Here is a 1,128,160-nt window from a genome sequence, read left to right on the forward strand (position 1 = left end):
GTGGTGAGAAATAGTTAGATTCCAAAAGGATTTTAAAGGCAAGGCCAACAGACATTGCTGGTAGACCAGATGGAGATAAGGCAGAAGGCAGGGAGTCATGCACAACTCCAAAATTGGGGGATGAGGAATCAAAAGGAAGGCATTGCCATTTACTGAGATGAGGAAGACTGGAAGGGGAAAAGGTTGGGGATGGATAGCAGAAACTCAGTTTGGATTTGTTAAGTAAACATCCAAGCAGAGATCTAAATGAGGATAGAGGTATATTCATAACTTACAAATTATTCCTCACTGACTTTCTCTGGCTTTAACCTCCAAAGCCCTTATTCAAATCTTCATTTTCTAAGGAAATGTTTGTAAAATTATTTTGCAAAAACATAAAGCACTACAAAGTGAACCTAATTAATGTTGATAAACGGAAATCCAAGCATGGTGCTCTCAACCCCAAGCAAGACCTTTCATTTAGGTCCAGGAAGACCAAGATTTAGGGAACACGTAAGCCCACAGCACCCTCAGGTGTTCTTGGGCAAGGGAGTACAGTACAGGTTGGATTATTTGCAAGCAAATATATAGTGTCTTTCATGGAAAACCTCCAGTTTGTTAACTTTTGGAAAATTAAACGCTCACCATTAAATAGTAAACTATGGGGCACTTGAAGTAACAACCAACCATGCACGCCCACCTCTTCTCTCCCAGGAAGTAAAAGCATTACATGTGGCTTGAGGAAATATGGGTTCATGTGAGAATATCTGAAACCCCTGGGTTTTCTTTTTAAAGAAACCATAGTCCATTCTTGTAAACCATCTCCCACTTCCATCCCATCTCCCAACCACTAGCTCTGCCCTGGCTCCCACCCACACCCATCACATCTTGGTAGAAACAGCTGTCACCACAAAAGTCATCTCTAGGCCAAGCCAGCCAGCTGGCTCTGTGATTCACAAACAAATTAACCTCGGGGTTTTATTTTGAGCAAAGGGGCGTCCTAGCCTGCGTTCTTAGTGGCCATCTATATTTTTGTTCTCGGGTCAACAAACACCAACTCAAACGTCACGTAAGCCTGAGCCATTTTGTGGGTTTTCAAGGTCACTACCCACCACTGCTTTTCAAATGTTTCCTTCTTAATCAAAAGACTTTATCTCATGAAAATGTTTCCAGCAAAGTAAACCCACTTTAAGTGTCTTTCCAAATGCCTGGGGTTCCTCTTCTCAACAGTGGAGAGGAGTGAAAGCCACTCTTCCATTAGCTATGTGATGATCATTTTTCAAAGTCTAGGCATAAGACATAGAGTTACATATGACATAATTTGTATTTTAACATTTTAAGGAACGATAAGTATATATGTTGCAGCATAGCACCATCTACTGACCAAACAGAGAATGTGAGGGAGAGAGGGAGGGGAGGAGAGAAGGTGCCCAGGAGCCTAGGGGAAGAAGAGAAAAGGGAAAGAATGAAAATCCAAGGCTAGGGGAAGGCCAGCAGAAGGTTTGGGGAAGGAGGGGGGAGGGAGAACTACAGGAGAAAAAGGAAGGCAAAGAGAAGAAAAAGGAAAGGGGGTAAGGGGAGGAAATTAAATACCTCTTGGCATAAATGTTAACTATGAAATAAAAATATTTTAAAACTTAAAGAGACTTTAGCCTTCTACTAATCCAATCCACTTTCCGTAGATAAAGACAGGAAGCTCAGACCCATAGTTAAGTTCTCCAAGGATGCAAAAGACTCTCAGTTCTCCTATTTATAAGTAAAAGCACTTGTGCATTTTCAAGATTTAAAAAATAATTAGCCTGCTATGGTTCTGAAGAAAGAATCAATACATAGATTAGTGGAACAGAACAGAAAGTCAAGAAATAGGCCCCCATGTTGGATCTATTATTTTTCAATAACTCAATAAAGAACGTAGACTTTTCAGCAAATGATGATGGAACAATTATGCAAAATATATTCAACCTTAACCCATACCTCAAACTTTGTACAAAAATTAACAAAAAATGGATCATAAATCAAAATAAAAACCATAAAAATAAAACTTCCAGAAGAAAACATAGGAAATGATTTTTATAACCTTGGCTTAGATAAAGGTTTCATACATACAATACCAAAAGCATAATCATAAAGAAAAAAAATGATAAATTTGACTTTATCAAAATTAAGAATTTCTTCTCTTTGAAAAAGAGTGTTAAGAGAATAAAAATACAGGCCAAAGTCTGGGGAAAAAAGTATTTTCCAATCACATATCGGATAAAAAATTTTAAAAAACTTGTATCCAAAATATATGTTGAACTCAAAACTCCGTAAGAAGAAAACAAACAACTGAAATTTAAAATAGTCAAAGATTTGAATAAGTAAAATGCTAAACATCAGTACTCATAAGGAAAATGTAAATCAAAACCACAATGAGATACCACCACACACCTATGAGCATGTCTAAAAATAAAAATAAACTGATAATACCAAAGGATGAAAAGCACCTGGAAATCTTTTATGTTGCTGGTGGGAATGGAAAATGGCAGAGCCACCCTGGAACACGTTTGGTAATTTCTTATATAATTAAACATATACTAACAAATGACCCAGAAATCCTACTCCTAGGTATTAATACAAGTGAAGTGAGAATTTGCATTTTTTAAAAGGTGTGAATGTTTACAGTTGTATAGTTGCTTTACCTGTAATCACCAAAAATTGGAAACAATCCAAATTTCCTCAACAGGTCAATTGATAAGCAATTTGGTACAATGGAATTCTACTCAACAATAAAAATGCATGAGCTGCTGATTAACCTAACAACAGGGATTACCTTCAAACACATTATGTTAAGTGAAAGAAGTCAATCTCAAAAGGCTTCATACTGTATTATGCATTTGTAGGAAACTCTGGAAAAGTAAAAACTATAGGGACAGAAAATAAATCAGTGATTACTGGGGCCGGAGTGGGAATGGACTTGACTACAAAGGAGCAAAAGAAATTGGAGGGGGGGTGTGATGGAATTTTTCTGTATCTTGATGAGGTGGTGTTCATACAACTGTATGTATTTGTCAAAACTCTCAGAACCATATACTAAAAAGGATGAATTTTCTCTATGTAAATTATACAAAAATGCAAAAAATAATTATGCTGAGGTTTGACACAAGACTTACAAATATTTGAAAAAAACAGAATGGAATTTAAATTATTTTCTACCCTCACACACCATTAACTTACACTAATCAGTTTACTCTTAGAAGAAAGCATTTGCTAAATATAAACAAATATTGCCTCCTTATAAACTAATGGTATCGGAAGTGGTAAGATTCTAGAATAATATGAACTACTACATTATCCATCTTGTAATGATCAAAATTTTTTACAGAGTGGACTAGACATGCATTTAATGCAACCTCTGAGTGTAGTTTTAACCTTGCAATCCATATGAGCCTCCAGAAATTATTTCTGGAAGATTATAGAATACCAGTAAATGCACAGTTCTGAACGCTGTCCCTTTGTCTTCAGTTTCCACATTACACTCGAATTTGCCTTCTGAAACCATGTATTTATTCTTACAACTGGGGTAACACCTCAGCCCCAAAGAGAAGAGTGCAAGCATTGCTGTCTGCAAGCAGGACATTTATTGTATTGGTTTACGATGCTGGAAGTAAGAGTCAACCAAAAGGAGAGGAGGAAACAAGCTATTAAAATCCTCACAACATCATAGCATCCAAGGCCATTCAGCACACTAGCATTTGCATCAGCAGTTTTATTACTGCTTTTCTTTAGTCACATCATTTACAATAGGGTTCTTGGGTTAAATAAATTTCATGTATTTAACAATTATTTCTCGTATGTCTATTATGTAAGGTACTGTGCTGGATACAAACTCAGAATTTAATAGAGAACAGAAAGAGGACCTGTCTGAAAACAGTTGATGGTCTGAGGGAGGATGTAGACTTATAAAGTCAGAAAGGATGGGACAGTGGGGAGCTCCAGAAGCTCAAATAAGGAAGGTGGAGTCAACAAAGCAGGGCTCCAAACCTTTAAGTAAGAGTGGGGGGTGGGGAATGTGCTTATTAAGGAAAGAAAAATATGAGGACATGGGTATTAACCTGTTTGATTTCTACTAGCCACTCATTAATCAGTCTAATTTGGGAATATGGGCAGGAAAAGAAGGAGGTATGCGCAAATCTATAAAGGCTTAGATGTCTTCAGCTTTAGAGAATCATGCAATTAGAGCTTTATCACATGACAAAGATTATGCTTAGAATATAAAGACACTTTTTAAAAATTCAAAGTTGTTTAATTGATTTGTCTGTTAACCAACTGAAATAATTCAATAGGCAGTAAGTCTAGAGAAAACTCTAGCCCAAATTATATCATTGAACCATGTTTAATTGAAGAAATATTTTGACATTGGAGTGACATTGACTGACAATGTTGTCACTTGAGTAAAAAGAGAAGTGCAATAAATATGTAGTCTGTACAATCCTTTCTAGTTACAAATGCCATTTTAGAAAGAGACAGTAATCTCTCATTTATTTTGAATCTCCTGTAACAGAATAATATTTTATCTTGCTATTTCTTTGCACAGAAGTTTTTCATAGGAAAACCGCCAGTCCTTCATTCAATAAATCTTTATCTAATGTCCACATTGTGCCATGATCCAGGATCCTCATTTGTGTTATGCATTGAGTCATCACTCTCATCAGTTGTATAAAACTCTATATAAAATTATTTAACAAGTAGCTTAAATGCTTAGGTAAGCTCTCCTCAAATCTCAAAATGATGACTAGACTATCACAACCTAGTCATATTTTTATGTATGCCATTTTTAAAGAAAGAGTTTCCATAAGTATTATTCTTTTACATATCATAAATTCGCCTCTCTCTAGTTTCAAGAGCTTGCCCTGTTTTCGTGATTATGAACTATAATGAACTCAACCATCCTCATCACCTTCTTTGCCTCTGCAATACATTCATACTAAATAATTCAGAAACTTTCTTTTTTTCCCTGTACATCATTTTCCTGACACTTATTTCCTCCATCTTATTTCATATTTCATTCTCCCCCCATTATCCAAGGGAACTGTGGTGTTTCCTGGTGGCGGTGCCCTGAGCAGCTGCTGAGGTAACGTTCTTTGAGGGGGCGCCCTGATAGTTTAAGGTCACGGCCAAGCAGCAAGGGCGCTGACACTTAGAATGAGTTTAGGACAAACACCACGTGACGGGCTGGCTACAGACAAAGATTTATCGGCTCACGGGTTTCCCAGGAGAGAAGGCCTGCTTCCTCCCAGGTCGGAAGCGGGCTGGCCGGCACTCGCCCGGGGCTCTCTCCTCACGCGCGTCCTCTCCTTCTTCTTCCGGTTCCGTGGACTTCCGGCTTCCGGCCCCGTGGACTTCCGGCTTTGGGCTCCCCTCTGTGACTTTTTGGGATCCCGTGAATTTCTTGGGCTCACAACCCACTCCAGGAATCTGGTTGAGACCCTCCCTCTTCAGCTGAGAGGAGCTGTTCACGGTGGGCTCAGGTCCGCAAGAATGCAGGTTAAGGGCGTGTTTTGAGGCGCATAATTCAACCGACTAAAATTACCAAGGAGCACCCTGATTACCTTCTCGATGGACTAAAGTAATGGTAAAATGAAAAATTTTCCTCTTTGCTTGCCCATCATTTTGCCAAACTCTTAAAGCTCTTTAGCTGACAGTCATTCCTTCTAGTTATTGTTTCTCCTAGGCGGTGATGTGTGGTGAGCTGAAATATTTTTTCAGAGGGTAATGTATTGCTTCAGGCAAAGAGGAGCACCCCTGTAATAAACCTCTCGGTGGGATTTTTCGGAAGGGTTTTGCAAAGCTGAGCAGTTTTTAAGAGGGAAGGTTATCAGAGAACTGGTGAAACAGCTAAAGAACTAAGTGTGAAACACGATTCCGTTGTTACTGCAGAAACACAAAGTTAAATACGTTCACTCTCTCTTACCAAGTATGCTAATGCATTTACCAATGTGTCACTCACTCTCTCTTATTTTTATAAGCCAAGGGCAGACCATAAGAAAAGGCAAGTTATGCAGATTATTCACTATTTCCTTTGGACAACCATTGTTAACTCTTACAAGTTACTTGGAAAGAAATGTGGGGTCCCTCACTCCTGAGCAGTAGTAAGGAATGACCACCCTGTCTTCATGAGGCCCTGCTTGGGCACTGGACCTCACAGCAGCTTGGGAAGCAGTATGTTGTGGTGGCCTCACTGACAAAGGGCAACTGCTTATCACCCTCTATCTGTCTGGTGTCAATAGAGATTGTGTTCAAATCTATTCTAATTTCTAAGTTATTTGTTGGTACCCAAAGTCTTGTTCAAGTGTTACATTTTCCTCACAAATCTGCTTGTGGTTCTTGAGCGCTCCGGAACCTCCACACCACAGACCTTAAACCCACTCTAAGGACTCTAGAGGAAGACTAAATAAACCCGTTACCTGCGATTCCCGCCGGCAGTCCCACACCTACAAATGCCCTACCAGGTTAGAGGAATTGCCTGCTGTGGAACATGGCCGAGCGCCACTCAAGTTCTTGATCCCTTTGCCACGCCTGTGCACCGTCCACCTGCTTCAGGGACTTGGCTTCCTAAGGCCTGCACATGTGACTCCCTTCTGAAGGCCACCTTAGGTTACTGGAGCCACTTTGCTGCCCACAGAGCCAGAAGTGCCCGAGAATGTATGGCTGCCCAGTGTGACCCTCCATCCCAGTTTGCCTGGAATGCAGGACTTTCAGTACTAAAAGTAGGGCAGTCTTGGAAAACCTGGATGACTGGTCACCCAATGGGGCCTCCAAGTACCTCCAATGGGCAGCCTTTAGACAGATGCAGGAGGCTGAAAGCCCAGCTCGCTTGCCTCACGTTGGGATGAACTCTGGGTTCCACTGAGCTCCAGCTCTCCTTGCAGGATCCAGCTGAGGCCAGGACTTGGCTTGCTGTCATCTGCCTTCTGTATCTGGCTTCCGCCACTCCCTTATCCATTGCTCCTGGAAGCACTTCCTTCATAAGCCACCTGCACCCAGTTCTCGTCACACTGAGACGCTTGAGGGCATACCACTGAAGTCGCCTGCCTCTCTGTGGGTGTTGGAAATAGTGCAGGTGTCTCTGGTACTGAAATCCACAAATTTCATTTTAGCCAAATTTTTGCTGTCCTCTCCTGAACCAAACAACTAATAGAGTCATCAGCAGGTGGGAATGTTTTCTTATCCCTGTTTCATTTTCCTGTGGGTTTTTCCCCCCAAAGCCTCTGATCAATTTGCAGATGGTAAAGATGACAGAGATGGCAGCAGAGGGTAAAGGTGGCATTTAAGAGTAAAGAAATAGATAACAGGAGGGAGAAGAAATTTAAATAATAAATCTCAAATGATAAATATTTGATTATTTCTCCTACAGTGAACCTCAAAGGGTATTTTTCCTGAAATAAGAGTAAAATCCCCAGTACATTTTAAGAAACTTATTTGCTTTACTATGATATTTAGTAGTTATATAATTATCATGTAATTATATTATTTATAGGTAATTACAAATATTTTTCTGAGACTGTAACCCAATAAAATATTAACCTGATGTGCAACTGTCCCTTTTTCTTCTTTTTAAAAATGTTTTTAAAAAGCTCTCCATCCCTGGCTTGTTCTCTCTTTGAACCATTGAAGTTGCTGTTCAATGAGGAGCAATTTGCAGTAATTTATCCAAACCATAATAATGATAAGGTAGCTTTCTATCCCATGTGCTAGATTTAAGGAAAAGGGTTTCCCTCGCAGGACCGCATGAATGTACGAGGTTCAAACCAAGTGCGGCGCCCTAGTGAACGCCCTGTTTTCCTGTGCAGGGTCTCTGCACAGAATGACTTCATTCAGAGCTACTGCCAGCGCGTGGAAAGTGTTGGTAAAAAAAAGAAAAACCGCCACAGATTTCAGAAGACCTTTCCCCAACTTTCATTTTTTCGCCCGTTTGTCTTTCGGGCCTAAGCCAGGGATAACATAAATATTCATCAGCTGGTATTTGCCGGAGTTGCAAAGTTATGAATGAGGCCCTGCGGCTTCCCTCCCGGCCCCGCGGCAGAACAGCCGCTTCTCTCCTCAGATCCCAGTCAAACGACACTTTCCGAAATCCCCAAAGTGTATCCGTAAGCTTTTCAGAGTCAGACTTTTTTTTTTTAATGCTCAAAGCAGAAATGCCGTCTGCTTAATGTTTATCATGGGATTATAGAAGAAGAAAAAACATTACTTTGCCATGCTTTAAACTTTCTGATGCCTTGACGTAACAGGCAAATGTGTTAGCAGCCCCCCAAATTGGTAGAATAGACCAATGGACATGTCTGTGGCAGACTTCCTTTTTATATCAAGTATCAGACAGATAACTGATGCATTTATGGAGAAAAGATCAGGGGAAATAACCACAGCTTTGATCTGTTTGTACAGCTTTGTTAACCACCTGGGCAGGCATTAGAGAGAGCTGTTGGGTAATACTCTGAATAAGACAATTTCAAATATGTCCTCTATGTTGAGACATAAAAACATGAAAACTGTGCCGGACATATGCCTAGGATAGAGCTGGCCTGCCTATAATTCACATATCCCACCAATGAGCCTTTTGAATCTGAAATGTTTTCATCTTTGAAGATCTCTCATTCAAAGAAGGCCATAGTAAAAGGTAAGCAGAGAATGGAAACAAGAGCATGTGGCAACATATAGCCCACAATCACCGAATCCATCCCCAGTGGGAGTGGATTATTTATTTTACTTAATTAAAATAAGTAAAATGCAATTTTATAGTTATAGGATAAAGCAATCGATGCAAAATATTCTCCTTCTGGCTTTGCTCATCAGTGTGTTTTACCCAAAACTTAACATTTCATCTTTGTCTCTGTGGAAATGTTATCTACATATATGAATTAACCAGGTAATTCTAGGGCATGGTCCTTTTTAAGAGGTGTTACTCCAAGGGCCATACTTGGCAGACTCTTGTTGGGAATGTTCTGTAGTTTCTGAATCATAAATAACAGTTACAAATCAAGATCTTGTAAAATCACTGTTCTGTATTTTTCTGGGTTCTGGTCTCTCACCCATACCTGACAGTGAACATAATTGTTTCAACCACCAAAACACAGAGATGAAGAGCAGGGTCTCAAGTGTTCAAATGAGGTTCAGAACACAGCCTGGTGAGAAACCCAGCTCGAGGTGGGCTTCCAGCCTCTGTTTCTATCGTGCAGTCTGGCCTCACCAGGACCAGAGTGGCGGCTAGGGCCAGTGCGCCAGTCTTCACGAGAACGAGGCCTGAGGAAGAGCTGCTAGAGGGGGGCAAAGGCAAATGCCCTTCCTCAGGAAAAGCTCAAAGGCAACAGGGGTGATGGATTGTCACGTGAGGCCCAGTAGAGCTAGGGTCGGCAGGAAGGCATTTCCACTCCCCAGCTTCCTTGACCTAGAAGTAGCAGAGGGGACAATTAGATGCCAGTCCTTCTCCAGGAAACTATTTCAGAGAACATCAGATCATAATGTCAAAATAAATTCCAATCAAGTATTCAATACTCTTGTATTTATCAGGAAAGAAAGTAACCTGTTTCAACAGTGGCCCGTAAAGTCTTGTCTACAAGTGATTACATGTTTTGATCTTGGCCACCATCAAGAGAAGGTTTATAGAGGAGAGTATGGGCCATGATGTGAACCAATGTATATGAGGTGCAGAGGTGCCCAAAGATGTACTTACCAAATCCAATGGATGTGTCATGATGATGGGAACGAGTGTTGTTGGGGGGGGGGGAGTGGGGGGGTGGGGGGGTGGGGTTGAATGGGACCTCACATATATATTTTTAATGTAATATTATTACAAAGTCAATAAAAAAAAAAAAATTAAAAAAAAAAAAAAAAAAAAAGAGAAGGTTTATAGAAGCGGTCACAGAAGAACACACAGGGAATGGAAACAGAGCAGACAACTCAGGGGGGCAGAGGGGAGAAGGGGAGAGAAATAAATAAAAATAAATAAATCTTTAAAAACAGAGAAGGTTTATGATTATTTGCTTATTTTTTTTCTATTGTTAGAGGTCTGTTTACCTATAAAAGACCACTTCCTGGATTCCAGGTTCTCTTTCATCTCTCTGGCTTCTCCAGAAATATTGCATTCTCCCCAGAAGTATTTAATCTGTTCATGTGTACAGCTAGAATTTTTAACATAAAAGGGAACTCCAGCAGTTGAAGGATTTCCCAAGTATAGTTCATATTTTTCCATCTACAGTCTATGTAATTTATCATCAAAACTGGGAGACTTTGAGAAAAAAATAGCACGTTGTTAACAATTACAAGGGAGAACAAGTATAAACTGGCAGTGTTGTGAGAAAATGGAGCATATGATTACCCTATACATGTGGTCTTCTGGCTGATTCTCTTTTGTTACCTCACATGTCCACTTTTGTTCTCTGAATAATACGTTGCTTTCCTATTGGGATGGTTAATGCCACTTTATTTGGCTTCTGATCGTAGCTGCACCAAATTATCATTAATATAGCTTACATAGCCTGTATTTTCCTGAGTTTTCCTGGATAATGTAATCTTCCGTCTTCTCCTTGATGATTTTAATGATTTCAAAGCACATCGCATAAACATCTGCATTCTCTGCCTGTATGTAGGGCTGGTATTACCTCAAGAAGAATAAAAGGTTAGATGATTTCTGTTGCTTCTGCAAGGCTGCTCAAGGAATACTCAGGATCCAGTGTTGGTCCTCTACAGGGAAGTATGCCCAGGTCTTGATCACAGACTCAAGCTTATTAGCAATGTGCAACATGCTCAGATTACTTTTATGGGGTCAGTGTTCACAAATATTAGAAAATAGTACCTTGGTGAAATATCAACTTTGACCCATTGGTTTTGGCTTGAAGATTCCATGATGCCAGCTTACTTCTAACTCCTCTATGCTGAATTCCTTTTATTGACCTGTTTGGTGATCTTCAAAAGTCACTACCTCTCTTGCTTCATATAGATCTTCAACATTGTAATGTGGAAAATAAAATTGTACCACTTCAGAGTTCACAATTTTTAAAAAATAATGATTACTTAAAGTCTACATGCCTTGTAGACTGATTCGAAAAGTATGAAAGGGATTTATATATACATATACCTTTTTATATTTCTTATTATTAAAGCTTCATTTATTGTTATTAAAACTTTATTAATTATCTACAGCTCTACTTAGGTAAGTCACAATTTGTCTAGGTCAGTTTCCTCAACTATGAATGAAGGGGCTGAATCTTCAGCATTTCTCTGCTTTTTAATCTCTGGTCCCAAGTGTCTCAATACCCACCTACATCAGTGCTCTTCTTGAGGCATGGTGGCTCAATATTTCCTGTCTTTAGTGAGATCTCCCACATGCTTCCAAGAAACTAATTTTGCTCAATCAATTTAGAGATGTGTTTTGTTTGTTTCAAAAAATCATGTCTTGAGTTTTGAAATTTCAGCTAGATATTGTTTGATGCCTAAATTAAAAATAATTTTCTCAGAACTACAAGAATTGTAATTACTTAAAACTTCTTAGAAATTATTGCACGATTGAGATGTGCCACATACCTTCACCCAACTTAGGTGGCCACAGAATCCATTTGTTAGAGATCATAGGACTTGTTCAGAAATACATGAGTAACATCTGGTCTCAAAATGTTATTCACATTTATTTTGTTCTTAGGAAAACATAGAGGAAGTTCCCTGTATGTCTATGTAACAGCATGTTAAGAAAGTGAAGATCATCTCACATCCACCCCAAGAATGTAGCACATTCTATAAACATAACAGTTTCCAGCCTTCTTCATCATGTTGCTTGCTTTCCTCTGAAGATCCTCGGGTGGCCAGACCTGGAAGCAATGCCATTTAAACGGACAGAGGACATTTGAGGGGAATCTGCCTATTGTTCTGTCACTCTATTTCTGTTAATGCACTAAAGGATTAATACGTATTATAGTCAGTGGTAAAAAGAACTCTGTCCTCCCCCAGATGTTGACAGCACCAAAGAGCAGAGAAGAAAGCAGTGTGCTGGAGCAGAAAGAGCTTGCTGCCAGGCACACAACCAACTTGGGCTGCAGACCTCACTCGAGCATTCATCATGGCATGACCCTGTTGCTCAGAGAAATATCTGATAGTATCTAGGAATCCTCTGGAAAATTAGAGGTCATGTCCATAAAATTCCTTCCCACTACTCCTTCTCCTCATTCTCCACATGAAACTGGTTAAAAGTTTAAAGAAATAGTGTACTCTTTTAGTAACTGAAATACTATCGTGATAGCTGGTGACAGGAAGAATCACTCATTTTACTGAATTGTTTCACTAGTGCAGACAAGGTCTGATTATAAACATTTTCTAATATGGTCCTTTACTTCTAGATTTCATTCCCAACCCTTAGTTCAATGGAAGCAAAAATATAAGTGAATATAAACTGGGAAATCACATTGACTCATTGGATTTGACTACAGAGAAAATCTGATTCTGCTTTATTTTTGAACAAGAGTCAAGTCAGAAAGGAGCATATAAAATAAATTGAAATTGATGTGGAGAGTTAGATTCTTACCTACCATGAGTCTTAACTGTTCTTGCTGTTGTTGTTGCAGTTGTGTCATCTCTCAGTTCCCTTCCACTGGCCAAGGTGGAAAACGTTGCGGGACTGTCTGAACCTTCAGCATCAGGAAGGTTTGGACAAGCAACAGCATGTGAACATTGGAGACCAAAAGTTTTTATTCAATTCAACATATATAATTTTTAGTTAACTTTTAAAAAATATATGTTGTTACTTTTTACTTTTCTGAAGGCTTGGGGGAAAATTGGAAGTCAGAGTGTTAGCAGAGAGATCCTTTAGTAGAAGGGGAAGATTTTCATGTCTGGCATTTCCAATGGAGAGGCATTTGTGGCACTGAGCACCCCTCCCCCCATGCCCTTTTACCCTCCCCTTTTCTGAGAAAGGTCCAACAGCTGTGGGAAGTATCTTGCTTTCCAGGGATCTTTCTTTCTATGTTTTCTTGCCTGCACTTGCATCAGTTTCTCCACTATTTGCCTGCCCAATAAAGGATGGAAGAGAGATGGCAAAAGAGTGGAAATTCAATCAAATGATTCTGGGTAAATTGTTAACAGACCTGGTCTAAGAGTAGCCAAGAAACATTTAGCTAAAATAAGCTTTGGGAGAAATCTGTGGATTTCATTTAGATTGTGTTTACATGAAAACAAAGCATTTGGTCAATTTAGTGGAAAATAGGCAAATTGTTTATGCAGTTATGTAGACTAAACCACTAGATGATTCAATGGTTCCCTTCTCAGATTTCTGGATTCTGGCTTCTCTATACACTACCTTGCCCATAATCATGAATATTTAGTAGTTTCATAAATTAAACATTTTTTATAGATTCACAGTTTAATAATGTCTGACTGTTCAAATGTTTTTTGTTGAGATTTTTATCATTGATATGTACATGATTGGGATTGTTATGAACAGTGATTTTTAACTTCATTCAGTCAGGTGATTGAAGAAATTTTAAGAAGAAATTCTACCAGTGTGTATTTTTAAGAACGTTTTTAAAAAAGATCACTGCTTAAAACAGATATTCATACCACAATATATAGTACATTAAATTACTATTATTCAAACTCTCCAAAGACATTTCTCATTAATCTTAAAACCAGATAACATGGTTATGATGTCAACTAATAAAGGAAAATCAGAAACATGTTTCTGATTAGGGAAGACCAAGCTATTGTTTACTATTATTCATAAGTTGTCACAAAATCTAATCAGTTTGCTTTCTGATAGTAAAATCAGATAACATGGCACTGACAAATAAAGGAAAATAAGAACCAAAAATGTGTTCTTGACTTGGGCAATGCTACTTGTTCATATGGTAAAGAAACTTGCGCTCTGGATAAATAAGATGCCAAAGTTGTCTAAGAGAAACACTCCTTATTGGTGCCACGTTGTTATTTAGGATACGGTGTTTCATCCACTCTACTGGACATATTTCACGATGTTACTCTAATAAACATTGCACATTTTTTTTGGAGTCCCAAGATGTCAGTTACAATACTCCATGCTGTATAGTCTTATTACTGTTATTTTTGTATTAGCTTACTCTTACATGATTCCTTACAATTTGAAAGCATGTCACTATTCATTATTTCCTCCTATTAATTAATGATATTACTCTACAGAATAATTGAAAATTTTAATTACATTTATTATTGCAGTTGAGGTTCGGTATGGAGGTACAGACTGAGGTAAGAAATACTATATATATATATTTTTAATCTTATTCATTCTTTTTATATTTATTTTTTACTTTTAAAGAAGCTTTAGATTACACAAATGTTACATCAAAAATATCGGGGATTTCCATGTACTCCACCCTCACCCCTCCCATGCTTTCCCCCATTAACAACTTTCATTAGTGTGGTACATTTGTTACAATTGATGAACATATATTGAAGCTTTGCTACTTACTGTGGACTACAGTTTACATTATATTTTATACTTTGCCCTGCACAAATTTATAGATTTTGATAAAATGTATAATGGCCTGTATCTGGCATTTCAATGTCATGCAAGACAATTCCAATGTCCCAAAAAGGCCTCCATGTTATACTTATTTTTCCCTCTCCCTCCCCTCAGAACCTCTGGTGGCCACTGCTTTTATATCAATGGCACAAGTTCTTCCATTGTTAGAATAATCATAAGTCTATTTTAGTCCATAGTTGCATTCCCCCCTTGTGGTTGTCCATTCCTCATTCTTAAGGATTTGGGAATGGTGATGCCCACTCTGTCTCTGATTGAGAGGGGGCTTAGATCCCATGGAACAGATGGATGGAACTGTCTTGCTTGCAGTTGTGGATACATTTTTCAAATGGGAGAGCTAGATGAAGGGAGTTAATATGACTCGCTCAGGATAACCAGGTAGCAGGGTTGATCAATTTACACTAGGCTTGAGTCTACTAAATACACTTCTTTGGTACATAAGGTTGTTCAGAATATCTAGATTTGTGCTATCCAATATAGTAGCCACTAGTCACATGGGATCACTCAAATTTAAATTAATTAAAACTAAAAAAAAGCAAACATCTCATTCCTTGGTCACAGTATGCACATTTTAAGTGCTCAATAGCCACATGTGGCTAGTGGCTACCATTTTGAACAACACTCTACACTTTCATCATCACAGAACATTCAGGGGGCAGCCCTGGTCTAGATAACAGCAATCATTATACAAGAGGTTTGTCTCAGTGGAACAAATGCCCACCAATTTATAATGATCATCATCTCCATGATTAGTAACGCTAATGTGGAAACTCAGAGTTCAGTGTTATAAAAATATATGTTAGTAGTAGATATGAGGCATTTGCTAGTTAGGTTGTTTTGTGTATATTCAAATTAAAAAATAAAACACAATGTGCTAGGCACAGTTATGCCTTAAAATATTAAGTCATGTAATATTTAGTCTTACCTCAGCTGAAGTTATTGAAATTCAAAGAAATAATTTTTCAGACATCAGGTTGAGGGCAGGAGTAAAGTCAACACCAAGAGGTGGAAAGCAGGCTGGTCTCAGATTTCTCCACAGCAAATTCAATGCCAGATGGCAATCCAAAATGTCTACAGAGTTCTTAGGAAAAGAAAGTATAAACCAAAAACATTATACTTTTCCAAGGTGTCATTCAAATATAAAAGCATCAAGCAGCTTCTTAAACTTACACAAACTCAAGGGATACAGCTATTCTTGAAAATACAGTTTGCCAGTGAAGTCCAGAAAACCAAAAGGTGAATCAAAGTTAAGAACCAGAGAATGGAGAAACTGTGAAGTTTATAGTAATCACTGTATCCACTTAATTGGAAACTAAGATTAAACAATTTGGGCAATTATTGTTATAGAACAGAATGTTTTATACCTTGCCAATTTAAACTAGTAATGTAGTCGCACAATTGGGAAAGAAGAGGAAGGAAAGGGAAGAGAGAATAGGCGTAAAAGTCTACATTCTTCCCTTTTTGTAGCAGTGAATCAAGCAATACCTTTGCAATTGAAATATGTATATACCATAAAACAAAAACCCTAACCTCCTGAAGTTTTTCATACTTTTTAAATAAATTGACAAGTATATTAGGCTATAATACTTCTTTTTTAAAAGGATCATTTATCTTACTTTTAAAAATTCCTTCAGGTTCCACTGTGTCTTCTAATAATGCCAGGTAAAATTAAATTGAATATTTTATTTAAACTTGTCATTTATTTATGACGCTATTTTTGTAAAACCATTTCTCTCTAGTCTGTTCTTTATTATATACATACGGTAATTCCAGAAATGATATTCACCTAATATAAAAAATAATTATTTCTGTGTGGTGAAATTGTTGGCAATTTTTTTATTTTGTTGATTGCTTGAATTACTTAGCCATTTTTATCAAAAAACTATATCTAAATTAATGCTATAAAATAAATTACATACTGGAACTTGTTATATTATTTCCTTTGATAATAATTATTGTTCATAAGATTTTCCTTTGAATTAGAGCTTCAGGATCCTAATCCAGCACTTCCACGCAAGTTGACCTTGTCCTTCCTTTAGTGAGATGATTAACAAAGTGCTAACTAATAGTCAGAGTAAAGGATCTTACCAAAACAACTCTGTCAGTAAGAAGATCCCCCTGTTAGAAAAGACCCAGAAGTCTGACTACAATGGAAAACACATCAGTTTTAAAGACAGATGATTTAACCAGAGAATACAGGTAGACACCAAGCCATGCTCTTGGCCCCAAGGATGCTGAATCGAACGAACAAACAAAATCAAATTTATTGCTCAGTGAATTCCAGCCTTTGTTTTGGCATAATTCAGGATAACATGAGTCTTGGCTTTTAGAAGAGCCTGGAAAGTTTTCATTTGAACCTATGCTCATTATCTAAATTCAGAAATATATCGGATAACTGGTTAAAAATAAGCATGTCTTATTCACCCCAACTAACTATAGGCAAGGACAGGAAATTGCATCTTTTAAAACATAGATAAGAGTCCCCATCACATAAACATATAATAATAACCTCTATCATTTGATTTAACTTTTATATTACCTAGAATAAACTCTCATCCTGATGCTGGTCTATAACTGGTATGTGACAGAGAGCAAAATAAGCAGCAAAAATAAGTCCGGAGAGCCTTCTCTGTCTTTACATTATAAGAAACATTCAAGTTTTCTTAAACAGACAAACTTTATTTTGTTGCTATGCAACTGGCACGTAACACAGTCCATCAGACAGTAAATAAATTATGAATTTTACAATGAAGAGAGAAGTCTTTTTCTCCCCTGTTGAGAACAAGCCACAACTTCCTCTCATGCTATACTAATCCACCACAGCCCTCTAAAGCTGTTTCACAAATGCCAATGTTTTGGCAAAATAAACAAGGATGTGAATAGCACGGCAATGACACAGGCGTAGTTTGCAAACTGCACGCTAAGAAGCACGGACTCTGTTCGATTCATTCATACGAGCCCGGGAACCTGGGCTCCCAAAGCCTGGTGAACTGAAGGAAGTTTATTTCACACCACGTTCTTCCAGGTAGGGAAGTAAGCAGGCTTCAACAAGAGATTTCCAGCAATTTCTGTTGGCAGCACCCATCACCCCATGGCTGTAGGTAGGAGCCTGAGCAATTTTAGCCGTGAGGGAAATATCTGTGGGGACAAGGGGCATTCTGGGGTTGAGAATGCGAGGCTCATGGGCCAAATGTGGGCCACATCATGATTAACATGACCTTCAGTGTTCAAACAAGTTAAATATTTGCCAACCTTTAAAATCTTTACATGAAAATCTAGATTTCTAGCTTTTCTTGGAAATTCTGAAAGTAACAATGAATTTGCATTTTCACAAAAATCATTTGGTATCGGATTCCAGCAGAAAAACTAGAAAGAACTCAGACAACCCACAACAGAAGAATGAATTGATATAGTGTGCTATATTCTTAGAGTGGATTTTGACAGAGGAAGGGACAGATCAAACTACTGATATATCCTCAAGAGCACAAAGGAATTTCACATACGCTGAGCAAAAGAAGTCAAGCACAAAAGTTCATACTGTATGATTTCATTCATATGAAGTTCAAGATCAGGCAAAACCAATCCCAGGAATGAGAATTGGTTTACTTCTGGTGCAAAGTTACTTTTGCGGAGGATGGAAATGTTCTAGATCTTGATCTGAGTGGTGGTCACATGAGCATATATGTACAATTTACCTAGCTGTACACTTAAGATTTTAGCACTTTATCCACTTCACTGTATGCATTTTATTCCTCAGTAAGAAATACAATTCATGAAAAGAATAAGTTGGTGAGAAATAGCAGCTGACCTCTTAGGTGGGACATAGGCTCTCCCGACAGCCCAGACCCAGTGGGCTCCTCATTCCACTATCTTCTTGGCAAATCTGACTTGGTTCTCCTTGTTTTAGACTGGACTTACTCTTTGAGTGCTTCTCCACGAGGGGTGCCCATACCATCAGTATCAGTGTTATCTGGAAATAGGTTAGAAATGCAGAGTCTCAGGCCCTTCCCTAGAGGCAGAATCATGAGGATTGGGGAGCAGGAATCTGCACTTTAACAAGCCCCCCAGGAGATTCTGATGCACACTTTGTTTGAAAATCAAGCCTTAAATAACATACAAGAAAAGCAGAATTGGCATGGATTCAAACCATCCATTCCTCACTTCACCCCCTATATTTTCCAAAAACTCAGGAGTAGGAAAGGTCAGCTGCTTCCTGCAAGAACTCCCACCAGTTCAGGTACAAAATGCTTGAAAGGGATGGGCAATGCATTCACGCCATCCCAGGTTCAGCCTTAGATAGCTTTGGTTTTAGTGTTGTCCAACTGGACCAGGGAGACTCTTACAAAAAATAACAACTGACTTTATTTCTCTCTGATTATCCAAGTAATAGACATCATGAAGTATGCAGATATATCCCAACTCTGAAAAAGTAAATGTAAATCTACTTTCAAGAAGATAGGGTGGCTCAGGGGGACATCAAAGTATCAAGTAATTTACAAATTAACACACTCATTCCCAATTTCATTGTAACTTGCAAAAAGCTGCACAGCACACAATTTGTGGATCTCCAGTTTCTGGGGAAGTTATCAACTTCTTAGCAAGGCACCACCCAATCACACAGTGGCAGCCAAAATGAACACTCCGTGCCAACAACAAAGCTGTTTCTGAATCATTTTGGAGAGCCTACGAGGGAGTCGTTTACACCTATGGATTGACAGGTGATTGAAAAGCCATAAGCCATTCATGAAATGACAAAAGTATACTGTCTTCGTGTTTGGAGAAAAATGACACTCCTTAGAGTGTCTGCTCCTTTTTATCACATTAAGTGGTTCTTCTTTATCAGAAAGCTCTATACTGGTATCTATGTCTCTACTTAGGAACATCCTAGCATCTAAAATAAGAGAGCTCAGTAAACATCAAATTTTAAGATAGTATAACATCTCAAAAGTGGTTGAACAACCAGGAAGATGGTGAAAAATCTATTACAGAAAGTCCTCTGCCAGCCAAGTTCACCTCCGTTCTGTCAACTGCCTGCTGGGAATGGGTCTAAAAGTCCTGTGCCCTGGGCCAGGGCGGTGGGCCTGAGACTCCCAGGACCTCAGCTCAGAAAGGGGCCCCCCCCCTGGGGATTTAGTGCTCTGTGGTCACTATCTTGAAATTCTTAATCCTTTATCCTTGAGCCCATGTTTCCTAAGGGAAGTCCATGGTACAATAGAATGCTGCCTGGGGCCTGGGGCCTCCGCTCCTCTGGGGCTCCCCACCCCCCCAGACAAGCTCTCTACAGCTTGCTCCCCCCACCACCACCACCCCAACAGAGGACCCCTGGAGGGGGCCTGGGCTCCCAGGGGGTCAGGGTTGAGAAAACGCACCCCCATCCCCCCACCCCCAGTGCTCCATGACCCAGGGCCAAGTCTGTCCTTGCCTGTGTGTTCCTTCCCCCCACACCCTCCACCCCCCAGTATCCCTGTGTCCCTGTGTCAAGGCATTAAATAGCAAATAAACACCAAGACAGGTCAGTCGAGAAATGTGGAAGAAAGGGAAAAGCTTTCTTCCTGTTGTTCGCACAAGGGGCCTTGAATTTTCCTTTTGGTCTAGGCCCCACAGATTTCGTAGCCGGCCCTGCATCCGACTCTTCATGGGAAAGGAGAAAGCAAAGGGGAGCTAGAGATATAGGAGCATCAATAGGGTATGTCTAAGGGGAACAGAGAGGTAATTAGGGTGCAGAGATTAAAGCAGCCGACTTCCGTATAGTTACAAATGGACCAGATACACTCTCTTTGTTCAAAATTATTTATTCTGATTAAGAAGTAATAGCTATCATAAAACATTCAGGTATATTCTGACACTGAAGAAGGGAGTGGATATCTACTCTAAAAGAAGTAGCAGAGCTGAGACATTAAAAATCACAGGGTCTCTAGAAAATCACAACCTACAACCATTCATCCCAATGGTATCAAGTGCTGCCTTCTCCGTATTTCCACTCCTATTTTGCAGGAACAGAGGAAACATTTTGACCCCAGCTTACAATTTAAGAAACACCTTTTTAAGGATTTCTAAACACAATGTAGATTAATAAACAGTAAGGACATTCTCTTTATTCCTCAACCTTGGCTACCGCCAATTTTACCAAAGGATATCTTTTGTTTCACAGCACTTTCGCCTGCCAGGGGATGACGTTATCTAAACACATTTCCAATGTTGTGTTATTTTTTTTTTTTTAACAGTTAATATATTTCCAGGATGCAAGTCCATTTCTTTCGAAAAGGTTCCTAGGACACCCATTGAAAAGTCAGAAGCAATGAGCTAAAAGGGATTGCTATTTTGTCGGAGAAGAACGACACCCTTTGTGTGGAAGTGGGGAATTGCAGACTGTGGTCACTCCTGCACAGTGTCTCTTTGTCAAGTAAAACACACTGAAAAAAAAAAATACAGATGGGAAAATATTGTACACTGTCAGATCCTGGAAATGGCCAAAGGATTTCTCACCAATGTCTTGTCGATGACTTTCACATTCTGGCACCCTGAAAAAATAATGCATACATTTAATATAAAATGAATGCAATAATAATCAGGCAGGTAACCGTTTTCCCAAGGAATGTAAAACCTGACAAATGTAAGGTTTATGATTCAAGGAAGGCTTGCCAAATCTTATGTGGCATGAGACCATTTTTATTACCTAAATAGTCCTTAACACAAAATGACTGGCACATATTTTTATTAACACAAAGAGTATATTCTTTCTGCCACATTTAATAGAGATTCAGTGGCTGAAAGGTCTCTTTTAGGATATGTCTGCAGCAAATTAAAATGCATGGAGAGGATTCACAGAATAGCATTCTTCTCACTGAGGCTCTCTCTGTATGGGCTTAGCACAGGGCTAAGTAAACCGTGTATCTTGGGAATTCTATCTATGCAGACCATCTGGATCATTTAGATGGCAGAGGTGGAAATCCTCTTACCTTCAAAAATGGGGCAATTTACAATCAACTTAAGAGTGTTCTTTGCTTCTAGAGGTCCATTTCAGTCCATTTTGTATGGTACTTAATTTATTCATTAATTCATTGATTGAGTGCTTACTGTGGGTCAGGCACTGCACTAGGCAGTGTGGTACTGCGGCGAAGACAACGAAGATCCCAGCCTCAAGGTTCTCACATTCCAGAGGGGAAGCAGATAATATAGAAAGCATCTCATTTAATCAGTGAATTATAGACTAGGGGAGGTATAGAAGGTAACTGCTCTGGAAAGCAAATGAAATAAGAACAGAGAACAAAAATTGGAAGTTTGAGTGGGTGGGTAGGGAAGGATTGCACTTTTAAACAGGGGGTGAGGTGGGCCCCTTTTAGAGAGTAAGAGCTAAGTGAAGACTTGAAGGATGGGAGGGAGTTACCCATGCAGTGCACTGGGGGAAGAACATTCCAAGCAGAGGAACAGCCAATGCGGAATCTCTGGGGCAGAAGCACGCCTGACATAGTCGAGGAACAGCAAGGAGGTAGGTTTGGCTGGGGTGGAATAAGGGACAGTGGCAGGAGTGGATGCTCCATATGGCCACGCCATGGAAGGTCTTGTAGGCCATGCTAAGGACTTGGGCGTTTTCTCTGAGGAAACTGAAAACCAGTGGAGGGTTTTGGTCAGAGGAGTGGCAGGATCGGAATTAATATTTAAAAAGATCATTCTGGCAGCTGTGTTGAAAATAGACCGGTGGGAGCAGGCGTGAGGATAGACAAAACAACTGGGAGACTCTTGCAGTACGCAAAATGAAAACAGAGGGTGATGGCTCTGATCTAGGCAGAGGAGGTGGTAAAAAAAGAAGAACTGAGGATGACTCTGGGGTTTTAGCTGCACATCTGACACTGCAGTATCAACAGGAGCTGAGAATGGAGAAACTGCAGGTGGGACACGTTTGGTGGAGAAAGCTAGTTTTGGACAGACAGAGTTTGAGGTGCCTCTTAGATATCGCGGTGGAAGTTTCACCAGCCGGTCGGGTGTATGTGGCCAGAATTGGAGAGTGCCTTTCCTGGAGGTATATGTAAGTGTGGGAGTCAAATTGGATAAGTTCCTGAGATGATTCCATCCTCTGCCCCATTCCCAAATTCACTTCTCTCCAGAGTTACCTAGCTCAGCAGAAGGCACTGCCTTCCCCTCTGCTCTCCAGGCCACAAACGTGCGCAGCGACCCTTCAGTGCTCCTTCTCCAATAGCCCCCACACCTCCAGCCAGTCACCAGCACTGTGGACCCTCTGTTTGCAATTTCTTTGGTGACTAGTATTAATTTTTATCTCATTTCTACTCTCCTTTCGGCCACTATCTCTTTCTGAAATGGGTCTCCCTTCACACCAATCTTCCATCTTCTTCCCTCCTATCCATTTTCCACATCCTAGATGGACTGATCCTTTACAATGAAAATCAGGATTTTCATTCATTTGTATTTTATCAATGGACAGATATTTGAGCTCCTCATCTTTATAGAATAGGATAAAGCTAATTACTTTTAACCCAAATATGTGAAACCATCAAAAACAATTAGCATGCCGTTACTTCCCTTCTACATTGATGCATCACATTTTATTTACCTAGAATGGACTGTTCCTATCTCTCTAAAATTATCTGAACTTTACACAGACTTCAAGGTACATCTCCATACTCAGTTCTTCCATGGAAGCCTCCTCTTTTCTACTTTGATCCACCTCTACATTGTACACAGTCTATAGTAGTGAATTAGCCTCTACCTTTGACAGCTTTCTAGGACTATTTTGGTGAGTTGGGGTACCTTAAGGGTGACTGCTATATCAAATTCTTTATCTCACGTACACCACCTTGAAAAGGTCCTGAATTTTGTAAGCACTCTACAAATACATGCTGATACTTACAGCCGGCTGAATGGTGGCCCAAGTAGATATGTCCATGTCCTAAGCCATGGGCCTGTGAATGTAATCTTATGTGGAAAACAGATCTTTGCAGATGTATTTAAGTTAAGGATCTTGAAATGAGCTCATACTGGATTATTCAAGTGGGCCTTTGCTTCAAAGGCAAGATCCTTATAAGAGACCCACAGAAGGAAGAGGAGAAGGCCGTGTGGAAGCAGACACAGAGACTGGAGTTACACAGCCACAAGCCAAGGAATGCCTGGGACCACCCAGAACTGGAGAGGCAAGGAAGGTTTTTCCCTACAATCTTCAGGGGGAGCATGGCCCTGCCAACGCCTTCACGGCAGACTTCTGTCCTTCAGAGCTGGGAGAGAATGGATTTCTAATATTGTAAGTTGCCCAGCTCATGGTAACTTTTTATAGCAGCACTGGGAAACTGACACAAATTTCATGAAATACATACATAGATGTTCAATGGCTCAACCACAATATAATCTCTTTGAAGGAAGGGATCCTGTCTTCTTTTAATATAGCCCTAAAGCACATATATTTGATAAATGTAAATTAAATAAATGAGTGGTTTTCTTTTAGCTTGTTCTAGTATTACTATCATTATCCTTTTATCACTATTATTCATGAAACAAAATCATTCCCAACAGCAAAAGTAAGTAAAATATACAAAAATGAAGCTGTTCCAGTTTAAGCCAGTTCAGACACCTAAAAGTTGGGCACAGTATCCCTAGTGCTTCCCCTTTAAGAGGGCGGGGAGGGGGAGCTAAGGACCCTCAAGGCTCCAAGAAGCTGGGCTTAAAGATTGCTGGGAGAAAAGGAAGTCATAAAGGAAAATGCCATCTCACCACTCAGAGCCATGGCCAGCTGGAATTCTTCCTTCAGCATCTCAAGGACATCTTGGACACCTTTCTCCCCCTGAGCAAGTGAAAGATACAGCAGGATTTGGTAAACCAGCCCGACTTGTTTCCTGTGTGGATGTCACAGTCCAGCCATTTTGTTTCATGTATTTATCTCCTGGTCCAGTTACCTGGAGAGCCAAGCCCCAGATGACCGGTCTCCCCACAAACACTGCCTTCGCCCCCAGAGCCAGGGCTTTGAGAACATCAGTCCCCTTCCGCACACCTCCATCCAGGAAGACCTCCACCTTTCCTTCCACCGCCGCCACAACGTCTGGCAAGGCATCGATCTGCGGGGAGAAGACGGCACTTAGTATTAACGTTGACCTACCAATTCATTCAACCACCCTCCAGAGTTCAGGGATCCAATGACTAGGTTTCAAGTGAAAGAAGCTAAGTAGATTTGGGGTGAAGAGTACAATTTTCTCCTCCTGCATGATAAGTGGGGTGAAAGCTAGTTAGTTAAAAACCAACGAAATTTGGATATGAGTGACTTATTTTCCTTTCAACATCCAGGTTTGTTTTACTGTCCTTTTATATTCAAAATCAAAGATCATGGTCAAAATTATATAATACAAGAGCATAGTTAAAGAACACTCAGCCATCTATTATAGCTATCCATTATAAAGTGAAAAAAGTAAATGGAACACTTATTCATATAAATTATTCTTAACATTATTTATTTATCCCAAATCTATTGTTAGAATTCATGTTAAGATGATAGGTCAAACAGTGGTGTTTAGAAGTGTAAACAAGGCTAGTGAAGAGAAGCTTGGTCTCTGACTTCCCCACCCAATGTACTTTGCGTCCAGCCTTACATTAGAGAAAGCTCCATGAAAATATTTGTATTGCCTTTAATGGAATATGACCACTTGCACCTTGATGGTCATTGCCTTGATTGGAAATTGATAATGGGTTGGTTCAGGTCAGCACTAGAAAATACAGGAATCATGTCAAATCTGCTGGCTTGCATTATTATTTCTGATCCTTCATTCCTTTCTGATTCCAAAGTTTCCAAGGCAACTTGGCAGTTCTTCCCACTAAGAGGGACAGAATGTATTTCTCTGCCTCTTGACTTTGGCCTTGGCCATGTGACCTACTTTGCAGCGTGTGACCAGAAGTGGCAAAGTGCCATTTCTGGGCCTAGGTATTAAGCAGCCTCGTGGGCTTCCATTGCTCTTCTACACTTCTGTTTCTCCTTCGGCTTGGACCCCAGGTTAAATATTCAGGAAGAAGAGCTATCACACTCAAGCCCAGCTAGACGTGAAACTTGGAGCACAGTCCCCTAAACAGTACCCACCCTAGATTCCCAGTTGACCCAAACTTTCATGAGAATAAAGGATTGTTATTGCAGTCAGTAGGTTTGGGGACTTTTGTTTTATAGCATCATTGTGGCTCTAGTTACCTGATACAGTTGGCTACTTCGATATGAAGCTTTGACTTGAGAAAGGAAATAATTCCTAAGGTAACCTGTAGGTCAACATCTGTAGAAACGTTATCCACATTTACCCCAAAATATTGAAATCCAAAACTAAGTTCAACCTCCACTTAAAATGCATGCTGAATAAAGAACCCTACACTTAAATACATTTTTACCAGAAATAATTATGCTGAAATCACTCAAAGGCCTTCCTATTTACCCCCTAAAATTTTAGAGACTCGATTTCAAGCAAGTTTTATCTAAGAGGCTGAAGATCAAACATGGCTACAGATTTGGAGGAAGCACAGGCAGCATTTGGCATGCGGCCCCTAAATATTAGCAGGTAATGTGATTTTCCCCTTTTTCTTTTAACTTTTCTGCCTTGCCAAACACTCTTTGGATCCATTTACATATGTCCCCTTACCTATACATAGTCCCCCTTTTACATTCAGGCAAATTAAATCAACATATAAATGGTACAATTTCCAAGTGATGATGCAAGCTATAATTAAGCATATTTCCCCATTTGAAACCAGAACCAAAGAAAAATATTAGCTAGCATGGGTTCAGTACACATTTTCAAAGCCACGCAAATTGAATCTGTTTGGGTTGTTTCCAATGTCTAACCTGACCTAAACAGTGAACTAATAAACACACTTAAAATGTGAATCCTGGGTTATAAAACAGAGCCCAATTGGTGTTTCACGTGTCTGTGGAAAACAACGTTCTCTCCATTGCTAAGCATTTCTATCCTCTTTCTCTTTCTCTAGGTGCAGTTTTATAAGGTATACTTAGGGAATTTATACAGATATATACATATATAAGATTAAATAAAAACTATAGTAGTATAAACCTACTATTTTATGGCCCTGTTATGTTTCCTTCTTTTCAGTTTCCTATACATCTTTTTTTTCCCTAAGTCCCGTTTTAGACAACAAATTGTGGGCTTAATTCCAGAGAGAATACCATGAGGTCCCTGATGTTGCTCCTTATCTATCCATTCATTGACTTATCAAACTTGATTGGGGACCTGGCAGATGAGGAGAATACGAAAGATCCACAGAGGTCCGCCTCAGGAAGAGTGTCCTCTCTTCACCCTGTGCCTGAAGTCAGGCTCCTCCAGACACGACTGCCCCCCGAAGCTCCTACTCCCAGGAAGTTCTTGTCTTTCTATGTTCTTCCGTTGTTACACTCTTTTTTTTTTTTTTGAATTTTTCTTTATTTAATTGCCTTTTTTTAAAAATACATAGATCACAAAAAATATTACATTAAAAAACATAAGAGGTTCCCATATGGCCCACTTCCCCTCCCCCTCCTCCCACACATACAAATTCTTTCATCTTTGTGGCACATTCATTGCATTTGGTGCATACATTTTGGAGCACTGCTGCACCCCATGGATTATAGTTTACATTGTAGTTTATACTCTCCCCCAGTCCATTCAGTGGGTTATGGCAGGATATATAATGTCCTGCATCCGTCCCTGCAATATCATTTAGGACAGCTCCAAGTCCCGAAAATGCCCCTTCATCACATCTCTTCTTCCCTCTCCCTGCCCTCAGCAACTACCGTGGCCACTTTCTCCACATCAATGCTACAACTTCTTCCATTGGTAGAGTCACAATGGTTCTACACTCTTGATTGACAATATTTTTTGCATGGAATCCTTTGTTCAAACCAAAGCAGCCAAATATAAAAGCTGATAAAGTCCGAGCTGCTTTAGATCAAGGCAAAGGAAGCAGAGTCCAGGCCGCAGCCCTTCACCCCTCCCCTGCCTCTCTACTTGCCCCACCCATCACGCTTCACCAGGCGGCCCCGAGAGGCCGCTACTTTTTCTGGTACATAAGGTTTGGCTGATTGTTTGCAATTATTTATCATTTCCTTGCAATGTGATATTTCAGGAACAGCAGTGGGATGTTTACTTTCCCACTCCTTGAAAATGAACTGGACTTGTGTGCTTTCACCAATAAAATGTGAGAGCAGTGACATCATGCCAGTTCTGAGTCTACATCTCAAGAGGCCTTGTGTGCTTCCACTTGTTTCCTAGGAAACCTGCCACCTAATGTAAACAAGTTCTGCTCAACTGCTGGAGGATGTGTGACAATGTCGATGCTCCAGGCATCCTATACCAGCCTGTCCTAGGAGACCCAGCAGCTGACAACAGACACATAAGTGAGCCCAGCCAAGACTAGAAAACCTTCCACTATATCCCAGCCCAAACTGCGCCCCCCCAAAATTTTGAAATGAATAAATGGCTATTGTTTTAACCCACTAAGTTTCAGGATGGTGTGTTACATAGCAAAAGCCAACTGATACATAAAGTGTTTCTCAATGGTAGAATTCCATGCACCCCTCTAAAGAGAAATAAAATATTTTACATCCCACAAAACATATCCAAGGACCTAATTAGAGAAAAGGTGGCTTGACAACCCAAATACTTAGTCGATGAAAAATGTTTTACAGATGAGAAATTTCACCAGAAAAAAAAATTATATTTATAAGCTTAAAGTGTCTTGGGTCCAGTTAGCATCAAAATGAAAACATAAGATTGAAAAACAAAAATGCTCCTTGGGTTCACAGACTTTCTTTAGACTCCAGTTGGAGAAGCTCTTGTTCTATTCATTGTTGAAACTGATTAGATTATATCACAGTGTCCTCTAATTCCTTCGAGGCCAGTGTGGGCCATATTATTACCGTAAGGGGAAGGATCATGACATGAGTTTATTAGGCTTTTTTGCTGTTTTTTTGTTTTGTTTTGTTTTGTTTTTTTGAAGATACATAGATCACAAAAAATGTTACATTAAAAAATATAAGAGGTTTCCATATATCCCACAGAGTATATTGTTTAATTCCTATTGGGCATCGCAGAGGCCTGGCAGTGGTTCTTGGTAGCAATGTATTAACATAAAATAAAGTTAAATTTCTGTAACCGTACCCCTATAGATCTTTATTTCTACATACAAAGGGGGCCTGTGGATCACAGTGCTTGAATGGTTTCTAGAAGTATAAGACTCATGTAGTCTAGCTGCTTTCTTTGTGCAACCAACAAAACACCATGACAGCCCTGGCTGGTGGCGTCTGACTTACTCATCCATGGCTTAAGAGACGCACGGCCAGGACTCGAACCGAAGACTCTGGAACCCCATTCCAGGGCTCTTTCCATGCGCTCGTTCTGCTCCTGGGACTCTGTGACCCAGGAGAAGTGGCAGGACAGCAGGACCTTTCCAGCAGCTACTGAAACGCTTTACAAACAGGTTCCCTCAAATCTTTTTCCACTCACGTCAAGCGTACTGTGGGGAAACACCCTTCACCACAAAACGAATTCTTTCTCTCACTTCCCTCATCATCATCGGCCTTCAGCTTGCTCTAAAATATGAGGCAAAACTCAAGCAAGTATCCACTGCCCTCACGCACATGGCATGAAAAGGAGAGCGTTATTGTTTTTTTTTTAAACAGTCTCAGAGACCACAGCTCAAAAAGCCCTTTTAGATAAGTTTCCATATCCCCACAGCCAGAGGGAAATAAACCGCACCGCTTAGATTTTTTTCCCCTTAAAATCTAGTTAGATTTGATTTCAGTAGATTTAGATTTTATTTTTAGAAAACAAACTTAATTTGACCTACACACTAAGCCTGTGTCTTCATACACAAGTGAGGTATAAATCTGAGAAGAAGCCCTGAGCTGGCGCCAGCCTCTCCTCCCGGCCAGGAGCGGGACTCCACTCTCCATAGCTCCTTACCTGAAAAGCACATCTCTACAAGTAAAACAGAATCAGAAGAGGCTGAGATCTTCCAGTTGTATGATTCTTAAACCTTGACTGTACAATCCTATGGTGTGAAAAGACTTGATTTGTTCCTCTCACTGATGCTTTAGAAAAAGCTGGGAATGCAAATATTCACACCCAAAGGCTCCTGTAGTCATTTATTCTGATAAATAAACTGATTTATGGATTTGGATCGATGAACCTGCTTATTCAATGAAACAAATTATTACTGCTTGACAGAGATGTTCTTGGTTCTACTGTACTTGCAGCTGTTTGAATAAATTCCGCTGACCATCCCAATTAAAGCCATCCATCTAAGAACCAGGACTAAATAACTCTGATCAAAGGGGGAAAATGTACATGATTTTCCAGCTCAGTGAGAGGTAATGGTTTAGAAAGCACATGGATCTACTTTATTTAGTAAATACAACTTTTTTTAAAGTAAGCTTTTTAAAAACATTTTCTATTGCAGTAAAATGTATAAAACATAAAATTTACCATTTCAATCATTTTTAAGTTTACTATTCAGTAGCATTAAGTACATTCACAATGTTGTATAATCATCACCACTACTTTTTTCTAAAACCCTTTCATCACCCTAAACAGAAGCTCTGTACCTGCTAAACAATAACATCATTCTCCCTCCCCTACCTCCTAGAAAGCACTAGTCCACTTCCCAATTAAACCATCCACCTAACAACCAGAAATGAGCAAGCACCAATCAAAGCGGGGCAATGTACATGATTATTCAGTTCAGGGAGAGGTGGCGGTCTGCAAAAGTCCATCTGGAGTTACTGGGGATTGACCAGGACCTTGCATACAGGATGCAGGCACTCAACCACTGAGCTACATCTGCTCCCCAGTGCAAGCTGGTTTTTATATTTTTGTTTTTAGGAGGTACCAGAGATTAAACCTGGGACCTTGTCCATGGGAAGTAGGCACTCAACCACTTGAGCTATAGCCGCTCCCCATCAATATTCTTTGAAGTAAGTTTTGATATAGGATGCTAGCTTACTTTGCCTATGATAAATAAAATTAGAAAAAGTTAAAATTCAAAGGTACCAAAGAAGTAATCTAGTTGCCAGTTAAACTTCAAAAGATGAGGAGATTAACATTTGGAGCAGAACTTCATTCCATTGGCCGCACTGCCTTCTGGCCCTCTGCCTCCTGTCCCTTGGCTCGTAAATTTATCAGGTCACCTAAACCAGCTCCTCACTGCCTATCGTGCCAAAATCCAATTCATAAACATTGTTGCTGCTGTTAATCTAAGGCTTTTCTATAGGTTTTTCTATAGGTTTTACATACTCAAGAATATGTATTTCCATATCTGTCCAGGTAGGCATGTTTCCCAGGACCCCCCAGGGCCATAGACATTGCGCATAACATGGATTCCTTGGTGTTCCTCAAATACGGATGCCTCGCTCTTCCCCGAGAGAGCCAAGAAAGGCTGTGGTGGCATCCATGTCTCCTCTGAAGGGACTTGGCCAAGTCCCCACCAGAGGGCAGGTGGTAAAGGACTTGTTGGTTTTTTTTTGTTTCATTTTGTAAAGATTTATTTTATTTATTTTTCTCCCTTCCACCCCCCCACCCCGGTTGTCTGTTCTCTGTGTCTATTTGCTGCTGCTTCTTTATCCACTTCTGTTCTTGTCAGCGGCACAAGAATCTGTGTTTCTTTTTGTTGCGTCATCTTCCTATGTCAGCTCTCCGTGTGTGCGGCACCACTCCTGGGCAGGCTACACTTTCTTTCGCTCTGGGCGGCTCTCCTTACAGGGCGCACTCCTTGCGTGTGGGGCTCCCCTACACGGGGGACACCCCTGCGTGGCACGGCACTCCTTGCGCATCAGCACTGCACATGGGCCAGCTCCACATGGGTCAAGGAGGCCCGGGGTTTGAACCGCGGACCTCCCATGTGGCAGATGGACACCCTAACCACTGGGCCAAGTCCTCCACCAGGACTTGTTTAACACCCCATACCCTGGCCACATCCTGCTTCCAGTTCCTGGACATGTGTTTGTATCCACGACTTATGATCCACTTCTAGTCTCCCCATCCTTGATCTTAAATTCTGCCCCAGAGCATCTGGTGATCTCTTTGTCTTTTGACCCTTTTGACACTAACTGTTCTCCATCCTAGTTCTAACTCAGTCACACAGAATTTCAGCCCAGTCTAGTGTACTTTTATAGCTTGGTTTGCCAAGCAGAGTGTTGACAGCATTTTAAAACTGTGGCTGCACATTAGAATCACCTCAGGTTCTCAAAAAAACTATTCCTGATGCTGTGCCCCGGCCCCCAAGATGCTGATGCATTTGAGTAGCTCAAGTTCCCCAGGTGACGCTAATGTACAGACAAGTCATTCTCAACTCAACCAGAACAACTGGCAGCCTCCCTTCACCTGGAGCTCCTTACCCACCCACCCAGGCTCTCTGCAGCTCTGCAGCCCCCACCTCACAGTTGTATACATGTCCTAGAACTTCACCAAAGCCTTCTGTAGTCCCAGAATTGTCTATGAGCTCCTCTTCTTTGGACTAGTCTTCTTAGCCTAGTCTTTTCTTTCATAATCCAATTTATATATACTTGTCAGAGTACTGATGAATACAAGAATAACCCCTACCCCAAAATACATTAGTATTTACCAGGGACTTTCATACGTAATAAATGTTATCAGGCTAATTAATCAGCTAATTTCAGTAGTTTTGTACCATTAAGCTTAAAATCTGAGATATCATATATTCATATTTCTTTGACTCTCAGGGATCACTCAAAAATATACACTCAAAAGAGACAGAGAGAGATGATCAAAACTGTGATTGGAAATGAGAAATCCCAGTATTAGCCAAAACTCACAGTGGCCGGCACCCCGTCAAGTTGTCGAGCCCCATGATTCGACACCAAGATCCCATCCAAACCATGTTTAACTGCTTCCTTGGCATCATCACCTGGGAAGAGCGAGAGAACATCATATGGAAACTATAGTTCAACAAAAAGCTGGGCGTTAGAGGCCTCAGCATCCAGGGTTGGGCAACACATGCTTTCAGCTTGCTTGTACCTTCAAACTAGAAATACCCCGAAGGGTCACATCTAAACATTAGAGCTAGTTTCTTGGCCAAAGTAATGTTTAGCACTTTTAACTATTTAATTACGAAATAAAATGACCAACGGGTAGCACATGCAGCTAAAATTTGCTGATCCTTATAAGAAAGTACTTTTGCCAAATATTTTTTTTATTAATAAGACCATAGCAATTACTCCTCTATAATTTGGACAGCGTAAGAGAACACTTAAATGGCAAGCATTTTAAATATAACAGGCAATGAAAAAGTATTTAGGGAAACGGACTTTGGCCCAGTGGTTAGGGCGTCCGTCTACCATATGGGAGGTCCGCGGTTCAAACCCCGGGCCTCCTCGACCCGTGTGGAGCTGGCCATGCGCAGTGCTGATGCGCGCAAGGAGTGCCGTGCCACGCAAGGGTGTCCCCCGCGTGGGGGAGCCCCCACACGCAAGGAGTGCGCCCATGAGGAAAGCCGCCCAGCGTGAAAAGAAAAGTGCAGCCTGCCCAGGAATGGCGCCGCCCACACTTCCTGTGCCGCTGACGACAACAGAAGCGGACAAAGAAACAAAAGCAGACAAAGAAACAAGACGCAACAAATAGACACCAAGAACAGACAACCAGGGGAGGGGGTGAAATTAAATAAATAAATAAATAAATAAAAAGTTTATTTAGAAATATTTGTTCTCTGGAATCAAATTTCTACAGTTTCATTTAATATGTTGTATTTTAAATTATTTTTTTCAGCATGCTCCCAGTAACAAATCGTTTGCTAATAGAATCATGAAAATAATACTAGTTCTCAAGTTTAACATTCAAAGAGCAAAAGTAACTAAAGCCCATCAGTTCAAGGTTGTAGTGAAATTCATATACTGGAAACTTAAGCAGATGGATAGAGAACACTACATATACCTATAAATTCAGCAATGGAGATCGAGGACACACGACTAAAATTAATAAAAAAGAGACTTAATAGTCTTTGTAAATCAATTGTTTCAAAATTTTATGCTAAAACACAAGTGTTGAAACTATGTTTCATGGAAAAATAGTTTTTATATATCTCATTTCTTCAAGTGATGCTAGCAATATTCTTCTTCTAAAACAAGTGTATGAAAATGTAAACCTATATAATTTTTATTATACAAAAATCACCCTTTAAGGAATGGTGTTACAAACCCTAACATGCAATGAAATAGCACGGAAGTTCATCTGACATGAATTTCCTGACAGTAAATCTGATATAAATTCAATTTGGATATTAATTATGGGTAACACTGATCAATTACTTTGTACTTCATCTATTTACTTGCAAGCCTTTGTTTTGTCATGTAGTTTGCGATATACTTGACATATGCCTAACATTCCATATGCATTTTATATTAAACATAACATTTGATGATTCTATGAGACCACCTTTGGCTCTCTGTTTTAATCCAGCATGCATGACATCCTGTGAGATCTCACTGGTAGCTTCTGAGGCACTCATGGGAGAAAGGACCTAGTCTCAAGATTGAACTTTTTCCCACCCCATTAATTGCTTAATATTATACATTTTAATATTGCTTCATATTTGATCCATATCTGTTACATTATGCAGATTCCTTTTCCTGAATTTTCTGCCTTTCTTAATTTTTCTTCTAATTATTGTGAGATCTTAAAATATCCTCAAGTTTTTATACTCTTTCAATTAATCTAATCTTATTTAAATCACCTTTTTTCTCCCTGGAGATAACCTCCTGGGCCCTTTACTTCTCTGTTACACTGTGGTTACTCTCAAGGATGCCTGCATATCTCCAGCATGAGGTATCCTCCTGTTTGAGTACACTTTTGCCTTGTTCATGCTCCTGTTTGGTTTATATTCTAGTTTGTTTCTAGTACATTCCTTTGTGACTTCCTAAAAAGAGATTCATGGGAAGTAAACTTTTAGATCACTGGCATATCTGTTCTTGCATTTAATTGATAGTTGGGTTGGGTATAACAACATAGGTTGAAAAGTCATTTTTCCTCAGAACTTTGACAACATGACTCCACTGCCTTCTAGTACCAATTGTTGTTAAGAAAACTTATGCCAGTTTCTTATTCCTTTATAAGTAACCAATTTCTTTTTGTTTTCTCTGTATACAAAGTTCTGAATTTTCATAATGAATATGATGGTTTTTGGTTTGTTTCTTTAATCTAATGACTTATGTCTGTAGCATTTGGCAATCAGCTGCTTTAAAAATCTCCTCCCTGCCTTTTCCTTTGATTATTCTTTCTAAAACTCCTATCAGTTTGATATTATACCTTTTAAAGTGTTCTCATGTCTCTCATTCATTTAATCGTTTTCTTTCTATTCATATTGTTGTTTTACATTTTGTGAAATGTCATCAATTCTATTGTTCAACCATTTTATTTTTAATTTAGGAGTTCCTTTATATAATCTGATTTTCTTTTCATAGCATACTTCTCTTATTTAGGTAAAATATATTTTCAACTTCTCTGAGTCTTTCATTTAGAATTTTTAAAGTTCTTTTTGTTGTTGTTGTTTCATCTGTTTCTTCTGGGTCAGTTTTTCTGTAGATTTATTTTTGTCCTTTATATTTTGGTGCTACTGATAGGGCTCGTTATGCTAAATTTTCCCTTTATAGTCAATGAAGAAGATTGAGCAGCCAATGCAGGCTTTGGGGATTATTTTGAAAATTGATTTTATCCCCAATAAGTTTTTGCCACGAGTGGAAAAAGTGATACAAATTATATAAGGCAGGGAATGTCAACTGAGAGACCATTAGACTATGAGCTTCCCATATGCCAAAATGAGGACAGCATCATGTCATATTGTAAATGCCTACTAGTGCCTATTAATTTTCCCAACCATACCTTTATTTCTTTGAAAGGAGTCAATCTGCTTCCATATTGAAAGGCAAATGCCAAGTCATCGCCAATTGTTGCAAATGAGAAGGGGGAGGAAGGGGAGCAGGATTTTGGCCACTGCAATAGATCTTCAATTATTCTCCTTGTTCTCAGTCTCCACATTTCCTGCCCAACTTCTGTCACATTTGCAGAATATCCACCTACAGTCTCTCAGGGATTCTTTATATAATTTGTTCCTATCTCCAGTACACGTCCCTCACATATTTTGAGGTGCAATTCTCTTCCACATTTTTTCTATCAACATGTTTTTTTACATTTTTCGTTTAGAAATTTCGTGAAATCTTCACCACTGTTAGTATCACTCATTTTTCTTTGCTTTGCTGTCATAGGTTTATGTATTTTTTGGATTTCTGTTCTTTCATTGCTGTGAGGACTTGAGTTTGCTAAGAGGGTACATATATACTCAGTCCAGCATTTTAACCAGTATCTCCAAACACTATCATTTAAAACATGTTTGGAAAGTGCGATATGTCCTTAATGCACAGCTGTCCAATAGAACGTTCTGTGATAATGGAAATATTCTACATATGAATGAATTCCATACAGTAAACACTAGCCACATGTAACAACTGGGTACTTTAAATATGACCAGAGTGACTAAGAAACTGGAATTTTGATTTTATTAAATTTTAATTAACTTAGTCACATGTGATAGTTGCCACTATATTGGACAGCTCAGCTTTAATATTTGATCCTACCTATCCTAATAAAGATATGTACTTAGATGTGTTGTTAGATTTCTTTGTTACTATAATGACTTTAAAAATATTGTAAATAATATAGTCTGCATTGGTATAATTAGTCCTGGTTATCTAGTTCTGGGCATGATACCAAATATCAAATAATAATTAAAAACAAAATATGAACTATTTATTTATCAACCCCAAGATTGAGGATGCATCTTGTCCTCCAATTTATATTCAGATGTCTGCCACCATGTAGCTACAACCTGTGATTTGAGATCTTGAATATTATCAGTGAAAGATCCTATACAGTAAAGAGAAGTAACTAACTGCTTTGACTCAGGAGTCCGACCACATAGATTTGCATCCCACTCCCATTACTTTGTAAATGGCAAATAAATTCTCTGTGCATCAGTTTCCTATACCATAAAATGGGAATAATAATACATATAAGACTGGTTTATGAATTAAATGAGTTGAATGAGCATGGTAAGCACTCAAATGTTAACTATTGTCATTATTTCCATCTTATGGTATGCGGAGTATAAGCTAAAAGATGGGTGGGTGTAGACAATTGGATTAGTTGCTGGATGCTTTTGGTAAGTCTGAGCTCTGTTTATGATAATAAAGTTTCATATGAGTCAAAATTACAACTATATGGGGGCTTCCATTTGAAGTAAATGCTTCCATCATTTCAAATGGTCTTCCATGTTCTTTCAGGTAGTGCTGGAAGTGTAGGGAGAAATGACAGAATGATTTGCTCACAGCATAGGATAATGAGTATCTGAAGAAACAAAGAAAATAAAAATAATTTATGACCAAATATACGCCCCTTTAATTAGCTGCTTAGGAAATCTTCACAGTTTTCCACTTTACTCTAACCCAGAGAGAAAAGCAAATTTGCTTCAAGAGGATAAAAAATGTTCTGACATCAAAATGTTCATTAATCCTTAAAAATACTGGTTGCTATTCCATATTTATTAATTTACCATGTAATATGTTGGTTGATGCACAAATACAATAGTCGATAGCATGGTTTGGTATATTATCAATATATTATTTCCATATTTGATTTAAAATACTAAAGTGAAATATAAGTGCTCAAGATTTAGCCTCAAACAATTAGAACTTTTGACCTAAGACTCTGTGTTGACTTACAAGAGCTTAGTAACTAAAGCCTAGACACATGGAAACAGTTTAGAACAATCCAGGAACAGTGAATGTATATTTTTTGAGAGCATCTGAATAAACTTATATTTTAAGAGAGCTAATTAGAAAATAGTTTCTCAAAAACAAAATTCAAAATGGAAGTGAGGCAATTTAGTTAGATAAATTAATCCTCTAAAAAGCATTATGCCTTTGCTCATAAAGTTTGTTAGTGTGAGTTCCGACGAAGATCAAATCTTATCTCTAGTATGTTTGTAGTCTGTGCTGAAGTTCTCCAACAAGAGATTTCAGCCACAGCAAGAGATTGCATCTTGCATTCCAACTTGCATTAATTAAAATATAAATTTTTAAATGGTGGTAAGGATGTTTCATCTAGATCTTTCTATTTGCCCATGATTACATGCTTCTACAAACATAATCCACACCTTTCTGGTAAAAGGAAAGAGAAAGAGGATGAGTGACTCTCAGTCAGCCCTTGAGACTTCTGGATGAAGATATGTGAAATGTTAAGAAACAGGTTTCCCTGAACAGGTCTCCCCATCACGCCTACCATATCCAGATTAAGCAGGTGTGTTAACTTAATGCAGTTGTTGTCATAGAGATGATTCTTGTTTGTTAAATAAATGAAACAAACAGTTACAGGAATCCTGACTATGTAAACTGTATATGTATAAATAAGCTATTTCCTTTTAAATGTCAAGTGCCTCTTCATTCTTTCTCTTGCTCTTGAGCTCTCTCTAATTATATAGATCCATATAGGTTTTTGTGTTTTGTGTTTTTTTTTTCATATATTCTAGTTTCTACTTAAGATTAATACAGACATTTATGTAGTTATTTATATTTTTAGGAGGCACTGGGGGTTGAATCTGGCACTCAACCACTGAGCTACATCCATTCCCAATATATAGTTTTAACTGAGGGATTTTTACTCTATAAATATTTGAGCTGTTTACTGTGTATGAGGCATTAGGAAGATTGTGTAGGAACCATCCTCAGGACCCCTTTGGATGAGAAGAAAAGAGAAATGGTGTGATGTGGCAGTGATGCTGGTGGTGGTGGCTATGGTGGGGATGGTTGTGGTGGTAGTGATGGTGGGCAGTGGTGACAGCGATGGTGGTGGTGGTGGTGATAATGGTGGTCATTGTGATAGTGGTGATCATTGTGATGGTAGTGGTGGTGGTAGTGATGATGGTCGTTGTGATGGTGGCAGTGGTGATGATGGCGATGGTGACAATGATGGTGGTCGTTGTGATGGTGGTGGTGGTGATGGTGGTGATGATGATGGTACTAGTGAAGGTGGTGGTGGTGATGGTGGTGACGGTGATGGTACTAGTGAAGGTGGTGGTGGTCATTGTGGTGGAAGTGGTGATGATGGTGATAGTGGTGATGGTGATGGCGGTGGTGGTGGTGGTGGTTGTGATGGTGGTGGTGGTGGTGGTGATGGTGATGGCGGTGGTGGTGGTGGTGGTCATTGTGATGGTTGTGGTGGTCATTGTGTGGTGGTGGTGGTTGTGATGGTGGTGGTGATGGTACTAGTGATGGTGGTGGTGGTCATTGTGATGGTAGTGGTGGTGTAGTGATCATGGTGGTGATCATGGTGGTGGTCTGGTGATGGTCATTGTGATGGTAGTGGTGATGATGGTGATGGTGGTGGTGGTCATTGTGATGGTGGTGGTGGTAGTGATGGTGATGGTGATGGTGGTGCTCATTGCGAAGGTAGCAGTGGTGATGGTGATGGGATGGTGATGGTGATGGTGATGGTACTAGTGATGGTGGTGGTGGTATTCCTAGGTAAGATCATTGCAGAATGTACTTCTAGAAGCCAAACTATTTTTCAACATAACACATGATACTAAAGTCTAACTCAATGGATTTGCCTTATATTCTATAGGACAGAGTTGTAGGAAATTATATAAATTAGGATTCCTAATTGAAAAGTCATCTGAGAGATGAAATTATCTCACTCTTACATTTGTCCCCTGTTTAACTGAGGCAAGTATGGAACTAGACTAAAATTTTATTCTTCCTGGGTGTTTTCAGTTCAGTTCTTTTGGGTCACCTCTGTCATGAGAATGAATTAGAAATGTAAAACTGGATTAAGTTTAAAAATCACATACTCCCTTAAATCCCTCCATTGGCATTATTCTAGGCCACTATATGAATACCTCATGCCTGGGAAATAATTATCTCCTAAATGTCCTCCCTGACCACAATTTTGCCACCTCCATCCATTAGGTCCATTGTAGGAAGTGTGTTTTCTCTAAAATTCTAATCTGATGAGGTCATTGTGATAGTGGTGATTAAGATCCTTCAGAGGCTCTCAATCACCTTAGCTTAAAATCTAGAGTCTGTAACATGGTTTACGTATTTTCTGTATCATTACTAATGACGACTTTACTTTGCTAGCATTTCAGTTTGAAATAGTCAATTGGCCTAATATCAAGGCTATGCTCCAGCCTCATCTTTCATTCTGAAATGAACCCTTTCATAATACACTCTTAGAATTATCCACAACTACTTTTAAGTCCCATTCATATACTGCATAGATTTGTCTCTACACCTTTAACATTTTTTTAAAGATTTTGTTTCTCTCCCCTTCCCCACCCCCACCCTCAATTGTCTGCTCTCTGTGTCCTTTGACTGTGTGTTCTTCTGTGTCCACTTCCATTTTTATCAGGCGGCACCAGGAATCTGTGTCTCTTTTTGTTGTGTCATCTTGCTGTGTCAACTCTCCATGTGTGTGGCACCACTCCTTGGCAGGCTGCACATTTTTTGCACTGGGCAGCTCTCTTTACGGGACGCACTCCTTGTGTATGGGGCTCCCCTACATGGGGGACACCCCTGCATGGCACTGCACTCCTTGCATGCATCAGCACTGCGCATGGGCCAGCTCCACACAGGTCAGGAGGCCCTGGGTTTGAACCCTGGACCTCCCATGTGGTAGGTGGACGCTCTATCCATTGAGCCAAATCCACTTCCCCTTTAGCATTTTATTGCACCCAAAATAGTTGTTTATATGCCAAGGACCTCAAATTATTTTATTTTTTAAACTTTAGCATACTGTAAGCATGATAAATGTTTATGACATGAATGGGTGAGTGAGTGAAAAATCAAACGGATGAGTGAATGGGGCAGAATATTCAGGTTAATGCTCTTTGGTACCTAGATTTGACTGTAGCTCCAGTAGGTAGCTCTTAAAGTCATAGATGACAATAAGGATATAAGGTGAGTAAAACAATTGTTTAACACCAGGATATACACTTATTGAAGTGTATGGAAACTTTGATCTAGGCCAATGATCAAAAGGAAAGGACAATAATTTTTAAAATGCACAGATTAAGAACCAGATTCAAACACATCTCCACAACTAAAGGTTGCTTTGGACCCATTATCTCACTTCTATGAGCTTCATTTCTGCAACCAGATATTTAAATAACTAAAGTAGGCAAGACTCTGAGTACTTCATAAACAGGGACCATGTTTCTCACACATATTCAAATAAAACCAATGAAAAACTCTTGATTCTAAGTCCTCGTGAGACTCAGAAATGAGTTAATAGAAACTCTCTTCCAAGAACCACTTAAATCTTTCAGTTGAAAATATATGTATCAGTTATATATATATATATACATCAAAGTTATCAGAGTCAGTGGTTCCTCCCTGTGGGATTTCAATACAGGTAATTCTGGGGAAGCAGTCAAGGTCCTTTACCTGAGGATTTAAAAGTCACAGTCAGCCATTCTCCACCAGGAGGTGATGTAGGGTTCACCATTCTCAAAAATTAATCTTAGTCTTTTCTTAGGTAGCAAGGAAAGGTGATTAGGAGTAAAAGAGAAAGGGCTCTGAAAACAAGTCTGGCTATCATAATACCATCCCGGGATGTCTCTTTGGTCTGAGAGCTATTGTTTCAGCTTTCAGCCAAACCAAGGAAGTCAAGATGTTCTTGTCTAGCTCTCTGATTCAATGACAGTGCCAAAGTAGAGCACTAGTATACTTTGAAAAGGGTAACACCTGACATCAGGAGAGTCCAACTATCTTTCAGAGTATTACCCATGAACAAGGTGATATTCCCTCAGTAACACTGAAAGAATTGAGAGATGGATGTGTCTTTTGATTTCCACATTAATTTTTCCTGTTACTTCCTTTCCCTTAAAAAGTGTCATAACCTTATGTACGCAGGATGATAAAGTTGGTGTGAATTCAAGTAGAGAAATAAACAAACCTCTCAAAATGCCTTTTGCAACAATTGGTAGAGTTGTCAGTCCCCTAAGCCATTTAATATCCTCCCAGCTGATAGACGGGTCTATTGCTTTGGCCACATATGCTGCAAGTCCACTGTTGTCTCCAAAATCTTCTTTAGGAGAAAATGCTAAATCATTGGTTTCAAAATTTTTCATTCTGAAATAAAGAGATACATAAAATGAGTAACTTCCCAAGATTAAATGTATCTTTATAGTAATTCATTCAATGAAAAATTACCCCTCTCAAAACAGCTGGCTCTTTATTTCTCAATCATCTATAGATAGACTGCATGAATATTTTCTGTTTTGATGTAGGACTCCAGGCTAAATGTGACAATCTAGTAGTGGACTTAATAGATTGCCAAAAGTTTCATTTACATCTTGGTCTCTGTTTTTACAAACAAATCAGTTTAAAGGGAAAATATGTGGCTCAGTTCAGATAGCTGTTCCTTTTTAAGTTTATGAATGTAGACAGTAGACTTGATGTTATTTTAAACCAGTGATGCAAATTAATCATAATGATGAACATTTGCCTGGTGCTTTACAATTTACAAAGGCCTTTCGTATACCATATTATCACAATGTTTTCTTTAATAAACTTCTGGAAAGTAAGTTTGGCACTTTTTAATTTCTATTTTCTATAGAAAATAAGAACAGAAGTGCAGAAAGAGAGGCCCTCAAGTATAAAAGTAGCAAATGGCAGTCCTGGGGTTCCAGCCAGGGTCCTTGACTCCTGATCCCATTCTCATTGCTCAGATCTCAGGTGCATCCTGGCTATTACACCTGACCTCAGGACACCCTGCATTGCCCTTGTGGAAAATTCTAGAGGAGTCTTGAAGAGCAGTAACACCTTCTGTCCATTGAGATGCTCTAGACACTTCCTGCTGTGCTCATTGGGGGTGGGGGGTGGAGGGGAGTCACGTGGGGAGAAGAAGGAGAGGTTTGTCAGCAGAGGAGTTCACATTTCTCCCCTTCCCTTCTTCGTTTTGCTTTTGTCTCGAAGGCTCTTGATCTGCTCCCTCAATTTCCCCCAACCTTCTGGGCAATCCCGACCAGAGCATGAACTTTCCAACTCTCAGCACCTTCGTCTGTTTGCCTGTGTCTCTCATTTGCGGCTGAAGCCTGATCTGTCACCCACACAGCAGGCTAGAAGTCCTAGAGATACAAGTGTAGAAATACCCCAGCTCTCCACCCTCAGTAGACAGTCAGGTGTTCTACATGAGCGCCAGGGTTTCCAGGATTAAGCTCAGCTGTCACAGTTGCAGCTGTCTTTGTTCACTGCCTTCCCTCCCTGGCCACTTTCTCACTCCTCATCAGTACTCCCTTGACCTCCCAAATGAACTACTTGCACTTAAATCACTGACTCATAGTCAGCTTCTAGAGGAACCAAATCTGAGGCTCAGCCCTTCTGAGTTGCTGCCTTCCCTAATGTCTAATTTTGTTAACTCATCTTAGACCAATATTTCTCTGAGTCCTCTCTAAGAATCTACGACTGGCTCATCCTGTACCTGAAATCATTTTTCTTGCTCTAGTGTATTGATATCTAGACATTGGCAGGTCTTCAAACTAGGGGCTCATCTTTGCCGCCTGCACTTGTGACTTCTGTCATCTGGATGCACGATGTCACCACCCCTGTGACTGAGCCGCCTAAGCCACAATTCTAGTTGCAAGCCTCATTTCTCTGATGTGACGATGTCTTTGAATGATGAGAGTGACCTTGGTCTTCTGGCCCGTCTTACCCTGCTAGCTGTCTCCTCTCAGTGTAATAGTACAGCTATAAAAATCCGTCTCTGGCTTAGTCTTAGCTCTTTCTTCCCCTCCACTAGCCATGCCACTGAACAGAGAAAAGACCTTAGAGCCATGACTACCCAAATGTTTACGTAAAGCTAAAAGGATATAGGCACACGAATTTGAGTTATTTTTTCAAAACAGTTATACAATTTCCTTTAATACAAAGCTATCCTAAATGCTTTTTACATTTTAGTGGACTTTCAGTTAAAATAGTGGGGTGTCATATATTATCACAAGGTCATGAATATTCATATCCCAGGTAATACTACTCAAGCCATTGGCAAAGTTTTCTCCAAAAGCATTGAAGAGTTGGTCCTATAGTTTCATGGATTCAGATAGCCATTAAAGACGATAGAAAATTCCAGTTCTGCTGAGAGTCATATAGATACCCATCTATTTCTTAGACTTGGACAGTGATTTTAACTGAAATGCTTAGGCATTTATTTTTATCAAACCATGTAGGGTTGTGCTTTTTATTATAGCAAGACCTCGGTCTTATGTGGTCAATCTAATTTGAATGGAATTAAGTTAACATTCTGTTCAATAAGCCCACCGTTTGATGGAGACCTATTCCATTACTTCAAACTGATATTAAATTCTAAACTTTTAAAGAATATTGTTCAGAATAAGGTCCAGTCTGTCTGTTCATGGCAAGACGAGGGGAAAAAAAGAAAAGAAAACCATCTGTATGTGTATATACACTGCAAAGTACCCCACCCCCATACCAAACAAGCTACAGTGTTTCAGCAGGGCAGGGTGAAAGGGTGAAATGGATAGGAAAAAACAGAAACATGAATAAAATTATATAAATAACTGTTGTTATTCTTGGACGCTGAAATGCAGATCAACACTTGAATGAATGTTGCCTTACAGAAATTTCAGGGCACAATGAAGCCTTGTTGTTCCTTTACAACTTTGTTCAAAGCCAGAAGCCAAGAAAAAGTTTTCAGATATCTTGACGGAGACCCACGATGGAGTGCTTTACCAACGGCTCCCAAAAAACCCTCCATGAATGCCATTTTTATTTGGATTATGACATACACGTGAAAAACACTTAAAGCAGCTTCTGATAACCAAAGTATTCCATTCCGTAAGAAGGAAAAGGGCAACATCAAAATAATAACATGGTTACATAGGGCTTACTTCTCTGAATCCTGATCTGTTTCATGACCTAAAGGCAAGAGAGAAGTTCTTCCTTGTAAAGCATTCATTATACCTTGAATGGCCCCCAGATGTAATTTTTAATCTAATATAGAAATTATTTTAGCTTTCAGTGTTAGCATCATAAAAACTGTAATGGCTACTAAAGAAAGTTAAGCATCAATAACCAATAGTAAGACTAATAAGTATTATTTGAGTAATATGTGATATGATTTATTGTAAGTATTGATAATGTGGCATTCAAGAGAAAGACACCTGTCTCTACATTGGGAAATTTAAAAATAAAATAAATAATCATTAGAGGGAAGCAGAAGTGGCTCAAGTGATAGGGCTGCCACCTACCATATGGGAGGACCCGGGTTCGATCCCTGGGGCCTCCTGGTGGAAAAGAAGAAGAGAAAAGCATGCCTGCACAGCGAGCTAGTGCCCGAGTGGCAAGCCAAGAGCCCACACAATGAGTCGAGTGCCCAGTGGTGAGCCAGTGCCCACACAAGTGAGTCACGCAGCAAGATGATGACACAAGAAAAGAGAGATGAAGGGGAGAGTCAAGATTAAGTGCAGCACAGACCAGGGACTGAGGTGGCACAATTGACAGGGAACTTCTCCCCACATCAGAGGTCCCCAGGAGAGAATCCTGGTGAATCCTAGAAGAGAAAGATGAGAAAACAAAAAGAGAAATAGATATAGAAGATCACACAGCAAATGGAAATGGACAGCAGAAACAGCAGGGCGGGGCATGGAAGGGGCAGGGGGGAAATAACCATTAGAGCCCAGAAATCAACACGAGATGAGAGACGCTGACAGAGAGCTCCGTAACATGTGAGAATAGACACAGAAAGCACTGGCCTTCCATTCTTTGGCGAAGAAAACCCTTACATCGATAACCTGACCTTGGTAATTTCTTTCTCAGTGTAGCTGGATACTTAAAAGAAAAATTCAGGGCACGGATTTTAAGTTTGAGTTCAATCCCTTGTTCTGCTTCTTCTTAGTCATGTTATATTGGATAAATTTCCTATGTTCTAGAATATTATTTATTGATTAAACAATTACATATTAAGCATCTACTATGTGCCAGTGTTTTAGGTTTAGGGATATAACTATGAACAAAACAGTTGAAAATCTCTACCCACATAGCAAGGGGGGAACAGAAAATAAACAATAACTATAGTCAATAAGTAATTATGGAGCACATTAGAAGGTGTTTTCTACACACAAAAAAAGGGGAAAAAAAAGTAGAACAGATAAGAGGGGTGTGAGCTGTTAGAGGCTCAATCTGGAATTGTAAACATAATCAGTGCTGGCCTCACGGGGAAGCTACTCTGAAGAGGAAGGTAGCAGAGAAAGTGTTGTTGTGTTAGTCCCCTGCTGCTGCCGGATGTAGCAAATTACCAAATGGGGTGGCTTAAAACTACACAGATTTATCACCTTACAGTTCTGTTGGGCAGAAATCCAAAACAGGTCCCACCAGACCAGACTCGAGGGGTCCACGGAGCTGTGTGCCTGCCGTGGCTCCAGGGAGCCTTCCCCAAACCTTTTCCAGCTTCTAGAGGCTGCCGTGTCCCTTGGCTCCAGCAACCTTCGCTTTGAACCGTGGCCCTCCTTCCTCCCTCTTACAAAGATCAAACCCACCTGGATAATGCTCCATCATCTCCCTGTCCCAATGTCCTTAACCTGGTCACGTCTGCAAAGTCTCTCTTGCCACGTAAGGTCACATTCTCAGGTTCCGGGGACTAGGACGTGGGCATCTTTGGGGGCCATTATTCTTCCCCCCACGATCATCAGTGTGAGTTGTTCCCATCAGGGACATTTCGAAGCCAGCGGGCCATGCACCCGGCCTCCTCCCGGGGTCTCTCTTTTCCTCTGCTCCGCCCAGCCCATCCGCATGTCAGTGTGTGTCTCGTCCATATCCTGGTCTCCGCTGTTTATTGCTAGTTTGGTTCCCAGCATAGAGCCAATCCTAATGCCAAGACTTACAGCCAGTGGGGAAGGCAACCACACGCTGATCTGGGGGAGGAATGCGCTGGGCAGTGGGAACAGCCACTGCTAAGGCTTTAAGGCACGAGCGCGCCCACCATGGTGACAGAAGAGCCGGGAGCCAGGATGGCTGGGGAAGAGCGAGCGAGGTGAGCATGTGCGGGGGTGAGGCCAGAGAAGTAGGGGCCGGCCCTGGGAAGCCTTGCAGATGCCTGTGATCAGGAGACCTAAAAGGACAGGGGCAGCCTGGAGCCAAGGAGGGACTCGGTCTGATCTGCTGTTTCAATGCCACCTACTCTGGCTGCTGTGATTAGGAACTCACTTCAGAGCTCAGGAAAACATGTCACTGGGCAAACGGTGGAAAGGGCAGGTGTCCTGATTTACCTTGATCTTACTCAGTGACTGAAAGCACCCCATCTTCTCTTGAAACTCCCCTGGCACTAGAGGAAAGAGTCAAATCTTAACTCGGGTAAATACACCAGCCTGCCCCGGGTGTAGACAAAGAAACAGGCCCCTGGCTCAGAGCCCCAGGACTCAGCTCGTTGACCGGGCTTCAGGCCTGGCTTCTGAGAGTGGAGGAGGATTCTCTTTGCTCCCCCAGTTTCAAGAAACTGCGCCACTTACAATGTCCACACGTTCCTGGATTTGCACTAAAGCCAAACAATAATGCTTGACTCTTACTGGTCACAGATGCCAAGAGTCAGACACACGTGCACCCCCAGGCAGGCAGAGTCACAGGCCTGGAAGGAGCCTCTGCTCGTATATACGCCCCCTCCTCTGGACTGCCCGCCCCCCTTGCCTGCCAAGCCCCACTTCTGAGCAGCCGGGCTTCACTCGCGTGTCAGGGCTCTTGGGGAGAGAAGCCCGACTTCAGCTCACATAACGTGGGCTTTCCGTGTGCACGCGGCATCTGGAGGGAGCCCCGGCTCTGCCTGGGAGAGCTGGCTGTGGCCGCGGAGACAGTGACCAGGGGTGCTGGCCACCCAAGCCGCCAGGACAAAGGAGGACAGCGTGCGCCCGGGGCCGGGGGGCATCAGCTGTGGCGCCTCCTGTGCTCAGAACCTGGACGAGCTGCTCGTTATTCGCTCCTCGTGGGGCAGGGGATGTGACGAGCTGGCGCTGCGGCTGCGCCTCTGTACCCTGACAGCTGAAAAGGGCCTTTGTCTCGCACATCTGCGCCTCATCTGGGCAGGGGCCCAGGAGCCAAAGAGAGGGGAAAGCAAATCAGCCTTCTGCACCTCCCGGAGCGGCCCCAGCCCCAAAGGAGCAAGCCAGAGTTAGCAACTGTCACCTGCTCCATCCAGTAGACTCCGGTATTAGGTAGTAGCCTGACAGTAGTAACAGTGGAATCGGTAATACCAGCTATATTACTTAGTAGGACTGGTAGTAACAGTGGTATCGATAACCCCAGCTGTATTACTTAGTAGTAGGAGTATTGATAATATCAACTATATTACCTAGTAGTAGTAAAATAATGGTATTGATAATATCAGCTGTAATACTTAGTAGTAGCAATAGTGGTATTTATAATACCACCTGTATTACTTAGTAGTAGTAGTAATAGTAGCACTGGTAATACCAGCTGTGTTATTCAGTAGTTGTAGTAATAGCAGTATTAATAATACTAACTGTATCATTTAGTAGTAGTAGTAATAATGGTATTAAGAGGGGAGGAGTAGGCAAAGGAAGAGCAAAATCCTTTTCAAATGGAAATAATGAGATATGTTTCCTATCAGAAGCCTAGATAGTATTTTAGAACACCTAGCAAATAAATTCAGCAAAATAGAGAAATAACGTGAATACAGATTTCATGCTACGGAAACTTGAAGTCATCACTTCCTGACAAATGTGGAAAGGTGTAGGAATATGTCGGCGGCTTTTGATTTGGGTTTTCTTCTCTCCCGTAGGCAGGGTGCTGGGTGACCCTCTGGCGGGGACATGCAGGGCTGGTCTGTTGGCAGGGTGGCAGGGAGCACGCTTTCTCCTACTATCACTGGGCCTCCAGACAGATGACATACAGCGATCATGCCCTAAACCTGCCGGCAAGTGTCGTGGGCAGAAGACCTAGCAGCTAACTGACACATAGTTCAACAGCAAGATTTAATGCTCAGTGGTTTAAAACTCACAGAGATATATACACAATAGAGGGATATGTCGATTATGTGACATTTACACCAGATTATATATGAATGTATATGGTGGTAGATCCGCCCAACACATAACATACAGGAAATTCCTGGCTTCCAACAATCTTCTTGTCCTTACATGGAATCCTGATTTGATTTTGAGTCTTTCAGATTTTGAATTTTTTCAGAAGGCTTGAATTTATAGGCAGACCCGTATGTAATGAGGTCTAGGGTATAAGGAAGACATCTCATAGCTTAGAGGTTTTGGAATTCCATTATCAATATATCTTCCATTTTCATTTAGTTTATCATCATTCCACTGTGATACTAAGAAACTTAGGAGCTTAATGGAAGAATAAACTGCTCATGCTGTTATATATGTAGAAGTCTTCCATTTAAAGTAATATTTTTTATTCCTGTTAAAATACTTATAATCCTGAAGACTATCAGTCACACATCAATATGAAAAATCAAAGACCATTTTAGTGGGGAACAAACAAACAAACAAATAGGGAAATGAAATCTCTAGTTTAAGGAAGTTGGGTCCTTTCTCAATAAAATTAGCTAAGTTAACAGCTTTGCCTAGAGATTGTTCTAATTTAAAATACTACAGTGAAGTAGATTTGGCTCAATGGATAGAGCATCCACCTATCACATGGGAGGTCCAAGGTTCAAACCCAGGGCCTCCTGACCCGTGTGGTGAAGCTGGCCCACGTGCAGTGCTGATGTGTGCAAGGAGTGCCATGCCATACAGTGGTGTCCCCCACATAGGGGAGCCCCATGCACAAGGAGTGCACCCCATAAGGAGAGCCACCATGCACAAAAAAGTGCAGCCTGCCCAGGAGTGGTGCTGCACACACGGAGAGCTGATGCAGCAAGACGACGCAACGAAATGAGATACAGATTCCCAGTGCTGCTGACAAGAACCCAAGCAGACAGAGAAGAACACACAGCGAATGAACACAGAGAGCAAACAGCAAGGCGGCGGGGGCGACAGAAATAAAAAAAAATACTACAGGAAGAGGAAAGGAACAATAATTCTCTGCTAATGAGCAGATTGGACAACTTGATAACCACCATAGCTCAATTCTAGATGATTTGATACATTGTTTTGCTGAAATGTGCTAAGTGTGTGAGTGAATGAATGAATGAATCTCCATGGATGAAACATAATGAAAGAGGAATGTTGCTTCAAGAAAGAGATGAGGTAGGCATATGACTTCCTTAGTCTTCACTCTTATATCTTTTTCTTCATCCTTCCCAGCCCCATTTTTCCAAATACAGTTAAACATAAAGTCAGACAAGAAATACAGTATCAGAAACCAAATAACAAACTGTTGCCTGGACTAAATTATCTTCCATCTGTAGGCTGGTCCTTTTTCCCAAAGACCTCGATGTACTCTGGGTACATACATTTATTTGACTCTTAAATGTATGTGGGCAATTCCTGTTCTGTTTTATAGCTGAGGTACCTGACAGCCCTTGAAGGGGTGTGATTTGCTGAAGAAAATGGGGCTAATTAGCAAGGCAGCTATCTTTAGAACACAGATCCTCTCATTCCTCTACAAGATCTCTTTGAACCATACTTTGCGAAGAGCATATGATGATCTCGTTCCCGTGACAACCCCTTGGAAACTGGAGAAAGCCTTCGGAAAGAGTTAGGAAACCAGCTAAGGGGCCCACGTGGTCCCAGCCCCACCAGCTACCTGAGTTGTGGCGGCAGCTTGAACCTGTTCCGTACATCGTCGAAGCGGTTGCCCAAGTAAGGGGTGTCCACTGTCACAAATATGGCCTTGTAGCCCATCCTTTCCGCCCGCTGGACGAGCTGCTTGGTGACCTCCCGGTCCTTGTAGATGTAGAGCTGCAGCCAGCGAAGGGCATCGGGAGCAGCTGCAGCCACTTCCTCGATGGAGGAGGTGGCCCAGGAGCTCAGCATCATGCCAGTCTTCAGGGAGCAGCAGGCTGAAGAGGCGAGAGCACCATCAAGGCAGGGCTGGCGGGAGGGGGCTGCGACTTGACTAAGATAACGCAGAATGGGCAGCAAAACCAGACTGGAGTCCAGTAGCCTGACTCCTCCCCCTTGAAAATGATCATCCTAGAACTGCCAGATGCCCAAAAGACTCCCCTGGGACCAAGTAGAGCTAACTGCATTCCCCCATTCCTCCAGGAACATGATGCTCAGCAGAACAGGTTTGTCACATGCCTGGAGGAAACGCCCATGCCCACAGCTCCGAGAGGCAGGGACCCTGGAGCCTGGTATGTAAGGCCACCACATGCCAGGGGAGCAGGCATGCCCACACAGAAGTGACCACTCGGATGATAGGGGGTGTGGCAGTTTGATATTATTTATGAATCCCAAAAAGAGATATTGACTATGTTTGTAAACTGGTCTGTTCCTCTGGGCGAGGTAACCCTTTGATTGTTATTAGATTCAGCTGAGACATCTGATTAAATTATGTTAAGATTGGGGCTTTGATTCAAAGTCATTGGAGTACGATTCAGTGTTGAGTCCCCCTTCGTGGGCTGATAAAACAGACTCTCACATGGAAATAGATACACAGAGAAGTAGATACACAGGAGAACATAGGAAAAGACACAGCAGAGGAGAGAACTCAGTTTTGATGCTGGAGCCTCAGAGAGAGATGAGACATTCACCTGATTGTTTACAGGTGGCTTGTGAAGAGAACAGAGCAGCTGAGCCTGGAAAGAAGTAAGCCCAGGAAAGAGAGATGAGCCTTGTACTAGCCTATAGCTGAGATCAGAAGAAGCTGGGACCATGGAGCCTTAAGAGGAAGAAGGAAGGCAGGATGCTTGCAGACATCACCCGCCATCTTGCTTCAACACATGGCAACAGACTTTGGGTGAGAAAGTACCTATTATGGTACCTTGAGTTGGACTCTTTAGGGCCTTGTGACTGTAAACTTCTACTCCACATAAATACCCTTTATAAAAGCCAACAGAGTTCTGGTACATTGCATCAGCACCCCTTTGGCTGACTAACATAAGGAGTATCATCTTTTGTCCTTTTTCTAGTTTACAGAAGGGTTTCAGACAGGCTAACAGCAGTTCTGCCAGCAGACATCAAAATCCTCAGAAGCGTCTCTCTCCTTCTCTTCATAAGGAATTTCTATGGACATTTCACTAAGATCCAAAAACGTTACAAAATAGTGAATAAATAACCCTAGTTCAGCTAAGCTAACTTGTAGGAAGTTTTAGGCCTCACAAGCATTATACCCAAATAGCTTGGGTAGGCATGTCCAAAAAGAAGATAGCCCAGCCCATGCCATCTGCCTTTTGAGCCTATCTCCACTGATATAAATGGCTGCTGATGTTGGTGGTGTCCAACGTGTATTTGCTAATTAATAAATTTATAGAGAGTTGAAATTTTGAAATTTTGAATCGGGACTCTCCAAATTTTAAGTTGCCATTGATTCCAGTTCTAGGTGCTCAATAAGCATGTGGTAAAGGGGAGAGTGTGTGCTAACATCAGTTGAGGCTCAGATGCAAACTGAGGAGTAAAATTCAGAAGGCTCCATGCTCCCTGGAACATAGATTACCTATCACAGTGATCCCCATTCACTTGTGAATATTTGCTGTAATAAAGGAAAATGTTGATGAATTACATTCATTGTTCTCAGCAAGTTTTATGTTAGAATGACCTGAGGGAGGCTGGGATTTTGTAAGGATCAATTAGAGAGACAATCACCATTTTGCTTGTTTCTCTAGTGACAAATTTGAGATTCAGCTGTAGGAGAGTTTATTAAAATATTGAGATACTTCCATCGCAAATTGTAAATGCCCACTTCTCCTAAGGAAACGCCCCACCTTGAGTCCCCGCAATATGCCATTGGCCCTCTCCCTCTCCCAGGGAGCCCTGTACCTCCCTGTAATCCAGCAACTGAGCAGGTAAAGCCCAGCAGAGCTGGGCCATCCTGAACCCTATTACAGCACGAGAGGCCAGCACCGGAGCATCTCTTCTAGGTGTTCATATCCCTTTGCTGTCCTGATTAGTAAATATTTCAAATATCACCCGTGCCTGAAAGATAAAGACATACCTCTTAGTTCATGCCACTCTTGTGGGGACAAAAATTACAGGCTTTCCAGTGCAATATCCCAAATAGCCGCAAGATGGGAATATAACTCCAGGAAAGCTGACTTTACAAAGAGTAAAGTGAAATTTGGCTGTCCCTGATTTGATAAAAGAGGAGGTCAGGGTTTCCCCTATTAACATCTTACAATACTGTGATACATTTGCTATTTTTTAAGAATAAGTATTAAAGAATTGCTACTAAGTTCTATAGTTCACATTGTGGTTTACTTAATTCCAATGCCCTAAAAATGCCCTGTGTTCCACCTGTTATTCCCTTCCCCTCCCCTCAGAATCTCTGGTAACCACTATCTTTATATCAGTATTGTATGTTCTTCCATTACTCCAATATTAATAAATTTACCGTGTCCATGGTTGCATTCCCCCCTTATGCTTGTTCATTCCAATATCTTGAGGATTTGGGGATGGTGATGCCCACTCTGCTTCCAGTTGAGAAGGGGCTTAGATCTTAGATCTTAGATCTTATGGGGCAGATGGAAGGAACTGTTTGGCTTGCAGTTGTAGATAATCTCTGTTTTTAGGGATGGGGGTTGTCCATCATTATCATTTTGTTCATTGTCCTGGGCGAGTCCAGTGAACTGGAGAGTAAGTGTTGAGCACAACTCTGCTGAGATTCAGGGCTCAACCAGCATATGAACAGCCAGGAAAATCAAGTCTCTGGGACACATATTTAATGGGTATAGTGCTAGACAGCCTATTCAATGGGAGAAAATATTTGAGAACCATTTATCCAATAAGGGTCTAATATCCAGAATATAAAAAGAAATCTTGGGAAGCAGACTTGGCCCAGTGGTTAGGGCGTCCGTCTACCACATGGGAGGTCCGTGGTTCAAACCCCGGGCCTCCTTGACCCATGTGGAGCTGGCCCATGGGCAGTGCTGATGGACGCAAGGAGTGCCGTTCCACGCAGGGATGTCCCCCATGTAGGGGAGCCCCACGTGCAAGGAGTGCGTCCCGTAAGGAGAGCCCACCCAGCGCGAAAGAAAGTGCAGCCTGCCCAGGAATGGTGCCGCACACACGGAGAGCTGACACAGCAAGAGGATGCAAAAACAACAACAAAAGAAACACAGATTCTCGTGCCACTGACAACAACAGAAGCGGACAAAAAGAAGAATATGCAGCAAATGAACACAGAGAACAGACAACTGGGGCGGGGGAGGGTGAAAGGGGAGAGAAATAAATAAAATAAATCTTTAAAAAAATAAAATATAATAAAGCCATGACCATTTAAAAAAATAAAAAAGTAAAAAATAAAAAAAAAGAAATCTTACATCTCAAAAATAAAAAGACAAACAATCCATTTTAAAAAATGGGCAAGAGATTTGAAAAGACATTTTTTCCAACAACAAAATACAAATGGCTAAAAAGCACATGAAAAGATGCTCAACATCACTAGCTATAGGGAAATGCAAATCAAAATTACAATGAGATATCATGTCACAGCTATTAGACTAGCCGCTATTAAAAAGTGGGAAAACTGTACATTTTGGAGAGGTTGTGAAGAGATAGGAATATGTATTCAGGTTGGTGGGAACGTAGAATGGTACTGCCACTGTGGAGGACTGTTTGGTAGTTCCTGAGGAAGCTGAATATAATCTTGCCATGGGACCCAGCAATACCATTGCTAGGTATATACCCAGAAGAACTGAGAGCAGTGACATGAAGACATCTGAACATCAATTCACGATTGCCAAAAGTTGGAAACAACCCAGGTGTCCATCAACTAATGATGGATAAACAAACTGTGGCATATACACATGATGGAATATTATGCAGTGGTAAGAAGAAATGAAGTCATGAAACGAGTGACAACATGGATGAACCTGGAGGACATTATGTTGAGTGAAGCAAGCCAGACACAAAAGGACAAATATTGTATGATTGCCCTATTATGAATTAAATATATTATGTGAAATATGAATATGGGTAAAATTGCATATATAAGACCGTTTTTCTTTGAAGTTGAACAAATGTAGGTTAATACTACAAAATGTTAATCAGATAAAAAAAAGTTATACTAAGTAAAGGAGACCAAACACAGAGTATTACATATTATATGATCCCATTTATATAAAATGCAAATATAAAACAATTTATAAATATTAAATTAGATTATTGGTTTTGTAGGGTTGGGGAAGCAATTCTTTTTGGAGTAATGAAATTGTTCTAATATTTTTGAGATGATGAATGTACAACATTGTGATTATACAAAAGCCATTGATGATACACTTCAGATATATCATATGGTATGTTAATATATCCCAATAAAACAGCTGCATAAACAAATAAATAATTGTGCAAGAACAGGCAGAAATAGCAGCTATGTACAGCAGGAAAAACAGAGAGAGATTGAGAGGTGAGGAAGTGTTTTGTCTGTCTGGTTTTTGTTTATTATTATTATTATTGAATAATGAAAATGCCCTAATGATGATTGAAGTGATGAACCCACAACTATGTGATTATACCAAATACCATTGATTGTACTCTTTGGATGAATTGTATGTTTTATTAATATGTATCAATAAAATTGATTTGCATAAAAATTTTTCAAATTGCAATTAAATATCCTCTTATACCTATTAATATTGGACTGGTGGCGATTAAAAAAAAAAACAGAAAACTACAACTATTGGAGAGGATATGAAGGAATGGGAACACTTATCCACTGCTGCTGGGAATGTAGAATGGTTGCAGCCACTGTGGAGGATGGTTTGGCAGTTCCTTAGGAAGCCAACTATAGAATTGCCATATGATCCAGCAATCCCACTACTAGGTATGTACCCAGAAGAACTGAAAGCAGGGACATGAACTGATACATGCACACCAATGTTCATAGCAGCATTATTCACTATTGCCAAAAGGTGGAAGCAACCCAAGCGTCCATCTACGTATGAAAGGATAAACAAAATGTGGTATATACATACGATGGAATATTACTCAGCTATAAGAAGGAATGAATTACTGACACATGCAACGACATGGATGAATCTTGAAGACTTTATGTTGAGTGAATAAGCCAGTCACTAAAGGACAAACATTGCATGATGTCATTGATATGATCTAAGGATGTTGAGCAGACTCTCAGAGATAATTTCTGAAAGATAGGTTACCAGGAGATAGAAAGGGAGTAGACGGTGGTGAGCTGATGCTCAATCTGGGCAGAATCTATGATCAGGTGGATGGGGTGGTTTCTACCATAGGAATTTAGCATACTAAATTTGGCAGTGGATGGGGTTGATAGTGGTGCAGGGATGTGAGTGCAGTCAACAATGCTGGAATGCAAGGGTGAGCAGAGTTGGGGGGATAGATTAGGCTATCCATAGAGCTGGGGGGAGGGATGGAGGCAGGAACAGGTAAACTCTGGGGAGGTGGAGGTCTGTGGTTGAGAATAACATTATGGGAGTGTTCTTTTGGCAAATGTGGCAGGAGAGGCTCGCTGGTACAGGTTGTCGGAGGTGGAAGAATGTGTGGGGAAGGATGCCACTGGGGCATGCCTCTATGGAATATGTAAATGGTGGAGACCTACACAAAAAACAACAAAATATTCAACTCCCATCCTGGGAGTCCTCAAATAGAGGGGTAAGAATCTCTTGCATACATAGGCAGTGCCTAATAGAAGAAAACAGACCAGTATGCTCAGTCTTCAATATTAATGTATGTATTTATGAACCTTATTCTTGTAAAATTGAAACTTACCCTAATAATAACTATTGCCTAAGAGTTACCCCCTGAAAATCTCCTTGTTACTCAAACATGGGCTCTCTTTAGGGCAAAGTCAGTAAATAAATGCATTACCTTCTCCCCAGCCCTGATGTGGGACATGACTCCTGGGGATGAGCCTCCCTAGCACTGAGGGATTAATACCAAGTGCCAATGAGCAATGCATTTGGAAAAAGACTTTGACCAAAAGGGGGAACATTAAATACAAAAGTTTTTTGGCTAAGAGGCTTCAAATTGAGAGAAGATACACTGTACGATTTCAATTTTTTAAATTTCCTGAGGCTTGTTTTGTGACCCAACATATGTTCTCTCCTGGAAAATGATCCATGGGCACTTGCAAAGAATATGTATTCTGTTGTTATTGGGTGCAGTGCTCTATATATGTCTGTTAAGTCTAGATGGTTTCATTCTAGATAGTATCATTCAAGTCTTCCAATTTCTTATCCACATTCTGTTTATATGTTCAATCAATTATTGAAAGTGGCATATTAAGTTCTCCTACTATTAATGTAGAACCATAATTTCTCCCTTCAAATCTGTCCATATTCACTTCATAAATTTTGGGGCTCTGCTGTTAGGTACATATATATTTATAATTGGTATGTCTTCTTGTTTAATTTATCCCTTTATCTGTATGTAATGACTGTCTTCATCTCTCATAACAGTGCCCAAGCTCTCTTATTGCTACTACTTGCATGATATATTTTTTATTCCATCCTTTCACTTTCAACCTACTTATGTCTTTGAATTTAAGGTGGGTGTCTTTTAAACAGCAGAGTTGAGTCATGATTTTTTAATCTATTCTGCCAATCTCTGCCTTTTGATTGGAGAGTTTAATCCATTACATTTAAAGCCAATACTGATAATATAGGACTTTCTTCTGCCATTTTGCTATTTAGTCTTATACCTTTTATGCCCTCAAAGCTTCCATTAATACTTACTTTCATATTTATTGGATTTTTTGTAATGTTTTATATTGAACACCTTCTCATTTCTATTTGGATTTTTTAAAAATATATTTTCATTGTAGTTACCATAGGAATTTATCATACTAATATCTATAATAGTCATCTGATGTCAACTTGACTTCAATAGCATACACATGCACTGTTCCTATACCCTCTGTCCCCCAACCTATTTTTGTACTTGTTACAAATTATATCTCTTTGTACATTGTATGCCCAAAACTATAGATTTATCATTACCTTTTATGAAATTGCATTTTAGCAACTGTAGGGAAAAAGAAGTTGAGTTATATACCAAAACATAAATACCAAAGTAGGTAACTTTACCAGAGGTCTTTATTTCTTCACACCACTTAAACCACTGTTTTAGTGTCCTTTCCTTTCAATCTGAAAAACTCCCTTTATCATTGCTTACAGGGCAAGCCTACTGCTAACGAACTCCTTAGCTTTTGTTTATCTGGAAATGTCTTAAGCTCCCCCTCATTTTTGAAAGAAAGTCTCACCAGAGATAAAATTATTGGTTGGCAACTGGATTCTTTCAGCACTTAAAGTATTTCAACCCATTGCCTTCTTGCCTCCATGAAATACTTTGAGAATGGCACATAATCCAATTGGGACTCCCGTGTACATAACATACTGCTTTTCTCTTGCAGCTTTCAGACCTCTCTCCTTGTGTTCTGCATTTGATAATTTGACCAGTATGTGATAGAACATATTTTTCTTCAAGTGTTTCCTGTTTGGCGTTTTCTAGGATGTTCAAATGTGCATATTCATGTCTTTTGCTAAGTTTGGGAAGTTTTCTGCTATTATTTCTTTGAATATCCTTCTGCCCCATCCTCTCTTCTCCTTCTGGAACTCCCATAATGCCTATATGGGTATGCTTGATGGTATCTCTTTGGCTCTTTTTCACTTTTAATTTTTCTTTTTTCCTTTCTGCTCCTCAGCCTAACTCATTTCAATTAACTTGTCTTTTTCCCAATGCAGTATTTCCCACTGGTGCAATGCCAGATACCCACAAAGGGGGCACCTGGATCCAAAATGCCTTGGGGAGGGCAAAGTTCAGGAGGGTTTCCAGGAGCATCTTCCGTATCTCCCCAAAGCTGTTCTTTTTTGACACGGTCCCTGCCCATCAAATGCATCCTCTTGACTGTCCTCCACAGTTCTGAGGAAGCCTACCATCTTTAAGTCTCCTCCACTGCCTTTGTCCAGGATGGAATGGAACAATGGCCACCATCCTAGCTGGGCCCCCAGTGATCTGAAGTAGCTAATCAAAAGTAGTAACCAGCAATCAAATGGGGCTCCCCTTGCCCCAGAACTAGGTTTGTATGTCCCTCTATGGCACTGGCGATCTACACCAGGGGCCAGACCCCATGCTGCCTGCCTTGAGAGTGGGGGGTGGACAATGGTAACCAGTGCACGAAGGAGCGATTTATTGGTATTTAGCGTAATTTACCAACCTCTTGCTCCCACTCTTCCCTGGATACTGCACAGTGTTCTACTCACCTCTGGAGTTTTGAAAGAGTTGATTCAGACCGTTTCTACCTGTTCAACAGTTGTTCTGGGGGAGGGAAGGATGCCTGGAGAGTCCTACTCCACCATCTTCCCACACTGTGCTTTGGCTGGGAACCACCAGTACCTCTCAGAGAAGGTCCTTCCCGGGGCCTCTCAAAGGTTGAGTGGCACAGGAATCTCATGGAGATCTCAATAAAATTCAGATCTGACAGAGGGTATCTTAAGTTGAAACTGAAATTAACCTGGCTCCTGAGTAATGCTGACACTTGTTCCATAAGCCATACTCTGAGGACAAGACAGTGGACATTTTCTTTCACAAGCACTTATGTAACTTAATGGGACATATCTGATAGCCTGAGCTAAGTTAGGACCTTACAGAAAATGGAAGGGAGAGAATGACCATAGGTGGGAGGGTGGGTAGTGCCTGGCACATGGCCAGCCGATTGCCAACCAAGTCCTACTGGTGAATCCATCTATAACATCACCTCCGTTGGCAACCCTCCAGAGACAGGCACAGGTATGCTTGACACATTAGCTCAGGCTCATCTCTTACTGGCTTTAAAATGAAAGAATTCAACTGCAGCATAGTAATAACCCCTCCACACACCTGACCATCATCAGGTGTGTTTTATAAGCTTACCTACTCAGGATTTGCCCAGCTCCCTAGATTTCAGATGAGAAACAAAAATAAAAATAAAATAGCAGAAGATAGGAAAAAAGGGAATGAGCTTGCTCAGTTGAGAAGGCATAATTTACCAATTATAAAATAGCTTCCAAATGTTTCATGTCAGGTCTAATAATCTTACACACAAAAATAAGATGCTGAGTCATCAGGTAAAAGTAAAGTTCATGATGCCAAGGTTGACAAGGAAGGGAATTATAGTACATTTGAGAACAATGTTCATCCACAGCTGCCGCCACCACCACCGTAAGGACAAACTAAGGAAAATATAAAATATTAGTTATCAATGAGAGGAAGTATTATTTGGAACACTAAATTATGTAGAATAAATCATTACCAATTAAAGTACAATTAAAAAATGCACTACTATGGGTCCACATGATTGCTCTGAAAATAGCTCTCCTTCATGGGAAAGGAGAGTTAAGTTTCCAGAATGATGTTTTTAAAGGAGAAGGGGAAAGGAGGAAAGAGAAAAAGGATTAGAAGTTCAAAGGGCCTAAAGTTGTTGTACTTGGGTTTTTTTAAGGTGCATTTGATTTAAAAGCTCCTGCAAAACTTAGTCACCAAAACAGCTGCACTGAAAATAATTTCACTGAGAAAACACACTTTGTCATCTGCACAGGAAGTCATTATGTAATGGGGAAAATATGTGATGACAAAGTCCCAAGCCGTCGTGTGGTTCTAAACTCAGGGTCTGACCTCCTGGAGCGTTGGCACCCACGCACACGTTCAAGTCCGTTGACTTTGTCAGCATTCTCCACCCAGGAGCTACCATCATACAGGTTTGTTCGAAGACACTGTTTTCGTTATCACCGTTGTATGAATGTCTAAAATTACAGCTGAGATTACCCAGAAAATAAGTTCTGAAGTCAACGGTCTAAGAGAAGAACAAAACTTCCAGTACAATCATGCTTGAATTACTTAGCAGTGGTCAAACAAATCTTAATTTATGATTTAGGGAACTTAAATAGTTTAAATATTGCCCCCAGGATTCTAGGAAACCAGGCTTAATCTCTCCAGTGCATTCATGATGGTCCATTGTCTGGATTTGGAGCAGCCAAATCTTGAGTGATCACACTGCCATTACAATTCTAAGACCTCTTTTTTTACCATTTGGAAATATCTGCAAAGAACAATGAGTCTTAGTGACATCTTAGTCCTCCCTTCCTTGCTTTCAGTTTATCTCTGAGGTAGAACTCTGCCATAGAGTGAAACACTAGCCCTAACTGTAATGCTTCCTGGGTGTTATTTTGCTGCTTAATTGAATTGTCAGATCCTGGCATAATTGGCAGAGCACATGGAGACCACACTACATACATTTTAATGATGGTTACAAGGAGAATTGCATTTGCATGCAACTATTTCCATCCATCTCTCCCCATTTGCAACAGCCTCAATATTGGGATACATATGCAAGCCTCTGACTTCACACTGTCACAATTTAATGTCATCAGACAGTGATAATTCAGAAGGGAAACAGTCTCATGCTGTCAAGAAAGGCAACCAATAGCTAAAATTTTGGTGCAAAATCCTGGAAATCATATAATTTAATGGTGATCTTTAACATAGCTAGATTCTAATTATTTAATAGCTATTTTCTATTAATGAAGTTTGTCTCAATGCAAAGTGATGGACTTTCAATGCTGAATCCACCAATTCTGTGAAAATACTTAAGAGAAGATTTTACATATATACCGAGATATACTCTACATTTGTCTGCATGTATGATGTATATGTGTCTAGGTATGTGTCTGTGTGTGTGTGTGTATACTGAGAGAGGACATCAGTGACCTTTCATTGTTGGAAAAGAAGGTCCAAAACATAAAACTTAGCTCAAATAGGTGAAAAACAAAGGTTAAAAAAAGGGTGTGACCTGGGTGTTTTTTTATTATAATGATAAAAATAGGTATTGTAATTCCTTCCAAATGTTTAGTAGATATAATTTGGGACAATGTTTCAATGAACTGTCATGTGTCCTTTATTTCCCTCAACTTTTGTTTCTCTTTAGTAAAAATGGAGAAACAAAAACAAATTGGACCAGAGAACCAAAGGTCAGTCTTAAGCCTGAAACAGGTGGAAATTCAGTCCCCATCTCCACCAACGACCTGCACTAGACCTCAGCCAGGCCTTCGTCCCCTCCACTGTCAAATGAGGAGAACGACAATGGCCCCACAGGGCTGTTGTGAGGATTAAATGACTGGGGTGTAAAATCCATGGATTGCACCTGGTGCATAAAAGGCATTCACTTCAGAAAGAGAAAAAAATCTCATTTAAAGCAAATCTGCTACTTTGCTTGGATTAGGTAAAATTGAAAATTATGGATATATTTTCCTATATATATATATATATATATGCTGAAATGTATATCTACTTGGTTATCTAGTCAATGCATAAATATATAGATCAGTAAGACCTTCAAAAATACATCGTTTCGGTTTGGAGTAAAGGAAATGACAATTTTTCCTGTTGAATGAAGTTTCACTCAATGTTAAGTTTGATGGCTTAATCTCAGAAAATCCAGAAAACTCGACAGCTACAGCTCTCGCCTACACCCCACCTCGGCTCTTGGGGTTCTGTATGGCTCTTTGTGTTTACTCTGGTCTAGTCCACCTGCACCTTAGTAGGTGGTCAAGCCACAGCTGAGTCCCAAAACTTCACTTTGGAATGTTCTGGCTTTTTAGGTTCAAAAAGAAAGTGTTCAGATGTAATGGTTTTATGGCCCATCGCATCCTGTGTGGTAGCCTCTAATTGCATCCAGGAACAGGAATTTCTTTAAAGCTTTTTTTTTTTTTTTGACAGTTTAATAAGAATTTGCTAATATGCTGAGCATTCCTGGACTAACGCATTAGGTGGGCTTTAATTTTCTCTATTTGAGGTCCCAGCACTCCCTCCTGTGGCACTTGTCTACATAACAAGCCAGAAGCAAAAGGATAAATAAATATTTAGTCTCTTTTTTTCCTCTTTTTTTTCAACTTCTCATGTATAAAAGAAGAAAAAATAAAAAGGTAACATGGCTTCATGGAAGATGAAAAAGATTTATTGAAGTTCCTGTGCCTAAAACCAGAAGGAGAACTATGATAATATGCCTAAAGCACCCGGTGGGATAGTAAGCATTTTAATAATTAATTCTTTGAGAAACTACAGATGCTTGCTTATCTTGTAAGATGGAAATTTAATCTAGTGAGACCAACTATTTTATATGCTGCTAGAATTTATGTTTATTATTACAATTTTCTTCACTGTATTAGATTTTTGAAGAAATGATTCTTCATTCTCTGTGAAGCTTCTCTGAAGGACAAAACTTAAAAATCAAAAGCCATAAATTAACCTAGTCGAGTTTCAAATGCATGAGTCATTTTAAGAAGAGGCATTCATGAGAGTGACTTAAATATTTTAGCAAATGCCAATTATTAAAACATTTAATAAAACCATCTTGTACAATAAATCTTTTATTTATAACACACTATATATATATGAAAAATTCCCCCTCCCAGTGTTTTCCAGTTACTTTCCTTCTATTTTAACAAAGTTTTAGAATTTTCATTTTCATTTGTTGAAAATTCAAGTCCCTTCATTTATGCACTAGAATTTTGCTCCAGGCATATATCTCTAATGAGTTTTTGTTTTCTGTGGCTTATATCATCATCTCAAAGATAAAAAGAGAAAACTATAAAAAACATAGAGCATTTGCAACTAATATTCCAAGAGTATAGCACAGAGCTTGTCCCAGAGTTTCCTGCAGTTAATGAAGTTTGGAAATATTTGTAACTGACCGGGATATTATGAGCAGTATTGCACAAGTGATTAATAACCTTGGGCAAGGTATTTAATCTCTCCAAGCCTCAGTTTCTCCATCCACCAGGGTTGGAGAAAGATGCTTAGGGCTTTGGGCTCAGACATCTTAAGACTATGCTATGAGGCAGATGAGATAACAAATATTAAATATCTGGCATCCATTAATTGCTCAATAAATGTTGGGTATCATTTCTCACAAGAACTTGAAGTATCACTTTCTGAATTTATGTAGCATTTACTAAATACCTATTGTGTTTTCAGGAAAACCTGGAGATACATGCATAGCTGCTTCCTATCCTAGATCCTAAGAATGCACCTATGAGACAGGGAAATCGAGTATGCTCAGATGCCAGCTCACCATCTACAGTGGCAATGCGGGTGAAAGAAAGCGGGGGGTTGGAAAGGAAGGGCAATTCTGTACTCTGACTTGTTTCTTTTTTCCTATCTGATGGGATTTTAAACAGGGACAGAACCTTATATAAGTAAATTGTAAAGACCAGCGTGTGCAGCTGGGAAGGTTCCAGTTTTGTTTCCTGGGTTTTCTCATTTTGGAGGATGTTTATTTATGCTTTTGTTTTAGCAGCAGAACTCACTCTTTCTTTTCAATCCCGACATCTACAACCAATCAACAAGCAGCTGTGTACTCCACAACAGACCTAAGTTCCCTGAGCCCCTGGGAATCACCTGGGCCTCTCTGGCGCAGCAGGTAAGCCCCAATCTCATGTAACCAGCTCACTTTATCAATGAGGAAAAGTAACTATAGAGAGTGAAAACGACCAGCCCCAAGAACTGAAGCTAGTTAGTTGTGACTTTCCACACAAATCAGATGTCCCAGCTGGACAGCCCAGAGGACAGTTGTAGCCCACAAAGGCATTTGCTTTGGCCCACACACTGTTGCCCCAAATGGTATATTGGAGAATTTTTATTTACTTGCCAACATTTAAAAAACAGGCGATGGCACAAAAAAATCAAGATTTCTGGCTTCTCTCAAAAATTTTAAAGATTTGACAGCCCCACACCTTCACTCCCTTGGGACAGCTGTCAGCTAGCTAGCACTGAACTGTGGTGGCCCCTTTTGATGGAACGTGCAATCTCAAGTTCGCTAGAGTCTTCGCCACTGACCTTGCAATGTTGTTTTCTTAGCTTCAGCCTTTTTTTGGCATTTACAGTTTACCTTAAAGACATTTGATTTTGAGGTCCCTGCATGAAGCTTAATATCCTGAGAAAAGAAAAAGAGTGAATTTAATTTCCACAAAAGTGTGAATACTCTCCTGGAAGTGAGTTTTTATGTGCTGAAGATTTCTGGGAAAATCTGGATTTGGGGAAAGTGGGATCTGAGATTCAAATAAAAAGCATGCCCCCTTTCTGCAAGCTTTCATTTATATCATGTAATCCTCACGGGAACCCCTGGAATTAAGAGTTCTCATTCATTAAGGGTTGCCATATATATTAGCAAATTAACATATAGTACCTCCAGTTAAAAATGATTTGTTGTTTCTCTGAAATCCAAATGCAACTGGGTGTCCTCTATTTTATCCGGCTGCTCCATATTCAGTGCCATTTTGAAAATGAGGAATGAGTAGCTCCATTTGTCACTCCATGAGCACAGAGCAGTGTAAAATAATAGAGCTCTGTCCTCAGACCCAGTTCACTCTAAGGATGTGGTCCACACTAGTGGGAAAAAAGGCTAAAGGGCCCTTGAACCCGGTTCTGCAAAGTCCAAAGAGCCAGCTAAGAAAGTGGGACTGTTCTGTCACGGCAGCTTCCAGAAGTTTCTGACTGCCCATTCTAATTACTCAGGCCAGATCTTTCCCTGTGGATTCCAATGGCCCTCTTATTCTCACTGACCATGGTGACGGGGACCATCTCCAGAGAGGACTGCTAAGTAACCTCTATCCTCTGAAATTGGCCCCAAGCCAATTTCTAGCTAGGGGCCTGTAGCAGTTTAATATTATTCCAAAAAGAAATACTGGATTATGCTCATAATCTGATCTGTACCTGGGCATGATTGAGTGATGATTAGGGCATTGAGTCCCCACCCCTTGGTGGGTGAGGACTCACAGATAAAAGACATGGCAAAGAACAGAGTTGAGGATTTCTGATGACCTGGGAAGTAAGCTCACAGAGGAAAGAGAAGTCAGTCTGAGGAAGAAAGGAACCTTAAACCCAGAGGAAAGCAATCTCCAGGAACGTAGGAACCCAGGAAGCCTGAATCCTCATAGACGTCGGCAGCCATCTTCCTCCAAATAGACTTTGGGGAGGGAAGTAACTTATGCTTTATGGCCTGATATCTGTAAGCGCCTACTCCAAATAAACACCCTTTATAAAAACCAACCAATTTCTGGTATTTCGCATCACCACCCCTTTGGCTGACTAATACAGGGCCAAAGCCCTGGAAACTGGAACTTTGTTTAGGGTTTAGATAACCAGGAGGATGACAAAGAAGTCTTCTACAACAAATTCCCTAGATTTCACAATCTCTCCCAAGGACAAGACTTGAGAGGATTTCCTTTTCACTTCCGGGGATTATAAGTAAATCAAATATCAGCTGCATAATTCCATGTCAGTTTCTGAGTTTTCAGAAACAAACGCAATTTTGATCACGTATCTATGCTCTTAGACTAACAGATTTGCCCGTGGTTGCATATAACCTTCAGTTAGTCATTGTCTTGGTGCCCACTCTTGAAGAAGCCAACTATGAGACCAAGATGTGAGCACAAGTCGTTTATTTGGATGTGATCTCCAGTGAGGGGAGGGAGGGGGAGGTGAGAGGGTGGGAAGGCAGCCAAGGAAGGATGTGTTCATGGGTAGGTAACTTGTGGGGGCAGTGGAGGTCAGTCCTGCTAGGCAAAGCTTGGCTACAGTCACAGAAAATGCTGGAATTACCCTAATCAAAGGGAGAGAGAGCTGGGGTACTTATCAACCAATTCCTGTAAATGATTGACTGAGAGTTCCCCTCCCCCTCACCTATCTCTTCTACACCCACCTTTGAGCATTTGTTGCCAGAGAAAATGTCAGGCAAAAACTTGCCAATCTGGCAGAAGTGGTGAGTAAGGGACATATCCACCAACAGCCTCTGCTCCTACCACACAGCCCGTCCATTCCAAGTAGCCCATCCCCCCCCAGCAAAACATTCCAGCTAAGAATACTCTTTATTATGAGCTAGTGACCATCAGCTTCCAGGATCAAAATAGGGCTAAATAAACCAACAACGTCTCGATGTTAGTTGGAACAAAGAAGAATGAAATCCTTGAAGGGAAGGCGTGCGCTGTGGTGGGGCGCTGCCGGGAGCCTGGCCCAGGACGTGGGGTTCTCTAGTGCGCATGGGGACCCTGCAGCGCCACTGCCAGCTCTTCTGTCCCTCGGCCATCGCCACGCGCACCTTCTTCTGCCTGTTCTGCCATATCCAGGTGTCTCCATGGATTTACTCTCTCGCCTTGTGCTCTCCTAAAGCAGTAAATTAATTACTCCTGGGGGACTACGATTGACACGTAAATGTGTTTCCCCTCATGACACTTTATGGGGTTCTCTAGAAAATAAAGGCAGCCCAGTGATTAGGAGTCCAGAGTCTGGAGACAGGGTCTGAATCCCATCTCTGTCTATGAATTGTATGATCCTGGTCCAGTGACACATTGGCCATGTGCCTCAGTTTCTCATGTGTAACGTGGATTTAATAGCATCTACCTCTCTGAAGTGCTCTGAGGATTCAATGCTTTAATATTTTGTAATGTACTTAGAATAGTTCCTAGAATGTGGCAATTGCTTTCAAAGTGTTAGTTAAATAACTCTAAAGGGATAAAACTGCAATAAGAATTTAATGACTCCTCATGGTCAGTACGTGGGGAAATAAGTTTGGTTAAAATAGTCCTGCCTAGACTATCAAATCACATTTTTTAAGTAGTGTTTCTTCTCATTTTTCTTTCCAACCCACCCCACCAAGAACAAAGAGCACAGAAATTGGAACCATTGGGATTCAGTTAAAGAGGAAACCCTGTAATTTACTAGCTAAGAAAATGGTCTTTCTCTGGGACTCTAGCTCTTGCCCGTAAAATGGTGACACCTGTCAAATGTCAAATAAAATAAGACATGAACAAATAATTTGCAGGCTCCAGGGAGATGTACCAAGTGAGATTTTCTTCTTGCCTTCTCTGCTGCCTTCCCTTCACTTCCATTTTCTTCATAGTCTCATCATGTTTCTCTCCTCTGGTTTTTATTGTTTTCTTCTTTAAAAAAGTCACAGAAAATTTTATGAGTATGAACAACAACAAGAAAAATATAAAGTCAGGCGTAATCCCATCACTCATAATTAAATAATAACCTACAATGTGGTATGCATTCTTGGACTCTAAAAAATATTGTAGGAATTTAGTATTGTTTGGAACTTCCTTTATAAATTACTATATCATAACATCTTTCAAGTCCATTAATGGAAATTAATGATGTAAATTTTGAAGTTTTTTACCACTTATCCTGCACTCTAGCTTTGCAACCCTTTTCCTATTATGGAACATTTGGGTTTTTCTCATTCTCCTCTTATGAGAAATAACAGAGGCATGAACGTTATTACAGAAATTCCTTTCCTCCAGATCACAATTATTCTTGGAATTCCTAGAAGAAAATTTACAGCATCACATGGAATTCACATTTTTAAAACTTTGATATGGGGGAAGGAGCAGGTGAACTCTGGGAATTTGTGGGGCTGTGGTTACAGCTACATTGTTGGGAATGTTCTTTTGGCAAAGATGGCAGGGGAGGGTTACTGGTGCAGGTGCCGGGGGTGGGGGACATAAGGGATAGGGCACACCTGGGGCAAGCTTCTATGACAAGTGTTCATCTTGTCATAGTGTGTTATCTCAGTGGGTGGAGACCCACACAATAAACAAGAAAACATTAAACTCCCATCCTGGGGTGTCCTGCTATGTTTTAAATTAGAGGGACAAGAACCCCTCAAGAACAGAGGCAGTTCCCCCCCCCAAAAAAAAAACAGACCAATATAATATGTCAAGCCCTCAACATTATTGCAAGTAACAACGAATCTTATTCTTCAAAAATTTAAACGTAGTGGTTACCAAAGGTTCCGAGGGCAGAGGGAGGGAAGATTAGAATAGGTGGAACATAGGGCATTTTTAGGGCATTGGAATTGTTTTGCAAGATCTTGCAATAATGGATAGAGGTTATTTTAAATTTCATCAAAACCTATAAAAGCATATGGTGCAAAATGTAAACCATGTTGTAAACTATTGACCATGGTTAGTAGTAATGCTTCGATATTTGTACATCAGTTGTAACCAATGTACCATCCTCATGTAAAATGTTATTAATAGGGGAGGGTGGAAAAGGAGGAGGGTATTGGATATATGGGAATGTCCTATATTTTCTTTGTGACTTTTCTGTAACCTAAAGCTTCTATGAAGATAAATGAAAAAATAAGACTAGGGGAATATGCAGATGAAAATGTCACTGTACATATAAGATAACAGATCTTACAGTGATGAAAAATACAATGTCTAAAAAAACTTTATATTATTTCAAATTTTATTTTTTGTATTTTATTTGCTATTTTTAAAGCCATTATATTTCATTTTCTTATTAATTTTATTTGATTATTTTGTTGGCTTCATTTTTGAAGAGGTTTTGGATCACAGAAGGGTCACAGCAGTGGTGGGGAGGATCACTGGTGCAGGGTGTCAGTGATGGGGGGTGCATGGGAAGGGGTGCACCTGGGGCATCCTCTAAAGCATATGAATATGTTCAGGTGGTCATGGGTTGTTGTCTCGGTGGGTGGAGATCCATGCAATAACCAAAAGAATATTGACTTCCCATCCTGGGGAGTCCTGCTACATTCTCTCATAGGATAGCAAGAATCCCCTGAGTACAAGGACAGTGCCTAGCGAAGGAGGACAGACAATTACACCAGGCCCTTCACATTGACAATTGTACTTATGAACCACTTGCTGTGAAATTGAACTTAGCCTAGTATTATGTACTGCCTAATATTCCCTGGAAGCCTCCTTGTTCCTCAAATGTGCCTGTCTCAAGGCCAAACTCAGCATGTAAATGCACTACCTTCCCCCCAGCATGGGTCATGACTCCTGTGGATGAGCCTCCCTGGCATGGAGGGATTATTACCAAGTGCCAACTAGCAATGCATCTGGAAAAAGACCTTGACCAATAGGGGGAAATATTAAATACAAATGAGTTTTTATGGCTAAGAGATTTCAAAGTGAGTTGAGAGGTCATTCCGGAGGTTATCCTTATGCACATCTTAGCAGGATCTCATTAACTGCCACAGTAACCAGTACCTCAAATAGCAGAGCTCCTGAGCATTCTAGAGACATCGAGAAACTATAAGCAGGGCAGAAAAGCTCGGGAATTCAGCACCCTATCAGTGAGCCTTATTTTGGAATTTATGCTCCCCAGTGTATCTGAGTTAGATTCATTTACAGTTTCCCTATACATGGCTCTTCTGTACCTTTTATTTGAATCTACAATTAGTACTATACTTGTTAAATATATGTCCCAGAGACTTAACTCTTTGGCCCGTCCATGTGCCAGTTAAGCCTTGAATTTCAGCAGAGTTGCAACACCTACTCTCCAGTTCATTGGACTCACCCAGGACAACTAACAAGGAGATGATGATGGACAACAACCACTCCAAGAAACAGAGAGTGTCTGCAACTGCAAACAAGATAGTTCCATCCATCTGCCCCATGGGATCTAAGCTCCCTCTCAATTAGAGGCAGAGTGAGCATCACCATCCCAAAGCCCTCAAGACTGGGAAAGGAACAATGGACTAAAGTAGACTTCTTATTATTCTATTATGGACTTATTATTATTCTAGCAATGGAAGAAATTTTATCATTGATATAAAGGCAATGGCCACCAGAGGTTCTGAGGGGAGGGAGAGGTGTAACATGGGGGCATTCTCAGGACACTGTAATTGTCCTGCATGACATTGCAATGACAGATACAGGCCATTTTATATTTTGTCAAAACCTACAAAATCTGAGGGCAGAGTGTAAACTGTAATGGACACTATACTCCATGGTTAGTGGCAATGCTTCAATATGTATTCAATTGTAACAAATGTAACACACTAAAGAAGATGTTGTTAATGTGGGAAAGTGTGGGAGGGGGTGGGGGAAGGCATTCAGGAATCCCCTATATTGTTGATGTAACATTTACACAATCTAAAACTTCACAAAAAAATAAAAGAACTTTGATAGACAGTGGAAAAGTATTCTCTAGAAAGCTTGTTCTACATACACTCTTCCCATCAATATTTGAAAACTGCACATTTCCCCCTAACTCATTATGTTCTATCATCTTAAAATAACCAATTTTATACGCAAGAAAAATATATAATTTACGTTTCTTTGTTATTAGTGAAATTGAATATTTGTCAGATGTATATGCTTATTGGCCAATTTACAGCTCTATTTGTGAATCTCATATTTATGTCTTTTGTCCACTTCTTATAATTGGTTTATATGATATTTTATTTAAAATAAAGGTTCCTTATACAGAAAGGATAGGAACCTGTTGCAGTCTCATAATTTTTCAAACTTTTTTCAGTTTGCCATTTGCTTTCAATTCTTACAGAAATTTGAAAGGACAGCAAGTTTCATTTCCACGTTGATTTGCTTGTGTTGGTTTTAGCGGCTGTCGCCTCTGGTGTTGTGCTTGGAAGGGCTTTCTCCTCCAGACCTGATACAGCCATGTGCATATGGAGTAAGGCTCTCTCTTTTCCTTCTTTTCTTCTCTTCTTCCTGCCCGCATTTCTGGATTGCCCTAGACCACTGCCCGGGGCCCCAGGAACATGGATCTGTTTCTGGTTCTAGAATAAAGACGCTGCCAGCCTCAGCCTCCCCTGCCCGCCCCGCTGCCCTCATCGTGTCGTTTGGATGTCCCCGCAGGATTCAGCAGCAGACCCTTCAACCAGGGAGGGCCACTCGCAAGGCCCTTGCTTCTCAGAGTGGATTACAAAAGAGTCTTGAGTTCCAGCTCTTTTGGTCTGCATTTCCTGCTCTGTTTCACATTAAGAGACATCAAATAAAACTCCTTACCTTCATTTCTATGAGTTTCCAAAGAAGAATTTGGGGAGATACATCACAACTCATAGTTTTTCAAACGTTCTTAGTTGTTAGGAGACTGAGCAGTTCATAAATTCACCCTCCTAAGGAACTGTTTTACATATTTGAATTTCCAGCATTCCTTCATGAAGCAGATAGGAAATGCTTGATTGGGAATATGAGCCATTTTTAAAAAGAATTACGGCAAAACTGTGGCAGAAAACCCAGTCTCCCAGCCACTGCATCTGCTCTTTACCTGTGAGAATCAGTTTGGTTTGGGGGAAGCAATAAATAAGGGTGCCACGAGGTCAAATCCCACCTCTGCCACCACCAGGCTGCGTGACCTTGGGCAAGGTCACTTCCCAGGCCTCAGTTTTCTGAGATGTCGATATTAATACTCATAATCGTTCCCGGGATGCACTAAGCCACTGTGCCGGGCACGGTTTGTGTACATGACCTCCCTCAATCCTCACAACAAACTAATGAGACCAACACCATGTTTTCCCCACTTTATGGCTGAGGAAACTGAGGCACAGAGATCAGGGTCATCGTTAGAAAGTGAAAGAGTGGGATGTGTGAGAACAGGTATTTTGACGGCAGAGCCAACGAGTTCAATTTAATCCCGGTGTAGACGCACCCAGGGAAGTGCTTGCTTGCTGCACACAGAGAAGGAAGTCCCAGAGCCGCGCCCCTGCCGTCCCTCTGGGTCAGGGCCCTCGGCCTACCTCGCACGGTCGCCAGCTCCCCGTCCGGGTGAGCCATGCACTGCATGGCGGTCGCCCCGACACAGATCGGCATGCTGACCCTCTGCCCCAAGACAGACGTTGACAGGTCGATTTCAGCCACGTTCTGGAGCATCCGTGGGTACAGCTTCCACCTGGGGTATGTTTCTTTAATCAGAATTTTAAAAATATATAACAAACGCTTCGATGTTACATTTTAGTATTAAAAAGACAAAATATTCTTGTATTTCGCCATCGAGCAAATTTCTTCACAAAGCTAAAGGAAGAGTCTCCTTTCAGTGTTTGTTAGGATGGAAAGGTAGCAGTAAGATAATAATGAATCCCCAAGCCTGTTTTCATTAAGGTATAATTTACAAAGAGGAGAATTCAGCCAATTTAGTGTACAATTCTATGAGTTTTGATAAATGCACCACCAGGATACAAATTAATTGACTCACACCCCCCCCCCAAAGTTTCCCCATCTCCCTTTGTAGTGAAACTCGCCCCCCACCCCAATCCTCTGGCAACTGACGTGGTAATCGTCCCTGTAGTTCTGTCTTTCAAGACTGTCATACATGTAAAGTGTGGAAATGAATAGAGTGGTGGTAACACGTTACAATGAGCATTACCCACACTGTTGATTTATAAATATGATTGTGGATGAAAAACGTACCTGTGGACATAAATGCCCATTGAAAGGAAGCTAGAGAATAATATAAAGACTGAAAAAGTGATTTTGGTGGTGGATGAAGTGGTTGATATTAATAGTACAAATATAAGAATGTTCTTTACAAAGTGCTAAGAATATGGTGATACACAGGAAAATTACAACTAATGTAACTTATTGACGATAGTTAACAGTAATATTGTAGTATTTTTGCAGCAATGGCAAAGAAGATTATAAATTCTAGGACAATAATATGGGGTTTAAGGGATATGGGTTTTTCCTTTCCGAGTAATGAAAACATTCTAAAATTGACAGAGGTGATGACAGCCCGGCTCCGAGATGAAAAGAGAGGCTCTGAATCGATTGTACAAAGCATGGGACGTATAACACCGGGAACGCTGTGGTGGGAGGTAGACTGTGGTTAGCAGAACAAATATGAGAACATTCTCTCATAAACTGTACAAATATATAGTACTAACACAGGGTGTTAATAACTGGGTGGGTTGGGGGCTACAGTTAGTAGTAATATTGTGACGATGCTCTTTCATAGACTATGACAGATGTTTGACAACGGTGTAAGATGGTGGTGGTGGGGTGATGTACGGGAGCCCTGCGTGATGATACGCATGTAAATTCACACGCTTTACTATACACTTATTGTTTATGGATGTTCATGTATGAATTACATACTTCAATAAAATTTTTGGATGAAAAGAAGAATGTCATGTAAATGGAGTAATACATATGCAGCCTTTTGAATCTAGCTTCTTTCACCCAGCATAATGCATTTGAGATTGAGCTCATGTTTTTGCATGTATCAGTAGTTCATTCCTTTTGATTGATGAGAAGTTTATATATCCATTTCCCAGCTGAGGGGCAATTAGAATGTTTCCAGTATGGGGAAATTACAAATAAAGCCATTATAAACATCCACTTTCATGTTTCGTGTGTGTGAACATAGTTTTTTTGGGTTCTTTCTTTTTCACTTTCCCCAAGCCATTTTGAAGATGATACACAAAGGCATGGAGGATAGACAAAAGTTGATGGAGATGGGCTGTGTCTGCTTTTCGTGTTTGTTTTTTCATTCTTTTAAATAATAGTAGCTTCAGGCTACCACATTTAATATTATAATTTGATTTCTTCAAAATCCCCAAACTGAATGCTATATCCATTGAAGTGTGATAATAACAGAAGATAATTTTTTCAATATAATTGAAGCCTTTTCCTCAAAAATGTTATTTGGCAGACTGGAATTTTGGCTTAAAGAGTTTTTGACTCATGCACATTATTTTAAATAACTTTTATTCTGTGTTGGAATGAAAATTACCAATAAACCAGCAACCAAAAATGCACTAGTAAAATTTTAAAAACTAGTTCTTTTCCCTCCTAGTAAAATTTATATCTCATATTTGTTGGGGCTTATTTTTCTCCTCATTAGTAACTGATTAAAACTGAAGAAAATACAGGTCTTTTTCTAACAAGAGATACTGCAGTAATCATGTGTCAACACACACATCCGTAACTAACCAGCATTCACCTCCCACCACCCAGATTTAACTCAGTTTCCAGAGAGATCAAGACATTAATAAATATGGTTAAGTGTGATTTAGTAACCGAGTGACCAAAATAAATTGAACCTCCAGCTCCTTAATTGAAGCATATTTCCTGTAACAGAAGAAGAAATTTTGCCTGACTGTTGCTTTGTGGAATGGCTAAGGGTCTGTAATCTAACCCTTCCTCATGTAATAAAGTAAAAACATCCAGCCTCGAAAAGCACAATAAAGAAGTTTTACGGTGCGAATTCTCTGCAATTCCTTTGAACATCATAATTGTCATTATTTTATGTCACACCACATGCTTTGTTGCTTGAAGTCTTTTCTTCTCAACTGACCCTCACAGCATGCTTCTTTGATCTCCATTTTGAAGGGGGAAAGGCAGAAGCCTTGAAGAGAGTTTTTATTACCAATCATCTCTAAGTGTGTTATTAGAAAGAGAGAAAAAGATTTTAATGGTACCCATTGGCATGCCAGCCTTGGAAGGCATTAATATTTACTTACGGCTGGAGAAACAATGAAAATTCTTTATGAAGAGAACACACAAAGTTGCAGGGCATCTGGTGTGTGTGTGTGTGTGTGTGGTATCTAAAATGCAGAAGAGACATTCTTCAAAGTCAACAACTTCTTAACAGGGAAGCGTCAGTCCTCCCCTGGCAGGGCTGCAGCTTTACACTTGTCCACTTGGTGGCGCAGTGACTTTATAACTCTGTTCTCATAAACTATTTTCCCATAAACTATTTTCTGTTCTGAGGATATGACAGAGATTCGTCAACCAAAACACGAAATGCAAATTCCTAGGCAACGTTAGAGAAAATCAGTGGAGTGAGAAATTCTGTGTTCTTTGAATAGCCCTCCCCCTTTCGGTATTTTCCAAAGAACAATTACAACTAAACTCGTCAGTTCTAATAGCTTTCCAAGCCACATCGGAACCCTAATGTAAGGGATTTTCCACCTAAAATAATAGCTTACTATAACTTTAGACTATGCTAGCATGGGTTTCAACTTTGGTAAAAGGATATGGAGATTCACAAAAGAATTGAGCCAACCAAATAATAAACATTTTTCTAAGGATGGAAAATAAGATGCCCGAGTAAAAGAAGTGGGGTGGAGGGCAGGGATTCTTTAAGAGCACCCATACTTCACATCCAAAAAAAAAAGACTCCAGTTTAACCTTTGATCAGGATATCTGCACTCCCCAAGAAGACGCTTACTCAAATTGCCCAGCTGTAAAGCTGTGTGCAGTTAATGGATGACACCTACCGGGCACAGTGAATTAATGTTTTATAAGTCCCAGAACACACTTATACTGCACTCTGATTTCTCCACATTAATTAATTGTGGTAATTTTTAACTCTAAGCATTAAAACATATAAAACTTAACCCACATTTTGTAATCTTACATTTTTAGTGTTTATTTTCAGTATTGCAAGAGCTTTAAAAGTTTCAAATAGATTATTATCAACCTCTGAGACATCCTGCTAAGGGATCAAGGAGGGCAGGAATTTAAGTCTGAAAAGATAAGGCATGGTAAGCGTATTTAAACAGTTAAGTCGTTTTTTAAAAAATTCCTCACTGTTATAAAAGAGTGATCCTGGAGTGTGCAGGCAGGTTTCAGAAGGCTCATGAACACCCTGAAATGGTGTGTGTGTGTGTGTGTGTGTGCGCGCGCGTGCACAGGTGTGTCAACACTCATCTGGGTGAAGAGGACACAGATTTGAGGTTCTCAAAAAGAGTTTGAAGGGGAGGAGGGAGTAGAGAAGGAGGAGCAGGCAAAGAAGACGATGAAGAAGAAAGATTATAAGCCCCTGCAATAGAGCTGGGATATGAAGTCTCTTTCCCTGTGAATCTTCAAAAATAAGAGACAACCAGCTGTTTTGCATAATACAGGAGCAAGAAAAGGACCTGTTAGAGAGACTAGCAGAATGACCCTGTGACAACTAAGCCAATGAGAAGAATACTGAAAATGCCATGGGTGAGTTCATATTGCTTCTCAAATATTACTTCTACCCATCTGTGTCAAGAAATAACTTCATTTTTTTTGAAATCCTGAGAGCTTCTAAACACCCGACTTGTTGAATTTTTTTCCCTGTCAATGAGCATTTCTGAGAAAGTGACAAAATATATGCAGACCACAGCTGAGGAGGATGAGCCCAGCTAACATGTAAGCAATGAAGGACTGTCCTTTTTCAAATCAATTCCAATCAGATAAAGCTGTGCAAAATGTAGCAAGCTGATATTTGCCCTGCCTTGACATGTTTGTATTAGGAAACTCTGTTCTTCTGGTTGGTTCTAGTGTTTAACTTTACACCCTATTTTTTTATCACAATACTATGAGTCCCAATTCTTACCCAGAAATGTCTCCAAAGTATATGCTGGGCTACATGAGTGTCCCATGTCCTCGGAATTCCAAAACATGGTTGTCAGAGCTGAGCGCAGAGAGAGCAAAGCTGTAACTCGGGTTGAGCTTTTGTTGTACTCGTAGGTGTACATGGTGGGGTGTGGGGTGTAAAATGTCATAAACATCGTTGAAACGACCTGACATGTCACAGCAGGCTGAGGTGTGGTTGCTTAGGCAGTCTTCATTTGAATCAGAATAAGAGATTGCAGATGGATTTCCTTCATCCCATCAACCCACAGCTACCACTACTCGGGCAGAAAATCTATTCTTAGTTCCATGTGATCAGCTGGATGGTCAGCTAGAAGATACCAGGTGAGGAATCAAAGGTAACCAGCAAGTTTTACTGCAAAAGCAGAATTGAGATGTTAGAGAGGCCCTACATTCGCAGCAATAAAAACTCACGTGGTTGATAATAAAATGGAATCAGCCATCCTCCAGAGAAAGTTGGTGATTACAGTGGTTTTTTTTTTTTTCTTTAAAGCTGAACAAAAGAGAATGATCAAAATTCATTGCAAAAGTGGCCTTGCAAACTCATTACTTGCACCTGTCGCTAAATTACTCCATACATACACAGGATGGGAACACTCATTCGGATGAGCCAGGGGGTCTTTTCCAGTGACAACGTGGAAGTAACCAGAGCGGCTTGCGTCTCACGTCCAAGTTTCTAGAACTTCTAGGACTGTAAAGATGGCCCTTCTAACCCAGTGTACCTCCTTGCTCCCTCCATAAAGATCTCCACTGGGCCAGTTGTCTTGGGTCCATTTTGCATCAATGCAACAACCAGCATTACGGCTGCCAAAGGTCAATGCACAGCCATTGGAATGTAAGCTCTTATGGACAAAAGCTGCTCTGTGCTCGGCGTGTAGTATGGAAGCCCAGGAGGTGCCTAAGAAGTGTGAGTATTTAACGAGCCTGTGAGAAGGGGTGAAGGGCTGGTGCAATGGAGAAGGTGGTCATCTGGTCATCCTCACCTGAGGGATGCTAACAGACACCAACCCCACTTAAGGGCCAGTGATTTCCTTGGTTAAAATGCCCTATTTGGGTTTCACTATGTTACCTGGTGAAAAGAGGTGAAATGGGCTAAAGAAAGGGCCTCTTTCAAAAGATCCAAAACTTTAAACAGTGATGGAAAGGAACATACAAAATTGTAAACCTCCCTGAGACAAACAATTCCATGCCATCAAAATAAAACAAGGAGAATCTTTTTTTTTGGTAAAATGTCTTCTTTTAAACATGATTTTTTAAAAATTAATTATCTTACCTGGAAAATGCTGCGATATTATCAGCCAAGGTTTCTTGATCATTTGCCCCAGATCTATAGTAGTCATAGACAGCCTTCGGAAGCACTGACTTAGCATGTTGCTCATAATCGTTGACGCAAAGTAGACGGGTGAACATCTCTGCAGGTTATTGCAATCCCAGTTTTCTTCTTTCTGTATTACCTGCGACACCCTGACAATTCCATCGTCAATCATTAATAGATTTTTTTTCTAAAGTTCAGATTTGGTTCTCCATTGCTTACACTAAAGAGAACAAACAGTATAAGCTTAGACTTTGAAATTTCCCTTACAGTTTGTCTGCCAAAAAAGAGCTACACTAAGCCACCAGAAGTTGGGGTTGAATAGGCAGCAGGGAGGGATTAGGTGTCCAGTTTGGGGGCCACACACAAAACTCAAGGACTTAGAGAAGTAACCTCATAAAATCACTCTTGGCTCAGTCCTGCCATGTGTAAAAATGCTTATGAAATGAATGGGGACACCCAGTAAAAACAAGGCTTCTACACAATAGGAATTTTAAGTGATTATAAACATTTAGCTGTAAAAAGGAACATGAAGGACAATTTACAGTCGATTCTTAAAGAGTCCTATTTCTCTCTGGCTAGGACATGGAGAGGTGCCATCCCAGAAGAACTCGGCTCAATCTAGACGTTTCACTCAATCATGGAACCCCTGGGGAAGATTTGCGTTAATGAGACACGATTGGGAGGGGATGACTTGGCATTGCCGAGATCGGGGGTTCCTTCTGGGAGCCTCCACTTAAGGCTACTCACCAACTGCACAGCAGCCCAACTCCAACTGCTTCCCCCTGCGCGAGCACCTTCTCTGTAACATGGAGCCCGTCCTTCCACTCACGTGCCGGCTCAAGCGCCAGGGAATCGATGCCCTGCAACGACCCTCCACGGATGACTTAAAGGAGTTGGTGCACAAATGCCCCAGGCCCCCCACTCTGGTGGGAGCACTCTAAGGGGAGTGCTCCACTCTAAGGGGAGTGCTCCATGCTCCAGGCTCTGGCTTCCCACGGAATCAGCGGGTTCATAACACAGCCTGTCTTGGGTGCTTCCTCCATCCCCCAAACAAGCCCCTTGCCTTGCAGTGTTTGCTCCTTCAGGTGAAACCAAGAGGAGAAACAGTAATGCCCGCCCTGGGAGGTGTCCGCGAGGACTGGATGGCGTGTCATCTGTGAAACACCTAGTGCACAGGAGGTATGTCATACCAGCCAGCCTGCCCCTCTCCTCAAACGCCTGGTGAATACATTTCATCCAGAGGGTTGCCCAATGCCCATGATACTAATTAGCAATAGCAAAGTGGAACTGAAAAGGGAAATTGTTAACTGTGTGCAATGGGACTAGAGGAAGAGGGGTCCTGCCTGTCACTCCAGCCCCACACCCCCCCAAGCTGGTCTTTAAACGCACACCAAGTTTGCTTGAACTTATCTCGGGGCTATTGCACTTATTTTCTTTTTCTGCCTGGGACATTTTTCAGCTATGTATTAAAATGTCTCTTTCTCTCTAATAACTCAAGTCTTTGCAAAAGTATCATCTCCTCAGAGAGGACTTTCCTGATTTCTTGTTTAAAACATCACTGTTGGAAAACAGATGTTGCTCAGGTAACTGGGCTCCCACCTACCACATGGGAGGTTGCTGGTTTGGGTCCTTGTGCCTCCTAAAGAAGACAGCGAGCTGGCACGATGAGCAGGTGTGGCAAGCTGACACAACAAGAGACACAAGAAGAAAAAACATAATAAGAGACACAACAAAGCAGGGAGCAAATGTTCCTGGTGCCTCCTAAAGAAGACAGCTGATTCAATGGGCAGAAGCAGCAAACTGACACAACAAGATGACGCAACAAGAGATGCAGGGAGGAGAAACATAATGAGAGACACAACAAAGCAGGGAGTAGAGGTGTCTCAAGCAATTAGGAACCTCCCTCCCAAATCAGAGGTCCCGGGTTCAGCTCCCGTTGTCTTCTAAAGAAACAAGGAAGATAAAAAGACACAGCAAGTGAAAAGAACGAGGAGGTGGGGAAAAAGAAAATAAACAAAATAAATCTTTAAATAAAAATAAAATAAAACATCACTGTTCCATTTTTCTTCAAGGCATCCATCATCAACTGGCCATGGGTTGCTTTGTTTGCTTGTTTGCTTCTTGTTTCTTCCTCCAAGAACACAAACCCGTGAGGACATGGTCACTGATGAACCCCAGTGCTTGGAACAATGCCTGGGATGGCAGACACCTAAACAGTATTTGTTAAAAGAGAGAATAGCGAACTGCTCGAATATTAGAACTGAACTCGCAGCCCGTGTGTAGAAACTTTATCAGACACCCTGGTGCACATTTTATCTGCCAACTTAACTCCTGAGTCTGCTCTTTTATCCAGCTTGCTTTTCCTTACTTCACGTATCCATTCACACCTTCTACAGGTATTAAACCTAGTGCCACCGTGCAGCTAGAGCAACTGAGATGGCGAGGCAATTTCCTCCTGTGTAAGGAAACTTAAGCAGACCAAGCCCTGGTGAAAATAAAGAAGAGAGACAAGGGAAGACAATGCTTCGAGCCAGTGGCTCTCAATCGCGTGGTCCTGACAAGCAGCATCACCTGGAACTTGTTGGAGATGCAGATTCTCAGCTCCCACCGCACAGACGGGAACCTCCAGAGGTGGGGTCCGGCCTCGGGTGGGAACAAGCCCTCCGGTGCTTCTGATCCAGCCCTGCTTGATACCCACGGCTGCGTGGATTATAAAGGGGGCATTTTTTAAGAGTCTTGAGTTTTAAACATAATTCCACTCAAGTCCTGGAATATTGCAGTGTGATTTCCCTCCCTGGATTTGGGTTTTTGCTGGCTTTCTTTTTCTTTTCTTCTCTTTTCTTTTTGAGAATATCCAATACTTTCTTGCCATTTCAGCAACACATAATCAAACAGTCCATCTCGCCTCTGCAGGCGTTTTATGAAAGATTAGGTAAACTCAAGCTACAGTATTTTCCAAAACTGAAGTCCATGCTTTGTCTTTAATTAAGGGTCTTTTATGGTACAAAAATTAACATTTTTAAGGAAGTGGAATTTCTCAGGCCTTTTACTCGAGGTTTGGGCTCCGTGGTCTTATTTAGACAGCCCTTCCCTAAACACAGGACACAGAAGCATCTCCCGTACCTTCCCCCTCTGGACTAGGTCTCTGTGCTCTGCCAGCCCGTCCTCCGACTGCACTTCCTGTGGGCAATCACAAGACCTGCTCTTCACCAGCATGCCATGGGTGGATCTTTACTGGTCATTTCTGGGAGAGAATCTGGTTGCTGGTCGAGACCCCCCGGGGCTCTCTTTTCCTCTACCAGAGTGATGATATCCAAATAGCAGCAGCTCCGTCAGCCTGAGCCCCCAGATGCACCACCCCAGCCGATGGCTACGTAGCAAGCGCAAGAAATAAGCCTTTGCTGTCTTAAGACACTGACACTTCGAAGTTAATGCAGCATAATCTAAGCCATCCTCTATAATAATACATAGTATTACATACTACATGACAGTATTAGGAAAAGGGGCAAATAAAAAAGCTAAAATGCTATATATATATACACCTGTTCAGGGGCCAGGAGGTTAGAAATTTGTTGTTGAAGGCAGGCAGGATGGAAATGCACGCCATGCAGGTATTGATTTGTTTTATTAAACAAATAATACTGCGTTCTGCCTTCCAGGCAGAAAGTGGAAAGGAGGTGGGAAGGGCAAAGAGTGGAGCTGGCAGGTGAGCGGGGCCCGGAGAGGATGACGGGAAGAGGTAGGCGGTAGAGAATAGGGCTTCCGGCTCTCACACCTAAAACACACACCACCGGGGAACCACACTATACGAATATGAACTTTAGCCATGGCATTTGTTTCCCAGGGCCCAGGAATAAAATATTTGAAATATCTCTGCTGCACCCACATTTATTAGTAGTACTTTACAAAGACTGATGGGCAATATATTAATATTAGAGTTACTAGTGGAGGAGGAAGCTGAAGCACTCTCTACACCAGGGGCTCTTAACCCCTTTTGTTTCACGGACCCCCTTGCCAGCCAGGTGAAGTGAAATACTGCTGTAATTTAGTTGTTGCCTACATTCCTACTCAAAGGAAATGCTAGATTTCAGTTAGAGGTCAGAGAAAATAAAGACAGTAAGTTGATTTTTTTTTCCCCAATTCAAGCTCACAGACCCCCTGAAATCTTTCCCCAGGCCCCTTGGGGGTCCATGGGCCCCTGGTTAAGACTGCCTGCTCTACACAGGCCAGGGCAGTGGGTCTAGTTTCTCACCACTAAAGAAAGATGGCCTCATTTTTTATTTCCATCTGCCTCATTCCATTTGAAACCAATATTTCTAAAGAGGTAACCGCCCTAGAGATTGCTTTTCATAAGTAATAAGTAATCTTTTCCAATTTTGCCTTAGCCTAAGATCTGTTTTGATCAGTGAGCTTATATTACTATAAGTTATAATGATATCATATTAGGTACAATATGGCACATGATATGCAATTTATCTCAATATACTGTATTGAGTGAATATAGTTACAGTCAAAAGCAAAGAGATTAGATTATTGTAGCCTGTGATGCTAAATGTTGGAATAAATGCATCATTTCCATTCAGAATTTTTAAAAGTTAAGGTTCAATCCTCCTATAACGAACATATCTCACACTGAACTATTATTTATTTTTTCTATTCATTTACTGGGATGAGCATGTGTGTGCATGTCTGTGTGTTTCATGATTTTGACACTCAACATTAAAAGAAAAACCTGGATTTGAGGATTCTATTCTGGCTCTTATCAACTGCAGTTTTGTAATGTAATCAGATACTATCAATGAGGGCAGAACAGAAATTCTGAGAACTTTCATAGCGTCCAACTGTAGCATCTGATGCCACAAGAATAGAAAGATTTTTGCCTCTCAAGTTTCCCTGTAAAATTATTATTTTTAAACTGCAGGATATTATAGTTTCTTAGATTGAGAATAGATAAAATAAGCCAGGTCACTTGGCTGTTTGAAATCCCAAAGGAAAATTTTTTCCACTTTGTACAAAGAAGATAGACACATTACACTTCAACCCTGAGCCCCAGCCCTCCACAGAGATATTATGCTCCCCAGCCAAGGCAGGGAAGTGAGATTTTCTCCTGAGTAAAAGCCTTTTCCCCGGTAATCCCATCCAGTGGCTGTCAAGTTCAAAGAAAGACTCTTTCAATCTATTGAATGAGAATTTTGCTATCCCAGCTCTCTCCTTAGAGATGAACAACAAAATGCACGTTATTATAAATTTAACTCATGCCAATAGCTTCATTATAATCAGGAGAAAACGACTACTTTTCAACTTCAGTGCAGCACCTGAATGAGGTACAGCCGCCAAATGATTTCCAGAAAATCCCTTTACCTTTTTGATGATTTTCTCTCTCATGGACAAGAAGTACAAAGGATTCTTAGACATGGGTGTGTTTAACAGTGGGCAAAGCAGGGCTTAGTACAGATAAGAGCTAAGAGATTTCATTATGCCATTGTCTCCTTCTAGCTTGGAAAGAAAGACAGCCATGAAAAAAAAAAAACAACTTAGTCTGTGTTTCTACTGAAAGGGTGGCCCATTCCTGGGGCTTAAAGAGTTACAAGGAAAGGTAGGAAAAGAGGAGAGGAGAATGGTGAAATTGGAACAGAAAGACAATTGGAAAATTCCATCTTCACATACAGTAGTGTTTTGTTGTTTTGTGTTTTAGGAGGTACCGGGATTGAAACGGGGACCTCGTACTTGGGAAGCAGGTGCTCAGACCACTGAGCTACACCTGCTGCCCTCTAGTGGTTTTTAAGTTCATATCTAAAGACATTTGTCCTGTGGCCTCTGGAGTTCTGAACTCTTCCGGCACTTCTGAAAACAGGATCAACAAATTAGCCCCTGGTGTTTTCTCACAAGACCCCAGCTCACCAACTCCTATGGCCTCCTCCTTTCTGTCTCTCCACATCTATCTCTTCAGTTCAATTAGACCTTGATGGGAACCTGCCAGCCCCGCATTTCCAAGCCCTTTTATCCTAATAGGATTTTCTGGAAATCATTTGGATATGGATCATACAAATTATTCTGCTCCTTCAGCTCTCAGTAACGGGAAAGCATCTGTTAATGAGATTTCAGTATTGATAGACACTGACATTTCCAGAAAGGAGTAGACATCATTTTCAAAGTGCAGGAAACAATTTCTCAAATGACAGATTCAAAAAGCACAGGAAATAGAAAATGATGAGTGTAAAAATTATAGCAATACAGGCAGGCATTTATTTTTGACCAATATTTCTAAGCATCAATTAAATGTACTTTTATGATTTTTCCAATCTAGAGCCAGTACCTATTGCTGCAAAAATCAACACTCATTCGGATTAATTAACTCCTGACCATAGAAGATACTTTTATAAAATTCAAAAAACACTGGAATATATTTAAAATGAGCAGTACCTGAAATTCAAGCTCAGCTTGGGAGACACATAATGCATTTGGTATCTGCTTTCCTCATGTCCCTTGATTAGCACACTCACAGAAAGGCAGAAAATTCTAGTATTTCCCAAAATGGGGTCCATGGATCACTAAGAGATATTCCTTGACTGAAAGCATCTGTGTATAAGAAAAAAAAAAAAAAGTGCTTTAATGGAAAAGTGAGATTGTTCACATCATACCCTTCCCAGTTAAGGGCTTCTATTGCTTCATTCCCTTTGAATTTTCTAACCACTGTTTAAGTTGTGGATAACTGAGAGCAAGGCAAAATAATTCTTGTTTATAGACATGCAGATTCTGTCCTGTCCTGTAGAGGCAAGGGACTTCCCTTTCCTCTTGTGGAAAAAAGAGATTTGCCTCCTTGCATATTCATTTCAAGTCCTAATCAATACATTTGTCAGTTTTCAGCCTCTTCTCTGAACTGGCTATAATGATGGGGGCTGTGGGTGGGAGGCTGTTCGTCCCTTCGTAGATAACTGAGCTGTCTGTCCTGACTTGTGGGTGTGGGGCAGTGAGAGGCTGCAGCCCTGCCCTTGGTGTCCATGGCAATGATTCTGTTGTAGAATTTGAGAGAGATTAAATTATTTGCATATAGAGAGGCCAGGACTCAGGAATGATTTTGAGAAGGAAAAATGGTTTATTGACGGCCGGCCAGACTCGGGAGCTTTCTGTTTCAATCCCCAGCCCCGAACAAGATTTTTGAGTCCCTTTTATACAGAGAGGAAAGGCCAAATGGTCCTTTTCAGTTCTCAATAGGCTTGAATTAGCATATATTTCCACATCTTAGGTAAGCTTTTAGCATGGACCTCAGGCATTCGATAAGCTTTTACCATATTTGGTTTGCATTTCCCCTGAATACTTAAAAGTTTATAGACCTTGCATTGTTAAACTGTTTCCTGGTCACCAAGGGCAGGACTGCAGCCTTTTATCATCCCACACCCACAAGTCACAGATAGTTTAGGTTATCTCTGGAGAGACAAAGAGCTTCCCACCCATAGCCCACATCAATTCCAGTCCCAGAAAACAGTTCATCAATGCAAACCCTATAAACTTTAAATATTCAGGGAAAATGCAAACCAAATGTGCTAAAAGCTTATCTAGAATGTATAAAGTCCATGCTAAAAGCTTACCTAGAATGTGGAAGATATATATGCTAATTCAAACCTATTGAGTGCTGAAACAAAGAACGATTTAGCCCTTCCTCTATATAAAAAGAACTCAAAATTCTTGTTATGGGCTCAGGTTTGCAACAGAAAGCTCCCGAGTCCTCCGTCAATAAACCATTTTTCCTTCTCAAAATCATTCCTGAGTCCTGGCCTTTCTATATGCAAATAATTGAACCTCTCTCAAATTTTACAACAATAACATCTACTGGTTCCCTTATTGGCTATGAGTTAAAATCTTTAACAAGTGTTCATTTTTACTTTTATATGTGAGTCATGATTTTACCCCTTTTTGAAAATTATCTTTTAACACATGTGTGTAAAATATATGTTTGGGAAAGGTTGTTAAAGAAAACAGAGCACTGGTCTGAGAATCAGAGACCCAAGTTCTACTCCAGACTGCCATTACTCACAGGACAGCTTTCTTTTCATTTTTTTTATTATGGAAAATTACAAACATTAAAAGTAGAGAGAACAGTATAATGGCCCTCCTTCCATTTAGCCACCACTTGGCTTCACAACTGCCAACTCATGACCAATCTTGTTTCTTCTATCCCCTTCTCCCAACCCTTCCACCACCACTGGGTTATTTTAAAGAAAATTCCAGACATCACAACATTTTGTATATCTCTAAAAGATCCTGGCTCACTTTTTAAAAAGCATAACCATAACCATAATACCATTATCATGCTTATAAATGAAGAACAAATCCTTAAAATCATCAAATACCCAGTTACTGTTCAAATTGCAACTTAATTATTTTCTGGCTCTGACCTCCCTTCTTTGGCACAGGGAGAGGAAATACCTAAACTCCTGTTCATTTTTGATGTATCATTTGAAGGCGTGTCTTATGGATGCCTTGCTCTTATGCAGCAGTTGTGCTCCTCAAAGATTGGGCTTGGTTTGAAATTTTAGAAATCATATCCCAGTTCATATGTTCCAGGAGAATTACTACTTAAAGAAAAACCAGCACTAAGTATTTCTGATTGAGCATCTCCCTTTAATGTGTTTGAATGTCTAGATCTACAGGTGTCAGCTTTCCTAAAACGAGGTACCACTTCACCATTGAAGTACTTTAAAGAAGTTGTATAAAATGACCATACTTCAAAGCACAGTTACAGAAAGAGGGTCTCTGAATTTCCCTGCAGGGCCATGGACATAGAAGTACCCTCTCATCTCTTTAGATTTGCCTCTAGGCAAATAAACATTTGAACCAACAAGAACCACTCTGGGATCAAGAGATGGAATTAATTTTCTTCACTGTTGGATTGGGTCGCTAGTCTAAAAATTTCATCTTTCAGGCATCATTTGCCCAGGTGCACAGCCCCCAGATCTGAAAAACATTGCTAATTCTTCTCTTTCCCTTGCAGTCTCCACAGCCAGTCCAGTCTCAAGTCTTATCAGCTCCACCACTAATGACCACTTCTATTTCTACCACCTGGGTACAAGCCACCACCTTCTCTCAAATGGACTGGTGACCAGAGTTGAACTTAAAACCTCAGTCAAATCATGTCACTCCCCTGCTTCAACTCTCCAGAAGCCTGTCGTCACACTTAGAAGAAACTTCATACTTCTTCACAGGTGGCCTTCAAGGTGTCAAAATAATCTGACTCAACCCCAAAATTTACACTTCATCTCCCCTTAATCATTTTGCTTGAAGGTCTCAAACCTATTCCAGCCCCAGGGCCTTTACAATTACATTTCCTCCTCTTAGAAATACTTCCCTAGATTTTCCTATGGCTGGCTCCTTGGCATTCAATAAGCTGCGGCTGGATCACTTTCTCTGAGAGGGCTTCCTTGACCACCGTATTTAAAATTGCATCCTCTCTCCCTTGTTCTACCCTTTATCCTGCTTTATTTTCTTCATGGCACTTATAAAAATCCGGAATTATATCATTTATGCATTTATGCTTGCTTATTGACTTTGGTGCCCCTACTGGAACGTGAGCTCCTTGAAATCCCAGGCTCGTCTCCTCCTCACTGCTGAGTCACCAGCGCCTAGAATGGGGAATGGCATACAGCGTGCTGAGGCAGGCTGGGCAGGGGCCCTCCAAAGAGGCCCACGTCCTAATCCCCAGAACCTGGGAATATGTTACCGTCCGTGGCAAAAAGGACTTTATAGATGTGATTAAAGTAAGGACCTTAAAATGGGGAGATTATCCTGAATTTTCTGGGTCGACCCTAAATATAAATACAAGGATCCTTATGAGAGGTGGGCAACAGGTCAATGTCATTTTGATGTGACAGTAAAAGCAGAGACAATAAAAGCAGAGTCATGCCCAGGGGCCAAGGAATGCTGGCAGCCGCTGGAGGCTGGAAGAAGCAAGAAATGGATTCTCCCCTGGATTCTCCAGGAGCAACTCAACTCTGCCAATATCTTGATTTTAACCCTTGAGAACAGTAAAAGAATAAATCTGTCTTGCTTTAAGTAACTTTGTTAAAATGTTATAGCTGTAATAGGAAACTAATACAGATGCATTCAATAGGAATGTGCTTAATGAATCAATCACTTGTTAGAGGTAACATAATGATTGAGAGCCCAGGCTGTAAAATAAGACTGCTTGGGTTAAAATCTCATCTCCTAGATGAATGAGATAATGCATGGAAAGCAGTTAATCCCCTCTCCCAATAAATGTCTGCTGTATTACTCTGTGTTTTCAAGCCTTAGCCCTGTAGTTCCTTGATGCTGGCTGCACGTTCAAATCACTTGGCAAGCACTGAAATGCTCGTGCTTTATCTCCCAAAGGCAGGGCCAGCCACCTAATTTGTAGGGCCTTATGCAAAATGAAAATGTGTCACTCCTGGCTCATAAATTATTAAGACTCTCAAAAAAAAAAAAACAACAGCAGGGAAGGAGATGTGGCTCAAGTGGTGGAGCTTCTGCCTACCATATAGGAGGACCCGGGTTCAATCCCTGGGACCTCCTGGTGAAAAGAAGAGAAAGTGTGCCAGCGCGGTGAGCCAGTGCCCAAGCGAATGCCCACATGGTGAGCCAGTGCCCGTGTGAGTGCCCATGTGGTGAGCCAGTGCCTGCGCAAATGAGTCATGTAGCAAGAAGATGACACATTAAAAGAGAGACAAGGGGAAAGTCAAGGTGGAGCGCAGCAGAAACTGAGGACGTGCAATTGACAGAGAATTCCCACCAGAGGTATCTAGGAACAAATCCTGGTGGATCCTAGAGGAGAGAAAATTAGAAGACAACACAGACAGCAAAAACAGCAGGGCAGGAGTTGGGGAAGGGGGAAAAATAAATAAATCCTAAAAAAAAAAAAAAAAAGCAACAGCTATGTTTTATTGTCTCTCTGGAGGTGATAGGGACAATATATTAATTTATGAGTATTGAAACCTACCCCCCAGCAAGGAAGAACATAGCTTTAGCCCATTTCTTTCCTTTTGCCCATGCTTCCACCCTAGACCTTACTATGCAATTTCAGAGAAGTCGGGGGCAGAGGGGGGGAGTGGAAGGAGGAACAAAAAAGGAAAGATTTGCAGCAGAAAAAGCTGAGATTTCTCAAAGAGGAAAATAGAGACACGTAAGTAAAGGAGGGGAAAAAACAGGAGCTCATGGAAAACTGCAGGGAGAAGTTTGTGGTGGAAGAGAATGGAGAATGAGGAAGAGGTGAAAGTTGAAGGGTAGCCCCTTGCATGAGAGAGTAGAATAAAATAAATGAGATGGGGCTTTTAAGAAGTGTTGCCCTTTTTTAATTTTCCAGAGATGAAGGTAATTATTTACATTTGTGGCTCCTGGGCTGAGCCTTTGGCTGGACAGCCTGGGCCACGTAGCCACTGGATTTAGACAGGTTACACTTTGGGAGGGTCTGTCCATATCTCTGGATTTGTGATGTAATAACCCAACGCACCTTGGACTAAATTATCACATGAACCAGTAGTGCATTTTTATTAAGACTCATGCAACAATGGAACAAAGAAATGGGGACTGAAGTGGGGGTTCTTGAAATACCAGAAAGCCAGAACAATGTGGTTGAGGTCTTGCTAAAATGAAAACCGTGATTTAGGGGGAAATGCATGGTTCCAATTTGAAAAGGCTTATGTAGCAAATATAATGGAATAAAACTGAGATTTTCTTTAAAAGAAAACTAAACTTCCCTTGTGAAATTGCAAATTGGACATTCTAGTTTTAAGACAGCTTAAAACTGCTTGGAGCAGTCAGAAGCTGCTGTCCCGCTCCACTAGTAGTGAACAGATTTATTCCAGAGGGATCTGGCTGCTGCTGCAGAACTCAAATTCAAGCAGACTTTGGAACCACTGGAACAGGCTAATAGCTCCCAGAAACTTAAGAAATGTGTGGGAAGTATTATGCCAAGGAAAGGCCAAATCAAAAAACCTTGTGTTGTGGTTTGAGCATTCCACTAAAATGATACAGACACAGAAACAGATACAAAAATAGAGATGCTAGCATCTAGAATCCTACCAGGGGTGACATGTGAAGTTAAATCCAGAAAAACTGCCACTGACATTCTGGACAACTTTGAAAAGATAAGAATTAAGAGGCTGGGAGTTGGAAACAAGAATTAAGTTTCCCTTGACCTGGGTCCCAGAAAACCTCCTATCGTGGGCTGCCTGCCAAAAGTGATGAAATGAGGTTTGGAGCAGGAAGGTAAGCAAGCCATTATTTGCTGGGTTTCAATCCTGAAGGAAGAACCACATGAATTCTCCCTATTGGGAAAGCTGACCTAGGCTGAGGAGGAGAGAGAATGGATGGGAAGGGGTCACCACAGATGCCTTGAGCAGGCTTAGGAAGTGTAAGTGATAACCAGGAGGCTCTAGCCCAGTTTTTCTTCTTGGGCAAGCATGAACAGACCAAAATCCTCAAAGCCCTGCAGAAACAGCTCTTTTTGCAGACTTCCAGTGTAAGGAGGTTTAAGTGATGAGAAGAGATTTAGAAGAACACAACCTGGGAGAGTCCATGTGGCGACGAACTGCCTGGCCAAACTTGGAGGACTGGATGTGACCAATGTCTGCTTTAGTTTGGAGAAAGGGAACATCTAGTAGTAGCCTCTGCCCTGGGGGTGCTGATGAGCAGAAACATCTTTCATAGATGAGGAATGAGGGCTGGAAGAGAGTAGCGATTCTCATGGGGAGGGGAGAATTGAATACAAAATCTGACATGCTGGCTCCCGGGGAAGTTCTCCATTCTCTGCGTCCAGTGTTGGTGGAGAGGATAATGGTGGATTTTGGCAGAGGGAGCGGGGCCTGACAGTTGCTCCTGCCAGAGATGCCTGGCAAGAACTTTGATCAACCCAGAATAAAACAGAGGAGTTGGGAGGCAGCAGCTAGAAAGCCCAATAGGCACAGAGACACAGTTGTCTTGACACATTCACAGCCTCCCTCCCAACTCCCAACCAAGGAGAATTCTGGCAAGACTATTTCAGCATTTACCACCTCCCTGGCGCTGTGACCTAATTGTGCAGAAGCCCAGATGGGGTATGTGTTTCAGAAAGAGTAAGATTCCCTTAATCTGGAAGGTCTTGGTTCAGGACCTTTTCAGACTATGACGATGGTGTAAACTCAAACTCCAGTGGGGTCAGGCCCATCACTATCCCAGAAAGCCTATTGTTTTTCAACACAGAAGCCATGCCAGGCTAGACAGGTTTTCCTGTAGTCTCCACGTGCTGGTGAGCAGATGTGAGTTTCATCAGGATGTAGCTGGGACTGTCCAGCCTCCTACAGCCAAGGCCCTGCACCCTATACCTACGTGGCCAATAAAACAAACCCTGATGACCTAGGCAGCTCTCACTGCCACCACCATCTCCTTATAGTTTTTGGCTTCTGTTAATTTTCACTTTCCTTTGAGCTCAGTTCTGCCTTTGAAAAACGATGTCAGTTATATTTAAGCCAACATTCCCTGCTCCACAATATTCTTTGTCAAATACGTTTTGGAAATGCTAAAGTCTAAACTCCTCCTTGGAGATTTACATCATTAGCCCATTAAAACAATTTTGAGACTCCTCTGACCACAAAACCCTTTTAGGCAGTGTGCCCCAAATCAATGTTTAGTTCACAAAACATGAATGAGGCAGCCCTCCTTGCCCATGAATAGACATGGGCTCCACTGCTTCTCATGGTAACTTCAACCTGTCACTAGGATAGTACTGTAATGGCAGGGGAGGGAGTTGTCTTGGTAGTAGCAGAAGAACAGACCTGCAGTTTTAAACTAAATGCTATTATTTGCTCACATGAATGTTAAAAAGCATAGACGAAAAAGAAATGATCTTATATGCCATTTAAAAGAACAAGTTGCTCTGTTAGAAGGTAATTGTATTCTCTCAGGATCAGTAGACTAGATGCTCCAGAGAGGGACCACATGACTTGACTCCCTATTTTATAATCACGTGGCTTTCCCCACAGTTTATTCCCATCTTTGGAAATCTTACAACTCTTGGATGTTATTAGCTAGCAGCGTAAGCCAATGGCCACCTTGTGCCTCTTGCCAGTAGAATGTAAAGTCCACAGAGCACACAGCACTGTTCAAAAGCCCTGGCATCTTGAAGAACAAGAACGGTAAAGTTCAGGACAGCCAGGATGAGGTCCACATGACTCGGCTCTCTCCAGCCGTGCGTACACGCATACTGATATTTCTCAGGAACTTGCTCTTTGCCAAGGACTGAGGACATAAATGTAAATAAGAGCACTGGCTCTCAGACGGCCCTCTCCTCTTCAGCACGGGGCAAGGCTACGTTTCCCAGCCTCCCTTTCACTTAGCGTGACCCGTGACTGCCCTCGCGGGGAATGGACAGACACGACATGCGTGCCTCTTGGCAGCCTAGCCTAAACCGCCAGGAATGTTGCTCCATGTTCTTTCCCTTTCCGACTGGGTGGGAGGGACATGGCCACAGTCAATTTAGCTGTACGTTAGGGACAGTAGAGGCTCCCTTGACCACTGCTACCTGGACTGCCTGCGCTGGACTAGGCAAAAAAGTTAATATTCTTATTCTCAAAACCCCTGAAAACTGGGCGTCTGTTAACACAGCCTAGAATACAGTTATTCACCTCAAGGAGGCCACACGCTCCAAGAAAGAATTCCTACATTGTGGAAGATTGCCAAAGAGCCTTCAAAATTGGGGCAGAGGATTGCATTTTGCAGTTCAGTGTTGTTGGCTTCAAAAACTGCAGGTTTTGTTATCACCAAGAATTTGAGACCAAGTTCATCTGGGCTGAGACACAACATAATGCATTTATTTCTCTGCATATGCAAAGTCAGGTATTGTGAGCCAGTTCCTCTGAGGAAGAGATTTGGGAATTTTCTTCTCACTACACGTTTCCCTACCATTTTAACCAAGAGAACAACCAAATCTCTGTTATTTTGGTCCAAAACGATATTTAAGAGTTGCTTCGGCTCTTTTGTTTTCCATTGCCATAGAGGTGGGGAAAGCTGGGAGTGCCCTGGGAGACCCCAGTAGACCTTCACACCGCAGAGGATTATCAGAATTCCCTGCCACATGCTACCCCAGACCTCTGGGAGAAAGGGAAGCTTGAAACATGTGCATCAAGTGTCAAAGGCAGCACGAGTTCAATTTAAGATTTACAATAAAATGAAGACATATAGGCCAGAGGATTGTGTATAATTGTGATCAAGAGATCTGCAATTCAGGCACTGTACCGCTTCAAACTCGCATCTTGATTTCCCATTCTAGTTGCTGCAGACACTCTTTGAGGAAGCAAAGAATACACAGATGAAGAGAAAAAGAACCAAATCTCACAAGGCTAAAGAACCAAGACTATTACAAAGAACATAAATAAATTTATAATGCATTGCAATACAAATAAGCAGTACTGTTTGTATAAAATTGCATTTCCATGAAGAAGCTGTTTATAATAAATGTGATTAAACTACATCAGAAACACATCAAAGTTGTATGAGTCATACATACACAATGTCGCAGTCCACACAAAACTTTAGAGAATAAGCCTTTGGAATGCCACATCCTGGTCTAAAGGTATTCGACTGACCTTTCTGCTTCAGAAAAGCCATCAAAAAGCCACCCCATCAGGTTTCATCAGACTTGTTAAGCCCCTATTTGGCTTTTTCAAGATAAACTATCATCTCCTCAAAAGGATCAAAATGTAGGACTAAGGTTTTGCACAATACATGTAAGAAATTTTCCAAAGTGTTGGTATACTTGACAGGACGGGCTGACCACATATTCATAACACCAGGCAAAGTAACACTTCAACACCAAGAAGGACAAAAACTCCTGATGCACTTTAGCAAAGCACCAGTCTCCTTTCGTCCTCTCGCTTCACGCCAACCCAAGGTTCTATGCGAAAATCTCAGGTTTACTATACTTCTTCCTGCCTTTTTGTGGGGATAGGGTGGGGGAGACTCTTTAATATTCTGTATCCTATAAAGCAACATATCCACTCCACTCGTGAAGGACTTGGTAATAAAAAATAAAAGTCACATACTAAGTACTTGCCTTAACAGACATTTTTATCATCTACACCAAAGGAGTTAAAGGATGTAAGTTTGGCAGACTGGCATATACCCAACAATGCCATAGCTTTTAACATGGTTTTTGCCAGTAAGAAAGGTCAAAATATGGCTTTCTCCACTGTCAAAAGCCAACCCTGCCAAAGCTTAAAATTTTAATATAGCAGTTATCTTGAAATTTCTTTATGAAGTTAGAGACCTGCACCTGAGCAGAGCAAGGCCCTGCTGTGTGAGCCCAGCCCGCAGTAGGCTGAATGCTGGCACTTCAGAGGGGGAGAAGTGGGCTTGCCTGTACGTTGCTTCCATACAAGCTTGCTCAGCACGTTAGGATGGTTTTTTATATCTAGGAATCGATGGACAATCAAAGAAACTAATAAAAAGGTAGCAAGAAATTGAAACTTTCTTTCCAATCAATGAAAGGCCCCCTGCTGCCACTGCCCACACATAAAGTACTGCACAACTGTTCCAAAACAAAGTTCCTTTGACTGAAAATCTGCCTAATTTATGTAAAATACTATTTTGCACTTAAATAATTGATATTGAAACACAGGAAAGCATGATTTTTCAATTTTTAAAATCATAATCATGTTTCCATGTGCCTGGCTTCTGGATTAAATATATTCTCTACGGGAAAAATCCATAAAATTCTATTGAAATGTTGATCTAATTTTAAGTTTAAAATACTTTAGGTTGAATTGTTTCCTTTAGTTTCATAGTCATTAAATACTGAAAATAAACCTAATGGCTTCGAGTTGAAAAGTTATTAAATGTGCATACCCATTGGGCTGTTTAGTTAAAACCCCATCTTTTGCCAGAATGTAAAAAAGAAAAAGAAAAAAAAAAGGAAAACCAGGAAAAAATGGTTCCACAGCAAGTCAAACTTTTAATGAGTCCTCTCCACCAAGATGTTTTTCTCCCCTCTCCAGGGTTTGTTTTTTTTTAAGTATGTCTGAGAAAGAAATTATATTTTTCTTATTACATATTTAGGCCCTAATTGGTGTCCGGTTGGAAACTGGCCCTCAATTTACAAAAAGCCAAGGTACATTTTATTTCTCATTCCTTCCAATCCAGTCATTTACTCCACTAAGAACAGGAATATTTTTGGGTAGGCATTATATGGAACAGCAAACCTATGAAACCTTTCTTATCCTACCTCTGAACCTGAACTTACTACCCTGAAAGCTGTTTCAGCTGCACTAAGAAAGCGAGTGGAAGGACGGCAGCCCCAGTGCAGCACTGGCTGCAGCTGCCTGGCTCCAGGTGGGAGACCTGCTTGGGGGAGGGCCGGGAAGCGCCCAGGCCAGGCCCTCCCAGCCCACCAGCCCTGTGACGGCGTCGCACACGGCTCACTGTGCTCTGAAGACCAGTCACCAGACCCTGAACGCGCTCAGGGCACCAGGGGAGGACAGGGTTCTGTCAGAACAAAAGCTGCATCTGAGGCTGGCAGCAGCCTTGCTCGCCCACACGAGGGCTGCCTGTTCCAGATGCCCATGGTGAGCCAGTGGCCTGGATGACCAGAGAAGCAGACTGCACACACGTTTTGAAAGGTGACAGAAAGCGCCCCTTAGAGGTGAGTGGGCATTGCCCTCCGAATCCTCAGGACTGGGGAATGGACGAGGGCTGGAGTGGACTCGAGGTTATTCTACTAACGACCTGCTGTGATTCTCCGCTGATGCGGAGGCGGTGGCTGCCGGAGGTGCTGAGGGAAGGAGAGGGAACAACAGATGCAACATGGGGACACTTTCAGGAGTTGGGAATCGTCCTGAATGGCACTTCAATGACAGATATAGGCCACTATATATCTTGTCATAACAAAACGGCAGGAGAGTGGAAACTACAATGTAAAGCATAATCCATGCCTAGTGGCTATGCTGCAAAATGTGGTCATCAGTTTTAACAAATGTACCTCACCAATGAAGAATGTTGTTAATGGGAGAAAGTATTGGAGGGGGAGGGAGTGGGGTATATGGGAATCCCCTACATTTTTTATGTACCATTTATGTAATCTAAGTATCTTTTTAAAAAAAAATTTAAAAGTGTATTTAAAAAAAAAAGAGATGACAGAACCTTTCCAAGTTTCATAAACCCATGAACCATGTTCCTTATTATTCTGTCTGGACCCAAGGGACAGAGGATCAACTTTAGGCATCTTCCTTCAGCTTGGAATCTTACTTGACGAATTTATTCTAACACATAAATCAGGTATGACAGAAGAGGACAGATGGATTTTTTAAAACCAAATTGGGTTCCCTGGCTACTTTTAGTAGGTAGAATATCGAGAGATTTAAAGATACAATTCTTTAGAAGATTAAGGAAGATGGAAAGGAAACCAAGTCTTTCATTTCCAGGACTGACCTTCATTAACTGTCACCAAAAGCCTGTCAGTGAAGGAGACCCAGAGTGGATTTCCAGTTATTTAGTAATAAGCGGTCCAGGGGCCAGGGAACCCCAGGAGATGGACCCAAGGCACGGTATTCCAGGTTTCTGTACAAGACCACCTTGTTCTGGCAAGACTTAGAGCAAAGTTGGCTTCAGAAAAAATACTGGTAAAGGAATTCCCTGGGGGAAAAAATCTCTACATTTTGGGGAAAAAAACCTTTCCTATAAAATTCCCACTTCCCTTTGAATCTCCAAAGATTGTGACATTTCATTGGAATTGCTTGGCAGTCCCAGCTTCCTGGGCCATGGTTCCTGGTTATCGAAACCCTCAAGTCAGAACCCACAGACTGGCAGGGGCCCGGTGGGCCCAGTGCAGAGTGTGCAGAGCGGGTAGCGGAAGAGGTGGACGAGAGACACAGCCAAGGTATTTACAGGGTGGACAGGACTTCCCAGCCCGTTTATAAAATCGTACCAAGGACCCTCTCCACCTCCATCAGGAAAAACGAGTTCCTGTACTGTGATGCTGACCAAGTCTGACAAAAATAAATACTCAGAGCAGGCAGAGGAGGTGGGACCTTGGGGCACGGAGGCCCCGGCCCGGCCTTGAGGGCAGCCTTGTCTCCAGAAGGTACCGCTGAGACGCTGAGACGCTGGAGCCCCAAGTAAACGAACCTGCTCCCCATCCCAAGCCCCCAACAGATCCTAATACCACTTTTGTTTTTTGTTTTCCTGATTGTCTTGCCTAAAAGATTCTCATTAACATACACGAGGCTTAATGCCCAAAGACAACATGACTGGAGGTCGTCCTTTGCCACAGAAGCGTCTCATTCAGGACAGATTACGGACTGAGTCTGAACTGCACACCAGAGGCAAGGCGCGCCCCCGGGATGCAGGGCGGCCCCTCACAGCTCGCGCGGGCCTGCGGGCTGGCCTCGGCGCTGCCGCAGCGCGTCCCCCGCCGCCGCGGCCGCAGCTCCCCCAGGCCCCTCGGGCACCGCCTCTCCCGGGGACGCGCCGGCCTGGCCTGGAGCCCCGGGATCGTGGGCCTCGGCCCGCTCCTCGTCAGCACCCGCAACCAGGCTGTCCTCCTCTTCCTCCTCCTCCACTTCGTCCTCCTCGCCGAGGTCCTCCTTCTCCTCCTCGTCGTCCACCAGGCTGTCCTTGTTTTCCTCTTCGTTGGAGTCGTCTTTCTCCTCCTCCGCCTCCTGCCCCTGCTCAGCCCTGGGCGTCTCCCCGGAGTGCTGATTCTGCTCTGGAGGAAAGAGAAGGACCACAGCACCTGTGAGTGCACCGGGGTGGCGAGCGATCACTGGGGCTAGCTGGGGCTAGCTGGGGCTGCCGGGGGGGCCCCCCTCCTCGGCTGCTCGCTCACAGGCCGCTCTCTGCTTGGCAGAGCCCCAGCCCTCTCTGTCCCTCGACGGGCCCGCCCTGCTGGCTTGGGCAGAGCACCTGCGCAGGGAGAGCGGAGGTTCCTGCCTGCTCTGTGCCCTGCACTTGGGGGGTGGGCTGAACAGAGCCGCCCCAGGAGGAAAAGCCCCCCTTTCCGCAGGGGTCCTACACTGATCAAACAGGAGCCAGCAAGGTGGCCAGAGGAAGCAAAAACTAAGACCCCCTGGGGGGAGCTCAAAGCCAGAAGGTCCCTGGACTCCTCAGTCCCGTGAGCTAATAAATTTGCCTTTTCTCCTAAGCTGCTTTGAATTGAGTTTCTGTTACTTCCAAGAATTGTAAGGAGCATAATATATTTCCTAATAATGTGTGGAAGGCGCAAAGCCTCCAAAACTTTACGAACTTAAAAGAAACATGTTAGTTAAACTCCCACATAAAACTCAGCAATTATAAAGTCTCAATAAAAAGCCTTCAAACAAATTCTCAAAAATAGTCAGGAATAAAGACACAAAGAACACCACCTCGCCCCAGAAACAGCGCCGCGGAGTGCAAGGGCTTCAGACTCAGACCAAACTGGGCTCAACATCCAAGTCCCCCCGCATGGCTGTGTCACGTGGGGCAGGTCACTCAGCCTTTCAGAACTCCTCTCATCTGTAGAGGCAGCTGGGCTGCTCCTAAGGACTGGGGACAGCCACACGGCAGGGGTCAAACTGAGATCCCTCCACCCTCTCTGCTCCAGCATGAGGGAAGGAAAAGACACAACTGATTAACAAGGGCATTTTCCTAAAGAGAAAAACAATTGCTAAAATGAAATATTCTCTAATTTGAGAGGAAACTTAAGAATTTTTGTTCAAATCTATCCAGAAAACTTATTTCCAAGAATCTTGTAGTAGTGATGATTTGGTCATGCAGCAAATCAATAGTAAAATCCACCATTCATCTGAGGACAAAAGAATAAACACCAAAGTGTTTAAAAGATACTCTAGTTCATGAGTTTATCAGGCTTACCGGAACGTTCAGATAAATGCCTCGGGAGTGGTACGTAGAAACATTCTGATATGATCACCAAGACCTGGGGGGAAAGTGAGTTCACAGTTAGCAGATAGGACGTTTATTACCAAAAGGCTGCACAAATCAGGCCTCGCTTCTACAAAGAGTTAGTCAAAAGCCCTCAAAAAGGACAAGGGTGTAAGGAAGAATCTTTTTTTTCAAATGTAACATAATGTAGAAAATACTATTAATTTACAGCAGGGTTGCAAAGTCAAAGTCTAGAGAGCCCTCTAGAAATAAAGGAATCAAGCAGACTGAAGAAAATGGACACTACCAGCCCCTCAAACGGTCTCTGAAAACACACTAGGCTGTACAAACAAAGCTAGCTGTATATAGGCTGCCCACCTTCAGTGGGTAAGCCCTAACTGAATGGAAGGGCATTTCAAGGCCTGGAATTCTCGAGATCACTGTAAGAAACTTGTACAGAGACAAATGATAAGAAACCTCATTGATGTGAGCTAACTCCTATTTTAGACAGTGATTAATTGGCAGCACTTTCTATGTATTATAAGCATGCTCTCCGCCCGGGCAGGTACATCCCATTCCATGCTCCGGGCCTAGGGACCGGCAGTCATGGTGATGAAGCCAATGGGGAGGGCCCACAGGGCAGAGTTAGCTGGAGCTCTGCCTACCTGGGTGACTTTTCCCTCCCCCTGCAGCAGAACACCAGAGACCCAGCAGGGGGAGAAAGAAGCGGCCCGTGATACAGCCGTTTCCCTACAGGAAGGCTGGACATTTCTTCCTGTACTCAGTGAAGACTGGACAATGCCTTCCCTTTGAAGAACTGCCCAGTCTTTAAAACAGGAATAACACATCATTTATGAGTGCTTGAACGGTACTATGAAACGTTAAAGGCTCCAAAGCTGTCGTCCTTTTAATTCAGTTTTATAAACATCAAATGAGTACCCTACACTGTGTTCACGATTACTGCCGGCCATATATCCATTAATTAGTTTACTCAATATCTGATTCATTAAGGGTCAAGTCACCACATTAGTAACTGAGAAGTGGGTTCAAAATGAAGAAGCCCCAGTCCTGGCTCTTGAGTAGTACAGAGGAAATATGGCAACTTAATTATAAGCAATATGGAACAGAAGTCTCATAACATAAAAAAAATTCTTATTATTGAAATAATGAAAATGCTCTAATGATTGAAGTGATGAACAGACAACTATGTGATTATACCAAATACCACTGATGGTACACTTTGGATGAATTGTATGCTTTATTAATATGCATCAATAAAATTGATTTGTTAAAAAGACATACAAAACTCAAGGTAGTAGCCTTGTTTTGTGTTCCCAGAATTTAAATTAGGAGAAAATAGGAACTATAATAGTCAAGCATATCGCAAGCAATGAAAATGAAGGCATCACCTCTATAGAAAATGTTCTGCCATTGCTGGCCCCTAAGTCAGTTGACTTCCATGAGGAAGCACCTCGAAGGTCACCAGGACCAGGCTCTGCAAACCTGCCTGGAGTCTGCCTTCAGCCTCCAGTGAATGGCGAACATGTCCCAGAGCCCTGAACCACATACCTGGAGAACTTGCCTCTAATCTTGGCTCTGTAAAGTAGAAATGCAAGAAAGCCACAAAACCCCAATGGGCTATAGGCTTTCCATTCGGACCCTGAATGGAACATCTCAAAGGCATTTTCCTTTGAGAAACAGGCAATTCCTATTATTCTATTTTGGGAAATTCCATTCTCAGCAAAGTCATCTCAGATTCTCATTCCATCTGAAACGCTGCTCAGTCTAGACTTGGTGAGGGTACTAAAGAAGAACTGTCAGAGCCCTGTTTCTCCAAAGGAGTGTCTAGTTAGCCACCCCTCATCCCTCAGGAAGGCTGGGCAGGTGGGAGGCAGCTGCTCCCCTGGGCTGTCACTGCCAGCCTCACGCATCTTGTCCAGCAGCTTTATCCCTTTCCCCTCGTGCACTATGCAGATACTATCAATGTGGCTAAGATGTGAGAGCCACTGAGAGACATTTGTCTAGTCAGACCTTAACGAAACTGCTATTCTGGAAAAGATGACAAGTTGGAAAAAGAACACAGCTGTTTCAAATTGTACAAAGTAGAATATTTAAATTGCATTTCTCTTCTGGATAAACATCCAGTGTTTACTGTGAAGTGTTTTTACAAAAGATAAGTAAAAAGGACATAAGAAATCAAAGATTCCTGATAGCAAAATGACAGGTGCTGTGTATTTCTTTTAACACATATTACAATTGTAGAAAAGGCCTCTGAGCAGAGACATATGCCTGTAATTTTTCATAACCATTTTAGGAAATTTACCAGCATATTACTGATTTTAAATTATTTTGTTAAATAAAGCCATCCTCCCAACTTCTTATAAAGGAACAATGTTCTAAATTACTTAATCACTTGAACAGACTAGAATCAACTCTCTTCTTTCTTCAGGCCAAACCTCCAGGTATCCTTCCTTACAATGATTATTTTAACCTAAGTTTCCCAATTAATTCAGGGCCCAGGCAGTCTCAATTTCTTAGACTTAAAGTCAAGTTCACATACACAATTCTAAAAATATTTATGAGAAGAGGAGTTTTCACTGATCTTCCCAAAGGCTCACATGCTACCTACATTCTCCATAACGCCATCTCTTCAAAGATCTCCATCTGTTTTCCCCTATAAGACATTCAGACTCCATGTGGCTTCAAAATACAGTACTAGAAAAATATAGCACTGACAATAGACGGGAGAAGCATAGACTAGCACCTTCCATTTATATCCAAAATCAAATCCCTTTGGGTCAGGGAAGTAGATGTAGCTCAAGTGGTTGAGAGCCTGCTTCCCATGTACGAGGTCCCAGGTTCAATCCCAGCTACCTCCTAAGAACAAAAAAATAAACAAAAAAGCCAACTCTCATTATGGAGCAGATGTAGCTTAGTGGTTGAGCGCCTGCTTCCCATGTACGAGAACTTGGGTTCCATCCCCAGTACCCCCTTAAAAAAGAGAAAATAAATAAATAAATCCCTTTAAGCCACAGCAATGAGGACATGTTAATTAGCAATAAAAATTAATGCAAAGAGAAAAATACACCTAGGACTTAATGAATGGTATATACAGGTCTCCAAATCCCATCACCAGCCCCGGGAGGCAGGCACTAAATCTCAAAGGCAAGCCTTAATCTAGATTAAGTATGCTCATGGCAAAATAAAATCAAGCCTGTGGCTCCTCCTCAAGTTATGGCTTTGTCACACCATGTTATGACTTGCTGTAAAGGCAATTACTAACATTTAAGCTTATTTTTAAAAAGATCTTGATACAGAGCCAAAAATTCATTATGAAAAGTAAGGACAGACTTTAAGATAATCTTACCAAAGAGTATGTTTTTCATCAATTCAATTTTTCATAGTCATTAGCTATTGTCATCACATAGCATTAGGGTTTCTTAACCAGGGGTCTGTGAGCTTGAATTAAAATTCAAAAAAGCATTATTCTTGTGGGGATGTGTTGGTGTTGGTATGATATATTCATTAAATAATAACAGGATAGTGTGTGTAGACTTAGCAAGGGGTCTGTGGTTTTCACCTGACCGGCAAAGTGGTCAGGAGAATAAAAAAAGTTAAGAACCCCTGGTTAGAAGCTGTACGATTAATATACAGTTTAGTGGCTCTTGAGAACTTCTTAAGTAGAATTTAAAACACAATAAAATTGATCAAGTGTTGGTAAAGGAAAATACAGACTTATTTCCTGTATATCAAACACTAAACCATGACAAAACACTTAGAGTTGTCAGTATAGTTAAGTAATAAATGTTCTTCTGTCACTAAAACACACCTATGAAGGAGATGCTCAGACACCTACTGGATACTGATTTTCATGCCTAAAGAAGACATGATAATGAGCTTTACTCCACAGTACTGACTGAGGCGTTCTAGCCACATTTTCTCACCATCTACCTTGGAAAAACCAGGGCATATGTTTAAGCAGCTGGTTAAGGTCAGAAGTAAAAATGGAGGAAATGAAAAAGAAAACTCATTGTATCTCCCTGAGGAAAAAACTCACTGCTTCGGTCTTCTCAACCCAGTGTTCTAATCAAGTAGGCAGTGTGTGAAAGCACAGCTGGCCCAGTTGTCTGGGAAACTGACCATGTCTAAGTCAGGTAGGGCCTCTATTTCTCCTTTCATCACTGTCCACATTCTGGGCAGCACACATTTTCAGAATATTTAAGGGGAAGGGTTAGGAGATAATAATTGAATTAAATTTCCATTGTAACTCAAATTACTATCAAAAGTGGTATCAAACAGACAAATGTTACTTAACTGCAAGATTATAAACTAAAGGTTTATCTGCTCTATTTTCACTTTTTACTTTTTTTAATAGTTTTTGCATGAAATCCATTTCGATTTAGAGAAAGAAAAAAAAAACTGACATTATCTCTCACCAGACCCATGAAAAGGCCAAAAACCAAGGTGGCTACGATGAAAAAGATATAAGAACACCAAGCAGGAATTCCAAGGGTCACTGTGAAGTAGTTGTGAAGATGCTGTAAACAGAAAGAAAAAAAAAAAAGAACATTTTATTCGCTTATAATGAGGAATGAAAATGTCTGAATTTCCTTCTGTAGCTATAATTCAAGTTTGCAAATTGCCTCTATGATTATAAGCCCCCACAAAAGCCATGCAGTGGTTTATTCCTCTAAATGATTCCTAAAGAACAAGGCAAATTTTACAACACCAGGAATCTGAGGCAAAGAATTAGGGTCATTTCTCGTAAGAGTTATATTTTCCTGGAGTCATGATCTGGTTGGAACTCTGCTCCCTTTTTCCATCATGATAGTTTTTTTGTTTTTGTTTTTAGGTCACTTTCCCTAATAATTATGTACACCTTGATGCTTTCCCATATTAGGGCATCCATAAAAATTTAAACTTCTTGGGCCTTTACCAGGCTTTAAGTAGAACCAAATTACTACTTTCAAAACACCAAACATTTAAAATATATTCACATTTCTTTTTTCTGATTAGACTCATGCTATACCTTAACCATCCTCAACAAATTTCCTAAGTTACCATGAAACATAATATGTAATATTAGTTAGAATTACTCTTATATAGGCTTCCCCATTAATTCAGCATGGGTAGATGAGATTTCCTTGGTCTCTAAGTTGAGTGGCCATCCCTTCATGCTCACTGTTCCTAAGGACTCCACTTGATGAGAAACACCAAAGAACATGTGAAGAGGTACCATCCTAGCTAGAAATAATTTACATCCAAAATCAGGCAGAAATTACATCCATGAACCTGCTAGTTTGAAATCAAAGCCTATTTATTTAGATAAGACATTCTCAATTTGAGACCCTTAGGGCTTCAAAAATAGTCATTCATGACAATCTGCTCACTTAACAAGCAATTACTGGCCACTCCTCATGACTCCAAGCTAGATGCTACAGCAGGCAGAGATGAGGGCTATGACTTGCCTCAACCCAAAACGTTGATGAACATGAAACCAAGTTTCTGTCTTAATTACCTCGTATTTTTTAAAATCTAAATCTCTCAAGTATCTCCCACTGATTGCTCAGTTTATAATTATCAAATGTAATTAAATAATATTTTATTCTGGCTTAATTCAGAAGGATGACCAAACCAAAAAAAAAATTTGGTCACTGATTTAAAATAATGAGATCCCTTCTGTCCAGTAACTTGTTCAGCAGGAAAAAAAAAAAAAAGATCTAAAAACTAAGCAAGCATTTTAAATAATGAGATATGAACTCAAAGTTCTCAATAAATATTGCCAAATAAGGAAAAATTTGTCAAATAAGGAAAAAGTACTAGAAAATCTTTACGCCATTCATAGGAAATGTAAACAAACATGTAATCTGTAAAACTGTCACTCCTCTGCTGAAGACTCTTGCCATCACTCCATCCTCATCCCAGAAAATTGTTTTTTAAGAATAACCAAGCATTCTGCATCCCAGCAGGCAAAATAGGTATTTGGAATATCAAAAGACTGTGTCATTCAAACTCTTTTTGGATGGAAATTCTAACATATTGTACAGTTCTCTGCCTTAGAAATAGTGTGTACTGAGCATACTTTCTGCTTTCTTGATGATTCAATGCCATCATCAAGGTTAAACCTTGAGATGTGCCAACAAATCAGAAGATGTGCAATACCAGTCACCTCCACACTGATCTGTGGATGTATTCTGTAGCATGCTTTATAAATATCGGATCATTCACTTTACTCACATGGTTGAGAAAAATACTGTGCCGTTACAAGCCCTTCTGGGCAGTATCTTATTCCCTTTCTGCAAAATAAGATATTGAAGCAAGCCTCAAGAAACCTTCTAAGTTATTTTTCTGATTTCAGTTAAACTATTTGCCTTCATTCTCTTCATCTTTGCACTCTAATTCATAGGCTTCTTAGTACAGTCAAACATCCTCTCCTAAGTCCCTTATGGGATTTATTTGAGCTTCGTAGGGAAATCCTGCCATCTTGTGGCCTTTTTGGTAATGATTAATAAAGATTCATTAATCAAGCTGTGTTTTTACAACCGCAGATATAAATCTTTATCTGTTTATGTTGTCCAAGTTCACTATGGTTTTAGAGCTTCTTAGGAACATTAGGACTCGTGGTACTAAGTACGTCAAAGTCTTGCTGTATATATTTTTCCAAAGTAATAAAATATTTAGTTCTATCTTTTTGTGTTTCTGCTTCTTGAGTTTCCAGGAAAAGAGAGTTTTCACTTGTGGGAATAGTGGTCCCTGTTCTGCATGGTATATGCTCACTACAAGGAAGCAGACACATCCTATTCCATCGACATAAACTGCACTCAAATGTCACCTGATGAGGATGACACATTACACTATCGTACAGGTGACTAATTTAGACCTAATGTTCTGGCTACATGCAAACTGAGTGAGAGGACTAAATGCAAACATTTTACACTAGAATAAATGAGAAGAAAATTCCAAATGATGGTCAGATTGACTTAAAAAGCAGAATCAGAAGTAGGGCCTGCTCTCCGAGGAAGCCAGCACTCCCCCTGGAACCGGAATTACTACAGGTTGTATGATGACACCCAAGGGCACCCAGAAAACCAGCCCACAGCCGTCTGGATTGAGAGTCTATCGATGCAACAGAACATCCCTGAGGAGTTCTAGAACAAACCCGCACCCCTTGCTGACACAGATCAGAGCCATCAAAGTTTCTCTCCTGCCTGAGAGCAGCAAGGAAGGGCTCCTCAGTGGTGGCTGGGGGCTTACTACCCCTCCAGGTTGTACCCTCACAACACTAAAAGACCACTTGGTAGCCTCTTACAGCTACATGGGAGGCATCTCGTAGACCTAGCTTTATTCTAGGTATTTTTTTAAGAGGGAAAAAGCACTAAGGGAAGAAAAACCACTACCTACAATTCAGAGAAATGTTTTGGAATTTTTTAATTCAGTCTTGAATGAAAGATCCATGGTCTTTAATTCTTCATTAAGCCTTAAATCTTCTGCATGTCATGGCCCTTCTTTGGAGCCGGTGTTTCTGCGTGATGGAAATGGACTCAGAGGGGATCTCTTTTCACAAGACTTGCATGCTACTTTATTGGAATTGTAGTTGGTGCTGGGTTTAAGATATATGTAGGGGATTTGAATCTCTGGACTGATAATATGACACCCAGGCCCAGAGCCTCAACAGACTTCAGCTCCTACACTTTGATTTATTGGACTTACTCCACTCAGCTAACATGGAGTTGAAGAAGGTCAACCACCACAACATGGAGCCTAGAGTGTCTTCAACTGGAAGCAGGAGGAGTGCATCCAGTACCCATGTGGAATCTAAGCCCTCACTTGACAGGTGTGCAATGGACACAACCAATCCAATGTCCACAGAGAAAATGTGGAATGGGTGTGGGAACGGTAGCCATGGTTGCTGCTGGGTGTGGGGAACGGGAGGAAGAGAGGAGATGTGGAGGCGTTTTCGGGACGTGGAGCTGTCCTGGATAGTGCTTCACGGACAATTACGGGACATTGTAGATCCCCCCAGGGCCCACTGGATGGAATGTGAGAGAGTCTGGGCTATGATGTGGACCATTGACTATGGGGTGCAGTGATGCTCAGAGATGAACTTACCAGGTGCAATGGATGTGTCATGATGATGGGAGAGAGTGTTGCTGTGGGGGGAGTGGGGGGCGGGGGCGGTGGGGTTGAATGGGACCTCATATTTTTTTTAATGTAATTTTAAAAAAAAGTGAAAAAAAAAAAAAAAAAGAGAGAACATAGTATCCATCTTGTATACTTTCTCCCCAAGGACATAAGACACCTTATTTTAGCTGGAACTTGCCATCTGCCTGCACTTTCCTTAAAACACTAACCACAAAAGTTGTCAAGAGGCTTGGGGAAGCGAGATGCCAATACAGAGGGCGACACCAGATTTCTACAGCAATGCACACACATAGGTGAGGAGACAAAAAAAAAAAATCTACAAACCTACCATTTATGTACTTTTGGTCATGTACAAACACACAATTTATAACCTATCAGGGCAAAAAGGGTCATAATAAACAATAATAAAAGGCAACATAGAAGCAACAATAAAAATAACTTCTCTTGCAGAACACTCCAGGCCTATACATACTTAGGTTTGTACAAGTCAGTATTAACAGTGGTCTGAGCCAGAAATATAACATAATTGTTGGGTTTAATGAAACCTGAGGCTTCTGGTAGAAATAAATGCCTAATGTTTATGGGAAAAGAGGGCCACAAAATCCTCAAAGGGAGAAAACCATAGCAAGTACCAATAAAGTAATAAAAAAATGCACCTCAAATGAGGATCAGAAGACACAGCAAACAGAAACTAGAGGCAGAGACTTGAAAAACAAGCCCAATCTAAAAGTGCTTAGAAAATAGTAATTGTTATAGATATTTTAAAAAGCATCTTGGAAGTGGAGGTGGCTCAAGCCATTGGGTGCCACCCTCCAACATGGGAGGTCTGGGGTTCGGTACCCAGGCCTCTTTAAAAAAAGAAGACAAGCAGTGAGGGCAAACAATGAAGGGAGGGGAGAAATAAATAAAATAAATCTCTAAAAAAAAAAATCTAAATTCTTAAAAAACAAGGGTACTATTAAAAAAAGAATTGGAAAAAATATAGAAGTTCTTTAAGTAAAAAACATATATATTCACTGATATTAAAAACTCAGTACATGAATTAAATAACTGATTGGAACACAGATCTGAAGAAATTACTCAGTTGTATCAGAGAGCAGGAAAAAGAAAATATGAAAGGAGATTAAGAGATATGGAGGCTAGAATGAGAAGGTTCAACATATATCTGATAGGAGTTCTGGAAGGAAAAGATAAAGGATATAGATAATAGCTGAGAATTTTCCAGAATTGATAAAATAAATAAATCCTTTTTAAAAACCATGAGGCATACACAGAATATAGGAAATATATTCAAACCAGGACACAGAGTGAAATGGCACAACACTAAAAACAGAAAACATCTTAAATTACCTTTAACAGAACAAAAACAGAAAACAGAAAGCAAATTTCTAATGCAGCAATAACAGAAGTCAGAGAGCAAGAGAATAACAGCTTTCACAGCTTTATGGGGAGAAGCAATTGCCAGTCTTGAATTCTATTCTAATCTAAACTCGTATTTGAGAAGTGAAAAAAAAAAAGATATTTCAGCCAATAGAATACTGTTCACAGATTTTCACTGAAACATTAACAGGTAAACTCTGGAGAGAGGGAACTTAAACCCAGCAGGAAGGCAAGAAGCAGTGGTGTGAAAATTAATTTGTAAATCTAAATATGCTGACCATACAAGCAATACCAAAAATAAGGACTAATTTTAGGTATAAAATATTGAACTAAAACCCTGGATAATAACAATACATAACCATTAAGGCATTCTAAGAACTTTCTCTTGTTCGGTAGGAGGGTAGATAAAAAAGAATTGATTTTAACCTGGCCAGTTAAGCACGGGGATTTAAATTTAAGGATGGCTTCTAAAAGACAATAATACAACATTCAAATCAGTAGAGGGGGAAAAGAAAAAAAAAATCAATAAGTGGTAGATAAGAAAAAAGAAATTTTAGAAACTTAGCAAACAGAAAAATAGCAGATATATAACCAGATAAATATTGATGGAAGAAGTTAGCAGTTAAAAGAATTACTCCTTGCTATACACTTTTTGCAAGACTCACTTTGAATACAACAATAAACAGATTGAAAGTAAAGAGATGGGTGAGAAAAAATATTTCAGGCAAATGCTAATCAAAATGAGATAAAAAAATATGGTATTGATATTAGTCAAAACTGACCTTATAAAATATAAAATTGTAATTGCTTTGTGTCAAATTTTGTGATTTATCTTATAAAACTATCTTTTTGGTTCCCTTTCTAAATACTCAGAGAAACATAACTATACAGATACATATAAAAACTACATACTGAAGTGCTCACTCTGAAGAACACCTGAACTGGCTGGTCAGAGATGGACCACATGCTTTGCTCCAAAGGGCACTTTCACTGCAGTCCTGCGCACCCCTGAGAATCCACCCATGTTGCCCGTAACTGGGCATTGTGTGTACCAAGATAAAACATCCGCTCTTGGCCTTGAGGTATTCCAAATGCCACATATTATAATTGTTTGTAAGATATAATGAAAGACTGTTAACTCCTTATCTAAACTCTTACTTAAGCATTGAATGGCAAGCTATGTGAGGTCAGAGCATTTATTTATTTTCCCTGATAATGTTTCTGAAAGTAAAACTTCTCTGTAACAATCTGCGAAGGCCATGACTGACTTCCACCTAAGCTCTTTTTAACCCACAGAACAAGTCCATCTCTGGACAGGCACTTAACTTAGGTTCTGTTGTAAGATCTTATTGTCAATACCTCCTGACATCTATCTATTACAATTTTATCTTAATGAATTAGACATTATAAGGCTACCAAGTTCTTAGCTATCTAGCTAAGTGTCTAGCAACAGGCTATTGGCTCTCTCCACCTTTTGTGTCAAGATACTGCAAAAAGTAGAATCACTCTCAATTCCTAATTTATAATTCATAATTCACAGCCCTTGAATAAATTTCTCACCAATATTAAAAAATTAACAGAAGGAAACCACATGGGTCTAAAACCATCTGGAGAAAAGGAAAATATTTCTTATTGTTCAATATGATAAACAAATGCAAAAAAAAATCACAGATTTTAACCAAAAATACTGAGTTCAAGCCTCCTTTTAGCCTCCATTGTTTTTAAAAAATAAAAAATAAAAATAAAAACTGAAGTAACTATTTCTATCTCACAAGGCAGAAAATGCAACACAACTGAGAGACTACTAGAAATGGTTCTTCTTAAATTTCCCTCAACAAATACCAATGTATATAAGAATGAAAACTGATCCCTCACAAGCTCCTTGAATACTAAGTTCCAAATGCGACACTAGAAATCATAGTTTAGAAAAGATACATGTAGGGACTCACTTGTAAAGATTTTTTTAAAATACCTTCAGGACACACACATTTAATTCCACAGTAATTTTGCTAACTCCAGTAGGATTTATCCCACTCCCACAGATATAATGGAACAAAAGACTATGTGGCATATTCAAGATTATTATAAAGAGATCAACATTTTAAACTGAATAACAAATAATAAATATTTTAGGCTTGTGGGCCATACAGTCTGTAACAATTACTCAACTCTAATGTTTCTGCGTCAAATCAGACATAGTCATATATAATGAATGAACTTGTCTGTGTCCCAATAAAACTTTATTTAAAAAAACTCAGCTGGTGCATGGACCATAATTTGCTGAACCCTGACATAGAGAACCATTCTCAAGCTTGGATAATCTTTGATCTGTAGAGCGATCATGGTAACAGGAAAATCAGGAAGAAGTAAAACCACATAAACCCGTTCGGCTCTGAAAAGGGGCTTCATTACAGACCCATGAAAAAAAGACTGCGACCCGGTGCTTATGCGCTCCCGTGCAATCTGTGACTTTCTACAGAAAGGCATTTCCACTGGTGACTCCACCTGAGAGGAGATGTGAGGCTGAAGGAGAAAAGTGAAATTTAAAAAGTACTTGTCACAGGTTTATTTTCTTCTGTTTAGAAGCTACATTCTTACGATTAAAAAAAAAAAAAAACTCTTAGAATATAACTGCAAAAGTATATTAAAGATTACTCACCCATATCTTGCCAGAGATGCTAAAAAGGCCAGCCATTCCAGACATTCTAAAAAAAAATAAATGCAAGGAAACCACCGGTTACATATACCAGGAAAAACAAGCCAACAAAAGTCAGGTCGCAGGCCCATCCCTCTGCTGGCCCCTCACTTTCTGGCTCTAGCTGCCTTTTCTCCTCGAGTCATTTCCCTTCTGAAGAGCTTCAAGCCCAAGGTCATCATTTGAATCCTCCACTGCAAGTAAAATAAAACCCTCTGGGCCCTCTCGCCCTTCACTGCACACACCCAGCAAAACCTCCCCCCAGAGCTATTGAATGTCACTGAGGAAAAAAAATCACATGACCAGCTAACACCCTTACCTCATAGTCACAATTCCCAGTGAGCACTCTGTACTGCCCAGTCCTCTCCACACTTCTTAAGGCTCTGAGATGACAGCACATTTCCTTCTCCCTCTCTTCAAGCCTTCCCGTGTGCTCTCAGCTAACACTCCTCATCCTTCACTGAGAAGTAAGAAGCCATCCTGGGGTCTCTCTTATCTTCCAGCCGCCAAATCTGAGCCTGGAGCACACCTGCATGCACTTTCTCTTGTTACAACAAAGGGGTCTGTCTGACCTTCCAAGTCCAGCTCCTCTACTCGTACTCGGATCCCATCCCTCCTGCCCTGCTAATGTCCTAACAACTTCTGTCATCCCCTCTTCCTGCGCTAGCAATTTCTCCCTCTCTGCTGGATCTTCCTCCTTGCCATGCAAACATGCTCCAATGTCTTCCATCTCAAAAATAAATAAGTACATGAAAATAAGCATCCCAGGACATCACAAGGCCTTCCAGCTTCACAAACTTCTCCAAAGAACATTCTATACTCACAGTTTCTTCTTCGTCACCATATATATCTGTAAATTTTAACCCATTCACACATGACTTCCATCTTCCCTACTGAACTGACACTACTTGTCACTGTCACAATGATTTCACATTGCTTCATTTAATGTCCACCTCTGAGGTCTCAGATTTCTCTTCCTTTACCTCTTGGTAACATTGGACACAAGATACAACTCCCTCCAAGTTTTCCTCCCACCTCCCTGCCGCTCATTTCCGTTTCCTTCTGCTCACCCCTGCTCTACCCAACTCTGAAGGCTGGAGTCTCTCGGGGCTCAGTCCCAAGCACTCTTCTCGTTTTCCTTTCTAAAGCTTAAACATCATCTATGTTGATAATTCCCATATTTCTGTGTTCCTGAATTCTCCATGGAGATCCATCTCAAGTTCTCTAACTTGACAGCTCTACAAAGAAGTATGCCTCAAATCTAACCTGTCCAACCCAGAATCTGCTTTTTCTGTTCTCCAAATCAGTAACTGGTAAAAGATCCACCAAGTGCTCAAACCAGACACTCAGGAGCTTTTACCTGTGAATCCTTCCTTTCCTTCCCTTTGGTCAAGTCTACTTTCCAAACAAGTTTTTAATCCCTACTCTGACCCTCACGACCCTGACCTGAGCTACCACCATCCCCAGGCTGGATGACATGGACAGTCTTCCTACAGCTCTCTCCACATCCATTCCCATCCCCTCCAGTGTCTTCTCCACTATGTGCCGACAACATCCAAGCTTCCCACCAAGGCCAAAAGCCCCTGCACGGCCCGGCTGCAGCCTGCCTCTTGCTCGGCTTATACCGTTCTCTCCTCCACAGGGCCGCCTTTCTGATCCTCACACACACAAAGCCCTTTTCCAAGCTCGCATGCTATCTTCTCTCACGGGAACATTCTCCCCCTGTTATTTTTCTGGCTAGTTCCTTCCATCTTTCAGATATCATTAGGGTCCTCCTCAGAAGCCTCTCCTGACCCCTTCACCTACTCTGGGGCCACGCCCAGCTATCCCGTCTTAGCAGAAAATGTTTTTCCCTAACAGCCCTTATTCAAACTATGATTATTCCTTTATATCCTTAGATTTCTCTTAATCTGTCTCACTCATTGGACTGTGAGTTACTCAGTTACTTAAGGAGGAGTATGTCTAGTTTGTTCACTATTTAATATCTAGCAGTAACAAGAGTATCTAGCATAAAATCAGTGCTCAGATATAGAATGAAATGTCATAACTGAGTTGCTCTAAGAGTAAGCTATGTGTTCTGTTGATTGTAGATGCATCTATTCTGTGTATGTGTATGTGTGCATGTGCATGTATATAATAAATATCTATGTGATCAATTTAAAAAAGAGTAAGCTACTCATTTCCTAGGTGTTATAGATTTATTCCTGAAATACTATATGATTTGTACTTCAATACGGTTATTTCTTCCATTTGGATATACTGACATAAAATTATTTACAAATATGAAATTTTCATTCAAAGTTAAAATCAACATGAGAAAAAGTTATTATGGTTTGGCCTTATCTATCTCACCAAGTATCATATACATGATGTCACCTTGGCCAAAAGTTACTCCCAGCAATATTCTGCTAGTTAGCCAAACATACCAGTGCCTTTATTTTCTACAGGAGGTACAAATATACCTTCATGAACTATTATTCAAGAAAGTCACTCCACCATTTTATCAATAATTTAAAAGAAATGGAAGAGTAAATGCTGTTTAATACCATATTTTGTAAAGAGGAAACAGCTGGGGTGGCTTATGGCAAAAGTGAAAGGAGAGACTTGCTGTAACATACCCAAATCTAATTATTTAAATTCCAGTGTCCTGAGAACTAGCTGAAACCAGACACTACATAGGTCAAGCATGGTTGGGCGTGGTCTCGATAACCAGAAAGGAATATGCAGAAAAATGTAGCCTTTCAGGTCCCAAGGGCTGTTAACTTGATACCTCCAGTTTTAGTAACTATATCTTGTCATTAAAAAACGTAAGTTACGTTAGAGAAGCCGGGGATTTCCAGCCAGTCAGAGGCTCAACGGATTGCCATTTCTTTTCTACTATGTAATTCTGAAGGTCTTCAAAGATTCCTGGGCCACGGTAACGGCGGAAAATCCCATCCTTTGCACTATAAATTATAAAGACAAATAGAAAATAAATCCATTAAAAATAATAGGTGTTATAGATAACAAAAATCAAAATGACCTATTGGTCTTACATGTAAATTCTACTCTGAATTTTAAATTGTTTAAATTAAGAAAAAAATTCTACTCATATCAATCAGAAAGCCTGCATAAATTTTATTCTATTACAAATGAGAAATTCCAAAGTAGTAAACATTCTATTTTATCCCTGCACAATTTATGACTAGAAGCAAAGTTCTTGGCAGTGTTTAATCTACCAAGTTACTTTTTATTATTTTCACTACCAATTATTTCAGTGTTTCTCTTTACAACAGGAAAATAGTAATTGATATCAAGTTTAATAAATTGTATCCACATTTCCAAATTGATGTCATTCAAGCTCCCCCCCTCAAAATCAACAGAATATCTCTTAGTCTCAAATCCCCGTTCAGATTTCTATCCCTCTTGTCTTCTTGCCACAATCAAGTTTCATCAAATTGTCACCTGAAGTTCTCCATTTGGAATTAGACTCTTTCTGCTCTGTTTCACCTTCTAACTCCCAAAACTCATCCTATTCAAATGGCTCCTTATCTTCAAAGGTGGCAAAAGCTTCCACTAATTATACATTGTCTCACTGACAGTCTTTACAAAGTCTTCCTTTCCTGTGACTAAGCTGTCACCTAGCTCCGCTGATCCTACCTTCTAACTATCCTTGGCACCCACCCCTTCCTTTCTCATTTCCCAGGCACTACCGGAGCTTGCCCATCTCTAGCCTCATCACACACCATGACCCAACTTTACCCTGTGGATCAGCCACACAGAACTAGTTACAGTTCCCATAGAGTATCTCAGTCTTTCCTGGGCTTTATTCACTGTCTCTTCTATCTGGAAAGGCTTAATTCTCACTTATCTATTAAGAAGCATCCCACCTTTTATAGCATCAGAAAAATCTTCTGACTCCTCCTCCCCAGCGATTCCCTTCCTGAAATTAGGGTCCCCTTCTCTGAGTAGTTCTAGGCACACCTCTATTTTAACAGCCATCAGTCTGTGCAGACTAGACTTTCCTCAGACTTTAAGCTGATGAGTGCGGATTGTGGAAAATAACACCTCTATTGATTTCTAATCTTTGCAAAATTTTTACTTAGAACAGAAAAGTATTTAAACTTACTGAAAAAATGCTGGGAGTGTGGTAACAAAGAAACGGCCACTCAAACCTAGATGAAACATAAATGAGAAAAAATTAAACTCCAAGTAACCCAAGCACCTAATTTAAGTTCCAAGAACAAGCTGTCTTGAGCTTCCTTTACAATCCTATTATTAAAATCATTTTAATTATTGAATCACATTTACTATTTTTCTGCCCTAAAGAAATTTACTTTTTACCCATTTCTATTTAACTAACACTTTTCAGTCATGTTACTTGCTTACCTTCAATGTGTCATCCTGGTGTTTTCTGGACTGTGCATCATTTGGGATTGTATAGTAACTGAGAGGATGGGTTCTAGGGAATGCAATCTGACGAAGTACTAACTTTTCTATTTCACAGTTTTGTGACTTATAGGGTAAATTATTTAACCTGTCTGAACCTCAGTTACCTCATCTGTAAAATAAGAGTGTTAAAGCTTAGCACAGTGCCTGGTGCACAGTAAAGAAGTCAATAAATTATAAGCCATAGATTTAAAAGAAACAATGAAGAGTATTAAATATTAAACGATATCATGTATAACATTTGCACATCAATAGATTCGGCAAGTACTTATAAAGGTAATATATGCACACTCACATATTTTTTTCAATTTGTCTTAGGAAACCTTTAAAGAATACTAACTACATGGCAAGTGCTATGCTCGATACACATGAAGGCAAAGATAAACAAAACACTGAGTCACTCAGTATTGGGGATTGAGTCATGTCTCCCACAAAAGGTTTGGAAAGAGGACCTCTGAGGGTACCATTAGTTAAGGTGAGGCCAAGCTGAATGAAGGGGGGACTTAATCCAATAAGGCTGAAGTCCTTATAAGCAAAGGAGATTGGACAAAGAGAAGCCAGTGGGGGTAGCCTGAGCCAGAAGTCAACAGAAGCCAGAAGAGAAAGGACAGGGCACTGGCACATGGCAGAAAGGCCACGGAAACGGAATGGGGAGGACGCCAGCAGCAGCCCCAGAACACCAGATTCTGAACAGAAGCATCGCCTTGCTGACGCTGCCATTTTGGACTTCTCCTGACCTCAAATCATGGGTCAATCAATTTCTGGTTTAAACCAATCCATTGCATGGTACTTGACACTTAGCAGCCAAGAAACCAAATCACTCAGCAAATATTCACTACCCACCTTCTCTGTTCCAGGGACACGGGGATGAGTAACAACATCTATATCTATAGCCTGTCCTCACAGAGCTTTCAGTCTAATGGTAGAGGAAACAAATCAATCAAATACAATCATGACTATAATTGAGACAGAGGATATAAGAAAAGGGCATGTAACAAAATCTGAATGAGACAAGGATAAGAATAGACACTTGCCTTTTAAATGTTTACAAATAAATAATACGGAGGCACTGAGAAATGAGTAAGCCTGGTGCTGACAAGGAAAGGAGATCTCCAGGAGGATCTCCCTGGCCACATGGGAAAGGTTTCCTGGGGTGACCCAGCACAGAACAGTGACAGATACATCACATTACCATTTCTCATGACTTTTGCCTCTTTCACCAAAGAGTAATCAGCACAAAATCAAATATTATCAAATATTATCTACTTACAATCAAGTTGCTCAAATTTAACATCTTTCTGGTCCCCTGCATTTTAAAATATTAAAGCTTGACCTTTTTTTTTTTTTTTTTTTTTTTTGAGCTCCCAGGACTGAGAATTGAAGCCGGGATCTCATATGTGAGAAGCAAGTGCTCAGCCACTGAACCACATCAGCACCCCTGAGTTGTTTTTATCATTTGTTTGTTTGTTACTTGTTTTTTGTGTGTTTAGGAGGCACCAGGAACTGAACCTAGGACCTCCCATGTGGGAAGCAGGGGCTCAACTGCTTGAGTCACATCGGTTCCCCTAACATTTTACTTTCAATAATGAATTTCCTTTCCCCCATTTAATCAATTAAATCCCTACTGAGCATAATAATTTACTAATTAATGATGAGTCTTCACAAGGAAAGATCCTGTATTTTTTCTCAAATCAGACCAAATGAACACTGAAACATTCCTGTGGTACTTAAAAGGAAGCTACTTTGAGAGCAGTAAAAGGCAACGTTATACAAAGAAAGAGTTACCATATGCATTTGTCATTGCACATTAGAAAACAAAAGTTGTATAATATTAGTAATAACAAAAGACAAGCAACTGAGGTCAACTGAGCATTGTAACAAGCATCTCTGTCTACAGGATATTTTCACCTGCCCCTCTGATGGAATTCCATTCTAGTGGGGAACTAGGAGCTTTTTTGGTATATTTTCTACTCTAAATTACCAGGGGGAAAGTACTAGTATTCCTAAGTGCTTAAAAAATATTGCATGGGGGAAGCAGATGTGGCTCAACAGATAGTGTTGCTTACCATATAGAAGGTCCAAGGGTTCAACACCCAGGGCCTCCTGGCTCATGTAGTGAGCTGGCCCACGAGTAGTGCTGCTGCGTGTGAGGAGTGCCGGCCCACGCAGGGAGGCCCCCACGTAAGGGTGCCCCCTGTACAGGGAGTAGCCCCTGCACAAGGAGAGCCACCCCACGCAAAACCATAGCCCTCCCAGGAGTGGTGCCACACACATGGAGAGCTGATGCAGCAAAATGACACAACAAAAAGAGACACAGATCGTCAGTGCCGCCTGATGAGAATAGAAGTGGACCCAGAAGAACACACAGCAAATGGACACAGAGAACAGACAACGGGGGTAGAGGGGGTGGGAATAAATAAATCTTTTAAAAATATATATATATTGCATGGGAGCAGATATAGCTCAAGTGACTGAGAGCCTGCTTCCCATGTACAAGGTCTTGGGTCTGATCCCTGGTACCTCCTTTTAAAAAAAAAAAAAAATATATATATATATATATATATATATAGATATAGATATAGATATAGATATAGATATAGATATAGATAGATATAGCATGCTTTTGGCTTATAATAATCATTAGAAACAGTTTCATATCTCATTTCTTTCCTAGCTACAAATTCTTATAACCACCCAAAAATTTCATCAAATGAGAGTTACAGTGTTAGGGAATTATGCTATATTCATATGCCTCTTTAAAATGGAATGAACAAATGAACAGTAGCCAATCATTTCTTAAAGTTTTTATTTATATTTTATTCTTATCAGAATGAACACATAGACTATCTAATAAATGTTAAGCAACACTTAAAGCATTTTTAACCTGACCTGTTCTTTAAAATGCTTCATATGATCTTAATCATCATGCGCCATGGCAAAACTATACAAACATGCACATATATACACACACATATATATTTTATAAAAAACATTTAATTACAAAATATGGAAAACAATATATCCAAATGTAAACAAACACAATTTTCCTTAGTTTTCTTTCAAACATTTCCTGCCTTATCTGCTACATAAAGAGGTAAAGAGCAGGCACTCTTCTCAAGCCAGCTTGCCTAGGGGGTCAAACCTATTTTGCCACTTAATTTTTCATCCAAGAAAGTTACTTAAACTCTCCCAGCCTCAATTTTCTTATTATAAATGAGCATCATAACCTCTATCTCATAGTATTTTAGAATTAAATGAGGCAATATTTATAAAGCATAGCAATACAGTATCTGTCATGTAGAAAGTACTAAATAAAGAGTAGTTATCATTTTCTGTATTTAAATTCCTGACTCAAAATGAAATAAGAGGAGGTAACAAATGCAGACTAATTTAGCCTCAAACACTTTAGAAACTGCATACTGCTTTGGATAACATAACATATATCTCTACAAATAAATATGCCAATTAAAAGCAACAAGTAAAAAGAATATAAGAAAAAAATAACAGAATAACAAAGTCTCTGAGATTTTTCTGCCTCTTTCCAGTTTGGGCTAGAACTATTCCTAAATTGCTAGATTAAAGAATATAAGAACTTTCTCAGCTCTTGATAGGCATTATCATAAGCACTGCACCAATTTTAAAGGCCATCAATTAAGGTCAAATTCAAATAAAGACCACTGTTAATTCAGTACTTAACTGTGCAAACTCAAGGTTGCTTATATTTCTGTTTCTCTGACTGTCAATATTTCTCCAATGACAACCCGTGACACCTCATAGAGAATATTAACAAGAAAGCCACCGCATCCTCACAGGGCATCAGGCTCTAAGAGCCTCACTCAGACGTGAGCTCTGTTCATGGTCTACAATACTACGTTGCCATTGAGGAGACCCTTCAATAAAACAAACAGCAACAAAAAACAGCCAAAGTAGGCCTGGGATTATGGCACCCCACTAAGCCCCTAAAGATTCAACGCCATAGGAAATTCAACTCACAAGGAATGTCACTTCCAAGGTTAAAAGAAGTCAGAAGGCCCTAGCTCACATCACAGTGTTCCAAAAATGTCTTCTAACTTTAAACTTTAAAACATGACCAACTTGGACTAGAGAAGTAATATCTGAGGTTGCAGCTTCAGGGTTAAAGAAAAAAAGTCACATGTGGCTATTAACAAAGAATTATAGTGGCACTGCAGCAGCTAATTCCATGGTTTGAATAATGGTTTGTTGCAAGGAGCTTAAGAAAGAACAGAAGTAAGAAGCAAGTCCTTAAACAAAAGTGAAAAATTTTAACTACAAGATCTTCCAACATTTCTGCATGCCTTTTTAAATTTAAGAATAACTTCTACTTTAAAATGTATTGTAACATAAAATGGGCATAAACCTAGAATGCAGAAAGATGTTTAATATATTATCAGCTAAAATAAGTATATACAGCAAAAGATAAAAAGGGTTAAAAATTTAGAGAGGCTTCCAGTAGAACAAGACGGTAGTATAAGACGCTCCAACGTGTCAACCCCCCAGAAAATCTTTGAACGACCAACTGGCAGATCCATCCTCCTCAAAATTCTCAAATCACTTAAAGGGTTGTAGTAATTGGGTAAGAATGAAAACAAGAAAACTCAGCTGTCAAACAGTAGAAGCTCACGGCACCTTTGCTTGCTGGCCATCCCCCACTCCCTCCATGGCAGGGTGTGGAACCAGCCTGTGTGCCAACTGGGGGTACAAGACCTGTTCTGGAAGAGCAGAGAAACCCCTGTGCGCGTCTGGGGTGCCTCTACGTCATTGTCAGGCTAGCAAGCAGCAGCATGAAAGACTGAACCAGGAAACTCCTCTCTGGCTCAGATTCCTAGAACTTGCCCTGCAGGCAGAAGCAGCTCACAGAAAGTTAAAGCTATGTTAGAAATACTTGAGTCAAAGCAGTCTGGGGCAAAGGAATATCTGCTTTAAGTCATACAACAGAACACTCAGGAGGGGAAAGTGTATCTCATAGGGAGTAGGCATTCGAATTCCTGTAAACTGGGGAATTCCTAAGGCCATGAGCAAGCACAAGGCCAGAACACAAGACCTGGGCTCAGAAAAGACTGAGGGGCCCTGCAGGTCACTTTCACCTCAGGGTGATTTTTTTTTTTTTTTAAACTTTGATTACATAAACATTACAAAGAATATATAGGGGAGTCCCACATGCCCTGCTCCCCACACCTCCCACATTTTCCTACATTAGCAACATCCTTCATTAATGAGGTACATTCACTACAATTGATAAACACATTTTGGAGCATTGCCACTAAGCGTGGATTACAGTTTACACTGTAGTTTACACTCTCCCACTCAAGGTTATGGCAATATACATAATGGTCTGTATCTGTCGTTGTAATGTCACTCAGGACGATTCCCAAGTCCCAAAAATGCTCCTGTATCATACCTGTTTTTCCCTCTCTACCCTGAGAGCCTCCAGTGGCCACCTTCTCCACATCAGTGATATTTCTTCCATTGCTAGAATCACAATAAGTCTATAGTAAAATATAGTAAGTCTACTTTAGTCCACAGCTCATCCCCCAGTCCTGAGTATTCTGGGATAGTGATGCCCACTCCACCTTTAATTGAGGGGGAGCTTCAATCCCATACAGCCGATGGATGAGACTCTTGCTTGCAGATGTAGAGACTCTCAGTTCCTTGGTATGTTGGTTATTCATCATCTCCTCCTTGTTAATTGTCCTGGGTGAGTGCAATGAACTGGAGAATAGGTGTTACAACTCTGTTGAGATTCAGGGTCCAGCTTAGCCCTTGGTTGTAAGGTGTGATGTTGTAGAGAGCCTAAGAGTTACCTACTGGGAGCCTTCTTGATACTCAAATGTGGCCTCTCTCTAAGCCAAACTCATCATATAAATGCAATAGCATCCCCCCAGTGTGGGACGTGACTCCTGGGGATGAGTCTTCCTGGCACTGAGGGATTGCTACCAAGTACCAACAAGCTTGCAACTGGAAAACAAAACATAACAAAAGACCTTGACCAAAGGGGAAAAGGTAAAGACAAATAAGGTTACACGGCTAAGAGACTTCAAAGTAAGTTGGGAGTTCATTCCAGAGGTAACACTTATGCACGTCTCAACAGGATCTCACTGACCAGCCAAAGAAGATACTACCCCAAATAGTGGGGCTCCTGACAGCTCTGGAAACATCCAGACACTACAGTCTGGACAAATAGCTCAGGAGTTTGGTCCCTCGCCAGTGGCCCCAACTTTGGGATTTATGCTCCCCAGTGTGACAGAGTTAGACTGAGTTCTGGTTTCCATACACATGGCTATTCTGTCCTTCTGTTTGAACTTATAATCAGTACTAAAGTTGTTATGTGTATGTACAAGAGAATTAAATCTTTGGGCTCTCCATGTGCCAGGGGGCTCTTCTTGACAAGAATACTTCACTCGGAAGAAGAGAACCAGTCTCTCCACAGCCAATATGCAAAAACTGTGGAAGGTGTATTTGCATTTGTTTGTTTCTTTTTGTAAGCTCCTAGCAGTCAAGAAAATCTCTGTCATATCATAAGATGGATACAAACTTAAAGCACAAACAGCTCAGGGATTAAATCCCACAGTTAACATTTTAAAATATTTAAAAGTACAGTATGCAACAAAAGATTACAAGTCAACCAAAGAACCAGGAAATGATGGCCCATCCAAAGAAACAGGGTAAAAATCCAGAAATCATTAGTGAAGACAGGACTTTGGATATAACAAAGACATAAAAATGATCCTCAATATGCTCAAGGAAATAAAGGAAAATCAGAGAAAGAATAAAGGAAAATAATGAATGAATATGAGAATCTCAATAAAGAAAGAAATTTTAAAGTGGAATCAAAGATAAATACTAGATTTAAAGTCCACAATAATCCAAATAAATTCCCTACAGTGTTTCAACAGCATATTGGAGCTGACAGGAGAAATAAAGAGTGAACTCGAAGGCAAGAAAATTGAAATGATTCAGGATAAGGATCAGAAAGAACATATAATGAAGAAAAAGTGAAGAGAAACTAAGAGACCTAGGGGACTCCATCAAGCACACCAATACAGGTAGCATGGGTCTCAACATGATAAGTAAGAAAGCAATAGAAGGACTATTTGAAGAAATAATGGCAGAAAACTTCCCAAATATAACAAAAGACATGAATATACACATTTAAGAAGCCCAAGGAACCCCAAATGGATAAGCTCAAAGAGAACCACTCCCAGACAGAATGTATTCAAACTGTCAAACACAAAAGACAAGGAGAGGGTTCTGAAAGCTGCAAGAGAAAAGAAATATGTTATATACAGGGGAAACCCAATAAGATTAATTGATGATTTCTCATCAAAAACAATGGCGGCAACAAATAAAAGTGCTAAATGAAAACAATTTCGAAACAAGAATTTTATTTCCAGCAAGACTGTCTTTCCAAAATAATGGAGAGATTAAGACACTCCCAGATAAATAAAAGCTGAAGGAGATCATCACCTTAGACCTGTCCTAAAAGCAACTGCAATGAATGTACAAGACTAATGGAAGAAGCTATTAATGTGAGGAAGGGAATGGGGCACATGGGAACCCCTCATATTTTTTCCTGTGACATTCTGTATAATCTAAGTATCTTTTGAAAAAATAAAAAATAAAAAATAAAAGGCAATGCTAAAGGGAGTTCTTCAACTGAAGAGAAAGGACACTAGACAGTGGACTGAGCAGCAGGGAGAAATAAAGACCTCCAATGAAGGTAACCACATGGGTAATTATAAATGACATTACTATTGTACAGCATTTTTTGGTATGTAGCTGCATTTTTTACTTCTTACCAACGCAAATGCATTGAAAGTCATGATAAATCTATAGTATTGGACATACAATGCATAAACATATAATGTGTAATAAGTACAACAAAAAGGTGGAGCAGAGGGGTATGAGAACAGTATATATATATATATATATATATATATATATATATATATATATACTACTGAAGTTAAGTGGGTAACAAAAAAAAACGTGATTGTTATAGATTTGCAGTGCTAAATGTAAGCCTCATGGTAACTACAGAAAAAATATATAACAAATACATACAGAAATAAGTTAGAAGGGACTCAAAATTGTATAACACAAAAAAATAAAACAAACAGGAAAGTACACATTAATGGAAAAACTGAGGGATAAAAAAGTATAAGCCTAACAAAGGCCAAATAGTAAAATGGCTGAAGAAAGTACCACATTATCAGTAGTTACATAAAATGTAAATGGCTTAAATTCTTCAGTCAAAAGGCAGAGATCGACAGAACAGATATAAAAGCATGATCCAGAAGGCAGATGTGGCTCAGGGGATTGGGCTCCTGCCTACCACATGGGAGGTCCATGGTTTGGTTCCCAGTATCTCCTAAAGAAGACAGTGAGTTGGCATGATGAGCAGGCATAGAAAGCTGACATAACAAAAAGATGATGTAACAAGAGACACAAGAAGAAAAGTATAATGAGAGACACAATGAAGCAGGGAACAGAGGTTTCCAGTGCCTCCTAAAAAGGATGCAAGGGGAAGCGGACTTGGCCCAATGGGTAGGGCATCTGCCTACCACATGGGAGGTCAGTGGTTCAAACCCCAGGCCTCCTTGACCCATGTGGAGCTGGCCCATGCACAGTGCTGATGCGCACAAGGAGTGCCATGCCACACAGGCGTAGGGGAGCTCCACGCGCAAGGAGTGTGCCCCGTAAGGAGAGCCACCCAGCGTGAAAGAAAGTGCAGCCTGCCCAAGAATGGCACTGAACACATGGAGAGCTGACACAAGATGACATAACAAAAAGAAACACAGATTCCCAGTGCTGCTGATAAGGATAGAAGCGGTCACAGAAGAACATGCAGCAAATGGACACAGAGAGCAGACAACTGGGGAGGCAGTTAAGGGGAGAGAAATAAATAAATAATAAATCTTAAAAAAAAAAGATGCAGGATGGCGAGCTGGTACAAGAAGATGATGCAACAAGAGACACAAGAGGAAAAACATAATGAGAGACACAACAAAGCTGGGCACAGAAGTGGCTTAAGTGATTAGGCACCTCCTCCCCACATCCAAGGTCCTGGGTTGGGTTCCTAGTGCCTCCTGAAGAAACAAATAGAAGATGAACAGACAAAGCAAGTGCAAACAATGAAGGGGTGGGGAGAGATAAATAAATAAAATAAAATAAAATAAAGCATGACCCAACTCTACGCAGTTTATAAGAGACTCACCTTAAATTCAAAACCACAAGTTGGCTGAAAGTAAAAGCACAATCTAAATATATCATGCTAATAGTAACCAGAAGAGAGCCATGGGAGCTATACTAGTATCAGATAAAACAGATGTTAAGTCAAAAACTGTTATGAGGAACAAAGAAGGTCACCCATACAAACTGTTAGAGAGGTCAAGCCAACAACACAACAATCATAAACATATATCTAACCGCAGATATCCAAGAAATATGAAGCAAATATTGATCAGAATTGAAGAGAGAAACAGGTGGTTCTATATTAACTGGAGACTTCACCACCACTTTAAATAACGTATATAACACCTAGAGAGAAGATCAAAAAGGAGATACAAGATTTAAAGACTACTTTAAACCAACTAGACTGAATAGACATTTATAGAACACTTTACCCAACTGCAGAATACACATTCTTTTCTACTGCACGAGTCAATCTTCAGTATAGACCATGTATCAGGTTACAAAGAAATATCAAAAAATTTTAAAATGTTGAAATTATACAATGTATCTTCTCTGATCACAATGGAATGAAACAAGAAATGAATAACAGAGAGAGAAATGGAAAATTTACAGAATAAAATATGGAACAAAGGAGAAATCACAAGGGAAATTTGGAAATATCTTGAGGTGAATGAAAATGAAAACATAACACACCAAAATTTATGAGATGCAGCAAAGGCAGAGTTGAGAGGAAATTTACAGCTGTAAATGCTAACATTAAAAAAGAAAAAAGATATCAAATCAGAGACCAAATCTCACAACCAGGGGATCTAGAAGAGAGGAGTAAATTTTACCCAAGGTGAACAGAAGGAAGGAAATAACAAATAGTATTATGGAGATAAATGGAATAGAAAATAAAATTAAAAAACAATAGAGAGAATCGACTAAACGAGTTGGTTCAATCAGTAAAATCTCTTTAGCAAGACTGACAAAGAAAAAAAGAGAAAAGACACAAATTAAAGCAGAAATGAAAGGGAGGGGGCATAACTACCAACCCCACAGAAGTAAAAAGGATCATAAGAGGATACTCTGGACAACTGTACACCAACAAATTAGATAATCTAGATAAAATGAACAAATCCCTAGAAACACACAGACTCCCTATACTGAAGAAACAGAGGATCTCAACACATAAATAGAAAGTAAATAGACTGATTTGGTAATCAAAAACCTCCCCTTCAAAAAAAGGATTGGACCAGATGGACTCATTGGTGAATTTTACCAAACACTTTAAGAATAATTAATACCAATTCTGCTCAAATTCTTCCAAAAAACTGAAGAGATGAGAATATTTTGTAATTTATTCTACAGGGCAACTATCCAAAGGCCAGATAAATATACCACAAGCAAAGAAAATGATAGACCAATATCTCTTATGAATATAGATGTAAAAAGCCTTAACAAAATACTAGCACACTGTATCCAGAAACACATTAAAGAATTATACACTGAGAGTGGATGTGGCTCAAACAGCTGAGCACCTGCTTCCCACACAGGAAGTCCCAGGTTTGGTTTCCAGGGCCTCCTAAAAACAAAAACTACCCAAACAACATGCAAAACAAATGAAAAAAACAATGCAGGGGAGCCAATGTGTCTCAGTGGCTGAGCACCAGCTTCCCACACGTGAGGTCCCGAGTTCAATCCCTGGTCCCGGTACCTCAAAAAAAGAGAATTGTACACCATGACCAAGATGACCAAGTAGGATTTATTTCAGATATGCAGAGTGATTTTTGATGAGGGTGCCAAGTTCACTCAATTGGGAAGAAGAGTTTCTTCAAAAAATAGTGCTGGGAAAACTGGATATCCGCATACAAAAGAATGAAGCTGGACCTCGACTTCATAACTCAGGATGGATCAAAGACCCAAATATAAGAACCCACACTATAAAACTCCCAGAGAAACAGAATGAAGCAGCTTCAGGACCTGGTGTTTGGTAATGGTTTCTAAGACTTTACACCAAAAGCATGAGCAACGAAAGAAAAAAAAGATAAATGGACCTCAAAATTAGAAACTTTTGTGCATCAAAGGACTTCATCAAGAAAGTAAAAAGACAACCTACACAATGGGAGAAATATCTGGGAACCACTTACCTGATAAGGGTTTAATAACCAGAATATATAAAGAAATCCTACAACTCAACAACAAAAAGACAAACAACCCTATTAAGAAATGGGAAAAGACTTGATTAGACATTTTTTGAGAGTAGATAATACAAATGGCCCCCAATAGCAAATCAAAACCACAATGAGATACCATTTCACACCTATTAGGATAGTTACTATTAAGTAAATTAAAAATAGCAAGTATTGGAGAGGATATAAAGAAAGAGAATCACTCATTCATCTGTAGGTGGGAATGTAAAATGGTTTAGTCACTGTGGAATACAGTTTAGCATTTCTCAGAAAGTTAAGTATAACAGTACCATAGGATCCAGCAATCCCACTTCTAGGTGTATATACAAAGAACTGAAGCAGGAACTCGAACAGATATTTACACTGATTTTTATAGCAACATTATCCACAATAGCCAAAAGGTAGAAGCAACCCAAGTGTACATCAACAGATGAATGGATAAACAAAATTTAATATATATATACACTGGAATATTATTCAGCCATAAAAAGGAACGAAGTTCTGATACTTGCAGCAACATGGACGAACCTTGAAGACATCATGGTGAGTCAAATAAGCCAGACACAAAAGGAAAAGTACTCTATATTCTCACTGACATGAAATAACTACTGTAGCAGATTGCTATGGTTCATGAATTCCAAAAATAGATATTGGATTATGTTTGTAATCTGATCTGTACCTGTCATGATTAAGTTATGATTAGGGCTTTGATGGGGCCACATCAGTAGGGTGTTGATTAAGTTATAATTAGGGCTTTGACTGGGCCACTTCAGTAGAGTGTTGAGTCCCTGCCCTTTGGTGGGTGGGGACTCACAAATAAAAGACATGGCAAAGGACAGAGTTGGAGTTTTGATGCTGGAGTCTTGAGATGGAGCCCAGGGAATGAACACACAGAGGAGCTTGGTCCTGAGGAAAGAGGGAAAGCCCCGGGAAGAGAAACTAGCTGTTTATCTGATAAGTCTACATCTGACCTTGGAGAGAGGCAAAACCTAGAGAGCCTCACAGTCTACAGAAACCAAAGGAGCTGAGCCCAGAGGAACCCAAGAAGCCTAAACCCTCTCAGACATCAGCAGCCATCTTGGCTCCAACATGTGGCAAAAGACTTTGGTGAGGGAAGTAACTTAGGCTTTATGGTCTGTTATCTGTAAGCTTCTATCCCAAATAAATACCCTTTATAAAAAGCAACCAATTTCTGGTATTTCACATCAACACCACCTTGGCTGACTAATACAACTACAATAAATGAATTCATACAGTCTGAAACTAGAACACTGGTTACCAGGGGCTGGCATGGGGGTAGAGAATGAGAAGGTAATGCTTAATAGTTATAGAGTTTCTCTTTGGGGTGATGGAACTGTTTTGGCAATGGATGGTAGTGATGGTAGCACAACAATATGAATATAATTTACACCAGTAAATTATGTATTTGAATGTGGTTAAAGGGGAAATTTTAGGGTACATATATATATATATATATATATATACACACACACACGTGTGTGTGTGCGTTACTAGAATAAGAAATTTCAAAAAATAACATGGGACTGTACAACACAAACAGTAAGCCCTAATTTAAATATGGACTATATTTAATAGTATAATTATAAAAATATTGCTTCATCAATTGTAACAAAGGTACCACATTAAGGCAAAGAGTTAACAATAGTGAAAACTGGGGGTGGGGGTGGCAGTGGGTAGAAGGGAACTCTGTATTTTCTGCATGAAATTTCTATAAAACTATAACTTCTCTAATTTAAAAAAATGTAAAAAAAAATTCATACCAGAAAAAAAGGTTTAGAGAAAGAAGAGAAATTATGGCTGACAATTATATTTTGATACACAAAAAATACAATAGAAATTATTTAACTTCAATATCAAAAAAACAGGGATAGTTAATAGCTTTCATTCTACCATTTAGTAGTTGTATGATCTCCAGCATGGTTAACCTTTCTGAACTTCAGTTGTCTAAGTAACTAAAAAATAAAGTTTGTTCTTCATACTGATTTATAATATTAAAAAACTCATGAAAATACTTAGCACAACAAATGAAAGTAAATGGTAACTGTTGGTTACTATCACCAAAAAGAGTAGGTAAAATTCAATCAAAAAGTAGAAATGACCCTAATTTAAAGATTGACAATATAATACAAAAATACTAGTTTGTATATTATTAAATTAACTAATTGAAGTGTAGAAAACTAAATTCCCTTCTCCAGCAAATAGAGGGTTTTAAACGTTATGTTTATTCTTGGTCTATAGGGACCCAGTTTACCACTAATCTACCAAAACAGACATCACCCATGGTGCTTTGAGCAATCAAAATTTTCCCATCATTGACAACTAAGCTCATCGGCATGGAACAGAAGGTCCAAGTACATACTCATTAAAAGTAAGTTTCCAAAACTAACTCAAATGAAACAACACCTGGTCTAGGCAGTATTATACAGGCAAAGTAATGCAACTGATCTACAAGTCTGTCCTTTCCTTAACTTTCCACAACTCTAAAGATGCAATGTGTTTATAATCCCTATTTTTATAATTAAATCTTATTTTCTGTTTAAAAAACCTAAACGTTTTCTCTTTAAAGTACCTAAAATACCGTATTAGATACACTAATGGAAAAGTATGCATGAATACTTTAAAATTTTCTGTGTTTTTAAATTTGACTTGCAGATAAAAGAAAAGAAATATGTTCCAAGCACTCCTGTGGCAAGGCAGCATGATGAAAGAATGGAGATCTGAAAACAACCAGAAATTTATATTCAGGAATATCCAATGAAGTGCTCAACTGTGGGTGAAAACAGTGACCATCGTTTCAATGGTTTTCCCTGCTTATTCAGAATCGTAGATTTAGTAAAACGAAGTGAACACTTAAAGTGCTTCCAAGAGTAGGGACAAGCTGTCACGGAGGCTTGCCAGGACAAGTTACAACAACCAAAGGCCCACTCTCCTCACAGGGCTTCCAGATCTCCCTAGTTCTCCGTCCCTCTCCTTTCCCACCGGCTTCTCCTCCTCTGCAGGACCTTCTATCCCTTTTCGTTGTCTGAATTCTGGGAAGCCCCAGGCCATGGTCCTCAGAGCACCTCTCTAGCACTTACCCCCCATACAGTGTCAATTTTACCCTTCACCTCAGTATCATCTACACTGATAGTCTCAAATTTACATTTCTGACTCATCTCTGTTTGGATGTTGTCTATTAAACCACCCAAATTTAAGCCCTGCCTCAGTCTTCTCCATCAACTCTCCTTTTCAACATTCCACAACCAATTCATCAGGAAATTCTTTTGGAGATTCCAGCCAAATGTGGTATCTCAAATCTAAGCACTTACCACTGCTGCTGCTGCTAGCTCCCTAGTCCAAGCCACCATCTTCTCAAATCGGGGCTACTGCTCTCCCTTCTACTTCTGACCCCACAAAGCTGATTTCTCACATGGTAGTCAAAGGAATTCTTTTAAACCACAGATCAGATCATGTCACTCCTCAACTCAAACGTAACATCACTAACGTGACAGTACGTACCTTCTGATGGGAGGCAACATGAAGCCACAGCATCACCTATGAAGTGCCTTTGCCATAAATGTCTAATCTGAAGCTAGTCATACCAAATATCCATGTACAGAACAAACTGAACACAGAGTAAGTTAAGCGTCACCCTGAGGAAGCATCTCGGCAAATCCTGGCCTGTTCCCTTAAGCATGTCAATACTGCCAAAAAGCCTTGGGGCAACTACACCAGACTGAGAGAAACTAAAAAGACCTGAAAACCAAATGTAATCTGTAAACTCTGAACACATCCTGGCTCAAAAAGAAGAACCTATAAAAAGGTACATGGGGATAATTAGGGAAACTGTAGAAAGCTGAAGGACTGAGAGGAAAAGTGACATGATGTCTGCAACTTACTTTTAAATGGCTCTGCAAAAAAATAATAAAAAAATAAAAATATAAATAGATATACACATTCATATATATGTGTAAATACACACGCAAATATAAATAGACCGAGAGATGAGAAAATATTATCTGTTGAATCAAGGTGCTCCATTCATGAATTAATAATATCCTAGGCTTTCAACTTCTCTGTAGGCTTGGAAATTTTCAAGTAAAAAGTTGGAAACAAATGTTGCCATTCAATTCTCAGCACGCACAGTACCTGGCTCTTGGATGACGTCCACCTTCCCCACACTGATGTGAAGTGTTTCTCCATTCTTTGCAAATGTCTCCCATTCTGAATCAGTCTGCTGGCAGGATGGACACCAGGGGGCATAACTGTAGGAAAAGAGCAGCCAATCAAAATCAACATATAGAAAATAATCTATAGAACTATTTAGAGAAAGTACTCATTTCTTTAAAAAGTTCTTATCTTAGGGAATTATTAAAGCAAGTGTTTCCAAAATTATTTGATATAGAAAAGCAGAAGTACCTTTTCCCCCTAGGATTTAATGGATGTACATCAAATTCCTAAGGAAAATAAAAAGCCTAAGTCTGAGATTTTCAAAAATTATTGTAATACATAAAATATTCTGTTTCAATGTTATTCTTATAATCAACCCAAATTTTGTCACTTTCCAGACAACTTCTGATCTTTGAGGGTGAACACTGTTTTTGTTGTTGTTGTTGTTTATTTGTTTGTTTTAAGGTACCGGGGCCGGGGATTGAACTTTGAGGGTGAACTTTGAGGGACTGATCTGTGAGGGTGAACACTGTTTTTGTTGTTGTTGTTTGTTTGTTTGTTTTAAGGTACCGGGGGCCGGGACCTCATATGTGGGAAGCCAGCGCTCAATCACTGAGCCACATCGGCTTCCCTGAGTTGTTTTTTTTTTTGTTTTATTTTGCTTATTGTTTTGTTTTTCTAGGAGGCACCAGGAACCAAACCCAGGAGGTCCCATGTGGGAGGCAGGTGCTCAACCTCTTGGCTACATCCATTCCCCTGCACACTATTTTGAGTGCCCCACTTAAGGAGGACAGGTTTCACAAGGGAGCCCTTAAACTAGCCAAACCAGTTTCAGATCCATCAAAGCCACAGTTCTGACAGGTAGAGGCCAGAATGACTACTGTGTGTGGGTACCCAGGAATGAGTTATTTCCAAAAATGTGTGGCAGCTCTGAACCACTCTGAGAAGGAAGGCAGAAGCTGCAGATTAAACAGCTATACCTCAACCCTTCTTAAAGAGGAGTTAGAAATAACCTGGGCCTCAAGTCAGGGCCCTGCTTTTTACATTTATTTTGTATTCAATAAACATTAACTGAGCACCATGCTAGAAGCTGAGCTACAACTGTGAACAAGACAGACTTGGTTCCTCCCCTCCTTATGAGCTGCACAATCCAGAGATGAACGAAGGTCAGCACCGGAGTAACTATACTCTAGGGTGGCGAAGCTATGCCTGAGAGTAGGAAACAGAGAAGAGAGAGTACAAGACGCTACGGAGACACAGAGGAGTCCACAGAGAAAGAAACATCTGTGCTAAGATCTGAAGTAGGAGGAAACGGACTTGTCCCAGTGGTTAGGGCGTCCGTCTACCACATGGGAGGTCTGCGGTTCAAACCCGGGGCCTCCTTGACCCGTGGGGAGCTGGCCCATGCGCAGTGCTGATGCGCGCAAGGAGTGCCGTGCCACGCAAGGGTGTCCCCCGTATAGGGGAGCCCCACGCGCAAGGAGTTTGCCCGTAAGGAGAGCTGCCCAGCGCGAAAGAAAGTGCAGCCTGCCCAGGAATGGCGTCGCCCACACTTCCCCTGCCGCTGACGACAACAGAAGCAGACAAAGAAACAAGACGCAGCAAATAGACACAGAGAACAGAAAACCGGGGGAGGGGAGGAATTAAATAAATAAATAAATCTTTTTAAAAAAAGATCTGAAGTAGGGGTAACAGCCAGAGATGAGTCACACAATCCTCTGAAATGAGCAAAGAGACACATGAAGCTGATGTGGGCTATGGGTGGAAGGCTCTTTGTCTCTTCAGAGATAACTAAGTTGTTTGACTTGTGGGTGTGGAACGGTAAGAGGCTGCAGTCCTGCCCTTAGGGACAGTGGAAGCGGCTCCAGTCCCAGGAAATGTTTAACAATGCAAGGGCTATAAACTTTAAGTATTTAGGGGAAATACAAAAAGTAAATATGCTAAAAGCTTATCTAGAATGTCTGGAGTCCATGCTAAAAGATTACCTAAGATGTGGAAGAGATATATGCTAATTGAAGCCTATTGAGAACTGAAACAAAGGGACCATTTGGCCTTTCCTCTCTGTATAAAAGATGTTTGAAAATCTTGTTCAGGGCTCGGGATTCAAACAGAAAGCTCCCGAGTCCGGCCGGCCGTCAATAAACCATTTTTCCTTCTCAAAATCATTCCTGAGTCCTGGCCTCTCTATACTCAAATAATTGAACTTCTCTTAAATTCCACAACAAAGCCTCAGAGTACTGACAGGAGAGTGTGAAGACATCGTCCACGGTCTATAAAAAAAATGGTAGAAGTTGTTAGGATTTTATCAAGAGCTCCATGGTAAGCACTAAGGAGTTATAAGAACTATGGTCAGATTTACTTTTAAGAATGATCACTCTGGCAACTCTATGGAAATGGATCACAGAAGGGCAAAATGGAAGCAAAGGGAAAACCTGGACAGCCGCCCTGGCAGGACGTTAGTGGCCTCCCTTTGCCTAGCACTGTCCTGGAAAACATCACAAATACTTGAGACTAGGAAGCTCCGGAGAGGCCCAGGAGGTCCCCTGCAGGCGCGGGGATGGAAACCCAGAGAAGTCTGCTGCTTGGAGAGCACCGTGGATAGCAGTGTCCCCTAGAAGACGTGTCCAAGCCCTCACGCCTGCTAATTGTGAATGTGTCTTGATGTGGAAAATTGGTCTTTGCAGATGTACCTGAGTTAGGATCTCAGAATTAGATCACCTGGATTTAGGTAGGCCTTTTAAGAGAAAGGAGAGGGAGATTTAACAAAGGCCAGGAAGAAGCCATGTGATGACAGAGGCAAAGGTTGGAGTTTTGTAGTTATTGGTCAAATGACACCAACGATAGCCAGTAGTCACCAGAAAGCAGGAGAGGGGCCTGGAACAGGCTCTCTCTCCAAGCTTCCTGAAGGAGCCAACCCTGCTGACACCTTGATTTTGGGGTTCTGGCCCCCACGATTCTGAAAGAATATACTTTGCATTGTTTTAAGCTACTAAGTTTACTATCATTTTTGGGGCAGCCCTAGGAAGCTAACACAGAAAGGAAGATGGCAACATCTGAAATGAGAAAGATAAACTGATGGAGACTTACTTGTTCATAGGGCTGTACTTATACAAAATACAAAATATTGCAGACAAACAATAGCACCTGCTAGAAATCCACTTTAAAATGTCAACAAGTGATACAGTTAAAAGGAAAATCAACATTTACAGAATAATGTCAAAAAAATACACTGGTACAGTAGAGATACAGTTCGTGTTGCTAAATGATAACTAGAAGAAACAGCAAATAAAATAAATCAGTTCTCACAAAATACAATACTATCTCCAGGAAAAAAACATCAAGCACTCTGAATACTATTTTAGGATGCCCCCAACAACACTAATATTTTAAAAACATGCTTAAATCTGTTAAAATTAAAACTTTTAAGAAATCCTGAACTCAAGTAAAAAAAAAAAAAAATAAGGCATGAATGCCACAGACATCAAAAAAGACTTGGTATCACTGGGCTGCTCACTTACAAGGGGTAACTCTTATGGTATGTAAATTGTACCAGCAAGGAGTAGAGGGCAATGACGTACAGACGAAACAGGATGGGTAAGATATGGACAGCTGTTGAAACTGAGTGGTGAGAGATGAGAGTTCACTATACTTCTATTTTTGCATATGTCTGAAATTTTTCATAATACTTAGTTTTATTTTCTTAAACACTTGATTAAAGGGAGAGGGATTTTCCCATTCCTGAGCTGTTTTACACGTAGCACCTAGTATTTCTAGACTAAGGGAGGAAAAAGGCATAGGGAGAGGAATGGAGGTAGGGAAGAATGTCTGCCAAAAACCAAAAAATAAACAAAAACAGGGAAAAAATCTTAGGAAAGAAACAAAGTAAGAGGAATGAGTGCTACAAAACTGATCAAACCCGGTAACAAGATTTAGGCCCAAAGGTGCTGTCAGGTTATCATTTACAAATCCTTTTTAAATCTTGAACTGTAGAGAAATCTGTTTCTAAGTGCCATTCAAATATCAATGTAATGATGCACACAAACCAACTTTGCTGAATAACAACAACAAAAACAATGAATTTGGACAAGATTTTGATCTTTCACATTGGGGGGTGGGGCGGGGGGGATGAAAAAGTCAGGGCCTGGGAAAAGATCCATTTATTTTAGGGCAAGAGGTGATAGATAGAGCCCAGAAGAACACGAGGCAAGGCATGCATTTCTCTCTCCAGGCAGGCCCCGGGAGCAGTTGGCCTAGCAAGCACAGTTGTTTACTCTTCTCTAGCTCCATCTCCAGAAAAGACTGTTAAGAGCCAACTCCAAGATCATTCTACAAGGTCATTCATCTTCCCATTACAGTTCACTGTCCTGGCACAGAGGTCAAAGAGACACAGACCAGGGAACATCGTCCAAGAAGAGTCCACGGACATCTTTGAGTACAGATTTCTTAAAAACATTTCTATCTCTACGTTTCCAGGGCAAAGTATATTCCTGGTATAAGTAGATGCTCAAAAAACGTTTCCTGACAAAATAATGAATTTTAAATAAAAGCACATCCATTATCTAAGAAAATAAGTTACTTTCTAAATATTCAACTGGCAGATGAAACTGGTTCAGGCAACTGGCAAACTTGAAAAAAAGGAACATTTTATTATGAAATACATTTCAAATGGCAGTTTAATATATTGGATAAGAACTCTTGGATAAGAACACTGCCAGAGGAATCATAACGACCAACCCACATTAACTGTGTGACTGAGCCAGTTAACCATATCTGCAAGCCTCAGCTTCCTGAACTACAAAGTAGCTATCTTTAGGTTATTGAGAGATAAGATGACACATGTAAAGTAGGTGCATTTTGAAAAGAATGATTATTAATACAAATTACATTTGTAAAGAACTGCTTGGTTTCCAAGGCACTTTTACCACACATTAGGTCATCTGAAGCTTACAACCTCACTGTCAAACAGGCAGGGAGGCTCAGAGAAAACCTTAAGGTCCTGGAGGACCATTCAGAACAAGGAATATATGTGATAAAAACGTTCATATGAAGTAAGAACTGCCCCCCAGAAAAATACAGAGACTGATTCATTAAGAAAGAAATTATTAAATATGAAAAAAGAAATCTTGCAGTTTAATGAACTCTAGATACTCTTAGCTTTGTTTTCATGGGACTGTCTGCATACAACTCATAGGCACATTTGGTAAATGAGAAAATAAGCTTCATAAATATATATTCTCATATAAATTGGGTTTTTAGTGACATCATCCCTCACCATTGTCCATGGAGCTGCTTCCCACTAGTCTGTGGCACTGTCAATGCCACCAGTTTTGAGATGTGATCAGAGCTGATTCTGAACAAAAGCAGTATTCTCAAGGATTTATATGTGAGCAAAGCAAGTTTTTCAAAATAGCAAAGGTTGTAAAGCAACTGAATAAAGGATAGCATGAAACAATTGGAAAGGAAGAAAGGAAAACATCAGAAGACATTTAAAGATTAGATAATTCTTTCTAACTAGGAGAAAGGTCAAACTGCATCAGAGGTGAAGGGGAAAAAACACAGTAAGCCAATAACAGTGACATGGCAGAAATAGAGGTAAAATTTATAAAACAGCATGTGGAAGCAGACAAGAAGAGAAACACTGAGTAAAATAAGACCCTGTCATTAAAGAAAATCTAAGTAGCAATGGAAGAAGTTTACAGATTTTGTAAAAGGTTTTAGAATAGAAATGGTGAATTACTAAAAATTTATTTTAACTGGTATTTCTCCATAACAGAGAAGAACTTTTTTTTAGAACTGAAAACTTACCTCCAAGGATCCAGAAAATTGACTGTTTGATAGACAAATATATATATAAAATAAATTAAATTTAATAATAGGAGCATCTCAAGTCTCAGAGTAGTCAAACACTGTTAGATCCTTAAAAACAAATTAAATCATCAATAGCAATAGAAACAGTAATTGCATTATAGGGGCTTTGTTTGTGGTAGGATATAAAAGAAAGATTCCCAGAAGATAACAATTATAAAATGAACAAATAAAGAACCTTGTATCTGAAGACCTATCAGTCAAAGTAACATCAAGTTTTTAATATTGCCATCAGAAAGCCCCCTAACTTGCTTCTTTAGAGAAGTTAAATATGGACCCCTAGCTATCTCCATATAACCAATTCACCTGAACAAAATATTAACATGGATGCTGGTATTAATACTTTTGTTTTTCCAAACATCTGACAGCATATTGGCTGTATAGATGACTTCTTAGAAATTTATAGCAGCCCTATAGTGACACTGAGAATACAATTAATTTTATATATTTTTAAGGTGTTGGATTTTTCCAAAGGAGGGGAGGGAGTTATCATGTAATAATGCATAAAATAAAATCACAACTAGACAGACCCACATTATTTCTTCAGGATGAGCCCTTGGTAAACAAAAAGAAGCTGGATGTGCTGGCCTAAGAATTTCCACTAAAATGGTCTCAAGTGTTTATACAACTTGCTTCTGGGTTACAAGATTCTGTTTGCATCCCAGCCCAACCATAATCCATGTAACTGGACACATGGCAAGCCTAGAAAAACCAATTATTAATCTAGACTTGTACATCTATCAAGGAGTACAAAATCTGAAGGATCAACACGGCCAAACATAAAGGTTGTTGACTGTGGTTCATCTATAGGCTTGATGTGGCTTATACTCACCTGAACTTTAGTGTTTACCATTCTTTTACTTAAAAATAAAATAAAAGGACAGTAACATAAACGCATAGATGGATAGAGAATGATATGGCAAATGTGGCAAAATGTTAAAACAGCAGGTGGATCTGGGTACCTAGGGGGTATGTTGGAATTCTCTGTATTGCATTATTTTTGCAACTGTCCCGTTAGTGTGAAATTAAAAGTAAAAACTTAAAATAAAATGAAAACCAGAGCTATTCCAAACCATCAAAGAGATGACACCATCAACATAATGAGCCCTTTCTTGCTTTGACGTTCAAGTACATACACATGTTCAGTTAATATCAGAAAAGTGACATCTGGAAAACTCCATTGAATGGGCACCTAATGATTTTTCTGTACTACCTGACAGAATGCGTATCTTCTCTAAAACTCTTAAGATTATTGCAAGAATGACAATCTTAATAGAAAGTCCCACTTCCTTTAAAGCAGTTTCTCTCTTAAATAGAAAATGGCTTCCTCACCTCGACGTAAAGTGATTTATTTTAATAAGCAATTCATGTATGTGGATCTCATTAATAGTCTTAGTAGTTTATCATAACCCCAAAAGCATTTTGAGGTTTAAAGCATCTGCTTCTTTGTCACGAAAATGGTAAATACACGATTGAAGGGGTGAATATGCGTTATGTTCTTTGGACAATATAATCTGCTGGGTGAATTGTAACTTTGGACCCGAGATCTAACTGAGGTCTTCACTCCACTCCAGCTTGCAACCTATTTCTAGGCCACATTCTTCACCATCTAAATTGAAGGATTAAAAAATTTGATCTTGGACAAAGGACAGATCCAATTGTGTGTCTATGTCCTCAACCCAAAATTCATTAGCAAATAGTAGTGACCAAGTATATATATTATCTGACACCACAGCGATGTGGGTCTCAGCAATTATTTTCAGACAGTCCTCATTTTCCTTGCAAGGCCACCACGGTGGTCTCTAAATCCTCTCTCCTGGCATCCCAATGTCAACTTCATGCTTTCTTTCAAAGGATCACCTCCTTTCCAGGGGAAGTCACTTTTAGGTTGCATTAAACAAATCTCCTTTCCTAACACAAAACTCCATTTTCCCATCTCCTTCAAGCAAAGGCACTATCTACCATCTACTTTCTATTGTTCACAAGGAACAACCTGTTCATGTCCTTTTCTCTATGACACTGGCACAAAGTTATGACATGTACCCAGAAAGTCCTGCTCTAAGAATTACGATTATTGGGAACCTTCTTTTAACACTTCAAAGGCACCCGTCTTTCTGTTTTCACTGTTACTAAGACATCTCCGGGGTTCAAAAGCAAGTGTCTAAGGTGTTCGGTACCCACTGGGTGTGGCCTTCACCCCGCTGCGCTCCACTCGTCTCCCCCAAATACTCGGGCCCGACCTGGTATTTACACCCAGAAATGCCGCCGAGAGACCTTGCTTTCTCCTTCACATGCAGACACCTAAACGCACCCAATTTTCTTGGAACTCTGCTCTCCCGCATCCCCACCCCTCCGGGTAAACGGCCCCCGCATCCCTAGAAGACGGGGAGCGCCCAGCCGCAGCCCGCAGGGCGGGAGCCAGCACGCATGCGCACGGCGAGGGTCCCGGCGCCGCAGTTCAGCAGTCGCTCGGGCTCGCGGCCCGAGGTCTAGCCCCGGCGGGCAGGGGCGGCGGGGCGAGCGGGCACACTCACAATTTCAGCATCCACTCGCCCTCCATCACCAGCGTCCAGTTGGAGGCGGTCATAGGCTGCACGCGGCTGCGCTCCGCCCGCGGCGCGGCCTGCTCGGGGTCGGCCGCCGCCGCCACCGCCACCACCCACACGGCCAGAAGCGCAGCGGGCAGCGGGCCCGCCATTCCGCCCGCGAGGTCCGGCCCGCCTCGCTGGGCCCCGCCGGTGGGGAGCCGCCGCCACAGCCCCGCCTCGGCCCCGAGCCCGCGCGCCCGCCTCGGCCCCGCCTCAGCCCGAGCCCGCGCGCCCGCCACGGCCCCGCCTCGGCCCCGAGCCCGCGCGCCCGCCTCGGCCCCGCCTCGGCCCCGCCTCAGCCCCGAGCCCGCGCGCCCGCCACGGCCCCGCCTCAGCCCCGAGCCCGCGCACCCGCCTCGGCCCCGCCTCAGCCCCGAGCCCGCGCGCCCGCCACGGCCCCGCCTCGGCCCCGAGCCCGCGCACCCGCCTCGGCCCCGCCTCGGCCCCGAGCCCGCGCGCCCGCCTCGGCCCCGCCTCGGCCCCGCCTCAGCCCCGAGCCCGCGCACCCGCCTCGGCCCCGCCTCAGCCCCGAGCCCGCGCACCCGCCTCGGCCCCGCCTCGGCCCCGCCTCAGCCCCGAGCCCGCGCACCCGCCTCGGCCCCGCCTCAGCCCCGAGCCCGCGCGCCCGCCTCGGCCCCGCCTCTTAAGGGCTCGGGCGCGCCCAGGCCACGCCCCCCCACCTCCTGGCCGGCCGTTGCCCTGGTGGCGGTTGCCTTGGCAACGGCCGCCCTTTCCTCTCCGCAGTCCGCTGAAAATAAACAGATGGCCCGAGGCTGCCCAGGCCCAAGTGACAAGGCTTGGCGCTCGCGGGTTGACCTAAAGAGAAACCTGGTCAGTTTTGAAAAAAGCCATCTTCTTCTTCAATGGTAGCAAAAATGATAGCGAGGGACCCAAAATAGACGTGTTTAATGAAAAACGGAGGCCGTGTGGGCATCTTTTGCTGAAAGGGAGAGGGAGTTTGAAGCACTCTTTGCACGCGCCTAATCTGATACACTGGTAAAGCAGGATTATGCAGTTGTAGATTTTTTTTTGCATAGATGAATTTTAATTTCATAGAAACGTTTAAAACATGGGTACTACTAATAAAATGTTAGTTAATAAGAATATTGCCAGTTGCAACCCAATTGACCTCGCACATCTCTGAGCTACAGTTCTGTCAGCTCTAGAATGAGTTGCCCTGAGTGATTTCCAAATGTTTTTCCAGGTACACATTAGATGAATCTGTACCTTGGGATCACCACAACTTTGGCATGTAAGGCTGAATTACAATTGAAGGGTGGATGAGCTTTTTCAAAATGTGCTTGCCAAGCATTTACCGAGTAAGAAATATGGGTAATATGGCCAATATATATAATGAAAAACTGTGGTTCCTCTCCTTGGTTTAACACAAAGACAGCTCTGCAAATAAGAGTACTGCAGGGCATGGAAGATCAATCTCCGATCAGTACTTATAAAAGAGAAAGATCGATCTTGGCTGCAGAGAAGATCTTGCCTGAATTAGGTGTTAATTAAGTAAAAGCCTTGTGGACCCAGCCCCTATCATCAAAATAAACTCAAAAGAGTTTACAAATATTTTAAATTAGGCAAATGCCATTGCAACAACTGTTACTGAGACATTCTGTTATTGTAGGCAGATCGATCCTATAAGCTCAATGGAAAATGTTGTACTGTGTTTATAAAAGGAAATGATCCAGACACAGGAATTCGATCCCTTTTTAAGGCAGCTTTAGTATAGGATATGTGGTGGGTAAAAGTTCTTTAAAAATACCATCTGATATTAGGGCATTACTGCTAATTCTGTTGGGGGTGATAAAGGAGTGATGGCTCTATTTTTAAAAGTCTTTATTGGTTACAGACATTGAAATTGTATGGCTGAAATATGATGTCTAGAATTTGCTTTAAAATACTCCAGAAATAAAATGTGAAGGATGGCGGGGGGTATGGATGAAAGAAGAGTAGCACAATGAGAACTAGTGTTGAGACTAAGTTCATCTGGTATTCTACTACTTTTTGTGTATGTGGGGAAATTTGCAAAATGTAAAGTTAATAGAAAGAGAGCATTTGAGGCACAGCAGAAACTCATTGCTCAAGCAGTTCCTATTTCTAACACAAAATGTGTGTTCAGGAATCGCAGAGGACATGAGAAGGAGGATAGCAGAGTGTGTGGCAGGGGGGAGGCACAGACTGGGGTACGGAAGTGCTCACTGTCAGATAACCATAGCTGCTTCTCAGCCCCCACACTTCCTACTTAGGATATTTGGGGCTGAAATTAGTTCATACCCAGGTTCTGTTTAAATGCAGGTAAGAATAGAACCTACTCCATAATGTAGTAGTGAAAATTAGTCAAGCACAATGTCTAGCACATGGTAAGACTCAAAAACATTATGTGTTATTTTTGTTTTCCATTTTTTTAAACTTTACTTCAGCTTCAAAAAATAACAAAGACAAAAGGCAGCTTAATAAATTATGGAAGCATAACTTTAAAAATCATGTACATTTATCTTATTTAATCTTAAAAACAAATTCAGTAGTTTCTCCAGTGTTCTGAAAGATGAATAAATGAGCATGATCAGTTAAATGACCTGACCAAAGTCTCCTAGCTAATGCAGAAACTTTTTTAAAAAGCTTGATCATATTCACACCTCATAAAACGAAACCCCATATTCAGTTTATTGATCTTTAGCATTGATATAGTAACTTCTTTGCCTTTGCTACAAAAATATTGCAATATTATTGTTAACTATAGTTTCTAAGTTACATTGGTTGTATTTCCCCCATGTATTACCATATTTTTGACACTCTTGATGTAGGAGGAGTTGGGTCTGGGGAGTGGGGGGTATATGGGGACCTCATATTTTTTTAATGTAACATTTAAAAAAAATAGGGAAAAAAATACAAATGTATTATTGTTTGGAGACTGCAGCATGCCTCAGTGCTCCTAAGACTCTCTTTTTCCTAGAATACGGTCAAATTCACTTAGAAGGCTCTACAGAGTCCTCACAATCCAGTCCGCTTTTGCCTACCTTAGTCCACCATCCCCACCATCCCCATGTTCCAGCAACACCAAGCTGCTCTCCATTCCTCGTGTGCTTTTATGCCTGCTTACCTCTTCCATCAGTTTAGAACCCTCTTCTCTAGGTTCCTAGTGAATTGCTACTCAGCCTCTATGATGGAGCACACCTTGTACCTCCAGCAGCCCATTGGGCACTAACCACTCTCTCTTCTGCCTAACTCCACCACAGCCCCTCATGTTGCAGTGTACTCATGCATAGTTCTCCTCTCCCCCTCTCCTCTGGCTCCCTCCTAGGAGGCCTCCTAGGTGGAGGTCTTTGACTTATTTATCTTGTTGTCTCGATCTTAGCAGAATCCTCACCCCATTGCAGGACTCCTTAGGCAGCCTGACGTGGCCCTCAGGCTCTCTGCCTCCCGGCGTTCAGGCCTGTGTGAGGTTGCATTGAGTTCCCCCAAAAGATTAGCCCCCAGGAACGGTGAGTGTGGCCTTGTTTGGAAAGAAGGCCTTCACAGATGTAATCAAATTAAGAAGAGGTCGTGCTGGAGCAGGGTGGTCCTGTGGTTGGTGCCCTTTAGCGAGACCAAGTGGAGGCACAGGCACACGCAGAGGTCAGGGGCCGTGTGGACACAGGAGACGGGAGCACAAGGCAGCCGCAAGCCAAGGAGTGCCAGTGGCTGCCCGAAGCCACGAGGAGCTGGGGAAGAGCAAGGAGCCTTCAAAGGAACATGGTCCCAGCAGCACCTTGAGCTTGGGCTTCTGATCTTTCGAACGTGAGAAATAACCTTTGCTTTAAGCCCCTGAGTTCATGTTAATTGGTTACAGCAGCCCCAGAAACTAGTACAGTCCTTTCTGCTTACATGTGGGCTGGGCCTAGTAATTCATTTCAAATGCACCTCAAATACAATATGGCAACAGTGATGGGACGTCTCATTTGTGATTGTGTTCCAAAAAAGTTTTGGCTTTCATCTTGCTCCAAACTCTCTTGCTCTCTTGTTGCCTGTGCTGAGATGCTGTATGAAGAGCGCCAGGTGATAAGGAAAAGAGGGGGGGTGGGGGTCTCCAGCCAACTGCTTGTGAGGGACTGAGAGCTCAGTCCACCAGCCGGGAAGACTCAAATCTGCCAGCAACCATGTGTGTGAGCTGGAAGCAGATCCTTCTCCACTATCCTTTGTCTTCCCATGAAGGCTTATTCAAGTGGAGCTTAGGAACTCTGTATTTTACACATGATTTTTTTGTAAACCTACAACTTCTCTAATAAAAGAAAGATTTTGTAAAGGGTAACTTGGGGTTATTTCGGGTGATAGTTCAAGAGAGCAAAACAGGAATTCCCTCTCCCCTTTCCCTTTTTGGGGGTAGGCCCTGTAAGATGCCTGCTCGGGAAAAAGGCACCAAAGAAAATGTTTTACAAGACCTTGAGACCAGATTTTTTTGCCACCATGATATTTAAATACTCATGGAACTTCACAGGGTTTTTTTTAATGTGTTCAAGAAAGCATCAGAAGGATATAGGGAGGTTTATGGTTTATGCAACCAGACTTACAAGCATCAGATATTTGTATTTTGTACTCTGATCTCTAGTTACATATTGAATACTGGATATAAAAGGACAATTTACCAAGCTACATAAAAACTTATATTCTAATCACAGAAACTTTCAGTTCTGCAAATACAATGATTAAAATTGTAATTTAGGACTTGATATTAAGAGGATAATCAGTGAGAGACAAAGAGATTGGATGCTTCTTACAAACTCTATAATAATAGGTTTCAGAAATAAGACGCAATGGTTTTCCTACTAAGATCGTTGACACTGGTATGGAAATATTAAATAAGCTAAACTATGATGTAAAATTAGTCCATAAAGTAATAATAGTACAGGAATTTAATTACACAAACAGATTTGCTAAGTGCCTTACAGGAAAAAAGATGTAGAAGAGAGAATTTAAATAGGACATGGTACTGCTTCTTAGAACAGATGGTAAAAGAACCAATGAAGGATGGAAATCTACTGAACTGTTCCCAGGAGAGTGACTAGAAATGAATCCAGAAGAGACTGGATAAAACCCTAAGAAATAGCAAACCGAGGACCAGATCTTGGTGGAAGGACACCAACTAATTTTTTTCCAAACTTGTAAGTGAATTCAGGAGGAGAGCTGCATACAAGATAAGCATATAGAAACCAATTGCTTCTTTATATGCTAGTAAGAATTAATTTTAAAATTTAAGAGACCAAGATTCCATTCAATAGCAACAAAAACAGTCCAAGAAAGAAACCTGAAGGAAACATGCAAGACACATGGAAAAAGCTAGAGAACAGTATTAAAGATCATTAAGATTTGAATGTAAAGAGGGACATACAATGCAGGCAAACTATGGCATGGATATTATTTCTCCCAAATTAATCTATAAATTTTATGCAATACCATTCAAAACCTCACCAACGTCTTTTCATCGAATTCTAAAAATGAATCTTAAGAAGTCAATGCTTAAGGCTAGCCAATTGTGTTTTAAAGATCAATGAGGGAAGTAGATGTGGTTCAAGTGATTGGGCTTCCGCCTACCACATGGGGAGTCCCAGATTCGTTTCCTGGTGCCTTCTGGAGAAGGCAAGTCGGCATGGCAGGCAAGTGTGGTGAGCTGACGCAACAAGATGATGCAACAAAAGAGTCACAATGAGGAAAGACTATGAGAGACACAACAAGCCAGAGAGCTGAGGTCGTGATTGAGCCCCTCTCTTCGATATGGGAGGTCCTGGATTTGGTTCCTGGTTCCTCCTAAAGAGAAGATGAGCAGACACAGAAAACACACAGTAAAGGGACATAGAACAGACAGCAACCTCAGACAATGGGGGGGGGAGGAATAAAAAAATGAATCTTAAAAAAAACCTTATATTAAAAAAAGATCAATGAGGTTGGTCTTCCCTCTTTGGTATTAAAATCTGCTAATAAGGTATAATAAAATAGGAAGATACAATAGAAAGCATATAGATAAGTGGATCAGAATAAAGACTCCAGAAACGAAACTACATGTGCATGGGTATTTATAGGTGTTAGAGATGGTACAAAAGCCAGGCAGTTCCTACACAATACAGCTGCTTTGACCTTTCAGCCCTGCCATCTCAACCTGAGGCCTCCTCCACATCCATCACAGCATGGAAAGAGAAATGTGGAAGGGACAAGGCTTTTAGTTCCTCAGTCCAGAAGTGACACGTGTCGGTTCAGCTTATAGGCGCTTGGCCAGAACGAATTGTAAGACCCCACCTATGAAGGATTGAATTTTGTTCCCCCAAAAGACATGCTCTGGTCCTAGCCCCCCAGTGCTGTGAATGTGAACTCATTTGTAAACAGGTTGTGAGTTAAGATGAGGCCACGTTGGAGCATGATGGGCTCTGATCCAATGACTGGTGTCCTCAGAAGAAGAGACCATCTGGACCTTCAGAGAGAGATGGGGAGCCTGGGACTGAGTGACACCACACAAGCCAAGGAATGCCGGGGGTGGCTGGCCCCCCACCAGAAGCCAGGGAGGCAGGGCTGGGTGTGCTCTTTAAGAGGAAGCACAGCTCTGCCAACACCTGCTTCCATGTCTTTGCCTATAGAGGTGAGAGACAACAATTTTCTGTTGTTTAAGCCAGCTAGTCTGCAGAACATTTTTACAGCAGCCCGGGCCAACTAAGACACCGCCTCACTGAGAAGAAAGGTAGTCTGCCACAAGAACTGAATATTTATGAATATTAATAATGTCCATAAATGGCATTCCAAATCAGCAGGGGAAAATGGACCAACACATAGTAATGTTAAGACAATTACCCTCTTCATCAAGAAAAAATATTATATCTCAAGCCTCAAGCCATACCCCAATCCGCTAATGAAAAAAGAACAAAATTACAAAAGCTTATGTCAAAGTTTATGGAGAATATTTTATAATCTGGTGGGCAAAGCCTTTCTAAGTAACACAAGGAACACAGAAGCCATAAATAAACTGATGTAAATTTTCCACACAATGAAAAAAACAAAAATAAAAACCAAACGGGAAGAACTGATCTGACATATCTACAACCCACAAAGATTTCACATCCTTATGATGCAAGGCATTCCACAAATAATTAAGAAAAAGCCATACAACCCAATATGAAAATAGAAAAAGGGGATGAATACCCATGCAGTGGCAGGCCGGTGTGAAGAGATGCCCAGGAAAAGTATAATACATGTAATAGAGTAATAGTTCCCCTCGCACAGTTCATTGGCTAATTTCCTGTGGTTCCCCTTAGCATTCAATCAACTGCGAGCAGGACTAGAGAATTCTCAATGGGATCTAGTTACAAGGCTTCCCTTTTGTGCCTACTGCCACCTCCACATACACTTTTTGATTATACTCTTTGGTTATATGATTTTTAGGAAACTGGCATGTGTGCATCAATTTTAAATTGGGATAAATAGAAATTGGAAAGGTAGGAGACATATTTTAGTCTATAGCCAACTGTGTGCTTCAAATCTGGCCAATTTTACATGAAGGAAAATAATCTTGAAGGAATCCAAGTATTAAAATTAACTAACATCGTTGGTGGTCTCTAATAATAACCAGGCCCTGGCTATTGCAGCACACAGAATATGTTATGTGCAAGCCTTCTGCTGCAATTTGTGAGCTCAAGAAAGGTATGAGTCTCTGTTCTTAATGAGTCAAGTCTTATCTGATAATGAGTTCAATGATAAAGGTTCAATAATGTTTGACAAACAGTAACACAAGAGATGCCACGCAGGATGTATGAAAGATTGCTAAATGAATTTATTCACATGCCAAGTGTTCCATGGTCTAGAGCATTTCAGACTGGGAAAGATGAGACCATGACATAAAAGATACAGACCTTTAGATTTCTCTAACATGGGGTAGAAATATCACAGATGAAGCTGGAGGGGCAGAGAAAATTCTGCTGGAGGAACAGGACATGAAGATGTAAGTGTAAGCACCTCCAAATCTAACTCTCGACCTAAAATAAATAAGTGAAAAAACCCATGTTCATTATAAACAAATATCTGTACCTGTTTTTTGGCACTTGAAATTCAAGAAATCAGAAACTAGAATCGTGAGCTTCACACGTTTAGTCTACTTATTTTTATTGGAAAGAAAAAGAGATGTCCTCTGAGTTTATTGCTCTGCTCCAGGCAATACAACATGGTAATATCAGTCCTTGTGTGTCTACACAATAATTCACTTTTCTTTACAGATCTAATTTTAGGGAATATTTCTTGAATATTCAAACCAAAATATAACTAAAATGTAACAAAATCAAAAGTCCATATTTCACATAAATCATAGTACAATTTACTATTGAAGCATAAGCCTAATTTTTTAGAATTTTAAATGTGGTAGGATAAATTCTACGTAATACCCTCTAGCTCAAGCACCTGTGACGTGCTGGTACCTCTCTGACAGCCAGCTCCCCTGAGGCAGGAGAGCCCTGATTTGCATAGTATGCTAATTTCTGTGCTCTAAGCACCGCTGCTCAGGCTGAGTTCAAGCAACCAATTTTATATCCACCAGAAGCAAAATTTCTGAAAATTTACCAGTTGGTGCTTGTAAACAGGTCCAAGGTAGATCCAACATCTTACTACAAGCACTGGTAATAGTATACTACCACTTAATAAATGCTGATTATCCTTTACTACTTGCTCTAAATACGAAAGTTATGGGTTTGAAAAATCCCTCTAAGATACATTTACAAAACAGACAGATCCAGGGGTGTGCACATGTGTATATTCATGAAATTAAAATACTATGCTTGAGGCAATCATATGTTTTTAGTGGATTTTTTTCTTTTAAAGTTCTAAAAGCCAAATAACCATGTATTTTAAGTGAATTATATATGAGTAGAACTGATGCTGGGTTACCGTTTGCATCTCTTCCGGCACCCTACCATCTTGAGTTTTTAAATGACTCAATTTAGTACAGGTGGCTGGGCTGCGGCGCTGATCCGTTCTCCAAACATAACTAAATGACGCTTTTCCTCTGTTCCATGACAGATTTATGACATGGCCTAAACCCTAATGAATCACAACACTAAGGTTTTTTAATGCACTTAAGTAAAAGACAACATGTACTTTAACATACCTATAATATAACACAGGCACTGTGCTGTCAAGTTTTCAGCTTCTACCTTTATTCCAATAAAAACGAAAATAAACCTAGCTAACATTTAAAAATATTTGTTTTCCTATACCAACAGGCTAGAAACATTAGGCGTTTAATTTGAAAGCATAAGTGCTTTTACCATGGATCTTATTCTGTGCCATGCAAAGCAAAGAATTTTTGTCAAATCATTAAACATGAACACAAATTTTGCTCCTATAAACTCATGGCCCGAAACTCTCACTGAAATGAAGAAATTCTGGAATCCTTGGAAACTCAAACTCAGAACTGGGAGAGCCGGCAGCCAGCAGAAGAGGCTCCTCCCGTAGAAGGTAGAGAAATGCCGCAACAGCTTTGACTGACGTTAAAACGGGGCGGGTTCGAGTGAAAACTGTCGGCTGTTGTCTAAGAGTACCAACCATTCCTGCGTTAGCAGACCTGTGCCCCGGAAGACGACCCTACCACGTTTCTCACTGGAGAATGGGGCGTGACTTTGCCTCCCACGCAGTATTTGGCAATGTCTGAAGATATTTCCTTCGTCACAACTTGGGGTGGGGCATGCAGGCAGAGTGCTCCTGGCCTCAGGGGGTAGAAGCCAGGGATGGAGCTAAAAATCCTAAAACGCACGGGACAGCCCTCCGCAGTCAACAACAGCCGCGCCTGCCGCGGCTGAGGAGCCCTCTATCTACCCAAACCTTTACACACGTGTAAAGCCACAGAGGTGAGGAGATTGGACGTCACCGGCCCCCCGAGACCCCCCACGGGCCCCTCCCCAGTCGCCGCACTCCAGCCCCTACGGTGTAGCCTCTCCCTCAGCCCAGGTGACGATTCCGTGGTCTGCCTTGACACTTCCTCTATCTCTGCGTGCAACCCTAACTATTATAAACGGATTTGGCCCATTTGTATGAATGGGATCATATTGTGGGTATTATTTTGCATCTTGCTTCTCTCACTCAGCATTTTGTCTGTGAGATGTATGCATTTTGTTGAACAGAACCGTGATCTTTTCATTTAAAATGTTGCATACTATTGCACTGTGGGATTAAATTACAGTTTATTTATCCAGTTTGATGTTGATGGATCTTGTTTCTGGTTTGAGCCTACCGGCGGTGCTGCTCTGACCATTCTCTAACATCAGCTTTTATATACGTGTGTTCCAGATGCTCTGCACTATATACACAGGCTTGGGTCAACTAAATCCTGAGATAAACAGATTTTTCAGCTTTACTAGATTCTTTTCCAAAATGGTTGCTCCAATTTATACCTCCACAAGGAGTGTCTGATAATCCCTGGTAAATGACATCTCTGATACTTGCTATTGTTAGCACTTTTAATTCTACCAGTCTGTTAGGTGATGTTCTCTCACTGGAATTTTAATTTCCATTTATCTTATCACGAACGAGATTGAAACGCTTTACAAATGTTTATTGGCCAATTTTCCCTCTTTGCTGTAGATCGAATTATGTACCCTAGTTTAGGCATGAATCCTGATCTGCTTCTTTGTGGATGTGAACCGAGGGCGACCAACATCTCTTGAAGATGTTATTTTTTAGTTTAGGTGTGTCCCAACTGAATGAGGCTGGGGCTTACTTCGGATCACTGGAGTCTTCTATAATCAGAAGAAATTCAGACTTGGTGAGAGAGCTGCAGGGAGGAGCCAGAAGCTGGAAGTACAACTGAACCCGGAAGAGAAAGAAGAGGACCCTGCCAGCTAACGCGACCCGAGATGCAGAGATGCAACCCCAGGATTTCCAAGCCCTGGCAGCGGGCAGCACCAGAATGCTACAGACTTTGGAGGAGAAAGCATCACCTTGCTGGTTCCTCGATTTTATACTTTTCCTAGCCTCAAAACTGTGAGCCAATAAACTCCCTTGGTTTAGGCTAACACATGGTGTGTTATTGGTCACAGCAATGGGAAAACGAAGGCATTCTTTAATGAAGGACCAGCCGAGGTCTTTTGCTTATTTCTTTCTGCTGGGTTTTCAAATATTTTGTTATTGATTTGTAGGACTGCTTTGTATATTCTGGAAATTACTCCTTTGCCAGTTATGTATAGCTTGTTTTTCACAAATTTTATGATGTCATTTTTAATAACAGAACTTTTAAAGTTGAAAGGAGTTGTATTTGCCTACACTGTCCTTTATGTTAGTACCTCTTGCGTCCTCTTAAAGAGATTTTCCCCCTAATATCAGGTCAGAAAGCTATTTTTCCTATATAATCTTCTAAAAGTTTTCCAGTTATGATGTTAATTTTAGGTCTTCATACTCTTTAAAATTGTTTCTTGGATAGGGTAGGTGGTAGGAATCTAATTTAATTTATCCTCATATTGATTCCCTCATGTTGCACCAGCAACATCTCTTGAACTGTCCTAATTTTCCCTGGTAATTTGGTTTCCCACTCTGTCATAGAGTAACTATTTTTTCATATGTAGTTTCCGTTTCTGAGTTGGTGTTCTCTTTCATTGATCTATTTGTCTTTCCCAATATTAATAGCATAGTGTGTTAATTACATATCTTGTAGTGCATCTTGGTATCTGGTAGAAAAAATGGACCTCTCTGTCTATCTTTTTCATGAGTTCCTCAGATATTCTTGTTCCTTTATTTTTTCATATACATTTTAGATTTTGCCCAATTCTAAAAACAAAAAACAAAAAAAAACAAGCAAAAACCAGTTGAAATTTTTATTGGGATTACATCAGGTATGTAAAATCAATTCAGAAAAACTGACATTTTTAGTCATGACATTATGTCCTTCTTATAAATTTTTGGATTCAGTTTGCCAATATTTGGTCTAGGATTTTTGCATCTATGTTAATGAGTGAGAATGATTCTTAATTTTCCTTAATTGTTCTGTCTTTGTATTTTGGTATCAAGAATATGCTGCTATCATGCAGTGCGTTCTTTGAAAGAGTTGTGCAAGATGATAATATTGTTTTCCTTGCACATGTTTTAGAAGTGAGGGTTCAAGTGTCCATATCTGGAGGGTTACTGAAGAATTGGAGATGGTGTCTTCAGGTGGTAAATATGCTAACACTTAGAAGCACCCAAATATTAGCAAGGCAAACTTGTTTTCCCAGTTAATTACTTTTGCAGAAGCCTATCTATAAGAATTGAATGAGACTCTAAATCAGTGCTTCCTAAACTTATTTGACCACTGAACACTTGTTCAATTTTAATTTGTAAAACAGAATGTCTTTTGTTCATTTAAAATTTCTTCTTTTAGTTGGAGATCCCTGGAAAAGAATTTGTTTGTTTTAGGGTTTCATAAAGACTAAATCCTGAGTACTATCATAGACTAATGCTAAATTTAAATAATGAATAAGCCTCTACTAGTGTTTAAATATTTCTTATGTACTAAAGCTCAGATTTTGCTGTGTAAAGGTGTAAAACTTTTCCGGTTCTGGAGCAAGAGCACAATGCCACGCCCCAAATTTATTTCAAAATAACTGTAAGTCTTATGAAAGGAGTGCTTTAACCACACAGTGCATCTTAAAGAAACCAATACAAAAATAAAAAATTCTATTTCACCTCCCACTCACTCTCTCACCACCCAAGCTTCTTTCACGACTCACTCCAGCACACGCATGCACACACACACACACACCTGGAAAACACAGTCCCTTATCTTAGAGCTTGGCCACTTATTCCTCTCCTCCTTTAACAGGAGCCCCTAAAGTGCAGGCTCACCTCAAGGATGGGAGAGGAAAAGTGACTGGGGAGACGAGGCAGACTTCACTTCAGCAAGGACACAGAAGGAGAAAGCCGGAAATTCATTGATAAGCCATGGGCTTCCTGATGTGTGTGGAGAGAGCCCTTCCTCTATGAAGGCAAATTATGAACCAGAGTGATTGTATGGACATATTTGGTAATTATTCCTCTTACTTATGAAAATTTTCAAAAAAAAACCATTTCTCTATGCTTGATTTTTTTCTTCCGACAGCCTACCTATCAATTTTCTATAGAATACTATTTCCAAGAAATGCAATTTTCACAAAATTCGCCTTTTTTTAAAGTGTCCTTTAGTATTTAGACAACTTTCTTAACCAGTTGTTTCAAATCACCATCTTTAAGATGACTTGGATGTCCTTATTTTAAGTGAACTAAATAATAAAATTTGTACATGCAACACGTCACCTGTGTCAACTGTATAAAAGACACTCAGACACTGTTTATGGCCTTAATCTATCATCTTTTGTCATAGAAATTTATGGGAATCGTTTCAGCTTCACATATATCACATATGAAAACCTCACAAACTCAGATTTGTAAAGGATCTACTGAAGTTTAGTAAAAGAGGTAAGAAAGAAGTTTTAGTTGATTCATTGTCAGAAATTAAAGTAATAATTCACCCTACACTGCCAATGGAAAATATTTTGCAGTTCCCAAAATATAAAATTCAGGCAATAGAGAGAGCACTTCAATTTGTGTAAATTGGAATTGAGGTCGAAGAAGCCTGCCTACAAGTTGGTGAGCAAGTCACACGAGTACAGGCAGTGGTCGGAATGAGCCTGCCACTCTCGGATAACTCTGTGCTATGTGCTGGGATTTGTCTGCTCTTCTCTATGTATATTTTACTTTAATTGAAACGCTTCAAAATGTCATATTGTTGAAGTTTAGTAACATGATGTAACATTTATTATACTGGAAAATTAAGTAAGTTATAAAATAATATATAGTATGATATCATGTTAGAAATAATGTGTTTGTGTATAAAGAAAAACATTTGAAGGATATAAGCCAATTATTTCCTAGCAGTTAATAATAAAAAGTATTGTAGTGTGTTGCTGTGGTTATTAGAATTTGTTGATAACACTGTATTAGTACATAAAGAGCATCCTCATTTGTTTAAAATGACTTCATGTATTTATGTATAACTTAGTTTTCTGCTGATGGCTGTGATAGATTGAATTATGTACCCCAACTTGGACAACTAACCATCACAAATGGCATTCCCAAATTTTACTCTTATAAACTGTTGTTGCATGAATGATATTATATGCATGCTGCATTGCATATCTGCATCTCTAGAATAATTTCCAGAAGTAAAATTGCTTATTCAAAGGAAATCTCATTAGTAACTTTGACAGACATGGCCTTGATCCTCCATAGAGATTGTCTCAATTTCTGCTCCCATAAGCAGAGTAGGAAAGCGTCTTTCCACACACCTCTGCCAAAGCAGCTTGGATTTACCTCATTTTCTTTCAAAACCTGCTTACTGCAGAAAATGTAAAGAACACAAGGACAAATATTTTGCTGGTATTATAAGAGATCCCCTCTTCTTTTATTCTTTTTATTCTTTACTTTTAAATTTTTTTCTAATAAACAGAAAACAATCCAGTGATAGAACAGTGTATATACCACTATTTGTGTAAAAAATGTTGGAAGGAGAATAGGCGTATGAAAGTACATAAACATTCTTTAGAAGTTGAGGTATTACACAGAATTAGATTCTGAAACCAGACTCCCATGAGCCAGAGAGAGCTTTTCCAATATCAAGTTTTTCTAAGGATGGCCAAGAGTATACACAATCAAAAGGCGCAGATGGAGCCAGGGGGCTATGGCCTCTGTGGTCCCCAGGACCCTTTCCAAGTCAGACATGACCTCTGGTCCCACCACAGAGCAATGTGCTCTCGCTGTGAGGTCCGCAGGAGCCCGGCCACTGGGGGAGCATGTCCTTGTGAAAGCCCAGGTGGAGTCCAGGTGACAGACATGCTCCAAGGAGCCGCACCTCGAAGCTGCTGGGTTCTGTTTAATGCAGGTTATCCTTAGCCATGGAGGGCCTGCATTTCAGAGATAATGCCTCTTCTTCCTAACAAATAGCACTGAGTCTCTTTACCTGGAGGTCCGGATGAGCAGGAGATGAGACAGATGCCCGGTCTTTCCCCTGGGGGCATCTCCCTTGTAAAGGAAGATACTTTAACTCCTTCCTCCAAGAAGGACACACAACAGTGTCTCTGGGAGGCTGGGTAGCTGGAAACAAGGTAAAATGGCGAGTTTAAACTGAATGTCCTCTTAATCCAAGTTAATGTATTACCTGTTTAAAATGATTAAATAAATACAATTAGTAAAAGTACTAAAGTAGAAGCATGCAATTTATAACCAATAGAATGGTATATTTCTGGAATCCTATTTGGTCCATGTTGATGGAAAAGTGCTCCTAAGCTATACTGAAAACAGTGCCAATTTAATTTTGGTAATGGGATATTTGGCACTGGGGAAGACTGAAAGAGAGGAGGTGAATGTGACAAGATTAAACTCCTTTGGCGAAGAGCCGTAGAGATTCTTGCGTTTAGTTTTGGAGCCCTGCCTAAGAAAATTCTTTTTTTTTTTCCTTCTAAAATATTTTAATGGATTTTATATCCTTTCCAAATGTATTAATGTCATTTCCATTTTTAAGGTGGCCCTCTGTACTGCAGCATTGTGCTTTCTGAAGTAAGGGCGAGGCTGGAGGACGTTTCTGTAGTGCCCTGATTGTCCTTCTGTGATCTTGAGCAAGACGTAACTTCTGAGTCTCAGGTACAGACAGCGCGGCGCAATGGGGCGAGCCAGGCAGACCCAGGGCTGGGCTGGACTTGGCCTGCCACGTGCTGTCTGTGTGACCTCAAGGTTCCTCAACTTTTCTGAGTTTCATTCACATTATCCCCATCTGTAAAAGGGGGATATTAATGCAAACAGTTTTAGTCCAGATTACCTAGAAAACAGAGCCTGGTGCTAGACTGAAAGTGCTGGTACTTAACTGAGGGGGGAGAGGTGACCTGCTGAGGCCTCAGGGCTGAGGGAAAGCAGGGCAGTGAGGCAAACGGGGGCTGGGAGCCAGGTAAGAGCACGTGTGCACTCCCTGGAAACAGGCAAGTCCAGGGGCACAGGACTTCCTGGATCAGTCCACCATCTTGGATCAGGCCACTGAAGGGAGGAAGAAGGCGGCAGACATTGGCCAGGCCTCCCGCCTTCTCTTTCCCAGTGGTCCAAGTTTGCCTTTATGGGATTCCACTGCCCCACACTGCCAAGTGGTATCACTTGGGCCTTGGGCTTCCTTTTGGGCTAGATGCCATTCCCTGTCCGGTGATGTTTCATCAAAGTCCTCAAGTGGTGGAGGGGTCAGAAACCCCTGACAGGCTGATGGGATACATGGAGGAGGGTCTAGCACTGATGGGACCAGCCACTGCCAGCCTCAGAAGGTAGAGCCACCCGAGCCTGCACAGAGCTGGCATGGTGGGGAAGTGGCTGAGACAGAGCAGGAGCTGAGGTTCTGGGAGGTGCCTGGAAAACTGAGGAGGTGCCTACTAACTGCATCCAATACACCTACCTGCGCTCGCTCTCTTGCTCTCTCTCTTTCTCTATGCATGTGATGGTTGAGTAAGATAAACCTACCCTTGTCTCTTAGGGATATGACTAAAAGTAAGACTATATTAGACATGTTTATACTTTGAATACTCAAAAATTAATCTCTGTGTGGTTATCAACCAGCTTTAATCATTAGCTGTATTTTGCCATAACTGATCTGCTAATACTTTCCTTTGGTTTTTAAAAAATTTTTATGCTACACATTTTAAAACAAATCCTAGGCAGAATATTATTTTACCCATGAAAACATCAGTTTAGCCTTAAAAAAATAAGGAACTTTTCCCCTAGAGAAACCACATTGCTATTAATGAAATGAACAGAATTTCTTAATATCACCTAATACGCACTGTTCAGAGTCCCCCAGTTTTTCAAACATGTTTACCTGTTACTACACTCAGGTTTCAGAAAAGGTCAACATATTGCATTTGGTTGCTATGTCTCTGTATTAGTCAGCCAAAGGGGTGCTGATGCAAAATACCAGAAATCTGTTGGGTTTTATAAAGAGTATTTATTTTGGGGTAGAAGCTTACAGTTACCAGGCCATAAAGGGTAAGTTACTTCCCTCACCAAAGTCTTCCGCCATGCGTTGGGGCAAGATGGCCGCTGACATCTGCCAGGGTCCAGGCTTCCTGGGTTCCTCCCTTCCTAGGGCTTGTTTCTCTTCCCAGGATTGCTTCTCTTTCCTCACCACTAAGTTCCTCTGTGTGCTTACTTCCTGGGGCTTCACCTCAAAACTCCAGCATCAAAATATTCCAACTCAAAGTGGACATGGTGGCTGATATGGGTATGGGGAATGGCAGGAAGAGATGAGATGTGGAGGCGTCTTTGGGACATGGAGCTGCCCTGGATGGTGCTGCAGGGGCAATCACCGGACATTGTAAATCCTCCCAGGGCCCACTGGATGGAATGTGGGAGAGTATGGGCCATGATGTGGACCATTGACCATGAGGTGCAGAGATGCCCAGAGATGTACTTACCAAATGCAATGGATGTATCATGATGATGGGAGTGAGTGTTGCTGGGGGGGGGGGGGGGTTGGGGGTGGGGTGGGGTTGAATGGGACCTCATATTGTTTTTTTAATGTAATATTTTTACAAAATCAATAAAAAAAGAAAAAGAAAAAAATATATATTCCAACTCTGTCCTTTGCCATGTCTTTTATCTGTGAGTCCCCACCCACCAAGGGGCAAGGACTCAACACCCTCTGTCCCAATGAAAGCCCTCATTGTAATTTAGTCACGCCAGGTATGGACCAGTTTACAAACATAATCCAATATTTCTTTCTGGAATTCATCAGTAATATCAAACTGCTACAGGCTCTACCTTTCTTTCAATCAGTAACAGTTCACCTTCCCTTACCTCACTATTCTTCTATCCCATCTATGTTTTATAGCACGTTGATTAATTATCCCGTTGCATTTCCTCCCTTTGTAATTAGGGTGATGTAGTTAAGTCGCTCCCCACCTTTAATCCCTGGTAACTATTTATCTGTTCTATGTCCACACAGTTTGTGTTTTCCAGAGTCTTTTTTTTTTTTTTTAAGTACAGGGGCTTGAACCTGGGCCCTCATAGGTACAAAGCTGCAAAACCAAGCATGTGCTCACACCCATCCCCCAGAACTGTCACCTAAGTGGAGTGGCTCAGTATGTAGACTGCCCCCGTTAGGACTTTAATTGCAGACATCCAATAAACACCCGCAAAGCCCGTCTCTTCCGGCCAGGGCTGGGAAAGAGCTCGCCGGTGTTCCGCCTGGCAGCAGTCACAGCGGAGCAGCCAGGCTTCACGGCGATTTTCTTCCATCGAAGTCCGCACTGTTCGCTGATGGGAGCCACGGTTGCAGGGGCCTGGTCACCAGGGTGGACTCCCGCCCTGGGGGGGGCCGTGCAGGCGCCCAGGGTGGCCCAAGGGAGCCGCTGGCCTGCCTCGGTGCAGCGGGCCGGGAGCCCCAGAGGGCGCGGGCCGGGGCTGCGCGCAAGGCCTGCTTCAGGCAACCGCCTCCCGCCGCACTTCACGCTGCAGAGGTTTGTCACGCCCTCTTTGAGCGTCCCTCTTCTTCCTTTAAAACTGTGCACCACAGGCCGGGCCGGAAGGGCCCTCGCCCCGGGGAGCCCCCGCTGCGCAGAGCCCAGCTCGCGGACACTGCGCCCGTGCGCCCCGGTGGCCAGCGCAGCCCCTGCGCCCCGGTGGCCAGCGCAGCCCCTGCGCCCCGGAAGGCCGCCGCCCCCTGCCTGGAGCGGCCCGGCGCTGCGACCGCCCCGCGCCCCAGGCCGCCCCTCAGGCCGCCCCTCAGGCCGCCCCTCAGGCCGGGTGGTCCAGGGCAGGGAAAGGGGCGCCCCGTGCTTCGTGGAGACGTGGGGACCCACGCTCCACGGGCTCGGCCTGTGACGCCGTGGCTTGCTTCCTTTGGTCCTTTCCCGTGTTAACTCACCCTTGGGGTTCACCGGGAATATTCCATGGTCTGGAACTCTGACTTGGGTGCCAGAGAGCCGTCGTTGTGTGTGTGTGTGGGGGGGTCTCCAAGGGCAGCAAGAAGGGTGCCTGATGTCCACGGAGACGCTCAGCTGGAACTTCCGTAGGCATCTCAGTCTGGCTTCCATCATGTCGCACAATGCGTGGGATTCTTTGCCATAGGTATCCATAGTTTGTTTCCTTGTGTTGCCGGGTATATGCCATTGTTTTTATATCTGTTCTCTAGTTAAAGGACATTTGAGTTGTTTCCAGTTTACCGTGGTAACATATATGCAACAAAAAATTTCCAGTTTTAACCAATTTCACATGTGAAAGTCAGTAATATAAGTTACCATCACGCTATTGGGCTACCATCACCTCCATTCGTTACCCGAATTTTTCATCGCCCCAAACAGAAACTCCCACCCATTAAGTAATAATTCCTCACACCCCACCCCTTGTGGCCCTTGGTAACCTGTAATTTATGTTCTGTCTTTGTGAATTTGCTTATTCGAGGTATCAGTGGAATTATATACTATTTGTCCTTTTCTGTCTGGTTTATTTCACTCCACATGATGTCTTCAAGGTTCATGCACATAGTAGCATGTATCAGAAGTTGGTTCTTTTATAATGGCTGAGTAATGTGCCACTGTATGGATCTACCACATTTGTGTACCCATTCATCTGCTGATGGACACTTTGTTTGCTTCCACCTTTTGGCAATTGTGAATGATGCTGCTATAAACCTAGTGTACTTGTTCCCAGTTTTGAGCTATTATGAAAATTCCTTTAATGACTTTTCTCCTCCCTTTTAGCCCTATTGCTTTGTACTGATAGAATTGTGATTTTTGCCCTCTACAAGCTAAGGGGATAATGATTTAGGTAATACAATTTAAGGACATTGAACAATGCTTTTTAACCTATCATAATGACTGAAATTCTAATATTATTCATTGGATCTTTAGGGAGTTTTGGTCTTTGAGAATTTCAAATTAAAACGAAAATACTCCTATATGGTAGAAAGCCACAAGGCATCATCAAAAAACCATCAGGAATTTGAAAAGCAGATTGGGCCAACCCCTAGGGTAATGTACCTGAGAATGGTAGGCAGGTGGGAATAGAATATAGAATTGAAAGTAGAAGGATGCTAGGAATAACTTTGCCTGCAGTTTAATTTTTTCACAGTCAAACCCAGAAAACACTGGCAAAAGAGGTTCATTAAAATGCACCCAGTTGGGGCATGCACTTGGGGGGAATGCATAAGTTTTCTCGAGGATGGGCCTCTGGGAGATATCATTTAGCATCAGGGTGGAGCATGGGTGCTCTGCAGCCAGGCTCCCAGGATTCAAACCCAAGACTCTCTTGTGAGCTATGAGACCATGGAAAAACCGCTCAACTTCTTGCTGCAGCAGGTTCTTCATCTATAAAATGGTTCAATGAAGAATAGATGAGTCAGTGCAGGTAAAGGTCTTAGCATGTGCCTGGCGCCCAGCTAGTCGGAGCGGTCCGCTTCCAGCTACGTTATGAACACGGAGTTCTACTTCCCACTGCTTCCTCTGCAGCTGACCGTGAGGATCTCTGAATGACAGAGCACTGCAGTATGAGCCACATGTTGTTTTATCTTACAGAATTTTTGTTGAAGAGGTCTATGCTCAGCTCTGCTTGCATCGACTCCTTTGTGAAAGTCAAGGAACATTCCCGAAGTTCCAGTACGGTAGATAATTCTTTTCCTAACTATGTAGTGTTTCCATTTTTCCATCGATGCGTACTATCCTGGGGTGCCAGGAAGACAAATAATTTTTACATATTGATCCATTTACACTGCAGTAAAGCACAGTAAATCCTCCTCATATCTAAGAGGCCCTTTCCGAAATGATGGAATTGTAATCACAAAAAGCCTGTTAATGCTTCCGTCTGGATTTGAATAAACAATGTCAATTAAATTTTTTGCCACTTTTCAGTGCACGCACTAGCCTTAAGAGAGAAAACTAAGACATGATGTTTCCCTCAGGACTTGGTTTTCAAACAGTAAGAGATTGGTTTTCTTATTCTTTAGCATTTTGATTTCAAATACTCAATATTTCTTAGACAAAAACACATCACCAGAGATGTGTTTTTTATATATTTAACAGTTACAGAAGTATTATGTAGCATTCATGGAAAAAGATGCTTCAAATTCAACTAAATGGCTTCTGGTCTAAAAATGAGTTTGGTAGCCATTATCCGAACCACATTCCATCAATGTCTGAAGAAATGAACCACTACGTTTACATTATGCCATTCTTTGTGAATAAAAACATACAGGAACACCCCAAACATATAAAATATTCACATATGTAAATATGTCTTTAACTTACCAAAAGGTTGTTTAGCTGATGGTATTATGGTTCATTCTTAGTTTATATTGTTTCATTTTCAAAATTCAGTTTTATATATCTAATAAAATTTGAGTCTCAAGCCTATCACAAGCCTCCAGGTTTCCCCTTCTTCCTTCCTTCTGAGGAAAGTTTGTCTAGTCCTGCATTTAGAAATTATATGATAAATTTAACTCTAATAGGCATAGAACAGAATTCATGTAGGTCTCTGGGTCTGCCCTTAAACTCTGAAAATTATGTCCTTTCATTGCTGGGTTATTTTAATTTCTTTATATTAGTTATTGGTATTTAACGCCAACTTTAGCAATATACCATCAGTCATATTTTTAAGGATAACATTTAACCCTGAAAAGTTACAGGACTGAATGCCAAAATGTATGGGGCATAGAGAAAGCAGGAGAGAAATTTATAGTTCTACCTACGTGGAGAGAGTTAGAAAGGAAGAGAAAGAAGAGAATGTGGACAAGTAATCTAATCATTTAACAGGAAAAAAACATATAGATAAGGGCAGATTTCAGCAAAGCATAGAAAAAAATGGAGAGCTATGTATGAAAACAGAAATATAAACTGTTTTCAAGACTAAGAATAAAGAAAATGCAAATTTAAAATATTGAAAATGGAAAACATAGACACTGCATTTTTAAACATTAACAAAATTATTTTGAAAACTCTGTACCAATAAATTTGAAAACTTAAGAGTATGAACAGACACATTTCTGGAAAGTATATAAAATGGCAGAATTGGCACAAGAAGTAGAAAACTTGATTAGGAAAAACCATTAGGAAGCACTAAAAATGCCCCCATGACTTTCAGATGAGTTGTAGGCATTTTAATGGAAGACATCATTTGTTTTTAAAAAGGTCTTCTAGTAACATTTTAAAATGTCCATCCTTCCCAACCTTATCTCAAATTTCAAATTAATTCCACTCAAAATCCCCATAGCATATTTTTAGAAACTCAAAAACCAATTCTTAAATACACATGAAATAATGGACATATACAAATGATAACGCTGAATTTTAAAAGGAGGAGGAGGAGGGAGAACATGCAAAACTGGAAAGGAAGTCATGTGACAAAGCCTTAGCAAAAAAACCAAAGTCCTGGAGGACAAGAGAAAGCAAAAAACACAGACTCTTGTGTACATGGAAACCTGGTATAGGATAGAGGTGGCAGCACACATCAGTGGGCAAATGATGACTTGTTTCCTGGAAGGTGTCATGTTGGAAAAACTGGATAAACACAAAGAGAAAGAAAATTGGATCCATTCTTCACACACCATCTAATACTGAGTTTGGGATGGGTAAGGATTACTTTGCTGAGATCAGCTCAGTGGTAGGTTGGCTCGAAGGGAAGGCGACACACAACTTTACAAAATAAAGGACAGAGAGAAAGAACAAGAGAGTAAAAAAAGATGGGACCAGGGGACCCACAGCTTCTGGAACTGAGAGTCGAGGAGTCTCAACCCTAGTTTCCATATAGTATTTAGTTGAGACTACCGAGCAGCTGTTTGCTATCAGAACTGCCACATCATCTACAATAATAGGGAACAACTGCAACATCTATAACACGGAGCGGTCACACAAAGTTCAAATACCATCTAAACTCTTTTTCCCACATTTCTCCCTTTCTGTTTTTGCCAAGTCTATGCAAATGACGTTTCACTGATTAACAAAGCTTCCTGCATGATATTTTCACTTTTATGTTTGAACAGTACTCATTAAATTTTTTCTCAATACATTCAGTTGCAGGATTGTTCAAACTTAAAACAAGAGATTTACATATACATTCAACAAGGTTCATTTATATATCCTGGTTCATCAAATCACCTAAGTACACAATATGTTCATTATTATAGTTCTGATTAGTATTCAAGCATTTTATACATAATCTGTAACTACCATAGATTATACACCAACAAACAATAAGACTTCCAACTAGCAGACATTCAATGAATAGACTTTCATTTCTCAAGGGCTTAATATTCCCAACCAGCAAGGCTATATAGGCCAGTACTCGATCAAAAGTGATCTCATTTTCCCCAGTTTGTATAGAGCTCTTAGCATCTTCACTGGGCCTGGGGCTATATCCAGTTCATAGGCTAAGTTAGTAGCCACCTTTTCCTTCTTTTTATAACTTTTTAAAGCAGCCTACCGGAGGTCTTCCTACTCCCATGAAGGACCTTTCCTAATTAACACATCTTATTAAGAGATAAAAGAATTTTAGTATTCCAACAACATTACAAATTCTATTAACATGAGAAAACATTGTACTTTATCAATTACAGTGGAGAGTGTAGTTTTGTCTTACCCAACCAAACAAAATTAATAATTTGAAGGAGTAGCAGGGACCTTGCTGCTTATCCCAATTGTTTGCCTATTTCAGGCACTTAAAATTCCATTGTCTCTGATGTTTCCTAGTAGGGTCACTGCCACAGGTTTCTTCTATGCAGCCAGATTCATTGCCATCAGGCCAGTGCAGAAAACCTTGAGGAACTGCAAAAGTCCATTGTTGACCTTTTCACACAGTTTTTGCACTTTTTGTATTCATTCAGACTTATTTTACTTTTACAAAGCACATTATCTCACTGAATGCTAACAATACTTTTAGAACTTGCTATATGCATACTAGTTCTGTCCCTCATATCTCCATTTCTGATTTTATAAACTAACCATTTTATTTTAGGACAAAATACACCTTATTAAATTTCAGTTAGCATTGCCACAAACTTTTTACCTTTTTCAGTATTCACTTAACTTTTACATCTTTCGTTTTATCCTTCCTTTCTGTTTCTTTCTTTTTCTTTCTTCCTTTTTCTCTTCCTTTTCCTTTTTTCCTTCTTTCTCTTTCTTCCTTTTTCTATTTCTTTTTTCTTCCATTTTCTCTTTCTCTTTCTTTTTCACACACACTGAAATAATTACAATACACACACTGATAATGAATAAACACAAAAGCAGTTCCAAATCTATTAATCTAGAATTTCTTCACTGCTTCCTTTCATAATTCAACATTTCTTTTCCAGTTTTCCTCCTCTCAATTTCCTTCTTAATCTCCTTCTCTCCCCAAGCCATACTTGCTTTATGATACCATGCTTGAACAAGTTCTGTAGTTAAGATACTTTGATGTAAAGCCATTCTAGCCTTCAGAATGTGACCCAGCCGTGCAATTTTCAGCATCTTTCTCTCCATCTGCATGACTGGAGGTTCTGGGTTCCACAGGAACTTTTGTTGTCTCTTGGCATTCATGGTATGGCTTATCTGACAAGCTGGTACCCACACAGGATATTCTCCGTCTCCTGGGCAAATACAGGCAAACCCTTGAGAACTTGGAAGGCTTTCCAAACCACTCGAGGCTCTGAGCCATCACAAACACTTCAGTTTTGTTTGAGGCGATCCTTCTTCCCTTTGGGTCTGTGTTCGGGCACCAGTTGCTGCGAGCCTCCTTCCCTTTGTGCCCCACGTTGGGTGCCAGTTGCTGAGAGCCTTCTTTCCTTTGGGTCCCACATTGGGCACCAGTTGCTGAGAGCAGCTCAGCAGTAGGTTGGCTCAAAGGGAAGGCAACACAGAACTTTACGAAATAAAGGACAGAGAGAAAGACACAAGAGAGTAAATAAAGATGGGACCAGGGGACTTACAGCTTCTGGAACTGAGAGCCTTGACCGTAGTTTCCACATCATATTTATTGGAAATTACTGAGAAGCTGTTTGCTATCAGAACTGCAACATCATCTACAATAATAGGAAACAACTGCAACATCTACAACAAGGAGCCGAGCATACAAAGTTCAAATACGAAAGTTCAAAATCTAAACTCTTTTTTCCCAAACTACTTCACAAATAGTAAAAGCAAAAAAAGTACAATCCTTAAGATGAAAAAAATGGGTAGATTTACCCCCAATATAACTAAGATTTCCTGTTTAATGTAGGTCATCACTGACAGAATTTGGGAGAATTTAAATGTTCTGATAGAAACCTGTAAGATGTTAATAACAATACTATATAAGACAACAAACAAGGAAAAGAATGGGCACCCATTAGAAAAACAGGCAAAATAAATGAGGAAGCAACTCACAGGAGAAACAAAAATGGCTAGCAAGTATATGAAGAGGGACTTTTTTTTTTAAAGATTTGTTTATTTATTTCTCTCCCCTTCCCCTCCCCCCCACCCCAGTTGTCTGTTCTCTGAGTCTATTTGCTGCATCTTCTTTGTCCACTTCTGTTGTTGTCAGCTGCATGGGAATCTGTGTTTCTTTTTGTTGTATCATCTTGTGTCAGTTCTCCGTGTGTGCGGCACCATTCCTGGGCAGGCTACCCTTTCCTTCGCACTGGGTGGCTCTTTGAAGAGGGACTTTACTGCACTGGAAATCAGAGAAATAAAATGCAACAATAATGACCTCATCTGTTTGGGGGAAAGAAGAAAGGAAGGAAGGGAAGATGTTGTAGAACTTGAGAGAGGTTCAATTATTTGCATATAGAAAGGCCAGAACTCAGGAATGATTTTGAGAAGGAAAAATGGTTTATTGATAGCCGGCTGGACTCGGGAGCTTTCTGTCTCAAACCTGAGCCCTGAACAAGATTTTTGATTTCCTTTTATACAGAGAGGAAAGGCCAATGGTTCTTTTGTTTCAGTTCTCAATAGGCTTGCATTAGCATATATCTTCCACATCCTAGGTAAGCTTTTAGCATGGACTTCATACATTCTAGATAAGCTTTTAGCACATTTGGTTTGCATTGGTTGCATAAACTGTTTCCTGGGACTGGAGTCGTTGCCATGGTTACCAAGGGCAGGGCTGCAGCCTCTCACCAAAGAGAAAGAAAAGGAGGGGAAGTCATAGAATATCCATGTTAGCAAAGATCTGGGGAAATGGGAGCTTGATTCAGCTCAGGTGGGAGTGTGAAGAGTATAGCATCCTGAAGAGAAAGTATTCATTCCTTTATGAAATTATGTATGAATAGAGCCTATAAAAGGCCCCTGGGTATACAGGCCCCGGAAGTTCTGCGTAAGGGACTGATGCATGGGCTGAGGTTCCAAGCATGGCTCGTGGTAGCAGGAGGATGCAACCTGCTTATCTATCATTACAGAAAATGGAAACGAAACGTGTTGGATGCCGTGCTGAGCAATAGACAGAAGGAACTAGAAGCAGTAGCAGTAATGGGTGGACCTTAAAAAGCAGGGAGTGAACGCGTGGGGGAGCCCCCACGCGCAAGGAGCGCGCCGGTGAGGAGAGCCGCCCAGCGTGAAAAGAAAGAGCAGCCTGCCCAGGAATGGCACCGCCCACACTTCCTGTGCCGCTGACGACAACAGAAGCGGACAAAGAAACAAGACGCAGCAAACAGACACCAAGAACAGACAACCAGGGGAGGGGGGGAAACTAAATAAATAAATAAATCTTTAAAAAAAAAAAAAAAAGCAGGGAGTGAAAAATATGAAGAAACGGAATGAGTTCTTCAGCACAGTACAGGAGGAGGGTGGCGGGATAAAATAAGGTAAAACAAGAGAGGGCTTTGTAAAAGAAAATAGTGGTGTCACCAGAATTGGGGTACATGATGATTTTAACTCTGTATTCAGATAAACCAAACCAAACATTTTTGCATTTTTCTCCAGTGTAGATTTGCAACCTGTCTTAGTTAGCCTGTCTTTTAGCTCAGGATCTCCATAATGAATGAGGAGTAAAGACATGCCAAAAGAAAAAGGTTTGTATACTCTACATCTCTTCATTTACAATCAGCAAGTGGGAAAAAAAAAACAAACACCAATTTTATTGTAATGATCAACCTACATGCTGGTCATTTTAAAATAAATTAGGAAACTCTAGTAGAAACATAATTACTCATGCACCGTCCTTCCCACAGGACCTTGCTCTTTCAAATGGCTTGTAGAGTAATAGGTATTATTTGGCTTTTTGTATTACTAAGGTGAAAGGAATAAAGTTGAATTGCTCTCAGTAAAGCAATCTTGTTTTTGCTGACTCTGAGAAAGGAGGGGAAAAGAACTTGGGGAAGGGGCAGAGATGTCTAATATGTGGTTTAGAAAGTTGTCCCCTTCTCTGCCGAACCCACAAAGCTATCGATAAAATATCCATTTCCTTCAAAATAAGACAATCGATCATTTGCATCCTTTTATTTACGAGAAAACATTATAAATTTTATGTCTGAAGCAACAAATTCCCTTGATGATTGGGGAAAATCAAAATTTCTTTTAAAGGATTCATTCCTTACTTTTTACCTAAGCAAAATGATGTGCAACGTGTTTGGTATGCCTTTGACAAGATTTCCTTCCACGCCCTTCTCTTAGAGTTTAAATAAAGAAATCTACGGCCACTATATTAACTCCCCACACCCACTCGCTCTTCTGCGTGCTGACCCTGAGTGAGGGGAAGCAAAACCGTGTCCTACGACCTTTAGCTCCTAAGCGTAAGGCTCCTGGGCGAGGGGCTTTGAACTGTTCTAACTGGTTCTCGCTGCTGTTTAAAGTTGTTGCCACTAGGTGGCGATAGAGTTGATAACGACCCAGTCAGGTCTTGTAAACCGGGATCTTTTCAATGCTCCATTATTGATGCTTTTTCTTTACCTTTTATTATTCTTTATTATAAAATACACAAGACAAGTGCTAAACAAACATGAACATGTATCTTTGTTCATTGTCTCATTAGGTTAATCCTAGAACATGCTGACCTTCACACTTAAAGTTGCAATTTTTCATTCAACCAGCTAGTGTAGAGTCTGACAAACAGCAAGAACTGGGCAAATATTGGCCAGATGAATGAACATGGTCACTTGACTCTTGTGTTCTCCTCCTTCCCCGCATGACGCTAATGACGCAGACTGTAGAGTGAAGCCTTTCAACTTAACATACCTGTGAATCATCATGTCAGAAACATATTTCTTTAAAACCTCGATAAAAATGACTCTTTTACTTGCCAGCTGTAATAAGACATCGCATTCAATTAAACTGAATTGAGACTTCACTGCATCTTCCACAAGACTCACATTTTCCTACATTTATTTTAGATGTTTCCCTGACAAAGTAATGAAACACATGGGGAGAAGAAAAAACTATACTTATTCAAGCAACGAATTTCAAAGAAAGGTGAGATAAATCATGCGTCTACTAAGTAAGAGACAGAGAATTCCACAGGTGCACTACTCTTGCAACTCCCCCCCCCATTGTCTGCTCTCTGTGTCCATTCGCTGTGTGATCGTCTGTGTCCTCTTGCATTCTTGCCAGCGCCACGCAGAAAATCTGTGTTTCTTCTCGTTGCATCATCTTGCTGTCTCAGCTCTCCGTGTGTGTGGCACCATTCCTGGGCAGGCTACACTTTCTTTTGCGCTGGGCGGCTCTCCTTACGGGGCGCGCTCCTTGCGCATGGGGCTCCCCTATGCGGGGACACCTCTGAGTGGCACGGCACTCCTTGCGCATCAGCACTGTGCATGGGCCAGCTCCACATGGGTCAAGGAGGCCCGGGGTTTGAACTGTGGACCTCCCATGTGGTAGGCGGATGCCCTGTCCTTTGGGCCAAATCCACTTCCCTCTTGCGACTTCCTGAGTCATTTGGAAAAGTCCCTCAACATCACTTAATTCCAATCTAACAGAAGAGGTCCACTTAATTACATAAGGGATGTGTAGAATAGTTTCAGTCATTGGCCATGATTTTCCTTTACTCTCCTCTTATCATCAGAGAGCAATCCATTTATCTGGCTTTGGACGTAGCTTTATACTTGACCAAATTCTCTAACTCTATGAGGGTCCCTCCTCGGAGCCCTGGCTCCTGGGCCTGCGGGCCCATCCTCCGAGCACAGGTGAGCAGCAGCCCCTCTGCAGGGTTTTGGCTCTGTAGGTCCCTTGCCCAAGATTCTTGCTTGAATCAGTCCAACCTCTTCTTCCCCCAGCCCTTGGGGTGGTGGTGGTTTTCCAGCTGTTGCTCACTCATTGTGGTAGACTGAGCTGTGTACCCCAGCCAAAACCTTTTCTTAATCCCCACTCCTGTCGGTGTGGCCCCATTGTGCATGGGACCCCTTCAAGACCTTCTGTGTGCTTAAGGAGTGGCCCTGAGTCACATGGGCTGTACCCCATCTCCCTGGCTATATAAACAGAACGCGGAAGTCACAGAAGACGGAAAGGCGAGGCATCCCCGTGGGATGGGAGGCAGGGCCCCAAGGGTGGTGGCGAGCGGGCCCCAGAGTGCTAGACTGGAAAGCACAGTCCGGCCGATGCCTTGCTTTTGAACTTCTAGCCTCCGAAACTGTGAGCCAATAAATCCCTGTTAAGCCAACCCCTTGTGCTGTGTTTGCTATAGCATCCTGGCAAATCAAGACATGCTGGGATGCCTTCTTTTCCTTTTTTGCATGCTATTTCTAACGTACGAGGTTAGCAACCCTTTTCATTGCCTTTGTTTTGTTGACATAACTGGGCTGACTTGCGTCTTCTGACTAAACCCTGACTGATAAAGCCCTCTCTTGGCCATAAATGCCATGCTAATATTCTTTGAAATCTTAGCCAATTCCTCACCTAGGATGATCAGACTTGAACCAAAATATACTCAATGTTTACCTTTGTTTGAAATTGAAAAAAAAAAAGAAAACCTACTAATGACATGTTAGGAGAAAAGAACAGAAAGGGAGATTTAGCAGACAGTTTGTTAGTTTTGCAAATGATTCTACAGTGAAAAGACAGTGTTACGGATATTATTTCTTAAACTGACGGGAAAAATGCAGTTCAATGTACATCCAAAAAGGAGAAAATGTTGACACTGAAAATGGAAGCTCTAGTATCTCATATAACAGAGGAATTGGATATGTTTAAGGGATTCTAAGTAATATACTGTTGAAGTTCACAACAACACATTGTGGTTTTTTTTCATATATATCCCTGCTTTACTCTCAGAGAGGAAGGAAACCATTCGGATGTTACTCTCTCATTCAACAACATGTTTTTTTCCAAAAAGTAGCCAGAAATTAATACAGGAAGAATTTTGACAAAGGAAAAATAAATTAGCAGGTATTAATTTTCAGGGACTATGATTTCTTATCTATTTGGTAGCCTCTGTGTATCTGTAACATTTCTCAGATAATGCACTATTAGACAACTCAGGTTTCTGTTGTTTTGCTTTGTTTTGTTAATGAGAGCTCCTAGCTTACTTTCTTTATTAAAACATATAAGTTGCTATAATTACTATGTTTTTTAAGCTTCGTTTTTTTTCTCATAATGAACATACCTTTATTGGGCTTTTTCCCAGATGACATATAATGCCTGCTTTCGAAAATTCTTCTTTTTTTTTTTTTTAAAGATTTACTTTTATTTATTTAATCCCCTCCCTTCCCCCAGTTGTCTGTTTTCTGTGTCTTTTTGCTGCGTCTTGTTTCTTTGTCCGCTTCTGTTGTCGTCAGCGGCACGGGAAGTGTGGGCGGCGCCATTCCTCGGCAGGCTGCTCCCTCCTTCGCACTGGGCGGCTCTCCTTATGGGTGCACTCCTTGCGCGTGGGGCTCCCCTACGCGGGGGACACCCCTGCGTGGCACGGCACTCCTTGCGCGCATCAGCACTGCGCTTGGGCCAGCTCCACACGGGTCAAGGAGGCCCGGGGTTTGAACCATGGACCTCCCATGTGGTAGACGGACGCCCTAACCACTGGGCCAAAGTCCGTTTCCCTGCTTTCGAAAATTCTGATAATACTTCAAATTATAGGGAAGAAAGTAAAAATGTCCTGAAATCTCACCAACCTTTCATGTATTCATTACACATTCACCTTCATTTATATACTTTAAGCAAATTTACAACAGAAGCTTCTTTCATACCACTTTGGAGAACTATTTGGTGTTTTCTTGTGAAGCCGACCACGTGCATCGCCCTGACCCGCGGTTCCGTGGGTGGGTATATACACTGGAGAAGTACTTCCCCATGTGCCCGAGGAGATAGCAACTGGAATATTCACAATAGCCCCCAAAAGGGCATGACACACTTGCCCAACAGCAGGGGTGTAGGTAAAAAGAATTGTGATATAGTCATAAATAGAATTACCTTTGTGAAAATAAATGAACTACCTCTATACCCATCAGCATGGATGAACCTTAGAAACATAAATTTTGAAAGGGAAGAAAGCAAACTTTCAAAATAATAAATAGCATATAGCCCTGTTTTTATAAAGATGATAAACAAGAGAAACTAAATTTTGTTTAGTGGTATGTGTTCATCAAAGAAGAACACGGGAATGGTAAAGCTTCATAAATTCAAAATGTGAGTTATCTCAAGGTGGGTATGGCAAGGAAGAGGCTCATACAGAGCTTCAGCAGAATGTGGGTTGGGTTTTTGATTTACCATGCTTCAAAACACATGTATATATGTGAAGTGGATGTGGCTCAAGCAGTTGGGCACCTGTCTACCACATGGGAGGTCCCAGGTTTGGTTCCTGGTACCTCCTAAAGAAGACGAGCAAGACAGTGAGCTGATGCAACGGGATGATGCAAAGAGGAGACACAACGACGAAACACAACGAGAGACACAATAAGCAGGGAGCAGAGGTGGCTCAAGCAATTGGGTGCCTCCCTCCCACAAGGGAAGTCCTGGGTTCAGTTCCTGGTGCCTCCTAAAAAGATGAGCAGACACAGAGAGCACACAACAGACATAATGAGCACAAACAACACGATGGGGGCAGAAATAAATAAAATAACGCTTTTTAAAAAATCACATGTATGTTACAAATGTTCTTTTGTACATGTAAACTGTTTCATAGTAAAAAAAAAAAAAAACTTACCTTGTCCATTTTTATTACCCTTACCTTTTCCCCTCGTTCCAGTCTCATGTTTTCACGTCTTACCAAAACCCTTGCATATGTCCCTCCATACTATGACCATCATAGAGATGTACTGCTTGGCTCTCCTTTCCAAAAGAACCGGCCATTCACCTGCAAGAAAGGCAGTTAGCTAACAGCTGCATGGTTAGCCTCCTTTCACCTCGATGCTCCACTCTGCCCGGGACAGGCTTCAGCCAGTGACTGAGCAGCACCTGCCATCTTTACCCAATGTGAAGACTCCTCTAGCGGACAGTCTTTGCTCCAGAATGTCCCATTGGGTTGGCCAAGACACTGACAGTTCTCAATCATAACCTAAGGCCCTCTCCACCCAATCCTGCTTCCTCTCACGTTTATCCTTCATGGTGCTGTGCCCTTGCACACCTAAGCCAGCTCAGCACCTACTTCCCAGAGGACCCGAGAGAAATACATCTTTCTTCAATCCACCTAATCAAATGGTGCTGCAATAAAGACCCCGTATGAACATCCCCATGTACCAATTCTTTTATTTCAATGGGATAAAGTTTAGAAGTACGATTTCAGGAGCTAAGGGTATATGTATTTTAAATTGTAATAAGTATTGGCAGATGGCATTCCCATAGGTCCTAAATAAGGCACATTCACATCAGCCAAGTGAACTAATGCATTTTTCTCCCACATTCCTGCCCGTAGCAGGTGTAATCACACTCGATGAATTTTTATCAGTCTGAGAATTATAAAGTAATGTCATTGTTACTTACATTTCTATTCCCTGACTATTAGAAAAGTTAAACATTTTTCCATATTTATTGTTCATTTATATTTGCTCTTCCATAGACTACCCTTTCATATCACCAGCCTGTTTTCCTAGTATTTTTTCTTATTAATTTGGAAGAGTTCCTCAAATATTATATAGTGTAGTTACTTGCATTTTAAATTTGTGTTTAGTCAGATATGTTTATATTTTACTTTATAGCTTCTTGGGTTCCATATGTTAGTTTAAAAGACCTTATAACTCCTACTTTTAGCTTTTCAATCAGATTCCTAAACATTTTCTAAGCCACTTATTGTTTATTCTGCTTTCTTTTTAATGACTTCAAGCCATTTGGATTTGTTTGGCTATATGAGATGAGGTTGGAGTTCATGCTGTTACGTTCTGGATGGATAAATCATTCTCCTATGGACATTTCTTAACTGCACCATGTTTCCCCACTGTTTTGAGTATGATATTTGTCACTTATCAAATTCTTACGTATTTGGTGATTTACTTGGGAAATTTCTACTGTGTTCTAGCCTACATATTATTCTGATTATAGTGTATTTGGAGAAGATTTTAGTATTTGGGAAGTCAGGTTCTAACTTGTTTTTCTTTATTCTTTCTGGTATTTATATTAATTCTTTTATATGAACTTGTATTTTGTTATTCAGTAAGATTTTATAATTTTCTTCACATAATTCCTTTACCTTATTTTCAAAATTATTCAAAATTATTTATAGACTCTGCCAGTAACAAAAAAGGAATATTTTCCTATTTTCTATTTATAGCTGGTTATTTTTATTGATTATTGTATATTTATCTTTTAATTTGCTGTCTAAATTTTCTTTATAATTTGATTAGCTTTTACTAGGGTCTATTTTTCCTTCTAGATAGGAATAGGTAATTGTATACATTTAAAAAATAATATTATTTTATTTTCTTGCTTTATTGAATACATTAGAATCTCCAAAGCAATGGTTGATAAAAATGACAATAGCACACATCTGTCTTATTACTGAAATTTTTTTTACTTTCTATCCACCAGCCCCCCACCAGGGCCCCTTTGTCTGTTTGCTCATTTTTTGCTCATTGTCTGCCCATTGTTTTTGTTCGTTGTCTGTTTATTGTCTGCTTTTTCTTTAGGAGGCACTGGGAACCAAACCTGGGACCTCCCATGTGGGAGGTGGGCACGCAACTGCTTGAGCCACATCTGCTCCTTGCTTATTTTGTTTTGTTTTTTTGTTTGTTTGTTGTCTGCTCATTGTTTGCTCATTGCCTTGCTTATTGTTCTTGCTCATTGTCTGTTCATTGTTTTTGCTTGTTGTCTTTGCTCATTGTTTGTCTGTCCTCTTTAGGAGACACAGGGAACCAAATGCAGAACCTCCCATGTGGGAAGCTTAATTGCTTGAGCCACATTCACTATTGACTTCCTATTTTTTTATTTCAGTTTTTATCTTTATTCATTCCCTCTTTCAACTTTCATTTATGTTGTATTCTTCCACTTTTTAAAAATGAATTTTAGTATAGGTGGTTAAGGATGTACATAGGAACCAGAGTTCTCTGACGTGAAGCTTGGTGTTACCACTTTCTTGCTGTGCCTCTGTATAATCGTCATCTGTATAATCAGGATAAAAGGTTTTGCATCAGGGGAAACGGACTTGGCCCAGTGGTTAGGGCATCTGTCTACCACATGGGAGGTCAGCGGTTCAAACCCCGGGCCTCCTTGACCCGTGTGGAGCTGGCCCATGTGCAGTGCTGATGCGCGCAAGGAGTGCCGTGCCACCCAGGAGTGTCCCCCGCGTAGGGGAGCCCCACGCGCAAGGAGTGCACCCATAAGGAGAGCCGCCCAGCGCGAAAGAAGGTGCAGCCTGCCCAGGAATGGCGCCGCCCACACTTCCCGTGCCGCTGACGACAACAGAAGCGGACAAAGAAACAAGACACAGCAAAAAGACACAGAAAACAGACAACCGGGGGAGGGGAGGGGAATTAAATTAAAAAAAAAAAAAAAGGTTTTACATCAGACAACTTTTGTGAGAATTAAAGAATTTGATATATGTGAAGAATTATTATCTTAACACGTAGTAAGCACTCTGAAGTATTGGCAATTATAAGATACTATCTTTCTCCCTTAACAATAAAGACATTTCGGACTATATATTTTCCTCTGATTATAGCTTTAGTTGTATCTCAACCAGTGTGAATTGTTTCCTTTCCATTCCTTTCTATGAAGATTTAACTTTGTTTTCCTGAACAACCCAAAGATCATTTGATATTATGTTTTCATAATTTACATGTGAGCAGTTTTTGGACATTTATTTATTATTTATATGACTTATAAATCTTGTTTTTTTTTCAGTTTAGAGGGACTAATTATGCAATTGATTTTTATAAATATACCATACATCTTAGAAAATTTCATATTCCCTACTTATTACTATTTACTATTTCAATTAAATTAATTTTTGATTTATTTATTACACATTTCCTTTCTTGCTGATTCTAAATTGGGCATGTTAAAATATCCCATCATTGTTGCATTTTATTAAGTTCTAATAGGTTTTGTTTTATAGTGAGCTGCCGTATTCATTAGTTTATAATCCTCTTATGTCTTCATTAATTGTACCTTCATTAGTTACTTACATAGGATTCCTTTATCTTCTTAGTGCTTTCAATTTTAAATTCTATCCTGTTTGCTATTGATATTGTAAAACTAAATTTCATTCTATTTTTGTTTGCCATGCAGCTATAGTGCTGGTATGAACATGTCTCTTTTTCTTAAAGGAATGTTTTTTTTCTTTCTTAAATATTGTACAGCTTTCAATTTATTCTCAAAGCTCAGCAATTTTACCAGGATATGCCAAGTCTCATTTCATCAGTGCTTCCAGGAACTCATTCGGTCTCCTAACTATGAAGAATCGATCTTTCTTCAACTCAGGGTAAATATCCTCTGTTATGTAATCATTGCCTCTGCTCCATCTGTTCCTTTTTCTCTTTTTGGACCTATCATTGTTTGCAAAAAAGGGTTGCTGGAGTCATGTTCCAAATGGCTTTTGGTTGTCCACAGGATGTCCAATCTTACACGTTTTGTTCTGTGCTTGGAGACATTTATTACACACACAGTGTCCTCCTGACCAATACGTCTGGCCATGGAGTCACACTCCCTGTCAATAGATCTCCTGAATTTTAAAAATTGAAAATCTTTTGTTTTTGTTTCCCAAAGCCCTTGAGATGGACCCCTTTCATCATGTATGTATCATACATGTATGTATGCAGTATGCATGTATTGAGTTAGTAAAGCTAAAGCTGCCTCCTGTCTCCTTAAGTAGTTCTTTTGGGCTAGAAGCTACCTGTTCAGGGTGCTCAGAGACTGCCACTGCCCCCCGCCTGACTCCTGGGCCCACCTCAATTAATTGTTATTTTCCTGCCTGCTCGTGGCTGACTCATTCTTAGGACTGAGCCTCAGCTCGTGAGCACGGAAGCTTTGGCCTCACTGAGAAACACCCTGATCTTCCCACCCAGGGAAAACTGAGGAAGTAAGGAAGTCACTTAAGTAGGTATCTGGTATCGACCAGAAACTTCCAGGACAAAGGAAAAAGCATGCTTCTTGATGAAACATCAGAGGAATTCCCATTAAAGTAATGAACAAGACAAGAATGTCTGCAAACATGGTGTCAGTGACCATGGCCAATGCAATTAAACAAGAAAGAGTAAATTAGGTGAGTGGATTAGAAAGGAAATGACAAAGGTGACAGTATTTGCAGAAGGTATCATCTGCCGAGAAAAATCTAAGGGTTCAAATTGAAATATTGTTAGAATTAAAAAGAAAATTTATCCAGGTGGTCACTTACAACATTCAGAAGCTTTTTTATGCTTCAGAAGTAATCATTTAGAACGTGCAATATAAAAATGCCATTCAATAGCTGTAACGTATATTCTAAAGCATCTAGAAATAAACCTACCAAGAGATACAAGTATAAAGATAGAAGAAATAAACTACAAACTTCTACAAAAGGAGGGGGTGGAAGGCCTGACTGTACAGAGAAAGAGGCAAAAATCCTTCATGAGAAAACTCAATTTTGTAAATTTTTCAATTTCTGTACATTATAAATTCTGTACAATGCCAAATAAAATCCGATTGGATTTTTAATATCAGCTTGGGAAACTATTTAAATTTTACCTCATAGAGAAGAAGAACACATGAGTGGCCAACATGTTGTTTTAAAAAAGTTAATAGACTTTCATTTTTAGAACAATTTTAAGTTAGGTTTACCAAAAAATGGAGCAGATAAACCAAAGAGTTTCCATATACCTTGCCCGTGCGCAGTTTCCATTATTAACATTATTGATATTTTGCACTAGTATGGTACATTTGTGACATTGATGAATGAATATTGATACATTATTAGTAACTAAAGTCCATAGTTTACATCAGGGTTCCCTCAGTGTTTTGTATAATTCTCTGGGTTTTGGTAATCCATAACATTGTGTATCCACTATTACAATATCATAACAGAATACTTTCACCACTCTCAAAATCCTCTGCACTCCATCATTTCATTTCTCCTGCCCCCCATACCACTGAAAACCACTGGGAGTTTTACTCTCTATAGTTTTGCCTTTTCCAAAATGTCCATAATAGAGTTTCCAGAATATAGTTGGAATCACACAGCATGTACGTTTTCAGCCTTACCTCTTTCTTTTAGCAATATGTATTTGTTTCCTTCATGTCTTTTCGTACCTTGAAAGCTCATTTTTTAAAAAATCACTGAATAATAATCCTTAGTAGAATGTTCCAGTTTGTTTATCTGTTCATAAATTGAAGGATATCTTGGTTGCTTCCAGTTTGGGATGATTATGAAAAAAGCTACTATAAACATTTGTGGGCAGGTATTTGAGTAGACATATGCTTTCATCTAATTTGGATGAATACCTGGGAGCCCTTTATGAAATATGTGTTTTGCAAATATTTTCTTTCAGTCTCTGGCTCGTCTTTTCATTCTCTTAATAGTGTCTTTCACGGAGCAGAAGTTTTTAATTGCAATGAAGTCCACCTTAACAAATTTTCCTTTCATAGAGCATCCTTCCAGTCAGTGTTTCATAAAAAAAGTCATCGCCAAATCCAAGGGTGCCTAGATGCTCTTCTATGTGACCTTCTAGAAGTGTTACAGGTTTGCGTTTTAATTTAGGTCTTGAGTTGACTTTTGTGAGAGCTGCTTTCAAGCATGTGTCTGGATTCTTTTCTGCATGTGGACGTTCAGGTGATCCAGCCCCATTGGTTGAAAAGTCTGTTCTTCCGCCAGCAAGGCGCCTTTGCTTCTTGTCAAAGACAGTTGACTCTCTTTGTGTGGGCCTATTTGGGGGTTCTCTATTCTGTTCCATTCACCAATAGGTCTATTTTTTTCACCAATACCACATAGTCTTGATTACTGTAGCTTTACAGTAAGTCTTGAAGTTGTAGAGTGTCAGTCCTCCGACTTTGTTTTCTTCGGACTATGTTGGCTATTTTGTTTTTGTTTCCACTTTTGGGGAAAAGCTCTGAGTGTATAAAGAAACCTGCAAGTATCTTAGATAAGAAAAAACGACTTTGTATATATTCCAATATTTTAGTTTCTACACAATTATTCTATAAATTCAATGCAATGCCAAATAAAATCAATGTGGAATTGTTTATATGAACTTGAGAAACTGTATTTAAATTTCATCCGGAGGGGCCAAAATTCTTTTATAAAATACAATAATAATGAGTAATTTGGCCAGATAGCAGACCTTGCTCTAAACCTACAGAAATTAAAGCAGTGTGATAAAAATTCTGAAAACTGTAAGTAGAGGAGTGTGACAGACGAAAAAGGGCCCCAAACCCTTCTTTGATCGATTAGAATTTTTGTATACGATCATAGATGATGTTTTAAATCATAAGAACAAGGACAGATTGTTCAATGAAAGTATGGAGGTGATGAGCTATCCCTGTGGAAGGAAAATGCCTTTGGTTACTGCTCTGAAATTGTTGCAGATTGGGTTCCCTGGAAGCAGGTTTTGGACAGAGATTTGTTGGCAGTCCGTAGGTTTAATGGAGCTTTGCTCTTGAGATTAACGCTTCCGGGGATGTGAAGGAAGCCGCAGTGGGCAGAGGAGCCGGCTACGATTTTGTCAGAGGGAGGACTCGGCCAGCCGTAGGGGACGCTCTGGACGGGGGGCGCTTTAAAGTGCCTGATCCTGGAGTCTGGCCCGTCTTCTACTCCTTCACGGATCCCCGGGCGTGAGTGGCCCTCGGCAGCTCTCCCCAGCTGAGGGCAGTTTTCCAGAAAGAGCTGATACCTCCACCACAGTGATGCAAATGAATTCCAGATGTATCTCAAGGTCAACTGTAGGCAACAAAAATACGGCGTTTGAGTTAATAAAAAGGAGAATATATTTATAATCTTAGGGTAACAAGGACTTCTGCGAGGAGAGTGAATCTGATGACTTGAAAGCTGAGAATGTCTATAAACGAATCCTACCAAAGAAAGTCGAGGGATACTGGGGAGATGTTTTCAGTGCATTTTAACCAACGCCTAATGTATAGGAGGGAACAAAAAGTAACTTTACTTTTCTCTCCCAATCACGTCTTAAAAAATTATTGAAATAGAAGCCCCAGTAGGCCGCATGACTTTTCTCTACTGTGTTCATGGTAACTAAAAAAAAATACACGCATTTCAGTCCAAGAGAGTCATCGCCACCTGCACTTTCACTCTGAGGTATGTCTCTGGTCCTGCTCGCGCTGGCTTGTTGCGGGGAGTTCTGGGGGGACCTCCAGCCCTGGGACAGGCAGGTGCTGGGCTTCCTGGGCTTACCTCTTCTCTCCTCCTGCTCTTCTCGCTGGCTGTGGTTTTGGACCCCGCCTGGCAGAGAAGGGTGGGGACACGGAAGGGAGATGAGGGAACTGGGCGTCCCACTGGCTGGGGCTGCCCTGGGTCTGGCTGAGGGTTCCGGGGGCCTCCCTGGGGAAACACGGCGGGGCCCTTGGAGACACGGGTGGCCCCGCCCCAGCCACAGGCTCGTGCCTCGGGCTTGCTACTCTCCAGCCTCCTGGGCACTAAGGACCACTCCTCAGGCCCCTGCTCTTCCAGGGCCTTCGTGGCGCCAGGTGGTTTGGGCACAGGTGAGAAACGCTTCCACGTTCCTGGCCCCACTTTGAGTGGGAAAAGAGCTACTTCCCACACGCAGCATTTCAAGCTCTCTCACATCAGGCCTCCCCGCGCCTTGAAAAAGAGGCATATCAGCTCACTTCCCCCAGCGACAACCCTGGGGAAGGAGTCATTTCCTAGGGAGGAGGAGAAAGGGATTTTCCTGACTACGTGGGACGAAGGGAGCATGGGTTGAACCCTCACTGGGCAGAAGCGCTCTCTAAGAAGCCCCTCACAGATCCTCACCTGTTTTCTCAGTCTATTGTGCGTGAGGTTGCTGTAGCAGTGTGATGTGGTTATGAATTCCAAAAATAGACATTGGCTTATGTTTGTAATCTGATCTATACCTGGGCAAGATTAAGTTATGATTAGGGCTTTGATCGGGCCATGTCATTAGGGCATCATTAGTCCCCACCAAGGGATGGGGACTCAGATAAGGACAGAGTTGAGGGTTTTTGATGTTGGAGTTTTGATGTTGGAAGTTTGATGCTGAAGCCTTAAGCTGGAACCCTGGGAAGCCAGCACACAAAATAAAGAGAAGCCAGCCCCATGAAGGGAGGAACTGTGAGCCCAGGAAGAAGCAAACCCTGGGAAGAAAGGAAACGTGAATCCAGAGAGAAGCAAGACATGGGAAGGGAGGACCCCAGGAAGCCTGAACCCTCACAGCCATCAGCAGCCATCTTCCTCCAACACATGAAAATAGACTTTGGTGAGGGAAGTAACTTATGCTTTATGGCCTGGTATCTGTAAGCTCCTATCCCAAATAAATACTTTTTATAAAAGCCAGTCAATTTTTGGTATTTTGCGATAACACCCCTTTGGCTGACTAATACAGTTGCTTAATTCTTTGTTTGCTTTAGTTTAGAGTATGTTCTTTTTTTAAATATCCCATCCCAATATTTAAAAGTCATTAAGATCCAGAACATATAAAGAGTTTCTAGAAATCAATAAGAAAAAGACAACGCTGTATCATGGTTAACAATATAAATACAAGAATGCACTTCTATGAACAAGAACAAATGTGTATCACTATTATAAGATGCATGGGAAAAATACAGTTAATGTAACTTATAGACCATAGTTAACAGCAATATTGTAATATTCTTGCATCAATGTCAAAGAAGGTACTATATCAATGCTAAGGGTCAGTAATAGGGGGATATGGGATTTTTTTCTTTTGGACTAAAGAAAACATTCATAGGTTTACTAGGGAGATGACTGCACACCTCTGTGATGTATACTTTGGGTGAATGTACAAGGCATGGGACCGTATGCCACAGTGAACCACGTGGTGGAGGATGGACTGTGGTTAACACTGTAAGTATGAGAGTGTTCTCTTATGAACTATAATAAATGTACAATACTAATAGTGTTAATAATAGGGGGTATCTGGAAAATATATACCAAGTGTATGCTGTGGACCGCAGTTGTGGAAACAGTCTGATCATGTCCTTTCATAACCTGTAACAAATATTCCACAACAATGTAAGGTGTTGGTGGAGGGATGATGTATGCGAATTTTGCACACTAAGCATGATTGTTTTGTAGGCTCACAACTTTTCTAATAAAATAAATTAAAAAAGACAGCACAGTAGAGAAATGTGTAAATGGTATGTACTTACAGTCAGTTCCCAGAAGACAAACACAGAGGGGCAATTAAGCTAATAAAAGTTGCTCAAGCTCATTAATCGCCACCAGAATAGAACTGAACATAATTGGCCTCGGATTGTCAAAATTAAAGAGGTTCTTAGTATTTAGTTTGGCAAAGACTTGGGGAAGTAGATTTTTATTCACTCTTCTGGGAATGTGATTGGCAATTCGACAATGATTTAAAATATTGGAGAGCAATATGACAACAGGATTAAAATTTTAAATACACCTTTCAGTTCAGCATTTCCATTAGAAGTGACAATAAGTTTTTCAATAATGAGTGAAAATGGATCTGCAGAGATCAAGAAAATATGTACACTCATAAAATAGAGATTTATATTATACACATCTGATTTGTGTCTATCACGGTTATATCTGCTGCATATATCTGCTGCATATATCTTACCAGAGTTTTTATAAAAATATAATCCTGTAATACTTGTGCACTTAAAATAATTTTGAGATCACTCCACTTTGCTATTATTTTGCAATAATTTAGCTTCACAAGCATGACATTCGTTTCTTAAGACTTAAAACAATTTCACCAACACCTCTCTTCTTTGTTTCCTTCCTTTCGTCCTTTTCCAGGCTACTAGCTTCAGAAAAGGTAGACAACACCTTTTTTCTTTCTTTCTTGGCTTTTTCTTCATTAGAGAAGTTGTGGGTTTACAGAAAGATTATGCAGAAAATACAAAGCTCCCACCTACCCACCCCTATTATTTCTAACGTCTTACAATGGTGTGGTGCCGTTGTTACAATTGATGAGAGAGTGTGTAAGAGAGGCATTCCTAGTAGCTGTTACCCCTAGCTTACACTAGGGCTCTCTGTGTTGGATGGCCCTTTGTGGTTTTTTCCTGCTGGTTTAATTTGTTACTGTTTGACATCTAGTGACACTGACATACCCACTCCCCCCAACCCCCCTGCTGGCCTGCACATCTGGACCCCTGCCCATCTGACCTGTCCAAGAAAATACAGTATGAGGAGCTTTAGCAACATAGATATCATCTAAAATTTCCCTCTTAACCACATTCGGATATGTAATTGAGCCATGCCATTCCACTCACAATGTGGCGTCACCAGCACAACCCGTCCTCAAAACTCTTCCGACTTCCCAGACAGAAGCTCCGCTCCAGTTAAGAAGGAGCCACCCCTCCCCTCTCCAGCCCGTAACCTGCATGCCAATTTCTGCCTTTGTGAAGAACAACACCTTTTCACTTTATTTTTCTTTTGTTTGAGCAACACCTTTTAAACGGCCCCTTTACTACAGGGAGAGGATTGGGAAGTGGAATCGGTAGGAGGGCGCGGCCTTCCTTTGAGGGGGGGCTCCTTAACCCGGGGTCCCTGAGCTCGAACTGAAATTCACAAAAACACGATGCTTGTGGGGACGTGTTGGGGGGTGTGATCTATTTATTTAATAATGCACGTTCAGCGTGGCCTTGGGAAGGGTCCGTGGTTTCCACCTGGCTGGCAGAGGGGTCCGTGGGACAAAGCTTTGGGGCCTCGTTTCCCAATTTCTCTAGGCCATTTCCTGGGTTCTCTTGGAGCGTGAATGTCTGTTTCCACGCTAACTTGACACGTAAAACCATTGGCATGGCCCTGGAATGAAGCCGTTTTACCTCCTCCGGCGGTCGGTGTTGAACTTGCCCCCGGTTAGGAGGGGATCTGCCCACCCCGTTTGCCCTTGCCCGTAGAGCCGCCTTCCCGGCAAGCCTGGCTCCCAGCACCGTGTTTGCGCACGGAGCTCTGACCCGCCACCTGGAAAGCCGCCTGGCCCGCAGACCTCTTCCTCAGAATCAGAGAGGCACACAAGGGCCCGGACTGGCCGACTGCATACGGGGCGTTTCCCCTCCAGGGGGACTGGGCAGCCACCGTGGGGGCACGCTCCGAAGGAGGTCAAACCCTGCTGCAGGGAGAGGGGCGGCGGAGGCAGAGGCACAGAGAGGCCCCCAGAGAGGTGGAGGGCAGCTGCCTGGGTTCATTGTGGTCTTCCTCACCTGGAAATAATCACTAATCGTAATAACATTTATTGAGCACTTACTGTATGCCAGGCACTGCTCTAATCACTTCATGTGATGCACGATCTCTTCCAGGCCCTATAATAGCCAGAAGACTAAGTGCTGTTAGTAAGCCTACATGTAGATGCAGAGTTTATCTATTCAGGGCTGGAAATGCAAAGAGCAACAGTTTGAACTCAGGCTAAACTCCCACAGCCCAAGTTTGTGGTTTCTTTCTTAACTTTTTTTTTTTTAACTTTGATTCTTTTATCTTTACAACCTTCTATTTGGTGTAGTCCCTGTTTTCCCCTAATATCTTCTTTAGAGGTTCCCCCCCACACACACACCCGCATCCAGGATTCAATCAAGATCATGATCATATGTTGCATTTAGTTGTCAGATTCCTCCTTTAACCCAAAATTGTCCCTGATTTTGTTTTGCTTTTTGTCCTATGACTGCTCTTGGTTACCAACTGCTGCATAAAAAACGACCCAAAATTGATTATTTAATACCAATAAACAACCATCATTTTATCATGGTCACACACACTGTGGGTCAGGAAAAAAATGGGCAAGGCACAGTGGATGGCTTGTCTTGGCTTCCTGGGGCCTCAGCAATGGAATAGCCAAAGGCTGGAATTGTCCAGAAGTGTCTCCACTCACACGTCTGGGCTGCAATGACCCCAAGGCTGAGCTCTGCTGGGATTGCCAATGGGAACCCCTCCACCTGGCCCCTCCACGTGGCTGGGGTGGTCTCACAACATGGCAGCCCCAGAGGAGTCAAACTTCTTCCAGGATGGCTCAGGGCTCCATGGCCACGGGTTCCAGCTCAACAGGGAAGAAGCTGCAAGACCTTCAGAGACCTGGTTACAGAAGCAACATGGTGTCCCTTCTGCCATACGTACTGGCCAAAGCCATTGCAGAGGAGGGGAATCAGGCCGTCCCCATGTTGGATGGGAGAGTGGCTAAGAGTTTACAGCCATGTTTTAAAACTATCACAATTTCATTAGCGTCTTGGAAGAGTCCAGGTTTTAATTGCCACATCGTGCTACTGCCCATTATGAGTTACCCCATCAGGTCTCCAGTGTTTCTTTGCCAGCTCTGCTTTGAAATGGGCGTTTATTAGTCAAAACTAAAAAAGCCTTAAGCAATAAGGCAGCACATTTCAAAAACTTAACTGTTTTGTACTCTATGTTGTTTTGAAAACGAGCAGGTAGATTGTCAACGAAACCGCTCTTTATTCCTGCAGATAAAGGTAATGACCTTCACTCCCTCTAACTAATTCCACCACCTCAGAGCAACACATGACAGCTACAACTCAGAGGAGCATGGGGTCGTGATGCCTGGTAGTACACATCAAAGCGTACTGCAGGAAGAAAGCAAGAGTTTTGTGCTGTTCTCTTAAAAAAAATTAGAAGAAAATGCCGTTTTCAACTAAGAATACTTTAGAGTAAGGTTTCTTGATGAATAACTTCCATGGAGTAAACTCATGTTTTGTCATGTCATCTTCTGTGAGTTTTGACAGATGCCCATAATCCCAGCCATGTAACTGCTGCCACAGTTAAGAGACAGACCAATTCTGTGACTCCACATGATTCCCTCCTGTGTTCTGTGGTCAGTCCCCTTCACCCCCAGCTCCTGGGAGCTACTGACCTCATTTCTCCTCCTAATAGTTTAGAATTTTCCAGGAAGCACATGTGGAGCGCCATGCAGTGTGCAGCAATGTGTTTCCTTCTTCCCCTTAGCGTGATGCCTTGGAGATTCATCCGTTGCTGCACTGGCCCTTAGTTCATTCTTTGTTATTTGCTACACAACATTCCATTGCATGAATGGGCTGCAATTTGTTTATGCATTCACAAGCTGAGGGAAATTTGGGTTGATTTCAACCCCGACCATTTTTAAAATAGCAGAAAAGGGTAAAAAATGAAACTTGTCATGGAGTTTTTTGTAACTATCCTCACATTTTCTGGTTGTTCGGAATTTCTTACAAACAAAAGTTATATGGGAATCATGCAGGTTTTGGTGGAGCAGTGGTCCCTTTCTAATCAATTATTCTAACCTAATCAAGAATTTCTTCTGAGTTGGTGCACTTGCTACCAATTTCTCGGCAGCATGTATCTGGAGAGTGTTGAAAGAGGATTGCATTCCAAGGGGTGGCCACAGGATCATCCAATTGTATAATTTTAAAAAATTGTGCCAGGAACAGTAACCGCCCTCTTCAGCTGAAGGTTTTCACCTTAGATAATGCTCTCAGTTAGATAGTCATGGATTTTCTCGAGGATGGGGAGTCAACAGGCAAAGATGGTGGGAGACACCATGGAGAAAGAACGCAAATATTTCTGCCTTTTCAATGATCTATCTCCCTCTCAGCAAAAGTACACTTAGAGCAAGTCATTTTGCATGCTGAGCAAGATTTCAATAGGTTAGACACGAACCTGAAATCCATTAAAAACGAGCACATGTCAGCATTGTCTGCACGACCTCCTGCCCTTAAAGCAACTAGGAACAATGCTGCCGTGCTGATTTTTTCATGCTATTGTATCATTTGGCATAAAACAGGTGTGCCATAGACAGCTCACTGCCAGCTCAACATAATGTGCCTGCACGCATCTCTCATTTCTCTGTCAATTCAGCAACCTTTTCTCCTTTGTTAAAAGGCTCTCAGAAGCACTGTGATACCGGAGCATGATGAATTCACATCAAATAATGCATTTGCCTTTCTGGCTAATCCTGAGTCTTTAAAAAGCTAGATCTGAAAAACTAGAGATGGACTATGGAGAGAATAACTAAATACTAAATTTCCTTGGTTTGGGAATAGCCAGTATTTCTTAGATGAAGAAAAATAATAGGAATAAAAACATTTGTCGTGTGTAGAGCCTCAAGTTATACTTTTTAAACAATTTTATTGCCAGTTCTTGTCGGTTTTATAAGAGTCTTTTCCTCCCAGGAGTTTCCACTGAAGAATGAAGTATCATTTCATATTCACGGGTTGACCATCTACTCCCCTTTTCCTCGCCACGTAGCTTCTACTAATGTTTCTTTCTCAGTAACTTGCCAACAGTGTCCTGATCAGCTACACAATCAGACACTTATAGAGTAAGTCAAAGATTCTCAAACCAGGATCACAAAATACACACATCTGATTTTTCTACACTGATCGTTTGTACACAACGACTGGGAAGGAAAAGAGTCCCTTATTTTTATTACCTGTTAAACCACTGTGTATAGAAAAGTGCATAAATAAATGTAAACAAATATGTATACATATTTATGAACTGTATATATAACAGATAGATATACTGATATAGTTAATACATATTCGGTTTTTAAAATGCAAGTCAGAGCCTGGGATTCCCGTGAGTAGAGCCCCAGTGGCTTCTCACCAATGGCCGGGACTGACCCAGTCCCTCGCCCCTCTGACCACGTCCCTCACCCTCCCCCGCTTCCTTCCCTTGCACCCCACGGGCTTTCTCTTAGCTTCTTAAATACGCCGAACGAATTCCTGCCTCCTGGTCTTTGACGAGCTCCTCTCTCGGCCCCAGGAAGCTCTTCCCCTGGTTTGGCGGGATCATCTTACCTGAGTATCACATCTCTCCGCATACTGCACGCTGGGATGGACCTCCTTGGCCCGTTCAATGCAATTACCCTGGCATTCTGGCTCTCTGTGTCCTCTTGGCTTTGCTTTGTTTTTTTTTAAAGATTTGTTTTTTATTTATTTCTCTTCCGCCCTTCCCCCCACCCCCCATTGTCTGCTCTCTCTGTCCATTTGCTACATCTTCTTCTGTGTCTGCCTGTATTCTTGTCAGCAGCACGGGAATCTGTGTTTCTTTTTGTTGCATCATCTTGTTGTGTCAGCTCTCCGTGTGTGCAGCGCCATTCCTGGGCAGGCTGTGCTTTCTTTTGTGCTGGGCGGCTCTCCTTATGGGGCGCACTCCTTGTGCGTGGGGCTCCCCTATGTCGGGGACACCCCTGCATGGCACGGCACTCCTTGCGCGCATCAGCACTGAATGTGGGCCAGCTCCACACGGGTCAGGAGGCCCTGAGTTTGAACCGGGGACTCCCACATGGTAGATGGATGCTCTATCCATTGAGCCACATCTGCTTCCCTGCTTTGTTTTAACTAGGGTGCTGCCTGCCTCCCACTGCAAGGACCTGAGGTGCCTCCGTCCTGGCCGCTGGGCCCTCATGGTTCCCTCTGAGCCCCATGGCTCCCCAGTCTAAGCCCCTTGGGCCATTCTCCACCTGAGGAGCACATCGGCCTCCACAGGCCAAAGCACCTGGGAGTTCACATCCTGGGGACACCCTCAGCCCACCATGGTGGGAAGCTGGCGGGCCACTAGGGGACAGCTGCGCGTGTGCTCTGTGAAATAGCCCAGAGGCCCCCAGCAGCCCTGAGCGCAGACTGCCCGAGGCTATGACCACGCCTCAGCACACCCCTGTCATCTACCTGCTTGCCCTCCCCTCTCCTGTACCTCACCATTTCGCACAGGCACCATTTGGGCCTCTATTTGTCTCAGGGTCTGCTACTGAGACAATCCAACCCAAGACCCTAGACGGTGAGCTCCAGAGAAACAGGAAACTTGCTGCCTTGCTCCTCCGGTAGACTCCCAGGCTGGATGCAGCACGTGTTGAACAGACATTTGTGCACATGGTGTCTACATGGTAGATACAATGTGGGGATCCTTTTTTTTTCTTCAAAGATTTAGTTTTTATTTATTCTCTCCCCTTCCCTGCCTACCCCTGCCCCCCGCCCAAGTTGTCTGCTCTCTGTGTGTCTTCACTGTGTGTTCTTCTGCGTCCACTTGCATTCTTGTCAGTGGCACCAGGAATCCGTCTCTTTTTGTTGCGTCATCTTGCTGCGTCTGCTCTCCGTGTGTGCAGCGCCACTCCTGGGCAGGCTGTGCTTTTTCACATGGGGTGACTCTCCTTACGGGGTGCACTCCTTGCATGTGGGGCTCCCCTACATGGGGGACATCCCTGAATGGCACAAAACTTGTTGTGCGCATAAGCACTGCGTGTGGGCCAGCTCATCACACAGGTCAGGAGGCCCTGGGTTTGAACCCTGGACCTCCCATGTGGTGGGCAGATGCTCTATCTGTTGAGCTAAATCCGCTTCCTAATGTTGGGATCTTAAGTTGTCTTGCCCCCCACCCACTCCAATTCCTCTGCCTCTTCCCCAATGTAGCTGAGTTCTTTATTGCCTCCTGAGCCAAGTATCAAAGAGAAAACACAAAGTATACAGAGGAAGGGAAGAAGTCCAGGTGGGGAAGAAGTCCAGGTGGGACTTCCGGGAATCTAAATGGATCGTTAAGACTCATAGCAGAGATACTTGTGTTGAAAGGTGAGGATTTGCTTTCTTAGAGGAGGGCTTTTTGAAAGAGAAGAAGCTGTTTGAACATTCACATTTCGAGAGAGCTCCTCACTTAAGTTGTAGGGAAAGAGAAAGATGGCGCAGGAGTTTGTAAGAACTGCCCACCTGGCATTTACCCAGCCATATTTCACCACTAACCTTTCTCCAGCAGAAAAGCGGGCAACTGAATTTTATGAAAAGTGTTGGTGGCTTTCATAAAACTGTATGTTAAAAGTATTTATTTAAAACCAGTTCTCATACACTTATTATATAATCCCAGGACTTGTTTTAGGCATTGAGGATATTACCATGACCAAAAGAACACAAAATCCCTTTGCTCGCAAGTTTCTGTTTGTGTAGGCAGGGGTAGTTAATTAACAAATTTAAAACATGGCCTATGTAATAATATCAAGTGGTGAAAATAAAGTGAGGTGAGGGGATGGATTGGTAGCCTGCTGTCTGATAGAGAGAGGTGAGGGTAAGTGAATCTGATGCAGTGACATTTGAGCAAAGACCTAAAGAAAATGAGAGAGCGAGCTCTGCAGAGTCACCTGGAGGGAGAGCTTTAGAAGCAGGTGAAATAGTTCAGGGTGGAGCTGCTGAGGCGTGTGTGAGCTACTGCAAGATTATGAAGAGGAGATGGGCGAGGGGGAGGGAGAGTAGTGGGAGATGGGACCAGAGCCATAGCAGGGACCCTGTGGCACCCAGTGATGTGGCACTCTTCTCCTTAGAGGTGGAGTCCACACCTCCCCATCCCTGGGTATCTGGGCATTTCCTTTGGGTGTGAATGCTTCAGTCTACAGAACTGCCATGTAAGAGGACCACCAACCCGGAAGTTCCTGTGTTGGGAGGAGGACAAGCCATGTGGAGAGGTCACAGTTGGGTGTGGTGGTCGTCCTCAAGCCATCCCAGCCCATGGAGTGGAGAGGCCTTCAGAATGTCCAGCCCCAGGCATGGAGTGACCCCAGGGTCTGCATCTTCCTAGTTGAGGCCCCAGACATCACGGGGCAGACACTTGCTGTGCCTGCTCTGCTCAGTAACCACTGAATCCGTGAGTATGATACAATATTTGCTTCAAGCTGCCAAATTCTGAGGCAGTTTGTTACACAACAGTAGTAACTGGAACAGACTCAGGTCATAGGAGCTAGTAGGCTATGAGGATGTTAGATTTCATTTTGAAAGTCAAGGGAAGGCACTGGAGAATTCTGAGCACAGGAGGGACATAATTTTATGTAGAGAGAAGTGCAGGGGTGATGGAATTATCAAGAAAAGAGGTAACGATGGCTTAAGTTTAGCAGCAGAGGGGTGAGGAGTGGTCAGACGAGGGATACGTTTTGGAAGTTGGTTGTAAAGATTTGCTGATGGGTTGCTAAAGGGTATGACAGGAATCAGAGGATCAGGATAATGAGAATTCCATCTATTGATGGAATTGTCCATCAATAGATCATACTGAGACTGTTTGGAAACACTGTAAATTACTGCTTTATTTACTTGATCTAACCATTAAAGCTTTTGCAATACACACCAATTAAAAATTTTTTCATTCAATAAAAATAGTAATAGCATTTATCGGGTCCTTATTATGTGCCCCCGCCTGTGCTTGATGACTTACGGTCAATGCTTACCATAACCTCAGGGGTTAGGTTCAAATGTTATGTCCATTTCAAAAGTGAAGATGCCGAGAGAGGTTAAGTAACTTGTCCAAGGCCACTCAGCTCCTGTGGCAAAACTGGGATTTGAACCTGGACCTTCTGATCCTGAAGTCTGTTCACAATCCCCCCACGATAATGCTTCCCTCTTCTACTTTCACTATAAATTTATTTTAACTGCCATCCATACTTGTATTTTGAGCTTTTAAAAATACATTGTTATACAAGTCTGTTAGTAAGAAATTTCACACAGCTGTGTGTAATAGAAACCTAGCCCTAGTCTCAGAACCAGAACCTTCTAACAAAACAAGAAGCCTAGAGGTAAGAAGTCCTTATCCCCAGTGTCCCGGGCTCTGTCCTCCCTCCCACTCCACTGTGCCTAGCTACTCCGCCTCAGGACACATCTTCAAGAGGACGGGACAAGGAAGAGAGTATCGGCAGTTTTAACAGGAAAACAAAAACTTTTGCAAAACCCCTACAGCTCGACAACAAAAAGACAGAAAACCCAAATGACTTAAACAGATATTTCTCCAAAGATGGTGCACAAATGGCCAATCAGCACATGCATCAATGCTCAATATCATTAGCTATTAGGGAAATACAAATGAAAACCACAATGAGATACCACTTTATACTTATTAGAATGGCTTCTATTAAAAATAAAAAATATGAAAACAGGAAATAGCACATTGTGGATATGAAGAAATAGGAAGCCTCATACATTGCTGGTGGGATGTAAATGGTGCAGCTGCTGTGGCAGACAGTTTGGTGGTTTCTCAGAAAGTTAAAGAATTATCATATGACCCAGCAATTCCACTTTTAGATATCTACTTCCCCAAATTGAAAACAGTGATTCAAACAGGATACTTATACACCAGTGCTCCTCGCAGCATTATTCACAGTGGCTAAACAGTGGAAGTAACCCAAGTGTCCATCAAGAGATGAATGGATAAACAAAATTATATATATAATGGAATATTAGCCTTAAAAAGGGATGAAATTCTGATACATGCTACAACATTGATAAGCCTTTAAGACATCATTTTGAGTGAAATAAGCCCACACAAAAGGACACATGTTGAATTATTTCACCATTTGAAATACATGGAATAAGCAAATTCATGGAGGCAGAAAGTAGATAACAGGTTATGAGGGGCTTGAGAGGGAGGAAGTGGGAGTTCATGCTTGGTGGATGTGGGGTTCCTGCTTGGGGTGATGAAAATGTTTTGGTACTGAATGGGGGTGATAGCCCAATAGTATGAATATAACTAATATCACTGAACTGTACATGTGAATGTAGTTAAAATGAAATTGTTTGTGTTCTGTATATGTTACCACAATAAAAATTAAAACCACAGCCATTCACAGAAGCCCCTAAAGGACATCTTCTTGTATCTCATTGACCCAAATTGTATCACGATTCCACCTAAAGCTTTAAAGCAGTCTGTGAAGAAAAGAATTTTAGATGGACAATTTTTCACATGAATCTAAATTGATATTCCGTTAGTAAAGAAGAAGACATTTGACAATGTCTCCCCAGAACAATTCATTACAACAGAGTCAACAATATTAAAAAAAAAAAAATACAGCGCAAACTATTAATACACAAGTCCAGCTTCATTGCCACCTTCACTCCTACTTCCTTCCCAGACTTCTTGCCTTGCCTTTGACTGTCCATACCCATCTATCTACATACGCACCTAAAACTTTTTTTGCATACGTAAATATTATTATGCTGTACCTATTGCTCTCCAATATACTTTATCCCTTTATTAATATATTTTGGAGATTTCCCAAATGTACATGCAATCATATACCTGTTTCTCTTTAACTGCTGCATAATATTCCACTTAAATTATTCAACTATCCTCTATTAATAGATAAAATTATTCCTAATTTAATGCAAATAGAAATAATACCTTCATGCACACCTTTTATATTCTACTTTATGCGAATGTAGCAGCATTTCTATAGAACAGGGTCAGCAGCATTTGCTGACTCGACCGGTGTGAAACAGTACATTTGGAAAGGTATTCCTACTTTTTGACTCCCAATTGGCTTTACTAATTTTCATGTCCAACAATAGTTTTTGAGAGTATCTATTTTTCCTACAAAAAGCTAAAGCCTATTTTTTTCCCCATGCAACAACACGTGATTGTTTAGAAGCTCGGGGTCTGTATGTCCTGTAGGATAATGAGTCTGCTCCTCTGGCATTCTTTGGGACTGCAGTGGATCAGGGATCTTGGCTACAGCCATGGCTTTGTTGCAGGAGGTTCTCAAAGGCTCTTGCACTGAGAATTAATTAACATTAGAAGTGAGACTGGGATTTCTCTTGTGCTGTAGCTTTGCCCAGGCCCACCTAAGGCTTTGCTGAAGGACAACTGAAAAATGGTTCTGCAGGCCATTTTGAATGAAGAAAGGTTCCTTATGGAGTACAATTCTTAATTCTTCTCATTATGCCAACCTCTTAAGATAGGTCCTATTAAATATCCCATGAGTCAACTGTATCAAGACATTTATTATATTTTTAAAACTTCCGATGGTCCACCTGTACCTCAAAGGCCATTCGGAGTGGGTGAAGCTCAGTGTGCCATCTTTGTATCTTGCTTTTCTTCTGTCCTCGCTCCCTAACTCTGTAACGTTTCTTCTTCTGTTATGAATATGACTGCTGTTGCACATCCAGTAGGCTGTACTGGTTTCCTTTCATGCTATATGGCGTGGTGGAAAGCAGAATTGCAGGACATTTAGACCTAGGGTGGATCTTAGGGGTCATCCTGAAGCTTTTTCTGTGCAGATGACATTTTGTAACTCAGAGAGTTCACTGATGTGGCCAAAGTCCTCCAAAGGGGAGCGGTGGAAAAAATCATTTTATCCTCTCAACAGATTTCCCAGGGCCTCTCTACTCTTCAGAGATGACGTCCTAAGTCAGTTCACTACATCAATACACAGATGGGAGTGGATGGGCTCATCTTTTTTCTCTTGCCTCATCAGGTGATTTACTTCTCAAGAAACCAAGGGTAACAGCAGGCTCTCTTAAGGGTCTTGGATCCTATCTTCTCCATGCGCCTTCCTGCAATGCTTAAACCAATCTCTACAAGATGATCTTCCTTTCTAGAGTTTCTTCACAGCCTCTTTGGAGGATGCCTCAGTGTCTCACTATGTTTAAACTCCCAGAGAAATGAACTTTCTACAATGTAAACTCTCCACTATTTACAAATTCTCTTTATTTTATTTAATCCCATGTCAATTAATCTAATATACATCCATTAATTGAAGAGCTAATGTGTGATGAAATTACTTCCTGATACTCCAAGCTCAGATTGCAACATTGGGTCAAAGAATAAATGTTAACTTTCATTTGTGAAATTGCAATTGAAGTAAATATGCAAATTGAAAAGTGCAAAAAATCATGAGTAGACAGCTTGATGAATTTTCACAAACTGAACACAGCCATCTAACCAACATCTAGATCAAGCACTAAAATGCTACTCTACCTCCCAAGGATAGTCACTATTCTGACTTCTGCCGTGGTACACAAACACACACACACACATTTAGTTAGGTCAATAAAAAGAATTTATTGGGAAATGGGGGAAAAGAACAGCACTTACTGGGAAATGGGAGAGAAGGACAGAAGTACGCACCGCGATTTGGTGTGGGTTTCTCTAGGCAGAGAGGGGGCTTTGGCTTGTGTGGTCATCTTTAAAGTTATTATTCCTCCCCTTGCTAATGCTCAGGGGAGGGGTCCCAGCTGTTATTAGTTGCTCCACCCATGGTAGGGGCCAATGAACCTACATATAGTAAGTTTGTTTCTTCTTGAAATGGAATCAAATAATGTGTATTCGTCAGCTCAGTATTACATTTATAAGATTCACTACTGTTGTTTTGTGCTTTGTTCAGTCTCTTTGCTTCATGCTGTTACGTTGAGTGAATATGCCACAGTTTATTTATCTATTATGATGCTGGTGGGCATTAAGTAGATTTCCGTTTTGGACAATTACAAACAGAGCTGCTATGAACATTCTTTGTGAACATGTGTGCACTTTTTTCTGAATATTTAACAAGGCATCGAATTCCTGGCTTAAGGATATGTGTCTACTTAGTTTTAGAGGAGTCTGCCAAACAGTTTTCCAAAGTTATTTACCAATTTTTCTCCTTTTATCAGTGTATGAGAATTTCATTTAATCCATATTATCGTCAATGCTTGGAATTGTCTGTCTTTTTCATTTTAGCCATTCTATGTAGAGCCATTGCACTGTGGGTTGAATTTATATTTCCTTGATGATAAATGAAGTTTAGCACTTTTTTATTTTATTGGCAATTAAATGTTTATATTTCAAAAACAGCTTCTTAGTTATTCCAAAAGTAGTTAAGGATATTACAAATGGGGTTAATACCAGTACCCAACTCATAAGTTGGAGAGAATGACATGAAATGAAGCATGTAGAAACAAACACTCAACACCATGTATAGCAGAGGAAGAGCTCAGTTAACATTATTTATTATTATCTTTATTGTATGTGATAAATGAAGAATGGCTTAAAAAATATGGTTAATAATCTTTGTTTCTAAATATTCCATTTGCAGCTGAATTCCAGGGCATTGCTAAGTAAAAAACCAAAAGATGAATCACTCTGATAGAGCCAATAGGGGAAAAAAGTCACTGCAACAGAAATAGACTCATCAAATAACTTCAGAGATTGTACTACTTTTGTTTCAAATAATAAACACAGTCTTAATCTCAAAATGAGGGACAAAAAAATGACATTAAAATCAGGTTTCTTCTTTACAGCTTATAAGCACTTTTGGTTTGTTTATCGATACATCTCATCGAGCTACATATTTTCCCCTGTAGCCTGTGACTTAATGTCTTTGGGTATGTGTAAAATACATTTAACCCTATTCAGCACCCTTCATCTGAGACTTACATCCGTAATTATCACCATTAGGTACAAGCTGAGTTATTAATATTAAGAGGAGTGTGGCCTGAATTAGGACCAACCCAATGGACAGAGGAAACAGAAATCAGCATGGTGGGATATCAACACCAGAAACCAGGATCTGACTCAACCTTCAAGGGTAAGTGGGGTGTATTGGAGTTGAAGGAAAGAAGAACATATCAAGTCATAAAATGTTAGCGACTCATAGTCACGGGTCACAAGGTCTGTGAATACATGTGTGCAATAAATAAGCGGAAGAATGGAGGCTGTGGGGTATGCTATGGCAGACCTGACTAACATGACTGTGAGGACTGGGGACTGATTCTGAATTGAGAAATGACTTGCCCATGTTTGCAGAAGAAAACTTGAGACATATGCAAAGAATGGATGAAGAGGCATTAGGAGTGGGAGGGACAAAAAACCCTGAAGGCTTTTGCAGGAGAAGAGTTGGTATGTAATGAGAGCGAGACCATACATGATAACAGAAAAAGCAAAGGGGGTAGCCACTTTGAAATATATTTTTGAAACAGAGTCAATAGGTCTTGATGACTGCTGGATGTGAAGAATTGAAGAGTGGTCAAAGATGACATTTCAGAGTCTAGCCTACAACTAGTATTTTCAAATTCTAGAAAGTATTAACAGGACTGGATGGAGACCAGATTTGGGGAGAAGATGACGAGTTTACTTTGGGACCTTTTGATGTTGAGAATTTAATTCATTTGCATTTGTTAACACAATGGAGATGGTAATAAAAACTAATGGAAAACCAAAGGTAGAACAAAGTCTGACTATGCCAGAAGCCTGTGCAGGGAGAAGATGAATTAGAGGAGGGAGTGGAAAGGTAAGCAGGAACAACTGTGGTGAAAAAATTATGAGGCAAACAAACTTGGGCAATGAAAGGATAAACTAAGAGGCTATATAGGTGATAGGCTTTATTATAGAAGACCAAAGCATAATGCAAAGCAGCCTTATCAAAAATTCTGCTTTTCAGAATTTCATTCTACCTTAATCTAAATGGGGAATCATCAGCACCGTGGAGAGTAATTAAGAGAAATCATGTTAATTAACCTACATCCAGGTTTTTTAATACTCTTAAAATTGGAAAAAATATCTTCCAAATGGGCTGACTTTTTAAGAAATTCTTTTGGTAACTTTTTGCATTACTAGAATTCATTCATTCTATCTCTATATACTATTTTTTTCTATGTTTCAGGCACTATTTTAAGTACCAGGCTGTTAGCAATGCACCCAAATGACCCCAAATCTCAGTCCTCCTCAAAACCCTTTTTCTTTTTTGGCATTTATATGAAGTATTTGATAGTTTATTAAAGTCTCGTGTCCTTTAACTTATTGTTCCTGATCAGAAGTCTCAAGACTAGCACTTCATTTGGTTTATTTTTTAAACATTTTTTCTTCATTTTTAAAGGAGCTTTAGATTACATAAATGTTACATCAGAAATGTAGAGGATACCCATAACCCTATGCCACCCCCTCCCACACTTTTGCCCATCAACAGCCTCTTTTATTAGTGGTACATTTGTTACAATTGATGGACACGTATTGAAGCATTGCCACTAACCATGGTCTATAGTTTACATTGTGGTTTATACTTTGCACCACACAATTTTATAGGTTTTGACAAAATGTGTAACGGCCTGTATCTGTCATTGCAATGCCATGTAGAGCAATTCCAATGTCTCAAAATGCCCCCATGCCCCACTGGGTCTTTATAGCAATATTACAAGTTCTTCCATAACTAGAATAATCATAAGTCTACTTTCATCCATAGTTGCATTCCCCCCTTATCTTTGTTCATTCCTCAGTCTTGAGGATTTGGGGATGGTGATGCCCAACTCTGCTTCTGATTGAGAGGGTACTTAGATCCCATGGGGCAGATGGATGGAACTGTCTTGGTTGCAGTTGTAGATACTCTCTGCTCAAAACTCCTTTAGTGGTTATCCAGAAGGTAAGTTTTTCCCTAAAAAAAAAAAAAAAAAAATCACGACAGCTCCTCTATTTATTAACTCCACACCCAACCCCTCACCAAAGGCACAAATTTCCATGATTGATGTGAATAACCTGCACTGGGCTTGGTAATCGCAGTGTGTTAAAAGACCCCTGTCTCAAGAAATGAGTGGGTATTGTGATTTCAGGACAACTCTGCCAATTGTAAAATGCTAAATAGACATTTAATGAGCCTCCAATAATTCAGTAAGTGAAGCCCATATTTTATGAAGAAATATTAATCCACATTCATGACTGTCCAGGTTTTTTTTTTTCTACATCAGGAGAGCTTTTGACAGTGCACATTTCATTTTCCCAGAAAGGACAGTGAGTCCTGAGAAAACAATTATTTAACTAAACTCTGATTGAACCAGCTCTTCTGTAACTACTAAAATTTGGATGTACTCATTGTATTTATAAGTTTTGGCTCATTTTTGCTTTACTTGAATCTTTTAAGAATAGATCTTGTTCTCCATTGTCTACATTGTGAAGAACCAAAAGTCATATTTCAAATAAATCCTACTGATTTCCCCTTAGAACTTCTTTCTAGAATCCCACATCAAGACATACAATAGAAGGCAATGAGGACACTGCATCATTCATGAGTAATTTTCTTATATAACATTGGCTCACATTGGTAAAATTGACTATTGTAAATTTAGTCCCAGAAAGGTTCCCAGGATTTCAAAGAAATATGTTTTCCCGCATCTGGTCATTAAAAGCCAGCAACATATTAGTAAATAATTCCTTAAAAATTACATCCAGATACTTTTTCCCTATCTGAACCATGTCTCCTGTGTATTATAAACCTTGTATTGAAAACTGTCTGTAGTTGTTACTTATTTTTTCTGCTTTGGTTATCACTACCCTTTACTTTGATGACATAGACTCCTTCCAGAATATCAAAATTCACAGATGTATGAGTTGCCTGAAATTAAAATTTCCCTGAAAGAAAGCAAAATGTTTCAAAATAGCCATCTGCACAAAAATCATAATTCAGGAAGATATTCTTACCACAAATGGGCGTCATTTCTGTGCAATGGAGTTCTCTTCCATTGTACTTATAGATTTTACAGATGCATTGAAATATGTGTTTTTTCCCTGAAAGAACGTGAAGAAGGCTAAATAGCTACAGGACTTCCTGAGGAAGGATGTTTTAAACAAAACTATCTTTGTGGAGAGAAAGGAATGAATAGATTTTTATTTTTTCTCTTGAAAAGCATCCAGTAAGGGAAATCATAAACTAAAATTACAAATAAGATAGCTTGCTAAAGTTATTATGCGTGAAAAACTTCCTCTACAGTGTGTTCCAAGATAAAGAAATTTATATCCATATTAGTCATACATTCACTACATAATCTGTTCTGTTCCTTTCTGAATTCCACAACCTTCAGATTTGATCTTGAATCTCTTTACATACTATAACTCCGAGTTTATTTGTAGTGTTGGCTCAATTTTTCAAAACCTATGATTAAGATGATTTGTATTCACTTTTATTTTTAACACCACATTGTATATACCTTTATAAGCACAGCATGTCTGTATGAGATAGTTGCACAAAAGCATTCTGTGGTCTTGGTTAAAGGAATGGGACACAGAATTTATTTCTCAGTCTACTGAAGGTCAAAGGTTATTTCTCACTCGGTTGAAGTTCTCAATTTACTTCCGACTTTACTGAAGACTGTAAGCTCTACACAAACCCTTTTAAAAATAAACCAGCAAGATTGTACTAGAGATGAGCAGCTCTGGCATAGCTCATTGAGTGAAAGGCAGTCATGTGACAAGAATGGCCACCGTCTTTAAAAAGAAGTGGCTGGCATATGTTACTTAAATAGCCGAAAAATACTGGTGCATGTATATTTTGACCACAACTTTGGATTTTTAAAAATATCTTTTTAACTTTTTATTTTAAAATAATTTCAGATTAATAGGAAAGATGCAAAATAGTAGAAAAGCAATATCTAAAACTCCAATATATGCCACCCGGATACCCAAGTTTACCAACTTTTACCATTTTGCCATATTTGTAATTTCATTGTCTTTCTGTCTATCATTTTCTAAACATTTAAAAGTGAGCTAAAACCATCCTCGTTAGTGTAAGCAATCATGTGGTTGACGAAGCTGTTGGGAATGTACTGGACAGTTTATGCTCCTGAGAGGCCCGCGTAACTGGACTGCGAGTTAGACAGAGGTCAGCTGCTCTTCAGCTCCTTGTGCTCACAGTGTGCAGAGGCGAAGGTCGCCGGCTTGAGCTGGGGCCTGGGGAGGGTGGCTCTTAGGCCACTTCTCTTCTGAGAGCAAAAGAGTGACTCTTTCAAATGCTTCACAATAGATAGAAACTTTCAGAATTGCTTGTTCCTGGAGTGTGGAAGCCACAGAGAGCACTATAGAAATCAGGCTAAAACGGAAGAGAGGATTGGGAGGCACTGCTTTTCTTCCAATAGGATGCAAAAAGTTAGAGGAAATAATAAGATAGAAGTACAAAGACAATGTTTTCAGTTCACAACTGAAAACACAAAGAAATAAAATCAGGAGGCTGACTTGACTCAATGATTAGAGCGTCCACCTACCACATGGGAGGTCCAGGGTTCAAACCCAGGGTCTCCTTGACCCCTGTGGAGCTGGTCCAAGTGCAGTGCTGATGTGCGCAGGGAGTGCCGTGCTACGCAGGGGTGTCCCCTGCGTAGGGGAGCCCCATGCAGGGAGTGTGCCCTGTAGGGAGAGCCACCCAGCGCAAAAGAAAGTCCAGCCTGCACAGGAGTGGCACCGCACACATGGAGAGCTGATGCAGCAAGATGATGCAACAACAACAACAAAAGCGACACAGATTCCCAGTGCCGCTGACTAGGATACAAGTGGACACAGAAAAAACATACAGCTAAATGGACACAGAGAACAGACAACTGGGGCGGGGTGGGGCGGGGCAGGGCAAGGGGAGAGAAATAAATAAAAAATAAATATTAAAAAAAAAGAAAAGTCAGCACGTAGATCACATATGCATTATTTTGAGAGCGTTACTCAAATATCACTGGTAAAAAATACCCATGCAGTCTTAATGTTTGAAACTTACTTGTTTTTTTACATAAAACTTCATAATGCTACTCAGAGCACTTTTTTACGTCACCTTTCTTCTAATTTTCTAAGGACCTCAATTCTTTTAATGAAAACAAGGGACACTCATTTTGTAATCATTATATGTTAAACTTTAGCAACAAATTATTTCCTTTATTTGTGGTAAGATAAGTGAAATGTTTTGCAGGTTCATCAAGTGCTAGGTACTAGGGTGTAGAAATATATGTGAAGATTTCTTCCTCAGAGAATATCTCAGAGAGAATGAGTGCAGAAAAAATATAAATAATATTATAAGATAGGGTACAATCGTTGTGAATGGCCAGTAAAGAAAATTACCATGCAGATTTAAAGGAGCGGTTTCCTTATTTTACGGGAAGGCAAAGAAAAAGATGGCATTCAAAGGGGAAAAAACCATCATTCAAGAACTCAAAAGCCATTTTCAGTCCACCATACATGCAAGGAAATCCACAAAGTACTGCAAGAACAATGGTAAATAAGATATGATCACGGCATGGTAGGTTCATTAGCTATCTATTGCCGAAGTAAAGCTGCATAGTAATCATAAAACCTCAGTCAGGTAAACCATTTAACTTATATTTGCAGCTTTAGCAGAGTGGGGAGGCATGCAGTTGCTCTCAGCAGTGCTTTTCGCGTGTCTGGGGTCAGCTGTGGGTCTTGGCAGAGCCCATGCAAATGGACGGGGCCAGCTGGCTGTTGGCTGATGACCATAGCTCCGGTGGCTGGTGTATATCTCACCTTCCGGCAGGTTCACACAGGCATGTTCTCATGGCCTACAGAGCAGCAATACTGAAAACAGGCCCAATTGTACAAGAGCTTTGCAAGTTTGTGCTTATGTCACCTTGACTGACATCCATCGGTCAAACCAAGTCACATGGGCAAGCCCAGAGTCAGAATAGGTGGGTGCTGGGAGACTAGAAAGCAGGGTTCTTAACCTTTTTTGTTCCATGGACCGCTTTGCCAGTCAGGTGAAAACAACAGAGCCCTTACTAAGTCCACACTATACTGTGCATTATTTAATAAATATATCACACTTGCACCAACTTGTCCCCACAAGAAGAATGTTTTTGAATTTCAATTCAAGCTTACTGACTCCTAGTTAAGAACCCCTGCTGTGGAGCAAAGGGCATGGATGCGGAGGAACAAGGAATTAAGGCCATAGGTAATCACTCTATCAATGTGAGTGAAACAAGAACTACAAGCTTTAATTGCGTAAGACACATTCCTTTGGGAAGTAAGAATAAAACCAGGATAAATTCAAGCTTTGGGGGGATCATTGATAGTTTCTTTAAAGTTGATAGCATTTCAGTAGTGTGTTGGTTTGGGTCTTTTATGTGGATTCCAGAAAATTATGTTCTTAAATTGAATCTATTGTGAACTTTTGATTCGATCAGATCAGTTGATTGCTCCAGTAGAATGTAGACTAGGGTGGCTCTTAATCCTCTTACTGGAGTCCTTTATACACAGAAGAATAAAAAGCCACAGACACAGACAAAAAGCTGCAGATTTGGAAAAAAAGGAGTCCAGGAGCTTAGAGAGGAACCCGGGAGAGAGAAAAGCCACAGATGAAGCAGCCCAAAGCAGAACCAGCTGCAAAGCCTGGAGGAGAGGGGGAGACTGGCAGAGCTGCCGCTGTGCTTTGCCATGTGGCAGGAGCCCAGAGTCACCAACAGCCAACCATGGGTGGGACAGCGTCTCTGATGATGCCTTGATTTGGACATGTTCACAGCCTCAGAACTGTAAGTTTTTAACCCAATAAATTGCATTGTAAAAGCCAAACCATTTTTGGTATATTGCTCCCAGAAGCTCTAACAAAGTAAAACAAATAGGTTCTTGAAAAAAGGGATAGAAGTGAGCTAATTTCAATAGGAAAAATAATGGAGCAAAGACACAGAAGTACAAAAGCAGTAAGGAGTGCTGGAAAACAAAATGGGTACTGGTTTTGATAGGGAAGTATTGAGAGGCAAAATTTCCAACATTAAGTCAGATGGGAGTTTAGATCTTTGTCCCTGTTGTCAATAAAGTTTGCAAACGAGGCATGCCTTTCCTCAGGACAGCTGACGTCCAAAGTGCATCTTGTGTTCCCAAATATAGATTTTCTACGACCTATGCCCAATGTGTTTATTTTATCCAACTAGAGCACCACTACTATGTGGGATTTCTTTAATAATAATATAAACTGGGTTAGAAGGTGTTAAGATGTAAATGGAAGCTGATACTTGCAATTCTATTAGAGACGCACAGTTCCTTCTGAGGTACCTTGCGGTTTGCTCTTGTTTCAGGTGCTGACTTTAAAAAGATTTTAAATATTTCCTTTAAGGCAAATAGGGAAAACAAATGATACTCCAAATACATAAAAATTGTGATTAATGGTTAGAAAGTAGAAACTGGAAAAATGTAAAAGGGTTTTAGTAAATGATATCCATTCTCACAGAATGTGCAATCTAATGGAGGGGGGGGGGGGCCTACTAAGAAAATTAAAATATTGTGATAATTTTCTGTGATTGTAATATACTTGGAATTTTGGAATTACTCATAAGAGACATTTTGGGAGATTAAATTTTTCTCAAATCACATCATTTCACTTGTACGTATTCTGAGGACATGACTCTGGATTATATGGTAGAAGCTGTCAGAACCCTTCTACAAGCCTTAGTCCTTGAGACTTCTGTGCCTACTTTCAACTGCATCACTTTGCCAGAGAGCTTTCTCCAAACCTGGTGAGGTCCTTTCTGTCCCTTGCCCATACAGGCTGGATGGGGACAAGGAAGTAGCACCCTTTAGGAGACGCCCCTCACCCGTGACAGAGGGGATTGGTTGTAGAGGTAACTCAGTTCCCTTGCCTCTCAAGTGGGCTGCTCTTGGTGCTCCTCACCAGCTCCCAGAGTTCCCCAGCAGGGCTGAGCCCCAGGGACTCACAGCAGTAACTTGCTGGATAACTCACTCTCCCCTGGGTTCCTTCTCCTCCTTGTCTCACTTCTCCACCTTCTTCTGATTGGGATCACCTCTCAAATAAACTTTTTGCATTGCTAATGTGGGAACCCAGATGAAGACAGATGGCATTTGTTTGATTGATTTAGTGTTGGCCATGGAGTCATGTTTGACCAAGTTGCTGAAAACTAAGCACAGAGATATACATACAAGGTAGGAATCTCTAGAGAACAGTCTTCTGGAATGCAAAAGCCCTACTGCGTCACATAGTGATCAATTTTCTCTATGATATTAGGACTCAACTTTAGCTTCATCAACAAATTAAGAATAATTTCATGTCTTATATTCAATGATAGTCCATTCTAGCTCATTCTAGGGAAATTGAAGCCCACTCAAAGAAATTAATGTGGAGAACGATGTATTCTAAAAAAAAAAAATCACTTCTACTTGCCTTCGTTGTTCAGGTATTGCCAAGCTTAAGGTGAAGTGAGATGATTGGAGGAGATACATTAAATAATTGACCATGAGAGAGAGCCATTAGCATGAGTGAAAGGTCATTTTCCATGCATTTGACTCATTTTTCATTTTTCTCTTTCAGCTGCTGTATTTCCAGGGAGAATTACAAATTTGATTTTACAAGGATGATCTCAGATTCCACTTAGTAACACTATAATTTTTATACATTTTTTGTGACATGGTAGTAATCACCTTGTCTTTTGTTAAAATTAGAAGAAGGAAAAGAGAATTAAAGGCAGGACTCATCCCTGGGGCAGATATGAGAAGGTGTATTCACTGCTGCTAGTTAACTATCATTCATGGATTCCAAATTCTTATGTAACTGGCAAATAACAGTTTTTAATCGTTTTTTCAAAATAAGTGAACTTAAGAAGATGAAAGGCAATAAGTGAAAAATTTTCCTGATTTTCACTCTATAAAACTACATGCCCAACTAGACTTTCTTACTGAGAAAGCCCCACCCTATTCAAGTCACTTTGTTACCAGCACTTTGGAGTCCCCTCATCACAAGCACACACAAGAGCAATGAGTAATGGAAAGACCTGCCGAGCGCTGGACAGTGGCCCAGCCACGGAGATGACAACAGCTGCATTAAAGAATACGGCTTCTGTCCTCCAAGGAAGGCGATGAGAGATGATCCATAAAAGTGCAGTGACTTCCTTCCTGTCCCAGGAACATACCAAGAGTACTCCTGCCAAAAACTGGATTGGCTTCTTCCATAGCTGTAAAAGGTAATGCCTACCCTAGATCTTACTGTGAAGGGGAAAAATTCAAATATTAGTAATGCTTTGATAGAATAGCCTAACTGAACAAATTCCCTTTAAAGGTGAGCCATGTCTGTCAGAGATGCAATTTTTTTCTTGATTTTACAGTCAAAGTTGTGAATTTACAAAATAAACATGCATATCCTCATACAAGCCTCCCAAACAAAGCTGCTATTATTCACCCCATTTTCTAGATGAGGCAACTGAGAAGTTAGAGAGCGTGCCCAAGGCCCCAGAGTTGGTGAGTCTGGAACTGGAAACTACCCTTTATCATTACTGTGCCCCAGGAGAAAGGACATACCCTCTGGTGACTGGAAAAGGAGAAGCAGCGACTGGGACCATCTGGCGGGGCTGCTGCAACTGTTTTGAATAGAAAAGAAACCAATTGTAGTTTCATTAGTTTAGTTTCAATTCATACTTTATTGCCTACCTTCAAACTTATGGGGGAAAAACACTCAAAACAGACCTAGTTTGAGAATATAAGAACTATTTTTCATTCATTTCTTGTGTCTTTGTTCTGTGGCCAATTATTTATTTAGGTGGAAACATAGACAAGTGAAGAAAATCTCATTCCAGAAACTTTCTGCCCATAGTTCAGACTTTCATTATTTAAGGTCAGTCTTGAAAGCGAAATATCATCTGTTCATATCTGAGCCTCCACATTAATGAAATGCCTGTTTGATAAAATCTAACTGGTCATCAAAAAGGATAGTAGCTCTTCCTTTTATTTATTGCCGTAATTATTTGGCTTCCTTTGTTTACTTGGCGGAGGCTTTGATAGATAAATAAGATATTTGGAAGGAAGCATAAGCCATGTATGCACTGCAAATCTTTCAGAGATGTTATTTGGTTTTCATAAAGAATAGCAGAATGTACTCGAGTTATGCCAATTGTCTGAAAAAGTTGTGTAAAAGTTTAATAAATTCAGCTGACTTTGTCTAGCAGTAGCAAAGCCCTCATCAAAAATGAAAAAAACATTAAAGTATGAACAATTTCATGGTCCATTTCGCCTTTATTTTCTTTCTAGTGCCAGGAAGACCAGTCACAAAGATCCTCATATCTGTGTCCTGATAATGAGTCACCAAATGACAGAGGGTCAACAAAGCAGGCACCAGGACAGGATCCTACTGGTTAGTGGCACCCGACAGAGAACGTGGTGCCTTCAGCAGGAGACCCGACAGCCGGGTCCGCAGGCAATGGTTAATGAAGTTAGAGTTCCCGGGGAAAGCCAGTAAAGGAGGGGGAATAGAGTAGGGAAGGGAAGGATTTCGAGGAAGCCCCTGCCTTGATCTCATCCAGTGATAAAATACCTTAGAGTCGGTCCCACCTTATGACAAAGGAACTGGGCTTTCATACTCTCCTGCCCCAGCCATGCATTGGCTGCAGGTCATCTCTAGGGCAACCTGCACATCTGTGTACTTCTGACTCTCCAAGAACTTGATGAAATAGCCCAAGGTAGTCCCCTGGAGGTGACATGTATGAAGCTGCTAGAACACAGAAGCGGGGGGTGGGGGGTGTGGAGCACAGAAACTGTAAAGATGATCTGTGACCTTCTGGAGGTGGGGCAGTGACAGCATCAACTACACATGCAGGGAATTGATAGTGCTTGCTCTTGTGCCAATGAGCTCACAGCTGGGGTTATTTGAGCTGCACTGGCCAGCTGCTGTGGTTAAATAAGAAACCAGTGTGGCTGTCTTATTGCACAAAGGGAGTTTATTGAAAGAATAGTGAGTTGCTCATACAATGCTTGAGAAAGGCTAAAGAGCTAGGATTGGGGAAGGATGGGAAGGCTGGCATGGAAATAATATGGCTAGGAATCTGCTACTAGAATCTGCTGGATACTCAACACTGTCTTGAGAAATAACTCCATAATGGTCCTTGTGAATTTGCATCAGTTACTGGAGAATCTATGTCCCACAGAGGAGGATCTGATTGACCGAGCTTAGAGCCTCAGCCCTGGCTTCCCGAGGTAGGGAGTGGAAATGTAAGATGGTCTCGAAGTGGAAGGTGGGCTCTTGCCACCCACACCAACTCAGCCATGGGGAGCAGCCCTTCCACAACTGCCACATCCCTGTCAACTAGAAAGGGGTTTTGGATGCCGGGCAGCCAGGTAACAACTACAACATGCCCAAAAGGTTCTATGACATCACGGGGTTGATGCTAGTGTGAGCCTATTAGTTTTTCTTCACTGGTAGCTACAGTGTTGCAGAAAAGAGTTAGGAATTATGCAGAGACCTCAAGTTCATCTTCAAGTCAACTGCAAATAAAGTCACAGAAGAGGGTGCTGTGTGAAAATTAAAATGCCTTTTCTAAGGCAAGGGTGCATAATCTGATTTGGTGGTGGTAGGCCTCTTCTTAGAGTTTATCTTTGGTCTTAGCTTATATCTTGATGAAGAGTCTGCTCTTTTTATCATGCAGTAGAACAAGTGGAGCAGTTGATGTCCTGTCCATGTTCTATCAAGTTTTGGATGATGGTGAAATGTGTGCATGCACAACATACTATATATATTTTAAACCATATTGAAAGGAAACCAAAGGAAAGTATGGTATTAGGATTCAGGATGATGGTTAACTATAGTTATGGAAGGTAAGTGAAAGATATGTGAAGCAGGCTAGTAAGATAGGGAATTAATAGATGGATCTGGAACCTGGCAGAGAGTCCACGTGGACATCAGTAACCCCCAAAATGGCTACCAGAAGACCCCCACCCCCAAGATTCTGCTATCCAGAATGAAGACATATTCTGGGAGCAAGAAAAAACCCCAAATGTTCCCTAGGGACTTTATCATTGGGTCCTCACTAGGGGATTGATGGGTGGGGTGATCAATCAAAACAGCAAACAGCTGGAACCCCTCCCCTGTCATTAGCAAATGGGTGGGATAATTAAGAGCTTATAAAGCAGACCTCGAGGCCTGAGCGCATTCTTGCCCTGCTCTCTTGCCTCTGGACCCGTTCCTGCCCTTTGTGCCCTGCTCTCGCCATTTTTCCTCTGCCACGTGGCCATGCAAGTAAACCTGGGGATTTATAATCTATAACGGGGAATTGTAAATTCCAAGAGCACTTGTAAATCAGTGCTCTTTATCCCTTTTCAGCCCCTTCCTCTCTTCCTGGGACCCCTGCTCTATTATTTTCTCCCATTTCTCTTCACCCCCTGCCTCAATAAATTACTGATCTAACTCACCCGGTGTGCTCTTGAAATTCATTTCTTAACATAGCCAAGAACCTAAATAAAATCCAGTAACAAAAGTAGAATAAAAGACATTCAGGAGTGGGATTCTGGGACCCTTTATGATTGTTTAAGTCCCCACTTTAGTGGGTGCCTTGGCAAGGGGGCAACAGAGCCACAAGAAAGTAGTTCTGGATCTCTATTGGAGACCTACCTCAAATTCTAGTTTAATTTGCTTTATTTTAGCAAAGAATTAAAATGATATTCCTTAAACTCCCATCTTTGTGGAAGAGTTCCTATCAGATACAAAACTAAAGAAAGCAAGATGTTACCAACTTGACAGGCTTGTAGGAGAAATTGTATTGGATCAGGACTTTCCATCCTAGAAAATTAGACCAGACTGAAGAGAGTGATGCTTCACTTTGTGAATGTCTTTTCCATTTTTGTGGTCCAGTATGGAACCAACTGGCAAAAAAGAGAGAGAGTTAATTCAGAGTGGAAATAAAAACTACTAGATGAAAGCGGACTTGGCCCAGTGGTTAGGGCATCCGCCTACCACATGGGAGGTATGCGGTTCAAACCCCGGGCCTCCTTGACCCATGTGGAGCTGGCCCATGCTCAGTGCTGATGCACACAAGGAGTGCTGTGCCACGCAGGGGTGTCCCCCACGTAGGGGAGCCCCACTCGCAAGGAGCACGTCCCGTAAGGAGAGGCGCCCAGCGCGAAAGGAAGTGCAGCCTGCCCAGGAATGGCGCTGCCCACACGCCGAGCTGAAGCAAGATGATGTAACAAAAAAAAAAAACACAGATTCCCAGTGCCGCTGATAAACATAGAAGCGGTCACAGAGGAAGGTGCAGCGAATGGACATAGAGAGCAGACAACTGAGTGGGGAGGGGGAGAGAAATAAATAAAAATAAATCTTTAAAGAACAAACAAACAAACAAAGAAAACACACAAAAAAACCAGGCACCCAGGAATAAATCTGACAAAAGCTGTGCAAGCCCTATTTGGAAGGAAAAAATGACTGAAAGACCTAAAGAAAGGCCCGAATAAATGGTGAGATATATCATATCCTGGATGAAATAATTCAATATAGAAGGATGCCAATTCTCTCTGTTCTAGCCATAATAGTGTATAAATTCAATTCCAATGAAATAGCCAACAATAATCATCAAACTTGACCAACTCATTCTAAAATTTGTATAGAAGAACAAAAGTAAAGGATCACCAAGACCATGTTGAAAAAGTAGAACAAGGATGTATAACTTGCCTAACAGTGGACAAGATTTATTATAAACCTACAATCACTAAGAAAATGTTTTAAATGAGATCATGCAGTAATGGTGCCCAAATAGAGAAATAGACAAATAGAGTAAAATAAAAGGAAACAAAATTATACATGATGGTATTGAAAACTGACACACTGAACTTCATCAAAAGTAAAATCTGGGAAGCGGCTGTGGCTCAGTCAGTTGGGCTCCCGTCTACCATAGGGGAGGGCCTGGGTTCGCATCCCACGGCCTCCTTGTGAAGGCAGGCTGGCCCGCACGCTGCGGAGCGCCGCCTGACCCGCAGACACCATGGGGCACCGACTCAGCAAGGTGACGCAACAAAAAAAGGAGATAAGCAAAAAAAACAACAGAAGAGCACACAGCAAATGGACACAGAGAACAGACAGCTCGCAAGCTGCGAGGGGTGAGGGGAAATAAAATAAATAAATACACAGAAGAACACACAGCAAATGGACACAGAGAGAGCAGACAGCACGCAAAAAACCGCAAGGGAGGGATTTTTTTAAAAGTAAAAGCTTATGTCAAATTAGGTCCCTTGACAGGCAGTTTCTAAGCTGGTCTGCAGTAGACCCTTTATCTTGGTATCCATGGGTTTCTATAATCCCCTGCCCTAAGGTAACTTACTAGTGTTAGATAATAATAGTGTTTATCCATTCATAAACAGCATTTGACTCAGTATATACTTTGTGACTGGCAGTGTCAGTTGCTGGGACAGGAAGACAAACTGCTTTGGTTGTTGTTCTTGAGCTCTTGTACCATTTTCAGAGAGGAATGGCCATGGCAACAAAGGAACGGTTTGCCATAAGTACATTTTTTTCTCATTTTGCCCAAAGTATAAACACACATCCTTCATTTTCAGAACTCAGACTAAGTGCATGGAGAATTTGCCAGCAGTTTACCAAGCCAACACAGTTTTAAGCCTACAGAGATGTTTTAAATAAAAGTTTCAGAAGAAAATGTATCTAGAGCAGGCCAATTGCATATTTGGAAGAGAGAACCGGGGTTACTGAGCTCCCGGCTTTTCCTGTTAACATAACTCAGATAAGGTGGTTTTGCCAAAGTTCTAAATGGCCAACAGGCTCTTTGCTGAGACACAGTTTCTTTATCATGAGGTGAATGTTTTGTATCTTCTGCTTTGATAAATTTTGTAGATGCCAACCAAAGGCTGCCATTTTGGAGAAAAGGGATGAGATCTACATTTAGAATTGATACTTGTCTCTTTGGAGTTTTGTCACCTGACTTTCCCAAATTACGTTTTTTAAAAAATTCTCCATGTGAATAATTATACTCGATGGCAGTTTTTCCAACTGATGTCTACACTTAAATAATATCTCCTCTTTTCCCATTAATTTCTCACCTTGAGCCAGGCTTGGCAAGCCTAGACACAACTGTGCATTAGCATATCCTTTCACTTTTAGTAACTTGAATCGCAGGGTAAAACTAATTTCTGTGATCCATAAGCAGATTTACAGTAAAACAGAGGCAGAGAATCAGTGAAAGAGAAGTAGCGGGGCAGGGGGGAGGTATGGTGGGGGTAGGTGAGAGGGGATGCCCAGGGAGGAAAGATATCAATTTCCTCCCCAGTTAACAGAGGTGCAAATGGGCTTAATTCTTGATGATATTAGAAGGACACAACTTCTTTCCACTCCTTAGAGGGACCCTTGAAGCCTGGGAACAATCCATTGTCATTATTATTATTATTTTTTAAAGATTTATTTATTTATTTATTCTTCTCCCCTTCCCCCCCCCCCCCCCCCGGTTGTCTGTTCTCTGTGTCTATTTGCTGCATCTTCTTTGTCTGCTTCTGTTGTTATCAGCGGCATGGGAATCTGTGTTTCTTTTTGTTGCGTTATCTTGTTGCGTCAGCTCTCTGTGTGTGTGGCACCATTCCTGGGCAGGCTGCACTTTCTTTCGCGCTGGGCGGCTCTCCTTATGGGGCACACTCCTGACGTGTGGGGCTCCCCTACACGGGGACACCCCTGCGTGGCACGGCACTCCTTGCGCGCATCAGCACTGCGCATGGGCCAGCTCCACACGGGTCAAGGAGGCCCGGGGTTTGAACCGCGGACCTCCCATGTGGTAGACGGACGCCCTAACCACTGGGCCAAGTCCCCCACCCCCCATTATCATTATTTAAAAGGGTTTAAAAGAATATAACCAACACTTTCAAAAGTATGAGACATTACAAAAGAATGCAAGTCATAAAGCAGAATAACTTCTCAACATTTTTAGGGAATTGTTTGCAAACACTTAAGGAATTGAGGGAGAGTGTAAAGCAGCCCCCATTCATGGGTAACACACTTGGCATCAGCGATAGAAAAACTTGAATTTGCCAACCGTGGGCAACATTGTATGGTTAAGACAAGAACTGACCGTAAGATGGTAACAGGAGGACTGGCCTCTATTTTTAGAGGGGCTTTGAGCACACAGCTTAATATTTCATTTAAAACTCTTTAAAGGGAAGTGGACTTGGCCCAGTGGTTAGGGTGTCTGTCTACCACATGGGAGGTCCGCGGTTCAAACCCCGGCCTCCTTGACCCGTGTGCAGCTGGCCCATGCGCAGTGCTGATGCACACAAGGAGTGCCCTGCCATGCAGGGGTGTCCCCCAATTAGGGAAGCCCCATGCGCAAGGAGTGCGCCCCATAAGGAGAGCCACCCAGTGCCAAAGAAAGTGCAGCCTACCCAGGAAGGGCGCCGCACACACGGAGAGCTGACACAACAAGATGATGCAACAAAAAGAAACACAGATTCCCATGCCGCTGACAAGAATGGAAGGGGACACAGAAGAACACACAACGAATGGACACAGAGAGCAGACAACTGGGAGCGAGGGGGAAGGGGAGATAAATAAATATAAAAAAAAAACTTAAAAAAAATAAGTAAAACCCTTTAAAAATTAATGTGGTCATTTTTAAGGAAGAAAATAAAGTTAATCACCAACTCAGTGACAGTCTGTTTCCATATGTTTATTCTCACCAGCAGGAGGAATATTGGGATTGAGCTGTTACTCGAAAGGAAGTTTAGATACTGATTAAATGAGCATTCCTTTCTTTCCAGAAGAGTCTTAATAGGTCTTCAAATGGCACGATGCCATTCCCCAAGCAGGCGGTTTCCAGGTACCTCCTGTCAAGGTGTGTTGTGCTAAAGGACACGGTCACGAACTTGCATTGCCTCTCGGAGAAGCCAGTCGGTGAGTTCCTGCCTCTGTCTTCCCAGGAAATACAACGGAACTCAGAATTCATGAACAGTTATCTAGAACCTTCCTGCCAGGGGAGGAAACGTCTGATGTCATAACTTTCCTGCTTTCTAAGCTCTCCGGAGCATGCCTGGGAGGGAAAATGAGCAATAGGAATTAAAAAAAAAATTTTTGTAGAAATAAATACTTCAATTAATTATTTATTTACATCCCCCCCATGACTTTTTTTTCTTCCATTATCTTTTTGTTGTTGTCTTGTTTTCAATTTTAATGATACATACTAGTGAAACATAAATCCATCCAAAGCGTACAATCAATGGTAATTGGTGTTATGTTTCTACATGCATCACCCCAGTCATTCCCAGAGCACTTTCATTATTCCAATAATAATAAACAAAACAAACAAACCTCATCACCTCTTTTGCCATACATAGCAACTATTATTTTTCCTTCTCTCTAGTATATTTGTATTTATATTTTGTAAAAACAGTCTTATAGATGTAATATCACCCATATTCGTGTGTTACGTGAGGTTTTACTCTTATACAATCCCATGTTAGAGTTTTTAGCTTTCCTTCTAGTAATCTTCATGACCTTAGACTTTCCCTTTCAACCACTGTCATACCCAAACAACAGCACCGTTAGTTACAAACGCCATGATATCCTTTAACCATTTCTATACATTTCCAAAGATTGCAAACAAGCTTTTTAGCAAATCTGCACAGATTAAACCTCAGCTTTCTATTCTCTACCCTCCTTCTATTTTCTATTTCCTGATGACTTATATTCTAATTATTAATTCCACGAGTTTACACAGTATATTTAGTTCATAATAGTGCAATCACACAGTATTTGCCTTTTGTTTCTGGCTCGCTACACTCAACATAATGTCCTCCAGGTTCATCCATGTTGTCATATGCTTCACAACTTCATTTCTTCTTACTACACCATAATATTCCATTCCACAATTTGTTCATCTACTCATCACTTGATAGATACCTGGATTGTTTCCAATTTTTGGCAATTGTGAATAATCCTGTTATGAACATTGGTGTGCAGATATCTGTTCGTGTCTCTGCTCTCAGTTCTTCTGGGTATATGTCCAGCAATGGTATTTCCAGTCATGGCAAGTCTGTATTCAACTTCCTCAGGAAATGCCAAACCGTCCTCCACAGTGGCTGTACCATTCTACATGCCCACCAAGAGTGAATAAGCGTTGATATCTCTCCACATCCTCTCCAACATTTACAAACGTTTCCGACTTTTTAATAGTGGACAGGCTAATAGGTGTGAAATGATATCACATTGTAGTTTTGATTTGCATTTCCCTAATTGCTAGTAATGTTGAACAATTTTTCATGTGTTTCTTCGCCATTTGTATTTCCTCTTTGCACAATTGTCTTTTCAAGTTTTTCGCCCATTTTAAAATCTGGTAATTTGCTTTTTTATTGTGGAGTTGTATGATCTCTTTGTATATCATGGATATTAAACTCTTAATGGATATGTGATTGCCAAATATTTTCTCCCATTGAGTCGGCTGCCTTTTCACACTTTTGGCAAAGTCCTTGGGGTGTAAAAGTGTTGAATTTTGAGGAGGTCCCATTTATCTATTTTTTCTTTTGTTGCTCTTGTTTTGGGTGTAAGGTTAAAGAAACTACTGCCTACCACAAGATCTTGAACATGTTTTCCTACATTTTCTTCTAGGAGTTGTTTTTTTTTATTTTTATTTTTAAGATTTATTTTATTTCTCCCTCACCTCATTGTTTGCACTTGCTGTCTGCTCTCTGTGCCTGTTCATTGTCTTCTTTTTAGGAGGCACTGGGAGCCAAAACTGGGACCATTTTGCATGGGAAGGAGGCTTCTAATCTCTTGAGCCACCTCTGCTCCCTGCTTGTTGTGTCTCTCATTGTGTCTCTTCATTGCTTCATCTTTTTTTTTTTTAAGGTTTTTAAAATTTATTTCTCTCCCCTTCTCCTCCACCCTGCACCCTGCCCCCGCCACCGGTTTTCTGCTCTCTGTGTCCATTTGCTGTGTGTTCTTCTGTGACCGCTTCTATCTTTATCAGCGGCCCTGGGAATCTGTGTTTCTTTTTGTTGAGTCATCTTGTTGTGTCAGCTCTTCGTGTGTGCGATGCCATTCTTGGGCAGACTGGACTTTCTTTCACACTGGGCGGCTCTCCTTACGGGGCACACTCCTTGCACATGGGGCTCCCCTACATGGGGGACATCCCTGCGTGGCAGGGCACTCCTTGCGTGCAACAGCACTGCACGTGGGCCAGCTCATCACATGGGTCAAGGAGGCCAGGGGTTTGAACGCAGACCTCGCATGTGGTAGGCAGAAGCCCTATCCATCGGGCCAAGTCTGCTTCCCATTGCTTCATCTTGCTATGTCAATTTACCGTACCAGCACATCACATCACCTAGCTGTCTTGCTTGTCTTCTTTGGGAGGCACTGGGCACAAACCTGGGAATCCCATGTGGTAGGTGGGCACCCAACTGCTTGAGCCATATCTGCTTCCCTTTCTTCTAGGAATTTTATGGTTGTCGTGTTTATATTTAGGTCATCGATCCATTTTGAGTTAATTTTTGCATATGGTGTGATATATGGGTCTTCTTTCTTTTCTTTGGATAGGGCTATTCTATTCTCTTAACACCATTTGTTGAACAGACTGTTCTGGCCCAGCTGCGAGAGTTTGACTGCCTTGTCAGAAATCACTTGACTTTAGATGTGAGGGTCTATTTCTGAGTTCTCGATTCAGTTTCACTGGTCAATATGTCTCTCTTTATGCCAGTACCAAGCCTTTTTTTTTTTTTTATAACCACTGTAACTAAGTATAATAATAAGCTTTACAGTCCAGAACTTAGAGACCTCCAATTTCATTCTTCTTTAACATCATTTTGGCTATTTGGGGCCCTTACCCTTCCAAATAAATTTAATAATTAGTTTTTCCATTTCTGAAAAAAAAAAAAGGCTGCTGGGATTTTTATTGGGATTGTGTTGAATCTGTAATTCAGTTTGGGTTGAAATGACATCATAGCTATATTTAATCTTTCAGTCCATGAACACAGACTATCCTTCCATTTATTTAAAGTTTTCTTTGGTTTCTTTTAACAATGTTTTGTAGTTTTCTGAATACAGGTCTTTTATGTCCTTGGTTAAGTTTATTCCTAAATATTTGATTGTTTTTGTTGCTATTATAAATGGAATTTTTTTTTTCTGATTTCCTCCTCAGATTTCACATTACTAGTGTATAGAAACGCTACTGATTTTTGCATATCCTTCTGTCCTGTCACTTTGCTGAAGTCATTTATTAATTCTAGTATCTTTATTGTAGATTTTTCAGGATTTTCTAGATATTGGATCATGACATCAGCAAATAGCAAAGTTTTACTTCTACTTTTTACTTCTTCCTATTTGGATGCTTTTTATTTCCTTGTCTAGTCTAATCACTCTAGCTAGAACTTCTAGCATAATATTGAATAATAATGGTGACAGGGGGCATCCTTGTCTTGTACCTCATCTCATCGGGAAAGCTTTCGATCTTTAATCATTGAGTACAATGCTAGTTGTAGGTTTTTCATTTATGCACTTTACCATTTTGATAAAGTTTCCTTCTATTCCTATCTTTTGAAGTATTTTTTCCAAGAAAGGGTCCTGTATTTTGTCAATTGCTTTTTCTGCCTCAATTTAGAGGATCATGTGATTTTTCTTCAGTTTTTCAGTGTAATTTATTACAGTAATTTATTTTCTTGTGTTGAACCACGCTTTCATACCTGAGATAAAACTCACTTAATTGTGGTGTATAATTCTTTTAATGTGCTTTTGAATTCTGTTTGCAATTATTTTGTGGATTTTTACATCTATATTCACTAGAGATATTGGCCTGTAATGATTTTCTTTTTTTGTAGTATCTTTATCTGGCTTTGGTGTTAGGGTGATGTTGGCTCCATATAATGAATTTGGTAGCATTCTTTCCTGTTCAGTTTTTTGTAAGAGCTTGAGCAAGATTGGTATTGGCTCGTCTTTGAATGATTGGTAAAATTCACCTGTGAAACCATCTGATCCTGGGCTTTTCATGATTTTTGATGACTCTTTCCATCTCTTCATTGTGCTTGGTTTGTTGAGGTCTCCTATTTCTTCTAAGATCAGTGTAGGTGGTTTGTATATTTCTAGGAATTTTGCCATCCCCTCTTCATTGTCTAGTTTTTTGGCATACAGTCATTCATAGTATTCCCTTATGATCTTATTTATGCAGGGTCAATGGTAATTTCCACCTCTCATTTCTGATTTTTTTATTTGCATCTTTTCTCTTTTTTTTCTTTGTCATTCTAGCTAAGAGTTGGTTGATTTTGTTTATTTTTTCAAAGAACCAACTTTTGGCTGCATTGACTCTCTCTTTTTGTTGTTGTTGTTCTTGATTTCATTTATTTTTGCTCTGATCTTTACTATTTCTTTCCTTTGGCTTGGTTTGGGATTAGTTTGCTGTTGTTTTTCTAGTTCCTCCAAGTGTGCAGTTAGATCTTCAAGTTTAGCTCTTTCTTCTTTTTTTTCCTCTTTCCTCCCCTCCCCCCCTCCCCCCGCTGTTTTGTTGCATCTGTGTCTATTCACTGTCTGATCTTTTGTATCTATTTCCCTTTTTGTCTTCTCTTCTCATTTTTCTCCTCTAGGATTCACCAGGATTTGATCCTGGGGACCTCTGATGTGAAGAGAGGTTCCCTGTCAATTGCGCCACCTCAGTTCCTGGTTTCTGATGCACCTTGCCTACACTCTCTCCTTTGTCACTCTTTTGTTGTGCCATCATCTTGCTGCGTGACTCACTTGTGTGGGCACTGGAATCCTGCGTGGGCTCTCGGATTGCCGCACAGGCACTCAGCTCCCCGCTCGGGCACTGGCTCGCTGTACAGGCATGATTTTCTTTCTTTTTTTTTTTTTTTTGCCAGGAGGGCCCAGGGATTGAGGCCAGGTCCTCCCATATGGTAGGTAGAAGCCCAATCACTTGAGCCACATCCACTTCCCTCTTTCTTCTTTTTTAATGTAAGCATGGAGAGCTATAAATTTCGCTCTCATCACTGCCTCTGCAGTGGCCCATAGGTTTTGATATGCTGTATTTTCATTTTCATTTGTTTCAAGATATTTGCTGAATTCTCTTACAATTTCTTCTTTGACCCTCTGATTACTTGACAATGTGTTGTTTAATCTCTATACATTTATGAATTTTCCTTTTTCCCAGCCATTATTGATTTCCAGCTTCATTCTTTTATGATCAGAGAAAGTGTTTTGTATAATTTCAATATTTTTAAATTTATTGAGACTTGTCTTGTGACCCAACATATGGTCTATCTAGGAGAAGTTCCATGAGCACTTGAAAAGAAAGTATACACTGTTGTTTTGGGGTGCAGTGCTCTTTAGATGTCTGTTAGGTCTAGATTGTTTATCACATTATTCAAGCTCTCTGTTTCTTTATTTATCCTCTGTCCAGACATTCCAGTACTTAGAGTAGTATATTGAAGTCTCCAGCTATTATTGTAGAGACATCTATTCCTTCCTTCAGTTTTGCCAGTGTGTGTCTCATGTATCTTGGGGCATTCAGGATGCATAAATATTTAGTATAGTCATTTCTTCTTGGCAAATTGCCCCTTTTATTAATATATAATGACCTTCTTCATCCCTTATAACAGTTTTGCATTTGAAATCTATTTTATCTGATATTAGTATCACTACTCCAGCTCTTTTTTTGGTTACTATTTTCATGGAATACCTTTTACCAACATTTTGTTTTTAACCTGGTTGTGTCCTTATGTCTGAGGTGGATCTCCTGTAGACAACATAAGATGGCTCATATTTTTTTTATCCATTCTATCGGTCTATGGATTTTGATCAGGGAGTTCAATCCATTAACATTCATCGTTATTACTGTAAAGTTATACTTATTTAATTCATTTTGTCTTTCAGCTTTCTATTGTCATATCGTTCTATGGTCTGTCTTTTTATCCTTTAGTTTACCCAACGCCATGGTTTTAAATTACTTTTATTTATTTTTATTACCCAACTCATACATCAATTATGTTGCCATATTTTATTCTAAAAATAGCAAATAAATCTAAAGCCCTTTTGATACTCTTTCCAGTGTTACTTCTATCCCTTTTGCTATGTGTATGCATGTAGGTTTGTATGAATGCACTTAAGCACTTATATAAATATAGAAATTTCATATTGATATAGTTATTGGCCATTTGCATTTCCTCCCTGATGAATTTCCTATCTATGAAATTCAAAAGCAGAACTTAAAGAAATACAGAAATATAGATATAGAGAGACTTTTTTGATTCTGAATAGTTTCATACAGTTGTATCACTGTCCAAGTCATTTAAAAATGTTTTAGAGACCTTCCCTTGTCAGAGCATAGAGAACTACCAATTTCTTTTTAACTTTTAGAGTTATTCCATAGAAAAGATTTGCTAGTCTTATTTAGCTGCTCCCTGAATGATGGATATCCTTGCTTCTCTAGCCATGTGCCAGGTTTCTCCAGTGTAGCCAGGAAGAGAATTGTTCAGTCGAGGGGGACACATATTTTCATTTTCATTTTTAATAACTTCTGCCAAATTCTTTTGCAAAATGACTGTGCCGAATTATTCCAAGTTTTTGCATGAAAGTTAATCATTGCACCAACTCTGAGTTTTCAGTTCCATGAATAATAAGTAGAGTTGAACATATTTTCCACATAGTTGGACGTTTGTATTTCTTCTTCTATGAATTTCCTATTTGTGAAATTCAAATGTAGAAACTCAATGATTATGTTTACATATATTATGGTAAAATTTTTATCTATCTTTTAACTATACTTCATGAAAATATTTTCTTATTGAAATGGAGTCATTTATACATTCTGGATATCTTTTGTGGTTTTTTTTTTTTGTGTTTTTTTTTTTTGCCTAATTTTTAAAATTAAAGAAGTTGTAGGTTTGCTGAAAAATCATGTGCACAAGACAGAGTTCCCATATACCACCCTATAATTAACATATTGCATTAGTGTTACAATTCATGAAAGAACATTTTTATAACTGTATTATTAACCATAGGCCATTCTATACAAAAGAGTTCACCATGCTATATAGCACTATGTTGTTGTTTTGAAAATCTTTATTCTGGTAACATATGTACAACCTAAAATTTCCCCCTTTCAACCACATTCATATATAAAATTCAGAGCTGTTAATTACGTTCATGATGTTGTGCTACCACCCCCTTTCTGGGTATCTATTTAATTTGCATTATAAATGCTTTTAATGCTTTTTTAATTTTATAACACGGATACAATATAATTAAAATGTCTATAAAATATCTATATTTTGCAAAATGAAACTTTAAAATTATGGTATGTTTAAGATTTATCCACCTTTTTTTTATAGCATTTTCAAGCCTTTCCCAAAATCATAAACATATTCCTCTTATGTTTTTGTTAAGGTTTTGTTTATATATTTAGATTTTAATCCATCTGGAATTAATTTTTCTGCTTGGTGGGTGGGAGGTAGGGTATGAATGTTATTTTCTCCAGATGGAGAATCTCTTGTCCCAGTATCATTTAGTGCGTTCTTTATTTCCTCACTGATAGATGTCACGTCGTTTATACATGAAATTCTGACAAATACCCATATATTCCCGACACCCTAGTTCACCCCATCTAATTTGAATTCTACCCTTTGCAAACATCAGGGATGTAACTGTTTTTGGCCACAATGAATTATGATCTTCATTCACTCAGTGTGTTTATTGAGTGCCTACTATGTGCCATGGGGGACAAGGCTAACCAGGGGACAGAACCCTGCACCAAGCAAGCCACGGCCCGGCCCCTTCATCCCTCACCTCCTGTGAGATTCCTCGGCATTTAAGATTGTTTGCTGGAGGTGTCAGGGGAGGAACATTCCTTTCCTCGAAAGTTCGTGAGAATTCCAGATTCTGGGGCAGCCTCTACAATGGCTCTCAACGATCTGGTTTCCACACCCTTGTGGAGTCTCCTTCCCCTGAGAGCGGGCTGGACCCAGTACGGTGCCTCTAACGGAGAGAACACAGCACAAGCGATGGGATGTCACTTCCGAGATGAGGGTACAGAGGATCTTGTTACTTGTTGTCAATGGCCCCCTCGCTTGCAGGGAGTCGTGCTCGCCAACTGGCACATGACAGCTGCCCTGCAGAGAGACGCACGGTTCAAGGAACTGAAGGAGGCGGCAGTCCGACAGCCCGCGAGGAGCTGAACCGTGCCACAGCCAAGTGACAAAATCTCCCCTGGTGGAGACTTGAGGTGACAGCAGACCTAACACCTTGATTAACAGCCCTAGGAGAAACCTGGAGACAAAAGACACTGCAAAGCTGGAGACAAAAGACACTGCGAAGCCATGCCCAGAGTCCTGAGCCACAAAACGCTGAGATCATAAATGTTGTGTTAAACCACCATATTTTGGGTAATTTGTTATGCAGCATAGATAACTAATGCAGGCCCCCACATGACAGAACATTCTGTGGGTATTGTAAAGAATTATAGACTCTTGGGAGAGAAAAAAATGTTAAAAACAGCTAGCTACTTATTTCCTGTCAGTGAGGTCATGTAGTATTTGTCCTTCAATGCCTGGGTTGCTTCACTCAACATAAGGTTCTCAAGATTCATCCATGTTATCACGTGTGTTTGTACTGTATCGTTCTTATAGCTGAGCAGTATTCCATTGTCTGTATATACCACATTTTATCTATCCATTCATCTGTTGATGGGTATTTGGGTTGATTCCCACTTTTGGCAATTGTGGACCATGTTGCTATGAACATTGGTGTGCATATATGGGTTTGTGTCCTTGTTTTCGGTTCTACTGGGTATATACCCAGCAGTGGAATTGCTGGGTCATATGGCAAACCTATAGCCAGTTTTTTGAGAAACCACCAAACTGTCCTCTAGGTGCAGCAGTGCTCAAAAATGTAGTCACCAAATGCAATGAATGTCCCATGATGATGAAAGAGGTTTTTGATACGGGCGGAGTGGGGTGAGGGGGGTGGGGGGATATATGGGGACCTCATATTTTTTAATGTAACATTAAAAAAATAAAGACAAAAAAAATCAGCTAGCTACATGCATCACTGGAGGCTTGAGATTCTCGGAAAATCCTTGCTACTGATCATGGTGATCAGGTCTGGCTTGAGTACCTCCCACAGCCTGAATATTTTAAAATAGTTAGTTTTCAGTTGAATTTGAAAATTTCCCCTGTAGTAGTCACTTGATAATGATCAACTTTTATGTTTCTGAGATCAACTATCATTGATGTTGGTTTCTATTTCGGATAAGGAAAATTATATTGTTGGTTCAGACTGATGAGTAAGAACAAGCCTGTTATTTTGGAGAAGGTCATGAATGCTTGGGCCAATAAATCTTTCTGTAGTCAAGTTTCCTGTGTAAAACACGTCATCTCAGAAAACTGAAATGGAAAATGTCAACATAATGGTTCCCTGAGACCATGATTAAGCGTGAAAAATGAATTATCACCAGTGTTGTAATAAATACCTACAACTATTAAAAAAAGAGACAAAGCACATCTGAAAAACTGCGTACAAATATCCGTGATTTGGCTTCTTTCGGAAGGAAGCCTGCGCAATGCTCTTTGTTCATAGCAAGCGTGGGACAGCTGCAGTGCATCTTTGAATCCCACGGCATTTTCCAACTACATGGTTAACAAATTGCAGCCATGCACCCAGATGTGGTGAAGCAATCCTTCAACAGCAGCCGAGAAAGACCAGTCGGCTGAAATAGACTGTGAAGAGAACGGAACTGGCAAAGACAGTTGGAAAAAAACTGCATTCCTGGAAGGTCTACGTAGCTGAGGCTGTGGATCTCCGTGTTTCTCACCCTGCACGCTGAAGGCTGCTTATTGCAAACACCTGCTGCACCCATTTGTCCGGGAGCTTTAACTCTGGCCCAGGCTCAGGGCAAACTGGAAATGCCCGAGGGAGGCTCCTGGGCGCAGGCCTCCAGCAACAATGGGAGCAGAAGTGGGAAGGCAGCCGGGAGGCAGAGCTGCCCTCTCTGGATCTTTTGGGCAACTCTGCTCTGCCTTCTCTACTGTCTCCCAGAGGCAACGAGCAGCAGCACAGAGCTGCTCGCCCTGGTCATTGCCTTGATAACGCAGCTCTTGCCACTTGTCTTTCCTGCCCGATTGTATTTCCCCGCTCACTTCTAGTGTTTCCTGAGGCCACAACTCATAACCCGCAGGGCTCCTGGCTGTCGCTTCAGTGCCTCAAGTTCAGCTTCTGGGGGAACCCACACTAAGGCAACTTCCTTGGCAGTTGCTCATTTAAATCTCTTAAATTCTCTAAGAGAATGCAGGGCATTTTGTATCCAGTGACGTGCGTAACCAGAGAGAACACAAAATGCAAGTTTTCTTGATTTAGGAGCCAAAATGGGACTTGAGACATTACTTTAATGCACTCTATGAACCAGCGGAACATTTTCTCTTTCGTATTTTCAATTTTGCGGTGGTGCCAGAAGTCCATCTGCTTTCCTTACAACAGAGACGTCCAGCCTGGACTTCAACCCTTCTTAAAGTAGAGGCTAATGATTGCCGAGTAAAGAAAGGTTACAACATTAACAACTGTCGTCACTGAATACTAATACTTACCGTGGGCTAAGAAATGTGCAAAGTGCTTTATATGTACTTACTCATTAGCGCTCAAAATGACCTCAAGTTTTAGGAACTGTTTTTATTGCCTTTTTTTGTCTTTTTGTAACAGATTTATTGCACCTAAAATCTACATATATTTAAAGCATATGGCTGGATAAATCTAGACATATCACAATAAAACATAGTGAACATATCCATAAACCCCAGCAGTTTCCTCATGTTCCTTTTGAATCTATCTCCATCCTGTATCTCCCCTCCCACTCCTTCCTCAGGCAGCTATCACGATAGATTAGTTGGCATTTTCTAGCATCTTACATCAATGAAATTATACAAAATGTACTCTTTTATTTGGTGGGGGGAATATGGCTTCTTTCACACAAGGTAATTATTTTGAGGTACCTCCATAGCGGTATGTGTATTTATAATTAATTCCATTTGATTGCTGAGTCTATTCAATTGCATAGATAGACCACAACTTGTTTATCCATTCATCTGTTTGGGGATATTTAGGTTTTCTAGCTTTCGGGTATTGCAAATATGAATATTTATGTACAAGATTTGGATGGAAAGTGTATTTTAAACATATTAAGGACTTGCTATTTTACCATTTTGTATTCCCGCCTCTTCTTCCACATCCTCATCAACCCTTGGTTATAGGTAGGCTTTTTATTTTTAGCAATTTTCACAAATGTGGAATGGTATCCCATTGTGGTTTTAATTGGCATTTCTCTACTGACTAATGGTGCTGAACATCTTTTCATGTGCTTACTTTCCCCCTATACAACTTCTTATGTAAAGTGCCAGTTCCAATTATTTTCCCATTTTTGTTTATTTTCTTATTATTTAGATTTGAAAGTTATTTTTTCTAGATGTGAATCCTTTATCAGATACATGACTGACAAATATTTTCTCACAGTATGTGGTTTGTTTTCCTTCTCTTAACAATGACTTTTGAAGGCTATAATTTTTAAAAATTTGATTAGGTCCAGTTTATCAACTTTTTTTATGGATCACACTTGTTGGCATCTATCTAAGATAACAAAGATTTTCTCCTATGTTTATTTCTAGAAGTTCTGAAGTTTTAAGATTTAAATTGAGATCTATCATCCATTATTAGTTAGCTTTTATATATGGTAAGAGACAGGGATTGGTCTTCATATTTTGTGTTTGGATATACAATTAATCTGGCACCATCTGTTAAAAAAACTATCCTTGTTTCACTTAATTGTCTATGCAACTTTCCCTAAAATCAGTTGTCTATGTATCTTTGTGTGTCTTTCTAGACTTTCTATTCTGATCCATTGATCTGTTTGTCTGCCTTAACACAAATACCACAGTATTGATTCTGAAATTTTACAGATATTGAAATCACGTAGCACTGTGAGTCCGCCCACTGGACTCTTCTTTGTCAAAGTTATCTTGCCCATTCTAGGTCTTTTACATTTCTATGTAAAGTTTAGGATCACTTTGGTCCATTTCTGCAAAAAACTAAACAAAGCCTGGTAAGGATTCACCAACAAAGCAATTGAGGCCTGGAGTTTTCTTAGTGGGAAAGTTTTTAACTATGAGTTCAATTTCTTTGAGATATAAGGCTATTCATCTTACTTTTTCTTACATGAGCTTTGATGGGAATTGCAGTGAATATATTCATCAAACTGAGGAAAATTGCCACATTTGCAACACTGAGTCTCGGACCCTTGAACACGGTCTATCTATTTATTTGAGTCTTCTTTCATTTATGTCAGCAACATTTTATAGCTTTCAGTATATAAGCCTTTCACATCTTTTGTTATATTTATCCCTAAGTATTTAATATTTTGATGTTACTGTACATTGCATTCTTTTATTTCAATTTTTGATTATTCATTGTTAGTATCTAAAAATAAAGTTGTTTTTTGTATATTGATGTTATATCCTGCAACCTTGCTAGACTCACTTATTCTAGTAGGTCTTTTGTAGATTCCATTGGATTTTCAACATAGATGATGGGCTTGTCTGCTAATGAAGACAAGTTTTACTTCTTCCTGTCTACTCTGGATGACTTTAAACCTTTTTCTTGCTTTTTTTCAGTTGATGGAACTTACAGTACAATGGTGAGTAGAAGTGATGAGAGCAGACATACTGGTTGTTACTTATATTAGGGGGAAAGATTCAGTCTCTCACCATTAACTCTGATATTAGCTATACGTTTTTCATAGATGCCTTTTATCAGGTTAAAGAAGTTCCCTTCTATTTCTAGCTTGCTGAGAATTTATATTAGGAATGGATGCTAGATTTTGTCAAATGCTTTCTTTTCATCTATAAATATGACCATATGTTTCTTCTTTTCGGCATACTAATATGAGTAACTACATTGATTGATTTTCTAATGTTTAACCAACCTTGCATTCCTGGTATAAACACTAATTGATCATAATTTATTTATCAAATGATTTGATTTGCTAAAATTTTATTTAGAAAATTTGCATGCATGTTTCTGAGGGATATTGGTTTATAGTTTACTTTTCTTTTTTTTTTTTGTATCAGGGTAATGTTGGCCTCATAGAATGAATTGGAATGTGTTCCCATCTCTCCAATTTTCAGAAACTGTTTGTGTAGAATTGGTATCATTTCTTCCTTAAATGTTTGGTAAAATTCACCTGTGAATCATCTAGGCCTGCAGTTCTTTTTGTGGAAACATTTTTAACTACAGATTTTGTTTTTTAGGATTTTTTAGGGTTATTCATTTGTTTCTGACCTTTAGTTCTGTTTCTTTCTTGTAATTTATGAATTTAATCGAAGTTATCAAATATAGGGTTGTTCATAATTCTTTATTAACCTTTTAGTATATCTAGAATCTGTAGTGATGCTACCTTTTTCACTCATGATATTAATAAATTTTTTCTTCTCTATTTTTTCCTTAGTCTTTCTTCCAAGAGATTTATCTTTATTAATCTTCTCCAAGAACCACCCTCTAATTTCACTGATTTTCTCTATTCTTTCTCTGTTTTCTGTTCTATTGATTTCCGCTCTGATCTCTAGCTTTAATTGTGAATATGTTCATTTTCCCCTGCAGTTCTATCAGGTTTTGCTTCATGTATTTTTAAGCTCTGTTATTAGGAGCATAAATAATTAGGATTGTTATGTCCTCTGGATGGATTGACCTATTTTCATTATGAAATTATGTTCTTTATATCTGTTGATATTATTTACCCTAAAATCTTCTTGGTCTGATGTAAATATAGTCTCTCTAGCTTTCTTTTGCTCAGTTTTAGCATGCTGTGTTTTTTCCCATTCTTTTAACTTATTTGTTATTTTATATTTAAAGTTAAATATAAATTTATTTCTTTTAGCCAACATATAGTTAAGTCTTGCTTTTTTATCCTATCTGAAATCTTTACCTTTTAATAGGATTGTTTCAATCATTTGCATTTAACGTGATGTTTGTATGCTTCAGTTGAAGTCTGTCAACTTGCCATTTGTTTTCTATTTGTCTCATCTCTTTGTTCCCTTTTCTTTTTTCTCTCTCCTTTCTTTTGGGTCAGTTGAGTAATTTTTTATTTAATTTTATCTCATTTGTTAACTTATTAGCTATAATTTTTTGTTTTGTTTGTTTAGAAGTCTGTTTAGGGTTTATAGCTTGCATCTTTAACTTATCACATTCTATCTTCAATTGATATTATACCACTTAACCTAAGAGTTTATGAATCTTACAATAGTAAGATAGCATTCCTCTACTTCTCCTCTCCCAGCTTTAATCTATTGTTATTATACATATTTACCTATACATGTTACAAATCCCCCATTACATGTTACAATTTTTCTTTAAACAATAAATTATCTTTTAAAGAGACTTAAATAATAAGTAAAATAGGTGGCAGACTTGGCCCAGTGGTTAGGGCATCCGTCTACCACATGGGAGGTCCATGGTTCAAACCCCAGGCCTCCTTGACCCATGTGGAGCTGGCCCATGTGCAGTGCTGATATGTGCAAGGAGTGCCGTGCCACGCAGGGGTGTCCTCGCATAGGGGAGCCCCACCCGCAAGGAGTGCGCCCTATAAGGAGAGCCGCCCAGTGCGAAAGAAAGTGCAGCCTGCCTAAGAATGGCGCCACCTACACGGAGAAATGACACAACAAGATGATGCGGCAAAAAGAAACACAGATTCCCATGCTGCCAACAACAACAGAAGCGGACAAAGAAGACGCAGCAAATAGACACAGAGAAGAGACAACCAGGGTGGGGGGGAAGGGGAGAGAAATAATCTTTAAATAATAATAATAATAAGTAAAATAATTTCCATGCATTAGTCCATGCAATTACATTTTCCAGGACTCTTTAGTCCTTTATATAGATCCATATTTCTGTCTGGTATCATATTTCTTTTAACTGAAAGACTGCATTAGCATTTCTTGAAGCATGGGTCTGCTGGGTGAGGTCTTTCATATGTCTGGAAGTAATTTTATTTCACTGTCATTTTTGAAAGATACTTTTCTGGGCATGGTACTCTGGGTTGATAGGGTTTTATTTTTCTTTTCTCAGTATTTTAAAGATGTTTTTCCATTATCTCCTTTCTTGCATTGTTTCCAATTGGAAATCTACTGTCACCTTTATTGTTTTCCTCTATACAAAATGTCTCTTTTTTCTCTTGCTGCTTTTAAGCTTTTTCTCTTTATTACTGGTTTTGAGCAATTTGATTATGTTCTACCTACATCTAGTTTTCCTCATGTTTCCTATAATTAGTATTCATTGAGCTTTTTGGATATTTATTTTTAAAATATTATCAAAGTAGGAAAATTTTCAGCCTTTGTTTCTTCAAGATGTTTCTCACCCACTCTATCCCCCTTTGGGGACCTCATTTACATGTATTGTAGACTGCTTAAAGTTCCATAGCACATGACACTATTTTTAGTTTATTTTCCTCTTGGACAATTTTCATCTTGGGTAGTTTCTATTGCTATGTCTTCAATCTCTCTATTTTTTTTTTTTTCTTCAATGTTTAGTCTGCTGTTACTCCCATCCAGGTGAATTTTTCATCTCAGATAGTATCGTTTTCATTTACAGATGTTTGGTTTGGACTTTTAAAATTCTTTCATTTTCCTACTTATATTTTTGAATGCATGGGAACTATTTTAATATCCTTCTCTGAAAATTCTAATATCTGTATTGGTTCTGAATCAGTTTTGATGGATTAAGTTTTCTTTTCACAAAAGACTTTATTTTCCTGCTTCTTTTCATGTCTGATAAATGTTTTTCCAGTTTTAGCAGAGGATTTTATTTGGCAATCTCAAAAAAGAAAAATTCAGAAAATGGTCACTCACTGCAAGAACAGTTCTATAATAAACCATTTTCGATCATTCTCTCCTCTCTTTCCCAGGTATGCTCTTTTATGTTTATCACATTTTAGAGTGGACTGATGCACAGAAATACTCCTTGTAAATGGCAGGATACCACTTCTACCTTCTGGAAAACCTCCCTGGCAGTCAAAAGAACATCTTTTGTAGATTTCCTCTTCTGAAATAAATTGATCACAAAATTTTATTTTCTTTATAGCAAAATATTTTAAATTTCCTCTCTTTCTTCTTCCCACTTCTGATAGAAAATAAATAATTGAGAAAAAATGTCCCCAAGCTGTGATCAAAACACTGAATATTAAAGAACATCTGGGTTATTTTAGGTTCTTTGGGTTATATACTTGGGTTTTTACAGAGAAAGTTGAATCTCAAATTCTGTTGCTCCCCCACTCCTACCATAAATTTCATTATATATATATATATATCTCCTGTTGGTTCTGTTTCCCTAGTGAACTCTGACCAATACACTCCCTAAAATGATAATGGAAAAAGAATTTGACGAGTACAGCTAAAAAATTGAGCCATTCTATGATGGAGCAAAGTAGACTTACTCAACCATCCATGCTATTTATTTGTTCATCACAAGCCCTGAAATGAGATTCCAGTACCAAATATAGGATAGATTTCAAAGAGAGTGCTGAGATATAGGAACAAAACAGAATATAGGTGAAGGAACAGAGTAAAGAATCTCAAGAACTTCTTAGGCCATTTTCATCTAATAAGCAAAGATCTTAGCTGTGATTACACTAGGGTGTTTTTATGAGTTGCTACAGGAAAGCATGATTAACAGCTAGCATCTTCTGGCTCACTGTACTAAGTAAGCAGTACCAGTACCAGTACCAGTACCAACTTCCCAGATAAGTTTATGGCTAGGGAGTATAGGAGAGGTATTTCTTGCCAGGTGGGAGCTCTTTGGTGAAGATTCCTTTAGGGAAAAGTTTTTTGGCTTCCTCTTTAGGATGGTTGGAAGGATCACCACACTGCCCATCCTTCCAGTCAATCAGGATAGCAACCTCATTTTCTGTCCTCAGTTAGACACAAATAACTACTCTGAGAATCTCAGCAGAGTTCCCTCTGGTGGTAGCTAGAGAGAAGATAGATGTGTTTAGTTCCTTAGGAAGACCAACTGTAAACACCAGAGGAGCCTTCACCCACATGCCCTTTTCCTCTTGTGCTGAGTCCAGCCTGCACAGCACTGTGGCAAGGTCCCGATTCTTATCACTGACACCTGGAAAATATAGCATTTCCATGCGGGCTTCATCAGTGTCTACGTTGTCCTTGCTCCAGGCAAGATGGCCCTCAACGCTGTCCTTTGAAAGGGCAATCATCTTAACATTCCTCTTGGCATACTCTGGTGCCAGCTTTGCAGCTCTGCCAAATTCTGTGGTGCACACTGGGGTAACATCCTGAGGGTGGGAGAAGAGAATGCCCCAAGAGTCTCCCAGATAGTAGTGGAAACTGAGTCAGCTGCTGGTGGGATGGGCCTCGAGGTCTGGGGCCTCACCCCGCAGAAGTAGACCTCTGTGTGCAGTGGCTGCCGTGATGGGGGAGGGAGAGGAGACACAGCTGTGGTAGCCACCAGCCAATTGGCTCTTCATGCCTGGTAATTTTTTATTGGATGCCTGACATTGCAAATTTTACCTTTTTGAGTGCCAGGTGTTATTTTAGTCCTATAAATATTCTTGAGTTTTATTCTGGAACAGAAATAAATTACTTGGAAACAGTGTGACCCTTTAGTATCTTGCTTTTATGATTTGTCAGATGGGACAACAGCATGTGTATTCTAGGGTTAATTATTCCCTCCTACTAAGGCAAGACCACCTGTGAATTGTATCCAGAGCTCTGTGAATTTTAAGGTGTACCATTCCTGCTTGTTGTTACAGTCAGTATTCCCAGCCTGGTGAGTGCCCAGTAGTGCTAATCTAATCCTTTCACATGATACCTTCTTTGGTCCAGGGTCATTTCTTTAAATGCATCCCTGAGCAGTGCTCTGCTGAAATCAAGAGGAAGGCCTTTTACAAATCTCTTGAGTTCTCTCTCTGATTAGCTTTCCTCTCCAGCATTCTGTGAAAAAAAAGCTAGAATACTTGTTCTCTCCAGCGCAGCTCCCTCTCCTCAACTCAGCGAGTCCACCAGTCTCTCCTGGGTTTTCCCCTCCCTGTGCCATGAGCTGGAGACACGTGCTGGAGTTAGCATAGGGCTCACTTCTTTCATTTTATGTCTCTCAGGGGTCACCCTTCTCGGGCATCTTGGAAACCATTGCTCATATATTTTGCCCAGTTGTTTTATTGTTTCAGATGGAAAGATAAATCTGGTCTCTCTTACTCCATCTCTTTCCAGAAGCAGAAGCCACCTCTAATTTCTTATTGTAATTTAACAAATGACTAAATGGAAGCTCAAAGAGTAATCTGCTCAAGTTGAAACAACCTGGGATTGATGAAGTCAGGGATGAAAATCCAGATTTCCAAATTCCAGAGCTTTCACTCTTAGCCACTACTGTCTACAATTTATGGAAATCACATTTCAGCTCTTGGCACCTAGTGAGCAGTCAACAAATATTACTTATTTTTTAAATTATTGATAAATTAGAAAGCTATTCAATGAATTAAAAAATTTTAGATGAAAACATTTTTTAAAGCATCAGATCATTTATGCACAGATAAGGGTCTCTAGATCACTTAAAAAGGTACGAAGAAATTGAAGTGTTATTTTCAAATAACTGGGGTTAAGCAAGAAAAAAGCAACGAAAATGGATCTAAATTCTTTAGATTAAGCATTAAAAATAGGTATTTTGGACTATTTAAGAGCACTTTATTTGGGTTACCAAAAAGTTATGAATCAGATTAGCTTGCAGGTGTCTAGAATGGTGTTCTCCAGTGAGGACCCCCTAAGAACTGGAGGCTTGGCAAGACTGTTTCATGGAAAATTGCTAAAATTTCTAATTAGCTTACTTTCTGGAAATCATGTGAATGGGAGGCCCAGATGATTACGTGAAAATTAGATCAGAGTTAAGAGGAAAAAAAGAAGGTGGACCATGCCAATAGTCCACGGTCACATTTGTGGTTATTATAATAAAAAGGGCATCTTTATCATTTTGTTTCTGATGCATTTCCTGGACAAGCTACCATACGTAATATTTTCAACCCTAGCCCCAAAGGCTGATAAACCTGGAAGTGACAGTCTACCATCCCTTTCAGCCCTGCAGTTCTGTCTGATTTATGCTAACCACTTCTTATGGATTGTAGTAGCTGGCAGGTAATACTTTTCATTTGGCAAAATAAAAATGGATGTTTATTGCAAATCTTGAAGTGGGAAAAATACTGAAATAATTCCCCTTCCCTCACTCTGTCTCTGTTCAGCTAGAGATTAGACTTAGTTTATGTAAATCACCTGGCATACTGCCTGGTACAGAGTAGGTGCCTAATAACTGGCACATGATGTTTCTATGAATGAATACTTGCGGAGGGAGAGGGGGGATATTATTAAGGGAGAAACTAAAGTGTAATTAGAGGGAAAAGAAGAGAGACTGGGGAGGAAGGGGACACATAGCACTCGGAATAATTTTGCATCCAGTCAGAAATGAGAAGCTGTAGACAAAACAATGAAAACAATAAGCAATCAATTTTTATTTGAGATCAAGGTCAAGTTAGCAACTTGTTCAAAGACCTGAAAGTCTGAAGGTGACCAGATGCTCACTCAAGGCACATCGCTAACCACCAGCTCAACTGACATTTGGGGCAGCCTCTGTTTTCAAGAGGTTTTTGAGGATACTCAATCCAGGTGAAATGTAAAAGAGAAGGTCTCAACAGGATCGGGGGATGGAGGTGAAGGGATTATATTTTACCAGTAGAATTTCCCAACAAACAGACAGACTTGGAGGACAAATGCATCCACTTCTATAATCTTGTGATTCCGCGGATTTTCTAATGGATTTATTTTAATACATGGGTTTATTCTTATAGATCTAATGGGTGTATTCTAATTTGTTTATGAATACTTCAGATTTTCACAAACTTTTGATTCTTTATCTTCATTGCAACAGGTCTGAGTATATAAAATACTACAAATATCTAATGGAATAGTCACATCTGTCAATATCAGATCATTTTATAGAGTAAATATAAACTTCCTTTTACGCTTTCCCATAAAAAAAGTGTTAGTAGTTTTGTTTTCAGGCCCACTGCGTGGAGACAGTTTTCACTCACATCTGTAGTCCCCTCGGGTTTCTTTCCTCATCTCCTCAGACAATAGCAATATGCTGGCTGCAGGCAATGGGGTGTTATCTGCAGCTCCCAGAAGTCACAGGTCCTTAGACATTCAAGTGTTTCATCACAGGCCACAGCACTATACATTTAGGAAGGGATTGTGTCCACTTCCGTGAGATATTTCTGTGGTTGCAAAAGTTATTCTGGATAAATTAAAATTTTCTTCCTCCTTCTTATCATTTAATAGCATGCTTTGAAGTGTGTACGTCCTCAGGGGAGATATGTGTTCCACTGAATAGGGCGACCATTTAGAGAGGGCCCCACTGACCATTTTCATCAAACCAACATCAACCCTTTCTCTAGACCCATTTTTAAAAATCATATATGTATTTGGCTCTGAACTGAAAAATAAATGGTATCCAAGCCTGAACGCCTTAGTGAACAAATGACGTGTGACAACTGCATAGCCATCTAGTCTCTTGAATTGTCTCACAAAATTGGTTTAATGAGATGGGGATGACAGCTTTTCCAATTGTCGTTCCTCTGGTTCAACATTCAGTTGCTGAATGTCAAAGAGAGCAGCAGAAATCACTGAGGGCGCAACAATTAAACTTCGTGACCAGAGTTTTAAGGATCTCACTTTCTCTTTTTTTTAAACGAATTTTAATACTCCTAAAATGTGCCTCGGTCCATTTAAAAATATTCGGCCTGTGAGCAGTGCCTCTCCTTTGCTCTAAAAATGCAGGGGGAAAAATATAACTCTTAGAAATCTGAGAGCTTCAAAAAATGTCTTTATCCTTCTCTAGATGGGAAGAACCACTGTCGAAGAACATGGCGCCGAGGGCCAAGAGATCCTGGACTTGAATCTTGGCTCTCCAGAGCTGTGGTGTGATGCCAGGTGCACGGTTTCTGTTCCTTTCATGCAAAATGGGAGTAAAGTTTCCTATTTTTAAAATATCTGTAGAGGAGCAAATGGATTAACATACGTAAAGTGCCTGACAGTAAACACCAATTTCTTCCCATTTTCCTGATAAATGCAGCACTGTGACTTGGCATCTTGTTAACTGCCAACGGTAGAGGAACCAGGGAGATGTCAATCTTTACCTTCTGGGATTGATAGCTTGGAATGATGAGCTGGCCCATTCATTATTTTAAGGAAACTTGTCTTCTCTCAGCAGCTTTTCCCAAGGAATTTTTGCAATTTTTCTATTTCTCAGGCCATCATAGTCCTGAAGGCAGCTAATTACCACTGGACATATAGAAAAACTGGAGGAAAATTGTTACGGTTTCTCTAGACCCAAGCAGAAGCTTTCTCTCTGGTAGTTTACCCCAGTGGCACACAGGTGCAACTTTACTTTTAGTTTCTTTAGACCCTAAAACTATACCTTATCCTCTAGATCTGTGATAGCCAAACATTTTGATCCCTAAATGCTTATCTGTAAATAAATAATTTGAGGTCATCCCATATTTTATTTACACACTTCTGTCCTAATGCAGTTGGCACACTTGAAATGATAAGTAAAAATGAATATAAATAGCAGTTTAAGTGTTTTCTTAGATGTCCCACAGATCTCCTCATGAGCCCCTTGGTGTGCGTTCTGCTTGATACTGAATGGTTTTCCTGCTGAGACCCGTGTAATCGTGGGGAATGAATTAGGCAGTGCAGTGGATGCTAGATGCTAGCACTGCTTTGTGCATCTGTAAGTTGCTCATATTTGTGGTGAACAGATTCTCCTGCTCTCATGTTACATGCAGCAGATTTAGGCTCCTTTACTTTGCCAACAAGGACTGGAAGAAATGGGGCTCTGGCTCAGTACCAGTTAACCTAGCTTTATGTTTTTGGTAACCAAACATTACGTTGTATCCTTTGAGATTTATAAAAATTGCCTTGAATCCCTGCCTTGAGTCTTGGGCAAATTTTCTTGCCCACCCTAACATTTCCACAATTTCATGTCCCAAATGCATGCTGTCTGTATTAGTCAGCCAGAGGGGTGCTGATGCAAAATACCAGAAATTGGTTGGTTTTTATAAAGGGTATTTATTTGGGATAGAAGCTTACAGATACGAGGCCATAAGGCATAAGTTACTTCCCTCACCAAAGTCTATTCTCACGTGTTGGAGCAAGATGGCTGCCGATGGCTGCGAGGGTTCAGACTTCCTGGGTTCCTCTTCTCCAGAGTCTTGCTTCTCTCTGGGTTCAAGGTTCCTTCCTTCCCAGGGCTTGCTTCTTCCTGGGCTCAGGGTTGCTCTCTTCCTGTGGCTGGTTTCTCTCTCCTCTGTGAGCTTACTTCCCAGAGCTTAGGACTTCAGCATCTCCAACATCAAAAACCCTCTCATCGGGAAACGGACTTTGGCCCAGTGGTTAGGGCGTCCGTCTACCACATGGGAGGTCCGCGGTTCAAACCCCGGGCCTCCTTGACCCGTGTGGAGCTGGCCATGCGCAGTGCTGATGCGCGCAAGGAGTGCCGTGCCACGCAAGGGTTGTCCCCCGCGTGGGGGAGCCCCACGCGCAAGGAGTGCGCCCGTGAGGAAAGCCGCCCAGCGTGAAAAGAAAGTGCAGCCTGCCCAGGAATGGCGCCGCCCACACTTCCCGTGCCGCTGACGACAACAGAAGCGACAAAGAAACAAGACGCAGCAAATAGACACCAAGAACAGACAACCAGGGGAGGGGGGGAAATTAAATAAATAAATAAATCTTTAAAAAAAAAAAAAAAAAAAAAAAAAAAAAAAAACCCTCTCATCAAAAGCTCCAACTCTGTCCTTTGCCATGCCTTTTATCTGTGAGTGCTCACCCACCAAAGGATGGAGATTCAACACCCTAATGATGTGGCCCAATCAAAGCCCTAATCATAACTCAATCATGCCCAGTAATAGATCAGATTACAAACATAATCCAATATCTATCTATGGAATTCATAATTATATCAAACTGCTACACTGTCTTAAAGAAACTCATGTCAAATATGACAATATAGGTAGGTGGAAAGTAAAATGATGGGAAAAACTATTTCACACATTAATCAAAGTAAAGCAGGAGGGGCTAGAAAAATTATCAGAGGGGAGCGGATGTAGCTCAGAGATTGAGCGATTGAGCACTTGCTTCCTATATACAAGGTGCTGGGTTCAATCCCCCGTACCTCCTAAAAGAAAAAATAATTATGAAAGACAAAGAAAGATATTACATAATGATGGAAGTGTCTTTCACAAAAAAAGACAGCAATCCTAAACCAAGGAGCTGAAACAAAACTGATAAAACTGAAAGAGAAATAGACAAATTCACAATTATAATTGGAGAGTTCAATGCTTCTCTCTCAACAAGTGATGGTACAACTAGTCATAAAATTAGCAAGGATATTTAAGAACTCAGTAACACTGTCAACTAACAGGATCTAATAAAAATTTAAAGAACAATCCACCCAACAAAGTGAAATACACATTCTTTTCAATGGAACATATAATGTGGAACATACAGCAATATAGACCATATTTTTGGCCATAAAACAATACCTAAACAACTGTAAAAAATAATTGAAATCATATGGAGTGTGTCTCTGACTACAATGGAATCAAATTAGTAATCAGTAGCCAAATGTAACAGGGAAATCTCCAAACTCTTGAAAAATTAGCAACACACTTCTCCCTGGGTCAAGGAGGCAGTCTTCAGGAAAATAAAAAATTCATTGGATGAAAATGAAAATATAATAAATCAAAATTTGTGGGACACAGTAAAAGCAGTGCCAAGAGGGAAATATGTAACATTAATTGCATAGCTTAGAAAAAAGGAAAGTTTTCAAATCAATAACCTAAGCTTCTACTCCATGAACCTAGAAAAAAAAAAGATCAAAATAACCCCAAAACAAACAGAAGGAAAAAAAATAATAATAAGAGAAATCAGTGAAATTGAAAACAGAAAAAAATTAGGGAAAATAAATGGAACAAAGATCTGATTTTTTGAAAAACACAATAAACTCGAAAAACCTTTACCAAGACTGACAAAAAAAGAGAGAAAACCCTAATTATGCCTATCAAGAATGGAAGAGGTAATATCACTAGACTCTGCATATATCAAAAGATAATAAGGGAATATTAAGAATAGCAACTGTACACATATAAATGTGAAAGTTAGATGAAATTGACCAATTCCTTGAAAACACCTACTACAACTCATCTATCTTAATAGACTAAAGAGGAAAAATTACAAGATTATATCAATCAATGAAGAAAAAGCATGTAACAAAATTCAATGTCTATACATGATTTTAAAAATTCAGAAAAATGGGAATAGAGAACAACTTCTTCAATTTAATAATTTTATCTACAAAATGCCTACAGAGAACATTATACTTAATGGGGAAAGGATGAATGCTTTCCTTCTAAGATTGAAGAAATGGCAAATTATGCCTGATCTCACCACTCTTATTCAACATAGTATTGGAAGTTCTATCCAGTGCATTAAGGCAAGAAAAGGAAATACAAGTTATACAGTTCATAAAGAAATCAAGAAAATTCTCCCTATTTGCAGGTGATATCATCTACGTAGAAAACCCCAAAAAAATCTACAGTAAAATTCCTTGAACTAATAACCGAGGCCAGAAAGGTCATGGGATAGAAGATAAAATACAAAAACCAAGTACATTTATATACTAATACTGAACACATGGACACTAAAACATACAATACCATTTACAGTCATTCATTAAAATGAAATACTTGGGTGGAAAGCTAACAAAACATATACAGGACTATATGATGAAAACTTACAATGTTGGTGAAATAAACTAAAGATGATATAAATAAAAGGAGAGACATAATATGTTCATGAATTGGGAGACTTAACATAGTAAAGCTGTATGTCTTCCCCACACTGGTATACAGGTTTAACACAATTCCTGTCAAAATCCCAGCAAGAATTTTTGTAGAAATTATTCTAAACTTTATATGGAAAAGCAATGGAAACAAAATTGCTAGAACATTTTGAAAAAGAAGGATAAATGGAAGGAATCGGTCTACCTAACTTCAAGACTTTCGTTGAAAAGACTGTCTTTCCTCATTGAACTGTTTGGAACCTTTGTCAGAAATATCAGTTGGACATATTTGTGTGGCTCTATTTCTGGGTTCTCTATTATGTTCATCGATCTATGTGTCTGTCCCTCTATCAATATCAGAGAGTGGCGGAAATAATCTCAGAAATCATAGTAACGGATTTCCCATTGTCAAGTTAAAACCTAAGTCTTTGAGCCCTGCTACCTCTCTGACTTCACGTTGTACTGCTCTCAGCCTCCTTCATTGCACTTTCCCCTCCTCCCCCTGCAGACACACTCTTGCCTTAGGGCTTCTGCACAAGTTCTTCCCTCTGCCAGGAATACCTTTTCCTCAGACATCCTCTTAGCCCATTCCATCCCTCATCTCCTTCAAGTCTTTGTTTATATCTTAATTTCACCATGAGGATGACCCTGATGGTGCCATTTAATTCCAAAATTTGCCTCTTCTTCAGTATTCCTCGATGTGTGTGCATTTGTGCTTTTAGAAGATACCAGGGATTGAACCCTGTGACCTCGTACGTGGGAAGCACGCTCTCGACCACTGAGCTACGCCTGCTTCCCAAACAGATAGAATCTCGATGTGGTTATTTTTCCCCTTCAGTATCCCTAATGTCCATTTCCATGCTCTCTTATTCACTGCCTAACATACTTTGATTTCCACTCATTTATTATGTTTGCATTTATTGTCTTTCTTGTGCACCTAGAAAGTAACCCGGCAAGGACAGGATTCTTGGTCTGTTTTGTCCATTGGGACAACCCAGGTAACTAGGACAGAACCAGGCACAGAGCAGGCATTTAATTCATCTTTGTTGAATGAATGAATAAATTTCTGTACTGGAAAAATAAATGGTTTACTTTTCTTCCAGGTCTTCTATTATCCATTTTGTTTGAGAATTAATTTTGAATTTACATGAGCTCTTCCATTTTCTTTAAATTGTTCCTTGACCGTATCTTCTCATTCATGTTTTACAGTTCCAGAATCTTCTCATATTGCTCTGAGAATACTAACTAGAATATTTCCAAGTTATTTCTCTCTCCCTGAGTTCTCTTAAGAGAAAAGGTGAATCCTAATTTGTAACGCTTTCAGCCATTTTCATTTTAACTTATATGACAACATCAGGACTCTAGATTGTCAATGCCAGATATGTACATCAAACTAGCTGAAGCCAAGAAAGGATTTTTTTTCTGTTGTAATTGAAAAGTTCATATGTATGTCTGGCTTAATTTATGGCTGAATCATTCATCTCACTCTCTATCAGATAGGCTTTCTCCTCACGGTGGGCAAGATGGTTACTAGCAGCCTAAGATAGCTGTTCTGCCAGTTTGCCAATGCAAGTGGTACCTGGGAGACTTTGCTGATGGTTCTGGCAGAAAAGTTTCAGTGGAAATTCTGATTGGCCTGGCTTCGGTCACATGACTAGTCATAAGCCAAGCATGGAGCTGGGAGTTCTCATTCTTGGATTTTCCAGACCTGGTCTCATGTTCCCAAACTGGGAAGAGGTAAAAGATGAGCAGTCCCACCTAAACTATATGGATTAAGTTCCACCAAAGATAGTGAATTTTCTTGCTGTAAGAAGAGATAAGGAAAATTATTCATTAGACATAATCTTCACACATTTTGAGGTAAACAAGTAATTCTTATTTTTTGCTCAGATAGCTTCAGCTACCATGTAGATGAATATAAAGAAAATAATTTATTTTAGGGACAGCCATCTGAACACAACCAGTAAACTATTTTATTAATTATTTTTTGAACTGGTTGAAGCAGTACCTTCCACCACCTATCTGACCAGAGCATTTATTTATGGCTCAATGGAATCATCAGCATTCCAGAGACTTAATGACATAATTTTTATAGCATATCATAAATACCACTTGCTGAATGAGATTAAACTCATATGGTTATATGTGTCCAAAATCTTTCTTCCTACTTCTTTAAATTCTTGCTGGGTAAAATATATTGATGCAGCAATATATAAGTTTTGATGATGCCAGAAAGGAACACTATAATAAATTCATTTTAAAAGGGTAAGGAGTAATGCAAGTATACTACTACTACTACTACTACTACTACTACTACTATAGTACTATTACATGGTAATACTACTGCTACAACCACTACTAATAACTTTGCTGTTGAATAGTCTTAGTTATTTGAATATATATTCACCTCTATCATTTAATCACTTAGTATCTCATCTTGTGAAGTTAGCAGGATATATACAATTGTGATCATTTGCCAAACAAGAATTCTAAAGGTCACTGGAGGTAAATAAAGCATTTGTACAAACCACCAAGATGTTTTTGTCACTTTGTTATGTCACTACCACATCTGTTAGATTTGGGAACTACCCGAAGGTAACTATATTATTTATTTTTGTATTCCCATGTCCTAGCAAGTGCAAGCCATTTATCAGATGACCAAAGAAAAAATGAAAAAGAAGAGGGAGTAGTAGAAGAAGGGATAGGGGTAAGAGGAGGAGAGAGATGTTTATGTAATAGAATTAGTTGCCTGTGTTCACCAAGCTAAGTCACATATGACTGAGATGAAAACCAAGTTCTTGTGCTTTTCAATACTGCATGCAGCCTGCTCATTAAAATGCAGTAACAGCCCCTGTCCTGATCAAGATGGCAGAATGAAATGCTTCAGGGCTCTATTCCCTCACAGAAACTTTAAACAACCAGGAGGAACTAGCAGAAATATCTTTCTCAATTTCCAGAACAGTTAAAGGATTCTAGTAACAGGGTGAGTGCCAAATCAAGAAAAAGACCCCTTAAAAGCAGTAGGGCCTCCTGGTGCTCTGGTGGGCCCCTCTTTCTCCCTCACCCCCACTAGCTCAGCTTGGAGTCAGCCCATGCTCCCAGTGCAGATATCTGGCCCTGGTTCTGGAGGGAGCAGAGTAACCCTGGTGCACATATTGGAAGCATGTAATCCTGGCCCAGATGGTCTGGTGGTGGCCTGAGGACTTGCTATTCAAAAACTTGCCTTGGGTATAGAAGATGGCTTACTGAATTCTCCTACAGAGCACTGTGGGAGATCATTCAAGTGGCTGCCTGGGGCAAGGGATTGCTGGCTGAAGGACATTTGTATCTGTGTAAATGGGGGAATTCCTAGTGTCACCATGCATGCCCAAGGCAAGAGACTGAGCAGAAAGGATCCTTTAGCTCTTTGAAAAACTGAAGGAAAACATGGTCAAAGAACTAAAGGAAACCAGTAAAATAATAGGCAAACACAGAGAAAATATAAAAAAAGGAACCAACAGAGCTGAAGACCACAGTAACAGAAATAAAAAATTCCCTAGAGGGATTCAACCTCAGATTGGAGCTGGTACAATGAAAAATCAGTGAACTTGAAGATAAGACAATCAAAATCATCCAGTATGAGGAGCAGGAAGAGGATGGACTGAAGAAAAGTAAACAGAGCCTGAGGAACCTGTGGGACACCATCAAGCATTGGGGAAGTTTCAGAAGGAGAAGAAAGAGAAAGAGTCAGAGAGAATATTCAAATAATGGCTATAAACTTACCAAATCTAAGAAATGACACGAACATACACATCCAAGATGCTCAATGAACTCCAACAGGATAAACGCAACTAGATCCATAGTACGGCACATTACAATTAAACTGTCACATTCCAAAGATAAAGCAAGAATTCTTAAAGCCTCAAGAAAGAAGCAACATGTCATGTACAAAGGAGTTTCAATAAGATTAAATGGCAATTTCTTATTTGGAAACCACAGAAGCAAGAACTCAGTGCGAAGACATATTTGAAGTGTGGAAAGCAAAAAATTGTCAACCAAGAAATCTGTATCTGGCAAAAGTGCCTTTCAAAAATGAGGGAGGAATTAAAACACACCCAGACAAACAAAACCTGAGGGACTTTGTCACCACTAGATGTGTACTACAAGAAATGCTAAAGGGAGTTCTACAGATTGAAAGGAAGGGGCACTAGACAACTGAATCTACATGCAGAAAGAAGGATGTCTTATAAGATCTTTATTTATAAGCCAAGGGTATAGATAAATACCAATATGACTATATTTGAAATTCATAACTCTGCTTTTTACTTCCTATGGTATCTAAAATGCAGATGCGTAAATGTAATAATAAATTGATGGTTTTGCACTCATGATGTATAAAAATATATAATTTGTGACAAGAATTACTTCAAGTTGAGGGGACAGAAGGGTATAGGAACACAATTTATATATGCTACTGAGGCTGGTACATTGTTACCAAAGCAAACGAGATTGTTATATATTTGGGATGCTAAATTTAAGCCCCCATAGTAATCACAAAGAAAATATCGGAGAATATGCAAACTTATAGAAATAGAAAGAGTAGAGTTTACCAAGGGTAGGGTGATAGGAGCAATGGAAGGTTAATGTCAAATGAGTGTAGGGTTTCTGTTTGGGGTGAAGGGAAAGTTTTGGTAAGGGACGGTGGTGAGGGAACTGCAACACTGTGAGTGTGAGTTTTCTCACTGAATGGCATGCTTAGGAGAGGTTGGATGGGAAGATTTATGTTCTACATAAGTTTCCAGAATTTAAGAGAAAGAAGGAGACACTAAAGTGATAATGCCACTTACATACAATACATGATACTGCATGGAATCTAAGAAAGGAGGAGAAAAAGTTTCATAAAGACATTACTGGGACATAAGAAAAAATTGGAAAATGGAATGTAAACTTTCTATCAATGCTAAATTTCTTAAATTTTAAAACTGCACTGAAGTTGATTACATAAGTGAATATCTTTATTTTTAGGAAATGTATAGGGAAGTATTATGTGTTCAAGGAATACGATGTATTTAATCTACTTTCAAATGTTTAGAAAATAGTTTAGATATAGATATAGATAGATGATAGATAGAGATAGATAGATAGATAGATAGATAGATAGATAGATAGATAGATAGATAGATAGATAGATAGATAGATAGATAGAATAATATAGCAAAGTTGGCAAAATATTACAATTGGTGGATCTGGATATCTGGGGGTAGGAGAGAGGGTGTTGGAGTTCTCTTTATGGGGTCTGTATTATTTTTGCAACTGCCCTTTATGTTTGAAATTATTCAAAATTAAAAGTTTAAAATTGCTATCATTATGTCACGTGTGTTCTTTAAATAAATGAACATAATACTCTTGAGTGGATCTGGTGAGATGCAGCTAACCAAGTATGAGTCAGGGGTCCCTACAGGAAGTAGATGACACACTCCACTTGGGTAGTTGAGGAGAGATTAATAAAACAACTATTTATAATGGTGAGGGTGGAAAACTACGGGTAGTGCCTGTTAATTAGAGCAGGGAGCTGCTACCACTCCTAGGCCTGACTGGGTGAGAAGTGGTTCCAGAACCCATGGAGATACCTGTAAGGACAAACTGACAGGAGCTGTGGTCCTTAGAAGACAGAAGCATCTAAACTGCAAGACCCAGCATGGGGAAAGCCAGGCAAGTAATTACCCCCCACCCCGGCTTCGCCTTCCTCCTTCCCTTCCACCTCATCCTGGCATGCCCCATGCCTGAAGCCAACCAGAAGACACAGAACAAGGCACCCTGTTGAAACCTCCATCCAGGTCAGCATCCCAGTGGTGGAGAAAAATGGAGAGTGACCTGGATCCAGAGGGCTCCACAGATGACATGCAATCTGGAGACTTTGCTTCCCCAAGCTTTAAGTGAAAACCCACTTGACTACTTTTCTGTGCTTGACTGGGGCCGGAGGAAGCTGATGTACTTGGAAGAACCCGGTGTGCTAACTGTGCGGCTGTCACTCTTCAGGAGATGAACTTGTTCTTGTCGTGCAGCATAAGCAGATGGAGTCTACGGTTCAACTCACTCTTCCCACTGTGTGCAGCTGTCAGTTGTGGCTGCAGTCCTGGGTCCCAGAGGGTTGTAGGCTGTAGTTTGTATCCAAGATCTTCCAGAGAACAACTGGCATTCTCTTTGCCCAGTAAATACAGGCTCAATCTACCCACACTGCTAGTATCAAAGGATAGTCCTCATTAATTGAATGTGACAGTGCCTTTGCCCCTCCTTTTTTCAGAGAACAAGGTACTGATTCAAAGATTGTTCTATGAACTCCAAACAGCACCCACAACAGAAGCCAGCGACTCGGTTTATTTCTTCATGAATAGATTCTTCTGTGTGATGTGTCCTAACTTGCAATGCCTCAACTCTTTTCACCCCAGCTAAGCCAGCAGCAGTCTTCCCTGTAATTCACTTGCATATATTTTCCTCTACAGCCTTAATGATCTCAACTCTATTGGTGTGCAATTTGTGCACACAGAATATTAAGGAAATGACAGGAATAAATCTCTTTCAAGTCCATGGTTAGACTCAAGATTCTGGTAGTGGTATCTAAATGCTGGAACGGCCCACATCTCGTTCCAACATTGTATGACCTCGGGGAACTCCTTAACCTTTCTGAACTTGGATATTTCCATCCATGGAAAGAAATTTCCCTTTCCTCAGAGGAGTGTAACCTCTGAAGTGCTACCTAATTCTCAGGTAGTATAATTATGTAATATATAGTAATAAATATAACTATTAATATTAGATTTTAAAGGGGTACACATCTGCCTTTTGTTTTTTGCAGAAGAGTTCCTTACAGCAACAGGGCCTCCCTTAACCAGCCTAGGAGGACAGTGTTTTTATTTCAACCTATCACGAAAAGTTTCATGAAAATGGAAAAGTCAGTTGTTGGTTTTAAGACTCCTATTTTCTACATGAGAAATGGGGATAATGAGAACATTTACCTCCCAAATTTTCTCTGCAACTGAAAGAAGAGAAAAGAATAATCACTTTAAAATCAAGTGTTATACAATGTTCTTGCATAGTTCATAACAAATATTTCACAACAATGCAAAGTGTTGGCGGTGGGGTGATGGTGGGACCCCTGTATGACATTATCATGTTATGCATGTTTATTTTGTAACATCACAACTTTTACTATACACTTATTGTTTATGTATGTTCATGTATGAATTATTTACTTCAATAAAATGAAAAAAAAATCAAGTGTCATAAAAATGAAAGTTATTCCTGAGGTCAGTGTGGGCGATGAGTCATAAATTGGATATGTCAGTTCATTTGCACATTACGTAAATATAGTGTTTTGTTATTCCTGACTAATGTTAGAGTCAGAATCCTAATCTGTGCAAATGGATTTTTTTTTTTCAGGATTTCTAAACAGAACTTATGAAAGTCATGACCTGAATGACTTCGGTGAAGTCAAAGCAAATCCCTGGATTTGCAAAGAGAAAGAACCCTAAAGAACTGCAGAAAAAAAGTCTTTTAAAATTGTAATGAAATTTTGGTTTAATAATTAGGAACATCTGTCCTCCTATCATCTATCTATTGCTACAGAAATGCTGTGTTACAAACCCCCCTTCCCCCGCAAAGCCAATGGCTTAACTAAGAGACATTTATTACTGATAATGAGTAAGTAGATCTGCCCGGCAGTTCTCCGTTATTGACTGGACGCACTCTTGCACCTGAGGTCAGCTGTGGGTTGGGTAGGAAGCTCTGCTGACCTTGGCTGGGCTCGCTCACATGTTTGGGAGTGGGCTGGCTCGGAGCTGGTCTAGGATGGTCCAGCTGGACAGAAGAAGCTCTTCCTTATTGGTTTCTTACAAGCAGTCTAGCCAGGGCCTGTTCTTATGGCTACTGGGCAAAGTTGAAGCTGAGGCTTGGAGTGGGATGGAGAATTGGGGCCATTTTTGCGTTCAGTCTACCACACTACTCTGCTTGGATTTTCTCGTGAGCAATAGTCAAAAGCTTACAAACATCTGAGAAGCTTCAAAAATTTGGACACTGTTGTGCCGGCATGCTGCTGCTACAGACAGCCTGTGTAGAGCTAGCCAAAGTTGTACTTAGAGGGCTCTATAAGAAATGCCAACTATTTTTATGAATGCATGAGGTTGGCTGACATACATTTTCTAATATCTGAAATGTCCCATTTTTGCTATTTTAGCAACCATATCAGACACAATAACTGGCTGGTGTGGCGTCCTTATAATAAGATATTTAAGTTACAATTTACTTTACATACTGTATTTAATTTATAGAATAAGCTTCTGTCATTTTCTGGAAACCCTTCCATCCCACTTGTTAGTATTTCTAGAGGTAGGAAAGTTATCTTTATATAATTCTATTTGGAAATATGGAAACTAATACAAGGGCCAGATAAATAGCATATTTACTCAAATTTCTCTAATACCAAAAAGGGAAGAGCATTTACTATTCTTTGGTTCTACAGCTGTATATGATTTTTTTCATTCATACATGGATCTCAAAAGAGGTATCTGTATCAAAGAAAATAATATTTTTGCTTGACCTTTGTAATTAAATGTTTGCTTTGCTTGTATAAACATGGAATATAGAGAAAATAGAATTAAAGAACACTATTGAGAAAATAAAACCAGATAATTACAATGAAATCCCTTAAATTACTCAAGAACATGTAACATTATATAATTGAGAAAACAGTGAACGTAACTATCGTGAAGGTTTTAAATATCTCAGAATAGAGCAGAGGCAGCTACTCAACAAGGCTTACTCCTAAGGGGTTTGAAGTCAGAAAAATAGCAGTAATGTCGTCAGAAGGATCCACCCATCATGAAAAGTGAAAATACTCCTAAATGTTAAGCTGTAACATGCAATGTTTTTACTAGTTCTAATCTATCTTTAAAACAACAGGACAATGTATATAGTAGGAGAATTACATGGTAAAACACTTATTACTCAAGTAGTGCATTGTCCAATGTTCTTATTAGAATTCTTGTTTCTCTTTAGTTGTCACTCTCTTCTGCCCATTGGATTGCTTCTGAATGCAAAGTATGCTAATCCACATGCTATGTGTGGAGATTAAAATCTTCAGCTAGCCTTGAGTTTAGGAGTTCTGTTTTGGCTTTTATTTTCTCACCATCACTGATTATCTCTTTTAACCTCTTGTTTACTGAATTCATGTATTCATTTAGGTGGAATATTTATAATTACTTTTTTTTTTAAGATTTATTTCTTTGTTTCCCCCTCTTCTCCTCCTCCAGCCCTGCTGTTTTTGCTGTCTGTGTTGTCTTCTCATTTTCTCTCCTCTGGGATTCACCAGGATTCCATCTTGGAGATCCCTGATGTGGAGAGAGGTTCCCTGTAGATTGGGCCAGCTCAGTTCCTGGTTTCTGCTGCGCTTCACCTTGACTTTCCCCTTGTCTCTCTTTTGGTTTGTCATCACCCTGCTGCCTGACTCACTGGCGTGGGCACTGGCTCACCATGTGGGCCCTTGCATGAGCACTTGCATGGGCACTGTCTCCCCACGTGGGTACTCGTGCTCACCGGCTCACCATGCAGGCACTCTCACGGGCAATGGCTCACCATGTGGGCATGCTTTCTCCTTTTTCACCAGGAGGCCCCAGGAATTGACCCCAGGTGCTCCCATATGGTAGGCAGAAGCTCTATCACTTGAGCCAAATCCACTTCCCTTTATAATTACTTTTATTTTTTATTTTTTGGTGAAATAGTCTTTATTTAGTATCTTTTTAAAAGATACATAGACTACACAAAATGTTACATTAAAAAATATAAGAGGTTAACATATACATCATGGCCTACAACCCCCACCCCTCCCACATCAACAACCTCTTTCGTCAGTGTGGTACATTCATTGCATTTGATGAATACATTTTGGAGCACTTCTATGCCACATGGATTATAGTTTACATTGTAGTTTATATTCTCCCCCAGTCCATTCAGTGGGTTATGGCAGGATTTATAATGTCCTGCCTCTGTCACTGCAATGTCATTCAGGTCAACTCCAAGACCTGAAAATGCCCCCATATTACATCTATTCTTCACTCTCCCTGCCCTCAGCAGCTCCCGTGGCCACTGTCTCCACTTCAGTGATACAATTTCTCCCATTGCTAGAGTCACAATGGTTCTATAATAAAATATCAATAAGTCCACTGTAATCCATATTTTATTCCTCAAACCTGCAGACCCTGGGATGGTGATTTAGAGGTGGAGTGGATGTTGCCCATTTTTCCAATGGGTGGATTATCTTTATATTTTTGAGATATAGGATTTGTTTATGTATGCTGGATAATAGGCTCCTATCAGGTATAAGTTTACCAAATATTTTCTCCCATTATATAGAATGTCTTTTCACTTTCTTGATAAACCCCTTTTAGGTGCAAGAGGTTTTAATTTTAAGGAGGTCCCATTTATCTTTTTTTTTGCTACTCATGTTTTGGTTGTGAAGTTCATGAAGGTATTTCCTATTATAAGATCCTGTAGATGCTTTCCTATATTACCTTCCAAGATCTTTATGGTCTTGGCTCTTATATTTAGATCTTTGATCCATCTTGAGATGATTTTTGTGTAAGGTGTGATATGGTATTACTCTCTTATTATTTTGCATATTATTTTGAAATCATAGACTGGAGAAATGTGAGTTTGGGATTATAGCCTGGATCCCCACATTACTAGTTACATGGCATTGATAGTGGATGTTCACTTTAGTAAGCCTTATTTTCTTCACCTTAACTTGAGAATAATAATGGCTTATCTCATATTGTTGCTATGATGATGTGACAAGGAAATTTTTATAAAGCATTTAGCAAGCATTCTACAAATAATGTTAGCCACCAAATACACTGACTTTAAAATACTCCAGTGTCCTAAGTCATGGAAAAATCTTAGTTGGGTTACTGACCAATCTAAGAGAAAAGACTAAAAATGAAGTCATTGAAATAACCCCAAGGAAATGACCTGGTCCAATTACCCGCCAATATGTACTGTACTTCATAAGCTCTGTCCCTGCACTGAGAACTTCCAACCAGTTTTTATGTCACCTTACTCTTTAAAACAACCAACAGCCAAAGGTCTTCAGATGTTTGTGGGAAGCATGTGATGTGAAAGACAGACACAAAGCAAGCAAAAGAAAGAAGTCAGGTGGGAGCAAAGATCAGACTTTAGAAGAAGACTGAAAATGAACCAAGGGTCTTAGTTTGCCTGAGTTGCTATCACAAGTACCTTACCCTGGGCTGCCTGGAAAACAAGCATTGATTGGCTGATGGTTTCAGAGGCCAGAAGTGCAACTTGACTGTTGCTTTCTCCCTGAAGAACGTGACTGCCCTGCCACCATCCCTGGGGTTCCTTGGCTTGCACCTGTCTCAGGTCTGCTCTTCTGGTTGACACTGACTTCCGTCTTCTGGCACCTTCTCTTTATCCTCTCTCCAGTAATCTGCAGTAAGGCTCACCCTGGCTCAGTTGGCCTTAACTAAAGATCGCATCTTCAAAAAGTCCTATTTAAAATGGACTCACACCCACAAGGATGTGGATTAGATTAAGAACATGTGTTTGCTGGGGTATAGAATTCATCCTGCCACCTGTGGCAACTGGATATTATTTATGAATCCCACCCAAAAAGAGAAAGATTATGACTGTAAACTGGTCTGTTCCTCTGGGTGTGAGCCCTTTGAATGCATTAGATTCAGTTGACATGTCCTGATTAAATTACCTGTTAAGATTAGGACTTTGATTTGACCATGTCAGTAGGGCATGACTCATGATTGAGTCCCCATCCCCTTGATGGACTGATATAAATGGAAATGCACAGAAGAAGAAGATGATGAAGAAGGCGGACTTGGCCCAGTGGTTAGGGCGTCCGTCTACCACATGGGAGGTCCGCAGTTCAAACCCCGGGCTTCCTTGACCCATATGGAGCTGGACCATGCACAGTGCTGATGCACACAAGGAGTGCCGTGCCACGCAGGGGTGTCCGCGCATAGGGGAGCCCCACGCGCAAGGAGTGCGCCCTGTAAGGAGAGCCACCCAGCGCGAAAGAAAGTGCAGCCTGCCTAAGAATGGCGTCGCCCACATGGAGAGCTGCCCCAACAAGATGATGCAACAAAAAGAAACACAGATTCCTGTGCTGCTGACAACAACAGAAGCGGACAAAGAAGACGCAGCAAATAGACACAGAGAACAGACAACCGGGGGGGAGGGATAAATAAATAAATCTTTAAAAAGAAAGAAGAAGAAGAAGAGAGAGTGTTGTCAGTTTTGATTTTGGAGCCCCAGAAAAAGATGAACCATTCACCTGATAGCTTGCAGCTGAGCAGCTGAGAAAGCCTGGAAAGAAGCGAGCCCTTTGCCAGACTGATGGAGGAAGCCCTGAAAGACAAGCCCTATGCCCGCCTCCAGCTGAGATAAGGAAAAGCTGGGTAGACAAGCCTTAAGTGGAAGAAGGAAGGAGAGACCAGGCAGAGATCGCCCGCCATCTTGCTTCAGCACGTGGCAACTGACTTTGGTGAGAAAGCAGCCTTGAGTTGCACTTTTTAGGGCCTTGTAGCTGTAAACTTCTATCCTTAATAAATACCCTTTATAAAAGCCAACATATTTCTGTACTTTGCATGAGCAACCCTTTGGCTGACTAATATAGAATTTTACATCAGCACCCTTTAGGCTGACTAATACACACCCAAAGGAACTAACATTACAGAGAGAAATAGGCATGAGAGCAGGATACTATACAAATGACCATTCAGAGAACACAAAAGTGTTCTTCAAAATGAAAAACATGATAGCAGAAAGGAAAACTGAAACAGAAAATTTGAAAGATAATTTAGAAAATGCAAAAGAAAGTAGAAAAAAATGATAAGGACAGGGAAGATGAAAAAGAAAAGATAAGAAAATTAGAGGACCAATCTAGGTGGTCCAATACCCCAAACCTGATGTGTTTCAGAAAGAGAGCAATTGAAGGAGATGAAGTAAGCAATGAAATAATTCTATGATATTTCCTATAATTAAAAGATATGGATTTCTAAATTAAAGGACACCAAGGAATGCCAAACATAGGAAATGAAAACCGAAACAAAAGTAAACAAAAGCGTCCCTTGCATGCTCATGTGTCCCTTGCACACTTTACGTCTCTTGCACTCATTCTCAGGAAGCCATGTAAAGATGAAATCCTTGAAAACAAGAACATTAATAAAAAATGAGAAGAAGGGATCAAGAAATAGGAGTTCCAACATAGCAATAAGGCAGAGGCAACGATCAGCCTAAGGAGGAAGGGAAATCTCCAGAACACGTGGTATAACAGACCCAGAAGATAGCAAATCCAGGCTGGAGAGGGTCAGCAGTCTGCAGGGGAGACCTCTGTAAGAAATGGAGAGAATACTCAGCATGTTTGCACAGATCATGAGGAGGTTTCAATAATTGAAACTAGGGAAACGGACTTTGGCCCAGTGGTTAGGGCGTCCGTCTACCACATGGGAGGTCCGCGGTTCAAGCCCCGGGCCTCCTTGACCCGTGTGGAGCTGGCCCATGCGCAGTGCTGATGCGCGCAAGGAGTGCTGTGCTACACAGGGGTGTCCCCCGCGTAGGGGAGCCCCACGCGCAAGGAGTGCACCCATAAGGAGAGCCGTCCAGCGCGAAGGAGGGAGCAGCCTGCCCAGGAATGGCGCCACCCACACTTCCCGTGCCGCTGACGACAACAGAAGCGGACAAAGAAACAAGACGCACCAAAAAGACACAGAAAACAGACAACCGGGGGAGGGGAGGGGAATTAAATAAATAAAAAAATAAATAAATCTTTAAAAAAAAAAAAAATAATTGAAACTAGGTCTGTCTTAAATTAGTGTTAAGTATATAACAAGCTGATCAAATGATAAAAGAAAAAAAGCATAGAGAACAACACATTGTGCAGGAAATGAAAATTATGAAATTATGGCAGCTGCCATAAATACTAATATATTATTAGTCATAAATACTAATAGATTATGAATATATTCATAAACTCAGCCATAAATACTAATATATTATGAAAAGTTTAAATGAAAGAAATAATGAGCTAACCATAATTATGATGATTCCTTGGTGAAATGAGAGCAGGGAAAAGATGGGGAGAGGGTGGTGAAAAAAAGGAAGATTCCTCATATTCTATATTGGTAAATCAACAGATAGGGAACAGAGTGAATCAGTAAGTAGTGATATGAATATATTACTTTGTAAATTTACTTGAACCTGTAAGTATTTGTATAATTTGATGAAAATAAAATCTAAATGTTAAAAAAAGACTAGGTATATATGACATTAGTCTTACTGGTTAAGGAGAATTGAAAAATGAAGACAAATATGTTCCAAAATAAACAAATTTGTGAGCATTCGTTAAAGCACAAACACAGTCACATACAACCATACACACTCAAAATGTGTGTACAAATAACTGACACCAGCATTATTACAAAACAACCATTTTTTTGACATGTAACATATTATTTTCTGTGAGTATAGCAGTTCTTTGATTAACCTCTATCTGTAGATTTTATCTCACATTCTTGAGAACCCAAACCTGTTAAGCAACTTTACAGCTAAGGCTAGTCAACAGGAAAGTCACCACCAACTATTTCCTGGCCCCTTCTACCGGAATAAAAACAGTAGTACAAACACAGGTACAACTTCATTATTTTAAAACATACGCTTCCAAAAATGGAACAAGACAATAATTTGTCATGTCAAAATTTATAAAAGCCTTTGACTAAATACAAGATAAAAAATTAAGTAAATATAAGGGAGACAAAGAATTATGTAAATAGTTATTCCCAGTATTTAAAAGTTCAAACATCCAATATTAGCAATATAATCACATAATGCCTGTTTTGAGAGTATCCTTGGCCATTGTACTATGAGAATAAAAACCAATTCTTTCAAAATGCAGGGATGAAAAGGATGTATTAGGAAGGCGTTAGGACAAAGTAATTCAGCAGCGTGTTGGCTCAATCTTGTTTTCCACCACAGCACATAGAAACATTTCCTAATATGGGATACAAGTGGATCAGTGTGATACACATGGAGTCAACATTGTTTTTTCCCCAACTTCAAAAGTCCATTTCGGCTTAGCCTGTTACTCCGTTATATGGAGTTGGCTTCAGCCATTTGATAAGGAGAAAACATTTTAGGAAATGAGGCCTAGGATATGTGCCTAGAAGGCACGATGGCTATTTTATATATAATAAAATTGTTGGAGTCTCTTCCATGCCCAGATAATCCTCGGTATAAAATCAGTGCTAAGGAAGTTGGAACCAGGACTCCATGATTTGGCTATTTCAGTATCTTTCACATCCCTCCCTCTCTCCCTCGTTCCTCCTCTCTCTCCCTTCCTATCTTCTTTCTTTTTCTTAGGAGCATTTTCTTTTTTTCAGATGAAACATTAGATATAACCCCAATAATTTTACTTGACTAATGCCCTGCATGGGTGCTTCTCAACTCCAATGTGCACACCGATCACTTGGGCTTAAAATGCACCTTCTGATGCAGCCGGTCTGCATCAGGTCCTAAGGTTCTCATCAGGTCCTAAGATTCTGCATCTCTAACAAGCTCCAGTTGGCGCTTGTGGTCTGTGGCCCACATAGAGACTAGCAAGGCAGGAAACACCAGCCTAGGCTGCTCACTGACTGCACTGCCAGGGCTCCCGAGGTGGCAGGAAAGAGAGAAAACAATTCTAGAGTTGGATAGATTGCCTGGTGCACAGAGGAACTCAACCGTTACCTTTGGGTGACCATTCTGTTCTTAGCGATAGGTTTGAAGAGAAATCCCAGAGAACGCATTTAGCGAGAGCTTTATGTTTATGCACACATGCTTGGTGCAGATTCCAGATTTCATTTAAACAATGATAGTGAGCAATGCTATTTTAAAAATCACATGGAAGATTAATTTGCTCAGTTATTAGGCTGGTACCCCAAACATTATTTTAAGGGGGACATGAAATTTTCAAGGCGATTACATTTGCTTTTTCTTTGGTGCAGGTTTGCTGTTGTCAAGCTGTGTCTTTGTTGCTATGGGGTTGCTATGGGCCCAAATTTTAGATTCACTTATATTCATCTAATTGAGCCAGTCGCCTGTCTTCATAATAAAGCATATCCTCTTCAGATCTGCTGTACTACCTGGGCCTCCTTGATTACAGGACACAAGTTGAATTAATTAAAGTCTTATAAACCATGGCACAGAGAAATAAAGAAACGATACACTTAAAAGGCAATACCAGCTCAGTTATTTTACATGAGGCAGTGAGAGTTTCAAGAAGTCTCTAACTTATTTCTTCCTATAGAACAGGGTTTGCCAAACTAAAGCCTGTGGGTCAAATCTGGTCTGCCATCAGTTTTTGTAAATAAAGTTTTATTGGGACACAGGCATGCCCTTTTGTTTACATATTTCTGTCTATGACTGTTTGAGCAGAGTTGAATAGTTGTGACAGAGACCACACGGCCTGCAAAGTCTAAAATATTTAATCTCTGAAGTTACAGAAAAAGTGTGCTGATCACTGCCTTAGAACTAAAGAATATGTTTTTTCTAATATGTTAATTTGAAAAGGTTAACAGGAATAGCATTACAATCTTCACTCAGTTGATTCAGATTTAAACTGTGGTATGACTGCAACCTTACCTTGCTTTACCCTTTGGAAGATGCAGAGACGGCATAGTTCAAGAACAGCTTATAATTTGTTGGAGAGAAGGGAAGCTCTCTCCATTGTCTGTATTTGGAACTTGTTTCTTTTTTCTCTTCTTAACCATCACCCCAAAACAAAAGTGACTACTTGCTTTTAGGTCATTTTCTTTTTTCTCTCTCTGTAGTCAAGAAAAAGGGGACGTTTTGCTCATCTCAAATTGATGATTTGAATTTTTTTCTTTTACTTTAAGTGAACCATTTTCCAAGTCATTTTTCTTTTCCAACTTGTAACCCAATCACTGCCATCTGTTGCTTGGCTTAGCTGTTCTTTCCTGCTTTTTGTACATGTTTGCATATGTGCATCTGATATTTAATATGTCCCAATGGAGGTAATATATACTAGGGAAATACATATATGTTTATAAAATGTCTATATATGCCAAATATATATATGTACAAATTGATTCATTTTTTGATTTGCCTTGAACTGCTAACCTAGCATTTCTCTTTGGGTATGAAAAAATCCCAGCTCAACATTATTCTTTCCTCTGTATGATTCTGTCTGGCATCATGTATCTGGGACGATTATTTATTAATTTCAGTCTTTAAAATCTGAGGGAAGCTCTAATGTGTGTCTTTCCTTTGATACATACTATTTAGTTATATAAAGAATGAAACTGCCCAAAACTTTGTTTTGTCGATTCCCTAGCATATTATAATGTCAAATATTAGGGGAAAAGGTGGTATTCAAGTGACACAGAGCGAAACTTCAGAGTGTCTGTAAATCAACATAGATTGACACATGGCAACACCTAGCTCTAATTATGTAGTTGCTACTATAGCATTGGGACTTATTTTTAATGAAAGACATCACCTACCCTCATAAATATTTAGAGGACACCCACAAAAACCAATGTTTCTATACTAATCTTGGGAAGGCCAGGGAAAATTTATTTCAAATTTTGGTGGGATAACAGAGAATTGGAAATTTCTTCAGTTACAGAAACCCTGGGGAAATACATGGAAAAAAACAAAAGGCATTTTCTCTGGCCTGCTGCACAGAACATTGAAAAGCAATTAGAGAACTGGTGTAGAACAAGACAATAGCTCTAGCAGCTACCAGTGTTAGGCGTTGGCTTCTGTATCAGCTGGGGTTAGATTTGGCAGCATAGAGCTGAAGACAGACAAATTATAGGAGTTCAAACAAAAGAGCTACTTATTGTTTCTCTCATTTAAGGTCTAGGTGGTCTAGGGTGGTTTGGTGGTTGGGAAACCCAACAACTTCTATCTTCCTGCTCTACCAGTTAAGCTCCTGGCTTCCATGTTCTAAGTCACCTCTTGGCTGGGGCATCTGCCACCAGGTTGGCATTCCCAGCAGTGGGGGAGGAGGTTAGCAAGTACAGAACGGTGCCACGCCAGATGAAATTGGAGCCTGCTGAGGGATGCGAGAGGATGGATACTGGATAGGCAACTAAAAATCCTTAACAGAGCTTCTTTGAAAAGCGACCTACCCCACCTCCTTTGCATATTTTAAGCACTGATATGAATATTTATAACCAATTACGCTGTCAAAAAGTTTGCTCTTAAAACTCTAAGGTAGGGCAACGGTGGCATAATGAGAGAATGCAAGAAGGGGTGACATCTTGATCTGAAGCAAAGTCTTGTTCTTGTTACTAGCCCTGGAAACTGCGAAACAATGGCTATCCACATTTTACAGCAGTTATTATGTCAGGAATGGTCCAGTTTAATTGGGAAGCGGGTCATTACCCTAAAACTAACCACTAGACAAGAGGATTAAAAAAAGAGAAGTGAATCCATTCGTTGTGTTCAAAAGCTCAAAAATAAAGAGGAATTTCCCTTAGATTCCGTAGCCTAGAACTGTAGAAACCAGTAGAGGACCCAATGCTTGGTGTTTTCACTTGAAGTGAGAGAGAATCAGGAGTGGATGTGTTGACATTTCTTTTTGTAGACCACAGAAGATAAACTGACTCATGAGATTAAATCACTGTGGTCCCTAGACCTGAGGGTCAGGAGATGGCAGCGGGTGGAGGGAGAGGTGACAGGAAGAGGCCTTCCTACAGTCCTTAGGTGCCGTCTCTCTGGTCCTTCCCCCACTAAGGGCTGCATTTTCATTTTCTTTCTTTTTTTTTTTTTTTTAAGTAAGTTTTTAAAAAATTCTATTTATTTATTTTTCAGGAGGTACTGGAGATTGAACCCAGGACCTTGTACATGGGAAGCAGGCACTCAACCACCGAGCTACATCTGCTCCCCAGCCTGCATTTTCTGATCTCCAGATTCGGCTGAGGGTGTCTCTCTTTAAAGATTTTTGGTTCTGAGCTGCCAAGTTCTTTTTTTTTTTTTTCTTCAAAATGGTATTAGCAGGAAGTGGATGTGGCTCAAGCGATTAGGCTTCCACCTACCACATGGGAGGTCCTGGGTTTGGTTCCCAGTGCCTCCTAAAGAGAAGATGAGCAGACACAGAGAGCACAGAGCAAATGGACATAGAGAGCAGACAGCAACCACAAACAACAAGGTGGTGGGAAGATAAAGAAAACAAATCTTAAAAAAAAACAAAACTATCAGCCAGGTTTCAGTGAAAGCCTTGGCTTTAAATGAAGGGTAAACTAGACCTTAAAATGTCTCTCAGGTCATTTTTCTTGTTTTTCAAAAGAAGATAAGAAAACACCTTTTTGTAACATAACCAAAGCAGTCTGAAAGCTTTCCTTTTTCTTTTGTGTGATAAAATTTAGAGAAATGTATTGGGTTCAAAAAAGAGTCTCCAGGGAAGAAAAAGCATATCTATTTTCCACGTGCCAGCGGTAATTTTCAGTTGTCTTCTCTTGATTCTCTGCCTATCTCACTGTTCTACTTGCTAGCAGAGCTCACTGAGTCAGAACTGGGCAATTGAACCAGGAGGCATTTTCTTATTTACCACCTAAGATCCGTAAACCTGATCTCCTACATTGATGTGAAATGTAATGATAAAAGCGACGGTACTGACATTTATTTCTTAGCACAAACACTGTAAAAGTGTGTTTTTCCCCTCACATAGCTGTCGTGGCAGATGCACAGGTGGTCAGGGAGCCCTCCCTCAGCATTCACTGGGGTCCTGGCTAGCAGACACCCTTCTTCAACACAAGAGCCCAGCACCCCCTGGGACCACCTCCACTGCAGCCAGCACTGGGGACAAAGAGCCACGGGCTATTTCATGCAACCCAAAAGCGGCTATTCTAAAGCTGGTGTTGGCCAGGTTTTCTGCACATCTCACACTTATTTCAGAAGAGAGTTAGCGAACCCCTGATGCCTAGAGGTAATTAGAACTCATTTATTCATGACAGAAAAGAGCTTTTCAGTTTGACAAGGTTAGAGATGAAAATGGATATGATTAAAGTTTATAGAATCAACATGGGCTAGATGAAGTTGCCTCAATGACAGGCTACAGAATTGGGATGCTGTCTTTGAAGAAGGAAAGAGTTATTCTAGGGCACATAAAGGCAATAGAGTACAATTTTAGAATAATTATAAATGCATAACCACTATTGATTAACACCAGGTGACAGGGACTTGGGTATATAATTCCATTTGATCTTCATAATAGCTGCTCAAGAGAGCAGAGTGTGGTGGTTAAATGTGTAGGTCTAGGACCAGACTCTCTGGATTTGAATCCTAGTTCTTCCACTTGCAGCTGGAAAGCTTGGACAAGCAGCTTAACCCTTCCCTGCCTCAGTTTTCTCAACAGCAAAATGGAGACAATTGGGTTAATAGTTAATGGGAAGATTAATGCATTAAAACATGTAAAAAGAAGAATGCATGGTCTTTCACTGTTATTATTTATCCATTTCCACATAGGGGCACTGTATTTCAGAAGGGCTGAGAGAATTTCCCAAAGTCACACACTCTAGGAATTGGTAGAACTGGCTGATGGAATTTATATATGTTCAAATCAAAACACTTGTCCTTCCCATTGTGTCAGGCTTCAAGTGAGTGAGGAACTAGTAAGAAACTGGGATGCATACCACAATCTTGGTTCTAGGGAAATTGGGGACATTTGAAAAAAATGGATTGTAAACCTTATGAATATGTATCAAGAAACTTGATTTGTTTAAAAAATTCTCAAAAAGAAAGTTTGTTATGGATTCCAAAAAGAGAGAAATTATAGATTTTATACTTGATGACTAATTGGATAGACTTTTAATTTCATATACCTTCTAATTGATAGAATACTCATGAATTTTCATGTTTCCTAAAGGTATGGTATATGTTTTGAGAGAAAATAGTGGAGTAATATTGATTATCAAGATTTTTTAGTGTTCTGTAATGTTGGATGGGTACCAAGCTAATGACATTCTTAGGATAGAGCCCCATAAAATTCCATTTAATCACAATGGGAAAACAATTTCTGAGTGTGTGCTGAGAAACCTGGAGCAATTTCACCCAGTTATCGGGCTGACATCACCAGGGCTGTGGTGGGTTCCACCGCCTTTGCGGTGGGAAGCACAGAGGAGAGGAGCCCACCGGGCTGGAGCTTTCCATAGGAGGCAGACTCGGGTTGGAGTCATCTGTACTTGCCAAATCTATGACATGATGGTAGATGTGCCTTTAAAGCATATCTTGCATGGATAACATTTCTGTTTTTTTAAGACCACATTCCCTGCCTGAATTCTGGTTCTGGAAAAATCCCATTCCCTCTCCCCACAGTTCCTCTCCTGGCTCAAACTGGGAACATACATGTGATTTGCAGATCTGAGGCCCCATACAATTGGTGGGCAAGATGAATTTCATTTGTTTGTCAACTGCCCTGGAGTAAATACTCCACGCTGTCCCAGATACTCCCAACTCCGCGGATGTGGCCGGAGAAATTCCAGAGCCACGGTGCCTCCTCCATGGGTCTTGAGGGAACATTTGTGTTTTATCGCAGTTAAAAGCCTGGAGAAACGATTCAGATCCAAGTTGTAATTTTAAGAGAGTCCTAGCATGGTGGCTAAGAGTTAAGATTACAGATCAATACTTCTGAGGTCCCCATCGCGGTTCCAAGCTGTGTGACCTGAGTGGGTTAATTCGCCTCTGCAGCCTCAGTTTTATAATCAGTAAAACAGGGATAATAACACTGTCCACTGCATCAGGTGAGAGTAGCGGTAAGGCTTAACCAATAAGAACATTTATTATCTCACTCATTCAAAAGTCTAGGATGTTTCAGAGGTTGAATGAGCTCATGAAGGATCAATGCTCTTTGCATCTTTCTACTTTCTAGATGTTGCAAGACGTATCAACTCAGCACACCCAAGGATAAAGGAAAGGACATTTTCCCTGAAGCCTGACCTCCCTCAACTCATCAGCTAGATCTAGGCATCACATCCATCCCCTAAGCCAATCCCAGACAAAGGGGATTGGGATTACCATAAATGGTTTAGCACAATCATCGTTCAATTTCCAGGAAGAGGGAGGGGTCATCGTCCCGAAGAAGTTGCCACCAGAACCAAATCAGGGTTTGCTTACAAGGAAAAGTGGGTGTGGACAGGTACTACTGAGTAGCAAGGGCTGTGGATCTGAGTGCCTGGGAAGTGCTTAGCTTTATGCTCCGACTATAATGAGTGCTCAGTATGATCAGTTTTGCCAACTCCCCAAGGCTGACATCCCGAGGGCAATTCTGTGCTCTCATGAAAAACAGGCCTTCCTATTGTTTCAAAACCAGTATGTGGCACTGAACTTGATGGATCACAGGCCTGGCTCACAACGTCGTGGATCTTCCAGGAGTTCCTTTGTATGGCAAAGCGTTCACTTTAAAAGCGTTCCTCTTACAAAAGGTTTGGAAAATGAGGGAGCTGAACCAAGCTGCTTCAAGCCTCATTCTGCATGTTGACAGGAGTTATCCTGCAACTGTCCTGTATCAAACCCATCATTTTGCCGGCGGAGGAAGCCACTAGCAGCCCGTGTTTGTCTTGAAAATAAATCAGAATCCCACAACTTTATTCTCCTTCTTGCAATCACATCCATAGCAAGAGCTGGGAGGGATCGAGAACGTTAGATGAATAACCAGCTATGGATGCAATAACAATGCATAATAAGTGACCCCTGATTCACGGGCATTCAACAGCCAGCATCTGTTGTCACGCTCAGGGGTCTGCAGGTTGTCAGGTCTAGTATGGCTCTGCTGGGCTTTCCTTTCAATTGCAGATTGGGCCTAGGCTTCTCCCATTTTGTCTCCTTGGATCGGAGCTCCCTGAGGCATGGTTATCTCCAGGCAAGGCCAGAAGAACCCCAGAGGTCAAGCCCAACCTCACAAGCACATCCCAAGCCTTTGCTGACGTCACAATGACTAACCTTCCATTGGGCAATGCGGGTTCCTCCATCCAGCACCAATGGGACTGTGGTGTCTAGCTGAAGACGCAAGGTCACATGGCAAAGTGTGTGACTACAGGATGATAATGAAGTCAAGGAGATAATGATAATAAAGAAGCGAGGTGGCTCCGTGCCCTTCTTACTTAGCTCAGAGCCATTTCTAGTCCTCCAAACTCCTCTTCTAAAGGCCACTGCTCTACACTTTCTTTCAGCCTTCCTGAGCTACTCTGATAGCTAAAACCTACTTGACCAACAGAGTTTCCAATGGGCAACAGAGAGGTTTTGGGGAAAACTGTAAAGAAAAGAATAATTCTGGAATGATCAGTTGTAAGAACAATGGGGAAAGGCTGGAGCCTTGGGAGGCCCTGGAACTAGAGATTTGTTGTAGTCCTCTAAGGTCTAGAAGAGCAACTTGGGAACAAGGCTGGTGCCTCCTGGGAGGTAACTAGCAAGCCAAGGCTGCTGGCTAGAGAAGAAGGCAGGCACCACATGTGGGTTTTAGTTGAGGGATGTGTGATCAAAATGAAACAAGTCAGTCTTTAAAGGGATACTTTGCAGCAAGTAGCTTCCAAGGACATGGTAAGACCCCCAAAGAGAGCAGGGCCCAGGGGTCTTGTTTGCCTTATGCTCCTGGGATATTGTTGCTGATCGATAAATAATTTTCAGTGTATCAAAACATTTCATTGAAATTGCCCATCAACCAATGAGTGAATAAACAAAATGTGGTCTATACATACCGTGGAATTCTATGCTGCTGTAAGAAGAAATGGAATTGGGACACATATGACAACACGGATGAACTTTGAGGACATTATGCTGAGTGAAATAAGCCAGACACAAAAGGACAAATATTGTATGGTCTCACTAAAACGAATTATATATGAAGAATAAGCACATAGTGTTAAAACCTAGAGTATAGGTTAGTAGGTGATAGAATGAGGGCTGAAAGGGATACTGATGTTTAATGTATACAGAAACTTTAATTAGCTTGTCTGTGAAAGTGTAGAAATGGATAGAGCTAATGGTAATATATTGAGCATAACTAATGCAGCTGGTCTATAAATGGGATTGTGCTGAAAGGGGTAGTCTAGGGATATAAATGCCAATTGAAAGAAAGCTAGAGAATAATCTAGGGACTGAATAACATGATGAACGCAGACGTGGATGAGGCCTGTGGTTAACAGTATAAATACAAGAATGTTCTTTTATGAACTAGAACAAATGAACCTCACTATTGCAAGCTGGTGAGAATACGGAGCTTCATGGGAAAAATACAACTAATGTAACTTACGGACTATAACAGTGATATTGTAATATTCTTGTATTAATGTCAAAGAAGGGTCAACGCCAAGGGTCAATAATAGGGGGTATGGGGTTTTTTCTTTTGTTCTAAGAAAAACGCTACAAAATTTACTTAGGTGGTGACTGCACAACTCTGTGATGAAAGTGAGAGTCTTGGATAGATTGTACAGGGCATGAGACTGTATAAGACAGTGAACCGTGCGGTGGAAGATGCACTGGGGTTAACAGTACTAATATGTGTTCTCTTATGAACTATAACAAATATACAACACTAACACACAGTGTTAACAATAGGGGGTGTACGGAAAAACACACCAAACGTCAGCTACGGACCATAGGCAGGGGTTAAGAGTCTGATGATATTCTCTCATAATTGTAGCAAATGTTCCACAACAATGTCAGGTGTTGGCGGAGGGGTGATGTGTGGGAATTCTGCACCCTAGCACGATTGTTTTGTAAGCTCACAACTTCTCTCATAAAAAATATATTTTAAAACAACATTTAATTGAACAGTTACCTATAAGATTTTTGTGGTTCTTTTGGCAGGCCTTGGAGACCCTGGGGGCAGAAAACAGAACAAAGAAAGGAAAAGAAAGGTAAAGAAAAAGAAACGTTTCTTTGTTGTTCTTTCTTCATATTCTGTTTATTCTTTTGAAAAAGCATTTTAGTTGCAATAAAATTAAGGCATTTTAAGTGTCCAGTTCTATGAGTTTTGGCAAACCTGTGCACACACACAACCATCACCATCATCATGATACAGCCCATTTCTAACTTTCCTGAAAGTTCCTTGATGCCCCTTCCCCGGCAACCTGGGCCCACTCCTGGCCCCAGGCAAACGCTGAGGTGCTGACGTTAACAGATTCGTTTTTCTGTTCTAGAATTTCTCGCAAAAGCAACCCTTAGCCGGTCCTCTAACTTGTGTCTGGCTTCTTTTGCTCTGCATACAGTCCTCAAGCTTAGTGCATGTTGTTCCTGTAGAGAAGCCCATTCTTTTACGTTGCTGAATAGTATTCTACCGTTTGGGCATACAACAGTTGGTTTGCCCGCTCACCTGTTGACTGGTGGTTCTGTGCTTCCAGGCCGGATATTATGAAGAAAGCTATGGACATTGCCCAACGAGTCTGGGTGGACGTACGTTTTCATTTCTCTGGGGCAAACACCAACGAGTGTGACTTCTGGACTGTATAAGACAATGCTTACCTTTATAAGAAACGGTTCTCGCAGTGGCTGAACGGTTTCACCCTCGCTCCAGCAACCCTTAGGAGTTGTAGCTGCTTCACATCTTCTCCAACACTTGAGATGGTCAGGCTTTTAAATGATGGCCATTCCGGTGTTTCTACTATCTTCCTCCCCTCCTCCCCCTTTTTTCCCTCCTTTTAAAGAAAAGTTCGTTGAATGAGTGAAGAAAAACATCCCCAGGCTGTGTTTCTAAAGGTCAAGCTTGACAGTAAGAAATTCTCCCCTGTCCGTCCCTGTGGCTCACATGGACACACACACGCACGCGCGGAGGAGCGAGAGGGTCTCAGTTTCCCTGGAAGTACAGCGATGGTTTCCCTCGGGATGGACTTTCCGTCTCAGAAACACACTTCCCCGCGCGCCCCAGGTTCGAAACCCGCGCGCGGAGAAGGCCCAGGCGCGACGGGGGCTCCCCCCAGGGCCCTGCCTGGCAGCCCCTCGCTCTGGTCCGCCGAGAAACGCAGGTCGCCTTCTCCAAATGCTGGGTCGGGGCCGGCGTGGCGAGCCCCGGGCGCGGGGGGCAGGCGCCGTGGGGTTTCTCGCCCCCGCCCACGACCCCGTTCCCCACCCGAGACGCCCCCGGGCCCGCGGCCAAGGCGGCCGGCCCCGCGCGAGGAGGGGGCCCGGGCGCGCGGGGCCCCAGGCGCGGGCCTGCTCGGCGGGCGTGCGCGGGCCCGGGCGCCGGCTGCAGTGGGCGCGGGAGCCGGGAGGTGCCGCTGCGGCCCCGCGCCTGCCCCGCCGCGCGAAGTTGGGCCGCGAGCCGCCGGGGGAAGGAGGGCCGGAGCGCGCGAGGGTGGCGAGCGGGGCGGGGGAGGCGGCGGGGCGGCGCGGGGCGGGGAGCGGGGCTCCGCGCGGTGCCACTCGCGCTGGCGCGGCGCGGCCGCAGGACGTGCTGAATGGTGCCTCGCGGCGGCGGCCGAGCAGCAGCAGCGGCCGCGGCGCCCCGCAGCCCGGGCGGGCCCCCTCGCCTCGCCTCCGCCGCCGCCGACCCCGCAGCCCCCGCGGGCGCCGCGCCCGCGTCCCGCCCGGGGCATGGCCCCGCGCTGCGCCCCCCGCGCGCCCCGCCTGCTGAGCGGCGCCCGAGCCAGGCCCGGGGGAGCCGGCGCGGGAGGCGCGGCGGGCGCCCCCGGAGTCGAGAGGAGCCCGTGCCCCGCGCCCCGCGCCCAGTCGCTGCCGCGCTCGCCCGGGCCGCCCGGAGCCCCGATGCGCCCAGATGGCCGGGGCGCAGCCCGGGGTGCACGCCTTGCAACTCAAGCCGGTGTGCGTGTCCGACAGCCTCAAGAAGGGCACCAAATTCGTCAAGTGGGATGATGTAAGTGGCGGGGCGCGGGCCCCGCACGCGGCGTGGGGGTGGGGCGAGGGGCGCGTTATGCAATGGGCGCTCCCGGGCGGGCAGCGGCGGCCTCGCGGCGCACAGGTGGGCGCCGACCCACCCCGGCCCCTCGGGGCGCGGTGGTTGACCTGGGGGGAGGGGGGCCTGGGAAGCACACCCGCGGCTCTGAACCCCTTTGGGCGCGTGGAGCCGGAGGGGCAGCCCCTTGGCCGGCTGCGGAGTTTGCGAAGTGGGGAGTGCGAAGTTGGGAGCGGCTGGAAAGCTCCGGGAGCGGGCGGGACGCGCCGCGATTTCCCCCTTTGCCCAACTCCTGGAGGAGCGGACTCGAGTCCTAAACCGGTTAGGGACCCCTAGCCCACTTGGCGCGGCGGGGGGAGCCGCGGGGCCGAGGACCCGGCGGTGCGGCCGACAGGTGGTCGCTGACACTAAACTTCAGCGCCTGGCTCGGGAGCGCCAGGACTTGAGCGGGCGGCAGGGGACACAGCTGGGCAGGACGCGGGCGCAGAGCGGGTGGAGCGGGCGGGAGGCTCGGGGGGCCCGCAGGCCAGTGGGGAGGGCCAGCTTTAAAGGCGTGAGCGCCTGGAGCCTGCAGGTGGAAATAGACTCGTGCCCACCCCAGCCACAGCGACCCGCCTTTTGCCAGTCAGGGTCTGCAGACCGCAGCCATGGCTGTCCAGCCCTCCCCTGAACCCCGCATCTCAAAGTGACCCCCTCCCCACATTGCTTTTACAACGCTTAAATTCGGAAGCCCACGGAAAATACGGCATCCTCGGATGGAGGAGAATATTGGATCAGCTTTGTCCTGGGTGTCATTCAAAATGTTTGATAAGTGGAACTACTGGAGTAAGCCTCAGCTGCCAGGAGCTGAGAAAATTTAGATCTAAATAACCAAGACATCTCTTAATCAGGTGGAATTAGAGGAGAATGAAGAGTTCTTCTTGCTGAAAAGATTTTCCACCTAGTAAATTATAGCCTGTTATCCTCCAGGGTATTTTTCTTTAATCTTCTTAAGCCATTTTCCAGTGTCTGAAAACAATTTACATATTCCAGGTAGTGAATCCAATTACTTAGCTGAGTGCATCTGTGTCTATATTTTGTCCACTTGGAAGTGCAGACAGAATTTGGAGTGTGAGCCACACTTCCTTGAAAGCTAATGCCAATTAGTAAATGTTGCAAGGATGTAAACATGCGTCCTTTTGCCGCGGACTTTATTCTTTTCTCCCTGCCGTCCCGGAATAAGGGGCCCAGATGTTTTTGTCAATGGAATAGACTCTAAACAATAAATTCAGACACAGATTAAATGCATTGTTTGTGCCAAGGGAAAAACAAAAAAACACATGTTGTTCAACAACAAAACAGCCTTGCCCACCTAAGGTCCCTCCAACAGAGAGCTACTGCGATGATAGATATACTGAGAGAGAGATCAGAGGACAGAAGGAAGAGAGAAAGAGACTTAGTGGGAAAATAAAAAGGAATTTCAGCAGAAGCTCTATATCTTTACAGTGATGATTTTACAACTATGTCTTAAATAATTCTCTAGACTTTCTTGTTTGAAAGAAAATATCCAGTGTCACTGTGAAAAATGAAGGTCTTCTAGGCAAACATGCTTTCGTACATCCAGGTAGATGAGTTTTATTGTGCACGTTTCTGTCATGCCTGTTTCTCGCTCGCCAGGCCCTGGACTAGATCCTGGGCAGTGAAGAAAGTTGACCAAACCCCTGTTGTCGGGGACCTTACATGCCAGGTGGAAAAACCAGAAAATGACCAAGAAGAGGAGAGAGATGGAAGGTAATGAACAGGGACGCAGTGGAGGCAGTCACCACCCGAGAAGGAGCAGGTGAAAGGCACCATTGAGCACTGCAGAAGGAAGTTCACTGGGAATTCCTGCAGGGAGGATATAGGTCCTCATGAGGGGACCTCGGGACCCTCAGGTCCTTTTTAGGGGCAAACCCAGGCTGCACCCAGGAGCCAAGGGGTCTGGCATCTGATGAACGCTTCTACCAGTTCGTTAGCTGTCTCGGTCTCCGTGGTGTTTGTGCAGTAACAGCGACCCAGGCTTTCGAGAAGAGGGCCGGTTTGGGTTAGAGTCGCCTGGCTGTTGATGTGCTTCTTAGTGAAACTGTGTTGAAGATTAAAGGGAACTAGATCTCAAGGCTGAAGGCTGGGCTTCCCTGCTGGGGCTCTTGCCAGCCAGCTGCGCAAATGTAGGTAAATACTCAACCACCCTGAACCTTTGCTGCCCCTTGTGTAAGATGGTACTAATGCTCCATTTTGGATCTGTTTCACCTAATTCAAAGCGGGACCCACTCTCTAGAGCAAGTGAATTTTCAGTCATCCAAAGTTTTATATCCACTCAAATCCCCTTTGTATATATGTCACATTGCACATCGTGTCTTGCAAGCATAATCTGGCATTCATAAGCCGTCATTGCTAGAGTGGCAAAGTTGTTCGGAAAGAGAGCTGAAGAAGCTCTGAAGTTTGAATTTACTCTAATGCCTTGTGGATTTTAAACAAGTAACTCCCCCCTCCTTTACTTCTTGCCCCGGACAGGTACAGGTACACACACACACACAGCTGAAACATGTTTTTTTTTTTTTTTAATGCCACTATTCAGCTTGTTTCCCAGTGGCCTACACAGAAGCTCACTTAGCACTTTGGCATTATGTGGAATCTGCACTTAAACTTTCCAAAATGGTAGAGACTGGTGGCAATACCGGCAAGCTTACTGAAGTGGCAAGGGGAAGGGGCTCAGGAGGGGACGCAGCAAGGTTCATTTTGGAAAAGGCAGTGGGAAAGAAGGGACAGGTGACTCAAGCTGGGATGCTGATGGGGCGGGGTTGGTCAGAGTGCCAGCTGGATGTTAAACTGAAAGGCTAAAGGTACTTCTTAAAGTGCGTTTCTCTATGCCCAGATACCTCTATTTTTCATGTCCAACAAGCTTTGTGAATTTTCTCGTTGACAGGCAATAATCACTGTAATCTAAGTGTAAGAATACAACTTTTCCCAAGTGAATCAATAAAGTTATTTTAAGTTTTTTATCAGAGTGTAACATGCCTACAGAAAAAGTCACAACTTGTACCTGGAGCTGGATCAGTTTTCAGGGAATGAACCCTTCCATGAAACCAGCACCCCATCTAGAAAGAAAGCATTGCCAGGGAAGCGGACTTGGCCGAATGGGTAGGGCGTCCGCCTACCACAGGTTGACCCGTGTGGAGCTGGCCCATGGGCAGTGCCGATGCGCACAAGGAGTGCCCTTCCATGCAGGGGTGTCCCCCATCTAGGGGAACCCCACGCACAAGGAGTGCGCCCCATAAGGAGAGCCGCCCAGCGCGAAAGAAAGTGCAGCCTGCCCAGGAATGGTGCCGCACACACAGGATTGCTGACATAACGAGATGACGCAACAAAAAGAAACACACATTCCTGGTGCCGCTGATGAGGATAGAAGCGGTCACAGAAGAACACAGCAAATGGATACAGAGTGCAGGCAACTGGGGGGGGGGGGGTGGGGTGGGGAGAAAAAAAAAGAAGAAAGCATCGCTAGCCGCAGCAGCCTGTGACCCCTTCCAGGCCCTGTGCCCTTCCCCAGGGTAACTGCCATACTGGCTTCCAGCTCCATCGGTTGGTTTTGCCTGTTTTTGATCTAATAAAGCAATTTTTAATTTTGAATGAAAATAACCAAAAACCTCTTCAGTCTGAATGAATGCATTTTTAGTATTTCTGAATTGACCCTCTTAAACCACAGCAAGAGCAAAATCATTTATCTTTGATTCAGATGGCCCTTGATTAGGCTCTTATCTGTCCCACTGAAGTCTAGGAAGTGCAGCAGGTGTGATAAAAGCCTGGAAGGAGGAAGCAATTAAACAGAGCTCTGGTAATTTAGCGAGGAAATGTTGTGCCCACAGGCTGTATTGGGCTGGCAAAGCAGACTAATACTGGGCTGGTTGCTGAAATTTATTTTTTCTCTAATAGATTTTCTCACTTATCTTACCTGACATTGATATTTCCTACTTATGGTGGTAATTTACTCTGGCTATTAGCATATCACAGATACTTCCCTTGAAAGTTTAGCCTGTCAATATGGAGGGTCAAATTATGTTTACCTGCAGTGGCCCTTAAATGGGACAGGAACATTTTGCTTTTTTAAAAATGTTAAGCTAAATAACCTGTAGTTTCATGTTTCCTTGTCAGAAGTGTTTCATGTTATCATGACCAAGAAGTAATGTGGAAATGGAACCAGATTGATTGTGACTTGTTTACTAACAGTATAGGTGTCTACTTAAATAAATTTAAAAAAAAAATCTTGGTAACTTAAAATGTTAGTTTTCTTTTTACCAGAGCTAATGTTAGGTTCATGCAGCCTTTCTGATGGTATAAAAAATTCCATCTGCTCAGAAAATTCTACAATTCTACCTCTTCCCCATCTCCCCTATGTCTGATCCCAATCAGAACCATGTGCCCTGTGTATTAATGAGAGAAGGAACTAGAGACATATTCCTAGGGTCAGTTAAACATATGGTTCAAATGAAGCCATCAGTTTCCATAAAAAGTAACTGAAATGGGATATAAAGGAAGGTTTGGCTTTTTAAGCTTCTTTCTCATTCCCCCCTGCCTTTATTTTTTTAAGGTCTGATATTTGGTTTTATTATCTTCTCCACATGTTAGATTCAGTTTTGGAAGTCTTAAATTTAATTTGTATTCTGAAAAAAAAGCTTAGTTATATGTATTTACTGATATGGACGAAATCTATACATTTATGAAGAAACTATTAGGAAAGACAAAAACATACTATATAAAGTAAGGGAAATAAATATTTAGAATGAAAGCAGAATTAAAATATTCCTACATACCTTTTCCATTTATTTTCATTTCAAGGTCCCTTTCAGCTTGCAATAATGTTTTGTTTATTTTTATTGCATTCAAGTGTTGTGAGAAAGTTTAGGGAAAATAGATTAGTTAGCACATGAAATACTTTAACTCAGCTAGACATGGTGGATACCAATTCATAGCATTTATTTCTTGAAGGTTAAGAGTCTATAGAGATTTGCCTTTTAAAAATTAATTTATCTTTGAAACTTATCTATAAAATAGGCAAGGGAAAGTTAATCTTGATTCATTTTATAGAAGAGGCAAGATGAGATAAAAAAGGAGCTGGAAGACCACAAAGCAATCCAGCAACTGGTCTGGTAGAATTAAAAAAATAAAAAATGAATGCTAACCTTGATGCTTTCTCAGATGTGTTTTCGTGGATATGGTTGAGTTCTACTCAGCATTCATTCCCATGTCCTTTTACATATAATCAAGTCTAGAAGTCTAAAGCTATGCTTACCAGGCTCCCTTGCAGCTAAGGTACTGCTGCAAATTAAGTTCCATAAATAGGTGCCCTTGTATGTGATTTGCAAGACTGAAATGTAAAGAAGGTCATGTTTCTACAAGTTTGGGAGATGCTGAAGATGTGGCATCTTCTGAAGTGTAGTGGTGCTCCAGTGCCCGGTGCCAGGCCCACAGCTGTAAAGAGGCAGTCGTGACAGGCTGTTCCCTTTTCTCTGCTTAATCTCTCCTTGGATGTCAGCTAAGTTGATGTGTTTTTAATCCCAGTAGTTCTTGCCTTGGTTTCTTGTCTTCCTGAAGTAATATCTCCCAAATACTTTGATATTCTGGGGGTCACTCCTAGAAGCTCAACCAAAGTCTACTTCTCCACCTTTCGTATTATGTTAAAAAATCTTAAAGAGAATTTTGTTTCCTGCCCTAAACCGTGCCTGATGTCACCCTTTATGGTTCTAGGGATTCATGTGTTTCAAATATAACACGTAATAATTATTTTGACATCCAATGTAATTTTCCCCTCCAATATTATATTTGAGAAAATGTGAAAAAAAAAATATATAGAGGATGTCCCTGGAATTCAATACCAAGAGTAACTTCTAAAGACAGGCACTTAGACTTGTAAGAATATTTTGACAGAATCACATAATTATTTGAAAATTATTTACATTCGCCTCCATTCTGTCCAGTCAACCTTCAGTGGTAGGAAAAGAACAAGTGTTTTCATTCTCATTTTATAGAAAATTAAACTGAGGTCAGTGAGTCCTAATTTGCCCAAGGACAGGCAACTTATTAGAGTGAGAATCAGAATTTAAAAGGAGGTCTTCTCATTACATTCAGGACCTTTCCCGACTATCATGGCATCCCCAAACAGGATCCTTTTGGTAACAAAAGACTTTTGATAGAGTCCAAATGAATCCAAGTTAAAAGAGATCCGTTGACTTTTACAAAGAGTCTCCCTCACTTTAGGATTCATACAACTGCAGCCTAGGTTTTTACATTTTTACAAACTCATCCCTTTTGGCTAGTATACTCAAAATAGCTGTTTTTATAGTAGATATACCAAGTCTGTTTTTGTCATGAGAACATAGGAAAATTTCATTGCTGTATGAAGGATAGTGGCCAGTGTGTGTTCAAGAGTCTTCACATATATTCTACTAGTCAGCCAAGTGTGAAAACATGCAAGTGGCAGGGTAGATATTCTGGAATGGTGGTAACAGGTGTGATAAAAATCGCATAGGTGATTTTTTCCCCCATTTTTTTCATTGCCTGGTAAGTTACTTTTGTATGTAGTAAGACTTATTATGTGTGCTCCTCCATCTTTTTCTTTTCCAACACTCTTGCAACCTTTTTCTCTTTCTGGATTCACACTAAGGCTGGTTGATGGTTTCTCGTGGACATTGTTGATGGTGTGGGATTAAGGTTATGGTCATCGTAAACTTAGGAAGTGTAGAGCAACCCTCAGAATGGCTTGGAGCTCTGCTCTCGTGAGACCATCAAGACACACTGTCTGTGCCACTGGTGGAAAGCCCTGCTCCGTGCCCTGACATTCCACCTGAGATCCCTCTGCGTCCTAAGGGACTCTGTGGCTTTCTTGAATAGGCTTTCTCCATGTGAGTTCGAGAAGCAAGGTGTTTATTGGTGTTTCAGAGCTGACGGCAGTCACAGCACTGGTGTCCTGTAAGGTCTAAATATGATGTAAGGTTGAGTATGTACTAAATTGAGATTCAGTATTTGTTAAAAATCATAATGTTTCATGTGTTTGTATCTTTTATTCTGAATGTTACCATTGGTTTGTGTTTTCTGAAAATGTGCTCATAGGTAGACCAAAATATAATCTTGACTCTTGCCCTTGAAGAAATTCTGAATTGTTCAGAGTGAAAGAACAAAAGATTGATCATTGTGAAAATATTCTATCTCAGTAATGATTCACAAAGAGAAAAATGAAGATATTATCTAAGAGCTGTATTGCCAAAATGAGAAAAATATCAAATAAAAGACCTACAGTTTAAAACTATTATTTATAATGAAACCTCTACCTCTGTTATCTCCTCTTTACAGAGGACTTGGGAGCTAATACAATATTCTTCACGCCCCGCCCTTCCGCCTCGTAGTCTAATGGACTTGCATCACCTGCGTCCTCCCACCAGTGCTCCTGGCCCTGGGACAGCTGCGTGCACCTGTCTTCCCGTTCTGGGGCCCATCCTTCCTGGCTTCTCTGGGTCCTGCTTCCTTATTGTATCCCCCCTTTGACAGCACCTGTGAAAGTTTCCCCTGTTGACACTTTTCTACGAACACATCAATACGCCTTTGAGTCATAAATCCAAATGAAGCCAGCACAGCCTCCCCTGGCCGTCCTTCTTTCTTTACTCACTGGCCTGACTTCATCTCCTTCCCTCCCCTGCCATCTCCTTTCCCCCCAGCCCCATTCACTCCTCAGCCCTCCTGAGTCTCACTCTGCTCTCAGCACTGCTTCAAAATGACTTTTGCCCAAACTACTGACAACCCGTTGGGTGTAAGTGAGTTGACGTTTTTCAGGTCTGTCCTGATTTCCACCAGTATCCATCCCTGCGTCCACTCATGCAGCCAGCAGTCATACGTCCGCAGTGTGCTGGTGCCTCTTAGGAGCTTGACAGTTGCTAGGGCTCTGCACATAAGGGTGACAGTTGATTTGGCCCTAGCCCTGGTGGAGTTTGTCTTCTACCAGGGCAGATAGATGCTAACCAAGTAGAGGTATAATTATTTCATTATAACTGGGTAGGTGTTACAGGGAAAAAGTACAAGTGATTACAAGAAGTAGGGAAGATTTCCCTGGGGAAATTCTACTTAAGGAAAGACCTGAGTAATAAGTGGGACTTAGGCACACAAGCGCAGGGAGAAGCATGTTCACTTGGGGGAACAGCATGTGTGGGTAGGCTAAGGGGAGGGGGGCTGGGGATTTTGAAGGGCTGAGCCTGGAAAGGGTGGCTCAGATGGCAAGGGATGGCATAGACATTGCTTGGGTCACTGCAAGATTTTACCCTTATCGTGTAGTCAGTGGGAAGCCACCAACAAAGCCGAGTTTCTCAGCTAAGGCACTACGGACATTTGGGGCCATGTAATTCTTTGTTGTGCATTGTAGGATGTTTTGCAGCATCTCCGGCCACTGCTCGTTGGACATCAATAGCAAAACCTCAGTGACAACAACCAGAGTTGTCTCCAGACATTGTCAGATGTCCACTGGGGACACAGTCACCCCTGGTTAAGAACCATGGCATTAAAAGGATTTTAAGCAGAAAAATGACATGCTCTAAACTGATTTAAAAAGTATTGTCCTCCTCCCCCCCCATAGCCAGAAAGCAAATTAAAAGATATTCAACATCATTAGTCATCAGGAAAATTCCAGTTAAAACCACGAGGTCCTACTTCACTCCCACTAGTGCTCTATCTTATTGAGTTTGTGGGTTTACTCATCTGATGCCCCCAGTAAGCCACGAGAGCCTTGGAAGGCTGGCCTTCTGTGGCTGATGCACACGCAAGGTTTAATCACAGCCCACAGCCCACGCTGCCACCTCACGTCTCAGACCAGCTCAGCCTGCCCTCTGTGTTTCCCTTGCAGAGGCAGGGCTGCACTGCTGACCTTTGGGCAGCACATCTGATGTTCTCTGGCCCTTGGCGTTCTTTCCCCTTTCAGGGAGTCTTTTCCCGACAATGAATACGTTTGCAGATTTGGCTCCATTGCTTCCTGATGCAAATCTTAGGCAGTCTCTGCGGAACTTCATTTATTTTTCCTTGTTGAGTCTGTACCATCAATTACTTCTTGAGTGCACGTCTCTACTCACGTTTGTTTGCTTGTAATAACAGGAATATAAAAATTGCCGTGATAAGGATGGTAGTTAGCCTCGGCCAGTGGGCTTTCTGAGGGACGAACACATGTGCTGTGCGGCCGAGGACTGGTCCTTGACATCGACCTTGAGGGTTCGGTTAAACTTCAGGTGGTTGAAGAGCCTCTTAAAGTGGCTCGACTTAGATATTTGAAGGGTTGACTAGAGAAGAAACTAGACTTCTTTTGCACTACTTGGATGTTAAATTTAGAACCGTGGGAGGCTGCTGCTGGCTACACGTGTGAAACACAAAACAACTTTTAACTACACTTGTCTGCTGAGAGGTCTGGTTTTCTTTTTGAGAAGGAGATCTGCGTTCGTGAGTATCCCTCTGAAGGTTTAGAGCCACACTGCTCAGTAGCAATGTGTGAGCCACATGGGACGTTTTAAAATTTTGAGTTGCCACATTAAAACAAGGAGGTTATTTTATGTAAGACAGGCTTATTTCACAGATCCTTTTTGAAGTGTAATCAATATAAAATTGATGTGATGTTTTTCCGTTTTTAAAAATTCCATCTTTGAACTCCTGCAGCCTCTCTCAGGTGAGTGCTCAGTAGCGACCCCTGTGGGACGGCACAGGTACATTGCTCGCATTCTCAACGGGGCAATCTCAGTAGCACCTCCAAAGCAACAAGCTGTTCTTGATGGGAAGTAAACCTCACTCCTTTTAATGCATAAAACACATATGTAAACAGACATTTAGAATATCTGTGGTTTTACAGTTTCACTGGGATGATTAGAAAAATAAATGTCTAAAGAGACTCTTTAGTAGAGCAATTATGCAAAAAAGCTTGAGAAGCACTGTAGGACTGGACCTCAGGGCTTCACTTCCTGTTTCCCTTACTGCTTAGCTAGGTTTCCTTGGGCAAGATTTTTAGAACAAGCTTTGATCTATTTTTTTTTTTTCTGTGAAATAGTGATGATAATAGTGTTAACCCCTTAAGTTATTAAAAGTATTAAAGGAGAAAATCTATGTGAAGTACAAACTGTGGTGATTGGCTCAGAGGAGATGTTCAGGGTACATAGGTTATTAGCCTCGCAGGGATTTTGTAGAAAGAATTCTGGAATTGGGAGGAAGTTTGGACCACTAGTACTTTTGTTATATTCTCATAGTTTCTTCAGGATTTATTATTGTTTTGTATCAGTGCATTGATGAGCCAATAATTGATATAAAGAATTAGGAGACTTTGTAACATTTCAGTTGATTACAATGACTCTATTTCCTTTTTGAAATGTTTTTCATTCTTTGTTCAATGTTGAAGTTTGTTGGATGCCCCTTTCTTTGTTCCTTCACTATTCTTTATTTGATTTTGGGGGATTCATGTAAATTAAAACCAGAGCAGCTTCTTATATCTTTATATTAGTCTTCCCTATTTGTGGGATAGGGGTGAGAGTAAATAAAATTGTTTCTTTCAAATAAAAAGTATATGGGAATTTACTATGTATTGTCCACTCTTAACTAAATTAAGACAAAGATGCTGTTTGGCATTCTCTTTTGCAAGGCAGATGCTTACTGAAAACACACTTTATTAAGGAAGTAGACTCAAGTTGAATTCTTTGAGGCAATGTGCTTACTACATGCAGGTTCGCCTACGTTTTAAGCACCTTGGTTCTTAGACCTTTCCCACCACAGGCCTGTGTTTTTTTTTTTAAAGATGTATTTATTTTATTTTTCTACACTTCCCACCCCCCACCCTCCACCCTGCCCCGGCTGTCTGTTCTCTGTCTTTTTGCTGCGTTGTCTTCTTTGTCCACTTCAGTTGTTGTCAGCGGCATGGGAATCTGTGTTTCTTTTTGTTGCGTCATCTTGCTGTGTCAGCTCTCCGTGTGTGCGGTGCCACTCCTGGGCGGGCTGCACTTTCTTTCGCGCTGGGCGGCTCTCCTTACGGGGTGCACTCCTTGCACGTGAGGCTCCCCTATGAGGGGGACACCCCTGCGTGGCACGGCACTCCTTGTGCGCACCAGCACTGCATGTGGGCCAGCTCCACATGGGTCAAGGAGGCCCGGGGTTTGAACTGTGGACCTCCCATGTGGTAGACGGACTGGGCCAAGTCCGCTTCCCCTAGGCTTGTGTTAGTGGTTCTTAAATTGTGGTCCCCAGAGCTATGGCAGCATCAAGGGAGCTTGTTAGAAATGCAGGTTCTCAGGCTCCGTCCCAGGCCCTCTAACTCGGAAACTCTGGGGAAGGCCCAGCAATCTGTGTTTTAACAAGCCCTCTTGGGAATCCAATCCTCCCTAAAGGGTTGAAAATCACCGGTTTCTGGAGTACATATCCTACAGATGTTGATGAAGAGATAAAGGATAAGAAACAGAGCCTCTGCGAGTTGTCTCCGAGACCCTGCAATAAGATGCTCCAAAAGTCACAGTCCATCCATGGTTCCCTTAGAAATGAAGGGTGATCATTTTTTTTCAAACTTTAAACCAGGACATAGGTTCTGACAATTAGGCTAGTGAAGTCTGGGTTGAGTGGCTACTTTGGTATAGGGAGAATATAGCCATTTGCAGGGATGTGGGAGGTGGGGAAGTAAGCAGGTGGAAGTGGAAATGGATATTCATGAGTTTCGGGGTCAAATGCTGCCTTGCATGGTAAGCATGCCAAGTTCCAGCTGATCTTGGAATGTTGGAGGTGATTATGGAGAAAGCCGGCAGGGAGCTGAGATAAATGATCATTTAACAGAGGAACTGCGCCCAGAAGAGTGGGGTCAAGAAAATATGGAACAAAGGGGCTTTAATTTTGAAGGAGGAGCAGGAAGAAGCTAGAAATAGCGTTATCTGAAACAGATGAAGCAGGGTTCCAAATATAAATTTGAGCAGTTTTGCTTTGCTAACTTAAATATTTCATTGTGCAAGATTATCGCAGGGAATGGGCACCAAAATTTCAAGTAGAATCTTGCCAGATGTTCTGCAAAGAAACAGAAGCGGCTTGAGATCAGTACACCTGCAGATTTAATTCCAAATTCACCTGAAAGTGGGGGGTGCGTGCCCTGTGCAGCCTGTTGAAAGCTTTTATTTTGCCCACTTCTAGAAGAGTAGGTGACAGAATGGGACTGAAAATATTGCTATGATTTGTTGAAAATATTGCTATGAACTTTTATGCATGCAGTCTCATCAAAGAAGTATAAAATATTATGGAATTGCAGACTTACATTATAATATCAAATTTGTTTCCGGATGTCCTTTTTTGGCATTTAAAAGAAAGTTTTGAAAATGTAAAACTCCAGCCAAAGTTCCTTGAAATGGCACAATCTTTGTAAAAGATAATTTTCAAATCACATGTTAACTGAGATTGTCAGTATAAGTTTTCATTTAAATTTTTTTTTGAGATTTATTTATTTATTCCTCTTCCCTCTCCCCCACCCTGGTTGTCTGTTCTCTGTGTCCATCTGCTGCGTCCTCTTTGTCTGTTTCTGTTGTTGTCAGCGGCATGGGAATCTGTCTTTCTTTTTGTGGCGTCATCTTGTTGTGTCACCTCTCCGTGTGTGCGGCGCCATTCCTGGGCAGGCTGCACTTTCTTTCACACTGGGTGGCTCTCCTTACAGGGCGCACCCCTACATGGCATGGCACTCTTTGGGTGCATCAGCACTGCACATGGGCCAGCTCCACATGGGTCAAGGAAGCACAGGGCTTGAACTGTGGACCTTCCATGTGGTAGACGGACGCTCCAACCACAGGGCCAAGTCAGCTGCCCATTTAATTTTTTTTAACAAGTCAGGTTGTACACATGATTTTATACATAAATACAATAGTAAGCATTTATTAATTTCTTATTATGTGCTAAGCATTGGTCAGATGCTTTACTCAAATTATCCTCTTTCATTCTCACAACAACCCCTGAGGTAGGTGTTATACATACTCATCTATTTCTTTTCAGTTATGGACAATGAGGCACCAAGAGAGGGCAGGCAGGAATCTGAACCCAAGTGAATAGCCTCCAGAGCTGAGTTTTTATTGTAAAACTCAGTGTGTAAACTGAAACCATTATTACTGCACTACCCATCAGGAAAAAAAATCCCAAATTCCAAAATTCTCTCAAGTCCTACTTTTCATTGCAATCTTTTTGATCAGATGGAGGATATGACATATCATAGCTATGTGTTTGAAAAAGCTGAAATAAACTTGGTATATTTATGTCTCTGTAAAATTCAATTCCTGCAAAGGCCTACTTATTTCAGCATAAAACTCCATATCCAGTAACATGTGTTTTTTTGTGCAGATGGTATGCCTTTCTGAAAATTGCCAAAGAAAAGATCACGTGATTTAGAAATATTTAATATTATAATTATAATACACACAGTTTTTGCTTTATTATAGGCGTGCTTTAAACTAGGAAGACAACTTGCCTATGTTTTATTTTAACATGTGAAATTTAAATTTTAAATGAATTTGGATACATCTTTCCAAAATATGTAGAAAATGGTCTTGTTTACTGTTACCTTGGAAACAACAATGCCCAAATGCCATGCTTCAGTACAATTAAAAATCATTTTATAAGGCAAATGTAACCTAAAATATTATCCTCTAGCATGTATCTTAATATTCATTATATAAAATATATAATGATGTTTGGTGTTAAAATTATTTGGATAATTAAATAAAGCATTTTAGTGGAAACATGTTAAGGCCTTTAAAAACTTGTCTTAATCAATAAATGTATGCATTCCTGGCTCTTTCCTTTACAAGTTATGTACAGACACTCTGATTATTGGTAAAGCACCTCAGATATATAATAATCCTATGAAGTTAAAGTTCCCATGTCTAATTTTTCTTGATAATTGCCGACTTTGTAGAAACTCTTCTCATTTGTTAAGTAACTCCAAGATAGAACTTTCTACAGTGATATATGTTGATATACATGTTTTTTTTCTTACATTTCTAGGATTCCACTATTGTGACTCCAATTATTTTGAGGACTGACCCTCAGGGATTTTTCTTTTACTGGACAGATCAAAATAAGGTAAGAAATGGAATATATCTTTCTTCGATTTTCCAGTTGGTTGCTGCTTTGCAAAGTATTTTTTGTCTTATCTACATTTCATGGGTGGCTCTTTGTAGTTTATTTTAAGAGTCTTTTAACATCTTAGGATTTTTCAAGAACACTCTGAAATGTTGGGTTCACTCAGTCTTGGAGCAATTGGTATTTTTCAGTTCTGCTTATATTATTTGTTAGGACAGGTCATGGAAATGTAAATTGTTTGAGTTAAAAGAAGATGAGCCAGTGTTGCTGATTTAAGCCCCTACCCAATTCCACCCTTTAGAAAAATGAGGAAAAAGTCACTTTTGACCCTCACGGTCCTGACCTTGGCTTTTCCTTTCTCTCGTTTCTCCCCTTTGCTGTTGACGGAGGGCTCTCCCAGCAGCCACAGGGATTTGACCATTTCTTCCCATTAGAAAATCAAGAATCAGATTCCATTAGCCTATACCTGCAGTCCTTCAGGGGTGTCTTCTCAAATTAGCCTTCTGCCCACAATACCAAGAATTTGGGATCTCATTTATTATTAAAAAGTGAACTGTCTACAGATCTAAAGATTTATTTGGAGTTTAATGGACAGTTAGGCAAGAATAGTCATAGAAAGTGGTTCTTATTTCAAGAGACACTGCCGCAGCTAGACATTTGAAACTAAGCGGCCACGGAGGAAGGACGGTTTGGGCCTCGAATTCTGCCGTTTGGAGAGGCGAGGTGGGGCTAATGAGAGTGCTCTAGGCACCCTGAAACCAAGCGGCTCTCAACAACTGCAGCTGAAGAGGCCCCAGGTCCTGGTGGCTCCTTATCCCGCATTCTGTGTCTGTATCCGAAGGCCCTGGAGCTGTCACCTGTGACAGGAGGGGCGGAGCTGGTGGGGTGGGGGCGCAGCCTAGGGAGGTTCTAGGGGTGCTGGAAAGCAATCTCTGGTCCCAGGGCCGCTCCCCAGTGGGTGCACTTCATTCAAAAGCCCGATTTCAGCCCCTGGTCCCAGAGTTACTTTTGGAATCTGCGTGTTCTGGAAGCTTCTGTAGCCCCTGAGGTGGGCGTAAACCCTAGAGGACAGCACTGCCTGGCTTTTAAAAGAGTGGTAAAATCAAAGACCCGAAGCTAAGGTCAGAAATGTATTCCAGTAAGATTTCCCAGTCAATGTGCATGTTTATTACGGGCTGTGTTAATCACTTTGGCTTCAGCATTCTGTTTGGTTTCCTGCTGTTATGTATAAAACAATGCCTTGAGAGACGTGGGTTTTCTTTTCCCCTCCTGAAGGCTATTTTTAGAACAGTTGATGCTGTATTCCTGAAAGATGTATTTTTAATGCCTAGAGCCATTTTAAAGGTTGGGTATTTGTAGGAGAGACACACTGTCAGTTTGATTTTTCAACTTGTAAATCAAACATCTATAAAAGCAACAAAAGGTATTTTGGGGTTTTTTAATAATTCATGGTAACTGAGTTAAGCTCCCCTCAGAGACCAATTATAAATATGTCTTTGCTTGAGAAAGAGCCAGGGTTTAGGACTGAAGACTTTTCGCGGGGTCAGGACCGGAGACTCTGGCGCGTCTCTACGGCTCGGTGGGCGCAGCATTTGCCCCGTGCTTATTTCCAGAAGGGAACGGTTCTTTCGGTCTTTCACACCAACCGTTTCCCCTTCAGAATCTTGCCGCGGCGCCTGCCTCTAATTGAAACACATCGTGGGGGTGGCATGCCTTTTATCCTGCCATTGCTTTAGATGGTAAATTTTACCTCTCACTTTTCTAAACCCAAGTCACCCTCTCGGTCGTAGATCAGAGTTTGGAGGTTTATTTTTTAGTCAATGATCATAAATCTTAGGACCCAAAAGATGAGAGAAAGAAAAAAAAATGAAACCTTCTGTGCTTCCAAGTTTGTCATTTCCTTCTGGCTTGCAGCCCAGTTCTGGAGCCAGAAGGAATGATGGGTCCCTCACCCCGAGGAGGTGGACTCCCACAGTGATGGCGTGAACGTGTGCTGGGAGAAGTGGGGTACACCAGCGAAGGCTGCTCCCCCAGCCTTTAGCGCATAGTGTTAGTCAGCCAAAGGGGCGCTGATGCAAAATACCAGAAATTGGTTGGTCTTCGTAACGGGTATTTATTTGGGGTGGGAGCTTACAGAAACCAGGCCATAAAGCATAAGTTACTTATGCTTTATTTCCACGTGTTGGAGCAAGATGGCTGCCGACGTCTGCAAGGGTTCAGGCTTCCTGGGTTCCTCCCTTCCTGGGGCTGGCTTCTCTTTCCCCTGTGTGCTTACTTCCCGGGGCTCCAGCTTAAGGCTTCAGCATCAGACTCCAACATCAAAGCCCTCAGCTCTGTCCTTCGCCTTGCCTTTTATCTGTGAGTGGGTGGGGACTCAGTGCCCTAATGACGTGGCCCAATCAAAGCCCTAATCATCACTTAATCACGCCCAGGTACAGACCAGAATGCAAACACAATTCAATGTCTATTTTTGGAATTCATAACCACCTCAAACTGCTACCCCTTTGTTTCTGCCTAAGATCCTCTGAAGGTACAGGGATGAACAGTGCAATCCTGAGACTCCTTAGAGGCCCATGTTCTCAAAAATATTTTTCTGACGATTTGTTTCAAGAACGTGTCATGTGCGTTGCAGAGATTATGTCTTGGAGAAAAAAAATCTACACCTTTAAGTCTATCCCTTGATTTTATCCAGTGTGCTTTCACCACTTTGGAAGCATGCTCTGGTGTTTAGGGTAATATTGCCTTTTTCTTGGCCTCTCTTCTGCCATCGGACCTGTTCACCTGCTCCTTCTCTTACTGGTGAAGGTGCGGCGGGGCGCTGTGGTTGCTGTCCTCCCCTGCAGCCTCGCTGCTCGGGGGCGAGTGAGGAGCACTTGCCGAGCAGTTGTTCCCCGGCTTTCTTTCAATAGTGCCGAGCAACGTCCCCTCAACGTACACAGGGTCTTACTTATGTCCTGTGCACCTGCACAGGAACAGCTTACCAGGTACCAGAGCCACCTGTTTCGAGCCGCTGGCACCGTCCTCCGTAGACAACCATGACATGCTGCCTTCCTAAGCCCTTCCTTTGTTTTATCACCAGAGAACTGAGGGATGGGTGGCCAAAAAGACCCAGAGAATGGCTCGAGGAGTGACTCAGCAGGGGTGTCAAATCACTTTTAGGGGGCAGGGACGTGCTCTGGTGAAAAATGGAGAGAGCGTTTGGGGTTGATGGCAGCAGAGGAGTACTACGAGCACCGCGTTTAGGAGTAAACATTCCAAGTTTGTACCCGCTCTGACTGACTTTAATAATTCTTTCCCCTTTTTTATTGATTCCATAAATCTTGTTGACTGTAATTAGCAAAAACGAGTGTCTGAATTTGTCTCTTTTAATTATGCGGGTGCTTCTTCCGGGCGTGCATGTTATGTGAAGGTGATAAGCTTATCTGTAAACCAGGGGCAGGAGTCCCAGCTCGGCCTGAATGTTTCAGAGGCTGCCGCCTTAGGCCCTGACTTCCCTGTGGAGCTGTGCCTCGTTGGCCTCAGGTACCAACCCAGCAAGCCTGAGCCGTGAAAACCGTGTTACCTGAAAAAGCGTCTGCATCGCGGTGTTGGAAGAACAGGTAAAGAAGACAGAACTGACCAAAACCTAAACTGCTAGAATCTTCCACAAAGTAGACCTTTGCCTTGCAACTTGATGCCCCTCTTTGGTGCCAAAGGTGGTGTAAAAATAAACCTAGTCCCTATAGTTCATATCCAGGAAGTTCAATAAACCTTTCCTTGCACTGCTATTGCTAAAACAGAAGCTTAGGATCGGAGAAGGAGAAACACATAATTAAAAAAAAAGGAAATGTAGGAGAAACAAGTATTTTAAATGAAGGAATCCTAGAACTCTGTTATGGGTTTTATTTATTTTTGATTTGATGCATAATACACAAATGTCTTCTGGTGGTAAGAGACTAAAACAATATAAACGACCTTCACCGCCCTCTCGACCCCAATCCCAGTGCTCTCTCCAGTGTTAACTGCTGGTCACAGTTCATGGTGTCTTGGTATCTTTTGTACATGCACAATGAAATATTTCAGTGTGCTTTGTGCATGTGTTTTTATCCTAAATAGCATTATATTAACTTACTGCTCTGCAATTTGCTTTTCAGTTTATACTCAATCTTGAGAACTTTTCATGCTGGATATGTGGGTCTAATTCTTATAAATTGCTCCATTGTATCCCATAGAATTGATTGCCAAATTTTATTTGCTAATACACATTTCCCATTGATGGACGCTTGTTTTGTTTGTTTCTAATTTTAGGTGATGGCAAATATGTCACCCTTGCATATCTCACTCTAGGTACATGGATTGGGGTTTCTCTAAGGTAAATGCTCAGAAGTACAGTTGCTGATTCAGGGCTATTCACAGCCTAAATTTTAGTTAATGGCTAGGCCATTTTATAATCCTGCTAATTTTACATGAGGGGAATGATTTCCTCATGCCGCATAAACAATATAAGGAAACATTTAAATTTTTCCGAATCTGATGCAATCATTGTATTTTTTTTTTTTTTTATTTGCCTTTGTCTGATAAGCCAATGAGTTTGTGGATATTTTCACACATTTATTGCTCTTTTCTGTTTTCTTTTTTGTGAATAGCCTATGACTACATCTTGACCTTGTGGCAAGTGTTCTCTCTGTATTCCAGATGTTAGTCTTTTATCTGTTATAGATATTGCAAATGCTTTCTAGCTGCCTGTTGGCTTGTCTTAATTTATTCACTTTTAATTTACGCCTGACAAAATTTTTAATTTCGATGTCCCATTTCAACCTTTTTCTTTTGCTTTTTTGCATTATTTAATGTCCTTTTCTTTCCTCCTCCTCCTTGCTGTTATTATTATTATTAATTTAGCTTCTTAATCCAAATACAGTCTATTTTTAGGACTGCTGTTAGCAGCGCCTCCCTGTTCTTTCTGGCTGTGGCCAGCTGTGCTAGCCCTGTCCCTCCTCTTGCTTTCTTCCTGGCTCACGGAGTTGGGCTGGCCAGTGTGGACACTCCAGTTCACCCCTCGAGCTGACCCCTCCACCTCCTGGTTTGGGAGGCCCACAGATCTGCTCTTATGTTTGAATACCTGTGCACTTCTGGACCGGCATTTCCTACTTCGTCCGTCTCCCATTTATCTTCTGCCTTTCATGCTTGGTGCTTTAACTAGTACAACCCTTTTTGTTGCCCTGTTGTCTAGATGGCAGATGCCGAGGTCTGCCCGTGTGGCCTGTCATTCCTAGGGTCTCGGTGCTCAAGCGTTCCCTCCTCTGCCGTTTTGTCCCGACCTGTGATTTTGCGTGAGGCCCCGTTTGGGCTCTTGGGCAGAGTGCCACTGTGGGCAGCCCTCTGTGATGGGAACCTGGAATGTCGGTACCGAGTTCAAAAGCAGGGTTTCAAAGCTCAGCGTTTAAATCAGCCTCAAGGACATTTTTCAGAGTTCAGAGTTCAAAAATACTTTGAACGAGGCATCATAAGCCTCAATTAGGAAAGGCAGGAATTTCTTATTAAAAAAATATATTTTAATGTGGTTAAAAGGGACAAGTTTAGGCTGTCTATATGTTACTAGAATAAATTAAAAAAAAATAGCACTGTACAACAGTGAACCCTAATGTAAACCATGGACTAGAGGTAACTGTACAATTATAAAAATGTCCTTTCATCAGTTGTAACAAATGCAAGGTGTTAATAATAGGCTGGCATTTGGGAACTCTCTCTTACATGCATGATTTTTCTGTAAACCTACAGCTTCTCTAATAAAAATATAAAAGAAAAAAAAAGAAAAAGCCTGGTTTTCATAAAGAACCACTGGGCTTCACACATTCCCCTAACGATCATTTAGCACGTCCTGTTTGAGACACTTCTCTGGTGTATCCCACAAGTGTCAGTTATGACCTTCCTCGTCCCGGGGCAGGACACTGAAGGGGTGACTGAGGGACTGAGTGCAATGATGTAGTTCTAACTGAAGAGGAAATCTGCTCGTTTCTACTGTGTAGCGCCCCCCAAAGGCTGAAACAGGAATGCACGTGACCTCAGAAAAGAGCAAAAGGCGTGGGAGCCTGCTGGCGCGAGTGGCCCCCCAGGCTCTGCCGGGGACATCTGCGTGCTCCCCTTGGCCACCGTGCAGGCTGTCAACAGCTGGCGCAGACGCAGCCCCACCTGCGCCTTCGCTTAGGACTCAGAGGCCGCGAGCTGGACTCCAGGGCCTACGTCCTTTGCTTTTTCCTGGCACCAGAGCCCACTTTGTCACCCACGCGGCTGTCCGGAAGTACCTGGGAATGGCAGGATTGGATGGAGAAATACCACAGCTTCCTCACTCTTGGGCGGGATGACTCAAAGGTGTATGCTTTGTGTTATTTCCCAGAGCTCCTGCGTGGGATTAAGCCCCGTTACCGACAGTGGAATTGGCTTGAAAACACCCTCTTCTCCCACTCCTGATGTGTCCTGGAATCGCCTCTACCACAGACTATCTTTACCAGAATCCTTGTCTAGGAATGACTTCCTATAGATGCTCAATGCTTCACAGCCTGTTCTAGATGCTCCCTAAGGAGGGGGTGAGAGGGTTCCTTGGATCAGAAGCCCTGGCACGTATTAGGTGAATTCTTTGGTTCCACCAGGGCTGGTTTTCCTAAAAGAGTTCTAACTTGGGAGGACAGAAGCTGGTTAAGAAAAGCAGGTGTAAAGTTAGACGGAGAGGAGCGTGTGTTCTGGCTTCCCACTTATTTCGTGAGTTCCCCCAGGCAAATCTCTTCAGCAATCCGAGCACAGTGGGAGCATTATTTCCTTAGAGTTGTGAGCTTAAATGTGGTAGATGACGCCCTTTGTAAAGGGTGGTTTTTATTATTGTTATATAATCTCTGACTAAACAATTCGTCCCTAACTCATGGTAGGGACAGATGTGATGTTTTGAAAGCCAAGTGGCTCTGTATGTGTAGTATTTGTTTTTCTCCGCTGTTTTCCTCCTTCTTAAGGCAACAGGCTCTTTTTTTTTTGTTTAGAGCCTGCTGTGGTCTTTTGATCCAAAGCATTGAAGCTTTGGCCTGTTTTGGCAAACAAGATGGTTATTTATGTTTTTCATAATGTTTCAGGAACAGAGCCATGGAAGACAAAAGAAGGGATTTATTGTCTTGAAGAGTTTTCCTCTGAGAATGATTCACTAATAAATACTCCATCATAGGTGAAGGGTTCTTGGGCCCCTTGGAATTTGATGCATCTTACGGAATAAGCTTGAAGATGCCTTTCAAGGACTGGGATAGGAAAAATTGGAATTATTCACAGGGAAAAATCGGACTATGTCTTTTTTCCTGATATGATCACTGAGCATGGCTCAGTCAGCATCAGGCAGCCCCTCCTCCTCTTTCCTGACCACTCCTTAGAGATGAAACTTTAGTGTTTTTGAGTGTAGTTCAGTCACTGGAGGGTCAGATTGCCAAGGAAGAAATCTCTCCACAACAAATCAACATCCAGATTAAGCTCCATTTATTCTCAGCACTGCCTTCTTTGCATTGCCATGAGTCCCATGCTTTTTGTCTCAATGGGGAATGTTCTGAGCTGTGGTTTAATACAAAAACATTTAAGTAGCCAAGGTACCATGACACCCGCTGTGGAGGCCCAATTACTGACATTTTAAAATGTTCATTTCATGGAGCTTATTTTAGTGGCAGAATTCCTGAGGAAAGCTTGGACAAGCAAACATTATGATTGCTTAGCCTTCGTAGACGCAACGTAAGAATAGATGTTATTGATTGGAATGGAATCTTTTACAAGTTCTTAGTGGCTCTGATTCATGATTTTTAGTAGAATTTTGAATTGAAGTGTGGCCTCTTGAGATGCATTTTAAAATCACACTGGTTATTCTGAAATGGCATCATGGCAGTTTCTTTGGTATCATTTTTAGGGTATAAACTCATGAATATGATTTGCATGTCACTTTATCATGAGAATAACAACAATACTCATTGGAGTTTAGAAACATATAATAATGCCCTGGCTTTATTTCAAAATTTGTTACTGCTAATATAATTTAATTACAAAATTATGCCTCAGTTTTATGAGTTCCTTATATTTAGCTCTTCCTAGTCTTGTAGGAGAAATTAAATTGGATGTTTTCCATGCTATGAAACTATTATAACGGATGTTTGTAACTTTTGATGCCAAAAATAGTTTGAGACACTGCATAGGAGGAATTTGTGGGGGAAATAAATTTTCTATATTGTTCATAATTTTATTCCTGTTATGTGAAAAGTCCATTTGCCTTTGTTGTGAAAAGAATTCCCAGATACTTGTACTGACATAATGCTATGCTCCTTTGTTTGAATGACAGATGTATAGTTAGAAGAAGCAGTTTCGTTCATTCTATAGTTCATTTTCTGGCCAATCCAAGATTGTTTGATCTTATAGATGGGGTCCTTATCAAGTGCTCTTTAAATTTAATCAGCAAAATAAGCCCCCTTCTTTTCCTCCTGGCAAAATGAATTTAGATCAACTGTTGATGTATGAAAGGATTTGCTGCAATAAATGTATGTGAAAACAGAAAATGCGATTAATTTATTCCTACTGGTTCATGTTTAGCATGGCTTATTTTATTTAAATAATTGAAAAGGCAAAAATGCAAACTTTGAACAAATGATCAATTAGGAAATCTTTTCTCATATTATAAATAACTCTCCCAAGTCTATGGAAATATTCAATAAATATTAATTCAAAATGCACATAACTTGACTGTGATCATCATCATCACCAATAATAGCAAACACGTATGTGGTCTACACGCCAGGTGCTGTTCTAAATGTTATAGATATATAAAAAGAAATCAAGGCAGTGCTTTTAGTATCCCTGTGCATCGGTGAATAAATCGAGGGGCACAGAGGCTAAGTAATTGACCTTGGTCACCACAGAACCCAGGTAGTGCCTGCAAGTCCTAACTCTCAACGTTTTGAATTTTAAAGAACTTGTTTAATGTGTAAACTGACGTTTGCCTGAGGGATTTTCCCTTAGACTTCTTCAAAAAAGATACCTCAGTAGGCCCATTACATTTGAGAGAAAGAGGCCAACACTATGAAGTGGGGCTCAACTGTGGCTACCCAGAGAAATCACCTGGGGAGCCTCAAAAGATGCTGCCTCCTCCCTCCTGCAGATGCGGGGCATCTGTCTTAATTTGGATTTTTTTTTAACTGCTCAGATGATTCTAATGTACAGCCAAGGTACTCACGGAGAAAAGGCACGTGGGCATCACGGAGTAATTCTGTCAAGTTTCTCCCCTTCTTCTCTGTGGCCTCATTTAAATTAGAAGTCACACTAAGCATGGCCACCCAGAAGCCCGACTAGAGTCTGAATTTTTTGTCTGGGACTGAATAATATTCGCTATATTGTGCTTATTAGTAAGGCAAGAAATGACTAGTGTTTTTTAGCAAGTTGAATCAAAATAGGTTGTTAGATTCAGTTGATTAAAACCCTTCTGACTTCCCATTCCGTGAGCATCCTATGTAGTTGTGATTTGTTTTATCCTTCCCAAATGCGTCCTCAGCGTTCAACTGTTTAACTTTTGTGTTTGCTTTTTCTAGATCCTTGAGTATATCAAATTGCTGTTTAAATACCATATATATAATTAAATTACCTGCACCCTTGAATAGACATGAATGTTTTAGGAATGACCTTATATAATTATTTTATGTCTAAATTTTTAATAATTTGGATACAAAGGCAGACATTACCTTGTAAATTATGAGAGCGTGTCATTTCTTCTTACTGTGTGGGGACCCTCCCTTGTTCACACATAAACCCACCAGGGAAGGCTGGGGGATCTGTGGGAGCGCGAGGAAGCTCGCCATCTGGTCACCTCTGCACAATACGTGTGAGAATATCAACCCGCCATTAGAATGTTTGGCTTTTACCCTGCCTTCTGTAGGGAACTTGGATCGTGGTGAAAATGATTTTGCATGAGATTTCCCTCCAGCGTTGTGCCAGCCTCCCCACTTAGGTGCCGTGGTCTGGAAGTCGTGGTGCATCACGGTACAAGAAAAAGCACCTGTTTGAAGTGAATGCCTCAATGAAAAGTTTTATGGGGCGGAACTAGTTGCCATGCTGATATCCATAATGGAGTCTATTTTTAGGTGAACATTTGTTCCTATAGCACGGCTTCGTTGTGCAAGAGGACAGCAGTTTCAGCACTGCAATGCGAATATTAAGACACGAGGGTATTAGCGTAGATGTGACCTTCATCGGTGCTGTGACTTTTTCATGTACTTTAGCCTTGGCATAGTTTATTACTAGAAGAAAAACAAAACCCAAATACTCAAACAGTTGCTGTCTTCTGGTCTTACTAGGTTGAGATTTTGCAGAAGCTGACACCAGGACAAGGGTTCAAGCTCAGGCAGTTGATTGGGGACGTGACCCTCTGAGGCAGTGGGCAAGTGGGATAGGAAAGGAAAGGCAGCCAGTGAAGGGTGAGCTGTCAAATAATTTAACACCGTGGCCCACTGAGGCTTGTTTGCACTGGGACCTTGAGGAGATAGAGCAGAGCACGCTTCAGAGTTACTCCAGCCGGGAAGCGTGGGAGTTGGAATATTTGCCCACCAGTTCCCATCCTTAGTGGCTGAGGGCCGCCCTCCATGGAAGTTATCTTCCTGGCATGTCTGCAGCCCCTCTTGGTGGCCGACTATGTTCCAGGCACGTGGGCCGCAGGTTTAAAAAAAAAACAACCCTCAGACATAGCAGCTGGTGCTTGCAGCTAGCAGCTTGTAGGTTGTTGTGCATGGGAATGAGTGGGCAGCCACCAACAGTAGTTACTCCAGTGGCTTTCATTTTCAGTAGATCAGACTTTATCACTCTCTACCACAGGGGAAAACTGGAGGCTATGCCTGGTTTGCAGATAGGTCTTGTTTAGCTTAGAGCATTAGAAACTGACACAGGCCTTGCCAGTGTTTAGAAATCTGGCGAGGTCGCATACAAATCTGGATTCCTCAAAAAATCAGAAGGTGTAGCAACACTGGCCCACATAGCCCCATGACCACACTGAGCTGGAATAGAACAGCTGTTGCCTGCTTTAGACAGGGCATGTTTTATCCAGTCTGCCCCAGTTCCCACTAAGCCAGCTTGCCTCATTCACTTGCCTCTCCAACCTCTGTAGACATTTGAGTATAAAGTTTTGGGCCTCTATGGTAACATCTTTTACTGGAAGCTTCAGTAAGCTGACGATTAGGAAGCCTCCAGGGGAACGAAGTTAATTCTGTCATGGTGGGCTTTTGGAGTGCCCCGGCTTAAAGAAGGCAGGATTTTACTGTGGGAGAGGGCCAAAGTCCTACACAGAAATGCGATAGCCACATCACTTACTATTCCCAGTCTGGTTCCTCTCTGTGAAATACGGATGGAAGAAGTGAGCCCTGACCACTGAAGGACTATTATTTCTAAGTGACTGTCACGTAGCTTTGTGCTAGGTGAGATTTATAAATACAACTCTCTTGTACAGGATTTCTTGTTGAAATGGGGCATTCATTTATGAAAATAATCATGGGGGTTCCTTTCTGGACCAAATGGAATTACCTTCAGCCCCTGTCAAGGCAGCAGCCACCAGCTGGTGTAAGCCACACAGTGTAGCCCCCCCTTCTTTTACCCTAGGGCTGTGCTGTCCAATATGGTAGCCTGTAGGCACATGTGGCTTTCTTTACATTGACATTTTAATTATTTAAAATTATATTAAAAAGCGTTTCCTGAGTCACGTGAGGCACATTTCACTTGTTCAGTAGCCACTGTGGACAGGTACGGCGATAGGCCATTTGCATCACAGCATGGAATTTTGTTGAACATCCCGGTCTGGACCTTGGATCAGGAATGAGGTCTGCAGACCGAGTGCAGAGCGAGGGGAAGTTTCCTTGAGTCTACGAGGAAAGAATCTTTCTCTGGCCGGATTGTGTGCCACAAGGCTGTACTACCTGGATCTGCTTTTGCTCTTTGGTTCCCATGAAAGAAGGTGTAGGGGTGGTTTAGACTTCGGGAGCCTACGGGGACATCTGCATTCCTGCAGGTGTGCAGACATGGTAAGCAGGAGCCCCTTGAGGTTAATTTTAGTTAAGGTGTGGGCCAATCAAATGAGGTCGTGCCTTAATCCTGATGACCAGAGGCTTTATAAAGAGAAAGAAACCCGAAGCCTGCATCAGGCGAGGAGTCAGAAGCCAAAGAGAGGGCATCACCAAGTGGGGCAAGCAGGGGTGGCGGCCAGGGCGGTTGTCGGCGAGCGAGTCCCAGAGGTTACGGCTCTCGGTGGAAGTGTCGCCTTGCTGGTGCCTCGATTTTGGATTTCTCCTAGCCTCAAAACTGTGGGCCAATAAACTCCCCCCACTTAAGCCCATTGTGCATGCAGTATTTGTCTTGGAAACCTGATAAACTAAGACTTGAGTCATTGGTGATGTTGCTGGAAAGACCAGCTCAGGCCATTTTAACTGTGAGCTAATAAATCCTGCAATTGTCTAGACTGGTTTAAGATGGGGAGCTGCCACTTGGCAGTGAAGACTCTGGACTGACACGCGGGATATCTATTTGTTTGAAGAAAGTCAAGGACTCAAATATCAAGATCTGGCTGCATCTGGTCCATAAACTTGAAAGAGAAGTAAAAAGGGCAGTAGAATTTGTAGAACTTTATGTCCTCAGTGGCTACAATTTCCTGTACCAGATATTATTTGTTATTTAATTGCGTTATACATTTTTCTAAGTAGGATTTTAGCTATCAGGGACATTTTTAGTGGTTTCTAGCCATCAGCAGGGAAGAATATGTCTTGCAAAACAGGTGGAAAAATGAGAAAATTCTGCAGAGAATGAAAGTGTGTGGCAATTTTGTTTATTAACACAATAGTTTCAGTGGTACCAAGAGGATTTCTGGACCTAGGGGGAAGGAAAGTAGAATTTTTTGGCAGACATTGTGCCAAGGTGCTTAAAGGAGATTATTTTACTACTTAATCTACAACCTGATTGATTTTCCTGATTTTGCACTGGGGGGAATGAGGCTCTAGCCAGGGTGTTCCTTCCCCTGAAAGGCCATCTCTCACCCTGTCAGTCTAGATGTGCCTCTGCCTTCCGCACTCCCAGAATATTTTTTGCTTCCTGCCACCTGAGCCCTTTTCATGCTGTGCTAATTTTGTCTTTTGGCTCATTTTACTTTCCCCATAGACTATGAGCTCCTTGAATTCAGGAACCTCATCTCTTGTTGCAGCATTTTCCTGTATACTGCCTGGTATACATTAGGTGCTCAATCAATATTTGTCACATGAATGAGACTTTGAAGGGCTAAGCCACTTGCCTAAGATTGCAGGCTATTAAGCGGAGGAAAGCTATGTCTGTCAAGGTCCAAAGCCAATGCTGTTTCGTGGTATTACTCATTCATTACAAACTCCTCCTCCTGCTGAAACCTGCAGCTGCCCCCCTTTCCACGGTTGCAGTGCCCCCCAACCTCCTGGAGAAGGGAGCCCCTCGGCTTCTCCCTGCTCCGGGAGCGGCGGTCCAGCTTTGTCTGCAGCTGCCCTTTGTTTACGTCCTCCATTCTAAGGCCACCCCTGCCTCTTGGGCCCCAGACCCTCTCCTCTTTATGGTTTTATATGTCCTCGATATTTCCCCTTTAACCAGAACTGTCCCATCAATATTAAACATGACAAGCTTGTCCCATTTGAAAAGAAATCCCTGCCCCCTCTCTTGACCCTCGCTGGTGACTTCCCTTCGTTCACAGCCAACACCTTGAAAGACTCCCCGACACTCTGCCTCAGTTTCTCTCCTTCCCTCAACACCTTGGTTTCTGCACCTGTCACTCTTCCAAACGACTCTTTCTAGAGCCCTCAGGGACTTTTACATTTCAGAACCTAATGGCCATTTTTAGCTCTGCGGGTGCTTGGTCGTTTATCAACATGTTTCATGGTCGATCACCCCATTTTCCTTGAAGCGCTTCATTTCCTCGGCTTCCTTCGTCTCGGTTTTCCCACCCCTTGGCTGCCATAACAGAAATGCGTCATCTCACGGTTCTGCAGACCAGAAGTTCAGTGTCAAGGAGTTGGCCAGGCTGTGCTTCCTCTGAATTCTGGAGGGAGAAGTCTGTTCCGTGCCCCTCCTGGCTCTGGCGAGGCTGGCCAGCGGTTCCTGGTATTCTCTGCCTCTTTCATTGTGTGGCGTCTCCCCTCATCCGTGTCCACATGTCCTCTCCTTGTGAGGCCACCGGTCGCATGGACGGAAGGCCCACCTTCTTCCAGCGGGAACCGTTGTGACTGCCCAGGTCCATTGTAAGACTCTCCTCCCAAGAAGGTCACCCTTCCTGAGGGCCTGGAGATTGGGACTTCCTCGTCTCGTTTTGGGGACACAGTGCAGGGCGTCACGCAGGCAGCTCACCCTCGGTCTGCTCTGCTGCTCCAGGGCTCAGTCCTGCCCCTTGTTTGGGAACCTCCTTCCCACTCACACCATCATTTACCGTCTGGACACAGGCTCCTGGTTTTATGTTACCGTCCGGTAGTGTGCCCCTGCCATCCCTGAAAGCCTGAGTTTCCATGTCATCGTCGTGCCCTCTTTTCTTCACCTCTGGCCTGGTCCTCGGCCTCACTGGGGGCTCCACGGCTCCCCACCTTCCCCTCCAGCTCTGGGCCCCTCACCTTCTGCAGTCTAGCCATGGTAGACGTGCCGGAGTCTTCCATCTCCTCAGACATGGCATGGCCCCTTCTGCCTGGGTCTTCTCCCCGTTCTCCCTCTGCTTGGGGCACCTGTCATCTGCCAGGACACTCTTTCCTCCCATTTTGTCACACTTCTCCCAGTGGTAATCAAATATTTTTTACATAGTTGTGGAATGTCCAGCTCCCCTTTCAGGATGAGGGCCCGGTGAGTCAGAGGCCAGCGTCACCGTGGTCAACCTGTGACTCCGACTGGCCTGGGGGGAGGTGTTTGTAGCATCTGCCAGGTTCTGTGGTGTCAACGCTTCTGCCCTGGCCTCTTACGGGCTGCCAGCACGTCATCCCTGCCCCAGGCGGGGAAGAGCAGGGCTAATCAGCTCTCCTGAGCTGGTCTAACCAAGCACCGGCACACACTGGGGAGACGCGAGCCTGTCCTGCCCGCTGCTGGGTTCTCAGTGTGGGGCGGTGCTCGCCACAGAGCAGGTATCCAGGGACAATTAGAAGGAAGGGGGTAAACGCAGTGCTCCTACTCCATCAGAGAAACTGAGTGCTGACAGATGCTAAGGCTTCATCTTTTTGTTCCCCCTTAATAATCTGTTGTAGTTATTTATTGAGGAAATGCAACTTGTATTGTGGAACCAACCACCTTAAAATGAGGCGCCTTGAAACAGCCGTGTATTTATTGTCTTCACTGTGGCTCACTCTTCTCTAGGGGGCAGTTTGGGGTGAACTTGGGGCTCTCTTTCTGGCCTAAGCCAGGCTCCTTCTTGCATCCGTGGTTAGCTGTGGGGTGGACCGGGCTCTGCTCATCGCTGCTGGTCTCCCTGCCGGGCGCTGGCCGGGGCGCCTCGGACGTGGCTGCCATGGCCGCTCACCCGCCACGAGCTGGTCCAGCCTGGCCACCGAGTGGGCTGGCCGAGCTCTGAGCGTGGAAGCTGCCAGGCCGAGAGGCAGGACGCAGGCCAGCCCATGCCTTCTGTCTTCTCTGCAAATCCAGTTACAGGGCCCGTCGAGTCCCAGGTGGGGCCGCGATGCCGCCTGTTGCCCCCGGGGCCGCAGCCGCGCTGCCAATGGGGCACTGCCCAGCACCTCTGCCCACAAAGGGCGAGGAGAAGACCCTGCGGAGTCGCGGGTGTCTGAGGGGGGCAGGCCTGTCCCAGAGACCCCGTCCTCCTGGAATATCGGGGCGAGGCACAGACGCCCCCAGCCCGTGGGGCACCCGCGCGCCGACGCCGGCCCGGTGCTGCTGGAGGCCGCGCCGCTCCCCACGCGCTGCGCCGGGGTCCTCAGCAGGCCTGGAGGCGGGACACCCCCCCCCCCCCCCCGCCCCTGTGAAGTGCGGGCACCGTCCCGGGTCCTGCGAGCGGCTCCTAAAACCAGCTGCAGCGTGTGGGGGGCGGCTGGAAGGAGCCCGGGAAACGGTGGGTCGTCCTGGAGGCCCCCGGGTGGTTGTTACCAGACTCTCACTGTGTTTCACTCGTGTTTTCATCTTCCTTCCGACCTTCCAGGGATTTTCTGACCCTTATGAGCTGCCGCTGCCGCCTCTGCGGCTTCTCTTTATGGCCCCTGGTGCTCCTGTGGTGCTGCCTTCTCCTCCCTCTCCTCCCTGCGAAACCTCCTCCTCCTCCTCTCCCCCTCCTCCTCCCCCTAAACCTCATTCTCCTCCCCCTCCCCGTCCTCCCCTCCCATCCTATCCCCTCCCCCTCCTCCCCTTCCTCCTCCTCCCCCTTCCCCTGTTCTCCCTCCCCCCTCCTCCTCCTCTTTCCCCTCCCCCTCTTATTCTTCCCCTGCCCCTGCCCCTCCCCCCTCTCCCCCCTCCCCCATCCCCCTTCCCCTCCCCTTTCCCCTCTTCCCCCTCCTTCTCTTCCCCCTCCTCCTCTTTATTAAATCCTCCCTGTGTTGGGAGAACAGGGAGATTCAAAACCTGTAGGGACACCGTGAAAGTGGAAATTAAACCTCAGGATTCTTCACCGTTGTAGAACGGCTATGGGAATTTTCCGTGCTGGAGTGGTGGAAATCATTCCACACCTCTTCTTCCAGCCTGGAACTCCAACCCACACTTTTCTGGGATGAGAGACCCGAGCTTGACGGGGGGCGGTTGGGAGGTGTTGTCGATGAAGCTGGGAAGGGATGCACCCCCCGCTGCGGTCGCCTCCTGGGCCCAGCGGCTCGAGAAGGCGCCGGCGTCGGGGTGTTCACAGCTCCCGAGCCCGCAGGGCCCCCGGCGAAGTGGGGGATGCCCGGCCGGGTGAGTGTGTATTGGGTGGGGTGAGCGTTTACGGGGTTTAAAAACCTCAGCTCGTGGCCGTCTCTTCCCGTTGTGCTGTGAAGAATTAGTTCTGATCTCCAGGATTGCTCTTTGGTGAGAGGACCTGTGCAAGATCACGGACTCTGAAACTCCACTCCCCGAGTTCAAAAGCCGCTCAAACATATGCTAATGAATGGTTCTGAGCAGGCCATCCAACCACTCTGAACCTCAGTTTCCTCTTTTGTGATAGCGGAATCTACTTCATAGGAATGTTGTGAGCGTCACAGGAGGTAGCGCATCCCTGGCACCTGACCTAGCAAGCAGGTGAGTACGGTGCTATTTTAGCGGTTATTTCAGCAAGTGTGAGTATACATTGCGTGAATTTGACCTCTGACAGATGTTCAAGCACCTCTGGTTCCCACTCTAAGTCTCCGGGTGCATAATTTGATTGTAAAAACTGGAAGCGCCAAAGAGGGCTCATGTCTCGTGGTGTGGATAGAGTCAGGGTGAGCTTAGACTGGGGAATAGCAAAGAATGCGGCTGCTCACTGGGACGGCAGGAGGAGCTGTGGGGTGTAGCTCCCGCTGCCTGAGCTCAGGGGACAGAGTAGGGCAGGCCCACCCCTGTCATCACCGCTGGCCCATCGACCCTTGGGAAAGGAAGGAAGGCTGAGGGGTGACGGTGGTTTCTATCACTGAACCAAAGTTCTGCATGAGCCGGGAGGGCTGCTTGCTGGCGTGGCCCTGAGAATGAGGTGACATTCTCTTCCTTTTGGGACGCAGGCGCCATGTCTGATTTCTTCTGCGTCTCCGGTAGCTTTCAACAAGGCTCCTGTTATTAAAAGAAGGCTCTGGCGGTCTCAGTTAAGATGCCGGAGCTCATTAGTTAGAGGAACCCAGATTTCGTCCCTCCTGGAGGTCCCCGTAATTGTTGTCCTGGGATTCTCTCAGATCCCTGTGCTCGCATTGCCCTGTATTTTCGAGGGCCTACTATGTGCTACTCATTGCCGTGCCTGAGAACTCTGACTGGGGATGCTGGCTCAGATTCATTAATTATCCTGTCTGCCTGAAGTACAAAGGGACAATCTTACTGACTGGGAAAAACGGCATGTGTCTGTGGGTTTTTTTTTTTCCAGAGGCGTTTCCAAAGTCTAAAGTAGCTACACGTGGGTATTTACAGAACATGTACAATAAACTTAATTTAGAAATGGAGATAGAAAGCGGGAAGCGGATTTGAAAGTATAACTTTGGAGTGTATCGTGGTTTCATTCAAAATACAAATGGGAAAATTGGAATAGGAAATAATGCCAATAGAAGATTTGTTTTACGTCATATTTAAATTTTTCTTTTATTAAGGTCTGGGTGGAAGAAAGAATGTAATTACTTAGAACTTCTTGGGAAAACAACTCAGTAAATCACTCAGGGCTAGGCTTTGTGGCGGGCATTGTTATGGTTTCTGCTTCTTGTCCTGGATGAGACATTTAAATTATACTTTAAGAATCTGCTTCATGCTCGGGCTCAGCGCTTACCTTTAATCTCTGACTTTAGTCTAACATAGAAACTGTGAATGGAGAGGACTAAGGGGGCAGGAAAAAACCAACAGACAGAGCCTTGAATCTATTAGGTTGGACCTGATGAAATTATAGTTCAAAAATGCTGAAATATGGGCAACTTCATGTGTTCAACAATCATCATTCTGAAAGAGCAACTGTCTTGGTTTTGCCCAGCTGACCTTCTGATGATGACAGGTTAGCACCTGGCTTTGATGGGGCAAACAGGAGTGAAGCTCCTCTGTGATTTTATTCTAGTATATAGCACAGCCTTTTATAAAGAACAGGAGCAATATGCTACCTTAAGAATCCATTTCGCTTCTCTTAGTGTTTAATTTTACACTTCCATGTGAGTGCAAGAGTACCTTTCATTAAGAGTTTAGCCTCAAGTTGGCGTTTGGGGGAAATGAGCTCGAAACTAAGTTCTCATTTTATTTGTTCACAATTCACATTCCTTTTCAGTTGTGTGGGAGAAGAACTGCCTTAGGGTTTTGGTTAAGACCGTGGGCTCTGAAACCCAGCTGCCTGAGTTTGAATCCCAGCTCTATCCCTTGTGAGCTGTTCGACATTGGGCGAGGTACTAAAGGTGAAAAAATAGCACTTCCTGAAAAAGTTTTTGGGATTACGTGCATTACTCTGATGTGTTTACAAGAGTCCTTGCAAAGTTCTCAAGTATTTATGGTTATTATTATTACTAATTTTGCATTTTAGTCTCTTATGAAACTTGTGTATACATGGGCTAATGTTTGGAAAATGACTCCTTGCAGAAGTGAGAAGCTGTACTAATTAGCTGTAGTAGCAGAAATTCATCTGTGGGGCATGTCACTTTGTCACTACAAAGCTCATGCAAGCAAGGGGTGCCTCCAGGGTAGGGCTACCCAAAGGGTTACATTTTTAAAGGTTGGTTGGTGGGAATAAACCATGTCTGAGCATTCCCTTCCTGTGAACTGTCCCATCTGCTGCTGCCTTTCATAGGTTCCCGAGCACTTTCTTTTCAGGTGTGTCTTTCCCACAAAGCAGTTTGGTGTAACCTGTCTATACTGCAGTGGGTGGCGGTTGGGTGTAGGTTGATGAACGTGTGTCCTGTGAGTCAGTCGTTTACTCAGCACGCTTGTAGTGAGCATCTACTAAGTGCCAGATGCCCTGCATGTAATAACCAGGCACCTTGATGCCTAGGGAGGCGGATGGGGATGCGTGCTTTGGAGAGTGGCGGGAAGAGCTGAGGTATGGGGGCGTAATTTAGATGGGTGCTCACGGGAGGCAGCTCCGAAACAGTGATCCTTGAGCAGAGTGTTAAAAGAGCTGGGGGTGAGCCTTGTGGCTCTCTGGAGGACGAATGTTCCAGGCAAAGGAATCTGGAAGTGTGCAGGTGCGTGACTCCTGGAGAGTTCGGTGAACAGCAGAGGCCAGTTGGACAAGTGGAGTAAGTGGGGGAGGGGGGTGGCCAGCATTAGGGATGAGGTCAGAGAGGTCCCTGAGAGCAAGGGCACAGGGTGCTTTTTTTGTTTTTGTTTTTTCCATTTTTCAAAATTATCTTTATTTTTTTAAGATACTTAGATCACACAAAATATTACATTAAAAAATACAAGAGGGTCCCAAATGCCCACTCCCCATACCCCGACTCCTCCCACTTTGACCACTTCTTTCATTAGTGTGGTACATTTATTGCATTTGGTGAGTAGGGAAGCGTCTATAGGACCTGTAATAGGAAATGGCTTCATGAACTTCACACCCAAAGCACGAGCAGTAAAAGAAAAAATAAATGGGACCTCCTTAAAATGAAAACCTTTTGCACCTAAAAGGAGTTTATCAAGAAAGTGAAAAGACAACCTAACCAATGGGAGAAAACATTTGTTGACCATATATCTGATAGGAGCCTAATAGCCAGCATATATTAAGAAATCCTATATCTCAAAAATAAGAAGACAAACAACCCATTTAAAAAATGGGCAAGCCTTACCCAGATGATGGGTCAGGACAAGCTGCCGTAGATTTGTTTCTCTCTGCTCTTCCCTGCTAAATACAACTCTTAAGCCTGGGGATAATGCAAGAGCAGTCCCCGGAGAATCCTGAGAGGTGCCGAGAGGCTGGCCAGCCGGCTAGAGACCCAGGCCTGTGGAACGACCCAGTGGCCGGGTAGCTTACGGCCCCTAGACCTGCACAGCCAGCATTTCGGGACCCTCAGCCTTGCACAGAGGGTGACGAGATAGACCAAGCCCTTCCCTGGGTGAAGGAGAACCCACGTGACAGCAGCAGGAGAGCCCAGCACCGCCAGCAGGGGACGCCTGGGGGAGCGCAGCTGACGGCCATGGTCAGGGCGCCGTCCTTCCTCACCAGGCCCCAGTCCCCCCACGGAGGGACAGGGCGCAGGCCTGGCTGCTCGGCGCCAGCCGAAGGGCCCTGCCCCAGCGGACAGCTGGCCTGGGAAGCGCCTTTGTCCTTGTGGGCCGGAGACCCCGAGACTGTCCTCTGTGGCCAGGACAGTGGGACCTCCAGGCAGCACCGGGACACGGGGCTCTGCGGCCGCTGCGCTTGGCCTGGGCAACTGCCTGTGCCCAGGGGCCGGAGCTCGCCTCCTCCCACAGGCGAGCAGCCCCGGCCTGGACCTGCTGCAGCCCCGCAGGCAGCGCCCACAGGCAGCGCCCACAGGCAGCGCCCACGGGGACCAGCGGGGGCACCGATGGTGCCAGGTAGCCCGAGCAGGAAACCGAAGTCACTGAAGCGCCGTCCAGAAGGAGACAAGGACCTGCAGGAGGAACCGAAGCCGGAGGGCTGTCAGCTAAAATAAAAGATGAGCAGGGGACTCCGGCCCTCCAGCAGAGTGGACTGAATGCCCAGGATGTACCCGGAAACCGCCTGCCATACCAGGAGCCAGGAGAATTGCAACCTGAGTGTGAAAAGGCAACCAACGGCAGCCAGCCCCAGAATGAATTAGACGCTGGAATGCTATGATAAGGAGTTCAAGGCAGCCCTCATAAAAAGGCCCCAACAATCAATTAAAATTCTCTTGAAACAAATGAGGAAAACCACAGCAAAAAAATTTAGAAGTTTCAAAAGAAGTACCAAATAAAAATGGTAGAGTTGAAAAATGCAGTAGCCAAAATAATAAATACAAAAAGAAACTCACTGACAGAGGGTAGCATCTGTGGACTTGTGGACAGATCAATAGAATTTACCCAATCTGAGCAACAGAGAGAAAATAGACATTAAAAAAAAAAAATGATCAGGGCCCGCGAGACCTGTGGAGCAGTAACAAAAGCTCCAACGTTTGAGTCGTCAGATACCCAGCCGAGTCCAAGAGAATTGACCTGGAAAGTATTTGAAGAAATAATGACTAGAAACTTCGCAAGTGTGACAGATGACACAACCTACACATTCAGGAAGCAGAGCAAACTGCAAACAGAATAAACCCAAGGAAATGCATATTTAAAGATAAACATATTTAAACCAAGACACATCATCTTTAAACTTCTGAAAACAAAGGCAAAGAAAAAAATCTTGAAAGCAGCCAGAGAGAAATGATGTATTATCTTTAGGGAAATGACAATTTGAGTTACACACATTTCTTATCAGAAACCAAGGAGGTCAGAAGGCAGTAGCACATTTTTCAAGTGCTGAAAAATAAGGCCTGTCAATTGTCACTTCTGTGTCTGGTAAGAATATACTTCAGGGAAAAGGGAAAGAAAGATATTTGTAGATGAAGGAAAACAAATAATTTGCTACTAGGAGACCTACCGTTAAAGTCTGGCTAACAGAAATTCTTGAAGCAGGAAAAAATAACAAAAAGAGACTTGGAGAATCAGGAAGGAAAACAGAGTAACAGAAAGACCAACATGTAGTCACAGCTGATAGACCAGCATTCTCTTGATCTGTTTTATAAATCGTAGTTCAAGGTTAAATCAGTTCTATCACCGCCTGATACAGAAGGCAGTGCTGTTTAAAAGTGGGGAAAGTTAAGGGACCTAAGTAGAAGTAAGATTTCTGCGCTTCACTCGATGTGGTAAAATTTTGGTACCAGGAGACTGTGATGTCACATAGGTATGTTGTAATTGAGCAACCACTACAAAAAGTATACAAGCACAAATATTAAAACTACAGAGAAATCAAGATGGAATCCTAAAGTATATTCCAGTAGCACACAAAAAGCAGGGAAAGGAAAACAGAGGCCTGAGAACTAGAGTAAATAAAAAGAAAATAATTACAATGGCAGAGTTAAGCTCTAATATATCATTCATTACCTTAAATGTCTCAGCTTAAAGAACCCAGGACTAGACCCACGAAAATATGTTCCACTAGTTTCAACAAAGGTGCAAGGATAGTCTTTTCAACAAGTGGTGCTGAAACTATCGGACATCCAATATAAATAAAATAAATAAAACTGGAGAATAAAACAATAAATGTCAGGTTTTTGTTTTTTTTTTAAAGGAAGAAATTAGAGCAATATTAAAGTCAGGATAGGAGAAATAAGATGAAGCCCGAGATGGAGATGGTACACCAAGATAACAAGAGGCTAGCACGATTAGTCAGAGAGATTTCCAGTCTGGCTGAGTGTCTGCATAGCACATGCAAAGATTGGAAGCGTTCACGGGGGCAAGCCACCATAAATAACCAGGAGGGCCAGGTTACGGTGGCTACTAATAGCTACCCCAGATGTTGGCTCCTGAGAGATAGCCCTGCTGCGCCCCGATCCAGAAGACTGCGCTATATCTTCCTTTAGTGAACGGTGGCTCAGCCACATCTCTGAGACACAGAAGCAAGAGCAATCACAGTGTTTTGTCTCGTATCGTTCCTACACGTGAGACAAAAAGCAGTACTAGCAGCTCTAGGAGAAGTAACATCCTGTGATCCAGCGTGGAGGAGCTCATTCTGAATCCAGGCCTCTTTGCAATGTCACTTTGTAGATCCTTCTGTCCAGAGGTGGTGACTCTTTTCCCACCCCTCGAATCTGGGGCTGGTTGTCCAATGGGATGTGGTAGAACTGATGGGTGTCATAGTTGAGCCTAGCTCTCAAGTGGACTTCTGCTTTCTCCTAAGGAGCCTTGCCTCTGGTAAGAGAGCCAGCGTGGTGGAAAATGAAAGACCACCTGGTGCTGAGACACGTCGTCCTGTACGGTCCAGCTCCCAGCTGACCTGCCAGGAGATGACGTGCGGGATTGAGCCCAGCCCAGTTCAGCAGAGCCATTGAGCTGGTGCATCCAGTCATGAGCAGAGACCAGTCTTTCTTATATGCCACTGAGGTTTTGTGGTCATTGGTTACACAGCAGTGTTGTGATAATTAATAGATAATTGACACTTCTGGCCCCATACATTCTGGAGAAATTTATGGGCTCTCTAAATAGGGTTCCCATCATGTTTTCTTGCTTAAATAGCTGTTCGACTCGCAACACATATTTTAACCTCTCAGAGTGACATATGTAAAATGGAAAAAATGACTTTCTCCTTAACTCACAAAATTGCTAGAGGGAGGTACATATTTGTAAAGTACAATATTTGTAAATATTTAACAGCTGAAAAATACAGCCCAAATTTAGGTTGATTTAAAACTCTGTTCTACAGTAATACACCATGTGTAAAGTTTCTCCAGTACAATTCATCTGTCAGCTACTAGATTAAAAATCATAGAGTATGTAATGCCATGCCAATCAGTGTTAAATTAATTCAAGCGTGTTTTCATATAACCTGAGGTGATTGTGGTGATTTAAAATTATCTAGGAAAGAGAGGATTTTAATTTTTGTAAATGTGGCTTAAAGAAAGGGCCTTCAAACAAAGCAAAACAAGCTTTGACTTATTCAAGTCAACTTTTTAGTTCAGAATGTCAGATGTGATTATCAGTTTCCAGGCTCATCAGTTTGAGGACCTGTTGCAGGCTTGAAGTGAATTTTGCATGCTCTAATCTGGTAATCGCATGGTGCAAAGAGATAATTAATTATGAGTTGGCTATTTTGAAAAACTTTTGCACCTTTTTGTTTCACAGTCCACAGGTCCCCCATATGATTTTGAAACACATCAAAAGGGTTTTCTAATTAAATCTCATCGACATTCTCAGTTACCATATTTGAAACCACAGAGATTAACATTGACTCTTTTTAAAATTAATATATTTATATATATATATTTTTTATTAAATTGTCAACATTGACTCTTGATATTCTTGACCTAGTTATTATTAGGATAACCAAAAAAATTAGTTTTACCCATATCTTTCCAAGAAAGGAAAATGTTTTTCTTTCTGAAAATTACATTCTTTGCATATTTCATCTTAACAGTTTTGAATATTTCTAGTTTTTAAATATTTGTTTTTGTAATAGTGATACCTGGTCACTATAAAATTTGAAGTAATAAAGTATAAATGAGTAAATTAAAATAAAATTTACTCTAGACACCTCCACCCAGAAACAAACACCATTAGTTTTAGAGAACATCATTTCAGATATAGGCATAAATATGTATGAAACAACAGAAATTTATGACATATCAACTTAATTAAAATTCTAGATGTAATTTTACTTGAAATCAATCATAAAAGGAAGCTGAATTTAATCTAAAGAAAGCACTGAGCTTCAAATAAAAGTTTTACCACAAGGTAAGTCTCTAAAGGGTCCCTCTAAAGTTAAGAAAATGATTAGAAAGAACTTGAAATTCAAGTCATTATTTGTATGATAATTTTGCCATTTAACTATTGCTAAATTCTTGCTATGAAATATGAAAAACCCAGCCAACCCTCAGAAAAGGGAGCTAGGAATATATGTTTATTATGGTATGACACAGAGTTGATAATATATTATTTTTCCATTTTTAAGGCTTTCTCATTCCATGATGATCTGTAGTAACAGTTCTTGAAGCTGTTTATGATTAGCCTACCATGAGCTGCTGGGAACAGTGCAACTAGTACCACTCTAGGGTAATTTAGTAACGTCTTCCAGAAGTATAAATGCATTTATCTTCTGGGAATTTATCTTTTTATATATATCTGCACATGTATAAAATGACATGTACAGAGTTATTCATCACAGTGTTTATAATAGCAGAATTTAGAAACAATCCAAGTGTCCACTAAGAGGGGACTGGTTGAAAACATTCTGGAACATTCAAATCGTAAAATATTTTGCAGCCAAGGAACAGGATGAGGGAGATCAGGGGAAGAGAGAAGGGGTATAGAAATACACGATGTATTGATCAGTCAAATGTTAAGGTCCAGAAAGAGTGTGATAAAGGGGGATTGCGAAGAATATATTAGTTTGTGTTTGCATGTAGGAGGGTCTATGTCACATTAACAAAAGGGTTTACATGACAGTGTGGGAGGGGATGGGACAGGAGAGGGCACTGATAGACGGGCTGCATCAAAATGTTTTAATTTATTAATCGGTGGCCATTACTTATTACAAAAAGAAAGTGAGTTAAACCATTAGTTAAATGAAATCAGTTCTCAACAGCATTTTTATGCCTCAGACTCTCCATTCATGACTTCTTTAATTTGATCACCTCTTAGCTGTATTCTATCAACCAGTTAATTTTACAGAAGCACTCACCAGTGAGTGCTCTGTCCCAACTGTCGCATGGATGAGAGTGTCTGTCTAACACAATTTTGGGTGTGAAACCTCCCTTGAAAACCTATAAAATCCTTTCGCCTCCCTTGTTCCTTCCTCAAAACTGTGCTCACATCATTCTACTCTCTTGTGGAATGAGAAGGTGGCATTTTCACCAAAATGGAGTTTTTTTCCCTCTACTTTTCATATTTTGTTGTTGTTTTGGTGATTTTTTTTAAAGCACAAGAGCATGCTAAAAATGCCTTATTCTCTCTAACCTTGCCCAGATGTTTGGATTTCTTTAGATGATCTTTTGATGATGTCCCATTTGGTGTGGGTGTTAGCTTTATCTGCAGTTTCCTGTTATGGAATACATTCAGGGAGATATTTTAGCTCTTGAGATATTTAATTCAAAACGTTCTCTCTGAAATTATCCATATGTGCTCCACAAGTATGTGAATTAAATGTAAGAACAATCTGAAGCTTTGTACTCGTTCTAATTCCATGTATCATAAAACTGGTATTACTTTTTAAAAAATACTTTTTTTTGCTATTTTGTTTAGATTTTGAATTGCAAGAGTGCTCATTAGTGGGGAGCGAGGCTGCTTAAAAGCTTTATTCTTCATTTACTGTGATGTAAACCCTGTAGAAATTTTTTTTATATGGTTAGAAGGTAGAAATTGTCTTACAAACCTCTGTGACTTTTCGTCCATGAGGCTAAGACAATCTGAATGGAACAATAAAGGGGACAAAATCACTATGTGCCTGCAACTGTGTAGCGCCTCCAAGAAGCAGATGCCAAAGCAGCATTCTAGGGGAATTTTATAGGCAGGAAATATCCATACGTGAGAAAATAGGGATTGAGTTGGGAGAGGCTGCAATAGCCTTCAGACTATGAAAGAAGTCTGAGCTGGGTGATGGAGAGAGGGCGAGAAGGTTGTTTGGAAGTGACCTGGACAATGTGCAGCCTGGACAGTTCAGCGGAACCTTGTCCGGTCTTGGTGCATGCCGGCTGCCATGGTCCCACGTCTCCCAGGCTTGGACCTGCCTCTGCATCCCTGCTGGGTTCCTCCACTGGCTGCCAGTGCCTGGGCCTCTTTTTTCTTTATATTGGCTCTTGGTGACCCACGACACAGACTGTCGTCTGGCCCTACTGTGTAACTCTGCTCTGTTCCGTTTCCTGCACGTCAACACGGCTGCCCACCTGCCTTCGGTACAGCTCCACTTTGCTGCTCTTCGCATTCTTCATGAGCCCATGAATCTTCACGTCTCCCCCGTACCCGCCCTCCATCCCTGTCTTAATCCACTGCGTTGACGTCCTTCCCCTTCCCAAGTTAAAAACCTGGGAGTGGTTTGTCAGCTCTTGCTCTTCTTCCTCTAATAGCCAATCAGCCACCAAGTCCTCTGCTTGCACCTAAAATTCTGGACTCTGGTTGCTCCTCTTCATTTCTGTGATGGTCCTAATGAAGTCTGCAGGCTTTTCTTCATAAATGCTTCAGATGACACCTGGCACTTGAGGTCCATTCCGCTTCCTGAGGGCGCTAACTGGCAGACACTGCTCCTCTTCCTAGAAGTCGCTTTGCCGACCCCTTCCTTCCCTGCAGCTCTTCAGCATGTATGGCTGTAGAAACGGTCAAAAGCAGCAAAGAGGGATGCTGGCAGGATACTGAAAAATGTTTCACAGAGGTACTATGAATGATAAGGTTTTTTTTTTTTTTCCCAAATGATGGGCAAATTCCAGATACCACAGTGCCTATTCCCCAAATGGTAATACAGAAGTCACCAAAAGGAGAAAACAAAGTTGATAAATGTATAGGACTGTGCCATATGTTATATCATATCATCATTACACACCAAACTGTGTGTGTTCAAAGTATACATGATAAAATCTTACATACATGATTGCTGTATCAATCAGTTATCTGCACATTATGCTGTGTAACAAGGAACCACAGCACCTCTGTGTCACACAGCTGTATCTTCTCTTTCTAGCTTGCTCTTCTGTGGGTTGGCTGGGATTTGGCTGATCTAGGCTGGGCTCGGCTTGGGCTTGGCTGGATCCAAGCTGTATGTTAGTCCCAGTTTGTTTGTCCTGGCCTCTGACTGTGGATTAATCTCTAGTCTTCTCCACGTTTGCTCATTGTGGGGCCCATACTTTGGAGGCAGCTGCGACGTGGAGGCAGCAGTGATGTGGAGGAGGGTCTTCTCATAGCGATGGTAGAAGTGCGGAAAATAAGCCTGTTTGAAGCACATTTGGTGAAAGCACGTTTGAAGTATTTGCTTATGCTGTGTGAACAAACGTTGCCCTGGCCAAAGCAGGTTCCGTGGCTAAGCCCAGCATCAAAGAGTCAGTAAAATACCCTCCACCTCTAGTAGGAGGAACTGCTAAGCTAGTGGACACAGGGAGGGTGACGTACTGAGATCAATAATGCAATCTAACAGAATTACAGTGATTGCTTTTGAGAAAAAGAAAACATGTGAACACCTCACTTCTGATGTGTGTATATGCCTTTGTATGGTATGTTCAATTTCAGTTATGAGGGGAATGTATATTTTATTAAAATTCAGTTAAATTGGAAACCGAAAGCAGTGTAGTATAGATTTCTAGACAAAAGTAGATTTTATGACATTATTACATGCTAAACCTCTGATAAGATTTGCCAACAATTTATAAACAACTTCCACATTTCCTTTGAAAGTTCCCTGGAAATTGCCCATTTTCATCTGCATTTGCAATGCGTCCCTGACTTAATTAAAGAGGGACGTATAGTGTGATGACTTTCATTTTCAAAAATAGCCTTAATCCATTATTTAGGGTCTTATAAAGGGAGTTTTATAGTCAAACATAAGCTTCGAGTATATCAGGAAATGAAATCCCAGAAGGTAAATTTATAATCCTTAAATTATCATGTGGTTAATTGCTACAATTAGAACATGATTGGTGCTATGGTGAGTCAATTGGTGATTTAAATATTTTGTGAGTGTTTCAAAGGAGGAGAATTCTGTAAAGCAAATGGTTTAGAAATCAAAACGAGCAGTGTCCCAGGAGGTGAGTAGTTGTAATATTTAAAAGTGTTTTTGCCTAAGTGAACATGATGGAAGGTTTCTTTATTAAAACTGGGGAAGAATTTTAATTGTATATATAGTCACAAGATCTTTCCATTTTAACTTTATATGGAAACAGAAATATAAAGAAAATGGGTCTTTTTCCCTTTGACTCCCAAGGCGTTGGCAGGCCTACTTTCATCCATCTTCGTGAGGCACAACAAGCTTGTGGTTGAACATATAAAGATTTCCTGTCAAACTGCAACATTGGTCGAATGGCAGTACATTATCGTCCCTGTCTTAAGAAGCTTAAATATGATAGTTTCTTCCATTTTAAGTCACCCACGTTGTCTAGTCATGTTATTCACGGTGAGTCGTCCACATTTGCCTGTGTGAACGTGGAACAATTCAATAACCGACAACTTCTTAATCTGATATTTACCATCAACACTTAGCCACTTACCATGCTGTAAGGGAATATTTTGGTAGGGAAAAAAATTTGCATGAATGTGGAGGAGAAGAAAAATATATTTTTATGAAATATATGAGAGACGCTCATGAATTGAAAACTAGGTTGCATTCCCTGGCATGTCCTGAGTTAATAGTGAACACGTGGCTTCACTAATCGTCTTTTCCCCATAAACTGATAAGTTAAAATATGAGAAATACAGATTCCATGCTAAGCACTGAACTCCGAGTTATTTTGTCAATTACAGGCTTTGAAAAGCTGAATTCTAAATGGCCCTCAATCCCAGTGTGTTATTGAAGTATGGTCTGTGCATTTCCCACTTTCTTTGGAGTATACCTCACTAATCCCCTTTTTGTGAAAGCTGGTTAATCATTAAGCAGGTCAAAGGGTACACACCACCTGAAATTCTTAGATAAGTTGTTTCTTAATAGCTCTTTTTGTACTTGCTGTTAAAAGTCGCTAGCATTATTTTGCTTCATTTGTTGTCACCGTTCCATTTTATATTTTCTTTTTAAATTTATCGCCACGAAATGCCCATACTGTGGTTTCGAAGCTTGCCATGCCTTGCCCTTTCCCATCAAGGTCCGCTGTGTGTTGCAGCTGGCTTGTCAGACACCTGCCTCCTGCCCTGGGCTTGTGACGGCAGAACAAAGGGAAGATTGCAGAAGGTCATCCCACTGCCCGGCCTCCGGACCCGCTGCGTGCGTGTTTACAGGCAGAGCAAGCCGAGGAGGGGATGTCTACAGACAACCTGGAAAGGACACCATGGTCCAGTTGCCATCTAGTCCTAGAGCCCGGGTCCCTCTCTGGTGTAGGCTGAGAGTGAGCATTAACTCTTACTGGTCACCGTGGAACCGTTTAATCAGTAACTAGAAACCTGGAGATGCTCATGTATTTCTCCCAGTGCCTGGGTTTTGTTACTGGTACAGTTCACTGAAGGTCACTCGTGGTTTCAAATATTTAATGTCCTTTCCCCAGTGCTACCCTCTGAGGTGAGCACCTGGGGTTGGGTGCTGATTGGTCATTTGTAGTCAGTCGGCCAGTGCATGGTAAGGAAATCATGCTCATCAGTAACTATACTCCAGCTAGGCACTGCTTGCTAAAAGGTGTAAATGGAACTCAGAGTGGCTCAAGTAAGTCTGGGTTGTGATATAAGAACCTCATACTCAAAAAGTGTATATTTGGAGATGAATATATTGCGGTTTTTTGTAACTTTATTTTGTTATAATTCCAAAGTTTCCTGAAACCTGCAGGACTAAACAAGGCACACTATCCCCTTCACACGGATTCACCCGTTGTGTATAGTTTTTCTCATTTTTTCCATGGTTCTCTGCATCTGCCAAGCTATTTTTTGCAGAACAATTTGAGGGTAAGTGGTGGAGAAGATGCTCCTTTACCTCTAAATAATTCAGTATATACATTCTAAAAATAAGAACATGCTCTGCATACCCACAGGCTCAATTATAAAATTGGGAAATTTAATAATGGTAAAACATTATTATGTAGAGAGAAATAGGAAAAGGAAAGTGAATGATTACAAATTCCAAAATGGAGTTTCATTAGCTACACTAGGACAGCTGCACTATGTAGCTGTGAAATAAAGCTGACTTAGTAAAGATGTCACACATTAGGTTAAATTTCAGTTATGAAGTAGATGATCCAAAATCAGCTTAGAGGAAGGTCACTTATTTAATAACTCTTTTGCATATTTTAGTCACTTCACAGGTTTCTTTCATTTTTTTCCTCTAATGATTTACCAAGGAGATGACTATTAGAACTTACTCAATCCCAACTTTTACTTTGCTTTTGTAAAGCAGGTTTGAATTAAAGATGTAAGGAGGCTTAACTTTGGCCTCAATATTCAGCCATAGCTGCTCCTGTTTGGAGCTGAATGTTTAGTTGCTCATTGTTCCTGAGTTCCTTCCATTAATCATAAGATCAAGTAAGTTACCATAATATTTGACTTCTGTTTTGTGTATAGAATTTAGTATAGATATAATTAAGATACAATACAAGGTATACAAAATACATCTAAAACAAAAGAGGACTGCTAATTAAACAACACACTTTGCAGAAGAGTTAGTGTAAACATGTATATAATACAGACAGGGCATACTATTCAGTGTTTGGATTTTCAAAAATGTCTGTTTCTTCTGGCTTTCTTTTTTTAAAAGATTTATTTATTTCTCTCCCTTTCCCCTTCGTTGTCTGCTCTCTGTGTCCGTTTGCTGTGTGTTCTCTGCATCCACTTGCATTATCCGGTGACACTGGGAAACTGCATCTCTTTTTTAGTTGTTCTTGTGTCATCTTGCTGCGTCAGCTTGCCATGTGTGTGGTGCCACTCCTGGGTGGGCTGTGCTTTTTTCATGCATGGTGGCTTTCCTTGTGGGGCATACTCCTTGCCTATGGGGCCCCTAAACGGGGGCACCCCTGCAAGGCATGGCACTCCTTGTGTGCGGCAGCATTGTATGTTGGCCAGCTTACCACACGGGTTAGGAGGCTCTGGGGATCGAACCCTAGACCCATATGGTAGACAGATGCTCTATCATTGAGCCACGTTTGCTTCCCTTGAGACTTTCTAATGGCACACAACTACAGCAATAATTTGGAAGTTTATATCCTTATTCCTAAAAACTTTAGGGAGATGCCATCCTATTAGGATCACCTGTTCCCATCTGATTATATTGCGTTCATTTTTACAGTCTGTGTTTCTAGAGAACAGTATTAGGACAGATAGGGTTCTGTTGCCTTAGAGACCAACTTAAGAAATGCATTCACTGCCTGAACTGCACAGATGGTAAGGAAGAGGGCAGGTGAGTCCATCACCTTGCCCACCTGTGAAGTTAGAGATGTGGGGCTAGAGGGGAAGGAAGGGAACTCTCCCTCAGCTAACGGTACCCCTTCTGAATATCCGTGACATCAAAGTCTCTCTGTTGGCATTGGGGCTTTAGAGTATGAGTAAAGCGTCCCCTGTGCTCTGTTGCCAATTTAAGCCAATAACAGCAGCAGGACTGCCCTCTTCACTTACTGGGGGGTAGATGTCAAGAAAGTGACACCAGTGTGAGCGCCGCAGGATTCGGGGGACAAAGAGTATCTCAGAGACAAATAGCGAACATGAGTCATCAAGTATTGCAGATATAGGAAGGAGGGAAGAGAACTTTCTAAGCCACAGTGTAAATAAAACTACAGAGCTGGAAAGAAGCAGCTCTTCACTGAGTGATGGTGGTGGTGGGGTGTGGGTGTGAGGAAGCTCCAGTTGGTTGCCAGTTCTCATCCAAATAGGATGAGTGTTAAGGAAATGACCTCTAACACCCAGTTAGCATTAGTAAAACAGGCTGTCTTTCAAATATCCAATTATCGTCATAAGTCTGCTAAGACAGCTTCTTCATTCATGTCTTACCACACGGAGGTCCAGCCTGGGAATATCTGCCTTTGCTCATAGAATTTATGATACACATAAAAGGACTGGATAAGATACTGACACAGGGAACATCCCAAATAGAGAGGACTATTAATTTGACATGCAATTTGTAGGAGAGGCTGTGGGAAAACAGTCATGTGCCAGTGGGAATATCAATCATTATAACTGCCAAGGAGGGCAATTTGACGATATCCCTCAAAACTACAAATATGCCCTTTGCCCTGGTGTACAACTCTTATTTATCTTCCAGATATACTTATGCACAGTGCAGACTGACTTATGCATTGTTTTTAATAGCAAAAGATTAGAATCCAAATTAAGAGGTTGAAAATGGGAATTGGTCAAATAAACCCATGGTAGAACTATCCATGGAATACTATGCACCTGTAAAAGAAAATAAAAATAAAGAAGAAGAATAAGGATGTGTTCTATGTACTGGCTTGGAAATACCTCCCAGAGGGAAGGCCAGAATAATATTCTTATGTGCATGCATTTACATAAAGAAACTAGAAGGAGATATAAAAACGAATGAAAGTGTTGTATGGTGGGTGGAAACTGGCAGATGGAGACAGGGGTGGGTGTGAAAGTTTTCACTGTGTAAATCTTTTTATACTTTAAAAATTTTGAACTGTGATCATGTACTAGCTTGTGAAAAAATGAAAAAAAAAGAGGACTATTGTGTTTTTAGAGGGATGGCAGGCTCTGCTAATTTTCCATCCCAACATCCATTTTCTCCGTTGTTTTGAGCTGAAAACCAGTACATCGCCTTCAAGATGCAACAATTCCCCCAGCTTCCCTTGCAGCTAGGCGTGTCTCTGGGACTGAGTAACGACCAATAGGATATAACGAGAAGTGTTGCGTGGACTTCTCGCTACTTTTCAGTGGGTCCACTCAGCTACGAGGGCCTTCTTCCTGAATCTGGATTTGGTGCTGAAGCCCCGGTGGACATTAGTGACCTTGAGGTGACCTTGATGTTAGAAACCACGTGTGAAGACAGCAGAGCGGAAAGGTGGAAACGGAGCCCTGGTGATGCTGCAGAGCCACTGTCCTGCTGCTTCCCCGTTTCTCTGATGTGAAAGAAAAATAGTTCCTATGTTGTGTGCACCACTCTTGTTGGGTGGTTGATTATACATTGGAATCCAATCCAGTATTTGCCCCAAATGTCAGAGAATCCCATTTTCCCTTAAGGTCATTTTTTTTTGTATGTGAACCTTGTGGGTGGATTCTAAGCCTCTCTAAATCCAGTTCCTCTCTGGGTGTAGATGGTTAGGCTGTGGTAATTGACTCAAGAGAACCAGGAGATAGTATCTGTCTCTGCATTTTGCAGGCCACAGTGCCCATGTTGGAATGCATCCTGTCTTCTTCATTTTCATGTAGATGTGCAGATGGGTTTTTAATACTTCATGTGAGGTTAAAATAACCATTCTTGTCTTGTCAAAATTGTTGTTAAATCCATCATAGATTAAAGGACGTGGAGATACATCAGTTTTAGGAAAGGTACATGTCTGTTTTATTACTACAGCTTTGTGGTAGCAGAGAGGTAGGTACACAAATGCGAGGAGTAAAGGGAAAAAGATGTGGAGACATGGATGAAGTTTACTTGTTGACTCATGGGCTCGTTGTTGAAGTGCTGGGGAGGAGGGCTGAGGGTTTTCAGCCGAGACATCTGTTAATGTGACTGTAATAAATAAACTCTATCTACTAAACGAACGTCACCCTCTTTCAAGAAGATTCGATAGTGGAGAGATCCAGCATGGCTTCCTTGCTGGATGCCTTGCACTGTTTCCTATTAGAAGGGGGAGAATTCCATCAGTGTTCATTGGGCACCCTCTATGTGGACCAGCCCTTCCTTCTGGGGAGCCGCTCCCCCAGCCCAGGCTGCAGAAAGGCCGGTCCCCAAGGGGAAGGTTTCTCTTACCTGCGCCTGCGAAGAGCTCCAGCCGGTCACCTCTCAGGCGAGAGTGCAGACCTGGTGCGTGGGGTGAGCCAGCTCAGTATGGACTTCGCCTGATGGTCTCAGAGCTCGCACACTGCAGCCATCCAGGAAATGCTCTAATGACCACAAACCATGTTTCCTTTCTCTTCTTTTCCTTTTTTTTCTATTCATTATTGCCTCAGCAAAAGAATGCATGGAACTATTGCTCCTCAGAAGAACCAGATCAGCTCTCAGCAACTGATGAGTTCCTTCTCCTCCGGGATTGAGGGGCAATTTTTTTTATGTTCCAAACAGTTTCACTGGGGGAGGGCAATGGCTTTTCATTTTGTGATGATTCAAGGCATGGAATAGATATGTCCACAGTACATAATGTTACCAAAACCTGGAAGCGTGTGAGAGAGGGGGGAAAAGACAGAAAGGCAGACAGACAGACCCATTGGGACATCCACTGCCTGGGCAGAAGCAGGTCAGCTTTTGAGGTGTATATTTCAAGACTTTTTTCTTCTTGCCTTTATACAATTATTTATAAGTAGTTTTAAACATAAGTGAGATCATAATCTGTATTGCATTTACTTGCGTTTGATCACGTAACTGTTTTCTTCTGTAGATGACCCATACTAGTTGTGATTTGTCTCATATTGGTGGAAATGTCACCATTGCAAACAGTGCTGCAAAATGGACAGTCATATATGTTGGTTTTAGATTCTGTTTACCTGTTTCCCTTTGGATAAAATTCTACAATTGGAATTATTTAATAAATATATAAATTTTAGAGTCTTGTTGAATGTAGTTAAATTGAAAAAGATTTTTCCAGTTTTACCTCCCATCAATAATGTATGAAAGCATCGTTTTTATGAATATTTGCCAAAATAAGAAATTTATGACAATACAAAAATGTCTCATTTCTGCCTTAAGATTTTTTTCTTTCATCAGTTCTAAATTGAACTGCCTTGCAAATATTATTCCCTCTTTTATCCATCACTTTTTTGGCAACTTGTTGCTTATATTTAACTATTTTACAATTAGGTGATTTGTCTGATTCTGATTGCTTTATTACAGCTTTTATGCATGAAAGATATTAATAATTTGTCAGATGTATTACAGAATTCTTTGAGTTTGTCATTTATCTTTAAATGTTATAATTACTTAAATATTACTTATGAAATAATTATCAACCTAACATAATGTATATCTTTGTACTTATCACTCATATTTAATATATAGCAATGATAAAAAATTCTTATAAAGTGATTACTGTGGTAGATATTACTCTAAGCATTTGCAAATATTAACATATTTAATCCTCATAAAGATTATTTAAGGTAGGTTCTGATATTATCTCCATTCCACAAATGAGCACAATCAAACAAAGAGAGACTGAATAACTTGTCTAGTGATTGAATAGAGATTGGAATTCAGAGCCAGGCAATTGGCTTTCAAATTTATGCTTTTACTATTGATTATAGAAATCTTTATCCTTGTTACTCGTCTTTGTCAACTCATTTCCATTATAAATATCTGCTCCAAGTTGCTTGTCTTTTTTTTTAATTGATTCCCCTCCTCCCCGAGATGGCTCCCTCATCTGTCTGCTCATTGTCTGCTCTCTGTGTCTGCTCACTCTATGCTCGTTGTGTCCACTTGTTGTCTGCTCGTCATCTTTTAGGAGGCACTGGGGATCAAACCTGGGACTCTCATGTAGGAGGTGGGCACCCAACTGCTTGAGCCACATCCATTCCCCTAGTCTCTCTCTTAAGTCTGCTTTTGGTATCTTTTGACATGTGGAACTATGACATAACTGATAATGACCATAATCATGTGGTCTTTTTTTTTTTGCAAATGCTTAAGAAATCCATCCCTATCCTTATTCCATAAAGATAGTCTCCAATAGTTTCTTCCAGATACATGGAATTTTTATTTTTCACAATAAGGGCTTTAATCCTTGTGGAATATTAAAAATATATATATATCTATAGTTTGGAATGAGATAAGAACTTAATTACATCACTTCTGTTATAGAAAGCTAATAGCCTCAGCAACATTTTTTTGATGTAATTTTTCTTTATTAAGGTCTTAAACTCCATTTAAATTTTTTTTTCTAGGAGCTTTGTTATTTTTATTTTATGGAGCATGAAATCACCTTGTTTATTGTCTTTTTAAATTGATTATTCCATTGTATACTATTGCTATTGAATCTTAGTATCTTGATCTTGCAAACAGTTATGTTGTTCAACTATCTTTTGAGTTCGAACAGTTTTTGTGAAGATTTGCTCGGGTTTACAAGGCAGAAAAGTAATAATCGTATAATTTATACATAATCACAAATTAATTTTTTCCCCAAACCTTTTTTTTACCATTTAATCAATTTTCTTTTATTTTTGAATTATTTTGGAACTCAAGTACAATTCCGGATAAAGGTATATCGATCTGGACTCCTGTAGTTTCCCTGATCTTAGATAGCATGCTTCCAAAGTTTGACCATTAAGCATGATGGCTTCTTCAGGCTTTTAGAAGATGCTTTTAAACAGGTTAAGGAAATTCCCTTCTATACCTGATTTGCTAAGGTAGAAAAACCATGAATAGGTGTTAAATTTTGGGAAATGACTTCTCTACATATAGATAAATGAGCTTTTCTACTCTCCTGTGTCAATGTAACTAATTAAATTGATAGATTTTTATATTGTTAAATGGCAGCTACATTACTGGAATAAACCCTACTTGCTTGTTGCTGAAATCTGCTTGATAATATTTTGCTTTGCTCTTATATTAACAAGTAGGATGGGCTTAGAAGTATTATTTCTTGTACTTTCATTGTTCAGTTTTTTTTAATATCAAGATAATATAGAATCATAAAATAAGGTGGAGAAATTTCTTTCTTTTCCTTCCTTCCTTCCTTCCTTTCTGCTTCCCTCCCTCCCTCCCTCCCTTCCTTGTTATTAAATGTATTTTTAGGTTCCTAGACCTTCTCAATTTTAAACTTTTAGTTCCTTGCATTTGTGCCATAATTATTGAGTGTAGAAATTCCCTCCCAACATTATAAAAATTTTCACCTCTTTTTTTCCTTATATATTTTTGATATTGTGTTTTGCTTTTTTACCTTTAAATCTTAAATAGATTCTATAGGGCTTGTTCTCCCATATACACGATCAACTTGGAGTTTTGTAATTCTGATTTTAAAACCAGAGAAAACAAATCCAAAGACGTTTTTAGCAAAGCCGCAAATATATTCTTCATGGCACCAGCTGGACTGCCCAAGAGAATTGCTATAAGTTTCAAGCTTAAAATAAACTGAGTCTCCACCTAATTAAATAATATGATTCCATACTTAATGCAGAAGGGAACATCATCTCAAAATATTACTGGAGAGAAGAAAAACTTAATTCAAGAGTCTTTCCTACTCATACAGACTGCTACTCAGTTAGAGCTGAGGCAAGCAGTTGAGATTCCCAAGTGTACTGAATCAGGGTATAGAAAACTTGAAAAGGAATATGTGATGTTTTCAAGCATAAATTTCTGACATAAAATTTCCTTTTCCTGCCATGCTATCAATGCCATGATTTTAAAAGTTTTTGTTGAATACACTTGAGGGAGAAGGCTAATTTTTTTAAACAGAGAAAAGACATTAAGAATACAGTTTACCTACAACTTAAGCTGAGGCCGCAGCTTTGGGGAGACATGGAAGAAGCTAGGTCACCCTTCTTGGCTCATTCCTCAGCCCCTTCCAGCGCAGTTTGGGGTTGGCCAGTGCTCCCTTTGTGGGTCCCTGGCCCACTTCTCTCTCAAGTGCCTCTCCTCCCAGAATTTGCTCTCAGGGAAAATTCATTGTAAGAGTCAATTGAGGCAGATGGCCTAGGACTGTAAGTCTTGCAGTGGGAGACCAGGGAGAGGGAGAAGGTATATTTCCTAGAAGTAGAGGGGACACTAAATGTCCTATAAATAGGGGAACCCCTAAGGGTGCTAGCAAGCCTAAGCCCAGACAAGACACAGGCCCAGGAAAGACAAGGGGGACCCCAGAGCTGTCCTTCCTGACAGGAGGACAGAACCCTGATGGAAAGCATCACACAATGGAAAGCCAATTTACAAAGATGGTGGAGTTTGCTTGGTTTTATTAGCTTCTGACACTCAAAATCTCTGTGACATCATTAGCTTGTTACAGAATTGGGACAGGCATCTCAGGGAATAAACACCAGAGTTAACATTTAAAATACTATGTATGCAAGAAAAGATAAGACAAACAAGGAAACAGGGAGTGATGGCCTGTCCCAAGGAAGAGGACGAAAATCCAGAAATCATCAACAAAGATGAGACAAGACTATGGACATACTGGACAACAACATTAAAAACTGACCTGAAATATGTTCAAGGAGATGAATGAAGATATAGAGAAAGAAAGAAAGGATATCAGGAATAACAGTGAATGAACTACATGAGAACCTCAACAAAGAGAAAAGTTTTAAACAGGAAACAAATAGAACTACTGGATTTGAAGCCCACAATAAATGAAATGAAAAATTCCCAGAGGGGTTTCAATAACCAGCTTGGAGCTAGAAGGAGAAAGAATCAGTGAAGTTGAAGAAAGACATTTGAAATGAGTCAGGCTAAAGAAGAGAAAGAAAAGAGGATTCTAAAACAACAAAAATAGCCTAAGAGCCCTCTGGAATACTGTCAGGCATATCGATTTACACATTATTGGAGTTTCAGAAGGAGAAGAAAGAGAAAAAGGCATGGAAGTAATATTCAAAGAAATAATGACAGAAAACTCCACAAACCTACCAAAAAACCTGAATATATACATCCAAGAATCTCGGAGAATGCCAAAGAGGTTAAACTTGAATAAAAATAAATCCTGTCACATTACTGATCAGATGGTCAAATGCAGGGAAAAGGAGATAGTTCTGAAAGTTGCAAGAGAAAAACGTGTTATGTATAAAAGGATCTCAATTAGATTGATTGCCAGTTTCTCTTCAGAAACACTTAAGGCAAGATGGCAGTGGGTTGAATTACTTAAAGTACTGAAAGAAAATAATTGCCAACCAAGAATTTTATATCCTTTAAGGCTTTCTTTAAAAAATGAGGAAGAGATTAAGACATTAATCTCAAATAAACAAAAAAACAAAAAAAGTCACTAGACTTGCCCCACAAGCAATGCTAAAAGGAGGTTCTTCAGACTGAAAGGAAGGGACATTAGATAGTGGTTTAAAGAGTCATAAAGAAGTCAAGATCTTCAGTAAAGGCAACCATTTAGGTAATTATAAATATCAGTGCTATTATTCCTTATTTTTTTTGGTATAATTCCACTTCTTATTTCCTACAAGTGCTAAAATGCAAATGCATAAAATGTAATAATAAATCTATGGTTTTGGACATACAAATTACAAAGATATAATTTGTAATAAGTATGATAAAAGGTCAATGACTGGAGGAGTAAAGGAACAGTATATGTGTATCAAATAAAATATTATTGTAGATTTAGGATGTTAAATTTTAATTCCCTTGTAACCACAAGGAAATATATGAGAAATTATCCAGAGACAAATGAGAAGTGGCTCAATAAGGTACAATACAAAAACACAAATAAATATGAATGTATGCATTAACAGAAAATTTGAAGCATAAAAAGGATAAAATATTTACAAGGACTAAAGAGAAGAATGACAAAAGAAAGTCCTATATTATCAGAAGTGTCTTTAAATGTAAGTGGATTAAACTTTCTTGACAAAAGGCAGAGAATGGCTGAGTAGATTTTAAAAAAGCGTGACTCAGGACAACCAGCAAGATGGCAGCAGAGTAAGGAGCTTCTAGAGTCAGCTCCTGCTACAGGGCAGTTAGTAATCACCCAGAGCTCTCTGGAGCTAGCTGAAGCACCTGTTTGGGGGCTCCAGGAGACCAGAAGAGTATCCTGCAACATCCTTGAAGGAGTGGAAGGAGGAGACTGCCCATCTGCAGAGAAGAGCACTTCATTTCATGGAGGCCGGTGGCCATCCTGTACTGGAGGCACAAGTCACCTCAGGAGCTATTCTGCAACTGGAATTGGAAGCTCCACTTCCCAAAAATCGGGCAAGAAGAGCCTTTTGGGCACCAACTTCAGCTATGGATGAGTAAATTCAGTGGCTAAAATATAATCCTGAGAGCAGCTAAGGTTTGAGCCTGTGCAAGTCAGAAAGTGGCTGGGAGCCACCACCTTAACTCTGCGCCTGGCATGAGGGGAAGCAGCGTGGACTGAGCATCCCAGTGCTGGTGCGGACTGGCTTCTTCCTATCCAGATCATATTGCAGTTCTAGCCTAGGCCCCAGTGACACCTGCAGCAGGAGGAAGCTGCGGGGACCTGTACCAGCCTCGCAGGAAATTACCGGCCAAGCCGCGGAGGCTAGTGATTGTCCTACTCTGGTGGCACGAGCTACCCCAGGAGCTGTTCTGTGACTGGAATTGGAAACTCCATTTCCCAAAAACAGGGGAGGAGGAGAAGGTTGGCTGCCTATTTCAGCTACTGATGGGTGGATCAGATGGCTAAGGTATAACCCTAGGAGGAGCTGGGTTGTGAATCTGTCCAAGTTGGAAAGAGGCTGGTGGCCACCATTTTGACTCAGCCCCCAGCCTGAGGGGAAGACAGAACCAAAAATCACAGTGACGGTAGGAACTGTTTTTTTTCACCCAGATCGGCCTGCACCCCTAGGCTAGGCTTCAGCCCCACCTAAGGCAGGGATGTGGCTGGGGAGCCCTGCACCAGACTTTCCAAGTAACTTTGGGTACTTTTGGCTGGCACAAACTGAATAATAGGAAGTCTGCTGGGCCAACTGTGATTATCTTGGACCCACACTGCATAGATTGCTGCCCACACCTGCAGCTCCATCCAGCCCCAGGCAGGGGAGAAAGGGGTGTGAAGCTTCTTCAGTCTCTCTGGGCTACTACAGTCTAGGCCTCAATGACTTGAATTACTCCACACAGCTGTAACTCTCTCCATACCCCAGGCAAAGGAGAAAGTTGGTCCTCATCGGTCCCTGGGACAATGAGGGCAGCTTGAGCCTCCATAGCTTACAGCACCAACTTGGCTCCTACTACACCACCTGCAAGGAAGAAAGAGCAGGAAGCCCTAAACTAAAGAGAAAAACTGTACCCAGAATAAATACTCCAGTAAGCCAGATGCCAGGACACCAACAAAAAATTACAATCCACACCAAGAAACAGGAAGATACAGTCCAGTTAAAGGAACATGATAAGCCTCCAGATGACATAAAGGAGTTGAGACAACTAATCATAGATGTTCAAACAAATCTCCTTAATAAATTAAATGAGATGGCTAAAGAGATTAAGGATATTAAGAAGACACTGGGTGAGCACAAAGAAGAATTTGAAAGCATACATAGAAAAATAACAGATCTCATGAGAATGAAAGGTGCAATAAATGAAATTTAAAAAACATTGGAATCATATAACAGCAGATTTGAGAAGGCAGAAGAAAAGATTGTTGAGCTTGAAGAAAAAGAACAAATAAAAAGGTGGGAAAAATTGAACAAGGTCTCAGGGAACTAAATGACAGCAAAAGGTGTGCAAACATGCATGTCATAGATGTCCCAGAAAGAGAAGAGAGGGGAAAAGGGGCAGAAGGAATATATGAGGAAATAATAGTAGAAAATTTTCCAACCCTAGTGAAGGACGTACATATCCATGTCCAAGAAACACAACGTGCTCGCATCCAAAAAAATCTGAATAGACCAACTCCAAGACACATGCTCATCAGAATGTCAAATGCCAAAGACAGAGAATTCTGAGAACAGCAAGAGAAAAGCAATGCATAACATACAAGGAATATCCAATAAGATTAAGTGCTGGTTTCTCACCAGAAACCCATGAAGGCAAACAAGAAGGCAGTGGTCTGATATTTTTAAGATACTACAAGACGAAAACTTCCAGCCAAGAATTTTATATCCATCAAGACTGTCTTTCAAAAATGAGGGGGGGAGATTAGAATATTCACAGATAAACAGAAACTGAGAGAATTTCTAAGCAAGAGACCAGATTTTCAGGAAATATTAAAGGGTATGCTAGAGCCTGAAAAGAAAAGACAGGAGAGAGAGGGGTGGAAGAGAGTCTAGAAATGAAGATTATATCAATAAAAGTAACCAAGTGTTGAAAGAGTGGTGAAAATAAAATATGATAGATAAAACTCAAAGTGTCGGGAATAAACTTAAGTGACAAAGAAAGCACTTCTATTCAGAACACAGCAACCCAATGTTAAAAGAAATAAAAAAAGGCCTAAATAACTGGAAGAAACATTCCATGCTCATGAACTGGAAGACTAAATATCATTAAGATGTCAATTCTACTCAAATTGATATACAAATTCAATGAAACCCTGATAAAAATTCCACCAGCACCTAAAAAAAAATTGAAAACACAATTATCAAATTTATTTGGAAGGGTAAGGGGTCCTGATTAGCCAGAAACATCATAAAAAGGAAAAGCAAACCCTCATCTCTGGACTTTAAAGCATATTACCTACTTATAGTGGTAAATACAGCATGGTACTGGCATAAAGACCGACACCTAGACCAATGGAACCAAATTGGTGGTTCAGAAACAGACCCTCACATGTACGGTCAAGTGATTTTTGACTAGCCTGTCAAACCCACACAGCTTGGGCAGAACAGTTTATTCAGCAAAATGGTGCTGAAAGAACTGGATATGCATAGCCAAAAGAGGGAAAGAGGACCGCTATCTCACACCTTATCCAAAAATTAACTCAAGATGGATCAAAACCTAAAAATAAAAGCAAGAACCATAAAAAATTCTAGAAGAAATTTTAAGAAAATATCTTCAAGAACTGGTGGTAGATGGTGGATTCTTAACAGAGATAAGAGAAGGACTGAGATGGACTACTGATGTTTAATGTATGTAGAAGTTTTAATTAGCTTTACTGTAAAAGTGTGGAAATGTGTAGAATGGATGATAACAAATAATGAATAAAAGCTGGTTTATAAATGGGGTGTGGCTGAAAATGTAGTCCAGGTATGTAAATGCCAATTGACAGAATGCTAGAGAATAATCTAGGAACTGGATAGCACAGTAAACAAAGAGGTGGATGAGAATTGTGGTTGATGGTACAGATGCAGGAGTGTTCTTTGTGAGCTAGACAAATGTACATCACTACTGCAGGGTGTTGGGAATGCATGGGAAAAATACAACTGGAGTGACCTATGGACTGTGGTTAGCAGTAATAATATAATATTCTTGCATCTATGCCAAAGGTGTACTGTGTTGATAATGGGGCAGTGTGGAAAATGTGAGCCAAATATACACTATGGATGTGGTAACAATCAGATGATATTTTATTATCTGTAACAAATGTTCCACCACAGTGTGGTGTGTTGATGGAGGGGTATTGTTTGGGAATTCTGCACGTGTGCATGATTGTTTTATAAGTTTACAACTTCTGTCATAAAATATATATTTAAAAAATAATAATAGGGTGGGTTGGGGGAAAACACTCCAAATGTAAGTTAAGGAATATAATTAGTAGTAAGATTTTGACAAAATTCTTTCATAATTTGTAACAAATGTCTCACGACAATGCAAGGTGTTGGTGGAGGGTTGATGTATGGGACCTCTGTATGATGTTATGCATGTTTGCTTTGTAAGTTCACAACTTTTACTATACACTTAATTGTTTATGTGTGTTTATATATAATGATAGAAAGATAATAATAGGGAGGGTTGGGGGAAAATACTTTGGTTAGTAGTAATGTTTTGACAGTGTTCTTTAATCATTAGTTAAAAAGTTTTAACAACAATGTATGCATAGTGTTAGTGATAGGTGAGTTATGAGAGTCCTGTATGACGTTATATATGTTTGTTTTGTAAGTTCACAACTATTACTATACACTTATTGTATATGTATGTTTGTGTGCGGGTGATATATTTCAATAAATCAATTAAAAGAAACTTGACTCAACCATATGCCGCTTACAAGAGACTCACCTTAAATTCAAAGGCCTAAGTATATTGAAAAGGAAAAGATAGCAGCAAGGACACCATGCAAGCAGTAACCAGAAGAGAGCTGGGTTAGTTATACTAACATCAGATAAAATAAACTCTAAGTTTAAAACTCTTAGGAGGGACAAAGAAGGTTAGTAAAGGGAACAACAAGGAGACATAACAATTATGAATATATGCATGTAAATATATATGCACTTAACAGCAGAGACCCCCAAAACATGAAGCAAATACAGACAGATTTTAAAGTAGAAATAGTTGAGTTTGAGGACTCACACTTCCTGATCTTAAAAGTTATTTCAAAGCCGCAGTAATTGTAACAGCAAGCTCTCGTACAAGGACAGACATCTAGACTAATGGAACTGAATTGAGAGTTCAGAAATCAACCCTCAAATTTATGGCCAACTGATTTTTGACAGAGGGGCAAACTCTACTCAATTGGGAAAGAATAGTCTCGTCCACAAATGGTGCTGGGAAAACCGGATATCCATTTGCAAAAAATTAAAGTGGACCCCTACCTTTATCACGAAAGTAACACGAAAACCTACACAATGGGATAAAATGTTTGGATACCACATTATCTGATAAGGGTTTAATATCCAGAATATATAAAGAGTTCCTTCAACTTAACAACAAAAAGAAAAACAACCCAATTAAGAAATAAACAATAGACTTAAATGGACATTTATTGAAACAAGATATACAAATGTCCATAAAGCACAAGAAAATTTGCTCAATATCCTTAGCCATCAGGAAATGCAAGTTAAAACCCCGAGATACCATTTCACATCCACTAGAATGGCTACTATTAGAAAGAAACCTGGAAATTTACAAGTATTGGAGAGGATGTGGAGAAATAGGGACACTCATTCACTGCTGGTGGGAATGTGAAATTGTGCAGCCACTGTGGAGGATAGTTTGGCAGTTCCTCAGGAAGCTGAATATAGACTTACCATGTGACCTGGTAATATCACTTCTATGTCCAAAAGGGACTCAAACAGATATGTGCACACTGATGTTCATAGTGGCATTATTAACAATTGCCAAAAGATGGAAGCATTCCAATTGTCCATCAACAAAAGAATGGATAAACAAAATGCGACATATATACACAATGGAATATCATTCAGCTGTAAAAAACAGTGAAGTTCTGATTCATGTGACAACATGGATGAACCTTGAAGATATCATGTTGAGCAAAATAAGCTTTGATCTCACTGATTTGGAACAATTAGGATAAGCAAACTCATGGAGTCAGAATCTAGAATATAGGGGATGGGGTGGAGATAGGGAATAGGGAGTTAAGGCTTCAGATTGTCTTCTTGGGAAGATGGAAAGTATTGATGGGGTGATGGTAGCACAACACTTTGAACATTTTTAACAGCACTCAATTATATTTTTTAATGTGATTAAAAGGGAAATTTTTAGGTTGTATATATTTTATTGGAATAAAATATTAAAAAAATCATGGAACAATGCAAGCAGTGAAACTTTATTGAGCCATGGAATATAGTTAATACTACAATTAGAAAATATGCTTTCATTAACTGTAACAAATGTATAACACCAATGCAAGTTATTAATAATAGGGTGTCATATGGGAGCATTGTATTTTATGCATAATTTTATGTAAATCCACAACATTACTAATTACAAAAAAAAAAAGAATCCGCACCTTTAGAGATATGTTCTGAAGTATTTACAGATAAAACTATATGATATCTGGGATTTGATTGAAAATGAGTAGGAGGGTGGGAAAAAGGGATGGGGTGGGATGAAGCTCATAATGACCATGGGTTTTTGAAACTGGTTTATGGCTCTGTGTGCCCACTATTTTATTTTATGTTTGCCTATGTTCAAGATTATCCTTGATAAAAACATAAAAATTAAATTAATAACATGATAGATCACTCTCAGTATGTGAGAAGAACATGTTTTTCTTCTAAATTGTTTTATTATGTAATAGCATGGTTTCTTAAATTCACCTATTTGATAGAAATAATTTTACGCAACATTAAAAGTCAGTGAAGATCATCCCGCTACCAGCGTCATTGCAAAGCCTGCTTTGACCTTTGCTTGCGAGAGAGAGTGTGAAGAGCACCCATCTGTACATGTTCTTTCCCTGACGTTAGCACAGGGGGGCAGATGGATATACTTCAGGTGAAGAGTCGCCCAGTGTTTTTCTTCCTCCTCCCATCTTCTTGTTATCCTTCTTTCTATTTTGATCATTGACATATATTGCCAACATTTTGAATAAGATATCTAAGTCTTAAATTGTGCCTTTCAATTAAATTTGCCTAGTTTCAGAACCGCAGGATTCAGGAAATGGAGTCAGGAAGGGTGGGTGGCCGAATACCAGAGGATGGAGGCATTGCCATCGTGGTTTGTAAAGTGAATGTCCTCCCTTTGCTAGAAATCATTGCGTTCTCTCATATAATATAGTAATTGGATCAAATTAATAAAATTCATTTTTGGAGCTGCATCTAAATTTTTCTTCTGCCAAAGATAATGTGAAATGTAAAATAAAATAATGCTTTGTATTGTATCTTAACTAACATACTACATTTTAAATTTATGTATATTCCTAAAAATCATTAAGTGTTAAGAAGTAACAGAGCAGAGCCAGTATAGCCCAGTGGTTGAGCACCTGCGTCACATGTATGAGGTCCTGAGTTCAATCCCAGTACCTCCTAAAATAAATAAATTAATAAATTAAATCTTTTAAAAATCAGAAATACTTTCTAAAAAAGAAGTAACAGAATTGCTATGCTGAATCATATACATGTATTCCAGCAAAATAACCCAAGAAGAAATAAAATATGCATAAAGGTAGTCACTATTGAATTTTGAAGACTGAAATAATTGGACATCATTTGAATGAGAAAAAGTAAATATTTCAAGAAAATAAATGACTAAGCCACCATGAGAAATTAATTTAAAAAATGAAATGATATGAAAATAGTTAAATATAAAATTATGGGGAAATACAAATAGAATACGAATTGTCTTCATTCTGACAATAAGTATGTTAAGTATGTTAGTTGAAAAATGAAGAGTGGGAAAGGATATTCACAAATAAAACCAGCTGTTGCATTATAGTGTTTGTATTAAAGGGCGATTTGTTTTCTTTTAAAGTTCTCTTTTGCTGTTATAAGGTTATTTATAAAATGTGAAAAAAAGGCTTAAGAAACAAATTACTTCTGCCATGGAAAGCTCTAATTATGTTGAAAGTACAGTCCTAAAGTGAAGAAAGTGAAAATTTAATTTTAAGTTAACACCAAAATGCATGCATAAGTTTCAATGCACTACCACATATTCAAAAATCTCGTTTGTATTAAAAGCAACGGTGCAGTGCATCTCGTGGTTCTAGCCTCACCAGACAGAAAGGAAAATGGTGCCCAGGGCTCAGCACTCTTCCTGAGTAAGTATGTCACGAAGAGAGTGGCCTTGATCCATTTTACCCTTAACCATGACCCATCCGTGTCCAGGGCAGTGCTGGATCCTTGCTGGGCACTTAATAAGCACTCAAGAAAACCAGGGAAGATTCTGTTGAGTCCCTTTATCTTGTGTTTCCAGAGATAGCATTTTCTTGTACAGTATCTCATTTCTCTTCAATGTGGAGTTCCTTTTTTAATAACTGAGTTTCGCATCTGTCCCTCTTACAGCTTTTTGAATTGCAGCTGCATGTTTGTGCGTGCTAGCACTGAGCCGTATTCTTCCCTCGTCGTGGTGGGGTGTGTGCGGCTTGCTGCACCCTTGTGGAAGGAAGGGCTTGGAGAGGGAGTTGGCTTTTTGTTGGGACATCTTAGAACATCTGGAAGCTTGCATCGTATTGTCAGGGTCCCAAAGAATAGTCAGATGTTTGAACTGAACTGTTGATAGCTGTTGTTTTCCTTTTGTTCCGGAGATACAGTAGGTCCTGTTTAGAGTCCCAGTGATTTGTTCCATCAACTTCAAGGGATTCTTGGGATATGGGAGAAGAGGGCAGAAGCATATGACTGGATGAAATATTTCCTCAGCTAATGCTTTTTGACTTCTCCACTTAAGCTAAAATTAGAAACTCTGCAAAGCGGGCTGCTTTTAACAGGAGATTACAGCCACGACCTTTGATGAATGCTGCCATTGGCAGAGGTGCTCATTTTCCTATACATCAGCATGCCATAGACATGCTGGGTTTATTCTACCGCTAGGAGATTGCTGCTAGGAAGTAAATATTACCCTGTCTCTTGTTTATGTAGTACATTTTTTCACGCTAATTAAAGTGTTTAAGAGGCATTATTTCACTAAACACACAGATGTCTTAATGAAAGATAGACCTATGATTAGTATCAATACATCTGTTTTATAAATACCATGTGGAATGCCCTTAGAATATAAAAATTATGCTTACTGCCCCGAGGAATGTTCTATGCACTTTCTATTACACATGTACTGATGTCAAATGTAAGGAAATTCACGAATTAGGACTAAAGAACCACTTTTCATTTCTTTCCTGAGATTATTCAAAATTATTTAATAAAAAGGAGAATACTGTATCAGATAAGCTGGCATGCAAAAATAAGTATCTTATTGACAGAATTAATTTTTCTTTTTAACCAAAGCCAACTGTCTAGTAGTTAAGCAAAGGAGAGAATGGAAGAAATTTTTTTGGTGCTGGGTGATAATAAAATTGCCCTTGTTCTTTTTTTCTCCTTGGTTTTTTTAGTGAAGATTAGGATCAGGTAGTCACAATTTTATTAATGCGTTTGTTTCTAAAAATGCTTTGCTGGCAGTTATCTTAGGAGAGGATGATTAATAGTGTTACAGATAACATTAAAGAAAAACTGGTTCTACAGGCCATGCACATGGATTCCAAGGGGCGGCTGCCCTGATCAGAGGAACTCGGGCTCCAATTTTAATTAAACTTGAGGACCGAAGAAAAGGATCTTTTTAAAATTTTTTGAAATAACTATGGGTGTTACGCAATGTGTTTAACCTTGGGGTTTGTCTACAGTTTTAGAATAAAAAGAACAGTTGATAGGAATAAACCAGAACATAGTTTTTCAGTTTAGCAAACGAATGTTTTTTCCATTGTAACTCAAAGTAGGAATTAACTTTCTCTGACAAATGTAGAACATGATCTCAGAGTAGTTAGTTATTGTCTTAAAACAATGGATAATGTAAAATGTAATTTAGGGGAAAAAGGAGCTTGTAATTGTAGGATAATTTTACCGCGGTATATTGTTTAAAAAGTTAATTTTATTTCCCAAAGCTTAAAAATATATTTTACCGTCTTAATTTTTTTTAAATTACAAAAGTAGTGTTTTTTTGGTTGAAAATATACTGGATTGAATGTTCAAATTCCAAAGTCATAATCCCTGTTGGAAGAGGGAATCCAAATAATACAGAAGTTTGTGCAGTAAAAAGTATAATTCTCTCTCCATTCCCTGACCACCGGAGTTGCCCTTGTGATTCTTTTGATGTGTTGCTCCACGGAACATTTTCTAAGCAGAGGCAAATGTCAACATTCAGTTAGTCATAATAGCCAACATTCACGGGTGTTTAGCATGGGCCTGCTTTCATACACATGAGCCTTTTGAAGTTTACATCAACCCTGTACAACAGGTCTTATTATCAACTCCCAATTTACCCAGGAGGAGACTGAGAGAGGGAGAAGGTAAAAGTAACTGCAGGAGGTCATACAGTTGGGTTTTGCACCCAGGCGTGTTGTCTCTAAGCCAAAGCTCTTTGCTACCATGCAAATCCCCAGATAAACAAACTCAGTATCTACAATTTTTGTTTATTTATGAAAATAGTTTCATCCTATACATATTCTGTGATTGTTTTTTTTTTTTCATTTGACAATAAATCAAGCCCATCTTTCCCTGTCATTGCACATAGCTCTATCTTATTCTTATACAAAGCTTTATGACTTCTACTGATCTCTTATCTTGTCTATACCATCATTTGTTTTGGAGAGCCCTGTGCAGCCTGGTGTTTCTCTTTTCTTCCTCTGAAACGGTGCTGCGCTGGCTCTCCTTTTGTATACAGCTTGATGCTCATGTTGGAAATTGCTGTATAGATTCTTGCAAATGGGGAAGGTGGGTAAATTGCCATGTGGATTTATTTATTTATTTTTCTCCCTCTTTTTTTTTTTTGTTTATTTTTTTAATGTTACATTAAAAAAATATGAGATCCCCATACACCTGCCACCCCCCTCACCCCACTCCTCCCATAACAACAACCTCCTCCATCATCATGAGACATTCCTTGCATTTGGTGAATACATCTCTGAGCACCGCTGCACCTCATGGTCAGTGGTCCACGCCATAGCCCACACTCTCCCACAGTCCACCCAGTGGGCCATGGGAGGACATACAATGTCTGGTAACTGTCCCCACAGCACCACCCAGGACAACTCCAAGTCCCAAACGCCCACAGCCATGTGGATTTAAACTTTTGAAAGGTACTGCTAAATAGTGTAATGATTTAGACTTCCACCAGCAGGACAGTTTATAACAGAATGGACAAGAAAAAAGAAATAGTCTTTATTAAATAAGGAGTTGAGTTAGATACTGAGCATTTAGGAGCACTGCAGAAGGAGAACCCAGCAGGGTCCTTAGCCTCTGGAAGCTTCTAGTTCTGCTAAGTAGGTCAGAAGTTCAAATGTAGTCAAATGGATACAGGCAGGAAAGCTAAATCCGTAGTTATTGATGAGTCAGAGTGAACTTGTGCCCTCTACTAGATAATTTAATCCAACTTAGCTCGAGTTTTCAGAGCCAGTGGGCTCAAATGTTTTTGCTAAAGGTACCCTTTAAAATAACTTTGAAAAGCTAAGTATGCATCTCTTTATAAATGTTTAACCTCTGCCTTTTAAAAATCATCTGAATATGTAAAATATGTAAATTCTGGTTATATTGTAAATATGAACACTAAAACATCTGTATTATCACTCTAAGTGTATCCTATGGAATCCAAACACTACATCTGTTTTAAATTAACATAAATATGCTCTCCTTTAATCAGAGATTTATGAGTTTTTTTCCCCTCGAACTTAAATTTCTATACAACTTTTATCATAGAATTTTAACCTAATATAATATATTTTGGGCTTGAAATTCTTGGAATGATTTTATTTTTCTGCAGCAGAAATATACATGTACATTTGTGTGTTTTTATATATGAATTAAAAGTTGTGTTAAAAACATTCTGAATGAATAATGTAGTTCAATTATTATTAGTTCACTATTAACCCAAACAACTGCTTCTTGGAAAATAATGATTAAATATTGTGTAATTTCTATATTGATATTGAGAAATAATTTTTGAACATGAAAATTAAAACTTCATTGGAAATACATATCTTGATGAGACAGATGAGGCTGTCTTTCAAAAAATCATTCATGTATCTGGGGAGAAAATGATTGTCACTAAAATGAAATAAGCTTCAACCAGAGGTATTAGTTCTCAGTATTACTCTTTTCCCATTTTATAAATATTAGGGCTGAGAAATATGCTTACCTAACTCAATGTATGGGTATGGAAGTAATTTTATTATAAGAATTCTCCCTTAGTTCTTTGAACTCATGTTATATACAAAAATATTATCAGTGATCAACCGCCAGAAGCTGTTTTTATTAATTTATTGACTGTCAACTTAATTAGGCCTTCCTTCAATTTTGCCGAATACAAAAAATTGGAAGCAACCTGACTTGCAAAGTGTTTGTTTACCAGTATTGAGGTCTTCAGCTTTCTCAGTTCCGGGGCAAGGCATTATCAAGGCTCCTAAAATGATCCTTCCCTCTCCTGGTTACTCTTTCACATAGAAGCATTGTATGTAACTTGGAAAGGTTAGGGAAAAATGACAATATTGATAATTTCAGTACACTTTGGCCCATATGATATTTTTTGAGAAGAGCTTTTTCATAAATTTATGCCTCTCAAGCCTTGTAGCTACAGTTTTAACTCAGTTTATAGAAAATGCTCATCCTCTCCTCTCATCGGGAAATCTCGTCCTCATTGTCAAAAAAAAAATCTGATTTCCCTTTTCAGTTCAAGTCAGCTTGTTAAACGATGCCTAGTCCTCATCATGCTCTCCTGAATGCTGGGTCTGAGGTCCACCTTGCTGAGTGTTTGCCTTGGTGCTTCTGCCACAGTGACTGTCTCTTCAGTTCTGAGCCTCTCCCTCAGGACCGCTGCTTTCACTCACAGCAGTGGGGGAAGGAAGAGGCAAGTTTGCTGAACACAAGTGGGTAGCCTGCCCCTCGCCCTGGGGCACCTGGAAGGCAGGGAAGACGCCGAGGGCCGCTGCTCTCCTGCGGTGCCGTGGCTGGAGAAGGCTTGTCGTCTGCCCTCCTCCTGGTGTCCTGAACGTTTTTACCCCCGGGGCTGTGCATCTCAGATCCTGTTTGGGGGAAGGACAGGACTTTGCTTTGTAACGTGTGAGAAGGGCGGCAGTGAGGGGATGGGGGAGGAGGGAGATGGTCATCTTCTCAGGCTGGCCACACTTAGGAAGCTTGCAAAGCTGCTGGAATCCCCCCCGCCTAAAATGCCCCATGCCCACTCCTCTCTGGGGAGTGGTTGGATCTCCCTGCCTCCCTGTCAGGATACTCCATCGCTGGAGTGGGAGCATCAGTTGGGTCCTAAGAGTAAAAATGCCAGTGATGAAAAGTAAAAAGTCCGTGATGAATTTGAACTGGGTCTCCACACTTGATTATATTGAAATGAAATTGTAGGAGGTCTGGGCTATGCTTTCTATGAAAGTTCTGGAAAAAGGAAAGGATGAACAACCAGTGGTATTAGTTCTGAAATACAATAGGAAAATGTTCATTATGTTGTTTTTGGTACTTGAGAGTCTTTAAATTTTATTTAACTTTGTGTCTTAAATTGGAGCACATGTTTATTTCAGTTCTTAATGAGAGCTATTGCAGTTCTTCCACAAATTATGTTTGGAAAAATTGCAAAATCTCTCAGTGTATCAGTTTTCCTAAAATAAATCCTTAAAAGCACTTCATTATCTATAATTCTAGCCTGGGTTAAAATAAAAATCTGCTTTCTAGGTCAATCTTCATTAAGCTATTAATATCCTTTTCATATTATAAGACATTTTAATTTCTTTTATTAGCAAGTGCAAGTAGCTGAAATATGCATGTCATTGTTTTAAGTCTTAATTGATACTTGAATTCTCTGTAGCAGTTTTGCTGTGGTATCAGCAACCTTCATGCTACCACACAAGCTACAAGAAACTTCCCCAACATGCCTGTATTTACAGAACCATAATTATGTATTTATTTTACTTCTGGTGACAGATGCCCCTGCTTTCTGTGACATGCATGGCAGCAAAAGTCAAGAATTGTCCCAGGGACAGTCAGGGAGTAGTGCATTTAGAAAAGCCTGAATTTCATTCTGCTTTATTTTCAACAAAATAAAAATGTCTTGGCTGTCCCAAAAATAAAAATAAAAGAGAACACAACTTACTAAGTTCAGAGTAGTATCTATATTCTTGGTTAATTATATTAATAGACATAGAGTTTCTTCAAAAACAATATCTAAACATTTTATGTACCTTTTATTCTCAGTGACATTCACAGCTAAGAAGTATGGTGGAGGAGAATGAGCACTGGAGTAAGAGTCTGGTCACATGACTTTTTGGGTCTGGGCTCTGCTCTGTGACCTTTGACAAATACACATGTCTCGGAACCTCTTTTTTCCAATTCGTTAAATGAAATGATTGAAAGGTGGTGATTCTCCTTATCCCAAGCTCTGTATTGTATGGCCTCACTGAGCAGTAATTTTAATTGTTATTGTGTTTCAGGATGATAAGAGTAATATAAATGTAGAGAAAGCAAGAGTATATAGATATAAATTATGCAAAAGGCAAAATATCCCTGTAATTTCAAACCTCGACTAAAAGCACTGTTCGGTTTGCTGGTGGCTGAATGCTATGCCCTTGTGTGAGTTTACCTTTGTTCATTTACCTATCAAAGGACATTTGGAGCACTTTCGAGTTTCAATTCCATGAGCAGAGGCTCCCAAAGAACATTCTGGTACATACCTGAGAGTCTTCGTCACAGTATGTGAATATTTACGTTTTGAACTTCACCACCATAAACGCTATAGCAGTTTACACTCACCAAGGAGTAAAGGAGAATGCTGCTTCTCCTACCCCCACCCCCAAAATGGACATTACTGATGAGTTAGCGTTTTGCACTTGTCTCCTGGGGCATCTTCCCCTGGGCTTGGTGAATTGCCACTTCGTTAAAGGCTGCCCCTTAGCGCGGGCCTCGTGGTTCCTGCTGGGACTGCTCGAAGCTATCGTTAAAAAGCTTGATGGAGATAAAAAGCCGAGTCACTCGTTTGTCATTGGACCTGTGCCACCCTGCAGGCCGAGGCCGTGGGGCGAGCGAAAGCAGCCTCTTCCCTAGTGGCTTTCACAGCGTTTGCAATTCAGCGAGTCAGGGAGAAAGATGTTAATCCGGTGATGGCAGGGGTGGAAAGGCCCGTGTATTTCCAACTGAAGAGAGAGCCCTATGCCTGCAGAGGGAGCGGCAGGTGGTGGTGGCTGCTGGGAAGGGGGGTTTCAGCAGACGGCTCCCTGGGAACCAGTCTGAGCTCTGAAGAAACCTAAGAGCCAGTTGCACAAGGGGATGGAGGCCATCTGTGGTCTGGGAAGGAGGGCTTTCTAAGCAGGTGACACCGGACATGCAAAGGCCCCGTGGCAAGAGACAGCAGTGTAAGTTTGGAGAGCTGAGAGAGTATGTGCTGGAATCTTGAATGTGGCGTGAAGTCTGGGGAAAGGTAAAATTGGAACGGCACGAGAGGACAGGCTGCCCTCTCAGCCAGGGTGGACTTTCTCTTAGCGGCTATAAGGTAGAAGTAGGGATGGTGATGGTGTGTGTGTGTGTGACAGAGACATGATTAGCTTTACATTGACCAAAAAGTATAATCAAATATGAAAAGAACGCTTAGATTTAAAAAGTTATAATCTTGACTGTCTTGTGCCAGGTACCCATGTAAGCAGATCATAATTCTTTTGGAAGTAGTTTTCTTCCGCAGTGCGGTTATTTTCCAGGGTTCAGTCACACAATACTGATAAGGTCATTTTCCTACAGGGCAGAGAGGCTCTGCTCTTTTAATATCCACAACCAGCACTTCCCATGTAAGTCCTTAACTACTCCAACAAGCAGGGACGTTAGTAAATTTACGTCAACGTTTCAATACTAAACGCTTTTAGTGTTTCAAAAACCCTTCTGATGATGGCTGCTGAAAAGCAAAAGTTAAGCAAAAATGACTAAAGTGAAGAGTAGCTTTAGATGTAAGGTTTCAGCTTCAGGAAAAATGTACAAATAATGGCTTAGTAAAGTGGGTCCAGTTTGCATGGGAGGAAGTAGCCATGTCTTTATTCATCAGAAGGCAACTGAAATATGCCTCGTACTACAGTTTGCTCCCTTGTCCCGCCCCCTCCCCATTTAGAATTAATGTCTTTTGTTTCAAGGACTAATGTAGCCTCATTCCTTTTTCATGTAATAATATCCTCTAGACTCTGGAGTCTAGAGAATGTGGCCTTGAGTTGCCTGTTAAGCAATCATGGGGCTTTAAGATGGTTGTTGCGTATGGGTTGCTATTTAATTTTCATTTTTAACTCTCAGATAAAGAAAGGATCCAGGCACTACTTCTGAGTTATCTGAGGGATTGTTTGCACTTTCATGCTTGAGGCACTGTATCTGTGGGGCTGCTCAAGACTGTGGACAAGGCCAAGCTGAATTGAAAGTGGTTCAGGTAACAGCTGAAACCCATCTCTCTCCATCTAATTCCTTTGTGTGCTACTGGCTAAGAAAGCCTTTTTTCCCATCACTGATCTGGAGACAGTGGCCACGGGAGTTGCTGAGGGCAGGGAGAGGGAAGAAGAGGTGTGATGCATGGCACTTTTGGGACTTGGAGTTGTCCTGAATGATACTGCAGGAACAGATGCAGGACATTATATACCCTGCCATAACCCACTGAATGGACTGGAAGAGAATGTAAACTACCATGTAAACTAATCCATGCAGTGCAGCAGTACTCCAAAATGTACTCATCAAATGCAATGAATGTGCCACACCAATGAAAGAGGTTGTTGATGTGGGAGGAGTGGGGAGGGGAGAGGGGGGTATATGGGAACCTCTTATACTTGTTAATGTAATATTTTGTGTGATCTATGTATCTTTAAAAAAAAAAGGTAATAATAATAAAATAGTCTTCTAAGCGGCCTCAAACTCACATGGTAAGCACCTAACTTAGGCATCAGATCTAGCTATATAAATTATTCTCAGTCATGAGGAAGCTGGTGTGGGGCTGTGAGGAAAAAGAGACGGCTGCTTCGAGACCCTCCCCGGGATTCTGCCACTCAGAAGAAGACTTCCTCCAGAAGCCAGGAGAAGCCCGGATATTCCCCAAGGACTTCGTCATGGGCCCCTCCTGAGAGAGCGATGGGGGAAATAAGCAATCAAAATGGTAAACAACGGGAACTCTTCTCCTGCCGTTAGCGAAGGGGTGGGATAATCACCACCAGTTCAGAAAGCAGGCCACGGGCCTGAGTGCTCTCTCGTGCGCTCTCCCCTGTGGACCCGTTCCTGCCCTCTGCGCACTACTCTTGCTGTTTTTCCTCCGCCATGTGGCCACGCAAGTAAACCTGGGGATTTATAATCTATCATGGGAAATTGTAGGCTGTAAATCAGCCCTCTTTATCACTTTTCATCCCCTTCCTCTCTACCTGGGACCCATGATCTGTTATTTTCTCCCGCTTCTCTTCCCTCCCTGCCTGAATAAATTACTGGCCTAACTCACCCGACGTGCTCTTGAAATTCATTTCTGCAGCCCAGTCAAGGACCTGGTCAAAACCTGGTAACAGTAGGATGCCCCCTGCATTTTGTCGTTTGTTGAGGGATTCGAGACAGCAATGCCATGTTGTAGCAGGACATGGGAGAGCTTGGACTTCCAGTCTATAAGGAGTCAGGGTATGTTTTCATAAGTTGGCCAAGGCCAGTTTTTCCTCTCAAATGCCTGGCTGCCCACTAGAGATCAGGCAATTCGTTTGTTAATTCTCCCTCAGCAGTCCTAGTTTGAGGCTAGTCTAGGTTGTGACATCGAGAGCTTTTTGCCTGACTTAACAGTCTCAAATTCACTCAATTCTCTGTGACCATCTCATTGTTTTGCTTATATAGACCAAGTGTTCAGGGCTTGGTTACAAAACTTGCACAAACGTATTAGCCCTGGAAGATAGCCTGAAGATCTTTGGAAAGTGCTTAAATGGGGCAAGATGTTAGAGAAGCTGCCATATTTTAAATTTTATAAGTATGTGTATGCGTGTATAAGTATAAATATATGTAACCATATATAAAGTGAATTTATATGTACATATAAGTAAATATATACATTTATACTTAAGTCACAGAAGGGACAGTGCATATACCATGAATAAGAGAGAAGTCTACTTTATGCAGTTGATTTAATGATACCCACAGAACTCAATAATTCAACACAGGGCTTTCTTCTTTTTATTTTTTTATTTAAAAAAAACGACGTGATTTTTGAGGAGTTTGTTAAAATTAGCTGATATTTTAAGACCCTTTTGACATTTTACATGATTATAAGACAAGGGGACATAAGTTCAGAAAAACTGGAAAGCTCTCACAGTTGGAGAACTGCCATATTTGGGAGTCCTTGGCAATGTTTTATGTAAACGGTATGTTTTTTTTACTTAGTCTTTGTAATGGCATTCAAAACTCTCACTATACTTTATGCATGGGATCCTATTGACAAAGTGAATTTAGCAAAGCTATAGAGCAATATGGAATTTGAGGTTAGAGAATGACTTGAGAGCACAGTGGGGGCCTAAGAGCATCGGGCATCGTTGAGCACAAAGCTGCAGGCTTTGCACCTATCATTAGAAACAAACAAGAATCCAGGCCTCAGCTGGGATTGTGAAGGACGTCTTCCAGAGAACTAAACCAGTGTTTTTTTGTGTGTTCTGCTGGGGTCTCCACAGTTTGAGAGAGACTTCTAAAACCAGACTGAGTCAGAGAAGAATTTTTGTTTAAAAATACAGTTCTGAGTAAAGCTAGAAACTGGGTCCATGTAGCTGGAAATTGAAATCTGATCATGATTCAAAGTGTCCTCTCTGGTAAAGGGAGTTTCCTGGGAAGTACAAGATCCTTGTTCATCAAAGAAGTCAGAGAAGGGGCACATATTTAAACATAAAATACAAAACCATGCAAAAAAGTAATGGTCGCATAAGACAGATAACTTTACGATATTGCCCTTATGACATATGAACACAAAATTATTTGCCATTTACTATATATAGAAATCCAATTATGTAGAGCTCTAAGTTTACTTATGGAGAATGTAGGACACTGAACAAACAAAAAATTGGATGTTAGCCAGTTTCCCTGACATGGAAGAGGTAGTAGCAAAGCCAGCCTGTCCTCCTGCCTCTTTGGATTTGCCCCAAATGTGACCCCTTGTGTCCTGTTCACCACTTCCCTATAAAAGCTCGGTCTACCCAAGGGTTAATGACGTTACTGAAGTTATTATCCACCTCGTTTGAGTCCACTTCAGTGAAGGTGATGGTGTCAGTTTGAAGCTTTTGTGGACCCCAGAAAACCATGTCCGTATGGCTACTCCACTCCTGTGCCTGTAAACCTAGTCTAAGTGGGACCTTTTGATTAATGGGCTTTGACTTGGTCACCTCAGTGAGGTGGGACCTATGGTAGGTCTTAATCCTCTTACTGATGTCCTGTATAAACAGAGGAATAAAAAGCTGCACATACAGAAAATAGCTGCAGAGACAGAGAGGAACCCAGAAACTGAGAGTGAAGGCTCCAGAAGCCAGAAGCTAACATCAGTGGAACTCAGAAGCTGCGAGGAAGCCACTGTAGCCAGAATCAGAAAGCAGTAAGGCTGGGAGGAAGAGGAGAGATGAGCCAGACACTGCCATGGGCCTGATCTCCCCCAGCTGCAGCTCCGAGAGGAAGCATCTCCTGATAATGCCTTGGTTTGGTCACTCTCATGGCCTCAGAACTGTAATCTTTTAACCTAATAAATCCCCATTGTAAAAGCCAACCCATTTCTGCCATAGTGCTCTGGCAGTTTTAGCAAACTATAAAGTGACATTGCTAGAACACACTCCTTATCCACATCTTCTTTTTAAAGCTGTGAACTTTGACATGGAAGTCAAAATTGTGATGTAATTCTAAGTAAAGACCCCTTCAGATAATAGGGGTCTAGAGTTGTGTCAGGATATGGTCTGCATAAAAAATGTGGTGGAAGAGGCTCAGAGTTTAGGAAATGACCGCAAGATCAGATGACTGATTAATTGGCAGGGAAGACAGTAGAGAGAAGAGGACGGGATTGAGTCAAGAACAAGGAAAAGGGACAGGGATGGAGCATCCCATCTTTCTTTGAGGATAGAAAGAGGAAGGGTGGAAGGATAGCAGTCCAGGTGTGTAGGGAAGGGTGGAATTGTGGGAATAATCTGATTGTTTTAGGAAGGAGTCCATGGGAATCTCATATCAATAGACATAAATATCCTACCAAAATAAGCCATCAGCCAAAAGCTTGATGCATGGAGCTGAGTTGGAAAGGGTAGGGCCAACTATTGAAATGAATTTTTAATTCACATTTATTCATCAGTCTATCTGACAATATTTATATTACTCCTCATTTTACACCCAAGGCTGTTAGTGACATCTGCAGTGAACAAGACAGGTGCATCCCTGTTTTCAGCAAAAGGGAATGTAGTGTGAAAATTTGCTACTCTGTGGCTGGTTCATGGATGAGCAGCTAATCACTCCTCTGGAAATTTTTAGAGATGCTAATCCCAGGCCCAAGCCCAGAGCTCCAGAATCAGAATCTCCATTCAGCAAGGATCCCTGGAGACTGTACATACATCAAACATGAGAAGCATTGGCAAATGGTAGAGTTGATTCTGGAACCAGACTGCCTGGTTTCAAATGCCGGCTTCTACCACTAACTAGCTTTGTCATCTTGGGCAACTTATTTAATCTCCAAATTTCCCTTATGTAAACCGAAAATAATAATAGTGCCTACTACATAGGGCTGTTTTAAAAATTAAGCTAATTTATAAAATGTAGTGGTACATAGGAAACACTATGTAAGTATTAATAAATAAAAATAGGCAGTTATATAGACAAAAGAATGCAATAGGAAATAGCATAAACTTTTGAGTACCAAAGGGGGTTGTTAATATTTTGTTAGGTAAATATGTGGGCCTCTATCCAGAAAACATACCAATGGCAATAAGGATATATTTATATCCTCTTGAAGTATGCTTTAGGTGCATTTTCCTTCTATACTGTACTTCGATTCATTCATAATATTACCAAGAATTATTCACCATTTCTGAGTCACTGATGTAGCACCTAACCCAGCATTTAGTCCCAAAGCAGTGCACCTCCATCTGAGCATGATCTTCACGGTGCTTTTCATTATTTGTACAAGCATCTGAAGACTTCATCATGTCTTCTTTTTTTATTAAAGATTTATTTTTTATTTATTTCTCTCCCCTTCCCACCCCCCCAGTTGTCTGCTCTGTGTCCATTTGCTGTGTGTTCTTCTGTGTCCGCTTCTGTTCTTGTCAGTGGCACCCAGAATCTGTGTCTCTTTTTGTTTTGTCATCTTGCTGCGTCAGCTCTCCACGTGTGTTGTGCCACTCCTGGGCAGGCTGCACTTTCTTTGCGCTGGGCGGCTCTCCTTATGGGGCACACTCCTTCTGCATGGGGTTCCCCTATGCATCCCTGTGTGGCACAGCACTCCTTGCGCACATCAGCACTGCGCTGGGCCAGCTCATCAGACAGGTCAGGAGGCCCAGGGTTTGAACCCTGGACCTCCCATGTGGTAGGTGGATGCTCTATCCATTGAGCCTAATCTGCTTCCCCACCATGTCTTCTAAAGAAGTTGTATCTGAGCTCTTCAAATCTTTTTATTTTTTTTATATTACAGTTAGGAGAATGTGTTGATGTTTTTTAAAATTGTATGAGTCAATGGGTAGGTTATATTACCTATGCATTTTATTTTATTACAAATATTTGATAGACATTGGCAGAATTGGGGCTGATATGGGTGGGATAGATGGGATACAAGCAAATGCTCTTGGACAAGTATCTGTCGGAGGTCTGGAGTCTGAACAATTTTGGGAGCTGCTATCCACGAGGAAGGTTCTCATTAAGTGGGTGCAGATTATCACATGAGGAATCTTAGAGTGCTAAACTTTAGCTTATTGGTGTAAGATATTGACAGTTTACTTTAAACCTTTATAGACAAGGTAGAAGTTAATGTCTTCCTAATGGAGAACAGTCATTACACCTATACCAGACGCTCAGGTTTATGTCAAAACCCATGAACATTTCATGCACTGTGGAATTAAAACTCAGTTTCTAAAACAAGTGTATTTAGTATTTGATCACTTCCTCCCACATATGAAAATGGCATTATTAGAGGGATGGTCATGAATTTGCATAGTTGTTTATAGAAACTTACTCTTTCACAAGTTTGATATATTTTTATTCATGATAACTCTATGTGGCCCATTTAAACAACTTCAGGATTTTGTAAGTGATTGTCTTTTCTTTAACTTGCAAATTATTTGTCAACAGCAAGTAAATTTTGAATATCATCATATTCCCAGTCACTAAAACAGTGCCTGGTACAGAATAACAACCCAATACTTCTATAATGGTTGAATGAATCCTTGTGTGGGGCAGCTGGTGGGGTTTGGGAAAGTAAAGTGAGCCAAAGCCATGCCTCCCTAGGTTCTAACGTCACTTACTGAGTTTCTGAATGTGGATCAGTGACATAAAATCTTGGTTTCATGATCCAATAACCCTTTCCCAGATTGCACACAATATTGTTCTTTAAATCAAAAGAGTCAGATAAAACGATTTGAAAACCAAGAAACCCTAACCAAATGCAATGTTTATGAATTCCCAGAGAAAGCTGAGAATCAGAGCTGGGTTTATTCAGAGAGGGATAGTGTATTCACTAGGGAAATCATTGTTTCCTCTTGTGAAGAAAGGGACAGAATCAGAGTTGAAATAACACTTCTGGAAATTGGCTTGGTGTCTGAGCATCATTAACTCTGGCCAGGCCTTCTTCGTGGGAAAAGAAGAAACTTAAAGTCATGTTCAAAACCACTGGCTTTGTCTGCATAGACTGGAATCCATTCCATTGACAACATCGTGAATTTGGGCACACTCCACTCCCTTCCTGAAAACTGGTGAAAATTATAACTGCATCCTCATTGTTAATTGATCTGAAGGTTAAATGAGGTGAGATGTGTAACATCCTTGGAATAACATCTTCTAAATGTTACTGATTATTATTAGAGACTAGGTAACTTTGAGGTGACTATAATTGATTTCCAGATAGTTCTACTTTATCAGCCTCTGAGACAATTGAAAACTAAAGTGACATTTTTCCATTTTTAAACATTTTTATTGTAGTAACTTGTAGACAACTGAAACCTTCCCACTTTAACCACTTTCAACTGTACAATTCAGTGGTGTTAATTATATTCACAATATTGTGCTACCAACATCAACATCCATTATCCCAGTTTTTCATCACCTCAAACAAAAGCACATACTAAGTAATAACACACTCTTTCACTCACCCTGGGCTCCTGATACCCTGTAATCTACTATTTATCTCTATGACTTTGTATATTAAAGATATTACTTATAAGTAAAATCACACAATATCTGCCTTTGCATGCTTGGTTTATTTCACCCCACAGGATATCTTCAAGGTTCATCCAGGTTGTAACATGTATCAGCATGTCATTCCTTTTTAGGGCTGAATGAGATTCTGTTGTATGTATATACCACATTTTGTTTATACTTGGTTGCTTCTAACTTTTGACTATTATGAATAATGCTGCTATGAAAGTAGGTGTACAAATATCTGTTTGAGTCCCTTCTTTCAATTCTTTATGTACCAAGCAGTGGGATTGTCAGGTCATATGGTAGTTCTATGTTCAGCCTTCTGAGAAATTGCCAAACTGATTTCCATTTTCATTCATGGCTGAGGCAAAAACACTCTTGATCAATTCTTTGGCAGAGTGTCTTAATTCACTCTACTCATGATAACAATAACCAGAACTAGTAAATTAACTTTATTTGAGGGGCTTCCATTTTAATTGTAGATGTCCTTGTGTGTGTATATATTTAAGTGTCTGCAACGTTTTACTGCTCTTTAATAAGAACTCAGAAAATAAAAGGAGTTTGAATCTTCAGCTCTGAATTGCTTTATAGAGTTGGTTTGTTTCAAAGTAAAGCCAAGCTTTTAAATGTCATTTATCATAGGAAGACTCCAGACTGGCTCTTTGCCAGTATGTTTGAGAGTTGAGCATGCTGGATGGTACCCACACACCATCACTACCCACTATGAGCTCAGGCAGGGCTCTCCTGCCCCAGCCAATGAGTGGTTCTTCATTAAGTTTAAAATCTCAAGTAGCAACCAACATGAATTAGCAAAATAGGTATTATGAGAACCATTTAGAGAAGAGAAGTTCAAGGCCAAAAGTAAAATTCACAAGAGAAGTGTAATACTTAAAGAAACCTAAAAATTCCATGTTTGATAGGCTTGTATGTTTAATTATACTGTTTGTATATTTTCTTAGATGGAATTGAAGGAAAAATATCAACATTGCAGAAAATTTAGACTTAGCCTTCCATTATGTATGTGAACATTTTATTATGAATTTTCAAACAGCATTGATAGTATACATTGTAATGTAGAAATTAGGCAACTGTATGGATCTGCTCATGTGGTCCTTAGTTGTTAGTTTATTACATCTGCATAAATTCTCAACCCCATAATTTTTGCTTTAAACAGTAATATATATTAAGTGGAAAGTCGTCTTTTTTACCCCATATATTTACCACCTCTGGTAGTCTTTATTCATTCCTGAAAATCTAAGTTTCCATATTGTATTATTTCTCTTCATCTTGAAAAACTTGCTTTGACATTTATTGTAGTACTGGACTGCTGGTGACAGCTTCTCTTAGGTTTCTCTCATTTGAAAATATCTTTTATTAATTTCCCCTTTATTTTTATTGCTGGGTATAAAATTCTGGATTGACACTTTTTTTTTTACTCTTTCAACACTTTAAAGATGTCTGTCCAGACTTTTGTGAAGATGGAGGATTAGAGACACAGAAGAATCACTTCTCTTCCCCCAAAATACCTATAGGATAGGTAGAGACTGTCTAGAGGCCTGTTCTAGGTTTTAGGACACCAGGGGAAGGCTAGATACCACCCAGAAAAGGAAGGGGAAAAGGAAAGGAGTCTTGGCTTGCTGGGAACAAATCCGAGTAAAGCTGCAGTGGCAGCTGCTGGCACCCATCCCCCAGCTATGGAAAAATGGCAGTATGCAGACTGTAGTAGCTAAGGACTGCAGGTGCTGTGGACTGAGGGGGCTGTCTCTTCCCCAAGTGAGGAAAGAGGGAGGGACACAGCCTACAGCAAATTCAGGCTTTGGCCAACAAACTTGGTCCACTGCATTGGAGGGATCACATGCTTCCTGGTTGGCTGGGTCTGTGACATTGTTTGACCTGAGAGTTCATGGAAGATAAAGATAATTTGCCTTCTCAAATCCCTCCCTACTACCCTGGGCTGGTTGCCGAGGACACAGAAGGAGGGAGGGAGGGTGCAGCCAGCTAAGGGAGGAGAACAGCTTCTGAGAAACCTTGTGAGGCTTGACCCACCCTAAGGACACAGCTTCTGTTTTACCTGCCAGGGTGGGGAGGCAATGAATCCATTCCACCTACCATCTAGGGTCAAAGCTAAGAGGTCTGCCAGAGAGAAACACCTGTTGGTATACCAGAAAAGTGCATGATAAAAGGAGAAAAATAATAATTAAATAAAAGAAGCAATCAGGTGCCTTTACTGCCCTCTTTGCCAAGGCCCTTGGAGTCTGGCCTGCAGCCCATTACAGGGCCCTTAGTGCTGGTTTGAGCAGTTAAACAGGGATAATCATAAACATCTAGAACAAGTTGAACCAAGAATCAAGGACAGTGGTAGCACACCGTAAATCCCTAGACAAGACAGAGAAACTGAACATGAGAGGAAACTCAATATCATAATCACATGCCTAGATATCAGCAAAAAGTTACAAGCTGTACTAAGAAAAAGGAAGTTATGACTCAGGCAAAGAACAATTCACATCTCCAGATGAGACACAGGACTTGAAATAGCTAATCAGTAATGTTCATACAAATATCCTAAATCAAATCAAGGAGTTGAAGGACAGCATAGCTAAGGAAATAAAAGGCATTAAGAAGACACCGGGCAAGCACAAAGAAAAATTTGAAACCTTGGAAACAAACAAAAAAATGGAATTTATTGGAATGAAAGACACAGTAAGTGAGATTAAAAACACAATAGAGGCATACAACAGCAAATTTGAAATCATGGAAGAAAGAATCAGTGACATAGAGGACAGAACAGCTGAAATTGCAAAAAGAACAGGAAGAGGAAAGAATGGAAAAATTGAGCAGGGGCTCAGGGAGTTGAGTGATAGCATGAAGCACACCAACGTATGTATTATGGTAATTTCGGAAGAAGAGGAGGTGGGAAAAGGAGCAGAAAGACTGTTTGAGGAAATAATGGCTGGAAATTTCCCATCTCTCAATAAAAGCATGAATATACATGTCCAGGAAGCCCAGCATACTCCAATTAGAATAAATCCAAATAGACCTGTAACAAGACACACGAAATTCAGAATGTGAAATGCCAAAGATAAAGAGAAAGTTCTGAAAGCAGCAAGGGAGACTTGAAACATCACATACAAGTGACATCCAATAAGATTTAGTGCAAATTTCTCATCAGAAACCATGGAGGTGAGAAGGCAATGGTATGATGTAATGAAGGTACTGAAAGAGAGAAACTGCCATCCAAGAATTCCTTATCAAGCAAAATTGTCCTTCACATGTGACAGTGAGGTTTTTTTTAATATTCACAGGCAGAAGCTAAGAGAGTTTGTAAATAAGAATCTAGCTCTGCAGGAAACATTAAAGGGAGTTCTGCAGCCAGAAAAGAAAATACAAGAGAGAGAGGCTTGGAGGCAAGAATAGAAGTGAAGAATATTGGAAAGGGAAACAAAAAAGGATAAAAAGACAGAAAAAATAAGGTACAGCATAGGAAAGCCAAAGGATAAAATGGTTGAAGTAAGTAATGCCTTTACAGTAATAATATAGAATGTTAATGGATTAAACTCCCCAATCAAAAAGCATAAGCTGACAAAATGGATGGGAAAACATGAACCGTCCATATGTTGTCTTCAGGAGACTCACCCTAGACCCAAAGATATGAATAGTCTGAAAGTGAAAGGTTGGAGAGAGATATTTCATGCTTATAGTAACTAAAAGGGAGCAAGGATAGCTATACTTGGGTCAGACAAAACAGATTTTAAATGCAAGAAAAAGTGATAAGGGATATAAAAGTCCATTATATATTAATGAAAGACACAATACACCAGGAAGGAGTAACAATCATAAATATCTATGCACCTGTCCAGGATGCCCCAAAATATATGAGGCACACTCTGGCAAAACTGAAAGGAGAAGTAGACATCTCTATAATAATAGTTGGACACTTCAAAAGTCCACTCACATCAATAGATAGAACAACTAAGCAGAAGATCAGCAAGGCAACAGAGAACTTGAACAATATGATAATGAAGTGGGGCTGGCAGACATACACAGAACATTGTACTCCAAATCAGCATGTTATACATTCCTCTCAAGTGTTTGTATATCTTTTTCCAGGATCGACCACATGTTGGACCACAAAACAGTTCTCAATAAATTTTAAGAAGATTGAAATTATACGAAGTACCTTCTCTTATAATAATGGAATGAAGCTGGAAATCAGTAATAGATGGGAAATGGAAAAATGCTCAAATATTTGGAAGCTAAACAATACACTCTTAAACAATTTAGTAGGTCAATTGTATAGAATTGAGAGTTCAAAGAGAAATTAGTAAATATATTGACATGAATGAAAACAATACAACTTATCAAAACTTATGGAATATAGCAAAGGCAGTGCTGAGATGCCTATATTAAAAAAAGAAGAAAGAGCTAAAATCAAAGATCTAACTGAACACCTGGAGAAACTAGAGAAAATACATCAAACCCAATCCCAAAGCAAGCAGAAAGAAAGAAATGACAAAGATATAGCAGAAATAAATAAAATTGAGAACAAAAAAACGGTAGTGAAAATGAACAAAACTAAAAGCTGGGTAAGTGAGAAGATCAATAAAATTGACAAGCTTTTAGCTAGACAAACAGAGGGAAAAAAGTTGCAAATAAAATCAGGAATGAGGGGGGTACATTGTGACTGGCCCCACTGAACTAAAAAGAATATTATGAGAAAATGCATGCCAAGAAATTAGATACCTAGATGAAATGGACAAATTTTTAGACCTGCACAAACAACCTACAATGACTCTATAAGAAAAACAGGGACACAATAAATCAATCACATTTAAAGAGATTGAAACAGTCATCGAAAATCTTCCAACAAAGAAATGTCCAGAACCAGTTGGCTTCACAGGTGAATTCTACCAAACATTTTGAGAAGATTTAATACCAATAATGTTTAAACTCTTTTGAAAAATTGAAAAGGAGGGAAAATTACCAAATGCATTTTATGATGCCAACATCAGCTTAATACCAAAGCCAGATAAAGGTACTATAAGAATAGAAAATTATAGACCAATCTCTCTATTGAACATACATGCAGACATTCTCAACAAAATACTTGCAAATTGAATTCAATAGCATATTAAAAGAATTAAGCACCACAATCAAGTGGTTTTATTGCTGTTATGCAAGGGTGGTTCAACATACGAAAATCAATTAATGTAGTACGCCACATTAACAAATCAAAGTAAAAAAGCCATATGATTATCTTGACTGAGGCAGAAAAGACATTTGTCAAAATCCAGAATCCTTTCTTGATAAAAACACTGTGAAAGATAGGTATAGAAGGAAAGTTCCAGAACAAAATATAGGCCCTATATGAAAACCTCACAGCCAACATCATACTCAGTGGGAGAAGTTAAACTCTTTCCCTCTAAGATCAGGAAAAGGCAAAGATGCCCAATGTAACCACTGTTATTCAACATTGTACTTGAAGTTCTAGGTAGAGCAATTAGCCAAGAAAAAGAAAGAAAAACATTCAAATTGGAAAAGATGAAGTAAAAGTCTCCCTATTTGCAGATGAAATAATCCTATATTTAGAAAATCCCAAAGTATCTACAAAGCTATTAGAGCTAATAAATGAGTTCATCAAAGTGGCAGAACACAAAATTAATACCCCAAAATCAGGAGTGTTTCTATATACTAGTAATGAGCCGGCTGAGGAGCAATACCTAGGAGTTATTTTAACCAGGAATGTAAAGGATTATATTCAGAAAACTATAAAATACTGCTAAAAGAAATCAAAGAAGACCTAAACAAATGGAAGAACATTCCATGTTCATCCTTTGGAAGACTACACATTGTGAAGATGCCTATTCTACCCAAATTGATTTATAGACTCAAAGCAATATCAAATTTACAAGTCTACTTTACAGAAATAGAAAAGTTAATTATCAAGTTTAGTTGGAAGGGAAAGGGGTCTTGAATAGCCAAAACTATTCTAAAGAAGAATGGAAGTCAGAGCCCTCTCATGCTTCCTGACCTTGAAGTGTATTATAAAACTACAGTGGTCAGAACAGCATGGTATTGGCATAAAGATAGACTCATTGATCTATGGAATTGAATTGAAAATTCAGAAATAGACCCTCACCTCTATGATCAACTGATTTTTTAAACAAGATTTATTTATTTCTCGCTGCCCCCTCACTGTTTGCATTTGCTGTGTCTGTTTTATTGTGCACTGCTCTTCTTTTTTTAGGGGGCACCAGGAACCAAACCCAGAACCTCTCCTGTGGGAAGGAGGCACCCGATTGCCTGAGCCACCTCTGCTCTCTGTTTCATCTCTCATTGTGTTTCCTCACTTTGTTTCTTAGTTGCATCATCTTGTTGCATCAGCTGTCTGCACCAGCCCATCATGTCAGCTCGCTGTCTTGCATGTCTTCTTTAGGAGGCACCAGGAACTGAACCTGGACCTCCCATGTGGTAGGTGGGAGCTCAGTTGCCTGAGCCACATCTGCATCTCTCAACTGATGTTTGTTAAGCCTACCAACTGCACTTTTCTGGGACAGAACAATCTCTTCAACAAATGGTGCTGGGAGAACTGGATATCCATAACCAAAGAATCAAAGAAGACCCGTATCTCATTCTCTATAGAAGAACCAACTCAAAATTGATCAAAGCCCTAAACATAAAAGCCAGAACCCTAAGAGTCCTAGAAGATAATGTGGGGAAACTTGTGAGATCTTGTAGTAGGTGGGGACTCATAAACCTTATACCTTCAAAATAAATAAATTTACAAAAAAATATACCCCCCCAAAATAAATATTATTTACAAAAAAATAAATAACCTTACACCTAAAGAAATAGATAATTGTGACCTCTTCAAAATTAAACACTTCTGTCCCTAGTAGGACTTTGTGAAGAGGGTAAAAAGACAGCCTACTTAATAGGAAAAAATATTTGGAAATTGCACATCTGAAAATGTTCTAATATCTACTATGTATGAAGAGATTCTACAACTCAACAATAGAAAGACAAATGACCCAATTAAGGAATGGGCAAAAGACCTGAATAGACATTTTTCTAAAGAAGAAATACAAATGGCAAAAAAGCATATGAGAAAATGTCAATGTCACTGGCTGTTACGGAAATGCAAATTAATACTACTAAGATATTATTTCATACTGACTGCAAAACAGAAAACTGAAAGCATTGGAGTGGATGTGGAAAGATAGGAATGCTTGTACACTGTTGTTGGGAATATAGAATGTACAGCCACTGTGGAGGACTGTTTGGCAGTGCCTAAGGAAGTTGGATCTAGATCTGCCATGTGACCCTGCGATACCATTACCAGGTGTACATACCAAGAACTGAGAGCCTGGACATGGACAGACATCTGCACACCCATGTTCATAATGACGTTATTCACATTTGCCAAAAGATGGAAACAACCTAGGTGTACATTAATTGAAGAATGGATGAACACACTGTGGTGTATGTACACAATAGAATTCAGTTACAAGAAGAAATAAAGTCGTGAAGCATAATTAACTTTCCTATTTCTGTAAAGTGGGCTGTTGGATATTTGAATGCACCTGGGGGACATTATGCTGAGTGAAGCAAGCCAGACATAAAAGGACAAATATTGTATGATTCCATTATTATGAATTAAATATAATGAGCAAACTCATGGAATTAATAGTGAGAGTATAAGTCATGAGAGAATAGAATGTGGTTAAAAAAGGGAAAGCTGAGGCTTAATCTGTGCAGAAATTATGAAAAGTCATTTGTAAATATTTGGAAATAAACTGGTGAAAGCATATCGGCATATCGTAAGTGTTGTAGGGCTAATATATGAGTATGTTCATAGTTTGTTTTTGGTTGTTTTCTTTATTTTTTAGGAGTAAAGAAAATCCTCTAACATTGATTGAAGTGATGAATGCACAAATCTGTGGTTATGCCAAATGCCATTGTTTGTACACTTTAGATAAATTGTTTGGTTTATGAATAACAACAAAAAATACGGTGGGTTGAGGGAAACATACACCAGATGTAAGATGTGGACTCCAGTTACTAGTAATACTTTGACACCGCTCTTTCATAATTTGTTGCAAATATTTCACAACAATGCAAGGTATGGATGGTGGTGGTGGGGTGATGTATGGAAGCCCTGTATGTTTGTTTTATTAGTTCACAGCTTTTACTATACACTTATTGTTTATGTATGTTCATGTATGAATGATATAATTCAAAATTTTTTTAAATGAATGAAAATGGATGTCTGCCCACGGTCTTCTTGACCTCACTTGTCAGTGGTCTTTCAAGCCATTGTTCCTCTAAAGAAATGTCTTTTTTTCAACTCCAACAGCTTTCAGGATTTTCCCTTTATCTTTGGTTTTCGGCATTTTCAGTCTGATGAGTCTAGGCGTGTTTCTTGTTGTATTTATTTTACTTTGGTTTTGCTGAGTTTCTTCAATATTTAAATTCACGTCTTTCATCAAATTTAGCAAAATTTTGACCATTACTTCTTCAAATAATTTTCTGTCCCTCTCTCTTTTGTCCTTCTGGGATTCCAATGATGTATATGAGACTTTTATATTACCCCCCCATTTACATTTTAAAAAATAATTTTATTAAACATATGTCTACAGTGTTACAATCAGATGTAAATAAATAGTTTCCCTCAACCATGATCATTTCAACATTCTCTGTGAAATAAAATCTGCTCATTTCACTATATTCTTATCATATGGGTTATTATTTGCTTATTTAAAAGAATACCATCCAACCATTCAACAGATATGTGTGCTCAGGCCTTTTTGTAAATCCACCTTGGCTATGGTATTTGATTAGCTAAATCACCATTTTGCTTTTGAGTGATGTACCTATCTCCAAATTGGTGGACTACCCCAAGCCAAATAACTTTATCCCCTTACCATGATCATAGTTTCACTGATAGGCAAATGCTCAAACCTTATCTTAGTCCTTGTCAGTGTCTTTTTAAAGTGGAACTGCCTTTCTATCCCAACATCAAGTCGTGCAGCTTACGTCTCACATAAGGACCTGGTTCTCCTTCTAGTATAACAATAGTGCATGTTTAAGTAGTAAGTAATACTTCCCTTTGAGAGAATTTGTTTCTAATAAATTGCCAAAACCTAGGCCTTCTTTGAACATTTATATTGTGTTTATGTCACAGCTTTATTTACAGCAGGCTGTTTAGACCTCTCTGTCCTGAGCAAGACTGAAGGGCTCATTCTTACCATCACATCGGCAAATACGCTGGAAGCCAGCCATTCTGGAAGAACCCAAATTGAACAATCAAGCCTGAAGGCTTGGTAGACAACCAACACTGTCCTTCAAGGTTTTTTCCCTTCTAGAAAATAGGACTGTGTTCTATTGATTGTAAAGTGTATCAACTTTTGAAATTCTGCAGTTGAGCATTAAACTTGTTTTACTGTGCACATTTGCTTTTGTTGAATTAAGTCCAGGTCTCTTCATTTCCCAGGGCATAAAATCTTGGTTAAATTCCATGGGAAAGGATTGTGTTCTGGGTATATAAACATCCAGCCAAATACTTGTAGAATTCAGAGAGAGCAAGCCTACATTCTTAGCAGTGACTCAATTGAAATACATGCATATAGATTAAACCTCTCCTTCAAGGAAGCATATTGTGGTAATTAGTTTTGAAAATGTATTTTCCCAGTCTAATTCAAAGTACTCCCATCTTTAAGAAAAAAATATGCCTTATGTTCAGGTGGGAGAGTTAGCATCACCCCTAAAGTGTTGGCTTGGAGAGGGACTTTGACCTTCTTGAAAGCACAAGAGGGGTAAATGAGGAGATGATTTACATGTGATTTGGCATGCATGAGGTTAATGGAGTTTTTCAAAGTAAACCATTGCTTTCAGTTTCAGATTGTTTTTGTTTTGAATTATTTTGGTTTAAAAGAGAAACCAAAATTTAAACAAACAGCCTGCTTAATGTAGAGTAAACATGTAACTTAATTTGCACATTTGTTGGATGCTTGTTTTGGAACGCGTGGTGGTGAAGTGGAAGCAGTCATGCAGAATTCCAAGCCAGGTAAACGTGGGCTTCAATTCCGCCCACTAGCCCTGTGGCTGGGGCAAGTCGCTTAACTCCTGAGCCATGATTTCCTTTTCTTCCTAAAAGGAATGATAATAGCCATCTTTCAGGGTGGTTAGCAGATTAGAGGTAATACAGTGAGGACAACCAGCACCCAGTGGGTCTTCAGTAAATACTGTTATTATTGGGAATACACAAGACCAAAAAAAAGAAAGCATTTTGTTTATGAATAATAATTTCTAGGTTTTGTTGTATTCATAGCAGTACTTTTGGGTTGAGATCATTGAGACTGTGTTTTTAAAATACTTTATTAAAATATATACAATATATACAATGCACACACCATAAATGTATAATTTAATGAATGTAATAATAATAAATGCCTGTGTGGCCATGATCCAATGAACAGCCTTAAAAAAACCTCAAAAGTGTATAATTCAAAATAATTCCCACCAACTTAACAAACCCATATAACCATTGCTCAGGTGAAGCGATAAGACACTTCCAGCATCCCGCTCCTCTAAATCCCCCTCCACTCCCCACCCCGCCTCAGCAAGGCCCACTGCTCCCCTGGCTTCACCCACCCTAGCTGAGTTCTGCCTGTTTTTTAGTGCTACGTGTATGGCATTATATAGGGTGCACTCTCTTATTTGGAGATTCTTTAGCTCAGGACTATGTTTATGACATTCATTTTTAAAACCCTTTTTATTATGGAAGAATTCAGACATTCACAAAGAAAGGGAAAATATAATGAACCCTAATGAATTCTTCACCAGGTTTTAACTGTCTGTAACTCAGAGACCTTTTGTTTCATCCTAACACCTACGTAATTCTCTGTGGTCCCCAAACTCTGGATCACTTTTTCCCCCCAAACATCCATTTTATCCATAAATATTTCAAGATTCTTATTGTACACCCCCAAATGTAATTAGAATTACATAATAGCAATATCTAGGTAGTGTTCACTATTTCCCTGTTGTTAATTCAGGAATCTTTACAATTGGAATGGTCACAGCAGGATCTTAATGAATATACATGTAGCTTCTTTTAAATGGCCAGTTGTACGGTTGGGTCTCTGTTTTATTTATACATGCTGAATATTTGAGTAGGATTGCAATGCTTTGTGGCATATAGGAAGAAAAAGAATTGTTCATATTTCCAAACTGGAACTGCTGTTGTGGTTTATAATACTTAGACTCCTAAGACCTGAGGCAGTTCTTCATTTCCTGACATCTTGTGTCTTGGCATACTTCAAATCCGTTCTGTGCTTTGGAGGTGAACTTTTAGCCTGTTCTATTTTTTTTTCTCGCCTTTGTTATAATGGAGTAAGCTTTTGGCTGATGTGCTCCTTTGATTTACCTGCAAAGTGACAAATACAGCAGTTATCTTAGCTCAGCTTGTCTGGAGAAATTCTTTAGGGAGACTGAGAAAGTTCCTTGAAAGGAGCTGATTAGAGAAAGCCCGAATGCTCTCACCCTCAAGTTCTCACTTCGGCCACGTAGAGCTGGAGAGGGTGGCTTTAAAGATATAACAGTTAAGCCTACACAATCTGGTGTTTCTTTAAATGATTTTCCTGTGAGTACTTCATCGTACTTTCAAGCTTTTATTTTCCTGACCACAGAAAGCATTTGATGTCAGCAATTAAATATCTCTCAGTCTTTTCCAGTTTAAAACATTTCAGTAACTCGCTGGTCTTCCTAAGTTTCCGGTTTCTCGCCACAGGAGATTTCTTCCCTGCCCCCCTCCTTTGTAAGGTGGTGCCGGGGAGGGGCATCTCGTCCTTGGAATGGTCTGTGGTTGGCTGAGGAGTCTTTTATTATTTGACGTCAAGCCACGTTTTCTGTGGTCACTGAGACTTCTGTGTCTTTTGGAGGGTGTCGTGGCACTTCCTGTTGAGGAACTCCACCTTTGCCTCTAGTCATGAGCTTCTGTGCTCCATTGCTTCACCTCGGGCTTCCTTCTTGCCCCTGACTCCAGACCCTGGAACCTGTGCCCCCTTGGCTGCCTTCTCTGTTCTCTGCATACTGCCATCCTTAGGACTGGCCACCTCCCTCACCTCTGCCATCCTCCTGCTCTGGCTCACGCTTGGCTCCCTGTCTGGGCGACAGTGAAGCTTAGACTTTGTACAGATGGAAAACCAGTGTTTGAGGGATCTTTGAACCGTAGTTGGGTGTTTTTTCCCATATCTTGTGTGCCGTTCCTCTGTTGCATTAGCCGCATTTTAGCTGCTCAGTAGCCTCACGTGATTATTAATTACTAAATTGAGAATCACAGATGTAGAACCTTTTCATTATTGCAAATCATTCTATTGACAGTGCTCCTCCAGACCCTTGCTGCTCAAAGAGAAATACAGACTAGCAGCTGAATTCACCCAGGAGCTTGCTAGAAATATGTTAGGCCCAAGTACACTGAATCCAAATCGGCATTTTATGAAATTTACCAGATGATTCCTGTGTACTTTAGACTTTTCAGCCCTGTTCTAGAATGCTTCCTGAATAATCTAAAATCCAAATCAAACCAAATACCCTCCTAATCTTTCAGTAGCTTTCTAGGCCAGTTCCATCCAGGACAGTAATAACCACTAATCATGTGGCTATTTACACTTTCATGTAAGCTTATTAAAGTTAAATGAAATTGAAAATCAGTCCTTCAGTCTCACCAGCCGTGTTTCAAGCACTCAGTAGCCATATGTGCCTAATGGCTTCCTGCACACTGTAGGATGTTTAGCAGCATTTCTGTCATCTACCCAGGAAATGCCAATAACACCTCCCCCCAGCTGTGACAATCAAAAAATGAATCTAGATATTGCCAAATAATGATAATGAGAGAGTCTCTTGAAGTTTGTGAGGTACTTGGAATCCACAGCTCTTCACACAGTTTCTGTGATAGGTTGGCACTCACCAAATGTTGTATGAATGAATGACTGGAAGAGCTGTCAGCAACAGATGTTCCTTTCCTTCATTCCTTCCTTCCTCCTCTCTCCCTGCCTTCACTGTGCTCTTTGCACAGTCTAATTGATTTCCTGGGTGAACCCACCCACCATGAGGGAGGGCCCATGGGAAGGGCAGTTTCTGGTTAGATGGTCCATTGGTTTAGTTGGCTGCTCCATACCAGATGGACTGACAAAAACCTCAAATCTCCTAAAGGAAAGAATTAGGCTGGGAATGAACTGGAAGTTGTAGCCTCCCTGTTCAGTTTGATTTGAACTATGAGCCAGAGTTGCCAGATTGATTGGCCTTTCAACCAGCTGTCAGCACAGGATTATGTGGTCCAGATTCCTCATTTTATCTCCAAGTGGGATCCTTTTGTTAAGTCCTACTCCAGATACCGTTAGCATCCTGGATGAACTTAGAATTTTGAAGTCCCATCATTTCCAACCAATCAAATGCAGAGTTAGATTCTCTGCATCCTGAAAATCTGGACTTCATACTAGTTCTCCTTCACCCTGGGCACCGTTTCTACCTAACGCCTCCCCAAGTGTCGTGATGGTTTGCTCTAATTGTCAAGGTATTGCCCTTCTCTTGTTTGGGAGTGGAGTTAAGATGCTCAAGTCCTCCACCTGTCTTGGCTCAGCATTTTGTCAATGACTTTTCTAGAGTGTGACCTACCTTTGGTCCCTGCAGGCATGTCCTGATACTTTCTGGTAGCTGCTGGTGACACTTAGTCTCACACTGCCCGTTTGCTATGGAGTGGGCTTTCAGTGGAAATGTGTCTAACTCTTCATACTTCGAAAGGTCAGCTTCCTCTCCCACTCCAGGGGACACCTGCCTCAGCCCCTTCACCTTCTCCGTCATGGCTGCTCTTTCAATCTCCATTTGTAACTCAACCAAATGGCATGTAGTTGGACTGGGGGAATGAGTGTCACGTCACTTGGGACCCTACTAATCCTAGAGACATGCAGCTTCTTTACACACGTTTCTTCAGTCACATCAAATGCCCATCAGGTACCCTCTTTGGGCTAGCCCCAGTGGCTATCAATAAGATGTTACCATGTTCTTCTTGTGGAAATGGAAATGCAGTGAAAGCATGATTACAGTACAGTGGGGAAAGAATACACAAAGTAATATGGTAACGGGTAAGATGGGAGTCAGAGAATTAAGAATAAATACTTAAAAAAAATAAAGACCTGTTCTATAGCTGGAATCATACTGGCCCTTATTTACATAGTGTATATTTCTATTTAAATCTCAACATTTTGGTCAGATGGGTAGGTGTCTGGAATAGAAGAAAGCCCCTTTAGAAATAGATGCTTGGCTGAGCTCTTTTTAAAAAATGTTTTTAACTTTTTTATGGAAGTAATACAGTTAGAAAAGTACACAGTTCCTAAGTATGCAACTTGGTCAATTTTCTCAGCTTGTGCCCATCCATGTAAAAGGCAGATTAAAAAGCAGGACATTACCAGCCTCCCAGAATTCCTCATGTCCCCTGACCACTCCACTACCCTGCCCAGCCAGCATCCTGCTCTTACAGCCCCTCCCCCAAGGGCATTCTGACTTTAGTTTAATAGATAAATTGTGTCTATTTATCTATCTGCCTACCTACCTACCTACCTACCTACCTACCTCTCCATCCATCTGTACTTCCGTCCATCCCTCCATCCATCCCTCCATCCATCCATCCATCCATCCATCCATCCATCCATCCATCCATCCATCCATCAGTGGAAACATTCAGCATGTGCTTTTCGCATCTGGCTTTCTTTCACTCAACATGGGGCTTGTAAGACCCACCCATGTTATGTCATGCTATCGTAATTCTCATCACCGTATACTATTCCATTGCATGAATGTTCCACTGTTTATTTATCCATTTTACTGTTATGGGCATTTGGAAAATTTCCATTTTTGAACTGTTATGCATAGTGTTGCTCTAGCTATTTCTAGTTCACACCTTTGTTGGACGTTAGTAAGCACATCTGCTGGTGTGTACCTGAAAGTGAAATGGCTGGGTTAAGGCAGTGAGCCGTGTGCTTAAACAGAGTTAGAGAGAGATGTGCACAGTCAGCTCGCAAGAAATTTTCCAAAGGGTTGCCCTGTGTTCAGTTTTGAAGAGCAGGCAGGAGTTAACCAGAGGGTAAAAAAAGTGAAAAAGAGAAGATCAGGAAATAGTGTTCCTGAAATGGGCAGTATATGGTTGTCACAATTGGTTGTTACCGCTTTAGCCGTGTGTGTGAATTTGAAATCCTGTCATGAGTTCGCCTTACTTATTCTAGCCTGAAATTTCCAGCCACTAATGGAATGTAACACTTCGCCCTTTTTGAACTTCTCCCTTTTAAATGCTGTACCCCAGGAAAGGTCAGCCGTAAAATTTCCACATCCTATTAACCACCATCCTTGAGCCGGATATAGTCCTTCAAAATGACACTCCTGTGAAGACATGCACGTACTAGTTGTCATGCAAGGGGCTAGCGAACGTGAATATTTTTGTCGCAAAATCCAGATTTTTTTTGGTCTCAGTTTTCCTTGCTTTGACTTTGTGGCTCTGGCAACAGTTGGCAATTTGTTTTGGAGTGGAGGATTATTAGATTAAAAACAGTATTTTGCTAAAAATAGATTTCCTGGCTCATTATCAGGGTCTCAAGAGACAATGTGAGTGTGTCTGTTTCTCTTCACCAAGTCGTGAAGTATCCCTCAAAATGTAATGCTCACTGCCTTAACCGCCTTTTGCTTCTGATATCGCGGTTAGAGCGGCTAGAGTTCATTTTCCCCTTTTTTATTAGGAGCGCCTGGGTATTTGGGGATCAGAATGACAGGATAAATGTGCCTGATGAGTAGTGATGCTGGGAAATCATTTAGTAAAAGTTGTTTTCCCTAAAGAAGTAGCAAAAAAAGTGCCATTTGCCCAGCCTAACTGGTGTAATTTCTTTTTGCGTTAAGGGGTTGTTTACTGGCTATTTCTGAATATATGTACTATATGTGTTTGCTTGGAAAGCATTTGCCTGAGATAATTTACAGAGCCTTTGTTCCAACAATGTGGAAACATATGGGAAGTGTTGAGAGAATGAAAACATGGCATGCATTATTTCCTGTTGATTCACATAATATATTCCATTTCTAAACCATACTGCAGAATTATTGGGTGTTTAAATTGAAGGTGTCTATAGAAAAATCTAGCAGCAGATTTTAAAAAGTAGCGACTGATTCAGATCTCCAGAAATATTTTAATATTAGAAAATGCAACCTTATACTCATTAATTCAACAGATAAAAGGAGAAAAGCACATGATCATACTGTGATCCATTTGATAAAGGTCGACATTTATTACTGATATTTTTAAAAACCTCTTAAAAATTAGGAATAGTTGGGAACTATTTCAAACCAACAACCAACATCACACATTACAGTAACACTGTGGAGTCATTCCCATTAGACTGAAAGGAAGCCAGGGTTACTCACTGTCATTGTATTATTGAACACTTGAATAAAATGAAATAAGTACTGTAAATATTAGAAAAGAAGTCATTTTATAATTTTCATATGATGTTTTATGTACACTAAAAGCATAAAACAGATGAAAAACTTAATCCTAATAAAGAGTTCATACGGAGATTATGTCTAAAATAAATTTATGAAATCAGAAGAAGTTTCCTTGTGTGCAGTAATCAAAAGTTAGAAAAGATGACATTTGAAACAGCAACCCAAAATATAAAATACCACATTTTAAAAATCTTTAAGAACTTTATGGGATCCATAATGTTAAAAAATCTGAAAAGTTCCCCAGGGAGAGTTTTAAATAAATAGAGATTTCTGGATGGGATAAAAGATATGCATTCTTCCAAAATTAAATTAATAAACATTCAATCCAAATTTAAACGTTATTTTTTACACTTGAAAAATGACTCTAAAATTGAAGTTTTTTCAAGAAACTTCTCAAGAAAAAAGGGAATTTTTGACTACTACAAATTCAAACATAGTATAAAACAACTAATACAGTGTTTTATTGATACAGAAACCAGTGTATCAAAAAAATAGGCTGTTTATAAACAGACCTAACTACTATAATAAATTAACACATCATCAAAGTACTAATTCAATTGGGTGAGAATAGTAGAATCAATAAAAGTAAATTAAAGATAATTTGATAGCTTTATATATATAATGCTCCATGTTATAATGCTTCCATGTTAAAAAATAGATGAATTAAAAGAAACATACAAAGGAAAAACAAAAAGAAAACAAATGAGGAATAATTTTTGCAGATTAGATGACATTTAGGAGCTTTAGATCCTTTTATATAGTCTTTGTAAGTCAAATCTAAGAAAAGCAGAAAACTGGGCGGTTAATCACCCCTGCCCCTCAAAAAGAAAAGAAATACAAACATTGACAATAAGCACAGAAAAGTTGTGCTTATTTCCCCTGTTTTATTTTATTTTTTTAAACTTAGAGCTCCAGTGATTGTTGATACTGAGTCTAAATACTGCTCTAAGCTATATTTCAATTGATTCAGCTTTATTGGGTAATCTTTGGCAATGTTTATCTAAAGCATTAAAAAACCTCATGCTCTTTGTTCCAACAATTTCACGTTTAATGCAGTATTCTATGGACATTATCCTGGAAATGGGTAGAAAGTATAAGGAAATTAATCATGGCACTGACCATTAGTATCACAAATTGGAAAATAAAACCTAAGTATTCAACAGTAGGAAATCAGTAAAATAAGTATGTCTATAACGGAATATAATACAGACATTAAAAATGATGTTGCCAAATTAAATAGCACTTAAAAATGTTCATGCTTTGCTTACAAGGGAAAAATGCAAACTACAAAGCAAAACAAACAATTGGGACTTATTTCTTTTTAAAAATAGAGAAAATGCCTACAAGCAGTATGGATAAGTACCAAAATAACAATGATTTTCTCTGGGTGGTATGATTATGAATGAACTTACTTATTTGTACGTGCCTCACATTTGTAGTTTTTTTTTCCTAACGTGAGCATGCATTATTTTCATAATCATAATGCAGTCATATTTTATTTTACTATACAAGAGATATGGTTTTTTTAAAGAGCAGAAATCAGAATTGAAAAATTAGAACTATTTATCAATTCAAAGTTTGAATAAGCAATCTCTATTCATTAGTGTCTCCATTCCTACTTAGTTGGATAATCTGGTTTTTCATTAACCACAATATAAACACAAATAGAATCCAGAAAATAATCTAGTCATTTTTCATGGAATTAATTAGCTTACTAATTACATAAATCAGATCCCAGTTTCACCAGTCATACCTATGCAAAGGTGTCCTTTTCTTTGCAAAAACAATGAAGTACCATCTTCTAAAAATGAATCCTCTCAATTATTAAAAACTTGTGTAATGTTCTAAAGAAAGATTTAGAACTTGTAACTTGAAGATGACCTTTAAAATGTGGACAGATTTGAATTCAATATTTTACTCTTCTCTAAGGATTTAACATGATTGTCAAAAAAGAAAATGAATAATCTGAAGACCCAGCATAATCTCTTTCGTGTTAATTAGGTTCAGAGCCACATGGTGTCCCATCTAGGAATTAGACAGGTGAAGAAGTAATGATTTGTACTCTCAGGAAACTTACTAGAAGAGGAGGTGGCTTAGAGGGTGTTGGGGGAATGGGCAGGGAAGACTGTTTACAGATAAGATGATTTGAGGAGCTGGTAGTTACCCAGGTGGAAATAGCCACCGGCATTTGGAAATATGGAATTGGCCCTTGACTCAGACCTGTCAGTGGGGATGTTACTGATATGAGGCACCAGGTACCTAAGCATGACAGCAGAGACATGGTGAAACCATGAACTGCACATGTCTTCAGGGTCCCTTCCTGTACCACTCCAACTCCAAGGGGTGCTTTTCCTATTCTCTGTAGAGCTGTGCGTAAGGACGAGTCACTCACATGATAGAAGCAGTGTGGCCTCCATCCCTCCATCCCCCCATCCTGCCATCCTCCCATCCCCCCATCCCTCCATCCCTCCATCCCATCACACAAGGGGGCACCTACTGGATGGGGTCTTTCATGGGCGCAAGACAAGTGGGGTACAGAGTCTCACTTTAACTTGTGCAAGGTGAGAGTGGGGGAAAGGAATCAGCGAGCAGGGAAAAAAGAGGGTGAGCGCAATAGGGCAGCCTCAGGGAAAGAAGATATATGGCAAAATTCTGGGGCATATTAGCAGACTTAAGGCCAGAGGCAGGCCATTTGACCTTAAAGGAAAAGGAGATCGTGGGGACCCTGGAGAAAAAGAGGTCCAGTAACGAACAAGGCACCTGAATGGGAAGCCAGAGCACGGAGAGGTATTAGGGCTGTGGGTTGAGAGCCTGGCAGCATTGATTGAAGGGGCTTGTATTTCAAAATAGGGAAATCTGAGCATGTTTGTATACATAGCAAAGGGAATCAGAGGAGTGGGGGGAGTTAAAAGTACAAGAATAGAGGAGGGTAGTTGATTGAACAGTGAGAGCCTGAGGAAAGCAGTATTGCCCCCATAAAAGAGAAGGGACTCCTTCTCAGGCATAGGAGGACAATCAAGCGTACCAGGAGCTGATCTCCTTCCAGAGGAGAAATGGGTACCCAGAGGGGTCAGAATTCAATGAATCCAGTTTAAAATGTGGTCAGAATGTGATATAGGGAGTGGACCAGCGTCGTCCATGAGCCTTCTGATGAGCTTTCAGAATAATGAACTTTCTTATAATAATTATATTAGTAGAAATTATATTAGGCTAGAGTCTTCCATGTGGCAGTACTGACAATACCCTTTAGTAAAGTCACCATTCAAAGTTAAGGCATGGAGACCAATGGCGAGTAGTTTGCAAATAGCCCAATGTTGGGTGTGGATTAACTGGAGATGGTGCCAAATGCAGTCTGCAAAAGTGTTAAGTTATTGTCTCTAATAAATTATATTTGATTTTACTAAATAGTGCTTTAGTGTTTTCTAGAACAGTATTTCTTCTTCCTAATACTTGTTTAAAAAAGGTAACGTTAGTTGGGTATTCTATGAGTTAGCTGTTGAGTAGAGAGTATTGAATGGAATACCAAATTTATCGACTAACACTTTAGAAAGATATGCTGCCTGATAGGAGACCTTTTTAATTAAACACAAAGAATAGCATTTTATTCTGTGCTTAGAATTTTGTCATAGAATTGACAACAACATTGTATCTTGAGTTCTTTCTGCCCAAAAGAACCACAGTCCTGTAGCCACGAATTCACTGTCAAGTGGTTCTTTGTTGATGCTGACTTGGAAAGCTCTGTTAAATATCCTACCTGTGGCTCTAAGAACTTGGGTATAAATCTTGAAAGCTATTTCATGTATATGTTACTTCCTTTTGAGATGTTAGGTAATTCCCAATGATTTGCTTATGATTCCAGTGGTTTTAGAAAATATTAAACTAGGAGGTATTTGGGAGATACAATTTCCAAATAAATCAACCATGGTTTCTCATTGCACTTAGAAAGAAATTAGAGATTGCCAAGACCGTGTCTGTAAAAAAAATCAGTCCTAATTTCAAAAAGTAATCTATGCATATCTTCCTCTTTTAAAAATGGAAAGGTAAGGTCATTATCCCCTTTTGCAGTCCTCAGTTTCCCCAACAAGCACACACATTAACCATGTGGTTAGTGTGCTGTGCAAACTACCAGACTTTTTGTGGGTATTGACATACAAATATATGGTACTGCAGTACATGTGCAGTATTGTTTAGTGTATGTTTCAAAAATAGGACCATGTTTTATGCAACTTGCTTTTTGTACTTAGAGATATTTCTTAGAGATCTTTGTATATTAGTATACATAAAACTATTTCACAATTTGTATCTGATGCAGAGTATTTGATTGTATGTGTGGCTGTCCAATAATTGGCCATCATTCCTTACTGAGGAACATTTGGCTTGTTTTTCTGAATGTTTTCTATTACCAAATGCAGAATTGCACATGGCTTCTTCCACAGGGATACTGGGTTTTATTTTTGAGGGGCTATACGTAGATACGTTTTTATTTTGGTGGCTGGGTCAGATGGTATGGGTGTTTTATGTGTTAGTAACATTAGCATGTTAATGGGCTTTGCCAAATTACACTCCACAGTGAGAGTAATAACTTTCTTCTCCCACCAGCAGCCTTTTCATTTTTAGAAATAAAGAAAATGAGGCACAGAGAGGTTATATAACTTGCCAAATGTAAAAACTCAAGGACTAGAAAGTAGGTGTCCTGTCTTCCTGACAGATTCTTAGTGTCCACACCAAATTTTCTCCATTCATAGAGGAAGTAAATAAGGTATATTCAGATACCCCCATGGAACTTGCTTGATATTTTTCCTATCTGTTGTCCACTTTGTAAAACCAGTTAAGACTGATCATTTGAATCTAGTGGAAGACAAACAGAAATATAATTACTGACTTATGGGTTCTAGGGAACAATTATAAACACAAGATTTTTTACTTGTCTATTTTATATTGTTTTTTCCAGGTTGTGTGATCCTGTAATCTTGCATCTGCTAGAATTTTCATGGTTGAGATATTTCCTAATGCAATTGAAGTTCTCCTGGTTTAGAAATTTCATTTTCATGAACTTATCAGCAGAATCATCTCGGTTTCTTTGCTTGATGTATTTCCACTTGTAAGAAAATTGCACAGTGAGTTGATGAAAAAAAAAGTACAAATAATCTATGTGCAAAACTGAGCCTTTACTTTCTAAGCAAATACTTGTCCTGGGTCCAGGTCCCTCTCGGAAGCCTCCCCTGTCCTGGGTTAGGCTGGGTCACAGTTGCCTGGTGGTCTAGGCTAAGCGTTCAGCGGACTCGCTTCGGCCTCTCCCATCTGATGTGCAGGGACCGGGCACTTGACTCTCCTGTGTTTGAGGAGAACCGGGCCCAGCCTGGTGCCTCTGGATAACCCATTGTCTTCGTAGCCACCTGGTATCAGCCAGATGTGGAAGCCACGTTCTGTAGGAGTCGTAACTGAATCTTGTAGATTAAGTAAACCCACAACTTCTCTAATAATTTTTTTTCAAAGCAACCTTGTGTCTGAGTGGGGAGCCGGCCGCCTCCCTCCGCCTGTCCCACGGCTTCCGGGAGTGAGGCTTCCAGGGACACCTCGGCCTCCTCTGAGGGTCCATGGGGTCTGAGAGCCAGGCCCACGCCACAGCGGCGTCGGGGGGCTGAGCCGCCGCGCCCCCTGATGCCGTGCATCGTGCTGACGATGCTGCAGGTGAGGGAGCGGTGCCAGGGCGCCTCGGTGGCTGGCACCACGCTGCACGTCCTGCAGAGGTACCCCACGGTGGGAGTGATCCAGCTCAGGTACCCGCCGCGGCCCCCTTGGCAGGCCCATCAACTGCAAGGCCAAGGGGGCCACTGGCGGCTTCACGTTAGTTCCCCTGAAAAATAGGGAAGTCCAGCCCAGGAAGCTGTCCTCCGTGATGGCTCTCAGTGAGCCTGAGGAGAAGGGCCCCGAGAAACCAAGCGAGGCAAAGAAGGAGATTCCCAAACCAGGCGAGGTGAGAAAGGTCCCCAAGAGGCCAGGGAAAGTAAGGGCTCCCCCCAAACAGGGACAGCCGAGGGGAGGCTCTCAAGAAAGTCATCCGGGTCGACGTGGCAAAACTAGGCAAGGCCAAGAAGGTCCCCCCAAAACCAGACAAGGTCACAAAGGCCCCTCCTGGTTCAGGGCTCAGTGGGAAGACAAAGGCCAAAGGCAGCAGGCAAGATGCCCCAGGAGAACAAGCTGGGAGTAGGAGGCCCACAGCCTCGGCCACCAGGGCTGAGGCTGGTGCTCCTTCCCCAGCCGAAAGGAAGATGGCGGCCATGGCCGAGTTCCCTAAAGGGGCGACTCTCCCAGGATCTGGGGAGGAGGCAAAGCCAAGGCAGCCGCTCCTCCCAAGGGCAAGGGCAGCAATGGTCTGAGACAGCACCTGTGCACCTGGTCAGCAAGATGGAGGCCCCTGGGGGCCAAGCCGGCTGGGGCTGCCTGCCAAGTCCTTGTCATCCAAGGTGTCCAGCAAGAAGGCAGAAGGGGGAGCTAGGAGCCGGGGTGGAGATAGGCTCCCCCCCAAGATATTACTCTATTTAATTGTAAAATATTTTGCAATAAGGACTTTTTTTCTACTCAATTAAAAAAAAAGCAATGCAATGAAATACAGTACACCTAGAAGAGGCCAAGAGCAGTGTCAGGCATTGTCATGTATGTCACCTGCTGTCAGGCTCACCAGGAACCCACACGGTACGTTTCAGTTTACTCGTTTCCCACGTCGGGGAGTGGGACCTAGAGATGTCCTTTAACTTGGGGAGGGCCCCACGACCAGGGCGGTGGAGTTGCCCACGCAGTCCCTCCTCCCTCCTCCACTCAGCCTCCTGCCTTGGCAGAAGCCAGTGGCCTGTGTAGCCTTCAAAGGGGACTTCATGGAAGAAGTGAAGTTAGAGCTAAATCCAAAAATGATGGTCACGAGGTGCACGCAGAGGGAGGCGAGGGCAGTGTTTAAGGAAGGAGTGCGAAGACCCAGGAATGGAGGTGGACATGACGTCCCCGTGCAGTGTAGTCAGATGACCTCCCAGGAACACCCTCCCAGCGGCCGTGGGCAGGACTATTGTGGAGGATAAAGGGTGTTGGCCAGAACCTGTGGGGCCTCATGAGGGACAGGGACTACGTCGATTCTCTGGGTCTCTGTGGGGAACTCTGTGCCTCTTCTCTCTTTCTCTTGGCCTTCTTGCTACTTGCTTCTTTCCCTCTCTGCAGACTGGCTCTTTCGCCCTGCCCAGGGTGTGGTCAGCCCATCTGTAGGCTTCTGTGACCTCTAAGTTTGCGAGTTTAACGGAGGTGCACTCGAGTCGGAGTCCCAGTGTCAGATTCCAAGGTCAGATGTCCCTCCCTGGTCCAGTCAGTCGACTGTGATGAGGGAGAATGGCTTTGAGTGCTCACTCCCTTGATGTAGGGTAGTGCATTAGGGATAGTGCCCTTTGAGTGCGTGGCACAGGCAGCTTCTCTGACAAGGAAAACGATTGGCATTTGGACCACAGGGGAAAGAGAAGAGAGAGGTCAGCGTGGTAGGACTTCTGTGGAGCACCTTGAGAGCCAGTGGAAGCACATGAACTTGATCCTGTAATTAAGAAGGGAAGGTCTGCAAGGGGAAGGGCTCAGTGCAGGACAAGTTGAACAGGAGGAAGCCTGAGGCATGGGAGTAAAGAAAGGGATAGTGGTGATAATAAAGTCTCAGGAGCTTCATGCCTAGAATTGGAAGAGGAATTGGAACTGTGGAGGAGACAAGGCCAAGTGGCTCTTGCTGACTGTTGAGAAGGGAAGGGCAGCTTTCAGCTGAAGAGCTATGGACAAGTTGTGTGCCTTTGGGAAAAAAAAGAGGAGTGGGAACCTGTTCGTTGGCACAGGGATAAAGTATCTTCTTTAGGGAATGTTGTTTCAGGATTGATTTTGATACCTCAGTGCTGGCTATAAGCCTACAAGTGGGGCATGCAAAATGAATTGGGTAAGATATGAACCCATGTAAATTTGAAATAAGTGAGTTAAGAAAGAGTGTAGGTTTTGCAGGAAAATAGGGAATCAGTGGCCCATGGCCCCACGTCTGAATTTGCCTCGTTGTGGGACAGGCTGTCTCTGGGAACTTGCAGATGGGTGGGTCTGGTCATCGGGTCATGATTCAAGACTGAAACCCCTGAAAAAATACCATGATGCTAGATGATTTGGGAGCTTGTTGCAGCAGGTTCTAATGGGTTCCCTCCACTAAGGAAAACTCTAGATGCAAGCCCATCACTCTCTGTACATCAGAAAGATGCTGGACCTGCTTTAAAGTCTGTTAGGCTGATGGCCAGTGACTCCCAAAGCATATCTTGTACCACAAATGCAATTGGGAAAAGGTTAAAGTTTCAAAAACCAAGCGAAATGTTTTTTTTCTCTTATGCTAATGGGATCTAGCCATTCCCTAATGCAGACAGCATTGGTTTGAAAGAATGGTTGTGTTTTGGCCAAACCATGAACTTCTTGTGGAGACTCTGCCAGGTTCTGGTGGAAGCCAGGAAATGTATTTTTAGGCCTCTCTAACTCGGGCTAAGGGAGCTGTGTACCTCCCAATGGTTGTCAGCCAATGGCTATAAATAGAACTTTTAAAGACACAAGCCGTATGCTTTGTAGTGGTTATTTATTTGACTCTAGACCTGATTTACAAGCACTTTAATTCCTAAAAAACACTGCTATTTTATTCATTAAGAATATGTAGTGCACATAGGAATGCTTTGTAACTTGTCTGAGGAATCAGAAACCAAGAATATTATCCTCCGCCAAACTTGTAATAAGGTCAAATGCTAAAGGCCTGTAATAATTGTTTTTAGCTGTTCTCTTAGAATTAAAAACAAATGTTATCTAGTATGCAAAAGACAGCGCGTTGTTAGTCATGTGTTTGTATAGCATAATTTCAGTTTCCTCAAATTTTTATGGATTACCTTAAAACTAAATTTGGCAAAAGCTTTATTCATTTTTTTGAAAAAGTAAAAGAACTGGCTTTCTCTTAATGCAGATCAGATTTATACACTTTTGTATCAGAAAATTCTTACAGTAAAAATTAATGTAACAAACTCATAAGGGTAACAGTTTAAACCAGGGTAAAGAGGGCTTGCATGTCCAGCAGAACAGTGTAAATTGAAAGGACTGATTAGACCAAGGATGTGGATAACTGCAGCTCTTATGCATTGCAGGTGGGAGTGTGAATTAGTTACGCCCACTGTGGAAAACGGTTTATTAGTATTTGTTAATGCTAAACACGTGCCTAACACATGAGCCTAAGATAAATGTGTGTGTATGTCCAGCAGGAGACAGTCACAAGAGTCATGGTAGCAGTTTTATTTTTTAATAACCTCAAACTGCAAACAAAATTATCCATCAACAAGAGGATGGATAAACAAATTGAGGTAGAGTCTCAAAAATTCAGCAATAGAAGGAATGAACTATTGATCCATTCAACAGTATGGGTGAATCTCAATGTCATGTTCAATGTCATGAACGAAAGAAGCCAGACAGAAAAGATAAATATGATTCCTTTCATATGAAGTTCAAGAAAAAGCAAACTAATCATTGGTGACAGAGGTCAGAGTAGTCGTCTGCACCCCCATTCCCCACCCGAGAGAGAGGGTAATGACTAAAAAGGGACACCCAGGAATTTGGGAGAAGATTTGGAAATTTCCTGCCTCTTGGTCTGGGTGGTGATTCCATGAGTATATCGATAGGTAGACATTCATCTAGCGGTGCATTTAATGCTAAAATACTTCCCCATGTTTATGCTATAGCTCAGTAAAAAGTCTGAAACATGTTGTGGGCCTCAAAATGATGCAGTGTTTTCTTATTTCCAATTCCATGGAAAAGGGAGAGGCTAAGCCCAGTGCAAAATGTTGATTCTGAGCCAAACTTGGGAGGAGATGATGCAATAAGTATCGAGGCAAATACACAGAGGCTTTAACCTCCTGGTATTGATTGCAGAGAGGTGAGTTTGTTCTATTTGTGAAAGTAGTAAAATATTGTGGTTTAGAAGACAGTCTACTTTTCGGACCTGTAGAAAAAATAATATTCACTTCCATATATAAGTAGGGGATTATTTTTCTTTGTGTGCTACAAAAATGGTGTTATATCATTCACAGTTTCATGCTGCTTCCTTTTTTATCCCAATAAAGCTCCATGGAAATGCCCTCAAGTCAGCTGGCACGTTATCATGGCACATTAGTCCATGGGGCAGTGGTGCCCTCGTTTACTTGGTCAATCTTTAGTTTGGCTGAGAAGGCCTTTAGTGGACTGTAAGAAGAGAGTTTGGGTCTCAGGGACAGCCAAGAGGGCCTGAGACTGTCTTTATGTCACTTAAATTCTCTGTACCAGTGTCTCCCCATCAAACGGGAGTAGATTTATAACTGCCTCCTCCCATCATAGGGTGGGTTGCAGAATCAAAAGAATAGTGTCTATGAGTACATGTATTTTGGTACGATGGGGAGAGTATTACCATTGTCAACCATCAGGGCTTATTCGTGTTCAGTGCTGGCTGTGTGCCAAGCACAGTTCTAAAATATTTAAGTGTATTCATTTAATTCTCAAAATAACCAAATGAGGTGCTGTGTATTATTATTTTTCTCATTTCCTAGAAAAGAAAATTGATAAAAGCCAAGGTAACTTGCACAACGTCAGCAGACCTCAGATTCCCATTTGAGCATCCTAATGGATGTCCTATTTGAAAGTCTGTGATTTTACCTACTATGCAATATTACCTCTCAAATAGGATGTTCACTGTACATTCATTTCATTTATGATATTTGTAGATAATGTAAAAGAGAGTGGTTTTAAGAAAATGAGGTAATTACATTGTCAATAATAAATAATAAAATTTAAAGCCAAAAGAAGAGATGTGTATCAGATAGCTATTGCTGTGTAACAAACCATCACAAAACTTAGTGGCTTAAAACAACCACCATGTATTTTATGCTATGATTCTGCAGATCAGCAAGTTGGGATGAGATTAGCTGGTTGGTTTCCCTGGTTTTGCCTGGCCTCATTCAAGCGTCTGTGGTTAGCTACTAGGTCAACTAGGCAGCTTGGCTCTGGAGATTGATGACTGTCAGTGAGGATAATGGAGGCAATTTTACCGTGTGTCTCTCCTCTTCCAGCAGGCTAGTTCAGGCTTGTTTGAATGGAGGTGGTAAGTGTTCAAGAATTCCTGAGACCTAGGCTTAGAACTGGCACAGTGTTGTTTCCACCGCATTTTCTAAGTCAGAGCAAGTCACAATGCTAAAACAGATTCAACTGTTTGGTAGGAATTACTGCTAGCTCTCATTGCAAAGAGGCAGAGACATAAAGAGATGAGTAATTGCAGCTATCTAATTCAGGGTGGGAACCAAAGGGAAGAAAAGGTATATCTTTTCCTACAATTTTAGTTCATCCTTTTGAGCCCCAACACTGATTTCTTTTTGGTGCTGTGTATATGTGTGTTTTGCTGAGAACACCCCTCCTACACATTTATCCTTCAGTTTGAAAACAACTTTCTTTCTCTTCTTGGGGCATTTCTTTCTGAGATAGTTACTTGCTTCCTGTGACTGTCTGAGCGGAATCAAATCTCTCTCCTTGAGAGCTGCCCTCCTAATCTTGGAGTCCCTCTGCCTTGAATGATTTTGATCTCTATTTCTCAGGCAGCCAGAGAGCATGGCGTCATGCCGTGGCTACATCTTCTGCTCATCAAAACCAGGTTTTCTAGGACAAGAGGACTATGGGCTGTGGATATTTCACATTTTCCGAGGAGCACTATCGCTTTCTTTCCAAGACAAATACCCTTCCTATGTACCGAGTGCCCTCTCCCAATGCTCTCAGTTCCAAGAGTCCTTGCCCCATGCTGCTAAGGGAGGGCACACATTTACCAGATGGGGAAACTGAGGCTCAGAACATGCCTGTCAGTTTCATACAGGGTTCCTGCACTGAGATGCATGAGTTTCTCATTTCTTGGCCTTCAGCCATATAAATGATCAACTTTGACTTTGAAATTGTTCTCAGTTTTGCTAGAAACTATTTCTTTCCTCCCTTTAAAAGGCTTAAGATGATGTATTCTTTAACTCATTCTTACCCTATGATATCTCTTCTAGGAGGCCTAATGGCATAGAGATAACGGTATCTTCGTATAAGGAGTTTTAGAAAACCATGTTAACTTAGGTGTTAGTGAACGTTCCTTTTTTTGTTGTGGGACACGTGGCAGACTGTATGAAAGATAGATTCAGGAATCAACTAGACTTGGATTGCGGGTCCAGTATTCCAGCTGTATTGCTTAAGATAGATGACCTCAGGCAATTTAAGAGAACTGCCCTACGTCTTCGTTTCCTTTCCTTTACGAAGTGGTTAATAGAGGTTGCTGTAAGGATTAAAAGAAAATATATGCATATATGTATGTATGTGCATGCATATGTGTGTGGATTCAATGTCTTGATGGGACTTGCTACTAAATTCTTTCGCCATTGCATTAACCCACAATTTAGCCTGATGCCTGGCACATCATAAATGCTCAATAAGTCATCATTATAATTATTTCTGGCTGAGTTCTTGCTGTCTTCTAGGGAGCCTGAGAGGTTTCCTCTGAAAACAAGGGGAAGAATAAGAAATGCCTTTCTTCTCAAGTCCCCAAAATGCCCCAATCTTATACCTGTTTTTCCCTCTTCCTGCCCTCAGAACCTCCAGTGGCTGCCACCTCCATATCAATGACATAAGTTCTTCCATTGCTAGAATCACAATAAGTCTATAGTAGAATACCAGTAAGTCTGTTTAGTGCATAGTTCATTCCCCAGTCCTGAGGATTCTGGGATGGTGGTGCCCACTCCACATCTAACTGAGAGGGGGCTGTGATCCCATAGGACTGATGGATGGGACTCTCTAGCTTGAGAATCGTCTGCAATGACATTGCAGTGACAGATACAGGTCATGTATATCCTGTCATAGCCTACAGAATTGGGTGGGAGAGAGTATAATCTACAATGTAAACTTGAATCCATGCTGAGTGGCAGTGCTCCAAAATGTTGCAATGAATGTGCCTCAGTAATGAAGATGTTAATGTGGGAAAATGTGGGTGGTGTAGGGAGTGGGGCATGTGGGAATCCCCTGTTTTTTATGTGACATTTATACAATCTAAGTATCTATTAAAAAATTAAAGTGAAAAATAAATAAATGAATATAAAAGAAAGAAAGAAACGATGCTCTTGAGTCCGAGCCCGTGGTGAGGCGGCTGCGGGCAGAAGGATGATTGTGCAGATGCCCTTGTGCTCCTCCGTGGCTTTAGGGTTTTCCTACAGTGTCCAGATGCCACGTGCAGCACCTGTGCGTGAGCTCCAGTGGGATACCACGTGCCAAGTGCCCAGTGCTCTCTTCCTCCCCCACCCCCTCTGCCCCGGTGCCTGGGCGGCTCAGCTGCTAGCCCTGTCTAAGCTTGGGTTCCCCCAGAGCAGACCCCGAGCTGGGCATTGTGTGCACGTGCTTTGCTGAGGAAGGCCTCCCAGGGCGGCTTGGCAGTGGGGTGGCAGCAGGAGGGCTCCGGTGTCACCTGGTGCCCAGCTCAGCACGACCCTGAGCATGCCCTGCCATGTAAAGGCCAGCTTAGAACAGGGCCTGTTGGAGACAAGGGGCCAGTGTGTCCTGCCTGGTCTGCTGTGAGCCAGGGCTGCCTTGGGGAGATGGAACCTTCCAGCTTTCCATACTGTTAGGGCTGTTCCCATGGCCCAGGGAAGACCCCTGGCAGAGCTGTAGGGTACAAGCAGGTAGACAAAGAGCATGTGGGAGTTGAGGGTGGGCGCGGAGAACCTGCAGGGGCGATGAGGTGAGGGATCTGCATGGCTTCAGCAGCCTGCCCGCCCCGTCCTCTCGGCCTTGGCGTTCTCTTGTTAGAGTGACCGCCTTCCCGGGGAGGAAGAGCTCCTTTGGGCCTCAGCCTCCTGCTCAACCCTCTTCTGGACGTGCTCTAACTGTGGCCGGGAGTGTTTGATTGAGAGCATTAGTGGATGAAGGACGCAAGCAGCAGCTTCTACGGTACCCCTGGTAGAAGGAAACTGTTGATTATTCAGGCTCTCTGAGAATATACTTCTAAAAGGGTGGGCAAATGGGTGCAGTCTTTTCATCTGTAATTAGAGCTTTTAGGAAAGCATTATACAAAGAAAGGAAAGAAAGCGTCGGGAAAATTTTAGAATTCTAAAATTCTTTTGGGAATAAAATACTAAGAGTTCCATGGATATTTGTCAAAAATCAACATGAAATATCTTGGCTTTGCAAAACTGTAGTCTTTTAGTTGAGGCAAAATAATAATGCAAAAAAAATCTGAGGGTTCAACCTAAATAAGAAATAGAGTTAGTAGAAATAGCAGAATTCCAAAAAGCAGCTAATGTATTTTGACATATTAAAAAGGCCTTCATATTTGGTAAAGGGTGATCCATTTGGAGTTGTAATTATATCTGATGTGCCTTATTTTGGGGTCTCTGGAGAAATTAGAAATTACCGAGAAGCAATTTTGAATGTTTTGGAGATACGTTAATAAAATGCTTTTCCTGTGATTCATCACTTTATATCATTCTTACATTAGCCTTATCTGGGTAAGGAACCTGGCCATTCTTGGAAGCAGTTGGGAAGAAAGCTTTGCCTGAGGCTACATGGCATGCGTGGGAACTGGAACCAGAGTCTGAAGTGGTGAATGGAGGCAAGATGATAAGATAAAGGATTGGGGCTACTGAAATGATGAAACATCTTTTAACTTGTGATTGACAGAGTGTATCATAAACAGAGAAGTCATTTTTCCTTTGGCCCTGCGCTTCCCTGTGATTTCAGTGCACATAAGCCGGTCCCTGTACGTCAAAATGCAGTGGCAGAGACAGGGCAGCCAGTCTCTGTGTCACTCCGGTGTGCCCGTCACCAGACGGCCCTTAGCGTCAGTTTGTTTCTTTTGATCTTGGCAGATTACCGTCTCTCACCCCTGTGATGTGACTGTCCGAGCACATTAGTTACGTCCTCCTGTAATTACCATGCTCCCAGGGTTCACCGTGCAGAACTTAGCACCATGAGGACAGTGGATTAGAGACCTGAAGAACGGTGGCTTACCTCGGCTGCTCAGGTCTCCTGCCACTGTTTTTCATGCTCAGCATTACCAGGCAAACCATGTCACTTCAATTCCTGGCTTACTGCACTTAATTACAATTATCTGAGAAGGAGTACCTTTTCCCTGACACAGCTGGAAAATCAAATGCGTAGGGAGTTATTGAAAACAGAGATTGAAGCTTAAGCCTGCACCCCGTATCTGATGGGCATCGCCCTGTATCTGTGACAGTCTGACACTGTGGGTGTGAAATGCAGGTTTAAAACAATGCTTTCCAGGTGTAGAGCAAATGCAGTATTTCTTTAGTGTGTCCTCTTTAGTGTTCCTTCATCTTTAGTAGATTGATGAGAAAATCATTTACTAACCGTAGAACATCTGAAAAACTCAACAGCTCCTATGTCATGTCATAGCACTTGTTTTATTATTTGTGACCTGCTGACTATTGTGACAAATTTGTTTTATTAAAGTATTAATAGCTGGTAATTAGATATTCTCCATCATATCTTTGGCCATCTTTGAATAACCTTTCTAATCTTTTTTTAAAATACCTTATTCTGTGTTCTAAGCAAGATTCAGAAATTCCCTTCGAGTGAACTGACACATTTAAGCTTCCTTGCTGTCTGTCAGTCAACAAATATTTATTGAGCCCCCACAATAAAGTGCGCTAGCTTTGGGGTCAGAGGGCAAGGGCACAGATGCATTTCATTTCACTCGGAGTCTGTCAGTCAACAAATATTTATTGAGTTCCAGCAATATGCCAGGGACTTTGCTAGCTGCAGGGCATTCAGAGATGGGAAGGCATAGTTCCTTTTATTCACAGAATTATGTCGTATAAATAAGGCATGTACTCCAGTGGATGATGAGGCCAAAGACAGTGAAATCCCCAGGAAAGAAGGCTTTAAATTACCAGGGACAATCAAGGAGTAGCCTTGGAGCTGAAGCTTGATGCATGGAGAGGAGTTTGCCAGATGGATAAGAGCAGGGAGGGGACATCCCAGACAAGGGAAACTTGTAAAAGTGGCAGAATGGCCTGCCAGAGCTTCTGGGGTCTGCCAGTGATTTTGTGTTACTGGAGAATGAAGCGTAAGGCAAGGAGGGGCTAGAGCTGGGAGGTGGGAGGCCTGCTGGGTGGGGAGCCAGGCCATAGAGCGTGCATCGGTGCATGCTGGTCAAAGTGGGTCACGTTTTCCTGTCGGCCAGTTATTAGAAGGGTGTATGCTGCTCCAGGAGATATCTGTTATGGTTAGGAGGCTAGGAGAAGGAATTTTCCAATACTACAGAATACATCATTGTAAGCAAGACTCCAGTCCAAATCTGCTTGCCCCAAAGCCTTTGGAGCTGGAGCAGATTTTGTGATGATGAGGTTGGAGGTGATGGCACTTTTTTGCTATGGAACAGATCATTGGAATTGAGAATGCCAGTGCCGTGAATGAAGGATATCTCGTGCCATAGACTTAAGACTCCAGGTGTGCTTTCTCATTGGGGGGTAAATATTGACAACTGCTCTTAAAAAGCTGTGATGGCAAGGCTCCTGTGCCAGCCTCGCCAGGTATTGCTAACTGGTAGTCTAGCACTACTGGTCAATATTGCCCAATAGTGCATGGCTATTCCAGTCTATGAGGAATAATTACCCCAGGTCTCTCAGATAGTATGACAGTTTTGGCTTTACTTCAAAAAACCTACCTTTTGGTGAATCTTGTGTTGGAGCTGTGATGGAAATGAACACAAAGAAAATGACATGTTCCTTCCTTTCCCTTATGCCAGCAGGGTGTTAGGATGGAAGAGAGTAAGATGAAAAGCAGCCTTAGAATTGGTAATGACTAATTCCGATCCACTGATCCAATATAATAGTATAAACATGAGCTTCATTTCTTAAAAGGTTTAATTTAATATTTCTCACCCCACCTCCCTTTGTTTGCACTCCCTGGCCACTCATTTTTTTTTTTCCAGAAGGGAAACTGAACCTGGGACCTTCCATATGATAGGCTGGTACCCAACTGCTTGAGCCATATCTATTTCCCAACATGTGCTTCATTTTCAAGAAATTTCAATTTTATTAAGATGCTGTTCCATGCATAGCCAATGCCTCTGGACCATACTAATCCTAATCCTACTTTTAATAACTCATTATGACCCTGAGGCAAATTTAATTCTTACAAGACTAACTTTCCACCATCCCTCATTTACCTCTGCCTTCTAGAGCACTGGCTGTGGAATTTCACTAAGCAGTCTCCCCAGTGCTTGAGAAATGCATGGAGGGAGCAGCCTGTAGCCACACCGTGCCTTCTTCTCATGGCTAAAATTAGTATCAATTTGACAGCTTTGAGATAAAACAGTTTCTATAGAGAATTTGCAGTTTTATTTTGCCTTGCTTATATTTCAGTGACTACGTGTCCAGGTTTATCTGGCTCAGTTCCACTTTTCTGCCTGTTTTCCTGACGTGATTATTAACAGTGCCCATTTTCTTCACTCGTAAATATCCTGGTTTGGACATAAAATGATACGGTCTCTGATCGCAGATGTACGTGCTCTAGGCACATCCTTCAGACCCAGCCATTCCAGCTTCTTCCTGCTGACATCACCTGTGTATAGAGGTGATGGAGAGCTTTGCCTGAAACCACAGGAGCTCTTGGCCCACTCTCCTGGCAGGAGAGAATTCTGGAGTGTCTGTGCCCCAGGAGCAAGCTTCAAACAGCAGTGGATAGACTTGGCGCCCGGATCCCTGACTCCGGCACCTTGCGCTCTGTCTTACATGTTCCCGTCGTCTCCCCACAGGGTGAAGTGACAATGGCTCATGCTGGTAACTGGCTTCACAGCCTGCTCATTGCTTTGTTTCCAGATTTCTTTGCTGGTGGCCCCTGTACTTCCCAAATACCGTATGCACTTGACTCTTGGGCTTAGGTTCTGCTTCTGATAGAACTCAAGCTATAACGTCACTCTTTTAAGTGTTTTTTGGTAATAAAGGTCCACTTTATAATGTATGCATCAATAAATGGTGTCGCTGAATACAGGCCAATTCCCCATTTACCCCATTGTTCTGCGTTCTATCAATTTGCAAACTTTGGGGGATATAGATGAAATTGTCAAACAGACCCACTTAAAAACATTACCTTTCTAAATTTAGTTATATAGTAAGAAATTGCCAGATGGTCTCCCTCCCTCCCTTCCTTTCTTTATTCCCCAATATGGATGCCCAGTTGTTCAAACACCATTTATTTAATATATTACCTTTTCCTGTTATATTTATTGGTACCTTTGTCAAAGTTAAGTGACATTTTATGTGTGGATCTATTCCTTGCATTTCCCAATATGGATGCCCAATTGTTCAAACACCATTTATTTAAAATATTACTTTCTATATTTATTGGTACCTTTGTCAAAGTTAAGTGACATTTTATGTGTGGATCTATTCCTGGACTCACTTGGGATCCATGGATCTCTCCTTATTCCACTATCGAGGGCCATTATACTCCAGGTGACTTTAATTTACCAACAGGATCAGAATCACTGGCTTAGACAAATCATGATTGATCGCTGGGGCTGAGTGCATTGCTGATCTAAATGTAATTGGAGTTTTAGTTACAAAACAGTGTCTGCCACACACATATTTAAATTGCATGTTACATTAAATGATACATTTATTATTAGAAAAAGTGCTTTTAATCCTTCTCATTCCTTAGAATATTTTCTCCCGCAGGATTTTTGCATGAATCTTGGAAATCATCACCTTTGTTACCACTTTATCATAGTTTGCAGTCATCTAATAGAGTTTTCCAGGCAAATCTTTTTCACCTCCATTTAAATTGTTTGAGATGCTGCAATTTGAGAATCCCTGTATGATGCAGCCACCTGAAATTTTAGCCCAAATCACAAGTATCATTTGCATAAATTAAGATTTTTTTTCTTTTTTCTTTTGCTGTTAATACTCTATAATTAGGAGTCTCTGAAACTACCTATTGTGTTGCTTTTTAAAGTAATCTTCACAAGATACTTTTAAATTCCATAAAACACTTGCAAATTGTGAGGTCAGTACCCACCTGAGAATAATTACTAAATCTGTGTTAAATGTTTTCACTTTTCTGTTATACTGTTTCCATAAAAGTAAACTCTAAAAGTGTCCAAACAGGGTTAACTAGGTTATTTTAGCCCAATGTGTCTTCCCCAAATATTGTTCTGTTGTTAAAAATAAAGTAATTAAGAAAGCACTGGTAATGAGTTGATTTCATTAGGACATGACTACAAATCAGAGTCTACTTTTTGGAGACATACATATCAAGAAGAATTATTTCTCCCCTTATACAGGCTTATATGAAATTCTTTTCACACTTTAAATCTTTGGGTCTGACCTTGCTTCGAAGTGGTAAATTTTAAGCAAATTGAAAACTACAATCTAATATGGTTCACCTGTTTTCCATGGCTATGAAAAGCTTTTTTAGTTCAAATAATATGTACCTTTTTCAGAAGATCCCTGCATATTACACATTCAAAACTAACTAAATTATCAGGACATGGGAAAGTGGTATGATCAGTCGCAGTTGCTGAAGCTTCACTTTATCTTGCCTAATAAGATTATAGATCTTCCTAGAATCGAACTTAATTGCACAATATTGTATTTCCTTTGCCAATTAGACCAATGGAGGTTTGAGGTAATATACATGAAAAATGCTCTGTAATCTGTAAACCACTAGGCAATTGTTAATCGTTGTCATTACTATGTTGGAAAAACTACCTGTGGCTACACAGAAAGGAGAAAAAAATCCTAACAGTGAGCAAAGAACAGCTCAACCCTTAGGCCAGTGCTTTGTCATCAAAACAGTTTCCAATGACTGTGATTCAGAGCAGATGAAAACTAACTCCTAAGCCAGTGTTTTTCAAAGTAGATGTCTTGACCCATGAATAGGTTGTGAAATCAGTTTATTGGCTGGAGACCAGCATTAAAAAAAAGAACTGGGGAAGAATAGAATACGACAGAATTTTCTAGAAATATCAGAAGAAGGATAAATATTGTTTTTAGAAGCTTTCCAGCGTACAGACATAAATATACAAACACAGAAATACTGGATAGAAATGTGAAATGTTCTTATTGTGAATCACTTCTCAAAAACCAAACCAAACAATAACAATGGGATTGCCCTAATCCTTGTTAAAAATTTTTAAGTTGTCTTTCTACTTAGCATTTATTACACTGATTCTAAATTACGACTTAAAACATTAAAAATTGTATATGACGTATTCTTCTAATTCCTGGATCCAGATACAGCTTAAAGGTTTTAACCTAAATTTTTTTTGAGTTATTAAAGACATCCAGATATCAGTAGAGACTAAGGAATACATAAAAATATATCTGGGAAAATAAATTAAGACTGTATAATTACACTTCTTTTACATGCCAATTTAGTTTCTTCTAAAGCAGGGATTTAAATATCTCATAAATAGTTGTATTTTAAAACACTGAGAGATATTTTACAGTATTATTTGAATTTTTGTTTTTAGATCTATTTTGCATAACAGAGACTATCAATTAGCTATTGCTGTGTAACAAAACATCCCAAAACTCAGTGACTTAAACAACCACCATTCATTCAGTAGGTCAGCAGTGTCAGCTGGGCTATGCCAGCTGGTTCTTCTGGTGTTGACTGGCTCCCTTGTGTCTAAGCCATATGTCAGCGAGGCAGCTCTGGCTCTGAGGGTTGGCTGGAGTACTTCAGCTCTTCCCCCACTGCTCCTGGTAGCTCATCCTCAAACAGGCTAGCCCAGGCTTGTTCAGAGGGCAGAGACAGGGCTCCAAGGGAGAGACGGGAAGATTGGAAGGCATGCTGAGTTTAATCCATACATTAACATCCAGTCCCTAGTTCAAATGTTAGTATAGACAACCTCTACTTAAACTATTCAATTTTTTTCTCAATTTCATTGTAATACATGTCATGCTTCTAAAGTTGAACGTTGTTAACAAGAGGGTTATGTTTGCTCTAGGAATGTCGTGAATCCTATCTTATTGAATAAATACTTGCCTAAAAGGGTGTGGGCAAACAGAACTGCAAATCAAACCAGGTTTTGTATATTGAACCCCAGATTTAAAAGAATCCTTTACATGTGTTCCCTTTCTATATATGTCCCTAAAAGCCCTCGTTTTTAGATACAGTGTTCTCCAAAGCAAGGTTTACCTGTACAACATAATTTCCATATATAGCCCAAAACTGGATGAGAAAGCCCAATATGTCATTTACATCTTACAGATAAAATGAATTTAATCTGCTGAGAATAGTTTCACCAACTAAGTCTAGAAATAACTAGGCACTCAGTGATTTTTACGTGCACATTTGTTTCTTCTTGAAGAAATTAGAAAGGAAATTATAGTATATTAAAAATAACGATTGCTACTCACATGATAGCCATTTTAATGAAAAAAAATTGGGTAAAATATGGTATTTATGTATATGTACGTTACCTGTCAATTTCGTAGTCTATTAAAATTAGCAAGGAAATGTTACAAAATCGTTAGGACGGCTGAGTCCAAAGGCAGATTGCTCGGGTTTGAATGATCCTGCCCAGGAGCCCCCAGGAGAAGTGAGCAGTGCCTAGCTGAAAAAGACTAGACTAACCTAGCTCTGTGTTAACCTGTGTGTCTCTGGGCACGTTGCTTCGTCTTTTACTTCCCTCTCTCTTTCAGTAGAATGGGGATAATAACAGTAACTACCTCCTCAGTTTGATGTGAAGATTAAGTACGTCAGTATGTGTGGAATGCACAGGACAAAGACCAACTCAGGGTTCACACTTGATAATGTTAACTCTCACCTGAGGCAAACTCAGCTCATGAACTTACTACCTCCCGCTCGGTCTGGGTCATGCCTCGGGGAGAGGAGCAATGGAAGAATCTGTACCATTGGTATAAAGGCAGTGGCCATCAGGTTCTAAGGGGAGGAAAAGGGAAGAATAGCTGTCACATGGGGCATTTTTGGGACATTAGAATTGTCCTGTATGACATTTCAATGACAGATACAGTCCATTATACAGTTTGTCAAAGCTTATGAAACTATGAGAGGGAAAGTGTAAACTATAATATAAATGACAGTCCATGGCTACTAGCAGTGCTTCAGTATTTATTCATCGATGTGGCAAATGCACTGCACTAATAAAAGATGTTAATGTGGGAAAGTGTGTGTGTGGAAGTGGGGTATATAGGAATCCCCTATATTTTTTAGGTAACATTTATGTAAAAGTTCTTTAAAAATAAAAAATAAAATAAAAACAAGAAACAAAAAAATACTGCTGTTGGTCTTACTCCAACCTTCATGAGTTTTTATTGATTAGTTCCACAGTTGTCGGAGTCCATATGTTGTGCTATGCCAGGGGCCAGGAAACAAAGATAAATGACAAAGGTATTGGCATCCCCAAGCAGCTGGAAGCATTGGATGGCTACTCCCCACCCCCACGCAGATGCACAGATGTTGATGCCGCCTGGAAATGTGATGTCAGACTTGAAGATAATTTAGAATGTCAGAATGTCCACGAGGCCTTGTTTTCCAAAAATGACTTCCCATATACAATTCCCTGAACCCAGGTGTGTGCTTTGTGAGCCATTAGCTAAAGTATATTTGATGTGCTGACTTACTTGAGTTCACACTCAGCCTCTTGATTTCTTTGAATTAGACATTTCCCAGCATCATGTAAGGCACTCTTTCTCAAAGGACATTGTCATATGTAGAGAGTGCATTAAATCCAATAAAAGTAGCACATTTTTACTCGTGTGCTCTCTACACATTTCAATCTTTATTTGGTGTTTTCTCAATTTTGCATTAAAATTCCTAAAACTGATTACCCCATGCCAACCTTAATATTAACTGAACTCTGCCACAAAGTAAAGGAAGAGGATGTAATTATCTTCACGAAAAATATTGATTGCTTGTTGAGATTCCCTGGAGAACAGGCTGTGGCAATATTGTAAAATCATGACTCTTGATTAAGCCTTGCCACAAATCTATGGATTTTTTTTGTTTTGGAAATGGTAGGAAAATTTCTGGAATAGGAATTTCATTCACTTGAAGAAATGGATGTGCTCAGCCTCTTCCTGTCAAGGGGCAGGCCTGTGTGGCCCCAGAAATGCAGAAGCACCATCAGCAAAGTCCTCCCACGACGGGGCATCTGTGAGGAGCCAGAGTAACACGGGGTGGTGGCTGGAGTTGGGTGCCCCATGTTTAGGCAGGTTCTTGGTCTTACTCCACTTGCCTGTGAGTGTGCCCCATTGCAAACAGGACCTCCTAAGATGCTATTTTCAGTTAAGTTGGGGCCGACCGAATGAGCTTGGGCCTTAGTCTGGATTATTGGTGGCCTTTATAGACAGAACAATTCAGAAACAATGAGAGAAAGCCCTGGGAAGGGGCCGGAAGCTGGAAGTCAACAGAAGGGGGAGGAGAAAGAGGACATGACCATGTGCCTGGAAAGTCAAAGAACCCAAGGATTCCCAGCCTGCCAGAGGCTGCTCTCCCCTCCCACAGCAGGCCTTCTAGCCTCTGCACTGTGAGCCCCGAGTTCCCATGGTTTGAGCCAGCTCGTGTGTGGCGTTTGTCATAGCTGTGGGCTCTTAACCCTGCTTCTTTTCCTTATATGCTGGGGGGTCTTTGGATAAGGAAAATAAATCCAGGCATGCAATGTCAGAGCTATTTCTTGGTAAAGGAAATCAAGAAGACCTATTGGATCAAGTATTTATTTGGGATTGGAAGTCTACTTTAAATGTGTTTTCAGGAAATACTCCAGCAGTCTGATATGCATGGACTGGAATTAATTGGTTATGAACAGGAGTTTATCATAGATTGAAATTAATTTTTGACAAGAAATATTTTGAAATTTCCATTAGAATTCAGGATTCTGGTGCGTACAAGTTAAAAATAAATAGGAATTTCAAAATTATTAATGAATATATTCATTGTGCTTTTAACTGTAATATACTTTGTGACTTATAATAGGTTTGTTGCTAAGCTATTCATGACTTCTTTTCTATTTTTGAAACTTAGGTATAAATTACATAGAGTGAAATTTGTCTGTGTATGTCTATAGTTCTACAGATTTTGGCAGATATGTAAACCATCACCACAGTGAAGATATAGAATGGTTTTATCAATCCTCCGAAATCCCTGGACTATTTAATCATCTCCTTCCTGCCATTTCCTGGGCACCACTGAATTGTTTTCATTCCCCACCATTTTCCCTTTTCCAAAATGTCATATAAACGGAATCATACAATACGTAGCCATCAAAAGTCTAGTTGCTTTCGTGTAGCGTTATGCCTCTGAGATCCGTCTATGCACCGCATGTAGTAGCAGCTCATTCCTTTTTGCCGCTGAGTAGTGATTCCTGGATGGCTGTATCCTGGGTGGATTATCCAGGTCCCATTTGAGGGACACACGTTTCCACTTTGGATAATACGTTACCATTCGCGGGGTGGCCTGGGCCCTAAGAGGGCTCTTAGATCCTGCCCCAGGGGCCTCCAGGAGAAGCGTGCAGAGCCAGCCGACTGCTGGGATGACGTGAACGGTGAGCCAGGGGAAGGGCATCGTGCTGTCAGGAGAGGGCTCGCGTCCTGGGGTGACGGAGCGGGGGCCAGTCTTGCTCTGTCCACTGCCCTTTTACCTGGTGGGGGTGCCTCTGCCCCCCAGGTCGCCAGCAGCTCCCCCACCCCCCATTCGAGGAGGACTGCCCTTCGCGGACGTGCGCCCCTCACCCAGAGTTGCCCTGTCGTTTATGCCCCCTCCGTTCCGGGGGCCAGTGGACGATGGGCGCTGCGGTGGGAGAGCGGAGCCCCTCTCCCCAAGGCCTGTGCTGCCCCTGATGTGTGGTTTACGCTCCAGAGCTCCTTGTGGCACCCGGCTGAGACGAAATTTCAGCTCAAACAGAATCTTTGCCAAGCCCCTTCTCCTGCTCCACCCCGCTCCTCTCTCTCAGGGGTTTCTCCTGAGAGCTCACCCTCAAAACCCATTGGGATCCCAATTCCTGTCCCAGGCTCTGCATCTGCAGGACGCATCCTAACAGAGAGGGGTCTCTGAAGGATTGAGAGAGAAAGAGAGAGAAGAGAGGGGAGAAAGGGAGGGCGAGACCTGCGGGCTCAGAGTGGTATAATGCCAACCTACTGCTGTCGGGCTCAGGTAAGAACTTTTCTGCCCTTCCCCCATCCTTTCTGCCAACACCGTTCCACTAAGAGTCAAAAAACTACCCTCTCGGGGTGGCGATGCGGATGTCCAGTCCTAGTTAGGGAAAGAGCATCTGTCAGTCACTCCTTTGCTTCCAGGTGTGTCGTTGCCCGTGAGCCTGGTGAGCAGGGGCCTTAATGGGAGGCCAAGTTCAGACTTCTGGCTTTTACGGTAGACAAGACATTGCTTACTGACCGAGGGGCTGGGGCACTGCAACCAGCAAATCCATGCAGCCTGCCTGAATTTTCATTTAGGGGCCGGAGAATAACCAACCGCCAGTCCAGGCCAGGGGAGCCCGGGGGCCCGGCCAAAAGAAGGCTGCTGGGAGCCTCTATTTCATAAGTCCTGCCTGTTTTGCTACCTTTTACACTGGAAAAATTGGAAGGACAAAAATATGTTAAAATGCTGGATCCTGACAAATCAATTGGGTACATGTTCAGAGGACAGTAAACCTACTTTCCTCTCGAGCCAAGGGCATGGCCGTTCTGACCGTTACTGAGGTCAGAGCTCTGTCAACGTGTCCTGACAGACACACGCGTCTCTACGTGGTCATGCCGGCAGCCTCCCTGTCGGCTCTGACAGAGTCCTTTTAGCTGCTTTTGTCCTGGTGGCAGCTGGTTCTTTTTCTCTCTGTTAGCACAAGAAATACCAGGTTCCTGGAGTGAAGGAAGCTCTTGTTTTATGAAAACTCCAGTGAGTACAGAGCTAAGAGGAGAAGAATCAAATTTAGAGATGCCTTCAGTCGATGGAGAATCTCATTGCGACTGGCCCTTTTAAACATCTAGATGCCCAGTTTCATTTCCTGAATCTGTTTCTTATGTTCCCCCCAAATTTGTAGACCTGACGCAAGGTAGAGCTGAAGACTGGCCGCGTGGGTGGGCGTTTCAGCTTGCCGCTGACTGCCCGAGTCACCTTCAGCGGTTATTTAACCTTTGTAGACCTTCGTTCTCTCATCTGTTATAAATGGGGATGGAATTAGTTAATATGTCTACAAGAACTTCACACGTGACTGACATAATAAATGTTCAATAAATGTTAATCATCAGCTTGGGCTAAACTTGGGAATATGTTAATTAAGAAATAAAAATGGTTTCATGGATAAAGACACATGGATCATAATATCGCCAACGGTGTTTTCAGTTGGTCCTTTATTATTTTAAAATGTGACATGCGATAATCTTTGGTTTCAAGTGCTGAGGTTTATTTCCTCAAATATGACAATATAAGTTGACTAATTCTATTTAGTAGAAATGTATTGAGTCTCCTTTATGTAACACAAAAGTTGAGAATTTAATTCTTGTTTTATTTATACATTTTTTTTTTCTTTTGTGGTTGATTAGGATCCTTCATTAATGTGATGTAGAAGGTCAATATTTATTAGCATCAAAGAATGTTTTCCCCTTGGTAATGGAGAGACATGAAGGTTCATTCTAAAGACTTGTGATTTCTTCCTTTTACCCTATGGAAATATAACAATTATCTGTTAGCTACCAACTTGTAAGGTTAGGCATGATGAAGCGGATGGATGGTTAAAAGGGGAGCTTCTAGATGATCAACCTCTTAGGTAAGATGAGAAACTTCCCCCATATTCCAAAGCCTGACCATGTTAAAAATAATTTGTCATTTTCCCAGCATTGTGTATAATTCTAATTTTAAGAGTATAAGCCTTGGTGACAGGCATGCTTAGGTTCAATCCTAGCTCAACCAGTTACATCAAGCATCGGCTGTGTGATTTTGAACAATCTCAGCTTTCTCATCTATAAAATGGAAATAGAAATATCTATCCCATAGAGAGGTTGTGAGGACGAACTGAATGAATGCATGTAAAAATGCTCAGTTCTACATCTGGCACATAGTAACAGTAAGGTAATTGTTATTGTTGGAGTCATCTAACTCAAAGCCTTTTCTTTCCACGAGGGAATGGCAAAGTACGATTTAAGACTTGCCAAAGGGTGGGGAAGCTGTTTAATATCCAAATCATGATATCACTGATAATTTCTAACTAAGTTGAGGTCATTATACATTTTTAGCTAGAAGGGAACTTAGGTGGAATGTAGAATCCAAACTTTCACAAACATTTTCATTCTTTCATTTATGCTTTCTACAGGCATTTATGGAGTATCTCCTATTACGGGTAACTAGGTATATTCTGAGTATATCTCTTAATTTTGCCTTATACTTAACCTTGCTTTTGGTTCTGCTCAATATATCCCTTCAGTCATTTCCAAAATACAGAACTGTAGACCGTAAATACATGTCTCCAGTCCCAATTGGGTTGGCCAAGGCATCACAGTATTATTAACAAAATCAGAGTTTTCCCTGGCAACAGTTACTTAGCAATAAAAGTCTGCACCAGGCAACAGTTACTTAACAATAAAAGTGTGTATCAGGATGGCAGAAACAGTATTTAGTGCTTTGTGATCCATTGTCTTATTAATTACTTTCCCACCATCACCTTTAGGAATTCATACAAATGTCCTGGTAGAAATATATCATGGCATTAGGGTGGAGAATTATTTTTACGCTGTAAAAATAACCATAGTGACTTGGACATTTATTTAGACTCTAAGTAAGGTTGCCTAACTTCTTGAGTTCCTTACTTTATTTAGTTACATGCTGTGCTAACTTGTGTCTGGGCCTCTGGATTCCTGTTGTTCAGCCCAATAGGAATGAGGCTTCATGCATTGTCATATTTGAATTGTGTCTCCATTACCTATTACTACAATAATGCAGTCTAATAGCTACCCCCAAAACTTTCTTTCAGTCTATGGATTGATTCAGTAGTTCTGTTGATCCAAGCTGGCCTCACAGGGCTCATTCGTGTGACTGTGGTCAACCGTGGGTTAGTTGGATGGTGACACCGATCTTGACTGTTCTTCTCACATATCTGGGGCCTTGATTGAGAGGACTGGACTCCGCTTCTCATGGTACTTAATCTTCCAACAGGCCAGCCCTGGCTTATTCTCAAGCCAGAGTGGTCACATTATCATGGCAGTGATGTGGGGCAAAAGGGGAAGAAGAATTTGGATGGTGTGATTTCAAACCTCTTCTCCCATCAAGTCAGAAAACTACCTATTGCCACTTCGAGAAACAGAGAGGGTTGGGGATTACAGAGCTACTGGGCAAGAGGTGAGGCTACTTGGAGGCTATTAATTGGGCTGTTAATGACCCTAATCTACCAGAGACGGGCAGAATCCACCCAGCGGGGAACGTTCCCCAACTGGACTTCTTTCCTAGCCTCTCCCTCCAGATGCTCTGTGTCCTCTCATCTGTCTGGGACAGACTGTTTGTTTGGAAAGGGTGTACCTCAGATCAGGTAGATATCCTCCTCTGGATTCCTTAAACAAAAGGCATGGCTTGCTGACAGTGCCAAGAAGAATCTATGATGTGATACTGGCACTACAGACACTGCGTTTACCTAAAATGCCTCTGAGGTACCTTCTGAAGGCAGAGCAGCGACTTGTCAGCCCTCGACTAGTGATCGCCATGCTGGTCAATTGACCCTTCTCTGAAAAGTTGCTCTAAACCCAATGATCGCATCCCACCCATCCCTATCCAGGGACACAGTGCAGAAATCCCCACTTCCATCTCCGTGGGACCGACCATGCTCCAGAGCTCCTGGGGGACTCAGGCTGACTCTAGATTCCAGGCAAGACCACATCCCACTCGCCTCCTTCTGCTTGCCCTCCTGCTCCACCTGACCTTGTCCTGAGTGCACACCTGCAAAACACCGCACCGTTCAGGTCCCTCTCTCAGGCACTGGTTTTAGGGAGCGTGACCTAGGATACATGTTAAGCTGTTATCTTCCATCATTTTCTCTCTATTTTTCTAATTTCTTATCGACTTGAAAGAATAGAGAGAAACTGAGATTGAACTACAACATTTATGAGATACGCTTTTTTAAAAATACCCCCTCCTTGGGGCTTGCTTGCTGTCTGCTCTCTCTGTCCATTCGCTGTGTGTTCTTCTGTGTGTCTGTATTTATTTTCTTTATTTATTCACCCCCTCCTCGCCTTGAGGCTTGCTTTTTGTTTTGCTCTCTGTGTCCATTCGCTGTGTGCACTTCTGTGTTTTTACTTGTCTCCCTTTTTGCTGCATCACCTTGCTGCGTCGGCTCTCCACGGTGCTTGCGGGCCAGATGGCTTATTCCGCGGCGCGGGACTGGTGGCTCTCCACAATGTGCAGGCGAGCCTGCCTTCACGAGGAGGCCCCAGCATGCGAACCCAGGACCTCCCATGTGGTAGGCGGGAGCCCAACTGATTGAGCCACAGCCGCTTCCCTGAGATATGCTTTTAAAAATGTCTTATTTCAAAATTGTGCACACAGATGTTTGTAGGCTTGAAGTAGTCTTGGAGGAAGAAAAATAAATTTCATTCCAGAGAAGGTGAATTTATCATTTTTATCCCACTCTGCTTGGCCCTGCCTGGCTCTTCCACACGCTGTAAATTGCTGTGAGAATTTAGCAGATCATTTGACCCCAGTTTCAATAGTTTCATATGTAAAATAGGAAAGATGCTTCCTATTTCGGGATTATTTTGAGAATGATGTTAAATGCAATAACGCATACCAAAAGGCTTTGTTAAGGGTCTGTTTTTTTATTTGTAGTCAATGCTATCTTTGCACCTAAATATTTTAAGGATAAAATATAATTATCCAATACTAGTGAAATAGAGAACTGTGGAATAATAAAGAAACCTGATATTATTGCTTACTATTTCTGCCCTTTAGTCCAAATCGAAACATAAGCTTTTGTATCTCCATCCAGGGGATATGGAGATAGATTTTTGGCTTTTATTCCATCAGCTCAGTAAGATAAAGGAATGCTCACTTAGTTTTAACAATATATTTTGACTCCCTTTTCTGAGTGTTACTTCAGGCATATGGCAAAATAAACTTTCAAAATTAGAATGCTTCAAGGAATAGAAGATGATTTAAGCATCCTTTATTTGTAAAATGTAGATACTTTTCTAAAAAAAATACTCAACTATTTTTATTTAATTCTGTGAGCCTTAGCACTTTCTGTACCCTGTGATTGTACAAGTATAAGAGGATACTTTTCTTGGTACCAAATCCATAGTAAAATTAGTAAAAATTGTAAAATTTTACCTGGAGTTTGGGTCAGTTCTGGGTCAAGTTCAAAATAATACTTTCCAGAATGATTACTAAATAGTCTCCCCTGAAAACAACCATTTCTTCTTAATTATGGGGATTTTGTATAGCACTGTGTCCCAGATTCATACACATATGCTCAGACTTCCAGCTGCACACTGACCCTTTCCTGCAATTACTTTTCTAATATATTATATTGACTTTCATCATTTCTTCTTTTCCCCCCTTCTACTTGCTGAAATACATACCACATTTTCGTTCATAAAGGATTTTTGGTTCCAAAATATTTCCTTCAGGAATTTGAAATATTGAAGAGAAGGGAAAAGCGTTAGCAGATTTAAATTCCAGTGAAGGTTGACGCCGATTACTATGTAATGTGGGTGTGTGAAACATGGGAATAACAGTCCCCAAGACTGTCGATAGCAGCCAAGGCTTGGAGAATCTTGGACACAGATGTTCATACATGTTACCCCATCTTCATTTAAAGAGGAAAAAAGTATGTCTGATCAATTAGTCTGGGGAAAAAACAAAACAGGCTGAAACGCAACAAGGAAGACCTAGTGATAAATTTTCTCAAGCTACCTGTTTCAGTTTTCTTGACATTGGCCCTCTCTTGGGTGTCACCCTCAGTGGTTGTCATGAAAAACTAGGCTTTTGCTTTTCTACCTTTTTTTTCCCCTTGCAAATTTATTTATTTATTTACTTTCCCCCTGTCCCCTCCTTCTGCCCTGCTGTTTTTGCTGTCTGTGTTGTCTTCTCTTCTCATTCTCTCTCCTCTAGGATTTACTGGGATTCGATCCTGGAGACTCCCGATGGGGAGAAAGGCTCCCTGTCAATTGTGCCACCTCAGTTCCTGGTCTCTGCTTGCACTTCACCTTGCCTCTCCCCTTGTCTCTCTTTTTGATGTTTCCTCATCTTGCTGCAGACACACTTGTGTGGGCACCAGCTCACCACCCGGGCACTCACGTGGGCACTGCATCACCATGCAGGCAGTTGTGCTCACCACGCAGGCACTTGCTTGTCCCGGGAGCATTTGTGTGGGCATGCTTTCTCTTCTTCTTTTTCACCAGGAGGCCCCGGGGATTGAACCCAGTTCCTCCCGTATGGTAGGCCGAAGCTCTATCACTTGAGCCGCATCCGCTTCCCTGCTTTTCTACTTTTTGAAAGTGAAAACTGGTGGGAGATTCTTGTTTACCTCAGTCCATAATGTTTGGGAATACCTTATTTGTCTCTTGAGTGCATGCCTCAGTCCTTGTAGCAATGTTTAAACCTGCAGAGCTGCTCTTCTCTAATTGACCCGAATCTCATCTTGTGCCCCTTCTGCTGAAACAGCACAACAGACCTACACAAATATGGAAGAAAGTATCTGTAGCACTTCCTAGCCCCCGTGTCTCATAGAAGAACATGCTGTACACACACCCAGGATGGAAATACTGAACATTCTTCCACCAGGGATGTGTGCTAATTGCCATGCCGTTGTTGTTCGTTGGATGCTTTTAAGTTTTTCTTCACAAGCAGTTCCACTGGAAGTATTAGGCAACATTCCCACAGAGGCTTTTGCCTTGTCTGGAAGAAATGTGAGAATAAGGAGATGGGGCTGATTATGCTCTGGTTTCCTCTCGTTTTTCTTCCTAGGGTTTAGTCTAATCTCCTCATCTTGCTTTGCTGATTTTATAATTTTAGCATTTAAGATATGCAGGAGGATGTTGTGCGACTGAAACTCTTGGCCACCAAACTGATGTGTCTGTGCTTTCGTGACACCCCACCACCCGTGCCATGTGATCACTGCTGGTAGAATTAAGTCCACATTTTAAATTTAATTCATAAAATGAAGACCTTAAAATCAGGTAACATTGATTTTGTGGAGAACGATTTTTTTTTTAAATTCACAGTTATTCTTTGCTCCCACCCTACATTCTTATTACTTTCTGACTCTTTTGATGTAAGGTAGATAAATTTCTGGATAAATTTATTCAAGAAGTATAGCATATAATAGCTGGGGCATAAAAGGGTTTTATGTATAAAATGATTGATTAATAAAGAAAAGAGACAAGGCAGAGTGTCTCATCTTCAGAGGAAAAGATGTCCTTAAAAAGTATAAAATTAGAGCCTGAATCTCTTGGAACTGACCAAGAACAGAAATAAAATGAGTATGTAGGTGCATGGGCACGAGCATCCTACAATCGGATTATATAACAGGGACACAGTACTGTAACCCTGGTTATAACATCTTGTCAAAGAAGAAGTGAGGTTATATAATTAGACTGCATTTATCAAGCAGCACATTCCTCCTACACAGGCTCTGAAGAAAGAAGGAGGAGGTGGGGAGGGAAGGGTTTCTATCGAATAATGACTAAGTGCAGTGTGATTACATGCATTGGAGTCATCCTTTCAAACTTATTATTTTATTATCCTGCATAACATCATTCAGGTGCTTAATGTCCTGTGGGTTTTATTCTTCAAAGGCCTTGACTGAGCCAGTTTTGGGAGCAAATATAAAGGGTCAATGTGACTGGAGAAACAGCTGATTGTTGCCCTGTAGAAAACGAGCCGAAGGCTGAGAGCAAGAAACACTAAAAACCTGCTCGTTTGTTTGAAAAGATGGTTTTCAGTATTGGCCAGGTGCATTATTAAGGTTTTAAGATGGGTGAAGCCAAAATGGAGTAAAAGAAGATATTGTCACTGTTACAGGTAATGCCGTGAAGTCAATATGTTTTGTTAATTCAACAGTGTCATTGGAAGGCACAACACAGAAGAGAAGAGGGAAGATGGTAATAAGTACATTATTATAGTTATCAATGATTATGGCAGGGGCACTCACTGTGGTTGAATTATCCTAAACACCACCCTTTTAGTTGTTTTGTTTCTCTTATCTGAGGACAGACTTGATAAGCTTTTCTTACTCCTGTGCTATTAAACCTGAAACAACAGTGATTCCTGCTGACGATATACGTTGTGGTAAGGGTCCTTGTGTCCACCCAAATTGGGTAATTAAACTCCGAACCATTTTGAAGATTGAGTTCTACTGTTTTCTCCAGTTTAGATGCAGCTAGGAAGGGTACTCACATCTGTTCTATCAGATGCTAGAAGTTAAATGCTTTTTGCTTACCTCAGATGCAGAGTGATGATTTTTGGTTGAAGGAAAAAAAACCACCACCTAGTAAACTAAATGTAATAGCTGAAACTGCCAGCATTTCAACCAGCCTCAGCTCCTGTGCTTCCATTGCAGTTGTGCCCTCTCTGGGTGTCACATTTCTGGTGATGAAGATACAGTGCATGTATGTTTCCTGGTTGCCAATGGGATCGTTTGCTCGGCAATAGAATATTGAAACTCTACGGAGAACAAGGGTAAAGCAGTGACAATAAAAATGTGCCAGCCATTCCCAGAGCATGGCCTGATCCAAGTGAAAGATGTGGTAAAAATGGAAGATTGTCAAAGAGATGAGAAAAATTGCCTCAAATTCTACCATCTAGCAATAACCATAATTCATAGCGGCTGCCCTAAATTTTAATAGGGGAAGTTGGCAAATAACGAAATCCATGTTAAAAGGCATTTGGTAGGTAGGTTAGGCATTTCACAGTCTTATTTGATTAATCTTAGCCAACAAATGGGAGGATGGCAGCCAGCATCCATGTGGAATCTGAGCCTCCTCTTGACATAGAGGTGCAATGGACACAACCAATCCAATGTCCACATAGAAGAGGTGGCATTGGATTGGGAAAAGTGGACATGGTGGACGATGGGTATGGGGAAGGGCAGGAAGAGATGAGAGGTGGGGGCGTATTTGGGACGTGGAGCTGCCCTGGATGGCGCCTCGGGGGTGATCACCGGACATCGTGGATCCTCACAGGGCCCACTGGATGGAATGGAGGAGAGTATGGGCCATGATGTGGACCATTGTCTATGAGGTGCAGAGGTGCCCAAAGATGTACTTACCAAATCCAATGGATGTGTCATGATGATGGGAACGAGTGTTGTTGGGGGGGGAGAGGGGGGGTGGGGGGGTGGGGTTGAATGGGACCTCACATATATATTTTTAATGTAATATTATTACAAAGTCAATAAAAAAAAAAATCTTAGCCAACAACCATTTACTTTTGTCTCTGGTAGATCTAAATGTCTCAAAACTGAAATTGGCAAAAGTGAATTCCTTTTAAAACTTATTTCTGATTCTTAATTTTTCTTGTTTTAAGATAGCGGCTATATTTTACATATACGTCATTTGGCAACAGTGATTTGCTGTCCATCTTTTCGAGTGGAAAATGAATCACTCGTTTGGTGGTAACCTAGGCAGATACTGAATCAGTGAAATGGTGCCGCATTGTTGCTTCAAAACCTCCAGGCTGAGAATGGACAAGCAGGCAACCTAACGTCACTGGATGTACTGATACAAAGAACTGCTCCTCGTATACTCTCTTAGATATGAATTTTTCACATCTCCTTCAAAATATTGAATTTTAGGGGAAGTAACAATTTTCATTTATTTCAAGAAGTTGATTCGCAGTAGATTTCAAACTTATTATCTTCTGCATGGTCTTGTTTAAAGAATAGTGTATGAAAAGAAATTGTTCCTTAAATGTTATCGTGCGAATACCGTGGGCAATGGTGTGAGACGGGTCTGGGTTCTAGTATCACCTTTTCCATCTAAGATGTACTTGGGCAAGGCTGTTTTCTGATGTGTAAAGTTCAGATAATAGTAACAACCTAGGAAGAAGCCAGTGTACCTGCATAGACAACAGAGCGGAAAGCCTTCAAAAGGGGATGTAGCGGGACAGTCATCGCATTGCTTTTGTAGATGTGTTGAAGGGGGACGGAAGCAGCGGTTTCTTTCAATTCTTTATTAAGAAAAACAAAAGTAATGTTGGTCTAAACCAAAGTGGTACTTTCGATATAAGAATGTGTTTCAGATGATAATTACTTCTAGTAGTAGGTGTGTTAGAGAGCATATTTGTTTGTTTCTGGTCATGAACAAAGCACAAAAATCAAACTTTTTTTGGAAAAATCAATTACAACCACTCAGAAATAGTCATTAGCAACATTATGTTAATGTTGTTCCAAATATATTTCTAAGCAGAGATGCAAATAAAAATATAGAAGGGAGGATAGAAAATAGTTTTATGAAAACAGGATCATACTGTAGACACTTATTTTATCATGAAGGTCTACCTATAATGTCACTTTAATGTTGGTTGGCTCCCTGTAAAGTGAGAATGTTTACCCTCCGATATGTATCTTCCCTGTTCCCCTGCCTCGATGTCTTGATTCTGTTGGTTGTGTCATTATTTTTACATTGTGCAATACTTAAGACATTCGCATTGTGTTGCAAGCATAATTTCCATATTTGATTACTATTAGCATTATATTTAAATGAATCAATGTTCTCCATCTACCATTTACCATGACCTTGCATTCCTAGATTATTTACTTTGCTTCAACCCTAAATTGGCTCTGTTTCACGGTAAAGGTCTTTTTGAAAAATAGGTCAGGAAGGGCTCATAGGTACCTGAATTTTTTGAGGCCCTCCATGTTTTCTATTGTCATTTGTTTTGACCTGGAATACAATTTCAGTTTGATGGAACATTCTTGGTCCTGTTTGTAGACTCCGCTCCATGGTCTTCTAGCACAAAATTTTGCTGGGCAGAAGGCTAAGGAGAGCCTGGTCTTTCACTCCAATGGGTGATTTGCTTTTTATGTCGAGATGCTTGAAAAATTACTTTCCTTGTTTTCTTCCAGGAGAGGAAAAGAGGGGATGATTTTCCTATCTTGCCCCTTTTTCTTTCATCTAACTTGGATGGCCTTTTTCAAACTTTCTGTATTTCTAATAAGTCTTGATGACTTTGCGGCTTTCTTCTCTCACCCGAGGCCATGTCTTCCCTTCACAGGTGATGGCTGGAGAGCTGGGTACTCTGAGTCCTATCTGATTTTCTTTTAGAATGGATGGTTTCAGGAGCGCTTAGGTCACACATACTCTTTCTTAGAACACTGTGATCTGTTTTCTCTCCTGCCATTCCTTAACTGTGCAGTGCTAGGGCGATGACACCTCGTGCCTAGGTGTACGTGTGTATGGGGGCATGCTCCGTTCCCTTAGGAGACATCAGCGGATTTTCAGGAGCTCTGCAGGCCATCATGTAGCACTGCAGGGATCCGTCCCTTACTCCAAAGAGAGCCATTTCTCCCCATTTTCCTCACTTTCTGGTAATACTTCTCAGAAAAACAAAATTAGAAGAATACCTAGGGAAGTTGTTTCTCTCGTTATTCGTGGTTATGGATGAACAATCTCAGTAAGTTTGGCCTCCACCATTGGCTTAGGATTTGGGGGGGCGGGGAGAGCAGCGTTAGGGGTGAAGCAGTGACTAGCCGCTCCCCTACCCTGAAACTTCTGTTATTTCCTTAGTTGTCTGAGTTGCTACATGGGGTCAGGTTTCCTTTTTAATTCATTTTTGTGGTTGTTGTTGTTTGTTTTTTTTTTTACCCCCCCCTTGCAGCTTGCTTGCTGTCTGCTCTCTGTGTCCATTCACTGTGCATTCTTTCTGTGTTTTGCTTGTCTCCCTTTGTTGCGTCACCTTGCTGCGCCAGCTCTCCGCTGGCATGGGCCAGCCTGCCTTCACAAGCAGGCCCCGGGATGTGAACCCAGGGCTTCCCCTATGGTAGACAGGAGCCCAATTGATTGAGCCACAGCTGCTTCCGTGTTTGTTTGATTTTGAACTTTTGAAGAAATACATCCTGCCCCGCGTTTTCATCCTCCATCCTGACCCGAAAATCAGTTTAGGTTTTTTACGAAGCTGCACTCTCCTGTGGCCTTTGAATATAGTGTGTTTTCCCAATGGGAGAACTGTCTAGAAAAGTGCAACCATCTGTGTGAGTTAGGCTTATGGGAGGACTTGAGCTGAGCACCTGCTGGCTCTTATTTCTTTACTTTTAGATTTTGCCAGTTTCAAGGGTCCCATATTTTCCCATTTTTTGGTCACCACTTATAAGCTGAGTAAGAAAGAAGGTTTATATTTCACTGACTTTCTTATTGTTGGGAAATTCTTATTTTTCCTTGCTATGAGGGGGTTTACAAAGCAAAAAGGAGAGTGATATTTAGATATAATGCACTCTCAAGATTGTTTTTCAACCCGTCTTTAAATGTTTTAAAGCAAAACTCAAACCCCAAAAATGTTAACTAAAAGAAAATATTCTGAAAGTTTGGAAGTCTTCCTTTCCAAAATGTGTTTTCGCAAGAATACTGTCACTTATTTGAAAGGTAGAATTACATTGGATTGACATCTCAAGTTATAGTTAGCTTTCTATGTTTTACTTCCAAATGCCATTAACTGAATAAGATTGAAAAAAATTTTTGAGGCTTCCATCCTGTTCACTGTGAAGATAGCAAAGTATGTTTTTAGATCTTCCTGCTGTATTCTTTGCTGCATGCAGAGCACTGCTTGAGAAACCTGCCCATGGGGTGGCTGCGAGACCTAGATGAGCTAATATATAGGAAGTGCTTGTTAAGTGCTTAATAAATATTATCTATGACTGTGGCTGCTGTCCTCATGTCAGCCACTGGAAGTTTCCTCCCCTGGGTATGTTTCTATTGAACAGTTTCTTTGAGGTTGTTAACTCTGCATGAGATTTTGCAAAGTATTTAAAGTAAAAACTCTGTTGGTTTACAATTTGAACTTCCATGTGGGACATGTTTGCTTTGTTGGTTAAAATGGGATGTGAGTGAAGCGGGTGTCCTCTGGTTGGACAGTTCTCAGTCCTCTCCCAAGCCCCAGTCTTCTCAGAATGACACCAGCCCCAAAGCCATGAGGAAGCCACGCATTCAGTGGCATATCCACTCTCCTCTGTGGGAAATACTGCTAGGATGGGGATTTAGACTATCATACCCTTGATTTCAAACTCAGCCCCACTTGTGTGAGGCTCATGATTCATTATGTGTCATATCTAAAAGTTTGGTTCCCTTTGTACACATGAAAATTATATGGGAAGTCATTTTATAGCAAGATCCCGTCACACCGAGCCACCGAAAAAGGCATCCCAAGTCTAGTTTATTTAAAAGAAACTATTAGGTGCCTCATTAGCGGAGTAGGAAGTGCTTCAATCCCATAAAATAAACTATTATTTGACTTGGTGTAGACCCATGCTGCTCTACTGCCTTCAGACCTGCAACTTTGGCATTGTCTGAGCACTTGTCAGAAACAAAGATGCTCACGCTTCTCTCCAGACTTCTGAATCAGAAGTTGCATTTTACCAAGACCCCCAGAAATTCACACATATGTTAGTATTGAATGGTACAGTTACTGGTGTAGCTGAGACACTTTTGAAGGGGAGCCCATACCCCTCAAAAGAAACAAGTATATAAAATGGGCTTTTCGACAATGAAACAAAAATTCCTCATTCATAATAATAAAAAACACTGAGAGACTTCAGGAAAGACAGAGGGTTAGAGAGGCAGAGAGATCACTTCTCTCCCAGAGAAATAGCTAGAGGACAGGCAGAGAATGTCTTGAGGGCTGCTCTGGGGCTCTGGACATCAGGGCAAGGCAAGAAACCACCCAGAAAGAGAGGGGCAAAGGAAAGGAGTCTGTGTGGCTGGAAGAATCCCGTGAGTAAAGCTGCAGCAGTGGCTGCTGGTGCCCATCCCCCCACCCTCATGGAAAACAGCAGAGGGTCCTCTGGGCCCTGGCAGGAGACTGCGGACTGAGGGGGTTGCTGGAGAGAGGAGAGGGAAGGACGCAGCCTACAGCAAATTCAGATTTTGGCTGAGGAAGGGTCTGCTGCATTGGAGGGTCACACACTCCCAGGCCTGTGCACCTCAGAGCGGGCAGGGAACTAAAGCCACTTTGCCTTCTCAAACACCCTCCCTGCTGCCCTGGGCTGGTTGCTGAGGACAGGGAGGGAGGGTGTGGCCAGCCAGGGAGGAGAGCAGCTTCTGAGCACGCTTGTTTATGAGGCTTAGCCCACCTAGAGGGCGTTGCTTCTGCACCACCTGTCAGGGCTGGGATACAGTGAGTCCATCTGCCCAAGCCTCTAGAGCCAAGAGGGCTGCTAAAGACCACCATCTGCTGGCAGACCAAGGAAGTGCACGAAAAGAAGGGAAACAAATAAAAGAGACAAGCAGGTGACTTCACCACCCCCTCCAAGCCCTTGGAATCTTGCCTGCACCCCATGACTAGGTCCTTAGCCCTGGCTTGAGCAGTTAAACAGGGACAATCCTAAATATCTAGAACAAGTTGAACCAAGACTCAAAGAGCAATGGTAGCACAGAGCTATTTAACAGTAAATCCCTAGGCAAGATAGAGAAACTGAACATCAGAGTAAACTCAGCATCAGAATCACATGCCAAGGTACTGGCAAAACATTATAAGCCATACTGAGAAAAGAGAAAGTTATGATTTAGGCTAAGGAAAAACTCAGATCTCCAGAGGAGACACGGGACTTCAAACAATGAGTCAGTGAGGTTCGTACAAATCTAAATCAGATCCTGGATTTGAAAACAACATGGCTAAAGAAATAAAAGACATGAAAAGACATTGGTTAAGCAAAGAAAATTTTGAAATCTTGGATAGAAAAATAGTAGAGCTTTTAGGAGTGAAAGGCACAATAAAGGAGATTATAAAATACAATAGAGGCGTACAACAGCAAATTTTAAATCATGAAAGATTGAGCAATGTAGAGAACAGAATAGCTGGAATTGAAAAAAGAAAAGAACAGAGAGAGAAAAGAAGGGAAAAGGTTGAGCAGAGGGCTCAGGGAGTTGAATGATAATGCAAAGTGCACCAACAATGTGTTAAGGAAATTCCAGAAGGAGATGTGAAGGGAAAAGGGGCGGAAAGAGTATTTGAGGAAATAATGGCCAAAAATTCCCCAACTCTCCTGAAAGAGAAGAATAGTTTATCCAGGAAGCACAGCCTACTCCACTTAGAATAAATACAAATAGACCTCCACCAAGACATATAATACTCAGAATGCCAAATGTCAAGGATAAAGAGAAAATTCTGAAAGCAGCAAGGGAGAAGTGAAATATCATATACAAGGGACGTCCAGTAGGACTTAGTGTGGAATTCTCTTTAGAAACTGTGGAGGTGAGAAGGCAGTGGTATGATATAACGAAGGTACTGAAGAAAAACTGCTTGCCAAGAATTCTTTATCTGGCAAAATTGTCCTTCAGATGTGACGGTGAGTTAAAAATATTCACAGATGAACAGAAACTAAGAATTTGTAACCAAGGATCCAGCTCTGCAGGAAACAATGAAGGGAAATTGAAAGGGTTGCAGTGTTTGTGTTTTTTCATTGTGGACCTACATGCAGAATCTTGCCCAACTACCTTTTTTTTAAAAAAAAGATTTATTTTTGTATTTATTTCTCTCCCTTCACCCCTCCTCCCCCACCGTCTGCTCTCTGTGTCCATTCGCTGTGTGTTCTTCTGTGCCCGCTTCCATTCCTGTCCATGGCCCAGGAATCTGTCTCTTTTTGTTGCGTCATCTTGCTGCGTCAGCTCTCCGTGTCTGCGGCGCCACTCCTGGGCAGGCTGGACTTTATTTTGCGTTGGGCGGCTCTCCTTATGGGGCACACTCCTTGCGCGTGGGGCTCGCCTACGTGGGGGACACCCCTGTGTGGCAGGGCACTCCTTGTGCATCAGCACTGCGCATAGGCCAGCTCCACACGGTCAAGGAGGTCCTGGGTTTGAACCCTGGACCTCCCATGTGGTAGGGATGCTCTATCCGTTGAGCCAAGTCTGCTTCCCTCCAAATACTTTTAATCATTCCCCTATTTGTCTTTCTTTTAATGTTATTTTTCCCCATGAATTTAACAAGAAGTCATGGTAGAAATGTTAGAAATTGTGGGTTGGGATATGAATCTAACTCCAGTGACAGAATCCAGGTGTTTTATGACTAGAGTTTTCTCACATCACTCTGATATAAGCTGTCTACAACTTGAATGGCACTCATGGCATGGAGGACCTGAACTCTTTCCATTTTATTGTGCTGTCATCATCAAACATGGCATCGATTTCATGGTCTAAAATGGCTATTTCAACTCCAGCCTTCACAGCCACCTTACAGCAGAAAGCAGAAAAGAGAAAAGGACACTCTGGGTATTTCCAGAGTTTCACATATCACCTCCATTTAAATTATACTGCTCTGTGCTCAGACACACAAGGTAGACTGAGAAATTTAGTTTTGATGCCATGTAGTCAGGTACTCAAGTAAAATTTAGTGGTTCTGTTACTACAGGAAAAAAGATTGTATAGTGTTTGCCACAATAAACAATACATAAAAGCATAAAGAAGAAACTAAATCACCCTTAAACTCAGCACCCATGGATAATCTCATTTGTAACTTTTGGCATATTTCCTCCCATTACTTTTATGTATTCAATGATTTTATACAAAATTTGTACTATGTATGTTATGACGTGCTGTTTTGTTTAATTTAATAATGTACTGACATTTAACTTCCTTAAAGCCATAATTTGGAATGCTGCATAGCATTCCATCCTATCATAATGTATTTTATTGAATGCATTATTTATGTAAATTTTTCTAATTTTTTTCTAAAAACATTAATGTTTATGAATATTTTGTGACTCTCTAAGATACTGATTTTAGAGGCACCATGGATATTTTAAGATTATTACTATAATATTCAAAATTGCCCTTCCTGAAGGTGGTAGAAAGTTATTCTGAATACTTATCACATCAAACTTCTCTTATTATGAAAGAATATGAATTTTTAAGATGATTACCAATTTTATAGTTAACAAATGGCCTCTTATTACTGTTTCAATTGCCATTTCCTTGATTGTGAATACATTAGAAATTCTGGGGGATATTTATTGATAATTTGAATATCTTGTTTAAATTTTCTTTATATGACCTTTATCTGCTTTTCTCTTTATGAATTTATAAAACCTCTTTCTATGCTCAGAATAGTAATAATTCATCTTCAAATATATTGCTAATATTTTCCCACTTTGAATTTGGCCCTCTGCTTCAACTAGTGTTTATATTTTTGGATATTTGTTCTGTTATTATATTTAAAACAAATATTTTATGCTTATCTCATAGGTGATCAATAAATGTTCACTTAATGAATGAACAATTAATTACCACATTTTGTTATTTGTCATGCTACCTGCTAGTCTTTAATCAGTATTCCCCGTTCTGAAGCCCTTACTTTTGATTTGTCTCTTAGTTGACTATAGTATATGTATTTTAGTAATAATTTTGAGAAAGCATTTATGTGTATTATGCTTAATGCATTCGTGCATATCAAAATCTCTTTCTATTGACTGTACCCATTGACTTAGGTGATCACATAGAATTCTTTGTTACAACCATTTTCCTTCTTCACCTTTCTTCTGGCTTGTGGTACAAGCTACATGAGTAGCTTGATTTTTAGTTCCTTGTAAAAAATTAGTGCAACTTTGTTTAAATTTCCTGGAAATTCTCTTTTCTCTCCCTTTGAAATATAAATATCCATTCAGTAGACTATGATGAAATCTTGTAATGCTCATAACTTTCACCTGGAATCCTGGAACTTTTAGAAAGGTGTGTTTGGAATTGTTCCCCCTACTATGTATGTCCTTAATTATGATTTGCGTCAGTTCTGGTCTCATTCTCTGGAGCAGGAGGATCTACTCTTTGGGTTTGCTTTTTATATCTATTATCTTCTTTCTCATTGTTTTTTATCTCCCTGTCTTTTTCCTTACTCATTCTGGGAGTCGGAAAGTTTTGTTCCTGCACCACTGCATTGATTTTCTGCTATGACAAATATGTGCTCTTTTTCCATAAAGAGCTTATTTTGCCCTGGTCTTTTTCTCTCTTGACGCTGCCTGCTCAGCTGGTGCAGCTCCCGTTTTGTTTTTGCTTGAGTCTTAGTTCCTGTTTTATCTCATTCTCTGGCCTTATCTCCCCATTGTTTATATAATTCTTGTTTCAAAGAAGTTTATTGATCCTATAAAGCAGCTGCTTTCCTTGTGTTTGCTCTAGTAAATATTTCTCCAAGCTCCTCCTCTTTGGTTTTGGTTTGCTCTTTTGTTAAATAGGGCAGTACCTTTTAGTGAAGCTCAAACCTCCAGAACTTTATTCCTTTTCATTCTTAATCATCCCAGAACAAAGAGACTTTTATGAAGTAGGCCTGATATTTATCCGTAAATGTGAACACGATGGTGGTTGGGTTCTTGGATCCTTTGTGTGTCTGTCCATCATCATGTATCTGTCCATCTGTGGAGATACACCCGTGTAGACACATATACTCACGTGTACGCACATACCTGCAGGTGCACATGCACACACATATTTTAAGAATCCTTGTTTCTTAGTCTCATTTCTTGTCTGGAAGTCTCCGAAACAGTCACATCACTAGCTCAGCGACCAGCATTGGTGGGCATGGTGGGTTTCCGTGTTGAACTGTCTGTTTGGCTTGGCCTCCTTGTCAAGTGCACAGTGTGCCATGTGATCTTCCTTGGGAAGCTTTTCCTGCACCACTGAGTACCGCTCCAGGTCAGAGGATGAGCCAAAGATGGGGAGAATCTCCCGGTACTGGCGCTGTCTGACTCTGCTTGGGTTGCTGCGTCATAACCCCAAGGCCTGTCCCCTGGTCCACTTGACTCCCTTGGCCTCCGCGCTGGTAACCCGCCAACTGGGGTGGGTGAGGAGCTTCCTAGGTCCTGCAGGGGTTGCTCCAGAATGCTGTGCTAGTTGTCGAGATGAGCATGGGTGAGGTGTTTCCTTCACTCTGTTTCCTTTGTCACATGTATTTAGTGGGTGTTTCTTAAGTATCATTGTTTTGGGGCTGCCATGTGATGCCCTGCATCGTATAGACCATTGGTCATTTTAGAATGGATCAGAGGGTAGTTATTGAGACATCTTTTCTGAAACTGCCATCTAATTTGCAAGGGACATGCTTCTGTTAACAGCACTAACTTATGCTGTATACTGATCTGATTCCTGCTTTGTCATATCATATTATATCATATCATACTTAATATTATTTGCTGTTCTGATATATATTACTTTAGTGATCTCCTGCTCCCCTCTTGGATATAGCATACATTTTTTGTCAACTTCTTTTGTTGGATTAATTTCCCCTAAACTTTTAATGTTGTAAATAAAGTTTTTAGCAAATATTTTATTGCAGACATTGTGATATCTCTCCTTATTTTCTTGGGATAAATTTGTGGAAAACAAATAATTGTTTTAAAGTATATAGGTCTGTGTTTAATTATGTATTGAGTATGTAAATGTGTATTTATAATTATATAGTGTATATTCATACCTATATATATAGTGAGACAGAAAGCAAAAAAGGAAGGAAGGAAGAAGGAGAAGGAGGAAGTGGAGGTGAAGACAGAGACATGTATAGTTTAATTGAATCCTAGAATTCTAGAATGTACATGAATTACATGTACATCAGCAGGAAGTGACTGTGCCTATTTTCCATACCCAAATCAATACTAAACACCATTACCTAAAATCTGTTCTAATGGCAGAGACCAGAAAGCACTGACTTACCTGTATTTCTTAATCATTATGTGACATGGCACTTTTCACGTCACTAATGCTCTTCGTTTAGGCCCCCTGAACACGGAGCTGGAGATGGGGATTCAGGTGCTCGTGATGACTTAAGCCGTCAGAAGAGGAGTGGGACACAGGCCAGGCCAAGGAAGAAGTTGTGATTTTAGCTGGTCTCATGGAAAACTCTGGAGCATAACTGGCAGCCCAGAGATGTTCTCTTGTTGTGGCAGGGGGTCCACAGTGTGCTCCCCTCCACCCCACCTGCCTCCCAGCCACGGAAGTCAGACAGGCTGGGGTCAAGCCCAGGGTGGAAGTGTTGCTTCCCAGGCGAGGCCCATCTGGGGAGGGCAGTTTTGAGAAGGGGGCAACTGTGAGCCCCAGCAGCCAAAGTTCCGGGAGCTGGAGGCTGGTGCCCCCAGCATCCACGCCAGAACTCCTCTACATTCCTTCTATGGGAATTGCATTGTCTGCTCTTTGCCTTATCCCCTTGGCTAATTAATTGGTAATTAATTCAAAAATTTTTATTGAGTATCTACTGTAAGAACTCTTGACTATTTCTAAGGTATTTCCTTGAACTAACCCCCAGAGATTCGTTTGCTAAGCTCTTCTTGTTAAGGAGACGATCTCTTTATAAGAAAGCCATTGTACTTCTGCCCATTTGATTTGTGATACAGTACTTTCCTAGTTTCCTGTTTGCCTCATAACTATATGATCGTTTTGGTCTAGAGAAGGTTAATACTGTTGAAATTCTTCACAAGGCGTCTTTTGAGACTTCATCTGTTTGTTTTGTGCAAAGAAAGATTGCCCGAGTCATCCACAAAATACTCAAGAGCCCCCTTTTCATCTCTTTTGGTTATTTTAATATTTAGCCTTTCAATCCAACAGGAACTTATTAAATTTGTTTTTTTTTTGTGGTATTTTGAATGAATGTCTTTTATTCAGGACTTACCAGCCATTATCTGCAGTGCTGTTTATGAAATATTTCTTACCCTGCTCATGTATGGCTTTCTTTAAAACATATGTTAAGTATATATCGAGGAGTTGGAGGATGTGTGTGTGTAAATATGTAAATATGTAAGTATGTCTGTATGTAAGTATGTATGTATGTGTGTATGTATACAGCACGGTGTCTCAGGTATCGATGGTGGTTAATTACATAAAGTTTGTGATCAGAATAAAGAAAGAGGCAAGGTGGCACCAGCACAGTGATGACAGCTGCCATGCACAGCACTTCCTCTTGTGCCTAGTAGGCGAGGCTCGAGGGGGAGGGCAGGAGAGCCAGATGGTGCCAGTGGCTCCCTTGGATGATTCCAACAGGGATGCAAAGCAATTGCTCGCGACCAGCCCCCGGGCAGGCTGCACGCGGGCACGCCGTCCCCTGCTTTCATCTCTACAAGTAGAACAATTAAGCCAGCAGATTCACAGCATCTGTCTGATGGATGTACAGAGAATCAGCACGGGCTCTTTGGCCGGTCCGTCACCTCCGCGTCACCTAACACGTACCAGTAGTTCTTGACGGGATCGCTGCCATTTCAGTGCCACCTTCTTGGCTTCATGACTGCCTCTGCCACCTGAGGCCGAGCGAGCAGTTCAGCACCTATTTATATCGGGTGAAATTTAAGCACGAAGGGTTTAGGTAGCTTTCAGTGACGCCGCGCTTAAGGAAGATTCGTCGAGAAGAGGACAGTGGGGATGTGCTGGATTTTGCCATTTTGGGGCTTGAGGTTGGAAGCAGCTTGCTGAGTGCACTGTTGACTAGAGAAATTCCCTCTGTGGGAGGGACTGTCCACATGCTGTCTGCCCACGGCTCAGGCCGGTTGACAGAGCTGGCAGCAGAGGACCCTCCCCAGCCCATGCGCGGGGAATTCCTGGGGCATCTTGAAGTCTGAAGTGCTCAACTCGCCCCTCTCCACTCTTGCATCCCATCAGGAGGCCAGTGCAATGCCAGGCATCTTCAGCCACCCCTTCCTCTCTCCAAGGCGCTTGGCAGCTGCAAGGAAAAGAGAGCTGGCTGGTCACCTCGAGATCTGGAACTCTGGCTCTGGGGCTCTCTGCAGGGGAAGAAAATCCTGGAGAGTAGACGGGAAGTCGCTGTCTTAGGTTGAGTTCCCTAGGAGCAGAGCCTGAGATGGGGCCCCTCGGGCGAGCGAGTCACGGAGGGAGAATGCTCTGGAGGAGGTGTCCGGTGAAGTAGCCAGGGCAGGGCCGGAAGCCGACACGGGAGAGGAGAGCTCTGGCCTCTGCCCGGTCCCCAGGGAGCTCTGGGGGGGGTGGATCGTGGATCCAGAGGGCTGCTCTGCGTACCCCAGCCCCTGTCCAGCCAGCAGCTTCCCCCTCCCGGGAATGGTTGCCTAACTTCCTGACCTTCACCGCAGGGCCTGCTTCTGGGAAAGCAGATCTCTGACACCCCCTGGTAAGCGCAGAGGAAGACAGGAGACGTGCCCTGGAGACGTGGCACAGTGTGTTGCAGAGGCGCTCACCTGGCCTGGGGGTCCCTGAAGGCTTTCCTGGGCTGAGGCATACGAGCTGGAGGCGACCGAGCCCTGGGAGCGGCCTGCTCCAGCCCCTGCCCGCTCTGGCTCAGGGATTCTCAGGCTGGGATATGCACCCGGCGCCCCTGAGCATCAGGTTCAGGTGCGGACTCTGGCTCAGGGTGTCCGGGGCAGGGCCTGAAATCCTGCATTTCTGACCAGCTCCTGGGGAGGCCAGCGCCACTCAGTCTTTCCACGGCACTCTCAGCAGCAAGGAGTTAACCCGTTAATCCTCCTAACAGCCCCATGAGGTACAGGCTCAATTATTATTTCCATTTCACAGATGAGGACAGCGAGGCACAGAGAAGTTATGTAATTTCCCCACATTTGCCCAGCTGTTAAGAGGAGGAACCAGGAATTCAGCACAGGCAGACTGGCTCCCAGGGAGGTCATCTTCACTGCTCTGGAAGAGGTTCTCCTGGAATTGATCTGGCCCATAAATGAGGGTGTTGCCACACCGGGGTGGACCTGGAGACAGGCAAAGCCCAGATCCTTCCACAGGGTGCTCAGAAGCATCGCCCATCTGGGACTCAAAGACGACTCGCTCCGCCGCTGGCGTCTCTTCCATTCTCCCATGACTCCAAAGCTTTAGGCTTCCTTGTAAGGACAGTGATTCCCAAAGGCTTAAAAGTAACTAACAAATGAATGCCAGGGCCTAATGTAGGCGAAGGACAACGCTTATAATTTCTCAAAGATCATTTGATTTGTCTTTCGTGATATTTCAACCCGTAATGTAATACAGCAGGCGACTGGAGATTTATAACCTGATCTGCTCTAATTGATTTCTTGGCTTCCTTGGGTCTAATTAATTTTTACTGGGTACCTTAAAATGGTGCAGTAGGCTTACTAAAAGCTGTTAGCGGCAGCTGTATGGCAGTTTATGACTGTTTGAGACTTAGCTTTTGTTTGGCAGGTAAATCGAAATTGATTTTGTTCTTGAGGTCCAGACGAGTTGGAAAACAGACTCCAGAACCCAAGAGAAGACCCTGGGGTACATCGATGTGGGTTGGGTTCCCCCAAGAACAGGCTCTGAGACAAGCCTTATGGTGCCAGTAATTTTTTGGAAGGTGCTGCCAGGAAACTCTTATAGGGAATGGGGGAGTGATTCGGAGAAAGGTGCCCAATCAAACAAGGTACCTCTGTGGGTCAGCAGAGCTCAGCCTCGGTGGGGTTCTCTGGAGACAATGTAGATCTCGCCCCTCAGAGTTATTCCAACCAAGGAGCAAGTCGGCCAGGGTGCCTGTTCATCGGCCCATCAGCCTTGGGTTGAAGGCTCCTGCTTGGCAGAGGAAGGGTCCTCACACGCCGGGGACCCTGGCAGGCCCTGGAGATTGAGAAGATGCTCAATCAAAGAGCTAGCAGTGCTTGCTTGTGGAGAGGTAGGGTCGGGTCTACACGGCAACGGCAGGTACCAGGGGGATCTGTTCCAATGGCCAAGCATGAACGGTGGGGACATGATCTTCTCACTCTAGTAGCAGCCCTCTGCTCCCACGCTGCTCCTCCTAACCCATGGGCTCCTGGCGTTGCGCCCCTAATCTAAACTACCGATGCCACTGGCTCGGAGATGTGTCACCCTGGCTCATCCCTCTTACTTTTGTAATACAAGCCTGCATTCCAGCTTAGAAGAATTTAAAGTAAATTGAAACACTCGAAGAGATTCTGCAGTGGTATGCTTTGGGACTTTGTTCTCCAGTTTATTCGCAGTGCCAGTCACAGAGACTCAGCTGGTAGTGGATCTCAGTCATAATTTTTTGGAAACATGAATGCCCGGTCAAACTGAAAATTGAACAGAAGCCTCAGTTACTGTGTTGCAATCATTTTAATGCATTTACAAATTAACCTTGACAATGCTACCTTTGCTTCTGGCACCGTCAGAGGCAAAGGAGGAAGAGAAAGTGCGTTCCAGGCCAGTAAGAGCCAAATTGGGCCCCTTCCCAGAGTACGCGGCCTCTCCACTGCTTTACCTGGGGCTTCGGGCTGGCACCGTCGTGCAGCCGGCAGCACCTGCTGCTTTCTGCCACCTGTGTGCCCTTCTCAGTAAGCTCCTGCTTGTGGTGCACGCACAGGCCCTCCCTGGGGTTTCTGCTGCCCGCACCGTGGAGCTCCTCAGAGGGGCGCAGGACATTCCAGTAACTGAGCTGCTGCCTGAACCCTTTCTTTAGGAATCATGTGAATCCGTGGACTCCACAGCCTAGGAGAGGGATTTCAAAATCTAGTCCTGATCGACTTCCTTGACATTTGGAAATGAACGTCTGTCTTGTGTATTTTGTTACAAAACCACGTTTTCATTTTCATTTTCTTTAACTTAATGACCATGTAGCACTCACCACGTGCCGGACAATATTCTAAGCAATTGGCACATTAAACCAATTTAGTCTTCATAACATCTCCATGAGGTAGCCGCTGTTTTTATCCCCGTTTTACAGGAAAGGGAAGCACAGAGAAGCTGCCGTGGAGGTGTTACTAAAGTAGTATGAAGACTGATGTGTGTCGGCTAGCGTCCACTCTGTGGCTCAGCCTCTGCCTCGCCCTTCTTCCACGCCTACAGTGTTTCTCAGCCCATGCTAAAGGGTTTATCTTTTTCATTCCTTATTATCATAGGAAAAATGTCCTGCTTCCGTTTATAGTCAGGGTAGTTTGTGAAGTTAGCACATAAGGGTGATAATGCCATAGCACTGAATACTTTTGAAAATGCTTTTTAAAAAAAACATGTTTTTTATTTATTTCTAAAAGATATAGAGATCACAAAATGCTACATTAAAAAAATATAGGGAAGCAGACTTGGCCCAATGGATAAGGGTGTCCGCCTACCACACGGGAGGTCCGCAGTTCAAACCCTGGGCCTCCTTGACCCGTGTCAGGCTGGCCCATGCCCAGTGCTGATGTGTGCAAGGAGTGCCCTGCCATGCAGGGGTGTTCCCCGTGTAGGGGAGCCCCATGCACAAGGAGTGCACCCGGTAAGGAAAGCCGCTCAGGGTGAAAGAAAGTGCAGCCTGCCCAGGAATGGCATCACACACATGGAGAGCTGACACAACAAGATGACGCAACAAAAAGAAACAGATTCCTGGTGCTGCTGATAAGGATAGACGCAGTCATAGAAGAACACACAGCGAATGGACACAGATAGCAGACAACTGGGGATGGGGTGGAGAAGGGGAGAGAAATAAGTAAAAAATAAATCTTTAAAAAATATGTATAGATTTTTCCCATAGGGCCCACTACCGCACCCCCCACTTTTCCCACATCAAAAACTTCTTTCATTAGTGTGGTACATTCATTGCGTTTGATGAATACATTTTGGAGCACTGCTACACAGCATGGATTGTAGTTTACATTGTAGTTTACACTCTATCTCAGTCTATTCAGTGGGTTATGGCCTGAAAATGTCCCCATATCACACTTCCTTTTCCTTCTCCCTGCCTTCAGCAACTCCAGTGGCCACTGTCTCCACATCAATGATGTAATTTCTTCCATTGCTAGAGTCACAATAATTCTATAGTAGAATACCAGTAAGTGGAAGAGGCGGTAATTAAGGGGCAATGGAAATGTTCTGCATGATTGTGCAATGATGGATACAGACCATGTTAAATTTCACTGAAAATTTATGAAAGTATATGGTCTACAATGTAAATCATAATGTAAACTACTGACCATAGTTAGTAGCTGTGTTTCAATATTTGTACATCAGTTGTAACAAATGTAACTTCCACATTGTAAAAAGATCATTAATAGGGAAGAGGGAAAAGGGGGAAGATGTTGGGTATATGGGAGTCCCCTATATTCTGTATGTGACTTTACTGTGACCTAAAATTTCTTTAAAAAAAAAAAAAGGTAAGACACTGAGGAAGAAATGGAAGAAATTGCCACTGTACACATAGGACAACACCTATTACAGTGATGAAGGGCAAAATGTCAAAAAAATTTTTTTTCATTTTTTTAATACCCCAATTTTTAAAAACTTTTAGTTTTTCTAAATTATTATGTATTTTATTTCTTATGTTTAAACCTATCATTACTATCTCATTTCCCTGTTAATTGAATTTGGCAATATATTAGCCTTCATTTTTGAAGAAGTTTTGGATAACACAGGGGTTCATCTATGGCAGGGGATGAGCATTGGTGTGGAGTGTCATTGATGGGGGATGTATGGGAGGGAGTTTACCTGGGCATGCATATAGGATATATAGATATGTTCAGATGTTCATCGGGTATTCACACGATAACTGAGGGAGTGCTGAGTTCCCATCCTGGGGAGCTCTGTCACATTCCCCAGTAGAACAGCAAAAATCCCCCAAGTGCACAGGCAATGACTAGTAAAGAAGGAAGGTCCAGTGATGGACCCTTGATACTGACTATGCTCATGAGCCTTTTGGACTTGAAATTTCAACTAGGCGTAGAGCAGCAGGGTGCCTAAGAGTTACCTCCTGAGAGCCTACATGTTGTTCAAATGTGGCCACTCTCTAAGTCAAACTCAGCATATAAATGCATTGCCATCCCCCCAGCATGGGCCATAACTCCCAGGGATGAGCCTCCCTGGTGCCAAGGGATTACTACCAAGCACCAACTGGTGATGCAACTGGAAAAAGACCTTGAATAAAAGGGGGAAATGGTAAAGACAAATGAGTTTGCATGGCTAAGAGACTTCAAAATGAGTTGGGAGGTCAGAGGGGTTGTGCTTATGCAAGTTTCAGCAGGATTTCATGAAAATGCTTTTAGACAACTGCAGTGTTCTGCTCTGTGGTTTTATGTGCACAAGCCCTTGTAGTAATTCTAAGGATGCTGAAGTTCTAGAACAGTTGAAGAAAGGAATGAAAAGAAAGTCTATACAGATGTTTGGCCTCTCAAATCAGACATCTTTTAAAATAACTGTCATATCCCTAAGGATAAATGGAGACTGGGTGAGTCCCAAAGTTATGCCTGCCTGCAAAGTGTACCTTCCCTTGTTCACATGAAGCTTCTACATCCCAATGCCTAGTAATAGAGATATTGGTTGACTTGGGAATGTGGACTCTGCACAGTTGTGCTTTGTGAGGAAGGATATAGCCTGATGGTAAAGAAAAGGGTGTCATGAAGCAGAAGACCTAGTGTGACTCCTAGCATCTTCTTAGATATTTAGATATAAGTCTGTGATTCTCAGTTTTTTTTTTTTTGTCTTTAAAATGGGCATATAATCTGTATCTGCACTATAGGGTAAATATAAGGATTAATTTCCAGGGAGCTTTTTAAAGAGTGCTTGACACTTAGGGTAAGGACACCCTGAATACCAGATATTCTTATTGTTCTGGTGTCAGTGGAGGCGTGGGGGGTGCACGGGGGGTATTTAAAAGTATATATCAAGAGCTTCAACTACATCATACTGTCCTGCATCATACTTCCATTGTGAATGGACTTATCAAGGAAGGGTCTGGCTCTGTCACCCACAAGCTTGTGACCATAACCAAGTTACTCAACCTATCTCTGGCTCAACTGCCTCAACTGCAAAATGGGATAATCGATACAAATCTGTGATACAATAAGGTGAGCATTAAAATTAATATATGCACAAACTCCTAGGACGGCATCTGTGATTTTTGTTATCACTGCTGTGTCCCACATAGTAGTCGCTCAATAAATATTTGCTAACCAGATGATTGGACTCCCCACAGCTGCATTTAATGTCAGTCACCTTTTTGTTGCTACGGTAGTTCCAAAGATATGTTTTCCAGTCACAGTGTGACTCAATTTCATGTGCGGTCACATTCATTGACATTACCGTGGATCGCATCAGAAAGGTTGCAAGTGTCAAGAAGCTGTCTTATGTCTGCTTGGGAGCTCACATTTTATCATGAACAACAAATACTGTCATTTATTTCCCAGACATTTTCAAGAAAATGTCTGCCACATACCCAAGACTATCATTTGTTCTTTCCGGTAAAAATGGTGTTCCATGAAAAGGGCAACTATTAGTTCACCTCACAGTGCAAACAATCCCAGAAGTGCTCTCTTTGAGTTTCCCATCTTACTTCAGCATACCGCAGAGATGCCTCGTGGGTACTTCCTGTTTACTATTATCAGAACACATTCTTTAAGAATCAAGATGTAGTAAAACTGATAAGTTTTACTGTTTCAAGAAGGACATCCTTAAATGAAGCATAGTCTTTATATCAGCGTGTGACGAGGAATAAACCATTGACTTTTATCTAGTAATGCCATTGCCTTGATTTGTTCAAGGTTGCTTTTGTTGCTTTTGTGCCATCAGTGCAAACGTCAGCACAGGATAAAGGCAATGACCTCTTAGTAGTATTATCAAAATTATTTTCACTTCGGTCACACATTGAAAAGGTCTTAGGGAAAACCCAGAGGTCTGTGAACCACTCCTTGAGAATCACTTGGCTACAGAAACATTCAGTAGATAAAACTGGGAGCTCAACTACTGTTAATGGAGAGGGCATGGAAGAGACAGCAGGGTCAAGGCGACGAAGTCTAACATTCTTAGAAAGTGGGTGGGCACAGATGCCATTGGGGAGAATGGGAGACTAGAGGAGTAGGTAGGGCTAGAGAACTTTAGTTCCATTTAGGGCGTGAGGTGACAAAACATATCCCATCTGAGTTGCTCATCTTAGGAGTTTTTGCTCATTTGCTCATTCAAGAAAGATTTACAGAGCACCTACCACCATGTGTTGCAGACATTAGAAATATGTTTCATTACAAACTTTTTTCATGCATATGTTATTTTCTTAATGAAATTGTAAGCTTTCTTAGATAATGACATATATTTAGAAGAAAAGTCTGTGTACTTAGCACAAAGCAAGGCATTGACAAGGTGTCCCAAATGAGCAAAGTGAAGTCTGTCCTGCCTGCCCTGCTTGCTTGCACTTTTCTTCTCCCCTTTATCCCTGCTCAGACTAATATATAGAGTCATTCAAATAGTAAATCAGAGAAATGCCAGTTAATATCCCAGTGAGATGTTATGTACCCAACAAAACCAAGAGTTGAGGATGATGTAGATTATGAAGAGTGTGCTTATATTCTGTTAGGTGAGAGATTAAATTGGTACCTACTTTTGGAAAATAAACACTATTTTATAAAAATTGAATATATATTTCATATAATACAGATAATTCCACTTTTAGGGATATACGCTTAAAAAATCTAACACAGGTGAACCAAGAAAACTGTATAAGAATATTAATAGTACCATGTTCATAATGGCCAAAAAAGAGAAAACAACCCAAATGACCAGGAGGAGAAAAGAGTAGTGGTATGTTCCTGCACTGGAACACTATACTGAGGTAAAAATGAATGAACAGCCACAACATGTAGTAACGTCTTGAAAAGTTAGAAATACAAACTTGAAAGTAGAAAGAAACTCCAGAAGACTATATAGAGTATAATAAATTTTTGTGAAGTTCAAAGCTAACAGAATTTTAAACAATGTTTGTGGAGGTATAACTATTTGATAAAATTTTGGGAGAAACAAAACAGAACTACAGTTAACCTAGGGTTTACTGTGTTTTCTTCTGGATTTGTGCAGACAGAAAATATGATATGGGAATACTCTATAGGCAGTGCAGTGATACTGGTAACAATCTATATTTTAAATTGGAGCAATGGATAAATGGTCTTTATGTTATTATAATTATTTATAACATGCGTGATGATATACATATTTTTGTGTATTATATATGTAAGAAATAAAATATAATAGAAAAGTTTCTTTGTTAAACTTTTACTCAAGTCTTAGTCATTTCAGTATTTTTCACACTGTATTATAAATTTGAATTTGTGTGTCTTCTGAAAAGTTATGAGAGCGTCCAGGGCAAAGATTATTTTAATCATGTTTATATTCTTCCCTTAAAAAAAAAGAATTCCTGGGATATATTATGTATCAAATCTACGTTTTCTGACCAAAAAGAAAACAAACAAATAGAATCTAATAGATATACAAGCAAGATACTTCACTGATTTCTCAATTATGTTTGTTTTTTAATTTAAGGACAATAGCTACCATTTGGCCTTTAATCCATAATTGTTTTTCATATATTGCTTTTTAGGAATATTCTGAAGAACCTATTATAAACACATACACACACATATACCCAAAACAAAACAAGGGGGAATGTCTTTTTAATTTAATAAATTCAATTTAATATGAAAATGAATAAATCTTACCTTTTTTAATAGGAAGAAAGATTGTTGAACCAATTTTGAGTAAGTGTATTACGTGAGTTTGGCTCAACCAATAGTAAAGGAGATTGATGATACCTTGCTAAGGTATTCGCTGCAGTTATCTCCATGTAAAGATCAGCTGTCAGAACAGCATTCCATTTTGAAAACAAATCTGTGGTTTTCTGTAGCCACTGCCTATGCCAATTTACCTAAATCCGTTAAGCCTTGCTGTTGTTTGACACGAGAAACTTGAAAGTTTATTTAATGCTGTATGTGCAATGTATGTGTGCATGCGTATATGTAGGGATATGTGGACACAGGCATATCCTCTAAAACTCTTTGGAGTCACTTTTCATCTATGGACAGTCCTGTGCATGATTATAATTCTCATTTCCACACTGTGTCCTGCACCCATTAAGTAAGGGAGAGGGCTGGGAGCAAGGATGTGCTCTCGTGAACTGGGAGCTTTCTATATTTTGTTGAGCTGAGTAATGACATGAGTTTATTGCCTAAGAAATTCCTGTTAGGTCCCTTTTCCTATTAACTTGGTAGTTGTAAACAATCATTTTGACAGTAGGAGGAAAGGCGATTTGAGGGAAAAAGAAGGGAGAGAGAGAACGCACACACGGCCATCTCCTTTCTGAATTGTGCCTCCTTGCATTGCGTTCCACCCCTGGGTGTTTTCTTTACTTGGCTGTGGTTCTGTCCAGCCTTTTTTGATTCTATTGTCCCACCAGAACAACATGGAGCAAATAGCTGATCTCTGGGGAAATTGGCAATTCTCAATAAAGCACAGGGCAGAAATAGAGAGAGGTTATAAAAATGCTCGCTAGCCTTTCCCATGCTGTGTCTTTATTCAGACATTCCTTATGTATGATGAGGTAATCATATGTTTGAGCAACCATTTATATGGAGGATGGGACAGTTTAGAAGTTCAATTTTTGACCCAAAAGAGTTTATACTCAGTTACAGCCCATGCAGGGTCACTGTATCACCTTTTCCCTTGCGTTGAAAGGACATGGGTAAGATTGGGTTTACATGTGTGGGTGTGTGTATGGAATGTATGTATGTATATGGATGCATGCACATAGCTGTATATACATACATGTGTGTGCCTGTATACATATACACGAACATATGTGTGTACCAATACTTGTGCATGTACATACACACAAGTGTGTGCTTGTACACACACATATTCTTGTGGTCCTGGTATGGAATTGTAGCTCTTGAGGATTTCACCCCCACTGTTTTCAACCATTAGCCCTTCCCCTGTCTTCAGGAAAGAGCAATTTACACTTGGAGGCGGTGATTTCTCCTGTTTTGGTCAATGTTGCTCAATACCCAGAGATGAGCTGAGTACACTGACGCCTGAGAGAGCCCATCTAAAACGTCACAGGTAAAAGCCACACAAGAGCGTGGCCTCTTATACTGTCTGGGGATAAAACTTCTAAGAGGGAACTGGAGAAAATGGGGAAGGGCCATTTAATGTCCAGAAATCATAATGCTCCCCACTGAGGGGGGCTGAGTCACAGTCTGGATTGGCAGAGAAAGCGTTTCTGGAATCCTGAGGCCGTTGGTGGCTGTTACTGAGCTGGGGAGGGTTAGGAGCGGTGAGGAGTCGGTGCGCTGAGGGGCATGACGGCAGGGTTCCTCTCAGGAAGGCCGGTGGCGCTCCCGAGAGCCCGCGCCCCGGGAATCCTGCCCGGAGGCGCCTTTGTCCACCCTCACGCCGCCTGCCTCGGCGTCTCCAACGGCGCTTAGGAGCGTTCTCTTCAGTTTGGTCACCAAAAGCTTTGGCCCATCCTTGTGCAAGGTTTATACGCGTCTCGTTTGCCGTTTGGAGCCACAGTGCCCCAAATGCCTGTCACCTTTAATACGACGAAGCAAGAGTTTGAATGGAGATCATAATACTCAAAACCCTGAAAACCGAGAGAGCGCCCCGGACAGAGTTTGCTTGTTTCAAGAGCCCCTGTAACCGGTGGGTGCCAAGGGGAAATCATACCTGTTGTGTTCTGGTTCCCTCAGGCTAGTCCTTATCTTAAGAAGGATGTATTTCCAATGTTTATTTTTAAACTCATATACTTTAATGTCAATGTCCTGGAAAAGGCTATTTCACTGACTGAACACAGCGCTCCATTTAGAAGTGTGGAATCGGGGCTTGTTTCCCCCTCAGTGGGGAAGGAGCCAGCTGGAATACTGGTTCTTTATGCATCCGAGGATTTGAATCTTGTTTTGTTTTGTTTGTTGTGGTTGCTTTTGCGCAGGAAAAGAAATAATTGCAAGTAAAATACATCTATTCTTTAATTTCAGAAGTATTTATTCAGTACTTCTTGTATTCAAAGTTCTGACGGTGTTTCACAGCACATGAAATCTAACCTAGGGTGGGGCGTCCGAAACAGAAGCAAACCACAGTACGCCTTATGCTGATAGGAAAAGGTATCTGAAGGGCCACTTCAGCCAGGGACATGTTTCCATTAAGGCTGTTGCCTGATGAGTCGTTTGATTGACAGATAGGCAGATAGGCAGATAATCAGTTGATAGCTAGAGAGGCATTGTTTATTCACTTATTCACTCATTCGTTCACACATTCATTTATTCTTGACTCAAGAAGCAGCGAAATGGAGACTGCAAAGCTTCCTAAAGTCCTCTTGAAACAAAATCCCACACATAACAGCAGCTTCTCTTCAAGTGTGTCTTTCCACAGCTACTGCTTTCTGGATATTTTCTTCAGGAGGGACTCCATGTCCTTTCTGAAGGAAATCGGCTTATACCTCTTTCTTGAGACTTTCCTCTCTGACAATTTCCCTACGATCAACACAAACAGACTTGGGATCAAAGCAACACGGGAACTACGACTTAGAACAATGTTTTTGAGATTTATGTTTGTTTGTTTTCGTTTTCAGTGAAGTCATAATAAAACCTATATTTTACCATGTGCCTCAGCATACAGAAGTACATATGTGGTTACACACACATATATACGCACACATACGCGCTACTTTCAGGTTCAAGCCCCCTTTGATTCTCAGACAACATTCTCTCTCAAGGTCTTACCATTCAGTCCTTTGGATGGAAAGCCTACCTGCTGGCCACTCCCAAACTTATGTCACTATCCCGTGTCCCTCTGGAGTTTGTGGCTTTCTCTCTGACATCTCCATGTGCTCGTCTCTCACATGCCACAATTCCTCATTTGAAATTGAACTCTTGATTTTCATATCTCCCACACTGCTTCTCTCCTATCCTTCCTTCTTAATAAATTTCATAGCCATCTTCTTCAGTTGCTCATCCTGGAAGCCTGGGGGTCATATTTGGATACCTCTTACATGCTCATCTCTCTCCAGCCAATCCATCACCAAGTCTTATTGATTTCATCTCCAAAAATAAATCCAGAATCCACCCACTTCTCTCTGTTTTCAGTTTCTCTCCAGGTTCAAGGACTTGCCCTTGCTTTATTTGGCAGACTCTTCCTCAGAGCCCAGCCTTATGGAGTGGTTGTCTCTTGCCACAATAATGCTATGTAATAGCCAGGAAGCTTTCAATACAAGGCATTTGGGATGAGTTCCCTTGGACGACTCTTCTGACCTTGGCTGAGCTCACACACACATCTATGATGGCTTTGTCCTGGAATATTGGGATGATTCACCTCTGCCCTTCCTGTCCTAGCCTCCAGCAGGCTAACTAGGGAATGTTCTCATGAGGATGACAGGCTCAGGGACCCAAGTAGAGATGCCAAGTATTGTTTCACTCTTTTGTTTATGTCACATCTTATAACATTCTATTGGCCAAAGCAAATCACATTTCTGAACTTGGAATTGGAAATTACACTTTGCTTCCTGAGTGAGGCGCTTAAAATTTCATGGCAAGGAGCATGGGTAGAGAGATCATGAAGAACTGGGACTATTAAAACAATCTACCTCCTCCCTCCAAATTAGATGCTCACCTTGCCCATTTACACTCTCATAGCACCCTATACTATTACTTCATAGCCATTTGTTTGGAAGTGGTTATTTTTTAAATACCTGTTTACTCCCCAAATCTGTAAGCTGTCTGAAGGCAGGGAGAGGGAAGCTTGCTTTTGTTTATTCATTCACAGAGCTTACCTCAATCCCTGATTCATTCCAAGTGCACAGTAAATATTTACTTGTCTCCACGTGGAAAGAAGGACAGGGAAGAATCCACGTGGCGGTCAAGGTACAGGTGATATGTCCTTGGGATAGCCCCAGCCTAGGCTGTGGCTCATCTGCAGGTGGAGCAAAGGACTTCAGGTGATAAACTGGCCTGTCCACTACAAGACCTCTGACGGCAGTGAGCCATGTGGGGGATGCCTGGTTCTGAGGCTGTGGCGGGCATGTACCTCTTGTTCTGCTCCCAGGGCTAGTTCACGAGTCACCATTGTACTTACTGGAGAATTTGCTGACTCTTGTGCCAGTTAGATTCCCATCAAAGGAGCTGGGAAACCCTACCTGCTCCCTGGAAATTCGAACCTCTCCTTGGAGGAATTTACCCAAAGGAAATGCCCCCTCTGCTACAGGCGTGTTCAGCCTATCATCTTCCATCTCCTGGCAGCATTACCGCTAAGTCAAACTTTCTTTAGCTCTAAGAAAGAGGCCCTTTCAAAGAAGTGAATTTGGTACCTACGATTTAATATCAAGCTATTGGCTGTCTGTTATAAGAGGTCTTCAGGGGAATTAATTAAGAAGCATCACAGGTCTCGTACAGCTTTGTTCCCACCAAACAACCATTGTGCACCGAGTAGAATTGAATACAATTGCATGGATTCAAGGGGAATATAAATCCTTTGCGATGAAAGGCAGCCAGAACGTGAGCTAGTAGAGAGCTCTGACCCGCGGGCCTCCCCAGCTCCTCGTTCCGCGTCCCGTCCCCTCCTCCACGCCTGGACAGATGACACTCCCGCTGCTGCTGCTTCGTGAGCCTGTGTGTCCTGCCAGGCCGGCTGCCCCTGCTGCTTCCTCCATCTGGGATGCCCTCCCCCTCCTGCCAGCCCCAAATCGCCTCAGCCACTAGGCACGAGGCATCAGACTGTACACTGTGCATCGCTGTGACCCAGTAAAGCTGCTTTGAGAGGTTTATCCTAAGGACATAATTGGAGCTGTGCCTTGAGCTTCCTTGGAAATATTCTAGAGCGTTAGCAGTGTGTGTCCTCTCCCTGGCTTGAGATTCGTGGGCTAAGAAAGGGGCTTCTGGCTGCAGTCCCGGCTCCACTACCTGCTGACTGCAGGGTCTTGGCCAAATCACTTCACTTTTTGCCCCAATTGCCCCATGCAGAAAATGGGGTTAATGGTAGACACTGCCCTGGAGGGTTCTGGGGATTAAACATGTGAGTTAACGTGATGGACTTTGAACAGTGCTTGGCCCCCAGTAGGAAATCGATACATATAAAGCCCTACTCTGCTTCCAGTTCCTTTTGTTATCATTCTGTGTTTCTTCTTTTTCTTGCTGTGCTTGTCCCCAGTGACAGGATTAGACTCTTCTCTCTCTATCTCTCCACCTTGAACGTGGTGCTTTAGCTGGAGGAGATGTTCAGTAAATACTTCTTGACCTGTCTGAAAAAATAATGAAGGATCTAAAACTAATGTTTTTTTAATAGGGACACCTGCCAACTTGGGGGCTACCGTCTTTCATGGTACTAACCGCAGATGTCGTGACAGTTACTCGAGTCGCTTGAAACGTGAGAATATGCCCAAATACGTGGCTGATTTAAATCAGCTCTGTATCCAATTTAAAAAGGTTTGATTGAGTCATAATTAGCCTTTCAATTTTACTTTATCTAATGTCAGCAGTAGTGATGTGCTTTTGCTATTTAAAACTTTGGCTTTCAATTAGACATTGAAGAGCAGTGCGTCCAGGGCTTCTCACTGTGGGTTCAGAGCGTACCTCTCTCAGTTTTTCTTGGTTTGTTTGAAGAGTCTTCTAATAACCGCTGCTGGTTCAAGGCCTTAGTGCCACGCTCTACACCCCTTTCAATTTTTAACTTTTTTGGTACCGTGCCTCTTATAATTATCTATATAAAAGTGTGTCAGAAGACAGATTATTTTTGTCTTCTTCTTCCAGTAAAAACTCAGTTCTTTTTTTCCCAGAGAACAGTTTCACCTATCAATTATCGTATTATGTCATTAACATTGCATCTGGACAGTGAGATGGGCCCTTGAGGATGCGAGGGTGCAGTCTTAATAGAATAAAATTAAAGAGGAAAAGAAACATATCATTACAACCAATCACACTGGCTTTGCTGTGAGGTAGGGATTGATTACCAAGGGCAGCGTACTTTGGAGAGAGGAGGACAAATAGACGTGAGCAGTGGCAGAATTGATTTCATCGTCGCTTCCTGGCTGTGGCTCTGAAATAGAAAGTTCGGCTTTTTGGAGCAGCTCCGATAAAACACAAGAAGAGGATCTGTTCTGAAGTTGGCGTTTCCTTTTGTCACTGTAGAGAGCAGAGGAAAGGTCATGATTTTAGCTGGGACCCAGCTGCCTCCAGGGCCAGGGGAGCTGCTGGTTCTGGAGACCCCCAGGAGCGAGGGGCTCACCTCCTGAGCAGAGCTGAGTCAGAGGACGCCCCGGCAGGCAGGCAGGCTTTCAAGGGAGGGGCGCTTGCGGGCTCGGGTGAGAAATCCCGACGCTGGGTTCAGCTGACAGCCCCGTTACCTGGAGCAGTGCGTTTGAGTGAGATGCCTCTTTGCTGTCCTCCTTACACGTGGCACATTATTTCTTTCAGAAAAGAACAAGCACAATAGGAGGAAGATAATTTTTAAATCCGTAAGCAATGGAAATATTTTTTTCCCTTCAAATTGGTCTTTTATGTCCAGTTGTAGGTTGATCTTTTTTTTTTTTTCCCCTGGCAAAATCAGCTGGCACTTCCAGGCGGCTGAAATTCACCCCGTGCATTGTTGCTGAACCATTTATAGCACATTGTTCAGAACAGAATAGCCGAGAACGACGGGGGCCTCTTCCAATGTGCCTCACTGAGCCCCAAATTGGAGACGTGTTTTTGTCATTTCACTGTTTCGGCAGAAGGGTCTAGGATTCGAAGCAAATATCGGCTCCTGCCGAGTACAAGCCTTAATTAATTTCCAACAGGAGACGAGGGATTGCCAACAAGCCACGAATTAAAGAACCAAAGGCCAAGTTCTCGTTTCAAATGAAGAATGTTTCTTGCTGTTTTCTTGACAGATCTTCTCAGACTGAGAGGTGAGCAAGCTCCTGGGCAAGCCTCTCCACCTGTAAGGGATGAGAAACCACACACAGTAGGTCCTCACCCAGTAGAAATGCAGACCAACTCTCGGCGATTCAAAGGCATTTTGTCCGTGTCCCGGTTACTAAGAGGCTGTGATATTTGAGGCGTGTAGCGGTTTGATATTATCGATTATGTTTGTAAACACGTCTGTTCCTCTGGGTGTGATCCCCTTTGTGTTAGATTCAGCTGAGATGTCTTTGATTAAATTAGGTTAAGATTAGGGCTTTGATTCCACCACATCAGCAGGGTGTCACTCAGGTTAAGTCCCTGCCCTGTTGGTGGGCTGATATAAATGGGCACTTGCTCAAGAGGATGCAGAAGAAGATAGAGAGGAAGAGAGAGCTCCATCAATGCCAGAGGAGAGAACTTTGTCACTTCTCATCCGGGAAGCCCAGGGAGAGGTGAGCTACTCGCCTGACAGTTTGTGACTGACCTTGTGAGGAGAACAGAGCAGCTGAGAATTCCTGAGGGACAAGCCCTCTGCCCACCTGCAGCTGAGAATGGAAGAAGCCAGACCCACGGAGCCTGAGGAGGAAGAGGAAGGAGACACCAGGAGGGATCGCCCGCCATCTTGCTTCAGCACGTGGCCACTGACTTTGGTGAGAAGTCAACCTTGAGTTGGACTCCTTAGGGCCTTGTAGCTGTAAGCTTCTACCCCAAGTAAATACCCTTTATAAAAGCCAGTAGACTTCTGATACTTTGCATCAGCACCCCATTAGCTGACTGATACATGGGGCATCTGTATTGACCTGGCTCCAATCTTGTGCTCTACCCTTGATCTTGGGACTGTGTGTAAAGGTCCTCCACCCCGCTCATGTTTGTAGCACCTCCATCGTGGCCACTGCTGCCAGGGGCTCGTCCAGGTGCTCCTTGGTTTCCTCTTGTGACCAGAAACTCCCTCCCTGCAGGAGCAGCTTGTTTCATCTCTGAGCAGCTCAGCCCGTTTCCATTTCTTCTGTAAATTGACCCAAAATGAATCCCCTGCTGCTTTAATCCATTGATGCTGGTTTATCCCTGAGGGCCAAACACAGTGAATCAAAACCCTCCTTTCATTTGACAGCTCGTTAATAAAAGGGGAAGGCAGGGCCTCTCCGCCACCCTGAGGGGCCTCTTCTGGGAGCAAAACATCCTGAGCTTTTTAAACATTCGCCAGTGAGCATGATTTGTGGGCGTGCTTGCTCTTGTGTAAATGATAACAATAAAAAAAAAACCATTATGGCAATAAATAGTAATTAGAGTGCTTCCAGCTGGCCACGTAGTGGCCTAAGCGCTCATGTAGTCCTCTTGACAGCTCTACGCACTGGGTGCTAGAACCATCCCATTTTGCGGGGGAAGAAATTGAGGCACAGAGAGGCTCAGTAACTTGCCTAGAGTCCAGAATCCACACTCTTGACCAAGTCCTGATTTTGTCTGTTTCAACCATCCCTATCCTGAAGACAGGAGCCATTTCCAGTTTCCTGTGGGGAGCTGACGTTTCTCACGGCTCCACCCTCCTGGACGTGTGCTAGGAACGTCACGTGTGTGACCCCATGCGTCCTCTCCATGCTCAGCACACATCCTCAGCCCCGTGTTCAAAGGTCTCTGAACGGCTCAGGAGAAGAGCGCCCCGAGCCCTCTGGAGGCAGCAGTCAGGATTTGAACCCACGTGCTTCTGGGTCAGAACCACCAAGCTCCTGCCACTCCCAGCCCACCTGGAGGCCCCTGAGCAGGTGAGGCTGGCTCGAGGCTCCACCTCCCTGTGGTGAAGGAACTCCAGTAGACAGTGCGCTCTCTGCAGGGAGCACCCTCTAGTGGTGCGAGGGGAGGGCGAGGGGTGCTGTGGCTTAGAGGCACAACGCCCAGCAGTGAGTTCCCTGAATCCCAGTACACCTTGCTCTTTATCTCTTCCTCGACCCTGGGGCCTCACCCCACATCTGCTGCACTAGAGATTCAGCCTTCAGCAGCTGTTCCAATTACATCCCGGAGCGCTCGTTTTCTGTACCAATGCAGTGAATAACTGATTTTTATAGAGCTGCATGCAAAGAAGAGAGTCTGGGAGTGGGGGCGGAGGGGCTTGACTCGGGCGGCTCAAGTCAGCTGAGCCCACGTGTGCATCACCCCAACGTGCAGGCGGTGGTGGTGGGGTGTCAGGGTGCAACCTGGACTGAACTCCAGAACACGCACGAGGCCTGTCCTTTTAGATCTTCCACCGGTGGGATGCTTACGGATTTCTTAGGCTTAGCACAATCCATTTATGAAGTTTAAATACCTTCAGAGGACGTTAAACCAATGGACAATTCTCTTTGTAGAATTAATTGCTTCATTGGGGTACAGTGTACAGAGACTGATTGCAAGAAATAAGTAATTTGTTGGAAAGAAGAACAAAAAGATGGAAAGCTCAAAGACACAGTGTCTCAGACAAGCAGCTTTTCTCTTGGTGGCCTCCTCTAATTTTCTTCTCTATTTTAAATATGAAGTCTTTAGGATTGGGGGTTCTTAGCTAGATACTGGAGACATTTAGAAGGATTGCCCTAGAAATGCCATCTGGAGTGAACAGGTCGTGCCCATCTGTGGACTCTCCTGCACAAGTCAAGTAGAGGGAAAAAACTTTTTTTTCTTTTTGGTCACATTTACACAAATTTTGGATTGAAACCTAGCTCTCCTCACTTTGTGTAAATTCCTTAATATCTGCAGCTATTGGATTTGTCATCTGTAAAGTGGGATTAATAATACCTATATTTTTGAGACTGGCTTGAAGATTGTGTCAGAGTTCTTCAGAGAAGCAGAGGCAGCAGAGTATGTGTAGGTATGTGTGTATGTATGTGTGTGTGTGTGTGTGTATGCATATGTAGACAGATATAAATTGGTTCCTGTGATTTGTGCACTAGAAAGTCTGAATTCTGTGTGCCAGGTTGAAGACTGGACTTTCTGGTAAGAGTAATGTTGAGGTCTTGGATCTGAATTTCTCAGGCTGGAAACTAATGAAGGAGTGGAGTCCTGAGGCAGAATTACTTCTTTTCTCCAGAACCCTCAGTTTTTTACATTAAAGGTTTCCAACTGATTGGATAAAGCTCGAGGCTAATCTCCTTTACTGAAAGTCAATTTATTATAGATGCTAATCCTATCTACAAAATATCTTCATGGCAACATCTGTGCCAGTGTTTGACCATAATCTAAGCAAGTTGACAGTTAAAATTACCTAGTTATTAAAGGTATTAAGTGGGATAATGCTTGTAGCATAAGTATCCTAGTTCTTACACACTAAGTGCTTAATAAAATATAGTTTTATTAAAATTATTGGGTTTTTACCTTTTATTTTGAAATAATTTCGAATTTACAGTACAGTTGCAAAAATAATATAGCCCCCATAGAATTACAGCATACCCCCATTCACCCCCAGATAACCAGTTCCACCAATTTTAACATTTTACTTAAGTTTGCTCACTTTTTCCTTCCTTCCTTTCATCCTTCCTTCTTTCCTTCCTTCCTTCCTCTTCCTTTCTCTTTCTCTCTCTCATTCTTTCTCTTTCTCTCTCTCTTTTGTTTATCATCTATCTATTTAGTTATCTATTTAGCTATCTATTTTCTGAACATTTGAGAGCAGGTTGCACACATCATACTCCTTGAACATATAATACTCCCATGGGCATTTCCTACAAACAAGGGTTTTCACTTAGGAATCCCCTTAAGTACTGTTATCAAGTTCAAGAAATTTAACATTGATATAAAACTTATATTCTATATACCAATTTTTCTTCTGTCCCAATCATTTCCCATTGAACCATTCTCCTCCATTCTTAGATGGTAGCAAGTATCATGTAATGCATTTGCATGTAATTAACTCCTTAGTTTCTCTTTCCTACTTTCTCTTAAATAATGGAAACATGTATACTCCCTAAATAGTGGAAACATGTATACACCCTAAACCCTCCCATCCCTACTCCTCCCAAGCATCCTGGGATTTATCGCCTCACAGTGCTGCAGTGCGCTCACCACCATCCCCATCGCTTTCCCTTCACCCAAACAGAAACCCTACGCTCATACTGAATGTGCTGCTCGTTGCCCCCGCCCCTCAACCCGAGGAATCTGCACTCTGCTCTCTGTCTCTATGAGTTTTACATTCTATGATAGTTTCTTTGTGGTTCCCATGGGGCTTATTCAGTATCCTAAATCTGTAACAATCTCATTTGTTTTGATACCAACTTGACAACTACCATAACATACACACATTATGTCCCTATACCCCCACCTTTCCGTTGTTCTTGTCACAAATTATATATTTATGCATTATGTACCCCAAACCATTGACATATCATTACATATTATGCATTTGCCTTTTAGATCCTGTGAAGTAAAAAGTGGCATTACAAATCAAAAGCACATTATTACTGGTATTTATATTTACCCATGGCCTTATCTTTATCAAAGATCTTTATTTCTTCATGTAGTGCCAGTCAATTTTCTGCTGTCCTCTCCCTTCAACCTGCAGAAATTTTGTAAGCATTTCCTGTAGGTCCTCTCCAGTAGTGATGAGGTCCCACAGCTTTTATTTACCTGGAATGACTTAATTCTCCCGCATTTTTGAAAGACAGTTTTGCCACATAAAGAATTCTTGGTTGGCAATTTTTTGTTTTCAGCACTTTAAATATGTCTTCCCATTGTCTTCTTGTCTCCATGGTTTCCAGTGAGAAATTGGCACTTAATCTTTTTTTTTTAATTGAAGAGAACCAATTTTATTTCTCAGATAATAACACAGTTACTTCAAATCAGGATACTACCCACTTTTTCCCCTTTAATGTCTTTGACAATCATGTACCACCCAAGAGCTCGTGTTGACAGTTATAAATAAGATGGAAAAAAGAAAGGTGGGACTAGCTCTCAAGTGTCCCAGGAAGATGACAATGGACAGGTGGTAACAAGATGGAATATTCCACTGACACAGTCCATAGAAAATAGTTCTGGTGCAGTCCATAGAAAATAGTTCTGTAATCACCAGAAATCAGTCTAAGGGAGTTAAGGGAACATTAGCAAAAGATAGTGTTTCATGAAAACTGCCAAAGAAATGTACTCATCGTGTTTGAGGAGCCAAGCCACTGGCATGTTAAAACCAGGCTCTTTGATGTTATATATTGTGTCCTGCTTCTAATAATACAAGTTTCTCTTTGAATTTATATAAGGTACATATGATTTTGATACTAAATACTTAAAAATATGTGATGAATTCATACTGAAAGATCTCAGCATCTATAGAAATTATTTAAATGAGTTGAGCAGGCAATGATATGTGTTCTCTTAGCCTTCTAGTCTACCTTCCTCTCTATATATGTATATATGTATTTAGTAAATTTTTCTTTATTTTAAAAGGAGCTTTAGGTTACATACATTAAATCAGAAATATAGGAGATTCCCATATCCCATCCTCTCCCCCTCCTCTACTTTCCCCCATTAACAACATTTTTCATTAGTGCAGTACGTTTGTTATATTGATGAACATATATCGAAGTATTGCTACTAACCATGGCCTATACTTTACATTATGTTTTACACTTTGCACCACACAATTTTATAAGTTTTGACAAAATGTATAACGGCTAGTATACATCATTGTAACATCATGCAGAATGATTCTAATGTAATATCCTGCAAACAATTCCAAAAATGCCCCATGTAACCTATTGTTACCTCTCCCTCCCCTCAGAGTCTCTGGTAACCACTGTCTTTATATCAATATTACAAGTTTTTCCATTTCGAGCAGTAGTAAGTCTACTTTAGTCCATAATTGCATTCCAACCTATGTTTGTTCATTCCTCTATCTTGAGGATTTTGTGATGGTGATGCACAAGTCTGGTTCTGATTGAGAGGGAGCTTAGATCTCATGGGGCAGATAGATGGAACTGTCTTGCTTGCAGTTGAAGGTACTCTGTGCTTCTTGCATTGGGCATCATCATCATCATCCTTTTGCTAGTTGTCCTGGGTGAGTCTGATAAACTGGAGAGAAGGTGTTGGCTGCATCTCTGTTGAAAGTCAGGCTCACCTGGTGTATGAACAGCTGGAAGATTTAAGTCTTTGGGACCTATATTTAATGGGTAAAGTGCTAATTATAGGTTCAAATAAATGGGATTGAAGAACAATGTGTAGGAAAATTATAAATGAGTCTCACTCTGATATATTGGGGGAGATGGGCTATCATATATTCTGAGGTAAGGCCCACTGATGGGGTGCCAATTTCCTGGAGCTTTCTGCCCTGCCTATAGTATCTAGATGTCTCAAGAGCCCCCCAGGAGCACCTCTATTTGAGGTACTGTTTACTGTGACAGTCAGCAAGATCCTCCTGAGATGTGCATAAGCGTAACCTCTGGAATGACCTCGCGAATGACTTAGAAATATCTGAGCCATAAAAACTCATTTGCATTTAATATTTCCCCCCTTTGGTCTAGGTCTTTCCCCAAATGCATCATGAGTTGGTGCTTGGTATTAATCCCTTGGTCCCAGGGAGGCTTATCCGCAGGAGTCATGTCCCACCTTAGGGTTGGAGGCAGTGAATTACATGCTGAGTTTGGCTTAGAGAGAGGCCACATGTGAACAACAAGGAGGCCCTCAGGACATAACTCTGAGGCCCTATATATTACCCTGCCAGATTTTGATTTCACAAGAACAAGGTTCGTAAGTATAAGCATCACTATCAAGGGCCTGGCACATTGGTCCACACTCCTTTGTTAGGCACTGCCCATGTACTCCAGAGATTCTTATCACTCTATGAGAGAATGTAGTAGGACTCACCAGGATGGGAACTCAATATTCCATTCGTTATTCTGTGGGTCATCACCCACTAAGACAATACCCCGTGACCACAGGAATACACTCATACTCCAAAGAGGCATGGCCCAGGTCCACACCCCACACACATTCCCCCACCAACACCCTGGACCAGTGATCCTCCCCTACCACAACTGCGACCCCTCTGCAACCTAAAAACTCCCTCCAAAACAAAACCAACAACAACAAAAAGCAATAATAAAATAAAAAAATAAACAACAAACACACAAAAACCTTGAAAAATTTTTTTGCCTTATGCCTTTCATCTCTGTAAGATCTATCTTTCATGTATATTGACAATTTCTTCTGTTTGTTCTCTCCCAATGTCTTTCCGCCCCCCCCACTTTATTTTCTGAGAAGCTTTAGGTTTCAGAAAAGTCTCATAGAAAACAGGGATTCCCATATACTCTGCTCCCTACTCCCCAAATCCTCCTCTACTAATAACATCCTATCCTACATGATTATGGTACATTTATAACAGTTGATGAACAAATATTGAAGTATTGCTACTAACCTTGGCTCCCTTTTTTGTGACATGTTGCTCTTCATTTGCGGCTTTCAGAATTTTCTCTTTATCTTTGACATTTGACACTTTAATTATAACATGGCATGGTGTGGGTCAATTTGGGTTTATCCTACATGGAGTTTTTCTGAGCATCTTGGATGTGTATATTCATATCTTTTGCTAAATTTGGGATATTTTTAGCCATTATTTCTTTGAATATTCTCTCTGCTCCCTTCTCTCTTTCTTCTCATTCTGGGAATCCCACACAGCAAATATTAGTTTGCCAGATGTGTCCCACAGATTCCTTGGGCTCTGTTCACTCCTCTCATTCTCTACTCTTTCTGCTTCTCAGATTGGATGATTTCAATGTTCTCATCCTCAAGTTCTGTGATTCTCTCTTCTGCCAGCATCAATCTGCTGTTGAATCCTTCTAGGGAATTTTTAGTATCTATTACTGTGGTCTTCAGCTCTGTTTGGTTCCTTTTCATAATTTCTTTCTTTCTGTTGATATTCTCTTTGTGTTCATCTATCATTTCCCTGATTTCCTTTAGTTCTTTGCCCATGTTTTCCTTTAGATCTTTGAGCATATTTAATGCTATTTTTAAAAAGTTTTGTGTGTAATGTCGCAGGTTTGATCCTCTTCACTGATGGTTTCTAATCCTTTAATCTTCTCCTTTGCTTGGCCCATCACTTCCTGTTTCTTTATATACCTTATAATCTTTTCTTGAAACCTGGATATTTTCATATTTGAGTGTGTGATCACTGGGATTTAGACTCTGAGGCATCTGTTTCTTAAGCTTGTATCCAGTTAGTGTTATGACAGGACTTTCCTTTAATACCAGGAGCAAACAAAAAAGTAACTAAATTAAGGAAAGCAAAAAGAAAACACCTTTCCCAGTCTTTGCAGTTTGACCTGTGAGAGTGCTCTTTTTAGGGCTTATCCATACAATGAAGTTGAAGAAAATCTCTCAGCCAAAGCTCAGGGGCCCCCCTGGACCTTTCTGTGCAGCTTCTGGCCCTGTGAATTTCCCTGTTTTACAGGGGTAGGAATGTCCCCTCCTCCCTAGGAAACAGTTTCTTCAGGTTCCCTGCAGTATACCATGTCCTACAGCCAGCAATCCCTTGCCCCAAGCAGCATGGTTTGACTGCTGTCCCACTGCATGCAGGGAAGGTTCTGGGATGGCAAGCCCTCAGGCCACCACCAGACCGTCTGGGCCAGACATACATGTTCTCATTAAGTACACAAGGGTCACTCTGCTCCCTTTGGCCTGGGGACTAGGGATCCGCATGGGAAGGCGGGCTGGCTCCAAGCCTTGCCTTTGAGTGACTGGGGCAGCACCAGCCAGGGCGCCATGACATCCTGCAGCTTTTAATAAGTGGCCTTTTCCTTGATTCGGCCTCGCCCCAATCCTGTAGTCCTTTAAGTATTTGGTGGAGCTTCAAGAAGGATGTTTCCCCCAGATCTTGCTGCATGTTCAAGGCTTCCGTCAAAATTACTCTTCTTTTTAATATTAGATTGTGGATTTACTGAAAAGTGAATGAAGATCTCTCTTCATATAATTTTCACCTTTGTAGGTGTACAATTTAAGAAATATTTCGTATGAAATTTTAAAATATATTTGAATTGAAAGCAGTGAATCATTAAAAAGGAGAACTATGAAATGTTACCTGCAGGGAAGAATCGCCTGCTGCAAGTTACAAGCATTGACCAAATCTCCACGAAGGAAACTAGAACCAAGTGCGTTCTTAACAAGGCACTTTAGAATTTTCAAACACATCTTTATTTCTTCAGCTCATTGGCAAATACTCATCTCTGATTTAAATCATTCCAGTGACTTCAGAACCACAATGGAAGCAGAGCAGAACGAAGTGTTTCCAACTGCCGGGGTTGGTGAGGGGTGGTTTTAAGTGGGACATTTAGCTGGCCTCCTGCGTGGAAATGAAATAGAATTAACAAAAGCATCCACGTTTCAGTGGCTGAAAATAGAGTTTATTGTCAAAGCAGCCAGCCTGGGGACCTAGGGTGGGAGGAGCAGAATAGGGTGGGTACATGTGCGAGTGGGGCAGGCTAGGGCTCTCTGCGGGGTCAATGAAAAGGCTTTCCGTCTCTGGATTCATCTTTAATTGGTTCCATAAAAATGAAAGTCGAAAGGCCTTCCTTCTCTCTCTGGAATCAGCTTGAACTGATTTATGGGGACTGAATCTGCAGAGGTAGAACTGGTTGATTCAGGACTGAACAATCAATCCATTGATTTGCTACAGATTTTCAACTAGAATTGTCTGTGGAAGACCAGACTTTTCTCCTTTGCCTCAGTAGATGCGCCTCTACTTAATATGCTGCATTTATTTTTAATGAGGTTTATTTTTTGGTCCAGCGGTTCACCCACCCCACCCCCGTTAATTATGTTGTTAAAGAACACGTGTACTTGACTCATGGTGGCTTCTTTCTTTTCTACAAATTATACAGTAGCGCTATTTAGCGTCTCTATAATAGAGATCTTTAAATATCAAAGCAGTTATTCCAGAAACTTTTTACTTGGTTTGAAAAACCACAATGTCTTCCTGCTCTATGCACAAGACCTTCTTTCAGTAAGGGGGCAGATTGTCCAGGCCAGTAATTAAACTTGCATGAGATGTGGGGAGACCTAACCCTCACTCTTTCTGAGCAAGAAGCTTGCTTGTAACTTATTATTTAATAAACAACTACCAAACACTACCATTTGCCAGGTCATCTATATTTCTTGCAAATTTTAGCCAAATTAACCCTTCTATTTAGCCTATGAGGGAAGTACTATGTTAGTCTCACTTTACAGATGAGAAAATGGAAACATTTGGGGGTTGAGTAAATTGCATGAGATTACTTACCTAGTAGTGAAAGAGGGGATTTGAACCCAAGCAGTTCTATGAATTAACCGTACTCTATTCTTCCTCTTTTCTCATATCTCTTATTTAAATGTAATGAAAATAAATAAGAAGAATGCCTGCCTGCCCATGTTAGCATTGTGCCTCTTGTGCTTTTATAATACTCTTCATTTTCAGTCTCTGAAAGGAAACTTCATGAGTTTTTTCTTTTCAATATTAAAAAAAAGAAGTCTCAAATCTGGTTATTTCAAATTAAAATCCAAATAGAATTATAAAAAAATGTGGACCTAGAACTAGGTCTTATTGGGAGAAAAGTGTGCAAATAAACACACGTGTATTGGGGTCCACAGATCATTAGATTTCAAGGCTGGGAGACCTTTTTTGTAGATGAGGAATCCGAGGCTCGGGAGGGACAGGGTCCCCAGTACCACCAGTGCATGGCTGGTGGGGTCCCAGGTACCACCAGTGCATGGCTCCACCCTCCCAAGCCCCCCAGGCAGGGCCAGCCACTCAGCTGGGCCAGTTTCCTGAAGTACTGTCAGAGCGCAGAGGCACTGCAGGCAGGCCGAGGACTGCTGGACTCTGAAGTCAGCAAGTGTCCTCAGCCTTTTTAATAGCCCCAAGCAGCTTAAAAGTTTGTCCCATGGCCAAGGTGGCAAGGGGTGTGCCAGCATGGTTTGGCGTCTTTGGTAGGAAGGGGTGATTTACCTTTTAAAAGGATGGGAGGTTGATGAGTGGCCTCGTAGCTTGTCTCATGTCAGTTGTTTTCCTCATTTATAAATGATGGTGTTGGAATAAATTCTAGGCGAAGCCTAATACGGCTCAATCTCGGAAAGCCAGAGTGGCGACGTCCCTTGATGGAACACACCATGTGCCCTTTGCCAGTTTTGAGACAGTGGGGCCGAGAGGTGGGAAGGCCAGTGTAGGTTGGGGCTCCACAGATGTCCTGCATCAAGATGGGGTGTCACCTTGCTTGGGCTGGTGGGTGGCTTTTCTTCTAAGCTCCCATGGCCTTGCAGGGTGTCCTCTACCTTGGGCAGGGCACACTGGGTCTTATGTGTATCTTGGGCTGTGATTAACCACATGGAATGTGTTACTGGATAGGGGACCTGGCAAGATTCTCAAGGCAGAGCTGTGGTCACTCAAAAGTAGACAATGTGTGCTGGGTTGACTGGGAGTGATGGTGGGAACTCCAGGGTCACGTTGGTGCTGACATTGGCTTTCCTGCAGCTTCTAGAACTGTCTGTCAATGAGCAATTCTTAACTTCTTTAGTGAAGGCAAAGGAGCTATCACTAGAATAATATTGTTGTTGTTTTCAGTACTTTATTGTGGTAGATTTGCATATAATAAAATACACAACTCTTACGTACAGCTCAATGAATTCCGGCAAATGTATTCATCAATGCAGCCATCATCCATATTGAGATATAGAATATTTCCATCAGCCTAGAAAGTTTCCTTGTGCCTTTTTCCAGTCAGTCCTTCCTTCCTAGCCAAGAGGCAACCATGGATCTGATATCTATTCACTGTAAATTATTTTGAACTTCATATAATAGAATCATACTTTAGGTGTTTTCTGAGTGTAGCTTCTTTTCCTCCATACAATGTTTTTTTTTTATTTTACAGTTTTAATCATGTTATTGTGTATGTCAGTTGTTTGCTGTTTTTATAACTGTATAATTTTCTCACATATAAAATCCTAGACATATGAGAAATACAGAACATATTTTTAGAAAACATTTGTTGTGAAGTTGTCTATGTGGGCTTCTTTAATGAGGCATTGAATCACAATCTCTAGCAGGAGGTCTAATCACTACTATTTTTGAAGTGACAGTGAGCATATGTGAGGTACATCTGCCACATCTGTATTGAGATATGAAAGCATTTGTCATTTTTTCTTGGGGACAACTCACAAGTACTACCAATACTAATGTGGTCTGTTGTCTGCATTGGCAGTTGAAGAAGATGTTAAATGTCAGCTTGAAGCTACTGATAATAAAGATACATTTCCCATCCAAGTTCATGGACCCCTGAAGTCTATGGACTCATGTTGAAAGCCCTGGTAGTGTGTGGGTCTTTACATGGGACAGTTCTCCTGGGTACATAGTCCCTTCATTTCTTCCTCACTCTTTTGGCCTTTGAAGTATTGAATATAGACTATGGTACAGAAAGAACCGTGGTTGCCTCTGAAGTTTGGGGGCAGGGGATTGACTGGGAAGGGGCATGAGGAAACTGGACATCCATCTCCTTCTCTCTTACTCTTGGTGTTTTAGTTTCCTAGGCTGCACAAAGCAGATAGCATGAAATGGGCCGGATTAAACAATGGGGATTTATTTACTTATGGTTTGAGGCTGGAAAAGTCCAAATTAGACATCATTAAGCTGATGCTCCTCAAAGAGAAGCAATCCTTGGCTCCTCTGTCACTTGACAAGATACATGGCCACATCTTCTGGTCTCTCCCTTCTCTTCCAGTTTCCATCAGTATCCAGCCTCTTGCTTCCGTGGCTTTTTCTCTCTTTCTTCCTGAATTTCCTTCTCATGTAAAGGACTCCAGTAATGGAATTGAGGTGGCACACACCTTAATTGAAGTAACTACAGTAAAAGGTGCTACTTATGCGGGCACACCCACAGGAATCGATTAAATTTAAGAAGATGCTTTTCTGGGGTGCGTGCAGCTCCAAACCATCACCATTGGGATGGGACTTTTAAGCCAGAAGGTCTTATGATGTCTCTGGTTTCACTCAAAGGTAAGTTGCCTGTGGCTCTCCCTGTGGGTGGACTGAGGGAGGTGCTGGCAGGAAGAGGAGGCAGGGGGCAGGCTGTTCTCAGAGCACTCTGATCAGTCTTGGAAGTACCTGCTTTGAGGCATTGGGAGGGCAGTTCTCTCTGCCCCAGAAGAATGCCCAGGACCTTTCTAGACCACAAGAATCGTGCCTATGGAACCAAGGACGTGAGGACTATGCCCACATCGCGACTGCCATAGAACAGCCTTTGTTTTGTTGTTTGAATGAGAAAACAGGCCATTTTGAAGATTTTTACAAATGTATTTCCTGTCCCAGGAAATAGTAAGGAAACAATGTCACTCTCTGACGTCTGTCTTCTAAATGGCCACAGGTTGTGGAATAGAGGCCCCGAGACGATCTAGCCCCTGAGGGGCCACCTTCAAGTCTCGGAGTTGGGACTTGGCGGAGCCGAAGTGCGGGAAGCAGTCTGGGTCCAGGACCCGCCGACAGCCCTTCTCCCGGCCTGGAGGCAGGCGGGTCCCCTCCCTACTGGGTGCCCCGCCGAGGCGCGCCACGCTGGTTTCCATGGCGCCGGTTTACATCCACCAGGACCTGTATTTTTGTGTCTGCCTCACACACTTACAGTGCTAAGTGTTCTTCTAAGAAAGGGATTAGCATGCTAGCCAATTAAGGGAGTTTGCCAGAAATAAAGAACGCGGGGCCTTGGTCTCCAGGTTACGCTGCTGCCAGGCGGAGGGACTGGCAGACAGGCTGGTGGGATTTTCCGGGCCCGCGTGCCGTCTTTTCGAGAAAATGCCCACCGTGAGACCTGTTACAGGGATGCATCTTCCTCCTCCCCCCTCCTCCCTCCCTCCCTCCCTTCCTCTTTCCACTCAAGTAATTTTCAAAGTGGATAAAACAAATTTTTGTGGATTTGTTGTGGAGCAGGAATGGATTTCTAGGTGCTTAACTTGGGAGTTTCTGTTGTGTTTTGGATGCCGTGCATATTTCTAGTGGAAACAAATTGGCCCCCTTCCTTTAGAACTATTTTCACAAAAGGCATCTTGCTTTCTTAGAAATTATACAAATGACCTAAATCAACACTTTAATCACCTTTGATCATCAGATAAAGAGCTGGACGATGTTTGGTTCTAAATCGCTCCCTTGAATACTTAGCCACACAGTGGAATGAAATACTGAAGGACATTGCGGATGAATCTCAAAAACCTTAGGCTTTCACGAAAGAGTTCATGCGGCTTGATTCCACTTTGATGAGTTTTCTGGAACAGCTAACTTAATCTGCTGTGGAAAAAAAAATAGTGGTCGTCTTTGGGGTTGTGGCAGGGATTGATGGAGAAGGGGTATAAGGAGGCTGTCTTTGGGGTGGTGGAAATGCTCCATTTCTTGATAAGGGTTTGGGTTACAGGTATATGCTTTTATCAAAACTCCCTGAATGTACACTTAAAATTTGTGTAATTCATTGTATATAAATTTTACTTCAAAAGAAAAAAACTGTATAAACAAAGTTCTCCCTTCCAAAACCTGGGTTTATTGTATCAGATGTTTAGAAAACCCCAAACGGAGAAAAATGTGGAATGATTTGAGGCGGTTCAGTCAACTCTTTGGAAATTAGGTGTGCATATATTTACTTTGTTCCTTCAAGTATTTTTCTGAATCTCTATATCTCTATGGAAAGCGCCTCCCTCCGTTTTAGTTTTAGGGAGTCAGCAGGATTAGGTGGAGGTGGGAAGTGGCCTTCTGCCTTTGGTCCATCTTCCTTTGTAAGAAATGAGAGAGAGGGCATTTGGTGATGCGCCTTTGGTTTGACATTTAGTAATCCTATTTCTTAATAGGTATTTCTTAAGTATTATTTATATTAATTTTGTTTATATTTAACTATATTAATGCATCACTGATCAGGCATTGGCATGTCTGGAAACATGGAAAGCTTTGGGTAGCACAGAAATGCTGCCAGAACTCATGAACGATCTCTTGCCCTTACTGGTGCTTTCGCTTCTCTAAGTTGTCACATGTCCTTGGCTAGAAGCTGGGAAGGTGGTGCCTGAAGCAGGTGAATCTTGTGGAAGATGGCTCTGAATTTCTTCCTATTTACATTTCTAGTTGTTGAAGCAAATACCATGCAATAGGTTGGTTTAAACAATAGGAATTTGTTGGCTCACCATTTCGAGGCTAAGAGAAGGCCAAAATCAAGGCATCATCAAGGTGATGCTTTCTCCCAGGAGACTGGTGTTCTGGGGCTGGCTGCTGGCGATCCTTGGTCCTCGGCTTTTCCGTCACATGGCGATGCACATGGCGGCTTCTCCTGGCTTTCTGACTCCACTAACTTGTAGCTTCTGGCTGCTGCCTGAGGCTCTGTCTCTGGGACCTTCTCATAAGGCCTTCAGCAATAGGATTAAGTCCATCCAGATTCAGCTGGCCACACCCTAACTGAAGTAACCTCATCCAAAGGCCTTATTTGTAAGAGTTCACGCCCACAGGAATGGAGGAGGTTGAAGAACATGTTTCTCTGGGCTGCCTAACCCCAAGCCACCACGCTTGCCTGAAGTTACGGTTGGTCTGCCTTACAGAGCTGGCAGAAACGCACGTGTACAGACAGGGGCTTAGGATGTGAGCGTGGAAAAGAATGGAAGTGACACCTGTGCCGGAGGAGTCGTCCCTGATCTCCACCTGCTTTGTGAATTGTCTTCTCTGTTTCGGTCCCCTCTCTTCTCTTACCCCTTCACCTCTGCGTCCACGTGGCTTCATACACATGTGCAGTGAGTTGGGGGGACCCCATGGGGGGCCAGCCCGAATCCCCTCCACCTGGCCTGGGCGTGAACTTCTCAACAGCTCTGAGCAGTGGTTCCTAAGGCCTCCCGGAGGAGTCCCTCTCGGCTGAGGGAAGCTGTCCAGCCAGGAGGTTGCAGATCCTCCCGTGAACATCATATGCCCCTTCCCTGGAGCAGCTGCCACCCCAGGACTGCGCTGGTGCCACTGTAGGTGGGGACAGGTCTGTGGGGCCATTGCTGCAGATACGCCCCCCCCCCCCCACAGAGGCCCAGGACTCAAGTATGTCGCATCCCTTCTAGTCTCTTGGCATGAAAATGGTGAAGCTCCTCGACGGAACTTCAGAGAGACCCAGAGGCCCATCTTCAGACAGGGTTGGGACGGCCACTAGGAAGAATTTACAGGTGGGTCTTTGGGTGCCTGTAATTAGGCATTGGCTGTTTCCATGATTTTTCCTGCCTGGAAACCAGCTGTGCTTTGTACATGCGACGTGAGCCTCTTCTTGTGTGAGACAGAACTAGGGAAATCACCCTGCGCATGTCAACCGGGGAGAAAAGCAGGGACACGCATGTTTTTTTTTTTTTTTAAGATTTATTTATTTATTTATTTCTCTCTCTCCCCTTCCCCCGACTCCCCCACCCCGGTTATCTGTTCTCTGTGTCTATTTGCTGCATGTTCTTTTTTGTGCACTTGTTGCTGTCAGTGGGACAGGAATCTGTGTTTCTTTTTGTTGCATCATCTTCTGTGTCAGCTCTCCGTGTGTGCAGCACCATTCCTGGGCAGGCTGCACTTTCTTTCGTGCTGGGCGTCTCTCCTTACGGGGCTCACTCTTTGTGCGTGGGGCTCCCCCACGCGGGGGACACCCCTGTGTGGCACGGCACTCCTTGCGTGCATCAGCACTGCGCATGGGCCAGCTCCACACGGGTCAAGGAGGCCCAGGGTTTGAACCGCGGGCCTCCCATGTGGTTGGTGGACGCCCTAACCACTGGGCCAAGTCCTCCGCCCACACATGCTTTTTAGACAAGTTACTCCTTTTGCTTCTTTACCCCACATGACAGCACATGGTTTGCACTCATTCCACCTATAGAACCATAGTGGGGAGGACACATAAAGAATATAAGCCCACCTTGGGTCATTAGAACATGCTAGAGGCACTGCCGCTTCTGGGAGCCAAGGGCCTCCTTGTTTTCTCTTGCAGGGTGGAGAGGTGATGGGTTCACCTTGCGGCTGGCTTTCCCATGTTTGAAGGTGCCACAGGTTGAAGAGTGGCTGTTCTCTTCTAAATCGCTGGCACTGTAGAGTCACAAAACAAAACATAAGTGATTACTCTATTTACTTTCTTTGACAATGATGTTTATGTATATTTGCATTTTAATGAAATGTTAAAGGAAGGGAGTGTGATTTCTTTGTCTTTAGAGTAAAGTGTTTATCTTCTCCAGGGCTTCTCAGACTAAGCAATATGAATTTTATTTAAAGCAGGAAAACAGAACAGTTTTTTTTTTTAAGTGAAAGGAGCAGCAACAAAGAAATGTATCAGTTATCTTTTTGCAAAACAGTGCTGTGCAACAAACCTTCTCAAAATTATTTAGTTTAATTAGTTCAGGAATCTATGGTTCACCAATGTAGACAGGTCTTGGGCTCACTCCCATGCCTGGTGAGTGGCTATTTTGTGGGCAAAGGGACGGTTTAGCCATGTGTCTCACCCTCCAGCAGGCTGGCCTCGTCGTGTTCTCATGGTGGGCCCAGAAGAGCAAGGATGAGGGCAAACAAGTCCACTTACCCAAACACTTCTAGCTTTTTTGTGTCACCTTTGCTGAAATCCCATTAGTTATGGCAAATCACATGACCAATCCTAAGGTCGTTAGGAGGACACTACAAGATTAATGGTCCAAAAAGTAAATACTGGTAGAGGCAAGGAATTAGAAGACATTGAGGCCATCGACCTCACACAAGAGTCGGTTATTAAAAATTATTTTAACACGGGGAATCTGAAACTCATTAACTGCAACTCTAGAGTTCCAATTATAACTTCATATTTTCTCTCTGTCTTCTCCCCACACGCATTGTCCCTGACATTTCTCATTTTGTCATTAGAAATTGTGCGTGCATCATTTCTCTTTCTTAGGATAGCTTTTTTTTCTTTTCCCTTTATCTAAAAAAATTGTATGTTTCTCAAAACCCAACTCAAATTCAACCTTTTCTGAAAACCTAATACCTGTGTCATTGTTCAACACTCATATCCTACCTTATGTTATTATTTTTATGATATCTTTTTTTACTCCAAGATAACCTAAATCCCTTAAATGCAGGCACCATGTCTCCTGCTTATTGTATTCCCTAAGGGACTTAGTATGTAGCAAGAGTTTAGTAAGTGATTGTTGATCTATAGTTTTGCTCTCCACATTCTATGCTGGCATCCTTTTCCTTGTCTCTACCAATGTCCTCTTCTTTGCATATCTGAGATAGCATTTTGTGGATCATCTCCGGTCCATTCACAAGGGCTGCCTTAGAGTACTGTATGGAGAACAACTCTGCAGCCGTAACTGGGATGAGTGGGAATGAGTGTCATCATCGATGAGTGATACCTATCATGGATGCAAGAAGGAGATAGGTCAGTTATAATTGGTACCAGAATACTTCTGAAATCTTCTTTTAGTGGCATCAGGTCTTCCAGACTCTGGGACAATGTAGTAGTCATATTCACTGAAAGGAAAATATGGTGATGCCACTTTCACCGTTATTTGCCTTTTTAAAATATTATATGTGTGAAACCATTTTTCACACAAAATTTCTTAATAAGATTCAGTAGAATGCTGAGGGTGGGGCTTTCAGAGCCAACCAACCTAATTTCAAAGTCTGATTCTGCTGATTACTAACATTTGGACTTTGGGCAAGCTATATAAACTTTATCTCATTTTCCCCATGTGCTAAAAATGTGGCCGTGTGAGTATGGTTTTGAGTGTATTAAAATCATTAATATATGCAAACAATTGTTCTTGGCTTAGAGTAAGCGTTTAATTAATATTAGCTAATATTTTCATTATAATGCAGCAGGAAAAATTACAAAAATATAAAGTATACTTTAATATTTAAAATCAGGTTTAACACATGGACTCGGAAGTTTGGGTGAGGGTAGTTGATAAGAATGGGAGGTTGACTGCCTTGGATCTAATGGGTAGGCTGTTCCCAAGACACCAAGGACCACTTTGACCAGCAGATCTCACCAGCCACAGGCACTTTGTATGAGTCAACGTCCCATTAGAGAAGCGGAACAACCACGACTGAGGAAATTGGTGAAGGGGGTTGTCCTAATGCAGGTAGAGCTGGAAGTCTGTAGTCTGCACGTGTGAGGGTGAGCCTGGATGCAGGAAGGGAAGGAAAGATGGATGTAAACTGAATGAGAGACAAGCTGGGACTCTCCAGCAGGAGCTGGACCCCTCAGGAACAAACTGGAACCCTTGTCAGAGCTCCTTTCCTCCAGCCTTGATGAACAGGTATCCTGTAGGAGGAGCCAGTACCCTTCATCATGGAGCTGTTCTTACCCCTGGCCAAAGAGGTGGAGAAGCTAGTGGAGCAGAAAAAGCTGGAACAATTGCTCACCGAATAAGTGAGCCATCAGACAAGACAGTGTGCATGAGCCTCCAGCGCACCTGCCCAGATCTTCCTCCTGTGTGTGAAGAACAGCATGGCTGCTGTTTCATTCCTGTCCTCCAGCTCTCCTACAAAACGTTTCACAGCCTGCCCTCACCAGAAATGTGCGGGAAGGGAGTTCTGGGCACCTTCGTTCAGCTCAGCTAAGTTGACATGTTCCAAAGCCACCAGGCGCCTCTCCTGACCGTGTGGGGCAACAGAAAGAGAACTGGCCTTCAGACCAGCCGATGGAGCTGGTGACCTTGTGCGGAGCCACTTAACCTTTCTGGGTTTCAGGTGGCCCCTCAAGTGTAAACTTGGGGCTTGCGCAGGCTTTTTCATCCTAGGGCTCCTTCCAGCCCAGAGTCTATAACTTTGTCCTCTTACTTCCTGCCTCCATGAAGTTGCTTGAGCCTACCAGTCCTGTGTATACGTTTCCTGTGATTCCGTCCCAAGGCTGAGCCAGGGTGAGCACTTGGCGAGTAAAAGGGGCCCCGAGTGTTTGGCTAAGCCCTCCGAGCTGCTGAAGTCGAATGCTGGGGCAAAGGGCAACCGTGAGTGATGGAATTAAATATTTACCCTGTTAACTGTGACCACACGTGGTCTTCTGAGAAAGCTGACCGTATTGACTGAAATGTTTTACACCAATTTTTTCTAATGATATGCAATCTTGACTAAATTTACCAGCTCTCAGGGGACTGAACACCACTCAGCAACATCAATTTCTTTGCCCGCTTCCAGTTACAAGCAATTATAATCTTGGCAGTTTCACTCTCCTTGAATAAGCACTTGTATGTTTTCCTGATGTCTGGCAGAGCTGACATCGTCTGTGCAACGACTGACACCGCTCGCTCTACAAAGGGCTCAAGCTGCACAGGAACACTTACTGTATGTTCTGGGCAAAGGTGTTATTATGGAATACTCTGGAGGTGCCAAGGAAACAGAAATGATTTTCTTTTTCTTTGCACTCTTACTTCCATCTTCCTGACCCCTGCCAAATTGGTTGATTGGCCAGTCCTGGAAGTGTTCTCAGTACAGGTTCACAATCCCTTCCTGATAGTTCCTCCCTGGCTGTAGCCATGCTCCGTTTCTGGAAGAGCACACCGCCAGTGCGTGTTGATTCAGTATAGAAGGACCTGGTCCCATTGTCCCAGGCCAGGATGCCCCTGAGGGACCATCTGAAATCCCACTGCAAGCGCACACCAGAGTCCCCTGGAGAGCGTGCTAACACCCAGATCCCTGGGCCCCAGCCCCACCCTGCCTGATTGTAGAGGTCTGGGGTGGGCTGAGGACGTGCACTGCTTCCGAGTGCTCAGGTGGTGGTGATGGTGCATCTGGGTCCACACGTGGAGAACCACAGTCCTAGAAGGGCCTGCCTCAGCTTCAGCCCCAGTCTTCTGAGTACATCTCTTTCTGTCCACTCTGCTCCCTCCTTCCTCAGACTTTTCCAGCTCCTCACAGAATGAGGCACTTTACATGCCCCTCATCTTCCCCAGCTGTGGTCTTGACACTTTTGAGATCTCAGCTGACACGGTGCCTCCTTGGTGAAGGACCTCCCAGCTTCCTGCAGGACCCCCGCGATTCCCGGCAATAGGCATTCTGTAATCAGAGCCGCACTTGGCCATTATTTCTGTGAGGACTGTCCATTGTGATGGATTGTGAACTCCACGGGGGCAGGGGCTGTGTTGGCTTTATCATGTGAGCCAGCACCAACCCCATAGTGGCACATAAATGTCCATTCAGCAGGTATTTGTTGAGTAAATGCAGGAAGGAAGGACTGAATGGCAACTACAGTAGCACTTTCACCCAAGAACACCCAATGAACATACGTGAAATCGCGGAACTTGCAAATCCTAAATATCATAGAATGAAGATGCAAATTTTGAGACATCCTCATGTCCCAATGATGATCATATTTGCTGTGCGGGAGTAAGCACAACATCCAACCCAGATTATTGTCAGCATTGTTCAGAGTGAGAGGATTTCCCATCTCTTTTGGCACATGCTCTTACTAATCAGTATTTACTCTTTTTTTTGCAATTTAATAAGGTTTTTGATTATTTTTTCATTGTGGAAGTAGAGTGAAATATGCGTGTTCACCTTCCAACAATGAAACATCATCATTTTAATGACAGTTATAAATAACTTATTTGTCTATCCTCTTTTAGTGTGTTTGAAACTCTGCTTAGTCCCTCCTGGGTACTCTCTTCCTTCCATTGAGAGTTTTCTTTTTTAACATTTATCTCTCATCTCAACTTCTATATCAGAATGCAGAGACGAACACTGAGCTTGGTATTCTTTTGAAAAATGGCAGTTATAATGGGAGATGATTTCTCTAAACTTCAGAGTCTAAAGCCTTATCTCTGTGATATATCCTTGTATTATTACTGGCTCTTCAATCCAAAACCTGTTTTGCAAATTTTTATACAATTTTTGATCTGATATGACCCCACGCATGTTTTAAAAATCCTTCAGCCACATCAGAGATACATCTTTTTCCCTGATCTTATAGTGTTTCAACTTCTTATAGTGTTTCAATTATGAAGTCCTTGTTGGATTTTTGGGGGTAGCGGCAGGGTGGTGGTAGAACCTTTCACTTCATACAATTCTACCTGAATGAAGACCATTGTGACTAGTCAAATGCAGACCTTTGTTTCGGGACACACTGAATATATGAAGTTAAGCATTACTTTGTAGAAACTCCCCATTTTTTTTTTTTTTAAGTGATCACCCGTGTTACTCCACAGTTAATCAATAAATGCTGATTACTGGTTTGCTAGTAGAGGTATTAAATAAATTAGAATACATTTAAATAAGTAAAATCTATCCGTTTGTCTGTCTATACTCAGGGCATTTATTGCAGGGAGACTGTCATTATAAATTACAAATCTTATGAAGGGCTCTTCATCGATGTTCATTGACATTTTTCTCCAACTGGTGGAAGCATTTAGTCTATGCCTGTCCTGTGACTATCAAAGACGAATCAATCTGGATAAATCATTGGAAATATCAGTTTCATATGTCTTGTCACTTTCTGTGCAGAGTGAAAGCACAAGAAAATGACTGGTGAAATGAGATATGGTATTCTAGTTATCTAGTGCTGTGTAACAAATCACCCCACCCTCCACCCCCTGGGGGGAATAAGTGGCTTAAAACAACAGCAGTCATTCATTTTGCTCATGAATCAGCACTCTGGCCAGGGTTTGGTGGCCATGGCTCATATTTGTTTCTTCAGCTTTCAGCTGGGCATGGGTTGGGGTGGGTTCCACTAGGGCTGGAGGATCACTTTCAAGGTGGCTTCATCACCTGGTGGTAAGCTGTGACTGCTGTCAGCTGGGAGCTCAGCCAAGGCCAGCTGTCACTTCACGTGGGCCTCACCACGAGGCTGCTTGGGCTTCCTCAGAGCAAGCACAGGAGGCTCAGAAGAAGCTGCATGGTAGCTTTGCACCCAGCCTTGTGACTACCACAAGGACACCTTTGCTACCTACTGTTGGTCAAGCAAACCGGTAAAGCCTTCCGAGACTCAAGGGGAGGAGAACTAGACCTCAAAAGAGAAGTCAAAAAGAAACTGCATAAGGAAGATAAAAGAATGGAAACTTCAGTGGTACATTAGAATTTTGGTGATGCAAGCACTGGGTTAAAACTTGCTGAGTAAAGTTTATGAAAATAAAGTGGATTTAGTTTCATAGGGAATAGTTACCTGTTTTGGAATTATCTGAGCTCTCAGCCCATAAGTGGCTACTCCAGGACAGTGGTTGTCAGTCCTGGCAGTTCTGTCTACTCTCTCCTGCCACGCGCACATGTGAAAATGTGTGTGGACGTTGGTGTCACAAACACTGGGCTGCTGGCACCCTTGGCATTTAGCGTCTGGAGCTAGCGTGCTGAATATCCAGCAGTGTGCATGGCATTCCTGCCCCAGGAAGAACTAGCCTGCCTCAAGTGGCAACCACACCCCATCTCAGGTGACTGCTCTTAAAACAGGCCACTTCATTTCAAACCTGGCTCCTTGCCTTGCTTGTGGAGGGCAAAGCAGGGATGATTTGCTTTGCTCTACTGTGTGCGTTATGGTAGGATTCTTAACTTACTTGTGTTACTTTTAGTTCCAGAGGTGATAATTTTCATTTCTAAAAGTTTTGTTTTCATTTTCTTTCTGCCTATTCCCCCCCCCCCCCCAATTTACCTCATTCTTCCATTAAGGTCCTTATACCTTCTTTGATCACTAAACATTTCGATGATACTCATTGTGTTTTTTTTTCCCACCTTGTATATTATTTCTGTTCCATAGGGTACCCATTCCAGCATGCTGTGACTTCTGATGGTGATTCATTTACTCCCATCATTATTTTTATAGAATTCCTTGTATGCTGGGTTGAAAAAGTATATTAAGGAATTGTGTCTCATGCCCTTTTCCATATGCAGAGCCACCCGTGGCCAGCTGAGTCTTTCTCACTCTGTGTCCCTCTGGCATGATCCTTGTGGCGCCCTCATCCACGTCTGAGGACCTCGAGTGCACCTGGAAAGCCCAGGGCAGCTAATCAGCAGCCTCGGTCCCGTCTACAACCTGCTTCCCTCTTGCCCCCCACTAGGGCATACCCACGGGTTCAGGGATTGGGGTGTGGACCCCAGGAGGGCCCTTAGCATTCCTGCTGCACCCCTCACCCGTTTTGTTTCTGTGTTTTTGGATTTTCTTTTTGGTGGAAAGAATCATGGGGCATTCGTATTCCATGGAACTTTCTTTTATTAAAATCCTGGATTAGACAATACGTTACAAACTTCTTCCTTGGTAAGACCCGTTAATGGGACCCGCAGCTTCTCCTCTGGCCTCAGTGCTCTCACCAGGCTTTCCACGTCTGGGGCGAGTCTGAGCGCTGCCTCGGCTTCCTGTGCCATGTTCCCCCAGGACTTGCCCTCTCACTGCAGCTTTGGGCACAGCTGAGCCTGGTGGATCCCTTACAGCAGTGGAAGTGGTTGCCGTCTGGGTCTTGTGGGGCGTCATTTAGGTGCTGGCTCTTCCAGGCTCGCACCTCCCACGTGGTCTTCGGAGGAATCGGCGAAGACCCCTCCCGTGGCTTCTGTTCTCAAGAGCTGGAGCTGTGCTGTTCACCCCTGCGTCCCAGGGGCTGGCATCGAGGAGGTGCACACTAAGTAGCACCTAGTAGGCACGCAGTCAACGTCACTTGAATAATTGCCATTCACAAGGCTTAATTATTTTTTAAATTCAGGGATGCTCTAATTTTTTGATATATGTATTTTGTCCGTGTGCATGATGGTATGTTTTTCTAAAGCGGTTTTGAAAAAGTAGTTGTTTTCAGAGGACACATGCAATGTTTATTTTTGGGCTCTGATTGTCAAATAGTAGGAGAGGAAAACATTTCTTCAAAATAATAATTTACACTGTCTCTTGAGGATTAAGTGTGAGAATGGTGCCCCCCCCAACCTTATTTTTATAAAATTGTTGCTATGTACTGTTTTATTGGCCAAAGTGATCTATTTTTACTAGTCCTTCCCAAGCTAAGCCGTCCCACTTAAGACAGCCTGTGTTTAGCTATCTTACATCTACAGCTTACTCTATAAATCTTGTTATACTGTTAATATATATAGTATGTAGATGCACATACATATATTTTAACTACGCAGTGGCTGCTTTTCTACTGCTGCAAGAGCATTGGCCTTGGATCACAGAGACTGCTGCTGAAATCTCACCTCCATGATTACATCAGTTAGCTATTGCCATAATAATGCTGCGTAACAAATTACCCCCAAACTCAGAGACTTAAAGCAGCAAACCTTGATTAGTCCACAAATCTGTGGGTTAGAGATGTAGGGATCAGCTGGGAGATTCTTCTGGCCTTGTGTGGCTTACTCATGGACCTTCTGGTCCTCTTACTGAGGTGGCAGAGGTCACTGGGCCATGCATCCTATCATCCATCAGGCTATCCCAGGCTTGTTCACATGATGGCTGGGCAAGGTTCCAAGAAAGAGAGAGGAAGTGCACAAGGCCCTTGAGGCTAAGCTCAGCCTGACCCACTGTCATCTCTGCTCTATTATGTTGGCCAAAGAGCATCACAAGGCCAGCCAGATTCAAGAAGTAGGGGAGTAGTTCTACTTCTTGATGGCCAAGGGTATGAATACAGGGGCAGGGTGTGGTGGCAAATTGGGGCTATTTATGTAGTCTACCACCGCTTTTCACAAACTGACCTGGCACAATTTACTCAATCCTCACCTAGGTATGGAAAGAGGGGTCACACTTTCCTTGTCCTTGTTTGTGATCTCACGGATGGTAAATTACTCTTTTGAAATGAAGACTTCTCACACACAACCAAGGCATGCAAGTGAACTAGTATAAAATATATCACTCTACTGTGCTGGGATGTAAACATTTTGACTGCCTTGCTATCCCAGGATTTGGCATAACACGTGGCACTTTATTACTAAGTGCCTGATGAATGAATGAATGTCCTCCTCTGTATGTCATCAGCAATGAACTAAGCGTGCTTTTCAAGTTAAGCTCTTTCAGAGTAATGTAGACACAAATGTGTGAAGTTCAGGATTATGGATATTGACTACAAAGCTTCTGAGAGTCTAAGTCACAGCAATTAATACTAGAGTGTTTGTTAGATGCCAGGCTTCATTCTGGGAGCTCCCTTGTATATTAATGCATTCAGGTTCATAAACATTGATGATCTTGCTCAAGGTCACAGCTACCAAGTGACAATGGCAGACTTCTTCTCAGTTAGGGCAGCTCCAGGCTCGTTGCCCTAAACTGCTGCTCTGCAGCTGCGGTTTCAGCTAGGGCTTCCGCCTGTGGTCACTCTTGAACTTGTGGTTTCCTTCCTTTAACCCAGCTCTCAGGGAAGCCAGAGCAGGGCTTGCTTATCATTCTGTGGGCATTTCTCATCCAACACGGGCTTTGTCCTAATCCCTACCCGCTTAAATGTCTAATCAGACTTCCCTTTGCTATTTACCCACATGCTTACTAAGGAATGAAAGACAGTTTTAATATTAGCAGAAAAGAAAGGAAGAAAAGAAGGAATAAGAGGAAGGAAACAGCAATAAGGAAAATTAGGAAAGAAAGGAAGAAAGGAAAATAATCAAAGGAAGCAAGTAAGAAAGGAAAGATGGAGGGAAGGAAGCAATGAAAAAAGGAAAGAAAGAAGTAAAGGATTGCAGTAATTTTCTGTTTCCTTAATTTTGGGCTCATCTACTCATCACACTGTACTGCTTGGTTAGCACATGTAATTGAAATAAATTATTTAGGTGGTAAGCTAATTCTGCAGTGTTCCAGAGAAGATGGTATACAGTACTTGCAACACAGAAAATGATTCCCTTTGGTGTTTTTTATTTTTATGGGTATGTACATGATCCCTTTTAGAGCAAAATGTAAACATATGTGAGAGGAATTCTGACTCAAAACAGATTTTAAACCAGGCAGTCCTTTTGCCTGCTCTTAATTGTTATTCATCAAATCTGTTATTGTCGTTCTTCAAGCACTTCATAAATTTGTTTTTCAGTGCTGTTTCCTTATATAAACTTTCGAGTTCCACTGCCTATGTGTTTGGTATAAGTTAATGCAAATTGACTTTTAAAATAAACATCCTTGCTATCACGGAGGTTGGGGGAACCTTTGAAGCCATTGGAAGGGTGATCTGGATCCTGGGATGGGGGCACTGGGCTTCTGATATCAAGCCAACAAGGGAAAAGGGTACTTTAAACATTTTATTGGTATTCCATAGTTCTCAAAAATCACAAATTTAAAAAAGCTTCATTGGCACAGGATCAACAACAAAATAAGACCAGCTTTGGTAAAAGTACATAGTCTAAATTGTCACCAAGTCATCAAGAGTTCTCCAAATAAGTAAAAATCCCAAACTTAAGGCCACTGCCTTATAGCTGGTCTACCCCAAGTGTGGTACCTGAGAGCGCTTTGGCCACTGTAGCAGATGTGCCAGTGCCCCTGCCGTACTCCCATAGCATCTGTATATGCTGACAGCTTCTTGTTACCGTAGTTGTGACTTTCTGCCTAAGAGATTTTTCTGGCTTCTGGAATGTTCTCAGCCTTGTGTAGGGCAGGTTGAAAGTGTCAAGGAATTAAAACCTCTGGAAGCCCTCCATCAAGTACAGCTGGGATTTAGTAGATAAATACCCTGGCTCCCTCAGCTGAGTTGGACCAGCTCGAAGACATGTTCTCCTCAGGCTTCCAGAATCCCGAGTACCTCTGAGTTCTGTTACAAGCAGTGTTTTCTATTTATTAATCTACCCTGTTTTGGCTTCATTCACTCCCCTGTGTTGCACCCCCACACACCTGTCATTTCTTCGTGGGATCACTTTTCCCAAATTAACTCCTTACCTGACAGCCCTTGTGTCAGGGTGTCTTCCTTGGGGAACCTGGTTTAGGAAACCCACCAGCCCATTCTAAAAATTAAATTCCTGAAGCCATCCTGATTATTTTTATTAGACTTTCCATTCTGTAATTTTCTTTCTGTTATCACTAGCTTCCCATTTCTCTTTTTTGCCTGCATGCCAAGGTCAAATATTCCCATCTGACAAGGTGAAGTTCTTGGCATACCAGTTAAGGAAGAATGTATAAAAATCTGAAAGAAAAATCGGTAGGTAGTTATGACACTGGAATCTTAATAGTTCTTGAAGATGGTGCCTTTAAGACATATATGTATATATATATACTCCAAGGTAAAAGATGGTTTTAAAAAGAGCCTGGAAAGATAAGAAATATTCTACAGGCATTTCTTAAATTAGTCTTTTAAAAGCATTAGATTGTCAGACATGAAGAACAAAAATTCTTCTCCAACAAAATATATTTCTGAGAAGACAGAAGAGCCCCAAATTTGTGCACAAATTTTGGACTTAAAGTTTGGAAAGTGGCATACCTTTGAAAAACGTTCTCACTCTCCCTCTTCACTTGACAGAGAGGGCAGCCTTCTTGGTCTGTCAAAGGAAGGCAAGTAGCTATTATGGAATTACTGACCAGACAGGTGTTGAATTGTTTGTGGCTGTACAGAATGTCAAGGTTTGTCAGAACTGACATAAAAAATATACCTCACATAGTGTTGGAATTGAAAGGAATGGCTTATGTTGGTTAGAGAGGTGAGGCTTGTCAAAGAAGCTGCATGCCACAGTCAAATCTCCGTCTCGCCGAGTGAAAAATGTCTTCCGGTGAAACTGTCTGTTTTGGAAGCAGATTGGAAGCCAGAATGAACTTTACTAACATACACACTTGCAGAATTGGCCGAGCTCTTTCCTCATGATGTTTTGTATCTACTCGAAAATGAAGTCATTGATACTTTGTTACATTTAAGGTCTTTGTAGGAAAATTTATCTACACAGGACCAAATTTTATTACAAAGTCTAAATCATCCCAAATGCCTTGGTGTAAAACAATATCAATCTATTGTAACTCTTCTTATCCACTGTGGTTCCAGCAATGGACTCCATCCAGCTAGGGAGTGATCACAGCGTGTCTCCCCAAATCCACACTCAGAGGATGGCAGGACTCAGAGGCTTAGCTCAAAGGCTTCCTTCCCGACTCAGGTATCTGGGTTTGGGAGACCCTAACAGCTGGCTTCCAGACGTGGCTTCCAGACGGCTCGGCTTCTCATCCCGTGCCTCTTGGCTCCCAAGAAGCGTGTCCCAAGCGAGGAACTGTGCAGAGGCTGAGCAGCCCTTTACAACCCAGACCTCTGTAAGTTCTAGAAGCCCGTTGTGGAGGCAGCTCACATTCAGGGAGGAGACGGGAGACTTGGGGGAAGGATGGCAGGGAGCTTGCGAGCTTGTTGAGCACCATGACCTGTAAGGATTCCTTTTCATCACCGAGCCTTCCTGACGTTTGTCACCCACCACACGGAGCCTGGTCAGACCCTGCCGTTGCTTGGAGAAAAAAGTAGTTTTGCTAATTTTTATGCTCTGCACAGCTGTCTTTTAAATATATCTGTCTAGAGGGAAGAGTTAAATGAGAGAACTGGAGATTTCTTAAGTGAGATGTTGACTTCTAAGTCAATAGAAGCGCTATTGATCTTGTCACTGAATTCAGCTGGTATCTCCAGGACTGCTGCCCTGTGGGAGGCCAGGACAAGGTTTTCCGCGGTGGAGAGGGCTCAGAGCCAGGTCCTTCAGCAGTCCACCATCTGAAAAGAGGGGTGTGTTTCGGAATGTAAAATTAATTGATAAAGATAATTTACCCACCATTCCATAATAAAATATTACCGAATGACAGAAAGCCATTTTTGACATTCTGCAGAGTCAGACGACATTTTCTGACATTCTCCTAAATCCATAATTAACCAAAAGGAGATCAAAACAAAAGGCTTTGTGTATAGAGAGTGCAAAAGGGACTGATCGTATTAAGCAATAATTACATGGTGGATGGTTTTATGTGCCTATCAGTTATGATATAGGCATCATGGAGAGCATGCAAACGTTAGTTGAACCAATGAGATTTCACACAGCCTCATCAGGCAAACCCTGCGATTGGCAGGCCTGCTCTGGTGTGGGCACTCCACGTGCCCGCATCTGGGGATGGGAACTTCCTGAACTACTTTGAGGTGAAAGAGTGCGGATTGTGGGTGTAAAGATGAGGCTCTTAATTTCCCTTCACTTCATGTCATGCAGGTGTTCATTATGCCAAGGGGCATTTTCTTATTGGCTTTCTGTGTTATTTTGGTCTCATGCATTCACATACACGTCAGCATCCCATCCTATTTCCAGAATCACTTTCTTGAGTATTCGGACACAAGGAGGTATTCATTTGTTTGGCTCTTTCCCCATGTTATTGAGCTGTTTCTCGCTTTATATTATAAATGAACAGAGGGTGAAGTAGATGTAGCAGCTGCTCTCCATGCCCTGCCCTCATCCCTCAGACTTCTCAGCCTGCTCTAGTCCATTTCTGTTAGTACCTGAAATGTGCACCCAAAAGCTCTTCTTTTGGTTTTTTGGTTTTTGTTTTGTTTTTTATTTTAAACCGGCTTTTAAAAAATTGTTTCTTTTTTCTTTTTTTATTTTATCTTTTTTTTAAAAAGAGACATAGATAACACTAAAAGTTACATTAAAAAATATAAGAGGTTCCCATATACCCCACTCCCCACAACCCCACTCCTCCCATATTGACAGCTTCTTTCATTGGTGTGGTATATTCATTGCATTGGATGAGCACATTTTGGAGCACTGCTGCACAGTGTGGATTATAGTTTACATTGTAGTTTACACTCTCCCCCAGTCCATTCAGTGGGTTATGGCAGGAAATATAATGTCCTGCATCTGTCCCCGCAATATCATTTAGGACAACTCCAAGTCCCGAAAATGCCCCCATATCATACCTCTTCTTCCCTCTCCCTGCCTTCAGCAACTCCCATGGCCACTGTCTCCACATCAGTGATACAATTTCTTCCATTGCAAGAGTCATAGTAATTCTGTAGTGGATTACCAGTAAGTCTACTCTAATTCATATTTTATTCCTCCATCCTGTGGATCCTGGGATGGCGATGCCCACTCCACCTCTAAATTGAGAGGGGGGCTTAGATCCCGCATGGCTGATGGATGAGATGATTATTCTTGCAGCTGTAGACTCTCTAGGTTCCTTGGTGTGGTGATTGACCATCTCACCTCCTTGTTAGCAGACCTGGATAAGTCCAACGAACTGGAGAGCTCTTATTTTCTTGAACCTGTGAGGTTTGCTTTGCTAGAGTGAGTTGCAACTGGAAATGCCATTGAATGATTGGCCCGAGGAGCAGCCCTCAAGCAGTGGCTTTTGGGACCTGGAGTTCAAATGCCCCAGCAACCTCAGGTCTTGGATGAACTAACTCTGGCACATGCTCTGCGCTGGCTCCCTGAGCTCCCTGGAGGTCTAAGTGGTGCCTTTTGGATACCACCCACCCACTGGCTTTCTTTCCTCCCCTCTCATTTTCCACGCCAGTCCCAAGACTTCCTGAGGTCACTTCCTCAAATAAATGAATTGTGTTCAACTTCTTGTCACAGGCTCTGCTGCTGTGGAGACCCAAAATTAGACACCATGAATGAGGTGCTGAGTATTTTCCAGGTGTTCATAGGGACTTGCCACTTGGGAAGAATTTCTCAGTGATTTCCAGAGAATGGGAATGTTAAATAATTGTTTGATAATATAAGGTACTGATACTCTATGATAGAAACAAGTTTTCAGATACTTTTCTTGTGAAGCTTTGTATTTAAGCTGATGTTCTCTTCTTATGAAAATCATGGTATAGTCTACTAGAAGACACCAACTACTCAGTGGAGGAAATGATGGATGTTAACAGGTCAATCTAAAAAGAAGGGACATTTCAGAAATTATCTGTAATAAGTGTAGGAGTAAAACCTCCATTTTCTTGGTAGGTCAATTAAAACATTCTCTGAAAACTGGTGTTTTGGATTTCAAGCTCTAGGTCTTCAAAGGAAAGTCTATGATCCTGGGCTAAGATTGATGCATTTTAGACCATTATTCTAGAATCTTCTCTGATAAGCGCTTGAGTTAATTTTGTTGGGTCGTGACCATCCCAATGTTTCAGTGAAGTTATGTTTCCATTACAAAAGTTTTAAATGTTTTAACAAGCAACACTTGCCTGTTAATTTGGCCTGTAAGTGTTTCAGTCTACCTTTCCACGCAAACAAGTTTTTATCAGGCACCTATGGGGGTCAGGGACCGGTTTGGCCAGTAGTTATATGGCAGTTACCAAGCGATAGGCACCTTTCTGAGTACTGTGTAGGTTTTAACACATTAATGCTCACAGTCACCCATTTAATGATTTCCCTATTTTAAAGATGCGGTTCAGAGAGGCTAAGTAACTTACCCAAGAGCACCCGCACATCATTTGTGGCAGCGAGGATCTGAGCCCTGCCTGCCTTGGTTGCCATTGCCTTAAACATAGGGGAGGCTCCGATGCTAGCCGTTCTCAAGGCTTTCATAGTTAAGAGGGAAGGGGAAGGGGTGCAAACAAATGATGACAGCGCTCATTGGTAAGTAGAATGTGCAGGAAGTGCTAGAGAGCACAGAGGATGACGGATTTGACTTTGCCTGGGGAATTTGGAAGTTCCGCAGAGGACAGTACACTTGACCTGAATTGGAAAGGACACAGCCCATTGGAAAAGCTGCTGTTTCCAGGGAACAAGCTATTTTAGAATATTTTGAAAGCCTGTGTGAAGCTACAAGTACTTCAACCCACTTTTTCTCTAATCTAGGTAAGAGTAATTAAATGTTGATTTTTTTAAAAGGACATTTATCCATTAGGGCTCTCTAAGTAAATATTTGCTCTCTGTTAAGTGTCCCTCCTTGGAAGTATAAATATCTTTTGATGTGTTTACATGGGCCTCTCTGGGTTCAGAAAGATTCCTAACCTATTTTCTTCTCATTCTTGTTGCTAAATATCAATCCCTGAGAAATGATGTAGTGAAATATTGACCTCCGCAGAATTGACTTTTAAGACAAAGCAGCTTATTCAGTTTCGGTTTTGTGTTGTTGCTCATTTGTCTAGCTTGTGTCTGCTTAAATCCCACAAGTAGGATTCTGGAGCTAGGAGATTTCCATGCCATCCTCTTCCGACAGCATAGCAAACCAACACTGAAAGCCAAAGCCTGGGCAATTTTCAATTGTTTTTAAAGCTTTCTAGGAATGATATGCTATGATTTCCCTTGGCCTCTGATATAATCAGTCTTAAAAATATATTTCTGCCCATGACTCACATGAATTGTTCTTTGTGTAAGTTATCTACAGCTACGGTTTTGGTGGTGACTTGGTTCCAACCCTTAACCCGTGAAATCGCTGAAGCCACCAAGTAGCCCATCACGAATCATATCTGTCTAGGCATGTCTAGGTAAGCTCCCAGGCCTTTTCTTTCTTTCTTTTTTTTATTTTTCAATCAGAGCCAGGTTGCATCCTCATTTTTATTTTAATTCTATGGTCTTCTGCCAGTTTCTCAAAAGTATGACTGGTTAGCAAGACTGAAACACAACACTGAAACAAAAGCTGATCTCTTCCAAAATATTGATGTGGCCGGAATATGGGTTTAGGACCCACACAAGAGTGGCTTAAGCAAGATGGAAGGTCCATGTCTTTTTCATGTTTAGATCTGAGCCAGGGCCGGTTTAAGGGTCCCTACTCCACGTGGCGGTGCAGGTGTCCGGAGTTCGCTCATCTTGTTCCACTCTGTTAGGATATCCATATGGCTGGTGGCAGCACCATGATCCCTTCCAGCTGCTGGAGGGGAGAACGAAAGTGGAGGCTAAGGCAGATCCTGATCTCACATCCTATTGGCCAGAACCATGTCAGATAACCATGTCGTCTCTAACTCGGTGGCTAAGGGCCCAGGCAACACTCAGAGATTCTTACGTAAGGGAGGAAGGGTTCACGGATACTTGAGAAGAGTTAGCAAATTTTGCCACAGGAGGCCGCTTGTCATAGTTCAGTTCAGTAGATATCAGGGCCTTCTGAACTTTACTTTAGGGCAGTTCTGCATTCTATTTTAAAAATTAGCTTGTGTTTCACTTAGGCCCCAGGTATTTTTTCTCAGGCTGCTGTGGCTGGCAAATTATTTCACACATATTGCTTTCTAGTTGTCACTGGTTAAAACTGATTATATTGTAGTTCCCTTCACTAACTTCAAAGATATATCTAAAGAGATATATTGTTTTATGTATAGTTTTACATATAGATACACATACATATCTAATTATATGTATATAGTGGCATATACATATATAGTGATATATACATACGAACATATATATACATAAACACTCATCTATGTGTATTCATAAAAACTGACCTGATGAAATTTTTTTCTCCTTCACCAAGTCTTTGTTTCCTCTCATGCCACTTATGGAATTCCTCTCTCATAGCTTGAATTTAAATTCTGCTGCTTCTGCAGACTGCTCAAAATTGAATGAAGCAGCAGAGCCAGGAGTTACTGGCGTCTGCATCCAGTTGCTCTTGACATGTAAATATATTACTATTTTGTATATAAATTATAAAAATTTTATCAATTAAAAAATGCACATGCATGAAATAATACTTTACTACCGCTCTATTATGCTACTTTGAGCATGTTGAAGTTGATGCTGTTTTGAGTTTTCATCGGCTTGAAGACAGATGCCCCCGAGTAAAATATCTGAGACAAGCCTTGCTGTTCCAGGGTTCCTATAAGACTCCTGGGGGACCACTGCTTAGAAAGAAAACATGAGCCATGAGCAAAATATTATGTTATGGCCAACTAATCACTCACATCTCGTCAATTGACTTACCATATGTACATAAGATATTCCACTGGATGCAGAATCAAGGAAAAGTGATCAGTCTTTGATAGGCCCAATATTTTCTAAATCCCGCATCAAATAAGAATACAAAATTCACATGATGATCTTAATTCAACATTAATACCCAATTGGTTAGCTCTAGGGAAGTCTTAAGTGAGAAATTCTACACTCTTTAATTTCTATATTTATATCCAGTAGTCTATAAAGTAGAGGCTTGGTAAGTTTTACCTATATCTTTATCCATTAAAACAAATCCCCGCCTCTTTTGGAGAGGATGCCCTCTAAAATCTTTACTTGCTTTTCTGCTAGATGTGTGTGGAAATGGTTGAAGTTCTGTCCTGCCAGCTGCAAGGACTTTGGGTACAATGATTTGTCCTATCAGCCCAAAATAAAGGCTTGTTTTTATCAACCACATTTGCAGCCATTGTTTCCCATCACCCCAGCGTGCAGGGAACTGAGACATTTCCGTTCTTCAGCTTCTTTTGAGCTGAAAGAAAATCTCAATCATCCCCTTTCCTCTCAGCAGCTACTGTAGTGTTCTCTTGGTGCAATGACAGTTGCCGCTCTGGCAATGATGACAACTTGTGCTCTGTGGAGCGTGCAGCCCGATTTATGGTCAGGCTTATTGACATCCTGTAGGCGAATCACCTTTGATTTGAGCTATGGTTTACTTCAAGTGTTTGCTTCAGAATCCACCTGTGCAATACTCAGAGCTGTGCCCCAGTTTGCCCTTCAGTTAGAGTCGGGTCACTGTAACCCTCCTCTAGCTCACCATACTGGGACTTCCTGAGGACTCTGCCTTACGAATGTCATGAAATTCCCTACACAACAGAAATGTTCATTAAAGTCAGCATTTGCTCAAATATATGGAAAGGAGCTGTGCTTTGAGTTTTCCTTGTTGTAATTAAATGCTAACATATTTTGCATATTTTGAAAATAAGGAAATAGGTAGGTAACAAGCAGGTGTTCAGGAATAATTCTTTCCTGGGTCAAAAACCACTTAAGTTAATGACCCTTCCTTTTTCCTAGTAAATAATATGGGATACAACTTAGAATGAATGGAAACAATAACATTAGCTATTGTCTGTTGATTGCTTATCCAGACATTACTCTTACTACTTTACATTAATTCATCTATTCAGCAATCATAGGGGGTAGTTACTGCTTACATTTTCTTTTTTTTAATACAGAAAACTGAATCACATAGAAGTTAAGTAACTTGCACAAAACCTCACAGCTAGTAATTGGTAAAGCTGAGATTTGAACCCAAGCAGTCTGGTTCCAGAGCCCATATGTTCAACCACTGTGCAAGAATGTAGTTCCTCCAAGAGGTGCTAATGAATGTTCAAGACACAGTACTTCATAGCCATAGAAGAGACACATTGCCTTAGTAAAGACTGTTTCTTAGAAGGCTCTCAAATGTTCAAGAGCATAGTGGATTGGATTATCTGCCCTCCTTCTCACGGTTCAGTTGCATTGGGCCAGTGCTTATATCTCACATCCAGCAACAATTACAATCTGTAATTAGAATGAACTCATGTCCCTCTGGGGAGCTTTCCTGTTTTTGTGGAAGAGGCTGGTTCAGCATTCCTATTTTCTTGAAAGCACTCAAGATTTCCTGCAAAGTCAGCAGAGTGTTCTACAAATCTACTTTGAGGACAAATCCACTGGCATGCAGCAGATTCGGAAAGACTGTGTCTGGGCATTTTGATGGCATTTGTTGCTGGTTGAGTGTAAGGCATAGTGTCAGGATCAGCCACAATAACCTTAGGTCATTTGCTGTGCTGTACAGTGTGCATGTGTAAAATAGAAGGAACTGTCAAGGAGAGAGATAGGAAGTGTTGGGTCACATTCTTGGGGGAATGGTTGGTTTTCAGTATACTTTGCGTATTTATTATGCATGAGGCACTTCCGGAATATATGAAGTTGAGCCATATGAAAGAGCTATTTTTGTAGATCAGATGCAGTCAACTAGCAGAAATTCCACATATGAAACTTATAAACAGTCTCACATGTGTAAAGATATGTATGCTGCCATTTTGGTCAATAAAAGCAAATAGAGCAATGCTCATAATACCCAGTGATAACTGGCCTCCAGATTATGGGAAAATATTACTTAACTGCAATTAGGAGGTGACTCTGAGGACACATTGTTGAGATTCTATCCAGAAAGAGTGTTTTGCAGACACAGACCTGGTTTGGCACCAGATTCTCAAGGCAAAATCAGCACCCTAAAGAGAGAATCTCAATGCCCATGAACTTGGTTTTTGTATTCAAATCAGTGGACTGTTCTTACACGAAGTTGATATTTTGAGATTTTCTTATGCTAGTCTGCTGAAGGCAAGGCCTCTTCTCTTGGCTGGCTGAGGACGTCTGCAGCGTTTTGTGGTTAGGGGCATTCCTGTAAGCAGTTTTTCCTGCGCCGTCTTTTTGACAGAAGGTATGGAATCATGTTGCCTGAGTCCACCAAACCATTATGTTTCCAGTTATTGTGCACCCAACTGAGAGATGGGTTTCGGAATATTTTTATACTAAACAAAGGGAATAGATTAGTGTTCTTTGTTTTCCTTTCTTTTTTTTTTTAGAAGATGGGGAATTGTCTTCAGTTTTGGAAAAATGTCTCCAATTTGAAGTGGTTTTATATGGAAAACACTGACAGCTTTCAGAAAGATCATCTATAGACATCACTGTTTGCCTCATGTGGCTTAATATCAAGTCACTCTGTAGAATTTTGGGCTATAAAGCAACACGTATATGAAAGCAGTACAGGTAAGACAATTGGCCAACAGTGGTTTTGGTTTTCTACTTAACTGCTGTCCCTTGCTAGGTCTTAATTTCCTCATCTGCCAAATCAGGTGATTGGAGACCAGGAACTGTAACGTGAGGCTGCATGTTGGGTATCTGTTCTTGGCCCTAGCGTTTCTGGCCGCTGAACTGGCAGGAGAACATTGAGTTAGTTGACCTTGCCTCCCCTTTCAGGTGCCGTGCTGCCCTTGGTATTTAAATGAACATGAGTCTCCTGACTTCCTGTCAGTCAGGCTGGCACGCTGGGCTGCTTTCCAGTGGTAGAGATGGATTTACACTGGTTCATTGACACTTTTTCCCAAATGCCTCCTCTCCTAGTTTCTACTATAGAATTGAGCAAATCTGCCACAGTCAATGACAGAGCTTATTTGTTCTTTGTCCATGGGCTAAGACGGAAAAGCCTAAATATACCCCCAAATAAACATAAGCTTTGTTAGCCAGAAAATTCTGTAAATTGTAGGTTAGTTATTTCTTGTGGAATAATATCAGTAAACAAAATTTATCGGACACTGTTTTTAAGTGTGTTGCATATGCCAAGTTGTTAAAACTTCATAACAACCCGATAGTATTGTAACTGTTGTTATCCCCAGATGAGAAAGTGGAAGTGCTGAGAGCATGAATTACTTGCCTAATGTCACACACCACCAGCCAGTGGCAAAGGCAAGGTTTGAATCCAGTCAGATTCTAGGGACAGTGCTTGTAACTGCTCGATTATATGACACTCCCTACCTCTCCGAGAATGCTTTGCCTGCCTTGTACATTAGAAACTCTCAACTCAGAGCAAAAGTCTGGGGTTCCAGATGTAGTTCTTATCACTCCCAAGCCAGAGGAACTATTTGTAGCCAAATTTTATCATGTATACAATGGGGGGAAACATACACATGACTGGGATCATATTTGCCTAATCTATAGGGTTCTTATTAGACTGAAGAACTGACGGAGCTGCAGTGGAAGGCACACGGCTGTGGCACAGATGGCAAGCAGGCCAATGGAAAACACAGATGTTTCTTCCATAGTTTAGGGTTATTGCTGGAAAAAGTCTTCCAGGGAATGCTGCATGGCCCCTTCTCACCAAGAGGGTGCGAGATGAAGTGGCAAATGGTGCGTTTATAGAGAGAAAGCACCCTCCCCGTCTTTTTCCCCCACGGCCTTTCTGAATGGAGAGATTTCCAGTCACATGTTGAAGATGGTGGAGCCAGAGCTGTGAGGAGCCTGGGCTCCTGACGGCCACCCGGATGCTGGAGCCATCTGACCAGGTGCCCACACTGGACTATGCCCCGAGAAAGAGAATCTTGCACGGAATGCAGGCACTGATACTTGGAGGCCTGCCTGCCACAACCCCTAGAGTACTTAGGGAATTTAGCCTAACTGCTACGAGAAGCATGGTATAAGGTGTTGTGTCTTAAATCTAGGTCCAGCATAAAGTACTGGGGAGTCTATTATTGCCCAGCTACTAAATTGCAGAGCAAGTCATTGAATTTAGTGGTGTCTCCTTACCCTTCAATAAAGATAATTTCCGTGCCTTGGCCTCGGCCGTGATCTTCAACTAGGGGCAATTTTGCCCCCAAGAGGCATTTGGCAGTATCTGGAGACATGCTTGTTTGTCACAAGTCGGGGCAGCGTGCTGCTGGCTTCGAATGAGAAGAGGCTGCAGATGCTGCTTAACATCCTGCGACGTGTAGGACAGTCCTGTCCAAGAGAAAAGCCACCCAGTCCAAAGACCGGTAGTGCCGGGGTGGGCAAGCTCCTGAGAGGCAGGGTTGGGGCCACGGATGCGCACGCCGTCACAGGCTCCTGTGACCTCCAGCTCCCTGCCCTCGTCGAGACCCTGCCCGGCTGCTCCTCTGTGAGTTCCTGTCTACCAGGTAAAGGGCCCATGGAGCATGCTCTTGACCACAAGCCGCAGGGAGTGATAGAAGGGGTGTGGGGTGCAGTGGGAAACTTTGTCTTTGAAGCCAGACTGTTCTGTTAATAGACGTATGATCGAGTTAATAGAACTCTCTAAGCTTCACTGTCTTCCTCTGTAAATGGGAATAATAACATCTACCTAATAGGGTTATAAGCATTAAATAGGATGAGACACATGAAATAGTTACTGCAAGTTTTGACGTCTTACCAACAGTCTAAACGATCTTTTCATTAAGGTGACAAAATAACAGGTTAACAAGTTCTGAAACCACACAGTGGAGCAAATCAGCAATAATTTACTGAATGGTAAAATGTGTGGAACCCTTTATTTGTGTGTGTTTGTTTCTTGACTGAGTAAATGTCTGACTCATATAGGTCCAGTTTTCATTCCAGTCCCTCCTTGACAAAGACTTGGTGAAAGCCTCTGCCAGCAATGACTGAGAGCAAAGTCGCTGTTCTGATTGAGGCCAGGTCCTCTCCTCCGCGGTCATCCGGGCTCCGTGTACTCTTCTCTGCCGCTTGGCATCCTGGGGTAGGCCACGGCCACACCCGCCTCGGCCGGGCTCTTCCACGCAGCCTGCTTGCACCCTGGAGTTACGCCCTTGGCGAGGCTGATATGCCAGCATGGGCTCAGTGTGCGTTGCCATGGCCCAGAATTCAGCCCTTCGCCCACAAGGTGTTCACTGACTTTCCTAGAGCCATGTTGGTGCTGTTTTGTAGTGGCTTTATGGGGACAATCACGCCCCCCCCCCCAAGGCAGTTTCAAGTCCTAACAGTGGTCCCGTGGATACTAGCCATTTATAAAAAGATCTTTAAGGATGTTAGTAGTTAAGGTGAGGCCCAACTGGACCAGACTGGCCCTTAATCCAACAGGGCTGGCGTCCTGTTAGGCTGAGGAAAGGTGGACCCGGTGGTAGGAGACAGGTGGGGAGAGAGACAGACGTGACGGAGCAGGGACCGCACACACGAGTGCAGCTCCACGCCTCGGGGAGGGGTCTCCTCCCCAGCCCTGCTCTGGAAACCTGGCTTCTCTGGTTTCCCTTGCTCCACTGCTGCAGTCCAAGTTCTCAAACTGGCTCTCACCCTTGGCAAACAATGAACATCTTCTCTAGCCATGCTTCTAAATATTTTCTTGGTGGTCTAGCACACATGGAAGCAGAGGCTAGCCCCTTGGTGCCGGAGGGACCAGCTGGGAATTTGTCCTGGCCAGGCCTCACCCAGCCATGCCAAGTGGGCCAACATGTAGGCAGACCCAGGGCCCACCGGCTGCTTGGGGAGCTCTGTTCTAGAATGCCCTGCACTGAACCATCAGAAGACAATTTTACCACATAGTTCTAGCCACCCCCCTTTAACACCCAGCCTCCTAAATTGTTCCCATGAAAGTCTTGTCTTTCACTTTTATTTTTCTGTCCTGTTAATTGTCAGCCTATCTGGAGCAGCTAGAGTTTAGCATTCCCCCATTTGAGGATTGTTCATATTCCGTGCGCTTGGGTGCTCCTGATGTGTGTGCACAGATCTGCGCCCCTTGGAGCTCGATTTCCCCATGTAGTAAGACACGAGGGCTGCCTTAACAAAGCACCACATACTTGGCTTAAAGCAACAGATTTTTATTCTCTCTTACGGAGACTCAAATCTGAAGCCTCAATGTCGGCAGGGCCATTCTCCCTGGGAAGATAACAGGGAAGAGTCCTTTGTGTTCCCAGCTTCAGGGGGTGCCTGGCAAGCCTCATCATCCCCTGACTGGTCGCTGCCTCTGTCTTCGCAGCCTTCCCCTATGTGTCTCTTCTTAGAGGGACACTAGGTGAACTGGATTAAGCCCTACTCCAGGATGACTTGGATTTAACGAATTGTGTCTGCAGTGGCCCTAGTTCCAAACAAGGCTGTGTTCTGAGGTACCGGGTTAGGACTTCAGCGGACTGTTTGGCGAGACACAATTAACCCATAACACCCTGTCTTCAGCATTTCTGGGTACCTCTGCACCGTCTTCCCTTAAATGAGAAGGCACAAGCACGGCATATGTGGTAACTAGTCTCTTCTGCGTCAGAAATAAAAACTGCGTTCTGTGCCATTCGTGCCCTGGCCTGATCCAGGGCCCTTCCTGGCATCTCCAGGGCAGTTGGAACATTACAGAAGGAAAACATTACCATAATTTATGTGACTTAGGAACTAATTTCTTCCCATCACTTTAAAAATGACATTTTAAAATGAAGAAGTTATTAGCCAAGAAGAAAGTTCTCCTGGAGATCAACTGATTGCTTTTAATAATGCGAGTCAGAGAAAACTGGGTTCTGGCACTGCTTCTAAGAGGCCTGTTGACAGCATGGAAGGTTCCAGAAGGGCGTGGAAATGGGGGTAGAGCAGCAGGAGATGGTGGGAACATTTGGAGTCTTTAGCCTGGAGAAAAGAAGTCCAAGGGGAGGCAGGAAGCTATTTTCAGCTCTCTGAAGAAAAATTAATAAACCTGAATTCTTCGGTCAACAGAACTGAGTCTGAAGGGTAAAAAAAGATAGTCACAGTAAAAAAAAAATCACACGTAGGTAGAAGTATCACGCACACAGGTAAAATTTACGAGCGCCAATGTTTGGGTGTGTGTTCTCCCAGAAGTTTTTCTCTGTAAACCTAAACCTGTACACACATGTACATATATGCATGTTGTATAGCATGCATATATATTTAAGTGCCGTTTTACATAAATGGCGTCACGACCTAAATATTTTTCTAAAACTGGAGGGACAAGTTTGGACTCCATGTAGTTAAGACATTTAAGAGACGGGCACATCTGGTTGCCCCGTGGGGTAGCGAGCTTGCCATGAGTACAGGTATTAGAATAGCGAGTCTCCAATGCAGTGTGGATGGCAGTCCCCTGGGGAGCTTATTAAAAGGAGCTTCCGACTGAGCAAGCCTGGACTGAGGCTGGGTCACCCTATTTCTAACAAGCTTCCAGGCAATGGTCTGGGAACCACACTTAGAGTGTCCAAGTGATCCTCACTTGGGGTGCTTGGAAGAGATGCCCGTCTTGGGTAGAGATGAAATCCAGCTAAGTGACTTTAGAGCTTGGAGGTTTTATTTTATATTGCTTACATATTTATCCATGGAAAAGAATGTTGATTATATATATGTGTTTCCATTTATGGTCTCACCATTACTCACCAGTTCTTCTCTCTTTTCCCCAGTACAGTCTTCATTACCAGGATAGTAATGATAATCATTCTTATTTTAACATTCAAAGCAAACATCATGTTCCTTCACCTCTACTACTTCTGTATATCTTTATTTAGAAAAACATGTATCTTTGTAGATTTTGGGATCATTTCCATGTGTCTAAGCTAGTTCCCATAGTAATATGTAATATAAGGCTTGCATTTAGTTGGTGTCCCTCTTTAATCCTAACAGAAGGAACCACAATTAAAATAATAGTAAATAAGAATGGTTAAGAACAATTAAGTATATCTTATATGCTAGGAAAATTTTAAGGGCTGTGTAAGTGATTTAGTCTAAAGTAAACACCTATGAAATAGGCACGATTATTATCCCATTTTGTTCATGAAGAAAATGTGACATAGGGAAATTAAGGAATTTTTGTAAGGTCACATATCTGGTTACTGGTAGAGTTGGGATTTTAATCCAGGCCATCTGGCTCCCACATCAGCACTTTCAGCTATTATAGCCTTATTGGGACAATGTGAAAGAAGAAATTACCTTAAACTTATATTAAAATTGGGTTTTATTCCATTATTATTAAGGTACCATTATTTTGGGTGATATGTTATTCTTTGCATCTATGCTACATTTTGTAAATTCTGGCTTGTCGAATTTCCTTAAACACATGGAATCTGCTAGAATAAGCAGAATGAATTGCATGAAGCTTAAGCTAGCATTTGTAAAATACGTATGAGTCTTTTGTAAATTCAGAACTATAATTTGCTGACACTTGCCAAAACTAAAGGATACCTGAATTTCATAAAATTACACCTCAAGCCTAACTTATCCCACATCGTCATTAAGGGAGAAGTTGACTGAGGTATGCAACTGTGCCAAACTTTTGTTTTCCAAAACAGCCTATTTACATAGTAAATAAACTATGCTTGAGAATTAGTAGTAACCCTTTTAGACTTGTTTTTTTCATTTAAAGAGGATCAAGGTGAGTATTTAAATGACCCAGAGTGAGTTCCCTACATCTTAAGCTGTAGGGTTGGCTGCTGGAGACAGCTGCCCCCTGGTAGGTGTGGCCATGGCTGTGAATGGACAGGGGGTGAGCAATGGAGTTTGGACTGTGCTCCCCCAGACAGGTGCTCAGGACACGAGAACTGCAAAGCCCGGTGGTCGGGGGGGCAGTGTGGAGTTCCTCCTGGAGCGGTCATTTCTGAGGATGAGTGGGGCTGTCTGCTTCTATTTTCAAAATACTCAAGTGTAGTAACTTTTAATAATAGCTACTATGGTCCATGGTTCAGAGGTTTTAACAGAGAAGCTTGCTAACTAGCCACGGAGCTGGGCACGCTCCGAAGGGCAGCCGGGCATGGTCTTGTTCCTCCGTGGGGGTCTCTTCTGGCACAGGAGCCCCAGCATGAGGGTCACTCAGCCAGTGGCAGTAGCATGCATGTCTTTTTATCCATCCCCTCTTGCAGGGAGAAACCCTGAAAAGGGCTGGGCCCGGGATACTGGTGCAGCAGGAGGCACGGCTGTGATGTGCCCTTGCTCCCTCTCTGGTTATTTGGTGATGGGGGGCGGGTGGCAGTGCTGGAAGGGGAGTTCCACATGGGGGACAAGCCTTGACATGGAGGATGCTCTCGTGCAAGCCAGCCGGGAAGGGTGTTTTGCTCAACTATGAGAACAAGGACTGGGTTTTCATTTTGTTTTTTACCCTGATGGATCTTTTTTGTGAGATATAATTTACTTGTCTTAAAGTACACAGATCTCAACCATCTCACGCAGTATGTTTTGAGAAATGGATGCACCTGTGTAGCCATTGCCTGGCTCAAGACAGAACATTCTCACTGTCCCCTAAAGTTCTCTTGTGCCGACTGCCAGTCACTCTCCCCCCACTCCGGGCACACATGCACATACAGATTCCCCCCCACACACAACTACTCTTCTGTCCCCCGGGCTCGGAGTGACCTCTTCTCACCCTGCGTAGTTGGAATCACACGGCATGTGTTGTCCTGTGTGTGTCTGACTTATTCCATCCATGCCTTGAGGTCTGTCCATGTCGTGCACGTATCAGGAGCTTGCTCTTTTGCATTGCTGCATCGAATTCCTTTGCGTGGCTTCCTCACAGTTGGTTCATCGGTTCCCCAGTGTATGGATAGTTGGGCTCTTTCCAGTTTTGAGCTATTATGAATAAAGCTGCTACAAACCTTCTTGTCCAGGTCTTTTTGTAGACATACATTTCCCTTCCTCTTCGGTAATTACTGAAGAGTGGACTTGCCGAATCCTAGGGCAGGTGTCTGATTAACTTTACCTGAAACTCCCAATTTCCCAGAGTGGTTGCCTTTATACTCCCATCAGCACTGTATGCGAGAACAAGGCTGTCCCTGGCCACAGGGACGTGCTGTCACCTGCTCTTCAAGTGGGCATTCACTGACCTAGAGAGAGTAGGCGAGTCCCAGCTGGGGATGGGAGCCGTGGAGCTGCAGAGCACGTGCACTGGAGAGGGATTGAGTCATTCCCTTCCAGAAGGACGTGCTCGTTTCTCCCCAGACCGCTCCTCAGCCCAGCGATGCCTGCCAGCCTTCCATTAAGAGTTGTGCCAAGGGCAGATGGTCTGCCTTACATGATTAATGCTGGGCCTGTCTCTCAGCTCACCTGCACCTTGACCTCATCTCTGCTTGCTCTCTCTCCGCCCCATAGCATTTTTGTCCAGCTTCACAGAACTCTGTCCTTCTGTCTTTGGTGATTTCCTTGGTAAGTCCTCTTATATCATTGAAGCTTAGAGTGAAGGTTTCTTTTACCTAATAGCTGTGGGACTTTGGGCATGGTGCTTGGTGCTTATTAACATCTCCTGGCCTCTGTTTCCTCATCTGTAAAATGGGAATAAGAATGCTGTGAGCATTATAACAGTTCGTGCAGTTAAGGCACAGAGCATATGCTCAGTAAATCTTACTACTCTTGTTCTCTGCGTGACCCTCCTGCTGGATTTCATATACACAATTGGCTCTCCATCCACCCACAAGCCGCATTAGTGGATAATTCCCATAAAAGACCTTCCTTGGAACTGTCCTGGAATTCCAGTCCAGGCAACTCTCTTTCTATGGCTGAGCCACAACCCATTACTCTGAGGCATGGCTTAAGGTGAAACTAGATAAAACTCTAGTGCAGAGTTTTTAAGTTCCTGCCAGCTTAACCTGGGCCCTTGGATTTCCTCTTCCATGATTCCCAGGATGAGGATTAAATTTTAAGAGTTGTATGCTAAAAATAGGACTCTGTTATGCATTTTCAAGGACTCATTTGAAATACATAAACTCATTCGAATGCATGAAGAGCCCCTCCCCATTACAAATGAAATGCAGCCCTATGCCAAGGCCCTCAATACTCTTATTCTGTGTTCCTGGTGTCCCCATGATCCTCTGGGATGTCTAGGTGCCCTTCCCATTCACAGCTGATAGTGCTTAGTAAGCCTTGGGAAGAGAAAGGTCATTGATTTTTTAAAAATTTTTAATTTTAAGGAGGTAACAGGGACTGAATCCTGGACCCCATACATAGGAAGCAGGTGCTCAAACCACTGAGCAACACCTGCATTATAGCTCATTGCATTGATTTTATCTCAAATGATATCCTCCAGCAGCTTCTCACTTTCATCTAAGCTCTTGTCTTGCAATTTTCAGGCACGATGAACCAGTTTTGCTCATCATACCCACTCCCTGCTGCCGCATGCTCCCGCTTCATGCTTGGGTGTCACAGGCCTGCATGTGGATCTCCCTCCTTTCCTTTCCCATGCACACACATGGCACTTCTTCTCTCTGCCTGTACTCCCGGCATCCCTCTCGCTGGTTAGTGCATCCTCTACTGGGCTGAATTCACTCTCTACACCTCATCTGTGACTTTGCTGCCCCTTCACATCTGGAAACATTGGTCCCTACTCGCCACCTCTAGTTCCTCACCTCTCATTCTCACCTCCACTCATTCCATTCCCAGCTTCTTCCATCCCCACTACTCTACAGAAAGAGCTCTTATCAAATGATGCATGTGCATCTTGTCATCTGCATCATCGCGCTTGACCCCTCAGCCTCATTTGCTACAGATGATGAGCTTTCCTCTTCCATGATGTTTTTTCCCCCGTAGCTTCTGGGCCACTGCCCTTGCTGCCTGAATGTTCTCCTCACAGATCTTAACACGTGCAGCCCATCTCATCACGTCGTAACCTCCTCACGGGCCTCCCCAGTCTGCAGCCAGCCTAATCGAAGCAGCGCCCCACTGTTCACTTTCTACCTACGTTTTGTTTTTTTTAAACAGAATGTATCTATGTCTGACATTTTAATTTATGTATAGGTTAAAATTCTGTGGGATAGTTTTGTGGTTTCTTGCATTTTTTTACTTTTTTGTTTTGTTTTTTAACTTTCTTTTATTTATTTTTAAAGGAACTTTAGATTACATAAATGTTAATCTGAAAATATAAGGGATTCCCTTCTACCCCACCCCTCCCCCTCCCACACTTTCCCCCATTAGCTACATCTTTCATTTGTGTGGTACATTTGTTGCAACTGATGAACCCATATTAAAGCATTGTTACTATCCATGGTCTGTAGTTTACATTATGTTTTATACTTTGCACTGCATAATTTTATAGGTTTTGACAAAATGTTTAATACCTTGTATCCTTCATTGCAATATCATGCAGAACAATCCCAGTGTCCCAGAAATACCCCATGTTTTACCTGTTTTTCCCTCTTCCTCACCTCAGAACTTCTGGTGACCAGTCTTTATATCTGTGTTACAAGTTTTTCTATTACTAGAATAATAAGCCTACTTTAGTCCGTAGTTGCATCCCCTCCCCCCTTATGTTTATTTGTTCTTTAATTTTGAGGATTTGGGGAGGTAATGCCCACTCTGTTTCTGATTGAGAGGGGGCTTAGATACCATGGGGCAGATGGATGGCACTGCCTTGCTTGCAGTTATAGATACCACTTTGTGTTTTTTTTTGGAATGACTTTGTCCATCATCATCCTTTCATTTGTTGTCCTGGGTGAATCCAATGAACTGGATAGTAGGTGTTACAACTCTGCTGAGATACAGGGTCAACTGGCATATGAACAGCTGGAAGAGTTTAAGTCTCTGGGACATGTACTTAATGGGTATAGTGCTAATTCTAAGTGCAGATAAATGGGGCAGAAGAACCATGTGTAGGAAAACTATAAATGAGTGTGACTCTGATACATTGGGGGGATGGGTTATCATGTATTCCAAGAGAAACCCACCGACAGGGTACTGATTTCCTGAGATTGTCTGCTCTGCCCATAGTGTCCAGATGTCTCTAGAGCCCTCAGGAGCACCCCCTCCTTGAGGCACTCTTTACTGTGGCAGTCAGTGAGATCCTCCTGAGACAAGCACAAGTGTAACCTCTGGAATGATTTACAGTTCACTTTGAAATCTCTGAGCCATAAAAACTCATTTGTATTTAATATTTCCCCCTTTTGGTCTAGGTCTTTTTCCAAGTTCATCATTAGTTGGCAGTTGGTATTAATCCCTTGGTGCCAGGGAGGCTTATCCCCAGGAGTCATGTCCCACATTGGGGAAAGGTAGTGAATTTATAAGCTGAGTTTGACTTAGAGAAAGGCCAAATTTCAGCAACAAGGAGGCTTTTCAGGAGGTCACTCTTAGGCAATGTATATTACTAAGCTAAGTTTCAATTTCACAAGAACAAGATTTATAAGTACAAGCATCAATATCAAAGGCCTGGTGTATTGCTCTGTCCTCCTTTGCTAGACACAGCCCAGGTACTCTAGAGATTCTTGCCACTCTATGAGAGAAAGTAGCAGGATTCCCCAGGCATGGAACAGTTTTTAACTACCAAATTGCCCATTTGGCAATAATGATAACTGCCATTGATTGACAACCTTGCTTTGTGCTAGTCACTGCACTAAATACTTTGCATACGTTAATTTATTTAATGAAGTGGGAACTACTATCTTCATTCCACATTGTGGAAACTGAAGTCCAGAAAGGTTAAGTAATTTGTCCATGGTCCCACAATAAGCTGCATAGCAAGGATTCAGTCCTAGCTATTCTGACTTCAAGATCTGTGATAACAATCATTGCATTGAAAACCACTGAATTAAGCTGCTTCCTGATGTTTTCAGAAAGTATAAAGAGAGAGTTGATGTGATGGAATAGCTAACTAGAGAGGATTAACATTTTATGTACTGTCTGGAACTCTAAGCATTTCCAGGTTTGACTTTGTGACAACTGAAGAAATAATAGATCCCACACAGTAAGGTATTCATCTTAGTTTTCATTGAGTGTGGCAAACATTCACCAAATGGTAAAGAAGTGCACACTGGGTCTTGTATAAGTCTTAGCAAAGAATGTAAATTTTTAAAACTTGATATATGTTAGTTTACTTGTCAGTGAATCAGTAATTTGGGATTAAATGGAACTAGCTCCCAATTAAAACAAAATAAGGAAGTGGAGCTCTAGATTTTCTTTTGCCTTTGACTCTCTACTTAGTCATTGAAAGAAGGCTTTCATGATTATTGGCAGGGGAAAGCAGGTTTTAATGTATTTTTTGACTAGAGAGAGCAAATGTTTTCCACCTGTTTGATTCCATCACCCAGGCTGAACTTAGCCTTCTTCATACTAATCCACAGCACACTATTCCAGCTCATAGTGTGCTGGCAAACTGTTGATCCATTGCTGGCAAGTCTGCCTAGCCCTGAGCTGGAGCCAACCTGCTCAGAACCTGTTTTCTCCAAACCCCATCTCTGCATCCCTGGTGGGTTCCCAAGATATCTGTCTCCTGCTGCCTGCTACTATAAAAAAAGGAGACCAAAAATCTCTTGAGAAGTTTTATATTAATACCTTCCTATGTAGCCCCTCCCAGAAATGTTTGCATCTTTTTTAAGAGGACAATGAGAGCAGCCAAACCAAACAGGGTAAACCCCATACACATGGGTATCTGAGGGGTAGTTTGTTTTTTTTTTTAATTACTTTTTTAAATTTAAATTTTTAAAAAATACTTAGATTACATAAATGTTACATAAAAAGTATAGGGGTTTCCCATTTGCCCCACTCCCTACCCCTCCCACACTTTCCCATATTAATGTACCTCCTTCATTAGTGAGGTACATTTATTACAATTGATGAATACATAATGGAACATTGCCAGTAAGTGTGGATTATAGTTTATACTTTCTCCTGCACAAGTTTGTAAATTATGACAAGATATATAATGGCCTAATTCTGTCTTTGCAGTATCATTCAGGACAATTCCCCATACTACACCTATTTTTCCCTTTCCCTCCCCTGAGAACCTCCAGGGTCCATTGCCTCCACATCGATGATAAAAGCTCTTCCATTGCTAGAATTGCAATAAGTCTATAGTAGCATAGCAGTAAGTCTACTGTAGTCCATTGTTCATTCCCCAATCCTGAGGATTCTGGGATGGTGATGCCCACTCCACCTCTAATTGAGAGGGGGCTTAGATCCCATAGAGCAGATGGATGGGACTATCTTGCTTGCAACTGTATATTCTCTTTGTTCTTTGGGATAGTCACTGCCCATTATCATTTCCTTATTGTACTAGGTGAATCCAATGAACTGGAGAGTAGGTGTGACATTTCTGTTGAGATTCAGGATTTGACTGGCACATGGAAAGCTCAAAGAGTTAAGTCTCTTGGGCATAAACCAATCAACTCTAGTACTTAACTATAGGTATAAATAGAAGGTACAGAAGAGTCATGTGTAGGGAAACCACAACTGAGTCCAACTCTGTTACACTGAGGAGCATAAATTCCCAAGTAGGGCCCACTGTCAGGTCACCAAACTCTTGAGCTGCCAGCCCTGCCTGAGTGTCTGGATGTCTCCAGAGCCCTCAGGAGGCCTGTTATTTGAGTCAGTATTTATGGTGGCAGTCAATGAGATCTGCTGAGATGTGCATAAGCACAACCTCTGGAATGACCTCCTGACTCACTTTGAAGTCTCTTAGCCATATAAACTCATTTGTCTTTACCCTTTCCTCCTTTTGGTCAAGTCTTTTTTCAGGTCATTGCATTTCTAGTTGGTGCTTGGTAGTAATCCCTTGGTGCCAGGGAGGCTCATCCACAGGAGTCATGTCCCATGCCAGGGGGAAGGTAACACATTTATATGCTGAGTTTGGCTTAGAGAGACAACATTTGAGCAACAAGGAGGCTCTCTGGAGGTAACTTTTAGGGAACCTGTTATCCTAGGCTAAACTTCAGCTTCAAAAGTAAAGGGTCATTAAGTGCAGTTATCAATATCAAGGTCCCGTCAGTGGTCCATCCTCCTTCACTATCACTGCCCCTGTACTTGGGGGATTCTTGCTGTCCCATTAGATAATGTGGCAGAACTTCCCAGATGGGAATTGGATATTCTTTCAGTTATTGTGTGGCTCTCCAACCACCATGACAATACCTCATGAACACTTGAACTCTTTCATATGCCTTATAGGTATGCCCCAGGTGAACCTCCTTCCATGCATCCCCCAACACTGACACCCCACACCAATGATCCTCCCCTGCTGCAGTGGTAACCCTTCTATGATCCAAAGTTCTTAAACAATGAAGCCAATAAAATAACTGAATAAAATTAATAAGAAAATGAAATAATAGTGATAGTTTAAAAATAACAAATAAAATACAAAAAGTTAAAAAGAATTTGAAATAATAAAATATAAAATTAAAAAATAATTCTGGCATTATGTCTTTTAAAACTGTAAAATCTGTTCTTTTATATGTACAGGTGGCATTTTCTTCCATTTCATCCCTCAGTGTCTTATTTTTTTCATTTTATCTTCAAAGAAGTGTTAGGTTACAGGAAAGTCATGTGCAGAATATAAGGGACAACGAAATTACAAGTGAAATGTCAGAGTGGGGAGCTGTTCCTTAAACCACCAAAATGTTCCTCCATCTGTGACCCCCCCCCCCCCATTCCCACAGCTGCTTCCTCTCTTAGGACCTTATTATCTCTCTTCTAGTTTAGCTACAAAATACCTGGGGCTGTGGATAAGCTACAGATTCCAACTTTCTGTATTTCTCACCAGCCCCCAGGGGATACTGAGGCCCCTGGATCACACTTTGCATAGCAAGATCCTAGATTGGCACTTCTTAAACCAGAGTGAGCATCAGAATCACCTGGGACCTTGTTAACATGCAGGTGACAGGGCTGGAGATTGTGATTCAGGAGGTCCTGCAGGGGCCAAGTGCTTGCCTTTCTGGAGGCTCCCAGGGACACGGATGTTGTTTGGTTTGGGACCCCACTTTGAGGGCCGTGTTCTAGATTCCCGTAGGAGCCCTGACTTCTCTCTCTGGCCCCTCTGGGTTGTTATGTCATTATCCACCAGAATTATCTAATATCTCTTACATTTTCTTCCCTAGTTTAGAAAACTGTTAAGGGTTCTCAGTGGATCTCATAATATACTCCCAGAAACACAGAAACAAACCTCCCTAAGAATGTTGTCAAGGACCTGCCTCTCTGGTTATTCTTCATGACAACTACGAGACGCAGCCCCTAATCCACATGTCCATAGTTAACTGTGCCTTAAGGGATTCTTCATGCTATTCATTATTCTTCTTTCAACCCCCACATCCAATTTATAGAAGACCTGGCCTCTGGAGGCAAGCCAAACTGCTCATTTCTCCTCTGGTCTGAACTCCTCTTTGCTTTGCCCTAGATGTGTTGATTCTCTACTGTGACCCCATGCCATTTCCTTACCAGATGCAAGGGTTGCTTGTTGTTTTGTTGTAGGGATCTTGGTCCTGTTTTTTCCTTTGCATCTGTAAATAATCCAAGTGCACACCATAATGAGGCTTGACTTAACTCCAGAATGCACTGTGAGATGCCAGCTCCCAACTTTACTAACTTAACCAGAGAGATGAATTTTGTGGGTTTTTTGGGTCTTAAAGTTGGTGCCAACAGGGCCCTGTGTCCTTAATCTACCTTCTTCCTTGCACACAAGTATAAAGGGGAACGCTTTATGCTTCTCCTTTGTGTGGGAGCAATGACTTTATAGGTTATGGGCTAAAATTTGATTTCCTCCCATTGCATGATGCTCTGCTTTTACCTATGTAAATCCAGTCCTTCACCAAAGTGCCAGGCCCTGTCTAAGGTTCTCTAGGCTTCCCATGTCATCCCAGGGCCTCGCGTCCTTGATCTGCCCTTCCTGGCTGTGGTGTCTGGCACTGTGCTCCTCCCCTCCACCTACTCCCCACTAGGCATGGACTCCCAGACCTCTTCCCCTTTGCTTACATCCCCTTCCCCACATCTCTCCTGCTATTACCCCTCTAGATCCCCACCCCAACCTGGGGAAGCCCCCGTATGTGAGAGTGATCCCAGACCTTAAATCAAATCTGCTTGAGCCCAGTGAAAATCAGGTGGGGTGTCCCCAGAGGCAGTCGACTCCAGCTCCTCTCGGTTTTCTCTCTGTCTGGTTTTCCTGGGAATGAGTGTGTGAGGCAGGGGTGGGATTTGCCGCAGGCATATGTTTGAACATTCAGGGCCAAGTTGGCGGGAGAAAGGACGTAAGGGTTGGTAAATCTGGGTGCAGTTGTTCCAGGTTTGGCAAGCTGGAGGGAATGTCTGCCCTGAAGTGATCTCTGTGTTCTTTTTGGGAGTGACCACAAGCTATTAAAAGCAGAAAAATAACCAAACTGACAATTATTTTTTAAATGTACTTGGTACACTGTACTGACTCTCCATGCTTTCAGAGTTTTGGGGAAGTAAAGCTGGTTCTTTTCCTTTTTACAATGCCAAAATTAGTAGGAAAAAGGAAAGCTCTGCTGTGTTTGCCCTGGGACCTTGATGGTTGACACAGGAGTATCTGAAGGGGTGGACACGGGTTGCAGTTTGAAACTTGGGTTCCTTTTATTCTTTGTTTCCTTTTGTGTTTTCACCCATTGGTCTCCTTGGCTGATACACATTGTTCACGTTGGGAGGCAGTGCACAGGTTCAGAATTTTGGCGTACTCAGGGAACGCTGCTGAAAAGGTCTGGGCCTCAGATTGCTGCAGCTTCCCCAGGCCTGATGTTTACAAGCCATGCTTTTTAGTCATGTCAGTGTTGCTGATCACAGCTCTCCTCTTTAGGACGGGGAAGCTGGATGTGTAGCGAGCCCATGCTGCCGGGCCCGTTCCTGACGAGCGCACCTGCTGCAGGCGCCGTTCTGGGCGTTGAAGGGCACTTGGCCTCTGCCCGCTAGATGCCAGGAGCTCCCCACCAGGTGGGACGACCAAAATGTGTCCCGACGCTGCCGCCAAGGCCACCCCCTGTTGAGAACCCTTGGTCCACGGAGTACCCGACTTGGCCTGGGCAAAACCTAGCTTTGCGCTCTAACACTCATCCAGCACAGAGGAGAGTGGAGATGTTCTGTAAAATCAAGGCTGTTATTTTCATGATGTCACCATTTCCCCTTCACGGAATCTCAGCTGAACTTTGGTAATGACATCTTTTCCTCGAGCATCTGGAAGGAAAGAAGGAAGAAGACGTCATGTCTCTCCACTCTGAAGAGTCCTGTGAGGTCTGAAACGGCCCTGGCCCAACGCAGAGAGTCCAGCGATATTTGTGTTGATGTCAGATCAGGGTAGGATGCCAAATTATGAAAGAGGTTTAATGATGTCCCAGACTTTTAGTACGTTTTACAAGAAAATAATTGATCAAATATAAATGCTTGACATTATAAAGATGGAGACAGTAAAACTATTTCAAAATGTCATCCCCAACCCATTGGCCTGCCTAAACTCATTTCAACATTTTCCTTCTGATAAATTTCTCCCCCCATGTCCCCCCACCCTCTTTTTTTGCTGACTAATGCAACTCTACCCCTCTCCTTCATATTTACTATGATGGAAGGTCTCTATGTAATAAAGTTAATTAGGTAAATCTGATTTTCAAACTTGAATAATTAATAACTCTGATTTGTACATTTTAAGTATATTATCTTGACCTTCTGTTTACTTGGTGATGAGAATTAGATGTAAGGGATGTGCATCAGAATAAGGCCCCTAATTTAAAAAAGATATAATTTCTAATGTTGCCTAAAGTTACCTTCTAGTCTGCATAATGCACATGATGCCATTTCCCAAAGTCATCACAGGTTTTTATTTGAACTATTGAGCACAAACCTCCTTAATATTTTTTTTCTTTTTTCTTTCTTTCTTTTTTCTTTCTTTCTTTTTTTAATGTTACATTCAAAAGTTATGAGATCCCTATATACCCCACCCCCCTCACCCCATTCCTCCCCCCATAACAACAACCTCCTCCATCATCATGAGACATTCATTGCACTTGGTGAATACATCTCTGAGCACCGCTGCATCTCATGGTCAGTGGTCCACACCATAGCCCACACTCTCCCACAGTCCACCCAGTGGGCCATATATCTTATAGTACGTTCTTGACATCGATCAAGGCAGTGACAAGAAAATTCTGTCCCAGACTTCCTAACCTGTTTTAAAAGAAAAGCAATGCTCTCTTTTTAAAGAGCCATTAAGTGCATCCACTGACTTCTTGGGTAAAAAGCCTCCCCGGGTCCCAGGAGCCAACACCTCCATCAGGGTGCGTGCCTTCTCCCCTGGAAGCAGCTGCAGGAGCAGCTGTGGCCCCTGGAGACCCCTTCAGTTCCCAGTGTAATTTCCTTCCTCTCCAGCACCAAAGAGGGGAGACAGGAGTCACCTGAGAGAGAGCTCAAAAAGCCAAGTGCACAACTCTGTGAGAAGCTAGCTATCTAGAGAAAAAGAAGGAAGTATGGAATTGCGAGAGAAATGGGAATTTTAGAGTGTGTGTGGGGTGGAGGATTGATGACTGTAAGCAAAGCCACGTGTTAAATATAGCCCAGGCGCCCAGGATAGCCTGAGCTTTCAGGTTAAGCAGTGAGGCCGCCACAAAAGGGTTCCGGTATAAAGCTATGAACAGGAAAGGATTAAGGACGTGCTGATTAAGGAAAGCAAACGTGTTTTACCTGTGCATATTGCTATTTATGGAATAAAAGGTAAGCATGTCAGAGCAAGGATTGTTTATAATTAAAGTTCTAGAGTTTATAGTGCAGAAGTGCCATACAGTCTTGAAATGTATACTTTGTTTCAAGGGGCTTTAAAAAGGTAGACGCTTCTTTCAAATTGTGCTAGCTGACTAGTAAAGAAGCTGTGAGAAATCATGGACATGAGCTCTGTTGAGAAGAATCAAAACCAAGCCGGAAGGCAGAAGAGAGAATGAAGCTAGAATCTAATGAGAACTATACAATGCATCTAAAATGCACCTTATATGCTCTTTCTTTGTCATTTCCTTTGGATCTGTGTTTATGAAAATTCTGATTAGTTTTGAGAGGCTGGATAAACACTGGATAGAGAAATTTAGTTTATTTGCTGATATGTTGACCATGTGGCAATAACAGGGGAGTTGGAATGGTCAGAAATGTAAATGAAACTATAAGTCAAAGTATTCACATACAAAGTTGAATATGGGACCTGGCAATTCCACTGCTAAGGTACATAGCCAGAAGAACTGAGAGCAGTGACACGAGCAGACATCTGTGCACCAACGTTCACAGCAGCATTATTCACAAAATTGCCAAAAGGGGCAATTGTGTCCTCAACTGATGAATGAATAAAGAAACTGCTGTAGTATATACACACAATGGAGTATTATGCAGCTGTAAGGAGACATGAAGTTATGAAGCATATGATAATGTGGATGAACCTGGAGGAGATTATGTTGAGTGAGGCAAGCCAGACATAAGGACAAATACTGGAAACTTGTGCCACTATTAACTAAATACTTTGTGTAAACTCATGGAGTTAGAATATAAGTCATCAGACAATAGAATGAGAGTAATATTGCATATATATGCCTTTTTTTACAAAGTATAAACACAAGTAATCTAGACAGATGGAAACACAAAACAGCAAAATATGGCAGGGGAAGCATAGTGAGATTGAGAGCTGATGAGATTCTGTGGGTTTTTTTGTCTTCTTCTTATTGGAATAATGAAAATGCTCTAATGAATAATGAATAATGAATGCAAAACTATGTAATTATACCAAATACCATTGACTGTACACTTTGGATGAATTTATGCTTTATTCATATGTATCAATAAAATTGACTTGTTAAAAAAATATTCCTTGCATGCTTTTTCTTTTAGAGCTGTTTAGATGTTACTGCTAAGACAGGATGGGCTTTCAATCTCCAGGCTGTAGAGTTTCAAGTGGTCAGAAGATAAACAGGACATGACTCCTTACGGTGCCAGGTGGAATGATGGTAAATCACTCTAAGGAGAAGAAGACTGTGAGCATTTGGGGGGAAGCTGAGGTTACAGACACCTTGCACATTGAAGAAGGGTTGACATCATGACTCAGAGATGACACTCTGGACCAGAGGCCTTGAAGAAGCAGGTCGCAGGAGGATGGGAGAGAGAGAGCATCACTCACTCAGTGACTCGGTTGTCTTTCAGCAGCTGCTTGCCTGTTTCCTGCTGAACATGCAAGTCCTGCTGATAGAGAGGCACTGCCTCTAGATAGAGGTAACCTACTAGACATTCAGCCCTTTTCCCCTTCTACCTCCCAAATCCCTTGCAGCCGGGTTTGCTTATAAGACTAAAATCTGGCATGAGGTATAAGCGGGCCTGTGAGATTTCTGGGATACGGAGAAAGGCACGTGCTTTCTCTGCCTTCCCCCTTTGCTGCAGCCCTCAGTGTCACCAGTTTGAACTGTATTTGAGCAGCCATCCTGACCATGAAGTGTACTGCCAAATGTTGAAGACGGACTCTAAGATAGAAACATAGAAGGAGGAAAAGAGCTGGAACCCAGGCAGCCTTGTGATACAGCCTTACCAGACTGGAATTGTACTTCTGGGCTTCTTTTTTATTTTAATGTGAGAAAGACTCTGTTCTGTCTAAGCTACTGTTATGTTATTTTGACTTTTCTTGTATTTGTAGCTGAACTGCTGATACCTATTCACTGTCATGATAAGTAGGATTAAAATATTTTAAAAATTCTTATGTAGGAATTTGTATTATTTTCTCAATTCCTGCTGAAATTAGAGCAATATCTTTGCTTAATAGCATAAATCAATCAGTCAAACTAATTGATGGTGTATGGGATACAAAGAAGTGACAAAGGGAGTTTTGGCCCTTAAGAGACTTTCAATCTAGTGAAAAGCAAAGCATTACAAGTATGTGTATAATACATACGTACATACAAATACGCAAAACAATATAAAACATTCCATGTGTAATAGTTTAACCCAATAAAACTATGTTGCAAAGATCAAAAGGAAATGAAATCCTCAGGAGAGCGGGGGAAACAGCTGAAAGGGACTGGGGTGATTTGGCAGAGGAGGCTTGAACCAAGCTGTGAAGATCAGAAGGGGTGTTTAGGCAGGGGACATGGGATACAGGGACTATGGTGCCAACCAAGTGAGAAAGGTTATCTTCATAGGACATATTTGCAGTCGAAATTCTGACTAGAGGACCTTTTGCAAATGCTCAGTTCCTTTAGCTGTTCTTAAGATCAATCTAACAAAACACTTCTAAGGATCTATATGTGGAAACTCTAAACCGTTGATGAAAGAAGTCAAAGAAAATCAAAATAAGTGAGAGATATTCCATGTTTATGGGTTGGAAGACTCAATATTTTAAAGACAGCAGTTCTTCCCAGGTGAACTTAAATTTCAATGTAATCCCAATCAAAAGTTCAGCAAGAGTATTTTTCCCCTTTAGGTAGCAACACAATTCTAAAATTTATATACAAAGAAAAATAACCTAGAATAGGCAATGCAATACTGAAAATGAAAAATAAATGTTGGAGAACTCAAGCTATCTGATTTCAGTACATACTGTAATGTTACAATAATCAAGACAGTGTAGTATTGGCAAAAGCTTAGGAAAATAGAATCATGTTATAGAATTGAGCACCCAGAAATAGATCCACAGAAATACAGACAACTGAGTTTTGACAAAGGTGCAAAGGCAATTAATTGGTGAAAGGATAGTCTTTTCAACAAATGCTGCTGGAACAACTGGGTGTTCATTTGTAAAAAAATTAACCTAGTCACAGATCTCACACCTTAAACAAAAATTAACTAAAAATGAAAAAATAAAAATGGTCATAGAACTTAAATGTATAATAAAAAACAATAAAATATCTGTAATAAAGCAAAAGAGAAAATCTGTATGATCTTGGATGGGGATGTATTTGTAGATATAGCATTAAGAGCATGATCCATGAAACAAAAAATATGAAGAATTGGACTTTATTTAAAATTTAAAATGTTTGCTCTGCAAAAGAAACTGTTTAGAGAATGAAAGGAAAAACTCAGACTTGGAGAAAACATTGAAAATATTTTTTTTCTGGTAAAGGAATTATATCCAGAAAATATAAATAATTCTTAAAACTAACTTTAAAACTGGCATAATATTTGATCATATACCTAATCAAGGAAGATAATACAGGTGGCATGTAAGCATGTGAAAAGATGCACAGTATCATTTGTCATAAAGTTAAAATCAATATGCTTGTTATTGTCAAATATCTTGCAAAGTGTATATTAGAAATAAAAACATACTACATTAAAAAAAATATGAAATATCATAACATAGGTTTTTCAGAGTAACTGAAATCCAAAAATGCTGACAGTACCAATTGCTGACAAAGATGCACAGCAAAAGATGTTTTCATTCATTGCTTGAGAGAAGGCAAAATAGTGCAGCCACTTTGGAAGACAGTTTGCAGTTTCTTATAAAAGTAAACAATTGTCTCACTACACGATCTAGCTATGGTGCTTCTAGGTTTTTACCCAACTGAGTTGAAAACTTGTGCATAAATGCTTATACCAGCTTTATTCACATCACCCAAAACTGGAAGCAATCAAAATAACTTTCGACAGGCGAATGGATAAACAACCTGAGATACATTCATACAATGGAAACTGTTCAGCAATAAAAGGAAATGCAAAGACATGTATGAACCTTGATGCATATGAAGTGAAAGCTCTGAGTTGAAAGGCTGCTGTCCCTTTTATAAGACAAAACCGCGGATTCAGTAGACAGATCAGGGGTTTCCCGAGATTTGGGGGGATGGGCTTAAAGAGGTGGAGAACAGGGAACTGTTAGGGTGGTGAACTATCCGTATGATACTGTAATGGGTTCATGCGCTACGCATTTGTCAAAACCCATAGACGTTTAGTCCAGGGAATACCAGGATGGAAAGGAGACAAAAGAATCTAACTATAGTACAAAACAACCTCATTACAGGGGGTGGGGGAGTTGCTGAACTAAGTAACTTTGAAACTGAGTGGACTCTGTGAAACCAAAGGCAAAAGGAACTGTACATAAAGAACACTGTCTTTCCCCAGTTAGTGAGGTTGTTTCCATAAGGGTACAGGTTAGCAGTTCTGAAGCCACTGTACATGTATACCAGGATTGACTAAGGAAGTGGGTGACAGCTGGTGGAAGCAAAGGTCCTTACCTTTGGACTGGGAGGTTACGAGCAAGGGAAGAGGCTCAAATGATCGCTGCGGTCAGGGACTAGAGAATCAGAAGGGACTCCCGTATTTAGCTTATATTGATACAGATGGATACATGGAGACATTCATGGATGCATGTGTACATACGAGCAAGCAGGCACACATACGTTTCCCACCGCCGACCACTGAGAGGATGTAGCAGCAAGTAACAATGAGCCTACCCAGCTCTCAGAAAGTGGTTTCTAATAACATTCTCCAAAACAATGAATAGGGCTTCTTAGAGAAATGGCTGATTCTGTAGCTGGAGTAGTAAATTTACAAGATGAGCCTGGAGCGCCTTATAATGCCAGAAAGTAATAACGAGGTAAAAACAACAACAACAAAATGAAATCAGAGGGAATGTATCAAAGGGACGCTGGAGCCCAATGAAAGAGCTCCTAATTGCTAAAGCTGGAACAATTTGAGTGGCATGATTAATAATGTAATATTGGATTACAACTCCAAGTATAAAATAAATACCCAGAAGTCTGTACTGTTATAACGGAATGATTGAATAAATAATTGGGGAGAATGGACAATACTCCCATGTAGAAGATCCCACATAACTTATGTAGATACTGCCCCCTCAAGGAGGAGGAGCGAAACTTGCTACTCAAGTGTGGGCTTTGCTACGACTTCCTCGCAACTGACAGGCACTCCCTTAGCCAGGTGATGGTGATAAATCCATCAGTGGTAAGTCCTGTTGTTGGTATGTGCCTTTAACAGGATGTGATAGAGAAGGTACTTGATCTCTGTGGCCTTCCTCTCCTAAACCCATAACTCCGGTCTGAGAAAAACCTCAGACATATCCATATTGAGAGCCATTCTACAAAATACTTGACCAGCACTACTCAAAACTGTCCAGGTCATCAGAACAAGGAAAGCCTGAGAAACCGTCCCACAATAGAGAGTCCTAAGGAGAAGTGACAACTAAATGTAATATGGAATCCTGGAACAAAAGAAGGACATTAGGAAAAAAAAGTAAGGAAACCTGAATATAACATGGACTTTCGTTCATAATATTGATATTTGTTTATTAATTTTAACAGATGTATCATACCGATTGTAAGATGTTAATATATGGAAAGTTGGGTGTGGAGTATATGGGGATTCTTATATCATCTTTACAACTTTTCTATAAATCTAAAGTTCTTGTAAAACAAAAGGTTATTTAAAGAAAGAACCAAAGACACAGAGAACTAGAGAAGAAAATCATCAGGACTGAAAACAAAATTAAAACATAGACAAAAGAGAAATCCGTAGAGCTGGAAGGAGTGATGGATGAGACCCAAGGGGGAAAATATTCCCATCACTAAAACAGAAAAAAATCTATGAAGAAATCTCAGAGCATAAAATAATCCTTCAGCATTTCTTTTTGCATACACCCTCCAAGAAACAAAGCAAAACAAATCCTAAGATAGAAAGGAAAGACAACAACTCTTTGTTCATAAATAAATCAACGTGCTGTTGAATGTGGAGCGGCAGAGAAAGTGGAGGCCTGGAGGACTGGCTTTCTAGTAGGAAGAGAGGTTAGATTTATGGACTGGCTTTCCGAAGCCAGGCACTGTGCTTTTCTATTTTATGTATTATAGCTAACCCTCAAAACAGCATTGTATGCTAACAGCGTTATTTCCTGCCATAGGGATTTTATTGCTCTCATAGTTTTCTGTCAGTGAGTTGAATTAATCTGTCGCATTGAAAAGGCATGGAAATACAGCAGGATATTCAGGGAGTCTAAAATTTAAGTGATTGTAGCAGATTCGACTCACGCTCGACAACACTTGCTCTGACTTCAGTGGGATTCTGTAGCTCCTTAGATTTGGTCTACCCATTGGAGAAGTGAGTTAAGCCAGTTGTTTGCATGTATCTGGGGGATTAAGTCCACAGTTACGAAATGGAAGCCCAGTTGTACAATTCACTAGCTCTGGGATCTCACTTCTGTTATTTAACATTCTATGGTCTCAATTTCACTGTATATAAAATGGACATAAAATTGGTTCTTTACAGGGTCCTTTTTCCTTTTTTGTTTTTATTTTTGTTGTGGTAACACATATACAACATAAAATGTTCCATTTTAACCACGCTCATGTAAATAATTCAGTGATATTAATTATGTTCACAATGTGCTACCATCACTCTCATGTGTTACCAAAACTTTTCCATCATCACAAACAAATGGTGTGCTCATTAAGCAGTAACTTGCCATTCCTTCAACCCCTTAAGTTGTAATCTACTTTCTGTCTCTATGACTTTATTAATACATAAACTAGTTATTTCATATAAATGAATTCATGCCACATTTGTCCTTTAGTGTTTGGCTTATTTCACTCAAAATGATGTCTTCCAGGTTCATCCATGTTGTAACTTGTTGGGAATGCCATTCCTTTTTGTGGCTGAACCATGTTCCATCATATGTATATAGTACACTTTGTTTATGCATTCATCTGTTGATTTAACACATTCTTTTCTTCAACTTTATATTTTGAAATATTTTCCAATTTACAGGACAGGTGCAAAAAGAATCCAAACCCCCTGCAAAGAACTCCAGCCACTCGGATACCCAGATTTACAAATTTTAACATTTTACCATCTTTGCCTTTTTTTCTTTCTTTCTCCCTTTCTCTCTCTCTCTCCCCTGCTTCCTTCCTTCCCTGCTCCCCTCCTCTGCTCCCCTCCTTCCCTCCCTCCTTCCCTCCCTCCTTTCTCTCTCTCTTTCTTTTTCATCTGTCATCATCTAGCTTTCTGTCTTCCGGACATTTGAGAGCAAGTTGCACAAATCCTCCTCCTTGAACACATAGTACTTCTCTGTATGCTTCCTATGAATGAGGATATTTACTAATGTAATCCCCTCAAGTGCAGTTATTAAACTGAATAAATTTAACATTGATATAAAACTTATATTCCATATTCCAGTTTTTCATATGTCCCTGTAATATCATTTTGATCCTTTTCTCCTCTGCTCTTAGATCCCATGCAGTATTATATATTGTATTGAATTGTCATTATCTGTTTCCAGTCTCTTTTTTTTTCTGTTCTTTTTTGTTGTGGAAACATATATAGACCATAAAGCTTCCCACACCACCCCTCCCGAGCATGTCGTTCAGTGGGATTAGTCGTGCTCACGGTGGGTTTGTGCCCTCACCACCATCCAGGCCCTTCACTGTACCTTCTCCCTACCAGAAGCCCCCTGCTCATTGCCCCTGCGGCCCACTGCTTTGCTCTACTTTCTGTCTCTGTGAGTTTGCATATCCTCTGATATTTTCTTTGTGGTTACCATGGGGCTGAAATTTAACATCCTGAATCTATAAAAATCTTGTATACTTTAATACCAACCTAACAATTTCAATAGCACACATAAACCATGTCCCTACACCCCTCCATCCCCTCCACCTTTATGTAGTTCTTGTCGTAAAGTACATATTTATACATTATGAGTCCATGCCCATTGCTTTATTGGTACATTTTATGAATTTGCCTTTTAGATCCTGTAGGAAGTAAAAACTCAAAATAAAAAACGCAAAGTTCCTGGTCTTTATATACGTACCCACATCCTTATCTTTACTGGAGATGTTCATTTCTTCGCGTGGCTTCGGTCAATTGTCTGGTGTCCTTTCCCTTCAACGTGAAGAACTCCCTTTAGCATTTCCTGTCCAGCCAGTCTAACACAGCAGAAGAACTTCTCCTTCAGTTAAGAGTCCAGGGTGCGTCTCCACCTGGTGATTAAAGGATCCAGGCCCTGTCCAGTCTAGTGGCTTCACATCTAGCGCCATCTTGTCCTCTGCATAAAGAAAGGGAAGAAAAAGTCCAAAAATGACCACCATCCCTTTCATTCGCATTCCTTTTGTGAGCATAAGTCACACTCCACTTTTGTAAGTGCAAGTGGTGCTGTGATATGTGGCTCATGATTGGGCAGCCAGTTCCCTACAATTTTCTCTGTAATGCAAAGTGGCATTTTGGTGGAGAGTTAACCGCCTCTGCTTTCAGCGCTGCCCAGAGCAAATGCACTCACCTGTGTAGAGGGCAGCATGGCGCCTAATGCAGGCTCCTTGGGGGGTCACTGGTGGAACGGTGACAGTTCACCCCCTGTTGCAGTGATTTAATAATAATTCCTTCAGAAAATGTTTTTAAAGCTCTTGGAAATGCTTATATATGATTAAAATAATAATAATAACACTACTTATAGTCCCAGCATTAAATGACCTTTTATGTAACAAAGAGCCTTTTCATGCTGCATTTTTCTTCTTAACTTTAAAAATAAACTTGCAGAATGGTTCTGCTATAAAGTGAGACTCCATTGTGTCTGGATTTTTTTCTTTGTATCTTCCCTGATATTCTCTCCCCACCACTCTTCCCTCCATCCTACCATCACCAGCATTGCACATTTTCAGTTATTCACATATTTTGTTTAAAAATAGCATCTGATCATCATACCCATCAATTATTTTCTTTAAATAAGAGAACATGCTTTTTTTCTGAGTGCTTTAAAGCAAGGATGAGCGTTTATAAATAAGTTAATTATTAAGAACAAGAAACTCTGGTATAGCCACATGATATTTGTTAGCAATATTGGGTGTTCTTTCCAGTGGTTCTCAAACTTGCACACATATCAGAATCACCTGGAGAATTTCTATAACACGTGTTGCTGGACCCCACCCCTGGAGCTGCCAGCTCAGCAGGTCTGGGAAGGGACCCCAAAGTTTGCATTTCTAACAAGTTCGCAGGTGAGGCTGATGCTGCGAGTCCAGGGACCACACTTTGGGAGCTGCTGACCTTTTGATCAAATAATATCAAAGGATATAAGGAGAAAGGGGTCAGATCTATGCAGCTTCTCTGAGGCTGGACTATTTGGCATGCCCCAGCTTCTGTACTAAAAAATATGTAATGTCAACAGACATACAGCACTTAAGACTCAATTTAATCCTCTAATCATAAGGCAGAAAAGCACCAGTTTTGTTCTGTGGAGACTTCTGCACTTAATTTTGACTGGCCTGTATAGCCAAATGTGATTCATCTGACTTGAAATTGAACATACAAACAACCTAGGGTGTGAAACACAATAGGTTTTCATGATGGGGCCCAAAAGGAAACAAACGGGCTATTAGAGAGATTGGGCCAAAAGTGTGTGAGGAATACTTTGCCCAGACATTAAGGAAATGAGCAAGAAAATCCAGAAAACTTTAAGGAAAAGCAAGGTAGACTATTTTCACTTGACAAATGTCCAGGTCTGAGCTAAAGAGATTTGGAATCTGGTCCTAGGTATTTTCTTTCTTGATAACACAGGGGAAATAAAAGAACATTTATTTTCAGGATTTACTTCAGCTCAGCAGGAAGACATATATTGTGCAATAATGGAAGAGATGTCTATCCTCTGAGTCCTCGGTGACCGTCTTAAGGATTCAAGAACGATTTATTTAGAAAAATTATATACTCGGGCACACCAACCCTGGTCAACATTTAGGCTTCATAAGAGATGATAAACTTCTGTTGTTTTAGCCCTAGAGAATAAAGTAATTCATCAAAACATTATAAATTGGTGAGTTAAAGAACCAAAAATTCAGAGTGAGCCCTTTATGGCAAGTGTGGCAGGCTGGGATCTGCTGGGCATCGATGTCAAGGGCTCTCTTTAAAAGGTGAACAATGGTGCTGATTAATATTGCAATTCTTGGGGGAGATGACATGGAGCCAGAGGTAGTTTTCAAACCAGAAAGGTAATATTCACTGGTGAACGAAGCTAAGGACTATTTCTTCAGACTATTTTGACCTCCATGAAAAATTCAGATACAGTTAATGTTTTTTTTTCTCAACTGTATTTACACAGGAGGCATTTACAGTGAGAATGCCTTAAAACTTAGAGGAGTGAGAGGTTGCAAAGAAGAAATCTCCCTGGTTTCTGCTGGTGGTGATTTTATGTGGCAGCCATCCACTGTCAATTCTTGCATATTTCATTATCCAACTTGATAGTTCAGAAAACTGGATTTGGGGGTTGTCTTTCTGGCATGACTCTGTGATTTCTCTTGAGACCCCCGTGTATTCTTCTGCCTTGACAAGGTGAAATTCATGCCTAAGCGTGTGCAGAACCCACATGTCAGGTCGCTCGCTCAGTGCCCTCAGAGTGAGCTTTTCAGGTGATGTCAGAGCTGCCACCAGCACCTCGTACAAGCCCCTGTCCCCTGAGGGCCAGTAGGGGGACAGCTGCACGGCCATGCTGTCTCCTTCCGTCCGTCCCCACTCATCCCTGTGTTTCTCTCTCCTGGCCTGACTCTGGCTAGATCCCAGCACGTCTGCTTTCTGTGGACGCTACTGCCATAATCCCGTAGAGCTATGGAATACCATGCCCCAGTGTACATCCTCCACCATCTTTCTCTTCTCTTTTTCTCTCCCTTCCTTCCTATCTTTCTGTCTAAAAGTACTGTTCAAAATATAATAGAAAAGCATAGAATGTAATAAGAGACTTTTTCTTAAATTTTTTCCCTTTTTTTGTTATTGCCTCAAGAACCTGATTCATTCACACACTTTGTCTTCAGGGTGCAATTTTATTCCTTTTATTCTTTGATCTTTCTGTCACTTGTGCTGCCATCCTCTTTCCTCACAGCTACCTTCTATTCTCCGCTTTTCTAATTTCTCATTCTTTAACCTTTGATTCTATATTTCTTACCATTTATAGAAGTAAACTGTACCGTCTTGCTGCTTTTCAACCTATTTAATTTGTCGTTTAGGACAAGGTTGTATTGGAAGATGACAAATGTCTTCTCTTTGTTACCCTTCTTTGTTTTGTTTCTTTTTATCTACTGTTCCTAAGCAGTAATTGGGATAAACATAATGCCTTGCTTGCAAAGAGGTTTTACATGATATTTCTTTCATTTCTCTTTGTTATGGAGTACAAATGTGAAGCACGTAGGCATGTCACTCCATCGTTCCTTTTCAACTCCAAAGCTAAAGAACTCCAACAAAATCGTTTACTCACCTTTCCCCTAAAAAAAGTCCACGTCTCCATTTGGTAACTTTCCTCTGTTTTAAAAACACTTCAGTTCTTAATTAACTTGCATATAGTACAAAGGTCTTATACCTATAAAAACCTACAGTTTTTTGTACTTGCATCAAGTACGGAAGTCTTGCACCTATATAAACGCACGACCTGTTGTCTTTGTCGTCTAAATCCCTGCCATTCCTGAGTTCACCTAAACTTCTGGAGGGTAACTTTTTGTAGACATTTGACTTTGCCTTGAATTGTATCCTTTCAGTCGATATTTAGTGTGCTCCTTTAACGATGATTGGTCTTTTTCTCCTTCCTCTTCCTACATGGTTTTCCTCTCGAGAACAGCCACTTTTGGACTTGGCAGTCTTTCCACGCATCTTCTCTCAAATCCGTCCTCTCACTGGGTCTCATTCTGATTGTTCTTCACTTACTCCCTCTCCATTCACAGAAAGTCTGCAATACCCAAGGAATAGTGTTTATGAAAGGATCCAGAAGAGCAATGGTTCTTACACAAAGGCTTTTAAAGAATCATAATAGTCATCTTTGTAGTTAAGTTTTGTATGTTCCCTTAGAGATTAAAAAAAAAAAATAAGCCACAGGGAGGGTAGTGAAAAATGGAATAAATTGTTACCAAGGAGAAAGTGACCTAAAATGTAGTGAATATAAACAGATTTCTTTTTAGCTCTGAATATGACAGAAATGAATTCTAGTTGGGGGATTAGGTTAGCTTAATGCTTTTGTAGCTTTTATTTATTTATTTTTATGCAGAAAGGAATATTCCTTCTTTAAAAACAGGCTCTGCCTCTTGGATTAGATGATGATGTAACAAAGATTTAGAGAAAACTATTTGCATTAGGTTAGATGATATGTACCCAGATGTCTGTTTCTCAGGAAATGGTCACAATATTTTAAAATCTGACTAAGGAAGACAAACTACAGTGCAGTGACAGAGAACTCAGTCTCAAAGACTGCTCATTTAATGGGTGTAGCCTAATGACTAAAGTTGCTGTCAAAGAAAAATTTTAAAGAAATCTAATAATGTGGAGAAATATATCAAAAGCCCAAGAAAATAATGTTCAACCTGAAATTATTCTGAAGCCCATATATACTATTTTGAAAAACCACATTTATTTTATATGATTTTTCTAATTTGATTGTGTACAGATGATGGTGGTTTTGGGTTGTGTTCTTAAAAGAAGACCCAGTACATAGGGAAGCGTGCAAGTGTCTTATTGAGGAAGGGCTCCCAGGGACACCGTAAGAGAGAGGGGAAACAGGATGGACAAGGGCAAGAGGTTAAGCCAAGGTGAGCTTTCAGGTGAAGTCATACCTGATGCTTACCTGTATGGAGAGCTCCAGAGCTTAACTTTCACCTGGTCTTTGTTCTGCCCCAAGGCAAGTGAGCTGGGCTCCCATACTCCTATATCTCCCAGGTAAGAGCAATCCCCCCCTCCCACCTCTCCGCCCCCCCCCCCCCCCCAGCACATCCTGCTCTCTGAGCATCTGAGTGAAGTGACTCCAGTAGACCAAAGATTGCAAGTGTCAGGTGTTAGGAGAAGCCCACAGAAACTGGGGTGGTTGTCTCACCAAGTCAAGGGGACTTGCAGGGCTCCAAGTAGAATGCATAGAAATTATTACCATATTGTATTCAAATGTTCTGAGTGTCTGGGAAAATGTCCCTAGATTTAGTGGACTTTTTCAGTCATTTGTAATTGTTGCTATGAACAGCTAGCCTCATTCGGTGTACCTGATTTAGTGTTGAGATTGTTCAACAGTTCAATGAAAAGGACTGGCAGAACCTTAGTGCTGATTCATCAACTGATTCAATGAAGGCTATTGTTCTCAAGAAAATTCATTAAGCATGATACTTGAAAACAGATTCAGTTCTCACCCCCACGAATTAACGTTGGAAGACACTCAGCTGGATTCCCTTCTGTCTTGTAAGAAAACCAAAGGTCGTCTTAAGAAGCAGTTCTTTGAAAAGAATGTCATTTATATATTCTTCAAAAAATACGGAACCAGAGTTGCCATGGCTGTGTGATAAAAGGAAATGCATCGGGTGCCAACCCAGGTGTCTCTCATGCACCAGGTTGAATCAGAACATCTGGAAATATGCCCAGCATGTTTGGAGCTTCTCATTGACTTTGTCCCTGAGGCCCATGTGGAAATTGCCACTTCCATCTACAGTGATAATTGGTGCTAATGATGAATGGCATAGACTGAAGCACTTCCCTCATTGTCATTGAGAACGCTGATGCAGATTAAGTGTATGTAGGCAACCTGTTCAAGTGTCAGAGTGCCCTGCAGTGACTTCTAGCCCTGATTAAATACTCGTCTCCATGGACAGCCACTGTCTCTGTTAAGTAGCCCGGGCAGAAGTTCGTACATGGAAATCACCTCGAGGCCTGTTAAAACACAGATAGCTAGCTCCATCCACAGTTGATCTGATTTAGTAGTTCTCGGGTGGGGCAGTAAATTCACAGTTTTCACACATTCTCAGATGATGCTCATGCTGTTAGCCCAAGGGCCACACTTAGAGAATAACTCATCTGGGGAAATAAAGGAATTCAAGTCATAAGCAGTTAAGTGATATATTTGAACATTACGTGAAGATAAAATTAAGGGAATAGAAACAGCTGGCTCTTCTAGATTTTTAAAAAATACCTGACTGGCGGTTTAGCCCTAGTGAAACAGGTAGAGACCAATGATAACATTTTTGATGATTCAGAGCAAAAATCTGGCTACATTTAAACCATCTGGACTTCTCAAGTGGAAAAACCTTGCTTGCCTGATTAATCTATACCATTTCCATATTTCTTTTCAAGAGATCTTTTACCAAGATCAAATGTTATGTTTACCCAAAATATCCATGAAGATAGTTTTCAGCATTTATTAAGCTATTTGCAAAATGATGGATTCTGTTTCTAGTTAATCTGATTAGCCTGCAACAAGGACCTTTGCTTAGAACAGCCAGGAATAGAAAACTGCCAATGCCAGCGCCCATGCCATCTTTATCTTAATGGTTACTATTTTTTTTTAACTCTGAGTGCTTAACAAATGTAGTATCATTATATGTCCATTAAAAGTGTGGTGAGTACATTAAAAACGTTGTAACAAATAAGAAGTATAACAATAAATATTTTTCTCATAAAGATCTAATATTATTGGTATTATTTATCTTTAAAATTTATATAGCTTTTCCATGGTGAATATGAATGTTTTTCTCATTTTTTTTCGAAATATCAACCAAGAAAGGTTAAAATAAAGCAAGTTACTATCATTTTAAATTTCCCCTGTTTTTTTCATTCATCGCTTGAATAATTTCTAAAAGATATTCTTTAATACAACACGCCTAGAAACTTCGAAGAATGTGTGGCAGTGTTTTCCCACAGAGATGTATCAGGTTATTCCATAAATAAATGCCTTTAGCAGTTTACTGCATCAACTTTCACTTAAGCAAATTTTTATTTTTTGTTTTGTTTAAGTAGGAAAGTGAATGTTTATTTTAAATGAGAAAATATAACACAAGTTACGAATTTTGAGGTAGACAAGGATACAAAAATTACCAGATTTGAACCAAAAAGCTTTATATTATTAACTGCATTCCTTACATATATTTGTAATTTTTTCCCAATATTTTCTGGCTGCTTACTCCTTTTTTTTTAATTAGAGAAGTTGTAGGTTTACAGAAAAATCATGAGAAGATACAACGTTCCCATTTATCATCCTATTATTAACATCTTGCATTAGTGTGGAACATATTTTGCAATTCATGAAAGGCCCTTTTTATAATTGTACTATTAACTATATAGTCCATTTAAATTGGGGTCACTGTGTTATACAGTCCCACATTTTTGTTGTCATTTCCATTTTTATTCTAGTAATGTACAACCTAAAATTCCCCCCTTTTAGCCACATATAGTTTCTCAGGATGTTCTCAGGAAGGAAGGAAGAAGTTCAGTTTCCTCATCTGAGATTTCTCCCCCCTCCAAAGGTCTATGATTCTATTATTGTAATTGCTGCCCGATGGGCACATTCAATCAATTTGACAGCATCGCATATATTTTTATGCTGGCTAGGGTGCCAAGATATGTAAATACACTTATATTCCTTTTTAATTAAAACAATGGGTGGTGTGTTAGTTCTCTAATTACTAATTAGGTAATTACTGATTGTGACTTAAAGCAACATGGATTGTCCCATACTTGCCGGGTTAGGGTCTTGTGCTTCGGTCTAGAAGGCTTCAGTCGCGTGTCTGCCGGGCTGTGTTCTTACTGGGGCTTGGGTTCCTCTTCCAAGCTCTTCCAGGTTATTGGCAGAATTCCGTTCCTTATTGTAGGGCACAGGTCCCCAGCTCCTAGAGGCCTCCTCCTCAAGGGCAGGGCAGAGCGTGGTTGTTTACGTCCTCAAAGCCAGCAGGGCACTCTCTGCTATGTCCAGCCTCTCACTTCCACGTCCTCTTGTGAAGGACTTGCCCGGGATAGTTCTCTTTCCATGAGCTTTCATCCAACTGATTAGGGACCTTCATTACAGCTGTCAAATCCCTTCATAATCATGGGAGTGAGAGCCCATCCCCTTTGCCGTATTCTCTTGGTTAGAAGCAAGTCGCAGGCTCTGACCACCAGAGGAAGGGCGTGCCAGGAGGCAGGGGCCATGGAGACCACCCTAGAACTCTGCCTACCACAGGGAGTCCGAAGAGTTGGGATGGATGATGGTGCAGCTGTGCAGCCGACCAGCCACGGCCACTTAACTTCTCAGTTTTCTCATCTGTAGAATGAAGGAATATAATACTCAGGTTACAGTGTCGTAAGGATGGAGTGAAATGATAAATGCAGATGATCTCTTAGGGGTCTTGGCACATTGTTGGTTCTCTATTGTTAGTAGTCATTATAATTGCGATTGTTCCTATTAATTATATTAGTGACTTTGCTTTTTTAAGTCAGACACCTTTAGTCTCAACGTAATGTCTCTTCGGTTTTTATTTTATTCACTTAAACTCTCAACAGCTTTCGATATTGCTTACCACCCTCTGCTTTCGGATACACTCTTCTCTAGGCCTCATGGCAAAGGGCTCTTCTGGTTTTTCTCCTACTTCGCTATTTCTTCTCTGCTTCCTTGCAAGCTCATCCTTTCCCATCCCCTCCAGATATGTATGTAAACATCACTAAGTCCTAACCGTTGAACTTCCTAACTGCATTTCAAACGTGTTTACTTCTCATCTCACCACCAACCCCCTGGTTCAGGAAGCTCTCGCTCTCCTGTTTTCCCTTATCTCTTCCTTGGTTCCTTCTGCAGTCAGGTCCCTACAATGCAGCTGCAGTGATCTTTGCAAACTGAAGATGCGTCAAGTCAACCCCTTGCTCAAAACACTGCAACAGCGTTTGATTGCTTTTAAGATAAAGCCAAAAATCCTTGCAGTGGCCGCAGGGTCTTACATGGTTAGGTCTGCCATGCCGACTGCTCTGCCCCTTCTGTTTTATAGATGACCTTGTTTCTTCTGCAGCAGCCTGGAGCCTTCTTCTGCCCCGCTATCCCCTTTGCTTTTTCTTGCATAAATCTACTCTGTCGTATAGTTTTCTTGGAGACCTTTCTGCCTGAGGCAACTCCCGTAGACTCTGTACCTTTATTCAGAGAGCTCATCCAGTTGAAATTTTACGTAGGTTGAAGTCTGTCTACTCCATGAGTGCATGGCCTGTGTTGGGTTTTGTTTGCCATTATATCCCCAATACCTAGCTGAGTGCCAGATACATAGCAGATGTTCAATAAATATTTGTTAAATAAAAGAATGAGAATAAGTTTAGAAAACTTATACACCCTTAACAAGTTTCCTGTAAACCAAACCTTAGTCACAGATGTTATATGAATGGACACTGCACATGCCTTCTGAATATTTCTCTAGGCTCCACCTTTTTTCTGACCTCTCTGTTTTCCATCTAGTTGTGCTGTATAAGATTTCTCCCTTTCTGAGAAACCCCTTTGAATTACAAAATATACTAAGAGAGGTTACCTGTCTTTTGATTCAGCATCTTCCTGTAGCCTGACCTTAGCTCCTGGAACAATGCATTGAACTCAAGACCTTGACGGAGTCAATATGAGTCTCGGAGAGGCAATGGGAAAATAAAAGAAGGAAGGAAAGAAAATAAAAAAGACACCATCACTCTCCACTGTATTGACCATATACGTGCAAATACAACTGTGCCAGAGAGTTTGGAAGTAGTGCCATGGGTAATATTTGTACTGAAAATTAGAAGAAACAACAGCAGCCAGCATTGGGTCCCCCACTTTTTCCTCCATTTTTTCCATGATATTTTAGAGCACATGTGGGTGTGGAGGATAGTTCAGACCACTTTGTCAGCCAAATTGCTATATCCCTAGGATGCTCGTAACATTTAGAAATCCCAGTTGGTTCTCTGGGTAAAGTTGAGTCTGGTTGATATTTTATATACTGCATTCATGTTAGAGACCAAAGTCTGGCAGCACTTAATATGTTGAGCAGGACATCGTTCATTCAAGAAACTGGGATGGAGTATAGCTTTCTGCTGGGCTCCATGATAAACACTGTACAAACAGAGATGATAGAGCAAGGTCTTTTTGTCAAAGGATTCACATTCCAGTGGGGAAATTCCATGTCAGTAGACAGTTGCAGTGCAGCCCATAACCCATGAACTGTCTCTCCTTTTCCTCATTTCGAATGTTAATCCGATTTTGCATTTAACTGTGATACCTACTTATGAAAATCAGTTTTCTCTAGAATTTGTGCCTTCTATTTAGGTATTTGTCAGGAGGGTCAGTTGGGCGACAGTGCAGGGAATTTTGAGAGGTGTGCTGCATAGATGTTCATCTCATAGTGGAATCAGGTCAAGGAACAAAGAGCTTGAATCTATTCCATCTGCTTCTCTTTAAATTATAATCCTTCATTAAAGGACTTTTTAAAAGTTAAAAGAAAAAATGGGCATTTTAGAGGTGCTTGGTAGTCAATATAACGTCTTATGTATTCTACCCTTGGTAAACCGAAGTTGAACAACTTAATGGATGTAACACTTGTGTATATAGTTGCCCCCACACACTCAGCCATTAATATCTTCTCTGTGAAATGTTTCTGAACTGCAGTTGCTGCCCTGGTTAGTATGCATTGTGTGCACTTAAAGCCCATTATTGTACTGGGTAACTAGTGGAATTTGGGGACAATGTGCAGCAATTGGCCTACTTGAAAGAGTTGACTTTGAAATTGTCTTCTTCTCTGAGTTTGCAGTGGATTGCATGGCTCATGTACGTCACAGTGCATTTGTTTTGGATGGACTGAAATCTTTCTGCTGAACTGTAAAATCAGAGACAATCTGGTTTTCCCTTAAGCTTGTCCATTTCAGTTTTCTCATCGTCACGCACTCAAAATGTCAAGGGAACTCTTTGATCACTGTTGATTCACTTTTATCCAGACAACCCTTGGCATATCAGCAGGTATATCTGGGGTTGGGGAGTATGGTCTCCAAGCTTTGGGGGAGCCGTGTAGGTCTTGGAAATAAAGGGGTTTTGTTAGTACATTGTTTCTTTATGGAAGCAGGTAGTCTTCGGGCTTTGAATGCTGCCACCCCGTTTCCATTGTTGGGTGGGCTTAGAGATGACCAAGAACAAATTTCCTTCGTCCACTTTTCTAAAGATCTGAGAGAGCGGGGCTTCTCTGCTATTATGAAGTGCAATGCTAAGGTTATGTGGTATAGCATTTTCAGCCAACACAAAAATGATTTCCATGATTACTTGAGAGTCTGAACACTTAGAGGTGTTTGTTTGCATAAAGTAAAATTTAATGCAAACGGCACTTACTATTAAAATAGGAATTGTTGGCTTTTGTCATTAATCGATTTTCTTCAATTAAATTCAAGCGTAGGTTTTTCACAATTAGGCACACTTTTGTATTCAGTATGTATAATAATTTTTGACAGTTCTCTATATAAAGAAATGACAGTTACTGAATCTTCATGTACTCTAGCATAATATATAATGGTGATTATAGTTTTCTCAATCATATTACAGCAACCCTAAGTGTGGTCCAAGGCACAGCAACGTTGACATCACCTGGTTGCTTACAAGATGCAGAATCTCAGGCCTGCCCTGGGCTCACTGCTCCAGACACTCAGCTGGTGGCCCAGCCACTCTGCGTTTTAACAAGCCTCAGATGACTCCAAGTCTCAGTCTAAAAAGTATCATCATGCTCATTTGATCGATGACAAAATGGACACTGAGAGTAGTAAAATGCTTGACAGAATTACATGGCCAGTTCCTTTCAGGACCCCTTTTCACACCGAGGTATTCTGCTTGGAAATCATGCAACCTCCTTCCTTTAAAGAAAGGCAGAAAGCAATAGCGAGTTCCTTAAAGCTAGAAAACAGTAACTCTTAAATGAACTGAGACAGGGATCATTTCCCGGCTTTTTCATAATAGGAAGAGTGGGTGGTTAAAACTATTAACACAAGAAAATTAACCTAGAAAAAGTTTTAATGACACAAGTAACAATTTTGTGGTCCTGTTCATTAGGTTCTTCATTTTCCTTTTAGTGAAGGAGGAAAGGATGGAGTTCAACCCCGGAGGGGGCCGCCGCACGTTAATGGAATTGGGATACGCTGCTTTAATCATCACTTTCTAGCAGAAGGAGTCTATGGGCAGTTTTCCACCCGGGTGTTTCCCATGCCACATTACCCACGGTGGCAGTGCCCTGTGGTTTCTCTGCACATGCTATTTTGCACGCAGTGAGAGGAGTTTCTTGGTAGCTCTCGTATCAGAATGAATCCCTAGGGCAGCTGGCATTAATACCCCTCTGTGGCTTGGAGAACGAACGTTCCCTCTAGAGCTGAAAGTAGAAAATAGCGTTCATTATCTGTAATGTAGAAGTCTATATAATGAGGCCTGGTAAGATCTCGTTCCTTTATGAACTCATTTTGGGCTCTGTTTGTATAAATGAACAAGTTTAAGTCTATTGTTTGTCCAACTGGGAGGAATTTCCTTGAATAGAAAATGCTGTTATAAAACTAAGTAAACATACCGCGTGTGCGTGTGTGTGATTTTAAGTCCATATATATGTTAAACAGCATGTAACGTGGGTTGAAAAGGACATAAAAAATTCATGGTAATGGTTTTATGAATAATCATAAACGCCCATGTAAGGACTGCTAAATCAGAAGGAGAGTATTACTAACACTCCATTAGCCCCTGTCGTGCTCCAAAGTGCTGCTGGTTTCCCCACACAAGGCTGCTCTGTGCACCTGCACTCACTGCTCCCTCTCCCTGGAAACCCCCTTCCCCAAATTATAAGGCTGGCCAATGCCTTCTCTTCCTTGGGTCTTGGCTGAAAAGGTAGCTCAGTCCACTGTAGCCCTTGTCTGCAGTGCACTTTGAAGTGTCTTCCTTGAGTGTGTTGTTATCTGCGAGCACCTGGAAACAGGGACCTTAGCTTTGTGTGGTTTCGTCCTCAGAACCTAGCGGCTGTGGGCACTGCTGCAGGCCTTCACTACACGATGACTCAGTGAATTAATGGCTGGCCTTTCTTCTTAGATAAAACTCTTCAAGACCCTGTCTCAAAGGGCACCGTCAAGTTCCAGAACTCTCTTATGACACCTATTTTCAATCACTTCCACCTCCGGTCTTCTCTCCCATCTCTTTTCCTGTTACCTCCACCAGGATTTGGCTTCACAGCTCTCGTCTCTCCTCTGAGTTCCTGTCTTCTACTTCAAGTTCAAGGTGCTAATTCACGCTCCATGCCATTCATGTTTCTCCTCCTCCAGCAAATGCTTCTGCTGCTGCTGTGGTGAGGAAGAGCTTTGGGCTCCAAGGAGAGGCCCCTCGGAGCTGCTTTTCCACAGCCACCTCAGTGAGGTCTCTTCTGTATGCTTGCCCAAGTGATGCTTCGTGCTCTGTGGTTGTTACTATTGTTTCATGTCATTCAGAAGACTGTCTCCAATCATGTGGGTTGTGTGGCCTTAGGGGAATCTTGGGACCAGTTACTCTGTGTGGCAGGGCAGGTCCCTGCTCCATTGCTACCTGTCATGCCCCAGGGATTGGGAGCCTTTCCACAGAGTCACCTGCAGCATGGGATGCTTTGTGGGCTTGGCTAGACTGGGAGAAAGAAAACTTATGAGGCCGGAGAGCAAGAGAAGACTCACTCTTTCCGGTCATTCCCTCATCCCACAGAGGGGTATCCTGGGGCCTTTGTGTTCTGTTGGACCCCTGGGTGGGTTTACATTTCAGTGGCGAGACCCCACCTCCCATTTGGCCCTAATCAACTTGCCATCATGGGATTAGCCTTCGGTGCAGGAGAATAATCAGACCATTCTGCACCTGACGTTTGGATTTGGTGGCAGCTGTTTGAAGGAATTGTGTGGGAAAAGCAGCTGCTGGGACTGGGGAACTTTGGGGCCTCTGAGAAGTTACAGCCACTTTGTCCAGAGTATGGATGTGAGGCTGAATTACGGCGCAGAGCCTTCTGCTGGGAGAAGAGAATTCGATTCTCCATTCCCAACTGACTCGTCCAGGAAGCTATAGGGAATGGCCTGGAGCCCTCGTGGACAGCTCTGCTCAGTGTGCCCCTGGCCTCGGGGCTCTGGACAGAGTCCAGGGGAGAGATCGGCGACGTGTGGCTCACAGACCTCATGGCTCTGTGGCCTTAGCTGTGCTTTCAGGGTTTCCATCCTTCGGCTAAGTAGCCCTTTCTGGTGCATTTCTCCTGACTTCTGGCTCTGGGTTCTGTGTTCCATCCCTGTGCAGTTCCGTGTTGCCCCATCAGCCCCTTCGCCTTGGCTCTTCCTTAATCCTGGCACCTCCCAAGCCTTCCCTCTTCTGTCCCCTTCCCCTCCAGGGTTCTAGTCCCCAAGTGGCCAACAGCCATGAACACGTCAGGGTCCTCCCTTTCTCATCCGGGTATTTGCTGAGGTTGCACCTCCAGCTGGACCGGGCCCCTTCCCTCCTCACACCCACCTCTTCTCCTTGCTCAGCGACTCCTCGGTGACCTTGTCTCTGCTGCCCCCACAGCAGTAAACCTTAGTTTGGCCGTTATGGACTGCCCCTTGTCTTGCACACGTGCACTTATTTACTCTCCAGCAAGTCCATCCAGGGTAGTGAGTGTTCCCTGCGCATCCTGTGCCCTGAAGTCACCTGCACGTCGTGGGGATTCACCCATGTGCAGTGAAGAGATGACAAGGTCAAGGCATGAGGTGTATGTTCAAAGGGTGGGGAGGGGAGGCAGGTGCACCTCTTTCCCTTGGCCAGGTGAGCCGGGTGCATATGTGAGCCTTGGAAGCTTCTCCTTCCGCCTCGCCCCACACCCCCCTCTGACGGGCAGAGGGACTCACGGTTATTTTCCTGTAGTAAGGCCTGATTCCTTTGGACTTAGGAGCGGCTTGTGGGATGCTTCCAAAATGTGTTAGCGTAGGTAGTAAACTCGGCAATTCGCTATCTTTTTGTTTCCATTGCAACTCAATTGATAAGGGGGTAATAGAAGAGTAAAAATATATCCCTACCACAGAAAAAAAAATTCAGACAGGTCTCAAGATAAATCTTATTTTGGAAAAGTGAAGGCAGTGACCTAAAACAAAGTTCAAGTACAAAGATCTGGGTATATGCTTAACAGTGTTGCATTTTTGTCTTCCAGGAGACCGAGCTGTTAGACCTCAGCCTTGTCAAGGATGCCAGATGTGGGAAACATGCCAAAGCTCCTAAGGTAGGGGTCAAGCTCTGTGCGCGCCAGATGCTGTGTCGAGGCCTTAGCTCCGGCTTGGTGTGAAGTTGTCCCCGTGAAAGTTTCTTGGTTGTAGATGTTGTAAAACACAATAAAACAACCAGTTCTTCTAGAAGCCCTTCCACTTTTTTTTATTAAAGTAAGCAACAGTATCTGGGCAGTTGGACATAGGAGCTTACTTTGTTCCCTCTCATTTTTCTTCTCTTTGAAAAAACAAAAGTAACTATGCCAAAGTTACTGGGTATTTCTAAGTTATTAAAATGTGTTTAAAATTATTTGAAAAAATGCCTTGAGCCTCATAAGCATACGTAGACTAACCTTTTGGGATGGCAAATGAGGTCCTATAGTTCAAATGCTTTGCAGTTGAAATAATTCCATCCATGAGACCATAGAGTGTAAAAGAGCCTTGTTTCTGCAAATGTTACTAGTGAATTCTGGCATACTTTGGGATCCATTGCATGGAATGCCATTTGATTGGGTTGAAAAAAATTTGCTGTGGAAATATTCAAAGTAGCATTTGCAGTTTATTTTTGCAGATTTTAAAAGAAATGTAGAATGAAGTACATACATATATTCTTTTAACGTACATTATGTGGTATGGTGTAGTAGCAGGGTATGTTGCCCTGCCATAAAAAGTCTGGAAAGTATTCTTTATTGTATTTAAAATTGAGGACTTCATTTCAAGTGGAGTTAATATTGGCAATTAGGGAAGTACAGTTCCATTCAGGGACTCTGCTTCTTTCCATAACTGATATCAAATAGGGAAATTACTATTTGAGTATCTGCCTGTAACTTTTTATTCTTTAATGCTCCAAATACTTTCTTTGACATAAAAAAAAAAAGATCTCTTGCTTTGGAGGTGCAGGGGTAATAATCACCTGGAATGATTATTCTTTCTGATATATAGCAAGGGAGGAGGTGCTGGTAAATTCTAGCACGGAGCAAATGCCTGTTGCCTGTATTACTGAAAGAGTTAACATGAGCTACAGGAAAAGGAGAAAAATACAAGGAAAGAAAAATCAGAATTTTTTTAAGAAGTGTGTTTCATGTGAAACTAGTCAATTATTAACATTCATATCTCAGTGATATGATTCCAAAAGTTTGGTCTTTAGTCTCATATCAGATAGAGTTGATGTAATTAATGCATTGGTGATGATTCAAAAATTTTCACAGTTTTCAATGTAAGAATCTTCTTTTCCTACTTCTCCCAACAGTCTATCAGCCGTGTTTCATATAAGTCTGTTGGTTCCACGGTCTTTATTGATTATCTAACCATAAGGTTTGCCTTTTGATGCAAGATTATTGGACTCATTTAGAATTCCAATATCATAAGTGGTTAAAGACCGCTGCTAATACCTGTCACACCCCAGTTTGTCAGTAGGCCTTGGGGAGTCAAATGAAGTCAATTCTTGTGCCGCATGGAGGGTTTCCTTTAGGCGCGAATCTGTCTGGTTTATTGCAATACACAGCTTGCTTATCAGTTGCTCCATTCTTGGATGCGGTTTGATAAATGACTATTGAATGCTGATGAATGAGCAGAACCAGGGTCTGTATAGTGCAGAGATGATAAACCACAATTAGATCCTGAAATGCTTTCCTTAAGGATGGACTTTAGCCATCAAAATATCCTGGTTTTTACCGTTTATCCTTCAATTCTTTCTTGAGGGAACAAATGCTTTTTCTGTGATTATCCATGCACTTGGCTCCCCCCTCCCCATCCTATTCCTTGTCTACATTAAAAACACACACACTGCCTTAATATTTTCAAGGCCTTGTTCTGTGGCATATTACTTGTGTGACCTTCCTGAGCCTTTTTCCTCATAGTTGAAATGGCGATAATAATAATACCTACTTCATGTGAGTTGTGCTATATGGATGAAATAAAATAATTCATTAGCAAACCTTTAGCACAATGGTTCTCAAACTTCACTGCCCATGGAATCATCTGGGGAGCTTCAGAAAAGGCGCATGCCTCGTTTCCACTCCCAGGTGCCATGAGAATTTAATTGAAATGGGTGTGGCCTGAGCATCAGGGTTTTGAAAAGCACATTTGCAGCCAAATTCAAGAAGCACTGCTGTAGTGCTGTAGTAAGTGCTCACTAAATGTTTGCCCCTCCTGGTTGTATTATCATCTCTACTTTTGTGATTATTTTGAACATTTTAAAGTCTGATTTGTAGGAAGTCAGTATTCATTTCACTTACTTTGGAAAAGTTTATATGATAAAGATGGGTTTGAGCAGGGGTTATGCTGAAAGGGGCTTGCTGGATTGACAGGCAAGAAAGAAGTTGTCGAAAAATCTATTTAACTGTCTTTTATCTGCTAAAAAAACCATTCACTTGCAAAAGAAAACACCAGGTCAAACTGGCTTATGGCCTAAAATATAATTTATTGAAAACGATTGGAATTTGTTGAGAATTTAAATGAAAATGCTGGTTTTGTGTGCAGTTCCATCTAGCTGCTCAAATAATGTCACCAAGGAATAAATGCCTCTTTCTCTCTCCAGTCTGGCCTCCAAGGAGCTGCCTTTTCACCCTTAGCACATAGCACTCGCGGCTCCCGACCCCCTCATGTGACGGCAGCAGTGGGCCAAAAGAGAGACTAGCTGTCCACCAGAATGTTCCAAAAATAATTACAGTATAAATACCTAGAGGACAAAGGCCTAGAGCCTGGCGGAAGAAAACTCAGTGAGAGGAGATCATTGAGTGATCTAGAAGGAAAGTGGCAGGACTGAAAGTAGATTAAAAAGTCTGAACACATCTGTAGGGAGTGAGGAAAGCTGGGGCACTCAGGACAAAATGGCGATCTAACAGGGGGCAAGTTATGTGGAAGACTTTCTGTGGGGTTTGAACACTGTAAAGGAAGGAAGAGCATCTGTGGAGCAGATATTAGTTCTCAAAAGAACCCAGCACCCACCAATAGTTACCCAGGTATTCCTATTATTTTTTGTTTTTCTCAGCATCTCATTACATAAAATTTTGGGATGTAATTGAAAAATGCTGGTTTCTGTGCCTGCTGTGACTTGAAATAACGTTTTTAGGAAATGGAAAAGCATTTATGGGTTGCCCTGTTAATGAATTTAAATGTCGGCTCTTAGTTTAGTTCCACGTCTGCTTTTCTATGTGTAACATTTGTCCGAGTTACCAGTTTTGAAATTTCTCACCGTGAGACATTGGGAGATTTTTATCCAAATGTGAAAACCAAAAGGGAAAACATCTTATCCTTGGGAATCTAAAAATTATTTATTTTTCCTTTCTTGCTATGTTCCTGCCTCCCTGCTGGGTTTAAAAATCACATGTAAGAGAGCAAGGGGCTGAGGGATGAACATCTCGTCGATGCTGGATGCACCTGCTCCTGAATCTACCCTTCCAAAGGAGGTTGGCTTTATAAAGAGACCATATCCCCATGCTTTCTCATCTCCCCGTGGTTCCCAAACCAGCAGCTCAGTTTAGTGGCTCATGTACCACATTAGTGAAATGAAATTGATTTCACCAGAACAGAAAAGATCCTGTGCAGAGCAGGTTGTTTTTTGAACCTTTTATCATATGGGTGAGTGTAGGCTCCAAGTCACAGCACAGCGTAGATTTTTAACTATGGGCCATGGTCAAATGTTTGAAAAATGTTGCTAAAAAAGGTAATTTCTTCATTTCCAGGATTCTCAGTCAGTATTGAATCCCTGGATGATTTGAAAAGTAGATGGGACCGGGAAGTGGAGATGGGGGTTCAGGGGCCAGTTCTGGTGCCAGCTCTGCCGCTGCCAGCGCCAGGAAGTTCCTCCTTCTTCCTGTGCCTCCATGTCCTCATCTGTGCAATAGGTGTAAGCGGATCCTGAATTCAAGGTGTGTAAATTCTGTTAGCCGGTGGCTCCAGCTTTTAAAACTAGACGGTATCCAAGGCTCCATCTTACAGATGATAAGATGGGCGTTGAGCAAGCCTACATAATCTAAACTTCTTAGCTTGCTCAAGATAAATCAGGTGAACTTGAAATAGTGGGGAAGCGGACTTTGGCCCAGTGGTTAGGGCGTCCGTCTACCACATGGGGGGTCCGTGGTTCAAACCCCGGGCCTCCTTGACCCGTGTGGAGCTGGCCCATGCGTAGTGCTGATGTGTGCAAGGGGTGCCGTGCCATGCAGGGGTGTCCCCCATGTAGGGGAGCCCCACATGCAAGGAGTGCGCCCCATAAGGAGAGCCACCCAGCATGAAAAAATGTGTGGCCTGCCCAGGAATGGCGCTGCACACACGGAGAGCTGCCACAACAAGATGACGCAACAAAAAGAAACACAGATTCCCGTGCCTCTGACAACAACAGAAATGGACAAAGAAGAACATGCAGCAAAGAGACACAGACAACAGACAACTGGGATGGGGGAGGAGGGGAAGGGGAAAGAAATAAATAAAAATAAAAAAAGAAGACTACGGTGACTTAAAAAAAAGAAATAGTGGTCATGCTCCAACGAAGGTAAGGTGTCCTATAAGCAGGAAGACCAGGAAGAAAGGAAGACTTAGGTCAAACTATTTTGAGACTCCTGGCCGGTGGTTCTAGAACTGCTTTCGGACTCTAGGGGCAGCAACCCATGGTTCAAGAGGGTCTCCACACAGCTACATTGACTTGAAGACTGTGTGCAGCCTACCTTCAACATCCACTGGTGCATGTGGAAATACTGAAAAATAGTTGTGTAGTTCTGTTTCCAAACTGTGTTTGACAAACTACTTTGTGTGCTTAACTGACACAATCAGTTCATCCTGTTGTGAAGGGCAGCTTGTTTCTGGTATGTGGTGGTCATTTTAATATCGAGTCCTCTTAAATATCTAGATCAAAATTACATTTGTCAGAACTATCATCAGAACCACGTAAGATAGATCACAGTAAAATTACATCTTAAAATTGATTAGATTTTATGTCCCTCATTTAGAAAGCCCTATTTAAAGAGGGTGGTTTTTAATTTCATTCTGTACTCATTTAGTAAATAGTAATTGGGTACCTCTTTCTGCCAGGCACTCTTCTAGCCACTGAGGAAACAGAAAAAGAAAAAAACTACAACAAGCCATCTCTGCTCTCATGGAGCTTATATCTGCTTAGGCCTGGGAAACTGGTGTGCTGTTAGACTGGTTCTCAAAAAACGAAAAATAAACAAACATAAGTGCCTTGATTTTTGGGTCTGCTAATTTTCTTTAGTTAAATATTTCCATCATGGTGAATTCCAGCCCCCACACTGCCGTCGTTGAAGGAGGGGTTGAAAGGCAAAGCGTCCCCTAGCCTCGGGTCCTCTGAGCAGGCCCCAGGACCCCACCGAGTGGGCAAAACAGTTTGCAAGGCAGAGACAAGACCCACAGAGAGAAAGCGGATCCGTAGACGGTAAAGCCTGCGTGGTGAGAGCCACGGGGCCTGGTGGAATCAGGTCTCTGGATGGGGTGAGGTGTGTGTGAGCAGAGAGCCGACCCGCGTGATAGAGAGAGCTGCGTAGATGTCCACGGGATGAGTTTCCCAACAGCACGAGCAAGGCCTGAGCTGGGGACATGTGGCCCGGGAGGCTGAAATAGAGGCGGGCAGAGAGGAGGGCTGAGGCAGATTACGTGGGGCCTCGTAGGTCCTCTGAGGATGCGGGCCTTTCCTCGGACGGATTTGAGAAACCACCTGAAGTTCTGAGCAGAGAAGTGACAAGGTCTGACTTGGCCTTTAAAGGTGTCCCCGGTGACTGGGTTGAGAACAGACTGCAGAGGTCAGAGGTGGAAGGCGGAGGCCACCTGAGCAGCCACAGCACCCCTCAGGGATGAGGGTCCCTCTCGACCGAGGTGGTGGCTGTAGAGGTGGGTTAAAAATGTCGGAATCTGAGCACATTCAGAGGTGGAGGAATAAAGTTTGTTAGTGCATTGAATGTGAGGTATGAGAGAAACAAAAAAAGGATTCAAGAACAGCATCTCATGTTTTGACCTGAGAAACTGGGAGAATTGTCCTGTTACATCCTTGACATGGAGAGGAGGACGAGAAACATTTAAGCAGAAAAATCCAGGGTTTGGCTTTGAATACTTTAAGTTTGAGATGCCTGTTAGACTTCCCCCTATAATGTCAAGAACACAGTTGGTACTGCTGAAGGATGTTGTTAATGTGGGAAAGTGTGGGAGGGGGAGGGACTGGGGCATATGGGAATCCCTGATATTTTTTTATGTAACAATTATGTAATGCGAAGCTTCTTTTTAAAAAAGTCTATACATATAAAAAAAGAACGCAGTTGGAGACTCAAGTCTGGAGTTCAGGGGAGATGTGGGTGTTGCAGGGGAGACAGTGCTGGAGAGCTGACTTGGGCTTTTTAGAGCCCAGTCTCCTAAGGAAGGTAGAAGAGGAGAGGCCTGCGTCTGACCCTGGGACCCCCATCTTTCCAGCCTGGTGGACGAGGCGGGGCCGGCAGGGAGAGCCAGCCAGGAGGGAGGGGAGCGTAGGGGGCTTATCCCAGACACCAGAGGCAGACATGTTTCAGGAAGGAGGCAGAAGTCATTGGGTCAAACGGTGGGATTCCTTCTAGCCCTTTCTTTTTACTGAGATTTCACTTTGGTTCACTTGTCATTTTACTGAATATACCATTTTTACGTGTGCTTTAAAAATTTTCCCTGTATCATGAAACTTTCCTGTTCATATTCAAAACCTGCTGTTATTTAAGGGATGTCCTATCTCAAATAGCTCAGCATTGAATCTGGGTGCCAATATATCAATCTCATCATGAGGTGTTATTTGTTTGTTGTACAATCCTGCATTCCACGAACCATCCGTGAGGCTGGTGAAATGACCGTCTTACTTATTGTCACCTTTTGCTGATTTTAAGCCATTTCCCTCACTTTGTACCCATTTTACCATTAAGCTGCAGGCCTAAGATTTGATGTAGATATTTGAGGTTGAGGAAAGAAGAAGAAAACTCTTATTCTTGGTTCCTACTGTTTAACCTGTCAAGGCTGCAGGCATCTTTTTTTTTTCATTCTCTTTCCAAAAAGTGTTTGTTTATTTACATGTTTACTAAATTGGGCTAAAAATTTCATAAAATTATGTGTGTGTGCATGCGTGCATGGAATGGTTTTTTGACAGGTATTCACATTTAACTCCAGATGTAAATTATATGGCATAGTTCCTTTTTATGTTCATTAAATTCCATAGATGTCAGTGGTTTCCTTGGAAACAAAAAAACCTTATATAACTAGTCAGAAATTTGGTAGCAGAAATATCAGGATGCTGGAGGGGGGTAAGGACTGGTTCCCTTGGTAGATATTTACATTTAAATCCCTTTCACCTCTTCCACCTGCCCCTCAGCCTTGTGGCCATTTAATTGTGCATGAATGAAGATTTTTAGAGCTAAAGGTATAGAATATCTTCCCTGATGGTTAAAAGCCTTTTCCTTTTATTTTTTATGCTATCACAGATAAGCTAAGGCTTTTCTGGGATGTCGGTATAATTACCCAAGTTTGAAAAGAGCTCGTTGGTCAGTCTCTTTCAACAATTCACTCTGCGCGTTTGAGCACTGCCTACATTATGCAGTATACTTGTGTCCATCTGCAAAATACAATAGTGTATGTGCATGGCTGAATCAAGATCCTGTTCTTTATAATAGGAAGCATTGTCTTAGCACCCAACAGCCCAAGAGTGGAAAGGGCCCTTGAAGAGTTGGAAAGAGGGTGGGGGGGGCACAGTTCTGCCAAGGGATGAGAGGCTTGGCGGCCACCGACCTTCTCTCCTGGTGGTCCTGAGTGGACCCCATGTTGAAGACAGGATGAGTAACGTGACTTAAATAAACCGCAGGCCTTTCCAGCCGGCCGGGACTCGTTTTATATTTGCTTCTCTCTGGTGTGATTTCGGTCTAAACCGGGTGTGTTTGCAGGCACTAGGACAGAGGTGCAGTTTGCAACCTTTTTCAGTGTTAGTTCTTTCCGATGCAATGATACGCCATCTTGTGGATGCACCTGGTAGTTAGGTTCCCACACAGTGACCATTCCCTCAGCCAGGGCCTTTCAACCTGGGATTCTAATACGGACATAGGAGAAACTCTTGGGCAGCTTTACAATCGCCAGGTCAAGGCCACACTCCAGATCCATTCAAGGAAAGGTCTGAAGTGAGCCTCAGCGGATATTTTCTCTAAAGCTTCCCGGGTGATTCCCGCCTTAACCAAGATTGAGACCCGTTACTCTAAGTAAAGACAGTGCCCACTTAAAAGGATGGTTTCTTTTTTGCAACATGGGGGTTTTATGCAATAAAATATTGATAATTTTCCAACAGTAGTCACAGGTTCTGCTTTCCAGCTAGTCCGCCTTAAGCCTGACCAGCTGTGCTTCATAAGGAGAGCAGTGGGCCGTAGTACTTCCTCACTACCGTATCCAGCCACATTTATGATTTACTGCTTTATAAGGAGAGCATGGTAGGGTTCTTGCATAGGTGATCTGATATAGATAAATAGTGTTTTTCTTGTAATTAATATGACTGCCGAATGGACAGAAATGTGCAGCCGCAATCATTTCTGAAATAGCATTGCCCTTACTGAGTGGCTCTGTTTAGGGACAGGTTGCTTTCACATCATCAATCGGGTACTCAGTTTTGTATACCTTGGAGCACACAGCACACATCCATGTGCATCGTAAGTGCCTAATGGAGTGTAGTCAGAGGTTCCTAAACTCATGGGGCAGGCAGCTTAGCCTTGAAGCCAATTTCTAGCCGAATAACCCAGCAAATTATTGCATATCTCTGAGGTTTAGTTTCCCCGTCTGAATTAACTCTGTATGTGTCTCATCTGGTTGCTGTAAGGTCTCAGTGATAAAAATGCACATGGCACACTTAAGACAATGGCCACTTCCATTGTACCTGCTAAATTCAGTTTAGCACCATTGTTAGTGAGTTTTATAAGGTATATCAAATTCACAACTGATGGTCACGTGATGCACTGCAGTAGTCAATAGCAAGCTAAAGTGCCACCTTGACCTTGTCACAGTAGAAGTCTGTGCACTACTGAATGGATTGCCTCACATTGAGACAGTTGTACTTTGGTGGCTGTGGTATTTAAACCTACCTCTGAAAATCTACTTTTAACATATTCAATGTAGAAACATACCTTTGTAGCATATGTATTTTTTCTGCCGATACCTACATCCCCAGAGAACTGTCACAGTGATCCCTTTGTAATAAGGCTTATGGTTCCTATTAGAAAACTGTCTAGATTTGCAAACAGCTAAATATATTTGCCCAGCAATCAAAGTGATTTTAGAGGCGTTTACGTTCAGGTAAGAACATGCAGATATCTTTTTCTGCATTGTGAAGCCGTTGATGCAAAATCTGAAGCGCCCTTTTGAAATGGAAGCACAGGGTTTGGGATTCGAGAGACCTGAGTTCCAAACCCAGTGCACATGTGAGCTGAGCGACTCTGGGAAGAGGTTTCTTAGTTCCTCAGTGGGAATGATCATGCCTGCAGCATGGGTTGTCCAGTGAGTTGCATGTTTGGAAACAAGAAATGAATCCTAATAATTGAACTTCTTATGGGGTCACTCAGTGCGCCTTCCCTCCCAGCCTGCTTAAGTTGACATTTTGATTTTCCCTGCTTAGCACCCTGGGAGCCTGATAGAAAATTAATGTAAATATACAATTAATAAATAATTAATTATAGTCATATTATCATAGATAATAGTTATAGATAATCATTTCAGTTACAGTAATTAAGGTCATTAGTAGGTCGTGGATGTGGAGGTTAAGTTCTACAGTTACTTATACTTGAAAAAGTGCCGTATTGGAGTTCCCAGACTCTTAAGAAGTCGATCACAGCCAGTTTCTACTCCTCAGAGGGAAAGAAGTGGCTTTCCTTGAAGAGCCCTTTCGTGTGAAACTCTGTTTTTAGGCACTAGATTCACACTGTACTTGGTGATAAGCTCACCGGGGGAGGGGTGTGTGGGAATGAAACCCTGTGAAGGAACTGGGGTGTTCATTGGCCTTCTCACCTGGGCACCTGCTGGTTGAGACAGTGGTGGGACTCTTTTGCTGATGCTGTTTAAGTGCCTGCTTTGCCTCCCTCACAAGGATCAGTGCAGTTGGGTGCGGGTAGGTTAAGTGTTTGCGGGATGTCCGTCCGCTGTCCTGAATGAGCCCATGTGTTCTAAAAGCTGGGAAAAGACAGTGGGGCCCTCAGTGGTACTAAGACATCCATGTCTGTTCCCAGTATAAATGGTAATTCCTTACGCTTACTGTGCTGTGTGAAATGGGCATAATTTTTTATGATCCTGTCACATATGCTTGTGAGAGAAGTGAAGGAGGCACGGCTTCCTGAGCCATTGCTCCTGGAGACCTGACTTGCCCTGAACTGTGTTTTGGCCTTTGGTTCAAGAAAAGGCATCAGTCAGAGTGAATTTCGGGATTATTTTTGCAAGAAATTTTGAATAGGTGCTGATTCCCGAGTGGTTCTCAGATTTTGAAGGAAACTTGGATTTCAGCAGTGCTCCTGACTTTAGGTTGAGAAAAGCAGATCTGATCTGTCAGTACATGGGAGTTTTAAATGCTGAAAATCCTTCTGTGGTGCAGGGGCCAGCATCAGAAAAGGAAACCCCAAGAGTTTTGTGCCGAATCACCTGCGATCACCACACCTGCGGCAGGGGATTGGGGTCAATGGAACCCGCGCGTCGGGGGCTGGCAGATGCTCTTTCTCGTGCCTTCTCTTACTTGTTCTGGTATTGGAACCATTCACTCTTCTCTTATGCCCGAACTAGGATGAATTTGACATGTGGTATAACAGGAGAAAAAGTGTAAAATGGGAATACTCCCTGAAAATATCAGGCATGAATTCCTTTTCAGCCATGGTACCCCTACGGACTGGGCATTGAATGAGTTTCCAGGCAACCAGGGATTTAATGTGGGCTCTGCAGCTGCTGGAATCTCCTTGGCAGAGTGGTATCATATTTTAGGGATATCACTTTCCTGGTCATTAAATGAAGGAGATCAGCAAGCTGATGTCTGTGGACTGGAGGTAATAATTATACCTGCCATAGAGTTAGTGTGAGCATTAAATGATGGACATATCTCAGAATGCTTTGCCAACCCCGAGGTGTGATTATAGTAATATTAATTTGTGAGGCAGCTTGGTAGAATGGAAAGAACCTAAGGGTACATACCAGTGTGTTCTCGGAAGTTCATTCCTGGGTCTTTGAATAGGAAATGGTTGATATTCTTAAATTCCTTCCATTTACCATAAAAACGCCGCCTTTGGAATTTGCAATACCTAACAGGCAGTCGGACTTTTCATGAATGAAAGAATCCATCCACCATAATTTTCCTCTTTCCTGAATGTCAATACAGCTAACATTCTTAGCTGTCTACACTGAAATTTCAAGTATTAGAAGAAGTAACATTGATTTTATTTAAATAGTGGAATTAAAAGTCAAAATAATGTAGAAAATATCTTTTACTTGACAAATATTTGCTACAGCAGAAATAAAAATCTCAGTCTACTGGAATTAATTGTCATAGAAATTTCTAGGGGATGGAATAAACCAACTAATTAAAAAGAACATTTATTGGCATTTAACTATGGGACAAGATCATTGGAACCAATGGGGCAGAACATTGAACTTGCTGCCTCAAACACTAACTCATCTTCTCCTGCCTTTTGACACTTGAGCATCCCAGTGTTGCTTGACATTTTCCCTTGTATCCGAGCACTACCTACTTCAGGTAAGATCAGTGGGACTGGAAGAAGAGCATAAACATGTTGATGACTGTTGGCTCTGAACTGGCACAACCTCGGAATAGTCACTGCAGCTTCCCTAGGGAAGGGAATCCGTTTTTTTTCATTAGAGAGTTGTGAGATTACAGAAAAACCATGCATAAAGTACAGGGCTCCTCTCTACCCTCCTTTTATTAACATCTTACATTGGTGTGGTTCACTTGTTATGACTGATGGAAGCACATTTATATAATTGTTCTAATAACTATAGTCCATATTGTGAGTTAGGGCTCACCATTTGTGTGGTGCAATTCTGTCATTTTTTTTTTTTTAGTTTCCATGCTAGTACCATACATACAACCTAAAGGTCCCTTTTTAATCACAGTCAGATGTAAGTAATTCACTGCTATTAATTATATTCAAAATGTTGTTCTCCTATCATCCCATCCATTACCAAAGCATCCTAAATAGATTTTAATCCTTACCTCCCTGTTCGCTACCCACCCAACCCCCAGCCACCTGGTAACCTATATTCTAGATTCTGACTCTTTTAGTTTGCTTAATTATTTCATGTCAATGAGATCATACAATATCTGCTCCTTTGTGTTGGCTTATATCGCTCAACATGATGTCTTCAAAGTTCTTCCATGTTGTCTTATGTATCAGGACTTCATTCCTTTCTAGGGCCGAATAAGTTTCATTGTGTGAGTACACCACATTTTGTTTATCCATTCACCAGTTGACAGACACTTGGGTTGCCTCCATCTTCTGGCAATTGTGAATAATGCCGCTTTGAACATCCATGCTCTGGTCCTTGCTTTCAATTATTTGGGGTATATATCTAGTAGTGGGATTGCCAGGTCGTAGGGTAATTCCATATGTAACTTTCTGAGGAACTGTCAATCTGTCTTCCACAGCAGCTGCAAAATTTTACATTCCCATCAGCAATGAATGAGTGTCCCTGTTTTTCCACATCCTTTCCAACACTTGTAATTTTCATTTTGTAAGCAGTAGCCATCGTAGTGAGTATGAAGGATATCTCATTGTAGTTTTTATTTGCATTTCCCTAGTGGCTAATAATGTTGAACATATTTTCATGGGATTTTGGCCATTTGCATGTCTTTGGAGAAATGTCTATTCAAATCTTTTTCACATTTTAAAATTGGGTTGTTTGTCTTTTTGTTCCTGAGTCGAAGGATTTCTTTATATGAGAGTAAACCATTATCAGATATGTGGTTTCCAAATATTTTCTCCCATTGTGTAGCTTGTCATTTTGCTTTCACAATAATGTCCTTTGATGTGCAAAAAAAATTTTTAAATTTTGATGAGGTCCTGTTTACTTATTTATTTTGTTGTTGCTGTTGCTTGTACTTTGGACTAAGAAACCATTGCCTAGTACCAGATCCTTATGATGCATCCCTGCATTTTCTTCTAGGATTTTCTTCTAGACCTTATATTTAGATCTTGGATGCATTTTAAGTTGATTTTTGTACCTGGTGTGAGGTAGAGATCCATCTTCATTCTTTTGCAAATGGAGATCCTCTTTTCCCAGAACCATTTGCCAAAAAGACTGTTCTTTCCCAATCAAGTGGTTTCTGTCCCCTTGTCAAAAATTAGTCAGCCATAAATGTGAGAGCAATTTCTGAACTCTCAATACAATACCATTGGTCTATATGTCTGTCCTTGTGCTCTTTTGATTACCATGGCTTAGTAATAAATTTTAAGATCAGGAAGTGTAAGTATGTCAACTTTGTTCTTTTTCAAGATGGTTTTGGCTATTTAGGGCCCTTATTCTTCCATAGAAATTCAGTGATTGGCTTTTCTAGTGCTGCAAAGAAAGTTCTTGGAATTTTGATTGAGATGGTGTTGAATCTGTAATTCTCTTGGATTAGAATTAATCTCATATCAATATTTAGTCTTTCAATCCATAAACACTGAATTTCTTTCTGCAATGTTTTGTAGTTTCCTGGGTACAAGTCTTTTATACCCTGATTAGGTTTATTCATAAAGATGTGATTCTTTTAGTTGCTATGAAAAGTGGAATTTTTATTTTGTTTTTTTTCTTCTAATTGTCATTACTAGTATATAGAAACATTACTGATTTTGGGATGTTGATCTTGTACCCCACCACTTTGTTGAATTGATTTATTAGCTCTTGGAGCTTTACTATAGATTTTTCAGGATTGTCTGTATATAGGATCATTTAATCTGCAAATAGGGAATGTTTTGCTTCTTCCTTTCTAATTGGAAGCCTTTTATTTCTTTTTCTTGCCTAATTGGTCTGGCAAGAACTTCCAGTACAATGCTGAATAACAGTGGTGACAGTGAGCATCTTTGTCTTGCTCCTGATCTTAGAGGGAAAGCTTTCAGCCTTTCACCATTAAGTAGGATGATAGCTGTGGGTTTTTCATATTTGTGCTTTGTCATGGTGAGGAAGTTTCCTTCTATTTCTAATTTTCTAAATGCTTTTATCAAGAAAGGGTGCTGGATTTTGTCAAATGCCTTTTCTGCATTGATTGAGATGATCATGTGGCTTCTTTTCTTCATTCTGTTAATCTGGTATATTTTATTAAGTGACTTTCCATTTGTAGGTCCAACCTTCCATCCCTGGGATAAATCCCACTTGATCATGGTGTAAATTCTTTCAATGAGCTGTTGGATTCAGTTTGCTCGCATTTTGTTGAGGATTTTTTTTTCATCAATATTCATAAGAGATATTGGTCTGTGATTTTCTTTTCTTATGGTATTTTTATCTGGCTTTGACATGAAGGTGATTTTGGTCTCAGAGAATAAATTAGAGAGTGTTCCCTCTGCTTCAATTTTATGGAAGTGTTTGAACAGGATTGGTATTTATTCTTGGAATGTTGGCTAAAATTCCCCTGTGAATACCTAAGCCCTCTCTCAGTGTGACGCAATCAGAGCACAAACATCATCCCAAATGCCTCAAGATTGAAGAATGAACAAGCATAAGGTCAGGAGAGGGTGACCTTGAACCCATGGAGATTTTTTGGTTACTGTATGTATTATCATATGGTAACAGAAGAACTTGTAACATGTATATAAAGATAATGGTTACCAGAGGTTCAGAGGGGAGGAGGAGGGATGAATAGGTGAAACCAGGGCTTTTTTAGGGCATTAGAATTGTTCTATATGTTACAGCAGTGATGGATATATGACATTATGTTTGTCAAAGCCTATAAAAGGTTTAAACCATACAGCACAAAGTATAAACACAAACTATAGATCTTGATTAAGTAGCAGTGCTTCAGTTTGGTTCATCAATTTTAACAAATGTACCACACTAATATAAGATGTGAGTAACAGGGGAAAATGTGTATGTGGGTGGGTGGGGTTATATGGGAATCCCCTATACATTTTTTTTTAAGGAGGAACCAGGAATTGATCCTGGGACCTTATACATGGGAAGCAGGTGCTCAACCACTGAGGCATGTTCTCCCCTCCCCTTTACTTTTGATGTAACTTTTCTGTAATCTAAAGCTTCTCTAAAAATAGTTTGTAATGATTTTTTAAAAATTCCTCTGTGAAGTTATCTGGGCTTGACCTTTTCTTTTGTGGCAGTTTTTTGTTTTGTTTTGTTTTGGTTTGGTTTTAAGTACTGATTCAATCTCTTTACTAGGCATTGGCTTTTTGAGATTATTTCCTCTTGAGTCAATGTAGGTAGTTGGTGTGTTTCTAGGAATTTGTCCTCTAGGAATTTGTCCATTTCTTCTAGATTATCTAATTTTTGACATACAATTATTCATAGTAGACTCTTATAGTTCTTTTTATTTCAGTAGGCTTGGTAGTAATGTCCTCCTTTTCATTTCTGATTTTATTTGTGCCCTCTCTCTTTTATTTCTTTGTTAGTCTAGCTAAAGTGTTGTCAATTGTACTGATTTCTTCAAAGAACCAGCTTATATTGATGCTCTCTATTTTTAAAAAAGTCTCTATTTCGTTTATCTCCCCCCTATATTATATTTCCTTTCTCCTGCTTGCTTTGGGTTTAGTTTCTTCTTTGTTTTCAGTGTTGAGGTTAAGTCTCCAGTTTGATATTTTTCGTCTTTTCCAGCGTAAGCACTTAGAGCTATAAATTTCTTAGCACTACCACATCCCGTTAGTTTGGGTATGTCGTATTTTCATTTTCATTCACTTCCAGATATTTACTCATTTGTCTTGTGATTTCCTCTTTAAAGCTTTGGTTATTTAAGAGTACATTATTTAACCTCTTAATATTGGTGAACTTTTCATTTCTTTCCTGTTATTGATTTCTGGCTTCATTCTATTGGATTCAGAAAGATTAGATATCTTGTATGAATTCAATATTGTTTAATTTATTGAGACTTGTTTAGTGACCGAAGACATTTTTTGCCATATTTTAAACCCCACCGTCTAAATCAGGAATTAAATGAGGACGTTTATTTTATTTTTTAGAACTCTGAAATATGCTTCTGTATTATTAAATTTCCAGACTGTTTTGTTTGAAGATTAAAGATTAGTTAAGAAGACATTATATTGATATTTTTCTTGTATGTGTGGATGTAGATCAAAATCGAAATAAAGTTACTTTAAGGTATCTTATATTTGTTTTGGTCCTCACACAAACTGAAGAAAGTGCAATGGCTGAATAATGAAAATAAAATTTTATGTTTACAGGATTTTAAAGCCAATAATACTTTCAAGTAAATTATCGATGCACAGTATCTGAAAGCATTAGTCTCTTAGAATACCTAACATTTTTTAAAAAGATTGGGGTGACTATTTCCTCTGAGTCAGTGATTGACAGAAATTTGGAAAATATGCTAAAAATAAATAGTATAAGTAATAGCAAAATAGATTCAATATTTAATTTTATGGCTTCCGCTCAAAATTTCATGGTTTGAGTTGAGTTCTTAAATCAAATACTTCATTTGAAGGATACTGTTAAGCACTTGAAATACTACAGAACTGTAACTAGAGCACTTACTTTTTCATTGTTTAAAACAGAAACAAAGTACGTTGTTATTCTAGTCTGTAAAATATAGAAAGTCATTTTAGATTGATTCTCTACTCTGTAAACACTTTCCACCCAACTTTCATTATAAATTCTTTAAGGCAATTCATCCAGCTTCTTTAATCATGTCCTTAAATATTCTGCTTTTGATTTACCAATATTCATGTCCAACTCAAGGCTGTGACTTGAGAAACTGCAAAGTTGCAACATAATAATCATGCAGTGAGCTGAAAGGTGCCTTGCCTTTTTAAATTGGGCTTGTTTCCCTGGCAAGATGTTAGGCAATAAATCGTGTATCTAAAACCATATATTTGCAAAGGAAGTGGGAAAGAGGAAGGTCAGGAGTGCCATCTGACTGTGTTGATAAAATCCTGACTGCAATTAATAAGGGGTGATGTAATTTACTCAAGAGCAGAAATTCAGGCTGTGGTAAACGCAAGTCGACTCAAAATACTTCTTTTAATCCTAACGAAACATGTTGTTTGAATAACATTAGTTGGTATTTGTTGCATGTGGCAAAAATCTCACCCATTACTAATTCCACCACGACATTGGAACTCTAGTATTCTGCATCCTTGACATGAAATAAATCCTTCTGGCAGTATTGCTGAGAAATGGCAAGCCAATTATTTTAGGGTCAGTCCTGAATTGTTACCTTAATAGAGTCCAAAAACAGTGTCCAAAACCAATTTCCCCAAACAGGAACTTGAATAAAGGACTGTTTAACAGCAAGGTGGGGACGGGATTGGAAAGGACCTCTGTCTTTAATTATGCCGGCAACTGAAGCGGCCACGCACGCCAAAATACTCTGAAAAAAAAAATAGTAACATAATAAATTGACATAGAGCTTGAATATTTTAAAATATACAAAGGAAAGCCCTAGTTGTGTATCTGTCTTCCAAAGTATCGAATTGTATTCATCTATGCATTTGCATACAGGATGATTTAAGGTTTGATAACTTCTTTCATTTAATGTGACCTCATGGCCAAGATGTAAAATATGAATAGTATTTATCAGTTTTATGCCTGAGTAATAATCCATTGATTTTAAATTATAGCAACTATTTACCATCCCTTTTCTATTGAAAGTTAGTGAATTTCCAGTTTATTTTTGATCTTATACGAAGCTGAAGCAAAGATCTTTCTCCATTTAGTATTTTTCTCCCTTGATATTATCTCTGGAAATTGTAATCCTAGTGGAGGTATCATTTAGTCCATTACCAAAGGTTCTTCCCCATTTTCCCTCATTCCATATGGGCATTTCCCTTTTCTTACCTGACAACCCTGGTTCCACATTGCCTACTTCCTTCGTTAATACTGTGTTAGGCACAAAATAATTCCAGAATAAAAACACTAGTGACCCAAATAACAGCTAATATATGAGGTCTAATTCAACATTTCTTGGCAGTTCTTCTTAATCCTTAGAATATTTCCTACTGAGAATATATTAATATGATTATAATTTATCTAAATCAATTATTTTCTCTAGAAATATGTTATTAATTTGCTATGCAGTTAGGTTCATTTATTTATATCTATTTAATTTTAGAAGTTCCTAATTTCATCCTGTTTATTCGTTTTACATTTTGAAAATTAAAGTACGTGCATGCCTCTCAATTCAAAAGTACATGAGTAGGAATACTCAAGAGAAGTCTGATTCTCGTCTATAACCCTTTCACTCCATTCTTATCTACCTTCTGGTATTCCCTTCCCAAGTTTCTGTTGGAAAAAATAGGGAAACACAGAGACAACAATCCAGTTCTTTCATTGTCATTTAATCAAAAGCCTGTCCTTTCTCAAATGATTTGAGATGCCAGTTTTTTTTTTTTCTTCAAAATATATTTAAAATACCCCTGGCTTTCTTACACAAAATGTTGCATACTGTCTAATGGGGTTTCAGCTCGCCTTTTTTACTGAATACACTTCAAAACCACTCCCAGTTGGTGACCGAGCTCTTCCTCGTTCGTTTACACAGCAGCCGCATGCTCCGCTGCCTGGGTGTCCTGTTTGCTCACCACCCACCTGTCCCCAGGTATCCATGTTGTTTCAATCCTGGGCTATTAGGTCAAGTCTGCAATAAAAACTTAATGTCCTGCGCCTTGTTTTCCTTGGGCAAAGGTCTAACTTAGGGGTAAATTCCTCAAATTCTTTGTGAGTTTTTGCTTTGTTCTGGTTTGGTTTTCACTTACAGGGTCTGATCTCCTTTTACAACCCCCACCCCCCACCCCAAGTACAGGGGGTTGACTCCTGTGCCCGAGCTTGGATGGGCTCTTGGTCTTGACCTGGTCCTGGCGGGCGTAGGCTTCTCTTTGCTGTCACTCTAGTTACAGTGTGGCCCCCCTGGGGTCAAATCGGGCTTTCTTGTGGATGACTGGAAACTTTTATAGGCAGAGTGGAAGTCAGAGAGAGAGGGAAGCCAGGAGAGACCACCGTGTGCCCTGTCACGTGACAGAAAGCCAGGGACCGAGGAGGGTGGGAGCAGCTCCACAGCACCGCGACTTCAGGGAAGACCGCAGTGTGGGACTGCTCTGAGCCTCAAAACCACGAGCCAATAAATTCCCACTGTTCAAGGAAACCCTTGGTATGGTATTTGTTTTAGCAGCTAGGAGACTAACACATCCGTTTTTATCACAGGGTGTACTGTGGAGTTTTTTTTAATTGGCAATTTGATAAGAAATGCCATAAAAGTATAGCAGTAACTTGCATTTTTCTTATTATGCATGTAATTAAGCATCCTTTCATTTGCTTCAGAGCCATGTGTATACATTTTTCCGTGAATGTCTGTTCATGCTCTTGCACATTTTTAAAATCAGGTTTTTCATCTTTTTTTCTCTCCTTGCATTTTAGAGCTCTTTATATATTGGAGGATTAGCTCTTTATCCTTCGGAAAGGTAGAACAATCTTCTAGTATGGCTTTTGCCTTTGACATTGCTCATGATGACTTTTGTCATAAGAAGTTTTGTTTTTATTTTTATGGACTCAATGTAATAATATTTTCTTTTCTTGCATGTGGATTTTGAGTTATACTTAAAAAGTCCTTTCATATCTCGTTTATAAAGAAATTTACTCATAGTTCTTTTTAGTATCATTTTATGTATCTTGGATCATCTTAAAGGTTTTCTGTTGTAAATTGTGAGGTATGGATACAATTTTATCCTTTTCAAATTTGCTATTCTTAAATTTGCACTTCTTAAAATGTTTACTTTTTGTACCACTTAGCAAAAAGTCCAACTTTTACCCCAGTGATTTGAAGTACATAAAATTAAAATGTTCCTGTAAGTATGTGGGTCTCTCTCTGGACTTTTTATTCTATTTCATTGATTATTCTGTAATGAATGTTGTAATAATTTAATTAATATTGTAGTACTATAAATTCTACAAGTTCTTTAAGGGAAAAGTAGGTACTTATTTTGGAATAAAAAATCAGAAGTAATAATTTTTTCCACCCCTTATGTCTATTAATTTTTTCCCTCAATGGTATTCTCTCCTTTTCTCTTAACAGTCACCTCCATGTAAACAGTTATTTTTCCTCTAAGAAAATTTTCATTTGTTTCATATCTTTTATGTAGCTACAGCATGCATTTTCTATTTTAAAATTTTTTATTCCATTTTGTAAAATCCCCGGGAAATGAAAAAAGCAAAATCACAATCAATTAAGCAGCTTGCATAATCTTTTGAAGTTTCACCACAGTGTCCAGGAATAAAAGTAAGAAGAAACCATCTGCAGCTATTCTATCTTATAAAAACGGGACTTTTAGAAATGTCTGCTATTATCAAGTTGTTCATTCTATATTTTCTGAGCACATTTTATGTAAAAATAACTTTTGCGCATTATTCATGTTGACAGACCCTTTAAATAGCCATAAAGCCTGTGGGAGCAGATTAAGGCTGCATCTGCCCTGTGCTTTTAATTTTTAAGTCTGTCAATTTTCTGGGATGGAAAGCTTGCATAATGTCAGAAGTTTCCCACATTTCTTGACTGCTTATGGTGGCAGAGGGAAGTTACCTTACGTGGGCGAACATGTCACATTTCCTTGTTGGATTTTTATTTGAGGAGGACGGGAGCTGTCAGTTCTGCTTCTTAGCTGTTAGAAAGCCATCCCAAGTTGAGTAAGTTTTCCCTTAAAGGAATGTCAGGAGCCGTAACTGTCAGCACCTGTCTGTGCTGCTCTGTGGGCCGGCATTCTTCCTGACAGTGATTCCCAGGGACATAACTACCTATGTCATTTATGACCTTTGGTACATGAAAATTAAAATACTCTTAGCCCACTTGGGCAGCAGGGAACAGGTCTGGTTTAATGCATTTAAATAGTTTTAATTTTTGAAAAAAGCAATCCTGTGTCTACTAAAAAAGTAAATTCTAACAGTACTAAAGTTTAGCAATAAAAAGCGTTCTACTCTCACCCCCATTTCTCCCCAGAAGCAACAACTCATAGCAGTTTCCTGTTTTCTTTTCCCCAGAAATCTATACATATGCCAGCCCCAGTATTTTTTTAAATTTTTTACTTCTACCTAAATGATGGCACACTGTCAAATGTTATTTCAACCTAAGAATACAGCTCAGAAATTGTGTCTTATTGGTACAGATATACTTATTGTATTCTTTTCAGAGGCTATGGAGTATTTTATTTTACTTATATACCATAATGTATTGATCTAGTTTCTTCTTAATAGATATTAGTTGATTCCACTTTTTGCTGCCCCCAAACAATGCTTCAAAGTATGTTCATTATACTTGAAACAAGGGAGCAAAGGGAGGTATGCAAATGGCTGTAATGCAAGGTCACATGTGGTGCATGGGATAACTGGGATGCCAAGGAGAAGAGTTTTGGGTAACAAGATTTTCATTTGGGGGCAACACTTTGCAGGGAGCCAGCATTTCTATGGAATCTTGAGGTCTGTTCAGAAATGACACTGGAGATGGATTGCGGAGGCGTCCGTTCTGGCTGCAGTGCCCAGTGCTGCCTCACTTTGAAGCTTAGTGTAATTCAGCACCTGGCACAGGTGTGCACATGGGCAGCCATTATCATTTTGAAACTACACATATGTGGAAACAGGATACTTGTAATGCAGGCCTTTATTTGAAATTTGCATGTTCACTTCATTGGAAAACAGGACCCTTTCTTTTTCATTCATTGAGTATCTTGGATTACCCATAATTTCCTTCATTCTTCAGAATTTATCTGAGACTTTGAGTTACACTTAGCCTTTTGGGCTCATAAGTATTTAAGTATTATTATAATGTGAAAAAGTGACATTAATTTTTTAGCAAGAATAAAATATTTGTTTTCTTTATAGACAAGCATTAATTTAAGAAATATTGACATTCCACCTTCATTGAAAGTGATGGATTTTGTGGTTTCATGGTATGAATGTGAATACTCTGTGCTAACAGTTAACTGACCAAAATTTGTTTCAGATTTTGGGCGATTCTCTGCAGATGTGTGGGCACAAAGCCAGTTGTTCCCAGGTTCCTATCGTGTAGAATCATTCTATGGGACCACAAAATTCCTCAGCTCCCTCCATTCTGAGACAAGTTTTAACCAATCCCATTTTTGCCTTGCATGTCAAATGGTTTGGATTGTTCCGTGTAAAGCACACAACTTGAGACCGTCCTAAAAATAAATGACTCCACAGCACCTAGCACAGAGTATGAAAGGGGAAATTCCCAAGCTTATAGTATTATTGCTTTGATGACAGCTAAAGTACCTTACGTTTATTATTTCCAAAAATTCTTTCCACATCATCTGTTTCTCTTAGTGAAAAATTCTTGTCAGTTTTGTTCTCTTCAGCTGGAGATGCACTTTGTTTAGATGCCCTAGCAATACTGTGAATAAGAATCCACCAAGAACTGATCACGGAAGGAAACATCAGTATTCCAGAAGTTTGCCTTTGTATATTTGTATTTATTTTCTATCAAACTCTTTTCTTCACAGCTTAGCCATCTAATTTTCTTTCTTATGATTAATTAAAACTCCTTCTCATTTTGTTCTCCTTTGATAACTCTGCAGAAGAAGAAAATGTGTATTATATGAATAAGATCTAATAAGTCATACTGTTCAAAATATGAGTTGCAGAATAGATAAACTATGCCCCTGACTGTTATGCCATTTTTACAACTAATGAGGGATGGGCAGCATTTCGAGATGCTGAAGCACTTGAGTACATCACTCTAGCAGCAATCTCATATGGTGGTGAGGGTCACATTCTGTAATTTGAAGATACTAAATTTAAAAATATAAAGATGTTTTATATTATCCTTCCCCAGAAATATTAGTATTTACCAGCAGTATTTTTCACAGTGTCTTAATTCTTTACAAGGTAAATTCAATATTGAGTCCATCACACATAGGTAAGAATGGTTTGGAAATAGAATTCTAACATTTTAACATGTTAGAATATTTCCTGGTAATGAATGAAGTGTAGAATCCAAATAATACACCAAGATATAATGCTTGAAGTTGCATGTATCCTGATTAGCAAAAAGAGAAGTAGCTCTCAACCCCTAATTTCTACCTGTCAACCTTACTTCCTCTGACATTTTTCTGGAGTCCTCCGCTTGTTTCTGGTGACTGTTGAAATGGTGGCTCTGGATTCTCATGTAGAAGGTGGAACTCAGGTGGACCTCTCAAGGTGGTGCCCAGCCTCCCAAACCCGGGCATAGAGCGATGGGCATCTGCTCTTGTTCCTGAGCCTCCAGGCCAGCGGGTGGTTCTTCCGGCTCAGGCTGGGTTCCCTGGGTGTCTGCGGTCCGGTCTGCGTGGGTCAAATGCCGATCTGGGCAGGGCTCCGCCGAGCGTGTCACGATCACCTGGCCCTGGGCTGGTCTGGGATGAGCCCTGCTCGTTTGGGTGGGTGTCAGCCCCATTTACTCAGAATCAGTCTAGCCAGGGCATGTTCTTATGGCAAAGGCAGGGAAGGACCGAGAGCAAGCATCCACCGCGAGGCGTCCTGGGGCTTAGACTCCCAACAGGCATTCTGCCTATTATGTCACGTTCTTATCCTCAAAGCAAGCATCAAGGTCAGGCCAGGTTTCATGTGGAAATAGACTCTTTTTTTTTTTTCCTTTTTGTATTATCTTTTTTAAAAAAGATACAAAGATCACACAAAATGTTACATTAAAAAATGTAAGAGGTTCCCATATACCCTACTTCCTATACCCCCAACTCCTCCTGCATCAACAACTTCTTTCATTGGTGTGGTACATTCATTGCATTTGATGAATACATTTTGGAGCACTGCTACACAGCATGGATTATAGTTTACATTGTAGTTTACACTCTCTCCCAGTCCATTCAGTGGGTTATGGCAGGATATATAATGTCCTGCGTCTGTCCCTACAATATCATTCAGGACAACTCCACTTCCCAAAAATGCGAACATATCACACCTCTTTTTCCCTCTAAGGCAACTTGCATGACCACTGTCTCCACATCAGTGGCATAATTTCTCCCATTGCTAGAGTCAGAATCATTTTATAGTAGAGTACCAATAAGTCCACTCCAGTGCAAATCTTATTCCTCCATCCTGAGAACCCTGGGATGGCGATGCCCACTCCACCTCTAAATTGGGAGGGGGCTTAAATCCCACATGACTGATGGATGGGATTCTCCTGCTTTCATTTGTGGACTCTCTTGGTTCCTTGGTGTGGTGGTTGACCATCCTCACCTCCTTGTTAACCGACCTAGGTAAGTCCAATGAACTGGAGGAGTAGGTGTTACAACTCCGCTGAGGCTCGGGGCCCAGCTGGCACATGGACAGCCCAGAGATTCAAGTCTCCTGGACATATACCCACCAACCCCAGTGCCAAACACAGGTTCAGTAAATGTGACAGAAGAGGCATGTGTAGAGAAGTCACAACTGAGTCCAACTCCATCACACTCAGGAGCACAAATTCCAAATTAGGGCCCACTCACAAGGCACTGAACTCCAGAGCCATCTGCCATGACTGTAGGGCCTAAGTGTCTCCATAGCTCTCAGGATCACCACTAGCTGGGGTTGCATCTACTTTGGCTGTTTCTAAGTTTCTGCTGAGACTTTTGTAAACATGACACTTGTGATGACCTCCCTACTCATTTTGAAGTCTCTTAACCATATAAGCTCGTTTGTCTTTACCATTTCCCCCTTTTATTCAAGGTCTTTTTCTAGTTTCATCACCAGCATTGCTTGGTAGTGATCTCTCAGTGCCAGGGAGGCTTATCCCAGGAGTAATGCCCCACATTGGGAGGAAGGTAATGCATTTATATGCTGAGTTTGGCTTAGAGAGTGGCCACATTTAAGCAACATGGAGGCTCTCATGAGGTAGCTCTTAGGCACTCTGCAGCTCTAGGCCTAGTTGAAATTTCAAGCACACAGACTCATAAGCATAGTCATCAGTATCAAGGGCCCATCTTTGGACCATCCTTCTACTTGTTGGTACCCAGTTTTCCCAACACCATTTGTTGAAAAGACTATCCTTTCCCCACTGAATGTATTTAGTACCCTTCTCAAAAATGAATTGGCCAAATATGTGTGGGTCTATTTCTAGACTTTTAATTCTGTCCTTTTGATCTATTTGTCTATCTTTGTGCCATTACCATACCATTTTGGGTTTTGTTTTTTGTGTTTTTTGTAATATAATTTGAAATTGGAACGTGTGAGTCTTTCCAACACATTGTTTTTCTTTTTCAAAGTTGTTTTGGTTATTTGTGGCCCCTTGCAGTTCCATATAAATTCAAGGATTGTTTTTTCCAATTCTCTAAAAAAGGCTGCTGAAATTGTAACAGGGTTTATATTGTGTTTGTACATTGTTTTGGGTAATACTGACTTACTAACAAGGTTCACTCTTCCAATCCATGAACATGGAATGTCTTGTCATTTACTTAGATCCTCTTTAATTTCTTTCATCACTGTGGAACTTGGATTACTTTTGCTATCAACCTACTAGATTGTCCTTCTGAGAAGCTAGTTGCTTTAACCCAAATCCGAGCCAGCTAAACATGCACAAACCAGGAGCCAAAAACCCTTCCTATAGGCATTAGTGTGTTGGAGTTGGCTTGTACAGATTCACAAAACTTCACAAAGTTAAATATAGCCATTAAATTATATAAACTTACAATTAAATACATTATACTGAAAAAAGGTAGTAACTACTAAAAACCTATTACCTCCTAACTTTTTATTATTAGCTATGCTTTTGAGGTTATTTACAGCTATTATATATGAATGATGGAAATGTAATACAATAATGTGCTACTGTACATCTCTGACCAAATTGACATTCAGTGACATTACAGTGGGTACTTTGAAATTGGCTATGGTAGGAGTAATTACACCACTGAAATTGACAAACACTACCAATCAGGATTTTTTTTCTTTTTTGATACTTTTAAAACATTTACTAACATATCATTGCCTGTCGATGTGATCATGTGGAGTAACTGAGGAAATTAAATTGCCTTAGCATGCATTTTTAAAAATCAGTGAGGATCAGTCTGGTAAAAGAAAGCCATTTCTCTCTTTAGGGAACTCGAATGCTTATGAAGAACATATTTCATTCAGCTGACTAGAGTCAATATCCAGGCTTCTTATTAAGCAAAAATGGAGGGACAGGTGGTTACTGTTATAAATTATATCCACAGGCATTTAAATAGGGTATACACATTCTGGAAAAAAGTACTTTATATTAAGTGTTTTCAATAGAACAATTTTGGGATGAGGTTTATGTCTTGAGAAACAACAAAAGCCAAGTAAGGCACTATGTTTTATCTCCTAGTGGAGACCAATGCTTATTTATTTTTCTAAGTCAGATGAATTGGCATTTGTCTAGTAATCCCATTCAGCGAAAGGTCATTCCATCTATGCAGAAGCCTGTCAAGCAGAGATCCTTTTCGGAAAAGAGAGCTCACTGAAGAGACACTAGAGAATGGATACAATGCAGAGTAAGGCTGCTCCAGTTCTGTTCTTCAGTTGTACCAACTTCACTGTGACTGCTGAGAGAAAACAAGAATTGTGGTGATTCCATAGGGACCACATCGGCTGGGCTGTCCCTTGTGTCGTAATTCCATTTGTTAGGACTGTTTTGATAAACTGGTGGAATGTGGTATTGCATGATGGGAACTTTGGATAAATGTTTGGGATGTGATATTTCACAGTGGGAAAAATCAGACTCATAACTAAGTCCTTAAAGTTGTGAGGAGACAAGTTTGTTACAAATTGGACCTTGACAGCCCTGAGGACACAGTCTCCTGATTTGCAGTGTGACTTCTGATGCCATGGAGTCCTCTGTAAGTGCCAAGGCTGGGACGAACCCTGTAATGCTCGATTAGAGCTGGAGACATCAGTGTGAACTAGTGCTTAGCTTAATTAGATATATATGGGATGTCTAGAAATCATGGTAGATCTGTGTGTCTATATGCACACATGTATCCCCAAACTGTCCATTCAGTGAGCCTAGAAGCAAGGACATCCCACTAGCCACAAGCAGATCCAGTGCCCAGATCTTGATTTCTAAAGAAATTCTCGAATAAAAGGAAACATGGCTTCTTTAAGAAATAACTGATCCTAGGGTTATGGTGAAGAATTTACACAGTGATCACAGAGATTCTCATAGAATCAGAAAACAACAGCGACCTTAAAAAAAACTCCAAAGTGGAGTATGCAGAAGGGATACAGGGTACAATTGAAAGAGCTCCCAAGGGCCAAAGCCAAAACAATTTGAGCATTGTTATAAATAATGCATTTTTTAAAAATCTCTGAGTCCATGCTGCTATAGATAAATGAATAAGTAAATAAATGGGAGAGAAGGGACAGTACCATGTATAGAAAGTCACAAATAATTTATGTAACTAATATCCTTTCAATGAGGTGGGCCAGAGCCATCATGTATGGACTGAGTGTTGTGACTTCCTTTGAAAGAGAACAGTATGGAAAGGGGGTGAGGAAAGTAACTGTTCGGTGGAGAAACCTGACAAGCACTACCTCAGGCAGGTGAACAAGGTTACCATTGTCATTAAGTCATGTCCATAGGGCGTACCCTTGAAGGGACCAGATGAAGACGATGCTGTAACCTTCTGGTCTCCCACCCCCAAATCCATAACCCCAGTCTAACGATGGGCAGAACCTTGGGAGACAGATCCCAGGGAAGGGGCATTCTACAAAGTAGCTGACCAGTACTTCTCACAGTTCTCAAAACCAAGGACGTCTAGAAACCATCATATCTGAAAGGAGCCCAAGGAACATAAAAGGGTACCCTGGATGGAGTCAGAATGGAGGACATCAGGGAAAAATCAAGGAAGCCAGAAAGAGGATGGGCTTGAGTTAATAACAAAATCAGTAGTGGTTCATTCATGGTAACAAATATGCCCTACTGATATAAAACGTTGGCGATAGGGAAGCTGGGTGTGCGGGCGTAGGGGCCTGCTCTGTAGGACCTTTCCAACTTCTCTGTAGATCTATTTAGAGATCTATTTAGTTCTCTGTAAAACTATTGCAAAATAAGAAGGTTTTTTTTCCCTTAAAAAAAAGATTACATGGACCTATGTATTAGACTTACTGGAACAATTTTTTCCATTGTTTTAGATAAGATGCTTGGATATATCGGTGCTTGGTAATAAAGCCAAGTGCCCGCAGTGGATATCTGTAAGCAGTTGGCTACAACACCTGCTTAAGACAATGATCTTTAATTTTAGAGAGCTTTACACCTTTAAGCATATTAGCATTTTTATCTAAGTAGCTGAAATCACACTGTAAAAAAGTCAACTGTGTTAGGATCTATTTATAGCTGTGCCACTACCCAGCTGTGGCAACTGAGAGACAAATTACTTCATCTTCCTCTCGTCAGCCTTTCTGTCCAAGCTGCCGGCTCTCGCTGCCTGGTCAGGGCGTTCGAGAGCCATGTATATCTCAGTAATAGTCATCATAATGATCACTTTTCTTTTACTAATAGCTGTGTAATTTCGTTACTGATATTAAGCCTTCATGTTCTATTTGAATTGGGCTCTAGAATCCAAAGTCTAATTGCTTTACTCTCATCTAAACCTAATTTTCAGTATTTTATAGTGTTGAGCTCAGAAATGTAACTTTTTAAGGAAAGTGCCAAGTTAGAGGGTCTTAGATTGATGGGAAGAGATGGCACCACACACACACACACACACACACACGCATACACGCACACACGCCGCGTAGTCCTGGCTAAATGAGCTGTGGGAGCAGGAACTCAGTGGACATGAAGCCAGCGGGGGGACAGGAAGCCCACGGCAGTGGGAAAGGCCTCTCCTATCCTGGCATGCCCTGCCCGTGAAACTCTCCACAAGTAGGCGCCTGGCAATTAAATACCGTGTCCGGAATTTGCTATGCCACAAGGTCTTACGTTCCCATTCCAGAACAAAGTACATTAGCATTCAAAGAGATCTACAAATAGTGGGTTCAGCTTGGTTTTTGAACCAAGCTTGACATATGTGAGCAATGATAAGGATCCTGAGGTGATAAACAAATGAACAAAGGAGCCCAGTCATTTTAGCGAGTGAAATGAACGATGAAGAAAAATAAAACACAGGAATGGGACAGGGACTGGTGGGGGATGGGTTCCAACCCCTGAGCTTCTGATTTAATAGGCTTTTATTGGGATGGTACTCATCCAGTTCCCTGACAACTGAAAAAAATTCCATTAGCAAAAATTGGAATGATAAACAATTGCACAGTTCTATATAAGGGTCCTTTCTCATGCAGATATAACGTTTACCAAGATAGTGCACATCCGCGGCTCAGTTAAGGTAAGCAAAGTTTGACTGCAGTGACCACCAGCCTGATGACTTAGTACTTTCCTTTGTTTTGTTCAAGCTCCATGTCTGCGTTGGGCTTAACTCCGGGTTCTGCTCTGAGTTGTTGGCACTCTGTTGGAGTAACTGTGAGTGAAAGATTGCAAATCGCAATGGTGGAGGAAAAGGGAGGTGGGAAAGTGGGCACTAGTACTTAAAGCTTCTAGCTTTAGGGCCTTGCTGCTCGTATTTCATGGGTGAAAGCAAGTCCGTAGTCACACCTGACTCAGAGCGGGCTGGGCCTGCAATTCTGTCACTGCCTTAGGAACTGGAAATATTTGTTAAATAGGGCTAATCACCGCGAAAGAATGAGGCGAAAACTGTTTGGTCTATGAGCTTATTAATCAATTTTATTTGGCCCATAAAGTGTTTTTGAAAAAGCTTCACTAGTTTATATTACAAAAAATAAAATTGGATAGTGTGAGTTTACAGGGGTTGCTGGAACGAAGTACCACAGACCAGATGGTTTAAACAACAGAAATTCGTTGTCTCACGGTTTTGGAGGCTGAAGTCTAAACGAGAGGCGTTGGCAGGGCCGTGCTTTCTCGGTGGTTGGCAGCATCTGCTGGAGGCTTCCTGGCAGTCCACAGCTCGGGCTCTGCCTCCGTCACGTGGCCGTCTCTCTCCTCATCCATCTCTTACTGCTGTGTCCACATCGCCTCTGCTTATAAAGGCACAAGTCAGGGTGGATTAGGGCACACCCTAATCTGGTTTCACCTCATCTTAACTAACAGCGCATTCAAAGATCCTATTTGTAATGAGCTCTCATGAACAGATCAGGATTTTGAACCTCTTTTGGGGGGAGATGGTCACTCCATAACAGATACTAACTTTTGAAAAGAATCAGAGCCTCTGGCAACACTCAGGCCCCCTCCCCACGTGGCCGCCAGGAGCGGGGACTGGGTAGGAGTGGAAGCTTCAGTTTGATGGTGCTTGAGCTCCCTGGTTTGCCACTTTCTTCACCACTCCCTATTGTCTCCTGACGGATAAGGCAAACTATCGGGAACATTTACAGTATTCCTGCACCTACTCCAGCCTCCTTCATTCACTCCAATTATCTGACTGTCCTCCGTGGCGCCTGAGCCAGGGCTCCTGATTCAAGCTACAGAATAAAAGGATCCACATTTCAGACGAAAATAGTCTCATTTTAATAGAGAATCATTTATACAGGAAGCTTGACATCATATCTGGGATTATGTGATGATCTGGCCACTTTGTCCAGTCCTTCTCATCATAGCAGGGAGGTGACACCACATTGGGGTCACTTCACCAGGGACATTTGCTGAATTACAATTATATCGTGATCATGTTCCTTTCTTCACCAAGATCTTCTTTTTCACAACTGACATTAGTCTTTCTTAACTAGAACCCTATATTATATTGTCTAGGTGGAATCTTACTTCTCCTGAGAACCTGTATTGTTTATGTGAAAAGAGAGGGGAAATGAATTGTTAATTAAGAGCATCATGCGAAAATTCATCGAAGATGTGTTAGGAGAGTGACATGTGGATTTGTTGGAGTCAACACATCTCTGTCTGAATCTTCACGAGCTGGTTCCACTGGGTCTTGGGAAACCAATGTTGATGACTCTTTTGGTGGCCTAAGTAAAATAGGGTCCCGTTCCTTGCCATTCTCTGCTGCATTTCATTATTTTATTTTTTTATAGTGAGCAGTTTACTCTCTAAATGCTCTTTTTTAAATTCTGCATTTCCTGTTTGTTTCCATCCAGCCTTTTATCCTAACCCCTATAGAAGGGAGTAAGACCATAACAGCAAGGTCCTGGTAGGTCTTGGTTTACCACTATCTCTCCCTCCAGGGCATAGAACAGTGCGTGGCTCATGGTAGCACTCAGTAGGTACTTTATTCACTCATCCTACAAATATTAACTGAGGACTTACTGTGTGCCCTTTTAGGTCCTGGGGATTCATGACTGAGTCAAACTGGTCATATCCCAGCCATCACGGAGGGAACTTTCTAGTGAGAGGAGCAGGACAATTAGCAGCCAATATTTAATATGTCAGACGACGTGTCATGCAGGAAAGGACCGTCGACAGGAGGGTGGGCAGAGGCTCCTCTTGGAGGCGGAGCTGATGCCGTCATGCCAGGGCTGTCCTAAGGAGGTGGTGTTCCTCGGCTGGCAGGGGGTATGGGAGGAGCCCAGAGGGCATGGGGGACGAGCCTCCAGGAAGAGGAGACGCCAACACCATCCAGGCCCAGCCCCTGCGGGGCAGCATGCTGGAAGCAGGACAGACCGTGCTGAGGGAGCTAAGGGGGAAGAGCAGGACATGTGACCCACCAGAGGGGCAGATTCTGCTTCTGAAAGAAAGAACTCACATGTCTATCTTCTGCTGCCACCATTTGTTCTTCACGCTTGTGTCCTTGGGAAACTCTCTCCATCTTTAGTCATGGATGACTCAACTCTAAATTTAGCCACCAGAAGTAAAGACATAGAAGCCAGGGTGTGCTGGGGGTACAGAAGCCCAAGAGGGGAGACTCTGCATGGCTACAAAGGGCACTGTGTCCTAATCACACAGTGGTGCCACGTGGACCGTTAGTGGCCTGGCACCCACAGTAATGCCACCTGAGTTTGAAGATTCTTTGTAGTACCCCATAGCATCCCTGATTTACTGAATTTGAAGCTGTTTTTAAAGGAAAGGACAAAGGTGTTTTTTTTTTAAATCCAGTTTTTTAGTGGTAAAATGTAGCTAATTTCTTAAGTGATAAGTACAAATCCATATTGTATCTTTTATTATATTTTGAGTTAAAGCAAAATATGAACGTTCTTAGAGTTAATTCCTTAAATCTTTCAGCACATCTTTCCTGAACTCTGCTGTGTGCCAGACACTGGATTGGCTCTGGGAACAGAGCAGTCAGCAGGACATGGTGGCAGTGTAGACAGGTGGTGCAGCTTTCAACGTTCTAACTCTGGCCTCTTGGCTCCTCCACGCTCCCAAGCCCGGTGGCATCGACGCACGTCATAGGTCATGCCGGGCAGGGTTTGCAAGCGTGGAGCTGACGACTGCCCTTTCCTCAGATCTGGAACGGGCCTGGGACACGATTGTCTTGAAGTCTTTATTGAAATATAACATACCTATAGAAAAATACGTATGTCATCATGGTAGAACTCAGTACATTTTCACCAACTGTAAACATCCGTGTAACCAGTACCCAGTCAACAACCAGGACCTCCCGAGCATCTCAGAGCACGCCCTGCGCCTTCTCACCATGCTCCACCTTCCCCAGCATACCACTGTCCCAGCATCTTAAAGCGTCGATGTTCCTGGGTGTCGTTTTAGTTTCATGTAAATAAATTCTTACTGTGTACTTCTTGTGAGCCTGACTTCTTTTGCGCGACGTTGTTTATAAGATTCAAACGTATTACGTGTAATTGTAATTTGGTTGTTCTCTTTGTTGTGTAGAGTATTCCATTGTGTAACTATGCCACAATTTCTTTATACATTATACCGTCTGTGATCATTTCTGTAGATTTCACATGGGCCTTGGGACAAATGGCGCAGCTGTCGACATTCTAACACATGCTCCTTGGTGAGCACAGAGAGCCTTCTCTCTGGTATAAGCCTGGGTGGAATTGCTGAGTCACGTTCTGTAAGGCCAAACATTTTTTTTCCAAACTGGTTGTCTTAATTTATGCTCCCACGGACAGTGTAAGAGAAATGTCATTTTCCATAATCCCACCAAAACTGGAATTGTTTTTTTATTTTTTTCATTCAAGCCAGTCTCATGACTGTGTCATGGTATTACATCACACACTTTTTGTCCCCTTATTTTTATTTATTTAATTTGTATTGAATTTGATGTGCACATAATTAGATCAGTCAGAAGTCTTGGTTCATGAAGCACACTCCTCATTGGCCATGCAACACTGGCTTTTATTTTATTAGTCACTTAATGTTATTTTTAACATAGGTAATTTATCGCCTCAACTAAACCTATACCATACAATAAGGTAATCACTAGCCATGTTTGAAATGTGACTAGTTCAAATTGGATGTATTGCAAATATAAAATATACACTGAATTTTGAAGATGTAATATGAAAAAAAGAACATATTGTATGTCATTAGTAGCTTTTTATATTGATATATTGAGATAGTATTTTGGATATGTTAGCTATATATTTGAATAACATATTATTATTAGAGTTAGGTTCACCTGTTTTCTTTTACTTTTTAAAAAATGTGGCTACTAGAAACTTTCAAAGAACACATGTGGCTCTCATGTAAGTTCTGTTGGACAGCGCTCCTGGAAAACCACAGTGAACTATTTAGAGGTCTGCTGTCAGAGTACAGCCTCACTCTTGCCACCAGATCATAAAGTACTCCTTTTACTCTTTTTTCTTTCTTTCTTTTTTTTTTTTTTTTTGGTTTACATTATGGTTTATATTTTAGACTGTACAAATTTCTAAATTTTTAGCTTCCATATGGTTTACATTATGGTTTACATTTTAGCATATAGACTTTTGTACACTTCAGATGTACATTAACATGCCCTGTATCCGTCATTGCATGATCTAGTGGAGCACTTCCATTGTCCCCCAGTTGCCCTGCTTCCAGCTATTCTATACCTCTCTCCCCCTCCCCTCAGGGCCCACAGTGACAATCAGGCTTCACTACTTGACAATCAATCTTTACTACTTGAGGGACCAGATTTACAGATACTATAATGATGCTGAGGGCTTGATTCATACTATGAAAGAGTAAAAATGATTTATTGTGCTGCTGTTTTCAAGACTTCTTGAACAGATTGTTGAGAACAAATTCAGAGATCCTATTTTCCAATTCTGTAGTTAAAATGTGAGTCTAAACATAAGGTCCTTTTTTTATAAGAGAGCATGTGGATGTGCTACTAGAGGCACTCCCCTCATGACCTTGCCAATAGAAAAACAATTTCCTCATGAAAGAAATCAACAATTTAAAATAAGAAAGCTACTAGTCGACTTTAGCCTAATGATTGCCTGCTAGTGAATACACTGCAAGGTGTAGTTGTCAGTTATCACTTCAATAAAGCTGCGTAAAAATCCCCCAACTCAGGAGTTTGTAGCAATGTGCATGTATTTTCTTGCTCAGGAGTCTGTGGGTAGGTGTGTTCTCCTGAGTGGTGTCGGAATTTGGCTCCAGGCTTGCAAGTTGGGCTCAGATTTTCTCTTCTTTTCTCCATATTCTCCTTGGGCATCTACCCAAGGCAGTTCTTCCCATCGCAATGCCATAAGAACCAAAAGATGAGCACAGCCTTCTCTGCCTCTGCCCCACCAAATCTGGCATGCTCTTACTTCCACCCCCTTCTGCTGCCTCTAATCAGCCCGTGGCCAAACCCAAAGCTGGTGGGGCAGCGAGGTAAACGCCACCTCCGGGACCCTACTGTGGGTTCCAGTAGTGAGCAAGGGGAAACGAGGACAGTAATTCTTCCACCATGGAAGAAACAGCTTCTTCCCCTGCTGGCTGGCTTTCATCTCAGCAACAGTTCTCCCTTAAGGGACGTCTGACTTGTGCTCGGAATCTGTGTTAGGAGGAGTGAGGAACAGCCAGACCCTGCTTCATCGGATTTAATAGTGTAATAGAGAAGAAGGGCGCACTGTTTAACCCTGGCTTCAGTTCCCTCACCTGTGAAGCAGAGATGCCCGACGGGCTGCTGCTCAGTGTTACCATGACGACGCGTGAGGTCGTCCAGGTGAGGGTGATCGCAGCCCCTGACAGGTTAGCCCTTGTCATTAGCCACCTAGTTGTCTGTCCAGATATTCAGTTTGGCCTAATTTATTAAAATGAATCAATACATCTGGTTGTGGGAACGAAGATAAGCACCGTGAAAGGAACACATTAGCATGTGAACAGCGCCTGTATTTGGGATGTGGCCTAAGGGTTTTTTTTTTTCCTTTTAATGTATTTTGGGTGTTTTCTAAAATTTCTACAGTGATTATCTGTAATTTAAAAACTCAAAAAAATTTTAAATGTAATTTATTTATCCAGACTATCGAATAAATTTGGGGGATTCCAGCTCCCATTTTTTTCTCATCTTACCCTATTAGTATTCAAAATGGGGAAGTATTACTTGGGTTCCGTTCATTGACAAAGATTGGGCATTCTGGGTGTACTGTCCCAATAAACCCTTACTGTATGGAGAATCTTCTAGGTTTTATTTTAATTGTTAAGCCTTGTACTTGATTACAGGAAGAGAGAGCAGTGAGTTGTCTGGATCTTTATTTTTCAAGTTGTCAGTCTGTGCATTAGTGAAGACATTTTAACACGGCAGAATCTGATTCCACTAACAGTTATGGTGTTTACTCTTTTTGCGCACGCATTCACTGCCCTTGCTCAAAGTTATCAGACACTCAAAATAGGCTGGGCATTCTGCTCAATTTATTATAGACCGTGGAGCTGAATCAATCACCCGTGCCTACTTTTCAGAGACCCCCTTCAAGGTACCCTAGCTAAATATAAAGGGGCTAGCCTCAGCAGAGTCCACCATAGCTACCTGGCCAGGAAGGCAAAGGAAACTCAGTACCCAATTCTGGATCTTCTCTATTAGCAGTATCAAAAGCCTTTTAGGATTTTCTGAATCGTTTCTTGTTTTTGCATTCCCTGTCTCAAATTGGAATTAGAGACTCAAGAGCTGGAACAGCTGTCCCAGGGCCTTCTCTAACACCAGCCACAAAAGGGCGGTGTACATTATATTCTGTTATCACCTGCTGTTTCCTAAACTGTATTGCATTTAATTATAATCAAGCAAGTCTGCTATATTTGATGTTAGTATTTTATCTGAAAGGTTTTGTATATATAACCAGTCCTGACTTCCTGAGATGCTTATTGAGAAGGAAACAATAATTCTTTTCAGCTATTAGAAATATAAACTATTACATGAGTCAATAAAAATTGTCATTTCCATGGAAAGGTAATTTGGAAGAGCACTGTCAGAAAAAAAAGAACCAGAAACTGTCATATATTAAAAGAGTTCTGTTTTCTCAGTCTTGATACTAAGAGAGAAGTGATATCTGCAGACATTTTTGTTTTGGTTAATAAAATTGAGAAAGAGTACTGCTATAGTTAGTATACTAAGACAAAGAGGGGGTTTATGGTGTAGCAACTTGGTGTATTTGCCCCAAGTCATCTGTCTGACTGAACACTCATTGTTCATCAAATCTACAAAACCAGACTAGAAATCAGGGTGTTATGTAGAGCATGTTGTCTCAGTGGCCCATGGAGCATCAGCCAACTTCTTGGTTTCAGAAGAACATGAGTAGTGTGTTTATCGTAACTCATGTCATACCACTTCTCAAACCAGCACCTTTTTTGTAAATATTGGTGGTGTTTGTCCAAGTGCCTCAACTGAAACTCGTTTAATGTTTATGAAGACCTGTATCTAATGACTTTGTTGATGGCCAGTTGTTACTCAAAAACCTCTTTCTGTATTTTGAGGGGTGGGGGGAGAAATACTAAATGACAATTTGAGAAAGGCTTATTGCTTCCAGATTCTGGTATGTGTGGGAAAATGCTGTTGCAATGAAGATCTTGATCATTTGCTGTGACAAGTAGCCAAGAGTTTATCAAAACCAACTTGTACAGACTATAAATCTTTTCCACCGTAAAAAAACAAAACAAAACAAAAACAAGCAAACATAAAATCTCTGTTAGGAAGGATGAATCCACAGAGAGCCGTAGACCTCCCAACTTCAGAACCCTGTCTGAATGTGTAGGAGGCAAAAAAAAAATTCACAAGCATAGCATGGGGTGGTGGAAGGGAGCGGGGAAAGGAGAAGCTTTCCCCTAGGAAAAAGATAGACGAAAGGAGTCAAAAATCAAATAAAGTAAAATATCTGAAAACATTGCCCCAGCATTTAAGCAGCTCTTGCAAAGGAAAATTTCTGCTATGAGGGAAGTGGCCTGTTAACTGTACTGCCTATTGAGCACTTGCAATGTGGCTAGTGTGATTGTGGAATTGAATTTTTAATTTTATTTAATTTTAATTAACTGCAATTGAAATTGCAATGGCCATCTGTGGCTATTGGAATAAAACAGGTCTAGAGCTTTGCTACTGTAAGTGTGGTCCTTGTATCAGCAGTGTCAGCAGCATGTGGGAGTTTATTAGAAACGTAGAATCTTGGCCACCACCTAGACATTTGACTCAGAGACTCAGAATATGCAATCTAACTGGATGCCCAGGTGGTATGCCCATGAAAGATTGAGAGCCACTGCTTAGAGCACTTTTTCCTTGCTAATTAATCACCCATTCAGAAAAGCTGAGCGTTCTCTCTGTCTAACATGGGCTAGTGAATAGGAGTATCTGATGCAATGAGAATGTGGTGTAAGAGTGCTTGAACTGCTTACCTTAAATCTTTTCCAAATGTGAGCACAACATAACCCATTGATGGATCTGTTGATTTATCCTTTCATGGAACAAACACTGAGTCCTTACTTTCTGAGATTTATTGAGCATCTCTGGCTGAATTTGAGGAAGTACTTTATTTCTCTGTGTGAGGAGATAGAGAAGGAATTAAAATTACTGGGTTGAGTTTTGGAGCAAGACTTAAAAAAATAAAAATTAAAAAAAAAAAGGAAGTCATAAGACTAAAACTAAAAAATGGTGTTGATAGAAGAGTTTATTGCTTTTGGCCCCTAACTGTAGCCTTCATTTGGATTGCTATAAGGACTTGGGTACAGATGGTTTATTTAGGAGATGATCCCGGGAGTCATGGAGAGGAGAGTGGGAAGAGGGAAGCGGGGGAGTGAGGAAGGCCAGTAAAGGGGGCATGAACCAGTGGGGCATTTCTGTGGGCAACTGGGGCGCAGTTCCTCTTAGAACAATTGAGAGACTGTGAAGATAGAGCAGAGCTGTCCACAGAGCAACAAGGAACCTGGAGTATTGGTCTACTGACCCCTAGCCCTCATTGCTCCTGGTTGTTAACTCCTCTGACCTCCTGGCCTGCAGCAATAGACACCAAGAATGCTCTAGTAGCTGGAGAACACCCTCCAATGAGCAATTCAGGTGAGGCAGCCATCAGCACGTGTGGTCACTGTCCTCCTAAGTGGCAGGTGACCTGCTGGATGACCAGTGGACTGTGAGTGGACACCAGCAGGGTCTTCTCCACCGTAAGAGAAATGACCCATGGAGCAGGATGTGTCCCATGTAGGTCAAGGGCAGTCAGGAAGAGAGAACTAAGAACCAGGTCACCAAAATCTGTTCGAGGGCTCTGATTAGTTACTTGGCTTAGGTGTGTTGCTCAGAGCCTCAGGGTACAACGGAGGTGTAGGCTCAGGTTACGGAGGTAGTTTCCTGCTCTAATGTCACTATTCGGAACCCTTCCTTACCTCTTTCTGCATCTTTGTTTCATTTGACTGAGACTTTCTCTTTCCTTCTGTGTCCTTGTCCCTCTAGAGAACCCTAAAAATGACCTGTAGACTAAGGAATCTCCAAAAACACAGGAATAATATGTTTGAAATTTCCTTTGACCTGTGTTTATGTAGCTACTTCTAGGTTCAAGGTAAAGTGAATACTTGAATGGCATTTTCAGAACCAAAACAAGGGGAGCAAATGACAGGAGGATTTTTCTGCCCTGGGTTTGCACTTATTCATGATAATCTTAAAATTGATGTGAAATAATTTACATAGGTACGTAGTGCAGTCAGTTTTGAGTGGTGAGAAAAGAAGACTGAGAATTTTTAGGAAAAATATTTTAGATGTAAAAATATTACTGTAAATCAGACTTGGTTGTTTATTATCAAGCTGTCCTTCCTGAATAAAACAGAAATGTTCAGGCCTACTGGACAATGCAAGACATATGGTCATACTCATGATGGAGGGTGCAAAGTTATGTTCACTACCCTTAATCAACGCAGTGCCCATTTGGGAGACAAGGCATCTTCCCAAGAACAGGTCAAACAAATTGATAAGGGAGTGTATTTTGCACATAGGCACTGGAGTAGGATTTGAAGGAGATTCCTTAGAACTTCCATAGGATGTGAGAGAGAAAGCACAGGAGATGCAGCGCTGTAATGCAGCATGGTTAGTAAGGGCTGCCTTGGAGATGGAAGCATCTGGGCCAAGTTCTTGAAGGGTTAGCAATAGCTGCAAAGACTCTTGGAGAGCATTGTGCAAACAGATTTGGGCATGATGGTGTTAGGTGAGGGCATCATGTGTATATGGACTGATGGGGATTATTTGACAGATAAGAGAAAGTGCAGTTGGAAATGCCAGGGAGGGACGTGAATGCCAACAGTACCCCCCCAGGGGGAAATCCTTGGTGTCTTTCTACAGCGGCCAGACCAAATCTGCTATGTATATATGTCTTGTTGCAAAACAGAATTAACCTAGGAAACAGAACTCTATTGCCTTTTCTCTTACTTCCACATAAGAACATTATTGATTCATTCATCAATGAATTCATACTTTCATTTGCATTTTTTTTGAGTGACTTATTCCAGAACTACAACATAGAGCAGGGTCTGTTCTCTCTTTTGGAAGCTTCTACCCTATGGGTAAACAAATGTCTATGATTCAGTGCACTAAGTCTTAATAAAAATTCCCAATCAATTACATGCAGCCTAATTCTAATCAGACTCCCCAACTGATTTTCTGTTTAATTTCTACCATCAATGGAGTTCCCGTATACTTTGTAAGAAGACGGAAAGTCTGAGTGGAAAATCTTAGAGAAGATCCAATTCGTCAAGTACCAGAAGCCTGTTTTTCGCTTGTGTGTGGTTATTCAGTCTAGCTGGATGCCCTGATCAGCTGTGAAAATGCAGGGGGCTGGCAGACCCATGCCCAAGTGCTATGCACGGGTTGTCGCTGACCTGCCATCAGCCAGCTGTGGTTGGGTCTCCCTCAGCTTATCCAAGTCCGGGGCTTGACTTGTGGGCTGCACCCTGTTGAGAGGTACCAGCACCTTCTGCAGGTCCCCTGAATTGTTGGAGGTGGCGAGAGTCAGGCTTAGGTCCCCATTTGCCCTCACTCTTCCTTTGCATCCATCTTCCTTCCTCAACTGCCGGCACCGCTGACCTACAGTCCAACTGCGAGACGCAAGGCAGTGACCTTCCCCAGCCTTCCTTGCCAGCTCCCACACATTTGTAAATCGAATGACAACACTAATCCCTGATTCCGCGTTTCCCTCAGGGACTCTGCTTATGCACCAGCTACTACAACGCCGGGTTCCGCGCCCCAGCTTGCAGGCTGCGTGTGCGCTTCTGTTACTGCATCGTGTGTGTCTGTGTTTGAGTATCTTCAGAACGCGCAAGTGGTGGCTTTTTGTGCATCTGCCCTAAACGGGCCCCAAAGCAATACTTCATTATAGGTTCATTTTTTTGTTGTTGGGCTCTCCCATGTATAATGGCAGTCTCTTTTCTGCTAATGAAAGTTCTAAAAATTCTCACTTTTCTTTTTTTCCCCCAAAGATCATCATTTAGTTTTTGCAAAAATATATTATCATGAAAAAATCAAAATCTTTATCTTTTGAGGAGGACAACTATTTTGTCCCTGAACTTCCTATCTAATTATAGTCTAATTTTCATATAATTGCTCAGTACTCTTGATACATGAGTTAGCCCTAACACATCGATGACTTTGTTTACCCCAACCAACCGTGCTGGAGAGAGTGGCCCTTCTGGATGAACTGATAGCCCTTCTCTAGTGCCTCTGGAGCCCCCACTGCCCATTTCATTTCCCTCACACAGAGGTGAGAGGGCAACGTGAGTTTTCTGAAGTCCCAGGAGAAGCATCTTTTGAACTCAGACTATAGAAACACTTCCTGGTTGTTTCCTCCAAAGCTCGTTAATGTGATCTTCCCATGTTTGTTGTGACTCATGATTAAGTAAGCCTCCCTGATCATGCAGAAGATTGAAGATGTTAAAACATTGACACTGATGTTAGTAAGTAATGAATGTTTTTAAGACATTTGTGCTTTGGAAACTTTGTTTACTTAATCTTTTAAAAATTAAAGTTAACATTTCTTTGGAATATAAAATGAAACATGACAGTTACTTTAAAGGTTTTTATACAACTAGTACATCACTTCTGCATGCACATAAAGGTTTTTATACATAAAGGTTTTTATACAACTAGTACATGACTTCTGCATTTGTCACGGGAACAGTCTTTCTACTAGATCAGCTTCTAAATTCAGAAACGTGTCTTTAGTCATGGGCCCAGCTCTGTGCACCATTGATAACAAGCATTCAAAACTGTGAATGATTATTGGGATGATTTTACATTGAGGCACTAGAGGAAATGGACTGGGTTATTTGAAAGTATATTTATAACTCCGATATTGAGGAGCTGAATATGCTTAGAGAGCTGGGAATGATAAGGTATCTATATGAGTTGTCTTCATGTTGTGGCAGCTTGGTCACTGTCCTTGATTTGTAGTCCTCAGATACCTCCACGAGCCTCAGTTTGTATCTGAAATTGTTATAAATGGATTTTCGTATTAGAAATGAGCCTGTCGTAATGTCCCATTAACTAAGGTCATGGTCGGAATTCTGAGTAAGGGAGGTGATTCTCGATAGTTCTGAGGCTACTTCAAAGTCATGTCAATGTACAAGTTTATAAAAGGAAATACCCTTGGTCTTCTTACCCATAAAATACAGCGGTGATGACAATTAGAGAATCTCCGAAACTAACTACATGAGCACAGCTAAGCGAAGTTGCAGCTGCGACGCTGGGCAGTCACTTCGCCACTCTTACCACCTGAGCACCTGCTCCTGCCCGCTGTCCTCGCAGAGAACAAAGCCCCGATTGACCACTTTTTAATTTGCCATGAGGAATCAGGGTTATTTGAGATTAGTGGAAGCTATAGATATTAAATCTAAGAGTGCCAGGAGCGTGGCTGTAAGGAGCATTTTGCTTTTAATGTTATCTTTTTAAATAAATAACACTATATTGAAATCTTCAGCTCTGCTCAGTAAATCAATGCTCATAAGTGGCTAAAACAAAAGTGTCATAACATAATGCAAGGCCGTGCTCTGAAAATTCCAGGTATTTCTGTGAGAGGAACAGAGAGATGCGAATCAGAAAGAAAAATTTGCCATTGCCTTGCAGAAAATTTTCAAGCTTACTGGCAATGCATATTTTCAAAGTCTGTTTTTGTTTTAATGCCATGATGGAATAGACCCACTGAACAGTCTGAAAAAGAAATTTGAAAACTCGGATAAATAGTATATACCTAGCAAGAAATATACTGAGGGAAGGATGCAATGGAGAGAAACAAGATCTCAGCTCTGCCAGTTAGGTAATGAGTGGATTGAACAGCACGATGTAGAAGACGTGAATCACATGCCTCATAATCATCGTCAAGGCTCAGGGATATAATGAATTGGCGTACACGCTTTGTATGTAACAGTTTTATATGTTGCCCATGTGGTTGGGGTCACATGTCAACTCGGCTGTGTCGTGGTGCCCAGTTGTTTGGCCAAGCAAGCAGGGGCCTGTTACTGTGGGGACAGTTCCTGGGCTTCAGTCATCAGGGAGCTGGCGGCCTCTGTGGCTGATCAGTCTACGAGCAGCTGAGGGGATGGTCTGCAGCGGAGGGTCTCACCCGTGCGTGGGGTCTCACCCGTGCGTGGAGGACGGGGAGGGAGGGGTGGGGATTTCAGCAGTGAGACCCAACTTGGCGTCTCCACCCCAGCCTTCTCCCGGGGAGTTCAGCACAAGCCTCCATCGGAGCTCCCAGCTTGCAGCCTGCCCTGCAGAACGTGGATGTGCCATCCCCAGTCGTGTGGGAGTCGTGTGGTAAAAATTTCCTGATGTTTACAGCTATCTCCTGTCAGTTCTGCTTCCTTGGAGAACCGTGACTAGCACAGGACTCCTTTGTCCTTGGGCAGGAAATCGCCAGTGGCGTCCGAACTTGGCCTTCCTGCGCTGAAAGTTTGTGGAATCTGTTTCAGAAAGACAGAAGCAAAATTAAGAAGTTCAGAATATTGAGGAATGTTTTGTTTTTAAGATCTCCAAACCCCTGAGGGAGCTCCCTTGGGAATAACAGACTTGGATTTGGGAAAGACCTTCAAGGTCATCGTGCGCCCTTGGAGGAGCACTGGGTCAGTCAGGTGCTCTGCTCAGAACGTGTTCCATGGCTGGATCCCTTTGAGAGATCTCATATGTGGTATCATTCTTTTGGAGGCTAACAGTTCACATTAGCATGGTAAAGGGCACTGATAGGTCCTGCACTGAAGAAATGGTTTCAGTTTGTTTAACCCAATGTTTCCCAAACGGATTTGACCAGAGATCTCTTTTATGCCCTAAAAGACCTCTGCACACTGGTAAACGTTTACTTAATACAGCCCTGTATTTATTTCCAGTGCCTTCTGATTCAAGGTATAGATCTTGACTGGCGGCATCAGCATTGCGTGGGAGCTTGTTAGAAAAGCAGAGTCTCAGGTCTTACCTCTGAACTTCTCAGTCTGACTCTGCATTTGAACAAGATGAACACAAAATGTGTGTGCATGTTAAACATTGGGAAGCAGAGGTTGTGGTATTCATTAGGACTTACCACCTCCACTTTAGTCGCCTGCTGAGAAAATACCTCATGCACAGCATTTAAATAATGCTGAAATGCAAGGAGTATCTTCATGTGCCTCTTTAGTTTTCTGGATGTCTTCCAGAGACCTGGGTGAGGCTTTACAATGTGTGCCATTTGTTTAGTGGTTGTGAGTGATGAAACCCTGGATTTCCAAGAGCAGACAGACGAGCGAGGCTGTCTTTCCCCAGGCACAGGCTCCCCTGGTGGAGCTTATGGATCTGGAGGTATTTACAGAACTTTGAGCAGGACTAACAGCATTTCAAGATGAAGATTTGCATATGCACAGAAGGGGCAGGGAAGTACAGAATCACTGCTTGTTGCTGAAAATTGTGATTGATGTTACTATGAGATTTGATTATTGGTTTGGTCTGGCAGGTGAAACATTTACTTGTAATCAAAGCACTATTCATTATGCAAAAAAAAAAAATGCCCATGGAATCATCTCTATCAGCAGCAATTAAAATGTGTACCATTGACCCATAAGGGGCCCAGGGAAACTTTCTAGAGTAATGGAAATGGCCTGCATTTTGAGAGGAGTTACTGATGTAGGCATTTGTCAAACTCAGCAAATTGTTCGCTTAAGATCTAGTTTGCTGTGCATTAATTATACCTCACTAAAAATGTAAAATATCTTGTCTAACGAAATTTGGGCACAGCTGATATTAGATGCAGTAAAGTGGGCAGTTGAGGATGCTTTGATGATAACCCGCATTTGGACTTGGCAGGAAGGGCCAGGCACATTGGCTGGCTCGCCCTGATCACCGAGGCACACCTGTCAGCGATGCCCACTCCCCAGAGAAGACACGGCCTGGGCCTAGTGCCGCAGCCTGAGCTCTAATCCTGGGCTCCTGCCCCCAGCGATACAGAAAGTGTCTTGACCTATCTGTTCCTCAGTTTACTTCTTTCAAAAATGACAATGATAAAAACATTTCCTTCACGGGTTTGTTTGGAATGCTGAATGAACATTAATAAAGAACCTATTTTAGCCCTGGCACATGCCAATCACTATGCCCATGTTTATTGAATGAAATGGCTCCAGTAAACTATCTACTACACCCCCAATACTGTTACTTTAGCCGAACTTTTAATTATTTTTAATGATCCTGTTTTAAAGTACTGCTTTACTTTTGCCCCCGACGTAAAAGCCTGATCCGTTTCATTCATCTCAGGACCTGAGGGACTAGAACAGTGTCTCCTATGTAGTAGATGATAATGCATGGAGGGAATCAATAATAAATAAAGCCTAAACTAAACCAATTCTCAAGAAAACGAGCCCCAGGAGATGTCCTCTCATGTCCTTAAATACTGATTAGATTATTGTGCACACCTTCTGGGCCCTGAGTGGTCCCTGGGCATTTACCTGGACACAGGTGGCTGGTGCAGATATGATCAGGGACTTATGATTATATGATTATATTTCCTGACCAATGAGAAGGAGCCAAGGATTGGAGAACCTAAGCCATGAGCATTCCAGGTGGAAGGAGCTGCCAGTGCGAATCCCTGAGGCCTGCGTGGCTGTGGCAGGTCCCAGGAGCTGAAGAAGCTTCATGCCTCAGTATTTATAGACTACAATTTTATTTGCCTCCAGAGGAATAAAACCTTCTGCTTTTAAGTTCACATAAAAACTTGGCTAAGACATTCATTATGTCATCTAATTATGCTAGAATTACTTTTTTCCCCTTTAGTGTCGTACATCAACCTAGTTTAAACCATGCGTTCTATGGTGGGGAATAAAGCCAAATTAACCACAGAAAAGTTTTGATCTTCCAATTTCACAAAGGCTGTATTTCCACTAACCCTTTGTAGCATAATGAAAACCTTCAGCTGTCCTTGTCCTCAGTTCCTGGGGATGCAACCTCTGAATTTTTGGGATGTCCCAGGCCAGAATCTTTTGTTGGTCATGGTGGGCCCAGGGACCACACCTGAGGAAGGTGGCACCAGCACACCTGCAGCCCTGGGGTTGTGGGGGGTGGCAACTGCAGCAGAAAGGCCAAGCCCATGGTTAGGGGTGGGCCTTGAGCCACGTCCCGTGGGCCCACGTCCCAGCCACTGGGGGGTGGGGGGAGGTGGCGGCAGATTGCGTTCCAGCTCATGGTCTGCGATTCTCCCAGCCATGCCTGCCCAGGGGACCCCATAGAAACGCAGGACGCTCAGAGCCTGAAGAGCTTCTGGGAGCGGGAAGATGCCTGGCTGTGCCGCTGGGAGGGCCACACGTTCCGCTCCACGAGGGAGAAAGCATGGAAGCTTGTGTCCGCTACCCTCCCGGAGCTCAACCTCTGCGTCTCTTCTTGTGGCTTCGTATTTTTATTCTTTCCCTATAATACAACTCTCCTCGTTGAGGATAGTGCTTTCAGCGAGTTCTGCAGGTCATTTAGCAAATTATCGAACCCCAGGACATGGTGCGAACCCCTGAATTTGTAGGTCAGCGGTGTGGGTGGCCTGCAACCCTCAACTTGGAGCTGTGGTCTGAGGGGCACCCTTGCAGAGGACTGGCCTCGAACTGATGGAGTCGCTGCAGTATTTGCAGTCGGTATCAGAAGCTGTTGTTGGAAGTTGGTAGACTTTTTAAAATATATATATATTTAATTAGAAAAGTTCTAGTTTTACCAAAAAATCGTGCAGAAATTGCAGTGCTCCCATATACCCCACGCGGCCCTATTATTAATACCTTGTATTAGTGTGGTAACTTTCTTATAATTGGTGAAAGAATATTACTATAATTGGAATATTAACTGTGATCATAGTTTACATTCGGGTTCACTGTCTATATTGTGCAGTCCTGGGTTTTTTATTGTTTAAATAATTTTTATCCTAGTAACATATATAACCTGGAAAATTTAGATACTCTTTGTACCCCTGCACCTGGCTTCAAAGCCCCTGAGACAGGGCTGAGTCATATCATCTATGCATCTCTCAGAGCTTCCAGAATACCTTGTGCTTAATTAATGTGGAATATACATAATAAGGTTAATTGAATTAAATTTGATAGTCTGGGATACATGCACGAGGGCTTCAGACCCAGGATTTAAAATGAGCTTTAGTGATTTACAACTACTCCGACTACTCCCCCTCGTGCTGGACCAAGGGGTGACCTCACAGTCCAGGAGGCAGGCCACCCGTAGCGCTCAGAATTCCTCACTGCCCTTGCCAGGCCCTGGTTTATGCTCACACACGTGCACACAAACACATACACACACACACACAATAGCAAAGGACGATGGCTTGTCTTGGGGACCATGAGTTATGAGATGAGAGAATTCAACGCTGCAGAGTCAGTCGCCTTGTGGATTCACGTTTGAGGCACAGGACAGCGGTGCAAATGTTTCTTTCTAAGAGGTGCATAGAGCGCACGTTTACATTTGACAGACGGCAGGGTGTTGGGCCAGTTACACATAAAGCATTTGAGATGAAGCTTTCTTTGCTTACCGATGCACAGCACTGTGTGAGTGTGGAGAAGCTCATTTTCTTAGCACTCACCAAATTTCTCAGTATTTGACACAAGACCAAATGAATGCACCTGTCTTTCTACTGCCTCCTATGACCTGAACTATTGAATGGTCCAACATATGGGAGTCCCAGCCCTGACCTGCCTCCTGCCGTGTCCAGCCGCATTTCTGTCGACTGAATTGTGCAGAGATGGTCTTGGATTAGTCTCTTTCAACACTTGCCAGTGCTCAGAGAGGCTTCATCAAGTCCTCTACGACAACTCTTCTCAAACCTAAATGTTCACACGAATCTCCTGAGAGCCTGTTAACGGGCTGATTCCGATTCAGTAGCTCTGAGAAGGGGCTGGAGATTCTGCTTCTCCAACCAGCTCCCAGGGGTGCCAGGGCCCCTGGAGCGCCGAGGTCTGGGGGGAGACATGTCATTGCCCTTCCCGAGGCTCATGACTCCTTTTGTTCAGAATTCTCATTCTCCTCCTTAAATCGTGTTTACCCTTTGCCACTAAAATGGATGGTCTAAACTCCCTTGACGGTGAGGAGCTGCCCAGCCACGCCAGGGTGCCTGCGAAACAAGCCATCGGGAGCAGCGCTCCTCATGGTTGAGACCTTCCTTTCTGGAGCTTCCATGGCAGTGGCCTGGAGTTTAATTTCTATGTTGCATTTGATTTTAGGGGGAAAATGTTTTGAGCAAGTATTTCCAGGAGAGAGCACTTCTGTGCTGTTTTGACCCCTTTCTTTTCATTGCACGGGTGTCCTGGTGCAGGCGCTGGGGAGACCTGTTGGCGCTCAATTCTCCTTCCTGTTTTGCTTTTCGATGACACTTTTCTGGCACCAGCATCAGTAAATCCTACCGGGTAGCATTGCTTTATTTCTACAAGGAAAAGCCAGGGACACATCGACCACGTGGTTTCTTTCCCTGAAACGAGGGAAGATGCTTGGAGAAAAATGAAACATACCACAGCAATCTGTCTTCCTGCGAGCCAACTCTGAGCAATGTGCTACTTTAACAACTCTCAGTAGTTTCTGGACAAGGCCTAAATAAATCATAATCCTAAGGGAAGAACAAATACTGTTTCTTTCCACAGTATTTGAGAAAATAGGAAATCCTTTACAATTTCATTTTCACTCTTTTCATGGAAAACCTGATAAGCTAACTAGTTTCGGTATGTTTCTTGTTCTTATAGTTTCTGTACTCACACATACATGCACATGTACACATCACATCTTTGAAGCTCAGAGAAGAAAACTGAAGCACAAAATGGAATTTATATCTTAAGTTATTTCTTTTGCCATCAGAGCTTCAGACCTTCAAACACATAGGCTGAGAGCTTCAGAACAGAGAGGAAAAGCGAACCGGATGAGGGCGAGAGAATGCTGAAGGTGAAAAGAGATTATTATGACAAGCTGATTTTATAATAACAAAGAGCAGGATTTCTGGACATATGCAGATTTGTAGGGTAGATGCATGAAGATGAAAATTTAGTTTGCCCTCACAGCCAGAAAGTCTGAAAGAAAACTGGGCCTCTGAGGATTTGCAGTTTTAAACTTTGAATTCTAATTCTCTAATCACAACTGGTGTATTTGTGTTAGAAAACACGTGCATCAGATGGTGCCTAAATGGGGCTGGGGGAGTGTGGGGGGCTGCCCAGGGAACCGTATGGTGAGGGAGACAGTTTAAAAGACTGAATGAGCAGAGGAAGGAGGATAAAACCAGTGGTGAACCCACTCAAGTCAGGGTATCCTCAGATAAAACCCCCATGAGCTGAGCCTCAAAAAAAGAAAGGAAAAAAAAAAAACCTGAGGGTTTTTATAGCTATGTTTACATTAAAAACCAAAGAAAATTGGATGGAAAACGTGTACGATCAGTATGGGTCGACTGGGCAGGTTCATTCCCCTGTTTGTGTTCTTCAACCCAAGAGAACACCCATCAAACGGCGAGCACACACTAGGCATGGCTAGGAAGGAATTGTGGCAGATCAGGTAAGAAAGCACCCAGGGCACAAGGAGCTCCTGCAGCCCAGGGAAGTAGGTGCCTCTCCATTCTGGAAGCCCAGAGTGTCTTTGAGAAATCCCGGAGAACGGAAGTGGTGGCAGGACTTAGGAGCTTCCATGGTTGCCGTCTAGAATTTTGCTTAGCATCCTAGTCAAACACTTGTCTGAAACATGAGAACTCTTTTTTGAAACAATTGCATCCTATCCCATGGGAGTTCGTGTGGGATTTGTGGGTTGTGGATTGGGAGTGTGACCTGGGGCCGCTGGTGTTCCCTGGAAAACGGCCTCCTCGCTGCCTCTGGGAAACCAACCTTCGCCCCCAGAAGGGACGCAGGAGGCTCTGTCCCCCACGAGCTCTGGCTGCGGATGCCCTCCTTTCCCTACCTGTGTCACGCTGCCTCTGCCTGGGGAACATGTTCCAGGTGGGAGCACCCTGGCCACAGCTTCCTGTCAGTCTTGAGCATTTTAGGGACGTGTTGGGGACCACCAAGGTGGTTGCCATAATCTCCTGCTCATTCAGTTTGGGTTTCCAGTGTAGGAACAATTGACTTGGGCTTTTAAAAAAATTCTCTAACTCGTTAATAACTAATGGGAATAACTCTCAGTGGGAAGGCAAGAGAATTTCCCAGCAGACCTTTGGAACATAGGTTTCAATGCTGTCAGTGGCTAAATTGATGCAATGACTTTATCAGTACTTTGTAGGTTGTAACCTATCTATGGACTGTGTATTCAATTTTGGATTTTTTTTTTTCCTAAATGAAATAGAGTATAACAGAGGTAAGTACAGTAGAATAGAAAATGTCAGTGTGCATTGCAGGTAATCTTAAAGTTTGGTTTGTAAAACTTTTGTTTCTTTTTCATATATATGTGATGAGTACTGAGTGATGACGCGCAAGGCATTTCTCACCGAGGGGCACAGTCAGAAAAGTGTAACGCCACTGAGCAACATCATATGTATTTCTGTTAGGAAGATGTTTGAATGAAGCTCCTAATGGTAAAAGAAAGGATAAACAATACAATATCTGAGACTCTACTCTGCACGTGCAGTTTAATGCTTTCAACCCCCAATTGAGGTAGGTCTTTTTTTTAACCATGTTTATGGATGAACCCTCATTGGCTTCACAAGGAAAATTGACCTTCAGGGGCTTAAAAAAGGAAATTAACCTGAACTTGTCTGCTTGCTTGTGTCAGCCCGAATACAAGCACGGTCTTAATTCCATGTGCTTGTTAGAGTTCTGGTTAGGAGAGAGAGAGGCAGGCCAGATTGTCAAGCTGGGCTGCATGTTCCGGGTGCCTTCCAGCTGCCTGGGTAAGGCAGAAGGCATACGTGGTGGAGGAAAGCCCAGGATGATTTATTTTGTGGTTGGGCATGTAAAATTGTGAATCTGAAGTTAGGCCGAAACAAGAGGTTAAGTCAATGTGAGATATGGGAAAACATGAAAGAATTGGAGTTGCATTTGCAAAAGGTCGAAGCCGAGTCCAAGATAGAAGGAGCTGTGCGTAAGCAGAGAGGGTAGAGGTGAGCAGCAAAGCCTAGGGGAAAGGAAGATCAGGATGCCAGACATGTTAGTGGAGACAGGAATTTGGCTCCTCCCAGGTCTGGTTGAAGCTGAGCTGTGTTCAGGAACCGCTGGGAACAGCAAGCCCAGCTGATGGATCCGTGGATGCTGCGCCCATCACCGCCCGCCTAGAATCAGGCAGGCCCGCAGGCTGTCTAATGAGGGTTAGGGCACTGGATGTGTTAGCTCAGATGCGAGCGTGTCCTTTTCAAAGAACAAGCCAAATAACCAGAGCACTGCTAATATAATAGAAATTTCCCATTCTTGTTTTTTGTCAGAAGAGAGAGGAAAAAATGGAAATTAATGAAAAACTCTTTCCCCATTGCGTATCTTTATTGCTCTGAAGTATAAAAGGGATTTATAGTATGTTCTATATGAAAACATATAATTTAATATTTATTGATATTCTACATTAATAATCATGCTGCCATTTTCTTAAATTAACTCAAAATAAGATGGAAAAAACCCAAACAACCAAAACATTTCTCACCTTCAAACTACTGTCCCTGATGTTGAAATTCTTTATGTATAAACAACAAACTCTGTAAGATTACCACCAAGATGTTTTTGTTATCACCTGCTGGACTTGAAGCCTAAATTATGCCTGTGATGTGAACCACAAAGTTATATCATGGGGAAGGTCAACTGGATGGAAACATCACTCTTTGCTTTTCTTTTGGGGAAAAAAATCTTTTCAACAGAATGCAACAAATGCATGAATCTTCACTCCATTTGAGATTATTATATACCATTATTTATTCCACATCAGTTCTTCATACATTTTACCACCAAATGAGTTTGCAGAAAACTTAGGACCAGATTTTTGGTTTTCATTGGTTTTCTGGCTTCCAGATTCCAGGTGAGCGATTGTAGATCTGTATTTGGTGTGTAACATTGAGGGTCTTGAATATTCAGGCTGACAGCCTCTGGATTTCTGTACTTGGAGGCACGTTCTACACAATGGTGTAGCCTTCTCCAGATAATTTAGAATGTCAACAAACATTTCCTTTTGAATTGGAATTCTCATATGAAGGTCTTAAAAAGGCCAAGATATCAGCTGAAATTTAATTTAAAATTTTGAGTCAAAAGAGCTTGGAGACAATAATTCAAAACTGCTTTTCACTGCTTTACCAAAATAATTAAGTGCTGTGTTTTGTAGCAGGTTTTTTTTAAACCCCATTTTCTTTCAATTCCATGTTTGTTTCTTTTCTAAGAAATGTTTTCCTGCATGATCAAAGGGACAGGAACCTAGAAGTGGCCCTTGAAGTTGCCAATAAATCTTTGATCAATCAAGCCTTGTTGTCAGCTGCCCAAAGAGGAGAGCTATCACCCATCCATCCAAATTCACAACTTAGGGTCTGCGGAAATCCAGCTGGCATAGAAAACATTTCCTGTCCTGGGTTATATTTAGCCCTGAACCCGCCATGCCTGCCGATTGACCCCAATGGGGGCAGGATGAAGGGGCCACTCTGCTGTCTGTTGGTTTCCCCATCCCACGTGGAGTCCATTCATCAGCCATGGCTTGAAACAGCTTCCCAGAGTGAACAGCTTCAGCATCATCAGCACGATCAGCTGAGGTTAAGGAAAGTTCTAATTAGACCCAGGAAGTTTTACTAATATAATTAGCTTTAGGGAGGACAGTTCTAACAGGAAGCAAATTCCTGACAGCCTCCTGTCCTTTCTTTGTACATGTTAGGTAAGAGAAAAGCTTCAGATCTCAGAATCAGGAAGATAATTGTAAATGTCTAGAGGGATTTTTTAAAAAAATTTAACTTTCTAATAACCATAAAGCAAGAATGGATTCAGGATAAGTCTTTGGGAAACCGTTAATGAAGTGCTGAACATTTTACGTTTGGGGAGAATGTGGTCATTTTGATTTTTGCAGCATGAAATTCTTTAAACCCAGGGTTTCTGAAGGTCTTTTGGGAAGAGGGGAAGTATGACTTGAAGTTGAAAGCATATACTTTTCGAGTGAAATTGTTTGTTTCCCTAATCTGTGCCTCAGTTTCCTCAGCTGTAAATGGAAGTATTGAAAGTAACTGTCTCATGGGTTATGGTGAGAATAAAAGGAGAAAACACATAAAGATTCTAAGGGAGGCAGGCACAGAGTGAGTGTGCAGTAATGATGGGTATATCATCAGCATTGTTGTGATCAGTTGGTATTATCGATCTGATAATCATCGCTTTGATTTAAACATGCAGCGGGAGGCGGCCTCTGCCAAGTGTCCCAGAAGTCTTATGAACGACGCCTTTTTGTACATATAGGCCACGAAACGTTCAGTTCTATCAGTGTGGCGTCTAGCATGGCCGTGAGTCACACTGGGGGATCGTGTCTTTCTCTGGAACAACCGATGCGCTACCTTCTTACTGAGCACCACAAATTAGTCAACCCATCATATTTCTGGTTTTGCCCTTATTTCCAAAAAATCATACAATGATTTTTCAGTCACAGTGGCTACTAGTTTCTGTGACTTACATGTTTATTTCTCTCTTATCCTTCTGAATTCAATTTACTGTTCCGCAGAATAGAACAATGTGGGGGGGGGGTGCAAACCAATTCCTAGAATGAGGCAGAACGTGCGCTGATGATTTTCTAATTCACAGAAGTTCTTCCTAGTTGGTTTCCTGGATTTTAAACGTTTTTTGCGGTCATGGTCCATCCCTACCTCGCTATTTTTCAATTTTTCATTTATAGAAACTTTACTGAATGCCTACATGGGTCGGACGTGCGAAATGCGAAGATTTCATGGACAGATAATACTTGGTCTTTGCCTTTAATGGTGTTAACCTATAGCCAAAGACAAAACGGTACACTAATAATAATATCCGCTGTGCATGTAAACAGGTAAGGTCGGGAGGGTGGCAATTAGTCTGTCTTGTTCACTGCTACACCCCAGATGCCTAATAGTGCCTGGCACAGATTGAGGCTCAATTATTATTTGTGTGCCAGGCATTTCACATCTGTGAAAAATAGTGGAACTAATATTTATCAAGCAACTCTTATCCCTATGCCAAGCTGTTACGTTCTAAGCATTTCCATAACCTCATGAACTAGAAACTATTATTAAAATTATGAAGCGAACATTGAGGTCAGGAGAGATTACTTAATTTTCCCATGGTCACGGACCTTGTAAGAGCCACACAGAGGTGTACCTGGCTCCAGAGCCCATACCATTAGTGGATGCTTCCATCAATTACGCCAACACTGCAGTATTGAGAAACTATTTCACCCTACGTGATAGATAATGGAACAGGTTTCTTATGGCATAACTTGCTGAGAATGGCCTCATGAAACAATACTTCATGATAGTGCTGTTGTTTTAGAAATATTTTTATTAAGCTACACACAAATCCATGAACTATGCAAATCTGTTATAGTACCGATCAATGCAGTTAATATTTAATTCTCAAAAAGCCAGTCACCCAGTGCAGTGGAGTAGCATCATATTGTTTTCACCGTCCAGTTGTTCTTTCTGGTGTGGTGTCTATTTCTACCATTAGCTTGTATTTTTTTGTACTTTTTTGAGCCAAGATGGCTGAAAAAGATGTGCAGGTGGTAGCTTTAGCAGTGGGAAAGATGTTAAAATACCAATTTTACTGGGACTCTGGAAGTTTTCAAGATGGTGATCAAGCAAATGTTAGGTAAAATTACCACTTACGAAGCTAATTAGTATTGGGGGAAATCCTTGAAAATGAGTGGGCTACATGCTCATCACTGCAGCTGATGAGAATCGACAGCTGGAGGAAAAGAAATTGCGGATGAGAGATGCAAAGAATACACGTCCACACAGGTCATGCCGTTGCGTGTCAGACACCTCCTCCAGCAAATCCATACCCATGCATGTATGCACACTTTTATTTTGTGTTTTTATAAATAAGCTAACTTACATTCTGAAAATCAGCATGTGGAACAAGTGGCATTTCCAATTAGTAGAGAAAGGGTGTCTTCAGGAAGAGCCTTGGGACAATTGATATCCATATGTAACTCCAGTAGTTTTGGCACACTACCTCGTTCCATAAAGTTAAACAAATTCAAATGGAATAAATATCAAAGCATTGAAGGAAAATCCAGAATTATCAGAATATGCAAGAAATATTTGTTTTAAACTGTGGATTGGGGGAAGACATTTCTCAACAAGATCCTAAAACCCAGAAGCTATAAAAGAAAACATTGGCAGGTTATCTGCTAAGCACAAGAAACAAAGAAAAAAGACCAGCTTTAGGTTGGAAGAAAAGATTTATAGGTTATTTCCAAAAAATGAAAACAAACAAACAAACAAAAAATATGTATATATATGCCATCCCCAACATTCAGGTGGCTGTTAAAACAATTAGAAATTGGGGTTCTCGGGCATGTCTGGATGCAAGCCACAGCTGCCCCTGAGCCACAAGGTCGAAGGACTCCAGCCATCAAGACGGCAGACCCTGCTGATCTCAGGGCTCTGCTGGATGAGGTGCCTCTGCAGCGCTTAAGCACAGCAGGCAGGAGGTGCAGTCCCTTTCTTGGGGATTGGGGGCATTCAGCTCCCTGCCCCAGGCAGCCACCAAGCCTGCAGTCCTCTCCCCAGGCCACAGGAGAGCAAAGCCTTCCCCTTAGTTAGTGGTCCCTCGCTGTCGCAGATGGTGGAAGCCACCCGCTGCCCTTTCTTGGAGGTGAAGAGTGCCCCTGGCCTGGCACGGCCCTCCGTGCACTGCCTGTTCGCTCAGTGGCTGCTGACTAATTCCTGGAAGGGGATTGGGAGGCAAGAGGGTCAGGACATGCTTTCAGATGCGGTCTTCACAGAATCCAACTCTCTGCAATTATTATTATTATTTTTCATATATTTTTATTAGAGAGGTTGAGAATTTACGAAACAGTCATGCATATGCGTGGAATTCCCATACAGGACCCCTCCACCCACACACCACACTGTTGTGGAACATTTGTTAGATTATGAGAATATTGTCAGACTATGACCATTAATTATGGTCTGTTGTGTACATTTGATATGTTTTTTCCATACCCCCTATTTTTTTAATATATTTTTTGTCTTTATTTGTTTTTCTAATGTTACATTCAAAAAATATGAGGTCCCCATATACTCCCATCCCCCTCATCCCACTCCTCCCCCTATAACAACAACCTCCTCCATCATCATGAGACATTCGTTGCACTTGGTGAATACATCTCTGAGCACCGCTGCACCTCATGGTCAACGGTCCACACCATAGCCCACACTCTCCCACAGTCCACCCAGTGGGCCATGGGAGGACATACAATGTCTGGTAACTGTCCCCGCAGCACCACCCAGGACAACTTCAACCCCCGAAAATGCCCCCACCTGCAATTATTTTTAAGCTTCTTTTTAGAGCCTTCTGCATAACGAGGGTCCCTTAATCTGTCTGTAGCCCTCAGTGCTGGGCACAGAGTGGACATTTGCAGAGCCTCATGGCTGAAGTGGTTGTGCCAAGATGCCAGGCTTTGGGCTCTCCAGGTTGCATTGGTTATCAGGACACTGAAGGTTTCCTTAGCACCAAGGAAAATATTCTTTTATTGACCCCTTTCAAATGAAGCCTCTTATTTAAATGCTTTAAAAGATGACAGGATGTATTTTTTCCAGAGATGCATAACAAAAAGGAGCACAAGGTATTACTATTTCATAAGAAAAACTGAGATACAGAAATACTCCCATTTGTTAAATGAGTGCAGGAATCCGATCATTTAGATCATGTCCCAAACAAACATTTACCACTTTAAAGTTGTGTGATATTTGGATATTTAGATATGACATGTAGATACTTAGATAGATAGTATTTGGATATTTTCATATGGCAGTAGAGAACTATAAATAAAGTTGGGATCTTTTCTAATATGCTTTTCCAACTGTATTTTCTACATTCTACCTTATATTTGACTTATACCTTCCTTTCCTTTTTTTGACTGGTTAGATTTACTTTAGTATTTTTTAAATAGATTATCAGCCTTTTCATAGGGTATGGAAAACTCTTTTCACTATTTACCAAAGTTCTTAAAATTTTAAAAGCTTTAGTTAACCAAATTATCCTTTGCTGCCTTTAGAAAATACTGTGATCTCTACTTGGTATTTTATTTTAGGTAATGGTATTTTAGAGATTTGCAGTCCCATTTATGGTTGCATGTATAGATCCTTGTTAAGCATACAGAAATGAATCGCCCAAAAGATTATATTAGTTTAAAAAAATAGTGAACTAAAGGAATGATAAGAATTCTGAGTAGCATATTCAGAGTTTCTTTCATTAGAGCATTTGAAATGTAAGCTAATCATGCAAAGGTTTCATGAAATGGAATGATTTAAACTAGTTGCTTTTGGACAGAAATACCTTGTAGCTTGAAAGTCAACAATCAGCCAGTGACTAGGAAACATATTTCTAAGGTTGGAAAATCATTTTTAATGGTAACCAACATTCTGATGGCAAAAAGGGTAGAAATGCTTGTGAATTTCATAGCTGATATTGATATGGGTGGTGGGAAATAAGCATATATTATTTCATTGTTTCATTTTCATTCTTTAAAAACTTTTTTATTTTCTAAGAATCTGCTGTTATAGCTGAAACATTGAACAGCAAAGGGAAACTGGAGTCACACGGGTCTCCAGTGGTTTCCTGTGATTCCTGGGCATCAGTGGAAATTAATTGCTAAATATTATTCCATCACCCACCATTAAACCAGTAAAATATTTGTCTGTGTAGCCATAAAATTCATTCTTCTCAAGTTTTACCCATGTTTCCATATATAGGGAACGTTTGTCTCTTATAGCTAGAAAGAATCTAAGAAACTAACACAAGTTCATCATTTTACATTGGAGGAACCTGAGATGAAATTAGTTCGAGATTTCCCTCCTGTCATCCAGTTTAGCAATCTTCTCCAAAAGGTATCATTGCAAGATATCTGCTTATCTGCCTGCAAATAAGTAGCCACATTTCTAACAATGTTCTTATTATTATTGTATACAATTAAAGTTAAACAATTGTATTTCACTGGTCACTTCCAAAGTCAAATATTGTTTATTCGTTAGCAGCAATCATCCATGGTGAGCTCTGTAGATCTTGAGCAAAAATTTTACCCATGTAAACACCACATAGAATGGCCATTATTAAAAAAACAGACAACAATAAGTGCTGGAGAGGATGTGGAGAATAGGAACACTCCTTCACTGTTGGGGAGAGTGTAAAAAGGTGCAGCCTCTGTGGAAGACAGTTTGGCGGTTCCTCAGGAAGCTAAATATAGGACTGCCATATGATCCAGCAATTCCACTACTAGGAATTTATACAGAAGAACTAAAAACGATGACACGAACAGACATCTGCACATCAATGTTCATAGCAGCGTTGTTCACAATTGCCAAAAGATGGAAACAACCCAAGTGTCCATCCACCAATGAATGGGTAAACAAAATGTAGTATATACATACAATGGAATACTATGCTGCAATAAGAAGAAATGAAATTGGGACATATGTGATAACATGGATGAGTCTTGAAGACATTATACTAAGTGAAGTAAGTCAGACACAAAAGGACAAATATTGCATGGTCTCATTAATATGAACTAAATAGAAATAATAAACACATGGAATTAGAACCTAGAATATAGGTTATAAGGAGATAAGAGGAGGGTTGGGAAGAACTATGGATGCTTAATGTATGTAGAAGTTTTAATAACTTGACTGTAAAAGTGTGGAGATGGATAGAGTTGATAGTAACACATTATAGTGAGTAAAACAGGTTTGCAAATGGGACTGTGACTGAAAAAGGTAGTCTGGGGAAGTAAATGTCAATAGAAAGAAAGCTAAGGAATAATCTAGGGACTGAATAACACGGTGAACCCAGAGGCAACTGAGAATTGTGGTTAAGGGTACAAATGCAAGAGAGCCCTTCTGTTAGCTGGAGCAGATGCACGTCACTATTGCAGGATGATGGGAATATGGAAAAACATGGGAAAACTGCCATTGGTGTGACCTATAGACTGTGATTAACAACAATACTATAATATTCTTGCATTAATGCCAAGCTGTACTGTGTTGATAATGGAGGTATATGGAAAAAGTGTGCCAAATGTATGCTATGGACCGTGATTGGTGGTAATAGTCTGATGATATTATCTCATAATCTGTAACAAATGTTCCACCAGGGTGTGGAGTTGTATGGGAAATCTACACAGCTGTATGATTGTTTTGCAAATTCACAATATCTGTAACAAAATACATAAAAAAATAGTATGGGCTGGGGGAAAAATACACCAAATGTAAGATAAGGAATATAGTTAGTAGTAATATTTTGACGATGCTCTTGTATAGTTTGTAACAAATGTTTCATACCAATGTGAAGAGTTGGTGGAGGGGTGATGTTTGAGACCCTTGTGTGATGTTACAGATGTTTATTTTGTAGGTTCACAATTTTTACTACACACTTATTGTTTGTGAGTGTTCATGTATGAATGATATACTTCAATAAAAAAATAGGAAGAAAGAAAGAAAGAATTATATATATGTCCTTGAAATCTATGTGAGAGTATTGGTTTTCAAGATTTACAGACCATAATAGAATATTTACAGAAAAGCCCAATCAAAGACTTACTGAGTAAAGGTAGGGGTTACTGAATGGTGTAGTAATTTGATGCAACAAAGAATTGCTTTGAATGCATTTTCCAGCTAAGCTGGTTTTTTCTTTCTCTTTTTGAAAACTTACATTGTACTACTTGCAGAATAATATCATCGCATGATAAGGAATATGGTCCCTGCAATTTCAATTTGTCCATAGGAAATACTAAGTATTCCTTATACTGGACTTTTTCTTAGAGATGTAATATTTATCTAAATACAGATGCTTTGTTCGATCCTGGGGATTGGATGAGTTGCTGTTTGCTTGCTTGCATACTAGGCAGATACGGAACATGAGCAATGACTGGCCTCCACAGAAGCCATTGCTCGTGTTACCCACTATTCCAACAGAAGTAAGAATTCCAGCAGGACAGAGGGAAGCCATCCTCTTCAGATTGTCTTCAGAAAGGATAAGCATCCAGCCCAGCTTGTCCAGCTTTGAAGTCCATTATATCTGAAAATTTCCTTAAGTCGTTTTAGGTATCAATCCAGGAAGATTCATTGAACAACAACAATAAGACACTGCACCAGAGAACTGTTATATAGTTACTATAAATAACCATTATATCAATGAAAATGAATACAGAAAACAAGAATTCCATTTTCAGGGAATCCTCTATGTTCCAGTTCTGATTTCAGATGAAAGAAAACAAGAGAAGTCATGTTAAATATAATTGAATCCAGACTATCTGTCGAATCTGTAGAAATAATTTCATATATTCAATTTGTTTATGTATGTGTATATAGTTATGGTTTAATAATTCTGTAGTTGGTTCTTATTTCTATTCTAAGCATTCTCTAGAAAAATCTGTTTTTGTATGTTTTAAACACCTACTTTTCACTTAGTTTTCATAGAATTTGCCTTGTTTTATTTTAAGCTTAATGCCCATTTCAACAAATATCTACATTAAAAGTTAAGTGAAAATGCAAAAACAATTTTATTCTTTTGAAATTAACTCAGATTGAATATTATTGACATGAAGAATCAAGATTTACAATATTTTCTATTCATTTCTTCTTGGTTTTATTGATAAAACCCCGGAGATTAAAGTACATTTGCCATGGCATAGACAACATTTTAAATTATGAAATAGCTACTGAGTCATATTTTTCTCTTGAACACTAGTACAGCTCAGAAATACTTAGCAAAGCCCAGTTTTCTAAGGAGCAGAAAAGTGCATTTAACCTTTCCAATAGAAAAGTATATTGTGGGGTATAATGCAAATGGCATTTGCTTGTGGGTCTTGATCATGGTTGTATTTTTCTCAAATGTAAAATTATTTGCTTATCTCTTAGTTCCTCCATCTTAATGCAATGAGAACCCTGGTTGGTATATGGCAATGGAAGAACATGCCATGGAATATGAAAAATACCTTTTACCAATTGGAAAAGGAATAAGCGGGTAAGCCTGCTGGCCACTTACCAGAGCAGAGAGGGGGCATGCGTTTTATTTCTCTTTGCTGTTCCCTCTCACCAGATCTAGTAGCCAACCTCTTCCTGCTCCTTGCCCGAGAACAACTCATCAATTCCAGCTCTGCTCCCTCTGGATTTGGACAGGGAGAGGAACCTGCAAGCGACTGAAGGGCAGGAGGAGAGATGGATGGAAGTACTTTTCCCCTACTCCCTTCTGCTCTAGCACCACGCTTGTTATTTGCTCCTCTTTATTTATTTTTCATTAGTGCAGTTGTAGGTTTACAGAAACATCATTCAGAAGTGCAGAGTTCTCATATGCTGCCCCTGGCATCGTTTTCCCAGTTATTACAGTTCACATTAATGTCGTACCTTGGTTACAACTGATTAATTGATGGGCCAACCTTTTTATAATTGTATTTTTAACTAGAGTCCACAGTTTGCTTTCGGGTTCACTCCGTGTTGTGCAGTTCTATGGTGTTTTTGAAAAATTTTGGTTAGGTATATATACCCTAAAACTTCCCATTTTAAGCACTTTCAAGTTCTAGTTCAGTGATACTAATTGCATTCTCAGTGTTGTACTGTCATCACTGCCATTGGTAACAAAACTTGTAGGTTCTGTTTGGGGTGATGGAAAAGCATGGTGATTTTGGCAGTGGCTCTCTCCCCAACTGCAGCTCTCAGCAGGCAGTGCCTCATCTGTGGCTCCTGCTCTCACCGTCACACTGACTGTTTCCATCACACACACACGCACACACACACCCCTACACCCCATCTTTTCAGGCCCAGGGGTAATCATTGTCCTTGGTCGCCAATTCCCGGGTGCACAGCTTCTCTTGTTGCTTCTGCTAACCCTTCCTACTCCTCTGTGGAATCTTCCCCCTCCATCACAGTCTCTTTGTTAATCAATCTTCTTGATTTTGGCTTTCTGTTGGGATCTTTGACTGCTACGGGGTTTTTAAGTCCCTTGTGCAGGAGCGTTTTGAGAAGAACAGAGCAAGCCTTAGGGGGCAGCGTGAGTAGACAGTTTAGTCAAGCAGGTTCACTGCTCTTTGTGCAGTTACGTTCAATGACTGGATGCTTAGGATGGATCCTATCCTACCTCAGTGTCAGGTCCTTCCTCTTCTCTATCAAGTTATTTTTTTAAAGAAATGCTATGGCATCATCGTGCAAGACGTTATTTCCAAATTTTATCTGATGTACAAGTTGGAGATACAGAAAATCCATCAAATAATAACAACACGTTTCAAAGAGTTCTCAATGATCTCAAATCCTAGATATGCCGAGTTGGAGTGTGTGGAATTGCTCACCTGTACTGTCTGTCTGTATGAATGCACACTCACCAGGTCCTTGGCTTTGATCATCACGTCAGTATGAGGCAGCGTTGTGATTTGGCTGTTTAGAAATATTAATTTCATTTTAGCCTTCAGTTTAAAAACTCAAAGGCCAAATATTCACTACATTTATCTGGAGATTCGTTTCCAGTTGGTGGCACTACTGTGAACAGACGAGCAACCAGGAGAGCTGAGTAGTGCATAGTTCTGAGCCCAGGATTCTGAGGCTGGCTTGTCGAGGCGTGGGTTTGACTCCGCTCCCCCGCTTGCGAGCTGTGAATTCTGAGCACGCAGCATGCCCCATGTGCCTCATCTTTGACATGTGGATCCAAAGTCCTTGGGAGGGTTCAGTGTGAGTTTGGCACGTTCTAAATACTCTACGAACAATAGCTAGAAGAGTGGTAACAGTCATTAGGATGTGACTGGTCCGGAAGCCAGGTTATGCGACTAACAATTGTAGGAACTGAGGGACAATTTGGCTTGTGGAGGCAAGATGCGTTGAGGGATAAGGTATGCTTCTTTGGAAATGTGGACTATCCAGCAGCAGAGAGAATAGCTCTAGGACGTCAGAATGAGACAATCGGTGGAAGTGAAATATAATTTGGCCCAATATCAGAAATACCTTTCCAATTCCTAGAGCTGTCCAACAAGGAAACCGGCTGAAGGGCCATCTACTGAGCCCCTTAACAAAAACTGGATAATCACGGTGTGGAGTATGACTTTGGCAGGAACTCCTGCAGTGAAAGGTAGATGGGGAAGAGGATAGGGCAGAGGGAAAGGTGACAGAATGACCTTTAATTTCCCTTTGGACTCTGCTATTTGAAGGTCTCTGTGTATGTTGGACTGCTCAGCAGGAAAATGGCAGCAGCCTTTTCTCACTGCCCTCTTTCAAATAAGCCATTGGCAGTGGTCCTGAGACATGGTGTGCCATCTCAGTATTGTGAATGCCACCTGTACTTTCCTGTTAGGTGGATTGCCTGCCAGAGGCTCTTTGGGTGGCACACAATGCTTCAGTGTTGCCCTCTGTGCAGACTTGAAGAAGCTGTTTTGGAGTAGGCGCTTACTCAGTGGAACAAATCCCTTCCTTTTCACGAACAGGAAGGAAAAATGGATTGGGCAGGGGGTGAAACCGCACAGTGCCTGTGCTTCCCTGTCAGACCTGCCAGGTATTTTTGCTCTAATTGAGCAAGCTCTGGAAACCTTAAATGCACATTTGTCTTATGCCTTTCTCTGTTTTTACCACTAGGCGTTGATAATTATAGCTTTTCAGAGTTATTCGGCGCATGCTACATATTTGCGTGGAAGGTGGTTGATACACTTCTAACTAAATCTGTAGATGTGTTATGTTTAGAAGGCAGCGCCAGAAGCCTGGACTGGCAGAGTAATTACTGAGTTAGATATCCATTGAAGACCAAAATTGTGCCTGGGACTGTGAAAACCCTGCCTTAGAAAAACTTGTTTTAACATCAGGGCTCCTACTAGGACAGAAATAGCAATGTCTGCCGTTTGTGAGCAAATTTGGAGAAAATGTCAATGGAATATTTCAGGGATAATTTGCTTTTGAAAAATGAGAGGCCTTTTTGCTGAATAGTTTTTGGAAGTTACGTTTTTCGCTTTTCCAAGCTGTGCTTTTTCCCTTCCCCTTCTGAATTTTAGCTGTTTGTTATGAGTGGTGATGACAACAAAACAAAGAAACAGGTCCCTCACAAATGAGTTTAAGGTCACACAGGGGCTTCTAGGTAAGACATGAATTACATCTTCTGAGAGGGACTGCATGGGTGATTGAATGGGATGTCCTTGGAGGTCCCGTCCAGCCCTGACATTCTTGATTCCTCAGTCACAGCAACTTCATGTGACGTATGACACTTCCTAACTTGACTGTTGTTTCAGATGCCAGACTGAAGCGAGAAAGGGAGCAGGATATTCTCACATGCAAATTCGGTGAAAGGGCAAACAGAAATCCGGTTCATTTCTTTGGTCTGATGAGCGTTGCTGGTGGTGAAAGAGGTTTTTAGAAATAGGAAAATGGAAGCCATTTATACTTACTGAACAATGCTTACCACATGCCAGGTCCTCTAGCAGGGCTTTTATTTGCATTAGTGGTTCTATTGTTATCAGCATTTTATAGACAAGAAAATCGAGAATTGTAGGTGTTGTGAGGCTGACACTGAGCAAATTGTCTCAAGTACCAAACCATCCTGCTTCTCTGCAGCAGGCACTAGAGTACCCCAGCCTTGGCCCACATGCTTCTCCTCTGTCCCCATCTCAGTGTCCCCACCATTCACCTCACTTCTGCTTCCAGGATTCACTGCCCAAATCAACTTCCTGTACTCAAGTCCTTGATTCATTTGCTGCTTCTGAAGGAAGCCAAACTAAGACACTCCTTGAGAATATGCATCTGCCATATTTGTTATAGCCAAACCTAAGTTTATGGTGGGATATTTCTGTGGCATCAGATCTCTATATCTTGAAGGTTAATGGGAATGTACTGAGATTTGTTTTATGGGACTCACTCAATAAAATAAAAGAGAATCTCCACCACACATCAGTATGACCCTTTTGAAGTCTTCAGAAAGCCTAGTGGCTTATGAATATTTCAAGTTCGTTTTTCCTGGGCTCCTTCCCAGCTCACTCCCGGAAGTGCTCTGCTATTAATTTCCTTTGAGGTCTTAGATGAGTCAGAGATTATAAATGAAATGATTGTGTTCTCATTCCTTTTGAAAACTTTTCAAACCAAATCTCTTTCCATCTCTTCCAACACCTAATATTTAGTTGGAAAGGGTTATAGCAATGGCATTCAAGGGCTTTAATTGGATGCCGTGAGCAAAATCACCATGCAAAGTTTTCTTTCAGCTTCTTTTCAGTCTCTAAAATTAATGGAGATGGAGGCGCCCATTAATTAAGACCATTCTGAGATGCTTCAGTGCTTTACCTGTGAGAACAGTGCAGTCTGGGAGTGATGGAGTTGCTCACAGTCCTTAGATCAAGATTATCCCGAATTCCACTGCTTCCTTCTCATTTGTGCTTTCTTCATCCCCTGCTCCTCAAACATATGAATAGCTTTGCTCAGTGCCTTGAGCAGAGAACTGGAATATTTATATCTACTTTCCCTAGCAAGATCCCTGCACTTCATATAGGTGCATCTTTAAAGACTGAATTTAGTGGTGCATCTTCCAGCAATGTCATATATTTAACAACCAACCAAGTTGGAGGCTTTTATTGGAGAAATTGTACCACCTTCCGTTCTTGACACATGACCATCTCAATCAAACTGAGCTAAAATAAGAATTGGTTTCTGGAAGCTAATGTTTCCCCTTTCCTTCCTTTCTATCCTGTTTTTCTTTTCTTCTTTCCTCTCTCTCTCCCTCCCTCCCTTCCTTCTTGCCTTCGTTCACCTAGAGAACATGTGACAGAGGCATTTGGGGGGATTATCTGAGCTCTGAAGTTCTCTGTAAGGTTCCCTGGGACCCAGGCCTGTAATTCTGTCCTATTTTGAAAATTGATGACAACTATAATAAGGTATCTGCTAGGAAAATTCGAAACCACCTAATCCTAGGCAGCAAAATATTGTGAATATTTTGTTAAATGGTAATATTCTTGAAACACCTGCAATTCAGATAATTCTCAATTTGCTCTAAGAACCATTCTACTTTAATTTTTAACTCCTTGGATGTCTCTTCTAGGAAATAAAACATTTTCTGGTAGAGAGGTATTACTCCTTTGTTTCTTTCCTTTTCTATTTTAATTTTTACTTCATCTGTCTGCCTTTTTTTGCCAAAGTCAAAATTTAAGAAAAAAGGTGACTGGGTGCCCCTCAGAATTTGTTGGTCATGTGGACACAGATGGTCAAAGGATGCCAAGTGATGTTTCATGGTCCTCTGGAAAAGCACTGAGATTTTAGGGAGAAGACTTTGATTCCTATCCCAGCTCTGCCATTAAGTAATTGCCTTGGGCAAGCACCAAGGTCCTCATTTATTGTGTCCCTCCCAAGTTCTAGACATGTGTTCTCTGCTGGAGATGTGAGATGAGTAACAAGTAAGTGGTGTCTTTGAGGAGGTATCATAGTAGAGTTGGCCAGAATAGAGCCAAGTTCTATAGTATGAAACCCTGTTAATAGAGTTCACTGAGCCCTGGAAAAGAGCCATTTGTTTCCATCCAGAGACAAAAGGGCAGGGGAAAAAAAACAAAGAGAAGTGATATTGGAGTTGGATTTTGAAGGATGCCTAGGATTTTACTGGATGAACACGCTGGAGGAAAAACATCCTAGTAGGAACAGCATGAGTCAAATTATGGTGGAATTCAGAGAGGGCTTGTGAGTGCAGCATCAAAGTGGAAGCTGTGTTGGCATAATGATGATCTGCGATGGTGGCAGCCAGGTCTGTCTGCCCTGTCCCCTGTCCCTGAGGACACCTGAGGTCATGGGCACCAGAATTCCAGCTGGAGAATTTCTCCTCTCCTCCTTTCAGACCTAGGCACAAATCAATTCTCCATGAACCCTTTGTAGCATAGTTTCTTCTCCTTACCTAGCCCTTGTGAGTACAATAGATCAACTTTGGAATGGTAGCTTTGCCTCTTCACAGGGTGCTCCTCCTGAGCTGGCCCCAGCTCCAATCTCTGGGCCCCTCTGCCTCTGATTCCAGCATTCTCTCACCAAGCCAGTACAATACACAGGGGTTTGTGATGGAGGCCACATGTTACAATAGCTCTTGTAGTCACCCGATGGTGGTTGTAAAGATCAAAGATGAATGTGCATTCACGGTGGGGGTAAACAGACTTGGGTTCTGACTGGATGACCCAAGAGACATTATTTAATCTCTCTGGGTCTCAGTTTCCTCATCTGTGTAACGGGGCTCATAGTATCTATTTGATAGAGTTGCTGTGAGGATTTTCATTCAATAAATAGGGGCTGCATGCATGCTATGTACATATATGTATATGAGGACTAGGGATAGAGCTGACAATAAAGTCCCTGCCTCCTGGGGTTCAGAGAGGAAACAAGCAATTAGCTACATAATACCAGATAGAGATGGGGGCTGGAAGAAAAATAAAACCAGAAAGAAATAGAGGGAAGGCTAACAAAATTGCACAGGGTGGTCAGAGCAGAATTTGCACCTGAACGAAGAAAGAAACCTGGAAGAAGCTATTTAGGCAGAGGGCACAGCCCATGTGGAGGCTCTGAGGCTGGAGGGACCTTGGCAGGGGCTGCAGCAGAGCACATGGAGCAGGAGAGTGTTAGAAGTAAGGCGAGGACGTAGCCAGGGCCAGGATGCCTTTTCCTTGCTGAGGAGCTGGGATCAATGCCTGTGCAGGGTATGCTTTGAGAAGTGAAATGGACTGCTGTATGTTTTCAAAAGCCTGATCCGGCTGCTACATGGAGAATTGACTCTATGCAGGAAGAAAACGTGACTTCGGGGAGAGCAGTTAGGTGAATGAGGGCGTGCGCCGAGAGTGGAGCTGGTAGGAAGTTGTTGGACAGGGATACATTGTGGAGATCCAGCTGACAGGTTTTGGTGATGCATTGCAAGTGAAGAGCTAAGAAACCGGTCAGGGTGACTCAGAGGCTCTAGTCCGAGCAGCCAGGTGAGTGATGGTGCTCTTGTGGAGACTGCTGCTCCCACCGCCTGCAAGGTGTTCTCCAGATACCAGCCTGGTCCACTCCCCCTCCTCCTGCCTGTCTTTTGCAGCAAAGCCTTCTCTGACCAGCTTCCGGAAAATTGTCCTGTCTCTCCATATGCCATCCTGGCTTTGCTTTCCTCTCTAGCATTGATCCCCATCATATTTTGTATCGTACATATTACATATCTTAGCCATTTTGTCTTCTAAGCTTCTTGAGAACGTGTTTTGTTCACTGTTTTTTGGTTTATAGCACCTAATCACTTTCTGGCACATGACAGGTGTTCAATAAATATTTGTTGAATATGGGATGGAAGGATGGAGGGAGGGAGGGACGGAGAGAAAGAGAAGGAAAGAAGGAGGAAAGCCTGGGAAAGAAAGCCAGGCATTCTGCCAATATGCCTATTAAATCACCAAGTATCTAGTAGGTGATTAACTATAAGAGTAAAGAAGGTGAAATAAGATAAGACATATGCACTGGCTAGCATCTTTCCTATCACCTAGTAACAATTATTATTGCAAATATTATTATTCTCTTCTAAACCCTCTGCATCTACCTCTTACTACACTTCATTTGAAGTTGTGAGACCTACAGTTCTTAGCTCTGTAGCTTTATGGACACATGCCTGGTAAAAAATGGAAGGGAAGTGACAGAGCCCAGCTTTTTCTTTCCATAGCCGCACACTCGCCACTATCACACAACTGGAGGCTTTGACAGGGCTCCCGTCCCTTTTCCTGATTCCCATCTTTGTGCCTAGTATTAATTCCCGTCTGCATTCAAGGACCGCAGTCAAGCAGGGGCAGTAATCAGAATGATGTGTACAGCAAAATCAAAGCTTTTTACAGCCCAATCACAACTGCACAGTAAATTATAGGACTATTGCTATGGTTTAATCAAAGATTCTGAGCTTGCCCACATGCCTGATGAAGAGAGAATCAAAGATTTGGTTTTAAAAATGGCCAGGAGACTATATTATGTGTTTTAGCTCATAAAGCTTAGCTTGTTCTCACTTATCTCTTAAACCATAAGGTTTTTCTGTCTCACACGCTAGTCTTCTCTTTTAACACGCAAGGGCCACAGAAGCAGAATGTCTCTTCATGGTTGCCTCTGCAGAGCACCCCGCAGAATGAGCTGCCCCCCCCACAAGTTCTTTAGGGAGATGCATGGGCATGAGCAGAAACTGGCGCTAGGCTTGGACTGGCCAGTGCTAACTAGATTCATATTTTTTACTTCAGTTATGAGCACAAGGTTTGGAGGGGATCATTTTGTTTCTCACCGTGAAGGGAAATGATTGTTTGGGAGCTTTAATTTTTGCTTGTCTTCACAAAATAACAGTTATTTGCTGTTGTGTTTGCTTTTTACCTGCCCCTACCCTTCAGTAGTAGCTCGTCAATAAGTAGGTTGATCTTTTGAGAAATGCAATTTCTGCTTTTAATAAACAGGTTGCATGAGGAAAATTAGATAAGTGTTAATGTTAAAGGAAAGACAACATTTATAGAAAGGAAAAGAGTCTTTAACCTTCCTTATCTAAGGCATATTTTACCCAAAATTATTCTCCTTAGGCTTCTGTAGAGGTCAGTTATTTTAACCTACTAGTCTGTTACACAATAACATGTTTTTATTTGCATACAACCTCCACCTACAGAAGATAGCTTTGGATTGAGGTAACACTTCTTTGCAAATGTACCAAGAAACCCAGCTGGGAGAGAATTCAAGTGCAGGGTTCCCGTTTAGGGCTTGGCATGTGCAGGCCGAGTAACGTGTGCTTTCCTGGCGCCATTTTGGTCTCGGGTCCCACCACCACTTATCAGCTGTTGTTAGCTTCACTTGCTTCCACACCTACTCTTCTCCATGAATAATGGCCCCCCCAAGAGACCGTGAGTAATTTTTAGTTCTTTTCTTGTCTTCACCCCACATGTTGTCATTTCTGTGTCCTTTATCATCTCGCTTACGGTTTCCTAATTTATCCACTGTCAATGTTGAAGACTTCAGCCTATTTCCTCTCAACCACAGTGATGATTTCCTAAGTAGACTTACCTCACAGATTGCCTACTACCAACCTACCTTCTGTAATTCTGCTAGAGTCACATTTTAAAAATCGAAGTTAAATTCTGTTATTCCCTGATTTAATTTTTTTTTCAGTTACCTATCACTAAGACTAAACTTCTGGTTTGTCATTTAATACCCTTCATGATCTCCCATGTTTTTTAACAAAGCGATGTCTTGCTTACATCCCCAAACACATGTGCACGCGCCTCCCCCCCCCCCCCCCCCCCCCCCGCTTCTTTGCAGACCCACACAGCCTGAGGCCCCTGTACGACCTGTGCCTGGGTCTTGGGCCTTGCTCTTTGTGAAATCTCCCTCTCCACACCTACTGAACCACTTTATAAAGTTGCTTTAGTATGTGCCTGTGGAAATAAGTGAGGACCACCAAAATGAGAACGTCAGAGGCTATTTATTCAGAGCTCGCTATAGAAAGGAAGTCAGCCATGCTTGTTTGCATTTGTAGGCAGGCAGTTGAGAAAGCTGCTGAGCGGAGAATAGGCAAGACTTCAGCTATGACTTGATTGGAGATTGCTGGCATGGTGAGGCCAGGAGGGATGAGCTGGAAGTGGACAACTTATACATTGATTTAAGGAGCTTATTTGGCTTGCTCTGATTGGTCCTAAGTTGGTGGACAGCTGCGGGGGAAGCTGGCCATCACTGGTCAAGCCCTGCCTGTTTGGGCTGATTGCTGGTTTGGCTTCCCTGAACTGGTTCCTGCTGGGGCTGTGGGTCAGAGTTCTGTTGTCTGGGCATTGTCCATTTGGATTTTCTCTCTACCCAATCATCATTTGGTGAATGAATCAATGAACGTTTCATGATAGTAAGTGTCCTTGCTGCTAAGTGTCCTAGTAAGTCCTCTTCCACCTCAAATGATAAAATCCTAATGCTCCAGCTTCTTGATCTCTCAACAAAACGTTTCCCTTCCTCAGTGCACAGAAAGGGAGCCTCCACCCAGGTCAACATGTGCAGATGTCCTTGCCCCCAGGACTGTTTCCCTTGACCACTCTGCTGCTCCTCCATCTTCCAAGGAAACCTGAAGCTGTGGGCACAGTCCTGTCCTCCTCCGCCGCCCCTTCTCAGCACGACTGTCTGCACGTTCCTTGCCTGGGACGAAAGGCAGTGGAGGTTGGACCTCCAGATTCTAATGTGAAGTCTCCCTTCTTCCTTTACAAGCGAGAAGCTGAGGCCAAATTGGCTTTCATGACCTTCAGAGCTAACTCTTCCCACTTATGAAACCATAATAGTGACACACCACCCACTCCTGAAAGTTCATGTGATGAGTGAAATCCTGTTTGTACAGAGCTTGACAGTCTACACAGTATTCTAATAACATGGTGTCTACTCTATGAAATGTTCAGATTCTGTTTCAATGGAAACAAAAGCCAATGTAGAATAAAATGTGAACTGCTTGTCACACTTCTACACGAAGGCATGGGGCTCGTTTGATGCCAGGAAGCAATTCAGAAGCTGGTTCTAGGGAAGTTTCTGGGGAATATGATTGGTTTGGAGGGAAGAGGTGATGGTGGTATTTATTCATATTCATCCTTGTGGAAAAACAATGGGCTACAATATGAATCGAAAACACTTATGCAGCTATATTCACGGAAATCTGGCTACTCATCTCCTAGGGGAAGTTTTAGCTAAGCAAGTTAATTTTGTCTTTAGCCATTTGCATAGTAATTGTATTGGGTCTGAATGCGCATCTGCATGGAAATCATTCTTTCTCCTTCCTCCTTATTCTTTGGACAGTGATTATTATCGTTGCTGGTGAGTCATTATATAATAAGTTATAGATACGGAATGCTTAATTCCTTTTGTGTTTGGGTCCTTCATAACTAAAGGCTTGACACCCTGGTCTGAAGTTGTTCCTGCTACCCTTATCGTTGGCACCAGATAATAGTCACGTGGGCTGTAGGTATGGGCTTAGTTTAGAGGTTCCAATGGATACCCTGACTCAGTGTAATCAGATATCCCTAGAGAAAGATGATCAAATATACTTGACACAGAAGAGGCGTGTGATGTTTAAACTATCATTTTTATTGTGATAGTTGTGGTGCTTGTGAAAATTGTGACCATCTAATTATCCAGTGGGGTTATTCCAGGAAACCTCAGGTGACTTCAGATCTTTAAAACCTTCCATGCTGGGATCAGCCGTGGAGGGCATGCCATTCCTCACTTGCCTCCAGTATCCCAGTAGTGAATGAGAGTGTGCTCACCAATGGCTTTCCAGATTCAGTGCAAGTGAGTGGAATAGCCAGGATTCATGACCAACACTTTTTCCTTACTCCAAACAAAACTCCGTACCCATAATAACAACTTCTCATTGCCTCTCTCCCAAACCTCTGGTAACCTCTTTCCATCTCTAAGAATTTGCTTATTCTAGATATTTCATATAAGGGGAAATCATACAATATTTATCCCTCTGTGCCTGGATTATTTCACTTAGCTTATTTTCAAGGGTTGTCTATGTTGTAGCATGTGTCAGAATTTCATTCCTTTGTACAGTTGAATAATATTCCATTTTATGGATATACCACCTTCTGTTTGTCCATTCATCTATTGATTATGCTTGAGCTGTTTCTCCATTTTGGCTGTTGTGAGTAATGCTGCTTTGAGCATTGATGTACAGTTGTCTATCTGAGTCCCTGTTTTCAATTCCTTTGGACATTTGCTTAGTGGTATTCTCAGGTCATATGGTAATTCTAGTTTAATTTTTTGAGGAACCATCAAATTAGTTTTTACAACAGCTGCACCATTTTACATGCTCCCTGGCAATGCATGATTGTTCCAATTTATCCATATCCTTCCCAACATTTGTTATTTTTGTTTTTTTTAATGAGAGCCATCCTAGTAGGCATGACGTGGTATCTCACTGAGAATTTGATTTGCATTTCCTTAATGCTAATGATGTTGCACATCTTCTCCTGTGCATATTGCCTATTTGTATATCTTCTTTGTAGAAATGTTTGTTTGGATACTTTCCACATTTTTTAAATTGACTTGTCTTTTTGTTGTTGAGTTGTGGGAGTTACTTATATCTACTGGATATTAGACCCCTCCGGCTTGTTGTATTTTGTTGTGAGAGGTTTGGTAAATCCTTGTGGCTTTTCCCCCAAAGCCCTTTAATGTGCTGAGGGGTCTCCTGGGATGTAGCTCTTCTGACTCAGTGGGTCCAGGCCAGGGCCTGAGAATCTGCATTTCTCACCAGCTCCTTGGCGGTGCTGACCAAACCCAGGGCCCACTTGGTGCAGCAGGGCTCCGGTCGTGCTGCCTGGGAGAACTCCCTGCCGTGGTGGACGTGTTCTACCTCAGCAGTGTCCGAAGAAGGAGCTGCTCTCCACATGTGGCTGAAAAGCCCTTAACGTGTAGCTAGTGCAAATGAGGAGCTAAAGTTTAATTTTAGTTACTTTAAATTTAAATTAAATAGATAGGGAAGCAGATTTGGCTCAACGGATGGAGCATCCGCCTACCACAGGGTTCAAACCCAGGGCCTCTTTGACCCGTGTGGAGCTGTCCCACGCGCAGTGCTGATGCGCGCAAGGAGTGCCGTGCCACGCGGGGGTGTCCCTCATGTAGGAGAGCCCCACACGCAAGGAGAGCTCCCAGGAAGGAGAGCCACCCAGCGTGAAAAAAGCACAACCTGCCCAGGAGTGGCGCTGCACACACGGAGAGCTGACGCAGCAAGATGATGCAACAAAAAGAGAACCAGATTCACGTTGCCGCTGATAAGGATAGAAACAGTCACAGAAGAACACACAGCGAATGGACACAGAGAGCAGACAATGGGGGGGTGGGGCCGGGGAAGTATGAGCAGGGACGGGGAGAGAAATAAAAATTAAAAATAAAAACTAACCTTTAAATTAAATAGATACATATCATATTTGACAATGCTGGAGGACCTAATATATAGTGTTTAAAAAAATTTTTTTAATTACATATACTTTCTACCCACCAAGCAAAAACTCCTCTCTCTCCTGTCCACCATTCCCTGGCAATCTCTTAATTTACTTTCTGTCTCTAACGTAGGCTTAACCCCTGAGAAGGGGGATCTTGAGGTCAAGGGCATCCTCTTGTTTATCTCTGCATTTCCAGAATTTGTGTAGACCGAGAACATGATGTGTGCCAAGTAACTGTCATTCCTTTTAAGAGACTTAGTCCACAGTTTAGGGGTAGATTCGTGGAACTGTAATGTAACAAAGTTTTGACTTTGAAGCTGTGAAACATGGTGGTCCGTAGGGCTGCCATCACCAATTACAGGACAATTTCGGACAAGTCACTCCATCCCTCTAAGCATCAACTTCCTCATCTCAAAACAGTTATCCTGACGAGGGCGATACCTGCCTTGCAGGGGTGCTATAGCTATATGGTTCACGGGAAATTGTTGCCAAATCATTTTTTTGAGTGGCATTTACTCTGCAAATACAGTTTCTTGTATTATATCAGCGTGTGTGGCTTCTTCCCTCCCTTAAATACTTAGTTAGGTTTTGGTGAAATAATGTAGAAAGATGGCTTGCGTCGGCACAGGGGCAGTCTAATTTGGAGGTCAGATAGTAGCACAAAGCTCTGTGCAGTTCTGCATCTTCCCATGTGTGGAGAAAGCACGGCTGATGGTGGACCTCATCATCAAGGGCTTTAGCAAGTTTCTTTTATTTCATTTTATTTGTTTCGTGCGGAAATAAACATAATCTTTTTTGGTTTCTGGGATTTGGTCTTGTTTGTATAAATCTCTCATAAAATGCCTTGCTAAGTCTGATTGAAATTTTATAAATCCATCTCATCTTAAAAATTCCCCATTCCAACTTGCCAAATACATAATTTCCTCCTTCTTTATAGTGATGAAACAAATAGAAAACATATTTTCTTTTTGTTTTTCTTGAGCAGATATGCTTGGGGACATCCATTTTTGTTTTTTCATACCCTTTGGCCCCTCTGTGTACATATAAATGTATACTTTTTTTTTTTTTTTAAAAGATTTATTTATTTATTTAATTTCCTCCCCTCCTCTGGTTGTCTGTTCTTGGTGTCTGTTTGCAGCGTCTTGTTTCTTTGTCCGCTTCCGTTGTTGTCAGCGGCACGGGAAGTGTGGGCGGCACCATTCCTGGGCAGGCTGCTCTTTCTTTTCACGCTGGGCGGCTCTCCTCACGGGCGCACTCCTTGCGCGTGGGGCTCCCCCACGCGGGGGACACCCTTGCGTGGCACGGCACTCCTTGCGCGCATCAGCGCTGCGCATGGCCAGCTCCACACGGGTCAAGGAGGCCCGGGGTTTGAACCGCGGACCTCCCATATGGTAGACGGACGCCCTAACCACTGGGCCAAAGTCCGTTTCCCTAAATGTATACTTTTTAACCAAACACATTTCCTGCTCCATAGTAATAAAATCAGAATAGTTAACAATTAACAAGTGTGCAAAGCGCCATTCCAATCACTTTATAAGTACGGAAACTCAGTGAGTTGGGATTTTGGCAGAATAAACCTTGGGCTCTTTTAGAGTCTGCTCATCTGCCGAGTTCTGAAATTTCTGATAGTCCTTTTATTACTGATGATGGCAAAGAGCAGCCATTCAGCGACCTTTGCACCGTCGTGATTTATGTATGGCTTGAACTGGGAGCGTCACTGTTTAAGAAGATTGATTAAGACAATTCAAGGCATTTCTGAAAGAGAACAGATTGATTTTATATTTCTTGAAGTGTTTATGATTTGTAATTCAGCTGTCTGCTTTTATATATTCTTAAACAAGTTCCATAGGCCTTATTAAATAATTTAAATATTTTGGTTAAAACTTGACAGTGCAGTGAACTCAGTATTTGCATTCATCAGTGTTTTCCTGGTAGACCTTTTACCATCACTGTCGATTACATTTTATAGTAAATCAGCTACTCTGTGTATGTGTAAAAGCCACTGTGCTGGGTTAACAGCTCCATGAGGCTGCCTCTGTGCTGTGTTTAATTCTGTGTTCTAAGGCAGGAATACCGATGGAAAGAGGCAGGGCCTCTCTCCATTGTGCTGTACTGTCATTTGCAGGAAAGTCTTAGATGCAAAACGTGTGATTTTCCTAATCACTTCCCAGGCATGCTGGGTCATGTGACCTATGGCTGGCCAAGAAAATTTAAGCAGAAAAAGACTAGGGAGGCCTCCTTTAGTGAATAAAAAGGTAGAGATTTGTGAGAACACCTTAAATAAGTGGTGTCAGGAAGTGCAGCCACCATTTTGTCACCATGAGGCAAAATTCACAAGCTGAAAATGTCAGTGCAGAAGGACTGAAGGGGTCGAGGACTCTACCAGCAGCACCAGCCTGTAGATATCTTGTGATGTAAGAAAAAGTCAAACCTTAAACCTACTCTCAGTTGGATTTTCTGTTATTTGCAACTAAAATTTCATAACTAAAAGAGTTACACAGAGGAGACCAGAGAATTGGAGGCTAATGGGGAAATATGGCCTACACATGTCCATATTCAAGAAAAGTAGGAGCATACCCTGGAGGGCCTTTAAAAACGTGATCTGGGAAGTGGATGTGGCTCAATTGATAGAGTGTCCGCCTACCACGTAGGAGGTCCAGGGTTCGAAGCCAGGGCCTCCTGACCTGTGTGGTAAGCTGGCCCACGCCAGGGCTGCTGTGCGCAGGGAGTGCTGTGCCACGCAGGGGTGTCCCCCACGTAGGGGAGCCCCATGCAGAAGGAGTGCGTCCTGAAAGGAGAGCCACCCTGCGCATAAAAAGCACAGCCCACCCAGCAGTGGCGCTGCACACATGGAGAGCTGACACAGCAAGATAATGCAACAAAAAGAGATACAGATTCCCGGTGCTGCCAGGAATGCAAGCGGACACAGAAGAACAGGCAGAGAACAGACACAAGAGAGCAGACAAGGGGGGCAGGGGGGGAAGGGGGGAGAAATAAATAAAATAAATCTTAAAAAAAAAAAAAAAAAAAAAAGCATGGTCTGCCTAAAGCTGGAGAGTTGTTCCCATCAGATCCAAAGTGACCCGAATGGAATCTTTATAAAATCAGAGACTTGTCACTGTTTTAGAAGTTATTTAGACCAACAATCATCTAACACCAGAATCCTCATATGAAGTCTGAATGTCTCCTCATGCCAAGACTTCATCCCCTTCTGAGTTGCCACATTTTGTCCATGGGATATGTCTGAGGACGAGGGCAAAGAAAATCTTTTTCCTTTAGTAAGCCTGAATCTCTCTGCTCTCCTAAAATTCCCATGGGTTGGTCCTGGGTTTTCTGCTGGGCCCATCTAGCCAGTCGTCCATATAAGGCACGAAACAGTTGAAGACTCTCATCCTGCTCCCCTTTAGCTTCTCCATCCTCGATGGGAATCCTTGGTTTGTTTGTTTATTTTTATGTGGTCCGATTTGTAGGCATTTTATAATCATGACCGATTTTTCCAGGTTGTGCTGATTTGTCCTCTTAAAGTACAGTTTTTAAAATGAATGTATTTCTCCAGGAGCAGTGTGGTCATTTTTCCAGTTGCAGTCTGACCTAGCACAGAAGAGAATGTGTGTGAGTGTGTGTGTGCTTTTAATTGTATATTGAAGTTGTGCTAAAATATTCATAATGTATGTAAAAGACACAGAGTGTAACAATAGAGTGAATACTTTGAGAACCAGTGATAGCTTCTCCTACCTTCTTTTACCCTCTGGGGACCCCGCCCTCATCCCTTCCTTTCCTTCCCCACCAAGGTGCTACTTTCTGAATTTCAAGTTGGTCTTTCCCAGCCTTCTCTTTGTAGTCTTACCTCATATCAAACAGTTCTGTTTATTTTCACATGTTTTGGACTTCTTGAAGAATGAATCATAATGAATAGAAAAATAATCATATATATATATATTCTTCTGAAGCTTCATTTTTCAGCCCATTATAGTACTTGAGGTTTATATATGTTGATGCAATTAGCTATAGTCATTCATTTTTCACTGATAGCCATTTGTCTCAGCATTGCAAGGTTTAATTTTTTCTCCTTCCTTGCTTTCTTTTGGAATGATTGTGGTAATGGGGTTTTCTCACTTTCCCTTTTCCCTTTGAACTAGTTTGACATTATATTCTCTACTGTTTTTTCTTAAATGCTACGTTGTTGAGCATTTTAATTTCAGCTATTATGGCCCATTATTCCATCTCCTTTAACCAGCTAAATTTGACCTTTCTGAACTATAATCAATGCTTATTTAAATTCGTTCACATATTTGCAGTCTCTTGGTTTACCTCTCCTTCTTGAATCTCCAATGTAGCATTTGAGATTATTTTTCTACTTTAACCAGTAGAAAAATACTCTCAAACTTCTAACCACTCTTTCAAGGTTGCCAGCTATTCAACTTACCATGCTGATTCTGAATCATTTTTTCGTAACTTTCTCCTGGCTCAATAATTCTCCCTTCAGCTATGTCTAATCTGCTGATGGAACTATTCATTGACTTTTAATTTTAATTATATTTTTAATGTCTATAAATTCTGTTTGGCTTATTTTCAAATTGGCTTGCTCATTTTTTATAATCTCTTATTCCTCAATCATACTTTCAATTTCTTTATTTCCTTAAATGCATTAGACATTCTTGGAGAGTTCTCATATCTCATCAGTTTGTGGGTTGAAGTTTGTCCTCATTCATTTGGGCTAGTTCTTGTTCACCTTGTCTTGTTTCCTTACATATTTTCTGTTTTCAAGGAACTTTCTCTGCGAGAATTCTGTGAGGCCTAGGTCCTCTCCAAGGAAGATTTGTTTCCTTCACTAGGAGGTCAGGGTGGAGGGAGGCAATCTAACAGTGATCAGTAAATTTATAGCTCTTGAGTTTGTCCCCTATCCCATATCGGTAGAATGAATTTAAGCCATAAACTCAAATGCAGACCAGTGTATGGTTATGAAACCTCAGCAGAGAAATTTTAAAAAAAATTTTCTTTCACTTAGTGCTAAAGTTAAGGCAGCCAAGTTGCCTTGTTGTCTTCTGAAAGAATCTCTTTCCAGTTCAGCTTACACTGCTGTTCTGGGTATACAGGGGCTGTCCAGGTAGATTGCGCCCTTTGGGAGGGTCCTAGACTTTGTTTCTTCATTGGCCCAACCTCCACATCTAAAACCATACACATAGTTCCTCAGGGTCACCAAGGTTCAGCAGATATCCTCAGGGTGAAACCTGGCTTCAGAGTTAACTTCTCCTAAGATTCTTTAGTTTCTTTTCATCTTCTTTCAGCAGAAGAGTGTTCAGGAAATCTAGTCTGCCATACAGTTGGAACGAAAAGTCACTGGCAGTAGCTTTTCTGCCAGCCACAACAAAATGTCAGTAATGGAGCTTATAACCAGTTAAAATCCAAAACCCACGTGATGTTTCTCCAAATTTTATGTGTGCAGTTGTGATTCTGCATCTAAATTAGAGGCTTTTATTTCTGCTATTAAGTTTCTTATTTGTTGATTTAACTTACATTGGTAAAACTTTTTGGATCCTAATTCTGTCACTGAATAGTCACAACTTTCCCCAGTTTCATGTCATGTGTACATCTGATCATTATGATTTGAATGTTTTTACCCATATCTTCATAAAACTGTTGCATAGGATCAGAATAAAATTAGAGCCTCAATGTGTACCCCTCAATGGAGACCCATAATTAGAATGTTTTTATCCTTGTCATTGTAAAAATATGGAATAGGGTCAGAATGAAAACAGAGCCTCATTTTTTGCCCCAAGATAGAGACCTTTGCAGATTGTGGCATTGAGCAGGTCCATCAGATACTGTTATACTAGCTGGTACTAATATTCCTGATTTTAACATCATCTAGCTTATTTTTTATTGTATTTTTAAGAACACTCCAGATGATTCCACCCTCTTGGTTTTGGGTTTCTATCAAAACATATCATGTCCTTGAATTTGCACATGAGAAAAGAGACTTTCAGTGATTGACTTGTCTAAGACATCTTGCCATCCTATCAACCACATTGCTTAATGGGAACCAGTTAATACCACTCTCCAGCTAGATTATTTTCTAACCTTAGTTTTTGCATCTGTAAAGTGGGGACAATAATTGTATGTTTTTATTGTTTACTTGAGGCTTAAATAGAATTATGTATATAAGTCACATAACTTCATGCTTGCCACAAAATATTCCCACCAAAGAAATGTTTTTAGTGTTAATTGCTACCCAGTTTAAAGCATTTCTGTTTGTTTGTTTTTTTTGTTTTTTTAAAATCCCCTACTCTTTAGATCTGTGTCTCGACTCCTTCGATAAATTTTTATTGGTTACCTCCTTGCGATTTACTTAGTAATTATAATAGCAATTGTCATTTCTGCAGCTCTTCATATTGGCAGACTGCTTTCACATACATTATCTAACTTACTCACAACAATGCTATAAAAGTGATGTCAATTTTATTCTCATCTTACAGAGGCAGAGCCGGAAGGCAGATACCCAAAGTAACTTGACTCCGTGACATAGTCAGGGCACATCACAGTCACAACTCAAAGCCATTTCTCTTCCCTCCCTTGAACTTGAGCACAGCACGGAAGAAGCCCGTGGAGAGCTGGCCAAAAGCCTCAACCTCAGGGTGATGATTCAGTGGGTTGGGGGGGACAGGGGGACTTGAGAACCAGTGGATGCTGCTGTTCTCTGGACTGCTCTTGGGGTAGCAAAGCTCTGCCGGTGAATAAAGCGTCAGTGTTGGATATGATTTTTGCCTTCAGAGAACTTATTTTTATTCTAGAAAACAGGACTGAAGTATGAAATAATAGAAAACTCCTTAATGCATTGTATGTTCCAAAGACACAGTCCTGACTGGAGGAAAGATTTCATGGAGAAGGGGAATACAGGAGACAGTGAGGCTTAGATATGTTCCTTTTTATGGTGCCCACCGACTTTATGTCAAAACGGAGGACCCTAAAACAAGTTAGGGAATTCTAGTCTTACTATTCTCCCCAGTTGTTAATTTCATAATGTTGAGTAACATTTTTAAATGTTGTCATGATGATCTTTTTAGGTCTTCAATTGTTGGTGCTGTCACTCATGTTTGTCAGTATAACTCTACTTAGCTTCAGCTCTTTACATTCATAGATGCACCCACGACCTTTGTTCATTAAAATAACCGATATTAAAGAGAGCCTAATGAAAAAAACCTCATAAAAATCTAAAATCTTACCTTTTTCTCCAGCTTTCCATTTTTGCAGAACTAGTCCTTTAACCAGGAGCAAGAGTCAAAGTTTTTAAACAGCTACGTTAAGATAAGTTTACCTACCATACGATTAACCCATTTATTGTAATTTTAGAACACTTTGTCATCCCCCCAGGAAAAAAAAAACAAAACACACACCCAGTTTCTTTTTATTTCCTCCAATCCTTCAGCCAAGGCAACCACTAATCTGATTTTTGTGTCTATGGATTTTTCTATTCTGTACCTTTTATATCAACGGAGTCAAACAACCTGTGGTCTTTTTATCTGTTTTCTTTCACTTAGCAGAGTGTTTTCAAGAGTCATCCATTTTATAACATGTATCATTACCCCCTTCTTTGTGTTGCCAAATAGTTTTCCATCATATGGATATACTACATTTTGCTTATTCATTCATCAGTTTATGGACATTGGGGTTGTTTCCACTTTTTAGCTATTATAAATAAAAATACACATGTGTACTAGTTTTTGTGTTTTTATTTCCCTTGGATATTTACCTCAGAGTGTAATTGCTGGGTCATATGGTAACTCTGTCCACCCTTTAAGGAACTGCTGAGTATTCCTATGAGCTGCATCATTTTACATTCCCATCAGCAATGTAAAATATTTCCAATTTCTCCACCTCCTCACCAACATGTGTTATCTTTTAGTTTATAGACTTTCTAGTGTGCATGAAATAGTATCTTCTCTGGTTTAGGTTTGCATTTCCCCAATGCCTAATGATGTTGAACATCTTTTCATGTACTTTTTTGGCCATTTGTGTATCTTCTTTGGATATTTATTTTGACCTTTGTCCATTTTTAATTGATTTATTTGCCCTTTTATTTTTGAGTTGTAAACTTAAGTCATATTATTTTTGTAGGTTTTGTTTGTTTTGATCTTGTTTTACTCTATTAACACTTTGTTATCTGTTGAAAGTGAGTATGGAAATAAGAACAATGAAGAAAAGAAAAGGGGAAAGGGATAGAGAAGCAAGGGAGAGGAAGACAATAGCAAATAACACGGGACACATGCATATATGATAACTAAGTTTCACCAATTAAGAACAGGTTAGTTAGAAAGTTCTCATTTGCAACCTACATATTGGTTCTATACAGTAATTAATTTAGATCTTCTTTGTCACATTTACTATCACTATTTCCATGGAATGCTGGCAGGTGTTCTACAAAAAAAGGGGTCTGAGAGTTAATTAGTAGAGGGACTTTAGGTTAAATAAGTGGAGTGCAGACTCTTGACTGAGGGGCTTCTTTGGGTCCTTAATATGGTAATAAACATTCTGAGTGTTCAGAAGAGAGGCCAGGCAAGAACTTGAAAGCTTTTATCTTTTCCCCAGAATCTTCTTTAAGTATTTGTGTTCTGCAGAGCACATTCATGGGAACATTGCTTTAAAGTTATAAAATTCCCTACGAGAAAGCTTTGCAGTGAAGAGTTCTGGTTGTGATGACAGAATGAATAGGAAAGCCAGATGGAGAAGCAGCAAAGGATAAATTGCTCATTCAAAAGTCAGAATTAATATCAGAAGAATCTTGACATATTACCAAATGAAAATTAATATTAATTAGCCAGAAAGAGGAGAAACCCTGAGAAGGTGTGAGCAAGATAGTTTGGGATTTCTCTCAGTTAGCCCGAGTGTTTATTTTTCATTGGAGTTTGTAATTACCCCCTGCTTAGCGAATTGGATTGTGCAGCCTTGCTTTAGGTATTTCAAAAAGCTCTAAATTTGACACCCACTCTTCCTCAAGGTGCGAGTTTTGCATAGCTCTCCATTTATGGGCTTTTAGCTAGGTAGGTTTCTCCATCTCCATTAAAGAACAATGACTTCTTCAATGCGGCCAATTTAATTCAGGAGATCTTCTCATTCATGTAATATTTTGGAGCATTTGATGTTTTCTTATTAAATTATGGATAATGGAGTCACTTGTGGAAATAAGAATTGAGAGCCTGGTTTTGGCTGGGTTTTCACCACCTTCTCTAGACCTATGAAAATTAGCTTTTGCCAGTTCTCATTGTTCCAGGTTGAAGATATACATTTCAAAGATTTTTAAACTATTCCATGATTTTTAAACTATGCCAAAGTAATGCTTTTTCAATTACCGCCCCCCCCCCAAGGATAGTAGCATTGAGTCTATTAAGGAATTCAGCTGTTATTTTTTTATTTTCTTTTTAATTTCAAGGTGAATTTGAGCATAGATAACTTGATGATTATGAATATATTGCTTGCAAACATTTGTGGAGTTTATTTGGGGCCAACTTAGACCGTTACGTATCTTCTTTCATTGTTATTTCATTTCATTTTACTTACTTAGTTTTATGTATTTTATGATTCATTTTATTTTTGCCCATGATACTAGGGATGGGCTCTTAGTCATCTTGTCTAGTAGAAGCCAGAGGATGCATAAGCTAACCCCTGATCTCTTAGTTAAAGCCATCTCAACTAGCCAAACTGGTGTGTTAAAAATTGTCTGACCCCACAGAGGCCATCACCATCACTTTATAGAATGACCCTACCTGGAATAGAAAAGTTCTCTTTATCATTGAGGTCTCGTATTATTCACTCAGGTGTTTTGGAGAATTGAGCGATGACAGGTCCAAGTGCTAGGAAATAAAGATGTGGCTAAAGAAATAAAGAGAGGGCTAAAAAAAGGTGCCCAGTGCTGTAAAAGAGAAGCCCCAAAGCTCAGTAGCTGGACGCTATAGAAGTTTTATTTGCTGCTGTTGAAATGCTGCTTGTTGTGGACTCTTCTCCCCTAAGCCATGAGTCATCATGGCACCCATGATGCTTCCATCTTGTAGGGCCAGCTTCTTCCAATAGGGCCTTCCAGTTCACCTTGCTAGGCTGCATCGTCCACATGGGAAAGCAAACTGAGGCTCACCCTTGGATGAGTTCCTTATATCATATTCCCTGGGCCGGAAATCAGTCATGTGGCCACCCCTTAACAGAAGGGAAGCTGGGCGTGTAGCCGGCCATATGCCCAAGAAGAGGAGGAAAAGAATTTTGGTGAACATGCAGCCACCTCTGCCACATATAGTGGTATATTTAGGTTTTTTAATGTTTATGAGGTTGAAGTTAATCAGAGTAATAAAATAGATTTACTAATCTCCAAAATACAGATGCACACTAATTATACCTTTAAATTCCAGCCAAATAATGATCAACATTTTGAGGAATTCCCTAATAAGTTTTCTTTAAATTAGTTCAAAGATACTCTTGGCATTCCTGGACAGGCAAATTGTTATAGAGATGAAGATCTGTTCTCAATTTATAGAACAAATAATCGGCTCATATTTGTATTTCTGGAATCTGCTTAAAATGTCAGACCAAGTAGCAAAGCATCAGACATTGCCAGAAAATGGATTTTGACAGCATAGCTTTATTTGTTATCATTTCAGCAGGTACCATTAGCATGAAGATTGAACTGGCTGCCATAGCTCTTGAACACTAATGGGGAATAATCTCTATCCAAGCACCCAGGACTCCTTTTGGGGATAGAAAGTGATATCATGTCATTGGTTTTGTCTGAACTGCTCAGTGGGTGAAAATGTGAGGCATGATGCCATTATCCCCAAAGTACCTTCTCTTCTTCTTGTAGAGACTTGGCATTCAGGAGCCTGATTTTTGGAGCCAGCAGCAGTATACGACTCAGGTGCAGGACTTTTCTCTCATTTGTTCAATTCGATTTTCTTCTCTAATGAAAACACGGTGGGTTCTTTTTACAAACAAGAAATTATCCCATGCTCCAGATCACCACTGAGTCTTCCAAGAGAATGTGTTGTAAACTCAGCAGGCCTATCAATAACACCCACAGCTTATATCCAGATCTGTGAATAAAACAAAATCCCTCTTCTTATAGAAAATAAGCATATAAAAATAAAAGCTAATGCCAGGTAGGGCTAAGTACCTTGTAGAAAAATAAAGCAGGATGTCTTCATTTTCCAAACTGCTAAAACAAATAGAACACAATGGATTGACTTAACTACAGGAATTTATTGGCTCACAATTTGAGAGGCTACATGGCTTGCTTCTAACCAGTATCGTTTGCACTTACTGGCTGGAAATCCTTGGGTTCCTTGGCTTTCCTGTCATATGACAATGCCCTCTCTTTTCTATTTTGGGTTCCATTGACTTCCAGTTTCCAGCTCCTCCATTTGGCCTTTTCTCTGACTGTATCTGAGTTTCTCTGCTGAGAAAAATCTCATTAATCCAGATTAAGACCCAACCTCTTTCAGTTGGGCGACACCTTAGCTAAAGTAACATCTTCCTAAGACATTCTGTTTACAATGAGCTCATGCCCACAGGAATGGGGTTAATTTGAAGAACAGGTCTAAACTGGGATCCATGATTCAGTCTGCCTCACAGGGTAGAGCGATGGCGGTGGTAGTGGTGTGTCATGGGAGGCGTGCTCTGAGAATGTGACATCTGAGACCTGGATGGAGTGAGAGAGCCAATCACGGATATTTTGAGGAAGATGATTCCAGGTGGTGGGAGCAGCAGGGCAGAAGCCTTGGGTAAGGAGTGTTTTTGAGAAGTTTAAAACCAGCCAAGGACCAATGTGATTGGAGTCGAGGGAGTGGAGGGGGAGAGTGATGGAATGCAGATGGTGGAAGGGGTGGGGATGGGTGACAGAGAGGCGAGATGCTGACGTCTCCTTTCCTGCCCAGCAGTGTGGAGCCCCTGCCTAATATTGGGACCAAAGGAAGGTGGAACCCGTTCTGGAGGCCAAGCACAGCCTGCTGCACCGACTGACCCGAGACATTCTAGAACAGGCTACAATATCAGGGGCGAGGCAGGGGACCAGACACAACGTTTATCCAGTTTTCACCAGTACTTTACATCAGCAGCTCCTTCTATCTTTAGTTCCTCTTTCTCATAGTTTTTCCTCAACTTTTGCCCAAAAAGTCTTCTGGCTTGCTTCCAGTATTAAATCTATTGAGTATAAATTTATCAGAAGGAAATGGAGTTGCTAACTTAAGTCTGGAATAGCTTGGCCATACAGACAAGTGTGCTCATGTTTCGGCTAATTGTCAATGATAGAATTTATCACTTGGCTAAAATCAAGTAACAGGGCAAGTGACTGAGCCTTTATTGAGAAATTACTTTGTGTCTAACATCATGTTAATGATTATGACGACAGATAGAAAAGGTTCGTTGCTTGAAACCTGTTGATGATATGTCGATAACTCACAAATAATAAAGTATGTTATTAAGTCCTGAAGGAGTAAAAAAGGCATAAAGTAAGGGCTTAAGTATGGGAAATAGAGAGTCTGAGCAGAGAGAGAGAAAGAGAGAGAGAGAGAGGCTTCCACACAGCAAGTGGGACATGAGTTGAATAGGTTTGAGATGTAGAATATTCCATTTAGAACCAACAGCTTGAATAAAGGCAAAAAAAATGAAAAAGCACAAAGATTAAAGGGAACAAATAATTTGACAATTCTCAAACATGCAATGTTATTTTATAGTTCATGCTTAATTTGGGGCATAGAATTTTGCATATGTTGGAGAAATTGTAACAATTCTTCTAATTCTCATTAAGGAAGGTAGTTAGTTCTGAGAAACGCATGTTTTAAATAGTCATCATTTTCTTTATTTTTCCTCAGGGGTGCAGACTGTGCTTTTACTTGGTAATTTTTGAAAACTTCAAAATGTAAAGCATGAAGAGCTTATGAAATATTAATTATAAAAATATTTTTCTTATTAGTAATGTACTAAAAACTGGAAAGTATTAATTTGAACAGGTTCTTTCCATAAATGAAAATGCTCAAAATTACTTGGATGTTATCTACTGGTATTTCATAAACTTCATTCTATTATAATTGTAAAAAAAACTTTGCTGTGTGTTTTGTGGAGCCAGTTTTGCAGTCTGGCAGTTACGCCTAATTGTTTAGATAATTACTATTTGGAATTTCTGTTGGCATTAACTCTTCAGTGTGGAAAATGGGATTTCATAACTCCAATCAAAATAAGTACTATTTTGGGGTGATAATATAAGTGCAATAATATTCATAAAAATATATGTATTCAGAATAGTACAGAATGATATGCCCAATACATTTACATATTTGTTTAATGCCTTTAATTTTCATTATAGAGTCTACTGGTTTATTTATTTTACCTATCTGCTTTTGAATGCTAATCGGTAATAAACTACATCATTACAGAATATGTATGGGGCATCAAATCAAGCATTTATATGTGAACATATTTACTTATGCTATAGAAGGAGTAACCTAAAGCTAAATGCAGTGCATTCTCTGCTATAAAATGGTGTTGAAAAATTATTTCAGAAGATTGAGTATTTTTAAAAATGCAGACGTGCATGTAAAACACAGGCTTACCTGAGATAATGTCCGTGCTATATAAGCTTGGATATTGGAAACATCTATGGAACTACTGACATTGGAAGTTGTAGGAGGAAAATTATTGTATACTGTATTTTGCTTCTGCTAACAGGCAATAGTATGGAATATACAAATCTCCCTAGACTGCAGGGTCCTTCACAACATAGCCATGTATTCTTTACTTTCATATTGTCTGGACCCATGATAGATGGCATTATTTGTTCATATATTTCTATGAAATATTTCTGTCCACATAATCCGTTGCTTGATAGTTTCCCTGGAGTCAGTTATTGTACCTGCCTCCAGGAATCAAATAATGTCTTACTGTCCAGTCAAGTTAGAGATTAACAATCAAATGAACATCACTTTACAGATTTTTCTCTCTAAAGGAGAACAGATTTAGTACTTGTCGTTTGGGATTTAGGCTATCAGAACTCATGCTTGAGAAATAGGGCTCAACCAGCTGTGGATAAATTAAGTTCTTTAATTTTTAATAACAGCTCTTTTAAGATATGATGCAATACCATTCAATTCACCCATTTAAAATATACAATTCAATGACTTTTAAAATACTTGCAATTATACAGCTATTGCCACCATCAATTTTAGAACATTTTCATCACCTCAGAATGAAACCCTGTACTCAATTGCGGTCGCTCTCCATTTCCCCCAAATTCCCCCGCCCTAGAAATCACCAGTCTGCTTTCTGTCTCTATGGATTTTCCTATTTTAGACATTTCATATAAATGGACTCATATAATATGTGGTCTTTTGTGACTTGTTTCTTTCACTTAGCCTAATGTTTTCAAGGTTCATCTATGCTGTGGCATGTATCAGTATGTAATTCCATTTTGTTGCTGAGTAGTATTTCACTGCACAGACAAACCATATTTTAGTTAATTATTCATCAGTTGATTGACGTTTGAGCTTTCCACTTTTTTATGATTAAGAATAATGTAGCTACAAAACTTCATGTTCAGGTATATGTATGGACACATTTTCATTTCTCTTAGATACAGAGCAAGGAGTGGACTTGCTGAGTCATATAGTAACTTTATATTAAACTTTTTGAAGAATTTCCGGAACGTTCTTGGGAGAACACACTATTTACTAAAGAGGCTGCCCCACTTTGCATTCCCACCAGCATTGTGTGTGGGTTCTCATTTCTCCATAGCCTCACCAACAGTTGTTACTCACTGTCCTTTTGCGTAGAACTGTCTTAGTGGGTGTGAAGTGGGATCGAAGAATTACATTGTAAATTAGAGGAGTATCCAAGCGTTTTATGTGTGTGTGAGAGCCAGTAAAATTATCTTTTCCTGGGCTTTTGAAGCACAGCAGGTTTTCTGTCATAGCACATGCTCTCGGTGACCTTCTCAGATCCCCTTCCTTGGGCTGGTGGCCGTCCCAGCTGCTGGCCCGGGAGCTGACCCCTGGCTGCCTGGTCCCTGGAGGAGAGCCCTCGACTCAGGAGAGCCAGCCCACCTGAAGAGGCGTGCGAGATGAGGCCCCCGCACCTAAAATATTGAATGAATTGGGGCTACAAGAGCCAGTCCTTTAGTCTCCAGCAAGCACAGCTTCTGAGTTGCAGTCACACACAGAGCTCCCTGCGGGATCAGGCTGGGATCACATCCTGGCCGGCTTCTCCCCTGCCCCATGCTGCTTTCCTTGGTCCTTTACAGGTTTCTTCTGAGACCCCCTCAAAATTCCTGGCACAGACTTTAGGGAGCCTGATTGAAGACCCTTAAATTTTACTCTTGCCTTCAGAAAATTTTAAAATGCACTTTTTATTTTTTATTATTTTTTTTAAAGATTTATTTTTATTTATTTAATTCCCCTCCCTTCCCCCGGTTGTCTGTTCTCTGTGTGTATTTGCTGCGTCTTGTTTCTTTGTCCGCTTCTGTTGTCGTCAGCGGCACGGGAAGTGTGGGCGGTGCCATTCCTGGGCAGGCTGCTCCCTCCTTCGCGCTGGGCAGCTCTCCTTATGGGCGCACTCCTTGCGCGTGGGGCTCCCCTACGCGGGGGACACCCCTGTGTGACAGGGCACTCCCTGTGCGCATCAGCACTGCGCATGGGCCAGCTCCACACCGGTCAAGGAGGCCCGGGGCTTGAACCGCGGACCTCCAATGTGGTAGACGGATGCCCTAACCACTGGGCCAAAGTCCGTTTCCCACTTTTTATTTTTAAAACATAATTGCAGGGCATTAATAGCAATAATTTTAAAGTACGTGATTACCAAGCAGACATAAAATCTTCCCAGATTTACTTTCCAAGAGTCTTGCCTTGTTCCCTGATATAATTCCAAATGAAGCAACACTACCTTGAAGAAAGTAATCATTGTGAAAATTTGGATGACTTCTGATACATACATTTTATTTTGGGAAAAAGATTACTTTCTCTCTTGGAACACTAACATTCAATATCCAATCTATCTTCTATTTATAGATGATTATAAAGTGTGACTTTTTTGTCCTGTACTCAAAAGGCAGGGCATTAGGAATTGTAGTTACTACTAATTAGTAGTTAAATTTAGCTTTAACGAACTGAATGTTTAATAAACATGTCATGTTTACTCTTTCTGTGCTGTACATTTTAAAACTAATTTTCTCAAAATTAATTGAAGGCTGGTTTGTATGCTGTGGTCCTTAATTATGATGTTTTCAGGGGGGCATTTGTTTTATACTTGTGTTTCTCTTATTAGATGGTATTTGTCTTCTCTACCCCTTACTTCTATAACTTAAGGCTGACTGTCATGCGGGAGACATTGAAAAAATAAAGAACTCAACTTTGGTCCTCTGACCTGAAATTTGCAGGTAACAAAACAACTAAAAGGCAATGTTCTCAGTTAATAATGATTTTTTTTTTTTTTTTGCCAAGTTGGGGCTGGAGTCTACTTGAATATCCCTCTTGTATGAAAGAATAAAACCAAAGCATCAATACAACTTTCACTCTTAGAATAAAAATTGCGTATTACTGACTATAAGTACTCAAGAACATCCACAGCTTAAAGAATTATTTTAGTAAAACATTTTTCTTTACAGTTTAATAAAACCCATGTTTCCCTACAGTTCAATTTATTTTGTGCTTAAAGGAAATCATTTTAAATCGTGGTTATGCAATTTCAGACTAAAATTTGTAGGTCTTGTCCAACTTTACAGACACATATCCATTAAGCTATAGCAGTGAATAAAAAGAATATTTCTCAAAGAAAATACTTGTACACCATCCTATAAAATATCCCTCTTGAAAGTAAAGAGGGCAATAGTTTTTAAATTATGTAACTACATAGTCAATCCCGTACAGTCTCAGTTATAGAAGAATATCGTCCATTTTGAAAAGGCTGCTGGCAGTTCTCATTTTCACTGGGAAAAATCAAAGGCACTTAAATTACAAAGGCCACAGTTTTATATATTGGAAAAATGTATATCAATATGGACTGTTTTCCAAATGGGACTGTGTACAATAAAGAAGGTTTTGAAAACTTGTGCTCGAAACATAATCAGAAAGTCACGGAGTGTGAGGCAGTTATTGATGGCACAGTGGTGTTTGGCGGAGGCAGGCAAGGAAGGCAGCCGCACTTTAGTTTTCACTTCTTTTAAAAGGTCCTTTACTGAATTGAAGGAGGTTATTTGGGGGTGGGGAAGTGGTGATGGGAAAAATAGGGGAGAAATTTTCTCTCCACTTCCCTGCAACCCTTAACATCACTCTCTTCATATATGGAAACAATAAGAAATGAGAATGGCCAACGTTGATTAACCAGCCCAGTATTACTTGAGAACACAATTCTCTACACCAGCCTCATTTTTCTATCTAATAAACATGGAATTCAAATTAAAAAAAAAAATAGTTACTCTCTTCCCAAGTCCAGGGCAAAATCTGAGTCTTCTACTACGCCCTCCAAGGAAAAACTCTCAGACAGTCTTCCATCTGTGGGAGGCCCTCCATGATGCTTCCCTCTGAGTTGGCAGCTCTCCCTAACTCTGTGTCCCTTGGCATTTAACTAGCCTTATATCTCCGTCTCCTCCACCCTAAAATGAAGGCAGTAAGTCCTCCCTTGGATATTGGTTGCTCGTATGAGCAGAGTGCCTGGTAGACAACCAGTGGGCTCTCCTCCTTCAGCATATCATTTCCTGATTCTTCTTCTTTCATCTCTCCCCACTCTTTCATCTTTTGTAACTTCATATGTGGCACTCACATGTATATTATAAATGCACATGTATTTTCGTAATTTCATTAATCACAGGCTGAGTGATGAGCTTCATTTTCTTTTTACAAAATTATTGCAGTTAGCAGTAATATAAAGTTGATCCTCACAAATCAGTGTGTGAAACCTGGTTTTTTATTTACAGTGATTCTATCGCCCAAGGACATCCTCCTAAATGCTGGCCAAGTGACTCACCTGATTTGCTCTTTCCTGCCCAATATCATAAGTCGCTGAACAAATAGTTCTTCTTTGAGACCCTTTTAATTAAAAATTAAATTTATAAGCCATTTTAGGACATTGGGTTTGAGTTCAGATTAAAACAGTGCTTCTCAATAGAAATACAGTACTAGTCACATATGTGATTTTTAATTTTCTCAATAAACAATGCTGCAGAATACTATATCACTTCAAACAGAGGAGAGTATCCTGTTAAAACCATTCAATTTTTTTTTTTTACAATATTGCTTCATTCCTTAAAGGATCAAGGCCAGTGGAGACAAAGCATATACAATAAAATGATGAAACAAGAAATGAAACCAGAAAAATCCAAATCAGTCAGGAAACCAAGAGCCAGAAAAACAGATCACAAAAGCATAGACTCTGACAGCCAAGTTGGTTCATATTCTAGGGCCCTTACACAGGATGCTACCTCTTGGTGAGTCTCATTTCCCAGATTTTTGATAGTGACTGCTGCTTTGTCATGTATGTCTTTCTTGAGGTGTCACATTTTAGAGATGCCCTCTCTGACCACTTCCTCCAAAAGTTTTCTAATCACCCCCTTTGCTTTATTTTCTTCAAAGCATTTATTAAAATCAGGTCTTTTTTTTTTCACTTGCTTGGGTTCTGTTTTCTCTCTCCCAGATTCTAATGTCAACACCAGTAGAACAAGCATTGTTACGTTTGCTCACCACTCTGCCTTCAGTGGGAAGACACTGTATAAATATTTTTAAGTGAGAAAACGTGCTTATGAAGTTGTTATGTGGCCTTAAGCCTTCTGAAAGTCAGAATGAAGGCAAAAGTATGTATCCCAAACACTTGGAAATAGGTACTCAAATAAATACATGTACACACATGTTTATAGAATCACTGTTGACAATAGCCGAAGGTGGAAACAACCCATATGCCAACCAGTGAGTGAACGGATGAATGAATGATGGTAGATCCATACAATGGGATATTACTCAACCTTTAAAAGGAATGAAGTAATGATATATGCTACAGAGTGGCTGAGCCTTAAAGACATTGTGTTAAGTGAAAGAAGTGTCCGGGAGACCACAGCTTGCATGGTCACATTTATATGAAAAAAGCCAATGTAGGTAAATCCATAGAGGTAGAAAACAGATTGGGGGTGAGCAGGGTTCTGGGAGGTGGGGAGCATGGGGAGTAACTGTTTAGCAGGTACAGGGTTTCTTTTGGGGTGATGGAAATGTTCTGGAATTAGATAGAGGTGGTGGTTGGCCAACATTGTCAGTGTAGGAAATGCCAATGAATTGTTCACTTTAAAGTGATCATTTTATGTTTCATGAACTTTGCCTCAATAAAAAAAAATTCTTTTTTAAAGAAATAAGAGGTCTCAGAGAGGAAGATGCTTACCAGTGCTTCACAGGAAAGAGAGCTTCTGAAAACCAGCCTGCACTTAATTATAACAGACTTATATCACAAAAAGAATTCTTTTGCTAGGTTATATATAGTGAAGTGGGGTGGCACCATGTATTCCTGCAGCACCCTTGGTTACAGAAGTCTCCCAGGTGTTTCTTAAGGTCTTTTTCAGTTTAAAAAAAAAAAGTGAAAGGCAAAATCATCAAATAGAACTTTATATAAGAGACAAAATTACATGGTCCAGATATGAAACATTCTGTTAGGCTGAGCCATCTGAGCATAGAACTTAGAATAATTAAGGGATGCATAAATTGTATATTTGCCTATTAATCTTCCACAGTCTATTTCTCTCCATTGAGTTTTTTTCTTTTAAAGATTTATTTATTTATTTCTCTCCCCTCCTCCCCCCACCCCGGTTGTCTGTTCTCTGTGTCTATTTGCTGTGTCTTGTTTCTTTGTCTGCTTCTGTTGTCAGTGGCACGGGAATCTTTGTCTCTTTTCGTTGCATCATCTTCTTGTGTCAGCTCTCCGTGTAGACAGCGCCATTCCTGGGCAGGCTGCACTTTCTTTTGCGCTGGGCGGCTCTCCTTACGGGGCGCACTCCTTGCGCGTGGGGCTCGCCTACCCAGGGACACCCCTGCGTGGCAGGGCACTCCTTGCGCGCATCAGCACTGCGCATGGGCCAGCTCCACACGGGTCAAGGAGGCCCAGGGTTTGAACCGCGGACCTCCCATGTGGTAGACGGATGCCCTATCCACTGGGCCAAGTCCATTTCCCTCCATTGGGTTTTCGATAGTAGCTGGAAAGCATAAAAACCAGAGCTATCCAGTAAATAATATTGTTAAAGTATCCCTTTTGTTTTCATGCTGACTAGTTTTGTATCTTCAAATCTAGGGCAGAAGCTATGGCGTACTTAAACACTTTCTTATTCCCAGAACATAAGAAGGTCACTGTACATGGCAGATGTTCAGTAAACATCGGGGATTGGTGATGATACTGCTATTATATGGCTACATTATCTCATATAGAAGTCTAGTATGTGAATACACAAATGTTATTAGCCAAGAGCCATTTAAGGCAAGCTCTGAGAAACAATATTTGACAGACTGAGACCCAGAAGGGCTGAGCCAAAGGGCTTCATCAGGTGACATTAAGCTAATTAGTGGTAGAGCCCCGAACCTCATTCTGCTACATCAACAAGCCTTCAAGGGTGATGTGCTTCTCAGTCTCAGAGGGAAAGTGTCAAAAATGTCGTTGCCTGAACTCTACCCCAAACTCACTGAGTCAGAATCTACAAGGAATTGTTCAACCTTCTCTAGATCTTGGAAGGATGCAGCAAAATGCAAGGAGTGTGCAAAATGTATCTGCTGGGAGTGAACAAAGACAGAAGGACCCCGTTATCTGCTGCACATAGCAGTCTGCTCCACAGCTTAAAGCTTGCATCAACCCTTTCATTATCATCTCTCATGGTTTGGTGGGACAGACCCTGAACAGATCACAGTGGGGAAGCCTTGTCTCAGCTCCACCATGCCTGTTCCACGATGAGTCAGGAGCTGGACGTGCTGGGTGGCTAAGCAGCCCTCATTTCTCCCTGGGGCCCCAGGAGAAGGAGGTCTCTCCAGATGATCTTCCCAGCTGGTCTTCAGACTTCCTACATGGCGGCTCAGGGTGGCCTCGGAGACCGGAAGTGGAAGGCGTCCATCCCATGGAGCCTGGCTCCATTGGTGAAAGCAGTCATGGGGGCAGCAGCCAGAACTAAGGGGAGGGATGTAAGGCATCCTCTCCATGGGAGGAGAGTCAAGGAGTTCCCTGCCTCCCTCAGTCTGCCATTGGGTGGTCCACAAACATGGCATTGGGCCATCCTGGTTTGCCCCTACAGCTTTAGGAGCACAAGGCCTAGCCCAGATGATCCCATGTTTTAGTTGACCTGTGACTCATAAATTGTGTGTGTGTGGATCTTTTAACACGGGTGGGCTGCCTGCAGTTTTACTGTTGCTGAAAAGTTCCAAACTCTTTCTAAATCTCAAGACATTTTGAACAGTTTTGACTCTCTTTTGAGGTTGGCTTGCAGAGCTCTTCTAAGTTTTGGTTTTGCTTAAATGTTTACACGGTGTTTGGAATATCACTGGTTTTAATCTTTATCTTGTCGTTATTATTCAGTCCACCAAGTTAATAACAAAAGTTGAAAAGTTCAGTAGCAATATGAAAGATTGATTGTATGCCGTAAACCCTGGAATACAGGGAATGATTTAGAAGTGCTTTGAAAATGAGTCTTAGAAGTTTTTGCTGTTTTATTTTTTGTAACTGTATATAAAATATGATTGACCATATAATTTATCCCATGTTAATTTATTAATTTATTTTAATATAAATTTATAACAACAAAAGTAAAATGACATAAAATGATCTTTTAGCTTGTGTTAGCAAGTGGAAATTTTCTTACAGTAACTATTTAAGAAGTTGTTATTGCTGTTTTATGAAAACAAAAAAATATGTTATATTGGTTTGAGGAAAGAAAATATAGAAATTAAACTTCATTGAATTGAATGATAAGTGTTTACATGCTCAATATTACATTCTAAGTGTCAAGTAGATAAACAAACTGGATGGAGTTAGAAAAATTAATTCCAATTTAGGCATGAAAATCTCTGGAGCATTTTATCCAGAAAAATAAAGCATCTTAAGTACTTCCAGGCCTGTGGAAATGCGATTGTTGCTGGCATTTTTGTCCTCTTCTACCCAGTTCAATACCTGCACCTTCAGCCTGCAATCTCAGCGTTTTCTCGTGCTCTAACAAGCTCCTGTTGTAAACGTGCAGGATACTTGTAATTAACTTGGCTCTCCCATGCCATTGCACATTAGCCAATTGAAAGCTGGCCCACTCTTCTCACATTTTAATCTCTTATCAGATTGGTCATCTGTAATGGGAAGTGATTTTGTTTGAATTTTGTTGTTGATCTGTCAGGTTTTTCATTAAGAACATAATGCAGAGCTCCCTTGAATTCCCAATTAAATGCCTGACTCATCCCTCTTAAACCTCTGGTCTTGAATTTTAGGTAACTTGTGAAGTGTGTGTTGTTTTGTTTTATGCTGAATGATAAGGGTTGTGTAACTGGCAGAGGCTCATTGTATGGTTTTGAGATTACAAACAAGATTGGATGCACTGAGGAAGACTTTTATATGGGTGGGACCAAAACAGTCATTGTTTCCACTAAAAATGCAGTGCGTTGTAGACTTCCATAGGAAGTCTCCAGGTACGTTCACTTCTTTCTTTAAAGTGCCTGTCAGAAGTGCTATTTCCAAATGTCTACCTGTTAGGTTAAAATGTCATCAACTGTTTTTTGATGCACCTGGCTTTGTTAAATGGGCCAATATGACTGGATTTAGGAATCATTGGTACAGCTATACTCACTATGTAATACGTGCCAAATATGGTAAAATCTTGATTGGTCAAGCTCAATTTATTGATTTTATCTATAAGTAGGCCATCTTCTCTAACTAGCTTTCCCATATTATCCACAACCTTTTTTTTTAAAAGATTTATTTATTTATTTAATTGCCCCCCTCCCCTGGTTGTCTGTTCTCTGTGTCTTGTTTCTTTGTCCACTTCTGTTGTCGTCAGCGGCACGGGAAGTGTGGGCGGTGCCATTCCTGGGCAGGCTGCACTTTCTTTCGCGCTGGGCGGCTCTCCTTATGGGTGCACTCCTTGCGCGTGGGGCTCCCCTTCGCGGGGGACACCACTGCGTGGCAGGGCACTCCTTGCACGCATCAGCACTGCACATGGGCCAGCTCCACACGGGTCAAGGAGGTCCGGGGTTTGAACCGCGGACCTCGCATATGGTAGACGGATGCCCTAACCACTGAGCCAAGTCCGTTTCCCTATCCACAGCCTTTTATATCAACTACATCTCCATCAGTTATTGTTAAATAAGCTAGCAAACTAATTTATTATTCATTTTAACAGAATAACCTATGCATGTCCTTGAAAGATGTGTGCTTTTCTCCAAAGTAAACAGAACGGACTGAATGACGTATTCCAACTGGCTGTCCAAGTGCAGTGTCAGTCTCATCAAAAATCTTTCATCTAAAATATTAAAGGAACTACAAGTTTTATTCCTGAAGTTTGTCATAGTGGTATATTTAGAAGGATCCTTTGCTGATGAATAATAAAAGTGAATCTCCTAGTCCCGAAAATGCCCCCATATCACACCTCTTCTTCCCTCTCCCTGCCCTCAACAGCTCCTGTGGCCACTGTCTCCACATCAGTGTCCTGAAAGATACTGCAGGGACAGATGCAGGACATTATATATCCTGCCAAAACCCACGGAATGGACGGGGGGAGAGTGTAAACTACAATGTAAACTATAATCCATGCTGTGCAGCAGTGCTCCAAAATGTGCTCACCAAACGCCATGAATGTGCCCCACTGATGAAAGAAGTTGGTGATGTGAGATGAGTGTGGGGTGCAGGGAGTGGAGTAGATGGGAACCCCTTATATTTTTTGATGTAACATTTTGTGTGATCTATGTATCTTTAAAAAAAAAGATAATAAGTAATAAAAGTAAATCTCCTATTCTCCACAGAAATGAATAAAAGAGAGAGAGCCCAGTGGTGTCTATATATGCATTATTTTGAGGTTCTGCATGGTTTTCTAGGAACGCAGAAAGTTTGTTATAAAATTAAACATCTTTTTTGAACAAACCACTGAAATGTAAATCCCGTAAAAGTAGCTTCTTTATTTTCTTCACTGTGGTATCTCCAGAACGTAAACCAACACCTGGCATGTAATGAATGTCCATCATCTTTTGGATGAATGAAAGAATCTCACTGCCTTAATGAGGGGATAATCTAGGCATTAGTATTCAAACTGTGTAATGTAGCCATCATAAGAAACGTGATGAATCGACCAGTTCGTCCTGGTCCGCATGTGAGAAATAATCTGTCTATTCAGAATGGATAAAGTAGAGAAAAAGGCACCCTCCAATCGATTGAGTGTCTCAGGTATCTGTAATTTGAACAGGTCAGATGTATGAATTTGTCACATGCCACTGTTACTTTCCCAACCTAGACTTTTAGGTAGGGAAAATTTTTGAGATTCAAAATGGTAAAGTATCAAGCATGTATTACATATATCCTCTGCTATTATTTTTTTCTCCAACATGCTTTTATTCTAAAAATATCTGAAGAGTTGCTGACACTCCCACACGTTTATAAAAGAGAAGTTGGCCTTGTTTATTGACATTCCCTATCAAAGTGCCTTCTCAGCACTTTTGCAGTTCCGATGTAACAGAAGTATGTCGTTGACCCTAATCAACTGGATGCAGGCAACAAGACGTTCAGTGTTTAGTGAGGGCCAACTGTTTTAAACTTCACCATGGAAAGAAATCATATTGGATATACAGAGATCAAAACCTTGGCAGAAAAGTGAGTCTCAACTGTTTTATTTTCACAAATTACTCCTATTGTTTCTTCCTTCTCATGGTACAAATGAGCATCATGTGGGTGGCTTACCCAATTGCAAGGTGCATTTAGAAGATGAAGTCCTTCAGTTCTCAGGCTGTTTGCCTTACAGGTTCTTAGATGTATTTTTACATCTAAGTTAGATACTTCTGCAAGACCCGTTGAAGAGGTTTTATGAATAAATCCTGAGTTGGGTCAAGAATTTGCAAACCCGGTGATGTACAGCCTTTTTTATTTGCTCTGTTCTCTTTGTGTCCTGGTTTGGCTGTACTTGGTTGGCTTTTTGGAAGTAGGGCGCAAAGGTTTCCCAGCTCTGTTTCTGGTGGGGAAAAACTCTGCTCCCAAAACCCTTCCTGGGGCTCATCTGAGAGATGAGCACTTGCCTGGCTGTAAGTTACCCTGTGGTGAATTACCCAGGCTCAGAAGTGTTTTCAAGAACTGTTTTTGCAATCTGTTACCCTGGGATGGTGGGATCCGTCCACACCAAACCAGGCGCCCAGTCTTTAGTGGCTTTAGCCCAACAGGGAGGGTGTGTGGAGCCTCTTGGTCCACCCACCCTGTGCCAGGCTCCTCGGAGAAGTTCTGCAGCCACCCGGGCTATGTAGATTAAAGATGCTTCCGTGGGATAACTGGTAAGCACATTCACTCAGGCCTGCCTGCGGCGGGTGGTGGATATTTGGTAGAAAAGCTGGAGTCGAGCTGTGGCAGCCCCACTCACACCCCCTTTCCCGGGCAGGCAGGCCCAGCCCGCAGCCGCCGGGTGTGTTGGCCACCAAGGATGCGCAGCGTCACCCTTCTCCTACCCTGGCTGTCCTGGAAGGATATGCCTCACGCACCCTTCTCCACAGGGCCACTCTGTAGACTATTCCTGATAGAGCTGAGGGTGCATACGGGGCGCGTCCTCACCCCAAGAAGGGATGGTTGCTGCAAGCCCACTGCGATCAGCCTGAGGGAGATTCCAAATCTTTGCTTACCTTCCTCCCCACCCCGTCCTGTCTCACTCCCCCCCTTACAGATTTCTCCTGAAAACCTTCCCCCAGTAAACCAAGGATACAAGATCCCTCTGACACCAGCAGATCCAGCTAAGGCATGAGAACTAGATCGAAAGCCTTAGGCATCGGAACCTAGGTCACCCCTATGTTGAAAGGCTTGTGTTGGGAAGCAGATTTGGCCCAATGGATAGAGCGTACGCCTACCATATGGGAGGTCCAGGGTTCAGACCCAGGGCCTCCTGACCCATGTGATGAGCTGGCCCACGTGCAGTACTGATGCGCGCAAGGAGTGCGGTGCCATGCAGGGGTGTCCCCAGTGTAGGGGAGCCTCATGCACAAAGAGTGCGCCCCGCAAAGAGAACCCCCCCTGTGTAGAAAAGCGTAGCCTGCCCAGGAGTGGGGCCACACACAGGGAGAGCTGACGCAGCAAGATGACACAACAAAAAGAGACATAGATTCCCAGTGCCGCTGACAAGAATACAAGTGGACACAGAAGAACACACAGTGAATGGACACAGAGAGCAGACAATGGCGGGGAGGTGGGGCAGGGAAGGGGAGAGAAATAAATAAAAATGAATCTTTAAAAAAGAAAAAAAGAAAGGCTAGCCTTTGGAATGCCTTGCAGTGCTGAATCCTCCACCTTACCTTTTTTGACTAAGTAAAATTTCTCTTCAGCAATGACTGGAACTTACATTCCTAGGCCCACACAGATTTTTGAAAATTTAATTGCCCTGTAAACCACAAAGTGCTTATTTTTAGAATTGTTCTATTTTCTCATTGTAATGTAGAATCACAATTTATCAAACTGCAATTGGTAAATATATTTTTGCCATTAAATGTAGTCAAACCTCAAAAATAGAGCAATTCAGTGAATCTGTGTAAATTTCCCAAGTTCAGTGACCAAATTGGGTACTAGCATAGGGTTCGGCACTTAAATATGACATGTTGTGGAAAAAAACATAACATGGCAAAGGTTTAAAGGCCCGTTTAAACTCATCAGTGGAATGCTAACACCAGTGGAGATTAGGAAACACTTTCCTAAATAAAGTACTTCATTTCATGTGGTACTGATAAGCAGTATATACAACAGTAAAAGATTTATTCCTCATATATTTATTGGATATCTTAAAGGTACTTGCAACTCTGCTAGGAGCTTGGGTGTCAAAGAGTAGTAAACAATGGATCCTGTTTCCAAGGATACCACAGTCTGTTGGGCGTAGGGCATTGGAAGGTGAGGGGAGATGGTTTCCAAGAGTGAGCTTAGGCCTGCAAATCACCTGTAAGTAAACAGCTGCCCACCAGCCTGTCAATAGTATTGCAGAATGCACAATACAGAGGAAAACACTGCTGGGAGAGGAATATTATTTTTCTTATTGAAGGTGATGTTGCATAACTAAAATAATTCCATTGAATGACCTAGTCCCAATGATTGAAAATGTTTCTATATCTTCATATAACTGATCATTTTGTGACAAACTTGACTGCACACCTTTCTTCCCCCCATTTCTTAGAGTCTGCAAGGTATCTTCAATTTAATAGGCTTTCAAAAATGTTTGTGTTGTCAATCTAGTTTTGGACCAGCAGATAATGGAAATTGCAACTGCCTCCAGAAGTCAGGTAGGGCCCTATTGTGGAAGCAGTAAGAAGTTTGGCAAGATCATGGTAATCCCAGGTGTCCCAAGGTTCAGTTTATGACTATGACAAATTAAGTTGCTATGAACATTTCAGTACAGGTCTTTGTAAAGACATATGCTTTCATTTCTTCTGGATCAATACCTGGGCGTAGTATGGCTGAATCATATGCAGGTGTATGTGTATCTTTTTAAGCAACTGATGAATTGTTCAGACAAAGATTTTTACATGCTTTGGCATTCCCATCAGCAGTGTGGGAGAGTTCCAGCTTTACTACATCCTCACCAGCACTTGGTAGGATAAAATCGTTTAACTTGTAGCCATTTTAATAGATGAATAGTGGTATTTCATTATGTTTAATTTGCATTTCCCTAGTGACAAATGATGCGGGGCATCTTTTCTTGTAATTATTTGCCATTCAGATATTTTCTTTGCTGAAGTGCCTGTCCAAGTATTTTGCCAATTTTTGATGGAAGGTTTGTTTTCTTGTTTTTTGAGATTTGAGATTTCTTTATATATTTATATGTTCTAGATACAAGTCCTGTTTTAGATAATATGATTTTTACAAATATTTTCTCCAAGTCTGTGGCTTGTCTTTCATTCTCTTAAGAGTATCTTTGTGGGAAACGGACTTTGGCCCAGTGGTTAGGGCGTCCGTCTACCATATGGGAGGTCCGCGGTTCAAACCCCGGGCCGCCTTGACCCGTGTGGAGCTGGCCATGCGCAGTGCTGATGCGCGCAAGGAGTGCCGTGCCACGCAAGGGTGTCCCCTGCGTGGGGGAGCCCCACGCGCAAGGAGTGCGCCCGTGAGGAAAGCCGCCCAGCGTGAAAAGAAAGAGCAGCCTGCCCAGGAATGGCGCCGCACACACTTCCCGTGCCGCTGACGACAACAGAAGCGGGTGCCGCTGACGACAACAGAAGCGGGTGCCGCTGACGACAACAGAAGCGGACAAAGAAACAAGACGCAGCAAACAGACACCAAGAACAGACAACCAGGGGAGGGGGGGGAAATTAAATAAAATAAATAAATCTTTAAAAAAAAAAAAAAAAAAGAGTATCTTTGTAAGAATAGAAGAATTTAACTTTTATGATTTCTAATAATCAATTTTTTTAATAGAGTGTGCTTTTGGTGTCATATATATGTAAGTATTTGCCTCACACAGATGTTCTCTTTAGTTTTCTTTTACAATTTACTTTTCAGTTCAGATTTTATACTAGGTTTAGGATTCATTTTGAGTAAATTTTTGTATATACTGTATTGGATTGAAGTTGTATGTGTGTGTATTTTACATATGCATATCCAATTATTGCAGCATCCCTTGTTAAAAAGACTAGCCTTTCTCCACTGAAATGTATCTTCCTTTTTCTTGAAACTCAGTTGTCCATGTATGTGTGAGTATATTTCTGAACTCCTTTCTGTTCAACTAATCTCTTTTTCTTTCTTTATGTCAGCACCACACTCTCTTGATTGATACAGCTTTATAAAACATCTTAAAGTCTTAGTCTTACACATTTCTTCTTTTTCAAAATAGTTTTGACTCTTCGAAGTTCTTTCCATATCTATAGGAGTATTAGAATCAGTTTGTCAATTTAGACAAATAATCTGGGATTTTGATTGGGATCGTGTTGAATATTTAGATGAATTTGGAGAAACTTTACATCTTGAAAGTATTGAAACATGTGGCCATCAGCACAGTGTACCTTTCCATTTATCTAGTTCTTTAATTTTTTCAACAATGTTTTGTAGATTTCAGTGTACAAGTTTTTCAGTTTTGAAGATTTATCCCTAAATATTTCATATTATTTGTGCTATTTTATTTCAGTTTCCAGTTATATATTGCCAGTGTGTAATGGAAGATATGGATATTACAGAAGAAAAGATTAGTGAACTTTTTAGTGAGTGTTTTTTCTTCCCCGGTTTTTCACAGTGTTTCTTTTCCTCTGGCTTCTTTTCAGATTCTCTCTATATAACTGGTTTTGAGCAATTTGCGTATGATGTTCCTTGACGTAGTTTTCTTCATGTGTCTTATGCATGGAGTTCATCAAGCTTCTTAGATAAGTGGATTTCTGATTTCATCAAATTTTGGAATTTTCAGAAATTACTTACTCAATTCTTTTTCCATCTCCTTGGTTTAGGGAAACCAATTATTTTTTTATTAGACCACTCAAAGTCGCTCCAGCCTACTCATGGTCTGTCCATTTTTTGTCTATTTCTTTTCTCTTCTTTCTGAGTTTCATTTTGGATAGTTTCTATGGCTACATCTTCAATTGATCCCATCAATCCAAAAGAAATCCTCTGATGTTTAAATCTCCCATTAATGCATACAGTGTATTTTTCATCTCATACATTGTAATTTTATTTCCAGAAGTTTGATTTGGAGCTTTTTAAAAATATGTCTTCCATGACTCTACTTAACTTTTTGAACATATGGAATATAATCATAGTAAATGTTTTAATGTACTTGTATTTTAATTCTAACATCTCTATCAGTTCTGGGCCAGTTATGACTGATTAGTTTATCTCCTCATTATGAGTTATATTTTCCTGATGGTTTGAAATTTTGATAATTTTTAAATTGGATATCATACACTGTGAATTTTACATTACTGCATGCTGGGAAATTTTCTACTGCAATAAATATTCTTCGGCATTTTTCTAGAGTACAGTTAAGTTACATAGAAATGGTTTAGTCCTTCTGGGTTTGGGTTTTAAGATTTTTTTAGGCAGGGCCAGAGGACTATGACTTCCCGCTACTGAGACAAAATCTTTTTAAGTGCTCTACCCATTGCCCCGTGACTCATGAACTTCTCCAGCCTGGCTGATGGCAACAGTACTGTTCCAACCCTGTGTGAGAGCTGGGCATTGCCTCCTCTCATCGCATGGGTCACCCTTTCTTTGGCTTAGGCAGTTTCCTTCCATGCAGAGCCTGGTCAGGCGAACACTCGGTGGGGGCCCTCCATAGCTCTCCAGAGTTGTTTCTGCAGTTCTCTCTTCTCCAGTGTTCTTTCCTGTGAACTTCAGCTACCTTGGTCTGTCTGGACTCAGCTCCTTCTCAATTCAGGGAATCCCGGGCATCTGCCTGGGTTCCTCCTTCCCATAATATACTGCCAACTCTCTTAAGACCATTAGTTGGGCTAACCTAGAACGTACCTCCTTTCTTTATTGCCACTCAAGGCTCATTTGTCCTTCATCACCTGATGTTCTGGGGCTTGTGAACTGTTGCTTTCTTATATTTTGGAAATTCAGACAAGAGGATCATTCTGCTCCCTGTTACTCCAGTTTGACTGGAAGCACAAGTAATTAAATTGATTGATTTAGGAATCAGTACATATTCTTGATTCAAGGTATGGTGGGCTAAGAAAACTGTCTCCTGATTCTGTCATTTATCTTCGCTACTTCATTTATTGGCAGGCCTGTTCATTTTTTAAATAATGGATGCTTTACCAATCTTTTCTTTTTTCTGAGTAGCTCCAGTCCTTTTGTTAAATTTAAGTTACTCACTTCCTTTTGACTCTTACAGAGTTCTGCTATGTAGGCATCCAAAAATATGAAAATAGCTCTTCTGACTTGTAAAGAACTTATTTGACTCTATGTGTGAGTCACCCAGTTTTTGGTACTCTGAAGAGTGAACTGCGTCTTCCAAATGGAATTCTGGTGACATTGTTCAAATGGATAGATCTTTTTTAAGTTTGCATCAGAAATTTTAAGGAAATGTTTATCAAAGTTGTCTCTTTTCTTCACTTAACTTTTTTTAAATAACATGGAAATTGCTAAATAAATTACTCAGGAAATGTTTGTTTTCTTTGAGTCATATTTCCTCCTGTACTAAGTTTGGGAATAATTTAGTGGAATATAGTTTCAATATGATAAAGTGGGGGGAAAATGATGCATTTCCTCTGACTTCAGTGGTAATGTAGGCATAAGTCAGGACCTAAGAATATCTCTCTTGCAATGAAAAACAGGGTTAAACCTATGACCAAAGATTCGCAGAGGTGGATTTTCTTTATATTGACTTAGATTTGAATATGGAAATTTGTCTTCATGCCTCAATTTCTATAAAGGAAAGTATATGTTATATATGCTTTTTTCTGTTTATTTCTATAATATTTTTAATCACATAAGTATAAATATCATAGCTTTATCATGTTAAAGAGTTCAAACAACTCAGGTAAAATAAGGCTCACTTGAATCCTATGTATCACCCATCTTTCAGTGATTTCTCAAAATTTCTGGTCCATCAAGGACACTCCTTCTTCTTTTATCATTTTCATGGAAAATGGAAAAAATTAGAACACTTTATTCCAGTTACTGAAGAATGTATTCTGGACGAGATAGGTCTTAAATGCTGTGGTGGAAAAAATAATCCATTACAATATTTTAAACTTAGAAATGTATTCTGCATACTTGAACATTTTATTTCATTTCAGGAGCTAGCATGCTCTTAAGTCAGGGGAAAAAAAAAAGTCAGCTTCCAGAGTGAATGACCATCTTTAGGAACTCAAAGAGGAAAGAAAATGGGCTTTGCTCCGCTGTAATTCTGGGTGTGTTTAAAATGTGCCAGAAGACTTTCTCTGGTGTACATTCCCACATCTTTTCTTATTGCAAAAAAAAAAAAAGGTTCTACAATTCTTTTCCCTGAGATTTCTTTTTCCTTCTCAGAGATTTATGTCAAAGTCTTTTCTCTAAAAACTTTATGGTGGAGAGGAAGAGAGATGCAACCGTGAGCAGGGTCACGACAACAATAAACGGATAGCATCGCTATTTTTTGAGCGCTTAATATGGTTCGTCATCATTTTAAGTCCTTGCTTGTATAAACTCATTTAATCATCATTGCCATCCTATAAAGTAAGTGCTACTATTATGTCTATTTTATACTTAAGGAAACAAAGGCTTTGAGACATTAAACCCAACGTCACACAGCCAGAGAGTAATGGGGTCAAAATGCAAACTTGAATATATTGGCTTCAGTGCCTGCACTCTTCATTCAGCTGGTGTTTAGAATGGAACTAATGTCTATTTAATTTAGTAATCATAAAATATAAATCTGGCTCTACTGGACCTGGCTTTATCTGTCTTTCTTAATCAGCCCACGGCCCACATTGACCTCAATACTCATCCTCCCTCTGACCTCAGGACCTTCGTACTTGTTATTTCATTCTCTGCACTTTTTCCAGATCTTCCCAAATCAGCTCACTTGTCGCGTCCTCAGTGAGTCCTCTCTTCTCACTCTATTTAAAGTAATGCAGGATTCTTCCCCGAAAGCCATTCTTAGGTTACCATGGTTTTCGTTATTCAGAACAACCTATCCTGATCTGACATCATCTTGAAAATTCCTTCAGTTTCCCTCCTTGTTTCCTGCCTGTCCCCCTATAAGGAGGTAAACCCAAAAAGAGCACAGTCTTTGCCTTTTTCTTTTTCATTTTACCCTCAGAACTTAGTATTGTTCCTGACATGAAATAAATACTAAATGTGAATGAATGAAGGCTTGTATTTTATTCTGCAGGGAAGACATGCCCCAGACTTAAAATATTTAAAGAGAATTCACTCTCTAAAATGTGGGGTAATCCATCTGCATCCCTACTATGCAATGATTAATAATTAGAGATTTTCTCAGTTCTCTCTCTCTCATGGGCCTCTTAAGGAAATGGTGATGGGTATGATCTACAGGTCCGACCTTAAAGCCACCTATCACAGGTAGATTTTCTTCCCGGGTTACATTTTGGCAGTGGGTTGACTAAGAGCATTCTTAAGTGCTCTCTACCATTATTAGTGTAACTTAGAAATCATGTCAGACCCTAAGAGCAGAGCAGACCCTAAGTTAATACACAAGCCAAGTTGACCTCTGTGCCACAAAATACGGTATTTTGTTCAATGTTGTGTCTAATACCAAACCCTCATTTTTCTACCGGTGCTTAAATATTAGCCTTCTTGATCACTGTTCAAAGAAACATTAAGGTCAGACAATAGGTAATCTTCTCAATTTACAGTTGGAAGAACTGAGTCAATGAAATCATAAATAAAAGCAATCCTGGAAGAAGTCTCTATATACTGGACCTGAACCACTTCAACTATATGAGAAGCTTGCACTATATAAAAATTTATTTTAAAATAAATTTCAGTTAAGATTGGATCAAGTTTTTAAAGACAATTATGATTGCAGTGAATGCCATATATAATACATGTATGTCTGATGAATAATCATGAATTAGGTGTGCTAATGATTTTAATTGTTTGGAGATGGAAGAAAAATCTACAAAATTTTCTTTAGGCTGGTGCATTTTATGTCACAAAATGGAAATTCGAAAGTTAAAGTCAAAGCTGCATCTCATTATGTATGTAACTGCTGCCCTATATATTGATGGCAATATGTTTGTATTTAAAAACAATTCTTAAATGCATTGTTGAATTTTTGAAATGCCTACCTGATATTTGTTACTGAATTTTAAAATGCTATATGAAGATTTATGTAAATAGTGTCTGTCTAAAAGTAATTTTAGAAAGTTAATTCAGAAGATAATATTTTGAATATAATTCTGCCAACACTTATTAAGTATGTTTTGAATAGAAAATTGCTATCCAAATTACTCATCCCATCCTTGGCATTTTCTCAAAAACAAGATAAATATTTTTTAGTTTGTGAAGACTGTTCATAACAGTTACAGGTCAATTAATTATAGAAGATCTAACCATGCATTTGACCATGAAATGCATAAATTGTGGCTTCTTGATTATAGTTCTAGATTATTTTTTTGTGAACCCAAGCATTACTTTGACTTACTGATGATGAAAAATGATTATCTCTGTAAATGACCAATAATGCATTAAGATTAATAAGATATCTTCCTAGATAAGACACAGAAAATGTTTTGAATGAGTAAATAAATTATGGAAAGTATATCAGAATTCCTCATGAATTATTTAAATCAGTAGTAGCTTGTATACAGGAAAGTTCTTAAACCCAGAAATGTAGCCTTATTTATTAAGGAATGTTTATTTTTAATCACTGTATTCATTTGCTGCTTGAGTTCATAACTTTATTTTTCACAAATATTTAAGGTTGTCATTTTTCTTTTTAGATAATGAAGTATTTCTGAATATCTTCTTTCTTGGTTGCTATCTTTAGGAACATAATAAAGATCTATTCCTATGGTCAATTATATGCCAATAATTGAAATATGCATTTTATTTGCATAATTTTTATATAGTCTTCAGAATAATTCCGTGAACAGATTCATTTATTCAGTCTTCAAATATTTATTAAGCACCTAATAAGTGCGAACTCTTCTAATAGGGTGGTATACAGTGGTAAAATAAGGCAGCCCGATGTCCCTGCCCACATGGGTATTACTCACTTGGGAAAGTAGCATACACAAAAGATGATAGTTATAGTTTAGAATGTGTTAGGAAGGAAATGCCATGCCACAATAGAGACTAACCCACTGACAGTGTGTCAGTTGGCTTTTGCTGTATTACAAATGACCCTAAAACTTAGTAGCGTAAGACAACTCTTTACCTAGGCGTGTTTGGCTGGGGTGCGCTTAGGCAGGGCTCAGCTGGGTGGCTCTGCTGCTCCAGCGCAGGCTGAGCTGACCTTGGACGGGGCTCCTCCTGGCGTGCTGCCTGAGCTGTCTGCAACACCTTGTCCTGCTCCATGGGGTGTCGCATGCTGCAGCAGCTGAGCCCAGATTTTTCATATGGTCGTGCTGGCAGGGGTCCCTGGTACAGCAAAGTCCTTAAAGGAAACTTTTGTTTTGTTTCTCTGAGTATATGCCATATGAAAACTGACCAGATTATCTCCATATCTTCCTGGATCCCTTGTCAGAGTTGAAAACCCATGAAAAATTGTAAGTCACCCTGTTGGTAGAATGGTATAACCAAACCTTTTGGAGTCTATCCTAACACCAAGATATCTGTTTGTCTTATTATGAACAAGGGTGCAGTTTTCATTCAGAAAATAAGTACTTTATATTCAATTACTGTGGTTTTCCTAGAGAGTAAGAACTAGGAAGGCTTAGGTACTTACTTCTGGAATATTTCATGTAAGGACCTCCCCCAAAAAAAAGTCCTTAGAAAAATGCAGATATTGTTTCTTCATAGTATTCTCCTATTTCCTTCTTTTATACTTTCCATGAAGAGATGCCTTCTTATATATTCACCTGGGCTTCTGAACACCAAAACTTATTAAATAAAGTAAACCACTGAACTGGAAATATGTTTTATACAGAATCAGTGCCCAGTACTTTGTATGAGGTGTTCAGTCAAGCGATAAAGAGGTCTTAGCACAGAGAACTGCATTTCCATACACTGACCAACAACATTTAAGGTGTTTTGTTTGCTATTTAAATTCATATCATCTTGTTATATTCTTGGCTTCGATGTCAATGAATGGCTGTTTCCATAACCACCCCCCCCTTCATATTCTATGGCGTCAAGGGCTTCCACAGGAAGTGTTCATCTCTCCTACATTTGCATGAATTCTATTAAATATGCATAAAAATTCTATTAATTATGCATAAAATATGCATAAATTATGTCGCAGGAAAGAAAAGTAAAGCAGGGTGCCTCTCATTCCGTCCCCTCCAGCCCCACACAGACAACGTACGCTTTTGTTGTAAGATTGCTGCGATGCCGTAGCAGCTCACGTCCAGAAACGCCGCCCGGGACCCCTGGGACTGGAATTCTGCCATCCCTTTCCGCCCTTCCAGTGGCACTGGAAGATTCCACGAGAGCACCGCGGGCCAGCCAGGTGGAGGCCCTGTTCAGTTGTGGTCTGGGGCAGAAAATGCCTTTTCCACTGCGAAGGCCAAACCCAAGCCACGTGTGTGCTTGGTCGCTGCCCCCTTCTCTGCTGTAGGGGCGATGCTCTCCCTGGGTGCCTAGCCAGGGCCCGAAGCTCGCTGGAGTCAGGCCCCAGGCAAAGGAAGCAGAGCCCACTGGTGGAGGGGTCCATTCAGCCCCCCTCGTTGAGCCCCCCGGGAGGGCTTGCTGGCCTCCAGTCTGCCCCCCGAGGCACCTGCTGGAGAGAAGCTCTGCCCGCCTGCTTCATCGTCCCACTGCCCCATGGCACCGCGGCCTGGCACTTCCAGCCTCACAGGCCGGGTGGAGCAAAGTGCCTGTGCCTCCACCCCCTGCTCCCACTCCCTTTCTCTGTTCTTCTTTTCTTCCTCTGCTCTTTCCCCTGTGTTTTGTTCTCAGTCACCCCTGACAATGGAGTGTAACTGACAAGACACCAGAAACAACCACACGTAGTGGAGTATCTTCTGGAAGATGTGATTCCTAAAAGCTAGTGAAAGGACAAAGGCGAGGTACCACTGAGTTTTCTCATATGGTGTTGCTAAGTGGGCAGTGTGCTCTTTCGTAGCTTTTCTCTGCAAAGGGAAGATGTCGGGCAGTTCTTAGTGTGGCAACAGAGCAATAAGCCTTTCCTTAGAGGGACCAATGGCAACTCTTTGTGTCCTACACCCCTGCTGGTGGCTCTTCCAGGAGCCTTCCAGATGCTTCAGTCCACCGCCTCCTCTCTGACCCAGCAAGGAGCTGTCTTGAGACTGTAGTTTGCTCCATCTCAGCCCTCTGTGACTAAATGGGAAAAAGGCTGCCAGGTAGAGAAGAGAAACTGGGTTTAGTTACCCCGCCAGCACCATTTTTTAATTAACACAATTGGTGAATAAAGCAGCAATCAAATGTTTATGTCCTTCTCCCATTAGGGGAGGAAAAAGTAGATTGAATATAGAAAAAGAAACTAATGTCTGTCTAGTTGTTTGTTTCAAATACAAATTGAAAAGTCCCTACAATCTTTGCAATGACAAATTTCTCATTACTGCTCCAAGGATGCTATAAAATATATCCGTTTTGCTAGATGTTAAATTGCTCAGTGAGATTAACTCTTCTCCAGGAGACTGCTGGAAATTCTAGCATTTAAAAGGGAGGGGGGGAAAATATAGTTGGCTTAAATACAGATACAGAAAATACAGAAGCAATATCTGGGAACTTGTAATTATGTCACATCTGTTTGGAGAAACCAGTTGGCCTTTCAGGAAGGGAATGGGATAACAATTTAATTAAAGGCGGATTAGATGACATGCAAATTACGTGCTATTATTATTGACAGAATCTGTCAAAATGGACAACTGGGAAAGTTCGGTTTTTCATGTTTCTTGAGGGAATAACTCTTGGCAGAGCTGGAGACTTTAACTTGCTTTTTTGGATGTGAATTTTAGCCTCAATAGGTAGACTGCTCCAGGTCTGGACATTTTCCTGGTTTCGTCCCCTTCTTCATTTCTTTCCGTCTTGCTTCTTACTTTCTTTCATAATTTGGCTTAATGTCTAACACTAAAGCCAGTGCAGAATCATCTATTTTATTTTGATTTTCTTTGGTTTGCAAGAACTTTAAGAAACTATCATTTGCCATGAAAAAAAAAAAACTTGATTTTTAAAAATTATTTATTATTATAATCAGGCCAGAAATGCTAACTTAGTGTTTCTTGTCTATGGACTTGAACCTAAGTCAAATGGACTTCCTGATTTAATAAGAAAAAAAAACTTCCAATTTTGGCTATGGGCTATTAAAAGGTTTGGTAGCCAACTCATTATTTCTTAATGCGAAATTATCTCTCTCAATCATTTTGATGGTGTTTCCCAAATTGAACATAGAAATTCCACATTTTCACATGCCAAACTGCTAGCAAAGAACTTCTCCATAAATATTAAACTTGGAAATTACGCATTTTAATTAGTCAAAGCACATCTTAGGAAAAATCAGCGCTTTAATGAAATTATCATTGTAGATGTGCTTAAAAGGATACCATTCCACTGCAAATGAATTTTCATATGTTGACTGGCTATTTATAGAGTGACTTATAAAAGAATCCAAATAACCATCTTACTGACCACAACTTATCTAAAAATACTTTCCTGTAAGCTCAAGTTAGTTATGAAGAATGACCCTCATCCCATTTACCTGACTTAATCTCAGATAACATCAATTGACCAGTTTATCATTTGTTTAAAGATCATTTGTGGGGGAGCAGATGTAGCTCAAGTGGTTGAGCACCTGCTTCCCATGGATGAGGTCCTGGGTTCGATCTCTGGTACTTCCTAAAAATGAAACAAACAAACAAACCAGCTCTCATTGGAGAGCAGATGCAGTTCAGTGATTGAGCACCCACTTCCCATGTACTAGGTCCTGGTTCAATTCCTGGCCCTCCTTTCTAAAAAAAAAATAATTTGCTTAAGAAGTTTGTCATATGGGAAGCTGACTTGGCCCAGTGGCTTCAGTGTCTGTCTACCACATGGGAGGTCTTCGGTTCAAACCCCGGGCCTCCTTGACCCGTGTGGGGCTGGCCTACGCGCAGTGCTGATGCGTGCAAGGAGTGCTGTGCCACGCAGGGGTGTCCCCCACATAGGGGAGCCCCATGCGCAAGGTGTGCGTCCCGTAAGGAGACCTGCCCAGTGCGAAAGAAAGTGTAGCCTGCCTAAGAATGGTGCCGCACACACGGAGAGCTGACACCACAAGATGACGCAACAAAAAGAAACACAGATTCCTGTGCTGCTGACAACAACAGAAGTGGACAAAGAAGTCGCAGCAAATAGACACAGAGAACAGACAACTGGGCCGGGGGGGCGGTGGAAGAGGAGAGAAATAAAACAATACAAAAAAAATTTAAAAAGAAGTTTATCATAATTTTTCATAATAAGATTTTGTTGGGTTTTCATTTTTAAAAATAGATTTAATGGAACTATTATATATAGGTCTGCTAACATAATAAAAATGATTTCCTGGTCAAAGACTTTTACCCTCAGAAGTACCATGGTTTATACAAGAATTAGAGTGGGCACACTGATCACATCAGATAGAAATTTGTTGGTTTCAATAAATTTGAGGCTACTATTTGGCTGTCAGGAGCTGAAGAATAATGGTTGGCAAAGATCAAAGGCATCACTAAATTATAAACCCTTTTAAGATAGAGCAAATTTTAAGAAATATGTGCTCCCCACGTGCCACAATCACCAGTGAGCGAGGGTCGTTGTCAAGGTAGAGTAGGAATGCCATGAGTCTGTATCCATCAAGAAGACAAGTATTCACCAGTTATGATGCAAGCCAAGAAGCAGGACTCAATACATATCAGAGAAGTAACGAGTTTGGAATATAGTGAGATGAAAACTTGCAAAAGGAAAATGGTAAGCCAGAGCCTCTTCTTGGAGGGGTGGAGGTGGGGGACATTTATCAATTTGCTACCAAGGAAGAGATTGATGCCACAAAGTTAAATAGAAAAGTTGATGCAGCTATCATAGAGAGGGTAAGAACAAAGTACTTGAAAATAAATGCTTCAATAAGATACATTGTTTAAAAGCCATGGGATAAATATAACATAAAAGAAATGTGATATGAAAAATGTGTTCTTGTCAACTATTATTGACTCTTCCTTATCTTCCTTTGTAATGCAACATCTTTGCAGGTCACTTTTATTTCTAATTTTGAGGTCTATTTATGCAAAGTAGACTTTTCCAGCGTCCAATTCCTTCTACCCTGCCTTTGTTGTTGAATTATTTTAGGAAAAATTCATTTACAAAGGAGAGAAATAGAAGCATGCCCGACATCTTTTCATAGTGCTGTGGTGTGGTGTCCAAGATGAGTTTAGAGTTTTAAAATCAGTTACAGTTAAAAATATTCCAGAAAAGTGAATTAATTAAGAAAATTATGAAATTAACAAAAAATTAATCTCTTTATGTAATTTAAAGACATGGAGGAAGCGGATTTGGCTCAACTGATAGAGTATCCACCTACCATATTGGAGCTCCAGGGTTTGGTACCCAGGGCCTCCTGACCCGTGTGATGAGCTGGCCCACGTGCAGTGCTAATGCGCGCAAGGAATGCCATGCCATGCAGGGGTGTCCCCTGAGGAGGGGAGCCCCATGTGCAAGGAGTGGCCCCCACAAGGAGAGCCGCCCCATGCGATAAAAGTGCAGCCTGCTCAGGAGTAGCGCCGCACACACCGAGAGCTGACGTAGCAAGATGACACAACAAAAAGAGACAGATTCCCAATGCCGCTGACAAGAATACTAGCAAACCCAGAAGGGCACACAGCGAATGGACACAGAGAGCAGACAATGGGGGGGGGGGGGGGGGGAGGTGTAAGGGGAGAGAAATAAATCTTTTAAAAATAAAAAAATAAAGACGTGGCAAATGATTTGGTAATTGCATCCCAACCTCATTTTGCAAATATCCCCATCTGTCAATGGGACTAGAATAAACTTATGGAGACTGACTTACCTAATAACAGAACAATTTTAAGGGTGTTATAAATAAAAGACTATGTGTATATGAGTTCAAATAGCAACCTGATATGCAGCAAATATGTTCATATATGAATTGAAATTTTGGTTTACCTCCAAAATATTATATGTCAAAGTTCTTACTCTTTCTCACAATTTTAGCTTTTTCAAGCAGATAAAAATACCAAGAAGTCACAGTAAAAGACAGAAGTGAAGTGACTCAAGTTCCATTTCTCCATCTTTTTCATCCCTGTACTACCCTTGCTTATTTCTCACCTGTTTCAAATCTGGGATATGTAATGCCACAGCGCTTGGAAACACAGCCTTTGACAAAAGTGAAGGAATTCAAACCAAACCATTACTTAGTCAAGAAATAAACGTGGTGGTCAGAGGTTGTGTCAGGTGTATGTAGGGATCAACTGGTAGTAGGAGTTCTCCAAAATAACTTCCACAAAGAATACAATGGTTATTTAAAAGTAAGTAATTAAAATCTGGTTTGAATCTTGCATATATACACACACACGTATGTATGTGTGTATATATATAAATGTGTGTGTGTGTATATAAATGAAAAGTACATATATAGAGAGAGAAAGAATGAAAACTCAACAGTATCCCCTGAAACTGTTTAGAAATAAAACCTACAAATGATTTTTTTCTGGAAGGAGTGATTTATTACTGACATTACTAAGAATTGATAGGGAAAGCTGATTATAAAAAGCAGCCAATTTAGTTGGCCTGTTCATTATAATTTTTAAAAACTTTTATTTGTACCAAAGAGTACCACACCTTCCACCTCACCCTTGATATGCATCATGGCCAAAACCTTCTTACTTTTTCAAGTTATAGTTTTCCTGATAAGGTCAGAACTATCATCCACTGGCCATCCAAGCCTGTCCCTTCTGAAGTAGTAGTGGTCACCGTTAAACCTGGCTGCTGTGCAGTAAACACTGGTCTTTGCACTGCTGCAGAGGGGACTTCACACAAGTCCCCACGCCAGTGTGTGGCTACAAAGTTGCAGCATCCCTTCCTTGCCAGGTCTTCTAAAATGCATTCCACAGGAGAGAGCACCCATCCTTGTAAGTCAACTAGGAAATGAAGTCATTATTTTAGCAGAAGCATTGCAGGTTCTGGAACATATTTTCTGTGTGCTTGGAAAATATACACAAATTCTAAGAAAAAAATCCTTCAATGAGAACTGATCAATCTGGAGTAGAAAGCAAGTTGGTTTGCTATTTTGTTTGTAGTCTAAAAAAATCCAGTTAAGGTAATTTGTCAAGCTGAAATCTTTTTTATGCCTATAATTATGATGAAAGTGGAGAGAGCATGCATATCAGTTAATGAAACCAAAGGCTGTTTTAATGTTTTGACTATGACAACATCTAGTAGACACTGGCATGAAAAAAGCAATTTAAGATATAAGAGGCCAGTAAAAAAAAAAAAAAAAAATTACTTTGGGGTGGCAGACTTGGCCCAGTGGTTAGGGCGTCCGCCTACCACATGGGAGGTCTGCGGTTCAAACCCCGGGCCTCCTTGACCCGTGTGGAGCTGGCCCATGCGCAGTGCTGATGCACGCAAGGAGTGCCCTGACAGGAAGGGGTGTCCCCGCGTAGGGGAGCCCCACGCGCAAGGAGTGCACCCCGTAAGGAGAGCCGCCTAGCGCGAAAGAAAGTGCAGCCTGTCCAGGAATGGCACCGCACACACGGAGAGCTGACACAACAAGATGACGCAACAAAAAGAAACACAGATTCCTGTGCTGTTGACGACAACAGAAGCAGACAAAGAAACAAGATGCAGCAAATAGACACAGAGAACAGACAACCGGGGTGGGGGGTGAGGGGAGAGAAATAAATAAATAAATCTTTAAAAAAAAATTACTTTGGCAATATTAAGGTTGTTGAGGTGACGACAATCTAGGCTTCCTTCTGAAGGGTAAGGAATAATTGTCAATTTTCCAAGACAATACTCGATATGATATTGCTCCATTAGGCCATGTAGGCACAAGAAGACATTGCTAATTAAACTTCAATGGGACCATTTCTCAAAGAGAGGCATTTTTCCATGTATTCCCCTAAAGAGTTTTCGGACTGGTTGACCAGTCAACCATTATTTTAAATAGAGGCAGGGAAAATTTTTATGTTTCAAATTTTCAATCTCTAGGTGGATGCTGCTGGTCCAAGAACCACACCTCGAGTAACAAGGTCTTAGATTAAAATAAATTTAAAATCACTGTCATTGATTAGCTTAAAGAAGGAAAGGGAAAGGAGGAGGAAGGGGAGGGAGGGGAGAAGTAATGATGCAGGAGGCTGTATAGAAAGAGGTGGATGCTTCAATTTATTCAGTTCTGGAGGAACAGTTCCATATTTTAACAGTATTACCCTTTATTTACTCTTTCTGTTTTAAAGTGACTATAATAATAGCTCTTCAATTAGAGAGCTGTTTTGTTAATAGCATCTGCTTTATTAGAGCAGCAGTTTTATTAAACTAATAACTATTAGCATGAAGACACCATTACTATAAATTGCATTTATAATTACAGCACTAAATATACTTGTGTTGCAAAAAATTATTAGAAATTTCGACCTTAATCATTGACCTCTCCTGCAGCTTTCCTCCTATCCCATAGACACTGTGAACTTGTATCAGAGCAAGCAAGCTCTGTATATGTAGTTGTAGTCCTATATCCCATACAGTTATTCAAATTGACACATGGTCTGTCCAGAAACTTATGTTACAAGCTCAGAGAGTAGTTCATTAGAACTTCCTTTCAAATTTCTACTTCTCACAGTCTAGATTGGTTCAATATTCAGTACTTCATCAGAAATAATTTACTGTCTAGTCGTGCATGGCTTTGGGGGGCTGCAGCATAAAGAACTGCATATGTTCACTGTCGCTGCGTAACAAAGCACCCAAGTGTTTTAAGCCGTGGCTTAAACCCACAACCATTTATTATTCCATGCTCAGGTCATCTGGGGGTTGTTGGTCTAGGCTTAGCTCAGTCAGGTGGCGTAACTGAGGTGACACTGCTCCATATATCTGAGATTCCTTCCTGAAGCTCTTCTCATGACCATGGGCCAAGTCCGCAAAAGAATGTTAAACTGTTGGAGGCACATGGCAAGCCTCTGCTGCATCACACCTACTCATATGCCATTGGCCCCAACCAGTCATGTGATTGAGCCCCTAGTCTAGCCTCTCTGCCCACAGTGAGACCATAGCAAGTCACATGGCCAACCCATCAGTGGAGTAGAGAAGTATCATCCTCCCACGGAAGAGGAGGCAAATGAGTGGTTATTTCAGAATTAAAATCTAACCTACCAGAGACAATTTCTCTTCTATACATGTAAGTAAAAGCAATGTCTAAGTCTGTGAGTTGGTTTTTCTCATAATATGCCAAACAGCCATAGCTATATTTAGCCAAATTAGAAATATTGGGATTGCTCTGCTTCTTTAAGGAGCTCAGCCTTTTATAGAAAGTGAGAAATTATGGTCCTAACCATCACATATATATTATTTTTCCAGTTAGGTGCTATATACAACAGGTCACATGTGAGGTTTTTAAAATTCCAAAAAGTCTAGTGACTAAAGTCTTAGGCAAAATAAATGGAGTTGAGTCACAGGAATGGAACACATTCACCCAAAAATATTCATCAAAATTTCCCATGTGCTCTTCATTATGGCAGTGCATGCAGATGACTCCAACCCAGTCCTTAGGATATGTACACATGGGATGTTTCACACCGAATAAGACATTCTATAGACAGTGATAAGCCCTTCATGCCAGTTGTACACCTGCTGCTCACAGGAAGTAAGCCTAACCCCTTGACAGAAGGTGGGTGCCAGAGCTGTATCTTGAAGAATGAAAAAGAAAGAATCTCCAGCAGGCTTGAGGGTTAGGCATTTAACAGAGAGTGATGACACCATGCTGCTTTCAAGTAGGTGGATAGGAGTGTTGTCTGTGTCTGATGCCTTCTCCCTGACATGCTGCAATCTAGGGCGCGAGGGCCTGAGGGCACCTGTGGGGTAAACCTGTAGCCTAGGTATGATGCTGGAATATGGAATATCTGAAACAGGAGTTGTTCTAGGAGACACTTGCCTGTGTTCAAAACTGGAGCCAATGCCTGGCTGATGATCCAGCAGTCTTCAGGGCTACTCAGTCCTGACAAGCAGCAAAACGTTACCCTTAATGAGTGGAATCGGTCTGGTTTAAAGAAGAGGAAAATGAAGAAAGAGACTCCTATTATCCATGTGCAGCAGAAACAGCTACGTGTACCAACACTCACTTCTGGCCTTTTCCCCCGGGTGCACAGTGGGCTGCATTTCCCAGCCTCCCCTCTTTGGTGGGACGGGACCGTGTGCTGGAGCTCCGGCCGTGGAGTGTAAGTGAAAGTACTGCACATGCCATCTAGTCCCTGCCCATCTGCTGACCCAGTGGAGATGAGTCCAAAGCCTGAAGGAAGGCAGAGGTACAGGATGAGAGGAACCTGGGTCGCTGAAGGCCCCAGGGAGAAGAGAACCACCCCTTCCTTGGAAGGAAAACCCAACCAGAGAGAAAATGGCAGGTGGGGACTGGGTTTCCCGAGGTGGCATCTCCACTCTTTGGCAGTTAATGTTCTCCTCACCGTTTGACTTTAGAGCCTTGTCAGTTTCAGAAGGAGGTTTCATTCATCCAGTAGATATTTATTGAGCACCTACTGCATTGTGCCAGGCAATATACTCGTGGAGCTGAGGTTGTGACAGTAAGCAAAAATAGATACAATCTTTGTCTTCTTGTAGCCTACAGTGTGGAGGGTAAGAAAGATATCACAACTGTGGTGAATAGTACACAGGAGAATTAGATAATGCAGGAATGCCTTTAATTTGGTGGTCTGAGAAACCTATGAGAGGGGAAAATAAGGAAAATCTGATGGAGGGACTTTGAGCTGAGATGTGAGAGAAGGGTAGAGGTAAACTAGATGACCTGGGGTGGGAAGGAGTAGGAGTGGGAACATATAAACGAAACAAAATTAAAAGCATCATGGTAACCATAAAGCCCTCTTCATACTTTGTACCTAACCTCCCAATGGTGATTGAAGATTTGGGTAGGGGTATGTTTTTATGTATCTGAATATTTTTGTATAATTGGTTCCATCATGTATAATTGCCTGGTTTTACTACGGTAAATAAAAGCAGTAGATGTAGTAGGTGCCTAATCTGGAATTCTTCAACGAGGCTGAGTAACTGTCATAAACAACAACCAAAATGATATGCAAACTCGTCTTGCTCTTTCCCAAAAAAAATTGCATTTGTAGAACACAAATTTTCTGTGCCCGTTCCCTCATTAAGCTCAATGATTTTAAGGCAATGTTAGGATGTCCTTCATTGAATACTAAAGAATGGTTAGCTCCCAAATTTCCTGATGGATATTTCCTGATCCATTATGTGTAAAATGATGTGCTCTTCGGCCGAGCAATCACTTTATGCATCTCTGTGTCATCAGACAGCTGGCTTAGCCATTTAATAGATAGTTTCTGTTTAAAAGCATGAATGCTTTAGAGTTCAGGTTTTGGTCAAAAGGGAATTCAGGCTTTCCCAAATCTGGTAGGCATACACACAGAAAAGGTACTTAGAAAATCACACTTTGGTGACAGAGTGAGAAGAAAAGTGCCTTTAGGGGGCATTAGCACTTTGCCTGAAGAAAACACTCTGGGTGGATATTCTTGACTTTTTAATTTTCAGAGGCAACACTGTCAAAAGGTCTTGGTGAGACCAAGAGTTGTGAAGGAAGAGTTTATTTTGGAATCTCATTTTAGGAATTTTAGGGCATCCTATTGGTTATTTTAAAGTTAACACCCTTGTTATTGCAATTTCCACTATAATTAGTATCTAAAGTTTGAAGTGGATTGTGGGACAAAGACTGGAGTTTGAATAAATCATATAAACATGCACCCAGGTTCAACTGATTTGTTCTGTTACCCTCCTTTCTAAGGTTGGATCCTTGGCCCAAATAACAATCTATGCATTTTTTGCTAATAGTACTTCATTAAGGTAAAATTTACCTTCAGGAAAATGCACAAATGTTTAGTGTACAGCTCAAAGAACCGTATAAAATGTGCAAACCCATTTAACCTTCTCCCAGGTCAAGCTACAGAACATCCCCCCAGAGTTCCATCTGGCCAGTTGAACCACTGCCCACCTCCAAAGGCAACTGCTCTTCAGCTTTTATAACCATAAATTACTGCTATCTGTTCTTGAACTTCATATTGATAGAATTGCATAGTACGTAATCTTTTGGGTTGGGATTCCTTCACTCACAATCTGTGCATTTTGAGAATTTCTCCATCAAAAGCTTGACAGAATTAAGCTAATCCTTGTTGATCTGAAAGTTTCTGAGTATGATGAAATGCTACCGTAAGCAAGGACAGTGTTAGGTCAGCTGTACATTATTGAAGAAAACTATCCTGAGACCAAGTAAACCTGAAATAAAATTGCAGGCAGTAGGAAGATATGGCTAGCCTTCTCATAAATAGACTCATCTAAATATTTTTCAAGTGTAGAGTGAAGAAAATGCTAATTATAAATGATTCATATCCACTTATTAAGGTTTCACCCCTAAGTGCTAGTTCTAGGCAAGGCTTCATTAACCTTGGATCCATCACTTGTTCTTGAATTTCAATTTCTTTTTTTCAAAAATTTTCATTAAATCAGCCAGGCCCTCCTTCTCATTTGTACCAATTAGAAAGTTGCCTATATATATGAGTTTCTGGAGAGTCACCTTAAGACTTATGAGAGGGAAAGAAGAGAAGGAGAAAAAGGAAATGTTTTGAATGCTTATCGTGTGCCGATGGTCCAGGTACTTTTCCTTTCATTAATAAATTGAACCCTCCAAGTAAATTGCAGTACACAGAATCTAATACATCCAGTGGAGTGTTCACTCAGAGACACTGGTACGTAACCATGGGCTGCGTTTGAAAAGTTCACTCTAAGCCAGTTTTGTTTCGTTTTTTTTATGACTGAAATACAGATACGAGTAAAGACTGCTTTTGTAGAATGGTTCCTATAAACCCGCCACAGGCATACTCTACCATATTGTGGAAATCGAAGATGCCACTGATGATGGGAATGACGACCCTTTATGTAAGCAGTGCTCAAGGGAACTAAGGAATGCTGATTGTTATTATGTATCACATTACACTTTCCAAAATGGTAAATAAAATGTAAAGAGATGTGTCTTAGAACTGGGCAGTCCTGGAAATCCTGGCTATCAAGAACAGAGTCGAGAATCAGGGAATGGGGGAGCGACAGGAATGGGGCCCCCGGCAGCTGATCAGGTCACTCAGAGCCACTGGCAGGAGACCTGGGAGACAGAGAGAGGCTGACAGCCCTGGCATGCCTCTGCCCAGGTGTCTGGGAGTGACAGGGACAACCATAGGGAAGAGGTGGCACAGGCACCTCAGGGAGAGGGGCAAAGTGTGTTAGGAAGGCTCACAGCTCTTGCCACCTTTCTGAAAGATCCTGCTGAAAAGTTTAAGTTAAAAGTAGTTTGGGCGCAGCTCACCTGCAGCGCCCCCACATCCCTGCCTCAGACTGTGTACTTTTCTTGTTTCTTGTTTCTTCATAAACTCTTTACTCCCTTGCCTAGCCCACCCCCCAAAAAAATATTTTGTTGTTAAATGAGGTAGACCTCGGTCATTTAGAGTATTTATTGACGGGACAATGGTAACAAAAGTAATTGTTTAATAATAACATCATTTTCACTTTCTTTGATAATCTTCACTCTTCATAAAGAGTAAAATACACCCTGAGCTTTATCTTAGGTGCCAGGAATATACCTGTTATGGGAAACTGGCTTACCTTATTGTAAATGTTATACCTATTCTATTGTAGATGTTGCAGTTGTTCCCTATTACAGATGATGCAGTTCTAACAGTAAATAGCTGCTCGGTAGTTTCAATAAATACAAAGTGGAAACTAGTTCGAGGCTCTCAGTTCTGGAAGCTGTGAGTCCCCTGGTTCCATCTTTATCTCCTCTCTCGTGTCTCTCTCTTTCCTTTCTTAAAGTTCTGCATTGCCTTCCCTTCGAGCCCACCTGCCACTGAGCGTATCACAGCATATCCCGTTGAAACAGCAGTAAGGAGATCTGGAGTGATGGGGAAAGATCACCAACAAGTTAGATCTGTACCCTTTCTTTCCAGGGGCCTGAGCTTGCTCACGCACTTTCTCAGCTAATCCAGTTTGAAATGTCATCCAATGCTTGCTGTAACCAGGCTCTGCAGTTTACCAGGATCTCTATGGGGTCATCTCTGATTCCTCTAGTTTCTAGCTGTTCCCTTCCCTCTGGGGCAGGAGCTCGGTGGAGGGGGCTCCACGGCGTGGCTGGGGAGGGGAGGCCTGACCTGAGCCGTCCATCAGGGTTGGGTCGGACCAGCTCCTCCCCGAGGGGGTACCTGCCGCCCCTGCCCCCCGCCCACACCTGGCCCTGGGGACCCCGCAGCCCGGTGTCCACCCTGGGCTTGCCCCGCTGAGCCCCCCATCCCCCCAGGATTCCTGCCCATCCTGATGTGTCCACACCGTCCACACTCCATGTGGCCACGGTCTGGGCTCTGGACCTCCCAGCCTGTGCCCCGCCCAGCCTCTGGCCAGGGCCAGTGGCTGTCAACTCCTTGTTCAGACCACACGGGAACCAAGCAAGGTTTTGGGGCACCCCATATATCCTCTTCCTTCCTTAACACGGGGCCCCCGCTCCCTCCTAGCAGACGTGGTTCATGCCCTGCCTAGATCACCCAGCTCTGTGCATGCCAGGCCCAGGCTCCAGCCGCCCCTGGAGGATTGTCCTGGAGTGATTGCAGTCCCCTTCCCCAGGGCTGATGGGAAGGCGCCATCCCCGCCCTTAAATCGTACAACAAAGGCTCTGACCCTGCAGGACAAAAGGCCCGCTTCCTTGCCTCAACGCTGGAGAGCTGGAGGTGCAGTTCACCCTCCAGAGCTCCCCTTGGGATCGGTCTAGGGCCATTCCACAGTTTTGGTTGGCTCCTTCTCCTCCCCAGTCCTGCTCTCCTCACTCCCTTATCTGCAGAGCCTACCCCCAATAAATCACCTCACAAAGAACCCCCACTTCCGGCTCTGCTTTCAGGGAACCCAGCGCAAGCCGTGCCATTGTCTGTGCTTGTTCTCCTGCTGTTCTGGGCTGGCCTCCTCCCGGGGTCCCACAGAGGAGAAGCAGGGCCGCCTGTGTGAGCCGATACAACCCAAGCCATGGGCCGAGCCTCTTGCCCACCTCCCATCCCAGGCTGCCTCCTTTATTGGGAACACGTCGTCAAAGAAGACTGAACTATGTCCTTTTATGTGTGGCCAGGAAAAGTCAAACTCAGCAAAATGATTTTGCAGTGATGGAACACCCCGTCTTCCCTGCAGGGCGGGAATAGCAGTTGTGGATGAGTCACTGCAGGTTCTCACCACGGTCCTCCACAATAAAACAGTCCAGAGTGATGTACTGATGACTCACATATTTAAAGGTCTCCTAGAATCCTTGGACATAGCGCGAGGCCATGCTAGCTCTCCTGTATTCATTCATTCACTGCCCAAGAGCCCTCCACTCAGTGTCGACTGAGCCCCTACTCTTGGCAAGGCACGAGGCTAAGGATACAGTGGGGACATGATTGCACCAGGCCCAGAGAGCTTATTTGGTGAAGGTTGAGAAGAAGGATAGCAGGAATTAGATTCTCGAGGAAGCTGTGTAAATGAGCCTCATTATACTAAAATAAACATATGGACAACACTCCCCATGCCCTAAAACAAGAAAGAAAAGAAAACCACGTGCTCAGGAACAAATAGAATTGAATCATAGGAGGATGTACCTGAAAAGTCTCGGGAAGGTGTGAGCCACGAATGGTTGGGTAGCGAGCTCTTGTCAGTGGCCGTCCTTTGGGTCACTAAACTACTGTTTTAGATCCACTGGACAGATGGAATGTACTCTGAGTCTAGTGGGTCAAAATGGCTTTTAAAACAGAGAGGCTTGTGTATTTTCAGAGTTTGTGACTAAGACCTAGAGCCCCAGGTGCCTGACAGATGCCCAATGGGGCACAGAGGAAGCCACTGGAGAAGTCTGAAAACTTCTTGCGGCTACTTCTGCCCAGAGACAAACATGCAGAGCATGCAGGCCCAGGTTTGTCTGCCGAAGTTCACAGTAATCAGTTAATCAATCAAGTAATTTCCAAGTACCAAACACTTCCAACATTCATTTCAGGGTTAGGTGTAAGGTTGAAAAACGAAGCCACCAACAGCAATAGCAAAAAATACCGAAAAAATGTCCAGTCTCCGCTTGTGTCAATGACGTATGAAAGCCTTCCTCTCCAAAAAGTAGAAGCATTGTTATAGTCACATACTCCAGTCATAACTGTAATAGTCTATAAATCACTGTTAGAGACAGACACAAATAAAAGTCAGACTTTCAGGTACAACTGGTTTCGGCAATTCAGAAAATTCAATAAATCATGAGGGAAAATTACCTTGTCTGAATTTTTTTCTTTTTTTTAAAAATTCTCTCTTCCAGTTACCTAAACGAGGGTCAACCCTTTCAAGGGCTCCACTTTATCAAATAGTTTTGATGCTTGTTTCCCTCCTTAAATGCAAATCAGGATTAGAGTAATATTACAAACGTGTCTTTGTATTTTCAAGGTCATGTTTGGCCAAGAGTGTCAGCTAGGGTGTCTTTTTCCTTCTTCATTAGGCACCAAAGATCTGATTAAATATTTACAAGTCTGCTTGGATGGAGTGAAAGGGAGCAGAAGATGCAGTTAAAGGGTAATACCCAATGCCACTCTGCAGGGTCTGCTTAGCTGATAGAGGAAGTTGACTTTTTAAAAGAACTTTCTTCTGGCACTATTTATGAAGCAGACTTAGGAGGTTTGGTGTGGTAAGTGACCAGTGCTTCTAGGATTTATTAGTCAAAGTTCAGGAATCATCTAAAAGTCTGCGCTAAGTAATTCATGCCCTCTGGATTTTCTCCAGAAATAGTTTTCCTGCCATAGGGGGTGCTGCAGGAGGGGCAGAGGTAGCTGCTTCAAGCTTCCCTGAGGGAGCTTCCCCGACAAGGTACCATCACAGGCACCCTTGGGGAGTGCTGAGAACATGAGGAGACATTCAAAGTTTGACACTTCCTTTCAGAAACAAAAATAATTTAAAAAATCACTATTGGCCATGAGATTCCTTCCGTTGCTTCTACAGAGCTTCTCAGGGTCCTGAGGAAAGCTGTTGACAATGAGGTGTAATCTCAGATTGAAGGGCGGTGGGTTACAAAATGTCTTAACCCATGTTTAGGTAGAAAAGGAGCCCACTGCAGCCCAGTTGTGGAAGAAACATCAGCTTGACAGAAGTATTAGAATTAGTATTCAGAATCATAAGCGCTTTCAAGGTTTGCACTCATTTTGGGTTAAAATGTCGCAATTCTTCGCATGGTAATATACTAGCTAGCTTGATTGTACTGTTGATAAGGTCAAGGCTAGGTGATTAATCTCAATTAGCCTGGCAAGCTTCACACTCAGAAGCTGATCTGAGGGCACAGTCCCCGCCAGCCGTGGGGCACGGGGATTTGATAAGCCGTCCTGAAAATGAACTCAGTTTTCATGTCTTACCTATAGCTGTGTTGCTGTCCTAGGTATGATGTGGAAATTTAAAGAAAAATCAACTCTGTGGCATCCATTAGGACACATCTGAATTAAATGACATGAAATCTAGAAAATTCCTTTAAACATGAGGACAATGAACTTTTATTTCTGTTTGGGGGCCGGGCAGGTGTCGTCCCATTTTCTTTCAGTTGCTCTATCTTGTTAAATTGTTAGGACACTTGCTCAACTCCTCAAATGCAGAGGACTGGACACCAAGTTCAATGACTGGGCTTTGTTTTTGGTTTTTTTTCCCCTTAGCATCAATGTTTTGCTTGAAATCTTGCATTAGTATGAATGGTTGCCCATAAAGTAAAAGTCAGAATAATGCTTGCTTCTGGAAAGGAATGATAACTAGGATGGGACCTGAAGCCATCTTCTGAAACAATAGTAAATGTTTATGTGGTGTAGGTGAAGGTTACCCGCATGTGTTCATTTTGTGAAACTTGCGCCCTGGTGGTTTGCACACATAGTTTACATCCTTTAAACTCCAATTCAAAGTTAGCTTAAGGATTTTTGAAAAAATTCCTGTAAGTGAAGTGATCAGAAGTAGACCTGTAGTTTTAAGTACTGCCTGCATCATTTTCTTTTGGATGATGGCATATTGCTTGATGCTGGCGTTTTGATCAAATATACCCAGACATCTTTCTTTGATACATTTTGACCTACCTTCTTAATGCAAGAACCTATTTTTAAGACCCAATATATTATACAAGTCTGTATCTTCTTCCCGGCTGGGATTAGAACATCATGTGGATTAAGCCGTGCCCCATGCTTCCAGCTGCCTTTAGATATAGGCCCTGCCTGTGCCCTGTCTTTCCATCATCCTCTCCTTTATAAGGAGTGAGCGTCCTTATAAACTCCAGGGTGGTTAAATCTCAGTATAAGAGCCTTCTTTACGCACAGTATACTTTTCGAAGCCATGCCGTTTTTTTAGGCACTGGCTGCTCTATTCACGGTATTCTATATAATTTTGTATACTGATATCCTGGGGTATTAATTGCATTTTAATGAAAAAAATGGCCCCGATTAGCAGCTGCGGCCTCAATGTTAATACATACCTACTGTTTCAATTTTCTGGTTAAGCTGATAATGACTTCAGAGCACAGTTGATTCAGAAAGCCGCCTGGCAATTGCGTGTGTCAAGTCGGCTTTTGACCCCTCATCTCTATAAGCTTGCCTTCAGCTTTTATTACAAAATAAGAGAAAACAAGCACCCTGCAGGCATCCTTTGAAGGATCTGGATTAGTGACGTGGAGATACTGGTATCTGATGATTGAGCATTTGCAGTTCTAGAGGACTAGTCCCTGGTAATATTTAAAGTGTGGGCTGTGGGGTCAGAAACACTTGGGTGTTATCAGCCACTCCTGGGAGGGGTCAGTACACACGTGGGTTACATTCTTGCTCACTCATACACTAGCTTTGTGAAACTGGTCAAGGCAGTTCAATCTCCCAGAGCCTCGGATTTCTTATCCAGAAAATGGTATAATTATATCTTTTTTCAGTTATTGAAAACATTAAACGAGATTATGGATGTAAGTCCCTTCAAGAGTTTCTTTTTCCAGAAAGAGTTCAATGAATGGTAGCCGTTTTTTGTTGTTGTTGTTTTTGTTTTTACTATGCTGCACCTTCTTCTCATCAATACTAGGAATTAAGATCGGACTTGGAATAAATGTTCTATTTTGTCTTTTAAACCTTGTATATGAAAAAATATATATGGTATGACTACATTTCTATGAAGTACAAACACAAGCAAAATCTTTTTATGGGAACAGTGTCTAAATAGCAGTTTCCTCTAAGAGGCATGGTATAGCATGAGGGTTTCTAAGGTGCTGAAAATGTTCTAATTCTTGACTTAGATAGTAGCTATTGAATTTGACATATGTAAAATTTCTTGGAGCTGTATTCTTAAGAATTAGGCATGTTATCATAAGGATGTTGTAACTCAAAAATAAAGAAAAAAAGGGACTTGAGACAAATAAACTGGTATAGCCCTTTGGGAAATGAAGAAGTCATGACAAGACTCAGTTACCCTACCTCTAGTAATCTAAGTAAATAATCCCAGAACAGACAAAAAGTTAATTGCATGAAAGTGTTCATTGCAGGATTTTCTATATTAAAAAGATCACTATTGAAAACAGTATAAATTATGTATCCAATACTCTGGAAAAATTACATAATTTATGATGCATCAATTCCAGGATTATGCAGTCATTTTAAAAATTATGTAAAATTGTGCAGTTTAGAAACTCTTTGGCAGTGTTTTATAAAGCTAAATGTACATTGGCCCTATAACTCATCAGTTCAACTTCCTGGATTTTCACCCCTGCAGATGAAGACATATGGGTCCATTCAAAGGCTTATATGTGAATGCTCATAGCAGTCTTATTAAAAATAGCCCAAAATTGGAAGCAATCCAAGTGTTTGCCAATAGGAGACTCAGTAAAGAAACTGTAGTATCTTCATGCAGTGCAGAATACACAGCAATTACTATAACTTGAATGAATCTCAAAAATCATGTAGAATGGAAGACTTCATACCCTGTGATTCCATTTATATTAAGTTCCAGAAGAGGCAAAATGAGTCTATGGTGCCAGGTAGCAGAACAGTGGTTGCCTCTAATGAGAAGGTGGGAACTGGACTGATGATGGAAATATTACGTATTTTGTTTGGGTTGGTATTACAAAGGTGGAAACAATTGTCAGAAATTATCACACTGAACACTTCTGATCTGTCCATTTTATTGTATGTAAATTATGTTTCAGTTGAAAAAGAATTATGGCTACCTAAAATAGGTAAATTCATAGAGACAAATAAGATTGCATGTTACCATGGCCTGGGCAGAGGGGAAAATGGGGGATTTTTGCTTAGTGGGTACAGAGTTTCTCTTTAGGGTAATGAACGGGTTTTGGAAGTAGATAGTGGTGATGGCTGCACAACTTTGTGAATGTAATCAATGCCATTGAGTTTATTCTTACGGACGATTAAAATGGCAAATTGTATGTTATATGTTTTTTGCCACAATTTTGAAAAAAAAAAGAATTATGGAGACTGACAGTAAAAAAAGTATAATTTTAAACCAGCACAATTACTATGATTAATTCCTTGTGAAATACTTACACATATCAATTAAGACCCAAGAGATTTAAACCAAATACCTTAAGAAAAATGCTTATAGAAAGTGCCTACAACTTCAAGCAGAATCGCATCCGTCAACCATGTGGGATCTAAACCCCCTCTCGATATAGAGGTGGAGTGGACATCACCAACCCAGGGTCCACAGGATGGAGGAATAAGATATGGATTAGAGTGGACTTTCTGGTATTCTGCTATAGAACTATTGTGACTAGTAATGGAAGAAACAGTAGCTTTGATGTGGAGAAAGTGGCCATGGTACTTGCTGAGGGCAGGGAGAGGGAAGAAGAGATGAGATGTGGGGGCATTTTCGGGACTTGGAGTTGTCCTGAATGATATTGCAGGAACAGATGCAGGACATTATATACCCTGCCATAACCCACTGAATGGACTGGGAAAGAGTGTAAACTACAATGTAAACTATAATCCACTCAGTGCAACAGTGCTCCAAAATGTACTCACCAAATGCAATGAATGTGCCACAATTATGAAAGATGTTGTTGATGTGGGAGGAGTGGGGATGTGGTGGTGGTATATGGGGGACCTTTTATGTTTTTTTATGTAACATTTTTCGTGATCTATGTATCTTCAAAAAATATAATAAAAAATTTAAAAAAAGAAAAAAGGCTTACAGAAAAATTAAGAAACTTCCCAATATTGTACAACTAGTGAATTGTCAGTTTCAGAATTTCACCCAGGTATGTCCTCTTACTTAGCTATGGACTCTCTGCTATGTGATTATCCAATGTGTGTTCCAACTGGCAAAATTCTTTTCATGTGACCAGGTGAAAAATTACTGATTTGAGGGGCTAGTCCCTATCTCCTTTAAAGCTAAATTATAGACTTGCCATTAACAGTACCACTGTCTGTTCACAAGATCAAGTTGGTAGACATTAGCCAAGGCCCTTATCAACCCCAGTCTCACCCCTCGAGTTGAAAACCCTCAGCTTACCTGAAATGACTTGCCTGAAATAATTCAAAGGACAATGGGAAAACATCAAATAAAGGGAAAATTCCGTCTCTGGTTCAAGCAGCTCACTCTTGGGAGTGATGGGCATGCTCATTATTTGACTTTGGTGGTGGCTTCAGGGAGGGTATATATGTTAGATATATTTAGTTTATCTTATGCCAGTTATACCTCAGAAAGCTACTTGAAACAAGGTGCATTTTCTGGTATAAACTGACCAGCTGCAGTAGTTGGTTATTGCAGATAGTGGAGGCCGGCAAACCCTGCTTAATCCACAGTGACATCCAACTCCACGTGTGGAAGATCCTGGTAGTGAACTACACACTTTGCCTACAAGCTGAATCCAGATTTTTTTTTCAGAGCAGCAGCATGGCTCGCACTATGGGATGCATTGCCATCGGTCTTTGTCAATCACAACTCTTCTTTCCTCTGCTTTCCCAGTCTGCTGTGCTTCTAGGAGTGAGCGTGTGACTCATTCTAAGGAGACCTCAGGGGAAATCTATAGGGCCTCCTGGGAAAGGTTTTGCTTTACCAATAAATGGAAATGAGTGTGGCTTTGCTCTCCCTTCCTCCCCCATCTTTTTCCTGCTTGCTCCTGATGGTAGGATCTGTAGCAGCCATCTTGTGACCTTGAGGGACTGTCCAGTAAAACTGTAAAGATGTGACTCCTAACATTGTTGAGCTGGTGAATCAATGCCAGAACCCATCTGCTTCGATATTTGCTGTGTAAAAGAACATAAAATCCTACTTTTTCAAACCACAGTAGCTGATAACATCCTATAAGAATGCAAAGAAATGCTGATATAATTTATGTCAATATAGAAAGGAGTTATTAGTGAGAGCTGTCAGGATCCCAAAAGTCTTTGGCATTCACTCTGGCATTATGAGTGACAGGCCTGGGAGGGATGTTAGCATTTATAAAAATTAAACTAACGACGTAGTGTCCTGCCCAAGGACACAATGGCCAATATTAAATCACGTACACCCAGTTCTCAGTCTCTCTTATGAAAAAGGAAGATGCCAAAGAACTGTGACAATTTGCACAGAAGTTAAAGGGGTAGTTCCTATGGACTGCTCAAAGATCAGAAAATATGAGGTAAGAAGGCCTGGGGAGAACCTGCTAAAGGTAAAACCCTTTGATATTGAAAAAACAATTCTACACAAGAGCACCCTAGTGACTGCTCATTGTGGCTGCACAGATGATGGTTTCCAACTCCAGCCCCTGCAATACCAGGGGTTTATTATGTCTCAAAATCACACACTTGATGTTTTGACTTTCTGCTAAATTTTAGGGGGCTTTTTTACTTTTGTTCTTCATCTTTTCCAAAAAGTAATAATGGTGACTTTTGCATTGTGGTCTCATCAAGAAATTTATTAAAATTTGTAGTAATTTCATAATTGCATTTAATTATGAACCTATTTATCATTTTCCAAAAGATTAGAACTTGCTTAGGGATGCCCCCTCAGAGTTCTTTATAGCATTCTTAATAGTTTCCCTTGTTTAAGAGAAGAATATATTTTTAGTTTTCTCCCATGTCATTTTAGATCTATTTATTCCTTCTCATCCTCCAGGAGAATGTGGACAGTATCTTTTCACCCTGAACCTCCAGAATACCAAGGAATATTTGCAGGGCATGGGTTTTAAATAGCCCAGTGCCCTCTTGGAATATGTTTTTTTAAATAAGAAAAAGTCAAAATAAATAAAGACAAAAATTTTAAAAATTAAAAAAAAAATAAAAAGTTCTGTCTTTTAAGGAAGTGCCATTTCTATGTCATTCAACCAGTCATTGGTGATTTGGGGTTCAATCTTTAAACAGGTCCTAATCAATGAGAGCTGGATATTGTGGTATTGATTGTTTTCTTTATTTTATGAAGAGTCAATATGAGCATTGGAAAATTCAGAATGATAAATGATAAAAAGTGTTCTCACACTCATCCCCAGCCATCCCCTTCCCTTCCCAGAAGTAATATTTTCTCACGGTCTAACATAAAAGACCCTTTTATAAAACCTCCTTTTATCCATGTCTCCATCCACCCTCTTCCACTGAGTCAATGCTATTAATTTTGCATTTACTTTTTATTTTGTTTTATTATAACCTTTTATTGTAGTATACAACTTGAATTTCCCATTTTAGCTGCTTTCGAGTATACAACTCAGTGGTATGAGTGACATTTACAATATTGTGCTCCTGTCATTACCACCCAACTGAAATGTTTTTATCACCCCACACAGAAATCTCATACCCATTATGCAAAAATGCCCCAGTCCCTTCCCTCACCCCTGATAACCCATAATCTACTTTCTGTCTCTATGAAATTGCATATTCTAGGTACTTCACATAAGTGAAATCATCCAATATTAGTCCTTTTGTGTCTGGTTTATTTCATTAACCCTGATGTCTCACAGTTCGTTTATGCTGTGGTGTGTATCAGAACTTCAGTCCTGTCTATGGCTGACAGTCCATTGTGTGTGTGTACCACATCTTGTTGGTACATTCATCTGTTTATGGACACATGGGTCATTTGTACCTTTTGGGCATTGTGCCTAATGTTGCTGTGAACAGTGAAGCACACATAGTCCCCGTTTTCAATTCTTTGCATAGAAGTGGTATTGCCGGGTCGTATGGTAATTCTGTATTTAACTTTCTGAGGAACTGCCAAACCGTTTTCCTTAGTTTGCTGAAGGCTGCCAATGCAATATACCAGAAATGGGTTGGCTTTTATAATGGAAATTTATTAGGGTAAAAGCTTGCAGTTCCAAGGCTATGAAAATGTCCAGTTGGAGGCATCGTCAAGAGTTGCTGTCTCACCGAGTTGCAGCCGTGGGCACTCAGTCACGTGGCGGCATCTTCTAGAGGAGCTTTCCCTGGGAGCGCAGCGGAGGGTGACCGAGCACATGGCAGGGCGTGAGGGCCGCCCACTCACCTCCACCCTCTCCTCCGGGCCTGTGCTAGTTCTGCCTCAGGCTGTTCCATCTGTGGATTCTCTCTGTCACTGTGGCTTTTTCCATGTGTCTATGGCTTTATAGTCATCCATTTATAAAGGACTCCAGGGAGAGGATCAACACCCATCCTGGATGAGGTGGGGCACATCCTAAGTTAAGATCCTACTTACAATGGGTCCCACCCACAGGAATGGGTTCACTTTAAGAACATACTTTGCTGGGATCCATCCAGCTTCACACCATCACAGCGTTTATCACAGCAGCTGTATCATTGTACATCCCGGACAACAAAATGCAAGGGTTGCTATTTCTCCACATCTTTACTGACACTTGTTATTTTCTGTTTTGTGTTTTTATTTACAGCCGTCCTAGTGGGTGTGAAATGGTATCTCATTGTGACTTTGATTTGCGTTTTCCTAATGACATTGTTTCATTTGCTGATTGGCCATTTGTTTGTCTTCTCTAGAGAGATGTCTGCTCAAGTCCTTTGCCCATGATTTTCACTCGGTTGTTTGTCTCTGTGTGGTTGAGTGGTAGCAGTTCTTTAGATATTCTAGATATGAAACCCTAATCAGACTTAGGATTTGCAACTACTTTCTCCCATTCTTTTGGTTGTCTTTGCACTTTCTTTATAACATACTGTGACATACAAAAATTTTAAATTTTGAAGAAGTTCAGTTTATATAGGGATATATTTTCCTTTATTGCTTGGCCTTTTTGTGTCATAACTAAGAAATCACTGCCAAATCCATGGTCATGAAAGTTTTCCCTTAAAATTTTTTCTAAGAGTTTTATGGTTTTATCTCTTTTACTTAGGTCCATGATCCACTTTGATTTAATATTTGTAAATGGTGTGCGGTAGGCATCCAACTTCATTCTTTTGCATGTATTTTTTCCAGCATCATTTGTTAAAGAAACTATTCTTTCCCTGTTTCATGTACTTGACACCCTTGTTAAAAAGTAGCTGGCAGTGGATATGTGAGTTCATTTCTGGACTCTCAATTCTATTCCATTGGTTTATATGGCTGCCATTATGTCGGCATTACACTATCTGATTACTGTGCCTTCTTAGTAAGTTTTGAAATTGGGAAGTGGGAGACTTCCAACTTTGCTGTTCTTTTTCAAAATTGATTTGGCTATCTGATGCCCCTTATGATTCCACATGAATTTGGGGATCATCTTTTTCTGTTTCTGACAAAAAAAAAAAAAAATCTACTGGAATTGTGACAAGGATTTTCTCAAATCTGAAGATCACTTTGCATATATTGACATTTTAACAATGTTATATCTTCCAGTTCTCGACCACGAGATTGTCTTGCAATTTATGGAGATCTTCTCTTCTTTCAGCAGTGTTTTATATAGCTGTCAGTGTATGCATCTACTTTTGAACTTATTATTTTGAACATAGATCCATATTTTAATATATGTTCTTCATTCCCTTTTCTGTTTATGCAAATCTTGGCCACCTGTACACAGTGTTTAATCTTTTTTCACTTAATGTATGTTTTTGAGATCTGTATGTATTCATCTGTGAAGAGTTTCAACAATCTTTTGTATTTGTATTCCTTGCATGGATAAACCATAATTTACTTAACCGCTCCCTTAGTGACAGGATTTAGAATGCTTCCAGTATTTTACCATTACAAACTGTGCTGCAGAGCATAACCTGTATGTGCCTTAGAATCATGTGTAGGATTATATGTTTCCAGGAGGCGTGACTGAATTGTCCTCTCTAGAGCAATTCTGTGGTAACAAAGTATATTACTGGAACCCTAGAAACTCCCTGTGGATACCTCTAACATCCCATTCCAACAATATTTCCCATTCCCAAAAGAGGTAAATTCTAGTGTGTATTTTTCTTGATGACTCCCTTTTTCTTTCTGGTATTGCCACCTCTAAACTATGTATGCATATATTGCTACATAGCATATTATTTGTGTATTAGGTAAATGGAACCATACAGTATAAGTTCTTCTTTAATTCTCTTCTTATTCTGAACATTTGAAATCACACATTTTGATGAATATAGCAATAGTTCTTTCACTTTTTACTTATGTGGTGTGCCACAGGATGGACATACAATTATTTATCCATTCTACTCATAGACTGACTTTTTTTTTACTGATTACTTTTTTATACATAATTTTTATGTTGCTATGAGCATTCTTGTCAATTTCCTCCAATGCACATGTTTCTGAGAGCTCTATAACACCTAGAGAATAAGTGGTAAAAATGCTATGGCTATTTTTACTCTAGCTACGTGATTAATAATTGTTTTCCATCTTCCCATCAGGAACGGATAAGATTTGCTCTTCCTCCACATCCTTATGCCTCACTTTAAGCTTTTAATTTTTTTTCTTTCTTTGTTTTACTTTACTTCAAGCTTTTAAATGTTTACCAATCCAGGGAGTATGTGGTGGTCTTTCATTATGGCTAAAATTTGCATGTTTTAGGTTACTAATAACATTGAGCATCTTTTTGGATGTTTATTCAGGTTTTCTCTTCTGTGAAGGACCTCTCCAAGTGTTTTGCCCAGTTTGTTGTTTTGTTTTGTTTTTCCTTATTGGTGTTTGTGTATTTTTTCTTATTGATTCTGAAAGTGTTTCTTATATTCTTTGGGTGTAGGTATTTGTTAGTAACATGTTCTTAAATCCCTAAATAGGATGCAACACTTGCTGGCTTCCAATCTTTCTTATTCTCTAATATAAAATTTTAAGACTGTTAATTTCCTTTTAGGTACTACTTTAACTTCATCTTACAAGTCTTGGAACATAGTGTGTATGCTATTATTCACTTCTTTATATAATCTAAATTCCACTATTTTTGCTTTGACTCATGAATTGTTTAGAAGTGGTTTTTTTTGCATTTATAAAAGGATGCAAAATTTTCTTCAACTTTATTATTATTTATTTAAATTAAATTTTACTGTGGCCAGAAAATGTGCCCTTCATGATATCAATACTCTGAAATTTGATGAGGTTTGACTAGGACGTGGTCAAGTTTTACAAATGTCCATATGTGTTTGAGCATAGTGTGCATTTCCACCAATTAAAAATTGCAAATTGCACTTTCAACTCTGGGATTTTTTTTTGCACGTGGGCTGCAGAAGAGTCTGCTTTTTCTATTATTAATATAGCTAATGCTGCCAGTTTTTATGTTCAAACATTTGGTTGATTTTGTTTATTCTGATGTAAAGTGTGAGGAGGGATGCTACATTTCCAGCTATTACAGTAGCTTTTACTGAATTGAATATCTCACCTTTCTCACCACCTCTTTGAAATGTCACCTTTCCTATGTACCAAATTACGGTCCTGCTGGTCTCCTTGTAGGTCTCTATTCTGTTCCGTTGTTCTGTCTGCCTCAGCATGCAAGGATGGGGCTTTGGGGCTGGAATGGAGGTCACCAGTAATGAAAGCGAACGCTTGGCCTGATCAAACAATATACCAATGGGCCTGAGCCAGAAAACTGAAACAGGTCTATGGAGAGAGATTTTAGGAAAGGGATAGGGTGGAGATCTTTATTGCTACAGGAGAGTGTGCAAATAGTGAATGGAAATGCAAATCACAAGAGAGAAAGGTCCACATCGTTAGCAATTATTTAAACCCTATACCCGTGTAACAGGGACTGTGTAATTCTTTGCTCTGTAAAAGACACCATATTATGAAGATAAACATCACATTAAATTCTATTTAGTGTACTTGCTGAAGTCTCCAGAGAAAACGGCGAATAGGTTTAATGCATATTTTATGGTGTTTTGAATGTAATTAGTCTAAACCTACCAGATTAAAGAAATTTACTTTTTTTGTCTTTATTTATTCTTTTAATGTTACATTAAAAAAATATGAGGTCCCCATATGCCCCCCAACCCCCTCACCCCACTCCTCTCCCCATAACAACAACCTCCTTCATCATCATGAGACATTCATTGCACTTGGTGGATACATCTCTGTGGATGGATCTTGGTGGATATATCATGAGAGCACTGCTGCACCTCATGGTCAATGGTCCACACCATAGCCCACACTCTCCCACAGTCCACCCAGTGGGCCATGGGAGGACATACAGTGTCCAGTAACTGTCCCTGCAGCACCACCCAGGAGAACTCCAACCCCCGAAAATGCCCCCACATCACATCTCTGCTTCCCACTCCCTACCCCCAGCAGCCTCCATGGCCACTTTATCCACACCAATGCCACATTTTCTTCGATTACTAATCACAATAGTTCATGAATAGAATATCAGTAAGTCCACTCTAATCCATACTCTATTCCTCCATCCTGTGGACCTTAGAATGGTTGTGTCCACTCCACATCTATATCAAGAGGGGGCTTAGATTCCACATGGATGCTGGATGCAATTCTTCTGCTTTTAGTTGTAGACACTCTTGGCTCCCTGGTGTGGTGGTTGACCTTCTTCTCCTCCATGTTAGCTGAGTGGGGTAAGTCCAATAAACCAGAGTGTAGGAGTTACAAGTCTGCTGATGCACAGGGCCTGGCTATCACATGGTCAGTCCAGAGATTCAGGTCCCCTATGTATACACTAAACCCCAGCACCAACTACAGATCTGTTAAAAGTAACAGGAGAGGCTTGTGGACAAAGATCACATCTGAGTCCAGCTCCATCACACAGAAACACAAATTCCAACTTTTTAAACAAAAGCAGAAGATATAATGCTTGCAATTGGGAATATACTATTACATACATATATAGATATTCTTCATGCCTAAAACACTTCCTGCTGGTAAATGAAGCCAACAGTCTATCTTTGTATTCATATTCTATTCCACAGGATATGTTGAGCTCCTATAGATTAATGATCACCTGTAAAATTTCAGTAATGCTTCTCTCCCTTTCGTGGCTCCCTTCTTCAAGCATGAAAAAAATTAACCTTAACCACTCCAGCACATTGTGAGTAGAAGGGAAAGATGGACAGAGTAAATACCTCACTGATATATTGGTGAATTTACGTAAACAAATTCTTCCAGATTTGGAAAAAAAATCTTGAAAATATTGTGATGATCCCATAACAAAAATAAAATTGTTTCCACATTTCCAAGTGATTAAGATGCATGCATTTATTAAAAGCAATTATCATTTCTCTCTATTTCAAAACTTTGTTTCATTTCCCTTGCTATATATATAAATAAGGGAATATATGTGTGTATATATGTATATACAGACATACTAGAAATGGAAACCAATATCTACAGCAATGTAAAAACAATAAGTTTAATGATGCAATCTAAACTACTGAGCTCTGCTGATCCTAATACCAAAGGCCAAGTAATAGCTAATGTACTTTATCAGGACATTAGTATTTTGTTTCCTGCATTAGTTTAGAATTAGTGTCTTATTTATTGATCTGTTATATTTTATGAATCAATTATATGCCTGCACCTTGAGAGTACTTCTATTTAAATGAAACAAAATCAATCCTCCTTGGCCTCTTGGTTAAGATCAAGTGTAAACGAAACAGAATCAGCATTTAAATTGAAAACCTATTGATTTCTTCTGAGAATTTGGTAATATCAGAACCTTCAGCAAGAAAGCTGTTTTTTCAGTCACTAAGTACACAAGCACTGCATAATCTTGCCCATTAATAGCCGGGTCAGGTACACCTTTGGTTGCTAGGCAGCTGTTGGGAAAGTGGTCCCTTACAGAGCTGTGGTTTACAACTCCTGCTTTTCAGCCGAACCTCCCCAAAACTTACAGGGTGTTGCTAGGGAGATTTCTGCGGACTTTTTTTTTGCTACTCATTTCCCTGTCATAAGCACTCCATTTGTGTCAGCTTTCATCAAGGACATTGCTGGGAGCTAAATATGGCAGATTTATATTAACTGTTTCTGAAGATTCGCATTAATCGTAAATAGAGCAAAGCCATAAAGCCATTGGTGGAATTTGAAAGTGTGGATGAGACTATATTAAGATTCAAAGGCCCTGCTTCACTTCCATTTTCATGAAATTTGGGAAAGGCACCAAAGAGAAAGGAGAAAAAGTGGACTGTGGCAGGGAGGAAGAGATAGCCGGAAAGAAGGAAGAAGGATGGGGCTCAGGAGGGTGGAAGAAAAGAAATGGAGAGAGAGGGAGGGCAGGGAGGAGGAAATGCACTTGATATCATCTTGAGAAAGCGTACATGTGAACGTGAACTTTGCTGTGGCCGTTTCATGAAGCCATTTTTGCAGAGAACATTATTCGTTCAGTGTCGATTCCTCCAGCAGCTGCAGACCCTGCCCCTCTCCTGGGTTAGAGCTTCGCCCATGATAACCTTGAAGTGGGGGTGCTTGAGGGTGGCAGTCCCAGGAGGGCCTTGTTCACCTCTCAGGGCAATATCTGCTGCCCTCACCTGCTGAGAGAGCTGACCCAGCCCTTGAACCTGTAGCCCTGGAGTGAAGCAGCAGGGGACCGACCTTTCCATCCTCGGGAGAGAGAGTTGGGAGCTTTCCCTCAAGGAGGGGAGATTGACAGAGCAGGCACGAGAGGGAAGAGCGTGTTTTCTAGCTTGTCCTCCTGACACGAAACCAAAAGAAGCTTTGTTTTGATTTTGGGATGAACAAGAAGAGTCTTTGTGGCAGCTTCTTGAGGGAAAGAGGGGCGAGGTTAATGACCCATTCTGACACGTGTCTGTACAGCCCCGTGTGCCTTCTTCACCATTCATGAAACAACCATGAGCTGGATGCCCGCCATGTTCTTAGACCAGCAAGTCGATTACCTTGAAAGAGTTTTACCACATGGTATTCTGAATTCAAATACAAACTTTCCTCGTTGAAGGGATGAGCTGCGTCGGCAACAAGAAAGAACAACAAACTAGAAAGATATCTTCAAGTCCCTTCTCCTAGCTTCTAGGAATAGAAAGTTCTTTCTCAGAGCATAATTTTTAGAATTTTGAAGTTAGAAAAAGGATAGAGTCTATCCAGAATTGTTTTTGCTGGCCCTTCTATTGGAGGATAGGTAGATGCTCAGACAATAATTGGAATTTACTAGCAAAATTAATTGCTTTAATTGTAATGACTTGAGTATACCATATAGTTAAAATTTGTTGTAACAGAATTAATTATAATATTTCTGTCTATAATAAAATGCTTTGCCATGTGACTGTAAACCTTTTTAGGTAGGAATTTTGGCAGTATATATCAAACGCCGTCTCAGTGGCATTCCCTTTGACCTAGTAATTCTACTTCTAAGAGTCTAAACTTAAGAAAAAAAATTTGAAGATTGAATAAAATCATATTCTTGACAACATAAATTTGAATTATAATGATGAAAAATGAAATGATACACATAACCAGAAGGGATTGAGTAAGACAGTGGCTCTCAAGGATGAGTGGCAGTTTTTCCCCAAGGGACATTTGACAGCGCACAGGACCTCACCACAATTATCGAGCTCAAAAGGTCAATAGTTACAAGGTTCAAAAACCCTGCATTAGGGCAACGGGATATATTGACACAATAGAAAAATATGCAACCATTAAAGCTCATCTTATGAAGGCTAGGCCTCACCAGGGAAAATTATTTTGATATAATGAGAGAAAATAGGATGCAAATTGATGTATACGCTAGAGTCAACAGTAAATTTGCCATGGCGCTAATGATACTTAAACTGCAGGAACCCTCACTTACACAAGCATTTCCAAAGTGCTAGGAGGGACTGTAAGCAAGATGCTTCCTATGAGTAAATATTTTTGTAAAGAAAAATTAATCAGATATTTTAATTTTTTCTTAAAATTAAGATTTTTTAAAATTTCCCTTTAATTTTACAGTCTTCAGGCACCACTAAAGTAGAGCTGCCTTTGATTGTAGCTCTAATTAAGTGAAACATAATGCACATGATTGAGGGAGAAAAAAATCTGATGGGAAATTACCAAATCACTAACTGTAGTAATGTCAGGATGGGAAGATTATGGGAAATTTTTTCTCTCCTCTTGTTTCCAAATGTTTTACAAAGCTCTTAAATCAGCTAGCAATGAAATAGATTATTTTTAAGAGATGAAAGTTTATGGAAGAAGAGAAGAAAAATAGTGGAGAAACTATTCCCACTCGCAGGCACCGTCTGAGCTTTGTGAGGTGGCATTCTTGATCTCCTCAGCCCGGCTCTTCTGGCTTCGCCATCTCCCCATATCTCACAGCTCTCAACTCTTGTTACTAAGAGGGCATGTGCTCCAGTCATCCATTGCTCTGTAACAAGCCACCCCAAAATCTGGTGGGTTTTATGGATTTGGCGGGTGGTTTCCGTTTGGGACTTCTCACGCCGTTTCAGTAAGATGGTGGTTGACACAGAAGGCAACTGAAGGGACAATCCAAGATGGCTGTCCCTCACAGGGCTGGTGACTCAGGGCTCCTCCCAGGGCATCCGTCTCCCGCCGAGTAGCCTGAACTGCCTACATGGCAGCTCCAGACTCCAGTATATAAGAAGCAGAAAGTGCCAGTCATCCAATGACTACACCAGAACGCAGAGTGACACTTTAACCAAATTCTAAGGCTTAACCAAATTTAAAGCCTGGTCAGACTGAAGGAAGTGAAGGAATAGACTCCTCTCCGTGGAAGAGTTATGCCCATACCCGGAAGGAAGCTCCCGATGCCAGCCATCTCTGAGCAAGTACCATGCCCAGCAAGGGGCTTGCAGAGGGACTGATGCGTGGAAAGAATGACATTCTCAGAGCACACACAGAGAATTAGGACCCAACCAGACTGATGACAAACAGACCATCAGGATTCGAAATGAATATTTTTGACAATCAGCTCTGGGGAGTAAAAGCTCTTAATTAGCAATTTGCCAATTAAAATGCTCCACAAAGACACCCTCCTGAAATCCTCCAAAATAATATTTTAATTGTGGGAATCTTTTCAAATAGAGCAGTGATACCTAACTCAAGTTTTCAAATCAGTGCTAGTAATGGCAGTTTTATGTACTTATTTTAAATGGTAACTTATATCTGGTGTGTGATTTTTTTGTTGTTGTTTTAGGTAAAGTCACAAACTACTTTCTACTAAAGAAACATGCCCAAGCTAAGAGAACAACCCTTCAACAATCATAGAGCACTTAGAGTCTCGTGCAGTGACTAAGAGGGACTGAGGCAGAGGTGACGAGAGAGCACCTGAACAGGCACCAGATTAACCCAGGTGCTGACTCGTGTCCTCCTTGCTGTACAACAAAATTCTAAATCTGTTTCCAAATGTATGAATACATGACCAGGACTGTTATTTGTATTAGGGGATTGATATTCTGTGGAGTCCATCTTATTTGTAACTGACGAATAGTCAAGATAATTAAAATACAGACATATATCATGAAATGCAAATATCGGTACAAAAGGATAAACTCAACAAAAGTAATTTATTAGAAACCAGTAAGCTACAAATTATCCAGCACTTAGCATCATTTTACTTTCTTTGTTGCATATTTCTCTATGTTACATTTCATGTCAAAGATAACAAAAAAATCCTATTTTTTGAATACTGAAGTTCCATGCCCAGTAATTAGGGTATCTTAAGCTTATCATTTTCCATTTCTCTTTTATTGCTAATTTCCTAACCACCCCTCCCCCAAAATGTCATTGTATGTATTTCAGCATATCCTTAGTTCTCAGTTTTTTAATGAATTATCGCAAATGAAGCAGAAATGGCATTGGGGACTGGTAAGACGTCGTCTTCAATGTGAAAACACTTTCTCACCCATCACTTATATGGCAAATTGGCTTGTTTTAATGGTGCGAGGACCTGATGTCACAAAGACTTTAAAGTAAATAAATGCCCCGAGGAAAATAATTTAAAACCATTTGTCTCTGATTTGAAGTACAGCTCAAACTTGTATAAGGCATTCTTCCAGCCCTAGTTTATCTATCCATAGGTATTCATTCCTGGACCAGTCTGTCACCTAATGAAAGGGTATCTCGTGACACACTAGGTACAACGCTGGGGCTGACACACAGAGCCCTAAAGAGGGTTACGAGTGACAAGCCCTCCCTCAAAGGATGGGGAAGGCCCTGTTGTTTTCGCTTCCATCCCCAGTGCCTAGGAGTGTGATGGCACAGAAGAGACGCCCACTCTTTGAATTTTTATTTGCTTAAATGCGTGACATTAGCCAAACCTAAAGACTGAGGGAAGTTAACAAAAGTAAGATCGTGAGCTTAGCCGACTGGGGCTAATCAAATGGGCTCCGTGTCTCAGCAGCCCTCGTAGCGGGAGGTTGGGTCAGTCTTCCTTCCCTCGCAGTGGTCAGCCCTGGCAGGTGCCCAGAGGAGTTGTTTGAGTTTGCTAAGCTGCTGGAAGCCGACACCGTTAGTTGGGTTGGCTTTTCATACTGGGACTGTCTTAGTTTACCAACCTATGGGTTTGAGGCTGTGAGCACGTCCAGGTCAAGGCAGTGAGTGGGGCTAGCGATCCTGGCCTCCTCTGCCCCGTGGCAAGGCACGTGGTGGCGTCTGCTGGCCTGTCCCTTCTCGTCTGGATTTCCTTGCATCAGCTTCTTGTTTCCGTAACTTTCTCCCTCTCTCTCTCTCTCTCTCTGTCTCTGTCTCTGTCTCTGTCTGTCTGAATTTCATTCTTTCGTAAAGGGCTCCAGTAAGAGGATTAAGTCCTGCCCTGAATGAGGTGGGTCACATGTTAACTTAGAGCCTCCTCACCAAAAGCGCCTCCTTACAGTGGGTTCACGCCCCCAGGAGGGGATTTAGAACATACTTTTCTGGGGTACATGCCCCATCAGATGCTACCCACTCTCGGGACCCGAAACAGACATATTCTTTCCATATGCAAATACAGTCATTCCATCACAACAGCCTAAAAGCTTAATGTCAGTTCAGTAGAATAGGAAGTACAAAGTCTCAAAATGGGTCATGGGTGTGGTCTGTCCTGGGGCACAAGTCCCCTCAGGCTGTGGACCTGTGACACTCAGAGAACAAGTTACCTGCTTCCAACAGACTGAGGAGGGACAGTCATAGAATGAGCGTTCCCATTCTCTTAGGGAGAAACTGGAAGGAAAACAGGGGTCACAGGCCCCAAACCATTCCGAAACCTGGCAGGGCTTACTCCATTAGATTTCAGAGATGGAGAGTCATCTATGGAATGATGGAGCATAACCCCACCCTTTGCAATTGTTTGTGCAGCAGCCTGGTTCTCCCCAAACTCTGGGACGAAGACTCTGACTTCTTTAAGTACTGGGGTGATGGACAGCTCTCAGCCCCACCCTCATCAAGCACTGGGGTGGAGGACAGGCTCTCGGCTCCATCCTCAGCAAGCATTGGGGTGGCAGCCAGCCTCTGCAACCCCCAGGCAGCTGAGAAACCTTGGTGGTGACACTCTTTCTGAACCATGGGGCAGAAGGTCCACCCTCTCCAAGTGTCAGGGCATACTCAGCCTTTCCCCACACATGAATAGGTCCCTCTCTTGGCAGGAGAAGAAGTCTTTGGTCCACACCTCACCTTCCATGGTTCTGCCTTTGAAATCATTTTTCCTTCAACCCATCCTTTTTAGTCCAGGCTGGCAGTCATTCCATTCATACAGATCTCACAAAAAACTTGTTGGTTTCACATGTAGTCCACAGGGGTCCAAACCATCAGATAGTAGAACTTTCCACAGACCCTTCCTAGATAACTGCACCTGCAATCCTGACTTCCCTGAAATGGCTGGCTGGATCCATGTTCAGTTAAACCCTCACAAGGAGCACTTTTCTCTGGGGACTCATTTTTTGTAAGCTCAGAATTTTCCAAACCATCAATTTCTGGTTTCTTTGTTCCCAAAAGTTGAGTTGTCAGCCAATCCTGTTCCTCTCACTTTTTATAAACTGCAAGGAGAAACTGTCCACATTTAGTTTGGAAATCTCCTCAGCTAAATATCCAAGCTCTTCATTTTCAAATTCTGCCTTCCATCTGACATTGGGACTCAATCTCGCCAAATTCTTTGCCACTTTAAAATAAGGATCAACTTTCTGCCAATTTGCTATGACACATTAATCCTTTCTGTCCAAAGCCTCATCAGAAGTATCTTTAGCATCCATAGTTCTACTAACAGTCTTTTCAAAGCACTCTAGGCCATTTCTATCAATCACCTCACAGTTCTTCTCAACTGTATTCATTGCTCAGTTATAAAGCCTTTTTTTTTTTTTCCAACATTTAGATATTTGCAATACTAACACCTCACTCTACTGGTACTGCTAAGCCACCCAAAGCAGATACCATAAAATGGGTTGGCTTTAAGTCATGGGGATTTATGAACTTACATGTTTATGGTTTTGAGAGTGAAAACATCCAAATCAAGGCGTCACCAGGCAATGCTTTCTTCCTGCAGACTGGCTGCCAGCAATTCTAGACTCCTCTTCACATGACAAGGCACATGTGGCATCTGCTGGTCTCTCCCTTTTCTTCCGGATTTCGTTGCATTCAGCTTCTTGCTTCTATGATTTTCTCTCTGTCTGAATTTCATTCTCTTATACAGGACTCCTGTAGAGGATTAAGTCCCACCCCAAACGACATGAGTTGTATCTTAAGATAATACTCACCAAAAGATCCTGTTTTCAGTGGGTTCACATCCACAGGAATGGATTAACCTTAAGAACATACTTCTCTGGGGAACATACAGCTTCAAACAATCATGGAAGTAATCAATTAATAATTATTATAAGAATAATAAATTGGGTAAATTTTCCACATAGGACACCACAGCCATTAAAGTTCATAAGTATGATTTCAATTTGTCAAGAGAAAGTTAAGTTGGCTACATTGTACTATTCAAGAACACAAGAAGTTTTGCAGTACATTTTATTTATTTGGAAAATTAATTTATATAGAAGTTCTCATTCAGCTTTGGTGCATGCTGAATGAGCTGTTACTCTATATTCTGATGCTTTCTCAATAACCATCTCTTCTAGAAATGGGGGTGAGACTTCCCACTTCTCTAGCTTCCTTGACATAGAGAAGCTTCTATCAAAACATCTCTTTGGTAATTCACCAGGCAGTTCACAGAGGCTCACAGGTGGATGAAACCTCAGCCAGCAGTAAATCACAACATGGAAAACCTCTTGCATATTTCAGAAGACAGAAAAGAAAATAAGTTGTCAGCCAGCAATCAGAAACACATTATACCTCAAAAAGCCTTCCTCTTTGTACCTGTCAAAAAGGCACCTGAACTTCAATGGGTCCTTTCACACAAACCCTCCTTCCAATTTATTTGGAGCAGCCAGACAACTCCTGCCCGTCTTTCAAATTACCCCAGGAGCCTGACTTTTCCTTTGAAATGTTTCCAAACCTCTGGTGCCCACCTCATCACAGGCCCCATTGATGAAGTGCAGCAGTGAGGTTGTGTCAGATATAATGAATGAGTCCCCCCTTCTTAACGTTGTTGACAGGTATGGAATAAAAGCCACATTGTCACACCTACAATTGACCTATTGAAGTTAGGACTTGGTTTTGACTCCAATGTATGAACTTTTTCCAGGGCAGGTCTAAACCAGTGATTTAGAGCCCTGATTCTTGGTATTTATCTATTCTTTTTAGTAATTCTGTCACTGCTCATGCAATGAGACATAGTATCGTTTTTACTACAACTGCCTGGCACTGGACAGTTGCATGTGGGTCACACACACAAACACATGGACAGAAAAGGCAAAGAGAGGTCTCCACTTAAGCTGAGAAGGCACCGTTGTGTTTGCCTTTTCTTCCATTTTTATGTAGTGTGGGTCTTACCTTGGTAAAGTTCTTGTGCCTAGAGCATAGAGCAAGAGGCCGTAGGCATAGAAGTGAGGAATTGGGGCTGTAGAGACAAGCCCATTTGAGTTGGTTTTGGGGCTCCACCATTTAGGAGCTCAGTGACCGCTGGCAAGCCAGTAACCTCCAAACATTGTAAGACTTTGAATGTCATTCTTAGGTATGTGGACTTTTTCCACAAGAAGAAGGGAGCTATCAAAAATTGTGAAATGGAGGAGTAACATGGTAGGAAAAATGCTTCAAGACAACTTGCACAAAGGAGATGTCATGCCAAGGAATCACTACGCTACCTTCTCCTCCTGGGCACATAGAAGCATTCTATGTCTAGCCTGTGTCGATTCTCCTAATCTTATAAACAGAGCTGTAAATATCACAGTGATTGAGTGATTAACTGATAAACCCAGAGAAAGCAAGAAAATAATGAAATGGGGCATGTTAACTGACCAATGAGAATCAGGCTCTTCAGGAGAAGATATATCATTTACTTTTCTTTTGGATAGTTTACATTCTTTTTTAAATATTAAGTGGAGTAAACTACATCATTTGTTCCCTCCCTCACTCAATGGTTTAATAATCAAAAGGTGTTGAAGGAAGGCTCTCCAGAAATTGCCTTCAAGAAGTGTCTCAAATCTGAAAGCTACCAGGAGTTCTGAGAAATAACTTTCAAACTTCCCTCTCTTCTGCATTCTTATAAGCTTTTAAAATAGCAGTAGAAGCGGACTTGGCCCAGTGGTTAGGGCGTCCATCTACCACATGGGAGGTCCACGGTTCAAACCCCGGGTCTCCTTGACCCATGTGGAGCTGGCCCATGTGCAGTGCAGATGCACACAAGGAGTGCCGTGCCACGCAGGGGTGTCCCTGTGTAGGGGAACCCCATGCACAAGGAGCGTGCCCCGTAAGGAGAGCCGCCCAGTGCGAAAGAAAGTGCAGCCTGCCCAGGAATGGTGCCGCACACACATGGAGAGCTGACACAGCAAGATGATGCAACAAAAAGAAAAACACAGATTCCTGTGCTGCCGACAACAACAGAAGCGGACAAAAAACACACAACAAATAGACACAGAGAACAGACAACAGGGGTGGGGGGTAGAAGGGGAGAGAAATAAATAAATAAATGTTTTAAAAAAAAAAAAAAAGAGGAATGAGGTGGCTTTGGTTAGCTGCAGAACACAGAGGCAACTTCATTGCCCAGCTGGAATTTTCCTCCCAATCCGAGGTAGAATTTTGAAAAGATGGGAAAGCACGTTCTGTAGCAGGACCACTGTGCCCAGGATGCTCCATCAAGGCAGGTGGTTCATCTATTTAACTCATAGAATAGCCTCAGAGGGACAGCCTTACTCTGCTCTGCACCATGCCAAGCTCTATCTGGGTGGCTCAGTCAATGGCCAAGAAATGAAGACTCTCTAGACTACCGTGTTTCCTGGACTTGTTCTTTCATAGTGAACTTGGCCCCACGGAGGGGCACAGGTACCCCTGTAGCCTTTGTCCAAGTGGGAAGGACAGAACTTCTTGAGTCCCAGCAAGTACAGGGTCAATGGGAAGATTGGCACTTGGTGAGCAAAACTGGCTGCCACTTTTGATTATTTTAAGGAATAATTGTGTTGCCCTTACATTCTTTACTTTAACTACCCACTCTTGTCAGAACAAATGCCAAATGGGTTTCACTGGGTATTATGTCGATTGGATTAAAATTTCTTATGGCTGTGAATACAGCCTGTGAGCTTTCTTTCCTTTGTGCAGTCTTCAGCAGATGACCGTTCTGAAATCACATGTTGGAAGCCCTCGACTAGCAATTGTTGAGAGAAGGGGAAGAGAACAGCACTTAAAAAAATAGCAGAGTTTCAGTGGCATTTGTAAAATTGCCCTTCCTTCTGATTTGGTTGGAAACATTACATTTCAGATTCTAGGGAATTAAGGTTTCTCATACATTTCATAAAATATTACACTTTGAGCCAGAAATACCTGAGAGATGATGTTCAGTGATTTTTATACAAGTGAGGAAACTGAGGCCCAAAGGAGTAAAGTGACTTGCCCAAAGTCCTGACAGCAAAGTTAGTGAAAACAAAAATTCTCTAGCAAGCTGTGCATTTGCTTCTTGGTGTATTAGTCAGCCAAAGGGGTGCTAATGCAAAATACCGGAAATGGCTTGGTTTCTATAAAGGGTATTTATTTGGGGTAGAAGCTTACAGTTACCAGGCCAGAAAGCATAATTACTTCCCTCACCAAAGTCTGTTGCCACATGTTGGAACAAGATGGCTGCCAACATCTGCCGGGGTTCGGGCTTCCTGAGTTCTTCTCTTCCCAGGGTTTGTTTCTCTCTGGGCCCCGCTCCTCTGTTTTCTCCACAAGGTCAGCTGTAGACCATGAGCCTCTAGGCTTTGCCTCTATTCACAAAGTCAGCTGCAGACTATCAGGCAAACGGCTCTGTCTCTCTCCCTGGGGTTTCTCCCATATCTAAGGATCTGTCTCTATTCCTCTGTGTTCTCCTGTGTATTCGCTTGCCAAGCTCCACCTCAAGTCTCCAGCATCAAAACTCTAACATCAGAAAGCTCCAACTCTGTCCTTTGCCATGTCTTTTTATCTGTGAGTCCCCACCCAGGAAGGAGCAGGGACACAACACCCTACTGATGTGGCCCAATCAAAGCCCTAATCATAACTTAATCACTCCCAGGTACAGACCAGTTTACAAACATAATCCAGTATTTTTGGAATCCATAATTCTATCAAACTGCTCCCCTTGTATTTAAACTTCCTACATTCTTGTATTCCTTTGACTATCAGCTGTTTATTGAGCAGCTTCTGTGCTGCAGGCACTCTCTAGGCACTGAGAACACAGTGGTAAACAGAACAGAACAAAACTCTGCCCTTGTGTTGGTGACAAATGCTACTGAAAATGCATCCCCATCATCTGGCGTGTGCGGGCAGAGCACACCCGGCTTGGTGGACCATTGCAAAGACACGGGCTTTGCTGTGAGCGCAAAGGGAGGTCTGGAGGGGGCTTGGAGCAGAGCATCGGTGTGAAACTCCCCTAAGTATCAATGATAGGTAGCACAACTTTAAATGCTGGGCAGACAGAGGTCAGATCAGCGGTAGGCCAGCAGGGGAGAACAGACCACAAATGTCCAAGGACCTTGTAGCGGTGGTAGAAATAGTCTCAGTCTTGACAGTGGTGGGATTACTCCAGTGTATGCATTTGTCAAAGCTCATCAAATGATACACTTAAAATGAGTGCATTCTATCACATATAAATGATACCTCAAAAAGGTAAAAATAGAAAAAAACATTTTTAGGCACATCATACCTGAGATAAAACTTTAATTACATGTTGTTGTTTTTTTAAAGCTCATGCGGAAATAGCTGTTGCAGTGTATAACACATGAAACAAAACTTCTCTCCAAACAAGGGGAGAAGTAGGGCTGGTGGCATGTACAAGACTGTACATTCTAAGTGGTCATTCCAGAGCCCCCAAGCTTGAGAGTTGGCACAGTGATAGTGGAGAATTCAGAGTGATCGTGACATGGAAACACACACCAGATCAGGAGCTACAAGACAGATTCTACTTCTGCTTCCACTTCTACTTCCCAGCTATGTGACAGGCACTTGCCCTTCATGGGAAGACTGTTCCTTGGTGATCAGAACTCCTGGTCCCATTTTGCTGTTTAAAGATCAAGTATGCCATGAGAGCTGGGAAGGTGCTGTGAAAATTAGAAGGCAACATCTAAATGTACGTTTCTGTTCAAAAATTCCTTCTTTGTGTTGCGTTTCAACCAGTGAGACCCAGAAGCTAGAATTTCCTGCAGTCATCAGGAGTTATTAACACTGAGAGAACTTCAGGGCATGTTGAACTTTTGCTGATGTTCACGCAAAATTCTTTTTATTACATGTATTAGTGTGTTGCCAAAAAAGATCCATGCAGCATCCAGAGGTCTAATATGTCTCTTGGGTAAAGCCATTTTCGTCAATAAAGTATACACTTGTGAGAGACAAAAATGTCTGTTTTATGACGAGAAGGCCTGTGTAACAAAATTGAAAGTCACAAAATGGATTTTGATATATAGTTTTACATCTCTGTGTACACTAACATTTTTTCTTGAGCATCTGGCATGGCGCTTGGCTTGGAAGGCTATATATAGATGAATTAAACAGTCTTCACTGGCAAAGTGATGGCAATCTAGAAGGATGGATAAGATGTGCCTAAAAATAAGTTGAATACACAGCCATATGTGGAGAATATTATAACAATAAAAGTTTAGTGCAACAGAATTAGAAATGGGAATAAATAAACACTTGTCTCTTGGAAGCTTTCCTGAGAAAGGTGGTGTTTGAAGTGAGCATGAAAGAATGAGGAGAAATCTGCTGAGAACACGAAGGGCATCCCCTGTGGAAAAGCGTGATGCAACTCATGGAATTAGGAAAACTCAAGGCAATTCTAGGATGATGTGCTGACTGGTGTGGACGGGGAGAGCACATGTTTGGAGAAGCCGTGTGGGAGACCACGCTGAAGAAGGCGAGTTGAGGACGCGGCCGTGGAAGCTTTTACGTGAAAGTCTTTCTTGGCTGAAGTGGAAAACCCCTGGAGGTTTCTCAGCAGCGCTGTGGTGTGACCTGAAGTGTGTCAATGGAAAGTACTTAGGCCACTCTGAAAAGATACTGGATTTATTTATAAGACATGCTGAGTTAGTGGTGCTAGTGGGATGGCCAATATTCTTGACTATTTCCTCTGCACTGCACACATTACATCTATTATCCTATTTGTATTAGTCAGCCAAAGGGGTGCTGATGCAAAATATCGGAAATCGGTTGTTTTTTATAAAGGATATTGATTTGGGGTAGAAGCTTATGGTTACCAGGCCACAAAGTGTAAGTTACTTCCCTCACCAAAGTCTGTTGCCATGTGTTGGAGCAAGATGGCTGCCGATGTCTGCCAGGGCTCAGGCTTCCTGGGCTCCTCTCTTCCCAGGGCTCAGTTCTCTCTGGGCTCAGCTCCTCTGTTCTCTCCGCAAGGCCAGCTGTAGACTATGAGGCAACTGGCTCTGTCTCTCCCCGGGGCTTGATTCTCTCCGGGCTCAACTACTCTGCTCCTCTGTGTACTTCCTTCCTGGACTCTAGATCAAAACTCTGACCTCCTTTCTCTGTGGTGCAGTTTTTCTGTGGGGCTGGGACTCATTGTCCTACTGACAAGGCCCAATCAAGCCTTAATCATTATTTAATCAAGTAAAAGTAAAACCTCTGACTCCAATATACTCTAATATGCACAGAGGAAAAGACCAGTTTACAAACATAATGCAGTATTTCTTTTTTCTTTTAAAGATTTATTTATTTATTTAATTTCCCCCCCTCCCCTGGTTGTCTGTTCTTGGTGTCTGTTTGCTGCGTCTTGTTTCTTTGTCCGCTTCTGTTGCCGTCAGCGGCACGGGAAGTGTGGGCGGTGCCATTCCTGGGCAGGCTGCACTTTCCTTTCACGCTGGGCGGCTTTCCTCACGGGCGCACTCCTTGCGCGTGGGGCTCCCCTACGCGGGGGACACCCTTGCGTGGCACGGCACTCCTTGCGCGCATTAGCACTGCGCATGGCCAGCTCCACACAGGTCAAGGAGGCCCGGGGTTTGAACCTCGGACCTCCCATATGGTAGACGGACGCCCTAACCACTGGGCCAAAGTCCGTTTCCCAGTATTTCTTTTTGGAACTCATCAATAATATCAAACTGCTACACTCTCTAATCTTCAAAACAGCTTTGTAAGTAGCATAAGATCATGTCAGTTTTACAGATAGGGAGACTCAAGCTCCGAGAGACAGCTGGCCTATGGTAGCAGACTCACTACTCAAGGAGAAATCTAAACCCTGTGTTCTTTGTTCCTCCCCATTGCAAAACATCTAGCAGCTAGCTGGACCTGGGAAACTGAAATCAGAGAGTCAGGAATAATCCCCAAAGGGGCTTTAACCTGAAGTTATCAAGAAAGCGAACTTGACTCTGTGTGACTGTGCAGTCTTGTCAATACCAGGAAGTAGGAATGGTCTCCTGGCTCAGCGAGACCGATGAACGTTTCAGCAGCATTTTGCCAATGTATCGTACATTCACAGCTTGGTTCCTTAGCCATGTGTTGGGTGTATATAATGGTGCAGAATTTTCCTATAATGTCAAGAATGTCACTCCAATCCTACAGGGAAACCTAATACTGTACACTTAAGGTCTGGGAGTGGTAATGTAATAGCAACCTATTTTTTCAAAACTTCATCTCCCCCTACATAGATCTTGCTGCAAAAATAATAAGTATATTCAGCACAAGACTGATAAACCTCAAGATCTGTGGCTGAAATTATCAATGATTATATTGTAAATGCCATTTCCATTGTTGTGTACTGGCTGTTTCCTATTCAGTTGTTTTTTTGTAGGAAATAACTAGTATCATCAACTCTCCTGACAAAAATCACATTTCTGTTTTCCACATAAGAGGAGTTATTTAATACCCTAATAGGTGAGTTCTTCTTTTGAATTCAGCTGTGCTTTTCTGAATATTGTCTTCTCCAGTGGTTCTGCCTTATCTCTCCTCTGCTTTTTCCAGATAGCACATTTTGCTGTATGTATCTGAAGGCTTATAATTGCACCTCCTAGTTGGGAATCAAGGGCTTGGTGTGAATTAACAGTTACTAGTGAAATGGCCCTCTGATAAAACAAACACTTAGATTTCTAGAATAATAACTTCAGTTCTTCTCGGAAGAGAAGAACGGGCTGTCACTTGACAGAACGTTCTCATTTCCCCAAACTTGTAATAAAGCCAGCGCATTATTTCTTCGGGCTACCAAGCAAAATTTGTTTTCTGTGCTCATTCTGTGCGCACCTGGCTGGCTCTTGTATTCACCGATGCCCTCCAGCAGACTCCAGAGTGATTTTTTTAATAAGCAATTATGGTTCCTTCGAATATGGATATTGTCAAAGGAATGATCTAATTGTCCATAACAGATTTGGACCAGGCAGTTATTCCTCTTAACACCTTGGGTTAAGACTCAGAAATTAAGCCTGCATGGGGACATGTGTAAAATGCGGTATAAGAGCATGGCCCCTTTGATTTCAAGAGCACCACCTCCATCCCTTCAGTCTTAAAAGCTGGGAGCTTGGGAGTTACCCAGTGTCCCTCCCTCTTCCTCCTTGCCCAGATCCTATCCATTATATGCTCTGAAATGTTATTTTAGAATCTGCCTGTTACTTCTTGAATCTCTCCATCTCTTTTTCAACTGCCCCCTCCTCCCATTAGTCCGTCTACTTGGACCTTCGTGCAGTGGCCTCCTAATTGTCTTCCTGCATTCACTCGTGCTCCCTTCCAGGCTTTTCTTACCCTATATAGAGAGTGATGTTTTCAGTCATTGATCTTAGTATGAAGACCAAAATCCTTATCTGACCTTGAGGTCCTGCATGGCCTAGTACCACCTGCTTCTCTGGACCATTTGTTATAGTGCCCTCTTCTCTGGGAGGAAGAGATTCCCTCCGTCTTGACCACTTCTTTCCCATCTCTTCTTGGTTAACTCCTTCTGCTCTTTTCTTATCTACGTCAAGTGTCACTTTCTCAGAGAATCCCTCCTGACCACCCCACAGTCTTCCCTAAGAATTGAGTTATCTGCCTTCTATCTATTTATCTATCATCTACCTACCTATCTCTCTCTCTCTCTATCTATATCTTCCTCTATTTACTTATCTAATGATCAGTCAATCGATTGATCTATCTTTAATTTTATCTAATTAATGGACTGAATCTCTATACTTGAGAGCACTTGTTTCCATTTGTCATCTTATATACACTGTGCCAAAGTTTCTACCATAAGTTTGTAAACTCCCTGAGAACAAATGGTTGTATCTGATATAGTTTAAATTTATAGCCTCAGTACCTAATTTAATGTCTGGCACAGATGGTCTCTCAAATATTTGTTGAATAAAGTGTTTTTTCAAGCTCTGAATATTGATCAAGAAGAAGTAAAAATAGTTAACCACTGGCAAAATATTTAGATTCCAAGAATATCAAGTTGTTTAACATTCTCAGCAAATGGTTTTCAATGAAGCAGGGAGGAAAGGAAAGACATGGTTCCAGAAGATTAAAAGAAATATAGAGGGGAAGTGGGGGGATAAATGAAGCATATAAAACAAGTTCCTTTCTCAGAACAGATAAAAATTGGAAACCAAAAGACTGTCCATGTCCTAAGCTGCCAGGACTTGTTTCTGAATTCTCCTTTTTTTTTATTAGAAATTTCGTAATCAAACTACAGACCAGGTTCAGACCCATGGAAAGTTCAGACGGCCAGTGACTACAATGTTTGGTTTAGATTCCTAATGCAGCCATAGCTCATACCACTTCCCATGTGCCCTTGCTCATTCTCTCAAGTCCATTCTGGTGCCTTTAATATTCTCTCTTTTTTAATATATTTTTTATTTATTTTTCAGAAGATACATAGATCACACAAAATGTTGCATTAAAATATATAGGAGGTTCCCATATATCCCACTCCCCATACCCTCCACTTTTCCCACATTAACAACTTCTGTCATTAGTGTGGAACATTCATTATACTTGATGAATACATTTTGGAGCACTGCTACACAGCATGGATTATAGTTTACATTGTAGTTTTCACTCTCTTCCAGTCCATTCATTGGGTCATGGCAGAATATATAATGTCCTGCATCTGTCCCTGCAGTATCATTCAGGACAACTCCAAGTCCCGAAAATGCCCCCATATCACACCTCATTTTTCCTCTCCTTGCCCTCAGCAACTTGGGTGGCCACTGTCTGCACATCAATGATCTAATTTCTCCCATTGCTAGAGTCACAATAATTCTATAGTAGAATACCTGTAAGTCCACTCTACCAGACTTTAAACTGGTGGTCTTCTTTTACATTTTATCTACTGTTTCTTGTGCACCTTGCATGAAATTCTCCCTCTATAATGAATTAAAAGAACAACTCCAGCAGCTAAGAGGTTGGAAAATCTGCTGGATGGTTCCTCTAGACCCTTCCTCTCCCTCTCTCTTTCCACCTGTCTCAGATTCAATGAAATCTCTATCAGGAGCAAGTTAAAAGACATTTCCATCAGTTTGGCAATTTAGATTTCTATAGTGGGTAATGACAAGTGGAACAGGCAAACAACAGACATGAAGATGTTGCACTGAAGATGGTCTGGGGCTAATTCCTCTTCTTTTCCCATGGCCCTTTCCACTGATTAACAGGAATAATTGAATCAAGTATCATTTCATAACCTATTAGTGACTGCCTTTCAACACAAATCACTCGTAAATTCTCTTGTTAAATTGTAGGTCTCAACTCAGTATACATAAAGGGTAGGAATTTTACTTTCAGGTTGGCTGTAACCTAAAAATGGAAAAAAAAAAAAAGTCTCTTTCTCCTGGAAGACCATTGGAAGAGATCTACTGGAAGATCTCTTTCCAGTGGAAGATCAGAGCAGTGCAGACTGCTTGGAGGATATAAATACCCTCAGACTTTTATTCTAATTCATAAGAGATGCTTTTGTGTACTTTGTAAAGAACGCTCATGGAGAAAATACAGAGTTCCCATATACCCACCTTCACACACTGTCTTTCCTCTTATTAACATTTTGCATAGGTATGGTACCTTGGTTAAAACTGATGAAACAGTATTATTATAATTACATTATTAACTGTTGCCCATAGTTTACATGAGGTTTCACTCTGTGTTGTACTGTTCTGCCTCTTTAAATTTTCATTCTGATGATAATACACAACCTGAACGTAATCATTGCAACCACTTTCCAGTGCCCAGTCCAGTGTGGTCGGCCTTCCTCCTTAGGCATAATGGATGTGTGTTCTTTGGAAGCTGTCCTCCTTTCCACCTCCTGTACAGCAGCTGCCTTCCCCCCGCCGCCCCCACCCCGTGTTTGCACCGCTTTGCCTGAGGACTTTCTCTCTTGCACACTTGGCTTGGGTCCTTGGGAACTGCTGCCCTGGAAGCAGCCCTCAACCAGTGACTGCCGGGAAGCGGGTGATTGAGTACCACGGCCTGTCCTTGCCTAGGTGGCTGGCTATGCCATTTTCCTCAGCGCCGCTGCTGACAAAGCCTCAGGTGCCCACAGGGAAACCTCTTTGCAAATACAACCGTTATCGACTGCCTGCCCTTCCCTTTCTCCCTTCACCCATCACCTACCACAGGTTCTGGAATCATCTCCCAAAGAAATTACTTTTGCTTAAATCCTTGCCTTGGCCTTTAGGTTTCTCTGAAAAGGGGGTGACTTTGGATTTCTATAGAAAGGTCTGCTTCTGGGGGGGAACCCAAACAAAGAGAAAGGGCCTAGGTGTTTATGAAAGGCTGTTATTAAAACAAGGTTTGAGGTTCAAGGCCAAGGTGGTAAGACCATTAGGCCTTCAATTATTAAAATATTGACACACTTCTTAGGCTGTTAGAAAATCGCTGCTTCCTCGGGCTCCATGGAGGACCTGTCCACAGCCCTGGCCAACAGTTTCTTCCCATGATTCACCAACTAAAGGTCAACACTTCCCACAGTGGGCAAGACCCTCTTCCAGGACAGTGGGCACCAGCGGTCCTTAATGACCAGTGTCCCCCGTGACTCAGGCCGGTGAATGTTTTGAAAATCCTTAGTACTTAGGTTGGCTTTTGCCATGCCCAGATTTAGAGCAGAGCTCTTCCTTTGGTCAGCATGTAGGGAAGACTCGAAGTTCTCTCTTCTGACTCAGTCTCGATTACTTCTCTGCATGGAGATCCATTCGTTGGAGGCACCTGCCTGCTACGCCATAGATTTTTAAGAGAATGGATGGATAAAAGAGATAGGAGAAGGAAAAGGGGAGAGAACATTCAATACCTGATGGGCTTTCATGCCAGCTCATCGAGTCAAGCTGGCCCTGCAAACAGAGGGCATTCCTTTGGGGGAATCCCACTGCACCCATCATGCGTGGGCGCCGGGCAGCGTGAATGGATTGCACTTCCCAGCAGTGTGTATATGTCGGCCTCTGCTCTTTTTCTTGATTCAAGAGGGTCACGAATGAAAAAAAATCCAAGACCAAAGTCACACAGGCACACGCATTTCATCATAGTGGATATTTGCCCAGATCTGTGTATCAGATGAAATTCCAGGCCCCACTCCAGGTGCCAAATCCACTGCCCACATTGCCACCCCCGGGCAGCAGACGTTTAACATCTGGTCCTGCACTCCCAGCTCTGCAGCCAGGTTGTAAGTTTTATAGCTGGAAACGCTTTTTTCACGCTGATTTCCCGGTGATTACGTGATAATCACCTCGGGGTGTGATTGAGAATTCAGGATAAACTTGAGCCAGGGAGCGAGGAGCATGTGTCCAAATGGCAGCTGTTCCTGAGCTTCGCCCTTGATATATGAGGTGCCTCCTGAAAACAGCCCCATCTACATCCATAAGTGCGTTCCGGGAAGGGCTGAAGCTTTATGAACTGAGTTCTGTCGCAAATGCCAAGTGCAGGCCACAGATAAATCAGTCATAGGCATCAGGATGATTTTATAGCCTGCGTATATGTTTTTATAGCTTCTAGTGACACAATAATCACAAATTTCAAAAGCACACTCTTACAAGTATGAAAAAGGCAATTTCGGGGTTGCTTTTTGTTTCTGCTATTGCAAGGCAGGATTTAGGTACAGTTTTTCACTCTTCGGATTCGCTATTGAAGTTTTACTGGAATGCCGCAGATTTTAGTAAGCAGGAACCAGTAACTGATGTCAGCACAGCTCCAAGTTCAAGGTAGAATGGTTGCTTGAAATAAAGCAAGCATTTGGCATCCAAAATCTTTAAGATACACAAGCTTCTCAGCCCTGGAGTGCTCTTTACTTTTTAAAAAGCAAATCCTTATGTATACAAATTTCTTTTTTCCTTGTGCCTATTTCTGATATTTGCACACATAGCACAGTGAAGGTTATTATTTAAATCTTTTGTTCTACTCTGTATCTATTGATAGGATTTGGGGTATGGGAATTTTTGACAGACCAGAAGCTTAAGTAAAAAAAAATAAATCCAGATACACAATATAGGAGCCTTAAGAAAAATATGCATATTTTTAAAGAACTATGGCACAACTATACCTTCATTAAAATGGCTAAGATAAAAATTACTGAAAGTTTTGGCAAGCATGTAGAATAACTAGAGCTCATACAGAAGGGATATAAAATGATACAACTACTTTGGAACACTCTTTGGCAGATTCTAATAAAGTTAAACATGGAGCTACCTACTCTGTGACCCAGGAATTCACTTCCAAGTTATTCATCCAAAAGAGAAGACCTGTGCATCAAGACCTGCTCAGGAATGATCACAGCTTTATTCATAATATCCCCAAACTGTAAACAACCCAAATGTCTGCCAAATGGGGATGAATAAACAAGTTATTTTATATTCATATAATGAGATACTGCCCGGCTATAAATTAGCGTGAATTAATGATACATTCAACAAAATGGGTGAATCTCAAGTACATTGTATGAGTTGGAGACACAAGGAAGAACATGTTTTATGATTCCATTTATATGAAGTTCAAGGATAGGCAAAATACTCTATAGTGATAGAAATTAGAATCTTGGTTGTCTGTGGGGAACAGGGATTATTGGAAAGGAGCACAAGGAGGACTTTCTGGAGAGATGAAATATTTATATCTTGACTTGGGTAATGATTATATGGTCATGTGCAGTTGTAAGTCGCATTGAGCTGATGCTTAAGATTTACATTATCTATATGTAAATTATACCTTAGTAAAGTACCATTAACATAAGCAAAAGCTGTCCACCAGCCTCGGGGTCCCTACTGGACAATACTGATATCATTAAGAAGAGAAATTCAAATCCCGTGTATGGAAGTATCTTACTCATGTGAACTTCCTGGGAAAAGTACTGTTCCACTTAAGGAAACTCTCCAGAAGACCAAGACTCCCCCTTTCAAGGGGCAAACCTTTCTTTCTTTTTTTTTTTTTTTAAGATTTATTTTATTTCTTCCCACCCCTTCATTGTTTTGCATTTGCTCTGTCTGTTCATTGTGTGCTTGTCTTCCTTTTAGGAGGCACCAGGAACTGAACCAAAGACCTCCTGGGTGGGAGAGAGGCACCTAATCATTTGAGCCACTTCTGCTCCCTGCTTTGCTTTGTCTCTCATTATGTTTTCCTCCCTATGTCTCTTGTTGTATCATCTTACTGCATCAGCTCACCGCTCCAGCCCATCACATCAGCTCCCTGTCTTGCTTATCTTCTTTAGGAGGCATCAAGAACCAAACCCAGGTCCTCCCATGTGGTAGGCGGGAGCTTAATCGCTTGAGTCACATCTGCTTCCCTCTTCTTTTAATTAACGACTTTTGTGGTAAGATCTCCTGAAGTTGCTTCTTTGCTTTGATGTATTGCATATTGGTTTTCTGGATTTCTCATGTGCTGTTGACAGTTTTTTTCCCCAGACTTTTAATATACTTCAGGAGAAGTCAGACAAGTATTTTCTAAACAATTGCTCATTTCATACTTAGAAAGATTTTTCCTGTGTGGAATGTGCCATTGTTTGCTTTACTTGTATAATTAAGAGTAGACCCTGGGATTTGAGACAAGCAAAATGATTCAACCCCAGGGAGAGGAGATGGATGTGGGATCCCAGGTCAGAGTGAAGAAAGCTGAGGGGCCGTGAGATGAGACCCATTAGCTCTGAAAGAAGTTTCTAATCCAAGATGAACCTAGAACAGGCCTTCTCAACAAGGGCTCTGTGAGTGTGAATTAAAATTCTGAAAAACATTCTTCTTGTGGTGTGGGTGTTGGTGCGAGTGTGATCTATTTATTAAATAATACACAATACTGCATGGATTTAGTAAATAACACACAGTACTGCGTGGACCTGACCAGCAGAGGAGTCCATGGAACCAAAAAAGTTCAGAACCCCTGAACTAGAGGTTTTGATTATTACTTGATAGAGCTTTGGTTATGCAGAATGGGCTGCCCAGCACATCAGCGACATGCATTGTTATTTACTGAATTTCTCTTCATTTAGAATCCCTGTGACTCCGCATCCCTTTCATGTGATTTCAGTCAGGGCTTAGAATGCATTTGAGTCTTCCTTTCTGAAAATAATATGCTTATTTTTATGAAATACAGAAAAAGGACCCCATCTTTATTTGTGAGAATTTTCTAAGTTAGCAGTGACTGGTTATTTGGGGCAGACATAGAAATTATAGTCTACCCCCCCACACACAAACACCAACTCAAGCATTTTTCTGACAAGCAGATAGCTCCTGTGACATTTATGCTAAGAGCCGCATGCCATGTTCTACACCAGGTACACTCTGGGCCCATCCTTATCATAAGAACAAAGTGGTCCCCTTGCCTTCATTTGTCACATCTGAGTGAAACATTAAGAGGAGAGAAAGCCAGAGCTTTGTAGGGAGCAGTTTGAGATGCGTGACCCCTCCAGAGGAGGCATGAGGCCAGCCTGGAGGGGAAGGTATGCCTTTCAGGGAGCTCAGCCCTGAGGGGAAGGTGTGCCTTTCCGGGAGCTAAGCTCTCACGGCCTGGCCCGAGGCCCCAGTGGGCGCCTGGTGAGGGAGGCCAGCGGGCTGTGGTGGGCGGTCGTCTATGGTGGGTGTTTCCCTTGTGCTTCTGAACTGTGTGAAATGGGGGCGAGGACGGCGTGCGTGTGTGTAGATGGTCCGCGCCATCCTTGCCTCACAGCTCATGCCCTTGGCTCAGCTTCGGGCCTCGCGGCTGCGTGTCGATATCCAGACAGCCATATTAGGGAGTTAGGATTGAGAGGGTGAGAGCAGAGGTGAAAGCAGCTGGGCCCAGGTTGGTCGTTTACTTACAGAATTCACTGTTTTGTACAATGAGTTTCATTGAAAATAACACTGCAAATGCCCTGTTTTATAAGAGGGGCCTCCCTGCATCTTTCCCTCCCTCCTTCCTTCTCCCTCCCTCCCCCGTTCCCTTCTTCCCTCTTCCCTTCCATACTTCCTTCCCTCCCTCCTTCCCTTCTTCCCTCCTTTCTTCCTTCCTTCCTTCCTCCCTCCCTCTCTTCCTTCCTTCCTCCTTCCCTTCTCCCTTCCTCCTTACTCTCTTTCCTTCCTTCCATTAGCATGACAATTGTGAGCGCCCACTTTGGGCCAGGCAGGGCACTAGGTCCTGGGACTATGCAGCTGAAGGGCCGCAGTCCCTGGCACTCCAGAATCTGCCGTGGAAGCCGGTGGTCGGTCAGACTCTCCTAGGCGCTGGCAAGACGCAGGTTGCTGCCCCCCCACGGTGTCTGACTTGGAAGGCCTGGAGGGGGCTGGGGGAGCTGGTCTCGCCCGTGGCTCCCTGGCAGCGGCTCCTGGAGCTTTACTAACACTGAGGCCTCCGACTCATCCCCAGATACTGTCACTTAATTTGCCTGCAAATTAATTGGTGATTTAATTTGCCTGGGTGTTGCCTGGGCATCAGATTTAAAGCTTCTCAGGTGTTTCTAATTCAGAACCAGTGCCCAAAATCACTGTTGGAAGTCACTGGCTTATGTCCCTACCTACTGAAGCCACTTGGGTGGGATTTTTTTTTTTTAATACAGATGTCCAGGCTGTACGATGGACCAATTCAATCAGAATTTCATGGAATTGAGTGAGCATTGGTATTTTTTTTAGACCTTCCAAAGCAAATAGTGGTCTAAATAAAAGTAACAGTGAAAGAGAAGTATAAATAAAATATTATGTTTTCCCTTGCTCTTTAAATTATTTAAAAATATAGGAATATAAATGGGAAAACAAATCCCCTACTAACCCTACCACCAGGCTGTTTCTCTCATAATCATACATTTTTCACATCCAGTCTTTGACCTTGTATTTGTATGTGTTATCTAGATCATGCCTGTGGAATTTGAGATTTTGCCAAGAAATCCTCTTTAAGCCACAGAGTGCTATCTAAGATCTTCCAAAATATACTGTCAAATGAGTGGCATTGTGAGCTTGTCTCCTGAGGAAAAACAATAAGGAATGAAGAGTAAACTTGCATCTCAGCAGGATAACTTAGGTTTGACACTGGGAAGCACTTCTGGGTCAGGAAAGGGAACTTTTAAAAGGCAGAAGGTTTGATAAATCAAGGAATGGAAGGAGTAATCAGAGTCCTTTCCAGAGGAAGATGGTGGGAAGCTGGCCTTGGAGGTTTCACAGGAATTTGGTGGGGATGGTTCCAGGTAGAATGATGCCAAAGAGAGTTGATGAGATGAGCTACCGCCTCAGGCCTCTTCACCTAAAATCTCCCCCTGAGTTCCTATCACCGTGGCTCTGTCTTCTAGTCGAAAGAAATGAAATCAGTATTTCCCATTGGAAAATGTGGGAGTTTTAACCTTGGAACATAACATAATTGTGACTCATGTAAATAAGGTTTGCATTTGAGCAGGAGGATTCTCTGTAGCTCTGGGTCGCTCATTCCTAGTCTGTACTTCCGAGACGTTTGGGGCATGGGCAGCTTGCAGGTGCTTTTCCCAGTTCACCTAAGTGGGTGCCACGGTGAAGAGCTGCAAGCTTGAAATACAAGGAGTTCGATATTTCAAGCAGAAATCCAAGACCCCTTTTTCTCCTGTTTGAATGTCTCATGGAAAGAACAGCTATGGCTTGATTCCATTAATAGAAGTAAAAGGTGTTTTTGTGGGTTTCCTTCCCCACGGTGATTTCCTTTCCTGCTTTATGTTCAGTAAATTTGCTTTAACTCAGTTTGCGTGAGATTAAATTTCATTAGCGATGCAATTAGAAAGAGCAGTTTATGAAATGTATCTGCTGCATACCTTTACCTGGCTGGCATAAAGATCATCAATGTAATTGACTAGAAATCTTGTAAAGAAACTCAAGCCTACAGTTAATAGTCAAATTAAGAATAATGATTGCCTCAATCAATACATAGCATCCTCCGTCCCTCCCCCACAGGCCACCACCTAAAATGATAAAGCTGATTCAAGTTGATATTCTTGCAACAAGGAATTCTCCCAGGTAGGCGATGGAATAGCGCCTGGTTAAGCCTGCCTGGCTTTGCCTTTTAGCAGATCTTCCCTTGGTTGAAGGAAAATAGAGGAAAGGGGGAAGGCAGGTCCTTCCCAAGGTCCCATTTGGCCTGCTGGGCCACACTCCGTTCCAGCTGTGCAGAGGCAGAAGACAAGGCCCCGTCCTTTCTACGCCAAGCCTTGCCCCTCTACAGCACTGCTTCCCAATCTGCGCTGTGCGTGGCAGTCCCCTTAAAAAGGGGGCACCTTAGAATCACGAATGTACACACCCCACTCGCTGGGTTCTACTGTCCTTGGTCTGGGGACAGTCCTGGCACCGGGAGTTTGAAGAGCTCTCCAGTCACCCCACGGGCATCCCAGGCTGAGCTCTCCTGCTCTAAGGGAAGCAGGACCGCACCTGGGACCAGGTAAAGAAAGGACGTGCCTGGGGGCACTGGGGAGGGGCAGGCGGTTGAACAAGAGCCCTGCTCTGGCAAGAAGCAGGCTGCATGCCCCTGCCTCTTTTCTTTCTTCTTTTATTTTTTTTAAAATGCTACATTAAAAAAATATAAGAAGTCCCAAAAACTCCTACCCCCTTCACCCCACTCCTCCCATATCAACAACCTCTTTCATCATCGTGGCACATTCATTGCATTTGGTGAATACAGTTTGGAGCACTGCTGCACCCCATGGATAATGGTTTACACTGTAGTTTACACTCCCCCCCAGTCCACCCAGTGGGCCATGGCAGGACATACAGTGTCCAGCATCTGTCCCTGCAGCACCACCCAGGACAACTTCAAGTCCTGAAAATGCCCCCACGTCACATCTCTTCTTCCCTCTCCCTGCCTTCAGTAGCTACCGTGGCCACTTTCTCCACATCAATGCTACAATTTCTTCCATTACTAATCACAATAGTTCCACAGTAGAATATCAGTAAGTCCACCCTAATCCATACTCTTTTCCTCCATCCTGTGGACCCTGGGATGGTTATGTCCACTCCACTGCTATATCGAGAGGGGGCTTAGATTCCACATGGCTGATGGATGCAGTTCTCCTGCTTGAAGTTGTAGGCACTCTTGGCTCCCTGGTGCAGTGGTTGACCTTCTTCACCTCCCTGTCAGCTGGTCAGGGTAAGTCCAATAATCCAGAGGGTAGGAAGTGCAACTCTGCTGAGGCTCAGGGCCCAGCTGGCACATGGACCATCCACAGGCCCCTTGCCTCTTGAAGGATCTCCCTCTCGTTGCGTATTTTAGGAGTAACTTAGCCAAGGCCGTCTCCCGCGCCTGGGCGCCTGCTGATAGCAAACGCTGGCGCTGACCTGATGGAATGGCATGCAGTCTCTCAGGCAAGCAGGGCACCGATTCCTTTGTGAACTTAAAATTGCTTTTGAAACCCTGAGTGGTGTTTTTAATAAGCATAACCCCCAATTAAATATATCCAACCGCTGGTCTAAGCACAGTTGGGTCGTTGGACTTTACCTAGGAGTGGTCCTCCCTGAAATGAAGTAAATTCTAGAATATTTTAAAATTCAAACAGCTGGTTTCAGTAACATGCTGGGAGAGGCACTATCTTTACTAACTAGAACAAGTCGTAAACCAGGGAAAGTCCGCCCCTGAGGCCTCGCAGTTGGCGGTAAGCGGGCTCCTCTCTGAAATGCGCGTGGCTGACTTGTAGGCCGGCCAAGCTCTTCCCTCCTCCTCTGCATCCCCTTGGAGGCTCATGGTGTGTAAACCAAAGAAACGTGAGACTGATGGCCAAAAATAAAGATATAAGTAAGTAAATAAATAAAATCAGTCAGTACGTAAAGAGGGCACGTATAGTAATGGACAGGGTGGGAAGGGAGCCAGCACGTAAATAACTCGCGGTTGGAACTGTTCTGTGAATTGGCAGGTGAGACTTGCATTCATTCAGCAAAGCAAAAAGTTTGCTTTTAGAAAGCAGGTAATTGATTTTTTACTGGAGGAGAGGGGGAGCGGGTGGGAGGGGTACATTGAAACCCCACCAAGTGGGAAAAAAAAACAAATGAAGTCAATTAGGTTTAAAGGTCTCATTTGAACTATAACTGGCCTTAGCCGGAGGCCCCACCATCCCCTAACGCTCACCTTTTAGTCTCCTATTGCCCAAATCCACTGCGAAGCCAGCGGGCAAGGGGTGGCAGGTGCGGTTGCTAGGCTCGCTCGGCCGCTGGCGCCCAGGGCTGGGGGAAGGGCAGAAGTAGGTCTGAATGGGCACATGGAAAATAGACAGTATATGTGGTTCAACCAATATCCTTTCTCTCCTTCATCAGAAACATTCCCCTCTGTTACTCACTATGGCCGTGTAAGCAGCTCTGGGATTCATTTGGCCGTGGGATTCATTTCTGACTAACATGATACAAGCAAAATTAGTAAAGTGGAACTTCAGGAAGACTCCTTCCCCAAGGTCCAGACAGCTGGGGCTTGCTCTCTGCTCTCCCTTCCTCCTCTTTCCAGATGCCCGTGATGCAGGTGGGAAGGGTAAGTCTGCTGCCATCTTGGACCAGGACCTAGCCTTGCGGTTAGAAGTGGGTGCTGACTCGAGCACAGGGAGAACAGACCCTAACAGGGGACCTGGGGATTCCAGCTCAGAGCTTGTTCCATAAGAAGGAACATTAATCCTTGTGTTGATAGCCAACAGTTTAGAATTTTCACCTCATTATTTGTTGACTATCAATCAGTTCAAATACAATGTGGTATTTTTAAGTCATTGTTTTTTACTTAGTTTTTAATTGGTTTTAAACCCCAACCTCTTTGTAATGTGACTCTGACTGCCTTAGGGGAGGGCACCCTCTGCTTATAACCTGTACTTATCTGAGGTGCAACTTGTGCCTTATCAATAGATGATGCTAGTCACTAAATAAGAATGCCTACTCAGTGTATTAAGTGAGCAGGAGGTCAGAACTTCCATAGGTAGACTGGTTTTTCAGCATATGAACCAATTGTACATCTGGTCAAAAGGTTGATTGTTTCCAGTAAATATGACAGCAGATACTCCCACTCTTCAAAGTCAAACAGGGCTGGGAAATGATGCATAATACATCCTTAGAAATGTAAAAACAACATTTCTTAGGAAGCATATTCAAAGTCAGACAGGGCTGGGAAATGATGCATAGTATATCCCTGGAAATGTGAAAGACAACATTTCTTAGGAAGTATGAGAATATGAATGAGATTATGATCATTATTTAAATATCACCAAATAAGCATAACATTTCCGTTGTGTACCTTTGAAGCAGTTAGATTTTCCATGGAATATATTTCAGCTCTATTTGTTTAGCTGATAATCATGATACTGAATTTAATAAATAGACAATATTGAATTTCCTTGGAATGTTCCTGGTGATGTGACATAAATTTAGTGCACCATTATCTGTGCTACGTGACTGCTGATCTATAGTACTTAAAGGTGGGGAGGTCTGTTTTAGATTTTCTGGACTCTAGTAACCCAGCTGGAGCTACCGTAAGAATAGCTAGCACTTCTGATTTTTAAAAACATATTCTGGAAAGACAGCATCTTACGTTGATAGGCTCATTCCATGATTCTACCAGCACAAGAATGTGTTGATACTTTTGTTTTGCTGTTGGTCATTTGTTTTAGTTGGGGGTCCTTTAGATTGGTATGTAAGAGAAAATTTATTCATTTCAGAATTGCCAAGTTAGTAGAGAAGAAAAAACACAGAACTTGCTAATCTGTCCCTGAGCTAGTCAGCTAGATAACTGGAGCAGGCCACTTCCTAGATTTTTTTAAATGAGGGTACTCAACATTTTGGGCAAAATAACTTCTCATTGTGTGGAACTGACTTGGGCATTTGTTCTCACAAACGCTAGAGAAGAGTAGTACTTTCATCCAGCTAGAGTGCTAGGGACTTCTGGGGCAGTCTCTTGATTTGTGTCCTTGACCTTGAGCCCCAGGGAGGATGGACTCTGTCTGGGTCCAAGTTTGGGAAAAGGTATTATCGTTGCAATAAAACACAAAACAAACAAACAAAAAAACCGAAGCAAAAAGCATCAAAGATGGAGAGGTTCTAAAATGGCGCTGATACAGGGCTGTGATAATTTCTTCTCCCTCTCTGTCTTGAACCCAGCATTTACTAAATTATGTTAACAGATTTTAGCCCAAATTATCCAGACGCCAAGGTCTCCACTTCATTCTGCCCTCATAGATAGCCTGACTCCTGAGGACATGATTTGATAAAGTGAATGTTCTAGCACAGCATCAAGATCTGTAAATTGTGATGGAAAAATCTTCCCTCCAAATTCTAAATATTTAGAGTAAATTTCATGAGGCTCATAAAACTGTAACTTCATGGATCTACATCAGAAATGATTTTATGGCACTCTAATTTAAAAGAGGTTAAGCAATCATCATTATCGGTAGGTGTTAGGTTACTTGGCTTAGAAGCAACCAACACTGAAACATCAGTCGGTCTGAGGTTGTTAAAATTTTTTAAAGATGTTATTTAGAAGCTGTGACTTAGCAACCAGAGCTGTGGCTTTGAAGTCAATTTATTCCTTAAAGGGAATTTATGATTAGTTGAGTTTTTAGATCTCATACCCAAACTGGAAATCTAAGAAATCAGAAGTTCTGAAGTGTGGTATTTTTCAAGAGCAGGTATGCTTATTTAGGATATTGTCTTAGCAACACACTTTCTTTTAAAACAATTTCTTCCTACATTATCAATCCTGAAAACAGAAGGCCATATGTGCACAGGGTGTTCGAGCCTTCCATAAAACGCCACCTGAACTCCACGTGAACTTCAAATAGCCAAAACCAAATATATGCTGGGTAAAGTGTATTGTAGTTGTTGGGAAACTTTAAAATACAAAAAGTTCCCATTACTCTTGCTGTTTTACCTCTGAGAATTCTAGCCAAGGTTCTATTTGAACTGGGCTTGAAAATCAGTTACTGTGTGGGCTTTTCTTAAGGGATGAATTTAATGAAAGAGCCCAGTGATTGCAACATATGCTGCCTACATTTCAAAAGATTTCCTTACAGCTCGATGATTAATGCTCAGGGAGAACGAAATTTGTACTTTTCAAAAGTGCAAAGATGTACCCCACAGAAAAGAACAAAGTCCTGAGGCCACACATATAATGAATAAATACTCCTCTTAGCTTAGAAAATCATAAAAAATCATTACTTATGTTTGTTCCCTTCACTTGAAAGTGTTTTAAGATGTTTAAAGCCAGGGTACATTGTGCAAAATACTCCTGTTTACTTGAAAGAAAAGTGAACTGTTGTATTTTGATTTTTTTTTTAAAAGGTTCTGCATAGACTAGGTATGTGGTTTTGAAGCTTAATTCACTACTCGGGTAAATCTCATTTAGTAGGTGTCTTAGGCTGGGCTCCCCAAGGCAGCCCCTGAGACGCGTTCTGGGTTCGAGGAGTGGATTTGGGGTGGTGCCATGACCCGCTGGTGTAGGAGTGGGCAGCAGTGCCAACAAGGCGCGGAGCCACTGCAGAGAATGAGAAGAAGCTCCTGCTGGGGCGAGTGGGTCGAAGCCCCGGGGTGCACTGGCTGGGGTGCAGAGCGGGGAGACCTTCCCGTCAGCCCACCCCGGGGCCAAAGCGCCCGCCGGCCTCTGGTGGGTGACGGGCTTTGCTCTGTGAGCAGACCTCGGGGATTCGGCTCAGCCCCTCCTGCTTGCCCCATGCTGGGGCCCCCTCGGGGTTCGTGGGAAACGAGCACCTGGAGCCTCTGCGGGTGCTGACTGCACCTGCCACGGTGGGTCTTAAATCTGGGGAAAAGCCAACCACAAAGTCAGCGAATATTTCCCAACAGGATAAATATGAGCAGTACAACATCCATAGAAAATTATCCAACAGTCCAGTACTCAGAGAAATAGAAATTAAAACATAGTGTGAAACCAATTTGGGGTATATTGAATTATCCACTTTTTGTACAATGTAAGATTGTGAGAAAGCTTAAAGCAGGCAGGGTACTGGTGGCATTGAAGATATTTGAATCATTGAGAAAAACAAATTGGCATTTTGTTTCAAGAGGTAAAGCAATATCCATACACCTTAATCTAATAACTAAATTTCTGGGGAATAAACATTAAAAAAATGAATCAAAAAAATGCAAAAAATTGACAATACCCTAGTATCCCCAAAATAGGGAAATAGTTCTGTAAATTATAATATATACACTCACTGGACATTTAATAACAAAATTACTGTTATGAAGATGAGTAGTAGCATAAAAGTGTTTATATAGGAACATTAAATAGGAAAATAAACATGTATTAATAAATACACATGTAGATAGGTGTGCTTGTGTGTGTGTGTCTGTACAGGTACACTGCACGTTGACAAAGGAAACATACCAAACTCATAAAACTGAATCATTTGTTCCTTTACTCTTTGTTTGCCACATGCATATCTTGTTTCCAACTTTCTAGGTCCTGCAGCCACAGCTATAAATGAGAGGGATGCAATCTTTAGTCTCAGGAGGTTGTATCCCAGTGGGAAGAGACAGGCAGCAAACAGAGAACTGAATGAATTTTAAAATGGTGTGAAGAAACTAAAACAAGATGGATATATCATTTGGGGGGCTGAGGAGGGGACATTTAACCTGCGATCTCTATGAAAAGAGGAGCCAGCCAGGCATGGATCAGAGGATGGCACATCCCGATGAGGGGGTGCCATAAGATCCACAGCCTGCAGGCGCCATCTGCCCTGCGATTTTGAGGAGAAGTCACGGGAAGGCCAGTGCGGCAGAGCGCCATGTGCAACAAGGGTTGGAGAAGGGTTTGGAGTGATCTGGAGACACCGATCACATGGAACGTGGGGAACCACGGTAGGACCTGGGTTTCATTCAGTAACCACGAGACCCATGATGGTATTTTCAGCAGAGAAGGGAAACGATCTGGTCATGTCTTTCTAAGATCTCTTTTGGGCAGGGGTTCTTTACCTTTTTTGTTCCACAGACCCCTCAGCCAGTCAGGTGAGAACCCTGGACCCCTTCCGAAGCCCGCACTCCCCTGTGTATTATGTAATAACCAGATCATGCCCGCACCAACGTGTCCCCACAAGAGTAATGGTTTGTCTGAATTTCGCTTCAAGCTCACACAGACCCCTTGTGAAGCAGTCCTGCTTAAGTTAAAGTGGAGGGATTGTGGAGAGGCAGCGAGGGAATCCAGTCAAGAGGCAGGTGTCTAGTCCAACCCCGAGGCGGTGGGGATTTGAGCTGAGGTGGAGCAGTAGGGACGGAGAAGCGCAGGCAGTGTGGGTGCCCTGTGTGGATGGGTGCCCTCTGCGTGCTGACGAGCACACGGTGGAAGCTGGGAGAGAAGCAGAGGCAGGCTGACTTCCAGATCTCTTTTGTTTGAGCACCTGGTGGATTTGTGGGCTGTGACAAAGATGAGAAAGACTAGGGAAGGAGATTTAGCAAAGAAGGAAGAAGGAGAAGAATTCTTTATGAATATTCAAGTTGAAACTTGGGATGCCTGCTCTTCATTCGGGGCCAGCTATGCATTTTGCAGGGCCCAGTGCAAAAATGAAAACGAGGGGCTCCTTGTACAAAAACCAGGGGAAAAATAGTGCCATGACACATGCTAAAACTTAGAGCTCTTTTTGTTCTTCTGGGGTCTCACTCTTGACTTGTTATGGGGTTTGTTATTTGGAATTTAGTGTCATTCTAAATAAATAAAATTTACATTTTAAATTATTAGCATGAGTTTTGCCATTCATCTTTCCATTGTACAGTGCCAGTTTTAAATGCAAATATAAGAATATTTTTGTGCAGAATACATCATCACCGAAATTATACAACTCATATTTCATAGTTTGTATATTCATGTATTTTATTTTTATCAGAGGGTAGAAACACTGCACAAGACTCAGTTGCTTTTATTTCGCTACTTGAAATGCACATATTCCACCAGCACTTCCTGCCTTCAGCTTACTGATGAGTAAGGAAGGACTGAAAGGAAAGAGGACTGCGGGGTGCTTTATTTTTCCATTTTTGTCTGATGTCATTGTTTTCAGCCTAAGCAGTTAACTTATGCAGGGAAATGCCGTGAATAGGATAGGGTTCCTTGACCGTTCACGTGGCTTAGAACGCCTCCTCTCTGCATTTGAAGCAAGTTCTGGTTTGAATGGGAAGTGTGGCTTTGAGCCCACTTGGAGTCTCCCTGAAAACTCACACTCAGTGGGTCCCCCAGCATTCTGTGCCTCGAGGCTTGGGGAGTGCCATCTGTGAACGGGGCGGGCTCAGTGGAGATGCGGGCTGCGCACATCTCTGCTCGGGTGCGTTCTCCATCGTCCCATTGGCCTTCACTTACAAAACTAAGAATTTCAGGACAGTGACTGCAGGATATGAAACAAAGCATGGCTCTTTGAGCGTGTGTCCTCTGCAGGTCCCACCCCCTGGAGCCAGCTCGATGCGCACGTGGAAATGTCCAAGAAGGAGCTAGATGGCTGAGTCTAGAGTTCTGGGCAAAGGTCATTTGTTGTAGAGATAGACCTGGGAGTTATTAAATACGACATATTTAAGCCCTTAAATTCTTAAGTACATAGATTTAAGTATGAAATATTTAAGGACAAGATAGGATGATCGCAGCTGGGGTAAGTATGCAGATGGAAAAAAAACGTACTCAAGAAAGGGTCTTAGACACTCCAGCTGCATAAAAGGGACTGGATCGGCAAAACTTACTGACAAGGAGGAAAACCGCAGAGTATGAAATCCCCAAAACCACTGAAGACAGCATGTAAAGTAGGAGGCCACGGACGGTTGTGTTGAAGGCTGTTGAGCAGTCAAGCAAGATGAGAACAGAGATGTCATCGTTGGATTCAGCCACTGGTGAGACTCTCGATGAGCGCAATCTCAGTGGGGATAAACTTTCAACTGAAGTGAGTTGAGAAGATAGTTTAAGGTGAGAAAAGACATTTTCAACAATGTTTGCTAGAAATAGGAGCAGAGAAAGGGGACTGTTTGCAGAAGGGTGTTGTATCAAGGGAATGGCATTGATTCATTTATATTAACTACTGTATAGTATTCCGTCACATGTTTTATATATTCTAAATTATTGGGCATTTGGACTGTTTCTAATTTTTTTGTATTTTAAAACAATACTTTATTAAACATTCCTGTGTACATATACATCTGTTTTCCAAAGTGATTCCAACAATTTATACTCTCATCAACAGGGACAGGAGTTCCCATTCTCTCCATCCTAACTTGTGAACTTGAGGCCCAAGTCAAATGAGCCTCCTGACCCCTCTGGGAAAAGCTCCAGGTCCAAATGGCTCCACTTTGGGTTTCACTTCCATCTGTGCTAGTCAGGCTTTACTCTGATCTCTCAAAGGCACAAAGATAATTTTTGTTTTTGTTTGTTTTTTCACACTAAGTAGGACTCTGAAATTTCAGAGGGTGATTACAGTCATAGATTCCTTCATCGTTTTCAGGCCATGATCAAATGAAAACTAAGACTGTTATTTCAGGGTAATTGAGCATTTTGTTTTTGTAGTCAGTAGTTGATGTCCCTTCATGGACAAAAGAAGAATATAATAAATGTAGATCTTTTTATCCTTTCTGATTTGTTCTTCATGTCTGATTTATATTTTCAATATAAAGATTAGATCTCAAAAGATTCCAACTGGCATTTTTCACTTTAAAAGAGAAGGAAAAGGAATAATGAGCAAAAAATCATCTTGTTTAAAATGCTAAGGTTAGGAATAGGATATCCTAGGCTCACACAATTGTAGCATTATTAGAAAAAAAAGAGAAAGAATAAATGTTGATGATTCTTAATTGTTTTTCCACAAGAAAACACTGCTGGGTGGAAGGTAACTTAGTTTGAATTGCCTGGATACAGGTTCTGGGATAAGGATTTGAATGAAACTAGTATATTTTGAAGGCGTTCTCAGGAAAATATAGACAGGGCAGTGGAAAAGGCAGACAAGGGAGTGCCTAGCAAAAGAGTGTTTGTTGTCAGGTACATTTCTGCTACAGGCAATCACAGTCAATTCTACTGGACACTGGGAAGCAGTCAAGTACGAGTCCAGTATTTTCCCACCTGAGGTGTAAGGGAGCTGGGGCTATTTATCCACCAGCTTTCTTTGGTCTTTATTTGATGGCTGTTTCTAGGGCACGTTAATTCTCCGGCACCCAGCAGGGTCTGAGTCCAAAGAAAGCACACCAGCCAATAAGATAAAGTGCTGGCTGTAAAAAGTCACGTCCAAGTACAAAGACATGGGCAGGGCAGCAGCAGGGTCCTGAGGGATCATAGCAGAACTTTAAACAAAGCTCCTCCAGTACTTACTCCTGAGGCCACTCCACATTGGTCCTCCCATACCCTCTTTGGAAATCATCAATCTAGTCTAACTTCTTGACTGATATCTGAGGACACAGAGGCTTGATGAAATTTAGTCTCAGAAGTACTAGCAAAATCAGACATCTTGATATCTTAATAGGTAAGTTTGATAAACATCAGTAAATTGTGTCTTCAAATAGTTTGGACAGAGAGGTAGAAAATAGCCGTCTTGGACATTAAAGTGAAACATTTCAAAATGGAAACTGCTTAGCTTTTCTTTTAAGTACTATTTTTATTTTATTTTATTGAAGTACATCATTCATACATGAACATACGTAAACAAAAAGTGTAAAGTAAAAGTTGTGAGCTTATAAAACAAACATGCATTTCCTCATACAGGCGTCCCATACATCTCCCCACCACCAACACCTTGTGTTGTTGTGAAACATCTGTTACAAACTGTAAAAGAGCATCGTCAAAATATTACTAACAACGATAGCCCATATCTTACATTTGGTGTATTTTCCCCCAACCCACCCTGTTATTAATACTCTGGATTAGTATTATATACTTGTTCTAGTCCACGAGAAAACGTTCTCGTATTTGTTCTGCTAACCACAGTCCATCTTCCACCAGTGGGTTTCCTGTGTTATACAGCCCCATGCCTTGTACAGTCCATTCCAAGTGTCCACTCCGTGGCTCTGCTTAGCTTTTACGTTGCTCCAAGCAGACTTAAGAACAGGTAAGGACGCTAACTAGACCCCGTCAGGCTCCCAGCAGGAGGTTTTCTTGTACCATGGAAGCTGATTATTGTGCCCATAGAGTATGTCTCTGGAGAGAGAGATTCCCTGTGACTCCCTTTTTTTTTTTCTTGACTCAGATATAAATTTGGCAGAGGAGAGCCATGGGAGGTGGGCAAAACATTCCTTTTGTGCTCAAGCAGTGAGCCCTCTTAGCACTGTGTCTAGAGATAAATTCTCCTCCTCTGGGATTTCAGTCAATCCCTTTGGCGACCTTGTTTGACTCATCACAAGTCGGAAAACTCTTGGCTGGTTCTTAACACATCTGGTGTGTTAAGAGACAGATGCACTTCACTCTGACTCGTTTAAGAGACAGATGCACTTCACTCTGACTCGTTTGTACAGTAAGGCTGGGCCAGACGCCCAAGTGGAATTCCGATTTGACTCTTTGTTCCAACACCCCATGAGAATTCATACCCACTCCATCTCCAAGATGATGTCCACACTGCTTGTCTTGTCCCTTCGTTTTACACTGAAAGTAAGCTGAGAGGTGCAAGCTCATCAATCACCATTTGAAACTGAGTGAAATCCCAACCGTCCTACCCCATGAAGGTCATTCAACCTTCAAACATTTGTCCATTCATTAAGCCATAAGCACCATGAACTAGTATATACAGTAGAATAACAATACTACTTAGTTAAAATCACATATACAGGAAGCGGATGTGTCTCAAGTTGATTAAGCTCCCATCTACCATATAGGAGGCTCTGGGTTCAATTCTTAGGGCCTCCTGGTAAAGGCGAGCTGGCCCACACCACAGAGAGCTGACAGCCCACAGGGGGAGAGCTGGCGCAGCATGATGATGCAACAAAGGGAGACACAGGGGAGACAGTGAGGGACGCAGCAGACCACGGAGCTGGAGTGGCTTAAACGATTGAGTGCCTCTCTCCCACATTGGAGGTCCCAGGATCAGTTCCCTGTGCCTCCTAAAGAGAAGACAAGCAGACACAGAGAGCACACAGCTAGTGGACGCAGAAAGCAGAGAACGAGTGCACGTGGCAAAGAGGGGGTGGGTAATAAATATTTAAAACAAAATCACATATACTCGTATGTATTTAAGTAAAGTGCAGTATGCTCGTTGAGAAAATATTCTTTCTTTAATTTTGAAAATTATCCCCTCGTTGATCAAATTCCTATTTGGAAACAACTCTGATAATTGGGTGGCATCTCTGCCTAAATTTCATTAAGGAGAGTAGTTAAGCCTGTCCTGTGAAGCACTTAGCCTGATTTCATATCTTAATAAAGGAATGCTATTTAAGAGCTCAGGGACCAGGCTGTGTCGTTACAAGTGTGTCTGAGCATCTTTATTACTGATGAAGTTCCAGCCTGGGATGAACAAACTGTGAAACAATAACCAAGAAACCAAAGAAAAGAAAAGACCTCTCTGACCAAGCATTCCTAATGCTAAATATAGCTGAAGAATCTCTCTCCTTTCAGTTTTATCAAAAGGTTTAGAGATGGCACTGAACCCTGACATACTTTCAGACAATAATTCTGTAATTTAAATGTATCACTTTCCAGTTTTTTATGTAAGTAAACATGTACATATTAATGTGTATGTACATATATTGACTTACACATATATATAAGCCAAAGAATTTCAACTCTCCTTGACAACTCAAGGAGCACCCTCCTAGCCATAGCATGTTTAAGCATTTATTTATTTTTTAAGTTTTGTCTAGCTGAAATAAAATTAAAAGTGGGATTATGTTTCTTGCCAGTATTTTGTGTCAATACTATTTTAAAAATTGTACCCATCAATTTAAAGACTGACAATATTCCAGACATCACCTGAATTTCTGTTTGAGTTTTAAAAAGCCAGTGGTGATGGTGGGTGGAAAGACCTGGCATTTGAAATGAGGGGCAGAGGGCACTACAGGAAGTAAAGGAGTGGTATTGAAAAAATTGCCTTAATTACTTTGAGCCAGGTTATGGAAAGGGAGTAGAGAATCTCAACAGAACAACGGGGGGTGAAAGAATAAAAGTTCAACACTATAGTATATTAAGAAAATACTAAAAATCACATATCCTTTATGTGTAGAAATATCAGAGATAAATATTTGTCAGGGTCTTGGAAACAACCATGTCAGGTCATGAGACAGTTTCACATTTTTTTGGATGACCTTCTAACTTAAGCGATCTTAACCTGGAAAAAAAATAAATAAATAAAAACATTAAAACCTCCCCCATGATTTGTGTCCTAGTTTAGTTTATCAGCTTTAGTACCTGAGAGGTCTAGTGGGAACAGACATTTAAAAATATTAAAAAAAATAAATTCAAAGGCTGCAGGTACATGCATGGGCAATAAACAACCGTTCAGAGAACTTCTTGTAGCTAAAAATTAAATTACTTAGTTGTTCCCTCCTCTGTCTTTCTGGTTTTTTGTTTTGTTTTGTTTTGTTTTCACAGTTAAAATGTTGAGGAGCTCATTACTGCTTACTGTGTTTAGTGGTCCCGTAAACACATTTGTGCTTTTCTATGTACCAGATTCTTATTAAAAATGAGTCTTTTCAGTGTCTCAGGCTGTGTCTTAAAAAATTGCTCTAGTAATTAATAAACCTGATCCCCTCAGCCCACGGGATCTCCTCCATCTCTGTATTTGAATCAAATTTACCAACAATTCATTCACATAATCCTAACCTTTGTAAACCTATATGACTTATTTTTGGTATATCATTTCTTTGTCCCCATTGATGAATAGCTCAGTAGGTGCAAGAACCATGGAAAACTTTTTTTCCATTTCCCAGACACCAGCACAGTACTTGCACCTAATCCATTCATCTGCCTTGTGTTGTTTTGTTGACTGAGCCAGCTTTCTTTGGGCAGGCATGAGGTAGGCACTTCTGCAAAATGAATTCTTCTCTCCAGGGGAGTTTGAAGTGATATTTCAGTATGTGCAGGTTGTAAATAATCATATCTGAACAGTTCTTGATCTGTTGAAGTACACAGTGAGGGAAGGCAGCAAAGCTGTTGACCCATAAAAATTAATTAATAAAAAATAACCTCTCCTAAATAAGCAACAGAAAGTGAGGGGTGAGTGTTGATTGGCCACAAGGATCATAATTAAAGTTATGATGGAAAACATCCTAAATTATTTGTGAGGGAAGTAAACATTCATTGCAGATAGGAAGTTCTAGGCAAAGAATTGATTTAACCAATATTGCTTAAAGGGCTATCTAGAGTACAGAAATTAGATTAAATTGTTAGGGAAAACAGTGCTTGTTTATTTCCAAGTTATTTCTCTAGGCTTTTTCTTCTTTTTCCAGTACCGCCAGGCTCATTGAAAGAGAAATCAACCTTGAGCTCGAATTCCTGAGAAAGGAATCACATGGTTTCTTAGCATCATGCAGTATAACTTAAAGCAATGATGGAAACTTTTCTTTGAACCTGTAATATATAATCACAAGTGTGCATTTCAATAATAAGATGGATCTTCATATATGGACCTGAGGAAATTGCTGCTAGCAGTCACAACATCTTGACTGGAATACATGTTACATTTACAGAAATAACTTACTAAGTTTACATATGGATTCTGAAGCATTATGACATATGATAGAATATTAACCTGGTTCATTTTCAGAACATTTATTTTCCCTTAAGTATACTTGATGGTGTTTCCTCTGTTGGTAGATTGATTGCATTATTGGCCCCTACCCCTTCCCCTGTTCCCCTGTGTCCATGCTTTCTATTCTGACTTTGGGCAAATGAAATATTAACAAACATGAGATCCACTGAGGCTCGAAAAGCACTTGTGCAATTGGGCTTATTCTTAGGATTGTCCTTTGACACTGCCTTGAGAAGGCTACACCCAGGCTAGCTGGCTAGCAGATGTGACATATGGAAAACAGCTCAGTCTTCTCCAATGTCTCAGCCAAGGCCATCCTAGATCAATCAACAGCCAGCTGACTTTCACACACAGGAGTAGGGTCTGCCAAAACCATCAGAACCAGACGTGTAAGCTAAATAACCACTTATTGTTTTAAGCCACTAAGATTTGGGAACATTTGTTACATGACTTTAAAATGATAGTACCTGACTGATACATCTAGACGTCTCAATATTCAGTTGTAAAAGTAATTGCTTCTCTTTAACCTCAAGTATCGAAGCATGTAGACAATGAATGGCAGTTCCTTGAATATGACTATGACCCTATTCTAAAAATGTGGTATCAAATGAAATTTAAAAATACAATGGGTTCTTTTTCTACAAAATGCTGAGAAAATTTGAACCATGATCTCTTTTTTTCTCACTACAAAGAACAAGCAACTACAAAAGGACCGAGTTGGCCTGTATCTTGAGTTCTCTAAGATTATGTATGGTTTTCCAACCAGTGGGCCTTTAGAAAGCTCTAGAAAGCAATCTCCTCAGTTTCATGGAACAAAAAGGTTTATTAATTCTCATTATTCTGTGGGTTGGCTGGGAAGATTTTCTGGGCTGGCTTGGCAAAGACTTGATGGCTTTGGATGGCCTTATGTCCAGAGCCTCAGCTAAGACTGATGAGGCTCAGGATCCAATAGAGTGGTCTGAACTTGTTCACATGGTCCCAGAATGGTTCCCAGCAGCAAGAGAGGACATGCCCCTATGGGCAAACACTTTCAGGCCTCTGCATGCATCACATTTGCTGTTGCCCCTTACGCCAAAGCAATTCACATGGTCAAGCCCAAAGTCAGGGTATGGGAGGAAGGGGGGTGGGGGGCATCCAAGACCATTACTACAGAGGGAGGAATTACGTCTGCCGTTTTGCAAATGATGTATTTCCCATGTCATGTTTATATCTTCTTGGTGGAGGATTAGACCCCTTACATGCCCATTTTTCCATGCTATTCTCTAAACCCTGCAACCTGGCCTATGAAAGACAATCCCACTTCTACCTGAAAAAAATATACTCCTAATGCAACACTATATCACTGTTCCAAGAGAAAGAAGTTCAGGGAGTCCTTGTATCATAAAACCATAAATTGGCCCTGATTATATGATGATACAGTTGACTATGAACATTATTAAAATGATGTGTCCCCTTGAGAATTTTCTTTCCAATGTTCAACATTAATTTGGACCTTCTTAGAATTATACTAGGCACCTCCTCTGATTTTGTGCGAAAAATATAATATATGGCATGTTCCCTGGACTCACGGAATTTTTCAGGAGAAACAGGGAGAAATAGAAGGCGGTGTCAGCTTGATGCACTTTATCAGTGATTCATTGGGCACCTACTATGTGCTACGCAGTGTGAGAGGTGTTGGGGATTTTAATCAGATGTCATTTATGCTCTCAAGGAGCTCATAATTTAGTGAGCACAAAGTGTAGCAAGACAAATGATTGAATGATGGTGAGAAGGCAGCTCAGCTGAAGTGGATCACGGGTGGCTTCAGAAAGGAGATTCTTGAGGTGACACTTCAAGGATGAACTTGGCACGTGACTGCGGGTGGCATTTCAGGCCGCAGGGACTGTACTTGCAAAGGCCCAGAAGTAGAAATTAACGTGTCATGAAGTGCTACAAGTACTTCCTGTATCACCAGAACCTGGCTGCCCATGGAAGAGGAGCTCAGAAATTAGCTACGTGGGAAGTAGCTGTGGACCCAGGAGGCTCTTAAATGGCCTACTAAGGAGGTGGGGCTTTACCCCATCCACAATGAGGAATAATTTGTGAGTTTTAAGCAGAGAAATAGAACAAACAGTCGGCATTTTTGAAAGGTTATTTGGGCTCCCTGAGGGCAGTGGTCTTGCCTGTCTTTTTCACATCTAATAAAGCACCTGCACGTAGTAGGTGTGTGTGCTGCCCCCATTAGATGGCTTCCCAGCTGCCCTTGTGGTTCGACTGGAGCCCTGTGCCTGCCCCTGGCTTGAAGGAGAAGTGACTTGGCAACCATTTGGATGTGGAAGGTGAAGATTGATGACCTTAGGATGACAATCAAAATCTTGCTTGGATGGTTCAGGAATGATTGCAGGGGACAAATTTGGGAAGAAAGAATTGGTTCAATTCTGGGTATTCTGAGTTCAAAGTGACTGTGGTGAAGTTTTAATCTGAATAGAGCTAAAAGCTACCACATATGCCATAGGCAGTGATTGCTGTGGGTACTGGGGAAGAAAAGCGATTAAAACATGTGGCCCTTTATGGGGTCTGCTAGGGTGGTGAACCGTCCAGGTCTGCCTAAGACTGAGCATTTTCCTGGATGTGGGAAATGCCAAAACCAAAACAGGTGCAGGCAATGCAACCCTACACCTGCATCGGCCGTGCCGTACCACCTGCAATGAGTAGCTGTTGAATATGTCTCCTCTGAACTCAGAAATCTGCCTTACAGAGAGCTGAACTCCCCTTTCTCCCAATTTGTGTGTCGCAGCTGCCAAATGCCATTACATTTGGCAAGGTAAGCAAGATTTGGCAAGGTAGGCAAGAAAGTGTGGCTGCCAAAAGTCAGTGTCGTGCTGGAAGCGACTTTGGTCAAGTCTTTTCAGCATCACATCAGTGCATTGGACTGGTCAACTGACGGTCAGCTGACCCTGATTCACACCAGGGAATCTGGCAAACGCTGTCAGCCAGGGCTTTCTCCCCACTCCCAACTCAGAGGTGGTCGTTAGACACGGAGCAGTACACCCTGCTGTCAGCGGAGCCCTCAAAGTTTGGCAGACATGGCCGCGGGGGAAGACCTGCAGCCACCCGCTGCTTCTGAGACTCGTCCTCCGCCAGCAGGAGTGGCCTTGCCTGGGAGGTTGAGCCTCACGCCCAAGGAAGCCTGTAGCAGTCTTATGTCAAGCTGGGATGACACCCAGGTATCATGCATACCCCAGGGACCCCCGGATCAGGCCAAGGCTCACTGCAACTGTGCTCACATCCTGGCTTAGCTACTTGCTGTTCCGGTCTTACCTACCTCGGTCCTGTTGGCTTCCCCTGCGCGCCTCCCTCAGTAAACCACTGGCCTAAGAATGCCCATCTTAGACTCTGCTTCTAAGAATCCCGATCTCAGGTGCCCAGCGACAGGGCTCGTCTGTGGAGTGGGCAAGGGATGAGCTCCAGCATGTCCCATGTGTGACACACTCTGTAGAGCAAGAAAATCTGTTTCCTGAGCTCTCTGGAATATGGTATGCGATTCTCCCCCTTTTCCTTCTACATATCTGGTAATAACCTCGAAAATCCTGTCCAAGGGAGTTTTCAACTTTGCATTTTGCAATTTAGATCCTCCTTTGTTTAAGTAAGTGAAAGAAGGAGAAATGAAATTCCAGTGTATTTGCATGACATTTAAGGTGGAGAAATTTAGTGGCAGGAGGAAGTCATGCGGAGCAGCCGCTTATGGCTGAATTAGACCATTTATAGCTGCTTAGCATGCTGAACCACTCCTCACTGTCTGGAAAAATCATAAAAAGGGTCCGTCAGCACTCTGAGTCAGGGCTTAGGAAGCTTATGCATCCTCACACCTGCATTTAAATGAGTGTTTCCGGGGCAAAAAATAAGGACCTTAGAGAAATGAAATGGAGCACTCCAGCAGAGAAAAACAATATCGGTTCCCATCTGCATTTGTAAATAGACTGTAAGAAAATTTCTGGAATTAGTTTAATTATTAATAACATATTTTGAACAGTTTTTTAGTTCATGTTTTTTAAGTGAGGAGAGACCATATAAGAAGGTTTATAATCAAGTGTAAAAATTGTATGACATCCAAAATTTGAAGGAAGAGTAATTGATATCAGGATAGCGTGCTTTGCACCCAGTAGGATTTCTGTAAATAGGTGGAAAACACATAAAAACTCCTTGAGAAGAGAAGCCATGTCTTCTTCAACGTGGATTCCAGTCCACTCAGCACCCAGCCTACTGGCCCAGATGCCAAAAGCACGGATGCCTATAGACCTAAATGGATGAGCAAGCCTCACTGATTAATCACATTGGTGAATTGGGTCAAAGGCTTTTTGTTATCTTTGTTATATCTGCTTTTTTGGGAAAACAATGTAGTACGGAATTGGCATGCGCTGGGTATCACAAAGGACGTATCTTAAGGCTTTCACAAATTCTCAAATATTCCAATAGCCCATTTGCATTTCTTTTTCCCTCCATAAAGTATATTCCTGACTTATTCCTGTCACAGACCTAAGTAACTGCCAAATTTGAGATTTTCTAATTCTTGTGCTGCTGCTTTTCTAAGAAGCTTCTTTCTGGATTACTTCATCAACTCTAGACTTTGGCTTTCTCTCCAAGGACATTTTTCACAAAGAAACACAGTTGTTTACTGATGGGAGCAGAGTTATCATCAGCGCGATAAGGAGTCCAGAGAAACAAATTTGCATTTCAAAAGCAAAAGCTGGGCAAGTGGCAAGTGGCAGAGCCAGGCTTGCCCTTTATCTCACCCCTTACGTCAGCCTTTCAAGGCCTGGTATGCGCAATGCCAAATCACAACGTGCTGTAGACTTTAGTGGTCACTCCCCAATAAGAAAACCTTGGGATATTAAATTTGTGACCACAAAGGGTCTCCTCTGCACATTCCCTGCAAAATTAGGTTTGATGTAAATTAGATGAAGGACAATTTAAGAGTCCCATAAATGTACACAATCGTCTGCAACCGCAGTACTGTCCTCCCCTCTTCCATACCTTTCTGTTTGGGCTCATAAACTTCAACTCCAAAATCCAGAATTGTGGTATTAACTCAAAAGTCTGAGCGACAGAAGCTGGTACCCTCAGATGAACGCACTGTGGAAACACTGAGGTACAGAGCCCTGCAGCAGATAAAATGTTTCACCTAGAAGCCTATGAAAGTGAACCTTTGTTCTAAATTACATAACGACGATCATTTTTATGAAATTTTCAGAGCCCGAGATGTACCTTTAAGTAGATGAAGGTATTTTTACCTACCACAAGTATTAAGTTTGTAAAATTGTGCCAGAATTTTAAGAACAAAAACTGATCAGCTTTCCCTGCTATTATGTAGGCCTAATGTCAGAGCTATCAAATATAAAAACCATTAAGAACTCAAAAAGGGGGGATGAGGTAGGATCTGCTTAGCTGTGAGCAGTACTGATGAGAATTCTCCCAGGGCTTATGCTAAATGAGTTGCATTATTATTAATTAGTAGGAATTAAAACAATTATCAGCTCCTGTACAATACTGTTCTTAATGCAGCCTGCCTAGGGATGCAGCTATGGCTTAGTGCAGCGCTTGACTTTTTGCTTTCTTATATAATAATATTGCAGTGGCCTAAACAAGGGGGATTCCAACAAGAATGTGTAGCAGCCTGTCCAGGTGCCCTCCCTGACAATCCAAAGAGTGAAGAAGGGGCAGGAAGCAGATGTAAGAGCTCTTCCTAAATGGAGGTGCCATGAGACTTTTTTTTCTTTTTCTATTTTCCCTTTTTTTTTTTTTCTATTTTCAAGAGTATTTATATTCATCCCTGAAGAGCTGAAGAAATAAGTGTTCATAATGAGATTTGAATCTATGGCATATAAGTCAAGCCCAGGAGACAAGGAGCAAGTGAAGTCTGGAGTCTGGTTCTAGTTCTTCTAGCTGGAGGACCACCGGCTAGGAGATTGGTCCCCATTGTCTGTCAGCTTGTATCTCCCTTGCCTGGGAGTATAAGCTTCTTAAAATAGAGGAATAAAGACACAATTGTTCATAGTGAGATTCGAATATATGGTATATAAATAAGGCCCAAGAGACCAGTAGCAAGTGAAGTCTTCTTGTCTGGATGGCCATAGAGTAGTTCTTGAACATTTCTGCATTTCCCAATCCATAACAGTAAAATAGAAGTGTTGATTGAGGTGGATGCTCAGACCACTTTCAGTTTTGAAATCAAACAATTCTAGGGTGCTCCTTCCCGTCCCCCCATCTCATTTTTTTTTTTAAACTAAGTTTGCACCAGACCTTCCTGCATTGGAAACCTCTCTCCAGGTGCTGATGCAAATAGCCATAAATACCACTAACTAACTGTAAGACATAACCATGGGTTAGGTAAGACGTGGTTCATTGCATACTTATTGAGTATGTTCTTTGTGCAAGGCTCTGTGCTGGGCATTGTAGAAGAGCTTGAGTATATTTAAAACTTAGCTTCTGGCAGGGTACCTGGTCAAAGGAGGCCTCGAGGAGAGGTAGAGAGTTGAAAGAAGTAGTTACAAAAATTATTTTGGGGAATGGTGGAATAGGTCAGCAGTCTGTCTCGCCCCAAGGTGGTATTTATAAATTCCTTTGGTTTTGTTAAAATTCTCTATGGAACTGGGGCTCGTGTTTCGTTACTTACACAGCTGACTCCATGAACTTTCATGTTTTCTGTACTGTCATGGTTCTGATGTTTATAATTCCCCTATCACCCCCTCCCCCAAGAGGACATCAGAACCTCATATCCAAGGAAAGGACGTTTGTCCCCACCTCCTGTTCCCCAGCGCAAATACCCCGATACAAACATTTTCCAAAACCACCCAATTTTGGTAGGTGTCTTGTGAGTGACATCAGGCTCCATGATGGGTCGGCAAGGGGGCACAACTGCGTTCTGGAGGTGCGGGGCAAGCTCCAGGGTGGAGGTGGCGGGCAGGCCACACCAGGTTGAGGTTCCTCAGGGTAATTCCCCCCTCGTCGTCTGTACTGTGGGGGTCATTGTGCTGTCCTCTCAGTCTGATCGGTGATCATGCCTTGAAAATGATCCCATCATTTGTTCAACTAACAATTGAACACCAGGCACAGGTCTAGGAGCTTGAGTTGTGTCCATGACCAAAGCAGACCTACACCCTGCCTTTCTAGGGCAAGTGGAGGTGGGGGAAGCTCAAGACAGCACCTGCCTTTGAAGAACCCAGCACAGTATGGGGGAGATGGGCCCATGCAACGGATGGTTTTAACAAAGTGATGTGGAGATGGAAGTAGAATAAAGGAAGCCTAGAAGGGCGATCTGGGCAATCTGGGAAGGCCCTGGGACAACTGTGGAGAGGTGTCCTGGTCGGATTCCATTCTGCCACCCAGAGAACACCAAGGAAAACTGCAACCCACTAGCCAGGACTCTCCCAACTTCAAAAACAGTGTCTTGGGAAACGGACTTGGCCCAGTGGTTAGGGCGTCCTTCTACCACATGGGAGGTCCACGGTTCAAACCCCGGGCCTCCTTGACCCATGTGGAGCTGACCCACGCACAGTGCTGATGCGTGCAAGGATTGCTGTGCCATGCAGAGGTGTCCCCCACGTAGGAGAGCCCCACGCGCAAGGAGTGCACCCATAAGGAGAGCCGCCCAGCATGTAAGAGAGTGCAGGCTGCCCAGGAATGGCGCCGCCCACACTTCCTGTGCCACTGACAACAACAGAAGCGGACAAAGAAACAAGACGCAACAAATAGACACAGAGAACAGACAACCAGGGTGGAGGCGGGGGGAATTAAATAAATAAATAAATAAATAAATCTTTTAAAAAAAAAAAACGATGTCTTGCGAGTTGATTGTGCTCTATTTCCAAATCATTACATAAATGTAAAATATATGAGAAATATCCATTGGATCATTTTGACTCCCTTTAATGGAATTTAATTATTTAAATGGTAGCCAAATTTAGCCCAAAGATAAAATTGATATAGCCTTTTTCCTTGTTAATTGCTGAACCAGGTTTCCATTGCTGCTGTGACATGTTTCCACAAACCTTATGTCTTAAGACAACACAGAGTTTTCATCTTACAGTTCTGGCAGTCGGGAAGCCCCTCGGATCCCCCTGGCCTGAGACTGGGTGTGGGAAGGATGCCTTCCTCTGTGCACGCTCTGGCAGAGACTCCTTTCTTTGCCTTTTCCAGTTTCTAGAGGGCCCCTGCTTGCCTTGATCCGTGGCCCTGTCCTCCATCTTCAGAGCCAGCATCATTGGGCTACGTCCTCTCGCTGCCTTCTCTCTGGTCCTGTCCTCCTGTTGGAAACTGAGGCACAGTGGCCTCACAAGGAGAGAGGTGTTGTCTCCATGCTAGTGCTGTCTCCATGGCTTGCAACCTAAGTAATGCAGTAATTAAGAGTTCCCGGCAAATGGGATGAAGCTGCTAAAGGCTGAAAGAAAAGATGAGCACATACCTTTTGTAGTGACTAGAACACTTAGACTTTATACCTTGAGATAAGATTTTTTAAAAATTCCTTAGACTATGGGTAATGCTGCTTGATGTCACGTAGGCTACATGTTTTTGCTTATTGGCATGTACACTGGGATATAGAGAGAGCCCCTTGTAAACAATAAAGTTGTCTGAGGAGTTATTACTTGCAGACCCCCTGATCCCAGCTCTCTCGTGCGTTCCTTCCCCTTTTTCTCTTTCTTTCATTCCCGATACCCTTCAGGTCCAAATCTCCAACATCCTCCGATCCTCTTCCACTTTTTAGGGCCCTGTGTTGACATGGGGCCCACCCGTAACCCGGATCCTCCCCCTAGTCTCCAGGCACCGATGAGCGTCCTTCCTCCCATCTGCACCTCAGTCCAGCTCTGCCCTGCCCCCTTACACACTCACCCGTTCTTCTGCCCACCACACTAGTGACTAAATAGTAAACCAGTGTGAATAACAACCACAACAGGAACCAACGAAAAGAAAAAAGATTTCTCCATCTTACAACACTAGAGAACAGAGCAAACTAAATGCTTTATTTTTCACCTGAATCATTTTTTCAAGATACCAATTTAGAAGGTAATGGAAACAGACTTTTAAGATACAATTCAAATCCAGTGCTCCCCCAGTTGGAATCCAGCAGTGTATGTGCATGTGTGTGTGTCAGGAGAGGGTTTGCAGTGGCCTATACTGGGGCACATACAGGGGCACCTTATGAAATGTAACCCACCGAGCCCTTCTAATAGATAGGCCACATGCCGTAGAGGCCACACTGGAGTTTCCAACTGCAGCTACCTTTCATTGAGCTGTCAGCAAGGGCCGAGCTCTGGGCCAAGAGTTCCACTGTGTTATCTCATCTAAATGTCACAGGGAAGCCGCTGCAGCAGATGGTCTCAAGCTCGGCTGCATTCGAATCACCTGAAATGCTTTGATAACGCTCAAATCCCAGAGTACATCCTGGCCAATGAATCGGAATCTCTGGGGGTGGGACTCCAGCTCCCCAGGAGATTACACTGTATGGGGCAAGATTGAGAATGGCAGCATTTGAGCTAGATCTGTTGGATTCCAAGCCCAGACACGTGCCTGCTGAGTCAGCCGGGCTGCGCCGGCCTCTCTCCGCCTTCTGCTGCCTTCCCGCACCCTGCCCTCCACTCCCGCTGGTGTGGATTCTTTTACTGCCAGTTAGATTTTTCCCCTCTCAATGGAAACTGAAAATTCTTGAGGCCTTTAGTAGGATTCCAATGATAATCTAATGTTTCCACTGAAAATGAGCTTTACTATTGCTGGGTTGTTTTTTTGGGGGAGGTGGGAATTGAAGTCTTTATAACAATACTAGTAATTTTGCAAACATTAATCATAATGGCTATATATTTATAAGTTATTTATATGAAGGGAAGTTTGATGGGCTTTATATGGAATTTATACGGCCCCTTGTCAGCCTTTGGTAAGGTTCCACTGGTGTGGGGAAGCTGAGGCTTACCCGAAGTGACACTGCTTCCCAAGCCTGAGTCAATGACTTCAGAAGCTCAGCCTGTGCCCCGGCTGGAAGGCATTGGGGTCGCCTTCTGAAAATTCTATTTAGATCGTCTAAGCTGAGACTCCAGGAGCTGCACTCTCAGCACTGGACCCAGGCTCAAGTCTGTTTCCTGACATCAGTGCTTCCACGACTTTCACGTGCACAGAGGTCACCTGGGGCTCCTGTGGAAATGCACGTGCCCACTGCCTAGGTCTGGGATGGCCCGAGAGTCCACATCTCTAACTGCCCCAGGTGGGCGATGCTGCGGGGCCACGACTACACTTAGAGCCGGGGGTCTTAGCAAGGGCCATAAGCTGGGAGTGAAATTCAAAAAGCGTTCTTCTCGTGGGGGCGTGTTGGTGCAGGGATGATATGTTTATTAAATAATTCACAGGATAGTGTGCACTTAGGAAGGGGTCTGTGGTTTTCACCTAACTGGCAAAGGGGTCCGTGGAACAAAAAAGGTTAAGAACCCCTGGAATAGAACCTCGGTACCTCTAACCTACTTAAACCTCTGAGAGCAAAGTTTTGATACAGTACTGATGCTCCACTCCTGCGTTCGCCTTATGGGACATCGATTTGCAGAGATCCCTTTGGAAGCAAAAAATACATATAGCATTCTTTAGACAGTGACATCAGGGAAAGTTCCGAGCTTTAAACACATGTTATAAATAGTGCAGCAGATAAATTACCTTCTTTAGAAATAAATCATTTAACCCAGTGTGTTTTCTATCTATTAGAAATTAAGCCCATGTCTAATTCAGTCATAGTGAACAGAGTATTAGGTGCTCAGAGGGCATTTCTTAAAGGAATGAAATATTAGATTGTCGTTTCTTGTAAAGGGGGGCTTACATTTTATATCCCATGTTCTAGCATGTAGGTACCTTTTTGGGGATGTGTCTGAGTTTTCAGTCAAGAGTGTGAGGCCTATTAGAGGCAAAATAACAACATGGGTTTTTAAGAGGCCTCCTTGTATTTTATACACCTGTATAATAGAGAAGGCTGAAGGAGATTGAAAATGGCCTAAACTGGCCAAATGAGAAAAGGGTTTTCTTGATTCATTTCCTAGAGCAGTGGTGCCTAAGGTGAAAATGGTTATAATCACAGACTTTACAGAAGTCATTGCAGTCATATTTTGATAGTTTCCATGCTATTGTTGATTGCCCATTGACTGAGCCCTTCTCTGCCCAGTCACTGCACTGGGCCAAAAGCCTTCGAAGTCGGCGCTGACTGTCCCATCGGAGCGATGACGTGGAGAAGCTGAGTAGTGGCCCCAGCTAATGACTGGTGGGCAGCAGAGCCAGGGCCCTGCAGGGTGCAAGTGACTCTGAGCAAATTTTCTTCGTGCCGGAGTAAAGTGGCAGGATTTCTGTTTGTTGGAAAGCTTTTGGACATTGGTGGGGAGCCAAGTTTGAGATGTGAAGTTCACCAAAACCTGTTCGTGTTTGCTGGTATGATCTCCCCTTGGTCAGTGAAGAGGTATGTTCCAGAAACATCCTAGCTGCCCACGTCTGCAGTTCTGGGTCTCTCTTCCATTCTCCTTCCCCCACTCCCATCCCGGCACCTCCATCTTATCTCCTTGGACTGAATCACCTCTAGGTTTAGGAGACCTGATGCTCCTCTAACATCACTTAACGCATTTGACCTGGGGCACCATCTTTTCTCCAGCTTCGGGTCAGATAAGAATTAAAGCTCTCAAATGAAGCCAGTTTGACAGCTGATTGTATGAAACACAACTTAATTTTCTAATAACCATAATGATGTTCTCTATAAAGGAGAGTGCTTGATGCCAAGTGTGTGTATGTTTTTGTTTTTTTTTTTTCCGATGAAAGGCAAGGTTCCAGTAAGGCCCTTGGAATTCCCGGAATAGGGGCTCTTATAGCAGACTTTAAAGTGCCTTAATTTCCAGTAGAATTATAAAATACAAAATGATGTTTTAAAAGGTGTAGAAGTATTAATTAAAATGAACTTACCGAAATGCCAGGGATATCATCGCTTCTGAAAATTGAATTAAATGCTAAATGTCAATGGTGAATTAACATGAATAGTATCTATCCCTGTCAAAGAGTATCACAAATGTCTAATACATAATGATTAACCAGAGGTTACGGTTTCCAGCTGAAATCCAATCAACGTCTTCAGAATTCTAATAGAGGACTACATTCAGGTCAAAGAACATTACAGAAAAGCTACTTGCTGAAAGGGCAAGCAGAGAGTTTTACAGAAGTGTTCTAAGTTTGCTTAATTGTTCTTTTCTTGCTCTTTTGTTCTTGATTTAGAAAACCTGTGTGCTACAAGTTAAACTACTTTAATTATAGTCATGTCAAATATGTATGCCTTTAATTCCTGTGGCTAATGAAAGTTATAGACCCTGAAAGCATAGTGAAAAATTGGTTTCTTCAATGGATGGTGGTGATGATAGCACAATGTTGTGAATGGAATTAATACCACTGAAGCGTATACTTCAAAATGGGTAAAATGGGAAATTTTATGTTATATTTCTGTTATCACAGTTTAAAACAACTACAAAAATACCCTGATATCTTAGTTGAGAACTTGCTTATTCTTCTCAAGCAATAGGATTTTCCTAAACGCATGCTGGTCTGTGAGCTGTGTTCTGCGGCACGGCACAGGTGACGCTCCTCTGAGAGGAGCCAGGAGCTCATAGCTTTTCCCTCCCTCAGTGCACCTTGCTTTACTAATGCTCCGAAATACATAAAACTCACTGGTAAAGAATTTCCTGTTTGTATAGCAGGATCATTTGTACTACATTGAAGACAAACTATAGAAAGTGAAAGAAGATCTGTTCTCTGTAGAGCACAGGACAGATCACTCTAGCAAGTATAAACTTGATTTTCACGCAAGGTTTGACCCCTTATTTAAGGAAAGGCTTGCTTGTGTTTTGTTCTTTCCTCCTTGATGTTAACTCACTATGAATAGAATATGCCACAATACATTTCAGGAATCAAGTGCGCTTCTTTCGAATATATCCCTCAAAATCTACCGTTAAGCCCCAATGTTTAAGGTTTTCAAAGTAGCTCAGATCCAAAACTGGGTTAACATTTGCACTTCCTCTAACGTGGGGCTCAGAGAAGCAATCCAAACAAACTTTTGCATCGTCCCAGCTGGCAAGGGTTAGCATCACCAGCTGGCTGGGAATGGGTCATGGCTCTCTCTAGGAGGAAGAGGAAGAGGAGGTCTTAAATCCAGAGCCAACACTCGCCAGCTGTGTCTGAATTCATAGCTCAGTGGTTCTCAACGTGTGGCCACTAGGCCAGCGGCATCTGGGGATTTGTTAGAAATGCAAGCTCTCCGGCCCCTCCCTGCACTTACTGAATCAGCTCCTCTGGGGTGGGCACCGCATGTGTGGTTTAACAAGCCCCAGGCGTGACTGATGCACACTAAATTTTGAGAACCATTTTTGTAGCTGTTTTACTCTGAGACTAACCAGTGCTTTTACCAGTTAGAAACAGCAGCTTCCATTGTTATGATCATTTGTGCTGGATGAGTAATAGTGAATGATTTCAGCTGCCTAGAGGGTAGGGGGTTTGATTTTGGGGTGACGAAAGTGTTTTGGAATGAGATGGAGGTGGTGGTTGCACCATTTTGTGACTATACCAAATGCCATTGAATTCTTCACTTGAAGATGTTTAATTTAGTGTTATTTGAATCTCACTTCAATAAAACAAAAAGACAAAATGTAAGTGAAAGATTTTCCTTGAATTTTTTGGCCTGGTACGGTCTTCCCCTTCTTTTGGTCAGTTTTGATAAGTGGTGTTTTTCTAGAATGAATTCTTAGAGACATACCACATGAGTGAGAAGTTGTTATGTCAGTCTAGGCTAGAGATGGTAGCACCCCAATCCCAGATATGTCCCCTTCCGACCCCAGGCTCCAGAAACAGCAATGCCATCTTCCCTGTTGTTAATGCCAAACCATGGGAGTTATCCTTGCACACCACCTACCCCAGCCATCAGCAGGGCCTCTTGCCTCTGTGCCCAAAGCTCACCTAGAACGTCCACTGGGCTTCATCTGCACTGATCCACATTAGTCCAGCCATGATGAGACAGACTTTGGAATAGCGTCCCATCCTGCCTGCTTGCCTCCAGTCTTACATAGTGCAGATATGCAGTAAATGGTCTTCAAAAGTATAAATCCAATCATGCCATTCCCCTGTGTTAAACCCGACAGCTCCCCCCTGTGCTTCAAATAGAAGCCAATCTCCACGCCGTCACGAGCCCACATGGCTTCCCCCAGAACTTGTCTCTCTCCCACCCCATCATAGGCTCCCTGACTTGCAGTGTTCCAGCCTCTCCCAGAGGTCTTCTTTATGTTCCTTGGAGGCGCCAATATATTCCCATCTCAGGGCATCATTACCCCTTGGCCTGAAAAGTTCTTTCCCCAACCCTTGTTGGGGTCCTCTCCTGTTGAGCGGCTCATGTCACGTGCATCTTCCCACCCCATCTGAAGCTGCCCCTCCCTCCCCAGCCACCCACTCTTTCACCTTACCCTCTTTCATTTTATTCTTAGAACTTGTTAGTCCCTGAAACTTTCTTGTTCGCTGTAGACCAGGGGTTCTTAACCTTTTTTGTTCCATGGACCCCTTTGCCAGGCAGGTGAAAACCACAGGCTCCTTACTAAGTCCACACTATCCTGTGTATTATTTAATAAACATATAACACCTGCACCAATTCATCCCCACAAAGGATAATGTTTTTCTGAATTTCAGTTCAAGCTCATGGACCCCTTGTTAAGAACCCCTGTTGCAGATGTTTATATATTGTTTTTCTATAATATAAGCATTATATGAATTATTTCACATGTGCCTGGCACAGGTTTTGCTTCATTAAATGTGTACTGAATGAATGAATGTGTTTTGTCAAGATAATAAAAATGTATGGATTTAAGAGATTTCAGAAGAAGAACTTTCAGAAACTAGATATAAATGGAACTAGACTATATGAGGAGCTGGAAATATGCTGTATCCTCACCTGGATTTGATGACAAGGTATATACGAACACAAAGATCATCAAGCTATATACTTGAAGTTAGTGCACTCTCTGCACTTTAGTGCATATGTGCTATCCTTTAATAAAATAAATCAGTAAATACATATTCAAAATAGGTGAAGAGATGCAAAGCTTAAATCATGTGCCTAAATCAAAAGCTTCCATTTTTACGTAGCATAGGACATAATATCATATGCAAATTAAAATTTCTTGAGAATGAGCTTTGGGATTTTGTAAAGATTAGGGGTTCTACCGCATAGTTGATAACAATTGCTGTCTTTACTCAAGGTAGTAAGTGGACTTCAAAATGAGCTGGTGACCAACTCTGGCTTAGAGAAAAAGAGGATGCCCATAAGGCAAACTTGTTTCAGCTCAGAAAATGCTTTATCATGTGATGTTTCATTGCTCACCTAAATTAGATGGCTGTACATTTGCATGTGCCAAATAAAATATTTCCTGATGTTTTGATAATGAGACTTAGATTTATAGTGTGGTTTCTTGCTTAAGACACTAATGCCTTTCATGAAATGTTTCATAAAAGCATTTTGTAAAAACACAAATATGAGTCACTTGGCATAGCGACACTCATAGTGTAGCAACTCAAATATTTTCTGAATAAATGAATGAATGAGGCTAAAAAGAATGAAAATATTAGAGATAATTACTTGCATTCTGAACAAACCTTTAATTATAGTTCCTAATATTTGAATGAACTCTTTGTTTTAGCATAATCAGAAGACTACAAGAATTATCAATCAATTATTAAACAATAATGGCCTGTAGAATTCAATGCTTTTAGTTCTGGAAATGCTTTTGAGATGTATAAATACAGACACTCTAATCTTTTAAGTGTACCCTAGAAAACTGGCACAAGCATTTATCTCTGGGACTTTTTTGAGCTAAGGGGAAGTTAAATCCCTTTATTTTGTTCCCTGTCCAAAGCAAAGAAAAGATGTATTGATTCGAAAGTCTTATTTTCCTCCAACAGCTTCCCCAGTCACTTTTACTCACTCAGCCAGCAGGCAGGTAAGTAGAACAAAAACAGTGTTACCTACTGGTGATTAGGCTGTTAATTTTAGGTAGAGTTGTGGTGTAGCTGTTTACTTCCCTATGAGGCTAGACCCAATTTGAGCATTTAATTTGTAGTCCAGAACAGCAGAATGAGGAGATTTAAAGTTTGGGGGGAGAAACCAGCTTTTGGATGAGGTGAGACTGATGTGGGGTTCAGCTAAAGAAAGTTAAGGATTTTAAAAAGTCATTGTGCCGGGCTAATTGCATCCCACTAAAGCCATGTTCTTATAAATTCTGACTCCAACCCATCTGTCAAGTCAGCCTTGGCTGTTTTCACCATTTTCTTTTTCTTCAGTTCACCACCTATCATTAAGCCAGGAAAACTTGATCACCCACCAAGAGTAAAAATACTTTGAAGTTTTCTCCAAAAACACTGAATTCCATGATTCACTTACTCTGTCCGAGGCATAGGGCAGCTTTTTTTCAAAGCATGGCATGCCCACCAATGAGAGAACACAGGTCCTTTAAGGGGCACATAGATGAACCACTCTGTTTTTTATAATAGCTTTATTGAGATATAATTCACATACCAAAAAAAGTAACACTTTTAAAGGGTTTAATACAGGGGATTTTAGAATATTCACAGTTGTACACCATCACCACTTATAACTTTAAAATACTTTCATCACCCAAAAAAGAAATCCTTTACCCTTTATCCTTGGGTCCATGTAGGGGTGTAATTGCTGGGAATTTTGGTTCCTAACTGAATGGCCACATCATTCAAGTGTGTCCCCCTGATGTAGCCACGCGGAGACGGATCTCGTGAGCTGTGTGGGTGTGCAAGGCTGTTCTGTTTCCTTCCTTTTTAATAGTCAATTAATAGAGTTTGGAATTGTGAATATTGGCTTTATTTTTTATATTAAATATCAATACGTGAAATGGTTAACATTTTAAGAAACTGACAAACTGTTTCCCAAGTATCTGCACCATTTCACATTCCTACCAGCAAAGTATAAGGCTTACAGTTTATCCACATCCTCACCCCCACTTGTTATTGTCTCTTTTTAGTCATCCTAGTGGGTATGAACTGGTACATCTTTGCATTTTTGATTTGTATTTCCCTAACAACTAATTATATCAAACATCTTTTCATGACTTAATGGCCATTTGTATATCTTCTTTGGAAAAATGTCTATACAAGTCCTTTGCCCATTTCTTAATTGGGTTGTGTTTTTGTTGTTAAGTTGTAAGAGTTCTTTATCTTTTTCTGGATATAAACACTATCAGATGTAAGATTTGCAAACATTGTATCCCATGCTGTGAGCTGTCTTTTCACCTTCTTAATGGTGTCCTGTGAATCACAAAAGATTTCATTTTGATGAAGTCCAGCTTATCTGTTCTTTTTTGTTGTTGTTCATGATTTGGGTGCCACGTTGTCTTATTTCACCAGGCTGCTGTGACAAATGCCACACACCGTTTGACTTGGAAATTCATTGCCTCGTGGTTTTGGAGGCTAGAAGTCCAAATTCAAGGAGTCAGCAAGACCGTGCTTTCTCCTCTCAGTCTGTCGTATTCTGGTGCTGGCTTGCTACAGTCCTTGGAGTTCCATGACAGTAACTCACCTTGCTGGTTTCTGCTCTCCTGGTTTCCACTAATTTCTGGCTTCTTGTGTGGCTTTCTCTTGACTTGCTGAGTCCAAGGTTCTTCTGCTTATAAAGGAGTTCATTGATGCAGATTAAGGACCACACTGATTCACTTGGCCCCACCATAACTAAAATTAATACTCTCAAAAGGTCCTATTTATAAATGAGTTCACACCCAGAGAAATGGGGGTTTTTAAGAACATGTCTTTGTTGGGGTACATAATCTACAGCACATATCTAAGAAACTATTATCTAACCCAAGGTCGTGAAGATTTACTCTGTGTTTTCTTCTAAGAGCTTTATCATTTTAGGTCTATGATCGATTTTGAATTAATTTTTGTATATGGTGTGAGTTAGGGGCCCAAGTTTTTGCATGCAGATATCCAGCTGTCCTAGCAACATTTGCTGGAAAGATGCTTCTACTGAAGTTGAAGATGTTCCCTTCTATTCCTTGTTTTTGGGTGTTTTTATCATGAAAGGATGTTGGATATTGTTAAATGCTTTTTTTCTGTGTCTATTGATGATCTTGTGACTTTTTACCTTTATTCTGATATGCATTTAGATTGATTAATTTTCAGATGTTAAACTGATCTTGCATTCCTGGTATAAATGCCACTTGGTCATGGCATCTGATCTTTTTTCTCTGTTTCTGGAGACACTTGGCTAATATTTTGTTGAGGAGTTTTGTATCTATATCCATCAAGATACTGGTGTATAGTTTTCTGTTCTTATAATGTTCATGTCTGGTTTTGATAGGGTAATACTGGCTTATAAAATTATTTGGGAAGTGTTTCTTCTTATTCTATATTTAGAACAGTTGGTGAAGGATTGGTATTCATTTGTCTTTAAAGTTCAGCCATCTAAGCACTGGTTTTTCTTTGTGGAAAGTGCTGTAAGTACTAATTCAGTCTCTTTACTTGTTATAGATATAGTCATATTTTTTAATTTCTTTTTGAGTCATTTCAGTAGTATATGTCTTTCTAGGATTGTTCCATTTCCATTAGATTGTCTAATTTGTTCACATATGGTAGTGGTTAATATACCCTTAATATGCTCTTTATTTCTATTAGATCAGTGGTAATATCCCCTTTTTTCCTCATTTCAGTAATTTCAATCTTTCTTTTTCTTGGTCAATCAAACTAAAGTTTGTCAGTTTTGTTGATCTTTTCAAAGAACCAACTTCTGATTTTGATCATTTCTTCTACTGTTTTTCTATTCTCTGTTTCATTTATTTCACTTTATTTTTATTATTTCCCCCCTTCCTCTTGTTTTCGATGTACTTAGCTCATATTTGTCTAGTTTCTTAATATGGAAAGTTAGGTTACTGATTTGAGATTTTTTTTCCTCAAATATAGGTTTTTATAACTATAATTTTCCCCCAAGCACTCCTGTAGCAGTATACCATAAGTTTTAGCATGATGTATTTTGATTTTAGTTCATCTCAAAGTATTTTCCACTTTTCCTGATTATTTTTTATTAGACCCATGATATATTTGGGAAGGTGTTGTTTAATGTACAACTATTTCCAAAATCTCTTCTGCTATTGATTTTTTATTTTATTTCATTATTATCAGAGAATATACTTTGTAGGATTTCAGTCATTTTGAATTTATTAAGGTTTGTTTTATGGCCTAACATATGTTCTGTCCTGGATAAAATTGAATGTGTACTTGAATAGAATATGGACTTTTTTTTTTTTTTTTTTTGGCTGCTGGGTGGAATGTCCTAAAGATGTCTGATATGTCTAGTTTGTTTATAGAGTTGTTTGAGTCTTTTATTCCCTTGCTGATCTTTTAACTACTTATTCTATCCAATATTGAAAGTTGGGTAATGAAGTCTCATGCTATTACTGTTGAATTGCCTTTCTCTCTCTTCAGTTCTGTGAAATTTGCTTAAAGTATCATGGGATCTATTGTTAGATGGACATATATTTATATGTCTTCCTGATAAATCAACTCTTTTGTAATTATAAAATGGCCCTCTTTTTTTCTAACTTTGTTGTAAAATCTTTGTTGACTGGCCATTCTAATTCACTGTGAATACTGTTTGCATCTTATATCGTTTTCTATTATTTTACTTTCAATCTATTTGTGCCTTTGATTCTAAAGAGTGTCTCTTATAGAAAGCAGATAATTGGATCATGATTTATTTATTTTTATTTATTTGGCCATTCTTTGCCTTTTGACTGACAAATTGTTTAATCCTTTTATTTTTAATATAATTGTTAAAATAAGATTTACATCTGTCATTGTGCTATTTATTTTCCATATGTCTTATGGTGTTTTTGTTCTTCTGTGTCTCCATTACTGTCTTCTTTCATGTTAGATATATTCTAGTGTAGCATTTGAGTGCATTCATTATCTTTGTTACCATACATTTTGAGTTATTTTCTTAATGATTGCACTGGGGGTTATAATTAGCACCTTAATTTTAAACAATTTAGTTTAGATTAGTACCAACTTAATTCCAAAAGTATATAACATTTTTCTCCCTTATAACTTTTTCCTTCCCCCTTTTTTGTGCTAGTATTATCATGTAAATTATATATCTCTAAGTCCATAAACAGTCCAGCAGTATCAGCAGTATACAACTCTGCCTTAGTCTTAATGTCCTACCTGCACAGAACCTCAAGGTCAGCCAGAGGTGAGAGATCAGTTCCTTCTCCAGCCTTCCCTGAGCTTGTGCATAACCCTGCATCTGTGTGGTCTTCTACATCTCTAGAAATATCATGAAGATTTATACTACACCACCCCCCCCCCCACTCTGTGGACATCTCTTTCCCCAGATTTTCCTTCTAAATTTTGAATTCAGTTTCTTTTTTGCCTGAACTTATATTTCTACTTCAGGCACCTAGGATGTTATAGAATTGCTGCTGATTGTTTGCAAGAAATGCTCTTGGGTGGATTTTCTCCCTTAATAAGCTCTGAGAAGGGTCAAATAAAGGCAAGTCCTGTACATGGAGATTTTCTACGGAGCTGCTCAATGATGGGGCTTTCTGAGTCTCTCCATCACATTCTGCCCCCTCCAGTGACTAGAGGCTGCTGGCGTTCACAGGCACCAGAGTTGTAAAGTTGCTGAGTGTCATAGTCGTAATGGAAATGGGGAGCAGGACCTGGGAATAAGGCAAATTAAAATGTCACAGAGTTCACTGTTCTTATCAAGATTCAGCTATCTTTCTGGAGTAAGCATTAGTCAGACTGTTGCCAGCCTTTGGTTAATTTTCAGAGTTCTGAAAAAGTTGGATTTGACTGGTTTTTGTTAGTGTTCTCTTTGCTTTTATGGAGGAGTCAATTTTCCTCCATTTCCACCATTTCAGAGGGTTTTCTTGGAACGTGTGTTTTTTATGTATATGTTTTATGTTTTATATCTGTTTGTGTGTATAGATAAATATACATATGTGTGTATATATGTGTGTGCGTGTGTATATATGGTAACTGATATCCTTTATCCAATTTTGATAGTGATAAGAAGTTCCACTGTAAGTGAATATATCTTATTTAAATTTGCCTATTTAAAGAAAAACCTAAAGTAAATGCTAAACCATCAGCATGCAAGAAGTTTCTTCAAGTTTTCTAGAAAAATCAACCTAGGTTTCATATCCTCTGAGGATATTTCCACTTAAGTTCTTTTTCCTTTTTCTTTTATTTATGTGGGTTAGAGTGGGTGAAGGGGTGCGATAGGTGGGTGACACCCATCACCGTAGACATGCCAAGCTCTATGTGAGTGTAAATTTTTTTTTTTTACAGTGGAAACCCTGTGTTTCCAAGGTTAAGAAAATATATATACAAGAAGCAAGTATGGTATCATTGGACACTATCTTCTTGAATTTGTGATTCTGGGATATATAGAAATACTTCAGTTTTGATAAGGTTAGACCTTCATGTTTAAAATTCTGTATATAGGGTAAAATTAAAAATACATCATTATCCTTAACAAAGGAATTGCCTAGAAAAGATTCTACTGCTGTAAGTTCATTCACAGCAGGTTACTTCATTGTCAGCCTAGGCTGCTTATCTTGAAATATTAGAACATTAGAGGACATTAAGAATTTATTTTCTTAGCAAAAAATCTGAGTTCCTGAATCCCTTTAAACATGACTTCCAAATATTCTTCACTTCTGAAAACTCTAAAAACAACTTTTTCATAAGGAGTAGGATTACCAGGAGGGCTCTGATAATATGGGTTAGAAGAGATTTTATTGGCCAAATACCATTTTTGGAGTTTTATTGGCTGAGTTTTTAATAGTGCCTGGACTATTCGGTGTCTCTTTGATCAACTCTTCTGGTGTTTCCACTGGTGTTTTGAGCACACTTCCTTAGCACCAGTCCTGTGTCTGCAAACCCTTGAGAGGTGCAGTTGCCTCAAGTTTTGTCTCTGGAAAAACCAAACGTATTTATAGCTCACTCTTTCTAACTCTCTGAAACACAGTTAAGTGCCCCCCTTCTGTCATCTAGAAGCATTTATGCTATTATCCTCCAAGGATCTAGGTATTCTTCTCTCCCGGTCATACCGCCTTGCAGGCAGGGACTCAGTCTTACTCATACTCATAACCCTAGTACAGGGAATTACAATTCAGGTAGAAAGTTTTTTGAATGAATGAAAAAGATACAAACAAAAGGATGTTTGAAAGAAGTATTGTCATGGTATTTGTAAAGCTTTCTGGAATATCCATTTTGGCATTGGAGGACCAATTATTATACAAAAGGTTGTGTCAGTGTAACTTTCAGAGTTTTCCTGGGAGTCTTTGATATTAAGAGCCAAAAGGCAGCTTTGAAGAAGGCAGCCCACAGCCCTCCTTTTTGCCCTTCTCCAGATGGGCCAGTAGAGAGGAGAGGAGAGGGGTCCCCTACCCCTCAGCCCGATGTCCTGTAGTGTTTCCCGTCCCATCTTCTCGGGGCTCAGTTACTTCTAGAGTTTAATGGGGGAGTGCACCTCAATCCTCTTCTCCATCATGACCCAAGTGGACTCTCAAAACTCTCCCAGGGGCCACCCTTACCCTCTGGTTTACATAACCCAAGAGGCACTACGTGTCCTGTTCCCTCGATGGATGGGGCCCTCTAAATCCCACCCATCTGCAGGGTTATCCCTGACCCTTCTGCCCCAATTGCCGGATCCCGCAGGTTGTCCATATCCTCCCGTGCCCTGATGCTTGAAGTCGCTTCCCCACAAAAGTGGGACAACGAGCCTGTGCACACATGGGACAATCCCCATGTGTGAATGACTTTCCGGGAAAGATTTTGGTTCCTCACTGGATGACCATGTTCACGTGTGTCCCCCTGACGTGGCCCTCCTGAGCACACAGCCACGCAGAGGCAGGTCTGGACATGAGGTGTGTGGGTGCCAGGCTGTCCTCTTTCCTTCCTCCTTAACAGTCAGGCAGTGGAGGCTGGAATCGTGGATACTGGCTTTATTGTACAGTCTAAATATCTAAATAGGCCTCCCTTTCATTTTTTCTATAAAAGAAAGAAGAGGCAGTTAAAGGCCCTTCAACAAGTGCCCAATAGAGCCACTGTGCTGACACTGTAATTTTCTCTGTGAATTAAGGAGATTTGTGCCAGCACAGCTGTCAAAACAGCGGTCAGGTAACATGACATCAATGACCACCATCGATCATTTCTGGCGTCTTTATTCAGGTGTTCAGGTATCAGGCCATCACTGTCGTAGAGCCCTGGCAAGGCAGCTGCCCAGGACCGTGTGGGAGCGCTGGGCTCAGCCATCAGCAGTGAGCGCCAGCGGCTGCCCAGGCAGCGTGTGCTGGCCCATTCACCTGCCTTTGGATATTATCGTTACCTCACCATGCAGTTCACAACCGGGTTAGTTCCTGGCTCGCTTCTGTGCTGGCATGTAATTTTCAGTCAGTATTGGAAGATTCTTCTAAAATGCCTTGCATTTGTATGTCCTCATCTATAGACTAAAAAAGAAACTGGGAAGCAGTTGTGACTCAACTGATAGAGCATCTACCTACCATATAGTAGGCCCTGGGTTTGACCCGTGTGGAGCTGGCCCATGTGCAGTGCTGGTGTGTGCAAGGAGTGCCATGCCATGCAGGGATGTCCCTGCGTAGGGGAGCCCCATGTGCAATGAGTGTGCCCCATGTTGAGCTGCCACACAAGGAAAAAAAGCACAGCCTGCCCAGGAGTGGCACCGCCGACATGGAGAGCTGACACGGCAAGATGACCCAACAAAAAGAGACACAGGTTCCCAGTGCCACTGACAAGAATAGCAGCAGTTACAGAAGAACATGTAGCAAATGGACACACAGAGCAGACAACGGGGGGGCGGGGGGGGGGGTAGGTGGCGGGGAGGGGAGAGAAAGAAATAAAAAATAAATCCTAAAAAAAAAAAAAAAAAGAAACCAATGTAAGCTTTGTCCAGTTCCCATTTAAAAGAAAGCTTGTCTTACTTTAAAAAAAAAAAAAAAGACTTGGGAAGCGGCTGTGGCTCAATCAGTTGGGCTCCCGTCTACCATATGGGAGGTCCTGGGTTCGTGTCCCGGGGCCTCCTTGTGAAGGTGAGCTGGCCCATGCCTACAGAGAGCTGACAGCCAGCGCCCATAGAGAGTTGGCACATCAAGATGACCCAACAAGAGGGAGGCAAACAGACACAGAAGGTCACGCAGCGAATGGACACAGAGAGCAGACAGCAAGCCAGCCACAAGCGGGGGCGGGGAAGACTTCTCTTTTATATATTTCCAACATTTACAGTAATATATGAAGATTGCGTGGTCTTATAAACAGTTACAAAGTTCCTAAAAGGATGAAGGGGGGGGAAATCCCTGGAAATTCAATTTTTTTGTAATGTCAAGTTAATGTAGGCCTTTTCATCAGAAAAAAAATAATTTAAAAGACTGATGCATTTAAATACCAAAAGTTTTTAAATTTCTATAGGTGGAAAAATACACCTAGAGAAACATTTAGAGAAACGGTACAAGTGGGGAGAATATTACAGCATATATGCCAGTCAAAGTTATTGTAAAAACAGTTACCTGATGAGTCAATAAGAAAAAGAGGACTGTCCTACTAGAATAGGAGGAAAGGCCTGAATAAAGAGTTCTGGTATAAGAGACAAGTGAACAGCCAATAAATAAGCAGTATCACCATCACCAGTAATTTTAAAACACAAATAAAAACAATAACAAGATAGCATTTTTCTTTCATTCAGTTGCCAGAGATCCCAAGTAGATTAACTGGTCAAATGCATGATAATATATGTACACAAAAATGTTCTCTGAAGCATTGCTGTACCTGTTCAATATATGTGTTAAATTATGGTTCATCCAGATGGAAGAATTCTGCAGAATCAATTAAAAGGACAATGAAGGTCTGTATTTTTAGATTTCCTCACAACATACTGATACGTGTAAGTTAAAAATAAATTATGTGTAGTTGGGTTCTATTTATATAAGATTCCTTGTGTCCATGTTTCCTATGTAGAGAAATGTCTAGAATTGCACTGTCCAATTTGGTAGCCATTGGCCACATGTGGCTATTTAAGTTAAATCCAAAAATTAAGCTCCTTGGTTGCACTAGCTGCATTTCAAGTATACAATGGACAGCACAGATCTGAAGGAGCTCTATCATCACAGAAAATTCTATTCAGGAACACTGGTCTAGAAAGATGTTCTCCAGCATGATGTCAGTGGTTGCTGGTGGGTTTTTCAGAGCTAATGATATTTCATTTTATTTTCCTTAGTTTCTTTAATCTTTTATAAGAGTATGTAATATCTTAATTTTCAGAAGTTTCTGTCATCCATGAAAAATATCATCCATAATGCCACTATGTAGAAATAAGCACTGCTGCTATTATTTTTCTTATATTTCCTTGCAGTCCTTATTTTCCATATTTATTGTTGTACAGACTTAACATCGGATGATATAAACAAGTTTTCAATGGTGCTTCTACACAGAATATTATACCATCATAAGGTTCCAGCATTGCATCTTATTCTTTAATTCTTCATGAACATCACTTTTAAAAGCTATATACTTTTAAAAGCTGCCTTCTGTATGCCTAAATGGCTTTTCATATTTACGTTGCCATGAAAATAGTACTAAAATATTGCACATCACTTGGATTTGGGGGAAATTAATCCATAAGGAAGACATGATTCGTAGTTCTTTCGTATATGTAGAGAAGCATCTCATATATCACATTTTGAAGATTTTTTAAATTCTACATCACTATTCAAAATCACCCCATAAAACATAATGGCCTTGGAAATTGAAACCTTTTGATAAAGTGTCTTTATCACTCCAGTGTCCCCTTTCATTACTGAATGTAACAATGCACACAAATCTTTACCTTCTATCTTCCATGGAGGCGATCCCAGATGTGTCTCATTAGAAGATGTTCTGAGGATAAACACTTTATTTGGCTTTCTTGAGCTAGATTTTTTTCCATCTGCCCGCCCCATTTTTTTCTTTATTAGAGAAGTTATGGATTTACAGAACTACCATGCATAAAATACAGGATTCCCATATACCACCCTATTAGTAACACCCTGCATTGGTGTGGAACATTTGTTAAAATTGATGACAGCACATATTTATAATAGTGCTATTAATGATAGCCCAGGGTTTAATTTAGGGGTCACTGTTTTTACAGTGTAGTTCCATGGGTCTTTTTTTCTTTTTTTCCCTTAGGCTAGATTTTTTTACAATATATTTTTTATTGAAGTCTATCATTCATATATGAACAAACATAGTAAGTGTATAGTAAAGATTGTGAACTTACAAAGTAAACATACCTAACATGACATAGGGGTCTCATACATCTCCCCTCCACCAACACTTTGCCTTGTTGTGAAACATTTGTTCCAAACTATGTAAGAGCATCATCAAAATATTACTAAGCATAGTCCCTACCTTTCATTTGTGTATTTTCCCCCAACCCACCCTATTTTTAAAAATTATATTTGTATTACAGAGGTTGTGAGCTTGCAAAACAATCATATGCATGTGTAGAATTCCTATACAACACCCCTTCACCAACACACCACACTGTGGGGGAACATTTGTTAGAGATTATGAGATAATATCAGACTGTTACCACCAACCATGGTCCATAGCATACATTTGGCACACTTTTACCATACTCCCCCATTATCCATGCAGTATATCTTTGACATTGATGCAAGAATATTACAGTATTGCTGTTAACCACAGTCTATAGGTCACGCCAATTACAAAAGGACTTTTACATAGGAATCAAAGAAAGAGGATAAAATGGGAAAAATCGGCTTGATGATTGCTTTCCAGGTCGCTCTGGCTGTATTTAGAATGCTTTGCAGACTGAAGCTGAAATCAGGGCATTGCTTTCCTGTGCCCATTCCCTCATTGATAAGACCTATGCCATTGGGTTTACGTTCTACAGGTAGGAGCAGGTTCAAAAGCACCTCTGGCTCAAGCACATCGAACACCACGGTCAAGAGCAAGCCCTTGCCCCCCGCCAGACCTGGTCCTTCTCCGAGCCTCCCTGCCTCTGCACGCACTTGTGCAGTTCAGAATCCAGGGGTGGTTAGCCATGCACCAGTCTCTTCAATCCCAATCTCAAGTCATTGGGCCAAGCAGTTTCCACCTCCTGCCTGTCTCTTGCATCTGTGCTATCACTCCACTACCCTTCTTGCCCAAGCTACTCACTTCTTCCACCTGTGGCGCAGCAGGCGCCTCCCCTCCAACCTGCCCTCCATGGTCCAGCCAGCCACCTCCTCCCCTTGCCCTGCGTCACACCACGGCATGGCTCCTCTTGGCTGGAGGGCTTAGAATTCCTCACCAAAACGGGCCACACGTCCTTGCAGCTCTGGCCCCTTCGCCGTCTCTTCAGTTCATTTCATCCGCGCTCCTTTGGATGAAACTTAAAACGTAGCTTTTAAATTTCTCATACTTTCCACTCTTCCTCCTTCCACGGGACATTATTTTCTTACATTTTATCCATGTTCTTGAGGTTTTTAACAGCTCTGGTATCTGTATGGTGGAAAAATGACTTAATGACATGTTACTGCACATCTCTTCCCAGTTCTGAATTCAGTGATGTCATGTGGGTGTCTTGAAATTGGCTATGGTGGTAGTATTTATATCTTGGGAATTCAGAACGTGGTTTTTGGTTGTTGGTTTCATTTTTTGGTTTTTGGTGGTGGTTTTTGTTTTTTGAAAGCTTTTGTTAAGTATCTACCAGTAACCCTGAGAGATAATCCATGGCCTAAGGGAATCCATCTTTTTGTTCTTAACTGGTGAAATTGCTCATTAATACTAGGAAATCACTTGTTGATCCAAATGAAACTGAACCAATCTTCGCATGTCTTCTAAACTACATTTCACAAAAAGGTATTGTGGAAAAGGTGACAATCATCAAAGGAAAAGGACTATTATGTATTGTCTTAATCCTACTCTTAATCTCTTCTATTTCTTGAGCAACAGAGACCGTGCTTGCTATAAATTTCCTGTATAGCAAAGACTAGAATGAGTTAGAGAACTCTAAAAATCTAATAAGTCGACCTAGTCCAAAGCAGTAGGATGTTTTGAGCTCTCTTGATACAAAACTGGGTGGCTTTATTATTCACCTCAAAATATTTCATGCATAAAATATTGTCTTCTTAGGAAGACGTAAGAAGAGTTTAACTTGCCAGTTTCCAAAAGATTCCCAAAATTCCTGGGGGGAAATGTTTGGTAGGGGAAAGAAAAGATGACTGAGATGAGAGGGAAAGAAGTAAAAAGATGAAAAGAGGGCAAATGAGATTTGAGAAAGAAGGGATAACAATGCCTGGAAACTAATTAATATAAGTCAACAAATAAAAGGCAAGTATTTAATAATATTGTCCTCCAAACACTTTTTTCTCCAAATTTTCACAAAATTCAAACAGCTTCAAAGTCCTTGAATTCCCTTTCCATTCCCTTTTCATAATTGTACAAATCATTTGGTGCTAGCTTTGAGGCATGGAGATATTTACTTGCCTAATTTTACTGAATAGTACTTTCATATAACTCTCACGATAATTTTTACTCATTGAGAATTGAGGTCCTTCATGTATAACATGTTTTGATAGATGGCTAGTAAGAAATTTGAGAAGGCATGTTCTTCCTTTCAAAGAGAAGCACACACTGAAGGCATATTTAGGATAGTACCTATTTAGATATTACTAGCTATTCTTTAAAAAGATAGACATCAAACCTCTTCCAGACTCTGAATTGTAAAAAGCTTTATGTCCTGTGTTTCTGAAGGAATAATACATTACTGGTGTCTGTGCAGTATGGAATGTGATTAACTCATATTTATCTAGAGTAATGGGAAAGAAGAGCTATGTAAATAAAGCAAAGACAATAAATCTGACAATCAAATAATATTAATCTTGAAATATTTTAAGAGCTTCAGCAAACATATATTCACATCTATATTTAGACACATAGATGTTGAAGTAAATGGATAATTTACTTCAACATCTTTGGTTGTGTGTGCTGAGCTGATGGGCAATTTTCTCTCCTTTTTCACTCCTACTACCCTTTAATAAGAAAAATATAAATAGCAGCTAACATTTTTTCACTGCTCTTTTTTTATATCATACTTAAAGTAATCATGTCAGTCACCACAAAAATATAATATTAATTCATTATATATATGTGACACGTTTCGATTTTCAGATTTGATTTTGAACATCACGGGAATGCTTTCAGGTGAGCAGGAATTGTTATTATCCATAAACTAACCTGAAGCTCAAGGAAAAAAAGTGGCTTGCCTAATTTTCAAAGGGAGCTAAATAGAGGAACCAGAAATAGCCAAATTCTAGAAAGACTTGTCCTTTAGCATTATTTAAATTACACTTCTCATGGAAGAGTGAATTAAGAAAAAAATTAAAATGCATGTTTAGAATAGTTCAGCACAATTATATACTTGCTGTTTATAATAATTGTGAACATAAATATATGTCCTGCTAGACAACTCTCAAGTAAATAAATAATTATACAAATACATAGTAAATTGTTCTGGTTCCTATAAGAGATTAAATTATTCAGTAGATGTCCCATATTGTCTGCCATTTCTAAGCTATTGATTTCTTTTTCAAATACCCAGGGCCTTGCTATGTGCTGCTGGAGCATGTTGCATGTAAGAATTCATTTATTCCCCCTTCACAGCCTTTTTTAAGGAGGCACTACTAAGCTTCCGTGACTTTTAAAGCCAGGCAGATGGAGGCCAAGGTTGTTACCTCCCTGCCTGTGTCAGAAGCCCTCAGGTAATACACGGATGTTCTAGAAACTGCAAAAATGAGCCCTGAGTGTTTGCCATTAGTAAGGAATTGCTAGGTCTTTGTTTTGATATATTTGGTTTAAAATTATGTTCTGAGGTTCTAGAAGCCCCTTTGGTAACACCCAGCTCTACCAAAGGACCTTGCAAGGAGGCAGGTATAACCACACCTAGGAAAAAGCTTGCCACCAATGGAGAACTCACATGGAATCACTAAAGGCCTCTGCGTCCTTTTACCTGGCAGGTTCTGCGGCTCTTCTAAAGCCCAGATACCTCCACATGCAGAACCGCCTGGAAGCACCGAGCTCCGCCGGAAGGGGCACTGCACTGCATTCATGTGGGGAGTTTAAATGGGAAGGAACAGAGGACGCAGAATTGCGGGCTTTGCTCACAGCCCTACCCCTCGGGGCAGGTGGACGTCTATTGGATTTTAGACTTATTGAACATTGGGTAAATTTTGTCCAGAACATTTACTGAAATCCTCAATCTGAATAATCATCATAAAGATATAACTTTAATTCACCGTTCATATGAAGAATCAGTTATGTGAAAGTGTCCATTAATGTTTAGTACAGCCATGGGAGATGAAAGAGATGGATTCCTGATTGTACTTAAGTAACATTGATAAGGATATAGCTGACTTTTCTTTGAAGGTAGAGCAAACTCTTTTTTTTTTTTTTTGCTGGCTTTTATAAAGGGTTTTTATTTGGGGTAAAAGCTTACAGTCACAAGGCTGTGGAAAGTCCAACCCAAGGTACCATCAGAGGTGCTGTCTCACCAAAGTCAGCTGCCACGTGGTGAAGCAAGATGGCGGGCAACCTCTGCTGGGTTTCCGTCTTCCCCTCTGGGCTTCCTTTCCCTCTTGAGGCTCCCTGGACCCAGCTTCTTTCCCATCTCAGTTGTAGGCTGGCACAGGGCTTGTCTCTCAGGGCTTCCTGTATCAGTCTCTGCTCTCTTTCCAAAGTCAACTGTCAACTATCAGGCAAATGGTCCATCTCTCCCCAGAGCTTTAACTGTTTGGGCCTTCTCCTTTTTTTTTTTTTTTTAAATTATTTATTTATTTTTTTTAATTACATTAAAAAAAATATGAGGTCCCATTCAACCCCACCGCCCCCCACCCCCACTTCCCCCACAGCAACACTCTCTCCCATCATCATGACACATCCATTGCACCTGGTAAGTTCATCTCTGAGCATCACTGCACCCCATAGTCAATGGTCCACATCATAGCCCAGACTCTCTCACGTTCCATCCAGTGGGCCCTGGGGGGATCTACAATGTCCCGTAATTGTCCGTGAAGCACTATCCAGGACAACTCCACGTCCCGAAAACACCTCCACATCTCATCTCTTCCTCCCATTCCCCACACCCAGCAGCCACCATGGCTACCCTTCCCACACCCATTCCACATTTTCTCTGTGGACATTGGATTGGTTGTGTCCATTGCACACCTATGTCAAGTGAGGGCTTAGATTCCACATGGGTACTGGATGCACTCCTCCCGCTTCCAGTTGTAGACACTCTAGGCTCCATGTTGTGGTGGTTGACCTTCTTCAACTCCATGTTAGCTGAGTGGATTAAGTCCAATAAATCAAAGTGTAGGAGCTGAAGTCTGTTGAGGCTCTGGGGAGCAAACTCTTTTTTATACTTCACTGTAAAGGTATAAGCTTAGTTCCTCTATGGGTCTCCATCAAGCCCTTGGACTCAACATTTGGGTCTCAAAACAAAAATAGTAGAATGCCAAGTTCTTTTTTAATCAAGGCTTATCCTCACACCTCTCACTTTAATGGACCCTCTTCCGTTTTTATAAATATAATGAAGGACATCATCCTCTTCAACAGGAAGTGCCAAGAGCTCAGGCAGCTCACACAGCCAGCGAGCATCTTCAGGTAAAACACCATCCAGCTGCATCACGGTGTCATGAAAATTCTGAAATATGATGCTGTGAACATTCTCCTACGCAGAGGTTAAGACTTGCAGGGTATTATTTATTTATGCACATTTCCCCCAATTGACAGATGGGGTTCTGGGAGTATTTGTCATTGATTTCTTTAGATGGATGGGGTGGAAGAGAGCAGACTGACTGTGGCAAAGAAAAATGATGATGCACAAATACTAAAAGAATAGGGAGATGATAAAATCCTGCCCATCCTATCTCACAGTAGTAGTAGTTTAACAGAACCATTCACATTCGTTTTGGATAAAATGGTCAATTTGCAGAGTCAGTCTCCACCCCACTTACTGGAGGTCTCAATGTACAGTACAGAAATCTGTAGGTGGAGAAGAGAAAGTTTAGTTGGTCTCAGCTGGCGTCTCCCTGCAAAACAAAGTGGATTGAAGAGGCTTTGCGGGTGTTGATTGAACTAAAACCAAAATGCTGTTCACACCCAAAAGAAAAAAGAATAGGCTAGAAAAAATATGAAGGTAAGCCTCCAGAAAATAAATAGTCCCCTTGGTTGCAGGCATATCCATGCAGCTAAAAAAGAGCTTATCTACGGGAATGGCCTCAGAGAAGAGGTGAATTCAAGGAGAATCCCCAAATTGTGTGGTAGTGATTAATTAAAAATATAAAGGCTTGATGTTTTCCTCCTCTACGTGAATAAGCTCAGGGGCTGGTTTAATGTAGTTTCAAAAATGAGAAAGGAAGGAAAGAGGAAGGGGGCTGGTAGGCATTCAGGCAAAGGGGGATGAAAGAAAGTGCTCACATTCCCTGAAACAAGTCATTTAGTCCCTGGATATGAGATGTCCAAGGGAAGGACACCTCCAGAGTAGGACAAGTGCTGTGACTCAACCTTTCAAGAAGTTGCATTATCTGAGCTGGGCTCCAGGTTTCAACATACACACTGGCTTACAGGGTCTTTTCCTTGATGCCCTAAAAGCAGACCCAAGCGGAAGATCTGAGTTCACACACGTAGTTCATTTTGGAAGTTTATCACAGGAAGCACCCCGAGGATGGAGAACCAAGACAAGGAGGAAGGCAAGCCAAGCCAGCACGTGCTTACACGCAGTTACCCACCTTGGGCAACGAGGCTCAGCCTAATGGGGAGCACTCCTCAGAATGTCCCCCAGGAAGCCTGGGAGCGGGAGTGTTTATTCCCTCCTCTCCCTCACTGGCTACGAGATGCTCCAGGGGTGTTAACTCCCTGCATTTCCAGGGCCAGAAAGCATCCTCGGGGCCACAGGGAGACTGCAGATAAGCTCCGGCTCTGGGCCAGTGGAATATTGGGTGGGCCAAAAATGCCTGCTGCAATGTCGAGAGTGAATATATAATAAGAAAAATGTTGTCCTGATATTAAATTAGTTTTCATGTGTTCTATGCAATACACATTGGAAGATATTTCATCAGGTAGGTTAACAGATTTAGATACTTTACTCTGTCAGGTTTCTAAAAATTTAAAAACATGTAACTGCAGAAAGTTCTTCTAATTAGCAACTATGCATCTGTAGAATGGCTATACACCATTCTAGCCATTCTGTAGCATTTTTTTCCCATTTAATTTGCAAACTAACACATGCGGCAGCTTTTATTGTCCAGATTTGCAAATATATCATGGGGATGAGAAATTAGTAAGGTGTATTTTCTACACCAAAAATGCTTCTGGTATAAAAAATGAAATCTAAAAATCTTGAAAAGATTTTATTTTATAGACATTTGACATAAAAATATAGCTTTTTTCTAAGGCGTGGGAGTTCAAACTGTCACTGAACTCTTAAAAAATCATCCTTTCACCTTTGTTCATTCCTTCCATTAATTTCTAATTGTTTGAATGATAAAATTATAGTAGCACATGCCATAATCAAGTGCTTGTTTCTAAGGTGTAGAACAGTCCTCACTTTCTAGAGTGGCCTGTTAACTGCAAGTGGGAATCATTGCTGGAGCTTTAACAAGAGCAGAACTTGGCTTTCTTTGCAATAGGCACGAAGTAATTCAATCAGGAGTGCTCATGATTGAGAGAAAGTGAGCTTACTTAATGAGGCGGTCCCTGTTTTATAACTCTTAGGGGAACTGATATCATCTAGGACTTATCTTAAAGAGACTTCTTAAAAAGACTTGCCAAGTCTTCTTAGTTGGTCTGGTTAATTCCAACTGTAGCATCACAGCTAGGATATTCTCTGCTGAAAACAGACTTTGACAGCTTAGTGAAAATATGAAATTCCACATTTACCTGGCCTCACAGAGAAATTGAACTTTTTTGCAGTTATGAAAATAGGTTGTCTGGTTTGTAAAAATTTCAAGGAATGTATGTATATTAGTGGCAGGGACCAAAATATGTGTTTGAATTTACTAGAAACCCAAGCAGGTGAATCCTTCTCTGGAAACTTACCAGTTGGTTCAATCATGAAAAAAATTCAGACATAAAATTCCTTGGTAGAATAGTTTCGGGGGAGGGGGTGGTTTGAAATATAAATTATAGGTTTTTGATGTTGTTATTTTGACTTCCTTCCTTTTTTTTTTTTTTTTTTCCCTTAGGGCAGTGGCTCATGGCACCAGACCTGGGAGTGGCTTACCCCAGAAACAAACATTTTCATTTTTTTAAAAAAAGGATTTCCCATTAAATTTCTCCCACCTATAAGGTCCTCCCAAAAACTTGGTCCCTTTACTGTCTGTCCTTCCAGAGAAGTCTCCCTCTGCCTATTCTCTGAGGGCCTCCTTTGCTGAAAACAATTGAGGGCAACTTTTGGTACTTGAAAGGACAAATATCTTATTTAGTAAACCCCTCACCTGTCAATATGCTCAATGACAAGGAACGGTGAAGAATGGGGTTCGAAGTAACCAGGTGAGCTTAGGGTGTTTTGTTCAAAAAGAGAAAACTTAGAGACAAGGTGAAAAAAGTAAAATATCTTCTTCAAGAAGAATTCTAAATAACCAAGTTTGGTAGTGTTAAAAAATGAAATCATGAATGAAAATGTGTCATTTTAAAAATAAATAAAAACATCCAGTGGTGGAAAAGAAAATAAACCATAGTTTAAATCAGTGTGACCCATCACCAAAAATGGAATTTAGTAAGGAATGTGTTGACTATTTGTTCTATACTGTAAATTATTTCTGTTTACTTCTAGAATGCCATAATTGTTAAATACTATGCTTTATTATGAGAAAACATTTCTCAAATCTAACTTTTTTCCTCCAGTTGGCATGCTCAGTTCTCTTCTTTTTAGTCATTCTACAAATGTTAATCATCCAAGAGGTAGAGAGACTTACATAATGCATCTTCATATAGTTTAATTATTAATTATTATTAATTAATCATGACCATTTTGCCACTCTGCTTTATCTACCCACCTCTAAATACTTCGTTCCAAATTTCTAATTACATAAAGAGACATAATCTTGTTAAACAATTTATTAGTAGAAACACTTTTACCAATAAAGATATCATAAAGAGTTGGTCATCTTTGTTATTAATCCCAGCTGACTGTATCTAACAGACCGTGGGAACCCAAGAAGCCCTTTTCCAGAACTCTTTCCTATCTGGGCACCTCCTCCGGATGGTCTCAGTTAGCCTTGAGTTCCTACCTCTCGAGGACCCCTCACTCCTAGTCCCTGCAGTTCTCAGAGGTGACACTCGTAATCTAACCCACTATTTAATAAGTGGAAAAAAGTGTTTAGAATGTGAATGAGAATTGGGCGATAGAGTTGATGTTGACTGAATAGAAAAGCTTGGGAAAGAGAAAAGCCAGAGGGTGAGTTGCGTGGCTGTCACTGGAGGGAAAGTAGGTCCCAAAAGAGAGAGTTGATTCATTCCCAAATATTTTTCCATTAAAAATTATAGAAGGAAAGATATTGATGGACTCTGTAATCACTGATCGAAAACTCATGATTTATTATTAGAAGTATTATGTCATTTCTGAAAATGATTTTCCTCTTCCAAGTATACAAAATAATTGGACTGATCAAATGTATTTTCTCTTCTAACCTTGCCTCAATGGTCTTCAAAACCTATGATGCAATTAATCGTTTCACAGAACAACTGGTATCATTCTTTAATTAGCCTTCACAAAATGCCCAATCTTCTTGAACATTGTCTTTAGATTTTATTTATCCTAACATGCTAAAAATATGCCCCTTTTTGCTATTATTATTTATGTAAAAAAATTTTACTGTATTCCTCTCTTTTCTGGGTCATGCAAATGAATGCTTTTTTCTCCTCCTTTGAGGAGGCCCCATATGCTTGATAAGTTCTCAACTTGTTAGTGAGGTTGAAAGTTCAGTTATATTGGACACAGCTTCAAAACGGGGCTTTCTCTCTTCATAGCTGTACTGAAAATGTTCCTCTTCGTGCAGCCAAACAGAAGAGAAAGTTTTATTAGCTAAAGAGAGGGAAATGAATGGCACCAAATAAAGTAACTCAGTTGGGTAGGTTTTGTTTGTTTTCTTTCTTGGCTTTCTGAAGAAAGGATGGTTTATATGAAAACCTCAAAAAGGAGGTCAGAATAACCAGCCTCAGAAATCAGCCCTTGTTGGCCCAACATTATCTAAATAAATAAGAAGGAAAGTCCATTCCATGTTCAGATGTCTGGCTGCAAATTTGCTAAGTGATTGATGTGAGGATAATTTTCTGCATAGACTTCTCATTTCCTTCAGGTCCTGTTCAATGGGAAGGAAATAAATTCAGCCAAGCTGGCTGAACCCTATTTTAGGTTTTACTTTGAGCTCCAAAATGTTTTGGAACCTGTTCTTTCTAGAGAACTGGATCTCCAGGGATCCTTACTTGTGTTGGCTCAAATAATGCAACTTGCTCTACAAAGACTGCAGACGTTTCCTACGGAGAGTCCAGTATGTTCTGAGGATAGGATTGAAATTCACCTACTCATGGCATGTGCACTGGTTTGCCCACTCTAACATCCTAACCCTTTATGTAGGTACTTAATGTTAGAGAAGTCCAGGCTGTGAGCCAGCTCTATTTCTGCCCAAGTACTCCATGGCACCGCTATGTTTTGATTCTATGAGAACCACTGTTTTCGTCTGAATGTGTCCATGAATTGAGAGGAGAAAGATTTTTCATTTCAATATCAATGCACAGAATGATTTGAGGAAATAAAGGAAGAATTATGGCACTTAAAGAAGTGTTGCTGAATGGCAGTATGACAGAAGCAGCGCGTGTCAGAGGGCTGTAAGCCTGCAGCCAGGAATTCCTCAGCCCAAGTCACTTCATCGCTGTGAGCCTCGCGCAGGAAGGGTCCTGGGAGTGGGGGTGGTTGAGGGGTTCAGAGGAGTGTTAGGAAATGAGGGGCTTCAACTCGTATCATTTTCTACTGAGTAAATGAAAACTTGGGTTTGGAATCATTCTACCTCTAATCTTTTGAAATTATGCTCCCCTGTTAGTTATAGAGACTAAATCTTCGGACGTTTCTTTTCCAGGACCCCAAGTTACGTGAGCTGCTGGACGTGGGCAACATCGGGCGCCTGGAGCATCGCATGGTCACGGTGGTGTACGGGCCTGACCTGGTCAACATCTCCCATTTGAATCTCGTGGCTTTTCAAGAGGAAGTGGCCAAGGTATGTGGATAGGAACTTACCAAGCACATGATACTGATCTGAATTCTTGAGCTTTTGAGCTGACACCTGTGAGAGGCTTTGAGGTTTTTTCATTTTTCATGTGAATAACATTTTAGTGTAAAAAAAGAAAGTCTGCTGCCAAGTGCGAAATTCAGAGACCCCCAAATAATGGTATCTACTTAAAATTTTAAGATTTTTCCATTAAGGAAAAGGCCTCGTATGGAATTCCTTCGTAAAACAAAAGAGATAGGTGAAACTACATTCCATTTCACCTAAACATCTTATCCCAAATCATTCTCTCTTAACCTCATCCTCAACCCACTTCCAACACTGCCTTCCAGCCCTCTCCTTGAAGGCAGACATCTTCAGCATCTTTTTTAACTTCTCTTCCCCTGCACAGCACCTAGCCCACAGCCATGCATATATTAGCTGCTCAGTTAATATATAAAGAAATGAAAAAATACACTTAAACTAATATTTATCCAGCTATTGACTAGAAAGATGAGTTAGACATGGCTCCTTATCAAGAAATTGTTAATATAGGTGATCTTTGAGATATACACAGAAATAACCTAGACTATAAAGCACCATGTTATCAAACAAGAAATTGTGAACTTCTAGGAACCCTGAAGTCAATGTGGTCCTTTCTCTAGAAATGCCTAATCCCCATTAAAGGAGCACTGAAATGTATATAAAAAAGGAAGAATTTTTTGTTTCCATGTTTATAATATAAAGAATAATACTGTTGATTCTTACCCTTCAAATAATATGCATCAAGTAAAAGAATGTGACTCTAAGAATACTTTGAAGCCCATATATCAAATATGTTTTGCTCCCTTATAGTTTCCCGTGTCATGGGTCACTTCAGTGTGTGCATTGTAGTCAAGTCATCAAGTAGTTTTTAACCCTCAGTGTTCTGACAATTTTCTGAGCCACACCAGATGTACTGGCCCAGTCTCATATTTGTTAGTGATTATGGCAGGGGTTGATATCTAATGTTTACATAACTTCAACTTCAATTCTTATATAAGGGAATTTTTAAAATGCCGTGCAGTTTAATACTCTGAGGTCTTTAGAAACTGCTCTCCAAAAGTGTATTATAAACCTAATCTGTTTTCTCTCTTCAAGGACCAAGTCGCCCATTTGCTTCCATAGTATAATTTACCCTTGGAGAGCTTTTCAGTTCAATGAACATTGTGTGATAGCATTGTATTTGCCTTCCAATAGTTCCTCTTCTGGTATCCTGTGGATTTGTATATATTTCATTTCTCAGTATATGGATGGATGGTTGAATGGGATTATGAATATAGATATACAAAATGCAAGGTATTTGCAAAATCTCTTTCCTCAAATGTAACCACATTCCCTTTAAAAGTGAGAAATTCATGAGCTGCCCTGAATCTCAATAAAAAAAAAATTTCAACAAGTGGCAGTGACTTTTAGGGAGGCTTTTACCAAGAGCAAATATGGATTTTTTTATTATAAGTCAATCTACACATCTATTGCATTAAACCTTTGTGCAGTTATGTTTAAAATTTATCATTTCCTCCTCTTTGTGAGTTTCTTTGCACTAATTTCCCTTAGGGATTTTGGTTTCTGACCCTTGTAACATTCCCCCATCAGAACTGCATCTACTGCAATTTTTCTAGTAGCTGCTTGATATTCCTTGTGTAATTAATAAAGTTACAGAATACGTTTTGCCTTCCTGGGCTGTGCTAATCTGAAGGGTTTGGATTTTTTCCCCGCTGAAGTTGCCCAGCCACAAGGTAAAGATTTGCAAACACCACTTTACTCTGAAAACGTACTTTCTCCGTTCAGTAGCCCCTCCAACTTTCCACCTCCTGTTGACTCCAGAGGCCGCTGTCCTGGCCCTTGTGCAGTGCCAGGACTGAAGGAGGTGTCTTCTCGCGTTATGCAGAGCACCTGGTAGAAACCTCAGTTTCTATGAAAGTTGAATTCATTTTAAGAAGTTGTTTACAAACCTGGCTTATTTATTCATTCAGCACACACTGGCTGAGTGTAGGGATAGGCTCCCTTTGAAAGCCAGCATTCTCACAGAAGAAAGAGAGCAATCACGATTCAGAAGTAAAGTATATCTGATAGAGACCTGTGGGGAAGAATAAACAGGAAGAGAAGGTGTGTGAGGGTTGGAGGAGGGAGCCTCATCTTTATAGGGGTGATCAGAGAAGGCAAAGGTCTACAAGCAGTTGCTCGGTTACAGTAGTATCCTAGCACAGAGTTGCATGCTTTTTTTCTCATTTAAATCACCTGCATTTAAGATATGGGCATGGGGAGGAAAATTGGGTCTTTCAATTTCTCTCTCTGTAGTTGGATGAAAAATGTGATACCTCCGGCAATTAAACAATACTATTAACCAGCACGATTTGCCAACCGTAAGGGTGAACTTTCCCTTCTCCCTCAAGGGCACCGTCCTTAGATGGTGGGAAGTTGGTGGCTCCTTTCCCATTTGCCCACCGCCTGACTTGGGGCATGGATTGAGTCATTGGCAAGGGAAACTAAACCAGAGGGCAGGGGGAAATAAAACGGGATGGTTATGGCTGGACCCATGGTCTGCAAAAGAAAGAACAGAAATAAAACCTCAACGATACGTCTCCTCGGAGATGCACACCAGATTGCTTCTCAGTTCTCGCCATGACCAAAGCTTCCTTCCAAATTCTGCACTCTGCAAATCTCTGGCCTCACTCAGGGGAGTGGAATTCCCCCCGTGGGAGTTATTTCATCTCAGATGCAGCTCCTTCCCGTCCCCTCGCAGTCCCTGGCGTGGAATGCCCTCTGGAGCACTCCGGCTCCCTGGTTTGTCGTCAGCTTCTGCATTTCAGCCCACAGTGCATCTGGCTCTCTGCTCCTTCCAAACAGTCTGGAAGAGAGTTTGGCTCTCCAGGCCCTGGACCTCTCCCCTGGTGCCCCCACCAGTGAGCGATGCTGAGGGACATCTTCATTCCTTCTGTCCACCCAATAAGTGACTCGTGTAACAGACACGTCACAGGGACAAGTGCTAACTCTCAGGGCCAGGAGAGGCTGGCTGGGGGGGTGAAGATGGGAATCTCTCCGCAGCTGGAGCGGGTAATGGTGATAACTGCTTCGCCCGGGAGTGAGACTGAAAGGAAGGGGAGAGCCATGCTAACCAGCGTAGCTGCTCCTCATCTCCCATCAGGGGCTTCCCATTTCAGGGTCACTGGGGAGGCCTGATAGAGCACAGATTGCTGGGCCCAGCCCAGACCCTTCCGTGGACCCAGGGGGAAACCTGCCTGGGCAGCGCTCATGAGCCCCACGTGGCACCAGGGCTGCTGGTCAAGGGAGCACACTTTGAGAACCTCTCCTTCAGAGAAGCATGGGCTCCGTGTTGCCAGATCTTTGGGTTGTCTCCCAAGAGAAGCTGGAAAAATGTTTGTAGATGTTATATATTGGCAAGAGTTTAAAACTCCACATGAGCCAAACACACACACACACAATGCACAACTGTGGGCTGAATGAGGCTTAGAGCATCTATTTGGCAACATTTTGGCCTAGATTCATATTAAGATGAGAAAATTTTCCTAAGTAAAACCTCAGCTTCCACCTCTGAGCACAATGGGGAAAATGTGAATATTACTATATTATTTTGTAAAGCAGAATCAGCAACCCTCACTACATTTGTTCATTCTTCAACTTCCAGACGATTCACTGAGCCCTCTATGTGGCAAAGAAAATGCCCTTTTAGCATGATATTTTCAAGAGTCAGAGAACCATCTGCCCCTTTAATAGTTGGTGTGGGGGCAAATATGTTTTGCATTAGCCTGTTTTCTGTACCTAAGATTGGCCCATATTCCTATCCAAAGCATCCCCGTAAGGGGATGGAAAACAGAATAATAAAGAAGGCAATCTTTTGGATGCCTTGGGTCTCCAATTTTAAACATTTAACTAGAAAATTAAAGAATAAGGGAAATTGTTTTCAACCATGACTTAAGTAAGCTAAGGTAAAAAGTCAAGAAAAGCTCAAATGCACAGTGTTCCACAAACTCACCTAACAACATTAAAGCATGTTCAACCTTTTATTTAAGCCAACCAAGTGAGAAAATGCTGTTGAAGGAAACAAATAAAGGCTGATTCCTGCAGAAGACAAACTTCTGTTGTAAATGTAATATTTCCCCCCAGCAAGACCACAATTTTGACATTTTATGGGAAGGAACTAAGCAGGTCTTTCTTCATCCTGATAAAATGAACCTTGAGCCTGGGTCTCCAGGAGAGAGCACTAGAGGAGAAGTCTGTATATCAAATACCCGCAACTGATGGGCTTTTAAAGCCCCTCAACTCTTCATTCATAAAATTAGGGGCTTGGAGTCATCCACTCATTTATTTATCCAACTAAATTTTATTATTTGTTCACAGCAGTGAACAAAACAGATCAAGACACCTGCCTATGTGGAGCATACATTCTAGCGAGGAGAGAGAGAAGCAATTAATTAAGGAAATAAATCATGGAGTGAATTAGAAGGAGATAAGTGATGGTGAAAGAAATGAAGATGGAAAGAAAATAGGGATTGCTGGGGGTGGGGAGTGAGCATTAGGTAGGACAGTCGGTCAGTCCTCTCTGAGAAGGTAGTACTGGGGCAATATTTGAAGAAGCTGGGGGAGCCAGCCATGAGGCATCTGGAGGGAGAGCACTCCATGCAGAGGGGCCAGCAAGGACAGAGCCCCAAGGCAGAGTCCCCGATATGGCCAGCAGGCGGTAGGAGCAGAGGGACTTGGGGAGGTAACAGAAGTCCCCTTCTGATCGTCTGTATAGGTTTTTTCAAGATTTATTTATTTCTCCCCCCTCCTCTTGTCTGCCCTCTGTGTCCATGTGCTGTGTGTTCTTCTGTGTCTGCTTGTCTTCTCATTAGGCGACTCCAGGAAACGATCCTGGGATCTTCTGGAGTGGGAGAGAGGTGATCATTCTTTTGTGCCACCTCAGTTCCCTGGTCTGCTGCATCTTTTATTATCCCTCCTGTGTCTCTTTTTGTTGCATTGTCTTGCTGCGCCAGCTCTCCTCTCCACTTCAGCCAGCTCTGCAGCACTCTTGCACGGGGCAGCACTCTGCATGGGCCAGTTTGCCACGCAGGCCACCTTGCCTTCACTAGGAGGCCCTGGGTATCGAACCCTGGACCTCCTCTATGATACACGGGAGCCCAATTGCTCAAGCCATATCCGCTTCCCTGTGTAGGCTTTTAAAAGCACTTTGGCTTTTATTCTGAGTGAGCTGGAAGCCATTGGAGGGTTCTGAGCAGAAAATGGACACGATATGACTTACTATTTCAGTCAATAATGAACTGCTGGGGACGAGGACAAAAGTGGAAGTAGGGAGACCAGTTAGGAAACTATTGAAATATTTGTAGCCGAAAGTTGCTAATGATTTGGACCAAGGTGGTACCATGGAGAAGATGAGAAGGGGTCAGAGTCTGTGTCCATTTTAAAGAAAGAACTAACAGCATAAGCTTTTGAATTGTATGTTGAATGAGAAGAGAGGATGCAAGGATGATGTTAGAGTTTTGCACCAAAAGACAAGAACAGTGAAAATAGCACTTAATGACCTAGGGAACATTTAAGAGAAATCACATTTGTTGGTATATAGAGGGATTCTGTTTTGGTCATGTTAAGTTTGAGATTATTATTAGACACTTGTGTGGAGATGTTGAGTAGGCAGTTGAATATGTGCACCTGGAGTTGAGTGCCAAATATAATATTTAAATTTGGGAGTCATCAGGTTATATAAAGTATTTAGTGAGACTGGATGAGATCAGCAGGAAGGCGAATATAGACAGATAGAGAAGAGGTCCAAAATGGAATCTTTTATACTCCAGCATTGAAAGATGAGGAGTTAAGAAAGAATCAGGGCTAGGAGGCTGAGAAGGAGCAGCTGTTGAGGTAGGAGAGCAACCAGGCAAGTGTGTGTCATTGAAAGCCAGGTGAGAAGAGTTTCAAGAAGAGAGTGATCAAATGCTGCTCCTATGTCTAGTAAGTTAAGGACCAACCAAGAATTGACCATTGGTCATTGCTGACCTGAAGCATCCTCAGTGGAATGGTGGGGTCAAAAGCTTGATTTGAGTATGTTCTGAGGAATATTGGTGGACACATTGAGAAGTTTTGTTCTAAAGGGCAGTAGAGAAATGGGAAGTGAGGTCAAGAGAGAGCTTGTATTTGTTTTTTTTTAAGATTTATTTATTTTTTATTTATTTCTCTCCCCTTTCTCCCCCCACCCTGATTTGTCTACTCTCTGTGTCCATTTGCTGTGTGTTCTTCTGTGTCCGCTGGTATTCTTGTCAGCAGCACCAGGAATCTGTGTCTCTCTTTGTTGCGTCATCTTGCTGCCTCAGTTCTCCTTGTGTGCAGCGCCATTCCTGGGCAGCTGCACTTTTTTTTTTTTCGCACTAGGCGGCTCTCCTTATGGGGCACACTCCTTGCGTGTGGGGCTCCTCTATGCGGGGGACACCCCTGCGTGGCACAGCACTCCTTGTGCGCATCAGCACTGTGCATGGGCCAGCTCTACGTGGGTCAGGGGGCCCTGGGTTTGAACCCTGGACCTCCCATGTGGTAGGCGGATGCTCTATCAGTTGAGCCCAATCCGCTTCCCCAAGAGAGAGTTTTTAAGATGGGAGAAACCACATCAAGTTTCTTTCCTGGTGGGAATGATCCTGTGGGGGCAGAACAATTTGATGATGTAGGAGAGCACAGAGAATGGCTGGAGCGTGTCCTTGAGTCGGCAATGACAGTAGGAGCTAGTGCAGGGCGTGGGGAACTAAAACCTGGGGGCAGTTTTTATAAACAAAGTTTTATTAGAATGCTGTTTGCATGTTGTCTGTGGCTGCATCGTAGAGTTAAATAATTGTGGCATAGGTTGTATGGCCCACAGGCTGGGCTTTAGCTGGAGCTAGGTGGAGGGGGCTGGTGGAATTCACTTCTGATTGCTTGTTTCCTCACTGAAAAAGAAGACAGAAGCCATTAGCTGAGAGAAAATTTTTCATTTCTCAAGTCCTTTTTTTGCACAAGTTGGACAATTTCCTTAAATCTCTGACTGGTAAGGTTAATGTGAGCTACAAAAGACAGATCATTTACATCTGCATGCAAAAAAAAAAAAAATGGTGCCTATTTGAGAATGTTAACTGATTCATCAGATCACTGTGAATTTTTCAATTATTCAAAGAGCCTAAAGATAAAATAGTGTTCTTCTGCCCCCTAATTCCACCCATCTCCTCCTCTGAAATTCTTTTTTTTTTTTTTTCTTCTGGGGAGATATGCAAAAACAGACTTCTAACACTTATACTACTTTCTTCAGTCACACAGTCTAAATACATTGTGTAGTTTGCAAGAAGCAGATTGCTCTGAGCCCTTCCCTGCAGGTCTCAGGGATCCAGTGCACAGTATTGGGAAACCACTGGTCATCTGGAGAACCTCAGCGAAGAATAAAGTCTGTCTCATGCTCTAACCTGGAGTGATCTCTGTATGCAAAGATCCCTGCTTGGGATTTAGAAAAGCAAAATCGTTTCGGCATGTCTTCCCTCTTGTTCTGATGCCCCTTGCAATCGTGCATGAGTGAAAATGGAACAGATTCTTTTTAAGAAGGTTGGAGATAATATTCCGTGAAGGCTGGAAACACAGAGACCCCTGGGGCTGGACCCCTGGGAGCTCATTCCCTCACTCCATGCCTGTTTCTTGTTCAGTGCAAGATCTTAGTGAAATGGCCTATCTCCCGGAAAGACGTGATTTGAGATTCAGGCTCTGTTATTAAGTGCCAGCTATCTTGACACTCTGATTGCCCCCCTGGGCAGGCACATTGTGGGACCATCTCCCAGTTTGACATTTCAGCCCAGTTATTGCGCCAGGGTTGAGAAGTTGTGGATTGAACCAGCATGGAACCAGTGGGTTGAGATTGAGGTGCCTGATGGCAGAGCCACGCAGGGGAAATTTTGCATTCATTTATCTGCACAAGGATTGGCAGATGCTATTTCTTTCAACCCTTACTTCTTTAAACACATAATAATCTTAACATTTATAAACAGGAAAAACAAAGCAAACAAAATTGTTTTTCTTATTTAGCCAAGTTCCTAGTGTGTACTCAGCCAGATTTTTTAAAATTTATTTTTTTATTTATTTTTAAAAGATATATACATCACATAAAAGGTTACATTAAAAAATATGGGAGGCGGTGGACTTGGCCCAGTGGTTAGGGCGTCCGTCTACCACATGGGAGGTCCACAGTTCAAACCCCAGGCCTCCTTGACCCGTGTGGAGCTGGCCCATGTGCAGTGCTGATGCATTCAAGGAGTGCCGTGCCACGCAGGGGTGTCCCCTGCGTAGGGGAGCCCCACACACAAGGAGTGCATCCTGTAAGGAGAGCCGCCCAGCACAAAAGAAAGTGTAGCCTGCCCAGGAATGGCACTGCCCACACACACACAACTGACACAACAAAAAGAAGCACAGATTCCCGTACCGCTGACAAAGAAGAAGATGCAGCAAATAGACACAGAGAACAGACAACCGGGGTGGGCCGGGAAGGGGAGAGAAATAAATAAAATAAATCTTTAAAAAAATATATATATGAGAGATTCCCATATGACCCACTCTGCACAACCCCCACTTTTCCCATGTCAACAACTTCTTTCATCAGTGTGGCACATTCATTGCATTTGATGAATACATTTTAGAGCACTCCTACACTGCATGGATTATAGTTGACATTGTAGTTTACACTCTCCCCAGTCCATTCAGTGGGTTATGGCAAGATATATAATGTCCTGCATCTGTCCCTGCAATATCATTCAGGACAACTTCAAGTCCCAAAAATGCCCCCATATCACACCTCTTCTTCCCTTTCTCTGCCCTCAGCAATTCCAATGGCCACTGTCTCCACATCAGTGATATAATTTCGTCCATTTCTAGAGTCACAAAATTCTGTAGTAGAACACCAGTAAGTCCACTCTAGTCCATATTTTATTCCCCAATCCTGAGGACTCTGGGAGGGTGATGCCCACTCCACCTCTTAACTGAGAGGGAGCTTCAGTCCCACATGACTGATGGATGGGACTCTCCTGCTTTAAGTTGTAGACTCTCTTGTTTCCTTGGTGTGGTGGTTGTCCATCCTCGCCTCTTTAGTAGCTGACCTGGGTAAGTCCAAAGAACTGGAAAGTGGATGTTGCAGCTCCACTGAGGTTCAGTGCCCAGCTGGCACGTGGACAGCCAGAGATTCTAGTCTCCTGGGCATACACCAACCCCAGTGCCATCCACAGGTTCAATAAAAGGGACAGAAGAGGCATGTGTAGAGAAGTCATATCTGAGTCCAACTCTGTCACACTCAGGAGCACAAACTCCAAAGTAGGGCCCACTAGCAAGGCATTGAACTCCAGAGCCATCTATCATGACCGTAGGACCTGGGTATCTCTGTAACCCTCAGGAGCACCACTACCTGGGGTAGTATGTACTTTGTCAGCCAGATTTTTTTAAAAATTTTTATTGAAATAGAACATACACAGAAAAGCACACAAATCATAATCATATACCCTAATGGATTTTTACAAAGAGCGTCAAACAAACTAGACTGAACAGATACGTATGGACTAGTTCACCGACCAACAGCAGAAAACACATTCTTTTCAAGGGCATTCATGCCACTGCCCAGGAGAGACTAAATGTTAGGACATGTGACAAGACTCAAAAAATTAAAAACTATTGAAATCATACCAAGCGACTTCTCCAACCACCATGGAATGAAGCTAGAAATCAATAACAGAAGAAAAACCGGAAAATGTACTAATATGTGGAAATTAAATAGCAAACCTTTAACAACCAATGGCTTAGAAGAACACATACTGGAAATTAGAAAATTCTTGAGATGAAGGAAAAGGAAAACAGAGCATCCTAAAACTTATGGGATTCAGAGAAGGCAGGTCTCAAAAGTCCATTTATGGTGAAGAACACCTATATTTAAAAAGAAGACAGATCTTGAATCAATTAGCTTCTTTCACATCTTGGGGAATGATAAAAAGAAGAGCAAAATAACCCCATGGGAGGGAAGGTACCACAAGAAGGGTTTTTTGGTATAATTTTTTTTTTTTTTGCTTTCAAGAAAAAAATATTAGCATTCACAAAATGAAGATGGAGAAAAAGATTTTTTTTTAATGAAGATGGAAATGAAAAGAGAAAGAGGAACCAGTGAGAGACCCTACCACAGCCACCTGCTGACTGTTCCCATTATAAAACTTGAGACATTCCCCCAAATTAATTGTTCATAACTTAAAACTGACCTCCAGAGATATCATTTTCTTATATTTATTTGTATTCCTGAAACATGTATTGAGGGGAGAATTTTTGGAACACTCTATACAAATATTTGAGTATTCTGTACATGTACAGTTTATCTCATTTCCTTTTTTTTTATTTTAGGACCAATTTATGGTGAGTGAGCAATGGCTGTAAGTTTGACTTTTATTTAAATGAAAATGATTAAGAAAAAGGAAAAAGACCCCACAAATTGTTTTCAGCAATATACATGTTGAACAACTACACATGAGTCCTTGGGGGTAGAATTATAGGTACCAAAAAGATTGCTGTTTATAAACGTGAAAAATTAGACCTCTTGGCTATTGTATTTCGTAAGCTCTTCATTCACTGCTGTTCCTGACCTACTCACGTTAGCAATACATGCGTGTGTTCTCGTAGGACATTCCCCATCCAATCATACATAAAGACCAAGTTCTTACTATGTCAAAATGGAATTTTAGAGTTGTGGGATATCTTTTTTCAAAAATGACAGTTACACAATGTTATACGCTTGCATTTTGGATGGGTACTGGGCAGATGAATGTGCATCTTAAATTGTGAAAATGTCACCGTTGTCGAGCATCTGTATAAAAATTTAAAAGGTCAGAAGTCCAAAGAGAGATTATTTTAAGGGGGGTGGGAGTGGGGTGGAGGGCGGCTTGGACTTAAATCCCGTCCTTACACCGTGTAAGCATCGGCGCTTGCTATTCTGGTGATTGTGGAGGAAAATGCCTCCTGCCCTGCATGTCTCGTCTCTCCGCATTCCTTAAAGGATTGGCCACTTTGCAGGCAGTGTTCAAGGTCCCGTGGACATGAGCTAATGCCAAACCGAAGGGAAAACGTGAGCCCCAAGACGGGAAAAGATTGTGCTTTCCGACTGTGGCTGCTGTTAGTGCAAGCCCGCCTCTCCGCCCAGCAGGGAGGGCGGTCCACAGCTGAGCAGCAGCTCACTTTTCTTTCCAGCTACCCTTCAGAACAGGATCCAGCACTCGCCCCTTACTCCTCAGCCTCGCGTCTTCTAATGCCTGACAGCGGACGCATCCCGATTATAATACCTGAGTCTGGTCTCGAAGCAGGCACAAAGGCACTGAATAAAGACCATTTTAGTTTGGAAAGGAAGATTCTAGGAAAATCCACCCCTTCCTTGTTTAATTTTAATCCTCGCCAAAAATTAGGGAAAAAATGGCTGGCATTGTTTGAAAGTCACAGGTTGTTCTGTGTCTATGGCCTTGATGTCGGCTGTCGTCTTCAGGAATTGAACCCAAAGCTAGCAGAGGATAAACTGTTTCTAAGGGCAAAAGTGTTTGAAAGGATCTCATCAGTAATTTTCTTAGTGATTCTATAATAATATTCACTAATTCATCCACTCAGCAAATCCTGATGGATTGTCTGCTGTGTGCCAGCCACACGCTGAGTGCTCGGAACGTAGAAGTAACTAAAATTCCCCCACTCCGTAATCATCATGACATGAATTGGTAACCAGTTACTTCACAGCCAAAAAGCGCTGAGGGCTTGTCTCTTCTGAAACTGAGTGAACTGTGTGAAAAGGATTCTGAAGGCTAGGGCTGGGATCAGGGATCGGGAACAGCCCTTCTGTTCTAGCGTGTACGGGTTCCACACCACAAGGGGGTCACACACGCTCACCCTAAAACCGCAAGCACTCTTGCACTCACAGTCCCAGCCAGCCCTGCTACTGCCCCTAACGTGTGAACTGATGACCAGATAGCAGCAGCCTTTGCAAAAGGCTACATATTGAATGAGAAAAGGAAAGCTGAGTAAAGAGAGAAGTCATCACGGAAGGCCCAGGGATAATTCAAGAAAAAAATGATTTTTTTTTTAAACAGAAAGTATTCCCAGAGGGTTTCAGGAACATATTTTATGCATTAGACAAGAAAACGAGACTATGACAAAAAGGTAACTAAAAAAAAAAAGATGTATTCATGGTAATTAAAAATATGATTATGGAATTAAAATAAAAAATCCTGAAGAACCATAGGATGAAGAGAGAAAATAAATTTCCTAGAATCTGAAACCAAACAGCAACACCAAAAGCACAAACAATATGAAAAGGAAAAGACATAAGAAAATATGAGATAGACACAATAAGCAATGGTGCACACAAGAGAGTGCAGACACCAGTGAAAGTAGAAAGCAGAGGAGAGATTATGAAGGGCATAATGCAAGGGAAGAATATCTGAGTGCTAAAAAGAAAGGTACTGGTCTGGAGGCCTAAACAGCAAGCACAGGAGAGGACAAGTGCAGGCAGTAGGAGTAGGAAGCTGGAGGATACAAGGTAAATGGCGTAAGTTTCTGCCTCCCAAAAGAAAGGTAGAGTAAGGGGAGAGATATATGCTCAAGAAACACATCATCCAAATATAAAGCATGCTCTACTGTACAGGATTTTCAGCAACTAGAAGAATAGCCACAAACAGATCCATATTGGCTTGGTTTTAAGAACGTTAGCTTTGAAAGCCATGAAGTTTGCAGTGTTGGAGTAAAATACTCAGAGCTGAAGACGTGGCCCTGCTGAAAATGGTTCTTGCATTTTCATAATCATGTAAATGTTATTTGTTGGGTTTTAGTTCTCAGAATCAACCTACATGCAAATAATTGAAGGCTTAATTATGGATATTGGAAAAGATAAAAAACATTTCAACTTTGACAATTTACAAGGAAGGTTAAACTAACAAAAGTTGAGGGGAGGAGCTTTGGTAAGCAAACAATAAGAATTTATTGTGCCGCTCACTGGTCGAAACATTGAACACAAATTATCTCACTTAATTCTTACAACAGCCCTATGAAGTACGTACAGTTACTACTAACTTCATCTCATAAGGCAGATGAACCTTGGGGAAGTTAAAAAAACTTGTCCAACATGAGTCCATCAGGCAGTGATAGAATAACAGGAAACCAATTCAAAGAGTGGCTTAAACAAATTAAGGGTTTTTGGGTTTTTTTTAATTACTTTTTTCTTATGTAACAGAAAGTCTGGAGATCGGTGGTTTCTGGCACTGATTCAGTGGCTCAAGCAGAACATGAGAGACGTGCCTGTGAGTCTCATGTTCTTCTCCTTATAGACTCAAGATGTCTGCTCCAGCTCCAGCCATTCCACTTGTATTCCAACAGCAAGATGGAAGGGACATGTATAGAAGGAAACCGCATTTTCAAAATGTCCAAGCAGACTTCTGTTCACATGTCATTGGCCAGAACTATGTCACATGGCTACCCCAGCAGCTGGGGAATTTGGTAATATAGTTTTTCAGTTGGACATATGGCTGGGCCAAATTACACTGGGTTTCTATTAGGAGAGAAAAAGGAAATGGGTATTAGATAGCACTGAGCAGTGGGTGCCACAGCTAAGTAGCAGAGCACGTTTAAATAAACTAGCAAAAGTGTCAATGACATGAGTCAGTCACAGCCATAACATCTTTTAATTTTAAATTGGAGGGCAAACTCGAATTGGGGTGCTCAACACCCACTCTTCAATGGCCTCCACATGCAGTGGGCGATAACCAAAGGTGAGAAATTGGGCATAAAGCTGAAGGATCATTTTAATGGAAAGGGATTAACAGGATAAAGTTACTTAACAAGGGCCAAACACCTTGCTTCATTTCAAGGAGAAGAAATCTAACTTGCAAAAAAGTTTAAAATAAATATGGGGGGTGGGGGGAATATAATGAAGGCAATTTAAAACAATTTGGTTTCCAAATGAGAAAATTGTATCTTAACAGACTTCCGTATGCTAAGTTATAAGTTAATGAAGAAGTACCCATATGTTGTTCACTAATCAATTTTCAAGGAATGCAGTTTTAATTTTTTTAACGGATAAGCAGTACCACTTAACTCCCAAGAAATTGTGATTGCTCCTCTTTTTCCTCTTGACATACATCTTACTAAAAAAAATGGGCTCTTTTTTCTTCTTTTAAAATGTTTTTTCATTTGATCTCAAATAGAACTAAATTTTAAAAAATAAACAACGGTATCAATTGTAATTACAGACCCGACTTATATATATTTATTATCTATAGTACACAGTACTCATGCAGATACAACCAAAGTGATAATTACCATTGAGATTGCTAGGATTGGAAGATATAATAGCAGGTGTTTTCATAAAAGAGGCATGAGGCGGTTGGAAGAGCCATTCCAAGAATATGGTGGATTGACATGAAAACCATGGCAACAAAGCTGAGGAGTTTCTACATATGGGCCCTTAATTAACATTTTCTCTGGTTGTTCAAATATGCAGTGACTTAGGAAACTAGATGGAGGTAAAGGAAGCGGTTTCCCCAGCTGACGTTAAAATGCACCTGAGACTTAAAGTGATGGAGACTTAAACCTCGTCATGAAACCTGCACCAAACCAAAAACATCGCTGAATTTCTTCCTTTCTGTGCCATGGATGAAACTTTTCGGGGGGGGGGGGGGTTCCCTTTGAAGAATTGTCTTCAAGTTCATTTAACTTGATTTCACCACTTTAAACTTTCCTCCTCGGCAGGGGAATGGCAAGAGGTGCTGGAAGAGCACTGAGGCTGCGCAGATCAGCACCTCTCCAAATAGCCCAAAGGATGGATGGGCCCCTGTTCACCTCCGTCTTCTGCTCTGCACTCTCAGGCATGCCAAGCCTAAGCTTGTAGGACCATTTACTATGTAGTGCTTCTCTTATATGGAGAAAGATACTGGGTAACAGTTCTTCAGAAAACAGCCCCAGGTATCAAGCCGGGCACAGGGCTTGCCTGTGTAGCCAGCATCTTGCCCCAAGCCCTAAGACAAAACCTCTCTGCTTTATGAGAGAACCTCTGAGCCCCGTCTCACACACAGGACTTCTAGTCTTATTCCAGCAGTACATTGTAGTGCTTCAGATTATGATGGGAAATGTGTGTAAAGCTAACATCACTGGGACCAAGAACGACTGAAAACTTACAATGATGGACAGACATAAAAATTAGTTTCAAAAGGCATAAATGATAAAGCATAGAATTAAGTCTCTTTCATTCATGCGTGAAGTCAATGGAAGTCAGTGAAAATGAGTTCATCTCCTGTTAAAAAAAGTGCAGGGGAGCAGGCACAGCTCAGGGGCTGAGAGCCTGCTTCACATATACAGGGTTCTGGATTCAATCCCTGGAATACACACATGCGTACATACATACGTACTTACACGCATACGTCCATACATCCTCAGCACGCGATCCCACAGGAGTTCTGGATGACCCGCATCCTTCTCTGCAGTGCTCCTATACAGTGGGCATGCACTACCATCTCTACAGCTCCATTCAGCTCACCCTTTCTTCCCAGCTAGAGTTGTGGTTCTCAGGGACACTGCTAGCTTCTTACCTGAATTGCTTGTCCTAGAGGCAGTCCGATTAGAGAAATGTCCTACGAGTTTTCAAACTGGAAGTGAGGAAATCAGTCAGATTCTACCTGATGTTGAGTGATGCCATATGTGACAACTCTTGGCACAGTTGTAGTCATGGAGAAGAAGCCGATCAGTAGGGAAAAGAATATGCCAGCGGGAACACAGAAGCAGTGAGGAAAGTCCTCATGGCGTCCAGGCCTGGGTACCTGAAGATCTTGAGTTATAAACATGTTCTTTCCTTGTGGTTTGTCCAATTTTTCCTTCAATTACAAGAAATAACCTAGTATCCTTGATAAATTCCTTTATTTCCTGGGCAGCTTGATTGTGCTTCCGTCAACTGTAGCCAAAAGGCATTTGAATCACCTGGTCTGAAAAATAATGATGTGCCTTTCCTTGATATCATGTCATTTGTCACATGATTTGTTAGTGTCCCAATAGTGATTATTTGGATCCTAGTCGGCTTCATGGATTTGGTAATTGGATTATGGGTGACAGCCAATTCTCTGAGTAGGAAGTGAAGATGAGAACATTTTGGCTATAACATAGAAATTCTTCACTGACTCCCATTACTGAGAAACTGTACCCGAAATTTTGCCAAAATTCTACAGGCTGTATATAGTAATCTAAGCACAGTGACTTCTCAGACAGCCCGTTTTGGTTTTAATGCCGTGCTTTATAGCTCTTGTATCATCTTTCACCATGAAAGAGTCTTCAGCTCTTCATGAAGACAGATGCTCCGCATGATGGATTCTGCTGCCTGCCAGGAGGGGAGAGCAGTGTGCTCAGCCAGGCAGCACGGCACCGGCCGAGCCACCCAGCGTCCCTCTGTCCTCAAATCCCAATCTGCTCCACCCTTCCAAGCAGAGATAACGGGAACGACATCATCGATGGCAGCAGTGGGTTTGTGCCAAAAAATAAAACATAAATGTAGCACTAACTTAAAAAAATAAGAGTTTAAGACTTGAACATATTTGGTTTTAAATCATTATTTTTGACCTATCTTTGTATATCCTTTTAGTCATAAGTTGGATTAAAAAGTTAAAAAGAGAATTGCCCAGGGGAGAAATTTCTCTCTGTTCTCAGAACAAGGAATAACCGTTGAACTTCTGCTCGACTGACGTTTGGATCCAGGGCAACTGGGAATCACGTTATGACTGAATCTCCCCCATTGCATTTTGAGTTGGATTTGTGATTTACCTCTAGCGAGGTCTAAGACTTTAAACTTGAATTTTGTCACTGACCTCACTCCACTCTTTGTCTTGTCATTTTTCCTCTTGCTTCCCCTCTATGGTGTTTCCTTCATCATCACCATCATCATCAAATAGAGTGGTAAAGTGCAGCAGACTTTAGAAGCAAACTGCCTGGGTGCAAATCCCAGACCTACCTATAATTAACTGAGTGACCTTTGTTTTCACTTAGAAAAGACATTTTTACTGAATGTCTCTGTGCCTCAGCTTACTGAGCTGTAAACTGGGGTGATAATAATAGAATCTATTTCATCAGGTGGTTGTGAGGACTAAATGAGTTAATTATTTGCAAAATACTTAGAACAGTGTTTGGCCCATACTAAGCAGTGTTTGATATAGTATGAAAGTAGGATGCTTCGTCTATCATCTTTATCTGTTGAATTATGTGTTTCAGCCCTTTAACATTTTCTCTGACAAGGTAATAGAGAGTATAGTATCTCAGAGAAGTTGGAACCCAAGAAACCAGATGTAATTCCAAATGGTGCCTCTTCTTAGCTCTGAGGCCAGAGGTACTTTTTCTAAGCACTTCGGAACTGGGAATCCTCATCGGCAAAATGAGGATGAGAACAGTCCTGACCGCCTAGAGAACTGGTGTGAGAATTAATTGACTTTTTAGATGTAGAAATCTTAGCTCAGTCCATAGAAAATACTCAGGTAATAGCTATGAGTGATTGGTAATTGTGAAACAATTGTAGTAAGCAAGCACAATAATTCCCATGCCAAGAATGACAGAATTTAAATAGCTTCAGAAATGAAAGTACATTAACCTAGTAACATGGTAGGAAAATTTGATATCGCCGTTGGTGACCACCCTGACATCTCAGTCACCGCACTAGAACCAGGCGGAAGTGGGAATTGCAGAAACCACCCCGTGGACGTGATACATTAACACACACGTCAGCCCCAGCTGAAACGCCATAGATGTTGACCTTTGGAACCGTCTTCTCTAGTAAGAGTCTCTTGTGTCCACTCCATGAGAAGAAATGGACCAGGAGGCAGAAATGTCACTTAAGCTTTAGGGTGTAAATAGAGTTTAAGTAGGGCCTGGACCAAGCTGAGTGACCATCATCAAAACGGTTTCTGAAAGTAGAAAAAAAAAAATCCTCCAGATTAACTAAAACGTTGTCCTCCCAATGCCGTGTTAATTAGGACGCAGCCCTGAGTTTAGTTAGGGAAACACTGCAGGGGAGGGATCCTACCCTGCAGCAAGCATGTTTCACAACCTCCTGATGAGCCAAGGCTGCTCGGAGCTGTTGGGGTTCTATCTCTTAGCCATGTTGATGTTAATTCAGCTGTGAGGGCTTTTGGTGTTATTTGTTTGGAATTCACAGGTCTTAATTTCTTTCATTTGCTCTGGAAGGTGGCGCCAGGGGTGCTGTGGCGGACAAAGCCCAGAGCAGGGCTCCCCAGGCAAGCTCCCCCGACAAGCTTGCCAGCTAGCGGTCCCTGGCCCAGCACCATCTTCACATTTTAATCGGTGCGAAACGCACGGCGTTCTTGTAAAACTGCTAATCCTGGTTCAGAAGATCTGGTATGGACCTAAAGTCCTACGTTTCTAAGAAGCTTTTGGGTGAGACCAGTGCTGCAAATCCACTGTAGAACCTTGCTAGTCAAAGCACGGTCCAGCATCCTTTTCTTTGATTTGGTTTTTGTTTGTTTGGTTTGGTTGTTTCTTTTATAACTTTTTATTTTTAAATAATTCAAATTTAAAGGATAGTTGCAAAAATACTATGAACTCTATACAGTAAACTCCAACATATCCTCTACCCAGAGGGCCAGATTTAGAAACTTTTAACATTTTACAACTAACTTTCTTGCCCTTCTTTCCTTCTGTTATCTTTCTTCCTTCTCCTTCCTTCCTTCTTCTCTTCCTTCCTCCCTCCCTTCCTCCCTTCTCTCTCTCTATTTTCAAACCATTTGAGAGCAGGTTGCATGCATCAAGCTCCTTGAACATTATTACTTCCACGTATATTTCCTAAGAAAAGGGATATTAACTTATGTAACCACATTTCAAGAAATTTAACATTGATATAAATTTGACTATTTTCTAATTTTTTCGGTTACCCCGATAATCAGCCTTACCTGGGAGTTTGTAGGAAATGCAGAAACTCAGTGCCACCCCCAGACTTTGGGAACAGGCTTCTGCACTTTAACACGCACTCCGGGGATTTGTAAACCCGCAGAAGTTTGAGAAGCTCTGCTCTAGAACACATGTTAACCAATTGTCTAAGACGTGGGTGTCACAACCTTTTCTGACACAACGTAGCCCCTTCTGGTGCCCACAGTCCCTGCATGTAAGTGCTCGTGTTGGAGCAGACGTTCCAATGTGCCACCCAAAACCCCTCACCCTTTGCACACCCCTGCACACCACCTCAGTGTGCTTTCAGTCCCAGCAGCTGGGTGTTGGTTGGCCCATTTCCCTCTGGCTGCGGGAACCCTTCTTGGCAGCTAGCAGGCTGAGCAGGAAGTACCTGGGGGTTTCTAGTGCCCTGGCAGCTCTTACCAAGACCCCAGGCAGGGGAGCTGAAGCACAGGGAGATGCCCAGAAAACTACACCTGGAGGTGCCGTCTACACCTGCATATCTGAGCCACAGTTCACCTCCACGGGCTTTGCTTGGTAGCTCAGCCTTGCTGCCTCCTTCCCTCCCCATCCCTGCTCTCTCCCCTAAATATGCCTCTTCCTTGTCGCAGGCTCTGCTTCCTGGAAACCCAACCTCGGTCGCATGCTGCGTCAGCTCGCGGCTGGCATCCAACCGTCCTTGCTTTAGGCCCTGAGTTTCTGATTTGGCTTGGGTCAGGTCTTAGGAAGATCACAAAGGATTCTAGGGACACCACACTTGGAAGCTCAGATGCTCGCAGTCTGAGAATGGAAGGAAATCAAATTAGGCTCTACTTTGTGGAAGAGCCAAGCTTGGCTGTGTGGTGAAGGTGGAGATGCCACCACCTTCACTAGCTTTAGAGACGGCCCGTGGACAGAAGGAAGGACCAGAAGACCCACGATGTCCAACGTGGAGCTTGCAAAGCATGCCGTCCACGCCTGCTTTCTAAGACCTGCTGCACACGGAAAGGAAAATGTCTCATTAGTGATCTCTATGTTCAATACACGATTAATATTTTTGAAACAATAAGTTCAGTAAAATATATTACTAAAATTAATTCCACCTGTTTCTCTTAATCTTTTCTAATGTGGCTACTAGAAAAATTTTAAATTACATCTATGGCTCATATTTCTGTTGGATAGCATTGGTCTCATACTAGATATAATGGAGAAATTAGCTTTCCACCTAAAGGTCAGACCACGTTAAATCACCCAGCTCTTTATAGTGCCTCCACTGTACCTGTGTAGGCCCCAGCAGACATATCAAACTGTACTTTGCCCTCAATTTTAAATACTACTTTTACTAACGTGTAAAATTACCATGAGGCTGGAATGTCCAGAGCTTGACGCTGGCTTCCAAAAAATATACTGGAAGCACAAGAGTTAAAATTAGTGCCACTACTCATAATTCTTAGTTCAAAATGGTCTCCCTTGAGGAGTATTTATTTTCAAGCAGCTAAGTTGTTTCGCTACTTCTCTATGTGTACGTCAGTTTGGGTGGGCACTTGCTTTGCTTCACTCTCGTGACTATTCTGGGCTGACATTTCTTAATTCTCTCCTAACTGTCTGTAGAGTTCTAGACCTCAATTCTTGTCACCTGGACTCCTGCAGATTACATTTGCAGTTCTGTTGAAAATATAGTCGACTATGTTTTAAAGGCATTTTCTGTAACTCTATCTTTTTAAAATGCAGGGAAAAGAGTAAAAAGTGCTCAGTTATTGAAAGGCAACATACCAGTTCCCTATCAATACCACAAATGTTTAAAAAGCAGAAAAGAAAAAAAAAACTATTTATTGGTAAAGACCATTTCCCTAGAAAAGGAGCATTCTTTCTGGAATTTGAATTTAATTACATCATTTTTTAAAAAGATGAGAGAAAAGCCCATTGGCATACAAATAATTGAACTGGTATGTCTTCCTGGAAGCTGAGCTAGCAACGTGTCTAATGACTGCTGGTTTAAACTGATGAAAGTGTGATTTCTATTTTTCAGGAATGGACAAATGAGGTTTTCAGTTTGGCAACAAACCTGCTGGCCCAGAACATGTCCAGGGATGCATTTCTGGAAAAGGCGTACGTAGCTCTGATGTGATTGGTCGGGGTGTTTGCCTCTGAGTCGTTTCCTCTCCCCTTTGCGATTCCTGTGCTGGCGCGGGCTTCGCACATTGATAAACTTGAAGCTCTCTTCGGGATTTCTCAGGACCGATCCCTCCACTGTTCGTATTAGAAGATCTCCATGGAAGAGCTCTCTTTTCTCCAAGACCATCCACCTGTACTTGAGCCGATCTCCCCTGAATGCCATCGCGTTGACAATAAGGAGACCCTTCCAAATCCTGGCAGCTGTGGGCCAAATTAAAACTGAAAATTAGCAATTTTAGAGAGTCCTCCACTTCTCCGTCGCCCTGTGCTGTCCCAGTTATTAATTTGAGGAAGAGTATGATCAGCACTTGTGGCTCATTTCTCTAGTCTTAGCTCTCTGGTAGACGATACAGTAACTTCCCTGCTAATGTAAATCCATAAGTATTGTCCTGATCCTGCTGTAGACAGCAGGTGTTAGTAAGAAGAGAAAGAAAGAAGGTAGAGGAAAAGGCAGAAAGAAATGGGCAAGAAGGGAAAGCAAAGCACAGTTACCAAAATGCTCTGGAACTGCAACAGTCTAAAAATGATTTGAATAAGGAAAATAATTTATACCAACTGTGCAGCAAGGAAGGCTGGTTGTGATCATTTGGGAAGCTGTGGATGATCAGTAGGTTGCAAAGCCTTTTGAATCAAAACCACGAGTGGAAACATGACTGGGTCGTCCTCTATTTTATTTAACAATCTTCTCTCTCCCCATTTCTTGTAAGACATGCCCGTTAGTCCAGAACTAAGACTCCAGCCCACATTTTTTTCTTACTCTTCAATGAAATCGTTTTATTTTAGATATGATCTCTCAGGTCTTCATTTAAATGTCTCATCTTGGCTTCTTAATTGGTTTCTCACCTTATAGACCCTTCTTATAAGCTTCCCTCTCACCACCCACCCCTTTTCCATCCTTCCTCCTCCTTTTTACCATCTCTTTGAGTTTACCATCCTTCACCTAGAAAACATTCCTGGGAACATCTCTTCTGCCAGGCACTGTTAGTGGAAGGGGGCGCAAAGATCAGTAAGATGTTTTATCTAAAACATGGTGTGTTTTAGCTACTCTGACACTTAGCTGAGTAATTGCTATCTATTACAAGTGTCTGTTCCAAATAGGTTGCTTCCCTATGAATAGCAGCTATGAACATTCTGGACTATGAACGTCTGATAAGCATTCTTGCCTTATACATCCCAAGGCATGGAATCACAAAGTGATAGCCCCAATTTATACTCCCATCAGCAGTGTTGGAGAGTTTATCTCATCTCTCTATGCAGGTGCCCATAAAGTGTTAAAGAGCTGCAGTTGTTATATCCACATAATGGAAGGCTTTAGAGTAATGAGCATGAATGATCTATAACTATAAGCAGAAAGTTGAATGGATCTCAAAAACATAATATTGAGCTAAGGAAGCCAGAGAATACAATTTCCATTTATATAAATTACAAAACCAGGCAAAAATCATCGGTGTTGTTCAAAGTCAGGATAACGGTCCCCTTTGGGGGGTAGATTCTGGAGCGGGGAACGAGCGGGACTCCTGGGATACTAGTAACGTGTGTCCTATTTCTTGATGTGGGTGCCTGCTGCAAAGGCATGGGCCATTTGTGAGAATCCAGCAGCCTCCATACGCACAGGCCCTTCCCTATGTTTCGTACCCTTCAAGAAAAAGTTGTTCTAAAAATTAAACTCTTGTTTTCTGCTTCTCCAACAGCTATACTAAACTCAAACTGCAAGTCACTCCGGAAGGGCGCATTCCTCTCAAAAAGTAAGCTGTGCGGGCATTCCCCATTATCCATTGTCTTTGCCAGAAAAATCTGAATCTGCTCCATGGTTCCATTTTTATCCTTCACCGGTTTAAGGGGGAGCATGGAAACGCTGGGCAACCCCTTCTCCCTCCCGCTCCTTGTCCTGCCTCAGTGCTTGTTTTCCTAATCGAGAGTTCCCTGGGGTTCCCATTGCCACGGCATCGTCTTCACAGCAGGAAAGGGGGTGGGGAGGGGCTCCCACTAAACTGGAAAGACCCCCCTGAGATTCCGATCTGTTCTAGGAGTGGGAATTGGGTGACCTTAGCCTCATTCTACCAAGGCCACTAGCCTTAAAGCAGAGACCGCGAATGCAAATGCCAGTCAGGAGCCAGGCAAGGAACTTAAATGACGTCACAGGCAAGGAACTTAAATGACGTCACAGGCAAGGAACTTAAATGATGTCACAGGCAAGGAACTTAGATGACATCACGGGCAAGGAACTTAAATGACAACGCAGACAAGGAGCAGGAAGAAAAGCCAGACATCAAGACCCAGTCTAACAAGACGACTCACCTCTGCCATTGTTCCCTGCAGGAGTGGGTTTCGAGTTTCTAATATTTCAATAGAACCAGTAAATCCAAATTATCATATTTAATTTCCCAATATTTAATTTTCAAAACCAAATTACTAACCAAAAAAAGCTCATCCCTCCACCATATGTAGCTTAAAATTTTAACCTTTGACTTACTAGCTACCAGTGGCCTTCTGTTAAGAAAAAATGTGAAATCATTGGTAACATAACTTTGGGGCAACTTTGGGGCAAAGTTAATATCAGGTGGACAGAGTTGGCAAGGATGTTTGTTTTAGCAGGTGATAATTAGAAGTTACTTAATGCAATGCTTTCCCTTCAAGTCATCACCACTGTTTCAAAGTATTGGTTTTATATTAGACACTTTAATTTTTAAAAGCTCCCATGTAGATTTTTCAGAATCCAGAGGCAGCTGCATGAAGGGTGGGTATCTTTTAATTCTTTAAAGATGAATAATAAATAGTTTTTGATTCAGTGGAAGATCTTCTGTTGGGAACATTTATATATGCTGTGATCCAGATAACCTCTAAACATCTCCCATGTGTTGTTTTCACTCTGCAGCATATACCGCTTATTTTCAGCAGACCGGAAGCGGGTTGAAACTGCTTTAGAGGCTTGCAGTCTTCCATCTTCAAGGGTGAGCATGTTGTCTTCCAAAAAATAGCACAACAAAGTAACTCTGAATAATCCACACTAAACTATCCATTGCTCTAATATTACCCAAACATATTTTTTAATTGAGAAGACCATAGAACTTATTTATTATTTTTTTCAATATATGGAACTACTGTTATATATTCTTTCACTCCCAGAGCCCCAGTATTTCAATCTAGAATGGCCCCTGCTCTTTGCAGATAAAAAAAAAACAACTATCTAATCAGGTACATAAAAAAGCATTGGGCGAAAAAGGCTGACATTGTCAAGGAGATAAATTTAAAACCCGTCGTTAACCATAAACTCTTTCCAGGTGTGCCTTGAGACATTAGTTAATGTAATATGAAGCTAGAATGATTAGGAAGATATTTGAAATATTTATTTCATCATATTTCATCCAGTTTAATTTTCCTGTTTTAACATATATAAGTTACAAAAGCATTAGCATGTTGTTGTCTGTTTATATACGTAAATATATTCACATGGTCGGGGGGTCATGATCAAAACTGCTTGGAGGAGACCACCTACCTCACTAAAGGAGATTACAGGATAACATTTAGTTTGGTTTTTCTTATGTCTGGCACATAGAGACACTCAATATATGTTTACCACATAAAATGAAATAATTTGCCTTCATTTCCACGCATTTCCACAAGCCTGACACCAAACTGATTTGTTACCATCGTTTCTGGGAAAATAGAATCTATCATTTATAATCTTTTTCTTTGCTATATGCAGAACTCTCCTTTCTATTGAAAATTATTTTTGCCCTAGTATCTAAGCAACAAGTAAGCACTTATCTAAGGATAAAACTGATTTAATAAGGAGAATGCAGAAGCCTCTGGAAACACACTAGCAACGTCCACAATGTACTGAACGAAGTCTTAAACTTAGGACTGAACTATGAGAAGACATTAAATTCATCAACCAATTATTGTTAGGAACACTTTTCAGAAAGGTGATGTTTATTAACGACTTGAGTAGCTATAGAAAAAGAGTGCCTCTCTACCATCAGTTTTCTGCCATAGGTGGAAAAAGCTGATGATGTTGAAAAAGCTGAACCTGTAGAAGGGCTTCCCAGACCATCTTAACTCTCACTTTTATGAGAAAAATAAAATGCTGGAACTAGCTTTTTTTTTTTTAACAAATCAATTTTATTGATACATGTTAATTAAGGATAAATCCATCTAAAGTGTACAATCAGTGGTATTCAGTATAATAAAATAGTTGTGCATTCATCTCTTCATTCATTTTTGAGCATATTCATTCTTCCAATAATAATAATAACAAAAACAAAACTCATCACCTCTCACTCTCTCTATGCTTCCCTTAGCGTACATAGTTACCACTCTTTCCTTCTCCCTAGTATATTTATATTGTGTAAAAAGTCATATATATGCAGTATCCCCCATATTCATATTTTACGTGAGGTTTCACTATGTTATGCAATCACATGTTACATTTTTTACCTTTCTTTCTAGTAATATACATAACCTTAGACTTTCCCTATCATCCACTGTCATACCCATGTAATAGCTCAGCTCATCACAAACACTGTGATGTGCTTTCACCATTTTTATTCATTTCCAAAGATTTACAAACCACCTTTTTACCAGTTCTGCAGAGATTAACCCTCTGTTTTTCATTCTCTACCCTCGTTATATTTTCTGTTGACCTGTATTCTAATTATTAACTCTAGGAGTTTACATAATGTATTTCATTCACAATAGCACAGTCATACAGGATCTGTCCTTCTGTGTCTGGCTTGCATTGCTCAACATAATGTCCTCCAGGTTCATCCACGTTGTCATATGCTTCACAACCTCATTTCTTCTTACCGCTGCATAATATTCCATCATGTGTAAACACCACAATTTACTTATCCATTCATCAGTTAATAGACACCTAGGTTGTTTCCAACTTTTGGCAATTGTGAATAATGTTGCTATGACCATTGGTGTACAGATATCTGTTCGTTTCACTGCTCTTAGTTCTTCTGGGTATATACCTAGTAACGGCATTACCAGGTCACATGGCAAGTCTATATTCAACTTCCCTAGGAACTGCGAAACAGTCTCCACAATGGCTGTACCATTCTGCATTCCTACTAAAAGTGAATAAGTGTACCTATCTCTCCATATCCATTCCAACATTGACAGTTTTCCAACCTTTTAATAGTGGCCAGTCTCATAGGTGTAAAATGCTATCTCGTTGTAGTTTTGATTTGCATTTCCCTAATCGCTAATGATGAACATTTTTTTCATGTGTTTCTTTGCCATTTGTATTTCTTCTTTGGACAATTGTCTTTTCAAGTCTTAAGCCATTTTTTAATCGGGTAGTTTGTCTTTTTATTGTTGAGCTGTATGAGCTCTTTGTATAGCATGAGTATTAAACCCTTATCAGATATGTGATTGCCAAATATTTTCTTCCATTGAGTTGGCTGCCTTTTCACCCTTTTGACAAAGTCTTTTGAGGTACAAAATTGTTTAATTTTGAGGCGGTCTCATTTATCTATTTTTTTTCTTTTGTTGCTCGTGCTTTAGGTATAAGGTTTAAGAAACTACCACCTACCACAAGATCTTGAAGATGTTTTCCTACATTTTGTTCTAGGAGCTTCATGGTTGTTGCTTTTATATTTAGATCTGTGACCCATTTTGATGTAATTTTTGTATTAGGGATGAGATAGGGATCCTCTTTCTTTCTTTTTCCAGCACCATTTGTTGAGTAGGCTCTTCTGGCCCAGCTGGGATGGTTTAACAGCCTTGTCAAAAATCACTTGGCTGTAGATGTAAGGGTCTATTTCTGAGTTCTGGAACTTGATTTTTTTTGCTCTTTCATTAGGTGTTTTGGAAATAGGAAAGATCTAACAGTTAATGGTCCTGACATTGACTCAAATATTTCTTGTACTCCTACCATGTGGCTACAAGCACCGAGAATATGGTAGCAAACAAAATATAGCCCCAGTATTCAAGAACCATAGAGTCTTTTTGGGAAGCTAGTCAATAAACATGTGACCAAACCTTTGTAAATTGGAGGAAGCGCCGTGAGAAAAATGAATGGATTACTTCTACTGGAAATAAGGAAACTCATTCCAGAGAAAGAAAACAGCCTGTGCAAAGCCCCAAGGCTGGAAAGAACCTCCCAGGTGTGAGAAACTGAAAAAAGACTAATGCTTCCCGATGTAAAGAGAAAACAGGAGAGAGGGATTTGAAAGACCTGCAAAGAATTTTCCCTCTGCATTTGCTCCTGGTTTTACCTGTTATCATAACATCTTGCAAAATACAATGGTCAAAATTTTAAACTCAATATTATAGACCTCACTAAGAGAAAGAAGGAATAGAAAATGAAGCTGAATCTCAAAAACCAAATTCATAAGCCAATTCTCTGTAAATTACAATTTTCTTAACAGTTGGATTCTATCAATTCTGTTAATAAGCATAGAGTCTTTCAAGTCACTACTTCTATTCTAGGTTCAAATTTTCAGGCCAATATCAACTGGAAAATAAGATTCAAATAACAGGAACCATGAGATATATATAGATGTGGTTCCTGTTATTGAATAAATTAAATGTAATGACAATTTTCTGAAAACAAATTAGGGATTTTTAAAAAATAAAGGCAAGCCCTATCATAAAGTTTTGGAGACTCATAATTCATAGTCAAGTATAATTTACTTTGAGGACTTGTAGAATTTTAATGTTCTTAAGAGAACTGAAAACCAGAAAGAGTTTTGGAGGTAGGAAATAAATGTTTCTTTGAATTCAGTCTATGACATACAGAGAATATATTTCAAATTCTCATGGTAATTTTACATATACAATATAGGGGCTCTAGAAAAATATCCACTAAATAGCAAAAAGATTCCAGGGAGAGTGACGAGATGTTTTAAACACTCTCCAGGAAGAAAAGAGTTACCTACAATGTAGATAGTAGCTCTCCCTCTGTGAGTCTCATTTCCGACTAGATTTAATTGTGTTCTTCAAATAGATGCATTTCCAGAAACACAGTGGATATCCTGTTGAGGTTTTTTAAACATTATCTTTGTGAACATTGTTAGGGATAATTAATGCACTTGAACTTGTATCCTGGCCAACATGATCCATTGCAATAACACATTCCTTTAGAGGGTACCCCTTTTGAGATCAGATTTGTTTGCCTAAAGTTAACCTAATTGCTGAAAAATAGTACTCTATCTAAAAAGAGAGTCAAAGCAATTACTGTCCTGCTATTAATGAACCAAACAGATTTTCCAGGGAGACCTTTGAAAACCTTTCCAAATTCAGAAAATTACCACTTTACCCACAAACTTTCTGAGAACCAAAAATAGTTTATTTGTACCAAATTCTCTTTAATGGAAGGCCTATTAACTTGAAAAGAACTCAGTGACATTTGGAATTGGATTCTAGTCTTAGCATAATATTGGCATATAGATTTGCATTTTAATAGAGAATTAAGGAATGAATCCATGTATTTGTTGTAAGTAATTAAATTTACCTTAGTTGATAGTTACACCTGAAATATAAAGGAATTATTTTGGATATAAAGAATTCTATAAATTTTTATTAAACAACACTATAAAGATTACTAAAATAAATTGATTAATGAATCTCTTCACCCTGGACAACTAGAGTATGTAGCCTTTCTCCTATGCCTTATATCTGAATGTAAATCAGAAGCTTCAGCATTTTTGTAGTTGTGATACTTCAAATCACTAATATTCAAGTTCCATTTTAATACCACATTAAGAATTCACTTCATTATGAGTGGATTACATTTTAATTATTTTATGTAATCTATGGATAAGTCAATTTTCATGTGTAGCTTTTAAATAATTTAATAATTTATATTAAAATATTGAGAAAAAATTGACTTCCTGAATTTACTGGGAAATAATCAGTATAAATATACTGGGATATAATCCATTGATTTGTCTAGATAAACATTTATATATGGACTCTATTCAGTAGTCTCCTTCAATAAGTTAATATATTTTATAATAACGTTTTTCTAATTGTTAAAGTAAGACCTGCTCATTACAGAACGTTTTAAAATATAGAAATGTAAGAAGAAGAATATAAAAACTACCATCCAAAAGCTGATATGAATATTTAATTCACTGAGTTATGGAAACAAATGGCCTGGATTCAGAAATAAGCTCCACCACATCCCACTCCCACTCGCTAACCGAGGACTTCAGACAAGTTTCCTTAATTTCCAGCATGATAGTGTTCTATCTATGAAAGCCTGGCATACAGTGCTCAATATAAATTCTTATTAACCTTCTGAGGTTTTATGTACTTTTTTCCATATTATTTTTAATTTGGCATCATGTTGTACATAGGTTTGGGAACCTTTTATTTAACTGATTATAGAAAATTTCAAGCACATAAAATAATAGCGAGAATAGTCTAATAATACCACTTGCCCACTAAAAAGTGTCAACAATCATCAATTAATGGCCAACATTATTTCATCCATACTCCTACTCATTACCACCCCCTGTCTATTGTGAAGCAAATTCCAGACACCACATCATTTCATCCATAAATATGATTATAGTGTCTGTAAAAGATGAGGACTCTTTATTTTAAAATATGCATACAATCCTTTATTACAGCCATAATAAATAACAGGCATGCTTAGTAATGTTCACGCAATATTCAGATTTCTCTGATTATAATTGTTTTAAGTTTGCTTGAATCAGGACTTGCTTTTTAAAACTTAATATTTTAATTAATTCTTATTGCATTAGTGATTGTGTATGTGTGCGTATGTATGTGTGCTTGTTCTAGGTCATGCATGATGTATATCTAAATGTGCCTATATTCAAGAAAGTTGGGAAGGCATCAGTCAAGGTAGGCAAGAAAAAATGAAAGAAAAAATCAGCTGCATTGAAATGTTTTCCTTTTTATATATGCTAACATGCAGCTAGTAATGAAAATAACGTTGCATTTATTCAGATTATCTCCTAAATCTGCCCCCTTTAATTTTAAGTCCGAATTCATAACTGGTAAACAAACAATGGTTAGGTTTTAATTTTACCTATTGTCCTGTGAAATTATGCATCAAAATCTGATGTAAATAACGAGTCAAATTCGGTATTCCATGGGAAACATTCAACACATGTCTTCACTATCACTTTCCACCTTCATCAAACTTGCATTGATGAGTTTAATCCATATTTATTGAACACCTACTATATTTCACACGCTGGCTATGGAGCAGTTAACATGCAACACACAAGTCCTAGCTTGTGTGGATCTGCAGGTTAGCAAGGAATCCAGAGAATGATTCAGCTGTGAGCACAGTAAGGTGAAGTGAGGGTTAAAATATGAAATAGTGAGGTGCAATGGGATCATTGAGTGAAACAAAACCCAGTCTAGGGGGAAGGAATGACTTTCCAGAAGAAGAACAAAAAGAAGAAAAAGAAATCATTAAGAGAATAAAGAAATGCAATGATATCCTTAGAAAAAGTATTGTTTATCTGTGAGCTGAGTGAGGTAGAGAGAGGAAGCTCTATTTCATAGAGAGAATGGGGGAACTTATTTGAGTTCACAAAATCCACTTAGGTCAGATGCACTTGAGTTGGCTGACAGAGCCATTGAATTTGAACTCCTTTTCCCTGTGTCTCTTAGCCACACAGTGGGTTAGAGAGGGTCATTTCTGATCATCTACAAAATTGTTTAAAGAGATGTGGGTGGTGAACTCAGAGAGATGCACATCCCGGAGCCAAAAGGATTTCTTTCTTTGGCGAAACCAAGTGGAATTCCAGAGACTTATTTAGGGGTTGTACTTGTCCCCATTTTATGAGTGGCAAAATACCCCTAAATCAAGCCATGAGAACTCCCCAAAGTTCTTAGATTTGGCCTCTGTGCTCGTGATTTCAAAGTTGGTGCCCAAGTAGCTAAATATAATGATGTATCATTCTGTGTTGTTTGGTTGTCTCAAAATCCTATTTGCAAAATTGAATTGCAGAATAAATTTGCCCTCTCTCTATAAAATGGATTAAATAAAGGAAATGTTACTTCATTTGTTCATTCCACATGGGACTGTTGTTATCTACCGAGGGGTGAGCTAAGTTCTCTTATCTTCACGCAAGCAGTGTACAACTTCAGACGGTAATTTTTAGATATTTCTATAAAAGTACATCTCAAAAGTTATGACTATGGTAAAAGGAAGGGCGTTTTCTTGGTTTGAGGACTTGAAAATAAAAATAAGTATATAAACACATACCTGAAACAGGAAAATGGCATGAAAAATGTCCTTCCTGTTAGTAAAGACTTGAATACATGTTTCCGGTTTCCATGGCAGCCCGAACAAACAGAAAAATAAGTTATAGACGTGGCTTTTGCTATCAGTGATTTGCTTCCCAAACAATAGGACCAGGAGTAATCCCTGAGAAATAATGACAAGTGTTGTCCTATTTATGAAAACTTCTACAATTTATCAGATCATTTAAACCAGAGGAACACGATTTAACAAAAATGCTGAAAAGTTCATTTCCACAATTTTTGTCTCTAGGTTCTTTACCTTTTTTAAAAAACATAAACATTCAAAAATCTGCCAGATGGGCCTCTCCTAGGTCTAACTTATCTTAGTAAATCTTTAGGAAATTGCTTTAACATACTTAGCAGGTGACCTCTTAAAGTAAGGTGAAAAACCTACAGGAAATAAAGCTTTTGAAATCCGAAAGCCAATGTCCAAATGAACTCTGTGGTTGGCTTCAAAGGGTGCCCTGCATATTTATCTCACCTCCTAGAAGAAAAAGTAGAAAGAAAAAAAGAACAGAAGGAGGGAGGGAGGGAGGGAGGAAGAGGAGTAGATAGGGAAAACAAGACCATTTGCTGACCCTGTTATTTTACTTTGCAGAATGATTCAATACCTCAAGAGGATTTCACTCCAGAAGTGTACAGGGTTTTCCTGAATAACCTTTGCCCTCGTCCTGAAATCGACAACATCTTTTCTGAATTGTAAGAAGATACATTTTTACCCACTTCTTTGCAGCCAGGGCAGGGTTTTGAGCAGTCAGAAGGGAAGATGGGGGAATCTCCCTAAACCGCATATAACAGCAGTGGTCGTGGTAATTTGCTCAAGGTGATCATGCATGCTTGTCCCTGAGGTAAAACCACGGGTTTCAAACTGTGGAGGTTTGCTGTGATTTATCGCTGGGTGTTGTTGTTTTAGGCTCTTCAGGTGGTTTGAGGAGTATGATAGAACAGAAATGTATTTTGATTCGGTGAAGGCTGAGTCCTGTAGCAGAAAATAACTGCAAGCCAGTCATTTTACCTCTCTGAATGGCATTAGTGAAATGAGATGTTTGGATTACTAAGAAACCTCCCAGTTTAAAAACTGTTTGCTTTTATGTTAGAAATGATAAACTTCCATAGGCATTACAGGAAAAAAGAAGAAAAAGTTGAAAAGGAGCAAATAAACAAGACACCAAGGCAAATGTGGGAAGTAGCAATTAACTTTCTTGATATACTGAAATCTACAAGATGGCAGAAAATCTACCCAAAATTGATAAACAGAATAAAGGGTTATTCATATAGAAGATAGGCAGCCATTGCTGCTGAGAGTGGCATTGGGTGCTTTTACTTTGTGATGTTCATTGCTATCGAATATTTATTGAACATCCGCCATATTTATATCATTTACCATGTCATTGGGTTGTCCACAGGCTTGAAATGGGAAATTTGAATCATATTATGTTGAAGAGTTATAGACTCTTACTGAAACATAACTTTAATGAAAAGAAAAATATGGCCAAACAGGTTCTCTACTACTTTTTTTAGTAATGAGGAATAAATAACTCCTTTAATCGAGCAAGTGGAATATTGAATTTAATGACTAAATACAAAAGAAATCAAAAGTTTAGTGTTCTATGCAAAAAAAAAAAAAGATCTCTACTTCTGTGTTCAGTTTAGAGTGGTACATCCTTGTGCGTGGAATGCACTGTTTTCCTACTGTGAATTTTCTTCTACACTTGGTATTTTCAGAGGCATTGGGATTTAATGGTGGTGATTATAGAAATTATGGTGGAACAATAGTGTTTTAAAGACAGTATAGCATGTTCTTATCTGACATGGCAGGATTCTATTTCTGTTAGCTAAATGAAAATATATGAATGAGACTTGATGGAAAATATTCTTATTTCGTGGTTGCTATTTGTTTTCAGTGGTGCCAAAAGCAAACCATATCTTACCGTTGATCAGATGATGGATTTTATCAACCTTAAACAGCGAGATCCTCGGCTAAATGAAATACTTTATCCACCTTTAAAACAAGAGCAAGTCCAAGTATTGATTGAGAAGTATGAGCCCAACAATAGCCTCGCCAAAAAAGGTCGGTATGCTTTGCTCCTCACCATGGGAAGCTCAAAGTTTGAAGTGGGACTGGGTCACACCCAGACAATTAGGGACATCAAGGTCATTTTCCCTACTTATATGTGTGCTTTCTTATCCTGTTTTAAATCACTGATAATTCAATATGCAGTATTTTAACATTGGTATGTAATATTTTACTATATGTGTCTAACATTGTTTAAAAAAAAACAGTGTTGAATCATCTCATTTTTCTTAAATGTACCCAATGACTGATTGCATCTTTCTCAAACAAATTCAATATTAAATATATTAAATGTTACCCTTTTGGATCTGTTTCTAGAAGTCCTGTGAAGTGGCCCACAGATTTGTCTAAATCTCTAAAACTAAAGAGTATATTTGGTCCTTTACATCCTTCTTTTATTCCTGTCTGTACTAGCTGATGTAATTTTCCATGTAGGAGAATATATACAGTTTGGCATTCTATGTAAAAGACTTTCGTTTTGTAGGAAAAACTAATTAGCCCAAAAATTGATATCACAAAGACAGATCTAAGCTTCGTGGAAGTTATTCAGAAATATATATGTTTGATTCTGGAGAAATGAATTGGCAAAATAAGATCATTAATATTGAATAGCCTGAAATTTTCAATTCCATGGGGTGGCATTGGCCCTGAACAAAATCTTCAACTGTTTCTCCATCCCTAAGACCTAGTCTCATCTGAGTGGAAGTAACTTCACTGAGAAAACTGATGGTTTATCGGTAATTTTATTGTGAAATTTCCAGGATATACCAAAGAGAGGAAAATGAAGGACAATTAACCAACTATTAAGAAGAAATGGTTAGCTCTAGCAAGCTTCTAGTCCTTAATAAAAATGGTTAGAGTGAAAGTAGATTGCAAGATTTTTTAACTTATTCTATTTATTCTGGAACTGGTCTTGTGAATGAAAAACAAATATATATAAAAGTAAAATATTATAATTAATTTTGTTCTATGTAATCTCCGTTGGGGATTTATAGGTGAACTTTTTCCGTATTCATTTCTTTTTGTGCTCAGGCACTTTGCCTTTGTTGCTGTCATCATTTTTAATTGTTGCCTAAGAGATAGGTCAGTCAAAGGAAAAAACTGATAAAACAGCTTGTCGTGGCATGGCCAGGTCTGCCTGCCAGAGCCTATTTAAATATGATTTCCTTTCTTCTCGAAGGTCTCCTGAGAAGCCTTGCCTTTCTTAAGCAAAGTTAGGAAAGGGGCCTCACCTCAATTTAGGGTCATTCACCTTCTCCCCCAAACAGAATTCTCTCTGTGCTGATAACGATTTCTACGCATTAAGCAGGGAGAGCTTGGCAATTCCCTTCCGAAACCAGCACCTCTACAAAAAAAGGCTAATGCAGTGTGATAACGAATCCAATGAGACTTCTAGAAACCCTTAGCCCATGACCCAGAGCAAACAACAGGCGTTTTTGGAGCCAGGAGGTGCATCAAAGCATAAAGGTTGCCCTTTTCTCCTCCCTTCACAAGCCTCTGCTGATGGCCCAGGCTTCAGCTGGTATCTGGTGCCTCCACACATCGGACTCAGTGACTTGGTGGGAATAAAGGATACAAAGGGGAAATGCAGTGGGCTATTGCAACACTGCATTAACCTAGGAGAACCAATTTTGATTCTGATGGAAAGTTAAGATGATGTCTCAACATTTGCAAGATTTTTCAGTGCTATCTTTCAGGTATAGACGGTATAAATTCCACAGTCACAAGCACACAATATTCAGGCATATTTTTAAAAGGCAACTTCAATTATTTTTATATAATTCAATATGATATCAATTAAGAAACTCCATGTCTGCCTGTTCAGCAAGATAGAGTGGCAGTACAGAGAGTGGTTACAGGCAGAGTTTTGAGCCTGTCTGCCTGGTTTCAAAGCCAGATCCACCACTAACTACTTATACTCTTGGTACTTAATTTCCCTGTGCTTTAATTAATTCATCTCTAAACTTGAGGAGGGAGGAACTCTTCACTGATTTGTGAATTTGAATTTGATAATATGTGCAAAGGACTTAGAAGAGCATCTGGCACATTTAATGTGCTGAATATATGTCAACTTTTACCTCATTATATTGAAATGTAGTCTGTTGGTTTTAAGTTTTCAGGCATTTCCATCTAGTTTTTCAATGAGATCACCAGATTGCTGGAACTCATACTTTCTTTCCTTTCCCCCAACACCTAGATGGGCCTGTTCATGATGAAATACTCAAAGTGGACATGTAGGTGGGATCTAATGTTTGATTGAAAGTATTTGTGCCCCAACTTATTTCCTGAAAATGGCCCCTGCTGGTCTGTGTACCGAAGAATTTAGACTGGCAATGTGTCCACCAAAAGGTCCATCCAGCAATTCCAAGGAGAAGGGCTTTGGGACCCAACCGCTGGAATGTGGCTGGAAGGGCAGCCACCTGTGACATTGGGGACGCCCCCTCGGTCGCCAAGGCAACCCCAGCGCTGGTTGAGCAGATCTGATGGCTACCTCTGTAGCCCTTTCTCCTCCAAACTCCATGTGGGAGAAATTCAAGTATTCAGTCAAGGGGAAGAAAGTAGCCAAATTAGAATATATCTTAGTAAAATCGCTTCAACTCTAAGAAGGGTACCCCAAAAGAAGCTCATGATACCTGCCTTCTCTAAATGATAAAGTGAGATTATGTGTACTAAATACTTAGATCAGTACACAGTAGACACTCGGTAAATAATATAATTTTTTATTTAAAGCAGCTAAATATTTAAAGCAGCCCAGAAATAAACAATCCCTGGTGTTCTAGCCCTGCAAACACAAACTAATTAGCAAACCTTCTGTCTTTCTTTTTTTTTAAAGATTTATTTTTTATATATTTCTCTCCCTTCCCCCACCCCCCACCCCAGTTGCCTACTCTCTGTTCCATTCACTGCCCTCTTCTATGACCGCTTCTATCCTAGTCAGTGGCACTGGGAATCTGTGTTTCTTTTTGTTGCATCATCTTGTTGTGTCAGTTCTCCGTGTGTGCGGCGCCATTCCTGGGCAGGCTGCACTTTCTTTCGCGCTGGGCAGTTCTCCTTACGGCGCGCACTCCTTGCGCGTGGGGCTCCCCTACGCGGGAACACCCCTGCGTGGCACAGCACTCCTTGCGCACATCAGCACTGCGCATGGGCCAGCTCATCACAGGTCAGGAGGCCCTCCACCCAGAGGCTTATGCTTTTTAAAAAATGTAAATAACTCAGTGCCACTATGTGGTCAATTCCATAGACGGGGCTTCTCAAGCTTTAATAGGTGCCCACATCCCACTGGGATCTTCTTAAAAGGCAAATTCTGATTCTCTGGCCCTGAGCTGAGGCCCAGGATTCTGCATTTTTAGCAAGCTCCTAAGCGATGCTGATGCCGTGGGTCTGGGGACCACACCCTGAGAAGCAAAACCGTAAGAGGTGCAGTAGAGCGAGGTGCGGGAGGGTGCGGGAGAGCGCCCCCTGCTGGAAGGCCCATGGAGGGGTAGACTCTGGACTGAGCAGACCTTCCCAGGGCCAACGGGAGGCTTTCCAAGGAGAGGGATGCCATCCCTTTATTCATCAACCCATTCGCGGACATTTCTTGAGCACGCTTACATATTTGGCACAAAGGTCTCGTGAGCAGCTCACGAGCTCAAGTTTAAGGGGGCCTGTGGAGAGGCCGCTGGCCTTGGATGGAGGCCAGGACAAGTGTTTCTCTACATTTTGGAGAGTTTGCCATTAGCTGCTCAAAGTCAACCTTACTTTTCAATCACAGCATTCATTTCTTTTTTTTTTTCCCAGGAGGTTTATTTTATTTTTATTTCTTCCACTGCTCTGGGACAATCTCTTGCGATTTACATTAACCCTTTAGTAACAGCTGTGGAAAGTCTGTGAAATCAGTGTAATGAAACAGTGTTCATTTCTTAATCCAACAATTCCATTTTTAAAAAATGGTATTGCAATCGAAATGCTTTGCTCCAAGTCATTTCGTTGATAGCTTTAGCTCTATGTAAGCAAAGAAAACTAGAGAAGATTCTTTTATCGTGTTACTTGTTATTTCATAGTCAAAAGAGTGAAGATTTTGAAATCTATATTTGTAGGACTGAGAAATTACTGGTCTAGACCTTGATTTTTTAGTAACTAACAATTTGCAATATTTTTTTTCAAAAATGAAGATTAATTGAAATGCGGTTTTGCAGTTCATAACACTTCATCTTTAACTTGAGGATATTTTCCGGAGCTTCTTCCTTACTTAGAAGGTGACTACAAGTAACTTCTACTTATCAACCCATTTTCTGAGCACTTGAGTGTAGACTGTGCATGTCGTGCTCCTTGAACACTCATGACAGATGGGTACATTTCCTAAGATCAAGGATATTCACCTCTGCAACCACGCCAAGTGCAGTTATCAAGCGCAAGAAATTTAGCATTGATATAAAGCTCAGTCTGTATTTCCTTTTTTCCTATGTCCCAAGAATGCCCCACTGAGCATGTGCTCTCCCTTGTTAGTCCCATAACCAACAATCCCTTGAATGAGCAATCCCAAGGACACCGTGACTGCTCCCACACTGCTCTGTAGGAGAGTCTGTGAGCTCCGTCCATGTGCAGTTCGAGTCCCTCAGGCCGTCCCCAGATGGGCCAGTCATATGAGCGCCCAGTATGCACGTGGCATTAGTCTCCTCCCTCTGGACACGGTACAGGGGATCTGCATTGGACATTCGGGCCAGCTCTATGCCAAACTGATGAAGGCTGGGGAGGGGCCAGCCAGTACCAGGAGATCCTACCACTTTTTTTTTCTCTCTCTCTATTTTTTTTTTAATGTTACATTCAAAAAATATATGAGGTCCCCACATAGCCCCCACCCCCCTCACCCCACTCCTCCCACATCAACAAACTCTTTCATCATCGTGGAACATTCATTGCATTTGGTGAATACCTTTTGGAGCACTGCTGCACCCCATGGATAATGGTTTACACTGTAGTTTACACTCCCCCCCAGTCCACCCCGTGGGCCATGGCAGGACATACAACGTCCAACATCTGTCCCTGAAGTACCACCCAGGACCACTCCAAGTCCTGAAAATGCCCCCACATCATATCTCTTCTTCCCTCTCCCTACCCTCAGCAGCTACCATGGCCACTTTCTCCACATCAATGCTACAATTTCTTCCATTACTCATCACAATAGCTCCATAGTTGAATATCAATAAGTCCACTCTAATCCATACTCTATTCCTCCATCCTGTCAATCCTGGGATGGTTATGTCCACTACACCTCTATATCAAGGGGGACTTAGATTCCACATGGATAATGGATACAATTCTGCTTGCAGTTGTAGGTACTCTTGGCTCCCTGGTGTGGTGGTTGACCTTCTTCACCTCCCTTTTAGTTGGCCGGGGTAAGTCCAATAAACCAGAGGGTAGGAGTTGCAAGTCTGCTGAGGCTCAGGGCCTGGCTGTCACATGGACAGTCCAGAGATTCAGGTCTCCTGAATATATACCAACCCCACTGCCAACCACAGGTCCAGTAAAAGTGACAGAAGGGGCATGTGTAGAAAGGTCACATCTGAGTCCAACTCCATCACACTCAGGAGCACAAATTCCAAAGTAGGGCCAATTAACACGACTCTGAACTCCAGAGCCAACTGCCATGACCATAGAACCTGTGTGTCTCTATAGCCCTCAGGAGAACCAGTACCTGGGGTCGTATCTACCTTGGCTCTCTCTGGGCTCCTGCTGAGGTGTGCATAAGCGTGACCCCTCTGATGACCTCCCGACTCTGTTTTGGAGACTCATAGCTTTTTCTGGATTCTGTATACATCTTGTTACCTCAGTCCTTTTACTGTTTTCTGGAACTTTTATGCCAGTTCTTGCCAATTGTTCAGAGCTTCTGGAGGGGACGGCACCCTGAGGCATTTCATACTTCCATATTGACTGGGGTGGGTCTTTTCTACCAGGAAATTTGCACTTTAAATTAGATGTTAACCAACGAACCAATACTACACAAAGAGCTAGCCTGTGCTAACGTTTAATGTTGATATTCATTTGTTTTGTTTTTTTTTACATAAAACAAAGCCTAAAATTAAGTTTAAACGTTTTCCGTGTGACCAAAATCCTAAAGGCCAAAGGTGAAATAAGTTAGCTGATGAAGAGTACGACGCACGCACGTGCGGAATGGAAGTCCAGAGGAGACCACGGCCTGTAAGGCTTGTGGGCGCTGCTGGAAGAAGCACGTTGGCCACATTTCCATGCTGGAATTTCTGTTTCCAGAGATGTGTACATTGGCTATAAATAATGAGAAGGTTGCTGTGCAGTCCAAGGCCAAATGTTCAACTGTTTGGCTTCCAGAGAGGGAGAGTTGGAATCTTGTCACAGAGGATATTATTCTCAAGGGCGTTTGTTTTAGTTTTACAACTTAAAAAGCGCACACTGAAAAATGCCGTGGCCCTCGGTCAGCAGAGGCCGTGTCTCGCCATGTTGTTGGCACTGTAGATGTAGAAATTCGTGACACAGCAATACACGCTGACCCTGCCTCTTCCAAGCAAAGGCTCATGAATATCACAGCCTGAAGACTCCCATCTCCTGAATCACTATTTCTATCATATAAACTCTTCAAGAGAAAGGGGTGAGTAAAATTGCTATGAAAAATAAAATGATTATATTATTGTGACCAGAAACAGAATGACAAACTCGTGATTGATCTGATACATCTGTCAATGAAGGCCAAATGTCACTTAAACTACCAGACCAAATGAAAAGCCCCGGATCTCTTCATACTTATATTCTTCTGTGAAAGAGCAAGTGCTCATGAGTGTTTGTTAAATATGTGAATTAATATAGCAGATATAATAGCCAGTTTTTCAAGCTACCTTTCCTTTTTGTTATCACTGGTTCTTCTTCTTTGTGTATGTTTTAAATGGGTATTTTATTTTTTTAATATATTTTTTTTTTCTAAAGGATACTTAGATTACATAAGTTCTTCTTAATTTCTTCATAAAGTGTGGTATACAAAAGCTTCCCCACTTTGTATTGCAATTAAATCATAATGTGAAGCTATGTAACTCCTTCTAAGCATGTGATTAAATTCACTGAGATAATAGTATAATAGTTGAAGTGAACTCAAAATTAATAATGGCAAAGCATATTGATTTTATGCAAAGCAATAGAAGCTTGGGTATAGCAAACATTTTTCCTCAAATAGACCTACGGCAATAAGGATTAGATCAATAGAAATAATTCTACTCTATTTTCAGTATTGTTTTATTTAAAAGACTGATAAATTTAAACTGCAGTGTGTCATTATTGTCAATACCAAGAAACACCAGTGTGTGATAGAAAGAGAATTTTGCAGCCTGTAGGTCAGGTCTCCTTCAGTTGAAAAATGATAGAAACTTAACTGAAACCAAAGTACAGAAAGGAATTTTACTGACATTTACACAAAGGCCAGGGTGTGATGGCTTCAGGCATGGCTACATCCAGGGACTCAAGTGATATCTGCAGGAATTGTCTTTCTTCCTCTCTCATCATTTCCTCTGTACTGGCTCTAATTCTGGGTCAAACTCTCCTGAAATGACATGACAGCCACCAGCAACTCCAGGCCTACCAACACATCCATGCCCTTGTATAGAAATTCTTTTTACTCGTGATCCATCAAAATTCCCAGAATCTTCAGCCTGGCTCAGGTCTCCAGGTTCACTCTGGGACTAGAATCTCAGTGGCCTGGAGAATGGAATATGATGGTTGGACAGACTTTCGCCACATGACTTTGCCTACAGCCCACGGAAGTTACCTAAACCCGTGGGCTGATGGTGGGAGAGGTGGTTCCCCAGAATTCATCGGGAGGGTGCTTCCTAGAAGCGGAAATGCGCACCGGGCAGATAAAGTGGTGTTACTAACCTGTGTTAGAAATCAGCCATTCTCCGCTGTTTACCTTGCCTTAAGAGGCCGCTTGACCTCTTTGACCAGCCCTGTGCCCTAGTTTTCTCATCTTTAAAGCAGCCCCTGTGGCAAATGGCTTTGATAATTAAGTAAGATGTCCTAGTTAATAAGGTTCACATATTGTTGCTTGAAAAGTGAAAATTGGCATTTACACCAAATTAGTACAAACTATTTATTTGAAGTAAAGTTCAGAGCCGTGGGCAGAAGCATTCCTGAATGTCAGTATTACCCGGCAAACGTGATGACCAAACTTATTTCAATTAAGAACAAGTTAGAGTCATTTGATAATAAAACAGGAAAACATTTGTCACGTCATGTCTGCACACCAATGTTCCTCTCTACCTCATACTTTTATTAACCCTGTGTTTGTCTTGAAATGGAATTATAGTTATAATTTTAATGTAAGAATTTACACTTAAATGTTACTATTTACGTCACTATCACTTGTCCTGATAGACTTTTTTTTAAAGATTTATTTTTATTTTTCATTTTATGTTATTTTTATTTTTTATTTACCCCCCACCCCCTTGCAGCTTGCTTGCTTTCTGCTCTCTGTGTCCATTTGCTGCGTGTTCTTCTGTGTCTGCACATCTCCCTTTGTTGCATCATCTTGCTGCGCCAGCTCTCCACGTGAGCAGACCAGCCTGCCTTCACAAGGAGGCCCCAGGACGTGAACCCAGGGCCTCCTGTATGGTAGATGAGAGCCCAATCAATTGAGTCACAGCCATGTTGCCTGATAGACTTTTAAAAATCATATTTTCCTGGCAGCATTTCTCTTTACTAGGTAGGAGTTGTAAAAGTAATGATTATTATGCTTACTCTTATCTCTGTTATTCATCCTTGAGAGATAAAGCGTGCCAGCATTTAAGGAACAGGTCACCAGTGTTGTGGTTGAGCCAGTCAACCTCAGGCATGTGCCTCTTGCTTGCTTGAGCCCCCAGAGTCCTCACCTGTGAAACACAGGTGATGCCAGCACTTCACTCCCCAGGTGTGTTGATCCTCCCACCCCCCCCAGCCAGGCTGTAAGTGCCAGAGACCCCTGCCCCAGGAGGAGCTGAGGAACAAATACCTCTGTTCCTTGCTGCTTGCGTGAGGTGACTTTTATACCCTCTTCACCGTCTCCTAGAGCTGCACAGGGGAACTGAACCCCAGCAGCTCACAGCCGTAACCTTGACAATGTCCTCCTTGTAGTCTTCCCTCCCCCCACACACCCACTGGTGCTTCCTGGGATCACCTGGTCTCAGAACCTGCTTTTGGAAGAACAAACCACGACGGCGCATTTCTATAAATAGCCCTGACGGGGTGGAAACTGGAGGATGGCCACAAGTCGGAGCAGCTGAGCATTGAAGGAGAAAAACAGAAGGGGCTGTGCCACGGCCCGTTCCTGCCACCCTCTCCCGTGGTGGTCTTAGCCATCACCACACTGAAGCCCTGGCCGGTGGCCTCAAATCATGCGATTTCCTGCCGGCAGGGAAACTTAGCCATTTGGCCCAAACTTCTGCTGTCGTAGAAGGGGCAGCTAAGGATCCCAGGAGCACAGGGCGTGGGCCCAGGGCACGTTCTCTGCGCCCACCGCAGTCCTTCCCCCCCTCCCACACGCCTCGCTCAGAAAGAGCTACAAAGCCGGCCACTTCGCAGCTGGTAGCTGGCCTCTAGGACAGCGGCCTTCAGCCTGTCCTTGACAGAGCATCCTTTTGTTTCTTTGTTTCTTTTAACATCTCCTCACCGGAAAAGCCAGTATCGTATCCAGAAAGGCACTGCCTTCGTTGAGCAGAGGGGAGCCTGGCGTGGCCACCTGGCCCCTGGCCCCCTCCACAGTCTCTGCAGGCACATCAGGAGGCTCAGTTTGAAAACCATCCGTCTGAAGGAAGTATCGACTGCTTTAAAGATTTATCTCACTATTAAAAGAGCTGGAGTGAATGAGGTGCACTCAGATGAAATAGATTTTCTTCACAAAAGGCAAAGCCCGATGAATACTATATAATGAAGCCAGAGCTTTCCATGCCTTCATTAAGCAACTACATGGAGAAAGCCATCTAGCCCGGTAGCCGTAAGGGTCCCATTTAAATTCCAAGTACTTTCTACCCTCTGTGGAAGGCGCTGTCACCTGTGAGTACACTCCAAGCCCTTAACTGTGTTTCCTATGTTGAGAGATGTCGCTCAAGTATTCGAGATTGGCTAAGAATTTTTGAAAAGTGATTTTTCAGAGCAGCCATTATGGGGGGTTTGGTACCTTCTGTCATTTTCCTTCCCCTGCTTGTGTCGCTCCGTCGGGGACTGGGGCCTGACGCTGGCACGTGCTTTGCCCAGGAATCCTGTCCATCCCCTCCGCCAGCCCTTCTTGGACTTGGGCTTGGCATCACCGCCCTAGCCGGCCAGTCACAGCTGTGTCCAGCCACAGCTAAAATGGCTTTTGTTCAGAAAACACCCAGCCGGGAAAAATACAAGTAGTAAGAGGCAAAGTCGAATGCCAGGGTGCTGGGGAGGAGGGACGCCCAGCCCCCGGGTTTGCTCAACTGCTTCCTCTTCTCGGATTTTGCCTTGACACCTGCATTCCACGTGGGAGCTATTCGGGCAAAGCGCACTCTGGCTTTTCCAGGAGAACATAGCCCTGACAGCGGCAGGCCTTTCCCAGCAGGCGTTAGGTGGACCTGGGGCTCAGGCAAAGGAAGAGCCTGGCAGGTGGCACCGTGCGGGGAGGGAGAAGGCCACGGAGCCGCCGGCGTCTGGCCCCAGCACCGGCGTTACCCCGTCTAGATTTGTTAATATTTGATTTTACATCAAATAAATGGGGGGTGGAGATTGAGCTGAATGCAGAGAGAATCAGCTCGTTGAGAAGGAGCCATGGCCCGGGGAAGCCAGATAAGGTGAGCCATTAGCAGCCTGCCTCACCATTTAACAGAATCGCTGAAAAATGTGCTGCAGAAATGGGGGAAAGACTCTCGGCAGCTGAGAGCACCCGGCATTCTCCTGAACACATGGCGGGGTCCTCGGAGCCCTGTCCTGACCACGTCACTGTGACACAAGGCTCTTTAGGACAAAGAGAGCAACTGGCCTTGCCTAACGCTCAACCTCACACACAGAAGACATGAAAACTCTGCCTGGCGACGCCCTGTTTGTCTCTGTTGGGATTCCTGCGCTCTCAGAGGAGAGTGCACTTACAAATGCTCATTTCAGAGCCCATCCCAGGAGGCACGGGCAGGGCAGGAGGAGATGAGGCTGAGGAAGAGAAGGCAAGCGGCAGAGGCTGTGCTGCTCAATCGTGGGAGAAACGTGAGCGGAGCCCCTCGGCGAGCACCGGGCGGCAGTGAGAGCGCACCCCACGCGGGGCGCCAGCTCCCGCCAGCACTGTTTGAAGACGCGCCCAGAAAGTGTCCTTCCCAGGCACTTCCAGGCCGACAGATGCAACGGTAGTCAGACAGACTGGCCTTTCATGAGGCCCAGAAGTACAGCCCCACTCGATCTCCTGGGTCTCCAGGCGAGGCTGCTGCAGTAGCATTCCCAGCGAAACAGTACACACCACCATCGTGATAGAATGGAAGCAGGATTTTTCCATCCAGCTCCACAATTATAACAAAAACCTCCAGTGTGTCAAAGGAGAGCTCCTCCCAGCTGACTCTCTTCTAATACACAACGAGTGCATGTACATTTTAATCTAACAGACACGTACTGTCCCCCTAACTTCAGAACTGCTAGCGAGTGGAACAAAATCAAGATGAAGTCTTTGTTCTCAAGAAGCTTATAATTCAAAGGGGAGGTAATATATATATAAATAAATATAATACAAGATAGAATGTGCTTCACCTCCTTTTGCTCATCCAGCAAATACCCACTGCACGGCATGCATGTGCTAGGAAAGCTGGGAGCAGAAGGGAAGTTTAATTTGTGGAGTTCAGGGAGTGCCAGGAATTCCTTTGGCTCTTTACCTGCTCCTACTGATTGTTTTGTGTGATCCTCAAAACAAACCTAGCAGTCCGTCTTATGACCCCTATTTCCCCATTTTACAATGGGGAAACTAAGTTTTAGGAATTTCCAGTAACTGACTAAAAGGGTAGCATTTGTTCCGACCATAGAAGCTTTGATCGCTCCTCTTGGCTCATTCATTTATTTATTCAACACACTGTTTCAAACCTCACCACAGGCCAACTCTTGAGTTAGAGAAAGGAATAGAGTCACTTTTCCCCTCGTGGGGTTCCCACTGTCGTAGAACTTCCTCTGTGCTAAGTACAGGGGGAGGACATGGGAAAAGCTTTTGAAGAGAAAAGCGGCATTTCAAGCTGTGCCTTAGGAATGCTGCCAAGCAAAAAGCTCCATGAGGGACAGGCCAGACACGGGTGGCGTTTAAGGCACCGAGAGGTTGCCTGGTTTGAGTAGTTCATCAGAAAGTATTGATAAGCACATATTCTGGGCCCACACACATCACTGGAAGAAATATAAAGGAAGTAAAAGCTCTGGCTGGTGTCCTTTGCGATTCAAAGCCAGGTTAACAAAGGAAACTGACGCACTAGTTAAGGATCTAGAACAGTTTGCCTCCTCTGTGCTATGGCCAAGAACCATCATGGAGAGGCTCCTCTAAGGGCTCTGGGACAGTGACACTAATAAATTACAACGGAGTGGGTCCCTACCCTCTGAGGACCTGTAACACCACATGATGGTTCAATACTTACAAAAAGCTAGCAGAGGGGAGCAGGTGTAACTCAGTGGTTGAGCGCCCACATTGCATGTAACAAGGTCTGGGTTCAATCCCCAGTACCTCCTAAAAATAAAAAATGAAAAACACTAGTGGAAACTCTCCAAGGCTGGTATTTAAGAGAGCTTGGTAAGAGTCTGGAGCTGGCCTTATCTAGCACAGCAGCTTAAAGGGACTGTTTAATCTCCCTGGCTCTAAATTTGTTTACCTCTCATATTAAATAATAAAACCATGTCCTAGCTACCAAACAGATGAGTGAGGAGCAAATAAACTCAGAGATGTGAGAAGATTTTGAAAAAGGAAGAGTGCTAAATCAAAGTTAGGTGGTGTTATTAAGAACTTTCACACAAACCATATCAACAAGTTCAGCTCAGCGCGGGGAAAACCGGGAAGCAGAAAGCCATGAGCGCTGGGCAGACGTTAATCTGCAAAGGCTTTTGAGAAGCATGTATTCCCGGATAGTGGACAATGTCACACCATTTCTTGGTCTCGTGTGTATATAATCATGGTAATACAACAGTGTTTTGTTTTGTTTTGTTTTTTATTGTGGCAATTTATACATAGCCTAACATTTATTATTTTAACCATTTTAAGTGTACTGAATACTGGTATTAATTACATTCCAGTGTTGTGTTGCCATCAACACCATCTGTTACCAAACCTTTTTCATCATCCAAAACAGGAACTCAACCCAGGAAGCAGTAATTCCCCCTTTTCCAATAGAACAGTTTTGCAATAAAAAATAGAATACTAGTGCTTGACAGTTTGCAATCTAAGATTGAATGATAATATGTGAGATCATGCAGAGAACGTCCTGACTCCAGGATTGGGAAACAATGATAAAAATAGGTAAGAAAACCAGCAAAGTTCATGTAACACACAAAAACCCAGGGTTACTTGGCAAGTGTGGCAGGGCAATTAATGCCCAAGCAAAGATCACTGAAAAGAGCATTTAATAGATTACTTCTGAAAACAGGTAAATGAATTTTGGCGAGCCACAGGATATTAGAGCCATCTGCACTTACTTTTCTCTGAGTGTGTCTAGCAGAACTCACATAAGGTCACAGCACCCGGAATAAACATGAGCCAAAGAAATAGCGTCTCAGTGCTTGGAAGTGATTTGAGGTGCTAAGCCGGTAGTGTTCCAGCTAGCTCTGGTATCATTACATTAAGAGTGTGGATTGAATGGTGATAAATGGATTCTCAACCACCTAATTCCAGTGACATCCAAATGTCTCAGTGCCAGATCCTGCCTAATTGGCACTTGGCTCAATGGAATGAGGCCGATGGCCATGCTGGCTGGCAGGCGCCTTGTCCAGTGCGCCCATCTCCACTATGATGGCTCCATGTGGATTTATAGGCCACCTGTCTTCCAACTCAGAATTGGTAGAAATTTTTCCTTGCTTCATGGCTCTGTATTGCATGTGTTTTCCTTAATTTTTTTTTTTTAACACTAACTTGAATATATTTTGCAAAACCCCAAACAGCGTCACACCTTTGGCTAGCATTTCTCTTGTCCTCACAAGTTTTCTGCTGTATTTTTTTTTCCTCTGTAAGTTAGATTTCTGGGAGGTAGAATAAAAGTGCTAGAGGATGCCTTTAATTACTTGCAGAGATTAGAATGTAAATTAAGGCCAAGAAAGAATTTTTGACTTTGATAGGCGAATGCAAATCAAAGAGCTCGTCCTCATGCCTCTCCCCCCGCGGGGGTCATTTGCCCCCGCCTGAGCCCAGCATCTAAAGAGAAAGATTAAACTGACACATTTTAGAGAGAGAAGTAAATCACGGGAAAAACTGTTCCTCCATCACATTTATAGGGCTATTTTTAGGCCTAATCAGTGGTGCCAGATTGAAGCCAACTGCCAAGCAGTCCATTCCTCCTTGGCATCCTGCACGCCCCCCGCCCTGGCCAGTGCCAGGGTCCTGTGTGTGAGCACCATCAATTACTCTCATCCCAGCAGGGGCTCCAGATCCTTCTCTCCCACAAAGCTCCTCTGTGACCTCAGACAAGTGGCACGCCTCTTTGAGCCTCACTTTGCTCAACCAGAGATGGTAATTAAAAGGCACATCTCATAGGATTTCTGTGGTAGGCCCATGGCAAATTTTCAAGAAAGCGTAGCTCCTTCGTCTTTGATAATTAAAATCATTGCTTCTTGTACCTTCTCCCAGCACTGGTTTATGGTGGTACCTTCTACAGCTGCATAACATAGTGGCTAATAGCAGGGAACACCAAGTCTTACAGCCCGGGTTCAAATCCCAGTTGACCCATTTGCAGTGAAACCTTGGGCAGGCTATCGGCTCACCTATAAAGTGGGCATAAAAGTAGTACCCGCCTCATAGAATTACTCTGAGTAAGAAAGGAGTTAATATTTGTATATAGTAAGCAGCATGTAAATATTTGTTAAATAACGTATGTATGTCACAGACTCCCCCATGTCTCCAACCTGAGTCCTAGAACCCACCACACCATTTTCTTCCTCTGGTCTTGCCCCTTTCCTTCAGACCCTAATTCTCCCTCGAGCTAATCTCATAAAAATGGGCTAATTCTTTCCTTTTGAAAATTGTCATTAACCGACTGAGGAATCCAGAATAATGCTGGAAAAGAGAGAAAGTAATTTTGATGGTGAAGGGCCAGCTGGGGTCTCTCTGACACACCAGCCTTTTTTTGTTGTGTAATTTGTAAAATGTATAACCAACACTAAAATGTTGTAAAGCAGGAAAGGCAGGGAATGAGTGAGAGCACACACTCTAGAATCAGACTATCTGATTTCAAATCTCTGCTGTGCCATTTTGGTGCCACTTGGTCGAGTCATTTAACCTTTCTGTGCCTCAGTTCCCTCACCTATAAAATTGGGATGACCCTAATAGAACCTAACTCAGCGGGTAGCCGTGTAGATTCAATCAGTTAACAGGTGCAGAATGCACTTAGAATAATGCCTGTGCTCAGGGTAAACTGTTTCTGCTCTCGTCTTCCCCACACTAAGGCCAAGTCTCAGCTGCCATTTATCGCTGTATTCTCCAGTTGATTTTCTGCCCTCTGGCTTCCTTTCTTCTTGAGTGTAAACCGTGAATAGAGCGCCTTTGGGGCTCGCTGCTCACACACCAGTCTGCAGAGGTCATTTCTTCTCTGGTCCTTATTGATCTGGCCTCTGAGCTTGTGCCACCTGCTCTTTCAAAGCATGCACCTTCCTTCCTTGAAACACATGAAATTTGTGAGGCTAATTCACAGGCGGTCTCTCTCTCTTCTGTCTCAATCCTGCTTGCACATAAGAAGTATGATATTTCCTATCAAGTCAGAGTACACTGCGAAAAAAGCACTGTGTTCACCAACACAGCTGGCCACCCGTCCCACCTTGAACACGCGCGACCTGTGTTGGCTGTAACGCCTCTCCCCTGCCTCGCCATGCGCTTTCAGGACTGGCTCGGGAGCAGTGTCGCGGGGAGTTTTGATGCCACCAGGGGCCATTTCCTAGGTAACCATCTCGGTCAAAATCGCACACAGCGGGTCAGAGCCCCACTGGGAGGCTTCTCGGGCGCCTCAGCCCTGTGCCCCGGATCCTGCTTAGGGCTCCGCGTGGATGCTGCCCGCTGTGCCCTTGCCCTCCCCAGGTCACAGAGCAATGGGGAGGCGTGAGAAGGGGACTCACCGCCGGCCTGTGGGGTCCAGGGTAAATGAGAAGCCGCCGCTGTGTCCTGATCCCACAGCGAGTCACTTCCTCCATAAGCTACTGGGAGGAAGGCGTGGGCCAATGGATTTATTCCACGTGTACTTTTTATTTGCGGATTTAAAAAGAACTTCTGCCAGGGCTGACAAAGGAGAGCCAAGAGAGGCCACGGACAGGGTAGGAAGCTGGCCCTGCCCGCGGAGTGGAGTCCAGAAGGCTCTTGGCCTTCGAGTGTTGACTTGGCCTCGTCTAAGTTGTCCTGGTTCTTCGGTCCTGTTTTTGGATATTTAAGGCCATCTAATGAGCGCTTCTGCTAGTGCCAGGCAGAGGGAGGGGAGAGAGACAAATTCTCAGTTTCATAGGGACTTTGGTCCGCAGGCCCTCCTTTCCTCCTGGCCCCTGGCCGGCCGGCATGGCCAGACCCCTTGGTTCTGGTAGGCAAACCCCCTTTTCTTGGCTTAATCCTTCCTTTGCAAGTGCCACTTACAGCTGAACTCAGAATTGCCATTTTCAGTTCTCTGGGATGCAAATTTGAGGGGTTTAGTCACCAACAGAATACAAGAAATACACTATTAATATATAAATATTCGTCCATATGGCACCCAGTAATCATTCCATCAACTAATAGTTCTCAAGCACTTTTGCGTTGGGCACGGTGGCAGTGAACTCAGGACAGCCCTGCCTGCTGGCTGGCCTTGGCGCCAAGCGTTGGCATTGCGGCGGAGGGCTGTCTTTGGCAAAAATAACAGACCTGAGAAAGTGGATCGTCCAGCAGTGATGTGTGGAACAAGCAACCAACCTGAGTTATCCCAGAGAAATCGCGAAAGCCTCGGGAACCCGCGGTGCTCGGTTCCTCTGGCGGTGGGGTTGGAGGTGCGAATTCAGCGGAGGGTGGGCTGGCAGCTGGCGCAGGCGTGCCTCATGACAAGCACTCCCAGCTGTGAAGGCGCTCAGGGTTTGCTCTCTGGAGACGAGGAAACAGTGGCTTTGAGGATGACTCAAGGCCACGGAAGGCAGGGCTATCGTTTTGAAAACAAGGAGAGGACACACTCTCCAGCCTGTGGCCTGGCGAGCCCTCCAGCCCTCTTCCTTCATCTGGCTCTGAATGCGGCATCCACACCCGGCAAGAGAGGAAAACGTCTTCAGGAATGCTGGCCAGCACAAGAAGTAAGATCTAAAGATACTGACATTGGGGCTTCCTCCAAAAGAAACAAAGACAGATAGCACCTCTCATGGCTTTCAAGGCCACCAGTGCATCCAAAAGTCCATTTCGCTTCTAGTGCCCCAATCTGATTATGAGCAGACCACGAATAATTACTGCATATCTGCAGAAAAACCTTTTAAAAAGTAGAAATCAGCAGGAAACAAGTAACCTTGAAGGAAATATTTAGTGAGAAGAAAACTTTAAATATACATTTATCATTAATTATAAATCCTTAGATAACAGAATATATTGCATCCATGTAACAAGAATAGAATATACTCTTCCTCAAAGGAGAATCACAGAACATAAATAGGCTCTTAGATATTAAAAATCAAGTAGCGGAAACAAAAAACTCAAAGAATACTGGAAATAAACTTGAGGAACTCTCCCAGAAAGTAGAGCAAAGAAATGAAATGAAAAATTGGAGAGAAGATATATTAAAATTTAAAATCTGGCTAAATAATAGGAGAGAAGAGAGGAAATTTTCATTTATTTCTAGTCAAGAAAATTTCCCCCAACTGAAAGACAATAAAGAATTCCCAAAGAGGGGGATAAAGATAGACCCATACCAAAGCATATCATTATGAAATCTCAAGCAACTGGCACAGGAGATTATAGAAATTTCAAGAGGGGAAAGAGGGAAGAAAATAAAAAAGACCATATTCCTATTTTGAGGATGATGAACCAGAAAGTCTTCAAACTTCTCAACAGCCACACTAGAAGCTAGAAGACAATGGAGTGAAATTTTCCAACCTAGCAATCAAGTGTGAGTGTAGTAAGCCATTTTTAAATAAGCAAGACAAATCAAATCGAATGCCATGCTTCTCAGGAAGCTACTGACCAATGTGCTGAAACTGAATGAAAAAGTTAACTGTGAGAGAGGAAGACGTGGTCTGCAAAAAGATTCAACACAGGAGAGAAGTGAAGGAAAACCCAAGATTATTCTGAAAGGAGACCACAAGATAATAGCTGTGCACGACACATGGAAATTGATCAGTCTAGATTGGAGCAGGTGAAAAGGCTCCAGGAAAGACTTCTTCACAAAAATGAAATTGGGACAACGCTTGTGTTTGGGCATATTACATAGAGGCTTGACCACTGATGGAGAGTTTGGAGTTGTATTAGAGATAAATGCAAAGAAATTAAGCAAATGACAAAAAATTATTAACACCAGGAAAATTAAAAATTTTGCATGTAAAGAAAAGTGATTGTTGTTTAACTGTGTGATTCAGTTCTGAACAGCATACATATTCATGGTAATATAAACGCTATATACTGATCAAATCAAATTTTAATATAACGATCTCAGAAGGGTAGAGAGGATATATATGAGTGCCATGAGGGGAAAGAGAAGAAATAGAGAAATATCTTTATCTTCTTTTTTTTTTTTTTTAATTGACTTTGTAATAATATTACATTAAAAATATATATATATGTGAGGTCCCATTCAACCCCCTTTATCTTCTATAGTTAGAAGTAACAAAAAATCTTAGTGATGCATGCATATTATTTCAAAGTAAATATTAACACTCAAAGCATCAGCTAAAAGATTTAGAAGTACTGCTTCTAATGAGGGGGAAAGGAGGGACTTGTTTAAGGTAAAGCTGCTCTCTGTCTTCATTAATCTGGCAGAGGTAGCTAGTGTATTCTTCCATAAGAGTAAAATGTCAAACAACTGAAGAGAAAAAGGCAAGCATGAATTTTAATGTAAATATAGTTTTGAATTTGATTCCTAGCTATGCCACTGTCAGACTATTACTTGACCTTGGAATAGATATGTATAAAGAGGCTAGCACAGTTCTGGCACAAAATAGGCACTCAATAAAGAGCAGTTAAGCTAACAAGGAGAAATAGTTCAGTGCCTACTTCATTCATATAATAATCATATAATAATTCATATAATAATCAATGAGAAATCATTGATTATTAGTCTTAAAGTGTATAAATAGAAAATAAAAATTTCTTTACCAAACTACAAACTCCAAAGCTTTACGAGTCATCCTTTTAAAGCTTGGAAGAAAAAGTAGAGAACTAAATTACAAAACATGTTAGCAAACTTGAAGAATATTATCCTAAGGATTGGATATGTTGAAAATGTCGAACTTTGTAGAATCTACAAAGAAGTTTTATTAGTCATCTAGTTCAAAACATTATTACTAAGATAAGGAAACTGAGAGCATAAAAATTATATGACTTAGCCAAGGCCTGACAGCCAGTAAACAGTAAACATTTGACTATGGGATCAGATACCATTAATGAGATATTAAAATAATTGCCTTATCTGTGAGACCAATATCTAATGGGAAAATCAGACAGTATCACAACTGTCAATGGCTGCAGTTGATCTCAAAGATGAATGGCCTCATTAAGTTGAATGATGGATACTTGTAAACCCACATACTATGGTAATTTCACAATTTTAAAATATGAATAACACCCCTCACAATAAAAATATACTTATCCACACTTGAGTGTCCATTTCCCAATGCCCATGGCACTCATCTGTGTGCAGGTGGTAATGTCTTTCCTTTGATGTGCTATTTAGACCCAACAGGGAGAAATATATTTATGTTTAGCTTGTTTTTTATGCCTTTGCTCTGAAGAGATTTTTTTTTAAGTTCAAGAAATATAAGTTGAACATTTTAAAGCATGTTCTAAATGTCAAAAAGTAAGTAATCTATACTATTATATTGTGTCTGGAAAACTTGTCTATTGTCTAAGCTTAGCAGACTCAGAAGGAAGACAAAGATTGTGAGGTAGGCACAGAGACGATACATTAAAGATGATTTTAAGTTACTGGCACTAGCTGTATACTTAACCTAATGACTAAAATTTATGAACATCTACTCAGATATTTTGAAATAGGCTAACTAGCTAAATTTTACATTTTTCTAGTAGCCAATGGTTTTCTAAAAATGCATTAAGGATGTGATCCTACAACTTAGTTTAAGGTATGGAAGCAGCAATTACAGGGAGAGGAGTCCCACATAAATCTTAACTCCTCAGGAATGTCTGCCTTCACCTTCCCAGGATGGAAGGACTTCCGCCTTTCTTAATGTAATAATGCCATCTTCCTTATCCTTAAGTCCACTTGGATGGCTCTTGGGCTCTATTGACTTATTTTTTAATTATTTTATATTTTCCATGACTCAGGAATAGAAAATAATTTCTATCCCAAGCGCCCACTTTGATCAAGTGATAGTGGCCAAGTGGAGTACTTATATACCACAATATTGTTGAAAGAATGGATTGATTGATTAGTGATGTCTGCTATGGCCAGAGGATAAGTCAGTTATGGCATGAATGCCTTGACTTTCACTACCATAGCCATTAGTTTTCATTATGGTACATCCTGAAACCACAGCATGAAGTGCTTTAGTGTAAATCAGTCATATTTTGTTCTGGTGAGTATGTACAGTTGTTGAATGCTTTCGTATCTTAGAATAATGACAAGAATGTAAATGGGAAATATACAGAAAGAATCTAAACTTCTCCAATGGTTTTAAAATCATAGGTTAATATAATTTAAAAACTGGAACTGAACATAGAGATTTTTGTGAAATTAGATTTGTTCAATTACATTTTACCTCTAAATGGATTTTATACTCCAAAATATCTTTTAAGCTCAGCTCTTGAAATAGCTTTGGCCCTAAAGGGTATTGACTTTGGTTCATTTCCAAAAATTAAAACCAGTCTGAAAAGATATATGCATTCCACCATAAATGAATTGTAGATAGAAGGCTTTTTCCATCTTCAGCTAGACTCGGGCAGCATATAGTGAGAGTGATCAAAATGAGGTGACCTACTCATTGGATTTCAAAAGTTTTAATCACTAAGGAGCTAGAAGTTTCTAGGTGTCTAACATGAAGTTAGTTTGTCAACTAAATTGTGTGTTACTTCAAATCCAAACTTTTTAAGACAATACACTAAATGAATAGAAAACTACATGTCAAAAGATACCAAGTAGGAAATTTCAGTGCCATGTTTTTAAGTTCTTGAAGGGCTAAGCTCTGATGGACACATCCTTGGTTATTCTTAATACCTGACATGTTTATGTGGGTGCCACATAAGTGAATCCCAGCTACAAGGTGGATTTGAGGCATATTTCTCTCCCTGGAGACACTTCACCTGATGGCGTCTTTTCCCAGATGCCTGCAGCAGGAGGGTCAACCTCAAAACTTCTCTTGAAAGTAGGTTTCCAGAAGCTGATAGATGAAGGGGTCATGGCCTGAAAGGCTGGGAAAACCAACTCACAAAGCACTTCCAAACCATTGTTCAGTTCCATTCTTCAGACCCCCTTTTCTGGACGCAGGGCCACCTCATCCATGATGGTTCCCAAGGTCCAGGGGATGGCCCTGCTTCCAGAAGGCATCAGCATAGCCTACATCCCGGTAAATACTAAAGGGCCTTTCACACCTTCATGAGCATAAAATACTTCCAGAAGAGTACGAGGGATACCTCCTGTGACAAAAGAGCATGGTTTTAAAGCATCCCCACAAGGTGTTGTTTCGTCACAGCAAAATTTCAAATTTGTGTCTGCCTGACATATTCAGAAGGGCACCGGCAGATCCTCAGTCATTATCTACCCCAGAGGAGGGAGAGGGACAGAAAAAGGGAGAGGTACAGTTGTTGGCCGCGGCATTTGTGCAAAGCTGTGTGACATTTGAGAGTTTCTTTGCAGCAGAAATATTGCTAAAGAATACAAACCATGCAGGTGTCCACTAGGGACTGTCACTTTGTCATGCCACCTTTCTCTTGGGTCTCTAGGAAGACAGTTCCCGCTTTTAAAGTCAGATCATTTCCATTTTTGCAACACCAGCTTCCAGAACTTCTTTGGAACAGAAAACCTTCATAAAGCAGTGTTTTTTGTCATTCCTCAAAGGACTTTCTGATATTTTTCCTACTGTGGCTCTAACTGGTTCAAACAATAGATATACGCTTATAAAGATCATTAAGTGCCATTATATGAGTGACATATCCAATTTGCAGCAGACCTATCTTTTATTAAGAAAATATGTAAGGGACTATTATTTTTAACCTTTGTCAGCTGGACTTGTCCCTCTGAATTAACTTCTCTTCCTCTTGAGTTTATCCCAGAAAATTGTAACTTTGCTTTTAATTGTGGTTTGGTGTTTCACAATCTCATTCTAATATGGGGCATTTTCTTTTAATTAAGTTAGTAACCTTCCCCACTAATTAGGCTACTTAAATTCCTAGAATGTTAGAACCTCAGGAGACTTAAGAGTCCATATAGTGTAACTCATCCTATGGTTAAGGAATTTGACCCTGACAAGTTATGCTGGTAGGAGTGGAAGGTAGATTTCTTAACGCTCTTAACTAATTGGTTTAGAAACTCAGTGATTTTCCTATCTTAATTCTCAAGGTTTTTCAGTCTTCATTGCTCCTCAGTGGGACCAGAAAAAAAAAAAATCATAAGCAGTTTTATAGCAGGAATGCAAGACTGACAGAAAGGGACTGACTGGTGGGTTTACTATTACAGTTCTTGGTCTGTGGGACAAAGGACCATACTCTGAAGGTCTGTTCTCTGTCCCCAAGTCTTTAGAAGTCAGAACAAAATCTTAGGATAATTCATTATGCCAAAAATCTTTTGCATTTTTGCAGTCTCCTGACCCCTTAGCCAACACCTTCTAAATGATAAACTGACCACTCCATACACTACTTTTTCATTGTTGTTTCTTGACTTTGATATGTCTCTGTCTAGTCATCTGGTGCATCAAAAACCTTGAGCATTTGGTTCCTTTGGTTTGCAAGGCACAACTTTGGGATTGAAAAGTTGGTCCCAGTTGTCTACTCACCTGCATCTACAATCATTGAGCCACCCTCCAAACTCATTCATCCTTGTTATTCAAAGTCAGGCCAATTCTTCCACTAGGGATCTTTTTATTATTGAATATAATTATAAATAATTGTCACCTAACTCTTGTATTTTTACTGATTTTAATCTGTGCTAAAAGTGATGTTAAAATTTTTGATTTCCATGAAATAATAAAGGCATAGAAAATAACCCAGACAATTATGGTTTAATTGACCATTAGGACATTAAGCACTTTTGTATACAACTTAGCAATCTTTTTCTAGCTTTTTTGTTTTTTGCACACACACATATATGTATCTCATGTCCCCCTTTTAACTGGCTTTTCATCCTTCTGAGCTGAAACAAATACCATGCAATGGTTTGGCTTAAACAATGGGAATTTGTCAGCTCACAGTTTTGAGGCTAGAAGTCCAACATCAAGATGTTTTCAAGGTGATGCTTTCTGCCAGAGGACTGTACATTTTGGAGCTGGCTGCTGGCAGTCCTTGGTCTTTGGCTTTTCTGTCACCTGACAGTGCACATGGTGGCCTCCCGTAGATTTTTGGTTCCTTTGACTTCCAGCTTCTAGCATCTTCCTCTGGTTTTTTCTCTCTATGGCCTAACCTATAAGACTTTCAATATTTGGATTAAGATCCACCCTGGGTTAACTGGGCCATGCCATACCTGAAGTAACCTCATTCAGAGGTCCAATTTATAACAGGTTCATACCTGTAGGAATGGGTTACGTTGATGAACATGTTTTTCTGCCACCACAGCAAGTATACTCCCACTTTTCTGTCCGATGCCCATGGCAGACATCAAAAATTAATCATAGGGAAGCAGATGTGGCTCAACAGATAGAGTTTCCACCTACCATATAGAAGGTCCAAGGGTTCAATACTCAGGGCCCCCTGGCTGGCCCACACACAGTGTTGTTTTGTGCAAGGAGCCCCAGCCCACTAGGGATGTCGCCACGAAAGGATGGCCCCCACATGCAAGGAAGAAGCCCCTACACAAGGAGATCTGCCCTGCCCAAATCCGCAGCCCACCCAGGAGTGGTGGTGCCACACACACGGAGAGCTGACCCAGCAAGATAATGCAACAAAAAGAAACACAGATTCCCATTGCCACCTGATGAGAATACAAGCAGACATAGAACAGACAGCGAATGGACACGGAGAGCCGACTATGGGGGTGGGCGGGCCGGAAGGGGGGAATAAATAAATAAATCTTAAAAAAAAAAAAAAATCATCATAAATATGGTTCAGTATCTCCCTTAACCCAAGTACTCAGAAGGCACTAACAATAAATGGAAGTTGTTGTTATTAAAATTCATTTGTCATTGCTGCCCTATTGGCATATATTTTCCTTTCATTGCTTTTAAACATTGCTGATGAGGCCAAAGGATATTTATTCTTGCAAGAAAACCTCAGGGTCAAATCAGGCATGGTTAACCATGGGCTACAGTTCATAGTACAATTATAAAAATGTGCTTTCACCAAATGTAACAAATGTACCACACCAGTACAGGTTGTTAATAATACAATGGCAAATGGGAATCCTGTGTTTCAATACATGATTGTTCTAGAACATGCAACTTTTTTTTTAATTTGCCATGCAATATTTTATTGTTTTTTTTTAATTTGGTATCACTTTTTTTTTTCCAAATTCTACTCAATTTATTCATTTTTTTAAAAGATATTACATTAAAAAAATATGAGGTCCCCATTCGCCCCCACTGCCCCCACCCCACCACTCTCCCCCCTTATTGTTTTAATATACATACCGTTAGGGGATCATACATGCGCCAGTCAGTAGTCCACACAGTCCATGGTTCCTGGTATGCACATTCATCCAACAGGCACATGACTTCCTTTTCCTGGAGTAAAAGAAAGTGATGTGACTTTCTTCCTTAGAGGATAGGTGAATTAACTGCCTACCCTTCAAGGAATATCTTGGGTTATCCATTGACTTATGTGACATTGTCTTTTGAGTAGGTTACAAACCATCAAATATGATTTGACACAATCAAAACCCAAGAACCCAACAAAATTACATTGTCCTTGATAACCTTTCATTTTGCACCAATTTATTTTCAAATTTTATTCACTATCATCATCAAAAAGAAGTCCACTAGGGCCTCCTGTGCCCAAAGCATCATGGTAAATTGTGTAGATGACAAAGACAAATATATGCACTCTGCTCTGGAGGAGCTTACTTAGGCTCCTGTTTTCAAAGCGTGAATGACCTATTTTCTATTCAATTGTTAGCTCTTCATGACAAAGGCTATGCTTTGTTTTTCTGTGTGCTTAGCACACAGTAGATTTTCAATTTTGCTAAATTTTGTTAAATGAATAGAAGGTAAAGAAAGAGGAGAAAGGCAAAGGGAGGGAGGGATGGAGATGAATTTGAGAAGTTCTTGAGCAGGTTGACTTGTCACAGAAAAAAGGATGTAAGATTACAAAGAAATTAGACTTTTTTAAATAAAAATTTTCCTCTAAATATTTATATTCCAAAATATCTTTTAAACCCATCTATGAAAATAGCTTTGGCCCTAAGGGACACTTCCTTTGGTTTATTTCCAAAAATTGAAATCAGACTGAAAGGATATATTCATTCCACCACAAATGAGTTTCAAAAAGAAGGCTTCAGAGGCAGGTATCAGAGTGTTCTTATCCACGGCAGCGTGGTTCACATGGTCGCTTTTTGTTAGATGGTGGTTATTTAGAAGAATAGACTATGATGTCTATTAAAAGTTGGTCCCACACAAGCATACCAATTGAGTACCTTTAGGTCGTATTTCTCATTTTTAACACAAGAAATCTTCTTAGCATGTTTTAAACATCATTATTAAAATGATCAAGCTGTATGTTAGAGTTGATTTTTTAAAAGCTCATAGTGCAAATAATTTCTCCTATTTAATACTTTGTTTAGGAAGATTTCTCTTTTAATAAAACTCCAATCTTCTCATCAAAAGAGGAAGTAAAAAATGACTTTTTTTTAAGGAAAATTATTAGTGGCAATTTAGCTATCATGTTTCCAGAATTTGAGAAAGTTGTCATCAGTCATTTTGAGTATTGTATTGATGTGAAAAGATTTCTACTGTGGTAAATGGTCAGCACTAGCTTTGCCATTTATAGATGTCACACCTCTTAGCATTCAAGAAAAAATAATACACAGATCAATTAAAATTAAAGTTATTACGTATCATTTTTTTACTATCAGTTAGTGGTAGTGGTGAAGGGAAGGGAAACAAAATACTTCCACATAATCATTGGTGAAATTGTTAGAACTTCAACAGAAAACCAATTGATGGTGTGTATTAAAAGGCTAAAAAATATCCCTAGTCTTTTAATTAATCTACTTCTGGGAATTCATTCTAATGAAATAATTAAGGATTTGTACAAAGATTTACCTACCAGAGAATTCAATGCCATCTTTCTCTTGTGTCATTTTTACTGATGAAAAATTAGTAACAACTTGAATATCCAATGATAATGGAATGTTAGTTATTGAAAGACATGTTTTTGTTAAATATTTATTTGCATGCAAATTATTTTCACATAACAACGTTCATAACATATTGTTCAGTTAATACCTAAAAGGAGGTCACTAAATCATATATATATATAATATGACTATTTTGATATAATAATTATATGCACGTGTTATGTCATTTTTTCTGGAAGCTTGTCCTCTGATATTTTAATAATAGTTGCTGTGAAGGAAAAGGTTAGTTATATTCATGAGATTATTTTTTTTCCTCTCTGCTTATCTCATTTTCTATTTTTTTTTCACTGCACATAAACCACTTGTACGTTACTGTAAAACTGTTCCAACAAGGAAAGAAATTGCTGCCCTCCGAACGCTTGCTGACAAGGACTGCATTAGCCCCAGATGTTCTGTGGTTTTGAGGCTTTGATTGTTCATGTTGAGGAAACAAACTGTGGTGATGAGCCAGTCATTAGGTTGGACCGCCCTGTGTATTCTAAAAAGATGATTATGATGATGAAGTATTACCTCAGTATTTCGCATTAGTCACCTCAGAAAGGTTACAACAAAAGAAGACATTCTAAATGGTATCTGAGCAAACTAAATAAAGTGTGACTAATAGTTCTTCCATTTGAAGTCATTCTAAATATGAATTTTAAAGGCTTCCTTTTATATGAGCATTCACTTTTCTATTCCTAGAAGAGTTCCATCTGTGCTCATCCACATTTTGTTTCAGGGAAAATTTTGATCACTCTTTGAAAATACATTCACCTCATTTTAAATAATAAAATCACTTTTGAATAACATTTTTGATTAAAAGAGTAACATATTCCTAATAGAAAATTTGGGAAATCACCTGTAATTCTTACACCCTGTGAGATAAGCACTGTGATAATGTTGGTTTCCATAACCATTTTTATATTTAAAATCAGCAAGTTGGTGTTCAGCTATTTAAATCCTCTGAAAGTCAGTGGAGTTCATGTGACTATATTTCTGTCTATTAGCTGTGGCATTTGAAGATACTGTGTTGAAATGGCATCATTCTAGACCACTATCCATATTAATACGCAATTGTGGCCATTGCTTTCTACCTTGGATGCTAACAGAATTTTCTGGAAAAAAAAATAAAGCACCATTTCACAGCAACCTGTGAAATGAATACATTCATATTGTTCTTCACTCTTCACTTCCTTCAGGACAGATATCCGTGGATGGATTTATGCGCTATCTGAATGGAGAAGAAAATGGAGTTGTTTCACCTGAGAAACTGGATTTGAATGAAGACATGTCTCAGCCCCTTTCTCACTACTTCATTAATTCCTCACACAACACCTACCTCACAGGTATGAATTTCTAAATCTTTAGTTATTACTTTAGCCATTCTTATCAAATTTCACCAACCTTTGCTTTCTGTTGTTCAAAAGTAGAAGGGTCATTTCTTTTATTTCCTATGAAATGCCTTTGAAAACTCTGGAGCCTTCCATCACCCAAGTCTGCACCCTTGAGCAGTCACGTTTGTGAGGCAGTGTCATCATTTCTTCACAGCATATCTCTCTCTAAGCTTTAAAGTCTTCTAAAATGGATCCGTGTCTGGTATCTTCAGATCAGTGAAATTTGTGTATAATTGAACTGATTCTTCAGTTGACTTCAAACCCTTTAGAGTTCTCTCTAGTTCTCTGGGCAATGTGTTCCTCTCCAGGGAGACTCTGAAACCCTTAGTTAGTGTTATCTCAGGGAGTCGCTATTTGCTCAAGATGGAAAAGAGCTCTAGACATAAACAGATTGACCTGTGAATGACTTAACCTATGCCTCATGGTAAATGGTATAATAAAGGAGGAAGAACAACAATATGTTTGCTCATTGAATCCAAATTGGGTATCACCATCTGTGGTTTTTGGTAGCTCATTAAATAGAAGAATGTTCATATATACATTATATATATATATATAATCTCAACATAGTTTGGAATTAAAATTTTTAATAAATACAGATTTTACAAAGCTGAAGATATTTTTATGTCTAATACATTTCTTCCAGAATACTTTCTGTATGGCAGACTTCTACATACCAGCCTTGCAAAGACTTTGTAGAAATTCCACTGGTTTAAAAAAAAGAATTTTTTTTTCTGAACAGACTCTGTTGCTCTAATCCGTCTCCTTACACAGCCTATCCCTCAGCACATGTAGGCTAGCCAGCCCTTAAGACCCAAATCTGAGGTCGTACATGGTACCTGTGAATTGTTGAGGCTCACCGTGCCTTGCTGGTTGTTTTGGCGTGGTCCTGGCTAGTTGTCCAGGGACTCACGGTCGTGTTGCAGGGTAGGCGAGAAATTATACACACATAAAAACAAAGGAGTTCCAGGGTACTGGTCAGCCACGGGGGTTAGAGGTGCCAGAGAAGTCCATGGGGACCAGCCATCTGGGTATGAAGCCGTTCTTTCTTCAGAATTCCTATAGGAACTCCATTCCCTCCCAGCCAAATGCAGGTTGTGCCAGTGTCGAGTCCAACACTGGCCCGGCCACCCACACATACGTAGCAAGCTGCTTAGGATAGAAATGAGTCTTAAATAGAGATAGTGTTGCCTCCAGACAGGAGGAGTGGACTTCTCAGGTTGAGGCCGAGGCCTTCCATTTGGAGCCACGTTGTCTGAGTTCTACGCTCAGTCCACTGCGACTTGGTGTTCATGATGATAATCAGAAGATGATTTTGTTCCACCCGAGATGATTTACTAAGATGCATGCCTCCAAACTGCCTAGATTCTTGTTTGACTCCTGCTAAACCCCACCACCGTTTTCTTATGACCCACGTTTTGTGGGTCTGGACTTCAGACAGGGTATATGGAGGAGATGGCTCATCTCAGCTCCATGGGGTCTCAAGACCCAGCTGGGAAGTCTGGAGTGGCTGGAGTCACTCACGCAGCTTGGGGGCTGGAATCACCAGGAGGCTTGCTCTGGGATGGCCCCACAGCTGGGCTCAGGGCTGCGACCCTGACTGCCCACCTAGGAGCCTCCCAGCACAGCAGCCCCAGGCTCTGCAGCTCAGGGCCACAAAGGAGTGCCCCAGCAGAGGAGGAGGAAGTCGCGTTGCATTTTTGGACTCATCCTCTGAAATCCCATAGTGTCACTTCTTTCTGTTTTTTATTGGGCAGAGCAGTCACAGGTGTACCCAGATTCAAAAGGAAGGTACAAAGACCACAGCCTTTGCTGGGAGAAGTGTCAAGGAAATCCCAGCCCTGCTTAAAGCCACAGGAGGCTCTGTAGCTTCCAGAGGAGGCTGTCCACTCGGTCACCTTCCGTGGATTCAGCTCTTAGGCTTATCAGTAAAATTTTACAGCAGCCACTCGAGTGGCTGGGTCCATAATCTATGTAAGTGATCTTTCTCCTCAGGAAGTCTTAATGCTATATAGTGCCATTGGCCTCCTGGGTAGTCTGGTGAAACCTATGGACCTTCTCAGAATAGTTTTAATGCATAAATTAAGTGCATAGGATTAAAGAGGAAATAAATTCCATTGAAATGTTTTATCAACTACTAAAAAAAGAATTTGTGATAAAATGTCTTTATTAGCACAATAAAAATGACTGAATGATTTTTTTGTGATATTTACACAATTGGAATATGTTAGGAAAATATGTCTGATTTCTATTGATGAGGTTTGTGGCCTACATTCATAACTGAAGAAATGCTAAATATCAAATCAAGTTTAGTAAATTTAAAGATGCAACATTTTATTTTTCATCCAGCTTTAAGGAGGTCCCTGGATCCTCAGGTTAAGAACCTAGATCTTTAAACTTGATGGGCTCCTAAGAGTATTAACCTTAAAGACCTTGACAATTGCTGATATTTTTCATTCATTATATTTCTAGAACCACAAGACTTAAAAATAATTAAATGTATGTCCAGTTGAATTTTGGATATGGTATGTGGCTTTGTCTACGTAGATGTCACAATATGAACTAGTTTTACTAATAAGCCTTTTGATCAAAAAAATGCCTTCCAACTGATGTATTTACACTCATTAATTCCATGTAAATAATAAATGAGTCGGTAGTACCCACATGATTGAATTATACTGACTAGGTGTACATTCTATTCTTTTCACCTTCCTTTGGACTATATTAATTTTTTTCTTTCTGCATATTATTATGATTTACTGTTTTCAGATTTTACATGTGTTCCTTCAACAACAGCCGCTATTCTTTTAACACTCCAAATGTCTTATCTTTGCCCAGTAGAGCCCTTTTTCGATCTGCTTCTGAATCTTTCTTCTTGACATGACCCATTAATCTTTGAAAATATACTTTCTTTCTGTCACATCAGTATCTTCCAGGCTCACTTTGTTCATTTCTGCCTCAGACGTGGAAGCAGACATTACCCAGTGAGCCCTGGTTCCTTTTAGTGGGAAAAAAATATCTATTATGAGTAACTGCAATTGGGCCCCGCACTCCAAAACACTGTTCCTGGATCACTTAGTGAATGCAGAGAGAAAAGATGAATATTTTTATTTTTGCTTGTGAAGGCATGAGTTTACATTGATATTTCCCACCCTATGTCCTGACTGATATTTGTGATTGTATAGCTGTGCTTTATCAGTTTTCATACCTAACATAGTATATGTAATACTTGTTTGCTTTACCAGCAACACAGTAATAGTTGTAAGAAAGTTTTTCAATATTAATACAAACAAAATTACAGAATATAATTCAAATTTTTCTTTGCAGCTTCTTTTGTTTTTTTTAATTGAATTTTACTAAGGATTTTCAGTCAAATTAATTTCTTCTTGTCACTCTCCCTCTATATGGCTCAGTGCAGAGGCATGGTAAAAAACTTGGCTCCATTGTATCCCTCTGGCTTAAGTTTGAGGATGTGAGCATACTAATGGTCAACAGATCTCAGAAGGTAGAACTTTCAGCTACTGGGAGAGCAAAAGGTCCACTCTATTTTTTGATGATGGAACTACTCAAATAACTCCATCTCCAAAATTCCATATACAATTTTGTAATCTGATTCATATACATGATTTCTTGCTAAATAAACCTATCTTCAATTATTTCATTTCTAGCAGTATTAGAATTCATATATTTATTAGTCCAGCAAAAGGGGTGCTAATGCAAAGTACCAGAAATCAGTTGGCTTTTGTAAAAGTGTTCCTATTTGGGGTAGAAGCTTACATTTACCAAGTCATAAAGTGCACGTGACTTCCCTCATCAAAGTCTGCAGCCCTGTGTTGGAGCAAGATGGCTGCCGACATCTGTGAGGGTCCAGTCTTTCTCTTCCTCTTAAGGCTCTGTGGTCCCAGCTTCTTCCAGTATCAGCTGTAGGCTGGGATGAGTCTCATCTCTCTCCCAGGGCTCAGTCCTCTCCAGGCTCAGCTGCTCTGTTCTCTCCACAAGGCCAGCTGTAGACTGTCAGGCTCTTTCTCTCCTGGGGCCTCTGCAGTGTCTACAGAACTGTCTCTATTCCTCTGTGTTCTTCTTTGTGTTTACTTCGCAGGGTTCCAGCATCCAAAATGCTAACTCTTGTGCCATGCGGTTTCCAGCATCCTACTGACATGACCCAATGAAAGCCTGAATCATAATTTAATCAAGTAAAAGTGAAACCTCTGAATCCAGTACAATCTAATATGCCCAGAGGAACAGACCAGTTCACAGACATAATCCAATATCTATTTTTGGAATTCATAAACAATATCAAACTGCTACAATATATTTTCAAAATTCAGATTTTCAAAACTATATTAACTGTGTTAAATCCTGTTTTCATCTTTAGGGCTTTGTTTTATTTTATTTGTTTTTCATTTCTCTTGTTCCCTTTTCTGAGCTATATATTGTTAGTCCAAGGTTTGCATTATATAAGTCAACATTTGTACAGTATTACCTTGGCCCAGTATCAGTTAAATTCGTTTATTTTCCTGAAGGGGGATTAAGGAGAAATCTATGTAATTAGCACAAAACTACATATAAGTCCCAATACAGGCCCTCAAGGTTTTACCTGAGATTGTCTTTTGACTGGTGGGTCAAAATTTGGTCATACTTAATATATTATTATTCGTGTCCCCATCTTATAGATAAACCTAATATAGAACTCTTATTTCTCAGAGGCCTCTGGAAAAATTCTAACATCTATGATACGCTCATTCAAACTCCCCAAAACCAATTAAAAAGTTATAAAATAAAAATAATTGAAAAATAAATAGATATTATAACTATAACCTAAATATTATAAAGTGTAACACAATAGAATCGAATTAAATTTTAAAATCAATACCCAGAAGATGAATTAGATTTTATACTTTAAAGTCATTCCAGAACAAGTGGAAACTTCTACAGAAACATTCTTTCATGTAAGAGGTATTTGATGGAAAAGGAAAAGTTCAATTTGCCTATTCACATGAGTTTAGGAAATGATAGATATACAAAGTTAAGCACTTCCAATAGTACCTTTTGAATATGCAAAGGAAAAAAAATGGCTCAGAGATTCACAACCATTACCGTATTCACCTCACCGTCGCCCAACTTATTTTTTTGAATGTTTTAAGATCTTGTATTCAAGGGAAATGCCAGTCTAAATCCAAAAACAAATAATTTGATTTTTGAAATGTTTTGTTTTGAGTTTTCAAGGGCCTATAAAAATTAAATATACAGTAAGACAACCAATCAGTTTGGCAATGCGTTCTTTTTATGCCTGTTTCTCTACTCGTTATTGCCCCTCTGTTGAATATCAAGATGTCCAAAGGAAAAATCAGTAGCATCAAGGAGAGAAATACATGCACAGAATGAGTTGATTTTTAATTACAATGGCCCTTTGCCTAGGGTTTGGACAGCCTTGGCAGTACATCAAGAGGTGATTATGTTTTAAATTATTGTGTTTCCTTGAGGAATCCTGCCTTTGTGCCTCAAGACACAATCTTCTGAGGACGGAAGAGTATGCAGTCATTCAGCCTGTACCTTTTGAGCTTTTCGCAAACCTTCCCCTGCTCCAAGCCATTTGGGGGATAATGTCTCCATCTACAAAGGCAAGAAAGGCAAAATGGAAATTCTCTGGATAATTAACATCCTTATTCAGTTTAGAAAAAAAAATTAGATTTGAGGGCTCAGTTATCCCCAGTGATCTGATGAATTAAATTATCTGATTGCGTTTATCAAATTATTCAACTCCTCTCCTCATGTGTATGTTCTTGGTGCAGAAAAGATCTAAAAATTATTCAAGGCATATTCCTCTCCTTATTTGATATTCACAACCAGCCCAGGCTTAAGAGTGTCACTCCCTCTTTTCACATCTCTCCCACTCTTTTAGCCCTTCGCCATGCCTCCTTTTATGATTTACTTTTGGTTTAAAGCACCCACAAACCCAGGAAAGTTGGGTGATAGAATGGAAAGAAGATGAACTTAGGAAATAAACAGGCCAAGTTTCAATTTTCCTTTAAGAAAGTTGAATCCTTAGCTCTCCTGAGCCTCGGTTTCTTCATTTGTGAAATGGAGATACGTTGAAACAGCTAGGATGCTCTGGGCTATAACTAACAGAATATTTTTACTTGTGGCTTTAATATCAGGGAATTTATTCTCTTACACAGCAAGAAGCCCAGAGGCAGACAGTGGTTGAGGGTTGGTAAAATCACGAATTTGATGATGTTATCAGAGCCCCAGATGCTTTCCATCTTCTTGCTTCCCTTAGGAGCTCAGGATGACTGTGCACAACAAGCATTGGCTCCTAATGAAACAAGAGTCATTGTGGCAAGGGGAAAGCTCCTGTCTTGTGTCCCTTTTTAAGAGTGAGGGAAATGTTCTTAAAGACCCCGCTTCCCAGTAGACAGTGCTTAATGCCCTCTTAGATACAGGGCAGAGTCCCCCGGAGCAGTGACCACATGGCTCACCAGTGCTGGTCGGTCGTGGAGAATCAAAACTCACCCCAGGGCTGGGGAGGGCACATGAAGCACATCAGAACCCAAATAAAATATTCTGTTGGGAAAGAAAAAGATAGAAGAGAAAGAAAGAAAGGCATAGCTCCATCCTTGTCTGTGTAAGACACAAGTGAGAATTTACTCCCTGGCATACGACAGTCTTCTTCCCTGCCCAGATGGTTAGAGCACAACTGTGTCTCATGCCATCGTATCCCCAGCAACCAATGCTGTGCCTCCCAGAGAGAAGGCATTCAGGGATGTGTGCAGACCCTGACAGTGAGCTCTCAGTAGGGAAGGCATGTCCGTAAACTTGGGAATGACACTGGGCTCCTCCACAGATACTTCCTCACTACCCTTCTTGTGATGGTTGAGTCTGTGTGCGTGAGAACTGCATGTTCTCCTTGAGGTGGCAGGCATATACTTGAAGAGAGAGGGAAGGTCAAATTCATGACTCTAGAGACAATCACGAAGAACAACACATCCTCTGTATGTTGAGCAGTCCCCTCAAGTGTCGTTGTGATATTGTATACCCTGAACGGCTGTGACATCACTGAAAGCAAGGAGAAACAATCCACATCTCCATTGGTTGAAAGAGACAGTTAATGAGTGCATCATCTTCCGGAACCTTCTTGCCAGGAGGTGGAAGAAAAGGCAATAAATAATAAGAAATATAAACAGAGGCAATTCATTTTCAGCCTTTGCCAGATGAGAAATTCCTCAGAAGCCTGTGTTAAAAGAGGGATTGCTATTTTCAATTTTCTGCCCTCTTCCATTCATGGATGCCTTGGGTACTGTGGTTAAGCTCAAGTAAATGTGAGCAACCCCCCACAATGAATTCTGTCAAGCGAGGAGTTGCAGAACTGTGACTTAAGGCAGCCTTATGAGTTAATAGGAGATGGAACTTCAGCTCTGAAGTTCAATCATGGTCTTGGAATGTTCTCCAGAAGGATGTTCACAGTCAGACAGAGATGATGTCAGAAGCAGTTTTCAGAAATCCCAAGGATTGAATGACTCATGACATAGCTCTAACCCCACCCCCAGCGAGGCCCTGGTCCCAGAAGCTGTATTTATTGGATCTAATCAAATGGAAATCAAGTGGGTGATGGGATGTAATAATGAGGAGTTAAGAATTCTAAGGAAGAAAAGTAAACTACCTTTGAAGCTTTAGGCAGGAAGGGGAGAATAATGGAAAACAGTAATGTGTGTGTTTGAGAACATGCCTCCATAAATGAAAGGAAACATTAAGAAAACCTAATATTCATTCCAAGGAATAAGGCAATTATGCATAAATTGGGATTTTCTCAAAATATGCTTTCTTCGGGAAACTTACCTTTCTCATAAAAATTATTCCTTTTCAGAATGAGCAATGAGTTTACCTTGGCAGGTTTCTGTGGGGTTTAGGTGGTGGACAGCCAGCACCCACGTACACCCTTCCACTCTTGAGATTTTTCCTTGATTCCTTTGCATCTCAGAGACCCAAACCCATGGCCTTACCATGCCTTTCAAAACATGACCTCATCACAAGGCCCATCAAATTCCTTCTATTTATTCTATGAATCACAAGAAATATTTTGCAAGCAAATCCAATGAAATGTTTCTAGAAACTATAAGAATCTTTTATGACAGTACACTCTAGTGTGGGTTTAATGTTTACTTGATTCCAACATTAAGTTGTATCCATTTTACAAATCTGTGGCAGCACCCTACTGGAGCTAGTAACACTCAACAAAGGATCCATGAAATAGACTCGGAAATCCCACAATATGTAATGGTATTGAAGACAGTCAATAAAATTCTTAAATCTCCTAGACAGTACACAAGGAAAACTGCTGTACTCCTTAGTAGTGGTACAATTTTTTGTGGGCACAAGCATTTTCAATAATTATTTGAATTCTTTTTTTCCTTCAGCTGAGGTAGCCTTCACTTAAGTTGAGGAATGATTTATATAAAGGGCTACCTTTTCTCCTTCAATTCCTCTGTTCTTTTGCTTTTTATGTAGCAAAGACCTTTATGTAAATCTTTGTCATGACAACAGACCTTGAGGCAGTTATAAATGGCAAATTGATTATCCAGCATTAGGAGCTTTCTAGATTATTTTGTCAGCATTTCTGCTTTTGCAAACACCTTTGTGTGTTAAAAACACCCTATTTTTCTGGTAGAGGAGTGATTATGCAAACCTACTTCATCAGCCTGTCAGTGCATTTACTGGTGTTCTGCAGAACTCAAGAAGGCCGTCCTTTTGTTATGCTGATGTAGGGTGTTGTGAGATGCTTATGAAAATAAGATTAAGCCCCTAAAGTTAATCCCATTTTCTTGTCCTGTGTGTCTCCACGGGGCAATTTGTCCATTTCACAGTCATTTTGATAGTTTTCATCAACACGTTATCTTTTATCTGGATACAAAAAATTGGTGGAGATTTATGGAGTATAAATCAGGGAAAATTTTGAATGTGCAGCACCAAAAGCTACAATTTGCTTGTTGATGGACTGGTATGGCAATCTATTTATTATTAATCTTTTAAATAAATTTGTCAAGGACTTCTCGTCTTGCTTTGACTTCTGGAGTGGAAAAGTAGTTTGACTTCCAGGCCCTGTGCTCCCTTAGACCTCTGGGCTGCCTTGATTCTCCCTGCTGCTCTCAGGCAGTTCAGTTCTGTTCACAGGGTTTCTAATTTTGATGAGGTGTAATTTAGATATTTTTTTACATGTCCAGAATACTATTCTTTGTTCAGATTGCTTGTGGTGTCGTATCTAAGAAGCCATTGCCTAATGAAGACATGAAGATACACCCTCTGTTTTCTTCTGTTTTATAAGTGTTAGCTCTTACATATAGGAGTTTGATCATGTCAACTTAATTATTTGTATATGGAACGTGGTTCTTTTGCACGTGGTTATCCAGGTTTCCTAGCACCATTTGTTGAAATGGTTTTTTTCCATGTGGAATTGTCTTGGCAACCTTGTCAAAAATCAAATGACCTTACCAAGCAACTGTGGGTGTGAGCAAGTTGGCCTGCTTCCCACAGAACCTGGAAGTCAAGCCACCACCAGACAACACATTGTGCTTGGTGTGACTAGAAAATGGCACTCCACCTAGACAGAGGAAGAAAAGCCTCTGGCAGTCAAATTAGAAGGAAAAAAAAGTGTTTCCTTTGGGCCTGTGGAGCCCTGGGCTGAGCAAATGGAAGGTACCTTTGTGCTAAAAACATGGTCTTCCTTTCTCTAGGAGACTTCTCATCCCCCAGCTCCATGTATGCCATGTTTATGTACAAGGCCATTCCTTCTTTCCCCACCTCTAAGATAGGTTGGAAGAGAAAAGGAAGGGGGAGCACATAAGCATAGGAATCCCAGAATCCAGTAAACAATCTCAACAAAGAATGGTATTCTAGACATGAGGCGGTATCTCCAGAGACCTGTCCCTTCTTAGCTCACTGTAACTCTTATTGTAATTACATTTTAGCACCAAATGGTTATATTTGGTGTATTAGTCAGCCAAAGGGGTGTTGATGCAAAATACCAGAAATCTGTTGGCTTTTATAAAGGGTACTTATTTGGGTAGAAGCTTACAGTTACCAGGCCGTAAAGCATAATTACTTCCCTCACCAAAGTCTGTTGCCTCGTGTCGGAGCAGGATGGCTGCCGACATCTGCCAGGGCTCAGGCTTCCTGGGCGCCTCTCTTCCCAGGGCTTGTTTCTCTCTGGGCTCAGCTGCTCTGCTCGCTCCACAAGGCCAGCTGTAGACAATCAGGTGAATAGCTCATCTCTCTTCCCGGGACCTCTGCCGTGTCTAAAGGCGCCTTTTCTCCTTCCTCATGTACCTGCTTCTCTGTGTGTTTACTTCCCAGGCTCTAGGATCAAAACTCTAACTTTCTCTTCTGCCATATCGTTTTCTCTGGGAGTCCCCTCCCCCTTGGATTCAACATCCTACTGATGTGGCCCAATCAAAGCCTTAATCATTATTTAATCATGTAAAAATGAAACCTCTAATCCAATCCAATCTAATATGCCCAGAGGAACAGATCAGTTCTCAAACAGAATCCAATATATATTTTTGGAATGCATAAACAGTATCAAACTGCTATATTTGGTTTTATTAATTGATTGCATGATTAATGACATTATAGCTACATTGTATCATTTGGCAGTAATAGTATTCATTTCAAAATACAAGAATATTAATAAAATCCATGCTTCAGAAATTGTTCAAAATAGATCAAATGACTTGGTCTTATTTCTGGACCCTCACTTCTGTTTTGGTGATCTCCATGTCTATCCTTATGCCAAAACCACACTGGAATGATTACTGTAGCTTTGTACAGAGTTTTGAAATTTAGAAATGAGAGTCCTCCAACTTTGTTCTTCAAGATTGTTTTGGCTCTTCAGAGTCCTTTGCAATTCCATTAGAATTTTAGGATCAGCTTGAGAATATCTGCAAAGAAGCCAGCTGGAGTTTTCAAAGGAATTTGATCTATGGGTCAGTTTGAGAAATATTGCCATCTTAACAATATTGTTTTCCAAACCATGAATGTGGGATGTTTCCCCATATATTTAAGTCTTCCTTAATTTCTTTCAGCAATGATTTGTAGTTTTCAGAGTGTAAGCTTTTCACTTCTTTCGTAAAATTTTTTTATTCCTAAAAAAAGAGCATTTTTGAAAAGAAAATGTTTAGCTTTTCTAAGCACTTGTACCTTTCGCTTTTCTAAGCATTTATGTCTTGGCCAAACATGGCAGAGGAGTTGGTTTGTGTAATAGAACAGCCTGGAGGGCCTTTCAGCAATATTCTCTTGTAAGGAAGCGGTCAGAAATAAAAGACTGCGCTTTGTAGGTCTGATCCTAGATCTACCACTTACTAGCATGGGAAACTTGCACAACCGAACTGCTCTGTGCCATTTTTATCATCTGAAAGTGGGGATCAAAAAAAGAAAAAAGAAAAAGGTAGTTACCCCAGAGAAATTCTGTGAAGGGTAAATGGAGTAAGAGATGCCAAGTCCTAAGATGTGTGCTTGGCAGACGGTAAGCAGTTCATAAACACGAGCGATTGTGAATGCCACGACCCCCCATTGCCTCAGTTCCCTTCCTCCAGACCGTTGTTAAAGAGCCACAGTCGCATTCAGGATTCTTGAGACTGAAGAGAGGCTGGGAACTACGGCCCGGCTCTTCCGCGCTTTGTTTTCCTGTTGTTGCAGAGCCTTTCTCTGAAACCACGTGCTCTTCCTGGCTTCATGGGGTTCTGGGTTTGTCTGTCTGTCTGTGTGATCTCTAGCTGGTCAGCTAGCTGGAAACTCCTCCGTGGAGATGTATCGCCAAGTGCTCCTGTCTGGGTGTCGCTGTGTGGAGCTGGACTGCTGGAAGGGACGGACCGCCGAAGAGGAGCCTGTCATCACCCACGGGTTCACCATGACAACGGAAATATCCTTCAAGGTATGGCGAGGGGCTGCTGCCAGGGGAGGCGGCTGGGGAGCCCTGGCTCTTTCGGGTAAAGCCTCCTAAGGTAGAAAGTCGCAGGGGTCACAGTTCAGGTCCGTGGGCTTCGAACAATCTTGGCAGTTGCAGACGCTCCAATTTAGCAGCTCATAAAATGGAGATTCGCATTAGATGACTTGGTTCACCAACACCACACTCTAAGGAAACGATTTTACAAAATGAAATAACATTCTTTTTGTCGACATTCAGCATGCTTATTTTTTTCTTGCATTTTATAATGTGAAATATATATAGATAAGAGAGCACACAATTGATGTGTGCAGTTTAACTAGTGATATGAAATGTGTACCCAAGTAGTTACCCCCTAAATCCTATCCCTATGTTGGCACCCCAGAAACACCCTTCATGTGTCCATTCCCATCAGAACAACCTCCCTACCCCAAAAGCAAAGACCATCCTAAATTTTAGAGGGACCAGTGCTTTGCTCTTTCTTGGAGCTGCCCTCCTAGTCCTGTGTGTATCCCGAAACAAACCAGTTGTGCCAGTTTTTTGACTTGATATAAATGGATTCAGCCTATAATATGCTTTATTTTTGGTCTTGCTTTCTTTACTCCAGGTTGTTTGGAAGATTCACCCATACTGTGTCATGTATCTCTATCTTGGTTGCTTTCTTTACCAACGCCACCACCTCTACCGTCATCATCATCTTCTTCATTACTATTATGTTCACCATTTAATTATTATATAATATTTCATTCTGTAAGGGCTGCATGGAATATTGAATATTAAATGCCAACTTTTGGCATGTCGGTACCTGTTGGTTAGACACCCCTAGGAGCACACCTGTATTCAAATCGAGTTGGATTTATTGGCTTCTGCAACAAGGGAGAATGCATGTCACTGGGAACTGTGCAGTGTCTCAGTATGGAGATGTTAGAGAAGACTTACAGAATTTGGATTTGAATTAGGTCATAGGGGGAGGGTGCAAGAAAGCAGGGATTGGTCCTGGACTGGGTGCTGTCAGGAAGCAGAAGTAATTCTAGGATTGGATATCTTAACGAATCAATGCAGGAGGCAAGACTAAAGCTGTAATTAGTAAAGATGTGGTCATTCTTATTAGCCAGGAAGGGTGAGTGTTTGATCACCTCCCTTCCCTCTCCACCCTTGGCTCCATCCTACACCAAAATGGGTCTCACATCTGCATGTATGAACAGCCAAGACCAAAGTTCCAAGTTCTGTTTCCCTGGCAAAGAGCCACTCCCAGGAGGCCTGTGCAGTAGGGCTTGGCCATTTGAACAGAAACTTCTAGGGTCCTATGTACCTGGAGAGTGACCAAAAGGGGGATGTGTGGGCTCCAGGGGATGTCCTCTTGGCTGGCTCAGGCTTCCCTTTTGGAAGGGAATCAACAGAGAAGGAGCAGAGGACACACCTCTAGAGCACAGGTCCAGAGCCTGGAGTCCCCACTACCTGAGCTACCTGGGTCTCCGGTCAGAATGGGCTCTGGGTCTCTAAGTCTTGCCCTGTGCAATCATGGAAACAGAGCCCAAGAAGGTGGGTAGCGAAGGTGAAATGGAAGGAAGGTCAATGAAAATGAGGAGGTCAGAGTACTGAGAGGCCAGGACACTGGATGAACTGGATGTTAATGTCGCTAAATTTGGTTGCAAAGCTTTGGATAAAGCAGATTGAACCTCTTGCCAACGTCTTTGATAATACGTGGGCACCGGTGGGGAGAGGGGTCAGTAGATAGCAGAGGTGAGAAAGAGGTGAGAAGGGCTGGTTGCCTCTCCAGAACTGGAGTGTTTTTTTTTTTTTTTTGGAGGGGAGAGGGGAAATAACTAAAGAGGAGGATTAAGACATGATGTTTCAGAAGTAGAAGGAAAACATTCTCTCATGTTTGGGAGTGGAAAGACCTTCTATAGCTCTTAGCCCTGAGCCACTTGGGACATGAGAAAATAAATAGCTGTCACTTGAGAGAATAGCAAAAACTTGGCAAGGGACAGCCGGATTTCAGTTAAAACAAATGGATTTTTCTGCTCAAAATTACTGTTGCTGGGGGAGTGGATGCGACCCAAGTGGTTGAGCTTCCCATGGTGCACGTCCTGGGTTCAGTCCCCGGTGCCTCCTGAAAACAAAAACCAAAAAACAAACAACAAGCAATCAGACCAGAAAACCAGCACGGGGGAGCTGATGTGGCTCAGTGGTTGAGCGCCAGCTTCCCACATACAAGGTCCCGGGTTCAATCCCAGGCCCCAGTACCTAAAAAAAAAAAAAAAACTACTCTTGAAAATGTGTTGAGAAGTAATATCATTAGCACTTTAAAATACATTTATTATGTTTTGAGAATTTGACTTTCCATGAGTTCTTCAACTCAAGCTACCATACAATAATTAAAGAAAAAGAACACCTTTTACCACATTTTATGGTAAAAATTAACAGGGGGCTTGACCTTAACTCTGATGAAAATCTTTAAAAGTCTGTATCTGCCCCTGAAATTGAGCACTCTTAAAGTTTGCATTTTTATTAAAGGGAAAATCCATGGGTTTCTGTTTCATTCTCATCGCCCGCCACCAGCACCCCAGCCCCTGCCACTGTCCTTTGTCACCAGCTCTGACCTGGTCGGGCCCTTGAGAAAGCGGGGGGCCGGTGGCCTGGAGTGGCTGGTGTGGAGGCCCCTGTGCCTGCCTGGGGAGGCTGACCCTGGAGAGGCAGGCGGGACAGCCCGCGGCCCCGCACGGAGCTGAGAGCCTGGCGCCCGAGCCCCGCCTGCCCGCTGTCCCCAGGCCACCCCGTTAGGTCCCTCGGGAGGAAGAATGTCTTCTTTAAAATCTGCAGGCCCTGGCAGGGTGGGGAGGCCCAGCTCCCTGCGCCCTGGGAGGCTCGTTTCCTCTCCGCGGAGCCAGGTACATTCTCCTCGCATGCTCCGCTGGCCATGCGAGTGGCTCTTCTGTCGCCTCTGCCGCGAGTCGGGCCCATGGAACGTCCGTTCCTGGAAACGCAACTTCTCAACCGCGTCCACATGCGCGCAGGTTTAGAGATGCGAGGACCGGATGGAAACCAGAGTGCACCCTGCTTCCTCTCTACCTGCTGGGGTTGGGGGGAGGGAGGCGGAGAAGTGGCCACTGGCCGGAGGGAAGAGGGACTCACCCCCCATCCCCCGGTGACTGGTTTGTCCAGCTCTGCCCTTCCACTAATGCACGTGAGCAGCATAGACAGTTCTGGAAGAGATGTGGATAGGTGGGTGAGGATGGGGATGGGGCGCGGAAAGGCAGACCTGGTTGGGGACAAATAGACAGGAGCAGGATTCTCTGCATGGGGCAGGTAAGGCACCAAGGTGCAGAATTTAAGGGGACACCCTCAGGGCACCTGACCACAAGGATCTCTAACTTTTGCACCTAGACACCTTGCTTTTGTGATTTCCACTTAGTATGTTCTCCAGAAGCCAGTGTGCATGGTGGCTTCGTAAGAAAGGGTACGACGATAAGGTCCTCCACGACGTGCCCCCCGATACCTCATTTCTTACCACTTTCGCCCTCGCTCACTTAGCTTCAACCACACTGGTCTCCCTGTTGTCCCTTGAGCTGCTAGTCAGAGCCCACCTTAGTGTTTTGGCATTGGCTGAAATGCTATCCCCCAGGTATGCACCTGGCTCCCGCTTGCCTCCTTCAAGTCCTTCTCAAATGTCACCTCCTCCCTGAGGCCCGCTGAAGCTCTCTCACACCGCAGCTGGCCCTCGCCCTGCACCCCACACTGCCAACACCCCCCTGCTTCCTGGCTCTCTACCGTGTAGCACTCACCACCTTCTGACGCCCTGCCAAATAAATATATTTTGTTCCTTGTTGAGTGTCTTTCTCCTTCCAACTAGAATGTAAGCTCTGCAAAGATGGGGATCTTTGTTTTGTTCCCTAATCTGTCCCAAGAACTTTGAGCAAAACCTGGCAGCTAGTAGGTGCTCAATAAATGGTTTTCGAATGAGTTTTCCCATCTCCAAGCAACTAAACCAAATACAGCAGAGCCTGCCTTTGTCATCTTTTTTGCCCTGGTTCATCAGATGAGTGCACTGCCTCCTGCATTCTTGCTGTGAAATTCCCTGTGTAATAAATCTATTGGTAGGCACCAGTGCTTCTCCCCTGTTTACCAGCTTGGGCTCTCCCATGCATTTGGACCTGACCTTGATGGTGACCTTACTCTATAGCGACAGCAGGAATTGCAGCAGCAAAATAAACTGATGGCAAAGACTCTTCATTTTTATGTCACACGGTTTATCTGCTTGCAGCATATGATGCATGGAGCCTCCAGGCAATATATCCCAAAAAGCAGAATTCCTCTTGCCATTTACTGCCTATTTATGAGCGTAGGGACCGAAATAAAAGGTTATGTTCTGAGAGAGGGGACATACTGTAATTCAGCCTCTGTGCAGGGCTTTTTATTTTGCTCTCTGGCTTTATTTACTATTTCTCCCATAGAGATAGATCATCCTTCTCTGTCGCTTCCAAATTTCTTTAGCCAATCTGACGGTGGTGACATAGTAATTCACCCTTTCGTCTTTATTCCCTCTGCTGTCACTCGGACTCTTTCTTGCCTGCGCTAGACCCCCATCTGCCCACCCCATGCCCAGGCTGACCCTCGCCCTCCCCTCTTGTGGCCAGCCATTGTCCAAGATGGAAACCCGAGTAGTGTGACAACATGTATGGTGGAAATATATTACATTTGAGTATATTGTTAAAGTAAGTATTTCTGAAAATAAAGCTTCTTTCTCTGAGGGAAATAATCATGATTTAAAATGCAATTTCACTGCTGTATAAAGGTACACATAAAATGGATGTCCAAATACACCCTGCTGTCTTCTCTCAAGGATCAGGGATGTCAAGGGCAGCTTTTCCCACCAGATGTTGGTAATTGAACCATATCACTTAGATTATTGAGTCCAGTGTGGGAATTGTGTGAAAAGAAATGGTTTTGGCTGGCTAAGGAGCAGTTGAGCAGGAAGGGGCTGCCACTCCCAAGTCCACTAATTAGAGCTAGTATGAAAGAAACATAAAAGACATCACAAAATTTCACATACTGAATGACTGTGTGCTTCATGCAGAATATATCAAAGACATAAAGAACAAAGGTCTTCTAGTGAGCTTTTAGTTGCTTCCCCCCAAAATTATTAAATAAAATTCAGTAAGTATTTACTTTGGTTTGGAAGGTTTTTAAAGGTTTCCTAAGCTGAAGGCTAAAGTTATGGAAGAGATTAGGAGAAAGAGCGGAAAACAGGTGGGGAGAGAAGGAGGATGGAAGGAAGAGAAAAGAGAATACAGAACACAACTGGGAGCCAGGGTGTTGGGGTCCCAGTACCCCCGCTGCCACTTACTGGCTCCATTCCTTGAAGAATCATGCTTCCCAGTCCGTGCCTCCCTTTCTCATCGGCCAAGTGGAGATGGTACTAATACTCAGCTCCTGGGGTGGTTGTCAGCATTCAAGGACCCAGCTAATACACGGTCGTCACTTGGAACAGTGCGTGGCCCTCAGCCAGTTCTCTATAAATGTTAGCGGTTGATAGAATGATTGAAATTGAAAATGCCGGACTTCCGCTCTCCTTTCTAAAAATATAATGGCACGGCATAAAGATGCAAGGGATTCTTCCACACCGGGTTAGTAGGGGTTGAGTCAAGTCATTGGCAGCACTGCCGCTGTAGAGGCAGTGGGCCCTCCACACACAGCACCTGGCACCCAGCTAAGCTCCAGGAAGCGACCAGAAGCCCCCACTACGTTGCAGATTTAACACAGAGGCCTGGGGTGAGGCCCAGTAGGAGTGGAGCAGAGCGTGGCGGTGAGCTTGCACGCTCCATTGCCGACGTGGGGTCTAAGTCAAGTGCACGAGGCCAGAGCAGGAACAGGGGTAAGCAGGAGAGGAGACGGAAGATCTGGGAGCTCCAGTGGCCACACCAGCATCTCCACAGTGAGAGCAGAGAGGGAACTGGACCCAGGCTGCGGAAATGCCTGTGCCCGAACCCTAGAAGTCTGCGAGTAGGGCCAGAAAGCTCTCGCATCTCACTGGCCAACAATAGAGAGAGACCCCTGGCCTGGGGTCTGTCAGCCCCTCTTCCTAGGGCAGAGGGACCCGGCTCCTCCATCGCCTTCAGGTGGACTCTCCTGGGACCAGACACCGCCAGGGCATCTGCAGTCAACCTTCCTCAGTGGAGGCAGCTGCTCCCAATCCATCCGGGACAGCAGGCATCGACAGAAGAGGGAGGAGAGGCTGATTCCACTTCCCGCTTCTTCTCACACTGACCTTTAAAGCACTTTCTTTGTTTTTATGTTTAAATGTAAGACTCAACCTTGCTGGGAAATGCCAGCAATGAAGATCCTAAACTTCACTTAGTTATTGGGTATCAAACCAACATTCAAACTTCGGTGATATCGAATTTTATTTATCCTTGGTTACCGTCAAGGTTTCAACTTTGCTGAAGCAAATGATCAGGCTAATCCAGGGAATGACAAACTTATCTTCTACTGGCCAAATAAAAATAAGGTTTTGGTAGGACACAGCCATGCCCATGTGTTTACATAGTGTCTGTGGCTGCTTTTTTTCTAGAAAGTCACCACTGAAACCATGTCATCAGCAAAGCCTAAAGTACTCAGTGTTGGGTCCATTCTGGAAAAAGTGCTGAGCTCTGGACCAGGCCATAGAAGAATAAATGGAGACACAACCAAATAAATTCTGTTTCTCTTCTGTGTAGAATTTTAGAAGTTCATTCATTCCCTGGAAAATATTTACTGAGCCTCTGGAATGTGCCATAGTACTTCCTAGTCCCTAGGGACACAGCAGTGAAGGAAACAAAGTCTTACCCTCAGGAAGCTTGCATTCTAGTCGGAAAAGGTGGACCGAAAACAAACACACAAACATGGCACTTGGAGATATATGCCTTCTAAGGTAATATAGATCAGCTCAGAAGGAGAAGAGGCTATTTTCAGCAGGATGGGGGAAAGGTATGTGGTAATGTGATATTTGAACCAAGATCTCCCCCACTTTCCAAATTCAGGAAATAAGTCATGTACTCTGGGAAGAGTATTCCTGACAGAGAAAACAAGTGCAAAGATGATGAGATGAAAGCATGCTTGAATAGATGAAGTAGCATCTTGATGCTGCTTACCTCTTTACAGTGACTTGTTTTTGATGTTTTGATGGACTTAACCATCCTAAAAGTTAGCTGATTATGTATGAAAGTCAATCCGTGCAATCACTTCTGAAATGACAGAATTTTCAAGGAAAAGCAAGGTCAATGAAAAGTAGTAGCATAAACAAGAGGGAGAGTGAAAGGATAAATTGAGAGAGATAGCAGGTGCCCGGTCAAGTCAGACTGACTAGAGTAAGAGAGAGATTTTGGATTTCCCTCAATTTGAAGTGGGAAGCCACCGAAAGGTGTGTTCCAAAGGAGTCCAGTCACCTGAGCCAGGTTTAGGAGCGTTCCATCTGGCTGTGGTGTGCACTCACGGGGGCAAGCAAGGAAGCTGGAAAAGCCATTGGAAGTCTGTACCAGTCAGCTTATGCTCAGTTTGCTGCAAGGATGAGAAACCCAGAATTTCAGTGTTGACAACCACAAAGGTTTATGTCTCACTGAGCTTAGATGTTGGCTGCTGTTCTGATCGATATTGTCTGGAATTCACATAGAAGTAACAGCCCCTACTGTGATATCTCTGGGCTCATGGCAGAGGAGAGAGAGAAATGGCCCATCCACACGATGGTTCCTGAATATTCTGTTTGGCAGTGACACATGTCATTTTCACATGCATTTCATTGGCCCAAACAAATCCCATAGCCAAGCTTATGGTCACCAGAGAATGTGGATACATAATTCTCCCATTGAAAGGGCCAGTGAAATCATGGAAGCAATACTATATCAGCAGTTATTGCAGTGGCTTCTTGTGTCGGGAGGTGCTGAGTAGTCATTTTCTGGATATATTTTGAACAGGATTGCTGATGGATTGAAAGGTGTGACAGCAAAAGACCCAAAATGCTATGGCCTTTAGCAGATAAATGAGTACCATATGTAGGAAGTAAACAAAACCCAGCCCTTTTATTTCCTCACCCACTTTTTTATGACATCTATTCTCAATTCCTTTTGCTCTTAGCTGGCTGCGGTCATTAGCTGAGTGGGAGTTCCCACAGCGGATACAGACGTCAGCTCTGGAGTCTGGCAAAGCTTCCTGGGTTTTAATCTTGCTTTCTCTTATGTGTAACCATGGACAAGTCAGTTAATAGCACTGAGCCTCAATTTTATAAGCCATGAAATGGTGGCTAATATTTTCCTATTGAGTGTTGGTAGCATGAGATAATGTAAGTCTATGGAGCATAATGTATGTTCAGTTAATGCCAGCTACTGCTTGAATTCATGAGAGTCTGAGGGAAGATTTAGGGTGAGCAGGAAGGTACTGAGAAGGTCAGTAGCCTGAGGTTAGTTGAGAACTGGGTTCCTTACATAGGTTTCCTTACTGCATCCTCACAATAGGCCTGTGGAATGGGATTTATCACCCCCGTTTTACAGAGCCACAAGGCATGCTCAGATCCCTCCCAGGGTCAAATAGCTTGTAAGTCAAGGTAGGATTCAGGTGCAAGTAGATTGTACAACATCCTGGTGCTGCTTGCCTTTATACAGTATGACATTCTTTTTTTTTTTTTTTAAGATTTATTTTTCATTTCTCTTCCCTTCCCCCCCAACCCCCCCCATTGTCTGCTCTCTGTGTCAATTCGCTGTGTGTTCTTCTGTGACTGCTTCTATCCTTATCAGTGGCACCCAAAATCTGTGTTTCTTTTTGTTGCGTCATCTTGCTGTGTCAGCTCTCCGTGTGTGTGGTGCCATTCCTGGGCAGGCTGCACTTTCCTTCGCGCTGGGTGGCTCTCCTTACGGGGCGCACTCCTTGTACTTGGGGCCCCCCTACATGGGGGACAGCCTGCGTGGCACCGCACTCCTTGCGCGCATCAGCACTGCACGTGGGCCAGCTCCACACGGGTCAGGGAGGCCCGGGCTTTGAACCGCGGACCTCCCATGTGGTAGCTGGACGCCCTAACCACTGGGCCGAGTCCGCTTCCAGCGTGACATTCTTGATGGGCTCAACGGGTCATAAACAGTAAGCCGATGACGTGTGAAGGGCAACCTGTGAATTCACTTCTAAAAAAGCAGTGAGTGATTCTCCTTGCTCCACGCAGGCAAAACCTCTTTTGAGAATATGTGCAAATGTAGTACAGAATTAGAAAGTCTGATTTATGCTCTGGGGCCAGAGAACTAGCTTTCTGACAGAGGTGTGCAGAAAGCCCTGTATTCTCTAGAGAGAGCGGAGAAGACAGGAAGGAAGTAGAAAGTCCCCCTTCAAAGGGGAGTAGGGAAAGAAATGCAGCTGAAAAGCAAAAGTATGGGAAAATGTGAAACCTCAATAATATTGTTAGTTTTATCACTTAAGAATAAACGAGGTCACACTTTAATGTCAGGTAAATAGGAAAAACATTTGAAAACACAAAGCAGGTGAATATGCAGTAAACCCTGCCCCATCATGCATTCCTCTAGGCATTTAAAATGAAAAGTAAATTGGAGATAGATGACAGACCATGACATTATTCATATGACTTAATTCAGTAATTTTCCTCTGAGAATCCATACCTAGAAAATAATTCAAAATATTAAGGAAAAAAATGAAGGGATTTTCTTTTGTTGTTGTAGAATTATTTGAATGACAACCTGTAAATATGCCAACAGCTGGAGAATGGTTAAATAAATCATGGTACTTCTACTCTCTAAAACTGTATACAGATATTAAAGCTTATGGCATATGCATTTGAAAAAAATACAAATTGATTAATAAAGTATGAGTGCATGTTCCAATATGAATGATCCTTGAAAATGCTAAATCGAGAGCAGCCAGACACAAAATGCCACAAACTGTATGATTCCATTGATGTGAAATGTTCAGAAGAGGCAAATGCATAAAAACAGAAAGTAGATTAGTGGTTGCCTTTAGTTGGGAGTGGGAGGTGGGGTGCAAAGTGCTACTCATGGTTATGAGTTTCCTTTAGGGGCAGAGAATGATTATGAGTTTCCTTTAGGGAGTGAAGAAATTGTTCCAGATTATGGTGATGGTTGTCCAATTCTGTGGTTAATACGCAAAAACCATTTTTTCTTTTTTAAACGGGTGAATTTTATCTCAATAAAGCTGTCAAAAAATAAAAATTGAGTATATGCTCTAATTAAAACTAAGTTTCAGGTACAAAAAACATGAAAAACAGACTAGAAGGAAATTAGCCAAATGCGAACAGTGGTTTGCCTGAGAGGGTGGATTAATGGGAGAAAACTCGTGCCTTCTAAATGTTTTCTAATGTGATTAGATTTCCCTCATTAGAAAGAAAGAAGCTATCATTGAAAAACGGAGGAGCCATTCTCCTTTACAAGTCTGTCTCCCTTTCCACCAAAATTCAGCCTCATTTCCTTTTACCCTCAGTAGACAGAAAGTGTACAGTCCAGCAGCCTTGGCTCCCATCCAGCCATTTCAGAGCACAGAATTCAACAAATAAGAAAAGACAACCTTAGTAGGTAGTAACCCCAAAGGAAAAAAATGGACGTATTAAAATTCTGGCATACTGGATATACATATGTGTTCTCGTTTTTAGGAAGTGATAGAAGCAATCGCTGAGTGTGCGTTTAAGACTTCGCCTTTTCCAATCCTCCTTTCGTTTGAAAACCACGTAGATTCGTGAGTATTCATTTCAGTTCAACAGGCAGTCTCCTTCCCAAATAGGACATGTTTAATAATCGTCCATCAGATTGCAGCTTAGTTTGACATTATTAATGGTTTCCATCCATCATATTGTGTATTAAGTGGCATGGTTTCATCTGTGGATGATGGAATTCACTCATTTACATCTCACTAGCGTTAAAATAATCCATTGGAATTGTGGAATCGGTTTGCATGCCATGGTATGATTTTTAAATGAAGGACTCTCCTTGTGAAAAGCAGTGGGACACATTTCTTTCCACACTCCCCATCTACACTAAAGCTTCTAGGTGCAATGGGCCACTTTTATACTCCTCTCTCGTTAGCTCCTTCTATAGCATGCAGATTTCCACAGGGTCAGTTCCCCTCCTCACGGGGCTGGTGGGGGGAGAACTGTGAATTCGTTTTGTCACAAAGTACCAGATGAAGGCACATTTCTATCTAATACGTGTATTTTAGATTATCATATAGTTACACACTTTAAGTGTGGATACTCTGTATCCAGGCTGAATTCACGTAACTGAAATGCTAGTCATGGAGTATATGAAGAATATGTAGTGCCACTATCGTGGCTCAAAAGGGCACTTGCAAAGGCCTCTCTTTCTTTTCAAAGAGCAAAGCCAGATTTCTCAACCCAAGCCAGCGGCGCCTGACTGAATCTGGCTCACACGTTCTATTTTCCGCTCTGTCCTGTTCACAGCCACTCCAGGGTGACTGACCCCTTTGTCCAAATAATTTGCAGTACACGCTTCAAGTTACCAAACCCGAAAGAATCCCACGTTCTCCAAGAGGCAGTTGGGTACAAGCAGATTTCAGCCTGAAGAATGTCTAAGTAGTTAAATGTGAAAATTTGTTAACTTCTACATGGAGAGAGGCCTTATTTTGAAGTAACCAAATTTATAGTTATCACTGTTTCTAGTTTGCCTTCAGGAAGTCCATATTGCATTTTACCAGCTGTGGATTCTGTTTCATTATGAAGCAATCATCCTATAATTGACGTAATCACGTGGCACCTAGTTTTTCTGACACTTCCGAGAGCTACCAGAAGAGAAAAGAACTTAATTCTTTTCCACTGTTCTCTTTCCTCTAACTTACAGGAGCACCTCTTGGTCACTGTGGTTAATAACTCCTCTCTGGTGACAGCTCTGCTTTGCACGTAACTTTCTGGAATACTCTCTCATTTCTGTCCATCTGTTTGTAATCAGTCTGTAACGAGAGATTTGTACCTTTCTTTTGGGCACTGTAGTTTCCAGACTTGTTGAGGTGTCATTTCCCTTTTGGAGAAAAAGGCATCTGGTTTACTTTTTCTCTTCTAGTAACGTTTCTATTTAAATTAGACATCACAAAAGGCTGTGGTTCATTCTTGATTGTCAAACATGCTACAGTGAACTCTCCCTTGAGGTAGCCAGAAGGGATTTAACAACAATCACTACCACAGACAAAGTGGCAGCTCATACAGTATTTATTTGGCACTTTAAGTACCAAACGGGATTTCCTTTACATGCATGAGCTCATGTCACATTCACCATAAATCAAGGTGCTTCTGAATGTAGATATCATGATTATCCCAATCTTACAGATGTTGAAACTGAGCCCCAGAGAGGCTGAATAACTTGTCCAAAACCATGCAGCTAGGACAGGGGAGAGCTGAGATCAGACTCAGCTGATCGGGCTTCAGGTGTGCCAACCCCACACCTGAAGTATCTAACCCTTCAAATTCAAAACCCTGAACTAAGACGCCTCCTTGCAGTGGTCGCATTTATATGGCTTATGTCCCTCCACTACAGAATGTTTGGGCAGACGTCAACATCAATCAGGACAGGTACCCAAATCTGGGCATGAAAACTAAGTCCTACATTGTACCCCAAAACAAAGAGGATAGACTCATAATACACCTTTCTGGTTAAAATAAATTGATAGATTTAGCTATTACAATGAAAAATTCATTCATGACTCACATGTGATTAAAAGAAAAACCAACAGGAAAACAACGTTCCCAGGATGCCATGATTTTATCCCAAACCATTGAGATAATCTCATGGCAATGAAATGCTAAGATACTGAATTCTGTTGTGGGAGGAAGTTGTTTGCTTCATATTTCCATTGTTCTTCAACTTCAGATACCGAAATGGCTCAGTAGCAACCCTTTCCTGGGAGGACGATTACATGCCCAAGGAAAACTGATAAACTTCCCCCTTTGCTAGTAAAACCCTGTTCTTGACATGTGGGCCTTTTGCTCATTCCCGAACCTATGGCAGGCATCATTCATCAGCCACAGCCCTCTTTAAGTCTAGATGCAACCTCAGAATCCTTCTTAACACAGTGACTCAGGAACAACCCTCCCGCCCAAAAGATCTGTAGTCCACTTGCCGTCCCTGGTGAACCATTTTAATTATTCTGTGTGCTGTGTACACTATGTGCCAGATTCAGAACTCCTGTCCCTGCTAATTAGGTCCACACCTCCAAGAAGTGGAAAAATCCCTCTGATTTTTTTAGTTTCATTCCAAATATTTGAGAAATCATCTATCAACAGACTCCGTGGGGAAGTCAGTTATTAGTTGCTTTCAACTTATCCTCAAGATAAGTGGTAGCAGAATAAAAACAATGGTTTCCCAAATGCCTTCTATACCTACCATCTCAGAATCTCATGGAGTGCTTTTCAAAGTGTAGATTTCTGAGCACCTTCCCAACCCCTAAATTAGAATTTCTAGAAATGAGACATGGAAATCTTGGGGGGAAAAAGTTCCCTACTTGACTCTGCTGTCCCTCCCAATTTGGCAATAAGGAACTAGCATTATAAAAAGAACTCTGCACCAGATGCAGGCTTCGAGAGAAGTAGCCTGTAGCCCTAGCTCAGCCACGGACCTCTGAGATTTCCAAGCATTGTAGATTCCTCATCTGCAGAGGAGATCAGTGTAGTTCAACTGAGATGCTGCTTTCCTCGGTCTTGGGAAGTGAAAGACATTTACCCACTCAAATGGGGCACATTCCTTAATCAGAAAACCAACCACTGTGCCAGATGCCTACACTTTAGGGGTATTTTAATATGTTCTGAAGTGTTTGTTATGGCCTGAAGCTTAAAAGGCATTCGTGAATTTTTTTCCTCTCGCTTCATCTCCATGGCAGCTGATATTTATGCTCTAAAGGCTTCATGATTTTTTTTTCTCTAATTGCAATTTGAATGCCTTTTATTTCTACTGTTATGACCCTCAATTAAAGTTGATTTCCCCACCTTCCCCAACCCCCCACCCCCGCTTCTGACGTTTTCTCTCGGTCACTCTCTTCTTCAAGTTCACTGCCAGGTGGACAGGAGGGCTTGTTGGGAACAGGAATAGCCTGATAACTTAAGAGTCCCTTTTACCATGTTCTTTTTTTTTCCTCTTTTTTTTTAAATGTTACATTCAAAAAATATAAGAGGTCCCCATATATCTCTCACCCCACTCCTCCCTCATCAAAAACCTCTTTCATCATTGTGGAACATTCATTGGTGTATTCATTTGTTGAATACAGTTTGGAGCACTGCTGCACCACATGGATAATGGTTTATATTGTAGTTTACACTCTCCCCCAGTTCACCCAGTGGGTCATGGCAGGACATACAATGTCCAGCATCTGCAGTACCACCCAGCGCAACTCCAAGTCCTGAAAATACCCCCACGTCATATCTCTTCTTCCCTCTTCCTACTCTCAGCAGCTATCATGGCCACTTTCTCCACATCACTGCTCCAGTTTCTTCCATTATTAATCACAATAGTTCCACAGCAGAACACCAGTAAGTCCATGCTAATCCATACTCTATTCCTCCATCCTGTGGACCCTGGGATGGTGATGTCCACTCCACCTCTATATCGAGAGGGGGTGTAGATTCCACATGGATGATGGATGCAATTCTCCTGCTTCCAGTTGTAGGCTCTCTTGATTCCCTGGTGTGGTGGTTGACCTTCTTCACCTCCCTGTTAGCTGGCCAGGGTAAGTTCAATAAACCAGAGGGTAGGAGTTGCAAGTCTGCTGAGGCTCAGGGCCCAGCTGGCACATGGACAGTCCAGAGATTCAGATCTCCTGAGTATACACCAACCCCAGTGCCAACCACACGTATGGTAAAAGTAACAGAACAGACATGTGTAGAAAGGTCACATCTGAGTCCAACTCCATCACACTCAGGAACACATACTCCAAAGTAGGGCCAAATTTTAAAATCTATGTCAGGCCTAGCTCCTTGCTCTTCAGAGTGTGGTTCTTGGACAAAGAGCATCTGCAGCCCGGGATGCTTGTTAGAAATGCAGAGTCCCGGGCTCCACCCGGGCACTAACTGGAGTGAAAATCAAAGTCCGAGGACAGCTGCCTGAGCAGTGCGCTCCCCTGCCCACCTGCAGCTTGTTGAAATGCTGCTCCCGGAGCCGCGTGCCAAATCAGCGGACCGGAGGCCAAGGGCTAGAGCCGGTGCCCTCCACGGGCATTCTTGCCTGGAATCGAGGGAGTCAGAGCGCTGGCACATCCCTCTGGTGACCTGATTTGGGGACCACCTGATAGAGGTGTGTCACCTGCGTACAGACACCTGGGAAATCTCCCCCACATTCCTCTCCGGGTAAGAATATGGTTGCCCTGGGCAACTCTGAACACAGGGCACCAGGGTAAAACCTTCCCATTCGCTCCAGGTCTGTTATCAAGGGGGCCGTTTTCAGAGTTGGGAGCCCCAAGTCATAACACAGCAGGAAGATGCCATCTCCTTCAGCTCTTATGGTTTAAAATTCCTCTTAGGACAGAGGTTCACAAACCCGATGGGGCATCACAGTCCTCTAGAGGCTTCCCGGCAGGCGACCAGTGCAGGTGTTGTCACCGCTGGGGACTGTGACCGTGAAATGGAGGCCGCGACCACTCCTCTTGTGCCACCTGGAGCGCGTAGGCCCAGGGCACACGCACCTGTCCTCAGCCGCAGCCACGCCCAGCAGCGGCAGGTCCCTGGGCAGCCCCCCCTGGAGCAGACGGTCAGAACCCAGGAAGCTCAGAGCCGTGACCAACGGGCCACGGTGCCGGCCGCCCCTGAGCTGTCCTTAAATGCCCACTGCCCGCTGCTTTCCAGGATCGACGCTCTCATGAGCAGCTTTTCCTCTGTCTCGCACTCCTGAGGAATGTCACAAATACATTCCGAGGGCTGCGAAAGCGACAGAATCTCCAAGAGGTCGAGAAAGGCTGTGTGAGGTGGGAGCTTGCTGTACAGCTTTGCCAGTGCTGCCGCTCCCTGCAGTTCCAAGAAAGCAGGGGCCTCGGGTTCGTGTTAGAGCCCCAGAGAACTCACCTGACCCCCACGTACAGGCTTTCCTTTGAAAAATGAATAAAAAGAGATAGAGTGTCCTTCTCCATGAACCAGTGCAATGTCACTGGAAGCCCCAAAGTCTCCTCTCCTAACCCCACGTAAAAACCACCCCTGATGATCCAGATTTAACATTCAAAGAGGAGAGAAGGAAAATGAGAGCACCGCTTTGGAATAGACTTGAATTGTAACAAATAAGGCTTTTATCACTGTTACTTAGTCTCAGTGCAGTCCCAATTCTGCTAAAATGTATTAACGCCGCAGGGTGGGAGAACTATTGGAAATGGAGTTTGACAGCCTGGAGATCCGAATCAGAGCCCATAAAACCCGATGGAATCAAATACCTCCATAATGATATTTAACGTTCTGCAGAATGAGAAAAAGACTGTATTGCTTTTAAAAAGGTCAAGGAAAGCAGGAGTGTAGCAAGAATACGGCTGTTCCCTTAGATCAACAGTGTTCGAGGAGGGGCTCTTACCCGCCTCGGTTCCACGGACCCCTTCCTACGTCCTCACCTCCTCACCGTCCTGTTCCTCTTCAGTAAATAGATGGCGCCCGCACAACAGGGCCCCACACGAGTGATGTTTTTTGAATTTCAATTCACGGACCCCTGGTTAAGAAACCCCGGCTGAAGGGACCCCAGCCCTCGAGTTGTGGGGCCGCGGGTGGGCACTGCCCCCTCCCAGTGAGAGCAGGTTTTGCCCACGTTAGCATTTAAAAAGCGTTGGCATCCATCACTTCCTCTTCTCGGCAGCCTGTGTCTCCTCCCAACAACACTTACCAGCCTCCTGGTTTTATAGATCAGAGCGGTTTGGAGCCGCGAGCCCCGCTTGGCAGTCCCCGCAGCTCCGGCCTTTTCCCATTAGACCAGTTTCCTGTTGGCAACATGCTCAAGACAACCCCTTGCCTCCCCGTTGCACTCACGAAGTCGCGAGCACGCCTCGCCAGGGTGCCCTGCCTGCTGGTCTCCTCTTTCCTCCAGGACCCTCCTGGGCCCGAGCATGCCTTCTGCCCTTGTCTCTTCCTGTTGAGCTTCGTCCTCTGTCTTTCTCTCCCTCGCTCCCTTCCTTCCCCTCTTTTCCCCCTCTTGGACCCCTCTCTCCCCCCACCTTTTATAAATGCACCTTTGCAATTCAGCTCTGGCCAAGAATCTCACCCAAGGATTCCTAGGAAGCCACGATTGTTTTTCCCCTCCACGTGCCTTGCACTTGACTTAGAATCAGGAGATGACACCAAGGGGACTGAGTCTCTAAGCTGGAATGTCCAGCCTCCAGGAGCAGCTGCCCTTGCAGCCCGGGGCGGGCAGGTCGCCCTCCAGCGTAGCCTCCTGTAGCCATGCCTACCCCCGTGGGTTGTGGTATTTGAACTCACAAGTCAGGCAAACAAGGAGGGGGTTGAGAACGATAAAGCCGATGCTGGGTGGTGGGCGAGAGACGCCTCCCTCTGCCGTCAGCGCTGACAAGCCTCCTGCTCTTCCTTCCTTCTCTTCGCCCTCAGCCCCAAGCAGCAGGCCAAGATGGCCGAGTACTGCCGCCTGATCTTCGGGGACGCCCTTCTCATGGAGCCACTGGAAAAATACCCAGTAAGCAGCTGTCGGGGGTCCCTACAGGGGCGCACGTGCTCTGCAGGGCTTGAGTCGGGGGTCGGGAGCAGACTCTCTTTGCACGTTTCTTTTCCTTGGTGAGATTCCTGCGGTTGACGGCGAGCTCTCGGGCCAGGAGGACACGGGCAGGGTGTCCCGCTGAGCGAGGGAGACGCGTCTCCGTTCTCATCCTCTTCCCATGGCGCGCTCCCTCCCCGCTGGACGTGGCTGCTCAGGGGGCTCCACCACCTGCAGCCACGATGGCAGGTCCACGGAGTTGTCAGGGGAGCCCGGAGCTCGGCCCCTTCCCAGGGAACCTCACACCCCTTTGAGAGAAGTGGGTCGGCACAAGGGGCCACTGCAGGTGGCACAGTGGCCCCCAGCCTGGCCCTGCTGGCCGCACTCCCTCCCTGGCACAGGACTTCTGGTGTAGCAAAGCCACGGTGACATCCCTGCTTCAAAAAGGAAAGCCACAGAAGTGTCCCAAAGTATGCCCTTCCCTCGCCTCCCCCCTGCCCTGTCCTCGCACATCCGTCAGTGAATTCATGGCAGACCCCAGCCCTGTCGCAAGAAGAATCTAGAGGATGGTTTGTGGGAGCCGGGTAGAGATTCTACAAATAGCTCATCTCATGATTTGCATTCAGCCTCTCTGACACAATCCCTAACGGCCTTCTCTTGGGAAGTTGATTTTCCCATTAGATGTGCCCGTTTGGGACACTGGCGGTAAGGCTGGCAAATAATGGTAGCTTGACTCTCAGGGCTGGGAGGCCTCCAAAGCCACGTGGGCCTCTGCGTCTTACCAGGATGAGGATTGTGCTGTTTTGAAAGTGAGTTTGAAGAGGGGCCTCCACAGGCTCCTTGCGAGCTGCCGTCCGTGTTTCCCCTCTTCCCGGCAGGTGCCGCACCCCCGCTGGCTTCCCTCCTTAGAAAATTCAGGCCACGGGTTCTCTCTCTGAACCAAGACCATTGGGTTTATATGGTCCTTGGGAAACTTCATGCAAGTTCAGGCTTAGTGCCCCGAATTACCAGTACCTCCCAGGGGTCTTCCTCCCGTAGACTTTATTGTGGAAACTTAGTAGTGCAATAATTAAAGCATCCCTTTCTTGTGAACTGTCAGCTTTGAACAGTTTACTGGGCTGTGTTGAAGGTGGTAAAAAAGAATCGGGACCCTCCCGATGCCCAACACGGTGCTGGGGGCTTGTTTGGAGAGGGGAAGCATTTTCAAAGAACGTGCTTTTCTTTCCCTTTAGCTGGAATCTGGAGTTCCTCTTCCAAGCCCTATGGACTTAATGTATAAAATTTTGGTGAAAAATAAAAAGAAATCCCACAAGTCGTCCGAGGGAAGTGGCAAGAAGAAGCTGTCGGAGCAGGCCTCCAACACCTGCAGCGACTCTTCCAGCGTGTTCGAGCCCTCGTCCCCCGGCGCCGGTGAGTGCGGCGAGCGCTCCTGCTCGCTGCTGTTCGTGGCTTTAAGAACTGCGGCTCTGCCAGGAGCCTGGGAGACCTTGTAAAACTCCTATTTCAGCCCAGCGTAAAACTGTTTGGGTGTTCTGTAGCTACTGTGCCAAATTACTACCAACCTGATGGCTTAAGACTGGACAAATTCATAGCCTGACAGTTCTGTAGGTCAGAGTCCCGGTTAGGTCTCAGCGGGCGAAGCTGCAGGTGGTGGCCTGGCGGTGTGTTTTTCCAGGGGGCACCTGTTTCCTCACCTCACTCTCAGGAGTCACCACCTGATTCTAAGTTCCCCGGGCGGTGAGCCCTCACGTTGGTAATGGAGCCGGCCCGGGACGCTCACCTGACGTTCCTGTGCTCGTACACTGAGGAGTACGGAGCGTTTCAATTGATTCGTGTCAGAGCGTGTGTTAAAGGGTGGAATGGCAAGGTTAATTGAATTATCTATCAGAGCAAATAGGTAATGCTTACATCATTCATTTCACTTTCAGATTTAGGTTGAAATCAATTTTTATGGTTGAAGAAAAGAATTCAAAGGGGGAAGTCAGTCTAATTCATTTCCCAAATTCAATTAGAAATTTAGCAATCTGAAAAGTACATTACAGAGCTCTCCTCACTGGAGGCTAATCAAGCAGAGGAAACTTTAAGCTGGACTCTAAGAAGTTCTTCTATTAAAAGTTTAAATAACAACATTGGAACAGTCACTTAGGAAAACAGGCGGGTATCTACAAAAGCTGAACGCATGAGCCCCCATGTCCCAGGAATTCCACTCCTTGGTATGTGCCCAACAGAAAGGTTTCTATGTGTTGACCAAGAACAAGAATTGCTTAAAGCAGCACAATTTACAAGAGCATTCGAACTGGAAACCAACCAAATGCCCATCAACAGATAAATAATCAGGGTGTAGTCACACAATGGATTAAAGTACAGCTACAAGAATGATCTATTACTGCACAGAGTAATAGGGATAAATCTCATAAACAACGTTGAGCAAAGAAAGTCAGATACAAAAAAAGGCATATACATATCTTTCCATTTCTATAAAATACAAAAACAGAAAAAACTAATCTATGCTATTAGAAGTCCAGATGAGGGGAGCGGATATAGTTCAAGTGGCTGAGTGCCTGCTCCCATGTACGAGGTCCTGGGTTCCATCACTGGAACCTTCTAAAGACAAACAAACAAAAAATAACAGCTGTCATTAGGAAGCAGGTGTAGCTAAGTGGTTGAATGCCTGCTTTCTGTGTACAAGGGACTGGGTCAATTCTCAGTACCTCCTAAAAAAAAAAATCCAGATAATAGTTACTGTTGGGGAAGAGTGAGTGGAAGGGAGCCTCTGGGGAGTTCAGCAGATTGGTTATATTTTGCTTCTTGATTTGAGTACTGGTTACTCAGGCATGGTTAGTTGGTGAAACATCATTGCATTGTACACTTATGATATGTGTACCTTTCTGTATACCTATCATTCAGCAATTTAAAAGTTTTAAAATAATAAAATTAATATATAAACTCCAGGACAATCAGGAAGAAAAAAAAAAGTCGACCAAGACTTTAATGTATCTTTCCTTCTATTTCTTCTGTTTTGGGGGTTCTCCGCTACCAGTTTTTCCTTCCGTTGTTTAGATTACAATCCTTGTCCATTGGCATTATATAATTCATTGGAAGTCTGTTTGTAGCTTTTGAATGTGTATTTCAAACATTATTTCAGAATGTTTTTTTTTTCAAAAATAATTTTTGTTCCTGGGAAAAATGTTCCTTTTGAAGTATGGAAATGCATGTCATCAACAGGTCCACCTTCAGCAGGCCACCCATTTCCTAAACACGTCCCACCCTTAAATGACAGCAAACAAACCAAGTCTTCTTTGCATGTGGGTGCTTGGTTTTTTCACAGCTGCCTTTCCCACTACTAGTTCTCTCCCTCCTGTTAACTGATGCATAACACAAATAACGATTTTTACAGGCAGTGAACATTATTGCTTAATACAGAGAAAGATCAGCAATCTGTTAGTAATTCAGTAGATTTCATAAACCAGTTCCATAGCTCATTGTGCAATCATTTTTCATTTCAATGGAAATTTTTGGACATTTTCATATGCAGGTAGACCCCTGTATAAAGAGCACTGCTAATTTACCACCTGGTTAATGTTCCTGGTACTGGGAACTCAGGTAACTTGAAAAACATGAAATTGGGTCTTTATTTCAAAGCTCATTTACTCCTGCCCCCAGCTGGCCAGATGCCTTGCTCCAACTCAGCCCTTGCCTGGGCTCTTGTCTTAAAGCACTCAGGCATAGCAAGACTTCTTTGTATGGTTCAAAAGGTTTCCTCCCAGATCCCTACAAAGATTAGAAGGAAGGAACCAGTTTCTTGCTCTTACAATAAAGGAAGATAAGTTCTTTCTCACATAAGTCAAAGAATGATCTGATAAGGTATTTGGAATGACTGAGATACGGTTATATTGGTTATATTGCTATACCGAATGAAGCATTTGTAAGATGCTACTGAACGACTTCTCTACTTGAAAAAATCCCCTCTGATTAAACCAAAAGAAAAATAAATAACAGAAAGAATTTGGGGCAACACATTTTTTTAAAAAAGCAAAACTTAAAATGACATCTGCCACCTAAGACTATGCGTCTCTAATATAATAAGATATGGGATCCATCCAAAATACAGCTGATTCACCTCAGTAACTAAAGCAACAAAGTGGCTCTCTAAGGCTTTCTTGAATCAAGCCATCAACAGCCTTATTGTTCTCAGAAATCTTTTCCCTCTTAAGCTATTTCATGAATACTTTACTCACTTCTTTCATTCAGGGACTGACTAAAATTCTTCAGCCAACTAGAAACATTTATAAACTCCTTGGAGGACGATGAGGGGGATGCCACGTCTTATATATAAATCGAGCAGGGCAGCTAACTTTCTGATGACTGGTGGAGGTAGTTACCGGCGCAAACGGCCTCATTGTTGAGCCAGTGTTGCCATCTACTGGGCTTGTCGTGCTATTGCATTGTGTTAACACGGAAAGAGGAGTAGACGAACAAAACAACCCAGAACTGTGCCATCTTTAATTTCATTTGAAAATCTTTTTATATAACTTATATTTCTGAACCTGACTTAACCCAGGAGCTTTGCAATAATGTAATTCTTCATATTATTATGGATATTCGACCTAGCAGAAAAATCTGGTAAATCTTAGGGGGAAAAATAAAGGAAAGCCTGTCCTCAAAATGACTGTAATTGGCTAAATATGAAGCGTTCATGACCAAAGTAGATTTTCAAGCATAATGACTTTAAGAGTTCACACATTTTAATCTTCCCCTTTAAGCCAACTTACATCCCTTTCTAAGATACGGGCATTGTTCAGGAGCCAGTGCATCCATGAGATAAGTTTGCAGGCAAATCCTAGGACATGGTCAATAACTAACAGTTTTTGGAGTCAGGAGTTATCATAGCCCCACCTGGTGCCCCAGGTTACATCATCTTCCTGGACTTCTGTGCGATCCTGCATGGCCTTGGAATGGTGGCTGCCAGGTCCTTGGGGTGTGTGCCAGCCTTATCCAAGAGCCAGGGCTCGGGAGAGGGGAAGCTGGGAAAGGGGAACTTCAGCTGACTGAGAGACAGAGACCCTGAAAGCGAGAGTATACATTAGGGTAAGATACCTGTGCCCTAGAAAGCTAACTACATATGCCATCAGAGGTTCAGAAAACATGTAGAGAAATATCGCTAGGACAAGAATTTCTAAGTAGAATTTGGAAATTTCAAATGATAGCCGCAAATCAAATTTAGAAAAATTGATATTCAAAAATATCTCTTTTATTAATAAAACGGACATCCTTGAAAGAATCTTTTAAAACAGTGAATACCCCTTGTATTGATCAGCCAAAGGGGTACTGATGCAAAATACCAGAAATAGGTTGTTTTTTTATAAAAGGTGTTTATTTGGGGTAGGAGCTTACAGATACCAGGCCAAAAAGCATCATTTACTTCCCACCAAAGTCTATTTGGAGCAAAATGGCTGCCAACATCTGCGAGGGTTCAGCTTCCTGGGTTCCTCTTCCAGGGTGTTGCTTCTCTCTGGGCTCAGAGTTCCTCTCTTCCTGGGGCTGGCTTCTCTTTCCCTCGTCAGCTTACTTCCTGGGGCTCCAGCTTAAGGCTTCAGCATTAAACTCCAACATCAAAACTCCAACATCAAAACCCCCCAACTCTGTCCTTCACCATTTATCTTTTATCTATGCCCTAATGACGTGGCCCAATCAAAGCCCTAATCATAACTTAATCACGCCCAGGTACAGACCAGATTACAAACATAATCCAATATCTATTTTTGGAATTCATAACCATATCAAACTGCTACACCCCTCTCATCAAATTTTGGTGGTTCACGTTACACGTGCTTTAAATCTGTACTTAATGCTCTGTTCTTAAAATTTGACAGGGGAAGCTGATACAGAGAGTGACGATGATGATGATGATGATGACTGTAAAAAATCTTCAATGGACGAGGTGGGTACCATTCACCGCCAATTGGCCGTCTGGGCTGTGCCTCCGCAGTCCCTGGTCCTCGCCTGCCATCTAGTGGCAAAACGCGCCACAGTTCACTTTAATGCTTTCTTGCCATCCTGGTTGCCAAAGGAATAGGCGAGGCATCACGCACTCTTCTTTATCAGGGGCAGAGTTGCTGAGATTGCCTTCCATCAAACCGGTAGGGAGAGGGTGGGTTCCAAACTTGTGACATCCTCCTGCCCGGTTCATTCATTTTTTGAGGCAATCAAATGGATCGCCAAATGATTCTAGAGAAGGTCTGGCATTTGGAGACATGTTCAGAAATCTGGCATTAATTCCACTGTTGCAATTCTGGAACCACTAGAGCTTCCCCTTAGTATAAACTCCAGCATCCCAGGTAACTTCGTCAGCTCAGAAGTACTTATTGTATATGCCCATCAGCAAATTAATGCATAAGCAAAATGTGGCTCCTACACATAATTCATTCAATCATAAGGAAGAAGGAAGTTACGGGACATGCTCCTTGCGGGCAAACCTTGAAAACGTTGTGCTCAGTGAAATAAGCAGGGCACATAAGGACACTTATTGTACGCTATAACTTATAAGAGATGATTAGAAATGGCAAATTTGCAGGAATGAAAAATAGGTTAGAGCTTGCCAGGGATGAATGGGGGACAGGGGAGTGTTTGTATGGAAAAATTTAAAGAATAAAAATAAATTTTTTTTTAAATTCACTTCACAGAACCTAGCTACAATTCAGTGACGGGTCAATTGGAATTTAAATATTTGTTTTAGCAGGAGCCCTGGTCAGGAAACTTATCCTGAACCTGCTTTGAAATATGTTGGACTGCCTCAGGTTCAGGGCCTGGATCTTTACAAATTCAATTAATACAAACAAATAACATGATAAGCTTCTTCTCCTCTTACCATTATTCACTCAAATGTAGTCTATATTTTTAGTCATTATGTTCCTCACTAATTTTCAAATTAAAATCCAAGAGGATAACTATTATAATGCTTGGTAGAGTAGTTCTGCGTGAGAATTATTTCAAATATGTATACTTTTAAATCAATGACTCTTTGATCATTTAAAAACTAATGTATTTATTGGATGGCCCATTGGCAACTGAAAATTCCCCAAGTGAAGTCTAACCTAAATTTTGCTAAGGGAGTTTTCGAGAGAAATCTTGTCTCCAAAAAGGAAGATCAGTCTACAGAGTCTACCTCATACCACAAGGTTATTTAAAATCTTATCCAAGTAATATGTGGTAGAATACTAGCTGAAATAACATACGCATGTACTGTGTGCTGGGCACTGTTCTAAGCTCCTTCACAGAAATTAACTCAGTTAATAATCACGACAACCCTGTGTGGTGTAGGGATTCATGTATCCTAAGGCCGTACATGAAGAGCAGAGCTCCTCACACAGCTTCTGAGTGCTGGGATTGGGCCTCAGAACCAGACTCCCTGGCTCTCGAGCTTCCTGTGGCTCTTACGTGCTACCCCCTCGTCGAATGTTTATGCACAAGGAACCAGGAGGGGAGGGGCGAGAAGAGTGTGTGAAGAGGAGCGCCCTTCGCCCCTGCCAGCTCCCTTGCGCAAGGCCACCCTTCCTAACGGGGTCCTCCTCGCTGACAGCCAACTGCACCATCATTTCCCAATCGGACAGTGAGTTCTTTGTGGACTAACCTTAGACCCCTTCTATGGCAGGGGTCCTTCACCTGTTTTGTTCCCTGGACCCCTTTGCCAGTCAGGTGACAACCTCGGGCCCCTTCTCAGAAGGTAGCAGCAGAGTGTTTTCAGACACTCAACATCAGCATGTCTTTAAGTGATATTTTAGGATTATTCAAAATAACGTTTTACAACTTTCCCGTATGCCTGATAACTAGCACAGTTCAACATCTATCCAAAAGGTCATTTTTGGCAAACATTTTGAAATTCGAGTTTTCCTATGGCGTCATAAACCATCTCCGCCATCCTTACCTGCCTTTGTGTGCGCAGTTATCCACCACACTCAGAACATGCTACGTGAAAATAAAGGTCATACTAAGCCCACGCTCTACTGTGTATTAGTTAATAAATACGTCGCACACACCAACATGTCCCCGCAAGAATGTTTTTAAATGCATAAGATAAAATTACAAAGGAAATCAGTTACATATATTGAAATAGTTACTAGAATAGAAAACGTAATCCTACACATACGTGCTTCTTTTTTACCACATTGAATAATAATCCAACACATCAAAAGTAGAGGAAAGCTAAAGTTAAATTTTACTTTTTAGAAACAGTGTGCAGGCTGTTGCTGCTTATCTTGAATAAGAACATAGAACTGCGGTGCAGTCTTTGCAAGGCAAACACACATTTCATGCTGGACAACTACTGGACTTGATTTTTTTTCAGTTCAAGCTCACAGACCCCCTGGAGTCTTTCCACAGACCCCTTGGGGGTCCGCGGACCCCTGGGTAAGAGCCCCTCACCGATGGATTCTGTGGAAAATGGGCTAACTCGGTGCTTCTCGAAGGTGCTTGTGTCTTTGAATCTCATTGTGAAAATGCAGCTGCTGGTCTGGGAGGCCTCGGGGCAGCCAGCGTCTGACTCCACTTCGAGTGGCACGTCGCCCTCCCCCCACGCCTGGCATAGTCTAAGCGAGGCAGTGCCTCCTGTCCCCCTGTAATGGATGTCCTATTGGTGATAACCGTTCCCGGAAGAGGGGGGATGGTTTTCCGCCCGCGTGGTCACGGGATGGTGGCCGCCATGGTGGGTGCTGACGCCAGAATCCTCATTTTTATCCCCCTCCAGGGGACCGCTGGGAGCGAGGCCATGGCCACGGAAGAGATGTCCAACCTGGTGAACTACATTCAGCCCGTCAAGTTTGAGTCATTTGAAATTTCAAAAAGTAAGTTTTCCCTGGAGAAAAACCCTAATATAGCATATATGGAGTACATTTTAAACACAAGGTAAATCCACCAAAGAACTTACCCTGAAGAGAGCCATTCTGTGCTTGTGAAGTTGTGAACACATGGGCTGGCTCTCAGGTGATCTTTATTAATACATGTAGCTATGCACCTATTTATAGGTATTAGGAAGGGATGAAGTCGTTCTCCCCTATCCCCCTAACCCACCAAATACAAGCTTATGTGAAAAATATTACACCAGAGTACAGCCAGTTGAGAATTTTGCTTTTTTTTTTTCCACTCTGTACACAGTGGGATCCAACCATGGCTTATTTAAGTGACAGTGCTGAAATGCATTTTCTACCATCCCCAGAAGGCCAGCCCAGATAACTGGAACCAAACTGACTGATTCACCACTTTGCGTTTGTCCCGCCCATGCTTTATATAGTTAGGAGAATATATAATTAATTTCACCCCACTTTGTGTCTTCCCTTCCTCTAAGTACATACCCATACTGGATGCAAACAAAAATAAATATCATGTTTCCTCTCCATATAGAAAAGAACTCTCTTATGAAATTACCCTTTTATTCGCAACAATGTAAGATGCTATGAGGTTCAGAGAATCCTTTGGACTTTTTAGTGTTTTATAAGGGTGTCTTCTTAAAAGTTGATTTCCACATAAACACAGTAGCTGCTTACAAATATCTATAAGAGATGCTGTATATCAAAACCCAAGCCTTTATGTAACACATTTACTTATTTAATTTTGTTTAAAAAAATGTCTTAACTTAGTGGCATATGATATCTAGTCTCTCTAGTTAAGAATTTACCTGCCAATCCAGTTTACATAGAAGATTTCAGCATTTTCTTTGATGTTATAATTACTGGTGCTTCTTACTGCATGTTGTTCCAGTTGAAAATCCTAAAATAGTTCTTTTCATATTACTCTAACTGTCATTGGCTATAAAATGAGTTTTCCTGATTCATTTGTTAAAAGCTCCCAGACAAGCACTGGTGTGAGAAGGAGAAAATGTACCTGAAGTCCCAGATTCACAGACAAGGACGTTGCTCCTTGTGTTTTACATCATTTGATCACGGTTTTAAAAGAATAAAGCTCGTATTTTACAAAGTGTCCACCAATGTTGACTCAGTTTTATTAGCAGCCATGCTAATTTGGTTATGACTGACCAAAAAAGAGAATTTAGGGTTCCCCATAAAGGAGACCTGAATTGGGGGGTGGGAGGAAATGAACAAGAAACTGCCTGGCAATGATCTGGGAAAAGCAGTTTTCATTAATTATGGAAGAGGGAAAATTGTCTCAGAGGTAAACTCAGGCTTACAAACCTGAAACCTCTCTGAACACTCCGTATATGACCTGTATCTGAAAACCGTATAAACCATTTGATTTTTAATTGGAAAGAAGGTGTAGAAGCTTTTTTTTATTATTTTTGTCTTTTAAAAAGAAAAAAAGATACATAGATCACACAAAATGTTACATTAAAAGATATAAGAGGGCCCCATATACCCCACTCCCCACCCCACTCCTCCCACATCCACAACCTCTTTCATCATGGTGGCACATTCATTGCGTTTGAGGAATACCTTTTGGAGCACTGCTGCACCACATGGATAATAGTTTACATTGTAGTTCACACTCTCCCCCAGTCCATTGGTGGGTTATATAGCAGGATAAATAATGTCCTACATCTGTCCCTGTGATATCATTCAGGACAACTCCAAGTCCCAAAAATGCCCCCATATCACACCTCTTCTTCCCTCTCCCTGCCCTCAGCAAATAAATGGCTAAAAAGCACATGAAAAGATGCTCAACATCACTAGCTATTAGGAAAATGCAAGTCAAAACTACGATGAGAGACCATCTTACACCCATAAGACAGACAGCTATTAAAAAACAGAGGACTGCAAGTGTCAGAGAAGACGTGGAGGAACAGAAGCTTTTTGACTCTCTCTCTAAACAAAGATTGTTTCATTTTCTCACTACTATTGGAAGTTTGGAATTCACTTTCGAAAGGTTTCAATTGTATTCAAGAATATTGAGCTCTTTAGCATGTTCATCCCTCTGGCCCTCATCTAGACGACGAGGCCAGTAGAGTGGAAAGTTTCAAGGATCCTTCCACTCCCATAATTCCCACGTCACATTAGTTGTTTAAAACAGAAAGGTGAAGATGAGAGGATGAAGAGATAGTCAGCGTTTAACCCACACTCGTCCATGGTTGACTTCATTACTCTCCAGCAGTGCTCTCAAAAAACCAATCTGGATGAATTTAGAACAAAAGATTCCCAAAGGGCCCCTGCTTTTTTGACAAAACCATTTCCAGTGCCACTGAACACCTCTAAAGATCACTTCTCCATCATAGGGCCACCATGTCACGAACTTCCAAAACCGAAAGCACATCTGACCCGAGTAGTGCATCTCGAAAGGGATGTCCAAGGATCAGCTTTTCTTCCAAATAAATAGTTCTCTAAAACCAAGCAAAAATTTTGAATTTAAAATCATGTTGGGGATTAATTGCTCTTAATTCTATTAAACACTTGTACTTCCTTTATAATGTTATAAATTGTAATTTCTATTTTATTTCTTACTTTCTTCTTTTCATGTTTTGTTACTTCAGAAAGAAACAAAAGTTTTGAAATGTCTTCCTTCGTGGAAACCAAAGGACTTGAGCAACTGACGAAGTCTCCAGTGGAATTTGTAGAGTATCCTTGATTTGACGAATGAGTGCTTAATTAACACAACTCTAGTCATGTCCCGTTTGTTTAATTTTTTTAATAGGGAGAAAGATGCAAAAAATGGCTTAAATCTGTATCCAGGGAGTGATAGCTGGTTTTGGACCATTCTGCAAGGCTGCCTGAGGTAGCCTGACAAATGGAGAAGAAAAGCAAGTCCACATCTCAAGCTGTGCCCTTTGGGTTCTCAGCTTCTCCAAGTTTGCTCCTCCATTAAACAGACATAAGGAAACCGACTTCATGGCTTTATCTGTGGTTAGGTGTAACATACAGAAAGAGTGCATGTGTGTATATGTGTGCAGTTACTACCTTCACTTTACACATATAACAAGTGCCAGTAAAAAAAAGTAGTTAGTAGTTGTGTTGATAATGAAAAGAATATAAATGTTTATTCTAATAATGTTTTTGGCATTGCTGACAACAAACCTTTTTTAATATATCAAACTTTATTTTTAAAGAGGTTTTAGATGACAGAAAAGCTACATTGGAAGTGTACAGGATTCCCACAAACCTCACCCTCTCCCCTCCCACATCTTCCTCTATTAATAACATCTTATTAATTATGTGGTCCATAATTATACTGATGAATAACTATGGAAACATTGCTGCTAACCCAGGCCTATGTTTACCTTGTGGTTTACCCTTAAATCCAGGGCCCTGAAAATGCCCTGCGTTTCACCTCATATTCCTTCCCCCTCCCCCAGAACCTCTGGGAATCATTATCCTTGTAACAATGTGACATGCTCTTCCATTCCTACATTATTACTAAGTTTACTTTGTCCATTGTTGCACTGACAATGAACCTTTTTATTATTATCCGTAAGTCAAAATAAAATGTTAATAGGCCTTTAAAGTTTTTTCATGCAATTAATCCTAAAGGCCCCAAGGGAGCTCAATTTCATGAATCAAGTCCTAGAATTTAAAAAGTCACCTTTGAAGCTCAACAATAGCAGGGGGCAGAACAAATGGAGGCTCCAAAACAAAGTTACTCTTTAAAAAATTGTCATAATTACTACTGACTAGTGACACACCTTTCTTTATATGTCTCATCTCATTTAATCCTCACAGTTGATATAGGAATTGTTAAACATCCATTATAGGCAAGGAAACTGAGGCACAGGAGGGTGAAATCATTTCCCAAGTATGAATCCAGATTCAAACTTGTTTTGCCTAATTCCCCAGAAAACCAAGTTCAAAACCTTAATCTAATCTCTCCCTAACGGTACTAGGTAATGGGAACTAGTCAACTGCCTTTCCAAGACACAGCCTTGTTCGATAACTACAAGGTCCTTAGGCTAGAAAATGCCAGGAACCAAAATATTAAATGAGGTCAGAACCTTCTGTGCTATATTGACCTTGCTATCAATCATAAAGAGGTACCCCAGTCCTGGCAAGTCGCACTCCCAGAGAAGGTTAAGAAAATGAACAGATGGCATTTCAAAAATAGCCAGCCCAGTTCATATTCTCAGCTTGTGCCAAGCCCAGTATCACACTCTCACATGACTTGACACTGTCCGGCTTCCTCAAGAGTCACTCATAAGTTAGTCCATCCTTAGTCATCGCCACAAAACCAAATTGACTTTGACTCCATCATTTTTTGCTACTTCATTAATTTTTTCCACAAAGCTCTGCAAAGGTGATGCTCCATTTAATAAAAACACATTTATTCTCTTTGTTCAGAAAGGTTTTTGGAATATTTTATCTATCAGCCCAGGGAGACCATCAATGTTTACTCCACTTGCCCAGGGGAGAACAATAGAGGGTAGCATCTTAGCTCATACTGGCTACTTATTTTTGTAATTGTAAATCATCACTGGCTAATGATTTTTGTACTTGCATTCACTACTTAACGTGATGGTCCAGATATAACAAAATGCAGCTCAGCAGGATATATCCGAAAGGAACCCGTGTGGATTCATCCAACTATATGCCCCAGCTTTTCTGGAACGCAGGTTGTCAAATGGTTGCCCTTAATTTCCAGACAGTGGGTAAGTAGCACAGTTCATGCTCCTTTCCATTCCATTATAAAACCACATTTCCAAGTTTCCAGAAACCATTGCCAAGTAATTGGGGAAGAAGAAAGACAGCAAGACTTGGGTTTTTTAAAAATAGAAGCGAATTTCATTAAAACAAATGCCAATCCCTCCCCCCCAAAAATCAAGCAAACTTTGAAAATTGAGAAATTGTCTTCAAAAATAATCAAATCTTCAATTCTATTAAGTTTTGCATTATTTTTCCAACAGATGCTTGTTTAATTCTTTTTAAAGTAATAGATACTTCTTGTAGAAAATTTGGACAAGTCAGAAAAGTGCAAATAAATAATGCCAAGAAAGCTTCTACCCAAAGATTTAACACCATTAGCGTTTGGTTGTCCATACATCTTTTTTTCTATGCAAATACATGCTTTCTCACTTAATTGCTTGTTAAAAATATGTATATAGCTATAAATACAGTTATAATTAAATGCTATACAAAAGCATGAATTTTAATACATTTAAAGTAAGCATGTTTCACGAGTCACTGAAATGCAATTCTCATTGATGGACATTAAGGGAATTTTTTTCTTACTATTAATACTTTTCTGTTGAACAAACAAATCTTGAAAATAAATTGCTAAATCTATCTCCTAACATGCTTTTGGAAAAGTTGCTAAAAAACAGAAATACCGTGTTAAAGGAAGTGAAATGTTTAAGCACCTTAATGCATAATGCCTTTTTTCTACCAAAAATGGGGCACTGAATTACTTCTCCCTCAGCGATGGGTGATATGAGGAGGCCCTTCTCATTTTAGATCTTGTTCAATATTATCATTAAAAATAAAAACAATAAATTCCAGAGAAAATACATGTAACTGCTGTTTCAGTTTCACTTCTTTGAGTATTAATGAGGTCAAACAGTTTAAGTATATCTCAGGGGTTTTATATTTCTGCTTTTGTGAATTGTCTATGCAGGAAGAGTGTCAATTTTCCTATTTGTTTATATAGGTCCTTGTATTAAAATAATATATTGTCTGTTTTATTTTATGAAACAGAGAAAAATTTATTTTATGACATCAGGTTGATGAATGATTTATTTTATGGACTCTTGGTTTACTTTGATGATTATAGCCTTGTCATCCCAGGATCAGATAGATGTGCATTTACTTCTGTTTCTTTTATGCTTTCTTCTTTCTTTCCATTTAACTCTTTAATCTGCCCAAAAATAATTTTGATGTGTGATATTAGCAGAAAATCAGTCCTTTTTTTCCCTAAAGAATCATCTAACTAAAATGGAATTGCAGTTTAATGCATATAGCCTTTTCAGTTATTGTTAATTTGGGTCTATTTTTTTTCACCCTCTAGTCTTTTCTTTTAATAAATTTTTCTGCCTTCCTGGAGCCAGTCATTCGCTGCTTTTGATATAATGTTTTATAATATGCTTTAATACCCTGGAAGTGGAAATTCTCCTTCATTGTTATTAATTTTTGCTTTTGTCTTACTGAGGCCAGTGAGATTTGTGTTCCAAGTGAATTTGGTTTAATTGTATTGTTTCCCTCTCCCAATTAAAAAAAATGATTATTGATTAAAATCATATTAAATTTATAAATTCATCCACAAAAATTAACGACTTTATCATTTACTGCTTTGGCTAGATCGTATTAGAATGATATTAAATAGTAGTACAAAGAGTAGGCATTCTTGTTTTTCATTCTGACACTAATGATAATTTTGCTGTTGTGATGTTATTAAGTAGGATATTGACTATAGCTTTGAGAGATGTTTTTGACATACTAAGGGAGTATACATTTGTCCTACTTGACAGTGTTTTAGTAACTTACGTTGTCCTCTATGACATCTACTAGGATGATCATATGTTAGTTTCCTCTTTTATGCATAAAAGTGATAAATTGTATTAATAGATCTTCTAATATATATTTTTCCTTTTATACCTAGAAAAACCTCTATGTGCCTATTGTGTGTGTGTGTTTTAACATATGATTTCCTAATGTAATTTTATGCTTTTGGAGTCCTTGTTTTAATTGTGATAGAACTATCATTTTCTTTTTTTTTGGTACTTTGTCCAATTTTGGTATAGTCATTATAACCTAATGCAAAGGATGTGAAAATTTAACTTCTTTGCTAAAAAAAAAAATGCTACACAGAACTTGAAATAATACTATAATCACCTTTTTATTATCCACATAAATGGAGATGGGTTGGGAAACTGTTAACCTGGACCCACTGGCAGTTTCCCAGATCCCTTATGACTTTAAAATGCATTTTTTCACCCTAGCGTTGCAATTAGCGTGAATGCTCGTTTGATAACAGTGAGTCATAGGAAAACTTTGGCCAGCAAATGCGGCCATTGGAAAAGACTTAGTGTGTAATTAGACGTTGGTTGTGCTAAATAGGGATCAAAGGAATGGAAAACCTTGAAGGGAACATCGTTTTTCCTTTAAATTAAAAGCTCACAGCCTCCAGTGTTGATGAGCCCATCCTCTGAAATATGAGTTAGGGGAGTATAAGCTGATGTAAGTTTTCTGTAAAATCTTTTAGCAAGTCTCATCAAAACCTTCTCCAGTGTGCGCATCTTTTGACCCAGAAATTCCACTCCTTAGAAAACTGATGATGTCTTTAGAGATTTCATCACAACTATGTTCATCAAAACATTAGAGGGGAATGCGTGTGGCTCGGTGGTTGAGCAGCTGCTTCCCATGTATGAGTTCCAAGGTTCAATCCCCGGTGCCTCCTAAAAACAAACAAAAAAAGCAACGCTCACTGGGGAAGGGATGTAGGTCAGTGGTTGAGCACCTGCAGTCCTGCATTCAATCCCCGGTCCCTCCTAAAAAGAAATTATATGTCACATTGAAAAATTAAAAGAAACATAAATATGCCCAAAGAAGAGATTGCGTAAATACATTAATTCAAATATGTCTATTCAAATGGATTCGAAACAGCTGTTAAAATTAAGACGGTAATATTTAATAAGATGGACATATAGTCAAAGTATATTTTAAGTGCAAAAATAGGATATACGCAGACCAGTTGGCAGTGGTTATCTTTGGATCTGGGAATTAGAGTTGAACATTTTTTCTTAGGTGTGTTTCCTAAATATCTAAAATGACTATTTCTTTTGTAAAGGGAAATAGTACTAAAAGTGGGTTATAATACATGGGATTAATGAATACCACTCTTTTTCTCTTACTTTCTTGCTCCAAGTATAAATACATCTCTACTAAGGATTTGTGTTTTTAATATGCAGACTTGGCCATGCAGATTAACATGGGGATGTATGAATACAATGGCAAGAGTGGCTACAGACTCAAGCCAGAGTTTATGAGGAGACCTGACAAGCATTTTGATCCATTTACAGAAGGCATCGTTGATGGGATAGTGGCGAACACTTTATCTGTTAAGGTATGCGCCTCTCTAGTACAAAAGCATGTCCGACAGAAGTCTTGAACGTCCTCTCTTTCACATGAGCAAGTTGTTTGGTTATTAAAAATGTGATAGCTAGCAAAGGCTCCACTTCCTTCACACTTCTTTCTCTCTAAGGATCAAGTTCCCATTTCAATTTTTCAGGTGCCACACGGATGAGAGAAAGGGGCTGAGCCCTGCTTTTGATAAGAAACAAATCAGACCCCAAATCTGTAAAGCCAGCTGTTGAGACTCATTATGGTCAGTCCCTTCTGTGAGTGTAAATATCCCATCATAAAATTTACCTCAAAAATTAGTGACCTATATTGGCAAGATCTTCTCTTCTTTTTTTCTTTTTAAAGTTCTAGAAAAATATCCACACTGACAAAATTGTAGAAGAAAATATTTTCTCAGTAGGATATTAAACACTGAATAATAGCTCTCACATTACCATAGAGTGGCTTTTGAAAGGAATTTTAAATAAAATCAGGCTTGCTTATTGAACATTACTGACCCTAAAAAATTAATTGCCAATGATTTTCTGCAGTCTTTGAAACTAATGTTACACCAGAGATAAATGTTTTTAATTGTCAGAAAACATTTTTAAAAGTAGGAATGGGAAATACATTTTCATCATGAAATTTTTACATGGGTCCTGTAAGCCTGTGGTCGTTGTAGCTGGAATTTCATATAATTTTTTTCAAAGTTTCATTTCTTTTTGGTTTAACTGCATATTTCATATAGAACTAAGAAACTTGTTTTATCAAACACATATGCAATTTTGCAGCCTGATCTTAAACCAAAGGCATTTGGAGAACTTGTGTAAAATTATGCATTGTAGCATTTTCACTAATTTTATCTCAATCGTTGAGCCCCATTTTACATGTCAATTTACACCAGAGTTTTTAAAAATAAAATTCTAATCACGTGTCTCACAATTATATCTTTTGAAATGATTTCAAGCCACGTAAATAAAGACTGAAGTGGGCAGAATTGGCAGAATTATTTTTGGAAATTGTTTTCAGCAAAGGATGTTTAATTCCTGTCGAGCTTGATTAAAATAAATGCCTGAGCATCCAATACTGATAAAAAGTTATTTTTAGAACCCTTGTCAATTGTTGTTCTAGTTGGGTCCAACCACGTATACTTTGGCCTTGTTTGCAGATTCACCTGGTTTTGCACATGTTTGCCTGCTTATTTTTTCTTTTTCCTTGAAAACTGTGCTGCGAGGGTGTAAGTGAATGTGAAACAGTGGCGCAGAGGCGGGACGCAAAGTGGAGCCGTGCAGGGGACCCAGGCGAGCCCCAGCCAGGGTAGGGGGCGCTCGGTGCAGGACGGAGAGGCTGCTAAGCCAGGCTGCAGTGCGGCGGCCGCTCGCCAGGGGGCAGCACGCGGGCCTGCGCCCCTGTTCTGCTGCATTTCGGGCCGTCCCGGCACACGGCGGCGCGCCCCGCTCAGCCCCGAGGCCCTTCTCGTGCCACCCAGGCCGCACCCGCGCCCGGTCCCTGGTCCCTGGCCCGGCCGTGACGCTGGGACCCTGTGTCCTTTCCCGGGCTGGGCCGAGAAGGCCTCCGACCCCCGGGCCGCGTCCTCCCTGCCCAGCCCCGGCTGCACAGCGGCGCTCGCCGCCACCCTCTCTGGTCCCCGCGGCAGGACACCTGGGCCTTCGCTTCCCTTCACCTTGGTGATGCCGGCGCTGATTCCTCAGACTCTGAAAACAGGCTTAGGAAGAGAGGCAGCGGGGAGGAGATGTCGAGGGGATCTGTGATTTTTAAATCCCTTTTATCCGCACAATATCCACCAGTATAAAACTCGGCAGAGGAGACTCCGAACTCTCTGGATGACCAAGATGAGGTTAGGGCTGAGGACAAATTGGTTTTGATGCTTTAAAGTTGATATTTGGTCCTCTTATTTCCTCCTTTACAGCTTTGTCTTATAATTGATTCCTTCTAACATCAGCATTTTCAATATCAATTCCTCTTTTATGCCTTAACAATTTTACCCTTTAAGTGAAATAGAATCACGTTTCTACTCTGGCTTCTATTTCATTCTGCTCGTAGTTTAACCTTCACAATGGATATTTACTTTGACATTTCGATTCATATTTGTGCCTCCTTAACAGAGTGGCTTATGTCTTTAGTGCTCATTCATCGAGCGCTCCTTCTTTATTGTTTCCTAGATTATTTCAGGTCAGTTTCTTTCCGACAAGAAAGTTGGGACCTACGTGGAAGTGGATATGTTTGGTTTGCCGGTGGACACAAGGCGGAAGGCCTTTAAGACGAAGACGTCCCAAGGAAACGCTGTCAACCCCGTCTGGGAAGAAGAGCCCATCGTGTTCAAAAAGGTGGGTCTGGTGTGCTTGACTGAGCTGCAGGGGTGCGCCAGGCGTTTTATATTGAGGGGGGAAGGAAGTGAGGAGTTATTTCTTGCTTAATTTGGAAATCTGCAGTGAGTAATGGCATGTGTAAAGCGATCCTGGAAAATATTCAAGATCTCCAATAATCATTTGTTCTAATATTCTGAATTGTATTATAAATCAATCCATATACATCATTTGGGAAGACAGAATAACTTGTAAACTTAACATATCTAAATGACATTTTTCATTGTAATTCAATCAAGTAAAATAGAAAGTTCGGAAGCAATTGGTAGCTGAGAGGAAGGAGGTCTTACTGACTTTTGAAAAGAATATTAAAACTTTGTCTGGATTCAATTTGATGGAGTTAAAACCTTTCTCACTCTACTAGGCTCTTCTCTCTGCCTTCGCTAAAAAGCAAAGCTTCTTCACACGTGCCGACTACAAAAGGCGAAACAGCTCAGTAGACTGCAGAGTGGATGGTCTTCCCGCCTTGGCTTCTTATGGCCAACACATGGACAAAGGCCGTCCTCACAAAGAGAATGTCCATGTCAAGGCTCCCTCTGCTCTCACTGCACCTTCCCTAGCATTTTAGGATGTTTTCCTCACCTCACACCCCAAAGCATACTTTTGGCAGTAGAATATGAAGGTCTCACATTTCTGAAAGATTCTTAAAATATTTCAGTGACCTAAAATAAGCATAGGCAATTTCCCTCCTGAGTGATAAACATGATTTGCTTAATAGATGTAAGTGAGGATGGATGTCTTAAAGACTTGTGTAAGTGAAGATTCCCAATGGAGAGACCCCAGTACGATTTTCTAATTCATCAGATACAGGATCAATCACCCATCACATCACCACTGACCTAGCTCAGTTTCCCGTTCTGTAGAGCAAGCCAGCGGGGGCAAGGGTGTGCCTACCAGGTTTCATCCGCACGGGCACACCACTCCTTGAGCCTGCTTTCTAGAGTGTCGACAGGAAGAAAAAAGCACCACCTACCGTGTTGTATGTGGGGTCTCTACAGTCACATGCTGGGCTGTGGTAGGAGCCTGGGGTGGCCCTGGAGAGGAGCTGCCCAGGTTCAAATCCCAGAGCCACCACTTCATGACTGGGGGGCTCTGGAAGTTACTTTTTCCCTTTGTGCTCCAGGGTTTTCTATATGCTTACTGGGTTTAATAATAGTGTCCACTTCTTAAGAGTTATTGTGGATAATCCTAACATTAAGGCACCAAAATAAAACTCCTTGAAAAAGGCTGCCTGTTGAAAATAGTCAATAAATGTTAGTGGGCTCTTGCTATCGAAAGCATCTGGAAGTTGCTCTCGTGTTCTTGACATGAGATGTAGCTTGTGTACTTCAGTTTCGCAAGTGAAGTGAGTACTACAATGAAATGAGTGCTTGTTTAAATTGGGAATGTGAAATTTATAAAGCAATAGCATTTTGAAAGCTATCCCAAAAGCCTTATTTTTTGGTGTTGCTTTGAAAGTATAGAAGTTATTTGAAATACAGTCTTTGAAAATAGACCAAATGCTAGCATAGACCTCTAACTCTTGTACTTAAACATAGAACTTATGTCATTTCCACACTGAGAATGTTCACGTGAAATGAAAAGTTCCTGTGTGTTGAAAAGGTGCTTCACGGGGGCAAGGTGACAGGTCACAGATGAAGCCATATGCCTGGGTATCCATGTCTTCTCCTTCTGAAAATCTAAATTGTAGCGCATCAGCACCCCTTTTTATCTAAAGTAGCCAAGGAGAAACATCTACTTGGCTTTGGGAAAGCGCTGTCTGTGTAAACACTGCCCTGCTCCTTCCTTCCTGGGGTTGACGGTTGGGGTAACCATCTGTGCTGAAATGTCCCTGCAGGTGGTCCTTCCTTCTCTGGCCTGTCTCAGGATAGCAGTTTATGAGGAAGGAGGGAAGTTTATCGGGCACCGGATCTTGCCAGTACAAGCAGTTCGACCAGGTACGGAGAGCGTGGTGAGAAGCCTTTTTTCCAACCTGGAAAGAGCAGCATCGCTGCCTTACCTGATTACTAAAGAACAGCTGAGGAGGCCGTTGGAAGCTCTGCGGTTTCGTCGTATAAGCAGCCTGGCTTACCTGCTTTCTCTGTTTCATGTTTTTGTGATGTGTTATGGTGTATTAGTCAACTCTTGCCACAGTAATTCTGCGTAACAAACCACCCAACAACTCAACAGCTTATAACAACAAGCACCTGCCTTCATTCCTACAGGCCTGCGGGTTGGCAGAGGTGTGACTGGCGTAGGCTGGCATTGCTGAATGCTGTGGGTTGGGTTTAGTCTGCTGTACGTGTGCTTATTCTGGGCCCAGGCCAGGGGGGCAGTGGTGCCCAAGAATGGACTTCTCTGGGCAGACGGCTGAACTGCATGCATGGCAGACCAACGGACTTCCCATGGCAGACCACTGGACTGCAAAAGGGCCAGCCTAGCTCTACCAGCACATTTTAAGCCTCCCGTTGCAACCCCATCACTAACACACCATTGGCCAAAGCAGAGCATATGGCTAAGCCCAAAGTCAAGAAGTCTTGGCTAGTACAATTCTTTTACAGGGTACCAACTTGGACCAATAATTCAATCTATGACAGATGATTTTGATTTCTATTTTGTGGGTTGGAAATATGTCTAGAAAGGTAAAAAAAAAAAAAAAATACAAACCAAGCATGTTTTTCTGTCTGGTGACAAAGATACCTTATTAAGCAAAACCATGATTCAAAGGAGAAAGACGTGACCTGCTTGTCATTCCCAAGTCAGGTGAACTTGACACTTCCATCACATGGATGTTCATGAGTTAGAACTAATATTGTGAAGAAAATATGTGAAACCCAGATTCCTTGTCACCCTCCAGGCTATCACTACGTCAGTCTGAGGAATGAAAGGAACCAGCCTCTGATGCTACCAGCTGTCTTTGTCTACATCGAGGTGAAAGACTATGTACCTGATACGTACGCAGGTAAATAAACAATTTGAGTTACAGGGGAGCATTCAGACGTTTGTGGTTTTGTGGAAGGAAAATTGGGCCAAAGAAAAGGCAGGAGATTCTGGCCTCAGAATCACTTCTGGTTTTGTATGTGTGTTTAGAGGTACGTTGTTCAAGCCTCTGTGAATAATATAATTTCTAATACTTCCCTTTGGAGGACAGTTGTTCGCTGGTAGTCTTTGCATGATCTCAGTGCTTCCCGACCTGTGCTACCTGGTGCTACAGCAGCGTGCCTAGGTCTGCACAATGAATTCGCCTTCACCCAGTTCTAGAACTGTAACCCTAAGGTTAGAGCAACTCACCCATCAGGGTGTTAACCAGGAATTCAAAACGGGAATGCATCGAGTGCCAAGCAGTCTGTACCAGGAGTCTGTACCAGACTAAACCCGAGACTAAACCAAGACGGCTCCCTTCCCTCACCCCAGCTGACCATTGCCCTGTGCAGTGAGAGCAGTGTTGCCAAATCTCTGGGTCGTGTAGGAGCATGGAGAGTAAGATTTGTATGTAAGATGTCTCCATTTCTGAAATGCCACAGCGGATGGCGGGAGGGGAGGGATGGGGGAGTTATTGCTTAATGGATCCAAAGTTTCTGTTTGGAGTGATGATAGGACACTGCACACGCCACTGCGCTGTACACTTTAAAATGTTTAAAAAGCCGTCAAACTGGCTTCCGTCCACTTTCCTTCTCCCCTTCCGCCTGGCTCAGCTGATCACAGTTCTCACTCTGGCCACTGCTTGGTAAGGGACGGCAGTGAGATAAGGACAAGTCAGGGAGGGCCCGCCCCGCCCCCTGGCTCTGGACCTCAGCCTGCCCTCTGTAAAGGGCCTGAGGCATGCACGCTGGGACTGATGCCTGAAGGCAGCTTAGCTAGGGAGGGCTAGCCACAGGGACGCCTGGACCACCTGCTCTCGGTGCCACAGACACAACCTGCTCCCTGACGGCCCAGTTCTGCTGAGTCACAGTAGGAGTGGAGACAGGTGCTGCTCTAGACCTTGAGTCAGGCATCCACCGCCCACTGGCGGAATGACCCACTGCCTGTTTTGGTAGGGAAAGTCTTATCTTATCGGGGCATGGCCACGCCCATCATTTGCATATCACCTGTAGCTGTTTTTGCACCACCCAGTGGCAGAGATGAGTAATTGCAACCGAGACGACGAGCCCAAAAAAAGATCTCCTTTCAGGACCCTTACAGAAAAATGTACACTGACCCCAGCTCGGTATTATTATGTTGCTGTTGTTGCTGTTATTATATTCTGATAAAATCTGGAATTTAAAAAGGAAATTATCAAAAGTAAGTGCCTAGAAATTTGTCACACTCGTTTTTTTCCAACAAAAATAAAAAGAGCCCAATATACTTAAATATATTTCCATAGGTTTAACTTCTTTAATTTTAGGAGTCTAGTTATATTGTCTATCTTTTCTGGAACTCTCTGTACCTAGAGTCTTGTTGAGATTGATGGTCTTTCAGTCCTCCCTGGTAATGATGACCATATAGTAATAATAACAACAAATAGGAAGAAGGAAGGGAGAGAGGGAGAGAGCAAGCAGAGGGGTTAGATGGATAGCTGGAAGCTGAAATTCCAACACAAGTCTGCCTAGCTCTAAGCACATGAGTTTTCCATTGTACCCTGCCATCATCAGAAGAAAGGTGGGTAGGAATGAGATAAAGGAAAACAAAAGACCCAAAGACCTCTTAGTATTGTTGAAAAAAATCTCTGGATAAATAACTAGGGGCTTAGCCAAGGCAAATCTGAATACCTTTACATTTTTCCTCATTTTAGTCACTTGTGAAATGATGGGGATTAGACTAGAAGATCTTTAATTTCTACCCAGTCCTCAAATTTGTGTGAATGGACTAATGGATGGATGGATGGATGGGTGGGTGGGTGGATGGATGGATGGATGGATGGATGGATGGATGGGAGGTTGGAGGTAATTAGATGGGTAGGTGGAGGTATAGAGGATGGATGAGTGTAGGATGGATGGGTGGATGGGTGGATAGGAGGGTGGAGGAAGAAGGAGGCATAATTAGATGGATGGGTGGAGGTATAGAGGATGAATGAGTATAGGATGGAAGGATGGAGGGGTGGGTAAATGGATGAGTGGATAGGTGGATGGATGGGTGGCAGGTGGATGGATGGGTGGATGGGTATATGGATGGATGGGTGGTGCATAATCAAAACCTCCAGGACCTTTAACGTGAAATGCTTCCTCCCTGCATAGATGTAATTGAAGCTTTGTCAAACCCAATCCGATATGTGAACCTGATGGAGCAGAGAGCTAAGCAACTGGCTGCCTTGACACTGGAAGATGAAGAAGAAGTAAAGAAAGAGGTGAGAGGGAGTCCTAATTTTATGCACAGCTTCCACACCTATTTGCTGGCTTGGTCTACACAACATCACACTTAAAGAGAAGAAATAGCATGTTGGAACCTCTTTTTCACAGAGTTCAGCATGTCATCAAAAACACCAAGATGACTGGCTGAAGCTTTCTTACCTCATTCTGTTTTGGCATTCTGTGGACACCACCAGAGTCTCATTCTACGATCATATTAAATAGCACATGTCTTGCTTTTCAGGGTGAAATTTTCTAGATGATTTCCTGCTGACTAAAAGTTATTAGGCACTTTAAAAAAGAAGATAATCTTCAAGTCATTTAATATTTTCTTTTTTTCTTTAGTTTAAATGGCAGGATTTTCAAAATGCACTTCTAATTTCTTAGAATACATAAAAGTACTTAGCACAATGCCTGGTACTAGTATAAGCCATAAAGTGTTAACTATTATTATCAATTATGTGTATATATGATTTATATTCCCAAAATAATTGTTATATTATTCCAAATTTGGTTTCATGATGCAAAAAAAATAATTTAGAAAGGGTCTAGAAATAATGAAAATGAAATTTTAAAGTATCAGGACACTATGTAGACTGACCATACTTTTGGTTTTTAGAAAAGTAAAATATAATTTAATGATTATTGGGAATGACACCAATATTTAAAATATTAGTAGAAAGCAATTATTTTCATATATTATTTAGATATTCAGGGGGAAACTTGGGGGGAAAGATGAAAAGAAATCTAACAGTGGAAAAAATTACTTTGAAAATGCTTTGGATAAACATGACTAATAGCAAGTTCACTAACGTCAATATTGTTTATAAAATAGCCTTATTTCTTATTACAGAAGTAACCCAGGTTTATTATAAAATAGTTTAAAAATTAAATGAGAAAACTCCAAAGAAATGCCTGTAATTCAAACACCCAAATCACACAGTGATATAAACACAGTGAACAAGGGCTGTTTACATAGCTAGCATTTTTATGCACAATTGTTACTTTTTTTTATAAAAATGAGATAGTATTCACAATCTGTGTGTTAGCTTTTCCTTTCGTCTCATACAAAGATTTCCCAGGTCATTAAATATTCTTCTACAATACGATTTTTATAACTTAATAGTCTTCCACCATAGGGCTCCCCCATAAATTTACCCAGTACCCCGTAAGTAGAGATTTGCAAGATTTAACAGTCTTAAAGAACTCTCAGTAAACATTCTATAAATGCATTTTTGAGCTCATATGATTATTGCTTTGTGTATAGAATTTTTTAAAGTATCTAAGATTTTGAGTTAATTGAACATGAGAAAACACAAAGAAAGGAAAGGAAATCAACCCATGAGAGTAAAATTTTCCTGGCTGTGCAGGCACCTAATCCCAGAGGACCAGTGGAAACATCAGCCTCTGAGATAAACTCTAAGTGAGCCTAGGAAGTTTCTTCAGTAATGTTTGTTGTGATATATAATAAATGGAACTCTAGCAAAATTTCAGTGACAAAAATCATGCCCAATAGTAGACATGAATATACTTCAAATTAATTCTGCCTCTAAGATCTCTCCTCAACATCTGAAAAGGGATGAAAGAAAGAAACAAACACACACCACATAGGACCGCTGCATGGGTTTATGAAGGGTGCATTACGCAGCTGCTGCTTGTACAGGGTCTGCAGAGGGAGGTGGCCCTTACTGCTTGGAGCAGACGCTGTGGGGCCCTGCCTCCATCTCCTGGTCAGAGCCCATGCCCCTCCTTGACCGCCACAGGGGGCGCTTGCAAATGGCTCAGAGCTGTGCCCTTCTCCAGGTGCTAGGATCTACCTGGCCTGGAGCTGCCTGAGCTGTCACTCCTCCCATCTGGAGGGGGGACGTGTGACAATGACTGACAGGTCCCAGGAAATTACAGCTCGTGTCCCTTGCCCCTGCACGGGCAACTTCTGAGCTGCCCAGGAGACCAGGCCGAGGCTAGACTTCAGGGGAGACCACATCCGGGGTATCTTCCCTCTCGTGCTCCGCTTTCCCCACTTCCCTACAGTTTTGTCCTGACTATGTTCTCTCAACAAACCACTTGTTCAAGAAAACCCATGTCCAGTAGTTCTTCTCGGGAACCTGACGGAAGGCAAGACCAAGGATCTGCTGTTGTATAACCAAATGAGAGGATGAGTGCCCTTTCTGAAATTTTAACTTGGAAACTAGAGTTTAAATGTTTGATAGGAGTTACACCTCTAATTCTGATGTTTCTTTAGAGATGATAGCCCTTTTTTTTCCCCCTCCCAGTGGCCTTTAAAAAGACTAGGCAAGACGCGGGAGGTCTATGAATTTCTTGTTCGGCCTTCTGGACGCTGATATGAAATTAGAACTTCTCTTTAGAAATCCACTGAAAGCTCTGAATAACTCCTTTCTCGTCTTCCTGCTTTACCTTGCTAGCATATTTAATAAATTATCAATGCAAGGTAAAGATTATTTATGTGGATATAAAATGAATTACTGTTAACAGCATTCTGTTCCAAGTAGAAAAGAGAAATCTGTTAAATCAGCTGGATGTACTTTATTTTCTAAGAAATAGAAGCTAAAAGAAAACATTTTCAAGTAAAATTACATGTATTTTTACTATTTTGAGAGAAGTCTGTCTGTATTATCAATTTTTACCTATTTGTTAGCCATGGTCTCCAAGAAGTAAGCACCTGCTTCAAGAGAACATTTCAAGACGCCACCCTATTTCACCTTTCATAAAGTAGCAATTGAGGTGAAGCCTCCACACAGTGGGACATTCTGTGGAAGGTGCTTCAGAGAGACATTTCCCCAGTGATAGGGAAAAAATATCACTTTAGGAAGAGAAAGATCTAAGGCCTTTGGGAGCCTTTTGCATATTGGTGCCCTTTGAAAGCCCTATCTGTGCGGCATATATCACATATCGAAAAGCTATTTTGGGAAAATGGCAGGTGCTCTAAGTACACAAAAATACAAAAGGAGAGTTGTAAGTCAGCTTTATTTTTGTTACTCCTTAAAAAAAAAAGCCATCAGTCCAGGTCTTCAGAAATATATAAAGTTGGTTAAATTTAAAGAATATTTGAACATCTGTAGTTTTACAGGTAGCTTTAGAGGTATTGGATCACATAGATTCCATATTGGTTAATAAGGAAAATGCAATTTTTCCCTTTGAAATGTCTAACCCTTTAACTGACCTCGATTTTGAAACTCAAGGTAAAACTCATTTGCCCTCTCCATGCAATGCTAAGGCAAGAAAAATCAGTTTACACCTTTGAACACCAGGGCACCCCTTAATCTTTTCTTGGAATAATGTAAGTCTGAATGAGGCCGCTGACAATAAGTAGCTGTGGTTTTCTCAAAAGAAAATTCTATCTAGGACATAGCAGGCACTGGAGACACTATTTTAGCAGCAAAGACTTTTTTAGTAAAATCCTTTTAACTTGGTCCTTCCAAAGGTCATTTCTATTTGAAAATTAAAGACTTCATTGGACTACAAAATATTACCAGATTTTTAATAGTCTAAGAAGTTATCTCCAAAGAGTAATTTGCAAACCAAATAAGTAGGAAAGTTGAACTTGCCTCCATGCTTTGAGCAGGGCACATTTATTTTGGACCAGGTGAAAGTTTTTATGTACTTTTTTTTTATAATCATGATTTGAGTTGCTAGATATATTTTGACTTTTTCAGATTATAATTCAATGTATTGGAGTAATAAAATATAGAATAAGAACTCAAACTGAATCATAACCAAGTCTTTACAGCATTTATAGCTACTTTTCAAAATATAAAGTCAGAGAAAAATGTTAAGAATAGTAAAGGAAAAAGAAAATGAAAACTTCTCAGTGATCCTGCAGATACTACTAACATTTTGATGCATGTCCATCTGATGTTTTCTGTGCACATATATTTTCCTTTACAAACATTTTAAAAAGTTCCACATGTCCTAATACTTGAATACAGTTATAAAGATACCTAATGAGACATCAATAACACGTTTTATTTCCTATGCCGTAAAGAGGGAAAGTATGTATCCAATATATTGATTGTCAAATATGACATGAAAATAGGAATGCCCAAGGTAATATTTGAAGGTGACTTGTCCTAGCATGTCAAAGGAGTGGAAAAGTAAATATAACAATATTTACTGAATGCTTACCTCGTAGCAGACATTTTTGTGAGCCCTTCACAGGTATAAATTCATTTAATTCTCAAAATCCATATGCTTTCATTATTATTATTATTGCCATTCAACAGATGAGGAACCTGAGTATTGAGAGGTTAAATTCCTTGCCCAGGGCCACACCACACAGTGAGGAGCAGAGTTGGGATTGAAAGCCAAACAACCTGGCTCCAAAAGCCGTGGTCTACACTATTTCTTCTCCAAGTTGAATGTGCAGGACTGGACACCACGATAAAACGCTGATCCTGACTCAGCGCGTCTGGGATGGAACCTGACACTCACCATCTCCATCATGTCCCCAGGGGCCAGGACACTGCTGGTTCCTGGAGCACATGTGGAGTGATTTGTCTACAGCACACCACACTGCACTACCTCAATAACAAACTGTGCTTTTATAGTATCTTTAACAAGGACTCATCCTTCATTTACCTTTCTGTTCTCTGTAGCAGGTTACCTAGATGACTTGGGCAGAGAATATAAGCCCTTTACCTTAAATAGCAACATTTTTTGTAATTGACTTTAATCAGAGTTTCTTTTAAATAGGTTAGGTTTATAAATGTGACCTACCTGGCCAAAATACAACACCCCCACACTCAAAATTCCCAAGTAACACCCTTATTCTTAAGGGGGTGCTGAGGGACGATGGTCATTCTTCTATAGTTACTTCCTGCTAGTGAGGGCAGGAGAGGTGTAAGCCTCTCTGGCTGTTCTACTGAGATTGAGGGAAGACGGGTCCAACAACCTGGCTGGACCTGGATGAAATCCCTGCATGATCATAAGGAATTGATTCTGGAAGAAATGAGCTTAGTTAGAAGTTAAGATACATGGTCCCACTGAAGGGTTAAAGAGGATGGGGATAAGCAGGCACAAAAATGGAGCCGGCCATGGCATACTGGACCACGAGAGAAGGTCCAGGCGACATCAAACGCTGCGTCCTCCCAAAGTTGATGGGAAACAGCATTCTTCCTTGAGTTCTTCCACGCTGTCGGTTAACTCCAGGAAGAGACTGCGGTGCACCTGCTGGGTTTGGTGTAAACTGCCAGCCCCAGTTCCCATGGTGGTGCTTATGCCCAGGACAGCTAGGAGAGGCGTGACGAAAACTCACAAAGACAGTAGAGGAAACAAGACAGGCATATGGCAATCAAAATAAAGACAGTATGTATTTTCTCTTTCTTAATAAACTCTTTACTCCCTGCCCTTTAAAAAATAAAAATTCCATTCATTCTCCAAGGATGTATTTCCATGCCTGAGAGAAGTTGTGATCTAAGACAGAACAACTGATGATTCATAACTTAGCCTTTAAGGCTGAAATTTCTGTTCAGAAGGATTCCTTCTATCATCTAAGCATGCATCAATCAAGTGAAAATGCTCGAGTGATCTTCACATCATTTAGATGTTGAAAAAGGCAAGTTATTTGATAATACTAAAATTTCATTTATTTAAAGAGGCTTACATTTTAAGTCATTAGACTCAAGTATTCTTATAAGTGAGCTGAAATTTTATCTAAAATAGTTTCCTGATATTGCTTAATTCAGTGTATGGCACCAAGGGCCCCTTCAATGAAAACAGATTATTTAAGAAGAAAAGGCGCCTACAGTCTGGTGCGATTTTCTCCAAGAAAATAACCCAATGGCAAAAAAAAATATTCAATTCATATTGTCATTAAATTATAGTGTTAAATTCAATGAGGCCTTGGGTACCATTTAATTTCCCTGAGCCAGAAACTTGACACTTCATCCACAGTTCAAGAACTTGGCATTAAATTCAAACATGAGAGTCACTTGTCATTGTAGATTGTCTTCACATGAAACTCTTCCTCTGCAAATGATTAATGAGTAGACTATTAACTCATAGAAACAATGGTTATATCATAATCCCTGAACTTTAGCTAAGGCATCCAATAAAGTAGGAAGAGAAAGTTTGCCTTTTCAAAATCTAGCAATTAGAGCTTGCTTGGGTTGGTGAAAGCAGGTGAGCTTTAAATAATGACACCATCCCTTTTTTCTACATAATAACAAGACTATAAAGATTATTTTTAGAAATCATAACATTGTTATCAAGAACCCTTTTATTTTTTTACAGCTTTCGCGTTTACAAGGCACTTCTCTTGGCTCCCCTAGATAAAACTAGGATCTACTTAGAGCAAACATATTAATCCCCGTTTTTAGAGGACAGAACTCTTCCTCATTGTGGTGAGTTGTTTGCCTAATATCAGTGGCTAGTAGGGTAATGCAGGTCTTTTTAAACAAGTTTTCAAGAGAACACATATATGCAATTGAGTTGAAACTAACTACTCAGTTGCGGGTTCAATTCAGCTGCTTTCACAAATGTCCTCCGTAGCAATTTCTAAAGTGCCAGTGGATTCTAATGAGGGACTTTGGGTTCATCTGTCTAAAACAATGATGAATTCAGAAACTTGATTATTATTATCAATGCTGCGATGGTTAGGTTCGTGGGTGCCCAGTTGTTTGACTGGGCAAGCACTGGCCCACTTGTTACTGGGAGAGTATTGCATGGAGTGACATAATCGAGTTGGTTCCTCTACGATTGACTGAGGAGCTTGCCTTCAGCAATGAGAGACGGCTCATCCAGTCAGGTGGAGCCTTAGGAGAGTGCCGAGTTCAGCAGTCAGAAGAGAGCCTCTCCATCTCTCCATCAGCCAGCCAGCTTCTCCCGGGGAGTTCACCAGACCTTTCAGAATTCATCAAAAACTTGCGTCGGGGTTCCGTGCTTACAGCTTGCCCTGTGGAATGTGGACTTGGGCATCATGAGAGACAGTTCTATAAAATCTCGTAATATTTACAGATAGCTCCTGTGGGTTCTCTTTCCCTAGAGAACCTTAATACTGCACGCCATGGCCAATCCCACAGGGACTGGAGAAGCATGGCCCCCCGTTATGGTCGAGTCCTTCGCGCCACTTTAGAGCAGGGCTTCTCACAGACCCCCTGGGGCTCTTGTGACAGTGCGTGAAATGCTGCAATTCCTGACAAGCTCCCAGGGAACAGGGCTGCTGCTGGCCTATGGGCCATGCTTTGAGTAGCAGAGCTCTTAACTTTAGCATGTGTCAGAATCACCAGGAGGGCGTGGTAAAGCACAGCGTGCTGTCCCCCCCACCCCCAGACTTTCTGATACGGTGGGTTTGTGGTGGAGACCGAGAATTTGCACTTCTAACAAGGGTCCAGTGATGCTGATGCTGCCGGGACCACATTTTGAGAACCACTGCTCTGGAACCCTCCATCTCTCTCACAAAGGGGTGACTCTCCCCAGACAAAACCCACTGCACCCAAGTCAGCTTAATCAGAGACACCTGGAAAGGCTCCAGGAGATGGTCTCTTCTCCGGGAATTGTTCAGAATCTGTCCTATGAGCGATTGACCACAGTCCTTGCCAAGCGACTTCCCTAATTAATTTGACAGATACGTTCCCACAGGATGAACATAACCGAGGGTGGGTCTGCTCCTCTTTCAACGAGGAATCCATTATTTCTACCTGAATGCAAAGTGTTGATTGCTAGTGATGTCCTTGGAGACTGTATTGAAATTTTTCTAATAAATTTAATTTGGTAGGAAAAAAATTTATAACATATGCACCACATATATAAAATAGTCAGCAGAGCTATGTGCTTTTACACTTCCATTTTTTAATCTCTTTCTAAATAACCTGCTTCAATTATAAGATGATTTTAACTAGAGTCTCTAACTACAGACAACAGAAAGAAAAGCATCTTCATTCTGTTCATTCATTAATATCATTCATATTTTTCTTTTATTGGCATAATGAGGTGGTTCTTAGTTTCAGCACGTTACCATTGAGAGTGCGGTAGCATAAAACTTAATGTGGATTTAATCAATCATTCATTCAACAAATGATTTTTAACACAACTGAGTGTCAGTCATTGTCAGGCACTAGATATAGATGATCAGCAAAATCAGATATTCTTATGACTTTATCAGCTGGAGGGAGAGAATGATATTTTAAGAATTCAAATATACACGGAAACCTGCAACTATCCATAATGTTTCAACAAAGACATATTTTGGCCAGTCTGGAAATTGCATAGACAAAAACTGTTCACACACTCTGTATCCAAACCCTGGGAGAAAATCTGTACCCCACTAGTGAGTCCCTGGCCTGACTTTGAAAACTTCAGCTGGACAATTTTAAAGACTGAGAATAAGTTGAACCAAATATCAAAGAAAAGCTGTGGGGGGAAAAAATCAATAGGCAAGAGAGAGAAAATTGCCATCAGAGTAAATTCACCAACATATTCAGATGCCTAGAGATTAGCATAAAATTACAAGCTATACTAGGAAACAGGAAGAAATGACCCAGTGGAAAGAACAAACCAAACATCATGAAGAGATACAGGATTTAAGACAATCAGTGATAATCAAAACTCCCCTAAAAGACTTCAAAGAATTTAAGGAAATTTGACTAAAGAAATAAAGCCTAAAGAATAATTTGAAAGCCTGCAAAGAAAAGTAACAGACCTTTAGGAATAAAAGACACAACAGATGAGATTAAAAGTCATTAGGGGCACGTAAGAGCAGATTTGAGTTGCTTGAAGACAGAAATAGAAGACAAAACATCTGAACTGGAAAAGCCAGGCGAACAAAAAGAGAAGAGAATGGAAAGAATGAAACAGAGTCTTGGGGAATTGAATGAAAATGTGAAAAGCACAAACATTCACATTATTGGTATCCCAGAAGAAGAATAGAATTAAAACGGGGCAGAAAGAATATTTGAGGAAATAATGACTGAAAACTTCCCAACCCTTATGAAGGACATAAATTCAATATCCAAGAAATTCAATGCACCCCAAACAAAATAAATTCAAATAGACCTACCCCTAGACACCTACTATTCAGAATGACAAATATCAGAGATAAAGAGAGGATTCCAAAAGCAGCAAGAGAAAAGCAAAGCATCACACACAAGGGAAACTCGATAAGATTAAGTGCAGACCTCTCATGAGAAACCATAGAGGAAAGAAAAAAGTGGTATGATGTATTTAATGTACTGAAAGAGAAAAACTGCCAGCCAAGAATTCTGTCCAGCAACACTGTCCTTCAAAAATGAGGGTGAGTTAAGTCTTCACAGATAAACAAAAACTGATGGAATATGTTACCAGAAGACCAGATTTGCAAGAGATACTAAAGGGGGTGCTGCAGCCTGAAAAGAGAAAACAAGGGTGAGAGATTTGGAGAAGAGTGTAGAAATGAAGATAACTAAAGGATAAGAAGATAGACAGTAGAACAATATGATAACAGAGAGCGCAGTACAGAATGGATGAGGTAAGTAATGCCTTTACAGTGATAACACTGAATGTTAGTGAATTTAACTCCTCAATCAAAAGACATAGACTGATAGAATGGATAAAAGAACTCCAATAATTCCTTTATGGTGATGACATGGCCACGCTGCGCCAAGATCAATTGGAACCACGTTCCAGTTACTGCTGGAAAACCTGGCTTGGCATCAATTGCAGCAAAAGCCAAAATCATTTTACTTGGTGTTAATCATAAAACTTACTGAGCTATAGTCAGCAGATGAATTTATTCAGCCCCTTTAAAATGTCTTTGCTTCTAACTGACCCTGGTAGACTCGTCAAAATATAAGATTTTGCCAAATTTCATTATGAAAAACTTCAGCTATACACAAAACTTGGAATCATAGCCATGTCAATCACTTGGATTCTGGATTCTACAGTTAATGTTTTCCTCTGTTTAATCACCCATCTTTCCATCTAGCCATCCCTCTATCCATTCATTAATCCACTTTATTCTGTGTTGCATTTTGAAGTAGATTGCAAGCATCAATACCTCATTCCTAAACACTTGAGAATGTAGGCACAAGGATCTAGTTTCCAGGGGTAACTCTGAATTCCTTTAAACAGTGAAGCGGAAACACTGTCATCTGACTTGTGCTTTAAGGTACAAATTCTACACGTGTTTGAGGAAGTCTTGAGAAAAGGCTAGCTCAGTGAAGCCCACATTTGTCCTGAAATAGACTGGATCTCTGCATGATGAAATTATGGGGCTCACTCTTCATATTTTGGAAAAATCAATGACCTCTCTCCTTACCCACCTGGTGTTCAAGTAAAGATGCTATCGTTTTAACCATCAGCGTGGAAGGGACTGCACTTTTTAGATAACTCGGGCAAAGACAGCAGGATCCACATTTTTTGAATCTTAATTCTGTGTTGTTTGGACATCAGATCCAAATTTTCTGTGCCCGGGATAGAAGACTTTTCAAGTAGCATACCAAATAGTATCTCTTTCCTCTCTAACAAATTTTTCAAAATGGACTTCACAGTTATCTTCCCACTAATCTATTGGGCTTATATTTTCAAAGAACTTTTATTTTGGAAAGAGGAGGTCCCATTATCTCTTTTAAAAACTCTTGACTTTAAAATGTCAAAATTATTCCAAGTATGCTTGGAAGCTAAATAATAAAAATAATAGTGTAATCCTTTCATTTGACCACAAGAGGGCAAGGCTCCACCTCTGTGATGAAGTCTGCACACTTTCTCTACCCAGCTAAGCTAAGTCTACTGCAACTAAAATATCTTACGAATCTTCTTGTAATTTGTTTAATTGATCCTAAAGATCCTCCCAAATCTAGAGATCCTAAAGGTCTCTCCCAATTAAGTTAAGAAAACTGACATTTCCACTTCTTTTGTTGTTATCATAATCTCCAGTACCATGTAAAAGGAGTCCATGCTTATTTTATCCAAACTCTTAAAAGTAAGAGCACTTGGAAGAAGGCTGGGAAGAAGTGAAGTCATAAGCATTAACTTCCATGGACATTTTTTGGATGGGAGAAGGACTTTGACTTTTACATTGCAGCTCACACATTCATGTAGTGGGAACTATTTGATCTTTCCATCATGACAGAAAAAAGTCAAATTAAAATACTGCACTTGATAGAGGTCCTTTTTTGTTTTTCAGCTCTTGTATTTAACTGCTTTTAACCTCATATGTGAGTGCCTTTTCAGTGCAACAGAGTAAGCTCTTTGTGATGTATGTTTAAATTTGTAGGTCTCTGTGTATCAGCAGCAAATTAAGTTAACAGTGTGATTTTTTAAGCCACTAGTATCAGAGTGTACAGAATGAGCTAGTGCTGTGGGAAGAACTCGGACTTGGAGTGTAACGCGCATCCTGATACCAGTTTTGCTGCCAACAGTAATCCTAGCAAGTCACAGGACCTGTAATAAGTCTTCAGTAAAGACATTTAATAACCCCTCCGATTTTCCTTTTCTTTGTGGAGCTGCACACAGCGCCAGCTGCTTCTGTGACCTCTTTCTGTAGGGCAAATGTCAGTTATAGCTGTATTTACAGCCCTTAGCAAAAAACTTTTGGAATCAGTCTGATATGTTTGCCATTGTAGATCCTCACTACACTAATCTATGCCATTAGTTCTAGAAATCCTAAGGAGCCCTTGAAAAACTGCACAAGGACCTCCAAATTCCTCAGTCCAGAATTTCACCTCCTGCTCACCTGCCCTGATTCTCCACCTTTTCCACCACGGAGCTGGGGGTGAGGACGGCACCTGCTCATGCCTGTCCAGCACACCCTCTCCCTTCCACCTTGCTGCGGCCTCCACGCTCATCCTGACACAATCCCAGAATTCCAGGCAAACTGCTCCAGGCAGAGGTACAGGTGGGCAGCTCATGGGCCAAATGAGGTCTGAAGATGTGCTTTGTTTGACCTTCCAGTGTTTGAAAATTGGGAGCTTTCACATACAAGTGCTCTGCTCCAGCTTTTCTTGAAGCCTGAGCCTTCAGTGGGACGTGGCAACAACAGGTTGAAAGCGAGCAGCCGGCGCCCCCGTTGCAGGGGTGTCCTCTCCAGCTCAGCCCAAGTCCAACCCCCCCATTACAGTAAACCTGGCCCACTTCCCTCGTGCCAACGTCTCCATTAACTCCCTGTTAATTCACCATGTAAATGGCGTGCCCTGAAGTCATGCCGTGCAGCCCACCTTGGAGGCATCTGAATCGACCCCCTCAGAATCCAGCGCCAACCCTTGGCAGTCTCTCTGTCTCCATTGCAATAGTCGTTCTTTTGCCTCTATGTTACTCAACATTCATATGCTTTTCTGGTTTTTTCATTCTCTTTGTAGTTAGAGTCATTATGTCAGTCTTGAGAAGGTAGGACTTTCTCATACATGTCCTTGAAAGCAGAGATTTATATTTTTCTCCTTGAGCTTGACACAATGGACAATTGAACTTGGTCCTAGAAAGTCATGCATAGAGGGGAGTGGGTGTAGCTCAGTGGTTGAGTGCCTGCTTCCCATGTACGAGGTCCTGGGTTCAATTCCTTTACCTCCAAAAAAAAAATCATACATAGAGTGCCTGCCACCATGATGCCAGGTAGAAATCAGCCTGCTGAGTTCATCTTGAATCCACCTCTCGTCTGGGGCCTCCAAGACACTAATTCTAGTTACCTACAAGAGGCCACACATCACTCCTTCATGGAAGCAGGGTTTCCATCACCTCCATTCTTTGTTCAATCAAAATGTTCCTTTTCTCTGCCATTCTGCAAGAGGACTGATTCCAGCCAACTGTCTCCCTGGGAAGAGTCTGGTCCATTTCCTGGGAGAGTTATGGAAATGTGCCTAGATATAAAGGGGGCAGGGCAGATGCCCATGGAACAAGGTCACCTTCCTTCCCGGTGCCCAAAGCAGCTGAGCTTGGTCACACGGGTGCCCTCTCCAGCTGGAAGGTTGCGGAGCTTTGCCCCCGGCCAGGGGCCAAGCCCAAGGGGCAACAGTGCTGATAACCCAGTGCTCTCTCTGACATTCCCGTCACTTCAGTCCCTCCTGTGCAATGTAAATGAGTTTTCCTTAGGAATCTTGTGACTTTTCCCATCATCTCAAGTGTTTCCCACAAGCCCAAATGCCTACAGGAGTCAAGCAAGAAAAGCCCAAAAGAGTTAGGAAGGGGCCATCCTAAAAAGGGCAGCTACTGCTCAGTTCCAGCCAAGTGTGGGAAAACAGGTCCAGGGGTGCCAAAGCTGATTTTTCAAGGGAAGCCAGAACTCCAATTTCTAATGTAAAGTCTGTTTAATTTAATAACTTGGCAACATGGGGTAGGCCAAAGAAAACACTTCAAGAGCTACATTCGGCCCATGAGACTTCAGTTTGCAATTTCTAGCTAAAGAAACAGGAATATAAAATCCCTCCCCCAGCATAAGGCCTCCAGGAAGAAGTTTCCTGATAGATGCACCTAAATAACCAGAACTCTACCAGAAATATCCTCTCACCAGGCAGAGTTAAGCAGCCCGACTATGCCTGGTAGATAAGCAGGGATTATTGGTTGAACTGGAAAAATTCTGCCGTCCCTTAAATCAGTTTTGGAACTCTCCTTCTAAAGATACCTTTAGGGACATATTGAAGTCTTCTTATGGGGAGCGGGTGTAGCTCAGTGGTTGAGCACCCATTTCCCATGTACGAGGTCCAGGTTCAATCCCCAGTACCTCGTAAAAAAAAAAGCCACTTATGGCAACAATCAGCGTCATTATTTTTATTCTCCTCTTGCTTTTTAAAAAAAAACACTGTTGTGATAATCTTTTTAGTTACAATACTGGGCTCCAAGTAACTTCTGACTCCTTCCTAATGTTTTTTTAAAAATGCACCACAAAGTAGAACCTTAAACTATCTTATTGCCAATAAAGCCCACCACAGATTTGGAAGGCAGGTCTAAGAAACGAGATGCAACAAACTGAAAACCATCATTGAAATAGTGTATCATTACTGAGGAAATTGTTTTACAAAGACAAGCCTTTATTTAATGCTTACTCTGTACAGGGCACAGTGGACTAGCTGATAGAGGAAATGGAGTGAAGATTCATAAGTTTGGATGCATTTATTATTATTATTCATTGACAGTGCTGTGTAAGCTTAAATGTTTTATTTTGTTTGCTTTTTACTTAACACACATATGTCCATCTACTGTGTGCCAAGAACTGTTTCTAAGCACTTCATAAATATTAACTGATTTAATCCTCTAAACTACCTTATGAGATACATAATATTATAATTCCCAATATGTACATATCCTCTTCTGTAAAGCTGAGAAACTGAGACACAGATAGTGAAGTGACTTGGCAACATCACACTGCTGGTAAGTGGCAGGGTCAGAATTTGAATCCAATCAAGTCTAGCTCCAGAATCTGCGCTCTCAACCATTGCATCAATTAGCCATTGCTGCATAACAACCCCAAATCTAGTGACTTACGACATCAACTCCTTATTTCTCGTGCAGCTCCTGGTCTGGGCCAGGTGGGCTCATCTTGGCTGTGCTCGCGCATGTGAGGGTCAGCAGGGGGCGCTGGCCAGCCTAGGATGGCCTGGGCTGGGATGACAGCTCTCCTCCACATGGCTGTAGCAGGGGCCCCGGAAACAAACAGGAGAAACTCCCAAGTGCCTTTCCAAGTCCCTGCTGGCACCATCCAGCCTACACCGATCCCATGGCCACGTCCAGAGTCAGTGTGGGGGGCTCTACACAGTGCACGGACATGGGAAGGCACAGCCACCGGAGTTCATGCGGTGGCCCTACTGCGGTCACGGTGCAACGTTGCGCTATTTCCACCCTGCTTTCCAGGCAGTTTCAGACTTGGTAATTCAAACTCCTGATGAGCTGTGAAAATGCTGTGAAATGTAGCCTTGTTGGTTAACAGGAAGGCGGTAAAAGAACATTAAGGAATGTGGTAAATAAAATGTCTATGATTTCAGGCTGATCCTGGGGAAACACCATCCGAGGCTCCAAGTGAAGCCAGGACGACGCCGGCAGAAAACGGGGTGAATCACACTGCATCCCTGGCACCCAAACCTCCCTCCCAGGCTCTCCACAGCCAGCCCGCCCCAGGTAGGCCGTCGGAAGAGGGCTGGACAGCGTGCTTGTGACCGCCAGTGTTTGCAGGCCACCGACAGAGGTAGCACCAGCCGGTTGGCCGAGGCATCCAGTGAGGAACCAAGTATGCACTTAGGAGATGCTCCATAGTGGGTGATGAATGAATGAATGAGGGAGTGAGTGCCAAGCAAACCTGGGAAGTGCCCATCTGACTCTGCTGATCACTTCGGAAGCCACAACAAAAATCACCCAGGTTTCCCATGGCTTTATTTAGTGATGGATTATAATCCGTCTGCTGAACAGGTTGGTGACTCTTCGAGCAGTTTGCAAGCCACAGCAGTTTGGAAGCCCACTCCTGCTCCTGCCTCAGTGTTCTTCCTCATTAGGTTGAGTCTCTGCCGAGAAATCCTCTCTCCCTCTCTCCCCAGCTTTCTTTTCAATAAAGTCTTGCCAGACCCTCTGCGAAGCCCTTCACCAGGGCTATTTCATTTTGCCCTCCCACCAGGCCAGAGAAAGTAGATTCTATTGTTATCCCCATTTTGCAGATGAATAAGCTGCAATTTTAAGATGTGACGGTACTTATTGAAGGCCACGTAGCTAAAGAAGAGGGGTGGACTGACCCCTGTGCTATTCAGGTTCTTGTTTACTGCACTGTCTTCCTGCCAAAGCTGCCCTCCCTTCTCGGAACACTCCTTTATTTCCTCGCAGGGCCTCTGGCGTGGGTGCCGCGCTGCCTGTGTCCTCTCCTGCTCGTGCCCCGTCTCCCCGGTAGACTGGGGGCTCCCTGCGAGAGGGGTCAGTGGGAAACCTCCTTTACCTTCTCACAACACTAAGGAATAGCGTGAACTTGGTAACTTCCCCTTGAATTGGCAAAAATAAATAAATAAAAGGAAAAAGAATTTCCTCCCACAAAGGGGTCTCTCTTCTTTGTCATAGTGGTGCGTTTGTGGGGGGTGGGCAATTCTCATAGTCCTTTAAAAAGGACAGATTGTGTTTCTTTGGGATCAGACGTGCATACACTGGGGCCTGTGCTTTCTAGAAGGTTGTCAAGATCAAGAATAGTGAGAGGATGATTTGAGGATAAACAGAAAGTAACATTATCAAGTGATTTTTATATACCAAATGCAAACATTTGAGGTCCTTCTGAAATGTAAATACATAAGTTGTTTAGATATATGAGTGAATATCATCCTGTGCTTTTAAGAGGAAAAGAGGACTGAGCATTCCAGCGTTGGATATTTTTAACTCCATATTTTGAAATCATTTGGCTTACAGAAAACATTGCAAAAAATGGTAAAGGGAACATTGCAAAAAAGGTCCCCTACTTCCCCAGGGTTAACATCTGGCAGAATCATGGTACAATGATCAAAACCAGGAAATGCACACTGACACGTCCTCCTCCCCCAACCACAGACCGCACAGGCCCTCACCTGTGTTCCGTGAGTGCCCTCTTCTTGCTCTAAGTCCAGTCCCAGACCCCACACCGTTTTTATTGTCCTGTTTCCTTTGTCCCCTTTAACCTCTGACAGCCCCTCAATCCTTCCTTGTCTTTCACCACTTTGACAGGTGGAAGAGTCCCAGTCGGTTACCTTATAGACTGCCCCTCAATTTGAGTTGGTCCCATGTTTTCTCATGATTATAGATTTAGGTTATGAATTTGGGAGAGTGACATGCATCAATCAGGGGGATGTATGTTAAGTCAGCGCTGGCTAGGTTAATTCTTCCTCACCTGGGAAGGTGTGTCCATTGGGGTGTTCCACCAAAGGCTGTTCATTTCCCTTTGATAATTCATAGATATCTTGGGGGAGGTACTCTGAGGCCATGCAAATATCCTGTTTTTTTTGCCTGCTGACTTTTTTTTTTATTTATTTCTCACCCCCACCCCCACCCCCCGTTATCTGTTCTCTCTGTCCATTTGCTGTGTGCTCTTCTGTGTCTGCTTGCATTTTTTGTCAGCGGCACCAGGAATATGTGTCTCCTTTTGTTGTGTCATCTGGCTGCGTCAGCTCATCTAGTGTGTGGCACCACTCCTGGGCAGGCTGTACTTTTTTTGCTCAGGGCAGCTCTCCTTATGGGGTGCACTCCTTGTGCTTCAGGCTCCCCTATGCAGGGGACACTCCTGCGTGGCACGACACTCCTTGTGCTCATCAGCACTGGGTTTGAACCCTGGACCTCCCATATGGTAGGTGGGTGCTCTATCAGTTGAGCCAAATCCACTCCCGCTGATTTTGACAAGCATCCATGCATTTTGCCTGCAGCAATTCTGCCTGGAGTATTTGCCTAGTGGTCAGCATTTGATTTTTAGAAGACCATCTGCCATTCCTGGTTTGGCCAGGAGGTGGCAAAAACAGTGCCTAAATGGAATTTGTCGAGACAGCCAGAGTTGTGAGTCAAAGTGGAGGGATGCCCTTTTCTCTCCCTATAAGAGTGTATAATTTCACATTTAATTAGGTTTGCCCAGAGTTGCAAAAATGAAGACTTTTTTTAGTACAATTTTTTAGAATAATTTTCTTTCCCACAATTTTTAACCTCTCTATAACAAAACTTAGCATCCAGGGCTAAACCTTGTTCTTTTACAGGATGAATAACATTTTAAAAGAAGTTAAAGAGGCCTATCGACTTTATCTTTTCATTCTAGGTTCTGTGAAGGCACCTGCCAAAACAGAAGATCTAATCCAGAGTGTGCTGACAGGTAATTATCGTCCCTTCCCCGGGGAGTGGTCAGCAGAATAGTATACACCACAGGTATTGAGAGGCGAGGAAATACAGGCGCATCTCCGGAATCAACCCCATTAATATTTCCTCTCTAAAAGTTCCACAGATACAGTCCTCCATTAGGTGGGGTTACATGCTCTAATTACAGAGAGGTGACTTAACTTGGTTGGTAGGCCCCTGCTGGCATAAACATCATGTAATTTCACAAGAAACCTATTTTAGAATCAATTCCGAATAGTTTCATACAGTGAAGAGGAAGGCATGTCTTCTCAGTGTGCCAGCAATACACTGCATTTTAGGGACTCAGAATGCAATCCACCTGTGACGATAAACCCAGAATCCACAGGATTTCAAATGCTTTCTATTTGGCTAGCTACATAAGCTGGTGGGACCAGAATGGTGCAAGCTTTCCTTCATGCAGTTGGCGGTAAATGGAGGAGTCTTAAATATGTTTCTAATTCCTGGCCTGATATGCCACAGAAATTTATCCAGGTGTCTATCCAGAGTAGCACCATTGATGAGCGCCAACAACCGTAAAGGACCCAAATGTCCATCAGCAGGAGGGTGGATCAGCTGATCATGGTGCAGTCACACAACAGAATGGCCCTCGGCTACAGGAATGAAAGAAATAAACACAGTCACACCCAGCAGCGTGGGTAAAACTTACAGTGTAAAGGAAAGGAAGCCAGGCACAAAAGAGCATAATGCTCAAAAACAAGCCAAACCGATTCTTACTGTTGAGAACTCAGATTTGGATTGTACTTGGTGGAGGATGGGAAGCAGAGAGAGCTCTCGGGGTGCTGACACATCCTGGTTCTCCCCCCGGGGAGGATGATTGTGCATGTTCACACTGTGAACGTGGTTTATGTACTTCTACGAATGTATTTATAGTTCACCAAAAGCTTATGTGAAGTACCCACAGGAAAAGTACTTGAGGAAAGTATCAAAAGAAAACGAAACATGTAAAGTCTAAGTTCCATGGGAAATGCAATACACTGTTAGTGCATTAAACAAGTAGCGGAAGTGTACACAGAGCATTAGCCAATATTATTTAAAAGTATGTGGGTGCATCTGCAAAAGGCCAACGTATTAGCAGTGGTTATCTCTTGTGGTTTGTGATAAAGGGTATTACTTTCTTTATGTAAATGGGCATTACTTTTATGATAAGAGCGTATTCTAAAGAATAACCTTTCATCCAAAGATTTTTAAAAATAGAACTTTATGTGGAAATCTTCTTTAACTCATAATTTGGAACAACTTACGCCATAATTTATGTGCTGCGAACCATATTTTGAGAAGTGGGATTGAATCTGTCACCAAAAATATAGCAGTTTTTTAGGATTATAAATTCTTAGTATGATACGTTTTTATAAAACCATAATGAATCCATTTGGGCCTGAGGGAAATGATTAAATAAATGTAACTCACTCTATCAGCTTCTTTTGAGAAAGGAGTTGAATGTCAGAACAGGCATGTTAAAAAAAAAAAAAGCAGCAACATCATATTTCACTTGCATAAAGATCTTGGCATTTAGGAACAGAAATTATTATGATTTCAGCATTTTTCCACTGAATATCTCATTTTCTATTCAAGCCCATTGTTATTCCTGGAATATATTATTTCTGAATCTCTTAAATGGTAACATTTTTTTGTTCCTAGAAGCAGAAAGTTCAAATCAAAAGATGGAAACAGGTGAACTCTGACTTAATCTAGGTCCAGACAAATGATAATTCATGGATGCTGAGACATTATCAATTTCCAGCCATCCCGCAGTTCATGTATTGCTGAGAAAGAAAAATACTGACGAACTGTGACACTCCACTGACTGTGAGATGCATCTCGATTTCAGAAATGTTAATAATACAAGAAAGGCCATATTATAGATTTGATGAAATATGTCAGTAGAACACAGAATGTTTTAAAGTCAGGCTCTGTCACATTAAAAGGTTTTTCAGCCTTGGGTAAAATACTGTGTAGGCCACCCCTAAATGTTAAGATGACTTTGTGCGAGTTAGATTAAGGGACCTTCCCTGAAAATACTTTACTGTTATATGTCCTGGAACACTGATAAATACACAGATCCACATACAACGTTTAAACTCTGGATGGTGCCCCCTAGTGGTAGCCCCGCAGAACCTGAGAGTCCGTGTAAAGCCCCACCCACCCAGGTGGGTGTCCCAAAAGTACTAAAGGGTGAGTGCCTTGCCTCAAGGGGGGACCAAATCTGGGGTGCAGCTCACACTCCAGGGCTCCCTGTGGGCTCCTGCTGAGAGCATAGCCGTGTTCAGCTGCCCCTGCCCTGTCTGCTTCCAGGGAGCCCCAGCTAAAAGTCAGCCAGGCTGGACCCAGGCGTGTCTGGTGTCCAAGCCAGGCTCTTCAGCGCCACTTGCCTGAGATGTTCCAGCAAATGCTCCTCGGGTAACGGCCGCCGCCCCCTTCCCACCTGTGCCTCCAGCCCCTCCACGCCCATTCGCTCTTGTGTGATCTGTTGCAGAAGTCGAGGCACAGACCATTGATGAGCTAAAGCAGCAGAAATCGTTTGTGAAGCTTCAGAAGAAGCACTACAAAGAAATGAAAGACCTGGTCAAGAGGCATCACAAGAAGACGACCGACCTCATCAAGGAACACACCACCAAGTACAACGAGATCCAGAATGACTACCTGCGCCGGAAGGCAGCCCTGGGGAAGAGCGCCAAAAAGGACAGTAAGAAAAAGTAAGTGGGATGGTTTTTTGCTTCCTTTATAGTGTGAAGAAGGAGTTCTTGACATGGATTTTTGTTCCGTCCTTTTGGACCCATTCCCCTGCCAGTAGGAAAGCCCCCAGCCCCGCCATTCTCTGCACCTCTGGAGCGACCTCAGCGCAGCTCTGGTAGGCTGGATTTTGTTCCTTGCGTTCTAATTCTGGGAACAGACTTGCAGGAAGCCGTCCCCTGAGTTCCAGCCTGTGTCCCCAATCCCGGCTGGCTAAGCTCCCAAACTGGCCGGTACGACATTTTGCCCTGGACGTAGCACCTGGTTGAGCAGGTGGTTTGTCTTCTAGAAAGGAGTCATCACAACTACCCTTTGCTTCCCCATCTAAAAGCCTCCGAGCGCTGCTCCTGGGCACAGGGCTCTCTCCCCACAGCCTCATGAACCCAGACCTTGATGGTGAGATACATCCGCCAGACGTATATACAAGCAATATCGAGCATTTACTGTGTACTCTGGGCACACAGCTGGACCATGGGCAACCCCGTTCTTGCTCTCCAGCAGCACACACAGCAGTGCAGGAGTGGACAATAAACAGCAAACACACAGTGTATTTTCCAGTTGAGATGAGGCTTCTGGAAGAATGCTGCAGGGCACTGGGATAGGGAGGGCTACATCTGGGACAGCCCTTTCCATAGATTGATCTGGAAAGGCCTCACTGATGAGGACCCGTGAGGAATAAAGCACGGTCAGCTGAGCGAAGAACTGGGGAGAATTATTCCAGCCAGAGGGGAAAGCAAGTGCAAAGGCCCTGAGGCAGGACGAAGCAGGGCTGTTCAAAGAGCAGGAAAACTACTAAAGCGGGAGAGACCTAGTAACCCATGAGTGGAATGGAACACGACAAGGTCAGAGAAATATCGGGAATATTGGGGGAGGGGGACTCAGGCCACTAAATTCCTTAGAGCTGGAGAAATGATGAACAGTCCAGAATTTATTGTAAGTTCAATAATCTACTGAAGAAAAAGTTGAACTGACACAGTCCAATTAATAGTCTCAGAAAATCGCTCCAGCTGCTGTGGGGTGAATGGACCTGGAGCAGGGCTTCCCACACGGGGCCTGGGGCACCTGGAGATCTGGTCACTGCAGGCCCGGGTTTGGCAGGTCTGAGGGGGCCTGAGCAGTGCCAGGGGATGCTGACCTGCTGGTCCCTGGACCACCAGGGGCTGCCGACCTGCTGTCCGTGGACCACAGTCTGAGTAGAAAGGGTCTAGGGGCCTGGAATTTACTGGGAGGCCGTTAGGAGGCGCTTGGTGGACTGCAGCTGAGCGAGCTGGTGACTTGGGCCAGGACGGCGGAAGTGGAGAAGGATTCCTGATTGATTTTAAAGGCAGCACAAGACACGGGGCCAGGAACAAGGAGACGCGGGGAAGGCTGCTCACGTGACTCGGCCGCGCCGAGGTGTCCCCGCGGGAACTAAAACTCCTCCTACCCACGCGGCCCGCCGTGTCTGGACCAGCCCAGGGCTGCGCGAGCTTTCATGTCCACGAGGATCACGGCGGAGCACAGGGCACAGACCCCAGCGTCCCACGCAGCAGTGCGAGCTGCGGCCAGAGCCCGTGCCTCGGAAGAGCACCCCGGGTGCCGAGGCCAGGCAGCTCCGAACGCCACCCGTCCAGCGTCCTTGGGGGCTTCCCGGAAATTAAAGGGTGGCGTCAAGGCCCTCTTTGGCCTAACCTCTGCCTCCCTTGTCGGTCTCACACAAGCCACACGTCCCACCACGATGGAAAAGGGCATTAGGACTCCACAGGCTGGAGGCCCTTCCTCACCCGAAAACCCCCCGCAGAGGCCGGGCTGTGCCTCTGAAGCCCAGCTGTCCCCCGACGGCAGATCCCCTTTCTGCTTCTGGTTCCCGTGCCCGGGCATCATCTGCGCCCAGAGGCCCCTGCGGGCGCTGCACAGAGCTTCTCCCTGACTTCCTGGGCCCAGGGCAGCTGCCTCGCCGGGTTCCCGCTCCGCCCCTTCGTGCAGGGGCCTCCCTTTCCCTTCAGCCCCACGATCCCCCTCGCCAGTCATTGCCTTCCGTGGGGCCTGTCTTGCCAGCCATCACAAATATTTTTAAGTTTTAAAGTTAGTTATTTAGTGACTATTAATACAGCGTCGTGGGAGACATTGCCCTTAAAACTTTACAGATATCATTTGTAAACATTATTTTTTGTAGAAAAAGTAGGTAGTTTAGAAAATGTGTAGTTTTCAAAAGCACAAATATCCTTGAGTTCTGTTTCAGTATGCTTATAGGACTGTAATGGATTGTACTATCACAGAGGTTTTTAAAAAAGTCTTTTACATCATTAAAATACTCTGCTTGATTTCTCATAGCCGCCATATGCAGATTTCTCTTATCAGCACGTATCCTGAGCCTTCCTATGTTAGCTGACAAATGGACAAGAATGGTTGAAGATAATCCAGTGACCTTGGCATCTCTAGAAAGTTGTGTGTGGAGCTAAATGTGCAATTACTCAAAGCTTTTTAAGAAACATCATCATCAGCTTTCTCGTTAAAGCCTCCCTGGAGGGCTTGACTTTAGCACTTGGCACTGAGGAATGAAGTTTACAAATCTTATAAGTGACCCTGACACGATGTGACCACGAGCCTGTCAGTGAGCTGAGGATCAGACGTGCTGCATTACAACCCTTCCTTCAGCTTCCCCGTCAGAATAATCGTATTTTGATGCCAGGTTGCAAAGACAGAAGATGCATTTTCCAGATCCAAGCATGCTTAACTTCAAAACACAACACTTGAGTTTTTTAAAGCTACAACATCTTAGTTTGTTAGAGCTGGAGCCAGCTTCAAGGTCACCTAAGCTAGCCTGGTCACTTCTTGAAGGAGGAAACTAAGGCCAAAGGTGTGACCATTTATTTGCCAGCAGCGACATGCCCAGCCCAGGCAGAGCATAGCCTAAAAGCTCTCCTAAATTTCTTTTAGGGATATGCACAGTCATTTTTTTTTCATTCACTCTTCACTTATAAGCCATATCTTACAGACTTGCAATAAAGTACTAAAGCCATTTTTCACAGAAGACATTTATGTAAAAAAAACCTCCTGAAATAGAAAAGAGTAACCAGCAGATAGCTAGTCCTCTGCTGTCCAGTATGAGCCACTGGCCACGTGTGGCTACTGAGCCCTTGCACGGGGGCATGGAGGTATTGAGATGTGCTGAAAGGATAAAACACATCAGATTTCAAAGACTTAATTGGAAAAAAGCATGCAAAATAGTTCATATTATATTGACATTGATTTTATATTATGCATTGAAATAATATGTTGGATATAGTAAGAAAAAATATGAAATTACTTTTTTAAGGTGGCCACGAAAAATATTTAAATCACATATATCGCTCACATCCTATTTCTGTGGGACAACACTAACCGTTTAATGTTATTTCTGCCCTTGAACACTGAGTTAAGCTATTAGCCTCTGAGAAAAGGAAATATGGGTTGCAAAATCCTCCTTATCTGATTAAAGGAAACTTGCTTGCTCTTCCAAGGGAGACAAACATTTTCCCAATATTAAATTACAGTGGAATTTATCTCGTGGACCTTACACAGGCAGCATTAGGCAGCGGCGGGGAAAAGCCTTTAACCCTGTTTTTACAGAACATGCAGGAACACCCTTCCCTCGGTTAATTTTTCATATTGCCCATCAAAAAACCAAAAATTCTTAAGCACCTAGTATCCAAAGAGACATCAGGAGAAGCTTTTCTTCAGGAAACAAAAACCCTGAAGTCACGTGATCCCTAGATACCTCTCATCTCCCTTGGTACGCGAGAGGATCCTGAAGATAGCTGAGAGCGAGGCATGGATGTCAAGTCCATTAGGTTATCTCCTGCTCGAATATCCACCACCTCTAGTGGGCTTTCCACAGAGAGAGAAGTTCATCCAAAGTCGCCTTCTGCCCAGACGCTGTGTGCAGTGATTCAGCAGCGTTCTTAAGAGCAGAGGCTTTGTGGCTTCCCTGTGCTGTGTCCTCGGCTAGGTGACCTCACCAAGCCCTGTTTCCTCAAAGGTGACCTGGAGACAGAGCTGCCTCCTTGTTGGACTGTTGGTGAAAGCCGAAGGGAAGCAGAGAGCACCTGGCACACGCTCAGGGACCAATGAGCAGGAGCGACCGTTCTGGTGGTGCTTGTGACTGACTCGAGAAGCACCTGTGTGCTGGGCTGCATGGGTGCCCTGTGGCCAAAGAGGATCAACCGACCTTGCGCTCACGTCAAGATGGACGGCCACCTCAGAGCTGCGGTGCGGTTCTGCTGTCTCAGGGTCAATGAGCCTCGCGTTGCACAGGAAAACCTTTGGGGGAATTCTCCGTCCTTCGTTTGACAAAATCAGACCCTAACACCAGCGTCCACCACCCGTGCGGGCCAACCTCAAAGAAAAGCCAAAGGACGAGGCCAGTGAATTCTGAAGAGCCTCTCCTCCCCGTGTCAACGTGGATGTGGACTCTGATGTGCTGGCTATCTTAGGAGATGGTTTAGTCCTCTCTCTGGAGAGGGTTCTAGATCATTGAAGAGAGCAGATCTGCCTCCCTTTCCATTATGTCCTGCAAGTAGTAATGCAGAGTACATAATTTGAAAGAATCACACCATATATTTTAACACAGTAAACTAGTGAGAACTACTTGATTTACAACTCCAGTCCCAAACATCTAAATAATTCTCTGACTGTGAATAACTCAAAGAAAGTCACCCTCTACAGAGGAAGCACTCTGTAAATGTTTTAGAATGAATGAAGCATTTTAAGGAAAGTGCCATTTGGGTAGATACATTGTTGCATACATTCATAAGTGAAGGAAAGGCTAGATTTCAGCTAGAGGTCAGAGGAAATAAAGACAATAAGTTGACTTTTTTCAGTTCACAATCATGGACCCCCTAAAATCTTTCCACAGACCCCTTGGGGGTCCGCAGACCCCTGGCTAAGAACCCCTGCTCTAGGAGGAGCTCGAGTGCCTACCCTTCCCTCCACCTTCCTAGAACCTTCACCTTCACGCTGGGTGAGTTAAGCTCTGTGTTTTTGCAGATCTGAGCCCAGCAGTCCTGACCACGCTTCATCCACAATTGAGCAAGACCTTGCTGCTCTGGATGCAGAGATGACCCAAAAGCTGGTCGACCTGAAGGACAAACAACAGCAGCAGTTGCTTAACCTTCGACAAGAACAGTATTACAGTGAAAAATACCAGAAGCGAGAACATATTAAACTGGTAAGCCTGAGAAACCTAGCTTATATTTGCAAGGACTGAACCCTTTTTTCCATAGATAACACCGGATGCGCTTGAACCACCTAAAGGTAGACAGGCAGGTCTGCTGGCACGGACTCGTTGTCCACCACACCCACAGTTTAAAAACCCCACTGTTCTAGCGTCTTTACCAAGCTCTTGTCTGTTTTATTGGATTTATTTTCACTAACTTATTTTTGGGTTATGATAGTTTTGGAATCTTTGAAATCTCACTTGAATTAAACAATGCTTTTCTTAAAAAATCAAGAATATTTTGAAAATAAATCTTCACTCTTTTGTATCAGTGGGGTTCGCAGGAACTCAAAAGTTACAGAGTCCACTCTTCTGCATTTTAAAGTGTCACTATCAAAATGGTGAATATGGGGTGCTGCTAACCAATTCCTGGGACTTCCCATGAAAGGAAATCCCATCATCTCCATAGTGAACAGGTTTGTCCTCCAAAATGTCCTCTCATGAATTGTTTCACCACTCGACTGCTGTTGATGCCTCGAAACCTAGTAGGGACACAGTAAATATTTAGGAGCTGAAAGATTAAGTGACTCTACCAATAATCTAGCCTTGAATGCAAGCTTGTGCCCAAAAAGGTGAGTGAGCTGGAAAGTGAACCCAGAAGAAATGGCTCTGCGAGGTATTTACAGGATCTGCCCATTTCTTTGCCGAGGCGTCTGTGCATATGAGCGAGTTGCGAGGGGAATTCTCGTTGGGCAGGAGACCCGCTGGAGGCTTAGCCATCCCTGTGTATTGGTGACTGTTGTCCTAGTGCATGCTCCCCAGTGACAATGTGCAAGTTAGCTGATTAAAATCACATGTGGAGCTCTCCAAACTTCTGACTCTGCCCGGGATGTTGTTCTCAATTTGAGAGTGCATCAGAATCACCTTAGAGGGCTTGTTAAAAGGCAAATTGCTCAGCTCTACCCCAGGAGTTTCCAATTCCACGCGTCTCTGGTAGGGCTGGCGATGCCGATACTTCTAGTCTTGGAACCTCATTTTGAGAACCTCTGTGCCACACCTACGTGTGAGGCTGAAGAATTTTTTTTTAATTTTATGTATCTTAAATTTTATTTTGGTAACATATGTATAACATAAATTGGCCATTTCACCATGGTTAAGCTTACGATTGAGTGTCACGCCTTCCATTACCCAACCTTCGTCATCGCCTCGAACAGAAACTGCGCCCATTAAGCAACTGCTCCCCCGTCCCCAGGCTCCGGTAACCTCGAGTCTACTGTTGGTCTGTATGCATGTCGTTATTGTGGATATGTCATGTAAGTGGAATCATACAGTATTTGTCTTCTGCGTTTGACTTATTTCACTTGACATTATGTTTTCAAGGCTCATCTGTTTTGTAGTCCAATAATTTCTTTCTAACGTGCTCAGTGAGATTCTGATGAGTCACCTGGTTTTTGAACTACTGAAATAAGATCCAAGCATTGAAAGAAGAGTTGGGCAGGGCTGGCTCAGGTGTAAGGGGTAGCATTGTTTTAATAGACACGAGAAAGCCAAGTAAGTTTTAATGGGAGATAGTGGCTTAAGAACGCAGCTACAACCACCGTTGTCTGACTTTCTACAGTAACCTTGTCCCTAGGATTCCAGAAAATAATAATAATGAAAAACCAAAATAGCAACCATGTTGCACGGGCCTTACCCCATGGTGAGCCATTTACAAGAGTTGTCCAGTTTAATCCTTGCAACAACCACAGGAGGTTGTTGGGGTTTTTTAGCCACATTTTGATGATAAGACAACCAATACTTAGAGAAATGTAGTGACTTTGCCAAGGTCCCACAACTAGAATGTGGTGGAGTCAGGACTTGAACCTAGAGCCCTGCTTCACACTGCTTCTGCAGATGCCTGGGCTACTTCAGATGTCCACCCTGATGAGGGGGGCTGCTCTGGTCACCTCCTCACTCTGAGCAGAGAGTCCCCTTCACTACGATGACTGGGACCCTGTGCCTCTTTTTCCCTCTGCTTGTGCACACCATAAACGTCTCCTAAAAATCATTTGAACAGTAAAAAGAAAGCAAATGAACACATCTCTCAAAGTTTGGGGAGTGTAAAAAAAATTAGCAGCAGTGTTCTAAATCAAAACGATAGCAGCCATCTTGAGAAAAATTTGGAAACCGTATTTTTATTTATGTTGACGCGTAAGTGTGAGAATACAATTTCATCTCGGGTTCTTAAGGCTAAGAAGTTTGGGAGAAGAAAAATAAGCACATTTTGAGAAGGTCAGCATCATATGGAGCGAAACAATTGCCAAGAAAGACAAATGGCATCCAATTCACTCTTGGTTACTAGACCAGATGCTCTCAGCAACTCCTGCTTTTCCCAGCAGACCTCACTCTAGCTGAGCATGCAGGTCTGGCTTCCAACTACCACCAGCTGCTACTGCCTCCTGAGGGATTTCTCTGTTGCCTGCTCGGGATCTGGGAATTCAAACACTTGGGAAGCAACTCTCAAGCAGTAATTGATGGTGGTGACAGTAGCACACATTGAGATTGGAATTACCTCCACTGAATTATATATGTGAATTTGGTTAAAAGGGGAACTTTTAAGTTGTATTTATATTACTAAAATAAGATTTTTAAAATCATACTGCTTTACAAGATAAACAGGGAACTCTAATGTAAACTATGGAATACAGTTAATAGTATAATTATAATAATATTGCTTCATCAGTTGTAACAACGGTAACATACCAATGTAAAGTGCAAAAATGCGTGTGTGGCAGGTTGATGAGAATTCTATTTTCTGCATGATTTTCTGTAAACCTGAAACTTCTCCAATTAAAAAAAACATATATTAAAAACAGATGACTAAGGCATGTTCATCACGTTCCGGGAACAACAAATAGCTACATCACATGATGAACACAATGAAAAGAGATCAGCAAATTTGTATGAAAACACAGATGTAGAAACAATTAGCTCAACTGTACAAAATGATAAATACCAAGGTAATATTTTTGAGGTAATTGTTCCTGTTTTCACAAGAGATATAAAATGCACATCAAGCTGAATATAATCTGTAGCTTCAAAGAATGTTTAAATCCATCCAAGTAAGGATCTGCATAGGCTGCCTCCTCGAATAGCTCGACAGCCTGCTTACCCAAGTGTGGTCCTCAGGTTAGCAGCAAATTAACAGCACTTTGGAACTATTAGAAATGCAGGATCTGGGAAGCAAATGTGGCTCAAGCAATTGAGTTCCCGCCTACCACATGGGAGTTCCTGGGTTCGGTTCCTGGTGCTAAAAATAAGACAAGCGAGACAGTGAGCTGATGCAACAAGATGACACAACAAGAGATACATGGAGAAAAACATAATGAGAGGCCCAACAAAGCAGGGAGCAGAAGTGGCTCAAGTCATTAGGCGCCACCCTCCCACATGGGAGGTCCCAGTTTCAGTTCCCGGTGCCTCCAAAAAAAGACCAGCCCACAACAGACAGACACAGCAAATGCAAACGAGGGGTTGGGGAAAAATGGATAAATAAAACGAATCTTTAATAAAAAAAAAAGAAATGCAGGATCTCAGGCCTCCACCAGACCTGCTAAATCACAATTTGCGTTTTAATGAGGGTCCCAGGTGACTTGTTGCACTTTCAAGTGGAAGCAGCACAGTTGAGAGCACATCAATCCTCAGCTTTGCTCAGAATCCATCTCACAAGAAGCCTAAGACCCCCTTTAGTTGAAATGAGAAATAGAGTTAGCTCTCCACTGCTGACAGCCCGTTCGTCAAGCTAGTTATGATTTCCTGCCGTATTCAGAACGGAAGGAAATGCTTACTTTCATTTTCAGGTGAGTGGAGATAAAAATGCAAGTTCCGCCACTCCATTCTAGTCCGCTGAAATCTCTTCATGGAGATCGTGGGGATTTGAGGCTCAACTCCACGAGAGCAGGTCAGGGAACCTGCTGCCACTTGTCTGGGTTTTAGCAGCTGCTGTAGGTAGACCCTGCATTTGTCTGTCCCCTTAGGAGTAGGCTTTAATTTAAAAAGTGACTTTAGTGGGAAGCGGATTTGGCTCAACAGATACAGCATCTGCCTACCACATGGGAGGTCCAGGGTTCAAACCCCAGGCCTCCTTGACCCGTGTGGAGCTGGCCCATGCACAGTGCTTATGCGCACAAGGAGTGCCAAGCCACACAGGGGGGTCTCCAACATAGGGGAGCCCCACGCACAAGGAGTGCGCCCCGTAAGGAAAGCTGCCCAGCGCGAAAGAAAGTGTAGCCTGCCCAGGAGTGGTGCTGCACTCACGGAGAGCTGACACAAGATAATGCAACAAAAAGGAACACAGACTCCCGGTGCCGCTGACAAGAATACAAGAGGACAAAGAAGAACACACAGCGAATGCACACAGAGAGCAGACAACTGGGGCAGAAGGGGGGAGGATAAATAAAAAAAAAAAACTTTAAAAAAAAAGTGACTTTAGGAAGTGATGGAGCTTCAGAGGGCTCCTGAACCCTCAGTCGTCCACCGGAGCATCCCGTTCAGCTCCGAGCGCCTGGGGCGTGGCGCGAGGGGCGGCCAAGGTGACGTCGCCATGGCCACATGTTGTCTTCTCTCTTCTTCCTCCTTTTAGTGGCTTCAAGAAAAGATTTACTCATTTTCTCTCACGGTCACAATAATTTGTTTTTATTTTTCTTCTTTCTCATGTTTTAAGTCTAATTCCCTTCGTTTTATCCTTCCACTTTATTACTTTTTAAAAAAATAATGGGCTAGGAAATTTTGACTTTAAATATAAATGCATAGTGTGGTTTTTTCACATCCTGCTGCAGCCCGAGGGAGCTGGTTTTTCTTTCTTGTGATTCCGTTGGAACCCACCCTTGAATTTTTCTCCCTTCTGCAGTTCCCAGCTGAAGTGTGTGCCAGGAGTAATCGCAGTGGCAAAAAGCATCTCTGCTGTTGGTTGTGATGTGTTATCTTTCTCCAGTACTTTGGCTTTCACATATCATTTTTTTTTCTTGAAAAATAATCTATTTCACTTTTCTGAAAACTCTGCACTCCCCACCAAACAAGCAAAAGACTTGAGTGGTAACATAAGGAATGAAATAGCTGTCAGAAATATATTCTGACTTGTCAGTTTTCCTGATCATTGTCAAACTCTAGTGGAGTTTGTGGGTTTGTTTTTTTTATCACCTTCTTTACATACGTGTTACAAAAAAGACCCAACTTTATATATTGATCTTCAGTGTGTCTATTTTTCACTTGACATTATATCATGGATAGTTTTTCATGGCAGAGGCTCGTGTATATAAATAGCTCTATAGCATTTCACTGTATGAATGTGGCTTAATTTATTTATCTAGTTCTCTGTGGATGAACATTCCCAGGGTCTTTTGTTGTGAACACTCTAACAATAATGCTGTGGAAAACATCTTTATGCATCTGTACAAGAACAAAATCACCATTGTAGACTGCTGAAAAATTACCCTCCACAAAGGCTGTGCAATTTGCCCTACCACCACCAGAGTCCAAGGGTACCTGATAGCCACACCCTTGCCACTGTGGGATTTTTATCTTTTTTAAAAAATTTCTGCCAGAGAAAATGGATAAAAATGGTATTTATCCTAAATTCCCTTTCTTTAATTATAGATGAGGCTGAATATATTTCCATCCATGTATTGGCCATTTGTATGCCTTTTTCTAAAAACTGCCTGTTCACATACACTGCCATTGTCCTATCGGATTGTATCCTGTCCTTTGTCAATGCCGGACCCCTAAGACCACTTACTATTTTAGGAGGTTGAGGAAGTAAAGAGATAGACAGTATGCTTATGTAATGATTCACTTGACAAATAGGTATTAACAACCTAATAATATGAACCACGTCCTGTTAGAGGGATTCAGTGATGACCAAGCCCCCAGGGGGCACCAGCTGCAGAGTCAAACATATCTACTACCAGCATGCTTTTCCTTACAGTTAGCTTTGCTGCATAACAAACACCCCGAAACCTACTGACTTAAAATAACCACCAGGTATTTAGTTCATGTATGTCTGTGTCAGCAATTTGACCTTGCTCAGTTGGATAGTTCTTCTAGTCTTGGTTACGCTCACTCATGCATCTTTGATTCAGCTACAAGTCAGCTAGGGTTGCTGCTTCGGGGAGGTTGGCTGATGATCACTGGGTCAACAGAGGCGATTAATCCATTATCTCGCAGCAGGCTCCTTGGACTTGGAAAGGGGGAGCTGGAAAGGATTCCAACTGAGAGGAAGTGGAAGTGTGCAAACCTCTTGAGAGGCCTTGTAATGTCTCCCTCGTTCCGTTGGCCAGAGCAAATCACAGGCCAGCCCAGAGTCTAGGGAAACAGGCTCATCTCGTATTGGGAGTAGCTGTGAGTAACGTTGCAGAGAGCACGATAGCAGGAGCCTCAGAGGACTCGGGCCGTTTTTGCAAAGAGCTGCACACCTCTCATAGTCTAGATGTGAGAGTCAATCAACTAATCCATGGGAAGTACTTAACACAGTGCCTAGAAGAGAGACATCATTCTTTACAAAGGATAATTTGCACAGGCTTTCGAATGAGGAGACAACTTCCATTTTTAGTTATGTAACTTTGGCTAAATCATTTCAAAGTCTGCACAAGAATGTTTATAAAATCTCTTGTCAAATGTATGGCTGGTTTTCTCTGAAATTATAGAACGCTGTGATCATCTAACTCTCAGATATATTAAAATATTAATTATGGATTTCAGCTTAAAAGCAATATACCTCTCAACTTTGGTTTTCCTCTTTTTTGTGCATAATATATATTATTTTAACATATTTTGTGGTGCTAATTGGTAACTATTTAGAAAAGAGAAAGGGAAAAACATCATTGAATAGAGCCATAACCAAAGGCAAAGCAGAGAATAGCTTTGACGTCTGTCAACTTAAAGAAGTGTAGGAAATAGAAGAGATTCTGTTTGAAAAGAAAATTCCAAAATTGGTTTCATAGGTCTGATAATTTACTTTGTGTCCTCTGCAATTACATGACTCATTTCATTCCATCCAGCAAGGGAGGGAGGCTGAAATGATATATTTTGCAAAAGAAAAAGGTAGCTGACATGCCATAGTACTTATCTTAATGGGTAGCTCTTCTGAGCTTAGCTTCCAAATGGATGGTTGGGATACTAAGCCCATGATTTATATTACTTTGATTTTTTTTTCTCAGTTTAGCTACAAACCACAGGACAAATAATGTCTCTTTTAGTCAATTCTCTTTTGCTAATTACCTGAAAATCACCAGCTTGAACATTATTGCTACCTTCCCATTTCTGAGTGGTAAACAGTATTTATTTACTTAATTTATTTTAATTGACATTTTTTTATTTTTTCAGAACTATGAGGCCTTATCCTAAAATGATAATTGTTTTTTTTAAAAAAAAAAACATTGGTTTAATCAAATATACTTATCTCAGTGTGATCAGATGCAAACATTTTCTCATTTTTAATCAAGAAATTCATAATTGCATCATTTGTTAAGACTATATCTACTTTTCCAGAGTTCTTGCAATAATTAAAATGGAATAAGTTCTTTGGTCTATCATAAACTCTTAGATAAAGCTATATATGAACCATTTTAAGTAAAACTTACTTTAACACAAAAGTAAGTTACCCTATTGAGTATTTCATGGCCACTTTCTTATTATACTCAGGATATTTTTAAACCATAATTGATTTCAAGAAATGCACTTATAATTACAGAATAATATAGTTTCACAGTTTATCAAAGGAACTCTAAAGATAATTTAGTCCCTATATTACAACTAAGGAAACTAGGCCCACAGAATTGAGATAGCACAATGCAAGCCTCGTGTAGGTTGATAGCACATAACTAGAGCTCCTTGTATCAAATTAATTGACATTTTTAAAAGCATGACAATATTTCTAGTTGCTAGCCTAGAAATATCATTCAAGGGAGTATGTTGCATTGACCTATTTACCTCTCCCAGAAGGCTAAAAAGCGACATTTACCTTGGCATAGTTTAAAAGTGAAAAAATTTAAAATGGCATAAATCTATTGGATCAACTTATCTACATTAAATAAAAGTCTTGATCAGATTTTCACTCTTTTCCATTTCTTTCTTTACCCAGCAAGAAAAAAAAAAAATCCCAAAGATCATTTAAACACTTAGATTCAAGAAATGGCTACAAATTTTACTTAACTATGGAAATTTTAAAAATTAGTAAGTATTAGAGAATATCTCAGAAAATGGTCAAGATGGTTGTCCTTTTAGTCCAAGACTTTCTTCTCATTCTGAAAAGAGACGGGAGCAAGCTAGTGGAGAATATCAACTCCACGGAGACAGGGGTCCTCTCTCAAAACTAGCACAGTATCTGACACATCATAGTGTTCAGGAAATGTTGGCTGAATGAAATGAGTGAAGGATTTATCAATTTGAATGTCCAGAAAACAACCCAGTATAAGCCCTCTATGTTGCTTTTAAATTTTCAGTAATGTTTTTAGTCTGTAGACTGTTGCTTAGTTCAAGAGCATCATAAACTAATTCTTTGTAGAAGAAAAACAATTTATAGTGAAAATCCAGTGTGGATTCTTTCACTAGTAGACAAGAAGAGTTCTCCTCTACATATTAGAAAGGGGAAGGAAGAGGAGTGTGCCTGAATGTGAACATTCTACACTTGGCTTTTTGCCCATTCCCAAAATTATCCTTCTTAGAAGACACTCCAAACCTGCCAATTTCTGTCCACATATTTATGGTCCCTTTTGAGTTAGAGTCAAGGAGTTATTCCCCCACAGATATCATTTTATCACCCTCAAATGACTATTTCCCGTGAAATGTAGGATGGAGTTTAGAACAAACATAAAATTATATTCCCCTAGGTTTTTCTTTTTTTGCTCCTAAAAAGGTTTAGAACATTTAGCGAGAAGAGTTGTCATGAGTGGTAAACAAGTAAGCAGAATAATTGAGATGTGTCTATTCCTTTGGGCCAGAAAAAAAAGTCATACTAAAAGTTAAAATTAAATGTTGTTTACTGCATTTCAGTTTGCCACATACTTTCTTGGTTTGTTTCCTAGGAATTCTGAACTAAACTTTTCTCTGTTTCTGCCTTTAATTGACATGAATTTAATAGAAAGTGAGTTTCATGGCTAATAACATGATTGACTATCTCTCTGAGTAGAACCTTTCTGCTAATAAATACACCAAAAGTGAGTGTACTTTGTCCTTAGGTTAATTAAGAGACTCTTCAATGATTGTTTGAAAACATCACTCTCTTGGGTCCTGTTTTCACATCTCCTGTGATAGAACCCCTGTTCAGAGCTTAGAGGTCCCTCCATCTTACACTGCGGTTAAGCAGAAACATTTTTAGTTCCAGTTTTTGTCAGGAATCTCTTGTTGCAAATGACAGAAACCCATGCTGAACTAGCTTAGGCAAGAAGAGCATCTACTGTAAAAAAATACGCAGAAAGTACAGGGGCGCCTCACCTTCTTTGTCTATCTCTTTCTCCAGTGACATGCTGGAAAAATCTTGGGGAAAGCTCGATAGGGTCGTAAGATTGGCCAAGCGTGCTCAGAGACCCTCCCTTACCCCAGAGTCGGGGTGTGACCCACTCGCCTGGGAGCAGCACCTCCCCTGCACCAGTGACTTCGGCCACGGGAGGCGAGGGCGTCCGTCTACCGTATGGGAGGTCCGCGGTTCAAACCCCGGGCCTCCTTGACCCGTGTGGAGCTGGCCCATGCGCAGTGCTGATGCACGCAAGGAGTGCCGTGCCACGCAGGGGTGTCCCCCGCGTGGGGGAGCCCCACGCGCAAGGAGTGCACCCATAAGGAGAGCCGCCCAGCGTGAAAAGAAAGTGCAGCCTGCCCAGGAATGGCACCGCACACACTTCCCGTGCTGCTGATGACAACAGAAGCGGACAAAGAAACAAGACGCAGCAAATAGACACCAAGAACAGACAACCAGGGGAGGGGGGGGAAATTAAATAAATAAATAAATCTTTTAAAAAAAAAAGAGCACAGCCGCTGTGTGGGTGCCCCATGGGTGGAGCAGGTGCAGAGTCAGTCCTCGGAAAGCAGAGGAGGGCTGGGGCGGGCACGCGTAGGTAAGCCTCGTGACCTCTCTTCTTAGGGTGGGAGAGAGACACGTTCCCGATGCGCATCTAGAATCCCATTGCCAGTTGGCTGCACACAATTTTAAAAGTCACACTCTTCATCATTCTGCCTCTTGAAACTTAAATAGAGGAAGTTGAAATGAAAACAGAATTTTAAAAATATTCGTCATCTATACAATGGCTGGATAGGCAAAATTAGGGGAAGTGTGATGGTTAAAAAAAGCTGGAAAGGGCATAATGGCACAGGTAGGTTTGTAGTGTGGAGAGTGGAAAAGAGTAAGGCAAACAGATCAATAAAAGGACATTTGCATATCTTCATTTTAAGCACTTATTCTTTGGGATTCTAGGAAAACGCTATTTTCAATTGTGTGCAAAAAAAAAAAAGCCACATTTTAAAAATACATCTGGAATTCACATTAAGGCTTTTGTTCCTAAAGGAGCAAAACTTAGCTCATCAAATACTGGAACTATATTGTTTGTCAAGTATGTCCGATGAGACAGCCCTGGGCTGGGTGTGACGCCCCATAGCTGTCACAGGGGTAGATATTCACTGTGTTTTTGAAGCTTCAGACATTTCGCTCACTGTTACTTTTTGAGTGCCTGTCTTGTGTACAGCTTTGGGATTGCAAAAATGTATTCAGAAAGGGAACTTGCATTAGGACGTCCTATATAGGAGGGATAAAAATGTATTTGCATAGGAAGTATAAACATCTGTAAATGATAGCTTACAGAAAAAGTCCACTAAGTGACCGAGACTTAGAGTCACCTGGGCAAACAAAAGCGGAAATCACCAAGGCTGGTTCAGAAGGCAAATGGGTGTGGAAAGGGGAGATGGTCTCCCTTATCAGATACACTTCGAGCATCCAGTGGGACTTCCTGCGATTATGGGAATGTTCCAGATATGTGCTGGGAGTACCATAGCAGTGGAAGAATGACGTTAGGAGAAGTGGAGAAACAGCTGTGTGCCTGGACAGTGTCAAGAACAAATACTGGCTAGTTTATTGAGGTATGATGAAGAAAATTTAGAGCTGGAACCTAGATATTTGGGGGGAAAGAGCCATTTAAAGCCTCAGGACATATGTAAAGGAAGACGGCTTGGGGTGAATAGATGGGCGAGGAGAGCTTGAGGGCAGAGGGAGTTCTTACCACGTCCAGGCTGGAGCTCAGGAGGATTGGCACCAGGGTAGCACAGATCCATGGCACACGGTGACGAGGACATTAACATGTCTCCAGGGCTCACTAGAGGTGAGCAAGGATCCAGGAGGGAAGTCAAAGGTAAGGAATACTTTTGAGTTGACGGGTCGCAGTTGATGAAAAATGGGAAAATACGATGCCATGTCTTCTGTGAGAGGCAAATCCTAACCTTGCTTGTAGAAGTGTTGAGAGAGAAATGGCGTTGAGCCTCATCAGCTCCAGATGGTCAACAGGAGTTGGAGATGCTGCGCTGAATTAAAGCCACTAATATAGCCAGAGAAGAAGGGACTTGGGAATCCTGGAGACACCGTAAATTAAGGAAGGAGCATAGCGGGTGAAGGTTGGTGGGCAACCAGAACCCTGGCAGGAGGGTAAAGCCATGGTTCCCCAAACCGTGTGCCAAGTCACCCTGAGGGCGCCCCATGGAAATCACAGGGGCATCATGGGATGTTTTAAAGTTTTAAAGGAAACAGATGACCTCTGTTGGACAGTGCTATGACTTACCACTATTAAGTTGTCTGGACCTCATTATTTAATAAATGGAACTATTTTATCTCTTTTAGCCTTGGGGCACCGTGAAAAAGTTATGGAGACCTTATCGCTCCGTGAACTGAGAAAAGTAAGGACTCCCTGGGATGATAAGTCCTGTGAAATGACTTAATCTCAAATCAAAATCCGGTGCATTCCAGCGGTGGTAGCAGAAGTGAGACTGTGGGGCTGAGGGGTATGGAGCAGTGCATTGTGGGATTGCCACCAGCGATTACTTTCCCATTTTAGGGACAGGAATGAGGGGAAGGTCAAGGGTGGAACACAAGTGTGGAGTTTGGGGAGGATGAGCGAGATAGAGGTGGGTTTGTATTCTGAGGAAATTAACCCAGTGCAGACAGAACGTGTGAGGGGAGAATGAAAGAATGAAATGCTGGGTGCGGTCCTGCACGAGCAGAAGATGGGGTGCGGCGAGCAGGCAGGGCCGTCCTCCGGGAGAGCGGGGTGTGAAGGACCTGCAGCGCAGTGTGCGAGGAATTACACGAGTGCGTGATCGTCAATGCTGTCGGAGGGAGGGGGTACAGGATGGTGAGGGGAATGCGGGTGAAGTTCTGAAGAGACAGAGGAGGGGACCACGAGAGGACGTCTGCTAGGTGGTCTCCGTCTTCCTCGGCAGTCCAGACCCACTTCTCAAATCTAAGGTGTCCATGAATCTCCTGGGAATCTTGTTAAAATGCAAATTCTGATTCTGGTGGTCTGGGGTAGGGCCTGAGAATCTGCATCCCTAATATGCTCCCTGGTGACTCGGATGCCCACGAACCACACTCAGGGTCGAAGGCTCAGCAGTATCAACCTGCTGAGCATGAGGCCTAATTATGGGAATCAGATCAGGAGCCAGGTGGTAGAGGGGAAGGAGAGCATGGAAAGAGAAGTAGGAATGTTAACAAAGTCCAGAATTGCCGGAAGCTTGAGCAGTGAACTTGGCAAAGCAGCCCGATCGCCTGCGGAGATGTTGAAAATACAGATTCCCAGGCCCTGCCCCTAGACGTCTGGAGTCCATGGGCCTAGGAACAAGCTCCGGAATTTGGGTTTTTAAGACATTCTTCTGAGCGATTCTGGTGTCGCAGCCAAGGTTGGGGATCCTTGGACAGCCCTGAAATGAGGAGAGCACTCTAGGAAAGAGAAGGCGCGGGTGAGTGCACCCTCCAGCTAGGGAGGAGGGGTCGCCAGAGTCCCTGAAGAAGCAGGTGGATTTACATTTAGGAATTTTATCCAGACAGTTTGCTCGATGGCATTGGAAAGTTGTAACATCTCGTGATTTCTTTAATTGTGAGGGTCACGATCAGACAATCTGTTTTGAATATCAAATTGGGTTTTCTGTGGCCGAAATCCCGGTTAATATAAAGCCCACTTCCCAGGTGAATGCCTCAAATTTCACGTTAATCTTGGCTTGATGTGGACTCTGTATTGCAATTCTATAAAATATTTTCTTTCTTGACTAGCTTTATTCTCTTAGAGAAGGGGGTTTGGAAAATAACTTTTAAATCGTCATGAAAAGGCACATGGGTTGATGGGGCCACAGACCCAGCTCTGTCCCATACCAGCCCCGTGGCCCCGAGCCTGTGACTTCGCTTCCCTGTGTCCCAGTTTGTTCATGTGAAAATGAAGATCATAGCACCAACCTCATGGAGCAACTGTCACAGTTAGGTAAGTGAATACAAGTAAAAATCTTGCAGCAGTGCCCGGCATAAATAAACATCTTTGGAAGCTGCTATTACTAGGACATTGCCTTGTCCTATTGTAGCCACCACTTACATAAAACTGGTCAGCCCGCCCTGCTCTACATGTGTTTGGGAAAGACAATCGCCATCTTGGGGAGACAGGGAGAAGGACTGAGTGCACCTGCTGCCTCAGCAATGGCAGATGGTTCTGAAATTTCTTCTATAGACTGGATAAAGGGGAGAGATTGCAGGCAGAGTCATCTTCACGTCAACGACAAGTATTTGTCGAGCATCTGCGGAATGCTAGGTATTGTTCAGCCGCTGCCCTCTTGAAGGATATTTGATAAGAAAACAGATGCAAGACAAAATAATTGCTTCCATGGAGATGCATTCAAAGTTCAACAGCCACACAGAAGAGAATTTCTGACATTCTTTGCGTCCACTGGAACTTACCTACACAAGGACAAAAATACTCATCTCTCAGATGGAAACTCATTTTGTCCTCAAAGCACTTCAACAGCAAGTAGTAGCTGAAAGCCAAGAATTACAACTCACAGTTGGTTGTAACTTACATTGTCATCGTGCCCATTTTTATTTTAAGCTTCCCAGAACCCCCAAGAAAATGTAGGTTCAGAAAACCTTGGCCCCTTGCCCAAAATCATGCAGTTAATAAATCCTAGAGTGGGAATTGGAACCTGGGTTCTCACTCTAAGTTGTCTTTGCAGTGAACCAAGCTGTAGTGACCAGCAGAAAAATCTAATGAGTTTTGTTTAATTGAAATGCGATAATAAGAACTTTGTATTAAAACCTGTAGGCTTAGAGAATGTGATGGTACTAAATTATATTCTCTTGGTCTTCGTTAGATGTCTGGCAATTTACGCTGTTTTTTTAAACGTCGATCAGATTTTCTCGACACAGATACTGCTGGGGAGAGGCTTTGTTTGTGTTGATGTAACACAGTACACTGGCATTTTCTTTTCCAGCTTGTTCAGAAGTTGACAGATGTAGCAGAGGAGTGTCAGAACAATCAGCTAAAGAAGCTCAAAGAAATCTGCGAGAAGTAAGCTTTCATTTTCAATACAGTGAGACTTCGGTGTGTCAGTTATTAACCACAAATCACCATTTGATGTGCCATTTTCCCCTTTACTTCTATTTTAACTTTAGAGAGAAGAAGGAATTAAAGAAGAAAATGGATAAAAAGAGGCAGGAGAAGATAACGGAAGCTAAATCCAAAGACAAAAGTCAGATGGAAGAGTAAGTAGGAAGATGGCCATGCCCTAACCTTCCAGTGACCCCAGCTAACTTTTCCAAAGACCCCTTCTGTGAGGTTTTTAACAGTGAACTGTCAAAGGAAGGGCAGTTCCACCAAGGACTGAGGGCCACCGGGGCCCCATTAAACAGGGACTGAGGAAGGAGGTTCCCTTCGGACAGGCCTAATCCTCACCCCAGATGCTGTCTTGCAGCCTCCCGCATTTTGGGAAATGGGGCAGAACCTGAGCTTTGTCAAGAGCTGGTGGAGAGTTCTGTGGCCTTCCATCTGGAAGCCCGGGGAGCCAGGAGAGTTCGCGCCCTGATGTCTTCATCATTTGCTTGCAGGGAGAAGACGGAGATGATCCGGTCGTACATCCAGGAGGTCGTGCAGTACATCAAGAGAGTACGTCTCTTACTCCCACTCCCTCTCTAGACCGCGGGTGACTGCGGGACGCGCGCACGGTGTGCTTCTGGAAGGAAATGCCCCGCTGCGCTCCCTTTTTATCACCAGCCCCTAGCAGAGCCGCTTCAGAGCAGGCCCTCCCTAGTAAATGTTTCTGCACGTTTATTAATAATTACAAAACACTCTATCAAATTTGAAAGGTAGGCAGCCAAGAACATCTCCAAACTCAGGAGCCCAGAAATATGATTTAAAATGGGAGTTTTTCCGAAAGAACTTTCAGTTGTCATCAATGATAGAAGAGGGCAGCCTACAAGGGCAGTTCTTTTTTTTTTAAATTTGACATTACAGAAATTTTCGAACATTTACAAACATGGGAGAATAGTGTAGCCTACGGACCATGCTCACCCGCGGGTGCCCATCGCCAGCTTCAGCATTTATCAACTGCCTCCTGTGCTTTCGTAGACAGTTCTTGGCCAAGATATGTGATAATTCAGTGTATGCCTTAGACCCGAAAATATTTCAAAAATTTCAAAAATGTGCACTGTGATGTTCAGATGAAAATGACTTTTTCCTTGTTAACTTTCCTACAGTTGGAAGAGGCACAAAGTAAACGGCAGGAAAAGCTTGTAGAGAAACACAAGGAGGTCCGCCAGCAGATCCTGGATGAAAAGCCCAAGGTAAACTGAACTGGATAATAACACACAATAATTCCATTTTATTTCCGCTCCACGAGAGTCACACCTTCCCAGGTCACATCAGGACCTCATACAAAGTCCTAGGTCTCACGCGGTAAACCCGTTGTCTTTCTCGATGGCAGTAAACATCTTCACAGCAATATTTGATAAGCATCCATCATCAATTGAAGAGCTTTTAAAAACTGACAGTGCAAGGACCCTGCCTCCAGAGATTTGGTTTTTGTTGGTCTGAGGTAGGGCTCAGCGTAGGTGTTTCCTAAGTTCTCCTCGCCCTCCAACCGAGCAGGTGATTCTATGTGTAGGATGGAGAAACAGAGAAAGCCTAAGCAAGCTTCTGAAGTCAGCGTCGCAGGTGTGGCTGTTGTGATGATGGGCTCTGTCCAGCAGAGGGTGCCCTGAATTTGACCCAACAAAATAGTCTCAAACCAGGAAAAAGGCAAAAACATGTTTCCTATAATAATAGTTTAGTTGGGCGCCACGTTAAAATTACTTTATATGCATTGTTGGATAAAAAATAAATTATGTCCTGAATATTAACCTGAAACAAACTGAATAGCTATAAATAAAATATTTTCAGGTTGGCAAACAGCACCTCAGTTTTAGAACATTCCATCCATTTTGATTTATCAGCAAATATTTTCTTGCTTGTGGAAAAAAAGGTGCTTTTCAGTTTTCCTGTCCTTCTATCTAAAGTTTCAAATATCTTCTCTAGAAGATACTGCCAGTCCATACGTGTACTCTTTGAACTCAGAAAGCTCAAAGTGTTAGTTTTATTTCATAGTATTGTCTATTTATCAGTTTATGTCTTATAGTTTCCTTGAAGTTCAAGGGTATTTCGTGGTTATTTCTATTCTTTTGTATTTATGGTATGTATTTATGGTATGTATTTAAATTTTTTGATTCGTAAAGGTTTTAGGGTTGGCAATAAAGATTCTCAAGCAAAAGAAAAATCCAAGTATTAATAATTATTTACATCTTCTGGTAATTTTTACACTGCTCATATAAATATACAATTTAACTATTCTTAGCCACATTTTCAGATTGATTAGTCAAGTGGAATAAATTTTAACTTTATTTCAGAAACTGCTAAAATTTCCATTCAGGATTGAGTGCTCCTTTACAAATGCTCAAGGGTTTGGAACAAAAGATCCAGATCTTAGTAACACCTTAAACCTTCAGATGCATGCATTCTCAGTCTATGCTTCTGAATTTAAATTACTTTGTTCACGGATATAATTTGCTTATGGATAATATTTCATTAGCCAATTTTTGTATTCTAAAAAATCCCTTTTGAAAAATACTGTTTTCATACAGCCTTTAATTTTTATTTCTTTCCAACAATGTTAACCATATTACTCTTAGATAAAACACAACCACAAATATGTTTAAGTTACATCACTAATGGTATAACTCCAAAGATTTTCATGTTACAACTACAGGTTCATCGTGATTAAACTCAGTTTTAGTAAGTGTTGAAGCACCCTCACACTTCTACTTTGGGTATAACTGAACATTAGCAGTAATAACTTTTGGCCATTTTATCAGTCAGGGTTCATTCAGCTGAAATTTTACAGAAAACTCCATTAAAACTGGTTTAAGTAGTAGTAATATTTGTGAAGGGCAGAGGCGCGGCCATTCCAGGAGCGCTCAGGCTGCGGGCTCACCCACCTCATCAAGGACCCAGGCGTTTCCAGAATTTCCGGTGTGCCCTCTCAGCTGGTTGCCCTTCACCCCAGCCGTAAACTCACAGTCACCAAATGGCTGCCATAGCTCCATGCATCATAAACATGGATAAAACCATCCAAGGCCAGGGGAGGGAACAACCCTTTTTAGAGTTCAGGAAAACATCTCTAAAGCCCCCCTTCGCCCCCCCAGACTTTCCCTTATTCGTGGATTAGTGTCACATGCCTGTTCCTAAACCAGCCACAGCCATGTGAGTAGAATTTTCTTGACTGACTTAGAGTACTTAAGATTCTTCCAGGGTGGGGAGAGTTCAGCTTCTCCTGAATTCCACAGTTAGCAAGGATCCGACCAAAACTGATGTTTTCTTATCAAAGAAAAAGAGGGAAAATAGCAGCTAGGTAGGTAATTTAACAGCATGTGCCGCAAGCATTAGAGCAGTTCTCCATTTCTTCCCTTTTGGCCCCTTAGAAAGTGCTTCTCTGACGTTTTAGTACTTCTGTTGTCTTCACTGTCTACAGTAAATAGGTACCACGACGACTCTCCCTGGACTTTTCACCCAGGAGGTTAGTCCGATGGGCCTTATTTTGTCTGGATTTGAAGGTTGCCCTCACACAGCTGGCGCCTCGTCGGACTGAGGCGCTTCTTGCGGGCTGTCCTCAGAGATTAAACCTGCCGTGCTTTGTGACCACGGCCTTGAGAATAACAAGGGAGCCCATGACTGACTGACAGTACTGTAGGACAGAGTGGCTGAAGAAGGAAGAGTGACCGTGACAAGGAGGGACAGTAATGGACAGTGGAGCAGAGCACTAAGTCCAGGAGCGGGGCATGTGGAGAAGGCCCGACTCGGGATGGAGGATGTGGGCGTGGGTGGCAGGAGAGGCCAGCGGAGCCGTCGTGGGTGCTCCTGTGGGACAGCGACCAAAAGCAGAGGAACCCCTGCTTTGCAATGCCGGCCCCTCGTCTGCAGCGTTGGAATAAGGGGAATTAACAAAAGGGAAAGCAAAGGAAAAGGAAGAGCAGCTCAAGGAACTGAGACAGACCTACAACACCTGTGGAAGAGCCATTTCCCTTCGGTCAGAATAGACGAGACCGCTGCGTGAATGTATGCTCTCTCCTGTCACAAGGAGGACATTGAGCTGACACGGCACGGGGAGTCTTGGAGATAGTTGCAACTTTCCTGTGACAGGGAAAGCATGCCCGACTTTGCTGGAGGTCACTGAGGGAAGAGAATTCCTTCCACGGGTGCTTTACAGATAAAAAACAGTTTTCCAACCAGAAACCGGTGACAGCTGATCTTGGCTTACATCACACGATATGCTACATGGCATGTTACTTCCCATTCTTCAGTTTCCCTCTTTATATCGACAGTCATCATTTGCTCCCTGTTCATCCACTTATTCTACATAACCATGTGCTTTAAGTTACTAGTTTCCTCCTTATCTAGAGCAAGCACTTTTTAAGTTACTCTCTCCCCCACTGCTGCTATTCTGAGCTTTTCCGAATCCCGGTCACGGCTGTGTATTGTCCAACCCTTTGATAACCAATCAATGCTTTAAAAAGTGAACAACCTGGTATGAGAAATATTGAACAGAAACATTTGAAAAGCTGATTGCTGAAGCATGAGATGTTCCTCAATGGCAAGGAGATGTTCTTCTGGCTAGCTTGAGAGGAAGCTGCATGTGGAGAAATTTGAGGCATAACTTCGCCAAACATTCACTCATTTAAACATTCAACCATTTATTCAACGATGTGCTCATCACCTGGAAGGTTCACCTCAACTTCCCTACATTTTACCATCTTGAAACAAAACAGTCCTAGAGAATGTTCCCCAATCCAAGTCAAGGTAAAAATCTACCTCATTCCCTGCACAAGCTTGTTGGTTTGTATTTCGTAGGGAACCAAATGTGGCCAGCCACCATATGAGTTTATTATAGCATGTCCTATGCGTCCTGCACCTTCAGAGCTCATTTATTCCCATTAAAAAAGAGATGTTCAATGAGACTCGCTTTTGCATGTAACTTTTGAGGGAGGATGTGATCTCTGGAGGCAACTTGTGCAATAGATAAGTATGTTGGCCCTCAATTGGGCGTAAAATCACATTGTGTGTGCAGTATATAAGTCCCACTGAAATTTATTAAGTTGTGGATAACAACTGCAGGCATTCTTCAAAGAGAACGCCCATCTCCTTTTCAGAGTCATTCTAAATTCTGGAGAAATGCTCAGCTCTGTGCCTCCTCGTGGGAGGTATTTGATTCATCCCCGAGTGTTTGCCGTTATCAGTTTTGCTCAAGGTCTGTCTTTTTATGAAGTCTATAGCTACAGAGTTAAGATGGATTCAGTGAACTCTGGCCCATCTTTCAACTCAGGGACATAATTGGTTTCCTCGGGATTTCCATACCTGACTTTCCAAAGCCAATAGGAAAAGAGTGCTGTAAAGAGCGTTGGAAACAACTCAAGAACTCAAACCCCAGTGCAGAGAAGCTAAACCTTCGCTGTGTGTTCAATTGAGGACCTTCTGCCTCTTTCCTGAATACTTCAAAGAGATTTGTTTTACCATGTTGAAACATCGTTAATCAGGAGTTGCCCTGAATCTGCTAAGAATATTCCAATGTATATTGATCACTTTCCCGCTACTGACTCTCATGGCAAGAATAATCTTTTGGGGGGACATTTTAATGAACCTTCGCCTTAACCTGATAAAAGTCGATGGATGTGTAATTTACTTTTTCTCTGACATTTAATTTGTCTTTGCTTCTCAGAACGCAGGTTTTCTTTCATTTAGCTCATCAGCAAGACAGAAATCCAGGAAGCTTTAGGGCATTTTAATTTATACCCAAAGAGCATTTCATCATGTAGCTACTGGCTCTATTTTTTTCTTTCTCTCTTTTTTTTCCTCCGGGGAGTATAGACTGATTTTCCTCATTTCCCCTCTGACATCCTTGTAACAGAGTGAATGACTCACCCTCCGGGTAAAGTTAGTCTTGTCGGACAACTGCCAGGCTCTGAACCAGACCCTGACAGCACTGCCTTCCCCGCTCAGGGGGAAAGACCCATACTTGGGGATTTAAAGTAAAACCTTCTTTCTTACGTGATTCCTTTCTGTGCCTCCTCTAAGCTTTTGCTACTTAGTGGAGAAAAGGGCATTCTCTCTGCCAGCCACACCAGACCTTCTCGCAGGGAAGCCTGGCTGCCGAGGGCAGATGGTTGCCTGCAGGCTCTGTTTTGCTCATTGCCAAGTATTCGTTGACCTACCCAGTGGTTTGATCAAATTGTTCGTTTTGTGGAAGAAATTTCTTTTCATTTTTATCGGTGCAAAGAATTGCCGTTAAAAGATACAGGTAGGGAAGCAGACTTGGCCCAGTGGTTAGGGCGTCTGTCTACCACATGGAAGGTCTGCGGTTCAAACCTTGGACCTCCTTGACCCATGTGGAGCTGACCCATGCGCAGTGCTGATGCGTACAAGGAGTGCTGTGCCACGCAGGGGTGTCCCCCGCATAGGGGAGCCCCACACGCAAGGAGTGTGCCCCCTAAGGAGAGCCGCCCAGCACGAAAGAAAGTGCAGCCTGCCCAGGAATAGCACCGCACTCATGGAGAGCTGACACAACAAGGTGACGCAACGAAAAGAAACACAGATGCCCGTGTCGCTGACAACAGCAGAAGCCGACAAAAAGAATACACAGCAAATGGACACAGAGAAGAGACAACTGGGGCGGGGTGGGAGAAGAGGAGAGAAATAAATAAAATAAATCTTTAAAAAAAAAATACAGTTATTCACTATTTTCCTGAATATAAAACTTAGACATGTCTTCTGCCCTTCTGGGCAACGCTAGACTTCTGAAGTGTTTTAACGCTATTATTTTCCTCCTAAATTATTTTTGAAATATGTATATATTTATGTAGCCTTTTATTTTTTTGTAAGTTTTTTTGGTACATTTTATGTATAGATTTTTAAACTTGCAAGATATTATTTTCTATTATATGGCCTGGGTTCATTTAGATTTGTCCACATATTCACAACCTTCTTGGCACATTCCTATGTCTCAGACTATTCATTTGGGACACTTTTCATTTTGCTTGAAGTACTTCTCTTCTTTCATGGTCTACTGGGGATAAACTTGAAGGTGTTTCTGTTTTTGTCGGAAAATGTCTTGATTTCACTTTCATTCTGAAATGATATCTTCGCTAGGTATAGAATTTTAGGCTATTATTTTCTTTTAGCATTGAGGATTAAATTCCACTGTCCTCTAACTTCTGCTGTTGCTGTGGAGGCTTTAGTGTAACTTCTTTGACAGTAATTTATATACCCACTCTTTGCCTGAATTTAGGATTTTATTATATATATATATATATATATATATATATATGCAGTTTTACTATGATATATCTAAATATATGCTTGAGATGATTGGCCTTGGTAACTTTATTCAGTTCTGTAGAAATTCTCACCTCTTAGGTAAGCAAATATGGCTTCTGTCATATTTTCCCATTTAGTTCTAGGATTCCATATATATATATATTTCCATATACAATGAAATGGACCTTCTTACCCTATCCTCTGTCTCCTAACTTTTCCGCATTTTCCATCTTTTTTCTCTCTATTCTTTCCTATAGACAATTTCGTTTTTTTCTGACCCTTATTCTAGTTCATTAATGCTTTATTTAATGTGCTATTCTGCTCATCCACTGAGTTTTTTTATTTCAGCGTTTGCACCTTTACCTCTGGAAGTTTTATTTCGTTCATTTTCAAGTCTGCAATCTGAATATCCTAGCTTATGGGAAGGAAGATTCCCTTTAGATTCTGAACTTCGGGCAGGCCCCAGGCTTTGCTTTTTGCCTTTTCACCTTGCAAGTTCATCAAAAGGAGAATTCAGAGTTTCCAGCATTAGAACAACCCATCAGGGCAAAAGCAATTTGCCTAAATGCTTCCTTTCTAGGTTTGATGTTCCCTTCAGTTTGGGCGTTTATGTTTTTGTGGTTCTTGGGTTCTTTAAAGAAGATGCTTTTAATATGGAATCCAACTTTTTTTTTGTTTTGTTTTCAGTGGGACAGAAATCCAGCAATAGAAAGTCCCCGAATAGTGGTGTTTTGTTTTTGTTTGTTTGTTTATTTTTAGGAACTGGGGGCAGGGATTGAACCTGGGGCCTTGTATGTGGGAAGCCGGAGCTCAACCACTGAGCTGTACCAGCTCCGCCACTTAGTGTCTTTTAAATGTTTGAATTAGGTACCATCTGTGTCGGTCAGGGTTCAACCGGAGCTCCAGAACCAGTAGCTGTGTGTGTAGGTGAGTGTGTATGTGAGCACATGTGTGCTACAGGGAATTGGCTTACGCAGTTGTGGAGAATAGCCGTGTAGTCTCTGTAGGGTTGTCCTGTCTGATGCTGGACCCTAAAGCCCTTCCCAGAAGGAAATCACAAGCAGGCTTGGTGGCTGGGACACCTGCAGACACAGGCTCTTGGTCACCAAGCTGGAGACACACACACACACGCACACCAGGAGTCAGGACTTCTGAAGGGGGAGCCAGGGGAAAGGGGAGCAATCCCAGGCCCAGCTGCTGCTTCCCACAAGAAGGTGTCAGCGGAGGAACACGCCCGTGCTATAAAATGGCCGCCGCCTCCCGCCTCAGGCCTTCACTGCCAGGAGTATCTCCCTGGTAACCTCCTGACTGGAACCCCGAAGAAACTTCTGAGAAATGTAGTCCAGCCTAGCCAAGTTGGCACATTACGAAGTCATCACACGGATATTTAAAAAAGAAAAAACTCTTGTGAAAACATCTATATATTTGATTTCTTTTGAAAAATTAGATTACATGGTTACAGTGAGCCAACCCGTAAACCAATCTCTAGTGCAGAGAAGCCGCCCCGTAGGCCTCTTCCTAGACGTGCCGTCTGTGGGCTCTGTGAGGCGCCTGAGTTTGGGACTGAAACAAAATTGTAGCTGAGACCTACCTGGACACCGTTTAGTCCACCCGCTTTTCTTTACTCCATCAACTTTCTTGCCGCTTCCTTTGGCCATTATTTTCTTCCCTGAGGTGGAGAAAATGTGTCAGCGTGTGATGGGCGAGTCAGAGGACACTGGCCACCTGCGAGGGTGCGTGTGTAGGCAGGGTTCAGGGTTTTTACAGCAGCCGTCGGATTTCACATCAGGAACAGGCTGAGGTGGATGTGAACCCCACTGGCTTTCACCCATCACAGACACAAGTCTGCACAACCACACATGAACCCCAGAGTCTTTTGGCTTCCCTTCTTCTGTGTGCCTGGCAACGTCTGTGATTTATATGGATTTTGTCAATGCTAATTATGTTTTTGATTCCCCACGTTTATTTGCAAAGCCCCGCTTTGGTGGAACTAGAGTAACGGAAACAGTCATACACACACCCTGAGTATTTTTACAGCAAAGAATTTTAAAATGTTATTTATCTCAGGAAACCCATACCTGATATGACCATGGCCTTCCACGTTTTGACCAAATGAAATATTTACTTGCAGAAATTCCAAAGAGGAAATATATAAGGTGTTTAGAAATAATTGGTGAGGCGGCAGGTGTGGAGACTAAGGAAAAGGATATTGCAAAAGGGCAAATGCAGGCCCCCTGAGCTGAAAACACACTGAAGAAAGTTTCCATGCAAAATGGGAAAGCAGTTTCCAAGAGAAAGAGGCACATCCTCTCTTTCCCAGGTATTATGTCTAAGGCCAAATGAGTTTAACAAATCTTAGAGTCCTGTGATAAATTTTCTGCCAACAAAAATCAATCGAGGCAAGTCTTCTGCAATTATTTTACTCATTAGCTGAGGATAATCTATTTGAATTTGACAAGGAGGTCTTTGAATTTGTAGCCAAAGCCAAGGCTCAGATAATATCTTCTTATTACAGAGAATCTTATCAGTACAGTTGGTTTTAACTTTTGCTAATGAATGACTTGTGACAGAATAATGTCTTGGCTTTTTAGCACTGCACTGGCAAAGTCCTGAAAACTAGGTGGCTTAAAAGAACTGAAATGTGTCTCACAGGCCTGGAGTCTAGAAGTCCAAACTCAAGGTGTCAGCACGGCCATGGACCTTCTGACCCCTGTAGGAGAAAGCCCTCCTTTGCCTCTTGTAGCTTGGTGTTTGCCAGCAGTCCTTGGCACTCTGTGGCTTGTGGATGAGCCACCCCAATCTTCACCTCCATCTTTAAGTGGCTTTGTCCCCGGGTCTGTCTCTGAGCCCAAATTCTTCTCTTCTTGTAAGAACACCTAGTCATGTTGAATTAGGGCCCACCTACCCTAACCAATTGCCTCTTTGGAGACCTTATTTCCAAATAAGTCACATTTCTGGGACTGGGGGTTATCTTGAACTGATCTCTGGAAGGGACACAATTCAACTCTTAACAAATGGTAACTAGTTCCTAATGTTCCTGAAGTTCCGATGGCTCCTCCACTGCGTAGCTGGTGTGGCCATCACACATTCACACCCATGCACATTCATGTGTCAACAGGCTCACAAACACGCTTACACACACAAACTCATGCTCACACACATTCATATACACACAACTTTATATAGTTGGAGGGAAAGAGCGTGTTTTACCATTTTGGCGTAAAAATGGATTTTTCTCTAGCTAATTATGCTAGCTATCTGGAACTCCATTTCTGGGAGAGTAGCCAACAGCATGTCCATGATTTGGTGACACATAGCTAATAGGATGTACTTTGTCTTCTAGCTTCAATTGACGGGATTTGTTTCCTTTCTCTTGGAACCTTGGAACCTTAGTTATTATGGGGTAAAAGGGAGCTCACATCCATCAGCAGTATGGGACTAAAGCCCCTCTCATTTAGAGGTGGAGTGAGCAACACCATCCCAGAATCCTCAGGACTGGGGAATGAACTATGGACTAGAGTAGACTTACTGGTATTCTACTGTAGACTTATTGTAATTCCAGCAACAGAAGAACATGCATCATTACTGTGGAGACAGTGGCCACTGGAGGTACTGAAGTCAGGGAGAGGGAAAAAGAGGTGTAATATGGGGGCATTTTCAGGACTTGAGAATTACAATGACAAATACAGGCCATTATATATCTTGCCATAACCTACAGAATTGAGTGAGAGAGGTTATAAACTACAATGTAAACTATAATCCAGTCACAGTGCTCCAAAACGCGTTCACCCATTGCAATGAATGCACCACACTAATGAAAGAAGTTTTTAATGTAGGGAGGGTTGAGAGGTGTGGGAGTGGAGCATATGGGAACCCCCTATATTTTTATGTGTCATTTATGTAATTTAAATATCCTTTTTTTTTAATTAAAAAATGTTTTAAAATTACCTCTTAGGTTTTAGAAAATGAGTAATGAGCCATCGCAGTTCTTAAATTTGTTATCAGGTCCTTGTTTTAGATGGAACAACAACAACAAAAAACAACCCTAGGACATGAAAATTATAAATTAGTTATGATATCATTATAATTGTTAAAGTACCAACTCCTGCGCTGTCACCCTGGTGAAAGCCACCATCATCTTCCACCTGGATTTCCCAACAGCCTTCTACCTGGGCTTCCTCTCTCACCTGTGTCCACTCCCAGGCCATTCCCGGTAGAGTGGCCAGAGGCGACTTGTAGAACATGGATTACATCCCATCACTCCTCTATTCAAGACCCGCCAGGTGTTCCCATCTCTGTCATCATAGAAGTCAAGTCCCTACAAAAGCCTACAAGTCCCAGCGTAATCTGACCCCACTTTGCCACTTGCCTTCTCCATTTCCTCATTGACCAGATCTCTGCTCAAGCCACACTGGGCTCCTTGCATGTCCCAGACAAGCCAGTCCTCCCCAAGCTGGGCCTTTGCACCAACCGTTCTGTCCATCCGGGCTGCTCACCCAACTGTCCATCAAGCCTTTGCTCCAAACTGTCTTTTTCTCAAAGAGACCTTCCCTGGCCAGTTCAATTAAATTCACAGCCCCCTCAACCACTCTCCCATCCCTGGCATGCCCTCTCCTTTTTGTTCTGCTCTGTTTTTCATAGCATTTACCACCTTCTTATGCTAGTTAGCTTCCTGCTTCCTTGGGAGCGCTGTTTAATGCAGGTTTCGTCTTGAGTTCTAAGCCAATACCTGGCACAGACTTGGTGCACAGTAAAGATTCGTTGAGTGAATGGCTTTACGCAGAGGGCTTACAAAATTTACGTCAAGTACTGAAAGATCGTTCTCTCTCTTGGGGCGGAGAAGAGTGTAGCCATTAGGTCCAGACTCATTAGACGGCATAGTTCAACTGAGTCAGTAATTCAACACCATCTTTTCTCGAGTTTCTTGACCACAGTGGGGTTTTGTGGAGAACTTCTCTAAAGAAACAGTTGTGATCCCTATTTAACATCTCAGACCCACTGAGGGTCGGGGAAATAACAAGGAGAACTTAACTGCCATTTCCGTTGCATTTGCAGGAGGCCAGGGCCAGGCCACACTGGAGATGTTGGGGGAGGCGTAGTTTGCTAGAGATACTACATCTCCCTTCTAGAAGGCAGCCCAAAGGAGCTACCGGAAATAGTCTGAAGCCCCAGGTGACTTAGAAAGCAATTTCAATGCCACAAAAATGACAGCCTCCCTTTTTTTCCACACAGGGGGACGGCTCCTCCTCATTCTTGTCGGAAGGTTGCCCCGAGGATCCCTCTGTTTCCCCCAACTTTACCTCCCCCAGCCCTCAAGCTCTCAAGTGGTGACACGTCCCTCCGGCCAGGTAGGACTGGATGGGAGGGGTCGCTTCTGAGAGAAGGTGGCGCCGCCTGGTTTCAGGCCCGCGGCCTGGCTGCTTCGTCCCCGGCCGTCCCTTCTCTACGTTCCCCCCGTTTCTCCTGCTCTTGGTCCCTTGTCCTCGTCCGCTCCCACTTTCCTCTGGCATTTATTTCTTCACCTCTGTGTTCTCTCTTCCTGATATAAATTCTGTTCTTCCATATGGCCTTTCTTCTTTCTCTTTCTCTAGTTGCCAAGCTGGCTTTCTTTTTAACCTTGCTCTGACGTTCACACTATCAATTCCATCTTGAAACATTTTTTCCCGTTCTGACTTCTCACTGTACTATTTTCCCATGGTCCTAATCTGCTAAAAAAAAAAAAAAAGGTGGGGCGGAAATCTTCTCGACCCACTCCACTCAATTTACTGCTCCCCTCCTTTCAAAAATTCAGCAAAAGTAATTGTTTTCCCACATGCTAGTTTGATGTTAAGGGGCCAGTCCACGATAGACCTCGCTGGAGGGGTCTTTGGCCCAGGGGCTCCCGGGAACCAGATGGCAGCTTGAAAATTAGAGAGGGCTTGAACCTGCCAAAAGGACATGCATCCTAGCTCTATCGTGTTCCTTCAGACAGGAAGGAAGTCAGCCCAGACATTCCTAGGGTGTGCATTTGGGGCACCAAGGAGGCCTCACGCCCATGAAGAGAGCAAATCTTTATTCTGAAGTAATGAAAACGGACTTCTACGGGGAGGCTGATCATGGGTTTTCTTCCAAAATTTGTTGACCGGGGCAGCAAGGTGGCTTAGAGACATGTCAAAGCATCATTGAAAACACCTTCCTGAGAAAGAGGTTTCGATTCTTCCTCTTCCTCTACGACAATTGCCACTTACAGTGATGCTCCAGCTCAGGGCTTGTCCAATTGCAGTGACCGCACGAATTACCGGAGGGTGTGGTTGAAGCAGGTTCTGACTCAGGAGCTGTGCGGGGCCTGAGACGCTGCATTTCTTACCAGCTCCCAGCTGTGCGGGCGCTGCCACCTTCTCTTGGACGCCGCTTTGACCAGTGAGGAGCTGGGGCGTTACCGTTTCTCCTGGCTCACAGGCCTGGAAGAGGCACTTTAAAGTAAAGAACCTTCAGGCTGCTTTCCTCATGTTTTATTGTATTTTAACTTCGGGGCCTCATCACCAGTCTGTCCCTTAACTTTTGATTTTTTTTTTTACTGCTGACTGTGACCACTTGAAAGAGGCAGCAGAAGTCATTTGACAGCAAAGTCACTGCCAGGGTATGAGGTCTGGCCAAGTCCTCTCAGCGGTGGTGATTTGGTCTCCGTGGTTGACCTTGAGGTAAAGCCGGTGTCAGCTAGAGGCAGGGCCAGGTGAGGTGTGCAGATTCCTGGGCTATAGAGGAAGCCATCAAGGGGAACTTGAAACTGCCTCCTTCATTTGGCGGAAGTGTTAAGAGAGGTATAAGTCAAGGGTAAGCAGCCTGGGATTTTAGGCGTGGCACTTGTTACTGCGCTGGTAATTCGGGGGGCTATGGTGAAATATTTGACACCACACTTAGAACATCAGATCCTCTCAGGCAAGGCAAGTGACAGTGGGGCTCAGAGCATGACTTGAGTTTTATTTTTCTAAATAAATGTAATAGAGACGTAAATGTTATGTTTTTTATCTCTGCACCATTGGACTTGTGATAGCCCTTTCACAACTTGTGTTTCCATCAGAATGGCAACTGCGCTGTCTGCTTAGCAAGAATATTTATTTTCACTAGAGATAAATATTCCCACAAAAATTATCTTTAGTCATCTAGTGTGGTCCCTTTTGCTTCCCACATATAAAAGGTGACATAAAAATAAACCAATTTCACACACTTTTCATGGAACAATAGGTCTCATTGCTAAAAACATTAAACTATTTTGCATTTAAAAAAAGAACAAAAAGTTCTTTTATAGCAGTATATAGATAGGAGATTTTTGTACCAAGTTTAATATTGCCCCAAATGTTTCTTGCTTGCTCTCACTTAAATATCTCCATTCATATACTATAACTGAAAGCAAAATGAATGAATAAAAATAGTACATAAATGTATCACACATTTGCCAGAAAAAATTATTTTTCAGTAAGATTGATCCCAAGAGTACCCATCACATAAATGTTGAAATTTCAGATTTCTAAAACTTTATAAATGCAAATCTTTATTGATAAAAAGCATATTCCTTCTATCAGCCTGAGATTAATAGGTGAAACGGAGCAGGTTTTTCAAACTGGTAACTTGTATTTTTGAAGAGGTACAAGTCACTGTAGAGAAAGATTAAAAAACAAACACATGAGGCTATAATATTGTGTTGTGTATATATGAACCTTCGTGTAAAGAGCTATAGAATGACCAGTTTCTAAAATATTGATAACATAGCATTAGAAAATTATAAATTCATGTCACATATTTATTAAATCCTGCCTTATTCTAGAATATACCAGTTTAAATTACAGAAAACACAACTCCGAAGTGCTATTAAAAAAAAAATAGAGCAGTCCAGGACCATAAAATTATTTTTCTTGACACTTAAGTAATAGTAAAAAGAATAACCCCTGATGTTTATTGAGCACTTACTAGATTGTCAAGTACCTTGAAAGCACATCACACAAATTATCATCATTTTCTTGCCATTGGAGCGTTGAGGAAACTGAAGTTGAAAAAGGTTAATGGACAAGACAAGGTCGTATAAGAAATGCCCAAGCTTGGAAACCACCTGCCCTGTGTCCCTCAGGTTTCTGAGTAAATGTCTGAAACCATGATTTTGATGGTCTGGATGCCACGTTGCTGGGGACAGGAAAGCAGCGAGGACCCGCGGCCAGGCGTCTCTCTATTCACCCATGAAGGGGCGACCACCGGCTCTCTGCTAAAGGAAGCCCGTCCCTTAGAGAGGCTGGAGGGGAGACACCAGGCGCGGATTCCAAGCATCGTTTCTCTGCTGGCAGGAGTCCCCAGGCTCCTCGAGAACACAGCCGAACCCCCCAAGAATCTAGACCCCAAACTGAGTGCAACGTTGAGAGGCACCAGGTCTCCAGGCAGGACGTTCAAGTTGCTTCACATCACTTACTTGTGACCTTTTGTGTTTGGAGATGACCGCCTCCCAGGACTAGAGTTTAGGGAGGTCCCGGGCTGGGAGGACAGCACCCACCCGCACGAAACCTCTCGGGCTGCAGCTGCCACCGCAGGCGGCTGTCGTCGGGATCAGCCACACCAGCGAGGGAGCCAGTGTCCGGAGGAGGCGCAGTGGGCCCGCTCACATGGGTCAAGGGGGCTGAGGTGCCCCCAAAAGCGCCCAACTCCCCCCTGAACGGGCAGACGAGGGAGGGCCTACCCGGCCGCCCGCCCACCTCCTGCCACCTCGGCCTTGCTCTCTCCCTGCGTTCCTCTCCACTTCCGTACCATGTGGCTGAGTTCAAATGCGGGGCTGTAGCGGGGTGTGCTCCCCGGGGCCTCAACCACTCCCTTTGTCCTTCCCGTCCCCTCCAGAATCCTTCTCAAGCCCCAGCATCGCTTCTCCCCCTTGAAGTCCAGCCAGACCCGCTCCTCCCACCTGAGCCACGCAGCGCAGGGCAGGTCTGGGCATCGGGGCCCGTTTCATTTGTTCTGCGTGTTGTTCTGGTTTTTGTTTACTCATCCCAATAATGCTTACTAGGCCTTCGTGTTCACCTCTGAGGAGATGAGGAACTCTAAGGAAACTTCGTAAAATCAAGGATTTTAAGCTTCTTGGAAGTGAAACTTCTTTAAGATAATATTTAAGTCTTCAGGCGTCGGGCAGGAGGGGCCTTCGGTAGAGCATGTGGCAGATGACCCTGTTCTCCTTTTCCCCTGGAATGAGAGGAACTGCCTTGGGCTAAATTATGAAAGATTGAAGTCTGAAAGATGATTTTCTGAGAGTGGGAATATCGACGCACCTAAACAGATTCCCGAGGGTCGTTCTGTTGTCTCTTTGAAGATCTTTAGATGTGGCCACACAGGGGGCGTCTGTAAGCAGGGGTGACCTTTTCAAGCTCCCCTTCGAGGCCATGGAGGATAGGATTAATTAAAGTCAGGAGTTTGTCACAAAAATAATAGGTATGAGAGCCAGAGAATTCAGGGTGTTGGAGGACTCATTAAATAGGGTTGCATAAATATCGTGCTGAAAGATTTAATGAGTCCATAGGGTCACTTATAGAACAATGGAGCAGCGATGACCTAGAAAAAATAAATTAGAATCGATTTGTGCTTCAGAATTAACAACTATAGATTGCTATATTAACACCTGAGAAATGAATTCTATAATTATATCTTGATGCATGTTGGTCTTCCCATCCCGGGAAAAAATGAAAATTGCCTATCTTTAGCTTTTTAATCGTCAGTAACAAAAAAAATAAATTTATACGTATGTGTTTATTTCTGTGGCCTCTGGGAACTATGAATACTTTAATAGCTACAACTGGGTGAAGTGTTCACTTTCCCTTTATTAATCCAATAACTATTGAACATCTACTGTAAATAACAGGCACTGGCCTTGGAACCAGGAATATAAAAAGATACCAAAAATGCATGCCCCTCCCCCCGCCACATTAAGGTCTCACAAGTCTAGTTTATGGCCACGTCCAACAGAACTTTCTCTGATGATAGAATCGTTCAATGTCTAAGCTGGCCAGTGCAGTAGCCACTAGCCAGAGGTGGTTATTGAGCTTTTGAAATGTGATTAAGGAAATTGAGGAACTAAATTTTTAATTTCATTTGTTTTATTTGTATTTAAATGTAAACAGGAATGGATGTGGCTCAAGTGGTTGAGCACCTGCTTCCCACATGGGAGGTCCCAGGTTTGGTTCCTGGTGTCTCCTAAAACAACAACAACAACAACAACAAACAAACAAAACAAATGAAAAAATCAACTCAGAGGAGCGGATGTGGCCCAGTGGTTGAGCACCGGGTTCCCACATGCAAGGTCCCGGGTTCAATCCCTGGCCCCAGTACCTAGAAAAATTTGTTTAAAAAAACAGAACAGAAACAACCAAATAACCTTTTCTTTTTTAATTTCAGGGATTTTGTAAGCCCGTTTTTAAACACAACCATTTTTAAATTTAGAATTAAATAAGTTATATTGAAACCAAAGATCTAAATATTCAGAATTCATAATTACTAATTATTTAATACCCTATACTATCATCTATACTCTTGAGCGATTTGCATCTATTCTGTCTGCATGGTGGTTTTAATGCTGTGCTGTTAAGCATCTCCTCCCAACTCCTTGTACACTGCCACTACTTTAGTACTATCTTAGTTTGCTAGAGCTGCTATGACAAACACCATCCAGCAGCTTGGCTTAAGCATTTACCTAGAGGTGTCAAAGGTTAGCATTGTCCAAAATCAAGGTGTCAGCAAGAGCATGCTTTCTTCTAGAGCCAGTGCACTCTGGTGCTGGCTCACCATAAACGTTGGGCTTCCCTGACTTGCTTCTCTGCTTCCGTCACCTGGAGATGTCCTTGGTCTCCTGTTGCTATTCTCTGACTTCTGGCTTCTTCTGGTTTCTGGTTTCCATCGACTTCTAGCTTCTCTTTATAAAGCCTCCAATGATAGGAATTCAGGCATGTCTTTTGTCGAGGTACATGATTCAGTTCAGTCTAGCACAGGCAGCTTAGAGTTGGCCATCATGGTAGCATTTACACCATGGAAACCGACAAATGCTACACATCAATGCTTTTTTTTCCTAGGAGAATCTACTGTTGACACGAGTTCACCCCCAGGAAAAACCTTACCTTTTTATGCCATAGGATCTTCCCTGGATTTATCTATAGTTCCTTTGGAGCTTACCATAGTTGAAAATATTCATATCCCTCCTAAAAATTGAATAAATAAAACAAAGCACATTGTTCTGCTGAAGTATAACTTATTCATTTTTCTTCACCTCCTCATTTCCCACGTGTCCTCCTCCAGAGAGAGGCGGAACTGCCTGTTGACCTAGGAACGCTCAGACTCTGGGTATAAAATATCATTTGGACAAGAAAAGTCCCTGAGAAGGATAGGCCTAGCCTTGACAAGAGTTCTGAAGCCAGCAGTGCCTTCAACCTGCAAACAGCCTCGCTGTGTGCAGCAGTCCTCCCTCGGCTAACACCACCCATAGCCACCACTAAGCTAACACTTGCCTTGTTCACCTTCAGGGGCCATTTTTCCCCCACTAAAAGTTTTAAGTGACAATAAGTGTAAAACAATAGGGGGTGAAAAACAGTTTTCATGTTTGATTTTATTTTCTGTAGGAAACATTTCTCTCTAATGTTGCCCTTTAGCCATCTCCAAACAAGTAAAGAATTGCTTTGACTTCGAACTTGAAATGCATTTGGCAGAATTCACATTAAGCCTTTTATTAAAAAGGCAAACAAGTCCCACCTGTGGTCTCTAAAATCTGAGGCCCAGGAAGTTAAAGTGACTTGTCCAAGGTCACACAGCAAATAAGTGACCACCCTCAATTTTCTGCCCCAGTCTTTCACTTCCAGTTTGCACCACAGTACATTTTTTTCCCTGATTAAAGCACTGTTCATTTATTGTATCTTTCATCGTCATAGCTTTTTATGAGAGACTGCTATGAGGGTGTTTATAGAAGATGGCATTCAAGCAGAAAAGAAAGTCATTTAAAGTTGTTACAGTTTCTCCAGGTGAAATGTATATGCAGAAAAGTTTTCGAATCATGACTCTAGATGGAAATGAAGCATGGAAATGGGTGAAATCCTTGGCATATTTATAGAGAAACCTGGGGATCCTAGGACTTAGTCGTAGGTAACTCTTAACTTTAAGAGGTCTGGTTGAGGAAAAACAGCCTGTAAGAGACAGAAGAGGAGTAACCTGTGAAGTTGGTGGGAAACGGAGTGTGGGGAAGCCAAGAGGAAAAAACAAAACGAAATGCATTGATGTGAAAGAAACGACCCATGTCCGAAGCAACTGAGTGGTACAGAAAGGTGTCCTTTGGCTTTGGTAACTGGTAGGTCACCTGTAATCTTGGCAATAGTGAGGGGTCAGTGGGAACCAGATAATGAGAGATGAGCAGGAGAGAGCGCGCCTAAACCAGGAAGTTTAGAAGTGAAGGGGAGCCGAGGGCTGCACTAGTAATGGGGGAGAAAGAGGGAATGAGAAGGAGAAATCCAGTTGAGAAGGGATTATTGAGTACTTCTAATTTATGGCCCAGTCTAGTTTATCATGAAATACTAAATAAAATTGTCAGGGTAGAATAGAGAAAACTAGATTTCATCTACTTGAGGGGTTGGCAGGATTTCTTCCTTAATGAATCCATATTCAGTGGATGTATGATATCTTGATGCGTGTGCAGCCTCAACTATTGTAGAACACCAACAGGATGCTGCTTGAATGTTGGGTGAGTAACTTTTGCTATTTAGTACATTAGCAATAACACTTACACAACTTTACAATTTTCAGAGCAAAGGTATTTTGCAAAAAATAAACTGGTGTCATTTGTTACACTGTGAGCATGTTCCACTACAGGTTTTTACCCCTGAGGCTGAGTGATGGTGTCAGGAAAATAAAGGATGGAGCTACCCCAGGGAGAAGATCCTCATTATCAGGGCAAAAAGTTGGAAAAACAGGGACTGCAAGAGAAGAAAGGTTTTATCCAAATGTCTTCAGTTTCTTTTTTTTATATATACTTTAAAAAACATTTTTTTAAAGATTCTTAGATTACATAAATGTTACATAAAAAATGTAGGAGTTTCGCATATGCTCCACTCCCTAGCCCTCCTTTCCCACGTTAACAACATCCTTCGTTAGTGTGGTACATTTTTTACAATGGATGAACATATATTGGAGCTTTGCCACTAAGTGTGGATTATAGTTTAATCTCTCCTGCACAATTTTGTAAGCTATGACAAGATATATAATGGCCTGTATCTGTCATTGCAATGTCATTTAGGACAATTCCAATGTCCCAAAAATGCCCCCATAATATACCTATTTAACCCTCTCCCTCCCCTCAGAACCTCCAGTGGCCACTGCCTCCACATCCATGATAGAAGTTCTTCCATTGCTAGAATAATAATACATCTATAGTAGAAGAATAGTAAGTCTACTCCAGTCCATCGTTCATTCCCCAATCCTGAGGATTCTGGGATGGGGATGCCCGCTCCACCTCTAATTGAGAGGGGGCTTAGGTTCCATGGGGCAGATGGATGGGACTATCTTGCTTTCAGTTGTAGATTCTCTCTGTTCTTTGTGATATTCATTGTCTATCATCATCTCCTTGTTGTCCTGGGTGAGTCCAATGAACTAGAGAGTAGGTGTTGCAACTCTGCTGAGATTCAAGGGCCAAATGGCACATGGTCATAAGCCTGTCAACTCTAGTACTAACTGTAGGTTCAAACAGAAGGAGCAGAAGAGGCATGTGTAGGGAAACCACAACTGAGTACAATGGGGAGCATAAATCCCAAAGTAGGGCACACTGGCAGGGCACCAAACTCCTGAGCTGTCTGCCTGACTATAGTGTCTGGATGTCTCCAGAGCCCTCAGGAGCCCTGCTATTTGAGGCAATACTTACTTTGGCAGTCAGTGAGATCCTGCTAAGACGTGCATAAGCACAACCTCTGAAATGATCCCCCGACTCACTTTGAAGTCCCTTAGCCGTATAAACTCATTAGTCTTTACCTTTCTTTAGCCCCTTTTAACACAAAAGCCAGGCCTGAGAGGCTAGAATCTTGCTGTAGCCCAAGAATGCTAGAGCTCTGTGTGGGACATAAGGAAGTAGAAGCCCGTCCCTTCTGACCCTGGGAATTGTGGGAAGAAGAGATGAGAGCTTGAGGGGAGACTTGGGTGTACCTCTCTAACTTCTATGCTTTGGGACCCCCTCTAGAGGGTTCTGGACAGGGCTGGTGGCTCACCATGTCCTCCGGGTCTCAGGAGGGCCGTGGGAGTTCCTTGGTGCCCCCTGATGGGAAATGGTGGTGTTGACGTGAGGATGAAGACAGACAGGCTCCCTCAGGCCGTGACTTCATGGCTCAGACAGGGGGTGCCAGAGCATCCGCCACCCCAAACGGCAGTCGTCCTTAGCTCAAGGAGAAATAGAGGCCTGCCATTTCAAAGCAGAGCCCTGCAGGGCTTCAGAAGGCAGCCTTGGGAGTCTGAGCTGGCTGCCCCTTGCTCTCCCTCTGAAGACACCCTACGCTTCTTCCAGGCCCATCCACCAGCTTTGGGAGGGTCAGACAAGGCAGTACCTGAAAGGACTGAACATTTACCCAGAAAGGTTGATCCATCCAAGTAATGTTTTAAACCAATCCTCTAGTAATCCTGATGCAACTCGAAGGAAATCTTGTATTTCCTTGGAGAGGGAGAAAGGCTGGCACACTTCACTTCCTGTCCCCGGCTTCTCGGCCTGCGGAGAGTGATTTGGGAAGCGTTTCTGCTGTGACTTAAATCATAACCATTCCACGGGCAGGCAGCTCAGGAGCTGTGGTAGGCAGTGCCAGCCACTGAGAGGCAATTGAAAGGGAATTGGTCACCTGGGAGCTTTCTAACCTGATTTCTGGTTTCCTGGACACCGTGTCCTCTCCCGACCCAACACCTGCTGTGACAGAGAGATGTGGGTAACGAGGGAGTAACAAAGAGTTTCTTGAACATTGGGTCACACGGGAACAACAGCTTGGATGGAGCCAGCCTTTCCTGTCTTCGCTCCTCGTTTTCTCTACCAAATTTGAGCCCCAGTAAAAAGCATTGGCCAGGTTTTGAGACAAAACCTTTAAATTCACATTTTTAGGAGCAGCACTTATGCTGTTTTGTGATTGAAAGATGTGCTCAGTTCTGCTGAGCTACAGTTAGAAATTTGTTATTTTTTCATGTCTGTTTCATACTTGAGAGCTCAGAATATGTTTTTCGTAAGATCAGCTCTTTGAAGAAAATAACCCTAAAAGACCAACTAGGTAGCCTGGCTGTAGACAGGATGCCGGTGGTACTTGGAGAGGCTTGCCTTGTCCATGAGTGAAGGGTGAGCACGTCCCCGTTTGAGGGTCTGGCGCTGGCAGAGCCTTCCAGGGGTCTCAGAAGTCTTCCCACGGTCCTGATAGGACCACCAGAGCTGGGGCTGAGATGGGCATTTGAGAACTGAGTTTTCTTCTTTCTCCTGGAATTTGGTGCCTCCTATATTGTGTTTAGTGTTGGTCCAATCTTCATCACGACCGTTTCCATGTGTGCCATTCCTCAGTGGTGAAGTGCTACTGACACAGCTAAAATATGTAAAAGGCGATCACGAGAGACTCTACAAGAGCCCACGGTAAGGAGTGCAGACACAGTGTCCCTCAGCTGTATTGCACTCCCGTTTCTGTTGTGAAAAGGCTTCTGGCTTTTAGGAGCATTCTATGCAAGATAAAGCTAATTTACTTGGAAAAATTACAGATTGCATTTTATAAACTATATTAACACCTAGATTTCCAGGCTTGAAACTCTGGTATTTACTTACTTATCAAAGAGTAGAGGAGAAAACAGGCCTTTCCTTTTTAACTTCCTTTATCCCTTGAAATTGGAGGGCAGTGACCTTAAAAGTAGAACTCCATCCATCTATCCATCCATCCATCCACCCGTCCACCCCTAATTTGTACTTGCATAAATACATAAATATATGCAAGCATAGATAAAGGCAGGTTTGCTTTTGTTTTGGAACAAATCTCTCATCTAAAGAAACCTGAGCTGGTAGCTTGGATGCTCATCCTCAGTAAAATTGCATTATAAGGGAAGCGGATGTGGCTCAAGCAATTGGTCTCCCATCTATCATATAGGAGGTCCAGGGTTTGATACCCAGGGCCTCCTGGTAAAGGCAAGCTGGCCCGTGTACCAAGCTGGCCCATGCAGAATGCTGCCCTGTGCAGGAGTGCTGCCCCCGTGCAGGAGAGCTGCCCGGCACAAGAGTGCTGGCCCATGCGGAGAGATGGCCCACATGGAGAGCTGGTGCAGCAAGATGACGCAACAAAGAGGGACACAGAGGAGAGATAATAAAAGACACAGCAGACCAGGGAGCTGAGCTTCCACTCTGGAAGGTCCCAGAATCAGTTCCCAGGGCCATCTAATGAGAATACACGCAGACAGAAGAACGCACAGTGAAGGGACACAGCGTAGACAACGGAGGGAGGGGGGAGAAATAAATAAATAAATCTTTTTTAAAAATTGCATTTTAGTGCAATGCAGGGGAGCATGGGTGCTGCCAAGTTCCCTCTCATCCTCTTTGAATTTTGCACTGGGTGCATTACCTATCTCTTAAATTAATTAACCCATCAATTGTTTTCCAAAATGTATGCAAATATGGTTATACAAATCCTCCTACTGTGACACAACCAAGCAGATTTTCTACTAACATACCGCAGTTTGGCCCTGGGTAAACTTATGCAGCACAGCTCTCTGCATGCTAGCTACCCAGGTATAATGTCCATTGTTTTTAAAATCCAGTCACCTTTGATTTCAGACCCTGTGCTTCCCTTCTCTATTTTGCAGATGTCAGGTAATTATGCACTTTCTGCTTGATTGCAGTGCTTGTTCCATTCCTCTTTCTTCTGCATTCCTTCCCTTAATTCATTTTTCATTTGTATGAAATGTATGAAGGTATACACGGTTAAAGGGGGAGGGAAACATATTAATTTAACAATTGATCGCATACCTTGAGGGCTTTGCTTTCATTTCCTCCGGCATGCAGGAGTGACATTTGCCTAGATTTATCCTTCTTTGCTTAATAGAGGGTTTTTCCACTGGACTTCTGGGAACATCTTGTGTTCAGACTATAAGTTCCATGCTCTACTATTTTCATTACTCATGGAAAAATATGTAGATGGGCTATCAGTGAGTTAAATTTATAATCATCCAATGGTGTTTGCTAAGAGCTATTGCTAACCCTAGCAAACCTAAGGTAGAGAAGTTTAGAAAACTACCTAGAAAATGAGAGTGCAAAGGGCCTCTGAAATGCACTGGGCTGGCACGTTCACTTGGCAGGGGTGGAAAGAGGCCCAGAAAGGCCACTTAAAGGCAGCGGCAGAGCCAGCTGGAAAAGCTAGTCTCTGTCTTTGCTTTGTTCTCCCAGCCTCGCTCCCAATCACTCTCTTTTCCCAACTGTTTTCTGTCTTACTTATAAGGCAACATGACAAGAAAAGGAAAAGACCTATGAATATTTTAATATTAAAAAATTACCTGCTAATCATGAGGCAATTGAAAAAATTTATATAACAAAATAAGAACTCTATTATGGGTGCATCTTAAAATTTAAAAATCAGTTCACTACCATATCAACAATAATTAAAACGTAATATATAAACAGTAACCATGCACTACATAACATATATTTATATAGCCTTTATATAAAATACCCTTAAGGAGACTTGTATATTTCTGCACGGATAGATTCCTGGAAGTGATATTTAATGATTTCTAATAAAATAGAAGTAAAGAAAAAATAAAACAGAATCAAAGAATACAGACAAGACAGTGGTGCATAGGAGATATCAATAAATAATTGGCAGATAGCAAAGTATGGAAGTAACCAATGTTACAGAGGAAAGGGAGAAAGCTAAGTATCCAGAGCACAGGACCCCGATAAAGAGGAGTAAAGAAAGAGAAAATGGGGGGAAGCAAATCATCAAAGAAATGCGATAAGAAATGTTTTCACAACTTAGGAGCATTAGTTCCAGACAGAACGGCCAAACGCAGTGTCCAACAACAAAAAAGAAAAGACCCAAACCAAGACCCAACACTGGGAAAATTCCAGAACATCAAAAACAAAGAGAAAAATCCTAAACATTTTGGGAGAGTAAACAAATGGATCACAAATTAAAAGTCAGAATGGCATCAGGCTCCTCTACAGAAAATCTGGAAGTTTGAAGAAATGGGATCAAAGATTTCAAAATTCTAAAATAATTTAACAGAGCGTTCTGTATCCAAACTATTAAGCAAGAGAGTGGTAAAAAAACGTGTTCATATATGCAAAATAATTTTTCTAAAATGCAAGACAAATACTATGTTTCTGTGTATTGAAAAAAAAGATATATATATGAATAAAAATAGAGAACTTGTAGAAATATGCACACCGAACTTTCAAACCTTAGTTAAGCTGAGGGAAGGACTTGGGTTAGGGTGAAGGTTAAGGAGTGTGGAGGACAAGGGGTGCTTTATAGCTATTTGTATTGTTTGTTTACGTGCATTTTCTGAAATAATGTATTTATGTTATTATCTAGCTGATTTAAAATATTTTTAATTTAATGTAGAAAAAGTCTAATTCTATTAAAAATTAGGTTTTTTCTATTTTTTAAAATCTGGTAACATATTCAACGTAAAGTTTCCTGTCATGCAATTCAGTGGTGTTAAGTGCATTCATAATATTTTGCTACCATCACCACAACCCATTACCAAAATGTTTCCATCTCCCCAAACAGAAATTTTGTACCAAATAAGCATTAACTCCCCATTCCTTACCCACACCCAGCCTCTGATAAGCTGTATTCTAGTTTCAGACTTTATGAATTTGCATATTCTAATTATTTCATATCAGTGAGATCATACGATACTTACCCTTTTGTGTCTGGTTTATTTCACTCAATATGATGTCTCCAAGGATCATCCATGTTGTCACATGTATCAGAACTTCATTCCTTTTTATGGCCAAGCAATATTCATTTGTATGTATAAAACATTTTGTTCATCCATTCATCCATTGACAGACACTTGGGCTGCTTCCATCTTTGGGCAACTGTGAATATGCCATTATGAGCATTGGTATGCAAATATTTGTCTGAGTCCCTGCTTTCAATTCTTTTGGATGTATACCTAGAAGTGAGAAGTCTGGATCATACGGTAATTCTATACTTAACTATCTGAAGAACTGCCAAACAATTCCACAGTAGCTGCACAATTTTATAGTCCCACCGACAATGTACAGGTTTTCTTCTTTCTCCACATCCTCTATGTTTAGTTGTTTGTTTGTTTGTTTGTTTTAATAGTGGCCATCCTAGTGCCTGTGAGAAGGTATCTCGTTGTGGTTTTGATTTGCATTTCCTTTATGGCAAATGACTTTGAGCAGCTTTTCATGTGTTTATCAGCCATTTGTATATTTTATTTGGAGAAAGGTCTTTTCAAGTCGGTTTCCATGTGTTGTTTTGTTGCTGAGTTGTAGAGGTTCCTTATATATTAGGAATAGTAAACTCTATCAAATATATGGTTCCAAATATTTTCTCCCATTCTGTTGGTTGTTGTTTTATTTTTATGATAAAGTCCTTGGATATGCAGAAGTTTTTAATTTTGGCGAAGCTCTTTTTTCTCGTTGCTTATGCTTTCAGTGTAAAGTCTAAGAAACGATTACCTAGCACACGGTCCTAAACATGTTTCCCTACGTTTTCTTCTGTGGACTTTATGGTTTGGTTCTTATATTTAAGTCTTTGATCCATTTTGAGTTAATTTTGTATATAGTATAAAAAAGAAGATGGAAAGTTTAGGCTTTTTTTTTTCTCTCTTCAACTGGACCCACTTCCCTCTAGTACCTTCTCTCTTTCTATTTCTAGCTTTTTAAAAGTCCAATTCAGGCTAAAAGGAGTCATTATAGTTTTTTTTGCTAGCATCACATTTCTCTTAATGAGCCCTTCAAACTTGACTGGTTTTTAATAGAATTACTATGATTCTTGAAGCAAGCCTAAAGTCACCTGTTTCCCTCAGCCATATAAAAACCTACATCTGATATGCTGATATGATCTGAGATACAACAATATCAAAAAGGAAAAGTAAGCCACCTGAGTTTCCAATTAAAAAAAATTAAAATTCTGTATGAGTTTTTTTAAAATCTTCAAATGCATTAATGGATGGGAAAGGAAATTAAGGAATACTCCGAGGACAAGGTGTTAGTGAAAGCAGGAACCCAGAGGTGAGCAGAAAAGGAAGCTGCCTTTTTCCTTGCATTGAGCTTGAGTTTTTCATGGTTTGTGGACAAGGGAGTACAGTAAATAATGCCAAGGTGAGGATTCTAATAAGAGACCCCAACATAAAGCTGGGATCCCAAAGGCCGTCCAACAGAGCATTCATGAGCGAAGAATAAGGCCATCAGGGGTGATGAGAGCACACCAGTGTAAATGTAATATATTTTTGTAATGTAATATAATTATGTGTACTGAATTGTATACATAAAAATGGTTAGGATGGCAATTTTTATGGTATATGTATACAAAAATGTTACCTTGTAAAAATAAATAAATACATTGCTGAAAAAACCTACCACCTCAGTGAGTTGCAAGGAAATTGTTGGTCTCTAAACTTGGTTTTGAGTGGCTGAGGACTGTGATTACAAGCTGACCCTCACGTGGATTTGAAACTTCAATTGACACCACCTAAACAGCTGAGGATTTAGTTTAAAGCCGTCTCAACCTGGAAATCTTCTGGGCTTCTGGCATAATCGATTAGTGTATCAATAAAAGAATCCACACTCAAAACAAACTTTAAATTATTGGTGCAAATGAAATTCCACAAAATGTCACCTCATCAAATAAATCACAGAAATCAGAGAAAGTTTGTGAGTGAGAGCTAATGGAAACAATAGAAGAAAAAGGAGCCCTACAAAAACCTGAGATTTAGAAATAATCAGAAACAGATTATTAAGCAAGGTCTTTTAGGATTAACCATATGAGTAAAGAGCAAATGGCTATAAAAAGTGGTGAAGCATATTTGAAGACAAATAAATTGATTTTCTATAAATGAAAAAAAGTAATTGTATTTTAAAATTCACAGGCGTGTTACAGCAATAGTGAATTAGTAAATTTAAAAAGAGAGCTAAAAAATTACCCAAAATATGGCAGATGTCAAAGAGATGGAATATAAAGTAGAACGATTGAAAGGCATGAAAAATAGAGTAAGAAGAGCTGAGAGGGTATGGGGACAGGAGAATATCTGATGAGATAATGTTTTAGAATTGATGAAAGATACAAATCCACAGACTCAGAAATCTGAAGCAAGATAATTTTTTAAATTCTTTATATAGATAATGATAAAGATATTGATTAATCTGATTAACTCTCAGCTGTGCTAGCTGTTATAATGTTTATTACATACACTAAAAGAATAAAAAGAATGTTTAACTTCCTAAATCATATAGGGAAAAAATGTGTGATTTTAAAAATTAATTCAAAGGACAGCAAGACACGAAAGGAGTATAGACAAGAAAGTAAAAGGAAAAAAACAAAATTTAAGATGTTAAAAATGAATCCAAATGTGTTCAGTAGTTACGAAATATGTAAAAAAAGTTCCAATTACAAGTATCAAAGATTGTCAGCTTTTTAAAAAGTTCAGCTCTATGCTGGGTTTTATTTTATTTTTTGAGGGATTTTTAGGAGGTCCTGGGGATCGAACGAACACCTCGTACATGGGAAGCAGGTGCTCAACCACTGAGCTACATCTGCTCCACAGTTAAGAGTTGGTTTTTTCATTTGTATGTTTTATTTTTTTAAAGAGGTACTGGGGATTGAATCCAGGACCTTATACATGGGTGGTAGTTGCTCAACCACTTGAGCTACATCCGCTCCTTTCTATGTTGTTTTTAAAGGACAGATCTGGTACATAAGTGTTCAAAAAAGCTGCAAATAAAATAAGAAAAAAATATAACTGGGAGTCACTAATTAAAAGAAATCTGGTTCAACTATATTCATATCAGAAAAAAATAGATAAAGCAAAAACAAAGGGGATTGCTATGAAATGATAAAATGATCAGTTCTCCATAAGGATGTAAAATCTTTACTCATATATGTACATAATAATATACTCTCAATATATAAGGTAAAAATATTGATAGTGCTATATCTATCTCAATAGTAGAATAATAGAAGTTTAAATTGTAGAAGATTTAAAACACTTCTCTCTGTAACTGACATAGTAAATAGACCAAAAAAAAAAAAAAAAATACACAATTAGTGAACTTTTACTAAGCTAAATCCAAGAAAATATCAACCATTCCCAGTAGACAAAGATGCCTACTATTTTCCTGTCCTATCCAATACTCTAAGGCAAAAAGAAAAAAGAAAAAGTATAAAATTTAGATAGTAAGTAAAGAAAAATTTCATTTGCAGATGATATGAATTTCTATCCAAAAGAATCTACAGGTAAATTATTTTAAGTAATGAGAGTTTAGCAAGGATGCTGAATATCAATATACAAAATTCAATTGCATTTTTCTAAATAGGCAGCAGCTAGCACAACTTTAAAAATTCCTAATATATACAAACATAATATACCTAATAATAACTTTGGTAACATATGGAAGATAATGGAAAAATATATAAAACTATTGAAAAACATTAAAGAAGTTCTACTAAAATGTGTAGGAATAAAAAAAAATATATCACAAAAATATATCCTCCTAAATTGATCTACAAATTAAATTCAATACCAGAAAAAAGTAAAAGCTCAGTATTTGTAAACTCTGAAAAGCTGATTCTAAAATATATATGGAGGAACAAAGGCTCATGAATTGCTAAACATCCCTGAAGTAGAACAGAATGTAAAGAATTATCAACTATTAGGAATCATGATAAATATATAATAATTAAGATACAGTGGGATAGTAACAAATTGAACATTGGGACCAACTAGTCTATAACGCATATGTTGTAAAAACTTGATTTATGACAGAGTTGGCACTGGAAACAAGTGGGGAAACTCAGACCTTTCAATAAATGGTGTCAGTACTACTGGTTATTCACATGGAAAAAAATGAAATTGGATCCCTGCCTCATACCATATACAGACGTCAAGTCCAGGTGATTTAAAGACTTAACTGTGAATAGAAAACAGTAAATCTTTGGAAGATACGCTAGGAATAGCTTTGTAAATTTGGGAAGAGAAGAATTTCTTTACCATGGTAGAAAAAGAGCAAAATATAAAAGAAAAGATTAATAATTTGGTCTAAATTAAAAGTAAGATCGGTTCATCAAAAGACACTTTAAAGAAAGTGAAAAGACAGATAACTGCTACACATAGAGTTTACCAAGGGACAGCACTTTTTATATATATATATGAAATTACTACAAGTTAAGAATAAGACAAACAATAGAAAAATGTGCAAAAGCTTAGAGGTTCTTCTGTGGAGGAAAAAAAATGGTCAATAACATTAAAAAGCTCAAACTCATTAGTAATAAAGGAAATGCAAATTAAAATCACAGTATTATTTTACACCATCAGATTTCACCAGGCAAGATTTTGAAGTCTTATAAGTAATTTGCAAGGATATAGTGAAACTGGAACAATTCTAAACTGCTGGTGAGAGTGTAAATTGGTATAATAATTCTGGAAAACAAATTTGAAACTATCTAATAAAAGTGAAGATGTGCATTTCCTGTGTACAGCAGTTCCTAGCCAAGGTAGAAACTCCCTAGAGAAATTCTTGCATATATGCAGCAGGTGAGTCATGCTAGGATGTCCATTGCAGCTCTCTGTGTACCAGCAAAACAGTGGAATAACCAGCCATACTTCAAAAGGAGAGTGAATAAAAGAAATTGCCATTCTTGTCTACAAAGCATTACAGGAATTAAATATATGTGAATTTGAAAAATATAGGAATATGAATAGCTTCACACAACAGCAGGAATGAATCTCAGCAACACAAAATTGAGTGAAAACCAAGTGGCAGAAAAATTCATACAGGGTGGCTCCAATTATGTAAGTTAAAAAGCATGTAAAACCAATCAATATATTGTTTAGGAACAGAAACGTGGAAAAACTATTTTTTTAAGTGGAATGGTAAACCAAAAACTCTAGATTGCCATTACCTCTGAGAAGCAAGAAAGGGGGCATCGAGGGGGTGCAGTGAGGGTTGAAGCACGGTGATATTCGGTCTTGGAAACTGGTTGATGAGTGTTTATTGCTTCAACATTCTTTATATCCTGAGTGTATCTTACCTTTTTTGTACTGATTCAACATTTTTTAAAACACGGGTATTTTTTCCTTTGTTGTTAAAGAAGTTAGTCGTGACATATTGGTGCACTGTGAATGTAATTTTGACAGATGGAGTATTTTCATACTTCGGTATCACTAGCATTTTCCCTTGTATTGAAGTGATTCACTTTAATTACATACAGAAGGTGGCAAATGAACTTACTCAAATCAAGTCACTCCCTTGCTTAAACCTGCTGGGTGTTTTTCAGAAGGAATAGAGTGAAGTCCTGCCTTCACTACAGGCTTCTGCATGTCCTGCCCTTGTCTCCCTCTCCAAGCTGCCATGCTCCTCTCACTTGCTTGCTCCAGGTATACCAGTATGCTCCCTCTCTATATATATCCATCTCTGTCTCTGTCTCTCTATATATATCATCTCTATCTGTGTCATCTCTAGCTCTACTATCTCTATTATCTCTATCTCTATCATCTCTATCTCTTATCTCTGCCTCTATCATCTTTAGCTCTATCATCTCTATCTTTGTCATCTCTAGCTCTGTCATCTCCATTATTTCTATCTCTATCATCTCTGTCATCTCTATCATCTCTATCTCTATCAGCTCTATCATCTCTACCTCTATCGTCACCATCTCTATCATCTCCCCCTCTATCATCTTTATCATCTCTACCTCTGTCGTCTTTTTCTCTCTCATCTCTTTCTCTCTGGCCCCAAATTGGCCAAACCTCTTCTACCTTCAGGTCTTGGCTCTGTTGTCTCTGTCCCTAGCCCACTTATCCTCCACATATCCCCAGGGCTGCTTCTGCTCCTGCAGAAGGTCTCAGTTCAAATGTCAATGCCACATAGGGGCCTTCCCAAACTACAGAATATGCTCTCTCTCCATTCTCTGTTTTCTTTTATTCCTAGCACCTGTTGCTCTCTGAAAATATCCCTGGTCCTGTGGTTATCTTTATTGCCTGGTTCACCTCTACACATACTAAGATAAAACCACCCTGAGGGTCCACATCTCTTTTGTTCATTCTTTCCCCCAAGCTCCTTACATATAGCAGATACTCAACAAAAACTTCTGGAATTAATTAATAGTTTCAGCCTAAATATTTGGATGACAGAAAGTTAACATGTATGTTTAATAGACTGCAAAAAATTAGGGAAACACTAAAGTTTAGAAAGCCGTTCACTTTGCTCCTGCACTCATGAGTCCCTTTCTTGAGTCCTTCCTTGGGTGCCAGGCACTGTGATAGATCCTGGGGACACAGCAGACAGGAAGGTTAACTGGGAACCCTACACTGGGAGTTGACAGGCCTCCAGCTGTCAGAAGCAGGAGCCAGAGAAGGTCAGAGTGAAACCAGTACTCAAGCCATCTGGAGGCCAAGTTCCCAAGCCCTTGGGTTGGATCCTGGACACCTCCCCTCACTAAATCTGTGGGAATGCTGAAGACTTCATTGGGGATGAAAGGACAGGAATATCAGAAACCAGGTGAGCTGTAGAGCACAAAGCAAATCACTGCACCAGTGCCAGTGTTTCCACCAGAAAGGAAAAAGAGACATGAGTACATCAGTTTCTTAAACAGTGGTCCTGCAACTCCCCCAACACCTCTTCAAAAGTGCCACTGAAAACCCCACCTGGGGAAATGATTCTTCATTCCAAGATTTACTTAGGAAATTATGCTTCTACCTTTGATCATTTATAGTAAAGTTAAGACATGAACTAAGGAGAACAAAGATGTCACTATAATGTGCCCTGGTAAAACGTTATCTTGGCTTGCTAATTGATTCATTTACATTTAGTTTTTATACCATGTGGAAATATCGATGTGATATGTTTGTGGTCATTTTTGAGCTAGGCCATTTTAAACCAGCTATGCCTTGGTTTTAGCACATATTTGCTAATTACATCTTTGTTTCTTTGGGAAGCTCAGAGTCAGTTCATATGTCTTTGATTTCTGGTGGGGAATGGGCTATTGGCATGAGGCTTTCTACCCAAGGAATCCCCTTGACCTCTGCTACTTCTGTTAGGTAGATCAGAAGGCTCTTGGGGGTGTTGCAAACTCAAGATACCCTGAAACACTTGCCGCCATGTCTAAAGGTCATCGCAGTTGTCTACCAGTGGCCTTTTGTTCCTTAGATGCCAAAATATGCAATCCTAGTTCACAATGGCTTTTGCTGGTAGCACCATAAACTGGCAAGGATATCCATCACACAGCTTCATCCAGCCTTGGAAAATGGCTTTAGAGTCTTACCGCTTCACTTGTCAGAACTGATGCATCCACCGTTCCATGTAAGATCTCTAACAAATGAAGTGCTTTTTTTTTTTTTTTAATGCAAAGGCTCAGTACTTTCATTCGGTATTAAACAGCAGACGGCTGGGTCTGTAAGTAGGTCAGACATTGTGTTCAGTGATCAAGCGCTGCCTTTTGCCATCTGGCAACGTGAATCAGTGTCAAATGGATACAAATAGATCTCTGGAGAGGTGACCTTGGGAAATAATGTTGGTATACCAAGCACAGACCCCAGGACAGTTATCTGCTCCCAGCAGAACATTTTCAGGGTAAATGCAAAGACATCACGGTGCGGGTTTTTAACGTGGGGAATTGTGCTGCTGCACGGTTCCACTGTCTGTCGTTACTGTTGGATGGCATCATCTGAACTGGCCCTGTTTTTCTTCATTCTTCTGAACTTTGCAAGCCCAGCAGTCCAGGGGAACTCAGAGTCAGCAGGAAGGCAGTGAGGAAAAGCGTATGAGAGGAACCACAAGCTTGCATGTCCAGTGGGCTAATGGGTTACCACAGAGCTACTGGAATTGGCTCTCCACTTGGACTTCAGGGCTTTTTAGCCGTAGGATTGGAGTGTAAGTATACATCTTATTCATTTAAAGGTGGTTTATCCCCAAGAAGATGGAAAATGACTTAAAATAATGCATGCCACACAAAAGCTAAAAATCAATCAGGAAGTTCCTCAAAATTTTAAACATAGAATTACCATATGATGGGCAAGTCCACTGCTAGGTATATATCCAACAGAATTGAAAACAGAGACTCAAACAGATGGTTTTAATTAACGTTCTTGGCAGATTATTTACAGTAGCTAAAAGGTGGGAAAAAAACAAGTATCCATCAGACAAGTGGCTAAACAAAATATGTTTAGCCTTGAAATGGAATATCATCCAGCAGTAAAAGAAAATGGACTGTTGCATGTTTCAATGTGCATGAAACTTTAAAGCATTATTCTGGGTAAATAAGCCAAATACAAAAGGACAAATATTTTGTGGTTGCACTTATATGAAATGTCTACAACAGGCAAATTCATCGAGATAGAAAGTCGATTGGAGATACCTGGGGCCAGGAGGAAAGGAGAAGTGGGGAGTCATTGCTTCATGGGTGGAGCATTTCTGTTGAAGGTGATGGAAGAGTTTTGGATGTAGATAGTGGTGAGGGTGGCACAACGTTGTCAATGTAATTGATGCCACTGAATTATACACTTAAAAAATGGCTAAAATGGGAGCAGATATGGCTATAGCGGTTGGGCACCCACCTCCTACATGGGAGGTCCTGGGTTCAGTTCCCATGCCTCCTAAAGAAAAAAAAAAAAAAGACAATGAGCAAAAAACAACAAGTAAACACAAAGGAGCCCTCTAGGAGGGGGCAGGTAGAGAATGGCTAAAATGGCAAATTGTTATATTTATTTTACCACAATAAATGTTTTGCAATCAATGAAGAATAATCAAGGAATAATGAAAGAAAAATAGATAAATGAGAGCTCCTCAAAATTAAACATTTTGGTTCTTCAAAAGAATTTGTCAAGCGGCCCTGGATGGTACTTCAGAGGCAATCACCGGACATTGTAAATCCTCACAGGGCCCACTGGATGGAATGGAGGAGAGTATGGGCCATGATGTGAACCAATGTATATGAGGTGCAGAGGTGCCCAAAGATGTACTTACAAAATCCAATGGATGTGTCATGATGATGGGAATGAGTGTTGTTGGGGGGGGGAGAGGGGGGGTGGGGGGATGGGGTTGAATGGGACCTCACATATATATTTTTAATGTAATATTATTACAAAGTCAATAAAAAATAAAAAAATTAAAAAAAAAAAAAGAAAGAATACTGGCAAAAAACACAAAAAAAAAAAAAAAAAAAAAAGAATTTGTCAAGAAAGTAAAAAAGCAGCCTACCGAATGGTAGAAAATACTTGGAAACTACATATAGGATAAGAGTTTGATATCCGTGTTATATAAAGAAATCATACAATTCAAAGATAAAAAGACCAGCAACCCAATTAAAAAATGGGCAAATGACTTGAATAGACATTTTTCCAAGGAGGAAATACAAATGGCCAAAAAGCATATTTTAAAAAATGCTCAACATCACTAGCTATTAGGGAAATGGAGATCAAAACTATAATGAGATACCATTTCACACCTTAGGTAGTGGTCATTATTTACAAAACAAAGTGATGGGGAGAATGTGGAGAAACAAGAACTCTCTTTCATTGTTGGTGGTAATGTAGATTGGTGCAGCCCCTGTGGAAGAAAGTTTGGCAGCACCTCCTCAAAAAACTGAGTGTAGAATTACCGTATGATCCAGCAGTCCTGTCACTAAGGATATATTCAGAAGAACTGAAAGCAAAGACGTGAAATGACCTTTTAATACCGATGTTCATAGCAGCATTTTTCACAATCGCTAAAATATGGAAGCAGCCCAAGTGTCTGTCATGCCACACTGAAAGATAAAAATTGATTAGGATAAACAAAAAATGGTTTATACATGCAATGGAATACAATTCAGCTGTGAGAAGAAATGAAATCAGGATGCAATGGACAACATGGATGAACCTAGAGGATATTATGTTGAGTAAAATAAGCCAGACACAAAAGGACAAATATTATAACCATCACTAACATGAACTAAACACAATGAGTAAACTCATGGAGTAAATCCAGAGTATAGTTTACTAGGAGATAGAATGTGGAGTGAGAATGGGAGCTGATGCTTAATGTATGTAGAATTTTTAATAAGATTTAATACAGAAATGTGGAAATGAATAGAGTTGATAGCAACATTTTATAGTGAGTATAACTAACACTGCTGATTTATAAAAAGTGATTGTGATTGAAAGGGTTAGTCTGTGGACGTAAATGTCAATTGAAAGGAAGCTAGAGGATAATCTAGGGAATGTGTAACATCATGATTTTAGTGGTGGATGAAGATGGTGGTTAATAGTATAAATATAAGAATATACTTTTACAAAGTGTTAAGGAAAATTACAACTAATGTAGCTTATGGACAATAGTTAACGGTAATATGGTAATATTTTGCAGCAGTGGCACAGAAGATATGATATCAATTCTAAGGGACAGCAATAGGGAGATATAAGGGGGAATGGGATATTTCCTTTTGGAGTAATGAAAACATTCTAAAATTGACTGAGGTGATGACAGCACAACCCTGTGATGAAAATGAGAGCCGCGGTTTGTACCCTTTGAATGGACTGTACAAAGCACGGGGAGTATAACACAGGGAATCCAGGGGTGGAAGACGGGCTGTGGTTAACAGGACGTTCCCACCTGAAGGATGACAAATATGTAATACTAATACATGGTGTTAATAATTGGGTGGGATGGGGGAACTACACCAAATAGAAGATATGGACAATAGTAGTAATATTTTGATGATGCTCTTTCATAGTTTGTAACAAATGTCTCACAGCAACGCAAAGTGGTGATGGGGGGGGGGGTGGATGTATGGGAGCCCTGCAGGAAGATGTACATGTTTGCTTTGTAAGTCCACAACTTTTACTATGCACTTATTGTTCATGTATGTGCATGTATGAATGATATCCTTCAATAAATGTTTATTTAAAATATATAGTAAGTGAGGAAAATAAGGTCAAGGGAAAGTAAGACTGGAAAAGCAATTAGAAGGGAAAGTATGAGTCAGTGAAACAGGCAGAGGACACACTCCGGAACTTCCAGGACATTAGTTAGGGACAGGCCACAGGGTCCATTAGGTCCAACTGGCCATAGAGAACTGTCCTTGCAGGAGCTTGGGCTTCTAAGGCAGGTTGGCATCGTAGCCTTTCCTCTCCCCAGGTGCTCCCACTACGCACTCTCACACTTCCTGAAATCCTCTTACTCATTTATTCCTCCAAACAGTTCCTGAGGATGCTCAGTGTGCCAGGGACCGTGCTAGGTCCTGGGGTAGCTTGGTGTGTGCCCATGGTCCCTGCTCTTGGGGAGCTGTCAGGGAAGGGAGCGAGGCAGGCAAAGGACCACCTGAAGAAAGAGGTAGATCACCTGAAAGAAAGGAGCACGGTATCAGCAAGTAACTTGCAGAAAACCTCACACTTGTCTGGGTGAGGTGGGTAGAGGGAGTGAAGATCAGTGAAGGCGTCTTAGAGTGAATGATGTGTATGCCGTTAGCGTCCTGCAGAGTAGGCATCAACTGGGTAGATTATAGGGGCTCTGGTAGGGTAAGGAGGACTGTGTGCTTGGAGCAAAACCGTTCGACATAGATAAAATGGCACATGCCAAAGCCCTGTGGCAGAGGGACCACAGTGTGTTCAAGGAACTGAAAGGCTATGGTAGATGGGGCACAGAGAGCAAGGAAGGGAATATAAAATTAGATCAGAAAAGTAAACAGGAGTTTAAATCATAGATCCTTGTTTACTGCATTTGAAATTTTGGTTTTAATCCTCCCAACAATGGGAAGCAGTTAAAGACTTAAGCTTAGGTCAAGGCAGTGACATGATCAGATTTAGGAAATATGACAATGAGGCACCATGTAGACAGTGAGATATACCAGTTTGGATTTAAGAAGGAGAAATCTAAACTGGAGATAGGAGTTTCTTCTTTTTTTTTTTTTTCCTTTTTTTTAAATTAATTTATTTTTTTAATTCATTTTTTTAAAATATTACATTCAAAAAATATGAGGTCCCCATTCACCCCCCACCCCCTCCCCAGGAGTTTCTTGAGTCGTATTTACAAGGGTGGGATGAAGGCATGAGCGTGAACGTGGTTCTCAGGGGAGAGAATATAGCAAGAGAAAGCAGAGGGCCTTGGCTGGAGCACAGAAAAGCTTCAAGGGGTCCTTGGCCTGGAGTTAACCTGAACACAGCACTAAGATGATAAGGGCAAGTCTTTATTTTTTTTTTCCCCACCATTAATTTAAACTTCTCCCTATCGTTTTATTTTGTTTACCAATGACAGACAACTGTCACTCATGGCTCACTCTAGACCCTAAGTCGCGACTACCAGTGATAACAGAAGGCTCACAGCAAGGGAGATGAGGGATACTTTACAAGTGGGTCCATTTTTAATGAATGGATGTTTTAGTTACACTAAATGGTGCTTGTTACCAAACCATTTAAGAAGTTAGTGATTATATGCTGGTATTTTTCTATTGGTCAGCTTTTTTGGCCTCAATCCGTGAGATCTTTACGAGCTGGCTGCACATATGTCCTCTGAAATTTATTTGAGATGATTTAGGGTTTAGGTACAGTTCTTTACTTTGATCACTTCACATAGTTCAGAAGATGCCATCTGTTGCATCTGTATTGCAAGTTCATTATTGTAAGCTATGTCTAAACGAAATATAGAATTTCATAATAAATATTTGAGGAAACCAACAGAAAAGTTTAAGTTTGTGCTATAAAACCATAATAATTCAAGATTGAGTTTTAATAGAAGACACTGACTAGGAGGGGAAAATCTATTAACTGATGGACCTGATTTTTGCCCCGATTGTTTGTTCAATGAGCTTGATAATGATGGAATTCCAATGAAGAGTTGCACTGTGATCGTGTGTGTATACATGCATGCCATACCATGAGCATGTGCATGTGCTGTTTGTAATACTTAAAACCAAGACATCAGTGGTGATCTCCCCACAGGGAGACTTAAGGAGCAATTGGAAGGAATTTTGTGTTCATTTTTATGTAGGCAGGAGATAAGAACAATTTTGGAATCTGAAAGACGATTATGAAGCTGTATTATCCAATACTGTAGCCACTAGCTGCACATGGCTATTTAAATTTAAGTTAATTAAAATGAAATAAAATCAAATTTTAATTTCTTCACTTACACTAGCCACATTTCAAGTGCTCAGGAGCCATGTGTAGCTAGTGGCTGAAATGTTGGACAGTGCCAATATAGAAAGTTCTATTGCACAGCACTGAATTAGAGCAGCGATAAAATCCAGGCCACAGCCTGTTTATGTATGGTTTGTGAGCTAAGTGATTTTTACATTTTTAAATGATCCGAAAACAATCAAAAGAAGAAGACTGCAAACTTTAGTGCCCCTGAAGTCTCACTGGGGCTCAGCCATGCCCATTCCTTTACATATTGTCTTTGGCAACATCAGAATTGAGCGATTGCAACAGAGGCCATCCAGCCTGAAAAGCCTAAAATATTTACTTTTTGCCTGCTTTCAGAAAAATTGGCTGAACCTTGAGTTAAAGAAAGGAAGGTCTCACAGTTTTTAATAGAGAACACTCTCTGTAGTTTTATAAAAATGAAATCAGTAGACAGGAAAGCACACCCTGAGCTTATGCCAATTTGTTTGCTATAGGTTACCCTGCGGATCTGATGGGGAGCTGGGGTGAAGCCCCTCAGAACACTGAGGTTTGCCTTTCCCATACAAGCAAGGGATTTCGTCAAACTCTCAACTTTCTCAGTGTCTTTTTGGAATTTTGAAGATACTGTCTAAAACTTACTTCTTTCCACAATACGCTTTCTTCCCATTGTCAAAAGTCAAATTAAGTTCTCTCAAAGGTTTGACAATATGAAACAAGGAAATTCACTTAACCCTCCTGACAGTGATGCCAATTATCTTTTTAACCTTCTCTTGGGCGTGTGGCCGAGACAATGAAAAATTACTTTGCAGTGGGACCTGAGCCCGCTCAGCATCCATCTGCTCTCGTCATTACCATCTCTCCCCTTACTAATAAGACGGCGTTGTCATTTAATGGGCCAAGCTTAAATACATGCAAAAACTTCATTAGACTCCTATCAGAAATGCCACGAGCTAATGAGAATTTCTGCAGGAGCAGAACTGTATCTTCTTTGCCTCCAAATTCATGGTGCCTTAACAAAATAGTCTAGGGTACCTGGTCAACCCATTGGATGATGTTGATGGACAAGATTGTATCTGAAAAGAAAGTTTATTTTTGCCTTGATGTACTCATTACTAGTTCTTTTGGAAAATACGAAACGCAGGGCTTACCACCGCTGTGCCACGTTAAGTACCTAAGTGTTCATACTTCCAGTCTCTCCAACTATTTCCACACGTGATCCCTACACATCTGCTGTAGTTTGTACTGTCTTTTTGCCCATCCTAAGGGAAAAACAGATTTACACAGTATTCTGTAGGCAGATTTGGGACATTTAAATGGCTGGAAGCACACTTGAACAGAGTTCATGGACCAATACCTCCACAGCAAAGGCGAGCTAAGAATTGCTTATCTTGACATTTAGATTTTTCTCTGACATAGATCTGGTTTATTTAATTCAATTTAGTAAGAACAGGAAAGATAGAACTCTTTTGGAATATATAAATCATTTCATTTTAAAACTGAATTAAAAAGGGGGAGGGTGGACTCAGAATAAAAATATCCAATACTGAAAGGATTTTCAGAGACCTGAAGCATACAGTGGCAGTTTTGGAAGTGCTAGATATTTGTATTCCACATAAAATATTCTGTGCCAAATTGATGGTTCTGTCAGGAAATATCATGAAGCTAACCTGTCTTTGATAATGGCTTTAGACTTTCTACCTATATAATCCTACGTCTCTTTTTTAAATCTTTATACTCTCCATGGTCTTTGATTTATAACTACTAGACCAAGAAATGGCCCATTAGTTATCAGCAGTCTTTGCGTCACAATGCATCATTTCTAGAGGATGGGCCTGGTGAGACAATAGCAGATGCACAAGTGAGAGCTCTGGAAGTTTTGGGAAGAGGTTTCAGAGGGAACAGGGGAGGGATTGCCGAAACGAGGGGATGAGTGGGGGACCTGAAAGAAGCCAAAGCCAGAGAAGAAGGTGAGGCTGAGCCAGAGGGTGGGCAGATGTGCAGACAGACCATTGCGAGAAGAGTCGAGGGCTTGGAACTTGATTCAGAAGAGAGAAGCAGCCCAGTTGGTGTTTCAGTGGAATCTTTCTGACCATGGTGTGGAGAATGAATTAGAGAGGGAAGTGGGGAAGGGGGACAATCAGCAGGCCATTCCTAAAACCCCTAAGGAAGTGGTCTTTTGCTCTGTGTCCCTGAGAAGAAAGCACAGGCAGGGACCATCCAAGGCCTGTGCAGTAGACTAAGGTCAGTGTTCCCGGCCAGTGGTCAAGGAAGCCAAAGAATGTCAGCAGACCACTAACCCATTTCCTCATTTTCCGTGATGTACCAATCAAGCACCCTTTCTAAGTCATTCTAAATTTATAATTGTTTTTAAAAAGTCTCATAAGAACCTAGTGAATATGAGTCTCAAAAATCTATCCAAAAGCTGGCACATAAGTATACCTTGGCTGGGGGTATTTACAGACCATACTTTCATGGATGACAGAGTCCCAGAGGCCCCTGAGTTCCAGACAGAACCTTGGGAAGCCGAGCCGCTCTTCCCAGGTGGCGGCCTCCTCTGCTTTCCTAGTACATTGCATCTTCTTACCTCCTCGCCTGGACAGGAGGGGAGGGCGGCCCTGCCTCTTTTCTTGGCCCATCTCTTAGTCACATGGAGATTTATTAGAATGTTGACCACAAATGTACCGAAGACCCTTCCTCCTCGCAGTACTTATGGAAAGTCTCTAAGCTTTCTGTTTCTGTTCCTACTGGGAAGATGTGGCTACGGCTTACAATAACTTGAGGTCATCAGGTCTTGTCCTATAAGTGCTGTGGTCTCTCACTAATGACCTCATTATCGTCCTTAGAAATTGGGATGTTGAATAAACCCCAGCAGTTCCTTTAATTGTGCTGTACCTCTTTTTTTTTTTCCTGAAAACTAAGCAGAAAAACAAGGTTAAATGGCAATTGATTGTTTTGATAAATGAAATTGTTTCAAGTAAGTTTCATGAACGCCTTCCCCGTTTTTCAGTTAGAATTTATTTTTAAGGAATTTTAAAAGTTAGGACCTTTAATTCACCCAGTAGATATTGTTTGCCGTTGATCTATGATCTTTTCATTCATAGTGTTTTGACCTGAGCATTAAGAACAGGGACATAAGCAGTTTTCCTTCTAATAGCAAAAAGGAAAGTGACTGTAATAAAATTTAAATAGAACAGTTGTTTATACCTAGGGAAATGGGGAGGTAGATGAGATATTTAAATAAATCATAGAACACTGGGCCTGAAAATTGCCCAGTATAATGCTTTAAACAAATTAAATTTAAACAAAAGTTTCGGTTCTTTTGACTGTCAGGGAAGGAGGCAATGTATTCAGGGGATTTGGACACTAGGACCAAGAAAGCGGCATTCCTGAACTTGGATTTCCTCATGTGCCCTTGTGCTGTGTCATGGCCTAAAAAAATGAGCTTGATGACCACTGACAGTTTAAAAACTTGAGTGCAAAGTGTGATGTAGTCCCTGTCCATGGATGAGAGCACATGATAGCTCTTGAGCAGGATTATGAGAATCCCTATCATAAGATTATGAAAAATGATGAGAAAGAATCAGGACGGAAAGCCTGGCCTAAGATGATGCCGTTATCTAAAAAAAACATGCTTGGTCACGCTTTCAGCGCATGCCTTCCTGCGCAAAGCTCTTTACTATAACAAGTAACTGTTTTAAAACGTTGGATTTTTCCAAATCCTTAGGGAACCCCGAGAGGATTTTTTGTCCTTTTGATGGCCAAGGCCCACGTCCCTCAGAAAGCACCCGCGTCAGCAGCTGGACAGCACAGCTAAAGAATGTAGTCGTTCAGTCTTACAAATACTGATTTTATCTGATTCTAGTGGATTTGAACGGTGGCCCCCAAAAGAGGTGTGTCCACATTCTAGTCCCCAGAAGCTACTTGGGAAAAAGATCTTATAACTAACTTAAGGACCTTTCCAGGATTATCCAAATGGGCCATGAACTCACTGGCCAGGGGCTTTATGAAGATGAGGCAGAGGGAAGAGATGGCAGAGGGGCCACAGGGGCAAGGTTTGGGGTGACACAGCAGCCAGTCAAGGAATGCTGGCAGCCCCCAAGCCGGAAGAAGCAAAAGCAGGTGCTCGCCCAGAGCCTCCCGAGGGGGTGGGCCCTGCTGACACCTTGATTTTAGACTTCTGGCTCCAATCACTCTGAGAGAGAGAGTTTTGATTGTTTGAAGCCACTCGGATTGTGGTACTTGGCTACAGCAGTCACAAGGAGCTAATACGTTCACAACAAATGCTGTTCCCTGCATTTACTGCCACCCTTCCCAGTGTCTGCTTTATCAGATGAGGTATCCAAAGGCTTGTTTTCCCTTCCACCCTCCTACATGTCCTTCCAGAATATTCTCTGCAACAGTAGTACAGGCCATTATAACCATACTGCCAGTGGCTTGTGTATGTGAACTCTGCAGAGCTCAGAGAAATACTTGCTCAGAAGCAACTGATCAAAAAAGTGCTTTCTTCTCAAGTCCATTCATTCAAGAAGTATTCCTTGAGAATATTTTTTGATCATGTACAATGTGCCAGGCACTGTGGGGGAAATGGACAAAATCTCCTGCTCCCATTGGGTTTTCAGAGGCAGGCAATAAGTAAAATAAAGAAGTAAATTTTATAGCATGCTAGGTGATAGCAAGAATTACAGGGAAAATAAAAACCAGAAATGGGGCAGGGGGTAGGAGATTTCTGTTCTTTATAGGATGGTCAAGGAAGACTTCTGAGAAGGTGACTTTGAACAAAGGGAGAGGGGACAGCAAGCCGTGAGGGATCGTGGAAGGAGTTTGCTAGGTGGAGTCAGGGTCAAGACCTAAGGCTGTGTCTTTCTTGGAGAAAACCAAGGAAGGGAGTGCAAGGGGCTGCAGACTTGGAGAACACGGAAGCTGAGCTGGGTAGGGGCAGACCTGTACCCAGGACAATGGCCTTTTGCTCTTCTTGAGGCCTGTTTCAGAGTCTCTGCATTTGACCCATTCTTTCCCTTTCATGGATATTTTTCCAGTTAATAAAACCTTACATGAAGTCCCTAACCACAAGCTTTAGAGCTCTGTTCTGGATATAAAGTGCCTCATCAAATTAACAGTTTATTTATAGAGTTCTGTCCACTCATGAAAGCAGAATTCCACACATTCCTTGTGTTAGAGCTCCGGCGGAGTTTTGATCAGTCACATTTATTCATGGACTCATGGATGTCTCTGATGAGCATGCACTTGCACTGCAGGTTTTGTTGTGGGACCAGCTTCTGACTGTTTCTACAGCTTCTCCGTAAATAGCTAATGGTCCCTGCCTCAGTGGGCACAGGAAATGGTCCAAAGCTTAAAAAATGTTGAAAATACATTGTGTCAGTTAGCTATAGCTACATAACAAACCACCTCCAAACTTGGTGGCTTAGAACATTAACTGTCTATTATTGCCAATGACCTAAAGGTCAGCTGAGCCATTCTGCTCATCTGGATTGGATTCAGTTGATCTCAGCTATTCTTAATTATGCATCTTTGTTCTGCTGGTGGGTCAGCTGGGACAGTAGGAGTGACCGAGTCCTGTGCTATCATCCTCCAGGAGGCTAGCCCAGGCTTGCTCAAATGCAGAAGCCAATAAAACTCTCAAGACTTCAAAACTTGCCCACCACCACTTCGACCACATTCTACTAGCCAAAGCAAGTCTCAAGACCAGTCCAGAGTCTTCATGGGAGGGAACCACAGAACAATTGAGGCTATTTTTGCAATCTGTACACATTCATGTTTACGTAGTGCTGCTTTTCAATGTCCTGGGCACATGATCACATGTAACAATTCAGGATGTCACACTCAGCTCAGCAGACCTGCAGGTGTATATTGTGGTCTCCAGGGCAACACACAACATTCTGCCAAGGCTGTCTCACAGCTGTCAGGTTCAAGGCAATTATGAAGCCCAAGACTTTCTCTGTGAAAGTCCAGAGAAAAAATATTTTCAGCTTTGTAAGATACGTGGCCTCTGTCACAACTACTAATGTTTCAGCTCTACCAGTATAGTACCAAAAATCAATAGATAATACCATAGACAATATGTAAATGAATGAACATGGCTGTGCTCCAATAATACTTTCTTTACAAAAATGGGCAACAGGCTGCATTTGGCCAGTGGATCCTCGTCTACCAAATCCTGACCTAGCAATAGTGAAGTAGAATTGCCTGGGCAATCAGGGGTTTTGATAAGCCAATGAACAGCATCAGGCACTGGAGACAAAGTTTCTTAAATTGTCCCCTCTCTGGGAGGTATCCTGTTGTAAGAAAATTCCATGGGGACACACATATTTGTACCCGGCTGGTCTGTAGAAACATTTTGCTCTTGCAAAAGTGTAAGCATCTCGTGGTGGCTTTCTGGAGATCTCCCCGTCCCCTGCAGCAAGCTGATTGAATCAGTGGTGCTACAACAGAGCTGGCATCTAAGATTCCAGGCTGCTCCTGGGGGACCTGCGGGAGAGAGCCAGGTGTCTGGAGAGAGGTGGCTACGCAGAGATGCCCCTTTGTGCTGGTTATTGATTGTCTTTCCTTATTTGCTTTTCTGTTGGCGGAGGGAGAAAGTGGATGAATATATGGAAGTCTACTTTGGGCCCAGCATTTGTCTACATTGAATGTCTCATGTCCCAGTAGGCCTGAGAAACAGATGTGACCACCGTCACCACCACCACACACCCCTACTAGGGGAGAAACAGGGCGCGAAGCAGTTCACCGAAACCCAACGATGGTGGGCTCCAAAGCCCACCTTCTTTCAATCTTTTTTATTCGATACATTTGTCTAGTACATCTAGAAAGGTGCTTGAGATTTAGACTCCAGAATGTCCAGGGTTGATCTGTGTGTGGGTGTGTTGTGAATTGCTGTAGAAAACATCTTTTCCCCCAGTGTTCCGGCGAGGTGGTGAATTTTGCAAGGACAGGTTTCTGCTTAAATCGGCCAAAACTGCTTCTAGGATTCAGGAGCCGATTTCTAGCTATACTTTTAATAAGCTAAAAAAAAATTTTCTATAAGCAAGAGAATCCCACCTTAGCTGGTTGGTAGCACCCTGGCCGAGCCGTGGCGCTCGCTCTCGGTGGTGGTAGTCGGGCACGTCGACTGGCACCCAGCGCGCTAAGCCCACCCGTGGTACCTCCCAGGACCCCAGCCAGCCCTTCCCCAGCACTTGCTTTCCTGCTGCCAGATTCCCCACCTATCTCACAGGGGAACTGGATGCACGGGCAGGTGTCCACCTGGAGGAGGCGCCCTCTCCAGCGCAGCCCCGAGCCTCACGTGGCCTGTCCAGAAATTGAACTCCCAGATGAAAGGCTGCGGTGCCAGCTTACAGGTCGCTGGTCACCTCGTTAGGGAGAGGAAACCCAGAGAAATGAAGAGATCAGAAAAGGGCTAGACTCTGCGACCTGGACTAGAGTAGACGAAGCCTGGACATTGGAGTGATTGGGGCGACGAAAGGACAGGAAAGGACATTGCAAGCTGGTGGCAGGGAAGGAGAGCACGCGATGGCCCGGGCGCTGGCGTGATGCTGGCCATCTCGGAGCAAAAGGCAGGTCCCCTCTTCTAAGCTGGTGACTTTCTAGTAGCTTTAGGCAATAGGCTTTTGGGAGGCAGTGACTTCACAAGTGCTGTAATTATACGAGTAAACCCAACACAGAACGCCAACACAGAACGCCCTGTGGATTTCATTTTCCGTTTTAATCTGAAAAAGACCCCTTCAGAGGGAATCTCATCAAGAATGTGCTGAATGACTCCCCCCCTCGTGTGACTTGAAATCAGTATTTTCTATGCAGGCCCAGCCTCCCATGGCAATTAGAGGTTAAGAAAAGAATAATAAAGCACTTTCCGTCAGCATTTTCATGTGATTGCAATCTGTTTGCAAAAGTGGCCTGGTGTTATCACACAAGGCAGTTCCCTTAAAAAGTGCGTGTAGCTGCTATTAAATCACTTTATGGAGTCATGGCTGAAACAATGTGCTTTGTCATTGTTTCCTTAATCACCTTTAGCTGTGGCTATATTTTAAAGAACCGAAACCCTTATCGTGACTGTTATCAATACAGACAAATCATTTCCCCACCTGTGGGAATCGCCAGGCTAATTTGTTTGCTTCTCCCCCCTCTGAAAGAGATCTTTATTAAAAGGAAATCAGGGCAGTCACAGGACTGGGGACCAGCAGTTCCCGTGTTCAGCTGAAGCGGGGCTTCCTTCAGCCTTCCATTCTCCATCCTCCTGGAAGACAAATTCCCTGCTGGCAGGGCCCCCGAGCGAGGAACTGTAATTAACATGTGCATGCAGCTCAGGACGCACACTCTCTGCTCTTATATTTTTGCTAATTGATATTAAAATCAGGATTCCTGGGTAAGCACCAATATAGGACATAAATTCTGAACAGGCCATGATTTCTGCCATTCCAAATTCAAGTTCTCAACCCACTCTTTGCCTCTCCGATTCACACTTGGAAAAACATCTTGGGGTCATTTTTATGGGGATGTTATGCTGCTTTGGAGGGACTTTAAATTAATTCTTTAGCTCAGTGCAAAGAGCTGGTTAATAGATGTCGTCTTTGTTTTGGAGCAATAAAGGGATTAAATGTAACTAAGGCCTTAGCATTGTCCAGCCTCTATCTTGGCTGGAATTTAATACCCTTTATCTACAGTTTTGACAGGACCTTGGGAGCTTATGTGGCCACTCTTGCAAAGTGTAATAAAACTGGGAAAAAACAAGCGAATGATGACATCAGTGTAAAATAGAATGAGATTTGGCCACTGCAAATGCTGTGCTTGACAGTGTCCTGCATGCCAAGGAGTGGGGAGGGCCAGCTTCCTCCTGCCCAGGGACAGTCCAGTAAGTAATAAAAAGAGTAGAAGAAACTGTAGCATGACCTCTTAACACAAATATTTAATATTCGATGAATTTTGATGGCTTTTGTCAATCTTACATCAAACAGCTTTACTTATTAATGTTATTTTTTTGCTAATGACTCCTTCTTTTGACCACTTGTGGACGCAGCCTTATTGTTTATTTAGATGTGTGGTTTTGAACCATATATAGAGCTCCCTGGCAATGCAAAATCTTCCACAGAAGTTTTTGATTGTTTTCATTTTGAATTAAAGAGATGATGTGGATTCGGTACATACCAACTTTTATTCATGGACTTGACAGTGAAATCGAGTTGGAAGTCTAATCCAAAGCATATATTTTGGAGAAGACAAGAAATCGTTTATTCTGAAATTGTATATATTCCTTAATCAATGTCAGCTTGCACATTATGTTTAAAAAGTATCAGGAAACACAAATCTACAGAGACAAAGCTATGAGTGTTTAAAAACCCATTTCTGTTTTGCTGAGTTGCTAATTAATCATGACCATGTAGCATCATCTAGACAGAAATTTTAAGGAATATCTATGCTATATAATTACAGAACCTCTGTAAGGCAGTATTTCAAAGTTAGTACCTCCTAGCTTTAGGAAATTCCATTTTATGAAAATTAAAGTTTGGCATTGGCAATCTAATGGCTTTTACTTTCCTGCTAGGACAAAATTAAATATTGGGCCAGTAGTGCACAACAATGGTATCCAAACTTTTTTTTAAGATTTATTTTTTATTTATTTCTCTCCTCCCTGCCCCGTTGTCTGCTCTCTGTGTCCATTCACTATGTGTTCTTCTGTGTCCACTTGTATTCTTGTCAGTGGCACCAGGAATCTGTGTCTCTTTTTGTTGTATCATCTTGCTGCGTCAGCTCTCCATGTGTGCGGCTCTACTCCTGGGCAGGCTGCACTTTTTTCCACTCAGGGCAGCTCTCCTTATGGGGTGCACTCGTTGTGTGTGGGGCTCCCCTACACAGGGGACACCCCTGTGTGGCATGGCACTCCTTGTGCGCATCAGCACTGCGTGTGGGCAACATGGGTTAGGAGACCCCGGTTTTGAACCCTGGGCCTCCCATGTGGTAGGTAGATGTCCTATCAGTTGAGCCAAATCCACTTCCTGGTATCAAAACTTTTTAATTTCACACTCCTGAAATTGGAGCCCTCACACCCCACACTCATATTTATTTATTCAGTATATGTATTGATATACTAATACATTCATTCATTATGGATGAATAATATAAAATATTTTAAGATTACAATAAAAATGAGTCAAAGTTGAAAATAATGTTTACTGTATTTGTTAAGGATTCAGAACACCTCTTTGCTGTCAAAATGAAAACATATTAGAATAGACTTCATTGTTTTCAAAAATCTTTTTTTTTTTTTTTAAAGATTTATTTATTTTTATTTATTTAATTCCCCTTCCCTCCCCCGGTTGTCTGTTTTCTGTGTCTTTTTGCTGCATCTTGTTTCTTTGTCCGCTTCTGTTGTCGTCAGCGGCAACGGCAGGGAAGCGTGGGTGGCGCCATTCCTCGGCAGGCTGCTCCCTCCTTCGCGCTGGGCGGCTCTCCTTATGGGTGCACTCCTTGCGCGTGGGGCTCCCCCACGCGGGGGACACCCTTGCGTGGCACGGCACTCCTTGCGCGCATCAGCACTGCGCATGGGCCAGCTCCACATGGGTCAAGGAGGCCCGGGGCTTGAACCGCGGGCCTCCCATGTGGTAGACGGACGCCCTAACCACTGGGCCAAAGTCCGTTTCCCTCAAAAATCTTTGATACAGAAATTCGAAGATCTGGTTCTAAGTTCAGATTTTTTTCAATACTTAGTTTTAGTGGCATTTCAGTGCTGGAAAAAAAAAAGTACTCAGGTGAATTTGAAGACTGAAATGGAAGAAGTTCATTCTTTGCTGTAGTTACTGCATCATTACCCCTTTAATCCATCCCATTCACTGGTCGTGAAGTTTTGACTGTTATGATGGATGCTTGATTTTGTGTCCTGCTAATTACAAAGGTGTCACATTCATTCACATGTGATAAATTTAAGACAAGGTTCATCGTTAGCTATATGGAAGTAAAACCATATTTCAAATTGTTTTCTTGATATTAATAGTTGAGCTGGTTCTCCTGTAGCAGCTGATTGTTCTTGCGTCATTATGCAGAAGAAGGGAAAATGTCAAGTCTGCCACGTTCCTTTGGTTTACCCCTTATAGAAATGCCAGTGTGGTCCATCTCCATTTTCTCTGCAGGGATCTAGTCTGTTAGTGAAGCTTTGGTTAAGATAAGGTGGTCTGTAAATTCACCCATCCCAGGCGCACGTGAACTGAATGTGTTGTCCAAAGTGGATGTATAAGCACCCCCTCCAAGAGGTGGGGCCCTGTCTTCCTCCAGAAGGCCTCTAGCACCATCTGACACCCACAGCCACCTGACAGGCTAGTAAGGTGCCAGTGTCCAACTTCACAATAATTAGCAGGAAAGCTAAGATTTCTGCATTTAGATTAAAAAATAGGTACAAGTGGAATTTTCCCATATTCCAGTGCATCGCCTCTCTAGGCATGCCCTGACCATACTCCTAACTCTCTGGAGACCACAGGTTGAGGGCACCAGATCACTTTCTCCTTCCCAGAAGCACACATCATGACTTCTTTTGGTGTTAGGGAGCTCTGGTGTTTGAGTGGTAGGAAAGATCCTGGAGGATTCCAAGTTGTAAACATGATCTCTTTTAACATACCTAAGTATATTCGACTTGTCAGTTTTTGCTTTGTATGGTTTGGACAAATAACTGTTGAAGGCATAGATGTTTAGGATTTGTTTTCCTAGTGAACTGATCCTTTTATCATTATAAAATGTCCCCATTAATTCTTCTTACCTTCACGTCATGCTATCCAATACGGTAGCCACTAATCAGAGGTGCCTACTTAAATTTAAATTAATTGTCAAGAAATAAAATTTAAAATTCAGCTCCTCAGTTACCCTAGTTACATTTCAAGTGCCCAGAAGCCACCAATGGCTAGTGGTTACCCTAGAACGTTTTGAATTGTTGCAGAAAGTTCCGCTGGACCGCGCTCTCTTACAGCGGTTTTATGTGATGTGGGAATAACCACCCAAGGTTCCTTTGGTTAATGTTTGCCTGGTGAATTAGACAAATCCACAATCTTAGGTAGAGGTTTTAACATACATCTCTCTGTTACTGACAGAAGAGTCAGAAAGAAAAAGAGGGAAGAAAGGAGAAAGGGAGAGAGAAAGGAAGAAATGAAGAGGGAGCGAGCGAGGGAGGGTGGGTTTGAGTAATAAAGTTACCGACGTGATCTACTTCACATGTGAAATACACTACATCCAACAACTGCATATTCTTTTAATCACACATTGGGAATTCATCAGCATAGGCTAAAGGTTGGTCATAAAATAAGTCTCAAAACTTCACATCATTGAAATCATTCACTTTAAGCTCTTTGACCACCTTTGGGAACTAAGCTCTTTGGGAACTAAGCTAGAAATCAGGAGCAGAGAACTAGATAAAGCCCCCAAAGTTTGGAAAATAAGCAACACGCTTCTAAATAACCCATGGGTCAAACAAAAAACAAAATTAAAATTAAAACATAGTCTGAGCTGAATAATAATGACAGTCCAACACACCTAAACATATGAGATGCCACTTATTCAGTGTTTACAGGGAAATATTTAGCATTAAATGCATATGTTAGAAAAGAAGAAAGGATAAAACTCAGTGCCCTAAGCTTCCACCTCAAGAAACTAAAAAGGAAACAGCATAGCAAACCCAGAGAAAGGAAAAGGAAGGAAATACTAAAAATGAGAGCAGATATCAGTGAAATGGAAAACAGGCAATAATAGAGAACATCTGCCAAGTTGAAAGTTTGGTTTATTAATCTAAAAAGATGAATAAAATTGATAACACCCCCCTGCAAGACAGACTTCTCTTAATGAGCTTAATTGCATTGTTGCCCAGATAAAAGAAGTTTACTTTGGAACTGTAATTTGCTAAACTTCCATACAAGCCCAATTCATTTTCCATTATGCCAGGCTTTTTTAAAGCCTGGTTTTCATCTTTTATGTTGAATTATAATGATAAGAGCATAATCAAGATAACACAAATGCGGTGGGAAAGGAGGAAGCTGAGAGAAAGCAAATCTGTGAGCCTGCTGAGAACTGGGGACGTGACATTTACAGTGAGCCTTTCTAAAGGCCTGGTTGTACAGGGGAGGAAGGGAAGGAAATTTTAATAATTCTTAAAAGATACAAAGAAGCTTCTCTTCTTTTCCACCTTTGAAAAAGTTAGGAGACGCAGGCCTTGCTTTGGTTTGAGCAGTGGGCTCGCAGTGGGGGGAGGCACTGCTTATTGAAGTCGCAGGTAAGCCTCGGTAAGCCCGCGAGCACCAAACGCCGCAAAACTGGTAGCACCCAAAAGAATCACTCCTATGATTTGGTTTTTGTTTGTTTTTTTTTTTATTTTTTTATTTTTGTCTTTTTTTTTAAATACATAGATCACAAAAAAAAATGTTACATTAAAAAATATAAGAGGTTCCCACATACCGCACACCCCACCCCATCCCACTGCTCCCACATCAACAGCCTCTGTCATCTTCGTGGCATGTTCATTGCATTCGGTGAGTACATTTTGGAGCTCTGCTGCACCCCATGGATTATAGTTTACATTGTAGTTACACTCTCCCCCAGTCCATTCAGTGGGTTATGGCAGGATATACAATGTCCTGCATCTGTCCCTGCAACATCATTCAGGATACCTCCAAGTCCTGAAAATGCCCCCACATCACAGCTCTTGGTCCCTCTCCCTGCCCTCAGCAACTCCTGTGGCCACTGTCTCCACATCAATTGCCAGCACCATCCTTCTAATCAAACTTCAATGTGAATGCAAATCCCCACCCCACTTCATTGATGCCTTGCCCCTGATCCATCATCTCCTGGGTCTACTTTGCGCTGATCCATCTCCTGTGTCTACTTTGCCTGCTTAATCTCCTTAGGCCAGGGTTCCCACCCTTGGCTAAATATTGGAATCACCTGGGGAGCACTGACTTCCCCAAAGACCCTGATGGAATTGGTTTGGGGTAAGAGCGGGGCCTTTAAAAATGCCCCACAAATGTTCCTCATGTGCAGCTAAGGTAAAGAACTTCTGGCAACCCCAGATTCTGAGCCGCCATCCTCAGGGTTCTGATTAGAAGGTCAGAACCGCTCATCTCCTAGTATCTATAGGACCGGAGGCCAAAGAACTCCCCCCCGTCGCCCACCCCCTTCCCACCCACGCCCACCCCTCTTCTTTCCTGCACTGTGCAGGAGCTGTGCTCCACACTCACCTTCAGACATCAGCCTTAGACGTCGACGTGTGCAAAATGGCGGGGAGATCTGCTCTCAGGAAGACCGACCTGGGGGACGAAGACTGTGGGCATCGCTGCAGTGGGATCAGGGCCATTTGGGAAGGGAATTCCCGTGTCCTGGTACCCCAGCATGGCTTGGGGACACAGCCTCCAGATGAGCAAGAATCATGACCTGTGGGCCAGACGACTTGCCAGGTGGGGAAGGGCGTGGTGGAAGGAGAGCCGGAAGGGGGCCACCAGGGCCCAAGGCAGGGGTCCTTGGTGCCCAGATCTAAGAGAACGGGCATCCCGTAGGGTCTGGGATGGGGCCTGGTGGTCTCATGCCAGCAGTCTCCCCCAGGTGTTTCAGAGGCAGATGATCCACCGTGCATGTGGACGTGGGGAGAGACCAGCCTGGCCAGAGGATCAGAGCTAAAGAAGAGTAGCTTTCTCCCTCTTTTGCCTAATAGTTCTCAATACTCTTCAGAGCTTAGAAGCCACACTCGGAAAGTCAAAGCAGGAATTTGTCCTGCTTCAGCAGATGGGTCATGTTTTGGGGGCTTAGAAGCTGAAACCTAGAATCTACAAATAGTTTATCCTAAGAGACAATGGCTGCAGGCTTTGAGAAAATTAGAAAGAGCTTTGGTCTGGCCAGACGCTCCACTTCTTGGAGCTCTTTCTGCTGGAACGCTCTTGTCATATATGATCCTAGAAATAAACAAGAAACCGAACGCTCGAGGGCACTGCTTCCAATAGTAAATCCTGCCTCGGCTTCAGGATTTTGAGGCAATAAGCATTTATTGAGTCCTTTCTACATGCCCAAGCACTGAGTGGCCTCCTGTAATCTCCACAATGCCTCTGAGGCAGACTCCGTCATTTTGGGAGGAAGCAGAGATACAGAAACTAGCTGCCTGGCCCAAGCTCAGGCAAAGTCCCTGGCACACTCAAGCTTGAACCAAGTGGCCCAGACCTAGAGCTCCTGTTCCCGAAGCCACTATCCTAAACCTCCTCCTCAAAACCCACACTTGGAGACGGGCTGCAGATTTCAATTTAAGGCTTCATGACTCCCCGTGGTTTTCTTTTCCTTGAGTTCAGAGGAGATGACACTATAAATGCTAATGCGTGTTGTAGCCAGGGAAGCCCCCTTTAGCTCAGGGCAAACCAAGATGCTCAAAAATGCCCACGGCACAACGCTTTCTACTTGGGCCTACAGAGTCGGGGATGTGCTCAGCCATTTAAGGGGGTGCTTACATTTCTGTGGTGGGACCAACCGTGCTCAAGGACCATGGATTTTGGGGAACAGCCATAAGCAAACATGCCTTTTCAAAGTCCCTTGTAAATTATGATGTGTGTATTTGCTTATATACACCTTGCTTCGTCAGTCCACACTAGCCTAGAAAACAGTAATTGCTTGGGAATCCTTCCTAGGTCACCAAATAACCCCATGCCTGCCCAATCTTCAGTCGCTGAGGGCTTTGTCCAGGGGGCAGTGGGTTGCTTTTGGCATGCCACCTCCAACATGAGATGGTAGATGCCCGGGACCTCATGGTGTTGAGGATTCCAACTGCCAGGCTGGCCTGGAGAGAAAGGCACGGTTGACTGGGGTGTCTACCCTGCTGCCCATCAGGAGTCGTCAGCCCTACGCTTCCTTCAGCGTTTCCTTTTCCTTTGTTCTTATACGTCTTCTCTGCCTCCTAATCTACCATTCCAGCCATGTCTGGGGTCAACTCTCACCTCTCACCTGCAGCTCAGCATTAGTGGACATCTTCTCATGATGTTTCCAAAAGAGAGACTTGACTGACTTTCTAACCCTTAACTGAAGCACTTGAGAAAGTTGCCCCATTACAGAGTGTTCCTTTTCAAAGTCAAAACAAAAGCTGCCCTCCGGGATGGCCCTGAGGAGATCCAGCCCCCCCCCCCCCCCCCCAGCGCGCCATGAGTCTAGTGCTGGCCTTGGACTTGCCACCTACAGGTGAGAAGAGCTCCTCTGCCCACTTGGTTCAGTTGTCTGATTCCTGTTACTCGGGGACTAACCTCAGGCCCCAGATAGTTCTCACTACCTGTCCCAAAGAGCCAGGACAATTCTCCTATTTGTAGGGCCCAGCCAGCTACCTCCCAGCGTTCTCAGGATGGTTCTGGGATCCTGAAAAAAATCAGCTTTTCCAGCCTTTCTTGCCCATAGAAGCCACACCAGTCATAGACAAAGAGCAAGCCCTGGGAGAAGAGGTGCTTTGCCTGGGAGTGATGGGTTGATTATGAGTGAGAAGGATCACTTTTCCATCCGAAGACTGCCAAGTTGTCAGAAGCTCCTGTGAGCCTCCAAAAGCATTGTCTGCTCTTTTTTCTACATACTTTCCCCTCTCTGCAGTGCTTGCTGTTGTCAGGTAACATGCACTGACCATTTTTACCTCCCCAATGCCAGATACTGCAGGCAGTAGACATATAGGACAACAGAGTGATCATATCCAGCAGCCCCTGCCTGGCCCCATATGTCATGGAAGTGAGCTCTAACGTTGCCACTGCTCCTAGGTGGTGGCCAGAAGTTAAATTATATATAATTTATATATAAATTATAACAGTCCACGTACCAGATGGGGAGAGTTACCCAGCTATGAAGTGGAAGTACCCTATAATCAACTTCCACAGATTGCTTGAGTTAATGACAATATGAAAACACATATACATATTAAATGGCTTATCCAGAAAACAAAAGAACATTTGTCAAAAAATGGTGGGCATATAAAGAAATAAATCCAATATTCTGCTTAGGGAAGTTATAAATACAGTAAGGTATTAGTCCATTGGTGATAATTGCCTGGGGGGAATTAAATGCACAAATCCTAAGTGTACAGCTCAATCCATTTTTACAAAACTTATGTAATTACCATGTATTTCGGGATTCAGAATGTTACCAGCACCCCGGAAGCTTCCCTCACGCTCCAGTCCACCAGTAGCACCTCTACCCAAAGTAATCACTAATCCAACTTCAATCAATTCAATCAGTTTTGTTGCTTGGAAACTTTACGGACGTGGGACTCGTGCAGTCTTTACTTGTTCGAGTCTGTCGCTCGTTTATTTTATGTCACCATAATTGGCTAGCGGTTTTCGTTGGGACCCAGTATTTGAACATACCACAGTTAATCCTTTCCACGGTTGATGGGCCACTGGGTTGTTTCCAGCTTTTGACTGTTTCCAGTGGTGCCGGTAGGAGCCTCTTATACTGGGGACAACCCTGTGAGGAGTTAAGGGTGGCTGCATCTAAGTCATAAATTCAACCTAAGCCATGACGTGGAAGGCCCTCCCTGGTAAGGTTCTCTTGCTTCTGGGCGACTCCACTACACAGTGACACCCCGGAACGGGATGCTTCTGAGCTGAGACATTTTTAATGATTATGTGGGCGCTGGTCAAAAAGTTACTCTGCAAGGAAACGGCTTCCCCAGCTGTAAACTGGCCGTGTGACGAGCACCCGCATTTCTAGGGCGTCGATGCGCTCGTCCACCACTAGAGGGCGAGGACGGCCCCGCGGTGCGCAGCCCGGCGGCTCGGCGGGGAGACGGTTCAGCACCCGGAGGAGAAAGCCGGGAGCCGGGGAGGGGAGGGAGAAGGGAACTCGGCAGGCAAAACCAACACCATCAACTCAAACTTCCCCGGTCCGGGAGGGCGTGGAAAGCGTCACCCGCCGAGTCGCTTTCCGATTTTCTTTGCATCCCTCCTTTCTCTTTGCAGTTTTAAGGAATTGGCTGCCCGGTCCGCAGTGGCTGGCACTGCCCGCAGCCGGGCCGGGCAGCGTCGCCCGGGGCCAGCGGCCCAGCGCGGGCGTTTTCCAGCCCAGGCTCGAGTAGGAAGGCGGCGACGCTTCCCCAAAGCGCAGAGGCTCTGAGCACCCAGCCGGCGCCGCCTCCTGCGCCTCCTCCTTCCTTCCAAGGAACGGTTCTTCCGGGAAAGACCTGGATCCGGGGCGGCCGGCCCTGGCACCTGCCGTTGGCTCCGCGCGCCCCCCGCGCGCGTGCTCACGATGGCAGAGCCGGGTACATGGTTTTGCGGCCGAGGAGGAGAGGGGAGGGGAAATTAATGATGCAGCTGAGTAGCCCTTAGGCTGTTTATAATAAATTTCTGCTGGAAAAGGACATTGGGCTGACAATGGCTCTCCTCTGCCTCGGCATGACCAAATAGAGTAAGAATTCCAAGGGAAAACTGGGGAGAGCGGAGGAAGCGCCCGCAGCCGCGCGGCCCGTGTTCCCAGGCCCTGCTGGGCGTGCAGGACTGGGAGGGGAGCCCCCTGTGGATTCCCTGGCCCCGTTCTCGCCTTCCGCTTCTCTGAAGGGCTAAGAAGGCTTCGCGGTTAGCCAAGAACCTTCGTGCTTCAGCTTAATTTTCCTGGCGTACTTTTAAATACAGATCATGTCTACGGTGCAGCAATTAATGGATAGCCTAAAGACTTATTATTTCAAACTAATTGATATGTAGGAAAAGTTTAAATAACCCAGCAGGGATAGAGAAAGACTTGAATGCTGTGCGAGCCGAGAATTTAGACTTTCTCCTGTTGTAAAAGGTAGCAAACACCTCTGGTTACTAAGGAGATGTGCCCAAATTTAGGCTCGACCTGGAAATCTTTCCCTTTGACATCTTGAGCATATGGGTGGAAGGAAGCATCGGTCGTTTTCAGAAATGTTTGTGGGCCATGGCTTCCCTGCACCTCCACCCGTTCTAGGGGATGTTTCCCCAAGTGCTAGACTATTTTGAGCTAAACTCACAGGTAAGCAATAAGAAATGGCGAAGTGACGCCAGCGTTCCCACTGTAGCTGTGGCCCAGTGTCCCTTGTGATGTAAACTTCACAGGGAAATGTATCAAGAGCCTACAACTTCACCCAGCTCCCGACAGACTTAGGCCGAATCAGCAGCGTTGCGTGACCTAGGGGTTCTGAGAAACATGCTGGTATTAAACTGACAAATTAATACTGGCTGAAAAAAAATTTCCAATTTCTCCATTCTGCATTCCCAGAATGTTTCATAGGGAAGTTTAGAAAATTCATCTAAAGAAAGAACACTCTTCGGTTAAGAGGAAACAAACATTTTAGGTTAAGATGTGATTGAAATCTGTGATTCTTCACCATGATGATGTTTAAACAGCAGAACTCAGCATTTGTGACGAGACAGAATTCCTGCAAAATGTAAATTATGGCAAAGAAAAAACTGGTTTTTAGCTGTGCTTATTCATACTGAATTCATGTCACAAGTATAGCCGAATGACTTTAGCCAAGTCACTTAAACTTTGTGGTCTTCGGCCTCTTCACATTTGAAATGTGCCATATGTTTGGTTACTCTCCAGGCCCTTTTGGTTCTAACTCCAGCTTTAAGTAGTCCAGCACACGTATTAGTAGATATCAGGGGAAGCGGCTGTGGCTCAAGCAACTAGGCTCCCATTTACATATGGAGGACCTGGGATCGATCCCTGGGACCTCCTGGTAAAAAAGAAAAACGGCGTCCCAGACCTGCACAGAAAGGCACAGGCCCCCACGTGGCAAAGAGATACACCAAAAGGCCAATGACGCCACCAGATAGGAAAAAAATAGATGTTAGTTATACAGAACTCAGTAAATAACAATCCTTAGCTTATAGCACACCCTTCTCACTTATGCAAGCCCTTATTGGTCTATTTATAAGAGATGCCCGTGGAATAATTGCACAATACGAAACCTGGACACTTCTGTAATATATCTGTATATAGGTTTCTCCTGTGTGGCTCTCCCCCTCACTCCCTGTAACCCCACCCACCAACATAACCATCAATTTGAGTGTTACATGTATAGTTCCTGCACTTTAGTATTTATATATATAATTAGATGGATGGATGCATATATACATATAGATGGAGTTTTATCACATCCACATGCATTCCTATGATACGTATTTTATGTTTTGGTTTTCTTTAATTTCATAAAAATGGTATCACACTCTATCTGGTCAAGTTTTTCACTTAAAAATGTATTGTTAAACATACATAACAGAAATGTGCACGTATATTTTCCAAAAGACACATACCGGAATGCTCATAACTGCACCATTTATTTTTAAAGATTTATTTATTTCTCCTCCCCTGTTCCCCCCATTGTCTGCTCTCTGTGTCCATTTGCTGTGTGTTCTTCTGTGTCTGCTTGTCTTCTCATTAGGTGGCTCCAGGAACCAATCCTGGGACCTTCCAGAGTGGGAGAGAGGCCATTACTCTCTTGTGCCACCTCAGCTCCCCTGTTCTGCTACGTCTTCTTATTTTCTCTCCTCTGTGTCTCTTGTTGATTCATCTTGCTGTGCCACTATTTTGCGTCAGCCAGCAATTCTGCACAGGGCGGCTTTTCCCACATGAGGCGATATTCCCAACCAGGGCCACTCTCCTGTGTGGGGCCATATTCCTGCATGGGCTAGCACTCTGCGTGGACCAGCTTGCCACATGGGCCAGCTTGCCCTCACCAGGAGGCACTGGGCATCGAACCCTGGACCTCCTATATGGTAGACAGGAGCCCAATTGGTTGAGCCACATCCATTTTCCTGCACCATTTATAATAGTCTCAAACTAGAACTAGCCCAATCCCATCAATGATCAAAAAATAAATTCTAACATATTCACACAGTGGAATACTCACACAGTGGAATACTGTACAGAAGTGAGAATGAACAATCCCCAGTGACACATAACAAAATGTTTTTTTTCACACACACAAAAAAATATACTGAGTGAAAGGAGCCTGACACAAAAAAGTATTATCTAATTTATATGAATTTAAAAGGATCAGCACACTGGGTAAGGGACAAGGTGACTAGTGATTGGAAGGGAACAAGAGGAGGACTTCTGGAATGCTGATAATGTTCACTTTCTTGATCTGAACTTTGTTTAAATGAATGTATTGGTGAAAAAATTATATTTCCATGCATGTATTTATCAGTTAGCTGTGGCAGCATAACAAACATCTCCCCTAAAAAAAACAAAAAAAAACCCGCTTAGTTGTTTAAAACAATAAGCATTCTGTATGATTCACAAGTCAGTGAATTAGCTGGGGGGTTCTTCTGGTCTTGGTTGGTCTTGTGTGTCTGGCAGGGTCAGCACAGGGTCAGGTAGGCAGCTCGGCTGGTCTTGCCTGCGCTCACCTTCATGTCTGGGGGTCAGCCAGCTGTAGGCTGGCTTAGGATAGCCTCAGCTAGGACAGCTGGCCCTCTCCACGTGGCTTCCCATCTGTCAGTAGACTCACTCAGGCATGTTCACATGCTAGGGGCAGGGTTATCAGGGCAAAATGAAAGTACTTGAGGCTTTTTGAGAACTAGACTCAGAATTGACACCATGTTACTTTGGCCTATTCTGTTGTCCAAAATGTCACCAGTGAAGAATAAAGAATTGTGATCCTTTTAAAAATCAATCCACCACATTTATGATATATGTACTTTTTTCTATATATATTATGCTTCAATGAAAAGTTTAAAAATAAAGTTAAGTTTAACTTTCTATGATTTATCCATAGTACTGCATATGGCTCCAGTTCATTTGACTTCTAGCATTCTAGTGCATGAATATATTAGTTTATTTATCCATTCTTCCACTGATGGGCATTTGGGTGATTTCGAATTTATTGCTGTTACAAGCAAACAGATCTGCAGTGACCGTCCCTGCACATATCTCCTATTCATGCACAAGAATTTCCCTTGGTTGTACGCTGCGACATGGAATCAATGGGTGAAAGGGTATATAAATGTTCAGTTTTACAAGGTGGTGCTCAACTCCTCTGTAAATGTTACTATGCCAATTTACACTTCCCTCAGCAGTGCCTAGGAACATGTCCATCCAGGTCCCTGCCGAAAGCTGATGTCGGCAAACATCTTGTTTCCCCCTAAGATGCAGATGATGTGGTATCTCCTCGTGGCCTTGATTTGCCTTTCCTTGATCAGTGAGGGGCAGGAACTTCCCTTCATGTTGTTGTTTGTTGCTGCTGTTGTGTTTTTCTTGGCCACATTCTTCTTTAGTAAAACACTCATTTCTTTTCTTATTTTTTTTTTAAATTGTCTTTTCATATTGACTTATAGCAATTCTTTATATATTCCCAATACTATTTTTTGGTCAGAAGTGTTTGTTGTGATCATATTTGCTCAGTCGGTAACAGTTCACTTTACTGAACGTGCCATTTCCTTAACTGGTTTCTTAGTGGGAAATACTTCATTTTTGTTTTAATTTGTATATCACCTCTACGTGAGGCTTGGTGAAGTAATCCCTAACTACCCCAGAATGTTCCTTCTGGAGAGTTTTGCTTTGATTTTGGCATTTCATTTAAATGCTTAATCTCTCTGGAGTTTATCTTCAGATGTGGCCTGTGTGGAAATCTAATTTCATATATAGCCGATGGGTAACCATCGTTTTATTAAATAATTACTCCTTTCCCCACTGGTCTACCAGGACACCATGTTCGTAAATCACATTTCCGTACATACATGGGCTCTTCCTTTGGTCAGCATGTCTGTCCTTGTGTCTGTACCTAAATATTGGTCACTCTGACTACTTAACACAACCTGTATCTGGTATGACACCCCTCCCTATTCTTCAGAAATGCCTTTGCTATTCTTAGCTCATTGGTATTTGATAGGAATTTTAGAATTTTGTTTATGCTTTCCTAAAAGAAAAGTGACAAGCCCTTAATACACTGCTTTCCTCGAATTTCTATTTAAACAGCCTTGAGGGATAGTTTTAATTTTTCCCCTTTTAGAAGTGTCTTTTCAGCATTTTTTATAAATGTGATCCATCCTTAACTATAATTTTCATTTCTCAAACTCAAGCATATACACAATAAACAGTAGCCACTCCTTGTACATGAACAGTTTAGGTACGCTGTTCCTAAGCTCATTACAAAATAGTTAAATTCTGGCTTGTCCTCAGTAAGAATGTCAAGGTATCACAGAAAGGAGTCTAAATTGTTCCAACAAGTCACAGGAATAATTCCAGAGAATGTTTATTTTTGGCACCTGGTTGTTGTGTAGTTATAGAAATGTTTAGAGTTATAGGACAGGGAAAGCCCTAGAAGGATACAAGAATCTTCCAGATTCAATTGGTACAGAGAGCAAGGCCGCAGAGACCTGAGACCCTCAGGGAGACTTGAACCCTTTGCACGATCTCCACTTCCTTGGGTGTCGGTGACCAGGAGGCTAGATAGGTCTGCTGTGGTCAGCTCCATTCGAGGGGTTCCTTAGACTGCAGCCCTGACCTCGCAGGCTTCTTTCCCTTGCTGAGCGCCCCAAGGGACCATCATGTCCTCGAGATGTTTCAGCAGCATCAGCAGCTCATCTGTGGCCCCTGGCCTTGCTAATTTGTTTACAGCTGACCAGATGAATTGAACACATCCTAGTTCTAGCTTCTTCAAACAATCGTTTTAAAAAGGGGTGCAGTAGATAAAGAAGCTCGTTCTCTCTCTACCAACTCTTCCTTCCAGGGTAGTATGCTTGGGCAGTCTGAGAATCCAGAGGCCCTCACCTGGTAGGGGAAGTGGGCTGAATAGCTCCTCTTTGGCCTCCTGACGTGCCTGGTGTTCGGAGGGGTCAGGTTGCCCCCTGAGCAAGGCAGCCCAGCAAGGCGTCCCCACTCAGAAGCTCTGATGCTAGTGGCCTGCCTTTTGTCTGCTGGTCCATTTTCCCCAAGGTTTCTACACTGGAAGTGGGAACTGATTCGTAATTGGTTTATCTACCCCTAGGTCCAGTGCTTAGGAAGAGTGGCCATTCATTCTTAATTGGCCCAGCAACTAATTCATCTCAAAGAAGCATTCTTATAAATAACATCTGCTGACAAATGCAAAATATTTCAAATTAGTACAGCCTTAACTTTTTCAGCTATCCACACTAATGTCATTACGAATATCTTTAACCCCGTGCTTCTGAAACTTCCTGGCCCATATGAATTGTCTGGGGATCTTATTAAAGTGAAAATTCTAATTCAGTAGATCTGGGGTGAGCCTGAGGTGATATTCAGTTGGTTCCAGGACTACACTTTGAGTAGCAAGGTTGCATAAAGTTCTCTTGTCCCACATGTCAGAGCTAGAGAATGTTTCCTTCCAGAGTTAGCATTCTGGCTATCTTTTGAAATCCCTCTTGAATGTTTTACTTCTGTCTTCTGTCAACTCAATAACTTTTTTTTCTTAATCACTCTCAACATTTTCAGAATCCCATCTTACTTTGGAGGCTGCTGGTCATGTATAGCCAGTATAAATTCTTGGTTGGGATCTATTATACAATGTCAAGTATCTTCAAAGGTCATGGATTATTCAACTGAATAAATGTCCACTAGAATGTAGTGAGTTGAGCCCTGGAAAACACAGTCTCACAAGAGAGAAGAACAAAACACCACATAGTATCCTATTATCCACTCTAAGAACCATGATAACATTTATCAATTTTGCCATTGTCCTTCCCTTATTGTGTATAAAAGCTTCCACCAACATTCCATTCTTGTGAGTCGTTGACGAAATTCAAATGAGTCATTGAGGAAATATGAATACGTGAGCTTCTTGCTAATGCCTTGTAGAAGAGAAGGTTATTCCTCTTCATTGTGGACTGTATTTCAGAGCAAATGAGTTTGAATCTGGACTTCATCATTTACCAGCTGTGTGACCAGAAGTGTTAGTTAACCACAAAATGATAGTTGTATTTACCTCAGAGAATAAGGTGAGAATTCAAAGAGATAATCCACGCACATCATCCAGGCCAGTCACTTAACCCAGAGCCCAGCTCGTAATAGCCACTGTGTTTGACAGCTATTACTAAAGAGTTCCGAAGGGTCTTATGGAAGAAACCCTTTTGGCTTAAGATGCCGGCAATTAATTTATTTTCAGGTGTAAATGGAGGATTTGGTTTTGTGGATTACCTCAGAAGCAAGTCTCTCCACAATGATTCATATTCTGAATTAATAAAACTCAGTATTTCACTGATTTGGCAATTTTTTTTTTTAAAGATTTATTTTTATTTATTTAATTCCCCTCCCCTCCCCCGGTTGTCTGTTTTCTGTGTCTTTTTGCTGCGTCTTGTTCCTTTGTCCGCTTCTGTTGTGGTCAGCGGCAGGGAAGTGTGGGCGGCGCCATTCCTCGGCAGGCATAAGGGTGCACTCCTTGCGCGTGGGGCTCCCCTACACGGGGGACACCCCTGCGTGGCAGGGCACTCCTTGCGCGCATCAGCACTGCGCATGGGCCAGCTCCACACTGGTCAAGGAGGCCCGGGGTTTGAACCGCAGACCTCCCATATGGTAGACGGACGCCCTAACCACTGGGCCAAAGTTCGTTTCCCTGATTTGGCAATTGATCTTGTAAGACTTGCTCATGTTATTTATCTTTGCCTTGAATTACCAATTCAGTTTTAAGTTTTAACTCTTAAGAGACAACTGTTTTTTACTATTCTTGATTTCTACACGAACAAACACAGAACCATTCATTTTATATTCCTAGATGATGGTAAATATCCGTTCATCAATTCAATGATGAATTGAAGTACTCCATCTAGCTCCACGGCGACTTAGGCTGGCTGAATGAGGATAGGGATCTTACGGCCTGTTCCTTTTCAAGAAATTAGTTTGTTGTCAGTGTATTTTATTTGTTTTTTGACAACCACTTTACATAAGTTAAAATGGAAAATGACAGTTGCTTGACTTTTATCTCATTGTTAGATGCAGCTGTCTTTGGAGAATCAGTACCATCATGATACAAGTGCTTGACCTGACAAATATTGCAATTTTATTCTGTTAATTGTTTTCCAAAGAATCTGGCTATTGATTTTTTAAATAAATATATGTATATTTTAAGGGAATGGGAAAAAAAAGTAAATAGACATTTGCGGGTAAGTAAAGGGAAGTAAAGGTCAGATCACCCATTCTCTTTCTGATTATATATATATTTATTTTCTTTTCGTATTATTTTCTTTTAAATGTTACATGCAAAAAATATGAGGTCCCCATATACCCCCCACCCCTCCCACGTCAACAACCTCTTTAATCCAAGATTTATTATATTTTAAAATCAGTCTTAATGGCTTGACTAAATAGTGTTTCTGCTTGAAAATGTTGATCATATTTGTCTCCCAAGTATGAAATGCAAACCTACTTGTATCAAGCAATATAAACATACTTGTATTAATGACATGTGATCAAGGCAGAGGATCTGTTAGTAAAGTATCATACACTTATTATGTTTGTTTGAAATATAAACAAAGGATAACTCATTAGGTGGTGAACTGGGTCATTTCCTTTGAGGTAGAACATTTGTTTAAAATTCCGTTAAAGAGGAAAAAAATCTCAATTAACTTTTTATTTATTGTGTACGCATTGAAAAGTCATAATTTGAAAATTAGGTATTAGTAATTTATTTTAATGCAAAAACCTTTTTTCCTTTAAAATACCCTGCATCTCTGGATTAATATTGAGTTATTATTTTAAAGTAAATGTAATTTTCCTAAAGATTCCATTATATCTCAAATATTGAATGCAATGAAGCAACTTATTGCCTCTGGTAGAATACATTTGGTGTTGTTTTGATGGGATAAATTGCTTTTGAATATATTCACGACATCACTGCAGTGTTTATACCTTTAAATGTTTAGCACAATTTTTCTTGATGGCCTTTTTTTCCCTTGAAATGTTATGTAACAAAAATACCAGGACCAAATGAACTTTTGGTTTATCCCTCTATTGCACATGCCACTGGCTGAGGATGGAAGTCAATGTGGATCTTCACTGTACTGGGCACATTTCAGCCCCAGTCGCTCTTTTCTCCTGTACATCCATTTCTCTTCTCCATGGAAATAATTTCACAGCAGCTTAGATACCTAGAACATTCTATGTGATGGCTGTGGTTGAGGTCTCTCCAGTCGGGACCAAAAGATGCCCAGATTCAAGTGAAATTAAATTTACTTGGATTGCTGCTTGACTTTCGCCTGCCTCAATGCCAGTTGGCTCCGTGTAGATTAAATATGTGACCCTAGAGGTTCAGAGAAGAATGGATTTTTTTTTCCAGTCTAAACATAAGCATTGGACTATTTAGGATAACTCTGTCACTTAAGTAGTTCATAGGCAAGTCAAATAATATTACTGTGCCTTAGGGATTAGGGCCCATCCTTCCAAAATAAAGAAACCCCCTGCAATTTTTCCATCCAATATATGCCAACCAATAAACTAGAGCGAAGTTAATGTCTTAGTTTTGGTTCCCCCAGGAGGAGAAAGGATTTGGGCACAAGCAGTGTTTAGGGGCAGGGATGCCAGGGCACCAGTAGGGAGTCGCAAGGGAGGGCAGGAAAGGCAAAGCAGCCAGTAAAAGGAGTATTTATTGTCAAGGAACTGGTACTCAATTAGTGAGCTCCTGGAGACTGTGTAGACCATGCACCTCAGTTACCCACCCAAAGGGTGGGGGGACGGGGTGTTTATATTCCAATGTCAGGTGGCCTTGTGGCCAGCTATGCAAGCTCGAGAAAGCAGGCCATTGGAAACAGTTGCACGCAATGGTTAAGCCCAAATATTATTGACCGGATACTGACAACCACTGCTATAGTCAGCTACAGAACTGCGTGAGAAGTCTCCAAAGAATTAAATGCTGCAATAGTTCAATTTCAGAAGCACTGAACCCAGCACCTGGTATCCTGTATATGTACCTTGACAGTAGTCGATTGTGTTTGGGTTTGAAGAATATCTTCCAAATCTGGCACTACCTTTTTGGCAAGGTCGTTCATTAAATAATGAATTATCTATTGTTAAGAATTATTCACAACAATCCCTGCATATGAGAATCATTTCAAAGGCTTCTTTAAACTCCGAACCAGTGGTTCTCAAACATTGACATTCATCAGAATCACCTAGAAGATCAAGAAAACAGAGATGACTGGACCCCCAGCCCCCGTTTCTGTTGCTGTAGGTTTGGGATGGGTCCAGGAGTTTGCATTTCTAACAACCTCATCGAGGCCCATGTGGTTCTAGGACCTCACCTTGAGATTCTCTGCACTGACCCACCTCACACCCTTCCCTGCCCCCCCCCCATCATCTCTGTGCTTTACCATTATTATCAGAAAAAGTCCATTTCATTCTTCAGATTTGTTAGGGCAGAAAAGGAAATGCAAAGACCTAGAAATTCACTTTCAGTCTACTCCTACCTGAAAAGTTGAACAGAGGGAGATTTTTTTCCTGCCTCTAAAGGCAGGTAACTCAAGTTTGGGATATTCTATCCACATCGGAAAATTCTATCATATTTACAATCATTTTTGATTAACATGTATTATGAAAGATAGTCACTCGTAATAGAGGGTATTAGATAGGGATTAGGTTGGTATATTTTCTGCATGATTTTTTCTATATAGCACTATGAAAAAGTGGGCACACCATGAAGCCAAGAGTGCCTACAACTGAAAGCAGGAGGATTGCATCCAGCATCCATGTGGAATCTAAGCCCCTTCTTGACACAGATGTAGAATGGACACAACCAATCCAAGGTCCACAGGATGGAGGAACAGAGTAAGGATTAGAGTGGACTTACTGATATTCTATCCATGAACTATTGTGGTTAGTAATAGAAGAAAATGTGGCATTGGTGTGGAAAAAGTGGCCATGGTGGCTGCTGGGTGCAGGGAATGGGAAGAAGAGATGAGATGTGGAGGTGTTTTCGGGACTTGGAGTTGTCCTGGGTGGTGCTGCAGGGACAATTACCGGACATTGTAGATCCTCCCATGGCCCACTGGATGGAACGTGGGAGAGTATGGGCGATGATGTGGACCATTGACCATGAGGTGCAGCAATGCTCAGAGATGTATTCACCAAATGCAATGGATGTGTCATGATGATGGGGGAGAATGTTGCTGTGGGGGGAGTGATGGGGTGGGGGGTGCATGGGGACCTCATATTTTTTTAACGTAATATTTTTAAAAAATGAATTAAAAAAAAAAGTAGGCACATAATGATAGTTTTCCTTTCTGATAGATCATTGATCTCTGCTGTGCCAAGGGGTGTTTCCTGCTTTAGGATGCTTTGTTCTACTTAGCATTTTAGTCATTTTGGAATAAAACTCCATATGCTGCAAGAAGTAAGGGGGAAGGGACATGGGGAGCCCTTGATGAAGCTGAGTGGCAGTTATTTGGACAAGTCTGCCAAGGGACTGGAGTTTACTGAGGTCCAGAACTTCAGGTGGTAGGTAATTCCTATTCTGTGACAAGGTCCCACTCTCCAAAGCCAAGGGGAAGTGATCATTTCCTCTTTCGTGCTACTAGAGTAAGGGTTTTTTTCTTAATTTTTAAAGCTTTAGATTACATAAATGTTACATTGAAAATATGGGGGGTTCCCATATACCCCTACCCCCTCCCCATCTTGAGCTACTATCTTATCTGTTCATGGTTCTGTTCGTGGTTGTTGCATGTGTCTGTTCAAGTATCTGTTCATGGTTACTTAGCTCAGCATATCACATTATTGTTTTATGTTTGCGTTCTCCCACTGACCTGGGGACTCCTTGAAACCAGGGCTGGTCTCATTCATGTCTGTAAGCCTATCAACTGTCACAGTGCCAGGTACATAGAAGGCCAACCAATAGATTTTGGAAAAATGAGTGAATAAATCAATGAAAGTGTAAAGGAGTGAAGGCATAAAACAGTGAATAAATGTAAGAAGACATAAAGCCATGGCATCTAAAGAAACAAGGGGCCTTGTTTTCTTCTGTAGAACCGGTTCTTCAAGTTGCTATCCACTCCATGCTTCTAAGTATTGAGATAGGTTCTATGACTTGGAATTCGGGTGGCTTTCTGGGTGACCTTGGCCAATTGAGAGCCAGAACAGGCTTGGTAGAATCAAGTGGACTTTCTTGTCGCCAGAAGGATTGGTCTTGGCTTTCCCTAAGCCTTCTACCCTTTTGCAAGTAAGGCTGCCTAGGACCCATTGGAAGGGCTGTTAATCCCCTAGGTTGGATCATTTGAAAAAATGCCCCCAGTGTTTGAAGTCATCCCAGTAATAGGTAGGTGGTAGGAAATGGCTATCTGATGAGAAGATGGAAACAGAAAGCAACATTTAATTGACTAGATCTGTGTTGTTATCTAAACCGAAGGAAAAAGACTAATATTTGAAAATCGCCTTGCAGTAATACTGAATCGAAGTCATCCACTTGTGCCCTTACAAGAGTAGCCTGTATTTATAGCCATCACTATAGGTTCCATATACACTTTAATGATAACGACAGAAGAGGGAGATTATTTTCATCACTGCATTTTCCTTTTAGAAGAAAAAGAGATAGGGATTGATAGAAATAAAGCCCCTGGGCCCCTGGGTTTCATAATACTAGTTTCTTTTCTCTTATAGCTATAAAGTACTCAAGATTTATAGTGAGGATTATTCTCTAATTCTACTTTAAATTGAAAAATGAAAAAAGAGTAACTTTCAGCAGCCATCCTTATGGTACAAAAATTGGCCAGTTGGGGAGCAGATGTAATTCAGTGATTGAGCTCCTGCCTCCCATGTACAAGGTCCTGGGTTCAATTCCCAGTACCTCCTGAAAGAAAATGGCCAATAAAGATGAATCATAAGTAAGGCCAATACTCATAATATCTAGATATATATTAATTATTCCCCTAACTTAAACATAAATCATGCAACTCCAATTATATATATGAGAGTGTTTGGGTTAGCATAGCAGTAAGTGCTGCAACAAACAGGATCAAAATGCCAGTGACTCAATACAACATATCTCTTTCATATTACAGTCCAATGTAGGCATTCGTGGTTGGTGGACACCTTGTCTCCACATGACCATTCAGAGAGCTGGATTCCTTTCATAATATGGCCCCATCATCCCAGAGGACTTGCCCAAAAAGGGAAAGAGGCTGTAGAGACATCCCAAATACCCCCTTAAAAGGCCTTCCTTGTAAGTGGCATCCCTCAGTTCTACACACAATTCATTGGCAAGAACTAGTCAAATGGCCACTCCAGGATGCAAAGAGAGCAGGGAGGGCTTACAAGTGTCCTGGCCAGGCAGCTACCTTAGAGGCACAGCAGCCAGCACTAATGGTGAGCCCAAAGTTAGGGGATAATTATTTTCTGCAGTGTAGACCAAAGTCACGAAATTCAATTAGGCTACATGTAGAATTGCCCTATCGGTAGAGCACCTACCCTGTATTCCAAATGACCACTGCAGGCCCCTTGAAGAAAAGTGCCCCTCTGCAAAAGATCTGAGCTTAGTAGAGTTAAATCACTGCACTTGTTTGATTAATGAGAAAACGGAAAAATAAGGAGAAGTTCCAAATGGTTTACCAAGTACCTTCTAGAGGAGCTACCCAGAATAGAGCCCAAAGCTTATTCCAGGGATAAGAGAAGTGTCTTCTCCTTCCCAGTGATGGTTGCCTTGTTAAAACTCAGGACACCTGCACAGTGAGCTTACATCTCCATGTGTGCAACAAAGCAGCAGATGGGGCCCAGTCTGAGTTGAGAGACCCCAGCTGACTTTTGGTTAGTTATTTATCAAGTCTAAAGACAAACACACAGAATACATTTTCCAGATATTGCAGAAGTTGCAAATTGACCTGGATAATGTTTTTAAATGTTTTATTTAGGTGCCAACCCTGAAAAAGCAGAAGATTTAACATGAAAATCCAGAAGGCTTATTTCTTTTGAAAACTTAAGAAGATGTGACAACTTTGGGTATACATCCCCACACGGGATCATCTGTTTGGCAATAATGGGCAGCTGCTCTTTGTAACCGAGGCATGCTGCCTGCATATACCACAGTTCCCACCCAACTCCCGTCACTCACTTATATTCCTACCTGGCCCTGTTTCAGTTTGCTGTCCTTGAGAAACGCCATCATAGTTTTCAGCCTCACCTTGGGTAGGTAAAATCAGACTTATCAAAGCTCATATGAAGTCAGGAGAACAAATGTCTAGCTTTCTTTCAGATCAAGTTGTAAATGGCCAACCTAAAACCACAGCAATCTAAGCAGAAGACGTAAACATCAGGTTTAAAAGGGTGACTGTATAATTAGGACGTACTGCACTCCCTAAGCATCAGAATCAGTTATCCTGATAAGACCCTAGGACAGTAACCACTCTTGAAATATACATTTATAAACAGAAAAAGAAAGACCAAAACTAATTTTGGTTGACCAGGAGAAGGGTGTTCTCCAGGGAATGGCTGAGTTCACTCCAGGACAAGCGGTGCAGCCTGTCTCTTGTTTTTCTAAAATGTGATGCACAAGCTGAGTCAGGAGAGAGCCTTTGTGGATAGTGCTCAAGTTGGGGAGTTAGCAAGACTTAGCAAGCCTTCAAGGTGTGCCCTGATGAGGAGACTGAGCTGAACCCAGGCTTCCGAAGAATTCTCTGACGTCTCCTAAATGATCCCAGCCCAAGGCTTCCTGAGGGTGTTTCACCAGGACCCCAGGCTCCTGGGAGAGGGCTGCACACACCGTTCGCGCCACTATTTGCTTCTAATGTGAGTCAGTGTAAGGATTGAATTAGTAATGTAAGTTCAATTCTTCCCTGCTGCTGGCATCCATCCCACTTGGCTGAAAAGAAATACACACTTCATCTGAAAATAATTGGCCCTCCAACAGCCTTTTCTTTCAACTGACTTGAGGGTTTTTTCTCATTCTTGTGGGGTTCAGGTGGTTGTGAGAGTGCCATCTTCCGGTATTGTCTTTCTTAGCCTCTCTCCAGTGGGCACAAATCTCCCTTTGCTGCCACATCCTTGCTCCGTATATTTCAGCTAAGTCAGGAGCCACAATCTAGTGACTTACAGACAAACTTGAGCCTTTTATTTGGCTCTTGGTATATGCTCAAATTTTTAAGTTTGAGCATTTTATGTAAAAAGTACAATTCCCATTGGCTACAGGTCCTTCTACTTCTCTATAGCTTCATATATGACCTAATTCACAAATTTGTGTTGTTTCTTGGACCCCACTGTTATTTGAGTTCAGAGATTCTGAAATTAATGTGCAGATATAAAATTAGTTAATACTTGTAAAGTCCTAAGAAAGTTCCTGCCACACAATAAGCACTCAGTAATTTGTAATTATTGTCATCATCTTTACTATTAGGTTCTACATTTTCCTGCAGTTTACTACAGATATTTGCTAGGTTGGTTCTAGCCCAAAATATCTTCATTTTTCTTTTAAAATAGGATTTTCTTTATTCCAGTTTCCCACTTGCTTGTCCTTATTTGAAGTATCTGATTCTTTGCAGAAATAGTCTAATTAAATTATACTGTACTTAATGGCAAACAGGAAAACAGCCAGCTGACCAAATAAACATATCCTAAAATGAGCAGTTATGAAGTGGGAGTGAAATGCCAGTATCTTCCAAGCATGACAGACACAAATAGAAAAGCTCAGTAAAGGCACAAAAACAAAGACCAACCAAGTTGCAATCCTTATGGTTTTCCATAACCCACTATTCTATAATTAAGAGTGTGGCATGTCAATAGGACCCTGTGTAGGCCAATTATATTTTTAGTAAAAGATACTTCTCAATTATTTATGAAAGCAACTTTGACACTCTGGACATACAAGGAGAACACAATGGGATTACTTATTGTTCTTCTCACATTACACAGAAGTCTAGATTACTGAGCTCTTCACAAATCCTCGAGTGATCAATAGAGCCCTGAACTAGGAGGCCTCAGCTGCCCCAAACCAATTGTTCGGTAGGATTCAGTTTCCTAATTTAAAGAATGGTGGGATTAGGATGATAATATGCTAAATGGGCTAAAATCACTGAAGGTTATGAAACAAGTCTCAACTTTCACCAGACCAGAACACAACAGGTCTTCAAAGATCTAGATCACCTTTTGGCATTTCAAGTTTAACAGTCACTTTCTGTTTAACAAGGTGTCTCTGGACTGGGATTAATCATTTTGGTAAAATCAAAATGGTTTTCCTCCTTCACAAACATTTTTATTCCCAGCTGTGATAGGCCCCAGCTCAGTCTTTCCACAGAAAGCACCCCACTAAAAGCAGAAAACTCTTTAACCTCACTGCAAGCCTTGATGAGGGCAAAGAGCCCCCATGCTGACACAAGAATTTCAAGGCCTGCAATGCACACAGTGGCTGGGATGAAGCAGCTGGCTGAATAGCATTATCGCCTTATATTGTAATAGAAGTTGCTTCAAGATGGTGAATGGCTAGGGCAGCGATACAAGGCAGCAGGGGTCTGGCTCCTGGAACGTGGTGAACAACTCATTCCATATCTAGGCCACAGAACTTCAGGCATACCTTTAAGAGAAATTGTAGGAGTCACGGAGAAATGCCACAACAGCGCTATATAACAAAGAGCCCCCAAACGTCACTAGCAGACGGTAATAAAAATCTCTTTAGCCACAAGTTTGTGAGGTCCAGTTGATCTGTGCTGAGTGTGTTTGATCTTACCTGAGCTTGTTCATACAGCTGTGGTCAGTTACGGGTCATGGGTGGCACCGCTGACCTTGGTGAACTTGCTTGTATCTCTTGCTATCGAGCTGCCAGCTGATCTATGATGATCTTGACTGAGTTGTTTGGATGATTGGGGTGACTCAGCTCTGCTCCATTACTGTCATCCTTTTTCTGTCCACTCCAAGCGTGTTCTCATAACCATGGCAGAGGAACAGGAGGAAATCTGAAATGCAAAGTGCTTTCTCAAGCCTCTTTTTGGGCTATATCTGCTAACATCATATTGGCCAAAGAAAGTCCCATGACCCCTAATATTGAAGATGTGGAAAAATAGACTCTTCCTTCTTAGTAAGTCACAAGGTGAAGTCCTAAAGCCAAGGCCATGGATAAAAGGAGTGGTGAAATATTCAGATTATTAATAGAACCAATCAACCACAAAGGAGATTTGACTAGGTTCCCATCCTAGTTTTGCTACTAGCAACCTGTGTCCTTGGTAAAGCCACTTAACTTCTCTGGGTCACAGGCTTATACTAAGTAAAAGGAAAGAGTTTGACTATGTAATTGCTACAGTCCCTTTCCAAGACTTCTAAGTCTCAGAGGGTTTGACTATATAATTGCTAACATCTCTTTCCAAGATTTCTGTAGTAATCTCTGGATGCCTGTGTTTTAGTTTCCTAGGCTGCTTAAAACAGATACCATGAAATGGGTTGGCTTTAAAAAAGAGGATTTATTAGCTTACAGTTTGAGACTGAGAAAACATCCAAATCAAGGCATAGGCAAGGCAATGCTTTCTTCCTGAAGACTGGCTCCTGGCGATCCTTAGCTCCTCTGCCACATGGCAAGGCACATGGCAACACCTACTAGTCTCTCGCTTCTCTTCCAGGTTTTGTTGCTTTCAGGCTTTCTCTCTTTCTCTAAGTATTACTCTGTTTATAAAGGACTCCAATAATATGATTAAGATCCATCCTGAATGAGGTGGATCACACCTTAACTGAAGTAGCCTCATCAAAAGGTCCTACTTACAAAGAGTTCACACCCACAGAAATGGATTAAATTTAAGGACGTGCTTTTTCTGGGGTACATATAGCTTCAAACACCATAGCCTGTGAAATGATTATAAAAGATTTTTTGAAATACATTTCAAGGATAGAAGAGGTAGAAAATATGGGAGTAAGTTAGCAAATTGCACCATTTCTGGAGAAGTCTATGGGGGAATGGATAGAGAAGAAGGAAAGGGGATAGAGCTAGGAGTCTGATTATGCTCACCCCTGTTTTAAGAGCAGATTTCCTCTATGGTCAGTTTCATGGGGTATTTGGATGTGCCAAGGTGCTTACACAGAAGAGCTCTCTCAGAATGCATTTGGCTTTTGATTTAAAATAAAATTTAAAGTGCAATGCAGGGGAGCAGGTGTCACTCAGTGGTTTGATCAGCCCCTGGTACCTCCTAAAAAATGCAATGCATGTTAGGAACTGTGCTTGATAAATCCCTTGAGCTCTAGCTTCTGTTTTCTTCTTTTATTGATTCAGTATTTGTATTCCTATATACCTTTAAAATGAGCAAGGAGGAGGGAAATTACAGCTGGAAAATTCTGTCTTCCCAGAGAATGTCATCTGTTATACATCCCCTGAGGAGAAAACTTTGAGAACTTCTCTCCCATGATCAGGATAATATCAAGGGTACTGGCAGATCCTAGCAGGCCAAACTTTTAAGCCCCACCTCTTTCTTTAAGTATTTCCAGTATCACTTCAAGGCTCCAACCCTCTTCATTTGAGCATCCACAGCCCACCTTGGCTCTAACACCCTCTCAGCCCTACATGTTAATTATCCCCCCACACACACACACATGCCACTCGTCACTCTGGAAGGATTCTAAGTTTTTCAGTCCCCCAGGTACCAAACACAAGACTCTGTACCCATCAGAGTGTTCAAAAGTATTATTTGTTGATAAATGCATCAAAATCCACAACAAATCAGAAAATATTCAATAGGAGAGAGCCAACAAATACCACAATCATGTTACATGGCCCAAATGTTACAAATGGAAAAGACAAAGAGCACTTCGTTGACAGGGTTCCAGATGTTTTGGTCTGCAATTTATTTTTTCCTTTCCTTTCTGGAAAGAATGCTATACACAGTTAACTAATAAGCAAGCGGAATAGGCTAAGCACTTAACATGCATGGTCTCATTTAAAATCTTAAACCTTTCAACAGAAAACTGGTTTCCCTGTGTTTTATATGAGAAGGCTGAAATTCCAAGAGGTTAACTAAGCTATCCAAGGTCATATTTATTAAAAATGTAAGCATTCTAGAGCCTATGTGGAGAGAAAATCATCCACTTTGTGTAAATCTATGGCAAAGTTTTAATTTGTGGTTATCTTCTTAGACCTTTGTAATTGCTCTATGCTAGTTGATAGTTGGTCACAAGATAAATTTAATGTTAATATAATTTCCAAGCACACATAATTAATTTAGAAAAACCTGCCGAATTTATAGGCATGCATCATACTCCACGACCTGGTAGAAAGTATCAGGAATTTATCCCCACTGTGAACTAACTGAATTCTTCCACAATGGCATGAATTAACCAATGTATTTCTGTTTAGTTCTTCTGGAATATTTTCTACGTTGACCTAGAAATACACTGCTTACCATTTTACTCATTTTCTTTAGACTTCAGTTGCCAAGGGTAACCACGAATTATAAGATTGAACAAGTATACTACATTTTACTTGAGTGGCTTGTGATTTTGTACTTTGGGTTCATGTTCCCTGGAAATTATTTACCTACAGGGGTCCCTCCTTCCCTGGGTTGTGGAGGAATCCAAATAGTCTGAATCTGCACCACCTCTGCGGGGACTTTCTGAGTCTTATCACTTTTGGCACAGTTTTTGCTTTCATTCATCGGTCCTGCGTACCCATTTCACAGAGCAAAGGTGAACGTGGATTCCTTGTGGCTAGTATTTTTCCTCCAGCGAGCCCCTTGAATCTTTGACTTCCTGCCTTATCCCCAGGTCTTGGAGTGAGTGTTCCTGGTTCCTATTTCAGAAGTGGAGCCCCTGACCTTAAACAGGGACTTCAGTTTCACCCCCCGAAAGCTCACAACTTGAAGGCCTCTTCTCCCCTCCCTCCAGGACATTTAAAAACCCACCTCCCAAGAAAGAGCCTGCTAAGCTACCCTGTGGGGCTCTGCCTTTGAGTGCCTTTGTTACTTCTGTGACTTAGGGATTTCCTTTCCTTTTTTTCCAAAGAGCTATAAATTTAAGTAAATGGATATGTTTTGTTCATCATTTCCATATTCTTGGAGAAGAAAAAGGAATTTCCTACTCAGCCATATTAACCCAAAGTCCCATTGCAATTTGTTCTACGGAAACTTGGAGAAAAACAAAATAAACAAAAACTGGAATGATTGGGATATGTAACGGAGTTCCATTTTCCCACATGTCATTTTCCGACCACCCTCTGGTGACCTGACTGGCCTAACTCAGTAATTTTCATAGGCTCCTGTCATTTCTATTCTTAGCTGAAGTAAAAATTCATGAGGTTATTCTCATCTGAGGCCCTGCAAGGTTGCTCCAGCTCATTTTAAAATGACGCATTCTATGTATGTATCTTTTAATGCTTTTGTTATTATTTTAATAACCTCTTAGTTAATTGATTATGTGGAGGTTAAAATACCATAGTCTCTGCAGTAATTATTATAAAAATTTCCTGGCGCTGGAATTCCACATTCAAAGTTCTGTATTTTTCTTTCTTTTTATTTTAATTGGATTTTGTTTTTATTTTAGAATGTTATTTTTCATGCCAAAATTAAGATAACATTACCATAAAAATAAGAAATAGAAAAAATAAAAAGACTCATAATCCTAACACAGTTTGTATTTTAAATTGTTTCCTTTTGCAATTGCCTGTATTCTCAACAAATGTTCTCACAGTTATAATTCATAGTATAAATACAACTGCATATAAATTTTTTCCATTTATCACAATAGCATAACTATTTGTGCTTGTCTCCATAGCCAGTACATTTGATGGCTGCATCATATTTAAGTGGAAACCACATGTTTTATTATATATAATTTCTTTGGAATCATTTAGGTTTTGTTGATGTTTTGTTGTTTCTTTGCTTGCTTGTTTATATTTTATTATGTTCCCTAATCTTTAGAAGAAAATTTCAAAAATGTTCGAGCTATATAATTACATTACCAGATTACCTCCCAAAGGCCAGGAGAGATATTTTTAAAAGCTTAAAAGACAATATGAAGGAGTGGAGTGGGAGGAAGAGATGAGATGTGGAGGTGTTTTCGGGACTTGGAGTTGTCCTGGGTGGTGCTGCAGGGACAGTTACCAGACATTGTATGTCCTTCCATGGCCCACTGGGTGGACTGTGGGAGAGTGTGGGCTATGGTGTGGACCATTGACCATGAGGTGCAGCGGTGCTCAGAGACATATTCACCAAATGCAGTGAATGTCTCATGATGATGGAGGAGATTGTTGTTATAGGGAGAGGAGTGGGGTGAGGGGGGTGGGGAGGTATATGGGGACCTCATATTTTTTTAATGTAATATTAAAAAAATAAAGAAAAAGAAGACAATATGGAATGAAGTTTTAAACATAGAAAGCAGATTCTCCAGGAAAAGGGAAAAGATGAAATAATTTAAATGTCTAATGAGACAACAAACTGAAGCAAATAATCCTGTGAGTATACAAAGGTGACATAACCTATACAGATAATATAATTACTCAAGTGAATTTTAGCAGAGAAATGTAGCTGTTCATCCTTAGTGAGATATATTCCATGACTAAAAAGCACTTCAAAAAAGTCATAAGTTTCTCATGACTAATTTATTGGTAGGTCATAATATTAAAACTATTTCCGTATAATGTAGCACAAGAAAATAAATATTTTAATGTTATCAGAAAGCAAAATTTTCATTGTAATAGAAACGATATAGCCATATAAAATCAAGAGAAGTAGGAAAAATCCCATAATGTTAAATTTACATTTGAGACATTAAAGTGTAGCGGTTTCCTAGTTGTCCACTGAGTTGGCCTAGGAGCAAGAACATCTCAGGAGCAATGGGTGCTTCTAGCTTCTAGCACAGATTAATCCTTCTCTACTAAAGGAACCATAGTTCCTTAGAGACATGGCTGAGTCCATGTCTGGGGCAGGGAAGATACAAGGAATATCTGAAATAACTTGTAGCTAAAAAGTGAGGAAGTGCTCCAAAAATAATGAGGCTAGGACTATTGTACTATTGGTGGGTATGTAAAGTGGTGCGGCTGCTGTGGAAAGCAGCTGGGCAGTTCCTCAGAAAGTTGAACTTAGCATTACCACATGACCCATCTATTCCACTTCTAATTATATACCCCAAAGTCTTGAAAACATCGGCTAAGGCACTGCACACCAATGTTTGTAGCATCATTATTCACAATAGTCAAAGACGGAAGCAAACCAAGCATCTGTTAACAGATGAGTGGATAAACAAAATGTAGCATATACAAAACAATGGAATATTTTTCAACCAAAAAAAGAGCGAAGTTCCAATAAATGGTCCAACATGGATGAACCTTTTGAGTCTTTGCCCGGATACAAAAGGGCAAATATTGTACGATGTCACTTAAGTGAAATACCTAGAATAATCACATTCATGGAGACAGAAAGTAGATTACAGGTTACCAGAGGCTGGGATTGGAGGTGGAGTGGGGAAGGGTAGAAGAAATGTGAGTTATTGCTTAATGGGTAGAGAGTTTCTGTTTGGCATAAAGAAAAACTTTGGGCAGTGGAGGTTGGTGATGACAACGCAACATTGTAAATATAATTAATATCACTGAAAGTATCACAGGAAAGTGGTTAAAAAGGAGAAAATGTGTGTCGTGTTACGTTAGTGCAGTAAAAATTTTAAAAGAAAAATATTTAAAAAGTAATAAGGACAAGTCAAAAAGACCTGGAGACTTGCCTGAAAGAATTCCCACTAGCCAAACATGGGACAATTTGAGCATTAAAAAGAGAAATGGCTTCAACTGATTTAAACACAAGGAGTAAATACAAATTTATTGTTCATAGTTATTAATATTTTAAGAGTGAGAGCAAGAGAGAAGGAAAGAAAACCTCATTTGCCCTCTTTTGAAATGGTTATTACTCCACCTCCTTACTCAGAAAATGTGTCTTTTAAGGAAACATATCAAACACTTCCCCTGCTTTTTTTAGGTAGAACTCTTAATTCCTCTACATGTGATGAAGGAAAGCTCTTCCTCACAAAAGAATGCCAGCTAAAACTGAAAGAATTAGAAATTTACCATTTACCCCCAGGAAACAGACAAGGATCATCAATTACCTCAAATATAAATGCAAAGGGAAACCTAATCAATATTGACTTCTGATATTTCACACTTAGCCAAGTGAGTAAATAACATCACAATAGCAGCACCTGACACTGAACCCATTGACTTGGCACAAAAGAGCTCCTTTGGAATATTCTGGCCCAAACAGTTTTTTAACCTCCATCTAATTGAGCCCGTAGGCTAATTTACAGGAAATGCCAGTTTCCTAGGACCAACTCAATACCACAAGGAAATAATCAGACAAATACAGAATGTGGGATATTCCAAAAGAAAACTAGCCAGGTCTCTTCAAAAAATCCAAATCATAAAAATGTTTTAAACATAAATAAATCAAGTGGAAGAAACGAGAAAGACATAATAGCCAAATGCATTATGTAAAGTTTGACTGAATTCTAGTTTAAAAGAAAAAGCTAGAAAAGATGTGGGAGGAGGGCATATTATTATGGAAGTTTGAACATGAATTGGTGTTAGGTGACACTATAGAATTATTTTTAATTTTCTTAAAATGATAAAGGAAATTTATCATTTATGCCATAATGTAGGAGAATGTCATTTTTAGGAGCTACATGGTGAAGTATTTATGGATGACGTGTCATGATGATTGAAATTGATTTTCAAATGATTCAGCAAAAAATATTGATATGAGACAATAGACAATGCACGTGTGGCAAACGGGAAAAATCAGCGAAAGTTATTTTCAGGTATTTTTTTGTGTTGGTTTGGTTTGGTTTTACCTGTACAAAAAGTGCTACAGAAAGTTCCTAGTGCATCCATCCTTATATGTTGGTGCTTTTATTTCTAAAGGCCAGTTTCCCAAAAGCAGAATTGCTGGGTCAAAAGCTATTTTTTTTTTTCTTCTTATAAATATTTTCAAATTATTGTCCAGAGTCTTAAAATGTCAATTTCCCACCAGATGTGATTGTGACTGCTTGCTTTTGGAGGAAAAAAAAATAGGCATGCAAATGTTGGCTCTTAAAAAGGTGTGTAAGGAAGCAGATGTGGTTCAAGCAATTGAGCTCCTGCCTACCACATGAGAGGTCCCTGGTCTGGTTCCCAGTGCTTCCTGGAGAAGATGAGCAGGACAATGAGCTAGCAGGACAGGCAGGCACAGTGAGCTGATATAACAAGATGATGCAACAAAGAGGAAAGACAATGAGAAACACAAGAAACCAGGGAGCTGAAGTGGCTTAAGCAATTGAGCATCTCTGTCCCACATGGGAGGTCCCAGGTTCGGTTCCCAGTGCCTCCTAAAGAGAAGACGAGCGGACACAGAGAGCGGACAGTGAGCCCAAACAATGTGGGGCTAGCAGGGGGGTGGGGGAGGGGTATAAATAAATAAATAAATCTTGGGGGGAAAAAAGGTGTGCAGTTGCATTTACCTGATTGTTAGAGTGAGCACTATAGACACACACACACACATACAGTGTATATTTGCATTTCTTTTCCTATGCATTCTTGTTTTCTGACCTATTATTTCACAGGAAAAAAGATTATTTTTATTTCAACAAGTACATCCACCTTTTTTTCCTTTATACCTTACGGTTGGCTGTCTTGCTTAAGAAACTCTCTATACCCCATGACTATACAATTATTCATCTGGATTTTCTCCTAAGTTTTTTGTTGCTTTGTATATTATATTAAGGTCTTTGATACATTTCATTGGGTGAAATGATTTGTAATGTCCTTTCCAAACTGGGTCCTTGTTCTGTGATTTTGAAGCTTACTTTATAGGTGTGCCGTGGACGTTAGGTTAGCAAGGCCTCTGTGCGCATCACTTAGAGCTGTGCGGTGCACAGTAGGTTAGCAAGGCCTCTGTGCGCATCACTTAGAGCTGTGCGGTGCACAGTAGGTTAGCAAGGCCTCTGTGCGCATCACTTAGAGCTGTGCGGTGCACAGTAGGTTAGCAAGGACTCTGTGCGCATCACTTAGCGCTGTGCAGTGCACAGTAGGTTAGCAAGGCCTCTGCTCACCACTTAGTTCTCTAGGATGAAGCAACACTTAACCTCAAAGCAGCATTCCTTTGCATTTTGAATATGGCTCTATTATTCTCATCAAATGCATCGTAAAGCTTCAGAAACCGTTCTCTTTCCTAGCAATCCCGTTGAGATGACTGCCTGCGGGAAGGAGGTTTTAAATCAGCGCTTGTCTCGTCAGGAGAGGCACACGCTTCCCAGTCTGAAGGTCAGCTGGAGCATACATTTTAGGCGTTCATCTTTCCCCTTCCTCTCTCTTCCTCACTAGAGAGCACTAGTAGAGTGGCAGATGGCACCTAAAAAGGGGGTATCGTCGGGTGTTAATTTCCTCAGTGTCCCCCAAGCTGCCTGTCTGGGAGTCCGAGGGCTGCCATGGCAAAGTACCCCAGCGGGGTGGTGACGCACCAGCAACGCCTCGTCTCGGCTCTGGAGGAAGTCCAACAGGGCGGCGTCCGCGGCCACGCGTGGTCCTGGCTGCTGGGGTGACTCAGCCTCGGTGGCTTGGGCGCAGCGCACATCACTCGGCCTCGGCCTCATCACCTCTCCGTGTGTCCCTGCCTCCTCTCCCTTCTTAGAAGGACACCAGGCCCGTCGGGCTCAGGGCCCCTCTGTCCCCGCATGACCTCGTTTTAGCTCGCCTAATCCCATCTCCAGCCCTGTTTCCAAATAAGGTCTCACTCCAAGGTCCTTGGGATTAGGACTTCAACAAATCCTTCGGGGGCACATAATTCAACCCGTAACACTACCCCTACGAGAAATTTATTAGAAAGTGAGCTAAGGCCTTCTCTTGAGCTCTGGTCAGCCAATCCCATCGCCTCCTGACCTTGTGGAAAAACAAGATAAATATCTGTCTGCTCATTCTCCAGAAGCACTTTTTTAAAGTTCTGTCTTTGTTACTCCACTGTATCTTATCATTCGCTCTTTTCCATTTGTTTCCTTAGAAAATTGGTTCAGGTTGTATTTGGTTATTAAGTCAGTGTCCTGGCTCATTTTACATTTTTGCCACATTTATATTATACTGTTTTTTCTTCTATTTATAAGCTAACCATCATAAGTAACTTTGATTTCTCCTTGGTCTCTAGTTACTTTATGCACCTAATCTCCTGTAACTAGATCAAATCACCACTTTATTTCTTAAAGAGAGTTGAAAAAATGCCAGTGGCACAATAGTGTACCAAGTGTAAACTTCAACAACATGTTCAGAGCTGAGCACACTTGGACTTGGCTGTTTTGCCTTTCCCTGTTCAACCACCCAGAGTTCACAGAAGCGATGAGTGGCCAATGTCTTCGAAAAGCAAGTTAACTCAGCAACTTACAAATTGGAGAAATCAGCCCATAATAAAACAAACTTTCTGCCAATGTTCTCATTTATTTATATCTGCGTATAATGTGGCAAGTCATCTTAAAATTAGAAATTAAATTTAACCATGTTCTTCCCTCTTTTTTGTGTATTTTCTAAAAATAGACCTTATGTATTTAAGATCAGGCGCACTCATGTTTGCTGATGTTGTGGAAAAGCACCAGGGCATGTCCTTCAAGATCAGATTTCTCATGAAGATCTCTCTCCCATGATGATTTTTCCCCAAGAATAGGTTCTGAGGCCACAGCAACACAAAGACAGGACCAACTGAATTAAATTACATGTACTTCATGGAACAGGGCTGATATGAGATGCCTTTTTATTCCCTCTCTGTATCAGTTAGTTATTGCCACAGTAATGCTGCCTAACAACCATCCCACAACTCAATGGCTTAAATCAATAAGCATTTGCTAAGCTCAGTGCCCAAGACCTAGGTAGGCTGTTCTCTTGGGATCTGGGCCAGGCTTGACTGGTCTCAGTAGGCTTGCTTGTGTGTTTTATCTGGTCGTTCAGCTAGGGACTTGCTGGTATAGAATAGATTCACTTTCAGGTCTGGTAGTCAGTTGAGATGATGGGGGGCATAATGGGGCCAAGTGCCTCATCCTCCAGCAAATGAACCTGGACTTGTTCATGTGGTGACTGAGCTGGCTTCCAACAGCAAGAGCAGAAGCCCACATGCCCCTTGAGGTCTAGGCTCAGAACCAAACTGCTGTCACTCCTGGCACATTCTAGTTAACAGAGCCTATCACAAGTCTACCCCAGATTCAAGGAAATGGAAAATATAATCCCCACCTTGATGGAAAAACCTGCAAAGTCACATTGCAAAGGGCATGGCTGCAGGAGGTGTGAAGACTCGCCACCTTGGCAATCAGTCTCCCATTCCCATAGACCACACGGTTAAGTGGAAACTCAACCAGTGTTTGAGTACATGGACCAGGGGCAGCAGTTAGCTGGGATGACACTGCACCCCCAGAGGGATGACCAAGAGGAAGCACTGGCGGTCAGTGGAGGACCATCCCGAGGCCAGAAGTGTGGGAGGGAAGACTAGGAGGGCTCCAAGTGGAATTCCAATGTCAAGTCCTCTGGTCTAAGCCAGAATTTAAATCTGCTAGGACAGAGGTTACAGACTCTCCAGCAGCTCAAACCAGAAGTGTGGGCTGAATTATTGCAAAATAAATAAAATAAATCAGTAGACCTTAGAGGAAAATGTGTATTTCTGACTTCTCTTGAAAAAAATCTGGCAAGCGTCCCACGGAGCTCAGTTACTGGTGACCACTTTAGATGGAACATGTCTTCTTCAGCTCCTCAGAGAATCCTCCACTCCTGCTTTCTTGCACACAGCCTGCTTCTCTTATTTGCATGACTTGCCAGGCCCCTTGAAGCATCTGAGCTTGTGACTAGATTATCTCTGGAATACTGATAGGTGGGGCTTGGTTGGAACAGAGCCAGACTCTACTCTGCATACTCTTAATATTTCTAACAATGAGCAAGTATTTAGTTTAAATGCAGGGAGACATTAAAAAAAAATAAACTATAACTTAAAATGTAATAACGGGAGCAGATGTGGCTCAGGTGGTCAAGCACCTGCTTTCTACCATGCGAGGTCCCAGATTTGGTTCCCCGTGCTTCCTTAAAAAAAAAAAAAAAAAAAAGCAAAACCCAACTCAGGGGAGCCAAAGTGGGTCAGTGGTTGAGCACCAGCTTCCCACACATGAGGTTCCAGGTTCAATCCCTGGCCCCCGGTACCTCAAAAACAAAAAGTAATAACAAATGAAATTGTGGAATTCACTCATTAATAACTGGATGAATTTTTAAAATATTTGAATTCATCACATTTACTAAAAGTCATTCAGCAGTGACTTATAACAAAATTTACTAAAAACCCATGGCAAAAGGAAGAGTCCACTGAAGTTAACACTTAGGCACAACTGTGTCATTTTGTAAAAAGTATTGGTTTCACTATTTGACATTTCTTGTGTTTTACTTTTTTGGGGTTTTTTTTTTTTTAATGAAAAAGAACTTAATTTTTAATAAAAAAGAAACAGCGGTTATCAGGCGCCATGGGGTCTCGTCTCCAAAGCCCACGAAGCCGAGGTAAACTGCCGGCGGGGTCAGCCATGGCGTGTGCTCAGCTCAGGGTCCCAGGCCAACCTCAGTGAAAGCAGGGTCGCGTGCTTTGCTCTCTTCTTCTGTCTTCCTTGGAAAGGAAACTTTCAATCACGTGTTGCTGAATTAAAATCAAGGAGAACCAGAGCCTTGGTGGTAGGAAGAGAAGCTTTCAAACCCCAGGCTAAGATTTCACTCGTGCAAAGGAGTGTGACCTTGTCAAAGCCCCACTTCCTTCTAAACTGTCGGGACACCAGGGAAAGGACTGGCCGTTATTTTTTGCCGTCGATGCCCCGTGATCTGTGTGTGCCGGACGCCAGCGGTGCCCCTTCGTGGCTGTGCCTTAGTCCCTTCAGAGTATGCGGTTCTCGGGGCCTCTCACCGCGTGGCTGCTCCTCGGCTTATTACAATTGGAGTGCCACAAAATATGTTCATAAATAACCCGCATTTCATATTTGGGTTTCAATATTCACTTAAGCCATTTTTATTACGTACTTTAAAAAAAAAGCTGTATTGATGTATCGTTCGCCCACTTCAAGGGTACAATGCAATGTTTTGAGTCTATTCATGGAGCTGTGCAGCCATCACCCCAAAAAGTCGCCCCATGTCCATTAGCAGTCACTCTGCCTTCTCCTCCCCCCAGCCCCTGCCAGCCTCAAATCGGCTCTCTTACAGAGTTACCTATTCTGGAAATTTCATCATTTTTATTAGGTACTTTTTGATATGAAAAAAAACAAAGAGTCATTCAAACAGATCCCCAAAACGTTTTCTGACACTCATGGGACCTATTGTTTTTTGGAATTCATAAGGCTTCTGATTTTAGAAAGGTAATCTGGTACATGTACCATAAGCTTCCTTTCCCAGGAAGGTAGAAAAGGGAAGAACACAAGGGGCCCTGTTTTTAGGACACCCCAGCGAGCTCTGGGTTACCCACCTAATCAAATGAATAGTTTCGCAATAAAGTGCATGAAAACCTGTGTAAAGTGGGATAAATAAGGATGACAAATAGCCCCGCATTAGCTGACATCTGTGAGTTTGCCACACCTTTGCAAACGGCCTTCCAGATTTCCGGGTGCTGGGGTTGGAGGACGGCAGATCATGGGTCGTAGACCTTCGCTAAGTCTCGGCGAGATTCCTCTGGCATAGAAACGAGGAAGCATGTGCCAGAAGAGCTTCTGGCGTGGAAGAGGAAGCGCTTCAGAAACTGCCGGCCCAGGCCGGAGTGTGGGCGGGAAAGGGGCTCAAGACTCGGGGCAGGCCGAGGCGGGCCTCGGCAGTGTCCGGGGGTGCGGCGGGCACCAGAGGCGGCCGTCAAGGCTGCAGGTGGAGGACAGAGCCAGGCTCGAGACAGAAGGCAGAGCTGGGCGCCAGGAGGAGGGGCAGGAGGGCGGGAGAGCGAGCCCCCGGGGGACCCGGCAGGCCAGCTGCGGGGCAGGACGCGGCGTCATGCGGGCACGCGTGACAAATGCAGGCTCTCAGGCCCCACCACACCCCCTGCACCCCAGTGAACCTCAGAATCCCCGGGGTTCCCGTGGTAAGGGCGTGTCTTAAGAAAAGCTGCCTCAAGGCTACCAAGAGGAACCTTGCCTCCCATATCTTGGATTATGCTCCCTGCTTATCATGCAGTAAGCTATAAGAATTTTATTTAAAATCCGGGGTTTCTGGTGAGGCTCAGCAGAGGAGAGCTTCCCCGCAGACAGCACCCACTGCTCTCCCCGCCCCTCGGCCCCCCGCTAAGGAGGATGCCCAGCCTTCGCCTGTTTTACCATGAGGACCTTCATCTCAGGCTGCATTTGAAGAAAGTTGGGAATTCTCCAGAGCACAAGACAGATAAATGCAAAGAGAGTTTCGAAAGTAGTTAAATCCGTTCACGAGGCAAATAAGAATTAGAATGAAAAATGAATCTAAATAAAAAGGGGATTAAAAAAAGAAGTCGAAATAAAATCTGAAGTTGATTCTATTACTATGTTCAACTTGTAGAACTTCACAGAGCTTCTCTTTCAAAGCACCAGTGCAGGCTGCCCACTACTGCCTGCCCCTCCTCGCCCCACTTGGACCTCCTGCTCAGCTTTCCCCACCATCAATAGCCTCCACCCCCTAAATTTAAGAACTTTGGGTGAATACACTTTACAACAGGAAAGTTTTCAAAAGACACCCCCCCCATTGGTGTTGTGTGTATGTGTGCATGTGTGTGTAGATCTTTATTTATATCAGTCCAAGTCTTTCGCACTTTTATGTCACCTGGAACCTGATCTCAACTTTCAGCTGTGGACAAACCATGTGTCCAACTTAACTCTGTTCTCCATCTTCTCTCTAGGTCACTAGTGGATGATACGGTGAATTAATTTCTTTCTCCCTCGTCTTGCTCAGAGTTTCTACGTGAGTGGTTATAGAAACCTAAATGATCTAAGCATTCTTCTCTGTCAATATCTCCCAGATGCAGGTGGAGCTGGAGCAAGAGTACCAGGACAAGTTCAAAAGATTGCCCCTGGAGATTCTGGAGTTCGTGCAGGAAGCGATGAAAGGGAAGCTCAGTGAAGACGGCAACCACGGTTCTGCGCCCCACCTCCTGGCCTCAGACCCAGGGAAACTGAACCACAAGTCCCCTTCCAGTGAGGAGGTGGAAGGAGACAACCCAGGAAAAGAGTTTGATACTCCTCTGTGATTACTCCTGCCAGGCCTTCAGAATATGCATGGCCAGTCAAGCTCCATTGGACTCTCTGTTATTACCAAGATCACTGCCCAAGAGCACCTTCCTGAGAAGTATCCCCTAGCCTAAAGTCCATCCCGAAGGGAGAGTTCCAGAAGGATGTATGCAGAGGTTCTGTGCCCGGGCTCCATGTGTTATACAGAAACTGCTGGAGGTCTCCTAGTGGAAAGTGCATGTATATGGGATTTTTTTTTTCTCCAATAGTAAATTCAAAGCAGGGAACTTCCAGCCTCCATGGAACATTTAATGAAGAACAGTGTCTTCTTTGAAGGCAGTCGGGCTCAAGTTATTCGAAGCTCTGGTGTATAGTATTTCAAAGTATAGAAATAGTTTGAGACATGCATAGCACTATTGAACACTATTGAACAGCAACTTTGGGCATTCTTTTTTTCTAACTGCCCCTCAACTACCATATCTTCAAGTTAACGTGCATATTAAATTGTTTCTCCTTTGCTTTGCAAGCACTGGTGGCTTGCATTGGCTAATTTATTTATCAAAACGGCATCATCATATTTGTTGCTGACTTGGCTTTATTAGATACGGTAGTAATTCAAATAAATTGGTTTTCTTAATTTTTTATCATTTTTTTTTAAATCACTTGATTGTATCCACGTCCAGGGAAACCACCCCAAGACTTGGCAATAATGGCTTGTACATTTGGCTGCATGAGCAAGGTGGCTGCACACTTCCAAGGAGTATGCTCTCTGAGTCGACTATTAGCACACAAAGGCTGGATATTTGTTGGTCGTTGGGCTGGCATGATCAAATAACGACAGAGTATCTATTCTTTTGAATAAAATGGTTGAGCTGATGTATATTGAGCAGAGAGTCAATCAGAGTCTTCAGACTCTAGTAGTTAGTTTCCTGTCTGACATTTTTTAATGGTTCATTTATTTTAATATAGAGATGAAGATTGAATATTTATCTACAGAATATGTAGCCCCACATATAAATGATTTGTATTATCTCCATGTACATATGTGTGTACTCAGCCCTGGTAAGTGGACACACACACACAAGTGCAGATGTGTGTGTGGAATTGGCAGTGACTCAAACCCATCCACAAGACTTAAAACCAAATTCAGGAATAAATGAGTAGAGAAGAAAGAGGTCAAATATCTAGATTACATCGATATAAATTATATTCAAATACTAAAACATTTGATAGAGCCAGTGATGAAAGTTGAAGTATATTTAGAATTTGAATTTGATGCATATTTTGCAGGATCAAATATTTGATTTTAAGAATCAGATCTTTAGTTTGTTTTAATGGTTCAGAATACACAAAAAATCTAGACAAGAGCAATATGGAAATTTGTTAGCAGCTTCTATAATTTTAAGTCTGACATTTTGCTTTTATTCTATTAGTGAAAATATGCCATTTTATACTTACTGTGTACATTCAATTCACTTAACTGTTTTTCTACTACGTTCTATTGTAGGTGGCATAAGAGAAACAAATTTTATCATGGTAAAACTGATCAAAAACACTTTTGAAATGTCTCAAGAAAGCAGCATGAAAATAGAGGGAAATATGACTTAGAGTGTAACACAGGGAACACAAGTTAACGCCCAGAAGGAGATGCTCACAGCTTTAGTTTACTTCAGAATAAACCTATCTGATTGTAGCTTAGCCAAGCTTAAATTTCAAAAACCAGTTGTGTCCTGAAAACTGTTTCAAGAACTTAATATTTTTATGGGAATTATTTTAACTTTAAGCAATAACTAGGGATCACAATTAAGTTTTAATCGAAAGGAATGTTTAGGAAAGTTGAAATGAAACATTCGGAAAGAATGTTTGATTAACAAAAACACATGGCTAGTGAGACACAAGGGGAAAAATCACATCCTCTTTGGAGATGATTATATTTTGATCTAAAAGATTTGGGGTGTTAATTAGATGCTTAATAAAACTTAACTTCCACTGAAAGAAATCTTTTATAAATCGTTCTACTTTGCACTTTGAAAGAAAGGCATTAATCATAAAGAAGCAAGAATGGTAAAAATTGAATGCTGCATTTTATAAACAAAATTAGACTGTCTAAAATTGCAGAAGAAAGAACTAACAATAGCACCCATAACCAAACACAATGGTGATTCTTACAGAACGGTGGATCCCATTTTAGTCCAGAGATAGACTAAAGTTGAATAATCTTACTTATACAAAACCATTTTGGTAGTTGGATCTCATGATCTTAGCGATTCTAGTCATTTTACAAGACATTTGTATTTGGCCATTTTACTGTACTCACATTTTTCTATCTGTACAATGACACTTTTTGCAGTTGTGGGGTAGTGTGTAACACTGTCCATTTTGCATCATTGAAACTACTACAGTGATAACTATCAGTTAATAATATTACTATTACTTGAAATAGACTAAGATAAAGAAAAGGGGTCTATATGATGTGCAGTTTTGTGCCTTTATGTATTTGCCTTGTTCTTTGTTGAATGTGTGAAATTCCGTACTGTGGTTTTTCCTGTAATAGAGAGTAGAACCATGCATTAAATTAGACTGTGCCCCTCTGAGACCTTTTCACTACTGCGAATAAAGTGGTTTGGGCCGTGTATGCCAATTTTCAAAGTTCCTTTGACATGCCATATGTTTTTGGTTTTGCACATTTTCCTTATCTCCATACATGAATTACTACTCCTGTAATAGATAAGCAGTCATTAAATAATTCCGAAAGAAAGGGCCATCGCTTGCATTACTTTGAATTTAATGTTGTGCTTGTGCACTGTATTAATACTGTTTGTGATGGATTGGACATTGTAACTTTTGCCTTTTAAGAGAAAAAAAAAAGATAGGACAAAGTATTTGAAGTTCTTCAAATGTACATATTTTGGTTCTTCTATCAGATTATTTAAAATGCATAATTCACATTTTTGTAATAATTCTATGCAATTTTGTGGCATGATGTTTCTTCCACTTGTAATTTTATGTGCTTTCACCACGAGTCCAAAGGAAACAATAAACATTTCTTAGCACAGACCAGCTCTCGTGTCTTGCGGTCGGAGCCAGCCTCCCGCCAGCCCTTAGGACCCGAGCGCCCAGCCTGCCCGAGCCAGTCGCTGCCGAGGGACCTGAGACGCTGCTCTGCTTGCACCAGAGAGCACAGTGGTCATTGCTCGGTCGTCCCGCCCTCCTCCGCGGGGCATGGCAAGGCCTTCGCCCTGACTCCCGCGATGGAGAGCTTCCCTTCCTTCCTCCCTTGCTTTCTTGACTGAAGCCGAAGAGGGCAAAAAGGTCTGGTTTGCAAGGCTTTTTGATAGGCTGGGAGATAATCAGAGCTGACGCAGCGCTTGACGTAAGTTCTCTTATAAACAAATTTAAAAAAAGAGGAACGTTGATAGAAAAAGGAATGTATATGTGTGAGTTCTCTAAGAATGGCCTAAAGGCACTCCAAATGCCCTGTAGTGTATCAGTTACCAATTACTGTGTAACAAAGTACCCCAATACCTAATGGCTTGGGGAGTGGATGTGGCTCAAGTGGTTGAGCACCTGCTTCCCGTATACGAGGTCCTGGGTACCTCCTAAAAAAATAAAACAAACTCTCATTGGGGAGCAGATGTAGTTCAGTGGTTGAGCACCTGCTTCCTGTATACGAGGTCCTGGGTTACATCCCTAGTACTTCCTAAAAAAAAAAACTCTCACTGGGGAGCAGATGTAGCTCAGTGGTTGAGCATCTGCTTCCCAGGTACGAGGTCCTGGGTTCAATCCCCAGTACCTCCTAAAAAGAAAAATAAAAAAATCTTAAAACAATAAGAATCACTTCTTAGCTCCTTAGTTTCCCTGGATCAGGAATTCAAATGGGGCATACAGATGACTTCTCGCTGTCCCAACACATCACAGTTGGGAGGTTGGAAGGCCGGGACAGGAATCACCTGGAGACTGGTTGATGACGGTTGATGATGGGCTTCAGCTGGGAGACAAGCTGGGCTCTGGGCTGGACCACCGGCCGGGGCTTTGTCCCCACACCGTAGCTAGATTCCGAGGGTGGTGAGGCTCCCGAGAGCCAGCCGGGAAGAAACCGTGGCCGATTTTTATGCCCAGCCTTGGAAATCACCTGCCTCTGCGGTTTTACCATTGGTTGCTGCTGTCACCAGCCCCCTCCGAGATGCACCAGGAGGGAGCACACAGAGACCCACCTCGCCATGGGAGAGTAGTGGGATGAGCCATGAGGAACGGAGCACACACTCAGACATGGCCATCTTTGGAGAACTCTGTCTGCCACCTGCACCATATACCAGACTGGATCTGTAGTCACACCAAACCTCCTCCACGTGTTGTTTCCTGTGTCAGGGAGCAGAGCCCCTACAACCCAGTTGCCTAACCAAAATGTTGGCACCTCCTTGACAGCATCCCCTCCCACACCCCATCCCATTAAATCATCGACCACCTGACAAGCTCTCAGACTTGCTCATTTTTTGTCCCTTCCACTAGTGTAAATTCAGGTCACCAACCCCACCCGCCGGCAAACTTTCTCCTAAATGGTCCTTAGGCTTCTAGCCCAGCCTCACTTCACCTTTTTTCCTTACTGCAGCAATGCTCATCTTACAAAAGAAAAAATGTGATCAAGTCACCAACTTAAAAATTTTTTTAACTAACTCCAAACATCCTCAGGATAAAATCAAAACCCATTAACCAACATTCAACCCTCTAGCAATCGCTTCCCTGTCTCTCCCATTCCCCTCCTGTCCGTGGCAACCACTCATCTACCTTCTGTTTCTATGGATTTGCCTGTTCTGGAGATTTCTTATGATTGGAGTCAGGCAATATGTGGTCCTTTGAGTTGCTTCTTTTCCTCAGCACAAAGTTTTCAAGCTATAGCCCATATATATTCCTTTTCATGAATTAGTAACATTCCATCGTATGGAAATACTCCATTTTATTATCAGTTGGTGAACATTTGAGCTATTTCTACCTTGTGCTGCTACAAACATTTGTGTACTAGTTTTTGTGTGTGTATATATATATATTCAATTCTCTTGGGCCTATACCTAGGTGTAGAATTGCTGGGTCATATGGTAATTCTATGTGTTACCAAACCATTGCCATAGAAATAAAGGAGCTTTACCACCTAGCACTGTGGAAGGAAAGAGGAGGCTGGAAAAAACCCTCCCATCTGTTTCCCCAAGTTAAAAGGGTTCAGGGTTTTTATGGGTTTTAGACAAAGGGAGGTGGAAAGAGTGACATTGACAGATATTGATTGATTGGTTATGGTTAATTGGAAGGGTGTAAACAGGGGCCTAAAGACTGACAAGAGCTGGGGTAAGCATTAGTCGTGCAGTTTACAGCAGTGCTGTAAGTAGTTTAACATAAACCTCAGGGGTCCTTTGAAGAATTAACACAAGTCTAAAAGTTCTTTGATGAGCTGGGGTAAGCATTACCTACAGTTAACAATAGTGCTGAGAGTTAACATGAGCGAACAAGTAAAGAGACTCAAACAAAGGGGCTGACAGAAAAGCAAATAGATTGCTGTACTCCCAGCAGTGTTGGGACATACGATAATAAAAGTCACGGAGTGGGAGTAAACTAAAATCACATTTACAATTAAAATCTTGTAGTCACTAGCTGTGATCTATTAGGAAACAGAAGCTTTTCCCAAGGATCCAAGGGAGGGGTCCCAAAGGAAAATGGGCTCATTGGTGACACCAACTCATCTTTTTTTTTCAGGTACTAGGAGCTGGGGACTGAACCCAGGACCTCACACGAGTGGGAAGCTGGTGCTCAACCACTGAGCCACAACAGCTTCCCCGAGTTGGTTTTTTCATTTGTTTTGCTTGTTGTTTGTTTTCTGTTTTTTCAGGAGGTATTGAAATCAAACCCAAGACCTCCCATGTGGGAGGCGGGAGCTGAGCTGCTGTCCCCGCATCTGCTCCCTGTCTTTTTTATTCTAGCCATCCTAATGGGTGTGAAATGTTATCTCATTGTGGCTTTGACTTGCATTTCCCTAATGACTAATGATGTTGAGCACCTTGTTGTGTGTATCTTAGCCATATGTATATCTTCTTTGGAGAAATGTCTATTCAAGTCCTTTGCTCATTTTTCAAATGTGTCGATATTTATTTTAAACTCTGAGTCCTCTGTTTTGAATTTTGGCTTCTTGTATCCTTTGTGCCTGTCCATCCCCATCCAGGCTTTCTTGATAATTGGTCTTCCCTGGGCCACTGAATAGCTGCAGGTTTTTTAAAATTGGTTTTGGTTATTTTTAACGTGAATCCAGAGAATAATTTGTCTGCTTATTTTTTTACTAAATGTCAATTATTTACTTTCCTCAGTTTATCTCTTCCTCCTAAGAGTTGGGCACATTAAAGTTGGTTAGTGTTGGGTCAAATTCACTGGGATCCAGTGAATTTCCTATGGAAAGAAATTTCTTAAGAATATGCAAAATTTAGAGTATTGTGATGGAAATATTTGCTGAACAATTTTTAAAAGTCAACATGAATTATATAAAAAATGTTATCAAACTTAAGCTGTCAAAAAGTCCAATGTACCATTAAGAAAGAAAAAAAATCTTGCCAGTGAAACTATAACTCCTCATCAATAATAAAGATGCACCTGGATTTCAGAAATGTTAAAAATGTTAAAAAAAAATGTGAGAATCAGTAAAATAGAGTAATTCCCTTTAGTTATTATTTTTATAAGAGCCTAGTGGTGTATATTCATTTACCTGAAACCAATATAAAACCCAATCTCCAGGCAAGTGTTATAGTCAAAGTAATACCAGTCCAAGACCAGAACAGCAGTTAAACAATAGAAATAAATTTGTAATATTCTATGCGTTCAAAATGTCAAAATAGCATTTGATTTATAATGCACAACAAAGTCTCTTAAAACTGCTTTCCGGGAAACGGACTTTGGCCCAGTGGTTAGGGCGTCCGTCTACCATATGGGAGGTCTGCGGTTCAAACCCCGGGCCTCCTTGACCCGTGTGGAGCTGGCCCATGCGCAGTGCTGATGCGCGCAAGGAGTGCCCTGCCACGCAGGGGTGTCCCCCGCGTAGGGGAGCCCCACGCGCAAGGAGTGCGCCCCGTAAGGAGAGCCGCCCAGCGCGAGAGAAAGTGCAGCCTGCCCAGGAATGGCGCCGCCCACACTTCCCGTGCCGCTGACGACAACAGAAGCGGACAAAGAAACAAGACAACCGGGGGAGGGGAGGGGAATTAAATTAAAAAAAAAAAACTGCTTTCCGTTTCCCCCTCTGTGTATGACTGTCATGGGAAAAGTAGCCCCCAAATCTCCATCAACCCCCAGTCTGTGCAGACTCTTCGCCTCTCCCCCTCGCCTTCCCCTCTGGATCTATTCTAGTCCCTTGAGCTGTCTCAAACCTTTTCATTAATCCTTTAGCCTTTCCAAAGTAAATCATTCTGTCCTATCTGGGTGCTCCAGTGTTGCCTACGTCAGCCCCCAAAAGGCCACACACCAAGCAGGTAGAGTTAAAATGATCCCTTGTACTGGAGAAGCTCTAAGTACTCCAATGTTAATATTCTCCAGCAATACATCCCATCCACACATATTTAATAAGAACCTACTATGTGCCAACCCCCGGGTCAGCCCGACTCAATCTGGTTAAAAATCCAGCTTTCTTTTTCATGAGCAAGCCCAGCTCAGCATTTCTTTAAGGCTACCCGCCCCCCGAATGAATGACAATGCGGGTCCCCACGGAAACCCAATTATCTCACCAACATCTGGTTTTTCTGAGAAAATTCAGCCAGAGGGAAGGGCCTATTTCTCTTTTATCACAGCAGTGCTAGTGAGTCACAGGCACACACACGTGTGTACACACACACAGCCTGAGTCAAGGTCATCAACATCAGATGGGATTTCAGACCCACATTTTCTCTTTCAAGAATTGTTTCCTTGAGGCATCCCCCGCTTACCTGCAGCAAAGAGTTCCCCCAAGTCTTTGGACTTATAGTTTAACCCATATCCCACTGAGAGAAGGTCTTTGAGTCTGACTAGTTTATTTGGGAGAGAAATTTGTACTGAGATCTCTATTTTAAAATACCAAAATAGGATTTCATTCATTGATGTACTACAAAGTCTCTTAAAACTTCTTTCTCCATCTCTTTCTCTCTATGTGTATGATTGTCACAGATTAAAAAAAAAAAATTTTTTTTAAAAGGCTGCCCCCAAAATCTCTCTCAACTCCCAATCTTTCGTCTTTTCTCCCCCTCACCTTTATCTCTGGATTTGTACTATTTTTTTAAGTGAGACCAGGATGTGAGGAAATTCCAGGAAAGAAATTTCGATGGGCAGGGCATCACTGTGAACAACTGGGGCTGAGTTCCCTGGGCACCCTCTGAAAAACTTGTGGACACTACCCTCGAAGCTGACCCACAGAGCGGTGACGACTCGGAGACGGGTATCCACCGGCTCCTGCTGCTCACTGGTGGAGGGTCTCTTCTGGGCTGTTAGTGCCCTAGAACTTGCAGCCTGACCCATCCTTTGGCAAACCAGAAAGCACGGTCAAGGAGAGAGGCTACAGAATTCTCAGGCAGATAGCAGCTATCTCAGAGAGTCTCTGGGGTAGGCCAAAGGCTGCACCTGTATACCCAGGTCATCCAGGAAGGCCCATTCCACCTATGAAGAACATTCACGGAGCAGCCGGGTACACTGGTTTCTTTAACGCTATGTGTAGAGTGGGAGCTGTAACCGTGTTTCAATTGGTAAACTTTAAGCTCATGTCTCAGACCAGTGTGTGAACTTGACCCACCCATGGTACGAACCCAGGGAGAGACCTGTGCAGGTGCTGGAACTGGGCTTGGGGATATTTGGGCAATTCTGGGGTGCAGAACATGGCCTGAAAAGGGTATATGGCCTCTAGGTTGGCATGTGCCGTAGGCCCAATAGACATCTATCTGTCGCGTTGGCACAACTAGTAAAAGGTCAGAATGAGGTCGCCTAAAGCATGGGATCCAAGGACAGGAACTCTCCCTGCCTAGACCTGGGGCAGGACAGCTTCCAGCCATAATCAACAACATAATTTTTAAGATATTTCCCCAAAATATTTATTTCTCCATTTGACCTTCCCTAAAAGATGCTACAACTTTCTGGGTTCCATGTCTCAGGTTAGGGAAGCAGCAAGGTAGAAGAGAAGAAATCTGTGTTTCTCTTCCGGTCTTTGTTATTCAAAAGCCTCTCCATTCAGCACAATGTAAAAGATTCCAGTTATCGAAAACTGTTTGGGAGAAATAACAAGACAAAGTAGCTTTTGCTTGAGTTGTGAGAAATAAGGGATGTAGAGGTTGTACTAAATGCATAGGTATCAGGCATTACATAAGAGAGAAATTTTGCCTTCTTAAGTAAAACACCAGAGAAATAACAAGACCCACAGAGAACACAGTCAATCTCAGGCAAATTACCCTTCAAGAGCTTCTAGAAATTCCCATATACTAATGTGGCAGAAAAATTCCAGGGCCCCAAAAGTTGGAATAGAAACGGAGAGAAACTTGGATGTAAGTGGGCCAAGAGTGCAGGAACAAGGCAGGAAAATGGGGGTCTTAGTGGAGGCCTGCATAGAACGATGACATTGAAGGCCAGGTGGGACCTCTCTCTGGCATACTTTGGTACCATATTATCTTCCTAAAACTTAGGTATAACTGAAAACTATTAACTGAGATTTTTAAGCACAATGGATGCTCAAAAATAAGCTGAGTTATACAAAAATAGTGCACACTATACCAAACATTTTGAAGATATGAAAACAATCATTTATACTCCAAAGGCCTGAATTCATCCAAAATGCCCTTTAAAACACGGAGGACTACAAGCTTCTGCGATAGGCAAGATAAAAGACTATTCCACTGGGCAGCCATGGGGAAGAAAAAGTGCTTTAAAGTTTCCCATGTTTTAATGCTCCATCCATTTCCCCCTTTAAACTTGGAGAGTATGTTTCCTTTAATACCAAATTTTGCCCTTGTCTGCTTCCAAGGACCTGGGCATACCTGAGTTTGACCTGAATCTGCTTGATGCCATACCCTGACTTTTCTATTCCAATGGTCCCAGGTGGTCTTTGGTCCAGTATATTGAATTATTCTATCTTATTATGTGCTGAGTTCTAATTCTGGGAAACTAGAACCATAGTCTTTCCTGCCTAAACAAGTATAACTCAAAGGAAGATTGGATAACCAATAGGTTAAATTAGCTACTCCAGCTATCTGTATCATTTTAAGTCCCCACTGTTCTTCCCAAATTCCCTCCTGTCCCATTCACCACATTGATTTCATCATGGCCTCTGAATAAACTATCATTTTTCACCAATTTCCTATGTCACAGTTCTTCTGACTTATCTTCCAATTCAATGACCCTTTTCAGCTGAGTCTAATCTGCCATTAAGCCCTCTATTGACGTTTTGTTTTGTTTTGTTTTTGTTTGTTTGTTTAAGCTTTTATTGTTTTTCTTTCTAGATATTTTATTTGGTACTCTTAAATTTTGTAGGTAACTTTTCAGAGTTTCCTGTTCTCTGAAGATTCTATCAACATGTCTTTTTTTCCTTTCTGTATTGAAGGTTGTTGTTTATCTGTCATCTTCACATGTTGGCTTTTGCTGATTCTTGCTTCTGGTGCTTTATTTCCTGTGTACTTGGTTGATTTTTCACACTATGATTTTTATTTTCCTTGAAAAAACTATTTATGGGCATTCGCTGAAACCTAGGATGGTTAAAACCTTCTGACAAAGAGAAATTGATATTTTTTCCGCAATATGTTTAAGGGATTCTCCAACCAGCTCCTTCTAGTTTTTTGTTTTTTTGCTTACTTGTTTGTTTTTTAATGTTTCTTGAACCACTTTAAGGGCGAAATTTCTTGTGAGCAGTTTATAAATTCAACTTCTTTGGGACTGTTTTCCCCCCATCTGAGAATCAAACTCTTTCCTTGGAGGCCTTGTAACAAAGACAGAGTTGGGTTTACTCCTGGCTCCTCTTTATCCTAAGATTGGACCCTTTGGGGTACCAGCTAATGGGCAAGGGTCTCCTTTTAGACTCTCTGATTTCAGTGGACATTTAGACTTTCATTTTGATTTGTCTAATCCAATAAGGCAAATCTTAGTGGAGACCTGCATAGAATGATGACATTGAAGACCAGGTGGGGACTCCCTGGCATACTTTGGCACCATATAAGCTTCCTATTAAAGTTTGAAATTAAATTCTTTCCTAGGCAGGCAAATATTCTCAGGTTAAAATTGTCTTGTGTTCTGCTTCTACTTATGTCTCTGGATTCCAGCTTTCTCTAAGTCATCTCTTCAATGCCTTTAAGAAAAAGTTTTGGTTTCTATTTTATCTGGAACATGTTATTTTTCTCTATATGAGAATTGCTTAATTTTTTGGGGGGTATATTTTTGAAACAAACTATTTTCTTGAAGAACATTTTTTATTTTGCCAAGACCAGGTACTGCATCTGTCAATTTCCTGGGGAAAGTAGCCACTCAAAGTTTAAAAATGATGAGGCTCATTTGTTGTTTGGAGCACTCTATAGCCTAACTCAGGTATCTCAGCTGAAATACCAATTAGATTGGAAAATATCAGCTAGATATTGCAAAATCTCTCCCTATTATCTAAAGACCTTCAAAGTTGTCAAATATATGTATGATATCCCTGTAAGCTAAATTTAGCATTTGGAGTTCCAATTTCTCTCTGAGATGTATAAAAACTCATCTAGCCTGACAGTTCCCTGTCGGCTGCACCTCTCAGAAGTCAATTATTCTAACCAAAGCCAATTTTAATTTATGCATCCTAAATTACTCCTGGATTTCTTGTATGATTTTTTAAATAGAAAGTTTAGTATGAAATTTATGGACTAATGGCTTTCAGGATAGCAATATAAAATCTGACCCTGAGTCACCAAATTGCCTAAAGAAACAGATGTTTTTTCTTTATTAGAGAAGTTATGGGTTTCCAGAACAATCATGCAATAAAATACAGGATTCCCATATACCATCCTGTTATCAACAGCTTGCAGCGGTGTGGAACATTTGTTACAATTGAGGATAACACATTTTTACAATAGTCCGTGGTTAAACTGAGGTTTCACTGTTTGTGTAGTGTTCAATGTGTATGTTCTATGGATTTTTAAAATGTTTTTCTGTTACCATATATGCAATCTAACATTTCCCCTTTTACTCACATTCTAATATATATATTTCAGTGCTGTTAATTATGCAAACAATGTTGTGCTACCATCACTACGAAAACATTTCCTTCATTTCAAATAGGAACACTGTATGTTTTAAGTCTTCCCTTCCCTTTTCCTATCCTCATCCCATCTCTCAATAACATATATTCTAGAGCCTGAACCTAGGGGCTTGCTTATTCAAATCATGTAAAGAAATCCTTCAGCTTAACCACAAAAAGACAAACAACCCAAAATAAAAAATGGACAAAAGATTTAGATGGACATCGCTCTAAAGAAGATATAAAAATAGCCAGAAAGCACATGAAAAGGTGCTCAACGTCATTAGCCATCAGGGAAATGCAAATCAAAACCACAATGAAGATACCATTTCATTCCCATCAGAATGGCTGCTATTGAAACAAAAAACAAAAAAAAAAACAGAAACTAGCAAGTGTTGAGGGATGCAAAGAAATAGGAGCACTCGTTCATTGCTGGCGGCAATGTAAAATGGTGCAGCCACTTGGAATACAGTTTGGTGGGTCCTCGGAAAGCTAGATATAGATCTCCCACATGAACTAGCAATCCCACTGTGAGGTGTATAACCAAAAGAAGTGATAGGAGGCTCAAGAAGATATTTGCAAACGATATTAATTCACAGTTGCCAAAAGACGGAAGCAACCCAAATGTCCATCAACCAATGAATGGATAAATAAAATGTGGTATATAAAATGGTATATATATACAGCGGAATACGCAGCCATGAAGTCCTAATACGTGCGACAAGGTGGATGTACTTTGAAGACATCATGTTGAGTGAAATAAGCCAGACGTTTTGATTGTCTGATATATTTCACTCGGAAATAGTAGAAGATCAATTCTTTTTCTTTATTGTGTCTCTAGGGCATAGTACTGGGCCAGGCACAATGGATGACCATCAATAATGGCTGAATGAATTAATTCATCTATGGTAGATTGATTGCAAAAGTTGTCCTAGTTCTTCACAACCTCCTTATATCTTTGTAGTATGACTTTGCAGATCCTCCCATCAAGATGTAGTGTCTTTTTCAATGCACTTAAATCTGGACAGGCCTTGTGATGAGCTTTGGAAATAGAGTGAGATTTCTTCATTATTTCTGTTCCCAGATTAGGCCTCTATCTTAAGGCTGTGCTAGCCTTCTGGAGGATGAGAAACTTCATGGAGCAACTGACTTCATTATACAATCTGAAGCACCAGATGTGTGACAGGGACCAACCAAGTTTAGGTAAGCCACCGAGCCAATCCGCAGCTGACCACAGGTGCAGGAACCAAGCTAGCCCAAAGCTGCAGAGCCACCCAGCCACCCTGTACACTTGTGAGCATTAATAAATGGCTCATGTTTTAAGCCACTACATTCTGGAATGGTTGTTATACAGCAATGACAAACTGGCACAAATTATTTGTTGCAAGCTTTTCTGAGTGTGCTTTAGAAGAGAGAATACCAATTGGTAATCAGAAGTCGTCAATTCTATTTCACTTTCTGCCACTAACTAGCTGATTTTTGACAACAAAATTCATCCTCTCTGTGCCTTAGATTTGAGGGTCTTTTCAGCTCTACACTTTTTATTCTACATTACCACCATCCCTAATGAAAAATAGTGAAAAAAGTTGATTTTTTAAAACAATAGTTGTGCATTTATTGAGTCTCCAGAGAATTTTCTTGTACATCAAGTATTGGAAATTACAGTAAAATTGAGCTGAATGTGTTCTTACTCTAAGCTACCCTTGAAAATATATTTTCAGAACACATCCTTACTGGGAGCATTCTATGATTTTTGTTTTCTTCTGTTTTTGCCATTTTATCCTCAAAGTAAAAATCAAACAAAATCTATTTAAATAAACGACCTTGTAAATAAAGGATTTCAAAAACTTTGTATTTAACTGTCATCCTGAAAGGGAACATAAAACAAAGGTTTTGGGAAACGGACTTTGGCCCAGTGGTTAGGGCGTCCGTCTACCATATGGGAGGTCCGCGGTTCAAATCCCGGGCCTCCTTGACCCGTGTGGAGCTGGCCATGCGCAGCCCTGATGCGCACAAGGAGTGCCCTGCCACGCAGGGGTGTCCCCCGCGTGGGGGAGCCCCACGCACAAGGAGTGCACCCATAAGGAGAGCCGCCCAGCGTGAAAAGAAAGTGCAGCCTGCCCAGGAATGGCGCCGCCCACACTTCCCGTGCCGCTGACGACAACAGAAGCAGACAAAGAAACAAGACGCAGCAAATAGACACCAAGAACAGACAACCAGGGGAGGGGGGGGGGAATTAAATAAATAAATAAATCTTTAAAAAAAAAAAAACAAAGGTTTTAAACAGAATATCTTCTTCTTTTTACTAATTGATTATAACATTGGAATGGAGAGATGAAGTTAAGTGGACCCCTAAATGTCTAGTGGTCTCATTTCTGAACCATGGGCCCCTAGTTTTCATCATACCTTTAAAGGGGTCCCTAACCCCCATATATTAAGCATCACTGTCACATGGACTCCCCTGGTGAAAACACAAACCCATATATGGGGGTTAGGGACCCCTTTAAAGGTATGATGAAAACTAGGGGCCCATGGTTCAGAAAAATGAACACATGCACACATGTACTTGGAGGACCTTTTCATGCTTTTTTGTCTTCCCAGCCCTTTATAAACATTTTTCTTATGTTTGGGGAATTTCCCCCCTCATTAGTCCGCATATCCCTTAAAAAAACACAAGAAACTCACTTCCCAGACTCTTTGCAGCGAGGGCACAGACGCACGGCCTAGGATCAACCGTTCAGACACACATGCACAAGGAATGTATTTGAAGTGAATAAATTTCAGAAGCAGGCACTTCAAAGATGCATCCTGGCTAGGCTAGAGGCAAAGACCTTGCAATTTCAGAGACAGCAGTGGACAGAGGTTCCGGAACACTGTGCTCTGTGTGGGCAGGGTGGGATGCTCCTGTCCTGGAGCGGGAGCGGCAGGGGCCTCACTGGAGCAGTCTGCAGCGTAGCTGGGGAGTTGATCCTAACCTGCTGCTCACAACTTTCAAAGATACTCTGAGGGAAGTGGATGTGGCTCAACTGATAGGGCATCCGTCTGCTATATGGAGAGTCCAGGAGCCGAAGCCCAGGGCCTCCTGACCCATGTGGTGAGCTGGCCTACACTCAGTGCTGCACGTGCAAGGGGTACTGTGCCACGCAGGGGCGCCCCTGCATAGGGGTGCCCTATGCGCAAGGAGTGCATCCCACAAGGAGAGCCGCCCCATGTGAAAAAAGCACAGCCCACCCAGGCATGGCATTGCACACACAGAGAGCTGATGCAGCAAGACGATGCAACAAAAAAAGAGACACTGTTTCACAGTGCTGCCAGATAATGCAAGCGGATGCAGAAGAACACACAGCAAATGGACACAGAGAGCAGACAACAGTGGGGGGGGGGGGCGAAGGGGAGAGAAATAAATAAAATAAATTTTTTTTTAATTAAAAAAATAAAAATGGATACTCTGAGCCATCTGATGTCCTTTAGTAAGTTCCTTCTCTGCTTCAACTGTGCATGCAACAGAGAGCGCTGACTCATACATACATGCACAACAGACTTGGTTCACAATTCCAAGATTTTATTAGATCTTCTAAAGACCATTCATTGCTCAGCCATGTCAGAAGACGTAGGCACTCCTGAAAAATGGTGGGATGGAGAATGGAGTCAGCGAGGGCTCCTTGGTGTGGAAGGACACACACTGGGTGGAGTGAGAAGACTTGGCTCTAGACTCAGCATTGCCACTCATTGGGCACAGAGTGATGTCTCTGTCCCATCCTCTGAATCTGAGTGACCTTGTGACCAGCAGAATGAGGTTGTGATGCTGCTGCCTGACTTCTGAGGCTCGGTGGAAAAGACAATAGAGCTTCTGCTGTGTGTGTGTGCTGGGACATAAGCTTTTGGAGCCACCATAGAAGAAGCCAGAGTCTTCATGCTGTGAGCAAGCCCAGACCAAGGAAGAGGCCCTGTGAAGGCCAGCAGACTGCCAGCCCCGACTCTGTGATTTGTCACACGCACTGATCTATCAGTGCAGGACAATGGGCATCACCCAGGACTGTCCGAGCACAATGGTGTGAGGTCACCCCGCTGAGCACCTGCTCTCAGCTAAGCTCTTGGGCCTTTCTGTACCTCCATGGGCAGCCTTAAAACAGGATGAGGGTTTTTGAGCTGGGAGATGTCACAAATCCTGGTGGGTGTCCTTAAAATGGGGATGAGGACTTTTGAACTGGTAGATGCCACAAATCCCAGTGCCTGCAAGTAACCAAAATGCATGAGACAGCTGTGTATGGGTGAGAAAACGTGGCAGGGATGTCGGCAAACGGAAAAGCACACATGCACTCTAGAAGGAGTGCTCAGCTCCAGTGTCTGTTGTTGGCAGGAATTGTGGGCTCAATATTCCTGATATTCTGATATTTTTCAAGAGAAATTATAAATCTGAATTTTTCCACTTCAAAAAATTTTAGGTAATTTGTTAGGTAGTCTCTATGGGCTAGAGAATTTCTACAGATTCTCCTGGTTTATGGGCCAGAATCAATTAATTTTAATACACTATCATATCGTCACCCTTAACTATCTGCTATTCCTGATAATCCAATAGGCTCACTTTGGAACTAGCTGTCATAGTTCAAGAGGATAGCTCACTGTGTCACCAATCACTCTTTTCTCTTGTCCTGGAATTCCAAACTGAAGCTGATGGAAGCTCCTTTTTTATACTTTGCATCAAAGGATGTTTAATCTACTGTATTCATTTACATAAATGTCTACCCAGGTGTAGAGAAAAAACATGCAAATTATTAATTCCATGCATTAGTCGGTATGGCTGTAATAATGGTATATTACAAATATCCAAATAGCTTATAACAACAAGCATTAGGGAAGTGGATTTGGCTCAACTGATAGAGCATCTGTCTACCACATGGGAGGTCCAGGGTTCAAACCCAGGGCCTTCTGGCCCATGTGGTGAAGCTGGCCGACACGCAGTGTTGATGCGCGCAAGGACTGCCTTGCCACGCAGGGTGTCCCCCGCACAGAGGAGCCCCACACACAAGGAGTGCGCCCCACAAGGAGAGCCGCCCCGCGCGAAAACAGGGCAGCCTGCCCTGGAGTGCACCACACACACTGAGAGGTGACACAGCAAGATGATGCAACAAAAAGAGACACAGACTCCCGATCTGCTGACAAGAATGGAAGTAGACACAAAGAACACACAGCGAATGGACACAGAGAACAGACAATGAGGGGCGGGGGGAGAGAAATAAAAATAAAATATCTTTTAAGAAGAACAAGCATTAATGATCACAGTCACAGATCTGGGGTTGGCTGATCTAGGCTGAGCGCACTTAGATGGCACTGCTTTGGGCTGTGGCTCAGTCAGAAGGTGGATTGGATTCCAGTCTTCTCTTCCGGTGCTTTCCAGATGGAAGGAGCAGCAGCGACCCAGCAGACGTTCCCTTGGTAGGTCACCAGAGTGCAAGAGCCAAACCAAATTGCATAAGTGTACTTCAGGATTCTGTTTGCCTCACACCTGTTAACTTTTCATTGACCCAAGCAAGTCACAAGGCCAAGTGCAAAATGAAAAGGGCCAGGAAGTATATTCCACCCTCAGTAGAAAAAGGAGAGAGGTGAATGCTTACTGAAATACAACTCAGACCCTCACATCCCAGATGCCTTTCTGAAAAAGCTGGGTTCCTTCCTAAAGAATCCCCAGGCGACTGCTCTCCCAGGGCTCGCTGGCTCCCCGCGGGGTGTCTGGGCTCTGTGACTTCACCACAAGTGGACTTTGGCCTGCGGCGAGACCCAGGGTGGGTGGCAGCGAATGCCGAGGGCTTGGAACCTCTCAGGACAAGTGTTCTAAATTAGGAACAAAGCATTCCAAGGGCGACGTCACAACTTTAAAAATAAGCCTTTGCTCCGTACACAGCTAATGAGCTTGCTGAAGACATCCAAAACGCCTCATTTAAAATGTTCAAGGGATTGCTCGGGACCAGTGACCACACGGTTTTTCCGTCCCATCTGTGCCCCTCGCTGTCTCGTGTCCCTGTTCCCGGGGCACTGCTCTGCGGAGCTCGTGGCCTGTCTTCGCCCCTAGGGCTGCCCTTTATATGACCGCAAACTGGGTGGCTGGAAACCAGGGACTCATTCTCTCCCCGTTCCTGGGGCTTCGGCAGGGTTGGTTCTTCCTGGAGGCTCTAGGGCGGAATCCTTCCTTGCCTCCGTCTCACTTCCGACGGTTCCCAGAAGTCCTTGGTGTCCCGGGTTGTGGCAGCATAACTGCAGGCATTGCCTGCACCCCGCAAGGCCGTCTTCCCCGTGTCTGTCTGTCTAGGTCTCTTCTCTTTGTAGAAGGATAAAGACCCCAGTCATAACTCATGGACCATCCTGATCGGTGTGGCCTCATCTTACCTTGACACATCTGCAAAGACCTTACTTCCAAAGAGCCAGGGGGCAGGACTTCAGCCTGCCTCAGTCAATCCGCGCCGCGATCCCGGGGCCACGTCCGCAGCTGTGATCCTCGCCGGCAAAGTGCTCAGGCATATTAGCAGACATTGACCTGGTGTCCTGCTGTAGGATTTCTGTAAATAGAGGGTACCTTGGGGGGACTTTTTTGCTATGGATATTACAGATTTACTCTGCTTTCTCGATGCATTCTAAGGAATGCATCTAAGAGAAGTTGACCGCTGCGCAGTGAGCATTTCTTTAATGCACACTGCCTTAAATAATGAGCACGGGGGACCAAGGAACGGGGTAGAGCCCACCGTGCTACTGACCACAAACTCCTCTGATGATCTAAAATGCCCTTTGCTGAATAACCCATGGAGCAAGGTGATTCTGTGGCCAATTTAAGCCAAATTGGGGAGGAAAAACACAAATTAATGTTTTACAGTGGATCCAGCAATCAGAGTGAATGAAAAGCCTGGAAGGAACGTAGCTGTTAGTCAGATTCTCTGATTTTTTCTTGACTGCGTAACTGGAGAGAAGTGGGCCACCTCATGGTCAGCCTCGACCGTGAAATACCAGTCTTTCATCTAAAATAAAAATGGTAAATTAATTTAAGGTTTCCATGAAGACTCAAAGAGGCATCTAAGGTAGAGGTGAATTTTATCGCATGACATGTCACTCTCCTCTTCTGTGTCTATTGCCTCAGGGTCCTGCACGTCACAGCAATTACTTCACCAAATCAGCTCCTTCCAATTCTTTCTATTTTTCCCAAAAAATCTCAAAAACCTGGTACAATAAGGGATGCATTTGGAAGGCAGAGAGGCAGGGAATATCTATAAATTGGAATTTACATCCTGGGCACTCTTGCGTCGTACGTCTCCAGCCCTCGACAGGCATGGGTTTACACTGGGCCCACAGCTACCCTGTTAGAACACCTGGGCCCACAGCTACCCTGTTAGAACACCTCATTCCAGCCGCACTGTGCAGTTAAGAAATAGCCAAGGCCTGAAGATCTGGTTCCAGTCTGAGTCCCATCACCCCATTAGCCGTTTGCGGTTGAACATGTTACTCTCTATTTATGAACCTCTGTCCTCAACTAAGAACAGAAATAACAATGGCTACTTCCCAGTATTATTGTCGGGATTACACAAGATCAGAACACCAAAATCTGGGCACAGGGGACCCCTTAACGAGCGAGTGTGCATTCTGAAAGTTAGCTGGGGCGGGGAAGGACGCAGTGACCTATCAGGCCACTCTTCACAAACTGGTTTCCTCATTTCTGCCTTGCCTCCTAGAAAACCTAGGAAGGCTTCCACTCATATCGTGCCGTTCACTTTGGGAAAATGGCACAATCCGTATAGGCAGGACATCCAGGACTGGAGATTTCCTGCTCAGGTACTGTGAGTCCAAGTTAGAGCTGAAAGGACGGCGGAGAACGAATCAGACCTCCTGTATCATCCTCACCCAGAGACGCGAGCATGCCCCAGGAGCCTGGGTGTGCTCCTGGATTTGGGATGGGGCGGCTTCTATAAATTTGACCGTGCTTCAGTTTGCCTCTATGTCTTCGTTTGCCTGGACAGCTGCAGACCAGTTGGCTTTAAAACAGAAATATGTTGTCTCCTGGCTCTAGAGGCCCGAGGGCCCAAATCAGGAAGTCAGCAGCGCCCTGTGGACCGGGAGGAGCCACGCCGTGCCTCTGCTCTGGCGTCTCGCGGCGGGCACAGCTCCAGCCCCCTCGCTGTCCGTGTCTAAGTGTCCTCTCCTTATCAGGACCACCATGTTGGTTTAGTTCCCACCCAAATCCAGTTTGCCTCCTCCTAACTGATTATCTTTAGGGATCCTAATTATAAATACGTGCACATTCTCAGGCCCGCAGGTCAGGACTTGAGCCTCTCTTTGGGGGAGACAATTCTATCCATTACACTCCACCTGCCTTTTTTAAATCATCTAGCCAGAGGCTGAGACAGTTTGCCCCCTGAGAGCCACTCCTCGAGTACCTGGGGTTCAGATGAGATTGTCACATTCTGACGTCTCTCACATCAGGGAACGGCACAACCTGAGATGGGGAGCCTGCCCTGCTGCTGGGGCCTGCGCGGTGTGGGGTACCCCCGCGGGGCACTGGAGGATGCAATCAAGCCCTGCGTCATGCGGCAGGTGCAGCCAGGTGGGAGGGACGCTTTCTTTGTCAGGTGTCTGCACCCAGCACATTTTAAAAATAACTCTCACAAAAGTTGTGTAGGTCCTGGCAGCAGGCCTGAGAAGTTTAGTAAACCTTTGGTTATTGATCTGAAAATATTACAGAAAGAGAAATTGAAACTTATCAGAACTCCTTAGGGAAAGACACTATTACATGGACAAGATGGCTTTCAGACTTCTCAAAGAAGCCACTGCTTTCCCAGGAGAGAAGAAGGTTAGCTAATGGCCACAGACCAAACGAACACATTGAGTTAAGGGCCTCAGAGCAAGAGAAAGGAGTACATCATTTTTTAAAAAACAGGCAGTTTTCACATGAGATTTATTCTGGCAACCTGGTTGTCAAGAAATGGTGGTTTCATTTAATTCTCTTAAGCTATTTAACAGAACAGGAGTTCGGACTTCTCACTATTGGACATTCTCCTCTTTTAACAAAATAGCCACCTGCTAGAGTCATATGCTTACCAGGACAAGAATTCTTTCGTATTCTGTGTCTGCATTGCTGAAATTTCCATAAAGTGTTTGTAAACAAAAAATGTTCTTTTCAGGCTTGATAATAAGACTCTCCTTTCAGGATGGAAAGAGAAATTCAGCCAAGCTGTCTGTTACAAAATTTGCCACATTGCTTAGAAATTCGTCTGTCCCCTGTACCAGACTCGGAATCACCACTCTCCACCCCACGTTGAGGACATTATCTTCTTTCTCTTCCATTGCCTAAGATACAATGGATGTTGAATAAATGCTTGTTGAATTAATGAATGAATGAGCTAAAAAGTTTAGTTACTTTTTGCAGTCTTTCTATTTAAAGCTTAATATAAAATTTGTTTTACTTAGTTTAGCAGAAAAGTTTTCTTTAATGTTGGAATCCTCACAACAATAGTGCTTTCATATTGAAGTAAAAATGTGTGTGTGCACGTGTGATTATACACATAATAAAGAAGAGAAAGAACAAAACTGTCTCTGACACAAAATGATGGGCAGATTTTCTGTTTGCTGGTTTGTTTGCTTATTTACCAGCATCCTTAACAAACAAATGGCCCTGTCTAGCCACTGTTAAGAAATGGAAAGTAGAATATGTCATTGCTTCCAATTGATGACCTTGATTTTTCCAAGGGTAGTCCTTTCCATAAAGGTAGAAGGGGCCTGGTAAATCCATGTATTTGAACCCAGCAAGAACGTTTCTCTAGACCCTTTCTGCTTAACATGTAGCTCATGGACATGACCTGGAAGCCTATTGGAAATGTGGAATGTTGTCCCCCCTGAATCAGAATCAGCATCTTCATATACTGGACTAGAAGATGATGGTTAAACCAAAGTTGTATTTCTGGCCTCAACTCTACCTTGAGAGGTCACCAGTGCCTAAGAAATGGAAGTCCTGACTTTCCAGGGAGAGGAAACCCCGCCCCCCTCCACCCCCAGCTCCTGCATTGTTCTCCTTGGATTTGTGCAGGTGGGAGGCTGGCCATTCCTCAAACCAGTCCCTCCTGTCAGAACTGTTGGCTGCACAAGATAACTGCTTTAGATGGAATGGGGGGAATTGACGTTGGGTGAACTCGTGAAATTATTTTCATCCTGTGCTTTGTTTACTGTGCCTTCTCTGCCCGTGCTGCCTTTCTTACAATGAAGCGACTATTTAACTTATGCAACACACAGCCTTGCTCAGAGCACTTATGAACATTCAGATTTTTAGTGCTTTGTAAAATGATGATGATAATGATGATGACAGTGACAGTGATGATATGCTGAGAACACTTCAGATGCCTCCTCCTAATCATTCCTGCAAGTGTGATCAGAATCCTAAGTAACCAGTGGTCTTCAAACCAGGTTCTGCAGAACCCTAGGTCCTATGGTAGTGGGGGGTGGAGGGCGGGGAAGCAGGAGGTAGAGGCAGATGAGTGGCCTAGCAAACACACGGGACACTGGGATCCAGGCGAAGAGCATTGCTGTGGTCCTAAGTTAGTAGATCCTGGAATAGTTAGTATTAAGATTTTTTTTTCTGGGAAGGAAAGAGAAACATTCAAGAGAATGCTAAACTATATTTAGTTTGACTCATGTTTTTCCGTTCATCGAGGTTGACAGATTTTGTTTGCATAATTCAGATTCAGACCTAGGTTGCAGCAATACCATGAGATGTTAGGATGATGGAAATACCAATACTGATAACATTTAAAAAATTTTAAAGGCCCTGAATTCTTTGGAAGAAGTTGGAACACACAACCAAGGAATGTCACGGAAGAGTCTCCTTGTATGGGTACTTTTAGGGCAGAATGATTTTTTAAAAATCTGCTTGGAATGTATTAAATTCAGTTTTGTCTGCAGTCAAAGGAAAGGTGCTAGATACTCCCTAGTGCCCTGATACATTACAATAAGTCTTCATTATGAGTTAGATTTTTCCTCCAGACTTAGAGACGCTTTTCAGTTCAGGATCACAAACTTGCTGAATTAAATTGTGTTGTCAACAAACCCAAATTTCCAGTTGTTTCATCATCTGTTCCTTTTGCCCTCACTCAGATTTGAGATCTTGTCAATCCTTAGAAACACACTAAATATCAAGAACCAGGAATTATACCTATTTTTGCCATCTGTCAAAATGTTTTTTTTTTTTTTTACTTTTAAAGAATATGGTACAAGACCATGTGCCTTCCTTTGGCCACCACTGCATCCTTCTTCTGCTCTCATTTAGAGAGCCACATTTTTACCCTGTTCCCCCTCTTTCTCCTCACTGGTAACTCATTGGCTCCATGCACAGCTTCATACAGGTCTCTAATTTGTCCTAATACCTATCATGCTCATTTCCACATTTGAACTTTAATTCTTTGCTCGCCATGTGGAATGGTTTTCATGTCTACTTCTCTGGTACTTTGTGTCCTTCATTTCTTCAAAGATCTAGTCTAACCTCTACATCTTCCTGAAGACTTTTTTAAAAATCAGTTTTTAAATGAAAGTTAATACATCACAGAGAACGTCACACCAAAAAACACAAAAAAGCATAAGAGGTTCCCACATACCCCACTCCCCACGCCCCCTCCCCACCGTCCTTTAAACTGTACTTTTTTGAAGATACCTACACCACAGAAAAAAATGCCACATTAAAAAACATAAGAGGTTCCCGTACACCCCCCATTCCCCACTCCACTCCTCCCACACCAACAACCTCCTCCATCACCGCGGCACACCCATCCCACTCGGTGAACACATTTTGGAGCACTGCAGCACCACATAGATAATTGTTTACCCTGTAGTTCACACTCTCCCCCAGTACATTCAGTAGGTTATGGCAGGATATATAAAATCCAGCTTCTGACCCTGCAGTATCATTTAGGACAACTCAAAGTCCCAAAAATGCCCCCACATCACATCTCTTCTTCCCTCTCCCTGCCGTCAGCAACTACTGTGGCCACTTTCTCCACCTCAGTGCTACAATTTCTTCTATTACTAGTCACATACTTTTATAGTAGAATATCAGTAAGTCCACTCTAATCCTTATTTTATTCCTCCATTCTGTGGACCCTGGGATGGTGATGGCCACTCCACCTCTATATCAAGAGGGGGCTTAGATTCCACATGGATGGATGCAATTCCTCTGCTTGCAGTTGTTGGCACTCTTGATTCCCTGCTGTGGTTGCTGACCATCTTCACCTCTCTGTTAGCTGACCTGGGTAAGTCCAATGAACCAGAGAGCAGGAGTCACAACTCTGCTGAGGCTCAGGGCCCAGCTGGCAAATGGACAGTCAAGAAATTCAAGTCCCCTAAGTATACACCATCCCTAGCGCCAACCACAGGTTCAATAAAAGTGACAGAAGAGATATGTGTAGAAAGGTCACATCTGAGTCCAGCTCCATCACACTCAGGAGCACAAATTCCAACGTAGGGCCCTCTGACATGGCACAGAACTCCAAATCCATCTGCCATGACCATATACCCTGTGGATCTCCATAGCCTTCAGGAGAACCAGCACCTAGGATTGTATCTACTTTGGCTCTCTCTGGGGTCTGAGGGATTACTACCAATCACTAACTGGTGATGCAACTAGAAAGAGACTTGAATAAACTCGGACCAGCAGAATATCTCAGCCTACAGTGTTAAAAACCTCGGACCAGCAGAATATCTCAGCCTACAGTGTTAAAAACCTGAATAAAAAGGGGATATGGCAAAGACAAATGAGTTTATATAGCTAAGAGTCTTCCAAAAAGAGTCGGGAGGTCATCAGAGGGGTCATGCTTACGCACGCCTAAGCAGGACTCCTGAAGCCTTTTTAAGCACACCATCCCTAACCTCACCAGCCTCATCATATTAGCATTTGTCTTCTGCATTTTCTTTTTTTTTTTTTTAACATTTTGAGCAATGCTATTTCATATTGTTCTTTAACTTTTTAGTTTATGAATTCTTTGTTTTCCCACCAAAATAATGAGTCTCTGGGGTAAAGACATACATCATGCAATTTCCTTGTGTGATAATGACAGAGTAAGATGTGTCTTGTCAGTTAGCTACTGCTGCATAACAAACACTCCTAAGTGACTTAATAGAAAATATTTATTTAGTTCACATATGGGTTGGCAGTTTAGGCTAGATTCAGCAGGATGGTTCTGCTGGTCCAGGCTGGGCTCATGATGTACCTGGCTTTCAGGTTCTTACTGTACTCTCTTACATGGCTGAAGCCGTAGCTCAGAAAAATGGATATATCTGCACCCTGGATGAGGGTGGCCCCTGAGATGATATGACTGGCATCTTTAGAAGAGGAAATTTGGACACAGGGACACACAGACATAGACAAGGATGGAGGCATGTGACAACGGAGGCCGGGCTTGGCATGCTGCAGCAGCAAACCAAGGAACATCCAGCAATGCCGAGGATTGCTGACAACCCCCAGAAGTTAGGATGAGGAAAGAAAGGAGTCAGGTGTGTGGTTTCCAGGAGAGCACAGCCCTCCTGAGACCTTGATTTCAGACTTCGGAAAGACAATACTCTTCTATTGTTTTAAGCCTCCTAGGTTGTTTTTTTTTTTTTTATCTTGTTGCAGTAACCCTAGGAAACTAATTCAGACTTGATGAGAAGAGCAACTTTCCTCCTTTGTTGTTTTTTAGACTAAGAGCTCAGCCCTGCCATTGCCCATGTGCCCAGACATGTGGGAAGGCCTGCCTGCTGTAGGAAGGAATGAAGAGACAGTTCAGAGAAAAGCAGAGACAAAGCCCAAGGCAGTCCCAGGAGGGGGCAGGTCCCCAAGTCCATTTCTTTCCCACCGCTTGGGCATATGGACAAAAATCTCTCTTCTTTTGCTTATGCCAGTTGAGTTTCTGTCGCTTGCAACTGATGAGTCCTAATATGATACAAATATATTAGTAATCTCCTTCAGAATCCAGCACTGTGCTAGGTCCAAAATGGGTTATTTAAAATACATGTGGGAAGCGGACTTGGCCCAGTGGTTAGGGCATCCGTCTACCACATGAGAGGTCCACGGTTCAAACCCCGGGCCTCCTTGACCAGTGTGAAGCTGGCCCTTGCGCAGTGCTGATGCGTGCAAGGAGTGCCCTGCCACGCAGGGGTGTCCCCGCATAGGGGAGCCCCACGTACAAGGAGTGCACCCCATAAGGAGAGCCGCCCAGAGTGAAAGAAAGTGCAGCCTGCCCAGGAATGGCGCTGCCCACATGGAGAGCTGACACAAGAAGATGACGCAACCAAAAGAATCATGGATTCCCGTGCCACTGACAACAACAGAAGCGGACAAAGAAGATGCCGCAAATAGAGAACAGACAACCAGGGCGGGGCGGGGCAGGGCGGGGCAGGGCGGGGGGTGGGGGAGGGCGAAAAATAAATAAATAAATCTTTAAAAAAAAAATACATGTGAAAATCGAATAGAAAAGACCACCACAATTTGATACCATTACATAAATCAAAAGAATAACTAAACTGAAAAAAAGATAATAACAATGTTGGCAGAGATGTAGAAAAATTGGGTCTCTCACACAGTGCTGGTGAGGGTGAAAACTGATAGAACCATTTTGGAAACTCTTTGGCAGTATCAACCAAAGCTGAATATGTATATCTACCCTATGACCCAGCAATTTCATCTCTAGGTATATATATAAGAGAAATGTAAATATATGTCCAACAAAAAGCATGTATAAGAAAGCACTATTCATAGGAACCCCAAACTAGAAACCAATGTTCAACAGAAATGGCTGAAACAACAAGAAACAACAGTAGGACAGATAATCACACAGTAGCAGATCCCCGCTGTGACACGTACAGCAATGAGAGTGAATGAATGATAGATCATATGACAGCATGGATCAATCTCAGAAGCACATCGTGGAGCAAAAGAATCATATATAAGTACATACCATATGAATTCACTTATAAAGTGCCAAACAGGAGAAGCTAACTTTGCTGTTAGAAGTGAAAATAGTCCTTACTCTCGGGGGGGGGGGGGGGGGGGGGCGGGTTGTGACTGGCAAGGAGCCCAAGGGCGCTTTCCAGAACTGGTGTGTTAACTTGTGATTTGTGCATTTTTATATATGCAAGTTCAACTTCGAGATGAAGTTTATTCAAAGACATTGAGGTCGATCCTGTCTCATGGCTCTCTGGGCAGCTGTGTGCTGGCCGGGCCCCTCCTCTCCCGCTGAGGGCTCCGCGTCCTGCATCCTTTTCTCTGTTGGGGGGGGGGGGCAGGGGGGACTGGGGGAGGTGAGAACTGTCAGAAGCACAGCATTCCCACAAAGGAGCAAAGCCATCCAAACACTTCTGTGACAAGGGGAAAGCATGTTCCCCCACTGTCCCCATCTGTCACACCATATGCCGCAGCATCGAGCACCACCCAATCTGCTGTACGCAGCTGAGGACATTCCTTCCACGTAGGAGAATAACTTGCCCCAATTAGATCTGCAGACTAAAATATTTGAATTTTGATGATTTGTGAGTCAGATCATTATCATTTCAAGCAGCCTTAATGCTAAAGTAAAATTAAAACTCTTCAATTTTAAGGAGCTTTTAAGTATGGATGAATGTGTGTTTCCTGGGAATGGGTATATTATTGCTTCTTGATTTAGAGGCAAAAGTGGTACCCAGAACTCCACACGTAAGTTCTTAAATTCCAGTAGCACCCATTTCAGTCCACAATCTTTGAACTTTCACTTCTTTCTCCCAATTTTCCTATACTTGTACTTCCTTTAGATCTTGACTCCATAAACCACTCTGCTTTCAGCCATCTCTGAACATCTTCTAAACCTGACGATTTCCCTTATCCATTCTCATGGATCTATTATTCATTTAGTTTAATCTTAAACTTTATTCCTTTGCCCCTTTTATCCTCAATCACATGTATCCAGAAGAACCTCACCCCTTAATCATTCCAGCCTACCATTCCAAACTTTCAACCCCGAGATCTAATAGTGAAAAATCATAATCACGTTATGACAATTTCATGGTCTCCAGCCAACTCGGGGCCCTCATCCCTGCCCAGTAATTCTCCTTCAAGTCCATAACCAATTTTCTTTCCAATTCCCCTCAAGGGAAACTCCAAATTTCCACCCATTTTCTCATTTGAGCTGCTCCACTACCTCTCTCATTTAGTGTTTTCATGAGACAACCCATCTGGCCAGATCCGCCTTGGACACGGCTGGCTTTGTGGGTGCTGCCACACACGGCTGCAAGGGGCCCTGCCCTTGGTTAAAGAGTTTGCAGGCACTGTCCTGAAATTCTTCATAATTCATGAACAAGAGGCCCCACGTTTTCATTTTGCACTGGGCCCCACAAATCATGTAGCAGATCATGTAGCCTTCCATCAGGTAGAAACATGCCATTTGTACTCCTCTTAGTCCTTCTGCCTTGGAGATTAAGATAGCTTTCCTCTTATTCAAAGCTAATTCTTGTGTTTGCTGTTTCTTACTGTTTCTCTTTTTAATTGTGATATACTTCACATGCCATAAAACTCACCCTCTTTAAGTACGCAATTCAGTGTGTGTGTGTTTTTAATATAGTTGCAGAATTGTGCAATCCTCACTACTAATTCCCAAAAAGCAACTCCATACCCATTAGCAATCACTCTTTCCTCCCCTGACCCCCTACGTCAGCCCCTGACAACCTAATCGACTTTCTGTCTCTACAGATGGGCCTGTTCTGGATATTTCCTATAAATGGAATCATGCACTATCTGGCTTTTCCTGTCAACCTTAACAACAAGACCCTCTCCTTCAATTCCACAACCGTTCCCTGAAGTCCTCCTCTCTCCTTCCCTTCCCAGCCAAGCTTCTCAGCTCATCTGCTTCCTCCTCTCCCATTTACTCTTTGACCTTTTCCAATCTGTCTTCTGCTGTCACCAAGCCAAAGAAAATGCTCTTGCTAAGTTGCCAGTGGACTATTTACCTAACCAATGGATGTTTTCTGCCCTCAGCTTTCTTGACCTCCCTGCAAAGTTTTCCCATGGCTGACCTCCCCCTTGTCAATACCTCCTTTTCCATTGCCTCTGGAAGATCTGCCTCTTGAATCTCCCCACATATCTCTCTGCCTATTTTTCTCAACTTTTTTGGAAAGCTCTTCATATTTTCCTCCATCCCTAAACACAAACACTTCTCAGAACTCCCTACTTGGTTCTTTCTTATTCTTGCTCTACAGATTTTCATTGGGTCCTTCATTCAAACTGAATTATCACATGTATGTTAAGATTCTCAAGTCTATATATTGCTAGACCTGCTTTTTCTCTTGGGTTCCAGACTCACATGCAAATGCCTATTGAGTATCTTAGCCTGGATATCCAGGAGTTCCTCAAACTCCTTAAACATGTTTATACCTAAGCTCACAATGTTTTTCCAAACTGATTAAAACAGAATGAGATCTCTGTGTACCACCCAACTATTCCACACAGGAACCAGGACTCAAAACTCCCTCTCTGCCTCTTGTTCATACACAATTAATCTCCAAGTCCATTCCCTTTTCCATCAACATTCCCAAGCATTTCATTTGTCTCCATTCCTATTCCCATCACAGTCACCTCTGGTCAACCCTGCTTCCCATCCCTACCCCAATCCATCTAACAGTGCTCATGGAATGAGCTTTCTGAAGCATGTGTCATATCTTCCCTTGCTTAAACACTTAGCTTTGCAAATAAGGCTCAACATTCCTCTCTGACTTTATCACCCACTGCCCTCAACAGAACATGTTAGGTCATTTCAGAGCTCTGTGTTTAAATACACATTGCTCTTTTTTTTAGAATTACCCACACCCATCACCCATAGTTCTCTGTCTAAATAATGTTCTATGACTTTATAAAAGATTTACCTCAAAGTCTCCCTTCCTAGAAGCCTTCTCTGACCACTTGGTGTGATTCAGAATCTCCTTTTTGCACCTAATGTCCCATCTCTCTGATTGCATGCTCAGCACATCTGTTGATGTACTTGCCTTTCTTCCCTACCTGAGTACAAGATCCTTAAAGATCATACTGTTTTAGCCTTCATGCCACAATGCCTAGTTCTCTGAGAAGGGTATAGCAGGTGCTCAATTAATGTCTATTAAAGGAAATACTAGATCACTTCTAGAAGGTCCCTGTAATTTCAATGTTCTGATTTTAGTTGATTCTTAAAGAATATTTTATATCCAAGCAGTACAATGTACTCATTGGTCTGGAGACTATAGAGAGGTTCTTAATGCATTTGTGTTCATTGACCCTTTTAAGAATCTGATTAAATCCAAACCCTCTCTCTGAAGAAATGCTCACACAAATCCAGAGGTTTACATGTAATTTGATAAGTTCCTAAAACTCATTCACAGGATCTGCTTGAGCTTGCTGGTTTTAAATGTGAATTCCACTTTCTTTCATGTACTTCCAAACCCACCTAGCTCCCAAGAGAAAGTTCCTTGCAACCAGGCTAGCTTGAGGGCATAAGGAGTTGATTAAATGTATTAACATATCAAAAGGAAGGACATACAAATCAGAAGGGGAGTAACTTAACCCAGGAAACAGAAAAGATAACCTTACAAGGACAAAGTGCCCTCATTTTATTATATTTTATTTTTTGCCTTATTTTTTTTAATGTTACATTAAAAAAATATGAGGTCCCCATATAACCCCCATGCCCCTCACCCCACTCCTCCCATAACAACAACCTCCTCTATCATCATGGGACATTCATTGCACTTGGTGAATACATCTCTGAGCACTGCTGCACCACATGGTCAATGGTCCACATTATAGTTTACACTCTCCCCAGTCCACCCAGTGGGCCATGGGAGGACATACAATGTCCAGTACCTGTCCCTGCAGCACCACCCAAGACAACTCCAAGTCTTGAAAATGCCCCCACATCACATCTCTTCTTCCCACTCCCTACCCTCAGCAGCCACCATGGCCACTGTCTCCATGTTAATGCTACATTTTCTTCGATTACTAATCACAATAGTTCATGAATAGAATATCAGTAAGTGCACTCTAATCCATACTCTATTCCTCCATCCTATGAACCCTGGAATGGTTATGTCCACTCCACATCTATATTGAGAGTGGGCTTAGATTCCACATGGATGCTGGATGCAAGTCTCCTGCTTTCAGTAGGTCCATCTCCACTGAGCGGTGAAGCACTTGATGGGATGGTGCTAAAATGAGGCCACACACGGGGAGCATGCCCTCATTTTAGCACCATCCCATCAAGTGCTTCACCCCCAGGTGGAGATAGACCTTGACGTGTAGTCCACAGGCTGTTCACCCCCACCCTTAGGGCAGGAGCTTCCCTGGGCTCTTCCAGACTTCTGCCATTCCTTCTGATTTCCCTTGACCATTTATTCACTTGACACATTTCTATTGAACACCTATCATGTCAACCACTATGCTAGGGTCAGTGAATCAGGGGTGAAAAGAGACTTAAACCCAGCTCCCACGGAGTTGGCCTTTTGTTTGGTTCCCAGGCTTACTAACAACCTTCTGACTCTGAGCCACAGGCTTTACCAGGGACCTGGACTATTAGAGCCTGAAATCCTGTTTATATTCTTCTCTTGAATGAGAGATGTTTCTAGATACACTGACTGGAGACCCAAAAAGTACACCATGGAGCAAATGTTCCTCTTGAAAGAAAAATATCACCTAAGTGGTTCCCTTAATTATATAAATGGAGGTCTGTTGGCACCATTGTCCTAAGCAAAGGGAATTTAATTTAAAGTTTTCTTATAGTTAAAAAAAAAAAGGGGGGGGGTTCTGGATGCCTTGTGGTAGGAGATGAAGGCTAGGTGACAGCTGAGAGCCTGAGGAGCTACTGGTCATGTCCAGCACTTGTGCTACCTGAAAACTGTGTGAAAGGAGCTGGAATTCTTGGGGCTGGGACACAGCACATAGCCCAAGTCCCGGGGCCTGAGAAACACTAGGTCTCGCTCTGAAGCTGGGCAGCAGGGACTCAGGTGCCACCACCAGCCCCCTGACCCAAACTCTGTGAACAGCTTTGGTCAGCAAGGACAGGGCCAGCCTTCACTGGAGAAAATCATCCCTCCCCCAACCTCGTTCCTAAGCCACTTTCGACTTAATGCAGCCCCGAGTGAGGCCAACCTATGAGGCAGTAAATACCGCAGTCTGGACCGTCTCCCCAACCCCAGATTTTAACCCAAGGAGCTGTGGCCAGCTTGGCTGAGAGCTCCCTGCACTGTTTCACCCTCCTGGGAGGAAGGCCACCATTAGAATTGCTGCTGCCAGGCAGTACAATGGCATCTGTGGGCAATGCAGGAGCTAGACCCCACTCCCTGTACTAACTTCTCTGCCGTGTAGTGATGTGACATATACAGCTTCTGCTCAACAAGCAGGAGCCCTCCTGCATAATCTGGGTGCTGAGATCGATGAGGGACTGTACTATTTCCCCAAGAGACAGCTGTAAGCGGGCTGAGAGCATTGGGCAGGCACTGGGGAGAGCACGGGGGCTGTGGAGGAAGAGGGATTTGGCTCTCCCCTTTCTACTATGTTCTTCCTATGATTGGGGGTTTGAAGCAGGAATTGGCAAACTTTTCTCCATAAAGGACTCAATAACAAAGATTTTCAGTTTGTAGATATGACAGTTGGAGGTTATTTTTGCGAATTCCAAAAAGAAAAAGATTACATTTGTAAACTAACCTATTCTTCTGGGTGTGATGCCCTTTGATTATTATGGATTCAGTTGAGGGGCCCTTGATTAAATTACCTGCTAAGATTAGGGCTTTGATTTGACCATGTCAGTAAGGCTTGGCTCACCTTGGTGGACTGATATAAATGGACACTCACTGAAGAAGACATGCTGGAAGAGAGACAGCTCTGTCAATTTTGATCCTGGGACCCCAGGGAGAGATGAGCCATTTACCTGATAGTTTGCAGCTGAGAGAGAGGAAGTCCTGAGAGACAAGCCCTATGCCAGCCTACAGCTGAGATGGGGAAGAATCTGGGCCCACAGAGCCTCAAGAGAAAGAGGAAGCCCAGGAAGGAGAGACCACGCAGAGACTGCCCGCCATCTTTCTTCAACATGTGGCAACTGACTTTGGTGAGAGAGCAACCCTGAGTTGGACTCTTTAGGGCCTTGTAACTATAAGTTTTTACCCCCGAATACCCTTTATAAAAGCCAATAGCCTTCTGGTACTTTGCATCAGCACACCTTTTGGCTGACTAATACAGTAGCTACACAGTCTCTGGTGCAACTACTCAGCTTTGCCTACAGTGGGAAAGCAGCGTCGGCAATATGTAAAGGCACGGGCATGGCTGGCTGTAGCCCAGTGGATGTAGTTTACTGACCCCTGGTTGAGCATTGCATTCTGGGAACTGCCTACTGGTAACACAAAATGTGCTAACTACAAAGGACTCACTCCATCCTTCCAACCACTTAGTTGACTACACTCTGGTGTGCTCAGGAGAAAGAAAGTACCAGTGCTAATCTAGAATGATTAGATTTGCCCCGGTTAAATTAACAAACTTGCTTACAGGAAAGCCCATCTTGGGGGGTTGGATCCATTCTCACTGGTTTTTGAGCTTCAGGGCCCAGATCCATTTTAAATTCTCCAAAGTCCTGAGTGCCTCACCTTTGAGGTCTCTTGAGAATGACCTGTTTTATTTATCAGTAGTACCTTTCTCATAGAGGTCGGGTTTCAGGTATAGTATGTGGAGAAAGAATGGGATATTACACTCACATAGTAGAGTGTCAAATCTCAGTGCAGGCCCTAACTTTGGGAGCCACGAGCCACCCACCCATAGCTCCCTGCCCTTCACTCAAGGATTGCAGCACATATGCCCCGACATCCACAGAGCCTCACAGGGCTCCAGGAAGAGGAAGGGAGACAAGCAGCTCTGCAGAAAGGAGAGTTCTGATTCTCATACCACATTATTCAGGAGGCCTTGCACCCTCAGCTTTCTCGTCTTTAAAATAGGGATGGATGATTCCTCCTAGAGTTGTGGTGAGGATTAAATGAGCAACGCCATGGAAAGGCCTGAACGTGGCCTCTGGCTTATTCCCAATATTCCATAAATGTTGGCCAAGATTACTATCCATGCCTTTGCCCTTTCCATTGTTTTAGGAGAGTTCTTTGCCTTGCCCTCTTTTAGTGCAGACATAAAGGTTCTGGGGAACAGGCCAAGCTATGCCCCGATGGAAACCAAGACTCATTTTAGGGCCTGTAGCCATCGTTATGAGCAGCCAGGTACTGCCAGCTGCTGGGGAAATTGCCAGAGCCTGTGGGACATTCACTGGGTCACTTGGATTGGCAAAGCAAGACTGATGCCTTCGGTGCCTCCATGCCCACCATCTAGCTTAGGAGGCAGAATCTTCGGGCTAATTGCTTTGTTTATTCATCTGGCCTTGTGAAAATACTTCATTATCTATTATTGCTTTCTATTTGTAAGGGACCAATGATATCTTCTAAGGTGGAATCTGTATTGTTTTGTGCTGTGGAGGACCTAGCAAGGATTTTTTTTTTCTTTTTCTTTTTTAAAGAGTAACTGCTACTTTTCACTTATCTTTTTTTTTTTAAGATTTATTTTTTATTTATTTCTCTCCCTTCCCCAACCCCCTCAGCTATCTGCTCTCTGTGTCCATTTGCTGTGTTTCACTTATCTTTAACTGACAACTCAATACTTGTGTATCTTCTCCTTCTTTCATTCATTCCTCCATTCCCACATTCATTCAAGTTTAAACTGAGCTCTTGCTTGTGGCAGTACCAGTCACAGCAGCAAGTGAAGCTTATATCCCCATGTGATTGACACAGATAATAGCCAAATTAAAATGTAAATGCATAGTATACAGAAGGTGATAAGTGACACAGAGGGAAAGTAAGATGAGTAAGGGAGAATAGGAATGCTGAGAATCAGGGGAAGGTTTGCTATTTTAGGTAAGACAGCTGAGGAAGGCTGCACAGATATCTGAGCAAAGACCAGAGGGAAATGAGCGCACACCAGGCAGATACATGCAGGAAAAGTGATTCCAGAAAATGCAAATATGATTCCAGAGCCAAGTGTATAAATTCATGAAAGACGAAGGAAGCCAGGGTCTGGAGCCTAGGGAGCAAGGTGGAGGCCTAAGAGGCAAGGTCACGGAGCAAGGGCATGAGGGGACAACTGCATGAGGACCTGTGGGGGTTGTTCTGAGTAGAGTGGGAAACCATACGAGGATTTTGAACAGAAGGGTGGCACACACTGTCTACTAAAAAGAATTGCCTGGCTGGTGTATGGAAGACAAACTGTAAGGAGACAAGAGAGGGCAGAGCAGTCTACTGACCAAGCCCACAGAGAAGGGTGATGCTTTAGATCGGAGAAGTATCAGCGAAGAAGGTAAGAAGCAGTAGATCCTGAATACATTTCAAGGAAGGGCTGCCAGAACTTTCTGATGGATTCAATGTCAGGTATGACAGAAAAAGAGGAGTCAAGAATGTCTCTGAGTTTTTTTGTAAATACAAGGTTTGTAGGCACACACTGCAGTAGAGCAGCGCTTCTCTACCCTGAAGGTGCCCATAAGAAAACAGGACATTTTGTGACAATGCAGACTCTGACTCAGTAGGTCTGCGGTGGGGCTCAGGATTCTGCATTTCTAACAAGCTCTTAGGGGATGTGGTGCAGCTGCCCCACAGATGACACTTGGAGAAGCCCTGTTAGAGCAATGCAGTGCATCACAGTGGTTAACAACTCAGACCCTGGGGCCAAAATACCTCTGTTCATATCCTGACTCCACCATTTCTGAATAATGCCCTGTGGGCAACCTATTATTTGTCCTGGGCCTTAGTTTCTTCATCCATAAGATGGGGATCATCATGAAAGTTTAGAAATATAAAGTACAGTGAACAATGCCTGGCATATAGTAAACATATATGAATATTAGTTACTAGCATTATCCTCGTTATCATTATTTCCTTTGGCCTGATGTTTATCCTTCTCCCAATCCTTTGGTTGATACTGTGTTTGCCATAGAAGAGGTGGGCAAATTTGCCTGGGAGCCAAGGAATGTCCCAGCAGGTAAAGTATCTAGAGATAACCTGTATCTTTGGAAGTTCTAAGTCATTAGAGAGTCTCTGATAGTCCAGAATGGTTCTAGACCAGGCTCCATCAAAAGAAAAGCAAACCAAACCCCTCAAAGGATTTCTACCTTGAAGGTGACCAGGATCTGGAAGTTGGTGAGTACAGGTAGGAGGACAGCCTGGAGTCCTTCCAAACCCAGACCACTTGGGACTATGTTGATGTTATGGAACAATTTCTGAGCAAGTAAATAACCAGTGTTTTCCAAACTGCATTTTATGATGGGTCTTGATATTAATTTAGTTACTCACAATCAGCATTAAAAATAAAGAATAATAGATTTAAAATGTCAGCATGCATGCATACAGTAAGGCTAAGCACTGTTCATAGGATTTCATTTGTATGTGTGTTCTGGCTCATGTTGCAAAAGACGTTTCTTTGAGTATCTTGGTTCCAAAAGTTAAGAATAAATAAATTAAATTAAAAAAAAAACACCTTCTGTAAATAGGAAACGAATGTGACCTTGGGAAGCGAATGTGGTACCCTTCTAGCCCCTGAAGGGTTGAGCAGCACCCTACGGCCACAGGCAGGTGCTCCTGGAGACTGTGAAAGGCCCATGCTCACAGCAGGGGCACCATGTCAGAGCAAAGGGAAAGCTTCCGACTGGTCAGGGGCCCCAGCTCCCTGGTTGGCTGTTGATGGGAAATAGGACTGACTGTTTTGCACTGAGGTAGTAAGCCACCTGCACTGGATTTCTGGGCATTTGGGGAGGAGAGAAGCTTCCAGAAGAATACACTGGGTTTCTTGCTCAGTGGGGCTGCAGCCAAAGTGATATGATAGTGTATACACCCCCAGGCTAGTACAAAAGCTTATGTTAATTATATAAGGTTTTCTTAAAGATTTTATAAGAAGAAAAGAGAATCTTCAAAATAGAGTCAGGGAATGACAACACGAGTCCTTCCAGAGTGGAGTGAGCCAGTGAGGAAGTCTACACATGAGAAACTGGAAAAGGTTACAGGTAGAAATGAGTTGTTCTTCAGCTTAGTGATTAGTCAGGGTTCTCTAGTGAAATGGAACCAGTAGGAGATATCTGTAAATATTATGAGATTTTTTAAAAATTGCCTCATGTGCCCGTGGGACTGCACAAGTCCAAATTCCACAGGGCACACTGCAAGCTGGGAGCTCCGATGCAGGTTTGGATGGATTCCCTATGAGAAGCTGGCTGAAGCAGAAATGGAAAAATTCTCTTGCCTTACTGTTGAAATCATCACTTCTTTTAAATCCTTCGACTGATTGGATGAATTGCAAGCTCCTCAGTTGATTGTAGATGTAATCAGCCACAGACGCAATCAACTTACTGATGATTTAAGTCTGTGAAATGACCCACAGTAATAATCTGGCCAGTGCTTGCTTGACCAAACAACTGGGCACCAAAACCTAGCCAAGCTGACACATGACCTTAAACATCACACCTAGTTAACTGTACCTCAGTGGTGGTTTCTGCAATATGTGTGTGAAACACCTGCTGTTATTATTAATAACCTGAAATTTTCTGCTATTAATTGTGTACTTGAACAAAGAGTAAACATCCAGATGAGGAAGTTCTTGTTTTAGCAGAGAAGAGTTCCCCTTTTCCAACATTCTACTAGTATTAGCACCAGTTCTGGTTATGATAGCCTTGGTTTTGTACCAAAGTAGCTATTAAGAAGCCTGATATTAAATGAAATAAGCAGGGAAATCATTACCTCAATTAGATTTACAGAAACTCAGTGGGGGTGGGGGAAGGAGAGAGGAAGTGGTTTTGTTGGGGGTAGATTCAAATCCCAGTTGTATTCAAACATAGCTTCAGACTTATTGCTGGTAGGTTTCTCAAATAGTCCCTTAAATCTTGCAAGACCAGACATCAAACGATTCCAGATTATGATGGTGGTGGTTTCAAAACATGGCCACAGATTCTTTGCAAACATTCCCATCACAGTTGGTATGTACAAATCTACCATTTTATTTCCTTCTCCCTGCCACTCTCCTGTTTTTCGCTGTCTGTGTCCATTTTCTGTGTGATCTACTGTGTCTATTTCTTTGTGTTTGTTTATTTGGTTTCAATTTCTCTTCTTGTTTTCTCCTCTAGGCTTCACCGGGATTCAATCCTGGGGACCTCCAATGTGCGAGAGAGGATCCCTGTCGTTTGTGCCACCTCAGTCCCTTGTTTCTGTTGCATCTCGTGTAGCTGGCTGCATGGGCCTGGCTCGATGCATGGGCTTGCTTTTACCAGGAGGCCCTGGGGATCAAACCTGGACCTCCCATATGGTAGACAGAAGCCCAACCACTTGAGCAACATCTGTTTCCCCAAATCTACCATTTTAAAGCTGAGATGTTTCACCATCTCTGGACCACCCTGGTATGGTCAGAGCTATTGTGAATTTAGGTTCTGGTTATGACTGCTGTGCAACAAATTGCCCCCAAAGTTAGAAGCTTCAATTACTTAATTTTGCTCTTGATTTTATGGATCACAAATTTGGGAACAACTCAGCTAGGCAGTTATTTCTTGGAGCATCTCAGGCAGTTGCTATCAGATGTTGCCCTGGACTGTAGTCATCTGAAGGTTCAAGTGGGCTGGACATCCAGGATGGGTCATTCCATGGCTGGACATCCAAGATGGTTCATTCCATGGCTGACATCCAAGATGGTTCATTCTGCAGTGGACATCCAAGATGGATCATTCCATAGCTGGATGTCCAAGATGGGTCATTCCATGGCTGACATCCAAGATGGTTCATTCCACAGTGGACATCCAAGATGGATCATTCCACAGCTGGATGTCCAAGATGGGTCATTCCATGGCTGACGTCCAAGATGGTTCATTCCATGGCTGGACATCCAAGGTGGTTCATTCCATAGCTGGACATCTAAGACACATCATTCCATGGCTGGTGGGTGGGACTGATACCTGGAGCACCTACATGTGCCTCTCTAGCATGGCAGTCCTGGGTAATTGGTTCTCATTCTCCTGCTGCCTGGCTGCACCACCCTCACCCCTCCCCCACCTCCCTTGAGGCCCTGAGAACCCAGAGGAAGCCACGTGACCTTTTCTCCTTTGTCTGAAGTCACAAAGCATTACTTCTGCTGTGTGCTGCTGATTACAAGAAAGTCACAAGCCTGCCAAAATTCAAGGAGAGGAAAAGATTTTTTCAAACACAGTAAATTAATTAAAAGTTCAATTAAATTGAAAACATTCAAGGGTAGAGCATTACTCCCCACCTTTTGATGGGAGGAAGATCAAAGAATTTTCAGCCATTTTTTAAAAACTTCCATACTGTGTGACCAGTGCAATAATCAAGTTAAATTGAAGTGACTGCCTTCCTTATACTCAGGTTTCCTGGGTCCTTCAGCCAGAATTTGGGAATTTTCATCATGGAAATGAAGGTCAACTAACCAAATTACTCCACTGGATTTATTGTCAAAGAAGCAACAAGGTCTTCCCATTTTATTAGCCTACAATTCTGTCGGAGAGCTATTGTTATCTACCTGTTCCATTTGAAGAAACTGACACCCCAAAGGGCGCCCTGTCACCTAACTGCTAAGTTGCAAGGTCAGAATTTGAGCTTGTTTTCTGACTCTAAGTTCAATATAGTTCAGAGTATAAATGTAATATTCAGGGCCAAGTATCTGGAAGCTTTGGAAACGAGTGTACCTTGCATCCTAGCACTGCTTCCTGGGATAAACCCGACATCGTGCCAGCACCAACTGAGTGAAGTGCTCACCACTCTTCTCAGCAGAGAAAATGGAATGAACAATCTTTAGATCCTTCGAACTGCTGCAAAACCACGCACCCAGAAGGGAAAGAGATTTTATTCGGGGGCAGAATATCTATCAATTGCTTTGCTGAAGCAATTGAGGATTAGTAAGGATTAAAGCGGCAAGCAAAATGAAGCTGGATGGAGTTGCAAGGGCTCAGGGGACAAGGCTGGAATTCAATATGATCTTGGGCAAATTAAAAGGCCAGCTTCTTAGAAACGAGATAAAATGCAGTGGGAACATGTGGACTGGCTCATCCCAATGAAAAGCCACACAGCTGCAAAGTGACAATGACAGACTAGACATGGCCATCTCAGACCAGCACGGAGGAGCCAGCGAACACCAAGGGGTGGGCAGGAGGCAGCCCAGCTCATTTCAGGTGTGAGTGCTCCTGGGAGAGAGTAGACGTTATTAGCCAATACATGGGGGCTTTCTCTGATCCCACCCTCTCCCCCGCAAAATGAACTAGATCATTTCCCCTTGCATGCCAGGCTCAATGTCCCTCTATCACTTCTTTTATGACCTTTATCACTGTTATAATTTTTTTTATTTTTTGTTCTGATTATTTGATTAATATCCCACTAGGAAAATGTAAGATTATTGTCTTCCCACTGGGTGGTCAGTCCACGAAAGCAGGGTCTCAATCAGTTTCCATCACACCCTCAGTACCGGCCACAATGCTGCAGACACGGCTTCTTCAGTATTTATTGAATGAATAAATTAATATTAGGAAGAGAGTACCATAGACCAGGGGTTGCCAAACAAATGTGGCCTACACTCTTGTTTTTGTACAGCCAGAAAGCGAAGAATGGTTTTTACCATTTAAATAATTGATAAAACCAAAAAAAAAGCAGCATATTTCATGGCACATGAAAATTATATGAAATCCAAGTTTTAGTGTTCATTAATAGAGTTTTATTGGAACACAGCTGCACTCATTCATTTATGTATCATCAGTGGCTGCTTTCACACTAACATGTCAGAACCGAGAGGTTGGGACACAGAACGTATGGCCCACCAAGTTTTTGGCCCTTTACAGAAAAAGCTTGCTGACATTTGATGTAGACAACCTGGCTTCTAGCACTTTGGGGGCCCTACCAACTCATGGGGTACATATTCCTCAAGCTTCTGAAAGAAACCTAATGATTAAAGTGATTTTTGTACCTCTACCCCATTGAAACAAAGAAATGGCCTCTCTCTGTTTTCTAAAATGATTAAGATTACAAATAATTTCTAAAAACTGCTCACGTCTCCAGACTTGAAGCAACAATTATTAAAAGAATGAATTAATCTTAGGATGTGAATAATGTGGACTATGAGTTTTGGAGACCAGTGGAATTAGGTTCAAATCCTGGCTCTGCCATCTAGATGTGTCATCTTAGAAAAACCATTCTTTAAGCCTCAATTAGGCCTTCTGTAAAATGGAAATGAAATGATCTTCCTTATAGGATGCTGCAGTGACTAAAGCAGATGTGTCGGACACCTTTGGAGGGTGCTAGCTCATCCAAAATATCCCTTCTCTGAGAACTGGCCCCTCAACTCCAAGGCTGTGCTATGCAGCGCCGTCCACCTCCTCTCCCTCCCCTGGCCTCCAGGGATTGGCCACAGCATGGACACCGGATGTAGTATGCCCTGGACTCTTTCCCCAGAGTTAATGAAAATGGAACATAGAAACTCTAGTTGATCTGTTTGAGGTATTTGACCTGGAGCCACCTGTTTGGGCCACAACAAGAGTGAGAGAAGATAGTTTGCAAAGAGAGTAGAATGAGCTCATGGCAAGATATTCATCCAGGAAGGAAGGAAGTAGTCCCTCCCGTGAGAGCCCTCCTAACCCTGTTACATGTGGTAGCACGCTGTCCCCGCTCAGGGCACAGATCTAAGGTGGAAGTCCCAGCCCTGGAGCCCTGCCACTTCCATCTCCAAGCTCTATTCTGCCCCACTCTCCACACCTCAGCCCCTCCAGCGTCAGTATCCCCTTACTATGATGTGGACCATTGACCGCCAGGTGTAGCGGTGCTCAGAGATGTATTCGCCAAGTGCAATGATTGTCCCATGATGAAGGAGGAGATTGTTGTTATGGGGGGAGGAGTGGGGTGAGGGGGGTGAGGGGCATATGGGGACCTCATATTTTTTTAATGTAATATTAAAAAAAATAAAGAAAGAAAAAAATAAAATAAAATAAATAAATATCCCCTTACAGAGAAGCTACAGAAACAGGGGAGATAAAGGGTCCCACGGACTCCGCTGTTTGTGCTAAACACAAGATGTAGACCCTTTTACTCAGAATCCTCCAGCACCGGAGGGACGACACTGGGAAAGGGAGGGAAGTAGGCAACAGCTACCCCAGAAAACCAGAACTTCGGAGCTTGAGCATCAAGTGCTGCAAATTTCAGATATTGCGAAGCTGGCATCAGGTCGAACTTCAGATCCAGATTTGAACTTCAGATCCAGATTCACTGCAGCTCCTGACTGCAGCGCCTTGGCGCGGCTGTGCAGCTGTGGGACCTGTGCAGGAACGTGGGGGACAGAACAGCGGCCAAGGGCCAGACTGATAGGGGAACGCCTGGCGGCTTGGGGCGGCCTCTCCCTTAGCAAGTTTCCATCCCTTTCCTAGTTTCATTCCCTTGAGGGCAACCTGGCTTCCTGATTGTTTAGTTTGGGGAGCTGTGCAAGCACAAATTCCTTTTCTAAAACCAGCTCTGAAGATTTCAGTCTCTTGCCACCTACATGCCCTGACTACCATGTAAAGGTCCTGGGGCTTTATTGCAGTTCAATAATATCACGGTGGTTTTTATTACTATTTTAAAAATTAGTAGTTGGCTTTATTGCTAGGGAGCCAGGAGTCCTACTTGTTATAAGTGCACACGGCAGTGCAGAGGCAAGAAACGGCACAACACCTGGGAGCTGCTTCAGAATAACCCCACAATAAAACTAAAAAGGGGGAAGGAAGGGAGGGAGGGAGGAGGGCGGCGAGGGGAATGGATGAAGCAAGTTTGACAAAATCTTGGAACCCGCTGAATCCAAGTGATGGGTACCTGAGAGCTCATTGTACTAGTCACACTGCTTTGTGTACATTAGAAACTTTTCATAAGAAAATATTTACATTGGTATTCCTTTCAAAAGAATTGGATGTAAACAAAGGGGAACAAGGCTCCAAACAGCTAGTTCATCATGTAGTATTTCAAGAAAGCCTTAGAAAGTTTCATTCTTTCAAATTAAAAATAACTTACCTTGAATGATGAGGAGTTGCCCAGAGACAGGGAAACAGACCAAGCGGCGGTTTAGGATCCATCCCCCAACGCATATACATTTTCCACTCTCTGATACTATGTTAGAAATCTCGACGTCTCTCCCAAATAGAGGGCAAGGTATTCTTTCTAAGAATATCTAGAAAACTGTCAATAATCCAGAATGGGCCCAAGGATTGCCTTATTTCCTTAAATCTCCGAAGGGGAAGAAAAGCACAACATAGACTCCTTTTGGCAGTGCAGAATACCAATGGGGAGGCCGCCGGGGTGTCTTCCTGTAGAGCCCTCCCGCCACCTGACCAGCACCTGACCAGCCACCTGGCCACCACCTGACCGCCACCTGACCAGCACCTGACCAGCCACCTGGCCACCACCTGACCGCCACCTGACCACCACCTGACCACCGCCTGACCACCACCTAACCAGCACCTGACCACCGCCTGACCACCTGACCAGCCACCTGACCAGCCACCTGACCAGCACCTAACCAGCACCTGACCACCTGACCAGCCACCTGACCAGCACCTGACCACCACCTAACCAGCACCTGACCAGCACCTAACCAGCACCTGACCACCTGACCACCACCTGACCACCACCTGACCACCTGACCACCACCTGACCGTGGCCTGTGCGAACTCGTGGGCGCTCAGCCCGGCTAGTTCACGAGCCCACAGGCTGGGCACGCGGGGCTGGCGCCGGTCGAACTAGGGGGGAAATAAGGCCAAGTAAGACCTGGCCGATGCTGGACAATGTGGCCTTGCGACTGCAGGTTTGAGGCCAAGAAATGTGGAAAGAAGAGGCAGAAAACAACAAAAACAACAAACCAAACACAGAAACCCTCTCCAAAGCGCAAATGCTCTCCGGTCTGGAGGCTGAAGGGGGAGGAGTCCTGGGGGGGAGCCCTGGGGAGGAGCCTGGGGGGAGCCCCTGGCAGCAGGGACCCCTGCTTGTCCACCCTGAGTAAGAAAGGCGCCCAAGGTGAGCCGACGCAGGGTGCTGAGGCTGGAGGAGACCCAGGGGCCTGCTGGTCACTTTATTTAGCCACCACGTGGAGGAGGCCTGAAATTCCAAACCCCTGCCAGGCAGGCCGGGAAACTGAGAAGAGGATCTCCTCCCTAGGCCCGGGAACAGAACCGGGTTCCTGAAAACCATCCTAAAGAAAGGAGCAAAGCAGCAGCCAGCGCAGAACCCAGCACCTGGAAGCTACCGGATAAATGTATCCATAGAAAAGGGCCGAGTGGTGCCCACTCTGTGCCCTGGACCAGAAAATTCGGTGTAGAAGACAACAGACATCATCTCTCCCTCTTGGAAGGTAGAGGCTGCGGGTGAGTCCTCACGAAGACAAACACACCGTTGTAGGCTGTAATACGCAGAAACAGCTCATCTCGAGGGGCTTGGGTTTCTTTCAGGGCTGGCGCCCAGAGGCACCCTTTGGCAAGGCAGCGTGATAACGAGAAGACTGGGCTCTAGAAAGACGCCCTGGGTTCAAATTCCAGTTCTCCTCCCGACTTGGGTGACCCCAGGTGGGGCAGTTAACCTTGCTGTCTCTGCAAAGCAGTGACGCACACGCCACATGGGAGAATGAAACGCACGTATGGACATTCGGCTCCTGAGGTCCAGCCTCCGCTCTGCTGGCGTTCCAGGAAGCTGGCCTCCAGGAGCAACTGCCTGGCCCCCTTGCCCTCTGGCTCTGGCTGGGTTCGGCCAGTGGGAAGCACCAACAGGAGAGTGGCAGACCGTGGCTCTGCAGTGGCCGTGTTCTCTTCTCCAGTGGCTCTCTCGCCAAACCCTCCCTGGCTTGGTATCCACGGCCTCTTCAAGCTCCTCCAGACCAGCCCTACTGTGGCGGTTATGGATCTATCACACGGATTTGTATTAGTCAGCCGAAGGGGTGCTGATGCAAAACACCAGAAACTGGTTGGTTCCTATAAAGGGTATTTATTTGGGGTAGGAGCTTACAGATACCAGGCCATAAAGCATAAGTTACTTCCCTCACCAAAGTCTGTTTTCACATGTTGGAGCAAGATGGCTGCCGACGTCTGCCAGGATTCAGGCTTCGTGGGTTCCTCCCTTCCAAGGTCTTGCTTCTGTCTGGGTTCAAGGTTCCTTTCTTCCCTGGGCCTGCTTCTCCCTGGGCTCAGGGTTTCTTTCTTCCTGGGCTGGCTTCTGTTTCCTCTGGGAGCTGACTTCCCAGGGCTCCAGCTTAAGTCTTCAGCATCAAACTCCAACATCAAAAACCCCCAACTCTGTCCTTTCCCGCCTTTTATCTGTGAATCCCCAGTGGGTGGGGATTCAATGCCCTAATGGCGTGGCCCAATCAAAGCCTTAATCATAACTCAATTATGCCCAGCAATAGACCAGATCACAAACATAATCCAATATCTATTTTTGGAATTCATAATTATATCAAACTGCTACAGATATATTTGGCTATAGCATGACAACATGCCTACTTGGTCTCCCTAAAATACCCCTTCACTAACCACCCTTCAACTACCACTTTCAAGGGTGCCATGATTTTTTTGTGTTTTTTTTTTTTTGTTTTTTGTTTTGTGGTACAGGGGGCTGGGAATTGGAACCAGGACCTCGTATGTAGAAAGCTGGCACTTGACCACTAAGCTACACTGGCTTCCCTGTCTTGTTTTTTTTTTATTATTTTTGTTTTTTCAGGAGGCACTGGGAACCAAACCCAGGACCTCCCATGTGGGAGGCAGGCGCTCAACAGCTTGAGCCACATCCCGCTCCCTACCATGTGTTTTAAGGGGGGTTCAGTACACCTTAAAAAAAATACACAATCTTTGATAAGCACTCAGTAAATATAAGCCAGCTGAGACTTTGTTTTGGATTTGTGCTGTTTCATAGAAAATGTATGTGACTCCACACTGAAAAATTAATAACGCGAGGTAGCCCAACTTCTCCCAAATTCTCTAGGAACACATCAACATAGGATTTTTTAAAAAAATCAGAACCCAGTAAAATTCTAACATCAGGTGCCCATGCATGTGTTAACTGATAATAATTCTGATCACTCACCCCTTTGCCTGTGTACAGAGGTCATAAAAATGCTGTAGTCCCCTTGATGATGATGAGAAAAGGGAGAATTTCCAGCAAGGGAACCACAGCCAAATTTGAAGCTGTTATTTACCCACTTAAGAAAGAAACTAGCCTCCCTGGGCTCCTCGTGATCTAATCCTTTAAGCCTTCGCTGGCACTGGAAACGGCGTTAAGCTGTAAGATCAGGCCCTTTGGTTTTTTTATAATCCATGGGAATTTGAAGATGATTAATGAGTGGAGAGCCTCAAAGTTCCTAACATGTGACCGGAGTCCAGGGGAGAAATAATTAGGATAGTGTCATGTAACTCCATCAATTCCTCTAGAAGGCTCTGGATTATATAAGTCCCCTGCTGCAGCTTTCCTCCTTTGAGTGCCCCATTTTGCCATGGAACAAGAAAAAACACAGAGGCAATGAAAGACAGTGAAAAGAAAGCTGTCCGATGTGACTACTTAGTAGCATCTGCTGTGAGAGGTTTGATGGGGAAAGAATTCAGACTGATGACACATGAAGGACAGGAATCGGCATTGGATTTAATTATCTCATTCTTTCCTGGCCATTCTAGCCTCAACCAGCCTTGCCAAGGGGTCTGGCAGCGACACGCAAAGAAAACCATATCTGATATATTCTTATTAATAAGATTCGTGGGTGCAGATTAACCCTAATTTATGGTGGCTTGGGCTTCAGCGTTGAAAGTAAGAAGGTGAACAAGAAGTTTCTTTCATTTCAGCTATTAATGTCACTATAAATAGAGTATCCATTAGACAAATGGACCTTTGTGGAATATTTGATCAATGGCTGTGAAAGACTTCAGCAAGCCCTCACAAACTTAATTCTTTTTCCTCACATGGTCAGGGATGCTCACCTAAAGTTCCAGTCAAGCCCACACCAAGAAGAGAGCATGTGAGGAGCTGGGGTGTGTGCCACAGGTGAGATGCCAGAGCACCATCAGGGAACAGTAGAGGGACATCGGCTGCTCTCAGGGAAGAGTGACACCTGTACCTGGGCCTGTGCCAAAGCCCTGCGGAGTCTCTTCTCTTGTGTTCAATCTCTGAATCACTTTCATTCCAGGTGACTCAGTAGCTGCCTCAATGGAGCCAGGAAGGAAAGACAATTGAGCACCTCCTCTGAACTTCAAGCCCAAAGGGCTCTGAGCCACACCTGGCCTGGGTGTGTGCTCCGTACACGTGTGTCAGGCTCAAGGGCTGTCCGTGCACAAGGCGTTCGCTGTGGAAAAGCCCAGTGCGTGCTGGTGCAGACGTTGGCACGGCATCGCTTACTTCCCCAAAGTTACTGGGCTTTGTGCCGTGAGGAGAACAGACCCCGCTGGGCGCAGAGGTGGAACGGGAAAGTTCCGATAAAGGGCACAATCGGAAGAATGGTTGGGGCCACCCTCTTCCCACGTTCTTCAATCCCACTCTTGGCCCATCACTTTTGGGGGGGGGAGTCTTGGCTCCCCACAAAGAGGACTCCTGAGAAGCAAACATGAAGCCTCCCATCCGCACAACTTTGGGCTTTTCTGTTTGTTTTCTCATTCTTTAATTTACTTGATGCCCCAGACGTCTTTTGATCTTGATTAGGGACCCTTGTACAAATGAAGAAATTGGGATCCCGCTGCCACACTCGGCTGGTTTTTCAAAAGGTGGTGCTCCTCATTACTGATTTCCCAGGGCAGGGGGAGCTGGAGATCACGCCGTACAAGAGTCAATAGAACCAGGAGCCGTCCACGAGACACCATTTTTTTTACCCCAGTCACAAAATGAGCTGCATTGAGCACGTTCCCTTACTGAATACGGCATTCAGGCACATGACCTTGAACCTGCCCTTCAGGCTCGGCTCGCGATGCCCAGATCTTCAGCCAAGTCGGATGTACAGGGGGCATCGTCCATTCTGGATATCAGAGGAGAGTGAAACAAAGACAGTCTCTCAGGCCTGCGGAGATTTGGGCAATATTCTTTGTGCTCCAAGGTATGGTCAATTGTGTTCTGAAGACAAATGAATGATATTTTCCATAACAATCTAGACCGAAGGAACTGGGGAAGTGTAAATCAACTTTTATAGCATCGTCATCTATTCCAGTGACTGCTCTCCATCGACATACTCATTCAGATGGGCCTGTCCCTCCTGCATCACGACCAGAACTCTGGCCATACAGTCTCCAAAGCAGCATCCTTCATTCCATGGATGCTTCTCCCATCGTGCCGTGCCTGTGGCATGCTCCCTTCCTTGCTACAAGCATGATCCCGGCTGTAAGGGCTACTGGACCAAGCATCTGATTGAGGCTCCCAGGGTATGTATGGTTGCAGTGCAAAGCAAGCAAAAATCTACTTCTTCTCCACATACTTACTGTCTCCCGTTAGACAGAAGGGAATAATTAGATACTAGCATGTTCCTCACAATTACAGGATAATTAACCTCTGTTACAAAATCTGTGAAATAAATGCCCTCCCAATCCACAGAACACTCCCTCACTATAGCATTATTTGGAGATTTGCCCCCCAGTCGCCCCATTCTAATGGTTTTTCCTGATGCTGGAATCAACTTTGACTAAAAGGTACCTCACTGTGGGAGCGGATGTGGCTCAAGTGGTTAAGCGCCTGCTTCCCACATGGCAGGTCCCAGGTTCAGTTCCCAGTGCCTCCTAAGAACAAACTAACTAAAAAACCCACTCAGGGGAGCTGAGGTGGCTCAGCAGTTGACACCAGCTTCCCACATACGAGGTCCTGGGTTCAATCCCCATACCCTGTTCCTCAAAAAAAAACACACAGAACAAAACCTAGTTGAGTCTCACTTTCAGAATAAACCAAATACTGGCTATCGTGGTGCCATGAGCTCCTGCACCCAGGGGACCCGTTCTGCTCTCTGCCTGTCACCCTTACCACCTGCTTTTAAGACATTGAAGCATTTGTTCACTGGACATTTCCTCATTGCTCAAGAGTCCGATATACTGCCTGTCTTCCCCCCACCAGCCTTCCCCTGGGCCACGGTGTGCTTTGCCGGGATTAGCCTGCTCCTGTGCTCTACTTGGAGACCTGCCTCAGGTCCACTGCAGCTGCCGGTTCCTCCCAGAGCCCTAAAAACCTGGGAAGTTAAGCATTCCTACCCCCGTGTCATTAGGCGAAGTCCAAGGCCAGCCCCCTTCCCCCGTGTGTGCAGTCTGGCTCCTGAGCTCTTCCCTGAAATCCCCTGACCTCTGGGGTGACCCCGGGCACATGTCCCCCGTAAAACCTCCCTGCCCACCAGCTCTTATCTGGAGGCTGCCTCTGGGGAAACTGCCTGGGCTGCTCTCTGGGCAGGGCGCGCAAGAGCACGGCCTCTTACAGCGCTGGAGGCAGAGGTCGAAACCCAGGCCGCCCCAGGGTGGGCTCCTGGAGGCCTGGGGGGAGCTGGCGCCCTGCCCTCCTGTAGGGTCCCGGCACTCCCGGGCCTGCAGAGCGCCTCTGGGCACTGCGTCCCTCCTCGGGCGTCTTCTCCCTGTCTCCAATAAGGACACGGGCCTTGGATTCTGGACTTCTGGACGAGCTCCTCTTGAGACCCTTCCCTTCATTAACCCTGCAAAGACCCTCTTTCCACATGAGGTCACAGGCCGCAGGGTGAGGCGTACCCGCCCAGGTCTATGGAGGGACACAGTGCCACCTGCTGCACTGGCAGGGGAGCCTGATGCACCGCTGGGGCTCCAGGGCTCCCCAGGGGAAGGACCCCACCCCGTAGTCCCTTCTGGACAGGGCGGGCTGAGAGTCCAGAGGTGCCACTTCAATTCCTGTCACCAGGAGTCGGTGTTCTATCCCGTGTCCAGTCAAGCCAGCTTCCTCCATGAGTCCTGTGGCAGGCCCTGCCCGCCGCCTCAAGGGGCCCTCTAGACCCCCCGTGGTATTTCCCTCCACTCTGGTCCCGAGCAGTCCATCGCTGGCCTTGCAGCAGTGGCGTGGCCCCGCCGGGCGCCCAGAGTGGACCGCTGTGACCGACGTGGTGCCTGGCTTGGGGTGTGGCTTTGTGAAAGGAGGGGCGAAGGCCGTGGGCGGCAGGTGGGTGCTGCGAGAGGGAGGCGGCGTTTCAGCCATAGGCGTGGGCCAAGCACGGCGGCTGCCCGGTGGAACCCGTTTCTTCCCCGAAACATCCTGGAATGTTCTGTATTCTGTCCTTCCCAGGTGCTTGACGTGGATAACGAAGTCATCCGAATCACCTGTCGGAAATACTCCCACAAGCTACGCCAAGCGGCCCTGAGCCCTCGTTCTGCGGGGAAGAGTCTGGATGTTGCTTTGGGGAGTCGTTGCCCATCCAGGGGGCTTCTTTGTTTTAAGGAAACTTTAGAGAAACGTGACGGGGTGCTACGGAGCCTTGAAACGGAGGGAGCACAAGATAAACCTTCCAGATACTTTGTTGTAACACGGTGTAGATGTGTCCTGCCTTTGGGGGGGGGGGGGATTGCTGCCGGGGATGGAGCTGGCCCGGCTCTACCTCCCCCTGCACAGACCTGCCTTTCCTTTCTCTGCTCCTGCCCGACAGGGGACCCCGTGGGCAGGTGGGGTACAGCGCCTGGCACCACACCTGACCCTTTATTTTGACCTCTCTGTTCTCTGTTCCCTTTCCCTGGGGCTTTGTGTAAAGCCTAAACCTTTACTCCTTTGAGACACTGCAAGAATGTTCTCCCTAATTACATCCATGCTGGGTCTATTCGGACAAATCAGGGCCAGGCAGCCGGAGGGGGCAGCGGCCCATCGCCCCTCAGCCCAGCTGAGCCCTCTGCAGCCACGACGGGGCCGGCTTCCTGTCGCTCCACCAGCAGCTCACCTGAACCCCTGCTTTCTCTTTTTCACAGCTCAAGGGCTTTCTCCAGAGCCCTGGAAGCCCGGGCAGTGCAGCCAGGGCACTGAGGCTGGAGTGGCCGGGGAGCCGCCGGCCACCATGAGAAGTGGGCGCCAAGCAGATACGACTGAGCCCCTTCATTCGTCAGGGAACACACCTGAAGCCTGTTCTCCTCAGTCCTGCTGCAGGTCCCTGTGGAGCGAGCCCCAGGGGCTCAGAGGCTCCTGCTCAAAAACACACCCTATAAACTGGCTCGCCTGGGGAAGCGGATGTGGCTCAACGGATAGAGCGTTCGCCTACCACACGGGAGGTCCAGGGTTCGATCCCCAGGGCCTCTGGCCCATGTGGCGAGCTGGCCCATGTGCAGTGCTGCCACATGCCCCACTCAGTGGTGCCCCCCATGCAAAGAGTGCAGACCACCCAGGAGTGGTGCTGCCCACACGAAAGCTGACGCAACAAGATGACGCAACAAAAAGAGACACAGAAGAGACAGTATGAGACGCAGCAAACTAGGGAGCTGAGGTGGAGCAAGAGAATGATCACCTCTCCCCCACTCCAGAAGGTCCCAGGATGGGTTCCTGGAGCCACCTAATGAGAATACAACAGACACAGGACACAGAGCAAATGGACACAGAGAGCAGACACTGGGTGGGAGGGGGGAGAAATAAGGGGGAAAAAATTTCTTTTTTAAATGTTAAAAAAAAAAAATTGGTTCTCCCCCCTTCCCGGTCTGGCCTCCTCATTCCCGCACTTGTGCTCTCAAACCAACTACTTGTCCCCAGGCCCTTGTTCCTGGCTCCGTCTTTGGGATTAAGTGAAAATATATGACTCTTCTCGCAAAATCCTAATAACTCTGTCCTAAGACAATGCAACAAAGGCAAGTTGAAATTAGGAGAGGAGAAACATTCTAAGTCACCTGAGAAAACCAGTTGATAAAGAGATCAGGAGAGAAATCAAGCTGTCATAACCACTACAAACCTGTCTGATCCCTTTGTGCAAATTTGGAAAAGATTTTCATTTCCTCAAAACACTTAACTTGCATCTATTTGAACAAGGCACTTGACTGTCATCTACCAGAAAAATTGTCATAATAAATATAAAATGTGCAATGTCTAAGACAAAGGCTAAACCTAAGACCCCGACCTTTCAACCATGTGCACTGGCTGTGCCTTCACTTAGGTCCAGCTCCGGCTCTGGTTCTCCTGAGAATCAGCTCAAGGGCCATTGTTCCTGCTTTGAATTCTGGTGAGAAACCCAGTGCCTTCTCTCCACCCTTTAACAGAGCGGGAGTGAATCTCTGGCCTTTAAAGTAACGAGAGAAAAAGTCCCACATCACCCTTGTCTGAACTACTGTGGATAGGGCAGCCCCTTAGGGTTTGGTGGTACAATCAGTTGCCAGCTCTAAAATTTGTCAAATAGATATTGATGAACTATGGATAGGAAACCAGTTAAATAACTTAGAACAAGATTAATTATACTGGGTAATTATGAGCAAACAAGCATTCATGTAGAACAGATTCTTAAGAGTGATTTCCTTTATTAAAAAAGAGCTTATGTGTATTAGGTTTCTGTGGTAATTATGCTCTGTAACAAACAATTCCAAAACCTCAGTGGTATAAATCCACAAACTTTATTTTACAAGTCTGCAGGTTGGCTGTGCTTTGTCTATTTTCAGCTGGGCTGGACCTCAAGCTGTGAATCATGTCTGTGTCTTCCCTGCATTTTTTATTCCAGGACTCAGGCTGAAGGACCAATAGCTACCCAGGGGCACACATCTCATGGCAGAGAGGCCAGGGCAACCCGAGCAAGCACATTTAAAGTCATTGCTTAGAACCTACTCTCCAGTTCGTTGGACTTACCCAGGTCAGCCGACAGGGAAGTGAGGATGGATGACCACCACACCAAGGCACCAAGAGAGTCTACAGCTGTGGGCATGAGAGTCCCATCCACCAGCCATGCAGGATCGAAGCCCCCTCTCAGCTGAGAGATGGAGTGGGCATCACCACCCAGGGTCCTCAGGATGGAGGAATAAAATATGGCTTAGAATGGACTTGCTGGTATTCTACTATAGAATTATTGTGACTCTAGCAATGGAAGAAATTATATCATTGATGTGGAGACAGTGGCCATGGGAGTTGCTGAGGGCAGGGAGAGGGAAAAGGTGTGATATGGGGACATTGTCGGGACTTGGAATTGTCCTGAATAATGTTGCAGGGACAGATGCAGGACATTATATATCCTGCTGTAACCCACTGAATGGACTGGGGAGAGGGTAAACTACAATGTAAGCTATAATCCATGCAGTGTAGCAGTGCTCCTAAATGTATTTATCTAATGCAATGATTGTGCCACACCAATGAAAGAGGTTGTTGATGTGGGAAACGGTGGGGGGCGGTTGGAGGGGGGCATATGGGACCCTCCTATATTTTTTAATGTAACATTTTGTGTGATCTGTGTCCTTTAAAAATAATACATATATATTTAAAATAAATAAAGTTGCTGCTAGGACATGGCCCATGTTGAGGCTACTTAAATTCCATTGGTTAAAACACTCCCTGCGGCCGAGTCTAATGTCTGAAAAGAGGGGATATATTCTGTGCCCAGTAGGATGGGAGGATGCATAATCCTATTACTGAGCCTTACAATAATCCTATTATGTAGGTATCTTCATTCCCTCCATTTTACAGATGAGGAAATGGAGGCTTAAGGAGTTGCTAAACAAAGAACTAGAGGTAGGGTTTTCAGTTAAATATAAGACCCCTAGTAAAATCTGAATTTCAGATAAACAATGGATTTTTAAAAAGTGTATGTTTATCTAAAATTCAAATTTAACCAGATGTCTTGTATTTTTATTGGCTAAATCTGATAACCCTAGTTAGAGGCAAGGTTTGTTTTTTTATTACACTGGATTTTAGATTCTGTTCAAGAAACCACGGGGTTTTCCTAGAGATAATCGTAGGAGGTTGCTGAGAGAGGGCAAAAGAGAAGATAGTCAAGTCCTCCCCTGCCCCTCTTTCATAAATCGCTTTTATACACTGAGGTTTTCTATACATATTCATTTGAGGAAAAAATTATATCCCCTTGACTTACAAAATTTAAGTTTGCAAAAGCACTGTTTTCAACCAAAACTAGCATAACTTCTGTTTTTTGTTTGTTTCAAGAACTTTACCTCTTCCTCTTCCAAACTTGTTTCTCTAACCCTCTCTCTACCATGAGAACCCACCAAGACTGGCTCCATTGGTTGGAAGTCTCTAAAAAAGGGTTTGTAAATAACAGCTACAGGCCATCCCAGTTTTTGTAAATAAAGTTTTATTGGAACACGCCCTTGTCCACCCATCCACATATTGTAGCTTTCATGCTACAAAGGCAGAGTTGAGTAGCTATGACAGACACCGTATGGCCCAGAAAGTCAAAAGCATTTACTCCCAGGCCCTTCACAGAGATGCTTTGCCGACTCCTAATCTAGAAGAATCTGCCTCTGATGGTGATGGCATGGCTTAGAAACAAGTTGTCATGAAGATTTCTCTGAGTTTAGACGAGGCAAGACGAACCGGGAAGATCGATTTTCTCTGATAACTTTTAATCACTTTATGTCAGTTGGAAAAATTGTCACACACAAGAGCAAAGCTATCTGACGAAGCATTGCTACTGAAGATCCTGTCACATGGATCATTGCTTGCAACGACCTGTAATTCTGGAGAAATGAAATAAGGATGAAGCTTTAACTGGGACAAAGTCTATCAGTATTTTCTGCACTGTCTATGACTCTTTTCAAAAGTGAACCTGCGTCTCCTGTGAAGCGGAAACCTGATCATCTCATCCCTGGTCCCAGGTCACTCTCAGAGTCGGGCTTCTACCACAGGACAACGGGCAGCGTAACGGGCAGGTTTTGGTGATGGATGATGCTGCCGGCAGCACAACAGTGTGAACATAATTAATGCCATTGAATTGTTTCCTTGAAAGCGGATAGAACGGGAAATTTTATTGTGTACATATGTTACTACAATAAACGAAAAGCGTACTGTGATACGCAATGTTAGAATTCCAGATGAGACATTCAAGGCTGTCAGGAACTTACAGTAATCTGAAGGGTTTAGGTTGATGATCCCCGGATAAGCACTGGAAATTTTAATAGTGCTGCCGTACCTTTGAAGTTCTATCCTAGCGACACCGTAGTCTCCCTTTGTGTCTATAAATGTACCGCCCGCCCTTGACCCTGGAGGCCTCAGTTCATCATTGCTGCCCTGCTTAGCATTTTACGCAGTTATTTTCTGTAGCTTCCCAGATGCTTCCTGAATAATCAATAGCCATAATTATACTAAGGCCAGGAGGAACTCAGGGGAAGTAAAACCATTTCGAAAAACCATTCCGCTCTGAAAGTTGATCTCTATATAACATAAAACTAGAAAAATCAGACTGTCAACCTAGCTGGAACATTTATCAATGATATTACTTCTTTTGCCTTTTATGTATTTATACTTTCCTGTCTCTCTACAGTGAATATGGGTTGCTTATAATAAGAAAAAACTTTGCATCTCACCTAAGGAAATACTTTAAAAGAAGGATTTTTGGTGTAATTTAGTTTAAAGAGCCACATGAAAAGGCAGCAGTGCCGTTGTGTTCACCGAAACATTAATTTTTGAACTAACATCATGGTTCAGATTTCCCTCCCTTTCAAGCTTTGAAAAGAGCTACAGTAATAGAACGTGTCAAAAAACATTTATTATAAATGAAGACGGTCTCTGTACACCACGTAGGATGTTCTCAGAAACATGTCAAAAATCACTTTCCTAGGAATGGGGCACCCCCTTGGCTCAGACAAAGATTAGTTATTTTAGAGATTATTGACTGTGTTAAAAATGATTTTGAGCAGTTGCAGTAGTTAGGGAAGCCAGCAAGGGCCACCATGGTTGATGAGCATCACCTGCAGTAACCGGTAACCGGTAACCGTGGCATGTCATCTGCCTTGGCGATTCGTCCAGCGTTGGCACTGGGCCAGACACCCTTCCTCAGGATGAAGCCCATTGATCTGTGTCCAGTGCTTCAAGAATAACGTCTTCCAAAGGCCACGTAAGATGCAGGTGGATTTCCAGGTAGACCTTGAGAAGAAGTCACCCCTGGAGACGTCAGGAGCTGTTTTCCAGAGGGAATAAATCATCCCTTTCTTACTCTAACAGAGACGGCAGGTTTAATCAGCTGGTGAGAATCACCACTGAAACTGGACCAAAGGGGAGACCACCACCGGGCACAGCCTAGTCGAAGTCAGAGCAGAGAGGCTCAGCGTTCCCCTAAGACAGGCGTGCCCGGGGCTGCGCACACAGTGGCGTGGTTTGTGTCCTGCACAATTGCGCCCAGCCAAGGGGACGGGTGTGGCCTGGGTGACGCCGTGGGGATTGGTATGGTCTGTCTGGAGACAGAGCCTTCTCTTCGTTTTACACACTATTTACATCTTACTTCAGGGTTTCTCTGACCCTCTGAAATGCAGCCAAAGAAATCCAGAATGAGAACCCTTCCTTTGGACCATGGCACTGCAACTGCTTTTGCCAGGGTTTTTTTTTTTCAATATTAACTTGTTTTCAGTTTTGTTCTTTGCGAGAGATTCATTAATTCATCCATTAAACAAAGAGATAATGAATAAATGAATAAATAAGGAACAAGTGAACTTGAAAAAATAGCAGCTAGCAGCAAGCAATAGCAAAGAAGTTTATTAAAAGGAGGGAGGGAAGCGGATGTGGCTCAACTGATGGAGCGTCTGTCTACCATATGGAGGGTCCAGGGTTTGATTCCCAGGGCCTCCTGACCCGTGTGGTGAGCTGGCCCACGTGCAGTGCTGCCGAGAGCAAGGAGTGCCATGCCAGGCAGGGGCGCCCCTGAGGAGGGGAGCCCTACACGGAAGGAGTGTGCCCTGCAAGCAGAGCCACCCTGTGTGAAAAAAGTGCAGCCCACCCAGGAGTGACACCGCACACACGGAGAGTTGATGCAGCAAGAGGACACGACAAAAGAGGACACAACAAAAAAGAGACGCAGTTTCCCAGTGCCACCAGATAGTGCAAGTGGACGCACAAGAACACACAGCAAATGGACACAAGGAGCAGACAACGGGGGGCGGGGGGAGGGAGATAAATAAATAAAATAAATCTTGTAAAGATGAAATGAAAAATAAAAGGAGGGAAGGGGGGGCCCGTGAGGGTTTCCTCTGGATTGGGAGGGATGACCTTGCTCTGAAAGTGACATTTAGGTTAAGACCTGAGTGAAAGGGAAGAGGTGGTCAGGCAAAGTGCAAGGGAAACAACATTCCGGAGAAAGAGCAGCTGCAAAGGCATGAGCTCAGCTCATTCAAGGACAGAGGAAGGGCTGGTGTTAGAACCAGGGGACGAGGGAAACGGATTTGGTTCAACAGATAGAGCATCCACCTACCACATGGTGCAAGGTTCAAATCCAGGGCCTCCTTGACCCATGCGGAGCTGGCCCACCCGCAGTGCTGAGGTGTGCCAAAGATTGCTGTGCCATGCAGGGGTGACCCTAGCATAGGGGAGCCCCACACGCAAGGAGTGCACCCCGTAAGGAGAGCTGCCCCATGCAAAAAAAGCGCAGCCTGCCCAGGAATGGCGCCACACATACAGAGAGCTGACGCAACAAAAAGACACAGATTCCCGTGCCACTGACAAGAATACAGGCAGACACAGAAGAGCACACAGCGAATGGGCACAGAGAGCAGACAACTGGGGGTGGGGGGGAAGGGGAGAGAAAAAAATCTAAAACCAAAAAAAGAGAGAAAGCCCCAGGGGAGAGCTCTGAGGGGCGTGTTGAGGAGAAGGGGCCGGGCCCGCCTCTCGAGGGGAGGCGTAGAGATGAAGAGGAGGCCGAGGCCCCGCAAGGGGCAGAGCAGGGGGGCAGCGGCAGGCGGCATCAAGAAAGGGCGACGTCCTCACAGACCAGAACAGGACGTTTCCAGCCATGCAGCGGTGCTGAGGGCACTGCAGAGAGGCCTCAGTGACCTTGGCCGGAGCAGGCAACTCGGGGCGTGGGGTGCGTGTGGACAGGGTGACGTGGTTAAGGGAGCTCACGCAGGGGCCCCACGGATCAGGTTTCCAAAAAGGGGGGTAGAGAAATTGAGCAACGGAGGGAGAGAGGTGGCCCACGGAGGACTTGGGGATTTTTTAAGGATAAAAATTAAAACGAGAGGATATTTGGGTGCAGACAGGAAAGGGGGAGAAAGTGGCGACACAGGAGCGGAAGAGAGGGCAGTTGCAGGAGCGCAGTGCTTGAGGCAGGGCGAGGTGCGAGGTCCTTGGGGAGGGGGAGGCCAACGGGGAGGGGGCCAGAGGAGGGCTGACCGGGGAAGTGTGGGAGAGTCGCCTGGGAGGTCAGGAAAGCGACGGAGGCGCAGCGGCAGCCCCCAGCCCCCGAGGCGCGGCCTTGGATCTGAAGACCCCGTCTGCGTGCTCTGCCCTTCCCCAGGTGCACGTGTGGATGGGGCAGGTCAAGCCTTTAAGGGGGGGTTGGGGAGGGTCGTGTTTTTTGGTCGTTTTGCTTTTGTTTTTGTTGTCAGGCGAGTATGAAGAAGCAGGAATTTGAATAGTTGGAGAGGGAGTGATTTTAACAGTGCACCAAAGTGCAGGATTTCTTGTGGACCAGAGAATTTGGGGAGGGGTCAAAGGGCAGCTCCAGGTGAAGTGAGTACTGGGGTACTGCTCCCAGCTCTAGAGCACTGGAGCACTAGAGCACTAGAGTACTAGAGCACTAGAGCCCTGGAGCATTGGAGCACTGGAGCACTAAAGCACAAGCACTGGAGCACTGGAGCATGAGCACTAGAGCACTGGAGCACGTACTGGAGCACTAGAGCACTAGAGTACTGGAGCACTGGAGCACTAGAGCACTAGAGCACTAGCGTACTAGAGCATGAAAGTGCTGGAGCATTACAGTACTGGAGCACTGGAGCACTAGACTACTAGAGCCCTAGAGTACTAGAGCACTGGAGCACTAGAGTACTGGTGGAGCACTAGCACTAGAGCACTGGAGCACTAGAGTACTAGAACACTAGAGTACTGGAGCATTGAAGCACTGGAGCACTGGAGCACTGGAGTACTAGAGCACTAGAGTACTAGAACACTAGAGTACTGGAGCACTGAAGCCTAGAGCACTGGAGCACTAGAGCACTGGAGCTCTGGAGTGTGGGGAGGACCAGTGAAAGCCATCTGTGCTCCCCCTGCCCCAGCAGAGATGACCCCACAGAGAAGTTGCTGGAAGAAAGCAATTCCATGCCTGGCTTTGGTAAAACGGAGCTGAGGGAGACACAGCCTCCTGGGGTGTGGAGAGGGCCGATGGGGAGCGGGAGGAGACGCCCCCACGGGCAGCGGGCGAGCACTGGCGCCTCGAGGAGGGCAGGACCTTCGGCGGGCTGCGGCCTGGGCCCCGGCAGAGACCTTCGTAGAGGACTCGCGGGCCCTGGCGCGGACCCTGGGCATGTCAGGGCCAGGCAGGGTGGAGCGAGGAAGGGGGAGGCCTGGCCGAGCGCCGCTGCCTAAGCCCGCCCGGGCTGGCCGTGAGCTCGTGGTCGAGGAGGGGGGAGACAGCCCCAAACTGACTCTGAACCTCCCACCGGCCTTGTGCCACGGGGCTCAAGGCGAGGGACTCAATACTTAAGAAAATGTTTAAATGTGCCACCTGAATCTCAGAAACATTACTTTGAACGACAGAAGCCGGGTATTTATATGAAGTTCAAGAACCTAAAAATCAGAAGAGCAGCTACTCCTGAGCATGGGGTGGGTGTCTGGAAAGGGGCATCGGGGAACTTTCTGGGGTGATGGAAATACTCTTCTCCTGATCCAGGTGATGGTTACAACGCTGTCAAACTGTCCCCTTGAGATTTGTCCAGTTCACTGTGTGCAATAATACCTCAATAAAGTACTGCCTCTGAGCTCCCATGACATTGGGCTGTGGAAGGAAGGGAAGAAGGAGGGAGGGAAGAAAGGGAAGGAAGAAAAGAAAGGAAAGGAGGGAAGTTCCTAAAGCTACAGCTTTTCCGGGTCTGTAGGTACTGATTCATTCGCCCTGTGCATTTTCCACTTGTTTGTTTCACAAACTTTTATAAAGCGCCTAGTCTGTGCAAGTGGCCAGAGAGAAAGGGAAAAAACAAAACAGAACTGGAAGCGATTCGTTACACAGTCAGGACTCAGATCAGGGTGGGGCGACAGCTGCGGGGGGGGGGGGGGGGGGTGAAGGGACCTGGGAAGGTGATCAGGGAAGGCTGAGGGCCCGGGCTGGAGGCCGGGGTTCTCTGAGAAGCACTTGCACTTCTCTTTCTCCTCAGAGTGACCACAGAGGCTAGGGCTTCCCTGTCACAACCCCGCTGAGATGTGCTTGTGACAAACGCTGATGTGACCACTAAGCCGGAGAAGCGATTTAGAGGCAACGAGCCGCCGCAGCCTTCCGGGTCATTCTGAGTACACAGTACACGGAGTTTCCTGGTTGTCCCTGGTGAGCCAGAGGGGGCCGAGAAGGAAACCTCTCAGGCACAACCGTCCCCTTCAGGAAATGAGGGGCAGAAGGGCTATCCTGAGGAGAAACGGGCAGTAATATTTCCTCAGGCCCCAGGACACAGGAGGTGCCTCCTCAAAAACCCTGGACTAAATCGCCGATGGTTGATCTGCAGCTCCCTTTAGGAAAAAATATCTTGGTATCAAGAAAGGGACTATCTGAGGTCATAACAGAGACTGAGAGAAATTTGTTTGGAACAACAGGACATGGCGACGCCACATGGTTTGTAGACTCACAGCCCTCCATATAGCAGTTTTTCTGCCTCATGTCTCACAGGCTGAATAACTTGTCAACTCCAGCTTCTCTGTACTTTGCTCTTAGAGAAAGAATTAAAAACTTCCTTCTTTACGCTTTTAAAGGAACTTTTCCAAGGTGCCGTTCATCTTGAGTTTGGAAGCAAAATTTAAGTGTGTTTTGTAAGGCAGCATTTTGCTTATCCCCTATAATCTGACTGTGGTGAGACTGTTTCGTCAAGAGGTAAAAGGCTGTTTTCTGTTTGTTCCTCCCCCCGCTTTCCACCTGAGTTGGAGGTGTTCTGAGGCTGTGGTTCTCCAAGGAAGGCCACCACATGAGCAGCAGTCTCCCCTGGGAGCCTGTAAGAACTACCGATTGTCCCATGCCACCCAGACCCCCCGAATCAGAGCCCCTGGGCATGGGCCGAGTCATCAGCGGTGGACCAAGCCCTTCAGGCAATTCTGATGCACTCTGAAGTCTGAAAAATACTGTTTTGAAGACATCAGATGCTAGGCCCCCTCCAGTATCAGTTCAGAATTAGGAATCTCGTAGTAGATTTTCAAATGGAGTGACTTAAACCAGATGGCAGTTCATTTCCGTCACCCATACAAGAAGTTCACAGCGGTTGTGCAGGGCTGGAGGAAGGCTCGGGGCTACAGCCGGGAAGCGCGCTTCTTCCTGTTTCTCTGCTCTGCTCTCCGTAACGTACAGTTTACCATCTCAAGCTGGCAGCATCCTTCAAAACTGCTGCTGGAGCTCCCACTATTATATCTCAGTCCCAGGCAGGAAACAAGAGGAGGGGTGGGGAAGAAACAGGCAGGAGCCACTCCTGCTGTAAAGGCACTTTCCAGAAGCCCCACCCAACTTCCCAGCGACACCCTTCTAACCACCCGTAGTTGTTAAATGCTTTATGCCCAAAGAAAGAGCAAATATAATTATGACTGCCTTTTTATGGATGAGTAACAAAGTAAAAGAATATTTAATCGTATATTCAGGCTTTCAGAGATGATCTTGTGCAAACTTTTCAGTTCACCAATGAATAAACTGTAGCTCAGAAAGGTAGGTTTTAATGTCCACGGAGGACAGAGCTGGGCAGGAGCCAACCTGGCGCACGAGAACTTGAGCGAGGTTGGAAGAGATGCAAAACGTATTCCGGGATAGCAGATTTGGCTCAACTGATAGAGTGTCCGCCTACCACATGGGAGCTCCAGAGCTCAAACCCAGGGCCTCCTGACCTGTGTGGTGAGCTGGCCCATGTGCAGTGCTGATGCACGCAAGAAGTGCCGTGCCACGCAGGGGTGTCCCCATTTAGGGGAGTCCCACACACAAGGAATGTGCCCCATAGGGAGAGCCACCCAGCACAAAAGAAAGTGCAGCCTGCCCAGGAATGGTGCCGCACACACAGAGAGCTGACACAACAAGATGACGCAACAAAAAGAAGCACAGCTTCCCAGTGCTGCTGATAAGAATGCAAGTGGACACAGAAGAACACACACTGAATGGACACAGAGCCCAGACACAATGGGGATGGAAGGGGAGAGAAATAAATAAAAAATAAGTTTTTATTAAAAAAAACAAAAACATACTCTGAAGCAGTGATCTCAGGAGAGACCCAGGGCCAAAGAACCCCACGGTCAAGTAGTATCAGTCAACAGAGCAAAGTACCTGAACCCACTATGATTTTAAAAATTTTTTCAAAAAAAGAGGTACTCTTCCCCAAAAGGAGATTTACATAGACACAGACATACTGTTGATCAATCACAGTGTGTTCTTGGAACAATCAAATAAAATAGTGGTCTCAGCGTATACTTTATTGTAAATTCTGAGGAATTATCTCAGAACTCCTGCGGCCTTCGTGCAGTATTTCAGCCTCTGCTCATGGAACCCAGACAAGGGCTCACGGTCCCGACCTGCTCAGCCTGGGGCCGAAGGGAACAGCGCAGTGCGGGCAGGGCCCCGGGGTGGGCAGGAGGGGGCCAGGGCCGGGGAGCAGAGAGAAGTGCCCCTGCCCGCCTCCAGGCTGGCAAGCCCTGCTCAGCCTCCGCCCGAGTTCAACCACGTCCAGGCTCTGAGCAGCCTGAAAGCGGGCCACCTTCCCCAGCGCCGGGGCACTCGAGGTGAGTGTGATCTCCACGGCTGAGAGCCCCGTGACCTTCCAGGGCATCTCTCTCACAGTAGGTACAGCCTTGCCCTGGTGGACGTGGGCTCCCTCCCTTCCTGGCCCTGGACGCGAGCCTGGGCTCTGCAGCTGTTTAAATAATCAGCTACAACGATAAGAGCAGCGCTGCCTTTGGTTACTTCCTCGGGACGCTGTGCGCAGGAAGGGCGCCCTGGGACTGCAGGGCGTGGTGAGGGCCGGCCCACGGTGGACTCAAGAGTGGGAAGGAAGGGAAGGCCCCGGGACCTGCACCTGCACGCAGCGAGGCACTGGGAGGCAGTGGGAGGCTCCTTCGGGGACTTAGTTTTCAGGGGCAGAAGCCTGTGGCTGCCCACGGTGATGGTGCAACAGTCCACAAAAGCTAATGATATCAACGCACATGGGAAGGACTCAGCCCAGCAGGCTGCGAGCTCCTCGGGGAAGAACGGCTTTATGGGAATGGGCATGGCAGACACGGTCGGGGTGTGTCGTGGGTGTGATGCCCCCACAGGTCCTGCGCCTTTGTGGGGGTGGGTTGCTAACAGAGAAGGTCTCCTGCTCCGGAGAAGTGCCCTGGCTAAATGGGCACCGCCTTGCTCAGATGCACCTGCCCCCCAGGAGCAGCCCATGTCCAACACCCGGCTGACACTGGGGCCCAAATGCCTCCCCTGCCTCGAGGGCAGCCGCCCTGTGGCTCAGGCTGTGCAGCTGGCCAAAGAGCACCCCTCCATAAACCCCACTCCCCCAGATCCTTGTCTCGTGTCTGCTTCTGGGAACCCCGCCGAATGCCCCACAGTCACTGCCTTGGGAGATCTTCTTTGGAGCTGCCCTAAATCCCTCCTGCTCTAAGTTGAGGTCCTCCCTTTTTTTGTTTTTTGGCTTCCCTTCTGTAGTCAGGACCCAGCGTTGAGAATTCAAGGAAACGTCTTCAGGGAGTTGGCATTTCTGCCTCCTTGTGTTTCCCCTCCTCATTAGGGCCAGAAATGGCCTGTGGTTTCTCTGTTGAATCCCTACCATCTTGATTACAGTCTGGTGTGGACAAGATACTGGTGGACACAGAGTCTCGGTGGGCTGGAGGGGGGAAAACACGCTTACGTCTTCCTGGGGCAGCAGTTCCACTCAAAGCTTTTGGAGATGCCTAGCAAGCAATTGTATGTTGACAAGCCTCAATATGCACCACAAAACCGAGTGCCAAATGCACGGGAATCTGGGAGCTGAAACGAGGCCTTAAAGAGGTGCAGGCTTGCCCCAAGCTGCCCTTGGTCCTAAGCCCGGAAGCCCTGGCCCTGGGGAGATCTCCATGGGCTCTTTCTGAACCACGGCAGGAAGAGGACTGTCCGGGAGGAGGACTATATTTTTGGGAAAAATAATAGAGGCCCTAAGGGATTGTTTCCTGAAGTCGAGCTTCTGTCATTTCAATCTGCGTAGAGGTCCCGTGGGGCTCCTGATTCCAGGTGAGACCCTGCTGGTGTCACTGGCGCTGCCCCCCCACTTCCTAGGCACGGCCAGGCTGTTGCCACGCCCTCATCTTGGACATGGGGTTGGAAGGAAGAATTATTCTTGGACAAAGTCCCCCTGGGAAATAGAGAAGGCAGTCCCCTAAGACTTTCCCTGGGGACCGAGGTGATATCCAGCTGGTACATCCCAGGAAGCCGGGCCAGCTGGTGAGATCTGTCCCTACTGGGTATACACCCCTGTGCTGACCCCCAGTGCCCTCCCCACCCGGCGGCCCAGCGGGTCCAGCTGTGAAGACCTGCCACTCCTGGCCTGCCCTGGACCTTCTCCAGCTCTGGGGCTGCCCGGCGTGCAGGTGGCCGAGCAGCTGGACAATGACCCCTCCTGCAGAAAAGGGAGAGGAGGACACACCACTGGGCAGCACCTTCTTTTCTTTCTAAACTCACGGAACACTGAAGTCGCCGTGAACCATTTTAAAGTGCACCTTCAAGGCCCTGAGCCTCAACAGACTTGCAACTCCTACCCTCTGGTTTATTGGACTCACCCCAGCTAGCTAATAGGGAGGTAAAGAAGGTCAACCACCACACCAGGGAGCCAAGAGTGCCTACAACTGCAAACAGGAGAATTGCAGCCATCATCCAAGTGGAGTCGAGGCACCCTCTCGATAGAGGGGTGGACTGGACATCACCATCCCAGGGTCCACAGAATGGAGGAATAGAGTATGGATTAGAGTGGACTTACTGATACTCTATTCTGGAACTAATGTGATTAGTAATGGAAGTAAATGTAACACTGAGATGGAGAAAGTGGCCACGGTAGCTGCTGACGGTGGGAATGGGAAGAAGAGATGTGATGTGGGGGCATTTTCAGGACTTGGAGGTGTCCTGGGTGGTACTGCAGGGACAGTTACTGGACATTGTATGTCCTCCCATGGCCCACTGGGTGGACTGGGGGAGAGTGTAAACTGTAATGTGGACCATTGACCATGTGTGCAGCAGTGCTCAGAAACGCATTCACCAAGTGCAATGAATGTCCCATGATGATGGAGGAGGTTGGGGTTATGGGAGGAGGAGTGGGGTGAGGGGGCTGGGGGATATATGGGGACCTCATATTTTTTTAATGTAACATAAAAAATAAATAATTTTTTAAAAAAATAAAGTGCACCTTCAGCGACATGTAGCACGTTCACAGTGTGACACAGCCGTCACCTCCGTCTAATTCCAAAACATTTCCTTCCCCCCAAAAAGAGACCCTGGGCCGGTCAGCAGTGACGCCCCGTCTCCCCTGGCCCCATGGCCTGGAAACTGCTGCTCTGCCCTCGTCTGCCTGCATTTGCGGAGTCTCCAGGATGTTTTGTATAAATGTGAACACACTCTGGGACATTTTGTGTCTGCAAGTGTGCTCACGCTTCGTCCACCTTGAGGCCGTTTACTGGAACCCGGTTCCTTCTTTGGCCTGGAATTTCCTTGTGTGGCCGTCCCCTGCATTTTGCGTTCGGATTGCATGGTGGCTCCGGGAATCAGAGAGGCCTTTGACCCGCCCCTCCAAGCCTTTTCCCTTTCTGGTTCGTGGACACCCCTTCCCTCGGGGGTGGGGGGCAGCGAGCTCCTGGGGGGCCTCTGGCCGCGCAGGATCGCGTTTGTCCCCGCGGGTCCCGTGCCCCACGCGGCCGAGGGTGCCCTGGCGCACTCTTGTCGCCGGTGGTCGGGGGTCCGTACAGAGGAGGGGGCGGGCCCCTCGGGACACCCGCGACCCTGGGCCGGGCCGTGGGGCCCACGCCATTGCGGGGATCCGCCCGGGGAGCCAAGCACGCTGCGGGCCTCAGGCTGCGGGGCTGGGGGAAGCCGCCTGGTCCCCGGGTCCGGGCGCTGGAGCCGCTCCATGGCGCGTGCGTGAAGACCTCTGTCTGGCAGGCTAGACCTCAGGCAGCGGGGCGAACTCAGGCGGCGGGGAGTTGGGGGAGACTGCACCGGACGCCCGGCGCTGGGCAGGGGTGGGCCAGGACACGCAGGTGGGGGAGCCAAGAGGGACGCAGGCGGGCAGGAGGCCTTGGGGCTGTTTTGAGTGGACGGGAGGACAAAGTCCTGCACCTCCTGACTCTCCCTTGTTTTTTGGTTTTGGATTTTTTTAATTATCTTTTTTTTTTAATATAAGATACACAAATCACACTAGATGTTACAATAAAAAATATAAGAGGTTCACATATACTCCACTTCCCACCCCCCTCACCCCACTCCCACATCAACAACCTCTTTCACCATTGTGGCCCTTTCATTGCATTTGGTGAGTACATTTTGGAGCGCTGCTGCACCCCATGGATGATAGTTTACATTGTAGTTTACACTCCCCCTTCACCCAGTCCATTCAGTGGGCCATGGCAGGACATACAGTGTGCAGCATCTGTCCCTGCAATATCAGTGAGAATAATTCCAAGTCCCGAAAATGCCCCACATCAGCTTTTCCCCTCTCCCAGCCCTTGTTTTTTACACTTGGCCTGAAATAGTTGGGGGCGGTTTAAAACATTCACTTAATGCCCAGCAAGTGGGACTGTGGTGACCCGGGAGATCTCGATCCCACAATCTGTGGGCTCTGAAGGCGGCCTCACAACGAGCAGGGGTCAGGCGAACAAGGAGCCTGCGCCCCAGGCCTGCCTCGCACCAAGCTTGCCGGCGATGGCCCCGCCTGCTGCCCAGCGCCCTTACAGACCTGCCGGCCCGCCGGGGTCCCTACGCCAGCCCTGAGGCAGACCCTGGGCCTGTCGTTGATCCGGGAGGTGATCGTAAGGTTCACCAGCGAGACAGGGAAAGAAGAAGGGGTGGGTTGTGCCCACGCGGTTACCCTGGGAGAGCGGGCTCAGGCCTCATAGGTACCCCCTGAAGAGGGAGGGAGCCGGGTATTTGCCTGGCCCTGGGCCCCCTCACCTTCGCCGCCCCTGCCCCTCCTCACTGCATCTCCTGGAAGGTGGTCTGACGCCTGGGCTCAGCCCGTGGGTGGACAGGCCCCTCTCCTCAGCTCCTCGCTCCCCCCTCAGCCCTGGAGCAGGAGCTGGGGGGGCCCTGCCTGAGCTCCTGGCCCCCGGGGCCCTGCCCCTTTGGAGGTGGCTGCTGGGCCAAGACGCCTTCCTGCCTCCAGAGCCCTGCTCTCCCAGAGGTCACTGCCGTGACCAGCGAGCCCTGCGCCGTCCGCACCTGCAGGGACCGGCTGCACCCAGGAGCACCTGCAACTCATGAAGGGCAGGCATGGGGGCTTTTCATCAGGGCTCATCTCGATCACCCCAGGGCAGGGCTTAGCCTTTTCTGTCCCCGGGACCCCTTTGCCCGGCAGGTGAAGGCCACGCATGCCTTCCTAAGTCCACACTCTCCTGCGCACTATTTAATAAACAGATCACACCCGCACCAACACCACCGGAAAGAATCTCCCGTTTGTCTTTCTAAATTTAAATTCAAGCTCAAGGAGCCCTTATTAAGACCCCTGCCCTAAGGCGTTAGACGCAAAGGGGCTGGGCAGCGGCAGAACTTCTTTACCACAAAGACTCCTTTGCGGGGAGGGGGTGGGCTGGAAAGGAAGTGGCCGTTTCCTGCCCTGGGGTTTCCACGGCTTAGCTGGAGGAGAGGAAGGAGATTCCATCCAGGCAGACGCCGACCCCGTGCTGTTAACTGCAGCCTTTGCCCAGTCAGCTCTTCCCTATTGCTGTTCCTCAGGATCGCAATTCCATCACCTGAGCTCACACAGTGGGCTGTTCCTTTTCTTTTTTTTTTAAGATTTTATTTATTTATTTCTCTCCCCTTCCCCCGCACTCCCCCGCCCCCAGTTGTCTGTTCTGTGTCTATTTGCTGTGTCTTCTTCTTTGTCCGCTTTTGTTGTTGTCAGCGGCATGGGAATCTGTGTTTCTTTTCGTTGCGTCATCTTGTTGTGTCAGCTCTCCGTGTGGGCGGTGCCATTCTTAGGCAAGCTGCACTTTCTTTCACGCTGGGCGGTTCTCCTTACGGGGCGCACTCCTTGCGCGTGGGGCTCCCCTACGCGGGGGACACCCCTGTGTGGCGCGGCACTCCTTGCGCGCATCAGCACTGCACATGGGCCAGCTCCACACGGGTCAAGGAGGCCCGGGGTTTGAACCACAGACCTCCCATGTGGTAGACGGACGCCCTAACCACTGGGCCAAGTCCCCATGTATTCACCAGCACAGCCCTGCGGGGCTTCTTGGCTTGGCGTTCACAGCCTGGACCTGCTGGCAGCCTGGTGAAGCCCTTCTCAGAACCACATTGTGGGTTAAAGAAAAAGCGAAAACAAGAAACACGCTTTTATTGAAATACAATTTCCATACCGTAAACTGCGCCTGTTTAAAGTATAAAATGAAGTGGTTTCGTGCTTGTTTTTAGGAGGTTCCGGGATTGACCCTGGGCCCTCGTACATGCGAGGCTGGCGCCAGCCGCTGAGCTACATACCACGCAAATTCAGTGTTTTTTAGTATATTTATAGACTTGTGCAACCATCGCTGTAATTTTAGGACATTTCCATCACCCCAAAGACACCTCATACCATTAGTGACCACTCCCCATTGCCCCCTCGTCCCCACGCCTGGCACCCACTAAGCTCCCACTGTCGCTGTGCATGTGCCTTTCTGGACATTTCGTATAAATGGCATTGAACACTGTGGGGTCCTTTGTGCCTGAATTATTTCATTTAGCATAATTTTTTGAGGTTTATCCCTGTTATAGTTTGTCTCAGTACTTCCTTCAGAATAATATTTAAAATGCATGGAATACAAAAACAGACTTATAAAGAAAAATAATTATATTGAAATCGTTAAAATATTTTTAAAAACAAATTTATGGTATGCACCTCTTTATGAATGCATTAAATAATAACATAGTACTGTGTCTACCGTAACTGCTGTAATCACTACGTGGTAAAGAACGTAAAGAATAGTACAAGATGGCTGCCACCGTTGTCATGTGATAAGAAAATATCTGTGATGAGTTCTGAGAACACTGCTGTGGTTTTGATACGGGCTGTGTGTTTCTTCATAAACAACCGGGGCTGTGTGTGTAAACTAAATGTGTTAATTCAAGCTTACCTAGACAGTAGGTGTTAATTCAAGACTATCTGATACTCAGATAAAACCCTTGAAACTCTAAAAACCTAACAAAAAGTCCTTTTACATATGAGCACCGTTTGACTCCCCACTCCTACATCCTCTGTATAAAAGGGACCCAAAGATCCTATTCGGGGCTCGGGTTTTTGAACAGGAGTCCCCAAGTCCGGCAAGTCGTTAATAAATTTTCCTTCCCAAGAATATTCTTGAGTCCTGGTCTTCCATACGCATCATCGAATCTCTCTGCTTCCACCACATTTCATTGGCTACATTCACCATGGAAGGAAATGCTACAGTTTGCCTAATAAATGCTAAAAGATGGACTGTTTTTTCCGTCGCTGTTGTGGAAACCCTGAATCCTCTCCACGGACTTCTTGTGGGAGTCCAGGGACCCCAGGTGAGGAATTCTAGATAGGATTCCGAGCTGGCTTTAGAAGCGCAGAGCGCCTGGTCTGAAACCTGCCTTAGCCACTTCCTCAGTGTGTGACCTCAGGCAAATGACTTAACCTCCCTGTGCTTCACTTATCCTTTGCAAAACGGAATAATAAAAGGTTTGGGAGTGTGACATGAATTCCTATTAAGCTCTTACAACAGGATGTGACCTGTAGTAAATGCTCAATATATATTGACGATCATCAATATTATTTTTTGAGTCCCTACATGCTCTGGGCAGATCCTTGCCCTAAATAAGCTCGGGGTATCTTTGTAGAGACATGTAAAGAAGAAAAACTCCAAGTGATGTGTCGCAAAGTCACAGTGGCTTTCATAATGGGGCACTGCTTGACCTAATTCTTCCAGGAAGGTGAGAGTTCACAAGGCAGAAGAGAGCGGGAGAGGAAACCCCAGACCAGAACACACTGCAGTTTGAAAGGTCACATGTCGATAAAAAGCGTAGGCACAGCATTCTATTTTAAAACATCAAACAGAAAAGACTATACTCACACGTGCTCATTTCTTGGGTCCACGTTTTGGAACATTGATGAGTGTGGATTAGGGTGCGTGGACAATGCTATGGGACCAGGAGTAGATCGCGACCCGTGTAGAAATGCAGCACCCCGTCATCAGTACATTCACACCCAAAGCCCCTCGTTCAATTGGAATTTAAATATCTTGACTAAAATCCAGCCAGGCTGGGTTGAGCTCCTGGCTACCTTCTTAAAGTCCGGTGGAGTCTTGCCCAAGGAAGGTGCTCCATTAAATAACATTTCTGGGGAAGCAGATTTGGCTCAACAGATAGAGCATCCCCCTACCATATGGGAAGTCCAGGGTTCAAACCCCGGGGCCACCTTGACCCATGTGGAGCTGGCCCATGCGCAGTGCTGATGTGCGCAAGGAGTGCTGTGCCACACACGGGTGTCCCCTGCGTAGGGGAACCCCACGCACACAGAGTGCACCCCGTAAGGAGAGCCGCCCCATGCAACAAAAGCGCAGCCTGCCCAGAAGTGGCACCGCACACACAGAGAGATGACACAGCAAGATGATGCAACAAAAAGAGACACAGATTCCCAGTGCCACTACACAAAAGAGCACACAGTGAATGGACCCAGAGAGCAGACAACTGGGGGGGGGGGGGGGGAGGAAGGGGAGAGAAATAAATAAAAAATAAATCTTAAAAAAAAATAACGTTTCTGGGAAGTGGCAGAGAAGACGTGATCTCCTTAGCAGATGTGATCTGCTTAGATGCCAGGGAAGAATTGGTTTCCAGGACACAGTTGAGAAAATTAGAGCCCACTGAGGCAGAAAAATAGGAGCCCCTCAGAAGGAGCTCCTACACCCCTAAATGTGAAAGCAATTGAAGGCTGAAACCTTCTCAGTTTTGCTGAAGTAAACCTGCCAGTAAGAACTAGATTTCCGGCTCCCCTTCCTCGGAGCCTGGCCCATGCTGCTAAAAGCTTCCCTTCCTCTCGGGGCGGGGGCCACAATCTGCTGGGGGTTGGTGAAGGGCTCGCAGCCTTGGCTTGTCGGCCTCAGTCACTGGGTGGTCTACGCGGCCCCTGCTCCCAGCTCTGCCCTGAAAACGCCACTGGTGGCTGAGCACTCACCCACCCCAGGCTGAGGGCGGGCCCAGAGAGAGCAAGGCGAGCGGCGTGGAATGGGGATTCTGGGGTTTGGAGGGAAGGGAACTCCGGTGGGTTTTTCTAGAAGCAGAGCCTGAGATTGTCTTCAGGAGCCTGAAGCTTATGAGGGAGCCCTCTCAGGAGAAGGGGCAAGCGTCGCAACGTGGGGGGCGTGCTCAGAGAAGCCAGAGGTCGGATGCAGCTAACGTCCGCCTGACCCCGCGGGGAGCCCTGGAGCCCACCAGCGTCACTGAGTCGGTCCACGTGAGCCCAGGTGCCTGGCCCTCTGCAGCCCGGGGTCGTCAGTCCCCGGGGGCTGAGTGGCGGGGAGAGAGAGGGCAGCTCCCACCAGACCCAGGGCAGATGTCCAGGAGAGGAGGGGCAGCCAACGCCCAGCAGTGGGAGCAGGTGCACGGCCGGGGAAGGAGCCACAGGCAGGGCGCCGGCAGATCCAGCACTGAGCTTCCAAGCTTTGCCGAAGGGAAGGGGCCAGCTAGCACACAGGTGACCACCCTTCCTCAGCTGCGACTCACGCTTCTTTAGACATAATATATGGGTAAGGTAAGTGGTGGCCAGAGCAGTGGATGCATGCCTGTTAGCAGACAATCCTGCACGACTTGTTGAGTGTCATGAGACGCTCACAGGGTGCTTGGGATCTGGAGACCTAGGCTGGGAAACAGGACTGGGAAAAGTAGCCCTGGGCACCCAAGCAGCATGGCTGCTCAGCCCTGCGACAGCCATCATCAGTGGAGTAAATGCTGTGCTATTTTTTTTTTTTAAAGATTTATTGATTTATTTTTCCCCCTTCTCCTCCCCCTCTGCCCTGCTTCTTTGGCTGTCTGTGTCCGTTCGCTGCATGATCTTCTGTATCTATTTCCCTTTTGGTCTTCTTCTCATTTTTTTCCCCTCTAGGATTCGCCAGGATTTTATCCCAAGGACCTCTGATGTGGAGAGAGGTTCCCTGTCAGCTTTGCCATCTCAGTTCCTGGTTTCTGCTGTGCTTCACCTTGACTCTCCCCTTGGTCTCTCTTTTGTTGTGTCATCATCTTGCTGCGTGACTCACTTGTGTGGGCACTGGCTCACCACACGGGCACTGGCTTGCCACACTTTCTCTTCTTCTTTTTTACCAGGAGGCCCCCGGGATCAAACCTGGGTCCTCCCATATAGTAGGTGGAAGCCCTATCAGTTGAGTCACACCTGCTTCCCATAAACAGTTTGTTATAGTTGTTGTAGCTATTGTGGTTTTTTGGTTTAGTTTTTGTCAGGTTCTCACTTTTCTCCAATAATTAAATCTATGCTCAGAGCCATACAGGTTCTGAGAATACGTTTTTCAGGAGTTCTCAAGTTTCTTTGTTCCATGGACCCCTTTACCAGTCAGGTGAAAAACCATAGACCCCTTGGGAAGTCCACACTATACTATGTGTTATTTAAAAAATATATCACACCTGCACCAACACATCCCCACAAGAATAATGTTGGTTTTTTTAAATTTAAATTCAAGCTCATTGACCCTTTGTTAAGAACCCCTGTTTTAGGTACTTATATTAGTCAGTCTCTGCTGTGATGAGCCTGAATAAGAAGCATTCCCTCAAACCTTAGTGGTTCAAAAGGAAACATCTATTTATCATTCACGGATTATCAGTTTGGCTACAGAAGCTGTCTTTTAGTCTGTGAGAAAAATGCATGTGTTCCACATGTCTTTTGTTCCAGGCAGAAGGGGCAATGACTCACTGGGGCATACTTTTCTCAAAACAGAGGCTAAGAATGCCAGGTGCCAAGCCATCTTGATTATGCAAGCTTCTTTTCAATGTGAAGAATGTCGTGTCCACTTCCATTCTGCTGGCCCAAGTAAGTCACATGGCCAAGCCCAACACCAGCTGGAGGTTGGCAGAGAAATGCGAGTATTTGCTGAACAATATATGCACTCTAGCACAGAATGCCTCTGGGGTGAGTGGGAGGTGTCACAGTTTGATATGGTTATGAATTCCAAAAATAGATATTGGATTATGTTTGTAATCTGGTCTGTACCCGGGCATGATTAAGTTATGATTAGGGTGTTGACTGGGCCACGTCATTAGGGTATTGACATCATTAGGGTGTTGGTCAGTGGGGACTCACAGATAAAAGGCATGGCAAAGGACAGCACTGAGGGTTTTTGATGTTGGAGTTCAATGCTGAAACCTTAAGCTGGAGCCCCAGGAAATAAGCACATAGAGGAAGGAGAAGCAAGCCCCAGGAAGAGAAGAGCCCTGAGCCCAGGAAAGAGCAAGCCATGGGAAGAGAGGAACCTTGAACCCAGAGAGAAGCAAGACCCTGGAAGAGAGGAACCAAGAAGCCTGAACCCTCACAGACGTCAGCAGCCATCTTGCTCCAACACATGGAAATAGACTTTGGTGAGGGAAGTAACTTATGCTTTATGGCCTGGTGTCTGTAAGCTCCTACCCCAAATAAACACCCTTTATAAAAACCAACCAATTTCTGGTGTTTCGCATCAGCACCCCTTTGGCTGACTAATACAGGTCAGGGCTCTGGCTCCCTCCCAGGCTTCAACCAAAACAATTGTACCCCGATCTGTTTTCTGTCTTGGGCCTGACTAATACTTTATTTGAAAGATGTGCTCTATGGCTTTAAAAAATAATAATAATAAACGAGTTTGGAAACCACTGAGTCCCAGGCTCCCGTTTTGCCAGTGGAGCATCTGGAGGTGAGAGGGCGCGTGCCCTGCTGATTTGTGTCTGTGCCTGGCCAATGCTCTGGGGTTTGACGTCGGCCAGATCTCGGTGTTTAATTCCAGCTCCAGCAGAGGCCCCGTGGACAGCTTCACGTACCCTCCATGATGACGGCCAGGGTCTCCCCAGGGCCCTACGTCCTCATGCGCCCGTTGCTGACCCCACGGGAGGGCTGCACTTTACGATGGCCCTCCACCTGGGCGTGACCTGTACCCACGGGGGGAGGCCCCCTCTGCTCAACCCGGCCCCCTGGGATGGGAGGTGAAAGCTGCACTGTTCCTGACACCGGGTTCCTGTTTGAAATACTGCTAACCTCCTGGGCTGCCCTCCTTGCCTCTACCCTGCCTTCCCTGGCTAGGATGTAGGTATTATCTGTAGGTATTACCTGTCTCCCCTGATGGAGCTTTTCTGAGAGTAGGGGCCACTCCTGTAGCCTTTATTTCTCCGGGCTCCTCCACGTCCCACTCTTCCCGCACTCCTCAGCACAGTGATCAGCAGGCCTTCACACAGCAAGGACTCTGGAAGTGGTTGTGAATGAAGCAATGCTCTTCTCCCCCTGCCCCAGAGGCAGCTACTTGGAGAAGACACGATGACATGACTACAGGGATGTCTTCCCAGAAATGTCCGAGGCCCTGAAGACTAGAGAGGAAAGTCTTGTGCTGCTTGCAGAGGCTCATTTGCAGAAACAGGGCCAGCCCAAATGTACAGAAACAAAGAAACACTTGGCTCTGATTTCAAATCAGCAGAATAAACACCCTCTAGTCCAAGGAGGAACTGGTTCTGCTGGCCTCCTTTTTTCAGCTTCTCAAAGCCAAGTTCCAATGCTGGAAGATTTTAGAAGTTTCCTTCTAATGGGTTTCCTTTCATTGTGTGTTCCAGGTGGCCAATAGAGCCTAGGGTAGTAAACTGATGTGCACATTTTAGATTTTGACTTCATTTTTAAAACACTTTTCTGGGATCACTTTTTTTTTTTTTATCTCCCCCCACGGTAGCTTTTTTTTGCATGGTGTCTTCTCTCTGTGCCCATTCACTGTGCTTTCTTCTGTGTATGTATTTATTTTTATTTATTGCCCCCCTCCTTGTGGCTTGTTTGTTGTCTGCTCTCTGTGTCCATTCACTGCACGCTCTTATGCGTTGTTGCTTGTCTTTTTTTTCTGCATCACCTTGCTGAGTCAGCTCTCCGTGGCACCTGTGGGCCAGGCAGCTTGCCACAGCACACAGGTGAGCCTGCCTTCACAAGGAGGCCCCGGGACGAGAACCCAGGGCCTCCCATGTGGTAGACGGGAGCCCACGTGATTGAGCCACAGCCGCTTCCCTGGCATCACATTTGATTATTACATGGGAAAAGATATGACTATTACATTGATCTATAATAAAACCAGCTGTGTTTCACCCATATTGCTATTCTGAACATGGGACTTCAGTTACACAGAGGAGGATGACAAGGGCAGGAGGTGTGTATATACAGGCATTTTCCCCCCTAAACGCTCCTGGTAAGTAACCATATCCATCCTCCACCCTGACATTCAGCGACCCAGCGGTTACAATGGGTGCACGTTTCTGGTTTTCAGAATCCATGGGAGCAGATAGGCTCATTTCATTTTTCTGTACCCAGCTTTCTTCCTGTATCTACTTTCCTAAAATCAAGGACCCTTGATGAAACTACCTAACTATGAAAGAACTTCTTACCCTACACATTTAAATTTCACAGTGGAAGCCAGACAGAAGTAAATCACCAATGGGTCTTCTTCAACTCATGCTGCTAGTCTCTACATTGCAAATATGGGGATTGTGCAGATAATGTGTTCAAAGATGGCTCTAAACTTGCATCAACACCATCAAAGGGAACCTCATGGTTGAACTAAGTATTTTTAAGAGGCCAAGGCAAACACCTAATCAAGGAGAGGGGATCTCAAATACCCCAGCAGTTTGGAAAGGCAGGACACCTACTGGTATCAACTTAGTTCCTAACAGCTAAGACAGTAGAAAACAAGAGAGCTTTGAATGACTGAGTCCTCTACTCAAGGCAGGGACCATTACCTCTTGGCTCTTCTTACAGAGTAAAGAGGAAGGGCTGAGGGCCCTTCCTGTGAGAAGAGCAGTGCAGAAGAGTCCTTCTCCTGACCTCCAAACTTGGCCTTCAAATTCCAGTGCAGAGGTCACCTTCTTTCTGAAGACTTTCTCCTCCTTCCCTCCCCAGACATGGCTAATCGTTTCCTCCCTTGTTGTACATGTGAACCTTGTACATACTTCCATCGCAGCGCTAATCATGGGACACTGTAAATTTTAATTTGTATGTCTGTCTCTTCTATTAGGTTCTGATCTCCTTGAGGGCAAGATGGTGCCAATCTACTCAAAGAACTTAGCCCCATGCCTGTTCTTTAGTATAAAATCTTGGGACTTTCAAGCAACTCATATCAGTCAATATCAGATTTTTTTTTCTACCTTTGGAATATTAAAAACCAGGAATCAGAAGTTGTAACCTCTTCAGAGGGTTTAGAATCAAGGAAATATGGACAGATTTCATCAATGGCTGGCACTATGGAACTGAAATATGAGTGTGCCTGCTTCTTTTCAGCTTAGCCTGACCCTGTGTCCCCAGATCCCACCATAGAGGAAGAGGTGGGATCCTATTACCATGGCATCAAATATCCCCCGCCCCCCCTCAATAGCCGTAGCTCTTTGGACTAGATGGGCATCTAACCCACAGATGAGGGAATGGATTACATGACTCAAGATTTTGAATGAAGACTTCTAGAAATTGAGATTCACTTGACAGTGACCCCTGCATCTGAGGGCATGTAGATGCAAGACAAAGCAGCTATTGATTATTTCAAGGCCCTGCGTGACAAAGAGTAATTACAAAGAGAAGAGATTGTAAGAAGGGAACAGAACCACAGAGAGAAGTAGGAAATTGGCTAACAGTTTAATGTGCCTCTGAGAGAAACAGACATACAGAAAGAGGTAGATACCTACAGTTTTGTTTTTCCTAATTCCTGTCCCATGGGAAGTATGCTATTCTCCTGCCTTTGAGTTTCATAGCCCACCCCTTCATCATATAATCCATGTTTATTTTAGTTAGCTTGAATGGGTTTAGTTTTTCATATATACTACATTATACTTAACAGAATACAACCTTGACCTAATATATCCCCCACGTACCCACTATTGGGGTTAGAGTAATTATCTCATAGCAGTAAAAAAAAAAAAAACCTTTCTACAGGACTCGCCGGCAACTTGCCGTAACAGCTAAACATCATTTATTTTCCATATGAGATGTGTAGATATCTTTATAGCTGCTTTTTGTGATGTAAAGGTCACAGATATTTTTAGTTACACAAATCTGGGTTCTAATCCCAGTTCTGCTCATTTAATAACTAAGTCCATTTAAAGAAGTTATATTGCCTAATCCTGCCTTAATTTTTTAAAAATTTACCTCTCTATGAAAATGTACGTATTCCCCAAAGTAGAGAAGATAGTGCAGCGAACACGTAGGCACTCCTCGCCCAGCGTCAATGAAAATCAATATATCCTCAATCTAATCATGAGAAAGCACCAGACAAGCTGAAGTTGAGGGCCATTCTACGAAATAACTGACGAGTGCTCTTCAAAAGGGTCAAGGTCATGGAGACTGTCACTGGAGGAGACTATGGGGACTAAAAGCAATGTGGGATCCTGAAGTCAAAAAAGGACATTATTGGAGGGAAGGGTAAAATTAGAAAAAAATACCTCTAGGTCAGTTAACTGTGTTGTCTCAATGTTCATTTCCTGATTTGATTGTCGTGCCATGGTTACATATGATGTTCAACTTAGGGGAAGCTAGGCAATATATATTCAGGATTTCTGTGCTGTTTTTGCAACTTTTTTTTTAGGTACTGGGAGCTGGGGATTGAACCTGGGACCTTGTATGTGGGAAGCTGGTGTTCAACCACTGAGTCACATCAGCTCCCCTGAGTTGTTTTTTTATGTGTTTTTTTGCTCGTGGTTTGTTTTTTCAGGAGGCACTGGGAACCAAACCAAGCACCTCCTGTGTGGGAGGCAGGAGCTCAACACCTTGAGTCATTTCTGTTCCCTGTTTTTGCAACTTTTCAGTAAGTCTAAACTTATTTCCAAAAGAAAAGTTAAAAAGTAATATTTATCAACATTCTGCCACTCTTGTTTCTCCTATTGCCCTCCTCCATTTTTTTGCTTGAGTTTTTTAAAGCAAATTCAGCAACCAATTGCTCTCTAACAGATAAGGACTCACATATAATCTCAATAACCCTGCCACACCTAACAAAATTAGCAACAAATCCTTACCACCCATACCCAGTCTGTGGCCCATTTTACCAAAGGCCTCAAAATTGGCTACTGGTGGGTTTTTTTTTTGGTCCTATTAGCTTCCAAATAAGATCCTGCTGTATTTGTTTGATATACCTTTTAAGTATCTTTTAATAGGTAATAATTCCTTCCCCTCCTCCCTTTTTCATGGCATTTGTTTTTCACTTTCATGATTTAATAGGCACTAGAATTCTTCACAGTCATACAACTGAACAATGTATTCTTATTTATTATTATTTTTATTTTTATGAGTATTTAACAGCACTATTTTAAAATTTTATTACTATTTAAACTAAGGCTAGACCAGCCCCCCAACCTAAGATGAGGGAGGAAGGCATAGTTTTTCTTCAAACCGTGGCATTTATTTTTGAAGAAACTGGGTCATTTTTCCTATAGAATTTCCCACATTTGGCTTTGGATTGCGGTAAGCTTGTGGTTCAGTTTCTTAGGATGTAAAATGGGGACGGTGGCACTCACTTCAGAGGGCTTTTGTAAGGCTGAATTGAGAACACATCTGAAAAAAGCCCAGGGCGCGCTCGGTGGGTGTCGGGTCCGCCCTGCTTCCTCCTCCAACCCTGTCCAAGGGCTGATGGTTTATTTGTTTTTTTATAGTACCTTTAACATCGTTGTTAGTGGAACCACTTTCAGCTCACACAGGCTAACAGCTTCGTTTCCACCCATGCTGTACAATACAGACCTGATTCTAAAAAACAACCAATGAAAGAAAATTCTACCCCCCACTCCCACCCCGAAGGCGGCGGGTGACCCCGCTCCTCAAGGGGTCCAGGGACCAGCAGAGTTCCCGGGGGGCTGGTTTGAAATGCAGACTCTGGCCCCGCCCTGCATATGTGTGCGCACTGCAGATTGAGGAGCATCCCCTAAAAGAAGCTGTTTGGGGTGCACGCACTGGGGGTTCCCTCTCCTCTCCCTGGCAGAGACCGTTCTAGGCTCCCCTGCCCTCCCTTATCTCTCTGCCAGTTTCAAGGACGAGCCGACCAGCTGAAAGGCCATTTCTTTCTTTTCCTTTTTCTCCTCTGACTCCTCAGAGAGCGTCATGAGAAAGAGGGGGGCTTTTAGGGCTGGAACTGCGAGGCAGGCTCTTTCCTTCTCCAGGCGGGACCTCGGCCGCCCTGGGGCGTTTGCAGGACCCCGCTGGGCTGTCCTGGCTCCACCGCACAGGGGGCCTCCCGGGGAGCCGGGAGCTTCACCTGAGCCTGTCTGTTGGCACTCGTTAGAGAAATCTGGTTTTGTTTGAACAGGAGTCATATCAAACATTTGATATAATTGATGAATTCCAAAAAGAAATGTTGGATTATGCTTGTAATCTGATCTGTACCTGGGCATGATTCAGTTATGATTAGAGTTGGCAATTTCTGATGTTAGAGTTTGATGCTGAAGACCCGGGAAGTCAGCACAAGGAAGGAAGGAACCTTGAAGCCAGGAAAAACAAGCCCCAGGAACGTAGAAACCCAGGAAGCCTGGACCTCGCAGACGTCAGCAGCCATCTTGCTCCAACACATGGCAACAGACTTTGGTGAGGGAAGTAGCTTATGCTCTATGGCCTGGTATCTGTAAGCTCCTACTCCAAAGAAATATCCTTTATAAAAACCAACCCATTCCTGGTATTTTGCATCAGCACCCCTTTGGCTGACTAATACAATGTGGAAAGATTTTAATGCTGCCTCACAGTCCAGGGTGGAACTTATACCTGATCTTAAAGCCAGACCAAGTGGCTCTGAGTATTACAACTTCTTAAAAAGCATACCTTTTAATTACACAACTAGTATAGGAATGCATCTGGAGTATTTTAAGTAAACCCCAGACATAGTATCTTTTCACTCATAATTATTTAAGCATGTACCTCTAAAAATATAAGATTGTAAGGTGTTCTTTTTTTAACATAACCAAAATATTCGTTGCATACCCAAAGGAATTCATAATATTCCTTAATATTATCTAATACCCAGTTCATATTCAGTTTCCCACGGTTTTCTCATTTTTTGTTTTTCTTTTCACAGTTGGTTCATGAAACAGGATCCAATTATGGACCATAGGTTCCATTTGGATACTCCATCTCATGTATTTTTTTTACAGTATAACAGCCTCTCATCCTTTTTTTTTTTTTAATGCCTTTTATTCGCTGAAGAAGCAGGGCATTTGCTTTCTAAAAGTTTCTCAATTCTGGATGTGCCTGATGGCTTCCTGTGGTATCTAGTCATGTGCTTCTCTCTCTCAGGACTTACTGGAAATGGTTAGTTAGGTATGATGCTGTTGGATTTTTAAAAGCGAATGCTAGGTAATGTACAGTGCTATTAAGAGCATTTCAGGCCTACCTGGGCCAGGTGTGAGGGGATGAGCTTGGCTTTGGGGTTTGGCAGAACCAGCTCACTCAGGCTCTGGGAACCTGAGTCACTTGAAATCTTTCGCACCTTGGTTTCTCCTATTCTGCTCCTAATTCTCATTGCAAATAATGATTTTGCCAGAGGTTACTGTGAAGATTAAAGAGACAATGCAAGGCACTCATCCAGCATACATCTGATGCCATGTTAATGTATATTCTTTTCTCTCTGAGCCTCACGCTTCTCCACAGTAAATTGAGATGACTGGACTACACAGCCTGAATTTCCTCTCCAGCTTTGAAATTCCATCATCTCTTCTACATTCTGGTGGTAGAGACCAGCTCAGTTAAGCTGAAATGAAATAAGCCGCTGTTTCCTTATGCTCTATTCTTGATTAAAGCTCTTCACAAGTCATGTTTTTATGTTTTCACTCAACAACTATCGTCTCCGTGCAGACACTCTACCAGGGAATATGAAGATAATTGAGGCTTCATTCTTCCACACCGACAGCTAACACACACAGAAGGTGCAGGAGCTGTGCTCGACCTCCACGGGCGGCGCTTGCCCTGAAAGAGCAGTGTCAGAACACACGTGGCACATGCTGCTTCTGTTTGAGTAACCCTCGCCATCCCCAGGGGTGTATATTGGCCGGTGTAACTGCTCTCATCACGCCCTCTGCCCTCCTTGAGACCCAGGATTAGCTTCCCACGATCTATGGAGGAATAGTTAACACATGGAAAGAAGGGATGCGAGCCGAAGGACACTGTGTTTGCACGAGGCCTGGGTGCTGCCCTCTTCACCCGCGGGCGTCGGTCAACGAGAGCCAGCTTGGCCTGAGACGCCATTGCAAAGAAAGTGGGAAGGAAGAGCTGGGTTTGGGTCAATGAATAACAGTTTGGGAAAATAGAAAAGGAAAATAGTCAGTGACAAAACGTAAAAGGAAAGGAAATAATACATCTCTAAGTTAAAAGCAGAGAGAGTAGTGAAAGTTTAATTTTATATGATCGACATTTTCTAAGCTGTGCTAAGATAGAATTGGTGTCAACAAATTCAGTTATAGCAAGAAAAAAACCTATGAGAATCCCCCGATATTTTTGATATTTCATTTATGTCATCTAAAGCTTCTTTAAAAATCTAAATAAGTAAATAAATAAATATGATACAACTAAAAAAAAAGAAAGATCGAACCATCTGACCCTGACAAGGGGTTTCATATTTCCAGGTCTCACCCTCAATTTTGTGTGTAGATTATTTTGATTTTTTTTCATACATTGGGTGACATACACATACCCACATACTCAGAATTTACACACGTGTGCGCGTACATGTGTATATGTATATAGTAGAGCTACTCAAAATTATATTTTGTACACTAATACATAACAGTGTAAAACATATTTATATGTATAATATATGGTATTAAGTAGGCTAGGGCTCTATGACTATGTTATATAAACATTATACAATGTATGTTATTAAGTACACTAGGGCTCTAAGATTTTGAAATTCTTCAGTACTTTCTACAGTTCTTCAGTTGTCTCAGGCACAGTATTCACAAACTATTATAAATGACCTTAGACGAACACAAGTGCACAGAGGCATCATAATGGAATTTTCTCACTGACTTTCTCTGAATCAGAAGAAAAGCAAACTTTATAAAAGTGCCATGAAATAACAAGGCAATCTCCTTGGTGACAAATGGCAGGCCTCAGGACAGCCACCTGCCCTCCTTCCATTAAGCACAACCAAGAACCCATCTGAAAGTATTTCTTGGTACTAAGCCACATAAATGAGCAACAGGCAAATATAAGGAGAGCTTTTAAGAAAGAATGAAGGTAAATTGCTTATTCCAAAGTCCATGCCAATGTTTGATATGTTTTTTGAAACATCATTTAAGGAGGTATAATTGGATGCCAGATGAGGTTATCAGAATGCAACAATTTGTTTAACCAAGATCCCCTGTGACAACCATCTGGGACATCAAGATCCTAGAATGTTTCATTGAGAAATAAAGCAGCCTCCCTCCCAACACCTCTATCTCCTCTGCCAGGGGTCCACAAACTTTTTATATAAAGGACAGATGAATATTTTCAGCTTCATGGGCCATACGGCTTCGGTAAATTGCAACTTTTCAAATCTGCCATTGGAGTATGAAAGCAGCCACAGAAATTATGTAAATGAATGAACGTGACTGTGTTCCAGTAAAAGTTTATTTGCAAAGGAGGGGGCTGCTTGGGTTTAACTCAAGGGCTGTAGTTTGCCCACTGCTGTCCTCTATGTTTTCCTATATTTTCTAGATGAAATCAATTTTCTTCTTTGATATATACTTTCACGCAAGAAAAAGAATAGCCAAAAATAAAACAAGCAAAATATAAATAAGAAGGTGTCTTGTTAATTTTAATATTATTTTATTTGAAAGATCATATAAACATGGCTTCAAGTGGTCCCTGGTCTGTAGGAGTTGGCCGCATGTTGAGAGCGAAATTGAATGTCATAGCCTTTCTTCTTGATGTATTTTGGTGGGGAGCATTTCTACTTGAACATTTGCATTCTGTTTGTAACTTGGGGTTAATCATACAAATAGATTTTCTTCTGAGTTAAGGGGATTAGCTGTGGTTTCACTGTAACATTGGACAGAACCAGTGGCCGCGATGATAGCTTTTTCTTTGATGTTTGGTTCTGAGATAGAAGTCCATGAAGGTTGGATTTTGTCCTAATATCAAGCTGATAAAAATTGATAACACAAGTATCAGGCTTTACCTTCCAATATGATTGTGAACAAACTCTCACAAGGCTAGGAACTACCATTTTGTGTAGTGATGATACAGGATACAATAGAAAGCCGCTGCCTCGCTTCGTATTTCGTTTTTGTCCTAAAAGTCCAGTGAAGCAGACACTGTTCTGAATCAATCAGGTACATGCTGGGATTAAGTGGTATTTAGCGCAGAACAGTGGTTCTCAACCACGGCAAGTTTGCCACCCCCACCCCAGAGGGGCATTTGGCCATGTCTGCCAGACACTGTTGAGACAGTTTTGATTGTCACAACTGGGAGCTGCTGCTGGCATTGGTGGGTGAAGTCCAGGGAGGAGGCTAAGCATCCTGTAATGAATGGGTCCAGCTCTACAACAAAGAATTACCTGGCTCCAAATGCCAATAGCCCTCCTCCGATTGCAGGTCCGTAGGGCAAGAGGCCTGCGGGCCAGGAGGACAGGCCCCCGCGGAGCCCCCAACCCTTCCCTTGGGGCACCCCTGAGTTCTCAGAGTCCACTGGCCTCATCTGGGCTGCCCAGGACAGCCACTGCAGGCAGTGGGTGCAGTCCTGGGCCCACGCACTAGCAGCACGCTAGCTTGGGGTGGGCAGGCACACCTCCTTGGGGGGATGGAGGTGGCAGGAGCAGCGCTCAAGCGGGGGGTGGGGGGCATTGCCATCCGCATTTGCTACCTTGGCCTAGCCCTCGCAATTGCTCCAAGTGGGCCTGATCGGCGTATCTGGGGAGGCTTTCGGCACCATCTTACATCACCGCCAGCCCTGGGGGGTCCCTATCCAGTGGCCTACGCTGTCTCCAAGTTCCAAATGCCCAAGGGCTTCCACGCCGATGGGCGTGTCGGCGCAGGTTTGGTGGGCGAGGGTGGCTTAGCAGGGTGAGCCAGCCCAAACGTTGTCTCAGGCCTAATTGGATCGATAAACCCATCGAACAAGACTCTGTAGGCTGCAGAAATCCCCAGATACCCCAAAGTGACAGGGCTTTTCAAGGCATCCTGGACCCACCTGAGTTGACTCTGGGCTTCTCCTAAGATAGTTTTGGAGATCCTGGAATGGCTCTAAGCTCCAGGGCAGAGATTTGCAGAAAGAAACCTGAAGATTCCGTGTCAGCAGCCTAGAATCCAAGGCCACTATTCTGCCTAGGCCCTCTTCCACATACCACGAAAGAGTCGGCATTTTTTAGCCATATAGTGAATGGGTAGCGGTCATTGTTTATTACTTGCTAGTTTGTATTCAAGCATGCCCTTGCCTATTACGAACAACCTAGCCTACAGGCATGCCTCATTGAAAATAACAGAAAAGGTCTTAAAACTTGCCATGAAGTGTCAGTAGAATCCTATTTCGGTAAAAACAATGTACAATGGGGTTCCTTGCCCACTCTAATTCTGGATGAGCTCATCTTGAGACCCTTCCCTTAATTAAATCTGAAAAGACCCTTTTTCAAAATAAAGTCACATTCACAAAGGTCACAGGGTCAGGACTTATTTGCATGTGTCTTATGGAGGGAAACAGATCCACCTGCTGCACTGACTGAGAGAGGAAGCCTAATGCATCCTTTGGGCTTCATGGATCCCCAGTGGAACCATCCCCACCTGCAATGCCCTGTAGTCAGGGTGGGTTGAGAGTCCAGAGATGCCCACTTCAAGAGCTGTTACTAGGTGGCAGAGTTCCCATACGTGATGGTTAGGCTCATGTGTCAACTTGGCCAGGTAACGGTGCCCAGCTGCTTGGCCAAGCAAGCTCTGGCCTGATTGCTACTGTGAGGACATTTTGTGGACTTAAAGTATCAGTAAGTTGATTACATCGATGGCTGGTTACATCTACAGTCAACTAAGGAGATTGCTGTCACCAATGAGAGATGTCTCATCCAATTTGTTGAAAGCCTTAAAAGTGATTTCAGCAATCAGAGAGAGAATTCCCATCTCCACTTCAAACAGCCAACTTCTTCTGGGGAACTCATTGAGGACTTTTGTTGAAGTTCATGACTTGCAGCCAATCCTACAGAATTTAGACTCATGCACCCCCATGGCTGCATGAGACAATTTTATAAAATCTCATATTATTTACATATATCATATATGTTTCCCTAGAGAACGCTGACTCATATACCATCTATACCCCTCACACATGCAATTTTCCATATAAACATTTTGCATTAGGGTGGGAAGTATTGTGCATCTTATAATAACATTTTCAAGCTGGAAATGCCTTTTGAGATTACTCCAAAATACTTTGTAAACTATGATGTGCTATTAAAATGTTCATTTTAGGTATTAAAATTAGTGTCTGAGATTGACAGGAAATTCACTCTGCATGAAAATTATCATTGCTTGACCAGAATGAACTTTTAAAGTACAACTCAAATCGTGTCCTGCCGGATCGTGATTCTACTCTGCAAGGTGACGGCCCTGGCCTGGAGAGCAATGTCTTGGGCACACCAGGATTCCATCAGCAGCACCTGGTTGGGATGCTCTGGCCCACCTTGTCCTTGATTCAGAACTACCTAGAGGGCCTGTTCAAGTGCAGATTGTGTCTCCCAGGGTCTTTTTTTTTCTGTAGGTCTGGAATGGAGCCTGAGAATTTGGTATAACTACTAGCAACTTCCATGGTCATGCCGGTTCTGCTGATCTGGAGCCACGCTTTGAGAGCCAGGGCTTTGGTCCTTTAGCTGAAGGGGTCAGCGAACCTTTTCTATAAAGGGCCAGATAATAAATATTTTAGGCTTTATCACAGCTACTTAACGTGGCTCTTGTGCTATGAAAGCTACCACTGGCAATTTGTGAGCCAATGAACCTTCACTTACAAAAACAGGGAGAAGGCTGGACTTGGATGACAGGCTGTGGTTTGCTGACCCCTGACCCCTGGGTCTCTGGGTGGAATCCTTAATCTCATTTTTCATTATCGTCGTACACTGGGCTTCAGTCTCAACAGTGTCCGTGCAAACCCAAATAAGCCCATCTCTCTCACCAGGGTGCGTGTGCACGTGTTGTGTGCAAATATGCATGTGTGCTTTCATTAATAGTGTCGATATGCCATGTAGGGAAGAGAGGAAAGGTTAATAAGAAAAGGAGAAAGAGAATCAGCAAGGAAGAAAGCATTTAACTCACCGAAATGAGTCCCAAACTAAAAAGGTTGGAAAACAGCTTTTAAATCTCCCTCTATCCCCAACTATTTTTCCTACCCTGAATTCAAGGATCACAAATCTTTTCCAGGAGAGCAATCTTTTGGGATTTATTGCATGAACACCTACCTAAGGCTTCAGTTTTCATACCTTATGGAAAAGCTTATTCTGAATTACATGCTGCTGCTAAAACAGAAAGAAAAGTGGTTCCAAATATAAAACAAGAAGAACATTTAATGGCAAATGAAAGCAAGCTGGGGAGTTTCTGTTACTGATTTGCTTGGCAAAATATCTGAAACCCTTCAATGCTTCTCAGTTCCATCTTTCTACCTCTCCAGAAAAAAGAGGCAATTTCAGCTCATCCCTTGTCTTTATCCCTCTATTTAAATAGACGAACCAAAAATATTCTATAGCTAACTTGTCTCATTAGGCTCAAAATCCCCTGGACAAGAAGTAATATTTCATTTTGTACAATTCCATTACAATCATAAAAGGAAAGGCAGGAATGAAGAAATCAAATGAATTATTCATTTCAATGACCACAGAGACACTTGCTTGGATGTGCTCTCACAGCAAGTATCACACATTTAAAAATGTTAAGTTCACTTAAATTGTTGTGAATGGTTTCACTAATTTTCATTTAAATAAAATAACCAATATTACCTTCCTGTTTGAGAACCAAATCAATAGTAAAAGAAGGGTTTAAAAGATTAATAACAACACTTGGAGCTGAATACAACCTGTAATTTCCTTTTTATGACTCTGTATTATTAAATTACACCCATATTTGCATAAATATTCACTCATTTGCACAAATATTTGGTTACATTACAAACCTATGTTACATAACAGCCTCCTGTGGTTTCCAAAATGAGTAATAATGTTCCCTAAAAAATGGCCATGAATATCAGTTTCCCCCTCCTTCTTTGATCGGAAATGCCCCTCAAGATTATTCAGAATTCCCATTTCTCTGAATCCGACAGCATCTTGGATAAGTTAGCTCCTGAAATTCCATCCCAGCAATTGCAATAAATACCAGGGCGCTGAATGCAGAGTCTTGAGTAATGAATACAGTTTTAAAGTGAAGGAGAAAACTTCCTGAAATTAGACAGCATTGTAATGTAATTAAGTAGACACAGTGGGCTGAGGGGTGGTGAAGAAGTATCTGAAATGGTCAAACATCACCAGGGTTTGAAAAAGTACTTGGGAAACACCTTGGAGTCAAAGAGGGAGTGGAGACTTTCTTCTTTCCAATCCCCTTCTATTAGAGTGCTCCACAACATTGAGAGCTCAAATAAGGAAATGCCACACTTCGAGGTTTATAGAATAAACAAAACTTACCTGTTCCCATCAACGGCAGGAATTCCCGCTTCCGGGTCTATTAACCTGTAGGAGCCCAGAGATTAAGTTCTTTATCTTCTTTAACCAATTTGGTTTCACGTTTGTCTTTCATTTTGTTCCAAAAATCAAAATCCTTAAGGGGAAATCCCTTCCATAGATGACTGTTCAGTGACAGCACAGCTGAGCATTGGTTCACCTGGAACACACTCAGTGGCAAAGCTCAGGGAGCTGGACTGCTCTACGAAAACCTCACTCACCACCTGTGCTTTGGATATTGGAACATTTTTAATAAGTAATATCCTTTTCTTCATTATAACTGGGAGTTTAGTTCTAAAGGGAAATCACATAAAAAGTAGGTTACCATATATCATTGTTCATGCAAACTACAGATTCACCAATCTTATTCTCTAAACATATGACCAAAAATTTCTAGATTCTAGTATTTTAAAAATGACTTTTTTGATGCAACTCGAATTTATATTTACCAGAGGTTTTATTTTCAGGTGTGTGGCTTCTGAGGCTAGGTTATTGAGAGAGTTGACCTGCCCAAACTAAAATCCTCGGGGTGTGGGTTTCACAATTCACCATTGATTCCCACCGCAGTTTTGTGATGCCACAGGACTGACCCCAATTATATCAGGGCGTGTCTCAAAGCCCTGAATTCATTTATTTTCCCCTAATTGAACTGTATATATACACATATAGCACAGAGAACTTTGATGGCAAAAGGATAAGGGAATATTGTAAAATGCAAGCCACAGGCAGATATAATCTAAAAAAAATGGTGATCGCATCTATAAATCTAAAGGACTACACATTCTCAAATTGGATATTTTTAAAGCTCCTTTGAAAAATGTCAGCAGATCACATAAACAATTGGCTCTTCTCTTAAAAAAATGTCAATGTCATGAACGATAAAAAGGTTGATGAATCTTCCAGACTAGAGGAGACTAAAAAGACCTAATCAAATGAAACGCCTAGTCTCACAGTGAATCCTGGATAGGACAAAAATATTGCTGTTAAAAGCATTCTTGAGACAATTAGCAAAATTCAAACATGTATTGTATATTAGATAATAATATTGTATCATTGTTAAATTTTCTGATTTTGATCATTGTACTGTGATTACGTAAGAGAATACACTTGTCTTTACACGTATTTGGGGGAAAGGTGATGTCTGCAACTTGCTCTTGAATGGCTCAACAAATACGTTTGCATATATGTATGCAAGTATGTATAGAGAAACAGAGAGGAATCAAATGTGGCAAATTTCTAACAATTGGTGAATCTTTTTTTTTTTTAAAGATTTATTTATTTATTTCTCTCCCCTTCCCGCTCCCCCCTACCCCGGTTGTCTGTTCCCTGTGTTTATTTGCTGCATCTTCTTTGTCCGCTTCTGTTGTTGTCAGCAGCACGGGGATCTGTGTTTCTTTTTGTTGCGCCATCTTGCTGTATCAGCTCTCCGTGTGTGCCACGCCATTCCTGGGCAGGCTGCACTTTCTTTCGTGCTCGGCGGCTCTCCTTATGGGGCGCACTCCTGGCGCGTGGGGCTCCCCTACGTGGGGACACCCCTGCGTGGCACGGCACTCCTTGCGTGCATCAGCACTGTGCATGGGCCAGCTCCACACGGGTCAAGGAGGCCCGGGGTTTGAACCGCGGACCTCCCATGTGGTAGATGGACGCCCTAACCACTGGGCCAAGTCTGCCGCCTGGTGAATCTAGATAAAGGAAATATGGAAGATTGGTGCACTATTCTTTCAACTTATCAGTCCATTGAAATTTTTTCAATAAGAGAAAAGTCTGTAAAATGTCAGCACAAATGCTGGAGAAGTGTTAAGGTGTTTTGGATATATATCTGTGTTTAAATTTAAAGTATGCTTTCTTTAACCATTATTATAATAAATGTGATACATTTTTCCAGCAGATGAGTTAAGCTGTCAGCCACACAAAATCAGTGCCCCCCCATCACGAAGTCTGGCAACAGAAACACTGAGACTAGTACTGTAACTTCCACAGGGAAAACACACAAGGACTGCTCTTGGGGGCCATGGGTGGTTTTGAGAAGATTGAGAGCCCGCCGTAGTTTTTGTGACCACTATAGTGGCTTTTCCTATTGAAAACAGGATATTGCATAAACACATGAATCTGATATGAGAACTTTGCCTTTTCCCCACTTCAGATGGCCAGAGAGTAGAAGTTAGTCTTTAGGGAACATTAGGATCCCAGGATAAAAGGCCCAAAGACATTATCACTGGCACGGTCCCACAGTTACAGCCAGGTCACCTGCCAACTGCACCTGCCTCTTGGTTGAGCGTTGCCGGTTGGCTGGAAGACTGAGCCGCTTCCTGAGGCCTCAGAGAGGGCCCCGACACAGAAAGCTGAAAGACACACCTTGCTTCAGGTGCAGTCTTATCCACACGGGGCTTGAGCTCACACGAAACTATCCACAGCAGCTACACTGAAATCAGGTAAGCCAAGGGATTGTAACGTGCGAAAACAAGATGGCCTGCTCCAGGTCACGTAAGGAGAGTGCTTATGCTGACGTTTCACTTTTTCACCTTTTCCACTCCTCATTTGCTCCTCCCCAAGGGAGGACCAGTGAGTGATCCAGCGGGCGGACGTTGATCTTTATTGGGTGTTGTTTCACCAATGGGCTGTTACTGCGTCTCAAAAGCAGAAATCAAGACTCTGTTTTTTCCTCCTGCACCCCTAAACTCAGGCAGTGGACACCCTTGTCTGCTCCTTACCATGGGCGTGGCAGGCACAATGCTTTCTGTCTCCAAGTGGTGGGGATACTAGCCAGGGTCCATACTCTGTTCTGACGTCCTACCTCCCACTGGTAAGGCCAACCAGGTAGATGTGTACTGTGGAAGAGATGTCTTCTCTTTAGCCAGAGGAGCAGAGGCCTCAATCTTGCACTTTAATGGCGGGACAAAGGGCAAAGCAGGGTGTAAAGTCACCAGAAAAGACCTACAAAAACAGCAGAGTTTTAAATTGATGGATTAGGAATAGAAGATATATTGGTCCAATAGGTTTGAAAAATTCTAAAGGATATTGAAATAGAGACTATTAGAATTTATCAGGCAGATTAGCAAAAACAATTAAATCGACATTCTAATGGTAGAAAATAAAATAGCTAAGTGAGAAATCTAATGGATGGATTAAACAGCAGGTTAGACACAGCTGAAAAATCAGATAGAGCTGAAGAAATTATTTCAGTTGTGACTCAGCACAAGGAGGAAATTTTGAAAGAGAGGTTAAGAAATATGGATGGTAAAGTGCAAAGTTCCATACGTCTATTCTGTTTCAGAAGGAGAAAACCTAGAGAAAGGGGAGAGACAAAATATGAGTGACAACAGCTGTCATTTTCCAAAACTGATCAAATTTCATGAAGTGCAATAAATTCGTGGCAGCATAAATAAAGAGAAATCTGCACCTAGACATATTTTATTAACTACAGATGTTAAAGGCAGTCAAGGAGAAAAGACATTAACTACAAAGGAATAAAAACAGACTGACAGCTTGGCCTCTTCTAAAACCAATGGAGGAGAGAAAAGTGTGGAAAGGTATCTCCAAAGAATTGAGACAAAATACTGGTCAGCTTGGAATCTATATTCAGTATCACATATCTTGAAAATATATTTCAAGAACAATGGTGAAACATAAACATTTTCAGACAAACAAAAACTGAGGAAGCTTAACCTGGGTAGATGCTTTTTGATATTGTTTTAAACAGTACATATTCCTTATATACAGTCTTATGTTTCAGTAGAGATACAGAGACAAAAAAGAGAGTCAACTAGAAACAATTCTCACTGAAATGTGTGCTTCAGGAAGAAAGAAAATGATCCCAGAAAGGTAGATCTGAGATGGAAGAAGGAGTTGTGACGAAAGAAAATGGAGAAAAGATGCAGAAGTCCAAACAAATATCCATAGTGTAAACAATTTAAAAATTACAGATTTCAAGATAAACCACAATCCTGGACAACACAGCATAGAACTTGGCAAATGATTAGAGGTAAAGTATTTTTAAATTATTGTTTTGTTCAGGAGGCAGGTAAATATATTGATAATCATTTTAGATTATTAGGTAAAATGATGAGGTTAAAATTTCCAGGAATGTGCTAAAAGAAAAGGAAAAAAGTTACAAATATTTTGGTAGAGAGAAAAAGTTGGAATGACATGAAATTTAATTCAAAACAAAGTAAGAAAGAAGGATAAAAAGGAATATTTAATAAGTAGGTCAAGGAGAAGGTATAAAATAAAACGAAAAAATTAATTCAAATATTTCAGTAATCACAATAAATATAAATGATCTAACTCTGGCGATACACAAAGATTGTCAGATTAAGCATTTTAAAAATATTACCAAATTTCATAATCAACTATTCAAATAGGTCACATCTGAGTTTTGGACAAAGAAGCAGCGTGGAATCAGCCATCTTAGAAGGAGAGGTATGGTAAAATCAGATCTTGTAAATTACTGAATCTATTTTGTTTCTTTTAGAAAATTACTAAATTTTAAACTAGAAAGCCCATTTGAAACAATTGTCTCAATTACTATACTTTATTCTATGCCATGTGGCTTCAATGAAACTCAAGATTTTAAAGTAGCTCCAAGTTGACAGTCACATGTTACTTTGGCTTGTGTTTGTTTATTATTTTACCCACAGCCACCCTACAAGTGGTTCCCCATCCATTTACCCAGTGCAAATAGCCATTTACCCAATGTGTGTAGAAAAAATGTTAATATATTTGACCTAATTCCTGGGTTAACCAATACTTTTTTTGTTTGTTTTTGGCAAATACCACAATGGGATCCTTCTTGTGGTACAAGAACTAAGACTTAGTGGACAGTAAGGAGGAATAAAGAGCCTGCTTCCCCTCCCTTTCCATCTATCCCCATCTCCTGTCTGGCATCTAGCCACACCCCCCTAATGTATTTGTGGTCCAGTGTGACAAGGAAGGGGATAATTAGACTTCTGTCTAGATTGAAACCTCACAACTGAGAATTATGCAACTATTTGGCAATCTTTTACAAGGGAAATAAGGGAGATGGTGTGCAAAGATGATTGCAGGGAGGGAAGACTGGCATTGCAAGAATGGACCTAAATCAGCTGAAGCCAGACCTTGCTGAGGAGTGATGTCCCTGGGGACTTGATCCACAAGTCTTTCGGTCTAACATTAAACACTTGGGAATGTGCCTGTGTAATTTGGCCCCAGTTTCCGTACCTAGTAAACTGTCTCCAGAAGAGGCAGGTGAGATGGCCAGGGGGGAAGGCAGTAATGTCTAAAACTAGGGCAGGCGTCTCCTTTATTGTTCCTTGGACCCCTTTGCCAGTCAAGTGAAAACCACGGACCCCTTCTCAGAATGTAGTGGCAGATAGTTTTAGGACACTCAACCTCGGAGGTCAGAGAAAATAAAGATAAGAAGTTGCTGTTTTTTTCAGTTCAAGCTCATGAACCCCCTGAAATCGAATTCAGGCTGTGGACCCCCGGCCCAGTGGGAGAGCAAAGGTAGACTTCACCTGGTGGAACTTTCCCTGGCTGGGAATTGGAGCCGCAGCTCACTGCCCTGGAGGAGACTGGAGATTTCGGAAGCCTCGAACATCTGTGGTGCGCAGGGCCCTGTGGGCCTCTCCTGTCCTGTGTGCCATGGGTCTCCACATGCTTCCCCTCTCAAAAAATGTTTCGTCCTTGAGCTGAGCTGCCGGCAGCTTTCCAAGAACCACGTCGCTGTTCCGTCATGATGACCACTGGGGATCTAGAGAGAAGAGTTTCCTTAATTGAAGAAGAGTCTGAGACCATGGACGACACTCAGCAACAGGTTATGAATACAGAAAATTGCCATGGCCTGGGTTTAGAAGAAGCAGTATATCCTAGGTGTTTTGTATGCAGACTCTGTAGACAGGAAATCTGAAAGACTAGGAGTCTGTGGTTCAGTTTCTTCATCTATAAAACGGGAATAATAATCTCTAAACCTTTGATTAAATATACTAATTCATTATAAAGCTTGGTAACCAGTAAGAATTCATTGTGTTCCTTAATAATAATAATTTTACTATAATAATGTTAATGTCATTATTTTTTTTCAGGACAGAAAAATGATTGGGGTCAAGGGCAGGTCAGCACCCCTTCCGGGGCCTAGCCTGAACATTGGTTAGATTGGGGTTTGTGATAGGGTGCTGGGCTCTGGCAAAGCTGACGATATCAATATGAGCAGAAAACAGAGTGTCAGGCAAGAACACACGTGCTACATAAAACCATCCTTCTCCCCTTTGTGATCCCCAGAGAGAGTGGGCTCTCTGTCTAGCAAGCTGTTCCCTAGAATTAGGTGGGAATGCTTAGATAGAGTGTGTATTTTATAAATAGATTTCTGATTACACTAAAGAATAGAAGATAGTTTTCTGGCCAATGCTGATAAGAGCCCCTTCATTCTCTATTGTAATTGTCAGGATAAGCCAGGGTGTTTTGTACCTTATGATCAAGGCATGAGCTGCAAATACTGCCCTTCAGAAGCATTCGCTCTTATCTAAGAAAGAGCAGGTAGTTTGTCTCTAATATCACTAGTTCCCAATTGGCAGAAGGTCAGGTTCAGAGACTCCCCAGGAGAGTCTTCATCTGAGACCTTTTGTGGGTTTGATTGAAGTTGTTAACTGGATGGGTGAATTCACTGTAAAGGTTCAGACTTCCAGTATCAGGAATGCAGCTACTCCAATTCTCTCTTCTGGTCCTTTAATAAGAAATTGGGAGGTGTGGCAGGGAACTGAATTGCTATCCAAGAGGGAGTCTGGAGAAGTGTTTTAATGCCTCAAGCAGTTGGAGGAGTGTCTCTTCCCAGAGAGACCCTTCCCTTGCAACAGGGATCACTTACTCTGCAGCTCCAGCTCAACAGCCTAGGATAAAAGATTTTGAGAACTATGCAAAAGTCACTTTAGTGCACAGTGACAGCCACAACCCTCCTACAGGGCAATGAGCCCAAGCTTTGTAAATCCCCATGCTTAGAAGAGGCAGTGTCTGCATGAGGGATTTCTGAAAATGTCCACTCCAATCAGCAACGTCAGCATCACCTTGAGAACTCACCAGAAATGCACATTCTTGGGCTCCAAATTGATTTTCTAGTATACCAGCTGTGGCAGTTTGATATTATCTATGAATTCCAAAAAGAAATATAGATTGTGTTTGTAAACTGGTCTGTTCCTCTGGATTGATACTCTTTGGTTGTATTAGATTCTTCTGAGATGCCTTTGATTAAATTATGTTAAGATTAGGGCTTTGAGTCTACCACATCATTAGGGTGACTCAGGGTTGAATCCCCACGCCCTTTGTGGGGTATATAAACAGACACTCAACCAAGGAGAACAGAAGTAGATACACAGAGAAGATACACAGAGGAAGGAGACAGCTCCATAGACACGGCAGAAGCCCCTGGAAGAGAAGTGAGCCAATGGTCTGATAGTTTACAACTGATCTTGTGAAGAGGCCAGAGCAGCTAAGCATGGAAAGAAATGAGTCCTGGGGAGAGAGACAAGCCCTATGCCAGCCTACAGCTGAGATCAGAAGAAGCTGAACCCACGGAGCCTTAAGAGGGAAGAGGAATCCGAATCCTCGCAGACATCGCCTGCCATCTTGCTTCAACAACTGGCAACAGACTTTGGTGAGAAAAGTAACCTTGAGCTGGACTCTTTAGGGCCTTGTAACTGTAAGATTTTACCCCAGATAAACACCCTTTATAAAAGCCAACACACTTCTGGTACTTTGCATCAGCACCCCTTTGGCTGACACCACCCTAGACCCACCACTGGCGCCCAGCAAGCTGTGTTTACATATCAAAAAGTCCTGAGATATTGAAAAAGTTTCTCAACTGTTAAAAAAAAAAAAAGTCTCCAGGGGACCTAAGTCTCCTCTATAAAGTGGTGCTTTGGAAATAGCCTCTAGGCCATTGGCGAAAGAAAAGGAAAAAGAAAAAAGAAAACTGAGCCTTATTAAGTTGGGGTGAAGAAGAAGCCAAAGCACTGAAATGTTTTTAAAAGCTCCGCAGTGATTTTAATGTGCCGTGGCGATCAACTCCCCACGAATTATGCCCCTCCCAGTACAATGTGTCTTGTCACTCCTCCCCACGAGAGGTGACCGTTCCTCCACAGCCTTGAACGTGGCCTTGGTGGTGTGACTTGCGTTGGGCTTGGTGGTGTGACTTGCGTTGGGCTTGGTGGTGTGACTTGCGTTGGGCTTGGTGGTGTGACTTGCGTTGGGCTTGGTGGTGTGACTTGTGTTGGGCTTGGTGGTGTGACTTGCGTTGGGCTTGGTGGTGTGACTTGCGTTGGGCTTGGTGGTGTGACTTGCGTTGGGCTTGGTCGTGTGACTTGCGTTGGCTGAGGGAACAGGAACAGACGTGGCAGGCGCAGAGGCTTGGGAGGCGTTCCCGCTGTGGAGTATGGCAGGCGTGGCTTCTGGAACCTGAGGCTGCCGTGTTTGTCAGCTTGAACCGGTCTGGCTGGAGGACAAATGGCCAAGAGGAGAAAGGATCCATTTGCCTCAGCAGTCACGTTCCTGACAGTCAAAAAGCAGCCGGTCCTCACCCACTTACTGACAACCATGACAAGCCAAACCTAAACCAGGAACGGAACTGCTGTATTACGAGCTAAATAAATGGTGGGTTTTTTGTTTGGTTGGTTGTTTTGTTCTTGCCCCAGTGAAAAGGAAAGAAACCTTTATTAAGTTCCGATGATGCACCAGTGTTACATTAGAAAGGTGAAGCTTGTGTAGCAGGATGCTGAGGCTGAAGCCTCAGCGTGGCTTCAAGGTCAATGTGTGCTGCACACTAAGGCGAGATGCCTGCAAAAATGCAAAACTTTCTCAAGGAATAGTTAGAATTCCAACCCATGGTCGCACCTCCTCATCACCAGTAGCCAGATCAATGACATAAATAAGGGTCTCTAGCCCCTTGTGGCCTTTACCTGGCTAAGCCCTTATTTTTAGATTTTACCTTAGATGTTAACTCTTCAAAAAGCCCATCCTAGACTAAGTTACTTGTCCGTTCTCTGGGATAATATAATACAGGGAGAATAATTTCAAAAATTTACCTTTATCATAATGCATTTCACCTACATTGAGGTTGACCTAGACTATGAGCAGCTTCTGTGTAAGGACTATGTCTTTTCCACTGTTGCATGCTGTATGGTAGGAGTGCTTTTGACTGCAGGTGTCAAAAAAACCTGACTAGTAGAGCCTTAGCATGTAAAGGTTTACTTGTCCTCACCCCAACTTTCCTTCTCCTCCCACCTCCAAAAAAATAAAAAAGAAATTGAGATGTAGACATTTGGTAGCTTTAATAAATATAGTTTTGAGGATTGATTTCATCTTATCCTCATGATTACCTCATGAGTGCAAGATGGCTGCTGTGCTTCCAGGTATCTTGCCTGCAATCAAATCAGAATAAGGAGAAAAGGAAATAGCAGGCAGGTTAACACATTTTTACCCTGAGAGCAAATGTCTTTCCAGAGGCTGCACAGCAGAAGTCTCTAGTTCTCATAAGTCACAAATGTGTCCTTGGGGGTCCCTCGCTGCAAGAGAGTATACGGCAGCAAGTAAAAGCAGAGTACTCGTCATGAATGTCACGTGCATATATTTGTTGAGTAAAATATGAGTGAATTGTATTAATCCTTCATATAAAAGAAGATAATTCTGGGCTTCTTGCTTTAAGAGTTCTTTACTCTGGTACCGTGAACACAACGGGCAGAGATATTCAGCCAGATTACCACACCGATCCGTTTATGCTAACAAAGCCCAGGATGCACGCATTTAACTTCTAACAGGATGTGAGGCCACCCATGCCAGTGACAGAAATGATGGAAACCAGCCATTCTATGGTCTGCTAGAAGGGCTGGGTACAGATTTTGGGCCTAAGAAATGTATCTCAACTTTGGAAAATGCATGTGGACACTTAAGTAAGCTAATCTTAGAACCTACTAATGAGAGAACTGAGATTCAGATTCAGGCATCAGATAGAAAGCAAAATACAACGTTTATGACTGGTAAATGCTAGGTTCCGGAAGCGCTTTCCATCTACCCTACAACATAGCCCCCTGAGTGGAACCTAGTGAGGAATGACAGGTGCTTGGGAAAACCCCAGCCCCTGCCTGGGACCTGCTCCTGCCAGGCTGACACAGTGGAAGAGACGAGAAGGAGCGCTCCTTGCTAGGAGAGGAGTTGAGCCAAGCAAGCTCATCCTCTGAATTCACCTGAGTCACTTCTCCTGTCCTGGGAGGAATGAGTAAGGGGATGGGAAGAGGCCGGGGGTATATTACTCTAGTAGAAACCCCACATGGAAACATGAAAGCAGGGGTGGGCAGCAGGCCCCAGTATGAAATGCTCTCCTGCTTCTAGGTCTGGGTTCTCTAAAGGCTGCTGCTGAACTAGCCAGGTGACAGGGGCTGGCAGCTTAGGGGACTCCATGGCAACAAGGACAGAGAGCTGGGTGGCAGATGGGATATATTTATCCAGAGAGAGTGTTTGCTAGTGACACCTTGCAAAGAGTAAATAATTAATGATGATGGTGATGAAAACGACAGTAACAATTCTACACTGGAGGTTTCTCCACAAATGATGAAAGATGGATTTTTTATAAGTGAAAAATTAAGAATAGAAATCAGAAGCACTAGAAGATATAAATTAAGGGGAAAAGTAAACAATTTGAGAGGATATGATGAAAAAGTATTTGCCATGCTAATTTGGTTCTGATCTGTGTTTAGAACAGTTTCTCAGCCTTTTTTTCATTGTTGCGCCATAAGGAGCCTTTTTAGGCTTTTTAACACTAATCCTCCTCTCTAATGAAATTCCAATGCCATAGATACATCACATATCTGTTTATGTCCTGTGCTCCTTTGGAAGGCCATAAACCACTGTCATACCTAAGGGTGTTTCACCTCTCAAGAACCGATAATACCCCCGTTGGGAATTCTCAGCTTAGAATTATAGCAAATATTCCAGTCTAACACCAGGGTCTAGTCCTTCAGAACTTTTAGATTCTTTATAAAGATAATGGAAACTCACAATCCAGGAAGAAAGTAAGAGTTGTTTGCGTGTGTGAAATAACCAGTGTTTTTAAAAATAACCCACTGATACTCATCAAAACAATAACAGCCAGGTGAGTTTAAGGTTTACTGATATTCAGCCAAATGATACACTCTGCCCTAGTAACCAATGCTTCTTCATAGCATCCCTGTACACACAGGCATCGAGGCTGGCTTATTTCACACAACCTAATGTCCTCAACGGTCATCCACGTTGTCATATGCATCCCGACGTCACTTCTTTTTATAGCTGAATAGTATTCCATCACATACACCACATTGTGTTTATTCTTTCCCTGTTTGATGGGCACTTGGGTTTTGCCATCTTTCAGCAATTGTGAAAAATGCCGCTATGGTGTGCAGATCTCTTTTCATGTTCCTACTTTCAGTTCTTCTGAATATATTCCTAGTAATGGGACTGCCAGATCATATAGCAGCTCTATACTTAGCTTCCCGAGGAGCCACCTGTCTTCCACAGAGGTGGCACCATTTTACATTCCTACCAAAAGTGAAGGAGTGTTCCTATTTCCCCACATTCTCTCCAGCACTTGTAGCTGTTTTTTTAAATAATGGACATTCTGTTAGGCATGAAACGATAGATTGTTGCAGTTTTGATCTGAATTTCCCTAATAGCTAGTGATATTGAACATTTTCTTATGCTTTTTGGCCACTTGTATTTCCTCTTTGGAAAAAATGTCTTTTCAGATCTTTTGCCCATTTTTTTTATTGGGTGGCTTGTCTTCTTATCGTTGAGTTGCATGATATCTTTATATGACATGGAGATCAAACCCTAATTGGATTCGTGGTTTTCAAATATTTTCTCCCATTGAGTAGGCTGCCTTCTCACCTTCTTGACAAAGTCATTTGAAACACAAAGTCTTTAATTGGGGTGAAGTCCCATTTACTCATTTTTTCTTTCGTTGCTTATGCTTTGGGTGTGAGGTTTAAGAAACCACTACCTACCACCAGATCTCAAAGATGTTTCCCTATCTCTTCTTCTAGGAATGTTATTGTTCTAGCTTTTATACAGGTCTTTGACTAATTTTGAGTTAATGTTTGCATAAGGTGTGAGATAGGGGTCTTCTTTCTTTCTTTTGGATATGGATATCCAGTTCTCCAGCACCATTTGTTGGATAGACTGTTCTGACCCAGCTGGGTGGATTTGACAGTGTTGTCAAAAATCCCTTGACCATAGATGTGAGGGTCTATTTCTGAACTCTCAATTCAATACCATTGGTCAATATGCATTAATATATCTTTGTACCATTACCACTGTACCTTTGTAATATGCTTTAAGGTCAAGAAGTGAGAGTCCTCCAATTTCTTTCTTCTTTTTAAAGACTTTTTTTCTGTTTGCTATTTAGGGTCTCTTTGATAATTGTCTTTTCTAATTCTACAAAAAAGGCCTTTGGAAGTTTTATTGGGATTGAATTGAATCTGTCAATTAATTTGGGTAGAATTGCCATCTTAATGATGTTTAGTCTTCCAACCCATGAACGTGGAATGCCCTTCCATTTATTTGGGTCTTCTTTGGCTTCTTTTAGCAAAGAAAGCAGATAGAATTTTCACTGACCCAGGTATATGTGTATACTAATGGGAATAAAAATAATGTTCCTAATTGAGAATGAGCCTTGGGATTCCTGGTCCACATTGTAAGGTGCTTGGGAGTTCTCTCCCTTCCTAAGAATGAGAAAAAGCTGGACAAACTGAGACAACAACTCTCCCTAGATCCATCTGAGAATTGAGGTCACAGGGCAAACCACTGCCAGGAAAAGAAAAGAGAGAAGGCTAAAGTGAACCCCAGCCAACAGGAATGCTGGAAATGTACGCGGCAACTTGCTGGAGGGCCCTCACACTTGCTGAGTTTTACATCAAGAACCCCAGTAGGTTCTTGCTGTGAAGAACAGAGAAAAGGCTGACAGCCACAGGAAGGGAATAGCTTGAAGAACATGATTTTCTGGGGTACATACAGCTTCATACCATCACACCGTGGTAACACTAATCAACAGAAAGCTGGAATAACTATATTAATTAAAGCAGATTTCCAAGCAAGGAAAATTGCCAGGGATAAAGAGGGACCCTGCATAACAATAAAGGGGTAAATTCTCCAAGAAGACAATCATTAATGTATTAAGCACCTTACAACAGAGCATCAAAAGACGTGAAGCAAAATGGATAGAACTACAAGGAGAAGCAGACAAATTCACTTTTATTGTTGGAGACTTCAACACCCCTCTGTCAGTAATTGACACAACCTGCAGGTGGGAAATCTGTAAAGATATATAGCTGAACCTAGCAGAACCATCAGTCAACTGGATTTAATTGACATTTATAGAATACCCCATCCAACAGGGCCAAAATACACATTCTTCTCAAGCTAACAAACATTCATAAAGATAGACCATATCCTGAGCCATAAAACACACCTTGCAAATTTGAAAGATTAGAAATGATACAAAGTATGCTCTTGGACACAATGTAAGCAAACTAGAAATCAGTAACAGAGTGAGCTAGAAAATCCTGAAATATCTGGAGATTAAACATGCTTCCAAATAACCCATGAGTCAAAGAAGAAGTCTCAAGAGAAATTTTAAAATATTTGAACTTAATGAAAATACAACTTACCAGAATTTTGGGGGCTACCACAAAGGCAGTGCTTACTGGGAAATATATGGTCTTGAATACATATATTAGAAAAGAAAAAAGCCGATCATCTTGGCTTTCATTTTAGGAAACTAGGAAAAGAAGATCGGATCAAATCCAAAGTAAACAGAAGAAAAAAAATAATAAAAATTAGAGCAGAAGTCAATGAAGTTTAAAATAGGAAGACAATAGAGAAAATCAATGAATTAAAAAGCTGTTTCTTTGAAAGACTGAAAAAAAAAAAGATGAATCTCTAGCCAGGCTAATCAAGAACAAAGGAGAAGAGATGGACCCTTAGTGTTACCAAATTTTGTCTAGGCTCTTGGCTATGCTGCAGAAATGAATTTCAAGAACACGTCGGGTGAGTTGGGCCAGTAATTTAGTCAGGCAGGGCGGGACGAGATATGGGAGAAAATAACAGAGCAGGGGTCCCAGGTAGAGAGGAAGGGGTTGAGAAGTGATGAAGAGGGCTGATTTATAGACTACAATTTCTCATTATAGGTTAGAAATGCCCAGGTTTTACTTGTGTGGCCACATGGCAGAGGAAAAGTGGCAAGAGAGAGGGTCCAAAGGGGAGGGAGAGGGGAAGGGGGGGGGAGGGAGGGAGGGAGAGAGAGAATTCAGGCCTCGATGGCTGCTTTTTGAACCATTAATTATCCCACCCCTTTGCTAATGGCAGGGGAGGGGTTCCAGCTGTTTTTTCTGTTTTGATTGATTACCCCACCCATCGATCCCCCAGGAGGGCCCCATGATAAAGTCTTTGGGGACTATCCGGGGCTTCTCCTGGCTTCCAGAGGAAGTCTTTGTTCTGAGTGGCAGAATCTTGGGGTTGCTGATGTCCATGTGGACTCTCTGCCAGGTTCCAGATCCATCTATTGATTTCCTATCTTACTAGCCAGCTTCATTAGGATGAGATGAGAGGTGGGAAGAGATGGAGAGAAAGGCAAACAGGGTTGCATGGAGGATTATCGAGAGGGAGAGTACCGGAGAGCAAGAACGACAAGGAGGCATGGGATTAGTAGGATCACCCACAGGTCTTAAACTGAAGTCCTGCCGGCAGACACTCAGAATGGTTTTGCAAAGCCAGCAAAACATTAATTTTTTTTTAATGGAATGCATTCAGTACAGGAAAACCTTCTCCATTTGGTCATAGTTCCTAAGCCCCAACCCAAACCCAACCTTCTTATTATCTGCTAGGTTCCTTTCAGGAATCTGAGTTTGCAGTCTCTGGTTGTTACTGAGAAGTCATTAAAATCTGACTCACTGCCTGCTATGGTTTGAATTGTGCCCTCCACAAAGCCAGGTTCAAGGGCTAACCTGCCATCCTAGAGACATGAATTCCTTTGTAAACAGGATCTTTTTTTTTAAAGATGTATTTTTTATTTATTTCTCCCCTCCCCCCCGCCCATTCCCCCCACTGTCTGCTCTGTGCACATTCATTGTGTGTTCTTCTGTGTCTGTTTGTATTCTCATTAGGCAGCTCCAGGAACCGATCCTGGGACCTTCTGGAGTGGGAGAGAGGCGATTACTCTCTTGTGCCTCCTCAACTCCCTTCTCTGCTATGTCTTTTTCTTTTCTCTCCTCTGCATCTCTTGTTGTGTCATCTTGCTACACCAGCTCTCAGTGCTGGCTGGCACTCCTGTGTGGGGCAGCTTTCCCACAATGAACAGCATTCCCACACAGGGGGCAGTCCTGGGCAGAGCAGCATTCCCATATGGGCCGGCACACCAAGTGGGCCAGCTTGCCCTCACCAGGAGGCCCTGGGTATTGAACCCAGGACCTCCTATATGGTAGACAAGAGCCCAACTAGTTGAGTCACATCCATTTCCCTAAACAGGATCTTTCAAGACCCTGAAGATTCTATTTAGATAAGGCCAAAGTAAATGTGAGTGGGCCTTGCTCCGATATGACTACGGTCCTTAGAAACAAGAGAAATTTGGACACAGTAGAAGGAGTGACGTGGGGACAGAAGGAGACAGGAGGCCATGGGACAGAGCAGAGACTGAGCTGAGGATTGCCAGTAAAGCCACCACCAGACGTTCCAGCTTGCGCAGGAAGCACAGCCTGTTGTACCTTAATTTTGGACTTGCGGTTTCCAAAACTGTGCAATAATAAACAGTCTGGGGTTTGATTCAGTGGACCTGGCTGACTGTGACCCATCCCGTAGACAGAGCAGAGCTGGCTCGACTCTAGCAGCCCAGCCACATTCTGGCCGGTCGAGTTGAGCTCACTCTCCATGTCCTGTAAACTAGGAACAGTAACAGCTCATTAGGGGTTTTGTGGTCATTAATGAGGTTAGCAGGTCAAACGTGCAGAGCAAAGTGCCTGGCACACAGAGGGCATGCATCTCAGCTCGCTTTTTCTGCCTCTATCTTCTGTTCCTGTCTTCTATTTCTTGACTACCTCCTTTATCCCCTTTTTTCCTGTATCTGTCTGGCTTCTTTTCCCCCAGCTCCTCCTCCTTAGAAAAGACATCCCTTCCTTCAGGAGCAGGATCAGCCCTAGACCCCTGCCCTACAAAATTGCCCCCGGGGCATATAAAAGTGGCATGTGAAGAAAGGCAGGACTTGGGTACTTGACCTTCAAGTATTTCTTTCACAGCAAGTGGGCAAAATTTCCATAACAAAATCAATCAGCACTCCAAATTCTCGAAGTAGAAGCAAAACATGGTTTGAAAACATTTCTATTTAAGAAATATGGAGAGCAACTGCACCTACTTACCTCCAATTCCAAGGGAAGTCATTTAATTACTTTGCTCTTTTTCTTGTAGCTGAAATTGTTTGATACAGCCGATACAGAAAAGCATCTCAGGTTTTTGTTTTGAAAGTGGTCTTTTCCTTGAAAAAGCCTGCACTCACGACCAGTTGAACTGTTTCATTTATCTCTCGATGCAGCTGCTCTTTATGTAAAGTTAATGGTGTGAAGTACCTTAAAGAAATACAACTTGGATTTCTTTTAATAGTTTCTAGAACAATCTGGGAGACTGCTTTACCCAGTAATGAGATTCCTTTTAGTTTTTTTGTTTTTTCTTTTGTTTTTTTTTTAATGGGTTCTCTATTCTCTCTACATGCGACTTTTCAGGGTAATTGATTATGTTGTTCTCATGCTACTCTACAGCTGTGAGATTTATGCTTGTTCACACCTCTTGAGAAACATTTTTTTCCTCTGTCACTTCCCCCTTTTCATTTTAGATGTTTATGTTTGCTCTTCTCAAAGAGCAGAATTAAAAATAAGCTTTCCCAAAGAGCAGGATGCTCAGATGTCTTCTCTAAAACCCATGTGATTAGCCTGGAAGCCACAAACTGACTTTGAGGCCGCCTTGGGCTAGAGCCTGTTACCCAGGGTTGCGACACGGTATGGAGAGTCTCTACAAAACAGGGTAGAGAGTGACACGACAGGGAGAAATGACCCTCCTGACAAGTAGGCCGTGACGCGCCTCACTGAACGTCAACAACACCCACAGCTCATAAGCGGGACACAGACGAGACTCTTGGGCACCCACAACGAATTATTTACCATGCTCCCTTCTGAGCGGTGAGGGCTGCTTCTTTAAGATGAATAAATCTGGCCCTTCTTTAACCTTCCCACCTCCTAAGAAAAAGTATTGGGCTCTCCTGGCTTCTGGAAAGTACCCAGTCCAGAAGTAGTCACTATATCCTTAAACCCTCCTCAGAATCATGTCATAGAAACTCAGACCTAGAGAAGCTTCTTCCAGCTCCCCTTTCCCCCAGGAGGCCCCGTCTCCTTAGGTGTGTGCTCTCCTTTGCCGCAGCAAGCTAGTTATAAATAAACCCAGCTTGGAGTCATGATATGGTCCAGATGGGCTTTGGTCAACGAGTTCTTAATAGATGCCGATTCATGGACCTGCCTTCTTAGAAAACCCGCTGGCTCGTGTGAGCACAGGGAATCTCCCTTTCCAAACTTCCTCCACCCTTCAGTCCTCCTCTTCCAGGGGCCTCCCTTTCCTTCTCTGGCTCCTTCTTTGTTCCTTCTAAGTCTGTCCCTTGCAGGTCCTGGTTCCCTTCTCTTTCCTAAGCCACAATTTCTCTATCTGTAAAGTGTGTTAAAATTGTTGTATGTACTGTGGTGTAGACAATATCTATTGTTCTGTCATCCATAGAAATAGATTAAAAATTTTAATGTTGAAAATGTTAAGCATATAATAAAAAGTAGAAATTGATATAATGACCTGTGTATACCCACCTCATAGTTCCAACAATTATCAACCTACGATAAATTTATTTCATCTATATGCCCATCCCTAATTCACCATATTATTTTGAAGACAATCCCAGAGATACCATAACGTTGTATTATTTTACTCACGAATGTCTCAGTATGTATCTCTAAGCGATAAGGCCTTTTCTCTTTTATAGCATACTTAAAATAATCCATCAGCGTTTGACTTTCCCTGAGTGTTTCATAGCTTTCGTTCTTTAAATTAAGATCCAAATTAGATCTATACATTGCATTTGGTTACCACAATCTCCCTCTAATTTTACGTTATTTTCTTTTTTTTTTCGTCCTTGAAATTTCTTTTAAATAAACCAGATCTACTGTCCTGGTTTGTTTCTCACAGTCTTAATTTTGGTGATTTTGATGATTAATATCGTCTAAGTGCTTTTAGCATGCCTCCTCACTCCCTGGATTTCCTATGAAGTTCAAGTTAGATCTAAAACTTCGTAAGACTAGGCTTGATGTTCGCAGGGATGGTACGTCATCCAACGAGGAGGCATGGACTATTTGGCTTTCTTATGATGCTAGCAGTCATTTCATTTTGCTTTTGCTTTTTAGGAATTGCTTTTTAGATTTTAAGGTTGTTTTATAATTATAGAAGATATTAACAAAGTTCCAAATCAGGACAGCAGGATACATTCAGAGAGGTCCACTTCTGTCCCAGGCCCTTTCACCCAGTTCCCTCCTCCCTCCAGGCCACCTTCACAGGAGGGAGAAGTGAGCGGCCTTCAGCCAGTGTTGGTCCCAACAAGGTACCATGCCCAGAAAAGGAGAGGCAGGTCCCAGGCGACCTCGTCTGCTTTAAAGGTTTCATCTATTGCCTAGGAAATGGCAGTTTCCAGATCTCCCTCTTCAGCCTCAACCCTTCCAGACCCCCCTATCTGGTTGCTTATAACATGGCTACTTCAGGCGCGGAGTGTGTCCGCAGCTGACCGTCTTCCCTCCTCCCCCTCTGTTTGTACTAAGTGGAGCAGTCACCATCTACTCAGTAGCCCAAGGCGGTCACCTAACCCCCTGTCCCCATGTCTTCAGGCACGCATCCTCTCCTCTACCTCCAGCTCTCCAAGTCCTCATCCATTGGTTTAGTTCAGACCGTGGAGTTCTGCGATTCTTATTACCTGGCTTCCTTGCTTCCTGTCTTGAACTTGATCGGAGTGAAGCGCTTCTTGTCATTATTGATGTGACTGTTTTGCGACTAGACTGGAAGATGGAGGACAGGGGTGGTGTTTTCCTTCTTTACATCTCTAGTGCTTAACAGAGTCTTTGACACATGATAGGTCCTCAATAATTAAAAATAATCCCTCACACTTATCACCAGGTATCAGGCACAAGTCTAAGAGCTTTTTCTGTGTTACTGTAACTCACTCTCACTCTAGCCCTGTGAGGTGGGGACTATTATTATGCCCACTTTGCAGAAGAGGAAAACGAGGAATAAAATGGTTATGTAACTTGCCAAATTCATTCAACTAGTAAGAGATGGAATAAAAATGGATCCCAGATGTTTGTTGAATAAAGGAAAAATTGTATTTTTTAAAAATGGACGAATCAATGAAGAGTGATTATTCTCTATTTTAGCATTATCTGGTATGCCTTTCATCTGGATTGATTTGCAAAAAAGGCCAGAGATATCTGCAAAAAAAACAAAAACAAAAAAACAATCGACCCCAAAATATGTCTTCTATCTTCTCACCAATACTGGAGATTTCATCAGAACCTGCTGCCCTATCTTGCAGCTTTGTTCTCCTAAGTCACTGAAGTACTTTGGAAGGGAAATATTTTTGGTTACCCGCTGTCACTTGTTCTCTATGTGGATACGTGAAGGCTAGGGTAGAACGAATTGGGGTGGAAGGGTGATGAGGGTGGTGGATTTCTAAGTCAGTGGAAAAAAGAAAAACCAGCTTTAGAATACAATGACCAGCAACGAGAGACACCAACTTCCACTACACCTGGATTCTTTGTAAGTTTTTACTTCTGGAAGTTTATTGGCTTTTCTGTTTTCATTTTTCACATAAAAAGTCTTGGATTGCAAGAACTGGAAATGGAGGGTGATAACACAGAAATCTACTGTCTCCATAAACTTGCCAGGGACGGAGGAAATCTCAGGACTCAGAATTTCTGAGCAAGGCTCTGACGAGGCATGGTTGCCCACCAGCTCCCATCATCCTTGCGCAGGGTGATACATTACCCGATCATTTTCAGGGACCATTTGCTATAGAAAAGCAAATTAACCCAGTAATTTAAAAATTATACCTCTGAGGCTTTGTGAAGACACACCCGATCTGGTTCTATTTGGTTGTGAGGCCCTGGCTTCCTGATTCTTCTCTGACTGTGCTAACACCAGTTGCTGTTTGTTTCAAAAGAAGGTCCATCGTTTTTACAGGTTTGAACCCGGTAATGGTGGAAACCTAGGGATTATGGCTGTTTTAACTACCTCTTAATTTTCTCATGACTTTGCCTTCTACCTGTCTGAACTGAAGGTCCTTAAACCAAATAGATCCAGAAACTTGTATTTCTCTTAAGATCTTGGAATATTTGGTTTTATTAGCTAAATTGCATTCACATCTACATGGAAGAGAAATTGCAGCTTCTTATATGATGTATGTTTTATGCTACTAATTGTGGATTATTTTTTGATAATACAGTATTTGAACCAACCATATATGGTTTTATAATTAATGGGTTTATTAAAATATGAAAATATTCCCTGTCTCCTCAGCTTAGGTGGGCATTCTTTTCTCGTAGATAGATAGGAAAGCAAATTTCCTCTGTGTGGTTATTTTTCTTTTTCTTTCCCAAGTCATTCAGTAATTCATCCAACCATCCCTCTATTCATTTACTCAATTGATAAATACTCATTGAGCACCAAGTACGCCCCAGACACTGTTCCAGGGGATGGGGGTAAAATGGTGGGCGAGAGAGACCCTGCCAGCACCATACCCAAGTGGGATTTGCAGACAGGGTGACAGGCAGTTGTGGGACAAGCCTAGAGGAGCAAATACAGAGTGCTCTGGAGAAGGCGATAACGCCACGTAACCAAAACAAAGGGTTCGTGGAGGGGTGCCTCTGGGACACGACAAATGGACTTGAATGGTACATAAGATCAACACCAGCATGGTGGGGAAAGAGCAGAAGCTTCCAATTCGATTAAAGACGCCTGGACCTCACCTGACTCAGGAGGACATGGCCAGAGGTGAGACTGGAAAAGTGTGCCAGGGTCAGGCCGAGAAAGGCCGTTAGTCTCAGCCAAGGAAAGAAGCCCTCCCAGAGGACGCCGGCCACGCTGGCAAATACCCCACGAACCTGTGTCCACCCAGACAAGAAACTTAAGCTTTTGATTCAGTTTTTGGTTCGAAACAAAAACCAATTTATCCAAAAATAAACTTTGTGCTCAGTTCTGTGCTGTGTGGGAACAGAAACTTATTAAATCTAGTAGAGTATATGGTGGACCTGGGGCTGAGGGAGGCTAAATTGCTTGCACGAGTTCAAACCAGCAGAACCGAAGTCCCTTGTAGAGGCTGGACGTGGACCAGTGTGGCTGGGGCGGGGGAGGGAGGAGGGGGTTATTAGGGGCAGGAAGGGAGGCTCAGGCCCAGAGAGCACGTGCAAAATCTTCTTAAAATGAGAAATCGGTCAAGTGGTTAAGCCAGGGGAGCCCAGGGTACCGCCAGCCCAGAAAGCTGTGGCCAAAGTCCAGGTGACAGATCGTGGGGGCTCGCACTCCCATGGCAGGGTGTCCTCTCTCAGTGCAGAAACCTGGAGCTCATCCTTGACACCTCTTTCTTTACCCCCTCTATTCAATCTCTCCAAAATCCTGGCAAATCTACTTTAAATACATCTCAAGACTCTTTTTTCTGCAATTTCCCCACCGCCACGCTGGTCCAAGCCAATCCCATTTCTCACCTGGGTTTGGACAGTCACCTCCCTGTCCCTGCTACTGTCCATGTCCCCACAGCAGCCACGGTGCTCTTTTGACATGTGTATCTGACCCTGACATTCACCACAAAACCCTGTAAAATTGTCTCTTTCGATTAGGAATGAAATCCAAAGCTCTGAACATATCTTGTGACACCCCCAGGTCTAGCCCCTGCATCTCTTGCCTGGCCTTAGCTGCAAACCCTCTCCTTCTGTCCTGCATTACCTCCAGCTGCGTGGGGCCCAAAACCAGCTTGTGGGTGGGAGGCAGAACAGCGTAGTGTTCTAGAATCAAGGGCCGAGTTCTGGCTGTGGTGAGAGTTAGTCTAGTAACCACACATTTCCCAGGCTCCGTCTCCCCTTATGTAAAGTGGAGATAGTAACGGTACCTGCTTCCCGGGCTTGGGCAGCCCTCAAGGCCAGTTCTGGTGTGTAGCAAGCCCTCGCTGTGTGCTGATTGTTACGTCATGCCATTCCTTCCTCGAGGTCTGTGCACATGTGTTTCCTCTATCTGGAATACTTGTCTCCTTTCTCTTTACTTTTCAAGCTCCTGTTCAGCTGTTTTTTTTAAAAAGAAATTATCTTTTTTCCCCTCCCCCTCCCCCACCCTGCTGTTTTTGCCATCTGTGTCTATTCCCTGTGTGATCTTCTGTATCTATTTCTCTCTTTGTCTTCTCAGCTTTCTCCTCTAGGATTCACTGGGATTTGATCCTGGGAACCTCTGATGTGGAGAGAGGCTCCCTGTCAGCTGCACCACCTCAGTACCTGGTCTCTGCTGCGCTTCACCTTGACTCACCACTTCATCTCTCTTTTGTTGTGTCATCATCTTGCTGCGTGACTCTCTTGTGCAGGCACCGGGCACTCGGCTCGCCACGCAGGCACTTGCATGGGCGCTTGCCTCACCATGCGGCACTTGGCTTGCTGCGCGGGCACCCACATGGACACTCAGCTCACCGCACGGGCACTGGCTTGCCATGCAGGTACACTTTCTCTTCTTTTTTTTTCACCAGAAGGCCCCAGGGATGGAACCCAGGTCCTCCCACATGGTTGGCAGAGGCCTTATCATTTGAGCCACATCCGCTTCCCCTGTTCAGCTTTTAAGTCTCTATTAGGTCATGTGTGTGACAAGAGCAACCCAACTAAAACTAGCTAACAAAGACAAAAAAGGTTTTCATCAAGCTTAATATTGGCAAGGCCAGAGGTAGATTGCCTTTGGACCTTGCTGGGTCCAAGGGCTCAGAGGATGTTTTCCATTCTCGACCTCTCCTCTCCCCCTTTCTTTTCCTCTCCCCTTTTTCTCTCCTGTCTCCTGTGCTCCTTTCCCACACTCCGCATGGTTTTCTCCACTCTCTGTGTTAGTATCTCTTTATCATTGGGTAGATATGCTTCCTCTATATGGCTACCTACTGCCCATAGCATGGTGTCTCGGCTTGGCCACTCTGGTGGAGAGAGAAGTCTTTTTCCTGCATGCGTGTGTGAATTCTAGCAAGGATTCTAAAGGGCCCTCATTGAGGGGCACACCCGCTGCCATTGCCAGCTCAAGGGGCGCCATCGCTGGCCTGACCTGAGCTGTATTAATTTCCCATGTGAAAGTGGGTGAGGTCATAGGATTGTCAACCCCAGATTTGGAACGGGGAACGTCCCCCAAGGAATATCCATCACAAATAACTTCCATCATACCCAATTTCTCCCCTGCTGAGCATTATCACAATATGTAACTATATATTTACATCGCAGTTATTTGTTAAACGTCAGCTCCTCTAGACACAAAGGTCTGTGAGAGGAGGGACTACGGAAAGTGCTCTAACTGATACTGATCCACTTACCCAGAGGTTTATATCCTTATTCTGTTTGCATCTGACTTGTGCAGCCCCATTCCCCAGGGCCTAGCACATAGTAGGCATTTGATAAATATTTATTGAGAGAATGCATCATTGGTACTGTTGACTCACTCTGCTCCCCTGAAATGGTCCTGTTCTTTTCCTCTAAATTTCCTGTTTCAGTTCTGTTAGACGCTTTCCATCTTTTTGCGCTCAGGTACCAGGGTACGATAGATGAGAGGCGGGTTTATGTCATGGATTCTGGCAGAAGTGAGCTGAACTAAGTTGTGCCACTGCCTACCTGAGTGTCTGCTTCCTCCACTGTACTGTTAGGATATTGCCTACTTTGTATTGATAATGCGATAATTAAATGAGATAATACATATGAAGTGCTTATGATTGTGCCTCTAGTGGTTTTAAAACATGCCTACAAATTCTTGGCACTCTCCTCACCATGAGATGGAATCTAATTCCCCTCCCCTTGAAGATGGGCTAGCCTCGGCAACTGGCTCCTAACAAAGGGCAGAGCCCCGGCACGGCCGTGAAGGCTCTCCCAGGTCCTGCGCCTTCGGAGCCTGACCTGCCTATTAAGAAGGGTGGCTCCCTGAAGCTGATGTGCTGGAGAGACCTGGTGGGGAAACCACCTCATGACAGCCAGCGAGCGAGCTGCAGCCGCTCCAGACCTCGGCTGCTGGGTTCCGCCTCACCCGGGCACCTGGCATGTGAGTGAAGACGTTTCCTAGACGACCCTACACTGCCCTGAGCCTGACTGCCCAGCCCCCCGGGGACTGCAGCTGTGGAAGAGCCTGCAGTGGAGAACTGACCAGCTGAGCGCCGTCAACCCCCAAACTGTGAAAGGGAACCATCCTAAGTAATCATTGTCGTTTCCTGACACTCTGTTGTTGAGTTGCTTTGAGATGCAGTGATGTATATAGATAATCACAATAGTGACCGAAAGAGCAGGTATTCAGAAAATGATCATCTTAAAGTATGAACCTTAAACCACAAATCAGCCCCGCAGGACATAGCTCATAATTAGGCACCAACTAAATGCCAGTTGTTGCAAATAAACTAGAGCTGACTTAATACTATGTGTATTTGATTTAAAGTAATATGTGAGACAATGTAGTTCAGTGGTTAAGGCCACTGGTTTTGGGACTGCCCACTTGGTTTCAAAGTCTACTCTGTTAACAACTAGGTGCAAGTTGCTTGTCCTCTCTACTCTCGGTTTTCTTAAAAAAACAAAATTCTGTAAGTATTCTATGACAAATGTAAAACGGAACAATTCATGTAAACATAGCCCACTGCTTGGAAAAGACCTTGCCATTAACATTAGCTATTACCCTGGGAATCTACATCCAAGCAATAAAAGCTACTGGGGCCAAATGTCCACGGACTTCTGAATCATGAGACGCGCACGAAGGAGAAACTGCATTAATCCAGGGAGCCTGACATGGGGACAACAGTCTGCAAGGAAAACTTATGCTTGATAAAACAGCCTGGAAATGCCACCTGAAGGTGTCTAAATGATCCTGAGGAATAATTCCCATTTTCTAGCAGGTTTTCATTTCGCTTTTTATTAGGTAACTTTTCTGTTGCCCAAGCTGCCAATCACATTGTCACCATCTTCTAGCAGTGACTTTTCTTCCTGGAGCTCATAACCTCTTTTTAGAATTATATTACAGGGAAGTGGACTTGGCCCAATGGATGGGGCGTCCGCCTCCCACATGGGAGGTCCGCGGTTCAAACCCCGGGCCTCCTTGACCCATGTGGAGCAGGCCCACGTGCAGTGCTGATGCGCGCAAGGAGTGCCCTGCCACACAGGGGTGTTCCCCATGCAAGGGTGTCCCCCGCGTAGGGGAGCCCCATGTGCAAGGAGTGTGCCCTGTAAGGAGAGCCACCCAGCGCGAAAGGACGTGCAGCCTGCCCAGGAATGGCGCCGCCCACACGGAGACCTGACACAGCAATATGACACAACAAAAAGAAACACAGATTCCCGGTGCCGCTGATAAGGATAGAAGCGGTCACAGAAGAACACACAGTGAATGGACACAGAGAGCAGACAACTGGGGGGTAGAGGGGAAGGGAGAGAAATAAACAAAAAATAAATCTTTAAAAAAAAAAAGAATTGTATTACAATTTTCATTTTACTGGGACAAAATGTATGCCTATAGTGGAAATTCCTTAGTTCAAGTTAATAAAATTGGAGCTAACATTAATGTATAGGATTCTATCCTTCAGTCATCAGTTACAAAGCCCAGTCTACTCAAGTAAGGCTGAAGGGTTTAAGTGGCCGTCTGTCACGCATTGTTCATAAGTTTGTCTACAGTCATGGCAGAAGGGAGGAGCACAGAAGTCTTAATGGTGTGGTCCTTGAATGTTCACTCAGTGTTTTGACCCTATACATGGATATTTGGTACAGTTCTAGTCTCCCATCTCTAAGCAGGATCAATTCATAAGTGCGCTTCCTCCGTGCTCAAGGTGTGCTGCTTATTTTTGGCTGAAGTTTTGTTCTGCTTGTACAGAGACACAAAATACTGCTCCTGACAAGTGACAAAGTCGGGGAACAAAGGAGCCTCCTTGCAAAGGCAGGCGAGGGAGCTCCGCCTCACCTGCTCCATCCCCGCTTCTCTCTGTGGCTTTGAAAATCTCACCCTCTGCCCCCCGTCCCCACCGCCTTTCTTACTTCGGGGTGCACGGCAATGAAACAAGGGCTTCTCTGCAGCGAGGGGCTCAAGGCTGAGAGCCTGGGGTGAGCGTGGCCGCCCTCGCTTGTGGACAATAAACCTGGGCACATAGCGTGTTCCTTCGAGCAGGAACCAAATCTCAACCGTGTTACACCTACGACAGGGGAGAGGAAAGTGGTCGTTTTCCATTCTCCTGAATCAGGAGGCAGTTAATGAGTGCTTGTCAACGGTAACGTGTGAAATATGAATAAAATAAAAGGTTAAGCTCAAAACTGCAGAGGTCCCTACGTTTTTAAGGGTAAGAATATTCAAGGAAATTTCACAGATGGCTGTTTTTGGTGCTCAAACCACCACTTTAAATGAATAACAAGCCAAAGAGAGCCCAGGGAAATGATGTACCCCACAGGATGTGGGGGCAGCAGCAGCCGGTCGACGCGACCCGGGTGTGCCATCCTCTGATGCTACTTTATCCAGCCTGAGAAGAAAGGGCTCATTCTCAGAATCCCGGGCTCAGAAGAGACAGATGTTTCATCTGAGACGTTGGCACCAGGAATGCCCTCTCTCATCAGAGCCCACAGTGCTTTGGCTCAAGAAAATGATGGCAGAACGTGTGTCAGGATGGACTCTCAAAGTGTGTCCAAGCAGGGGGGTCTTTGCAGTGGGAAATGGATTGCAAGGGGGGCTTAGATTTATGATTGTGGGAACTTAAGGGGAAAAATGCCTTTGGAAGAATAGGATCTTGAATATGATCATAACTTGACTTCAGAATAGGTTTTTACATCCTGATGATACACAAAGGTTAAGGGGAAAAAAATGAATGTATTTAGAGAATTGGTTTTTCGATATATAGTTAATGATTTTATTAGTCACTAAGTTTTTTACAAATAACAATATATTAATAATAGTAAAAATAACAACATACACGGATGCAGTACTTACTGTGTGCTCTGCGCTGTTCCAATTGCTACCATGTATTAATTAGTCAAATCATCATAACTACCCTGTAATTGAAGAGGAGATGAGACATAGAGGGTTTCAGCAAATTGTCCGAGGTCTCACAGAGCTGTGATTCAAACCTCAGTTTCCTGGTTCCACAGCGTGTCCTCTTAACCACTGCAGATGTACTGCCAAAGCTTCCATTGTACTCTGTGTAACAGATGAGTCAGATATTAGGAACCGCCACATGCAGTAGACCGTGGATTCTTTTTTAAATGTCTGGACATTGTGACCATAGAATAACATGTCCAGAAGGGAACCATCTAATAATATAGGACTTCACTCATTCAACAATGAAAACCTCATTCAACAGCAGTGCCTGGCCCTGAGGCCACTGCAGCTGAAAAACCCATTCTCACCTCTTAAAGGGGCTCAGTCTTCCAGGGAGGAGAGACAGGTACTAAACTACGAGGGTGTAAGTTCCACGGCAGTGTAAAGGAGGGGCTCCTAGTTCAGACTTTTCCGTGGACAGCAGTCTGGGAAAACTTCTTGCCAGAGGGGCCCTCCAAGCAGCAACCTGGGAGGACGAGCCTCTGGCCCTTTGACGCGAAGCAGAGGGGTTCCTGATGCAGAGCTGCACACGGGCCAGGCGCTTCTCTTCTAGTATAAAAAAAGAGTTAAATATATTTTAAAAATAGCAACTCTTCCGCCCTCATCTTGGGGGATATAGGAGCAGTAAAGAGCATAAAATGATTAGACCTTTCCCCCTGCATTTTTGGAGCGCAGCACTTGGAAGGTGTGAAACAGAGCTCTGCATATGTGTGTATGTTTATGCTCATGGGGAATTATGCACAAGCTATGAGGATTTTAACACCATGTCAGCCTGCAATGCCAAAATGCAGGTACTGTATATATTCCCTGTAAAGCTACTCTGCCCCAGCAAAACTCACAGAAATCGTCCTTTTTTACATTTTGATGAGGGGAACATCCATCATGTCTCTGTGTGACCTCATTTAAAAGGCACGGTTTTCCTCACCCCTGAATGGTTATGGCCATTCAATAAACAAAAAGTTTCTACAATATGTTTTTCATTTATTTCAGTTATATATGTGGGTGTCCTACTTTGCCATAATCAAACGACCACACTGATAGCAAAGCTGCAGAGAACATTTTGTGAATTTTTAAAGAATGTTTTTGAGGTTTTAACAAAAGATGTCAAATGCAATCTGTATCTTTCTTTTCTGCTGCAAGAAGATCTGTACCAGTTAAAACTAAAACACAGCCAAGGGGGCAGATGTAGCTCAGAGGTTGAGTACCTGCTACACAGGTACGAGGTTCCTGGTTCAATCCGTGGTAACTCCTTAAAAAAAAATAATAATGATAATAAAAATAACAACCCAAAACACTGATGAGACAGTTTCTCATTAGCAGAGTTGGAATCTGTCTATATATTAGGTCAGTGGTGCCAAGAACCTTACAGAAATCCTAAGACTTCACTTGAGTATAAAAAGTACAGGCTTTCCTGGGAAGCGGATGTGGCTCAAGTGATAAGAGTTTCTGCCTACTATATGGGAGGACCTGGGTTCAATCCCTGGGGCCTCCTGATGAAAAAGAAGAAGAGAAAGCCTGCCTGTGCGGTGAACCAGTGCCCGTGCGAGTGCCTGCGCGGTGAACCAGTGCCCCACGCAAGTGTATCAGGAGCAAGATGATGACGCATCAACAGAGAGACAAGGGGAGAGTCAAGGTGAAGTGCAGCAGAAACCAGGAAATGAGGTGGTGCAATTGACAGGGAACCTCTCTCCCCATCAGAGGTCTCTAGGATTGAATCCCAACAAGTACTAGGGGAGAGAAAATGAGACGAGAAGATGACACAGACAATAAAAACAGCAGGGCAGGAGGAGGGGAAGGGGGAAAATAAATAAATAAATGCATCTTTTTTAAAAAAAAAAGGACAGGCTCTCCTATCCATAGTAGGCTGGTCATCCATTATCCTGGAAGGAGTCTAACTTGAATTAACATGATGTCTTAAAATAATACTATTCCTTTTGATTTTGGGTTTTAAAAGAGACCCCTGAACTTCCTAAAGCCACTAAGGTATTATTCAGTTTTTTACTGCTTGATAATTTAAACATAAAGCATCAAGCAGTGCAGCTATTGAACAATGCTCATAGAATTATACTTTTTAATGTGCCTGCTGTGTTTCTCCACGATAATGGACATTTTAGACATTTTGTTTTAGTATAAATGCCAAGCTACATGCTAGACAGAACAACATGGTGTATACTTTTGTGCAAATCTACATAATTCAATAAGCACAAAAGAAAAATTTAGGAACGTGAAAGAAAATCATGATCTAAAACCAGTTAGTGTATTACATGGGCTGAATTCCATCGCAGTTTATACTAATATTAAAATGGTGGTTTCGTTTTTTAAAAATTTGTTTTACTCCAATTTTTAAAATCTATCACATAATTAATTAGAGGTTGGCTATGATTCATATAATTAGGTAGAAGCATAATGATATGAAGGAAGTAGGGAGTTGAAATTTGCATGATGGAAATATTAGAACAAAATCAAAAAGGGTTTTGTGATGAGAGATGCAGCTTTATTTTGTAAGGCTGAAAACTGCCATAAATGTTAGCATGTCGTTTTCATTTTCTGCAAGATTCCTGTCTCAGAGCAAAGCTGCAGGATGGGTAGAGTAAGTCAGTTGGAGCACCCAGGTTCTGTTTCACTCAAATTTTGAGTCTATGACTGAAGCAGGTTAGTAAGATTGGGAATCGATAGATGGACCTGGAACCTGGCAGAGAGTCCACGTGGACATCAGCAACCCCCAAGATGGCTGCTGGAGGACCCCCACCCCCAAGATTCTGCTATCCAGAACAAAGACTTCTTCTAGAAGCCAGAGAAGCCTCGGATCTTCCCCAAGCACTTTACCATTGGGCCCTCACAGAGAATTGATGGGTGGGGTAATCAATCAAAAAAGCAAACAGCTGGAACCCCTCCCCTGCCATTAGCAAAGGGGTGGAATAATTAACAGTTTGAAAGCCAGGCACAGGCCTGAGTGCCAGTTCTGCTCTCTTGCCTCTGGACCTGTCCTGCCCTTTGTGCCCTGCTCTTGCCATTTTTCCTCTGCCACGTGGCCACGCAAGTAAACCTGGGCATTTATAATCTATAGTGGGGATTTGTAGCCTGTAAATCAGCCCCCCTTATCACTTTTTACCTCCTTCCTCTCTACCTGGGACCCCTGACCTATTATTTTCTCCCATTTCTCTTCCCTCCCTATCTGAATAAATTACTGGCCTAACTCACCCGGTATGCTCTTGACATTCATTTCTGCGGCATAGCCAAGAACCTAAATAAAATCCGGTAACATATTTGGTGAGCCAGTCCAGGAGTTGATTGGTGAGTGAAACTGTGGCCTACAGCTTGTTTAATGCCTTCCTTTGGTTCTCTATTTTAAACGGGTTCACCTATGAGCCCCCAAAGGTAATCCCAGGAGGGAAGGGACCGGGGCTCAGGAATTCTCCACATCTGTGCCACACACCCAGGCTTATGAAATCTGACTGTAGCCAGGATGGCTGGGTCATAGGGCAGTGGCTTAAATCACAGCCCTACCAAGAAACAGAGGTTCCCCGGCAGAGCACCGGGTCCTACAAAGCTTCACCAAGCCGTTTTAGCAGCAGAGTCTTTGTCCTCAGGCCTGCCTGCCATTGTCTTCTCCTGCCCTCTCCCCTAGGGGGTGCACAGCAATGGTGGAGCACCCAGGACTCGCCCCTCCCAGCGGTCCACTTTGCCAGCGGCATTCCTGTCTGACCATGCCCAGCTACCTGGGGCATGATGTAGGAAGGTGTTGGGCAGAGCCAAAATGGGTGCTGTGGGAGTTCCCTTCCTCAGGGGTGTCACAGGCCAGGATACACCTGCATAATTTACCTTTAACCATGTTTTACCTTTCTGCTTCTTGCAACTGAGTTTCTCTTTGCAGGTTTGTGTTAGAACGCTTTGGAATGTTTTAAAAACTGTGCAACTGGGCAAGTGTCATTGTCTAGCAACGAAACTATTGCCGTGGGGCCCCAAAGCCTGTTAGGTAGAACAATTAACCTCTAATCATTTAATGGCCTTTCTTCGATGGCTGGTTTAACTGGGAAACTACCAGACAGTAAAGTCACAGAACTAAGACTTCTGGAAGAATGGGAGGAAGGAGCACTATTCAGCTTGGGAACTTCAGGTTGAAATCTATTCAGCCTGTCTCCCAAGTCCAGTACTGCCCTGGGAACACCTGGCAGAAGGGGCTCTGATTCCCGGGGTAGTAGGAACCAGAGAAGGAACTCTGAATGTCTCCCAAGTCTTTTGAAGGCTTGAGCACTTCGATTCAGATTGCAGTTGGTCTCAGAACCTGGAAAGTAGGGATGCCGAGAACCAGAGCAGGAAACTGAGTGGCCCCCATTCCTTGGGCCCATCCATTCAGAGAGCAGCCAAATATCCCCTGGGACAGATGTCTCGGGTACTTTGATTTGGGGCCACTGCTCATCTCCCACTAATTCAGCTTGGACTCATTGACCTGATATCCAGGATCAGATACCCCCAAAACCTACCCACAAGGATGCTTGTGGGTAAGAGAACTCTGAAAATTGAAATTCTCAGGACACTGAGACAGGGCTTCAGCTCCAAATTATGTGAAGCAGTAAATGGTTTTAGTCAGACTAGGACTCGGGGATGCCAGAATGGTCAAGTAAAAGAAGCTTCTTCATTCTTCCTAGAGTAATGGGCACAATCTCAAGCCTACCAGCAAATTCCCCATAGCATTCTTAGGAATCAGGAAATTCTGCCTACTGCTGGTCCATGTGGCCACAGTATAGCCAAGAGCAGCCTCTGTATAGGACCCTGAATTCCAGTTAAACCAGTGTAAGAAAAGAAAACAGATAAATCTAAGGCCCAGAAACCTCATGTGGTGTCTCCTTAAATAAATGAGGAAATAAACTCCAAACTTCTTAGTGTAAACTCAGTCGTGCCTATAAAAGGTGTGAATAGTGATCAAAATAAAGAAACCTCATTTGCCGTCAACTAAGGTCAAAAAGTTCTGAGAAATGCTAAAGGTATAAAATTCTTCTGTTTTATTCTGTGCTTAATTTTGTGTTCAACTTTGAATTCTGTTTAACTTTGTCAGTTAGCCTGGGCCTCAGAAATCAGATTTGGGGTTCACCTGTTACAAACTGGATAACAGTGAAAGGTAATCTAACAATGAGTCTTTAAAGGTCAATACTGTCTTGCTAGTGGATTTAATGTATAAATCACAGGTGACATTTATTTAATTTCTAGAAAAACAAAGAAACTTCACAAAGTTGTTACTGATAAAATTCTTGTGGCTTTGTTAATAAAAGCACCCAATTCACCTTAAGGTAAAAACATACTAGACGGAGATATTCTGCTGGTCCGTATTGACCCCTTTATTCAAGGTCATTTTCTAGTTACATCATCAGCTGATATTTAGTAGTGATCACTCAGCGCCAGGGAGGCTTATCCCCGGGAGTCATGTCCCACACTGGGGGAAGGCAATACATTTACATGCTGAGTTTGGCCTCAAGACTGGCCACATTTGAGCAACATGGAGCCTCTCAGGAGGTAACTCTTAGGCACCCTGCAGCTCTAGACCTTGTTCTTATTTCAGGTGCACAGACTCACAAGCATAGTCATTAGTATCAAGGGCTCATTGTTGGACAAAAGGGGGAAATGGAAAGGACAAATGAGTTTATATGGCTATGAGTCTCCAAAAAGAGCTGGGTGGTTATCAGAGGGGTTGCCTTTATGCACACCTGAGCAGAGTCCCAGAGACAGATAAAGTAGATACAGGCTCAGGTATTGGTTCTTCTGAGAGCTACAGAGACCCACAGGTTCTACGGTCATGGCAGATGGAGTTCAGTGCCATGTCAGTTGGCCCTACTTTGGAGTTTATGTTTCTGTGTGAGGGAGCTGGACTCAGATGTGATCTTTGTCCACAAATCTCTCCTGTTACTTTTACCAGAACTGTAGTTGGTGCTGGGGTTTAATGTATACCCAGGGGACCTGAATCTCTGGACTGACCATGTGATAGCCAGGCCCTTAGCCTCAACAGACTTGCAACTCCTACACTCTGGTTTATTGGACTTACCCATTCAGTTAACATGGAGGTGAAGAAGGTCAACCACCACACCATGGAGCCAAGAGTGCCTACAACTGAAAGCAGGAGAATTGCATCCAGCATCCATGTGGAATCTAAGCCCCCTCTTGATATAGATGTGGAGTGGACACAACCATTCCAAGGCCCACAAGATGGAGGAATAGAGTATGGATTAGAGTGGACTTACTGATATTCTATTCTTAAACTATTGTGATTAGTAATTGAAGAAAATGTGGCATTGGTGTGGAGAAAGTGGCCATGGTGGCTGCTGGAGGTAGGGAGTAGGAGGAAGAGGTGTGATGTGGGGGTGTTTTTGGGACTTGGAGTTGTCCTGGGTGGTGCTGCAGGGACAGTTACTGGACATTGTATGTCCTCCCATGGCCCACTGGGTGGACTGTGGGAAAGTGTGGGCTATGATGTGGACCACTGACTATGAGGTGCAACGGTGTTCAGAGATGTATTCACCAAATGCAATGAATGTCTCATGATGATGGAGGAGGTTGTTGTTATGGGGGGAGGAGTGGGGTTAGGGGAGTGGGGGGTATATGGGACCTCATATTTTTTTAATGTAACATTAAAAAATCAAATAAAGACAAGATAATTTTTAAAAAAAACATACCAGAAATTGTAACTCAGAGTTAAGATCATTTCTAGATGCCTTTATATTATAAAACAGCAGAAAGATAACTGAAATTATATTTGGGTAGATTTAACCTAAACCTACTTTTGTAAGCGTAAATTCTAAACTGACCTTACCTTAGTTGATGGTCACTTCAAACCTAGCCTCACCCTTTGCCTTTGCTTACGGTTATTTCATAACAGCTTCTGCCACTATGGTTCAGGGGAAAGCAAACTTGAGAATCCCTGTTTCCCATCCTACTGGTATTGGTGACTCTGCTTTCTCTCATGGCTCCAAGTGTGGACTAAATTGCTGTCTGGTAGAATTCTTGACCCTCAGGTTTGAACATCCACTTTCCAGTCCAGCAACCACTGGAGTCCTGTTATCTCCAAGGACTGGGAAGTGAAGGAGGCCTCCTGCCTTGACTGTTGGGGTTCCTAAAAGGTGGCAATTCCTGAGAGAAATCAGTTTTCTCAAGGCTTCGATAACCTAAGTGAATATACATAGAATTAGTCTTGCTCATCCAAAGTCTGCTAAAGTCAAAGTAAAATATAAATTTCTGAAGCAAAGGAAAATTGTATTAAAGCATTGGGGAACTTTTGGTTATAAGCCATTAATTAAGAAACAAAAGTCCTGTGTAAAACTGCATGGTCATAGTGCAAATTAGGAAAAAACCTTCTTGGAGATGTTTCAAACATTGTTTTACAGTTAAACTTGTTTTGTAAAAGAATGACGTTTTAAGTAAATAAGTAGTGTTTCCATGTTAAACTATTCATGTCTGCCTATTTGCTCAGTGTATATACTCTTACATCAGGATGATAATATCAAATTAACAAATAATTCCTAAAAGAGCTCTATTCAAATTGTTAAAAATTAAATATGCAGTTGTATATGTGATGAATATTCTGAAAGCCCAAATTAGGCTGAAAAAAAAAAAGACAAAAAAGTCATATAGAAACTAAATATAGCAACTATTGAAAAAGGGAAAAGGATTTTCCTGAGCTCTTTAACCTACCCAGCCCCCAGGGCAAGAGCTCTTAGGAAGGAGCTAGGTGTAACAGATTAAAACTCTTCTTATCAGAAGGAATTAAGAATCAGTTTGTATTAAAAAGGGCTTTAGCCCCCTGTAAAGGAATGAAAACACATTCTTTGTATAAACTATAAAAGTTTCGATTTATTTAGCTTGGGTGTTATCTCTTTGGTTTATAAAATACCAAGTTAATAAATTAACATTATGTGTATTAAATCCTTAAAATGATAAAAATTCTAAGCTCCTATCTAGTGAAATTAAGTTAAAGAAAAATAGATCTGCCCTCTCATACATGCAAAAAGTAAAATCCATCGGTTGCTAATTGTAATCAAAGGTAAATTATCTGGTCTATTTAGTTGTGGTTAATTATAAAGAGTTTGCAAAAGCATCTTCAAAACTGAAGTATTTAAATGGCTAGTTCTAGTTCATTATTACTAAAAATGTAAATTGATGTTAACGGCAAAAAGTAACTTCATAGCAATGAAACATGTCTGGAAGTCACCTCAATGTACATATTCAAGTGGTGGTAATGAAAAGTTACCCTGATTATATTGGGAATCTTAGTTTTATTTTAAAAATGGAAAACATAGTTTTGTCTCTACTGCTAAAGTAAAATGCCTTCTAATTAACATCTTCATGGTAAAAGTGTAGAAGTAAAAAGCAAAGTACTGAAAAGTTCATTTGATATATAACACATTGCATTGGAAATGTTTAAAAGGTGTATAAAAATCAAGAGATAGACTTCAGCATTGTCAAATTCTCTTGTGCACTTAAACCATGCCTTCAATATGCTGCAGGTTGCCTCTCCATATAAGTTATTGGCTAGGTTGGTTACTGACCCCTAAAACAATAAAGGTATCTACTACATCTCTGTGCCACTAAAGTGGCAGCACAAACCGAGGTTTCCTTTTTACCCCGTACTCCAACACCTGTACCGGTACTTGAAGTTCCACAGTATACCCAGGATAAACAATCCAGGGCAGCTGGCCTGGGGTTCCCCCTGAAAGCTGGTGGGTGGCTTGTTAAGGATACTCAAGTGTACCTGCCAGGGGCAGTGCAATGGAAAGTCTTTCATGAACTTCACCGAGCCACTCCTCTGGGGAAGGATGCCCTAACCAGCTTAGCCAAACAGGTTTTCAAAAGACAACGCCTGGTGAAGACAGTCAAAGAAATTACCAGGAGTTGCTCAATTAGAGCCAAAATGTAAGGAACTTTTTACTCTATAGTTCAGATCACTCCCACAGCTATTAAAGTTAAAGGAATTTCCAGTTTGGTGCATTAATCCTGAGTGAAGCCAGCTGACCAAGAAATTGCCAACTCACCAGAAGCACCTGACAGGATGTAGAATGCCAGTCATTGGACAGCCTGAAATACCTCTTCAAAAGACAAAGCTAAGTCGTATCTATGTCAAAGTCAGCTATTCCCTCTAACTCTAACCCAAATGCCTATTGCTAGGGGGAGAGTGAATTAAACACCCCTTTAAGAAACCTTGTCTGTTTTCATCTCCTTTAGCTTCATTGAAAAGGGAAATGTCTCTTCTCATTCCTCTCCTCTACCATAAGAACTAGGATTGACAATTTATACCTAACCCTGTTGTCTATTGCAATTTCACTCTAGAGTTAACCAACAGCATAAAATAACTCAAGGAAAAATACTATTTCCCAGGGAAAATGCAGCCTTTGCAAGCACCTGGCCTTTTCTACTTCTGTGGTCCTGTGTTCTCTTAGTAAAACCATATATGCTCAAAATTCTAATTAAGTTTATTTCTTCCACAATCAACATCTTATTAACCATATGGGAACTTCATCCAGCTTCACCCAGAATGCCAGATCCATCTTCCTCCAAGGAAGATAGAATAGCAGGAGGGTTTTACAGCTTGTCAGGTACGGCCTACTGCCCCTAACCAGTAGGAAGTAGTTACAGAAGAACAGTCATCTCCCTTTAGCACCCCTTTCAGATTAAAGGTGTAAACTCCCTGAGGGGCAATCAAGCAGGTTAGTAAGATATGGAATCAATAGATGGACCTGGAACCTGGCAGAGAGTCCACATGAACATCAATACCCCCCAATATGGCTGCTGGAAGACCCCCACCCCCAAGATTCTGCTATTTAGAACAAAGACTTCTTCTAGAAGCCAGGAGAAGCCCTGGATATTCCCTAAGAACTTTACCATTGGGCCCTCATGGGGCATTGATGAGTGGGGTAATCAATCAAAACAGCAAACTCCTGCCATTAGCAAAGGGGTGGAAAAATGAACAGTTTGAAAGCCAGGCACAGGCCTGAGTGCAGGCGTTCTGCTCTCTTGCTTCTGGACCTGTCCTGCCCTCTGCATACCACTCTCACCATTTTTCCTCTGCCATGTGGCCATGCAAGTAAACCTGGGCATTTATAATCTATAATGGGGAACTGGAGCTTGTAAATCAGCCCTCTTTATCGCTTTTCACCCCCTTCCTCTCTACCTGGGACCCTTGACCTGCTATTTTCTCCCATTTCTCTTCCCTCCCTACCTGAAAAAATTACTGGCCATTTCACCCAGTGTGTTCAGCAGAGCCGAGAACCTAAATAAAATCCAGCAACATGACTTCAAGGTTATCCACAGGGCATCATTGATGATTTAATTGAATAGAATAGCACCTCATTTCTTCCACATCACTGGATAAATTAAATCCCTAGATAAGGGAATCTTGTCCCTTTGAAGAACAAAAATTTTTTGTTAAACCATGTTACTCTACTACCTAGAGATTGAATGGCTACAACACTAAATTTTTTTTAAAAAACCTTAACTCCTTCTTTTGTGCATAATGGCCTGCGTGTTGCCTTTCTACCTTCTCCTCCACGTACTTAAAAATCTATGCTCCCGTCATGCAATTGAGTGTTTCACGACCTTGTACCTTAGCTAATACTGACCCCTTTCTGAAATCTACCCCTCCTGAGCCCCAACCCTATCACCGTTTAGGTTCCTTAACTTAGCCCAAATCCTCTACCTTTCAGCACCTACACTGTTTTCCTGTCTTTTTCCTTTGTCATCAGTTTCACCTTCTGCTTTCATTAGCACAGTGGGAGCAAAATTAGAGAAAGCATCAGAAGCATCTGGAGGCCAACCCACACCTACTTTGAAACACTGGGGGTGGCGTCTCTCCAGGTGATTCTGATGAATGGAGCTGAAAATAAGCATCTGCTCAGAGAGCTCTAAGGAGAGTTTTGGTTCATGGACTTTGAGACCTCTATTTTGGTTTCTCAGAGATCTTTTTCTTATATCCAGTTTTAGGTTCTGTTCAAAGTCCTTCATGTTATGGAATGAATGACCTCACGGTAAGTGAACTCTTATCCCATCTTGAGCTGTACTTTTTGTGGCTTCCGTCAGTTTCAAATCTTTTACTGTTATCTCAACCATGCAGAAGCTTGCAAATAGGACATCGTTAAGCCAGTGTTTCTCAGACTTTCATATGCAATGGAATCTCCTGGGGATCTTCATAAAAATGCAAATTCCGGTTCAGCAGGTCTGGTGCAGGGAGTGGGTGGGGGGAGTGAGGGTGGGGGGGCAAGAGGCTCATTTCTAACAAGCTACCAGGTGATGCTGATGCTATAGGTCCTTGGGTCATGCTCCCAGAAGCAAGGCTTTAGGGTGCTTTCTAGCAACTCCACCCAGATTAGCTTTTGACTTAGTTGAAAAATAAAGCATTATAAAGAAATCCAATAGACACCCACAAAAGCTGAAAGTTCTGCAGGTTAAATTTATCTTCTGTAAAATCCTTGTGATGTTTGGAGCCTTGCTTTACTGCATGTGTTGTACATTTATGCATGGTCATAATTAAGTGACCTTTGCCCACAAATTCAGCCTCGCAGCAAATCCATGGCCTTCAGGTGAGGGCCAAGGATGGGTAGGCCTTTCTCTGTTGCCCCCAGTTGTCTGTGGCTTATGTAGGGAATGTGCTTGGCAGGTCCAAAAATAAGGTGTCTTATTTTGCTTTGTTCTTTTTATTCCCTTTGCGCAACGTAAGATGTCCTAGCAAATGCTTCTCGCTCTGGAATCAGGAGACCATTGTCTTAGATGGGTTCCCTAGAAAATGTGCTGAGTCAGGAAGGAGTATATTAGGGGGTGCTCTTGGAGACACCCAATGGAGAGAGGGAAGCAGGCCAGAGAAGGAGAGAAGCCAAGCCAAGCTGGTCTCCAGCATGGTCTAGCATCAACTCAATCCACAGGGGTGGGGGTGGCCAGGGGACCAGGCTTTTGTACCCTCTTCTCAGTCACTCATGGCCATGGAGAGGCAGGGAGGTGACCTGCGGCCAGCCCTTATGAGGCAGGCTAGTAAGATAGTAAATCAATAGATGGATCTGGAACCTGGCAAGAAGTCCACATGGACATCAGCAACCCCAAGATGGCTGCTGGAAGACCCTCCCCAAGATTCTGCCACTCAGAAGAAGACTTCCTCTGGAAGCCAGGAGAAGCCCCGGATATTCCCCCAAGAACTTTATCATTGGGCCTTCCTGGGAGATGGACAGGGAAATAAGCAATCAAAACTAAACAGCTGGAACTCCTTCCCTGCCATTAGCAAAGGAGTGGGATAGTTAACAGTTCAAAAGCCAGACACGAAGTCTGAACAAGCTCTCTTGCTCTCTCCTGCTCTCTTGCCTCTGGACCCGGAGTCCAGCTCCTGTCCCCCACTTGGACCACCATACAAGTAAACCTGGGCACTTATAACCGTTAATGGGACATTGTAACCTGTAAATCAGCCCGCTTTATCACTTTTCAGCCCCTTCCTCTCTACCTGGGACCCCCGCTCTGTTTTCTCCCACTTTTCCCTCCCTACCTAATAAACTACTCACCCGACGTGCCTAACTCACCCGATGTGCTCTTGAAATTCATTTCTCCAGCAGAGTCAAAGAACCTAAACAAAATCCAGTAACACTTAACTGCAGCTCTCTCGCGGCTGAAGGCAGTGTGTCCACAGAGCAAGCGACCTGAGAGGGGCACCAGCAGTGTCTGTGAGAACAGATATGCCAGGGGACCCAGATTTAAAATGGGGAAAAAAGAACCCTCTCTCCATTCAAGGCTTTTCGGAGGGGCATGAAAGCTTGAGGCCACATACAGGCAGGTGTGGAGAGAGATGCAAGCCTGTTCCTGCCAGAGGAAACATGGGTGCATTTGAGACCCAGAAGCAAACCTGAAATCCAGCCAGGAGCTGGGGAGGGGGGCAGGCGATGACCTGGGGAGCTGGCTGGCCGGCATAGCAGTCCCTGCCCTGCTCTCGCTGCCCCCAGGAGGCTTGGCAGGCCCAGGCCCTTGCGCGGTTTCCTCTCCAGGCAGCTGTCCACCAGCTCCACATTCCCTACGTTTGCTGCGCTCCCTGGGAAATCCAAGAGCCCTTCTGTCCTCTCAGGAGACAAGCATCTCGTTTTCTTAGCATCATCTTCCCCCCGCCCCCGAAAAAAAAAAACAAGAAACTTTTAAAATTCTTTCTTTAACCCAAATGTCTGCATTTCAAAGTTAACTGCCTTTACTGTCCATTTCATCCCTTTCAGGTTTCAAACAAACTTACATGAAATAAAGACAAACCCATTTTAAAAGCCCAAACAATAGGTTATGCCTTCCATGTTTTGTCCCCTGGATATACAAATTCTGAAAATCTCTTTTGTACTAAACTTGTGTAATGAGTTCTAGTCTTGGAATGTAAGTACCTTGGGAACAAAGATGATCTATTCAAAGCTAAAAGGGAAAAAAAAAAACCTGTGTTAGCGGGGAGGGAAAGACAACTGTCTAGACAGCTTCCTTCAGGCAGGAGCGTTGGTGGCCACACAGTGGCCAGCGGCAGTCGGCCACCCGCTGAGAGATCTAGAGATCTGGAAGGGGGGAGGAGGGGGGTGCGCCTCCACTTGCACCTGGCGGGGCCCCCGAGAGCCCCTGCAGGGTGGGTCAGTACCTTCCACAACAACAACGACAGACTCTAGGCCAAGGGAGCTGAAGGATTCCCAGGGTACATTCACTCTGGCCTTGGACTTAACCAAAGCCGAACGTGACCACGGGGCTGTCCCCCAAGGCACTGCAGCCTCAGGCCTGCCCAGCTCAGGCACGGCAGCTCCGTTTGTCTCGTTGAGTCATCTTTGCCTCATCCCTTTGCCTCACAGCCATGGCCAAGCCATTAGCTAACGCTGTGGGCATTGCCTTCAAAGCCAGGCTCTGGTTGTCCTTAGAGCGCCTTCTGCTATCGTGGTCCAAGCCTTCACCATCTTCTGCCTGGGTCTTTGCAAGATCTTCCTAAGAGGTCCTTTCACTTCTGCCCTTGGCCACAACACAACAGGGCGGCCAAAGTGATCCATAGAAAACGTAAATCAGATCATGCCAGTCCTCTGTTCAGAACCTTCCATTGGTTCTCATCTCAGAGTAAAAGCCAAGTCCTTAAAATAACCCACAAAGCCTAGAGGACATGCCCTTGCACTCCTCGCTCAGGCCACGTTACCCCTTGGCCTTCTCACCTGCCACCCCCACCTTGTTCCCTCCCAACACTGGTCTCTTGTGGCTTCAGGAACATTCCAGGCAGGATCTCACTTTAGAGCCTTTACCTAGAACAATTCCTTCCCAGACACCTGCTTGGGGTACTCCCATGCCACAGGCTGGTCGTTAACCAAATACCATCTTTTATTGCCACCTGATTTCCCAATTTAAATAACAAGCCCTCTCACTCCTTATACTCCTCTTGATTTGTTTTTCTCCTTAAGCCTGATTCCCATTCAACCTGAATCTGGCTAGTAAGAAAGGAAATCAATAGAAGGATCTGGAACCTGGCAAGAAGTCCACGTGGACATCAGCAACCCCAAGATGGCTGCTGGAGGACCCTCCCCAAGATTCTGCCACTCAGAAAAAGACTTCCTCTGGAAGCCAGGAGAAGCCCGGATATTCCCCAAGGACTTTACCATTGGACCCTCGTGGGGGATGGATGGGGAAATAAGCAGTCAAAACAGTAAAGAGCTGGAACTCCTCCCCTACCAGTAGCAAAGGGGTGGGATAGCTAACAGTTCAAAAGCCAAGCACAAGGCCTGAACAAGCTCTCTTGCTCTCTCCTGCTCTCTTGCCTCCGGACCCCTGACTCCAGCTGCCTTCTCCCCGGCTTAGATCACCACACAAGTAAAACCTGGTCATTTATTACTTATAATGGGGTATCATAGGTGTAAATCAGCCCTCTTTATCACTTTTCAGCTCCTTCCTCTCTTCCTGGGACCCCTGATCTGTTATTTTCTCCCATTTCCCTTCCTTCCCTACCTAAATAAATTACTGGCCTAACTCACCTGACTTGTTTTGAAATTCATTTCTCCGGCATAGTCAAAGAACCTAAATGAAATCTGGTAACAAACATGCTGAAAATTTCACTTACGTGTCCCTTGTATGTTTTCCCCCGTGAACCTAAGTGCCTTGTGAATGGTAGTTTGTGTCTGTTCTGTTCACATGTGGACTGCTGGTACCTAGCACAGTGCCTGGCAGATTGGTGGCTCAAGAAACAGTCAACGGAGACTAGCAACCTGTCAGATGCTCAGCCAGGCCCCCAGGGTAGATAAATCCCTAAGACTGCCTGGCCCCTGCTCTTACAGGGTTTATCATTTAGAGCTGCACTGTTCACTAGCCAACATGTGGCTGTTTAAATATAAATTTGTTTAAATAAAATTGAAAAATCATTTTTTCAATCATACTAACCACATTTCAAATGTTCAAGAATCCTACGTGTCTAGTGGCTTTCATACTGGACAGTGCAGAAGGAGAACATTTCCTTCAACACGGAAAGATCTATTGAACAGCACTGACAGAGAATGTAAAGTTCATCTGCTCCAATTCCCTCACTTTGCAGTTGAGAAAACTGAGGTCCAAGGAAACGAAGTGACTTAACCAAGATCACACAGCTGGTTAATAACAAATCCAATCTCATTTTACTACCCAATTCTTCTGATTCTCCAGTCAATGTGCAGATAAACAAGACATTAAGAGGCTATCTACGTCTGTAAGACAAATAAAATATATGAAACAAACACAAAACCAAACCAAAACCCCTTCCCTTTGCTTTACAGTGTGAATACATTCAATTATAAGTCCAGAAAGAAAGGATGTGTTTAGTGGGTATTTGTCTCTTTTCTTCCTTGCTGTGGTCTGAACCCTTTAGGAATTATTTTCTACTGCCTGAGTCTTGCTGCATGGTAGAGCCTGACTCGTTTTTAGAAGCTGAAAAAGGCCAGATGGATATTTTCCCCCTTTTGCCGATGGCTGGGCTGAGGATTGGTGACCGGTGCTTGGCTGATTAGGTGCTCTCACTCAGGACTTCTCACAGGGAACAACAGGGACCAAAAGGAATGTAGCAGCCACGGACATTTCCTCAGGGCTTCGCTGACCAAAGCTGCAATGTGTGTAAAAGTCCTCAGACTCCCGTGTTTCCTGGCCATTTCCAAAAGCCTTCCTCCCACTTATCCCTTCTATCCGTCCTCCCATCTATGGGAGCTGCCTACTACCCTCAAATGTTTCTTCTGCTCTAATCCATTTCAGAGTCCATTTCGGTTGCTAGCAGCTGAAGACCCTGACTGATAAAATGTACCAATCAAATGAAAATTCATTCGATTTTATGTAAATGACTGTTTCCTTGGTGTTTTGCTTACATTGAACTTGAACATCAGGCCAACCTCCTGGCTTCCATGGAAGATAGAGCTCATAGCTGAACATTAGCAGTAGAAGGTAGACGACCCAGAACCTCGGGCTTTGTAATCAGAGGAATTAGCTGATTTGATTGTGCATTCAGTGATTAAGATGAGCAAAATACAAAGATTTCCAGATTTTTGGGTCACTCTAACTTGGGGAAGCCCTTCAATGTATTACTTAGAAAGGTTTGGCTAAAAGTGCTGTGACACTTCAGAAGTTCTGATAATGAACACTTCTTTGCAATTTATATCAAGTTAGGCATCAATAGCAGTGTCAGTCATTCTCATCTACTCAGGAAATTTATATGGAAGGAAAATGCAGTTGCGCTGACAGGGAACCTTTCTAGGTTTGAGAAAATCAACAGAGTAAAGTTGTTCATGACTAGCCTGAAATAAAATAGTCTTGTGTATGAATATACCATATTTAATTTCTATTCCCCAAATGAATGGGTATTTAATTGTAAAACTAAAGAGTCTTAGCAACCACCTTGACCTAATTGAAATTTATAAAGCATTTAACCCAATATGTGCAAAATACACATTATTTTCAAGTGCAAGCTCTAGGTTCACCAACATAGACCAAATGCTGGACCATAAAAAAAGAGTCTTAAGAAATTTCAAGTGCTTGCAATATTACAGAGTATGTTCTCTGACCATAATGGAATTAGATCAACAATGTAACCATTCAGGAAAGCTTCAAATATTTGGAAATTAAATGACACCCTTAAAAATAACCCATGCGTCAAAGAAGAATCACAAGCATTAATAGAAAACATTCTGTATAGAATGATAAGAGTCTGTAGCAGTTTGATATTATTTATGAATTCCAAAAAAGAAAGATTATGTTTGTGAACTGGTCTGTTTCTCTGGGTGTGATCCCCTTTGACTGTGTGAGATTCAGCTCTGATGTCTTTGATTAAATTATGTTGAGATCAGGGCTTTGATTCAGCCATGTCAGGAGGGTGTAACTCAGGTTAAGTCCCTACCCCCTTGATGGGCTGATACAATCGGGCACTTGCTCAAGAAGACACGGAAGATACCCAGGAAGAGAGCGCTTCTTGGATGCCAGAGGAGAGACTGTTGATCCTGGAGCTCCAGGGAGAGATGACGGAAAGAAATGAGCCTTGGGCCAGATGTAGCTGGGAGAGAGGAAGGCTGAACCCTCATGGAGATCAGCAACCGTCTTGCTTCAACACGTGGCAACTGACTTTGGTGAGTTGGACTCTTTAGGGCCTTGTGACTGTAAGTTTTCACCCCAAATAAATACCCTTTATAAAAGCCAACAGATTTCTGGTACTTTGCACCAGCACCTCTTTTGCTGTCTAATACAGAGTCTAAAGAAATTCAAGTGGAGGAATCTTTTATCATACCCCCAGATAATAAAAATATAGCACTTTACAGTTTACATAATGCTGACACTTTATCTTAACAACCACTGTCAGCAGAGTGAATACATGTGGGCATCAACCTCATCCAGAGCAATGCATTAAATATCTCCACCCTTTTAAGAAGTGGAAAGAAAACTATACAGGCTGCTGGTTAGCCCATGAGAAGGTGACCCTGCCACCCCCAAATCCTCTTCCAATCTGCCTCCATCCTCTCTGCACCTGTGCCCATTCCACTACTGCCCTTGCAATAGAAAAGAATATCTAAGAGTACTTGTTCAGCTAGTTAGCTGTGACTTACTCTCTACTCTTCCGTTAGTAAATGGGCCAGCACACATGCAGGTCTTCTCCTCTAAACCCAGTGCTTTTCTAAGACAAAAGTGTCTTGCTTTTGACTATGTTTGGTACTGAAGACATTGATTCCAAATGATGTAGTGACCAAACTTTCATAGGAGATAGTGAAGAAATAGTTTGATGATGAAATAAACTTGAGAAATGAAAAGGAAAAAAATTACAAAGAGAAGGGATTTTAAAATTAGCTTAAAATGGTAGTGTTGTACTATGCAATGGGTTGAGTGGTGGCCCCAAAAATGATGTGTTCATGTCTGGGAATCTATGAATATGACCTTCTTTGATAACTTCTGATACAATTAAGTTAAGGATCTCAAGACGAGACCATTCTAGATAATTTGGTAGGCTCTAAACCCAAAGACGAGTGTTCTTTTAAGAGACACACAAAGCAGAAGAATGCCATGTGAAAATGAAGGCAAAGATGGAGTGATGCCAGCATTAGCCAAGAAACAGCTGGAACCCCAGAAACTGGAGGAGGCCAGGAGAGAGTCTTCCCTTAGAGAGAGCATGGCCCTGCCAGCACCTTGATTTTGGACTTCTGACCAAAGAGAATACATTTCTGTTATTTTAAGTCACCGAGTTTGTGGCAATTTGTTACAGCAGTCCCAGGAACCCAATACACACTAGTTGTTAGACCACACAGTGACTAAATCAAATGCTGATTTCAGTTGTATAAGTCATTATAAAGAAATTGTGCAACTGTGATACAAGAGGGGCATTTGAGTTCTGTAGCATGATCATTAAAAGGCTCATTAAAAAAAAATCAAGGGTCTCACTCATTTTCCCAATGGCCCATCTTAGCTTCTGATATTTAAATAATTCATCTCTAAAGGACATATTTGATCAAAATCCTATTCTCGGTTTTCTTCACTCGTTAATCCTGTCAATTTCTAATTTATCATGGTGGGGGGTGTAGAACAAAAGTTCACCAATATCACATTCTTTGACATCATAATATCTAGCATTTACTATAAGATTTGTAATTTCTTTTGTCAATTGTTTGCAATGCAGTCACATTATATTACTGAATGTGTAGAATGCCTAACAATTATCCTTCAGATGGGTGAGAATAGATGAGAGTGTTAATTAAGGAGAAATGCACGATTCAGAATTAATTTTTTATATGGTCATGTGACCTCTGTATCTGTAGGGAAGCGAATCATTAATATTCAGATAACAAGGATCTCTCTCTTACAGCAACTTCCTTAGTTAAAATCATTCAAAGCAGAAGCAATGTTTATTTCAATATTTTATTCTATGATTAAATAAGTGTCAGCTCAGAGGTTATGCATGGGGACATATGGCCGAGCTTAGTTATGCTCACCAGTCTTCGTGTTCGGCTCTTCTTGGGCACGCAGCTTGCCTCAGGTCCCAGCTCCCTTGCATTTGCATAAGGCCATGTGACTAGCTCTCCCCCATGGAATTTGAGCAGAGTGATGTGAGTCACTTCCCTCCGGCTAAGGTAGTGAAATTTAGTAAATATTGTCCATGTTGGGCTGGTTGCCCCATATGCCGGTTAAATGCACAGAATCTGGTAGAGGATGCCACAGCCCTAGGAAATGGTAGTTCTTCCTGGGTTAAGATACTGTGCTCTTAGGTTTTTTATTACTGCCCTTAGTCTACCCTGAGGAGTACCCAAGGTGAATCTATATACTGAATTTGTGTATCTATGTGGGACCTCTGTGAATGGACAAGATTTGTGGGATTTGGCAGATTTTGATCAGTTCTTAATGAGTTCATTCAACAAGAATTTATTGAGCACCTACTGTATGCTTAGCCATATACTGAACACTGTAGGGAGGTTAGAGAGGAGCAGATGGAGGTGGGGGATAAATAGCCCTTGAAGCCCAGTTCTCACCTGCTTCCTCTTGCCTGGACCATTGCCGGGCCCAAGCACTGCTCTTCCTGAGTCCACGCTGACCTCACTCCAGCTCACCCGCTGTACCCTGCCATGGTCATCTTGCCGAAGCTCCAATTGGATTGCGTAATCCTCACGTTAAGATCCTCCAGAGGCCCTGCTTTGCTTTTACGACAGAGTCCAAACCCTCGCCCTGGTTTACGGGAGGCTCCCCTGGTGATCTGGCCTGTCTGTCTCACCAGCCTCATTTCCTGTGGCCCTCCAACCCCTCCACCTGTGCTCCAGCTGCCTCAGGCGCCACTTAGAGTTCTTTGGACAAACCATCCTCTGGGCACCTCTACGCCTTTACATGTTCTATTCGCCTTGTCCAGATTCTTCGCCTACCCACTGCCCCTTTCCTGGAGCAGTTCTTTCGGTCTCCCAGGTGTCCCATTCCATCCTGAATCGTGCACTCACCCCCGCTGGCACCGCACCACATGACCATAGTCTGTATAGTTATGTGTATTTGCTACCATTTTATAAACCACTCTAAAGGGGTGAGGGATTCCTGCTTACCATTATAACTCCCGCATTATGGTAGCATGGTGCTTATCACAGGCAACATGTTCAAGAAATACTTGGTGAACAAATAAATAAATGATTGAATGCTGTCGGTCGTTTATTACAGGAAACGTACGAAAGAATTTGAGATGAATACAAAGTAATACATACAAAGTAATACTAAAATTCTCAATGAGGTGAAATCAGCTTCCAACTTGTACACTATGGGAAATATGTGCAAAAGGCACGTGGTATGCTGAGAAATGCCCCTCCCTGCAGAGATATCCATGTCCTAATCCTTGGATCCTGTGTATGTTACATTATATGGAAAAAGAGAAAGAGGAAGGAAGGAAGGAAGGAAGGAAGGAAGGAAGGAAGGAAGGAAGGAAGGAAGGAAGGAAGGAAGGAAGGAAGGAAGGAAGGAAGGAAGGAAGGAAGGAAGGAAGGAAGGAAGGAAGGAAGGAAGGAAGGAAGGAAGGAAGGAAGGAAGGAAGGAAGGAAGGAAGGAAGGAAGGAAGGAAGGAAGGAAGGAAGGAAGGAAGGAAGGAGAAAACAAGGGGTCTTTACAGATATGATTACGTTAAGGATCTTGAGATGGTGAGACTACCCTGGTGATTAATGTGAAGCATAAATCACATGCACCCTTATAAGAGGGAGGCACAAGGAGATTATACCCATAGAGAAGAAACTGTGATATGAAGATGGAGCAGAGAGATTGGAAGATGCTGCCTTGAGGCCTGGAGTGAAGCAGCCGTAAGCCGAGAATGGCGGCAGCCACCAGAAGCTGCAAGAGGCGAGGAACGGCTCCTCCTGGAGCCTCCAGAGGGAGCATGTCTTGCCCACACCTCGATGCCAGCCACATGGTCATGATTTAAGGCTTCTGGCGCCAGAACTTCTAGAATAAATTTCTGTTGATCTAAGTTTGTGGTAATTTGTTAGAGGAGTCACCGGAAACTAAGACAAGACGAAAAAGAAAGAGGTCAATATTTTCTTAATTATAAGGAAAAGATTCAGGCAGGATTCAATTACCTTAAGGTAACTGGCAGGATCTCGTTAGTTCAGATGTTAAAGGATATTCCAGGCATGCAGGGATAACCCTTACATTAGTAAGGTTTAAAATTTGGGAGGAGAACAATACGGGCATAAGTTACAGTGCTGCCAGCTGCTGCAACACCCAGATGCACTGTCAGTGGCTAAGCACAGGAAAATGCATTCTTTCTCACATAAGAGTCAGTGCTGGTGTTCTTGGTCAGTGGCTGGTGGGCGTTCCACACGGTCACTCAGGGCCTCAGGCTGATGGAGGCTCTGCCATTTCCAACGGGGGCTTTGTAGGTTGACAACCAGGTGGGCCGCAAAGAAAGAGCACGCAGGCTCACACATGGGAAAGCTTCGTGGGCCAGGCCGGGTCACACACCACATCCCTTCCGCGCACATCCCACTGGCTCCATTTCAGTCCCGCACTGTGGGGGCTGAATCGCGTACCCAGTTTGCACGTGTTCTTGGTCTTGGACCGCATTCCAGTGGGCAGGGACCAGTGGAAAGAAGGTCTCTTCACGTGCTGCCTCAGCTACGGTGTGGCCCCACCGAGTCGGGCTGGGCTTCAGGCCTGAGTCCTGGAATCCTTTCGAAGCAGAGGGGAAGTCAGACGGGAGAGAAGCCGTGGGGAGCGGCCAGAAGCCGGAAGTCAACGGAACCCGGAAGAGAAAGGAGAGGCTGTCGTCACGTGACGGAAAAGCCAAGGAACCCCAAAGACTGCTGGCCAGCCAGAAGGTACCGCCCCTGCAGGAAGCAAGTCTTCCAGCCTCTCAAACCGTGAGAGCCAGTAAATTCCTGCTGTGAAGCCAACACATTGTACAGTATTTATTTTAGCTGCTAAGAAACTAAAACACATGACCGTAGCTCACTTCAGGGAGGCTGGGTAATATAACCCAGCTAGAAGCCTGGGGGAAAGGATTCGGTGAACACAGAGGCCTATCTTTCGAATTGTCCAGTATCTTCTTTCTTCTTCTCCCCCCAAGAGAACACATTCCCTCCCCAACAACTCAAATCTCCATTCAATCACTACATCAGTTCAAGTCCAGGAGCCTCAGGTGCTGGCAGGGACCACTCTATCCAGATGTGGCTCATCTTAGTCCAATGACCTATTTACTACCTAGGAAGAGAAATTATCTGCCACTTCCCCAGTAAGACGCAGTGATCCAGCAGAGACCGAATAAACCTTGTTCATTAAAGGGGATATCCAGAGACACAGCTCGGCAGCTACAAAACCCTGCGAAGCAGAAAGTGTGAACTCTCCTCCCACAGCCCTGAGGGTGGGAGAGGGTGGAGGGGTGAAGCGGTCAGGTCCACCACGGACCCTGGTCTGCTCTCTGGCTGCAATTCCCTTATCCCAACGCCCCAGAAGTGCCCTTAAGAGTTTCTTTCTTGGCCGTAAACCTCCACGGCCATATCTGAGGAGGGCAGTGGGAGTGCCCCTTCTTTAGGGGACGCACAGCTTTCTGAGTGGGATTCCACCTCGTTCAAGTGTGGGCCCCAGAAGGTTTTATTTTATTCCACCACGACCCCCCGCAACACACGGTATTAAGCTTAGACCCTGTGTGAGACCCTGTACCAGGCACTGCTGAAAAACAGGCCTGGCCCCTCTTCTCATGGGTCTCACGTCCCAGGCAAGGAGACAGACGGAAAGTTGTTTTAAAGTTCCAACAATCGAAACATTTCTGTCCTGGCTCACAGTTTCTCTGGCAATGAGATTGCTTCAAAAATTTAGTAGGCTCCTGTCACCACAGAGCTCTAATCCTGAACATAGTTCTCGCATCTGTTTTCTGTTAGTTTGCTAGCCCACGTAGCTTTCTCTTTTAGCAGGATGGTGGCTCCTCTGAGGTCATGGGAAATAACAGATTCAGGTGCCAGCTCGGGTGCTTTATCGCACTGTTCACCTGCGAACTCTCTCTGGACCTTTGTCACCTAAAGACTTCTCAGTCTTCCCTTTGGCTGCGAGAAGGTCCAACCCTCTAAAATGGGTTTTTGTTTTGTTTTTCAATTTCCTTTGATATTAACTTGAAAGCCAGTCAATTCTTGTTTAAACTCACTGTGACCTCATATCTCACTCAAAGCCATCCGCAATTGCCGACACACAAACGTGCTCATTTTTCTCCTTCCCCTTCTAGAACAGTGGCTCCTAGTGTGATCCCCAAGCTAGCAGCAGCAACATCCCCCGGGAAGCGGAGGAGAGCGCGGATTGTCCGCCCTTTCCCCCGGACCTACCAAATCAAAAGGTCCAGGCAGTGGTGTCCTGCGATCTGCTTTCCCAAGCCCTCCAGGAGGGTCTGGGGGCCGCTGAGCCTTGAGAACCACTGCTCGGCCTCGCAGGTCACAGCAGGCGGAGCGGGCAGTGCATGTTGGTGGGTCAAAGGATACTTGCTTGACTTCTTTCCTGAGTTAATTTGTCCTCAAGCCTAGCAATTTGTCTGTGTCGCTGTTAAAGTGGAATGGGAGCGGGAAGCCAGCTATTCTCAGCACGGAGTAAGTAAGTCTTTCTCATTCTCTCATTCTTTTTTTTTTTTTGTACATTGCTTTAGAGTTTGCAATCACATGCAGTAATGTAACTGGATTTTGTCTAGGTCCTTGGCTATGCTGCAGAAATGAATTTCAAGAGCATGGCATGTGAGTTAGGCCAGTAATTTATTAAGGTAGGGAGGGAAGAGAAGTGGGAGAAAATAACAGGGCAGGGGTCCCAGGTAGAGAGGAAGGGGCTGAAAAGGGATAAAGAGGGCTGATTTTCAGGCTACAGTTCCCCATTATAGGTTGTAAATGCCCAGGTTTACTTGTGTAGTGATCCAAGCAGGGGAAAGGGCAGCTGGAGTCGGGGTGCAGAGGCAAGAGAGCAGGAGAGAGCAAGAGGCCTTGTGCTTGGCTTTTGAACTGTTAACTATCCCACCCCTTTGCTATTGGCAGGGGAGAATTCCAGCTGTTTACTGCTTTGACTGCTTATTTCCCCATCCATCTCCCAGGAGGGCCCAATGATAAAGTCCTTAAGGAATATCCGGGGCTTCTCCTGGCTTCTGGAGGAAGCCTTCTTCTGAGTGGAGAATCTTGGGGAGGGTCTTCCAGCAGCCATCTTGGGGTTGCTGCTGTCCACGGGGACTCCTTGCCAGGTTCCAGATCCATCTGTTAATTTCCTATCTTGCTAACCTGCTTCACTATCACATAAGAAGTCCCGGGTTCAGTTCCCAGGGCCTCCTGGAGAAGACTAGCAAGACAGCGAGCTGGTGCGACAAGGCTGGCATGGTGCACTGATGCAACAAGATGATGCAGCAAGGAGACACAAAAAGGAAACACAATGAGAGACACAACAAAGCAGGGAGCAGAGGTGGCTCAAGCCATTGAGTGCCTCTTTCCCACATGGGAGGTCTCAGGTTCAGTTCCCATGTGCCTCCTAAAGAGAGGATGAGCAGACACAGAGAGCAGACATGGAGTGCAAACAACAAGGGGGGAGCAATAAAAATAAATCTTACCAAAAAATCAGATTTGAGACTGGAGCTTTTAACTGAACCACTTTGAATTTTTATTTTTTCAACAGCCCGGGTGTGGTAGCAATCCCTGGTGACCACTGACACCATCTTCCCTGCTCTGGACACACGTTTCTCAGCCTCCTTGTAGTCAGGCAGGGCCATGCTCTAATCCTGGCTAATGGACCAAGAGCAAAAGTGACAAAGTGACAAGTATCCCTTCCGGACGGAGAAAGTGAAAATCCTTGAATACTCCCCAATATTTTCTTCTCCTCTGTGGTCCCCTAATAGAGACTTTGGGATTGCAATCATAAAATGTGAGCAGGCTAAATCCCTGAGTTACCGCTTGGAAGCGAGATACGCTGGAGTCTTGCCGGATCCACACCAGACTTCCATGAGCACGAAATAAACCTCTTTCAAGTCACTGAGATTCCTGGTTAATTAATAGAAGTTGGGTGCTGCCATAACAAAAACCTAAACTATTTGGCAGAGGCGTCTTAGTCAGTTAGCAGGCAATAAGGTAAAGTATATGAGAGTCTAGAAAGAAAGTGCTGCATGTATGTAGGAGCAAAACATTTGTTAAAGCGGTTGTCAGAGATAACTTGGAAGCTGTATTAAATTTCTATTACTACCGTAACAAGTTACTACAAATTCAGGCTTAAAATGACACACGTTTCCTTGCTTAATTGCTGATGCAGGACTGAGGTTCTCCTTTCCTGGCTGGCTGGAAACGGAGGGCATTCCCAAATCCTACAGGCCACCACCACAGGCCCTAGTTTGTGGCCTCTTCCTCCATCTCCAAAGCCAGCAAGGGCAGGTCTAATTCTCCTGCAGAGTCCTACTGACTCCTTCCCACTTTCAAGAGCTCACGTGATTAGATTGGCTCCACCCAGGTAATCCAGGAAAATCTCCCTTTTTAAGGCCAGATGACTAACAGGATCTAAGCCTTGGAGCTTTAGAAGGGTAGGAAAATAGAGCCTTAGGGGTTGTTTGCTACTGACTGCAGCTTGCAAGGGTATTACCAAAAAAAGGAGCTGAGCTCAGGAAACAATGACGGATTGGCAAGTGGAAATGAAAGAGAATAGAGAGATCCCAGAAATCTGGGCCCTTTGAAGTTTGGAAAAGCGCACTGCAAAGAAAGAGATGGAATTTTTTAAAAAGACCTTATATCACAAAGTACTAGGACAGACTTCCAATTTTTTTAAGGACCTCAGGGCAATGAGGAGACTAAGGGGTATGGCAACAAGTAAAACCTTTCAATTGGCTGAAAATGACTCAGAGCAAAGACAAGGTAGAGGGGTAATGCTTCACCTAAAAGTGCTAGAGCGGTACTGTATGACCTGTTGAATTGACAGAGTGGCCACTTCTGAACCCATGAGGTGAAGAACCAAAGATCCTGAGTGTGCTGTGCCGCTGGCCGTGGAACTGACTACATTGAAAGAGATCATACGCCTGCCAGGTGTTTTGAGATGAATGTATTGCTAAAGAAAACAGAAAAGCATTTAAAGATTTATTTATTTATGTATTTCTCTCCCCACGCCCCCCCACCCGGGTTGTATGTTCTCTGTGTCTCTTTGCTGCGTGTTCTTTGTCTGCTTCTGCTGTTGTCAGCGGCACAGGAATCTGTGTTTCTTTTTGTTGTGTCATCTTGCTGTGTCAGCTCTCTGTGTGCGCAGTGCCATTTCTGGGCAGGCTGCACTTTCTTTCGTGCTTGGCGGCTCTCCTTTTGGGGCGCACTCCTTGTGCGTGGGGCTCCCCTACGCGGGGGACACCCCTGTGTGGCAGGGCACTCCTTGCGCGCATCAGCACTGTGCATGGGCCAGCTCCACATGGGTCAAGGAGGCCCGGAGTTTGAACCACAGACCTCCCATGTGGTAGGCGGATGCACTAATCGCTGGCCCAAGTCCGCAACAAAGCCTTTGACGGTTTCAGATAAAAAACAGCCTTTGAGCCCTGAGGACAGCCTTTTCCCAACCGCCAGTCTCAAATGCGGCTGAAAAGGGTGATGGAAAAGGAAGAAACTCCAGAGGTCAAAGCCCACAGAGCCCATGGGCGGGAAGCTACTTAAGGCACTTTCCCCACCCAGGGCAGCGGCAGAACTATAAAGCAAAGGAAGTGAGGCACCTGCTTCTGGAGTGAAATAGAAAGAAAGGGGTGTCAGTCCAGTTCAGTAAGCAAGAGGAATGAATTTCAATGCAATATTTTAAAAAAGTAATGCGAAGACATCTGTGATGATCAAAATACCAAATTTTAAGTCACGACAGAATCCATGGGCTGGGACTTGGGTGAGGTGAGCAAGGCACTCACTCGTGAAGGTGCAGGTGCCTCTTCCCTGCTGTAGCAACTTGGAGGCCATTAGCTGAGATGACAGCCACAGTGTGGAAGGAGAGAGAGCCTGGCCTTGCCCCTTGGACACGAGCTGCCCCGGAGAGCCACCTAGGTGGGCTGTGCGTGAGTGAAAAATACACCAGGGCTGTGCTAAGACACTGAGATTTTGTTTTTGTTTTTTAATGAGAGAAGTTGCAGGTTTACAAAAAGATCATGCAGAGAATATCGTTCCCATAGGCCCGCCCCCTCCCCATTATCAACATCTGGCATTAGCGTGGCACGTTTGTTACAAACCATGAGATGTGGGAGAGGCCCTGGGGGTCTTGGAGAAAGACCTCAACCTAGGGAAGGAGGGTTCTTGACACAGTCGTGAGAAGGAATTCAGGGACGCAGCAGGAGAACTGAATGCCAAGCCCAAGTGCACGCTCAAGGTGGGAGGCTGCCAGCTCCTTCAATTGCACAGTTGCACCTGCAGTTTGGAGAGTCATCAGGCTCAGGGTTTTTTCCTTCTCCCTGCTTCATGCAAAAGAGGGACCGAAAACTCTCACTTTTTACTGGCTCCCTTGTCCTCCTGCGGCCTGGAGTGGGAACTGCCCAGGGGAGGGGTGGGCGGAGGTCAGGGGAACGGGGTCTTTTGTCCTCTGCTCTCTTCTGGGGCGGGTGATTCTCCACTGAGGGGACGGATTCCCTGATGGTAATTCTCCCGTTGGTCCTTCTCTGTTGCCAAGTGATTTCCCTTTCCTATCGCTCTCCCCACCTCGAAAGACCCCTGCCCGTGTTCCCATTAGGGGTCACTGTTGGTGTTGTACAGTCCTATGATGGTGGTTTTTGGTAATTTTTTTCTAGTAACATATATCCAACCTTAATTTCCCCTTTTAGCCACATTCACATACATGATTCGGTGCTGTTAAATTCCTGAGGGCTTACGATTACTTCTTTACCTAAGCATAGCCTAACCTATCCTGACTAGGCAGTGGCTAATAAGTTGTAGAATCTATCCAGGATTCCATCAAGAGTAGGAGAGACAAACCCATCTAACAAATTTGAAGTCATGATCGGAAAAAACAGAACTCAGTTCATGTCCATACCACCCCCCCCCATTTGAGACTGTTCCGTTATATTCTTTTTTTTTTGAAGACACTCAGTGGACAGTGGGTAAATTTTATTAAAATGAACATTTGGGGCTTGTTACCTAATATTTAAGAAACACAATGTTCCTGGAGAAATGGAGTGGAATCTAAAAGAAGATGCACTTACCTTGCGAACAACTGGAACTCAAACACTGTAATGTTTCCTTATGAACAAATCAGACAAGGTATTGCAAATAATCAGTTTTTCAAATTAATTATAAAGTTAACTCTCTCTCTTAAAAATCCTTGGTTCGGGCAAAGTGATGACCTGTCTAAGTAGTGCCAACAAATTAATTCACATTCAGATGATTGAGAAATGAGCAGGGAAAGGCTGACCTTCCTAGTTTCCCATTGCTTTTCGTTTTATCACTAATTATCACCTACTATTTGCTAATTAGCTATTAACCCCAGTGTGAAGTTAACCATTATTAGCATCACCAAATTTCAATCCATAGGTGTAATTCACTTTACTCAATGAAGTATTCCTGAAGTTTTATAGAATTTAATTTTTTTATTGTCAAATCATATTTATTTATGTTTTAGAGCCATTATCATCTCTTACTGATATTCAATTGGCAGCACTTTTCAAGATAATAAATTTCTCTGGTCCCAGTTTATCTGCCACATAGTTAAGGATCCAAATAAACCTTTAAATATACTAAGACAGTTTATGTTTAATCCATGTGCTAGAATCACTGCTGATTTCCCTTGTTAATTTTAGTTTTGTTTTCATTTAGGTACAGCCTTCTTAAGAAGAACCTTTGCATTTTAAGAAGCCCAGGAAAAGAAAAATGTGCAATGGTCCCTAAATATTTGGACAGCTGCCCATGCAACTATCCAAAGCAGTCCCTTTTAAAAAGTTGAGCCTTTGATTTCAAAAGAGAAAAAGCTTCAGTAAAGGACTGGACTGGCTTCTCTTGCATACACGTTTTCAATAGTTTGTAGCCATAGAGGAGCCTCAAGAAAAATACATGTTACGGTCTCAACAGGAAGAGACAATTCAAAGAAGAAAGAAACAAGGGGGAAATGTTCAGCCTCATTTGTGGTAACTAAATAAATATAAAATTTAAAACAAGATAATATCTTCCATCTCATGCATTGGCAAAGATATACTTAAATGACCAAACTTAATGCGGATGAAATGGACCCTCTCTAACCTGGCTGGGGGGGGGGGGGGATATAAATATTCTGGAAAATAATTTGGCAATTCTAATGTTCTATACATTCACATGAGTCTCTTCAAAATAAATAATTATTTGTGAGGGTAATGATTATACACTCAGGTATCCATCTCTAGAATAAGGACTTCTGAAATCTATAAAAACAGAAATCAACCGGCATAGCCAACAGTAGAAGCATGGTTCCACTCAACAGGACAGCGTGCATTCTTTGAAAAGTTGGTCTTCGGTGTCTCCTGCCTGGATCTGAATCCCAGCTCTGCTCCCTACCAGCTGTCAAACATGAGGCAAGATACCCAGCGTTTCTGAATACGAGTGTTCTCCTCTGAAAAATGGGGAAAATGGTCCCCGGGATTCATGAGTGTTGCATGTCAAAGACCTTCATATAAAATCTCTCTCCACTTATGGTTTTCCCTAAATAGGTATCTTTTTACTTTCTAGAGCTGTGCTGTTCTGATACAGCAGTCAGCTGTTCTGATACAGTACTCACTGGCCACAAACCTATATAAACTATTTAAAAATCAATCAAATTCAGAATTCAGTTCCTCAGTCTCACCAGCCACATTTCAACTGCTCAGTAGCCACACGTTGATGGTGCCAACTGTATTGGACAGAAGAAATAAAATATCCCACTCTATTAGAAAGTTCTTTTAGGAAATGCTATTTTAGAGCTTTACTATACATAAAATAGAAAAGCTCATTGAAAATACTAAGAGGAGGTAGAAAGGAGTAAATGGCAAAAATGCTCCTAATGTAGATAAAGTGTTAGCGCTCAGATATTATCATTCCTACTAAGCTGAATGCAATGACACTCTACATGGTTATGTGTACATGCTTAGATGATATGCATGGGCTTCTAAAAATTATTCTCAGAAATTTCGCTGGGGAAAAAAATAGGTTTGATTACAGCGGAATGATCACATTACAAGAACTGAGACATAAATATGTTAATGAAACTTCCATTGCTCGCTATTCAGGGTTCCTTATTTGTCTTCCATTATATTGGGCTTAGTCATCTCTTGATTTTTCCATTTTTCAGTCAAATTTTTGAAGAAGTTATTGCTGAATTACTCATAATCAAGTTAGCTTAAATCATCTCACTGAGTTCTTACTGGATATGTTGCCCTACTTGAACAATTCTGTGAATTCGGTTCCTCCATTAATATAGTATTTTTATGTCACTTTGGTGAATAGAATAGAAACAGTGCAAATATTTTCTAAATAATTGGAATATTTAGTGTATAAAATACTGAGAAGTCTTCTACTTCCATGTCCATATTGAGGTAATTTTTTTTCTTTAAAGTACCTCCCCTTCCCTAAATATCTAAAGTATCCTTTAGACACAAAAGAATACCATAATTATTCAAGTCTTGATTATGCCATTTTACTATTTTATGGGTCTGTCAGAATAAAATGACAGTCTCTCGGGAAAGAAAGTTCACTTGTAAAAATTTCAAAATAAATAGCAATAACACAAAAATCTCAACTCTCCAAAGTTTGAGACCAGTGCTGCATCTATATAGATGTATATAGAACCCCAAATTGTCCTCTCTTTCCTGATTTGTTTCAAATATGTGAGGTGGGGTTTGCGTTTTTGTAACACATGGATTTGTACACAGTCAACCCAGCTGAGATGGAGACAGAGACCCAAACTTAAAGACCATATGTTTCCTCCTGGACATGCCTGTGCTGTGTTCCCTTCCTTTCCCTGCTGGCCACTTGTCCATCCTTCCACATCCAGATCCACCTCTAGTTCTTCTAGGTAGCCAGAGGCCACATGGTTTGATTTTATAAACTCACTTACCTACATGTTGTATTGGGAAAAAATCTTGTGAGTATTGTTCAAAGCTAAAGATGAAGTTATCATACAGGAAGCTTTGTCAATCAGCACACCCACACCTCACCGGACAGCACTTTTTGTATTTTAGGAGGAGTGATGAGAACTAGAGCAGTGGGCACGTCGGGGAATGTTTTGTAACAAATAAGAAAAGCTAGCGGCATTCCTGGGAGTGTTGTGCTCCTCCCTGGGAAGGCTGGCCACTCTCTCGGGGACTGGCACGTGGACCTTGGAATGTACCACCCAGGGAGCATCATGTTCCTTCCTGAGGAGGCTGGCTACTCCCTCGGGAATTGACCCAGTACTTGCAAGTTGGCACCTATACTATGGAGTTCATTGATTATGAGCGAAATAAAAGGGACGGTCTCTGGTCAGGCCAGTTGATGTCCCACCTTGGGAGAGAGTACTCTGCACAGGTTTTGTCTTCAATCAAGATTCTGATATCAGCTGCTGATTTGGGTCTTGCCAGCCATGAGCTGGATGTTGGTGAGTTTTTATGTCAGACTGTTGTATTTTTCTGTTATTTTGTGACTCTGATCAATATTGATTTAATCTTTTGGCTGGTGATGTTATTCTTGTTTCTCACTCTAATTGTCAGGATAGACTTATTAAACTAGATATGCACATACATATTTATTTTGCATGCAATCAGGAGTCTGGCTGGAGGTGGACCAGGTAGGTCAGTGTGTCCCCCGGTTTGGTGAACTTATATCTATAGTATATATATCATAAAGGATATATACCCCTGTTTATAGACAATTCTTTGCCTATTTTATATTCTCCCAGTTATTAACAGAAGTTTAATAAAAATATGTCTGTGTATTGCTTTCTTGTGCTTGAGGTAATTGAGTTGTTATATCATTCTCTCTCTCTCTCTCTCTCTCTCTCTCTCTCTCTCTCTCTATATATATATATATATATATATATATATATATATATATATATATATATGATCAATCAAAGCATTAGCAAAACACTTTATCTAACAGAACATGTGTGAATCCTGGCTCAGGCTTTTTCCAGATCAACGACCTGGAGCTAAAACTTGAATTCTTGGAGCCTCAGTTGATTCCTCTATAACCAGGAGATAAGGAACATGCCTTGGTTGTGGGTTGCTTTGAGAATTAATTAAGAAATAAAGTACTCAGCAAGGTGCCTGGCACTTAGAAGAACTCAGTCACAGCTGTGATGATAAGCCTTTCCATACCGCTCATTTTCAGCCAGCTGCCATCTTGTTCCTTTGTTACTGGCTTGGTTTCCCAAGGATCTGGAGACCAGGAAGCAGGTGCTGCAGAGTGTATCAAATATTATGCCCCACAAGGAAGGTCTTTCTCTCAACATAGTCTTGAGTTTCAGAGGTATGAGTCAGTGGTTTGAGATTGCTTCTCTTGCAATACAGCAAAACCAACTTTCTGCAAATTGTACCCTTAGGATGATACCCAAAGATGGGATGATCAAATAAGATGCTTGCTGCACTATCACAGCAACAAGGTCAGTCTCCCTTGAGAAATTCACTTGAGGTGCTTTAGCTACTCCCAGCACAATAGCCAGAGTTTTATGATACAATTTTGTTCTTCATTCCACATGGTCAGTATTTTACATGTGCAGAATGATTTCCATCCTAAGGATGCACCCATACATACCATCAAGCCTTTTATTTTCGAAGATGGTTTATATTACTTCCTTACAGAAATGACTCCAGAAAAGTTAAATCTCAGACAAAACAAAGTAACTCAGAACAAAAAAACCCTTCAAGATTGACAGAATCTCTGGAACCATTTTCCTTGCTAAATGCCTCCAAAAAAACTGTGGGGCAAAATTTCCCCTCTCATGCCCTTTCTCTGTCTTCAGGGCTATCTTGCCTTGACCTTCCTATATCTTTATCTGGTGATCATATTTTCTACCTTAACCCTACCCCCATCAAAGATTGCTTTAAGGGGGGGGCAGAATCCAATAACCTCATTCACATTAAGATGTAAATTAGCAATTCCCTGCAAGGCTTAATAGGGTCTCTCCCATAGGGAATTTATATTTTAATATGAACCAAAGGACCGTGTCTATAAAAGTATGATTTAAAGGATCAGAAAGTTAAGTAGAGAAGGTCATTCAAGGAGGCTGAAGGCACTTTTTAAGCCTAGATTATGCATCAGATCCTGGACAGTGCACCGCCGCAAAGACCTACAAGGATCAGCCAGGAGCTGAGGACCTGGCAGGGCGCCATGGAAGCTCCTGGGTGAGCCAGGTCCGAGTGGTGGGTGGTGGGTGGGATGGGAAGGCTGGTGACCCAGCTCCTCCAGAGGTCAGCAAAGGGAATACCCAGCAAGGGAAGCCAGATGGAGGAGGATGTTCTCTCAGCAGTACCTTGACATCCAGAGGAGATAGCAGAGCCAGGAAGCCTGGATGCTACTGGGAGTATGGGGCGTAAGGCAGGCTCAGGTCTTCAGAAGACCCGGATGAGAAATTCTGAAGCCGTGTCCCAGAGGCATCAGGGCACCCGCCGGGAAACCAGAGTGTCCTGGAGCACCTGGAGGCCGGTGGTCCACTCTCCCAGTTTCTTGGTGCCAGTGCTCACTCAAAAGCAGGTAGTCTTCAGCCCAAATGGTTTAGAACAAGTGGGCCGTGGTTTTGACCTCGGCAGGCTCTATCTCCCTTGCCATACCCCAGGCCTCGCCTGTTCTCCAGGACTGACCTCCTCTAAGTTCTGAGCTCTGGGTTTTTCCAGGGTGTGTGTCTGGAGCATCTTGCTGCTGTTCTGACCTCCCTTCCCGTGCCCTGTGCCTTTGGTTCTTGCTCCAGTCTCCATTCCTATTTCTCACCAGCTGGCGTCCCACCATTCTCCAGTTTGGCTCAGTTCCAGCTTCCCAGACTCACTTCCCCTTGGAGTAATTTATGTTCCGCACAGAGTAATCAAGAGATGCTTCCGACACTGTCCAAACCATTTCCCTCCTCCGACCCAACCCTAGCCTGCTTTGTCTCAGTTGACCTGAAGAAACTTGCAATGGGAAGAGCCTGTCCCATGTTGAATGATGTGAAAAGGAAGTCTGTCCAGTAGCCTGAGCTTTCACCTTTCAGAAGGTAATCAGCTCCCCCAGAGCCCAGAGTCCACTGATCTGGTCAGCCTGTGCCCTGTTTTGGGCCTACTCCATTTGCCACAGGTCTCCTGGACCATGCAACAAACTTGGGGAAGATTCCAAGGCTCTGTTTGTTTTCGAGTCATTGTCATAATGCTGCATACCAGAAGTCTCCAAATGCCAGTGACTTAAAAGAACAAATTTTGTACACTTAGATTCCCCTCCTGCCAAGTTGGATGGAGCAGCTCTGCTCCGAACTGCAACTTGGGTTTAGTTCTGCCCCACATGTCTGTCATTCCAGGACCCAGCCTGAAGGGGCAGAGACCACTGGGACCATGTTCTTCTTGTGGCAAATGGCAGAAATGCAAGTGGGCAAGCAGGTAGATGAGCATATTTAAAGGCTTTGGACAGACAGGGTAGAAGTATAACTGCTCACATTCCATTGACCAAAGCAAGGCACATGGCCAACCCCAAAGTTAATGGGCTGTGGGGTAAAATGTCCTGCACATGGCGAACCAGCACATGGGCCCAGAAGAAAGAATTGTGGGGGGAAAAAGGACAATCTTTAACACTTTATAGATGTAACAATAGCAACAATAAAATAATAGGGGGAAGGAGAGGAGGAAGAAGAGTTACCCTGTGTTGGCTGCTTTCTTTGGCTAGCCACTAGACTAAGCTCATGATACATATGTAGTATCTCATCCATCCTGTTGACCATTTCCAAAAGGAGATGTCTTTTTATCTTCCATTTGAGAGATAAGGAAACAGGCACAGAGAGGTCAAATAGTTAAGTAAAAACAAATCAAAATAATTACAAGGGTTCATAGGTATGGGCCATTATTTTAATTTTGGGTCTTTTTTGCTACAAATAATAGAAATTTGAACTGAAGTTACATCAGTAATGCCATTTATTTCTTACAGTGCAAGGAGTCTGGAGGTAGGGTATTTGGTTAGCCAGGTCACTCATTAGTATCCCCAAAGACCCAGGGACTTGTTGGTTTCGTTCTATCATTCTCAGCATGATGGCACTGCATGCATCATGATACATAGATGGTTGCAGCAGTTTCAGGCTTCACATGCGGGTAGCAAGTTCCAAAACATCCCTCTGTGCATCCCATTTTTAAAGCTTCTCAGAACCCTTCCCCTCATACCTCATTAACCAGAATTATATCACCTACATATGCCTAAACTAGTCACTTGGAAACAGGTAAAATCCTCTGGATGGCTTAGGCAAGTTATAATTCACCCCTGATGTCTTGAGAGAATCCTGGTTTTCCTAATGGACTGGTCCTCTGAGGCAGGTGAATAAAATTGGGGTTCTGTTAATGAAGGAAGAAAGGATTGGGTAGGCAACTAAAATGCCCATCACCAGCTCTATGTGTCAAAATCTGGCTAAGCATCTTGCCTGAATCAACTCACCAAATACTCCCAATAACCCTGTGATTTGAAGATTAATATGATCCTCACATTTTAGATTTCACTCTGAAAGCTAAAGTAAATTCCCCAAGATACTACAACTCATACATGGCAGAGCCAAAATTTGAACCTAAATCAAAATCAGGTTCCAAAGCCAGAGTTCTTAACCAAGGTCTAGATATTCCTGCATGATCATGATTATAAAATAGAACTCTTCACATTTTATTGTCTCTGAATTAGAATGCAATCAACAGCCAATGATATGCTAAAACCTAACTTCTGGCATTTGTTTCTCTTAAAGGTACATTAAGAGGAAATCACATAAAATGATGTAATGATGTATCTTATAACCAAAGATATGTAGCTGTGAAAAAACATTAGCCCTCCAGGTCAAGACAGGGTTTTAAAACGTGACACCAAATTGCCTAGCCCATATGTCTAGAATACCAGGATCCTGACTAATCGCTACTGGAAACATGGGGGAAGATTTCCAAGGGCTCACTTTGGATTGCTTTGGCTCTTGATTGGTGGAACATGGGGAAACCCAGGCATTAGTCACAGTAATAAATGCTAATGACTTATTCTTCCTTTTTTACAAGTCCCATTCCAGGATGACAGCTTCTCACAGACAGTTGTCTTCTACCCTGTATTATACCCCACAAATTCACAGGGAAATAAGACAGGAAGCCATGCCAAGACCCTCTGTCCCCAGCTGGCCTCACATGCCTGGAGACCATGGTGATTTTCACCTAGAACTTGGCCAGGACCTGAGCACATCCTCACCGTGTAGTGAGAACTCCATCGGCCCCTGCACTAACTCATCCCCGCCATTAGACTGAGGCAGGACGGGAACTGACTCCCATCTACCTAGACAATCAGAGCCTTCTCTGCCCATGAGCACATTGCTAAGCTCTGGAAAATCAGGGCTTTTCTCATGTGCTCCTCTCATTGCCCTGTTAAGCCCCCAACGTCCACAGCCACTGGGATGAATGACTCTCCCTGCCCTTTCTGCTCTGCCCCAGGTTCTGGTGCCAGTCCTGCTGGAATGGGGGGCAGTGCAAAGGGCCCCCAGGCTGGGGCTAAGTCATCCTCATCAGTGCATATTATTAATTGGCCTAGTGAGGATAAAATCAATTATAAAACACTCTAGGGACACGTGGTTCAAAGAGACACAAACTCTTCTCAGGTAAGGTAGGACATAGGCAAGCAGACACCTACCACCAACCCAAAGCAGAAGGCAATAGGGTCAAAGCCCAGTGCTTTAGAAACCGGGGGTGGGTGGGGTGGGAAAGATTCAGAAAGTTTCCACAGAAGCCTAGGAACAGAGCAGAGTGCTTCAGCAACAGTGCCTTTAGTGGAGGGTGGTGTGCTACAATAGACCATCTGTACCGGAATGGCTAGCGTTGAACATTTCCCAGAGGTAGAGGCCCAGGGTGGTTTCAGTGGAAAAGAAGAGGAAGAGGTGGGTAGGAAGATGAGGTCTTGGATCAGGTTCCCGAAGCAGAAACTTTAGGATAGCACCGAGAAGGAACAGGTAGGTGTTCTTCAGTGAATCCAGCCTCAGCCTGACCCTGCAGAAAGCACCAGAACTCTGAGGTTACCACACACTGTCCCCCCTTAAAGCAAGGGGGCTGGGCCTATTACCATCTTATCAGTCATGACAGGAGGAGGCACAACTTTCTAGACTCTTCCAGGACAACTTTCTAAACCCTTCCAGGTGAGTCCGCTCCCAGGGGCCAAGGGCAAGGCGCCTGCGTGAACCGTTAGCCTCAGAGCTCACGGCGGCTGTGGCGCATTCTGCTACGTTAATGGCAGAGGAAATTACGTAAGACCTATGGCACACTAGATGTTGATTTTTTTTTAACTGAAATGAACCAATTATGCTATGTTTCCATTTTCTGTTTTGGTTTATCTTTACTAGCTCTCAAGAGTAAGACTGTTTCACACCCCTGCATTTTGTCTTCTTTTTGCTGGCATCCTACACACTGCCTCACACCACAAAAGTTGTGTGATGTCGTTTCAAAGACAGCTCGTTGGAGACCAAAGTCAGAAGGCCCGGTCTTTGTCCTCAGCTCCTTCGTTTGTCAACTGAGTCAAACTGGGCAGTTAGTCACTCCAGCTCATTGCGTCTCAGTTACGCTGTGAAACGAATGCGGTGATACCTACTTCACAGGGCTGCTGGGAGGGCCGCAAAGGAGAGTCTACTACTGAGTCCGGCTAGTAAGGCAGGGACTCAATAGACGGATCTGGAACCTGGCAAGAAGTCCACGTGGACGTCAGTAACCCCGAGATGACCGCTGGAAGACTCTCGTGAGAAATCCAATTTGGAATGAGATTTCCTCTGGAAGCCAGGAGAAGCCCCGGATATTCTCCAGGGGCCTTATCATTGGGCCCTCCAGGGGGATTGATGGGGGGTAATCAATCAAAGCAGCAAACGGCTGGGACTCCTCCCCTGCCACTAGCAAAGGGCAGAATAATTAATGGTTCAAAAAAGCAAGCACAAAGCCTTGCTTTCACTCTTTCTTGCTCTCTTTTGCCTTCGCCCTGTCCCGGCGTCTGTCCCGGTGCCACCCTGAGAGCCCGTTCCTGCCTTCTGTGCCCTGCTCTCACCGTTTTTCCCCTGCTGTGATGGCCACACCCTACCCCCCCCCCCTTGGTGGGTGGGACTCACAGAAAAAAGACAAGGCAAAGGACAGAGCTGGAAGTCTCAATGCCAGAGCCTGGGAAGTAAGCACACAGAGGAGCAGAGAGAAGGCTCAATTAGACACAGCAGAGGCCCCTGGAAGAGAGATGAGCCATTTGCCTGATCGTCTACAGCTGGCCTTGTCCAGAGAGGTAAATGGCTGAGCCTGGAGAGAAGACCTGGGAAGAGAGGAAGCCTGAACCGTCGCAGAGACAGGCAGCCATCTTGCTCCAACACGTGGCAACAGACTTTGGTGAGGGAAGTAACTTGTACTTTATGGCCTGGTAAATGTAAGCTTCTACCCCAAACAAATACCCTTTATAAAAAACAACCGATTTCTGGTATTTTGCATCAGCACCCTTTGGCTGACTAATACAACATCCTTCTCCTCTGTCTAGGTTCCAAGACCTTCACTTCATAGGGCTGATAGGGGGAAAGAGGAGAAATGGAAGAAGTAACTGGCTGTCCCAGTTAATTCAGCCCAGATGGCTGATGTTCCTTGGGCTGCCATAACAATGTGCCACAAACTGGGTGGCTTCCAATAGCATATGTATTCTCTCACAGATCTGGAGACCAGAAGTCGGAACTCCGTGTCAGTTGGGCCATGCTCTCGCTAAAGGCTCTTGCTTGCCTTTCCCTAGCACTGGTGGCTTACCAGCAATCCGTGGAGTTCCCAGGCTGGTTAACTCCAGTCTCTGCCTCCATGTTCACGTGGCCACCTTCCTCTTGATTGGATGGCCATCTTCCTTCTGTGTCTTTCTGTTTCTGGGCTAGAATTTCTCTCTTCATATAAGGATACCAATCATACTGGAGTAGGCCCATCCTCTTCCACTATGACCTCAACATGACTAATTACACCTGCCAAGATCTTATTTCCAAAAAAGGTCACACCCACAGCTCACTGGGCTTAGGACAAGAACCCATCTTTTTGGGAGACACGGTTCCCACCCACAACCCGGGATATGCTGCTGGTGTGTCCCCCACGAGGATGGTGCACATGGTTTCATGGGGTGATATTGACACCACTCAGCCTTTCCCCCAGGAGGACCCCTTAGAGAGCAACCCCCCCAGCCCCTTCAGCGCACTGGGCATGGCCGTGCTTGATTTAGTGGCCACCGGGCAGCCCCACCTTCTGCTCCCCTTTCTGCCCTTCACGCCTCTCCACAGGGAGCCATGGGGATCCCCGAGGCCCTCTCTCAAACTCTTGCCAGTCTCAGAGCACTGTTGCCTGGCCAAGTTTGGCCCCATCTTCTTACCAGCATGCTACACGCCAGTAGGACCTGCTTCTGCTCCCCCATCCACTTCTCAATGGACATCTAGCTCCATGTGAGAAACAGGTGTTACACTTCAGCTTCATTTCATCTCCCAAACTCTGGGGCTATATTTCACTCCCAAGAGCTTTCTCCCCAGGAACCCGTCAGACATACTAGCACAAAGTGGGCCGGCAGGTACTCCAGCCCAGCCTGCCCCTTTCTAACGGTAGAACCCAATCTTTAGGAACAGTGGCTCAGAGCATCGTCCTTCCATTGGCTTGCTGGGAGACAAGAACCCCTCTCCGTCCTGTCACGGGGTGTGGGGGAAAGCACCTGAAGGTGTCAAGATGCTCTTCTTTCCTCCCATCCTACCAGGAAAACAAAATGGATGTGTAAAATCCTTAAAATGCATTACAGAGCTGTATGTGCTGTGCAAAGTCATTCCTTAATAGTACTGCAGTTAAAACACTGTACAAGTTCAGAGTAAGAAAGAGAGGAATGAGAACTGAAGGCACCTAAAAAGGCTCATGACTTAGCGGCCATTGGATTCCCATGGGTGCCAAAGAAATGCCTCCTCCCTGTGGAGTCATTGCTGCTTGCTGTGGGGAAAGTTTGTGTACATGGAAAAAGGACACTTTATGATCTTCCACAGTAGAACTAAAAGAGGAAAACATGAGTCAAGCAGTGCCGTATGTAAATAAAGCTTTCTCTTCATCATAGAATCTTGTCAATTTTGCTCAGTATTGGGATGGGCACCTAACAACAAACCACTGTTTTTCCACAAAGCTGTAGAGAAGTCAATGTGATAGTTCTTACCTAAACTCATCACAACTGTTAGCTTACAACTTTGTCATAAAAATATGTTTAAAAAATAGTAATAGGGTTGGTTGGGGGAAAATACAACAAATGTAATATAAGGACTATAATTAGGAGTAAGATTTTGACAATATTCTTTCGTAATTTGTCACAAATGTCTCACGCCAATGCAAGATGTTGGTGGAGGTTGATGTATGGGGTTCCTGTATGATGTTATGCATGTTTGCTTTGTGTTTACATCTTTTACTACATACTTATTGTTTATGTATGTTCATGTATAAATGATATAAAAAATAAAAATAATAGGGTGGGTTGGAGGAAAACTACTTTGCTTAGTAGTAACGTTTTGAGGATGCTCTTTAATCATAGTTAAAAATATTTAACAACAATGCAAGTTATTTGTGGTAGGGTGAGGTATGAGAGCCCTGTATATTGTTATGTAAGTTTGCTTTGTAAGTTCACATCTATTACAATACACTTATTGTTTAAGTATGTTCAGGTATGAGTTATATATCTAAATAATTTTTTTAATTAAAAAAAAAAAAGAAATAGAAAAAACAAACAAAAACTGCACCTGGAAAATGGTTGCACTCTCACTGGTCCCTCTTCCGTACCTATATTTAGTTCTACTTAACTCATTTCTGCTTCTGTTTATTTTTCTAAATTAGCCAAAAGGCTAAGTCAAAGGCTAAGTTGACTGGCTCACAGAAATGTATTGCTGCTCCCACATGGAAATAGCATTAAGGTAGGCAAAAGAAAAATGCACTCATGGCTGTTAGGCCGTCCATCAAATGAAGCTAAAGTCAGACCTTCTTGGAAAAATGGTAGTGCCGTGTTAAAATAGTGAGAAGAGGGTCATATCTATCTAAGATGCCACATCCAAGATTCCAGATCTGCATGTTGGGCTGGGAGCAACAGAGCTATTTTAAAGAAGCTACGGATATTTTCAAATAGGATTTAAAAGAAAATAAAAACCCTCTCCACATGCTGAAAGCTGTTTCAAAGAAACCATTTGCCTTTGGATTTTCCGCAGTCTACATGGTGAATCCCAGAACTGTTCATCATTCTCTTTTCGAAAATAATTTATTTTACTACTCCAAGGTTTCAAAGCATTAACCTTAGTTATCAACAGTAGTTATCAAGAATAGTTGATCTCTTTAAATACATTTTACAACCAGTTTCCAAATGTTTTCATTACCTCATTTCTGAATGATACTTGTGTTAACGTTTTTTGTACGTTTTTTGTTACTGAAAGTTTTCTATATGTTTCATCTTAGGTCCCATGATAAGTTCAAATTTCGAAAGCTAACTCAGAAACGTCTCTTTTATCACTAATTTGAAATATTTCCTCATTTATCCTCAAAGCTTAGTGTTTCTCATTTTCTACTTCTGTGTTTCTAACTACGAAATGGTATATTTTACTTTGTATTTTATATTTGAATTAGTATTAAACCATATATAATATTTATATTTATACTTACATTTGAACCGATACTATTTACTCTTTTAGCCACCAGTACATCTAGAAAATTCTCTAACAGACTTTTCAAATAATATGTCTCAAATCATTATTTTATCCTCCCTAAAACCTGGCAGAATCAAGGCATCTATCTGTTTATACGAGCCACAGGATCATTTTCAACCTCACTCTGTAAGGCACAAGATTTTCACTTATCTCATAGATCGCCCAGGTGCTTAAGCACTGTGAAAATTTAAAGCCCTTGTTAATATCAAATAGACTCTTATTATTGCAGCACAGAATTACATGTGCATCTGAAGGGTTGGCGTTTTCCCCTCACTCTGGGTCTCCCTCTGGGGTGGCAGGGTAATGGCCCCCAAGCATGTCCACATCCCCATCCTCTCAGCCAGTGACTGTGTTTCCTCACATGCAAACGGGGCTTTGCCGATGTGATTAAGTGAAGGATGATGAGATGGGGGTGAGCATCCTAGATCATCCATGTGGGCCCAATGTAATCACAAATTTCTTTAAATTGGAAGGGGGAGGAGAAGAGGCAATGGCAGTGGTGCCATGTGAGGACTTGACCTGCCGGGCAGGCTTTGAAGACGGAGGAAGGCGCCATGAGCTAAAGAGTGGGGGCAGCCTCCAGGAGCTGGCAAAGGCACCTGCAGAAGGAGACGCTGTCTCGCATATGCTTTGATCTTAGCCCAGTAGTCCCATTTTGGACTTCTACCCTACAGAATGATAAGAAAACAAATTTGATTTGTGTTAAGCCACTAAGTGTATATTTGTATTAAGCTGTGGCAGCAATAGAAAACCAATATATCTTCTTCCCTTCTTTTAGAAAATATTTATTAAATAAGCACGTATCATCTAGTCCCTGGAAATTAAAAGAAAAATGAATGAGAAGTATTGCTGTTCTCTTTCTCTGTTAAAATTTCCTAGTAAAGCAAATACTATAACCCTTTCCCCTTACAAATCACCCTAAAACAAAAGAAAAGTGACCCCTTAACCCCTAACAAACATGTCAGCATGTTTAGCTGCCCAATTCAGCGAAGGTTAAATGGGGACACAGGAAGATGCTGAGAGTAGAGATGACTCTAACCCTAGTACTCAAGACTGAGACAGGAGAGTGCTGTTCTCCAAAGCAGACAGCCCACCTTGGGGGGGGGGGGTGTTTTTAAAATCGAGATATGACATTTACGGCAGTTTGTTTTAACAACAGGAAGGAAGCTTGTCGGGTGGTGGTGAGAGCTTTGCTGGACCAAGTTGGTTATCAAGACCCAGGGCTGGGAAGCAGACTTGGTTCAGTGGATAGGGCGTCCGCCTACCACATGGGAGGTCCACGGTTCAAACCCAGAGTCTCCTTGACCCGTGTGGAGCTAGCCCTTGCACAGTGCTGATGCGCGCAAGGATCACCGTTCCACGCAGGGGTGTTCCCTGCGCAGGGAAGCCCACACGCACAGAGTGCGCCCCATTAAGGAGAGCCACCCAGTGCAAAAGAAAGTTCAGCCTGCCCAGGAGTGGCGTCGCACACAGGGAGAGCTGACACAACAAGATGACGCAACAAAAAGAGACACAGATTCCCACTGCTGCTGACAAGAATAGAAACGGACACAGAAGAACACACAGCAGATAGACATAGAGAACAGACAACTGGGGCAGGGAGGGGGGAAGGGGAAAGAAAAAAAAAAGAAATAAAGAATCAATATTAATAGATTATTGATAAAAAAAAAGAGCCAAGGCTGGTGAAGACACAGACATGCCATATTTGCAGGAAGCCATCTCTCAGTGCAGGAATGCGGAGGAGACAGTCCTTGTGTTAGAACTAGCCCTGAACCTGCCGCTCTGTGGACCAGAAAGAGGGACACATGAATCTGTTTCCTAAAGACCTCAGAAAAGAGTCATGGGTCAAAACAAGGAGATGGGTTAGCTTATAGAAGGGAAAAAAATGGAAGAGAAAAATAAAATCACAAAAATGAAGGCCACAGTGAGAAGAATAAAAGGGTCTGATGGAATGACAGTAGTTGCCATGGAAGATACTATTAAACAGACATAACCATCCCAGGGTCCACAGAATGGAGGAATAGAGTATGGATTAGAGTGAACTTACTGATACTCTATTCTGCAACTAATGTGATTGGTAATGGAAGTAAATGTAGCACTGAGATGGAGAAAGTAGCCACAGTAGCTGCCGAGGGTAGGGAGTGGGAAGAAGAGATGTGATGTGGGGGCATTTTCAGGACTTGGAGTTGTCCTGGGTGGTGCTGCAGGGACAGTTAGTGGACTTTGTATGTCCTCCCATGGCCCACTGGGTGGACTGGGGGAGAGCGTAAACTGTAATGTGGACCATTGACCATGTGGTACAGCAGTGTTTAGAAATGTATTCACCAAGTGCAATGATGTCCCATGATGATGGAGGAGGTTATTGTCATGGGAGGAGTGGGGTGAGGGGGGTGGGGAGGTATATGGGGACCTCATATTTTTTGAATGTACCATTAAAATAAATTTTTTTAAAAAGTGGGCAAAGGGGAATAGAAGTAGCTCAGTGGGTGAGTGCCTGCATCCCATGGATGAGGTCCTGGGTTCAATCTCCAGAACCTCCTAAAAAAAAAAAAAGTGGGCAACATAAAATGTAAAAGGACAAAAAGTTCAAAAGGATTATGGAGGAACTGACATAAGGAAGATCAACAAAGATATTTCTAATCCACGTGTAATTAGTGACCCTAACGGAGAGGAGTGAAATAATAAAACATTAAATATTGGAAGATATAATCCAAGAAAATGTTCCAATCATAATAGCTTTGATTCTAAAGCTTGGAAAACCATGCTATCTTTCACCATTAAATATTACCATCGACACAAAAATATTCTAGTAAAATTTTACTTCAAAGGCAAAGAAAGAATCCTTTGGAATCTGGGTAAAAAAATTAATCACCTTTAAGGGCACCAAGGAAGGCACTGAGCTAGGCTCAGACTTTTTCACAGCAATATTGGATGCTAGAAGCAATGCGTACAAAATCTTCAAGGGAAAAAAAAAAAGAAAGGTATACCAAGACTTTTCTACAAACAGCCCTTTAAGTGTTCAGAGAAAAGACAGATATCTTGATGTATGATCATTTAGGGAATATAGATCCCATAATCCCTTTAAAAAGAAATTATTAGAGGCCAAATGTCAGTCAACCAAGCCAAGAATGATGAAAATAGAGCAATAGGAGTGCCAACAGATCCATTTAATTGTAGCACTAAGACTAAACCAAATGTCAATCAAACCCTGAAAGTATAGGAATAATAAAAGTAATGTTTAATAGAGTAAAATAAATTTAAAAACTAAATTAAAAGGGGGAGATAAGTAAATAAAGTAAAATAAAAATTTAAAAAAGTAACATTTAAGAAAGGAAGGAGAGAAGGTGGCAGGGAGTATAAGTATACTGATTACCTCATCATTTAGAGCCAGATGGCAAACATGGTATTATAAGCCAAATAAAGCAAATCTTAGAAGTAAAGATAGATATAAAGTCACAAAGATAAACAGTAAGAAAAATAACATAAGCAACCCAAATTGGATGGTGAAGAGGAGGCAGAAGAGGGGAAGGAAGTGGAAGTATGTTACTGTCATTACCACTTAGAGCCAGTAGTAATGTTTCAGATTTAAACGTATGTGTTCAAAATAATATGTATATAATCTGTGTGTGTGTGTGTGTGTGTGTGTGTGTGTGTGTATATAAACTGAAGCATTCTTTTAACAATAAAGTCTGAAAAGAACTTAAAGGTCTATCCGTAGTGGAAGAGTTAAATCAATTACAGCACATCCATACAATGTAATCATATGAAGATATTAAAAAGATTGAGGTTACTCTACATGTATAGATATCGTTTCCAAAGTAGATTAAATAAAAAAGCAGAACAGTGTAGCAGAAGAGAAAAGAATCTATGTACATGAACTTCCAAGGTAAAGCCTCTGGGCAGGATAAGGAAGACTGGGAAACATAATTTCCCCTTGGTGCTTGAATAGCTGAGGGGAGTTAGCTCAATCCTTTTCACTCTATATTCTTTCTATGCCTTTTGGATTTTTAATATTGGGTGCATATTACCTATTTTAAAGTATATACTGGTATTTATTTTGCAAGAAAAAAATGAGTTAGAATCCTTTTTTATACCCTCCAGAATTTTCACGTTTAAAAGGTGAAAAAGACAGATAACTCTAAAACAATGAGGCAAGTGCTATCAAGTAGGACTATACATGGTGCTTTGGGGAAACTTAAGAGGCTTATTTCCCTGGGAAGGGTTAGAGAAGCTGGTGTGAATGTAAAGAAGAATGATTTAAGAGGTGTTTATAAAATGGAGTCAATCGATATTCCTTAATTACTGAATTGAAGTGGGAATTGAGGCTGATGAAGAAGTCCAAAATGATTCACTGGTTCTGGTTCCAGCTATTTGGTGAATTGTAGACAATTTATTTTATTTATTTATTTATTTATTATTTTTTTATCCCCCACCCCTTGTAGCTTTTTGCGTGCTGTCTGCTCTCTGTGTCCGTCGCTGCACTCTTCTGTGTTTGTTTTTTGTTGTTGTTGCATCACCTCGCTGAGTCTGTTCTCTGCAGCGCTTGCAGGCTGGGCAGCACTCCGTGGCGCTTTTGGGCTGGGTGGCTCTCCATGGCGTGCAGGTGAGCCTGCCTTCACAAGGAGGCCCCGGGACGTGAACCCAGGGCCTCCCATATGGTAGATGGGAGCCCAGCTGATTGAGCCACAGCCGCAATTCCCTAGATCATTTATTTTTAATTTAGTAAATATTTATTATGACCTCTCAAAGTTTAAGACACCATGTCGAGTCCTGGGGATTAGAAGTTAAATAAGAAATGGCAGGGAAAGGGAAAAAGAGGTGTGATATTGGGAAATATTTGGGACTTGGAGTTGTCCTGAATGCTATTGCAAGGACGGATGCAGGACATTATATATCCTGCCATAACCCACTGAATGGACTGGAAGAGAGTGAAAACTACAATGTAAACTGGAATCCATGCTGTGTTGCAGTGCTCCAAAATGTACTCATTAAATGCAATGAATGTAGCACACTAATGAAAGAAGTTGTTGATGTAGGAGGAGTAGGGGTGCAGGGAGTGGGGTATATGGGAATCTCTCATATTTTTTAATATAAATTTTGTGTGATCTATATATCTTTAAAAAATATAATAATAAATAAAAAAAAAGAAATGGTTCCGCCCTCAAGGAATTTAAAGTCTAACAACGCAGTGTGGTAGATTGTATGGTTAGATTGCAATGGTGGCCTCGATTACTAACCACTCCCTGCATCCATATCCTTTGCCACATGACTCGGCAGCATGCTGCCATCATGGGCAGGGAGATCTGCTCCATCCCTAAACACAGGGACTTGCTCTGGCCAACAAGGTATATGTGGACATGAACAAGCAGAGGCCTGAAGTTGGCATGTGCTTTGGGACTTGCTCTCTCTTGCACCTCTGCCACTGTCATGAAGTAGAGACGAAGCAAAGCCCTATACGAACCATCCAGGATGAACTTGCTGATATTATTTTGAAAAGGGAAAAATAAAAAGTGCAAACATCACACATATCCTTTACTTTTAATTAACTGTCTGAAAATATGCTATCATCAATGGAATATTTTATAGGTGAGGGAAGTCCAGCAGCTGCAGCTGCTCCATAGAGTTAGGTCTATGTGATGACTGTGCAAATGAGAAAAAGGCACCCCTTCTTTGGCATAGACGTAGCCCTGTGCCAGGCAGCAAGACTTGGCAAATGGAGCATGGGGTGCTGCACTGGCTGAGAGACCTTGTACAGGGAAACTGTCTAAATCCTAAATAGGGTGTTCCTTAGTATCAGGAGCTTGTGGGGTGCCAGAAAGTCAGCCTTTCCACTGGTCAAGCACTAGGGCATTTCTTAGCTAGAGTTTTACAAAGTCTAGGAAAAGAGATTTTTTGGAGGAAACACCTAAAGATACTAGGAGAAATTTTTTAGACCAAGAGCTATCATCTAGGCTTTATAGGGTTCTGTCAATATGCAACTGTTCAATTAACCTTCTTTGCTCTGTGACTGGCTTTTGTTGAACTAACGTGACTACAGCTTCCGGAACCGAAGCTGGCAGCCAGCAAATCACAACCTCACTGACGTCTTAAAAAGCCCATCAATTAATTGAAGTGATTGAATCACACGATTCCAAGTTACTTCCAGGTTGAAAATATAAACATCTATTCGTTTTACCTTGGCCAGAACAGATCACAATGGCAGAATTGACGGAAGAAACGAAGGTCAAAGAAATTTATTTTTGTGTGTGGGTGAAATTTTTGGGCTTCCTGAGACAAAGAGGAACAATGAATTTAACTGAATTATGCTTCTGTTGTGAATCCAACCACCTGGAGCCAGTGAAGGAAAGAAAAGAACATCGAGTCTTGTTGAATGTGCAATTGATATTTATATTGTAAGTTAATGTATTTTTCTAATCTTGTTGCAATATAAAAGTGATGGTAGGAACGAATCATTGTATTTACAAAACTGATTTGTTCACATTTACAGAATGGAGAGAAACATAAAACCACGTAATTAGGCTATCCAGTTGAGCAGCCTCATTAAATAGTGTGCTTGCGTTCCATATGCTCTCGTTTCTTTTATGTAATATTGTCGTAAACATCAGATACGTGGGAACCGTGTACTCATCTGTAAATCATATCTGTAGGTTAAATGCTGACGTCTGAGTTTGAGGCATTTGAATTTTAACAGCACGTATTCCTCCCATTTCAAGGGAACAATGACAAATGTGTTGGCATCAGCAAAGCTAATTGTCCTTTGATTTATTTTGGGAAAACCCTTTATTTTTTTATCCAAAGATATGTCATCATTTTATTTGTGCGTTTTGCATCAAACACTTAGGAATTCATTTTGCCATGCTATACAATAACTTTTATTTTCACAGAACCTGCTAACACAAGTATTGAGTATTTAGTGTTCTATATTGTGCTAGTAGTAAATATACAAAAAATACTTCGATAGCCTTCAAGTACCTTAAAAAACCCAGCAAAGTTTTACCATCATAATAGAGCAGATAAATACACTTTGCACGAGCAAGGGGGCGCTTTCTGGGGTGTTGGAAATGCTCTATGTCTTGATCTGGGCAGTGGTCATGTAGGTTTCCACGTAAGTGGAAGTTCCTGTATCGGTTGGCTTTATTCTACTAAAGTTACACCTTCCTAATCTCAATGCCCATCATTATCACTGTCATTAGCACCCAATGCGTTTGAAACTGCGGTCTAGCCATAGCCTGCGCTGGGCTTACACATACAAAATTTTATTCGTGAACTAGGTAGTTTGGAATGGATTAAACTACCTCCCCCTGTTTTGCCATTCCTTCTCTTCTACACCCCAATCAGTAATTGATTTAACAGCAAGTTCGGTGTATGTTTGTTTTTGACTGTAGTTATATTTTACACGAATACCACCTTTGGGCGATTTTCATCATGATCGATGTATTTGGTCCTCAGGTTTGCACCGCTCAGCTTCACTGCTCAGCGCACGTGGGAACAAGGCACACGGCTGGAGAGGGGACACCCTGGGGCCTAGACAGCCCGCGTCAGGCCTGTCCAACATCGCCCACTTTTCAAGATGTATGTCTCTAATTAAGGCAAACTGGACAAACGGGCCACGGTGATCTTTTCATTTACAAAGGACAGCACAGAAAGAGCTCGGGGAGCTGTGATTAATGTATCACTTTGAATCAGGACAATGGATGCACTGTCCTTTCTCTAAAGATAGTACAGTTGTGACGATTAACCTAGAGCACTTCATTGTCACCGCCTTCCTTTTGGCTTCAACAACAAGTTGTTAGACTTTATAAAAATTGAAGCAAGGCATTGGTTGCATTGAACGTTTGCTTTCTCCTTACCTGGGTTGAATGTTAATTCCTGCAACGAGGTTGCCTGGGAATTGATAACCAGAAGCCACAGCTGAGTGCAAAGGGGTGTTCAGGATTGCGCAGCCTAGAGCAGGGAGTCTTAACCAGGGGGCTGTGAGCTTGAACTGAAATTCAAATAAGCATTCTTCTTGTGTGGACGTGTTGGTGGGGGTGTGAAATATTTATTAAATAATATGCAGTCTAGTGTGGACTTAGTAAGGAGTTCGTGGTTTTCACCTGACTGGCAGAGGGGTCCATGGAACACAAAGGGCTAAGGGCCCTCCCAGTCTTGGGAGCGCCTCTACCATTTGGCACAGGCACCGCCCTAGGGGCTTCCTAAGAGTTGGCACAAACTGCTCCATCGCACCTGCCCTGCCAACCCTTCAGCCCCACCGGGCTGGGCCATCTTTATTTTCTCTCTGGTCCCAGTGGATACTGAGGACGGTTGCTGGAGTTTAACCCTTTCTTGGGGGTGTGCCACCCAAGAGGGGTCTTGGCCGGCAAGTGAGCCCCAGGAGTAAGAGGCTCCAGGGTGGGTCACCACAGAGGACTGCGGGGCTTGGGAAAAAAGAACAGAACCAGTGGGTGGGAGGTCTGAGGACCTGTCACGTGTCGTCTGGGGCAGAGAGCTGGCCCAGGACACCTGCCACAGGGAGCACCGCTGGTCTCTACCCAGACAAGCAGCCCACGGAGAACCTCAAAGGTTCCACGGCAGGGTAGAGGCACCTGCCTCCCCCCTTGTCCTTCCTGCCCAACCCGCCGGAGGAACCAGGCCTTGAAGGGCAGGGGCACGGGGCGGGGCCTGAGGGCAGGGAAGAGGGGGTTTCTGAGTTAGCGCCTGCGCCACCAGCCTTCCACTCGATGAGCAAGGGACCAGCCGGACTGAGGCGAGTTTGAATTTGCGTTAACCTGGTCTGCGTTTCAACATCGAAAAGTCATAAACTCGACCCGAGTGGAAGCACTGGTGCATCCTTTTAAGAGGCCACGCTTTCTTCCTCTTGCCCCTGCAGGCATTTTCAACCCATCTCGTTCAACCATCAGTCAGATCAGGCCATGACCCTGCTGGACATTTCCACTGGGTTCAAGCCACACTTGGGCTAAAGGCCAAGGTCCTTCCCATGGCTTTAGGTGGTCCTGCCCACTGCTGCCATGGTGACCCCTATTCTGCCTACTCCATGCCTTGCTCTGCTGCTCTGGCCGCTTTTCTGTTTCTTGGACCTGCCAAGTGCATACTCATCTCGGGCTGTTTGCTGTTCCCGCTGCTGGAAACACTCTTGCCCAGATATTTGCATCTCCCATGTCATCCTGGTCTCCATTCAAGGATCAGTCTTGGAGAGGCTAAGTGGCACCCTTCTCCTTTTCATCACAGTTCTCTGGATTATTTGGTATTATATACTTCTAATATGCTGTTGTCTGTGTTCTCTGCTTCTTTTTAAGGCTTCATAGGGGTAGTAACTTGTCTCTTCGGTTTACCTCAGTATCCCGGGTAAGGAATTATGCCTTGCACAGAAGTGGTTTTCGAAATATTTGTTGAATGAATGAACGTCTAAACATGACCAAAGGGAGGGAAAGGGAGATTCCACAGAATTGAGTTAAACCTAGTATCTGGGAAAAGAATGAAATTATTTAATGGTTCTGCCCCCACTGAGTTAAGGCTCCTCAATACACTCGATGTTAAAGTGAAGGCTAACATGACAACAAAGAGATGGCTGCGATTTGGTTTACCAAGGTTTAACATTAAAGATAGGCCTAATCTAGAACAGTTCAAGTGAATCCTAAGGTAGGAGGATAGTTTTGTGGAAGTTGGTATATATGGTAGGTTGACCAAAAAAAAAAAAAAAAGAAAAGCCACTCTATTTTGCATTTCCTCCCATCAAAAAGTAGTTTATTTCTCTACTCTGAATCTGGACATGACTATGTGGCTTTTTGGCCAATGGGACATT

General features: G+C 42.1%; 3 protein-coding genes, 1 long non-coding RNA gene and 1 pseudogene across 11 annotated transcripts; 1 reads left to right on the forward strand and 4 right to left on the reverse strand.

Moving 5' to 3' along the window:
* Positions 1-8,997: 8,997 nt before the first annotated feature.
* Positions 8,998-19,777, reverse strand: LOC105747314 (uncharacterized). 3 transcript variants are annotated; one of them, XR_011647280.1, is made up of 4 exons: positions 18,321-19,777; positions 15,438-15,593; positions 12,527-12,629; positions 8,998-9,400 (listed from the first exon to the last, which is right to left on the reverse strand). It is a non-coding gene; the product is annotated as an uncharacterized lncRNA (long non-coding RNA). The 3 variants fall into 3 exon arrangements; XR_011647277.1 differs by having other exon boundaries at positions 12,531-12,629; positions 18,321-19,776; XR_011647279.1 differs by lacking the exon at positions 8,998-9,400 and adding an exon at positions 11,614-11,816 and having other exon boundaries at positions 12,531-12,629.
* Positions 19,778-20,288: 511 nt separating this feature from the next.
* HAO1 (hydroxyacid oxidase 1) lies at positions 20,289-84,750 on the reverse strand. 3 transcript variants are annotated; one of them, XM_058287540.2, is made up of 10 exons: positions 78,023-78,157; positions 76,712-77,104; positions 72,144-72,295; positions 64,469-64,565; positions 50,271-50,526; positions 41,494-41,669; positions 32,310-32,401; positions 24,415-24,573; positions 24,233-24,302; positions 20,289-21,033 (listed from the first exon to the last, which is right to left on the reverse strand). In XM_058287540.2, the coding sequence occupies exons 2-10, from the start codon at positions 76,884-76,886 to the stop codon at positions 20,966-20,968; spliced, it is 1,245 nt and encodes a 414-aa protein (XP_058143523.1). In that variant the 5' UTR covers positions 76,887-77,104; positions 78,023-78,157; the 3' UTR covers positions 20,289-20,965. The 3 variants fall into 3 exon arrangements, with proteins under 3 accessions (XP_058143523.1, XP_012385352.1, XP_004470741.1); XM_012529898.3 differs by lacking the exon at positions 64,469-64,565 and having other exon boundaries at positions 78,023-84,750; XM_004470684.5 differs by lacking the exons at positions 64,469-64,565; positions 76,712-77,104 and having other exon boundaries at positions 78,023-84,747.
* A 1,357-nt stretch (positions 84,751-86,107) lies between these two features.
* TMX4 (thioredoxin related transmembrane protein 4) lies at positions 86,108-156,634 on the reverse strand. Its single transcript, XM_058287541.2, has 9 exons — positions 156,619-156,634; positions 139,519-140,140; positions 131,099-131,214; positions 115,246-115,291; positions 113,954-114,082; positions 111,102-111,147; positions 103,357-103,458; positions 98,912-98,975; positions 86,108-97,769 (listed from the first exon to the last, which is right to left on the reverse strand). The coding sequence occupies exons 1-9, from the start codon at positions 156,632-156,634 to the stop codon at positions 97,420-97,422; spliced, it is 1,491 nt and encodes a 496-aa protein (XP_058143524.2). The 3' UTR covers positions 86,108-97,419.
* Positions 156,635-228,953: 72,319 nt separating this feature from the next.
* Positions 228,954-229,682, reverse strand: LOC101424123 (peroxiredoxin-6-like; annotated as a pseudogene).
* A 34,067-nt stretch (positions 229,683-263,749) lies between these two features.
* PLCB1 (phospholipase C beta 1) lies at positions 263,750-963,435 on the forward strand. Of its 4 annotated transcripts, none has more exons than XM_004470680.5 (33): positions 263,750-263,963; positions 278,046-278,123; positions 499,558-499,626; positions 715,495-715,632; positions 736,616-736,695; positions 738,453-738,506; positions 739,637-739,712; positions 747,599-747,699; positions 748,905-749,071; positions 777,054-777,200; positions 789,014-789,171; positions 799,820-799,902; positions 806,732-806,816; positions 808,067-808,244; positions 812,708-812,775; positions 815,578-815,674; positions 818,308-818,392; positions 820,286-820,410; positions 823,663-823,817; positions 825,997-826,161; positions 828,038-828,137; positions 829,037-829,141; positions 831,393-831,502; positions 846,404-846,536; positions 849,160-849,213; positions 851,731-851,950; positions 856,995-857,175; positions 871,639-871,715; positions 871,820-871,909; positions 872,252-872,309; positions 872,900-872,986; positions 884,274-884,389; positions 960,173-963,435. In XM_004470680.5, the coding sequence occupies exons 1-32, from the start codon at positions 263,865-263,867 to the stop codon at positions 884,370-884,372; spliced, it is 3,522 nt and encodes a 1,173-aa protein (XP_004470737.1). In that variant the 5' UTR covers positions 263,750-263,864; the 3' UTR covers positions 884,373-884,389; positions 960,173-963,435. The 4 variants fall into 4 exon arrangements, with proteins under 4 accessions (XP_004470737.1, XP_004470736.1, XP_058143525.1 ...); XM_058287542.2 differs by lacking the exon at positions 960,173-963,435 and adding an exon at positions 885,391-885,409 and having other exon boundaries at positions 263,785-263,963; XM_004470679.4 differs by lacking the exon at positions 884,274-884,389 and having other exon boundaries at positions 263,767-263,963.
* Positions 963,436-1,128,160: the final 164,725 nt, after the last annotated feature.

Source organism: Dasypus novemcinctus, chromosome 24 (genome assembly GCF_030445035.2).
Source record: "Dasypus novemcinctus isolate mDasNov1 chromosome 24, mDasNov1.1.hap2, whole genome shotgun sequence".
NCBI lineage: Eukaryota > Metazoa > Chordata > Mammalia > Cingulata > Dasypodidae > Dasypus > Dasypus novemcinctus.

What these genes read in the sequence shown, in the direction of transcription:
- HAO1 (XM_058287540.2), bottom strand. Translation starts at nt 76,886, where the DNA reads ATGTTTATGACATTTTACACCCCACACCCCACCATGTACACCTACGAG. An exon ending in TACTTTGGAGACATTTCTGG is followed by an intron (nt 72,296 to 76,711) that starts GTAAGAATTGGG and finishes AACATACCCCAG; the next exon opens with GTGGAAGCTGTACCCACGGA. An exon ending in AAGCTGCCGCCACAACTCAG is followed by an intron (nt 41,670 to 50,270) that starts GTAGCTGGTGGG and finishes TCTTTATTTCAG; the next exon opens with AATGAAAAATTTTGAAACCA.
- TMX4 (XM_058287541.2), bottom strand. An exon ending in AAATCCCCGGCTTCTCTAAC is followed by an intron (nt 111,148 to 113,953) that starts GTAACTTACGTT and finishes ATTTTTTTTTAG; the next exon opens with AATGTCTGGAATGGCTGGCC. An exon ending in GCATCTCTGGCAAGATATGG is followed by an intron (nt 103,459 to 111,101) that starts GTGAGTAATCTT and finishes TTCTGTTTACAG; the next exon opens with CATCTTCACAACTACTTCAC.
- PLCB1 (XM_004470679.4), top strand. Translation starts at nt 263,865, where the DNA reads ATGGCCGGGGCGCAGCCCGGGGTGCACGCCTTGCAACTCAAGCCGGTG. An exon ending in GTCATTTGAAATTTCAAAAA is followed by an intron (nt 815,675 to 818,307) that starts GTAAGTTTTCCC and finishes TTGTTACTTCAG; the next exon opens with AAAGAAACAAAAGTTTTGAA. An exon ending in TCCTGGATGAAAAGCCCAAG is followed by an intron (nt 872,987 to 960,172) that starts GTAAACTGAACT and finishes AATATCTCCCAG; the next exon opens with ATGCAGGTGGAGCTGGAGCA.